Below are 921,055 nucleotides of genomic sequence, written 5' to 3' on the forward strand. Positions count from 1 at the left end.
GATTATCACACTTTGATTATTGGAGTCCCTAAAAGCTGGTGCGCGTGATTTGATTTACTCAAACGCTGCTACTTTGATTTGCTTGAGATGTTCAGTTCTTCAACGTAGGATGTATTTTTCCTGTTCAGTCTACATCTGCCCCCCGAGCCGCAATGTCTCAGTCTGCTGTATTGGCAGTCAGCGCGGGAAGCATCACTTAGCCATTCTATTGGCAACTAGAAGCAGAACATTAGTTGTTTTTCCTAAGACAGTCTTTGACCAGAGCCTTTGAAAAGAAACTCTCAGAAGGAGCTACGCGAGGTTCTCCGTAATGGGGAGCGTCCTGGCCCTTGCCTGTCTGGAAACCAAGACCTCAACACACTCCTGGAAACGTAAGAGCAAGGACCAACTCATTAACCCAGGCAGCTTCGACGAGCTTCACAAGAAATGTAAAGGTGGGTGTTTGAAAATCAGTGTAAGCAGATTCCCAATGTATTGTAGATATCCCATGTGGGATGGAAAGAGTAACTAAGTATATGTTATTGTAGCAGATGTATACATTACACATGTCTGAATAAATGAAGGTTGCGCTTCCCCCATGGGGGAACGTTCCTTACGTGCGCTGCCGGAATTCCCAGTGGAAGACAGTATTCACTTTCAATCTTTGGTAGATATCAATTTAAAATGAGTTGTTAAGGTTACTACTCCAAATATTGCATTTGATATACGTCCAATTGCAACCACTTTTTGTAGATGGCATCATTTAAACTTGTCCTTAATATGACTGGTCATCACTTGTTTTTATGCATCCCCAATGCTTTTCGGGCTCATGTCTGCCCTTCATCAGGGACCAACTTTCTAGAAAAACAGAAGATGTAAACCGAAATAAAAATGACGGCCTTGCTGTAGAATGAAACTATCACCATGTCCTCGGTGCACTGTAACCTCACGTGACCACCGTCGCGTTTCTTGGCAGATCCAGCATGTTTAAACAAACATTGATGGTGTTGGTGTCTCCATAGTAATGTGGCGATAGAACAGACACTCATGCTGTTACATTGTAAAAGGTCCCCAGTGATATCACTATATGTTATTATTATATGAAAACAAATCAATGTGACTGTATAAACCTGTAGGGAGAATAGATTATGCAAGACATGTTCTTCTATTAAACAAAGTGTGTGTCTTTACATGAACAACCGCTTCACCCCGTTTTCCAACCAGTATTGTTCTTGGTCATCGGATAAAGAACGGGTTATGCCGGCCAAATAGTGTCAAACAAACAAATATTGTGTGAATAAATGAACCATTCCGATATCATGCGGTCTCTGTCTGCCATACCCTGATGCTCAGGAGTAACCTTTGCGGGTCCTCCACATTGTAAGGAAGTGAGACTTACGGGAAACTCAGTTGCTCGAGACTTTGCGTCCTGTTCAATAACCGTTCGCCGTGCATGTGTTCACTCAAAAGTAATATTATCGACATGGAAGATTGACTGCGGGTGTTAACCCAATGTGTAGCCACCATCTTAGAACTATAAAATGGTCAACTTGCAAGTTACAGTTAATAGTTAAACTTAATAATAGTACCAACATTAGTATAACATTTAACTACTGTTAAAAAGCATAATAGGAAGAATGTAATATTGTAAAATAACCAGTGTGTGTCTGTCATCTCAAAATTATAGAGTGTTCACTGCTGGCAATGTAAAGCAGAATAGAACAAGTGAAATTGATTTATGATGCCTATGGTTTTATAACATTCCAATGAAAACACAGTGATGTTTAGATATGGCCATTGATTAAGTGCGTGGAACGAAAAACATACTAGAGGTCAACCACGGTATGTGTAACAATATTCCACAAAAGTGGTAAATCTTTCACAATAAAAGGTGCGGTGGAGAAGATAAAGGTGGGTGGGGCAAGGGGAAATGGGTGGGGGGAGGAGGAGGGGGAGGGGGATAGGGAGGGGAGGAGAATGTTGGAGCGGAGAGGGAAGAGAATGGCAGTAAGGGAAACGCGATGGTAAGTCAGCTCTGTGTGTATGAACTCTGGGATCTTGTAGGTGTGATTATAGCAAGTGTCTACCTTGGATCAACACAGAAAAAAACTGTATTCAATACAGTCATTTAAACCATGTGGCAATAGTATGTTCAGTCTCTTTATCCAATGTGTCTCTCGTTGCAAGAGAAACTTTCGATTGTCTCTCCCTTCTCTGAGGTCGACCTTTTTTAAAACCATGAAGTGTAGTTGGCAGATGTTGTGATTCAAAGACGTGAAGTGTGTGACTATGACTGACTTAGCATTCTTGGTTCTTATGTTGCTTTTGTGCTCATTGAGTCTTGTTTTAGTCTTTCGTTCTGTCTTCCCTATAGATGCAAGACCGCTTGGGCATTTCAATATGTATATGACGTTCTAGAAGTCACAGGTGGCTGTGGTGAATATTTTGATTTTGTTGCCTTTCAGCAGGTGATTGATAAATTGCCTTTGATAATGTTATTACAGTTGTTGCAGTTGAAACAGGGAATTGTTCCTTTGTACTCCTCTTTTTCATTGTGAACCACTCACTCTCTTTGCTCTTAGCAATTCATTAAGATTCCTGCTTCTTTTGTAAGTAAATAATGGTTTGTTTCCAAATATTCCTTTGAAGTCAGATTCTATTTGTAGCATTGGCCAATACTTGTGTATGATTTTCTTGAATCCAGCGCTTCTAGTAGAACATATTAGATACTAGAACTATTCTGTTGGATTTAACTTGTCTGGTTTGTATGGTCCGGGATGCCTGCCACCCCTTCCACCACCAATCCCAATGGTAGGAGACAGACACATTTTTGAACTTTTTGGAAGGCAGGGGGGCCTCGCGACCCCCCCGGCCGTATTTATTAAAAACATGAAACAAAATTTAAAACTTTAAATTAAAACGTTTCATTTATCATGTACAAAATTCAACTTTCCATTACACTTGATGTAGACAGGTATCCAGGCTAACCTTAACAAATCTCTAATACAAAGATTTTCCTAACCGAGTCTAACATCATGCATTGCATACGAATTTTGTACATCCTATCGTTAGGGGCCAACGGCAAGGTCTTAACCGGTGTCAGATCCCTATCAACCAATTTCCGCCCTCACGTATGAGTGGCGCATGCGCAGAGGACTTTACCCTCGTAGCCATCCGTAACTTCCCTTGTCATGGGGGCCCGCTTCCACTCGGCGCCATTTTAAGGACGTCCAAGTTCCCGTGCGGGGTAACCGTAAGAAGGACAGCGTGGACTCCCCCCCTTTCTCCGCACTACCTTCCGCCGCAGCGGATATCCGGCCCCCGGGAAATTCGTGGGAGGGGCATATGGCCGTCTCCCCCTGGGAGGGGCCTATGGCCGTCTCCCCCTGGGCGCTTCCATCCATAATGGGTGGCGCCCCCACTAGGGACCTTGAAATCACTGCTCACCGATCATGACCTTACCGCCACAGGCCAGATAGTTGACTGACTATCTGGCCCCCCCACAACTCCTATATGTCATGTCTCCTCAATCCCACTAGCCAAGCTATCATGTTTCCTATCAATATATAATTCCCCACCCTGGACATGTGTACCCCATCATCTGAATAACAGTGGTCCCCCCAGATGCACCCGTGAGGTATACTTTGAAGGTGGTTAGATCGAAACAATTTCTCAATTTTATTGTTGACCCTCTTTACCGAATGGTTCAACGCTGTCGTGGACAACCCACCCCTCCATACCCTCCTCGGAATCATGTGTGACCAAGCTATTGTTCACCCCGGGAGTGTCTTTGCTAACCAACTAACTGCTGAAAGTATGTGTTCGATTAATGCCCGTCTACCCAACCTCACCAAGTCATTGACCCCAATGTGCACTATGACTACTGATGGCAGTGACCTGTGCCGCCCATTCTTCCACAAAATTTTGCAGTTGGTCAATACACAAACCGCCCTTCCCATGGAAGGACACCCTGAAACCATATTCCTCAGATGTGTGAATCGCATCACCTGCCCTGAATATGTCGGCGGCCCGTCTCACGTATGAGTGGCCCACGACCCAGACCACTCGTCTTCCATTCCTTGCTCTTGAAGTGGTGGTTAGCTGATCCCAGTTTCCGCCCTGCGTCACAGGCTCGCGAAACTGTAATCCAAACAAAAGACAACAAGCGTGAGTGCACTTCTCAAATAAGTTACAACATGTGCAACCGCACATAACGTTTGAAACAGTCTGATGACCATCTCCCCATCTGTTTAACATTGTCTGCATGCAGATCCCCGGCCGTCGCTTCTGTAGCGGCCCCTATCCTGAATGAATGAGTTCCAAAATCACTCGGGTTCAAGCCCGCAGCTGTGATCGTGATCGCCAGCACCCTTTGGAACTGAAACATTGTTAACGGGGTGCCGTCAGCATGCCGCAGCAAGGCCCCTTCCCACGTCGTCACCCTTTGCTTTAGGTAGGCCTCAACGTGCATCACTGGACAACAGGGACTACCCGGAGCGTGCTGCAACAGCATGCTACTCCCCTGGGCCTCCTGGTCTGTCTTTGACCTGGCAATCGTGATCAGCAGGGAATCCCCCCTCACTTGCGTGTGGTCCCTTTGCAGACCCCCCTCGGTATCCCTTTTATTGGCAGCCACCAGTTCGCCTACCCGCAGGGCCCCATAGAACGCTGCCCGGAATAGGACAACCTCACTAGGTGAGGAGCACGTCTCCCCCAGTTTAGCCAGCAAGGCGGTCAACCTGTCAAATCCTATCGGATGCCTGGTATCCCTTTTGCGCCCCTCTAAGCGCCGCCAACCGCGCAGCGCCTTTCTGACTATAAAAGAGTCCGTCGGGTCCCTGATCCCTTGGAGCTGAGCCATAAACGATATGGCGGCCTTATACCGACTGGCGGTTGCCGCCGACCGGCCCTCCTCATGAAGTGCCACTAAAAATTGGGTAAAGGACCCCTCCTGACCCCATATATGCTCCCAATCAGGGCACAAAAAGGCACAGTAAGAGTGGAACGCCCCTTCATAAGCTTTCCTTGTCCTGGGCACTAAACTGGCTGCCATGAGGTTTTGTAGTCCGGTGCGCCGATTTGCCATAGCGCTTCGGGAAAGGGCGCTGCCACTAGCTCCGCTGAGGGTAAAAAATCCCTGAATGCCTGTATTTTGAAACGAGAGAGCGCATCAGCTGCATTATTCAGTACTCCCGGCACATGTTTTGCCCTGAATTGTACATTTAGCCTCAAGCATTTCAACACAATTTCTTTCAACAATCGCAATATCCACTTGCAGCGTGCTGCCTACTGGTTAATGCACTCCACCACAGTCATGTTATCAGATCAGAATATCACCGAGTGGTTACGGAACTCTTCTGGCCAGGCCGACAACGCTACCCAGATCGGGAATAACTCTAGGAAACCAATGTTGCTCGTCAAGCCACTCGCCTCCCACCATGCTGGCCACTTCTGGGCCGACCATCTGTTACCAAGGATCGCGCCAAACCCCACACTGCCCGCAGAGTCGGTCCATAAACCTAACTCTGCTGAGGAGGCCGGGGCTTTGCTCCAGACTACCCGGCCATTGAAATCCGCCAGGAATGCCAACCAAATAAGCATGTCCTGGCGAACCTCTGCTGACAGTCTCCTGCGATGGTGCCCTTCCTTGAGGCCAACCATGGCCTGGGCAATGGATCGTGAGAAAGGGCGAGCCATCGGTATAACCCTCAGCGCAAAATTCAGCTGTCCCACTGTTTGCTGCAGTTGATGCAGTGTCACCTTGTCGTTCCTAAGACATTGTAGCAAGGAGGCCCTGAATTTGGCGATCTTCTCTGCCGGCAGACGGAAGCAACCCTCCACGGAGTCTAGTTCAATACCCAGAAACTCCAGGGAGGTAGTTGGCCCCACTGTCTTACCTGGCGCCAACGGAACCCCGAAACCCCGCATGAGCATGCAAAATTCCTGCAATGCCCGTGCACAATCCAGAAGCCCGCCGGGCCGAGAAACAGGAAATCATCGAGATAATGCATCACATGTTGGTGCCCTGAGGCCCTCGAGAATTCCCACTCCAGGAATGAGCTAAACATTTCAAAGTAAGCACAAGAAATTGAACAACCCATCGGCATGCACATATCCATGTAGTACTTCCCCTGGAATGCGAAACCCAACAAGTGCTGATCCTCGGGATGCACTGGCAGTAATCTAAATGCGGATTCAATATCCGATTTTGCTAACAGTGCCCCGGGGCCTAGGCGATTCAACATGACCACTGCGTCATCGAACGATGCATACCTCACACTGCAAATGCCTGCATCGATTGCCTCATTCACGGAAGCCCCCCTTGGCACAGACAGATTATGTATGAGTCTGAATTCGCCCGGCTCCTTCTTGGGAACTACCCCTAATGGGGAACACACAAAATTGGCAGCTGGTATCTCACCAAACGGTCCTGCAACCCGCCCCAAGCGAACCTCTTTTGCAATTTTTGTGGTGACCACAGTCGGGTTGTGCGTAACGGACAGTTGGTTCCTGCATATGGGGGCTCCCCGAAAATCACCTGCCGGGATCCTAAAGCCATACGAGAAGCCGTCCCGCAGGATCCCGGCGGACACATGATCAGGGTATTTGCTCAGCCAGGGAGTCATAGCCAAAATATCCACGGGTGATTGCTTATCCATTCGGGCCACCGTGTCAATCCTGCTTGGTACCCCCTTTTCCCCCGGTAACATTGCCTCTGGATCGGCAGCTAGTTTCGGGGTGGGAGGTGTTACCACAACCTGAGCAGGCATGCCTGAACCTACATGTTCCCTGCGGCCTACTACACGTTCCCTTGTTAAAACCCCAACATACCCCTCGTTTGTTCCCATTCCCGCCCGATCTAGACTGAGTTTCTACCCCGTGGGCTGGTCGAAAGGGCTGTGGGTGCCTCTGCTGGAAAGACCTGAAACCATTCGCACTCGACCCTGCTCCTCCCGCCGGGCCTGGGTGAACTGCGCATGCCATGATACCGTGTCCAAATAATCCAAAGTCAACGATTCATTAAACTCTTTCGGTTTTCTAAACAACACATCGTACCCTTTCCATGCGTCCCCCCCCATATTTCTTATGGAAGCCCGTGATCCTGCTCTGGTAGCAAGCAAGGTCTCCCAACAATTCTAGTGTTCGCTCACCCATAATTGCAACAAACACACAAAAAGCCCTGATCCAATTCATCATAGACTCCTCCACCCTGAATTCTGCCATTTTTGCCCTCCATTCACTGGGGTGCAACCATTCCTTCTGGGTTTTGGCATACTCTAATTCACGATTGTCCGTCAACAATGAAAACATATTAATATATTTGTTTACCCACACCATCTCTTTCGTGGACATCGGAACATGTTGTGCCAGGCATTCCCGGCTTGAAGGCACAGCGCCCTCCCCCATTATTGGGAGCGGCCTCTTACCATTTTCCGTCGCACCTCCGGTTGCGTCCGTCGCCTTATTCTGATTCTCGACCGCGGCCGTGTTCGTCGCCTGCAGAGGAGTAGAAGGTACATTCCCTGCCCCATAGCCCCTTGCCTGCCTGAGCTGGTCGATAATTTGCCTGGCCTCCTCAACTGGATCTTCCGCCGCCGCGGGTCCCCCAGCTCCCTTCTTCAACCAAGGCAATACCGCCGCTAGGTGCATAGCCAGTTCGGGGGGTACCTGTTCCTTATCCAGTGGTGTGATAATCACAGGGATTGGCAATCCCCCATCCGGTGCGGGCACCGGACTGGCCACTGGGATTACTGGGACCAGCGGAACCTCCTCCGGGACCGGGGCCTCGCTAGGACCCCTTTTCTCTTTCTTCTTCTTCCCCTTGTCCCCCCCTGGAGTAACGTTTGGCAAAGCAGGCCCAACAATCCTCTTAGGTCTCCCTGAGGGCCCAGCCTGAGCTTCCACTTTCTTCTGGAGTTCCGCCAAGCTGCGACCCATTCGGTCCACCTTACCAAACTTCCTGTCCATTGCCGACACTTTGTTTACCAGTGTGCACAGCATCTGTTCCATCTTGGAGCTCTTCCCATTCTTCTTCCCAGGCATATCTGACGTTCTGTTGTCTCTCCGCCTGTTTTCCAGCAGCTCCTCGGATCCCAGATACGCCTCGACGACTGAAACAGAAAACAACGATTACTACGTTAAAAAAACTGCTCCTTGTTCCCTTGAGGGCTCACGAGCAACGAGTGGTGCAGCCTTCAGAGCGCGGGAACAAGAGGACGCCTGCCTGGACCCCCGCGCCTTTTAACTTGCAGCGGGAGTCGGGGCGGCATCCCCCTCCCGCCCGGAAGTGCACGGACTTCCGGGCGGGTGTGAGGAACTCCTTCTTAGGCGGCGGGGGCGTGCTCCAACCACGCCACTTTGGGCATACCAGCCCGGGACACGCCCCGCGCCTGTAAAGGTTTCCCGGGCGGTCGGGGCACCCGGCCATACGTTCTGGGTGACTGAGAGGTCTCCCCTTTCCATGAGGTTAGTAACTGCATCTAGGTAGTGCCCGATGCTCTAGTTGCTGCTTTGTTTAGAACTTCCGCTGGGTAACCCCTTGATTTGAAACATTCAGTCATATCCCTCATGTTGATTTTCAATTGATCTTGATCAGACACAAACCCCTTAACCCTTAACAGTTGTGTGTAGGGTAAATGAACTTTGATAGAGGGTGAATACTGTTAAAGTGTAACAGAATATTTCGATCGGGTTATTTCCTGTGTATCCTGGTTTATAACTCCTGGTTTCTTATGAAGATCGATACATCCAAGAAATGTATAATTTCATTACTGTTGTCATAGGTGAATCCAATGCGGTCGTTAATGCTGTTCAAGACTCAATGGCTAAAATCAAATCTTCTCTGGTACCATGCCACAGTACAAAGATGTAGTCAATGTATCTCAGAAACGTAACAAGTTTGCTCTTCCATATATCATTGCACAGGATATGGATCCATCTCAAATTTATGCATGTTATAAGACCATAGGCACCATGAACCAATTTCGCCTGTTCTAATCTGCTTTATTTTACCAGCAGTGAACACTATAATTGTGAGATGACAGACACACACTGGTTACATTACATTATTACATCCTTCCTATTATGGTTTTTAACAGTAGTTAACTATTATGATCCCCTGGTGCTATTATTAGGTTTAACTATTAAGTTTAACTTGCAAGTTGAACATTTTATTGTTCTAAAATGGCGGCTACAAATTGGGTTCCTGTAGTCCGTCTTTCATGTTGATAACATTAACTTCAGAGTAAGCACATGCATAGCAAACAGTTAGTGAACAGGATGCGATGTTTCGAGCAACCGAGTTTCCCGTAAGTCGCACTTCCTTGCTATTTGTAGGACCCTCACTGGGTTAGTTAAACTTACTCATGAGCACGAGGGTATGGCAGATAGAGACCGCATGATATAAGTCTGGTTAATTTATTCACACAATGTTGTTTGTTTGAAACTATTTGGCCTGCATATCCTGCATGTTACCAGATGGCCAAGAACCATGCTGGATGGAAAGCAGGGCAAAACAGTTATTCACGTAAAGACACACAATTTGTTTAATAGAAGAACATGACTTGTGTAATCTATTCTCACGACCGGTTTATACACTCACATTGATTCGTTTTTATATAACAATAATGAAGGAAAGTGGCTCTATATATACTGGACCAAAGTAAGGTGCAGTGTGTATAGAGTCCCTAGTGGTTTGGCAGAGGCTAGAGTTAGATATAACCTTACTCTCTAAAGTGGTAGCGTGGTCGAGCAGTAAGGCAGTATCAGAGGACAGTGTAAAGCATTTGTTGTTCAAACCCAGTCAGCAAATGGTCTCACACACTCAAGAACTGAACTCTAGGCCAATGGTTTTGTATCAAAAGATATAGTTGTTTTATTTTAGAACCAACAAGGTATCAAAATATACTTTCTCAGGATGAGTTGCTTTAGTTAAATACTTTTCAAATAGGCAATAGACTTTTTGAATGCAATAGTTACAGTTTGTTGCAATAGGCAACACAATTTCAAACACAATGCAACATTGAGCTCAATGGGAATTCTGGTTAAATGCAATTAGTTACTTTGTAGATTACTTGTCTAACCACAGGACTGGATCCTAGATTCAGTCCCGGGACATGAGCTGTAAACAGTTAAATAAAAGCGTTTTGGTTACAGTAGTGATTTTTAGGTCTCGTAGCGAAAACACAGCCAGAGATCTTTTGTTGCGGACTCTTCTTCCCAGGAGACAGCACCTGGCCGCGCGCATCTCGCAAAAGGCGATCGGCGCAGGCCACGCGCGCGCAAACGCGCTCGCGTGTCTGTCTCCTGGGAAGCGCATACATACACAGGCACACTTCCCCCTGCACGCATGCGCACACACACGAGCGCACATACACGCACGCACACATACAAAGACCCCCGTCGCGCACACACACACACACGCTCCCCCGTCGCACACACACACGCTCGCACACACAAGCGCACCGCCCCCCCCCCCCGTCCCACTTACCGCCAGTCCGGTCTTTCCCCTCATCTCGTGCACAAGCTGCGCTGGACACCAGTTTATGCATCCCCTCTCCTCGCGCGCCACAGTCCACGTCCTACGTCATAACTTCGGGGCGGGGCTATCGGTTGGGGGCGGAGTCCGGCAAGGCGTGGCGCGTTAGAGCTTTGGGATTGTTGTGGCGTCACCAACCGGCGCCGGACCGGAAGTAGAGGAGGCGGCCGAGCTGTGGCAGGTTAGATCCCATGGTGCGCTTTAAGTTTCCTAGTTACGGCTAGCCAGGAGTTTTGCTTCCGTAATTCTTCGAATAAATATCGGCTTTCGATACCAGTTAATCTGTAATTAAGCACAGTTTCGGCAGTAGAAAGCAACGCTGGAACACAATACTATGTGTCATCTTTCTTTTGATATCCGTGACATGTGACATATTGTCAGCCCCGGACTCGTCTCCCCACAGGGCAGCTTTTAAAAATCAGGCAATGTGTAAAAATCATGTAAATAGTTTCCAGCCGGGATCCGGGGTCCAGCTGGTGCCAACTGGCGGAAATCCCTGAAATGCCGCTTATCAAATTAAATTGTATTTTTGACGCTGGTTTCAGCAGCAAAAGAAATTATATTTTTTGATTTATTTGGTTTTGCAGTGAAATGAGTACGGATCGGAGGATTAAAAAGAATTCTAAAGGCTAAAATTATTCTGTTTTCCGGTCGGACCCGATGTTGGTTTGAGGGGTACCCCGCCCCTTCCTCTGCAGCCAGGTGCACCCCGAGTATATGGGTGGTACTATAAAATGAACAGAATTCTTGTTTTCCCGTCCGTAAAGGGAAAGAGAAGAGATTGATACATTTCCTGCATGGTTGGGGCGGTTGACATTTTTCTGATCTAAGATCCGCTGTTCTCCTCCCTCCCCCAGTTCTCAGCGATGATAAATATACGGAGGCTTCAAGGCACTGCTTCGCCCCCCTCTCTAAGTTCTCTTGTGATGATGGGACGTGCCGAGGCTTCAATGCGCTGACCGCCCCCCGCCCGCAAGCTCTCAGCAATGAAACATATACTGATGCTTCAATACGCTGTCCCCCCCAGCTCTCCACAATGAAACATATACTGAGGCTTCAAGGATCTGCTTCGCCCCCTCCCCAAGCTCTCTTGGGATGATGAGATCTGTGCCGAGGTTTCAAGGCGCTGTCTGCCCCCACGCCCCCAAGCTCTCACCGATGAAATATATACTGAGGCTTCAAGGCGCTGTTTCTTCCACTCTCTAAGCTCTCTTGTGATGATGAGACATGTGCCGAGGCTTCAAGGCACCGTAGTGGTGTGTACCACTGAAGCTCCCTCGCGGTGCTGCTGTGCTCTGTGTCTCACACAGGGACCGAGATCCTGCACAGAAACTTGCCCTCCTCTGCCTCGCCCCATCCTAACCAAGGCCTCTCTGGGCGGATACGCATTTATTCGGCCTTTTCACAGTTTTTTAACCCAGAAGCAGCTGATATCGTTTGCGCTGAATTTGCTTGGTGTTTCGGTGCTCGTGCTTTGAAGTGGTCCCCCCTTCCCTGTAGCCACCGCCCACCCCCCGCGTTACCTCGGTGATATTTATCCCAGTTTGACTGAGTGAACCATCGGAGGCGGATATCCGCTGATTTTTGCTTATATTACGGCTGCCGGCTTTAAAGACAGCATCACCGCGCGATAGGTAGAAGAGCCTTGAGTGGGCGAGGCCTGGGTGACCGTCAGTTGGTGGGGGGGTCACGGAGAGACGCCGAGACCCCCCCTCCCAAAAAAACAAACCCTTAGTTATCCCAGGGAGGTCAGTGAACAATCCCTGTGGACTTTAGTGTGGAAAGAGCCCTTCTCGGGCTGGTCATGCACTCTCTGCAGCCATTTCCGGCTCATCGTCCCTTGCACCGTATGATCTCGGGCTCCCCGGGTGACCGTGTGAGAGGAGGCGATATGGTGGGACACAGGGTGGGGCAGTCTGTATCTACAATTCTACCTGCACCCCTTCCCTTCCGGGCTCCTAGAGCTGGGACTCAGTGCACTAGGCGCTGCCTCCGCCTATCAGACCCCGGAGCCCATGTCTCCCGGGTGAGGTAATTTTTATATTATTGTTCACAGCGGCATATATTAATCTTATTATTAAACCATATACTCTATAATATACAATACATAATATATAATATACAACATTATATATAATTGTTATTCTCATCTGGATTATTAAAATTACCATCATCATCTGTATCACTATTCTTTTTATCATCACCTTATCGCCCACGGCATTGTCATTGTAAATGGCAATGCATTTTATTTATGTGTTTGTTTTTAACCGCATCGCTGCTGCGGCGATTTTTGGGCTGCGCGGCAATTTTTAAAATACCGCGTTACATGACGAGCTCAGCTCGTCATCAGCACACGCCACCTGTGGGTGATGACGAGCTGAGCTCGTCATCAGCATCGAAGGGGTTAAAACAGATAAATACAAAGCATTGTCATTTACAATGCCAATAGGTTAAAACTCTCGCAAGTGCAAGACCTATTGTATTGCTTCCTGTTGCAGTGGAAGAGAGGAGGAGCGGGGAGGAGGAGGAGTCAGCTACAGAGAGCCGTGCCAATTAAAAGAAAGGTGCAGCTCTCCAAAGTTGATTTTTTCAATATTGTTAGATTATTGTAAGCAGCCACTGCTTACTAAAAGCTTACAATATTGAAAAAATAGATTTGGCCGAACAGCAACTTTCTTTTCTTCTTGGCAGCTCGTCGCAGTCTATTTTTTCAATATATTCGTTCTAATACTTCAAGTTAGTCCTGTGGTGCCTTTGCTGTAATTAGGAGTACTGTGCTGCTCTTTGAAGATAAACAAGCATTTGCGAGAGTTTAACCTATTGGCATTGTAATTGACAATGCCTTTTATTTACGTTTTAAAAACCAACACATAAATAAAAAGGCAGTGCCATTTATAATGCCAATGGCTCAAACTCTAACAACTGCGAGACCTATTGCATTGCAAATGCTTGTTAAGGAATATTATTGCATTTTTAAAAGTTAACACTTAGAAACGTTTTCAGCTGAAATTACCAATGTTATCCTATGGAATGAAATTCAAATTACTGGTAAGTACGGTTAAAATTACTTTTCAGGGTGTGTGCTGGCCTACAAGGTGCAGCACTGAGGTCTCTCCTGATAACAGGTGAGTAAATCGGAATTCGTTGTTCAGCTGATTTTAGGTGAATATTGTAAAATTCCCAAACTCCACACTTAAAAGAATTTCCAAGTGAAACCAGTCAATGTTAGCCTATGGAAGAAAAGTGAGTTATCGGCTTTTAGGTAAGAGCTCGACTGGCAGAGATAAGGTTCTGGGCATAGACTCAAGTGTCTCCCAGGGTCAGGTAGGTACAGTTGGTACACCCTTAGCGGCACAGGGGCAGCCGGGTGCAGAGGTAGTTAGGCCCAATGTTATCCAATGAGAGGCTTGGGGCCTTCGGTTGGTGGCTGCTGGCTAGCAGGCCAAGTGGCTGTGGGAGCTGGGCTTCTGGTCACTTGCTCAGGGCAAATGTGGAAGTGGGACAGGACACAGGTTGCACTGCCAGGGGCACTCGGGCGGCTGGGTGCAGGGTGCTTTTGAGCCATCGGGCGCTCAATGTTATTCAATGGAGATCTTGAACAGGGAACAAAGGCTGCAGGCTCAGGGACGGTGGATCTTCTGAAGCGAGCAACACTTCGAGGGGATCTTGGAAGGTAGGTTGGGACCCTGGAGTTGGGCACAGGAGGCCGGGGGGCGCCGGGTGCAGGGGTGTCTTTGGACGTCGGGAAATCTTACCCTCTGCTGGTCGCTGTAGGAGGGGTCCCTGGTTCTGAGTCTGCAGGCGCCGTCTGGGTCGTCGAGGAGGGTCCATGGGCACTGGATTCCAGGTCAGAATCGCCGGGGAGGCGTCCTCAGGGTCATTGTCCACTTGGGCACAGGCCGGGCTCTGCGGGTGCAGAGTGGGCTGGATTCTTGGTTTCTGGCTGGCACCAGGGGTATTGCTGTGTGAGAAGAGCCACTGCTCGTAGGAGTCCCTGTCTCTAAGAGGGTCAAGGCAGGCAGGTCCTCCGGGGTTCTAAAGGTTGCTGTCCGCAGGAAACACCGGGATTTTAGCACGAGCAGGTTCAAGGATCAACAGGCCTGTAGGGCTGGGGCCATGTCAGTTGGTGTCGTCCTCTTGTTAGAAGCTGCACAGCAGATCTTCTTCTTCTTGGTCTTCTTTCTTGTTTAGAAATCGGGATCTGAGGAATGAAGGTTCAGGGTGCCCCTAAATACTACATTTAGGGGCGTTACATGTAGGGGAAGGGCAGGGACCAATAGGTCCCTATCCTAGGGTGAGTTCACCCACTATCCTGCTCCTCTCCTGTGGGAGGGGGGCAGGAGCCTATCTCTAATTGGGCAGGGCTCCCCATCTTCAAGATGTCCGGAGCCCAGAGATGTGCTTCACCTCGCCTCTCCCACCTGGGGGGTGGAGTTGGCACGGGCTGCCACACCCCTTCCCTAGTGTAGGTTTTCCCACCAGAGTGGGGGTCAGAACCGGTGGGGGCCAGTTACTGAGTACAGCAAGTGGTCTGGAGAAGCTCACAATGATGGTATGCCTTTGAAGCTTCCCCTTGCCCATCCTGGGGGGAGGAGACCTCGCAGCTCACCCAGGATGTGCACTGTAGCAGGCCCAGGAGAGCGGTGGCTCTCCACCCAGGTGTCCAGCAACATGTCTGCTGTGTGGTAGCCTAGGCAGCCTCTCAGACCAGACGTGGATTGTAGGTTAGGTTTCAGGGGGCATCTCTAAGATGCCCTCTGTAGTGCATTTTAAATTACATCCCACACTGGCATCAGTGTGGGTTTAATGTGCTGAGAAGTTTGATATCAAACTTATCAGTCTTCAGTGTAGCCATTATGGTGCTGTGGAGTTCGTAATGACAACCTCCCAGCACCATATTCTGCTAATGGCATCACTGCACTTACAGTGCCCAGGAATGGCCCTGGGTACTGTAGGGGCACAGGGCTCCTGCACCTGTGCCCACACCACTGGCATAGGGCACCCAGCTAGAGGGGTGACTGAGGTATGCCAGGGCAGTGGGTGTGTGGGCATGGCACACAGGGGTGTATGCCATGTCGAGACTTTGGTTAGTTCTGCACCAGGCCACTCAGTCTGCAAAAGCAGTGTGTGGGTGTCAGGGTGCAGGTCCCCTAAGGGTGGCACAGTAAGTGCTGCAGCCCTTAGGATTCTTCTCTGGTCAGAATGCCCTGGGTACCTAGGGTACCATTTACCAGGGACTGACAGGTGGCCAGAGATGCCAATTGGGTTTCAGCTTTAATATAGTTTTAGGGAAGGAACACAGGTCCTGGGTACCTGATTGGCAGGAGTCCAGGGCACACTCAGTCAAAGCACATCAGCAATTCAGCAAAAAGTGGGGGCATACCTTTGCAAGTAAGATGGCACTTTCTCACAAATAACATATAGTTGTATCACTGGGGTCTTTTACAATATAACGCCATGAGTGTCTGTTTTACCACCACATTACTACGAAGACGTGAACACTATCATTTTTATTCATTTTCAGTCATTTCTATTTCGGTTTACATCTTCTGTTTTTCTAGGAAGTTTCCCCCCAATAAAGGGCAGACATGAGTCCAAAATGCTTTGGGGATGCATAAAAACAAGTGATGACCGGTCCTATTATGGACACATTTAAATGATGCATCTACAAAAAGTATTTGCTATTGGACATATATCAAATGCCATATTTGGAGAAGTAATTTTAACAAAGTGGAACTAATTTTGAAAATTTGAACCCAAATAAAATTGACATCTACCAAAAATTGAAAGTGAATACTGTCTTTAATTGGGAATTTCGGCAGTGCACGTAAGGAACGCTCCACCGTAGGGAAAGCTCAACATTAATTTATTCAGATACCATTGATCAGAAGGCGATAACTTCCTGCACACAAACTACTTACCACAACCAGATAAAAATCAGCGTAACAATCATAATAAAAACAAGCATTGGAATAGCCAATATGTCTGGCCTTTGGGACCTTATAAGTGTTTAGTTATCCAGCACAATATCCTTGGTGCAACAACATTAACTGTTGCATGGCTAAACACTTATAAGGTCCCAAAGGAAAGACCTATTGGCTATGCCAATGCTTGTTTCACTTTGAACTGTCCCACAAAAATATCTTCATTTTTTTATTTACTGATGCAAGGGTGGTGCCCGATGCTCTAGTTGCTGCTTTGTTTAGCACTTCCGCCGGTTAACCCCTTGATTTGAAACATTCAGTCATATCCCTCATGTTGATTTTCAATTGATCTTGATCAGACACAATCCTCTCAACCCTTAACAGGTGTGTGTAGGGTAAATGAACTTTGATAGAGTTCTGGTAAATACCGTTAAAGTGTAACAGATTATTTCGATCGGTTTATTTCCTGTGTATCCTGGTTTCTAACTCCTGATTTCCTATGAGGATCGATACATCCAAGAAATGTATAATTTCATTACTGATTTCATAGGTGAATCCATTGCGGTTGTTAATTCTGTTCAGGACTCAATGGCTGAAATCAAATCTTCTCTGGCACCATGCCACAGTACAAAGATGTTGTCAATGTATCTCAGAAACGTAACAAGTCTGCTCTTCCATATATCATTGCTCAGGATATGGATCCATCTCAAATTTATGCATGTTATAAGACCATAGGCACCATGAATCAATTTCTCCTGTTCTATTCTGCTTTACTTTACCAGCAGTAAACACTATAATTGTGAGATGACAGACACACACTGGTTACATTACATTATTACATCCTTCCTATTGTGCGTTTTAACAGTAGTTAACTATTATGATACCCCTGATGCTATTATTAAGTTTAACTATTAAGTTTAACTTGCAAGTTGAACATTTTATTGTTCTAAAATGGCGGCTACAAATTGGGTTCCTGTAGTCCGTCTTTCATGTTGATAACATTAACTTCAGAGTAAACACATGCATGGCAAACAGTTAGTGAACAGGATGCGATGTTTCGAGCAACCACATTTCCCATAAGTCGCGCTTCCTTGCTATGTGTAGGACCCTCACTGGGTTAGTTAAACTTACTCATGAGCACGAGGGTATGGCAGATAGAGACCGCATGATATCAGTCTGGTTAATTTATTCACACAATGTTGTTTGTTTGACACTATTTGGCCTGCATATCCTGCACGTTGCCAGATGGCCAAGAACCATGCTGGATGGAAAGCAGGGCAAAACAGTTATTCACATAAAGACAGACAATTTGTTTAATAGAAGAACATGACTTGCGTAATCTATTCTCTCGACCGGTTTATATACAGTGATTCGTTTTTATATAACAATAATGAAGGAAAGTGGCTCTATATATACTGGACCAAAGTAAGGTGCAGTGTGTATAGAGTCCCCAGTGGTTTGGCAGAGGCTAAAGTTAGATATAACCTTACTCTCTAAAGTGGTAGCGTGGGCGAGCAGTAAGGCAGTATCAGAGGACAGTGTAAAGCATTTGTTGTTCAAACCCATTCAGCAAATGGTCTCACACACTCAAGAACTGAACTCTAGGCCAATGGTTTTGTATCAAAAGATATAGTTGTTTTATTTTAGAACCAACAAGGTATCAAAATATACTTTCTCAGGATGAGTTGCTTTAGTTAAATACTTTTCAAATAGGCAATAGACTTTTTTAATGCAATAGTTACAGTTTGTTGCAATAGGCAACACAATTTCAAACACAATGCAACATTGAGCTCAATGGGAATTCTGGTTAAATGCAATTAGTTACTTTTTAGATTGCTTGTCTAACCACAGGACTGGATCCTAGATTCAGTCCCGGGACATGAGCTGTAAACAGTTAAATAAAAGCGTTTTGGTTACAGTAGTGATTTTTAAGGAATATTATTGCATTTTTAAAAGTTAACACTTAAAAACGTTTTCAGCTGAAATTACCAATGTTATCCTATGGAAGGAAATTCAAATTACTGGTAAGTACGGTTAAAATTACTTTTCAGGGTGTGTGCTCGCCTACAAGGTGCAGCACTGAGGTCTCTCCTGATAACAGGTGAGTAAATCGGTATTAGTTGTTCAGCTGATTTTAGGTGAATATTGTAAAATTCCCAAACTCCACAGTTAAAAGAATTTCCAAGTGAAACCAGTCAATGTTAGCCTATGGAAGAAAAGTGAGTTATCGGCTTTTAGGTAAGAGCTCGACTGGCAGAGATAAGGTTCTGGGCACAGACTCAGGTGTCTCCCAGGGTCAGGTAGGTACAGTTGGTACACCCTTAGCGGCACAGGGGCACACTGGTTACATTACATTATTACATCCTTCCTATTATGCGTTTTAACAGTAGTTACCTATTATGATACCCCTGATGCTATTATTAAGTTTAACTATTAAGTTTAACTTGCAAGTTGAACATTTTATTGTTCTAAAATGGTTGCTACAAATTGGGTTCCTGTAGTCCGTCTTTCATGTTGATAACATTAACTTCAGAGTAAACACATGCATGGCAAACAGTTAGTGAACAGGATGCGATGTTTCGAACAACCGAGTTTCCCGTAAGTCGCACTTCCTTGTTATGTGTAGGACCCTCACTGGGTTAGTTAAACTTACTCATGAGCACGAGGGTATGGCAGATAGAGACCGCATGATATCAGTCTGGTTAATTTATTCACACAATGTTGTTTGTTTGACACTATTTGGCCTGCATATCCTGCACGTTACCAGATGGCCAAGAACCATGCTGGATGGAAAGCAGGGCAAAACAGTTATTCACGTAAAGACACACAATTTGTTTAATAGAAGAACATGACTTGCGTAATCTATTCTCACTACCGGTTTATACACTCACATTGATTTGTTTTTATATAACAATAATGAAGGAAAGTGGCTCTATATATACTGGACTAAAGTAAGGTGCACTGTGTATAGAGTCCCCAGTGGTTTGGCAGAGGCTAAAGTTAGATATAACCTTACTCTCTAAAGTGGTAGCGTGGTCGAGCAGTAAGGCAATATCAGAGGACAGTGTAAAGCAACGTAACAATCATAATAAAAACAAGCATTGGCATAGCCAATATGTCGCGCCATAACAAGTGATGACCGGTGGACAAATTTAAATGATGCATCTACAAAAAGTATTTGCTATTGGACATATATCAAATGCCATATTTGGAGAAGTAATTTTAACAAAGTGGAACTCATTTTGAAAATTTGAACCCAAATAAAATTGACATCTACCAAAAATTGATAGTGAATACTGCCTTTAATTGGGAATTTCGGCAGTGCACGTAAGGAACGCTCCACCGTAGGGAAAGCTCAACATTCATTTATTCAGGCACGCCTATGATCAGAAGGCAATAAGTTCCTGCACACAAACTACTTACCACAACCAGATAAAAATCAGCGTAACATTCATAATAAAAACAAGCATTGGCATAGCCAATGTGTCTCACCTTTGGGACCTTATAAGTGTTTAGTTATCCAGCACAATATCCTTGGTGCAACAACATCAACTGTTGCATGGCTAAACACTTATAAGGTCCCAAAGGTAAGACCTATTGGCTAAGCCAATGCTTGTTTCATTTTGAAGTGTCCCACAAAAATATCTTCATTTTTTTATTTACTGATGCAAGGGGCGCCAGCCATCGTGAATCAGTTAAAAAAAAGAAAATGACACCCACTTCATTTTGATGGCACACGCATGCCTGTGATACATGCACAAGCCTATGGAATGACAAGTGGTTTTCTTAAAATCAATATTGCACAGCATTGGAAAAAAGCATTTTGCTCCTCTCTTCGAAACTGTACAGCACTGCAAAAAGCCATTTGCAAAGCTGAAAGATCTTGGAGGCGCAACAATGCTTGTTTATGTATGTTAGCCAAGACATTTTGAGGTTTAAATACAATAGTATATATGATATGCATACTCATTAGAGTTTTACTGCATTCTTCAACCATTGATATGTTGTTGTGTCATTCGCATTTTCTTCCACCCACTACAGCATACAGCATGAGGCAAGGGGTCAGCTCACTTCAGCGATTGGTTAACTTCACAGTGATAGCATTCTGCTCTATCGCAAGGTTCGCATCCTCACACAAGTAGTTCCCTTTAGTGTCTGAGACTGTTATGGCCATGTGTGCTTTTTAAGACCGAAATATTTTTTTGGGTTTTAGCCAATGTTTCTTGCTATTTTGTCGATGGCCCTGGAGCTCACCCAACAATAACGTTTTACTCTGCTGTACAGGTGAAAGAAATGCCATGTCTCTCGAAGCTGCACCAGAGCTTGTATATTTTAGTTGTTCTAATAGAGAATTGGTATTTTCAATTATTGCACTGGCTGCAAGGTGGGGCTAACCGGAGCTATTAGGTTCTGAACCTATCCAGTAGAACGTTGTCTTCATAGGAACCACTTCCTTCAGAGCGGCAAGTGGGCTGTCTGCCCCTTAAATAAACTTGAACAATGAATTTTATTACCCAAGATAAACATCACCACCTCCGAAAAGTGCACTAAGATCCTGTAAAAGGCAGAGGCCCTCCCCTATGAATAAGGCCCACCAGAGAACTAACCCGAGGTAAACAAGGACCTGTTCGGCCATGCCTAAAGGGCAGAAGCTGGAAATACCATCTCTGAGGCTAGGAGGCGCTCTTACTGAAAGTGTATTGTAATGGTATATTTATAGCGACTTCTTATCTCCTGTGATTTCAAAAGCGCGTAAAAAGAAGTCCCTTACTGATAAGGTAAAGCGAACCATGAAATTACGCATCATTTCCCCTGAATGGAACAAACTTTGAGCTATATTAGTTTGAAGCTTAAAAAACTGCAAAGTGAAGACAATTGCGACAAATGGGAAAGAGACTAAACACAATGAGGATATTATGTTTGCTGCAAAGTGTAGACTGCAAGACGGAAACAAAAATCGAATTTTATGAACGGGTCCCAGCAAGTGTGGCATGCTGCGTGGTGGTAAAGCGGAGAGGGAGTGTCTTTTAAAGAGCAACATATGCAGATGCTATGTACGTGCCGGAAGTGGGAAGTAAACCCAGCGCACCTCCTCAAGAAGGAGCCGCCACTGCAAATATTAAGCACGTTGTGCTGCTTTAAAAAACAATTCAGAAAAGGCAGATTTACAAGCCCCTGCGCCACCACTACGTCACGTTTCATGATGTACTGGTGGCGCAGGGGTCTCCTCCATATTTATAAAGAAAGGAAAAGGCACCCTGCGTGACTTTTCCTCTCCTTGTAAATACGGCCCCTTCACACGAAGCACTTTGCGTGGAAGGGGCGTTCCATGAGTGTTGATGTGGGTGTTCCCACGCAACACCCATGGAACAAGACACATCTCCAGATTTACGAGAAATCGCAAATTTGGAGATGCGTGTCAATGCTAAGCCACCCGTGCTTAGCGAGGTGCAACGAGGAGAAATGTTTTCATTTCTCCTCGCATGCGCAGTCTCGCTGGGGAGATCTTATGTTTTTCAGAGTGGGGCTTGAACCCGCCCCTCTTCTCCATTGGCTGGCTTCCTAAACGGAGGCCAGCCATCGGAGAAGATGGGCGTCTTTCCATTTAAGCCCCGTCTTTTTGGGATTGAGGGGTGTGTTTTTTAGTTTCTTTCTCTCCTCTTCCCATTGGCTGGAATTTTACATTCCAGCCAAGGGGAAGAGGAGAGAAAGAAAAACACGCCCCCCAGTCGGAAAATGACATTGCGTTTCTCCGAGGCATTTCAGCTTGACCTCGGAGAAACATGGTGGCGTGGAGCGCGCGGCGCAGTGAAAGTTCCCGCAGAGCTGCTTCGCGCTGTGTCCGACTCGAACACTCATTGCATGTCAACAGCAGTAACCACCTCATTGTAAACCATCCTGCAAGAACACGACCCCGCTGGGGCTGCTGCACTATATGGCGAAAGCGAGGACCCGCCAAGGAACCAGCGCGACACAAAATGGCGGTAACCCGCTTCGAAAACTCTAGTGTCTGGTGCCCATTGTGACCGCTCTTGGTGAGCGTGTACCTGCAATATTATTTTCCTGGAAACACCGGCCCTATTCACCAAAAAACGGTAGAGGCTGCTGACTGATGCCAAAAATACATCGATTTTGCTCCGGTAAGGGTGGACGGTGTTGTGGCGGGGAGCGGTGGAAGGCTTTGTGGGGAAAAATGCACGGAGTGATTTGCGATGCTGCACGCCGCCCGGGTGGGAGGGTATCCTGGGCAGGCGGAGAGGCGGGACGAGGAGCCTCGGCAGGCGGAGGGGCCTGCAGGGAGGGAGCGGAGAGGCAGCACTGTCCGGGCATGCTGCGGAGCACCGGGGAGCTCCCCTGCACTAACCAAGTGGCCAGCTGCCCTGCCGTACGTAGGACCTTCGAGAGACCCCATACTTCCTGGGATTGAAGAGCCGACGGTAGCCTGGTCTATTGTGAGACCAGCGAGAAGCTCCCTATTGCTAACGGTTGGAGGTGCAGAGGGACAGACTGCCTGCTGTGGTAGCAGCTGGGACCACCTGCCCCTCTGCTACCCGTGGAGCCGGGGCTGCACTCCAGGGAGGCTCCATAGCCGCTTCAGTGGAGCTGGGCTGCACTGTACTCCGGCAGCATGTCTGTGCCGTGCTGCGTGGGACAGGTAAGGAGAGACCGTGCTGCTGCTGTGTATGTAAACAATATGCGTAGGCAGCTTGGAGTGGCTGAGCAGGCGCTGTTCGCATCGCCTGATGCTAGAACCCGGTGTGCCATATAAATCTCGTTTGCAGTGTCTGTGTGGGGGTTGGCAAGCAGCGCGGATATGCCTAGATTTGGGTAGACCAGACTCGGCTGGAAAGTTGGTAGCCTCGTCCACAGACGAAAGGCCCGTGCTAAGAGGCGCCGCAGGTGCAGCACCTGCAGCTCTGCATGGATATTCCAAGAGGCAGCAGCCAGGGTCCCCACCCACAGGCGCCTGCCTGCGCAGGGAAGGTGAAGACATCTCACGTCTGTTCTCAAATGCGTCGGCTCCCGTTGCCCGTTTAATCAAAGGTCGTGGAAATGCCACAATACCCCCACTCTTTTGTCACGCCTTATCCTATGGTTGTCTCCGTTACATGGTAGATTGTGTGTGCCTTAAAGCAGCACCATCTTCTGTAGCGCTCTGCCACCCAGGAATGCGTGTGTACAGCTTTGTAGAATGCATCTGCTATCCGTAAGCAGCTGCTGGCCACAGGCTCGGATCCCCTGCATTGTCGCCCTCTTTCAGCATCGGGAACCAAGCTTGCAGCACAATGTGTAAAATCATGCGGAGAGCTGAGAATTCACAGGTACAACTGGCAGTTTGTTGTTGTTTTTTAACTGCATTTGCGCTGGGAAGCTGTCTACCAGGATTATAGTTGAGCCTTTCGGAGCCTCTGGCCGTTTTAGTCATCCACACTGATGCACTGGGGTTGCTTTAAAAAAGCTTGTTTCAAGATCACTCATGCTTTGTTGTGTGACTCTGTGTGTGTGTGTGTGGCTCTGTGTGTGTGTGTGGCTCTGTATGAGAGTGTAGCTCTGTGTGTGTGTGTGGCTCTGTGCGTGTGTGGCTCTGTGTGTGTGTGTGTGTGGCTCTGTGTGTGTGGGTGGCTCTGTGTGTGTGTGGCTCTGTGTGTGTCGCTCTGTGTGTGTGTGGCTCTGTGTGTGAGGCTCTGTGTTTGTGTGTGGCTCTGTGTGTGTGTGTGTGTGGCTCTGTCTGTGTGTGTGGCTCTGTGTGTGGGGGGTTCTGTGTGTGTGTGTGGTTCTGTGTGTGTGGGGTTTTCTGTGTGTGTGTGTGTGTGTGTGTGTCTCTGTGTGTGTGTGTGGTTCTGTGTGCGTGTGTGTGGCTCTGTGTGTGTGTGTGAGTGGGGCTCTGTGTGTGAGTGGGGCTGTGTGTGAGTGGGGCTCTGTGTGTGTGGGGCTCTGTGTGAGTGCAAATGCAATAGGTCTCGCATTTGCGAGAGATTAAGCTATTACTCTCTACTACTCTCTAATGCTTACCTTTTGCCATTGTAAATGACAATAGCATATATTTATCAGTTTAAAAAAAAACAATAAATGAAAAAAAAATTACATCTGCAATGCCAATAGCTCTAACTTTAACAAAGACGAGACCATTGCATTGTAAATGCTTGTTCCTCTTTCAATGTGTGCTGCATTCTACATCACACATTGAAAGAGGAAAAAGCCTCTTGTGATTTTTTTGTGCAAGAAGGTGCCCCTTCCTGTAAAAAACAATCTCCCCATGACGCAGGCATCCTTGCACCATGGTGCAGTTTGTGCGCCAGCGCAGGGAAAGAACAGAGATGCAACATATTCTTGTAAATATGTCACATCTCTGTGCTTTCCAAACTAACGCAGCACGGCGCAGCAGAATGACTTGCTGCACCGTGCTGCGTTACTTTGTTGTAAATCTGCCCCCAAGTGTCTGGTGTGGGTAGCCACCCACTCGTAATTACCCTTGGAGATGGCTGATAATACAAACTTTAAAACAGAAATCAGCCTAATGAGTGGCACGCTGGGAGGGGAGGTCACATGTGAGAGCAGTCTGCAGATGCAAGGCATGCGGCCGCCATAGTAAAAGTTCAAGCGCACCAAGGTGTCAAGAATGTTTTAGGTTGAACCTCACTCCTCTTGAGTAGGTCTACGAACTTACCTAACAAGCATTGATTTTGCACACAATTTAAAATGAAACATGAACAAGGACATTCGGTGGAGCCTGACTGCAGGAAGAGGGAGCACTCCTGCCCGAGTGGTAGCTCCCTGGTCTGCCTCCCTGCCACAACGCGGTATTGGTGATCAGCGCTGCTCTGCTTTTGGCTGCTTTTAAGTGTTGCTATCGTATCTGTGCATTTGTTTATTTGCAGACTTTACTCGCATTTATAACGCGACTTGCCCCGGCGCCCTGCTTTGCTCCCCCCTCCATTTTAGCTCCGGTGTTGTTGTTTGCTCACTCCCTGAGCCTGCCCCGCCTCCCAGCTGAGACGCCCTCGCCCCTCCCCCCCTACATCCACTTATGGCCAATGACTCCACGCGCAGCGTCCACGCGCTTCGGACACGCCGAAGGTGCGCCAAAGGTAAGCCCGTCTACGCCCGTCCGCGCCTGGACCGCGCCCAGCGCCAGACCCCCTGCCCCTCGCACTGCCCAGCCCCCCCGCTTTAGCTACGATGCCGCATCCCTCCTAGCCCTCAACCCCGGTCGCGACCCCAACTGTGTCCAAGCCGCCCCTGGACACACCCATGGACCTTTCTCCTGCTACTCCTGCAAATTCAGCGGCACCGACAACATCTCTGCTACGACCACACCACAGATTCCCGACCCCAACCACCTACAATGCATCCTTCTCAACACCCGATCGATCCACAGGCATGCCATTGACCTATGGAATCTACTAGACACCATCTCTCCAGACGTCGCCTTCCTTACGGAAACATGGATGAACGCTTCCTCCGCACCAGACATCACCATTGCCATCCCTGAAGACTATAAGATCACTCGCAAGGACCGTACCGGCACAGGAGGAGGAATCGCTATCGTCCATAAGAAATCAATCCGCATCTCAACCAGCTCTGACGCCAACCTCGCCAACTCGGAACACCTTCACTTCCAGATCCACATCGACCCCAAGACCACACTCAGAGGCACCCTCCTCTACAGACCACCAGGACCCCGCGCAAAATTCAGTGAAGACATCACGGACTTCATCACTCCACACGCGCTCCCCTCCAAAGACTACATCCTTCTGGGAGACCTCAACTTTCACCTTGAAAAGAACAACGACCGCAACACCGCCACCCTTTTGGACAACCTCGCCAATCTCGGACTTAAACAACTTGTCACCACCTCCACCCACATCGCAGGTCACACACTCGACCCCATCTTCACATCCAGCAACCATGTCTCCTTCAGCCACACTACGGATCTCCTCTGGACAGACCACAGCTGCGTCCACTTCACCTACAACAAACCAAAACCCAGCTTCCACCTCCAACCTACCCTGCAAAGAAACTGGAACAAAATCACCACGGACCAAATCTCCGCTTCGCTCCTTCAACACACCCCAGCCCTCTCATCCAACGCTAACGAAGCCGCCGCCAACCTCACCATCTGGCTATCCAAAACCGCTGACACCCTAGCGCCACTGAAAAAACGTCAAAACAAACCTGGCAGCAAGAAGGCCTCTTGGTTCAACGATGATCTCAAGAAGTCCAAGAAACTCTGCCGCACCCTTGAAAAGACCTGGAAAAAAGACCCAACCACCAGCACCAAGGACGCCTTCAAAAACGCCACCCGCATTCACCACCAACTAATCCGGAAGGCCAAAAAAACAGCATTCAAGGATCGACTTGACAACAACGCTCACAACAGCAAGGAACTTTTCAACATCGTCAAGGAATTTTCCAATCCCTCGGCCAACTCCAACGACATCACCCCCTCTCAAACCCTCTGCGACTCCCTAGCCTCATTTTTCCACAACAAGATTGCAGACATCCACAACAGCTTTGACAACCAACCCGGAAACCAACACACCCTACCAGTTGCTGATCATCCTCCCCCGACGAACACCCTTAACGATTGGAACCCAATCTCCACTGAAGACACCATCCGCCTAATGAACTCCATCCACTCAGGATCTCCCACAGACCCATGTCCTCACCACATCCTCAACAAAGCAGACTCCATCATAGCACCGCACCTCCGAGACGTCATCAACTGCTCCTTCAACTCCGCCACCTTTCCGGTAGACTGGAAACACGCAGAACTCACCGCCCTTATGAAAAAACCCACAGCGGACCCCACCGAACTCAAAAACTACCGCCCCATCTCGCTCCTACCATTCCCGGCCAAAGTCATCGAGAAAGCTGTCAACAACCAGCTCGCCGCCTTCCTCGAAGCCAACAAATCCCTCGACCCCTCACAATCCGGATTCAGAGCAAAACACAGCACTGAGACCGCCCTCATCGCAGCCACAGACGACATTCGAACTCTACTGGACAATGGTGACACCGTCGCCCTCATCCTCCTTGACCTCTCTGCAGCATTCGACACAGTCTGCCACAAAACACTGTTACAACGCCTCAATAACATCGGAATCCAAGGAAAAGCACTTGAATGGATCACCTCATTCCTCACCGGAAGAACCCAGAGAGTCCGTCTTCCACCATTCACGTCAGAGGCCTCTGAAGTCATCTGCGGCGTACCACAAGGATCCTCTCTCAGTCCCACCCTCTTCAACGTATACATGAGCCCCCTCGCGGCCATCGCACGCCAACACAACCTCAACATCATCTCCTACGCGGATGACACACAACTGATCCTCTCTCTCACCAATGACCCCAGCACCGCCAAAACTAACCTACACGAAGGAATGAAAGAAGTTGCCGAATGGATGAAACTAAGCCGTCTGAAACTGAACTCAGACAAAACAGAAGTCCTCATCCTAGGTACATCCCCATCTGCATGGGACGACTCCTGGTGGCCGGAAGCCCTCGGAAAAGCACCCATCCCGACAGACCACGCTCGGAACCTAGGCGTCATCCTGGATTCTTCACTTTCAATGAACAGACAAGTCAGCGCCGTATCCTCTTCCTGCTTCAACATTCTTCGCATGCTCAAAAAAACATTTCGCTGGATCCCCCCCGACACAAGGAAAACAGTCACCCACGCTCTGGTCACGAGCCGACTGGACTATGGAAACACCCTCTACGCAGGTACTACCGCAAAACTCCAGAAGAAACTCCAACGAATCCAAAACGCCTCAGCCAGACTCATATTAGACATCCCACGCAACGAACACATCTCTGGTCACCTTAAAGACCTCCACTGGCTACCCGTCAATAAGAGAATCACTTTCAGACTGCTTACCCACGCACACAAATCACTCTACGACATCGGTCCAGAATGCCTCAACTCACGACTGTCCTTCTACACCCCCTCCCGCCAACTACGTTCTTCCAACCAAGCCCTCGCCACTGTTCCTCGCATCAACAAGACCACCATGGGAGGCAGATCCTTTTCATACCTGGCTGCTAGAACATGGAACTCACTCCCCGCCTACCTCCGCCTCACCCAGAACCACCTAGCATTCAGAAAGCAACTTAAAACTTGGATATTTGACAAGTAATCCCCCCCTTCCTAAGCGCCTTGAAACCCTCTGGGTATGTAGTGCGCTATACAAATTCTTTGACTTGACTTGACTTGACTCGATCTGTTGTGAGAGGGATGCCATGTCCGGGAGGAAGGTGTGACGAGCACACCGGGATAACTGCACTGTATAGAACCACGTGACGCTGAAAGGCAAACTTCAGAGTCACCAAGATAAGGGCCGGTGAATTTGGCAGCACCCAACAGACCTGATAAGCATTTGAGACACTTTCAGACACCAGAGGCCTCTCTAGCAAACTGTAGTCGGGCCCCAAAGCACGTGGCCGCCTAAGTAAAACTTAAAGCCCAGCATGGCGCTGGGAGGCCATGTGTCACATGATGATTTCGTCGGCAGTGTTGCCTGCTGTACACTCGTACTCTGACTTTGAAGTGCAGCAAATGTTACAAGATAAATTCAAAATTTAAAGGCAACTTTATTTATTGCTTTGACTTTTGCGACCCACCAACCACCAGTTCGCCACCCTAAACAGCTAAACGTTTGTTCGCCTCTGCGCATCTAATACATGTGTCGGTTAAGCATCTTTCACAAAGAAGTGTTTCTGTGAGCTTTCCAATATCGATAAAAGATGCATCCAGTTTATAAAGCTTCTAAGAATGAATTGAATGCAAGCTTCTCGGTTCACTCTTTGTCACTGGGGACACTGGGTCCCTCCGCTTAGTCTTTGCAGCTTCAAAAACTTAGAAATAATAGTTTTCATTGAGGCGGTCTCTCTTCTTCAATATCACAGATGGCTTGATAACACCGGCCCGAGAGCTCCTCGCATTGTTCAGGCTTCGGTCATATTTAAGAAGAGAGAGTCTCAATGAAAATTATATTTATTCCAGAACACGTTCAGAATAATATTTAACAATATTATTTAGCATTTGCGATCTTTTTATGTATTCCTGTGAAATTAAACAGAAAATGAGCTATCAGTATTGTCTTGAAATTGTTTATAATTACTAGAAAAGGTAGCTGCATGGCTCTGATGTCACTTAACACCTGTTAGCCAGGCCAAGTTTTCGAAGACAAGATTAAAAAGTTTTGTGTGAAAGAATTCCTCCGTCCGTGATCACTTCGTCTCAAGACCTCAAATCCCTCTTTGTTTATAAAAAAATCCCAGGGCTGAAATGTAGTGCCAAGTCAGACAAGGGGATAATTGGATATGTTTATGCAACTGATTTGGGGCCAGGTTCACTAACTGTTTTTGTGTCCCTTAGTTCTATTTAGCTGCGTAAAAAAGTGATTTGTGGTAACAAATGACGTGATTCTGATTAACAAAAAACAAGAGCGGCCGACCCTACACCGGGTTCGAGTCTCAGCAGGGACGCTCAATATCCTGTGCTTCTGGGTAAATCACTTAATGTCCCCTGACCCTGTGCCTAACCAAATGAACGTGTCCGTCTGTAATGCAAGTGGTTCTCATGTATAGCGCTCTGATACCAACAGGTCGAGTTTGCGTTATATATGTAGAACTCCGAAAAAAAAAATAGCATCTAGACATTTAAATCCTCCATGAGAAACTGGTACTGCCGACAGTTTGCTGCTGCAGCAGTTTTTTTTAAAAAGTACTAACTTTAGAGTTCGGGGCAGTGAAGGGGCATGCTTCGGGCGAGACCTATTGGCTATGCCAATGCTTGTTTTTTTATTTACTGATTTGACATGATTTGCTTAATAAATAAAAAATATTACAAAAGTGCCTTTTTAGGTCTCGCGTCGGGTACTGCGCACATGCGCAGTCGAGCTTGTGAGATTTAATGTTTTTAGGAGAACTTCACTAGCGAGGGCTAAGCCCCGCCCCTCTTCTCCATTGGCTGGCCTCCTAAACGGTGGCCAGCCATTGGAGAAGAGGTCCTAGTGACGTTCTCCTTTCTTGCTAAGCCCTGTCCTTTTCAGATTGACTTCCCCGACTTCCTGCTAGTCTAAAAGGTTCCTTATCTTCTTTATGGGGCCAATAGATGGCCCCATAAAGAAGATAAGGAACCTTTTACGCCAGCAGGAAAGCACTTTGTTTCTGGGAAAAGTTTACTTCGTTTTAAAACGCGGGGCGTCCATTTTGTTTGCTGTAGAACTCGGTGGTGTTCATACAGTCTGCCTGAATTTTTCTATCTTTGTTATTGAATATTTTTGAATTTGTTTGACTTTGTACTTGTGGTTTTTTTTTTTGTACCTGTCACAGTACTCTGTGCCCGGGTTTGGCTCCGGTGTATGCTCTCGGCTTCTTTTGTCACCAGCTGGGCTGCTGGGTCATGCAATCCTGTGGTTCAAACAAAGGACGCCTGCTGTCTGCTGATTGGACGTTGAGCTGACTGACGCATATGGACCTCGGGCAGAAAGGAGTACAATTATGGCCAGGACGTCTGTCAGACACAGGCACTCACCATTCTTAAAGAGGCAGAGCACCTTAGCCACTGATGTTTTTTCAGGGGACCCCACAGCTGAGGGAATCTGTTGGCTCTGGGTTCTTTTTATTTTTCATTACTTTACTCTGGTTCCCCTGTCCCGCGTTCTGTTGCTGTGGTCGCAAAGCCGATAGTGCCCGAGCCCAGCGTGTGCAAAGGGGGCGGAGGGTGTCGGGGGAAGGGGTGCAAAACTCTTTCACCGGCTCCGCTTCAGCTGACCCTCCTCGACGACCTCCGCTGATCGGTGGTGCGTGCTCGCCCCGTGCCTCACTGAGGTAGGTTCTTACTGCCAGCACTCACGCAGCATACTTTCGGTTTGCGGACTCTGCCCCTGTAAGCCGAGCCGAGGAGGCCCCGGCCTCCTGTGAGGTGTGTCCCGGGAATGCGAGGCTCGAGGCAGAGCAAACGTGAGGCGCAGGTAAGCGGCGAAGCCCTGGTTCCTAACCCAAGCGTGGAGCCTCTGGCTGCTGGAAACCAGTTGCCAGAAAACCCAGGCCCCGGGCCATGGAAAGGGTTGTCTGGAACAAGCGCAGGGGCCCTTGAAGGAGAGGACCAGGGCTGGGCACGGGCAGCTCGGGTAAACACTGCAAGACTTGGCTGCCTACCTGTAAAACACGTTAGCGGCGCTGGTGCGAGAGCGGGCATGTCAATTTTCCAATGCCAAGAGTCCCAAGGGTGAACACGTGGTTTACATATCCACATATCATATAAGTGCCTGGGTTTCAACTTATCTCATTCATTGGTTGTGTAAATCCTAAAGTAGAGTTCAGTCTTTACTCATTGAGTGTATCCTTTGCCTGTCTTGTCAGCCTTCTTGCAGGGGGTGTGTAAAACTACTGTTTTGGTTCTCACTAGTCATTGAGCGGGTAGAACGCTTCGCCTGGGCTCACTTTCCTTTTGCTGTGCTGGTGCAAGAATGGGCATGTCTGTGGCACGCGGTGGGCTAATTGTGCAAAGCAGCCTCCCCTGCCAGGTGGGCTCATGAAGGCTCTGTGTGTTGTGGGCGCGGGTAATACAACTCCTGGGGAGAGGGGGTAAATGGTAGGTGGCTCACTGGAGCAGCGCATCCGCTCCCAGCAGTCTGTGTTTGCCCTCACAGTCACAGGGTCAAGTACTGACTAGTCCGCTCAGCCTCTCGTCTGTCCAAGGGCGATACAATGAGCACCATGAAGTTGTGTAACAATTTACGTCAGTTTTCCCTCGCCAAGAGACCCAAGGGTGTACAGGTGGTTTAAAAATCCACATATCATATAAGTGCCTGCTTTTCAACTTATCTCATTCATTGGTTGTGTAAATCCTAAAGTAGAGTTCAGTATTTAAACATTGAGTGTATCCTTTGCCTGTTCTGTGTCAGCCTTCTCGCAGGCGGTGTGTAAAACTACTGTTTTGGTTCTCACTACTCATTGAGCGGGTAGAACGCTTCGCCTGGGCTCACTTTCCTTTTGCTGCTCACATTGAGAGTCTGTGTTACATGTGTGTTCTCTCTTGCTGCTCAAACGGAGTGTCTGTGTTGCATGTGTGTTCCCTCTTGCAGCTCACAGTGTCTGTGTTTCAAGTGTTTCTTCTTGCTGCTCACATTGAGTGTCAGTTACATGTGTGTTTCCTCTTCCTGCTCACATTGAGTGTCTGTTTTACATGTATGTTCCTCTTGCTGATCACAATGAGTGTCTGGGTTACATGTATGATCCCTCTTGCTTCTTACATTGAGTATCTGTTAAATGTATGTTTCTCTTGCTGCTCACATTGAGTGTCTGTGTTACACGTGTTTCCTCTTGCTGCACTCATTGAGTATCTATTACATGTGTGTGTTACCTCTTGCTGCTCACTTTGAGTGCCAGTTGCATGTATGTTCCTCTTGCTGCTCACATTGAGTGTCTGGGTTACATGTGCTTCCCTCTTGCTGCTCACATTGAGTGTCTGTGTTACATGTGTGTTTCCTCTTGCTTCTCACATGGAGTGTCTGTGTAACCTATGTGGTCTCAGCCAGTGAACTTGTAAATAGCCTACCCGGGTTCCCTTTAATACTTTATGAGTCTTTTAAATGTCAGCCTGGCTTCAGTTTACTCTGTGTTCAGTGTACATACAGCAAGTATGCAAAACCTCTGAGTCACTGTGCGCTTTTTGTATTTTTCATAAGTCATGAGGCCGACATGATACAGATCTGACTCAGTCGTCAAACAGCAAAGCTGTGCCTCAGGCTACACAGATCTCGCAGGTGCAAGTTTGAGACAGAAGAGCTGTTTCACCTCATCCACACATTACTGACAGAGTCGAGCCTGGGACCCCAGAGATACACCACAGTCTGCACAGATCTTACAGGCTCAAGCCTCAGTAAGCATGCGCGTCTGGTTACGCAGTAAAGGCTCAAGTTTTAGATAGCAGATCTGTGCCTAGTGCATGTAGATGTTACAGGCTCAAGCAGAGCTGGAGTGTAAACTAGCCTTCTAAGCAACTAATTTCTGGGTAAATTTTACTTCGTTCACCGTAGCTTTCCTGCAGGACTGTTACAAGTGACCGTGTGAACCACACCTGTGAATATTCTTTTCACAGATCTTACAGGCTCAACCTGACAGCAGAGCTATGGCTGCTGTTTTACAGAGCTTACAGGCTTAAGCCTCCGACAGCAGAGCTGTCGCTCCCGCTGCAAGAAGCCTGTAGGCTCAAACCTTTGACAGCGCCACAACCTGGGCGGAGCCATGTACCTGTCTTCCATGGTGCAACTGCTTGGGTCCAATAGCTGAAGGCTGCACAGGCTCGGATTTGTGCTCCTTTGGTGCATCATGGACCCTCCTCTCTCGGTGCTCCAAGAGCCCCGCCCCCAGACTCGAGCCCGTTTTGCTCTGTTATCCTGTTAAGACATGTTTGCCTTTATCACCTGATCTCATCCGTGCATTCCTGAATTTACTGCCTTTAAATAACTCTTTATGGCTGATCAGGGAGGTTAATGGATGAGTCTCTGTTGCATGCCTGGTCCTTTTGCAAGCAGTAAATGCGATGAGACAACTCTTTTGAACGTATGCAAATCGTAACTATGTTTGCAATTCAATCTCATTTATGCAAAATTAGAGTGCAACAGTCACGTCAAAGAAAGGTGGTGGCTTGGTGTTGTGTGCGTGTGTCTGGCTCTGTGTGTGTGTGGCTCTGTGTGTGTGTGTGGCTGTGTGTGTGTGGCTCTGTGTGTGTGGCTGTGTGTGTGTGGCTCTGTGTGTGTGGCTCTGTGTGTGTTTGGCTCTGTGTGTGTGTTGGTCTGTGTGTGTGTGTGTGGGTTTCTGTGTGTGTGCGGGGGTCTCTGTGTGTGTTCATGGGTCTCTGTGTGTGTGTTGGTCTCTGTGTGTGTGTGGGTCTCTCTGTGTGTGTGGGTCTCTGGGGGTCTGGGTGTGTGTGTGAGTCTCTGTGTGTGTGTGTGTCTGTGTGTGTGTGTGTCTCTGTGTGTGTGTGTCTGTCTGTGTGTGTGTGTGGCTCTGTGTGTGTGTTGCTCTGTGTGTATGTGCGTGGCTCTGTGTGTGTGTGTGTTTTTGAAACATAAATAAAACGCGTTATTTGCAATGTCAATAGCTCAAACTCGCGTAAATACGCGACCTATTGCATTGTAAATGCAATAGGTCTCCCATTTGCAAGAGATTAAGCTTTTGGCATTGTAAATGACAATGCCATTTATTTATCTGTTTTCAAAACCAACACATAAATAAAAAAAATGTCATTTACAATGCCAATAGCTCTAACTTTTGCAAAGGCGAGACCGTTGCATTGTAAGTGCTTGTTTAAGAAGGTGGTGTTGGCACCAAATTGATTCCTTTTCCCCCAAAAATACAATATTTACCAGAAAAACAAAGTTGGTGAACGTGGGAGGGTCAATAGAGGAATGGATGGCGGGGAGTTGGCAGGTGAGGGGCAAACATCACACGAGGGAGAGCAACACAAGGGGGAGAAGCACATAAGTGACAAAGAATCATGGAGCGAGTGAGAAAGAAGGAGTTTAGCAGGGGAAGAAGCACATGAGAAGGAGCTTGCAGCACAAGGGAGAAAGCAACATCTAGCACGGTGGCTGGGTTGGAGAAGCACTTAAGGGAGAAAGCTGGAAAACATTTGAACTCTCATAGAGTGCTTAACCAGACTGTAAAAAAGTAGTTGCCTAAAAGTGACCAATGGAAGCATAGAAGCCAGCAAATCAAGAGAGATGGTAAATAAGCTGTGCTCGAGGGGTGGGACAAACATAAGTTGGATAAGCATAGACAATTAAAGACATTGATAAGAAGCAATCAAATAGGAGTGGCAATAATGCCGACCAATAGTAAGTAGGGGGTGGGATGCAAACCCCTGTAAGTTCTCAGTAAGCTCACCATAGGTTGTTTGTATTAGGTCTTTTGTGCACTCTGTTAGACCTGACCTAAAAAGAGAGGTTGAACTATTTTCAATTAATAGGAAGCACAGGAAAGCCAGTCATGTATTCAGTATTGAACCTAAAAGTGAAGCACAACTAACCAATGTGTGTGCCACGGTCCCCACCTGTGACGCAAGTGGGCCCTAGGACTCACCCCTAGACAGACCCCCCAGGATATAGCGGCATGGATTAGCAAATTTAGCGGCACAAAAATGGAAATTTAGCGGCACAAATATGGAAATTTAGCGGCAATTTTGCGGCATTTTATTTGTCAATTTTTCCTACAACAAACACAGATATCTTCGTTTTTTTAGTTATTTAACAACATGAAGCTGTGTATGTATACTAATGTAAGCATTCCTCCTTAGAAACACTCTTGATTGTGGGTTTAAGTAATTCCCTTTTCCTACAGCTTGACAGTTACACGAAATGAATGTCCACAATGTAGTGGTAAAGCTCTGGTTTAGGGGTTACTTTTTATTAAAACCTCCTGAACTCCTACTTGCATATATTGGGAATTTTTGGAAGACGAAAAATGACAGAATTAACTGCACAAGATGCGTTTTTTTCAAGAAATTATTTTTTTACATACAGTCAGCCCTGACTCTTAAGAATTCAAGAAAAGGAATTCTGGGACTTGTAGTTTTTTTAAAATAAAAGGATGAGCTCAGAATCCCAACATGCAAAACGCTGATGGAGCTCAATCGTGTCAAGATGAGGTGACTTACCAGCTGTTTTGTTCCTAGGAGGACTGCACAGATTGTTGCAGCGCGGTTTGGGGGACTCAGTGCTCCTGTGACAGAAAGGTTGGAAAAAGCTGTTCTTGTGGCCTTTCAGCAGTCTGTGAAGTCAGTCTGGGGCAATTTTCTTTTGAAAACACTTACATGTAAAGGAAGCCTCGCATGGGGCGATGGACAGGACTGAGACGGATGGCCCACCTGAGCGTTTCCAGGTTGATGCACAATGTCTGACACTCATTTGATGGGGGCGGGGTGCTTTGAAATGTGCCAGGCCGAGGCCTGTAGCCCGGCGCCCTTTGATGGGCCGGAGCGGTGCTCTAATGGCAGTATTAGCATATCAGTAAGAAGATCGCCCGGGGGCCGATATAGATCAGGCCGGGCCGAGCTGGGTGAGGGGAGAAGTGAGGCCGGTGATAATTGAGTGTCAGCCTTTGACTTGCTAATTGTTATGTTATTCTAATTCTGCCCAGCGTCTGCCTGCAGCTTCTCCTGCCCCCCCCCCCGCACTCCGATCGGCTGGCTGGGGTGGGGGTTATTGCAGTGGCGTCACTAGGAGGGGGGGCGGGGGGGCAAAACAGAACACCATTGATGCCTGCGTGACCTACAGTGTGTGGGCCACGAGCTAGTGAAGATTGCACCCCTACTTGTGCCTCTGAGCGACGGAGCTGCCTGGGCTCCAACACCTCCCCCCCCCCCCCTCGCCAGTATTTTCTTTCCTCTTCTGTCGCGCTTTCTTCCCTCTGATTTACGCCCCCCCCCCCCGTTTCTTCACCTCCTTCCTTTACTAGCTCTCCTCTTTCCTGGGGCGATTTATTGCTTACTATTTGGTTTAGGCACAAAAAGCCAGACCCCCCAGGATATAGCGGCTTTTGTCAAAATGCCGCGATTTCTACAAAAGTGCCGATTTCGCGGGCACTTTTGCAAAAATCGCGACATTTTTTAAAAAGTGCCGATTTCGCGGCAAATCGCGAAATCGTGAAATCGCGATATCCTGGAGGGTCTGCCTAGACATGCTTTCTTAGACAGGAATCCAATAAAGGCGACTGCAAAGAATTTAGGAAAGAAACTGGACATTCCTTCTGCAAGGCTCTGGATTTTAACCCTGGCAGAATCCTTGATATTGCAGTCCCCTTTGTGAAGACTATTCCTGACTTGGAATATCATTAGGTGATAATCTACAGCCTGGCCAATCCATATTAAATCATCGCTGCATTTAATTAAACACCAGCAGTGGCTTTCCTCCTCTGTATCCTGACCCCAATACTGGGGCTGTGAGCTCTCTGCATAGTGTTGGGAGAAGTAAAACTGCATAAATTACTCACCGTCGCGTCCCAACATTGAAGGCGGGATGGGTTATTTATTATAATTGCAAATGTTTCTCCAATTTTTATGAACAAGCAGATTAACTACCAAAGCGCTTCTCTGCAAGGCGTGTTTCCTCTTTGCTAGCCACAGAACAGAATACAGCGATTATGGACCCTTATATTAAGATTAATGGCCCAAACATTCTGTTCTTTAAAACCTGTGCTTTGCTGTGAAACCCACTACCGCATGGGGCGTTCCTTACCTGTGATTGGTTGTCGCTCTGATGACAATTACAGGATGGAGATACTAGGTGGAGCAGCTCAGTCTGTGAAGACTGACCCCACCAGTCAATCAGCAATGCGTGCCAGGGGCGTAACACAGGCCCACGCATCCCCCGCAGTGTGGGGGGGCCCTCAAGCTCAAGGGGGCCCCCTCAGCACTGCACTTCGGCCTAAGAGCTCCTAATAGAGTCCAGAGGGGGCCCCTCCACGTACCTGGCAGGGCGGGGCCCCCTCAATTATTGTTACGCCACTGATGCGTGCGGATGTATGACATGGAACCAAACTTCAACATACACCTATTTTCTCTTGCAGTCTGTATCAGATAGGAGTGGTGAGGCGGTTATCCTTGGGAAGTGTTCAACAAATTCTGTGTTATACTTCCCTGTTTACACATTGGTCTTAATGTCTCTCTTTTTTTCGTACCCTTTGGTTATTATTTTGCCTTCTCACATAAATTCTCCTGATTACAAATTCACTGTCAAGTGAGAGTAAATTGGAAGATGTTTCTGTACATCCGGCACATGTGCAGTTTTTTCATTCTTGCAGGATACTTACTGCAGCCGCGCCTATGAATAACCTTGCAGAAGGTGCCCGCTCATCAGAATGAGACGGAGGGAGGTCACGAATGACCGTTGTGTCCGTGAACGGCTAGCGCCAATCGCACAGTGCTGTCTCTGCGTTTTGTGGGCGATGTGCACTGACGATCACTGTGCCATCATATGTATTGAACGATTGTTCAAGGCTGTCTGCTGAAAAAGCATTTGACTTCTAACTTGCTTTTTATTTCCAAATCTCCTGTGCCTGCCTTTCTTTCTTCATCAGTTTTACGAGAGTAGGATGCCTGACCGAAAGGGAAAGGTTTTATGCAAGCAAGGAAAACAAGCTTGCATGCCTCGCGCAAGTAGAGGGTGGGTGGGGGGAGTGCGGCGAGAGCAGGCAGTGTTTCCCTTGCGGGAGCAAGCACGATAATAGCTAACACATGGCGCCGCTCATTCCCGCAAGGGAATCGCCAAATGTGCACACGTTGCCATTGAAGGCAATGGAACGCGTGCACGTTTTAGCCTGCAAAACCTGACCGATTTCTAAAGGTCTCTTGCCTATGCAGCGCATGCACGTTGCGTAGGCGAGACCTAAAAAGTAGTGCGTGAGTCCAGCTTTATTAATTTACATTACACTTGCACCACATTGAATATTGGCATGTTTTACGTGGAACTTAATAGACAAGACATTACATTGCAACAAACATTATTGACATTGGGCAAACATGGTAACTTCAAGGATAATGATTTAATAAAGAGGGTGAAGGAGAGAGGGATCTGTCTTTTTCCAGGTAGAGATCAATGTTATTTTTAGGTCTCACATAGGCAGTGCATGCGATGTCTCTTCGAGACATGCTGTATTTAGGTATGGACTTGAAGTTTCGCCCATTTTCCATCCATCTTTTCAATTGGCTTTGATTACTGGTTGCTTTTGATTCGTTCATAGGCTTACTAATCCCTCTTTAGTACCTCCCTGTCTTCTGTTGTATTCTTCAATGAGGACTTCCCCTATTACTTGTGTTCTAATTCATGCTGCTACATAGAGAGCATCAAGAGCACTCCTTTTTCTTTTTTGGCCTGCCGCTGCTTTTAAGTGTTCTGTTTACTTAGCTCCAGCAGCTTTATTTGCCCGGTTTTCAAGTAATCTCCCCATGCCATGCCTCCCACAACACTGCTTGTCTGCCCCCACCACTCCTCCAAGATTGCTGATTTTTTTGGTTTAATTGAAATTATAATCACTATACTTTATCTCCCTGTGCCCTCTCTCCCCGCCCTCTCATGCCTACCACAATAGTAGGTCCGCCCGACCACCCCTACAAGAGCCCTGCTTTTCTAATTTTATTTATTACATATGTACATCTCCGTAAGCTGTGATCACTGTCTTTTTTTCTTTTACATATGTTCATTTATATAGCGCGGGCAGGAGGACAATTCGTGATTTGCAAAAATCTACAAGTATTTACAAAATATTGAGCCGACACCGAGGCTCAAACACAGATCCCCAGCTCCCGAGTCGGAAGCTTGCAGGAGGTTACAGTGCCAAAGGGATCACTAATTGGTTGTCGCCTGTCTCCCCACCCCCTATCCCTCCCACAACACTACTTGCCCGCCTCCACCACCTGGACTATATTGCTGGATTTTCATGTAAATTGGGCATTTTATTTGAACTAAAGCTCCTGATCCAGCGCGGCTCCAAACCAAACCTCCAGACCATCACTATATTTCCTAGGAGCTATCATACCTTACTCGTCAGTGGGGCCCATAATACCGCAAGTCATTCAAATACACAAAACACACTGCTCCCAAGATCTGTGAAGACTAGAGGAGGATATGCTGGATTTTAGCAGAGTGTTTCATTCTAAAATGTTATACACTTTATACATCTGCAGTTTATCAATATTACCATGGTTTTATCCTTAAGAAACATTAAAACACGCCACCATTTGTTCAATGGATCAGCTAGTAAAAGTTAACTAATGGACAACAAGACCTGCTTAATTCTCCATTTATTTAATTTTTAATCAGAGACTTAATCTCCTAGCATAATCTTACTTTATTTAGCCTTAATTCAATAATCATTAAACATTTTATTAACCTAGAGAAAAGAAAAGTTAAAGTCAAACAGTTTACATTTATTAGCAGAATAGTTCAGAAAAATAAGTCAAAACCATATTTCCAAGATTTCAGTAAATGGACATCAGGTTTAGGACAGGAAAGTTCCCAAAACCCACCTCTCTATTCTTTCTTGATGTTCACCGCCCATCCGGACTCCGCACACATCAAAAGTTAAAGTCAAGAAAAATGTCAAAGTCTTTGCACCATGGAAAAGTTCGTCAGTCCGACAGCATGTCGTTATGCGAAAATGAATTCAAAAGCAAGCTTTTTTCTTACTTCCAAACGTCCTCTTTTATACCCTTTTTCCCTAACTATCTATTTAAAATTTGAAACTTTTAGCGTCCTCGCTCACTCTCATTGGTCCATGTAAGGGGTGGATGAGCATCACCTCATCTCCTCATTTTCCATATTTCCGCCAAGTCATCATTACAATCATAAAATAAGGTTCTGATTGTTCATCCTTTTTTATTTTATTTTATTAATTTATTAATTTTAATCAAAAAAGAAAACAAAGCTCACTACTCCGCAGAATCAGTGCATAAGAGACAACAAAGTCGCAATAAGTATCGTTACCCAAAGGTAAAAGCATGAAACGGGCTCCCATAACATAATAAGGAAAAAAAGACATAAAAGACCCCCCCCCAACCCCCTCGTCCACCCACCTCCCTCTCCTCGTCCACCTGGAACAACAAAAAGGAAAAAGGGGGAAATGAGAAAGGACCTGTTGAAGCTCAACGTCGTGGCTTACTGCTGCTCTTGGGATTTGCTCTCGGAATCTGTGTGTCTGGAAGGCGGAGGAGTCGAAGATACCAAGGGCATGTGAGCTCCCGGAATTCAGAGACCAGTAGAGTGAGGAAGGGCTGCCACAGTTCAGGGAGCTCAGACCCCCTGCCCTCTAGTGTGAGAGTGAGTTTCTCCATGCTCTACACCGACCACAGCCGTTGGAACCAACCCGTATGTGTCGGAAGTTGGGTGGAACGCCAATGTATTAGAATGTTTTGTGTCGCTGCACCTAGAGCAATAGTGATCAATCAGTCCCTCCTCGATTTAAGAGGATATGTCAGTGGATTGGGCAGACCCAAGAGGATATAGGCAGGAAAGCGTGGGATTTTTGTCTCGAAGTGGGAGTAAATTTCGTGAAGGATTTGGGACCAGTATGGGTGTATACATGTGCAACTCAATAGTACATGCTCCAGGGTGCCCACCTCCCCGCACTCCCTCCAACAAAGATCTCTCCTGCGTGGATCAAAACGGTGAATGCGTTCAGGCGTGTAGTACCAGTAAGTGGCAATCTTAGTTAGGGTCTCCGTGAGTCCCATATGGTACGCTGAGTGCCTTGCCCTGTGATAAATGCTCCCCCATTCTTTGTGAGTCAGTGTTCTCCTCAGGTCTCTTTCCCATCTAGAGCGGCCCGCGTTATATGTATGCGTGATATTAGATAACAGCATTTTATAGAGTTCAGAGATAATTTTCTTGTCAGAGTTGCGTTTTACGAGCCATTTTTTGTATGGGTTCAAGAGACGCTGTGCTTGTAGTCTAATGGTGGGGTGCAGCGCCAAGTGTCTAACTTGTAGGTATGATAAACGCTCTAGTTCCGCGAGGCCGTAATCCTCCTTAAGCTGTGAGAACAGGATTTTGCCATCTATGTCAAATAGGTGGCCCAACGATCTGCAGGGAGAAGAGTGCCATGTCCTAAAGGCATGAGGAACCGTGCCAAGTTGAAACTCAGGGTTGTCAAATAACGGCGTGCGGGGTGAAGGGAAAGGGGTTAGCTGGCTAGAGACATTAGTGCGTCTCAGGAATCCAGTATGGTGCTTGTGACGTAAGAAGCGTATATATTAGGGGGTCTGTGTTGCTTATGGAGGAAGGGTACCCCTTGCAACGGTCTGCCCGCCACTGCCTGGTCCTGAAACAACCAGTGTTTGTCGGATTCCAGGCGTTGCCACTCTACAAGATGTCTAAGTTGGGTAGCATGGAAATATAACTGGAGGTCAGGTACTCCCACTCCCCCCTCTCTGGTGGAAGAACCGCTACCTGGTGGCGAAATCATGGTTTGCGCCCTTGCCAGATGAATCTCAACAGCTCCGCCTGTGTCTGCTGAATCCAGCCCTTGGGGGGGTGAAGAGGAAGCGTCTGAAAGAGGTACAGGATTTGGGGAAGAATAGACATTTTTAGGGCTACAATCCGTCCCAACCAGGACATCGTGCAATGTTTCCATCTACTAAGCGTTTTACGTATGCAGGTGCGAAGATTAGAATAGTTAAGCTCAGCGGAGGTTGGTATGGTGGGAGCCAACTGAAGACCCAGATAAGGTATTGCGTTCGATGCCCAGAACACCATATGTTCCTCTTGCTGGTGGGTGAGAGTGTGTGGAGAGAGGGAGATATTAAAGGCCATGGATTTGTCCGTATTAATCTTAAATCCCGATCCTTGTGCAAAGCTGTGCAATTCAACAAAGAGAGCGCGCAAAGTCGTGATTGGATTAGAGAGGGAGAGTAAAATGTCGTCTGCGTAGAGGCTCACCGTGTGAATATCTCCCCAGAATTTAATTCCAGATGTAAGAGGGTGCTGCCGGATCCTGAGCGCCACAGCTTCCATGTATAATGAAGAAGGAGGGATGACAGTGGGCACCCTTGCCTGGTCCCCCTCTCAATAGGGAACCATGTGGACGTGTGGCCGTTGACCCGTAACCATCGCCAACAATTTAAAATCCGGGTCCGCAGCTTTTTGCCAAAACCTGCAGCCATCAGTATCATCTCCAGGTATGACCAGTGCACCCTGTTGAAGGCCTTTTCGGCATTGATGGCTAGGAGCATGAATTCTCCCTGGGTGAGAGATGCCCGCTCGATCAGGTGTAGGATGCGTTTGGTGTTGTCGCTGGTCTGCCTCTGTGGGATAAAGCCCGCCTGGTCTGGCTCAATCAACTGAACCATGTATGGGGCTAACCGGGTCGCTATGATGCTAGTGTATAGTTTGATATCGATGTTTAAAAGGGAGATGGGCCTGTAGGCACCGTATGCTGTTTCATCTTTCCTCGGTTTTGGAATAACGACCATTGCCGCCTCCAGCATTTTCTCCGGTATGGCTCCCGTTTGTTCAAAGGTATTAAACAAAGCGGTCAGGATGGGAGCCCATTGGGTGCAGAATGCCTTGTAGAAGGCAGCCGTGTAGCCGTCAGGGCCCGGCGATTTACCCAATTTGAGGCGAGAGATCGCGGAGACAACCTCTTCCGTCTGAATAGGCCTATCAAGGTGATCAGCCCGGGCTTGCGACAAGGCTGGCATCCGGGCTTTGGCTATATATTCAGCACTAACCTGGACATCTAGAGGTTCAGCCCTATAGAGGTCGGCGTAAAAATCCCGGAACGTTTCCGCTATGGTCACGTCATCAGTTACCGACTCACCCCTTTGCTTCTGAATGGTGTGGACCCCCTGCCTCTGCCTAGTCTCCCGTAGTTTGCTGGCCAAGAGCCGGCTGCCTCTGCCTCCCCCGTGTAGTTGGAGTGACGAAGCCTGAGGGCTGCGTACTCAACCCTGTCCTGGTCTAGGGCAGCAAGGTGCTTGCGTTCTACGCATAGGTGACACCAAGCGCGGGATGCACCAGTGCATCTGTTTGAGCTCAGAAACTCTCTGAGTAAGTTCCGCCCGCTTGCGACTTCGTTCCTTGTTTTGGGCTGATGATATGGCAATGAATACCCCTCTTAGGACCGCCTTCAGTGCCCCCCATTACGTCGCCAGAGTCGTATCGGGATTAGCGTTGCGGGTGGGGAAGTCTGTGATGGCTTTCTGGACCTGTTGGGTAACCGAAGCGTGGTGGAGCAACGTATCTCGAAGGCGCCAGTGTTTTGGAGGTCGCGCTACAGGTGGCAATTGAAAAGTGGCTAGAACCGAGGAATGGTTGGAGAGAGAGGCTGTCAGTATTTCGGCATTCAGTGCATGAGCCTGAAGCGAGCAAGAGCAGAGGAAATAGTCAAGCCTTGCATATGTTTTGTGTGCTCCTGAATAAAAAGTATAGCTGCGAGTGCGTGGGTGGAAGTGTCGCCAAGGATCAGATAGCCCCATATCTTGAAGATGGGCTCGTCCCGTGGATGTGAGTACCCCGGTCTGGTGTGTTCTCTGGCAGGAGCGGTCTACATCATTGGCGAAGACAATGTTAAGGTCTCCCGCCAACAGTAAATGGCGATCTGTGGATACGGCTGCTTCTCTAAGTGCTTGAAGGAGGAACCTGTTCTGTCCATCGTTAGTTGCGTATATAGAACCCACTACAAACGTCACCCCACCCAGAGCAAACTGATATGTAAGTAGTCGACCCTTTATTTCAGCTTCCTTCTGAAGAACCCTGCCCGCAAAGGAGCGGGAGACCAGAATGGCCTCCCCTGCAGATTTGGATGCAGTGGAGGAAAACATCTGTGTCGGGAAAGCCCTGGATTTCAGTCTGTGGTGGTCTCTGGGAAGGAGGTGCGTCTCTTGTAGGAGGCATATGTCCGCCTTGGAGCGCTCTAAATAGTTAAGGACCGCTCTGTGCTTGATTGGATTGTTCAATCCCCGCACATTAAGTGTGAGGACCTTAAGTGTGTCATGTGGCATCAGGGGGCGGTGATCAGGTCAAATTGCAATACATGGTGTGCGGAATGGCAGTGAACTGGTGTTGGCAGGACAGCCTAGGAGTGCAGGAGCTAAAGGAATTCCAGTGATCATTAAAGGGAGGTGGACGAGGGAACCCACAACCAAAAAAAAACAAAAACAGTACCGTCAGAGAAAGGACCTCAACTACAACACAGGGAAAGGGAACAGGGAGAAAAGACAAGTTGCAAAAAGAATGTCTGCCATCTTGGATTGTCCAGGAGGTCGTCCGAGCGGGGCTTGTGGTGTGACCAACAGGTGGGGTCCGGCTCCCCCCTCCGTGCCCCGATAGGCAGAGAGTTCATTAAGATCAAGGAGAGTCCCGGTAAGTCACTCGGTCGTCTGGCACACCAGGGCCTCCGCCGCAGAAGCCAAGGCGTCTTGTTGGCCCTTCACTTTATCTGCCACATTTGGTTTCCGGGCTTGGTGGCACCGGCCCTGGCGACGCCACCCCGAGGGTGAGATCTCGGGTTCCGAGGTGGTGCTTCGCTGGTCATCTTCCTTGCTCGGAACTTCCGATCCCAAGAGTTGGCAAGATTCAATAAGCGAGCGCAGTTGGTGGAGCTTGCCGTTAAATCTGAATATGAATGGGTGGCCCCATGAGTACTGAATGCCTTGTAGCCTGAGGTGCTCGGTCACTGGGCGGAATTGTGGGTGGCGCTGCAGAGTGATCAAGGCTAAGTCTTGGTATAGCACCGGGGAATGGCCTTTCTATGAAATAGGATGTAGATATCTTGCCCTAGAGAGAATGTCTTCCTTAGTTTTAAAGTCTTGAACGCACACCAGAATGTCCGCCAGGGGAGCGTTAGGTGAGCACGGTGGGCCCACGCGATGTGCCCTGTCCAGGACAATCTCCGTGTCATCCTAAACCGCCAGAATGTGATGAAATAGACCCACTGTGAAGGCGAAGAGATCCTTGGTGTCGTCTGAGACAGTCACTCCTCTAATCCTGATGTTGTGCCTGCGCAACCTGTCCTCTAAATCCTCGATGTGTACTTGCGTATCCGGCTGCTAATCCTGCAGGCGGAGTATCTCCTGTTGGAGCATGGTGATTTCGGTCGCGGTGGCGTCGCTTTTGTCTTCTAGTATGACAACGCGTTCCCCCATGTCGGCGACGTCTTTTCAAATCTCTTTTATTTCTGCTGTTAAGTCCGCTTTCACCGTTTGCAAATCAGTTCTAAGAGTGTTGAAGAGCGATTCCAAGAAAGCCTTTGTGATAGGTTCGTCACCCTTGCTCGGGGACTGCTGTGGGGCCGCCATTTTGGTGGAGGCGGACACCAGGTTAGGGATAGAGTGAGCTCTTCCAAAGATATCTATCAGGGGTTTTTGCTTCCTCGTTCTAGCCGAGGACATACTCTCGTAGGGTCTGGGGTGTGATCTGTCCGGTGGATGCTCCACAGGCAATAGGAGCAACTTAGCCTCTTCCCCAGTTGCGTCGGGTCTAGTCGTCCCCTTCACTGTCTCAGAGCTAGGACCGGCCCAGCGTGGTGTTAAATGGAGACCCACCGTGTTTCACCTGGTCCTGGATACTGCTCAAAGGGTGGGAGCGTACCCGCTTATGAAGGTGTGATGGGGTGGTCGATACCACGTCAAAGCAGATGATCCGGACAATGCGTGTAGGCAACAGTGGCAGGGGCAGTCAGCAAGGGTTCCCCCTGGTGTGTCCGCGCTAGTCCCTGCTCCGGGCACCCGGCCAAAGGCGCGTTGCTAACTTGAGGCCACTTGTTGCGCTGCGGGCCCCGGCGGAGGAAGATGCCGCTCGGCCTTGGGAAACCAAGCGGGGATTGCGGCTCTGCCATGAAGAGGCCACGGCACCATCCTCTATGGGTAGGCCTGCGGCTGTCCCAATGTGCGAGGAAACGCTGGCCGTGCAGGGCCGGCTACTTTCGCCAATACTGACAGGCGCCACAGGTGCACAGCACGCTCAGGGGTCCCCACACCACTACCAGCTGCCCTCCCAAGGCGAAGGTCCAGTGATCCACTCCGATGTGTGGTATGTGTGGCCTGGGCCCTCCTTGGGCCTAGCTGCGCAGGCGGCCAACCGCACGCCTCTGCTCCCAAAGTAGGGGGACCCGCCTCACCTCTCTCCTTGCTAACGTATAGTGCCGGGATGTAATGGGGACCCCCGCTCTCTGATGGCCGTCCCAGCTGTGCGCCTGATTCTTCCCACTCCGTGGAGGGTGCCCCTTGCCTGTTCCGGGCAGCTCTGCGGGGAGCTCTCCTGCCGCCGGACTTCTAGCTGCGCCACCGATTCTTCCCCAAGGTGGATCTAGGGACTAGTCATGGCCTCTATTCCGGCGTATCGTTATGACGCCGGGCTCGGGTCGCGGTCACAGACGCGGGGGCAGGGGGGCGTCACCGCTACACCGCCGACCGCGGTGGAGTCAGCCGCGGCACCCGGGGCGCTAGGCCAGTACGCCGCCGCCCTCCAACATCTTCTACTCTCCGGTGCGCCGGTAGTAGTGGGATAGAGCTCGGTTTCAGGCACTATGAGAGGCGGCCGCTAGGTCACACGGCAGCAGCCTCAGCAGCGAAAGCTGGCCTTGACGACCCCAGCATGGGCCACCGCTTGAGCGGGCCTCTGCCGCCGTGTGGGCCTCGTGGGTCAGGCGGCTCTCACCCCCGCTCAGCTCAACCTCCGGTATTCGGCCCCCGCCATCACTGGCCTCGGGTATCGCGGGCTGCAGCGGCTCAGGGAAGCCCTCCGGAGCAGAAATCAGCTTTCACTGCTCTCGTAGGGGCTATATGATGCTGGAGAGCAGGCAGGAGCTCGGAGGATCGCGTCCTACCTCGCCGCCATCTTGGCCACGCCCCATTTTACTTTATTTAGCCTTAATTCAATAATCATTAAACATTTTAATATCCTAGAGAAAAGAAAAGTTAAATTCAAACAGTTTACATTTATTAGCAGAATAGTTCAGAAAAATAAGTCAAAACCATATTACCAAGATTTCAGTAAATGGACATCAGGTTTAGGACAGGAAAGTTCCCAAAAACCACCTCTCTATTCTTTCTTGATATTCTCTGCAGCATGGAAAAGTTCGTCAGTCAGACAGCATGTTGTGGTGCGAAAATAAATTCAAAAGCAAGCTTTTTTCTTACTTCCAAACGTCCTCTTTTATACCCTTTTCCCTTAACTATCTATCTAAAATTTGAAACTTTTAGGGTCCTCGCTCACTCTCATTGGTCCATGTAAGGGGTGGATGAGCATCACCTCATCTCCTCATCGTCCATATTTCCGCCAAGTCATCATTACAATCAAAAAATAAGGTTCTGAATGTTCATCCTTGTATTTTTTTACTTTTGTCCTTTAAGTTGTCACTTCTGGAGAAGTTCTCAGGCTCACAACGCAGTCATACAAATCTTGGCACCCTTCTACTTTCCAGGCCACGCTGACCTTGACCCACGCTGCACAGGCACAGACTGCTTGCACATCTCTCGAGCATAGTCGCGCATGCGAATTGAGATACATTCTCAGAGTCTCGCAAACCTTCCATCTTTAACTAGGTAGCACGGGCCATAATGGGAACTATTATAGAAACAAACACAATTAAACGTTAGATTTCGAAGTATAGCCCTTCTGTTTACCTCCCCCATTCTAAGGTAACCCTGTTAGCTATTACCTAGCGTTTTAGCGACATTTATGCGTTGTTTTCTTACTATTCTCCATCATTTCCGCCACCATAAGACATATAGAAAGAATACATACACAAGTTTTCATTAGAGTATGACATTTGTGCACTGTGTAGTATAACAATTTCACTTACTTAGTATATTATGATTTGCAACATAAGCAAATTAGTATCCCGTGTGTATTTGTGTGTGTGCATTCTATTTTATGTTGGTTAATTGCAAAACCACATGATTAATACATATTACTGTTATGAGAAAGAGACTTCGAGAGGGGTATGCAAAAATGTTTGTTTTCACCCTCGCTCCATCACTCCCCCTGTCTGGGTGTACAACTTCATTTTGCTGACCACTGCTATAACGGGAGATACCCCCGAAGGTGAAATTGCATGTTGTTATTATTTTCTGTAAGTTGCTTTGTAGCCTGCAGTGCATATTTCCTAAAATACAACTTACAGAAAAAAACATTACTTGTAATCCTCTTCGACAAGGACACGGAAACCACAAGTGAGTGGAAATGGCCCGACCATTTGTTTCTCTGCTGTTTAGTGATAGATATCAGGAGCGGATAAGGTTATGGCTTTTCATTATCACTTCACAAGACACTAATGTGTTTGATAAACCATTCAGTAACGACCGTCACTGTGGTGCAGTCAAGGACTGCTTCTCTCTGGACTAGATTGCATCAAATGGCGCAGAGAGGCCTTAAGGGACGAGAATGGACCCTCCTGTTCCATGGTTATTCAGATTAGGCTGCAGTGGGTGGGTCTCAGTGTCACTGCTCCTCCCGCACTAGCGATAGCTATGCCAGTGTGTCTGTTAAGTGCATTGATTCCCCAGTTCTCGGTGTGTGCTGATTGTGTCGATTTGTCTTTAGCAGTTCTAGAAAATGTTTTTATTCCAACCCCACATTCCATCGCGTGAACAGGAGTAATTTGCAGGGCAGGTTACCCCGGCAGTGTTTGGGTTTTTGGGGACAGGAAGTGAGTCTCGCCTTCAAGAACCCACCACCAAGAATATAGTTTGCGAGCGATGGCCAAATGATTAATTTACATCACACTTTTCCAAGTATATTTGCAAGTGATCTGTGGGCTGAGCATGTATTTCTCATGTCAGACTCTTAATCCTACGCAGCCCATCTGGGTTTACTTTGCTACACTTCTCCACAACAGCCAATCATGTACATGGGCCGGTGGGCTGCTGATGAAGAGCAGGGTGGCCTAACAGACGTTGGTGCCTTAGTAGACTAATGCATCAACTTTAGCGATGTGTGTTTAACCATATTGGGACCTGTCCGAATCCTAGCAGGCCCACTCACACTTTCATCCTTCAGAGGTCGATAACACAAGTGCCATTCAGTTTTTTGTATAAGCATTTGTCTGTCATTACATACTCTACAAATAGACCTGTTATAGCATCCTTGGACGCCTGACAGCTGAGAGCCACCTCCTGGCCACTGGCCTATTCAGAGTCTGTCATCCATGTCTCCATTGCCTAGGGCGTTTGTGGGCCCAGACGCTTAACAGTTTACAGGCCAATCCACAGTCTGTTCTTTGTAATCAAAGTCCAGCATTTTATCCATGTGTTTGAGGTCCATATGGTCCATATGGCACGGTTCAAATCCATGTAGTCTGAGGTCCATATATCTGATCTTTGAAGTATCCCCCACTTTTGAGGCACAACTGGGTATACCTGCCTTGTTGTGTTGCCCTGTTGCTATCTCTGCCTGGGTGAGAAAGACTGGGCCTGCATCACTAGAACCCAAAGTGACTCCCAAGGACTAGCTGATCGACCTCCTGAGCTGAAGTCTCAGGCACATAAAAAACGTTCAACCATCCTGCTCCTATAGTTTGACTCTGCAGTCTGTGAGTCTGCCCTGCCAAGTGGTGCCTGCCCAGTCCTGGACCCTTGCAAGTGGGGCTAAGGTGTTTGTTTCGTGGAACCGGCTAGCTGATTGGCTTCCTCTTCTGAAGCCTCGGGGACATAAAAAACTTCTAACCGTCCTGCTCCTATACTTCTACTCTGCAATCTGTGAGTATTCCTTGCCAAGTGGTGCCAGCCCAGTCCTGGACACTTTGAAATGGGCCTAATGTGTTTGCTACAGCGGAACGGACGCATCGCCACTGTTGCAAAAACAGAACTGGTGCATCGCCCTCAAAACCAGTGCATCGTCTTCGGACCCGCTGCTTCAGAACTAACGCATTGCTGCCACTGCGTGGAGATGATTAAAGCTTCACTTCTACCGTATGGAGAAACCCGGCTCATCGTCTTTGGAATTGGCACATCTACTTCGAAACCGATACATCACCACTGTTGCATGGAGAAAATCGAAGCAGCACCCCTACGGCATAAGGAAAATTGACACATCACCTCTGCTGTGGGATCGGCACCAACACATCGCTCGATTGCACCGTCGTTTTTGTCAACGCAACCAGGTTTAAGGTACTTCTGTTAAGCAGGTTTCACTGGGTCCCTGTATCTGATCTGGTGCAACTAGAAATCCCAAATAAGCACTTAATGCTTCTAAGCTCTATTTTGCTGTTCATTTATATTTCGAGTTCCTCCTTATTGGAATTTTTTCATTTTGATCTTGTTTTATTTATAAAATTTTACTCTATTTTTCTAACCTGCTGTGGAGTCATTTTGTGGTGTTTTCACTTTGTTAGTGTTTGAAGTGTTGTTCTGATACTTTACACATTATCCTCTTAAGTTAAGCCTGCCTGCTCTGTGCCAAGCTAGCAGAGGTTGAACACAGGTTAATTTAGGGTGTGTGAGTAGTGTGCGACCCCACCCCCTTTTTGTAACTTTAAGCTCCCTTGAGCAGCGGGCTGACGAGCCTTGGATCCCGCACCTACGCGCCGGAGTGGTACTATACCTGGCAGATATTGGCAGCCATCGGCGACCCCAGAACACTGCCTATCCCTGCTGACGAGGGTTGAAAACCCGAAACACGTGTCCAGGGATGGCGAAGACAGCGAAGATAGCAAGATCGAAAGATGATGCATCGCGAACACTCTACTACAATGACCAGAGTCCTTAGGGGCAACTTCCGCCGGTGTGTGAGTAGTGTGCGACCCCACCCCCTTTTTGTAACTTTAAGCTCCCTTGAGCAGCGGGCTGACGAGCCTTGGATCCCGCACCTACGCGCCGGAGTGGTACTATACCTGGCAGATATTGGCAGCCATCGGCGACCCCAGAACACTGCCTATCCCTGCTGACGAGGGTTGAAAACCCGAAACACGTGTCCAGGGATGGCGAAGACAGCGAAGATAGCAAGATCGAAAGATGATGCATCGCGAACACTCTACTACAATGACCAGAGTCCTTAGGGGCAACTTCCGCCGGTGTGTGAGTAGTGTGCGACCCCACCCCCTTTTTGTAACTTTAAGCTCCCTTGAGCAGCGGGCTGACGAGCCTTGGATCCCGCACCTACGCGCCGGAGTGGTACTATACCTGGCAGATATTGGCAGCCATCGGCGACCCCAGAACACTGCCTATCCCTGCTGACGAGGGTTGAAAACCCGAAACACGTGTCCAGGGATGGCGAAGACAGCGAAGATAGCAAGATCGAAAGATGATGCATCGCGAACACTCTACTACAATGACCAGAGTCCTTAGGGGCAACTTCCGCCGGTGTGTGAGTAGTGTGCGACCCCACCCCCTTTTTGTAACTTTAAGCTCCCTTGAGCAGCGGGCTGACGAGCCTTGGATCCCGCACCTACGCGCCGGAGTGGTACTATACCTGGCAGATATTGGCAGCCATCGGCGACCCCAGAACACTGCCTATCCCTGCTGACTAGGGTTGAAAACCCGAAACACGTGTCCAGGGATGGCGAAGACAGCGAAGATAGCAAGATCGAAAGATGATGCATCGCGAACACTCTACTACAATGACCAGAGTCCTTAGGGGCAACTTCCGCCGGTGTGTGAGTAGTGTGCGACCCCACCCCCTTTTTGTAACTTTAAGCTCCCTTGAGCAGCGGGCTGACGAGCCTTGGATCCCGCACCTACGCGCCGGAGTGGTACTATACCTGGCAGATATTGGCAGCCATCGGCGACCCCAGAACACTGCCTATCCCTGCTGACGAGGGTTGAAAACCCGAAACACGTGTCCAGGGATGGCGAAGACAGCGAAGATAGCAAGATCGAAAGATGATGCATCGCGAACACTCTACTACAATGACCAGAGTCCTTAGGGGCAACTTCCGCCGGTGTGTGAGTAGTGTGCGACCCCACCCCCTTTTTGTAACTTTAAGCTCCCTTGAGCAGCGGGCTGACGAGCCTTGGATCCCGCACCTACGCGCCGGAGTGGTACTATACCTGGCAGATATTGGCAGCCATCGGCGACCCCAGAACACTGCCTATCCCTGCTGACGAGGGTTGAAAACCCGAAACACGTGTCCAGGGATGGCGAAGACAGCGAAGATAGCAAGATCGAAAGATGATGCATCGCGAACACTCTACTACAATGACCAGAGTCCTTAGGGGCAACTTCCGCCGGTGTGTGAGTAGTGTGCGACCCCACCCCCTTTTTGTAACTTTAAGCTCCCTTGAGCAGCGGGCTGACGAGCCTTGGATCCCGCACCTACGCGCCGGAGTGGTACTATACCTGGCAGATATTGGCAGCCATCGGCGACCCCAGAACACTGCCTATCCCTGCTGACGAGGGTTGAAAACCCGAAACACGTGTCCAGGGATGGCGAAGACAGCGAAGATAGCAAGATTGAAAGATGATGCATCGCGAACACTCTACTACAATGACCAGAGTCCTTAGGGGCAACTTCCGCCGGTGTGTGAGTAGTGTGCGACCCCACCCCCTTTTTGTAACTTTAAGCTCCCTTGAGCAGCGGGCGGACGAGCCTTGGATCCCGCACCTACGCGCCGGAGTGGTACTATACCTGGCAGATATTGGCAGCCATCGGCGACCCCAGAACACTGCCTATCCCTGCTGACGAGGGTTGAAAACCCGAAACACGTGTCCAGGGATGGCGAAGACAGCGAAGATAGCAAGATCGAAAGATGATGCATCGCGAACACTCTACTACAATGACCAGAGTCCTTAGGGGCAACTTCCGCTGGTGTGTGAGTAGTGTGCGACCCCACCCCCTTTTTGTAACTTTAAGCTCCCTTGAGCAGCGGGCTGACGAGCCTTGGATCCCGCACCTACGCGCCGGAGTGGTACTATACCTGGCAGATATTGGCAGCCATCGGCGACCCCAGAACACTGCCTATCCCTGCTGACGAGGGTTGAAAACCCGAAACACGTGTCCAGGGATGGCGAAGACAGCGAAGATAGCAAGATCGAAAGATGATGCATCGCGAACACTCTACTACAATGACCAGAGTCCTTAGGGGCAACTTCCGCCGGTGTGTGAGTAGTGTGCGACCCCACCCCCTTTTTGTAACTTTAAGCTCCCTTGAGCAGCGGGCTGACGAGCCTTGGATCCCGCACCTACGCGCCGGAGTGGTACTATACCTGGCAGATATTGGCAGCCATCGGCGACCCCAGAACACTGCCTATCCCTGCTGACGAGGGTTGAAAACCCGAAACACGTGTCCAGGGATGGCGAAGACAGCGAAGATAGCAAGATCGAAAGATGATGCATCGCGAACACTCTACTACAATGACCAGAGTCCTTAGGGGCAACTTCCGCCGGTGTGTGAGTAGTGTGCGACCCCACCCCCTTTTTGTAACTTTAAGCTCCCTTGAGCAGCGGGCTGACGAGCCTTGGATCCCGCACCTACGCGCCGGAGTGGTACTATACCTGGCAGATATTGGCAGCCATCGGCGACCCCAGAACACTGCCTATCCCTGCTGACGAGGGTTGAAAACCCGAAACACGTGTCCAGGGATGGCGAAGACAGCGAAGATAGCAAGATCGAAAGATGATGCATCGCGAACACTCTACTACAATGACCAGAGTCCTTAGGGGCAACTTCCGCCGGTGTGTGAGTAGTGTGCGACCCCACCCCCTTTTTGTTAATTTAGGGTGTGTTTGTGACTTACCCTGACTAGGATTGTGGTCCTTGCTTAGACAGGGTGCATACCTCTGCCAACCAGAAACCCAGTTTCTAACGGAGGCTATGTGGTGCATGCTCCTGCAAAATGACGCAGACGGCCATGACATAGACTTTTGTTTCCTTATTTATCCATGCTGCACAGCATCGGAAATTCTGTACTAAATGTCTAAGAAGGATTGACAAAGCCAATAAGTTTCAAAGGAGAGACCTACTGGCTGTGCCAATGCTTGTGTTATAAAGATTGCAAAAAGACATTTGTTTAACTTGTGTGACTGGAATAAAAGTTGCCAACTGTACACACTGTATCTTTGTGCAATCATGCAAACCAGCAGTGCAAAACATTAACGAAACATTATGCAAGCAGAAGGCTTTATAACTGTTTAATGTTAATGTAATATGTATGCATTATTTAGTGAATCTAATGTCTAAAGAAGCACTAACTGCCACTGTTTTCTATGCAGGAATATTCCTGGCTGTCCTTACCCACACAAGGTTGGGGCATAGTAAGGCAGGCACAGATCTGGCAGGCGTCTTCTCTATCTCCCTCTGGGCGAGGTTGCCTCTGATTTCTTATATGAATAACTGCTTTAAATTTACATTTGCTCTCTTGAATGTATTTTTAGAATTAGCACCAGCCTGTGATTTAAGGGATGCAATAATCAGCCTACATCCAGCACAGAACTATACAAGTGTTCATGGAAAAGGTTATTCTTAGTAAACTTCAGAAGCAGATTCATTCACACAGAGAGAGAGGCCTCCAATTGCGTTTCTGTTATAGGCACCAATTATTGACGGAAGTGTGAGCACAGGATGGGAAATAACAGAACGCCAAGCAGTGAGAGGTTGCCCGATACTGGCAGGGTGAGTGGGGGCACTGAAGACTGCTTAGAAGGGGGTTTGGGGGCAAGCCGAAGCCATCAAGGTCTGTCCCCTGGGCAGTTTGGGAGGGGCTGGGGCGGGCCGATTAGCTGCCATGTTGTGTGCTTTTGTGCTGTTTTGAGATATAGCGCAAATGTAGCCCAATTAGATAAAAGGGAGCTCACACCATTCCCAGTCATCATTTTAGGTTTGGTGACCTGGTGGCTGGGAGTACCGTAACGTAGTGCAGTTTTTGCCCGCCCTCCAATCCCTCTTTATGAGGGATTTTCTGGGGTCTTGTCTGAAGGGAATTATATTATTATATCTTTGACTGGGTTTGTTGATTTTAGGTGCATTGGGGAAGTAGCTTGGAACAGGTGCTGGCGGGGTCTTTAGAAGTTGTTCAGGGTTGGCAGTAGTTTTTGGTTAAGTGTTGGAAGTTTGTGAGCAGGGGTAAGAAAAGGGTAGGCAGGTAGGCTAAGTTTTAGGGTATACATTGGTTAGTTAAGTTGCAGAAAAGCAGGTAGGAGATTTGGGTTTTATTGGAGGGTATGAATTTTATATGCAATACTGTGTATGGTTGTTGTTATGTTAATGGCGGGGTGTGGGGAACTGCTGAGGGGATCATAGGGGTGGTGGGGACCAGTGGGTCAGTTATTTGATGTATAGTGAGGTTTTAGTTTTGAAAGGCAGTTACCAGTGTTTTTAATTGTGATATGCACCTGTTTCAATAAAGCAGCCTTTTACACACACACATTTGGTCTTAGTTTGGCTTACCCCCCTCCTTCCCAAATGTTGAGTGCTGCCTTCCAGATTAATTTCTTGAGTGGTTGTTTGTAGCGTTTTCCTCTCAAATGCAGCTTGCATTTATTCCCAGAAGTTGCACTTAGGCCCGCAAAACTAAAAAACACTGTCCCCTTCAAATTGCTAGGTCGGTCAAACAAATTAGCGAAAGGCAAAGACTAAGTTAAGACGACAAGAGTAGGTCTGCTCTTGGGGGGGCAGGGCATCACGGTGTTCACTCCTGTGAAGAGCAGTGGTTCAAACCAGCAGAGGAAGGGGCAACACAACCAGGGAGGTGATGGAACAGACAGAGTAGGGGAACCAGGTGGTGATATAAGGAGTGATGATGCAGAGGTTGCCATGCCTCTGCGCCCCACTGAAGAGGAGGCAACCTGTCTCCTGTGAAGTGGGGCGCAGGGGCATGTCAGTGTCCCCAGTAAAGGGAAGACTGGAAATTTAAAGCAAGGCTGGAAGGTGAGCTTCATGAGATTCACGCATGCGCAGTTCCGTGATTGTTTCCATATGAATAGCATAAATCTTTTCAAAAGCCTTGCTTATGATTTAAAGGATTTGGTTTTACTAATTAAGGTGTACCGGATTTTGGCTGGTGAGTTTTTTTTTGCAATATTATACTATCCATACTTGTGATTACAGAGGCTGGTTGGTCTACAGAGACATCTCTTGCACCTTCCTAGACTGGTGCCTCTTAGAAGATTGGATGTATGTGGTGTGTAGTGTTATAGTGTTGTTGTGTTGAATTATCTGGTTTGAATTGTAAATGTCTGGTGTTGAATTGTGAGGCGTGGAACAGTGTGGATAGGTTTGCCTTTTTGGTGACGAAAAGAACAAATAGGTTGGGGCCAAGCTCCATATGTGTGTGTTTGAGTATTTAAAAAACAGAAAGAACTATTGGCATTGCAAATGTAAATGTCTCTTAGCTATTGTGGATTGGAGTGGATGTATGTGATGTGTAGTGGAATTATGTGTGTTGGATTGGAATTGTTAGTTGTGGAAGTGGGTGGAGTGGATTTTTGTAATGGAATTATGTGGCATGGTGTGCAGTTGTAGTTTGTGGATAGTAATTATGTGTTTCTGAGTGTGTTAGAATTATGTAGAGTGGGATTGTGTGGAATGGTATTTTGTGTTATGCAGTGTTATATCGTTGAGTTTAATTATGAAGTCAGGTCGAATCCCTCTACTGTCCTTTTCAAAAAGGAAGTTAAATTGTTATTGATGAAGACATTTTTGCCATAGAAAGGTAGCTTTCAGGGAGCTAGAGAACACCCTTGCTAGTTTGAGTCTGTGAGCTCTGTTTTGTGGATCTGGTGGTCCTTTGTAACCTCCGCTTCCATTTGCAAATGTTATACTGTGTTGTGCCATGACACCCCTGTGGCCTTGTTGGCTACATAGTCTGAATACCTCCTCTGCCTTCTCAAGGAAGCACACAATATGGATGAAGAAACTTCTGTCTTCGATTTCTACCTTCCAAGGCTCCCTAGGGCACCCAGCTCTACAAGACTGTTGACTTTTTTTGTGTTGGTTGTTCTGTTTTTACCTCTTGTATCCTTCTTGATATATAAACTGTATAGTGCTCTGATACCATCGGTGGTCATGTTCGTGCTACAGAAACCTTTTAAAATAGAAATAACTAAAATATGTGGTGTGCTTCTGAATTTTGTAGTATGATATTGAATTAAGTGTTGTGAATTAGACATGTATAGTGTGTAATGGAATTGTGTTGTGGAGTTGAATTGTGTGGTTTGGTGTTGAATTATGTGATGTGAAATGTATTTGTGTGGAGTTGAATAGTGTGGCATGGAACAGTGTGATGTTGAGTGAAATTATATTGAGCTGAATTATATGGAATCAACATCACTTGTCGAAGAAATGAGGCTTAGATGCCTCTCAGGCACAAAGCACATGCATGTAACTGAATTATATAGAGGTTCTTTCTCAAGGTGTAATTCTACGTGTTAAAATGTCCTAAAAGTGAAGTTACTTTCATAAATCTTTAGCAGTATATACATGCCTAGTTTAATTCCATATTGCTCCCAGCCACCATAACACTGCAGCTGCATCGTGTTGTATTCATGTAGGTGTTGGTTGTCTTGTTTTTTAAATGTTCGAGGCATGTGGGGTGCTGAATTCATATCTGTGCATAGATCGCCGCCTAGTGTTGGGTCCGGATGATTGCACCTTGTTGTCCTGGAAGAGTCTTCGAAGTATCACGAGATGGGTGGCTCCTCCCTTGGACTACAGTGCGCATGGGCATCCTCTCCATCTTCAGATTGTTTTTTTCCGCCATTGGGTTCAGATGTTTTTCCTACACTCCAAGTTCGGAATCGAAACAAAACTTTTTTAAAGGCCAAAAGGCCTTCGGCCTCAACGGTATTGTTTTCGCTCAGTGCCTATTGCCTCGATAAAACTTCCTATTTCTCTCCGGTCGTCGACGCGGGCCGTTGGGCCTTTCGACGCCATGTGGGCCTATCGTTGATGGAACGAAGTCCATTTAAATTCTGCCCACAATGCCATTCCAAGTACCCGCATACTGACAGACATCCAGTATGCAACAAGTGCTTGTCACCAGATCATAGAGAAGAAGATTGCCTGGCCTGTGCCCAATTCCGTTCCAAAAAGACGATCCGGAATCGACGGGCCGCTAGGCAAGAGATGCAGAGACCAGCACCAGAACCGGAAAACATTTTTGACGACGACAAAGTTCTCGTCGACATTGAAGACTCGGATCTAGAGATCGTGGCCGTCGAGGACGATTCGGAAGACGAATAGATCCCGCAGGGGCGAACTGTGAGTACACTGCCCCTGAAACCCACTCTACCGAGAACAAAGGCTCCGGTCAAGGCATCGCCAACAGGCCTTAGCCAAGATCAAGACACTGATTCAATAGCCCCGCATTCAAGCTCAGCTACGAATACCAAGAAAAAGCCTTTTGACACACCAGGCCCAAGTCACGTTCTCAAAAAACCAAAGGTTGTCGATCCGAAGGCTGTCGGACCGAAGGTCATCGTACCAAAAGTCTCAGACCCAAAGGCCGCCGAGTCAAAGCTCGACGTACCACGTAAGCCTATACAACCAAAGACCGTCGACCCGAAAAGGGGTGTCGACTCGAACATCGCACCGAAAAAGGCGGTCGAACCGAAACCAAAATTTGACGAACCGAAAGCAGTCAAACGGAAGAAGGTTGTGCCAAAGCCAATCGACCCGAGCACAACTGCTCCTAAAAACCCAGTCGAACCGAAGAAAGCAATCGATCCGACAAAGGACAAACAACCAAAAAAGGTTGAACCTCCGAAAAAAACGGTCCGACCTAAAAGTCCTGTCGACCCGAAGAAGGCTAAAAAGATACCTAAGCCTATCAAACAGACAAAAACTGTCGATCCAAAAACAAAAGTCGATCCAAAAAAGACAAAACCCAAGGATTCGACTCCAAAACCAAGGACCCTGATCCTATTGAAGAGGAACAAACAAAACTGTACATAGACCCTGAGACTGGCAAAGTAACAGTTTACCGCAAAAAGAAGAGACTAGTGGATACTGAACCTTCTTCAACAATTCCTCTAAAGAAAAAGAGAGACTCTGCCACTTCTCCACTTAGACCTTTCGAACCTGTCTCTCCTACTATGCCTACCACGCCTTATGCCCCTTACTCTCCTACACACTCTGAGTATAATGTAGATCATGTAGAAGATATCCTGAACAGGATTATAACTATCCACAGAACCCAGACACACAAGATAACACATGGGACAACCAACAAGACCCATATGATACACATCCCATCCCTGACACCTCCTACCCAGTTAAACCATCACCCACAGATGATACAGTGGCATTTAACCTACTGGTGGATAGGACAGCACTATACCACAATGTTGAAATGCATAGTGACCGAATAGAGGAGGATTTCCTTTTTGATACATTTGTCTCTTCTGATAGAACAGTTAGAACACTCCCTATGTTAAAGGGTGTAATAAAACACGCCACTGATCTATTTAAGGTTACAGCTAGAGCACGTGTTATCAACCCTAGGGTTGGGAAGGAATATAGGCCTGCCCTTACAGACCCTACATACATTAGAGGTCAACTACCACTTGATTCACTAGTTGTAGCTAATGCACGAAAGAGGGCTAACTCTCAAACAACTGGAGAAGCACCACCTCCCGATAAAGAATCCAAAATGTTTGAAGCCTCAGGAAAAAGAGTAGCTGCACAGGCAGCCAATTCATGGCGAATAGCTAACACACAGGCTCTACTAGCTCGCTATGATAGGGCACACTACGATAGACTAGAGAGCATACTGCAACATTTACCTGAGCCATTCAAAGAACAAGCTGATGCTCTTATTCAGCAGGGGAAGCTCATTACAAATGCTTCCATTAAATGTGCATTAGACGCAGCAGATACTGCAGGGAGATCCATTAATACTAGTGTCTTGCTAAGACGGCATGCATGGCTACGCATCTCAGGCTTTAAAAGCGAGGTGCAATCTACTATTCTAAACCAGCCGGTCAATCCAGACTTCCTCTTTGGCCCAGCAGTAGATAATATTCTTGATAAAATGAAAAAAGACACTAAAACTGCAAAATCAATGGGTGCACTGCAGTTCCAGCAGCATAAAAGTTCCTTTCGGCGCTCATCATACAGAGGAGCTGCACGAGGCAACACGTCACAAGGTGCCTCGGCATATAAAGCCAATACCCAGTCTACCTTCAATAAAGGTCAATAAAGGTTCCAATCGAGGTGGCTACAGAGGAAATAGCAATAAGGGTAGAGGACGTGGAGGCAATAACAACAGAGCCTCCACTGCCACAAAACAGTGACTTCAATACACTACCTCCAGACCACATAACACCGGTCGGAGGAAGAATACAACAGTTCCTACCAGTCTGGAACAATATTACCACAGACAGGTGGGTAAGACAAATTATCCAGTATGGCTACTGTCTGGAACTGACTTCTACTGCACATCTAAGGAGGCAACACATTCACGTGTATCCATATTGGACGATTGGCTGATACAAGCAAAATCGTACGAACAGTGCAAAAGCCATATGTCTCAAACACTTCAGCTGCTACACAGCTTAGGCTTTTCAATAAACTACCCAAAATCCCACCTACAGCCATCCGACAAACAGCAATATCTGGGAGCTACCATAAATACCTCGGTGGCAAAGGCATATCCAAACGCAGCAAGGATAGCCAGTATGCCAAAGCTCATTCGCAAATTCCAACCACAACACTCCCTGTCAGCTCGAGTGTTCATGCAGCTCATGATGGCCTCCTGCATTTTCATTGTCCCTCATGCCCGACTTCACATGCGTCCACTGCAAGAATGCCTAGCAAAACATTGGAACCAAGCTCAGGGACTATTAAAGGACCTATTGTTGGTAAACAGTTGTGCATACAACTCTCTGCAGTGGTGGAACCCACAAAACCTTTCCAAAGGACGACTGTTCCAAGAGCAGGTTCCACAAACAGTGATAACAGCGGACGCATCACTGTTAGGTTGGGGAGCCCACGTACTCCAATACACAGTGCAAGGGCTATGGACAACCGAACAGAAAAAATTGCATATCAACCATTTGGAGTTGCTAGCAATATTTCTAGCTCTAAAAGCATTCCAGAAACACCTGTACAACAAGACTGTGTTGATCCGGATGGACAACGCGACAGCCATGTACTACTTACAGAAACAGGGAGGAACGCACTCTCTACAACTGTCTCACTTAGCGTAAAGCATATGGAAGTGGGCAATTCCAAAAAACATCTTTATCCTGGCAGAACACCTCCCAGGGAAGGACAATCAGATAGCGGATCTGCTCAGCAGACACAGCCAGCAGCTACACGAATGGGAGATTCACCCTCAAGTCCTCCAACCATTCTTTCAAAAATGGGGGCACCCAGAGATAGACCTGTTTGCCACAAAAGAAAACTCAAAATGCCAGTACTTTGCCGCCAGGTTCCCACATCCATTGTCACAGGGCAATGCGATATGGATGAACTGGTCAGGCAGATTTGCGTACGCTTTTCCCCCAGCTCCGCTAATTCCGCTAGTGCCACGCAAACTACGGCAACAGTCAGTCACAATGATCCTAGTTGCTCCAACATGGGCAAGGCAGCCAAGGTACACGACGTTCCTAGAACTCTCAGTAGTGCCTCATCAAAGACTAAAACTCACGCCCAGTCTTCTGACTCAGAGCCATGGAGAAATCAAACACCCAGATCCCAATCAATTGAACCTAGCGATCTGGCTCCTGAAGTCTTAGAGTTCGGATACCTTAACTTACCTCCAGACTGCATGAACATCATTAACCCCTTCGATGCTGATGACGAGCTCAGCTCGTCATCACCCACGGGTGTCGTGTGCTGATGACGAGCTGAGCTCGTCATGGTGCCACTAAAATGGCAATTTCCAGCACAGGGGGGGGAAAACGCCTAGCAGCCAAGTGGTTAAGGAGGCAAGAAGGCCAACTACTAGGGCATGTTATGCAGCTAAATGGAAGAGATTTGTTATTCACTGTAACAATAACCAAATCAATCCATTAGATGCTTCTATACAAAACATCATATTCTACTAAAGGTGCAACCTAGCTTATTCTTCTATAAGACTACACTTAGCCAATTTCCATATCAACCAATCGATTGAGCTGCCAGTGTTCTTCCAAAACCCACAGTCAGTAGCTGAAAGAGCCCTACACACCCTAGATGTCAAAAGAGCTCTGCTATATTATATTGACAGGACAAAGGCATTCAGAAAAACAAAACAGTTGTTTGTTGCTTTCGCACCACAACATAAAGGAAATTCCTTATCAAAGTCAGGGATAGCCAGATGGATAGTTAAATGCATTCAAATATGTTATCAAAAAGCTAAACGCACTTTAACATGCCCTCCAAGAGCACACTCCACGTGCAAAATGGGGGCATCCATGGCTTTCCTAGGGAATATTCCTCTTGAGGATATCTGTAGAGCAGCCACATGGTCTACCATACACACTTTCACAAAACATTATTGTGTAGACGTACATTCCAAACAGCAAGCTGCTGTAGTACAGGCTGTTCTTAAAACTCTTTTTCAAACTGCTGCAGCTGGCACAGGTGACCACCGCTAGAGGAGATACTGCTATACAGTCTATGCACAGATATGAATTCAGTAGCCCACATGCCTCGAACGAAATATGCTACTTACCAGTATGCATCTGTTCTTGGCATGTAGGGCTGCTGACATTCATATCGATCACCCTCCTCCCCGGTGCCTGTTACAGCTGTAGCATTCTCTCTTTTGCATGGACATTTCTTACTGTACTATACTCCATCTCTGCCACAATGGCGAAAAACAATCTGAAGATGGAGAGGATGCCCATGCGCACTGTAGTCCAAGGGAGGAGCCACCTATCTTGTGATACTTCGAAGACTCTTCCAGCACAACAAGGTGCAATCATACAGACCCAACACTAGGTGGCGATCTATGCACAGATATGAATGTCAGCAGCCCTACATGCCAAGAACAGATGCATACTGGTAAGTAGCATATTCCTCCTTGTACTTCCCACCTTACAAAGAAAGACGACAAACTAATCAATAAAGCGAGCATGTCTTATGCCTGGGTCTGCTCTGGATCTGAATAAAGTAGGAATAATAATGTGTCATCCAGACGAAAAGTACAATATGAATTTTAATAAAAAAGAGGAAAAAAGATTTGTTATTTTATATGGAAAAAATGCTCTCTACACCAACTTATATTTTTGGCTGTCAGCCTTATTAAAAACAGCACACTTTCGGGTGGGACTAGGGAACAACAACCCCATCAAAGCCAAAGGAGTGTGATTCCTGCCAGACTCGCTCCCGCATGCATATTGCTGTGGGGGACCGGCGAACTTCCATAGTTGCCGGTCCCGCTACGGTACATGCACGGGTACCGGCAAAGGAGCCTAAAGCCTCTCTGACCCCGAACTGAGACGCTTCGTGTTCAGGCTTCGGTTTCAGTGTATTCCTTTCCAGGTCCTTACCTGAGCTTCCGGGTCTCTTGTTCCCAGCATTCCTCAGATCCTTCGTCTGGTTTCCGGCGTCCTACTCCCTTCTTCGTCGCATCTCCTACTCACAGCATCCTGGTCCCCTGCCTTGGTGTCCTGCCGCCTCCTGGATCACTCCTCGCGTTGCTCCCTTGATTGTCCCCGGCTCCTGTGTGACTGCATATTAGATGAATCCCCTGGAACAGTAAAAACTGCATTAATCCTTTGCCGTAACAGCGCTTCTAGCGCTGGACATACACACCACTTTTATAATTTACTTTGATACTTATGTGATGTCGGACCCATGTCCTTTGAGATCAGTTTTTTTTCCCCGCTTTTGTTCATTCTAAGATCATGCCAGAAAATTTAAGAATTCCTGTTAGCTCTACCTGACGTTAAGGTGGACTGTTAAATAGCTTTATTTATTTATAAAGTTTTATATAGCACGAACATGACCCACGAGGGTATCAGAGCGCTTTACAATTCATAGTATATAGACAATAGATGATTGGGATAATATATACATACATTTGCAAATCTACATTCAATACAAAGGAGGTAGACAGTGGTATATGGATAGCATATGTGGCTAATAGTCATCAAGGAATTAAAGTCTTAGGATGTAAATGTATTCATTAGAAGCATTTTTACTTCTTTTCTGAAGGAGGTAAAGGAAGAGATCCTGCGTACATCTGGGGGTAAGGAGTTCCAAATCGTCGGAGCGATACCTGAAAATGCTCTGCAACCAGTTCTCTTTTTGTGGAAAAATTGTAGTTTTAGTTGTAGTGAGTGTTGGGAGAGTAGAATCTGCTTACTATGGTTACCCCCACTTTTTGCTGGTGTTTTCCGACTTTCGTCTGGCTGGGGCCCTGCTAACCAGGACCCCAGTCTAGCTGCTATCTCTCTAAAGTGATTGCATGTACTTTAGATACACTCCAGATTGGTTACTGGGTTACCCTTGTAAGTCACTAGTATATGGTACCTTAAGTACCAAGGGCATAGGTACCCCAGAGGCCTACCAGGGGCTGAAGCATGTATTATGCCACCCCTGGGAAGTCTTCCAAAATGGCATCACAGGTCTGCTACTGCAGCCTGGGTAAGATGGTGTAAGCACCCCTTACTAAGATATAGGTTACCTATATCTACCTTATGTCACTGACACATATAAACCTATAAGTCACTCCTATGGCAGGCCTTATCAATCCTGAAGGCAGAGTGCTTGGTTTTGTGTGAGAAGGTGCCCAAGCATGAGCTGAGCCCCTTTGCTCTGTAACCACCTCCCAGACAGGCTTTAGTGTGTTGGGGCTGGTTGGGTGCATTCATATAATGTTTTTCAGACAGTGCTGGGGACACACTTGGTGTCTCTGTGCATACCCCAGTTCAATTCTGTTGCAGGGGCACTCAGCCCCTGCTGTCGCGCGGAACTGGACAAAGGGAAAGGGGTGTAACCACCCCTTCCCTGGGTCCTCCCATAGGTGGGACCCTAGGGTAAGTCCAACCCCTAAACTTAGTATAAGTATAGGAAGCCAGTCCTTAGGACCTGGACGAAACTCTGCAATATATATCCTGGAACTTCGACATTCTATTTCGACTAGAAGACGGAAGGATCTCCCTTAGGGTCAAGGAGTGACTCCCTTGCTCAAGCAGGCACCAAAGAAGCATCTTGCCGGTCTGCATGTCCAAGGCTCCCGCCGGATCCCGGAGGATTTGCGACACAGGACACAGACTTCAAGACATCTCAGAGGCCGACACGAGATCCCAGCAAAGCTGAGACCCACAGCCATCACGAGAGATGTGGGACCGGAACTCCTGGACACAGTGCACATTTGCAAGTGCATCGACTTCCTGAGCTTTCCCGAAGTTGTGCATTGGGCTACTTGTAGTCCAAGCTCTGAGCACCATCTGCACCGAAGATAGTAGGCCTACACTCCACGAGTGATCCGTGAGGCCGCTACTAGCATTTCTGCTCGAGGCCCCTTCGCGATCCCTGGTCCGTCGACTGGTGAGTCCCCACGAAGGTAACTCTTCTGTCTCTTGGGCTTTCCTGGTTGCTCCACACGTGCCCTGACTCCCCTCTAAAGGGTGAGTCTCTCGAACCTTGCTGGTCCGCATGGTAGCCAATCTTTGCTTTCTGCTTGGGTTCCTGTTGCCAAGGCTTGTTGGGTCCAATCCGGATACCGACACCGCAGCACTCGACATCCTTTGTGGGACAGCTCGAATCCAGCTCCTGGTTGTCATCGACGCCTCCTGGTCCTCGTGGCTGAAGAGTCAAGCTTCACCTACTTCACCTGAAATCACCCGACATTGGTAGGCATCTTCTCATCGCCTTCCTGGTCACTGGCAAGTGACCCAGACTCTGTGCCCTCTGCTTTCAGGTTCTTCAGATCACCGATCCACCCTTGGATCCATCCGGACTCTTTCCACTTGGTCGCCTGCAGTTCTTTTCTGCAGCTCGCCATAGAAAACGATGACGAAACCAGACACGAAAAGACACCTATGCACCCGGCTTCCCTGGGTGAGGTAACGTGAGTACTCCGGTGATCCCATGGTTATTGACTCTAGAACTGCCTAGTTCTAAAGGGTTTTGCTCCTAGTCCACTTCTAAGTGTCCCTAATCTTTAAAATTCTAATCACAATTTTCTCCATAGAAGTCAATGGTGATTCGCGGCTGTGTTTAGACACCTCACGCGTCCCCCGTGTGTCTCCTGTGTCAATAACTTGGTTCTGGTTGTCCCAGCGGTCCTACAGGCCCTAGGCCTTGTCTCTATGTCTATCGTGGGCTAACCATATATCGTGCAAATTTACTGTGTGCTTAATAAGTTTACTGAATGTACTTTTGCCTCTAGCCTCATGAAGAGACTACAGGGATGTGTTTAGAATAAATACATATATTTTATATATATACCTGGTGTGGTTCTCCTTTCATTTGGTCATTTATGAGATTATAGACTGGTAAAACAAGCTGCTTTACATTCCTTCAAGACTTAGCCTGAAGGCTGCTCTCCACAGCTACCACTAGGATAGCTTTCTATAACGTTGTCTTTAACCTACCATCAATAAGGGGTCGTTTGGACTGGTGCAAGGTGCCCACTAGAATAGTGGACTGCATATGCCATGCCAACTTCTCATATTGAACTCGCACTTCTTGTTTGTCTGCATCCTCCCGACCGCTCTAGCTTTTGTGCTTAGTAACTGGGGATATTGCTATGCAAGGCTTTATGGGTCATGTAGGCGATCTTAAGTTGTATTCTAGCCTCATACGGTAGCCAGTTCAGAGCTTTTCATTTCGGAGAAATGTGGTTATTTATTTTAGTTCCCGAGACCAGTCTGGCCGCAGCGTTAAGTGATGCCCTCAGCAGGTCCAGCTTGTATTTGGGAAGACTGCATAGAGTGGTGCTTCGATAGTCCAGTCTTGGTAACACTATGGCTTGTACTGTCATTATTTTAGTCGGTCTGTGGGAGGAAGGGTTTAAGGTTCCTTAGAATACTCATCTGATGGTTAGCTCCCTTGGTGGCATTATTGATTTGCACCTGCATATTTAAGTGTTTGTCTAGGGTGACTCCTAAGGGTTTTGTGGAGTAAATGATGAGGGGAGCGCAGTCAAAGGCAGTTAGATGCTTCAGCCATAAGTCTATCTTGGGTGTGTGATTGGGCGGGGTGGGATGAGAAGGAATTCCGTGTTTTTGTGTTCAGCATGAGGTGATTGCTAGTGAGCCAACTTTGAGTGTTATGTAGAATAGCGTTGATGGAGTTGAAGTCATCTGGAGAGGTGATTTTCATGTACAGTTGTGTGTCATCCACAAACAGGTGATCGAGAATGTTCGCAGAGTTTAGCTCATTTGCCAGGAGTTCCATGAGTAGATTAAAAATAATGGGTGATAGTGCTGATGGAAACCCTAGGGTTACCATGGAGCGTTGAGAAAGTGATTGCTTCATCTAAATTCTTTGGGTTCTGTTATTTAGGAAGGAGGTGAACCATCGTAACACTGGGCCAGTTAGGCCCATCCTTACTTCGAGTAGGGACAGTAGGTTGTCATGCTTAACCGTATCAAAAGCGTAGATTAAATCAAATCAAGAAGTATCAATAGACATGATTTGTTTTGGTCTAACATTTTTAGTATGTCATCCATAATGTGGGTGAGTGCTGTGATCTTGACGGAAGCCGGATTGGTGTTTGTCTAGGAGGTTGTAGTTCTCGATGTGGTTACATAATTGAATTTGTACACATTTTTCCAGCAGTTTCGCCAGACTGGGGATGTTGGATATAGGGCGGTAGTTGTTGAGATCTGTAGAGAGGGAGTTGACTTTCTTTAGTATAGGTGTGACCTGTCCTATTTTAATGCAGTTGGGTATGGAGCCTTGCCTCTGAGAGGCGTTTGCAATCTTTGACCATAAGGGTAGAATAGAGGTTTTTATAATTTTGAATAGATAAGGGGGTAAGGGATGAGAGAAGTGATTGGAGGGGTGGAAGGACATTCTTAGATTAAATGTCGTATTCAATGGATTTTGTCTTTTCTAGGAAGAAATTGGCCAGTTTATCGCAATTAGGGGTACTCGAATCACTTAGTTCCGTAGCGTTTGGAGTGCCACGCGATTGTTGTTTGATGACTTCTAATCGTTTTTTGGGCTGGTTAATGGCTTGGCTCAGCTGGTTTTTGAAGAAGTCTACCTTAGCCTTTAGGATTTTCCTGTTGTATATATTCCTCAGCGCTCTGAGGTGATAAAGGTGCTCAATGGAGGGTGCTGATTTCCATATTCGCTCAGCTGATCGTAGCTTGCGCCGATAGGAGTTCAGGTTCTCATTGAACCATGGTATGGAGATTTTGGAGGAAACATTTTTTTTCTTGGAGGGGCGCTGTAGAGTCAAGAATTTCAAGCATAGTGGCATTTTAAAAGTCTGTGAGGTCATGGCGTCAACCATCCAGTTGTGGGGATCAGGGCGGCGTTGCATTGTTTTACCAGGGCGATGGGGTTAATATTTTGGATATTCCTTTTCTTTTCTTTTTTTTATTTCTTTTTTTATTTTAAATTTTTGTGAAAATAATTATTATACCTGGTGTTACAGCACACCGTATGTAAAAACATCATAACACTCTAATCATGCTTTACAAAGAAACTCTTTAAACACAGATTACACTTCTCTTCATCAATATGTTTACAATGTCCCAAATAAGAGAGAAAAAGAAAAAACGAAGAAAGGAAGGAAAAGAAAAAAGGGTGAGAAAGAAAGCGCAGAGGAGAGCACTAAGCAGGTTTAAACAAACTCAAAGTGCTATAACGTTACATAAGATAAAATATTGTACAACAAAATAAACTGTCCTGATATACTATACATTCCCCTTTTCCATTGTTCAATGGGGTTCCAGATCTTCCCCCCCAGTACTCTACCCCTGCGTCCTTTCCTAGCATAAATTGCATTTTCCAAATTATATGTAGCCAGCAACCTGGCTAACCAGCAATGAAATGTAGGTGGAACCTTATCAAGCCACGTCTTTGCAATACATATGCGAATCACTGCTGTAACCATGAAGAGGAACTCTGTATGCATGCCGCCTGTCTCTCCCTCGATTCCTAAGATAATTAACTCTGGTGACAGGGAGGTCTTAATCCCCAGTGACGTCTCAAGAAATTTCTCAATTGCCCTAAGAAGAGTGTAGAGTTGTGGGCAGGTGGCAAAGATATGAATTATGTCTGCGTCTGTCGAGTCACAGCATGGACAGGTTATACCTACTGTGCCCTTCCACTGTGCTATTCTAGCAGCTGTGTAATACAGAGAGGTCAGGGTTTTATAATGTTGTGCTTGTAGGGAGGGTGAACAGAGCATTGTACGCCCCAAACCCAGGGAAACCTGAAACCCCTCCTGAGTGATACCTAGTTTCATAGCCCATTTATTGGCATGTTTATCACAATCATCTGGTTTGACTATATTCAGCTCTGCGTAGAACTGACGAATTGTGCAGCCCCCGCTACCCTCGATGATGTCAAGTATACGATTTTGACCAAATCCTAAATATCCTCCCCGTTTGCTCGCCAAAAAATTCCTGACCTGAAGGTACTTCAAAAAAATCCTACTGTTTATGTCAATTTTAGATTGGAGGTCCTGGAATTAAAGCATTCAATTAGGACCCATGAGGTCGCCTATCTTCTGTATACCATGCCTCTCCCAATCCAACATAGCGGAATCGCTGAATATTTCCCCCCGGTAGAGAAGCGTTTGATGACAAACGGATGTACCTGTTAAATCTGCCCAGCCCAAACTTCTTAGAAAAAGCCATCCAGATTTTATACGCTGCTCGGAGTGCCTTGAACTTAGTACGTTTATAGTAACTAAAGTCAATAGTGTTTAAGAAGCAATTTCCTGCGTTCCCTCCCAGAAAAATGACATAGAGATTTTTATAGACTCGTTTATGTGGTGCAGACTTTCTCTTACTGCCCTGCCTATTAAACCCTGAATATATTGCAGCGCTGCCGCCCAATAATATAATCTAAAATCTGGAACCCCCCATCCACCTCTTTCTCTCGGTAGGGTGATGTAGCGATATGCCCTCCTTGTTTTCCCATGAGCCCAGATGAATCTATTCAGGATATGTTCCAGTTTATTAAACCAGATATGCTCAAAAAACAGGGGGATTGCCCTAAACAAATACAGAAATTTGGGGAGTATAAGCATCTTGATCACGTTCGTACGCCCCACGAGAGTTAGTTGCAGATTATTCATCCTTTCCAAATCCCTTTTAACTTTAGTTAATGATGGTGACATATTTAACTCCACCAGATTGTTCAAATTTGCTGTTATCCTAACCCCTAAGTAGGTAGCCGCTGTGACCACCCTAGCTTCCTCACACGGGACAAAAGCATTTTTACTATTTGGGTTTTAGCACTATTAATTGCGTAGCCTGAAATTAACCCGAAGCTCCTTGCCTCCAATTCAATTTCCTTAATAGCATTACTTGGATCAGGGGTGATGATGGCTACATCATCTGCTTAAGCAAATGTTTTGTACTCAATGCCATGCATGACCACTAGTGGGATTTTAAAATTAAGTTCCAGCCTATGAAGTAATGGGTCCAAGTACAAGGCGAATAACAATGAAGAGGAGGGACATCCCTGCCTGGTCCCCCGCTTAATCTGCAATGTACTTGTGAACCCTTTGTTAATTTTCACCCTAGCCGAAGGGTCCTTGTACAGTGCCTGCATTGCCCTTACAAAGCCTTCCCCTATGCCACACCACTTCATAGCCTGCCATTGGTATTCCCAGGCGACCCTGTCGTAGGCCTTCTCAGCGTCTAGAAATACGGCCGCGGCAGGGTCGCCTGAAACCTCTGTTGCATCCAGCAGTGAGATCATCTGTCTTGTGTGCTGCATGGTACCCTTCCCAGGAATAAACCCATGTTGCGTGGGGTTGACGAGACTCTCTATCACCCTGCCTAATCTAGTTGCCAATGTTTTTAGAGAATATTTTGGCGTCTGCATTCATCAATGTAATAGGCCTGTATGAGCCCGGCTCCAATGGGGGTTTATCTTTTTTAAGAATAACTATTATATCCGCCCCCCCCCCCCCCCCCCCAGGAAGAAGGTATTGAACACCCTTGCTGTGCCTGTATGAAAGTAATATGTAGATCCCTACCTAGTAACTCCCTAAAGACTTTATCAAATTCAGCAGGTATTTGATGCGGGCCAGCTGCTTTCCCAGATGGGAGATTCTCTAAAGCTGTGGCTATTTCCTGTGATGTTATCGGGAGGTCTAACTCCTCTTTCTCCTCTTCCGAGAGTGCGGAATACCTTCAAAGTACTTGGTGATACTATTTGTGGATACTGGCTGATGTAAATCATAGAGGACTGCCTAGAACCTTCTAAAAACCTCTCTTATGTCCTCAAAGCTGTTAACCACCACCCAGTACCGTCCGAAATTTCCTTGATTTCCCCCGCCGCCAGTTTCTGACTTGTGCGAATTGCCAAAATTTGACCTACTCGTTCGCTAAACTCATAACACCTTCCTCTCTTAGCTAAATAGCTAGCAGCCACTTTACTAGCAAACCCCTCACTTGCCTCTGCTTTATTAAGGTTAATCCTGAGCAGAATATCCCCCAGCGGCTCCTTACCTTCTATGGCTGTAATGAGCTGCTCCTCTAACTCTGCTAGCTTTTTAGTAGTTTTAGCTATGCTACTCTTCTCCTGCTTATTCCTATGTCATGTAAAACTTAGTGTTTCCCCTCTGACACCAGCCTTAAAGGCATCCCAAACTACCCCCGGAGGGGCGCTCCCTCTGTTAATTTCCCAGAACATAACCATCCATTCCTGCATGTGCTGGACATAGTTCTCGTCCTTCAAGAGAGCCCTCTCAAAAGTCCAAGTGGATTCCTTAACCGGAGTATTCCCTACACTAAGTGATAATACCAGAGGATTGTGATCCGATATAATTCTGGGTAATTTATCTAACTGGGCTCTATTTACTAAAGAACTAGATATCAGGAAATAATCGAGTCTCACAATGATCTTATGGGTGCTGACTAAAACGTGCTACCAGAGCCGACTGGATTAAGCCGAGCCCACAGATCCACTAGTGAATTATGATACACCAGATTGAGTATTGCTTGGCATGTCTTCTTTTTACGACCTGAGTAAACCTGACCCACCTCTAAGCCTAACCCATCCAGCCCATTAATGTTAAAATCACCACAACAGATAATTGGTTCTGGCCAAAGGGGGAGTTCTGAGTCCAGAAACTCGAATATATCTGGGTCATCCTCAGAAGATCCATATACAGAAACTAGTGTAAGGGTCTTGCCCCTAATATTGCCTTCCAGGATTACCCACCTTCCCCATTGATCTTCTTTTTTCCTACTCACCGTAATTTCCCCCCTCCTAGCGAGTATGGCTACCCCTCGTGTTTTAGACCCCTGCTTGGTGTATGCTACTACTTCATAACCCAGTTGTTCCAAAAGATAGCCTTTGGTCCCCTCAATATGGGTCTCTTGTAGACATATTATGTCTAATCGCAATGTTCTCAAGAATGCTGCCACCCTCTGCCTTTTGTTCCCATCATTAAGACCACAAATATTTGTTTTTTATTTATTTTTTTTAATTTTTGTAAACCTTTATTGTGCATAAGTAAGACAAATACGGGCCCACAACCGTCAGGCCGGCCACGATACATTTGAAGCACAAGTGCAAGCATTACTGTTCCCCAGCGTCATCAGGTGGTTCAGCTACTATCAATGAACATAACACAGAATGAAATTATGTCGCCGAGGAAAAGGAGCAGTGAAGGTTAATTTTATAAAAGTTTTTGCAGTCAAAGTTTAGTCAGTGAAGAGTAGGAACGCAGGAGATTTGAGTCCGTACCTTAATTGCACAACATGAGGAGGCAGCATCAGCAAATGGACAACAATGAAATTCAAACCCTCGAGCAATGTGGCGGCGTAAAGGAACAACAAGAACTGCAATCAGTACTTACGCCCCACCCACAGCGCCACCCACTCCCTGCTAACCCCTATCGCGGACCCAAAACAGAAACAAGGTAAGAAAAGCGCAGAAAATTAGAAAAAAATAAGGCCCATAGAAACGAAAGGAGGAAACCTAAAAATACCCCCCCACCCTACACCAATGCGGAGGCTACGGCCTACCCCCCCCGGCAGTGTGTCTGTCGCCCATTAAAGAACCCGAAATATAGATCAAGAAAGGAAGGGAAGAGAAAGAAGGTGAAAAGAAAAAGAAAAAGGAAGTTCACACTTGAAATATAGGGAGGAAGAAAGAGTAAACCCTTCTACCACTCCCTAAAAGAAAAGGAAGGCGGGGAGGAGCCCACCCAAAATCGAATCACCCGGGCCCCCCAGTCCACGTAACCCTACGCCGTGCGGAGCAATCAAAGCAATAAACATACAGTCAATAAAAGAGGGGGGGGGGAACAGGAGTATTCACGGCCAAGTTACCGGGTCAACACATGAGCGACCACCCCTTCAGTGAAGCATACGACAGATCGTGCCCGCCCCCACCATACGTTAGGATTTGTCACAGTCAACAACAAAATATCCGGTGAGGGCCAAGCACAGAGACTCCCGTGACCCCCTTCCATTAAATACCCCCCACCCTTCACAGCACGAAGAAAACAGGATCGTCATAGACTATAAAAATAAGGAGAGTAAATCACACAGCGCAATAGCGCGCGCCGAGGAAGCGTCCCAACCCGGGTCCCCACTCCGCCCTCAGTCACAATACACCAGAGAGGACCTCCCTAACCCTGGCCGGATCTCAATCGTCCCCCTGAGCATGGCATCGGAGTTAGTCCCGCCCCCGCATGGACAAAGGGGTAAGATGGCCGCCCTCGAGAAAACAAAGTTCCCCAAGCACAAAATGGACCTCTCCCATCCCACACATCGATGGCATACCAGACACAAACCGTCCCAATGTCAGCCTGTAGTAGCAAAAAATAACTCAGTGAGGGTGCACCGTGCGTGTCAATTACAGTCAAAGAAGACAGTTGCCTTGCCAGCCGAGCCTTGCACAAACACAGCAACACAGTAACCGAGTGCGGGACCCGTGGCAGGATGGGAAACAATGTAGCCTCCACAGGCGAAGCTGACGACGGTCCGCTGGAGTAAGCACTATGTGGAAGCTGCTCCATTGTACAATTCAGCGGAATCAATGTAGCGTCGTCCATGCAGGGGGGGGGGGCGCTCGGTGCAACAAGAAGAACCGACATCCAGAACACTCCCCAATCCAGTAGCGACTCCATCCAATTTTGCCCCAAGCGCTTGGGAACATTTGCGCCAGTCCGCCCTCAAGTCGGAGATCGCGGCAAGAACAGAGGCATTGGTGAAAGCAGGCTGGCGTTCTACCGTCTCCACAATCCTGGGTTCATCAAAACAATCCACCTTTCCCTGGAGACTGTGCGGGGCAGTCCAGTCAGGAGCCAAGATGCCATCCGCCAGTTCTGTAGGGGGAGCAGCCGCCATGCTAAGCATGCCGAGGAGTTTACCGGTCCCCCCGGCCAGCACACACGGACAGCGCAAATGCGGTCCCAGTGGAACGCGGGTCAGCCACCGACAGGTAACGACACACAGGAGCCCCCCTCGTGCGGGCTCCAAGAGGGAGAAGCGCAGGGCAGTCCAAGGCGGCCAGGTCCGTCCGGACAGGAAAGGAGAAGCGCGACTCACCGCGGCGCCGCACCGAGGAGGGACGCCAATTCAGACCCACAATCGGTCGAGGCTCACCGTCCAGTAGAGGGGGGTCAAAGCAGGCGCCAGCACAACCGCCAGGCCGGTGGGAGAGGGATATCAAAGCTGCTCCACCGTCGACCCCAGGGGGTCCGCCGTCCCCGGCAGAACAAAGCAACACTGGGTCCGGTCTCAGGGCTCGGTAATGGCGATCGCATCAGCACCGCGATTTCGTCAGCTAGCGGGCAGGTAGGGACACCGGGGAAACACCCCCGGGATCAGCGCGTTTCTCTCGTCCTCCTGCGACCGCTCCGTGGCAGAATTAAGGTCAGGAGACACAAATATTTATTGAGGCAATTCTCAAACTCATCATCGTTTAGGTGATTGTTTCCCAACCCTTCCTATGTCCTTTTTTACTCAATCGCTGTTTAAGAGTGTGAAACCAACCTGTGTGATGCTGTGTTATGGTGTGCTTTGCCATCCACCTTTCCAGAAACTTTCTCCCCCCCTTACCAACCCCCTCCTGAACTTCCCCACCCTTCCATCCCCTCCCAGAGCCAGCCCCCCCTGAGACCCCCCACCCCCCTTACAGGCAAATAGGTCATGCATGACCTATGTGTGGCTGCTTTTGGATCCCAACTGTCGCATCCCTCTCCCTCCTATACCTAGAGAACCCTGCTATGCTACCCATTTCCCTCAGTGAGACCCAACTGCCCCTGCTAACTATACAACTATCCAATGGCTTAACCTAGGACCCCCTTCTTTCCCTTTAGCTCTCCCAGGTACTGTTGTGCTTTGATTTCCGAGGGGAACATCCTAACCTGCCCCCTTGTAATAACCTTTAGCCTGGATGGAAACAGGAGGTATGCCTCAGAGCCTAGTGCCTGTAAGGGAGCTATAGGCTGCCTAAGTTTCCACCTCCTTTCCACCGTGACATGACAAAAATCCGGTCTCGCAAAAAGAATGTGGTACCGTCAAACGAACATTTGGAATCTGGCCTGGCCTTATCAATGAGTTCCTGTTTTAGGAGATAATTCCCAACATACACCAACATCGCCCTGGGCAAATTCCCTTGCCCACCACCCCTTATTTCTTCATTGTGAGTGGAAACCTATGTGCCCTTTGCACCTCAATCTCCCATTGCCATTGAGCTTCGGGGAAAGCCCCCTTTAGGAGATTGATAACAAATCCTCTGGCGTCCGGTCCCTCCGCCCCTTTTGCCACACCAAGTAGTCTAAAGTTATTCCGCCGCTGGCGGTTTTCAAAATCCTCCATCTTCCACTGCATGTCCTCTGCCACTTTTTCCTGCGCCAATTTAAAAGACTGCCAGCTAACCATATCGTCTTCCAGCCTTCCCGTTCTTTCCTCCACCTGTGAAACCCTGTCCACCGCTTCCTCATATAACTTATTCACTTTCCTTAGTGAGTTCTGGATTTTTTTAGTGGCCTGCTGCGCCCTTCAGCCCTCGGATCTTGCTTCCCCCTGCATTTGTTTTAAGGTGTTGAACAGCAGGTCCAAAGAAGCATGTTGTGGTGGAGTCTTAGCAGGGGCCTCCCCCACCGCTTGTGGTAAGGTGTTTCCTTCCTGGTATACTTGGGAAGTAGCTGAATAGTCCCAGACAAGCTTTTTACTTGTATTTGAGGGGGACTCAGGGTCATGCATCCTTGTTTTAGACCTCCTTTTTTTCTATGTGCTTTTATTGCCTGAGGAGGTGGAGCCTGTGTCAGAGCTGCCCCCCGAGCTTGCCTCGCTGGAAAGTAGAGACTCAGAGTCTTCGTTTACTGAGTAAAAGTGGTTTCCCTCAGGTGAGCCCCGCCCTCTCCCCTGTCTCCCCTTGGTTAAATCATTTGAGATCTGTTCCGACAAGCTAATGTCACTCCCCCATTTACTCACAGATAGTTGTGGGGTGCGCAGGCCTGCCTCGACCATCAGCAGACCATTCATCATGTCCATGTTGCCTGTACTTTTATCCTCCAGATCCCTGGCAGCACTCGTGGGTTCCTCTTTCCTCCTGCTCTGCCGCTCTGCATTACCTACTGCAACCTCTGCCGATTCCCCGGCTGCCGGGCACGCTCCCGGGTGTTGCCTAGCAACTTTACTCGTAGCATCCTCAAGGACGGCAGCTCCAACACTGCACACGCTGACGTCTGGCTGAGCAGCCTGTGCTGCTGATGATTCTGCGGGCTTCGGTGAGGGTAGGTTGCCTTAGCGATGGGTCTTTCTGTGTTATTCCTTCTTTCGCCCCCTCTGTGTCCGCTGCGTTGGGGTGCTCTGTGGCTCCTCTATATGGGTCGGCTCGCCTATTTTCGCCCGCTGCTCTACCTTCTTCTTAGGCGCAGGGGCAGTCGATTTCCTTATGGCACCGAGAGAGTGCTGTGCCTGACCCGGAGCCTGAGTGTCCTTTTTTGTGCCTTTGTCCGTTCCCCACTTTGCCGAGCTGTAAGAATCCGTCTGTGCCTTCTCCTGTCTCTGAGAGCGGAGAGACATCCTGACGGCAGCCTTGTTGAGGGTGAAATAGGTGAAAAGGTTATCCAGACAGGTTTTCAGGAACCCGAGGCCGGCTGAGATGCTAACAGAGGAGTTTCGTAATGTAAACAGTCTGTGAACACTCCTGCCTGTTCGCATCCAGCCTTCAGCATTTCTTGGGGAGCACAGCATGCTATTCACCTTTCCGACATCATCCCAGGTGGGAGAGGGATTTGGTGTGACTGCACGCTAGGATCCAGCTGCGGCCATCTTGCCTCCGTCTTGGATATTCCTTTTCCATTGTTTTGTTTTTGTACGTTGGCATCTATTTGGAGTTACCTCAACATTGATGGAGAAGAGGATGCTGTAATGGTCAGTCCAGTCACATGGGATAATGGATTCAAGTAATACAATGTTCATTTTCGCTATGATAAGGTCTAATGTCTCTCCCTTGTTGTGGGTTGGACTGTCACAGAATCGGGACAGTTCCTGATCTGACAGAAAGGATCTAAGGCAGCTTACATCATGATCTCCTGTGTTGTTTCATTGGAGATTGAAGTCTCCTAGAAATATCTGCTGCACTTGTAAATTGTCTTTGGATGCAATGAATTCCATTAACTCATCGATGAACGACATATCACCCGGGGTGTGGTATATTATGTGAAGTTTACTGGTTGGGCACTTGACATCTGATATGTTGATACAAAGGTATTCACAGGAGTCTAAAGAGATGGAATCTGCTTGAGTGACTGAGATTGTGTTTCTATAAATGCAGGCTAGCCCGCCACTAGACTTCATGGTTCAAGGCGGATTATATCATGACTAGTAGGGACCAGTAGATCTAGGATGGGAGAGGAGGAACTATTTAGCCATGTTTCGGTAAGGACAATAATGTCCGAATCATTCGAGAGGATGATGTCGTAAATGTCAGGAGCATGTTTGCTACCTGATCTGCAGTTGATGAGTGCACACTTCAGCTTGCTGGTCGAATAGGTGAGGGCTGTCTGCATTATGTTGATATTTGTGAGGTTTTCTCTATTTATAGATCTGTAGTTGTCAGTAGGTTGTCTGTCAGGGTTGGTTTCAATGGTTTGGATAATGTCACATAGAGGCTTACTGTTGTCTGTAGGACAGTCATAGGATACGAGGAGGTCATATATGTAATTGTCAGATAGTTTACATTGTTTTACCACATCTACACTACAATGGCTTTATATTAGGATATTAGTTTTGGAGTTACAAGCCCAGTCATCGTGCATCCTCTTTAGTTGCCCTTGGGTGGGTTTCAGTGTGCTCTCCTTTTATTTTTTTTCTCATTTCTACTCCTGAACTCTTCATTTATCCTCTTCTTTTTACTTTTGCAGATAAAGACACACACCCCACTCAAACAACTTGTCAGTATTAATGGAAGAAGGGAGGTATCCAGGTAGTTTAGAATCACACATATTTACTTGTTCAGACTTATAGGATTGATATTTCCTTGTATACTTACACTTTCTGTCTTTTGTTCGACAGAGATTTCTCCTGATTGTCTGGCCCTGTCCTAGAGTGGGGTACGTTGTGGGACATTTGTTTCCTTCCTTGTTTTTCCTTCTTCCCCTGGTTACTGTTAGTACTTTGACTTAGTTGACATGATCAGGAGAGGTTAGGACCTTTCATCTTTGCATGACGTTCCTGTGGAAACTTGAGTTGGAAATTGACAAGGAGAAATAGGTGCTCTTGAAAGAAGTATCTATGGCATTGATTCAGAGCATACTCCTATGTGTGCCCGTGGCTCGCGTAGCACGAGGCTGGGAGATTACCCAAGATGTATCAGTTTAGCAATTATCTGTGCGTAACTTAATACCACTATCAGCTAAGTGGGCTAATGCAGACACTACGTGGAGGATCAGAAACATAAGAGAGGAGGGTGGCAAACACATGGTGGATGGATGGTTGATACCACAGAGAGAGTAGGGGAGAGTTTGACACCAAGGACAGTGGGAGGACGTGGTCTGCAAGAGACGGACTGCAGAGGCACGCACCCTGAAAACTAAATAAACAACTCCCAACGGTCATCTTTCTGTGATTCTCAGGCACAATGAGTAGTGTAATTGCATGGGCAACAACTTTTGAGCACCAGCTTCCTTTCCCAGATGGCCACTGTGTCTTCTTTTTTAAGTCACATGTGTGAGCCTTCCCCTTTATGTGCATATTTATGAGACTTTACGTTTTAGTTAACTACACCATTTATATACCGGCTTCTTCTTTTTATCTAATACAATTCATGCCCTGAACATAGCTACAGTGTAACATAAGCAGGAAACACAACAGGGAAATGCCCCCAGCAATCACTTAAAACAAGAATGTAAGCTACCGGCAGAGTGAATGAAGAAGCAGTCCCACACTGCTGAAGAAATAAAGAGGCAGCGGCAGGGTGTCCCTAAATTCCTGCTCACAGCACACAAGACCCCCTCCCTGATAAGGGAGACATGCAGATGAGTTAACTGGGAGCAACGTGAGGAGTTGCAGAGGAGCAGTGCCGAGGAGAGAGTGATTGATCAAGTTGTGCACTGAAGCAAAACATATGACCCATAGTGAAAGGATCCATCTAGCAAGGACAGTCTGCAGGGCCGAAGAAAACAGCCTAAAGGCGGGATAAATGTATGCTCTTGACCAATGAAAACAAAAGACTTTAAGGCAGACAAAATAACCAATGGAAAGTGGTGGGTGTGTTTAACCCTTTCGATGCTGATGACGAGCTCAGCTCGTCATCACCCACGGGTGTCGTGTGCTGATGACGAGCTGAGCTCGTCATGACACCAGCAAAATGGTAATTCCCAGCACAGGAGGGGGAAAACGCCTAGCAGCCAAGGTGTTAAAGTCTGTAGTCTGAATACCACATGTCTCAAAGATACAGCGCTTGCGCTGCCTAGACGATACCTAAAAATGTCCTAAGGGAAAACCAAAAACACGGCAGGCACACTATCTGTCACCTTTTTGTGGTCTTAGACATTTTAGCTGCCATGACTAAACAGGGAGAGCTTGCATCAAAATCTTTAAACACATTTTGCTGCTCAAGCTTGGGGACCCAGTCACCGGTAAGGTCAACTTTATGGCTATTTAAGGCCCGCTCCCTCGTTAAAGGCCTGAGCCGAAGGTGAGGGACTTTAACAAGGGACAGAACTTTATTAGCCGGTATAACCCTGCTACGAAGGCCGCAAGGCTATTAGAACATTCTGCCACCAGAGGGCAGAATGTTCTAACAAATAAAACAAAGGCGTCTCGAAGCTAGAGGGGATTTAAACCCCCTCGAGCTCCAAGAGCCCTTTGTAAAACATTGGAATGTTGCTCTGTGGGCCTTTACCGGCCCGAAGAAGCATGGAGAACTCCATTGTCTTCAATAGAGCTCCCAACATTCCAATGTTCTAATAATAGTTATTGGGGATAGGAATCTCACAGAGTTATTAAACAAAGGCCAAAGTAACTTTTTGCGCTGGCGAGCTCATGAAGGTAAAGTTGAATAGTATAATTCACAAGCATCGATTCACACTTGTGTGACCAAGATCACACAGCCATGCGTCGTCTGAACTGCAGTAATAACACTTCTACCCCACAACCATACTTTCTACATCCCATTTAGTACTATTCAATCCCAAATTCTAAGTTTTGCTTCTCAGTTCTACACACTTCTCACTAGTAGTTAATAATCAGCTAAAACAGACAGTGTATTTACATTATAGCCTGTGACAGAAGATGACAGTGAGCAGTTGTTTGCTGGTGCTGACGTTACTTTCATCTTATTTATTTTAGAAGTGTTCCCGCAGCAGATGGAAGGTGTGAAAATGATCGTTAACAAGATACTGAGCAGCCACTTCCAGGTGAATTCTTTTGTGTTTTACTTCCATCTCCACATTGTGAGCGATGACTTCCATAACTAGGGGTGGGAAATGAGCGGTAACCCAGCCCGCATGAGCAATAAGTAGCTCTGTAAGTTTCAGAGGTGCTGTCTGGCTACCCTCTTGTGGGTGGTGTCTTCCAATTTCCTTCCTGGCTTCAACCTTCCAATACCCGATCTTGTTTACTCCTCAAGCAATGCTGTTGTGTGAAACATTCTTTGTCCGCAAAACTTGGGATCTACACTGCCCCCACCAAAGATTGCTCGAAACCTTGGTCAGATGTACACTGCAGGTTTGTTGAGTCCTGCATTTTTCAGGGATCCCATTTAATAGAGCGGACTATTAAGATTTAAGGTTTGAATTTATCAGGTGCAATAAATTGTCCTTATGCTAGCTTTTTAGGGAATAGCATGCAGATTTTGTTGCTTACTGAAACATTATTCGGATGTCTTGGTAAATACTGGCCTTTTTCCCCTGTTAAATTTCAGCAGGTTTGACCTGCAAAAATTTAACAGAGGATTCCAAATTCTTTGCACCACTTCAATCTTGTTATTCCCATAGTCTAAACAGCCTCCTGTGGGGTGGGGGGAGAGGGAGGGGGGAATGAGAAGTTTTGAAGTTGGTATAGCCAGGCTTTGGAACTCCCTGCCATTTGCCCTTAAGAAAAAAAATATAATCTTCTCTCTTTCTGCAAATCTTTAAAAACCTGGTTGATCAATAATTAAAACCCAATTTTATCTCTCTCTTTCTCTCTCTTAGTCAGAGCATGGTGCCTAGACACTTCCGGGTATAGTGCGCTGTATAAATTACATTTTAATTTAATTTAAGTTAATTTCAGCATGTGATCCCTGCGCAAACAGGTAGTTGCTCAGGAAACTTAATTTGTAATCAGGCCTGTAGTCTGCTAGATGGTGCTTAGCTTGTAACCAAATAAGTGCTGAGTCTCAAAGTTTTGTTCAGAAACCCGAGGCCTGCACTATCGAAGGTGAGGATGCCCTAAACCAAAGCTGCGGAATAGTGTGTATTTTACCTCTTGGCTCTTTAATCTACCACCAAACACTCCCTACCTCTTTATCCCACTTTTGCAGGTTGTATTTCATCCCTACATTCTCTATTTGTAAGGGTTTTTCCATCTTTTTCTCATGGGAGTATATGTGGGCGCACTGTGTACAACAGGGTCACACAAGCCTGTTCGGCACTCTGGCACTACCAGATGGATAGCCTGACAGGGCCATTCTTTTGGGCCATTTTTTGGGCCCTAGTAGGCCAGTTGTTTTTCTCCGGGGCCCACCTAGATCTTCTATTGTAACTCCAGCTCTAACATATTTGGGAAAAGTACTTGATTTATTTTTTTAACATTTCTTTATTTGCATTTTATATTTTACTTTTGAGATACATTGAAAACAAGATAATTTACATGTAACAGATTCAACATATGGCAGGTATCATTTAAGTCGTTACAGCAAATGCATTACTATTCTCTGTGGCTACCGGATATAAACATGACACACATATAGAATTGCTGACAGACTATTGCCGACTTGCGGTTGCTGTATAAGTGCATCCCATGTATACATGTGGTTTTATTGCTAGGATATTGAAAATGCATTTCTACCACAGAATTCGAAACAACAACTCGACACAGTAAAACAGTTTTTTGCTAATCAGGAGACTGTCATTGTGTTAATCTCTTCGCCTCCCGTCAATTGCTCCTCTTCGCGTATCACCATGTCAGTAATTTGAATTTGCCTATGCGTCAGACCCCTCCCGATGTATCCACTTGTTTGAGTTGACCTTGTGCTGGATGTCTTCTATGATGTGAGCAGTTCTCAGTTAGTTCCTGTCACCCCTGGAGTCTCCATCTTGCGATATTTTCCCGTCCTGCTTCAGCCCCAAGTGTTGTAGTGCCAGTTCTGCGCAATTGGATATTTGCGCAGGCCGGCTACGTCTTCTCTCCGTAGAGCTGCCCTTTCTGCCTGAGCCCTTACCAGAAACAACCGTTTCCAGCACTCTGGTGAGGGAGGATGTTTGTGCTACCATCTCCGGGTGACAGGTTTTTAGGTCTCGACCTAAAGCATTTCTTTAGCAATGCTTGTTCGTCGAGATTTCTAGTAAGCAGTCCGAAAAGTCTGCCAAAACGGCGGATTAGCCACAGTTCATGTGATGTATGCGCGTGCACTAACCAGCTATGTCACAAACCACCATTTGTCTGTGCCTCGCATCAGACTTCAAAGGCTCCCGCTCCCCCGGCCCCACATCAGACTTCAAAGGAATGCACTCCCGCTCCCCTGCCCCCCGCCCCCCCGCCACAGCAATGCCGAGAGCTTGTTACTTTACTAAGTCACTCTTGGCACCTTGCACTGTGGAACCTTGCTCCGACTCGCATGGGCCACGTTTGCGATCATATATCGAGCAAAACCACGTTTTAGATGTTTATTTTCATTCACTACCTCTTCGTTTCCTGTAGGATGAACCTGGCATGTTTGCACATTGTATTTGCATACTCGTCCTTCCTCTGCCTTTTTTCACATGAACTCGGTATTTTTCATTACCGTGAGACGCGTTCCTTAGCAATTCTGAGCACATCGGGGTGTTAAAAGCCTCTGCTAAAACAACAGGTGATGGACAGAATGCAGAACAATGTCATACATTCACCCCAGTACAGAGATCTGGGCCTAAATCCATCGTTTTTTTGCTCACCACGCCATTCCAGTTTGAACCCAGCCATATGCAAATCAGTCTTGACCCTGTGCCCCATGGGAACAGTCCAGCCCGAAATGCCAAGCCAGGTCCTCCCTGGACTGGAAACAAGCATCCAAAGACCGGTTTCGGGATTTCAGCCCTCACCAGCCTGGATAGCTTGATTCCAGTGGCATTTTTATTTATTTATTTATTTTTGGAGTTTTCTATAGCGCTGGCCAGACCCGAGGCTATCGGAGCGCTTTACAGTCGGTCTGGAGGGGGCAATAGTGGCATAATACAGTAAAAAGACGAATATTTGTACAAATTCAAGTATTAACAGATTTGTTTTGCTGCTGATGGACGTCTTAGATGTAGAATCGCAGAGATAGTTAGAGATGCAGGGTTAGCAGCTGAGGACAATTATGGAACAATACCGTAAAAAGATGAGGAGTTTGGGTATGCACGGTTGAGGTAGAGGGTTTTTAGGCGTTTCTTGAAATCTGGAAAGGAAGGGGTAGTTCTGATGTCCACTGGGATGCAGTTCCAGATTTTAGGGGCGTTGCCAGCAAAAGAGCGACTAGCGGTTTTTTGTTTCCGGGTTTTGAGGGGAATGAGTAGTAGGGAGTTTGAACTTCTGAGGTTTCTGGATTGTCCCGCTTTCTTGAGTTTGGAGGCTAAGTATTCCGGTTTTCCTTTGTGCAAAGCTTTGTGTGTAAGACAGGCCGTTCTGAAGCTGGCACGCATTTCCACTGGGAGCCATTTTAGGTCTTTGAGTGCGGGTGATATGTGGTCGAATTTCTTTGCATCTGTGACCATTCTGGCTGCTGCATTAAGGTGGTTTTTAGAGTCGCTAGGTGGAATAGGGCTGTGCCGGTTAGGGTTGCGATTCCATAATCCAGCCTGGATAGCACCAGTGCTTGAGTGGCTTGTTGGAGATCCCTCTGCGGGATGTGAGGTTTGATTTTGTTGAGGAGTTTCAGATTGAGGAAGGCGCTCTTAGCTGAGTTTTTGATGTGGCTCGTCATTGATAGCTTGTGGTCAAGGGTGATTCCCAGTGATTTTACTGAGTTAGTTGGGGTAAGGCTTCCTTTCAGAGCGTCAATAGCTTTCACCCATTCAGTTATTTGGGTGTTCTCGTCCTTGTTGGTGATGAGGAGGATTTCGGTTTTTTCTTGATTGAGTTTGAGGTGGTTCGACCCTAGCCAGTCTTGGATTTCTTTGAGGGTGTTGTTGAGCCTTAGAATGTCGTTAAAGGAGGTGGTTTCTATGTAGATCTGTGTGTCGTCTGCGTAGAGATGTAGGGGATGTTGGCTTTCTTCAGTATGATGGTGAGGGGTACCATATATATGTTGTACAGTTGAGGGGAAAGAACGGATCCTTGGGGGACCCCTCTGGTCACAGGGAGAGGGTCGGAGGTGAAGGATTTTATTTTGACTTTTTGGAAGCGGTTCTGAAAGAAAGAGTCGAACCATTGCAGGACCACATCGTTTGCACCTACTCGTTCCTTGAGGGCCTTGATGAGGAGATTGTGGTCAACCGTGTCAAAAGCCGCTGACAGGTCTAGGAGGATGAGTAGGCAGCACTGATCTGAGTCGAGGGAGTTGCGGATGTCATCTACTATTTTCAGGATTGCGGTTTCTGTGCTATAGCCTTTTCTGAAGCCTGATTGGTTGTGATCGAGAAGGTTGATGTTGTCCAGCTGGTTATTGAGTTGGCGTAATACACATTTTTCTAGGATTTTAGCTAGGAAGGGCAGACTTGAGACTGGTCTGAAGTTGTTTAGGTCATTGGGGTCTAAGCCTGGTTTCTTCAGGAGGGGAGTAACCTGGCCGACTTTGAGGCAGTCCAGGATGATGCCAGTTTTTAGGGAGCTATTGATGATTTCACACCAGAGTGGAGCCAGGGTGAGTTTGAGGTCTTTGGCCATTTGGGAGGGGATGGGATCGAGGTTGAGGGATGAGGGCCTGGAGGATGAGATTAGGTTGAGGATCTCGGCTTCCTGGACGGGGTCAAAGGAGGACCAGGCGATAGGGGAGGAGTCTTTGTGGGTGGAATCAATTGCATTTGAGTTAAAGTTGACCGTCGGGGGAGGGCTGATTGCTAGAGATAGTTCGATCTTGGCTATTTTTTCATTGAAGAAGGTGACGAAGTTATCACATAGAGTTTTGGAGGGTTGGGCGTGGACAGTGGATGGCTTGGATGTTTGTTTCTTGATGATGTCGAAGAGTTCTCTAGGCCTGTTTTTTGCCTTGTCAAGCGCATTGCAGAAGAAGTTTGTTTTTTCGCTGTTGACATGATTTTTGTACGTTCTTCTCATTGCCCTGTGTTCCTCGCGACTGGTGGAGGAGGCGTTTTTTCTCTGTGGCTCTGAGAAGTCTCCTTTCCTCGTTGATGTCCTTGTTAAACCAAGTTCTGGATGGGATGTTTCTGGGTTTTTTTTGTTTAAGGGGTGCCAATTGGTTTAGGATGTCGGACGTGATGGTGTTGTAATGTGCGGTGAGTTCGGTGGTTGAGAGTCCTTCTGCGGGGATTGGCAGGGCAGAGGCTATTTTCTCTTTTAGTTCAGTTGAGTTGATTTGTGATAGGCTCCTGGACCATGTGGGGGGTGCTGCGATGGGTGGGTGAGACTGGATCTGTTGCTGGAGTTGGAATAGGATTAGGTGGTGTTCTGACTAATCTACCGGGAGGATGTGATCGATGGAGATTGCATCATGTCGGGCGATGATGGCATCCAGGATTGCTCCTTTGTTGTGGGTCGCTTTTGTGCAATGTTGGGCAAGGTTGTTGGCGTGCAGAAGTTCGTTTAGGGATTTGATAGTGTCATTGTTCTCATTGTTCCATTGTAGATTAAGGTCCCCTAGAATGAGGGAGCTGGACTCTTTGAGAGAGCAGTTGGCGATCAGGTTTGAAAGTTGTTCCGTGAATGTGGCGTTGTTGCCTGGGGGATGATATAGTAGGTGGCATTGTAGTGGATGGCTGTCGGTGATTTTGATGTTAGAGGTAAGGCATTCAAAGGAGTTGTAGTCAAAGGTGATGGTTTCGGTCACCGAAAGATTGTTGTTGTGAATGATTGCCACGCCTCCGCCTTTTTTTGATCTATCCTATCCTTATTGATGATGGAGTAGCCTGGTGGGACAAGCATATCTAGCATGGGAGTGGAGGTGTCGTTAAGCCAGGTCTCAGTGATGAATGCTATGTCTATATTGTGGTTGAGGATGGTCTCTGCTAGCTCTGTAGAGTGTTTGGAGGCAGATCTGCAGTTTATGAGCATGCAGTTGGTCCGGACAGAGTCTTTCTTTATAGGATCGGTCGGGATGGTGACGAGGGAGGTCCGTGGTCTGGGGGGTTTACGGAGGGGATTCTCGTTTCTGTGACTCGTGATAACCTGTATGGAAGACTGAGGGGGCATGGTGGCGGGGGTTGTGTAGGAGGCTGCCAGTTTGAGCGCCTCTTCCTCAGTCATGTCTTTTGGCGCTCTGTTGGGTCTCCAGGTTTGGGTCGAGGGGGAAGGTGTGTGTTGCTGAGGAGATGTGGGTTGGTTGGCCTGGGGGTGTAGTGGGTGTAGCTGGGGGTGGGATGGGTCGTCTTAGGATGGGGGTTGTGGAGAGTGGAGAGGTTGGTGAGGATAAGGTTTAGGCCTTGTATTATGGTGTCTATTTGGTTTTCGATACGGGTGAGGCGGCATTGTGGTCTCTCCTGCTGGTGGGAGTGTTGATTATCGTTTGGGAGATCTGGGTGAGTTGAGACAACTGTTTGAGTCTGGGGGGGAGGTGAGAGCACGGGACCCCCGTCTGAGCATACCCGTCCCACTCGGGGTGACAAATGCAAAAACAGCAGGTGATGGACAGAATGCAGAACAATGTCATGCATTCACCCCAGTACAGAGATCGGGGCCTTAATCCATCGTTTTTTTGCTCACCATGCCATTCCAGTTTGAACCCAGCCATATGCAAATCAGTCTTGACCCTGTGCCCCATGGGAACAGTCCAGCCCGAACTGCCAAGCCAGGTCCTCCCTGGACTGGAAACAAGCATCCAAGGACCGGTTTCGGGCTTTCAGCCCTCATCGGCCTGGATAGCTTGATTCCAGTGGCATGGAGAGCACAGGAGTCGTACTCACATCTGAGCATACCCGTCCCACTCGGGGTGACAAATGCAAAAACAACAGGTGATGGACAGAATGCCTCTGCCTCTGCTGCCACAATGTGGTTGTTGACTCCTTTCGTATGATAAAGAAACGGAACTTCATTTTTAAATGGCTGTTGTTTTTTTTTACCTCGTTTCTTTCAAACGTGCGATAACCATGTCCACAGCGCAATTCTACCTGCGCTGTTGTAGTCTTTCATCATGGCTCTGCGATTTTCCTTAGACTATTGTTGTGAAAGAGAGCAAACGTGTAACGTGATATGTGCATTACGCTGGATTGTTTGGGTCACCTTTCCTTAAATTGAGGCATTCCTGTACCTTGCTCAAACAAAAATGTTGTTCCTTTCGTTCCAGTTTTCGCTAAATATGGAATATTGTTAGCTTTGGTAAGGTAAACTGATTTTTAAAAATTGTAAGATGTCTTTAATTCAGAGGCAACTCCACCCTCCAACTCCAACTCCACCCTCCAACTCCAACTCCACCCTCCAACTCCAACTCCACCCTCCAACTCCAACTCCACCCTCCAACTCACCCTCCAACTCCACCCTCCAACTCCAACTCCAACTCCACCCTCCAACTCCAACTCACCCTCCAACTCCACCCTCCAACTCCACCCTCCAACTCCAACTCCACCCTCCAACTCCACCCTCCAACTCTAACTCCACCCTCCAACTCACCCTCCAACTCCACCCTCCAACTCCAACTTCACCCTCCAACTCCACCCTCCAACTCTAACTCCACCCTCCAACTCCACCCTCCAACTCCACCCTCCAACTCCAACTCCACCCTCCAACTCCAACTCCACCCTCCAACTCCAACTCCAACTCCCCGTCCAACTCCACCTCCACCCTCCAACTCCACCCTCCAACTCCACCCTCCAACTCCGCTCTCCAACTCCACCCTCCAACTCCACCCTCCAACTCCACCCTCCAACTCCACCCTCCAACTCCACACTCCAACTCCACACTCCAACTCCACACTCCAACTCCACCCTCCAACTCCACCCTCCACCTTCCATCTCCACCCTCCAAGTCCACCCTCCACCTCCAACTCTAACTCCAACCTCCAACTCTAATGCCACCCTCCAACTCCACCCTCCAACTCCAACTCATCCGTCTGTCATATAGCTAATTCTTTTCTATATACTGTGTTAAGTTAGCATGAGCTTATTAAATGTTTAAACGCCATTTTTCCTTTCTGCTTCATTTTGCGCACAACACATAATTGTTGTTTTAGCTTTCAACCCAGTAGAGCTTCGTGATTTACTTGAGAAATAATATGTTATTTTTCTGATATCAGTTTTGCTCGGTACACTGTCTGCACAGTGAGTGCTTAAGGCACCAAGGATAACTGACACAGTGTTGTTGTGAGGTCTGATCTTCGCACCTTAATAGACATAACACACATGCTGCTGCCAAAATCTGGCTCTAAGCGGGTTTTATATTGTTGTGCTGAACACACACGAAACACACTTGATGTTGCTTCGCATGCAGAGAGCTGGTGGAAGATGATGTGATCCTCTGCCACTGAGATTTTGAGGTATGGGCCCGGCCTGCTAAAACCCAAATGAGACCTTCATAGATATAAAATACTATGCTAAATAGGGAGGGTGAGAATTAGGTATTGTTAATTCCTATTCATTTCAGCATCTTAGTATGCTGTCACCATTCGCCTTTTATGGACTGATAACTATGCTGATAACTTTGTTGCTTATAATATGTTTGCTCGTATTATATAGGATACTGCGTTTGAGAACCATGCATTAGTAAATAAACATTTCAAATATGCACGCGTCCTCATTTACTCCATGTTCTGGTTTGCAATGATTATATAACGAAAGAGTGTTCATGTGTTCCACGATACCTGAGGTAATCTAAGTTCATGTTCTCGTCTGTCTAAGCATTGGGATTTTGTTATGATCAATGAAACACTGTAGCTAGCTCGGTAAGGGGATTTTGGGTACTGAGGTGAGTTTTGGGCCATCCTAATTCACTGAGGTTCCAGGTCTCTATGCACAGTTCTGTAGGAGAACGGAATTCCCACTACACCTCCAACTCCACCCTCCAACTCCACCCTCCAACTCCAACCTCCAACTATAACTCCACCCTCCAACTCTAACTCTACCCTCCAACTCCACCCTCCAACTCCACCCTCTAACTCCACCCTCCAACTCCGCCTCCCCTCCAACTCTAACTCCACCCTCCAACTCTAACTCCACCCTCCAACTCCACCCTCCACCCTCCAACTCCACCCTTCAACTCCAACTCCAGCCTCCAACTTCACCCTCCAACTCCACCCTCCAACTCCACCTCCACCCTCCAACTCCAACTCCACCCTCCAACTCCACCCTCCAACTCCACCCTCCAACTCCAACCCACCCTTCAACTACCCCTCCAATCCACCCTCCAACTCCACCCTCCACTTCCACCCTCCAACTCCACCCTCCAAATCCACACTCCAAATCCACCCTCCAACTCCACCCTCCAAATTCACCCTCCAAATCCACCCTCCAACTCCACCCTCCAACTCCACCCTCCAATTCCACTCTCCAACTCCACCCTCCATCACTCAGGGACACCACCACACCACTCGGGGACACCACCACATCACTCGGGGACACCACCACATCACCGGGGACACCACCACATCACTCGGGGACACCACCACATCACTCGGGGACACCACCACATCACTCGGGGACACCGCCACATCACTCGGGGACACCACCACATCACTTGGAGACACCACCACATCACTCGGGGACACCACCACATCACTCGGGGAACACCACCACATCACTCGAGGAGCACCACCACATCACTCAGGGGCACCAACACATCACTCAGGAGCACCACCACATCACTCAGCCGAACCACATCATCACTCAACCCAACCACATCATCGCTCAGCCGAACCACATCATCACTCAGCACCACAACAGCACTGTCCTTGCTTGCTACCAACAAGCATTGCCATAGCCAATAGGACTTGCATTAGGAAAGTGTAAGCTATTGGCTTTGTGAATAGCAATTCTATTAATTTATATATTTTCAAAGCCAACACATATTAAAAAAAATTGTCATTTACAATACCAATAGCTCACACTTTCCTAATGCGAGACCTATTGCATTGCAAATGATTGTTAGCTATGAGGCCTAGATCTATAAATCTAGATGTGGCTTGTGCTTTTTGGACCTGGAAAATACACCTAGTAGTATGCAGTCCTCTCATGTTTGTAAACGTGGGCGGTCCGTGCATTCCGACAAACAAGACCCAACCTCCTTCTGGTATTGGTGTAGTAAAGGGCAGACCACAGCTTATGTTTAGGATCCACTCAAAACCATGCTGCCAGTGTTCACCGAAAGTATTTTTTATCTTATCCTGTGATAAATATGCTCTGTGGATGATAAAAACGGAATGACGCGGAATTCTGCATTTTGCGGTATTTGCGTAGCGATTGCTAATATCGCGTCCCATTCCTTATCCCCCCACGGCCTCCCTCTGTCGTCCTCCTGGGTTGTACGTAGTGACTCTAGAGGTTTTAAGGTGTGCGAATATTGCTTCTGTGAGCCAATGCTCTATGTGGCTGCCTGAACCCAAGACGCATGGCTGTGTCGCAGCCTCCGGGTCCACTTTTGACCGGATACATTTAGGATGAAGAGGGATGGATGGCGGAGCTCTAACAAAACACGTCCGCCTTTTTAGCCAGCGTAGCCACGCCCCCAGGAAAAAGTACTTGATAGTAAGATTGTTCGCTGGTTAAACTTTTTTGTAGGGGGATTTTGTGTAATGTCGAGTTTTGCAGTTCATTTGTTTTTTCAAATGATGTCTGTGCAGGTTGTGATTTAAAATGCTGTCCAGCTTCTCATCACTTCTTACCCTTGCAATCACCATCCCCAAAAATCCTTTAACCTCGTACAAGCACTGCAAGGCCCCAATAAATATTGGCTCGCCCCCACCAACCATCTCAATCTTCTATAAAACCTATCTGCTAATAGGAACACTACATTAGATATGTCACAGAATTTCGAGCTTCTGTAATTTATGAATGAAGGCCACCTTTTTCTTATTTTTTTTTTTTTCGTATGGAGAACCTTTTCTTTCTTTTTTTTTCTTTCAAAAAGGGCCACCTTTATTTGGTGCCTGGGCCTATTTTTTGTCCCAATCCGACACTTTTTCCTATATATTTTTTATTAGCTTTTTTTTACAAATAAAAGAACATCTTGGGCCAGCAAAATTATAGCAAATCAACATGGTCTGTGTTTTCCTTACAATACAACTTTAGTCTCAGTTTAGAACTGGACGAAACAGAATAATAGAATTACTGTAACAGCAACAATATCTTCAATCAATCAATCAATCAATCAATCAATCAATCAAATAGCATTTGTAAAGTTCAACACTGTCACCCCTAGGGGTATCTAGGTGCTGTGTCTCTGTCACAGAGCCAGGCTTTGAGTCTCTTTCTGAAGTCTGCCAGTGAGGAGGCTGTACGGAGCTGGAGGGGAAGATTGTTCCAGGTCTTGGCAGTGATATAGGAGAAGGAGCAGCCACTGCTGCAGCTGCGATGGTTGCAGCAGAGTTTGTGCGGGGGTGAGTGGTGTCTAGCGGGTTGGTGGAAGTTCAGTCAAAGGTTGATGTAGGCAGGTCCTAGGTCGTGGAGGTCTTTGTAGGCGTGCATGAGGATCTTGATCTGGCATCTCTTCTGGATGGGGAGCCCAGTGGAGGTTGCTCAGGTGGGGGTGATGTGGGTTTGTTTGAGGAGGTCCAGGGTGAGTCTGGCTGTAGCGTTCTGTATGGTTTGGAATCTTCCGAGGAGCTGGGTGGAGTTGCTGGCATAGAGAGAGTTGGCGTTAATGAGCCGGCTGGTGACGAGGGCCGGTCGGGATCCATCTAAAGATTCTGTGGAGCATGCAAAGTGTGTGTAAGCAGGACACGACGACTGCGTTGACTTGTTCTTTCATGGTCAGTTGGCTGTTGAGGATGATGCTGAGGTTGGGTGCTTGGTCGGTTGGTGTGTGTGTAGGTCTAAGTTCTGGAGGGCCAACTGTGGTCCCATGTGGAGGTGTTCCTCCCGAAGATCAGTATACTTTAGTTTTGTTGGGCTTGAGTTGGTTGGAGGCAGTTTTCTCTCATCCATTTGGCTACATTGGTCATAGTGTTGCAGAAGTAAATTTTGGCATTGGAGGGGTCTTCGGTGAGTGAGAGAATCAATTGGGTGTTGTTTGCATATGAGATTATGGTGAGTCTGTGAGATCTGACGACATCTGCGAGGGGGGGTCATGTGGATGTTAAACAGGATGGGGCTAAAGGATGATCCTTGTGGTACCCTGTATATAATGTCTTTGGGTGCCCAGGTGAAGGGAGGCAGTAAGATGCTCTGTGTGCATCCTGTAAGGAAGGAGGGCGTCTTGCTGTATACCTATATTGTAGAGTCTGTTGATGAAGGTCTTGTGGGAAACGGTGTCAAACTCCGTAGAGAGGTAGAGTATGATCAGGGCCACAGTTTCTCCGCAGTCAAGGAGTGTTCTTATGTTGTCTGTGGCAGCAATCAGCGCTATCTCAGTACTGTGGTTAGCATGGAATCCTGATTGTGAGGCGTCCAATTGGTGGTTTTGTTCTAATAATTTGGTAAACCTCTGGTTGATGGCTTTTTCAAGTACTTTGGCAGGGTAGGGGAGCAGGGAGATGAGATCTTATGCTAATAGGCAAGTTCCATACTCCTTCTTATTTGTTTTTGTTTTTTCCTGTTCTGCCCCATCCATTCCAAATATTTTCATTATGACCATCCACTTATATGAAGAGAACAGTGTAACATGTATAGCAGCTTAATTATTCTGCAAGTGTCCAAATGGCTTATCTTTAGACTGTGTGAGGTTCAATCAGTCAAACATTGTGCCACCCAGTCTGACACTATTGACAGAATCTCTTTCAACCAAACCTGAAAGCTCACTTTCAGGTGCTCATTTTCGAGTGCAGACTTTCAGATAGCATTGTGAGAAGTTGGCCTGATATGTGATGTCCACTATTCTAGTGGGCACCCTGTATCAGTCCAAACAACCCTTATGGTGATGGTTGTAAAGTCAACCATATCGACCAGCTATCCTAGTGGTAGCATGGACAAAGCAGTCTTAGGCTAAACTCAAGAGGGCATGTGAAGCCAGCTGTTTTACCATATGTAACCCCTTTAATACCAAATGAAAGGACACCACACAGGTTATATATAAAATATATATGTATTTATTTCTAACACAACCCCTCTGAACTCTTTATGAGATCAGAGGCACAAGCACATAACAAGATACTTAATTATCATACAACTAGCAGCCCGCCCCGACGTTGTCCGGGGGAATCAGGCTTGCTGGAATTACACCCGCCGACATGTAATTGCACTGGTCCCGTACTTTTAAGCAGAGTTTTGGGCGCTGGTACTTATTGTTAACTCTGCTTAACCCCAGGCTCACTTCCATTCCCACGTTGTCCGGGGGTAATCAGGCTTGCTCCCAGTCGCCGAAACCCAGGCCCCCAACCACCTCCTCAGCCCAAGTTCACTGCCACCTTCAGTGCCCCCAATCATCCGCACACGCCCTGCTCCCTAACACTGTGGCCACGCATCCGACGCTGCAAACGAACAAAGCCAGTATACACGCCCCGCTGCAGCACCAAAGTTTACCTGTCATCCCGCTCCAGTCCGCCTTACTTAACCGCTCCTTCCCGCGGTTCACGTACCTCAGGCCACTCCAGTGTGGCTAAGTTCTCCGCTTCTCCCCACGCTGTTGTCCGCCGCCGCTGCAGTCCAGTCCTCCTTACTTCACCGCTCCTCCCCGCGGTTCACGTACCTCAGGCCGCTCCAGTGTGGCTAAGTTCTCCGCTCCTCCCCGCGCTGTTGTCCACCGCTCCTCCCCGCCGCTCCTCCTCGCGCTCCTGTCCTCCGATGATGATGTCAGCACCTACGTGGTTAGCGCACACGGCCGGCGCTACTTCGAAGGGACTACTTTTTTTTATTGTAAATTTTTTAAATAACTTATATATTTTTTTTATATATAGCCTATGTCCATCTACTGGACCTCCCCTTTCCAACGCTGTATTGGGTGTTGCGATTGGTGGTGTACTTTTCGAGTTTACCTGGCTCAAAGGACACAGTTCTCTCTTTATAATAGTAGTATAGATAAGTTGCACAATATACAGTAGCACCCTAGGGGCACGTCAAACCATATACTAAAATAGTGTTATAAGAACCACGTCACGAACAAAGGATAGGCCTAGGGAATCGCTGGAGCTACACTGTACTACCAAAGGATAGGAAGTAGGAGGCCCACGGGAGGCGTGTGCAGTGTCTTTACACACACACATGAGTTACCATAGAGTTAGAATGGGAACAAAAGAAATGGAAACTAGTTCTTTTAGGCCACTTCCGGATGGACTAGGAGAAAGCTACTGAAAACTGGGACACTAGGATAGTTAATACACACTGGAGCACCGTATGTACTCGCGTTACCTCACCCACAGGAAGCAGGTGCATAGGTGTCAAAGTGTATCGGGTTTCGTCGCTGAATCCTATGGAGCCTTGGAGAAAGATGCTGCAGGCGACCAGGAGAGAAGTGTCCGGTTGGATCCAAGGGCGGATCAGGGATGAAGAGTAGCTGAAAGCAGAGGGGACAGAGTCTGGTTCACTAGCCAGTGACCAGGAAGGAACCAGGAAGGAACCAGGCGATATCACAAAGCAATCAGGTGATGTCGTGAAGCTTGCCTCTGCAGCCACGTGGACCAGGAGGTGTCGACGATGACCAGGAGCTGGGCACGGACTGTTCCACGAAGGATCTCGCTGTCGGCGGTGTTGGCTTCCGGATTGGAGTCAACAAGCCTTGGCAAAGGCCACCCAGGCAGGAATCTAAGATGGCTTCTGGATCAGACCAGCAAGGTCTGATGGGCTTCTCCTTTTCAGGGAAGCAAGGGCTAGCCGGGAGCAACCAGGCCAGCAGTGGAAATTCAAAGGTTTGTCGTTACAGAGGCCACTAGCCAACGGGCAAGTGACCGGACAGACTCATCGAGTAGGAAAATGCAAAAGGGCCCCACGCGGCACTCGTGGAGTGTGGAGGGCTGATCTTTGGTGCAGATGATGCTCGGGGCTGGGGCTTCTCAGTCCCCAATGCACAACTTCGAGGGTGCCTCAGAAGTTGCACGGAAAGCAATTCGCAGGCTTTCCAAGATGGCCGGTCCCACGTCTCGTGTCGCCTCCACGGGTCTCAGCTTTGCTGTGGCTGTGGATCGGGCTGAAGGAAGTCTGGAAGTCCGGGTCTTGTCAGGCTCTGTGTTCGAGCGACGAAAATGAAACCGTTGCTCGCTTGATGGTGCCTGCTTGTGCAGGGTGGTCACTCCTTGACCACAAGGGAGATTCTTCAGTCTTCTATCTTCAAGTAGAACGTCGAAGTTCCAGAGTTTCGTTTCAAGTTTCAGTCAGGGTAAATCGAAAGTCTCTAGACTCAGCTCCTACCTATATACTAATCTGAGGGGCTGGATTACCTGCTAGGTCCCTCCTACGGGTGGGACCAAGGAAGGGGGTGGTTACACCCCTTTCCCTTTGTCCAGTTTCGCGCCAGAGCTGGGGCTGGAGTGCCCCAGCAACTGGTTTCAGCTGGACTATGCATGGGACACCTTGTGTGCCCCAGGCAGTGTCTCATTTCATTCAGCCCTCCCTGCCCCAATACACTATGGCCTGTCTGGGGTGGTGCTAGCACCTCCCAAGACAGGAAACCTATTGTCCAAACCTCCCTCGCTGGAAGGACTCCCAGCAGCAGGAGGTCAGACTTGTGTCTGTGGCAGCAGCATCCAATTTGTGATGCTGAGGCTCTGGTTAACTTTAACCAGGTTTAGTGGGAACAACATGTCTTCTCCCTCTAGAAGGGTGGAATTCTACCCCGTCGCCAGAACTGGCGAGGGGGTAGTATTCCAAAGCGTATGACACCTTACACGACATGTTTTGATAAAGCCAAACCAAAGTTAGCATTCAACCGCGAGGATTATAATGCACTTAAGAGTATATGGTATAGCTATATCATAGAACAGCTATAAGGACATGGTTCCGAAAGCTGCAGATAGGCTCAGCTCATGCTAGAGCCTCATCTCACATAAAACCAAGCACTCTGCCTCCAGGATTGTTAAGGCCTGCCATAGGAGTGACTTATAGGTATATATGTGTCTATATGTAAAGGTAGGTATAGGGATACTACACCTAAGCAAGGGGTGATTACACGACCTTGCCCCAGCTGAGTGATCAGCCAGTTGTGTCAATGTGAGTGGCCAGCCAGGGGTGGCATAATACATGCTGCAGCCCCTGGTAGGCCTTGGATGCACCTATGCCCTGGGTACCTATAGTACTCTGTACAGGGGCTCATAAGGTGACCCAATGCCCAATTGGAGATGTACCTAAAGTACATGGAGTCCATTTTACAGTGAGAGCAGATAGCCTGGGGCCCTGATTAGCAGGATCCCAGGCCAACTAAGTCGAAAACCAGCTAAACACTGGGTAAAAATCTGGGGTAACCATAGTCAGGTATCCACCTTCCTACAAGCATAATTCTAGTGCCCACACTCTCAGGGGCTTACTCTTCAGTTACCATAGGCCTTTTGCCCCAGTGGAGCAACCTCCCTCAAGGGTTTGATAGACGAAGTGGTAGACACTGTCTCATTGTCAGCGGCAGCCTCTAAGCCAAGACTGTTAGAGAGAATGTAAGAGCGGTGCAAGAGCACTGTATATCTCCCCTGTGGTTAAATTGGGCTGCTGTGAAAGAAAAAGATGAGCAGTCATCTTTCTCCACCAAACTTCTATGGTGTCCACAAAAATGGTCTAATGGAGAGCAAACGGAAAAGACATTAAAGCTTTCATTAAAGTGAAGTCCATATCTAACCCATGCAAGAGGCTGTAACAAGACAAAAGATGGAGTCACTGTGAGGTCATGTTTCAAATAATTAATAAATTAGTTAAACATCCCATGTTGAGAAATATCAGCATTTAGTGGGTGAAATATCTGACATCCAACAGCAATTTACAGACTACAGGATGTACTCCTAAGATTTTGTCCTAAAAAAGGCCAAGACCAGGAGAAAAGCCGATCTATAACCATTAATAGTCCTGGAAAACTTGCCTTGAGATGCCAAAGGAAAAACATCAGTTGATGGACAGAATGCAGAACAATGTCATACATTCAGTCCAGTACAGAGATCTGGGCCAAAATCCATCGTTTTTTTGCACTCCACACCACCCCCGTTCAGACATGTCCATATGCAAATCAGCCTTGACCCTGTGCCTCATGGGAACAGTCAGTAATCGGTCCTAGGATGCTTGATTCCGGTCCAGGAAAGACATGGCTTGGCAGTTCGGGCTGGACTGTTCCCATGAGGTACAGGGTCATGGCTGATTTGCATATGGCCATGTCTGAACTGGGGTGGTGTGGAGTGCAAAAAAACAATGGATTTAGGCCCAGATCTCTGTACTGGGGTGAATGTATGACATTGCTCTGTCATACATTCACCCCAGTACAGAGATCTGGGCCTAAATCCATCGTTTTTTTGCACTCCACACCACCCCAGTTCAGTTCCTGGACCCGGAATCAAGCATCCTAGGACCGGTTTCTGGCTATCAGCCGTCTTCAGCCAGGCTAGCTTGACTCCAGTTGTGTGGAGAGCATGGGACTCACGTCTCAGCATACCCATCCCACTCGGGGTGACAAATGCAAAAACAACAGTTGATGGACAGAATGCAGAACAATGTCATACATTCATTCCAGTACAGAGATCTGGGCCTAAATCCATCGTTTTTTTTTCACTCCACACCACCCCAGTTCAGACATGGCCATATGCAAATCAGCCTTGACCCTGTGCCTCATGGGAACAGTCCAGCCCGAACTGCCAAACCATGTCTTTCCTAGACCGGAATCAAGCATCATAGGACCGGTTTCTGCCTATCAGCCGTCTTCAGCCAGGATAGCTTGAGGCACAGGATCAAGGCTGATTTGCATATGGCCATGTCTGAACTGGGGTGGTGTGGAGTGCAAAAAAACGATGGATTTAGGCCTAGATCTCTGTTCTGGGGTGAATGTATGACATTGTTCTGTAAATGTATGTAAATGTATTGGCATTTATATAGCGCACTACTTACCCGTAGGGTCCCAAGGCGCTTCGACCGCTGCGAAACCCTTCCTGGCTTCCCTGAGAGATGGTCCCTTAATGGGTATCTCCAGGGTGAGACCAGGCATCCCCGGCGGTCTGGTGGGGCCGTTAGTGAAGATGAGGCAAGCTAATGCCCAGAGTTGCCGAGTGTGATCGCTGATCAGAGTGGGCACCGAGGCGAGAGAATTATCGAGTCCGCTGACCCTGGTCCAGAAACCTGCCGCGCCGGGAATCGAACCCTGGTCCCGGGCCGTCCTCTGCTCTCGGGTCTGCCGCCTCTAACCAGTGAGCCACACTGCATTCTGTCCATCAACTGTTGTTTCTGCATTTGTCACCCCGAGTGGGATGGGTATGCTCAGATGTGAGTCCCATGCTCTCCACACCACTGTAGTGAAGCTATCCTGGCTGAAGACGGCTGATAGCCAGAAACCGGTCCTAGGATGCTTGATTTCGGTCCAGGAAAAACATGGCATGGCAGTTCGGGCTTTACTGTTCCCATGAGGCAGAGGGTCAAGGCTGATTTGCATATGGCCATGTCTGAACTGGGGTGGTGTGGAGTGCAAAAAAACGACGGATTTAGGCCCAGATCTCTGTACTGGGGTGAATGTATGACATTGTTCTGCATTCTGTCCATCAACTGTTGTTTCTTTATTTGTCACCCCGAGTGGGATGGGTATGCTCAGACTTGAGTCCCATGCTCTCCACACCACTGGAGTCAAGCTATCCTGGATGAAGACGGCTGATAGCCAGAAACCGGTCCTAGGATGCTTGATTCCGGTCCAGGAAAGACATGGCTTGGCAGTTCGGGCTTTACTGTTCCCATGAGGCAGAGGGTCAAGGCGGATTTGTATATGGCCATGTCTGAACTGGGGTGGTGTGGAGTGCAAAAAAACGATGGATTTAGGCCCAGATCTCTGTACTGGGGTGAATGTATGACATTGTTCTGCATTCTGTCCATCAACTGTTGTTTATGCATTGAGATGCCAAAGAGGCACAGAAATTAAGAACTGAAGAACCATTTGCTAAAATGAGATAATGAATCATTACCACTCAACAACCAACTCCAGACCTGACAAGCTTACTTATAAATCTAGATGATACCCAGAGCCCAGGAAGATTTTAGGAAGCTAGCAGCTAAGGTTTGTTAGTGACCAAGCATACCTAAAAGTTTCAAAGGCATCAGCTGTAGAGTAGCTGATAGGACCAGAATCTGACTCATGCTCTGTGAATCTTAGAGGAGACGAGGGTGAAATGGAAGCAATGAAAGGAATATCTACTGGCATTTCGAGGAGAGATCACAGCTAGGCTTGAACCATCCAGAGTGGGGAATTTAGAAGCAGCGAGGCCTTTTGTCTAAGAATCGGAGCAAGGAACTTGAAATCATGACTAAAGGAAGAAATGCTCAGACGTGAGTCCCATGCTCTCCACACCACTGGAGTCAAGCTATCCTGGCTGAAGACGGCTGATAGGCAGAAACCGGTCCTAGGATGCTTGATTCCGGTCCAGGAAAGACATGGCTTGGCAGATCGGTCTGGACTGTTCCCATGAGGCAGAGGGTCAAGGCGGATTTGTATATGGCCATGTCTGAACTGGGGTGGTGTGGAGTGCAAAAAAACGATGGATTTAGGCCCAGATCTCTGTACTGGGGTGAATGTATGACATTGTTCTGCATTCTGTCCATCAACTGTTGTTTATGCATTGAGATGCCAAAGAGGCACAGAAATCAAGAACTGAAGAACCATTTGCTAAAATGAGATAATGAATCATTACCACTCAACAACCAACTCCAGACCTGACAAGCTTACTTATAAATCTAGATGATACCCAGAGCCCAGGAAGATTTTAGGAAGCTAGCAGCTAAGGTTTGTTAGTGACCAAGCATACCTAAAAGTTTCAAAGGCATCAGCTGTAGAGTAGCTGATAGGACCAGAATCTGACTCATGCTCTGTGAATCTTAGAGGAGACGAGGGTGAAATGGAAGCAATGAAAGGAATATCTACTGGCATTTCGAGGAGAGATCACAGCTAGGCTTGAACCATCCAGAGTGGGGAATTTGGAAGCAGCAAGGCCTTTTGTCTAAGAATCGGAGCAAGGAACTTGAAATCATGACTAAAGGAAGAAAAGACGAAATGTGACTAATCTTGAAAGAACATGTCTGGCAAGTGGATACTGTAAAGGTTGGGTAATTGTTTGTTCAACCACAATCCAAAGATCCATTGCCAACCCCAGTAATGATGCAATGTTTGGAAAAATACTGGATGAAGTCTCCTGTCATGAAGTTACATGGAGTTCCAACCTGCCACAATGTGAATCATAGAAGGAATTTCTGTCCAAGCGGATTTTTTTTATGAAGTCAGAACTCTCAAAATGCAGTTGCATTTAGACTAGGTACCTCCTAGTTGGTTTATGTACTGGACTTCCAAAATGTTGTCCATCTCTAAAAGTACAGTGAAAATGTGCCTCGGCCTTTGTGAAATTGAGTGGTGATGGAGCCTGCAAAAGTTCTGATCAATTGATATGTGTTGACAATTCCTTAGCAGATTATGTACCCCCAGTTGAGTACTGAACACACTGCCATGTTACTAAAACTATATCTGGGGATCTGGTGAAGATGGTACGTACAGTCTAAGCAACTAAATGGTCTTGCCACCATGTCATCTCTTCTCGAGCATCTTTGTCTAAGGGTACTTTATCACTTTACAGAGAGCCCTCTGTAAATGTCTGATTTTGGTGCATTATCGTGTATAATGCACGATAATGTGGTCATGAATAAGGTGTAAATAGAAAATGCCAAAAGACCTATGATTCTGGACAATTCCCTTGGAGATGTGTGATAGTGTGACATCCTTCTTATTTTCAATAAGAGTTATTGTGGACTCCAGAATATAAATAGAATATTACCTATTTTGATTCTATGGAGGAACTTGTTGAAACACAGAGCAGAAGACATTAACAAAGGGGTGAGACACGTTGGCAAGCGCTTGTGTGCCAATGAAATTAAAAGAGCATCCTCTTTTGCCAAATTATAACAGAGAGGTAAGAGTTCTTACGGTGTAGCTTCACCATTTATTCTCCTGGAAACAAAACATCACTAAGATGAAAAAAGACCTCCATGTTAAAGTGACTGTTCTTGTTTGCTCCATTTTTTTAAATCACATTTGGTCACATAAACTATTAGAATGGAGTTGACTGTTTTTGTGGCTCCCTTGGAAAGAAGCTTTCCTATATTCTATATGATCTATAATTCTTAACATAAATGTATTGGCCTTTGAGAAACCCTTGAAACAAGGGAGAAAAAACTCTGAATGGTTTGACTAACCCAGGGGGTTCTCTGAAACTGCTTGCTACATTAGACAAGCATTTACAATGCAGAGGTCTCACCTTTGAAAAAGTTAGAGCTATTGGCATTGTAAATGACAACATTTTCAATTTATGTGTTGGTTTTGAAAACAGATAAATAAATGGCATTGTCATTTACAATGCCAATAGCTTAATCTCTCGCAAATGCGAGACCTATTGCATTTGCACCCTCACACACACACAGAGCCCCACACACACACACACATAGAGCCACACACACACACATAGATGTGTTAGATGTGGTGGATCTGGTGGATTTGGTGGTGGTGGTGGATGTTGTGGTGGTGGATGTCGTGGTGGTGGATGTGGTGGATGTGGTGGTGGATGTGGTGGTGGTGGTGGATGTGGTGGTGGGTGTGGTGGATGTGGTGGTGGTTGGTGTGGTGGATGTGGTGGTGGTTGTGGTGGTGGTGGATGTGGTGGTGGATGTGGTGGTGGTGGGTGATGTGGTGGTGGTGGATGTGGTGAATTTGGTGGTGGATGTGGTGGTCGTGGTGGTCGTGGTGGTGGATGTGGTGGTGGATGTGGTGGTGGTGGTGGATGTGGAGGTAGATGTGGTGGTGGATGTGGAGGTGGATGTGGTGGCGGTGGTGGATTTGGTGGTCGATGTGGTGGTGGATGTGGTGGTAGATGTGGTGGAAGTGGTGGTGGCTGTGGTGGTGGATGTGATGAACGTGGTGGTGGATGTGGTGGACATGGTGGTGGGTGTGGTGGTGGATATTTTGGTGGATGTGGTGGATGTGGTTGTGGATGTGGTGGGGTAGATAATTTTTAGCAGCCTGTGACAAGCATGTTGAAGTTAGCAGCTGGCTGGGCTGCAGTACTTGAAGAGGGAATGTCCTGAAAGAGTTATCCTTAGAGGGGACAGGCCTGTTCATTTACCAGCTACATATTGTTCTCATGTGCGCATTTCAATATAAAAAGTGGTCAAAGCTGGTGGAAGAAGTTCAGGGGCCTGTCTGGAAGTAGCAGTGATCCCCAGATCACACAGCGAGGAGTCCAACAAAGTAATTGGCGTGGCTCGGCCGACCAGGCCTAGCGCTTCCTGCAGGTCCACGCGGTGTGAAGAGAGAAATCCCAGGGCTCCACGGTGCTTGGGGCTCCGATGCCACGTTGTGTTATCAGCGGCTCCACGGCCAGCTAACTGCTGTGACTAAATGGAGATTGGGAAGGCCCGGGGGCGGCGGATGAAACGCCAGGCCCTCCCGGAGCAGCGGGCTGAGAGGCGGGATTGGCCGACATGCCACAGCTTCACAGACAGCGCGGCAGAAGGCACCTGCGCATCCCACCTGGCCGCGTGTTACCTGCGGCACATTGCGATAATGAAACAACGAGCTAAATCAGTGCGGCCTGCTGACTGAGCTAGAGGGGGCACAGAGCAGGGAAAGCCAATGTTGTCCAGATAGATCCGCTGAGTCAAAACAAAGAATGTGAATATGTTGGACTTGGCCCTTCTGGCAGGTTCACCCCTAGACTTTTTGCTTGTAATGGTGACCTGGTGATGGTGATTTTTGGGTTCTGCGCACTTTCACTGTGTCCCAGTGGAAAGTGCGTGCGCACTCTGAGTGCATGTGATGAGATAGGCCTGCCCTCCCATAGGAATGCATGGGGAATGTATGTGTCCCTGGTAGTTCCTGATGCGTGGGGTGTACAGGTTCGAATTTGATATGTGCGAACTCGTGAGAGTGAATGCTTCGCAATGGTGTATGTGGCATGAGTGTGTCTTGTGTACAAATGCCACTTCTGGGAATTGGCATATTAGTGTAAAATATGCCTGGCATGTGATTGGCTGGAGCTGGCTGGTGAGCCTGGCTCCAGGAAGGCTGGATTGGTCTGCCCGGTGGTGAGTGGGAGATTAGCATGCTGATGGCTGGGGAGGAGTGTACCTGTGGCCTGAATGAGGCTGGGTTTTCCCCAGACAATGCTGGCTCCGTCCCCTGTGGTGCGTCTAATGACCCTAGCCCTGCCAGTGAATGAAAGGGGTGGTTGGGCCCGTCAAGGGTGCTCCAGAGCCAGCTGCGACTGGTTTCTCCCCCACTCTGCACCTACAGACAAAGGTTTTCATGGTATAAAAATGGGGCTGTGTCCCCACACAAACTGTTCTCTTCCAGGATCTTGCCTGAGGGGGCTGCTGCTGTTGCTGGGCCAGAGGACTGCCACTTGGACTGTCTCCCTGCCTGGAGACCCAGTGAGCTGGCTCTGGGCCCAGCTTTGCCCCCCCCTGCCTACCTAAGGACTTGCTGGAACTCTGCCCTGCTGAGGGCACCTGGGAGCGCTTTGGACCTTCCCTGTAGCGCCTGGAAGCGCCTTGGCTGGGCCCTAGCGCTGGGAGCGCTTTGTTTTCCCCCTCTAGCGCTGGGAGCGCTGTATTTGCCATTGTAGCGCTTGGGGGCGCTTTTTGCACAGCCAGTGCCCACCCGGCATTTGCCCGTCTAATTTGCCGATTTCGAAGCCCCTGGCGAGTGCCCACCTCGCCAGGGACCTGGTGCCGTTTTTATGCCCCCAAGCGAGTGCCCACCTCGCATTTGTGCCGCTCGTGGCACTTCGTTCTTTATTTAATTCCCGAGGGAGGCCACCCCTCGAGAATCACCGCCGCAGCCCAGGAGTATTGAAAACGTTGCCAGACCGCTGCCTAGAGCGACCCGGAAGTACCGCCTCCACGTCCCCCAGGGCCGCGCTGCTACTGGCTGCCCTCAGCAGCGCGACCCGGAAGTGCCCGCGGCCCGCCTTGTTGTAGGTGGGGCCTCGGGACCAAAGGAGAAGAGTGCGAGGGAGCCTTGGAGGCTCCACAGAGAAGGAGAGCCGCCGCAAGTCAAGAGGCCCGGTGAGTGGGGGCGTCTTGAGGCTCAGGGGCATTGCTGGTGTTCGAGCCCAGCCAGGCTCGGGCCGTCCGAAGGTCTCCTTGTTCTCCCGGTGAGTGCCTGCAAAGGGGAGGGGGCAGTCAGGGCACATTGCCGGTGCCCGCCCCTCCCCTCCAGAGCGAGTCTTGTGGTGCTGAGAGGCCCGTGAGGCCTCAAGTGATACCGAGTCCCCCGAGAGGGACTCCGCCTACCCCTACCACGAGTCCCGAGCCCCGAGAGGCTCTTTCCCTACTTTGGCCATGTCGAGTCCCCAGAGGGGGGACTCCAGCGAAGGCCCCCACATTATTCTCGAGCCCTGAGAGGCTCCAAAGTTGGCTGCAGTGCCTTGAGAGCCCGAGAGGCTCAAGGGGGCACTTTGATTACTGAGAGCCCACGAGGGGCTCAGGCGCCACCAGTATCTTTGAGAGCCCAGAGAGGCTCAGGGGCCATTTGTTTATTCAGAGCCCAGCGAGGCTCAAAAAAGGGGACAGTCAGTTCTGCAGAGCCTGTGAGGCTCCCCCATCGTGTTGGCCCCATCATTGTTCTTACAGCTGCCCAGCACTTCGTGGGCAGCTGCCACGTTTAGGACCCTGACATTGGGACACAGGGACAGTCACAGGTGGTGACTAATGTGAGTTCTGGCGCATTTATGATTTATGTGCCAATGTGATTACTGCGCAATTGTTATTGCTACACCTCTGAATGTGTTGTTGATACATCATTTGTTTTCCTCCCCTGCACCTCTGAATGTGTTTTAACGCGTCATGTGCCTTGTTCCTTACACCGCTGAATGTATGTTATGCATCATGTGTTATGTGCTTATACCCCTACAGGTATTGTGATACTTAGGTGGTTGTTCTTGCTAGTACAGGTGGTGCTAGTGAGGTCCTAGTTCCCTGCGTGACCTGTTCCTAAGGTGGTTAGGATTGCGTAGGTGCTACTTAACCTTTACCAGTGATTACTGGTTGTGTGCTTTATGTTCTATTTTGATGCTAAAGTGAATATTATTCTATGTTTTAAGTGCTAATTCTACCTAGTGCTAAGTTCTAAAAGTGCCTATTCCTGACAGTGGTCCATGTGGCCCTGTCTTGTACATATCCCCTGTAAATTCTGCCCGTGCCTGTTGGCACATTGTAAAGTGTGTGCTTATCTAATGTGTTTTGGTGTAAAACAAAGGCTATTTTTCTATATAACCTTGTGTGGAGTTTCCTTTGTGGTGGGCCTTGGGTGTTGTTGCTGGGGTGCGTGCGCAAATACTTAACTCATATCGCCTCTAAGTTTAGCCTTGCTGCTTGCGCCACGTTACCTAGAGGGTGAGCAGGGGTTATCTTGGCGTGTAACTCCCTTGCCCTGACTTAGGAGTGGTGGTCTCTGACTGACTTTGGCGCAAGCCCTGGCCAGCCAGGGATCCCATTTCTAACATTGGACGCAGCGGTGAGGATAAGGATTTGTGTTTGCGTTGTACCACAGTGGCAACTGGCCGCACTACAAAACTCTGCATTTTAGATAACCACATTTTGGGGATTATTGTTTTTATGAAGTTCCATATTTCTTCTCCTGAAGGTATCATTGTTTAATTGTGTCCAGTACATTTGTCCCCCCGCCCTGCACCCAGAGTTTGGTACCTGTGTCACGTGTGGGCAGGTTGAGGAATCAGGGGTGGTAGAAACTGCCTTACCAGTCCGAGGGGAGGGTTGTGTGTGGATGAATGGTGTGTGGCACTAGACAAGTGAGTGTGAGTTCTCTGGGGTAGAGAGCTGGCTAAATCCTTTGTGAATTGTGTACTCCTGTGTTAGCTCAGACCCCTAGGTTCCCTGTGTAATCTTTTCACCAGAACGTCTGCCAGAATGGAGCTTGTTTTTGATTTCAATGATCTAGCCACATACGGTGTGTGGGAGCTGAGAAGGTTCTGTGAAGAGAAAGGCATAGGGGCGGATCAGTCAGGCTGGTATGCAGTTAGGAGATGCATGGTCAAATGGCAAGAGGATCAATGGGATCTCGAGCGCAGTGAGGAAAGGGCCCAGGCCTCACACCAGGAGGGTGGTGGGTCTGTGGGGAGCCCTGAAGATTCAGAAGAGGAGGGAGAAGATGTCAGTATCTGGATGCCAGTAGAGAGTGAAGACCCCATAGGTAGGGAGTCCCTTGCTGGGTCCAGCGTAGGAGGCAGCGCCTCATCCCTTTACCTGTCCCCAGAGGAGCTGGAAGATAGGAGGAGAGAAAGGGAGCACCAGCTGGCTTTAGAAAAGCTCAGGTTAGAGCATGCCCAGGCTATGGCTCAGCTGGAGCTTAAGAAGCAACAGCTAGAGACTGAGAGGGTCTTAGCACAGGAAAGGATAGAGGAGGCTGAGAGGGCCTCCACCAGAGGCAAAGTAGCTCTGGAGGGTAGACTATCCCCTGCGCGCAGTTTTGATTATCTGGATTCCCCAGGGAGGGTTGAGTCCAGTGGTGGCAGCTATATAGATTTCAGTGCAGAAAGTCCCAGCTCCCAGAGTATGGTACCTGTTTCCCTAGAAGAGGAGTATAGGTTGAAATTCAGGGGCAGTAGGAAGCTGTCTCACCAGTCTTGGGAGGAGTTTGCAGGGGACTGTCAGTGTGCACTGATTGAGTGGTTAGATTTTCCCACGGGACCTGATTTTGACAAACTGTTTGATCTTATTCTCAAGGAGCAGGTGCTCAGTCGTTGTTGGCCGGTGTTGCGGCAACACTTGTTGAGGTGTGAAACCATGGATCCTTGGGAGCTTGCAAGTGAAGCAGACCGCTGGGAGAGTGCCAGAGGTTCTCTAGAGTCATTAGGGAGTGACTCCAAAAGTAGTGGTTCAGGTATCCTCCAGCCCAGCGTGGTGGAGGAGGCTCAGTGTAGCCCAGCTAGGTCCCAGGATAGCGAGGAGGGTGTAGGGGCTCACTGCCTGGCTCAGTGGAGCAGGAGTGAGAGGGAGACTGAGGGTCCCCAGACGCCCGAAGCCCTGCCTCAGGACTTGGATGGTTTCATGAGGGAACACCAGGTTGGGGACCTAGGCTGTCCTGTTAGTCCATTTGAGGAAGATCTCCTAGGGTCTAGGGAACCTGGAGCATCTGTAACCAGAGCTCCAGGGGTTCCAGTGCCCGGCAGTGCTACTCCAGGAGGGAGTGCACAGAAGTCCGAAGTGAGGAGTGATTGGGGGATGATTTTCCCAGTGGATGCACCAGTGGACCAGGGACTAGCCAGATGGGATATATCTTCTTGGGGGGACCCGGGTGGCGCCACTTCTGGTCTGGGGGATCTCTGCGCACTGTCAGGTGGACAGGGGACGGGAGATCTGCGCCAGACAGACAGTCACACAACATATGTGTCATTTGTTAGACTCAGGGGGATGGTGTGTGAATCCCCAGAAGTCCTGGAGTGCCAGGCAATTGTTCCACCAAAGGTTTTAGACCAGAGGTTGGGAGGCCAGGTTCAGGTTCAGCCTGACCTGAAGGGTAGGACGACTGTAACCAGTGTCCTGACCGGTTCTTCTTCCAGAGGAACTTCTCCAGTTGGGAGAGGGCAGACCTCTGGAAGGGGGTGCAGAGGGTGGGAGAGCCCACCTCTGACCCCGGTGAAACCTGAGGGGTTAAACCCTGGGTTGGAGTGGCGTTGTAAGGGTACCCCTCGCAGGAGGAGGAGGAACCCTAGAAGAAGAGGTAGGGGGAGGAGAGCCTTCCATGAGACTCCTGGTCCGCCTGAGGGTGTAGACCCTAGGCTGGAGAACCAGTGGCAGTCTAGTCCTGTCTTGCAGACAGGAAGAGTGGAGAATGGCTACTATGTGCCAGGGGTTACTACCCCCAGCTCTGCGAATTGGCAAGGACCGGTGGCACCTGGGGGGCCCAGGGCCTGGTCCTGGCCGCGGACAGCTTGGGAGTACCAGTGGGGTAGCCCAGTTGGTCCAGACAGTGGTTTGAGAAGGAATCCCATGGGTTCACCGTGGCGTAGAACAGGAGGGTGTCCCTGAAGTTGCGGGCCCGCGTCCGTGTTCTATCGCCCCAAGCAGGGAAGTCCATCACGGTGGTGATTGTTCTCCCCTGCGTTTTGGCTGGAAGGGGGTTGTGTTGGACTTGGCCCTTCTGGCAGGTTCACCCCTAGACTTTTTGCTTGTAATGGTGACCTGGTGATGGTGATTTTTGGGTTCTGCGCACTTTCACTGTGTCCCAGTGGAAAGTGCGTGCGCACTCTGAGTGCATGTGATGAGATAGGCCTGCCCTCCCATAGGAATGCATGGGGAATGTATGTGTCCCTGGTAGTTCCTGATGCGTGGGGTGTACAGGTTCGAATTTGATATGTGCGAACTCGTGAGAGTGAATGCTTCGCAATGGTGTATGTGGCATGAGTGTGTCTTGTGTACAAATGCCACTTCTGGGAGTTGGCATATTAGTGTAAAATATGCCTGGCATGTGATTGGCTGGAGCTGGCTGGTGAGCCTGGCTCCAGGAAGGCTGGATGGGTCTGCCCGGTGGTGAGTGGGAGATTAGCATGCTGATGGCTGGGGAGGAGTGTACCTGTGGCCTGAATGAGGCTGGGTTTTCCCCCAGACAATGCTGGCTCCGCCCCCTGTGGTGCGTCTAATGACCCTAGCCCTGCCAGTGAATGAAAGGGGTGGTTGGGCCCATCAAGGGTGCTCCAGAACCAGCTGCGACTGGTTTCTCCCCCACCCTGCACCTACAGACAAAGGTTTTCATGGTATAAAAATGGGGCTCTGTCCCCACACAAACTGTTCTCTTCCAGGATCCTGCCTGAGGGGGCTGCTGCTGTTGCTGGGCCAGAGGACGGCCACTTGGACTGTCTCCCTGCCTGGAGACCCAGTGAGCTGGCTCTGGGCCCAGCTTTGCCCCCCCCTGCCTACCTAAGGACTTGCTGGAACTCTGCCCTGCTGAGGGCACCTGGGAGCGCTTTGGACCTTCCCTGTAGCGCCTGGAAGCGCCTTGGCTGGGCCCTAGCACTGGGAGCGCTTTGTTTTACCCCTCTAGCGCTGGGAGCGCTGTATTTGCCATTGTAGCGCTTGGGGCGCTTTTTGCACAGCCGGTGCCCACCCGGCATTTGCCCGTCTAATTTGCCGATTTCGAAGCCCCTGGCGAGTGCCCACCTCGCCAGGGACCTGGTGCCGTTTTTATGCCCCCCAAGCGAGTGCCCACCTCGCATTTGTGCCGCTCGTGGCACTTCGTTCTTTATTTAATTCCCGAGGGAGGCCACCCCTCGAGAATCACCGCCGCAGCCCAGGAGTATTGAAAACGTTGCCGGGCCGCTGCCTAGAGCGACCCGGAAGTGCCGCCTCCACGTCCCCCAGGGCCGCGCTGCTACTGGCTGCCCTCAGCAGCGCGACCCGGAAGTGCCCGCGGCCCGCCTGGTTGTAGGCGGGGCCTCGGGACCAAAGGAGAAGAGTGCGAGGGAGCCTTGGAGGCTCCACAGAGAAGGAGAGCCGCCGCAAGTCAAGAGGCCCGGTGAGTGGGGGCGTCTTGAGGCTCAGGGGCATTGCTGGTGTTCGAGCCCAGCCAGGCTCGGGCCGTCCGAAGGTCTCCTTGTTCTCCCGGTGAGTGCCTGCAAAGGGGAGGGGGCAGTCGGGGCACATTGCCGGTGCCCGCCCGTCCCCTCCAGAGCGAGTCTTGTGGTACTGAGAGACCCGTGAGGCCTCAAGTGATACCGAGTCCCCCGAGAGGGACTCCGCCTACCCCTACCACGAGTCCCGAGAGGCTCTTTGCCTACTTTGGCCATGTCGAGTCCCCAGAGGGGGGACTCCAGCGAAGGCCCCCACATTATTCTCAAGCCCTGAGAGGCTCCAAAGTTGGCTACAGTGCCTTGAGAGCCCGAGAGGCTCAAGGGGGCACTTTGATTACTGAGAGCCCACGAGGGGCTCAGGCGCCACCAGTATCTTTGAGAGCCCAGAGAGGCTCAGGGGCCATTTGTTTATTCAGAGCCCAGCGAGGCTCCAAAAAGGGGACAGTCAGTTCTGCAGAGCCTGTGAGGCTCCCCCATCGTGTTGGCCCCATCATTGTTCTTACAGCTGCCCAGCACTTCGTGGGCAGCTGCCACGTTTAGGACCCTGACATTGGGACACAGGGACAGTCACAGGTGGTGACTAATGTGAGTTCTGGCGCATTTATGATTTATGTGCCAATGTGATTACTGCGCAATTGTTATTGCTACACCTCTGAATGTGTTGTTGATACATCATGTGTTTTCCTCCCCTGCACCTCTGAATGTCTTTTAACGCGTCATGTGCCTTGTTCCTTACACCGCTGAATGTATGTTATGCATCATGTGTTATGTGCTTATACCCCTACAGGTATTGTGATACTTAGGTGGTTGTTCTTGCTAGTACAGGTGGTGCTAGTGAGGTCCTAGTTCCCTGCGTGACCTGTTCCTAAGGTGGTTAGGATTGCGTAGGTGCCACTTAACCTTTACCAGTGATTACTGGTTGTGTGCTTTATTTCTATTTTGATGCTAAAGTGAATATTATTCTATGTTCTAAGTGCTAATTCTACCTAGTGCTAAGTTCTAAAAGTGCCTATTCCTGACAGTGGTCCATGTGGCCCTGTCTTGTACATATCCCCTGTAAATTCTGCCCGTGCCTGTTGGCACATTGTAAAGTGTGTGTTTATCTAATGTGTTTTGGTGTAATACAAAGGCTATTTTTCTATATAACCTTGTGTGGAGTTTCCTTTGTGGTGGGCCTTGGGTGTTGTTGCTGGGGTGCGTGCGCAAATACTTAACTCATATCGCCTCCAAGTTTAGCCTTGCTGCTCGCGCCACGTTACCTAGAGGGTGAGCAGGGGTTATCTTGGCGTGTAACTCCCTTGCCCTGACTTAGGAGTGGTGGTCTCTGATTGACTTTGGCGCAAGCCCTGGCCAGCCAGGGATCCCATTTCTAACAGAATACAAAAAAAACAAGCATTTACAATGCAATGGTCTCGTCTTTGTTAAAGTTAGAGCTATCGGCATTGCAAATGGCATTTTTTTTAAACATAAATAAATGGTATTGTCATTTACAATGGCAATAGGTGAGCATTAGAGAGTAGTAGAGAGTATTAGCAGACACAGAGCCCCCCCCCCCACACACAGAGCCCAACACACACACAGAGCCCCACACACACAGAGCCACACACACACACACACACACACACAGAGGGCCACACACACAGAGCCACACACACACACACAGAGCCACACACACACACACACAGAGCCACACACACACACACAGAGCCACACACACACACACACACACACACACACAAACACACACACAGACAGAGCCACACACACACAAACACACACACACACAGAACCACACACACAGAGCCACATACACACACACACAGAGGCACCCACCCACACAGAACCACACACGCAGAGAGCCACATACACAGAGAGCCACACACACAGAGCCACACACACAGAGCCACACACAGAACCACACACGCAGAGCCACACAGAGCCACACACACACACAGAGCCACACACACACACAGAACCACACATGCAGAGAGTCACATACACAGAGCCACACACACATAGAGCCACACACACAGAGACCCACTCACACACAGAGCCACACACACAGAGCCACACACACAGAGCCACACACACACACAGAGCCACACACACACACACACATACACAGAGCCACACACATACACACAGAGCCACACACATACACACAGAGCCCCACACACACAGCACCACACACACAGAGCCACACACACACAGAGCCCCACACACACACAGAGCCCCCACACACACAGAGCCACACACACACACAGAGTCACACACACACAGAGCCACACACACACAGAGCCACACACACAGAGAGCCACACACACACAGAGCCACACACACAGAGAGCCACACAGAGGCACACACACACACAGAGCCACGCACACACACAGAGCCACACACACACACACAGAGCCACACACACACACACAGAGCCACACACACACAGAGCCACACACACACACAGAGCCACACACACACAGAGCCATACTCGCCCAAACTCTGACACTCCAAGCCCACTCAAATAAGGAGCATTGACAATCACCTCCAGCGTTGTGACCGGGCTACAACAATCCCAAAATGCGACTCGCATACTAGAAAACATTAACGGTGTAGACAAGAAATAGATGATGCACATCGAAGAAACAATGACATTACTGGACTACATCACACTCTATATGACGGTCACAATAACCATAGTTCAGTGGGGGGAAGGCAGGCGAGTGTGCATTTTATTTGGCAAGAATGACACTTTCACTCGCACTCTTTAATGCCTACCCAAACAACTTCGGTTTAATTGAAAATATATCAGTGACATTAAGGTGACAGGTCGCATCCTACCACGTGGACTTAAAGGGAATTGTAATAAAAAAAATTACATTTTACAGCCCATTATAAAGAATATATCACTCGAAAATACAAAGCAGGTAGAGCTGGGACACGAGGGTACACTTACAGGTAGTAAACAAAATACATGCATTCTTAAGCGCTAGATGGCCCAAGACAAACTCACACAAACAAAAAAGTACCAAGTGTGATTAAAGATACTCCAGCAATGCTCCGTTTCAGGCATTTTCTGATAATAGTATACTTGAAGTATGCACGTCTCTTTACCCTCTACAATCTACATTCTGGTGTGTGTGCTTGTGACATCTCCGGTGCCAGCTCACGAGCACGGCCGACCCCCAGCAGGGCCGAGACTTCGCTAAAGATGCTCGGTTCTTAGCCCTAAACACTCAATTCAGACTGCAGTGAGAAACCATAACAGGCCTTGTGCAGAGTTAGCTCCCCGGACCCCTTCAGACAACTATGGGCTACAGGAGTCCCTCGGCCCCCAAAAGACCGGTTTCAAAATTATGCCTCGTACAGCAGTCTTCTCGAAAGCAATCCGTCTCTGTCAACAGAATTACTGGTTTCAAATACGCATTTCTTGCCCTCTTGTTTTGATGGCTGTCAGATTCTAATCTACCTAACCTCGAGGGAGTCTCTAATTTGACCGTAGCCTGATGCAAAGATTTTCCGTAACACTCGTTAAAATGTACACAAGCACAACAAATTCCATAAAATGCCACGTTAAAGTCACGCAACTCTCAAAGAAATGATTAACAATAAAACTCACGAAATCTCCCACAGTGAAGTACCTCAAAATCTCTCTGGAATGGCAGCCATTAATTTCTCACAAATCTGTGTGAAATAGTTATTATAATCCTTCCAAATATACCTAAAACGGAATCAATAATAGTGAAAAATGCATTTGGGCTAAACATATGGCATCCTCCAGCTGGGCAACAGACAAAAACAGTTCAAGATTACTGTACAAATTAATTAAATGGTAAAGTTATTTGGCAGTAGCCGTGGACATATACATACCACCTTCAATGTATACATTGAACTGTCTCATCTTCGCCTCACTGACGGAACACAATAACATCGGCTCACCAAGACTTTGGTGAATGAAAATAAAAACTCAGAAACATGCTGAAAGAGCACCTGGATTCCAACGGCACGGGAAGGCCATGTACACACTAGAAACGTGCAACGACGGCGCATATTCATAACTCCCTCAGCGCATGTACGATTCGCCCATAAAGCCTCTAGTGAGTCCCGGCCGGACTCGGAACGTACGCTGATACCCCTTTAATTACCCTTCTCCCGATTTTTCTTCTTAGTTTATGGTATTTCACCATGCAGCGCGTTTCTGAGCCCCTGCGATGCATCGTTTCTACAACGTAGCCACTGCCAAGGAATAGTATGTTTATTACTCACGGATTCCACGTCTGAATTTACATCAACAGTCCATACCACTGGTTTTCCTGGTCGCCAACCCAGCAATAACGGGCTCCACGCTGCAAACAGCCAAAACAAGCAGGGAACAGAGGCAAGAAAAGCGAAAAATACCAGCCGGCTTCCCGCTGCTGCTGCTGCTCCTCTGCTGGTGCCTGGGCCCGCTGTTAAGCGGCGCCCCCCCCCTCCTTACCCATGCAGCTTGCCGTTATGCAGTGGAACACCAGTGCGGCCCAGGACCCCAGAACTTGACCCGCTAGTGATGAGGGAGAGCAGTAGTGGCGTTCCACCTAGAGAAGTGTGCCCAGCGGGGATAGCGACCTGCTTTATCGCCGTGGTCTTCCCGAGTGATTGACTCGTGTGGCTGATCTGTGCTAAACTGCATCATCACCCACATAATGCAGTGTTCCTGAAATTGGAACACTCGGTGCAGCCACTGAGCATGCCGGTGCTAGTCTGCACTACCGTCTGGCCGAGTAATCAATTTAAGAACTCCTCGGCAACCGGGAGACAAAATGGCGACAAGGGCGTGACGCCCCTGCTCTCCAAAGACCTAGCAAGGGAGCCGCAGTGATGAATGTGACTCCCCAGGACAGCAGCAACATTTACAAGTAAGTGGCGCCCCCCCCTACATCCGCAGCTTGCCGTTATGCAGTGGAACACCAGTGCGGCCCAGGACCCCAGAACTTGACCCGCTTGTGAGAGAACGCATCTCAGTAGTAGCGAGGTCCAGCAGAAATGGCTCTCCGAAAAGCCCCGTCATTTTCCGACTGGGGGGGGGGCATGTTTTTCTTTCTCTCCTCTTCCCATTGGCTGGAATGTAAAATTCCAGCCAAAGGTAAGAGGAGAGAAAGAACCTAAAAAACACACCCCCGAATCCGAAAAATACGGGGCTTAAATGGACGCCACTCTTTTCCAATGGCTGTCCTCCGTTTAGGAAGCCAGCCAATGGAGAAGAGAGGCGGGTTCAAGCCCCACACTAAGAAACATAAGATCTCGCCGGCGAGACTGCGCAAGGGCAGCCTACGCAGGGCGAGACCTAACGAACGCTATTCAATACACAAATAAACAAAAAAAACGAACGCTATTCAATACACAAATAAAAAAACAGCTTTGGCGTTATCTCTTCCGAGGATTTTATGCTGTGTGTGGAAGGAGGGTGTGTGGTGGGGGAGGGCTTGGAAACTCAAGGCTTCATCCTCTGCCCTGATCCAGGAGGAGGCGAGGCGAAGTAGAACAAATGAGGAGTTAGTGGTGTGCTGTGTGCGGGAGGAGCTATACCCAGAGCCTTATCCAACAAAATAATTGGCTTAGCTCGGCCGACCAGGCCTAGCGCTTCCTGCTGGTCCACACGGTGTGAAGAGAGAAATCACAGGGCTCCACAGGGCTACGACGCCGCGCTGTGTTATCAGCGTCTCCACGGCCAGCTAACTGCTGTGACTAAATGGAGATTGGGAAGGCCCGGGGACGGCGGATGAAACGCCAGGCCCTCCCGCAGCAGCGGGCTGAGAGGCGGGATTGGCCGACACCGCAGCTTCACAGACAGCACGGCAGAAGGCACTGACGCATCCCGCCTGGCCGTGTGTTACCTGCGGCACAATGTGCGGGGGTGGAGGGGACGATAATGAAGCAACGAGCTAAATCAGTGCGGCCTGCTGACTGAGCCCGAGGGGGCGCAGAGCAGGGAAAGCCAATGCTGTCCAGATAGATCCGCGGAGTCAAAACAAAGAATGTGAATACAAAAAAAACCTAACGCTATTCAATACACAAATAAACAAAAAAAACTAACACTATTCAATACACAAATAAAATAACAGCTTCCGAGGACTTTATGCTGTGTGCGGGAGGAGGGCGTGTGATGTGGGAGGGCATGGAAACTCATGGCTTCATCCTCCGCGCTGATCCAGGAGTAGGCGAGGCGAAGGAGAACAAACGAGGAGTTAGTGGTGTGTTGTGTGCGGGAGGAGCTATACCCAGAGCCTTAGCCCCGTCCTTTTCAGGCTGGGGGGCGTGTTTTTGACTGAGAACGTCACTAAGTAGAAAGAAAGTCAAAAACACGCCCCCCAATCCGAAAAGGACGGGGCTTAAATCCAAAGAATGACGTCACTGGGACCTCTTCTCCAATGGCTGGCCACCGTTTAGGAGGCAAGCCAATGGAGAAGAGGGGCGTGGCTTAACCTCGCTACTCAGTCATTAAATCTCACCAGCGAGACTGCGCATGCGCGCAGCCTACGCTAGCGGAGGCCAGCCAATGGAGAAGAGGGGCGGGGCTTAACCACGCTACACAGAATCAATAAATATTACCAGCGAGAATGCGCATGTGCGCAGCCTACGCTCGGCGAGACCTAAAAAAGCACATGTTTTGCAACAACTTAACTGAAGAGGATAAAATGGTATGCTAGCGGGGAGAAAAAACTCTCCCTTGTACTGTGTTATGGGGGAAATTTTTTGCCTGTTCTCTGTTGGGGAAAAGAAGGAGGGTCACTGATATCGTTAATATCAAACAGGGGGAATAGGGGTGGACGATTTTTGAGTGGGGTCCAATGTACTCGTCCTGAGCAGCAGCAACCAACAGTGTTGTACAGAGTTCCCCAGGGGGGAGCCAAGAAAAAACTTTTTTTCTCAGCCTCTCTTCTCTCTCACTCAATAGAAAGTGGGGGTTTAGTGCATAGGTGTAGACCCTCTTCAGAATGTAAGGATACCTCACACAGGCTCACGGCAGGACCACAACTGTTGTCCCAGCCGATGACCGTCCAGCGTCATCATTGGTATCCTGCTCCTACGGCAGGCTGGCGGTGCAATGCCCGTCGGGCAGCGAGTGAAGCTGCACTTTAGCGGAGATCTTCTATTCCGAGCCAACGGGTGTGTGGGTGTGAGGGGCCTATAAGAGGTGCAATAGTGAGCGTGGTGGTGTGTTAAAAAAAGTCAGTGGAGTCCTAAGTGGAGAAAGTTTTTAATGATCAGGCTCACTGCTTTATTAAAAAAGTAAAAGGGGTATTAAGGAGTGGTGAACAATGAGACCAAACCTTTATTCAACCCTTGTTGTGGAAACGGTCAACATGTTTCACGCCCTAAGGGCGATTCATCAGGACCTTGTGCTCATATGATTGCTAGCATCCCCCGGTTTGGGAGGACACTGGTATACGACCTGTGTAGTGTCGTTCTCAAATGATTCCTTATGAGGGACCTCCTGAAAGAATGAGAGAAATAAGCAAACAACCATTGATGTCAAAGGTAACGATGGACAGGAGTACATCATAATTGTGCCTATATCCAGGGTGTCAGAGAAAACGTGCCCAGTGGCTAACGTTGTGTTAAGGTGGTGACAGGGTCGGGTGGTGCTGTGAGTGAGAAATGTTTAAAAATGTATAGAGATATATATACACACACAGTGCGCCTGGGTGAGTCGCTCTGCAAGGTGCTGCCATTCTGGAAAGCTATAGCATGCATCTACGTGGAGGCGTCGTGTTCTCGCCTGTGCAATTTGTACAGGGAAGTAGTGGCACAACCTCACTAAGTCGAGCGGTGAGTGGCGCCAATGATGAAGTGTTTTACACGCATTTGTAAACCAAAAGTTGACCCACAAACGCTGAAAAAAGCCGCATAGTAAAAACCATTAGAGGTAATTTGACACTCTGTGATAAGGGGAGTTCAACGCTGGCGGTAAGATCGTATATCCCAGCGAGGAGAAAGTTAAACGAGTCAACATGCCATGCTAAACGTGTGCGTTTGAAAAAACGCCAGTCTGAAAATCACTGTTCCACTTACCCGTTGGGATTCCTCTTTCAAGCCTCACGAGCTGTCCAGGTGGGGCCAGCAGCGATTGAGGAATACCTATGAGGGAGGTAGCTTGTTTAGCGGGATCGTTGGGAAAAGCTATCTAGCTGATCGCCCAATAGCGTGAATGGGATTGCTGCGGGTGAACGCAAAAGTGCAGGCAAACTCTCAGGGCTCGGATCCACACCTTACCTCAAGTATCGCCGGTGGCAGGCTTCTCTACACCTACCCCTCCCCACAGGAACTCTGGTGACTGGACAGCCGTCGCTGTAGTGCAGCATATCCGGTGTAGATAAGGAAAAGCAAAGCGCGCGTAGGGGGTGTGTCAGTCCCGTTGCTGGGTTACGGCGCGCGGGTGTAGAAACCAAGGAGGGGTTAGCTAAGGATAGCGCGGACCAAGTCAAAATAGACCGGGGCCATCTTGGAATGGTTCTGGAAATCTCGCAGAGCATGTTTTGGGGCATGTGGACATGGACAACTGGTCCAGATTAGTAATAACTCTCTAGCGAGTTTCGCCTTGGCATGCGCGAGTATGAAGCAACGAGGGGATGGCTGGAGATAGTGCTGAGGCCATCTTTAGAAAGTGTTAAAAAGTCTACCGGGGCATGTGTTTGAGGCGTTTTGGAAATAGACAACTAGTCCACACTGGCGAGAATCGCCCTGGCAAACGCGATTCAAGATCACGGGGGTGAACGGAGGATGAGCTGAGGAAGGCATAACCCAAGCCATACAAAAACGGAGTCCATCAATGGATGGATGTGGACGTCTAGCAAGGCATGTAGAGACACTGGCAAGAGGACAACTGGTCCGGATTAGTCACTATCTGGCGAGTGTCGCCCAGGGCACCCCATCATTCAGTCCCAAATCGTCGCTCTGAAGCCGATGTATCCATCTCTGTTCATATCTGAACAAGGCTTGTTGATTCAGGTTCGGTAAAGACTCAATGACAGTCCATCGAATGTTCTCTGGAGAATGATTTCTGTCCTTACAGTGTTCGTACAGCCTTGTGTGTGTTTTGTGACATCGGATGTTACTATTGTGCTCCATTATTCGTTGCTTGACAGGACGCATTGTCATCCCGATGTACAGTAAGTCGCAAGGACAGATCAAAACGTAGATGCATTTGGCGCTGTTGCAGTTGGTGTGTCTGCTCATTGTCCAAGTGAAGTTCTTATTCAGTACAACGGTCTTACCCTGGATGGTCTGGGGGCAGACAACACAAGAACCACAGCGATAGTGTCCAGTTACTGGGGGGAGGTCCCAGAGCGTATTCACAGATTGAGTGCTGGTCTTCTTTGGACGGGTATGGATAAGGGTGTCCTTGAGGTTAGCCGTCCTTTTGAACGCAAACCTGGGGTGCGGTAACTCCATACCTGCGGAGTTGAGAATGCCCCAGTGGGTACTGACAGTTTTCTTGATGAATGAGGAGTTTCTTGTAAATGAAGTGACACAAGTGATCTTATCATCTGGCTCCTTGGGGTGTGTCTCAAGTAGGGCCTCCCTGTTGTTGTTGAGGGCTCGTTTGGTAGAGTTTTTCTGAAGTCGTGTGGGGTAGCCCCGGTCGAGGAGTTTGATTTGCAGGACTTGTGCTTGTCGTTTGTAGTCTGCGATTGAACTACAGTTTCTCCGGAGGCGGAGAAATTGTCCGAAGGGGAGATTATCCCTAAGGGATTTCGTGTGGTGACTGGAGTACGGCAAAAGGCTGTTCCTGTCAGTCTCCTTCGTATAGAGACTGGTACTGATTGTAGTTGGCTCCAGGATTATGCTGAGGTCCAAATAGGGTATGGATTTGTCGGAGATGGTGCCCGTGAACTTCAGAAATGGGTCTTGTTGATTTATCCATGTGCAGAAGGACTCACATGTCGTCCGATCCCCCTTCCAGAACACCAGGATGTCGTCGATGTACCGGCGCCAACACGTGAGATTTTCACGGAATGGGTTGTATTCAGGGGGGTAGATGCATTTTTTCTCGAACGATGCCATGTAGAGGCATGCCAGGCTCGGCGCGAAGGTCGAGCCCATCGATGTCCCGCGGATCTGGTGGTATAGATTGGACTCATATTTGAAAAAGTTTTCTGTCAATGCAATATGTGCCAACTCCATTATAAATGAAACCGGGGTAGGGGACAGCCACTCCTCTTGCCGTAGGAGGGCGTCCACGACTTCCAGTGTTGCCTGTTGGGGTATATTCGTGTACAACGCTTCCACGTCGAGAGTTAAGAGAAGATCAATGTCCTCCCTGCCGTCCATGTCGTCGATAAGCCGAAGCACATCTCTCGTGTCCTGCAGATAGGACGGGATGGATTTGACCAAAGGTTGTAGGAAGGCATCGCAGAACTGAGAGAGGGGTTCTAAAATTGAACCGATGCCAGACACAATTGGTCTACCTGGAACTGGGGTGGTACCCTTGTGTATTTTGGGCAGGGTGTAAAAGTATGGTATGACCGGGTCAGTGGTCACCAGAAATTCTGCCTCTTTTTTGCTTAACCATTCGTTGGTCTCTGCTTCGATGACCAGAGACATCACGGTGGTGGTCAGTCGGTTGGTTGGATCCTCTGTCAATAATCTGTAATGGGTCGTATTTGCTAGTTGGCGTCTACACTCCTGATCATAGTCGTCATAGTTTTGTATGACAGTGGCTCCCCCCTTGTCAGCTTGTTTGATGACAATTGAAGTGTCTTTGCCAAGGGAGGAGGCTGCCTGTCTTTCAGCATTGGAAAGGTTGTTGAAGGGTTTAAATGAGGGTTTGTTCTTCATGGTTTGCAGGACTGCTCTTTCAAAAGTCAGGACCTCTGGTGGAACCATCCCATCAGTGGGGGTGAAGGAGGAAGGCTTCCTGAGTCCCGTGTCCTCACAGGGTAAGTCGGGCCGATTGTGGAAGAAAGCCCGAAGGCGTATCTTTCTAAAGAACTGCTTCAGCTCGATCATTTCCTGGAATGAGTCAGGGATCGGTGTAGGGACAAAGCCCAGTCCTTTTTCCAGGACGGTCTCCTCTGTAGTAGTCAGATTTCTATTGGAAAGGTTCACGATCAAACTCTTCTCCCTCTGGTTGTCGCGCTCCTGGTTTCCACTCCCGACGACTCTGGCATCTGGTCTTGCCACTGTACACCCTTGTTCCCTCCTCGCTTTCGCCCTCTTCCTCTGCCCCAACCTCTGCCGTGAAAAGGAGGCGGATTAAGGGGGTAGAATTGCGGGGGGCCCTGTGGGTAGTAGGGGTATTGCCATGGTGGTGGTACATTGGGTGGGCCATGGAACACTGGTCCTTGGTGGTATCCTTGTTGCCAGGGACGTGTGGGTCGTGCATTTCTCGCCGGGTAGCCTCCACTGGAATCACTACTCGTGGAGCCCCTCCTGTTGTCTGTGCTCGAATTATCGTCCGAAGAGTAGGTGTTCTTCTTTCCTTTATAATCATCCTTGAGGTAGGGATAGACCTTCTCCTTTGCAAATTTGGCTATGTCTTTCTCCAATTTGGTGGTTTTCTGTTTGAGCAGAAAGTCGTAGTGGTCAGTCATCTCTTGGTTGATCTCAGCAAGTTTTGTTGTAAATGCTGGTTTATTGTTTTTAGACGTGGCATTTTTCATAGTTGTTTCGATGGCAGAGATTTTCTCTTGGAGCGCTTCAGACAATCGTTTAGCAGTCTGGCTGATCAGGAACAGCAGGTCCTTGGTGCACTTCCAGGAGACCTGGCACCAGTCTACTTTAAACCGTTTGTCGTCTAAGAACAGCCTAGGGACGATGTTGACAATTAGGCCCTGTGGAGCTATATTGCTCCTCAGGTATTCCGTCATCATTAGCCCGTGGATCGTTATCCTGATCAGTTCTTTTTTCATCTCATTTAGTGTAGACCACTCATCAGAGGAAGTTCCTGATACCACAGTTGGAGGATTGTTGAGGAGTGAAGGCGTGTTCCTTAGTGTTTCAGCAATAGTGTCTTCGTTAAAGCTGAGACCCGGGACATCCTCCATAGTAGTATTGGATATGGACGGGGTCGGGGTGCCCTGTGCTACGTAGGCCAGGGCAGAGTGTCAAAGAAAAACTCAAAAGAGTGTACTCAAGGTTTGTTATGCGGCTTGGTCCAAGGGGCGGAAGATCCTTGCCCCTGGTAACCTTAAGACAAGCTAGTTCCCGTGCAAGAAGCACGCTGAAGCTAATATCAAACAGGGGGAATAGGGGTGGACGATTTTTGAGTGGGGTCCAATGTACTCGTCCTGAGCAGCAGCAACCAACAGTGTTGTACAGAGTTCCCCAGGGGGGAGCCAAGAAAAAACTTTTTTTCTCAGCCTCTCTTCTCTCTCACTCAATAGAAAGTGGGGGTTTAGTGCATAGGTGTAGACCCTCTTCAGAATGTAAGGATACCTCACACAGGCTCACGGCAGGACCACAACTGTTGTCCCAGCCGATGACCGTCCAGCGTCATCATTGGTATCCTGCTCCTACGGCAGGCTGGCGGTGCAATGCCCGTCGGGCAGCGAGTGAAGCTGCACTTTAGCGGAGATCTTCTATTCCGAGCCAACGGGTGTGTGGGTGTGAGGGGCCTATAAGAGGTGCAATAGTGAGCGTGGTGGTGTGTTAAAAAAAGTCAGTGGAGTCCTAAGTGGAGAAAGTTTTTAATGATCAGGCTCACTGCTTTATTAAAAAAGTAAAAGGGGTATTAAGGAGTGGTGAACAATGAGACCAAACCTTTATTCAACCCTTGTTGTGGAAACGGTCAACATGTTTCACGCCCTAAGGGCGATTCATCAGGACCTTGTGCTCATATGATTGCTAGCATCCCCCGGTTTGGGAGGACACTGGTATACGACCTGTGTAGTGTCGTTCTCAAATGATTCCTTATGAGGGACCTCCTGAAAGAATGAGAGAAATAAGCAAACAACCATTGATGTCAAAGGTAACGATGGACAGGAGTACATCATAATTGTGCCTATATCCAGGGTGTCAGAGAAAACGTGCCCAGTGGCTAACGTTGTGTTAAGGTGGTGACAGGGTCGGGTGGTGCTGTGAGTGAGAAATGTTTAAAAATGTATAGAGATATATATACACACACAGTGCGCCTGGGTGAGTCGCTCTGCAAGGTGCTGCCATTCTGGAAAGCTATAGCATGCATCTACGTGGAGGCGTCGTGTTCTCGCCTGTGCAATTTGTACAGGGAAGTAGTGGCACAACCTCACTAAGTCGAGCGGTGAGTGGCGCCAATGATGAAGTGTTTTACACGCATTTGTAAACCAAAAGTTGACCCACAAACGCTGAAAAAAGCCGCATAGTAAAAACCATTAGAGGTAATTTGACACTCTGTGATAAGGGGAGTTCAACGCTGGCGGTAAGATCGTATATCCCAGCGAGGAGAAAGTTAAACGAGTCAACATGCCATGCTAAACGTGTGCGTTTGAAAAAACGCCAGTCTGAAAATCACTGTTCCACTTACCCGTTGGGATTCCTCTTTCAAGCCTCACGAGCTGTCCAGGTGGGGCCAGCAGCGATTGAGGAATACCTATGAGGGAGGTAGCTTGTTTAGCGGGATCGTTGGGAAAAGCTATGTAGCTGATCGCCCAATAGCGTGAATGGGATTGCTGCGGGTGAACGCAAAAGTGCAGGCAAACTCTCAGGGCTCGGATCCACACCTTACCTCAAGTATCGCCGGTGGCAGGCTTCTCTACACCTGTCAGTACCCACTGGGGCATTCTCAACTCCGCAGGTATGGAGTTACCGCACCCCAGGTTTGCGTTCAAAAGGACGGCTAACCTCAAGGACACCCTTATCCATACCCGTCCAAAGAAGACCAGCACTCAATCTGTGAATACGCTCTGGGACCTCCCCCCAGTAACTGGACACTATCGCTGTGGTTCTTGTGTTGTCTGCCCCCAGACCATCCAGGGTAAGACCGTTGTACTGAATAAGAACTTCACTTGGACAATGAGCAGACACACCAACTGCAACAGCGCCAAATGCATCTACGTTTTGATCTGTCCTTGCGACTTACTGTACATCGGGATGACAATGCGTCCTGTCAAGCAACGAATAATGGAGCACAATAGTAACATCCGATGTCACAAAACACACACAAGGCTGTACGAACACTGTAAGGACAGAAATCATTCTCCAGAGAACATTCGATGGACTGTCATTGAGTCTTTACCGAACCTGAATCAACAAGCCTTGTTCAGATATGAACAGAGATGGATACATCGGCTTCAGAGCGACGATTTGGGACTGAATGATGGGGTGCCCTGGGCGACACTCGCCAGATAGTGACTAATCCGGACCAGTTGTCCTCTTGCCAGTGTCTCTACATGCCTTGCTAGACGTCCACATCCATCCATTGATGGACTCCGTTTTTGTATGGCTTGGGTTATGCCTTCCTCAGCTCATCCTCCGTTCACCCCCGTGATCTTGAATCGCGTTTGCCAGGGCGATTCTCGCCAGTGTGGACTAGTTGTCTATTTCCAAAACGCCTCAAACACATGCCCCGGTAGACTTTTTAACACTTTCTAAAGATGGCCTCAGCACTATCTCCAGCCATCCCCTCGTTGCTTCATACTCGCGCATGCCAAGGCGAAACTCGCTAGAGAGTTATTACTAATCTGGACCAGTTGTCCATGTCCACATGCCCCAAAACATGCTCTGCGAGATTTCCAGAACCATTCCAAGATGGCCCCGGTCTATTTTGACTTGGTCCGCGCTATCCTTAGCTAACCCCTCCTTGGTTTCTACACCCGCGCGCCGTAACCCAGCAACGGGACTGACACACCCCCTACGCGCGCTTTGCTTTTCCTTATCTACACCGGATATGCTGCACTACAGCGCCGGCTGTCCAGTCACCAGAGTTCCTGTGGGGAGGGGTAGGTGTAGAGAAGCCTGCCACCGGCGATACTTGAGGTAAGGTGTGGATCCGAGCCCTGAGAGTTTGCCTGCACTTTTGCGTTCACCCGCAGCAATCCCATTCACGCTATTGGGCGATCAGCTAGATAGCTTTTCCCAACGATCCCGCTAAACAAGCTACCTCCCTCATAGGTATTCCTCAATCGCTGCTGGCCCCACCTGGACAGCTCGTGAGGCTTGAAAGAGGAATCCCAACGGGTAAGTGGAACAGTGATTTTGAGACTGGCGTTTTTTCAAACACACACGTTTAGCATGGCATGTTGACTCGTTTAACTTTCTCCTCGCTGGGATATACGATCTTACCGCCAGCGTTGAACTCCCCTTATCACAGAGTGTCAAATTACCTCTAATGGTTTTTACTATGCGGCTTTTTTCAGCGTTTGTGGGTCAACTTTTGGTTTACAAATGCGTGTAAAACACTTCATCATTGGCGCCACTCACCGCTCGACTTAGTGAGGTTGTGCCACTACTTCCCTGTACAAATTGCACAGGCGAGAACACAACGCCTCCACGTAGATGCATGCTATAGCTTTCCAGAATGGCAGCACCTTGCAGAGCGACTCACCCAGGCGCACTGTGTGTGTATATATATCTCTATACATTTTTAAACATTTCTCACTCACAGCACCACCCGACCCTGTCACCACCTTAACACAACGTTAGCCACTGGGCACGTTTTCTCTGACACCCTGGATATAGGCACAATTATGATGTACTCCTGTCCATCGTTACCTTTGACATCAATGGTTGTTTGCTTATTTCTCTCATTCTTTCAGGAGGTCCCTCATAAGGAATCATTTGAGAACGACACTACACAGGTCGTATACCAGTGTCCTCCCAAACCGGGGGATGCTAGCAATCATATGAGCACAAGGTCCTGATGAATCGCCCTTAGGGCGTGAAACATGTTGACCGTTTCCACAACAAGGGTTGAATAAAGGTTTGGTCTCATTGTTCACCACTCCTTAATACCCCTTTTACTTTTTTAATAAAGCAGTGAGCCTGATCATTAAAAACTTTCTCCACTTAGGACTCCACTGACTTTTTTTAACACACCACCACGCTCACTATTGCACCTCTTATAGGCCCCTCACACCCACACACCCGTTGGCTCGGAATAGAAGATCTCCGCTAAAGTGCAGCTTCACTCGCTGCCCGACGGGCATTGCACCGCCAGCCTGCCGTAGGAGCAGGATACCAATGATGACGCTGGACGGTCATCGGCTGGGACAACAGTTGTGGTCCTGCCGTGAGCCTGTGTGAGGCATCCTTACATTCTGAAGAGGGTCTACACCTATGCACTAAACCCCCACTTTCTATTGAGTGAGAGAGAAGAGAGGCTGAGAAAAAAAGTTTTTTCTTGGCTCCCCCCTGGGGAACTCTGTACAACACTGTTGGTTGTCACTGATATCGTTGACACTGGCACCACATGGGTACTGTTGTGACCGGTTACTAAAGTGGTCAGGTGTGTGTGTGGAATTTAATAAAATATCTACTTTTGAAAGCATGAATTGATAATGATTTAGTGTATGATTAATTACATTTTTCCCAATAATAATAATGAAAAAGACATTACAATATACAGTATAAAAAATTGCTTAAAACTGCATTGTGGTTAAAAAGTTATGCTTTCGCTTTCACATGGTGTAAAAAGATGGAGAAGAGATAAAGTTAAAAGTTAGCTATAACTTATTGGTGTTAAAGCAGCATGTCATGTTTAACTGCCTGATCGAGCACATTTAGTGTGACAACGTGTCAAATTCAAGCCGAAGTGCAACATACCTAGGGTGTAAAAGCTCAACCAACCAAGGTGCAGCATGCCAAAAGTTCGAAGGCTCAACCAGCGTCTTTTCTGAAACCACCTAATCAGTGCCATTTAGGAATAGAGTTCAAGGTTAGTTCTGAGGTGCGAGTATTATAGCTACATGTTAATTTCCGCCTCCAGTTTCGTTTCACATCAGCCTGTGTGTCGTAGGAAGGGAATAAAATTCAAGATTAAATATATAGTGCAAGTGATGTCACGGTGTTGCAATTCAGACCAACGTGGACAATGAATAAAAATTGTCCCAAATTCCTGGCTGTCGATGAGATAACATTTCAAGTTTAATCCAGGGTGTACAGTGAGTTGGTGTAGCTGGTTCCAACCAGAATGTCTTGGTAATAGGTGTTACAGTGGCTGGCACAGTTCAAGTGTTGCTTACTCTTAGCCGTTACCCTAAAATGGAGTCATATTTTGCCATTCTTGTTTGTTCCATTGCGACGTCACAAGTGTAAGTGTAGATACCTGCGCCCCTTTAGAACCTAAAGATCATGCTTTAACAAGCATTTACAATGCAATGGTCTTGGCATTATTAAAGGTAGAGCTATTGGCCTTGCTCATGGCTTTTAATTTTTTTTTATCATAAATAAATGGCATTGTCATTTACATTGCCAATAGCTTAATCGTTAAATAAATGGCATTGTCATTTACAATGCCAATAGCTTAATAGCTCGCAAATGCATGACCTATTGCACAGGTCTCTGGAAATCTACATGCGTGACCACACACAGAGCCCCACACACACAGAGCCCCCCCACACACAGAGCCACACACACACACAGAGCCCCCCACACACATAGAGCCCCCCACACACGCACACAGAGCCCCACACACACAGGACCCCACACACACAGAGCACCCCACACACACACACCCAGAGCCCCACACACACACACACCCAGAGCCCCACACACACACACCCAGAGCCCCCCCCACACACACACCCAGAGCCACACACACACACACAGAGCCACACACGCACAGAGCCCCCCACACGCACAGAGCCCCCACACGCACAGAGCCCCCCACACGCACAGAGCTCCCCCACACCCACAGAGCCCCCCACACACACAGAGCCCCACACACAGAGCCCCACACACACACACAGAGCCCCACACACACACACAGAGCCCCACACACACACACACAGAGCCCCACACACACAGGGCCCCACACACACAGAGCACCCCACACACACACACCCAGAGCCCCACACACACACACACCCAGAGCCCCACACACACACACCCAGAGCCACACACACACACACACCCAGAGCCACACACACACACACAGAGCAGATACCTGCGCCCCTTTAGAACCTAAAGATCATGCTTTAACAAGCATTTACAATGCAATGGTCTTGGCATTATTAACGGTAGAGCTATTGGCCTTGCTCATGGCTTTTAAATTTTTTTTATCATAAATAAATGGCATTGTCATTTACATTGCCAATAGCTTAATCGTTAAATAAATGGCATTGTCATTTACAATGCCAATAGCTTAATAGCTCGCAAATGCATGACCTATTGCACAGGTCTCTGGAAATCTACATGCGTGACCACACACAGAGCCCCACACACACAGAGCCCCCCCACACACAGAGCCACACACACACACAGAGCCCCCCACACACATAGAGCCCCCCACACACACACACAGAGCCCCACACACACAGGGCCCCACACACACAGAGCACCCCACACACACACACCCAGAGCCCCACACACACACACCCAGAGCCCCACACACACACACACAGAGCCCCCCCACACACACACCCAGAGCCACACACACACATACAGAGCCACACACGCACAGAGCCCCCCACACGCACAGAGCCCCCACACGCACAGAGCCCCCCACACGCACAGAGCTCCCCCACACACACAGAGCCCCCCACACACACAGAGCCCCACACACAGAGCCCCCCACACACACACAGAGCCCCACACACACACACAGAGCCCCACACACACACACCCAGAGACTGACTGGTTACACCTTTCAAAAGTAGCTGTTGTCATAGGTCTCTGAAAATCTACATGCTTGACCATAAACATCGAAAAACGATGCACATCCTGGTAATAGGGACCCCATTTCAATGCACTGGCAGGTCAACAAACCAGAGCTGAGCTATGCATTCTGGGGTTGACATACTGACGCCTAAGGTGATATTGAGAAACGACTGCCACCTTACCCAAGATGCCTGCTCTTCCTTCATCTTCTGCCCGCCAGTGGCCTACTCCTGGAGCGTTCAACAACAAATCTTAGACTCATCTATAATGCTTCTACTGTTTGCTCTGCTGAGCTCACTGTGCCATCAACATGTAGTGGAACTATAGTGGGTTGCGCGGTCTATGCATGTAAACTGAAAGACTCAACTACTGGAGGTGGTAGATGCAAATGGCTTCCATACATCACACACATCACAGTTTCCATTACTGGTCCCATTCGTGCAAGTTATGAACTGTTCATGAGAAGGCGACATTCACTGATCTGATTTACATGAAACAAAGCCAGGGGTCTACGTTTATCTGTATTTAAGCTTGATATCCAAAGAGGATTGATGGCATATTTACTTGGTGGTGAAGATGCACGGGTGGTAAGAGGGAGCTCATAGTGTACACCTTACAGCGCACTAGCAAAGCATAGTGTAGAACTTTACAGCACACATTAGCAGCACACAGCAGTTCCATGAGCTATCACTTGCTACAGTTCCATCAAGCAGATGGTCACTGCGAAATGGAACACTGACTCACAACCAAACACAGCCTAGGTTTCAAAACCAAATGGGCAGAAGACAAAAACAACTCGAGCATACCAGAACGCTCACTCTGCTCGCTATTGTCAATGCAGTGGAAAAGGGAACTGTGCGAGTTTCGTCCGTTGTAGAGACGTTATAATATACAGAAGAAAGACCATCGGTGTAAAATAAGTACTGAAGAATAAAGTAAGGTTAACTATTTTCTGCTAAAAGGCGGCTTAGTACAGCCATGGACAAAAAATAACTGATTTACACCTCTAATAATGATCAGCCAAACAGACTAAGAGAGAGCTAATGCAGGGGGGGCCTGTGGGCGAGGGGCTCCCATCTCATTCAGTGGCTGCTCCTGTGCGACATACAACAGGTTAGTTCGAAGTAACCCTGCAAGTCTGGAGGCTGGATAATCACCATCTACACACCACAAGGAGACGAACAGAGGACCGCCAGCAGGCCCGAACGGAACCGGAAGGCTTCTTGGAGGTAGAGGGACCATGCTCTGCAACCGTACCTGATGCAGACTGTTCTCGCGCCCTGTATTCTTTTTGATACTGCCCTACACTGAGCCCCCCTACAGCCCTGTATATCACCCCGTCCTACTAGAGTATAGCCCCCGCCCTTCCGCCGAAGGCCTCCCGCCATCTGGTACAGACCCTTTTCCATTCACTGTATAATGCTCCCCTTGCTGATCCTCCGTCCAGCTCCAGACCCATCCCTGCACACCCCTCTCCGCTCCGGCTGCAGAGACACACCCTTCCTCCCTCTGTCTCCCCCGCTCCAGAACCCTTTCAGTTCCAGACTCCTCTCGGCTGGTGCACCCCCTTGTGGCGGGAATATTCCACAGCATCACGCATATCTGTTCCTACAGGACTCCTCTGTATATGTCTCCCTGCAGACCCCTGTTTCCTGCTGCATTTCTCCTCGTTCCTACAGACCCCTTTGTACTGCCGCTTGTATCTCCAGGTACCTACAGACCCTCCTTTGGTGTTGCATGTGTCTACAGGCGCTCAAATTTACCACTGTCTTGTCGGATACGTATGCGTCCCTTATAGACCCATTTAAAAGTATTTTGTGCATGTATCTTGGTTTCTCTACAGACAGATCCCCTGTGTTACAGCATATATTTCCGTTTCCTTACAGACGGCTCTGTGCGGGTGCATATACGTCTGTGTCCCACAGACCACCCTGCGCGCGCCAGCAGACTACAGTCGAATGATGCAGACCCCTCTTATTCCAGCGGCAGCCTGTTCTCAACAGCTGCACGCCCTTCCTCGAGTGAGCACATTCAACCCCTTCTTGCAGGGCCCCGCCCCTTGGAGGACCAACGCTGCCAACTGTACACTTTTTCCAAACAGAAAATATTTCAGTGTTAACTGTTTGCACCTGCCTCTCTCAGAGGCACCATTTCTTCTTAGAGAGAGCGGACCGGGACTTTGTAAACTGTTTTTATAAAAATCGAGACTAATAATCAAATTAGATTTATGTCGAGTTTTCTGTCTCGTGGGTGGCTAGAGCCTGGGTCTGGTGACCTCTCCGTGGCTGTCCGTGGTGAACTCTGGCACTCGCTGGGAACAGGGGCGCCTGTGTGGTCTCGGAGCAGGTCTCTGGCACCCCAGACTCACTTGGAGGAAAAGGGGCCCGTGGTCCGTGTCTGAGTGCTCACAGGGAAGAGAAGCACCTTCAAGTGCCATGGCCTGTCTGTGGTGCTCCCCGGCCTGTCTCTGTGGTGCTCCCCGGCCTGTCTGTGGTGCTCCCTGGCCTGTCTGTCGTGCTCCCTGGCCTGTCTGTGGTGCTCCCCGGCCCTCCCTGAAAGGGCAGCATACAGAGGCTCTCACGGCCTCTCTCTGGGGACAGTCTCAGCGCGCACCTAGAATAGCACTTTGAAAGCCTCCTGTCCTGTGTCCTTAGAGCAGTACTCAGAAGGCCTCTTATCCTGCCTATAGCGGCTCCTGTCTCTGACTGAATGAGAAGTGCCTCGAAGGCCTCAGCGCTGTTCACCACCACTCACCTGGAAGAGCAGCACCTTGAAGGGTCTCCTGTTCAGGAGCAGCTTGTGACGCTACTCCAGGCGGCTGACCTGGCCGCTGCGCACCAGGGCGTGCTGGCGGGCCTCCTTCATGTCGGCGCTGAGGTGCAGCGAGCGGTCCATCAGCTTGCTGACCATGTTGCTGGTGGAGGTGTGCTCCTTGGAGAACCGGCTCACGTGGCCCTGCACCCGCCTCACCGAGTTCTCCATGCCCGTCTGCCACTGGGCCATGCGCAGCTGCTTCTGCTGTGCCGAGTCCAGCATGCTGGCCAGTTTCTCCAGCAGGGTCAGCACGGTCAGGGCGTTCACCTGGGCCCCCTCGGGCCCTGCGCCCTGGGACAGAGGCTCCTCCGGACCCAGACCCGGAGCCACCAGCTCGGGGGAGTCAAATCTGTACCGAGGCCCGGGGTTGAGACTTCTCCAGGAGTCTGGGATGGCGGCTTCTGCCATGGTGGAGACGGTGCGCGCCGGAAACCTCACAAGGGCATTCCAGCAGTATTCCTTCCAGCGGCGATCATTCCTTCCCGGGGTCTCCCACTCCCCGCCTCACCCTCGCCCAAGGTTTCATGGCGCATTCTTCGTGGAAAAACTTTCAGAGCAACCCGGGCCCCTCAAGGCCACTTCAGCTACAAGTGAAGAGTAACGTGCCAGCAACGTGATCTCTCAGGGCCCGCTGTAATGTATAGATAATAACTATGCTATCGGCGCCTGGGCATGAGCACGGGTACCACACGCACCCTGAACGGTAGAGGTGAGGTGCAGCGCCTCCTCCTCTCAACTCTCGGCTTCGATGAACTATCATACCCCCGCACTCCGGAAAGCCAAACTGACATTTGTGCAGCGCTCGTCCAAACCCGCCATGTCTCCCCTTCCCCCAGCCTCCCCTAGGGGTGGGGGCAGAGAGGTAGTGCCGAGCGCGGGCAACCCCTCAGCGACGACCATCAGAAGCAGGCAGCAGATGGCAATGCTGATAACGGCACAAACAGGGGAGCAGAGGCTTACCTCATGTCCTGGTAGACGCTGCTCGACCAGCAAAATGGCGGCCACAAGCTTCCGACCATTTTCGGATTCAGGGGCGTGTATTTGTTGTTTTGAGTGACGGATGTCGTCACTGGCGAAAGAACAGCAAAATGTACGCTCCCGAATCCGAAAGAGACGGAGCTTCTTTCGAGGGACGCCTCTCTCCTCCAGTGGCTGGCCTCCGTTTAGGAAGCCAGCCAATGGAGGAGAGACGAGGAGGGAGGCGGGTTTAAAGCACCCACTGAATGACAATAATTCTCCGACTTCCGGCTGGTAAGCCAGCCGTCGGTCCGAGACCTAAAAATCACGGCTTCAGCAGATTGTGTCTGTTGGTTATCAACGCTGGCCAGCAGCTTAATAGGTGGCACAGGAACTCAGTTTCATACATACACAAACAATGACTTTGCTGCCCCACCTTTGGGCTTGCAATGCACTTGGAATTCCCATATTTGTAGGGCCTACAATCTCATTTTGAGTATATTTTTTAAAGTAGACTTGCCCAGGGGGCCTTTAAGTAGGGCTGAAGTGCTGCATTGTCGTGTAATTGGAGCAAGCCTGGGGCCTTTAAAATGAGTGAAGCAGGTCAAGCTTTTTAGACAGTGGCCTTGCTTGAGTTTTTAAGATGCACTTTAGCTGTTGGTAAGTTACCACTGTGTGAATGGAGAGACCGTAGTTCAGGTTCAGAGAGCTTCTCCAGATAACTTTACCAGGAACTTCTTTCTTTTAAAAAAATGGTCTTTTGTATGCGTTTCATTGTTTCATTAGGGTGAAGGCAACCTGGCAGGAGCGGGCCGTGTAGGTAAGAGCGGTAAGGGGGCTCGACAGTGGATGAGGGAAAATTAAATAATTAATTAATTTTCTCTTGTCGTTGTCTGTCGAGCACCACCCCCACCCCACCGCTCTTACCTGCACGGGCCGCTCCTGCGACCTGGTAGTAATATTATCCAATTACCGTTTTGCTCTCAATTTCTTGGCGTACCAGGCCAAATTCCAGTAGCAGCAAGGTGCGTTGTATGTGCCTCGGCAGACCAAAAAGTTTCCTATACTGCTGATTGGCAATACTCTAGGACAGTTGATAGCATCCCAGGGAAGGCAAGGTACCCATAACTTATGGCTGGTAGAAATGTGGCCTGAAGGGCTATGGAAATTCTTCCTGCAGTAGGACTGTGTAGATTAAGAATGGTTTGTTAGTGTCAGACAGCCAAACACCAAGGTAGTTATGTATGCTTGTTATTATGTTGAGCGATCCAAGTTTCCATGTGTGTTGCTTCAGACTTGAAACAACACTTAGAAAAAGGAACTCAGCACTCTCAAAATGAGGCAAATTAATTTATCAATGCACTTTCAAAATGAAGCAATTACCTTTATTAATGCATTAATGCAGCACTTTTAAGAGGAAGACAAAAAATACTTATTACTGCACTTTTCCATATGTCAAATGAAAAATAACCAAATATACACACACATACACACACACACACACACTTAGTATACATCACTGAGCATCCTTCTACATTCAGTCCAGCACGAATGGGGTGCCCTTGAGGAAAATCAAATTGCGGGCCCCAAAAGCCAAAACCTGCAAGTCTCGAAGGCTATTAACTCAGTGGCACTAGACGCATTGGGTCCCGAAATAGAGTATTCAGCGGTCAATCCTAAAGATATAGTAGTTTCTGTGGACTGGAGGGGGCGTCTAATAAATGTCGTACCCATTGTAGTGGCTGCCCCACAGCCCCTAGATATAGAAGATGAATTCGCCCAGTGAAGCTGAGTTGCAAGAGCCCTGAATAACACCCATGTGAATGCAGTAAGGAGTGCTCCATTGAGGTAGCCTGGGGGGGCTTCTTGTGTCCTTGAATATGGCTGGCATGGGACCTGAGGAAACAAAATTAAATTCCTTAAAAAGTATGAATCCCATAATTAATTGTCTACAAGAAACGTGGTCTTGTAAAGAGTTTGAATGTGATGGCTATTTTGTATATTCGTGTTACGCAAAGCGATCGGAAAGGGGACATGCCAGCGGAGGGGTATCTATTCTGCTTAAAAACTCCATCAATTGGAACCCTGAAGGTTTTCTCTCACCCCTCAAACCTCTGTATATGTTTGAAGTTGGCATGTTTGGGAGATTCTGACAAGCCCACCTTCTTTCTTGTGGCAAACTTATACGTTCCCCCAGGGAAACATTTTGATCATCTTTTGCCCGTACTTTTCTCTTTTATTCAGGAAATAGCTACTAGGGAAGACTGCCCCCTAGTGATAGTAGCGGGGGACTTAAATGCTAAAATTTCAAATTCTGCCTCTGAGATCTATGCCAACACTGATAAAGAGGAAATCTGGCACATCCCTGAAATTATATTACCAAATAAAGTAAAGACAGATAAGCGGGGGTTTCTCCTGCTTGATAGCATCAGAAGTACGGATCTTGTTATCTTAAATGGGAGAGTCCCAGCCGATAAAACAGCCCATTTTACCTTTCACTCTCAACATACTCAGAGCCTTTTAGATTATGTGATTGTTTCCTACCAAATGTTTGGGGCTTGTGATAACTTTTTTGTTAGTCCGTCGGTATGGAGCGATCACTGTATAGTGGGTATGTCAGTGGCTTTTGATCTACCCACCCTGGACTCAGGGAATGCCGGTCCGGGCCTGGCCACCTTTAATAAAGGAAATGGTCGATCCTTTTGGACGCAAAAAAGATTGCTGAAGTAGGCTCTATTGTGAAGATGGTGTATATCGAAAAGGAAGGTATTATTCACTCTAATATCATATCCTTTTTCGAGGCTCAAATGAAGAAGATTTGTAACTTGAGCTCCATATCTTCCGAACCCCTCACGTATAAACAAGATAGGTCTTATATGATAATTTTAAAGCAGGCAATTAACCATCTTGTTCGAAAACAGCATATACATTATCTTCTTGGTCGACAGCAGGAAATTAATCGCCTTAAGCGAGCGAGAAGTCGCCTTATACTCTGCGAAAAAAGAAAGGAGCTAGATGCGAAGTGGGTAGGGCTGAGGGAAGCTGCAAGGGCTAAGGACTCGAGAAAATATTGGCACTTGATCGCTGAATACTGTGATTCAAGACAGAGAGCTACCCCGATACCAATTCCCGAAAAGGAAAGGGTGGATTATATCTCTCTATTATACAGTAATAATAGTTCAGTTCCTCCTGTGTTGTCTGATGAGGTTAAACCTGCATCTGCTGTCTTTTCTGAATTTGGTCCCCCACTAGGAAAGGAATTGATAGAGTACATAAAGCTTGCTAGAATGTCCGGCGCACAAGGGCCGGATGGTATCCCAATTGCACTAATTAAAAAGGAGCCAGAAGCATGGGGTGATTTCTTAGAGCCACTTTTTAAATATTGCTTCTTTATGAATAAAATCCCCCCCTCTTGGAAGGGGAGCATCATAGTCCCTCTGTATAAAAAAGGACCAAAAACGGTGCCGACTAGTTTTAGGCAGATTGCTCTCCTGGATGCCTCCGGCAAATTATTTGCAAAAAGCATATTATGCCATTTACAACAATGGGTCTATGATCAGGATATCCTTCCGCTGGAACAAGCCGTTTTTAGAAAGAACCATGGCACCTTAGATAATATAGCGGTTGTTCAGACAATTGTGGAGAAATATGTTTTCTCCAGAGGAATGCCAGTTTATACAGCTTTTATTGATTTCTCCACAGCGTTTGACAAGGTGGACCACCAGACCTTGTGGAGAAAACTTATCTCATTTGGCATTCCAAATCATCTCCTGGGTCTGATTATGGAATTGCATACTGACACCTGGTGCCAGGTCCTAATGGGAGGCTCGCGGGGGTTATCATGCAAAATCAGAACCGATAATGGCCTTAAGCAGGGTTGCCTATTAGCACCACTTTTATTTTCACTGTACATCGCTGATCTCTCTGGCGCTTTGAACTTGGCGAGAGGGGATGCCCCCAAAATTGGTCGAATGTCAGTTGGGTCTTTATTGTATGCAGACGATGTTGCCATATTCGATTTAACACCTATTGGCCTGAAACGCCGTCTGGAGGTTTTAACCAAATATGCAGAGGTCCACTTTTTAAAAATGAACATCGCAAAAAGCAAGATCTTGGTTTTTCGTAAGAAGGGGCTCAGAATAAAGAGATGTTTAAGATGGATGCTCGGTTCTGAAAAAATGGAATTGGTTGATTCATATGTGTACTTAGGTAAAGTTTTTTCTAAAACAGGTCAAGACTTAGAACTTACTAAACATTGTGTTAGTAAAGCCGTCTCCCAGGCAAGTGCATTAAATAGATTCTATAAAACCTGTGGGAGACGCCATTTTAGCCATGTCTTATCTGTTTTTAAGGTTAAAATCCCACCCTCATTAATATATGCTGCCGAGGTGGTGGACATGAATAATTGGCATATGTTTGATAAGGCAGAAGGACGAATTATGCGCCAAATCTGTAACTTAAATTCTTTGGCTGCTCCACATCTTCTGCGCCTCAAATTTGGATTAGTCTCGTCCTTTATTCTAGCGCTGGCAGCAGTTCTTAGGTGGGGTAACTCTCTCTTCTTGGGGGAAGAGGGTACTCTTAGGGCTGCCCTGAGAATAGAAATCTTTTGCAATCTAGAAGCTCAATCCACGTTTTTTAGGTCTTTTTTATGTGCAACTGACAGTTTTGGTCTTAGTTTAACTCCTGCTTCTCCAATGTCTAAATCTGGTCTGAAACATTTCTTAAAGAAATTTAGATCTCCGATCAGTTTAGCCAGAGACATTGCTTTAAGTAAATCCAAGCCCAGTAACGTGGCGGTCAGTGGGAGTACATTGGGGAATTAACCACAGCCTTATTTAACTTGGAATATCCCTCATGGGATTAGAAGGCTGATACTCCTACTGAGATTTAACCTGCTGCCCTTAAGAGACGTCACTGGTATCTGGGATAAAACACCTAGAGAGAAGAGAATTTGTGAACTGTGCCAGTCGCAAATTCAAGATCTTAATCATGTCTTATTTGTATGCTCAAAACTGCAAAGTGCCAGTCGAGTGTTTTTAAAACCAGTATATATCAAATTTAATATTCACTCTGCTCAGGACGCACGCTCTCTGGTTTTGTCACCCCCGAATGAAATGGTTTGTTTTAAGATATACCAAATTTTTAGAACATTCTTGCCTATTTATTAGAATCTTGTCTAAACGTAGTACTCTGGTTTCGATTTAATATCAAATGGTCGGCTATTTAATTGTTCTATGTATTCATTGCATCGTTTGCACATTACTTAGTATGTATATAAGAATTTTATTGGCCGGTTATGTGATTGTTTTACGTATTATAGCACTACTTGTACATTTCATATTACGTTTGATATCATGTTATAGTAATGTATAAGGAAGGAATTTTGTACTGTATGCAATGCCTTTTTGTTTTAATTTGTCAGTGTGTTTTTGTGGACCTCGGTAGGAGTTCCAAAACAAAATAAATAAATTGATTGGGTGCCCTCACAGTCAGGCAGAAGTCTCGATCAGGATCACAAAAAGTTTTTGGGCAACACTTCCGTTACACGGGTGAGCTCCAGTCTGAGAGGCAAGAGTCCGCATCTTTAATACCTTGACTCAACTCGAGAAGCGATTTCTAAAACCTCACCCCCCTTCCTTTGGTTGCGAAATCAAATCTGGATGCGCTAGTCTGTGTCCAGGTCATCCACAAGAGTTGGCCAGGCTCCAGTGTTTTCTCGGAAGCATGGCAGTACATTCCTCTCTCACGCTATCGACTGCACATTCCACACTACTTGTGTCAGACACTGTTTTACTCTGTGCTGTGAAGTGCTATGAAAAATGAAAACATTCCCATTATGTAGCTGCAAGAAAGCACAAAATTAAGTTGTGCACACAAAATGGAGTCAATGGTCACCGTATTGCTCATTGTATTATTTATATTTTTTTGCGCTGCCCAAAGATCAGAACGATGCTGTTTTCGGCGTTAACTGTTAAGCAGTTCTTGCTGGTATAGGAGTAGAGTGTACTTAAGGCCCTCTGCATCCCAACGTGAGTGTGATCCAGAATGACAAGTTTGTCTCCATATTGTATGATTGGAAGTTTTAACTATCCAATTTTTGGAGAGAACAAGTTCTCTTTAGATAATGCCGCCCCTAGAGCGGCAGTGTAGAAATTAAAATGCATGGGTGCTATTACGCAATCTTATTTTAGGTCTTTATTTGTATTTTTTTTGGTGAGGGGTGGGTTTGGGTCAGTTTGATTTAGACCCAGTTGTCCGTGTGTAGGACAATTACTGATTTGAGCAGGTTGTTTTGTATTCACCACTCAGCTAACTTTGCCCATAAGATGTTTCGGTTTATGGCGTCAATGTTGCACATAAATCTACAAAGCATGCATGTAGTGGACATGATCCTTTCTTGCAGCTTTATTTGCCAAGAAGGACATAGGTGTGACTTTGTCCATTGTGGATGCTTTGACCCTGCCTGATAGTATGGAATGATCCTATTTTCTGTTACCCAATCCTCCAGCTCAGGTTGTAGAACCTTTGCGAAAGCTTCCCCCTCAACATCCAATAAGGCTATTAGCCTATAATTATCTGGCTTTGAGTTGTCGCCCTTTTTATAAATTGGATGCAAAAGGGAGCCCCTCCATGATGCTGGAATATTAGAGGACAAGATACAGGCTTGAAAGAGTTCATGCATTCGTTGGGCCCAAAAGCTTGCATCGTCCCTGAAGATGATCCCGAGTAGACCAATAAGTTCTGGGGTGCCGTCTTGGCTTATTGTTTAAAGTATGGTCTTTGTTCCCTTCACAAATAGATGGATCGGATCCTCAGCTTGTGTACCCAGTTCTTGTCCTGTTTGCGCATCGCAGGGGGTGGGAGATGGTTCAGAACCTGTGTACAATGATTTTACATGATTTGGTCATTGTTCCTCTGAGAAGGCGTTTTCTGTGCTGATTGTTTTGTTGTCAAGGTGGTTGATGTATTCCCAGAATTTCCGTGACATGGCAGGTGCTAACAGAGGAATTGTCATGCTCCCATTCCTTCTCTTGATATTTTTGTTTGAGAGGCCAAAGTACATTTTTGTGTTTTGTCCTTGCCTCATTTACCTCCTTTTTGGAGAGGGCTCCTTTGTGCCTCCTGTACCCGAGTTTTGCCTTCAGGCAGACCTTTTTGCTTTGATGAAGTTCTTTATCGTCTATGTGAGCTTTGTGTTGCTGCTTTTTGTAGGTTCAAAGGTTGTGAACTTTATGTGGATGCTTTGTGGTAGTTGTGGATTTATAATCAGTTAAAGCCAAGAATAAGTCGCCCATTGTGCTGTCCCATGCTTCTACTCCTGTGGATTGTTGTTCAAGTGACTCCAAGTTTCGTTGTTCCTTCCATTTCTGATATTATGATTCCCTTTTCAAGCCCTATTTTATCCTTTTCAATAATGGGTTGATTCCTACACTCAGGTTAAAGCCAGCTGCTTCTATTGCCAGGTGTTTGGTGGAATTTAAATTGATTTTGATGGTCAGAGAATGATAGTCGCTCTCAGAACAACGTAGTACTTGAAAATTCATTGATCTTCCATGTAGATGTTTACTCATAACGAGGTAGTCCAAGGTGAAAATATTTCTAAACTTGGGTGGCCTTCTCCCGTCTATTTTGCTCTGTTGGTTGCATGTATGGAGACTTAATTTGTTAAAGTCTTCTGGGGCCCCTTGGACTGGCTCAGGTGTCTCTTGTTAAGGTCCCCTGCCAGGATGACTTTGGATTGGGATACTGATACACGAGGGTTCTAGCATGCTCACAGAAATCATCCACAGTCTTCTTGTGCCTGCATTACACAGGTGAATGTATGTGTTAAAGACGGTTACTGAGGTTCACAGGCCTCTTACGGTTAAGCCAAAAATATCAGTTGCCTACATGTTGGTAAACCCAGTTTTAATCTACTTTATTCCGAGTTGTAAATTAAGCTTTAAAAAGATTAAGAGGCCACCAGACGCTCTTCTAAAGATGTTTTTTTTCTATGTGCAGCGGTATGAACTGCATAATACCCAGTGATTGTAGATGGCTTTGTTTCCCAAGTTTCCTGTAAACAGACGAGGTCCCCGCTGGTTAAGAACTTGTGGGCTTCTTTGTTTTGTAGGACTGAGGCCAGCCCAGTGACATTCCAATGTATTCATTAGCTGAATTGTTCAGCCTCGGGTGTATCATTTTACCTCATGTTAAGTGTCCAGGAACTGAGTTCAAAGTGGTCGATACCCATCTCCAACTATCGCCATTGTCCCATGCTGTATCATTTATCCTGGGTTTCCTGTGTGTATTACCACTCTTTCCATTTGACAGATACACTTTTATGCTATCCTCACATTTGGATGGGGCAGATTGTATTATGCCTCTTAATATGCTCCTTGGTTGGTTGGATTCCAATGGTCTTGCCCTCTTGTTGTGGGTTAATACACATGAATATTTTTCCTTAGTGAAAATATCTACTTGTCCATGGAACAGGTTGTTTTATCAATCAACTTGTCCTGTAGAAAATCCACTTGTTACTTTGGTACCACGTAGTGCGGCGATAAATTATGGCAGTGATCTCATTATATCAGAGCTCAGATAATAGCCTCTCTGATTATGCCAAGGGCCATACTATAGGAGGGTTGAATTCTAGCAATTCACAAATGTTACCTTATTCCACAGATCTACATATTGGGGCTGGAGGTAGCGTTAAGCAATAGTTCCTAGGCTGGAATGCACTTTTTTGTCTGTGCAAACCTACTAACTTGCATGTGTAGGAATGTCTCCTGCTTATGATGTAATGCAGAATATAAGAATGGTGAAAATTGTGGTCGGCTGTCAGTTGAACTAGCTGTGAGCTGGCCTGGGGGTTGCAGTATTTTTCCTGAATAAAGAAGATTGAATTCACATTTGCATATGTGTAAATTACTACATGTTTTGGTGACAAGCAGCCCCGCAGGGGGTCGACATCTTACCCTGTGGCCTCCACCCCAGTGAGCTTCAGGAAGGCTCACTGAAGCTGTCGTGGCAAACTGTAAGTTATTTCTTACTTTCTAAAATTGAAGAACAACCACAGCATGGATCGTAAAATTCTTTAATGGGATTTTAGCCAATTTTAATACGTCCTGAAATAAGAGAATGCAAGACAAAAGGTACAGAAAATAGAAAATTGCCTGCATGTGCGGCAAGTTGTGAAAAAGTGTAGGGTTGATTAATGATGTAAGTGCTGGATGCATAATGGGACAATCCTTGATTCTTCCTTGTGACCTATGGGTCACATGACTATGCTGTTCTTGGATGATGGCCTGATCCTCACACTAATCTTGGCGCTGGCAGCCTCTCCGGGCATATGGAGTTGCAGCGCATGATTTACCAAGGCGCCGGCCATCACCGCACAGTAGTCCATACCACGGCTGCCCCACCTGGCATATTCGGTCACAGCTACGATCCGCATATGCTTTGCCCTCGATATTTGCGGTGTACCAAATTTTGTAAGGCTGCGATGCCAAAATACAGCTGATCAGGACCATGTGCAGCTTCACATGCTAGGATTCTTGTAGATAAACACAGAGACATCCATCATATAATGTGTACCTCCATAATATGCCTAGTGATGGCTATCATGCTGGTATAGAGCCTCTTGTGCCCAGTTATTGCCATTATTATAATCTAGCTAAAGACTTGATGCCGGTTGTCATGCTGAGGTGTAGCTTGTCATGCCCAGTCAGACAGGTACATGCGTACATTCTATAAAATATGTAAAGACTCGGATAGCCATCGAGACCTTGTTAAAAAATTAAAGCCATGGTATATCCTCCCAGCCATTGCTACACATTAAAGAATCTCTGCATTGTTGTGTCATAGACCGTTTCTGGACTCACCTAAGCACCACCCAGGAAGGAATGAGGTAGCAGTAGCAACGCAAAGAGTTGTCCCTTCGTGGCATGGTTTCCTACCTTCCTGGCATCACCTGCTTCTCTTTGATCCAGAAGACAGTTGGCTAGGTAGACTAGCCGTACAAGGGGCCTCTTTCTAGCCCTGCTTTCTTCCTGAATCAGGAGTTAGAAAGAGGGAGGAGCTCTTTTTGTTTCTCAGTCAGAGTTGGTAGTGTAAGAGCATTGGGAATGTGGTTTACTCAGAGTGTCCCTCTCTCCTTTCACCTGCCCCACATTGTGAGTTAGGACAAGGGCAATGCCCCCTTGGCCTCTAAATCCTATATGATATGGTGGAGAGCTTGAAACTACAACTGATTACTGAACTGCATTATCAGTTGAGACATAGCTATTGAAGTCAGACTAGGAAACCTAGGAGTGTCCTCTTAATTAATACCAACACTTACTTGTTTGACATATCTTTCTCTCAGATGCAAATGAACAACTGTAGCCAGACTATTCTGCCATTAGAAGGAGTCCAGCCTGAAAAGGAGGATTGTCTTGAGTGTCAGGAGCAATCATTCGCTGGGTGATGAGGACAAATGACCAAATTAAGGCTCAGTGGCTGCATGACCAAGCTATGTTCCTCTTTGCATGAAGGAGGGCCAAGGAAAAGAACATTCTGGAAGCAGTTAGCTGGATGAAGGGTACCTACCAAGAATTCCTGAGACCTTGGCCTGAACACAAAACATTTTCAATATTTCTCTGAGGAAGGGCAATATCAACAAAATGGGCCTTTGAGATGAATCCACCTTTCAGGCGTGAATATAGAATTTATGTCTTGCAGCCAGTGCAGTAAAAGACTGCATTAACTTTGCTTACAGGCGATTCAGGGTAATGTCAGAAACAAACCAGAATTGTGTATTGATAATATATTGCATAGAAGTAGTGCCTGATTCCTGCTTTAAAGTTGCCGTGTCTGATACCCTCCCTGAATGGGAAGGGCAGTGTGGACTGCATAGCTTTTTCACTGAAGATTGCTGTAACAGCAGTATCGATCTATATCTTGGCGATCTTGATTTTGTTGACAGAATCCATAGGTGCTGTGGCTTACTAAGTTACAGTCATGTGCCCTGTCTTGCTAGGCAAAAGAGTGCCTTCCCTCAAAATCTCAGGGCATCTAAAATCAAAGTCATGAAAAGGGTAAATGTGTGTCTAGGAACGAAGGCAAAGACAGCATCTTTACATTCCTGTCTATTATTGTACCTATCACCTGATGAAGGAGGAGACCAGGCAATAATAATAGTTGGTATCGGTTATCTGTCTTTCTAACATGGGTTCACTATAAAAGTAGAAGAAAGAATATATTCCTTGAATACTAAATTGGTTCAGATGTGAATTCTTTCCTCCTCTTGGATCTCCCTCTTAATTTACCTTTCATAGTAATCCACAAAACAACTTCTGGTGTTTCAACATCCTTTAAGGGTGGTACAACAAGAATGGTAGTCCTGGGAGCTACAAGAGCTGACCCTGAGCTGGCCTTGACACAGCAGATATCTATATCAGGCATTAACTTAGTGCCTTTGGGTTACGTTTGTCAACCACCAAATGACTTATATATAAGATCTACTAACAGGGACTTCAATGATAATCTTTAATATATATATATATATATGGTCCCTGTTCTCAATCGATTTGATAGCTTCCCAACTCTAGAGGATATAGACTGACTAAATATGATAGATCCATAGGTTATACAAATAACGGAAGATAGTCTATACATAACATCAGACATACAAGCGCATACTCTCGAACCAGAAACAATCTCTGATTCAGGTATTAATTTAGATATTTCAAAAAGGTTACGACCCCCAACCTGCCTAGATGTTGATATCTCGTCCTCTACCCATGGTACAATGGGTACCCAAGTCAAGTGTTTAATCCTAGAGACATCTTCCACAGCTAGAGATCCACCTGATAATTCAAGGGAAGTGAACAACACAGGCAATAGCAGGCATGATCTCTGTCATCTATTATTTTGGAATGTTGCAGGCATACAAACAAAGCGTACAAATCCACTGTGTAAGGAATTTGAATATATTGCGCTATCAGGAAACCTGGGTAGAGGATACTATGCACATTAATGGTTATAAAACCTTCCTTACCGCTGCAGTACCATCGGTACATGGGAAATCTAAAAGCGGGCTTTGCACATATGTATCCAGTTATGTGAATGTAAATAAGATTGAACTGAAGAAATCAGAAACCTATTGCCAACTTGTTATAATTCACGTTGAGAAACTGCATTGTTAAAATTTTATACTAACATGCCGCCTGATCCACCTCCTACTTGCCTTGCAGTCATAATTGCAGACAGTTTCCTAGTGCATAATTGCTGACTTCTCATCGTCCTCTGAGTCATCTTCACCCAGGACAATTTATCCAGAGGTGCACTGACATCATAAAGCTAGAGCAGGATGTCTACTGACATGAGGGCCAATCAATTGACTAGCAAGCAATTGGATATATTTATCTTGGTAGTGAATTGGGAAGTAGGGTAGACTGGATGCACAACTGAAGACTAGGATGGGAAGATGAAAGAAATTAGAGCATTATTTGAGACACCTACATTTGAATGAACGTGTGATTGATCATAGTATTGACTTTACTCTTGGTTAACTACTAGAAATTGGCAAAAATGCCAATGTTAAAAATGTGTTATTCAGAATTTTCATTATTCCTCCTTACTGTAGAATAAAAATTCCTCTCAAAACTGATCAGCTGATTCAATTGATACTGGTGTACTATAACCTAAAACAAATGCAGTGAGAAGATTATGCTGTCACATGCTGGCAATAAGCTATTTTTGTCTCTGTCCTAATATAGGTGCTACAGTTGTTTTGAGAGTGAAGGAAATGAGGCATGGGATTGAGAGAAGTGTTCTAGATTGAAAACACAAATTGAGATTCGAATTTTTAATGAGCTGTGGATTTTCACAATATTGTAGCTCTCATAGTATATCTATATCACTTATACGTTTCCTCAGTTATACATTTCTTGAAGCAGCTCTATAGTGACATTAAGGCAAGGGTCTGCTACGTGGCTAGCAGGGAGTGCACAGCCATGTTCAAAATACAGAGATTGGTGAGACAAGGCACCCTTTTTATTTACTCTTTATATTAATGAACTAGGTCAAGTCCTGGCGAATCAGTGTCAGGATTTGCCACAAATTGATAAACTTCCCATACCTGCCCTACTGTATGCGGACAATGCAGTATTGATGTCATGAACGCAATGGGGCTCTAAAGGGGATTGACAAGTTGTTCCATGTTCATGCACAAGTTGGGCCTTAGAGTGAATACCTCAAAACCTTTATCATGAAATGTGGGGGAGGTAGTACTAAATGTAGTGATATTTATATCGATAACAAAAAGGTCGAATTTACTAAAAGTTTTTTCTTATTTTGGAATTCTTTTTGATCAGAAGGGGACATGGACTTAGGCAGTTCAAGCCAGGAAACCACTGTTTATGAAAGCTACTGCTGCAGTAGCCATCTTTTCTAGAAAACTGGTTAGACACTTCTACCAGGCAACATGTGTCTCCACAGCTATGTAAGGTGGAGGCATCTGGGGCTATGTAGACCCTCAGCCCCTGCAGCTAGTTGAGAATGCATTTTTTATATTCCTGCTGGCAAGTCTCAAGCAGTACATATACTTATATATGCCACTCTGAACTAGGGATGCCACATATATCTGTCCTTATAAAAATAAAACCTGTTTTATTGTGGTGCAGGATATGGACTACTGAAAAAACTAGTTTTAATCAGGAGATTTTAAATGATAGTCTTAAGCTACAGCAGGTCTTTAACATACCATGGCTAAAATATGTTAATGATTTTATGAACAATCTTGGGCATCCTGAATATTACAACAATCCTAGTACCATGACTAGGTCATGAGAAAACATTTTAAAAGAAGCTGTTTGGTGCTCATGGACACAACCATACTTTCAGCGGAAATTCTGAAACCAACTGTACAGGCGAATAGGCTGATGTTAATCACTTATAGTATTCCGCCATATCTTAAAAACACCCCAGGTGGCTATGATAGGGGTTATATTCACAAGAACGTGTGATAACTATCGCAAGAGTAGCGTAACGCAACTTTTAACATTGCAGCCCATCGAAGTAAAACAACTCAGTGACAACCTGGAATTCACAACTCGGTGGTAGCATGCGATAGTATGCCGACACCGCGGCCAATGTTCACGATACAACCACCTCAACAGCGATAAAAACACATACCCCAACGTGAAAAATCCTGCGGTGGGCCAAAGCGCGATGAGCCAACAGCGAAAAGCAGCGAGAGGGCACCAATACTCAAGCGCAATGCGGGAAAAAGCACAAGGGCAGCATACGGGAAATGGCACTGGACAAAATCCATCAACTGCGGAGTACCACGGATGCACCCTGGCCAACAGCAGAGGACCATATGTACACCACAACATCCAAGCACTGTGGAAGAACCGAACCCACAGGGACACCGCATTAAAGAGACAAGTGGGTGACAATTCTGAGCCGCTGGAGCGACACACTCAACGTGCAGCATACGCACATAAACAGAAGTGCACCTCGACATTGACAACATCCCGGTACGAACGGCAACCCCTCCACAATTGAACACAGGACACAACATGTTTCGCAATATGATGTATCCCTTATATCCCTTATAGGCCGTTGATTCAGACCAAGTAAAAACGCAGCTGTCGCCTCCAGTCACTTGGAAATAAAGGCGGCTGTTTTACAAATGACCGAATGAAACTCCAGGTGTTCTCTCCCCGTACTACAAAGCGTAATGACCCTGCTGGTAATAACTGTAATTCTTTGGACATTGTACCTTCTTTCTACAAAGCGTTTAAAACAGCAATCTGCATTCCTAAAATTATCTTAGCGTTGATATGTTTGACAAAAAAAGATTTATTCTGAAGATCAAATAGTTTAAAGGTTTTCGGCACTCCCTGTGTCCATTTCTTTGCAGTGGGGCGGACATAGAGTGGACAGGCTGCATCCTACGTGTCCTGAATCACTTTAGTGCCCGTTGCATGACAAGTTTTATCTGTTAAGTTTTTTCTTTAGCTAGTTTGCTAACACATCTGGCAGCCCCTTCTTCTTCGAAGTTTGATAATTTTATGTTAATAGAAAGCGTAATTAAGTTACCAGTGTTAATATAAAGTCATAATTTTAATAGCAACCCATGCTCAGTATTTCTATAAAATTTATAAGCTCACAATATGCCGCGCATACATCTCTCTTCGAGATTATGAGCTATAGGGTCTTTAGCTTTCTCAGGGGGTGTTACAGTCCTACAGAAATATAGGATTCTGGAAGCTATTTGATTGCTATAACTATACTCATTTGATAACAGGGAATCATTCGTACTGCAATTTAAACCCCAAAGTAGAGGCTTGTGGCTAAGCTTCAGACAAATCATAGGCTTCCTTAAGAATACCTATACCATGATTGATGAGGTGGAAAAAATAATCCTAAAAGCATTCTTTGAAAACAATTTGAGCTGTAACGGTAGCTGGTATCGGGTTCCATGCCTGGGCATAAACAATAATCTTATTGAGGAGATGCTCCCAAAAATTGCCAAGGAACAAATTGCAGTTTTAGTACTAAACATTGGCAGTCGTTGTGTGAGTGTTAAGAAGGCTTTGAGGGCGGCCAACATCAAAAGAATAAAAAAACAAAAAGAGGAAATGCAATGGCTAGGTTCAACAGGCACACACTACCACATTGGTTTTTAGAAAAGTTAGAGGTATATAGTTATTCAAAGTCCATATATCTTCTGGTGCTTCAGGAGGAGAAGGAGCCATCCATTCTTTCTCAGAAGGACAGAGTGCAGAAATCAGAATAACATTGTCTCCAAGCACACAGAAATTCCAAGCTGAGTTTGTGGTTTCAGAAGTTTTTTATTCAATCATCTTAGACATGCCCTTATGCCTCAAGGAGTGTCTAAGATGATCGAATAAAAAACTTCAGAAACCACGAAGTCAGCTGGAATTTCGGTCTGCTTGGAGCCATTGCGAAGCTTCAAAAGAATGTCTCTTTTGTCTAGATGGCTGGCGTATTACACTCCCCTAAGACTGCACAAACTGTTCCCATTAACTCCTAATCAATGTTTTAGATGTAATAGAGATGAGGCGGGAGAATGGGTTCATATGTTTTTTACATGTCCTAGACGGCGGCACTTTTAGGTGGAGGTTTTTAGGTTTATTAGTCACTGCATGTCTATGGTCATTCTGCCTTCAACTTATTTGGCCTTATTTGGGTTTTCCCACGCAGGCCTACATACTGGCAATACTTTGTCTTTTATAGCAATAGCGGTAGCTAGATCCCTGGCGTTTCAGAATTGGAGATCATAGAAGGTACCAACTATTGCCCAGTGGCTGTCTAAGCTGAACCAGACACATCAATTTGAAGAGGTGTATGCAAAGAGGGTAGGGGCACTCCGTAGATTTAAGGCTACATGGGAGGATTATGCTTCGATCACTCAAGTAAGGAGTAGTTTCTGTCCTGTAACTCCAGTTCTGTAGTAGGGGTATCTCTGTTATAGTCTTAATCTAGTGAATAGTCCCGCCCATGTGCGTGGACCCCGGCAATCAAAAATAATCTCTTAAGTTGTCAAATCATGCAGAAAACTGCAAAGACACTTAAGAGAGAATTTAAAGACAAATAATGCAGCCTATATCCACAGGCTACACTGTCCAGTACTTCAACTAGAAATTCCACCAAATAACACCACACATAATACAGCCTGCCCAGTTTCTACCATAGAGAAACTTTCCTCCCCCAGTAAAAGACACTGGAATGATAGAGAGGAAGGCATGGACAGACAAGCCCCATAGGCTGCCACTATGTGGCTTAAATAGGATACTGTGCCTTTAAGAGAACTTTCCAGAACTTCTCCCAGTATCCCAGAATGCATAGCAGGTCCCTCTACTTTCAGTTCTTTTTGAAGGCGAAGCACGCCAGACCTGTCGCATTTCTTACTTGACGAAATATCTCCACCGGGGAGGAGGGCGGGCGCTTATGACTATAACAGAGATACCCCTACTACAGAACTGGAGTTACAGGACAGAAACTACTCCTTCTGTAGTAGGGGATCTCTGTGTATAGTCATAATCTAGTGAATAGAATGGCAAGCCGATCCCCTCACCAAAGCGGCGGTGGAGAAAGAAAATAACGCCACTACTGTGCGAACAAATTCTGCAGCGAAGCCTGCCCAACCTGAGCGTCTGCCCTGGCGTCCGTGTCCAGGCAGTAATGCTTAGCAAAGGTATGAACCGACTTCCAAGTGGCTGCCTTGCAGATTTCAGCAATCGGCACGTTACGGAGCAGAGCCATCGTGGCAGCTTTGCCCCTGGTGGAATGAGCCTTAGGCTTACCTCTTAAGGTCTTATTAGCCTTTTGGTAACATAATTGTATGCAGGACACAATCCACCTAGAGATGGACTGCTTAGAGGTAGCAAGACCCGTCCTGACTGATCCATAATTAATAAACAACTGGTCAGACCTACGAATATCTTTGGTTTTATCCAGATAAAATTTCAACACCCTCCTAACATCCAGGGAAGGGAGAGACCTTTCCGCTGGAGACGAAGGGTTCTGAAAAAACGTAGGCAAAGTTATGGTCTGGCTGACATGAAAATCAGAAATAACCTTGAGAAGAAATTTAGGGTGAGTACGCATAACAACCTTAGCAGCATGAAACACAGTATAAGGTTCAGTACAACACAACGCCTGAATTTCACTCACCCTGCGGGCCGATGTAATGGCCACGAGGAACGCCACCTTCCAGGACAGGTGCTGCAACAAAGCCTTATGAATAGGTTCAAAAGGCTCCTTCATCAATCTGGACAGCACCACATTCAATTCCCATGAAGGCGAAGGAAGCCTGACAGGAGGGAATACTTTCTTCAATCCTTCCAGAAAATCTTTGATCACAGGGATCTGGAAAAAGGAAGTCTGTGAAGGGCATTTCCTGTAGGCAGTCAATGCAGCAAGATGAACCTTAATGGAATGAACATTGAGGCCAGACTGCGCCAAATGAAAAAGGTAAGGAAGGATGACATCTTCCTTACAGGTCGTAGGGTCATGGTTCTTAGACTGGCACCAGATACAAAACCTCTTCCACTTGTAAGCATATGAAGTTCGAGTGGAAGGCATCTTAGACTCCTTCAGTATGTCCATGCAATCCTCAGGCAGATTCAGATGGCCATATTGCACTATCTCAGGAGCCATGCCGCCAAACTCAAAGACGAGAGGTTGGGGTGTAACATCTGTCCCCCGAACTTCGTGAGAAGGTCCGGCCTGCACGGCAACCGAATGTGAAGAAGGAGAGACCGGTGAAGTAGGTCCGTGAACCACCACTGCCTGGGCCACTCCGGGGCAATGAGTATCATCCGAGCCCTGGACCGGGCCAGCTTGATGAGCACCGCCGGAATCAGGGGAATGGAAGGAAAGGCGTACAGGAAGCTGTTCGTCCAGTTGATCCATAACGCATTCCCCAGCATCCCTTGCTGGTAGTACCTGGAGGCGAAGTCTCTGCACTTGCTGTTTTCGGTGGTGGCGAACAAATCTACGTCTGGAGTTCCCCACCTTGCGAAGACTTCTCCTAGTACTTCGTCGTTTATGACCCACTCGTGGTTTTCCTGAACCAGCCTGCTCAGTGCGTCTGCCTGAACATTCTGCACACCTGGCAGATGGGTAGCCGTTATCGTCAGTCCTCTGGCTAGGAGCCAGTGCCAGATCGCCTGCGCCTCCTGTGACAGAGTGCGCGATCTCGAGCCCCCCTGCTTTTTGAGGTAATACATCGTGGTGGTATTGTCCGTCTGTACAAGCAGAGAGTTGGTCTGGAAGGACGGAAGAAAGGCCTTCAGTGCCAAGTGAACAGCTCTGAGTTCCAGGAAATTGATGTGATACGTGGCCTCCATCGGTGACCACGTTCCTTGAATCTGTAGAGTCCCGGAGTGCGCTCCCCATCCCAGGAGAGAAGCATCCGTCACGACAGTCTGCGTGGGAATGTCCTTGTGAAAGGGAACCCCTCTGAGGAGATTCTCCGCTGAACACCACCACTTCAGAGACTGAAGAGCATGCAGCGACAGTCGAATCTTGTCGTCCCAAGATCCTTACCTCTGATCCCACTGGTCCTCCAAGCACTCCTGCAGCGGTCTCATGTGCATCCGTGCGTGTGGCGTCAGGAAGATACAAGAGGCCATCGATCCCAGTAGAGAAGACACCGTCCTCACTGTTGTAGATGGAGTTATCATAAGAGCCCGAGCCTTCTGAAGGAGAGATAATTGTCGCTCTTCTGAAGGAGACACGCTTGCTGACAGCGTATTGATGGAGGCTCCCAAGTACTGTATGCATTGGACCGGAGTCGGGACAGACTTGGCCATGTTGATGTACAGCCCCAGCTTGTTCAAGAGAACGCACGTCTTCTGGAAGTGTGCTCGCGCTTCCGAGAAGGAGGATGCCTTGATCAAACAATCGTCCAGGTACGGGTAGACGAACACCTTGTTCTTCCTCAGGTGTGCTGCTACCACCGCCATGCACTTCGAGAATGTTCTCGGCGCAGACTTCAGTCCGAATGGGAGTACTGTGTATTGATAATGATTGGCGCCGACTTGGAACCGCAGGAACTTCCTGTGTTTGTGTGCAATGGGCACATGAAAGTAAGCATCCTGTAGGTCTATAGCACACAGCCAGTCTCCCTGTTGCAACTGAGGATAAATCTGATGCAACGACAGCATGCGAAACTTTTCCCTGCAAATCCATTTGTTTGCCTGTCGCAAGTCCAGAATGGGCCTGAACTCGTTCTTGTCCTTCTTGCGAACCAGAAAGAACCGGGAGTACAGACCTCTCCTCTCTGAGACAGAGATATGTCCTCTATCGCCCTTTTCCTTAACAGGATATCCGCTTCCGCCTGAGGCTCGTGCAGCTGAAACTGCGAGCTGACCGGTGGAATTGCTGGAGGAGGGCTGGTGAACCGAAGACTGTATCCATTGCAAACAATATTCAGCACCCACTTGTCCTGAGTAATTTTTCTCCACTCTGCCAGAAAAAATTGAATGCTTCCCCCTACCGGAGTGGGTAACAGATCCGGGGGAAGTAGGTTCCTAGGGCCTAGACCCAGCCTGGCCCTTGGGCGCCGGAGCCGACTGCTGGCCTCCTCTGCCCTTCTGGCGCTTCTGGAATGGCTTACGGAACTGTTGTTGTTGTTGCGACTGTCCCGAAGCCTGGCCACGTCCTCTGCCTCGCCCACCGAACCGCAGTTGGAACGGGCGGTACGACTTCTTCGTGTCTTTAGGCTTCTCCAGGCCCACAGCCGTGAGCGTTTTGGCCTCCGCCTTCATGCGGGCCATCTCATCGTCCGCATGCTTCCCGAAGAGGGTCTCGCCGGAGAATGGTAGGTTGGCCACCCTCTGCTGTGCGTCCGGTTTCAGGGACGTAAGACGGAGCCAGGCGTGACGTCGTTGGTTAACCCCATGGCAAAACCCATGAGCTGCCAACAAGGAAGAGTCTGCTGAAGCGCTGCTAATCTGGTTAGCCACCAGCATCCCTTCATTCAGCACTTCCTGGAAGTCCTCGCGCTTCTCGCGAGGTAACAACTCCGCAAACTGCTGGAGGGAGTCCCAGAGGGCGCGGTCGTAGCGTCCCAACAGCGCCGTGGCACTCGCAGCCTTCATGGAGGTAGCCGATGTTCCACACACTTTCCTCCCTGCCGAATCCATCCATCTGGACTCCTTATCCGGGGGAACCGTGGATGACAGGGAGGTGGCATGTTGCTTGCGGGCCGCCGTCACAATTACAGAGTCTGGAGGGGGTTCCGCCCTCAGAAAGGCCGGGTCCGAGTCGGTAGCCCGGTACTTCTTCAGCAGCCTCGATGGAGCCGCCTTCGTCACCGCAGGGGTGAGAAAAAGGGCCATAGCCGGTTCCTCCAGGCCCGGCACCAGAGGCAGGAGAGGACGAGACAGGTGTTTTTGATGCAATGTCTCAAAAATGACTGAAGTTTTAGGAGTAGGCACCGTCAAGGATATGCCCAACTTCGCAGCGCCCCTTAAAAGGACATCATGGAACGCCACCAGGTCATCAATCGGGGGCACCCTCGTGTCCGGTGACTCCGACAAGGTAGGAGAATAGTCCCTGGTACCAGAGGACCGTGTGTGGGAGCGAGATTCGCGCCTCCTATGGCGGCGTCTCGACCGCGTGGACGATCTGTGTCGCGATCTCTCCCTTTTCCCAGAGCGAGAGCGAGACCTGCCAGCCCGTGGCCGCTCCACCGGTTGTCGTGGTGGGGTCTTCCTTGGCTCCTCTCGGGGTTTAGGTTTTGGGGTCCCCTTAGGAGGTACAGGCAAAGACGGCAGCGAAGTGGACCTCGGCAAAGGAACCCTCGGCTGCGGGGCGGGCCCATGCGAAGGAACTGGTGGCGGTGGGTCGCCTGATGAAAGCGGAGGGTTGGGTGGAGGATCCTCTTTAGGAACAGGTGGAGGTGGCGACCGAGGCCGAGATGGCGTGTACACCTCTGAGTACACCGAGCCCGCTGACCCCTTAGGCGAAGGGGGCTGAGATCCAGCCCCTTCAGCAGGTGATCGCTTCCTCTTGCGCCCTCCACTAGAAGCAGTCTGACTTCTGGGACCAGAATCCCTCTTGCGCCGTTTTGGAGAGGCAGAACGACTCCTAGACACCGACCTCTTTATTCTTGACGCTGAGCGTCGCTTTTCCGGCGTCGAACGTCGCCTCCGCGACTCCGGTGTCGAACGCCGCCTCCGCGACGTCGACCTCCTCTTCCTCGACGTCGAACGCCGACCCCTCGACGTCGACCTCTTCCTCCGTGACGTCGTACGCCGCCTCCGCGACGTCGAACGTTCTGTCCTCGACGGCGAGCGTCGATTCCTTCTTCTTCTCGATGCCCTCGACGTCGAGGAGCCCCTCGACGCCGACCGGTGCTTCGACGGCGATCGGCGGCGACGCCTCAACGGCGAGCGCCGATGCTTGTCACTTCGTCTCCGACGTCGATAGGAAGACTCCGACGTCGACGATGACGTCGACGGTGGCTTCGACGGAGACCTCTCCAGGCCCTTCGACGTCGAGCCGTCACGCCGTCTCGACCCGGAGCCCCGGGGAGAAGAGGAACACACCGCCGTCATCCCTCTCGACGTCGTCGTCGATGCAATCGACGTCGAGGGAGACCGGGATCGCTTGCTGGACTTCCTGCCTCTGGGGAGCCCCCCAGAGGCCTCAGCAGAGGCAGAGGGAACCTTCCCAGCCTGCCAGGCCCACCTGCAGCCTGCAGACGTCTCTCCTCCAGGCCAGAAAGCCTAATCTTCATCCTGTCCCTCAGAGTCCGAGCAGTAAACTGCTGGCAGATGACACAGTCCTCAGGGACATGATCCTCAGGGAGACAGACGATGCAGACGTCGTGTGGATCACTCTTGGCCTTCTTCCTCCCACATGCTGGACACTTATCAAAAAGACCAGGCATTTTAGAGCCCTAAAACGCCTGAACCAACACACAAAAGAGAAGGAGAACACCAAGAAAGTAAACTGAAACACTTTTAAAACACAAAAGTGCCAAAATATCCAATAAACCCTTGAAACAAGGGAGAGCTCAATGCCAGGGTCCTGTTAGCAGGAGCCGGAAAAAAGAACTGAAAGTAGAGGGACCTGCTATGCATTCTGGGATACTGGGAGAAGTTCTGGAAAGTTCTCTTAAAGGCACAGTATCCTATTTAAGCCACATAATGGCAGCCTATGGGGCTTGTCTGTCCATGCCTTCCTCTTTATCATTCCAGTGTCTTTTACTGGGGGAGGCAAGTTTCTCTATGGTAGAAACTGGGCAGGCTGTATTATGTGTGGTGTTATTTAGTGGAATTTCTAGTTGAAGTACTGGACAGTGTAGCCTGTGGATATAGGCTGCATTATTTGTCTTTAAATTCTCTCTTAAGTGTCTTTGCAGTTTTCTGCATGATTTGACAACTTAAGAGATTATTTTTGATTGCCGGGGTCCACGCACATGGGCGGGACTATTCACTAGATTATGACTATACACAGAGATCCCCTACTACAGAACTTTATAAAAAGAGAGGATGGTATCATAGCTTTTACGGTTTCAGCAATGATTTAAGTCCTTATTTATTCTTAGGATATAAAATGTGTTTTTTTAACTGTACAACACAATATATTATGAATTTAAGCTATTCATGCTATTTATTGTATAATGTATGATAAGGCCTCCTTATTATGGAGTGTTTTTTTTAATCTTCTACCATTATGTTGATCATTTATGATTTTTTTTATGATCTGTCTATTTTATCTGTACAATAAAAATAATAATAATAAAATAAAGTATTTTCTCTACATCGCAGTACGGAAAGCGCTGTATCAATGCAACCTGTACCGCCATCTCAAAGGTGCAACGTCTTACCTTCGACGTGAGCTTTTTTCTCATCCATCCCTCTCTACAAAAATATTAACTTCATTTTCCACAGCCATATATCAGTTTGCTCACGTTCCTACCGCCCAGTATTAACTCAAAGATGCCCCAGGACGGGGAAGCGGGCACTTTAACTACAGATGTAATACCAAACAGTATTTCGCCTATGCACGCTTTGACAAAGGTGATGAAGGTGCATATAAACAGAAAAGAAAAAACACAGTTCTTTAAGTAACATTGCCATCTAGCGGTACAGTTTTAAAATGCACTTGAAAAATTGCTGTGTTTTTCTATATCCAAGCTTACTACAGTGACCAAGCCCAGTGCTTGGTGTGAGGCGACCCTGGCTAGCCCTGATGGCACACTGGGGTGCTGCTGTGGGCAGATTGGGAACCACTGTATTACAAAGTATATGCTGAATTGTATATTCCCAGTTGGCAAGGACTGACTTACAAGTCCCTAATACATGACACCCAGGGTAGGTCCACCCATGCTGCACCACTGACTGTGCCACCCTCTGTGTGACAATGTACAAAATAGCTTCCAGCCTGCCACTTCGTACTGCAAGCGCAGTGGAAACACTTCTAGTTTAACATTGCTATTTTAACTATTGGCAAAGCTCCCACTTTCCTTTATAATAATTGCTATTCTCCCCTACGGAAGGCCTATAGAGCCCAAAGGCAGGGAGCTGTATATTAATAAGTAGCATATGTATTTTATAAAATGTCTTACCATCAGCATTTCTAAATTGTGGTTTTGCTGTGGAAAGGCTAGTAGCCCATTGACTAACACATGGTTATTTGCTGCCCCCCTCAGCCTGGCTAACTTATAAATGGGACGGCCTAGATGGGTGCTGTAAGGTATCAAATTAATCACAGCATTGAACAAGACCTGGTCCCAACAAATGCACCGAAGCACACCCAAGCACTCTTACTTTTATCCTCATACAGTAGTGTGACACAAAAGAAAAACAGCTCCAATCAATGAAGTTCCATTACACCAGTTCCATTTACAATCTTGCAGTGAGTAATCCACAGCAGTAGATGTATCCGGTCATTTGTATTTTATTCCATTATAGACAAAGAACCGCAGCCGACGCACGTTTCGTCCTCCAAGAATTTCTAAAGGTTTTTCTCAAAGTTAAGCCGAACGAAGCATTCCAATGTGCCTGAATCGATATTCCAATCGTAAAAGAGACTTCTCTACTGTAGTATTGTGTTTGCCAACTGAGATCTCTTTCAATCACGAAAAAACGAAGGCTCATGCAGCCATAATAAACAATGTGCCACTTCGTACATCACTTTCAAGCAATTGTGCATGATTCCATGCTAGCCTTGTATGCGACCTGGTTTTATTGGTGGGGGTTCTTACTGTGATAAGTACGCACACACGAGTTCAAAGTGTCAGGGATTTCACTGTGTTCCCAAAATTCCTTGTGTTAAAGCAGACCTGATGCCCAGGACAAATTTAATGTCACAATGAAAAAAAAAACTTTTAGAACGCTGGCTCACTGTGACTTGGTGGTCCAGTAGTTTCACACAGGCATGGACCAACAGACAGCATTCTACCCACCTGGAGAGTCGTGTGAATGACTCCCAGGCTTAGGAACAATAGCAATCTACTACAGGGCAAGGTGTTACCTCTATTTCCCAGGAAGCCACTCAGGTGTTAGCCAAAAAGGCGAGCTTCAACGGCGAAGCAGCCATTCGTGGTCAGATGGTGTTTACACTCTTGAGGGTCCAGCTTTGTTCAGGTAGATAGACTGAGGACAGGGACAGAGAAGGAATCCCAGTGCCCAAACCGGTTTTCCTGTGGGCACGTCACCCTCAGGTAGCCACACCTCTAGGGTGGGCTACCAACCTTCTGACATCCGAGGAGGGTCCCAACATCTTGAGAGGGGACTGAAAAGTACACTCTGGGATTGCTAGAAAGTCGTCACCAATAGGGAGATGACCTGGTAACCCATTGGCTATTGACTGCATCATCCCCCCAGGGTCATTTCTGGGGATGATTATGCCACACCTGACCCCCTCCATCTCAGATCACGTCGGAAATGGAACAAGTACCGAAGAAGGACTGTCCTGCTGCCCGCTTGACTGCACAAAGAGAGGCTTCACCATCTGCAGGACTGCACCTGTTGCACTTTGGACTAGCAAAGAGAGGACTGTGCCTGTTGCTCCTGGGTTGGGGAAAAGTTGTGTCCATGTTTCAGACCAGAGAAGTGACTCAAAGTAACAGAGGGCTGACCCTGTGTCCTGCTCCGGTGTCAGTACAGATGAAGAAGCCCACACCTTCAAATTGCTATTCATGTAAGAAGATTTGCTGCTAGCTGCCGTTGGGCACCCCAAGAGAGCGATCCATTATGTTCAAAGCTGCACCTGAGTCAGCCAGATCTAAGAGTCCAGACTTGGCACCCAAGAGGGACACCTGCCCCCACATCTGGATTTCGCTGGGTCTTTGAGGGACCCGACGTCTGTGGCCAAAGTCGTCCCACCTGACCAGTGAACCGAAGAATAACCGCAAAGGCACCCCTGTCGACCACACGGTACCCGGAGCTTCCCTGCGCATCTACATCTCACAGCATCAGGAATACTTCATTGATGTCTATGACAATTGTGCTGTAAAGTGTGGAACCGGACTCCAAAATGCTCTGGTGACCAGGCAGCTGTCCAGATCTACCCCATTGGCCCCCAGACCTTCTCCCTGTCAAATCGAGTTGCCCAAGGCAGGCTGGAGTATCCAAACTAACTTTTACAAACTTCAAAAGTTTTCAGACTTTACATTTGCCAGCGCTTCTTTGCAGTTGGATTAAAAATTGAGATTTTAAGACTTTTAAAATCTGTATCTTCGGAGTCTTCTTGTGGATTTTGCTCCTCTTGTACTCTAAAAATTAATAAAAATATAATAGATTTTTATGAATTGGTGTCATATTTCTTTTGTGTTGCTGGCTTCCTTATTTATTTTTTTGGTACTGTTCCTTTGTTCAAGCCTTGCCACTCAAATCCATAGCTACCCAGGGTGGGGCTTAAGGTTGTGTAAATGCGCCTGACTGTCCCCATGATACTTTTTGTGAGAGTATTCCATGAGAAGGCTGAGCAGCCATACCATATAATGCACCCAGATTCTCACAATCTAGCAGTCAGCTCAGAGTCTTAGGGCCCGATGTAGGTAAACGGGATTTTCCGATTTCAAAATACCGAGGCGGGCCGAATCGGTATTCTGAAATCGGAAAACGAGATGTAGGAAAAAAATACCGACTGAAAACCGATTCGGTCGGCATCGGTAATGAGATTCGGTACGTTCCGATTCAGCTAGGTCCGAATCGGAAATTACCGAATCGGCCAACAACGAATCGGAAAATACCGAATCGGCTACCACCGAATCGGATATTTCCGATTCGGCGAATACCGAATCGGTAAAAGCCGATTCGGTAAAAACCGAATCGGCAATCATAGACCCATGGCGAAAAAGCCCATAGGAATGCATTGCATGACCCGATTCGGCTTTTACCGAATCGGATAATACCGAATCGGATTTTACCGATTCGGATTTTACCGAATCGGTAAAAGCAGACTCGGCAATAGGCGATTCAGCCAATGAGGTGGCTCCCCCTCCCCCACCCAAACAGGGAGTGGCAACCCTGGCAGGTGCAGCCAATTAAGAAGTTTCTAGAAGTTTCTGGAAAGCCTGCCTGAGCCCAACACACAGTTAGCAGCAGTGGGAGAAGGAGGTTGCAGACTGAGCAGGAGCAAGAGAATATGGCAGATCAGGCAGGAAGCCAGAAGTCCTCCCAAAAGAGGAAGCCAAAATTCACCACCACAGAACTACAGGTGCTGGTTGAGGAGGTGGTGAGGGTGCACCGCCAGCTCTTTGGCAAGCTGTCCCTCAACGTGCCAGACAGCACCAAGAGGCGATTGTGGGCAGACATCGCCCAGAAGGTCAATGCTGCTGGAGTCACCCCCAGGTCCATTGAGGAACTTAAGAAAAGGTTCTATGACCTCCGCAGCCTCACCAAGAGGAAGCTGGCCGACCTCCAAAGGCAGGCAGGACACACCGGAGGAGGCAAGAACCCGGCGCCACCCCTCACCGAGCTGGAGGAAATTGTCTCCAGCACCATCGAGAGGGAGAGCATTGTAGGGATCGGGACCCTGGACAGCACTGCGATGGCCACAGCTACAGGTAAGAAGCATGCGCATCATGACACACCCTACCAGACACCTCCCCATTAGACACAATGCATAGGCAAACACCAGCACTGTACTGTCACCAACATACAAGAGACAAGCATCATGGTACATGTAGTCAGCAGAAGTTAGCCAAATATGTCAGTGCAGAATCACAAGACAGGAAACAGTGTGACACGGTGTAAGGAGATGCAAGGACATGTGGAATGCCATAATTGTACTGACTGTAATACATCGGCACTCAGTTTACAAATGCTTCTTTGTACCTAGGGGCACCATCAGGCGGCACCACTGTGGCAGCAGAGGGAGCTTCCACATCACATACTGCAGTGGCAGGGCCGAGCACCAGCCAGCCTGGCCAGGAGGAGGAGGAAGAGGATGAGGAAGGAGACACCCCAGGGCTTGGAATGGAGGGAGTCCTGGTGATTGATTTCCAGGCAGTGCACTCCCCAGTACTGCCCAGCTCACCCCCCTTGCAATTTTCACCATGCAACTCCCCAACAAGGCAGACCATTCCGCCGACAACAGCTCCTGCCACAACCGTGGCCTTGCCACCCGTCCTACCTGTCCTGGGAGCAGGGGCTCCGGGACCGGCCAGCACCACACCACCACCAGTGGCACCCCAGCCCACTCAGCAGGCCGGAGGCAGCAGTGCCAGACGCCGTGCCACCACCACCACCACCACCACCACCACTGCTGCACCAGCACGGGAGGGCAGTGTGTTCCTGGGCCTGGAGGGCCAGATGGTCAAAATCCAGCGCCAACAGGCCAGATCCACCATGGCCTGCCAACGCCAGCTCCTGCAGCACAACCTGCAGATGGGGGAGTTGGTGAAGGGGTTCCAGGCTGTTGTGGACAGCAACAAGGAGGTGGCAGCAGGGTTGGGCAGGCTGACCACTGCCATCACCCACTCCTCTGCCAGGCAGGAGGAGCATGAGGTTGCGCGCAGGAGGGATGCCCGGGTGCTCAACCGGGCCATGGCCCGCCTTGCAGCGGCGACTGCACAGCTGTGCCAGCGTAGCGCAAATCAGGAGTCGGTGCAGAGTCAGCATACTGCTGAGCTGACCAGGGGGATGGCCAGGATCACCACGGCCATGGAGGCCATGTTAATATCGAACGCCGCCTCCAATCCTGCCCTGGACCTGGGTGATGCTGGTGACAGCAGCAGCCGCAGCAGCCCGGCCAGCGCTGCATCAGAGCCAAGGAGGAGCACCAGGCGCTCCGCTGATGCTGCTGGCCATTCGGAGGGGGCCGAGGGACACCCCAGTGGGTCTGGAAAGCGGGCCAAAAAATAGGCTGGCAAGGGGGGATGATCATACCAGAACCCTGGACTTTATTTGTTTTGACAGACTCCATTTTTTTATGCACTTCAGTGATGTAACTGTGGTGCATCACTATTAAAAAGTTTATTTTCCAAGCAACATTTAGCTGTCTTTGCATCTGTACTCAGTCAGAAATAGTTCTCAGTGATCTCCTCACGTCTGTATCTGCCATCACATGGCGTACACACCCCAGCTGGCTGTGTCAGTGGCACAGCTTCGTCGTCGTCATAGTCCTCGTAGTCAGACAACTCCACCTCAGTGCCCTTCTTGACCGCAAGGTTGTGTAACATTGCACATACAGCTATGATCTTGCAGCAGGTGATGGGGGTATACTGCCTTGCACCTCCACTCTTGTGCAGGCATCTGAATCTACTTTTCCAGATGCCAAAGGTCCGTTCAACAACATTCCTGGTGCGTATGTGGGCACGGTTATACCTCCTTTGGCTGGGTGTGGAGGGGTTGAGGTAGGGGGTGAGTATGAATGAGCGGAGGGCATATGCACTGTCGCCTGGAAGAGAAAGGGGTCACATTAGACACATGCATACATGTATTGCACCTACCTACTATGTGTTATGGGGGTCTGATGATGTGGCTCACCTAGGAGGTATCCTTCTCCAAAATCGCCAGCCATCAGCCGTGCATATATGCCGCTCTGTTGGAATATATAGGAGTCATGGGTACTCCCTGGAAATTTTGCTACCAGGTCTGTGATGGTGTACTTGGCATTGCAGATCACCTGCACGTTGATGGTGTGTGTCGATTTCCGATTGCGGTATATGTATTCGGTGTCCGCTGGTGGGCAAATCGGAATATGCGTGCCATCTATGCAACCGATGACTTGGGGAAAGTGTGCCATCTGGTAGAAGTCCGCTTTGGTTTGTAGCAGTTCTGCGTGGGTTGCAGGGAATGAGATGTATTGGTCCATCCTGTCTATCATGGCGTCAAGGAATATGTGGAAGAACCTTGACAGGCTGCTCTGGCTCACCCCTCCTGCTGCTGCTACTCCACTTTGATAGCTGCCAGACGCTACCAGGTGTAGGCTGCATAGCACCTGGACGTGGGCAGGGATGGCGTGTGCCCTTGGGGTGTGGTGGTCCAAGTATGGCTTAAGGTCCCTGATGAGCTCAAGTATGGTGTCAGAGTCCAGCCTGTATCTCTGTAGGATCTCAGCCTCAGTGAGCATGAACAGGGTTATCCTCTGTCTGTAGACCTGTTCATTTCTTAGCCATTCCCTCAGTCCTTCCTGCTGTAGCCGTAGCCGCCTCGCAATGACATAGAAAGCTGCCATCCTGCAAGTTGCAATGCATTTTGGGACTGTTTATGTGGGTTGGAGTTGGTTACCACCTGATTGCAATCCATGGTAAATACCGAGTGAATTCTACCGATTTTGAGCCGATTTCGGTGTTTCTGTGCCTCCCTACATCTCCCCAACTGTCGGAATCGGGGAATTTCCCGATCGGAGAATCATACGAATCGGCATGTTTTCCGATTCGGAGCATGTCCGAATCGGTATTTTTTCCGATTCGGTACATGGACCGAATCGGTGATTTTCCGAATCGGTGTCACTAACGATTCGGTAGTGGGACCGAATCGGTGATTTTCCGAATCGGTGTCACTAACGAATCGGTAGTGGGACCGAATCGGTGATTTTCCGAATCGGTGTCACTAACGAATCGGTAGTGGGACCGAATCGGTGATTTTCCGATTCGGTGTCACTAACGAATCGGTACATGGACCGATTCGGTCTTTGTAACCGAATCGGTGTTTTTCCGATTCGTTACATATCCGATTTTCGGTATGTACGTATCGGATTCTTTCCCATTCGGTACACATTCCGAATCGGTTTTCTATCCGATTCGTTCTGTTTTTGCTTCCCTACATCTCGATGGCTGTTTAGCGATCGGTAAGGGCCAAAAATCGGTATTTTCGGCCGATACCGATCGGTAAAGCCCTACCTACATCGGGCCCTTAGTTTTCTACCTGCTGTGCAAACCAAGCTTCTCAATATCAGCATCATGATGCCCTGGGTGATCAAGCACATTAATAATGCTGTTCAATAATTCATTTAAGAATTGATTAATTTGTTAATTAATAATTCATGTATGTAAAGATGATGTTTTCCTTTTGTCTCTATAGGTGAGCCACACAATCCATATGAGTACCATTAGTCATTCAAACTATCACATGAAGGCTTCGTACGTAGGAGAGCAACAGCTGAACTCAACAGAGGTATGGCACTTATAGCAAGAAGTTATTAGAAGTGCCCAAGGTAACTTTAAAGTTTTCCTTGGTATTGAAAACATTGGCCTATTCTGTTGGTGCAGATACCAATGAAAAACGTTTGACACAGAAAAATAATCTGTTATTTACTTAGGGGCTGATGCTGATTGAAATACTATCCGCGTGTAAGAACTGGTTACCCTAAGTATTAGTAGCATGTAGAATAATAGTTATCTGAAATCACTTGTTTTATTGGCAAGTGCTGTGCTCTATAGAGCAAAGACTGGTCATTTTTGTTAAACAGCAGACAGATCTCCAGGCCTGGTACTAAAGGCAGAACTGAGGACGGGTCCCTCACTACTAATAAGATAGATGAATGACTGTGTTTTATTTGCAACAGCTAATTACTTTTCTTTATTTATACCTATTATTGCGTAGTAAAATGTATTGGATTTATTCTGGATTCTGATGAATGTACGTTTAGTTTATTAGAGCACACTATCAGTACTCAGTATGTCTTAGTTTTAGATGACACATAAATTGTATTAAAACTTAAGGTCATCTGCTCCTAGCACCTGGGCAATTCACCATTGCTTGCTGTCTGTTGACCACTGAATGCTAACCAATCACTTTAAGCTAAACACATAAAAACATGAGTAATACGCCTATAGCAAATGATGATATTCCATTTGCCCAAAAGAGCTAGGCTAACCCCATAACCCATCACACCAAAGTGAGGAATCTAACTGTGATTATAGATAAAAACATCCCACTAATTCCTCAAGTTGCAGGGTGATCCTTCTAAATGATGAGATAAATATTCCTCATTTTTCCTATAAATGAGATGGTAAATCCATTCTGTATTCAAGACAAAGAGAGTTTGTTTGAAATTGATAATTATAGGCTTGATATCGGTATTTGGCGTAATATGTGGAGCGGGCGTATTGAGGCCTCTTGTATCCTTGTGACTTTCATAGCACAGCTTAATACTCTAGTTCGAGGCATGTGGACTGCTGAATTCATATCTGTGCATAGATCGCCGCCTAGTGTTGGGTCCGGATGATTGCACATTGTTGTCCTGGAAGAGTCTTCGAAGTATCACGAGATAGGTGGCTCCTCCCCTGGACTACAGTGCGCATGGGCATCGCCTCCATCCCCAGATTGTTTTTTTCCGCCATTGGGTTCGGATGTGTGTCGGTTCCCTCTGTCGGAACCGATAGTTGTTAACTCACTTTACTCGAGACCAAAAGGTCTTTAGGCTTGGCGCCGGTATCGTTTTCGTTCGGGTTTACTGTTTCCTCCAGCTCCGAACTCTCGCTGCCCTTCCGCGTGCTCTCGGCGCGGACGGGCCCACTCGACGCTCCAGCCATGGAACGGACTCCGTTTAAACGGTGCCCGGTCTGCAACGCGAAGTACTCGCACCTCGACGTGCACCCTGTGTGCAACACCTGTCTGTCGCCGGACCACAACGAGGCCAGGTGCATGGCCTGCTCGAAGTTCCGGTGCAAGAAGACCCTCAAGATTCGTCGGGCTGCGAGACTCCAGGCCAAACTGTCTGCGCCCCCGCCGGACAACATCTTCGAGGAAGACGTCGGAGATGACGATGTCCAGCAGGTTTCGGACTCTGGCCCTGCGTCCGAGGGGGAGGCCTACGACGCAGGGGACGAGGAGTTTGAAGAAGCCGACGACAAGGTAGGGGACGACGATACGGCCTTTGCCACCGTGGGGGATAGCTCTGAGGACGAGCACCCCCGGACTGACTCAGGGGTCGAACCCCTTCCTGCTGCCCAGGTTGAGGGATCGCCTTCGGGCCTTACCCAAGACCCTGTTACAAGTCCAGCAGCCCCGCCTACGAGCCCGGCCACGGACATTTTGGAGGTGCCACTCACTTTTTCAAAAACGAAAGTGGAGCCTTCGGGTTCAACAGCTCCGGCTTCGAAACCGAAAGTGAAAGCCGTACAGAAGGCTCTAGAGGCGTCAAAACCTAAGAAAACCAAAATGGCCGACATGGACAGTCCAGCCAAGATGGCCGACCCGAAGGCATCTGGGTCGGTGCCGAAGGCAAAGTCGTCCGACGCGGCTGCGTCGGCGCCGAAGATGGTCGCGGTCGACGACCCGAAGAAGGCTTCAAAGAAGCGTCAAGGCGATCCCAAAGCTCAGGCTTCCCCGGCCCCGGCCGCCGGAGCCAAGGAGGGTTCCGCGTCGACTCCGAAGACACTGCCTCTCGCCGACACAACTCCCAAATCAGGGAAATCAAGCGATACGGTCGCTCCCTCTCCAGCCCTCTCGAAGAAGGTCCAGGAGTCCCTGCAACGGATTCGAAAAGCCGCGGAGCTTCCAGACCCTGAGGCTGGAGTGTCGAAGCCCGCGCAGAAGCCGTCCAAGGCGCACACGCCTATCCGCTTCACCCTTCCGCCAAAGTCGACGCCGAAGGCCTTCGCTCCGAAGCAGGTGGCTGGGGTGCCCTCGAAGGAGGTGTCGACGCCCAAGGCGTCTCCGGTGGTGGCTAAACCTCGGCTCCAACCACTCGCGGAGGAAGAACGTCGTGAAGTCATCATCGACGCCAACACTGGGAAACTGTCCCTCCTCAAGAGAAAGATCACTACGGAGCCGGTGCTGGAGCACTTTCGCATTCCTCTAAAGAATAAAAGGGACTCTGCGGGTGCTTCAGCGCCTCCGGCGCCGGCACCCCCAAGTGACCTGCCGCGTTCCCCAACTCGATCTACCGCGGGGGATGACGACGAGGAAGAGGTCGAGTACAACTATCCGGCGTACTCGGATCCGGAGGAGGAACATGAACCTTGGTCTGCCGGAGGCGACCCCGAGGACCCGCAGTCGGGTCAGGAACCACATCTCTTTGCGCCAAAAACTTCGCCGACGGAGGACTCTGCTGCCTTCAACGCGCTAATCGAGAGAGCTGCAGCTAACCACGATGTCGAGCTGCACTCCGATCCGGTGGATGTAGACTTTTTGTTTGACACTTTCTCTGTGGCCGAAAAGTCAATCAAAACTCTGCCAATGCTCAAGGGAGTGCTCAAGCACGCGCAGGAGGTCTTCAAGGAGCCCACTCGGGCACGTGTTATCAATCCACGCATTGATAAAAAATATAAGGCAGCGCCCTCGGATCCAACATATATCAAGGGACACTTGCCACTGGACTCTTTGGTCGTTTCCAACGCTCGCAAGAGGGCGAACTCACAGACAACTGGTGACGCTCCTCCCCCAGACAAAGAGTCGAAAATATTTGAGGCCTCAGGGAAGCGGATTGCTGCACAGGCAGCTAACATTCTCGCATCTCAAACACTCAGGCCCTACTCGCACGCTACGATAGGGCTCATTATGACACCCTAGAGGCACTACTGCAACACTTGCCTGACCAGTACAAGGAGGCAGGGGAGATGTTAATTCAAGAGGGAAAGCTCATCACTAATGCTTCCATAAAATGTGCGCTAGATGTGGCTGATACGGCATCCAGGGCGATCAACACTAGTGTGTTGCTCAGAAGGCATGCATGGCTTAGGATTTCAGGGTTTAAACCTGATATACAAACGACCATACTGAACCAGACGGTTAATCCTGACCATTTGTTCGGCCCTGAGGTGGATGCGACGCTTGAGAAAATGAAAAAAGATACAGACACGGCTAAGTCTATGGGGGCCCTTCAATCTCAGCAGTTTCGGGGTGGCTCCTTTCGCCGCTCCAATACCAGAGGCACCTCAAGGGGTCAGGCATCGCAATCCACTCAGTACTACAAAGGCAATACCCAAACCTCCTACACCAACAAGGGTAGAGGTGGCTACAGAGGCAACAACATCAAAGGCAGGGGACGTGGAAACAACAGCTCCAGGTCTACCGCTGCCAACAAGCAGTGACGCCTTGTCACTGCCCCCCGACCACACAACACTGGTCGGGGGGAGACTCCAGCAGTTCCTGCCCGCGTGGAGATCCATCACCACGGACAGGTGGGTCAAGTCTCTTATCCAGTATGGTTACTGTCTAGAACTTACCTCCACTCCACCGAACATACCTCCAAGAAGCCGTCCTATGTCCGGCGAGCACTTGCTCTTGTTGCAGCAGGAAGTTCAGGTCATGCTGCAAAAAGGCGCAATAGAGCTCGTCCCACTGCAGGAAAGGGGTACCGGGGTTTACTCTCTGTACTTTCTAATCCCCAAAAAGGACGGTTCCCTGCGGCCCATCCTGGACCTCAGGCCCCTCAACTGGTACATTCTCTCGGAGCATTTCCATATGCTCACGCTGCAGCAGGTGCTCCCTCTGCTTCAACAGGGAGACTTCCTGGCTACGTTGGATCTGAAAGACGCATACTTTCACATCCCCCTGCATCCTTCCCACAGGAAGTATCTCAGGTTCACGATACAAAACCAGCACTACCAGTTCAGGGTTCTGCCGTTCGGAGTCACCACAGCGCCAAGGGTCTTTACGAAGTGCCTGGCGACTGTGGCGGCGCACCTGCGACGCCAGAACGTCCACGTCTACCCTTACCTGGACGACTGGCTCATTCAAGCAAAAACAGAACAACAGTGCGTCGACCACGTGTCCCGCACCATTCATCTCCTGCACGATCTGGGATTCTCTCTGAACTACCCGAAATCCCATCTCCAGCCCGCCCATGTACGACAGTATCTGGGCGCGACAATAAACACTCTGGCAGCCACTGCGCAGCCAAATTCAGTGAGAATCGCCAGTATCCAAACGCTGATCCAACGATTCAGACCTCAACACTCGCTTCCAGCGAAGGTGTTCATGCAGTTGATAGGCATGATGGCCTCCTGCATCTCCATTGTCCCGCACGCGAGGCTACATATGCGTCCGCTTCAGGAGTGCCTGGCACGTCAGTGGACTCAGGCTCATGGGCAACTGACAGACCTAGTGTTGGTGAGCGGTCGGGCATACAACTCTCTGCATTGGTGGAATCCACAAAACCTTTGCAAGGGCCGACCATTCCAGGAGCCTGTGCCGCAGATTATCCTGACAACGGACGCTTCTCTCCAGGGATGGGGAGCGCATGTCCTCCACTACACGGTGCAGGGACTATGGACACTACAGCAAAGGAAGATGCACATCAATGTGTTGGAACTGATGGCAATCTTCATGGCCTTAAAGGCGTTCAAAGTACATCTATGCAACAAGGTCGTGTTGATCCGGACGGACAACATGACAGCCATGTACTACATTCAGAAGCAGGGAGGCACTCACTCTCCGCAGCTGTCTCATCTGGCTCAGAGCATGTGAAAGTGGGCCATTCAGAGGAACATCTTCCTCATGGCGGAGCATCTCCCGGGCAAGGACAACCAGATGGCGGACCTGCTCAGCAGGCACAGCCATCAAATGCATGAGTGGGAGATACATCCATCAGTACTCCAACCGTACTTCCAAAGGTGGGGTCATCCAGAGATAGACCTGTTCGCCACAAAGGAGAACGCAAAATGCCAAAGCTTCGCCGCCAGATTCCCACACCCGCAATCACAGGGCAATGCGATGTGGATGAACTGGTCAGGCAGATTTGCGTACGCTTTTCCCCCAGCACCTCTGATACCGCTGGTGGCACGCAAGCTCAGGCAGCACTCGATGACTCTCATCCTGGTTGCTCCGACGTGGGCTCGCCAACCATGGTACACCACGTTTCTAGAACTGTCCGTGGTACCGCATCAAAGGCTTCATCTCACTCCCAGCCTTCTGACGCAGAGCCATGGCGACATTCAGCACCCAGATCCGCAACAGCTCAACCTGGCGATCTGGCTCCTGAAGTCCTAGAGTTTGGCTACCTCAATCTTCCCCCCGATTGCATGAACATCATTCGGGAGGCAAGGAAGCCCACTACTAGAGCTTGTTATGCGGCCAAATGGAAAAGGTTTGTCATTTACTGTGTTAACCACAATATTAACCCGCTAGATGCTTCCATTCAGAACATCATTTGTTACCTGTTCCACCTGTATCAATGCAATTTGGCGTACTCTTCCATCCGCATTCACCTGTCTGCTATGGCAGCATACCTTCAAAACAGGCAACACCTGTCACTTTTTAGAGTTCCTGCTATCAAGGCTTTTCTGGAAGGACTCAAGAGAGTCATTCCGCCAAGGACCCCACCAGCTCCAGAGTGGAACCTCAATGTGGTTCTTACTAGACTGATGGGTCCTCCCTTTGAGCCACTGCACTATTGTGAGCTTCAGTTTCTGACTTGGAAGGTCGCTTTCTTAGTAGCAATTACATCGCTACGGAGGGTTAGCGAGCTGCAGGCGCTCACCATCCAAGAACCTTTCTTCCAAGTACATGCTAACAGGGTTGTGCTCCGCACTAACCCTAAATTCTTACCCAAGGTTGTCTCTCAATTCCATTTAAACCAGACAATTGAGTTGCCGGTGTTTTTCCAAAACCCAGAGACGCTGGCGGAGCGGATGCTCCACACCCTTGATGTTAAGAGAGCCTTGATGTACTATGTAGACAGGACAAAAGATTTTCGCAAAACCAAGCAGCTTTTTGTTGCTTTTGCCACACACCACAAGGGAAACGCTATCTCCAAAGCTGGGATCGCTAGGTGGATCGTGAAATGCATTCAGATCTGTTACGCTAAAGCTAAGCGCACTCTCACTATCCCACCGAGGGCCCATTCCACCAGGAAGTTAGGGGCCTCTATGGCTTTCCTAGGTAACATTCCCTTTGAAGATATCTGTAGAGCAGCCACATGGTCTACCACACATACTTTCACTAAACACTACTGTGTAGACGTGCATTCCAAACAGCAGGCAGCTGTTGGTCAGGCTGTTCTCAAAACACTTTTTCAGACTGCTGCAGCTGGCACGGGCAGCCGCCGTTAATGGAGGGACTGCTATGTATTCTATGCACAGATATGAATTCAGCAGCCCACATGCCTCGAACTGCAAATGCTACTTACCAGTATGCATCTGTTCTTGGCATGTAGGGCTGCTGACATTCATATCGCCCACCCTCCTCCCCGGCGCCTGTAGCAGCTGCAGTATTCATTCATATGTATATTTATATGCTCATAGCATGGTCATCACTCACATACTTCACTCCATCTCTGCCAATGGCTAAAAACAATCTGGGGATGGAGGCGATGCCCATGCGCACTGTAGTCCAGGGGAGGAGCCACCTATCTCGTGATACTTCGAAGACTCTTCCAGGACAACAATGTGCAATCATCCGGACCCAACACTAGGCGGCGATCTATGCACAGATATGAATGTCAGCAGCCCTACATGCCAAGAACAGATGCATACTGGTAAGTAGCATTTGCATTACTCTTTGATGGATGCAGCCCAAATTTAGTTCCTTGTGGGCACATTTTGCCATTTTTGGAGATGCATGGCTCCTACTATGTTTGGACGCCATCTTGTAGAGGGGTTAAAACCTTTTTCATTGACTTTATGCACTGCTTTCTCGCAGTTGTTTGAGCTCATTTTAATTTGCCAGAATGATCCTTCAGCAGCGGAGCCTGCTAAAGGGTTATGGAGTTGCTGGACCCCAGTTTGACTTTTTTGTTTCACCCACCTGTTTTCTCGATTTCGCTCCTCGGAGCTCAGTCAAGCCCCCCCTCCACTCAGCGGGCTATTTAAATCAGATGCTAGCGCGTCCCCACCGCTTTCATAGCAAAGCTTAATACTCTGACTCTTTGACGGACACTGCCCACATCACATTTGTGCCATTTTTTGGGAGTTGCCTGGCTCCTTCTAGGTTTGGGCACCATCTTGTAGATGGTCTGTACCCTATATTAATGATTTTATGCATTTGTTTTTTCATTGTTTTTTTTAGCCCATTTTAATTTGCCAGAATGATCCTTCAGCAGGGAGCCTGCTAAAGGGTTATGGGGTTGTTGGACACAGGTTTGACTATTTTGTTTCACCCACCTATTTTTTCGATCTCGTTCCTCGGAGCTCAGCCATGCCCTGTTGGGCCAAGCCCTCTCACTCAGCGGGTTTTTTCCATCACATGGATGCGGACAGCGGAAGCGCTAAAGGCGTGCCTAAGGCAAGCCGACTGCGCCCGTCTGGAACACGCCTAGCACCACAACCCCTGCCCTTTTCTCATCAGGATTGTTACCCATACTGAAATATTCTTGAGAGGATCTCATGGACTGCAATACAGCAGTTGAGAATAGTAACTGCACCATTGTATAATCCTGGGACCTTCGCAAGCAATCACCTATGACTCCTTTAGCTGTGCGATTATCAACATGCGCTCATTGGTGAAGCATAAGTTTGAGTTTGTGGAGCTAGTAGGCTCGCATAATCTGGATATTATTTTCGTTGCTGAGACCTGGGTGGATCCATCATCCGGACCGGAGCTGTTCAAAGCACTTTCAGCGGGCTATCCCATTCTCAGAGCCCATAGGTTAGAAAGGCGGGGGTAGCTGGCGATTGTTTATTGATACAACATGCCAGTTTTAGGCTATCTAGCAGGCGGAGCCATAGAACGCGAAACGCTTTCTTTTCAGCTTGAACTCAGCAAATGCTACACATTTAAAGACCTATTGATCTAAAGTTGATGATTGTGATACTGCTTCTCTAATTGATACACTGGCTACTTTTGAGTTAAAGCACATGGTTAGGCATTCCACTCATGCAGCAGGTCACCGACTCAATGGCATTTTTACAAGTAATTCTCTACTGGAAGTTACAGAGGCCTTACCAGTATTGTGGTCAGACCACAAGGCGGTTATGTTTAAGGTTAGTACTCCACTCCCACAATCCAGGCAACAATTTTTCCCCTGCTGCCAGTAGTCGCACCTGGAATGAAATGGAATCTCTCGAATTTCAAGCATTTCTTTCCAACACTAAATCCATTGTCAACTCGAATGTTAATCTACTAACTGACATTTGTTCCTCCTTGATTAGAGCAGCAGCAGAATCACGAGCACCGTTAAAAGCCAAATCGGCGTAAAACCCCTTCAGAGACGTGGTTCACAGAAAAGCTTAGGCTACAAAAACAGATTTGTCAAAGAAAAGAACGTCAGTGGAGATCTAACTATGATCCTCTGGATTAAAAGAATTATGCTCAATCTAGATTAGGCTATAAAAAAATATTCATGGAAGAAAAAAGCAAATACTTTTCTTCAAAAATCTCACAGTAAGAATTCATGTTAAGAGCTTCTTCGTATAGTAAAAAGCTTAGCTAAGTTAGCAGAACTCAATAAGAACAACTGATCAGGACTTTTTATTTTTAACTCTTTAGCCAAAGTTTTCCGGGATAAAGTAGAAGTTTTTAACACCATTATAATTAATAATCTAAATATGCCAGCTTTTACAGCTAATGAAACTCCCTTTTCATCTAAAACTTTGGAGATTTTCACCCCGCTGAATACAGAGTAGATTAAAAAACGAATAAAATCAACAAAATCAGGGTCACCATCAGATCCTTGTCCTCCACGGTTTGTTCATTTAGTCTCAGAAATTATAAGCGTTCTTAATGAAGTCATAGCAGGACTCTTTCCAGGCGACTGGAAAATGGTTTCCATTTTCGCTCTAATAAAAAACCTGATCTGAATGGACTTGTTTCCAGACTGCCATTTCCCTCAAAAGTATTCGAAAGGGTACTGAATATAGAACTAACATTCCCCATAAATGCCAACAAACCTTTGGATCCAACTTAATTTGGATTTCGAGTAGCACACAGCACTGACACTACTCTGGTTGTGGCCTCTGAAGAACTATGATTAATTTTAGACAAAGGTGGGATGGGCGCCCTCATCCTATTGGCAGCCTTCAACACGGTCAACCATGACATCCTAAATAAATGACTCTTCAAGCTAGGAATAAAGGGCACTGCTCTCAAGTTACTTAAATCCTTCCTATCAGATAGGGTGCAACACGTAGCGATAGGGCCCTTTTCCTCTGACCAATTCAGGCTGCCTTGTAGGGAACCGCAAGGCCCCACCCTTTTCAACCTATATGTTACCCCACTGGCTAGGCTCATTAAATCTTGTGGTTTCTCAGTTGTATCTTACGCTGATGATACCCAGCAGGGGCGCAACTAGGTCTTAATTTCGGGGGGGGGCTAACATGGCAGATGAAGGGGCGTGGCTAATGTAAATCAATGGGGCGGAGCTAAAATGGCAGATAATCAGGATCGGTTAATGCTCAGGTCAAGCTGAGAAAAAAATGTGGTGAATTCTGCATTTGAAACTGGACAACAATTAAAGCACATATTTTTGGTAGCTTGATGCATTGCCCCCCAAAACCCATACTCACCCTGAATCTTAAAATTACCCCTGGCACACCAAAACACATACCCACGCTGAACCCTAAAATGAACCACCTCACACCCTAAAACCCATACCCGCCCTGAAATCTATAATTACCCCTGGCACCCCAAAACCCATACCCATCCTATCCCTAAAATTATCCCTCCCCGGCACCCCAAAACCCATACCCACCCCACACCCTAAAATTACCCCCTGGCACCCCAAAACCCAATACCACCCTGAACCCTAAAATCACCCCCCTGGAGCCCCAAAACCCATACCCACCCTGAACCTTAAATTACCCCTGGCACCCCAGAAACCATAACCATGCTGAACCATAAATTCCCCCTTGCCCCCCAAAACCCAAACCCACCCTGAACCTTAAAATTACCCCAGGCACCCCAAAACCCATACCCATACCCATGCTGAACCATAAATTCCCATCTGGCACCCCATAACCCATACCCACCATGAACCATGAACCATGAACCCTAAAATAGCCCCCTGACATCCGAAAACCCACACCTGCCCTAAACCCTAAAATTACCCCTAAAATTACCCCTGGCACCCCAAAACCCATACCCATGCTGAACCATAAATTCCAAAAATTAAACACTACAAACTTACACTACATTTGCATATTTTTAGGGGACTGTCCTCTTTGACGTTTCTATGTATGTAAGTCAAGAACAACATTCACAGTAACCTAGATATGCAGGCAGTAGGAAATGCTGTGCTGAAAAATGCATTAAAGTTACTGGAACTTACACAAAAAACTACTGCCTGCTCTTCTGATACTATACTGTGGAATCTGGCTGATCAGCAGCACTGTGTCCTGCCATCCAGCCCCTCAAGAAGGTCTCACTGTGTAGATCAATGTGGGTCAAATGCACAGACAGCAGGGGGAAAGAGATGGCCAGTGCAGGTGAAGCTTTTCCTTTGTAAATTAATTCCTGCTGGCGCCATAGCCCAGGGTTTGCTGTCTGTGCACTTGTATGGAATACACATCTATACAAGTGCACAGACAGCACACCCTGTGCTAAGATGCCAGCAGAAATTCCTTTACAAAGGAAAAGCATCACCTTAACTGGCCATGCCTCCCCCCTGCTGTGCACATCTTCACACCCCATGCTCACAACCCATCAAGTGCTTAGGTGAAATCCCTGCCTTCAGGCAAGGATTTCACCTCTGCGCCACTCTAAAGGAAACACAAGAGGTCAGGCCAGGGGGGTCGGTTCACTCGCTGAAACTTTTCAGAGGCTCGCTGTCTGGCTCGGGCTGCTGGGCCTCTCAGAAATCATTAAAACAATCACATTCTCGGATCGGATGCGCAGCCTTCCTGCACCATTTCAGTGCGTGTCATCTTAGCCCGGGCAGAGGAGGCGACGGGGGGGGCTGAAGCCCGGTGAGCCCAATGGGTGTTGCGCGCCTGATACCCAGTGAATAGTTTTGGTATCCAGTAACTCTGGAGAAACAGCAGAACGCTTCAAGATCTGCATGGCCCAGATCAATGAGTGGATGAAGATTAACTGCTTAAAAATGAATTCTAAGAAAATAGAGGTTCTCCTCCTGGGCAACAACACCATTTTGGTCATCCAACTGGTGGCCGACAGACCTGAGTACTCTTCCTTCTCCTGTGACAAAGGTGAAGAATTTCTTGAAATAGCGCCAAGACGCCCATGGGCATTTGAGTGCTATACAAACTGTAAAATCAAATCAACATGGTCATGGTCGACAGGCTCCTTATGGTTGGACAGGTGTGTGCTCTAGTTTTCCATATTGATTACAGAACATGGTGCATCCAAGACTGATCTGGCTTTTAGACCACCACATCATTATTTTTTCACGCATGCTGTTTACTGCCTCCCTTCACATTGAATGTTTTTATTGTACTTTTTCATTGCTATGAATTCTAACAACATGATGCACATTTGAAATCTTATTGATTATTCACCACACAGTTTTCAGACAAGTGTAGAAAATGGTTTCTCCAGTATTACATCTTTCATAGATTCACATGCATGTATATTCCACATAAAACAAAGAAAAAGAGGCTTCTTCATCTTCTTTGCCTCAAACACTGTTGAAAAGAGCCTCTGTTTCAAGGGAGGTGTCTTCTGCTCCTTCATCCAAGGTAGGAGTATCTCCAGCTGTAATTTCCGTCAAAACGTCGACGACACCGTTGACGACGACGATTTTGTCGACGATGTTGACGATTTTGACGACGACGTTGACGACGAAGACAACACCGTCGATGAAGGGTTCGGCGTCTATCTCGTCGACGGGAAGATCAACGTCGACACTGTCGACGACCGCGCCGACGACGACAACCTCATCGACGCCATCTGTAATGACGGCACCATTGACGTCGACGACATCGTCGACGATAATCCGAATTTCGTCGACGAGAGGAACTTCGTCGAGGGGAGACTCGTTGACGACACATTTTAAGTCTCCGAAGACAAAGTCATCCATTACTCTGAAGACGTTCCACCTGTCGACGGGCTCGTCGACGGTAAAAAAATCTACTGACTTTACCAGTTGGACCAAGGTTTCACCGTTGCCACCTTCAACTCTGCTGGAAATGCAGTTAGAGAATGAGGAATCTGGAGTAGCTTATAGTCCATCCCAGCTGCAGATAAAAAGTCAAGACACTGATGATGAGGAGTACCAGGAAGTACAGGAAGTCTTTGTTTTCCAAGATCGTCCAGTGACAGAAAAAAGATGAGAGTCTTTTCAACAGTCTTACGACTATGAGGAAGAAGAAGTACAGCAGGAGGTGAGGGAGGAAACTGTTTCTATGTCAATTTCCCTGGTAACAGATCTTCGCCATATGATAAACGACTACTATCGCCGTTTCCCAGAGGCTAACACTCCTGCCTCAAAGTCCGTATACAAGTCCTGTTCAGGTTCAAAAGGCTCAGCCTCCACCTCTACCTACGCCTTCAACTCAAAAAATGCGTTCCTCTCCTATTGTTACAATCAGAGATGATCTAATAGAAAGTGACGGAGATCAACCAGAGGAAGGTGAACTCCTTCAAGACAGCCCAGTTGGGACTGAATGGGATGAATATGTTATCCGTACTGCGCCATCCCCATCTCCAGCAACTTCTCCTTCTCAAGATATTGGGGGATTCCATGACATCATGGAGAAGGCCTCAAAAAGATTTGAGCTCCTGCTTCCAGTCAAAGAAGCAGAGTGTTTTCTTTACGACTTTAAAGAAGAATCATGAAAATCTGTCCGGTCAATCCCAATTATAGATTTAAATTGGGAAGGAGGGTTAAAATTGATGTAGAACCCAGCCTCAGTTGCAGCCTCAGTGCCGAGGATAGAAAGAAAGATTCGGGCAACTGAATCCTCTCCGGCGCGCTTAATTGGGCATCCATGGCCGGAATCTGTGGTAATGCTGGCAGCGCAATGAAATTCGAAAAATCCAGTCTCTGCAACTGCAGCGCCTCCGGATAAGGAAAGAAGACGCATGGATGGAGCGGGGAAGCTCTTTGCTGTACTGGCGGCAGCAGCAATTAGGGCTGCAAATGCCTTAGCTCTCCTCAGTAGATACAATTGCCAAATGTGGTCGGAAATAGCTCCTTTATTGTCACATTTGCCAGAAGATAAAAAAGAAGCGGCAGCCACCATAATCCAGGATGGCTCCAGAGCGACTTCTGAGTCCATCGATATAGCAATGGATATGACTTCGCTTTCTTTTCGACAGAGGGCAGCGGCTGTAGCGCTATGAAGACAGGAATGGCTTAAGGCCACTTTGTTTAGACCAGAAGTCCAAACAAAAATAATTGACATGCCGTTCGACAGAGAAAATGTGTTTGGTAAGCACATTGATGAAGCCCTTCAAGGCATCAAGGCCGACACTGATACGGCACGGGCACTAGGATCCCTGCAACAAGGAAAGTTTCAGTCCTTTCGAAGGAGAGGGTCGAGAGGACAGTATACTCAGAGACCAGCATATCAATCTGGCAGATATCAGCTTTACAGTCAACAGGGATATCGCCAGTTTTCAAGTGGTCAGCAGTTTCGTTCCTTAGGTTCCTCGTATCAGCAGCAGACAAAAGGAAAAAAAACGGCAAGAGGCAAGTCTCAACAGACTAATAGAAGACAATGACTTCAGCATTGCGCCCACCACCTGTTCAAACTTCAGCAATCATTATCTAACTCTATTTTACCAAATGGGTTTTGGACACAATCCATCAGGGCCATACCCTGGAATGTATACAGAAGCCTCCAAATCAGCCTCCTATTCTCCGAAAACATCGACACCTGTCCCCTCTCTAGATGGAAATGTTATCTCTCTTACAGAAGGAGGCAATAGAGGTAGTGCCACTTCCTCAATGAGGGAAAGGCTTTTATGCGCATTTCTTTCTGATAAAGAAAAAGCTTACAGGGAAATGGAGACAGGTAATGGACCTGAGAAGTTTGAACAAATTCATCAAAAAGATTTCTTTTCGCATGTTATCCCTTCAAGAAATATTACTACTTCTTTGCCGAGGGGACTATTTGGCATCCCTGAACCTCTTAGATGCTTATTTTCATATTCCGATCCACATAGAATACAGAACATTTCTTCGCTTCATGGTGGCAGGCGCCACTACAGATTCAAAGTCTTGCCATTCGGTCTGAAATCAGCCCCAAGGGATTTTACGAAGTGTATGGCGCCAGTGGCAGCTCACTTAAGACTTCAAGCTTCAAGGTCTCCAAGTCTTCCCGTACCTAGATGACTGGTTCATAAAAGGTGCTTCAATTCAGGAAATGCAGCTCTCTCTGCAGCGTTGCATGGATCTCTTCAGTCATCTCGGTTTTAAAGTCAACATGGAAAAGTTGTGTATTCTCCCATCTCAATCTCTTCAGTTTCTAGGAGCCATGCTTCGCACAAAAGAAGCGAAAGCTTACCCTTCAGAAGAACGGGTTCAGAAGATACTCAATCTGGCATCTCTTCTGCGAACAAAAAAGTTCACTTCAGTGAGAATCAACAAGTCATTGTTGGGGATGATGTCTTTTTGTATCCCGTTGCTTCACAATTGCAGGCTACATATGAGGCCTCTTCAAGAACTTCTAGACAAACAGTGGATTCAATCTCTAGGATCTTTCGAAGATGGGGTGTCCATCTCTCCTCAGATAAAAAGAGCCCTGTCATGGTGAACAATCAGAAAACATTTAACAAAAGGTCTGCTATTCGAACCTCCGCATCACAGTTATGTCTCTGCAAGGTTGGGGGGCACATCTCCAAGAATTAGAATTTCAAGGTCATTGGTCAGAAAGAGAATCTCATACTTACATAAACCTACTAGAGTTAAAGGCAGTGTTCTTGGGATTACAGGCCTTTCTACCCAGGATCAGAGGTTCCACGGTTCTGGTCAGGACCGACAGTACGACTACCATGTTTTACCTACTAAAACAAGGGGGTACAAGGTTGGAACTTCTCTCTAGACAAGCACAGGAGATTTGGAGGTGGTTACTTCTCCACAACATCTCACTGCAAGTGCAGCACATTCCGGGAGTGAAGAACTCGAGGGCAGATGCTCTCAGCAGATCTCCAAATGTTTCTCACAAATGGGAATTACATCAAGATCAAATTCTCCAAGTCTTTCGTTTATGGGGAACCCCATCACTGGACCTTTTCGCGACAGTTCGCAATGCAAGCACTTCGCAAGCAGATTCCATCAGAAAGGATCGTGGGGCAATGCTTTCCAAATGTGCTGGACAGGAATGATCGCATATGCCTTTCCTCCATTCCCTTTAATTTCAAAAGTGATCCGGAAAATGAAATCGGAGCCGTGCCACTTGATTCTCATAGCTCCAGCATGGCCGAGACAAGCGTGGTTCTCCGATCTCCTCAAGCTGTCAGTGGCACACAGGATTCAGTTCCCACTCTCTCAGAATCTGATCTCCATGAACAAAGGCCAAATTCTTCATCCGAATTTGAAATCGCTCAATTTATCGGCATGGAACATCATGAACATGAGTTTCAATCTTTCAATCTTTTTTAAAAAAAAATGTTTTTATTGAATAAAACAGTGGCAGTAATGACAATAATCACACATTAAAGTTACTTTCGATCAGTAAAACTTAGGCAATCTAACAATTCTCAAGACAGCAGTTTCATCTTACACTTCTCGTCTGACTGATCAGGTCCATTTAGGCACTGCATCGTTAGATCTCTTCATCTTCGTCATCTGAACTATCAATGTCCTCCTCTGGCAGCAATTCGCATATATCCCCTCTGAAAGTATTCCAAGGTGCCCAGATTTTGTTCCATTTACGCGGACTTTCCCTGGTTGCATATACTGTACGCTCTGTTACCATAATCGGGTCCATATTCCTGCACCAGAGCGCTAGCGTGGGGGGGGTCTGCCGCGCCCCATCTCTGCGCTATGTCTCTCTTTGCAACCATGAGGCCGAGTGTACCCCAGGTTTGACCATGGCGAGTGAGATCAGTGGGGTCCCATATATTCAGAATACATTTTCGTGTTTCAGGCAGGAGAGAAACCTCTAGTGTCTGTGAAATAGTGCGCAGGACCTGTCGCCATTATTCTACTATAGCTGGACAGTCCCACAGTATATGAAAAAGCGTGCCTTCCTCCCCGCACCCCCTAAGACAGAAGGGATGCGCCGCTTGTTGCATCTTGTGTAAGGTGGTTCTGGTATAATACACACGATGTACTATTTTAAGTTGCACCAGTCGTAACTTGGCAGATATGCCCACCTCTCTAGGGGTTGCCAGGGCCGCTAACCAATCCGTGTCATCCATATCCCCTACTTCTTCCACCCATTTTTCCCAGAGTCTAAGTGTAGGGTCGGGCATGTTGTTAAGTAGCTTTCGGTACGTGAGGGACGTTGCGCGTTGTTGCATGAAATCTGTGAGTAGACGGTCCTCCAATGGCGAGGCCTCTGGGATGTCAGTGTCAGCTGGGAGTGCCGTTAGCAAAGCATACCTAATTTGTACGTATCTGTATGTTTCAGTCTGACTCAGGTCATATTGTTGTTGGAGTTGAGCAAAGGGAATCATTGTCCGCTTATCCCACAAGTCACCCACCGTGGAGATTCCAATATTGTCCCACTGCGAAAAGCCCTTGCTATTTCTCAACTGTCCCAATGCCTTGGTGTCCCAGAGCGGGGTGAGTTTAGTGATAGTCCCTTTCCACCCCAATTTCGCCTCTGCTGCATGCCACAGCGCCACTGTTTGTTTTGTGGGCCCTATTAGTTTTGCGGCCAGACTTGCTATGCTATGCTATGGTGACTTGTATAGCGCACGGCTGCCCCAGCGAAGGGGCGTCCCGGCGCTGCAGAAGGACAGATTACAGTGAGGTGGAGACGCTAAGGATGAAGCTATTGTTGAAAGAGGTGTGTTTTGACAGCCTTTCTGAAGGCTAGGAGATCTTGCATCCCACGGATAGCTTCAGGAAGACTATTCCATAACTTGGCCGCTAGGAAGCTGAAAGAGCGGCCGCCCATTCTGGCCAATCTGATGCGGGGGATGATCGCAAGATGCTGCCCCTCTGACCGGAGCGATCTCCTGGGGATGTACTCTGACAGAAGTGGGCGAAGCATTGGGGGGGAGGAGGTTTTAAGGATTTTGAAAGCGAGGCACAATGCTTTAAACTGGACCCTTTTGCCCACCGGGAGCCAGTGCAATTTCTTCAAGGTTCCAGATACCGAGGAATGGTGCGGGAGACCAACCAGAGCCCTGGCAGCCGCATTCTGAACTCTTTGCAATCTAGTAATTTCACCTAGATTAGCCCCCAATCGCCTGGACGATTAGTTGGCGAGTGCGACTGTCAAAGAACTTCAGAATGGGCCTGATGTTACGCAGGACGCCAAAGCATGTGGCGGCAACTTTTTTTGTGTGGTGCGTGAACTTTAGAGCAGAATCCACCCAAACTCCCAGGTTTTTGACACATTCCTTAGGCGTAGGGGGTGGGCCTAGCGCATCCGGCCACCAGCTGTCACCCCAGGACGAGGTGTTTTTGCCCAGGAGGAGAATCTCCGTTTTCCCGGCGTTTAATTGAAGAAAATTCGCCGTCATCCAGTTGGTGATGTCAGTGAGTGTCTGTTTAAAGTGTTGTGCCTCCAGACCACTGTTGTCATTAAGTGCCACCACCAACTGGGTATCGTCTGCATAAGATACCAGGGCAAGTCCATTTCTTCTAGCTACCTCTGCCAGGGGCGGACATATACATTGAACAGGGTAGGGCTCAGGGAAGAGCCTTGCGGCACTCCCTGTCCAATGTTATGTTCCTCAGAGATGTAAGGAGGGGTAGAGACTCTAAAAGACCTGTTGAAAAGGAAGTCTCTAAACCAACCCAGAGCTGACCCTTTAATTCCAATTTCCTCCAATCTCGACAAGAGGACCTCGTGTGACACCGTGTCGAAGGCAGCACTAAGGTCCAACAGGACCAGTGCTGCCGTGCCTCCGGTGGTCAAGGATGGTACGGAGGTCCTCTGAAACACTGAGCAAGGCGGTCTCGGTGCTATGACCAGCTCTAAACCCGTGTTGAGAGTCATCCAAGATGTTATTGGTGAGGAGGAAATCTGTCAGAATGTTGTTGACGTGTGCCTCGATAATTTTGGCAGGCCAGGGAAGCAGGGAGATAGGTCTAAAGTTCTCAGGAAGCGAGGGGTCTAAAGTGGGTTTTTTTAGAATGGGAGAAACCCAGGCCTGCTTCCACTTGGAGGGAACTTTAGCGGTCAGAAGGGACCGGTTGATGATTTCTCGGATGTGCTTCTATTATATAGCACCGCCGTGCCCAACTGCAACCTGTCGGCTCCGTATGCTGGATCATCTTGGGGTGCGTGAATCCAGTGATTGATGGTTTTGAGTTGCGCCGCCCAATAGTATAACTGTAGGTTACGGCAATGCAATCCCGCCATCATACCAGCTCCTATTCAGTTTAATTTGTGCTATACGCGCCAGCAGGTTGCCCCACAGAGGGGTCGAGACCTGTGCTGCAACTTGTCTAAAATACCGTGGCGGTATCGGGTATGGTGTGTTGTCAAGGGCATAAAGAAATCTCGGCAGAGCCATCATTTTATACAGTGCTGCTCTCCCCAGCAGCGTTAGGGGCAAGGACGCCCAGTGTTTGACATCACGTTTCAGCCGTTCTAAAGGGGGCGCCAGGTTTTTGCCAAAGAATTCTGCCGTATCTCTAGTGATGTGTATACCTAAATACTTAAAGGAATCTCTTGCTATTACGATCGGGCAGTCGGTGGGGAGTGACGGTTCTGGATTTTTTAGTATGTATAGGACCAATTTAGACCAGTTTATCGTGTATCTAGATGTTTTCCCGTGTGTATTGCAAATCTCAAGGTGTTCTGGTATACTATGGTCAGGGTCCGTAAGATATAGCAGCATGTCGTCGGCGTAGAGTGAGACGCGATCTTCCCACCCTTCCTTCCAACTAATGTCTTTTAGCAACGGGGTCGCCCTAATTAAGGTCGCCAATGGTTCCAGCGCCAACACAAACAACAATGGCGACAGCGGATAGCCCTGGCGTGTCCCCCTTGCTAGTTGTATAGTATGTGATATGTGACCGTTGGCTGTTACCTGAGCCACTGGTTCAGTGTATAAGAGTTGTATCCAGGCCTGGAATTTAGGGCCAAAGCCCATATGACATAGGACTGCAAAGAGGTACTGCCATTCTACCATGTCGAAAGCCATCTTTGCATCCAGTGACATTATTACTGTTGGTTCTGACAGCGTCGGAGCCCGTGCTAGTACTCCGTGAACTCGCCTGAGGTTAAGAGCAGTGTTTCTGTGTGGCATGAAACCTGATTGGTCCGGGTGGATCAGCTGGCGGAGGTGGGACATTAGTCTGTTTGCTAATACTTTTGCCAAGATTTTGGCTTCCGCATTTAGTAGTGATATCGGGTGATAAGAATTGCAGTCTGTTGGGGGTTTACCTGGTTTAGGGATTGCCACGATTGTCGCTGTACGTTGATCCAGTGGGAGTATAGCAGTCACTAAGCTGTCGTTGTACATTGCCAGCAGCGGTGCGCTTAGCGTATCGGACATGAGCTTGTACCATTCTATGGGGATCCCGTTGGGGCCCAGTGCTTTCCCAGATTGTACCGCTCCTATGGCCGTCTGTAGCTCGTCGGTCGTAAGGTCTGCCTCTAGTTCCGTGACCGCTTCGGGTGGGAGGGTACGGGTTTCTATGTGGCTAAGCGAGTCGAGCGCTTCTGATTCTAATACTTCCCGGTCTGAAGTGTAAACTTCCTTGGAATGTTCCGCCAGTGTGCGTACTATCTCCTCAGGATGTGTCTGTAGTGTGCCTACCTTTGAGTACAACTGTTGTATCCCCCTGGGTCCTCCCCCCTTTTTATCCAACTATGCCAACATTTTCCCTGCTTTATCTCCCACGTCATCAACTTTGTGCGTCGTTGTAGTGATGTAGTCTATGGTTCGGTGCTTCAGGTGGTCCCTATAGCGCTGTTGCTGTAACTGTAAGTCGTGTGCCGTGCTTAAGGAGGGATCTGTCATGTGTGCTATGTTCGCCGTGTGCAAGGTGAGCTCCAATTCAGCCAGTTCTTTTTGTTGTGATTGTTTATGCCCCGTGATGGAGGCTATAGCCTGTCCCCGGAGGACCGTCTTGTAAGCTTCCCAAAGTATGGATGGTGACTCTACGGAGGTGGTATTTTCTTCAAAGAAATGCTTAGTAGTTTTTTTGAGTTCTTTTCTAATGCTGGGGATTTTCAGATAAATAGGGTAAATTGGATATATTCTCTTGTGAGATTTCTCCCTGCAAGAGAGAGTCAATAGCACCGGGGAGTGATCTGAGATGCCCTTAGGTCTGATTTCCACCTCTTCTACATTCTGTAGTCTCGATCCCGCCATTAGAAAGTAGTCTATTCGCGATAGACTATTATGTACCGTGGAGTGGTATGTGTATTGGTTTGCTGCTGGGTGCGTGTGTCGCCAGACGTCTACCAGCCCCATTGCCTCTATGAATCCCTGGAATCGGGAGGGTCCTGATGTTTGTGGCCGCGCCGGAAACCTGTCTACTGCCGTGTCTATGGTTGTGTTAAAGTCACCCCCTATTATGAGGTCCCCTTCTGGTAGGGTTAAGATAAATTCTCCTAGTGCAGGCAGTGCCACCGACCGATTGCAGTGCCGGAGGCACATACACTGACACTATGTTCAGAAGTCTGCCCTCCCATTGGCCTTGGATTGCTGCGAAGCGACCCTGGTCATCTATCTTAGTCTGCAGCAGTATAAATGATGAGTTTTTTTTATCAGGATACCTGTTCCCCTCGAGCCTGAAGTAAACTCAGCATGTTCCGCCATCTTGTACCCTCTCCTGTCTAGCGCTTGGCATGCCCTCCCTGTGAGATGTGTCTCTTGCAGAAGGACTATTGTTGGGCTATGTCTTTTCAAGGCCATTAGTACCAGACCCCTCTTAATTTTATCGCCCAAACCTCTTGCATTCCACGTTATTATCCTCAGGGGTGGCACTGGGGTCTCTCGTGTCGTGTCACAATGGACGCTACCCTGTGAACTGTGCGCCAGGAAGGATCTACTGAGCCCAGTGGAGTCGCTTTCGTGTAACAACATCAGTGCGTCTGTTGTGCAGTCGTCGACCAGTCATGCGTTTTCTTCCTGTCTTAATCTCGATGCAACTGCCATTTCTTCGCGCTCTCAGTGTGTGTCTACCGTCAATTCCCGCCATTATACAAATATAGAAAAACAAAAACGACCTCTCCCCACCCATCCCACCTCCCTGCCTCCCTGCTTAACGGACATAGAACCGCCCGCCCCCCCAACTTAGCAGAGTGCTTCTCCCCATCCCAAACCATAGTACTTGCTTGTCGGGGTACAAGGTCCGTAGAGGCAGCAGCCCTCTTCGCTTCCTCAGGCTCGCCTCAGTCCAGAATCCAGAGTCAGCCCAATCTCCATTAGTCAGTACAGTGTTAATGCCGGTAGGAGCCGAGAAGTCAATGTTTCAGTCCCTGTCCATTTTCTTCTGTTCCCGTTCGCGGCAAGCGGTTCGGCTCTTCTCGTCTTTGCTCTTGAGATCCGACGTGGTCATCCTCCTGTTGCTGCCGGTGATTCCTGTTGGTGCGCCGATGCGCTCCTACTTGCCGCCAACCCTCCAACCAATCGTATGCCGCTTCCGGCGTGTCGAAGAACCACGTTTTACAGTCAGCTACTACTCGGAGCCGGGCCGGAAATAACATGGAGTAGGGTAGCTCACGCGCCCTCATCTCCTTTTTGACCTCCATGAAACTTCTTCTGCGACGGGCAACCTCTGCCGTGTAGTCTGGAAAGAAGGCAAGCGTTGAGTTATGTACATGGATCGGCTGGGAGGTTCTTGCCGCTTGTAGGATTCCCTGTCCCTAAAGTTGAACAATCTGGCCAGTACCGGTCTCGGGCCGCTCCCGGCTTTGGTGTGCCACCAGGGACTCTATGAGCTCTTTCACCTGAGAAGAAATGGGATAAACCATTAGGTTGCAGTCTGGTTTTGATTAAGTCCTCCACATATAGGTCCATGGCCTGGGCCCCTTCTGTTTCAGGAAGTCCAAGAATTCGTACATTGTTCCGTCTTGATCGCCCTTCCTGGTCATCCAGCTTCTCCTTCAGGTGTTTGTTTTCCGTCTCGATCCGCGCCATCGCTCTCTGCAACTCCGACATGTCTTCCACCATTGACTTCGTGACTATTTCCACTTCCTTGATTCGTTCAGTCATTTTGTGGAAGTCTGCCCGCAGCAGAGAAACGTCCGTTGAGATCGTCCCCACCTTCGTTTGTACTGACGATAATGCTTTCAGGATATCTTCTAATGTGACCTTTTTTGCGCCATCACCTTCGGGTGTTTTCCCCGTAGATGGACGTCCCTCCGTCAATTGCGAGCTATTTTTTTCATACGCATATTTGTCCAATTTAGCCTGCGTTGATTGGTTCCTCTGGCCTCTGCCCGCCATGTTGCCCCTTCCAAGAGATCCGGTGTGACAAGACTGGAGTGGGGGGAGATAGTCGACAGAGCCGAATCTGTATGCGGAATGGTGTGGAGCGGTTGTCGCAGTATTGGCTCTCCTGTAGTATCCGATGGGTGATTGTGCCCAATTGAGGGCGTGTTATGCCCCAGTGCTTCGCCCCAAAGTGCAGGCCTGGACACACAATGTGGAGGTGATGGTGACACTGCGGTCAGTAATGGATCTCAATCTATCTGTGAAGCGGTATCCGTTGGGTCTCCATACTCTTTGGTACATACGGGTCAAAAGACAGGAAGCGGGAGGCCTAAGATCGCGCCGCCTCTGCATCCCCCGTCAGCTGGCCAGCCCGTCTCTGTGTTAACCACTGGACCCTCTAATGGGTGGTCCCACTGCTGGTATCTTTCACTCTGTGTCTTCGCCCCCTGTGCTGGCAAATACGTTTCCCCCCTCCGTTGTTATATGGAGCTGCCGGTATGACCAGTCCGCGTGCTGTTGCGCTTCACTCTCACACCCTGGGTCCTTCCGCCTGTGAGCTGCAGTAGCTGTGTTCGTCGTGCGGGGGCGGGCCGTTACTGAAATCGCCACCGTGCTCCCCACTGGTGTTGCTTCGCCCTAGGGGGGGAGGGGGGGGTCAATGTACAAGAGTGGCGCTGGGTTATATTGTCGCAGCAACAGGTGATCAGTGCTTACTTGGGGCCCAATGTCATTTTTCGTTGTTCCGCGACCGGCGAGTCCCACTGCGGCACCCGGGAGCACCGTGACTGTGTGTGTTTTCGCAGCTGAAGGTTCTTTAGGCGGCCGCCTCCCGTCCCGGCCGAAACAGGGCACCATTCCGGTCTCGCGGTGTCCGGCTCTCCCTCACTTCCAAACGGCTCTTGAAGTACGGCAGATCGCAGCTTGTGGCTGTCGTGTAGGCCGTCAGAGCTCGCCGCTCGCCACCTCCGGTTCACAACGTCGGAGCGCTTCCCAACTCCACCGGTCTGCTCTGCTCGGTTCTGGACCTTGGCTACAACCCCGGGGGCCTCGTTTCGTAACGGATTAAGGATCGGATCAGTGTTAAAGGGTGCCTCACCCACGGAGCTCTTCAGCTGCGCAGCCATCACGATCGGCTGCTAGCCACGCCCCCATGAGTTTCAATCTTTGAATATGTAACCAGGAGGGGTGGCACTCGCCCCCTGTAACCCGGAGTGTGCCTGTAAACTGTGACCCCCCCTCTTGTCTCCACAGGTGCCAGAAACCACAAGCTGGAACCGCGTGGTAGAACAGTACAGCTGTGATGAGGAAGATATGGACCACGGTCCCTTTAACTGGCCCCGACCAGGTAACGAGGAGGAGGAGTCCGCCATCACCTAAAAAGACGCCCAGTTGCAGGAACAGGTGTGTCTTTACACCGGAGGAGCGGTCAGAGCGGAGTGGAGTGGAGGTGCGGCATGGAGCAGAGGAATCGAGCAGAGGAGAGTAACAGCGGGGAGCGGAGGAGAGGTGTGGAGCGGCGTAGCCGAAGGCAGCGTTTACCGGGAAGAGAGAGTGGTAACAGCGGAAGAGAGGACGGAACGAATCGAGGAGACTTCAACAGCGGAGGCCATAGCCGTATTAGAGGGCGACTGCATTTCAGGAGCGGCAGCGGTACCAGGAGTCTCACCGGGAGAGGAGGAGAAGCCGGGAAGAAGACGCATCGGATTTCTCCGGAGAACAGCGGGAGCTACTGAATCAGGAGGACAACGGATCCACGCGTCGCCCAGCCACTCCCCCGGAGGGGCGTGGCTAACAGAGGTGCGTGAAAGGGTTGCGGGGTGGTTACGGCCCCAGAGGAGGGGAGAACCCAAAAATCCCTTAGATCAAATCCCCGTACACGTCCCTCACGTACCAGACCTAAATAGAAGCACTGAGTGTTCCCTCACCCCCTTTCCCTAAACGCAACAGTTGTGCAATACAGAGAACTGATACCTCCTCTGTTTCTGTCTTCCCCCTCGGCGGAACCTGGGCCAAGACGGATCCCGAAGGAAAAGGAAGGCGGAGCCCGACCCGGCGCCGAGAGGAGGGTGTCATCAGCAAAAGCAAGAAGGAAAGAAGCCGTTCTCCCCGCCGCCTTCAAATCCGGCAGACCTGTACTGACAGACTGTTTAAGTCAATAAAGCCAAGTTTGAACCCTACCAAGACTCGTCTATTACCTATCCCCATACAGCCCGTCACAGTGGTGGAGAATGCGGGTACGCCACCCGTCTGCTTAACGAAGATGGACGAGATCCTGCAGAGACTGGCGAAGGGACAAGAAAGGCTGGAATGGGTGATTGAGAAGCAGATCCAGTCGGCCGACGCCGATAGGGAAATAATGAAGGCAGCCGTGACTGCCCATGCCTTGGACCCCGTGATAGCTACGGTAGCCGCAACGGCGGGTACGGTACCCCACAGCCTCGGTGGGGTGTCACTACAGAAGTAAATTCCAGGGGAGGACCTGGATGCGTTCTTACTCAATTTCGAAAGAGCTGCAAGGGCGTGTGGATGGCCTGTGGCCAAGTGGCCCTTCTTTCTTGCCCCCCTGTTGGTGGGGGAAGCACAGGCCGCCTACCAGGTAGCTAATCCCACGGGCGACACCCCATATGCCAACATCAAAAAAATAATCCTGGATCATCTGGGGTTGGACACTGAGGCCTATCGGATCAGATTTAGGAAGGAGAGGGGTGTCCCCGGGGAAACCCCAAAACGTTGTTTGTGCGTCTGAAGATGGCGGCAGACAAATGGCTGACCCCCAGGAGTGCACCAAGGAACAGATAATGGACAGGGTGTATCTCGAGCAGTTCTTGGAAGCACTGCCGTATGCCACTCAGAGGTGGTTAAGACAACACCATGATCTCACCACAGCCCAAGCGGTGGAGATGGCCACCACCTTCACGAGGGCTCAACCCCGACTCTCCTCGGGGTGTGAACAGGAGAAACTAAGACCGGAGAAGAAACCCGTACGAATGCCGGACGCAGTGAAACCCAAACCCTGGCGGCCAGAACCCCAGTTGCACAGTGGTCCTCAGTGTTTTGACTGTGGCAACTGGGGGCACATCGCACGAATGTGTCCTAGAAGGAAACCCAACGAAGAACCCATGGAGGTCGGATACCTCCCTATAACGGTGTTGTACTCGGCGGAGATGGGACCGGCCTTCGAGTGAGTGTGAGGGTGAATGGGACTCACATACAAGCATTACTAGATTCGGGTTGCCGTCAGTCCGTGGTACAGACCCAACATGTGAAAGCAGCCCACCTACTCCCCGACGACCAGGTCTATATTAGATGTGTTCATGGGGACGTACGTTCCTATCCGGTAGCGCTCATCCCCATATACCCCAAGGTGGGTAGGCCGCAGAGCATTAAGGTAGGGGTGTTGGACAATCTCCCGGAAGACCTCACTATAGGGACGGACAACCCTGCATTTCTGGAGATGTTCCACGATAGCCTGGGAAAACACGAAAAGAATCGCCCTAAACCGGCTCTGGTGACCCAGGAACCATGGGTACTGGACCGTAGTTTCCGGTTCTCGCAATCCAATGATGCCACGCTCTTCAACGCCTGGGACAGCGCACAGAGGAACCAAGGTCTGACCCCCGTTGTCTATCCCCGTTTCTTTATAAAAACTGAGCTCCTATACCGACAGGGAAAGAAAGACGAGCCAGAGCAGCTGCTCGTACCCATGGCGTTCAGGGAACATGTGTTGTTCTATTCACATGCCCACCTCGTGGCAGGCCACACCGGGGCCGAGAAAACCACCCAGAACATTCTCCGCCACTTCTACTGGCCTGGCATATATAAGGACGCCAGGGAATATTGCCAGAAGTGTGAAACGTGCCAAAAAAAGAACATGACTCGTCCCCCAGCGGTACCCCTACAGCCGCTCCCCATTATAGGAGTGCCGTTCGAACGAGTAGGAATGGACCTCATCGGGCCTCTGCCAAAGACCCGGAAAGGACACCAGTATGTTTTAGTAATGGTGGACTACGCCACCAGGTTCCCCGAGGCGTTTTCGCTATCTTCTACCACCACTCGGCAAGTTGCAGATAAAATGCTTGAACTGTTTTCAAGAGTGGCGTTCCCCAAAGAAATCTTGACGGATCAGGGGACCCCGTTCGTGTCTAAGCTAATGAAGGAGGTTTGTCAACTGCTCAACATACACCAAATTCGTACCGCGGTATACCATCCGCAGACCGACGGACTCGTTGAGAGATATAACAGAACATTAAAGACCACCCTGAGAAAAATGTTGGAGGTTAACAGGTCGGACTGGGATCAAGTATTGCCCCTAGCTCTGTATGTGATAAGGGGGCAAAAACAGAGCAGTACCGGCTTCTCGTCCTTCGAACTGCTTTACGGAAGACAACCACGATCCCTCCTGGACATGACGAAGGAGGCATGGGAGAAGGAGACCCCCGAAGAGACCATGAACACCTTGGAGTATGCCAGAAATCTTCGGTCGAAACTCGGAAAGATGAGGGATCTAGCCTATACCAACCTAGAACAAAGTCAGAGGAAGCAGAAAACGTGCTACGACAAAGGGAAACGGTGGAGAAGGCTACAAAAAGGGGACTGGGCCTTGGTGTTGTTACCCTCCTCCCATCAAAAGTTTAAGGCGAGTGGGGCGGGCCTTATCTTGTCATTTCCACCATCGGAAACACCAGTTACAAACTGCAGGTACATCCCAGGAAGACCCAGGTGTACCATATAAACATGCTAAAAAAGTGGCTGGGTCCTCCTCCCTCAGGTGTACACTTGGTCGAGCAAACTCTCCCAACAGAGAGGCGTACCATACGACATCTTGTAATCAACGACGAGTTTGTGGCTCAGGAGAAGAACGAATTGATGACAACCCTAAAGCAGCATTCCTCTGTTTTTTCAGACCAGCCGGGACGGACATCTTTAGCCGAACATCAGATAAGAACCCATCCCGGTCAGGTGGTAAAGATCCGACCATATCTCGTCCCCGAAGCCAGACGAAGAGGGATACAACAAGAAATAGACGATATGCTGCAACTGGGAGTGATTCGTCCCTCAAGTAGCCACTGGTCCAGTCCGATAGTAATGATACCCAAACCTGATGGGAGTCGCCGGTTTTGCATGGATTTCCGCGCCCTTAACAAAATATCCACCTTCGACGCCTATCCGATTCCCAGGATCGACGAATTAATAGAAAAACTAGGAGAATCCAAATACATTAGTACCATTGATTTAACAAAAGGGTATTGGCAGGTGCCCCTGCGGGAGGAAGACAGTCACAAAACGGCCTTTTCCACGGACTCAGGACACTATGAGTTCAACGTCCTGCCCTTCGGGCTCCAAGGAGCACCTGCCACCTTCCAGAGATTGATGAACAATGTATTGAAGGATCTGACGACGTTTACATCCACCTATCTGGACGACATCGTTGTGTTTAGTCCGGACTGGCAGACCCACCTAGCACATCTCGATCGGGTGCTGGGAACCCTCGCTAAAGCCGGACTAACTATAAACGCAAAGAAAACACGCCTGGCTTTCCAGAAAGTGAAGTACCTTGGGTACGTGCTTGGGCACGGCCTCATTGAACCCCAAATCGAAAAAGTCCGTGCCATAGCCGAAACCCCCTTCCCGAGCACCAAAAAGGAAATGCGTGCCTTACTTGGCCTTATTGGATACTACAGCGGTTCATTCCCCAGTTCGCCCAACTTGCTGCTCCCCTCACAAATACCCTCCAGAACAGTTTCAAGAAATCAGGATTGTTATCCCCCACGTTGGACATGTTGGGAGCATTTGCAGCGCTAAAACGAATGATCACCACGACCCCTATCCTGACCTAACCGGACTTCACCAAGCCATTTTCACTACATACGGACGCCTCGGATTACGGAATAGGGGCGGTTTTGTCCCAGACAGGGGTGGACGGGGTGGACCATCCGATATTATATGTTAGTCGGAAACTGTTCCCGAGGGAGTTAAAATATCCGACGGTGGAAAAAGAATGCTTGGCCATCCGATGGGCAGTTGATAAATTGGCCTACTACCTTGAGGGGCGTCCCTTCACTCTGTATACGGACCATGCCCCCCTCCAATGGATGGCCCGCAACCGGTCCAATAATCCCCGGGTGTTGCGGTGGCTTTTGGCACTACAGCCGTTTGCCTTCACCGTGCGTCACAAAAAAGGAGTGGACAACACTGGGGCGGACTACCTGTCCCGTAATCCCCTTCCCGAACGGAAGTGTCCAGGGGGAGAGGTGTGTAACCAGGAGGGGCGGCACTCGCCCCCTGTAACCCGGAGTGTGCCTGTAAACTGTGACCCCCCCTCTTGTCTCCACAGGTGCCAGAAACCACAAGCTGGAACCGCGTGGTAGAACAGTACAGCTGTGATGAGGAAGATATGGACCACGGTCCCTTTAACTGGCCCCGACCAGGTAACGAGGAGGAGGAGTCCGCCATCACCTTAAAAGACGCCCAGTTGCAGGAACAGGTGTGTGTTTACACCGGAGGAGCGGTCAGAGCGGAGTGGAGTGGAGGTGCGGCGTGGAGCAGAGGAATCGAGCAGAGGATAGTAACAGCGGGGAGCGGAGGAGAGGTGTGGAGCGGCGTAGCCGAAGGCAGCGTTTACCGGGAAGAGAGAGTGGTAACAGCGGAAGAGAGGACGGAACGAATCGAGGAGACTTCAACAGCAGAGGCGATAGCCGTATTAGAGGGCGACTGCATTTCAGGAGCGGCAGCGGTACCAGGAGTCTCACCGGGAGAGGAGGAGAAGCCGGGAAGAAGACGCATCGGATTTCTCCGGAGAACAGCGGGAGCTACTGAACCAGGAGGACAACGGATCCACGCGTCGCCCAGCCACTCCCCCGGAGGGGCGTGGCTAACAGAGGTGCGTGAAAGGGTTGCGGGGTGGTTACGGCCCCAGAGGAGGGGAGAACCCAAAAATCCCTTAGATTAAATCCCCGTGCACGTCCCTCACGTACCAGACCTAAATAGAAGCACTGAGTGTTCCCTCACCCCCTTTCCCTAAACGCAACAGTTGTGCAATACAGAGAACTGATACCTCCTCTGTTTCTATCTTCCCCCTCGGCGGAACCTGGGCCAAGACGGATCCCGAAGGAAAAGGAAGGCGGAGCCCGACCCGGCGCCGAGAGTAGGGTGTCATCAGCAAAAGCAGGAAGGAAAGAAGCCGTTCTCCCCGCCGCCTTTAAATCCGGCAGACCTGTACTGACAGACTGTTTAAGTCAATAAAGCCAAGTTTGAACCCTACCAAGACTCGTCTATTACCTATCCCCATACAGCCCGTCACAGAATATTTCTCAGGAATGCAGAGAAGTTTTTTCCAAATCACGGGCGATCTCTACAAACCAGACCTATACGGCAAAATGGAGGAGGTTTTGTCAGCGGTGCGCTTCTCAAAATCTTCATCCTTTTAATATCTCTTCAGAACAAATCCTGCCTTATCTTTTGCATCTGGATAGAGCGAAACTTTCTCAAGCTTCTATAAAGGTACATTTAGCGCTTCTATAAAGGTACATTTAGCAGCTATCTCAAGATACAGAAGACTTCCTAACCGTCCATCTCTCTGGTCTCAGAGAGTAATAAAGGAATTTCTCAAGGGACTTTTCAGGACGTTTTCACCAGTTCACCGCCCAAAAGTCTCATGGCAGCTTAACACGGTTCTAGCACAGCTCATGAAGTCTCCTTTTGAACCGATACATAAAACGGATTTGCAATTTCTCTCATGGAAAACAGCCCTGCTTTTAGCTCTCACTTCAGCAAGGAGAGTAAGTGAAATGCAGGCTTTCTCAATTTCTGAACCTTTTCTCCAATTTCGTCCTGACAAGGTTGTCTTGTGAACAAATCCTAAATTCATCCCTAAGGTTCCATCCATATTTCATCTCAACTAACCTGTGGTGTTACCTACTTTTTTTAAGGATCCTTCTTCGCCTGCTCGCCTGCGGTCCAATCTCTACATTCTCTAGACGTCAAAAGGTGTCTAAAGTTCTACATTACAGGACGAAGTCATTCAGAAAAACGAACCAACTTTTTGTAGCATTTTCTGGACCAAGAAAAGGGTTGGCACTTTCAAGATCCAGTATTTCTAGATGGAGTTCTTTGGCTATCTCTCTGTGCCATGACAAATCCGGTAATCCTCTCCAATCCAGAGTACATGCACATTCCACCAGAAAAGTGGCAACTTCTACTGCCCTATTTGCAGGAGTGTCACTGCCAGACTTTTGCCGAGCGGCAACGTGGAAAAATGTGCACACTTTTACTAGAAACTATTGTCTAGATACAGCATGGCGAAATGACGGAGCAGTGGGACAAGCAGTTCTTCGCCATCTATTTCATTGAGGTATTGTTCAAGATTATATATATTTATATATATATATATATATATATATATATATATATATATATATATATATATATATATATATATATATATATATTTATGTGTATATATTTGCTTTTCTTTCAAGGTTATGCTCTTACTTTATTGGTATTCTGTTTGTTCAACAGCCATGATTTGTGTAAAGTTTGAAAACTGTTCTAAGTTTCTGTTTATTTATATACAAAAAATAGGAGCAGAGCCAACAGTCTGTGAGGTTCTATCCTGAGCAACGCATCTTCTATAAGTACTGCTCTCTATTCTGGTACAAGCATGTGAATCAATGAAAGATTCAATACTGGAGAAAAAACTAGTTACTTATCTGTACACTATGGTTCTCCAGTATTATCTTTCATAGATTCACATGCGACCCTCCCACCTCCCCGTTACTCAGGTAGACCTCTTATCTCTAGATATATCCTCAGCTCTCACTCGGGCTGGAAATCTGAGGTATGGTGGCTCTGCTGGGGAGTGTGATGTCAGGGCTGGCAACTGATTGGCTGAGTTTTGGTTCAAATAATGAGGAGGTTTTGCAACCAAATATTAAGGTCCCACATGGGACTTTCTATGCAGCGTTTTACTCTATGATACTGCTACAGTCATTCTGTTACTGTGAGACTCCCACCATGACGACGGGGAAGATACAAGCATGTGAATCTATGAAAGATAATTCTGGAGAACCATAGTGTACAGGTAAGTAACTAGTATTTTACTTGAACCTCATACATGTTGGTGCAAATCAAATTGAGCAAAATGTCAAAATAAGGACGATAAATAGCTAGAAAGCAGTACAATGTAATCAAGCCATATTGTCAACATCATAAGCACTACAATTATTTAATCCATCTATTTGTCTGTACATAGTTATCTTATTGGGTGTAGGTGCATGGGTGCCTGTATATATTACTTTATGTGCTTGGGAACCTCTGTTAAGTTTTTTTCTGCATACGTGTTCTTATATCTATGTTGGTGCGTGTGTACTCCTCCCTGCAAATACTTCTCTGTGCATTCTTTGCTTTTTCAGTGATTGCTAATCTGTGAACAAGTCTGAACTCTCTCTCTCTTTTGGTGTGTTAAGATTTTTCCAACACTGATTGGGGACATTGACAATACAGGCAGTCTCCATGCTCAGATCGCGTATCTCCTGACTGATGGCATCCGAACAAAAAGTGTGTTCCAGGTAAGCATGATAAAGCACTTGCAAGTATTAAACCTTTTATATTTGTAATCTTCATGCCAATATGTACACAAAAATGCAAGACAAATAGTTTGCAGGACTTACATAACTTCCTTAAATCGCACAATAAAACCATTATTTCAACAAGAAATTTAAGTACTAGGGAGACTGTTGATTTGACTCATGGACTCAGATGCCTCATCCTTTGCTAGTCTGTAGTGATCAGAAATCATTGTCCTCTGATGGTTCCTCAGGTAGCCTGTCTGTCCTTTTCCCAGTACTCTGAAGGCTGAATGTGACGTACCTCTCATACAAACTTGAGATGGTTGGATATGTCCTGATGATCTTTTAAAAAAATCTTAAACTGCTGAGCAGGACTTTAGTTCGTGAGCTGCCAGGATAGTAATCCTTTCCGAGTGTTAAATTCACCAGGCAGTTTAGTTGAAATTATGTGCAGTAGACAAATATTGCTTGGCAGTGAAAGTGGAAAAGCTCAGAAAACTGTGAGCTCTGTACAAGATTCAAGTAGTAGTACATATAAAATGTGTTTTTAGGATGCACGATAAACCTAAATGCTGTTTCTCTCTTACCTATACTTTCGTACGAAACATTTTATCAGGCTTGATGTACTGTTTCATTCATGTTTTTGTAGCATGGCACCTTACTAACCTTTGTTCTCAGTACTGTTCCATGTCATATGGGACTTCAGTGTTGGTTTTCTCAGCACTGCAGCGGAGCTATTCCTTGTTTTTGGTTGATGTTTGATCAGCTTAGGACAGAGCTTCTCCCATGTCAACTTTGTCATAGTAAAGCTCTACTCTGCTTCAACTGGAAGGTGTTTTAGCTAGAAAGTATTACATTGGATTCAAGATACTTGGCTGACAGCTTATGTTGACTTGCTTGTGGTGCAGGTATGTGAGACTATGACTCTGGGTTGGGTGCATGGTATTTTCAATAGAGTGTGATTTGGTTTGGGTGACTGGGAGATAGTTTGGTTTGAATGTAAGGCAGCCAGCAGTGATATTATCCAGTATTTGGGTGTCTTTCATAGATTCACATGCCTGAATCATTCCCCGTCGCCGAGACGGGAGCCTCCGGTACATAAAAAAGTAATGTCCTAAGGACATACATAGAGAACATAGGCCGAAGGGCCTCCCCTTTGGGGCCTTTCCACGTCCTTATGTAAAAAGGACCGAACTCTCATCGTCAGCCAATCAGCTCCGACCTCCCTCTAGAACCTTCCCGGGAGGAGCCTCCGTCCCTCAGATTTTCTACCGCACGTTGTGCTAGGGAGTCTCCAACCTGAGCTCTTCAGGTTTTTTGCTTCGAAGTCTCCAAACTTCTCTGGAAGTCCCTTTGTTCAAAGGAGTAATTATCTTCGACTGCCGTCTCCCATGTCGGAATCCAATAAAAAGGCTTCATCCATGGCAGACTCGCAAAAGAAAGCCCTTCTCAGGGCCTGTTCCTCCTGCGGCAAGAAGCGGATCCAAGCGGAGGATAAGCACGATCTGTGCTTGTATTGCCTGTACCCTGACCACGTCTCTGACAAGTGTAGGGTGTGTAGAGCCTTCCCAAAGAAGACTGTAAAGGAAAGAGAGGCTCGCCTTCTCGAATGGCTCGACAGGCTTAAGGACCGAGACACTCTGGAATCTTCCGAGAGTAGTGTCTCCGTGTCCTCCAAAGTCTCCAAGAAGAGACCCAGGGCGCAGTCCCCTGGAGAGACAGACACTCCTCCCAAGAAGGCGCACAGGAAACCTTCGGAGGCACGTTCCACCACCTCCTCCGTGTCTGTTCGAGACGACCAGAGGTTCAAGAAACCCGCTCCATCTACTAAGCGGACCACCTCGGTCTCGACCACCGTGTCGACCACTACGGCCTCATCGCCCTCCGCGACGGCCACAACGACCAACACTGCGTCCTCAGGCGCACCGGTCTCCTCTACCATTCCTCTGAAGTCTTCGTCCAAGACGAAAACAGGACCATCGACGGTGTCCCCACTGTCTGCGTCATCGTCGCCTAAACGGTCCAAGTCAAGTTCAAAAGGTCCGCCTTCGCCGAAGAAATCTCAAACCGAAGGATCGTCACCTAAACAGTCAAAGTCAAGTTCAAAAAGTCCGCCTTCACCCAAAAAATCTCAAGTTGAAGGCTCTACCACCAGTACGTCGACGGTTCAATTGTCCCCGAAGACTTTGGTGCCAACGACAATATCGGAATCGTTCAAGTCGCCAACCCAGGCGGCGGGCGCGCCATCTTCACGCACGTCGTCGGAAGGGACCCCGGCGCCATCTTGGAAGGAATCCAGATTGGTCGAGGTCTCCATTCACTCGATTCCACCTTCCTCGGTTCCCCCAACGAAGGGGTTGCCGCCCGATCAGGAGCAGGTAGCTCTGCAGAGTGAGGATTCCGAGGAGGAAAACCAGCCCGATCCGGCCACCTCCCTATCGGACATTCACGAGGACCAGGAGGAAGTCATGTATCAGGAACGTTCCGTACACTCAAGTGTCCGCACGGAAAACACCCCGATGATCTGTTTGCCCGTATCTCTGGTCAACGATTTGCGCTGCCTAGTGCAGGACTATAAGCAACGATTCCCGGATGCCGACAGCGGAACCCAGGTACCGGTCACCCAGGCGCAGCCGTCTGCCTCGCGTCCTTCCGCTCTCCAGGCCCGGCCTCGGAACCAACCCCAGCCTCGTGCTCGGCCCCAGCCTCAGGTAGAGGACTCCTCTGAGGACGAGGAGGAGGAGGCGGACTTGGAGGAAGGTGAAGTGCAAGACGTCGACTCGGACCAGAGAGACGACGAGGCCGATGCTGCGTCATCCCACCATTCGTCAACCCCGGCATCCCCACAACCGCGCCAAACTGAAGCGACGGACGTTGGGGGTTTCCACAAGCTAGTGGACAGGGCGGCTAAGAGGTTTCACATGGCGGTGGAATCCACGGAAACAGAATGCTTCCTCCATGATTTCAAGGAGCACAGCCAGAAGTCGGCCAAGTCTATTCCAGTTATAGACTTTCTGTGGGAACAAGGCAAGAAGTTGATGCTTACGCCTGCCTCGGTGCCTGCGGTTGTTCCGCGCCTAGACAAAAAATATAAGGCCCCGCTTACCGCGCCAGCCTGCCTTACCGGCCACCCCAAACCGGATTCGGTAGTGACTCAGGCGGCCCAAAAACAATCCCGCAACCCATCCTCGCCACTGTCCGCACCCCCGGACAAGGAAGGCAGAAAATTGGACACCATAGGCAAACGGTTCTCTACCACGTCCGCCATGACCATCAAAGTGGCAAATTCCATCGCCCTGCTAGGGCGCTACAACCGCCAGCTATGGGAAGACATTGCCCCCTACCTGCAAGACCTGCCAGCCACGGTCCAGGACGAGGTGAAAGCTTTCCTAGCGGAAGGACAAAACTCAGCTGCAGAGATCATCGACTGCGCCATCGACGCAGCCATGACTGGATTCCGCCAGTTGGCCGGGGCTGCCGTGCTCCGCCGCCAAGGCTGGCTCAAAGCAACGTCCTTTCGACAAGAGGTCCAATCTAAGGTGCTGGACATGCCATTCGATGGTCAGTTTCTTTTTGGGGAAAAGATCGACGAAGCACTCCAGGCCATTAAGAAGGATACCGACACGGCAAGGGCGCTGGGCTCCCTCCAGTCCCGGAACCAGTCCTTTCGGGGTGGCCGCTCCAGAGGCCAGTACTCCTACAGAGGTTCCTACCAAAATAGGTCGTCCTACTCCTACGGCAACAGGAACCAACCCCAGCACAAACAACAGAACCGACAGTCGTCCTATGGGAGGTCGTCCTTCAGAGGCAAATCCGCCAAGAAGGGCACTGGCGGCCGCCAGTGACCATTTACTCCAGCCAGTCCCTCCACCGTCTCAATCCTTTCAAATTGGAGGAAAACTGACCCACTTCCTCCCCAATTGGCGAAAAATCACTACGGATCGGTGGGTACTACAGATAATTCAATTTGGACATTCCCTCGAAATTATCAACACCCCTCCCAACACTCCTCCGCTGAAGCGTGCTCACAAACACCTGCACCTCCTTCTCAAGGAAGTCTCCGCCATGTTGGTCAAAGGAGCCATCGAAAGGGTCCCAGCGTCCCAGAAGGGGACGGGATTTTATTCCCACTTCTTCCTGGTCCAACAGAAGGGAGACAAGTGGAGACCAATCTTGGACCTCCGGGCGCTCAACGCCTTCCTTCGGAGTCAATCCTTCCGGATGGTAACGATCCAGGAGATCCTGGGAGCGCTGGAGAGGGGAGACTCTATGGTCTCCCTGGACTTACAGGACGCCTACTACCATATCCCCATCCTCACAAGGCACAGGAGGTTCCTGCGGTTCGAGGTAGCAGGCAGGCATTATCAGTTCAAGGTCTTGCCATTCGGCCTCAAATCCGCGCCACGTATCTTCACGAAGTGCTTGGCACCGGTGGCAGCCTTCCTGCGGCAAAGAGGTCACCAGGTATTCCCCTACCTGGACGACTGGCTGGTGAAGGCGCCTTCTCCGGAGGGCGCGACCGCTTCCTCCAACGCCTGCAGCGCACTTTTTCAACAGCTGGGTCTGACGATCAACCTCAAAAAATCCTGCACTACTCCATCAACGAGGATCACCTTCCTAGGGGCTACCTTAGACACGGATTGCGCAAAGGCCTTCCCCTCGGAGGACAGGACCAACAAAATACTGTCTCTGGCCGCGGCGGTGGCCAAGAAATCTCGCATCAAAGTCAGGACATTCACCTCCCTGCTAGGGATGATGTCCTCCTGCATTCTCCTCATACCGCACTGCAGGCTCCGCATGCGTCCCCTGCAGGAGGCTCTGACGAGGCAATGGAAACAGAGTTCCGGCTCGTTCGAGGACATTATCAGGATCACACCGGCCATCACAAAGGCCCTTCTGTGGTGGAGAAGGCGGAAACACCTGACGGCCGGCTTACAGTTCCTCCTGCCGCCGGCACCTCTGGTCATCACGACAGATGCCTCCCTGGAAGGCTGGGGCGCTGTTCTATTGGACCTTCGAGTCAGCGGCAAATGGGAGGCCCAAGAGAAACTACTACACATCAACCTCTTGGAGCTGAGGGCTGTGTATCTAGCTCTGCAAGCATTCCTGCCACGTATCGGAACTTCCCCGGTGCTCGTCAAAACAGACAACACCACGACGATGCACTACCTGAACAAACAAGGGGGAACGCGATCTCTCTCTCTCTCACGAGAATCACAGAAAATCTGGAACTGGTTGGTGGCACACGGACTCTCCCTCAAGGCGGAGTACGTTCCCGGGAAGGACAATACCATCGCGGACGCCCTCAGCAGGCAGACCTCTCTCTCCCACGAATGGGAGCTGAACGGCGACACCGTGGCCCACATCTTCTCGCAATGGGGAGCCCCGAAGATCGATCTCTTCGCGACGGCGGGGAACGCCAAATGCCCAAGCTACGCAAGCTGGCATCCCCAACTGGGGTCGTTGGGAAATGCTTTTTCCATCGGCTGGTTCAGCGTGTTTGCGTACGCTTTTCCTCCGTTCCCGATGATACCTAGGCTCCTCCGGAAGATGAAGACGGAGCCGTGCACCTTGATCCTGATTGCTCCGTACTGGCCGAGACAACACTGGTTCTCGGACCTGCTTCGCCTCTCCATCAGGCCCCCGATTCACCTGCGACAACACCCGAACCTCTTAACGATGTCCGGAGGCCAGGTACACCACCCGAACCTCCGCTCGCTCAAATTATCGGCCTGGCTCCTGAGCACCGAGAGTTCGGAGACCTAGAGATCCCGCAGGACTGCAGGGCCGTCCTAGCCAAAGCGAGGGCGGGCAGTACGAACAAGACCTACTCGCTGAAGTGGAAGAGGTTCTGCTTGTGGTGTTCGGAACAGGGCTTACATCCTCTACGGGTTACCCCAGTGCAGCTGCTACCGTACCTCCTCCACCTGGCTCAATCGGGGCTGGCTCACGCCTCCATTAAGGTTCATCTGGCTGCGATTTCTAGATTCACCAGGACCTCATCAGGGCCTTCACTATGGTCCAGTCGGCTGATAAAGCAATTTCTGAAGGGGCTCTACAGATCCTTTCCGAGGCCTCGGAAAGTCCCTCCAACCTGGCAGTTGAACTTGGTGCTCAACCAACTCATGAAACACCCATTCGAGCCCATCCACCGGGCCTCTCTCAAACATCTCTCCTGGAAAACGGCACTCCTGCTCGCCCTGACGTCAGCCAGGAGGGTCAGCGAACTTCAGGCGCTGTCTATTCAGGAGACGTATCTCCAATTCAGACACGACCGAGTGGTACTCAGGCCCAACCCTAAATTCATACCTAAAGTGCCTTCAGACTTTCATCTGAACGAACCAATTGTCCTCAAGTCCTTTTTTGCGAACCCTTCCACAGCGGCAGAAAGGGCGCTGCATTCCTTGGACCTTAAAAGATGTCTCAAATTCTACTTGGACAGAACCAAAGATGTCAGAAAGTCTTCTCAACTGTTTGTAGCCTACAGCAACCCGCGAATGGGTTTGCCCCTAACAAAACAGAGCATCTCCCGCTGGATTTCATCAGCGATTGCGTTTTGCCATGATCAGGCCGGACGGCCTTTAACGGACCGAGTGGCTGCCCACTCCACCAGGGCGATGTCCGCGTCGGCGGCGCTCTTCGCTGGAGTGACGGTCCTAGACATTTGCCGAGCGGCGACCTGGAAGTCCCCGCACACCTTTTCCAGGCATTACTGCCTGGACATCGAACTGCAGAAGGATGCTGCAGTGGGACAAGCGGTGCTACGCCATCTATTCCAATAAGGTGAGCCTTACCTCGTCCCGCCATCCAGGTATGCACATTCATCATGGTTTTTCTGCTATATGCATGACTGTATATTACCATGTTTCTCTCATGTTGTCTGTAAATTATGCAGATCTGCTGGATGTGAGAATGTGCTTTACCACTATGCATGTATAACTGCTGGCTACTCTGATTCAGGCATGTGAATCTATGAAAGACACCCAAATACTGGATAAGAAATGCGTTACTTACCTGTAACAGCAGTTATCCAGTATTGGTGTCTTTCATAGATTCACATGCAACCCTCCCGCCTCCCCGGTAAGGACTCACGTACCTCTATGTCTAGATTGCGACACCCTAGCTGGGTGCGTACGAAAATCTGAGGGACGGAGGCTCCTCCCGGGAAGGTTCTAGAGGGAGGTCGGAGCTGATTGGCTGACGATGAGAGTTTGGTCCTTTTTACATAAGGACGTGGAAAGGCCCCAAAGGGGAGGCCCTTCGGCCTATGTTCTCTATGTATGTCCTTAGGACATTACTTTTTTATGTACCGGAGGCTCCCGTCTCGGCGACGGGGAATGATTCAGGCATGTGAATCTATGAAAGACACCAATACTGGATAACTGCTGTTACAGGTAAGTAACGCATTTCATATATATGGATGTGCATGGTTCATGCAGTTGGAATACCTGGTGTGGTTTGGTGCGAGGTTGTTGGGATAGACTGTGCAAGCTGGCTTGAATGCAATACTTTTGGTACCAGCCAATCAGATGTACCCAAACTGTTGGTTGTGATGAGGTAGTGTGGTACGGGTAGGTGTTTTAGATTGACCGTGAGATGATTAAGTAAATTATGAGCAAGTTGGTATTGGAATGAGGCATTTGTGTCAGAAGTGTGAGTTTGGTTGGCGTAAAACTGGAAGCTGAAAAACAGTGTTAGCTAGTTCAGTTACAGTAGAGAGTAAGAGATTGCTTGAGTCCAGGGCCGTAGATTGGGATCGTGAGTGTTTATGTTGGATGTGAAGAACTTTTCCGATTCATTTGAATGTTTAATAACTCTAGTTCCATTGGTGGTTATTAGGGCTTCTAATCTTAGATATTACTGTGTTTATTTTTGTTCATTTTATCTGTGTTTATATTTAGTTTGGGTTTTGTAAAAAACAAATCTGCAAACAATATACATCCACATGTTTTTTTAACATAAGCACACCTATTCGATTGTTTGATCGGTTTTAGTGCTATAAGAAGCCTTATATAATGCATCACTTATGTGAAGCCCAGTCATATGAAAACATTTGTATTTTAGTATAACCACACATACATCTGTAGATGTTTAACGCTTAATTGGGAAACCTTGTATCCTTTTTAGGTCTCGCCCTGGAATTCGCATCCGAAGGATGCGTCCAGGGTCGGAGACTTATAGCTGCCTGACACCGGGGAATGAGGGACAAGAAACTGTGACGAGCTTATCCTGGCTGGATTGAGCTGCGTGCACGCGCGTCAACATTCACGCATGCGCACATCACAGCCACACGCATACACAGCACTCACGCATGCGCACATACACACGCATACACAGGCACACCCCCGTCACCTACACGCATACACAGAGACCCCTCCACACACACCAGCCCCTCTCCTCTCGGCTCCACACACACGCACACGCATTTACACTTACACAGACACGCAGGCACCCAGACAGGCACCCCCCCCCCCCCCTCACACACACGCATACACACAGACTCCAGCCGCCGCGTGCGCGCGCGCACACAGATGCCCCCCCCCACAAGGCGAAGCCCCACTCACCGGCTTCCTCAGTGCAGCGGCTCCCACCGGCAGCAAGACTCTTCTTCGGCACCGGGGCGCAGGGTAGGCTCCTGCCTGCTCCGGTGCTCCAAACAATCGCGGCTCTTCCGTGGGAGGCGGGGTAGGCTCCCGCCCTCCTACTTCCGGTTGTCCCGCCCGGCCTGCCTGACTTCCTGGTCGCAGGCCGGCGCAAAACGCTGAAGAGTGCTTGTTTGGATTTAGAATAAGCCCCCGCCCCCGTGTTCTGGGAAACTGCGTGTTTTTTAGGTCGGTTCGAGTTCCTGACGGTGAGGGAGAAGCAGAAGCAGCCTCGAATACAGATTTCCAGTGTTCGGCAGATTAAAGGCCCCCGGTGCATTGTTCGAATACCACGAGATTAGTTTCCAAGGAGACGGATGTCCGTTGCTATAGGCACCGGGGGCCAGGAATTAGGATTGTGGTTTTTTTTTTCATCTTGATCACGCAAACCGGTTGCTCACGCTCCACAATTTAAGCGTCCGTTTACAAAACCCGACAGGAAAGCTGAAGAGCGGATTGCTTCCTGGAATTTATTTTCCTCTCCCGCCACTCGTTTCCATGTACACAGCGTTTGGTATTAACCCCCCACCCCCCAACCAAAGTCGCTCCTCTTTCTTTTTTGTTGGGGCCGAATACCTGAGTGGGTCTGTACTTTTCAACAGTATTATGCGCACACATACCATTTTTGTAAACAAGTCCAACTGCCCTTGGAAAATCCTTTCCATCATACCCTACTGATCGCAAATCCGAGAGATTTCGGCTCTTAACCAAGGTATAAGCAGAGATTGTGGGTCCATATCTTCAGAATATGAGACCCATCGACATGCTTGAGCCGCAAGGACCGAAAGTGAATGCATATTGATTGTAACTACAGTTTATTAAAACTTACAATAAAATAATGCTCGTTACAATAAAAAACACAGTAAAAGAGCTATTTAGTCTCGTGTTAAGATCACATAGCAGACATCGTTCCCTGTTTAAACACAATGCTAATTCGATAGCATTATTGCTGAATCCGTGCTCAGTCAAGAGGAGCGTGCTAGGTGCATTGTTCCATGCCAATAAGAACATGAAGTAGAGTGCGGAAAAAGTGTGTGGTGCATGTTTTAAAATGAGCAGAAATAGGGCTGGGGCAGGAACAGGACTGATCATTAAATAGGGCTCAGAGACGACGAAAAGTGCATGTTATAACATCAGAAGTTAAACACATGAGAGCTGTTGGACCGTGGCCGTGGTTTGTAGAATAATGAAGTTGCTTGTTGGCGAGGAAAGGCATGAATAATGAAGAGAAAACTGAACCACCGTCATAAAAGGCCCAGAACCGTTATGCACTCGGAATACGGCAAACGTGGACAGTGACTTGGCGTGCGTGCTCTGCGGTGCCAGCGCGGTCAGGGCACAGTTATCAGGTACCCCTATTCTGTGATGCCAGCAAGGTCAATTTTGATTCAGCAAAGGTCATACATTTTGGGAATTTCCCAAAGCATAAGATCTTCTTGAAGTGAGGCTATAATACCTTCGTACATGTGCGGGTTCCGGCTGTTTCAAGAACACTCTCTTCTCGGACGGGGCAAGTGCAGATATGGCAAATATCTATCTTTGGGTAGTGGCAGAGCCGGCAAGCGGTCCCGCCGGCATTCCGGCTTCTCCAGGCCAGGAGATTGCATGCAGTGTGAAGAAGCTGCCTTATCGACAATTCAACAGTCTGAGTTTCGCCTTTAGACTAACAGTGAGTGCAGAGTGCGTGCAGAAACAGTGAGTGCAGAGTGCATGCAGAGTGAGTGCAGAGTGACAGTGAGTGCGGAGTGACAGTGAGTGCGGAGTGACAGTGAGTGCGGAGTGACAGTGAGTGCGGAGTGACAGTGAGTGCGGAGTGACAGTGAGTGCTGAGTGACAGTGAGTGCGGAGTGACAGTGAGTGCGGAGTGACAGTGAGTGCGGAGTGACAGTGAGTGCGGAGTGACAGTGAGTGCAGAGTGAGTGCAGAGTGACAGTGAGTGCGGAGTGACAGTGAGTGCGGAGTGACAGTGAGTGCGGAGTGACAGTGAGTGCAGAGTGACAGTGAGTGCAGAGTGACAGTGAGTGCAGAGTGACAGTGAGTGCAGAGTGACAGTGAGTGCAGAGTGACAGTGAGTGCAGAGTGCGTGCAGAGTGACAGTGAGTGCAGAGTGCGTGCAGAGTGACAGTGAGTGCAGAGTGAGTGCAGAGTGAGTGCAGAGTGACAGTGAGTGCAGAGTGACAGTGAGTGCAGAGTGACAGTGAGTGCAGAGTGACAGTGAGTGCAGAGTGACAGTGAGTGCAGAGTGACAGTGAGTGCAGAGTGACAGTGAGTGCAGAGTGACAGTGAGTGCAGAGTGACAGTGAGTGCAGAGTGCGTGCAGAGTGACAGTGAGTGCAGAGTGCGTGCAGAGTGACAGTGAGTGCAGAGTGAGTGCAGAGTGAGTGCAGAGTGACAGTGAGTGCAGAGTGACAGTGAGTGCAGAGTGCGTGCAGAAACAGTGAGTGCAGAGTGACAGTGAGTGCGGAGTGACAGTGAGTGCAGAGTGAGTGCAGAGTGACAGTGAGTGCGGAGTGACAGTGAGTGCAGAGTGACAGTGAGTGCAGAGTGACAGTGAGTGCAGAGTGACAGTGAGTGCAGAGTGACAGTGAGTGCAGAGTGCGTGCAGAGTGACAGTGCGTGCAGAGTGACAGTGAGTGCAGAGTGACAGTGAGTGCAGAGTGACAGTGAGTGCAGAGTGACAGTGAGTGCAGAGTGACAGTGAGTGCAGAGTGAGTGCAGAGTGACAGTGAGTGCAGAGTGAGTGCAGAGTGACAGTGAGTGCAGAGTGAGTGCAGAGTGACAGTGAGTGCAGAGTGCGTGCAGAGTGACAGTGAGTGCAGAGTGACAGTGAGTGCAGAGTGACAGTGAGTACAGTCACTCAGCACCACCACATTATCACTCAGAACCACCACAGCATCACTCAGAACCACCACAGCACCACTCAGCACCACCACAGCATCACTCAGCACCACCACAGCACCACCATAGCACCACTCAGCACCACCACAGCATCACCACAGCCCCATTCAGCACCACCACAGCATCACTCAGCACCACCACAGCACAAATATGTTCTCTCAATGTTTCAAGCTTTATTACAAATGTCACAAAAAGATGTTAATATTTCACTTCTGTTCTTGGATTTTGTTACAATAAAATACACTGAACATAATCTTCACAAAAGTTATTTACAAAAGTTTAAGCTATTGCCATTATAAATTACAATCACTTTTATTAAGTATTAAAAAAAATTAAAAGCCATTGTTATTTGTAATATCAATACATCTAAGTCACGTAAATACAAATGTTGCATTACAAATGCTATAGGTGTCACATTTGCGAAAGTTATAACTATTGGCATTGTAAATGACAAAGCTATTAATTTAGCTATTTTCAAAACCAACACATAAATGAAGATTTGGTGAATTTCCATTAAAATATTTGACTTTTTTACTAAGATATTATTATACTGTTTTATGCAAACAAAATTTAGATACTGCATAAATAACTTTAATAAAACATATTTTAAATGTAGCTTTTTATGTAAAAAAAAACTATAGCATAAAGCAAAAAACAATTGCCATTTACAATGCTAATAGCTCAAACTTAAATAATGCGAGACCTATTGCATTGCAAATGCTTGTTTAAACATACCTGTCTTTTTAGTTTGTGAAACCACTGACTAGTTGTTTGTTAGACTATTGTATGCAGAAACATAATCTTACATACATATAATTTCCTAAATATTGTAAATATTGTTCATCCCTCTGGGATTTAGATGGTCTATTATTAACTTTAATTGGGCAATATATTTGTGAACACTTTTTTCAGATAGTATTCTGTCAAACGTATTCTGGTACTATAACTTTTGGCTCGGAGTCATGACAGCATTGAAAACCACTCAAAATAAATATTTTCTAGGTTTCCCGTATGTAAAAATTAATGTAAACAAAAAAATGATGATTTCCCCCCATAAACACCTACAAAATCAGTCAAAATAAAAAACGTATGTATACATTTGAAGTTCATTTATAATTCCCAAAGTAGTGTCATGTACATGTAGGGTTAAGTTGTCCTTTAAAAACTGAGAATAATTTTTGCAAATCTTATTTATATACCTTTTGGCCTACCTCGCTGTAAAAATCAAATACTACAGACACAAGTGCCAAACTATTACCTTAGAATTTGCTATAATATGTGCACTCTATTTACGGTCCATCAGGCATATGTTTAAGTGATTTATTTCAGTCAGTTTCACCGTTTAGAGTTTTTTGCATATGTTTGTTTATGGCTATTGAGTGATATTATAGCTTTAGTTACAGGCTACCTTTATCTGACTATCTTTTAGCTGCTTAGGTGGAGAGACCATTGTAGTTCAGTCTGGAATGCAAATGTTACAGTCCTCAAGTGCATTAGTTACTTGTACAGACGCAAACAAGAATTTGTGATAAACTCAAGTGGTATAGCATTCCTTCATGATCTATGTCCATCAGAAAAATCATTACACTGGAAATAAAAAGAGCTATATTCCATTTCAAGTTTGATAATCATAGAAGCAAACACAATTAAATACATCCATACATTTCTACTAAAATGTAAAACATCCAATAGTAAGAAACATGTAATGAAAGAGATTATACACATTTTGAAAAGATAGAATGGTGTTTTTGGATACATTAATCATATTCATAGACCACTTTATCGTACAGAGAAAGAGTTTTCCTTTCTCTTATAGGACCCCTAATAAACAAGGAGACAGCAGAACAGATAAGATCAGACTCAAGGCTACATAAAAACTTGTAAGCTTCTTGATGAACTAAAGAAAATCTTAGATTGTAATACTGAGCGAAGTAAGCATTTACTGAGAGTGCAATAAAATTGACAGAATAAGATAAAGTGCATTGTTATTTGGGCAGAGATTCTGTCACACAGGCACCTAGGAAGTCGATTAGACAACACATCTCTTTTCGGGATATCTACAAGACAGTGTGCGATGCCTAGTCGGAGCCTTGTAAGATAAAACATTTTTATGACATTCGAAACCCTTACAAGATATCCCTGCAGCCCAGGTTGCATAGGTCCAGCAAGGAATGTCGTTACTGAGACTTTCTGTCTTTCCTTGATTTCTTTCATGGCTACTCTTTTATTTGTACTAATATCTTTGATTTCATTCTTTCCCAAAAATATTTGCTAGGTTCTTAATTTTTAGATCTGCATCAATTTCCTGTTTTAGCCTATCAACCTTAGCCAACTAGGGTATTTTATGATAATGCTCAAGGCTAAAACAGTTGGTAATGACTGTTCTAGAACATTTCGTACCTGGTATGCTCCAGTTGTTGTACCAGCCAGTTATCACAATCCGATCAATTATATCCTCCATAAAATGTATGTCTAATTCCGTATGTGTGATTATAGAAGTTATTGTATGCGGTACAGCAATAAGCCTAGCCAGGAAAATATATTCCTTTGTTTGTAGCCTAGTGTTTCCCCTTACCCCCCAAAGTGTTGCTCCATAAATCGCCACTAGAATGCATTTGCTCTTATAAAGTTGAAGACTTTCTCGGATAGGGAATAAATAGTTCCCGAGCACAAATAGGTTTCTTATAGTCTTTAGAGAAAAGATGTCCACTATTGAATCAATATTCTTTCAAGAGTCCAATGAGTTAATTCTTTTTATTTTCTTTATCTTTTCTCGTCATACATCTGAGAATTCTTCGTCAGTCTTCAAAAATTTCATCAAATTCACATAAAACGTAGCCAATGGAACAACCAATGCCAACACGTGTTTCGGCATGGGGCACAGTCACCCAAATGACTTCTTCAGGGCATAAAAGTAAAACGTCTCAACAGTATATACGCCAGTTCCAGAAATCAGTATTTTCTCAAGTAAAGAATTTGAACTCTATCCATTCCTTATTGTAGAGTTCTTCATGTGGGTAGATATATAGGTGATATTCTATTCATACTGTTGAGACGTTTTACTTCGACGTTTTGATCAGCTCCATCTGTTATAAAAGGTGAATTTATGATTTTCCAGAAGAGTTTACTATCTTTGGTATATGCTGCCTGTCCTAATCATGCCCACATATGTCCACTCGGCTCATTTTTGCATTGAACTATAGCATGTTTGTATTCTACCCTTAGTAACCTAACTTCCTCTCTGTCTCTTGGTACTTTTTGCTAAGCGCTTCTTAATATGTGATGTGCCTGAATACAATGTTGATATAACCACCCTGTACAACACACTTTCTTGCTGGAATTTGCTATGGCTGTGGTGATCCTACTGAAGGCTGAAATAAATGTATCTGGTTCAGGTTCAGTGCAAACATTAAAATCGTCTAAATTACTTTTCACCAGCTTCTCCAGAAATACTGAGGCATTAACTCCTGACCATTTCAGGCTGATACCATTCTTTTTTGCAATAGCAACTGAGGTGGACATCTGATACACCTCTTGTTGCCTAGTTTGAAAATCCATTGTAAGAATAATATGGAAAATTATCACTATGTTAAACTGTACTGACGGTTAATGTACTAAATAGAGTCTCACTGTTGCAAGACATAAGAATATGATCAATGTTTGAGAAGCCTCTATTCCTGCAGAAAGTTGGTAGCGTGGTTCCCCCATTCTGGTTCATTAGTTCCATATTGTATTTATATAACATTATATTTAAACTGTCCCCATAATTGTTATGAATAAAGTGTCTCAAATCATTGCTATTAGGATCTATATGCTCGCAGATGTTGGTAAGTTAATGTTCACAGAGATACATATTAAAATCACCTACCCAAATAAGGGTCCAATCTCCAACAATATCTTTTATAAATGTATCTAACTTTTTCTCAAGTGATCTTACCACCTCCCAACTCTTAGTATTAAATACATTATTATAAAAATTAATTAAAACCATGGAATATCTCAAATTTGCCTTGAGTTAAACCATTTGAAAGAAAGGAGAATTAACATAGGTCTTTTTAACAGTCACCAAGGCCATGGTTGAAACCAGGGCAGACAAGCCTCCTTTAGTACGTCTGAAAATCATTTTTCAGTGATACCTTCAATACCACTTGTGGTGCTGTTAGAACCAGACTGCCCCTATATGGTAAACAAGCATTTATCCCTGCCCTGTGTGACCCATCTGCATGTGAAAAAGGTAACTTGCCTTTTCTTTGGGACAGCTGTCACATTCATCTTGAAGGCATACTGAGGCCTAGACCTGTTCATGATAATTCTAAGGTCTAGAACCTGCTCTCTGCCATGGAAAGACGCAGAAAGCATTGTCCTCTATTTTGACCTGTGACTACTGTCTATATTCTAGATTGTTTACATAAAGCGGTGGCAGCAGCATACTGATTTTGTGGATTTCAGTACTGAGCAGACCTTTTTCTCTCTATAAGGCCTTCTTGCTCCATTCATGCAAGGTTCCGCCTATATGTGACAACCAACCTTTGTACTGACATCCAGTGTGTGTGATGTATGAATGGTAGGAGGACTCTGTTCTGTTGTGAGAGGATGGTTACTGGGACCTGCAAGGGCAATTTTTGTTTGCTCCCCCAATTCGACATGGCACGTGATGGGATATCACCTGAATACTGCACAACTTGCTAAACAGCTATGGAATTGCATGTCTGCTCAGAAAAGGAACGACTTTCTCTGGCCCTGCAAGAGGAGAGACTGACCAGGAGAAACCGAGATGTGTTCCCGGAGGGAAGAACACTCAGAAGAATAGATTTGCTATCAGTACTGTAACTGGTGCTGACCCAAGCTATCAGGGGTCACCTGACCTCCATGCATGGTTCATATGGTCAACTCTGCAAAGAATCATCAAACCAGAAGTGACAGTGTGCTGTTTGACATGACCAGGTATACCTGTTCTGCTGCTGCCTGATCATGCTGCAAGTTCTGTGAAGACTGACAACAATGCTGTTGTGGAGTCCCCGATCTGCTGGATGATGCAACTGCTGAAGGTGAATTGCTGCTGTATAAGCCTGCTGTGCTATTCTTCAGCCAACACCAAGAGGCAGGGCCACCACACCCGTGATCCCTTGCTCGCAGTCTGAGATAATGCCTGTTCGATGGTGAAGAACACGCCAACAAGCCCCACTCTGAACCTTATCCAAACTAATAGATAGCACTCAATCCTAAATGACAGATTGCCAGACAAAGTCTTTGCCTCATAAACATATTCATACATGTAAAGAGATTATTGATGGCCAGTGTGAACTATTTTTACTCAAGGTACAATAAGAACTAACCTACAGTGTACTGAACAGAATAGTTGCTTGCACAGCCTAATTGGGAGCTCACTTCGGTGCCTGATTGCTATCTATGATCTTTTCATTGATGCTATAACTCTGTGGTGTCTAACCCTCATACCTGCACTTTGTAGACCCATATAACTGAACCCCCATTACTGCAAGAAGTATTCTATTGTGTTGTAAGATTAAATAACCTCCCTGTACAAGCACTGGGATGGGCAGGGAATTCTTATGTCTGTTGTTTTACTGCTTGAGTTCTGAGCCACTACCCCACATGATATCTCTCTAAGAAGCCTTTGTCTGTTCGCCCTCGCTATGTAAGAGTCAAGTACAGAAAGGGTGTATTTGAACCCCATAGGCAAAAAACCCCACCCACCACAGTAGCCCCTCCCTACCTTATGCACAAGACCTGACAGTTGATGGCAAGCAATGTTGAACCTTTAGATTCCAGTGCTTGCTAGCTTGAACAGAACAAAAAGTCAGCTTGAAAACACCATTACTTGGCCATTGGAATGGCAGGTACAAAGGTTTGTTCTAGCAGATCTTGACATCCTATCCATAGATCAATAAAGGGATCTGTGTTTGGAGAGAGGGTGGAGGGCTCTCCGGAATAAAGATCGAGAGGTGCTTATGAGCTTTATTAAGGATCAGTTGGAGAAACTGGACAGTAGGGGAGAAATTGTGGTGGACTCTGGGAAAACTACCATGATAGGAACTCAGAGAGGGAGTGCTGTGTTGTTGGGCTGTCTTCGCCCTTTAGCACGGGTATTTCTCAGACACACCACAGCTAAAACTGAAGAAGATGAGAAAGTCAGAGATCTTGAAAGGGCGAAGTTGAGATTACCTCTCCAGGAACAAAAGGAATGGAGATGGAGGAGATAGAAGGAATGTGGCTGAGAGGAAAGAAAAAGAGAGAGAGCAGTGGACTAGGATAGCTTTGGAGAAAGAGAAACTCAGGGTAGTGGCAGAAAGAGCTAATTCTGGGAAAGGCAAATCCACCTCCAACGCTGCAGGCCTTCCTGCAATGGTTCCAAAAGAGATTATATGCATGCACATGAAAGGCCATGATATTTTGCAATTGTTGCAGGGCTTTGAAATTGATGATAGAGCGAAGGCTTTAAATTATGTTTGTATGGCAGTAGATTTAATAAGTTGCCTGCCTAGTGAAGGTATGGCTAAAATTTCGGATAAGTTCTTTGGCCAACAACCCTAGAATCCTGCACCACGGATGATCTTTATGAGCATGTTAGCTCCAAAACAACACTTCGGAAACAATGTGACTGTGATAACCAGGACAGTGGCTAAAGGAGACAGTCACTATTATTCATTCCCTTGTTGAGGTCTTGAAAATGTCCACCAGCCAAAGGGTGGTATTTCTAATTTGCTAAAAAGTACAGAATGTCCTGAAAGACTTTATGGCCTGATCTGATATCTGCCAAACACAAGGATGCACCTATTTCTTTTTCTTTCTTTCGGTTGACGGTTTTTCCTTTATCATTCACATTCTGTTCCAACATGGCGACACCTTGCACTCTCTATTCGTCCTCTGTTTGTTTTCTATAAGGTTTGCTGTCCTTCTTCTATGTCTATTACACTCATTCACCTTTACTTAGTCGACCTGCGACGTTTCCGACTGAGCACTCTCTCCACGGAACTCCGCGTAGTTTGAACAACTTCACACGGATGTAAGTACCCGCTCCGGGACTCCGCCAGTAACCTTTGAGGTCTAACTGTTGGTTGAACGGTTGGCTCCGCTGTTGTTTACTATATCCTGCACTTTCCTATTATCCGGAGTTGCACGCGAGTTTACTCTTTGCATGTAACCTTCGTCTATTTTTGTTTTCTTTCCGAATATCTCAATTTACACACGGTGTTTTATATACCGCATGACTTCTTTTGTGGATTTATCTATCACGCTTTGGTGTGGGAACTTAATTTTTGGGTTAGGGTCTATGTTGACTGCTCATTACTTTGAGTCATCTGATTTCGGTTTTTCTGGTACACTTTGTTGATTTTGTTGGCTTACCTGCAGATAGACATGTGACTGAATTGTTTTATTTGGATTTTTTGTAGGGTAATCCCCTAACGAAGGGCGTGGCTCGAAATGCATCGGGATGTGTGATTATTTGTTGAAAATTCTACCAATGATGGAGATATGTTGTTGAATACTCTTCTTTCATTGAATCATGAAATAGCAACTTTAATATCAATATAATAAACATTGAAAGCTGAAATGAACAGTTTGGTGCTTTTGGCCATTAACCTCTGGTTTACCTATTTTGTTATGGAATAAGACCATTTGGTCCCTTTTGTTGTGCTCAGAGGCGCTCCCTCTCAATAGAGGGAGCATTGCATTAGTTCCTTCGGATTTCACACTGCCAGGCCAGACAGTGTTTTCCTCTTGCAGCACACTATACCTCTTTACAATCCGTCATCTTTTGCATACCAGCTGTGCGAGTTCCCATCCTTAGCTGATCTGATATCTGCCAAACACAAGGATGCACCTATAGCTGATGCTTACTATGCAGCTGGACTTGAAGGGACGAGGCCAACCGAAAGATAAACATACCCATACGAAGTGTGGTCAGGAAGACAGGCAATGAGAAATGTGTCATAGTGACTAAGACCATCTTAATCTGAGAAAAACGTTGCCTTAGGGAACCCAAAATCCTGGGAGACCCCTCTTCCCAGAAATGAATTCCAAAATAATTTCGCAAAATAGTTATTTTTAGGTCTCGACCTCTGCCAATGCGCTTGCGCATTGCAGATGTCGAGACATATAGAGGTGCAACAGGGAAGCATACCAAGAAGGCTTTGTCAGGCGGATTACGCACAGTGCATGTGCCCGTGCATGCGCTTGCCATTTGCTCCCCGAGCCGCCTCGCATCATCGCATCAGACCCGCCACAGCAATGCCGAGAGCTTTAGACTTCAAAGGAATGCTCTACCCCGCCCCCCTCTGCGCAATGCCAGAGCTTGTACTTCGAGAGGCATGACATTTCCCACCAGCCACTTCATGCGCTCCGCAGATTCAGCCCTCCTCCCAGCGCTGCCTGTCCTTCAAAAGCAGCTTGTTCAACTTTCAAAAGAACGACGAGTCAGCCTGAGGAACAGACGGCACTCTCTCAGCTCAATCTATTTTTTCACTTAAAATCACAATTTAAAACGTTTATAAAAGTATATATTTAACATTTTCCGTGTTCCAAGAGAATACATTCGCCTCCTTTGTTAAGGTCAGACTCCAGTAACTTTATTTAAGCATTCCTGCCATCTACCCCACTCTCTCTCTCTCACTACCTCACTCTCTCTCTCATTACCTCACTCTCTCTATCTGTCTCACTACCTCACTCTCTCTATCTCGCTACCTCACAACCCCACTCTCCCTCACTACCTCACTCTCTCTCACTACCTCACTCTCTCTCTCTCACTACCTCACTCTCTCTATCTACCTCACTAACTCACTCTCTCTCTCACTACCTCACTCTCTCTATCACTACCTCACTCTCACTACCTCACTACCTCACTCTCTCTATCTACCTCCCTAACTCACTCTCTCACTACCTCACAACCTCACTCTCCCTCACTACCTCACTCTCTCTCACTACCTCACTACCTCACTCTCTCTATCTACCTCACTAACTCTCTCTCTCTCACTGCCTCACTCTCTCTATCACTGCCTCACTCTCACTACCTCACCCTCTTTATCTACCTCACTAACTCACTCTCTCTCTCACTACCTCACTCTCTCTATCACTACCTCATTCTCACTACCTCACTCTCTCTATCAACTTCCCTAACTCACTCTCTCGCTCTCACGACCTCACAACCTCACACACGTTCACTACCTCACACTCTCTCTCACACTCTCTCTCTCACACTCTCTCTTTCACACTTTCTCACACTCTCACAATCTCTCTCACTCTCTCTCACACTCTCTCACTCTCTCTCACACTCTCTCTCACACACACTCTCTCTCACACACACACTCTCACACACACACTCTCTCTCTCTCACACACACACACTCTCTCTCTCACACACGCTCTCTCTCACACACACTCTCTCACACACACACACTCTCTCTCACACACACACTCTCTCTCTCACACGCACTCTCTCTCTCACACACACACACTCTCTCTCTCTCTCTCACAAACAGTACAGCCTTCTACCGCCACCACTCTACCACTGTCTCCACCAACACTCTAACACTCTATCCGCCACCACTCTATCCGCCACCACTCTATCCTCCACCACCCTATGCACCACCACTCTAGCGCCCACACTCTAGCGCCCACACTCTAGCTCCACCACTCTACCACTCTCTCCACCAACACTCTACCACTCTATCCGCCACCACTCTATCCGCCACCACTCTATCCTCCACCACTCTATGCACCACCACTCTAGCGCACACACTCTAGCGCCCACACTCTAGCGCCCACACTCTAGCATCCACACTCTAGCATCCACACTCTGGCACCACCACTCTAGCGCCACCACTCTAGCGCCACCACTCTATCCTCCACCACTCTATGCACCACCACTCTAGCGCACACACTCTAGCGCCCACACTCTAGCGCCCACACTCTAGCATCCACACTCTAGCATCCACACTCTGGCACCACCACTCTAGCGCCACCACTCTATCCGCCACCACTCTATCCTCCACCACTCTATGCACCACCACTCTAGCGCACACACTCTAGCGCCCACACTCTAGCGCCCACACTCTGGCATCCACACTCTAGCATCCACACTCTGGCACCACCACTCTAGCGCCACCACTCTAGCGCCACCACTCTAGCACCACCACTCTACCCGCCCACCACTCTAGCACCACCACTCTACCCGCCCACCACTCTTCCCGCCCACCACTCTTCCCGCCCACCACTCTACCCGCCCACCACTCGATCCGCCACCAATCGATCCGCCACCACTTGATCCGCCACCACTCGATCAAACTCCACCCTCCAACTCCAAAACAACCCTCCAACACCACCCTACAACTCCACCCTCCAAACCCTCCCTCCTAATCCACCCTCCACCTCCACCCTCCAAAACGACTCTCCAACTCCATCCTCAAAATCCACCCTTCAAATCCACAATCCAAGTACTACTACACCCTCGAAATCCACCTTCCAACTACACCCTCTAACTCCACCATCCAACTACACCCTCCAACTCAACACTCCAAATCCACCTTCCAACTCCACCCTCCAACTACAAATCCACCCTCCAACACCACCCTCCAAAAACACCATCCAACTCCACCCTCCAACTCCACCCTCCAACACCAACATCCAAATACACCCTAAAAATCCACCCTCCAACTACAACTCCAGCCTCCAAATCCACCCTCCAAATCCACCTGCAAACTACAACTACAGACTCCCACTCCACCTTCCAACTCCACCCTCCCACTCCACCCTCCAACTCCACCCTCCAACTCCACCCTCCAACTACAACCCCATCCTCAAACTCCACCCTCCAACTCCAACTCCACCCTCCAAATCCAACTCCACCCTCCAAATCCACCCTCCAACTCCACCCTCCAAATCCAAATCCACCCTTCAACTCCACCCTACAACTCCACCCTCTAAATCCACCCTCCAAATCCATACTCTAACTACACCCTCCAAATCCACCCTCCAAATGCACACTCTAACTCCACCATGCAAATCCACCCTCCAAATCCTCCCTACAAATCCATTCCCAACTCCACCCTCCAAATCCAACTCCACCCTCCAAATCTAACTCCAGTCTCCAAATCCAACTCCAGGCTCGAAATCTAGCCTCCAACTCCATCCTCCAACTCCATCCTCCAACTCCACCCTCCAAATCCACCCTCAAAAACCAAATCCAAATACACCCTCAAGATCCAACTCCACCCTCCAAATTCAAATCCACCCTCAAACTCCACCATACAACTCCACCATCCAAATCCACCTCCAACTTCACCATCAAACTCCACCATCCAAAAACACCATCCAACTCCAAATCCTACATCCAAATACAAATCCACCATCCAACTCTACCCTCCAACTCCACCATCCAACTCCACCCTCCAACTCCACCTGCAAAAACAACCCTCCAAATCAACCCCCCAAATCGACCCTCCAACTCCACCCTAAAACACCACCCTCCAAATCCACCATCCAACTCCACCCTCCAAATCCAAATCCAGCCTCCAACTCCACACTCCAACTCCACCCTCCAACTCCAACTCCACCCTCAAACTCAAAATGCAACTCCACCCCCCAACTCCACGCTCCAACTCCACCCTCCAACTTCATCCTCCAACTCCACCCTCCAACTCCACAATCAAAATCCTACATCCAAATCAAAATCCTCTATCCAACTCTACCCTCCAAATCCAACTCCACCACCAACTCCACCCCCAACTCCACCCTCCAACTCCACCCTCCAATTCCACCCTCCAAATCATCCCTCCAACTCCACCCTCCAAATCATCCCACCAAATCCACCCTCCAAATCCACCCCCCAACTCCACCCTCCAACTCCACCCTCCAAATCAAAAGTCAACTCCACCCTCCAACTCCACCCTCCAACTCCACATTCGAACCTCACCCTCCAACTCCACCCTCCAACTACACAATCCAACTATACCATCCAAATCAAAATCCTACATCCAAATCCAAATCCACCATCCAACTCTACCCTCCAAATACAAACCCACCCTCCAAATCCAACTCCACCCTCCAAATCCAACCCCACCCTCCAAATCCAACTCCAGCCTCCAACTCCACCCTCCAAATCCACCCTCAAACTCCACCATCCAAATCCAACCTCAAAAACCAAATCCAAATACACCCTCAAAATCCAACTCCACCCTCCAAATTCAAATCCACCCTCAAACTCCACCATACAGCTCCACCATCCAAAAACACCGTCCAACTCCAAATCCTACATCCACATACAAATCCACCATCCAACTCTACCCTCCAACTCCACCATCCAACTCCGCCCTCCAACTCCACCCTCCAACTCTAACCCCACCATCCAACTCCATCCTCCACCCTCCAACTCCACCATCCAACACCATCCTCCACCCTCCAACTCCACCTGCAAAAACAATCCTCCAACTCCACCCTCCAACTCCAACTCCACCTGCAAAAACAAGCTTTTAAATCCACCCTCCAAATCCACCCTCCAAATCCATCCTCCAACTCCACCCTCCAACTCCACCTTCCAACTCCACCCTCCAAATCGACCATCCAACTCCACCCTCCAGCTCCACCCTCCAACTCCACCCTCCAAATCCAAATCCAGCCTCCAACTCCACCCTCCAACTCCAACTCCACTCCAACTCCACCCTACAAATCCACCCTCCAACTCCACCCTCAAACTCCACCCTCCAACTCCACCCTCCATCTCTACCATCCAACTCCACCATCCAAATCAAAATCCTACATCCAAATCCACCCTCCAAATCATCCCTCCAACTCCACCCTCCAAATCATCCCTCCAACTTCCCCCTCCAAATCATCCCTCCAAATCCACCTTCCAAATCAAAAGCCAACTCCACCCTCCAACTCCACCCTCCAAATCAAAAGCTAACTCCACCCTCCAACTCCCACTTCAACTCCACCCTCCAACTCCACCCTCCAACACACCATCCAACTCCACCATCCAACTCCACCATCCAACTCAAAATCCTACATCCAAATCCACCATCCAACTCTACCCTCCAAATCCAACTCCACCCCCAACTCCAACCTCCAACTACACCATCCAACTACACCATCCAACTCCACCATCAAAATCAAAATCCTACACCCAAATCCAAATCCACCATCCAACTCTACCCTCCAAATACAAACCCACCCTCCAAATCCAACTCCAGCCTCCAAATCCAGCCTCCAACTCCAGCCTCCAACTCCAGCCTCCAACTCTAGCCTCCAACTCCACCGTCCAAATCCACCCTCAAACTCCACCATCCAAATCCAACCTCAAAAACCAAATCCAAATACACCCTCAAAATCCAACTCCACCCTCCAAATCCAAATCCACCCTCAAACTCCACCATACAGCTCCACCATCCAAAAACACCGTCCAACTCCAAATCTTACATCCACATACAAATCCACCATCCAACTCTACCCTCCAACTCCACCATCCAACTCCACCCTCCAACTCCACCCTCAAACTCTAACTCCACCATCCAACTCCATCCTCCACCCTCCAACTCCACCATCCAACACCATCCTCCACCCTCCAACTCCACCTGCAAAAACAACCCTCCAACTCCACCCTCCAACTCCAACTCCACCTGCAAAAACAAGCTTTTAAATCCACCCTCCAAATCCACCCTCCAAATCCATCCTCCAACTCCACCCTCCAACTCCACCTTCCAACTCCACCCTCCAAATCGACCACCAACTCCACCCTCCAGCTCCACCCTCCAAATCCAAATCCAGCCTCCAACTCCACCCTCCAACTCCAACTCCACCCTACAAATCCACCCTCCAACTCCACCCTCAAACTCCACACTCTTAACTCCACCCTCCATCTCTACCATCCAACTCCACCATCCAAATCAAAATCCTACATCCAAATCCACCCTCCAAATCATCCCTCCAACTCCACCCTCCAACTCCACCCTCCAAATCATCCCTCCAACTTCCCCCTCCAAATCCACCCTCCAACTCCACCCTCCAAATCAAAAGCCAACTCCACCCTCCAACTCCACCCTCCAAATCAAAAGCTAACTCCACCCTCCAACTCCACCCTGCAACTCCACCCTCCAACTCCCACTTCAACTCCACCCTCCAACTCCACCCTCCACTCCACCCTCCAACTACACCATCCAACCCCACCATCCAACTCCACCATCCAAATCAAAATCCTACATCCAAATCCACCATCCAACTCTACCCTCCAAATCCAACTCCACCCTCCAAATCATCCCTCCAACTCCACCCTCCAAATCCAACCTCCAACTCCACCCTCCACCTCCACCTTCCAACTCCAACTCCACCCTCCAGATCAAAAACCAACTCCGCCCTCCAAATCAAAAGTCAACTCCACCCTCCAACTCCACCCTCCAAATCCAAACCAGTGTTGTTTGTAATATCAATACATGTAAGTCACATAAATACAACACATATTGCATTACAAATGCTATAGGTGTCACATTTGCAAAAGTTATAACTATTAGCTTTGTAAATGACAAAGCAATTATTTTGCACAACAAAACATTTAAAAAATTGGTCTTTTACAATAGCAATAGCTCAAACTTTGCAAATGAGAAACATATTGCATTGTATTTTAACACCCTGTTAACTTCTCCTGATCTGATGCTCTCTTTCACCACACCTCCTTCTCTAACTCCCTATTCTATTCTCTTCTCCTGTGCTGATCTGCTGCTCTCTTCCACCTCACCTCCTTCTTTAACTCCCTGTTCTCTTCTGCTGTGCTGATCTGTTCCTCTCTTCCAACAAACTCCTTCTCTAACTCCCTGTTCTCTTCTCTTCTCCTGTGCATAACTGCTGATCTCTTCCGCCCTGCCTCCTTCTCTAACTCCCTGTTCTCTTCTCTTCTCCTGTGCTGATCTGCTGCTCTCTTCCAACCCGCCTCCTTCTTTAACTCCTAGTTTTCTTCTCCTGTGCTAATCTGCTGCTCTCTTCCACCCACCTACTTCTCTAACTCCCTGTTCACTTCTCTTCTCCAGAGCTGATCTGCAGCTCTCTTCAACCCGCCTCCTTCTCTACCTCCCTGTTCTCTTCTCCCGTCCTGTTCTGCTGTTCTCTTCAACAACACCTCCTTCTTTAACTCCATGTTCTCTTCGCCTGTGCTAATCTGCTGCTCTCTTCCACCCACCTCCTTCTGTAACTCCCTGTTCTCTTCTACTGTGCTGATCTGCGGCTCTCTTCCACCAACCTCCTTCTCTAACTCCCTGGTCTCTTTTGCTGTGCTGATCTGCTGCTCTCTTCCACCCCACCTCCTTCTTTAGCTCCCATGTTCTCTTCACCTGTGCTAATCTGTTGCTCTCTTCCACCCACCTCCTTTTGTAACCCCCTGTTCTCTTATGCTGTGCTGATCTGATGCTCTCTTCCATCCACCTCCTTCTGTAACTCCCTGTTCTCTTCTGCTGTGCTGATCTGCTGCTCTCTTCCACCCACCTCCTTCTCTAACTCCCTGTTCTCTTCTTTTAGCCCTCTGCTGACCTGCTGCTCTCTTCCACCCCGCCTCCTTCTTTAACTTCCTGTTCTCTTATGCTGATCTTCTGCTCTCTTCCACATCGCATTCTTCTCTAACTCACTGTTCTCTTATCCTGTGCTAATCTGCTGCTCTCTTCCACCCACCTCCTTCTCTAAGTCCCTGTTCTCTTCTCTTCTCCCGTGCTGATCTGCTGCTCTCTTCCACTCTGCCTCCTTCTCTAACTCACTGTTCTCTTCTCCTGTGCTAATCTGCTGCTCTCTTCCACCGCCTCCTTCTTTAACTCACTGTTTTCTTCTACTGTGCTAAACTGCTGTTCCCTTCCACCCGCCTCTTTCTCTAACTCCCTTTTCTCTTCTCCTGTGCCGATCTGCTGTTCTCTTTCACCCGCATCCGTTTTAACTCCCTGTTCTCTTTTCCTGTGCTGATCTGCTGCTCTCTTCCACCCGCCTCCTTCTTTACCTCCATGTTCTCTTCTGCTGCGATGTTATGCTGCTCTCTTCCACCCACCTCCTTCTCCAACTCCCTAGTCTCTTCTCTTCTCCTGAGCTGAACTGATGCTCTCTTCCAACTGCCTTCTTCTTGAGCTCCCAGTTCTCTTATCTTCTCCTGTGCTGATCTGCTGCTATCTTATACCCGCCTCCCTCTTTAACTCCCTGTTCTCTTCTACTGTACTAATCTGCTGCTCTCTTCCACCCACCTCAGTCTTCAACTCCCTGGTCTCTCCTCCAGTGCTGATCTGCTGCTTGCCCCACCACACCTCCTTCTTTAACTCCCTGGTCTCTTCTCTTCTCCTGTGCTGATCTGCTGCTCTCGTCCACCCCAAATCCTTCTTTAAATCCCGGTTCGCTTCTCTTCTCTTGTGCTGATCTGCCCCTCTCTTCCACCCGACCTCTTTCTTTAACTCCCTGTTCTGTTCTCCTATCCTGATCTGCTGCTCTCTTCCACCCCGCCCCCTTCTCCAAAACCCTGTTCTCTTCTCCCGTGCTGATCTGCTGTTCCCTTCCACCGCCTACTTCTCTAACTCCCTGTTCACTTCTCTTCTCCTGTGCTGATCTGCTGCTCTCTTCCACCCGCCTCCTTCTTTAACTCCCTGTTCTGTTCTTCCATCCTGATCTGCTGCGCTCTTCCACCCCACCCCCATCTCCAAAACCCTGTTCTCTTCTCCCGTGCTGATCTGCTGTTCCCTTCCACCGCCTACTTCTCTAACTCCCTGTTCTCTTCTCTTCTCCTGTGCTGATCTGCTGATCTCCTCAACACACATCCTTCTTTAACTCCCTGTTCTCTTATATTATGCTGATCTTCTGCTCTCTTCCACATACATCCTTCTGTAACCGCACACTCACATACATACAACCATGCACGCACACACATACAACAACACTCATACAACCACATACACACAACCACATACATCTATCTATCGCCCTCACTCTATCGCCCTCACTCTATCTATCTATCGCCCTCACTCCATCTATCTATTGCCCTCACTCCATCTAGCCCTCACTCTATCTATCTATCGCCCTCACTCTATCTATCTATCGCACAACAACAGCATCACTCAGGGGCACCACAGCATCACTCAGGGGCACCACAACATCACTATGCGCTACCACAGCATCACTGAACGCAACAGCATCACTTGTCACCACCACAACATCACTCAGTGCCACCACAGTATCCATCTGTGCAAATATTCGACTACAACTGGTTCAAATATGTTCTCTCAATGTTTCAAGCTTTATTACAAATGTCACAAAAAATGTTGATATTTCACTTCTGTTCCTATATTTTAGTCACGATAAAATACACTGAACATAATCTTCACAAAAGTTATTTACAAACGTTTAAGCTATTGCCATTATAAATTACAATACATTTTATTTAAGTATTAATTATTTAAAAAAAAGAAACATTGTTATTTGTAAATTCAATACTTCTAAGTCACGTAAATACAAAACATGTTGCATTAAAAATTCTATAGGTGTCACATTGTCAAAAAATAAAAGTATTGGCATTATAAATGACAAAGCTATTAGTTGCACAATTTTCAAAAATAACACATAAATAACAAATTCGTCATGTGCAGGACAAAAAACTCAAACTTTCCTAATGCGAGACCTATTGCATTGCAAATGCTTGTTGATACTTTTGACCTGAGTGAGGGGAATAACCCAGTTCAAACCATTAAGGTTGGAACTAACTTTGTGTGCTGGATTAAACAGAAGTGATACTCTTTTTCCATCTCTCACCATCCCCACCAGTGATCACATAAACTAGATTTGAGGGTCTTTGGTAGAAGAGGGGAAAGGGAAATGGGATAAGAGAACAGAAAGAGACACAGAACTCTACATATACTCTGCCTCATCCCTTCTGGGGTCAAAGAGATGTGGAGTTTGTACTGGATCACTTCAAGGCAAAGAGATAACCACTTCATAACTTCTCAGTCATACACCAAAAATTAACTGTAACTGTGAATTGATATGCCTTGGTAATATGTCTCCCTACCCTTAACTCAATGCTTCGATGGGTAAATGGGAATTCCTGCAGGTAATCCTTACCGAAACATAACTGTCTTCCTAAGCACATATATACTTACTCATCTTTCTATATTCAGAATGCCTACTACAAGCTATGTCACAAAGTGCTATTTTTCTGATAGATACATCTGCCGTGTGGATTCCTCACCTTGTGAATATCCCCCTTGCGCCAGCAACGTTCGGAAAATTCTTCGTAGCACGCCGGCGTGGACGACGTCATAGTAGCACGGCATCGCGCGCGACTCCGTCTGACGTCACCGACTCCATATAAGGCCCACGTCGGCGTGATGACGTCAGTTCCCTTTTTTCCGCGTCGTCGACGCTAACGGTTTCTGGGATCTTCTGCGATACTTTTGTATCTTTTCGCTGTTTAGCTGTTATAGTTTCTCTGTTGGAATTCACTTCATCGCCGAAGATGTCGTCGAGGAAGACAGGTTTCAAACAATGTGGTTCCTGTTCCCGGATGGTGTCGATCACCGATTCGCATTCCGACTGTCTGTGGTGTCTTGGTTCGGGTCACGATGTTAAGAACTGTCGTTCCTGTGACAAGATGAACCCCAAAGCCTTGCGAGAGCGGGAGGCGAAGCTTCTGCTTGCAAAGGTGAAGGAAAGAGAAGCCGGAAGGTCTTCGAGGTCAGTGTCCAGGCGCTCGAAGTCGAGACAGCTGTCGCGGTCGAAGTCGAGGTCGGCTTCGAGGGCCAAGTCGAGGTCGAGAGAGAGATCAAGGTCCAGAGGGAGGTCGAGGTCCGGATCCAAGTCGGCCTCGGGCCATGCTTCGGGCTCCTCGAGAAAGAAGCATAAGAGGAGTAAACATCACTCCAGACACCACTCTGGCAAGGAGTCTTCGGATTCGAGGAAGAAGTCACGTAAACATCACAAGGACTTCGTGTCTCCTTCTCGATCTCACGTTGGTTCTCCAGTTCAAGAGCCGGAACAGGATCTGGAGTCGCACCATTCATCGGTGCATGAAGAAGAGGTTCCCCGAGCACCGACTCCGGTTGTGGAGCCTGAAGAACAAGAGGGCCAGGGTGCGCCTTTGCCGGATCAGCCTCCTTCGGAGCGGCCGTTGGGTTCGTACCCACCCTTTCCAGGTCCAGGTCAGGATCCCTCGCAGTTTTTAAACGCCATGTTTGGTGTTTACTCGAGGGCAATGTACCCCGCTGGTGCGCCTATGGGTCCCATGGGTCCTTTGTCTTTCAATTTGGGTGTGCCCCAGGCTTATGCCCCGGCCCCCTTTATGCCGTTTATGCCGACGCCTTGCTCTCCTTGGCTTGGTACGGCGCCGCCGAGGTCGTCGACTTCGCATGCGGCTTCGCCGACTCCGGATCGGCTTCGTGGTGATTCGGATCGTGGTGCTTCCCGTCCTCCGGCTCATCGCTCGACGTCGGCTCCGGCGCCGTCGGAGTCGTTGCCGGATCCATCGACTTCGGTCCGTATGGAATGGTCGAGGCGCAGGGCTCAACGCCTCTTGGAGGAGAAGGAGTATATGGACTCCGAGGTTGAGGAAGGAGAGTTGCAAGATCAGGGGGATTGTTTTGAAGACCTTCAAGACGCAAGTGGCCTGGAACTTTCTCCTGAGTGGGGTTTGCCAACCGTTTCTGACACTCCATCTAAGGACTTGGCACCCTATCATGTTGTTATTAAGAAGGCTGCAGAGTTGCTAGGCTTGACTTTGCCCACAGTTGAATACAAGCCCAACATCCTTACGGAAGTTTTGCATTCGCCTTCTTCAATTGTGGAGCCTACACTTCCTTTTACGGATGCATTGACTGAACCAATAAAGGAGGTCTGGAAGAGACCTTTGTCTGCTCCTGCGGTTTCCAGGTCAGTGGCAAGGCGTTACAGGGTGGCTCCTGATGACCCTGAATTTCTTTCCTCGCATCCTGCACCGGAGAGTCTGGTAGTGCAGGCCGCCTGTTCCAGCAGGGCTGCGGGCTCTTTCCCACAGGTGCCGGCAGACAAGGACTCTAAGAAATTGGACCAGTCTGCTAAAAAGATTTTCTCCTCGGGTAGCATGGCCTTGAAGTCCACCAATGCTACTTGCCTTTTGGGGAGGTACGTTAATGCTTTAATGGACTCTGTTAAACAGCTTTCTCCTAAGCTTCCGGAGGACGATAGGAAGAACTTTAACGAGGTGGTTGCTGATACTCAGGCTGCAGCTCGTATGGTTATACAGAGTGGTATGGACACGGTGGACTCTGTTGCCAGAATTATGGGCTCTACTGTTGCTACAAGAAGGGCCGCATGGCTTAAGTCCTCCGATTTTTCTTCTGACGTTCAGTCTACTTTGTTGGACTTGCCATTTGATGGGACAGGCCTCTTTGGCAAGAAGGCTGACGTAGCTCTGGAGAGATTCAAGGACAGCCGGGCTACGGCGAAGTCTTTGGGCCTTCAGACAAGGGGCTCTGCGACTAGGAAGTACAGGGGTTTTGGCAGATCCAATTTTCGTCCCTACAACCAAGGACAGCAGCAGCAGCGTCAGAATCCTCTGTATAAAACCTACAGAGGAAAGCAAAGGGGCCGTGGTCGTGGACGCCAGGCCTCCTCCTCCTCCTCCTCTTCCTCTAATAATCAACCCCCTCCCCCTGCAGCAAAGCAGCCCTAGATCCGCCATTCTGGATCATGTGGCTCCGGTGGGGGGTCGGCTTACTCATTTTCTACGGGATTGAGAATTGGTTACATCAGATCTTTGGGTTCTCAATCTCGTAGAAAATGGGTATGCTCTTCCTTTCCAGGAGTTCCCTCCCAATTACCCTCCTTGCCAGGGTTTTTGTTCGGAGGACCACCTTGTTCGCTTGCAGGAAGAAGTCCTGGCTTTGTTCAAAAAAGGTGCGATAGAGGTGGTTCCAGAGCAGGAAAGGGGTCAGGGGTGTTACTCCCGGTATTTCCTGATCCCCAAGAAGGATGGCAGGTTACGTCCAATCCTGGACCTCAGGATTTTGAATCTCTATCTCAAGCAGGAGAAATTCAAAATGCTCACTATTGCGCAGGTTCTTCAAGCGCTGTTGGAAGAAGACTGGATGGTGTCGATCGACTTGCAGGATGCGTATTTTCACATCCCGATCCTGAAGTCGCACAGGAAGTATCTCCGATTTACGGTGGGATCGCAACACTACCAGTTTGCGGTCCTTCCGTTTGGTCTTACTACTGCGCCTCGAGTTTTCAGCAAGCTGATGGCAGTGGTGGCTGCACATCTCAGGAGGTCGGGGATACCTGTATTCCCGTATCTGGACGACTGGCTGATCAAAGCGGAGTCGCCCGAGAAGGTGCTTCATCACCTGCAAGAGACATTGCAGCTGTTGTTCAGGTTGGGTTTTTCGATAAATGTGCCCAAATCTCACCTGGTGCCCTCCCAGCGCAACCTGTTCATAGGTGCGGTACTGGACACTACTGTATGTCGCGACATTCAGGAAATGATTCCTTTGTTTCACAATGGAGCGGTTGTTCCGGTCCTGAAGGTCCTTCGCCTGCTCGGTCTGATGGCTTCTTGCATTCTCCTGGTCAACCATGCACGCTGGCACATGAGGGCACTCCAGTGGTGCCTCCGCAGGCAGTGGTATCAACACAACAGAGATCTCGGGGAGTCAGTGAAGATCTCCAGAGAAACTGCAGCGGATCTGTCTTGGTGGGGCGTGGAAGGCAATCTGTCTCAAGGAAAGCCTTTTCAGCTTCCACCATCGGTGGCCACGGTGATAACGGATGCATCCACTCTAGGGTGGGGTGCTCATCTGGGGGATCTGGAGGTCAAGGGTCTTTGGTCTCCAGAGGAAAGGTTGCTTCACATCAACCTTCTAGAATTGCGGGCCATACGTCTGGCGCTCAAGGCATTCCTCCCTTCCCTTCGCGGTCGGTCGGTCCAGGTCCTGACGGACAACACGACTGCGATGTGGTACATCAACAAGCAGGGAGGAGTAGGGTCGCTTTGTCTTTGCAAAGAGGCTCTGCGTCTCTGGTCCTGGGTTCAGGACCACCAGATTTGTCTGATGGCGAATCATCTGGCCGGAGTCCTGAACGTACGTGCGGATATTCTCAGTCGGCAGTTCTCTGCCGACCACGAGTGGAGGCTTCACCCGGAGGTTGTTCGCAACATCTTTCAGATGTGGGGAACTCCTCGGGTGGATCTATTCGCCACTTGCGAGAATGCTCACTGCCCGTCATTCTGCAGTCTCCAGTATCCGATGCAAGGAGCATTGGGGGATGCGTTTCAGTTGAGCTGGGGCGGTCAGCTCCTTTACGCGTTTCCTCCCATACCCTTGATTCCTCGGGTTCTGAGGAAGATTCGCCAAGACCGGGCCCAAGTCATATTGGTCGCCCCGGATTGGCCAAGAAGGGTGTGGTACACAGATCTTCTCTACCTCTCCTCTCACCCGCCGCTCCGTCTCCCTCTCAGGGCAGACCTCCTCTCTCAGATGGAGGGGCAGGTTCTACACCCCCACCTCCAGACATTACACCTTCATGCCTGGAGATTGAACGGGGCAATCTGAATTCTTTCTCTCTCCCTCACGATGTGATGGATGTCATACTTTCTGCCAGGCGTGACTCCACCAAGTCCATTTATTCGTATAGGTGGTCTAAGTTTGTATCTTGGTGTAGGGAGAGGGATGTTGACCCGTTAAAGGCTCATTTATCTGATATCTTGTTGTTTGCTCTTTCTCTGGCTCGGCAAGGGTTTGCTGTTGCCACTGTCAAAGGTTACCTTTCGGCCTTATCGGCATTTCTCTGTTTGCCGGATCAGCCCTCTCTTTTTAAATCTCCTGTGGTATTGAGGTTTTTGAAGGGGCTCACTAATAGGTTCCCTCCTTCTCCCTTCATTGTGCCTCATTGGGACTTGAATCTTGTGTTAACCTATCTGATGGGTTCGCCGTTTGAACCCTCACACAAGTGTCCAATGAGGCTTCTTTCTTTTAAGACGGTCTTCTTGGTTGCAATTACCTCGGCAAGGAGGGTAAGTGAGCTTCAAGCGCTTAGTTCCAAGCCCCCGTTTTTGTCCATCCATGCTGAAAGCATGGTTCTTAGGACCAGGGCTGCTTTTCTGCCTAAGGTGGTTACTCCCTTCCACCTAGGTCAATCCATTACCCTTCCTACCTTTTATCCTCCCCCTCACCCTTCCAAGGAGGAGGAGAGGCTTCATCGCCTGGACCCGAAGAGAGCGGTTAGTTTCTATCTTGATAGGACTAAAGACTATCGAATAGACGATCAGCTCTTCGTGGGTTTTGCTGGCTGCAAGAAGGGCAGATCGGTGCACAAGCGCACACTTTCCAGATGGATTATTCTCTGCATCAAGATTTGCTACTCTCTGGCGGGTAAGGACCCTCCTGAGGGTATTAGAGCTCATTCAACTAGAGCGAAGTCTGCTACTTCTGCATTGTCTAGAGGTGTTCCTGTTGAGGACATTTGCAGGGCCGCGACTTGGGCCTCCCTCCACACTGTTGCGAAGCACTACTGCTTGGATGCTGAGGTGAGGAGGGACGGCCACTTCGCGCGCTCTGTTCTCCAAGATTTCCTGGTGTAGCAGAGTGGACACCCTCCTCCGGGAGTGGGGACTGCTGTGGGACTCTATTCACAAGGTGAGGAATCCACACGGCAGATGTATCTATCAGAAGAACAAGTTACTTACCTTCGGTAATGCTTTTTCTGGTAGATATAATATCTGCTTGTGGATTCCTCACTGACCCACCCGCCTCCCTGTTGTCCACTCTGCTAAACCTGGTTTTATGTGCAAATGTATTTATGGTTTTATCTGATTTTGTATAGTTTTGCACTTTAATTGCTTTTGATTTGCATGTGCTGTGTACATTGTGTATATATATATATATATATATGTACTCGTTGGTCCGTCCGGGTGCCTCGAAGGCACGGAAAAAAGGGCGGAACTGACGTCATCACGCCGACGTGGGCCTTATATGGAGTCGGTGACGTCAGACGGAGTCGCGCGCGATGCCGTGCTCCTATGACGTCGTCCAAGCCGGCGTGCTACGAAGAATTTTCCGAACGTTGCTGGCGCAAGGGGGATATTCACAAGGTGAGGAATCCACAGGCAGATATTGTATCTACCAGAAAAAGCGTTACCGAAGGTAAGTAACTTGTTCTTTTGGGAGATATTTAGTTTCTACTTCACTGCTGTAACACTGGAAAATAAGACACATTGTTAACAACCTGTATTTCTCTGCACTCAGCAACATGCATATTGGCATTCTAATATTGTTTACACAGTGTCCATTAATATTTATGTAAATGGTAAAGAACCTCTGAGATTCAGTCCTGTTATGTCAGTGGAACTCCTAGCAGGACATGCAACTCCAGTCTTTAGAGGTCAAACATGTGTGCAAGTAATAGTTCAGAGTTTGTTTCCAAATCACACGCAACTTCAAGATACTCTTATGTAAAACTAGAAAGTCCATAATCAAGTCCTTTATGAACCAGAAGTTTTTACATATTAAAACAAACATACATTAGGGAGGCTCGGTTGCAGCAGCATTGTAGCAAGCACCACGTTGAAGTTATACTTCAATATTCACTGTAGCCGGTGTCTCGCTAAACCTGTAAGAGTCTGTGGCCCCTAGGAAACAGTCCACTACCAGAGCTCTATTGGGAAGCACACTACCAATGCGCTCACATCTTGAATTCAGTCAGAGACCACACTGTTCAGGTTTTGCCTGCACTGTGCTTGTGAAATCTATTGTATTTTATATAAATTTTAAAGATGCTTACATCCCGCCTCCTTGCTTTTCATTGGTTTCTGTGCTTGCCACTTACTTTTCCTCCATTTTTATTGGCTGTAGCATATTTTTGTTGTTGTTCCTCGTGTGCTTCTCTTATCAGTTTCTGGGACCGAAGTATGTTGCTGTAGATCACATGCTTTGCATAGTCTGCCATCTAGTGTTCGGTCTGGATGTTTGCACTTTGTTTTTCTTCAAAGAAGTCTTTTTCAGTCACGAGGTAGGTGACTCCTCCTTTCGGTGATAGTGCACATGGGCATCGACTCCACTGTTAGATTCTTTTTTTCCGCCATCAGGTTTGGATGTGAATTGGTGCGCTCCAGTTCAACACTGTTTCTCGGGTTCCCTTCAATCTTATCTTATCTTATCTTAAGAGGAACTTGTATAGCGCTCTGTCACCATAGGTTTCCTGGCGCTGGGTGGTACTGAGAGATGTAGAGAGGGGGAGCTAGCCAGACTGTGTAAAAAGATTGGTTTTAAGAAGCTTTCTGAATTCCAGCAGAGACATGGAGGATTTGAAAGATAACGGCAACTGGTTCCAGAGTTTGGGAGCCAGATGAGCAAATCTGCAACCACCATATTTTTTGAGTTTGATTGGGACTGCGGTCAGAAGTTGACGGTGGGAGGACCGAAGGTTGCGTGCCGGACGGTAAGGAGTCACTAGGGACTTCAGAAAGATGGGGGACGTACCAGTCACAGCTTTGTAGGTCAGGCAGCCGATCTTAAATGCAGCTCTCTGTTAGACCGGCAACCAGTGGAGTTTACAGAGTAGTTGTTTTGCAGACTGCCACTTCGGGGTCTTAAAGGCTAGTCGGGCCGCCTGATTCTGCACGACTTGCAGCCTATGTAGCAGGTATTTCGGTAGGCCATGATACAAGGAGTTGGAAAAATCCAGGCGGTAGAGCACAAGGGCGATTAAAACTTGTATCAGGGCTTCAGGCGAGAGTAGGTGGGAAACTTTCCTGATTCTCCGAAGCTGAAACATACACGAGGATACGACTGCACCAACCTGAGGCTTGAGGGAGAGCTCTGAGTCTATGATAACCCCCAGGCTCTTTGCCGATTTAGCCAGCATGGGCGGGGAGCCCAGCTCTGTAGGCCAAAACTGTGGGCCCCAGTGAGTGGAGCTACTGCCAGGGAGAATTAGCTCAGTCTTCCCTGGGTTCAGCTTGAGCTGATTAAGGTTCATCCATTGCTGGATATGTAACATGACCGCCTGACAGTCGAGAGCTGCGTTAGGGGTGTTAAGAGGGAAGATGATTTGTAGGTCGTCTGCATAATTGAAGACGGTAATGTCCCAGCTCTTCAGGGAATGGATGAGCAGGCGAAGATAAAGATTAAAAAGCAGGGGAGACAGAGAGGAACCCTGAGGCACTCCACAGATGAATGGTTCCCTAGTAGCCGTGAAAGGACCCAGGTGAACAGCCTGGGCTCTGCCTGTCAAGAAGGATTTAATCCAGACCAGAGCCGAGCCCCGGATACCGGCTTGCTCGACACGGTTCGATGTGCAATCCAATACCCTTGACGGTATTGTTTCTCGATCGCGTTTCCTGTTCTCCGTGCATTGTTTTGACTCAAAGACCTTCGATCAGGAAATCTCGTGGAGGGCCATTTGGCCTACCCGTGCCGGGCTTGCTAGCAGTCGATGGAACAGACTCCTTTCAAACTCTGTCCCAGGTGTCGTTCTAAGTTTCCGTGCACCAATTTGCACGAAATGTGCAACCTCTGCCTATCCCCGAGCACGACGAAAAAGACTGTGGCGTGTGACGATGGTTTCGATCGAAGAAGACGTTCCGTGACCGTCGGGCTCGACGTCACAAAATGCAACATAAGGGCGGCTCCGCACCAGACATCTTCGGCGAAGATTCCGACAGATACGAACTACATACTCAAGGAGCCGAAGAAGCTGAACATATCTCCGTGTACGACTCTGACATGGAAGAAAAGGAGCAAGTTACACCGGGTCAGCATACCGTAAGTACAGAAACCCCCTTGCCCCAGCAACACAAGACCAAAAAGGTTCTGGTCCTTCCTCTGCCTTCGGGCCAAGGTCGGCACAGAGAAAATGTTTTGGGTGCCCCACCCTCGGGTCCAGCGCCGTAACCCACGGAAAAGCCTTCCGGCTTGGGCTCGAGTCGGGCCCATGCCGGTGCCGAGCCGAAACCTTCAGTATCGAAACCGAAACATGTCATTGTAACCATTCCACCGTTATTGAAGAGTAAATCTTTGGAGCTGAAGAATTCGGAGCCAAAACTTTCCACGGCGAACAAAGGCAAAAAGACTCCACCAAAAGAGCCTCGGTCCAACGTTCCACCTTTGGATCCGAAACAGAAAAAAATGGTAATAAATCCAGACACTGGACATATCCATGCCAAATTGCCTGGAAAAAGGAAAATGGGCCTGCATGAGGATTACCACATTCTTTGAAGCAGAAAAATGTGGGTACTAATCCTTCTCCACCTTGCATTCCACCTCCTTCGCCCACTGATTCAAACTTACTCATCACACCCATAAATTCACCACCACCACTATCACCTGACCCACCCAAGAGAGCTAACTCACAGACCACAGGTGAAGCCCCTCCTCCTGATAAGGAGTCAAAATTAATTGATGCCTTGGGCAAAAGGGTAGCGTCGCAAGCAGCCAATCATTCGCGCATTGCTAATGCTCAAGCTTTGTTAGCTTGATATGATAGGGCTCATTATGATGAGTTAGAGAAGCTCATGTAATTTCTACCTGATGAGCATAAATCAAAGGCTAATGACCTTATTCAGGAGGGCAAACTAATCACAAATGCCTCCATCAGTTGTGCATTAGATGCGGCAGACAAAGCCCGCGCAGTAAACACTAGCGTACTGCTACGCAGGCATGCTTGGATGAGAATTTCAGGGTTCAAACCTGAAGTGCAAGCCTCTATTCTCAACCAACCATTTGAGAAAGAACACCTCTTTGGTCCAGCAGTTGACAATTCGCTGGAAAAAATTAAAAAAGTCACTGAGGTCGACAAGTCCATGGGGGCTTTGCAGTTACCTTCAAATAAGGGATCCTTTCATCGCTCCTTCTACAGGGGTGGCTCCAAGAATATATCTACAGAGAATCCCTCCTCCCATTACAAGGGCAACATCTAATCGCCCTCATCAAGAGACTATTATAGAGATGGGTTTAGAGGAAACAACAGTAAGGGAAGAGGCAGAGGCAACTCAACACGCACTTCCCCCGCAAATAACAAGCAGTGACTTCCTTCCGCTAATCCCCGATCATTCCACTCCTGTCGGGGGACATCTCTCCTAATTTCTACCTGTCTGGAATACAATCACCACAGACAAAAGGGTTCTACAAATTATCCAATATGGTTACTGCCCGGAACATACAGACACTCCCCCAAACATTCTTCCAAGATCGCACGCAATGTCCAAGAACATCTCACCCTTCTCAAGCAAGAAGTTCTCTCTCTGTTAGAGAAAGGAGCTATAGAGCCAGTCCCGTTACAATACAAGAGCCCAGTGTATACTCCCTGTACTTCCTAATTCCCAAGAAGGGCGGCTCTCGACCTAAGCCTCAGAGAACTAAATCTGTACATTCAGTCGGACCACTTTCATATGGTGACACTCCAACAAGTGCTCCCGATCCTTCAGCAAGGCGATTTTCTGTCCACTCTGGACTTTAAGGACGCCTAGTTTCATATCCCAATACACCCTGCTCACGGCAAACACCTCAGGTTTGTGGTAGCAGGCCAGCATTATCAATTTAAGGTGCTCCCATTTGGAGTAACTACCGCACCCAGGGTTTTCACCAAATGCCTGGCAGTAGTCACAGCTCATCTACAAAGACAACACATTCAAGTCTTCCCATACTCAGGCGACTGGCTCATAAAAGCCAGCTCACAACAAAGCTGTCTACGTCACACTCACCAAACAGTGCAGTTGCTCCACGATCTTGGATTCACAGTAAATCTGTCCAAGTCCCATCTCCAACCATCCAACCCACAAGCGTATCTGGAAGCTACTACAGATACACAAAAGGATCTGGCCTACTCTAATCCGGCTAGAGTCCGCAATATGCTGAAACTACTCTTTCACTTTCAGCCTCAACACTCATTGCCAGCTTGAGTGTTCCTGTAGTTACTAGGGATGATGGCGTCTTGCATCCTAATAGTTCCTTATGCAAGAATTCAAATGCGTCCCCTGCTGGAATGCTTAGCACGTCAGTGGAACCTGGCTCAGGGTCTGTAATCAGATCTAGTGTTGGTGGACAGCCACACCCATCGCTCTATGCAGTGGTGGAATATACAAAACCTTTCAAAAGGGCGGCCCTTCATCGACCCGGTTCCACAGGTTGTGCTAACAGCAGACGCACCGCTCACTGGTTGGGGAGCTCATCTCCAGGCGCACACAATTAAGGGCATCTGGAACTTGCAGCAAAAGCAGCTTCACATAAATCATCTAGAGCTGCTAGCGATTTTCTAGCACCCAAAGCTTTTCAAGACATCTAGTAGGCGAAGCTGTCCTGATTCGGACAAACATGACAGCAATGTACTACATACAAAAACAGGGGGGAAACACTCTCCAGCTGTCACAACTAGCACAGACCATCTGGAGATGGACCATACTTCACAAAATGTATCTCCTTGCAGAACATCTTCCAGGAGTAAACAATCAGATTGCAGATCTGCTCAGTCGTCAAAGACAACAGATCCACGAATGGGAACTGCACCCTCAAGTTCTCCTCCCATTCTTTCAGATGTGTGGCTTTCCAGACATAGATCTGTTCGCCACAAACCTAAACGCAAAATGCTCAAGCTTCGCATCCAGGTATCCATACCCATTGTCCAGAGGCAATGTACTATGGATGAATTGGTCAGGGATATTTACCTATGCTTTTCCGCCTCTCTCATTCGATTACTGGTTTGGAAACTCTGACAAGCGTCCCTGACACTAATCCTAGTTGCTCCCACATGGGCCAGCCAACCCTGGTTCACACCCCTGTTGGTGCTCTCAGTAGTTCCTCACCAAAAACTACATCTCACACCCACTATACTCACGCAGAGCTGTGGAGAAATAAGACATCCAGATCCCAGTCATCTCAACCTTGCGATCTGGCACCTGAAATCTTAGAGTTTGGCTACCTTAATCTACCACCAGACTGCATAATCATCATCAAAGAAGCTTGAAGTCCTACCACAAGAGCCTGCTATGTAGCAAAGTGGAAGCGGTCTGTGATATACTGTAATAAAAATCAAATAAACCTGCTTGATGCTTCATTTCAAAACATTATATGCTATTCATTACATCTGCAGCGTTCAAATTTAGCGTACACATCTATATGCTTACATCTTGCTGCAATAGCTGCATACCTCCTGAATAGACATCTGTATCTCTTCAGAGTGCCTGTCATTAAAGCATTTCTGGCGGGACTTAAAAGAATCATCATTCCCCCAAGATTTCCACCGGCTCCAGTGTGGAATCTCAATATTGTCCTCACCAGGCTAATGGGTCCCCTTTTTGTGCCATTGCACAGATGTGAGCTGCAATTTCTCACTTGGAAAGGAGCTTTCCTCATAGCTATCACATCACTGAGGAGAGTAGGTGAGCTTCAAGCACTAACCATTTTGACAAGCACACCAAAACAAAGTGGTTCTTCTGATCAACCCTAAATTCCTACCCAAGGTCATTTCTGCCTTTCATATCAACCAATCTGTTGAGTTGCCTACTTTCTTCCCTCAACCAGATTCTGCGGCAGAACGTGCTTTACACAGCTTAGATGTGAAAAGAGCATTGCTGTACTACGTAGAAAGGACAAAATCTTTCTGTAAGCCAAACCAACTATTTGTGGCTTTTGCTCCACCACATAAAGGCAATCCCATATCAAAATCAGGTATTGCACACTGGATAGTCATGTGCATTCAAAGATGCTATGCAAAAACAAAACTAACATTAACAATTCCCCCTAGAGCGCACTCCACACGCAAACTAGAGGCTTCTATGGCATTCTTAGGAAATATACGCATAGATGACATCTTTAAAGCTGCAACATGGTCTACATCTCACACATTCACAAAACACTATTGTGTAGATGTGTTAGCAAGACAGCAAGCTAGTGTGGGCCAAGCAGTTTTACGTACACTACGACTGCAACAGCTACAGGTTAGCCACTGCTTTGGGAGATAACTGCTATATAGTCGATGCAAAGCATCTGATCTACGGCTCACATGCCTCGAACGGAAAATGCTACTTACCCAGTGCGCATCTGGTCTTGGCATGTAGCATGTAGAGCTGTAGATTCACATGTGCCCGTTCGCATCCCCGGGTACCTATACCTGTTGCAGTGACATCTTACTTAGATACATATATACATGGATATCTCTTTCTACTACTCTCACTAACTCCATTTTCACCCTCTGCGGCAAAACAATCTAACAATGGAGTCGATGCCCATGCGCACTATCACTGAAAGCAGGAATTGCCTACTTTGTGACTAGAAAAGACTTAGAAGAAAAAGAAAGTGCAAACATCCAGACTCAACACTAGATGGCAGGCTATGCAAAGCATGTGAATCTACAGCTCTACATGACAAGAACAGGTGCATACTGGGAAAGTAGCACTTTCCTTTTCATCCGCTTTTGTGAAACAATTTTTTCACGGTTCTGCATGCACAGCACGTGTTTACATTTCCCTTAACAAGTGCTCTGCAAAACAATTATGAGGCTATGCATCGCTTCAATTCTTTGGTAACTTGTTTCTGATGAAAATGCAATGTCTGCTAAATCTATGAAATACAATAATACATAACTAACGTAGTAATAAAATGAAATATTCAAAATGTATTTGTTTGGTTTCTTCAAACACGCGGCTATGCTTTCGTTTAGTTTATTGTTCAGTTAATAAAAAAAACTTACAATATGTCACATTTGCACACTTCTTATACATAATATCTCTATTAAACGACTTATTAAAACACAGATACAATGTAAAAACTTCACATAATAAAACTGCAAATTCATCAAGTTAAAAAGAAGAAGAAGCCTGCTAGGAGACATCCTATTAAAGTGCATTCCCAGATAAACTTTTTCCACCTCCTATTTCCGCTTAGCCTCGAGTGCCTTCATTATTTCACAATATTTCGGGTGTTATTAGCCCCTGGTTTAAAATAAATCGAGCTTCCCACTTTAAGTTTTAAGGTACCATATTTCTGTTAGGAACAAATTTCAAGGCGTGACCTTGTCTCAAGTACCTTCATTATTTCACAATATTCCTGGTGTTATTAGCCCATGGTTTGAAATAAGTCGAGCTTCCCACTATAAGTTTTAAGGTGCTATATTTCTGTTAGGAACGGATTTATTCACACACTCCTGAAATTGTGTATTCACTTAACCATAGCTGCAATTCCGCTGCTGTGCGGCGGTTCAGCGGAGTGGGCAGGGCCGAGTTGGCCAATGGACGTGCGCAGCACTACGAAGGTAGTGCACGCGCCGGCCGGTGGCCGACAGAAGCACGTAAGGGGTTAATGTATCATGAATACGTTTGTAAGGCTATCCTTCTTTTGTTGTTTTTTGGGCAAGTGTTTTATAATGATGGTCATAAGGGACTGGGAAATTGCACACTTCTGTTTTTGTCTCTACCACGAGGCTTGGAACGCATCGTTTGGCAAGCCTCGCTTCCAGCCTTGAGCACCACCCCTGGTTTTTGCATGAGGCGGCCCAGCACAACAACATACACCACAGACATTCCCTCAGCTGCACGTAGTGCCAAGGACTCCTATTGGTAAATATTCTGCAAGTCAGTAAAGGCATTATTACTACTATTTAGTCAGAACTGAAATGCCCAACTATTTGCTTAATATAGCATTGCACTTGTCATAAAATGCACTTTGAATTGTTCAATAGACATGCAAGCACTTCGCAAAGCACATGTGTATGTCTGGCCATCAGTAATATTGCACACCTCTGTGTGCTCTAGTCACACGTGAATAGCTATGTAAGTTGAACCCTTGTTGGTATTTTGTGCACTTGTCTGTCGGTTACAAATTCGAACCTCGGCAATGTGGACTTAGCCTACCACCCACATGCGGTCTATAAATTTTAGTATCATTAAATTGGCTAAATATAATCTGTTTTTTATAGCGCTTTGTGGTAGAGGTGAGACACGAAGCTTTGTATAAGTTACTAGCTTACCTGTCGCGCGTTGCTGCAATCTCAGAAGAAAGGAAATTCAATGAAACTCGTTATGATAACATTAAGTTTACATTGTGTCATTGTTATTGAAACTTATTCATTTTATTTTTTAAAACATTTCTAAGTGTGGCTTGAGCAGTGCGTCCCCGATTGGCTTCCAATCTTGATTCTGGTTGCTTGTTCGTTTGAGAAGAACGGGCTTGAGCAGTGCGTACTCGATTGGCTTCCAATCTTGATTCTCGTTGCTCGTTCGTTTGAGAATTACGGGCTTGAGCAGTTTGTATTCGAACAGCTTCTAATCTTGCTTCCCGTTGCTCTTCTGTTTCTGAAGCTCGTAATGCCATTTTCTTTCGTGCTTCTGATGTAGATTGACCAATCGATATCCATTTGGGGGTCATAACTGTCGACGATGCTTGCAAATTTGCTGTCTATTTCAGTATTCAAAAGATAATGAGGGCCCTGGGGGGCTGATTTAACAAAAGAATTGACAAAAACCTTCATGGGAGTGTACTCAACAACTTCCCAAAGTTTCATGGCGATCGGATGAATGGTGTAGTAATGCATAAAGGACAAACAGACAGACAGACATACTTTCGTTTTTATATATATAGATTATCAGATTCATTAATCCAGAGATGTTTATTGAGATGCATTTGCGCACCTCTCTCCACACTTCAGTTGACATACCGCAGGTATGTTGCCACAGTATGTGTCCATGCATCGCTTTGTTGTGTAAAACTCTGCCAGTCACTCAGTCCCAGAACACACAATTTTCAGGTATCAACTGCACTGCATCAATGGTTGTCTGATCTCTCCCACTGGCTTGTTATCAGAATTAACCAATAAATCCTAATCTTCAACCCTCTGTGCCTGAGTTTGACACCTACACACTAGTGTGGTCATCATTGTTTTCACGTCTCTGTCCTTTTTCTGTTCACTGTTAATTTCAATGTGCTATGTAAGTATCCCTTATATTTCTCGATATGGGTATTTATTATAATTATTATTTTATTGTGTGTTCTCAGCAATTGGTGACACCCAACCCTACCTCGAAAGTCAGTACAAATATCACGTTTTAAATAATATTTGTGTTATTAATGAGTTACAGCAACATTTCCTAATATTACATTCTTCATTTTTAGAAATGGAACCCGCTGGTTTAACAGTGAAACTAACCTTCTCCTCTCCATGCTGTTACCTCTTTGATGTTATTGCCTTGCTAATGTATGAAGCTCTTTTCTTATCTTCTATCTCCTATCTCTAACACCCGACCCGAGATAAAAGCTATTTACCACTAACAAGAAAAAAGCAGATTTCTATCAAACTGGGCACAAAACAAACTTCCTTTGAGGAGACAAAGGGACTAGCCTTTTGAACCAAAATGAAACAAATATATTTGCATCATAAAAGCCTTTGAAAAATGTGCGATCTAGTCAAATTGAATGTTTTTTTTTCCAATAATAATATTTTTCCAAATACTGTTTTTTCTGTTCAAACGTCATAACTTATAAAAGAAACGAAAGGCTTGGGAATAAATTAAAAACAACATAGACTTCACATCTGCTCACCAAGCTAAAACTTACAACAACAACAAAAAGTATTATTAATCAGAAAAGCTAAACTTATTGCCTTTACTAATGCTTTTTTTTAAGGCCCGTGGCACAGATGTTCTCAAGTTACACTTGCGAAGGTGTCTTTTATTTTTTGCAGTTTTATATAATGCAAACTCGACCCAAATGTATTGGCTTGCTTTACACGAGCCCCAGTCACATTACACAAGGACACATTTATTTTTGGTAGGCACAGGGAGATTAAGGGCCATATGTATTAAGGTTAGAATTAGCGATTCTGAATTAGTGATTTTTACCGAATCGCAGATTAAGAATCGCAAATCGGTATGTATGAAAGAAATCGCAAATAAATAGCGATACGGTAAAAATCGCTATTTATTTGCAAGAACCCAAAAAGCAATTCCTTAAACGCCCAAAATTCGCAAAATTGAGATTCCTTAACGGAAAAAAACGCAATTTTGCGATTTTCGCAAATCAGGCAATCGGAAACTCCGGTGCAGCTTGATGACATCACTACCAGGAAGTGACTGACTACCCATGCTGCACCAGAGTTGCTGAGTTAGAGTCACAGTGAGGGAGAGTGGGAGAGTGAACAGTGCAACTGAAACACCATGGCTGAAGGTGGAAACATGGCAATGCCTGAAACACAGTAGCAGCAGCAGCAGCAGCAGGAGGGAGAAAGTTCTAGAAAAGGAAAACTAAAATTCTCAGAGGCTGAACTGGAGACATTGACACAGGAGATGGTGCCAAATCATGATTTGCTGTTTGGAAAGAATACCCTGAAGGTGCCAGAGACCCGTAAAAGACGCATTTAGGCTGCCATACAAACAAAAGTGAACGCGCTGGCAGTGACACACCGGAGTGTGGATGTACTACGAAAGCGGTGGTACGACTTGCGCCAGCGCTCCAAAGAGAAGTTGGCTACCAGGCTGGAGCAGTCACGGCACACCGGTGGAGGGACCTCAACTGGGCCGGAGTCCACACCTCTGGAGGAACTTGTGGAGGGTACCCTGCTACCAGAAAGCGTGACGGGCGTGGCTGACCTAGACAGCTCAGATCAACCAGCATCTAGACCAGGTAAGAAGCATGCCATCACACCCCTAACACCCCCCCAGACACCCCCAGCAGAGACTTAGGGTCAGGGTAAAAAAAATTCATGCCAGAGCAGGTACACAGGCAGACACAGCAATGCATCTTGGGAGATGTAGTCACATGAAAATCAAAGTTGTGTTTATCAGCCACTCTAGTCAAATATTGCATCTGCAGGTCAGGAAAGGGAAATAAAAAAGTAATGTAATCTCAAACTGTGAAATATTTAATTTTCACATTGCAAATGAGTAAAGTTAATAAATGTGTGCTGTTCTGTCCACAGCACCATCTACTACGCAGCCTACAGGCAGTGGAACAGTGACCGAACGTCCAGTCTCTGGAGACGCAGGGCAGGAGCAAGAAAAGGATGGCGAGGACAGCCCTGTCAATCCTCCAAAAAACAGAGGAGAAACCTAGTGAGACCACTACCACCAATGGAGGACGAGGCAGAGGACAGCAATGGTAATTTGCACTCTGAAGACACACGGCCACAGCAAGAGTCCCGTCCACAAGACAGCCAAGTCCCACAAGGCACAGCCAGGCGCAGACATCGCACGCCCAGCAGTTTTGGAGTTCTGATAGATACATCTGCCAGTGGATTCCTCACCTTGTGAATATCCCCCTTGCGTCATCAACGTTCGAAAAATTCTTTGTAGCACGCCGGCGTGGACGACATCATAAGAGCACGGCATCGCGCGCGACTCCGTCTGACATCACCGACTCCATATTAGGCTTACGTTGGCGTGATGACATCAGTTCCCGTTTTTCTGCGTCGTCGACGCTAACGGTTTCTGGGATCTTCTGTGATTCAGAAAGTGACTTTGTTACTATTTGTGTGTTACTGTGTTTCTGTTCTTCGTCGAAGATGTCGTCGAAGACGACGGGGTTTAAGCAGTGCGGCTCGGATGATGTCTATGACAGATCCTCACGACGATTGTTTGTGGTGTGTGGGTTCAGACCATGATGTCAAAGGCTGTTGATCCTGCTTTAAGATGAACCCTAAAGCTCTGCGAGAATGGGAGGCAAAACTTCTGCTGCCAAAGGTGAAAGGTAAAGAAGCCAAGAGATCTTCGAGGTCAAGGTCTAGACGCTCGAGATCGAAGCCGAAGTCAAAATCGAAGTCGAGATCGAGGTCGAGGGCCAGGTCGGAGTCGGCATCAAGGTCGGCTTCGGGACATACTTCGGTTTCCTCAAAGAAAAAACACAAGAGGAAGAAGCATAGTTCAAGGCATCATTCTAGGTCATCGGACTCGAAGAGGAAGTCTTCTTCTCGAAGACATAAAAAGGATTTTGTGTCTCCTTCTCCTGTTTGTGAGCCTGAAGGTGGTGCCTCGCCTGTACGATCTCGAGAGAATTCTCTGGATCCGGAGCTGGAACCGAATCCGGATTCGTGTCAGTCTTCGGAGCATGAAGAAGACGTGGAGATTCCTCAGGGACCGACTCCTATGGATAACCCAGAGGTTCAAGAGGAGCCAAATCCGGAGCAGCCTTCTTCGAAGCAGCCATTGGGTTTGTACCCTCCCTTTCTGGTCCTGGTCCTAGTCAGGACCCTCCGCATTTCCTTAATGCCATGTTTGGCGTCTATGCGAGGGCAATGTACCCCTCAGGAGCACCCGCGGGTCCCATGGATCCATTGTCGTTTAACTTGGGTGTCCCTCAAGCTTATGCTCCGGCGCCTTTTCTGCCGTTCATGCCGACGCCATATCCACCATGGCTCGGTACCGCGCCGCCGAGGTCATCGACTCCGCACACGGCTTCGCCGGCTCCGGAGCAACCTCGGGGTTTGGAACAGGGCTCGACGCCGTTCCGGCTTCCCATCCTCCAGCTGTTCCAGTTCTTCGTTTGACACCGGCTCCGACTCCGTCGGAGTCATTACTGGATCCGACGACTTCATTTCGTCTGGAGTGGTCGAGGCGTTGAACCCAGCGTCTCCTGGAGGAGAAGGAATATGAGGACCCTGAAGTGGAGGAAGGAGAACTTCAGGAGCAGGAGGATTTTTTTGTGGATCTCCATAGTGCTAGAAGCAAAGAACTTTCTCTAGAATCGGGGTTGCCTGCAGTTTTTGATGAACCCTCTAAGGATGTGGCACCATACCATGTGGTTATTAAAAAGGCTGCTGAGCTGCTAAATTTTACTTTGCCTACAGTGGAGTTCAAATCTAATATCCTCACAAAGGTATTACATTCGCCTTCTTCAGTTGTTGAGTCGACTCTGCCATTCACTGAGGCTCTGACTGAACCAATTTTGGAAGTCTGGAAAAAGCCTTTGTCTGCTCCTGCGTTGTCCAGATCAGTGGCGAGACGATATAGGGTGGCTCTGAAGTCTACGAATGCTACTTGCCTGCTGGGCAGATATGTGCATGCCTTAATAGATTCGGTTAAGCAATTGTCATCTAAGCTTCTGGAGGAAGATAGAAAGAACTTCAATGAGGTTGTCTCTGACACTCAGGTGGCAGCCCGCCAGGTTATTCAGAGTGGCATGGACACGGCGGACTCTGTGGCTAGGATAATGGCTTCTTCAGTGGCCACCAGAAGAGCCGCTTAGCTAAAATCTTCTGAGTTTTCAGCAGACGTGCAGGCTGCTCTTATGGATTTGCCTTTTGACGGCACTGGCCTCTTTGGAAAGAAAGCAGATGCAGCATTGGAGAGGTTCAAAGATAGCTGGGCGACGGCTAGGTCTTTGGGCCTGCAAACTAGAGGCTATTCCACCAGGAAGTACAGGGGCTTTGGGAGGTCCACTTTTCGTCCCTTTAAACAAAGCCAACAACAGCAGCAACAACAGAACCCTTTGTATAAGTCATACAGAGGTAGACAAAGGGGTCATGCCCGTGGACGTCAAGCCTCCTCCTCCTCTACTTCCTCCTCTAATACCCACCCCCCACCTACAACAGCAAAGCAGCCCTAGATCCACCATTCCGGATCATGCGGGTCCGGTAGGGGGTCGGCTTACTCATTTTCTATGGGATTGAGAATCGGTTACATCAGATCTTTGGGTTCTCAATCTCGTAGAAAATGGGTATGCTCTTCCTTTTCAGGAGTTCCCTCCCAACGACCCTCCTTGCCAAGGTTATTGTTCGAAGGACCACCTGTTTCTCCTGCAGGAAGAAGTCCTGGCACTGTTCAGAAAGGGTACGATAGAGGTGGTTCCGGAGCAGGAGAGGGGTCAGGGGTGCTACTCACGGTATTTCCTGATCGCCAAAAAGGATGGCAGACTTCGACCAATCCTGGATCTCAGGATCTTGAACTTGTATCTGAAACAGGAAAAGTTCAAGATGCTCACTCTTGCACAGGTTCTTCAAGCGCTGTTGGAAGAAGACTGGATGGTCGACTTGCAGGATGCTTATTTCCACATCCCCATCCTGAAGTCGCACAGGAAGTATCTCCGTTTTACGGTGGGGTCGCAACACTACCAGTTTGCGGTCCTTCCGTTTGGACTTACTACTGCGCCTCGAGTTTTCACCAAGGTGATGGCAGTGGTGGCAGCACATCTCAGGAGGTCGGGGATACCTGTATTCCCATATCTGGACAACTGGCTGATCAAAGCAGAGTCGCCAGAGAAGGTGCTCCGTCATCTGCAAGAGACAACTCAGTTGTTGCACAGGTTGGGTTTTTCGATAAATGTACCCAAGTCTCACCTGGTGCCCTCCCAGCGCAACCTGTTCATAGGTGTGATACTGGACACTACTGTATGCCGTGCATTCCCTCCTCCTCAAAGAATTTGCAACATACAGGAAATGATTCCTTTATTCTACAATGGAGCGGTTGTTCCAGTCCTGAAGGTCCTTTGTCTGCTCGGTCTAATGGCTTCCTGCATTCTGTTGGTCAACCATGCATGCTGGCACATGAGGGCACTCCAGTGGTGCCTCCGCAGGCAGTGGTATCAGCACAACGGAGATCTCAGGGAGTCAGTGAGGATCTCCAGAGAAACTGCAGCGGATTTGTTTTGGTGGAGCGTGGAGGGCAATCTGTCTTAAGGAAAGCCTTTTCAACTACCTCCATCGGTGGCCACAGTGATAACGGATGCATCCACTCTAGGGTGGGGAGCTCATCTGGGGGATCTGGAGGTCAAAGGTCTTTGGTCTCCAGAGGAAAGGTTGCTTCACATCTACCTTCTAGAGTTGCAGGTGATGAATCTGTGTTTGCCGGCCTGGAATTGAATATGTTGCAGGTGCAGCGCCTGCAAGCAAAAAACATTAAGGCATTACAACGAGAGGTGAGGGCAGGGGAATACAAGTTGAACTGAGGGGTGCCATGCATGCGCTTTGTGGTGAACTGCACGCAGAACGTGCTGCTAGGCGCCGAGAGCTGGAGCGCATGGACCGATATACACGGACCATCAACCGCTTGGCCTCTGCCACTAACATCCAGACCAGGCGCAGCATTGTAATGCAGCGGGAGTTTTCACATGGTATCCAGGACATCGCTACAGCAGTTGTGCAGGCAACATCTGCTCTTGACGAGCTGCGGGCAGTACGTACTACGGGCCCTGGCGTACTAACTCCCAGTGAAGAGGACGCACACTCAGTGCGGAGCAGCAACACCCCTCCACCCATAATGGAGAGGCGTGGTAGTGGCAGGAACAATAGGCCTGCTACGTACATTTAGAACTATGCGAAGCAACAAGCAGCAGGGGCCTTAGCTCGGCTGCGCCGCATATGGGGGGTTCATATTGATGGCATTGGGAGAGGTCAACTAAAGACTTGACTTTGCAATCGCTCCTGCTTAATTGTAGCACTGTGAGTTAAACATGTGCATGATATTAGGAGTGTGACTAGTTAGCATGAAGGACGTGTGGCATTGTTTCTCCTGCAATTAAGGAATTAAAACACAGTCACACGCATAAGATTTGTCATTCTGTCATTATTTCTTACCTAGAAGTAGTTGCGCGTAATCTCATCACGCCTCTGGCGCCCAGCTGCAGCACCAGCTACACCAGCTACACCAGCTGCCATGCGTCCAGGTCCAGGCCCCTCCACGTCAGAGGATTCAGATTCGCTCAACTCCACTGGTTTGCCTTTCCTGGTGACGATGTTGTGCAGCATGGCACATGCTACTACTATTTTACAACATGTTTCTTGGCTGTATTGGAGTGCTCCTCCACTTTTATGTATGCAGCGGAATCTGCTTTTCAGTATGCCTAAGGTGCGTTCAATGGTGCCTCTTGTACAAATGTGTGCTCGGTTATATCACCGCTCCCCAGCATTAGCAGGATTGAGGTAGGGTGTCAGACTGCATAAGCACTGTCACCTGTGGGTTGAAATGTCAATGGTTAGTCACTAAAATGCACATGGTAGTCAGTAGAAAGGTGCCCTATGTTTAAATGCATTTACCTAGTAGGTATCCCTCTCCAAAATCACCTCTTGAGAGTCTACGGTTTAGCCCACTGTGACGGAAGATGAAAGCGTCATGTGTGCTGCCTGGATACTTTGCTACTATGTCAGTAATTATGTTTTTGGCACCACACACCACCTGTATGTTTAGTGAATGGTAGCATTTCCGGTTGCTGAATACGTACTCATTGTTTGAGGGGGATGCTATTGCAACATGTGTCCCATCTATGCATCCTATGACGTGGGGGAATTGGGCAATTTGTAAAGGTCCTGCTTGGTCTGGGCTAGTTCCTGTGGGATGCTGGGGAAGTGAATGTGGTGTTGCATCCTCTGTGCCATGGCATCGAGGAATGCATGGAAAAAGCGCGACAGGGCACTTTGTGACACCCCTCCTGCTGTGGCTATCACCCCCTGAAAACTACCTGAGGCCAGCAGGTGTAGTGAACACAGGACCTGGATGTGAGTGGGGATGGCTTGTGTCCTGCGTGTAGGGTGTTCAAGATAGGGTCTGAGTTCTTCAATTAAATCTAGTATACTGTCTTCCTCCAGTCTGTAGTGGGTGTAGATGTCCTCCTCAGTGCGCTGGGAGATGGTGGTGCGCGCACGGAATATCCTCTCCTGGCGTCTCATCCTCTGCACAGCAGCTCTCAGTCTTCGCCTCCTCGCTATCACGTAGAGCCCAGACATTGTGGGAAAAAGTCTGTTGCATTGTGGGCTTCCTTAAATACTTTGCAACTGGTTACCACCTGCTCCCACTTGGTGGTAATTGCGAGTCTCAAAATTCCGAATTTCGTGAATTCGCTAATTGCGATTTTTTGATACATTCCATAGCGAATCCTTATTTGCGATTTCCAGATTTGCGATTATCGCTAACTGGGATGATCGCAAATTAAGGAATCGCTATGGAAATCGCAGAATTCTGACTCACGCAATGTAAGGAATCGCTATTTTAGCGATTCCTTATTTTGCGATGAATTTTTGCTTCATACATTGGGATTTGCTAATTTTTAATCGCAAGCGCTGTTTTTTGCGATTCGCAGCGTTTGCGACTGAAAATTAGCTTGATACATATAGCCCCAAGTGATTTGTCAGAATCGCAGGATGTTGAGCCAATGCTGAGACTTGAACCAGATTCCCTAGTTCCAAAGTCGGTAGCTCTGGCTGTTATGCCACATCATCCCCCCTTGATGGTAAGCGTTTCTTCGAGCCCCACTTAAAAAACTGCCAATGAAGTTTGATCATATATGGCAACCTAGCAGCCTTGAAGAAGGGGTGACAGACCATTTTCTCCACTTGTGAGAAAAACGATTTCCTATATAAACCGGAAGGAGCATAATGTTTCATTTTAATTGACAATCCATGGAAAATTGGAAATTCAACTGAATAGGGAAAGCAGCAACCTCGGGCTTAGAGCAAACGCATGACTGCATGACAGCAACTAGAAACTAAAAATGTATTGACAAACATATTGGGAATCTAGCACTGAACTCGAGTACTGAAAATGCATTAAAAAGCACTCTGATTTAATGGGAGGATTATAATAATGAAGGTAAACAAGCAAGAGCAAGATACCTGAGGCTAGAGTACAAGGGTACACATGCACAAATCTCTGAAGGAGGACAAATACTGTTACATAGGCCTTAACAGAAGTAGTAGCTCCAGAGCAAATAAAATAAAAAATAAAAATGCATGAAGTCTCTAAAACACTGTAACCAGTGGAAAGATCTGACACTCCTACTGACAGCACTGGTCCAATTCACAGCCGAATCACCCATGCACATAAGAAAAGGTCTTGGAAGGACGACATAACTATAACTGGAAAGTAACCACAATGCTAGAATTGTTATTATATTATTAGCCGTCTGTAGTCAAGAGGCAGGGAACACGTAGAAACTTGAAGATGTGTTTATTGAAAGGCTACATAGATTGGAGCTGGAAGGGTAGCAGCCACCTCCAACAGCACAGCTTCAATACAAACTCATGAAACATTCTAATGTCCCCTGGCAACAAGGAACATTCTAAATAGGTAAACCATTCCGCAATAACTAGTGAAGTAAAGAAACAGTTCATTCAAATACTTCCCATTAATACATAGTACATATATTCCCTTCTTCCCAAAACAACAAACAAAAAAACAACAGCAAACAAAACAACCACAAACACTTACACAGTGTAGTTAGAGCATTGTGCAATAATTAGAGCATTGAGCAATTACACAGGTACTCCTCCTATGAACACAAGCAAAGAAAAACGTACTCGCTATATTTAGAGCCTTTAACAATGACACAAGTACTCCTCCTAAGACAGCCCTGTTGAGGATCTGCCTTGCCAAGAACACTGCCCTTGTTAACAGACACAGAACTTGAATCACTTTGCTGAACCTTAGCAACTTTGCTCAGATTCCACCAATGACCTCCCTCAACTGGTACAGCATTTCCGACAATTTTGGTAACTTTGACAGGCCTGCCAAATTTACTTTCTCCTTTTTTTATATGAATCGATGTTCTTATTCTAAAAAAGTCACCAACCTTGAGAGGTGAAGTCTTAACACACTTCTTGGAATCATACCATTGTTTCTGCTTAGACTGAGTGAAAGACATGTTCTCTTTGACAATAGGCATTAGTTTAGAAACATCTGACTCAGACCTGATCCACTTAGACATCCTTCCAGGTCTGAAAGAAGTATTGGCCTTCCTGCCTCTCATGAGTTCGAAAGGTAAGATCTTTGTAGAAGAATGGGGTGTGGTCCTATAAAACCAAATCATACTATTTAAAACACTGTTCACATCATGATTACCTGGATAACTTTTACCCCCAAAAAAGAGAGATTTGCATTTCTCTGAGACCATCTATATCCTAATTATATGATACTCAGATAAGATAAAGGAAGAAATAAAGAAGAAAGAAGGGAAGAAAGAAAAGCAGAAAATAAAGAAAAAGATTAAAGGGCTCTTTAGGGGCAGAGCAAACAATGCCGCTACCCCGACAAAATCATAGTGCAACGCAGCAGAATCCTTCTGCAACAAAGTTAACATCAACAGTAATAATCATAAAGGGCTACCAGGAAGCCTTGGAAATTTTCCCTGGTTCGAGCAGCAGGGATGGGTATTGGAGGAGGGGGGTTGTATAGGGTTTTCCTCCTAATCAGAGCATATACCTTATCACCACCATCAATAGCCTTATAACTAGGAGTGTAGAGCCACATCAGTCAGAAATGTGTGTGAAGATGCCTGCTTTGTCTTGAACCCAGTATCTGAGTTGTTCGTACATGGCCCTCTTCTACATCTCAGACAACCACTCATCACGCGTCGGTCTAAGCCAGCCCTCCAGTGGCTCAAAATGCAGATTTTCAACATGTTGAAGCCTGTGCCCAGTAATTGTCTCATGTGGGTTGTTGAGGACGTAATTTGGTCATATCATGAGGGCCGTCTAACAGTCCTATCAGTGTAAAAGGCGTCCACAGTGTAGCGCGGCGCGGTGGCGCTCAGGCCTTATGTGCAGCTCTGCAGCAATAAATACACACACCAGACTCAGTGCTGGGCTGGGAGATGAACCACGTGCGGTTCCTCCCCTTTTATTGACCCCGTGGGCCACACCTGGCCCACGGATGACGTGCCACATCAACATTCAGTTCCTTCACCGGATGACAGGACCGCTGACCTATTACATCCCTTCCCCAGTTAGTCCGTAACAGCAGTCGAAATTGACTAGCACACAAAGTCCTGAAGCCATCGGCTTGATTGAGAGTTCAGCCTCAAACTGTACCAATGTAGGTGGCTGCGGATAGGAGGCTCACTCCTCGGAGGTGTGACCAGTGGGGGGTCTGGTGATACTTCGTGGGCCTGTTCTGGGTCTGGGCCTCTCGCGCTCTCGCTGGCCATGTGGTGGCTGTTCCTATCGGGCTCCTGCGGGGCTCCATGGGCTTGCCCAGAGGGGATTGGTGGAATTTCCTTTAACCAAGAGATATTGCGCAATATCTCTTCGGGCCATCACCACGGTGCCTCGGTTGGCTACGACAGTCCATGCTCCTGGCTCGTGGGTGGTCCTGAATTTACCACCTGATCGCAGATCCTTGACGAGTACGGTTACCCCAGGCTGGATTGACCTCGGAGCGGCATGGCGGCGCGTGCTATTCTGTTCATTCTGGCGCTTCCTTCGTGCTTGTGTGCCTTGGGTGTCGTGAGGCTGAGGCGTCCAGCGAAGACACATGAGGATCAGGTCCCTTTGTGGTCCATTGAACATTAGCACCCACATGGTTCGTAGCGTCATGCAGTGGGGTGTGCTCCAGTATTCACGGTTCAGGCTTTTGTTCTGGATCGGCTTGCTCGACTAGGGCGATGCGTAATGTTCAGCATAAACCTCGCCACGTCCCCATTGGCTTGTGGCCATTGTGGGATGATCTGGTGGTGGTGGATTCCTCTTTGGGTGAGGATCTTGGTGAACCCGGCCCATTGTCACTCCTGATCTCGGCTGGGAGGTTGAAGGTTGCAAATGTTTTATTGAGGACAGGCACCACATGTGTGAATGCTGTCGAGGGGATTACTTCCACTATCGGGTACTTGGAGTACGCATCCATCTGGACGAGTGTGGTCTCAGTCCCCCCCGCCGGGGAAACTCCAGAAGTCCATACTTAGCTTTGACCATGGACTGGTGTAGTAGGGTTCCACTGGGACTGGGCGTTCTCGCAGGCTTGTCAGCTATAGGCCTTGCTTTTGCGCACAAGGTCTTCTACCATCGTTTCCCGCTCTGGAAACTACACCTTCTAAACTACACCTTCTCCCTAATTCTGGACTTCATCTTGGTGGTGCCTTGATGTCCACCGCGTGCGAGCTGCCTGCCTTGTTGCCGTAGTGTCTGGAATCTCGAGGAGGGATCCTTGCAGTAGGACACCCTCTTCAGTAGCGCTGAGTTTGTTCCACACTCCCCACATTTTGGTTAGTTTGTCCTTCTCCTCAGAAGCCCAGTCCTTTGACTGCCAAGGGAACTTTCTCCACGACCCACTTTGGATGACTTGAAGGGCCCTGGCATAGACAGGGTTCAGCTCGGCCGCCTTATTAATGCTGTTGTGGTTCATTGCCTGGGGGCATGCTGCCCTTGAGATCATCCGAATGTGCTGCTCTGATCCACCTGGAGGCCCAGTCTCTTTTCCCGGCGTGGAGTGTCGGGATAGGAAGTCTGCTGGGTTTTTAGCTCCTGGGCGATATACCACCTCCATGTGGTAGTGTTGCAGCTGGATGGCCCATCTTTCAATCCGCAGTGGCGGGTGTAGCTGATCCTTTAAACAGCGGGCCGGTGGCTGGTGGTCTGTAACGACCGTGAAAAGTTGGCCACTCAAGTACAAGTGGAAGTGTTTGCAGCCCACTTAATGGTGAGGGCTTCGCGTTCGATTTGTGCAGTCCTAGCTTCGGTTGGAGTTAGCGATTTGCTGGCAAATGCTATGGTGACCCTTCGTCTGGGGGATCCTGTTCTTGGGTCAGCACTGCTCCCAGCCCCACCTCGCGTCTACCAGTAGCTCTGTACACTTCGCAGGGTCAAAGTGCCCCAGGGTGACCTCACGGAGGAGGACATCTTTGATGCTCTGGGACGCCTTTTCTTCCCGCTGGCCCCAGGTCCATTTGGTGTCCGCTTTGATGAGGGCTTGTAGTGGTTTGGCTAGGATTGCAAGATCTGGGATGAACCGCCCACAGTAGGTGGCCATGCCAAGTGCAGCTCGATATCTTGTGACTTGAGGAGGTCCACTTGGATACCCTCTTGGTTGAATACGTATCTGAAGAATTCCAGGGAAGGCTGGAAAACGAGCATTTGTCTAGGTGCGGCTTCACTCTCTGCTCACTGAGGCGCTGTAGGGTGTCTTTTAGCTGTTTGTGGTGTTCCGCTGTGGTTGCAGAGTGGATCAATATATCGTCACTGACTTTCAGGACACCGTGTAGACCTGATAGCATCTTGCGTATGGTGTTCTGAAAAACTTCGGCTGCTTATGATATTCCGAAGTTAAGGTGTTTGTATCACCGCAGCCCCAGGTGCGTGCTGAATGTTGTGATATACCGGCTCTCCTCCGCCAGGGGTAGTTGGTGGTACCCGGCATTGAGGTCCAGTTTGGAGAACCATCGGGATCCGTTGATGTCCGCGATTATGTCATCCATTGTTGAGGTGATGTGTCGCTTGCGCTTGATGGCGTGGTTGGGTAATCTCATATCGATGCACAGCCGTATGGTTCTGGCTGTTTGGGCTTTTCAGCGATTACCATCGGCGATACCCACGGAGTCGGGCTTGAACCTCTGGATTACGCCTTGCCTTTCTAGCTTCTCCAGCTCCTTCTCCACCAACAGCTAGAGGTGGAAAGGGACCCGGGGGTGTCTCAGCGCCACCAGGGCTATGGTCTTGTCGATTTGCAGCTTGATGGACAGGCACTTGAGACGACCTAACCCGTGGAATAGTTCGGGAAACGGGTCCAGGATGTTATCGACCTGATGTGTCCGGACGCTCCTGGCGAAGGACACCAGCCTTAGATCCTCGGCGGTGTGGCTGCCGATCGGGGGGTGTCTGCTTCACGGTCTATGACGTGGATCGTCGTCATAATTTCTTGGTCCTCTGCTTTGACTGGTACTAACATCTTCCCTCTTAGGTGCAGTGGGGATTGGCTTCCATATGCAAAGATCCTAATCTTGGATTGTGCGATAGGCGGTCTGAGCTAGAGATGGTGGTACTGCTGGATGCCCATTGCTTTGACCAAGGCTCTGGCGTCAATGATGGCTTTGACTTTGGACCCCGCTATCTTGACAACGCTAAGTGGGTTGGGGTCTCCTGCGGCATTTAAGCTCTTGCGTGAAGGAGATGAAGTTGTTTTCTACCTCGTCATCAGATGAGCCACCAGCCCCTGGAATGCCCAACTGGCTCCTTTTGGTTCTTCCCATTGCGATATGTTTGTGATGGACAGCTGGCGCAATGCTCTGGATGGCTGTCTTTGTCCCTTCCCCTATTCTTTTTCCGGCATACTGCTATGTAGTGGTTAGGAATCCCATAGTTGGCACAGGTCCGGCCTTGTACGGGACACTCACTAGCCAGGTGCTCCTCACGCCCACAATAGCTGCATTTTGCCTTGGTCGTTTGGGGCTTTGGTTTCCTGTATGCGTCGTGTTTTGTTCTCGTACGGAGGGTGTCACCCCTTTTTGTCTTGATGCTCACCGACTTATAAAACAGACCATGTAACAACACCAATAAAAGATCCAGTTGTTATGGGAAGTAACCAACGCAGACAAGGTGGTACCAAGGAGGGACTAACAAGCTTAATAACGACAAAGAAGACAGCGTTTACGAAGGACAATGACACAAGCAAATTAAAAATATGGGCGTAGAGTGGGCGGGGCTTCAAAGCCATACTCCACTACTGTATGCCTGGCAGCAGTGCATGCGCTGCCCAAGCTGGATCTAAAAACGCCATTCTGTCTAATCAAAAATAGACCATGAAAGTACAATGAAAAACATTGCAATACCAAAATGTCAAGGATAATTTAAAACAGTACAAATAGTTGAAAATGGTTTAAATAAAAACTTTAGCATGCTTGAACAGCTCCATAGTTCGACAATTGTTGAAATTTGTGAATGTGTTGGAGACATTTGAAAATACAATTCATGTTCAAATTCGGAGCCCCGTCACCGACATACACTTTGATCAAACAACCGAAGCTGTAAGAAAGGAGAACAAAAATCTCAAATAAGGTTCTGCTATATGCTTCTGCAAGTGCAAGAGTTGGGGGTGCCTCAGCGTAGCACCTCGAATCGAAGACACACTGTGACGTGTTGTATTTTTCTAAATGTGATAGCAAACAAGAAGAAATATGGGCTGTCACCAAAATGTTATTGGGTGCTGCGATATGTTATATGCTAAGTGCAAAATCCTACAGGGTTTTTATTCAGGGAAGCTGTGGATAGGGCGTAATCAATAGCTGAAAACAATCAATAGCTGAAAATCGTCCTGCGTAAAGAACATAGCGTCGGGGCCCAGTCGCCGAGGCACATGGTCGATTGCCATCCTAACAACCTCACAAGGAAAGGGCAACTATCCTGTGAAGAAAGATAAGACTGAGGCATCAAATAGGTAAAAATTATAGTATTACTATTGAAAAAGGAACAGGGTAAAGTTTTTACAGTTCCAAATGTCGTCAATCTTCAGATTTAAAGAGTAACTAAAAAAATGTAAAACTGCAAATTCAAAATCTGAGTCAAAATACAGCGCCTAACAGCAAGTTCAGAATGTAAAGAACATGACCAGCAGTAATGAGATCCACTGTGTACTCCCATGTGTGAATTCTTGTTAAGAGCTTTGTGGAGAGACCAAATCACAGGGGCATGCGACAAGATTATGTGGTCCGGGTCTCACTGGTGCTGAGCACCGGCAGTTTTTTAAAGGGGGCCTCGAAACGGGTCTCTATCAAGCTCTGTTTTGTGTCCTGGCACAAGCGGTCCGTTTTTTTCTTGACTGCAGTGACAGCAGGCACATGGATGTGCGCGTGCTCACACTGCTCACTTCTCACTAGTGGAGAAGTTACGGCATGACGTCTGCCAAGTAAGCGTTGTAGGAGAACGGAGATGCTTTAAAAAGTATTTTTCTCTCTGGATTTCCCTTCTCTTTTTGAAACTCAGGAGCAGCAACATCGCCGTGGTGTCACCAGGGCTTTGAGTGGAAGCTTTTTCAATATTATATACAAGCCATAGATGCTGCTTATTTATCTCTTCCATTGACAAAGCCAATAGCCCTGATGTCTTGTAGGTATGTTGTCACTTGTATCATATATCTGGATGCAATGATAGAAACAGCAAAATACAAGTCGGGTGATACACTATGCTAAGCACAGATTTTAACTTACGTGTTTTTAAGCCCCACCCTTAATTACATTGGCCACGTCCCTTTGAGAGACCACCCATTTTTAGCTCTCGGGCCTAGCGTAGACTGCGCAGCAGTGTCGCGAAGCCAGAGTCCTTTTCCTAGGGTTTTGAAAATGGACCTAGGAATTCCACGCAGCTCGTGCGTGTTGTTTCGTAGGTCCATTTTCATTGGCCTTTGCGTGTGTGTACTTTTAAAACAGAACACGCAATAGGCCATGAGCGGTCGCGTAGCTCCGCCCATGGCCTATTGGTGTCTGTTACGCGCACCAAAGGCCATATATCTTCAATTATCGCGGCCATCATGGCTGCGATAATTGAAGACAGATGCTCGCAGTGGCGCGCGCGCACCACTCTCGAGCTTCTTTTATTTTTTTGGATCCATTTCACGGTGAAGCTCTCCCTGTAAGCGCCTCTTCTCCGTGTCTCCGCTTTCCCCATCGCATGTATCACTTTACCCCCCCCCCCCGTCGGCTTTTAAACAGCTTCCATGGAGAAATTTACACCACAAATAAATAAATGCATTGTATTTTGACTCTTGTTTTTGTTGTCAGCTCAATGGGACAGAGGAATCAACGTTCTACCTCTAGGTTCTTTTACGTATCTGACCTGTGTTATTCCGGGAAATCACTTTATTTCCCTACTTTTCAGTTGCACTGTTGTCAAACATTGAAGCCCTTAAATCATGATCATGGTAAACCTCCGATAAACACACGCACTAATGTTCGGAAACACACTGAAGTAAGGTATTTGTTTTAAGGAGCTACAAAGTGCAAAACCCTTTAAGCACTGGAGCGCTGCACATTGTCTGAAGGACTGCACTGGAGATTATTTTAAAATATAATGCAATCTGCTTGTAAAACGTTCAGTAACATATAAGATATCAATCAGTAGCTCATTAGCCACGAAAACAATTAATGGCATTCAAATTCCAAATACAAAGTGCTGACTAGTCCCTTAAATAAGGACTTCCAATGGCAAGTTGTGTGTGTACTAGGTTTTCTTATTACCACTCGTGTGACGCACCTGCAATTAGCAAACGTTTCATACTAATCGCCCCTCACTGATACAACCTAAATATATAAATATATCTTGCGTGGCCCTTTAAATGGAAAAGTTTTCCAATTTTAGCAAAATTACACAATGCTTTATTCTGCAAACCAGGCCTTCCTTAAAGAGTGCGGATCCAGCAGAAAGGTACAACATTCACCTGTCAGAGCATCACTACTCACTCTGTGGATGGCTCCTGGGGTGCAAGGGGTGGGTTGAAAGTTCACCCCAAGAGTAAACTACTGAGGACGCACGTCATTAGGAGGCAACAGACTAGCATGTAAGAGATCAGGACAGGTCTCAGACAGACCAGTGCACTGACAGCTGACCCAGGAGAGAAACCCATTCACAAATCATGATCATCGTGATGAGTATGTGGGTGTCCAGGGCCAGCAGTGTGTGAGTGTGCAGGGCGAGCAGAGTGTGAGTATACAGGGTGAGCAGAGTGTGAGTATGCAGGGTGATCAGTATGTGGGTGTCCAGGGCCAGCAGTGTGTGAGTGTTCAGGGCGAGCAGAGTGTGGTTGTGCAGGGCGAGCAGAGTGTGATTGTGCAGGGCGAGCATTGTTTGAGTATGCAGGGTGATGAGTATGTGAGTATGCAGGGTGATCAGTATGTGAGTATGCAGGGTGATCAGTATGTGGGTGTCCAGGGCCAGCAGTGTGTAGGAATGCAGGGGGAGCAGAGTGTGAGTATGCAGGGTGAGCAGTGTTTGAGTATGCAGGTTGAGCAGTGTTTGAGTATGCAGGGTGATCAGTATGTGAGTATGCAGGGTGATCAGTATGCGGATGTCCAGGGCCAGCAGTGTGTGAGTGTGCAGGGCGAGCAGTATGTTTGAGTATGCAGGGTGATCAGTATGATCAGTATGTGAGTATGCAGGGTGATCATTATGTGGATGTCCAGGGCCAGCAGTGTGTGAGGGTGCAGGGCGAGCAGAGTGTGAGTATGCATGGTGAGCAGAGTGTGAGTATGCAGGGTGAGCAGTGTTTGAGTATGCAGGTCGATCAGTATGTGAGTATGCTGGGTGATCAGTATGTGGGTGTCCAGGGCCAGCAGTGTGGGAGCAGTATGTTTGAGTATGCAGGGTGATCAGTATGATCAGTATGTGAGTATGCAGGGTGATCAGTATGTGGGTGTCCAGGACCAGCAGTATGTGAGTGTGCAGGGCGAGCAGAGTGTGAGTATGCAGGGCGAGCAGAGTGTGAGTATGCAGGGTGAGCAGAGTGTGAGTATGCAGGGTGAGCAGTGTTTGAGTATGCAGGGTGATCAGTATGTGAGTATGCAGGGTGATCAGTATGTGAGTATGCAGGGTGATCAGTATGTGGGTGTCCAGGGCCAGCAGTGTGTGTGTGTGCTGGGTGAGCAGAGTGCGAGTATGCAGGATGAGCGGAGTGTGAGTATGCAGGGTGAGCAGTGTTTGAGTATGCAGGGTGATCAGTATGTGAGTATGCAGGGTGATCAGTATGTGGGTGTCCAGGGCCAGCAGTGTGTCAGTGTGCAGGGCAAGCAGAGTGTGTGTGTGCAGGGCGAGCAGAGTGTGAGTATGCAGGGCGAGCAGAGTGTGAGTATGCAGGGTGAGCAGAGTGTGAGTATGCAGGGTGAGCAGTGTTTGAGTATGCAGGGTGATCAGTATGTGAGTATGCAGGGTGATCAGTATGTGGGTGTCCAGGGCCAGCAGTGTGTGTGTGTGCAGGGTGAGCAGAGTGCGAGTATGCAGGATGAGCGGAGTGTGAGTATGCAGGGTGAGCAGTGTTTGAGTATGCAGGGTGATCAGTATGTGAGTATGCAGGGTGATCAGTATGTGGGTGTCCAGGGCCAGCAGTGTGTCAGTGTGCAGGGCAAGCAGAGTGTGTGTATGCAGGGTGAGCAGAGTGTGAGTATGCAGGGTGAGCAGTGTTTGAGTATGCAGGGTGATCAGTATGTAAGTATGCTGGGTGATCAGTATGTGGGTGTCCAGGGCCAGCAGTGTGTGAGTATGCAGAGTGAGTATGCAGGGTGAGCAAAGTGTGAGTATGCAGGGTGATCAGTATGTGAGTATGCAGAGTGATCAGTATGTGGGTGTCCAGGGCCAGCAGTGTGTGAGTGTGCAGGGCGAGCAGAGTGTGAGTATGCAGGGCGAGCAGAGTGTGAGTATGCAGGGTGATCAGTATGTGAGTATGCAGGATGATCAGTATGTGAGTATGGAGGGTGATCAGTATGTGGGTGTCCAGGGCCAGCAGTGTGTGAGTGTGCAGGACGAGCAGAGTGTAAGTATGCAGGGTGAGCAGAGTGTAAGTATGCAGGGTGATCAGTATGTGGGGGTCCAGGGTCAGCAGTGTGTGAGTGTGCAGGGCGAGCAGAGTGTGAGTATGCAGGGTGAGCAGAGTGTGACTATGCAGGGTGAGTAGTGTTTGAAGATTTCCTTGTTAGAAGGGAGGTTTGCAATGCATGCATTTCTCTTATTCTTTCTAAGTAGAGAATGAAGGTAAAGACAAATTTGTATGTATTGTTTCTTTAAAAAACGTTCACATATCGGGTTTCGTAGTAATGATGGACTTTATCCTACCATCCAGCCCCGTACATTGTTTAACATATCCTATTATTCAGGGAGAAAAGAGATGTAGGGTTGTCAAACAGTTCTGGTCTGGACAGATTCAGGGCTGTGTCTGTAACTTTCCTCAAGAGATTTTTAGGCCACGGTCAGAAGGCTGGTAGTCTTCAATTATTGCTCTTTTTAGTGCCGGGAATTTCTTGGTCCAGACTCGATGCTACAACATAAATGTGCGGGTCTGTATTTTATTCTCCAGAGGAAGTAACCCTAGCTCCTTAAAACAGGATAAAAGTGGCAGTGCTTTGGCTGAGCTAGAGCAGACAGCGGGCAAACCTATTTTTGTTGATCTGTAACCAGGTTGCTTTGTTGATTAACTAGACCCTATCCCCATAAATTACCACACATAGGCATTTTGCCTGATAAATTACAGCATATGGCGAACAGATCTCTTGCCTAATTTAGTAGCAAAGCAGAAGAGGGCAATAATACTCCTCGCAAAGTATTTCTGATCTCCTGCTTTGGATGCCAAGACCTATTGTTGTTAAAGATCACACCAAGATAACTAAAGTCATTCGCAGTTTGAATAAGTTTGGAATGCAAAAAATATTTTAATTTATCAATGTGTTTGGGGCTGCAGGACATGACAAAAATGTTGCTCATGTTAACCTTCAGGTCCAGCTCTCCCATAAAGGCAGAGAATCGATCCAATAAGTGCTGTAACGTCAAGGGAGTACGGCCCATGAGAACAGCGTCATCCGTGTACAACAGAGCTGAAATAAGGTGTTGTCCAATCTGTGGCATATCCCTGCACGTTGAAAGAAACTCCCTCTCCAACTGATTGATGTAAAGGGGGAAGAGGAATGGTGCAATACACAGCCTTGCCTTTCTCCTCTGCGAACCACAAAGGACTCAAAACGTTCCCACTGCAGGCTGAACCAATCCGAGGCTCTGGAGTCATAATATATTTCCCTGATGGGGTTAGAGGTGGACCTGTCCACGCCGAGATCTTCCATTATGCTCCACAAATTGCTATGGGACATGCAGTCGCAGGTGCAGGACCCCAAAAATAGAGAGTCCTTTTTAGGTCTCGCCTGAGCCAGCGCATGTGCTGTCTGCGAAACATTTTTGAAAGCGGGGTTTTAAAGTGCTACCACAGGCATTTTGGTGGCCTCAAGCTTGCGTGCACCATCTGTCTTTCCTCCTGTCACGGGTCATTAAGTGCATCGCAATTGCGATGCACTTTCTCGTTCGCGGCTCGCACGTGCATTCAACTCTTAGGCTTCTTATTTTTTTGTTTCCTTCTAATTCCTCTGTAAATGCATCTCCCATTAACACCCCTTTGGGTATGCAGGTTGCATTAGAACTGGGAACTCAATCTTTTTTAAATCCTTGTAAGTGAAGCAGTGGCGGCGCCATTGTGTTTAAGCGGATTTGTATGTTTGTTTATTTAGTTGTTATGGCTTCGGGCGCGCTGCCCTTTGACCTCTCCAGAGGGCTTTAGACTCCGCAAGCTGACGGAGCTGCAGAAAAGTAATGTCTTACATTATATAATGCAAACAGGGCAGTAAATCGCCAGAGAACCGTGTATCATGGCTGGGTGCACGTGTGTGCTGTGCTACAGGGTGGGCTGGCGCTTTTCGATGATTGATGGGCAGGGGAAGACAATTCAAGCCAATCGGACTGCAGCCAATTACCTTCACGTTTGTAGCGCCTAGACTGACTACTTACTTCCTGGCAGCACTTCAGGACACCCTGCCAATGCTTAGGCCATCAACTTACTTTCTTTTATGTTCTTTTAAAGCTGATGTTAGCGTTGTGAAGTAACCTAAAAGGTACACGCAGCGCTTTACAAAGCTCCTATATAAATATATACGATTTTTAGTATGCAGTTCCATTTACAACCTAGAGATTCTTAGGCCCTCTCCTTAGATTCGGTTAATATTTGGGTTCCACCTCCCGCCAACTCCTTTGCAGACACGGCCCCACTCGAGGCACGGAATGGCCACAAAAAGAGGCTTTAAATCTGGTTGACTTGTAATCCTATTTTAAGACGTTTTGGCTTGGTCAGTAACTCATTTAGAAGCAGAGGGTGGTGGATCTGCGGGCGGGAACGCCCCATCAGCAATAACTTAAATGGCCGGTGGGAGAGCAGATGATAGACTGCGCTTGGACGAGAGCGGGCCGAGGCTAGTAATCAGACACTGAAAAAAAGAAGTGTAAGGAGGGTCTAAGGGGGTTCGTTTACCGACCCTGACACCTCAAAACCCCTATTCAAATGTTAAAACAAAAGAAGAGATGTCCGGTCAAAAAGATGTGTGTGCTATACTAGAAACTAAAGAAAAAGTGGGATCATATTGCAACCACAAGAAATAACACAGGGCTGAGAAACTCCCTTCAGCCCACCCTTATGACGGAATATCATCATGTGGGATACAGTTGGTAAATCCAAACCTCGCCCAACCCATCAGTCGATGGTGCAGAGATGGATATCTGAGGTGGAACTCTAGCCACAGTGTTGTTCAAATGGTGCTGATGATGTGCAGTGCTGTGAGGATGTGTATGAAATTCTAAAATTGGCTACTAGGGCAAAAAGTCAAGTTTAATAAGGATTGTCCTAGTGTCAAAATTCAAATAACGCCTGATAGTCTGAAAGTATAACTATGTTCTGGCGCTGTGCAGGGAGGTCAGCATGTTTCAGCCGAGCGGAATAAACTGTCCGGCTTTCTTCAGGACTCAGGACGAATAGCTACTGCAAAAAGTGAAAGTAAGAAAGGTGTTACTGTGCATAAAATGTTCAATTACTCCTACCAGGAACTTGGGTCCCCAATGTAATCTGGTGGGAATTAATTTGTTGTCCTTTCCTAGAAGGGAAAAAAGGAGACAGTGCACAAAGTACATGGTAAGGTTGCATACATATATCTCAAAATAACATAAAGAGACAGTACAGACAATACACACAAAAACGAAGAGGAACCTTTCTTCGTTAAGGAGAAGGCTATAGTCCTTCTGTTTCTCAAATTCTATTTGATTAAATAGTTTTATTTGATATCTTACTCACCTAGCATTATGTGGAAGATAACCTCACCTCGCCCGGCAACCGCTTGGGAATATGAGGCCCCGCTCTGTTATGCAAAAATGAAAATGAGGACACAGTCAATACCTTGTTTGTTGTGTCCAGCTAGATTGCTATATCATTTTTACTTTAAAATACCCAGATGTTACTTAAAGACCTTCCCTCTATGATCAAAGAGGATGAATCTTAGCAGCGAGGTCGCTAGTGGCATGGAATGATCTGCCTCCTTAACGATCAACAATTTAATTATGGCAAAGGGCACCTAAGTGAAACAAAATTGGGATGAGTTAAAAATAGTAGAAATCTCCATGCCTCTATGCTCATAAAATGAGGAAAAAATTGCTCAAAAAGTAGCTGGCTGGAAAGCTCAAAGCTCTCTTCGTGTAGACCAACATCCTCGAGAAAGCCCCGGACCTACCTATCCATCTGTACCCCTCTCTGACGTCCGAGAGGAAGTGGAGGTACCGTGGGGCACGGCGTTGCGCTCTTTATAGTGCGCTTGATTAGATAATAGCCCCAATTAGGTTGTTAATTGCTGGCCAATGATCGCAGCACAGCTTTTGTTGCGGTCGCGTGGAAATAGGGCCGCTGATCTAACCGCGCATGCGCTATGGTCCTGTTCGTTTGCGCATGCGCGAAAGTCGTCCTGAATGAGCACTGGTCTTGCGCAAATGCGCATAAGCTTAAAGTGATATTGACACATGACGCTGTCCAAAAACGCTTTATGCAGCATTCAGTTGCTAAGAAACTACGGAAATAAAGCAAATTCCTTTTCTTTATATTTGTTAATCACACGAGGATGTGTATGCCTCGTGTGGTGTAAGCATGCGTGTCTACATAAGGGACACTCTTTTGGCATTTCGTTTACCGGGAAACCACAGAGACACAGCAAACCCTGATTTGTGTCTCATTGTGCCATTATTAAGCTGTGTCTACAGTGTGGCACAAGTGCTGGCATAAATCGTGAGCCAAAGAAAGATGTGCTTGATACAATGACACTTGCTAGTAACTTGGAGGTGGATTCTTGCTAAATAGCAAAAAACCTATATGGGTAGTCATAACTCGATGTCTACCAAGTATATTAAGTAGTGTGCTGTCAAATCGAAGAATTCCAAAGAAGTTTACTTGTAATTCTTACGGTAGTACTAGAAGTACAGATAATTGACCATATTTCAGGAGGCCAATAAGGAAAACCATTACAGAGCCCGCTGATATGAGTGTTTCTAAAAAGGCCTAATACCTGGGCATAAATTGCACGCTGATGTAGTGCTGTATGATTCATATACATGAAGATCTAAAAGGGACTAGTAGATGCCATCATACTAAAGGGAGAAATCTAATTACATAACCCTGGAGTATGTAGTCTCCGTTGAGAGTCAGTGTAGCATTGGGGCCAACCTGTAGATGAAATATGAGTTTAATGATATCCACAGTATGTCATCATTCAGGCCCTTACTGTCACTCCTCAACTTGAAAATCCATTTCTGCTCCTTAACAAACAGGAACCTGGACACGTCACTAATATGTGGTGGAATAAACGGGTGTTCAAGAATCACCCACCTCATGTCTTCTGCCGTATGTTTGAGGGACAAAAAGTGATTGGTCAACCGCGTGAATTGCTTGTGACATCGGATAGTGCTTTTGTGTTCACTAATCCTCAGTTTAATTTTGCGAGTGGTATGTCCAATATATCTGAGTGAACAGGGGCAAGTTATAATGTAGATAACTCTCTCTGAGTTGCAATTTGCATGTTTTTTGAGAAGCCAAGGTTTTCCCATTCTTAGATCCACTCTGTCTGTTTTGTACGTCTGTGGACAGACACTACAGAAGCCACAAGGATAGTGGCCCTGGACTGGTGGCAGGTTCCAAAGTGTGGTGGTACTGTCCATGATTTGTACTCTTGGTCTTGTATGGACCAAACTGTCCCCTAGACTGGGTGCTCTCTTGAAGGAGAATAGGGGAAGTGGTACATTGGTGTCTGCTACATTTAAGATTCCCCAATGTCTCCGTACTGTTTTTTGAATTTTATTGGAGAGGACACTGAATGTGCTGACAAAGGTAAGCCTGTCCAGTGGAGGTTTCCCAGGCCGCCTGTCCAGAAGAGCCTCTCGGTTGATTTTGGATGCGCGTTTCCACGCTTCTTTGACCAGATGTTTAGGGTATTGTCGCTCGTGTAGTTGCAGAGATAGGGTTTTCGCATGTTTATCAAACAGTCCTTTAGAAGAACAGTTTCTTCTGAGCCGAAGGAACTGACCAACGGGAAGGTTCTCACGTAAAGCTCGTGGATGGTGACTATTAAACACAAGTAAAGAATTTCTTGCCATTGGTTTGGTGTATAATTCACATTGCAGTCTGCCTCCTTCTGGAAAGATGAGGATATCCAAGAAGGGAAGATGGTCACGACTGAATTCAACAGTGAACCTCAGATATTGGTTTTGTTCATTGAGCCATTTGTGGAATGATTGAATCTCTGAGGGGGTGCCTCGCCAAACCAACAGGATATCATCTATGTATCTCTTCCATAGCACCACTTGATGGAAAAAATGGTTGCTATGGTTGAGAACATGGTCCTGTTCAAATTGATGAACATACAGGTTGGCGAGCCTCGGGGCAGAAATTCTCCCCATAGACGTCCCGGAGGTTTGAAGAAAAAACTGATCTTCAAATTTGAAGATGTTTTCCATCATTGCTAATCCAGCACGTTCCATAATGAAATTGATGGGAGTGATGCTGTCTAGATCACGCAAGGAAAGGAGATGCCTAATTTTCTCAAGAGTCTCCTCCTGCGGAATGCATGTATAGTGCAGGGGAATTTCTCAGCCCTGTGTTATTTCTTGTGGTTGCTATATGATCCCACTTTTTCTTTAGTTTCTAGTATAGTAATCAGACACCCCACACGAGTGCTTGCAATTGAGTAACTATCGGTTCTCGCGAGAGGTGGCTCTGGCTTTATTACAACGGGCTGTGCCCACCTCTGCCCCCAACATCACATTGTCTTGGGTGTTAACAATGTGCCCGAACCCTTGCCTATGAAACCTTCGATGGAAGTTGACATGCCGCCGTCTATGGTGGGCTGCATATACAAAACAAGAAAAGAACCTTCACAAAACTGCATTCAACAAGCTTTGGCAAAGCTAATAGTTCCGGAATTGGCTCCAGCCTTTTGGCTTTGTCAATGCCTATATTGTTATGTTTTTTTTTACATTGTTGTGGAGCTGCTGGGCCATCACCAATATTTTAGAAAAAGTTGGCTAAAGGCAAATATTTTTTTGGTCCCAAAAATTGCAGCTTACTGTAGTAGACTGCCACTTAAGAGAACTTCTTTGTGTGTGAATGTGCTCGTGTGAAATTGAGGAATGCTCTCACTCACCAGGAACTCGGCCAATGGCTGCAGTAGGCAGATCTGAGCCCCATGAAGCATGCTGTTGTGGGCTGAAGAGAAATTTGATTGGCACAACAATATACTGATGAATTAAGAGGTCTGGCTGAAAGCCTTTATTAAACAAGCATTGGTATAGCCAATACGACTCTCCTTTGGAACCTTATAAGTGTTTAGTTATCCAGCACAATATCCTTTGTGCAACAACATCAACTGTTGCATTTTCTAAACACTTATAAGGTCCCAAAGGCGAGACCTATTGGCTATACCAATGCTTGTTAGCTATAGTATTCTTGCCCAGCAGAGGGGAGAGGTTTAAGACACTGGCCCTCCATCCCGGGCTGCCTCCTGAAACCATACTGGATATCTAAAAGTCTCCTCAGCCCATGACTTGAGATGCGACAAAGGACACAGCCCTGGGGGGCTTTCACCGTGGAGTCCAGGAGAGAGATCGAGGGGTAACAACTCGCATTCCTTCAGTCCCCCCTTTTAAATATGGGGACAATGATTGAGTGCGACCATCTGGGTAGTTTGCTAGAGAGGCTTGCCGCTCACATGACATTTGTTGCCAATGGGGCCCAAAGTTCTGGCTAAAAAGGTCCAAGGAGACCTTGTCAGGGCCAGGGGCTTTGCAGCTAGGACTTGATCTAATGGCCTCCGACACTTTATCAAGACTCAGGTGGTATTTGGGCTGAAAATCACCCTTTGAACCTGCGCAAGGATATACCTTGTGTTCCCTTCCTCCCAGGGGCCAGCTGCATAAACAGCCCCAAAAAACAATGCCCACTCCAAACCTGGAATAGCAATTTCCATGGAGGACTCTTCGGCCTCCCTTAAAAATGGCCGTTCACAATGCCCCAACATGCCTTATGAAATTAACACGTAACCCAGAGAACAGAAACAATGTAAAGTTATAAGTCTTGAGTGGAGGCTAAGTGTACTTATCTCCTAAACCCAGAAGGAGCAAGGTTCATAATACATTAGGCCCTTTAAGAATCTGTCTACGGAAGCAGAATATATTTTCGTCACAGCTATTTAAATTAAGAACAGTGGCATAGACCGAAAAGTAAGCTTCTACAATGTGGTTTAGTCTGACCAAGATGCCTCAACTCATTACGGTCATACGCAGAAAGGAGTGAAAACACGGCAAAGGTCAAATATCTATGTACGTCTTTCAAAAATTATATTTTTTCTTTGAAAGTGCTGTACAAATTGTTGATTCACATTTATTGAAAGAGTAATCAGGCTTTGGTAGAGTCAAACTGTGGCCAGAATATTAGTTTGAGAGGTATACATTTTATACTGCTCAAGGGTTATTAGATATTTAGGGCCTCACAGGCTACGGGCCTATGATGGTTCTCAGTGTCCACGACGTGATTCATCCTCCTTGAAACGTAAACTCTATATTAATGAATACGGGTGTATATTCTGTATTAAATCTTCACTCGTTGGAAAAATGTTAAAAAATCACCTTTTCCTGAATTCATTCTGCATGCGGTGTATTCGTTGTTGCAGGCAAGCCTCGAGAGGGAAATAGTGGTGATAAGTAGCTTCAGCTATTAGATTGACGCAAATCATAACCTACAATGACAGCTGCGCGACAAGGGAATCAGAAAATGTATGATGGCATCCCATAATTAAAGGGTGTAACAGACAGAAACGGGAACATGAAAAATAAGCTGCCAGATGAGATTTGCTGAAATATAATTGTTTGCTGTTAAAGGCAACTATTTTGGATGTTTTTTCATGAACAGTGACAGTTCTACAGAGATAGATGGTTTATCCTGCGTTGGTGTTGACGTCTTCTTTGGATGGGTCCTGTGTGCATGGATGTTGAAGTCTTTGAAGTCAACAGATTTTCACAGAGGAATTTAAGCCTTTTGGAAATTAAGTGTGCTGAACCCTTGGTGCTGCTTTACACACTGAGTTTCACATGGATCCAATACCACACTTTTGAACTCTGTGCATTTTTCTGCACTGCCTTCTACAACTAGGAGGAAATGCCCTACTCGGCACATACTGCATGAAAGCGTGGGTGCCATATTGTGTCGTTACTCTAGCAGTAGTTGTGTAAAAGTAGTTCTGGGGCACAAACAAAAATGGAGATTGTCTGTAAATGTCACCCTCGGGCACAGAAGGGATCATGTCTGCACTCAGTCAGATACATGTAACCAGCTCGTTAACTATATTAGGTCCAGAGCTTACCCCACCTCTTCCATAGACAGCGAAGATTCTGCGGGTAAAACCCTCAATTTCCAGACCACATATATCTTACACATTTTCACAAGGCGAGGCAGTGACATCACAGCACAGGTACACAAGACATGGGACAGACACAGCAGCCATCATAATTACCCCAGTACTTCAAAGCGATCACAGCAGTAGTCTCTACTTTTTTGAAGCCCTGGTCCTCTCCTGGTCTTCTGGTTTCTGTGGGGTCTTGCTGTACCTGCACTCGCGGTGTAGTAACATGAATTACTGTTGGTGCTAAGCTGTTTACGTGTCGGGAACCATTCCTACCATAGAGAGAGGCCTCCATGTATAATTTTGTATTTTTTTGTTCGAAGTATATAGTTTTGCTAAAAGGTGAGTTAACATGTATAAAGCCTTATGCATGCCAAAGAAACATAAAAATAATTACACAAAACTCTAACATTCTCTCTTTGCCCACAACTTGCTATCATCAATGAAATAAGGGGAAATTGCCAGCCAAGGACATCCAACAAAATAATTGCAAAAATATGTTAGTTATTTAAAGCACAAACACGCCGTTTTTGTCATTAGTCACCTGTGAACAACAGTTGTTACTATTACTGACTTATCTGTGCTTGGTTTACAAACCTCTTATGATTTAAAGGTTGAGTTGGCCCCGTTGAGATTCAAGCTTGTGTTTTTAAGGTCACACAGATAGTAGCCGTGAGTGCTTAATTTGCTTCATCAATCAATCAATCAATCAATCAATGTTCTTGTAAAGCACCACTACTCACCTGTAAGAGTCTCAAGGTGCTTGGGGGGGATCTGCTGTTTAGTCGAAGAGTCAGGTCTTGAATTGAGGCAGAGATGGAGATTGTCTGAGATGCAAAGGTAGGGAGATCCAGGTCTTTGCAGCGAGGTAGTATGATGATCTTCCTTCAGCAGTGGTCCTGTGGATCCGTGGGATGGTGGCCAGGGCCTGATGGGTGGAGTGAATATGTCTGGTGAGAGTGTGGAAGGAGAGGCTGTGGTTGAGGTATGCAGGTACAGCATTGTGGAGAGCTTTGTAGGCATATGTGAGGAGTTTGTAGGTGATCCTTTAGTCGACCGGGTGCCAGTGGAGGCGTTTTGGATGTTTTGCAGCTTCTTTTGGCAGCATTAAGTGCATTTCTGTAGTCGAGTCTGCTGTTGACAAGCGCATGGGTAACTATTTTCCTGGACTTAAAGGGGATCCGCTTGAAGATTTTCCAGAGCAGGCAGAGCACGTGGAAGCAGGAGGACGAGACAGCTTTGATTTTACAGTTCATTGAGAGCGAGGGGTCCAGGATGATGCAGACGTTTTGTGCGTGGTCCGTGGGAGTGGGGGTTTCCGAGCGCTGCGAGCCACCAGGAGTCGTCCCAGGCATATGGGGTGGGGCCCAGAATGAGGACTTCAGTCTTGTCTGATTTGAGCTTGAGACAGTTGTTCTTCATCCAGGTGGCTACTGCCTTCATTCAGCTGTGAAAACTGTTCGTGGCAGCTGGGGGTTCATCAGTGAAGGAGAGATCAGCTGGGTGTCGTCAACATAGAAGACAATGTTGAGTCTGTGGTTACTGATGATGGTTGCAAGCGGGCCATGTAGATGTTGGAGAGGATGGGACTCAGGGAGGAACCCTGTGGCAGTCTGCAGCTGATTGATTGGGTTCTGAGAGAAAAGATGGAAGTATAATTCTCTTTGTGTGGCCGGTGAGGAATGTGCGAGTCCAGTCAAGGGGTTTGTCGTGAATGCCAGCATCGTGAAGTCTAATGCAGAGGGTATCGTGGGAGACGGTGCCAAAGGCGGCAAAGAGGTCCAGGAGGATGAGGGCTGTGGTCTTGCCTCTGTCAAAGAGGATGCAGATGTCTTCTGTGGAGGTGAGGAGAGAGGTCTCTGTATTATAGTTGCTTCTGAATCTAGATTGGGAGTAGTCCAGGATGCTGTTTGTTTAGAGAAACTCGGAGAGTTGGCCATTGATGGCCTTCTTGATGACTTTGGCTTTGAAGGGGAGTAGGGAGATGAGTCTGTAGTTCTTAAGGTCCGTCAGCAGAGGGTTTCATCAGCAGGGGGTTGATCTCTGTATTTCCAGGCTTCAGGGAAGGTGGCGGATTTGATGGAGGAGTTGATTGGGCAGCAGAGCTCTGGTGCGATGGGGTCAGGGCAAGAATCCGAGGGGGCTCCGGAGTAGATGCTCTATATTACTTTGAGGGTCTTGTCAGTGGTGAGGTAGGACCAGTTGAGCAGGGTCTGCTGGGGTTTGGGGCAACTGAGTGCAGTGGTTGTGTGTGAGGTTGGTGGGTCTTGGTTTGTGAAGCTGTCATAGATTACCTTGATCTTGCGGTGGAAGAATATGGCGAGGTTCTTGCAGTGGTCTTGGGGGTGGGTGTCTCCTGTCTCCGTGCTGGGTTTGGTGAATTCTGTGACTATGGTGAAGAGTTGTTTGCTGTTGTGTGTGTGGGCATTGCTGCGTTTCTGCAAGGAAGTTTTTTTTTTTGTTTTGATGAGGTGGTGGTGTTCTGTGACTGCGGTTTCAAAGGCAGCGTGGTCTGCCGGGGCCTTGCTACTTCTCCATCTTTTCTCGAGCTGTCTGCAGGTGCGCTTGGACTATTGGAAGGCGGGAGAGAACCAGCAGGCTTTCTTGGAGGTTTGCTTGCCTGAGGGTTTCCTGAGGTTGGCTAGTGTGTTGGTGCAGTTGGATATGCATACTTGGAGACTGCGTGCTGAGGCGTTGGCGTCCATGGATGTCAGTGGTGGGGTTTTGCTGAGGTAGGTGGTGATCTGGTCTTCCGTGACCTTGTTCTAGCTTCTACATCAGTAGCAGTGGGCATGCTGGTGTACGGTGGCACTGGTGAAGGAAAAATGGACGTAGCGGTGGTCAGTCCACGGTAGTTCGGAGGTGTGGCTAACAGGAGTATTGCTGCTTGCGGAGAAGATGGGGTCGAGCATGTGTCCTGCTTAGTGGGTTGGGGAGGTGACCAGTTGCTTGAGTCAGATGGTGACAAAGTTCTCAAGCAGGGATGATTTGCTGTGGTCGTCGAGCTTGTCCAGGTGAAAATTGATGTCACCAAGGAGGGTGTAATCTGTGGAGGTGAGGGCATGATGTGCAAAGAAGTCAACTAGGAATTCGCTGAAAGGGGCACGGGGTCTGGGAGGCCTGTAGATGAGGGTGCTGTGTTGGGTGGTGTTAGGGATGGTCTGGATCTGGAAGTGGAGGTGCTCCCTGATGGTTGAGTTGGTATACGAACTGCTTGTGACAAGTAGGGTCTTTCAGTGTACGGTGGTGATGCCTCCTCCTGGTCAGGTGGTGCAGTCCTTGTGCATGATTTAGTAGCTGTTGGGAGGGGCAGTGGTGATGTCCTGGGCTGAGGTTAAGTTTTCCCAAGTTTCTGTGAGGAAGGCGATGAGTTGGAGTCGAGCAGGTTCCAGATCTCCTCTGCATGTTTATGGAGGGAGTGTGTATATAGCAGTATACAGCTGAGGTGGTTGGGTCTGGTTTTTACAGGCGGGTCTGGTGTGTAGTGGCAGGTGAAGGTGTGGTTGCAGTAGCAGCAGGAGAAAGTGCCCTGGGTGTTATTCAGTGATGTGATGTTCATCAAGCCTGTGTACTTGCACAAAAGTTCTTTCGAGTGTTTCACCAGGTTGGTGCAGATAATTGCTGGCCATCTCTAAACACGTGTTCCTGGATTATTATCCGTCATCAGTAGAGATTAGGCATGAAAATATTTGGGGTTGCTGAGCAGGCTGCCAAAGTCTTCTCAGGTCACAGTACCTCTTCAGGCGCGCAGGTGCCTCTACTCAAATATCGGAGCAAGCTACAACAGCCTGCATTTCCTGGAATGCCAGGGGCGAACCTTGCCTGAGAGGTCAGCGGTGTGCTCCCACATCCTGTTGTCTATTTAAAGTACTCCTGTAAGTCATTGAGCTGACGAGCTCGTGGATGAAGCACCTGCGTGCCAGTGAGAGGTAGCGGACCTGATATAATGTTTGGCAGCCTACTCTGCAAACCCCAAAATACAAGACTGTATTCTCTACTGATGACGGTTAATAAACCAGAAACACGTGTTTAGAGATCAGCACTATCTGCGTCAACCGTGGCGAAATACTCAAATATCGGAGCAAGCTACAAGAGACTGCATTTCCCTGAATGCCAGGGGCAAACCTTGCCTGAGAGGTCAGTGGTGTGCTCCCACATCCTGTTGTCTATTTAAAGTATTCCTGTGAGTCATTGAGCTGACGAGCTTGTGGATGAAGCACCTGCGCGCCAGTGAGACGTACTGGACCTGATATAATATTTCGCAGCCTACTCAGCAAACCCCAAAATACAAGACTGTATTCTCTACTGATGACGGTTAATAAACCAGAAACACGTGTCTAGAGATCAGCACTATCGGCGACAACCGTGGCAAAATACTGAAATATCAGAGTAAGCTACAAGAGTCTGCATTTCCCAGAATGCCAGGGGCGAACCTTTTCGAGAGGTCAGCAGTGTGCTCCCACATCCTGTTACCTTTGGTGGAGTTCACCTCATCAGAATAGCAATACGCTTAAACCCGTTAACACCTTTTCTTGCAAATATTAGCGAAACGCTCCGGTATCCCACATTCATAAATGTTTGCTGTAAAGAAAGTAACACTTTTCTTAAGGTAAATGGTTATTGCTCACTCGTTTATAACATTTACTACAGATGTCATCATCCTTTTGCTAGCATTTAATCTTTCCCTTGCTGGCATCTCCATACTTTTTCGTATACATAGATTCATTGGCTTTGCCTGCACCCTCATGCTCCCCCCATTAGCCTCACTTTTTACAGCCTTTAGCACATTGCTTTGACTACACTGCCCTGTGTACAATAGACATGATAAAAAGACGCTTCTCGCCTAATTCAGCTTCTGTTTTGTTTCTCTGGACTCATTCCTTGCCTGCATCACTACTTGATCACAAATCAGTTCCTCTTTTAGGCTCCAAAATGTGAAATGTTATGCTTATTATCCTAGGCACGAAACATAATACAAATTGTTTCCTTTGTGCCTCGTTTTCCGTGAAAGCTTTCAAACATATTTATAGTAGCACACACTTTGTGTGCACAATATGTATCGGGATCTGGTATAGCATTTATGTACGAATTGCTCTTTCCAGCCCACTTTAAATACTTTCGGAAATTAATGTGTCTGTATATTCTTAAGGCCTTAAAGGGTGTAATAAAATGTACATCTTCTTTTCTGCAGAAAAATCAATGCCCGCGAACATTTGTATGTAGTTTAGAAAGGACTCTTTCCAGACCATGATTGGTTCTTCTGGATCTGGTAGGAACACGAGGTGGTGTCAGTGGCATGTTTTGTGCACATGTTTCTAGTCTTTTCTTCTCCAACTTGACTAGTTATTCACCAGTGATGTCTCCAGTCCTGACTCAAGGCAGAAAATGAATTACTCAATAACTCGAATCCTTCGAAATGGGAAGCTTCCAAGCAGAGGTGTGCGAGCCGCTAAAAGCTCAAGTCTGGCTCGAACCCGACGCCTGGCTGTGGTATCTTGGTTTAGGTGCTTTGTATCTTCCTGTGTACCTGCCTTGCTGCTCACCCAGTGTGGATGAATAGTGGAATGTTGGTATGTGTGATGTAATGATAGAATGTGGAGGATGCCTGGTGGATGTGATAGAGCGCGCAGGTCACCCGACCAAACATAGTGCACACTGGGGCCCATAAAATAAATTTCACGTATACTTTAATCAGGTAACCTACACGCTGTTATCAGCAATTTAATTTCACTTCTTTCTATTACCGGGTACCTGACTTACCAATCCTTGTAACAGGTACCTAAGATCACAATGGATCAGGAGCTAGTTTTGGAAGTAGGTAGACAGCACCAAAATATCATGCAACATTTGAAATAACGGTTTGTAATTTATAATAACCACAGACGCAGAAGTTTTCAAAACCTTTATCTACTTCTCTTCATTCTCAATTGCCATGAGCCACAAATTTACACAGATCAAACTGTCTATAACTAGGATTAAGAAGATGGTATAACTATGAATTAGAGTAAGAAACATTTAGAAATCGAAAAATAAAGGGAAGGGAAAAATAAGGAACACGCTATTTTAGATCAGCCAGGCTTACGCAACTTCACTAAAGGCGGGTAAAGAAAGGGAACACACTAATCAAAGCAGACTTTCGGTAATCACAAACGGTTTATATGAAATGAAACTTATGCAATTTGATTTATCCAGATGTACTTGTTCTCCAAAGGGAGGGTAAGAATGGAACAAACTATATATGCGTACGATTCTGAATTCGACTAAGGGTAGCGAGAGAATGGAACATGCTAATAGACAAGTTTGCACGAAAACCTTATTTATAGAAAACTGGGTAACAGACGTAGGCAATTATGTTTTATTCAGGGCAAGAGAGAGAAGCTTAGATAGACGAATACCCACACTCTATTATATTTACCTAGGATAGGTTGAAGACTAACCCTGGCCACGGGTCAGTTGGAAAAGGCGGGAAAGGACCCTCAAGGACTTGGGCTATCAGTAGGCGAGCAGGTACAGCTCATGGACAGTCAGGACAGGATAACCCCAGAATTTGGATCAGGACGGGCTCACCAAAGGGTACGACCAACACCTGCAGCTTCGGATGCACCGCCTGCGCTACCCCCTCTCTGCAAGGAATCTGCCAATAACCCCGATTGGGTTCTCGAATCTCCCAGCAAAGTGCTTCGCCAGCACTTAAAGTTTCCAAAACCCCGACTGAGTCTGTGGAAATTACGGACAGAGTGCTCCGCAGATCTCTGTATCAATCACCTATAGAGTTTGTTGGGTCAGTGACAGGTCAGCTATTCGGACAAGTCGGACAATTTCTCTAGCTAAACCTAGGCTAATTATACTGTTTTCGGGTCAATGTACCACCCACAAATGTTGCAAGTGAAAGGCTCCCTAAATGCTGATTGGGCAAGGCAGGAAGTTAGGTCATGGTACCTCCTAAAATTCAGACTTTCTCAGACTTAATATTCATTTTCGAAACCACCCCTTACATTCCAGTTCCCATGGCAAGAGAGTTTTAGAAGATAACTAGCAGCCCGCCCCAGCGTTGCCTGGGGCAGAAAGGGGCTGGGGGCAGTACACCCGCTCCCGCCCGACCCCCTCCCGCACCGACTCCCTCCCGCCTCGACTCACTCACGCCCCCCTCCCGCCCGACTCTCTCCCGCCCCCCTCCCGCCCCCACTCACTCGCGCCCCCCTCCCGCCCCCACTCACTCACGCCCCCCTCCCGCCCTGACTCACTCGCGCCCCCTCCCGCCCCGACTCACTTGCGCTCCGATATTTTTATTTACTGCTGCCTCCTTCTTGCCTCCCCCTGCATCACACAGTCTCACTTTCCCTTTCCTTACCTGTGCCGCCGCTCCTCACTGCACAGCCGCTCCTCACTGCACAGCCCTCCTCCTTCGTCGTCATCACGCACGCCGCGTCGCGGCCAGCACTAGGTCCCGGCCGGCGCTACTTTCAGGGGACTACTTTGTTTACAAACTTAATTTTTTTAATTTACTTTTTTTTTTTTATTTACATAGCCTATGTCCATCTACACACCCTGGATAATAATCAAAGGTGCGAACGTAGCAACACCAACTGCTGCACTGCTAAGAATATGACAACAGTCCTTCACATTTAGACAATTTTTAACATTTCACCGAAGTAATCCATTGTATTCCCATTTGGTAAACGTGTAAAGTTATCCATATTTTCCATTCTTGTGCAATCACTCCGGAGACAGATGAGTTGAACTGGAATGCTTTATTCCTCATTTTCAAATGCCATATGCTGTTTATCCAAACTTAGACATAGACACATAATGCCAACTGCCCTTTTGACCCAGTGCAATAAAAGACCCAATGCATTTCGAACATAAAAAGTTCTTCAGCAGGGGTGCTGAAATAAATCATAAAGAGCTGTTTGAACTGTTTCACAAAACAAATGCGCACTAAATGATAATAACACATGATACATTTAGTCACTGACCACCCCACCCTCGCTGCCCTTGTTCAAATCACCCTTCCATTATCATAATAAAATGAATAAAACAAAACAGTGCCCTCCAACCTGCCCATTATTCGTAACAACCAAAAAACAAACAGTGTTCTTTTACCTTAAGGGGTCATGGCTAACAGGATAACGTGTGCGTGTCTCTCTTCGTTATAAAAACCGAATCAACTTCTCTCTTGCACAATGATTATATTTTAAACTTGCTTGCACACGTTTCTTCAATTAGTCCCCAATTAGTGAAACCCTGTGACCTCTTTACCACACCTACCCAAGAACAGAATTTACTGCCTTTTCAACCCATAATGCACCAACCCTGTTACCAAAAACGTGGTACCCCCAGCCTGCATAATTAGAATCAACCTTGTACATGAAATAAATGCAAACATATATGTGACAAATACACGCCAAGAATGCATAAACCATCAGATCATCTAAAAAAATTAATGTCCGTGATGTGCTCTCAATTTAACAATAATCCTTCCTTTGAGTGAAACGTGAAGCAGTCCGAGTTAAATGCTCCGAGTCATCCGATGTAATTCTGTCTCCTTCGTGAATTAAAATTATATTAATGCTTTCATTCATATTCTGTTAACTTTGCGGTGCATCTCGCCTTTGAGCCAGCGCTAGGTCCCCGCCGGCGCTACTTTCAGGGGACTACTTTGTTTACAAACTTAATTTTTTTTAATTTACTTTTTTTTAAAATTTATATAGCCTATGTCCATCTACACACCCTGACATTTTCATAGATGTATCGGGTGTGTAGATTGGCGCTGTGGTTCCTGAGTTTACCTGGCCAAAAGGTGCAAGTTCTCTCTTTATAATAGTAGTATAGATAGGGTACACAGTAAGGTTTATACAATTGTAGCAAGTGCAGGTACAGTTCAGCTTCGTCTTGCTGGGTCGCAGGTCGGTTCGCAGGAGCATCTAGGCTTCGGCTGCCAGCTGGCTGGGTTCCACTGCTGCAGGACTTTCTTTTCCCCCATCATGTGACTGGGACCATAGTAGCTTTAAATATGGAATAGCAACCGCCCCTCAGGCCCACGGAGAACGATACATGAAAAGTAAGCGAAAACAATTCAGAAACACAGAAAAAATGAATACACTTTATACCGTGAGTGGCTATACTACACCCCTTACTTTATAATACTATAGCATTAAGAGTTAGGCATAACAAACAGCATTGCAAAAGCAGCAATGCAAGCACGGAGCATGTGAGAAACAAAGCGGCCATTTTAGCAATACTGTGAATGAGCAACAAGTTCCCTCCAGAACTGCGAGTGCGTCACATCACATGGGTATGACCGACGCATGCGCAGTCTAAATTCCCGCAAAGCAGCGACCATTTTAAAAGCAAGCGTTATTACTGTTTAGTAAACACATAAGCAAGCTTCTCTAGGACACCCTCGTGTAGTGTAAATGCGCAATATTAGTGAGACAAACAAATTGATTACAGAGTTAAAGTTACTCGAGGTTCATGAATTCAAGCAAGTCGCGTAACGTGCGAATACTTGCTCCATCAGATCGATGTCAGTTGAGAGATTTGGCTGAGCAGCAAGGGAGCTACTCCTGGTGAGGCTTCCTATATTCCTTACTTAAGACTTGATTCTTCATGTAATCCTATACTGAAGATCCAATAAGCCTACTAAATCAACTTACCTTCGGCTATATGTATACTTATTACACTGTCTCTGGCTCCGCTCGAGGACCTCTTGACCCTCGAGCCCAAATGAGCCTAGCCCGGCCAGTCCCCGACAGAACTCACCCTGTCTTTGCACTCCGTGCCTCTTCCTGGGGTGTGGCTTGGGCGTGGTCTCCTGCTGTCCCTCGCGCGCCTTCAGACTTGTAAAACACAACTAAAGAGTGTCCTCAGAAGCATGTCAAGTGCAGAAGTGGGACCGTGGCAGCGGTTACAGCTTCTGCATGATACTCACAATGCTGGCTTTTGTACAGCTAATGCCACTTTGACTTGAGGATAAAACTGCCCCACGTTGTATTTTTTCCTGAAATTGTCAACGGTTTGGGCTGAAATTGTTGCATTTGAGCTAAGACTTTGACTGGCAGATGAGCTTGACGCGTTAGGGTTGGGTTGTGGGGCTATGCCACATCCTTGGCATTGCACTACAGCCCACACCTAAGGATTGTATAGCCACCCATAAAGGTTATTATCCACAGTTTTCTACTCCAGGGGTTGTAATTTTGTTAGGCTGAGTTGGTTCCCTTTGACACACGTAGGCCAGTACAGTTTATACATCTTTCAATCGGATCCTAACATTAATTGTATACTATTATGATTTAAACAACATTAATCAGGCTGGGCGCACAAGGAAAGGAGAAAAGATGCTCGAAAATGTTTTCTTTTTCTGTGCTTTGAGATAGTCAGAGGATTCCCAAAGGCAAGCAGGCCATTCCGCTCAGTGAGGGCCTCGGCAGGGAAGCTCAGTTTTACCTAAAGGTACTGACCGGCAGCACAGCACGAAACTTCAGGAGGGTGTAACAAGCCACCTATTCCATTGCCTGTCCCACCCTCCACGTCACAAGCGCATTCACTGCTGCTGGCTCCTTGCAGTTAACTCCCGACAGTCCATCCGGAGAAGGTGGGCCGGAATAGAGGTGGGGAGAAGATTTGGGTTAAAGGTGAGTTTAAGCCAGCACCTCTGTTTGATCTTTGTTACCTAGGGGTTGGAGAGCGCCAGTGGCATAGCAAGGGTGCCCACAGGCCTCAATGCAAGCACGGGCAAGGATTCTTGTAATACTTTAGTGAGAAGTAAAGGCTTCCACAATTGGGAGAAGATGGCCTCTTAAAAACAAAATCCTGGCCCTGGTGCCACTGCACCTACTGCACCATTAATGCCTCTATCCCTGGAGAACACTGCAGCATCACACACCAACGCGTTTAGTAGACCTCAGTCTGTACCTAGCTGTTATCTCTGTCTATTTAATATTGTGTAGCTGTTGTCTGTTATAGTTCATGTTGTTATGTATGTAATATGTAGCTGCTATTTAATTCGATTAAAAATCTTTATTCAGCACTATCGAAATGGGCCAGAAAAGAACTAGAGATAAAATACAGCAACAAATAATATAACAAGCATTTGCAATGTAATAGGTCTCGCATTTACGCGAGTTTGTGCTATTGACATTGCAAATAACAATGCCTTTTATTTTTGTTTTCATTTTTAAAACCTAAATTAAAGGAATTGTCATTTACAATGCCAATAGCTTAAACTTGTGTAAACGCGAGACCGATTGCATTGCAAATGCTTGTTTATTAATCGCTATGAAATTTAGTACATTTTATGGAATGTGAATGTAGCTGTTCTGTTTTTCTTAAAAATATTTTGTATTAGTAACCTGTCGATCTGATTATTTTTTCTGTTATCAATTATGACTGTATTTATATTTATTCTTTGTGCTTTTATGACTAGCTTTTGGTACAATAAGGAATTTTTGACTGACTGACATACTTTTGCATCGTCATTGCATCTGTTTACACACTCTAAGGTTATCTTAACTTCATGATTAATTTCCATTTTCGAACAACAAGACCTCCCATGCGACTCATCATGCCTGCACCGAACTATAAATGTATGGCACAGAAATCAGCAAAACTGCTGAGTACAGTCACTGCTACCTCTCTGACTACTGCAACAACTCTGAAATAATAGCTCATTTATTCAACTTCCCCTCTGGTATCTACTTGTGATATTGACGATGTAAACAAACGTAGTCTGAAGCACAAGAAATAATTTGTACTGTATTTCATTTGTTTAGCCACTAGAAGTTTTCTACTGCACATAACCCGACACTTTACAACAGGATAAGGATAGTACCTAAAATGACAAGGTCAAAGAACGCAAGGAGAGCCTTGTTGGGTGTAAGGGCAGAAAAGGAAGCCTTTTATCTTCTTTGACTAGAGTAAAAGATGTGCTGTGAATGGAAGGGCTGTGACTGCTTGAATCTCTAAGTTGAGACTACAGCGGAATGCTTCCTGGTTAGCCTTTAACTCGTCTTTCTCTATGGAAAATGCATTAAGCGGAACTCATTCCATTATCAAGTTATTTATTTCCTGGTAAGGTGGCTTGAACACACACCTTCTTTGTTATGCAATACTTGTACGATACAAATAATGCTCCCCCATAAAGTTGTTTAGTGACTGCGCCGGTGGCTGGGCTGTTATAATACGTCACTAGCTGCAACGTGAAAATAAGCCACCTAGGGGGGGTCCGCTCTCGTGTAAAAGTACTGTCAATAGTAGCTCCATCATCTAAACATACTGTTTGACAGTAGTTGTACACAAGAGCTGAAGACTGGAGCGTATCTGACTGCCCGGTAAATTTGTATGCCAGGAGAGGTGCCCCCTGTCCCTCTACCCTTCTGACCGAACTCAGCACAGCGCTCCCTACCCGTCCCATCCCTTACCCACAGATGAAGGCTCTCGCAGAGCTCAGAGTCGGTTTATTTCCACGATGCAGCTAGTAACGTTTTATAACAGCCCAGCCACCGACACAGTCGCGTTACAAAACAAGCGGGCCACCACCTCGCCATGTGCTCCTCGACAGCTCCTGTGCGTGGTCACCCTCGCCGACAGAATCTGAAAGAAACAGGTAAGTATTAGATTCCTTACCTTAGAATATCCCCAGGTGTCAGACTGGATCCGTAAACTTTTGCGTAGCAGTACCCTTGCGCGTCGGTAGGCGTCGTCTGTGGCTCTGTGTCCGTCGTCGTTGGCGCCTGGATGACGTCGCCGGAGTACTTAGACGCCGCCCTAGCGCGCTGACGTCAGTTCTCTTCTTTTTTCGGCGCCAGAAAGCGCCGATCCGGAAAAAGTAGTACCCATAGTCAATTTTAGACTAACTTTTCCGATTGTTTTTGATCATCTTTCGAAGTCGCTCGACTCCGACGGTGCCGGTAGGGATGCCCCGGTTCAAGCCCTGAGTCGATTGTAGCTGACTGATGTCGGTTACCGACCCCCATCGCCGGTGCCTTCACTGTCTGTGTCCTGACCACGACGACAAGTCCTGCTCCGACTGCCGGGCCCTGACGTCCAAAGCTAGACGAAAGCGGTCCCGCAAGTGACTCGAGCTCCGGCAGTCAGCCCTGCGCCGCTCGAGGTCCTGGTCCGGAAGGAGGTTGAGGGACCGGTCGCGCGGCCGGAGTCACCACAGTTCCGAGAGTCATCATCAGCCTTCGGGTTCGAAGTCCTCAGGTAAGAGGCACAAGAAGTCGAGAGGCGACATCACTCTTCTGATTCCCCCCGACGCTCGCCCGATGCGGCTGGGGGTTGGAGCGACACGGCCCAAGCGGCTCCGCCGGAGCCGCAGGCGTCGCGGCCTGCTCCATACCTGCCGGTCCCTGGGCAGAACGCGACGCCGGAGGAGATCGAGGCCTTCTTCATGGCCACGAGGTCGCTCACTCCTCCGTCGGGTTCCGCGGCGCCTTCGGGCCAAGCGGCCCTGACTGGGTCCCCACGCAGGCCGGGTGCTTTGGCCCCGGCGCTGTCGACGACTTTGGTCCTGCCGCCGCAGGGTCCCGTTGGATCCGGTTCCGGATCCGGGTCGTCACCGGTCGACCTTACGACCTCGCCGACGCTGCCCCCCAGGGTGTCGCCTCTGGCGCCGTCCCAGGACGACGTCGACCCCGGTCCTACCCTCGATTCGCGTCCGGCGCCCGAGCTGCGCCGCTCGGCGCCGTATTCGACGCCACAGGGAGATTTTTACTTCTACGACTAGGCCCCATCCTTTGACCCTGAGTTTCAGGAGATGGCTGGCGAGGAGGATTAGGAGGGGTCCGAGGACCCTCTGGCACGTGAGTGCCAGTCTTCTTAGGACTGGGCAGGTGAGCTAGGGGAGGCCAGTGGTCTCCCCCTTCTACCGTGGCTACGGAGGAGGGGGCTGCCTATAGTGTGGTGCTGATGCGGGTTGCCAAAGCCTTGGGCCTTGTGCTCCCCGTCGCGGCCGTGAGGACTAACTTCATCACTGAGGTCCTTAAACCGCAGGCAAGCTCGGCTGAGCCTCTTCTGCCAGTTAATGAGGCCTTGTCAGACGTTCTTCTGGGCACTTGGTCCAAGCCCGCTGCAGGCTTGCCTGTAGATAGGAACGTGGCCAGGCGCCACCGCCCGGATCCAGGTGACCCTTGCTTCCTGTCCACCCACCCCACCCCGAGAGCCTGGTCATCCAGGCCTCTAACTCCCAGACCGCATTCCCGACGGGTCCCCCCGATCGGGAACCCAAGAGGTACGAACAGTATGGTAAAAAGATGTTCTCCTCCATTAGTTTGGGGTTGTGGTCCGTCAACACTGCGTGCCTCTTGGGCCATTACACCCACTCTCTTTGGGACACGGTCGCGGACGTGCTGCCACAAAGTCTGGGTCCCGACTAAACTCACCCAAGCCCTTGTGGAGGGTCGAGATGCGGCACGGTATTCCATTCTGTGTGGGCTGGATGTCACAAAGTCGCTGGGCAGAGCGATGGCAACGGCGGTGGTGATTCGTCGCCACGCCTGGCTGAGGTCCGCCAACTTTTCGGCTGATGTCCAGAACACCCTTATGGGCATGCAGTTTGATGGCCGTCGCCTCTTTGGCGACAAGGCAGACAGTGCGCTTGAGCGCTTTATGGACTCAAGGGCTAGGCCAAGTCCTTGTGCCTCTTGGCCCCGCGCCGGCAATCTGTTGCCTTTCACTCCTTTCATGGCCAAGGAAGGGGCGCCCCCACACGTCCTGCCAGCCACGGCCCGCAGACTAACATCCAGCGCGGTGGCAGACGTGGTAACCGCTGTGGCAGCCGTCGGGGACAACGGCGAGGTCAGTCCACACCTACCCCTGCAGCATCCGCCTCAAAACCCTCCTAGTCCCAGCTTTCAGTCCCATGTGACGCCAGTGGGGGGCAGGGTTCGCCATCACCTCCTCCACTGGCGCACTCTCACATCGGACAGGTGGGTGCTGCAAATCGTCCGAAGGGGCTACTCCCTCCCCTTCGAGGCGACCCCTCCAGCCATGCCACCGCAGTACCACGGCATGTCGGGTATCACTTGAGTCTTCTGCAAGAGGAAGTTACGGCCCTCCTGGCCAAGGGGGGCATCGAGCGCGTTCCTGGGCCAGAAGTAGGGTGTGGTTGTTACTCCTACTACTTTCTGGTTCCCAAGAAGGGCAAAGGGGGCCTACGCCCTATCTTGGACCTGAGGAACGTCAACGGCTTCCTCCGGAAGAAGAAGTTCAAGATGCTGACACTGGCTCAGGTCTTAGCTGCCCTGGAGCCGGGAGACTGGATGATAGTGTTGGACTTGCAGGACGCTTCTTTTCATATCCCCGTCCTGCCGGCCCACCGGCGTTACCTGCGGTTCACGGTAGGCCACGAGCACTTTCAGTTTACCGTGCTCCCCTTCGGCCTTACCAGTGCCCCACGGGTGTTCACGAAAGTGGTGGCGGTGGTCGCAGCTCATCTGCGCAGGTTAGGGGTTTCAGTCTTTCCCTACCTCGACGACTGGTTGTTGAAGGCGGGATACCCCCAGACAGTCGTCAGCCACCTGCAAACTACGGCCGACCTCCTGCACCTGCTGGGGTTCTCCATCAATGTGCCGGAAGGCACACCTGTGCCCCTCTCAGAAGCTCCTCTTCATCGGAGCGGTTCTAGACTCAGCTCAGTTTTGAGTTTATCCTCCCGAACAGCGGGTTCGGGATTTTCAGGCTCTGATTCCGATCTTTCAGCCGTTATCCCGAGGCTCGGTCAGGTTGACTCTGCGGCTTCTGGGGCTGATTGCCTCCTGCATCCTTCTGGTACATCACGCCAGGTGGCGGATGCGGGCTCTGCAGTGGGACCTGAAGTTTCAGTGGGCCCAGCATCAGGGCAACTTGTCCGACCATGTCTTGATCTCGGAGGGCACTGCAAGACAGTTGCAGTGGTGGCTCACAGACCGCGATTGGGTCAGCAGCAGATCCCTCTCCCTACCCCAACCGGAGCATGTAGTTGTGACGGATGCGTCCCTCGAGGGCTGGGGGGGCCACATGGGAGAGGTGGAGATCAGAGGCCTCTGGTCTCCGGCGGAGTCCCGGCTCCACATCAACCTTCTGGAGCTGCGGGCGATCTGGCTTGCACTGAAGGCATTCCTCCCAGGTGTTCACGGACAAAACCACCGCCATGTGGTACTGCAACAAACGGGGCACGGTGGGGTTGTGGACCCTATGCCAGGAGGCTCTGCGCCTCTGGCAGTGGCTGGAACATCCGGCCGTGACCCTGGTGGTTTAACACCTGCCAGGTTCTCTGAACGCCAGGGCGGACGAACTCAGCCGCCGGTGCATGATGGATCACAAATGGCGTCTGAACTCGGACGTGGCGCAAGGTCTCTTTCTGCAGTGGGGAGAGCCTTGGTTAGCTCTATTCGCCACAGAAGAGAACGCGCAATGTCATCAGTTCTGCGCGTTGGAATTTCCAGGGCGGCACTCGCTTGGAGACGCTTTTCATCGCGAGTGGAGTTGCAGTCTGCTGTACGCCTATACCACTTCTGCCCAGAGTGCTGAAGAAGATCATACGCGACCGGGCCCAAGTCATCCTTGTGGCTCCAAACTGGGTACGAAGGTACTGGTATCCAGAGCTACTCAGTATGTCAGTCGATCCCCCGGTTCGTCTGCCTCTTCAGGAGGACCTTCTGTCGCAGCAGCAGGAGACGGTCCTCCACCCGAACCTGTCCAGTCTCCACGTCCATGCTTGGAGATTGAGCGATGACAGTTGAGGCCATTTGACTTGCCTCCTGAAGTCTTAATGCCATTCTGGCAGCCAGGCGTCCCTCCACAAAATCGCTATACGCCTGCAGGTGGAACAAATTTGTGGCATGGTTCACAGCAAAGGCTGTGGATCCCCTTTCTGCCCCTCTTTCAGAGGTTCTCCTCTTTCTTCTCTCTCTTGCCCAGTAGGGCTCTGCTCTGGGCACTATCAAGGGCTATCTCTCTGCTATTTCCGCATTTTTAAGGCTCCCTGATCAGCCCTGTTTGTTCAAATCCCAGTTGTAAGTAGGTTTTTAAAGGGCATCACTCATATGTTTCCTCCTGTTCCTTTCGTGATACCTCAGTGGGACTTGAACCTTGTTCTGACCTATCTAATGTGCTCTCCTTTCGAGCCACTTCATAACTGTCCTCTTTGTCTCCTTACTCTGAAGACTGCATTCCTGGTTGCCATCACCTCTGCCAGGAGGGTGAGTGAGCTCCAGGCTCTTTCCACTAAACCTCCCTTCCTTTCTGTCCATCCGGACAAAGTTGTGTTGCGGACGCCACCCTCTTTCCTGCCCAAAGTAGTCACAGCCTTCCACATCGGGCAGTCCATCACCTTGCCCACCTTCTTTCCGCCTCCGCATCCCTCGAAAGAGGAAGAGAGGCTCCACCGTCTGGACCCAAAACGTGCCCTCTCATTCTATTTTAATCTCACACGCCAGTTCCGGGTGGATGACTGTAGGAAGGTGGATACCTGACTATGGTTACCCCAGATTTTTTGCCTAGTGTTTAGCTGTTTTTCGACTTAGTTGGCCTGGGATCCTGCTAATCAGGGCCCCAGGCTATCTGCTCTCACTTTAAAATGGACTCCAAGTACCCTAGGTACATCTCCAATTGGATACTGGGTCACCTTATGAGCCCCTGTACAGTGTACTATAGGTACCCAGGGCATAGGTGCATCCAAGGCCTACAAGGGGCTGCAGCATGTATTATGCCACCCCTGGCTGGCCACCCAAATTGACACAACTGGCTGATCACTCAGCTGGGGCAAGGTGGTGTAATCACCCTTAGCTTTAGATACAGTATTCCTATATCTAACCTTATATCTAGACACATATACACCTATAAGTCTCTCCTATGGCAGACCTTAACAATCCTGGAGGCAGAGTGCTTGGTTTTATGTGAGATGGTGCTCTAGCATGAGCTGAGCCTGTCTGCAGATTTCGGAACCATGTCCTTATAGCTGTTCTAGGATATTGCCATACCATATACTCTTAAGTGCATTATGAACCTCGCTGTTAAATGCTAACTCTGGTTTGGCTTTATCAAAACATGTCGAGTAAGGTGTCATACGATTTGGAATACTACCCCCTCGCCAGTTCTGGCAATGGGGGTAGCATTCCACCCTTCTAGAGGGAGAAGACCTGTTGTTCCTACTATTCCCGGTTAAAGTTAACCAGAGCCTCAGCATCACAAAATGGATGCTGCTGCCGCAGACACAAGTCTGACCTCCTGCTGCTGGGAGTCCTTCCAGCAAGGGAGGCTTGGACAATAGGTTTCCTGCCTTGGGAGGTGCTAGCACCACCCCAGACAGGCTTTTGTGTATTGGGGCAGGGAGGGCTGAATGAAATGAGACATTGCCTGGGGCACACAATGTGTCCCATGCATGGTTCAGTTCAAACCGGTGCTGGGGCACTCCAGCCCCAGCTCTGACGCGAAACTGGACAAAGGGAAAGGGGTTTACCTACCCCCTTCCCTGGTCCCACCCATAGGAGGGACCTAGAAGGTAATCCAGCCCCTAGATTTGGTATATAGGTAGGAGCTGAGTCCCAAGACTTTAGATTAATCCTGACTGAAACTCTGAAACGAAACTCTGGACCTTCGATGATCTACTTTGCAACAAGACGACTGAAGAATCTCCCTTGTGGTCAAGGAGTGACCACCCTGCACAAGCAGGCACCATCCAGCGATCAACGGCTTGCTTTGTCGCCGCCGGAGCCCGAGCACAGAGCCTGACAAGAACCGGACTTCCAGACATCCAACGGCCCGATCCAGGGTCCCAGCAAAGCTGAGACCCGTGGAGGCGACGAGAGACGTGGGACCGGCCATCTTGAAAAGTCTGCGACCTGCTAACTGTGCAGCACCCGAGGCTTCCTCGAAGCTGTGCATTGGGGATTGAGAAGCCCCAGCCCGAGCAGCATCTGCACCAAAGATCAGCCCTGCACCCTCCACGAGTTCTGCTTGGGGCCCTTTTGCATTTTCTTGCTCGACGCGTCTGCCCGGTCACTTGCCCGTTGGCTAGTGGCCATCTTGGCGACGATCTTTTGAATTTACACCGCTGGTCTGGATGCCCCAGACTGGCCCTTGCTTCCCTCAAAAGAAACAGCCCCTCAGACCTTGCTGGTCTGAGTAAGAAGCCAACTTCGTTTCCTGTGTGGGTTGCCTTTCTCAAGGCTTGTTGACTCCAATCCTGAAGCCTACACCGCCGACAGCGAAAGCCTTCATGGGACAGTCCGTGCCTGACTCCTGTTCGTCGTTGACGCCTCCTGGTCCACGTGGCTGCAGAGACAAGCTTGACAACAGCACCTGGTTGCTTCCTGGTTCCTTCCTGGTCACTGGTTAGTTACCCAGACTCTGTCCCCTCTGCTTTCAGGTCCTCTTCATCTTCGATCCACCCTTGGATCCATCCGGACACTTCTCTCCTGGTCACCTGCAGCATCTTTTTACCAGGCTCCATAGGATTTGACGACGAAACCCGACACACTTTGACACCTATGCACCCGCTTCCTGTGGGTGAGGTATTGCGAGTACTTCGGTGCTCTGGTGGGTATCAACTATCCAACTGTCTAGGTTTCAAGTAACTTTCATCCAGTCCAGTCAGAAGTGCCCTAAAAGAACTAGTTTCCATCTTTTACATTCCCTTTTATTCTCTATGGTAACTCGTGTGTGTGTTTAGACACTGCACACGCATCCCGTGGGCCTACTGCTTCCTAACACTTGGTAGTTCAGCGTAGCCCCAGCGATTCCCTAAGCCCTAGGCCTATTCACTTTCCGTGTAGTGGTCCTTATACCACTATTTTAGTATATGGTTTAGCGTGCCCCTAGGGCCCTACTGTATTTTGTACAACTTATTGTATTTTAATTGAATATCTTGTATTGTGCTGGTGCCTCTGACCTCATAAAGAGTTCATAGGGTTTGTCTAGTATTAAATAACATATATATTTTATATATATCCTGTGCGGTGTCCCTTCATTTGGTATTAAAGGGGTTACATATGGTAAAACAGCTGGCTTCACATGCCCTCATGAGTTTAGCCTAAGACTGCTTTGTCCATGCTACCACTAGGATAGCTGGTCTATAAGGTTGACTTTACAACCATCACCATAAGGGTTGTTTGGACTGGTGCAAGGTGCTCACTAGAGTAGTGAACATCATATACCAGGCCAACTTCTCACAATGACCAACTCTTTGTTGGTTACGTGGGCGCTAAGAAAGGTCGGGCGGTGCACAAGCAGACCATCTCTCGTTGGGTCGTGTTGTGCATCAAGGTATGCTACTCTTTTTTTTTCAGAACAAAATTTTATTGAAGTACCGACAAAACACAAGGGGGGGACACCGTCCCGCATTACAACGCAGGACTAATGAGCTCAGGCATGAAAAGGATATGCAGTCAGTACAAACAATACTGGATTAATTACCCGCCCCCCCAACCCCCAACACCCTACCCCCCCCCCTCCCCCCGGTCCCACCCCGTTCCCTACACAGTGTCTGCTAGTCTCAAGGCATAAAGCTAGATGATACAAAACGTGTGCACTCCCTGCCGCCCAGGGTACAACAGTTAAAGATCTCCTCCAGTGTCCTGGGCCATCGGTGGTTCCAGCCACAGTCCTCTGTAGTCCACCCATCTTTTCCATATCTTAAAATGTTTCCGAGGGCATCCCCTGGCCTCAAAGACAGGACGCTCCAGCCCCATGCAAAAGTCCAACCCCCGTCTCCAAACTTCCAGTAAAGGGGCCCTGGGGTCCTTCCAGGCCCTGGCTATATCTCGCTTAGCCACAGTGAGGCCCAAGACCAGTAGGTGGCGTTTGTATATGTTGCCCCCCACCTGTTCCATAACATGCAGCAAGCCGAGTTGCGGAGATCGGGGAAGGTCCCAGCCCAAGACCTCAGCCAAGCAGTCCCAGACACCCATCCAGTATCCCGCCAGATTTGCACACGACCACACAGTGTGGACAAACGTCCCAACCTTCCGTCCGCACCGCAAGCACTCAGGGGAGGCAATCAAACCTGCTTTCCACAGCCGTTCTCTGGTAAAATAGGCCCTATGTAAGTATTTAAACTGAATAAAGCAGAGACGCATCGCAATGGCAGCCCCCCTAGGGGCCTCCAGGGCCTCCCTCCAGTCCTCCTCTTCGAGAGCTCCAACATCCCTCTCCCACGCAGCACGTAGTCCATCCAGGGAGGATGAGCAGTGTGTGACCAGGGTCTGGTATATATTGGAAATTTTCTTTTCCTCCAATTCCCCCATAAACACCTTGGCCTCCAGGGGGCTAAACTCGGGCAGGGACTCTAATCCCACCAGCGAGGGAGATAGTGCATGGCGCAACTGCAGATATTTAAAGAATTGGGTCTTGGCATGGCATCTTCCTCCCTCAAGGTCTGGAAAGACTTATGGGGGGTGCCCCTCATGACGTGGACGAGCGTAAAGATGCCAATAGCGTCCCAGCCCTTGAATCCCTGTAGGGACGCCAGCGCCGGTAGTCGTCCGTTTTGCCACAGCGGGGTCTCCCTCGTCAATTTGTTCCACCACCCCATGCGGAGCAGAGATGCGCGCCACACACGGAAGACCACCTGAGTGACCATGGGGAGCCTTTTCCTGATAGCCGCCGAGTAAAGAATGGTGTGTACTGTGTCTGGGTCCATCAAGTACCGCTCCAGGGCGTAGGTCGGGTCACTCCGATCCCCATACCACCAGTCGTTAAGCACCAATAGGTGCGCCGCCTGATAGTATGATAAAATGTCAGAGGTGGCCAGGTCCCCGCAGTACGTAGACAGGAAGCAAGTGCGGAGAGCTACTCTCGCCACTCCCCCGGCCCAGAGGAACTGACTCAGTGCAGCGTTTACTTGACGAAACCACTGCGGTGCTATAGGGCATGGGTGGTTTTGCAGCTGGTACAGGAGGCGCGGCAGGGCCACCATTTTAAAGATCGCCGAAGGGCCATATATGTTCAGTGGCATTCTGGACCAAGTTCTCATGTCCGAACGTACTCTGTCCCATACGGGCACCACATTAGGTATGCTACTCTTTGGCTAAAAAGGAGCCTCCTTTTGGGCTGAGGGCCCATTCCACTCGGGCCACGGCGGCTACTACTGCCCGGGGCCGGGGAGTCCCCTTGCAGGACATCTGTCAGGCAGCTACATGGGCCTCGCTGCACTTGTTCGCAAGACACTACTGCCTGGACAGCCAAGTCTGGAGAGATGGCTTTTTCTGCCGTTCCGTGCTCCAGGACTTTCTGGTGTGATCATTGGTTCGCAGACGCACTTCCGGGGTTGGTATTGCTGGGGTATCTATTCTAAGGTAAGGAATCTAATGCTAACCTGTTTCTTTCAGATGCACAAGTTACTTACCTTCGGTAACGATATATCTGTAAGAAACAGTAGTTATTTTTAGATTCCTTATTGCCCCACCCATCCTCCCCGTTCTGCGAACCGATATCTAGGGTTAAGGTCATCCCCTTTCAGGACCCTAGTTTCATGGCACCAGTGTTGGTTTTTATCATGGCTCTGCGTTTCCGGCACGCAAAAGCTATGTATGAGAACTGACGTCAGTACGCGAGGGCGGAGTTCTCCGGCGACGTCATCCCGGCGCCAACGACGCCGACAATGGACACGGAGCCGCAGAGGACGCCTACCGACACGCAAGGATACTGCTACCAAAAGTTTCCAGATCCAGTCTGATGCCTGGGGATATTCTAAGGTAAAGAATCTAATACTAACTACTGTTTCTTACAGATATATTGTTTCCGAAGGTAAGTAACTTGTGCTTCTGTTCAGGGCCACCTCCTCGCCGTGTGTTCCTCGACAGCTCCTGTGTGTGATCGCTTTCACTCCTCGCCAGCTCCCGTGCGTGGTTAGCTCGCCGTGTGCTCCTCGCCAGCTCCTGTGCAGGGCGACCGTCGTGCCAAGCGCCTCCTGCAACAAAACCACTAATGACGGGTTCAGGTCTCGGGGGATACTTTCCTTCCATTTAATTAACACAAATCCTGACTGAGCTGGAATCCTTTCTGGCTGCCTCCTGCAACTTCAGCAGAATGTACAGGTCACAGCGTGGCTGCGAGGCTGCTGATGACAAAGTAAAGAACAAGCTGTGAGCGTGCACATGGGCTGTTAAGGCGCCCTCGCTCGCGAAAGTGAAAGCGTGGGGGAGCGCGAAAAGAGACACTGCTAACGCAGCCGTACACGTTCACAGCTCATGTCTCCAAAAGCTCCCGTTCACATTTCATGTCTTCAATGTCTTCTCAAAGCTTGTGCACCTCTCCTGTTCCACTTCGCTACGCAAGTCGACAACGATAGATCTCGCTTACACAAGCAGCGCATGCGCTGCATCGCTAGTCGAGACCTAAAAAGCAGATACAAATAAAAATACCGCAGCACTAGGTGTTGTGTGTAGCTGTTTGAGGGAACTGCATTCCTTGACTCTGGAACCTAATCTTTGTGCATAGTGGAGCCCTGATACACCGAGGACGAGCGTGGGGTCAGGCGCGAGTGAGAGGCACGCAATCTACCCACAGGACTCAATCTCCCGGGATCCTCCCTGACGCCCACACCTGCAGCGGGGCTCGAGCACCGCCCCCCTGCTGGCGCTTTAAATTACCTCGCCGCTAGGTGTTGTGTGTTGCTGCTTGAGGGAACTGCATCCCTTGACTCTGGGACCTAATCTTTGTGCATAGTGGAGCCCTAATACACCGAGGACCAGCGTGGGGTCAGGCGCGAGTGAGAGGCGCGCAATCTACCCACAGGACTCAGTCTCCCAGGATCCTCCCTGACGCCCACAACTGCAGCGGGGCTCGAGCACCACCCCCACTGCTGACACTATTTATTGTGCGCCCCTCTCCGCTGCGCAGGAGTGCGCGGGAGCGTCCCGGGAGAAGCCCGGGACAAGGGCGGGACCGTCTGTGGCCGTCAGGGGCCAGGCTGGGCCACCCCTCTAAGCGTTCCCCCAGCAAATTATCTAACTGCTGGGCGAGCTTTATTGCGGCACCTTGTTTTAACAGTATTCAATACTATTCAGTCGAAGTGATTTTTAACACTTGCTGCTCTTCTTTAGATATTTTTTTTCTCGGCCACTTTGTCACAGTTCTATATTGTTCCTGCACTTTGTTTAATTGTGTATTTTAGGTATTTTACTTACCCCCCAACTGGTTGAAAGTGGCACTAGTAACAATATGGGTAAGGTAGATAAGACGACTGTTCCTCGCCCTATGACTCGGCAATTAGCGGCATCGACACAACCCCTACCTAGCCTTACGGCCATTGATAAAATGCTCCAAAAAATGATAGGGGTTGTGGCTAACGCAATAGAAAACACTGAAAGGCCCCTTTCAATCACCCCGCTATGCCCTCCTCTACTCTCTTGGAAGATTGCTCTGTAGCCACAGCTTTCTCAGCCGACTTCATGTCTTCCCTCATGCCCTCCTTCACAGACCTACCCTGTGCTCAGATTGAGTCTGACTTAGACTTTGTAGCTGAGACCGCTCAATCTCGATTTTCTCCTTCTCCTTCTCGGGTTACACCTAAGGAGCATGTGCGTCGTGCCAGACCCAAGAAGCCTAAGAAAACTGGTAAACCAACTAAGATACCAGTGTCTACTCCTGCCCGTGGTGACTGTGATCCTGGCCCCCGTGTTTCTAAATCTGGTCCCCCCCCTCTGGGCTACCCATCTCTTGTCCGATCTCCAGGCCCATATGGAACTGGTCATCAATACTCATTTTAAATCTTTATCTTCTAAGATTGATAGACTGGTTTCACTGATAAACAGAAAAAGGCCCGGGGAAAGCACAGTCAGCCACTGCTGTGGGGAATACTACCTCTGCAGTGGCTACGGGACCTAATCAGGTAGCTCCGACGGGTCAACCTTCGGGCGATAGTCTCTGCCCCAATCCCTCCACCTCTGCATCGATTCCCCTTAATATGCTGATTCCTACACTTGCTACAAACGGCCCAGGCCCCATTGGTTGCCCTACTAAGTCTCCATCTGTCTCGGGATCTAAAGCACGGGAACTGCCACAGCTTACAAAGGTAGCCGGTCCTTAGAGTGTCCGTCTAGGAATAACAATGTGCTGGGCTCTTCTAAATCTCCTCCCATACCCCAGCTCCCTCCGGAAGCCCCGCCTTATGTGGTGGTGCTTACAGGTGTTCCTGCCCTGTCTAGTGATATAGGGGAACCGTACCCGGAATTGAAGAACAAAGTTATTATCTGGTTAAGTAGGCACAGACCCTTAATGGGTGCCGGGCAGGGGGAAATTTTGTTTGCACGTAGAGTTAGTTGGCTGGGGACGAGACCTAAGGACATTAGCGGTGACTGTGTGATTGTGAATTTTCGGGACCCTAGGGTTGTGGGACATGTATTACACAATGGAGGGTTTCCCCAGGCGAATTCCATTAACACTGCCCATTTGGGGTATTTTTACTCACAACCTTCTGTCAAAGGTGGGCCAGATCGATTTCACCCTTCTCTTGCACGCCGTGATTATGAATTTAATATCCCAGTGGGTAACAGATTCTCCGCTCTAAGTAATATAGATTGACCACCACCAACTTGTTCCCCCGTAGGGCCTGTTTTGTTTGAATTGGTGTGTCAGGGCGTGAGGAATTCTAATCCTAGTAGAGCGGAGGGTTCTCTTGGTCAGACAGTTGGGTTGTACGGGGCAAATATAATTACTCCTCCATCCTCCCCTAATTGTGGGCTAGTTAGTTTTGTAGAGGAAGTGGGTATCCCCCTACATCCTGACTCTCTGTGTCTTATTGAGACCCTGCCACTGGCAGTCTCTCCGGTCTCTGTTCCTTCTCATCTACCACTTATTGGCTCTTGGAATGTAGCAGGACTGGGAACGAAGCTGCCAAATCCAGAGTGGGGAGACTTGATGGACCCCTATGACTTATTTCTCTTTCAAGAGACTTGGATGCTGACCCCTCCGGTTAGGGAAGGTTATGCGTCCTTTCATGTCCCGGCAGTTCAGGGCTTGAGGGGCAGACCATCGGGGGGGTTATGTACCTGGGTTGCTGTCCATCTCGGATGTTCAGTAAAGGTCATAGATTCCCACTGCCCGGACATTCTTTGTATCCTACTGAATTTTAAAAGTGGCACAACGTTGGCAGTGTTCAATATTTATTTGCGCCCCCATCCGCTCCAGCTGGGCCTATCAACTCTGGAAGCTCTGGAGGTTCTTTTTCAATCTCTTCCCCTGTCTGCTCACAAAATCATTGGTGCAGACCTCAATTGCCATTTTGAACCACTTTTGGGGATCCCCTCTATATCCTCGGATGAGGACGATAGTTGGTTCATCCCGGACTGCACCATGTACCCCAAAAAGCGCCTACTACCATTGGCCCTTGCGATTAACAATTTGGTTTTTTCATACTCACTAAGGGCTTGCAATGGTAGACTGGCCCCAGATGTTCCAGGGACTAGCAGTTTTAATAGACTAGGGGGAAGCTCAACAATAGATTACATATTGGTGAATGTAGAGTTTTGGGCCCGCCTTAGAGCTTTCTCTGTGATTCCAAGGGTTGACTGTGATCACAATCTACTGTCATTAGAATTATTAGCCCCCCTTGGTTGTCACAATGAACTTGGGAGTGAGGAGACCTCCACCGATTGTAATCTAGTCATAGCAGCGGGAGGGAGACGAGTCAGATGGGAGAGGATTGCGTTGGCAACCGAGAGGCTGGCAGAACTTTATCAACTTGTTGAAAGCGCTCTTATGGAGGTCTCCAACCTCTTGGATACTGCTAGTGATCCTCTTCTTCCCTACTCCCAGGGGCTGCAACACATTCATAACAAGCTTTTTGGCTCCCTGGCTAGTTATTTTTATTCTAGTGATCCCAAGTGTTGCAGGATAAAAAAGCGTGATCACTGGTTCAATAAAACATGTAGACACGCGAAGAGGTGTCTGATCAGGGAGGTTAAATCGGGTATAATCCCCATCATTAGAAAGGCGAGGGAGGCGTACAAAAGCTCGATCAAGGAGGCTAGGGCTGAGTGGGAAGCCGCAAGGTGGGATAACATCAGGGTGGCTCTGGGAACCCGAGATTTCAGGTCATCTGGAATCTTGTGCGAGTTGGGTCGGCAGATGGGAAGTCTGCCACCATCCCTAATCTTAGTGAAGATGTCTGGCTTGATCATTTTAAGCCCCTGTATTCATCTGGCCATAGCGAATATCATGGAGAGGCCGTTACCTAAACCTGCCCCCCAGAATTGACTCTCCTGGAGGCCACGGTCTCAGCCTGCCCACCTTGTTCAATCCACGAAGTGCAGGTGGCCCTTGGAAGTTTGAAATTAGGGAAAGCCCCAGGCCTGGACAGGATCCCTGGCGACCTTTATCGCGGTGAACAAAAGGTTTGGGCCCCCTACATCTGTGTTTATTTCAACGCCATCCTACAGGGCTTGGAGATCCCTGGCACCTGGTTGGGAGCCGTAATAATCCCCATCCATAAGAAAGCCTCCCCCCTTGACCTGGCTAACTACCGCCCCATAAGTTTGATCGATGTCCTCCAGAAAATCTTTGCCCGCCTTTTGTTATCAAGGTTGCAGAGTTGGATGGATGATCAACACATCCTAACCTCCCTTCAGGCGGGCTTTTGTGCGAAGGTTTCCACCATAGACCAACTGTTTAGATTACAGTTGGCCTACTGGAGGACAGTCATTATTGGGATAGGTAGTTTGTTCTTGATTTTAATGGACCTTTGGTCCGCATTTGACTTAGTCCACAGGGACAAGCTTTGGGCTCTACTGCTGTAGATGGGCGCCCCAGCCTATTTGTGCCACCTACCTAAACGCCTGCACCAGGGTACATACGCCAGGGTGAGGTATGGGAGTAGTGGGGAGTTGTCGGCCCCCTTCCCTGTTGAAAGGGGAGTAAGGCAGGGGTGCGTTTTGGCTCCTACCCTTTTCTCCCTTTTCCTTAACGGGCTAATAGATCATCTCACGGTGGCAAAAAATCTGGACTCTCCAAGTCTAGCTGGGCGAAAGATACCTGCCCTAATGTTCGCTGACGATACCCTCCTGGTGTCAAAATCGTGAGGGGGTATACAGTGCACACTAGAGGCATTTTGTTCTTTTTGCCGTCTGAGAAATTTGGAGATTAATATCTCCAAAACAAAGTTTATGGTCTATAATTACAAATCGGCCAACCGCCCCCGCCCACATATGAATGAAACGGTGTTGGACCGAGTGTCCACCTTCGAGTATTTTGGGGTCACACTCAATGACAAGATGGACTGGGGGTCCCACAAGGCTAGAGCCAACTTAAAGCTGGCCCAATCATCGGGTGGTATTTTAAAGGTTTTTAATGACACCTCATTGAAACTTCTTAGCCCGCCCCTCGAGATTTATAAGGCCCAGGCAAGAGGGAGCGCGCTCTATGGCGTAGAGCTGCCCCCCTGACGCTCCGGAAAACAGTTTTATCAGGCGCCTGCTCCGTTTGCCTATGGTCTCTCCCTTGATTCCACTGCGATTTGACCTGGGCCTGGTACCTATTCAGGAGATCGTAGCTAATCGCCCTCTCCTGTATTGGAGGCGCCTTTGGGCGACTCCTGAGCTTTCGAGTTATAGGGAGGATCTGAGAGACATTCTGCAGAGGGGGGCTGCGGGGAAAATACCCTGGCTGAACTATATCAAGCACCTCTGCCATGCTTTAGGTAGAGGAGACCTGTGGTTGCTTCCCCAAGACACCTGTCCATTGTTCTCCAAGAAACTATTGAATGTGGCTCTAAGGAGGCACCGATTGGAGTCTATAACAAGTAATCTCTCCTTGGGCAGGTTAACTGATTCTTTTTTGAACATCAAGGCTCATCCCCTTTTCGAAGTCTTTTTGGATGACATCCAGCCTCCCTTGGCTAAGAAACTTTTTATCCAGTTTAGACACGGCTCATTGCCACTGAGGGCTGTAACGCACAAATGGCGGAATGCCCCCCCAACGGCGAGCACTTGCCCGGGGTGTTCGAGCTGCAGAGAGACAGATCTGCACGTTTTGCTCTTCTGCCCCTCCTACACCAGAGCAAGGGAGAAATGGATTTTGCAGCTATGTAGGGCTAGGGGCTTTAGGGACTACAGGGAGGTTTTTAGGATCCTTAAATATGATACTACCCCCCTGATAGTGTTCGCCACAGCTAGATTTCTTCAGTCTATGTGGTATATGAGATGTGCAATACTAAAGTTGGAAGCTCATACTTCGCCCTGAGGGTTATTTCTGGGAGGTGTCACACTCTTTTTTGATAACAATTTTACATACTGATATTCTGCTGTTTTAACCGATGTTTTTAACATTTGCAGGCACGGTTTATATGAGATTTTTAATATATTTAAACTTAGTATTACTAGTTCTAATTTGTTATCTTGATGTGTATTTGTGTATGGCTTTTTATAGGTATGTTTACCGAAATAAAGTACTTTGACTGACTGACTGAATAAAAATACACCTATAGTGTTAAAAAACAAAACAATAAAAAATCCCAGCACCAACCTAGATACTACAATTAGAATGAAATTATTTTTCTAATTCGGATCGCTCCCCAGATATGTGAAGCAATATTAGAACATAAAATGTGGTGCTTCAGTGCAGACGGAAACCTTAAAGCAGCATAAAAATCCATAACAATATGTGCAAGAAAAATCGTTTTCAGTTAATATTTCCTTGGGCCATCATAAAAGCTACAAAATATGATCAAAAAGGGCTGAGTACTCTGTTTCGAAATGCTGTTACATGGGCATGGTACCATATCCCTGGACCGCAGCTTAAACGCGGAGAAAGCGACAAGTATAGGTACTATATCCAGCCGCAACCTGGTCAGAACAAAGCGGTGTTGGGTATCAGACTCCAGGGACAGTTGCAGTTGAAAACCCTCCTGGGAAGTTTTCGACACATAGGAAACAACAGTAGGTTTCTAGGGCTGGGCGAGGGCCCTATTTTCAGACCTGACACCTAAAAAGCGGGCCTTAACCTCATTCTTATGAAAAGCCAACAATCTATGGGGGCCTTGGAACATGGGGAAAGCAAGTAGTGATTTAAGAGTTCCAACAATATAAAAAAAAGCCAGGGGGTGTTAAGCACCTGATCTAGTGCTGGACAACCCAAAATAATGGATTTGATATATATGTTATTGTTTGATTAATTAAATCATAACAATCCTCATATAGAAAATCGAAACTTGGAAAAACATTAAAAATGACTTTATCACCCATCATTCTAAATGGAAATAAAACAATAAAATTGTTAATATGAAATGTCTTCTAGTACAAGGTAACCATTGCTTAAGTGAAACCACGTTGGCGGCACAGTATCAATTAAAAACGATTAATAAAAGATAGAGGTTACTTCTAAAAGCTGCAGATAAAACCCCAACTTATAAAAGAGCATCCCAAATGAATGTACAGTTCAAAGTGACAACAGTCAATAGTCAATGACAGGTTGTTAACGTCGAGTTCCGTATTGTGGCTGGGGCAGAATACACTGGTTTTGCTAGGGAGCAGCTTTAAAGATATACCGTTATTATAACCACCTATGCTCGTTCCCTGCTTTTTACACAGGGCCTGGTACTTACTGGTCGAGCTTGCGATGTGCAAGGTGGATAAAGAGTGTGAAGCTAATATTTGAAGCAGTGTTCTCCGGATTCAATGCCGCGATGATAGCCTGCCTATACGACCGGACTCCCAATCTGTTCCACTCTGGCCTCAGTTTTAGGCTGTGCAAAGACAGTAATGCTAGGCAGAGGCATACAACATGCTCCACAGACTAAACCGATTCCCTGCAGCCCCTAGACAGAAGCTCATCTGATGGGCGACGCCAGAGTGGTAAATGTTTCAGGAAGTGCCACTCCCCCAATCTGAGGGCCATAAATCACAGTTTTAGATACAGAGTGTATGTACAGGGCAGGTATGATGGAAGAGAGACCAACTGATAAGATTTGATTACAGCCCATGCATACTTGCGTTTGGCGATGGACACTTTATCAAAAGAATAGGAGCACCTGCGGATGCGCTTCTTGATACTTATTTTAAAAACTGTATTGCTTTGGTTGAGGTTTCAGGGGTCGCTTGCTGATAGTTGCTGTACACATTTGTGAAAAAACCGACTGTATCACCCTTCAGGATTGCTAGAGCTGATATCTGACCATAATAATGACTCGAGGGAACCAGCTCCAGCCTGCCTTAGCTTGAGGCACATTTTTAAATAAGCACCTGCGCTTAGCATTTCGTAGTTTAGGAGTTTAGGAGGCCCAGTTCTAATCCAATCTGTGTAGCAGATGCAGATTTTGGCAGCTGAAGTTCCCTTTTATAAATCTTGGTCACATGTTGGTTTAGTGTAGTACTGAGTTTGCCCAGGGAAATTTCGAAGCCGTACCACAACGTGGGCCCTATTTTGGCTTTCATGACGTCCAACATTGGAGCTAAACTCGGTTCTGTCAATTTTTTAGAAAGTTTTGAAAGGTTCACTTGAAGAGCCATGGCTTTCATAGCAATGTTACTGCGATGTTTGGCAAAAGTGGATTTTGCAAAGGACGTTTCAGATTTTGCCCAAATTGAATGCCAGAGTAAAATAGGCCTGAGCAAAAAGTAGGTCCTCCATGTGAGTTGGCCCAACCTCTTTATGAACAATAAAAGATGGGACGGAGGCAGGGGAACCCAGCAGGCATCTAAGAAAGGTGTTCTCAACCTGAAGAGGACCACAAGGTGTATGGCCCCACAGATCCTCTCCATACATAGCATCTGACAATCCTTTGACTGTATAGATGTTGCCATATCCTTAATGGGGTAGCTACCAAGATTGTGGAAGAACCTAAAACTCGCACGCTCTGCTCATTTTTGATCTAACATTTTGTATGTCTTGGGACCATGAGCCATTTTAAGTAAAAAGAATTCCCAAGTAGCAAAATGAATTAACCCTCCTGATTGGGGTGCCCTTAATATAGAAGGTCCAGCTCTTATAGGTGTTTTTTCCACTTGCCATCATGAATGTTTTGGTATTATTAATCTTCAATTTTCTAACCTCATGAAATCAGCAAATCTGTCCATCAGTCTCTACAGCCCGACGAGATAGCTGCTATTCATTTGATATTATGCAGCAGCTATCTGTTAATGTTGTTAATATGTAATATATAGCTGCTATTTATTTTAGGTTATGTAGCAGCTGTCTGTTATATTTCATGTTATGTATGTAAACTGTAGCTGTTAATTATTTTAGGATATGTAGCAGCAGCCTGTTATATTTCATGTTATGCATGTAGTATTGTATTGTATTGTAATTGCATTCATATAACGCTTACTACCCATGACGAGGCATCAAAGCTCTTTGTCGGTGATTAGCACGCTACTCTGGAACCCATAAGGATTAGTGGTGAATTAGTATAGTGAAATATGAAAGTCATTTGAGTGGTGGACATTAGTCTGTTATTTGGATTGAGAAGGATAGCGGAGGGATAGAAGAGGGAAAAGGGTTTGCATTTATATAGCACTTGTTACCCCTGATGGGGTGTTGAAGCACTTTCTTGGCGAGTAGCACGCTACTCCGAACCTATTAAAGGATTAGTGTTGAATTAGTGTAGTGACATATGAAATTTGAGAAGTGGACTTGTTTGTTATTTTGATTGAAAAGGATAGTGGCGGGATAGAAGAGTGAAGGATTTAGACTTTTTTTGGGAGGTCATAGCAGTAGTGGGAGGCTTGGGATGAGTAAAAATGGATGTGGAGGGGAAGAGTCAGAGGGAAGAGTTTAGAAAGGCTTGTTTTGGGGGATAAGTTTAGTTAAAGAGGTGTCAGATGATGCAAGGAGGGGTAGAGTAGGGGAGAGTCTAGAAAGGGCTATTTGGGGATCATAGTTGTGGTATGGGCTTTGGGATGAATGTTTATTTTAGGATATGTAGCTGCTCTCTAGGTTATGTTATTTTGCCGTCTATATGTTATATTGTTGTGCATGGTACATAGCTGCTGTGTGTCATGTCAAGCAAGCTATGTAATATGCAGGTCCTGTGATGTAGTCGATTTCTATATTATGTTATGATATGTAATATCATATTTAGCTGCGGTCTAGGTTATATTACATTGCTGCTCTCTGTTGGCTTCTGTCCAAGACATGTTGCCTGTTATGTTATGTTATGGCTGGTTATGTTAGTTTGCTGCTCTCTATATTCTGCTAGGTAACTGACTAGTTGGCGTGTTTGTACATCTTTTTAGCACACCTTGCTTTGTTTCTGTGACTTAAAAATAATCAGGATTCGTATGGAATTTTATTTACGGGCCTCGCTTTCGTTTGGGCTCTGCGTCGGTCGGCAGTCCAGTATTCATGAATGAGCGCTTGTAGCGCTCTTCTCTTGAGGTGTCCGTGTCAGAGACCATGTCCTTCCTTTATGTTTACGCCATCCTTGCAAACGCTTCCTACAGTTCAAGGAATGCATGCTGTTAGTGTCTATTGAAAGTATGAGAATGAAACCGATGAGCATCGACCCAAAACACCCAAGTACCAGCCAGCTGCCAGTGCGTTTCCTTCATACAAAATAGTTTGGCTTGGACGGTAGAGAAGGCGGATGGCGTGTTTGCTCCCAAATAGGCGGAGTGGAAGCGGCGCTGAAGCCGGGGTTGAAAAGGTGGCCGCAATGTACGTAATGAAAAAGAAACAAGCAACTGAACATTAAATATACTTAGCAGCGTTTCACGAGGTTTATGGGTCGTTTTTTTAACAATATTTACACATCGAACCGTTCTAAAAAGCGCAGGTCGTCACATCGTTTGATTTCTGGATGAGATAGATCCACGATTAATTTAAAACCATAATAGACTTAATTTTCGGAATTCTAATTTGCCTTTTTATGGTAAAAAAAGCAATGGATGTTAAGGTACAACAAATACCCAGCATTGGCAAGGAGCATCCAGGAGGGGGCTCTCTAGCTCCATGGAAATAAGTCATCACCCGCTTTACGTTGTGTGCAGCATGTGGTACAGGAAACAGTGCGCTAGAGGAAAAACAGATTTATTGTATTTGTATAGAACGCACACTGGCCGGGAGCAGCTGCGAAGCACTTGGGAACGAAAAGGCTCGAGGGGCTGTCGAGATGTCGAAGCCATTATATATGTATAGCATTCATTCAGGGAACAGTCAGCTTTGATGTATTAAAAAGCCAGTCAAGACAGACGGGTCTTCAGAATTGTCCTTAATCTGGGAAAGTTTGATTCCAAGTGGATGGAGGGGTGGGAGCTTTGAATTCATCCGTAGGAGCCTTGAGCATGGAGTGTTGTGTTCCCAAACATGAGTATCTGAGCGGGGGATTGGTTGCCTCACGTCACCTCGTAGGTAGGGAGGTCATCAGGCTGGAGTGTTAGCAAGAGTGCAGCGTTTTGTTATGTTTTCAGCCAGTTGAGAAATGCATGGCGAGAGAAACTCGCCCTCCGCTATTGAGGCCAAGGGCGTGGCTGGTTGTAGCTTAGCTGCCAGCTTGCCTGGAACCTCTCCAGATCATTTTATAGTAATCACTTCCGGAAAGGACTGGGCGAAGGGCAGCCGTTTGAGGCCGGTGGACTGAGGACAAGAGCAGCTGGGAAGTAGATGACGTTATACACCCGAGCCAGCAGTGACAGGCTTGAGTCCAAGATGACAGCCACCCAGTGAATGTTTTCAGGAAGGAGGTGTTGGATGCTCAAAGGAGATGGACAGTGGAGAATGAGGGGGCTTGATCTCTGTTTCACACTAGAAGGGCATGGTTCCTGGAGGCGCGTGGTCACGGTTATTTGTTGTGCACCCAACTTTAGTTGTGTGATATACAATCCATAGGGATTTGGCCTTTCTAGGTTTATTGGTAACACTGATGTGTATCTGGATGGCACCTTCTATTATATGGGATCCCAAGTCCTATGCCAAGGATATTGGACAGCAGGATCTTATAATCCTCATAGAGGAGGGTTTGACACAGCAATCCCCAAATGGGACTCTGCAGTTGATGTTTGTACACAGGGACAGGAAAGGCGGCCAGTCGCACTTGATAAGACAAGCCGAACAGGGAGGGGATGAAACAGTGGAGGGCTGTTTGTCTGACACATCAAGATGTTGAAGGCGCTTTCGAAGCTTGTTGTGATGACCGAGAACGAATAATGCATAGAGAGAAAGATCAGCACACTGACCCAGGCCAAGTGCAGCGCTCTGATGAACTCGCCTTTTATGTTCATGGAGGTGGTTATCATCCCGCAGCATTTGGTGGAGTCAGAGTAGAAGTCACTGCAGAGGTAACCTTCTTTGTAAGTTAACCTTCAGGCACTTACTGCCAAGCTGGGGTCAATGACTAGGCAGTTGATGCCAGATACTGCTCTGGAGTTTTCCAAGTGATCATTGTTGGTACTTGACGTTGTCAACAACAGTTCCCCTCGCAAGCTTGAGCTGCAGGAGCACCCCTCCTTGTTCTCAAGGAGCTCTGTAACGCTTTGTGGCAGTGGGCGCGAGGGCTCGCTGCCATCAATGCAGATTCTGAGGGTGGTGCCTGGTGATTCTAGATTAGTATTAGAACAGTGGTCCTTAAAAAGAACAGTATGATCATCAGGTAAATATAGACTCCAATCAGTGCTATATTAAGAATGTCCAGCTGGACAGTCAATTTAATCAATCCAAAATGTCAAAACCAAAAGTATAAACACATCAATACAGTGGGACATAAACACATGACAAGTACACTTTAGGACAGGAACATATCAGGCAAGAAAAGGCAGCTTGTGGAATATTGAACACAATTTCTAACAAGCTTGAGGAAACAGTAAAGACACTTTTTTTTATCAGATTCGATTAATGAGCAAACTGTTTACATTAGTCGACGATTACTGCAAGGTTTCATTATCAGAGGAGTTGGCAGGTCTAATGTCAGTTTTGATTCGGAGGTGCAATGCAAACTTCTTTGGTTGTGGTCATCTTAGGCGGGGCAGGGGCATTTTAGTAAGTTTGTGGTATGTCCTTAAGATTTCTTAACTCTAGTTATTGGCTTCAGAAAGGCTTCTTTAAAACTAAACTTGGTTTTCTCAGAGCAAAACAAGGTTATATCTTTATTAATTTGATGTGAACGTTTACTGTTGTAAAGCGCTCGGATACCTTCGGGTCTAGCTAGCGCTATATAAAACTCTTAAATAAATAAATAATGAGTTCGACATTATGATTGCTCATAGACTGATCTTTTTCATACCCTTTCCTGTTTCTTCAGGAGCCAGAGGTTCCCAGAGAACCCAGTACTTTCTGATGATTTGGTGCTGCATTGAGTGGTGGTTGCCTCGATGTTAGCAGAGAGTTCTTGTCCATCTAGGCGAGACTTCTGAAAGGGGGCAGTCATAAGGGAATGTGAAGCCACCAAGAACATGAGCCTGAGTCAGGACAAATGTTTCTCATGTCTGCATCCCATAAAAAATACTTTGCTTTTGGAGGAAGCTACTGAAATATTGTCAAGTTTAAATTTTGTGAATTGTTGTTTTCATTCGTATTTTACTTAGTTTTAACATGTAACAACAACAGCTAACATCTCTTAACCCCTTAGATGCGGCGCAAATATCCCTCCCCAGTGCTGCGCTATCCATTGGAACTAGTGCTGAAAGGACGTCCAATGGACGTGCGCAGCACTGGGGAGGTAGTGCTGCCGTCGGCCAACGCCCCGACGCAGCACTTAAGAGGTTAAATATATCAGCTACATAACAAAGTGTCAATCTACAGTGGCGTCCCAGGCCCCTCCAACTCCCTTATCAACGAATCAACATAGCTCACCCCGTCATACAAAATTATCAAGAGGCGCTTTGAGGTGCCGGGTTTTCAGAGACCCGGTGGTGCCAGGGGATCACACCCGAAGACCTCTGAGTTCTCCCTGTTCTGGACTACAGAAACACAGAGTCTTATAGTTGAAGCCAGAGATCGAGGTTTATTGGTTGCAACCAAGTAACAGGTGTCCTAGAATTACAACATCACGGGTCATAAGTTCTCAGGAGACTGTTCGTTTTTACAGAACCAGCCCTCTCCTTTTATACAAAATATTGCACCTCAGGCAAGAATTCTTGAGTTTACAACATGGTCATAGACATATTTACACAATAAAGCAAAGAGCGAAGTCACAAAGGCTAACCCACATTTTAGATGTCCAGTTGGTGATAGATGACCCAGCCTAGCCCGTAATTACAATCAGATATCGATGAAACCCCAATAAACCAGGGCACCTCCTTGTCATAAAACTGGTCATAAACAAGGAACGCAGACAGGTGTACGTGTGTAGAAAACATGGTCTGTATGCGGTGAATGGTTTATGGCATGTTGTGCTTTGATGATATCTTACTCGGCCACTGGGCGAGGAGCTGCCCAAACAGGTTTGGCTGGAGGCAGTGGAGTCAGCTCGGCCAGGCCATGGGGAAGTCAGCTACGGTGGACGTGTCCTTTCAGATCAAACTCGGCCTTAATCAATTGACTATATGAGGGCAAGTCATAAGATGGATGCCGTTTACAAAATGGAGTCCGAGGGTTCGGAACGGAAACCACGATTTAAGGGTGTTAGCATCACTCAATCATGACGCAAATGCATAGGGATAATGTCCTAATCATTACCGGTCCGCCGATACCAAATTCGTCATGGTACGACAATATTTTGTGATACAAGTGTTGGACCTCGGTACCGGTAGAACAGCAGGGTCCGGAATTTCAGTACCACAGACCCTCCTTTTGCCCTCATATTAGGCAATAACTCATGCTAATCTGAGTCCCAATCTGTATTGATGAATTCATGGATATGCTGCTGTAGCATCATTCTGTTGCTCAATTCGTCCCTTGATACAGGCTTCCTTACACATGAAGTAGCACAGAGGCCACATATTGCAGGAGCGCACTGTACAAACAGGCAGAACATAAACAGAACGGCTAGGATCATCCCAATGAAGATCAGAGTTTTCCATCCCCAGGCAGAGATCAGTTCCCAGAACCACCCTAGCAGAGCCCAATCCCCTTTCTCCATTTGAAGGGAATCAGATATTTTGTGTAGTTTGGAGATGGCCTGGTACACTGTCGGAGCATTATCGGGGATGAAAATGCAGCAACTGGATTGGATCACCCTACATACACCACCACGGTCTGCAAGTATGACATCTAGGGCAACTCGGTTCTGAAGAGTCATAAGTCGGTCCGACTGGAGCTCGGCTGTCAGATTACTAAGGGCACCGGTCGTTTCGGTCACGGCGGATTCAACTACCCTTGTTAACTGGCGGATGTTCCTGTTGTTCACCATAGGCCCCCAAAATGGCAGAAAACCCTTTGCGAAGTCTGCAAATTCCTGACCCGCAGTGTCGTCTTGACTCACGACACCTCTAACTGTCCTTGTCCGATGGTAATCTGCCCCTGCCGTGTAGGTGGGTGGCAGCAGAAATGAGATAAAACACATGCCCGAGAAGTCAGGGGGCAACCAAGTGTATGCCTTGTCGTGGCAGATGAAGTATGTACCCTTAGCCGCCAAGAATGGAGGGGAAGTTCGGGATGCAAACACATACGTTTCTGTGCAAATGCTCTTCCCCAACTGTGCTTTGGGATCCCTGCCAATACCTTGTAGACATAGGTGACCTTGGTGGGGTACTACCCAAACTGAGGAGGATTTCTCTGATTTCTGGCTCTCACTTAAGGAAATCCATACTTGGTGATGTTCCACCTACTGTATGGGGTAAACTCATCCTTGGGAGTTGCTCTGATCGTGTCAATATCTCTACTCATATTCTTGATTCCTGCCACTAGTGCCTTGTTGTTTGAGTTTTCTCCTTGAACGTATGGTTCAAGGGAGAACAGGAACATGGTCTGGAAAGCCCACAAAGAACCGGAATAACTGAATGGCAGGACGAAGTAAGGGATACCCTTATCGGTTGTGTGTGGCATGAGTCCACATATCCAACAGTTCGTAGTGTTCATAACAGATTGGTGCTGGTGTAGGAGTAGGACAAATGAATTATTTACAAATTCTAGCCTTCTGGCGGACTCGTGTTCAGGTAGTGGATGGAAGGAGTGTGTAGGAACAGTAGGAAGAGGTGTGAGCTGGGAGTTGGGCATGAATGGAACTCGAAAAATGGACAGAGCATAGCCAGTTAAAAACATTATTATACTACACAACATTGAGATGCTTAATGCTAGAGATCGTCTCCTTGCCATTACAGTGCATATTCTATTTTCAAGTTTCATGGGTCTAGCAGGTCTCTCCACCCCCGGAAACTCCATCTTCTAGTTGCTGCCCGCGGTGGGAGGTTGATTCTGCCAAGATGTGCGCTCTGTCCAGTCCGGGGTAATTCCCTCAGACCGACCAGAACCGTTGACCTAGGCGTCCCCGGCTGCACTCCTCAGACTTCAACCGCGGCCCTAGCAGCAGAACCGGATGGCGGTTCGAAAATCAAAAATGAGCAAGTTCCCTGGGCGAGAGAGCTGTAAAATCAAAAATAGTTCTTAGGGGAAAGAGAGTCACATAAATTCACTTTTATTAGTCCCTTTTCTCAACCTCAGATTATATCGTCGTTTCCCAGGTACGGTGTGGTCCTCGAACAATGTTTCAGGTTCTGTAGTGTCCAACTGAATTGACGGTGGCACAGATTCTTGCAAAATACGATCACTCTCCTTTTCTGTACCAGTTCCTTTCAGTCGTGCATCGCTGAAGAGCGTAAAGCGAGGTACAGTTTCAGTCTCAGAGTCAGCGATTCCGTCCTGGACCCACCGGTCATATGGAAGAGGAAGAGGGACCCGTTTACAATGGGTCCCGTGGATCCAGTTCTTCTTTCCTTCTACCCGAACGGCTGATCTCGTGGAAAGAAGGACGAGGTATGGTCCAGTCCACCTGGGCTCTTCGTTGTTCGTGCGCTGAAAATTCCGCACCAACACCCAGGTGCCGGGTTCAATGGAGTGACCTGGATCGTCAGAGGCTGGCGGAGAGGAACTGTGAACCTGTTGGTGTAAAACACGCAATTTAGTTGTCAATTCGTGTAAATAGTCAAGTAGTACAGGATGCTCTATCTCACTCAGCCTCTTTGGCCTTGGTACACCCCAGATGTTAGCTGGGCGGCCAAACACTATTTTGTGAGGACTGAGTCCTAATCTGGAATGGACAATCATTCTGGTAAACAGGAGTGCTAAAGGCAGGGCGTCTGGCCACTTAAGACCTGTGCTGGCTTGGATCTTGGCTAATTTTAACTTTAACGTGCCGTTATAGCACTCTACTAATCCAGCTGATTGGGGGTGGTTTGCAGCGTGGAATTTCTGGTGGATGCCTAGACACTCACACACTCTCTTCATCACTCGTCCCACGAATTCACTTCCATTATCACTCCAGACCATTCTAGGCATCCCGAACCTAGGGAAAAATTCTTTGACAAGGGCCTTGGCAGTTGACAATGCAGTGTTGTCCTTAAGGGGGTACACTTCTACCCACCTGGAGAAGGCGCAAACAACAACAAGCACGTATCTCAGGTTGTTACACCTCTCCATGTGGATGAAATCGAGCTGCAAGACCTCGAACGGGTACGTTGGAGGCGCAAAATGACCAGCTGGAGTTGGGGTCCCCCTACCGGGATTGTGCTTCAAACACACCATACAGTTTCTGACCAGATTCTCTGCACATTTTGGGATACCACTATTCTGCCATACTGGGGCCAACAGCTTACAGATTCCTTTCACACTAACGTGTGCCATTCCATGGGCCATCGTCACCACCGCAAGTACATAGGCGTTAGGTAACATCCATCGCTGATGTTCTGACAGTTCGACCCAACAACCATTCGCATCTAATCTACCCTTGCTTTCTCTCCATTCATTCACCTCTTTCTCAGTAGCATCAGCTTGTATAGATTTCACGCTTTCGATGGTGTCCTCACACATACCCACATCAGGGGTCCATCTAGCAGGACCTACAACATACATCTGACTCATTGTGTTCCTTGCAGTCTCTTTCGCGACCTCATCGGCAAATGCATTCCCTCGACCAACATCATCTTGAATCTTTCTGTGTGCACTGCATTTCACAATTGCAACTTGTAGCGGTAAGGTCAGTGACTCGAGGAGCTCGTTAACTAGCTGGCCATGTTGGATTCTCGCACCATGTGACGTCAGGAACCCACGTTCACGCCATAATCGGCCAAAACTATGGGCTACGCCAAAGGCGTATTGGCTATCCGTATACACATTCACTCGCTTTCCTTCTGCCAACACGCATGCTCTTGTGAGTGCTATTAACTCTGCTGCTTGTGCAGAATTCTGGGGGATGCGTGCTGTCTCTACAATCGTGTGTAATGTCGTCACAGCGTATGCTGCAGTCGTATCACCATTTGGCAACTGGAAGCATGAACCATCAACCCACAAAGTGTCATTACATTCAGGAAGGGGAGTGTCTTTCAAGTCTACTCTCCCTTTTGTCTCTTCTTCTGTCCTAAAACAGCAATCATGCATTTCGACCTTATCTGTCTCAGTTGGAATGGGCAATAGCGTGGCGGGGTTGAGTGTATCGCACCTTTTTATGTGAACGTGACTCGCTAATAGTGTCAGTTCATAGCTTGACAGTCGAGCGCTAGTTAAATGCTGCGTCTTCGTTCTGTTCAATAAAATGTCTACTGCATGTGGGACCATAACGATCAGTGTATGATTCATGACTAACCCAGCAGACTGTCGAATACAGACAGCTGCTGCAGCAGTGGCCCTCAAGCAACTTGGTAATGCCTTAGCTACAGGATCTAGGGTTGCTGAAAAGTACGCGCATGGGCGCTGTTTGTTCCCAAAGTATTGTGTCAGGACTGATAACGCACAGCCTTCCTTCTCGTGGACATATAATGTAAAGGGCTTGCTGTAGTCGGGGTTGCCCAACACGGGAGCCGAACACAATGCATCACGCAACTCGTGGAAACTTGTCTGACAATCTTCAGACCAAGGCATAGGATTGGGTGTGTCTTTACGGATTAGTGCCAGCAAAGGTTTGGCCAATAGTGAGAAGTTCGGTATCCATTGTCTACAGTACGATGTAATGCCCAAGAAAGCACGCACTTCTCTTTGTGTCCTTGGGACACTTAGTTCTGCAATAGCCTGTATTCTTTCTGGGGTCAGTCTCCTTCCCTCCTTCGATAAGATGTGACCTAGGTAGGTCACTTCTTGTCGGCAAAATTGTAATTTGGAAAGAGAGACTTTGTGCTTCATATCACACAAATGATGCAACAACGACAATGTCGCTTCTTTGCAAACTTCTTCTGTGTCTGCGGCGATCAGCAGATCGTCCACATACTGAATTAGAGTTGCACCATCCTGCAGAACAATCGTGTCTAGTTGTGTTTTCAGAGCCTGACTGAATATTGACGGACTTTCACAGTAGCCCTGAGGAGCGCGTTTAAAGCGGAAGCTTCGTCCTCCTAAATTGAAGCCAAAAATATCTCTGCTCTCCTCAGCGATCGGGATGCTGAAGAAAGCATTCTTCAGGTCAATCACCGAAAACCAAGTGGCTGAAGCTGGAACCATTGTCAATAAGGCAGTAATGTCGGGGACAACTGGAAACTGAGGTACAACCATTTTATTGACCTCTCTGAGATCAATCACAAACCTGTACACAGGGGGCTGCGAAGGATCAGTGCGCTTTAAGACAGGCAAAATAGGACTGTTATAAATGTTGCCTGTTGTCTCTTCAATGACATCTTTCTCAATTAGATCGTAAATGATCGTTAACAAAGCCTTTTCACATTCGCTTGAGATCCTATATTGGGGAATACGTGGCAACCTAACATTGGCTTTCAGTGTTATGACATACGGTGCTATCTCCAAAAGACCTACATCATTAGAACCATTAGCCCAAAGTATATCCGGAAGAGATGACAATTCAATTGGAACATCCTCCCTTGCCAGATATATTGACGAAATCACTTTCTTACCAAGTGTAAGTTGTACTCCAGAAGGAGAACAGTACAAGGTAGCATATAATCTCTTCAACAGATCCAGACCTAACAAGTTTTCGCCACAACCTGTCGTAAGAATAAGGGGTGCTTCTAATTCGCATGGGCCAACAGAAAGGGGCATAGGACTAGAGATCGGGTTTCTAACTAGGGCGCCAGAAAAACCTACTGAAACATTCATTTCGCCAGACAAAGGTGCGCCAGGAAGTTTTGAGTGCATAATCGAACTTTTTGTAGCACCAGTATCCAGCAGAAATGGCTCCGATACTCCTGATGTAATCACCTCGACATAAGGTCCATTCTGATCTACTGGAACTGAAACAACTCCCTCTCTTTGTCCATGGCTGTCCTAGCAATTATTACCCTCATTCTCGTTCTCTGGGTAGTAGTCATCAACATAGTACTGAGCTGACCTAGAAGACGCATTATTCTGTTGATCAAAGCTATTCATAGAATTCTGAGGCGGGAAGGAAGTAGTGTTCTGGGGGAAATTTCCACGGCCCCTACCTCTAGTAGCCTGTTGAACACCTTTATGTCCTGCACTGGAGACACCATTTAGACGTCGCGCTAGAGTTGGACAATTGTTCTTGAAATGACCTTCTTCTTTGCAATAGGCACACTGATTCGGGCCATACGGAAAACGCTGATGGGAAATCTCTTTTCCTTGCGCGTTTCTCGAATACTGCTGTGGCTGTTGATAATTGGGCTGACTAGGAGTGCGAGGCGGATAGGCTTGCTGGAGAAGAGCTTTAGTTTTTAACTCTTTAGTCTTTTTATCTGCCTTATCCAGCTCGTCTTTGCGCCTATTTTCGTAGTACTGGGCTGTGGCTAAAATCTGCGCTGACGTGGAAACAGCCCAAGCACTCTCTGAATCTTTCAATTTATTGCACAGTTCAGGAAGCAGATTATGTACAAACTTGTCTACGAACAATCTTTGACCACCTTCAGTAGCCATATCTTGACCACTATGATCGGTGAAAGTCTCTTCAAATCTCGTGAAAAAGTCAGACACATTCTCGTCTTTCTTCTGCTTGCACGCAGATAGCTTGTCCCAATTTACGCGCAATTCTGGCATTAATGTTTTCATGTATGCGATAATCCTACCGGGAAGTTCGGATATTAAAGGCTCAGGTTTAGAACCACCGATTTGTCTAGCATCAGTAGCAGTAATATTAGCCCATGAGTCACCTAGTTCTTGATCATGATCTGCATGACGAATTTTGCTCCATAAAGGCTGCGGAACAACATTCCCAAACAACATGTCCATATCCGCTAAATTCATTACACATGAGCTGGCAATCTGTGATAATTCCTTATAATACCCTGCAGGATTTTTACGGGGATCAGGTAATGTCTGTTTGAGTGCTAAGACTTCAGATCTTTTCCAGGGGACATGAACCCACACACGCTGGAAATGCGGCAGAATTGGTGGATTTACATTCGCATCACCTTCCCTCCATACTGGAGGAACCTCTCTCATGGGGTACTGTCGCGCCTTTTTCCTACCTGACACATCATCTTCATATAATGATCTAGAGACATTTCCCTTACTCCTATAGGATAGTAATAGATCTATTGCTTTTTCAACATCGGCACCTACAATCATGCCTTCGTAGAACTTAAAACGCATACGAAATAACTCCTGCATTTTGCGTTTGGGATCATTTGTCTCCAAATCTTCGCACAGATATACACACATCTCTTCAAATACATATCTCTGAGTGGGCGCATCCCACTGACGGAAAACTTCCATAACGGACTGAACATCATATCTAACAGTGTCAGTAACCCATTTGTGTGCTAACTCATTTAGCACTTCTCTTTCCTCGTAATCCGGTAGTTGACTACGCAACTGTCTACGTCCTATTTTAGGGGTCGTTTTAGGCGACCCAAAGAAAGGTGAGAACAGACCAGTGACAGTACTTGCCACTCTCTGTCGAACAGAAGGAGAAGCTTGCGGAGAGGCAGATGTGCCAGAAAAGACAGGCTGATGTAAAGAGGAAGTCGAAGCAACAGCAGAAGAAGTCGAAGCGGTAACAGAGGTAGTATCAGAATAAACAGGTGGAGCGGTAGGCAAAGTTGTAGAAGTAGACGGAGTGTGTAGCAAAGGCGGCGGCCCTTGAGAAGGCTGCGCCGGAGAAGTAGGAACCAGCTGAAGAGGAGCTGGTGCTTGTGCAAGAGCTGTACTTCGTGCGCCAGGGCGCGGTATAACAATACGCTTCGGGGGTCCAACAATACTCGATGTGTATGGGGGTGGTGAATTCAACAAATGGGACATTAACGGATCTTTATCGGGTGTTCCTTTCGAATCTCGTCCCTCATGTGGTAACATCGGGTAGCATTTATCTACCGCTAGTTTCTTGCTCCTAAGCATTTGTTCACTTTCCTGCTCTTCCTCATTATCCCTGTATGCAATGGCAGCTTGCACCATTGACATACCTCTTTTGTTTTTCTTTGCTAATTTTATTTCTTTCTGTTTGGCTTCTTTGCGCCATAAGCGAAAAGAGTCAAACATCGCCGGCCGGGCTTTCTTCTTAAACAGTTTGACCTCGAGGTTGTCTAATACTTCTGAATCAAAACTACCATATTGGGGCCATTTTAAAACACCATCCTTGCGGGTGTATTTTATCCACACCTCATTATATGTGATAGGGCCTACTCCATGCTTTATATATAACTCATATGTTGGAGTTCCAATCGGAGGAACCGGACACGAATCCTCTAATCGGGAGTCCTTACTACAACCAAGACAAAATAAGTTTCCAAGTTTGCTAAGACCAGGCATCTTCGCTCACTAGTCTAGCTTCAAACTTCAAGGGATTATCTAACTACGATATTTTCGTGAATACACAAATCCCTCGGTTTTGGTGCTTGCAAGAACCAATACAAACCGTATCTCGAGGATACCAAAGACTAAGAACCAAACTAAGGACTGGGAGACGCTCCGCTTATACTTAACTGAATATTGAAGATCGATGATGTCACTAGAAGACTCGTCTATCGTTTCGCTCTACCAAGGATCACTGGGTCCAAAACAGGGCGATAGTCAGGGCAGCAGTCCTTCGTAGCCGTCGGGACGCGGGGAACCTCGCAGCAAAGACCTTCGGAACCACGTCGACGTACAGGGGTCGCTGAAGTGGCTGACCGTCCTCTGGAATTTTCACACGAAGCTCCTCACGAACATCTGGCTTGGACCGTCACCGCTTGATATCGCCTCGAGTTGGGCGCCAACTGAGGTGCCGGGTTTTCAGAGACCCGGTGGTGCCAGGGGATCACACCCGAAGACCTCTGAGTTCTCCCTGTTCTGGACTACAGAAACACAGAGTCTTCTAGTTGAAGTCAGAGATCGAGGTTTATTGGTTGCAACCAAGTAACAGGTGTCCTAGAATTACAACATCACGGGTCATAAGTTCTCAGGAGACTGTTCGTTTTTACAGAACCAGCCCTCTCCTTTTATACAAAATATTGCACCTCAGGCAAGAATTCTTGAGTTTACAACATGGTCATAGACATATTTACACAATAAAGCAAAGAGCGAAGTCACGAAGGCTAACCCACATTTTAGATGTCCAGTTGGTGATAGATGACCCAGCCTACCCCGGAATTACAATCAGATATCGATGAAACCCCAATAAACCAGGGCACCTCCTTGTCATAAAACTGGTCATAAACAAGGAACGCAGACAGGTGTACGTGTGTAGAAAACATGGTCTGTATGCGGTGAATGGTTTATGGCATGTTGTGCTTTGATGATATCTTACTCGGCCACTGGGCGAGGAGCTGCCCAAACAGGTTTGGCTGGAGGCAGTGGAGTCAGCTCGGCCAGGTCATGGGGAAGTCAGCTACGGTGGACGTGTCCTTTCAGATCAAACTCGGCCTTAATCAATTGACTATATGAGGGCAAGTCATAAGATGGATGCCGTTTACAAAATGGAGTCCGAGGGTTCGGAACGGAAACTACGATTTAAGGGTGTTAGCATCACTCAATCATGACGCAAATGCATAGGGATAATGTCCTAATCATTACCGGTCCGCCGATACCAAATTCGTCATGGTACGACGATATTTTGTGATACGAGTGTTGGACCTCGGTACCGGTAGAACAGCAGGGTCCGAAATTTCAGTACCACAGCTTCTCACTAGGGCTTCTCAGGAGTATAAATCCACTTCCAACCTCGAGGCACGCCATGATCGTGGGAATTTTAACAATGAGCCCTTATTCCAAAATTTAAGAGCAGACATCCACATTTGTTTTCAAACTCTTGACCCATCCCTTACAAGTTGAGGGTTAATATTTCCATCGTAATTATTGACCAGTTCATGATGGCCCAAGTAGACTGTGAGGAACGGACGGAACAGAACCGGCAGCTGAAAAGCGGCTGCGTCCAAGATTTAAATATAAACAATAGAACCACCGCGACAGCACCTTTAAAAACTATCGAGCTTTATCATCTGAACTCAAAAAAGGTTAAGAAGAGAAAACGAAATACCAGACCTAGAAAACACCTTATTTCTCATAAGTGAGAACAGCTAATTAAGTTCAAGCTACGTGGTCCTGAAGAGAACTCCCTTCAACTGAGGGAGTTCGAAACACGTAGATCAGGTTTTCTTTTAGCCATAGGAACACGCTCATAATGTTATAATCTATATCGACTTTTAAAAAAACTGTCCATGTCTTTGTTGTGATAAATAATAGATGTTAAATGTATATAGTATTTTTGTAAAATTATCGTTTTTTTCTTGAGGCAGGTTGTTGATTGTATTTATGGATGTATGTAACAAAACGTGAGAAAGAGAGAGAGTGAATGCAATTTATTTATCTTGTTTTCTAGGTATATTAAGGTGCAAATGTCTAAATATGTGTTAAATATATGAAAATGATAAAATGTTTTTGATATGAAAAATTAAATAAAAGAAATAGATTGATTTCAGATTGAAAAAGAAATCTATAGTACTTATTGTTTCATATCAATAGGTTTCCCTAAAAAGATTTTGAGAATAGCGTAGCAGTACTGGCAGTGATTTTGTTGTATCATAACCAATTATGTTGCGTCCCTTGAGTGCAACATAAACTTTTGTAAAAATTGATCTTCCTAAACATTCCAACCTTGAATTAAAGTAACCCAACATTTCTATGTCAAACTCGCCAATCCTCCAGAGACCTTGTACTCCAGCCACCCCGCTTCCACATGGTAAAAACATACAATTGTGCATTCTCCGGGGCTGCACCAAGAATCTGGAACTCGCTTCCCTCCTCCATCAGAAGATCTCCTTCTCTGGGGCTCCCAAAAAAGAAGTTTAAACATTCTTAATGAACAAATTCCTCCAATAACACTCCCTTGGTGCACATACCACCTTTTCTTGATTTATCTCGGCGCTTAATCTCCTTTTTTGTTTGACCTTCCACATGTTACTTCCTTCACTCCTTCTAATGCTCCCTGCACCATTTATTGTGCATATCTCTTCTTTGTCCTATCGTAATCAAGTCGCTCACTGTTTTTGGAACTGTATTGATGACTCTTGTATATATCCATGGCTTTGTCCCACTATTGACAATTCCCTAACCCCCATCCCTGTATTTTACCTGTGCCATCCTATACGTAACGTATCTTTCCTTGTAAAGCGCTCTGATACCCTAACGGGTCATGTTCGCGCTTTATAAAACTTCAAATAAAATTAAAATAAAATACCTACAATAAGTCAGTACTATTAGCTTTGTCAATGGTTGTTAGTTGCATAAGATAAATAAGCAGCAACTATGGCCTGTATATAATATTGAAAAAGCTTCCACTTAAGGCCCTGGGACACCACAAAAATGTTGCTGCTCCTGAGTTTCTAAAAGAGAAGGGAAATCCAGAGAGGAAATTACTCTCTTTAAAGGATTTTCCTTCCCCTACAACGCTCACCTGACATGACGTCATGCTGTAACTTCTCCACTAGTGAGAAGTGAGCGGTGTGAGCATGCGCACATCAATGTGCCTGCTGTCACTGTACTCAGGGACGTCTGGCTGCGTATAAATCAGACTCCCTGCTAACTTGTGCTCAGAATATCTGTGTCTCGTGGTGCCATGTAGCGTATCTGCCTGCTGTAAGGCTCATTTATTCGGGGAGTGAATGACCCGTGAAGGTGAGTTTAGCCCATCACTTGTTTCTGAAGATTGTTGCTGTTTTAGAAGGAGCCCACTTGGGAGCCGCTTACAAAGGATCCTAAATCTCTATGGAACAGTAACAGGAGTTACAATGACTACTGGTAATCACAGGTGGAGCAGGAACACCGAGGTTCTGGAGTTTTTCACCGGGTCATATTACTGACTGAAAATGGAGAAATGCCTTCAGGAATTGGTGTTAATTTGTAGTTGGAGTTAATTCTACCCCCATGACTTACTGATGCCCACTGTATGGTTATTTCCAGAGGGGGTGAGGTAGAGAACTACCTGTCCAGTACTGGGTCAGTTATAATGTGTTGCTTAGGGTTCAGTTTGTGCTGCTAGCAGGTATGCTGGTGCCCGATGTTCTTTACATCTCCTAGGTGGGCCTTGTATTCTCCCACGGTTGGAAGCTCCCAGGTTTTAGATTGGGCTGCTTGCCCCACTTCGACCCCAGTGAGCCAGCCAGCCTTGAGTGCTCGGTGTACAGTTCGTGCTCAGTTGACACACCAGTTGCATGGGTCCATCTTACCACCATTCCTGGTGAAGGTTATATCCTTTTGGAATATTCTGCTGCAAGTTACTGCTAAAGTGCTACAAAATTCTGTTTGTCCAAAACAGAGCAGTTTGTTTGGTGTAAAGCTTGTTGTCCCCGTTATTCGTTTTTAGGTCTCGCGTGGGCAGAGCAGCGAAGCTGCCATGCCCTGTGAGAGATTTTGTAAGGAAAAGGGTACTGTAAGCCCTGCCCCTCCTTTTCATTGGGTAGCGTCAGCGTTTAGGGTAAACGCTGGCTTCCCATTGAAAAGGAGGGTTTTCAGGTGCCACCCTGTCCGCTTTTTAGACAGCCCCTACGGACAACATGGACTGTTTTACGGCTATAGGTGATTTATTAACTACTCTGGCCAGGCACCGAGCTCACAGGAGCAGGGGTTCACGGGAGGACAGAGGGATCTCAGCAGCCTCTGTAGTCTTAAAAGAAGTGGAATTCCCTCCCTCTCCTCCGTTCACCCCACTCTCTGCTGTTCCTCCCCCTCCCTCGAGTGCTCTGTGGAGTCTGATTGCATCTCAGACACATTTTAAGTGAAACTGAATTCACCGTGTGTTTGGGCGCTATGGTGCCAAGCACGTAGAGGCGCAATAATGTTACAAACAATAATAAAAAATAGCAAACCCAATTCCAGGGCTAAAAGGTGCAAGGGGTTATACAGAGGACAGGGGGATTTTAGCAGACTGTGTGGTGTCTTGTTTCACACTTGTAACAACTGTTAACAGAAACCAGACCAGCGGCTCCACGCTCGGTGAGAGGGTCCGAGGACAGTAGATTGTTGAGAGACCATGTAAAGGAGCAGAGAGGCTAAGTGGAAAGTTGGATTTAGGCCCAGATCTCTGTACTGGGGTGAATGTATGACATTGTTCTGCATTCTGTCCATCACCTGTTGTTTTTGCATTTGTCACCCCGAGTGGGACAGGTATGCTCAGACGTGAGTCCCGTGCTCTCCATGCCACTGGAATCAAGCTATCCAGGCTGATGAGGGCTGAAAGCCCGAAACCGGTCCTTGGATGCTTGTTTCCAGTCCAGGGAGGACCTGGCTTGGCAGTTCGGGCTGGACTGTTCCCATGGGGCACAGGGTCAAGACTGATTTGCATATGGCTGGGTTCAAACTGGAATGGCATGGTGAGCAAAAAAACTATGGATTTAGGCCCAGATCTCTGTACTGGGGTGAATGTATGACATTGTTCTGCATTCTGTCCATCACCTGTTGTTTTTGCATTTGCCACCACGAGTGGGACGGGTATGCTCAGACGTGAGTCCCGTGCTCTCCATGCCACTGGCATTAAGCTATCCAGGCTGATGAGGGCTGAAATCCCGAAACCGGTCCTTGGATGCTTGTTTCCAGTCCAGGGAGGACCTGGCTTGGCAGTTCGGGCTGGACTGTTCCCATGGGGCACAGGGTCAAGACTGATTTGCATATGGCTGGGTTCAAACTGGAATGGCATGGTGAGCAAGAAAACAATGGATTTAGGCCCAGATCTCTGTACTGGGGTGAATGTATGACATTGTTCTGCATTCTGCCCATCACCTGTTGTTTTTGCATTTGTCACCTTGAGTGGGATGGGTATGCTCAGACGTGAGTCTTGTGCTCTCCATGCCACTGGAATCAAGCTATCCAGGCTGATGAGGGCTGAAAGCCCGAATCCTGTCCTTGGATGCTTGTTTCCAGTCCAGGGAGGACCTGGCTTGGCAGTTCGGGCTGGACTGTTCCCATGGGCCACAGGGTCAAGACTGATTTGCATATGGCTGGGCTCAAACTGGAATGGCATGGTGAGCAAAAAAACGATGGATTTAGGCCCTGATCTCTGTACTGGGGTGAATGTATGACATTGTTCTGCATTCTGTCCATCACCTGTTGTTTTTGCATTTGTCACCACGAGTGGGACGGGTATGCTCAGACGTGAGTCTTGTGCTCTCCATGCCACTGGAATCAAGCTATCCAGGCTGATGAGTGCTGAAAGCCCGAATCCTGTCCTTGGATGCTTGTTTCCAGTCCAGGGAGGACCTAGCTTGGCAGTTCGGGCTGGACTGTTCCCATGGGGCACAGGGTCAAGACTGATTTGCATATGGCTGGGTTCAAACTGGAATGGCATGGTGAGCAAAAAAACTATGGATTTAGGCCCAGATCTCTGTACTGGGGTGAATGTATGACATTGTTCTGCATTCTGTCCATCACCTGTTGTTTTTGCATTTGTCACCACGAGTGGGACGGTTATGCTCAGACGTGAGTCCTGTGCTCTCCATGCCACTGGCATTAAGCTATCCAGGCTGATGAGGGCTGAAATCCCGAAACCGGTCCTTGGATGCTTGTTTCCAGTCCAGGGAGGACCTGGCTTGGCAGTTCGGGCTGGACTGTTCCCATGGGGCACAGGGTCAAGACTGATTTGCATATGGCTGGGTTCAAACTGGAATGGCATGGTGAGCAAGAAAACAATGGATTTAGGCCCAGATCTCTGTACTGGGGTGAATGTATGACATTGTTCTGCATTCTGCCCATCACCTGTTGTTTTTGCATTTGTCACCCTGAGTGGGATGGGTATGCTCAGACGTGAGTCTTGTGCTCTCCATGCCACTGGAATCAAGCTATCCAGGCTGATGAGGGCTGAAAGCCCGAATCCTGTCCTTGGATGCTTGTTTCCAGTCCAGGGAGGACCTGGCTTGGCAGTTTGGGCTGGACTGTTCCCATGGGCCACAGGGTCAAGACTGATTTGCATATGGCTGGGCTCAAACTGGAATGGCATGGTGAGCAAAAAAACGATGGATTTAGGCCCTGATCTCTGTACTGGGGTGAATGTATGACATTGTTCTGCATTCTGTCCATCACCTGTTGTTTTTGCATTTGTCACCCCGAGTGGGACGGGTATGCTCAAACGTGAGTCCCGTGCTCTCCATGCCACTGGAATCAAGCTATCCAGGTTGATGAGGGCTGAAAAGCCCGAAACGGTCCTTCGATGCTTGTTTCCAGTCCAGGGAGGACCTGGCTTGGCAGTTCGGGATGGACTGTTCCCATGAGGCACAGGGTCAAGACTGATTTGCATATGGCATTGGTTCAAACTGCAATGGCATGGTGAGCCAAGAGACGATGGATTTAGGCCCATATCTCTGTACTGGGGTGAATGTATGACATTGTTCTGCATTCTGCCCATCTCCTGTTGTTTTTGCCTTTGTCACTCTGAGTGGGGCGGGTATGCTCAGACGTGAGTCCCGTGCTCTCCATGCCACTGGAATCAAGCTATCCAAGCTGATGAGGGCTGAAAGCCCGAAACCGATCCTTGGATCCTTGTTTCCAGTCCAGGAAGGACCTGGCTTGGCAGTTCAGGCTGGACTGTTCCCATGGGGCACAGGGTCAAGACTGATTTGCATATGGCTGGGTTCAAACTGGAATGGCATGGTGAGCAAAAAAACGATGGATTTAGGCCCAGATCTCTGTACTGGGGTGAATGTATGACATTGTTCTGCATTCTGCCCATCACCTGTTGTTTTTGCATTTGTCACCCCGAGTGGGACGGGTATGCTCAGACGTGAGTCCCGTGCTCTCAATGCCACTGGAATCAAGCCATCCAGGCTGATGAGGGCTGAAAGCCCGAAACCGGTCCTTGGATGCTTGTTTCCAGTCCAGGGAGGACCTGGCTTGGCAGTTCGGGCTGGACTGTTCCCATGAGGCACAGGGTCAAGACTGATTTGCATATGGCTGGGTTCAAAATGCAATGGCATGGTGAGCCAGAAAACGATGGATTTAAGCCCAGATCCCTGTACTGGGGTGAATGTATGACATTGTTCTGCATTCTGTCCATCACCTGTTGTTTTTGCATTTGTCACCCCGAGTGGGACGGGTATGCTCAGACGTGAGTCCCGTGCTCTCCATGCCACTGTAATCAAGCTATCCAGGCTGATGAAGGCTGAAAGCCCGAAACCGGTCCTTGGATGCTTATTTCCAGTCCAGGGAGAACCAAGCTTGGCAGTTCGGTCTGGACTGTTCCCATGGGGCACAGGGTCAAGACTGATTTGCATATGGCTGGGTTCAAACTGGAATGGCATGGTGAGCAAAATAACGATGGATTTAGGCCCAGATCTCTGTACTGGGGTGAATGTATGACATTGTTTTGCATTCTGTCCATCACCTGTTGGTTTTGCATTTGTCACCCCGAGTGGGACGGGTATGCTCAGACGTGAGTCCCGCGCTCTCCATGCCACTGGAATCAAGCTATCCAGGCTGATGAGGGCTGAAAGCCCGAAACCGGTCCTTGAATGCTTGTTTCCAGTCCAGGTAGGACCTGGATGGCAGTTCGGGCTGGACTGTTCCCATGGGGCACAGGGTCAAGACTGATTTGCATATGGCTGGGTTCAAACTGGAATGGCATGGTGAGCAAAAAAACAATGGATTTAGGCCCAGATCTCTGTACTGGGATGAATGTATGACATTGTTCTGCATTCTGTCCATCACCTGTTGTTTTTGCATTTTTCACCACGAGTGGGACGGGTATGCTCAGACGTGAGTCTTGTGCTCTCCATGCCACTGGAATCAAGCTATCCAGGCTGATGAGGGCTGAAAGCCCGAATCCTGTCCTTGGATGCTTGTTTCCAGTCCAGGGAGGACCTAGCTTGGCAGTTCGGGCTGGACTGTTCCCATGGGGCACAGGGTCAAGACTGATTTGCATATGGCTGGGTTCAAACTGGAATGGCATGGTGAGCAAAAAAACTATGGATTTAGGCCCAGATCTCTGTACTGGGGTGAATGTATGACATTGTTCTGCATTCTGTCCATCACCTGTTGTTTTTGCATTTGTCACCACGAGTGGGACGGGTATGCTCAGACGTGAGTCTTGTGCTCTCCATGCCACTGGCATTAAGCTATCCAGGCTGATGAGGGCTGAAATCCCGAAACCGGTCCTTGGATGCTTGTTTCCAGTCCAGGGATGACCTGGCTTGGCAGTTCGGGCTGGACTGTTCCCATGGGGCACAGGGTCAAGACTGATTTGCATATGGCTGGGTTCAAACTGGAATGGCATGGTGAGCAAGAAAACAATGGATTTAGGACCAGATCTCTGTACTGGGGTGAATGTATGACATTGTTCTGCATTCTGCCCATCACCTGTTGTTTTTGCATTTGTCACCCTGAGTGGGATGGGTATGCTCAGACGTGAGTCTTGTGCTCTCCATGCCACTGGAATCAAGCTATCCAGGCTGATGAGGGCTGAAAGCCCGAATCCTGTCCTTGGATGCTTGTTTCCAGTCCAGGGAGGACCTGGCTTGGCAGTTCGGGCTGGACTGTTCCCATGGGCCACAGGGTCAAGACTGATTTGCATATGGCTGGGCTCAAACTGGAATGGCATGGTGAGCAAAAAAACGATGGATTTAGGCCCTGATCTCTGTACTGGGGTGAATGTATGACATTGTTCTGCATTCTGTCCATCACCTGTTGTTTTTGCATTTGTCACCCCGAGTGGGACGGGTATGCTCAAACGTGAGTCCCGTGCTCTCCATGCCACTGGAATCAAGCTATCCAGGTTGATGAGGGCTGAAAAGCCCGAAACAGTCCTTCGATGCTTGTTTCCAGTCCAGGGAGGACCTGGCTTGGCAGTTCGGGATGGACTGTTCCCATGAGGCACAGGGTCAAGACTGATTTGCATATGGCATGGCTTCAAACTGCAATGGCATGGTGATCCAAGAGACGATGGATTTAGGCCCATATCTCTGTACTGGGGTGAATGTATGACATTGTTCTGCATTCTGTCCATCACCTGTTGTTTTTGCATTTGTCACCACGAGTGGGACGGGTATGCTCAGACGTGAGTCCCGTGCTCTCCATGCCACTGGCATCAAGCTATCCAGGCTGATGAGGGCTGAAATCCCGAAACCGGTCCTTGGATGCTTGTTTCCAGTCCAGGGAGGACCTGGCTTGGCAGTTCGGGCTGGACTGTTCCCATGGGGCACAGGGTCAAGACTGATTTGCATATGGCTGGGTTCAAACTGGAATGGCATGGTGAGCAAGAAAACAATGGATTTAGGCCCAGATCTCTGTACTGGGGTGAATGTATGACATTGTTCTGCATTCTGCCCATCACCTGTTGTTTTTGCATTTGTCACCCTGAGTGGGATGGGTATGCTCAGACGTGAGTCCTGTGCTCTCCATGCCACTGGAATCAAGCTATCCAGGTTGATGAGGGCTGAAAGCCCGAAACGGTCCTTCGATGCTTGTTTCCAGTCCAGGGAGGACCTGGCTTGGCAGTTCGGGCTGGACTGTTCCCATGAGGCACAGGGTCAAGACTGATTTGCATATGGCTGGGTTCAAACTGCAATGGCATGGTGAGCCAAAAGACGATGGATTTAGGCCCATATCTCTGTACTGGGGTGAATGTATGACATTGTTCTGCATTCTGCCCATCTTCTGTTGTTTTTGCCTTTGTCACCCCGAGTGGGACGGGTATGCTCAGACGTGAGTCCCGTGCTCTCCATGCCACTGGAATCAAGCTATCCAGGCTGATGAGGGCTGAAAGGCCGAAACCGGTCCTTGGATCCTTGTTTCCAGTCCAGGGAGGACCTGGCTTGGCAGTTCGGTCTGGACTGTTCCCATGGGGCACAGGGTCAAGACTGATTTGCATATGGCTGGGTTCAAACTGGAATGGCATGGTGAGCAAAATAACGATGGATTTAGGCCCAGATCTCTGTACTGGGGTGAATGTATGACATTGTTTTGCATTCTGTCCATCACCTGTTGTTTTGCATTTGTCACCCCGAGTGGGACGGGTATGCTAAGACGTGAGTCCCGTGCTCTCCATGCCACTGGAATCAAGCTATCCAGGCTGATGAGGGCTGAAAGCCCGACACCGGTCCTTGAATGCTTGTTTCCAGTCCAGGGAGGACCTGGATGGCAGTTCGGGCTGGACTGTTCCCATGGGGCACAGGGTCAAGACTGATTTGCATATGGCTGGGTTCAAATTGGAATGGCATGGTGAGCAAAAAAACAATGGATTTAGGCCCAGATCTCTGTACTGGGATGAATGTATGACATTGTTCTGCATTCTGCCCATCACCTGTTGTTTTTGCATTTGTCACCCCGAGTGGGACGGGTATGCTCAGACGTGAGTCCCGTGCTCTCAATGCCACTGGAATCAAGCCATCCAGGCTGATGATGGCTGAAAGCCCGAAACCGGTCCTTGGATGCTTATTTCCAGTCCAGGGAGAACTTAGCTTGGCAGTTCGGTCTGGACTGTTCCCATGGGGCACAGGATCAAGACTGATTTGCATATGGCTGGGTTCAAACTGGAATGGCATGGTGAGCAAAATAACAATGGATTTAGGCCCAGATCTCTGTACTGGGGTGAATGTATGACATTGTTTTGCATTCTGTCCATCACCTGTTGGTTTTGCATTTGTCACCCCGAGTGGGACGGGTATGCTCAGACGTGAGTCCCGCGCTCTCCATGCCACTGGAATCAAGCTATCCAGGCTGTTGAGGGCTCAAAGCCCGAAACCGGTCCTTGAATGCTTGTTTCGAGTCCAGGGAGGACCTGGATGGCAGTTCGGGCTGGACTGTTCCCATGGGGCACAGGGTCAAGACTGATTTGCATATGGCTGGGTTCAAACTGGAGTGGCATGGTGAGCAAAAAAACAATGGATTTAGGCCCAGATCTCTGTACTGGGGTGAATGTATGACATTGTTCTGCATTCTGTCCATCACCTGTTGTTTTTGCATTTGTCACCACGAGTGGGACGGTTATGCTCAGACGTGAGTCCTGTGCTCTCCATGCCACTGGCATTAAGCTATCCAGGCTGATGAGGGCTGAAATCCCGAAACCGGTCCTTGGATGCTTGTTTCCAGTCCAGGGAGGACCTGGCTTGGCAGTTCGGGCTGGACTGTTCCCATGGGGCACAGGGTCAAGACTGATTTGCATATGGCTGGGTTCAAACTGGAATGGCATGGTGAGCAAGAAAACAATGGATTTAGGCCCAGATCTCTGTACTGGGGTGAATGTATGACATTGTTCTGCATTCTGCCCATCACCTGTTGTTTTTGCATTTGTCACCCTGAGTGGGATGGGTATGCTCAGACGTGAGTCTTGTGCTCTCCATGCCACTGGAATCAAGCTATCCAGGCTGATGAGGGCTGAAAGCCCGAATCCTGTCCTTGGATGCTTGTTTCCAGTCCAGGGAGGACCTGGCTTGGCAGTTTGGGCTGGACTGTTCCCATGGGCCACAGGGTCAAGACTGATTTGCATATGGCTGGGCTCAAACTGGAATGGCATGGTGAGCAAAAAAACGATGGATTTAGGCCCTGATCTCTGTACTGGGGTGAATGTATGACATTGTTCTGCATTCTGTCCATCACCTGTTGTTTTTGCATTTGTCACCCCGAGTGGGACGGGTATGCTCAAACGTGAGTCCCGTGCTCTCCATGCCACTGGAATCAAGCTATCCAGGTTGATGAGGGCTGAAAAGCCCGAAACGGTCCTTCGATGCTTGTTTCCAGTCCAGGGAGGACCTGGCTTGGCAGTTCGGGATGGACTGTTCCCATGAGGCACAGGGTCAAGACTGATTTGCATATGGCATTGGTTCAAACTGCAATGGCATGGTGAGCCAAGAGACGATGGATTTAGGCCCATATCTCTGTACTGGGGTGAATGTATGACATTGTTCTGCATTCTGCCCATCTCCTGTTGTTTTTGCCTTTGTCACTCTGAGTGGGGCGGGTATGCTCAGACGTGAGTCCCGTGCTCTCCATGCCACTGGAATCAAGCTATCCAAGCTGATGAGGGCTGAAAGCCCGAAACCGATCCTTGGATCCTTGTTTCCAGTCCAGGAAGGACCTGGCTTGGCAGTTCAGGCTGGACTGTTCCCATGGGGCACAGGGTCAAGACTGATTTGCATATGGCTGGGTTCAAACTGGAATGGCATGGTGAGCAAAAAAACGATGGATTTAGGCCCAGATCTCTGTACTGGGGTGAATGTATGACATTGTTCTGCATTCTGCCCATCACCTGTTGTTTTTGCATTTGTCACCCCGAGTGGGACGGGTATGCTCAGACGTGAGTCCCGTGCTCTCAATGCCACTGGAATCAAGCCATCCAGGCTGATGAGGGCTGAAAGCCCGAAACCGGTCCTTGGATGCTTGTTTCCAGTCCAGGGAGGACCTGGCTTGGCAGTTCGGGCTGGACTGTTCCCATGAGGCACAGGGTCAAGACTGATTTGCATATGGCTGGGTTCAAAATGCAATGGCATGGTGAGCCAGAAAACGATGGATTTAAGCCCAGATCCCTGTACTGGGGTGAATGTATGACATTGTTCTGCATTCTGTCCATCACCTGTTGTTTTTGCATTTGTCACCCCGAGTGGGACGGGTATGCTCAGACGTGAGTCCCGTGCTCTCCATGCCACTGTAATCAAGCTATCCAGGCTGATGAAGGCTGAAAGCCCGAAACCGGTCCTTGGATGCTTATTTCCAGTCCAGGGAGAACCAAGCTTGGCAGTTCGGTCTGGACTGTTCCCATGGGGCACAGGGTCAAGACTGATTTGCATATGGCTGGGTTCAAACTGGAATGGCATGGTGAGCAAAATAACGATGGATTTAGGCCCAGATCTCTGTACTGGGGTGAATGTATGACATTGTTTTGCATTCTGTCCATCACCTGTTGGTTTTGCATTTGTCACCCCGAGTGGGACGGGTATGCTCAGACGTGAGTCCCGCGCTCTCCATGCCACTGGAATCAAGCTATCCAGGCTGATGAGGGCTGAAAGCCCGAAACCGGTCCTTGAATGCTTGTTTCCAGTCCAGGTAGGACCTGGATGGCAGTTCGGGCTGGACTGTTCCCATGGGGCACAGGGTCAAGACTGATTTGCATATGGCTGGGTTCAAACTGGAATGGCATGGTGAGCAAAAAAACAATGGATTTAGGCCCAGATCTCTGTACTGGGATGAATGTATGACATTGTTCTGCATTCTGTCCATCACCTGTTGTTTTTGCATTTTTCACCACGAGTGGGACGGGTATGCTCAGACGTGAGTCTTGTGCTCTCCATGCCACTGGAATCAAGCTATCCAGGCTGATGAGGGCTGAAAGCCCGAATCCTGTCCTTGGATGCTTGTTTCCAGTCCAGGGAGGACCTAGCTTGGCAGTTCGGGCTGGACTGTTCCCATGGGGCACAGGGTCAAGACTGATTTGCATATGGCTGGGTTCAAACTGGAATGGCATGGTGAGCAAAAAAACTATGGATTTAGGCCCAGATCTCTGTACTGGGGTGAATGTATGACATTGTTCTGCATTCTGTCCATCACCTGTTGTTTTTGCATTTGTCACCACGAGTGGGACGGGTATGCTCAGACGTGAGTCTTGTGCTCTCCATGCCACTGGCATTAAGCTATCCAGGCTGATGAGGGCTGAAATCCCGAAACCGGTCCTTGGATGCTTGTTTCCAGTCCAGGGATGACCTGGCTTGGCAGTTCGGGCTGGACTGTTCCCATGGGGCACAGGGTCAAGACTGATTTGCATATGGCTGGGTTCAAACTGGAATGGCATGGTGAGCAAGAAAACAATGGATTTAGGACCAGATCTCTGTACTGGGGTGAATGTATGACATTGTTCTGCATTCTGCCCATCACCTGTTGTTTTTGCATTTGTCACCCTGAGTGGGATGGGTATGCTCAGACGTGAGTCTTGTGCTCTCCATGCCACTGGAATCAAGCTATCCAGGCTGATGAGGGCTGAAAGCCCGAATCCTGTCCTTGGATGCTTGTTTCCAGTCCAGGGAGGACCTGGCTTGGCAGTTCGGGCTGGACTGTTCCCATGGGCCACAGGGTCAAGACTGATTTGCATATGGCTGGGCTCAAACTGGAATGGCATGGTGAGCAAAAAAACGATGGATTTAGGCCCTGATCTCTGTACTGGGGTGAATGTATGACATTGTTCTGCATTCTGTCCATCACCTGTTGTTTTTGCATTTGTCACCCCGAGTGGGACGGGTATGCTCAAACGTGAGTCCCGTGCTCTCCATGCCACTGGAATCAAGCTATCCAGGTTGATGAGGGCTGAAAAGCCCGAAACAGTCCTTCGATGCTTGTTTCCAGTCCAGGGAGGACCTGGCTTGGCAGTTCGGGATGGACTGTTCCCATGAGGCACAGGGTCAAGACTGATTTGCATATGGCATGGCTTCAAACTGCAATGGCATGGTGATCCAAGAGACGATGGATTTAGGCCCATATCTCTGTACTGGGGTGAATGTATGACATTGTTCTGCATTCTGTCCATCACCTGTTGTTTTTGCATTTGTCACCACGAGTGGGACGGGTATGCTCAGACGTGAGTCCCGTGCTCTCCATGCCACTGGCATCAAGCTATCCAGGCTGATGAGGGCTGAAATCCCGAAACCGGTCCTTGGATGCTTGTTTCCAGTCCAGGGAGGACCTGGCTTGGCAGTTCGGGCTGGACTGTTCCCATGGGGCACAGGGTCAAGACTGATTTGCATATGGCTGGGTTCAAACTGGAATGGCATGGTGAGCAAGAAAACAATGGATTTAGGCCCAGATCTCTGTACTGGGGTGAATGTATGACATTGTTCTGCATTCTGCCCATCACCTGTTGTTTTTGCATTTGTCACCCTGAGTGGGATGGGTATGCTCAGACGTGAGTCCTGTGCTCTCCATGCCACTGGAATCAAGCTATCCAGGTTGATGAGGGCTGAAAGCCCGAAACGGTCCTTCGATGCTTGTTTCCAGTCCAGGGAGGACCTGGCTTGGCAGTTCGGGCTGGACTGTTCCCATGAGGCACAGGGTCAAGACTGATTTGCATATGGCTGGGTTCAAACTGCAATGGCATGGTGAGCCAAAAGACGATGGATTTAGGCCCATATCTCTGTACTGGGGTGAATGTATGACATTGTTCTGCATTCTGCCCATCTTCTGTTGTTTTTGCCTTTGTCACCCCGAGTGGGACGGGTATGCTCAGACGTGAGTCCCGTGCTCTCCATGCCACTGGAATCAAGCTATCCAGGCTGATGAGGGCTGAAAGGCCGAAACCGGTCCTTGGATCCTTGTTTCCAGTCCAGGGAGGACCTGGCTTGGCAGTTCGGTCTGGACTGTTCCCATGGGGCACAGGGTCAAGACTGATTTGCATATGGCTGGGTTCAAACTGGAATGGCATGGTGAGCAAAATAACGATGGATTTAGGCCCAGATCTCTGTACTGGGGTGAATGTATGACATTGTTTTGCATTCTGTCCATCACCTGTTGTTTTGCATTTGTCACCCCGAGTGGGACGGGTATGCTAAGACGTGAGTCCCGTGCTCTCCATGCCACTGGAATCAAGCTATCCAGGCTGATGAGGGCTGAAAGCCCGACACCGGTCCTTGAATGCTTGTTTCCAGTCCAGGGAGGACCTGGATGGCAGTTCGGGCTGGACTGTTCCCATGGGGCACAGGGTCAAGACTGATTTGCATATGGCTGGGTTCAAATTGGAATGGCATGGTGAGCAAAAAAACAATGGATTTAGGCCCAGATCTCTGTACTGGGATGAATGTATGACATTGTTCTGCATTCTGCCCATCACCTGTTGTTTTTGCATTTGTCACCCCGAGTGGGACGGGTATGCTCAGACGTGAGTCCCGTGCTCTCAATGCCACTGGAATCAAGCCATCCAGGCTGATGATGGCTGAAAGCCCGAAACCGGTCCTTGGATGCTTATTTCCAGTCCAGGGAGAACTTAGCTTGGCAGTTCGGTCTGGACTGTTCCCATGGGGCACAGGATCAAGACTGATTTGCATATGGCTGGGTTCAAACTGGAATGGCATGGTGAGCAAAATAACAATGGATTTAGGCCCAGATCTCTGTACTGGGGTGAATGTATGACATTGTTTTGCATTCTGTCCATCACCTGTTGGTTTTGCATTTGTCACCCCGAGTGGGACGGGTATGCTCAGACGTGAGTCCCGCGCTCTCCATGCCACTGGAATCAAGCTATCCAGGCTGTTGAGGGCTCAAAGCCCGAAACCGGTCCTTGAATGCTTGTTTCGAGTCCAGGGAGGACCTGGATGGCAGTTCGGGCTGGACTGTTCCCATGGGGCACAGGGTCAAGACTGATTTGCATATGGCTGGGTTCAAACTGGAGTGGCATGGTGAGCAAAAAAACAATGGATTTAGGCCCAGATCTCTGTACTGGGATGAATGTATGACATTGTTCTGCATTCTGTCCATCACTTGTTGTTTTTGCATTAATCACCCCGAGTGGGACGGGTATGCTCAGACGTGAGTACCGTGCTCTCCATGCCACTGGAATCAAGCTATCCAGGCTGATGAGGGCTGAAAGCCCGAAACCGGTCCTTGGATGCTTGTTTCCAGTCCAGGGAGGACCTGGCTTGGCAGTTCGGGCTGGACTGTTCCCATGGGGCAGAGGGTCAAGACTGATTTGCATATGGCTGGGTTCAAACTGGAATGGCATGGTGAGCAAAAAAACTATGGATTTAGGCCCAGATCTCTGTACTGGGGTGAATGTATGACATTGTTCTGCATTCTGTCCATCACCTGTTGTTTTTGCATTTGTCACCACGAGTGGGACGGGTATGCTCAGACGTGAGTCCCGTGCTCTCCATGCCACTGGCATCAAGCTATCCAGGTTGATGAGGGCTGAAAGCCCGAAACGGTCCTTCGATGCTTGTTTCCAGTCCAGGGAGGACCTGGCTTGGCAGTTCGGGCTGGACTGTTCCCATGAGGCACAGGGTCAAGACTGATTTGCATATGGCTGGGTTCAAACTGCAATGGCATGGTGAGCCAAAAGACGATGGATTTAGGCCCATATCTCTGTACTGGGGTGAATGTATGACATTGTTCTGCATTCTGCCCATCTTCTGTTGTTTTTGCCTTTGTCACCCCGAGTGGGACGGGTATGCTCAGACGTGAGTCCCGTGCTCTCTATGCCACTGGAATCAAGCTATCCAGGCTGATGAGGGCTGAAAGGCCGAAACCGGTCCTTGGATCCTTGTTTCCAGTCCAGGGAGGACCTGGCTTGGCAGTTCAGGCTGGACTGTTCCCATGGGGCACAGGGTCAAGACTGATTTGCATATGGCTGGGTTCAAACTAGAATGGCATGGTGACCAAAAAAACGATGGATTTAGGCCCAGATCTCTGTACTGGGGTGAATGTATGATATTGTTCTGCATTCTGTCCATCACCTGTTGTTTTTGCATTTGTCACCACGAGTGGGACGGGTATGCTCAGACGTGAGTCCCGTGCTCTCCATGCCACTGGAATCAAGCTATCCAGGCTGATGACGGCTGAAAGCCCGACACCGGTCCTTGGATGCTTGTTTCCAGTCCAGGGAGGAACTGGCTTGGCAGTTCGGGCTGGACTGTTCCCATGGGGCACAGAGTCAAGACTGATTTGCATATGGCTGGGTTCAAACTGGAATGGCATGGTGAGCAAAAAAACGATGGATTTAGGCCCAGATCTCTGTACTGGGGTGAATGTATGACATTGTTCTGCATTCTGCCCATCACCTGTTGTTTTTGCATTTGTCACCCCGAGTGGGACGGGTATGCTCAGACGTGAGTCCCGTGCTCTCAATGCCACTGGAATCAAGCCATCCAGGCTGATGAGGGCTGAAAGCCCGAAACCGGTCCTTGGATGCTTGTTTCCAGTCCAGGGAGGACCTGGCTTGGCAGTTCGGGCTGGACTGTTCCCATGAGGCACAGGGTCAAGACTGATTTGCATATGGCTGGGTTCAAAATGCAATGGCATGGTGAGCCAGGAAACGATGGATTTAAGCCCAGATCCCTGTACAGGGGTGAATGTATGACATTGTTCTGCATTCTGCCCATCACCTGTTGTTTTTGCATTTGTCACCCTGAGTGGGATGGGTATGCTCAGACGTGAGTCCTGTGCTCTTCATGCCACTGGAATCAAGCTATCCAGGCTGATGAGGGCTGAAAGCCCGAATCCGGTCCTTGGATGCTTGTTTCCAGTCCAGGGAGGACCTGGCTTGGCAGTTCGGGCTGGACTGTTCCCATGGGCCACAGGGTCAAGACTGATTTGCATATGGCTGGGCTCAAACTGGAATGGCATGGTGAGCCAAAAAACGATGGATTTAGGCCCAGATCTCTATACTGGGGTGAATGTATGACATTGTTCTGCATTCTGTCCATCACCTGTTGTTTTTGCATTTGTCAGCCCGAGTGGGACGGGTATGCTCAGACGTGAGTCCCGTGCTCTCCATGCCACTGGAATCAAGCTATCCAGGTTGATGAGGGCTGAAAGCCCGAAGCGGTCCTTCGATGCTTGTTTCCAGTCCAGGGAGGACCTGGCTTTGCAGTTCGGGCTGAACTGTTCCCATGGGCCACAGGGTCAAGACTGATTTGCATATGGCTGGGTTCAAACTGGAATGGCATGGTGACCAAAAAAACGATGGATTTAGGCCCAGATCTCTGTACTGGGGTGAATGTATGACATTGTTCTGCATTCTGTCCATCACCTGTTGTTTTTGCATTTGTCACCCCGAGTGGGACCGGTATGCTCAGACGTGAGTCCCGTGCTCTCCATGCCACTGGAATCAAGCTATCCAGGCTGATGAGGGCTGAAAGCCCGACACAGGTCCTTGAATGCTTGTTTCCAGTCCAGAGAGGACCTGGCTTGGCAGTTCGGGCTGGACTGTTCCCATGAGGCACAGGGTCAAAACTGATTTGCGTATGGCTGGGTTCAAACTGCAATGGCATGGTGAGCCAAAAAACGATGGATTTAGACCCAGATCTCTGTACTGGGGTGAATGTATGACATTGTTCTGCATTCTGCCCATCACCTGTTGTTTTTGCATCTGTCACCCTGAGTGGTATGGGTATGCTCAGACGTGAGTCCTGTGCTCTCCATGCCACTGGAATCAAGCTATCCAGGCTGATGAGAGCTGAAAGCCCGAATCCGGTCCTTGGATGCTTGTTTCCAGTCCAGGGAGGACCTGGCTTGGCAGTTCGGGCTGGACTGTTCCCATGGGCCACAGGATCAAGACTGATTTGCATATGGCTGGGTTCAAACTGGAATGGCATGGTGAGCAAAAAAACGATGGATTTAGGCCCAGATCTCAGTACTGGGGTGAATGTATGACATTGTTCTGTAGTAGGGGATCTCTGTGTATAGTCATAATCTAGTGAATAGTCCCGCCCATGTGCGTGGACCCCGGCAATCAAAAATAATCTCTTAAGTTGTCAAAATAATGCAGAAAACTGCAAAGACACTTAAGAGAGAATTTAAAGACAAATAATGCAGCCTATATCCACAGGCTACACTGTCCAGTACTTCAACTAGAAATTCCACCAAAAAAACACCACACACAGCACAGCCTGCCAGTTTCTACCATAGAGAAACTTGCCTCCCCCAGTCAAAGACTCTGGAATGATAGAGAGGAAGGTAGGGACAGACAAGCCCCATAGGCTGCCATTATGCGGCTTAAATAGGATACTGTGCCTTTTAGAGAACTTTCCAGAACTTCTCCCAGTATCCCAGAATGCATAGCAGGTCCCTCTACTTTCAGTTCTTTTTTCCGGCTCCTGCTTACAGGACCCTGGCATTGAGCTCTCCCTTTTTCAAGGGTTTATTGGATTTTTTTGACACTTTTGGATTCTAAAAGTGTTGCAGTTTACTTCTTGGTGTTCTCTTCTCCTTTTTTGTGCTGTTTTTAGGCGTTTTAGGGCTCTAAAATGCCTGGCCTTTTTGATAAGTGCCCAGCATGTGGGAGGAAGAAGGCCAAGAGTGATCCCCATGATGTCTGCATCGTGTGCCTCCCTGAAGATCATGTCCCTGAGGCTTGTACCATCTGCCAGCAGTTTTCTGCTCGGACTCTGAGGGACAGGATGAAGATCAGGCTTTCTGGCCTTGAGGAGAGGCGTCTGCAGACTGCAGGTGGGTCTGGGCAGGCTGGGAAGGCTCCCTCTGCCCCTGCTGAGGCCTCTGGGGGGCTCCCCGGAGGCAGGAAGCCCAGCAAAAGGTCCCGGTCTCCGTCGAAGTCGATTGCATCGACGACGACGTCGAGAGGGATGACGGCGGTGTGCTCCCCTTCTCCCCGGGGCTCCGGGTCGAGACGGCGTGACGGCCCGACGTCAAAGATCATGGAAAAGTCACCGTCGAAGCCACTGTCGACGTCATCGTCTTCGTCGACGTCGAGGTCTTCCTACCGACGCCGGAGGCGTGGTGACAAGCATCGACGCTCGCCGTCGAAGAGGCATCGACGCTCGCCGTCGAGGCGACACCGTCGATCGCCGTCGAGGCACCGGGTCGAGAGTATCGAGAGGACGGCGGCGTTCGTCGTCGAAGACGGAACGCTCGACGTCGAGAAGGCGGCGTACGGCGTCGCGGAAGAAGAGGTTGACGTCGAGGAGTCGACGTTCGACGCCGAGGAAAAGAGGGTCGACGCCGAGGAGGCGGCGATCGACGCCGGAGTCGAGGAAGCGTCGTTCGACGCCGGAAAAGCGTTGCTCTGAGTCCAGCAGACAGCGGTCAGCGTCTAGGAGTCGGTCAGCCTCTCCAAAACGGCGCAAGAGGGATTCTAGTCCCAGAAGTCACGCTGCTTCAAGTGGAGGACGCAAGAGGAAGCGGTCACCTGCTGATGGGGCTGGCTCTCCGCACCCTTCACCTAAAGGGTCACCGGGCTCGGTGTACTCAGAGGTATACACACCATCTCGGCCCAGGACTCCGCCTCCTCCTCCTGTTCCTAAGGAGGACCCTCCACCCAAACCTCCGCTGCCTTCAGGAGACCCTCCTCCGCCTCCGGTCCCTCCGTATGGGCCCACCCCGCAGCCGAAGGTTCCTCCTCCGAGGTCCACTTCCCTGCCGTCCCTGCCTGTTCCTCCTAAGGGGACCCAAAAACCGAAACCCCGTGAGGACTCGAGGAAGACCCCTCCACGAAAACCGAAGGAGCGGCCACGAGCAGGCAGGTCTCGCTCTCGCTCTGGGAGGAAGGAGAGATCGAGACGCAGATCCTCCACGAGGTCAAGACACCGCCATAGGAGGCGCGAATCTCGCTCACACACGAGGTCCTCTGGGACCAGGGACTATTCTCCTACCCTATCGGGGTCACCGGACACGAGAGTGTCCCCGATAGATGACCTGGTGGCGTTCCATGACATCCTTTTAAGGGGCGCTGCGAAGTTGGGCATATCCCTGACGGTGCCTACTCCGAAAACGTCAGTCATTTTTGAGACTTTACATCACAAACACCTGTCTCGCCCTCTCCTGCCTCTGGTGCCGGGCCTGGAAGAACCGGCTATGGCCCTGTTTCTCACCCCTGCGGTGACGAAGGCGGCTCCATCAAGATTACTGAAGAAGTACCGGGCCCCCGATTCGGATCCGGCCTTTTTGAGAACGGAACCTCCTCCTGACTCTGTCATTGGGACGGCGGCCCGCAAGCAGCATGCCACCACTCCTTCCTCCACGGTTCCCCCGGATAAGGAGTCGAGGTGGATGGATTCGGCGGGGAGGAAAGTCTGTGGCACTTCCGCTACCTCCATGAAAGCTGCTAGTGCCACGGCGCTGTTGGGCCGATACGACCGCGCCCTCTGGGACTCCCTCGAGCGATTTGCGGAGCATTTACCTCGGGAGAAGCGTGAAGACTTCATGGAAGTACTGAGTGAGGGGATGCTGGTGGCCAACCAGATTATCAGCGCGGCAGCGGACTCTTCCCTGTTGGCTGCTCACGGATTTTGCCACGGAGTCAACCAACGGCGCCACGCATGGCTCCGGCCTACGTCCCTGAAACCGGACGCACAGCAGAGGGTAGCCAATCTACCGTTCTCCGGTGAGACCCTCTTCGGGAAGCATGCGGACGATGAGATGGCCCGCATGAAGGCGGAGGCCGAGACGCTAACGGCTGTGGGCCTAGAGAAGCCTAAAGAGACCAAGAAGCAGTACCGCCCTTTCCAACGGCGGTTCGGCGGGCAAGGCTGAGGACGGGGACAGGCTGCGGGGCAATCGCAACAGCAACACCAGTTCCGTAAGCCGTTCCGGAAGCGCCAGAAGGGCAGAGGTGGCCAGCAATCGGCCCCAGCGCCCAAGGGCCCGGCTGGGTCTAGGCCCTAGGAACCTACTTCCCCCGGATCTGTTACCCACTCCGGTAGGGGGAAGCATTCAATTTTTTCTGGCAGAGTGGAGAAAAATTACTCAGGACAAGTGGGTGTTGAATATTGTTTGCAATGGATACAGTCTTCGGTTCACCAGCCCTCCTCCAGCAATTCCCCCGGTCAGCTCGCAGTTTCAGCTGCGCGAGCTTCAGGCGGAAGCGGATATCCTGTTGAGGAAAAGGGCGATAGAAGACGTACCTCTGTCTCAGAGAGGAAGAGGTCTGTACTCCCGGTTCTTTCTGGTTCGCAAGAAGGACAAGAACGAGTTCAGGCCCATTCTGGATTTGTGACAGGCAAACAAATGGATTCGCAGAGAAAAGTTTTGCATGCTGTCGTTGCATCAGATTTACCCTCAGTTGCAACAGGGAGACTGGCTTTGCGCTATAGACCTACAGGATGCTTACTTCCATGTGCCCATTGCACACAAACACAGGAAGTTCCTGCGGTTCCAAGTCGGCACCAATCACTATCAATACACAGTACTCCCATTCGGACTGAAGTCTGCGCCGAGAACGTTCTCGAAGTGCATGGCGGTGGTAGCAGCACACCTGAGGAAGAACAAGGTGTTCGTCTACCCGTACTTGGACGATTGGTTGATCAAGGCATCCTCCTTCTCGGAAGCACGAGCACACTTCCAGAAGACGTGCGTTCTCTTGAACAAGCTGGGGCTGCACATCAACATGGCCAAGTCTGTCCCGACTCCGGTCCAATGCATACAGTACTTGGGAGCCTCCATCGATACGCTGTCAGCAAGCGTGTCTCCTTCGGAAGAGCGACGATTATCACTCCTTCGGAAGGCTCAGGCTCTTATGACGACTCCATCTACAACAGTGAGGACGGTGTCTTCTCTACTGGGATCGATGGCCTCTTGTATCTTCCTGACGCCACACGCACGGCTGCACATGAGACCACTGCAGGAGTGCATGGAGGACCAGTGGGATCAGAGGAAAGGATCTTGGGACGACAAGATTCGACTGTCGCTGCATGCTCTTCAGTCTCTGAAGTGGTGGTGTTCGGCGGAGAATCTCCTCAGAGGGGTTCCCTTTCACAAGGACATTCCCACGCAGACTGTCATGACGGATGCGTCTCTTCTGGGATGGGGAGCGCACTCCGGGACTCTACAGATTCAAGGCACGTGGTCACCGATGGAGGCCACGTATCACATCAATTTCCTGGAACTCAGGGCTGTTCACTTGGCGCTGAAGGCCTTTCTTCCGTCCTTCCAGACCAACTCTCTGCTTGTACAGACGGACAATACCACCACGATGTATTACCTCAACAAGCAGGGGGGCTCGAGATCACGCACTCTGTCACAGGAGGCTCAGGCGATCTGGCACTGGCTCCTAGCCAGAGGACTGACGATAACGGCCACCCATCTGCCAGGTGTGCAGAATGTTCAGGCAGACGCACTGAGCAGACTGGTTCAGGAAAACCACGAATGGGTCATAAACGACGAAGTACTAGGAGAAGTCTTCGCAAGGTGGGGAACTCCAGACGTAGACTTGTTCGCCACCGCCGAAAACAGCAAGTGCAGAGACTTCGCCTCCAGGTACTACCAGCAAGGGACGCTGGGGAATGCGTTATGGATCAACTGGACGAACAGCTTTCTGTACGCCTTTCCTCCCATTCCCTTGATTCCGGCGGTGCTCATCAAGCTGGCCCGGTCCAGGGCTCGGATGATACTCATTGCCCCGGAGTGGCCCAGGCAGTGGTGGTTCACGGACCTACTTCACCGGTCTCTCCTTCCTCACATTCGGTTGCCGTGCAGGCCGGACCTTCTCACGAAGTTCGGGGGACGGATGTTACACCCCAACCTCTCGTCTTTGAGTTTGGCGGCATGGCTCCTGAGATAGTGCAATATGGCCATCTGAATCTGCCCGATGATTGCATGGACATACTGAAGGAGTCTAAGAGACCTTCCACTCGGACTTCATATGCTTACAAGTGGAAGAGGTTTTGTATCTGGTGCCAGTCTAAGAACCATGATCCTACGACCTGCAAGGAAGATGTCATTCTTCCTTACCTTTTACATTTGGCGCAGTCCGGCCTTAATGTGCATTCCATTAAGGTTCATCTGGCTGCACTGACTGCCTACAGGAAATGCCCTTCACAGACTTCCTTTTTCCAGATCCCCGTGATCAAAGATTTTCTGGAAGGATTGAAGAAAGTATTCCCTCCTGTCAGGCTTCCCTCGCCTTCATGGGAATTGAATGTGGTGCTGTCCAGATTGATGAAGGAGCCTTTTGAACCTATTCATAAGGCTTTGTTGCAGCACCTGTCCTGGAAGGCGGCGTTCCTCGTGGCCATTACATCGGCCCGCAGGGTGAGTGAAATTCAGGCGTTGTGTTGTAATGAACCTTATACTGTATTTCATGCTGCTAAGGTTGTTATGCGTACTCACCCTAAATTTCTTCCCAAGGTTATTTCTGATTTTCATGTCAACCAGACTATAACTTTGCCTACGTTTTTTTCAGAACCCTTCATCCCCAGCGGAGAGGTCTCTCCATTCCCTGGATGTTAGGAGGGTGTTGAAATTTTATCTGGATAAAACCAAAGATATTCGTAGGTCTGACCAGTTGTTCATCAATTATGGATCGGTCAGGACGGGTCTTGCGACCTCTAAGCAGTCCATCTCTAGGTGGATTGTGTCCTGCATACAATTATGTTACCAAAAGGCTAATAAGACCTTAGGAGGTAAGCCTAAGGCTCATTCCACCAGGGGCAAAGCTGCCACGACGGCTCTGCTCCGTAACGTGCCGATTGCTGAAATCTGCAAGGCAGCCACTTGGAAGTCGGTTCATACCTTTGCTAAGCATTACTGCCTGGACACTGACGCCAGGGCAGACGCTCAGGTTGGGCAGGCTTCGCTGCGGAATTTGTTCGCACAGTAGTGGCGTTATGTATTATTCTCTACCGCCGCTTTGGTGTGGGGATGGGCTTGCCATTCTATTCACTAGATTATGACTATACACAGAGATCCCCTACTACAGAAGGAGTAGTTTCTGTCCTGTAACTCCAGTTCTGTAGTAGGGGTATCTCTGTTATAGTCATAAGCGCCAGCCCTCCTCCCCGGTGGAGATTTGTTCATCATGTAAAGAGTGCGACAGGTCTGGCGTGCTTCGCCTTCAAAAAGAACTGAAAGTAGAGGGACCTGCTATGCATTCTGGGATACTGGGAGAAGTTCTGGAAAGTTCTCTTAAAGGCACAGTATCCTATTTAAGCCACATAATGGCAGCCTATGGGGCTTGTCTGTCCCTACCTTCCTCTCTATCATTCCAGAGTCTTTGACTGGGGGAGGCAAGTTTCTCTATGGTAGAAACTGGCAGGCTGTGCTGTGTGTGGTGTTTTTTTGGTGGAATTTCTAGTTGAAGTACTGGACAGTGTAGCCTGTGGATATAGGCTGCATTATTTGTCTTTAAATTCTCTCTTAAGTGTCTTTGCAGTTTTCTGCATTATTTTGACAACTTAAGAGATTATTTTTGATTGCCGGGGTCCACGCACATGGGCGGGACTATTCATTAGATTATGACTATAACAGAGATACCCCTACTACAGAACTGGAGTTACAGGACAGAAACTACTCCTTCTGCATTCTGTCCATCACCTGTTGTTTTTGCATTTGTCACCCCGAGTGAGATGGGTATTCTCAGACGTGAGTCCCGTGCTCTCCATGCCACTCGAATCAAGCTGTCCACGCTGATGAAACGGTCCTTCGATGCTTGTTTCCAGTCCAGGGAGGACCTGGCTTGGCAGTTCGGGCTGGACTGTTCCCATGAGGCACAGGGTCAAGACTGATTTGCATATGGCTGGGTTCAAACTGCAATGGCATGGTGAGCCAAAAGACGATGGATTTAGGCCCATATCTCTGTACTGGGGTGAATGTATGACATTGTTCTGCATTCTGCCCATCACCTGTTGTTTTTGCCTTTGTCACCCCGAGTGGGACGGGTATGCTCAGACGTGAGTCCCGTGCTCTCCATGCCACTGGAATCAAGCTGTCCAGGCTGATGAGGGCTGAAAGCCCGAAACCGGTCCTTGGATCCTTGTTTCCAGTCCAGGGAGGACCTGGCTTGGCAGATCAGGCTGGACTGTTCCCATGGGGCACAGGGTCAAGACTGATTTGCATATGGCTGGGTTCAAACTGGAATGGCATGGTGACCAAAAAAACAATGGATTTAGGCCCAGATCTCTGTACTGGGGTGAATGTATGACATTGTTCTGCATTCTGTTCATCACCTGTTGTTTTTGCATTTGTCACCACGAGTGGGACGGGTATGCTCAGACGTGAGTCCCGTGCTCTCCATGCCACTGGAATCAAGCTATTCAGGCTGATGAGGGCTGAAAGCCCGACACCGGTCCTTGGATGCTTGTTTCCAGTCCAGGGGGGACCTGGCATGGCAGTTCGGGCTGGACTGTTCCCATGGGGCACAGGGTCAAGACTGATTTGCATATGGCTGGGTTCAAACTGGAATGGCATGGCGAGCAAAAAAACGATGGATTTAGGCCCAGATCTCTGTACTGGGGTGAATGTATGACATTGTTCTGCATTCTGCCCATCACCTGTTGTTTTTGCATTTGTCACCCCGAGTGGGACGGGTATGCTCAGACGTGAGTCCCGTGCTCTCAATGCCACTGGAATCAAGCCATCCAGGCTGATGAGGGCTGAAAGCCCGAAACCGGTCCTTGGATGCTTGTTTCCAGTCCAGGGAGGACCTGACTTGGCAGTTCGGGCTGGACTGTTCCCATGAGGCACAGGGTCAAGACTGATTTGCATATGGCTGGGTTCAAAATGCAATGGCATGGTGAGCCAGAAAACGATGGATTTAAGCCCAGATCCCTGTACTGGGGTGAATGTATGACATTGTTCTGCATTCAGCCCATCACCTGTTGTTTTTGCATTTGTCACCCTGAGTGTGATGGGTATGCTCAGACGTGAGTCCTGTGCTCTCCATGCCACTGGTATCAAGCTATCCAGGCTGATGAGGGCTGAAAGCCCGAATCCGGTCCTTGGATGCTTGTTTCCAGTCCAGGGAGGACCTGGCTTGGCAGTTCGGGCTGGACTGTTCCCATGGGCCACAGGGTCAAGACTGATTTGCATAAGGCCGGGTTCAAACTGGAATGGCATGGTGAGCAAAAGAACGATGGATTTAGGCCCAGATCTCTATACTGGGGTGAATGTAGGACATTGTTCTGCATTCTGTCCATCACCTGTTGTTTTTGCATTTGTCTCCCTGAGTGGGACGGGTATGCTCAGACGTGAGTCCCGTGCTCTCCATGCCACTGGAATCAAGCTATCCAGGCTGATGAGGGCTGAAAGCCCGACACCGGTCCTTGGATGCTTCTTTCCAGTCCAGGGAGGACCTGGCTTGGCAGTTCGGGCTGGACTGTTCGCATGAGCCACAGGGTCAAAACTGATTTGCGTATGGCTGGGTTCAAACTGCAATGGCATGGTGAGCCAAAAAACGATGGATTTAGACCCAGATCTCTGTACTGGGGTGAATGTATGACATTGTTCTGCATTCTGCCCATCACCTGTTGTTTTTGCATTTGTCACCCTGAGTGGGATGGGTATGCTCAGACGTGAGTCCTGTGCTCTCCATGCCACTGGAATCAAGCTATCCAGGCTGATGAGGGCTGAAAGCCCGAATCCGGTCCTTGGATGCTTGTTTCCAGTCCAGGGAGGACCTGGCTTGGCAGTTCGGGCTGGACTGTTCCCATGGACCACAGGATCAAGACTGATTTGCATATGGCTGGGTTCAAACTGGAATGGCATGGTGAGCAAAAAAACGATGGATTTAGGCCCAGATCTCTGTACTCGGGTGAATGTATGACATTGTTCTACATTCTGTCCATCACTTGTTGTTTTTGCATTTGTCACCCCGAGTGGATGGGTATTCTCAGACGTGAGTCCCGTGCTCTCCATGCCACTGGAATCAAGCTATCCAGGCTGATGAGGGCTGAAAGCCGGAAACGGTCCTTCGATGCTTGTTTCCAGTCCAGGAAGGACCTGGCTCGGCAGTTCGGGCTGGACTGTTCCCATGAGGCACAGGGTCAAGACTGATTTGCATATGGCTGGGTTCAAACTGCAATGGCATGGTAAGCCAAAAAACGATGGATTTAGGCCCAGATCTCTGTACTGGGGTGAATGTATGACATTGTTCTGCATTCTGCCCATCACCTGTTGTTTTTGCCTTTGTCACCCTGAGTGGGATGGGTATGCTCAGACGTGAGTCCTGTGCTCTCCATGCCACTGGAATCAAGCTATCCAGGCTGATGAGGGCTGAAAGCCCGAAACCGGTCCTTGGATGCTTGTTTCCAGTCCAGGGAGGACCTGGCTTAGCAGTTCGGGCTGGACTGTTCCCATGGGGCACAGGTTCAAGACTGATTTGCATATGGCTGGGTTCAAACTGTAATGGCATGGTGAGCAAAAAAACGATGGATTTAGGCTCAGATCTCTGTACTGGGGTGAATGTATGACATTGTTCGGCATTCTGTCCATCACCTGTTTGTTTTTGCATTTGTCACCAAGGACAAGACAGGCACAAAGAAGTGAGGTACAGTACACCCCGGGCAGGGGCAACGGGGACAGGGTCTGGGGACAGACGCTACCACCACCTGTCAAGACAAGCAGGCTGTTACATTTATTTAAAGAGTATCACAAAGCCGGGGACAGACAGCTGCTATCAGAAAGCTTCATGCAGGGTTTTCCAATCCCTTACAAAGGACCCAGGTGCGCCTGTGAGAGCCTGAACCTGACATCAGAGAGAGACACCCCTTGGATGGCTAAACAGAAAGTAGAGAAGGAAGTACTATTGGGGCGGGTTGCTGACCCTTTCACCCCCCCCCCCCCCCCTCCCCCCAATAAAGGATATGGTGGTATCACCGCTCGGAGTGGTGCCCAAAAAGGAGTCTGGAAAAGTGTGGCTGATCCCTCACCAGTCCATTAATGACTGGTTAGAACAGGGGGCATTTACGGTGGCCTACGCATCGGTGGACGATACAGTGGAGCTTATTAGGCAGGCGGGGAAGGGCGCCCTGATGGCGAAATCAGATATAGAATCAGCCTTCTGACTATTGCCAGTACACCCAGACAGCTACCACCTGTTGAGCTTCAAACTAGAAGGGCTATACTACTATGAAAATGGGGTGCTCAATGTGTGCGATCTTCGTGGAGTTCAGTAGTCTTCTGGAGTGGGAACTAGGAGTTCGCACCTCGAAGGGAGTCCATTACCTAGCTGATTTCCTTTCCATTGGGAAGGCAGGCTCAGGGAATGCGATAATCTCCCAAGTAATTTTATAAGCTTGGCCCAAGAGTTAGGCATCCCACTAGCGCAAGACAAAAGAAAGGGGCCAACCCCAAAACTGTCATTCCTTGGGATATGTAATGTAATGTAATGTAATGTAATGTATAGGCATTTATATAGCGCACTACTTACCCGGAGGGTCCCAAGGCGCTTCGACCGCTGCAAAACCCTTCCTGGCTTCCCTGAGAGATGGTCCCTTAATGGGTATCTCCAGGGTGGGACCAGGCATCCCCGGCGGTCTGGTGGGGCCGTTAGTGAAGATGAGGCAAGCTAATGCCCAGAGTTGCCGAGTGTGATCGCTGATCAGAGTGGGCACCGAGGCGAGAGAATTATGGAGTCCGCTGACCCTGGTCCAGAAACCTGCCGCGCCGGGAATCGAACCCTGGTCCCGGGCCGTCCTCTGCTCTCGGGTCTGCCGCCGAGCTGGACTCCGTGGCTGGGACTTGCCGATTGCCGCCAGAAAAGGTAGCCAAGCTCTGGGAGATCATTTGGAGACTGAGGCAGCAGAAAAAGGTGACGCTGGGCGAAGTACAGCAGCTGCTAGGGACATTGAATTTTGCCACACGGATGATCCCAGTAGGACGCGCCTTCGCGAATCGCCTGCCGTGGCTGACCAGGGGCATGACACAGAAGCACCACAGGGTCCGCATCACACAAGGGGTGAGGGGAGGCCTGGGGCAATGGGAGAATTTCTTGTCAGATTTCAATGGCACCCTAATATGGCGAGATCCCTGGGTGCAAGCAGATGAGCTGGAGCTCTACAGGGACTCGGCCGGGGGGTTCTGTTTTGGGGCAATTCTAGGGACCGCATAGTCAGCAGGGGCCTGGCAGAGGGCTGGGCTCTCAAAAAACATAGCCGTATTGGAGTTCTTCCCAATAGTGATGGCTTTTGACATTTGGACTCAGGGGCTAGCAAATAGGCAAATAATGCAATGGTCTGACACCCACGCAGTGGTGCAGGCCATTAACACAGGATCAGCACAATGTCCAGCAGTAGCAACCCTGCTGCGAAGACTGGTCGGCTGCCAGCTTAGGGGGAACATCGTGCTTAGGGCGAGACACGTCCCTGGGATAGACAACTCAGTTGCGGAAGCCTTTTCTTGTTTTCAGTGGGCGAAATTCTGAGAGCTGGCCCCAGACGCAGATAAGGGGATGACCCCAATGCCAGAGGAAGCGTGGGCATGGGTGGACCTTGGTTGAAAACATTGCTGAACAGTGCACTGACCCCTAAGACAGGCACCTGTTATCGTAAGTGTTGGGAGACATTCAGGGCCTGGACAGGTTTAGAAAGGGGCCGGGTGCTGGACAGGAGGAAGTCCTAGGTTTCATTGAGTGAGCTTTCACGTCTGGCAAGACAAAAACCTGGGCCCAGGTGCACTTGAACACAGTGGCATATTACACAAAGATGGCAGCTATGGAGGACCCAACTAGGACTTTCCAATGTGGGTTGGCAATAAGAGGCTGGGTAGGCTACAGCAAGCAGAAAAAGATGCAAGGTGTCCCATCCACTTTAGCATGCTGCGAGGGATGCTGGGGGCCCTGGCAGGAGTATGCACCTCAAGAGAGGAGACAATTCTCTTTGGAGCAGCATTCGCACTGGCATTCTTTGGGGCTTACAGGGTCAGCGATCTGGTAGCCCCATCAGTCAGTAACCCAGGATCAGCATGCATCCGCAGAAGGGACGTACAAATAGGCAAAGGGTGCATGGACATGCTGCTGCGACGGTCCAAAACGGACCAAACAGCCAGGGAAAGTTGGGCCAGAATACATTGCATTAGGGACACAGCCTGTTGCCCCCTGTGCTTACTGCAGGAATACTTGGAACCGGGGGAAGGCGGCAATGGGCCACTTTTCCAGCACAAGGACGGGTCATTCCTCCGCCGCTTTCAATTCATAGCAGTGATGAGTAAGACCCTGGAGGCGATGGGTCTCCCGGGAGGGAGTTTGGTTCCCATTCTTTCAGAATAGGGGCGGCGACTACAACCGCGGAATTGAGTTTGGATAGTGAGCGAATCAAGGGCATAGGGCGCTGAGCATAGCGCATTTAAGCGTTATGTTTACCCCACAGTGTACTGAGCCCCGTTTCTCCTCTCCCCGCCTCACCCTTTTAGGTCCAAACAATCCATGGAAGAAGGTGTGGATCATGCGGCACTTCTATGTGACGTGAGCCCAACAGTGGGTGACGGCCAGACGAAAAATTCGGTGTAATATGGCAGCGAGAGACCGAAGTACACTGGTGGGTGCACTCTGGAATGAAATGGAACCCATTGCTACCCACGGCGCGGGAGGCATTAAAGAATGTTGGCAGACTGGACATGGTGGTAGTCCATCTGGGGGAAATGACTTAGCGGTGTTTGCAGGTGGGCCCTCCTAAAAAGCATGCAGAAAAGCCTCACAGCCCTGGCACGCCTGATCCGCCCAGCAGAAGTAATTTTTTCCGAAATAATAGTGCAGAAGGCCTGGCGTGGGGCGGTGGACTTGGGGGCGTTGGAGAAATCCAGAGGGAAACTTAATATCACCATGGCAAAGGTTTTCAGGGCCAATGGGTGGGGTTTCGTTAGACAGGGTTTCATAAATCTGAGATCCCCGGGTTATCACCTGGAGGACAGAGTACACCTTACTGGGGTAGGAATGGACATGTTTCTGCTGAACATTGTAGGGCTACTGGAACAGATGGGGTTCTACTGAGAGCTAATGGGGAGGCTGGGTAGGAGGGAGCTCCCTCCGGTCGGGAAACCATAGGTAGCGTGGCGGAACAAACACAAGGAAGGTAGTAAAAAGAGAGAACTTACTAAAAGGCAGATGGAAGGCTCTCACAGTGTCCTTGGGATGCCTCACGGCAGGGGCACTGAGGGAGCCAAGGGGCGGCGTGCAGCCATAGAAAGAGTGGATATGATGCTCCCGCAGGACCCTTGGGATGCCTCACGGCAGGGGTACTGACGGAGAAGGATGCAGAGACTCCCTCAGGAGAGATAGGTCCTTGGATGCCCTGGAGCAGGGAGGGCCACGAAAGGGTACAGGGCGAGCGGGACGGCACTTGCAGCCCGGGCAGGTCCAGACGGACACATCCCAATCGGTAGCAAATTGAAGCCTAGACCCGTGAATCAGAGGCCCAGACAAGAGGTCCCTCCCCTGCTGGGGAATTGAGGAGGCTGGGTCCATACTGCAAGCAAAGAGAAATGTAAATGTATAGCATGGACATTGAATAAACAGTTGATATGACTATGAATGTTACAAAATGTGTAAATATGTGATATTGAATAAACTGCGACCTTTTAAGTCACCAAAAGCACGTTGTCAGTGGTGATTTAAGGTTTAAAAGAGAATGCAATTTGGTTGGAAGTGGCAGGAAAGGGTGGGGTGACTCACCACCTGGAGGGGGTTTATTTGTTGTCTCAATCATTACTGCAAGAGATTAATATGACTGACTATTGAAGTGCGACCAATCATACAGTAACATTATGTTCCCTTTGTTTCCATTTATGACGTACAACAACTATTAAAGGCCTATATGTGCATACACCTCAAATCCACTAGTAATGAAAACTTAATCTTAAAACTCACAAACGATATTTACGAATGAGCCGGCTTGATTCTGAAACGATGGGGCCATTACTCCAGTCAAGCCTTTCTGGGTTTTTCTTCATGCCTGGCAATATGTATGGCAGATGAGTTTGTAAAGGACTGACGGTGGCTTCATCGCGACGGGTAAGTAGTGCCTGGGCAGAGGGCATTCTGTTGGTGTGGATCAGGGGCGCAACTAGAGCCAAATTTCGGGGGGGGGGGGGGGGGGGGGGGGGGGGGGGGCGGCTAAGAAAACATTTCGGAGGGGGGGGGGGCTGATCCTTTAATCAGTAGGCAGAGTGGAGCTACAGGGCCTCAAACGAGGGGTGAAACAACTGCAAAGCCTAATTAACATTCATATGGTCTTTTAAAGACCTGTAAAACGTTCGGGTGCGGCTGTGTGTGTGCCCGGGATCTGTCTCATCCCGGGCTGCCAGACACGAGGGGGGGGGGGGGGGGGGGGGGGCGGGATTGAAGCCCGGTGAGTCCAATGGGTGTTGCGCGCCTGGTGTGGATGCCCCTGACTTACATTTTTGGCTAGGTTGTTGGTCAATGAATGAAAACACAAACGTCCTTTCTTTCTGACTGTGTCTCCCTTTATTTCATTTATCCTCAATATACTGTAACAGAATGACTTCCAAGTCCCCCAGTAGGAACTGGTTAGACCTAAAGTGCTCTGTCTCTGATTCAGGTTAGTTCGTCCTACATAAAAGTCAAACCATTTTTTTAAGTCGTTTTCCCATGGAAACAGTGCATTATGAGGTCTAGTAGTCAGCCAGCTCCAGCACAGATGAGTATTTTTTACTCTGAAACACATTAACGCTGGTGAGGCACTTACTGACATTTGTATTCTTTATATTCATAACTTAACTTAGCTGTTAACATTCAATCAGATTCCTATTAACATCATCAGCACGGAGGCTGCCGCGCTTCATTACATCAGACACCGTAATTGGGTCATTTATATTCTTTAAGATGACGTTCCTTTATGAAGTGCCATATGTTGTGACCACATGAAGTCTTTGAGAACAAACATAGAAGTTACACTCTTGAATCCTCTTTCCTTCTCTTTAATGGGCAATATGAGTTCTAGTTGTCTCAATGAATCAGAGTACCTTTGTACGTTTACGGATTCATTTGAAATGCTCGGATTCATTTGAAATGCTGCTTTTCTTCCACTTCTCGGAGTACTGATTACTTGATTGAACTTTTGGTTATTGTCCAAAAGAGGCACATGGCCTCACAGACAATGACATTGTGACTAAAAACTTTCACCAATATAAAGGTACGATCCATTCTATGCTGATGCACAAAATCATTTTGCGTTCCCAAAGCATGCAATCCGCAAAATCGAGTGCTGAGTTATGGTGTGCCATGTAATAAACCTCTTTTGTAAAAAAAACATTTGGCAAATCATTACAAATAGCGATTAAGAGGGGGGCTGAAATGAAGGGTGAGGATTGTGATGTATTAATTGTATGGTTGTGTGACTTTACAGTTTAATACACTCACAAACTGCCTCTGGTCGAGTCAGGCTTATTTACAAAACCCATAGCTCAACCCTCGGTAGCTCTGGCTTCCAGCAGCAAGGCTTACATAAAAGAACTAGTGTAAACCATTCAGAAGTTCCTAACCATGAAATAAGTAAGTCACACAACAGGAAAGAAATCCAACACTAATTTATAAAAAAGAGGTTATATTTTTGTGAATCTTTAGAGATCAAGATGAGCAATTTTGTAAAAGTTGCCTTTCCTTAAAAGTGACATTTAATGCAATCCATAGTATCCAGTCGGGAAAGCCTATGAGACCAAACAGCCTTCCAATAGTATATATATATATAATATAAGCTAACCGCTTCCGGCATAGCACCCTGCCTCCTTAAAATGTATTTAGAGAGCAGACAGAAGGGTATACTACCCAAAGACCAGAGACTCACCTCTATAGCAGTGATCTGCAAGGAAGGAAAGCCGGCGGAGAAATGCACCTCCTACCGCCCCATTTGACTGCTGAACGCTGAGGGCAGAATCCTGGCTAAACTACTAGCCTCTCGACTAGTCCAAATTATATCCAAACTTGTTCACCTGGACCAGTCCGGCTTTATGCTGGTGCGAAATACAGCGCACAACTTGCTGACTTCCCGGAGTGCTTGGCAGGGTAGACATGATACAGAAGAAGGCGGCAGTACTGTCTCTAGACGCCCTTATGGCCTTTGATACCGTCGAATGGCCATATCTATTTGTGGTACTGGAACGAATGGGATTTGGTTCTAAATTTCTGGTGTGGCTTTGACTGCTTCATGCAGACGCATTAGTGCAAGTTGTAATGAATGGACGAGATGCACAATCATTCCTTCTCAGATGGGGTACGAGCAGGGCTGCCCCCTGTCGCCATTAACCTTCGCATTAATCCTCAAACGGCTGGCGATGTGGGTGAGAGGAGACTCATTGATTGACTGGGAGGACAGACTATCTCTATATGCTGACAACGAGTTACACCAGAAATTGGGGTGGCATGTTAGAATAACCCAAGCCACGCCACTCTGGGTAGCAGAATGACTAGGGATGCTATGTAGTTGTCCAGGTTTCGACAGATAGGACCTCATAGGAATCTCTAAAGTGGGAGACCTATAGTGTAGGTAGTAGAATGGAAGAAAGACATGGACTGGTGTATAGTGGCTGAGAAAGTTGTGTATGAAGGCAGAGGCTTCACCAAGAAATGGGAGCACATCTAGGGAAAATGGAACGCTTACATGGGAAATATATGCATCCCCCCCCTCCACCCTGCTGGGTGGTGTTGCCCCAAGGCTGGCTGATTTTGAAGAACTTGACAATGAGACCTAAAAGATTAGGTGAGATTGAGAGTGGGGAAAATAAACTGCTCTGTTGTTTTAAAAATGTATGTCTGCATGGCTGCTCATATATACTTGCTTCTGTACAGGTTGCTGTATGTTCAATAAAAAGAGATTTAAAAAAGTGACATTAAATTTGACTTGGGCATCAAGTTGAGTTTAATGCCAAGATTATTTTGATACCTTGAATTACCCATTTTAGTAATCCTATTCAGAAGTTAGCTGGACTGAGAGGTCAGCCGCTAACTCTACATTAGCCAGTTGGGCCACTAACTTTTTCCACACCAAAAATGACGTCTTATTTTGCTATTTGACATATTAATAGCACATATCTTATGTAATAATATGCAGCTCGTTGCCTTAGGACTCCATTTGCCTTCTTTGACTTATATATATTTTTAAGGGAAGTGGGGGCTTTGCAATTAGTTTAAAAGGCAAAATTGATCTAGGAGTTTTAAAACTGCTCTTGCAGGCTGCAGTGGCAGGTCATACTAGTCATACACAGGGTGCACAACTAATACTGTCAATCAATCAATCAATCACAGCACTTGTAAAGCGCGCTACTCACCCGGGAGGGTCTCAAGGTGCTGGGGGAGGGGGTATGCTACTGCTTGAACAGTCCCCTACTGCAGCGTTTAGGGAACTCTGTCTTTCTTGCCCTGGGTAACCTTGGTACCATATACTAGGACTAATAAGTAAGCCAGTTTATTCCATTTGGGAGTAGCCAATTGAACATACCTTTTGTAATGGGTGATGACACAGGCACTGAGGTCTGGTTAGCACTCTCAAAGCTGAAAAACCAGCAGCATCAGTCCAAAACTTTGGAGGGTGATCATGCAAAAAGAGGGATTTCCTTATAGGGGGTTTCCTCCTCATATTGCTTTGCAAATTAATGTATCAATGGTGATTCAAAGTGAATGTTAACTAATTTACAAAGGGAAAGCTGTCCCACCGGGACAATATGGGCAGTCTTCGCCCTGGTGATTTCCCACACTGTAACATTATTTTTAAAGTAGCACCCATTCTTTTGTTGGACATGGGCTACTTTAATAAATGTTTTCTGTGATGGAGTGTATGCTGTCTGCTGAAGGCCACCATCTCTTCATTAGCATCTATTCTCAAGAGTCGCAAATTGCTCCCTGCCTAATTAATAATCATTAGGCAGGTCGTTTTGCGACACCCTCTGTTAGTACAATGGCTTCATTGCTAATTGCATAACCATTGGCAAACCATTTGGTGTGCTAATTGCTCATCCTAATTTACAAATTGGTATTAGTACACCAGGCCTTGAGTATTTCCCATAAGTTAGTGTCACTTTCTGATGGCCACTGCTACCTGCAGATTACTCATCTTTTGAATTTCCTCAAGAGTCGGACTATATCTGGAAATTTTGCAACAGCTCTTCTGCGCTGGTAGGTGTTGTATGGCCCTGTCGCAGCCCAGGTTAGAATTTGTAGTGCTAATCAAGGTGTCACCACACAAAAGTCAGGTTTAACCCCTGTCATTCCTGCCATGGACAGGTTTCCATTTTGGACCCTAATGAGTAATGTTTCTACTGCTTGAAGACTAAGCAGAATTTGAAGCTGTGCAGCCAATGCTGTCTCATGCACTCCAAAGTCATAAAGGAGTGGAAGCGAACCTCTTTATGAGGTGAGGGCTCGTGAAGTGCCTGACTTGACGTTGGTCACTCTTCAGGTACAGTTAGAAGCTCAGTTAGGTCATGGAAAGAGAAGAACAGAATCACAAAAGGTGGTGGAGCAAGACAGTTCCATGCCTAGACCCCGTTACCTGTTCCTGGAGTAGATCTCCACTCCATTGCCCCCCTCGACTGAGTCTTTCTCTGATCTGTAGTTGTTGAGATCATCCTTGATGCTAATCAGCATCAACACAGGTGCTTACTCATCTCCCTGTATATCTAGAGTTTCTGATGACCCGTGCTGACATGTTGCAGGTCGTGGCATTCACACAGGTTATGCTGATGCTCTTTTTTAACCTCATAGATGCTATTAAACATCTCTCCCCAGTGCTGCGCTGTCCATTGGAACTAGTGCTGAATGGATGTCCATTGGTCATGTGCAGCACTGGGGAGGTAGTGCTGCCGTCGGCCAATGCACCGAGGCAGCACTTAAGGGGTTAAGACCTGTTTAAAAAGCCCCAGTTCTGTCAGGCATACCTTCAGGCCCCATGAAACCTTTGGGGCCTCCTGCTGGAATACCACTGGCAGCAGTCACCAATGATGTCATGTTCTTTGAATCCCTCTGGCACTGACTGGTGCCTCACCAGAGCCAAGGGCTGCAACGATAACTCCTTCACTGGTGCCCATGTTGACTCTGGTGCTCAAACTGGTTTGAGGGCATGTGCCTATAAGGTGTTTCTCGTGTCCTCTGGAGGCAAGTACAGTGGTGATGGAGGAGTCCCAATACAGGAAAGAGTCCCAGTACCAGACTTTGCAACAGATAAATACTTGCTGCACATGGCCACTATCTTCAGCATGGACACCAACATATTCGCCAATGATAGTGATGATAGCAACAGGACAATTATTGTCCCCCCCACCAGCACTGATGGAGATGATTATCTCACCCTGAAAAATACAAATGGCCTAGATACCTCTCTGAAGATGGAATCTGTGTGGCCCGTATCTAAGCGTAATTATGACTTCCTTAACATTCACGCTATACTAGTTCCTTCTCTCATTCACAAAATGGTTGCCTCCTTTACGTAACCTTGTCTGTCCTTTATAACCCTTACTTTCTTGATTATGTCACATGGCCTCATCATACAATTAGTTCCTTCTCTCATTCATCACTATAAAATGGCTGCCTCCTTTACATAACCTTGTCTGTCCTTTATTTTCTTGATTCTGTCACATGATCTCATCATCCAATTAGCTCCCTGCCCATTTAAACTGCCTCCTCACCGGCAACTCGTTCCTTCATATCTCCAATCCCGACAGGCAAACCATGTTGTAACAGAGGTTGTTCACTGGTAAGTGCGCACTGCACCCAATTCCCTTTGCCTCACCTCCTTACTACCTAAATACTAAATCTCGACAAACTTTTGTTTAGATTGGCCTCAACCCCATTCCTTGTCACTAGAGACTGCGGTTGTGGCTCACAGGTTACTGGCTTGCCGTCCCTGATATACAGCTGCCCTCTTCAATAGGGAAGCCTTGTTGCCCCTGCACTTGGTACTTTCCCGCCCACCTTGATCTCACCCTTCTTAATTGGCCACTCTCCTTCATTTAGGCCACTCTGATTTCGAGATTGCTCCGCGGCGCGAACATTTCAAACACCTTCTTTAAGCTGTTACAGCCTTTATTATGTAAGCTCCATTCCTCTTTCCTCCTTCGGCGGCCCACCAATCTCTATGATATTTTCTTAGAGCCACATCACTTGTCATTTTTCATGTAGGCTGACTCTGATCCAGCATACAACTGCACAGACCGCGGCCGCGGCTGTCTGCATCCTTTACTGTCCTTGTACTTGTGAAGGACTGGGCTATTTTAAGGCCCAGCGGTGCCAGGGGACAACACCTGAAACCTTCGTGGGTTACATGTTCCGGCGTACAAATCACAGAGACACGGGACACTTCCTTCGGCGTCAAAGATCAAGATTTATTTACTGCAGGGATACAGAAATCACAAGAAGTACACTACGTGTAGGTTCTGAGAGACTGCTTCGAATTGCAATAGTGGATCGCTCCTTTTATACATATTTTCGTCATAGCACAACATGGCGAACAAAAGGTTACAACTCAGTTCCCACAGTAAACTTCAAAAGGGTCGCTTTCATGTATTCAGAAGCCAGGAACATAATTACAGTAACATCACCGGTTCCCAACTGTAAAAGTACGTTATCCCACCATTAAGTACATTCCATTCTGGCTGTAAACGAGTTAAGAAAAGAGACAGAAATAGGTGCAAGGAAGGCAAAGATAGACAACAGATTGGAAAAGAGTGTAGGGGGGCAATATCGGAAGCACGATTGCAGGATCAAAGGATTCGTGCCTAATGCATGCACGACTGAAACAATAGACCGGCATGGCAAGATGAGCCTCGAGCGGAGCCATCTGCCTTTGCAGTGTCATCCCCCTCGTCATAAAGACACCCTCAAAGGAACACGTGTCTTCCGTAAGAGCTTGGGAATCCCAGGGTCACGAAGCGGACAGTGTCCGTTCGCTGGCTACTTGAGGGCAAGAGACAAAATGGATGCCGTATCTAAAATGGAACCCGTGGGTTCAGATGGAGAAACCCACGAATAAGACGAACGGTTCAGGGCAGCGTAGCGAAAACGCGTACACCCACTAAACTCGTCATTTGCGGTTCATAGATACCAAACTCGTCCATATTCGAACAAGTCAAAAAAATCCTTACGATTCTCACGGAACCTCAGACACTCCTTTTGCCCTCATGTAGGCAAGCACTAGTCGATATCAGATTCGATCTCGATATTCATCAGATCGTTCAGATGTTGCTGCAACATTATTCTATCCATCAATGCTTCCTTGGTAACAGATGGCCGTCTTATACACGTTGTAGCACAGAGGCCACATAAGGCAGGACCACACTGTACACAAAGACAACACGTGAATAGGAACGTCGCAACAACCCTGATGATCATCAGAATCTTCCAACCCCACGTCGACATTAGGCCCCAAAACCATCCTAGTAGCGTCCAATCACCTACGTCCACGTGTATGGACTCGGAGATCTTATGCAACTTCGAGATGGCTTGATATACAATTGGAGCGTTATCAGGAATGAAAATGCAGCAACTCGAATGGACCACCTTGCACACACCACCTCTATCTGCAAGAACAACGTCTAGAACCATACGGTTCTGCAACGTCATAAGCCTATCCGCCTGAAGCTCTGCTGTTAGATTACCAAGAGCACTCGCAGTTATATTAGCAGTCGATTCTACCACACGAGTCAACTGTCTCAGGTTCCTACTATTAACCATAGGTCCCCAAAACGGCAGGAAACCCTTAAAGAAATCTCCTGCTTCTTGAACGGCAGTGTCCTCTTTGCTAATAACGCCTCTCACAACTCTAGTCTTGTGATAGTCCGAGGCAACTGTAAAAGTTGGTGGCAACAGATTCGCAATATAACAGGTGCCCGAAAAATCACGGGGCAACCACGTATATGCGCGATCATAACATACAAAGTATGTACCCTTGGCAGTCAGGAAAACAGGGGAAGAGAGCATTGGTAAAACATACGTTTCAGTACAAGCACTCTTCCCAAGCTGAGCTTGCGGATTTCGACCAAGACCTTGCAAGCAGAAATTGCTGAGATGGGGTACAATCCAGATCGGAGACGAGCTTTTAAGCTGTCTATCACCCACTGACATGCTATACTCAGCCTCACTCAGATCCTTGTATGCTCGCACCTCTTCCTCCGGAATAAGGGATGCATCAAAAATATCTCTATCTAAGTCAGCAATCGCTATTGCCAGAGACTTGTGGTACGGGCCGGGACCAGGATCTGCAGAGCGTGGCTCTCGATGGGGGTAGGAATCTAGTGCACTACGGAACATAGTTTGGAATGCTCGAGCTGACCCCTGGGAGCTTTAAGGAAGAACCAAATACGGAATACCCCTATCCATGGTACGTGGCATTAACCCACACACCCAACAGTTAGTAGTATTCATCACCAACTGATGCTGATGTAGGAGTTGGACAAAGGAGTTGTTCATGAATTCCGCACGTCTAACCTGTTCATGTTGGGGCAGAGGATGAAAGGAATGTGGAGAAACAGTGGGAATAGAATCCAGTTTAGGAGAATAAGAAGTAGGTGAAGCGGAAGGCAACAATGACTGTATTCCAAAATACACTCCACCCACCACTAGCATAGAAACAGTCAGAAACAGCAGGAATACCTAAAACAGAAAGCATTTTGTTCGTACGATCTTATGTAATTTCGATCTTTGAGCCAACATCCTCTCTACTTCCTACAGCTTAGAGAACGCCATCCTCTAAAAACCGTCCGTAACGTTCTTGACGCACTTCGTTCTGAGTAGCGATTATCAATTCCCAGGAGTTCCCAGGAATCGACAAAAGTAACCGACCTAGTGTTGAGAACCTGCTAAACAGAAGGAAGTACCCGCACGGCCCTACGGTCTACCCGGATGAAAGGTTTCCTTTTAATCAAACATTCAATTTTTAATAAAAATCTCCTAGCTGTGGAAGAAAGGGAACACACGTAAAGAGAAACTCAAAAATTAATAGAGGATGCAACTGTTCATAACGTTCATGGCAACAATAAGGGGGGTAATATAAATTCAAAAGGGGAGAACAAAAAAGGGATGTTTTTATTAGTCTTTGTCACGAGAACGAAGGAAATATCGACTTCTCCCAGGTCGAGTCTGTTCTTCAAATAATTGTTCAGATTGTGGAACAGCGTTCGATCGTTCTGATGACAGTTCAGGCCTTGAATTTTCCAATGCTGGCGATTCAACAAATGGATCTTGCTGCAATGAATTGTCTCCTACAGGTTGAGCATCACTAAACGGCACAAAACATGTTGGGGTCTCCGTTTCCGTTGCGACAATCCCAGCCCTCACCCAAGAATCTGCTGGCAAAGGGATCGGGACTCTCTTGGTGTGGGTGGCGTGCACCCAATTCTTTCGGCCTTCCAACCGAACTGCAGTCCTTGTCGCCAGCAGGACTTGGAAGGGACCCACAAATCTCGGCTCCAGGTTACGCTTTCTCCCAATGTTGCGGGTGACCACCCAGTCACCCGGTTGGAGCCGATGTCCAGAACCCTCTGTCTGTGCCGGTAGAGCTTCAAAGACCTGTTGATGAATTAACCTCAGTTTAGCAGTCAGATCATGAAGATAATCAATCAACATTGGGTATTCGAGACTATCAAATGCCTTAGGCCTCGGGACTCCCCAAATGTTCGCAGGACGGCCGAACACAATCTCATATGGACTAAGCCCTACTCGAGAGTGCACAGTCGCCCTGGTCGACAAGAGAGCTAGAGGCAAGGCATCAGGCCATGACAGACCAGTCGTAGCTTGAATCTTAGCAAGCTTCAGTTTCAGAGTACCATTGTACCCTTCCACTAAACCCGCTGACTGGGGATGATTGGCGCTATGGAATTTTTGTCGAATTCCAAGGTCCTTACACACACTCTTCATCACACTCCCCACAAACTCACTTCCGTTATCTGACCATACAATCCGTGGCATTCCATACCGAGGAAAGTATTCCTTCAGTAGGACTTTCGCTGTGGACAGGGCAGTATTATCTTTAAGAGGATAGGCCTCAATCCATCTGGAGAACGCGCAAACCACAACTAAAACATATTTCAGGTTATTGCATCTCTCCATATGGATGAAGTCCAATTGGATGACCTCAAAGGGACATGTAGGAGGAGCAAAATGGCCAGGTGGAGTGGGGGTGCCCTTGCCAGGATTATACATCATACATACCATACAATTCTTAACCACTCTCTCAGCACACTTAGCGATACCATCATTCTTCCATACAGGGGACAACAACTTACATATACCTTTCGCGCTAATATGTGACAAGCCGTGAGCCATAGTCACAACGGCTAGCACATATGCATCCGGTAATATCCACCCCTGACATTCCGACAAATCAACCCAACATCCATGCGCATCTAACTTTCCCGTACTTTCTTTCCACTTAGTCTTTTCAGTCTCAGTGGCCTCATTCTGAATCGCTTTCACGCTCTCAACAGTGTCCTCACACATGCCAGTCTCAGCCGGCCACCTTACTGAACTCGTAACGTACATTCGGGTTGCAAGATTCTTAGCCATTCCCTTTGCAATCTCATCCGCAAAAGCGTTACCACGACCAACATCATCCGTAACCTTTCGGTGCGCGCTGCATTTAATGATTGCCACCTGTTTAGGCAATGTAAGTGCGTCCAAAAGATCGTTCACGAGCTGTCCGTGTTGGATCTTCGTGCCATGCGATGTCATAAATCCTCTTTCTCTCCACAATCGACCAAAGCTATGTGCAACGCCAAACGCATATTGACTATCTTTAAACACATTCACTCGCTTTCCCTTAGACAAAACACACGCTCTCGTTAACGCAATCAACTCTGCCGCTTGAGCTGAATTCTGACTCAATCTCGCAGTTTCCACAACCGTACTCAACGTTACTACAGCATACGCAGTCGTCACATCACCATTCGGCAACTTAAAACATGAACCATCAACATACAAAGTACCATCGGGATCTGCCAATGGAGTGTTTTTTAGGTCAACACGACCCTTCGTTTCTTCTTCAGTTCTTAAATAACAATCATGTGGGGGTACATCATCTGATTCCATATTAGTCGGTAACAATGTCGCCGGATTCAGCACATTACAACGCTTTATTTGTATATGACTTGCCAAAAGCGTCAACTCATAACCAGACAACCTTGCGCTCGTCAAGTGTTGAGTTTTTGTGCGATTCAAGAGAGTGTCAACTGCATGCGAAACCATCACCGTAAGCATATTATCCATGACCAGTCCTGCAGATTGCCGGATGGACACCGCAGCTGCCGCTGTCGCTCTTAGACAACTCGGCAAAGCTCTAGCTACTGGGTCCAAGGTCGAGGAAAAATATGCACATGGACGCTGCTTACCGCCAAATTGTTGCGTCAAGACTCTCAACGCAGAACCCTCTCTCTCGTGAACGTATAGTGTAAACGGCTTACTGTAGTCAGGAGTACCTAACACAGGGGCCGAACACAACGCATCACGCAATTCAGAAAAACTTTTCTGACACTCTTCAGTCCATGGCAAAGGAGTCGGAACATCCTTGCACGTGAGGGCTAACAATGGCTTCGTTAGCAATGAAAAATTTGGAATCCATTGCCTGCAATATGACGTGATACCTAGAAAGGCACGCACATCTCTCTGAGTTGTTGGCACAGTCATTCGAGCGATCGCTGCAATTCTTTCTGGGGTCAACCTTCTTCCCTCCTTTGACAATAAGTGACCTAAATAGGTTACTTCTTGACAACAATATTGCAGCTTAGAAGGTGACACCTTGTGATGTAAGTCACAGAGATGCTGTAACAGCGATACTGTAGCAGTTTTGCAAATCTCTTTAGTGTCAGCAGCCACCAACAGATCATCAACGTACTGAATCAAGGCCGCGCCAGCCGGTAACACTAGCGCATCAAGTTGACTCTTTAGGGCTTGACTGTAGATCAATGGACTCTCACAGTAGCCCTGAGGAGCGCGTTTAAACCTGAAGCTGCGACCACCTAATGAGAAGCCGAATAGATCTCTGCTTTCCTCAGCAATCGGAATGCTAAAGAAAGCATTCTTCAAATCGATTACTGAGAACCAAGAGGCAGAGGCTGGAATCAGAGTCAGTAAAGCCGTAATGTCAGGCACCACAGGAAATTGTGGAATCACAATTTTATTTACCTCTCTTAAATCAATGACAAAACGATACACAGGAGGCTTGGATGGATCAGTTCTTTTCAAGATAGGTAACACAGGACTATTACACACATTTCCCCGAGTTTCCTCAATAACATCCTTCTTGATCAAGTCATACATGATCGCTAATAGCGCTCGTTCACCATCAAGAGAGATACGATACTGGGGAATACGTGGTAAACGCACATTCGATTTCAATTGGACAACATAGGGTGATATGTCCAGCAGGCCCACGTCATTGGGACCTGTTGCCCACAAAGACTCAGGAAGAGAACTCAATTCCGGTGGGAGCTTATCAGATGACAAGTACATAGGAGAGATCACTCTCTGACCCAATGTAAGCTCTACTCCCGCAGGAGAACAGTACAGAGTCGCATATAACCGTTTCAACAAATCCAGGCCCAAAAGATTCTCACCACAACCAGTAGTTAAAATCAAAGGAGCTTCTAGCTCACGCGGCCCAATTGTAAGGGGCAAAGGGCTAGAAACCGGATTGCTAACGGGGGCGCCAGAGAATCCAACGGAAACATTCGTTAAGCCAGACAAAGGTGCGCCAGGGAGTTTCGAATGCATGATGGAACTTTTCTCTGCACCAGTGTCCAACAGAAAAGGCTCAACTACGCCCGATGTGGCAACTGCGACGTAAGGCCCTCTCTGATCAACCGGAACTGATACTACTCCCTCTCTTTGTCTGTGCCTTTCCTAGTAATTACCGTCAGCATCAATGTCATGCTCAACATAATAGTCGTCCACATGATACTGTGCAGATCTACCAGACGATGAACCGCGCTGATCAAAGCAATTATTCGAGTCTGATGAAGTGGTAGAACGCTCATTCTGATTCTGAGTAACACCACGACCTCTACCACGTGATGCCTGTTGAGGACCACTACGACCTCCTCGAGCCGAAACTCCATTATTTCGGTCACGTAAAACCGGGCAATCAAACTTCAAATGGCCCTCACCCCTACAATATGCGCATTGATTATATCCAAGCATAGATCTCGGTGTAGAGAAGTCAGTACGCGACTGCATCCTAGAGGACTGTGATTGCAATCTATTTTGCTGCTGTGAGTCATTGTGATTCGAGCGCGGAGTTTATGCTTGCTGCAACAAAACCTTAGTTTTAAGTTCTTTCGTTTTCTTATCTGCACGATCACTTTCTTCCTTTTCTCTGTTTTCGTAGTATTGAGCCGTGGCTAATATTTGAGCAGAGGTAGAAACAGCCCACGAACTTTCAGAATTCTTCAATTTGTTGCTGAGTTCAGGCAACAAATTCGACACAAATTTATCTACAAACAATCGCTGACCTCCCTCAGTGCTCATATCCTGACCACTGTGATCGATAAATGCCTCCTCAAATCTGGTAAAGAAATCGGAGACACTCTCGTCCTTCTTTTGCTTGCACGCAGACAATTTATCCCAGTTAACTCTCATTGCTGGCATAAGTGTCTTCATAAGGGTAATTATTCTTTGGGGCAGATCCGTAATGATCTGTTCAGGCTTAGCCCCACCAACTTGTTGTCCGTCAGCCGCCGCAAGAGCAGCCCAATCACCGCCTAACTCAGCTACGTGATTCTCTTGACGGATTTTTGCCCAAATTGGTTGAGGTACTACGTTACCAAACACATATCAATGTCGGCAAGGTTCATAATAGTAGCATCCACTAGCTGAGATAACTCCTTGTAATAACCTGCCGGATTTTTCCGGGGGTCAGGCAAAGATTGCTTCACCTGCAAAACTTCCGATCGCTTCCATGGGAGGTGTATCCAAACTCTCTGGAAGTGTGGCAAAATTACAGGGTTAGCCGCGGGATTACCTGGCATCCACACTGGAGGAACTTCTCGCATGGGATACTGACCAGGTTGTGCCATCCACTCCTCAGTTTCGTCATTAAACAATGCTCGAGGTTGTACTGAAGATCGAAAGGATAAGAGACGCTCTAAAGCACGTCGAACATTACCACCCACAATCATACCGTTCGAAAACTGATTCTGGAGTTCAGTCATTTCAGACGGTACATTGTCTACCTCATCATTATCCCACTCCTCTCGTAAGGATTTACACATTTCCTCAAACACGAATCTTTGTGTGGGCTCATTAAATTGAGAGAACGTCTCAAAAACTATGCGCGGGTGTATTTAGCAGGATGCCTAATCCATTTACGCGTCATTTTCACTAACGTCTCACTCTCCCTACCACCAGGAATTTGACTTCGTCTCTGAGAGACATCAGAAACATCGGACCCAAGGATCGGTCCAAATGGAGAGTAAAGATTAGCAACAGCATTAGGTATGCGACTACGGACAGAAGGAGAAGAGGAGAGAAGTACAGGGGCAGTAACATGAGGGCTGAACATAGGAGCAGTAGGAGTAGCCAAGATTTCAGAAGTGGTAGGAACAATAGATTTAGAAGGTACAGGCAAAGGAGCAGTAGGAATAAGAGCAGGTAAAGGAGCAGGTAAAGGAGCAGGGCCTACTTGAGGAACAAGAGGATTCAGAGGAACAGGACCAACGGCAGGCTGACCAGCAGCTGCCGGAACAACAGGTTGAGGGACAGGAGGAACCACAGGAGCCGTAGTATCCTGTGCATATGGAGGTGGTGATTTCAGTAGATAGGACAACAAGGGGTCCTCTACCGCTTTTTCTCCCTTCTTATCAGACCTTGACGGTAAAACAAGATAACACTTATCTACCGCCATATGTTGCAGTCTAGCAAAAACTTCCTTTTCCTTCTCCTCTTTGTCTCGCTGAAACTGTTCTGCATTTCTCATCACCGTAATGATACCTTCTCTCTTATTTTTCTTAATCTGTTTGATTTCTTTCTGCTTGGCCTCTTTGCGCCATAACCGAAAGGAATCAAACATGGCCGGCCTAGATTTCTTTTTAAACAATTATGCTTCGAGATTGTCCAAAATTGCAGTTTCGAAACTACCATGGGGTGGCCAACTAAGGACACCATAATTTTTAGTATAGCGGATCCAATAATCATTATATACGATAGGACCCACTCCGTGGCGACTATAGAGCTCATAAATTGGAGTTCCAACTGGAGGTATCGGACATGAGTCCTCCAATCGGGAATCCGCACCGCAACATTTAAAGAAACCAAACAAAGTACTACGGCCAGGCATTGTGCACACTAACCGAGTTTACAAACTTCAAGGGTTATCGGATTACGATGTCCTCGCAAAAATGCAAAACCCTCGGTTTTTGGCAATTGCAATCGTCAAATAAAATCCAACAACTAAGAACCAACAACTAAGAACCACAAATGCAATGGAACCATGCAAACAACCAAGTTACAACAACAACCAAGGATTCTGGGAGCGACCCACAAATACTTAACTAAAAGAACAATGGCGTCACCAGGAAGGCCCGTCTATCGTCTCGCCGTACAAAGGGCTACGCCAGGCGCCAAAACAGGTCGACAGTCAGGGCATCAGTCCGTCGCAGTCGTCAGGAGGCGGGAATCTTCGCGGGAAAATTCTTTGGACCACTTATTTCGACAACAAGATCGATGAAGCGGGGTGCACCTTCCCTCGGAGATTTCACACGAAGTTCCTCACGATCGTCAGGCTTTGGACCGGTACCGCTGATGTCGCCCCACGTTGGGCGCCAACTGAAGGACTGGGCTATTTTAAGGCCCAGCGGTGCCAGGGGACAACACCTGAAACCTTCGTGGGTTACCTGTTCCGGCGTACAAATCACAGAGACATGGGACACTTCCTTCGGCGTCAAAGATCAAGATTTATTTACTGCAGGGATACAGAAATCACAAGAAGTACACTACGTGTAGGTTCTGAGAGACTGCTTCGAATTGCAATAGTGGATCGCTCCTTTTATACATATTTTCGTCATAGCACAACATGGCGAACAAAAGGTTACAACTCAGTTCCCACAGTAAACTTCAAAAGGGTCGCTTTCATGTATTCAGAAGCCAGGAACATAATTACAGTAACATCACCGGTTCCCAACTGTAAAAGTACGTTATCCCACCATTAAGTACATTCCATTCTGGCTGTAAACGAGTTAAGAAAAGAGACAGAAATAGGTGCAAGGAAGGCAAAGATAGACAACAGATTGGAAAAGAGTGTAGGGGGGGCAATATCGGAAGCACGATTGCAGGATCAAAGGATTCGTGCCTAATGCATGCACGACTGAAACAATAGACCGGCATGGCAAGATGAGCCTCGAACGGATCCATCTGCCTTTGCAGTGTCATCCCCCTCGTCATAAAGACACCCTCAAAGGAACACGTGTCTTCCGTAAGAGCTTGGGAATCCCAGGGTCACGAAGCGGACAGTGTCCGTTCGCTGGCTACTTGAGGGCAAGAGACAAAATGGATGCCGTATCTAAAATGGAACCCGTGGGTTCAGATGGAGAAACCCACGAATAAGACGAACGGTTCAGGGCAGCGTAGCGAAAACGCGTACACCCACTAAACCTGTCATTTGCGGATCATAGATACCAAACTCGTCCATATTCGAACAAGTCAAAAAAATCCTTACGATTCTCACAGAACCTCACTTGGCCTGGACTTCTACTCGGCCTTCGTCTGAAACAAACCTCCTCCAAGTCACTCTTACCTGAATCTAGGTATTACTTTAACTATCTTTCGCGTGCTGCCGTCAAGCACTCTACCCACCTGCACTGTGTTCACACGCGCTTCACCAGTGCATGCATTTGTCACTTTTTAAATAATTCCTTGTCTCTCTCACAAAATCACACGCCCATTTTGCATTCAACACCGGCACTTTACTGGCACTCCTCTAGTTTCGTGGTTTTTCACCACTCACCAAGCTCTCTACCGTACTGCGCGTTTTATCACTGCACGCGTATGACTATGACTTTTAACAAATATTGCTCATTATTGCGTAATTCTTTTACTCATGCTTAGCAATTTTATACGTTCTGCTCACTTCTCCGGTATCAATGTACTTATGTGCGATCCTCTTACATTGCTCTGACATACACTGCCCTCACCAGCACCCAAGTTTTCAAATTGTTTTCCACCCGAGCTAACTTTCATAAGTCTCTTTTTCTTTTTTTATCCTTTATTCCCTGCTACGGTTTTATTATTTCATGCAAAATGTATACATGCATACCATTGTTAATGTCCTGATGATGATCCTGTATCTTTTGTAAGGATTGAAACGCCGTCGACTTGTTGTACGCCATATACTCCTCTTTATTTAATACTTAATATGTATAATAGTGTCTCCACTATCATTTATTTGTCCTTCCAAAATGTGTCTCATACAAACAATTTACTCTGCCTGAGCCTTTTTGTTTTATGTTGTACGTCCTTCCCACAAAGTTGGATACATGCTTGTGTACCACTTTATTTGTTTCCTCCTGAATTTTGTGTATATTTAAGCAACTATATATTAAAAACGCCTGTCTGGATGGACAGCTGTAAAATATAGTACTGATTAGGTCTATATTTATTGTTTGCTCTCATTAATCCTTGTCTAGGGGCCACTGTCTTTAGAAATAACCTTCTGTGGAAGTGTCACATTTTACCACAGTTCCTAAGAAAGATGTGGAGGTGCTGGAACTGCCTATTTTGATGGAAGAAAACATAGCCAATCTCCTGATGAAGATCCTTTAACTATATGTTGCTGCACTCTTCTGCACTGCTGGCGAGAAGACAGATTGTCCATCACCATCAGCTGGCCCTTGGAATCCAACCTTACTGTTAGCCCACCCATCACTTGAAAGCCTGCTGGTGCAGGTGTCCTCCTACACAAAGAAGAGCCCACGTGCCCTCCCCAGCGCATCTCCATATCGGTAGTCAAAGAAATGCGATGCTACGGGGAAGCAGGTTTTCTTCTCAGAAAATCTAGCACTAGGATCAACCAGCACACCTTGTCTATTGGCTACATTCACCCCTGTGCTGTAGGAGATGGTGCAAATGGTGGTGACCAGCTTCCCAGATGATCCGAGGGACAATTTTGCTGAAGTAGTAAGAGAAGGGCAGAATCCTGCGAAACAGATCTTGAGGATGGTTCTTGACACAATGTACTCTGTTGCAAGGACCATGGTATCTTCAGAAGCATTAAGCATCATAGCTGGCTCCACTTGACTGGCTACTCAAGTAATGTCCAGGCAAACTTAATGGACATGTCTTTGATGGGTTTTGCATCTTTGGCAAAAAGGAAGATTCCTCCCTGAAGTGGTTGAAACATCGTCAAACCACTTCTCATTTGAAAGAGTTGACTTTACTTGCTTGTCAGTTTCATAGGTAGTACTGCAGTTTTCGTGATACTCAAGCACTATGCCTTTTCAATCAGCAGCCAGACCAGGTCCTACGACAGTACAGGGGCTGTGGTGAATAGGAATGCAGAAATGCCCAGTAGCCATCTTTGTACTCCTCATCCTCTTCCTGTCTTGCACCCCCTGAAAAACCTCTTTAGCTTCCCCTCAGGGTTCACATATGGTCGATGAGGGAAGTTTTACACACTATTTAAAGGCTTGACAGGTCATTACAACTGACTAGTGGGTCCTACAAATCATAGATATGGATTCCTGCTGGCCACTCGTGCGCTAGCAAAGCGGGCCCTGCATTGGTGTCTCGGTCTTCAATGGCTCCAACAAAGGCTCAGTCTGTCGAATGCCATCCAGATCACACCAGACACTACAGTGGATCTTCATGGGTGACTAATGGAGGAGAAACTCACCTGTAAGAAGTCCTACTGCCCACCACCAGCAGTAGCCACAGTGCTGGTGGGTGCCTCTATCCTCAGGTGTGTGCCTCCCTTGAGGATCTGGAGATCAAAGACCTTTAATTTCCAGGGGAGCAAGGTTTCCTCAGCAACCTGCTTGAACTGCAGGTGATTCTCGTGTCGCTGACAGCCTTCTTAACCTCCTTTTGCAGTTGGTTTGTCAAAGTTCTTACAGACAACATGACAGCAATGTGGTATGCGAACAAACAGTGTGTGGTAGGCTTTCATCCTCAGTGCTGGGAAGGACTGAGAATGTCTGCCTGGGCTCACAGAATCTGTCAGGTTGTCAACCATCTGGCAGGTCTTTGAATACGGGAGTTGTCAGCCTGAGGAGGCATTATTTTGCTGACCTCTGGTAGCATCTACATCTAGAGATCATCCAGTCCATATTTCCCTTTTAGGCATTCCCCCAGTGGGCCTTGTTGCTGCTCATGTAAATGTGCATTGTCTGCTATTCTGTGCCATGCAGCTCCCTCTGCTAGGAGTTTTGTGGGATTCGTTTTGTCAGACTTGGGTAATTTTCCCTGCACTGTACATTCCCGCCCATACTGCGCCCTGAAGAAGTTGGGCCTGGACCAAACATAGGTGATTCTGATTGCACCGGGACTGTCTGAGGAAAAGTTGGTATGTAGACCTGCTTCCTTAATCCCTTTGTTTCACCCTTCCTCTTCCACCTAGGATGGACCTCCTCTAGCAGTCAGAGGGGCAGATTCTGCTCCACAACCTTAAGAGCCTCCATCTTCATGCCTGAAGATTGAGCTATGGCATTTGAGTTCCATTCACCTCCACCAGAAGTGGCAGGCATTATTGGAACCGGTTTCCTTCCTGCTGCGCTGAGAAGAGCATTGATAAGAGGGTAATATGTGATGAGTTTTTTTGTGTTTGTGTTACCCCAGCGAGGTTGTGGTGTGGGCATGTTATGTTATGTTAAGATAGATTTATTGAGCGCACTTACACCATAGGCCTCTTGGCGCTGTTCCTACACTGGTAGCTGCGAGGATCCGACTTAATCAGTGTGTCCAAAAAGCCAGGTTTTTAAGGTCTTTCTGAATCCTAAGAGACTGTCGCAGTACCTAACTGAGAGTGGAAATGAATTCCAGAGCCTAGGGGCTAAATAAGCAAACCTGTGTCCGCCTAGTTGTTTTAGTTTAATAGTTGGAATAGACAAAAGATGAAGATGGGCCGAACGAAGGTTGCGTGTGGGGACGTGTCTCGTGATTAAGCTGTTAAGGAATTTAGGGCTAGTGCAGTGCAAAGCCTTAAAGATTATACAGCCCGCCTTGAACACCGAGCGTTGTGCTATAGGTAGCCAATGTAAGGTGCGCAGAAGCATCTTGGCCGACTGCCATCTCGGCAGCTTGTAAATCAATCTCGCCGCCTGATTTTGGATTATCTGTAAACGGTTTACCAGGCTTATGGGGAGGCCAGAATACAGTGAGTTAGAAAAATCAAGGCGGGACAAGACCAGTGCGATCACCACCTGGGTCAAGGCTTGATGAGACAAAAGGTAGGCGATCTTCCTTATTTTCCGTAGTTGAAACAGAGAGGATGAAATCACCGTGCCCTCATGGCCCCTAAGAGAGAGATCGGGGTCTTTAGTCACTCCAAGACTCTTCACCGAGGGTGACGGTACAGGAGGGGGGCCTAGTTCGCCCGGCCAAAAATGGGGGCCCACTAGCAAGGCTTTTCCCAGGCAACACCAATTCGGTTTTGCCGGGATTAAGCTTCAGTTGGTTCTGATCCATCCAGCCTTGTATGTGCAGCACTGTAGCTTGAAATTCAGCTGCTGCATTTTGGGGATCTAGCTTAAAGACCAGCTGAAGATCGTCAGCATAATTGAATACTGTTACATTCCTAGCCTTGAGTGATTGAATCAGAGGTCGAATGTACAAGTTAAACAATAATGGGGATAGTGATGAGCCTTGGGGAACTCCACATGAGGTGGTCACGTTAGGGGCAGTGTAACTTCCAAGACGCACCGCCTGGGTTCTACCGGTCAGGAAAGATTTTATCCACCCTTGTGCTGTTCCCCGGATCCCCGCTTGTTCGACACGGTGCATTAAGATGTTGTGGTTGACCGTGTCGAATGCGGCCGACAAATCTAGTAACACAAGAGCCTGTGAAGTTCCTATATCAGCGTTGGCTCTTAGTGTAGCTATCACTGCCAGGATTACCGATTCTGTGGAATGGGCAGGGCGAAAGCCGGCTTGGTTCGGTTCAGGATAGTTGGAATTTTCGATGTATTAGACAGGCATCTAGCCACAAGGGCCTCCAATAATTTTGAGAAGTAGAGAAGGAGCGAGATCGGGCGGTAATTGGCAGAGACAGAGGGGTCCGCTCCTGGTTTCTTGAGCAGGGGAACTAACACAGCTTTTTTAAACGCTGTAGGTACTTCCCCTTTGCCTTAGGGATTCATTAAGAAGGGGAAGGGGCATGGTTAAAGGTTATATTTCAGCTTCGCCAGATTTCATTTGTTTATCAGACCAGCCTACTCTGTTTAAGTCGCAAAAGGTCATGAGGATTCTGATGGGACTCTCCTACATGTTTTCCCCTTCCCTGTTCATTACGCCTCAGTGGAACCTTAACCGGGTTCTCATGTTTCTAACCGGAGCTACATTGAAGCCCTTGCATTGCTGCCAGTCATGGCTTTTGATACCAAAGATGGAGTTTTCTTGGCTATCAGATTGCATTGATGTGTCACATAATTTTTACCAGTCAAGCTGGTCCTGAGAACAAAAGCATAATTTCTTCCAAAGGTGGTAACCCCATTCCGTGTTGGACAGTTCATCACGCATCCTATGTTTAATCCTCTACCTCATCCTACCAAGCAGGAGGAAAGGCAGCATAGGTTGGGCCATCTTCAGACAGACAGATTTTACTAACAGGACTTAGGAATTGCGATCAATCAGCTCTTTGTCAGCTATGTGGATTTTAAGAAAAGTATGGCTAAGATGAAGCGTGCTTTTGCATTAATATTTGCTATAAGGTATCAGAGCCCATTCCACCAGAGTGAAAGTGACTTATTCAGCTTTTTTAAGGGGTGCCTATCCCAGACATATGTCATTCAGCAACTTGGGCATCAAATCTCTCATTCACTAAATATTACTTCTTGCACTCAAAAGTCTAAAAAGATCACCATTTTGTTTGCTTAATACTCTAGGACGTTTAGGTGTGATTCTTTCCTTAGACCCACCACCATGGAGAAATATTGCTAGGGTATCTATCTGAAAGGTGAGGAAGCTGCACGTATAAGTATCGAGCAGACAAACAAGTTGATAGAACTTGCGACTCCTGAGGCGGAAGCCGGAAGCCAAGGGCTTACCTTTTAAAAAATTGTTTACACTGTGATTTACTGTGATTTAAAAGCTATTTTAAAACAATTTCGAGAAAGTTGTGTGATTTGGACACTTCTTTTTTAAAAAGCTAACTCACCTACCCCTAACCTCCACGCGATCCTCCCGAGGTCACGCGCTCCTTGGTGGCCAATTTGGGGTCTCCTGGACCCCGGGACGAGGCAAGCAAACATCGTTTTGCACAGGCGCCATCTTGGGGCAGGAACGGTCGGCGCTCTAGTGTTGCAGGCGATTTGGCCCTCACACTACATGTAGGGCAGACTGCAATACGAAGCCTTATTGATAGAACTCGCGACTCCTGAGGCGGAAGCCGGGAGCGAAGGGCTTACCTTTTTAAAAATTGTTTACACTGTGATTTACTGTGATTTAAAAGCTATTTTAAATCAATTTCGAGAAAGTTGTGTGATTTGGACACTTCTTTTTTAAAAAGCTAACTCACCTACCCCTAACCTCCACGCCATCCTCCCGAGGTCACGCGCTCCTTGGTGGCCGATTTGGGGTCTCCTGGACCACGGGACGAGGCAAGCAAACATCGTTTTGCGCAGGCGCCATCTTGGGGCAGGAACGGTCGGCGCTCTGGTGTTGCGAGCGATTTGGCCCTCACACTACAAAATGCCCCCTGTATGTCGTACGCGCAGCGGACGAGCGCAGCGGGCGCAACGATGGCGCGCCGGAGGTGCGCCAGAGGTAAGACCGTCTGCGCCCGTCCGCGCCAGACAGAGCCTAGGACCTAGGACGCCAATTCCATTGGCGCTTAACATCCTAGTCTACTCCAGGGACTCCCTATTCCAACTTAACCAGCCCCTTCTGTCCCCTTGTACCCACTCTATCGCAGTCGATAGGCCAGGGAACCACTGTGCTCACTGCTCGTTCAGGCTCTCCTCCCCTAAGCCTTGACCCCCAGCCCAGATCGTTTTTAATATGGCGATGCTAAACTGCCGGTCCCTACCTAAGCATGCTCAGGAAGTACACATGCTCCTAGAGGAACATAAATTGGAGATATTGTTTCTTACTGAAACCTGGCTCTCACCAGACTCTGACCCGGACATAGTCCAGGCTATCTTCTACAACATTGGGACCGAGTCAAGAGGAAGGGAGGAGGAATAGCCATAATCTATAGAGACAATCTCTCTTGCCGGCTTCACAGCAGTCCTCTCGACGACTGTGAAAATGTCCACTTTGCAATACAAATATCCCCATGTAAAACTCTTTCGGGAATTTTACATTACCGACCCCCAGGGGTGATGGGACAATTTGGTAGTTCCCTCGTGCAAACTTCTATGGCTCTGGCCGGCACTCTCCCCAACTTCATGATCCTGGGGGATTTAAATATCCACTTCGACAATCGGGGAGACAACAGAGCCGCTGAACTATTAGAAGACCTAGCATCCCATCAACTTCAGCTGGGGAGCCACTTACCTACCCACTCTGAGGGGAATCTGCTGGACCCCATCTTTTCTAATATCTCAGATCTTAAAGTAATGGTACCAATTCCGATACCATGGTCCGACCACATGCTCATTCCATTTAGTTGGTGGATTCCGACTACGCCCCGCCCCAGACCAGCCCTCTGTAGGCCAACACGCTCCTGGTCTAATCTTGATCCAGATAAATGGAAGCATGCTCTAGAATTTCTGTCTCCCCTCCTCGAAGCAGATCCCAAAGATCTGGACACCTCTTTCACTGCATGGATCGAAAACTCGCTGAACACAGCCCTCCCCAAAAAAATCTCACCTAAACCACGAGAAAAAACCACCCTACCTTGGTTCACAAAGGAAGTGCGTATTCAGAAAAAACTCTGTAAAAAAGCTGAAAGAGCTTGGAGGAAGGACTACGATCCGAACAATAAGAAGGAGTATAAACTCAATATTCTCAACTACAAGAAGGCACTCAAAGCAGCGCAAGCATTGTTCTTCGAAGAAAAGATAAGGGTAGCCTCTAGCTCATCGAGGGAAACCTTCCAAATAGTAAAGAAACTTCTAAAAACCCAAGAGCCTTCTCACCTAGTAGACCCCTGGAACGACCGATGTAATGAACTAGCCAAATTCTTTGAGCTAAAAATCCAGAATATTGTGAAACAACTTCCTTCTCACAGCCCTACTAACTCACTGGACCTGCCTTTAACACAAACACAGGATCCTAAGATAGGACTGGATGAGTTTACTCCAATCACTAAGGATACCATCTTGCCTATTTTTCAGTCAACCAAGAGCGGATCGCCGCTAGATCCAGCCCCAGTAAAGGCCTTAAAACTCGTGGCATCCTCCATTCTGGCCCCAATGGTGAACGTGCTAAACTCCTCCCTCTCGCATGGCGTTGTCCGTCCCCCCCCCCCCCCCCCCCCCGAGTTGGAAGAAGGCTGTGGTTAAGGCCTTATTAATCTAGACCCGCTGGATCTGAACAACTATAGGCCAATTTCCCTTCTGCCAAGTACTAGCAAGGTAGCTGAAAAATTCATTAACGGCCAGCTAATTACCTATCTGGAATCAAGCAAACTACTCATGCCCTCACAAACGAGTTTCCGCCCGGGTCAGGGCATGGAGACAGCGAAGGTTGCAGTTGTCGAGGAGGCCAGGAAGATCATCGATGCAGGAGGATCAGTGGCAGTGATCCTCCTCGATCTGAGTGCGGCCGTCGACACTGTCAACCATCACACGCTGATCCAACGGTTCAGTGAACTGGGCATCTCAGGATCTGCACTGTCTTGGTTGAGCTCTTTTTTACTCAACCGCTCTTTCCAGGTGGCAGAGTGCAATTACATCTCCAAAGTGACCCCGATACACTGTGGAGTCCCGCAGGGCTCTTCATTGAGCCCAACGCTCTTCAATGTTTACATGTCTCCCCTGGAAAAAATTGTCGCCGCCCATGGAATCAAACTTTTGACCTACGCTGATGACACTCAGCTCGTTGTATCCCTCAACCAAAAGAACAACACTGCCACTGACTTGTATTCCTGCCTTGGGGATATAGCCAGTTGGATGGACAAGTCTCAGCTAACATAGAATAGCGACAAAACTGAGATCCTGGTCTTGGGCAATCAGTCCCGCTATCATTCAGAGACTCTGAGGTCCCCCTGTATGGGAACCCCTCCCATCCCAAAAACTGACATCAAAAGCCTTGGGATTTGGTTGGATCAAGACCTGACACTTAACACTCAAGCAAGGAAGACGATTGGAGCCTGCTATGGTCTCCTTCGTACTATCCGTAAGATCCTACCTTTGCTTCCCTTTCAGTCCAGGAAACTCTTGATTCAGGGACTGATACTGTCCAGACTAGATTATGGAAATGCTCTTTATCTTGGGGTCCCAAAGAAAGTTACAGCTAAACTGCAGGTTTGTGCAAAACACCGCGGCCCGGATCCTCACATGCCCCAATAATCGCATCTCGGCCAAACCGGCCCTTAGAGATCTCCATTGGCTGCCAATACAAGAGAGAGTATATTTCAAGCCCCTCTGTATAACCCATAAAATCTTACATGGCAAGGCCCCACTCATTCTGAAAGACCTTATTGCTCCCCACACAACAAACAGAACCCTTCGGTCTACGAATCTCCATCTGGCCTTTACACCTCGGATTAAGAGAGCTCGTGCGGGAGGCCGGCTTTTTTCCTATAATGCTTCCAAACTATGGAATTTGCTACCCCTGGAAATTCGTTCTCAACCCAGTCTAGCCTCCTTCCGTAAACTTTTAAAAACCTGGCTGTTCCCTTAATTCTCCTCTTGTTGTCCACGCCTGTTCTCATCATTAGCGCTGGGACGCTCACGGGCAGCCATGCGCTCTAGAAATCCGTAAACATAAACAAGTTACTTACCTTTGGTGATGATCTAGCTAGTGGATATTTGCCTTCAGATTCCTCACTGATCCCTCCTATTTTGAGGAAATGATGATATTATAGTCATCACATTAACCCATTGCATGCTTGTGACGGAACCGCTCCGTCACAAGCCACGGGTGAGCTGTGCTTGTGACGGAACGGTTCCGTCACGGCCCACTCGCCGCGCCTGCGCGGCGCTGATTTCGCACCTGCGCTGACGCTTTAATGGGCGGGCGGGTTCGTGACGGAACCGTTCCGTCACAAGCACAGCTCACCCGTGAGCCGTGACGGAGCGGTTCCGTCACTAGTATGGAGCCGCCGCGCTGCCGCCCCACCCCCTTAGCGCTGCGGCGGAATAGCCACCGCAGCGAAGGGGTTAATAAGGTTTCAATTCAGATTGCATAGCTACTGTTTAAACTCTGCCTCTAGGGAGTCCGAAACAATGGATGAGGAATTGCCGTCAAGGGGCCGGGGTGCCTCTATGGTTACGATGATGTCATACTTGGGGTGGCACTGATACAGAGACAGAGCCAAATGCCACTACAGGCACAGTATCATAAATATGACCCTGATGATGACAACAGTAACTTGTAAGAAGAGGAAAACCTAGTTTTGTGACTTACAGGACACTAGTGGATTGGATACTTTTCATGATACTGACCTTCACCTCCCTTTACTGACGGTGGCTACTGAGAAATCTGCCTCCTGTGCCACTGTCATTAGGAGAGCAGCAGCGGTGCAAGTCCTTGCATTGCCTATCACTGAGGACAGAAAAAATGTCCTCGCAGTAATGCTCCTTCCAGGACAGACCACACAGGAGCCTCTTCTTTATTTAGATGAGGCCCTCACTGACAGACTCCTGGGCACCTTGGCAAAACCAGAATCCTGTCCTCCACTAAACTGGCAAATTGCCTTCTTCCTTCAGGACCCCACCCTAGAGAGCATGATGGGGCAGGCCTCCACCATTAGCCTTAATCTAAATGAGTTTCCGGCCACTCGCCCAGACTGAGAATCAAAATTCTTTGAGGTATTCGATAAAAAAAAGGTCTCCTCAGCCAGCCTTGCTCTCAGGTCAGTGCAAACCAACTGCTTCCTGGGGGGGATACTCACATGGCGGCGAATATCATATTTTACCTCCTCTATTGTTAGAGCATCACGTCCAACCAATATGTGCTCCAGATTCAGCATAATGGTTACTCCCATCACTACTTCCTACCCTCTCCTGGCATGCCTCCAACACCACAACTCCTCACAGATGACCACTTATCCATTCTTCAAGGGGACGTTCCAGCTTTCTTGAACAAGGGAGCCACAGAGAGGGTGCTGGTATCAGAGATATGAACTGTTTGTTATTACTGTAACTTTTTGGTGCTGAAAAAAGATGGAGGCCTTCGCCATAGCCTCGATCTTCACCCTCTGAACCTCTTCCTCCGGCAGGACAAGTTCAAAATGCCACCTTGACCAAAGACTTGTCTGCCCTGGATCCATGACATTGGATGGTGGTGTTAGATCTGCAGGAAGTCTATTTCCACAATACCGTAGTGCATTCCCAATTACGCTACCTGTGGCTCAGGTTGGCCAAGAGCATTTTCTGTTCTCTGTGTCTTACCAGTGCACTTTGGAGGTTTTCAAAGGTTATGCTTGTGGTTGATGTAGACCTCACTAAAAGGGAAGGACTACTGCGACCCCCTGCAAATGAGGCAATAAAGAAAAGGGGGATGAAGATCCTAATGGACAACCTATAGGGTTGTTAAAATTGTGCTTACCCACTAGAAGTGGAATGCTTAATCATAGGGCCGCAGACACACCCTGGCGCAGACACACGCTCAGGGTGGAGCCCATATTTTCATATTTTTTTTTCGTGAGTAATCCCTATTGCAAAAAGACAAATAATAAAAACTGTCTAGGTGGGTGCCCTCACATCTTTATTATGGCCCCCGTTGGCAGGATTAAAAAACAACTATATGATCGGGTATAGTAGAGAAACTATGTCTCCATTCCTCTCTGTACCGACATGTTTCAGCCTGCCCAACCGGGTCAAAGGCCTTCCTCAGGATACAGATCCCTTATACCAAAGTCCCTCCTAGTTAATAACTATATGGTAAGGATAGGGATATGACCATACTCGCCCTCGGTAGACACACTTCGAGGCGTACCTGAGTCTCAATGTTGATTCTGCAAACCCGGGGGCAGAGTGGGGACGTCGCCCTGTAGTAACACTTTCATTAAGGTGCAGCATCTCTAAACTTGACACTCTGCACCCTCAAACGGTGGTGGTTACTGCCCATCTGACGGGTTGGGAAAACCAGTCTTCCTATACCTCAACAACTGGCTACTGAAGGCAAATTTGCCTCCAGCAGTTATAGGCCATCTCCAGATGACAGCATCCTGACATGGTGACATCCTTATGTTTTTTCCATCAACATGCCAAAGTTACACCTAACTCTTTCACAATAGCTTCCCTTCATTGTCCAGGATACGATGCTCTTCTGAACCTTCCTTCTGCCTTAATAAATCCCGGACATTTGAGATAGGATCCCAATGTTTTCACCTTTGACCTGAGTCTCAGTGGGAACTGCTCTGAGGCCATTTGTCACGTTGCATCCTGCTAGTGGACCACACCTGATGGGTTCAGCAGTGAGATATAAAGTGTCAGTGGGCTCAGCACAGAGGGAACTTTGTGGATTCTATCCAGGTGTCAGAGGAGACTGCGAGAGATCTGAAGTGGTGGCTGCTAGACTGCAATTAAACCAACTGCAAAACCCTCTCCCTGCCTCATTCAGCGCTAATGGTAGTGACAAATGGATCGTTGCTTGGTTTCAGGAGGTCATCTGGGAGAGGCTGAGATCAGAGGATTGGTTTCCGATAGAAGCTTGTCTTCACCTCACATTTTTGGAGCTGGGAGCGATTACTTAAGACAAAAGTCTTTCATCCATCCATCAAGGGAGAACGGGTACAGCTTTGCATAAACAATACTACCACCATGTGGTACTGTAATAAACAGGATAGAGTGGGGTAGTGGGTTCTGTGCCAGGAGGCCCTGCGCCTCTGGAAGTGGCTAAATTGTCAGAGCATCTATGTTGTCTTACAGCACCTAGCAGGATCTTTAGGGTAGATGAACTCAGCTGATGTTGCCTAGAAGATCACAAATGGTGGCTGAACTCAGATGTGGCCCAGGGCGTCTTTCAGTAATGAAGAGAATCCTGGCTTGATCTTTTCACCACCGCAGCGAACGTGCAGTGTTCAAGCTTTTTTGCAATGAAGTTCCAAAGGCAGATCTCGCTCAAAGACTCCTTTAACTTCAATTCAAGCTAAAAATCAGGTACGCCTTCCCACCTCTGTCTCTCCTGTCCAGAGTTATGAAAAAGGTCAAGAAAAAACAGGCCCAAATTATACAAGTCACTCTATACTGGGTGAGGAGAGTGTGGTACCTGCAACTATTGGCAATGAGCATCTTTCCTATGATCCAGCTACCCTTTCAGGAGGACCTCCTATTGCAGGAGCAGGGCAGGGTCCTGCACCGAGTCTGCACAACCGACGCTTCCATTTGTGGCGATTGAGCTGCAACAGCTGATGCATTTCCATCTTCCTCCTGAAGTAGTTGGTGTCATCTTAGCAGCCAGATGTTTATCCACCAAAACTGTTAAACTGTTTATGTGGGACGCTGGGAGAAGTTTTTATTATGGTGTTCCTCTGGCAACATTCAGACTCTACAAGCAGTTAGCTGACATACTGTTATTTGTTTTTCTTTAGCCCAGCAAGGCCTTGCAGTGGCAAGAGTTAAAAATCACTTAGCAGCCCTTTGGCCCTTCTTACACCCCTTTCGCCCCTCTTACATCTACACAATTAACCATTGTTATTCAAATCACCTGTTGTGATGCGGTTTTTGAAAGAGCTGATTCATATATTCCCGCCAACACCTTTCCTGATGGCTCGGTGGGATCTTAATTTGGTTGTTACTTACCTTATGTGTCCTCTTTTGAACCAATGCACACCATTTCTCACCTTCTCAAGTTAAAGACAGATTTCCTCTTAGCGATAGTGAGTTACAAGCTCTGTCTCTTACGCTGCCGTACACCATGTTCTTTCCAGGCAAACCTGTACACAGGACAAAAGCAGCATTCCTTACAAAAGTTATCACACCCTTCCACACAGAGTAGTCTAACAACCTGCCAGCTTCTGCCCACCTCATCCATGTAAAGAGGAAAAAAGACTTTGTTGCCTTGATATCAAAAGATCCGTTAGCTTCTACATCAATTTCTTCAAAGAATTGGGTGAATGATTAGCTGATTGTGGGTTTCTCTGGGGCAAAAAAGTGGAAAGTTGTAAAGAAGAGACCCATCTAAAGGAATGGTATTTTGCATCAAGATCTGTTATGGGTTGGCTAAAAACAGTCTCCAGAAGGACTACATGCACATTCCACTAGAGCAAAGCTTCCACTAGACTAGAGCAAAGGGTGCTACCACTGCTCTGGTGTGTGGTTTGCCAGTCTTGGATATCTGACCAGCGGTTATGTGGTAACATAAAGTACAATTGCCTGGATAGTCAGATCCGGTGCAATGGGCACTTTGCCCATTCTGTCCTGCAGGATTTACTTGTGTGAGTCATTTCTCAGACCCACCACCTGAGGAAGGACTGATATGGTATTTATTCACAAGCCGTGGAATTTGTAGTTAGAAGTATTCATCAGAAGACAAATTTACTTTACTTCGATGATGCTCTTTCTGCTGGATATTCTGTCTAACCACAGAGTCTTCACCGGCCCACCCCCCTCCCCGTTCTCCGGAATGGCCTCATTGGTCCATTTTAATAACATTCCTATATAGAGATCTGCACACTGGCATAATCTGATTTCTAATGGCTCTGTGTTTGACGGGGCGGACAGAGATTGAAAGAATCTGATGTCAGTGCGCGGAAGTGGTGGCTATTTAGGGGCACCCGGGGTGAGACGGACCCGACTGTGACTGCACTGTGCCACCTACTGATGTGCGAGGAAGTTTCTATAAAAATCCTCTGAATCCCATGTGGTGTCTAGCGGTAGTCACAAGGTGAGGAATCACCGATTATAATGAGTATCCAGCAGAAAGCGTTACTGAAGTTGAGTAACTTTTACGTAGATTTACATTTTTTTGGGCGTTATCTAACAAATAAAAAAATTAGTTCAACCCCTCCAGATGAGTTGCCATCCTATTTCATGTGTGCCAGAATAGCTCTTACTCATATGCTAGCCTATGGGTTTACGAAGATGTACGTTGCTTAACTAGAACATGATACGGTAACGCCCTCTACGCCGGCATCAACTAGTCTCTACTCCACAAACTCCAGACAATACAGAACACCGCTGCCAGGCTCATCCTTGGGGTCCCCCGACACAAAGACATCAGCCAACACCTACACAAGCTCCACTGGCTCCCCGTAGAGAAAAGAGTCACCTTCAAGATACTCACATACGCCTACAAATGCCTACACAACACCGGACCCCAATACCTCAACAATAGAATCAACCTTCACGTACCCAAACGAAACCTCCGCTCCACCAAACTCCTCCTCACCAAAACCCCACGCATCCACAGAGGCAGAGCAGGGGTAAGATCCTTCTCCTACATCGCGGCCAAGACCTGGAAAGAGCTCCCCACTGACATTAGATGCACCCCCTCCCTGAACACCTTCAGGAAGGCTCTGAAGACCTGGTTCTTCAATTGCTACGGATCTGCTGACACCCGCACCAGCGCCTCGAAAACCTCACCGATGAGCAGTGCGCTTATAAATCCCTTGATTGATTGATTGATTGATTGATTGAAACGTAAAGATGGATTGGGCAATGTGGGGACACAGTCTTGCAGCTTCCTTACTCTAAACTTGACCCGTGGTCATTTTAGAGTGAAGCCTTACATTACAATTTAAAGTTTCCCAGAATGAACAGCATGAAAATGTAAAGACTAAGCTAATCTGTCTCACTATTCCGAGCTCCTTTCAATGTTTGGAGAGACACCAAGGCACATGCTAATCTGCCTCACCTGAATGTTTTCCCCAATGGTGTAGGGAATAATAATGTACTTCTTACTTTCTTTCTCAGTGAGAACTGTGACTTGTTCAGAGGCAGGCATGGATTCACATACAACCTGCCTCTCACTGAGTGGTACCGCCATTACCTCCCTGAAAGCTATGCCCACTCAAGGGCAGTGCTGATTTGCCCTCGTCACGCATCATTTGCCTCGTCATCACTTTCAGGTCTTCTAGCTTACTCCATGCTCAATGCATAACGTCAGGGCGCCCTCTCGCCTTTGTACGCCTCCTTCACTGTTCCCTGCCGACACTGCCTGGGCCCGCTCTCCTCAGCATGGCAGCTTCCCTGCACCGTCGACGCTGTCGAGACCTCTCCCCCTGGCCCATGGAGTAGAAGAGATGCACACTGGCAGAGCAGCCTGTGAATAAATCTTTTCATTTCCCAGCCCTGTCAACGACAGATTCTTAGCGAAACCTGCAAAGTTGCCATTTGTGCAGTTTCTCGGAACCAGTGAAGGGGAAAGAACAGGGGCCATTAAATCAAGCAGGATTTGTTTTAATGGGCTGGAAGCCGTGAGCCATAACATAACAAATATTATTAAGAAGCGGCCGCGCGGTTAGACTCCTCCATCTCGCGCTCCTGGAGTGGCCCACGTCAGCGGATGTCAGGAGACCTCGCTGTGCGGCTCTGTAAGTATGGCGGCCTGTGAGGCGTGTCGCGAGGACAGAGATGCGACGTGACAGCGGCTCACGCGCTGCGACTACACTCACTGTTGATTGAACAATATTTATCTCCCTCGCCATCGCATTCCTTCAGAATCTTAGCAGACATGTTCTCTTCATGCCTTGGCCCTCAGATGGAAGGTCAGCTCATTATGGGACTGCGGCTCTGCTGTCAAGCACTGCACCCTGCAGCGGCCCGTCGACCCTCTCCATTGGGCCATCCTTAAAGCAGGCAGAAAGCCCTGCTCCCACCCTAAGAGAATGGAGTGCTTAAAGGCAGGAGTGGGGACTGTGAGTATGCCAGAGCTGTACTGGACTGAACACATACAATTATCGGTTTCTGCTCAGAATGGGGCGGGGGGGGGGGGGGTTACCTACAGGAACCGGTGTAAGGTCGCACGCAACGTGGACAGTTCAAGTTGTTTGAAGTCAAATGAATTTACGAAGTTGAAAATGCAGTGCGTTTTTTGAATCTCACACCATGCACAAGTAGTAGTCCAGTGAAGTGTCATCTTTTTACTTTTGTACTACTCCCGCCTGCCTCTTCAATACACATGGGGAGTGGTTCTCTGGTCATCTCTGCGACCATCATTATTTACCCATATACTCACCACCTCTGGTACTCCTGTGACAATAGTGGAGTGGGGAAGAGCAGCAGTTAGTTCATGTATTAAATTAGTTCTGTGGGCAACTGTCTGATCAGAGCCCCCATGACCACAATACACGCCACATGAATCGTGCAAGACAGGGCACTGCACCCCTGCAAATGCCCTACTAGAGCGAGTGCTGCTTCTGTTGAAGCCCTTGCTTCTGGGGTAGGTAGGTACTGTAGATCAAACTGCGAAGAAGGAAGGGGGTGTCCACTGGTGTCGGGTAACATTGGAGAAGGGCACATCCCACTACTCTAGAGACATCTGGACGTCACAGTCCCCCTGTGTGGCACATCCAGCATCAGAAGCACAAGCAACACATGTATGGAGCACATAATGGAAGCCCAAGTAAACTTCTGGGTAAATAAAAAACTACATGTATATTTACGTGCCTGAGATCACACAGTGCAGCATGTGGTAAACCTGTCATAGAGCTCAGAGCTTCAGAGCCCTTTCCCTGAGAGGTAAACTACTTTGTCTTGTCTTCAGGTAAGCAGTACCCCCTTTTTAGATCTGAATAGTGGCATTTTTAGGTTTTTTTTCATGATTCTGTGTTATCAGTTCTTCATTAGGCCTTAATGCAGACAGTTTTAACTATTTAGGACCTCTTATTATTATTTACTCAACAAGTATTTACAAATCCAATACGTCTTGTCTTTGGGACTTATTGGCTTTGCCACTACCTTTAAGTACTGATGTGTGGCGACCAGATAGTGGCAGTGTGACCAAAAGTGGGAAAAAAGTGCAGTGACATGGCTGCATCTTTTTGTAGGTACACACCTGTTTTATGAAGCATGCGCGCCGACAACATGACACTGATGCATTTTTTTTTGTTTACCTATCCGGGATGAATCAGTAAATAAAACAAACTGTAAAAAAGGGAAAAGGGGCATTTTTCATCCCCCCGCACACCCTAAAAAATGTCAACAACAAAAATGTGGTGGTTGCAGGGGCAACAAAAGAGCAGGTGGGAGGGAAAAAGCCGCACATGAGGAAGAGCAACACATCAGCCGGTGTAGAACCCTGCACACAAGTATGAAAGCAGCACGGAGCATTGGGCAAGCATGAGAGCTTGTAACACAAGGGAGACAGTCACACAGAGTGCGGAGAGTGGGTGTTTGGTGGCGGTGGAGAGAAGCACATGAAGTAGAGAGCTGGAAAACACATGCACTCTTGTGAAGTAAAATGAAAAAATTAGATCCCTAAAAGTGAGCAGTGGAAAAATAGAAATCAGCCAGTCAGAGATACAGTAAAGAAGCTGTGCTCCAGAGTAGGGACAAAGACAAAAGGACAAGCGGGCCAAGAAAAGCTATCAAATAAGATGCAAGCAAGAGTGAAAATAAAGCCAACCCATGCTGAGCAATGGGTGGGCTATAATCCCATGTACATTCTTAGTAATCCCACAATAGGTGTTTATCAACCACACAGCTTGCTCTATTAATGGCAACCTAAAAATGTACAACCATTAGAAGTTCAGAGAGACAGTGGGCTTTGGTTTGCCCTCTTCCACCATAAGCTTTCACCTGTTTTTCTGGTTCGTCATTCTTTCATGGGCTATTCAGCAAGGCATTGGCAATTTGAAGTTGGTTACATTACCCCATGTTTATTCTCAATAGATTTTGGGCTGGGGCATCAAGTATTCCTTGTGTTAGACTGCAGGTGCGGTGGAGCTCAAGTCCCATTTTGCGTTCTTGATGTGTTTACTATTCTGATGTTTTGATTGCTGGTTTATGGCGTTTTTTGTTTAGGATGTGCTTGTTGTGTGAGTGCCTTAGCCTCTCATTAAGGCATAGTGCTGTTCACTAGTCACCTTATCCTATCAGTATATCACAGTGCAATTCACTAATCATCCTTATGCCTTCATTTGTTTACTTTATCTTTCTTGAAAGCATGTTGGATTTACAGCTTTTTATTATTGAATTTTTTTGCAAAGTAATGACGTACACACATTTAGGCTTTATTAAAGCTGCAACATAAATACTAGCTGTTTGTCAAAGGTATCTGCATTGCAAAATTTAGCTTTGTAGGCCTTTTAAGTTTACCCGTTACAACACTAACCTCATATTCTGACTCCTTGTTACAATACTCTGCTTTGAGTTATCTCTGCTGATGCAGTATGTTCAGCAAAGGTATCCTACTCTTATCTTCTATTTTGTTAGCCCCAGATGTTGTTTTGTTATGTGGTTTTCATTTTAGTAGAGCTGGGGGCAAAACATGCAAAGCCATCCAACTATTGCCAACAACTTACCCTAACCAAAATGCAGGACTGCAGGGTGTGCCAATGTTCGTTTCAGTAGAAAAGGAAAAAGCCAGCATGACAAAGGCAAATAAATAGTGGGGTAGGACACTAGGCAAGCAAAGTACCACTGCTGGGCTTGTGTCATGCTCTGATTGCAGCACTTCAGCAGTGTGTAAGGATATGTGCCCACAGTTCTGTGCAGGTATATTATCCCAGTCCGCCATACTGCGTTTCGGCCTTTGCCGGCCTTGATCACATGATATACATATAATATATATAAATATATATATATAAATATATATATTTATATCTTACAGGGATAAGCCTTCTTAACGAATGGTTGGTTGCCTGCCAGTGGATTGAGCTCGCATTACCTACAATAAAGGTCTTGGCTGTGTATTAGTTTGTCCTTCACTGGGCTGAATTCATCTGCAAGATATTTAGTTCCCCTACGAAAATAAAAATGTTCAGTGGATGGTTAACTCACCACTTCTTTCTTGCAACGCTGGTAAGGAATCCTTTCCTCACGACAGTGGTGCTCTCAAAGCTTTAATCAGCACACCTGACAAGCTCATCCTTGTAGGCCCCTCCTTGAAGCAGCATGTACCAACGGAGCCTCCCTACTGTGGAAAAATACACATTGTGCACTCAGAACTCTCCGCTTTCAGCTTCGTCCTTTATACAGGTGACAAGGAGCTGGATGCTGATATAGGCCCATATTACACAGGTACCAGTTAATGTATGTTCTCTTTATAGTTGGAGAGTGTGCGTGCGCGCGCGTGCGTGCTGCAAAAAGAGGTGTTAAGGAGCACCTTCCCCGGGTGTCGTCGTGCTATACTGCAGTGTTGGAATTCTACTTGGTTATTTGGCGCAGCACTGCATTTCGCTCTGCGTCGTGGAAGCAGAGCAGACATATGCTGGGATATAACTGTCACTTTAATTCATTGCAGCCAAATGCTTCATCGGATTAGCCTATTTAGACAGATGGGGCCTCATACACGGCCAAGCGTTTCATGACTCGGTAGCCGTGTGCTGGTTTCACTTTCACACAGAGTAAGTAATGCCAGCGGCAGTGCCCTTGTCTCCAGACAGCCTTTGGTACGAGGGCAGCCCACGTTTGAAAGTTCATTACAGAAATGAGACTGACATATTGCCTTGAACCAGGGCACCGCCGCCATCTTCATCACGCGCGTTGTCCTATTGTGGCTCCACGGAGGGTCAGATTGAGTGGCTTTGGGATGCGGCCTCATTGAAACCACTGTAGATATTTACCTGTTGAGGGTGAGGACGTTTTTCAGGGTGGGGGATCCCATTGAAGTTAATGGCAGACATTTCACCTGTAAGGAGGGTGAATTTAATGATCCATCTTTAGGCATGGGTCTGCCTCCAGCCAAACGTGCCATGACTTGTTTTCTTTCTGGATCCCTTCTGTTTGCCTTCCTGTTCTGATTCCAATTTTTTAGATTTCGGATTTAACTCTATTTAAAAGATTCTTTCTCAAGTTGAGGTCTAAACATATCGAGTTCTGGAGGTCCTGCTGCCACCGTGTTACAATCTTATATGTGATCTACCTGTTGCGTTATATTTTATAAGTACAACTTTGGTATGTTCCGTATACCCCCGTGCTGACAGGCCTGTTGGAAGCTGCCACCTGTGAAGCTTACCTTAGAATGTTCATGTGTAGAGTCAGAGATTGCTGGAGAGCGGAGCAGTGAGGAATAAAGACAGTTAAGCATCTATGGTGAAGTTCTTTATTTAACAATAGACTTTATAACACACCTCTTTTCATATTTTTCACCTCTTTTTATTCTGATTACTCCAAACATTGTTTCCTGGCCTCCACTGAGTCCCTTTACCTTCTTCCTTCTTAAACAACCAGACAGCTTGCGTTGTCTGCTAGGCTCCACCTAAAAAGCAATCCAGCTCAGCAGCATTTAGTACCTGCATAGTCTCGATAAGAAGTGTAATGGTTGAATCGCCATGTGGATTGAAGAACCAGCCAGGCATGGCTAGTGTGTATTTGTAGGCTGTCAATTACATCTTTCACTGAGAAGTTTGTGCCTTGGGCATGAGTCTTTAAAATCCTCCCTACTAAATGTCTGCCATAAAGGTAATTTATGATAATATGAACACTGCTTGCTTTTGTGTTCTTGTCTTGCCTGATCTAATTGTCCTATCACTGAGATGATATCACCCTCAGCCAGAGTGTTGTCTCAGACTGTACTGTTCTAGATTATGGCACAATTTTAGTACGTGCATATTATAGTATTGTCTTGTTTAATCTATCGGTCATAACATGGAAAGGTCACAACCCTCTTATTGGGTGTGTTGCTGTATCTTGTAATGCTCTAGTTACTCTAATTTTTCTACATGTTTCATTACATAACTATATCCTCTTCAACAATTGTAAAGCGCTCTGATACCCGTGAGGGTAATGTTCGCGCTATATAAAACTCTTCAAATAAATACAAATAAAATAATGTTGATATTTGGGCTGCAGCCAAGGCGTGCCACATGTAGGGCTTACTGTGCAACGTGCATGGCTCTGATCCCAGCAGCGAAGATTGTGCCTTATCAGGTGAACTTCTTGGTGTATTCCTGTAATTGAATCCTTCAGGATATCATAAAGACAGGCAACGTTTTTTATAGTTTTTTGTTGTTGCAGTTTTATGTAGCACAAACGCAACCCGAAAGTATTAGAGTGCTTTACACGAGCACCAGTTACTTTACACAAGGACACATTCTTTTGTTTGTTGGCACGGGGAGATTAAGTGATTTGCCCAAAATCACAGATGTAGAGCCAATGCTGATACTAGAACGTGGTTCCCCAGTTCCAAAGTCGGCAGCTCTGGCTGTTACGCCACAGCCTCCCCATAACCTTAATACTGCTTTGCTGATAAGACAACCTCAAAACCGTTGTTTTGGCACAACGTTTTGATATAGAATGTGGGTTCCTCTGGGTGGTGTAAGATTGGCAGCATTTCGTTGTTAGGTGGAAAGCCGAATTAGCTGGAGTCTTGTTTCCTAAGCCCTATCACTCAGCTGCAGAGACATTTGATGGATGTGGCAGAGTCAAATGTCTTTGCAAGGATCCTTTTCTCATTATGCGGAAACAACCTTTTTTTTCAAATTTCGAATCCGCAACCAATAGGAATAGAATATTTTCCACTTTAGCTATAGTTGGCAGTTTCTGAGCATCGCGTAGCTGCTAAATCTTTTAAGAGTTGAAGGGAGAGAAGGCATGAGATTAAGAAGTAGGTCACACCAGCAGCAGTTTCTGAAAGATATTTACAATTTCAACTCCAGGCTCTCTGGTGAAATGCTGACATAACCACCACTGGTCATTCGACAGTGGTTCGAACTGTAATTTCTCAAGCAGTGACCTAGTCCAATTTCCCATCGCCACTCGTCTGTGTTTTGCGCAGACGTTTTTACCAACCTTAAATTTTTTATTAATTGTTGCGTAAGGTGAATGTCTAGGGAAGCAGGAATGAAAATCAGTTTCGCTGAGCAGGAAAGGGCGGGCACATGGAAGTCAAACTGTTAATACTTACTTTAGGGCTGATGTAATGAAATAGACAATATAGGCAATTTCTAATAGGCAAGATTGTAATCTAAATTTGGTCATCTTCCTGGGAGGAATGAATTAAGTACGGACCAGAAGGTATCCCATGGTGGTCTCTTAGGAAACAAAAAAGGACATGGCGAGTATAAGTCCTTGTGAAACAAAAGCGCTTTTAATAGCCTCCCCTCATAGTCAGAGTGAAGTATGGAATATTCTGAAACATGTTCGTACTTCAGTGCACACCATTATTGTATGCTAAGATATATAACGCCCAATGCCCTTTTGAAATCCCTTGTGCTGCCATTAGCCAAAAGTAGTTCCCTCAATTCCCAACTTTTAGATCTGCAGCAATGCATCTATCTTATTACCCAGTGATGAGAACTCTGTGAGGGTTCTAGACTTAAATTGTGGCAAATATTAACTCGGTGCTTACATCAAACCCTGGTCCGGAATGCGTATTACAGGCTCAGCATGATTCCTGAGGTGGACGTTGGACCTCAGTCATCTATTTAGCCGGAGCTCAGTCTCCTTGATGCCGCTCCAGTCCCTGGTCTTAGCGTCTTCCTGCTTTGTGCACTCACTCTCTAAACAAATAGGAATGTTTCTTTCCTGTAATCGAATTTAAATTGAAAACGTCACTTCTGTCTTTATCAAATTCCATGCATTTGCCTGACGCTAATGGGAATTGTTGCACATCACTGTGCGCCAGGCTGATATGAGGACATGCAGAGTTAGTTGGTGTCCTCTCGCAGTCAGACAGTAATTCATACAATTGTTTCGATCCCATATATTTTTATGTTACTCTACTCACTCTGCAATCATTCACATGTGCGATCACAGCCCAGTTTCAATAAGACCATCCATTTGGGCATCTTCTAACGTTTTGTTCTTGGTACAGCAGCACAATCACCGGGAAGTCACCTCTAGCAGATGAAAGAAGAGGCTGAGGGTCCACTTCAAGAGCGACTAGTACATTTGTCGGCTGTAGCTAGGGCTTTGTTGTGATTACAGTGACCTCGCCTGATGTCCTGTCTGATGCATGCAGCAAAAGAAAACAATATTTGTACGTGTGTGGCATGCAAGTGCTTGCTGATGTGTACGTCGATGTTCGTGTGGATGTCTCTGCATGTGTGTCAGTCAAACACAGTCTGTTTGTGGATCTTGCACACTTTTCCTGTCTGTGACCATGTGCTCTCTTGTAGGACCTGGCCCTTTCTGCAGGGTCATCCCCAAACGTATTGCCTTGCTCCTCCCTTTTTTGCTAAATTTGTTTTTGTTGGCTTTAGGACTCTGGGCACTTTACCACTGCTAATCAGTGCTAAAATGCACGTGCTCACTCCCTAAAATGTGGTGACATTTGAGTTATCCACAATTGGCATGTTTAATTTACTTTTAAGTCCCTTGTAAAAAGTCACTACATGTGCGCAGGGCCTGTCAATTAAATGCTACTAGTGGGCCTGCAGCACAGATTGTGCCACCCACTTTAGCAGCCCTTTAAACTTGTCTCAGGCCTGCCATTGCAGAGCCTGTGTGTGCAGTTACCAACTTCCATGTCGACCTGGCGTGGTAACTCACTTGCCAGGCCCAAGCCATTCTTTTTAAATACATGTGTATGTGTCTTGTAAAGCGCACTGCTGCCCTGAGGCGTTGTAGACCACTGGGGAACCCATCCTGGCTATCCCTGTGAGGTGGTCCCTACTGGGTAGGGACAAGGTGAAACCAGGAATCCCCGGCAAATGTGGAGATGAGGCAAGTTAATGCCCAGAGTTGCCGAGTGTGATCCCTGGTTAGAGTAGGCACCAAGGCGAGAATTATCGAGTCCGCTGACCCTGGTCCACGACCCTGCCGCGTCGGGATTTGAACCCTGGTCCCGGGCGGTTCTCTGCTTCCGGGTCTGCCACCTCTAACCAATGAGCCACACCACTCCACATATAAGTCACCCTTAAGGTGGGCCCTGAACAGCCCCAGGGGCAGGGTGCTGTGTATTTAACAAGTTAGACATATACTTTTAAGTTTTACTTATCCAGGTAGGGAAAAACTTTTACATTCGTTTTTCCTTACTGCAAGGCTTATCCTGCCAGTAGTTTAACCCTGGGCTGGTTTTATTACATCTCCATAAGTGTAACTTCATCTGGGGACAATATAGGAATTTCAAGTTTTGTGTTTCTGGACTTACAAATATAAAATCACTACTTATGGTAAAGTCGTATTTTAAATTGTAAGTCTGTAAATGTCACTTTTAGAAAGTTGGGATTTTCTTTCTTAACCATTCTATGCTTCTCACTGTCTGTGAATACACATCTGTGGTTGGTGACAGCTGGGCTTTGTGCATTTCCTCTAGACAGTCACACTCAAAGGGAGCTGAGGTGGGATATTCACATCCTGAAGACCCATCTCCAGGCTCATGCGCCTTCCTGAGTTAGATGGGCAGTAGGAGCTGGCACTTGCACATGAATAGGGCTGTGTCTGTAACCACACAAAGAGCTGCATACCCCTTTGTAGTGAGTCTGGAGCCAGGGCAGGAACTTTGTGTACTTTAAAGGCCTCTCTTTGAACTCTCCCCCACTTCAAATGCAAAACTGGGTAAAAGTACTGGACCCCTGACACCACCAACTCAGTACACACTGGACCAGAGGACACTCTGCCAGGAAGAAGGACTGCTGTGCTGTTGAACCGACTGAAACTCTGCTGGATTTGCTGTGCTCCTGCTCTGCTGTGCCTGCCCTGCTGTCTGATGCCTGGTGGTAAGAAGGACAGGACCTGAATCTCTACATCCCCAGAACCAGTTTACTCCAAGGGCTTGCCCCGTGTTCTGAAGTCACAACAGGGACATCAAGAACTTCCTTTAACTCTGCTTCAGCTGCTGGACTTTGCTAACTGTGAGTCCTGCCCTCCCAAGAGGCGCCAGTCTCTGGCCTTGAAAAGGGATTCTGATTCTATTTTTTCTTTACAAATCCCACGCATTGTCAACTTTGCACCAATCAGAACTGACGCATCTCCTTTGACGTCGACGCCGCACTGCTTCAAGTACATATCGATTCAGAAAAGGGGGTGGTGATGAACAGAGTGTCTGAATTAAGCAGACCACTCTTACCCAGTCCAAAGATCAGGGCTTGATCCATCACCGTTATTTATCTCACTGCACCATCCCAGCTCAGAACCTGGCTATATGCAAATCAGTCTGTCCCTGGCCCAGTGCATCATGGGAACAGGGCAGACTAAACTACCAGCCCTGATCTCTTGACTGGGTGAGAGTATTCTGCTTAATTCAGAAACTCTGTCCATCACCACCCCTTGTTGTTTAATTATTTTGTCCACCATAAGCGTGGAAGGGTATACTCAGATGTGAGTCCCTTGCTCATTGCACCATCAGGATTCAAGCAAGCCGGGCCGAAGACGGTAGTAATGCCAGAAACCGGTCCCCGGAAGCTTGTTTCCTTCCCAGTGAAAGAATTGGCTTGGTAGTTTGGTTTGCCCTGTTCCCATCATGCACTGGGACAGGAACAGACTAATTTGCATATAGCCAGGTTCTGAGCTGGGATGGTGCAGTGAGCTAAAAAACGGTGTTGGATCTAGCTCTGATCTCTTGACTGGGTGAGAGTATTCTGCTTAATTCAGAAACTCTGTCCATCACCACCCCTTGTTGTTCAAGTACATATCTGCGCTGCCCGATGACAACACGGCACCCAGATGCAAGGCTGAGTACAACACATCGTCTTCACCATAAGGGGTTCGACGACAATGTAGGACCCAACTGCGACGCTCAATGTTGCATCGTCATCATCACAAGGGGGTTCGACGATAACGTGGGTCCTGTCTGTGAGGCCCAACGACAAAGCAGCTACCCTACTGTGTGACTCTGAACCAACGCATCTTGCTTTCACCATCGACGCATACTCCGGAAAGGCACTGTTTTCAGCTGGACCTGCATGACTCCTGTAGCCGACCCATGCTACATTGTGGGCGACTTGACTTTTCTGATTTGACGTGGCCCAACGTGACCAGATTGCCCGGTCGGCGCTTTATGACTCTAAGCAGTACAATTCAAGATAGTCTTAAAAAATTCATAACTTCGGTTCTACTTATTGGATTTTTTTCGTTTTGGTCTAGTTTTGTTCATTAAATTAAGCTCTACTTCTTTAACCTGGTGTGGATTATTTTTCAGTGGTGTGTTTTACAGTTGTTTTTATATTAAGTGTTGCACAAATGCTTTACATATTGCCTCTAAAGTTAAGCCTGACTGCTCTGTGCCAAGTTACCAGAGGGTGAACACACGTTCATTTATGGTGTGTATCAGACATACCCTGACTAGAGGTGTGGTCTATCCGTGGACAGGGTGTATACCTCTGCCAACTAGAGACCCCATTTCTAACAAACATCAATTTTGTGCACCCTGCAAAGAGAAAGGGAGTGTACCTAAACATGGATTAAAATGTGCTGAGAGCTGGAAAACAGCAGCATAGCAAGAGTGCCATATGCCCTGGTGCAGGCAAGGAAAATGGGCACCCTTGTGTTGGACGTGTAGTAAAATAAAGTCATAATTGGAGTTTAGTGGACCTGTAAGACCTGTTTTCTGGTGCCACCGTACCATCTCCAGTATTGACGGGTACATCCGTTGTGGGTACCTGTGGGTAAAGGGTTTAACTGGGTGCAGTGTTTAATTGCACCTTACTTTTTGGGGAAGGCCTTGAGGATCCTTGGAACTAGGTTGTCCCCTACAAAAGGTTTCTGTTGGATGCAGTGATTAAGTGTCACTTCCTATGTGGCACATATTCAATTCTTTTAACTTCTCATACAGTGCACACCAGTTGTTGGTTAGAGGTGGCAGACCCGGAAGCAGAGAACGGCCCGGGACCAGGGTTCAATTCCCGACGCGGCAGGGTCGTGGACCAGGGTCAGCGGACTCGATAATTCTCGCCTTGGTGCCTACTCTAACCAGGGATCACACTCGGCAACTCTGGGCATTAACTTGCCTCATCTCCACATTTGCCGGGGATTCCTGGTTTCACCTTGTCCCTACCCAGTAGGGACCACCTCACAGGGATAGCCAGGATGGGTTCCCCAGTGGTCTACAACGCCTCAGGGCAGCAGTGCGCTTTACACAGCAGTCCTGATAGAACCCATTTCCTCCACCCCAAAAAACGAGAGCTGGGGCCACAAACCTATTACATGCAGTAACAGAACAGTAACAAGCCAAGATCAGATTTTACTGGAAAAGGTTTTGAAGACACTGCAGATTCATGCTCAGAGACCGTCGTTCCAAATACGGGCCCTTTCGTATGCTTTCTAAAGGCTTCAGAATTCAGATGTGAAAAGAACACCAAGATTTTTCCTGGATTTGAGGCTCTAGGCACTCGCCTGCCAGAAAGTTTTGGGCAAGGTAATGTCTAAGGCTCCCAAGTCAAGTTGGAGATTTAGGACATTAGGCGGGGCTTGTGCCAGTGTCTTTACTGACTCTGTACCTGTGTGTGTCATACCAGCTATTCTTGACCTTTGCACTCAACGATGCAGATAGAGGGACTGCCAAGTCTGTCCATTGCCATACTGATAGTGTCATGTATCACTCACTTGCGTGGAGATTAACCTTCCACTGGGCCGGGGCATATCACAGAATGTTCTCAGGGGCGCAACAGGTATTTGCTTCTGCTTTAACGCCCTCGGGGCGCTTTTATATACTATAAGGAGACTCAGGTCCTTGTGCGGAGACTGAGATCCTTGTGCAGAGACCCAGATCCTTGTTAGGAGACTCAGATCCCTGTTAGGCGACTCAGATCCCTGTTAGGTGACTCAGATCCTTGTTAGGAGACTCAGATCCTTGTGCAGAGACTCAGATCCATGTGCAGAGACTCAGATCCTTGTGGGGAGACTCAGATCCTTGTGCGGAGACTCAGATCCATGTGCGGAGACTCAGATCCTTGTGACGAGTCTCAGATCCTGTGCGGCCCCTTCTGTAAGGATTCCTTGTGCAGTGAGACTGGTGCTCAGGTAAAGCACTCCAATATCTTCGGGTTGAGTTTGCGCTATATACAACTGTAAAAAAAATTGAGTTTTGCCCTAGAGCACAAATAATCATATTGGGGTGTTCCCTCATTTGCATGGGCACCTGGCCCCATGCAAATGAGGGAACACTTTGCCTTTGGACTGGCTCCTTATTAGAGCCAGTGGGTATCCTGCACCTTGAGGTGGGGTTGGAAAACGTTGCGGTTACTGTTAATACAGAGCTTTTCATTGTGTGTCATATGCAGCACAGCCACATCTCTGCACTTGTGCATGATCTCAAACATACCTATAACGTCCGATTTGTTAAGCACTTAAGGGAATTTGCAGCTTGGTCAGGCAGGTAAGTATGTTATCTTATCAGAGAACCATGAAGTGTTAGAACAAATGATCTTTCAGCACCTTTTTAACAAATATACTTACCTGAGCCTAGGACTAGCGGGGCTTGGCATGGGATTTGCCCTTGGGGTGCTGCCTACAGAATGGTTGAATGTCAAAGTGTCAGTGTCACTAATAGTGATCTGCACTTCAGCTGTACATATAATCAGTGTAAGCATACATTGGAACTATTGTCCTGTTTGTATGTTTACATTGACATTTACTGATAATACCACATCTACTTCCTTGATATGTTAATAAGTGATGGTGCGGTGTTGCTGCAGATGCAGATTGATGTAAAAAAAATCTATATTTTAGCACAAAAGCATGATTTTTCAGTATTTCCTACAAATTGAAGACATGGAGTTTGACTTATGGCCATATACCATATGTACTGGTGCTGCACACAATAAATACTATGCAACTTATTCATAGGGCGTAATCTTCAGACCTGCCTGAGTACTTCGATGGGAATGTACTACATCCATGCAGTAAGCACAGTACTTGATGGTACAGCACCTGAGAGCTCACAGAGCAAGCTCAGAAAAAAGAATTCACAAAACGTTTCAGGTATTTTCCTTGAAAACTGCCACTGTAATAGGTGACCAGCAGTGTACTCTCTTGAAAACAGTTTCCATGACTGTTATAGGTTTCCAGGAGTATACTCTCTTGAAAACATTTTCCATGACTGTTATAGATTTCCAGGAGTATAGTCTCTTTAAAACAGTTTCCATGACTGTTATAGGTGTCCAGGAGTATAGTCTCTTTAAAACAGTTTCCATGACTGTTATAGGTGTCCAGGAGTATAGTCTCTTTAAAACAGTTTCCATGACTGTTATAGGTGTCCAGGAGTATAGTCTCTTTAAAAGTTTCCATGACTGTTATAGGTGTCCAGGAGTGTAGTCTCTTTAAAACAGTTTCCATGACTGTTATAGGTGTCCAGGAGTATACTCTCTTGAAAACAGTTTCCATGACTGTTATAGGTGTCCAGGAGTATAGTCTCTTTAAAACAGTTTCCATGACTGTTATAGGTGTCCAGGAGTATACTCTCTTGAAAACATTCTTCAAAGGTTTGATTTAATACGAATGACATACATTCCAAAGAAGTAAACATGCAAGAGCAGATTACAGGTTGTGAGGTTGATTGACACATTATTTTTAAGTACAGAAAGTAATACTGCAGGAGTACTCCTTTGGGTAGTGGTACATGCTTTGTTGAATTAGTCCCGAAAAGTCCAATTGCAGAGGACATATTCCTTTCCATTGGCAGTGAGTGTACATGAGCATTCCCTGAAAATGCACATTTTAATCCCCTTTTAGAAGTAATGGTTTCATGCCACAAAGGCAGGTAAGAGTATGTAAAAGAGTACTGTTGGAGTACTGTCGGAGTACTACTTTATGTATTCCAAAATCCTTTGAAAATAATCCCCTTGATGAGAATCTGTACATGGGTGTGTGTATGCATGTGCATAGGTATATATTTCTCGGAATACTTTGGTGGTCCTTGTTCTGCACTGGGATAATACAGTCATCCTCATTCAGGGGGATAGACGTCTCCAAACCTCTGCACCTACATTTTATTAAAGTCCCTAAGATGCAGGTTTTCCTACTGGTAGTCATTTCTGCTCACCGGTTAGATCACAGCTGAATTCCCCATTTTACTCAATTTCTCTTCCCATTCTGTCAACAGAAGTAGCAGATATCCACCATCACACTGAGTATATCCTGTTCTATTCCTAGGTCATGTGGCACTTCACTTTGAGCCATATGTATGAAAGTTTGGTTTTGCGGTACTCAAATAGCGATTTTTGGGGAATCGTTATTTGAGAATCGCAAAACGCTATGTATGTAGGATTTGCAAATAATTTTGCGAATCCTACATATTCCTTAATTACGAATTGCAAATTGTGGTTCACAATTAAGGAATACCTCCCCATTCAATGAATGGGAAGACATTCTCAATTTGCGATTCTCAATTAGAGAATCGCAAATTGAGAATGCAATTTCAAGGGTGCCAGGGTGTCAAACGGACACCCTGTTGCATCCCTGAAATGTGCATGTGTGCACATGTGGCACACATACATGCCATGAGGGCATGTATGTTTGTCTCATCGCCTTTTGAAAAATGCAAAAAAGTGCATTTTCAGAGAAATCCAAATTACCACCAACTTGAAATTGGTGGTCATTTGCGATTCCTTAAGCCCAAATTGCACTTTTTCTGTCCCTCTTACATTGCATTTAAGGAATCGCAAAATTTGCGATTCCTTAAATGCAATCGCAAAATAAGGAATAGCAAATTTTGCGATTCCTTATTTTGCAAGGCAGTTTTACATTAATACATCCCACTTAGCTAAATTGGGATCGCAAACGCCGAAATTCTGCAAATTTCGGCATATGCGATCGCAATTTTGAATGATACATATGGCCCTTTGTATCTTAATGAAGGCTTGGTTTATTGCGATTATGCTGAATGGCAATATGAGGAACAAATGCTTCCTCAATGTTGATTCCAGATTTATTCCTTAACATATGTTGTTTTCCAAACGCTAAATATTTGGATAAAGATATTCAAGAAAAACAAATCAACAACGTATTGAAGCAGTTTGTGAGAATGACTGTTAGCCAGACATAGTCCCATCACTTCTGCTGACATGTCAGTCCGAGCAACACTTTCAGAATTCACCCGCTGGATATTTCGGGTCACCATATCCAGACTCGGAGGTCTATTTAGAGCAGAGAGGTATCGGGGCATCTGCCAAAAATTGTTGAATGCCATGTCTGCCTAGCCCTCAGTTCACCCAAATCATGTAGGGCAGAGGTCTTCAAACTGGGGGGGGGGCTTTTCCCCTAGGGGCGGACGGCTTAACTGATGGGGGGCAGACTCTGGCTAAAAGAAGCATCATGCTGATAACAGTGCTTTGTTTTAAGCTGAAAAAAAGGAGCGGCAGTAAGCCACTCTTTAATAGGCCTTCACTAGCATTATTATTATTAAAGGAAATTTGTAAATAGCGCAACTAAACCCGTAGGCATCAAGGCGCATTGTTTATCATTCATGTCTGGCTGGGAGTGTGTGTCAAAGGGGAGCGTATTCCGAATATTCCCCGCCTCCATTTCTGAGAATCACACTGTGAATACTTTTATACATTAATAAGCCTAGCTAACCAGAATAGTATGTTTAACAATCATGTTTTTGATTGCATTTTTACGGGTCAACAGAACTTCACTATAATGTTTAAATAAGTCTGGACATATTTAAGCAGTATTCATTTAATTGAATAATTGTAAAAAAATCTGTGGGGGGGGTGATTATTATTTTGTTTTTTTCACTGAGGGCAGAGCATTAACAAGTTTGAAGACCAATGATGTAGGGGCTCAGAAAGAGGTGTGTTTTCAACAATGAAGCCACAACCATCTTTATCATTGGAAATTATTGCTCAGATGCTGGACTGCCGACTGATGTCAGCCATATTTTGTTCCTGCCTAAGACTGCCATGCACGGTAAGCAGGAAGAAATGGAAATGCCCCTTATGCTCGAGGAAAATGACTGGACCAGAGTCATTGATAGTTTATTTTCCGAAGAAGACCCTCAAGTTTGTTGAAGAGGTTTATCTTTATAAAGCCTAAGTAATAACAACCAGTCGCCATGCCATGCCGCCTTTGAATGCCGGGTACGTATGCCATCAGTTTAAAAAAAGAAAATCATTCTGCCAAAGCTACTCTCATCATGTCAACAAAAAATGTTGGGGGGGGCATAAGAGAAGTCGACTCACTGGCCAATGGTGGCTTTCCACAGTTGCGGCTTAGTTACAGTTCGGGGCGCATTGCCCCCTATCTATGCTGCAGCATACCTTTAACTACATGCGCCTTGTACTGGAATGGCAGCACTTCTGATGACACAAAAAATGTGCAGCTCAAAGTGCAGGCCTGACAGTCTGGCACACATTTCAGAAAATGACCATGATTTTGAGTAAATGTATGGTACAAGAACCCTAAAAAGTGCGTACATTGTAGAAACAGTGGAAATATTATATAATGTATGTCTAACTTGCCTAAGAGTTGATTGTCATATAAAGTTCTAAACTATGCTAAACTCTCTGAAGAAATTCCCCAAAATGTACTTTCTACAATTACGCAATTGTTAGGAATTAATATAAGACAACTGAAAATTGATGCATTATTGAGCTGTATTTGCAGTTGTGTGACTTTACATGCTAAATACGAATCTATAATCACTGAAGAAAATCATTCTGTTACACTCGTTTCAATGAACCATTGACTTTGAAAAGTTGGTGAAAACTGTCATGCAATGAGTTAGAAAGCTGAAAGTTCCCAAAAAGAATCTTTATATGAATAGAGTCTTGGTTTTCTTTAAAAGAAAAAAGATATCAATATATGTACACATTGTACAGGTATATGCTTTCTAAATGTAGTAATAGTCTACTCTCGCTATTGAACCATTCCATAAGACAAACTATGACACTTGAGTACCCTGTCAAATGTACTAATTAAATCACCCCTACTTATGTCTGAATTACGCTCCTATTTATTGTTTGTGAGAAATAATTTTATTTCAGCTCTTATTCATCTAACTTTCTTGTACTTTCCTGTGGCACACTAGAAGAAGTTGATACATATTAGTTTAGAATATCTATACTTCCATGTGAAAACGGTTGCCACTAGTGCACGGGAATCTCCAGAAATGAAGTGCTTTTTGTAAATTAACCTTTGTGCCCAGGACGTACAAACATTTCCCATGCTTGGTATGGGAAAATATGTTGTTGTCACTTTCGCGCCTTGTGAGTGGATGATTACCTCGTGGATGCCTGACGATGAAGGTGTGACAGTGGATGTCATCTCTGGACTCACTTATTGAACTATAATACTGATTTTCCCTGAGGATAGGGTGTCCACAATCTTGGAGAGCATTCTCTAGTGCACTTCTTTGTGGGTGCATTCTGCAGCACACTCTCCCCTTCTTGGTGTGGCTGTTAACGTCCTTTGAGAGATGCTTGCGGAATTCGACCAAACCCCGTGCTCATGCTGAGAGAACTTTGCAGATTCCCCCCCCCCCCCCTGCCCTTGCCCGTGGCAGGAACCGCTTGTCTACCAAACTGTCGTTGGACTTCTTGGCCGAACCATAACTTTGCAGTGTCCTGCTGAGATTCCACTTTAGAGCCCGTTTCCCAGGGTATTCGTTTCTATGGACTTTGCGAACTACCTGTCCCGAGGAATAAATGCCAGTAGAGGTCGAGTTCTTGAAATATAAATAAGACTTTATTAAGTCTTGAAGTATAGGTAAATAATGGACCCACAGCAGAGCGGCTGTTCGTTACCAGAAAGAGAAAGACAGAATGAATCCAGCTTGGATTCTAAAATGAATAGTAGAGAGAAGACAAAGATAGAAATAGAAGAAAGAGATAAGGACATTATACATCTTCCCCTTAATGGAGAAACAAAAATAAGATATACATTTTATTCCAAAATTAACAAAAAGTAAGTAACATTATAATAATACAAAACTTAAAGGTGAGCAGATAACTTACGGATTCCTATATCTTTTTTTTTTTAACATAAAATAAGATTAGGATAATACAAAATATTTAAAATGAGCAGGTCATTTAAAAATTCTTTTTGAAGGTAAATTAGAAATGCAGCAAGGCATGTTGACAGAAGTGTTAACAACATTTCCAGCAGATGCAGTAGTGACAGTATTTACATGAGACGTAGATGAGACCACTTCTGAGGATGAACAAGGACCTTCAAACAAAACATAATCATCTGAAACAGGAGTTACAGCAGTTTTGACATGAATCATAGCTTGTTCATCAGAGATGGGAACAAGTCTATTCTTGTTCCACGATTTGCCACCATGAAGTAAACAAGAACTAAGTCCAACTTTCAATATTTTATAAGGGAAAGAGAAAGAGGATTCTCCATTTTTGACAGAAAAAGGTTTTTTGAGAAGTACATATGAACCAGAGTTGAATTCTGTTGGTTGAGTGTGCTTACGAATGTCAAAATGATATTTTTGTTTACTTTGTGCCAAAGCAACAGAATGACGCAAAACAGCATCATTGTTAGGATTGATAACATGCTTTGAAGAGGAAACAGAAGAATGTTGCTCTAACCAAGAAGGCAGATGTAAAGAGCGACATTTTCTGCCTCTCAACAACTCAAAAGGAGTGAAATTAGTCGTAGAATGAGGTGAGTTATGAAATGCATTGAGTTTATCTTTTAGAAAAAGATTAAAATCTAACCCAGAAGATAAAGCGGTCTGAATACCTTCTTTGAGAAAGCGATTCGCTCTTTCAACAAGTCCATTGGCAGCAGGACTGTATAGAGCTACTTGAGTATGTTTAATGTCCATGGATTTGAAAAAAATCTTTCATAGCATTAGATACAAAATGAGTGCCGTTGTCCGTAACAAGTTCTCTTGGAGGGCCTTCCAAAGAAAAAACATTTTTAAGAAATTGCAAAACTGAATTGGTCGAGGCTGATTTAACAAAAGAAAAATATATCCATTTAGAAAAATAATCAAGACCAATAAAAATTTAGAAGAACTAGGTAAGAGATTGAAAGGCCCAGCAAAATCCAGGGCAATTTTCATCCATGGACCTTCAGGTAAAGGAACCGGACGAAGGGATTTTGTGTTGTCTTCTAATGTTTATCAGAGACAATACATTGGGGACATAAATCAACAAAAGAAGAAACTTGAGCATTTAAAGAAGGCAACCAGTAATTTTCTCTGAGTTTCTTACAAGTAGCAGTGACCCCTAAATGCCCTGTGTGTTCTATCAATATGAGTTTATTCCTAAGAGAAACTGGAGGAATAAAACAACCATTCCTAGTACAAATGTCATTTTCCAGAGATAATTCCGAAGAAACTTGAGCATAAGGTCTTAAATTTTAAGGAACATTGCGAAAAGGAGGCCAAACTTTGACAATAAAATGTTAAATTTTCTTTAAATCATGATCCGTGGAGGTAGCTTCAAGCCAATCCTTTTCAGAAATAGCACCATTAGATGGAGAAGAAGCATCAATAGAAGCCACAACACAGTCAAATTCATCAACAATGTCATCAGTTACAGGTAAAGGAAGACAAGAAAGACAGTCCGCTCTGAAATTTCTACCACCTTGCATATATTTGATAGTAAAATTGTATTCTTGTAATTTTGAAAGAATACGTACAAGGCGAGCTGAAGCTTTGCCTAAACCATCTCCCTGCAAAAGATAAACAAGAGGTTTATGATCAGTGTATAAAGTAAAAGAATTACCCCAAAGATAAGTTTTAAATTTTGAGACAGCCCAAACGCAGGCTAAAGCTTCTTTTTCAATTGCCGAGTATTTGGATTCCGCATCAGACAGAGATCTAGATGCAAAAGGAATTGTGTGATCTTTACCCTAGTTTTGTTGTCTAAAAAACTGCACCAAGACCAGTTAAACTAGCATCAACGGTGACTGTACAATGATGACCATGAACAAATGGACTGAGTGCAGGGGCATTAACTACTAGCTTTTTGATATTTTCAAAAGCAGCATTGGCATCATTGGACCAAATAAAACTAGTACCTTTTTGAGAAGAGTTCTCAAGGGTTGAACACAAAAAGAATACTCAGGTAAGAAGCGAGCATAATATTCGGAAAGACCTAAAAAGATCTAAGAGTATCTTTATCATTTGGAGGCGGAGCTTTAAGAATAGCCTCATTATTGAAAAATTTAGGTTTAATACCTTCTGGTGTAATAGTATGACCTAAATAATCAATTTGTTCAACTAAAAATGTACACTTTTCAGGTTGGACAGTAACACCTCTTGAACTTAAAATAGAAAAGACGTTATGTAAAGTGTCCAAATGCACCTCTTTGGTTTCAGTAAAAACAAGGATGTCATGCTGATAAGCTTGGACATTTTCAATATCTTTAAAAAGAACATCCATGACTTTTTGGAAAACTGAGGCTGCCGAGGCTAAGCCAAACGGCAACCTCAAAAATGTGTATGCTCCGAAAGGAGTAACGAAAGTGCTAAGTTCTTGAGAATCGTTATTAAGAGAAATTTTGTGATATGCAGAACAGAGGTCGATGCTAGAAAAATATTTAGCATGACCAATGTTTGAAAGCATATGTTGTATATGGGGAAGGGCATGACAGTCAACAATGATGTTGCTATTAAGAGACCTGAGGTCTACACATAAACGAAGATCTCCATTTATTTTTTTGGGCAAGAACAATGGGAGATACCATCTTCAGTGAGTCTCTCCAAATGTTTTTTAAGATCATTCCTGACACTGATAGGTACAGCTCTGACTTTGTGAGTGACCAGGGTAGCATTTGATTTTAATCTTATCACATGTTCAAAACCTTTAATAGTGCCAATTTTATTTCTAAACACAGAAGGAAATTCTTTTTTCAATAAATTAATAGAAGAATCATTGTCTATATTAAGAATAGGAAGATCCCCTAGAACAATTGGATTTTTATGACCAGGCTTTGAAATAATACCTAATCTAGCTAGATCTCTCCAACCAACCAAATTTCTGTCTCTGAGTGCAACATAAATCTTAGTTTCAGTAGATCTACCAAGAATTTGGAGAGATCCAATGAAGAAACCAAGAAGACCCATGTCTTTTTCTCCAAAAGCCTTTGGAGAAATGTCAGGGGCTTGTAAGGGCATGGAATGACCCCAAACATTAAAAAATGTGGTATCAGCTAATACAGTAATAGGAGCACCCGAATCAGCCATAATCTGTAAAGATTTCTCATTGATGAAGGCTTGGCATAAAGGGCGTTCTTAATCAGATAGTTCATCAATGGTTAAGAGAAGATTAGAAAAGGTATAAGTGCACTCAGAAACAGAAGAAGCAGAGGCTGGATTAGAAGGAGATTGTGATGGAGATTGTAATTCAACATTATGAATTCTAACATTTTGAATAGTACGACGAGATTTACAAAACTCTTGAAAATGACCTGACCTTTTGCATTTACCACATTTTTTTCCCAAGGCAGGACAAGAAGGAAAATTGGCAATATGGTTTTTAGAACCACACCTAAAACAAAAAGTGTGTTTATTATCCTTATTAAAATCCTTATTAACTTTGATGACAGAAATAGATGCAAATTCAGCATTCTCAGAGATATAGGAAATAGGAGAATGACCATCTTGTCCTGCTAAGGCCTGAGAAGAAATTATAGAACGTTCAATGCTTTTCCCAATGACAATAACTTCCGAAAGAGAGGGATTGCGACATGTTAAAAGCCGTTCTTGCATCTTTTTTGAAAAACAGTTAAAAACAAATTGATCCCTTATAGAGATATCTTTGTAATTGTCAAATTCACAAGTCAAAGCAAGGACTCTAAGAGCAGCAACATATTCTTCGACGGATTCATCACTGCCTTGTTTCCTTTTAAAGAAGCTATGTCTTTCCAACATCACATTTGGTTCATCAGAAAATTGTTTTTTGAGTTTAGCTTTAGATTCAATGTAAATATTCCAGGCGCCATCACCAGAAGGTCTTTGAAAAGGAGTTAATTATTGAAAATTTTCTGTGCAGCAATACCCAAGTGATTATATAGAAGAGCCTTTTTCTGTTGCGGTGAATATTCAACCCATTCAATGGCAACAAGGTAATTTTCTAAAATATGAATCCATTGTTTCCATACGATTTCAGGTTTACCTGGCTTCTGAAGGAAGGGTGGAGGATGTAAAGCACTTTCAGAAGAAGACATGGTGCAATAAAGTAAAAACGTCCTGAAATAGGTATTAAAAAAATAGTACAATAAAAACTAAGAAAAGAACTAGAAAATGATGATGTCACAGAACATACTTTTTTTTTTTAAATCTTTATTGAAATTTAAGGCATAAGTTGTATTCACAAGGTACAGAACATACTTTTGAAGCTCTTGAAATAAGTGGAATGTTGAAACAATGTAGAAGAATATTGACAGTCAACCAGGTATGTAGAACTTTGAAATAATGCACTTTGTCTAAAGACAGTAGCAAAATTCTTGAATGGAAGCTTGTTAAAATGTTCTGTAATGGTGCAATGAAAGTTCCAAAAGAAAACAAGGATGCTTGATGATGTCACTTGAGTTGCCTGGATACCTTAGAGATGAGCGCGTGTATAGTAATCTGCAGAACGCCACGTAGTTGCCGAGTAACAGGTAAAACAATATGCAGATTCATAGTGCAAGCTCTAGCAGCGTTGCTAAGACACGCTTAAAGCAGGCGCGTGAATAGCTGAAATGAAGCATTGACGTTGAAACTGACGATCCTGTGAGCTCGCGCTGGTACACAATCTTTAAATAGGTGAATTTAATTAAAGTTGAAGCGCTAAAGCATTAACGCGCTAAATAACAGTAAAAATATGCCGCAAAATAAATGGAAGGAACAGACCTGCTGTTAAAGGAAATGTCAGTATGCAGGGATCCTTTTAACGCTGTAGGTCCGATAAAACAAAATTTCAAAGTAGACCCGCTTGTCGGAAGTGTAACAAAATATCTTTGTGAGAGCGTCTGAAGAGACGATCTTGATAAGGTTTCCGACGTCCGCTGGGCAATAAATCCTGGGCATGAAATCCTCGAAGAATGAAAGGAAGTGGGACACGAAGAGAAAAAGATTTCTCCTATTGCCCCACTCCTGGTACCAATATATGTACCGAGGAATAAATGCCAGTAGAGGTTGAGTTCTTGAAATATAAATAAGACTTTATTAAGTCTTTAAGTATAGGTAAATAACGGACCCACAGCAGAGCGGCTGTTCGTTACCAGAAAGAGAAAGACAGAATGAATCCAGCTTGGATTCTAGAATGAATAGTAGAAAGAAGACAAATTCTGATAGATACATCTGCCTTGTGGATTCCTCACCTTGTGAATATCCCCCTTGCGCCAGCAACGTTCGGAAAATTCTTTGTAGCACGCCGGCGTGGACGACGTCATAGGAGCACGGCATTGCGCGCGACTCCGTCTGACGTCACCGACACCTTATAAGGCCCACGTCGGCGTGATGACGTCAGTTCCCTTTTTTCCGCGTCGTCGACGCTAACGGTTTCTGGGATCTTCTGCGATACTTTGAGTATCTTGTTACTATTTTGTGTTACTGTTTCTCTTTTGAGAATTTCTTCTTCGTCGAGGATGTCGTCGAGGAAGACGAGGTTCAAGCAGTGTGGTTCGTGTGCCCGAATGATGTTGATCACTGATCCGCATGACGATTGTCTGTGGTGTCTTGGGTCTGACCATGATGTTAAGAACTGTCGTTCCTGCTTCAAGATGAACCCCAAGGCCTTACGAGAGCGGGAGGCGAAGCTTCTTCTTGCAAAGGTGAAAGGAAGAGAAGCTGGAAGGTCTTCGAGGTCGGCGTCCAGGCGCTCGAAGTCGAGGCAGATGTCGCGGTCGAGGTCGAGGTCGGCTTCGAGATCGAGGTCCAGAGCGAGGTCGAGATCCAAAGAGAGGTCGAGGTCTGGATCCAAGTCGGCTTCTGGTCATGCTTCGAGCTCCTCGAGAAAGAAGCACAAGAGGAGTAAGCATCGCTCAAAACATCACTCTGGCTAGGAGTCTTCGGATTCGAAGAAGAAGTCTAGTAAACATCATAAGGACTTCGTGTCTCCTTCTCCGATGCAATCTCGTGGAGGTTCTCCGGTTCAGGAGCAGGAACCGGATCTGGAGTTGCACCATTTTTCGGTGCATGAAGAAGAAGAGGTTCCTCAGGCTCCGACTCCGGAGGTGGAGCCTGAATGTCAAGAGGGCCAGGGTGAACCTTTGCCGGAGCAGCCTCCTTCGGAGCGGCCGTTGGGTTCGTACCCTCCCTTTCCTGGTCCGGAACAGGACCCCTCGCAATTCCTAAATGCCATGTTTGGTGTTTATGCGAGGGCAATGTACCCCACTGGCGCACCGGTTGGTCCCATGGGTCCATTGTCTTATAATTTGGGCGTACCTCAGGCTTACGCTCTGGCCCCCTTTATGCCGTTTATGCCGACGCCTTGTGCTCCTTGGCTCGGTACGGCGCCGCCGAGGTCGTCGACTTCGCATGCGGCTTCGCCGGCTCCGGAACGACCTTGTGATTCGGATCGTGGTGCTTCCTGTCCTCAAGCTCCTCGTTCGACGCCGGCTCCGGCTCCGTCGGAGTCTTTGCCGGATCCGTCGACTTCGGTTCGCATGGAATGGTCGAGGCGCAGAGCTCAGCGCCTCTTGGAGGAAAAGGAGTACGTGGATTCTGAAGTTGAGGAAGGAGAGCTTCAAGAACAAGGGGATTGTTTTGAGGACCTCCATAGCGCTAGTGGGCTGGAACTTTCTCCAGAGTGGGGCTTGCCATCTGTTTTGGATGCACCATCTAAAGACGTTGCACCCTATCATGTTGTGATTAGGAAGGCTGCGGATTTGCTCGGTCTGACTTTGCCTACTGTTGAGTACAAGCCCAACATCCTCACGGAGGTTTTACATTCGCCTTCTTCTAATATAGAGCCTACTCTTCCATTCACTGACGCTTTGACTGAGCCTATAAAGGAGGTTTGGAAGAGACCTTTGACTGCTCCTGCGGTTTCCAGGTCGGTGGCAAGGCGTTACAGGGTGGCACCTGGTGACCCTGAATTTCTTTCTTCTCATCCTTCTCCGGAGAGTCTGGTGGTGCAGGCCGCTTGTTCCAACAGGTCTGCAGGTTCATTTCCTCAGGTGCCGGCAGACAAGGACTCTAAAAAATTGGACCAGTCTGCGAAAAAGATTTTCTCCTCGGGTAGCATGGCTCTAAAATCTACTAATGCTACTTGCCTGTTAGGGAGATATGTTCATGCATTGATGGACTCTGTGAAACAACTCTCATCTAAGCTTCCAGAGGATGATAGAAAGAACTTTAATGAAGTGGTCTCCGATACTCAGGCTGCAGCCCGTATGGTAATACAGAGTGGCATGGACACGGTAGACTCTGTTGCCAGAATTATGGGCTCTACTGTTGCAACCAGAAGGGCCGCATGGCTAAAATCTTCTGATTTTTCAACTGATGTACAATCTACCTTAATGGACTTGCCATTTGACGGGACAGGCCTCTTTGGGAAGAAAGCGGATGTGGCCTTGGAGAGATTCAAGGACAGCCGGGCAACGGCGAGGATTTGGGCCTTCAGGCAAGGGGTTCTGCAACTAGGAAGTTTAGGGGATTTGGCAGATCCACTTTTCGTTGCTATAACCAAGGTCAGCAGCAGCAGCAGCGACAGAACCCTCTGTATAAGTCATACAGAGGAAAACAGAGGGGCCGTGCTCGTGGACGCCAGGCCTCCTCCTCCTCCTCTTCCTCTAATAATCAACCCCCTCCCTCAACAGCAAAGCAGCCCTAGATCCGCCATTCTGGATCATGCGGGTCCGGTAGGGGGTCGGCTTACTCATTTTCTACGGGATTGGGAATCGGTTACATCAGATCTTTGGGTTCTCAATCTCGTAGAAAATGGGTATGCACTTCTTTTCCAGGAGTTCCCTCCCAATTACCCTCCTTGCCAGGGTTATTGTTCGGAGGACCACCTGCTTCTCCTGCAGGAAGAAGTCCTGGCTCTGTTCAGAAAAGGTGCGATAGAGGTGGTCCCGGAGCAGGAGAGGGGTCAGGGGTGCTACTCCCGGTATTTCCTGATCCCCAAGAAGGATGGCAGGTTACGTCCATTCTTGGACCTCAGGATTTTGAATCTCTACCTCAAACAGGAGAAGTTTAAAATGCTCACACTTGTGCAGGTTCTTCAAGCGCTGTTGGAAGAAGACTGGATGGTGTCGATCGACTTGCAGGATGCGTATTTTCACATCCCAATTCTGAAGTCGCACAGAAGGTATCTCCGTTTTACGGTGGGATCGCAGCACTACCAGTTTGCGGTTCTCCCGTTTGGACTTACTACTGCGCCTCGAGTTTTCACCAAGGTGATGGCGGTGGTGGCTGCGCATCTCAGAAGGTCGGGGATTCCTGTGTTCCCCTATCTGGACGACTGGCTGATCAAGGCAGAGTCGCCCGAGAAGGTGCTTCATCACCTGCAAGAGACATCGCAGCTGTTGTACAGATTGGGTTTTTCGATAAACATGCCCAAATCTCACCTGGTGCCCTCCCAGCGCAACCTGTTCATAGGTGCGGTACTGGACACTACTGTATGTCGTGCACACCCTCCGCCTCAAAGGATTCGCGACATTCAGGAAATGATTTCTTTGTTCTACGATGGAGCGGTTGTTCCAGTCCTGAAGGTCCTTCGCCTGCTCGGTCTGATGGCTTCCTGCATTCTGTTGGTCAACCATGCACGCTGGCACATGAGGGCACTCCAGTGGTGCCTCCGCAGGCAGTGGTATCAGCACAACGGAGATCTCGGGGAGTCAGTGAGGATCTCCAGAGAAACTGCAGCGGATCTGTCTTGGTGGAGCGTGGAAGGCAATCTGTCACAAGGAAAGCCTTTTCAGCTACCTCCATCGGTGGCCACGGTGATAACGGATGCATCCACTCTGGGGTGGGGTGCTCATCTGGGGGATCTGGAGGTCAAGGGTCTTTGGTCTCCAGAGGAAAGGTTGCTTCACATCAACCTTCTAGAGTTGCGGGCGATACGTCTGGCGCTCAAGGCCTTCCTCCCCTCCCTTCGCGGTCAGTCGGTTCAGGTCCTTACGGACAACACGACCGCGATGTGGTACATCAACAAGCAGGGAGGAGTAGGGTCGCAGTGTCTCTGCAGAGAGGCTCTGCGTCTCTGGTCCTGGGTTCAGGACAATCAGATTTGTCTGATGGCAAATCATCTGGCCGGAGTTCTGAACGTTCGTGCAGATGTTCTCAGTCGGCAGTTCTCTGCCGACCACGAGTGGAGGCTTCACCCGGAGGTTGTTCACGACATCTTTCAGATGTGGGGATCTCCTCGGGTGGACCTGTTTGCAACTTGCGAGAATGCTCACTGCCCGTCATTCTGCAGTCTCCAGTATCCGATGCAAGGAGCATTGGGGGATGCGTTTCAGTTGAGTTGGGGAGGTCAGCTCCTTTACGCGTTTCCCCCATACCCTTGATTCCTCGTGTTCTGAGGAAGATTCGCCAGGACCGGGCCCAGGTCATATTGGTCGCCCCGGATTGGCCAAGAAGGGTGTGGTACTCTGACCTTCTCCACCTCTCCTCTCACCCGCCGCTCCGTCTCCCTCTCAGGGCAGACCTCCTCTCTCAGATGGAGGGGCAAGTTCTACAGCCCCACCTCCAGACATTACACCTTCATGCCTGGAGATTGAGCGGGGCAACTTGAATTCCTTTTCTCTCCCTCTCGATGTGGTGGATGTCATTCTTTCTGCCAGGCGTGACTCCACCAAGTCCATCTATTCGTATAGGTGGTCTAAGTTTGTCTCTTGGTGCAGGTAGAGGGATGTTGACCCTTTGAAGGCTCATTTGTCTGACATTTTGCAGTTTGCTCTTTCTCTGGCAAGGGTTTGCTGTTGCTACGGTCAAAGGATATCTTTCGGCCTTGTCGGCATTTCTTTGTTTACCGGATCAGCCCTCTCTTTTTAAGTCTCCTGTAGTGTTAAGATTTTTGAAGGGACTCACTAATAAGTTCCCTCCTTCTCCGTTTGTTGTTCCTCATTGGAACTTGAATCTTGTGTTAACTTATTTGATGGGTTCTCCGTTTGAACCCTTGCACAAATGTCCCATGAGGCTTCTTTCTTTTAAAACGGTCTTCTTGGTTGCAATTACCTCGGCAAGGAGGGTAAGTGAGCCTCAGGCTCTTAGTTCCAAACCCCTGTTCTTGTCCATTCATGCTGAAAGAATGGTTCTCAGGACCAGGGCTGCTTTTCTGCCTAAGGTGGTAACTTCCTTCCATCTAGGTCAATCCATTACCCTTCCTACCTTTTATCCTCCCCCACACCCTTCCAAGGAGGAGGAGAGGCTTCATCGCTTGGACCCGAAGAGAGCAGTTAGTTTCTATCTTGATAGGACTAAAGACTATCGTGTTGACGATCAGCTCTTCGTTGGTTTTACTGGCTGCAAGAAGGGCAGAGCGGTGCACAAGCGCACACTTTCCAGGTGGATTATCCTGTGCATCAAGATTTGCTACTCTCTGGCGGGTAAGGACCCTCCTGAGGGTATTAGAGCTCATTCAACTAGAGCGAAGTCTGCAACATCTGCATTGTCTAGAGGTGTTCCTGTTGAGGACATTTGCAATGCCGCAACTTGGTCCTCCCTTCACACTTTTGCGAAGCACTACTGCTTGGATGATGAGGTGAGGAGGGACGGCCACTTTGCGCGTTCTGTCCTCCAAGATTTCCTGGTGTAGCAGGGTGGACACCCTCCTCCGGGAGTGGGGACTGCTGTGGGACTCTATTCACAAGGTGAGGAATCCACAAGGCAGATGTATCTATCAGAAGAACAAGTTACTTACCTTCGGTAACGCTTTTTCTGGTAGATACAGTATCTGCCTGTGGATTCCTCACTGACCCACCCGCCTCCCCGTTGTCAACTCTGCTATACCTGGTTTTTATGTACTTATATTTCTAGTATTTAATGCTTTTGCTATGCACTTTTTGTGGGTTTTTGGATTGCGTGTACTGTGTACATTGTATATATGTATATATTTGTTGGTCCGTCCGGGTGCCTCGAAGGCACGGAAAAAAGGGCGGAACTGACGTCATCACGCCGATGTGGGCCTTATAAGGAGTCGGTGACGTCAGACGGAGTCGCGCGCAATGCCGTGCTCCTATGACGTCGTCCACGCCGGCGTGCGACAAAGAATTTTCCGAACGTTGCTGGCGCAAGGGGGATATTCACAAGGTGAGGAATCCACAGGCAGATGCTGTATCTACCAGAAAAAGCGTTACCGAAGGTAAGTAACTTGTTCGATAGAAATAGAAGAAAGAGATAAGGACATTACACTACCATTTTTTAAACTCTGTATTAACTCTGTATTTACTACATCTGTAAATGTATACTGAGACTCTTGACTTAGCTAACTAAATGCTGATTAACGCTTTTATTGCTGTTATTAATTATTATAAACTCTCATGTATATAGTTATATAAATTATTGTAAACTCTCATTGAAACTTGTAAATGTTTGACTTAACTTAATAAATGTTCTTTCTGCAGGGATTTTGCTTAAAATACCTGTATTTCTAATCTATAGTAGAGCTATTCATTGATTATTTGCAGAACATCAGGTTCTGTTGCTGCTGTTTTGTCTTGCGGTAGCAGAGCTGTTAATTTGTGTAATTTTGGCCTGACTAAACCTTTTCAGGAGGCTTGGACTTCCTTTTGTACCTTTATTGCATTGTCTTAAAGGTGGTATATTTGAATGTAATTACTAACCTGTAAATCGGATACCAATTCCTGGTCCTTGTTGGGTCTCCAAGAGTTAACATCCTAGCCTCCCAACTCCTCAATGTGATGAGCAAGTTCCATCGGATGACCAAAGACAGGAAAATATTTCCAGCAGATGAAAGTCAAGGTATAAACATTTGGGGCCTATAAATGCTAGATCACCTGTGATGAACTTGTTTTCTTTAGAATGGAGAGTCCGTTGATTGCTGGCTACTTCATGGATGGCTGTACTAGGGAGCTTCTGGAATAAACTTAAACCTACTACTTCAGCCTGCGTTAGAGTTTCTGTTCTGTTAGCAGTGGAATGGAACATAACAATATTCACTCTCTCCTTTGCTTATTGCAATCTCGTGCTATGCTATAGTTGGTTGTATTTGAATAGAACACATAAGATCAAGCAACATATATAATGCCTTGATGTAAATTTCTTTTTACTTGCCATATACCCAGCAAGCTTCCTGCCCCACAATAAAAAAAGTTTGTTATCCAGCAACCACAATTGCAATACAGTGAATCTGCTACTGAATTAACAGTTGCAGCCCTGCAGGAGAATATCATTTATTGTATGAAAGCGAGTAACTTAACACACAGTTTATAAACCAGTGTGAGATATCTGGTGTAGAAGAGGCACCAATGAGCATCAAATAATTTTTTGCACATACTTGTTCTGCTGCTAACTCACGGCATAGAACTGCCACTAGGCTAGAATGCTCCCCATGTGCATTTTCATCTCTTTGAGGCTACTCTGATGTACGTGAATCTGCCTAGAGTTGCTTAAGCTCGAGAAGCACCCGCCTATTTGTAAATCCCTCCAAGACCAGTGTGCCTCTCCACAATAAATCTGTGGAATTTTTTCTTCATTTCATTGGACTCATTGAATCACAAGCTCAAGCAGTGGGTTAGCATATGATGCATGGTTTAACGATGGACTGGGTTTCTTTCTTTCTATCTGATGGCTCTCAGCAAGTTGCCTTGGGGTGTTTCTACTCAACCCCTAGCTTTGTCTCCTGGGAAGTCCTTCGGGGATCTGCCCTGAACCCATTGTTGTTCAATGAAAACATAAACCTGCTGCTTGCGTTAATCTCCATCCCTAGGCTTTGTTTCTTCAAGTACATTGACACTTAGGAAGACGCGAGTGGGCGGTTGTGCGCTTTTCTATCAGGCAACAATGGCGGTAATTGTCTGGACTTTAAGATTAGGGTTACTGATATTTACTTAGTTTTCAGGGGAAATAGGTAAAGCTTGACTCTTTAGTCTTTAATTACTATCATCTTGTTTTCAGGGTTATAAGCTTGTATTTGCTACTTAGTGCCAGTACACTTTTTAGTAACCGCATGCACTACAAATAGCATAAATAAATAAATAATGGATAAATATACATGTACTCTATTGATCAATCTGTGTCATTAGTAGTAGCTACTTTGACTACATAGCAAGGAATGGGTGTACTCTAATTATATAAAGTCTAATGACAATAAGACAGAGGGTATATATCTAATGGAGAAGGCTTGCTGCTCCCTACACTTCTGCCCAGTAATGTTATGTGCTTGATCACAGTCCATGTCAGTGGTGAGAAACATTGGTGTTCTAATTGACAAGGGTTTTTCTTTCTCCACCTACATTGGAGCAGTAAAAGACACAAGAGTTCTTTGCCACTTAATACCTTTCAACCTGGAATCATCTGATAATTTTAACTAGGTCACTGCAATGCTTCTACCTTGGTGTAACAAACACGCTGTTGAATGTTCTTCAGCTGCTACGGAATTCAGCTGAAAAGGAAGGACACGGGAACCCTACTCACTACGGAACCAGGGAAATTATTTTAAGAAAAACAATGGTTCCAGTGGGAATTTATACTTGATATTGATTTAAAAAAAGGAAAATTGCGAAATCGCAATAACCAGGGGTTAGCGGTGATGTCAGAAAGAAGGAGCCACAAACACTGACTATTTAGTTCAGTAGTTATATTAAGTAAACAATTACTCAAATATATACAAAGGAAACAATGACATTTTCACAGTTGTGTAAAGTGTTCCAAGTGAAATATGAACCTAAAAAATGTGTGACATTGTGAAGTAATATTTACAAGGTTTCTAAGACATTAGTTTTAAGAAGGCGACCAATTTCCAGTTATTTTCACAAATAGATAGCCCCTATACATTCATAGAGCGCAATATTTAGTGGTTTGCTTTCTTCTTTACTGTCGACGGCGTTTCGACCCTATTCTAGGCATAGCGTCTCCCAGCCAGGTTCCCCAGTGAGGGCGTGAACCTAGCTTGGAAAATCAGCTCTTGCTATCTTCCTTTTAACGATTGCGGGTGCTCCCTGGCAAATAACTCCGTCATTGCATCACGGCAGGCAGACAGAAGTGGTCCTGCGGCAGTAATCTTACAACGAATCCCTTTCCTACCGATGCAGAGTTATTTGCCAGGGAGCACCCGCAATCGTTAAAAGGAAGATAGCAAGAGCTGATTTTCCAAGCTTCCCACGAAGCAGAGACAAGAGCCATCGAGCTACCTTACAATTGGATCGCTAGGTTCACGCCCTCACTTGGGAACCCGGCTGGGTTTCCTAGTGAATACTTTCTCTTTCACTACTACACGGGTTGCACACACCCCACTAATAACCTAGCTAGTCTACGTTCAGATGTCCCTAATACCATAGGTCCTGACGAGACCCTACACCCAGAATAGGGTCGAAACGCCGTCGACAGTAAAGAAGAAAGCGAACCACTGAACATTGCACTCTATGAATGTATAGGAGCTATATATCTGTGAAAATAACTGAAAATTGGTCGCCCTTTAAAAACAAATTTCTTAGAAACCTTGTAAATATTACTTCACAATGTCACACATTTTTTAGGTTCATATTTCACTTGGGACACTTTACACAACTGGGAAAATTTAGTTTTTTCCTGTGTATATATTTGAGTAATTGTTTACTTAATATAACTACTGAACTAAATAATCAGTGTTTGTGGCTCCTTCTTTCTGACATCACCGCAAACCCCTGGTTATTGCGATTTCGCAATTTTCCTTTTTTTAAATCAATATTGAGTATAAATTCCCACTGCCTGAACCATTGTTTTTTTAAAAATGCTACAGAATTCAGCAGCATGTCTTCCCACAAACTGCTGGATACACGTAACTCCAATCTTGGCAAAGCAGCACTGGCTGGTTGGACGTTCATATTCATTCAAGGCCATGTGTATTGTAGATAGAAGGCGCGCCAAGATATTGAGTTTGCACTCTGAACAAATACATTTAGAAGTATAAACCTACACAGAATCTTTGATGAACTAATAACAATCTGCTGTGTGTGTGCCTCTTTTGTAAAACCCAGAAGAGGGTAGAGAAGTGGGTTACAGACTGTCCCACTGAAGAATGTACTTTTGTTGGTCAAACTGAAAATTTCAGATTCAGAAAGCTGCCCAAAATATGGCTACTTCCCTGCTAGGTTTGTTTTCTCGAAATTCAGATATCATTCGCATCAAGAAACCTTTGGGTTAGTTGGCCCTTTAGCAATACATAAATAAAATGAGAATATAAATAAATGATGGGTTTTGATATTGGGCTGATTTCGATTTTGGCAGAGAGGAAGTGCTGTTGCAACAGCAGCAGAGCACCCTCTCCGCCAAACTGAAGGTCAGCCCTCCTGATTTACAGAAGGGCGGACCTTAAGTATGTCGGAATCGGAGACATCTATGTCTCCAACACCGACATGCTCCTCTAACAGCCCGACAGAGTAAGGGCCGTTGGAGGTTTGGCCATTCCACCTCCCGTCTGATAAGGAGTGCGAGATTAAATGACCTGTTTTAACTCTATCATAATGTTCTGAAAAGTGTGGCAGTAAGGGGCAGTAAAAATGTTTAAATGATCCCGCACACCAAAGGAGAAAACCACGAAGGTGGGGGGGTCATCAGTTTTTTTTTATTCAAAAATAAAATCCTGCTTGAAATTAAAAGTTTGACAGATGATCCGTCATTTTGACGATACCGTCCGCCAAACTTTAACTCGTTGACAGAAAGCAATGTGACAGCGGTTCCTGAAAATGACAAGATGGCTGCTCCTCTCTATGACTGGAGATGTTTGCTGGGCTTACAGACATTTCTATATTTAGAGTATGGGTACTCTGGGTGACAGAGTATTTTACTCTGTCTCGCTGGGAGAGTCCAGTCCGTACTTTGAACCGTAAATCTGCCCTGGTGTCTTTCTTTTTTTTATAGCATCATTTATAACCTCTCATTGTTACATTGCCATCACAAAGATTCTCATGTTATGAACCTCTGGACAAAGGGCTGTTTCAAGTGGGAACGTATGACATGCATGTTACAAATTTATCTCAGTAGCAAGCATTCATGTCACTTAGAGATTCATGTAGAGCTATAACTTTATCCAGATGTTGATGTCTATTTATGCGCAATAAAGATGCTTTTAATGCATTTTAACTTACCATTTCTTCAATTAGACTCAACAGTCGAAGTTTCTGACGTGGCAGTTTGATGGTGAATATCGAGGGGATGACTGCACTGCCACATTGACTCTTGGTAATCCTGACATCATTAATGAATCAGGTAAGATTCAAGAAAAACAAGATTTAGTTTTTCAAGGACTCTGCATAACGCTGTGTTTTTGTTTAAAGGAATGAGTATTCTTGCTAGCCCCAATTTGCTACAAGAAATTCCAGCTAGCTACAGAGTTTACTACTGACAACAGTAGTGGAGAAAGTGCTAAGTGAGAGTTATTTTAATCCTATTCCATGCAGATTACTTGTTTTTAAATTCGGAATGATTAATTTAAAGTTATTTTGGTTTTAATACTCCCGCATACATTAGTCAACAAAACATTTATACCAGTAAACACTATATTAAACACTCTTAGACAGCAAATCTTCAAAAACTTAAAAAATTGATAAAAAATGAAATCTTCAGATTAACTGGATCACACAGAAATGTCTAATCCTCTTTCATGACTCTCTTGTCATTCTCAAGGCAGCGATACATACAGAACACTCTGAGGTTTCTTTGCTTCATTCTATGTATTTTAACTTTGTTATAGCTATTTTTCACAAGCGTTATTAATTACCATGTTTGGTCGCTAGGTGGTCTACATTTCATACGCTGACCCCCTTCTGCCGGCATGCCGCTCTCCGGTCCACCACAGCATTTTACAGAGCCAATTGAGTGGAGAGAGTCAGTCAATTAGTCTGGGCGGATTAGAGCGTTTGACGGCCGCCATCTAGAGCGGTTAGCGTTCTAGTCAACAGACTCCATGAGGGAAGGGCTACATAAAGCATTTTCGTCGTGGAAACCTTGGCCTATGAGACCTCAGGGCCCCACTTAGCGATAGCCGTCCCACACGGGTTTTTAATAGCCAGGAAAGACCGATTGGGCGAAAAAGGAGGGGGGCTGGCCATTATTTATAGTGATTACCTGAAAGCATCATTCAAAGGCATTTCCACAGATACAGAAGATGAGGTGCTCTCTGTGAGAAGGTGGCTTGGTATATGCTGTCCACTAATTGAAGTGGGCACCTTGTACCAATCCACACGACCCTTATGATGTATGAGGTCAAAGATAACCTTATTGAAAGCTAGCCTAGTGGTAGCTATGGAGAACAGCCTTCAAGCTTAATCTTGAAGGAATGTAAAGCAGCTTGTTTTACCAGAGTATCACCTCCTGAATGACTAAATGTCACAAATTCAACCTGACTCCAGGAATAGGAGATATTATGATAGGACATTCTTTCACAGAGCTCATCAGAGAACGGGCTTATTTTTGGAAAGGCCATTAAGGGTACCCACTTGAGGTGGCTGTGGGCTTCCTACACCTTTTGAGGGACCAAACCGATATGCAGCTCTTTCCGGCCTAAATGACAGTGACTGACTGGGTGAGAAACAACCAATCGCCAATCGCTTTATTAATAATATCCCATTTAAACGCAGCCTTCCAGTCGATAATCCTTGCTCGATCTTGTACCCCCAGGAGGCCAAATTAGATAAACCAGCACATATCTTAGCTGAAGGGGTTCGGGAAGAAAGTCGCCCTGAAATAACATGTGAGGTCCTGCTGTGTACCAAAGAGAATTATCAAGACCATAATGTACTCTCTTGGAACATCGCGGGGTTGGCAGGAAAGGTCACATGACCCCATATGGGTACAGTTTGTTAGTAAATTTTCATTAATCTGCCTCCAAGAAACGCTGTGATATTGCGCTGGAAGGGTATAGAGCCTTTTTTGTCCCAGCGGTCAGATCAACCAGTGGAAGAGCCATGGAAGGTCTTGTAATTTTTGCTTCACTGGCCTTAAGATGCAGCATCAGGGCCATCCTTTTGGACAATAGAAAAATGCAGGCTATCTCACTGGGCCATGAAGATAGCACCCTCTGGGTGATAAACTTCTACAACGCTATTAATAAAGAAGAAGGGTGTGGGATCGCTGAGCTGAATAGTTTTGTTAAACAGGGCTGCGGCCCCCACACGAAGAACCTGCTCATCGTAGGAGACTTCAATGTCCACCCATGTGGCGATCCCAAGTTGAATGTGCGGGAGGCGTTGGGATGCCCTTTGATATCGGGACTCCACTTTGAGCATACTAAACAGGGCAACGCACTGAATGACATGCTTGACGAGCAAGACCTATCCTTCGCATTGAGTTTTGCCCCACCTCTTAGTAAACAAAGGGATCCCATGTTCATAGGTAGAGGCCGCGGGTCCTTTATCGATCACATATTGTTATCTAGACCAATCTTATCCCTCCTTCAGGGTTTTTCTATCATTCCAAGTGCACACAGCGACCATAACCCTGTCTGTGTGACCATAGGAGGGAGCATCATAAAGACAGAGGACAAAGCACAAGGCAGTATTAATTTACTACCCTCAGATGGAGGTCGGCGGATCAAATGGAGCCAAATAATTCCGTCCCTCTTCCATGATACACTTAAGGTCGCCTGTGAGGCGGAATTTTCCTGTTGTCTTAACGATGAATCTTTACCCACAGGAATTTTAAAATCCTTTGAGGGGATTGCACTTAAAGTGGGAGGTATGTTACTAGCCCAAGGGAGATCCAGTATGTCCAGTGAACCTAAATGGTTCTGTCGCCTATGCTCAAAAGCTGCGAGAGAACTTAAGGCCGGGCTGAAAACAATACCCAGGGATAGATCTCTGATTTGTATTCTTAGGAAAAATTACAAAAATGCTCTGGTTAAATGCAAGGTTGCTGTGAAAGAAGCACTATGGAGGGAACTCCTAGATCCTGTGACCCTATCTAGAAGCTCTAGATTTTGGAGCACCATCAACCGATCACCTTTTTTAGCGGAAGGGGTCAGAGAAGTGGGCTCCAACATTACAGAGGATGAACGGGTGTCCAATTCTGTAAGCATATTTGAAAACACGTCTTCTCAGTCAGACTCACTTGACAAGAACATGGACAAGGAAATAATGGTGTTTTCTGTAAATGAAATAGAGGAGGGTATTGATAATTCTAACCAACAAAAAGGCACCAGGCCCTGATGGTATCCCACTGGACCTTTTTAAATCAAACCCCTCCTTCTGGGCTCGGATTCTGATTGCCGTGGGTAATGCTGCAGCTAAGGAAGGATGCCCAGCATCCTGGGGTGTTTCGGCGATCGTACCAGTTTACAAAAAGGGGGATCGGAACTGCACAATGAACTACAGGCCAATCTCCGTGATTGACTCTGTTGTAAAGGTCATAGGGGGATTAATCTTAAAGAGATTGTGTACCTGGGCGGAGGAGAATAAGATCATCTCGGATATCCAGTATGGGTTCCGCCCGGGTCACTCAACCATGGCCCAGTGCCTAAATCTCTACTTGATCCTAGGGAAATACACTATCGCCCGCCTGGGGACCATTTACATGGCCTTCATGGACCTTCATCCGCCTTTGACCGCGTTAACAGGGGAAGGTTGTGGCAGTCCATGGAGGCCATGGGCGTGGAGCAAAATTTGCTGGACTTCCTGAGGGATCTCAATAGACATGCCAACATTAGATACACTAGCGATCTGAAGGTATTCAGGAATTTTGATATTGTAAGGGGGGTTAGGAAGGGGTGCATACTAGCCCCCTTCCTTTTTAACTTGTATATTAACAACCTGGAAGGATCATTGTTAGAAACAGGAGCTGATTTTCCGTATGTGGGACGACGAGTACTGCCCGTCCTGCTTTATGCGGACGACGCAGTCCTCTTGGCCCGCACCCCTAAAGGGTTACAAACCCTACTTGACGCATTTCATGGCTTTATGGACCAGCGAGATCTGTCCATAAACAACACGAAATCCTATGTGATGCAGGTAGGGCCTTGTCCGAAAAGAAAGTACCCTTTTGTGGTGAATGGCGCTAGGGTGCCAAACTGCATAACATTTTCTTATCTGGGTGTCCTGTTAGATCATCGGCTAAACTGGACTGCACTCTTAAACAAAAAAAAGGGGTGAGGTCAATAGGCCAAATGCCGCGATATTTGGATTCGCAGCCAAAATGGGGAATCGACCTGTGGCAGCTATGTTAAAAATTTACCGGGCAAAATGCATTTCTATCGCCAGCTATGGGACTGACCTATGGGGATACTGTGGCCTCAATGGCCTCCAGGTGACAGAAAACAACTTCCTAAAACAATTACTGAGCATCCCAAAGGGGAAAGCAAATCTGTCAGTACACAAAGAAACTGGTACGTCTTTTATAAGTGACACCTTGGCCTTGCGTCCTCTTATGTTTTGGTTACAATGTTGGCTTAACAAGCACCTAGGCCTCACACATAACATTTTAAAAGAGGTTTTGAGCCTAGACCATATGATGAACATCCCTTGGTTTAAATATTAAAAATTTGTCTTAGAGATGGGACGACCTGACCTGTTTTTAAATCCAGAAGGTATTACCAGATTGGATGTAGCGCTCGTAAAGCACTCTTTCACTCAGATCAAAAAAATGGAAAGAGAGGAGAAAGAACTCCTGAAGCCTAGTGTGAGGTCGCATCTGATGCTTAAAACCAGATGGAACCGTAATTATCATGGCTATTACCAGCATACCAGCGATTTTTATTGACCAGGTTTCGATGTAATCTTTTTCACTTTTTATTGGCAGTCCCAAGGGGCAGTTGCAAAGGGAAGGTGTTAGCATCCTTGTGGCTGCGACAATTAGTCTCCCCAGGATCTGCTTCACTTTATGTTATTTTGTAAATACTATGAAATGCCCCGGACCTTTTACTTAAAACCTCTTTTAAAAAATTTAAACTTTGTGCAAGTACGTCCCGCTCTCCTTTATTTGCAACTACTAAAACCTGACTGTACCCCATTTGTGGCCGGTTTCCTGAAATGTGCAATGAATTATAGAAAATGTTTGGATTTTTAAATTGATATAGTGTTTTTTTTGGTTTTATCTATGGCCATTTACGACTCCCTCTTCTCTATGTTAATGTCGACAATAAAAACACCATTTCTGTTTTTAGGTCTCGCCTGGACATCGCATCCGAAGGATGCGTCCAGGCTGGAGACTTAAAGCTGTCTGACACGGGGGAATGAGGGACAAGAAACTGTGACGAGCTTATCCTGGCTGGATTGAGCTGCGTGCACGCGCGTCAACATTCACGCATGCGCACATCACAGCCACACGCATACACAGCACTCACGCATGCGCACATACACACGCATACACAGGCACACCCCCGTCACCTACACGCATACACAGAGACCCCTCCACACACACCAGCCCCTCTCCTCTCGGCTCCACACACACGCACACGCATTTACACTTACACAGACACGCAGGCACCCAGACAGGCAACCCCCCCCCCCGTCACACACACGCATACACACAGACTCCAGGACACATACACATACACATGCACGCTCACACACATACACAGTCCGCCGCCGCGCGCGTGCGCACAGATGCCCCCCCCCCAACAAGGCGACGCCCCACTCACCGGCATCCTCAGTGCAGCGGCTCCCACCGGCAGCAAGACTCTTCTTCCCTTCTTCGGCACCGGGGCGCAGGGTAGGCTCCTGCCTGCTCCGGTGCGCCAAACAATCGCGGCTCTTCCGTGGGAGGCGGGGTAGGCTCCCGCCCTCCTACTTCCGGTTGTCCCGCCCGGCCTGCCTGACTTCCTGGTCGCAGGCCGGCGCAAAACGACGCTGCATAAAAAATGCTTAGAACAGTGGTTCCCAAACTGTGCGCCGCGGCGCCCCGGTGCGCCGTCATGAGCAGCCAGGGGCGCCGCGCTCACGTTGGGAAAATTGACCTTATTGCAGCTGCAGCGCAAAAAACGTGCTGCCTGCATAATCCGGGAAAATTATTTGGCCCAAGAGCGCACGTACGTACGAGTCGTGCTTTCACAGGCGTAGTAGTCGCCATTACTGGCATATGCAGCTCGCCTCTGACCGTTTGAGGCACGTTATTGCTGCCCACCGTGGGATCCTCTTCGCAAGTAAGGTAAGGAACTGGCATGGGAGGGATTCCTGTTCAGTAGAACAGGAGAACAGGAGTACGGCAGTGATACACAAGCCAAGAAGCCAGACTGTAAAAAAGCGGGCTCCACGGAGCTTGTTAAAGCAGCCAGAGAGAAGGCTTTGCCTTGTCTTTTTATGTCTGATTTCTTTAACGAGCTCCGTGGACCCACCTTCTTACACTAAAACTAACGCAGGTGATACAGGTGTTAAACGGAGGTTGGGCAGAAGATCGGCATGGCATTTGATTATCATCAATTATTAATTAAATGACATGCCGATCTTCTGCCCAACCTCCGTTTTGCACCTGTATCACCTGCATTATTTTTAGTGTAAAAAGGTGGGCTCCACGGAGCTCGTTAAAGACTCGGAATGCGGGCATGATGTTCCCCCCAGATCCAAACAGCGTACAGATGCACATTTGGCTCCCCTCGGAAATGACATGGTAGAAGTAGTTTTGGCTGTCATGGTTGAGCAGCACATATTGGGAACATATTACTACGTGACAAACAGCACATTCAGGCCTAAAATTGGTATTTCCTTAGTATTCCCCCTCAGCGAAAAAGTTGCAAACCTTTGGTAATGTTTGGTGTAATGGATACGGTTTTCTTTCTGCAGACTCTTTTTGCGTTTCCTGACAGTCCTCAATTTAGGTTACTCTGCAAGATAATTTTAGGAACTAAAATAATTAGATGTTGTGCAGAGTGCGTGCAGAAACAGTGAGTGCAGAGTGAGTGCAGAGTGACAGTGAGTGCAGAGTGACAGTGAGTGCAGAGTGACAGTGAGTGCAGAGTGACAGTGAGTGCAGAGTGACAGTGAGTGCAGAGTGCGTGCAGAGTGACAGTGAGTGCAGAGTGACAGTGAGTGCAGAGTGACAGTGAGTGCGGAGTGACAGTGAGTGCGGAGTGCGTGCAGAAACAGTGAGTGCAGAGTGAGTGCAGAGTGACAGTGAGTGCAGAGTGACAGTGAGTGCAGAGTGACAGTGAGTGCAGAGTGCGTGCAGAGTGACAGTGAGTGCAGAGTGACAGTGAGTGCAGAGTGACAGTGAGTGCAGAGTGACAGTGAGTGCAGAGTGCGTGCAGAAACAGTGAGTGCAGAGTGAGTGCAGAGTGACAGTGAGTGCAGAGTGACAGTGAGTGCGGAGTGACAGTGAGTGCGGAGTGACAGTGAGTGCAGAGTGACAGTGAGTGCGGAGTGACAGTGAGTGCAGAGTGACAGTGAGTGCGGAGTGACAGTGAGTGCGGAGTGACAGTGAGTGCAGAGTGACAGTGAGTGCAGAGTGACAGTGAGTGCAGAGTGCGTGCAGAGTGACAGTGAGTGCAGAGTGACAGTGAGTGCAGAGTGACAGTGAGTGCAGAGTGACAGTGAGTGCAGAGTGACAGTGAGTGCAGAGTGCGTGCAGAGTGACAGTGAGTGCAGAGTGACAGTGAGTGCAGAGTGACAGTGAGTGCAGAGTGACAGTGAGTGCAGAGTGCGTGCAGAAACAGTGAGTGCAGAGTGAGTGCAGAGTGACAGTGAGTGCAGAGTGACAGTGAGTGCGGAGTGACAGTGAGTGCGGAGTGACAGTGAGTGCAGAGTGACAGTGAGTGCGGAGTGACAGTGAGTGCGGAGTGACAGTGAGTGCAGAGTGACAGTGAGTGCGGAGTGACAGTGAGTGCGAAGTGACAGTGAGTGCGGAGTGACAGTGAGTGCAGAGTGACAGTGAGTGCAGAGTGACAGTGAGTGCAGAGTGCGTGCAGAAACAGTGAGTGCAGAGTGAGTGCAGAGTGACAGTGAGTGCAGAGTGACAGTGAGTGCAGAGTGACAGTGAGTGCAGAGTGACAGTGAGTGCAGAGTGACAGTGAGTGCAGAGTGAGTGCAGAGTGACAGTGAGTGCAGAGTGACAGTGAGTGCAGAGTGACAGTGAGTGCAGAGTGACAGTGAGTGCAGAGTGAGTGCAGTGACAGTGAGTGCAGAGTGACAGTGAGTGCAGAGTGACAGTGAGTGCAGAGTGACAGTGAGTGCAGAGTGACAGTGAGTGCAGAGTGCGTGCAGAGTGACAGTGAGTGCAGAGTGACAGTGAGTGCAGAGTGACAGTGAGTACAGTCACTCAGCACCACCACATTATCAGTCAGAACCACCACAGCATCACTCAGAACCACCACAGCACCACTCAGCACCACCACAACATCACTCAGCACCACCACAGCACCACCATAGCACCACTCAGCACCACCACTGCATCACTCAGCATCACCACTGCATCACTCAGCACCACCACAGCCCCATTCAGCACCACCACAGCATCACTCAGCACCACCACAGCACAAATATGTTCTCTCAATGTTTCAAGCTTTATTACAAATGTCACAAAAAGATGTTAATATTTCACTTCTGTTCTTGGATTTTGTTACAATAAAATACACTGAACATAATCTTCACAAAAGTTATTTACAAAAGTTTAAGCTATTGCCATTATAAATTACAATCACTTTTATTAAGTATTAAAAAACATTAAAAGCCATTGTTATTTGTAATATCAATACATCTAAGTCACGTAAATACAAATGTTGCATTACAAATGCTATAGGTGTCACATTTGCGAAAGTTATAACTATTGGCATTGTAAATGACAAAGCTATTAATTTAGCTATTTTCAAAACCAACACATAAATGAACATTTGGTGAATTTCCATTAAAATATTTGACTTTTTTACTAAGATATTATTATACTGTTTTATGCAAACAAAATTTAGATACTGCATAAATAACTTTAATAAAACATATTTTATATGAAGCTTTTTATGTAAAAAAAAACTATAGCATAAAGCAAAAAACAATTGCCATTTACAATGCTAATAGCTCAAACTTAAATAATGCGAGACCTATTGCATTGCAAATGCTTGTTATCAAGTGTAATGTGTATATCGTGTTTATATCTTGTGATTGTGTTGTATTGTTTTAACATGTTACTTTTATGGTTTCTTAAAAAGAAAACCGAATAAAGTATTTTGAAATGACTAAATGAGGGAGAACCACAAAGTAGTTATATAAAATATGTATTTATTATTATAACACTCTCTACTATCCTCTACGAGAGGATAGAACACAAAGGACACAACACAAGATCAATAGAACAGTTGTAAGTAGCACAATACACAGCGGGCTCCAGGGGGAGACCGAACCATATACTGAAATAGTGGCATAACAATCACGACTTGACTAGACACAGTGCCCAGTGCACATAGAATCGCTGTGACCCCAAGGAACCACCCAAGGTGATGACACATGAGACACACGGAGGACGGGTGCAGTGAGGAAACACGACTGCATGCTCTGTACAACTCTATGGGAAAGTCGCGGTTGCCAAGTTAAAGTTTAAGGATTCTTCTAGGAGGACTTTGAGCAAACCCTTTGTAACTGAAGTGGTTGGAGAGCCACCCCCTGTGGATACCATAGTACCAGAGTTACCTAACTCAGGGGAGCCGGGTGCATAGGTCTGAAGTGGTGTCGGAAACCTCCGTCGTTCTGTATGGAAGCTGATGAAGAAGGACTGCTGCTGTGACGGTGAAAAGGGTCTGGCGGAATCCAAGTCTGGATTCTGGATGGAAGGAACCTGAAAGCAGAGGGGACAGAGTCTGGGTCATTTCAGAGTGACAAGGGACTCTGTAGACAAATGCCCACCGATGTCGGGTGCTTCAGGTACGAAGAAGGGGTGCTTGACTCTGCAGCCACGAGGCCCCGGAGGCGTTGAGGTTGACCAGGAGCTGGATGTGAGCTGTCCCACAAAGGATGTCGAGTGCTGAGGGGTCGGTGTCAGGCGTGAGCACCAACAAGCCTTAGCAACAGCAACGCACGCAGGAAGGACAAACAGGTTACGGTGTGGACCAGCAAGGTCCAGGGGACTCCCCAAGCAATGGAGAGTCAGGGCACGTCTGGAGCATCCAGGAAAGCCCAAGAACAATCAAGATGACCCTCAGGAGGACCCACAGGCCGAATGACCAGGAGTTACGAGGGGATCTCAAGCAAGATTGCAAAGCACCAGCCCATGGAGCGCTCGGTGCGAGGAGGCCAGAGTTCTTTGGTACTAATATTGCTCAAGGTACGGACTACACGGAGTCCAATGCACAAGCTCAGGAATTGTCAACAAGCATATGCACTTGCAAATGGACGCGGTGCACAGGGGTTTGGGTTATGCAGCCCCCACAAGGGATACTTGCCTCAAACTCAGTGAGAGGGCTGATTGACCTCAGGGACCTTCAGGAACCCACCTCCTGTGTTGTTGAAATCTTCGGGGTCCACAGGAGCTCATGAGCAGCTACCGGTCAGTTGTGCTTTAGGTGCCTGCAAAGCAGGGGAGTGGCTCCTTCACTCCTGGGAGCTTCTTCTGTTGTCTTAAGTGCCCCACAGGTCCTGCACGGACTCTATGGAGTCACGGCACAAACTAAGCTTCGGATGGAAAGGGGGACGAAGTCACGCCCAGTCGAGGTCCAGCCAAGTCCAAGGTGTCCAGACGGTCGAAGTTCAGTGGTTCCTTCTTGTAGAACCTTGTCCACATAAAATCTAAAGTCTTACAGCCAGGTAAGCCCTTTTGTACCCACGGGAGAGGGTTTGACAGATTCAGGGGACCCTCCTATGGGAGGACAAGACAGAGGGGTGGCTACACCCATGCCTTTGTCCAGTTTCGCGCCAGAGCAGGAGCCAATGGCTCCCAGAGCTGGTTTGAGCTGGACTATGCAGAGGGACACCAAATGTGCCCCAGTGCAGATTTTCTGGCACTCTCAGAGGCACCCACCCAGCCCCAGTACACTAAACCCTGTCTGGGAGGGGGTCACACCTCCCTGTGACAGGATCCCTATTGTGCTGCCTCCCTCTGCTCGAGCTTGGCTTAGCAGCAGGAGGGCAGAAATGTGTCTCTGGCTGGCAGCATCCACTTTGTGCTGTCCGGGTGAAGAAGGCCGGTACCGGATTGACCGGTGACCCCAGGAAGCTTGATTCTGAAGGGTGGGATGATACCTCCCACACCAATTACTAGTGTGGAGGTAGGATATGATTCCAATGTGTTTGATACCAAACACAATATGTTTCTATGCAGCCGTTTTCGAGATAGCATTTACCGCAAGGTTATAAATCACCTCTACCTATATGTCCGGCTGAGTCACAGACAACCCAGGAGAATGCTCTCTAAAGGTTGCAGAGAGGCTCAGCTCATGCAGGAGAACCCTCTCACATAAAACCCAGCACCCTGCCTTCAGGATTGTTAAGGCCTGCTATAGGGGTGACTTATAAGTGTTAAGTGTAGTGGCCATTATTTATAGTGAACCTATATCTAAGGTAAGTGGTGCAAGCACCATCTTACACAGGCTGCAGTAGCAGACATAGAGTTCCATTTTGCATGGCCTCTCATGGGTTGCATAATGCATGTTTCAGGCCATGGAAGACCTCTGGGGTACCTATGCCCCGGGTACCCCAGTATCCAATCTGGAGTGTACCATAGTGCATGTATGTCAATTTAAGGGAGAAAGCAGATAGGCTGGGTTCCTGGTTAGCAGGATCCCAGCTAGACTAGTCAAAAACAGTGAGACATCAAGCAAAAATTGAGGGTAACCATAAGAAGCAGATCCTACTTTCCTACACTCTCCTTTAAGCTAGCGGTCAACCATGTGTACTCGTTTAACAGGCTATTAGTGTACCACCCACCAGGACCAAGAACCAATTTTATGCAAACCATGGGTCAGCCTCTTGACCACAAAGTTAATTCGCAAGACTGCACTATCCTAGGGGATTTTAACTTTCACCTTGATAACCTTTCAGATAAAGATTCCTCTGCCCTCATGGACCTGGTGACAAGTGTTGGCCCAGAGCAGATCGCAGAAGGGCCCTCTCACTGAACGGGACACCTCCTGGACGTCGTCTTATACAGGTTGTCTGTAGGAGAGTAGGATCTGCTTACTATGGTTACCCCCACTTTTTGCTGGTGTTTCACTGTTTCTTGACTTTAGTCTAGCTGGGGCCCTGCTTTCCAGGACCCCAGCCTAGATGCTTCCTCTCTAAAATGATTGCATGTACTTTAGGGACACTCTATATTGGTTACTGGGGTACCCTTGTTAGTCCCTAGTATATGGTACCTTAGGTGCTAAGGGCATAGGTACCCCAGAGGCCTACCAGGAGCTGCAGCATGAATTATGCCACCCCTGGGAAGCCTTCCAAAATGGCACCACAGGACTGCTACTGCAGCCTGGGTAAGGTGGTGCATGCACCCCTTATTAAGATATAGGTTACCTATATCTACCTTTTATCACTGACACATATAAACCTATCAGTCACTTCTATGGCAGGCCTTATCAATCCTGAAGGCAGAGTGCTTGGTTTTGTGTGAGAGGGTGCCCATGCATGAGCAGGACCCCTCTGCAGCTTTCAGAATCTATTCTCTGAAGCTGTTCTGTGATGCATTCAGACCATATACTCTTAAGTGCATTATAACCTCGCTGTAAATGCTAACTTTGGAAAGGCTGCATGGAAACATGTGTTTGGTGACAAACACTTTGGAATCCTACCCCAACAACCCCCCCCCCCCCCCTGCAAGACATGTACATACTGACCTAACCGGTAATAGTTTAAAAGAACTCTGCCTTCACAAAATGCCACAGACATAGGTCTGACCTCCTGCTGCTGGACGAAACTCCTGCAGGGGAGGCCTGGACAATAGGTTTCCTGTCACAGGGAGGTGTAACCACCTCCTAGACAGGCTTTAGTGTATTGGGGCTGGGTGGGTGCATTCAGAGTATGCTCTTCAGACAGTGCTGGGGGCACACTTGGTGTCCCTGTGCATACCCCAGTTCAAACCGGTTGCAGGGGCACTCAGTCCCTGCTCTGGCACGAAACTGGACAAAAGGAAAGGGGTGTAACCACCCCTTTCCCCTGACCCTCCCATAGGTGGGTCCCCAGAGTATGTCCACCCCCTTTCTTTCCTATAAGTAAGGGACCCCTGGCATCAGGACTTTAGATTATACCTGGACGAACCTCTGAAGCTGAATCCTAGAACTTTGACACACTACAAAGACTAGAGGACTGAAGAATCTCCCTTGGAGTCAAGGAGTGACTCCCCTGCTTAAGCAGACACCAAAGATGCATCTTGCCGGTTTGCATTTCCGAGGCTCCCGCCCGACTTTGAAGTATTTGCGACTCAGGACACGGACTTCTAGACTTCTCAGAGGCCGGCACGAGATCCCAGCAAAGCTGAGACCCGCAGCCCTCACGAGTGACATAGGACATCTGAAAGAAACACGTTAGTGTTAGATTCCTTACCTTAGAATATCCCCAGGCGTCAGTCTGGATCCGGAAACTTTTGCGTAGCAGTACCCCTGCGCGTCGGTAGGCGTCGTCTGCAGGCGTCCCCTGCGGCTCCGCGTCCGTCGTCGGCGTCGTGCGCCGTGATGACGTCGCTGGAGTACATAGACGCCGCCTCCGCGCGCTGACGTCAGTTCTTCTTTTTTCCGCGCCAGTGGACGCAGATCTGAAGAGCAGTACTCCGGTCTTTGACCAAGTTTTTCGATTGTTTTTTCTCTATTGTGCCTGATAGGATGCCTGGGTTTAAGAATTGCGATGACTGTGAGCGCACGATGTCGGTCACAGACCATCACCGCCTCTGTCTCCGGTGTCTGGGCCCCGACCACGACGTGGACTCCTGCGTCGACTGCCGGGCCCTTACCAACAAGGCTAGGCGGGAGCGGTCCCGCAAGCTGCTGGAGCTCCGGGTGTCGGCCCCACGTCGGGACCGGGAGCGGTCCCGGTCCGGCCGGAGGTCGAGAGAGCGTTCGAGGGAGCGGTCGCGGAGCCGCGCCGAGCGTTCCGGAAGTCGACACCACTCGTCAGGCTCGTCAGGTAGGAAGCACAAGAAGTCGGGGCGTCGTCATCGTACCCCCGACTCCCCCCGACGCTCGCGCGATGCGGCCGGGGGCTCGGGTGACCCCAACCCCGCGGCTCCGCGAGAGTCGCCGGCGCGGCCTGCCTCATACCCTCCGGTCCCTGGGCATGGCGCGACGCCTGAGGAGATCGAGGCGTTCCTCATGGCCATGAGGGCGCTCGCTTCTCCGACGGGGCCTACGGTGCCTTCGGGCCCAGTGCTGCCGTCTGGGGGCCCGGGCGGTTCGGGTGTCCCTGCCTCGGCGCCGTCGGGTGCTCCGGCCCCGGCGCCGCCGACGGCTCCGACCCCGGCGCCGCAGGGGCCTTCGGGATCGGCGCCGGCTGGTCTTCCGGCCTCCCCGGCGCCGGCTGGTCTTCCGGCCTCCCCGGCGCCGTTGCCATCGGGGTTACCCCCGACGTCGCCCCCGCGCGGCGCCGGTTCTCCACTGCCGGTTCCGGCCGGCGGTGGGGTTCCGGCGCCGGCTCCGGGCGGCGCCGTCCCCTTACCTTCTCCGACGCCGGACGCGGCGCCGGACGGGCGTCGCTCGACGCCGGTCCCGGCGCCGATGGGGCCCATGAACCCCGAGGAGCCGGTCTTCATCATTGACTCCGAATACGGAGAGGATGAGGAGTACGGTGAAGGTTGGGAGGGGTCCGAGGACCCTCTGGCTCGCGAGTGCCAGTATGACCCGGACTGGACAGGTGACTTGGGGGATGCCAGTGGTTTGGACGACTCTCCTAACCCTGGTTTGATCTCTCCTCCTTCCGTGGCATCGGTGGAGGGAGCTGCCTATTCTGTGGTGCTGATGAGGGCTGCCAAGGCCTTAAACCTTGAGCTCCCCGTCGCGGCCGTGAGGCCTAACATCCTCACCGAGGTCTTCAAACCGCAGTCATGCCCACTGGAGCCACTGCTGCCGTTTAATGAAGCCTTGTCAGACGTTCTGTTGGGCACGTGGTCCAGGCCCGCTTCAGGTGCGCCTGTTGATCGGAACGTGGCCAGGCGCCACCGTCCTTGTCCGGACGACCCCAAGTACCTGTCTACCCACCCCACTCCTGAGAGTCTGGTGATCCAGGCCTCGACCTCCCAGTCCGCATTCCCGTCGGCCCCGCCCGACCGGGAATCCAAGAGGTATGACCAGTTTGGCAAAAAGGTCTTCTCGTCCATTAGTTTGGGCCTGCGGTCTTGCAACACCGCCTGCCTCTTGGGCCGCTACACCCACTCTGTGTGGGATACGGTCGCGGAGCTGCTGCCAGAATGCCCCATGGAGGTGCGGGCAAAACTCGGTCAGGCTGTGGCTGAGGGCCGAGATGCAGCGAAATATTCAATTCGGTGTGGTCTTGATACGACCGACTCGCTGGGCAGAGCTATGTCTACGACGGTGGCGATTCGTCGCCACGCCTGGCTGAGATCCGCCAATTTTTCGGCTGATGTCCAGAATACCCTGATGGACATGCCGTTTGATGGCTGTCACCTGTTCGGTGACAAGGCGGACCACGCGCTGGAACGCTTCAAGGACTCCAGGGTCACGGCCAAGTCCTTGGGTCTCTCGACCCAGCGTCAGCAACCGGGTTCGTTTCGCCCCTTTCGTGGTCGTGGACCCTTTGCCAGGAGGCTCTGCGCCTCTGGCAATGGCTGGAACGTCAGGGCGTGACTCTGACGGTTCAACACCTGGCAGGTTCTCTGAACGCCAGGACGGACGAACTCAGCCGTCGGTGCTCGATGGATCACGAATGGCGTCTGAACTCGGACGTGGCGCAAGGAATCTTTCGGCAATGGGGAGAGCCTTGGTTAGATCTATTCGCCACAGAAGAGAACGCGCAATGTCATCAGTTCTGCGCGTTGGAGTTTCCAAGACGGCACTCGCACGGCGACGCCTTTCGGCGCGAGTGGAGTTGCGGTCTGTTATACGCCTTTCCGCCTATACCACTTCTGCCCAGAGTGCTGAAGAAGATCAGGCGCGACCGGGCCCAAGTTATGCTTGTGGCTCCGGACTGGGCTCGAAGGTACTGGTATCCCGAGCTACTCAGCATGTCAGTCGGTCCCCCGATCCGCCTGCCTCTTCAGGAGGACCTTCTGTCGCAGCAGCAGGGGACGGTCCTCCACCCGAACCTGTCCAGTCTCCACCTCCATGCTTGGAGATTGAGCGGCGGCAGTTGAGGCCATTTGACTTGCCTCCTGAAGTCTGTGATGTTATTCTGGCAGCCAGGCGTCCCTCCACTAAGTCGGTATACGCCTGTCGGTGGAACAGATTTGTGGCATGGTGCACAGCAAAGGCTGTGGATCCTCTCTCTGCCCCTCTTTCGGAGGTTCTTCTGTTTCTTCTTTCTCTTGCCCAGCAGGGCTCTGCTCTGGGCACTATCAAGGGCTACCTTTCTGCCCTTTCAGCCTTTTTGAGGCTTCCTGATCAGCCTTCTTTGTTCAAATCCCCGATTGTAACTCGGTTCTTAAAGGGCATCACTCACATGTTTCCACCTGTTCCGTTTGTGATGCCTCAGTGGGATTTGAACCTGGTTCTGACCTTCCTGATGTGTGCTCCCTTTGAGCCCCTTCATTCTTGTCCTCTCCGTCTCCTGACTTTAAAGACGGCTTTCCTGGTTGCCATCACCTCTGCCAGGAGAGTGAGTGAGCTCCAGGCTCTTTCTGTCCAACCTCCTTTCCTGTCCATTCATCCTGACAAGGTGGTTCTGAGGACTAGACCTTCTTTCCTGCCCAAGGTTGTTTCGGCCTTTCACATCGGGCAGTCCATCACCCTCCCTTCCTTCTTCCCGCCTCCGCATCCTTCAAAGGATGAAGAGCGGCTCCACCGTCTGGACCCAAAACGTGCGCTTTCATTCTACATGGATCGCACACGCCAGTTCCGGGTGGATGACCAACTGTTTGTTGGCTACGTGGGTGCGAAGAAGGGACGGGCGGTTTGTAAGCGAACCATCTCTCGATGGGTCGTCCTCTGCATCAAAGCGTGCTACTCTTTGGCTCGGAAGGAGCCTCCTGTTGGGCTGAGGGCCCATTCCACTCGGGCCACGGCGGCTACTACTGCCCTGGGCCGGGGAGTCCCCTTGCAGGACATTTGCCAAGCGGCTACGTGGGCCTCGCTGCACACCTTTGCGAGGCACTACTGCCTGGACAGTCAAGTCCGGAGGGATGGCTTCTTTGGCCGTTCTGTCCTCCAGGACTTTCTGGTGTAGTTTTGTATTGGTTCGCAGACCCACCACCGGGGTTGGTATTGCTGGGGTATGTATTCTAAGGTAAGGAATCTAACACTAACGTTTTTCTTTCAGATGAACAAGTTACTTACCTTCGGTAACGATATATCTGTAAGAAACATTAGTTGGTGTTAGATTCCTTACCGAACCCACCCATCCTCCCCGTTCTGCGAACTGATACCTAGGGTTAAGGTCATCCCTTTTCAGGGCCCTAGTTTGTACATGGCACCAGTGTTGGTTCTCTCATGGCTCTGCGTCTCCTGGCGCGGAAAAGCTGTGTGCAAAGAACTGACGTCAGCGCGCGGAGGCGGCGTCTATGTACTCCAGCGACGTCATCACGGCGCACGACGCCGACGACGGACGCGGAGCCGCAGGGGACGCCTGCAGACGACGCCTACCGACGCGCAGGGGTACTGCTACGCAAAAGTTTCCGGATCCAGACTGACGCCTGGGGATATTCTAAGGTAAGGAATCTAACACCAACTAATGTTTCTTACAGATATATCGTTACCGAAGGTAAGTAACTTGTTCTTTAACTCCTGGGCACTGTGCACATTTGCTAGTGCATTGACTTCCTGAGCTTTCCCGAAGTTGTGCTTTGGGCTACTTGTAGTTTAAGCCCAGAGCACCATCTGCACCGAAGAGTGTGGGCTTACAATCCACAAGTGTTCTGTGAGCCCACTTCTATCCTTTCTGCTCTAGGCCCCTTCGTGATCGCTGGTCCGTCCACTTGTGATTCCCAACAAAGGTAACTCTACTTTCCTTTGGGCTTCCCTGGTTGCTCCAGACTAGCCCTGACTCTCCATGGCGTGGTGAGTCCCTCAGACCTTGCTGGACTGCACCGAAGCCAATCTTTGCTTTCTGGGTGGGTTGCTGCCGAAGCACTCGACATCCTTCGAGGGACAGCTCGAATCCAGATCCTGGTCATCAACGACGCCTCCTGGTCCTCGTGGCTGAAGAGACAAGCTTCACCTTTTTCACCTGAAATCACTGACATCGGTGGGCATCCGCTCATCGCCTTCCTGGTCACTGGCAAGTGACCCAGACTCTGTCCCCTCTGCTTTCAGGTTCTTCTCATCCTTGATCCAGGCTTGGATCCACCCGGACACTTTCCACTTGGATGCCAGCAGCACTTTGCAGCAGATCGCCGTTGAAAACGACGGCGAAACCTGACACGAAAAGACACCTATGCACCCGGCTTCCCTGGGTGAGGTAACTCGAGTACTCCGGTGCTCCCGTGGGTGTTGACTCTAGAACCTCCTAGTTCTAAAAGGGTTTTCTCCAAGTCCTCTTCTAAGTGTCCTTTATCTTATTCCAACTGCGACTTTCCCCATAGAAGTTAATGGTGATTCGCGACTGTGTTTAGACACTGCACGCGTCCCCCGTGGGTCCCCTGTGCGAGTTGTGGTTCTTTTACCACTTTCTAAATATATGGTTTGATACGCCCCTAAGGGTCAACATATATTGTGCTAATTTACTATATGCTAATTAAGTTTACTGAATGTACTTTTGCCTCTAGCCTCATAAAGAGACTTGAGGGATGTGTTTAGAATAAATATATTTTATATATATACCTGGTGTGGTTCTCCTTTCATTTGGACATTTACGAGATTATAGACTGGTTAAACAAGCTGCTTTACATTCCTTCAAGACTTAGCCTGAAGGCTGCTCTCGACAGCTACCACTAGGATAGCTTTCTATAAAGGTTGCTTAAACCTACCATCAATAAGGGTCGTTTGGACTGGTGCAAGGTGCCCACTAGAATAGTGGACAGCATATGCCAGGCCAACTTCTCAGACTGTCCTTTTCTGAAATATAATACTCCCCTGGTCTGACCACCTAGCAGTGATGGTAACTCTAACTCTGCCTTCTTCAACTGGCTCCAAGCACTGTCTAGCTAGAAGCCAAAAAAGATATTTGTGGCATCTCATGAATAGAACAAATTTCATCATTCACTTGGGTCAGAACAAATCCTGTCTCTCCCAAGACCCAGCGGCAGCTTCACTAGAATACCATAAATGGTTTGGCACAGTGGTACACGCCACAATTCCCCAGAGAGCAGGGAAAATAAGCAGGACAGCATCTACTGAACCCTGGTTCTCAGAGGAACTAAGGCTATTGAGGAGGCACTGTCGCAGACAAGAAAGGTGCTGGCAACAACAATATGATCCCAGGGAGAAAGAAATATATAAGATAACATTGTAACATTATAAAGAACTGATCCAGAAAACTAAAATCCTTTATTTTTTGGACAAAATAGAAGGTGCGAAGAATAATTCTAAAGAGCTATTTGCAACGGAGCTGAAACTTAGCCATTCACAGGAGACTCAACATAACACAATTGATCAAGCCTTCTGCAACAGTTTAGCATCCTCTTTTGGCAATAAAGTTTCTACTATCTATAATACTTTTGCCTCACACTCTGCAAACAAGCAATGTTCACAGGCCTCAATGTTTGGTGCTGTAAACACACTTCCAACAGTTTCCAACTCACACCTAGAAACTGATCCGCCCCAATTCTTAGATCTTACAACAGTATCCCATGAACAAATTACAAAACTTCTCTTGGCCACTAAATCTGAATCGCAGTTGGATCCTTGGCCTCCCAAATTAATCCTTATGATAGTGAATAAACTCTCGGGGTATAAGGACTTCATGAGGAACATAGACTTGTGCAGCTTACCCCCGTTTTCTTTCAGTATGTCCATTATACTGGTATAGTGTTTCAGTTGCAGCTAACTCCTTTTAGGTCTTGTATTGTCACAAAATGATTCTCGATAGCTAGAGAGGGCTATCTACCTTGACCTGTATTTAATAAAATAGAAGACAACCCCAACCGTCATATACCATATGATTGATCGAGTCTGTTGCTATCAGATTATCTTGTTAGCAGAGGCGTACAGTCAGTGCTCATTACCTCATCGTCCCTCCCTCGCTTCCCTTCCTTACAAAATTGAGGCATCCCTGCCTCAGCAGACACCCGTACCCACGTGATTTGTCACGTGGGGACTATATATAGCCCCCCGCCGCCTCATACCTCCTGTTTTTTTCTGTCTCACCACTGTGAGACGCGCGTCCCACGCGCTGACCGTTCTGCGGTGCTGCGGTCTTTTCTGCTGTTCTGAGGGCTTTTCCCTCACTTGCTGTTGCCATCCTGGGTCTGGCGGCGCCGACCTGGTGTGCGCGAGCCTTCCCCACCGCGTTTATGGAGTTGCGGTGCTCTTCTCGGCGGCTGGGCGGTCGGGTTCCGGGTGACGTAGTCACCGGCCCTGAGTGGCTGGGGCTGTGGTTCCGGTTCGGATAGCCGGAATGGAGACGGCGGCTGGCGGATGTGCTGTGTCCTCTCGGCTGGCTGTTTCCGATGCTCCTTTGCGGTAGGGGCCTCGTTTGAGGTCGTTTTTTATACATTTTTGATGTTTTTGTGATTGGTTTCTGTTTCTACGAGGCTTCTTCATTGGTTGCCTCTTGTGTCTTTGAATCTATTGGATTTCTCCCGGCTGGGGCTGTGTTGCACGTTATTTAAGGGCTTGCCTCGGCTGTTCTGCCCTGTCAGTTTCGTTATGGCTAAACAGACTTCGAAGTGCTTGAGGGTTTTGTCTTCCTCTGATGATGATGGTGAGGTGCCTGTCCCGGCTCGTCGGACCAGGTCCCAGGGTCCGGTGGATTCTTCTGCCCTCCTGTCTGCTTCTGAGGTGCAGTCCATGATTGAGGCTGCTGTGTCTCGTGCTCTGGAGGCGAGAGGTGCTAAGCCAAGGGGCATGTCTTCTCGTGTTGGGGGGGGTCCGGTGGACTCTCCCTCTGAGGACTCATCTTCTTCTTCGGACTCTGCCATGCCTTCTACGTCTTCGGGGAAGTTTGTGCGTAGGGAGGAGGTGCCTGCTATTCTCCAGCACATCAGGGAGAACTTGGGGTTTTCTCCTTTTGCTGCTCCCATGGGGTCCGAGGACATTTTTCCCAATATGTTAAGCCTCCTGCGCTCGCTATGCCCTTTCATGGCCGCATCAAAGACTTAATATCGGGGGAATGGCGGGACCTTGAGTGCGCCTCTGTTCCTCGCTTTTTACAGAAGCTTTATTCCCTGGAGGAGGGGGAGGTCTCTCTTTCTCACTCTGTGAAGGTGGATGTCATGTTGGCCACTCTTATTGGTCGCACTTCTATTAATCCTGAGGATTGTTCGCCTTCGGATGCCACAGATAAAAAGGTGGATGGTGCGCTGAAGAAAGCCTTTTCCGCTGGGAATTTGTCTTTGCGTGCTGGCATCTACTCGGCGTATGCGGCGCAGTCTTTGGTGTCTGACTTTGGCAAGCTGGCCACGGCTATTCAGGAGGAGTCGGACTGCGCTGGCTTGCTTGTCCACATGGAGCAGCAGTCTAAGCTCTTGGCTGACGTCTCTTCGGATGTACTTCGCTCTGCGGCCATGACCTCTGGCTCCTTGGTATTGGCTCATAGGAACTTATGGATGCGTGACTGGAAGGCTGATTCTTTGGAGAAGTCCTCACTCCTTAAGATTCCCTTTGATGGCAAGTTGCTCTTTGGTGACCAGCTGGATAGTATGGTCTTTAAGGCCTTCAAGGACCGTAAGCATGCTCTGCCTTACAAGGGCAAGGCGTCTGCCTCTGGTTCTCGCCGTTTTTGGAATCCGGCTCCTTCCTCCTCTGCGTCTTTTCAGTCTTCCCGCCAGTCCTCCAGGAACTTTTCTGCTCGTCAACGCCATTTCAGGCCCAGGAAATCTTCGGCCTTGCCTGGTCCCAAGCTTCCGGCGGATACCTTCAAGAGGAAGTCCTGACGTCGACTGTGTTTCGCCCGCAGGTCCTGTGGGCGGGAGGCTGATGTCAGTCAGTCAGTCAAAATATCTTTATTTAATTTAGTTAAAAATCATACAAAGAGATAAAAACGTTTCATACATTATAAAATATATACAGTGCAATTATTTACAAATCATTTACAACAGGCAAATCAGAGCATACGTGGGATTAATAAAAAATAGGGAGGCTGATGTCTTTCCTGGACGCTTGGCGGCTGGATGTAAGGGATCACTGGGCGTTGACTATTATCAGGAGAGGCTATCTTATAGACTTTGTCGCCGTTCCGCCCGGCTGGGGCACCATCCTTACTCCTATCCCCAAGTCTCCATCCAAGAGGGAGGCTCTGCTGGAGGGGGTTCGGGATCTTCTGTCGAAGAAGGCGATTGTTCCGGTCCCGCTGGCACAGCGGGGTCTGGGATGTTATTCCATTTTGTTTCTGGTCCAGAAGGTGTCAGGGGGATTCCGGCCGGTTCTGGACCTGAAGAGGGTGAATGGTTGGGTTCGGACCGTCCACTTCAAAATGGTGACTTTGCAGTCCATCATCCCGTTGGTGGGGGTCCGGGACTTCATGACGTTTATCGATTTACAGGACGCCTACCTTCACGTTCCTGTGGCTCGGACTCATCAGCAGTTTCTTCGCTTTGCGGTTGGCAGCTTCCACTTCCAGTTTGCGGTTTTGCCATTCGGGCTGAAGTCCGCCCCTCGGGTCTTCACCAAGCTCTTGGCCCCTTTGGTGGCCCTGGTCCACTGTCAGGGGATATATTTGCATCCATATCTAGACGACTGGTTGGTTCATGCTCCCTCTTTCCAGTTGACTCTCGATCACACAGACTTGGTGCTGGCCGTTTTGAGGGGGAACAGCTTTCTTGTCAATCTGGGCAAGTAGTTCCTTGTTCCTTCCCAGGATCGTCTCTTCATTGGGGCCAGATTTCGGACAGATTTGGGAGTGGTCACTCTGTCCGAGGCTCGGGTGGCAAAGATTCAGTCTCACATACTGTCTCTTCTGTCCGATCCGGTGCAGGTGGCGGCATGTTGGCTGCAGGTTCAGGGGGATATGGCTGCCACGGTGTTTCTGGTTCCTTGGGCCAGATTTCATTTGAACGCTCTGATGGCTCATGTTCTGGCGCATTGGTCTGCCCATTGCCTTCCCCTCTCTCCTCCGATCCCGGTTTCCCCTCAGATCAGATCTTCTCTGGGTTGGTGGCTGGTTCGGGGTCATTTGCTGAAGGGTGTCTCTCTCTCTCTCCTCCGGCTCCGGTTGTGGTGACCACCGATGCCAGCCTCTCGGGATGGGGGGCCTGGCTGGGGGTTCATCAGTCCAGGGGCTTCTGGTCTCGCGCTCAGAGCAGGATGTCATCGAACTGGAGGGAGTTGGAGACTGTCCGTTTGGCTCTGTTGGCCTTCTCCCAGTTTCTGCAGGGTTCCGTGGTCCTGGTCAGGACGGACAACATCACTGCCATGGCTTACGTCAACAGGCAGGGGGGGACGAGGTCCTCTTCTCTAGCCCTAGTAGCGAGGCGGTTGTTTGTTTGGGCGGAATCTCATCTGTTGGCACTCTCGGCGATCCATATTCGGGGGGTGTCCAATTCCCGGGCGGATGCCCTCAGCAGGGCCATTCCATAGTCTGTGGATTTCTGCCTTCGTCTGGAGTTGTTTGTGGCTCTGACGTTGCGTTGGGGTGTTCCGGTGGTGGACCTCTTTGCGGATGTGGGAAATGCTTTGGTGTCCCGGTTTGTCTCCCGCTGTCGGGAGGGGTCGGCCTGGGCGGTGGATGCTCTCTCCTGCCCTTTGCCCCGCGAGCTTCTGTATGCGTTTCCTCCTTTCCCCCTTCTTCTCCGCTTCCTGCTGCGGGTCCGGTTCTTGGGGGCTTCTGTGATTCTGGTGGCTCCGGCGTGGCCTCGTGCCTCCTGGTGCCTCTCCTGGTGGAGTTGAGGTCGGAGGTGGAGTGGTTGCTGCCTCTGTCTCCTCCCCCTTTGGTCTTCCCGGCGTTTTAACAGGATGTTCTGGGCCGGATGCGCTTGGCGGCTTGGAGGTTGAACGCTTAGGTCTTCTGCGACGAGGGGTTCCTGCTGGTTTGACCTCTACTCTGCAGGCGGCTAGGCGCGCTTCGACCAACAAGTCTTACCTACGGCACTGGGGTTCTTTCAGTCGGTGGTGTCTTGTCAAAGGTTTGGACCCCACTTCCTCTTCTTTGTTTGAGGTGATGCTGTTTCTTCAGGAGGGTGCTTCCTTGGACTTGAAGGTGTCTTCCCTTCGTTTGCAGTGGGCTGCGATTAGGGCGTTTAGGAGCTCTTGGGGCAATCTCTCGGATTCTGAGGGGTTGGTCAGTCACCTTTTTAAGAGTTTGGGTAATGTTCTTCCTACCCCTCGGCGGCATTTTCCGACCTGGGATCTGTCTCTGGTCTTGGACGCCTTGATGTCATCTCCCTTTGAACCGTTGGTTTCTGTGGATCTGCGCCTGTTGTCCTTCAAGACTTTCTTTTTGGTGGCCATTTCGTCTGCTCGCCGCCTGGGTGAACTGGGTGCTCTTTCTTCCAAACACCCTTTTTGTCGGGTTTTTGATGACAGGATCGTGTTGCGACCGATTCTTTCCTTTCGTCCTAAGGTGGACTCTCAATTCCACAGGGATCAGGAGTTGGTTCTTCCTTCCTTTTTTGGTTCCCCGTCCTGAGGTGCGGCTTCACTCTTTGGATGTTAGGAGAGCTCTCCTGGTCTATTTGGAGCGGGTCACTCCTTTCCGTCTCTCAGATTCCCTTTTTGTTAATTTTGGTCCTGTGAATAGGGGTTTGCGTCCTTCTACTCCTTCCTTGAGTCGTTGGGTTCGTTCTCTGATTTCTTTAGCGTACAAAGAGGGGGGGCACCTTTCTCCTTTGGGGGTTCAGGGTTGTTCCACTCGCTCCATGGCTGCTTCCTGTGCGGAGGTCCAAGGGGCTTCCATTTCTGAGATCTGCCGGGCTGCCACCTGGGCTTCCCCGCTTACCTTTGCCTCTCATTACAGGATTGGACAGGAGGTTGACTGTGCTGATGTCTTTGGACACAGGGTTCTTTCCACTATGATTCCTGAATAGTGGTTTTTCCCTGGTCTTCTGTGTTTTTTAATAAACCTGTTTTTTGCATACCTTCTTTGGTTATCCTGTTTGGCTTTGTACATCTCAATTTTGTAAGGAAGGGAAGCAAGGGAGGGACGATGAGGTAATGCCTCAATTACTTACCGGTAATTGCATTACTCTGAGTCCTACTCCCTCGCTTCCCTTACTTACATCCCTCCCTCCCTCCCTGATGGTCCAAGCCAACCTTTTGGTATGGTTTCGATCTATGTGGTTTTACAGGAGGTATGAGGGGACTGGGGGTTATATATAGTCCCCACGTGACAAATCCCGTGGGTACGGGTGTCTGGTGAGGCAGGGATGCATCAATTTTGTAAGTAAGGGAAGCGAGGGAGTAGGACTCAGAGTAATGCAATTAACGGTAAGTAATTGAAGCATTTACTCGCTCCTGAGGCTACTCTTCTCTACGAGTTTGTCTTGTATACAGACAGCCTTCCATACATCTCCTATTCTAGCCCTTCGAACAGAATGACCAAGCTTGCGCACAATGGAGCATCAACATACACTGCTCCAATACATTCATAATGCAATTGAAAAGATTTGTTCACCAATAGCTGCTATCTTAGCTGTCACTTATTACGCAGGCTATGATAACGGAAAAAGAATTATTTTTAGGGGTAACACTGGCCCGTTCCCGGACCAACCTGGCTACTCAGGTTCTACTCTTATCGTACAAGCCCAACTCACATCACGCCTCAAATATCCTGTTCTACAAGCCATGCTCGCACCGCGCCTCAGTCTATGTCATGCTCACCTCCATGCTCACCTCTCTGACGGACGTCTAATCGCGTTCATTATCAAGGTTCCTCTGTGTAGGGATGGTAACTCCTACTCGGCCGCCACCATATATCTCAATGCTAAACGCCATCAGCCGCTATTCTATGTCACGAGACTGCGTATCCATGACTAGCGTGTGTCTAGCGCGCATGCGCACGTCGTATTGTAGTTCTTTACTGATCTTGTGACTACCTTGGCAAGGACCAAACTTTAAATAGATTTTTATTTATTTAGTTATTTAATGCATTTTTATAAAGCGCACACTTTACCTGAAGGTGTCAGAGCACTGTACAATAGAACCAGTTACGTTACATGAGAGAACTGTTACAAAAATGGAACAAACAAAAATAGTAGGCCATAGAATCAAAACAACACAGTCAAAAGGAACACAATATCAAACACGGGAAACAACCTTTACAACGCAACTTTTACAACGCACTACCATTACAGCAAAACTTTTACAACGCAACATCCATTACAACGCATGCATTTACAACGCAACCATTACAACGCATGACACTACAACGCACACCACTACAACGCATGCCATTACAGCGCAGTCATTACAATGCATACCATTACAATGCATAGCATTACTACACATAGTACCCTTACACTATCCAACACTTACACTACTGTTGCACCCCCTGGAGTTAGAATAGTAATTTTTACCCCTACACTAGCCAACCTTTTGGTATGGTTTCGATCTATGTGGTTTTACAGGAGGTATGAGGGGACTGGGGGTTATATATAGTCCCCACGTGACAAATCCCGTGGGTACGGGTGTCTGGTGAGGCAGGGATGCATCAATTTTGTAAGTAAGGGAAGCGAGGGAGTAGGACTCAGAGTAATGCAATTAACGGTAAGTAATTGAAGCATTTACTCGCTCCTGAGGCTACTCTTCTCTACGAGTTTGTCTTGTATACAGACAGCCTTCCATACATCTCCTATTCTAGCCCTTCGAACAGAATGACCAAGCTTGCGCACAATGGAGCATCAACATACACTGCTCCAATACATTCATAATGCAATTGAAAAGATTTGTTCACCAATAGCTGCTATCTTAGCTGTCACTTATTACGCAGGCTATGATAACGGAAAAAGAATTATTTTTAGGGGTAACACTGGCCCGTTCCCGGACCAACCTGGCTACTCAGGTTCTACTCTTATCGTACAAGCCCAACTCACATCACGCCTCAAATATCCTGTTCTACAAGCCATGCTCGCACCGCGCCTCAGTCTATGTCATGCTCACCTCCATGCTCACCTCTCTGACGGACGTCTAATCGCGTTCATTATCAAGGTTCCTCTGTGTAGGGATGGTAACTCCTACTCGGCCGCCACCATATATCTCAATGCTAAACGCCATCAGCCGCTATTCTATGTCACGAGACTGCGTATCCATGACTAGCGTGTGTCTAGCGCGCATGCGCACGTCGTATTGTAGTTCTTTACTGATCTTGTGACTACCTTGGCAAGGACCAAACTTTAAATAGATTTTTATTTATTTAGTTATTTAATGCATTTTTATAAAGCGCACACTTTACCTGAAGGTGTCAGAGCACTGTACAATAGAACCAGTTACGTTACATGAGAGAACTGTTACAAAAATGGAACAAACAAAAATAGTAGGCCATAGAATCAAAACAACACAGTCAAAAGGAACACAATATCAAACACGGGAAACAACCTTTACAACGCAACTTTTACAACGCACTACCATTACAGCAAAACTTTTACAACGCAACATCCATTACAACGCATGCATTTACAACGCAACCATTACAACGCATGACACTACAACGCACACCACTACAACGCATGCCATTACAGCGCAGTCATTACAATGCATACCATTACAATGCATAGCATTACTACACATAGTACCCTTACACTATCCAACACTTACACTACTGTTGCACCCCCTGGAGTTAGAATAGTAATTTTTACCCCTACACTATCCAACACTTACCCTACTGTTGCACTCCCTGGAGTTAGAATAGTAATTTGAACCCCTACACTATCCAACACTTACCCTACTGTTGCACCCCCTGGAGTTAGAATAGTATTTTTTACCCCTACACTATCCAATACTTACCTTACATGCAATGTAATGTTATGCGTTGTAATGGTATGCGTTGTAAATGTAGTATGCGTTGTAGTGGAATGCGTTGTAAAGGTAGTTTCAAAGAATTCGTTGTAATGGTATGCGTTGTAAAGGTATGCGTTGTAATGGATGTTGCGGTGTAAAAAATGCATTGTAAAGGTAGGCGTTGTAAAAGTATGCGTTGTAACGTCATACATCCATCAAACACAGCAAGCACAGAATGTAAAAACTAAAATATAAATAAATATGACAAATTTGCAATGACTAAAGAACTTCCTGGCATTGTCTGAGGAGGAGGGACTTAGTTCTGAAAGTGTCTTTGGAATAGAAGAGATTTGAGGTCCGCTTTGAAGATGTGGATGGAGGTGATGGCACGGAGCAAAGGAGGAAGCGAGTTCCATATTCTTACCGCATTACCTGCGAACGATTGCGCCATCAATTTTACCCTTTTGAAAGGGGGGGGCTCAGGCAGGAACTTTTTCCGCATTCCGAGAAGGTTTTGAGCCTCCACACAATTTCAGTTTATTTGCCAGATAGCGAGTGGAGGAAGAGTGCAAAGCTTTGTGGGTGATGCACGCTGTTTGTAAATAGCTCTAGCCTCGATGGGAAGCCATGGGAGAGAAGACAGGATAAGAGTGATGTGGTCAATTCGTCTGGACCCTGAAATGAAGCGAGCTGCTGAATGGAGGACGGATTTGAGTGGGGAGAGGTGAGATTTGGGAAGGCCAGTCAGAAGAGAATTAAAATAATACAGTTTAGAGAGAACTAGCGATTGGACCAAGGTTTTTAGGTCATTCTCCTGGAAGAACAGACGAATCCCCCATAGAAGGTGCAGCTGATAACATGTGCTCTTGACAATGGAGTTGATGTGTGAGATTAGGTTGAGTCTTTTGTCAATATGACACCTAAGGATTTAGCACAGTCAACAATGACGGGTTTACTGTTGAGTAAATTCAACTGATCCATCCAGGATTGAACAGGAGGCGGGGAGAGAGAGCTAGCTAAGAGGAGAATTCCGTTTTGGAGGGATTGAGAATGAGTTGGTGAACTAACATCCAGTTGTGACTAGAGTTGAGAGGAAAGTTGAGTAGTGAGAGATCATGAGAGGAAGACACCTTGAGGTAGATTTGGGTGTCATCCGCATAGAGATGGTAGAGGATTTCAGATTTGCTTAGGAGGTTCCCTAATGGTTCCAGATAGAGTTTAAATAGAGTGGGAGCAAGGATAGAACCTTGAGGGACGCCTTGACCAACCACCAGTGGAGACGAGAGACTGTTGGCAATCTTGATCATTTGGGATCTGTCCGAGAGGAATGAGGCAAACCATTTGAGTACTGTGCCTTCCACGCCCATTCTCTTTTGAAGAGTGTTAAGGAGGGTGTTGTGATTAACAGTGTCAAAGGCTGCAGAGAGGTCAAGAAGAATCAGAAGGCATGATTCCTCCGAATCGAGTATATGCAGCGCATCATCGATCACTCGCAGCAGGGCTGTTTCAGTGCTGCAATTTTGAATAAAGCGAGACTGGAACATGTCAAGGAGATTATTGTCCATAATGTGTTGAAAAAGTTGTTTTGCAACCCATTTTTCTGTGATCTTTGAAAGAAAAGGGAGATTGGTGATGGGGCGGAAGTTATTGAGGTTGTTTGCATCTGCAAAGGTTTTTTTTAGAACAGGGGTAACCTGTCCTGTTTTGAGGACTTCTGGGAGGGATCCTTGACTGAGGAAGAGATTAACTAGCCTGGTCCAATTGGAGAGAGTGTTGGTATGGAAATCAATGGCGATGACACTGGGTATGGGGTCAGAAGAATGGTTTGAGGGTTTGGTTTCGAGGATGCATTTGAAGAGATCATCTTCCGATATGGCGGCAAAGTTCTGCCAAGTGACGAAGGATTTTTGCGCCTCAATGAGGGTGGGGTGGGTGACCTGTTCCACCAGAGATTTTACCTTTTGATCAAAGAATATAGCAAACTCAGTTGCTTTCTTTGAAGCATCCTCAGGTTTAATGGTTTGGAGAGAACAGTTTGGGTTTTTGATGAGGTCGAAAGGTTTTTTGGTTCTGTTTTTAGCTGAATCCAGGAGGGATCTGAAATGTGATGTTTTTTCCTGGAAGATGTGCTTGTGGTATTTGGATCTTGCTGAACGTAAAAGAGAGAGGTTGGAGGTGGATGGAGATTGTCTCCAATGTTTCTCCAAGATGTTATGTTATGTTATGTTAAATTAATTTATTAAGCGCACTAACACCTTTAGGTTCCTTGGCGCTATACAGAGGGAGCAGGGAGGAGAGACAGAAAATAACATAACAGAGGATATCAGCTAATTGTACGATTCTGAGGTTTTTCCTTTCATCATAGAGAGCTTTATTGAACCAAGGAGCAGATGGGGTGGATCTTTTCCTTTTGCTTTGGAGTGGAGCAACCTTGTCGATTTCGACTGCAAGGATTGAGAGGCAATGGGGAGTGAGATCGTTGACATCCGTATTGAGGTCTAGACTAGGAAGTGAACGCATAGCAGAATCACATAGAGTCCCAAGAACAATGTTTTTGGTGTCACTGAACCAAGTAGAGGCTCTTTTAGGTTGGTCGAGAGTTATAATGTGCGAGAGGTGAAAATGGAAGGGAATGAGGAAATGGTCTGACCAGTCTACACGGATGGGGGGAGCAGTGGTAAGCTGGTCTGATTTAGGAATTACAAGGTCCAGAATTGAGCTCTTGGCGTGTGTAATTTCCGAGCAGTGTTGGACAAGATCGTTAGCTGAGAGAAAGGTTGCAAGCTTGTTAGCAGCTGAGTCTTCCAGGGAGCCCCAGTGGAGATTGAAATCACCTAGGAAGATCTGCTTGTTGCTTTGTGAATATTGGTCACAATGAAGTCGATGAGTTCCTCCATGAAGGAAGAGCAATTACCAGGCGGGTGGTAGATGGCATGGAACCTGAAGGGTGAGCCATGATGAACTTGGAGTTATAGGGAAAGGCATTCAAAAGTGCGAAAGAGGATGGCGGGAAAGGCTTTGATTTGAAGGGAGTTTCTGAAGATAATCGCAACACCTCCCCGATCTTGTCTGTTCTGTCGTATCAGAGGATAGAGTACTCAGTCGGTATCAAAAGATCAAATGAGGTGTGAGAGGAGTCATTAAACCAGGTGTCAGTGAGAAAGAGCATGTTGAGATTGTGGTGGGTGATAGTGCCAGAGATTTCCAGTTTGTGTTTGGTTGCAGATCTGCAGTTATGGAGCATACAGTGTAGCTCTGATGCAACTGTTTTGGTGATCTGAGTGTCTGGACTGATAAGGGGGATAGGGATTAGATTCTTGAAAGAGGGTGCCCCGTGAGGGGGAGGCTGGTAAGTTCTGACGGAAGAGATGGTCTGAATGGTAAATTGAGTAGAATTGTTGGCGAGTGGAGGTGAATTGGCATTGGTAGTCTTGTTGCTGGCCAGTAAGTTGGTGATGTCTGTGGAGGACAGACTGTGGTTGGCTTTATTGGGGCACGGGAGGAAGGAACTCCTCGGGAGGTTATTCGGGGAGGGGTATATCTTAGCACATAAGAGTGAAATGGACGCTTCAAGCTGGGAAATGAAAGAGATGAGAGAATCAAGTTTAGTTTCCAGAGAGAGGTGAGCTGAGTACCGGGTGAAGTGTGGCTCAATGGTTAAGGGAGGGAGTGGCCTAGGCGAAGGAGGACAGGGGGAAGTGGGGTACTGAAAGATAGAAGGGTATCCTCATCACCTCGCCAGATGAAAAATATATCAATTATGAATCTATGCCACTGCGTGACATTCTCAAAATATGGGGTTATTACATTAAAATTATGCCTGATTTCATATTCGCCCATGTAGATATTCGCCACACTTAGGGCGCAAGATGCGCCCATGCTGGTCCCCTTGATTTGCTGATGTAACCTGCCTTTAAAATAAAAAAGTTTTTCTTTAATACAATTTCCAAGCACTCTAATATGAACTGGTAAGGCCTGTCCCCTTGTGTTCTGCATAGGAGGGTAGCTACAGCTTCTATCGCTTGCTGTTCAGGTATATTTGTATATAGGGCCTCTATGTCTAAAGTTACCAAGATTTCTTGTTGGAGGTTAAAGGTACCTGTTCAATTTTTCGGATAATGTCCCCAGTGTCTCTAATATAGGATTGATATGTGGTAGTAAGGGGGCATAAGAATGCATCTATATATTTATACAAAGGTCCTGTTCATGAGTTAATGGACGACACTATTGGGCGTAAAGGTGGATCGTCTATACTCCTGTGCGTCTTTGGTACCACGTAAAGGGCTGGGGTGACAGAGTCAGTTTTATCAAGACAATCATGTTCATTGACACAAATAAAACCATCCTCTAGTGCTTTCTGAGTCACTTTGCCAATCTGATCTTTTAATCGTGCCATCAATCCCACTTTGGCTGGTCTGTATTGCTCAGGTATGGCCAACATTTCTGTAATATTTCTTTCATACTCACACGTGTCCAAGAGGACAATACCCCCACTTTATCACAGGGTTTTATTGTAAGTTCTGTCATAGTTTGTAGTTTCTGTAATGCAGTTCTCTCTGCTTATGTCAGATTCTGATTGGTGGTATATGTATAGTTAGTTATTTTCTGCATTTATTTCAAGACTGATTTCTCAAAAATAGCCATCCCTGGGCCTACCATATCAAGGGTGGGGGTAAACGTGGATTTCGGTTTACACCCTGAAAGATTGACTACCCTTTCCATAGCCTCAACACTGGAAAGATACTTCTTCAAACGAATCTTTTTAAAAAAGGCAAATAAATCTAGATCAAGTTGAAACGTATTGTAATGGGTGTTAGGAACAAAGGATAAACCTCTGTTAAATACAGTCATTTCTTCTTGACTTAGGCCATGTTTAGAAAGGTTAAAAATGGGTATAGTACCAGAATTGGATCCTTTAAAGATCTCCAGTACTGCTGATTCTGTGTTCTCATGTGCATTTGCGGAGTGTTAGAACTGGCTATTTCTGGTTGGCTAAGGCTGACACCAAAGTTAGGCAGAAACCACCATTCTAGTCAGGGCACGGGAGTCACACGCCAAGATAACCGCTGCTCACCCCCTTGGTAGCTTGGCACGAGCAGACAGGCTTATCCCGGAGGCAATGTGTAAAGCATTTGCTCCAGCACACAACAGCAACAACATCCTAGGCACACCACAAAAGGAACTCCACACAAGGTTATATAAAAATAACTTCTGTATTGTAAAAACACATCAGATAGAAGTCACACATGTACATTGTGCCAACTGGCATGGGCAATATTGACAAGGGATTATTTACACCAGGACAGGGCCACATGGGCCACTGTCAGCATCAGCACTTAGTAGAAATAGCACTTCTAGAACTTAGAATAAGTATAGCACAAAATAACAGTTATAGATCACATCCAATAACTACTGGGAACAGGTAAGTACCACCTACGCAACCCTAAACACCTTAGGAGAATGTCATGCAGGAAACCAGGACCTCACTAGGACCACCTATACTAGAAAGAACAACCACCTAAGAATAAAATACATTTAGGCTTATAGAGAAGAACACATTACACATGATGCAAAACCAACATTCAGAGGTGTAGGGAAGGAAAAACACATGATGCATAAAACATACATTCAGCGGTGTAATAACATGGCACATGATGCATCAATCACACATTCAGAGGTAGCGGAGAAAAACACATAATGCCTAAAACATTCAGAGGTGTAAGGAAGGAAAAACACATGATGCATAAACCAACACATTCAGAGGTGTAAAATCAAGGAAGACACATGATGCATAAAAACATTCAGAGGTGCCAGAACATAACTCAATAGCGCAAAAACACATGATGCATAAAAACATTCAGAGGTGTAAGATCAAGGTGCGTAATCATATTAAATGCATTACATTTCCTAGCACCACATCACATTGCACAAACTCACATTAGGCAATTACCATCACATAGATAATCACATTGCGCCTAAATAAAATCACATACCAGCCCCCATCTAATAAAGGGACTAAAGAGCCCTGTGTCCAGAATGTCAGGGCGCGCTGCCAATGCAGCGCAAGTCAGGGGTGCGCCACTGGCGCAAAACCTAAACGTTGCAGGTGCCCACTACTTACTGGGCACCTGGGAACAATCACAAGACCTAAACGGTGCAGCTGCCCACTAATTGCTGGGCAGCTGGGGATCTAAACTGCGACAGGGTCCTCACTGACCCTAGAACAGAACTGCGCCAACTGTTGGAGCCACACAGGCTCTGAAAACACTCGTGTCACATTGCGCAGAATGTTGGAGCCACACAGGCTCTGAAACTGGTGGGGAGAAACACAGCGTGGGAGCCTCAGGGCTCCGACCACCTGACTGTGTCCCTTAAGAGCCTCTCAGGGTTCGCAAAACAATGGCACCTCGAGCCTCGCTGGGCTCATAAATCAAATATGGGCGGGAGCCTCTCGGGGCTCGAAGAACAGAAAATGCCCCCAGAGCCCTTGTGGCTCTAAATCAATCATGTGGGCAGGGAGCCTCTCAGGCTCAACAAATATGCCCCCACAAGCCTCTCACAGACTAATGAACGCGGTGGGGCGGCCCACTGCCATCCGGGGCCGCCCTGACTCAGTGCCTCCAAACCGGCACCAACAGCAGCCGCACGGAGCCCCCCCCCCAGCCCTTCTTACTCACCGGGCTGTCTCTTCCGGTGGCAAGACATCTGCTGCTCGCGGTGGTGGCAGCCTTGCGCCCCCTCCGCCTCTGCTCACCACAGCCTCGAGGCTCTCCCCGGCTCCCGGGAGCCCCGCAATGGCCGCCTCGCTGGTCTTCTTTCTCTCCTCGGGCTGGCAGCCAATCACGGCGCGGCTAGGGGAAACGTCATCAGGGAATCCCGGGCCGGTCAGCCAATCCTAGCGCGGCCAGAGAGAACGTCACAAGGGGTCCCGGGCCAGCGGCGGTGAAATCTTCAGGGCAAATGAAAGGTTGGCACCCACGGACGCAGGCAATGCCGGGTGGGCACCGGCCTTTACAAATAAAGCGCTCCCAGCGCTAAGGATGAAAGAGAAGCGGTCCCAGCGCTACAGGAAGTCCTCGATTTTGCTGGCAATGCCGGGTGGGCACCGGCTTCTGCAAATAAAGCGCTCTTAAGCGCCAAAGGACAATCCACAGCGCTCCTAGCGCTAGAAAACAGATAGAGCTCTCCCAGGCGCTCAGAGGGAAATACAGTGCTTCCATGCGCTATAAATACAAATCAAGTGCCCCAAGCGCTAAGGGGGCAGAGTTCATCAAGCCCCCAAGGCAAAGACTCCCCTAGCAAAGGGGTCCCAGCAAAAAGTCCTTCAGGGGTCCATCAGGTATCCAGGGGCTGGGCAGGGCTCAGGGAGGCAAGCCTTCCCCTGAGCCCAAGCAGCAGCACGCCCCTGGCAGGATTCAAGTCAGAAACAAGAACATTTTGGAAGGGGACACAGCCCCTTTTTTATAAAGAGAAATCCTTTGTCTAGCAGGGTGCAGGCAGTGTGAAAACCAGCTAGAGCTGGTTATAGGGAATTCCTTTTACTGGCCAGGCTAGGGACATCAGACGCACCCCAGGGGGTGGAGCCAGCATTGTGTGGGGAAAACCCAGCCTCATTCAGGACCCTCAAACCAGAGAGTCAATCCACAAGCAGGCCCAGGCTCACTCCTCCCCTCACATCAGCATGCTAAACACTCCATTCACCACCGGGGCAGACCCTCCCAGACTCTTGGAGCCAGGCTCACCAGCCAGCCTCAGCCAATCACAAGCCAGACATAAATTACACAAATATGCCAACTTCTAGAAGTGGCACTTCTACACTAGATACAATCATGCCGCATATACCATTGCACAGCATTCAATCTCACGAGTTTGCACATACCAAACTCGACCCTGCACTCCCCACACATCAGGAACTACCATGGGCATACATATTTCCCATTCATTCCTATGGGAGGGCAGGTCACTCACCACACATACACAGAGAGCTCACGCACTTTACACTGTACCACAGTGAAAAAGTGCGCAGAGGCCTAAAATCACCACCACCAGGTTCTAGAAACAGGCTAGGAAAAAGCAAAAAGTCTCGGGGTGAACCTGCCAAAAGGGCCGGGTACAACACAACCCCCTTCCAGCCATAACGCAGGGTAGACCAGTCACTCCACTGATGGGCTTCCCTGCTTTGGGCGACAAAACACGGACACGGGCCTTCACGGCAGGACACCCTCCGGTTTTTCGCGACTCTGAACCCACATGGTTTCCTCCAAACAAGAACTCTCTGACCCAACAAGGATATCCCACTGGTACTCTCTAGCGGTCCATGGCCAGGACCAGGCCCTAGGCCATCCAAACATCACAGGTCCTAACCAATCCACAGAGTGGGGGGCAGTAACCCCTGGCACACAATAGCCATTCTCCACTCTTCCTCTCAGTGTAGCTACAACTACCACTGATCCTTCAACCTGGGGACCATACCCTCAGGCTGACCAGAGGTCACGGGCAAGAATGCCCCACCCTACCTCTACTTCTGGGTTTCCGCACCCTCACAGGGAAGCACCCACCAGAACACAATTCTCCTACCAGATCAGGACCTCACTCCATCACTGGTCTACACCTGGAAACTATTTCACTTCTGAGGTACAAAGCACACAGTACAGTTCCTCTTCAAGCAGGTGGGGCGACCCTGCTCACAGCAAAGTCCCCTTTCCTCTACCTTAGTGGAAACAACAAACTGCAGGTGAGCCCCAGATCACACAGCAAGGGCAGCCCCCTCAGTCTCTTCAGCTGATCCACTTTGGTAGAGATTCCTCTTGACCTGGAAGCTTCCTAATCTCCCAACCTAGGATCTAAACCCTCAGGTTGCACCGGAGTCAAAAGTACACCGTCCCTCTGCACCCCCTTCCAGAGTTCTGTACCCTCCACTTAGGAGCGGTACCCCTCAACACCAGGACCGCCGGAGTTCTGGTTACAGACACTCCCCGTCCTCTAGACACAGGAAGATCCTCCTCAAATGACCTGTATGTACAGCCTAGGCCCCTGACCTGGCGCTCCCTTAGGGAACCCTCCAGGCCCTGAGATAGGGTTTCGGGCCAACGTGGGACACACCGTCCCACACTCACTCCGCCTCCACTGAGACAGGACGTGAGCCCCTACACCCCTACCATCCTACTGGGACCTAGCTGGGCTACACATAAACCTCTTCCCCTACACAGGATCATCAGATACACAAGCCACTACTTTTAGATTCACTTCCTAATGCCTCTGCAAGACGTCTAGCACACCGCCAGACATCCACCTTCTTGTCCAGTGCCTCTGCAGGACCTCCTGCCCACCACCAGAGCTACACCTCCCGTGCAAGCTCCTAAAAATAAACTCACACCAACTCCTCCAGTTCAACACACCACTCATCCACACACCCCCCCTCCAGACTGGTGAGACAGTTCCTCACTGCCTCTGACTCTCAACCTGTACCCCTCTTACTGAGCACCAGGCACCATACTCTGGGAACTGGGAATGGGACTTCACGCACTGGACATATTTTAGCTGCCACCACTGGATCCTACCATACTGGGGAATCCAGACACACACGCTACACTCAGGTGATAACCACCCTCCCGAGCAAGCCATTCCTCCTCCACACTCCCTCTCTTCCATCTACCCACACAGGGACAGGAACAGGGATTGGGCACTGGACCCAGCAAGGGATTCCTAATCTATGGGAACCTCCCCCTCTACTGGCGTCCCGCCCTGTCATTTTCTCTCATCTGCCACTAAACATAAAAGCGCAGGAACACCATTTGAAAATGACAACCTTGAGGAAAAACAAAATCATAAACAATAATCCCAGACTATCTAGAATGCAGAGTTTTGTAATGTAGCCAGTTGTCGCTGTGGTACTGCGCAAACACAAGTCCTAATCCTCACCGCTGACCACCAATGTTAGAACTGGCTATTTCTGGTTGGCTAAGGCTGACGCCAAAGCTAGGCAGAAACCACCATTCTAATCAGGGCAAGGGAGTCACAAGCCAAGATAACCCCTGCTCACCCCCTTGGTAGCTTGGCACGAGCAGACAGGCTTATCCCGGAGGCAAAGTGTAAAGCATTTGCGCCAGCACACAACAGCAACAACATCCTAGGCACACCACAAAAGGAACTCCATACAAGGTTATATAAAAATAACTTCTGTATTGTAAAATCACATCAGATAGAAGTCACACATGTACATTGTGCCAACTGGCACGGGCAATATTCACAAGGGATTATTTACACCAGGACAGGGCCACATGGGGCACTGTCAGCATCAGCACTTAGTAGAAATAGCACTTCTAGAACTTAGAATAAGTAAAGCACAAAATAACAGTTATAGATCACATCCAGTAACTACTGGGAACAGGTAAGTACCACCTACGCAACCCTAAACACCTTAGGAGAATGTCACACAGAGAACCAGGACCTCACTAGGACCACCTGTACTAGAAAGAACAACCACCTAAGAATAAAATACATTTAGGGGTATAGGTAAGAACACATTACACATGATGCAAAACCAACATTCAGAGGTGTAGGGAAGGAAAAACACATGATACATAAAACATACATTCAGCGGTGTAATAACATGGCACATGATGCATCAATCACACATTCAGAGGTACCGGAGAAAAACACATGATGCCTAAAACATTCAGAGGTGTAAGGAAGGAAAAACACATGATGCATAAACCAACACATCCAGAGGTGTAAAATCAAGGAAGACACATGATGCATAAAAACATTCAGAGGTGCCAGAACATAACTCAATCGCGCAAAAACACATGATGCATAAAAACATTCAGAGGTGTAAGATCAAGGTGCGTAATCATATTAAATGCATTACATTTCCTAGCACCACATCACATTGCACAAACTCACATTAGGCAATTACGATCACATAGATAATCACATTGCGCCTAAATAAAATCACATACCAGCCCCCATGTAATAAAGGGACTAAAGAGCCCTGTGTCCAGAATGTCAGGGCGCTCTGCCAATGCAGCGCCAGTCAGGCGTGCACCACCGGCGCAAAACCTAAACGTTGCAGGTGCCCACTACTTGCTGGGCACCTGGGAACAATCACAACACCTAAACGGTGCAGCTGCCCACTAATTGCTGGGCAGCTGGGGATCAAAACTGCGACAGGGTCCTCACTGACCCTAGAACAGAACTGCGCCAACTGTTGGAGCCACACAGGCTCTGAAAACACTTGTGTCACATTGCGCAGAACGTTGAGGCTCTGAAACTGGTGGGGAGAAACACAGCGTGGGAGCCTCGGGGCTCCGACCACCTGACTGTGTCCCTTAAGAGCCTCTCAGGGCTCGCAAAACAATGGCACCTCGAGCCTCGCTGGGCTCATAAATCAAATATGGGCGGGAGCCTCTCGCGGCTCGAAGAACAGAAAATTCCCCCAGAGCCCTCCTGGCTCTAAATCAATCATGTGGGCAGGGAGCCTCTCAGGCTCAACAAATATGCCCCCACGAGCCTCTCACAGACTCGTAAACGCGGTGGGGCGGCCCACTGCCATCCAGGGAAGCCCTGACTCAGTGCCTCCAAACCGGCACCAACAGCAGCCGCACGGAGCCCTCCCCAGCCCTTCTTACTCACCGGGCTGTCTCTTCCGGTGGCAAGACATCTGCTGCTCGCGGTGGGGTCAGCCCCGCGCCCCCTCCGCCTCTGCTCACCACAGCCTCAAGGCTCTCCCCGGCTCCCGGGAGCCCCACAATGGCCGCCTCGTTGGTCTTCTTTCTCTCCTCTGGCTGGCAGCCAATCACGGCGCGGCACGGCGAAACGTCATCAGGGAATCCCGGGCCGGTCAGCCAATCCTAGCGCGGCCCGGGGAGAACGTCACAAGGGGTCCCGGGCCAGCGGCGGTGAAATCTTCGGGGCAAATGAAAGGTTGGCACCCACGGACGCAGGCAATGCCGGGTGGGCACCGGCCTTTACAAATAAAGCGCTCCCAGCGCTAAGGATGAAAGAGAAGCACTCCCAGCGCTACAGGAAGTCCTCGATTTCGCTGGCAATGCCAGGTGGGCACCGGCTTCTGCAAATAAAGCGCTCTTAAGCGCCAAAGGACAATCCACAGCGCTCCTAGCACTAGAAAACAGATAGAGCTCTCCCAGGCGCTCAGAGGGAAATACAGTGCTTCCAGGCGCTATAAATACAAATCAAGCGCCCCAAGCGCTAAGGGGGCAGAGTTCATCAAGCCCCCAAGGCAAAGACTCCCCTAGCAAAGGGGTCCCAGCGAAAAGTCCTTCAGGGGTCCATCAGGTATCTAGGGGCTGGGCAGGGCTCAGGGAGGCAAGCCTTCCCCTGAGCCCAAGCTGCAGCACGCCCCTGGCAGTATTCAAGCCAGAAACAAGAACATTTTGGAAGGGGACACAGCCCCTTTTTATACAGAGAAATCCTTTGTCTAGCAGGGTGCAGGCAGTGTGAGAACCAGCTAGAACTGGTTATAGGGAATTCCTTTTACTGGCCAGGCTAGGGACCTCAGACGCAGCCCAGGGGGTGGAGCCAGCATTGTGTGGGGAAAACCCAGCCTCATTCAGGACCCTCAAACCAGACGGTCAATCCACAAGCAGGCCCAGGCTCACTCCTCCCCTCACATCAGCATGAAAAAGACTCCATTCACCACCGGGGCAGACCCTCGCAGACTCATGGAGCCAGGCTCACCAGCCAGCCTCAGCCAATCACACGCCAGACACAAATTACACAAATATGCCAACTTCTAGAAGTGGCACTTCTACACTAGATACAATCATGCCGCATATACCATTGCGCAGCATTCAATCTCACGAGTTTGCACATACCAAACTCGACCCTGCACTCCCCACACATCAGGAACTACCATGGGCATACATATTCCCCATTCATTCCTATGGGAGGGCAGGTCACTCACCACACATACACAGAGAGCTCACGCACTTTACACTGTACCACAGTGAAAAAGTGCGCAGAGGCCTAAAATCACCACCACCAGGTTCCAGAAACAGGCTAGGAAAAAGCAAAAAGTCTCGGGGTGAACCTAACAAATGGGCCGGGTCCAAAACGGAGGTTGAGGGTCCATCTGTTGATACCCTCTCCTGTCCTGTCTGGGAAATCTGGCTCTCCCACTGGGCCGTCCTCTCGCTAAAAAAGGCAGTGGGGCTTGATAGTGCTGATAGTGGGCTCTCCCCCTGCCTCCCTGATATTGGAATCCCGAATTTTGTCCTTCAAAATAATGTGACCCAAACAGATGAGTTAGTGTCTGAAAATATTAAGACTTTTTACCTTTGGTTGTATCCTTGTGCTGAGGCTTCAGGTTCATATTGCCATTCCTGATAATAATTTGCCCTCAGATATGGATATACTTTCTCCTGTGAGTACCATTTTATGTCCTTTTTTCATTTGTCCGTCTTTTTTTTAATAAGGTACTCGTCAAAATCATGTAGTTCGCTATTGAGAGTTTCTAATTTGTGTTTAGCTTCTTCTAAACCTGTAGCGCTTTTTAATTTTTCCTCCATCTCTTGGATTTCCTGGCTTAATACAGCTACCATTTCCCTTGCTGTTTCTACGATAAGGATCATCCAATCCCTAGAGCACCTGTTACCTATCTATGACCATTTCTTTAGGAATTTTCGTAATTCTACAAAAAGCGCTGGTGCATTGCGAACCCTTAAACCAGAGGGAATGACCCTTGCTGTAAGATATTTTAGCATATATATACAGCATGCAATTCCATTTGCTTAGCTACTTTTCTTAGATTCAACAAAGCTGTCCATTCACTATTCTCCACACTGGATAGTGTTACCCTCTGATTAGAACCAGTTGGTTCTGCTAGTAGTGCTGTAAAGTCTGCATCAGTGAAACCAAAAGTCTTGAGGACTTCCATGGCATGTTATTCTCTGGTGTCACAAGTATGCACCCCTTCTTCACAAATTGTAAAATATCTCTCTTCAATTAAATAAGCTAACTAATGTTAAGATCATAAATATGCCTAGAAAAAGATGTTCCAAAGTAGAACCCTTGTGAAAGACCAAGTACGTATTGCTGCGTACTTTTGGAGAAGACCAATTAGGCACACTGAAAAAAATCGAGCATTATATGCCTCAACAGTTAAACGTAACCTTACAAGCCTGTGATTGAACAACCACTAAACATCAATATAGAAAAGGCAACCCCCTATTGGATAGGTCTGGGAGAAGGGAGGAAACATTATTAAGTATATATTGTTACAAAAGCAAGCTCCCACTCGACCTCTATTACTTTACCACTCGCTTACTAAAGCTCAAACCTGGGGCAGATTCAATCAATCAATCAATCAGGACACTTGTAAAGCACACTACATACCCGTGAGGGTCTCAAGGGGCCGAGAAGGACGCTGCTACTGATCGAAGAGCCAGGTCTTGAGTAGTCTGCTGAAGGTCAGTAGGTCTTTGGTCTGCCGTAGGTTGGTGGGGAGAGTGTTCCAGGCCTTGGCGGTGAGGTGGGAGAAGGATCTGCCTTTGGCTGTCGTTCTTCAGATGCGGGGGACAGCGGCAAGGGCAAGGTCGGTAGAGCGGAGCTTGCGGGTGGGGGTTTAGAAGCTGAGTTGTCTGTTGAGGTACGCTGGGCTGGTGTCGTGGAGGGCTTTGTGTGCGTGGGTGAGGAGCTTGAAGGTTATCCTCTTGTTGACGGGGAGCCAGTGTAGGTCTCTCTGGTGGGGGGTGATGTGGCTGCGGCGGGGGATGTCGAGGATCAGACGTGCTGTGGCGTTTTGGATGCGTTACAGCCGTGTTTGAAGTTTAGCCGGTGCTCCTGCGTAGAGGGCGTTGCTGTAGTCCAGCCTGCTGGTGACGAGGACCTGGGTGATTGTTCTTTTTGTTTCAGTTGGGATCCATTTGAAGATCTTGCGTAGCATTCAGAGGGTGTTGAAGCAGGTGGAGGAGATGGCGTTAACCTGCTTAGTCATTGTAAGGGTGGAGTCGAGGATGACCCCCAGGTTGTGTGCGTGGTCAGTGGGAGTCGGAGCGGTTCCCAGTGCAGTCGGCCACCAGGAGTCGTCCCTGGCCGAAGGGGTGGGCCCAAGGATGAGGACCTCCGTTTTGTCCGAGTTCAGCTTCAGTCAACTGATCCTCATCCAGTCGGCGAGGGTTTTGGCTGTGTGAGGGTCTTTGGTGAGGGAGATGATCAGCTGGGTGTCATCGGCGCAAGAGATGATGTTGAGGTCGTGTTGACGGGCGACGTGGGCGAGGGGTGCCATGTTGATGTTGAACAGCGTTGGGTTGAGGGACGAGCCCTGGGGTACGCCGCAGATGATCTCGGTGGCATTGGAGCGGAAGGGGGGGAGGCGGACTCTCCGGGTTCTGCCAGAAAGGAAGGAGGGGGTCCAGTCTAGGGCCTTCCCTTTGATACCGGCGTTGTGTAGGCGTGTGCATATGGTGTGGTGGCAGACTGTGTCGAAGGCGGCTGGTAGGTCCAGGAGGATGAGGGCTGCTGTTTTTCTGTTGTCTAGCAGGGTCCTGATGTCATCCATGGCGGCAATGAGGGCAGTTTTGGTGCTGTGGTTGCTGCGGAAACCAGACTGGGATGGTTCCAGAATGTTGTTGTCTTAGGGGTAGCGGGTCAGCTGTTTGTTGACTATTTTCTTGGTGACCTTAGCTGGAAAAGGGAGCAGGGAGATGACCTGGAAATTCTTGACGTTTTTGGGGTCCGCCTTTGGTTTCTTGATCTCGTCGTGTTTCCATATTTCCGGGAAGGTTGCTGTCTCATAGGGGATGTTGATGGCCGTGCTGAGCTGGGGTGCGATGGATGCTCTGGCTTTGTTGAAGATGTGTTGGGGGCATGGGTCTAGCGGTGAGCCAGAGTGGATGGTCTTCAGGATATCGCTGGTGTCCTTGTCGTTGATGCTTGTCCAGGTCGGTCCGTGTGGTGGTGGTGGGGCGGTGGCCGTTAGGGCGGTTGTGGCATTGAAGCTGTTGTGGATGTCGGTGATCTTGCGGTGGAAGAAGGCAGCCAGAGAGTTGCATAGGTCTTGTGATGGCGCAATGTCGTTGGCGTTGGAGCTGGGGTTGGAGAGCTCCTTCACGATGTCGAAGAGCTCCTTGCTATTGTGTGCGTTGATGTCTAGGCGGTCCTTGAATGAGGCCCTCTTGGCTGCTCTAATGAGTTAGTGATGTCTGCGGGTGGCGTTCTTGTGGACGGTGTAGCTGTCCGGGGATCGTCCGCGGAGCCAGTTCTTCTCCAGTTTTCGGCATGTTCTTTTGGAGGCCTGGAGGTCTTCGGTGAACCAGGTGGCTTTCTTGCTGGTGTGGCTGTTGGATGGTGTCTTGAGCGGGCGAGGATGTTGCCGCAGTCGTCGATCCATTGTCTGAGGTTGCGGGTGGCGGTGTCGGGGTCGGTGGTGTCGGCGGGTGGGTATTGGGCGAGGGCGGAGATGAGCTGGTCATCATTGACTTTGCTCCAGCATCGTCGCAGCAGTGGTTGGGAGCGGTGGTGCTTGGTGGGCTTCCTGTAGGTGAATTGGATGCAGTGGTGGTCGGTCCAGTGGGGTTTGGTGGTGTGGTTGAAGGAGACGTGGGGTGAAGATGGGGTTGAGCGAGTGGCCGGTTGTGTGGGTGGGTGTTGTCACGAGCTGTCTGAGTCCGAGGTTGTCGAGCAGGGTAGTGGAGTTGGTATCGTTGTTGTTCTCGAGGTGAAAGTTCAGGTCTACTAGGAGGATGTAGCAGCCCGTATATGTAGGGGAGGGGGGAGGGACGATTGGCTGAGAGGCGGGAGGGGGGAGAAACGGCGGGAAAGTAAGCAGGGAGAGAGTTAAATTAGAAGTGGGAAAGTATGCAGGGAGTAAATTAAATTAAAAATTAAAGCAGCTGACATGGGCAGGAGCGGGCTGAGGGGAGTCTCAAACCCTGAGGCAGTGGGATGACTAACGGTAGATAGAGCAGATCACCACAGCGGTGTGGGGAGAGTGACGACCATGGACCGAGGTCTGTGGTCTCATATTCAAGAACTTATCTCCACACATCAGCTCATGTAGTAATATTTCATTTTTTATTTAGAATAATTTTTTCATTTTTCAAACTTTATATTTTTATATAAATATTGCCAAAAACACATTTCCACAATTCACAGTTGACTTGAACAAAGCATTTGATTTTATACAGTAATCACAATACACTTTCTTATTTACTTTTCAAATTAGTGTTCTACAGAGTAAATAAGCGCAAAATCTAACAACTACAGTCCCCTACACTCATAACCCATTCATAAACTCCACAGTCATACACCTTACTATCACTATCATACTTCCCCCCCAGACCAACAGTGCATGCACAGATGAAAAGACTTAAGGGTGGCAATATCCACCCTCTTGAGCTGCGCTTGAGTTTGGGTATCACACACTCCGGCCGACGTACGTTTCAATGGACAATCTCACTAATCTCCATCTCCATCTTCATCAGGACCATAAAACTTTAAAGATTAAAAAATCAGCAACAAAGAATTCTAAATAAAAAATGAAAAAATATCTACATGAGCTGATGTGTGGAGATGCGTTCTTGAATCTGCCCCAGGTTTGAGCTTTAGTAAGCCAGTGGTAAAGTAATAGAGGTCGAGTGGGAGCTTGTTTTTGGGACAATATATACATAGCAAACAGAACGTTCATACATACTCTGTTGTAATGTACAAGTATCTAGGTATACTGGGGAAAGATTGTGAGGGAGTTTAATAGCATTCTTGAAGTCCAAATAGAATTAGAGCCACAGTTTCTTCTCCTAGGAATCCCCACAGACGTTGATATCTCGAGACGCAAACTTATGTTAGCCAACTTAGGGATAGTGGTGGTCAAAGGGGACATAGCGAAATATTGGGGTGCCCAACAAATACAGACACTCAAGGAATGGAGGACGAGTTTTGATCTTTATATGGTGGCGGAACTAGTGACATATAGGGCTTGGGGTTGTCCGTAGAAATTTCGGAAGATATGGGCACCGTGAATAAAATACTATGACCTGGAGGTGGAAGGGAAAGCAGTGGGAGGGGGATTGTTCTCATGACAATGGGTGGAGGAGCCTTGAAAGTTGTACTGTATGTCCCTGCTGTTGGGAAACAAGTGTATTATAGTCTTGGATTGTTCTTCATGCCTGCCCGGCTCATTCAAACTCGTCGACAGATTCACTTACAATGGCTGTTACATTTGGACTGTTGCCATTTGAGACAAGTGTGGAACAGCAATTGCTGTGTATTGTGTATTCATGCCTTGTTCAATGTGTTATTTTTCTTTTGAAAACAAAATTAAAATATATTTAAAAAAACAATGTTTGCTAAAGAACAGATAAATGCGTGACTCAAAATCTGAAACCCCACAATCCCTCTTCACAGACTGCAGAAACTCTATCTTCGCTAAGAACGTTTGACCAGTGCAATATTTTTTCAGACGCACGGATCCCTCTAGAGCGCTTTCGAGCCCCATGGGTTTGGAGAGTGCCCACAATGGATTTCCGCTGGCGGATCTGCCCTCTGTGCCAGTCCGCACCCCTAGAACGGGTGCTGGATTCAGAACGGCTCCAATCGCTAGACCTCAACCATCCCTGGAGCCTGTTCCAGCAGCGTAGTTCTTGCCGCAGATGCCCTACGGGGCTGTCGTCCCTATGCTAATACCCTACTCCGATATGGAGTTGGATCAGCCAGCCTGACATCGGCGCCAGACAGAGTCTACCTTCTGAGTCGGAAGCAGTGCCTCCTTTTTTTCAACAGGCATGGAGAAGAGTGTGATTGGAGAGGATCTGATGATCCTTACAGCTGCAGCCCCCTTGAAGAGGCCAATGACCACTGGTATAAGGAACTGGCTGATGCCAGTGTACTGGACACCTCACCAGACATTAGCCTGGTCTCTCCTGCTAGTGTGGCTATGGAGTAAGGGGCCTTCTTCGTTATGGTGGTGGCAGCTGAGGTCTTAGACCTTGGTGGCAGTCAATTTTGAATGTCTTTACAGAGGTGCTCACTGACTACCTGCTCAGGCCTGAACTAAGCCATGTACAGCGGCGCCTGTGCAGAAGACAATTGCTTGCTGCCATCGGGGGACCCAGCTTTCCTCACCCAGAACCACACCCTGGAGAGCCTGGTCATCCAGGCCTCCACCTCCAATGTCAACTTTGGCTGATTCCCAACCACACCACCGGATAGGGAATCCAAGAGGCAGGACACCTTTGGCAAGAGAATCCTGGTTGAGATTGACTGACTTTTCAGTGGATGTCCAGGCATCCCTTATGGGCATGCCATTCAGTGGCACCGTCTCTTTGGAGACTGGGCAGATTCAGCACTGCAGCGCTTTAAGGACAGCCAAGCCACTGCCAGGTACTTGGGCTTCTCCTTAGCCCAGTGCTAACACCATTCTGCCTTTTGCCTCTTCCGTGGCTATGGTAGGGGCTACCAACTGCATTTATTCGTGCTCAGCCACCAGAGTCAATAGACTGAAGTTGCGGTTCCCACAAGAGCTGTGGGACTACCAGCCAGAGGTCGACAAAGTCTGCCATGCCTCTGCAGCTGCAGTCTCCAAACCCCTTTAGTTTGCCCTCGTACCATAAGGAGCACCCAGTAGGTGGCAGTATTCGCCATCACCTGCTCCAGTGGCAGTCCATAGCATCAAACAAGTGGGACATTTAGATAGTTCAGATAGTTCAACAGGGTTACTCCATCCCATTTTTAGGAACCCCACCACCCATGCCGCCATCTTCAGACTTACTGAGGAAGGACCACCCCTCCCTTCTTCACCAGGAAGTATAAGCAGTGTTGGCCAAAGAAACCATGGATAGGTGCCGGCAACAGAAGTAGGTCATGGAAGGAAGGAGGCCTCCACCCTATTTTAGACCTTCGGTCTCTCAATTTCTTCCTATAAAAGGAAAAATTCAGGATGCTCGTGTTAGCTCAGGTTCTGGCCACCTAGAGACTGGATAATAGCACTTATCTTGCAGGATGCCTATTTCCATATCCCTATCCTGCTGGCCCACAGGCGTTACCCGCACTTCACAGTGGGCCATGAGCATTATTAATTCACTGTGCTTCCTTTTGGCCTTATCAGCACCCCTTGGGTGATAGCTGTGGCTGCAGGACACCTGCGGAGGTCAGAGGTTCCGGTCTTCCCCTACCTCAACAACTTGCTATTGAAGGCTGACTCGCCCCAGGCAGTCTTTTCCCACCTCCAGACTACACTGGACCTCCTGCTTTTGTTTGGGTTCACTATAAATGTCCCAAAGCCACAACCGACTCCCTCTCAGGTGCTCCCTTTCATCAGAGCTTTTCTGGATACAGTGCAGTGTTGGGCCTATCCTCCGGGACAGCAAGTCTAGACTATTCGGGCTATGATTCTGATGTTTCTGCCTCTATCTTTTATAACAGTGATACTAACTCAGAAACAATTTAGGTACAAAAAAACAGTCTCAAAGAGATGAGAGGCCACTTACATCCTTCTTCGTAACACATATCTGCTGGCATAAGCGGGCTCTGCTGTGGGACCTGAAGGCCCAGTGAGCGCAGCATCAAGGGAATCAGTCTGACCTGGTCCAGATATTGGAAGGAACTACAAAAGACCTCTTCAGTGGTGACTGATGGACTACTATTGGGTCAGCGGCACACCCCTCTTCCTTCCTTACCCAGAGCTTCCTGTAGACAGATGCATCACTCCTGGGATGGGGTGGCTGTCTAGGAGACGTGGAGATCAGAGGACTCTGGTCTCCAGCAGAACTTCAGCTCCACATTAACTTGCCTGAGTTGGGAGCGATATGACTGGCATAGAGCGCCTTTATCCTTCCATCAGGGTGGGGCTTGTTCAGGTGTTCAAGGACAACGCTGCTGCCATTTGGTACTGCAACAACTAAGGAGTGTGGGGTTCTTCTACCCTGTGTTGAGAGGCCCTACATCTCTGGACGCGGCTGAAATGTCAGTGCATTTACCTGGTGTTTTAACATATTGTGGATTCTCTGAACACCAGAGTGTTCAAACTCAGGCCTTGATGCCTTGTGGATCAAAAATGTGGCTCCATCTGAATGTGGTGCAAGGTCTCTTCAGAGATTTGGGAGAAACTTAGTTGGATCAATTCGCCACCGCCGAGAACGCACAATCTCAGCACTTCTCGGTGCTAGAGTTTCTAAGGCGACTCTTGCTTAAAAAGCTTTTCCTCTCGAGTGGAGCTCAGGCCTCCTCTATGCCTTTCCACTGATACCACTCCTGCCCAGAGTTCTCAAGAAGATCAGAAACTACGCGGCACAAGCTATTCTTTTGGCAGTGGAATGGGCAAGGAGAGTATGGTATCCAGAACTCCAGAGCATGAGCATCGGGCCTCCTGTAAGTCTGCCCCTTCGGGGGGATCTCATGTCGCAGTATTAGGACAGGGTTCTGCACCCGAACCTGTGCATGCTCCGCTCTCATGCAGGGAGATTGAATGGCGACACTTGACAGTTTTCAACCGCACCCTTATTTGGTAGAGACTTCAACTAGCCACAGAGTCCTTACCAACTTTCTCATCCTCCCTGCTCTGTTAAAAGATTTCTCCATGTAGGGTAACCCATATGAGATCCTTAGTGTCTGCAGACTGGTGCATCAGCATCCTTTGTGGCTCTGGGCTTCTGGCATGGAAAGATCTTGAAAAGTAACTGATGTCGTTGTTAACTGCCTCTAGACTACAGTGAACCTTCTGCCATCTTTGAGGATCAGTATTAATGTGCCAAAGCCACACCTGACTCCTTGCCAGATGCTCCCTTCATCAGAGCCAAATTTGGGCATGATTTGGTTTCATGCCTTTCCCCCGTAAAGGAGAATCCAGGACATTCAGGCTATCATCCAGATCTTTTAGCCTTTGATTTGGATTTTGGTACGGTCGACTTTGAGGATGCTAAGACTGATGGCCCCCTGCATCCTGCTGGTCAAACATGCCAGATGGCATATGGGAGCTTTGCAGTGGGATCTAAAGTCTCAGTAGGCCCAACATCAAGGGGACCCTTCCGATTACAGCAAAATTTAGAAGGAGACTGCAAAAGATGTGCAGTGGTGGTTACTGGATAGCGAATGGGTCAGCGCCAGATACTTTTCCCTACCCCACCAAAGGCTGACAATGGTGACCGATGTGCCACTTTTAGGTTGGGACAACCACCTAAGAAAGGTGGAGATCAGAGGACTCCGGTCTCTATGGGAGATCTGGCTCCATATCAGCCTCCTGGAGCTGTGGGCCATCCACTTGGTGTTGAAATCTTTCCTTCCTTCCATCAAAGGGAGGCTAGTAAAGATGCTTGTGGACAACACCACCGCCATGTGGTATTGCAACAAGCAGGGCAGAGTAGGTTCTTGTGCCCAGTGCGCTACGTCTCAGGAAATGGCTCAAATATCAAAGAATTTTCCTGCTGGTGAGCCACCTGGCAGTGTCTTTGAATGCCAGAGCGGGCAAGCTCTACTGGTGACAACAAGTGGGCAATGATTGGCAGTTACACGGTTGTGGCATCAGAGAAGGGCTCTGCACCTAGGACTTCTCAATCTCCACCTTCATGCATGGAGACTGAGCAGCTATAGCTAAACACCTTTGACCTTCCTCCAGAGGTGGTTGATGTCATTTTTGCAGCCAGGCAGCCCTGTTGCACACGCGAGATTGACCTGTGCCGGGTCAAGGTGTCTGGCGTTCTGTTATTTTGTCTGTCTCTTACCCAGCAAGACTTTGCTGTGGGCACAGTTAAAGGGTACTTTCTGTTTTTTCGACCTTTCTCTGGTTGCTGAAGTTGATGGCCTACATCACGTGTTTCCTCCCTTTCCCTTTGTCATTCTACAGTGGGACCTTACCCAAATCCTCACATTTTTGATATGCACTTCTTTTAAGCTGCTTCACAGCTGTAATTTGTGGCTTCTTACTCTCAAGAGAGTGTTCCTCATCAGCATAACATTGATGTGGCAAGTGAGCTGCAGCCTCTGCATGCCAATCTGCCCTACTTCACCTTCTACTAATTGGCCAAAAGTTAGGCAGGACTACAAGCTCCATCCACCAGAGCTAAAGCTGTTATAACTGTGTTGGCCTGCAGAGTTCCTGTTCTGGGCGTCTGTCAGACAGCTACTGAGTATCACGCCATACTTTACGAAGCACTACTGCTTGGACAGTCAGGTTCGTCTAAAGGATTATTACAGCCACTTGGTCCTACAGGACTTTTTGGTTTGAACTAGTTTACAAACCCACCTCCTAATGGTTACTGCTCAAGTATCTGTTCAAAAGGTGTGGAATCTATTGTTAGAAGTCTCTATCAGAAGAATAAGTTACTTTCAGCAATGCTCTTTCTTGTAGACTCTCCCATACTCCCCATGCTGTTAGCAGGACTCTATGTGTTCATAAGTTGCCAAGTTTAGGAATCTGCACACTAGTCAAATCCAATTTGCTGTTGCGGCTCTGTGTTTAGGAGCACCACCAGAGCAAAAGCAACTGACATCACCGTGCCAGAGTGGTGTCTCTATGAACCCCCACATAATTTCTGCAATTGCAAAGTGCAAAGCCGCAAAGCAACATCTACTGGTGCGCAGAGGTACTGCTCAAAAGTTTCCAGATCGAGTCTGACGGCTAGGGAATATTCAAAAGTTGAAGAATCTGGGGTTAGGAAGAGTCTCTATCAGAAAGAGTTTTACAGAAGGTAAGTAACCTGTTCATTAATATGCCCATGTTGTCATACAATCAGGCTTACTTGTATGTATCATGGTTGTATTACCAGGAAAGCCCTCCCACACGCGACAGGACAAGCTATACAGAATCATTGATTCTAGGTGAATACATTGCGGGTGAAATTATTGTACCATTGTCTTTGCATCACTGCCCCTGCGAGTGTTCTCTCCACAGTGCAGAGGAGGCTTCTTTCTCTGCATTACAGGTGTGTTTCCCCCATGCCCAGTTAATGCTCAAGCTCCAACGTCAAGCCTCTGGTTCTCACCTACGAGTTCTTTCATGCCGGGTAGCCATGATTGGAATGTGTTTAACTACACTGTTGGTGTAGGAGGCAGGCCTGTGACAGAAACAGACGATGTTTCCTTTCAGTTCTCAGTTGGATCTAAAGAGCAGGGCACAATTAAGTACCAAAAATAAAAGGACGTAGGCTAAATGCCTCAGGACCCAGATCTGTCTCTCTGCTGCCATCCAAGTCTTTGTAGTTACTAAAGCTCTCTTTTCCATATTTATATATAACAGGCGTAATATATCAATAGTAATGGAGATCTCTCTTTCTTCCTGACATTCCGTTTTTGGGTGTGCCAGTACTGTCCTTCTAAGTTGGTAGAGTGCCAGAAAGAAGGGCCCCCCAGTTCAGACCCTCATGTCTTCTCACTCAGATACAGTTTTTACTTGCCACACCCTTTACACTTGCAAGTGCTAGTTTAGTGAAAGACATGAAATCAGACTGGGCTGCAATATCAGGTGATGCATAACAAGGAAAACAACAAAAAACATTTAAATAGTGTGCTTATGGCAGAGGTCTGAATGTGTGCCACATTCACAACAGAGATTCAATTCAGGGAATCTAATTATCTTACTGAGATTATAAAACAGTCAAAACGGCGGAGCGTTGGGGAGATAAAAGAAGTTAGGGATTACAGGATATTGCCTAACCTAAAAGGTACTATAATAGACTTTACACTCTCCCTCCTAATCTTGATTTTAATATTTTGGAGTTGAATGTTTGTGAAAACATGGCCAAACTCTTAATTCTTTGCTCCTCAGCTGTAGTCCGTTGTGTGCATTCTTTTACAGTTTTGCAAGGAGGTCTCCTGCCAATTCCTAAGCCCCCATTTTAGGGGATCTCCCATTTTGAGTCAAGAAGAAGGCCCCTCTGTGTCTATTGCCTCTACTCGCTCTCCTTTGAACCTGTTTAGCCTTACTTTGAATAGGTCCACAGAAACTGCCTGGTGTGGCAGAAGTCACGAAGAACTGACTTTTTACACATGTACTGTGGATGAACAGTCTTCGTGGTTGTATCTCGAGAATCATAACGTTCTTTGGATCGCAAGAACTGGAACTTGTTTTGCCTTTGTTGGGTCTTTTTTCCTTGGTGAAATAGAACCTTTCCCGTAGACAATGATTTCTGATGTATACCTCACCTTTAGAATATTTGCATGTGAAAGACTGGATCTGGAGAAGTACAGTTGTAGTGCTCCCATTTGCCAGCAGGTGGCATTGTGCGGCTCCGTTCCATCTAAAAGTGACAGCAGATTCTCGTAAAAGCGCCATATCTTGGCACTGACATCTGCTCCTTTCTTTCCATGTCTTCCGACGCAGATCTAGAGCTCTGCTTTCAGCATTTGACTTTCTTCCTACTATTCCGAAACTATTAGACATTACGCTAGGGAATCATGTCCTCTCCAATAACAGGCTTCAAACCATGCAGAGACTGCATGAAGCAGATGCCAGTCACAAATCGACACAAAGTGTGTCACTGGAGCCTGGTTTCGGCCATAACTGTCATTCATGCTGCATGTGCTCCCTCATGCACTTGAAGGTGATCGGCAACAGAAAGCAGAACTTTACTTAATCCAATGCGAGAAAGGGTTGCTGTCAAAGCACAGGTCTCGATTCCTCTGCTAATTTTAAGTCCAGCCTTGGTAATGCTCTATTACTTACCGGTAATCTTCATTACTCCGGGTCCCGTTGTCCTCGTCCTATTCATAACTAAGTGGAGATGACCATCTCCCGACAGAAAAAAACAAGAGGAATGCTGGGACCCTAATACTGCCCCTCCCACCGGGAGTACATAATCAGTACTTACCCAGCATCCCGCCTGTACAACCAAGCCCAGACAGGAAGGCCGGCCGCCAGGGAGGGAGGGAGGGGCGTATGAATGGGACGAGGACAACAGGACCTGGAGTAATGAAGATTACCGGTAAGTAATAGAGCATTACCCCCAGGTCTCTTATGTCCTCATCCCATTCATAACTAAGTGGAAAATACCAAAGCAGAAAACCGTCCTTCCGCACCCACAAGCACACCCAGGAAACCACAACAAAGCAGCAACCCAAGGGAGCACAGAGAAGGAGCAAAGGAAGACCGCAGGAAACAACCTGCCCGCAACCCAGAACAGGACAGCAGGGACAAGGACTGGAGACAAACAGAAGTCCAGGGCTCCAAAAAGGAGGCTGCCAACCCGAGAAACCGGAGAAAGGGCAACCAGGACCAGGACACAAAGGACCCGCCAAAACAACCCACCGGACAAGTCCGCCAAGCCCAGAACCAGCAGGAAGGCACACAGGACCCGGCAGACCCACAAGGAAACCGAGACATCCCCTAAGAAAGCCAAATAAAGAAACGGTCAACAGAGCGCAAAAAGGAAGGAGAAAGCACAGGCCAGAAACCGGCCCACCTCACCAAACCAAAGGACCCGACCCCAAGAGACCAGTGGGGGAAACCCGACAGAGGAGGCCCAGGAAGCAACAAGAACCCAGGAGCCAAACAGGAGCGAGAACCCGAACCAAACCGAAAGACTGTGCGGGGGAAAGAACCCCAGAAGGCCAAAAAAACTCACAGGGAAGGAGGCCACCAACCAAACCAGGAAGGCCACCAAACCCAGAACAGCACGGGCAGAGGAGGCCAACCCAAACACCAGCGCACAGAGACGCCCCCAGAAACCAGCCGAAAGCCGACCAAGCAAGGAGAGGCTAACAAGACCGGAAGCCAACAACAAAGAAAACCCAACACGGGCGGGCACAGAGTCACCGTCCAACACCCCAAAAACCCCAACCCCAAAGGGAGGGAACACAAGGCAGGAGGGGAGCACAGAGCAACAGGGAAACCCCAGCAGCCTCCAAACCAGGCATAAAGGGCAGCACAAAAAGAAGGCGCCCCTACCGCACAGGACCCAGGCCAGGCAAACAGCAAGGGCAGGAGCAGCGGAAAAAAGAAAGACCAGGGTGCACAGCACCCAGACCACAACCACAAGGCCCGAACCCAGCAACACCGGAGAGGAGCCAAGAAAACACCAAAGAACAGGGCAACAAACGCCAAAGGAACCAGGAAGCCAGGACCAGAGCCAAACAAGCCAACCACGCAGGAGGATCAGCACGTCCAACAAACCCCAGAAGGAGCCCACGAAGTGCCCAGACCAAAACAAAGGGCAGGAGGAACCGGGAACCACCAGTACAACACCGTCGGACCACACAGAAGGCCAAAGCGGAAGCAGGAGGAAGCATTCCATTATTTCAGTACATCAAGTACATATGCATTACAATCCAAAAATTATTGGTAGAACTGCCCAATGCATTTCGGGCCCCATCGGCTCTTCTTCCGGGGCGAATGCATTTCGGGCCCATCGGCCCTTCTTCCGGGGCTTCATCTGTAAACAAACATGAATAGAACATACTCTCATTTCCATAGAACCCATGTTTCAATAAAGCAGTCATTGCTTATGCGTTTATAACAACATCAAAAACAGTCAACAAGTTGTTCCACATGGTTGTTTGATCTAGTACAGAGGGAAATCCATGTTAGGTTAGTGGAAAGAGTGAAGACAGTAAGAACAAGAACCACTTGAATAAAGCGCTGGACGCCAAAACAAACACCACATAACGCCAGACTATCCTCGGTGCCACAAACTTAAACCTGTGATTATATGTGAGGCAGTGCACAATGAGTCAAACACAAGCTTACTGTAATGCTGCCCGTAAAAGTATTCTCACAGTAGTGACAAAATCTAGAAATAAGACAGGGCAGTGCTCAGTTCCGTACCGCTCTGTAAAGGAGATCCCAATCATGCTCTGTTAACGGAGCAGGTTTTGAATCGTGACAGTACATCCAGGTTAGTGGCACGTTGGTTCTAGCTAATGAGCATGATTGCGATCTCCTTTACAGAGTGATATGGAACTGAGCACTGCCCTGTGTTGTTTCTAGATTTCCCTCTGTACTAGATCAAACAACCATGTGGAACAACTTGTTGACTGTTTTTGATGTTGTTATAAACGCATAAGCAATGACTGCTTTATTGAAACATGGGTTCTATGGAAATGAGAGTGTGTTCTATTCATGTTTGTTTACAGATGAAGCCCCGGAAGAAGGGCCGATGGGCCCGAAATGCATTCGCCCCGGAAGAAGGGCCGATGGGGCCCGAAATGCATTCGCCCCGGAAGAAGGGCCGATGGGCCCGAAATGCATTCGCCCCGGAAGAAGGGCCGATGGGCCTGAAATGTATTCGCCCCGGAAGAAGGGCCGATGGGCCCGAAATGCATTCGCCCCGGAAGAAGGGCCGATGGGCCTGAAATGCATTCGCCCCGGAAGAAGGGCAGATGGAGCCCGAAATGCATTCGCCCCGGAAGAAGGGCCGATGGGCCTGAAATGCATTCGCTCCGGAAGAAGGGCAGATGGATCTGAAATGCATTCGCCCCGGAAGAAGGTCCGATGGGGCCCGAAATGCATTGGGCAGTTCTACAAATCATTTTTGGATTGTAATGCATATGTAATTGATGTACTGAAATAATGGATATTGGATGCATATATAATTTTTAAATAAAGTTTGTTTTGATGATATGAATGCAGTATTGTGGAAATTACATTTATTTCAATTTCAACAAAATGATTGATGTAAATATTTTGAGTTTGTGATTTTAAGCATTTCCTGGTTAGGCAACAGTGCGCAGAGGCCAAGTGGAAACACTTGAAATTCAATTAGCTTAGTCATTGGCACACAGGGACAGTGTGCATGGCTCAGCAGCACGCCGGGTCAAAGTAAGGTATAAGTGAACCAATATAGTTAAAGGGAGTGCTCATCTCAAATTATTATTTTTTCAAGGTAGGCCTAGAACATGTTCAATTTGCCAAGCTCCCCTTTTGCCTTACTTCAGACCTTGGGTGTTCACAAAAGTGATGGCAGTAGTTGTTGCCATTCTTCGGAGGTCAGAAGTGCATGTATTCCTGTATATCGACACAAGCTGTGAAAGGCGGGCTTGCTGCAGCCAGCTGTGGACCACTTCGAACAACAGACAAACTCATGACATCATTAGGCTTTACCATCTTTGAGACAGAGTGCCATGTGAGCCCCACCAAGAGACTTCCATTGAGTGGAACACTTCTGTAAACAGTAACGTTCAGGGCCTTTTTTTGAGCATTTGCCCTCCAAACAGATTTCCGCTTCAGGAAGACATCCTTTCTCATCAGTAGGTAGGGTCTTGCATTTGAATGACCACAATATACATGTCTATGTGTAGAGATTGAACGACAGCAGTTAAATGTGATTGAAGTTCCGACCAAGGTGAAAGATATTATCCTTGCTGGAGATGCCTTTCTACAATGTCCACCTATGCTGTGTTATGTTTTGTAATGTACCCAACTATAGGCCTGGGTAGTCACTTAACCTCTCACCTACATTTTCCCCGCCATCGCACTACATAACGATTTTTGGTTCTGACCTTTTACCTAGTTAGGTGCTGCATAAATGTTGTGTGTTTTTCCCAGAAAATTAGACTCATTTATTATTTATGAGGAATCTCAGAATCACAGCAGTATTACCATCTTCTGTATATTAACTATGTATAAGGGTCATCCCTTTCGTCATCCTCGGCCGACATGGCACAGCAATGTAGAACCCCCTGAGGGTACCTTTTGGACATATAAACACTATATCTTTGCTGGGGCGGGCAGAGAAAAAAAGACTTCCATGCTGACACATTGACGCTAGACGCTGAGATTTCTTCACACAGAAACTCCAGCACTCAGTGGTCTGACTTCCCTCGCAGGGTGTCCATCTCGAGACCAAGACATGGTCCGCATTCTCTCACACCAGGTAATGGGGTCAGATTCATCCTAGGAGGATTCTTGGCTCTACACCTACAAACCTTCTTGGTACAATTAGGTAAATCTAGTTAGGGTTACATCGTAGGAGTACACATTATTATTGTCATGTATTTACATACCTGCCTATATTTATTGCTGTAGCACTATGGTAGAAATCTACCATCCATTTACTCTGTTAGTGCTTATAATCATTTATATCTGTTTCTGTCTTATTGTTGTTTCAGCACACCTATTTTACAGTAGAATGATGCTGGTTCAATAAATGCTTATTGAAAACGTCCCCACCATTTATTCTGTGTATCTCTCTGAGACAATATGAGCATGAGTGACTGAACAAAAAATACTGTACTGTTTCCATGATCCTGGATAGGACAGGGTTGTCATGATCAATAGTTGCCAGGAACTATTCTCTCCTTGATAAGAGGCGTTGATCGTGGCACTGTGAGCTAGCTGGTATACAGATGAACATACCCAGTGGGGGTGTCTGGAATCAGTCTGGACACCAATCCCACAGTTTATGTTGTCAAAACGCACAGATCCTATATAGATTCATAGGAACTACACGGCACTGTTAACCATTTTTTTTGTCCAGTGTATAACCTGAGGCATCGAGCCCTTACAAGCAAAACTTTGTGATGTTTTTTGATTGCTCTCTCCAAAAGCATGCAAACTGAGTTTCCACCAAGCTGCGCTCAAACAGAAAGGTGAAGTATCAAAGTACGTGCAGGGATCCTTTTAGAGAACCAATGATTTGAGAGGTAGGGCTGAAAAGGCCTCATCTGAAGACATATTCCATTGTTTCTCTTTTTAACTTTACGAGCTGTAACACTTCTCTCCAACTGCTAGATATCTGTAGAGTGCTTACACCTTTTGGTGCTGGGCATGTGGTATTAGTGGAGAGACTGTGGGTATCTATGTTCATCATATAAACAGTAGTAGAGATCTGATGCATATTGAGCACAGTGTCTCATGATTGTCCTTGGCTATGTATTCAATATAAGGTCCCTAGATTCAACCAAAAACCTCTCCAGTATGTAGTGCATACTAACCTACGGCAGGACTTTGAAAAACATGTTTGTGATTGAGTTAGAATTTAGGGCTTTTTCTCTCCTGCAGCCATAGATTTCCCTGCAGTGGTTGGACTACAATGGCTTGTTCTATATGAGCCAGTGCTTTCATATTCAATGGAGAACAAGTCTTTAAGAATTCTAAAGTGCACATCTATGTTTACTTGTTCCGTATGAGGACAACCCTGCTGCCCTTTCTCTTCCTGAACACTGCTGCCTACTTAATGTCCACAATGAAGTTTATCATATTCTTCAACTTCGTTTCGGTATTTCCAATGATGGATCCTAAGACATTTATACTATTTGGGTGGAGGATTACCATCTTCATGGTGGATATTCTACCTAATTATGACAAATATTGCCCTTCCCCATTTAGTCTGCATTTATGACTTTGAAAAGCAAGGTATAATTGGCTCTGCCTTGGTCAGCAATATAACTAAAAGTTTAATTCCGAGGCATTTCAAAGCATCTGTAGGCAAGGTAGTGGACCACATCAGCCAAAGATTATGTTTCCTTTGATCAAGACCTTCCTCAAGCAGGACCACAAAATGAGATAAGATGCCTTTCATTGGTTAAAGAGGCCAACACGTTGAGCCTTCCGAAGAGCTGTCCTTTGAAGAGTAGAATAATTATTTTCTTTTTGTTGTCACAAACCTGTTTTTGCCTAACGAAGCCTAACATATCAGGGTCCAGTCAAGGTGAGATGAAAGTATTTAAACACACCAACTTGCCACAACAATTGAGAGAGCTTAGTTTCTCCCTGCCACCATAATTCTGTTTATTCCAGCCAATTCAAGAAAATAAACAGTTAGTCGCCTACAACCCAGAGGGCCGGCAGTGTTCAGTAAAATGTAAAGGTTGCTTAGCACAGCTTTCCGCCTACAACCCTAGGACCGACAGTGTAGCTTAGGCAATTTTAAGTGTAAACGAGAAATAACCAGTCAAAACAAACCCTTCCACCCTCTAATTCTCCGTCATTACAGCAGCTATACGGTCAGTAATGTTGGTGGCGTGATGTTGATGGTGGAAGGTGTTAGGACCTCAGATATGTTAGGACCTCAGTTATCACATAGTTTTCTGTACGGTTCGTGTCTGGGATCAAACAGAGTAGCCCCAAATAGGCTGGGCATGTCACTTCCTGGAATTCAGAGTAAGGACAGTTTCTCCATCCCCAATATAAACCATAGTGTGTGCAGCCAGGAGGTGTGGTCTGGACTTCTGTCAGTGTCCCAGAGTGATAGTATTAACTGGTGAGCTGCCCCCAGGGCCAGAGCCATTTGCCTCACCCGGTTAGAACATAAAGAGTAAGTCAAGGGTTTTGGGAGTCCCAGAATAGTGTAGGCTGTGAACATCAGGACGGAAGTGTTAAAGGCAGTCGGCATCATTCAGAATTTGTTCCCAGTATCAGGTGAGTTTCGGGCAGTGCAATAGTAGGTGAAGTAATGTTCCAGTGTCCCCGCACCGCTGGCAGGATTCTTTCAAGCGCTCTGCATTCCATTTTTTGAGTCTCGCTGGGGTCAAAAGCCAGTAAGAGACAATTTTATATGCAGTCTCAGTACTGCCCATGTTATGTGCTGTGTGGTTTACTTTGTAAAATATATCCTTCCACTCCTTTGCAGAAAGAGCCCTACCTAGCTCCGTCTCCCATCTTAATTGCCCTTTGGTTTTAAGTCTGGGAAAACTCCTTTCCTAGCAGGGCATAGAGTTCAGTAATGAGGCATTTGTGATCGGATTTAATGATTATCCATTTCCCAAAAAGGGTCAAAGGCCGTCCTGCCCCCTGCCTGTTCTCTGGTCTTGTCGCCCAGTGTTCCAATTGTAAGTGTTGTTTGCAATCAGAGTCTGCTAATGAATAATCAGCTTTTAGCTGGTCAAAGGAGATGAGCCCCTGGGAGTTAAAGACGCAACCCAATCGCTTTCATCCTCCTTTTTGCCAGTGCCCTAACTTTTCTGGTTGTTTCCCTGGGATGAAGTCTGGGTTAGTTAGAAACGGGGTCATGAGTGAACAAAAGTTCGCTAGGCCCACATTAATCGAAACAGAGTCCCACACTTTCAGTGTGGAGCTTGTCACCAGTGAGGAGTAGAAGCCCCAGGCCCTATGCTTACTGGGAAGCCAGACTTCTTTCCATATGTTGAAACCAGCAACCGCTTGATCCATAAAGGACCAATGCTTTTTTCAGATAGCGGGCGGTACCATTGGACCAAAAATCCAAGTTGAGCGCCTTGAAAGGATCGTAGCAGCAGAGGTACTGCCAAACCAACTTCTTATGTTAAATGATAAAGTAAATGTTTGTGAAGGCAGGTTTTTTTGACCATCCAACAGAAATATGTTGATTTTCAATTGGAGGGAATGGATGGCATAATACCCCATGGCAACATTTTTGGGACCCAACACGTATTCGTCGTGTTGGCACGTGTGTAATTGTTCGTGATTTCCTTAACTAACTACTGTGCATCGTGAGTAATCAGTCCATCCGAGGAAATTTGCCTTCGAGTTTACCCGGTTGTCGCAGACGTTTTATGTTGTGGAACTCCATTGGATAGGACCTAAAAACCATCCCTCCCAAATATCTCGCACTGAGATAAATCGGAAGTCTTAATTTACCATGACTGTACCTGTTGAGGCCAGCATCCCCATCTGAAACCTTATTGTGCCTCCTAATTTGGAGAATGACATCCTTCCCCACTATGCCTCTGAATACTCCCGCCCTGAAGAAGGTGCAGCCCCGGTTGGGGCGATACACCGAAACGCTTGTTGGAGTTTTCTACAATCTGGGAACCATCTGAGTGATTTGGGACTGTTCCAACTATTATCACCAAATCAATCATTGGCTATGATATTTTTGTGAAGAGGTGTGTTGTTTGCGATCAGAGTTGTATGTGTGTTAGTATGAAAGTGTTGATTGGCATATGGGTTTTGTGAGGTTGTGATTGAGTCATTTTTATGTATATTTTTCATAACAAAGAATAATGATTTATATCTAATGCGATGATCCAGATTATAATCATGAATTGAAGAAACTGTTGTTCTTATTTAATAAAATCTTTATAATTTTGTAATTATATTGTGAGATTTTCATGTGTGGTTCGGGGTTTAGTATAAATATATAAGGACCTCTTTGAGGCCTACTCTTGAATATTACGGGCAGGTAATCTCTCTTTTGCCTTGTATCTTACTTTTCCCCGTCTACCTGCCTTCAAGTGATGAGAGGTCCCCCTTCATTGTAATAATACCTGTGGGGGTCAAAGATAAGGTCAGGAATAAGTATCGAATTCGCAGTAGGATGGTCATTTTGACTGCCGCTATTCTGCCCCTCCAAGAGAGGTGGAGGCAGCTCCATGCTAACAGATTTCCGTGTATTTTCATAATTGGCAGCGAATTACTTTGGGAGATTCCAGGCCAGCTTAGTACCAAGGTAGAGTATGAAATCTGGTGCCCTCTTGAAGGGAAACAAGGCCGTAGGTTATTTTCGTGAGGGGGAGTGACAAGGTCTGGGATGTCTGCATATTTATTTTAAATCCCGAAACCTCACCAAAAGTCTAGAGCTCTGTTACCAATACGGGATTCGAGGACAGCTCTGTGATGGATAAAATGACAATGTCAGCATAAAAGTCTGATTAGATGATGGTTGCCTCCAACGGGTATCCAAGTAATGACGGGATTGTCCCTCAGCCATTGTACCAAAGGCTCCATATATAAAGCAAGAAGAAGAGGGAACAGGTGGCATCCTTCGTGTGTGCCCCGTTGTATAGAGAAGGGAGGGACGCTATACCACTGAAGCTTCAGCATTCAACCGACGCACGCCACGACCGCAGCAACGCCGCCCACCACCACCCTCCGCGCCTGGACTCCGATCAGCACCGAAGACACCGTCCGCATGATGAACTCCGTCCACTCCGGATCTCCGACCGACCCCTGCCCTCACCACGTCTTCAACATGGCCGACGCTGTCATCGCACCCCACCTGCGGGACATTATCAACACCTCCTTCGACACCGCCACCTTCCCTGAGAGCTGGAAGCACGCCGAACTCAGCGCTCTTCTCAAGAAACCCACAGCGGACCCCACCGAACTCAAGAATTACCGCCCCATCTCGCTCCTCCCGTTTCCAGCCAAAGTCATCGAGAAGACCGTCAACACACAGCTGGCCGCCTTCCTCGAGACGAATGGATCCCTCGACCCCTCACAGTCTGGCTTCCGAGCCAACCACAGCACCGAGACCGCCCTCATCGCTGCCACCGACGACATCCGAGCCCTGATGGACAACGGAGATACAGCGGCCCTCATCCTCCTAGACCTCTCCGCGGCTTTCGACACTGTCTGCCACCGCACCCTAGTGCAGCGCCTCAGCAACGTCGGAATCCAGGAGAAAGCACTGGAGTGGATCATCTCCTTCCTCGACGGAAGAACACAGAGAGTCCGCCTACCACCGTACAAGTCAGAGGCCACCGAAGTCATCTGCGGCGTCCCTCAAGGATCCTCGCTGAGCCCCACCCTCTTCAACGTCTACATGAGCCCCCTCGCGGCCATCGCACGCCAACACAACCTCAACCTAATCTCCTACGCCGACGACACCCAGCTGATCCTCTCCCTGACCAACGACCCCGCCGCCGCCAGAGCCAATCTGCACGAAGGGATGAAAGATGTAGCCGAGTGGATGACGACCAGCCGCCTGAAACTGAACTCAGACAAGACGGAGGTCCTCATCCTGGGCTCCTCGCCCTCCGCCTGGGACGACTCCTGGTGGCCCCCCGCCCTGGGCACCGCACCCAAACCGACGGACCACGCACGCAACCTGGGCTTCATCCTGGACTCCTCCCTCTCCATGACCAGGCAAGTCAACGCCGTCTCCTCGTCGTGCTTCAACATCCTATGCATGCTACGGAAGATCTTCTGGTGGATCCCCACCGAGACCAGGAAGACCGTCACCCAGGCCCTCGTCACCAGCCGACTGGACTACGGCAACGCCCTCTACGCCGGTACCACCGCCAAGCTCCAGAAGAGACTCCAGCGGATCCAGAACGCCTCAGCCAGACTCATCCTCGACATCCCACGAAACAGCCCCATCTCCGGACATCTGACAGACCTGCATTGGCTCCCCGTCAACAAAAGAATCACCTTCCGTCTCCTCACCCACGCCCACAAAGCCCTTCACGATCAAGGTCCGAGCTACCTCAACAACCGAATCAACTTCTACGCTCCCAAACTCCACCTCCGATCAGCCAGCCACGCCCTCGCCGCCGTCCCCCGCATCCGAAGAGCGACAACAGGAGGAAGGTCCTTCTCCTACCTGGCCGCCAAGACCTGGAACTCCCTCCCGACCGACCTGCGCCTGACCCAAGACCACCTCTCCTTCAGGAAGAAGCTCAAGACCTGGCTGTTCGAGCAGTAACGGCACCCCCCCCCCCGCCCCCCCCCCCCTAAGCGCCTTGAGACCCTACGGGTAAGTAGTGCACTCTATAAATGTCTTTGATTGATTGATTGATTGATTGGGTGCTATAGATACTTCAGACCCATTTGCAGAACCTCTCACTAATATCGATTTTCTGTAGCGTTTCTATTAGGTAGGGCCAGTGGACACGATTGAATGCCTTCTCGGTGTTGATGGAGAGAAGCAGTGCCGCTCTCCGCAAACTATGAGTCCTGACTAGGAGGTTCAATAGGCGTTTGGTGTTATTGGCGCATTGGTATGAATCCCGTTTTGGCTGGGTCAATCAGGCCTGTCAATTAGAGGGTAAGGCGGATCGCCAATATGCTGGTGAATAACTTTGCGTCTATATTCAAGAGAGAGATAAGTCTGTATGACCCACAGGTCCTTGCCTGGTTTCAGAATTACAGAGCTTTCGGCCTCTAACATGGACTTAGTGAGGGAGCCCGGCTCAGCAAAGGAGTTCTATAGCTGAGTAAGCAGGGGGGGCTAAATCCTGGCAGAATACTTGGTAGAATTGTCAGTTAAAGACATCAGGCCCCTGGGACTTCATTGTTTTTAAACAAGCGAGATCACCTCTATTCGAATGGGTTGTTTCAAGGCCTCTGCTTCTTTGACTGGCCCAGAAGAGAGGGTGAAATTGTGGAGATATCCAAAGGAATATCCACTGGGGCCATCAGAGGTTGTGTAAAGAGAGTCAACAGGCCTGAAAGGCCGATGCTATCTCTGTATCTGAACAAAGTTCTGTTGATGGTCCAGTACAGATTGTCTTCACCTATCCCAAATGGATTTTGCTGCAGAGGCAGTGTGCCCACAAGCGCTCACAGTGGTTACTCCCCAAATAAAACTTATGTTTGAGGGGCATCATATATTCTGCCCTATCCACGTCTAGGTGTTTGACAAGGAGCCACACTTTCCCAAGTTCCCTCTAAACCCTAGGGACCCCCGTTCACTTATGAATAGCCTCGAGTACCAAGACAGTCCTCTCCAGACTCCGTTGCTTGTATCAATGACAATGATTCTCTGATGCATCCCCCCTCACTGACAGCTTCAAGGCTTCCCAGATAGAGGCCAGTGATGTCTCCCTGGTAGCGTTAGCATGGAGACAGTCAGCAGTTACTTTCCAGAGTAAGTTGACCGCAGCTTATAACTAATGCCGGGAGTCCAATGGGTTGGGTGGCATTCAGTCTGAGAGATAAGGAAAGGGGGCATGATCAGAGAACGATCGTGGGGCATTTACCACATCTGATGTAATAGCTAACAGGACCTGAGTTGCCAGAAAGTGATCAGTACGTGTGCATGTTTTGTTCATTGCCAAATAGTACGTGTAATCTTTAGTAGAGAGGTGCAGTCAGTGTCAGTGTCAGGTGTCCTGCAGTCCACAGTCTGCGAGCGACCGTAGCCCTGCAGCTGAGAAGGCCCCAGATTGGGCGGAGCTGTGACCTGAGTGCTTTATGTCTGTGTCCATAACCAAATTCATGGTCCCCTCTACAGGATAGCTACAGTGCAAGTCAGGAGTACAGGGGCCAGGGGTCTAGTAAGAAAGGATTCCCAGTGTTTGTTAGGGGTGAGTGTTTGCAATATTCAAAACTCCGTCCATTATACCCTTTGGTTTTGTTTTGTTAGGGGCATAGACATTTATCAGTGTGAAGTGGAAGGTGCCCAATGCAAGCCTAACTGCTAAGAGGCGTCTCTTGACTTCCAATATTGTGGGTAGGATTTCCCCTTGAACTTCTGGGAGAAGAGAATGGCCACCCCACCTTTTTTGGAGGGGCACGAGGATCAGAGCTGGCAGAGGACACAGCTGGACTGCATTCTAGGGTGATCCTTAGAGACTAGGTGAGTTTTCTGCTGGAGGCATACATCACTACCTGATTGCTCTAGAAGTGAGAGGACTGCTGACCATGTAGTGAGATTATTAAGGCCCCTTACATTGAGGCTAGTAACCTTAGGTTCCTGAAAGACAGGGCAGAAAGGCAAAGTGCTGGAGGGACAGGGCGGAAAGGCAAAGTGCTGGAAGGATTCCCACGATAGACTGGTAGGACATAGAGCAATAGGGCATCTTCACCCAGGATGGACCACTATAGTGCATTCTGCTGAGCTAAAGGTAGACTAAGCACGGAGAAGGAATAAAACTCTACAGAAAACAACACCTAGTCCCTCAATCATTGGAGCAGAAAGTGGAGTGTGGATCTGGTAATCAAGGCCATAATCAGTTGAAAGTTTCAAAGGCGTGAAATGTTCCATCGTAGAAGGATCCACTGGTCCGTAATGAGGCTCAAGGCCTCCTGGTCCCCCGTCCCCGCCACCCACATTTCCACCTATCTGGAGAAGATTTGCCGTGACCAAAGTCCCCATGGTCTCAAGGTGCGTCATTCTTGCCAGCATTACCTGTCATCGGTTCCAGCACCAAATTTCGTTCTCACGCCATAGTCTCCGGATCTGGCTGCAGTCTGACAGGTTCATTTATTGACTGTTGACAACGTGGGCGCCTGTGCACTGTCCAGCCCTGTGTGCTGGCCTGTCACCCCCCCCCTGTGGAAGGATCCTTGATGCGAAGTACTCGGCAGGCCTCTGTGAGGGATCTAATTTGGTGGAGTTTGCCTTCGTAACAGAAGTTGATCCGGTATGATGGTCCCATGAGTATGAAATACCAGCATCTCTCAGATTAGCAGTGACTAGGCGAAAGTCACAACCCTTTTGTAGCGTAAAGGTTGCATGGTCCTGATACAGCAAAGGTCTGTGGCCTCACAACTGAAGCAGGTGGAAATCATGGGCCGTGCGCAGTATGCTCTCTTTTAGCTGGAAATTGTGGATGAACACCTGAATGTTCACAGGAGGGGTTTTCTCTCATTTCAGTGATCCTACCCGGTGCACCCGGTCCAGCTTTATCTCCTTGTCCGCCTGTGCCCCAAGAATGTGGCGAAAGAGAGCTCCAGCATATTCTCTCAGGTTGGCTCCATCTGCGGCCGTTCAGGGCCTTTTGATGCATACATTATTACGCCTCGATCGGTTTTCTAAGTCCTCGGCGTGAGCCTGTAGGTTGATCTGTTAGTCCTTGAGGCGGAGCCACTCCTGCTGCAGCCACTCGACCTCTTCAACTCGACTGAACTACTGGTCCTCAAGAGCGGAGATCCGGTCGCCTATCTCCTCCAGATCTCGGCATACCGGTCACAGATCCGATGAGAGGTCCTTTTTTACCGCCTATAGGTCATCGCGTAGAGACGCAAATAAGGCCTCCATGAAAGTTTGTCACTTGCCCTTCCGCATCATCAGTCTCTCAGGATGATCTGAGCCAAGCGTAGACATCCTATCTCCTGAAGGCCCCCTGCAGGTTAAAGCAGCAAGTCCCGGAGAGACTGAACATACTTTATCCAGGCTGACGACATGACAGTGACCCTTTATGCAGGAGTATCCCAGACCATCATCCAGTCGGTATCGTCCAGATCAGGGGGGATGCGCACTAGCACTATTACTTACATAAATATTCCAGGTGTGGTGGCCGTGTGCCCCAGTGGCTCAAGGGCTCCTTCCTCTCCGCCCTGTGACCCAGCCGGGGTGTGGCATCCTAGATCTACAGCAAAAGGAAAATAACTGGGCAGGGTTCCTGGTAATGATTGTAAAACAATATATAGAAATAACTATAAAGTGTTTTGGAAAGGCTGGAAGACCACCTTGAAAGGATGGTCAAAGAAGGGCATTTTGGTCAAGATGCTTGTGGACAAAATCTTATGTATGGGTTTAAAATATTTCTGGATCTTCTAGTACAGTATGGAATCCATGTCAGGAATTATTTGAGTACCTACAGATTCATCATTACTTCATGTCTGTGTTTAATCCTGCATGGATCTACTCTACTCTGACTTTCATTTTTTAGTGGTGCAGCATTGACTATCTCTACAATATATAGTTTACTGAGGAACCCCATGTAAGATGATACTAAACCTATGATGTCCTAGATGGGAACAAGGAGGAGCAGACATAGTGCATACTTTTCCTACTTTAAGTAAATATTAGGTCTCAATGTCTGTAGTGTAGAGTTGTAGGGGTCAGTGCCTACCGTGGGCAGTGCAATATGATGAGACAATGTGAGAAATGTTTCATGAAAACAGTTGCAACAAACATGGGAGGGACAAGATGATTTAAGAAAGAATGGGACAAATTAAGATTGCCTTCCTACAGCCTAAAGTGATATCCATGTTTAAGTGTCTTAATATGCTATGTGGCTGGTTTCCGTTTATTGTGTTTTCTGATTTTATATGTTGCCTAGCCTTGACTCCTTCACATACCTGTTTCCCCTGCCACTCAAAATGTTCAGTCCCTTTAGCTCAATCTTGCAAGTTTCTTCATTTTCCTGTCCTTTATTTACTCTTTCTTTCACCTTGTTCTCTCTTTCTCCCTATTGATTTGGGTCAAAGTCTAATGATAAAAGATATGTCCTGGCCCACAGAAGTGAGTGCTGGCCCCCACTAACTGCAATTACAGGCACAAATTACAAACAGATCGTTTGACATTAAAGAAGGAAGTCATTATAGCGGGTAGAGCTTGCAGATTTTTTATTAGAGTTTCATGGGTTAGACTGAGTGTGTAATATGTTACGGATTACTTCGGCCTTGGAGTAGAAGAGTGTTTTTTACTATGGAAGGAATGAATAAGCGGCCTAATGAAAGCACAGGGAAGAGTGAGATAGATGGTGTTGACTTTAAAATATGTTGTAGATGAGAGGTTTTCTGATGGTGCAGCTTTCCTTAGATTCCTCATTTTAAGTATACTCTTTTAAGCATTACACTAGGTTCAAAGCTTTTTCCCAGCATTGGCTCTCCAACACAGCCAGGTGGCGCCATGGGAGGTCAGCCTGACCCCACCGGCCAGACATGATGACATGGAGTATATTAGGTGCCAGCTGGAATGCTGGTGTCAGTTCCAGCCTTTTCTGTGCCTTATTGATAAATGTCCAGAGCTCTCACAGTGCTTCACCACTGAACTTCCTTCACATATTAACAGCGACTAGAGTACATTTCTCTTGCAAAACTGTCACAGAAGAAGATGTCATCGTCAGACCGCCATGACTTCTGCAAGTGGTTTTTAGGCTTGGAATATAGGAGGGTACTCCATGAAAGGAATCAGAGATCAAAACATCAAGTTGTTTTTTTGCCAAGGTATGCAGAGTTATGTTAAAGCGATCACCTTCACCTCCTCATGTGCAAGTAAGTCCCTGGCCAGGAATTGATTTCCCAAAAGATCTTCCCACAAAAAAGGGCAAAAAGTGTCATAGGAAGGAAAAGTAATTTTCTTCATCTAGGAATCAATCGCTTTCTGAGTTTCAATGCATTTCCACGATGCCAGACTCTTCTTTGTATCAGACAACATTCTGAAGGTGAAATAGTTCCTGGCTCCATAGGCTAAACCTGTGAAGGTCAACACCTTCTAGCCAGTAATGCGCACTTGTGCTGGACGTTTCCACTTTCCACAGGGCTACTGCCTGAAGGAGAGCATAATCATGCAGACCTAACAACTCTGGTGGCTCTGACCCTGGCACTTCCTGAGGTTGTGTATCTTGGGGTTCTGTCCCCAGTACTTTATAAAAAGTTAACACTGAAGTATAATAAATGCCCAGAGGTAGGTCCTGTGTGCTCACTGCGTGACTGGACCAACCTAAACCAGGCTGATTATCCCTAGCAAATGTGAAATCGGTCCTGAGTCGCTTGTTTTCCGGTTCAGATAGGACCTAGCATAGCAGTTTAGGCTTGACTGTTCCCATTGGATAAGGTTCAAGAATGATTTGCATATAGCTGCGTCCAAACTGAGGTGGCAGGTGGGCGAAATATGATGGATAGGGATGTGGACCAAGCGATTGCCAGTGGCTGAGATTAATTCAAGCATTCCATTTATTACTTTGTTTTTGATACCTTAAGTGTGACTGGTATGCCAAGACATAGGCCCTGGGCTTATTGTGCCACTGGAACCTGGTAATACCTGGCGGATGAGCCCTAACAAGGATGAAACTGTTGCTTATGTTCTGTAGTAGGGGATCTCTGTGTATAGTCATAATCTAGTGAATAGTCCCGCCCATGTGCGTGGACCCCGGCAATCAAAAATAATCTCTTAAATTGTCAAAATAATGCAGAAACTGCAAAGACACTTAAGAGAGAATTTAAAGACAAATAATGCAGCCTATATACAGGCTACACTGTCCAGTACTTCAACTAGAAATTCCACCAAAAAACACTACACATAAAACAGCCTGCCAGTTTCTACCATAGAGAAACTTGCCTCCCCCAGTCAAAGACTCTGGAATGATAGAGAGGAAGGTAGGGACAGACAAGCCCCATAGGCTGCTATTATGTGGCTTAAATAGGATACTGTGCCTTTAAGAGAACTTTCCAGAACTTCTCCCAGTATCCCAGAATGCATAGCAGGTCCCTCTACTTTCAGTTCTTTTTTCCGGCTCCTGCTTACAGGACCCTGGCATTGAGCTCTCCCTTGTTTCAAGGGTTTATTGGATATTTTGGCACTTTTGTGTTCTAAAAGTGTTTCAGTTACTTGCTTGGTGTTCTCTTTCTCTCTTTTGTGCTGTTTCAGGCGTTTTAGGGCTCTAAAATGCCTGGCCTTTTTGATAAGTGCCCAGCATGTGGGAGGAAGAAGGCCAAGAGCGATCCCCATGATGTCTGCATCGTCTGCCTCCCTGAAGATCATGTCCCTGTGGATTGTGTCATCTGCCAGCAGTTTTCAGCTCGGACTCTGAGGGACAGACTGAAGATCAGGCTTTCTGGCCTTGAGGAGAGGTGTCTGCAGGCTGCAGGTGGGTCTGGGCAGGCTGGGAAGGTTCCCTCTGCCTCTGCTGAGGCCTCTGGGGGGCTCCCCAGGGGCAGGAAGTCCAGCAAACGGTCCCGGTCCCCGTCGACGTCGATTGCATCGACGACGACGTCGAGCGGGATGACGGCGGTGTGCTCCCCTTCTCCCCGGGGCTCCGGGTCGAGACCGCGTGACGGCTCGACGTCGAAGATCATGGAGAAGTCGCCGTCGTAGCCACCGTCGACGTCATCGTCTTCGTCGACGTCAAGGTCTTCCTATCGACGCCGACGGCGAAGTGACAAGCATCGACGCTCGCCGTCGAGGCGACACCGTCCATCGCCGTTGAGGCGACACCGTCGATCGATGTCGAAGCACCGGTCGACGCCGAGGGGCTCCTCGACGTCGAGAACATCAAGACGACGGCGACACTCGTCGTCGAAGACGGAACGCTCGACGTCGCGGAGGCGGCGTACGACGTCGCAGAGGAAGAGGTCGACGTCGAGGGATCGGCGTTCGGCATTGAGGAAAGGAAGGTCGACGTCGCGGAGGCGGCGATCGACGCCGGAGTCACGGAAGCGTCGTTCGACGCCAGAAAAGCGACGCTCTGCGTCTCGCAGAAAGCGGTCGGCGTCTAGGAGTCGCTCAGCCTCTCCGAAACTGCGCAAGAGGGATTCTAGTCCCAGAAGTCACGCTGCTTCTAGTGGAGGACGCAAGAGGAAGCGATCACTTGCTGATGGGGCTGGCTCTCCGCCCCCTTCGCCTAAAGGGTCACCGGGCTCGGTGTACTCAGAGGTGTACACGCCTCCTCGGCCTCAGACTCCGACTCCTCCTCCTGTTCCTAAGGAGGATCCTCCACCCAAGCCTCCACTTCCTTCAGGCGACCCACCACCACCTCCTGTCCCTCCGCATGGGCCCACCCCGCAGCCGAAGGTTCCTCCGCCGAGGTCCACTTCCCTGCCGTCTTTGCCTGTTCCTCCTAAGGGGACCCCAAAACCGAAACCCCGTGAGGAGCCAAGGAAGACCCCGCCACGAAAGCCGGCGGAGCGGCCACGGGCTGGCAGGTCTCGCTCTCGCTCTGGGAGAAGGGAGAGATCGCGACACAGATCATCCACGAGGTCAAGACGCCGTCATAGGAGGCGCGAATCTCGCTCACACACGAGGCCCTCGGGGACCCGGGACTATTCTCCTACCCTGTCGGGGTCACCGGACACGAGGGTGTCCCCGATTGATGACCTGGTGGCGTTCCATGACGTCCTTTTGAGGGGCGCTGCGAAGTTGGGCATATCCCTGACGGTGCCTACTCCGAAGACTTCAGTCATTTTTGAGACATTGCATCAAAAACACCTGTCTCGTCCTCTCCTACCTCTGGTGCCGGGGCTGGAGGAACCGGCTATGGCCCTGTTTCTCACCCCTGCGGTGACGAGGGCGGCTCCATCGAGGTTGCTGAAGAAGTACCGGGCTGCCGATTCGGACCCGGCTTTTCTGAGAACGGAACCCCCTCCTGACTCTGTCATTGTGACGGCGGCCCGCAAGCAACATGCCACCACTCCTTCCTCCACGGTTCCCCCGGATAAGGAGTCCAGGTGGATGGATTCGGCAGGGAGGAAAGTCTGTGGAACTTCCGCTACCTCCATGAAAGCTGCGAGTTCCACGGCGCTGTTGGGCAGATACGACCGCGCCCTCTGGGACTCCCTCGAGCGGTTTGCTGAGCATTTACCTCGGGAGAAGCGTGAGGACTTCATGGAAGTGCTGAATGAGGGGATGCTGGTGGCGAACCAGATTATCAGCGCTGCGGCGGACTCTTCCCTGTTGGCTGCTCACGGATTTTGCCACGGAGTCAAACAACTACGCCACGCATGGCTCCGGCTTACGTCCCTGAAACGGACGCACAGCAGAGGGTGGCCAACCTACCTTTCTCCGGTGAGACCCTATTCGGGAAGCATGCGGACGATGAGATGGCCCGCATGAAGGCGGAGGCCGAGACGCTAACGGCTGTGGGCCTGGAGAAGCCTAAAGAGACCAAGAAGACGTACCGCCCTTTCCAACAGCGGTTCGGCGGGCAAGGCCGAGGACGAGGCCAGGCTTCGGGACAATCGCAACAGCAACACCAGTTCCGTAAGCCGTTCCAGAAGCGCCAGAAGGGCAGGGGAGGCCAGCAGTCGGCCCCGGCGCCCAAGGGCCAGGCTGGGTCTATGCCCTAGGAACCTACTTCCCCCGGATCTGTTACCCACTCCGGTAGGGGGAAGCATTACATTTTTTCTGGCAGAGTGGAGAAAAATTACTCAGGACAAGTGGGAGCTGAATATTGTTTGAAATGGATTCAGTCTTCGGTTCACCAGCCCTCCTCCAGCAATTCCCCCAGTCAGCTTGCAGTTTCAGCTGCGCGAGCTTCAGGCGGAAGCAGATATCCTGTTGAGGAAAAGGGCGATAGAAGACGTACCTCTGTCTCAGAGAGGAAGAGGTCTGTACTCCAGGTTCTTTCTGGTTCGCAAGAAGGACAAGAACGAGTTCAGGCCCATTCTGGACTTGCGGCAGGCAAACAAATGGATTCGCAGGGAAAAGTTTTGCAAGCTGTCGTTGCATCAGATTTACCCTCAGTTGCAAAAGGGAGACTGGCTATGCGCTATAGACCTACAGGATGCTTACTTCCATGTGCCCATTGCACACAAACACAGGAAGTTCCTGCGGTTCCAAGTCGGCACCAATCACTATCAATAAACAGTACTCCCATTCGGACTGAAGTCTGCGCCGAGAACATTCTCGAAGTACATGGCGGTGGTAGCAGCTCACCTGAGGAAGAACAAGGTGTTCGTCTACCCGTACCTGGACGATTGGTTGATCAAGGCATCCTCCTTCTCGGAAGCGCGAGCACACTTCCAGAAGACGTGCGTTCTCTTGAACAAGCTAGGGCTGCACATCAACATGGCCAAGTCTGTCCCGACTCCGGTCCAATGCATACAGTACTTGGGAGCCTCCATCAATACGCTGTCAGCAAGCGTGTCTCCTTCGGAAGAGCGACGATTATCACTCCTTCGGAAGGCTCAGGCTCTTATGACGACTCCATCTACAACAGTGAGGACGGTGTCTTCTCTACTGGGATCGATGGCCTCTTGTATCTTCCTGACGCCACACGCACGGCTGCACATGAGACCGCTGCAGGAGTGCTTGGAGGACCAGTGGGATCAGAGGAAAGGATCTTGGGACGACAAGATTCGACGGTCGCTGCATGCTCTTCAGTCTCTGAAGTGGTGGTGTTCGGCGGAGAATCTTCTCAGAGGGGTTCCCTTTCACAAGGACATTCCCACGCAGACTGTCATGACGGATGCTTCTCTCCTGGGATGGGGAGCGCATTCCGGGACTCTACAGATTCAAGGAACGTGGTTGCCGATGGAGGCCACGTATCACATCAATTTCCTGGAACTCAGGGCTGTTTACTTGGCACTGAAGGCCTTTCTTCCGTCCTTCCAGACCAACTCTCTGCTTGTACAGACGGACAATACCACCACAATGTATTACCTCAACAAGCAGGGGGGCTCGAGATCACGCACTCTGTCACAGGAGGCGCAGGCGATCTGGCACTAGCTCCTAGCCAGAGGACTGACGATAACGGCCACCCATCTACCAGGTGTGCAGAATGTTCAGGCAGACGCACTGAGCAGACTGGTTCAGGAAAACCACGAATGGGTCATAAACGACGAAGTACTAGGAGAAGTCTTCGCAAGGTGGGGAACTCCAGACGTAGATTTGTTCGCCACCGCCGAAAACAGCAAGTGCGGAAACTTCGCCTCCAGGTACTTCCAGCCTAGGGACGCTGGGGAATGCGTTATGGATCGACTGGACGAACGGCTTTCTGTACGCCTTTCCTTCCATTCCCCTGATTCCGGCAGTGCTCATCAAGCTGGCCCGGTCCAGGGCTCGGATGATACTCATTACCCCGGAGTGGCCCAGACAGTGGTGGTTCACGGACCTACTTCACCGGTCTCTCCTTCCTCACATTCGGTTGCCGTGCAGGCCGGACCTTCTCACGAAGTTCGGGGGACGGATGTTACACCCCAACCTCTCGTCTTTGAGTTTGGCGGCATGGCTCCTGAGATAGTGCAATATGGTCATCTGAATCTGCCCGATGATTGCATGGACATACTGAAGGAGTCTAAGAGACCTTCCACTCGGACTTCATATGCTTACAAGTGGAAGAGGTTTTGTATCTGGTGCCAGTCTAAGAACCATGACCCTACGACCTGTAAGGAAGATGTCATCCTTCCTTACCTTTTACATTTGGCGCAGTCCGGCCTTAATGTGCATTCTATTAAGGTTCATCTTGCTGCATTGACTGCCTACAGGAAATGCCCTTCACAGACTTCCTTTTTTCAGATCCCTGTGATCAAAGATTTTCTGGAAGGATTGAAGAAAGTATTCCCTCCTGTCAGGCTTCCTTCGCCTTCATGGGAATTGAATGTGGTGCTGTCCAGATTGATGAAGGAACCTTTTGAACCTATTCATAAGGCTTCGTTGCAGCACCTGTCCTGGAAGGCGGCGTTCCACGTGGCCATTACATCGGCCCGCAGGGTGAGTGAAATTCAGGCGTTGTGTTGTACTGAACCTTATACTGTGTTTCATGCTGCTAAGGTTGTTATGCGCACTCACCCTAAATTTCTTCCCAAGGTTATTTCTGATTTTCATGTCAACCAGACTATAACTTTGCCTACGTTTTTTCAGAACCCTTCATCTCCAGCGGAGAGGTCTCTCCATTCCCTGGATGTTAGGAGGGTGTTGAAATTTTATCTGGATAAAACCAAAGATATTCGTAGGTCTGACCAGTTGTTCATCAATTATGGATCGGTCAGGACGGGTCTTGCGACCTCTAAGCAGTCCATCTCTGGGTGGATTGTGTCCTGCATACAATTATGTTACCAAAAGGCTAATAAGACCTTAGGAGGTAAGCCTAAGGCTCATTCCACCAGGGGCAAAGCTGCCACGACGGCTCTGCTCCGTAACGTGCCGATTGCTGAAATCTGCAAGGCAGCCACTTGGAAGTCGGTTCATACCTTTGCTAAGCATTACTGCCTGGACACTGACGCCAGGGCAGATGCTCAGGTTGGGCAGGCTTCGCTGCGGAATTTGTTCGCACAGTAGTGGCGTTATGTATTTATTCTCCACCGCCGCTTTGGTGTGGGGATGGGCTTGCCATTCTATTCACTAGATTATGACTATACACAGAGATCCCCTACTACAGAAGGAGTAGTTTCTGTCCTGTAACTCCAGTTCTGTAGTAGGGATATCTCTGTTATAGTCATAAGCGCCCGCCCTCCTCCCCGGTGGTGATATTTGAAAATGTACGGAATGCGACAGGTCTGGCGTGCTTCGCCTTCAAAAAGAACTGAAAGTAGAGGGACCTGCTATGCATTCTGGGATACTGGGAGAAGTTCTGGAAAGTTCTCTTAAAGGCACAGTATCCTATTTAAGCCACATAATGGCAGCCTACGGGGCTTGTCTGTCCCTACCTTCCTCTCTATCATTCCAGAGTCTTTGACTGGGGGAGGCAAGTTTCTCTATGGTAGAAACTGGCAGGCTGTTTTATGTGTAGTGTTTTTTGGTGGAATTTCTAGTTGAAGTACTGGACAGTGTAGCCTGTGGATATAGGCTGCATTATTTGTCTTTAAATTCTCTCTTAAGTGTCTTTGCAGTTTCTGCATTATTTTGACAACTTAAGAGATTATTTTTGATTGCCGGGGTCCACGCACATGGGCGGGACTATTCACTAGATTATGACTATAACAGAGATACCCCTACTACAGAACTGGAGTTACAAGACAGAAACTACTCCTTCTGGTTTAGGGAGAACCTGTCCTGGTGGTTCAGGCCAGACTTTTCCCATTGGAGCAGGGTCACGACTGATTTGCATATGGCTGGGTCCAATCAGAGGTGGTATGGTGGACGAAAAATAATGGAGTGGGATGTGGCCCTTCGCGATTGCAAGTGGTTGAGATTATTTCAAGCATTCCATCCATCGCGAAGTTTTTGATGCCCTAATAAAAAGTCAGAGCCTGCCAAATAGCCGCCCCCTGTTCAAACAAACTCTTCTTCAGTGCAAACACCTTAATTTATTTTTTTTAATATGTTTATTGCATTTTTTTGTCATGATACATCCATACACATATGAGAAAATTGAACAGTTATGCGTTGGTACAATTGACGAGGCCGTGGCCAATTCAGTCGCCTGTATACATGTAGGAATACATTTGTGAAGAGCAACTGTAAAGCAAGTGAGTCGATATGGTATGGCAACTACATTAGCCACCGGCATAACAAGAAATGAGAATAACAAGAAGGAAATATTGATTTGCGTGAATGGTGATGACACAAATGTCGTTCTCCAATATCCCATCAGAAATTGTTCAGTGCAGCTCATAACCTGTGCCTTGGCAGTGTATCAAAGCATGTTGTGTACATTGGCAATACAATATATATCCAAAGCTTTATTACAGAAAAAAAAGAGATTAACAATTATTGAGAACAATCTGAAAAGTTGTGAACGCTAGAGACTGGGCAGTGTGTATTAGCGGAAGTGTGTGTGTGTGCTCGCCGTTCTCTGGGCAGGGGCAGGCACGAGTCATGTTATTTCAACAATAGGGATCTAGGCACAAGATCCGTCAGGTGCGCAGCAGGGGGGGGGTGGGAAGAGGAGGGGTCTCTGGGGGGGGGGCAAAGGAGGGGGGGGAAAGAAGGAGAGGAGAGAAGACCTCAACCTGAGCTTCGCAAGGGGGAGGTTAATGCTTAATCAATGCCGCTCTGTAGGCACACCCAGTGGTAAGCCGTCAGGGTGCTATCCCAGTCAAGAGCTATGGGATATTTGCGGAGCCCCGCCGTTTCCTCCCTATGGAGCGCTGTACTTTCCGCCCTTGCCCAATTGTCGAACGAGTTACGCCATTGTATCGGTTGTGGGGGGGTGTTATTCTTCCAACGCTTAGTAATGAGGCGCTTTGCAGTGATTAGCCCAAGGTCCCAGAATCTCTTACGAACTTTTGTCTGTTTTGTTCTTCTGAACAACCCCAGCAGGCATGCTTCTCATGTAAGCGGCAGGCTGCCTCCCGTCGCTTTTGCCAGGGTGTCTGACACTGTGGCCCAGTAGAGGTGGAGGGAGGGGCATGTCCAGAGTGCATGTAAGAGTGGCGCATCTACAAGTCCACATCTGGGGCATGCTGTTGTTATTAACCCAAAGTATCTATTGATCTTGTCGGGGAGAGATAGGCACGGTGCACAATGTAGTATTGTATAATCTTAAAGCGGGCGTTGCGTGGTATGTGTAGCGTCCCGGCTAGTATCTGTGCCCATTCCTTGTCTGTCCAGTCGCGGCCTCTGTCAGCTGTCCACTTGTCTCGCAGCCGCTGTGACGAGAATTGCGTGTGTGCGTGTAGCGCCTGGGCTAGCCAGTGTACCACGTGAGAGCCGTTTCCCATCACGTGGAGGTACTGAATTAGGAGGTGTGTTGGAGGCTCCTCCGTTAGCGCGCCCTAGTCACTCGTCAGTGTGTGTAGGAGCGTCGCATCCGTCAGAAATTGCCCAGCCGGTAGACCCGTGCTGTCCGCTAGTGCTGCAAAAGGTAGCAGGGCGCCATCTTCAAACAAGTCACCCAGGCTCTCTAAGTCCACAGCCATCCAGTTGCTCAGCGCGTGTTCCGTTAGTGCCCCCCCTTCCCATGGTGTTCCCAGTAGTGGTAGGTTAGGGGCGTATGACTTGGTAGCACTCGTGAGTTTCAGACTCCTCACGTTGCATTTTCTCGCCACCGCGAGGAGTATTCGATCAGGGCAGCGGGTCTTAGTTAAGGGGTGAAATAGCGCGTGTATTTGCGAGGCCGCAAACACCTCCATTGATGCCTTTGAAGTCAGCTGAGATTATCCTTGAGTTGGAGAAGAAAGGGAAGGTAAGCTTTAATGAAGATCACTTGCCGGAACACTTTCTTATGGCGCAGAGGTGTACCCTGCTGGAAGAATTGTTTACCTCAGACTCAGATGCCTGCACTATGCCAGATACGAAAAATGGCCTCACGGCAGATGATGATTTAGATATTTGGACAACCTCCTTCCCTCATATAACTTTGATGCTGACTTGTATCCTGACTTACAAAATTTCTGTGACCTTGACATCCCTTACTGCTTTGGCTTCACCTCAGAGGAAGTATCATCATTCTCCACTGTAGTCCAGCTGAGTCTTGGAGTTGACCTTGCCTTCTGGAGAGGCAAAATCTAAAATTTTGAAGGACTTCTTACAACCCTCCTCCTCTATGGCAGAGCAGTTGCTTTTATTTAATAAGATTCTTTGGGGGATTATGTCTCACCTGCATGGCAGAAACCCTTCTTGGGCCCAAAAGTCCACAGAAATGCCTGCCCCATGTGACTCTAATTTTCTGTCCTCTCACTGTTTACTGGAAAGTCTGGAAGTTCAAGTTTTTTTCTCAAAGCTAAGCCTGAAAGCCTTCCCAAGAGCACCTTATGCCCTCCATATAGCAACTACCACCTACCTGCTCGACTGATATTTCCACTTCCTGTGTCTAAGCTCTTTGGACACTGTTGCTCGATCCATGGGCACAGTTGTTACACTTTGCTGCCATGCTTGAATGTAGTCCGCTGTCTTATCAGGAGTTGTCCAAGTAACCCTCATGGACATGCCCTTGGATGGCAATCGGCTTTCCCGAGAGAGGGTCACTTCTTACCAGGAACTCTTCTTGAACACTAGGCTTGCTTTCTGGAGAGGCTCACTCACTTGGCCTATCCCCCCTGGGAAACAGTTCCATTAACAGTACAGGAAATTTAAGCTTATCAACTTATCCTGATACCTCAACAAATATATTGCTTCTTTCGGTGTAGTGGTGGAACTGGGGTCATATTGTACAATGCAGCACAATTTCCTTGTTTTTGCTGGGCGCACCTTAAAAAAATGTGTGGCCTGCGCAAACAAGGAGAATGCACCATATCACACTGAGTGTGCTTCCCCCAGGGCAGGCTTGAACTTGCGTTACCCTGGGGGCAATGCAATCAAGTGAAAAACGGAGCGGCTTTGAAGAAGTTGCTTCATGTTTTACCCCTGCAAGGTTAAGAGGGGTGAGAGATCCCCTGGCAAGCGGGTGCAGTGAGTGACTGCACTCGCCTGCAAGGGGATGTCTGAGGGGCCATAGGACTCACTTATCCCCCTCCAAAAAACTGCCATCGGAGGCACCTGACAGTGCACCATCTTTTTGTGCGCCTCCTGATGGCATCTTTGCACCCTCGTCTAGAATATGATAATGGCACAGAGGCAAAAAGATTCTCTCATTTGCATAGGGCCACGACCCTATTCAAATGAGATAACACTCTCTGATGATAGCGCTGGCGGCATATGTGCACCAGCATTATCTGTATTACAAAAGGGGCCACACAAGCATCTGCGGGCCCTTCCATAATACCAAAGTGTCCCAGTGGTGTGCAAAGTGGGAGCAAATGCCCGTTTTGCCCCCGGGGCACTTTGTACAATACTGCCCCAGTACTTATCCAGTCTTTACAATCCTGTGCTGGCATTGCTGACTGAAAACCTCCTTGACTCCTCCCCACTTACATCGCCATATCCCTATGTGGGGTAGGTGAAAGGTCTTCCACTTTCCACTAATTTAGATGCAATCATGATGGATCAGTGGGTCTTGCATCTAGGCAACAAGACATAAGACCTACCCTTCTAATTTCTCCTACCAAACCTCAATCAATCAGAACATGCACTCTGCTAAAGGCCACCATTTTGGAGAAGGAAGTCCTTGTCTGCTGAACAAAAGGGCCATACAGGTAGTGCCTCTGGAAGAAAATGCATTACCTCTTGGTCTCTAAGAAGGACAGATGTCTGAGACCCATCCTGGATCACCACCTTCTGAATGTGTTCATTCGATAGGACAAGTTCAGGATGCTGTTCCTGGGCCAAGTCTTACTGTTCATGAATATGGGGAATTGTCGGCCTCTCTGGATCTGCATGACACCTATTTGAAGTTGCAAGTACTCCTGCTCCTTTTATGTTACCTGCCATTGTGTGATCCTAGCACTGTCAGTTCATGGTCTTACTTTTCAGGCTAATGAGGCACCTTGTGTTGCCATGCTTATGCTGGCAGGTTTGGCATCTTCAAAGGAAGTCAGAACCTTGAATTTTCCTATTTAGATGACTGGCCAGTGGAAGCAGAGCCCCCAGCGCTCTTTGAGGAGCAAATGGATGACTCACGCCCACAACGTTAGCTTTTCTTTCAATGCTTAGAAGTCTGCCTTCACTGCAGTGATTAACCTTCCTATGAATGTGTCTGTCTATAACACAATTGTTGTACATGTAAAGCACTCTGATACCTTCGGGTCTAGTTTGCGCTATATAAAACTAAGAAAAATTTGATACGATCTGCATGAAGCTGAACCCCCTAAATAACATCCATGAGCAGCGTCTGCACACAAATGCACAGTGTAAAGTGCTGAAAAAGAAAGAAAAAGAGTAGGTCATAAAATGGTGGTAAAAAACGGGAGCAGGGGATGTTTGCAAGTATTTGGTCCATGTTCTGGGGGGAGGGCTAAACACAAGAAGAGGATTGGCCATGTATGCCAGGAACAAATGGTGACAAAGAATATGAGACACATGATGGAGCAAGCAAATGGGAAGCCCACAGATTAAACACTACTTGTCTTGCGCTGTCTAGCCGAGCCCTAAACATGGAACATGCTCCCAGGACTCCCTATCAAACATTGTGGCTTTGTATGCGTGGCTTTCCTTTACTAGGGACAGGGCAATATTTTTGGGCATCAATTTGTAGGTGCTTCCGCTTATAATCAAATGCAAATGCTGACAACAGTTTCAATGCAGGTAAATCTCAGTATGAGCAATATATTCACCAAACATAAGCCCCTCTGGAAATGTTGTTGATGTTCAAAGCTTGCAGGAATAGCAGCCGCGAGCTCTAACTGGCTTTGCCTGGAGCCCTACCCAGCCCTGCACTAGGCCAGACCAATTCTTAGCCAGAGCTAAAACAACCCTGGAAAAATTGATTTAACACATTTTGTCTCAGTTTATACGTCTGTGGGCATTTGGGAACACACACACAAGCACACACATGTGCAATAGTGTGTAGTTAGAGTTTCCATTGGCAAGCCATTGTTTTCTTTTCTTTAAAACATTGGGACCATTTGACCATTCTACACATAACGTTCCCCAAAAAGTGTAATCTACTATGGGTTCACCATGGCAAATAGTGTGCAGATCTGTCAAGATGGTTCTGAGGCGGTTTAAGGGGACCAAAAAGTGAGTTTTGCCATTTTAGCTCCCATAGGAATCTTTGCCGTCTGCTACAGAAAAACAGCTGATCAGAATTGCACTAAACTTGGCATAAGAGTAAAACTATAATCAAGGAAGTGCCTTTGATTAGGGTATAAATCCGTACAGTGGTTTCGAGAAACTAATGTTACAAAAGTGTGACAGTTGGGCTTGATAGGCTTAAAGAGGTACGGATGCCTGAACTGTTAATCTATGGATAGTTTACATACCAACCTTAGGCCCATATGAAAAAAATCTAAAGAAATGTGTTCGGACGAGGGAACTGATATGTAGTCTGATCTACAAGATCATTAATATGTGTAAGTGCTTTTATCACCTCAAAGGGAAGTTCATGAGCATTGCATTTGGTGTGCGAGTTATGGTTTGCATGATGGCTGTTGTTCGAGTTATGGCTTGTGGAGCTAACAGGATTGCAGCCTGATGAGTAGCCCTTGATGAGAAACAGGGAGGTTGCTGTACTCCAGAATGACTGCAATATCCTAAGCAGCAACACTGGTTACAATTGAAAAAACTCTGCAATGGACCAAAATGGACATTGCCCAGTCATTGATTGACTGATGGATGAGTCTGGTCTATGACCAGACTGAGGTGTGTGTGAGATAGTCTTGAGGGTAGAACCCTATGAGCACAAGAGGTGGGCTTTCAGACTTCGACATTACTTCAGGAAATCATTGAAAGCCTTAGGTTTTTAGGCATGCTTTTTCATTTTTTTTTCATAGTGAAATGATATGATCTGCAACTAAATCCTTTGCAGCCCTATGAAGGGAGTTTGGGGTTTGCATATCTTAGGCTCCAATAGGACTCAATGGCTGAACAATGCTGGAGAGAGATCCTTTTGTGTACAATGATCTTTCTTTGACAGGTAGTCAGTGTAATGTTTCACCAGTAATGAGCATATGATCGCAGTGTCACAGGTTGTCTATAGAGCCAGTCTCCTTCACTTGTGATCCTGTGGACTTTAGCAGGATTCTTTATATGTAATCCTGTGGTGACCATAATTAGTAGAAATCTAGGCAGAAGATGACCACAGCAGAAACAGGGCTAATTTATAGGGAAGGTTCAGCCTACTTCACACTTTGATGGATCTCTTGTTGGCAGTTTACTGCTCAAGTTTGAATTTAGTCATATATACAATTAGGGTAGAATGTCCTAACTACATATATTTACAGTGCAACTTCCAACTCATATATGAGTTTATTACTTTTAGCACGAACTGCTGCCTGGGATGGGTTGGTTTGTATGGGCAGTGATGTAAATAACATTAACCTATCAGCCAATGTAGCCCAGGTCTTTCTTCTTAGCATGTACATTGCAGACTGCCCCTGAGATAATCTTACTGTGTTCATAAGCTCTTTATCGCTGCTCGGTTAGTAACCACTTTAACTGGTTCCTTCTATAGTTGTGTGAACATCTGACTGCTGAGTTGACTATTTCTCCATTTGTCATGGCTGTGCTCTCGCTCTTGCATTCCTCCCATGCAGTTATCGTGGTGGCTCATTTCCTTCAGAGTATAACGTCAAAGCTGGTGCTAGGAGGCGAGTTGGTATACCACCGACGGCCAGGTGAAGAGGGGACCATAGTGACCCTGGCTGGCAAATATTCAGGTGAGCATGCAAAAGTTGATAAAAACATAGTGGACTCAGATCTTTGTTCTTTTATGACTGTCAAAATTCCTAATGGTATACGCATTCTCTATTACTGGTTGCATCACCCTTATTTCCTAGAGGTATTTGATACGAACTCGTATCACACATCCCTTTATTCTACTGATTACGAGTACAGTGGAGCTGTATCCCTAGGTGGCATACTGTTCCACCTGATCACAAATGGCCCATTCTCTCCACATGTGGTTTAACCCAGTTCTGCTCTCGGTTATGCCAGGTGTGGGAACACTAGACCAGATTTTACTAGCTGGAAATTCCAGTCTGTAAAATTGCTTGAAGTTTTGGCTCCAACAGCAGCCCAGCCTAATCCCCAGGTCCATGCCAAGCCTTTTCGTTAACTAGGAGGTTAATATGCACTTCTCACCCCTGCCCAAATTATTGTTCTCCTTCCCTCATCTACCCTACCAACATCTCTCCCGCTGTCGTCGTCTTCTACTATATGACAGTTCCTGTTGTTATTGTCTCCTCCTTTGACTTCCTTTATTCCTTAGTGCCACACATATCTTCCTTCCCTGCCTGCAATTAGACATTGAATTATCAAAAACTGAAATTATCTACGCCCTGTCCTCATCTGTTCAATTACTCATTTTTCTACGATCTTTTCCCTGTGGCATTCTTTCTTTTGAGTTCACTATAACTAAATACTGCACCCTATTACGACAAAGTGCACACTTGATAAGGACATCTAGCCGCAGATTCTTTACCTTTAATTTTCCCAGACATCAAACTGGATCCGGATGATTTTTCTTCAAGCATTACCCTTGCATGCCGGTAAGTGGCGTTGGTCGGCTCCGCATGGCGTTGTATGCGTCGTGTCCACTGTTGTGATGTCCGCGTCACCTATATAGGCACCACCTCTGCATGCTGACATCAGTTCTTTTCTTTCCGCACCAGCCAGCGCAGATTCGTGGAGAGAGCTACCCTCGGTAATTTTTCGACAGGCTTTTTTCAACATTTTGTCGAACATTTTTTGGTATGTCTGTTTTTCCGACACATCAAAGAAGACTTCTAGATTGAAACTATGCGGTGCCTGCCACTGCACCATGTCGATGACGGACCCACACCTGATTTGTCTTTGGTGCCTGGAGCGCAACCACGACTCAAAATCATGCTCTCACTGCTGGACAATGTTTTGAGGGAGCGGTGTGTAAAGCTGTGTCATTCGCCCCAGAGATATTGTTATCAGTCCCGGTCAAAAGGAAGGTCCAGCCATCGCCCTTCCACTTAAAGCCATCAGGAAGGTCAGGTAAGAGGCATAAGAAACACAAGAAGTTAAAGCGTGCTTCGACGTCTCCCTGTCCGCCGGCTGACGTGATGGAGGAGCCTCGGTGCTCTAGGCCTCGTTCTGCAGCTCCTGTGTCGGCACCACGCTTCCCTTCCTTCCCAGGAACCGATTGACCCGTGCCCAGCTCAGATAATTTGATGATGCCATGTGCCATGTGCCTCATATTTGGGTGGCCTGACCCTCCTGGTACGCCATCATGCCCCGGAGGCTCATAGGTGACTCGATTGGGTTCAGTGCAGGCAGCTCTGGCCCCTGTGACCACTACCCAAAGCCCCCCACTTGGATCTGGTAATCGATATGGACCAATGCTGGTTGTGCCACTGAGACCTTCCCCTGCGCAGAGACACCTGACACTGCCAACAGCCCACCCCGCAGCCCCCCCCACCCCCAGCAGGGCCTCCCGCATTCTTATCCCTGACAACCTGGAGCCAGATCAGCACCTACTGAAGCCGATTTCAGCACCAATGGCACCCTTGGGTCTTAGATTGCTTCCTCAGCCTTATTTTGAAGGGGTAGGAATGGAGGAAGATTCTGAGGGGTCGCTGAACCCTTTACAAGACCAGCCTCAATACGAAATGGATTGTTATGAGGAATTGGGTGAGGCCAGTGGACAGGATATCTCTCCAGATTCTGGTCTGCTTCCTTTCCTTACTGTGACTACGGAGGAGGGAGCTTCGTATGCAATGGTGGTGAGAAGGGCAGCTGAGGTCCCGGAACTTCAGCTGCCTTCGGTGGAAGTCAAGATGAACTTCTTAACGCAGGTCTTACTGCCAGGTGTCTCCTCCTCAGAACCCCTCCTACCATTCAACGAGGCCTTGACTAATTTACGTCTGGGATCCTGGTCCAAACCCAGCACAGGGACTCCTGTGAATAGGACAATCACCTGCCCCCATCGCCTTGCACCGGACGACCCACATTTCTGCACCAACCACCTTACCCCTGAGAGCTTGGTGGTCCAAGCCTCTACCTCACAAGGCGCGTTCCCTTCCGCACCCTCGGACAGGGAATCCAAGAGGCCGGATAGTTGATGTAAGAAGATCTTTTCTTCCGCCAGCCTTTCATTGCGGTCAGTGAACATCGCATGCCTAGTCCAATATTCCCACTCCTTGTCGGAAACGGTTGCACAAGTGCTGCCATAGGTCCCGGAGGAGGCCCGGCCATCCTCTCCTAAGCGGTATCAGACAGGAGGGATGCGACAAAGTTCGCCGTTCGATGTGGGCTTGACACGACCGACTCACTGGGCAGAACAAGGTCATTGATGGTGGCTGCTCGACACCACGCCTGGCTGAGAACTTCTGGATTTTCCTGGGATGTCCAGGCTTCCCTCATGGAAATGCCCTTTGATGGACCCATCTCTTCAGAGGCAAAGCAGACATGGCCCTAGAGCTCTTTGAAGACCCACACGCTATGGCTGAGTTCTTGGGCCTCTCAGTGGCCACACACCTCTGTCTGCTTTTTGCCTCTTTCGTGGGTACAGAAGGGTCTTTCAGGCACGCAAGTTCAGTAACCTCTGCCCGGCCATGGGCGTAGCTCGTTCTGACCCCATGGGTTGGGCAGCCAGAGTTCGGGTCAGTCCACCACCCCACCGCCCCTCAGCCTCCAAACCTTCCTATTCCAGCCCTTCTAGATCACGGGCGGCCAGTTGGTGGCAGGATCAGCCATTACCTCCACCTTTGGGAAATTATCACATCGGATAGGTGGGTCCTTCAGATGGTCCGAAGGAGCTACTACCTTCCCTTGAAGACTACCCCTCCCTCCATGCCTCCAGCTTGCGACCGGCTGGCAGAGAATCACCAGGCTTTGCTTCAGGAGGAAGTCATGACTCTCTTGGCCAAGGGAGCCATAGAGAGGGTTCCGACACCCGAAGTAGGCTGTAGTTGCTATTCCGGCTACCTTCTTGTCCCGAAGAAGGAAAAGGGCCTGAGCCCTCACCTAGATCTGCGTGCCCTCAACTACTTCCTCAAAAAGAACAGGTGCAACATGCTCACTCCTACTCAGGTCTTGCCTGCCCTGGACCCAGGAGACTGTATGGTAGCTTTGGACTTAGAGAACACCTATTTTCACATTCCTGTTCTGCCTGCCCATTGGCGCTACCTGCGGTTTACGATAATCCACAGACTTTCAGTTCACTGTGCTTCCCTTTGGCCTTACCACTGCCCTTCGGGTGTTCACCAAGGTGATGGCAGTGGTCGCAGCTCATCTGCGCAGATCAAGGGAACTAGTCTTCTTCTATCTTGATGACTTGTTTTTTAAGGCGAGTTCGCCCCAGGCTATCGTGCTCGACCTCCAGACTACGGCGAACTTTCTGCACGTGCTGGGGTTCTCTATTAATGTGCCGAAGTTACACCTGACACCCTCTCAGGCGCTCCTTTTTATTAGAGCTCTTCTGGATACAGTGCAGTGTCCTCTCGAAACGTCGAGTCCATGATATTCAGGCTAATGTACGGATGTTTTAGCCTTTATCCTGGATTTCGGTGAGAATGATTCTGAGGCTGCAGGGCCTCATGGCCTCCTGCATCCTGCTAGTGACACATGCCAGATGGAATATACGGGCTCTGCAGTGGGACGTGAAGTTCTAGTGGGCGCAGCATCAGCGGAATCTCTCCGACATGGTCCAGATCTTGGAGAGAACTGCACAGGACCTGCAGTGGTAGGTTACAAATCGCGATTGGGTCAGATGCAGCAATCTCTCTCCCTTCCCCAACCAGACTACACAATAGTAACCGATGTGTCACTCCTGGGATGGAGCGGCTATCTGGGAGAGATGGTCTCCGGCAGAATCTAGACCCAACATCAACTTGCTGGAGCCAGACCATTCAATTGACATTGAAAGCCTTTCTTCCTCCAATCTAGGGAAAGCTGGTTCAAATATTCATGGACAACACCACCGCCATGTGGTACTGCAACAAATAGGGCGGGGTCAGGTCGTAGACCATTTGTCAAGAGGCCCTGCTTCTTCAAACGTGGCTGGAACAGCTAGGCATTTCCCTGGTGGTTTAACACCTGGCAGGTTCTCTCAATGCCAGAACAAACAAATGCAGCTGTCGATGCCTAGCGGATCATGAACGGCGTCTCCATCCGGAGGTGGTGCAAGTTCTCTTTCAGCAGTGGGGAGAGCCTTGGTTAGATCTGTTTGCCTCCGCTGAGAACGTGCAATGACAGCAGTTTTGCATGCTGGAGTTTCCAAGGTGACACTCGCTCAGCAACGCTTTTCATCTCAAGTGGAGCTCAGGATTCATATACGCCTTTCCACCAATACCAACCCTGTCCAGAGTGCTCAAGAAGATCAGGAGTGACCAGGCCGAAGTCATTCTTGTCGCTCGGACTGGGTATGGAAAGTCTGGTATACTGAGTTTCTCCAGCTGACCATCAATCCTCTGATCAGGCTGCCCCTTCGGGAGGATCTTCTATCGCAGCAGCAGAGGAGGGTCCTCCACCGAACCTGTCAACTCCACACCTTCTGGCGTGGAGATTGAGCGGCGTCAGTTGAAAGCATTCATCCTTCCTCCCGAAGTCTGTAATGTTATTTGATAGCCAGGAGTCCCTCTACCAAGCTGGTATACGCATACCGGAGGCACAAATTTGTAAAATATTGTACAGAAAGATCTATTGATCCTCTTGGATTCTTACCTCTCTCAAGTCCTTATTTTTATTTTGACCCTGGCCTTGCAGGGCTCTGCTCTGAGCACTCTCAAAGGGTACCTTTCGGCCCTGTCTGCCTTTTAGAGGCTACCAGACCAACCCTCTTTATTTAAATATCCTATTGAAATAGATTTCCTAAGGGGCTTGTACATATGTTTCAACCTGCCCCTTTCAACATGCCTCAGTGGGACCTTAATTTGGTTCTCACCTTCCTGATGTGTGCTCCATTCGAACCTCTGCACCACTGCCCCCTCTGGCTTTTTACCATTAAAACAACCTTTTTAGGGGCAATAACATCTGTCTGGAGAGTGAGCAAATTGCAGGCTCTGTGATCTACGATTGACCATATTCCCTGATAAGTTGGTGCTTTGCACTATGGCCTCTTTCTTACCAAAAGTGGTAACACCATTCCACATGGGGAAATCTGTCACCTTGCCCACTTTCTACGCTCCTCCACACCCCTCTAAAGAATAGGAGCGACTCCACCATCTGGACCCCAAAAAAGCATTGTTATTCTACCTTGACCGCACAAAAGAGTTCCGGTTGGACGACCAACTCTTCGTGGGGTATTTGGGACTGAAAAAGCGTTGTACAGTACAGAAAAGGACAATCTTTTGTTGGGTCGTCCTTTGCATTAAAATCTGTTACGCTCTGGCCAAAAAGCAGCCAGCCTCCTGAATGCTTAAGGCTCATTCTATCAGAGCTAAGGCTGCTATCACGGCATTGCAACGTGGAGCTCCAGTCATCGACATTTGTCAGGAAGCAACGTGGGCATCACAGCACACGTTCACCAAGCACTACTGCCTGGACTGTCAAGAGATGGCCTTTTAGTCCGCTCTGTCCTGCAGGACTTCCACAGTCCCTCCTCTGGGGATGGTATTGCATGGGTCTCTATTCAGAGGTAAGGAATCTGCGGCTAGATGTCTCTATAAGACGGATAAGTTACTTACTTTCAGTAACGCCTTATCTGGTAGAGACATGATCTAGCTGCAGATTCCTTACCGACCCACCCATCCTCCCGGCACACCGGGCAGGAATTTTAGGGGCAGGGCTGTTCCTTTTCTTGGCCCTAGTTCAAAACACACCAATGTCAGTGAACTTCATAGCTTCGCACTGCTGGCTTGGAAAGTTGTGAAAGTAAATGACGTCAGTACGCCGAGGTGGCCCTATATAGGTGACATGAACATCACAACGGGGGAGACGACGCCAATGACGTCATGCGGATTGACTGATTCCACCTACCGGCGCGCAAGGATATTGCTAGAAGAAAAATCTTGACGCCTAGGAAATTCAAAGGTAAGAAATCTGCGGCTAGATCATGTCTCTGCCAGATAAGGCATTACAAAAGGTAAGTAGCTTGTCCTTTAGCTTTAGTATCCTTGTACACTATCAGCCAGCGCTGCGCCACTATATGCTATCACCCCCACTCTTCTCCCTTGAGAAAGGTTCAGCCCCCCTACCCCATTGAGGAGAGCACCAGCTTTAGAATAAGAGTGCTAGTGTGATTACAGCTCATGTGTAGTTATCCCTTCGGAAGTTATAGCGCTTTGTCTTTACTACTAGGTATCAGTTGTTATTCCTGCAACACTTGGTGGATCACATCCTCTTTGAACGGGTGCAGCTGTCCAGCTTTCTCTCCCGCGCACTTGCATTCTCTCTCCCGAGAAGTGACGCAACAGCTTGCAGATTTATTCTTGTATCTTCCTACATCTTGTCTGCCCGCACTTTGCCCGTTCTCCTGGCAACCATTCAGTCAGTAGTCCTGGGTTGTCAGGATACCAATAAATGCCACAGCACCCAGGGGTCTCGGTAGTCTAGTCTAGCTGTTCACAGGGTGGATAGATGTAGCCCTGCATGGGCCAATTACTTTGAGCAGATGCGGCCACGCACAGGCCAGTTACTCTCGGGCAGAGGCAGCCATCACCGGCTAGTTACTTTTGACAGGTGATCACTGCCCCAACTGGGCCCCAGCCATCACAGTTGTGATCTTTGCAATCCCTGCCAGGGTCCTTTTTAGAGAAACTAAAGGCCCCCAGACACTGTGGTATAGATCACTCTATTCAATCCTTCTATCCTGAGTGGCCACGCAGACATCGGGACATGCTGCACCTCCCTCCTTCTGGACAGGCACTCCTCCTGCAGGGTTGGTATGCTCCTTCCTTCTCTCAAAAGGCAAGCTTCTAGGTGCTTCTGGGAAGATATACAGCCCTTCTGGCCAGAGGTACAGATGATTTCCCTTCATCTGTGGGATGCTAGCTGTCATGCAGACACCAGCTCTGGTTGCGCAGCAGTCCTCAGAGGAATTTGAGGAGCACTTCCTTGGTCAAAGATGATTTTGAACATGAATACAAGTGTGGTAGTGATGTTCTACTTTTGTATAGCTACATCGGTCCAGAGATGTGTATCCACTGTCTGCAGCTTCAGAACCGGTTTAAGGTGGTTCTCATTTCAAGTATCCTCTCCAGGCTGTTTTCCAGACAAAGCCTTTGTACAGAGTGATGATTATCACAGCTGGGTAGTCTTCAGTCCGGAGCATCCACAACAGAGCCACACAAAGGTGTGAGGTTTCTGCACCAGCTAACTGAAGGAGTTAATCATGGAAAGATGAAAGGGCTGAACCTACTTAAAGGTTCCCTTCACCTTGCACAAAAGAGTCTGCAGCCCCACCCCTCACGCCTTACATCTACCAAATGGAAGTCTTCAGAAGCGAATCAGCAGCCTCTTCCCATGCAAAAGCCTTAATCGGATTTCTAAAGGAGGCCTGTCATCTCCTCTAGCTTCAGTGTCTAGGCCTCCTTTCTACAGCTCCAGGAATGTTGGAAATACACTTCCACTGTCTGGGAAAATCCTCTCCTCTGCCGTGTGCAAATGTCAAGCTTTTGGTGTATAAAACAGATCCTATGGGCCTCGATTACTCTGGCTCCCTTACACATACACTATGCATGTACCATGCTCGCTACACACACATGTATAACATCCATACAGGTTGTCAGCACTAGGAGATGGGAAAGCACATAGAGGCTGAACTTTACAGGAGTGGGCTTGTAGGCCCCCACTACAGTGACACTGATAAAAAAGGTCTCGTCACAACTTTGGGTGCACAAAACACAATATGCTTTCACCACCAGTTCACTTAATGAGGTTATGCTTGGCTGCCCCTCCAGATCACAGGAAAAGCATAGGATCTTACTCATATCATTGGACAGGCCTCACTTCTGGACATAGATTAGGCTGATGCTAGGGCCAAATTCGAAAACCAGGATACCAAATACATGCAGTCGGACACTCAAGAGCATGACCGCACATCAAGCAGTAAACATTCCTCTCTAAATCTTCTCTTCTAGGCAAGATCACAAACTTCTATAAAGAATTATGATGAACACTGACCTAACTCTGCCTACAACTTCCAAGCTCCATCCCCTCTGACCAGTAACCTTTGAGGAAAAAAAGTGATGAGTACGTTGACTGAATTAATCCTACCTCTGGTAATTAACTCAGGGCTGCATTACAGTCTTTCATTTTTTTGGCCACAAGCCACCTCAGACAGGGAACTGTAATGCAAATTAGGGGTGGGTGGACCTCGCGGAGTTACATAAAAAATCTGCAAGATTGTGCAGTGTTCTGCGAGCAGGCAGAATTTGGCACGTTGTGCTGCTCACGCTGATGTTGAGCACCGGGAGCTTGTTCCGTGGTGTAAACTCAGCACGAACTGCACCATGCTGTGCGTCAGAGGGCACTGCTTCTTTTGCTGCTCAAGTTGATTTTCTACTCGAGCTGCAGTTTTCTCAGTTTGAACAGTCGCAACCTGCCATGACAGCCCGCACTGAAAAAATCTTGCCAGGTGAAGGTCTAACTTCCGAAAAGTTCACTAGAGTACTCTGATCCTCGCTCTCCAACTTAACGTTGGCGAGCCGTGCGTGAGAAAAAACGGTGCAACACAATGGTTGGCCGAGTTTTGCCGGAACTCCGCATTACAAGTGTAACGCGGAGTGGGCACAACTTAGCAAACTCCGCTGATGGAGCAGAGTTAATGCAAATTAGCTGAAACTGCCATGCCAGGCTCTCTCTGAATGAACACAAGCAACACCTGACTGATTTAAGCCTATTGGGGGCTTGTGATTATGGTGCAGATTGAATCCTATGGCACAGTGAGCATCTGGCCAACATCTTGACATAACATCAGACTTAATGTGCTGCCTTGTATTATGCTTGAATTATTCTGAGCCACTGGTTATTTCTTGGTGCTGGATTCCAGTACATTGCTTTTTTGTACTGTGCCACGTTTTGCAAAATCAGTCTTAGTGCTGCTACTGTAGGAACAGTCTAACCAAACTACCAGGCAAGGTCCCCTCTCAACAGGAACTTGAGCAAAGCTTTCCATTTTATGATACTATTCAATCTGTTCGTAGGGCTTCCTAACCCAAATACATGTGAAGACTGCTCTTTTGTGTATCTTAACCATCTATTTGTTTATTGAGACACATCTTTTCCCAAAGTCATTATTTCTTGCTTTTTGCTTTTTCTCTCCCTCTGCCTCACTTATTCCCACACTTTTTTGGCTATTCCACTATTTCTATGTCTCTATTCATTGCTTGCTTTCGATATAATCCTTACATTATATTTCTGATCTTATGCTCATATTTTCAGGCCCACCATATTCTTTTTTTGTGTGCAAATGTTTCCTTATTCGTCTAAATCTATTGAAGTCTTCATTGAGTGTGCTCTTTCTCTTTTTTTTTTTTTAATTTTACAGCATGGCCGTTTCATCCATTAAATTTGTGTTTTCCATTTGGGTTTTCCTTGGCCTTCATTTATATTTCCCAGTCTTATTCTTCTCCAGTTGTTTCTTTCTCTCTCTCTCTCTTCCTCAGATCCCATTGTCTGTCATTCTTGAAATCTTCATTGCTTTCCCTCGTCCAGGTTTGTCTCTACCTTAAATCTCCCTCTTCTCCTTCTTTATCCGTTTTTACCTTTTCCATTCTGTATTATACTTTTGCTTGTTCATCATGCACTCTTGCTTACTCTCTGACCCTCTCTCTCTCGTTGTCATTGTGCTGATCTTACTTACATTCCCTCTTCCACTTTTCAGTGTTCTGCATGGCTAATTACCCCAATTTCCCTTGATTTGTTGTGTCATTGTGTCCATTAACATGTAATCCAGACTTCCTTGAGTTCCAGTGCATTTTTCCATGTGCTCACTCACTCACCTTAACTCTGTGTTTGCTTTTATTATCCAATGCTATTTCCTTTGTGTTTGTTGTAAATTACTTTCTTACCTCTTTTGTCTATCTCTTCCAGTCTTTCATGGCTTCACCCTTCTTTGCTCTTATCCAACTTGTCTATATTGCTTTGCTTTGTCTTTTCCTTTTTCTGTGCTCTATATTTTCTCACACACGATTCTTTTCTGTTCTTGTCCATCATTTCAAGTATTCTCTGCACTCTCATTATTTTATATTTCGTCCTTCATTACCTAACCCGTCCTACCTTCCTAGTATTCTTTTCTCTGGAAATATTGTTGTCAGAATATTATCCGCCGATAAATTGTGTCCTAAATATAGTTTACATAAATATTACTCTGTGGAATTGATGATAGAAAGTCTAAACCCAATGGGAAGGTATTTTCTCAACGAAATTTATAACACAAGATTTTTTGTCACAGAACTTTGCTGACTGCTATATTCTGACGTACAACTCTCCTCCGTATTTCTTATTCTTCAAATCAAAATCTTCTGTTTTTCCTTCTTTCCCTCTTTTTTGCCTTGTCCATGTATCGCTTCCATTTGTCCTTTAATCCTTACACTTTCCTGCCTACTTTACCTTCCTCATTCACTCGTTCTCTGGTTTTCACTTTTCTTTGTCCTGCATGTTGGAATTCAGCTTTCTTGCTTTTCTTGTCCAGCTAATAGAGTTTTGTGTGCTTTTGGTTTGATCGACGTCTCTCTGCTGCTTGCCGTTTTTGTTGACATCTGTCTCTGCTTCTTTTTTTGTATTCTTGTTTCTGACTTTGCTTTGCACTATCAAACCCACCCATATCTGTTCTCTAATCGTTTATTTTATCTTCCAGCTCAGAACTGGGTGGCAACACTGAACATTGGTTATGGTGGCGCTCATGCTAGCTATTACCACAAAGCCAATGACCAGGTACAATCCTACTAAACCTCTTTTTTTCCCTTATTGTTCTGTATCCTTTCCTGTTACAGTATTACATAAATTCTGTTATAAAAAGACGTATTTTGTGTGCTATCACTTCAAGTTAATGACCGCACATTACTTTCCAAAAATAGATCCAGGTCGGTGTGGAGTTTGAAGCCAATACCAGGATACAGGAGACGTCCTTTGCGTTTGGTTACCAGTTGGACATCCCGAAAGCCAACGTGGTTTTTAGAGGTAAGCCTGACAAAAATGCAGTATGGAATAAATAAATAAATATATTTCTCCAGTACTGTATCTTTCATAGATTCACATGCTTGTATCTTCCCCGTTGTCATGGTGGGAGTCCCACGGTAACAGTAAAATAGCAGTATTAAAAAAATTAACATTCAATTGCCATAGGAAATTACTAGCCTTTAGCATCCTATTACCATTGTTTCAAAACGTCCAAACTCCAGCCAATCAGAGCGTAGACCATACAGTCTCCAACCCTTGCAGGGCCACCATACCTCAGATTTTTTACTGTACGTTATGTGTTTGCGAGTCGCCCTGAGCTCTGCTCAGTCACAGTGTTTCTACTGTTGCCCTTTTTAACTTCCAGCTTACAGTTCATTTGTTGCTTCATCTCTTCTTCCGAGGTACAGTCCAGGAGTGTGAGTACCTATTTTTTCTTCATTATGTCTGAGTCTAAAAAAGGGGTTGTTCAGGCCCTGCAAGACTTGTGAAAAGTTTAGACTGTATTCTGAGGACCCGCATAATGAGTGCTTTCATTGCTTTTATCCTGACCACAAGCCCAGAGAATGCAAGTACTGTGGTACTTTTTCCACAAAACCCCTCAAAGATCGTTAGGGTAGGCTTCTTCTCTGGCTGCAAAGAAAAAGGCTGCTAAGGACTCCGACTCTGAAGGTGAAGGGAGGCCACAAACCTCCTCCAAGAAAAGGAAGGGTCTTCCTCTTCACTGAGAGAACCTAAAAAAATCTAGATCTCAAAGTAAGGAGAAGCCTGAGTAAAAGAGGGTTAAAAAAGATAAGCCTGGTTCCTCTTCCTCTCATCAAAAAGCTGGTTCTGCTTCACCGTCAGCACCATACTCCCTTCCAGGGATTCTTCATCTGTAAAAATCTGCTTGTCAATGAAGAAATCACAGTCTGCAGCCTCTGTTCCAACAAAATCAGGAGCTCTGTCGACGGTCTCATCACTGACTTCAACTATGTTGACAGTCAAGATTCCGATAGCGGTTTCGTCATCAAAGACGGAAGTGCTGCTGTCACCGTCAACGACTGTCGTAAGACTGTCTCCATCGACGAGGGCTTCTCCACCGACGGTCCAGCTCGTCACCTCACCGTCGGCGAGTCTCTCTCTTCAACCGCTGCTAAAGATTCTACAGACGACTACAGCGTCGCCGTCGATGAGGAAAAGATGTTGTGCCTTAAAAAGTGATACCATCTCTCCTACAGTACTTTTCAAAGATATCCCCATTGCCTCTTACTTGCCTCTTGGATTTTCAGGAATCTGAGGATGATGGTATGATGGTCCCTATGGCCCGACATACAGCCCCTCACAGCTCAGAGAGTGTTGAGTTTTAACGGGGTTAACCCAAATAAAACTACCCGACCTGGGTCATAATAACAATATGTTCGAGAAAGGGTTCACCAGGAACATGGATTTATTCTGCTAAGTGACACATTCGTTAGATGCTTTTAAATTTAAAACATTAATGTTACTACATGAAGTAACATTAATGTTTTGAATTTAAAAGCATCTAATGAATGTGTCACTTAGCAGAATAAATCCATGTTCCTGGTGAACAAACCATGAACTATTTCTGTGGTGTAATATTTGTTAAAGTTTAAGAATATCGATACTACTCTGACCCTTTCTCGAACGTATAGTGGCCTCACAGCTCAGAGTCAGATGAGGGTACTCAGAGGAGGACGAGGTGCTTCATGATCCAGCTACTTATTTGGAGGATGAATATTCCTTCTATGATGCAAGGCATCACAGCGCTCAACGCACAGATGCATTTCAAGAGCATTATCCATATGAAGAACAGGAGGATCGTGCACAAGAGCCTTCCATTAATATTCCCATTTCATTGGTCACTGATCTTCGTATGATGATCCATGACTACTACAAACGATTTTCTGAGGCTCCGCAACCACCATCTACACAGGAGGTTCCTGTTGTAGTTCCTGCACCGCTCGCTGCGCATCCGCCTCTACTTCCAAGAACCACAAGTGTTCCACCACATTTGGAAATCCCTGTTGAGGTACAGGATAGTGATGATCAGCAGCCAGAAGAAGTAGAGCTGCAGTTGGATCTGGATGTCCATGATGAATGGGACGATTATGTAGCTCTGACTTTACCCTCGCCTACTCTGCCTATAGGTGACTCTTTCCCTGCAGATGTCGGCAGCTTCCACGATCTCTTGGAACACGATTCAAGGCTCTTCAATCTACCTATGCCTGCTAAGCAGACATAGTGTTTCTTGTATGATTTTAAACCTTCAACACAATGCTCCACTAGGGCCATTCCCATCGTGGGCTACTTATGGCAGGAGGACCTAGACTTAATGAAAACGCCAGCCTATATTCCTGCTGTGGTTTCAAAATTGGATAAGAAGGGGGGCGTGGCTTGGAAAGCCATGATGGCGGTCGTGTTCTGAGCGCGCTGCGTCCAACCCCGTAACATCCTGTCCAATTATCCTGTCTCTCCGACCCTGTGTCGGTCCCTGTGCTGCTCTGCTGCAGTCGGAGCACGGCGGCATACACCCAGACCAGTCTAGACGTTGCGGGAGGCTCGAGGACGGTGCTGAGGCCGCTGGGAGGTGCCGTGGGCTGCTCTGCTGCAGTCGGAGCACGGCGGCATACACCCAGACCAGTCTAGACGTTGCGGGAGGCTCGAGGACGGTGCTGAGGCCGCTGGGAGGTGCCGTGGCCTGTGGGAGGCATGCCCTGTGAGAAGCCATGGAATTGCCTGATCTCTGGCCGGACTGAGGTGCCGATGTAGCAGCGGTGCAGATGGCAGGCTGGTTGTTGGTCTCCCACAAGCCCGGACGAGTGCTGCTGGATAGGAGCTAGCATGCAGATAACTGGTGTTCCCTGACTCGGCGAGGACAGGCAGAGTGGCGGTGCAGCTCGATGGCCTGTTCGGTCGACGGAGGTAAAGTGCTGCTGGGGTGAGCGGCGCGGCCTGCTGGCCGCCATCTTGGGACACTGAGTTTCTCCTGGAGGCGGCTGTGCTGGATCTCGGGGGTGAGGGGGGGCCCTCTGTGACACTGGGTCTTCCCTGGGGCCCATTGCAGTATTGGGGAGGGCCTCATCGCCACTGTCTCTCCTCCCCCTCCTCCTAATTGAGACTGTGAATACTGGGGCTTCGGCGATCGTGTCGGGCTGCGGTGAGCCTGCAGTAGAAGGGGAAAGATCTCAGAAGCTGACCGGCGGGGGCGCCACTGTGATTGGGACTTGCTGTGGTGCTATATTCTTGTCCCGCATCTCCCTTTGAGCAGCCCTGATCTGCGAGCAGCCAGAGGTCTTGGAGGTGGGGTGTTGCTGGGGGTGCTGAAAGCCATTTTGGAGCACTAATTTTATTCTGGAGGTGACCTCAACGGACTATTGGGTGAGAGGAGCTCTCCGTAGCACCGAGGGCTCTGCTGGGACTGGGAGCCGACTGGGGACCTGTGAGGGCCTGCCCACCATCTTCTTTCCCCCTCTCCTTCTTTTGAGCCAGTGCCAGCTGGGGATTCGGTGGTCGTATCGGGCCGTGGGGGTGGGGGGATTCTCCGAGTGAACCGCATCACCTTGGCCACAGCTTGGGGGCAGTTCTGGCTGGGTTCCCGTTCGGCGGTCAGACCAGACCGCGGGTGCCTACTGGTGGGTGTTCCCGATTTGTGCTCCTTCCATTATCCTCCTTGGGCTCGTGTGGGGAGTCCCGGAAGCGGCCATGACACGAGATAAGGGTGGTGGAGGCCAGACCAAGCAAGGCCCCATCAAAAAATATACTGGAGCTGGGGCGGCTGCTGGGACACCAGGAGGACAACAGGGGGCGGTATCTGATAATGCGGCACTTATGGCTGCCATCACCCGGTTGGCTCAGATGTCATACTGCTGAGACAAGACTTGTGCAACGCAGTGTCGCGCATCACAGAGGCAGAAACCTGTATCTCTGGAGTGAAGGACAACGTCACCTCGCTAAAGAAAAAAGTAGCTGCCATGGAGACAGTTCAGAAGGGATTAGTGTTGCGAGTGGAAGATGCTGAAGGGCGGGCCAGGCGCAACAACCTCCACTTCGTTGGGTTTCTGAAGGGCTGTGAGGGAGACAACATGGAACGCTTCCTTACACAGTGGTTGGAAGGCTGGCTTCCCCCGGAGACTCTGTCCCATTGCTTTGTTGTGGCCCACAGGGCGCTTATGCAGAAGTCTCCGCCGGGGGCTCGTCCACGCCCAGTCATAGCGAAACTCTTGAATTATCTTGATCCTAACGCCATCTTGAAGCAGGCCCGAGCCAAGGAACCTCCTATATATTTATTTATTTCTTTCTTTATTTCGGCCAATTTGGCCATAAAAGTCACATACATACATAAAAATAAACAATCAAGCAATATGCATGGCAACAATTAATTAAAAAATGATACTTAAAAAAATAGTTTTTTCATTTTCAATTTAAGATACATTTCATTTTGGTAATGTACGGGTTTTGTAAACATATACCATTTAAAATATTTTCATTTTATAATATGAGGGGTTTGTAAACATATACACCTGTCCAGCTCAGAGTACCTGTCCTTGTTTCTTACGGATTATATAAACAAAGTAAAGGAATTTACTTATGCTAAATACTATGTACTGGGTTGAATTACTTTTCATGATCCTATAGGCTATAGAGCAGGATCTGGTTCCCAAGAGGTTACACATTGGTTTTAGCCATTTCTTTCTAGCATTCATGTATGCACTACAAACAAAAAACATATGAACCTCGTTCTCTATGCAGGCATTGTAACACATAGGGCAACACCCCGTTTTAACATTCAATTCTCCCAGTCTTTTTTGTGCCCATCGTTCTGTATTGTGATTCAGCATAAGTATACCGTATCTGAACTTTAAATACAGTGACTTTGCGATGGGTGGCTCTATCTCGTCCAGGAATGATTCAAAATGGAACTCATCCTTAAATGATAGAAACTCCCGAACTGCGGACCCAACTCTACTTCCATCCACTATTTTTTCACTCATGTGAGTCCAGAAGGCTCGCTTGACTATTAATTTGGAGGAGGTAGGCAATTTGTCAGGAGTCTCCCACATTGAGTATAAGCCCAGGAGTGTTAACCATTTTTTAATGTGCACTAGCCACTGTATGGAATTAAGAGAATCAAGAATCAACAGTTCTTGTAGGCCATTTCTATATTCTATCAGCTCCGGGGTGGTCCATAGCCTAACCCAGAATATTAGTGGTCTTAAAATAGCAAAATAGTCTGTTCTCCTAAAATTCAGGTCAAGTTGAAGGGGTAAAAGAGGTGTACTATTTGGGACCCTTACAATGGCACGCATAAATTTATTGTCCAGGCTCTGGAAACTATCTTTTGCCCAAGGGCCCCATATCTCTGCTCCATATAGCACAGCAGATTGAATTTTAAATTTAAAAAGTTCTAAAACAGGGGTTACACTTTTGCTTGTGCTGGCATTCATTTTGCATATGATCGGTTTGACATTGTGGGCATAAGATATCTTACTTTTCTCGATTTGGGCCTTCCAACTTAGTTTCGAATCAAGTACGACACCCAAATAGGAAAAGTTTTCCACAGTACCTAGTTTTTGACTATTCAAGGTCAAGAACCCTCTATCTGGTTTACTGGGATTTAATGACATACATTTTGTTTTGTCAGCATTAATTTCCAAACCCTTTGTCAAGCAGTAGCAGCTGAAGGAGTTAAGGAGTGCCTGGAGGCCCTTTTTTGTCTGAGATATAAGTATGGTGTCATCTGCGAAGAGCAACGCAGGCACCCTTTCTCCATTAAGCTGCGGGGAATCATTGATACAGGCATTCAAATATTCGGGGACATCATTAATAAACAGAGAGAACAAGGTAGGGGCCAGGACGCACCCCTGGCGAACCCCGCGTTCAATAGGAATATTGCGTGTCAGCTCACCATTAGGACCCCACCTAATGTTTGCAAAGTTGCCAGCGTGCAGCTCAACTATTTGGGCTAGGAGGCATCCAGGTAGACCTACTTCTCTTAAAGTTTTCCAAAGCAGACTGCGCGGGACAAGATCGAATGCAGCTCTCAGGTCAACGAAGGCTACATACAGGTGACCTTTTTTAATGTGCACATACTTCCAGATCAAACAACAGAATCGAAAAATTTGGTCTATAGTGCTGGTCTTGCTCCTAAACCCAGCTTGGAATTTGGAGATTATATTCGAGTCTTCCAGCCAGTCGTTGATCCGGAATAACAGGTGTTTGGCATACAGTTTTTGGAGCGTATCCATAAGACTGATTGGTCTGTAGTTAGAGGGTATCAGTCTATTCCCCTTTTTTAAAAATTAACACAACCTCCGCTGCACGCCAACTATCTGGAAAGCTGCAGTTTGAAGACAAAACGTTAAACTGGCGGTTCACATAAGGGGCCCAGACATCAACATCGTGTTTGTATAGATCCCCCGGTATTTTGTCTGGACCAGGAGCTTTGGTATTTGTTAGTTCGTTGATCGCCCTTACTGTCTCCTCCAGTGTAAAGTTAAGGGATTCAATAGGAGGAGGGGACCATGTGCTCCTGTTGTTGTCACCATCGTATTGTTTATAAAGAGTTGTAAAGTGGGTTACCCAGGTCATCTCGTCCAGGAACACATCTTTCACAACTCTCCCAGCGTGCCCATCATTTGCCACCAGCCTCCAGAAGCCAACATTATCATTGATTTTTGCAGCAGCTAACATTTCAGCCCAAATCGATTCCTCCCAGAGTTTTTTAGATGTTTTTTGGGCACGTTTCTATTCCACCCTAGCAAGTTTAACTTCTTCCTTTGACTTATTTTTGATGGCAAGCAGTAAGTTTCTTTTAGCAATCCTACATGAGTGGTCATACCATAGTTTTCCGTGATTGGCCACTCTTATGTTTTGTTGCTTTTTTCTTGGCATTTTTGACAGATATGTTTTTAGTTCTTTGAAGAAAACATTATGGAGTTCAATGAAATGATCAAAGTGTTCAGGTAAGAAGGTGTGGTCAACTATATGTGCAAACGTTTGCTCAAAAAGAGAGTACACCGACGCTAAGGCCTTACCATCCGCCAAAATGCGTGGCCATTTTACTGCGCGTCTATTGTTGTTTATGTGGACATCCTCGCACATACTTCCATGGGTGTTCTCAGCTGTTGTTGTGATGGTATCACTAACCATATACACATCGATGTAAAGTTCCAGAGGATAGTGATCACTTTCCCCCCTACTTGTCACTTTTAAGTCAATCAAAAAGTGCCAGATGCTAAGAGAAACAAGTACAAAATCTAGGTTGCTATTAGCTTTGGAGAAGGTTGGTTGTTTTTGCAAGTCCGACGGGAGGCGGCCGTTGCATGCTCTAAGACCATGATCTGCGGTTAGTCTTAGTAGTTGGCCGGCCAAGGTGGAGTATTTGACAAATTTTGTGGTCTCAAGCTGGGGAATTTTATACGCTTGGTCCTCATCTTCAAAAACATCATAGATGCCCGGAACAGGTTCGAAATTACAGTTTAAGTCTCCTCCCAAAATAACCGGGGTGTCACCGACTACGTTTTTCAAGAGGAGATCCAAGGCTTCAAGTGTTGGCGAAACCTTGGAATGGCCAATCGGTCTGTTGTAGACATTAATGATGTAACATTCATTTCCGCTAGGAGGAATAACCTTTAGGGCCAGAATATCAGGAGTGCCTGTATCGATAAATTCAACCTGCATGACCAGAGTGATTTTTAGCCAAATAATTAGGCCCCCTGATGGTCTTCCTCTGTCAGACTGGACTGCCTCGGTTCCATAAGTTTTGTATCCAACCCGATGTGGAACTTCAGTCGCCCAGGTTTCTTGTAACAGACAAATGTCACAGGTGTCAATATAGTCTGCCCAGTCAGGGTCTTTTAGGTTCTTGCCAACACCTGCGATGTTCCACGATAGAATAAGTAAGCGAGGTGATAGGCTCTGGTCGTCGAAGAAAGACTTGGTTACAGGCTGATTAGGTACACTGCCTAACTGTAGATTGGGCATGTCTTTCTCTAGGTCTTTGGCTTTTTCTCTAACTACAGTGTCAAATCCCCCGTCCGGACCACCCCTAACTAGACTATAGCATGCTTTTCCAGCTGGTGAAGACAATTCTATTTTCTTGTGATTAGAGATGATCCTACGCATCCTATCCTCAGTGACCTGATCATCATCATACAGTTGTAGGACATTTATAAGATGAGGATTGCCATTATCCATGTTACAAAAAGTGTCATATAACTTGGAAATACAGTCAGGCATAGTTCCAAGTCAGTCGACAGCATCTAAACAACTGAATCTATTGAAGGTGGGGATGCCAGACCACATATTATGGTCACCCTGTCTAGCCAAGTTAGGTGCGTAGCCATAATACTGGTTGACAGAGTTCCAGTTGGGGCCGTGTTGAATGGGTCTGGGTGGAGGGTAAAAGAACGATAAGGGCCTAGCTTCAATGGGAGGAGTTGCTCCGTACGATTTCCAATTGCAGATCTGTTCAGCACTGTGGGGTTCCTCAAAGGATATAACAATACAATCACCCGTGATTGATTTAGCCATGGGCCCTACCCACGGTACCCTCCGAACCATAAGGATTTTACTTTTCATCTGGTTCAGAATGGGTTTATTTGTATTTAGCCAAAAAATCACTTTATTTTTTAGGGATTGGAAGTTCTCTTCATATTGACTATCCAATTCAGGCACCCCTGTGAGAACGGCTACAAATGGACTGGCGTCAGGTGGCAGATCTATATACCCTCCTCTAAAATTACTATACGTATGGCTAGACTGAAAGTTTGTTTTATAGGTGGTATTTACGAAAGATCTATCAGGCAGGGGTTGGTTGCTTGCAGGGGTGATATAAGGGTATGCAGGCGGATTTGATGGGGGTTTCTTTGGGGCCGGTGCACTCTGGATAGAAGAGTGGCTAGTGGTGGGATTCGGCAGTTGGGATGTGTTACTATGTCCGTGACTTTTCTGCGAGGGTTTGCTGGTGGAGTTTACAGTTGTAGAGGTTGAGGGAGTTGGATTTGAATTATCATTAGTGCTAGTTGGCTGTTTGGTGTTTGTATTTCTTACTGTTCCCTCCTTTTTTTTCTGTACATTAGATGGGTTTGTATTCAATGGTAAAACCGGGGCGGGCACTGGAACTTGTTTAGGGACTGTAGACACTTCAGTACAGTTGAGGCTTAAGCTTGACAGGGTGATGACACTTTTCTCTACCTCAAGTAACTGATTCTCAATGCCAGTTAGCCTGACTTCTAATGGTCTAAGTAATCTCTTAAGCGTCTCCCACACTAGTTTTAAAAATTCTTCCCTTCCACCATCTTGTTCTGTCATATCAGACGAGACTCTTTGGCCCTCATAGTCAGAATGGTCAGCCATTACAATAGAAATTTGTTCATCTACGCTGACATTAGTACTTTCTACAGTTACCGGCACTTCATCATGTATAGTATTATCTGCTATTACGCTAGGCATACTTGGAGTCCCCCCGTAATATTATGGCTAAGTGCAACTTTTGCCTTTTTCCTAGCAAAGGCAGTTAGATGTTTGCGTTTTCTCTTGTGTTTTGATGGTGCCTTAGCAGATGCCTGACTTTTATTGGTCTCTATCTCAACCGGTGACTTACGGGTCGCTCCATTTGTGCTATCCTCAGTAGCCTCCATTGGAGGGTCCAAAGGTGGAAGGATTGCGGATTCAGCACTAACGGAGGGCCCAGTGGGATCATGATTAATAAGAGGGGTTGTTTCCTCTACTATTGAATGAACCTCGGCCAAGGTGATGATTGGTGTTGGGCCAGTAGTGCGTTCAGGAGTTTTTGAGGTTGCAATACTGCCTAGAGAAGATTTTTTTCTAAGTGCAAGTTCGGTAGAGAGCCTCCTAGCACACTCTAGTTCTATTGATACTTTATGCTGGAGTTTAGTTATTTCGTTATCAATGGAAAGGCTGGTCCTGGTGATAAAATCATCTAGAGTGCCTGTAGCTTTTTTGGAGGTCTTAGTGGCCTTACTCCTAGTTTCGCGAGAAGACATTGTGTGGAAGGTAAGTGAGATTAATCAAAGCAGGAGGGCCAACTAAAAATTCACACAGATAAAAGCCAAGAGGGCTGGCCCGGTCCGGTCTTAAGCGGCCTAAAACGGCCCTGTCTTTGCCCAGTCTTAGCCCGGGCTGCGTCCCGCGCTGCGGGAGTGAGATGGCGTTTTGTAGGTGGCGATTTGGGTGGGGGGGCGGGCCAGCAGGGAGAGCGGACCGGAAGCTCTTCCTTGGTCTCGCCAGGACTTCTGGGAAATGAAGTCCCTGCATGCTCGCAGCCCCGCTGGTGCCTCGCGCCCCTTACCGCCTTGCCGCCTAGGACCTTGTGTGTACTCCCACGTAGCTGCTAACACAGGAGCTCACCAGCGAAGCAGCACCCGCGAAGCGGGTGCGGCGAGGAGTTAGCTGGGAGCCTCGTGTGCTAATGCCAAAGTGCGCTGGTGCAGTAGAATGCCTCTTTCTCAGAGCCTGGTGCCTCCGTCCAAAAGTAATTGTCCCACAGAATGGAGATTGCAGGTACGCTTTTGAAATCCTTTGATGGGCGGGGGGCGGGCCAGCAGGGAGAGCGGACCGGAAGCTCTTCCTTGGTCTCGCAGGGACTTCTGGGAAATGAAGTCCCTGCACGCTCGCAGCCCCGCTGGTGCCTCGCGCCCCTTACCGCCTTGCCGCCTAGGACCTTGCGTGTACTCCCACGTAGCTGCTAACACAGGAGCTCACCAGCGAAGCGGCACCCGCGAAGCGGCACCCGCGAAGCGGGTGCGGCGAGGAGTTAGCTGGGAGCCTCGTGTGCTAATGCCAAAGTGCGCTGGTGCAGTAGAATGCCTCTTTCTCAGAGCCTGGTGCCTCCGTCCAAAAGTAAGTGTCCCCTATATATATAACAATGCACGCATCCTTATCTTCCCTGACTATACGCGGCTGGTGCAGCAGCGACAATCGTTTATGGCGGAGAAGGCCCGCTTGCGGGATCTCAAGCTCCCTTATGCCCTCTTGTTTCCCGCCCACCTGCGTGTTGTGTACCGCTCCCACACACACTTCTTTGATACCCCAGAAGAGGTCTTCAAAGGGTCTGATAAGACAGTGTGGGTGTGTGGGGAATGCTCACATCCTTTATAACTGGGACTGCCGCCAACATTACTCCCTGGGAGTGCTGACATCCTTTATAACTCGGACTGCTGCCAACATTACTCCCTGGGAATGCTCACATCCTTTATCATTGGGACTGCTGTGAACATTACTCCTTGGGGTAGATGAAAAGAATTTAGCTGGAGTACCTGTCAGTATTACAATATTGCTGTCTGAGAACAGACATGCATAGCTGGGTCATCGCCCGACATTTCTAGTGTCAGGTATTCAAAACTCCCACCCACCTGCACAAAGCACATGGTAATATGTCTGGAAATAAACCATAATGCAGGACAAAAACTTACCGAAATGGTATGGTAATAACCACTTTCCTTGTGTTATTTCACATTCCATACGTTATAGCTCCAGTCACCTAGTTAAAGATTGGGAATAACGCCTTGTATTTGTAATACCATGTACAATATTACTCTGCCTTATCACCAGCTCACTTCTAATTTAGCTTCTGAGAGGTATTCGTGCTTTTCCAATTCTAAGCATTGGCAAACCCTTGGCAATGCGCAGGCCTGGACCGACTAATGATGCCATACGTAGGAGTCATTTATGTTTCTTAATCTTAGCATACTCCTTACCTGCTACCTCCTTGCTTATCCATTGCTTGGAGGCATAGCAGTGCCACTCCTACCTAGAAGGAGCCCATCAAAGGCATAGGCAACTTAACTTGTGAATGTCATTGTAAATCTAGTACACTCTTTCTTCATCAACAGCTCTCCTAGTGTGTGAAGAGTGGTTTCTGAATGTGAATGCCACCCATTGTCACCTACCAAACTGAGCTAGTACAGCACCCGTGCATCTGTGCCAACCCTTCACTCTAACATTGTGCCATGTCTTGGCTGGCCCTCATACCTCTTTTACTCTCGGCTTGCAGCACTATGCTCTTTTTTGCCCATGTTGGGGCGAAACACGTTGTTTGCGTCTGTATGTTCTCAAGTTGAAAGAAAGCAATAAAAGAACATTCAAGTACTAACAGACTCATCACATACTTCTTTAAAGAATTTTGGAATCAACCTTATGTTTTCTTATTCTTCTCTTCATGGGTTGCCTCTCATTTCTTTTGTTTTACTATGCTCTTTAGGGCTCTGTCATATTTTGGGATATATATTTGATGGTAGGCATCCCTGGCACACACTATCTTCACTAGATGAACTACAGGGTTTACATCACCAGGTTTTGCTGAGCAAAATGCTGCTAATTGCCCAAAATGATCAGAGGGCACAGAAAAGTGTTTAGTTGTGCTTATAAAAACCATATATAAAATAAAGTAAAGTACTGCTAAACAGTTTATGAATCTCAGTCCGGTCCTTCTCCATCCTTTGTTATTCATCCCCAAATATACACTTCTGCCACAAAGTGAGTGCCAGCCTATGGTGCCCATTACAATCACATTTTGTCAGTATGCATCACCACAGAGTGAGTCAATTCAGAAGAAACCCCATATAGAACCCATAACCAGTTCTGCAGTCACTAAAAAAAAACATTGTTGTCAACATATTTCAGTCCAAGGTGATCCCATGCATCACCCATACCCAACTCTTTTAATAAATACAGCGACCGCTAGGAGTACCATGCACAATTCCCACTGAGCACTTCCAGTAAACACTGATATCAGCCACTGCAGCCAGTGTTGATCCCACACATTGAACTCCCACAATAAACGCCGATCACCGCAAGCTGCAGCCCATGTGATTCTCTTGCTGAACGCCCAACCAGATGTGCTTGTGCATGCTGAAGCCATTCTACTGCAACCCCTGTTGATCAAATGCAGCATCCATATATGGTTCTGACAATACATCCTATGCCAGACTGTGGCAGCCCTGTCAACGTCACCACCACAACCGGCTATGCCAGTAAACATGATGCTAGCCATCAGCAGCCAATGTTAATCTTGTGCGCACACACCACACCAGCTCGCCAGTATCTGCTGAAGTGAGTCCACTGCAGCCTATGTCGATCCCATGCATGGTTCTGCTAATAAATACTATGCCAACCTTTGGCAGCCCATGGCAGGGTCGCCTCCACAGTCAGTTGTTCCAGTAAATGCTGATGCGAACCAACTGCATCCACGCTGATCTCATGCAGAACTGGAAATCACTTGACTATTTTATGATGACCTATATGACGTTTATTTTCATTGTATGAGGGCCCGGACGTTTGTTACGGAGGAGAGAATACATTGCTGACGGACGCCAGCGATAAATTCACGCGGCCTCCAGATTCTCTTCCAGGGGATACTCATCAATAGTCATAAGCACTGAATAGTCCCGCCCTCGTGCTGGACCCCGGAGCAATAGCCAATAATATGCATATATCTACATATATATATATATATATATATATATATATATATATATATATATATATATATATATATATATATATATATATATATATATATATATATATATATATATATATATAGATACATATAAATACACATATAATAACTATATATATATATAGATAATATGCATTATCCATATGCAGCCTAAAATAACCATACTAGGCTCAAAAGACTGCCCCCAAATGCCTGAAACAAATCTTTACATTTGTTAAAAAAAGACATATAAATTACATTATATGAAAATGCAAAGAAGAAAGCACTGCCTTTGTTGTCTTTCAAACACACAACCTTTATTTTCAAAGGTAAAACAGGCAGGACCATAGAGGCAGCTTTAGCCTAGAAAGGCTGCATTGTAACAATAGGAAAAAAACTGGCGCTGTGCCTTTAAGACCACTATGAGCCTCCAGGCTCCCATCATGCACCACAGGTGACAGTTAGGTCAGTTCTTTTTTCCGGCTCCTTCTGTGAGGATCCTGGAGCATTGAGCTCGCCAGTTGGTGATATTATTTCACTTTCTTCTGGTAGTTCTTTCAATTTTTTGTCTTTACTCGACATCTTTAGTCATTATCTGACTAATTCAACAATTTTTGTGTTTTTTTGACCTTTTTTTCCAGTCACAATGCCTGCCTTATTTATTAAGTGCCCGGCCTGTGGAAAAAAAATGTCCAAATCAGACCCTCATTCGGTCTGTGTGGCTTGTCTTCCATCTACACACAAGCCAGAACTTTGCTACCATTGCAGCAAGTTGTCAAACAGAACTTTAAGAGAGAGGGAGAAGAGCAGGCTTCAGTTCCTGCATGACAGAGGTGAAACCGTGAGTGGAAGAGAAGAACTTCACTCCAGGAAACCTTCTTCTCAGTGGAAAGAACATAAGGAAAGAGGGGAGAAGAGAAAACATCGTTCCCCTTCGACTTCGAGGGACAGATCTTCTTCTAGAGTTCCGGTATGTTCGAAATCGTCAAAATCAGCGTCACGTCTTCCGTCGAAGTCGCCGTCGAAGAAGGATTCGCCGTCGATGAGAGGTGAGAGACGCCATGAGCGTAGGCGATCCAAGTCTGGCTCCCCTACGACTACGAGAGGACGGGACTCGACGTCGTCTCACCGACGTCGACATTCACCGTCGAGAGGCTCGAAAGACCAGTCAAGGCCACCGTCGAGAGGCGCTATGACACCGACGTCGAACCGGGCATTGGAGGTTTCGACGTCGAAGAGCCCAGGTCAGATGGCATCGAGGCACACGACACCGAAAAAAGCGTCGTCGTCGAGGCGCTTGACTCCATCACCTAAGAGACACTCGACGTCGAGGAGACCGCCGTCGAGAAAGTCGACACCAAGGAGTTCGCCGCCGAGAAGGACACCGCCGAGGAGGACGCCGCCGACGAGGACGCCGCCGAGGAGGTCGACGTCGAGGAGGACACCTTCGAGAAGATCACCTTTGGAAAGATCGACGTCGAGGAGACCACGCTCCACGTCTTCTGCAGCTAAAAGGCCTAGAACGGTTTCTAAAGACCGATCTCAGGTTTCTGTGGCTGTTTCTGGGAGTTCATCTTCATCCCCTGGGCTGAAGATAGTACAAATCTCTCCAGAGCCTTCAAGAGCGCCATCGCCTACAGGGGCTAACATCTCTCCACGATGGTTGGGAGAACTCAGAGACTGGAAGATAAGGAGAATCAACCTTCCAAAGTCTAGGTCCAGGTCGCCGGTGTCGGAAAGACCCGCGTCAAGATCAAGGTCACCTCTTTTACGAGTGATCCAGTCTCCTGAAAGGCGGCAGCGTACTCCGCAGAGGAAGTCTCCATCCGTGAGAAGGCAGACTTCACCTTCTCCGAGGTCTTCACATCACCGATCATCCAAGAGACGTGATACGAGATCCTCGACAAAATCTACGAGTTCGAAGAGATATTACTCACTGACGTTATCTTCGACTCCTCCAAGCAGGATATCGCCGATTGATGACGTAATCACATTTAATGAGGTTCTTTGCCGTGGAGCAGCGAAACTTAATATAGAGATGCCTGTCTCTACTGCGAAGACTACGGTTATCTTCGAAACATTACATCAAAGATTATCATTGAGACCTTTACTTCCTCTGGTTCCAGGTCTCTTGGAGCCTGCCGAACATAAGTTCTTGACACCGGCTTCTTTGGGAGCGGTTCCCTCACGGATCGCAAAGAAGTACAGGGCTCCGGACATTGACCCGTTATTTTTAAGAGCAGAGCCGCAACCTGATTCGGTCATCGTCTCAGCGGCACGTAAAAATCAGAACGGATCGACGTCCTCTTCTGTTCCCCCAGACAAGGACAGCAAGACTATGGATTCGGTAGGAAAGAAAATGTGTGCCACTTCTGCTTCCTACATGAAGGTTGCCAGCGCCTCCGCTTTGTTGGGTCGCTATGACCGTTCTCTTTGGGATTCCTTATACCGGTTCGCTGAAAAACTTCCCAAAGAAGACAAGAATGACTTCCTGGAAATCCTTCATGAAGGTGGGCTAGTGTCTAATCAGGTGATTAGCGCAGCTGCGGATGCTTCCGATCTATCCACGCATGGCTATGCTCATGGTCTTTGTGCGAGGCGTTCAGCTTGGCTAAGACTTACGGGACTTAAACCTGACGCCCAGCACCGCATTTTGAACCTGCCTTTTAATGGGAAAACGCTCTTTGGGTCTCATGCTGACGACGAAATGTCAAAAATGAAGACAGAGCTGGATACTGTGAGAGCTGTAGGTCTCGAAAAGAGGAAGGACAATTTTAAGAAAAAATACCGTCCTTATGATCGGAGACAGGGCCAGCAGAGGGTTCAAACCCCTCAATGGTCTTCACAACAAAATCAAGGAAGATCTCAATTCTCCCAGCGTCGTCCTGGTAGAGGAAGAGGCGGTATTTCCAGACAGTCTGCTCCTGGAAACAAGCAGCAACAGCAAAAGCAGTCAGTGTTTGCTTCCCCTGAGCCCGTTGACCACTCCAGTGGGGAGAAGTGTGCGTTTTTACCTGGAGGAGTGGAAAAACATCACAAACGACGCATGGGTGCTGAATATTGTGCAAAATGGATATGCAATCAGGTTCAAGTTTCCCCCACCTTCAATTCTTCCTCAAAAGACTGTATTCCATCGTCTTCACCTTTTGAAAAAGGAAGTGTCGGTGTTACTCCTAAAGAAAGCCATCGAGGAGGTACCAAGGACACAGCGTAGAAAAGGAATTTACTCCAGTTACTTTCTAGTTCAAAAGAAAGGTCCAAGCAGGGAGTTCAGGCCCATACTAGATCTCAGGCGCCTCAATCAGTTCATTCGGCGAGAAAAGTTCAGAATGCTGGCGTTACATCAAATAATTCCACTTCTGCAACAAAAGGACTGGATGTGCTCCATAGATCTTCAAGATGCGTATTTTCACATCCCCATTGCCCCAAAACATCGGAAGTTTCTAAGGTTCTGCATACAAACCAATCATTACCAGTTCGCAGTCTTGCCCTTCGGGCTAAAGTCAGCTCCTCGCACCTTTTCAAAGTGCATGGCAGTCGTTGCGGCTTTCCTAAGAAAGAGACATATTTTCGTCTATCCCTATCTAGACGATTGGCTGATAAAGAGTGCCTCTCCAGTTCTACTTCAGCAACATCTCACGTTCTGTATTCATCAGCTGCGAAGACTAGGTCTGCACGTGAACTTCAAGAAGTCTATCCTCAACCCCACACAGAGGATCCACTATCTGGGCGCACTTCTGGATTCAAAGAACGCAAAAGCGTATCCTTCGGAGGAGAGACTATCATCCATTCTCCTCAAGTGCCAAACAATGTTAAAGACTCTTCGACCAACGGCCAGACAGATCTCGTCTCTGCTAGGATCCATGGCGTCTTGCATTTTCCTTGTTCCAAACGCCAGGCTACACATGAGACCTCTGCAACAGTCGCTGGAGGATCAGTGGTCCCAGTTTTCAAACCGATGGGAAGACAAACTGTCACTGCCTCTGTCGGTGCGAATCTCCATTCAATGGTGGATGCAGCGGAATCATCTGGTTGTGGGAGTACCTTTTCAGGAGGACATGCCCAAACGATCCCTGGTGACAGATGCGTCCCTGCAAGGTTGGGGTGCTCACCTAGAGTCACTTCAAGTTCAAGGAGTGTGGTCGGAGAAAGAAAAGTTGTATCACATCAACATGTTGGAGCTCAGAGCTGTCCATCTAGCTCTCAAGGCTTTCTTTCCTGTGCTCAAGACATCCTCTCTGCTTGTTCAGACGGACAATACAACAACGATGTACTATCTGAACAAGCAGGGCGGAACGAGATCCAGACCTCTGTCGCTGGAAGCGCAAGCAATCTGGAAGTGGCTTCTGGTTCGGGGTATGAAAATTTCAGCTGTCCATCTGCCCGGTGTCCTCAACGTCCAAGCAGACAAACTAAGCAGACACTTCGCAGAAGCGCACGACTGGGTCTTAAAAGACGAAGTAATAAGAGACGTCTTTCAAACCTGGGGGTTACCAGAAATCGATCTCTTTGCAGACGCCGAAAACGCAAAATGCCGCTTCTTCGCATCCAGGTACCCACAACGAGGATCCAAGGGGAATGCTCTGTGGATAGACTAGTCAGAGACACTACTCTACGCTTTTCCACCGATTCCACTCATTCCCTGGGTGTTCAAGAAACTGTACAAATCCATGACAGACATGATTCTGGTAGCTTCGGATTGGCCTCGCCAATGGTGGTACCCGGATCTCCTGCATCTCTCCAAAATACCGCACAAGAGACTTCCTTGCTTTCCGGATCTGCTGACGAGAGAGAACGGCAGGGTGTTCCACCCCAACCTGCCGTCCCTGAAGCTAGCAGTATGGTACCTGAGTTCGTCCAGTATGGTCACCTAGGTCTCTCTCAGGACTGTATGTACATCTTAAAGGAGGCAAGGAGAGCTTCTACAAGAAAGACATATGCTTTCAAGTGGAAGCGATTTTTCACGTGGTGTGCGGCTGAAGGTCATGACCCTATTTGAGGTCAGGAACAGGTACTGTTACCATACTTACTTTCTTTGGCCAAAGCAGGTTTGCAGTATTCATCTATTAAGGTCCATCTGGCAGCAATAACAGCATATCGAAAGTCCCCTACTCAGGTTTCTTTCTTTCAAATGCCCGTTGTGAAGGATTTCCTGGAGGGTCTCAGGAAGGTGTATCCTCCCGTGAGGGCCCCCTCACCTCCTTGGGAGCTTAATGTGGTTTTGTCTAAATTGATGGGTTCCCCATTCGAACCTATACATAAAGCTTCTCTTCAACATCTGTCGTGGAAGGTGTCTTTCCTTGTAGCTATCACTTCTGCGCGCAGGGTGAGCGAGATTCAGGCGTTTTGTGCAACAGAACCCTATCTTGTTTTCCATGCGAATAGAGTGGTACTTCGGACTCATCCGAGATTTCTCCCTAAAGTAATCTCGGATTTTCAAAACATTTAGTCAGACATAAACAGCCGACGCGTTTCGTCCCACACTGGGACTTCTTCAGGGCTTCAAGTTGGTAGGACGTCGCGTGCCTTGGAGAAGAGAATAGAGGCGTGGTCCTGGGATCACCTTGCCAGTTACAATATATCCTATTATTTAGGTTCTTCCCGACACTATTATTATATTATATAAGTGCTAGCGGGCGACAGTAATGCAGATTTCTTAAGAGTTCTTCAAAGGTTTGATTGAATGTGCCACCTTACTGTGAATACTGTCTCAGTCCATATGCTGAGTTAGATTCGTGAATGATGTTGGACTGGAGGTCCTGTGAGTCCTTTGGAGGAGGGTGTGGGCACTGTATCCCAGCAGGCCGTTAAAGTAAAAGGCAGCCGGCGCCCATCCACAGCCCTCGTCCTGACCAACACCCGCAGCGACGTCGTGCACATTCAATCAAACCTTTGAAGAACTCTTAAGAAATCTGCATTACTGTCGCCCGCTAGCACTTATATAATATAATAATAGTGTCGGGAAGAACCTAAATAATAGGATATATTGTAACTGGCAAGGTGATCCCAGGACCACGCCTCTATTCTCTTCTCCAAGGCACGCGACGTCCTACCAACTTGAAGCCCTGAAGAAGTCCCAGTGTGGGACGAAACGCGTCGGCTGTTTATGTCTGACTAAATGTTTTGAATAAAGGATTTGCAGAAGAACTCCAACATCTACAAGATTGATCATTATTATTACAACTGTTACAATCTCTGTGGTGCACCTTTGCTGTTGTTTGAATTCTAAATAATTCCCTAGGGAAAAGGCACAGTGATGATGGGTGCCATTCAGTGTGCACACAGTCCCCTTGTTTGAACTTAAGGGTTTAAATATTACATGGGGGAAAGACAGTCAGGTGCTTAGTCTAGAAAGGGTCCATCATCTCTGTAGTTTTTAATCTCGGATTTTCACATAAATCAATCAGTGACACTACCTACATTTTTTGCTACTCCGAGCTCTTCAGCTGAGAGAGCTCTGCACTCTTTGGATTTGAAAAGAGTTTTGAAGTTTTACCTTGATAAAACTAAGAGTGTCAGAAAAACTGATCATCTGTTTGTGAACTACGGTCCTCTAAATACGGGTTTTCCTGCTACTAAGAGGTCCATTTCTAGATGGATTGTCTCATGCATTTTGTTATGTTTTCAGTTGGCACGAAAGCAGCTCCCGGGTAGACCTAGAGCTCATTCCACTAGAGGGAAGGCTGCTACTATAGCGATGCTTAAAAATGTTCCTGTGCATTAAATTTGTAAAGCAGCTACGTGGTGGTCGGTTCACACATTTGCCCGCCATTACTGCCTTGATTCTGATGCTCAGGCTGATGCCCAAGTTGGTCAGGCATCACTGAGAAATTTGTTTGGGTAATTCACATAATAGTGTGCTGTCTAGAGGGTCTGGTGTTCGTCTGCAGGGTATGGGATGGGCTTGCTACTCTATTCAGTGCTTATGACTATTGAAGAGTATCCCCTGGAAGAGAAGGATTAGTTACTTACCTGTAATCCTAGTTCTCTTCCAGGGGTATACTCATCAAAGTCATAGGCACACCCACCCTCCTCCCCGGACGAATACCAGAACTGGTTATTTTACGCATTACCCATGCTGTGATTACACTGTTATACGCCGTCCAAAAAGAACGGACCTAACTGTCACCTGTGGTGCATGATGGGAGCCTGGAGGCTCATAGAGGTCTTAAATGCACAGCGCCAGTTTTTTTCCTATTGTTACAATGCAGCCTATCTAGGCTAAAGCTGCCTCTATGGTCCTGCCTGTTTTACCTTTGAAAATAAAGGTTGTGTGTTTGAAAGACAACAAAGGCAGTGCTTTCTTCTTTGCATTTTCATATAATGTAATTTATATGTCTTTATTTAACAAATGTAAAGATTTGTTTCAGGCATTTGGGGGCAGTCTTTTGAGCCTAGTATGGTTATTTTAGGCTGCATATGTATAATGCATATTATCTATATATATATAGTTATTATATGTGTATTTATATGTATGTATATATATATATATATGTAGATATATGCATATTATTGGCTATTGCTCCGAGGTCCCGCACGAGGGCTGGACTATTCAGTGCTTATGACTTTGATGAGTATACCCCTGGAAGAGAACTAGGATTACAGGTAAGTAACTAATCCTTACCGACTCGGAAAATAAACGTTACAAACATGCGATAAAGTGACACCAGCCCTTAAATAGAGTTGTCTATCGTCTGCACGCCATCTACTCGATGATTGCTTTGTTCACAATAATAAAATTGTTGGTCCTGAGGAGAACTCCGCACTTGGGAGTTCGAAACGCGCGACCTGTTTTTGGGTCCTTCTGTCAAAATTTGAATCATATCATGAATAGTGTTCATTAAGTAGGATTAATAGCCCTGAAATTGTATACATTACATTAATTATCATTTCTAGGATGTGAAACTGTTTATATGTATAAAGACCCTATATTTTGACATTAGGCCCTAAGTATGCTTGCTTTGTGGTATGATTGTAGATGGATGAAACGTTTGGCCAGAGTGAAAGTGTGGATGTGTTGTAAATTTTGTAAATTGTTTTGTATATTATGACCCAGTTGTAATGTTTTATTGTATATTTGTACATGCACATAAAAATTGTTTGTTTGCTTATGAAAAAAATCTTTGATCCACTCGTGCAAAAATGAATGAATAAAATAGTGACGCAAATCAAAAAACGGACCGTTATGTTTACTTCATATAGGTCATCATAAAATAGTCAAGTGATTTCCAGTACTGGCAGTTGTGCTGTTCTTTAGATAGTTTGGGCTCAGCCTTACTGGTTCAGAGTCACGACCCTGTGTCGTTTTTCTTAGATCTCATGCAGAAGCCACATTTATCTCTGCCAGTCCCACAGTTGTGCAGCTCAGCTAGTAAACTGATGCTAGCCGGCTGCATTCCATGTCGTTTCTTTGCAGCAACAACACCGCTCTGCTGATGCAATTTTGACCTCAGTTCTTGGCTTAATATGTCACTTTGATAAATTGAATGTAATGAACAATGTATTTTGATGGTGAAATGGAACATTTTCCAGCACTAAACACATTTTTATTATAATGGATCAAATGTGTGCAAAGGAGGGGTTTTGGTAACGAATTAGGTCCTGATTTAAATGATGGGGAAGGAACTCCATTTCAGTGGCAACAGAGTTTCATGTCCGCCAAAATGATGGCCCATTCGCCCGAGGTAGAATTTGGCAGACCACAGCTTTGATGATGTGGAGACTACTTCGTCTCCTCTGTGGTCAAACCCGTCCAATGTCCTGACAGAGTAAAGGCCTTCATAGGTTGGCTGTATGTCTACCCACTAATATAAATGGGCCGACATACAGCGTATTTTCAATGCCCATTACTGCCAGAAAGACCTGGGGGGTTAGTGCACTGAAAAGAGCTCAATGTCCCCATCGCCTTGGGAGGGAAGCTCACATGGCAAGGGGGCATTCGGGTTTTTTTCTTTTCAAAAAGAAAATCCCACTTTGGAAGTTTCTTTATAAAAAGAAAACATAGTAAGTTTGCTGTACAACTCCATCCTGTTGACAGAGTTGTCTGCCAAACTTCCAGTCCATTGACAGGAACCACCATGATGGTGGTTCCTGCTGATGCTATAAATGTCTGTTGGGCAGGCGCACATTTCTACATTTGGCAGGAAGTATCTTCGTCAGGGTGACAAAGTGATTTACTCCAACACCCTAGTGGAGAAAGGGCAGTCCTCCCCAACATTTAAATCAGGTCCTAATACAATTTTACTACAGATTTGTTATTAGACATGCTGGTGTATAGGTCTTACTTCTTATTGAACCCCCTTTTAGCGGAGGTTACTCAATAACATTGTCTTGTTTTTCATTACTCCCTTTAGGTTCAGTGGACAGTAACTGTTGTGTGGGCGGAGTGCTGGAGAAGAAGCTCCCCCCATTACCTGTCACCCTGGCTTTGGGGGCATTCATGAACTACTGGAAGAACAAGTTTCACTGCGGCTTCAGCATTTTGGTGGGATGAAGAACTGGGTCCATGCGCTCATGTCTTGCATTTGCAGTGTTTCTCAATTACTAGGTGCCAGTGAAGAAGCAGAAATCCTCACTGGTCTGTTCTTCACCAGCACCCATTGAACTTAAGAAGCACAATATGAAAGCGAAGCTTCTGGGAAGTCGCCAACCAAACCTTCAGAGGTGCTGCATTTAAAGAAGACATATAGGGAGCTTTACTAGATGAAGATCAACTCCACACCTGGAGAACTTAATAGCAAAGTATTCTAATAGAATTTAAAAAAGGAAATCTCAGTTGAAGTATCTAGTAGTTGAGGAAATTCGCGTCAGTATGTATGTATCCGTATAGTTAACCACTGGCCTGTGTTCCAATGTCTGGCAGCCACTGTGGTGAGTGGAGAAGCTAATGTTCTGCAAGATTCGCTCGTTGTTCTTTGTCTCTACTCTTGACTTCTGCCACTGCCTGGGACTTGTCTACCCGTGCATACTGGGGAAACATGCAGTATCTAATAGAGGTGGACGTATATTGAGGTCTAAGGAAAGCAGAAGGAGAGAGAATAGAGGCCTCCGGTCATTAGATGACTGAAATATGCTAAAAGCCGTGAAACAACAAAAGTCACGGAAAGCAGCACCAAACATGGACACAGCCAAACTCAGCATTAACGTATGCCTTTAAAGGTGGGGCAAAAGGTGAGCAAAAGTAAAAGGGGATTCAAAGAGGTTGCAAAACAAGGTGAGAAAAGCTGACAAGGCAATCTGACCTTCACAGTGAATAAAGAGGCAGCTCTTAGTAGATCATCTTCTTTAGTAATAAAAACCTTCCTTTACAGGATAATATCTCATTTAAAAAAATATATTTTTTATTTGTTTTTGTAGTGACACTCTACGCTGTACGCTTTCTTCAAGTCTTGCTGCACCATGAAATGCAGACCATGGCAGTGGTATCTTACTGTGTAATTGTACATTACTTTAGGAGGGATTCAGTCTAATCTTTCTGATTTCCGGAACTACTGTGTTGACGTTAGACGTATTATGGAATGACATTTGGCATCAAGGAATAAAGCGCCTTGTGCTCTCTGACAAGTTTTACTATATAGTGAAGAACCCACCTGTTAGGGCTTACTTTGCTGTGTGTGGTGTTACCTTTTATTCAGCAGATGAAATGTGTTAAAAGTAGAATATTGTATGGGATTTTGAGACCAAGGGTTCCTTCTTAGGGTATATCTGATATTGAAAGGTCATGTGATCTGGATCCTTTATATACATGTGTTTGCTCTAATAAGTGGTATCACCAGCTACAATATGCAGAATCCCTATCATGGAACTGCATGATTGCAGTTCCTAGTAATAGAGAGGACCATCACATCTCTGAAACCTTTTTAGTTTAGGGTGTCAATTGCTAGAGAAGCTCATTAGTCAAGCCTACAAAATGCTTAGTGCTGTCCTGAAGGAGTATTCTACCAGAAAACACAAATGTAATTGTTGATTCTAAGACAAAGAAATCGTTGCTTAGGGAAGAACTCCCTGGGAAAAAAATATATATATAGATACACACACACACACACACACACACAGCAGAGCATTGCAGTCTCTAGTTGGGCACCTTCGGAAGCAAGGAAGGTGCAGCCCACACAGGCTCCGTAACTCCCTCGAAATGTCTGCTCTCAAGCCTAGCACTGGCACACAATCAGACAGCCTAGTCCTAGTCCCACACTCAAGACACCTTTGCACCATAATGCAAATGTCTCTGTCAATGTTTTGTGCTGAAACGGTACCCTTCCAGTAAGAAATAGTGTGATTAGACAAACTTTAAAACTTTGGATGTCCGCTTTACAGTGCAGGACCCATATAAAGTTAAAAACGTTTAGATGGATAAAATCATTTCTTCTTTTTAACATCTGCCTCAAAGAGGTGTTATTTTTTCGAGGAGCAACGTCCTCACTACCATTGATAGTAAATAGGTCTTTGTGTCATAAACATTGGTGGGTCAATGAGAAAGCCCATATGCCACCCATAGAACAGCATGACTCAAAATAATGCAAAGCAGCGAAAAGCTCCGCATTGTGTTAATTTCAGGCAACTTTCGGAAAGTAAATCTCAAATAAACATCTTGCACCAAGTTGCATATCTTTTAGGATGTAAACCCAGTGCAAAATGTTAGTAAATCCATCCCTTAGCATTATAGTGTGCAAATGTTCCAGCCGTGGGCAGCTGTTGTGATCTTCTGAGTATTTTTACAACTATAGAAGGATCCCATGACAATTTTTTTTCAGACTGGGTCTTGATTATTTCTTGAGGTGCTCTAGTTGTCCAAATTTGGTTCTAGGCTGTTTTTCTAGAGATAGTCGGCTTTTGCTTGACCACAGCTGTTGTTTTGGTACTTTGTCAATTTTTTTGTTGACATCTCTTTTTGCATTAATGCAGATGTTTGGTTGCAATACATTACTCTTTTATTTTTCCATACTTTTTCAGAGCCTAGCCTTTTTTTAGTCATTTTGGTTTTGGTCAGCTACTAAAATGCTGCATAACTTGCAATGAGAAATCCCTTGTGCCTTCCTTCTGAGCCTTCTGGTTGATTTTCTCAACAGTATCCTCAGGGAAAGTATCATAATTTTTAGGTGCTGAACCACTCAAAGTCAAAATGTAGACCATGTAGTACAAGAAATATTTGCCCATGGAAATATTACAACCAGAGTCTCATTTCTCTTTTGGTTACCACTTTGTTTTCTAGTAGGAAACTTTATAAGTATTCTCAGGAACAATATGAGGATTACATACGTATCGTGAGCTAGACCTAGACACTTGGCACCCTAATTACGTTTATTTTGGTGGAAAGTTTAACCCCTTGAACGCGCATAGATTTCTCCCCCACGGTGCGGGAGAATTCCACGCATGCGAGATTCAGATGAATCTCGCAAATAAGCAACAATGGTGCATTTTTGGGCCGCAAACTAACAAAAATCTCACTTCTAATAAAAACAAATGGAAACATATGCTTATTGTATGCTCATCTGCAATCTTTCTCTTTATAACTGCATTAAGAGGGCTGCACCTTTTGTGGCTAATACATGTTCCTTTACAACTCCATAGGGACACCTAGTAACAGCCTGTTGCACAGTACCCTTTCCTTGCTTCGTGGAATTTCTTTCATTACGTATGCTACAAGTTTATAATGGATCAGTGGGTGTCCATAGAGGTAAAAAATTAATACCCGCTGTTTTAGACATTATAAGATAAACATGTTTCATAACCATCCTCAAAAGAAAAGTAAATAGTGTATTCAAACAACCGAAATTAGGAACACAAATAAGATACTTTAAACTCATATAACACAGCGGATTGAGGGCAATAACTGCTAGTGTAGTAGTAGTTGCCATGGCTGGTAAATTCTGGGTGCGACATGCCTGCGCTTGTTTTATTTTATACAAATAGTTCCTTTGGCATGAACTGCTGATCTGCAATGATAGTATGCAGACAGAATATCGAGTTGGAAATGCCGACTTACACAAATATCGAGTTGGAAATATCGTGACACAGAAATATCGACAGCGAGAATATTGTGGTCAAGAATATATTTGTAATTAATTATTAAGTAGTTGTTAATTGATATGAATATATTATTTTTAAATTATTTTATTATTTTAAAATTAAATATGGGAATTGTGTAATGATTTTTAGGTGTGGGGTTTATAAGGGTAGAGGGTGGAAAGTAATTTATGTTTAAGTAATTAATAATTAGTTGATCATTAATATTAAATCATCAATTGACAATGAATTAGGGTAATTGTTTATTTTGTTTTGTGTGTGAGTTTTGGTTTTATAGGTGTAACGTTTGGAGCGCAAATTAATTTTTATTTGTTTCAATGTGTTTTTGAACTAATAATATTTCTTTAATAGATAGCTAATTATGTAGGTTAATGTTTTTTTAACTTTAGATGTGTGTTGTGAATTGTGTGGTGTTATAGGGTAGGAAAAAAAAAGATTACATTTAATTAATTAATGTTTTTGTTTATAAATAATTTCTAATTAAAAATAGTTAATTGTTTGTACAATATTTTCACATTTATTTAATATAATATTTCTAGGTATTTGTCCTATCTATTTAACATTATAATATGTTTCCAATCTTTACATTTTTTAAATATGTTTATATATTTTTCATTTTTTAAAATATATATTTTGTGTTTGTGATATTTTGTTTGGTTTCAATTTTGAACTGACGGGAGTAGGAATATTATTTTTACCTCTCCACTATCCAACACTTTCCCTACTGTTGCACTCACTGGAGTGGGAATAGTAATTTTTATCCCTTCGCTATCCAACATTTTCCCTACTGTTGCACTCACTGGAGTGGGAATAGTAAGTTTTACCCCTCCGCTATCCAACATTTTCCCTACTGTTGCACTCACTGGAGTTGGAATATTAATTTTTACCCCTCCGCTATCCAACACATTCCCTACTGTTGCACTCACTGGAGTGGGAATAGTAATTTTTACCCCTCGGTTATCCAACACTTTTCCTACTGTTGCACACACTGGAGTGGGAATAGTGATTTTTACCCCTCCGCTATCCAACACTTTCCCTACTTTTGCCCTCACTGGAGTGGGAATAGTAATTTTTACCCATCCGCTGTCCAACACTTTCGTTACTATTGAACTCACTGGAATGGGAATAGATTTTTGCACCTCCACTATCCAACACTTTCCCTACTGTTGCACTCACTGGAGTGAGAATAGTATTTTTTACCCCTCCGCTATCCAACACTTTCCGTACTGTTGCACTTACTGGAGTGGGAATAGTAATTTTTACCACTCCGCTATCCAACACTTTCGCTATGCTGCACTCATTGGAGTGGGAATAGTAATTTTCACACCTCCGCTATCCAACATTTTTCACTACTGTTGCACTCACTGGAGTGGGAAAAGTAAGTTTTACCCCACCGCTATCCAACATTTTCCCTACTGTTGCACTCACTGGAGTTGGAATATTAATTTTTACCCCTCCGCTATCCAACACATTCCCTACTGTTGCACTCACTGGAGTGGGAATAGTAATTTTTACCCCTCGGTTATCCAACACTTTTCCTACTGTTGCACACACTGGAGTGGGAATAGTGATGTTTACCCCTCCGCTATCCAACACTTTCTCTACTTTTGCCCTCACTGGAGTGGGAATAGTAATTTTTACCCATCCGCTGTCCAACACTTTCGTTACTATTGAACTCACTGGAATGGGAATAGATTTTTGCACCTCCGCTATCCAACACTTTCCCTACTGTTGCACTCACTGGAGTGAGAATAGTATTTTTTGCCCCTCCGCTATCCAACACTTTCCGTACTGTTGCACTTACTGGAGTGGGAATAGTAATTTTTACCACTCCGCTATCCAACACTTTCGCTATGCTGCACTCATTGGAGTGGGAATAGTAATTTTCACACCTCCGCTATCCAACATTTTTCACTACTGTTGCACTCACTGGAGTGGGAAAAGTAATTTTTACCCCTCCGCTATCCAACACATTCCCTACTTTTACACTCACTGGAGTGGGAATAGTATGTTCGATGCTTATGAGCTGTAGATCGTATACTTCTGCATAGACCACTATCTGGTGTTGGGCTCGGATGTTTGCTCTTTGTTTTTGTCTTGGAAGAAGTCTTTTGTAGTCACAAGGTAGGTGACTCCTCCTTTGGACAATAGTGCGCATGGGCATCAACTCCATCTCCAGATATATTTTTTCCGCCATTGGGTTTAGGTGTGTATTGCTGCACTCCGGTTCAGGATTGTCTTCGAACTTTTCAACGCACAATCATTCCCCTCTACGGTATTGTTTTGATCACGGTTTTCCCCTTCGATGTGCATCGTTGAAATCCAGCCACTTTGATCGAGAGCTTTGAGGCGGGCCGCAAGGCCTACCCGCACCGACCACGCAGCAGTCGATGGAAAGGACTCCATTTAAAAAATGCCTCGGTTTGGAGCTAAATTTCCAAACACAGACCTACACGAGATTTGTAATCTATGTCTTTCCCCGGGGCATGAAGAAACCAGCTGCGAGGCCTGTCGATCATTCTGATCGAAGAAAACGATTTATGACCATCTGGCTCAACGTCAATGGCGAGAAGAGGCACAAGCCCGGTATCATACATCTTCGGAGAAGAGTGTGAGTCGCATCAGCACAGCACCGAACAAGAGGAAGAAATCTCTGTGTCTGAAGCTGACGACTCCAACATGTTGGAAGACTCTCTCAACACACTAGGTCAACGAACTGTGAATAACAAGCCGTGAGTCACCGAAAAACCCATAAAGGCTCCGGTACTACCTTCGCCCTCGGACCTAGGGAAACACCAGAAATATGGTTCAGATGCCCCTCCCTCCGGCCCGGTTATGAAACCAAAAGGCAAAGCCTCCGCCTCGGGTTCCAGCCGTCCCCACGGTACCGAAACTCCATCTCCGGCACCAAAAGACAAAGCCTCCGGATCGGGATCGAGCCGTCCCCACGGTACCGAAACTCCATCTCCGGCACCGAAAGCCAGATGTAAGCTTGGAAGCGATGCCCCGATACCGGCACCAAAGTCATCTTCGGCACTAAAGGACTCCGACCCGAAACCTCATAAACCCAAGATTTCGGAACTGGCAATAATAAGCCCAAATCTTGGGAGCCAGAACCCAAAGATGAGCCTTCAGATCAAAAAGTTAAAGACAAACCTTCGGAACCAAAACTTCCAAAATAGAAACCTTCGGTGCATAAACAACATACACCAAAGGATTCAGAAGGGAAAAAACAAACTACCCAGAAAATACCTTCTGAAACACCCAAAGTGAAGGAATTAACACCTAAAGAACTTCCTTTACAAGAACCAATGGATCCCAAGCAAAATAAACTGCATATTGATCCAACTACCGGACACCTTATAGCAACACTTCCTAAGAAACGCAAACAGGACATTTCAGAGGAACACCATATACCTTCCAAAAAGAGGAAGGGCATGGGTACTAACCCCTCTCCCCCTTACATACCTCCTTCTCCTCCACCTATTGATCCTAACTTACTAATATCTCCCATCTAACTCACCACCACCTCATTTCTCCCCTGACCCACAGGAGGATAATGACACAGACACTGATACTAACACAGAAGGGCATGGGGATGATGACCATCACACCATACCGCAAGACACAGAGCCATGGGACGACTATGATAAAGACCCAGACAATACTAATTATCCGGATCTATATCCTTCCAGACCATCACCACCTGATGATAATATAGGATTCACACAGCTTATCAATAGGGCTGCTTTATATCATGGGGTAGAATTACACACTGACCCATTAGAGGAGGATTTCCTCATGGAAACTTACTCCGCCCAAGGGTTGATAAAAATATAAAGCTGCTCCTATGGACCTAGTTTATATTAAAGGTCAAGTCCCCCTAGACTCCCTTGTTGTATCTAATGCCCGCAAGCGAGCCAATTCCCAACCCACAGGCGACACACCTCCTCCTGATAAGGAGTCGAAGCTCATAGACACGACAGGCAAACGAATTGCATCACAAGCCGCTAACAGTTGGCGTATTGCCAATGCACAAGCCCTCCTGGCACGCTATGACAGAGCGCATTATGATGAACTGGAAAATCTAATGCAGCATTTACCAGATCAATACAAAGATAATGCCAACAACCTCATTCAAGAAGGTAAATTAATTACAAATACCTCTATAAAATGTGCACTTGATGCCGCTGACACAGCATCTCGTGGCATTAACACCAGCATCTTGCTACGACAACATGCTTGGCTCCGAATCTCAGCATTCAAACAAAAAGTACAGTCAGCGATACTAAACCAACCCTTTGACCAACAACATCTTTTTGGACCAAATGTAGACTCTTCATTAGAAAAAATGAAGATAGATACAGTAACTGCCAAATCTATGGGAGCCCTACAACTACCCTCCAACAGAGACTCCTTTCGTCGCTCCTTTTATTGGGGCGGCTCCAAAACAATTTCTTCAGAGAATACCTCTAATTACAAAAACCATAATCAACCTTCCTCCGCCCTGGGGTACTAGAGGAAACAACACTAGGGAAAGAGGCACAAATAATTCCACCCGCTCTTCCTCTGGAAACAAGCAGTGACTTCCCTCCGCTTCCCCCGACCATTACACTCCTGTCGGGGGACGCCTATCAAAGTTCCTACATGTCTGGGTTCCATTACAACAGGCAAGTGGGTAGGACAAATTATCCAGTATGGTTATTCTCTGGGAGGAAACATTCCCAGAGAATGCGCAATGTCCTGAGAACATTTCCCTCTTCTCAAACAAGAGAGAGATTTTCTCCCTATTACAAAAACACACAATAGAACCAGTCCCTTTGCCTCAGCCAGGCACAGGGGTGTATTCACTATACTTTCTAATACCAAAAAAGGATGGGTCTCAGACCAATACTGGACCTCAGGCTACTAAATCTATACATTCAGTCAGACCATTTTCATATGGTCACTCTCCAACAGGTACTTCCACTACTCCAACATGGCGACTTTCTATCCACTCTAGATGTAAGGGACGCCAACTTCCAAATTCCCATTCACCCCGCTCACAGGAAATATATCAGGTTTGTGGTACATGGTCAACTCTACCAAATCAAATACCTCCGATTCAGGGGGACTACAGTGCCCAGAGTTTTCACCAAACGCCTTGCAGTAGTTGCAGCCCACTTAGGAAGACAGCACATTCATGTCTTCCCTTATCAGGACGACTGGCTCATAAAAGCCAAGTCACACAGCAGCTGTGTGCAACACACACACAGAACAATCCAAATACTTCATACTTGGGACTCATTTTTTTTTTTTAAGACGTTTATTAATGTTCAAAAGTGCAGTACATATAGCGAAGCCTACAACCCTGCGGGCCGGTTGCAAAGGAACGGTAAACCGTGAGGGTGCAAGTCTGCACAGGAGGGCGTATTGTTGCGCCCCTTGTGTCTCTGGCATGTTAGGTCACAAACAGTATGGTCACCTTAAATCAGCAAAAGAATAGTTCCATAAATGACGTCTTATTTTTCAGTTTTTCTAGAACTAAGCCATGAATTCAGCAAACTAAACAGAACAGTTCGTATCGGTATGTCCCAATGTTCCTTTCGTGGCTTCGCCACATCAAGTCTGTCCCATTTGCACGGTGTTGGTAGGAGACACCTCTGGTCAGTGTGGTGTATGTCGATGATGCTACAGTACATCAGGGGGTCAGTGGTGTGCATGCGCAAGTGTTCTCGGACTTAAAGTGGGACAGCTCCTTTGGGCCGTGGTACTTCACCGGTTGCCGGCCTGGTTAGTGGTGCGTGTAGCAGTCAGGTGGAGTAGCCTCGCTGTTGGTGTATCAGGTGGCGTCTACGCCTGTGTTCGCTGCCTGGGGCGCCGTGGACGGCGTCTATCCACTGTGTCGTGGGGGGTTGGAGAGGCCACCGCCGGTGAGCAGGGGACCGATACTACAAACATGTGAACATATATGGGGAAGGGGGGTGGGAGGGGGGGGGTGTACTTGCGGGGGCGGTGTCAACGACTCTGTGCTGGGGGCGTGTTGCTGGGCGATGACCGCTGGTGAGCGCCTGTGTGGGTGGCGAGCCGTGTCTGAGGTCTGCGCGCTGGTTGATCCATGTCTGGGTCGGGGGGGGGGGGGGGGGGCCGCGCGGTGTGCGGTGGTTCCTTCAATAGAGCTGTAGCCTCCGTGGCCCACCCCCGGTGTCGCTTACTCTATGTGAGCCCCCTGACAGCGCCCTCTCCCTGCAGGGACCCCAGGATGCCATCCCAGAGCTGTGCGATCGGGAACTGCCTCAGACCCGCTATTTCTTCCCGGTGAAGCGCCGTGCCTTCTGCCCTGGCCCAGTTTGTGAAGGATGTGAACCAGTGTGCCGGGGTAGGCGGTTCCCGCCGTTTCCAATGCCTCGTGAGCAGCCGTTTGGCCGTGATGAGGCCCAGATCCCAGAACCGCGCCTGCGTTTTGTTCAGTTTGGTTCTTTTATATAGTCCGAGAATGCACGCCTCCCACGTGTCAGGCAGACCCGGGCCCGTGCTGTGAATCAGGAGTGATGTCACCTCCCCCCAATACGTGGCTAGGGTTGGGCAGTGCCAAAGCATGTGCAGGATATCCGCACCCAGCAGGTCGCATCTGGGACAAACGGCAGTGTCGATCGCGAAGTATCTATTAATTCTGTCCGGTGTTAGGTATGCCTGGTGTAATATGTACAGCTGGATGATACGGAAGCGGGAATTGCGGGGGACGTTCACGGGACTGGCTAGGACTAGGTTCCACTCCTTATCTGTCCAATCCCTCCCTCTGTGCGCCGCCCATTTAGCCCTGATCTGCTGTGTGGGTTTTTGCGTGTGGATGAGAAGCGCCTGCGCTAACCAATGCGTGATGTGCGAGCCTCTGCCCATTACATGTAGATATTGGATCAGGTGGTGCATCGGTGGTTCATCCTGGATGTCTCCCCAGGAGTCGGTGTATGCCCGCAGTACCGACGCGTGGAATAGGAATTGCCCGGCCGGCAGTCCCGTGTTTTCCGATAGTTCCGCAAACGGGAGCAGGGCCCCGTCAGCATACAGGTCGCCCATGGTCTCTACTCCGGCTGTGATCCAGTGGTCCAGATTGCGCGGTGTTACCATCCCGCTCCTCCTGGCGGTGCCTAACAGGGGGAGGGCAGGAGCATACGGTCTGACATTTTGTGTCAGTTTCAGGCTACGGATAAAGCATTTGCGGGCCACGGCCATATGCAAGGGTAGAGGACGGGGTCCCTTGGTCAACGGGTGAAACAGGGCGCAAACCTGGGGGTGGGTCCATTGGTAGTCCGCAGTGGCCGTATCATCCAGATGCGTATCGCTGAGCCAGTACGTCACCCACTGGAGCTGTGCAGCTAGGTAATACAGCTCCATGTTGGGGACAGCCAATCCTCCCTCCGCAGTCGGGGAGTACAGCTTAGCCAGCGCTACTCGTGGTCGTCCCGCGTTCCAGATCAAGCCGCGAAGCATTGATTCCAGGTCGCGGAATATCCGTGTGGGGACATACGTAGGGATATTCGCGAAGTGATAGAGTAGCCTGGGGAGCGCTATCATTTTGGAAAGAGCTATTCGGCTGGGCACGTTCAGCGGCAGGGTTTTCCAGAAGGACATCTGGGCTCGCAAGGAGGAAATGGCGTGCACCAGGTTGCCCTCCAGTATGTCCTGTGGGTCTCTATTGATGTGCAGCCCAAGGTATTTAAACGTGGTCGGGTACCAAGCGAGCCGGGCCCCTCCAAGGTGCACATCGCACTCCTCCTGGTCTCGGCTGAACGAGTATATTCCGGACTTGGCCCAGTTGACCCTGAGGCCCGAGACCTCCGCGAAGGTCTGGAAGATGTCCGACAGCTCGGCTGGTACCGCGGTGAGGTCCCGCACATAAAGCAGCAGGTCATCTGCATAGAGTGAGACTGTGTGCGTTCCATCAGCCAATGGGATCCCCCATTCCGCTCCTCTGTCCCGCAGCAGAGCCGCCAGTGGTTCAATGGCTAAAGAGAAGAGGAGGGGCGACAGGGGGCAGCCTTGCCTGGTGCCTCTGCGCACCCTGACCCTCTCCGACAACAGCCCACCCGTCCTCACTCGGACACTGGGTCTCTGGTAGAGTAGCCCGACCATGTCAGCAAAGGCATCTCCCACCTCGAATCTGTCTAACACTGCTCCCAGGTACGGCCATTCTACTGAATCGAAGGCCTTCTCCAGGTCCAAGACCAGACACCCCGATCTAGGCCAATGTGTCAAGGCCGCTTCCTGAATCCGGAAGAGGCGGCGCAGGTTACGAGACGTGCTCCGCGCCGGCATGAAGCCGTTTTGATCCGCATGCACCAGAGTTGGGACCTCTAGGGCCAGGCGGCGGGCCAGGAGGGAGGTGAAGATTTTATAATCGGTTTTCAGCATGGCCAACGGTCTATAGGATCCCATGAGTGCACCATCCCTACCCGGTTTCAATAGTGAGACTAGGTTTGCCTCATTGAGCGAGTCTGGGAGCGCTGATTCCTCCATCGCAGTATGGTACAATTTGAGCAGCTCCGGAACCAGCGTGTCTGAACATGCCTTAAAGAATTCGGCGGGTAGTCCATCCGGGCCAGGTGATTTGCCGTTGGACAGTGCGAAAATGGCTTCGCGCATTTCTTCCGGGGAGAATGGTGCTCCCAGGGCGTCCTGCTGCGAGCCTGTGAGGGAAGGCAACGGGATGTCCACCAGGTACTCTGCTATGTAGGCCGCAGAGACTCTCAGTTGTGATTTGTATAGGGCCTGATAGTGCCCCACAAACGCTTGGTGTATCTTGCTTTGGGTGTACACTAGCTCCCCCTCAGCCGTGCGGACGACGGATACTGGCTCCGTGCGGTTCTCCTGCGTGACTAACCAGGCCAATAGCCTACCGGGCTTGTCACTGTATTGGTGCACCCGCGCCGAGTGGGCCGCGAAGTTGACGTGTCGCAGCCGTTCCAGTAGTGTTTCATGCTCCGCACGGGCTGCCTGCAGCCGGTCTCCTGGGCCTCCCACCGCCTCCTGTTCCCTGCAGAGTAAGTCCGCTTCCACCCTGCGCAAGTCCGCCTCCAACTTCCTCCGTATGCTCCCCTGAGTGTTCATGCAGTGTCCCCTTACCACCACCTTGAATGCGTCCCACTCTACTCTCGGGGAGGACGCTGTGTCTGAGTTGTCAGTGAAGTATTGTGCTACGCAGGCCTGCAGGGAGTCTCTAAAGGGGCCGTCTAGCAGTAAAGCAGGTTGCAGTCGCCACGTGGGGATTGGTGGGTGCGGGCGTTCCCAAGCCATGTGTAGTGTGTGGGAGTTGTGGTCCGAGTGTGTCCGGCCCAGGTATTGGGAGTCAGTGATATGTGGCAACATTTCCGTTGATACCATGTACCTGTCAAGGCGGACGTGTAACGTATGTGCCCCCGAGAAATAAGAGTACACCCTAGCGTCAGGATTGTGCGCACGCCATGCATCTTTCAGGTCCCACTGTGCCGCCCACTGTGCGAGTGCCCTCGTGGCCCCCTGGGATGTTGCCTCTGGCCTTGGCGGGACCGAGCGGTCCATCACTTGGTCCAGTACCGTGTTATAGTCACCTCCCAGTATCCATGGGACGCTGTGCCAGGGCGCCAATTTCTCTGATATGCGCGCCAGGAAGGTGCCCTGGTCCGTGTTTGGAGCGTAAATGGACGCCAGGACCACTGGTTGCCCGTCCATGCGACCCTTTACTAGAACGTACCTCCCCTCCGTGTCTGTGTGAACTTCTGACATTACGAAGGGAGTTCCCGGCTTTACCCACAGCAGCGTCCCGCGGGCATATGAGGAGTATTCAGTGGCATACAGTTGTCCCCTCCATCTTCGCCTCAGCGCTGTCACCTCCGCCCCACACAGATGTGTTTCCTGCAGTAGCGCGACCTGCACATTTTGCCTTTTCAAGTAGGAGTATATTTGATACCTGCGCGCGGGTGTGTGCATACCTCTAATGTTCCATGTACATATTTTTATGGCAGACATTTTGGCAATACACATTCCTCCCCCACATTCCCAACAGCAGCGGCTCCACCAAAGGCTCTAGCAGTGGTTCTCCCAGCTCTCCCGTCTCCACCCCCCGTAGTACACTCAGCAAAATTCGGGAAGACATTGGGGCAGGGAAAAACAATGAATAACAACAACCAACAGCGGGCTATCCCCACTAAAATACCAAAAGGGCAGTGGCGGAACGGGCCACCGTCCATACTCTCAAGTGAGAGGAACATTCTTACTTGTCTAAGGGGCAGTGTGTGCTAAGCACAAGTTCGGCAAGAAGGATATATAGTCAGTTAGAGGAAGCAGGTCACTTCCCTGAGCCACTCGATACAGGGTGCTAGTGGCCACCGACTACGGTCCAATGCTCCGAGTAACCCATCCTGTGTGCGGCCTCGCTTGCGTGAGTGTCTGCAGGGGAGGGGGAGAGTGTCCCATGGTGTGGGCTGTGCGCCCCCATCAGGAGGGGCCCCCTCACGCCCTGGCCCGCGCGTGGAGACGGCCAGGTTTGGGTGTGTGCTGAAAGACCACCCAGTCATTGCCCACCCTGCTTACCACCAGTGCCACAGGGGCATTACTCACTGTTCCAGGTGTCCACTGTTCGGTCAGCTGGCAGGGGGGGGGGGGAGGGAGATGGCCCCAGCAGTGGCGGGCGCCAGTCGTGCACCATCGTCCAGTCGACCACTGCCAGCCCCTCTCGTTTCGGCAAGGCCAATGCAAACATCTCCTATAGAATCAGTGGATCAAGTCAGAGGTTTGTGGCGTGACTATAGGCAGTTCCACCGAGATCTGTGAGTTCGGGATCCCATATATGGCCTCGTCGTCGTCGCTTGGCACCGGTTGTTGGCCGTCCTCCGGGGCTGTCTCTTGGGAGGGCGAGTTACTCATTTGAGAAACCTTTCGTAGTGCGTCGCGTTGTTCTTGGAGCATCTGGTCTAGTGGGGGAGAGTGTCGCGCCCCCTCCTCCGCGTGTTGGGACTGCTGGGTTCTGTGTCTGCGGCGGCGTCGCGGACCTCGTGGCCTGGTCCTCGTCTCGCCCCCGCGAGAGTGCTTGGGTGCCGTGCCCGTGCCCCCGTCTAGCCACTCACTGGCCTCCACAGGTGTGCTGAAGAAGTAGGTGTTGTCTCCCGCCACTACTCTCAGCTTGGCAGGGAATAGTAGGGAGTACTTGAGGCCCGCGGTGCGTAGTCTCCTCTTCACTTCCATGAAGTCGTGCCTCTGGCGCTGTACCTGGATGGTATAATCAGGGAAGAACATGATCGACGCATTGTCTATGCGTATCTCGCCCAGTCGCCGTGCCTCTCGCAGCACCGTGTCTCTGTCTCTATAGTTCAGTATCCTGAAGAGCAGCGGTCTCGGGTTGGCGCCGGTGGTATAGGGCCTCGTCGGCACCCGGTGTGCGCGCTCCACGACGAAGTGTGGTGACAGCGAGCCTTCAGGCAACAGTGTCCGTAGCCAGTCTTCCACATGTTGGGCCGGGTGGGTCCCCTCCCATTTGTCAGGAACCCCCACAAGTCTGATGTTGTTGCGTCTCGCCCTCCCTTCCGCGTCCTCGGCCCTGTCTTCCAGGAACTCCACTCTGTTCAGAAGGTCCTGCATTTGCCTGTCAGTCTGGGTGACCTTGGGCTCGATTTCCTTCACTGCGCCTTCCAGGGTCTTGGTCCGGTCGGATAGTTTCCTGTGGTCGTCGCACAGGAGGGTCAGGTCCACAGCGACCCCATCTATTTTGGACACCAGGGAGGTTCTTGTTTGCTGGAGGGACTATTCCATTCGTTCCATCGCTGCTAGCACGCTGTCAAGCCTCGTGGCCAGTTGTTCGGCGGCCATTTTGTGTAGCGGTCTGCCCGTCTTCCCCTTCGGCGGGGCCCCACCAGTCCCGGTGCGGGTCCGCACTGCCCCGGACATGTGCGGGTGGCGTCTGTCCGGCAGGGTCGTCTCCGGTGCTGCTCCAGTGATGATATCCCCGGATGTGCTGCACTCCTGGGTGGGGAACTCAGCGGGTGCCAGCTATTCCCTCAGTTAAGGCCGTCGCTATTGCCCCCGGGGGGGTGGAGGGGGTCTGCCAAGGGGGTACCTCGCCCTATCGCCCCTTGGCTGTGCCTCACCGGTCCAAACGCTGCAGTGGCCGAGGAGGCGTGTGTGATACGTGTGCCCGAGTGGTCTGGGCAGGTTAGTCTGGGCCAGGTCCTCTCTCCACTCGTGCCCCACTGTCCCTCAGGCAGCCTTCGACTCCATGGGGGGGGGGTCCGCAGGTGCGCCCCTCTGTGTGTCTTCAGCGTGGGGGGGGGGGGATGGCTGTTCTGTCCCCGGTGGTTACGCAGCTCCCCGGTCAGGGTTCCAGGCCCTCAGCGTCTGGCTCGGGGGCTGCTGCCTCCTTCCGGCCCCTCGGTGTCCGTTTCGGCGTGGTGGGCTCCCCGGGTGGCGCCGGTCGCTGTGTGGTCCCTCGGGGGGGGGGGGGCTGTCTGCCGTTGGGGCAACCGCCGTCCCCCCCGGGTCGATCTCGGCCTCGCTGTGCCTCACCTTGGTCCGGGGCAGTGCGTGCGTAGGAACCGTGGCGTGAGCGGGGGCGCCTGCTCTCCCCGTCGTCTGGGCTCGTCCTCGGCGCTCCGCAGCTGTTCGGGGTGTCTTCCGGACCACCGGTGGGTCCACCCGGCAAGGCAGTGGGCAGCTTGTGAGGCCCGGGCAGCTCGGCGAGGGCGGGCCGTCGGGCCTGTCCTCTGGGCCCAAGCCGCGGTCTCTCCTGGATGTGCCGCCGGCCGGGGGGCGCCCAGTCCCGCAAGAGAGCTGTGGGAGAGGTCGGGTTCGGCCCCGTCGGATCTCGGGAGCAAAAAGTTGTCCGATGTGTCGTGGCGGGTTCCGGGGGGGTCCGCTCGAGGTTTCGGGCGGCCACGTTAAAAATTGCCGGATAATTGGCTCAGGGAAGGGGAGCTGGTAGCGGAGCTCTACCCAAGAGCGTCCGTCGCCATTGCGTGCTTAGCCACGCCCCCTTCATACTTGGGACTCATGGTAAACCTTACCAAATCCCTCCATCCAACATACAACAGTATCTAGGGGCTACAATAGACACGTCAAAAGCTCTAGCATACCCCCAACCCAGTCAGGATAAGCACCATACAAGCTCTACTAGCAAAATTTCAACCCCAACACTCACTACCAGCGCAAGTGTTCATGCAATTAATCGGGATGATGGCCTCTTGCATTCTTATCGTCCCTCATGCAAGACTACAAATGCTTCCCTTACAGGAGTGTTGGGCACATCAGTGGAAACAGGCTCAAGGTCAGCTAACAGATCTGGTGTTGGTAGACGACCGCACCCATCGCTCTCTGAAATGGTGGAACACACAAAACCTTTCCAAAGGGCCGCTGTTTCTCGACCCTGTTCCACAGATAGTGCTAACAGCAGACGCATCACTCACCGGCTGGGGAGCTCATCTTCAAAGCCATACTAATTCAGGGCATATGGACCCCTCAACAAAAACAATTCCACATAAATTACCTGGAATTGTTGGCAATCTTCCTAGCGTTCACATTTTTTCAAATCCACGTAAGCAAAGCTGTCCTAGTCCGTACAGACAACATGACAGCAATGTATTATATACAAAAAAGGGGGGACACACTCTCTCCAGCTTTCACACCTAGCTCAAAGCATATGGAGATGGGCCATTCATTAATACATATATCTCCTTGCAGGAGCACACAATCAAATTGCGGATCTACTCAGTCGCCAAAAACAGCAGATCCACAAGTGGGAACATAACCCTCAAGTTCTGCTTCCATTCTTTCAAACGTGGGGCTACCCAGAAATAGACCTGTACGCCACACACCAAAACGCAAAATACCCAAAGTTCGCATCCAGGTATCCACACCCATTATCCAAGGGCAGTGCACTATGGATGAACTGGTCAGGCAAATTTGCCTACGCTTTTCCGCCTCTCACACTGATTCTGCTAGTGGTTCAAAAACTCAAACAACATTCCCTCACAATGATCCTAATTGCTCCAACATGGGCCCGCCAACCATGGTTCACAAACTTCTAGGAACTGTCAGTAGTTCCTCATCGAAATCTACGCCTCCCATCCAAGCTTCTCACTCAGAACAATGGAGAGATAAGGCATCCAGATCCCAATCAACTCAACCTTGCAATCTGGCACCTGAAATCTTAGAATTTGGCTACCTTAATCTCACCAGACTGCATGAACATCATTAAAGACACTAGACATCCTATCACTAGAACTTGCTATGCCGCAAAGTGGAAAAAATGTGTAATTTACTGTACAAATAACAAACTCAACCCACTAGATGCTTCCATTCAAAACATCATCTATTACCTTTTGCATTTACAAAAATGCAACCTAGCGTATACATCCATTAGACTACATCTTGCAGCAATAGCAGCCTATCTCTAAAACAGACATTTCTTTGTTTAGGGTAGCACCTATCCAAGCATTTATGGAAGAACTTAAAAGAATAATTCCACCTAGAGTTCCACCCTCTCCATTATTGAACCTAAATGTGGTACTTACCAGGCTCATGTGTCCCCCATTTGAACCTATGCATAAATGGGAATTACAATTTCTCACTTGGAAAGTAGATTTCCTGGTTGCCATCACCTCTCTCAGAAGAGTCAGTGATCTCCAGGCATTAACCATACAAGAACAATTTCTCCAAATCCATCATAACAAAGTGGTTCTTAGGACCAACCCAAAATTTCTACCTAAAGTCGTCTCTGCTTTCCACCTTAACCAATCTGTAGAACTCCCAGTGTTTTTCCTTCTACTAGACTCAATAGCAGAGCGGGCTCTTCACACTCTGGACGTCAAAAGAGCAATACTTTACTACATAGAAAGAACAAAATCCTTTAGAAAAACGAAACAACTTTTTGTGGGTTTTTTCCCACCTCAAAAAGGCAATACAATCTCTAAATCGGGGATTGCAAGGTGGATTGCTTAATGCATCCAAATATGCTGTGCTAAAGCCAAACACACCTTAGCCATTCCCCATAGAGCTCACTCCACACATAAACTAGGGGCATCCATGGCATTCTTAGGGAACATTCCCCTAGATGACATCTGCAAAGCAGCAACTTGGTCTACACCACACACATTCACAAAACACTATTGTGTAGACATGCAACCAAAACATACAGGTAGCCACCGCTAAGGCGGTAACTGCTGTGTAGTCTATGCACAAGTATACGATCTACAGCTCATATACCTCGAACGGAACATTCTACTTACCAGTATGCATCTGTTCTTGGCATGTAGAGCTGTAGATTTGTATACGCCCACCCGCCTCCCCGGATACCTCTATCTGTTCCAGTACTACCTTACGTAGATACATTACACATGGACAACCTTTTTTTTATTTCTTACTAACTCCATCATAACCCTCCATAGCAAACCAATCTGGAGATGGAGTCGATGCCCATGCGCACTATCGTCCAAAGGAGGAGGCACCTACCTCGTGACTACAAAAAACTTCTTCCAAGACATAAACAAATTGCAAACATTCGAGCCCAACACCAGATGGCGATGTATGCACAAGTGTAAGAATCTACAGCTCTACATGCCAAGAACAGATGCATACTGGTATGTAGCATTTTACCTTTTACCCCTCCGCTATCCAACACTTTCCCTACTGTTGCACTCACTGGAGTGGGAATAGTAATTTTCACCCCTCCGCTATTCAACACTTTCCCTACTGTTTCACTCTCTGAAGTGGAAAATGTAAAAAAAAATGTTTTAAAACTTTCTTTTTCAGTTTATGTAACATATACAAAAACACCCAAATTGGCATCGCTACAACGCATGTATACAGTTTGACAACCTCATTATGGCACTTAGGAACGTAGGTATCATCCAAAGAGGTACGGACACATGAGGAACAGCAGACTAGTAGGTAAATAAATAACAACGAGAGGAAGCAGCCAAGCACAGCACAACTCCTGGTGATAGATAACTCTAGTGGTCACCCCCTCCCTCACCATCAGACCCGACCCGACTGGAGAACGCATCTCGCCACTTGCACCATCAGACTCGCTCTGGGAAGACCACCGGAAAATTTAAGTTTAAAGACTTTTAAATAGTTTAATGTTTTAATTGATAATATAATATTTTTTAATTAGATTTTATGTTATTGATGTATGTATATATATATATATATATATATATATATATTTATTTGTAAATTTTCATATATACAATTATAAAATAAATTAAAAGAAATAGTTTATTAATTGTTTTAAAGTATATATATATATATATTACATTTTATATACGTACGTTTAAACAAATGTTATTACATTTATTTGTTATATTTGTTAAAATGTTATTAAATCTAATTTGTTTTTTTAACATCAATTTTATTATTTAATATATTAGTATAATTTTTATACATATATTAAAATCGATATTTCGTACAACTATGTTTTTTACACCAATATTTTTTCTCTCGATATTTTTGTACTTACCATTATAAATATAGGATGTCGATATTTTTTATATCCATATTTATAACTCGATATTTGTGTATGGGGATATTTTGGGGGTCGATATTCTCTTAATGAACCCTGCATTGATAACTGAAAAAGAGGGGAAAAAAATAACTAGAATTGTCGAGCAAAGCACCCCAAACTCAGCCAGTGCAAATAATAAAATAACGCAAGTCCCCATTTGCTTTCTGATATGAGTCTATTTAGTTTTTTTAAAAAAAGTTACTTTAAAGCCACAAAAGGAAACACGTTGCTGCGAGCTCTGTAGTGCAGTGTTGTGCAAACACTGTTGCTCAAAAGTAAATATACCTACCTTTTAAAGAAACAGGCAGAAGCTCATTCCGCCTACAAACTAACTTGAAAACTTGATTTGAGGCTCCCAGGATGTCAGAGTCGGAGCTGGGGGTATGGCAGCTCGAGTCTCTGCGAGCACGCTATTTTGAGGAGCATTGGTGGGGATCTGAGGCAGCGTCAGCTACCCTGGAGGAGAGCGGTGAGCAGGACAAGCCTGGGTGAAACAAAATGTATTATTCTTGTTAAAATGCACAATGTTTGAAGTGTATATCCCACGTCACAGAGCATTTTGGGGCTGCAATCTCAGTTCCAGTGGTAAATGGGAACAACAATCTTGCATAAAATGTTCGCAAAGCGGCATCTTTAGAAATAAATACAGTACTTATAACTGTTTATAATTCGGACTCATCTTACAAAGTACTAGAAATGGAAAAATATGCTAAGACCAAGAAAGAAAAATAGAGACAGTTCAAATTCTATAATGGAAAGTAGAACTTGAATTGTTTTGCCTCAAGCAAAGAAAAGAGAAAAACACCATATGGTAACCACTCAGAGGATGCATGGAAATAGTCAAGGGGATTGTTTAATATAAGTAAAAACATAATTGAATGTCATTGCTCGAAAACATCAAGACCCAGTCCTTATACAGCGCCTGTTGAGGGGATTGCATTAGTGCAGTTTCCCCTTCAGATGTATCAAACCTTTTTTTTTAACCCCATAGCAACTCTGAGACGCACCACATGTACAACACAGCATAAAACTACATTTTAAGGGAGTAATTTTAAAAAGGTAGGGCATAAAATGAACCGTGAAATTACATTGTAAACCAAGGACTTGTATAAGCATTCCTCCAGTTAAGCATTAGCGAGTCTGAACTAAAAGACTCAGTACTGCACCATTGTTAAATAAGTCAGGAGTCGGATCGTGTGCAGTTTTGTTCCATTTTTAAAATCTGTTGTTTTCATCAAATCATAGCAAACTATCTAGTCATGCCAGAGGAATTCAGTTCAGCCTCTACGTTGGCAATTGTTTCCTGCTAATCAATGGATTTACCAGTCGACAATGGCAGGGTTATTATAGATTTACTGTTTGAAATGTTTGCAGAATGTGGCAACTTGGAAAATAATTTGCTACTGTTTAGACTTGAACAAATGTTTGACCTTTAGAGAACTATTCATGAAACCAATATCCTTCAGCAAAAATGCACAAAGCCGGTGCTCTGTAAGTCTTTACGTACATTGTGGAGTTCCAAAGGATCATTGTCCCCTTCTGGGTTAAATGTGAAGCCAGACAATGTGGAAAATCATTACAAACAGGGTATGTTTATTTCAGTTTTTTACTGATGAGATTGGTCATAGGAGGAAGCTTCCGTGGCCTAAGGGGGTAATTTAGAGTTGGAAGAACTGGGGACCACTGGCAATGAGTGGTACTCCTGCCCCTCCAAATCTGCAGTTCACCCGATCTATTTAGAGATTGGGGAATGCTAGTTTTTACACTGTGGAGCATCGCCAGCTCTGCTGTAGGGTAAATCTGACCTGTTTTGGCACATGGCTGTCAGGTCATAGTGACAGTTGCCCCATTATATATAGACACTCTCTCTCTTTCTCTCCCCCCCCCTCAACCCCCCCCAAGAGTGAAGGCGCCACACACGGCGTGTTATTTTCCATTCTTTATTGCAAGATTGTGGGGCAAACAGTGATTGCAGTTACAGCCTAGTGATGTGCCAATATTTCCGTTTTTTTTTTTGTAAAGCAGACAGTAGTGAGCTTAATTAAAAAGCTGAAAAACCCAACGAAACCATACAACTAATTCAATAAGTATTGTGACATGTAATTAGAACTGATAGAGACAAAACTTGCTGTTTGTATATAAATGGATTTTTTTTACTTTATTTAAATTATTTTCTTAATTTTTGTTAATCATTTCGTATATAAAAATACATATATTGCATTAAAAGGTCAATGACAAACATTTTATAATTCAAGAAATATGTGAAGACATACTAAACCACAAGTAGAAAAAGGAGAAAAATGAACAACACAAATGACAATGATGTTAAGTGGGGCTAGTGGAGTAAGCAAAGCGGTGGATGGAAACTCTACGCGCGTTTCGGCATTTGCCTTCTTCAGGAGTCCGTCATTTGCAGTAGGACATTAAACACAACACTGAAAAACATATAAAAACCATGTCACAAACTAGTAATCTGATGAAATCATACAGTTATTATGCATACAGTATAGCAGCCTTGGGCATAGGTCTAGTTTATATTGAAACACACAAAACAGAAGTTACCACATTCAATGTACTTTTGATATTTACATGTAATATACAATGGAGCAGCTATATATACAAGGGAGAGTATTACTTTAAAACGCATAGGGTGGTCTCATATATGATACATTGGTGCTCTAAACATACTATGCTTTAGACACGTAAAGTGATCCGATATCTGGTAAATTGATGCTCTACACATATGTTTAATTTAAATCAGATTCATATTTTGATTACTTCTTTCATAGCAACTAATATCTAGGGATCTTATTAGTGCTAAGAAGTAGAAAGAGGCATATCGATATATTAAAAAATAGTAGAACTCAAACTTTCTAAAGAGAGAAATTCCAAGAAAAAAGGGGATAGAAAAAGAGGAAAAAACAAGGTTGGTACACCAAAAGTACTACAATGTAGTTGCTACGTTTGGTTATACTATTATTGCCCCATGCTGGATAAATAAGGGCATTTAGAGTTTGACATAAAAAGGTGGTTGGAAATACCTTTGTAATAGCTACTTACATAAGAATGTGGTGTCACACTCTTTTCGTGCTTTTATTCAGGATAGATTATTCAGCTAGAGGGTAGCACTCCCATTACCTTGTTGATTAAAAAAGACGCATTGTATAATAAACTGCCAATATTTCCGAAAATTTTTCGGGCGTTCCTCGCCCTTGGTCTCTGGATCGGCAATGAGGAGGTAAGTCAGCAATAGTTTGGATCGCACTCGCAATGGTTGTTATATGTCCCGCCCCATTGGGCGTATACATCAAGTGCATTGTGGTTTCTGAAGTTCATAAAATCAAAGTTGATTCCTTAGTAGATGCCGCAAAAGTTGCCCCGCAGTCTTGCAATAAAGAATGGAAAATAACACTCCGTGTGTGGCGCCTTCACTCTTGAGAGCGTTTGCATATGGATATATATTTATAGACATATATATAGATATAATATCAAACAAAGCTCCATTAATTTTTTGTATCCGAAAAAAACACGTTAGTGTTAGATTCCTTACCTTAGAATATCCCCAGGTGTTAGACTAGATCCGGAAAGTTTTCGTCAGCAGTATCCCTACTCGTCCGTAGGCATTGTCTGCTGCTCCGTGTCTGTCGTCAGCGTCATGATCGCTGGAATGACGTCGCTGGAGTACTTAGACGCCGCCCTCGCGCGCTGACGTCAGTTCTTTTTTCTGCGCCAGCAAGCGCAGATCCGGGAAGAGCACCTACCCTTAGTAATTTTTTTACTAACTTTTTGGACAATTTTGTCTATCTTTTTCGAGTCGACTCGACTCCTGATGCAAGTAGGGATGCCCGGTTTCAAGTCGTGTGACGCCTGTCACCGACTGATGTCGGTTACCGACCCCCACACCCGGTGTCTCTACTGCTTGGGGGCCGACAACGATGACAAGTCGTGCCCCGACAGCCAGGCCTTGACGTCGAAGGCTAGGCGGGAGCGTTCCCGTAAGCTACTCGAGCTCTGGCAGTTGGCTCCCTACCGCTCGAGGTCCCGGTCGAGGAGGAGGTCGAGGGACCGGTCGCAAAGTCGTCATCGATCGTCTGGATCCAAGTCCTTGCGCTCGGGTAAGTCGAGGCATGGCAAAAAGAAGTTGAAGAAGCATCGCTCTTCGACTTTCCCTCACCGGTCGCGCGACTCGGCCGAGGGTTCAGGTGGCGACACCCACGCGGCTTCGGCGGAGCCCGCGCAGGCGCATCCGGTCCCACACCCTCTGGTCCCTGGACTCAATGCGACTCCGGAGCAGATCGGAGACTTCCTCGTGGCCATGAGGACTCTCTCTCCGCCGTCGATACTCGCCGGCGTGCCTTCAGGCCCCGGGGTTCCTACTGGGGGTCCTAGCCCTGTGTTGCCGGCAGCTTCGGCCTCGGCGTCGGCAGCGACTTCGGTCCTGGCGTTGCAGGACCCGTGTGATCTAGGCCTGGATCCTGGTAGACGCCAGTTGACCTTACGACTCTTCCGCTGGCGCTGACGCCCATAGTGCCACCTCCGGTGCTGTCCTCAAACAACGCCGTCCCCAGTTTTAGGCCCGGGCCTGGCGTCAGAGCGGCGTCGCTCAGCGCTGTCGCTGACGCCAACTGGTGAGCTTTTCACTTATTCCCCGGCTCCGTCATTTTTGCCTGTTTACCAGGACACGGATGAAGGGGAGGACTGGGAGGGGTCTGAGGAACCTCTGGCACAGCAGTGCCAGTTAAGTCAGGACTGGACAGATGAGCTAGGGGAGGCCACTGGTCTAGACACTTCGCCTGACACTGGTTTTCTCTCTCTTTCTTCCGTAGCTATGGAGGAGGGAGCAACTTATGCTGTGGTGCTGCGCAGGGCAGCCACAGCCTTGGGCCTTGAGCTCCCTGCAGCGGCCATGAGGACTAACCTCCTCACTGAGGTGCTTCAACCGCAAGTAAGCTCTTCAGATCCTGTGCTGCAGTTTAATGATGCCCTCACTGACGTTCTGATGGGCACTTGGTCCAAGCCCACCACAGTCCCTCCTGTGGATCAGAACGTGGCCCGGCGCCACCGCCCAGCTCCGGGCGACCCCTGCTTTCTGTCTGTACATCCCACCCCTGAGAGCCTGGTTATCCAGGCCTCCACGTCCCAAACCGCATTCCCTACTGCAGCCCCGGACAGGGAATCCAAAAGGATGGAACAGTTAGGCAAGAAACTGTTTTCCTCGGTCAGTCTGGGACTGCGGTCCGTTAATACTGCATGCCTTTTGGGCCGTTCCACCTGCTCTCTGTGGGATACGGTGGTGGATGTGCTGCTCCAGTGTCCGGAGGAGGCCAAAACACGGCTCGCCCAAGCTCTTGCTGAGAGGCGGGATGCAGCACGGTACTCCATTCGATGTGGACTTGACACCAACGACTCGCTGGGCAGAGCGATTGCAACAACAGTGGCGATTCGTCGTCACGCCTGGCTGAGGTCCACCAACTTTTCGGGGGATGTCCAGAGCACTCTCATGGACATGCCTTTTGAATGCCGTCACCTCTTTGGCGACAAGGCAGATAGCGAGCTGGAGCGCTTTAAGGACTCCAAGGCTACGGCCAACTCCTTGAGCCTGTCGGCCCGGCGCCAGCAACCTTCTGCCTTTCGCTCCTTTCGTGGCCACGGAAGGGGCACCCCCGCACATTTGTACAGCCACAGGCCGCAGAACCAACCCCAACGCGGTCGCGGACGTGCATTCCACCGTGGCGGAGCAGGGGGTCAGAGAGCCGGTCAGTCCACATCCGCTCCAGCAAAGCCTTCCTAGTCCGAGCTTTCGGGCCCATTCCACGCCAGTGGGAGGCAGAGTTCTCTATCACCTGCTCCACTGGCGTACCATCACTTCGGACAGGTGGGTGCTGTAAATCTTCCGAAGGGGCTACTCCCTCCCCTTCGAGACGACCCCTCCAGCCATGCCGCCGCTGTACCACCGCATGTTGGGGAATCACTTGCAACTTCTGCAGGAGGAAGTTACGGCCCTCTTGGCCAAGGGGGCAATCGAGCGTGTTCCTGGGCCAGAATTAGGACGTGGTTGTTATTCCCACTACTTTCTGGTTCCCAAATAGGGCAAAGGGTGCCTGCGCCCTATCTTGGACCTCAGGAGCGTCAACGTCTTCCTCCAGAAGGAGAAGTTCAAGATGCTGACCTTAGCTCAGGTTCTGGCTGCCCTAGACCCTGGAGACTGGTTGGTAGCGTTGGACTTGCAGGACACATATTTCCATATTCCCGTCCTGCCGGCCCACCGGTGCTACCTGCGGTTCACGGAAGACCACGAGCACTTTCAGTTTATCGTGCGCCCCTTCGGCCTCACAAGTGCCCCTCGGGTGTTCACGAAAGTGATGGCGGTGGTCGCAGCTCATCTCCGCAGATCAGGGGTTCCAGTCTTCCTCTATCTCGACGACTGGTTGTTGAAGACGGGTTCGCCCCAGACAGTCATCTCCCACCTCCAGACTACGGCCGACCTCCTGCATTTGCTGGGGTTCTCCATCAACGTTTCGAAGTCGCACCTGATTCCCTCTCAGAAGCTCCTCTTCTTCGGAGCGGTTCTGGACTCGGCGCTGTTTCGGGCTTATCCTCCCAAGCTGCGGGTTCGGGATATTCAGGCTCTGATTCCGATCTTTTAGCCTTTCATCCCGAGTTTTAGTCAGGACGACCCTACGACTTCTGAGACTGATGGCCTTCTGCATCCTGCTGGTGCATCATGCCAGGTGGCGGATGCGGGCTCTGCAGTGGGATCTGAAGTTCCAGTGGGCACAGCATCAAAGCAACCTGTCCGACCACGTCCTGATCTCAGAGGGCACTGTGAGACAGTTGAGGTGGTGGCTCACGGACTGTGATTGGGTCCGTGGCAGATCCCTCTCCCTTCCCCAACCGGAGCATACTGTTGTGACAGATGCGTTCCTCCTAGGATGGGGTGGCCACATGGGAGAGGCAGAGATCAGAGGCCTCTGGTCTCCGGCGGAGTCCCGGCTCCATATCAACCTTCTGGAACTGCGGGCGATCCGACTTGCACTAAAGGCATTCCTTCCCTCTGTCCGGGAAAGTGTAGTGCAGGTGTTCACGGACAACACCACTGCCATGTGGTATTGCAACAAACAGGGCAGGGTGGGGTTGTGGACCCTTTGTCAGGAGGCTCTGCGCCTCTGGACATGGCTGGAACATCAGGGTATCACCCTTATGGTTCAACCCCTGGCAGGTTCCCTGAACGCCAGGGCGTACAAACTCAGCCGTCGGTGCATGATGGATCACGAGTGGCGCCTGAACTCGGTTGTGGCGCAAGGTCTCTTTCGACAGTGGGGAGAGCCTTGGTTAGATCTATTCGCCACCGAAGAGAACGCGCAATGTCATCTGTTCTGCTCGTTGGAATTTCCAAGGCGGCACTCGTTCAGAGACGCTTTTTGATGCGAGTGGAGCTGCGGTCTGTTGTATGCCTTTCTGCCTATACCACTTCTGCCCAGAGTGCTGAAGAAGATCCGGCGCGACCGGGCCCAAGTCATCCTTGTGGCTCTGGATTGGGCATGAAGATACTGGTATCCCGAGCTCCTCAATATGTCAATCAATCCCCCGATTCGTCTGCCCCTTCAGGAGGACCTTCTGTTGCAGCAACAGGGGATGGTCCTCCACCCGAACCTGTCCAGCCTCCACCTACATGCATGGAGATTGAGCTGCGACAGTTGATGCCATTTGACTTGCCTCCTGAAGTCTGTGATGTCATTCTGGCAGCCAGGTGTCCCTCCACAAAAACGGTATACGCCTGCAGGTGGAACAAGTTTGTGGCATGGTGCACATCAAAGGCTGTGGATCCCCTTTCTTCAGAGGTTCTCCTCTTTCTTCTTTCCCTGGCCCAGCGGGGCTCTGCTCTGGGCACTATCAAGGGCTATCTTTCGGCCATTTCAGCCTTCTTAAGGCTTCCTGATCAGCCTTCTCTTTTCAAGTCCCCTGTTGTAAATAGATTCTTGAAAGGCATTGTTCACATGTTTCCTCCTGTTCCCTTTTTAATGCCTCAGTGGGACTCGAATCTGGTGTTAACCTATCTGATGTGTGCTCCTTTTGAGCCGCTCCATAACTGCCCTTTACGTCTTCTGACTCTAAAGACTGCTTTCCTGGTTGCCATCACCTCTGCCAGAAGAGTGAGTCCAGGCTCTTTCCTCTAAACCTCCTTTCCTCTCTGTCCATCCGGACAAAGTTGTTCTGAGGACTCGTCCTTCTTTTCTACCCAAGGTGGTTACTGCCTTGAACGTCGGACAGACCATTACCTTGACCACCTTCTTTCTGCCTCCGCATCCCTCGAAAGAGGAAGAGAGGCTCCACCGTCTGGACCCAAAACGTGCGCTCTCTTTTTACCTGAACTGCACACAACAGTTCCGGGTGGTTGACCAACTCTTTGCTGGCTACGTGGGCGCTAAGAAGGGACGGGTGGTGCACAAGCGGACCATTTCTCGCTGGGTCGTTTTGTGCATCAAGATTTGTTATTCCTTGGCTAAAAAGGAACCTCCTGTGGGGCTGCGCGCCCATTCCACTCAGGCCACAGCGGCTACCACTGCCTTGGGACGAGGAGTCCCTTTGCAGGACATTTGTCAGGCAGCTACGTGGGCCTCGCTGCACACGTTTGCCAAGCATTACTGCCTAGATAGCCAAGTCCAGAGAGACAGCTTCTTTGGCCGTTCCATTCTCCAGGACTTCCTGATGTGATTTTGGTTCACAGACCCACCACCGGGGTTGATATTGCTGGGGTATCTATTATAAGTTATGGAATCTAACACTAACGTGTTTCTTTCAGATGCACAAGTTACTTACCTTCGGTAAAAGATATATCTGTAAGAAACATTAGTTAGTGTTAGATTCCTTACCGCCCCACCCATCCTCCCCGTTCTGCGAACCGATATCTAGGGTTAAGGAATTTCCCTGTCAGGGCCCTAGTTTCATGGCACCAGTGTCGGTTTCTTGCATGGCTCTATGCTCCTGGCACGGAAAGCTATGTACAGAACTGACGTCAAAGCGCGAGGGCGGCGTCTAAGTACTCCAGCGAAGTCATTCCGGCAATCACGATGCCGACGACGGACGCAGAGCCGCAGACGACGCCTACCGACGTGCAGGGGTACTGCTGACGAAAACTTTCCGGATCCAGGCTGACGCCTAGGGATATTCTAAGGAAAGGAATCTAACACTAAGTAATGTTTCTTACAGATATATCGTTACCGAAGGTAAGTAACTTGCTTTACAAAAATTCACTTTCGCTCTGGAAGTTTATTCTTGGAGAACAAAAATCTTTGTCTAGTAGTTGCATCAAACATGACACCCACTCTGCAAAGCTTTACTGTGACTTCACTTAAGGAAGAGAGCCATGCCTGTCTTGCGGGGTGCTTCTAAGTATCACAGATGGGCTTTTGCCAGGAAGTTAGAGAGTATGTCCTCTTCTGAGCTGACAGCACAGCAGACCACGTGCCATACAGCAAATTACCCCCACGTATCTTTAGAGAAAGTCTAAATTGCTATTAATAGGCCTAAACAGGGACCACCTGGTAAAAGCTCTCTGCCAGACATAGAAAAAAATACATATGTGTCTATTTTGGATGCCAGCAAACCCTATAGGAAAATACAAAAGATATATTAAAATATAACTCTGTGATTAGCTGTTCAAAACAAAGTATCATCAATAAATAGTGACTCTTCTGTTTTTTTGTTCTCAAGGTTTTACACAATGGTTGCTGAGATGAAAAAAATCATTTTAGCACAAAAACTGCTATGCTTCTTCAATGGACTGCTTTTCAACTAGTATGTGCCTTTAAGGCTTAATGTGTTCTGCCCTGTTCCACTCTTATTCTTCCGTGCCGCACAGTTCAGAAATTGCAAAGCCCAATTTTCATTTTTAAAATGTCTATTTGCCACATTAGTTTTTGGATAAGATTTTCTACACCCTAAAGAGAACCTACTTGGAATTTGATCTTTTAACTGACAACTGTGGGAAGAATGAAAACCAATGACAGCTTTCTGAAGTTATATATGGCTCCCAAATACTTACTGAGGACTCTCAGAATATCTGTATTTTCTGGTTGTTGCTAAAATCTTTATCTGAATTCTCTCTTAGTAATCGATGAACCTGCTCTGCAAAGACTGTATTACTACACTTTGTGACAGGCGCTCATAATCACATGCATACATTAGTATTTTAAATGTAGCCTTTAAAACAGTTCACCTTTGACAGTTAGTCCTCAAATGAAGTGTTTAGTATTACCAATCTTGGTTCAGACATCAAGGCATGTTCCCCTACACTTTATTACCCATGGCTCATTATTCAGAAGAAGCTACATATCTGAAATGTACAAGCAGTGCTTGTTTTATAGACAGTATGGCAAACAGTAGAACAGAATGTTGTCTTTTTGCCCTGACAAGAAGCTAAATTAAGAGTTGTTTGTCTTCAGAATATGAAGGCTTTTTCTGGAAGTGGTAAAGAAGTGTGTGCAACCATCCTTAAGACAAAATTCTATACATTTTATCTTCGCCATCTTTTCTGATTAGTCATTTGTATATTTATCCACAGGTTACTTGAGTGGTGTTTTGCAGCCTCTGTTCTTAGTGCCTGTTCTTCTGCTTCACCTTCCAACATATATTTCTGAGAACACTCTCTTCAAGGTCTTCTGCTACCAAGGCATTGAGAGAAGAGAAATTGCAGTTGCAAAGTTGGTGTTAAGGTTCCTTTTCCCCGAAGATATTACTAGCTCCCAGCTTCCAACCAGACAGGGTGTTTGGTGCACAATTTAGCCTATAGCCACTTTTAGTTGTTATGATTTAGTATGGTATGTTAGGTTATAGTGGTTAGTGAAGCAAGGGTTTTATCTCATATTCTAGGTTTGCCACATAACATTAAAGAAGGCAGCGGGGTGGCAGAAAAGGATTGTTTTCAATCTTTGGATGACAAACAGGAAGTTGGACTCTAAACTTAAGAATATGGATAAATGGTTTCAGATATTTTCACCTGGAGTAAGAGGCAAAGGGCAGACCCACAATTAAAGTTGGTTTGAGATGTATTTGAATTTCCTAATAACAAGTTTGAAATGAAGTTATCCATTTGTGTCCACAGTGTATTTAAGTGCTGTTCGTGCTGTGTGTACCACATTGTGCACTCAGCTCCGTGCCATTGTATCCACCTTTACAGTACCAAAGTGAATATATCTAATTCGACAGCATTGCTTTAAGATGATAGAAGTCGAGCATGGGTACAGAGGGGATCACGCAGGAATGAAACTGATGCTTAGAAATGCAAAAATGCTTGCCAAAATATTTGCTTGAGAATTTGTATAAGATTTTTCTAAAGTACTGTCTGTGCAATAGCCATAATATCTTGAACCAATTGGTAGCAAAATTCCTGTTTGTATTTCATTATACTATCAACCAGGCTTTGTCGTAAACTCTTAACAGCCACTTGCCTTTTCGCTCAAGGCCACAGAGTTCAAGAAATTCAGTGGATTAATTCCTAGGCTTTCATCGAAGGGCATTCTTAGTCTTAGAAACATTAATTTGTGATGGTTACATAGGGTATAAGGTCTCTGATTGGAATGTGTTATGAGGTGGAAGTTTATAGGTTGATGTCTTCCTGACCTGGAACTCTATGGCTGCCCTAACCTTTGTGTCTCAGGGAGCCTCTGCCTTCAGGCCTTCAATATCAATAGACAATGTGTGACGGGTAACAGTCCTATTTGTGGGTCGTGTTCCTGCCTAGCTGTTCATTTATGTAGTGTCTGATTCCTCACTGTTGCCTTTATGAGCTGTCGACTGATACTTAGATGTTTACTTAACATGTGCAAAGTTTCCAGTTGATCTAAAATAAATGATTCCCTGTTTCGATGTAGTTTGCAGTATCTGTCATGATAAGCCATGCTATTAGTCAAGGTTTTTCACTGATTAAAAGTGTGCATTTCAAATAGTGATTATTTTCAGCAGGATCTTTACTTAGCAGACGACAACTCTATCCAAAGGGTTCTACTACAAGTTGATTCCTGGGACTTCACATAGAGAATATATGACAAAGTCCTATGCTGTGGACTTGGCCGGAAGGTGGCATTTAGGGCACTATTCCTTACAGTCTGTCACCTTTCTGCTATCTGTTTGAGATTGATACAGAGTATGTAAAATTCAAAGCCAGCATTATTTCTAAAATTAATTTGATTAAAGCATGTGCATCAATGCATAACAAGCATGTCCCTTGGCTTTTCAGTCTGAAAATGAAGAGCCAAAACTCTGTTCCACCTTTTGGTGTAAATTTACCTGAAAGCTTAAAGTCGGTAAATTTCTGAACACAATTTGAACATGACCTTACGTATACTCTTACTTTCACGCTATTCATATGCCTAACCCTAACTTTCAATCTAAGCACTTACCTTATACAGTAACACTTTCTCAAACCCTTTCACCATCTACCCCATAACCCAATCCAAAGCATAAACCCTAATTGTTTGGTTTTTCTTTACCATATCACTAGCCCTTCCTTTCAGTCACAAAGATTCAACAAATTATCAGCAAATGTCTAGCATAAGTCAATTAGCTGGCGCACGGAGTTAAAGGTAGTCAGTAGGAATAACACATCTATCCTATACTGTTGCAGAGAACAAGGAATGTTTTTAAATAGTACTGATGGATATATTGGAAATCTTGGACAACACAGAGCCTTGTTCCTAGGCCACAAAATAATGCTTTTGTGACTCCTTTCATCCTACTGACCTCATATGGCTCCAAGAACATGTTTCAGCCACCAATTTACCTAATAACCTCCTTTAAATGCGGAGGCCAACTTCAGGACTTCCAAGACCAATGGCTTGCTTCAGAATAAATCAGTCTTAATGTTTTCAGAGAAGAGTGACTGGCCTCTCTGACAAAATAATTCACAGGCATTCCGAAAGCTGTTGAATTAGTCAGTAGCATGAAACTCAGTATATCGCTAAATACTATGAATTACAAATGGATTGGAATCAGTAGAAAATCCCTGAAAAGGATCAAATTCTTCTCCAAAGACTGTTCAGGGAGTCCAAATATCAGGGCAACATTTGCATGCAGCATCCTACAAGGATCATTTGTCACTGATGTTCCTACATGTCATACTTGGCTTAGACTATGGATCTACACCAATTCATCTTAAAATGTGTGTGGTTAAGAATTGGTTACACTACTAACTTCAGAAGGAATAAGAGAATGAAGCAGACATCTTTCTTGGAACTCAGGTATTTTCAGGCTTGGGAGTTAAATACCTCACTGCTACTCATGTGGCCTAGTTGCTTATACTTGCCTTGAGAGCCTTGCCCATCTAAAAGAGTGACTATCTACTCCAGCAGGACCAGCATGTCAACCTGTGCCATGACCTGATCCTCCCATGATGCAGCTCTTGCAACATCACCTAGGTAGTGCCCTGATGCAGGTCCTGAAACACCAGATGATACTAGGAAATATCAGAAACTTGTGATTCAGCCTCAGGACCCTTCAACATTTTGTCTGAAAGCTCTTAACAGGATATTTGTAGAGAACAATCAACAACATTGTGTGCAGTTTGCACAAGGCCTCTTTTTCAAATATACTCGGTACCTTCAGAAACTGCTACCCTTCTTCAGCTCAGTCATGTTTCTTAGACCCAGCCGTCCAGGCCTGGCTGCCAGAAATATGATCAATTGGAAAAGACATGTCAGAAAGTGTTTAAAATCATTCTGAGTGTACTTCTGGAATAGACCAGCTATCAAGTCCAAAACAAATGGAAATATTAGAAGCAAATATTGACCGCACTCTGCAGGAAAGTGTTCAGTCAAGAAATGGTGAATATAGAACCATTCTTAACGGCCATCCTACTCACTATAACAGACCAGGCTCATTCATCAAGCCATACCACAAGCTTCCAGTCATATCAATCCACACCTTTTCTCTGCCTGCTTGAATCCTGCTGGATGATTCTATCCTTAGATAGCCTGCCTCATGAATCTCTCTAAGTGCCGGACAGGAGCTAGAACCACTTGCAATAGTTTGCGCACATCGGCTGGCAATGACATTGACGTCCTCCATGGCTCTGTCCTGCCTCCTGACATGATGCAGAACTATATACAGGTCACCTGTGCGCTTTGAGGTCAAATCCAGATGAGATCTGCAGAGGAGGTTCCAGAGCTCCCACCAACTCTGGTGTTCAACAAAGTTACCAATTTTTTACAAACTGTCAGTATGCAGAGATTTTGTTCCTGAAGATGACAGGTTTCAAGCTGTTTACACGTCAAAAGCAGATGTAAGCGGCAGACTTGCACAACTTCTGTTTCCCACCCAGATCAAACATTATTCTAAGTCAAGTGGTCCTTGATGTATTCGAAGGCCATCTGAGAAAGGGAGACCAAAGCATTACATTCAGGAACACACAAAGCAGGATTCTACTCGTTGGCCCTTGTCAGGTGTTCCAAGGTAAAGTTGAAAGGTAAATAAAGGAAAGAATACAAGAAGCACATCCTTAGTTCCTTGGCTTCCTGACTCCCATTCCCGGGGAAGGTCATGCAGTCAGCAGGGGGCTGTTGTGTTACCTGACTCTGACTTCTGTGTCCAACTCAGACCTGATGCTAAATACGGAAAATAACCTTTATAACGCAGTCATTACAAAGCACTACCTTTTATATAACAGACATTACATCGCAACATCCTTTACATAACATGTCATTACAACGCAGCCATTACATAGCATGTCACTACAACGCATGTCATTACAACACATGTTACTACAACGCAGGCATTACAATGCATACCATTACAACGCCTAGTACCCTTACACTATCCAACACTTACCCTTCTGTTGCACTAACTGGAGTTAGAATACTAATTTTTACCCCTACACTATCCAAAACTTACCCTACTGTTTCACTCACTGGAGTTAAAATAGGAATTATTACCTCTATACTATCCAACACTTACCTTAAATGCGATGTAATGGTATGCATTGTAATGGTATGCGTTGTAAAGGTATAATGCAATGTAATGGAATGCGTTGTAAATGTAAGTTCTGAAAATGCAATGTAATGGCATGCAATGTAAAAGAATGCGTTGTAAAGGATTTTGCGATGTAAAAACTGTGTTGAAAAGGCATGCATTGTAAATGTATGCGTTGTAACGTCATACATTCGCCATATACACCTTGAGTTCCCTGGCATCTACTCTGGAAAAGGTGACAGCCTTCAGTGAGACCATGTTCTAGATTTTTAAACATGTTCAGCTTCTTTGGTGCACCTTCCAGGTCCATGACAAAGTCCATGCCACCATTTGGGATTCCACCAGCATCAACTGACCCCAAACTAAAGGGCATATTTATTAAGATTTTCACGTATTTGATGGAGTTGTGCCCTTACTATCATGTGAGTTTCTCAATTAATACCAGATTCAGGTATGTACAAAGAGTAAAGTACTCTGTTGAGGTGGTTTTTGTTTTGGTTTATTTGCAAAGTAATTTTAAAAGAAAAGAACAGCCGACATGTGTTTCTCCCACAAGGCCAACCGGCCATGGCTTTCTCAAGGCAAGTTATCTATTCATAAATGCCTGTCCGGTGTATTATCAAATGGAGATAAGCCGATGGCCTGGAAAAGTCCGTTGCAGAGCGCGAGGCAAAATGACTGCTGTCCGCACACTGCAACTGACATTTCCAGCCCATCGACGTATCTCCATTTGATCATACAACGGGGACAAGCATTTAATGAATAGATAACTTGCCTTGAGAAAACCCTGGCCTGTTGGCCTTGTGGGCGAAACATGTGTCGGCTATTCTTTTCTATTACAATTACTTTGAAAATAAACAAAAACAAAAATCACCTCAACAGAGAACTTTACTCTTTGTACCTACTTGAATCTGGTATTAATCGAGAAACTCATATGATAGTGAGGGCACAACTCCATCAAACATGTGAAAATCTATCACACAGAAAAAGTGGCCTAGTCCCAAAAGGCAACTAGGGCACCAACACGCACTACTGATTAAACTGTGTGCATTTAACCTGAATATTTAATACAATTTACCATCAATTCAATTCAATTTAATATACAATCAATCGTAAGATATGTAGCATCAAAACAGACAATATTCTACAGAATTAGCAGTTCAAAAGAAAAACTTTTTTATGCAATAGATTGCAGAACCCAATGCATTTCGGGTCACTTGGTCCCTTCATCAGGGGTATTCTGTGAAAACAATGAAAAAAAGAAAACACTTCAAATGATGCACGTTGGGATCAACATTATAGTTAATGTGAATCACACATTCTTGTTATTCAGGAGTGTGTCATACACCCATCACCTAAGTGCAAGAAAAGTGTGTGTGGTTATAAAGGGCTTCCACTTACTCTGTAGCCGCTAGTCAAAGCTGGTCGGGGGATGAAGACAAAGAGACAAGATATTGCAAGTGCTGCTGGATAACGCATAGCGGTCTTTGACAAAAAATGGCAAGTCATTATCTGCCATATACCTGCAGAAAAGGTGTTCAACGAAGCAGATTTTCACGATCTGATGAAAAGTCTCAGCAGAGTCAAAAGTATACGGACACCTAGAGATGGAAGAACCTGAATCAGTAGGCCGTCTTATATCAATTTTTAAAAACACAATCTCAAGAGAGTCACCTCAGCTCACCTATACTTATCGAATCCAATCGTATCTAAAAGATTCACAAACTGGACATCGTCTCAGTGAAACTGAAATGTCAAGAAACTGTTTGACAATATCCCCATACTCAACATAACTATTGGAGGTAGTTAGATATCACGTGATGAAACAATAGGGTTCAACTGACCTCACTAGTGTTACTATCGCGCTCCGCCTGAAACTGCTCAAGAAAGCCGGAAAGGTATGTGGCAGATAATGACTTGCCATTTTTTGTCTAACACCGCTATGCGTTATCCAGCAGCACTCGTAATATCTTGTCTCTTTGTCTTCCTCCCCCGACCAGCTTTGACTCGCGGCTACAGAGTAAGTGGAAGCCCTTTATAACCACACACACTTTTCTTGCACTTTGGTGATGGGTGTATAACATGCTCCTGAATAACACAAATGTGTGATTTACATAAACTATAATGTTGAACCCAACGCGCATCATTTGAAGTGTTTTCTTTTTTTCATTGTTTTTACAGAATACCCCTGATGAAGGGACCAAGTGTTCGAAATGCATTGGGTTCTGCAATGAATTGCTTAAAAAAGTTTTTCTTTTGAACTGCTAATTCTGTAGAATGTTGTTTGTTTTGATGCTACATATCTTACGATTGATTGTATATTAAATTGAATTGAATTGATGGTAAATTGTATTAAATATTCATGTTAAATGCACACAGTTTATTCTGTACTGAGTGTTGATGCCCTAGTTGCCTTTTGGGACTAGGCCACTTTTTCTGCCTTACATACATATGCTTCGCAGGCACATTTCTCAACACAGCACACATATCGAGGTGCACAGTGTTATTGCACTAATAGTGTGCTCTCCTCACCCACATTGTTTATTAAAATCTATCACACACCAGGTAGATTCTGGGTGAAACCACCAGATTAGGAGGTGCCACAGCCAAATTTTGGGTCATGACAGAGGGAATGTGAACCCTGGTAGCACCCACTAACAGGAAACGCCATATTGAATATGATATCACGCAGTACAGCAAGTCACCTTGCTGAGCTACGTGATAGAGAAAGGGCAAGAATATGTCATAGTTAACAATATACTTTGCATTCTTGTCCTTTCCCAGCGCTGTTGCACAATGTGCTGCCTAGTTCCAGCGCAGGCACCCTTGGATCATGGTGCAAGGGTGCCTGGATTGTAAGTAGGATTGTTTTTGTGCGGAAAGGGACACCTTGCACAAAAACAATCCTGTGAGGCATTTTACTCTTTCTTAGTGGCCTGCAGAATCCAGCCCACATAGAAAGAGGAAATAACGAGGAGAAATAAAGATATTTCTCCTTGTTACGCCTCACCTGAGGAGACATAGCCTATTGACGTATTCCCGGGTCTACCACTAACGTTAAATCTGGGAATGCACCAAAATCCAGGGGTGGATGCTTGGGAACACCCACTCTCCACCCCTCCCTGGTGCAGAGTAACACAATGCAGCGATTTGCGCTTTGTTGCGTTCCTCTGGATTAATCAAGCCACTCAGGGCCACGCAAGGTGGCCTTGCATGGCTTGATAAATTCTACTCAGGTTTTGCGTTGTCCTTGCACCCCCTTTTGTGGTACAAGGGCAACGCAAAACCTACATAAATATGCCTCTACGTCTTCCTGTCGTGCCAACGGTACCAGAATGTGCCACCACCCCTGCCTCCTGGCCCTCTATCAGTAAAGACTACGATTATGGTGGTGCCGGCTAGGGGTATATCACTGGCTGTCCTCTGTTTGGTAGCCTTCTGCAGCCAGAGCACGCCCTCTATATAAACCCAGAATTACCAAGGCAAGTGAGTACTCTCTTTGTCGGGACAACAATATTTAAGGAGATTGGAAGACCTTTTGGGGTCAAATTCGAACGCAATGAACATGATGAAGTTGACGATGAGGAGGCAGATAGTTTACTTCCAACTCAGGTTGTCTAGCATTACCTGGAATTAACCTCAACTTTTAAAGGATTTGCTTGGAGACCTGGATTAGCCTTTAGGCCCTCCAATGGAGGAGGGTGCCTCCTTTGTGGTGGTGGATTACAGCCGTCTGGAAGTACTGGATTAACCGGTAATCAATGTTTAATCCGATTCTTTTACTCCGCGGACCTTGACCCCGCATACCACTACTCCGCGAGGTCTTTGACCTCGCATACCATCACTCCGCATTTTCCCGCATTTTTTCACAACGCGTGTGCATTTACCACACATGTCTTTACAAGGAATTTCGTTGTAAAGGCATGTATGGTAAATGCACTTGCGTTGTGGGAAAAAAATGGATGGAACCAGGAGGAGAGTGGAACCACGACGAGAGAGAGGTAAGGGTTTTTTATTTTTTTGGGGTGGGGGGTTGTGCTGGGGTAGTGATTGTCTAGTGTAGTGTTGTGGTGGTTGTGTAGTGTAGGGTCGTGCTGGGTGTAGTGTTATAGGTTTTAGGGTAGTATTTTAGTGTTTGTGTAGTGTAGGGTCATGCTGGGGGTAGTGTTTTAGGGTTTAGGGTAGTGTTGTAGTGTTTGTGTAGTGTAGGGTCATGCTGGGGGTAGTGTATTAGGGTTTAGGGTAGTGTAGTGTTTGTGTAGTGTAGGGTCATGCTGGGGGTAGTGTTTTAGGCTTTAGGGTAGTGTTTGTGTAGTGTATGGTCATGCTGGGGGTAATGTATTAGGATTTAGTGTAGTGTTTGTGTAGTGTAGGGTCATGCTGGGGTAGTGTATTAGGGTTTAGGGTAGTGTTGTAGTGTTTTTTGTAGTGTAGCGTCATGCTGGGGGTTGTGTTTTAGGGTTTAGGGTAGTGTAGTGTAGGGTCATGCTGGGGGTAGTGTATTAGGGTTTAGGGTAGTGTTGTAGAGTTTGTGTAGTGTAGGGTCATGCTGGGGGTAGTGTATTAGGGTTTAGGGTAGTGTTGTAGAGTTTGTGTAGTGTAGGGTCATGCTGGGGTAGTGAATTAGGGTTTGGGGTAATGTTGTAGTGTTTGTGTAGTGTAGGGTCATGCTGGGGGTAGTGTATTAGGGTTTAGGGTAGTGTTTGTGTAGTCTAGGGTCATGCAGGGGGTTGTGTTTTAGGGTAGTGTTTGTGTAGTGTAGGGTCATGCTGGGGGTAGTGTATTAGGGTTTAGGGTAGTGTTGTAGAGTCTGTGTAGTGTAGGCTCATGCTGGGGGAAGTGTATTAGGGTTTAGGGTAGTGTTGTAGTGTTTGTGTAGTGTAGGGTCATGCTGGGGGTAGTGTATTAGGGTTTAGGGTAGTGTAGTGTTTGTGTAGTGTAGGGTCATGCTGGGGGTAGTGTTTTAGGCTTTAGGGTAGTGTTGTAGTGTTTGTGTAGTGTAGGGTCATGCTGGGGGTAGTGTTTTAGGATTTAGGGTAGTGTTGTAGTGTTTGTGTAGTGTAGGGTCATGCTGGGGGTAGAGTATTAAGGTAGTGTAGTGTTTGTGTAGGGAAGAAAAGTGCTTTATGGTAGTGTTGGGGGGTCGTGCTGGGCAGTGTAAATGTAGGAAAAGGACTGTGTCGAGGGTGGGTGGTGCAGGGGCACTACATTAGGGTGTAGGGTAGGGTAATGTACTCTCACTTACCTTTTAAACTTTTACAATGAGTATACCTTTAACATGCATGCCTTTGCATTGTAAAGACATGCATGGTAAATGTATATTCGTTGTAAAAGTTTGCGTTGTGTTAATTTGCAGAGTGATAGAATTTGCTGAATAATTTTTGCGGAGTAATGGAATGCGGGGTATTTGTATGCGGAAAAACGTCACATATTCGGATTAGACCTACAGAACATGAGCAAGTGTCATCATTCTGAACTTTCCTTTTTGAGGAAGTAGGGGCATATTAGCAAGAACTTCGTTACAATTATTGCTGTTTTAGCGGCAGGAAACTGCTGCTAAAACGGCGAAAACAAGGAATGAGGGACTGGGGCTTTTATGAGGTCCAGCACACGAGCCCCGCCAGTGATGAAAAAAAAATAGATTGTGCTGTTCCTAAGTGGAAAGCTAGATCTAGTAGCCCCGGGGGTGTCATGCTTCTTCATCGGGCAGCTCCTAGTTGGGCCGGTGCTGCAATGACCCACGGAGCAGAGATCTTTTCTTTTTTGCCGATGTATGTTGCATGGAGGAGTGATGAAATGTGAGTAGAATGGGTGAAAGAAAAGTATGTTAAAATTAGCTAAAGGGATCAGGACAGGAAATATAAAGTTTAATACTCTTGTCCCTTTGTCAAGGTTAAAAGTGTGATGTGACCATAAAATTGATGTAATGATCTATTTAGCTACAGAGGTAGTGAATAGCAAGGTCAACATGTTTCATGCCTATTACACTCCATAATGGATCATGGCATTTCATCAGGACCAGAAATTCCCAATTCTACTCTTCACAGGGATGGAGAAATATGTGAACCATGTCCTGTGAATAATATGCAAAAAAGAGACGTTAACAATATATCCTGTATACTTAACATAGACACGAGGAACGTCTCTTGGGTGAAAACCTAGATAGAGGGGAAGAAAAGGGTACAGAAATTGCATTAAAAACAATGAGTGGCAAGAGGGATCAGTTAAGGATGTTGTTGGGGTAACGGTTAGAAGAATCAGATTCTGACAGAGTGTAGTAAATCTTACAGAGACACTAAGGTATGGCAGAGCTTAGTAAATCTTACAGAGACACTAAGGTAGGTCATATAGAGATCCACAGGCAGGACACTGTCCTGCTGCTCCACAATATTTAAAGTCCAGCCTCCCATGAGACTCCTACAAATAGTTACATTTCACTGTGAGCCCACTGTTGAAGAAGTGTTGGAGAAAGATCTGACCTGGCAGGACAGAGACCATTTGTTTTGGAGAATATAGGTCTTTAATAGCTGTTTAAGAGGTAGGAGGAAACAGGTAGGTTCGTAAGAGGGGCCATGCAAATTACTCCTGTTTATCCAAAACATTTTTCTCTATTGTTCTGATTTAACAGAAACATGGTGTTGGGATCGAATGGTCTCCTTGATGATTTTCAAGTGAGCAACCTGCCCCTCAGTTACCTCAAGGCTATTCTCTGTTGTATTTTTGGTATTCTTTGGTTTCAGCACAAACAATCATGCACTTGTTCTGAGGATCCATTTTAATTGTGACATTGAGGCCCTTAGCACCCTTTGTGATACAACATGGTCCCTAAAGAATGTCCTCTTTAGCGTGTGTGACTACCACCAGTTCACTATATTTCTTTAGTCTTACAATAGTGGCATTGTGTAATTAGAAGTAGTGGTACTGTCATTTTTAGGTCTCGTCTATTATATCCCACAGAGATAAATAGGCGAGATTATAATAAGTGGAAAAGAAAAGTCTACCTAGTCTGTGGATCGCGTAGAGTTCATGTGAGCTATGCACGTGCACAGAGAAAGCCATTTCACACACCACCATTTGTCAGTGCCTCAGCATCAGACTTCAAAGGCTGCCGCTCCCGGCGTGCACATCGCACACCACCATTTGTCTGAGCCTTGGCATCAGACTTCAAAGGAATGCACTCCCCCTCCCCTGCCACAGCTATGCTGAGAGCTTGGGGTTTTTTGCATCCATTTTGTGGGGAAGCCGTGTTTTTTTCTAGATGAAAGTGAAAGCCTACCGTGCTTGTTTACAGTAGCCTTGCTCCTCAAATGCTGTTGCTGTGTTGCCATCTCTCTAGGGACACTCAGCTTGAAAACACTCGACTTGCTAGCTGCAATGCTACATCCGCTATGCTTTGCCTCTAGACACTTTATTCCTTCGTAGACTGTGCTGCCTCTGCCCCTCCTGATTCTGAAACTGACCAACGCGGTCACCACTTAGTCTCTTCTTTCTGTCTTATATCTGTCCTGCCACCATTTACTTCGGACCTTCACCCTCACACCTCCTCACCCTCACATACCCACACACCCTCTCACCCTCACACTGTCAGGACCCTTAAACCACAGATAGCAGTAATCACACACCAGAGATGCCGAAATCCAATTCAGAGCTTGATTGGGAGCTTATGGACAGAAAGAGTGCGATCTCAGAACTCCAAGATGGCCGCGAGGCAGGAGTCGAAGTTCGCAGTCTAGTGTTTTTGCACAATCGTCAGCCGAATCAAGGTAAAGCGCGTGCGAGCGGAGAACTGCGCACTTCACCTGAGAGCGGACCCAGTGAGGAGTGAATTTGTTGTCGTCCAAGAGAATTTAGAAAGAGGCCTTGAATTCTTAGTGTTTTGTTTCCGCGTTTGATATTAAAACGGCGGAAGTATTAGTAGCCCGTAGTTAATTCTAGAGCGACCGCAATAGTAAATAGCGGTGCGTACCTGACTAACAAATTCCCTAGTTTGAGAGACTATCAGTATACAGAATTCCCCTAGTGTTTCCGACTACCGTGAGTACATACTAAGCCCAGAGAGCCCCGGTACTTACATTCGTGGAAGCGAAGCAGCCGAACCCGCCCGAAGAGAAGCGAACGGAGAGAGAGGCTGCAGGAACGTAGTCTGAGGAGAAAAGGAAGGAAAAACGATAAGTGCAAAACCAATTTCCATCAATATTGTATCTATGAGGAGACAAAGTAAATGAATGTTGAAATAGAACTTGCCTTGTATATAGTTTACGAGTAACCTGAATGGCATACTAATGCAGGACAGGAACAGTTGCAGTAAACCCTAAAAGAAGAGAGAAGAACAGAGAATTAGTCCAGAATAAAGATAAGAAGACAGCCATATATACAGAGGAGAATAAGAGTAGCAATGCAGTAAGTCTGAGTACATTAAAAAATCAATAAATAAGTCTAGTAAGAATGGTTCAAAAGATCTATAACCCAGGTTGTGTCAATTGATATATTCATAGATAAATAAGCAGCTGAAGAATAAAAGGCATTAGGATAAAAGAACAGAAAAGGCAGAACAGAAGTGAGTACCAAGAGAGAACTAAAACTAGAAGCGTAGAGTACTAGAAAAGGAGCACACACACACTAATAGAGAAAAAACTTAATTCTACCTTACAGGAGATGTAATAAAAAGAAACACAATCTCGAGATGCCAAAAAAGGAAACTTGGAAGAGAGGGCAAGACTCTTGGAAGTTTATGGTAGGTAAGACTCTGAAGGAAAGGGTAGTATAGGAAGAGTAGGGTATTAGAGCCCAAGGTAACGGACTTTCTTCCCTACAGGGTTCCATGGAGGAAGCGGTCTGCAGGTCGGACTGACGAGAGGAACAGCCAAGAAAGTCTCTTCTTGTTGTTTATTATTTTATCCAATTTCCCCCTTCCCCCTGGGGTAATAATTCAGAGACTTGTATAAACTAGCTCTGGGTGATTGCCTGGGGTGGATTTGGGAACTAGCATCTCTGTTCCTGTGCAGTAACACAAGAAGTATCCTTTGGTATTCTGACAGAGTAAAGTGCCCAAGTTGCACCTTGCACCCGAACAGAGATGGCAGAAGGAATAGACCTGCAAGGGTTAGGAGTAATTTTAGACACAATTCAGAAAGAGTTAAGTGCAGTCAGAGAGGAAAATCAAAACCTTAAGTTGGAGATAGAGAATTCCAGAAAAGAAACGGCAGATTTAGTACAGAGATTTAGACAACCCTTTAGTTCAGGACAGGATGCTCAAAATCCATTAGCAGAGAGTGCAAATAGAATGACCACTCAAGTGATCCATTCCTTGTCCCCGGTTATCCCCCTAGCAGCCCCAGAACGATTTAGTGGGGACCCCCAAAAGGTGCAAATATTCATAACCCAATGTTCATTACATTATATGTGCAGCCCTTCAATTTTTCCCGATGCGCAATCCAAAGTCGCCTTTGCCTTGTCCTATTTGAGCGGTGATGCAGCGGCTTGGTCCTTGCCGCTCATAACCAGAAATGAACTGATTTTAAGAAATTATGAGGAATTTAAACAAGAATTTCTGCGGATCTTTGATAGGAGGAGAATATCTCAAGTGGTCGACAACGAATTGCTGGACTTGAAGCAAGGAAGCCGAGATCTAGTCTCGTACTTGGCGCAATTTAATAAGGTAGTGGTGGAAACTAACTGGCCGGAGAGCAAGCAAGCAGCTGTGTTCTACCGCGGATTGAAAGACGAGTTAAAAGATGCCTTGGCTGGAATTCCTAACCGACCCACCGAAATTTCGGCATTGGTGGATTTGGTGTTGGAAATAGACTTTCGACAGGGAGAAAGGAAAGGAGAAAAAAAAAGAATTTAGGCCAACGGTTCCAAGGTTTGATCGTGCCAGATCAGAAAATAGTCGAAGTAATGAAGGATCTTCAGGAATAGAGCCCATGCAAATCGGAACGATCCGTGGACCTCTGTCGAAAGAAGAGAAGAAGAGACGGAGTAGTAATCTGTGTATGTATTGTGGAGCTAGGGGCCATTTTGTCAGAAATTGCCCCAAGAAACCCAAGACAAGCTACAAGCCGAAGGAAAACTAACAGCACCACCTGTTGGAGGAGTTGAACAGGTGGGTGCGACCATAGAGAAAACCCCCGATGAACATCGAGTGGCCAACACTCTATAGTCAGCGGCTCCTCATTTGAGCTTATCAAGGGAAATTAGATTTGGACACTCAACCTTGACTGGGGTTTCAGAAATGATAGATTCCGGAGCCACTGGGAACTTTTGTGACCTGAAATTCGCAAGAAAAGTAGGAATACAAGCGATTATGAAGAACAAAAGTGAACCAGTAAGAGCAGTGGACGGAACCAACCTATCCTCGGGTTCGAAATCATCCATCTTGTCTCAAACAATGGTCACGAAGAAAGGATCCAGTTTAACCTAATTGATGCTCCCTAGTTTGAACTAATCCTTGGTGTGCCTTGGCTCACCGAGCATAATCCGACAATCAATTGGAGTAACAGAACCATAAACATGGATTCCCAGTATTGCATAGAAAACTGCATTGGAAATAAAGAAAAAATGCAACAAGTCAATCTGGCTCACTCGCTGTGTCACAATGGAGGATCAATATGTGTAATAAACGTACCAGAAATTCCGGAGGAATATGCCGATTTCCAGGACGTCTTCAAGGAGGTGGAAGCAGAGCAACTACCCCCACACAGAGTTTACGACTGTAAGATTGAGATAGAACCTGGCTCCAATTTGCCTTGTAGTCGAGTGTATGCACTAACCGAAAAGGAACATAACCACCTAAAAGAGTATTTGGACAAGTACCTAGCCAATGGTTTCATCCGGACCTCGCAATCCCCGGTCTCGTCGCCTTTATTTTTTGTGCCGAAGAAAGAGGGGGATCTGAGGACCTGTATAGACTATAGAGCAATCAACCAAATTACCAAAAAGAACAGGTACCCGTTGCCCCTTATATCGGTGTTATTAGACCAAGTAAAAGGGGCACAGATATATACCAAACTTGATCTGAGAGAAGCCTACCATCTAGTCAGAATGCGAGAAGGCGACGAATGGAAAACGGCCTTCAGAACCCGATTTGGACTGTTCGAATACCAGGTGATGTCTTACGGCCTATGTAACGCCGCTGCGGCCTTTCAACATTTCATCAATGATGTACTCAAGGAATATATCGATCAGTGTGCCATCGTGTATATAGATGATATTCTTATTTATTCCACAGACAAGGAGAGGCATCAGGATCAAGTCCGAGGGGTTCTGCAGAAGTTACGAGATAACAGACTGTTTGTTAAGCTGGAAAAGTGCGCATTCAGTGTTACCCAGGTGGAATTTTTGGGTTTCATCATCTCTCCAACTGGCATTCTAATGGATCAGCAGAAGATTGAGGCAGTGATTAACTGGAAATCCCCAGCGAGTGTCAAGGAAGTTCAAAGTTTCATTGGCTTTGCGTATTTTTATTGAAGGTTTATCAATGAATTCTCTCTCAAGATTTTGCCACTCACAAAACTACTCAAAAAAGGGATTCAATTTGAATGGACGGAAGAAGCTGAGAGGGCCTTCGATTTGTTAAAGCAAGATTTCACATCGGCTCCAATTCTTCAACATGCTGACCCAACTGAACCCTTTTATGTTGAAACAGATGCTTCGGACCAAGCTGTAGGAGGAGTCCTATCCCAACGAATCATGGTTACTGGGCAACTGCATCCTGTAGCTTACAGGTCAAGAAAATTGTCTCCGGCTGAATGGAACTATACCATCACGGAGAAGGAGCTATTGGCAATAAAAGACGCCTTTTAAGGAATGGAGACATCATCTCATGGGAGTCCAGCATCAGGTGACGGTATTTACGGATCATCGAAACTTAAAATTCTTAAAAACTGCCAGAACATTGACTCCAAGACAGTTGAGATGGTCACTGTACTTCGCCGATTACGATTTTGTAATTACATATCGACCTGGAACACAGAATGGAAAGGCGGACGCCTTATCTAGAATCGATACTGAGAATCAAAAGACACCATTAGAAAACCAATCTATCATTCCTAAGGAGAAGATAATCGGAGTTACAACTTCTGTTAGCTTGGAAGCAAGTATTTCAGAAGTAATGAGTCCAGAAGCCATGCAAGAATGGGTTAAGGAAAAGGAAGATAGAGAAATTGTTCGCTAACTTCCTTACCATCAAGGCCACTTGTATATTCCCACTAAAGAATTGCAGCAACAAGTCATGCAAGAATGTCACGATGCAAAATTGGCGGGACATAAAGGAGAAGCAAAGACTAAAGAGCTGATTATGCGCCACTACTGGTGGCTAGTTATGACTAAGGACATAGAGGAATACGTCAAGACTTGTGAAATTTGCGCACAGGGAAAATCTGAACGGCAGGCTCCAAAAGGGTTGTTGCAGCCCTTGCCCACACCACCCTATCCTTGGCACACCATCACTTTAGATCTCATTGTGGACTTACCACTTAGTCAGGACTATGACACTATATTAGTAGTAGTAGATTCTTTCTCAAAAATGGCACATTTTACAGCATTACAAGGCCTTCCTTCAGCTAAACAGTTGGCTACACACCTTAGTGCAGAAATAGTAAAGATTCATGGAATTCCCAAGATAGTAATTTCTGACAGAGGAGTGCAGTTTATTTCCCATTTTTGGAAATCTTTTATGGAAAGCTTAGGGACAGGTGAGATTCTCGACCAGTTATCATCCCGAAACCGATGGTCAAACAGAAAGAGTGAACCAAGAATTGGAACAATATTTAAGGTTGTTCCTTTTGAAGCAGGATGGCAATTGGTCCGAGCAGAGTTTGCTTATAATAATGCCAAGAACGTGTCCACAGGATTCTCACCCTTCTATATAAATTATGGGAGGCATCTAAATTCCACCCTCAGACAAGTTGATATCACAGTCCCAGCTGTTAAAGATGTTGTGTCTCACCTAGAGCAGATTCACCAAAAGGCAATGGAAAGTCTGAAAGTAGCTAAGGAAAAGTATAAGTACTATGCAGACAAGAAAAGACGAAAAGGTCCCGTTTTGGAAAAGGGGGACAAGGTCTGGTTAAGCACTAAGAATCTAAGACTGAAAGGAAACCGAAAATTCCAACCCCGATTCATTGGTCCTTATCCAGTAGAGAAAAAGATTAATCAGGTGACCTATCGGCTAGTCTTACCATCAAAGCTTAAGATTCATCCAGTTTTTCATATCTCCTTGTTGAAGAAGGCTCCAAGTAATTTGCGGAAGACACTACCTCCCAAACCTCTAAACTTCGAAGCTGGAACTGAGTATGAAGTTAAGGAGATATTAGTTTCAAAATGCTCAAGGGGACAATTGTTCTACCTGGTAGACTGGAAAGGTTATGGTCCTGAAGAACGGTCTTGGGAGCGAGAGGAGGACGTTCATGCTCCAAGATTGATCAAATCTTTTCATCAGCAATTCCCTTCAAAACCAAGGCGGAGGAATCTACCTTGTTGGGGGTACTGTCAGGACCCTTAAACCCCAGATAGCAGTAATCACACACCAGAGGTGCCGAAATCCAATTCAGAGCTTGATTGGGAGCTTATGGACAGAAAGAGTGCGATCTCAGAACTCCAAGATGGCCGCGAGGCTGGAGTCGAAGTTCGCAGTCTAGTGTTTTTGCACAATCGTCAGCCGAGTCCAGGTGAAGCTCGCGCGAGCGGAGAACTGCACACTTCACCTGAGAGCTGACCCAGTGAGGAGTGAATTTGTCGTCGTCCAAGAGAATTTAGAAAGAGGCCTTGAATTCTTAGTGTTTCGTTTCCGCGTTTGATATTAAAACGGCAGAAGTATTAGTAGCCCGTAGTTAATTCTAGAGCGATCGCAATAGTAAATAGCGGTGCGTACCTGACTAACAAATTCCCTAGTTTGAGAGACTATCAGTATACAGAATTCCCCTAGTGTTTCAGACTACCGTGAGTACATACTAAGCCCAGAGAGCCCCGGTACTTACATTCGTGGAAGCGAAGCAGCCGAACCCGCCTGAAGAGAAGCGAACGGATAGAGAGAGGAACGTAGTCTGAGGAGAAAAGGAAGAAAAAACGATAAGTGCAAAACCAATTTCCCTCAATATTGTATCTATAAGGAGACAAAATAAATGAATGTTGAAATAGAACTTACCTTGTATATAGTTCACGAGTAACCTGAATGGCATAGTAATGCAGGACAGGAACAGTTGCAGTAAACCCTAAAAGAAGAGAGAAGAAAAGAGAATTAGTCCAGAATAAAGATAAGAAGACAGCCATATATACAGAGGAGAATAAGAGTAGCAATGCAGTAAGTCTGAGTACATTAAAAAATCAATAAATAAGTCTAGTAAGAATAGTTCAAAAGATCTATAACCCAGGTTGTGTCAATTGATATATTCACAGATAAATAAGGAGCTGAAGAATAAAAGGCATTAGGATAAAAGAACAGAAAAGGCAGAACAGAAGTGAGTACCAAGAGAGAACTAAAACTAGAACTGTAGAGTAATAGAAAAGGAGCACACAAACACTAATAGAGAAAAAACTTAATTCTACCTTACAGGAGATGTAATAAAAAGAAACACAATCTCGAGATGCCAAGAAAGGAAACTTAGAAGAGAGGGCAAGACTCTTGGAAGTTTATGGTAGGTAAGACTCTGGAGGAAAGGGTAGTATAGGAAGAGTAGGGTATTAGAGCCCAAGGTAAAGGACTTTCTTCCCTACAGGGTTCCATGCAGGAAGCGATCTGCAGGTCGGACTGACGAGAGGAACAGCCAAGAAAGTCTCTTCTTGTTGTTTCAATCAATCAATCAATCAAATGTCTTTATTTAGATATAACACAGATATCTTTAAAAGAAGAATACAAAATTCACATTATAATCCAAATGTTAAAAAAGTACAAAGACGCGATCGATTATTTAACAGTTGTGTAAAAAATACAGATCATCCACAACTTGATCCTTCTTATTCGATGACATTGTAAAATGGGCACAACCAGTGGTATCATAGTGTAAAAACAACCCAATACTCTTACAGATACATTTCATAATCATTTCATTTTTGCTTCCTTAGAAGTTGATATACATTGTAAAGTATATAAAGTGGTTAAAAGGGATCAGGGGAAGGCTTAATGGGGTCTCTTTTGCTTAAAATTACGATATGCTTGCTGAATAAAATTAGCTAGCCTTATATTTAGAACTGTGTTTTCTGGGTTCAAGGCCACAATAATGGTTTGCCTACAGGTCTGGGCAGCCAACCTGTTCCATTCAGCTTTTAATTTGCACCTGCGTTGAGAATTTAAAAAAGGGCAAAGGCAGACCACATGCAGCAAAGTTTCCGCCGTTTTGCCACACCTTCTACAGGTTGTATCTTCCACCATACGTTGCCAGGAGGGCTGGTCTTGCAAAAAACGCCAGTCACCCATTCTAATAGCTATAAGGCTACGTTTAAGATACAATGAGTATGTACAAGACAGGTAAGTAGCGGGGGCTAGCCGTTTGTATGAGTTTATGAGGGCCCAAGAATGACTACGTTTTGCAAAAAGTGCTTTATCCATGATTAGAGATTTCATTCTCACACATTTTTTAATGGCCATTTTAAAAGCTGTCTGACTGGGATTCAGGACCCATAGGTCACTCGCTGACATTTGATCAATGGCTTCCTTAAAAAGGCAACCAAACGTTCCACCTGGGTTATTCTGGGTGATTTCTAGCCAGACTAAGGATTCTAATGTGCCTGGGTCCGCTTGTCTTAATTTATGGCAGAGATTTAGGTAAGTGCCCACATTTGAAGCCTCATAGTTAAAAAGCCCCATCTCTAGTCTTATCTGCGCTGGGGATGCAGAGTTTGGCAGCCGGAGAACTCTTTTATATATTCTGGTCGTGTGCTGGTTTAAAGCAATGTTCAGTTTCCCCCTAAGTATCTCTATGCCGTATGAAAGGGTGGGGCCAATTTTAGCTCTCATGACTTCCAAGAGAGGTGTAAGTGTTGGGCCTTACAGATTTTTAGAAAGCTTGCTTAGTGACACCGCCAGGGATGTGGCTTTAACTGCGATCTCATTGCTTAATAGGTTGCGTCTGGAGTCTAAGTGGACACCTAGGTATTTATATGACTGACCTATAGCGAGACTTGTTTTGTCAAATAGCCACCCACCACCGGCGTATCGTTTTTTACCAAAAGGGACAATTTGCGTTTTCTTAAGGTTGACCTCTAATTGGTTCGTAATTGTGTAGCTACGCAGTTTGTCAAGTAGCCTTTGCAGCCCGACCCTGGTGAGGCTAAAGAGAACCAGGTCATCGGCGTACAATAGGTTATTTATAGCCATGCCTCCCACCTTTGGGGGGTGACTGTTTATATCATCCAGGGTGCTTGACAGATCTGATATAAACAGGTTAAAAAAGAAGAGGGGCCAGCACACATCCCTGCTTCACGCCTCTGTTTGTCATAATTTTCCGCGAGAGGTGTGTGCCGAACCCGAACTTAACCCGAACCCAGGTGCAGGAGTGGAGTTGGATGATTGCCTCCAAGAGTTTATCGGGGATCCCCCACTTTCTTAGTTTTTCCCATAGATCTGCCCTAGGGACCCTATCAAATGCTGCTTTGAAGTCGACAAAGCAACAAAACACTGACCTAGATGTTAAAAGTGTTAAAAGTGCTTTGTCGACAATGGTTGATACAGCTAATAGATTAGGCATGGTCCCTGAGTTGGCCACAAACCCTGTCTGGTTCAACGGAATCAAGTTACGATCCGTTGCCCATAACCTCAGGTCCTCCAAGAGGAGGCCTGCGTAATGCTTGGCCTCAATGTCCAATAGGGCAATGAGGCTGTAATTGTTCGGCAAGGAGCGGGATCCAGATTTGTAGATTGGGTGGATTATGGCGCCCCGCCATGAGTCGGGATTGTTGGCGTATTCAAAGCATAGTTAGAGATTTGTTAATGTTCCTGACCAGAAGGCTGGGTCAGATTTAAAGAGGCTCTGTGGCAGGCCATTTGAACCCGGTGCTCCGTCTGGTCTTGCTTTTGTCACTGCTGTAGCAACCTTTTCTTTTGTCACCTCAAAGTCCTCGTTGACAGAGTGTAAGCCATTAATCCCTCTTAGAGGGTTGGATCCTGTTGGTCCTGGATGTTCAGAGAATCTGAAGTGGTCAGTGAGAAATGTTACCCAGTCCGATTCTTGAATGTTTGCTGTTCCGAAGCTCAATGTGCTCAGATTAGTGTTGTTGATTAGGGCCCAAAATTTCCTTGAGTTTTTACTCTTACTCTCCCACACCAATTTACACCAGAATTAAGTTTCATGCAACTGTTTATCTTTAGTCATCACCAGCCTGAAAGTCTTCTGAGCAGCTTGATAGTGGTTTAGACATTCACTATTCCCTGGAGATTTAGCGAGTGACCGCAAGGCGTTATTTCTAGCTTTCTTAAGTGACTTTGCCTGCATTGACATTGTGAACTTGCGGTACTGGATTGGCCTTTGGGCCTGTTGTTTTGCTGGAAAAAGGTTAATCAGATGAGAGCAGAGCATCGACCATGTCGCGATCGGCGAGGCTTCTTGATTGATTCCGCCTCTTATTGCGTTCATGCTTTCTTGCAGGATGTTCTGGCTGAGGTCTTCACTCCACTTGAGGCGCTTTAGGTTCTCTGTATATATTCCTTGGCAAGTTGAAGTGGCAGGTTTGTAAGTTACTGTTTTTATATTGAAGGATATGACCTGAGGTCTATGATCACTTTCAATTCGTGGATGGATGTGGAAGCTTGCCAGACAATGAAGCAAGGATGAATTACAGATAGTATAGTCCAAATAAGAACACTTGCTACCATTTGTCCAAGACCAGTTAGGGGGGATGTCTCCCATCGATATTCCATTGATTACCAGGTATCCTGCACTATAGAATCGCATCACACAGAGTTCGCCCAGTCCGCAATAAGCTTGATTGGGCGGTAATATTTGTGTAATGGCCTCATTGATCGAAAGCAAGAAAGGCCCTTCGTTGTCTGCTAGATTGCCTTGGAATAAGTTGGTGTTAAAATCACCTGTGACGATACAATCTGAATTGGGGTGTTCCGCGACTATCTCGCTCATAATTTCCGTTAGACGAGCCAGATGTTCTTTTTTTGTACGCGTGCTTGGATTAATATACACGTTTAAAAGGAAAAGTGAGCGCTGATTCCGCCAAGAGTTGATTTTGACCTCGAGTAGCCATTCTTCGTCGATGGGTAGTCGTGAGTGTGGGCCTTTTAAGTTATTTGATATGTATATTGACAGGCCCCCTTTAGAGTGACCATAGCAGCTATCCCTGAGTGCTGGTTTCCATACTTCTGTGTAACCAATGACGGGGCATCCTTGTAGTGCCCAAGTTTCCTGTATAACTATTACAGCATGCTCACATAGAAAGGAGAGTATTTCAGAATTCGTAATTTTCTGGTAAAGGCCACTTATGTTCCAGGAACATATTGAGAAGGTGGAGTCTGCTTGTAGGTTAGGCACAGTTGCTGGTGAGGTTACTAGGGGGATTGACTTTGCCAAAGTTTTGGGCTTGGGGCCCCTGCACTCTACTTCGGACGGTCATACTATACTTTTGGTTGACAGAATGGCTGGAAGCCACACCCAGCCTTATCTGTTCTGCCACCCATTTATCCACTCCCATCCATTCATCCATCCATCTGCTCTGCCATTCATCCATGCTGCAATCCATCCACTCTGCCACCCATCCATCCACCCACTCTGCCATCTGTCCGTCCATCCATCCATCAATCAATCAACTATTGCTAGTAGGTAGTTATAGTTGGGACCATGTTTCCATAGGAAAAGCGTTTTTATGCTTGCCTATATCTTTGGCGCCTGGTTGACGAATCTTCACTAAATCTTCCCCAAAACAGTATTTGTATGGGTTTGTGAATGGGTATGTGAGTGGTTGTGTGGGTGTGTGAGTGGGTATATGAGAAGTTGCCCATATATGAATAATCTCCTGGGTTTGTGGTTTGCTAGTGTGCTCCCTGCCCGCTGGTGGCACAGAGATGAGGAGCACCGCAAGTGCTCTCTTTAAACACAAAACAGCCTTTCCTCTTTCCAGGAAAAGTCTTCACTCTGACATGTAAGTTGCAACTATTTTATTCCAAACAGCGCCCATCAACGTAACGCGTTTCGGCTGCATTGTCAGCCTTTGTCAATCATTGAGGGCCATATTACTGATTCCTTTTCAAGTGATACCAATTAGACTGTACTACAAGAAATACTTCGTAAGTTCCTCAAATTTAAAATCACTTATCACTTGTCAATATTGCACATTTATCATCCATGCACTTATTTCAGCATGTGCAGTATACAATGTACTTCCAGTGAAACAGCATGAATTTAAAAGAGGCTTCCGATTTCCATTTCTCCATTCGGTTGCCTGTTCCTTCAAATACCACAATGGCAAATGTGCCAAGCGGGGGGACAGTAGGACTGTGCTATTTTATCAACAGCGCTTGACTTAAACTTATTAAGCAGTGCAAGGCAGTGGCTAAATGCATTGTGATATCTGAAGCAACAGGCATTGACAAGTGACAACTGACTTTAAATTTGATGAACTTACGAATTACCTGCAGCCACTCACAAAATCGCTCATACACCCAACCAGCTACTCGTGCACATACTCACAGACCGATAAAGCCACTCACACACACTCACCAACCTATACAGCCACTCATACACCCACTCTCAAAGATTACAGGTTACAGTTAGGAGATGAAATTAAACAAACCTTTAAAATTCACAAAAAACTAAGATTACAGGGACATTATAATTAGGAAATAACATTAAAAACTGAAATTCACTGAAGAAAATAAAGATTACAGGAAATGTTATAGTTAGGAAATTGAACAGCGCTTGACTTAAACTTATTAAGCAGTGCAAGGCAGTGGCTAAATGCATTGTGATATCTGAAGCAACAGGCATTGACAAGTGACAACTGACTTTAAATTTGATGAACTTACGAATTACCTGCAGCCACTCACAAAATCGCTCATACACCCAACCAGCTACTCGTGCACATACTCACAGACCGATAAAGCCACTCACACACACTCACCAACCTATACAGCCACTCATACACCCACTCTCAAAGATTACAGGTTACAGTTAGGAGATGAAATTAAACAAACCTTTAAAATTCACAAAAAAATTAGAAATTCATTGAAAAAAAACAAAGATTACAGGGACGTTATAATTAGGAATTATAAATAAAAAAAATTAGAAATTAACTTAAAAAAACAAAGTTTACAGGGATGTTATAGTTAACTCAGATTTCACACGCTCAAAACCATAGAAATTCAGCAGTTATAGGTTACTTGAGCTAACTATAACTTATGCCCACACAATAGACTGCTTATGATCTCACATAGGGAGGGTATGCCCAGACGTGGGTCCCTTGCTCACTTTGCCACTGGATTCAAGCTAGCCTGGCTGATGACGGCTGATTAGACAGAAACCAGTCCCAGGATGCTTGTTTCTGGTCCAGGGAAGACATGGCTTGACAGTTCGGGCTGGACTGTTCCCATGAGGCACAGTGTCAGACTGATTTGCATATGGCCATGTCTGAACTGGGGTGGCGGAGTGAGCTAAAGAATGATGATGGATTAAACCCAGATCAGTTGACTGGGGGTGAATTCTTGCATTGTTCAACACTCTGTCCATCATCCCCTTTGGTTTTGCTTTGTTCGCCCTAATTTGGCAGGGTATGCCCAGACGTGGGTCCCTTGCTCACTTTGCCACTGGATTCAAGCTAGCCTGGCTGATGACGGCTGATTAGCCAGAAACCGGTCCCAGGATGCTTGTTTCTGGTCCAGGGAAGACATGGCTTGGTAGTTCGGGCTGCACTGTTCTCATGAGGCACAGTGTCAGACTGATTTGCATATGGCCATGTCTGAACTGGGGTGGCGGAGTGAGCTAAAGAATGATGATGGATTAAACCCAGATCAGTTGACTGGGGGTGAGTGCTTGCATTGTTCAACACTCCGTCCATCATACCCTTTGGTTTTGCTTTGTTCGCCCTAAGTTGGTAGGGTATGCCCAGACGTGGGTCCCTTGCGCACTTTGCCACTGGATTCAAGCTATCCTGGATGATGACGGCTGATTAGCCAGAAACCGGTCCAAGGATTCTTGTTTCCGGTCCAGGGAAGACATGGCTTGGCAGTTCGGGCTGCACTATTCCCATGTGGCACAGGGTCAGACTGATTTGCATATGGCCATGTCTGAAATGGGGTGGCGGAGTGAGATAAAGAATGATGATGGATTAAACCCAGATCAGATGACTGGGGGTGAGTGCTTGAATTGTTCAACACTCCGACCATCATCCCCTTTGCTTTTGATATGATCTCACATATTACATCACTCATGAGATGGTCTGTGACATCACTGATGACACCTAAAGTGAAAAAGATTTTTGCCTTTTACAGTAATGGTAGGAACAGTTTATGGACAAAATAAATGGCCTTAAACATTTCAAGACATATTTTGACACATGGGTTCAAATCAAGTTGATGGACACATTAAGCCCATTAAAAAGGATTTTTGCCACTAGAGGTTTAACTCATGGGTGTGTTTCGGCACCCCATGTTGTATAGATGTATGTTTCAGATATAGATAATGAATACTCTTACATAAAAAAAGAGCATGCCCCAAAACTAGGGAGTATTCCCATATAAACAATCCAGTATGCTGGTTCCTATTAAGACTTCACATCCAATTTATGAAAGTGACAAATAAAAAAAAGTATATATTTAGCATTCAAACCAACTTAATTTCTAAATCAAAGTTCAACTTTAAGTCAAAATGTATACCTCAAAAGCCCAAAAATAACATTGGTTTGTTCTGTGAATTAGCAAACAAAGATCTAATGTAATGTTTCATGAAAATGTGTTTCTGAAGCACAAGGATTAGAGTTTCACATTAGACGTCAGAATCTCACCTCTGTCCCCCTCCGACCACAGAAACACTCCAGACTTTGCTGGTCTTGATCCAGCACCAGATTGCAAGGGGGAGAGGGAGCAAAGGTTCTGTGGCAGAAAGCAGTCTTCTTGCCTCTCGAGCATTATCGTGGTAGCATCTTCTTCGTGGAGCAGTGGATCTACATGCACCCCATTGTGTCTGAGCTGAGGGGCTGAATGGCAGGACCGGATAGTGTTGGGCAAGAGAAGCTTAGATTCACTGTCAGGAAGGGCAAGGCAAGCGTGGACGCTGTAGTCAGTCTCTGCAAAGAGAGAGCCTTGATCCCGACGGAAGAGGCATAGCTAGGAGTGGGTGCAGCCTGTGGCCATTTTTTCAAGTGAGCTCCTGCTTGACCTCGCCGGGCACCCGCAAGTACCTATCCCTGAACCCAAGGACTTGACGCCAACGTTAACGCCTACACACAACAATATTCTAGAGGAAAAAGAGGATAGAGGGGGGGCTGGTGTCATTTGGCTCCAAACAGGAGGAGGACTTGAAGAAAGGAAGGGGGCCCCACACCTCCTTCAGATCTCCACCCCTACCAGCTGCCATTGTAGCTGCTGCCTCAGTCTGATGAGCGGATTTCTGTCCAGGCGTCGAGCGAGGTGAGTGCTTGGAACTTGGCAACCTGTACCTGAAGCTTGAGGCAGTGTGCGCTCAAGCACTTGGTGGTGGCCACCCAGGCAGCTCGACACCACTAGTCCTACAAGGTTTACAAGCCTCATTATGTCTTTTCAGTAGCCTACAGAACCCACTCTGCAGCCCACTGCAGCCCATGGGTTGACTGACTGCTGGGCTCAGTGGCCCAACAGTCAATCAACCCGTCCATCCATCTGTGGCCCACCGCAATAGTTGCTGTAACAGTTGCCCTCTGCTGCCTTTTATCTTCAACCCTTGCTAAAAGCACGAATCGGTGCACTGACACGACTGAAAAGTTCGACAAATGCTGATAACACTAAAAATGACCTCCAGGCAAATTTAATAAATTCCACAAATCAAACCCCCCCAGCAAAGACAAACCATCACTTAATTGGCAACCAAACAAACAAAAAGGGTTCAAACTTGAGGTCCGGGAAACTAAGTTGTGACCATAGGCAGTACAAGATAAAAGCAACCAAAATACACTGACCCCCAGACACGATCACAGAGATATCCACAGGCAAAGATGGAATAACCAGATCAAAGGTAAAAAATTATCTCACTAAAAGGGAAGAAAAATGGCAATAGAAAAACGTTCAGAACACAAGATAACGGATTTCCTTTAACCGAAAATCAATTAAACAAAGGCCACAGTAAATAATCCCCTTCAATCTGCAAGAGGCCAAGGTGGGCCCACCGTCTAACAGATTAATATTCTGATATCTGAGGGGCTTCATCGTCCAAACATTCATTAGATATAAGCTCAGGTTCATAAAGACAACTCAGTACAATCTCTTCCACAATTGCCCCCCTAGCAACAAGCAACCAGGGCAATCTTACCCCCACAGGAAGCGTTAGCATAAACCATCATTTCAAACCCTCTGAATCACAAGACTGACCCCTGATAGAACTCTTTAACAATCTGTGACACCTTCCTAGGGGAGAATTAAGCGTAGCACAACAACAGTTGTCCTCCACATCAGTTGAAACAAGCATTTGTATTGCAATGGGTCTCACATTAGTAAAGTGTGAGCTATTGGTACTGTTAATGACAATTTTTTTCAATATGTGTTGGCTTTGAAAATATATAAATTAATAGCATTGTTATTCACAAAGCCAATAGCTTACACTTTCCTAATACGAGTCCTATTGGCTATGGCAATGCTTGTTGTTATCAAGCAAGGACAGTGCTGTTGTGGTGCTGAGTGATGATGTGGTTGGGCTGAGTGATGTGGTGGTGTATTAGAGTGATGTGGTGGTGTATTAGAGTGATGTGGTGGTGTATTTGAGTGATGTGGTGGTGTCCCAGAGTGATGTGGTGGTGTCCTTGAGTGATGTGGTGGTGTTCCTGAGTGATGTGGTGGTGTTCCTGAGTGATGTGGTGGTGTTCCTGAGTAATGTGGTAGTGTTCCTGAGTGATGTGGTGGTGTCTGTGAGTGATGTGGTGGTGTCCCTGAGTGATGTGGTGGTGCCCCTGAGTGATGCGGTGGTGCCCCCGAGTGATGTGGTGGTGTCCCTGAGTGATGTGGTGGTGTTACTGAGTGATGTGGTGGTGTCCCAGAGTTATATGGTGGTGTCCCAGAGCGATGTGGTAGTGTCCCAGAGTGATGTGGTGGTGTCTCAGAGTGATGTGGTGGTGTCCCAGAGTGATGTGGTGGTGTCCCAGAGTGATGTGGTGGTGTCCCAGAGTGATGCGATGATGTCCTATAGTGATGCGATGGTGTCCTATAGTGATGCGATGGTGTCCTATAGTGCTCTGGTGGTGTCCTATAGTGATGTGGTGGTGTCCTAAAGTGATATGGTGGAGTCACTGAGTGATGTGGTGGTGTTTTGTGGCATTCAGCAGTGTGAGGCGTGCAGCAGTGTGAGGTGTGCAGCAGTGTGTGGCGTGTAGCAGTGTGTGGCGTGCAGCAGTGTGTGGCGTGCAGCACTGTGTGGCGTGCAGCAGTTTGTGGCGTGCAGCAGTGTGAGTACTGCAGCAGTGTGCAGCGTGCAGCAGTGTGAGGCGTGTGGTAGTGTGAGGCATGCGGCAGTGTGAGTCGTGCGGTAGTGTGCAGCATGCAGCAGTGTGAGTAATGCAGCAGCGTGCAGAAATGTGCAGCGTGCAGCAGTGTGAGGCGTGCAGCAGTGTGTGGCATGTAGCAGTGTGTGTTGTGCAGCAGTGTGTGGCATGCAGCAGTGTGTGGCATGCAGCAGTGTGAGTAATGCAGCAGTGTGCAGCGTGCAACGAGGGGGGTGTGCAGCAGTGTGAGGCATGCAGCAGTGTGAGGTGTGCAGCAGTGTGTGGCGTGCAGCACTGTGAGTAATGCAGCAGTGTGCAGCATTCAGCAGTGTGCAGCATGCAGCAGTGTGAGGTGTGCAGCAGTGTGAGGTGTGCAGCAGTGTGAGGTGTGTAGCAGTGTGAGGTGTGCAGCAGTGTGTGGCGTGCAGCAGTGTGTGGCGTGCAGCAGTGTGTCATGCAGCAGTGTGCAGCATGCAGCATTGTGAGTAATGCAGAATTGTGCAGCATGCAGCAGTGTGATGCGTGCAGCAGAGTGATGCGTGCAGCATTCTGAGGCATGCAGCATTGTGAGGTGTGCAGCAGTTTGAGGTGTGCAGCAGTGTGAGGTGTGCAGCAGTGTGAGGTGTGCAGCAGTGTGAGGCGTGCAGCAGTGTGAGGCGTGCGGCAGTGTGAGTCGTGCGGAAGTGTGCAGCATGCAACAGTGTGCAGCATGCAGCAGTGTGTTGCGTGCAGCAGTGTGAGGTGTGCAGCAGTGTGAGGTGTGCAGCATGCAGCAGTGTGAGGCGTGTAACAGTGTGAGGCATGCAGCAGTGTGAGGCGTGCAGCAGTGTGAGGCGTGCAGCAGTGTGTGGAGTGCAGCAGTGTGTGGAGTGCAGCAGTGTGAATCGTGCGATAGTGTGCAGCATGCAGCAGTGTGAGTAATGCAGCAGTGTGTAGCATGCAGCGGTGTGTAGCATGCAGCAGTGTGCAGCAGTGTGAGGCATGCAGCAGTGTGAGGCGTACAGCAGTGTGAGGCATGCAGCAGTGTGTGGCGTGCAGCAGTGTGAGGCGTGCAGCAGTGTGAGGCATGCAGCAGTGTGAGGCGTGCAGCAGTGTGTGGCGTGCAGCAGTGTGTGGCGTGCAGCAGTGTGCAGCATGCAGCAGTGTGAGTAATGCAGCAATGTGCAGCAGTGTGAGGCGTGCAGCAGTGTGAGGCGGGCAGCAGTGTTCAGCATGCAGTAGTATGAGTAATGCAGCAGCGTGCAGCAGTGTGAGGTGTGCAGCAGTGTGTGGCGTGCAGCAGTGTGAGGCGTGAGGTGAGGGAGTTTGAGGGTGAAAGGGTGTGTGAGGGTGAGAGTGTGTGTGAGGGTGAGAGTGTGTGTGAAGGTGAGAGTGTGTGTGAGGGTGAGAGGGTGAGTGAGGGTGTGTGAGTGTGTGAGGGTGAGGGGGTGTGAGGGTGAGAGGGTGTGAGAGGGTGTGTGAGGGTGAGTGAGGGTGTCTGAGGGTGAGGGTGTATAAGGGTGAGGGGGTGTGAGGGTGAAGGTGAGGGTGGGTGAGTGTGTGAGGGTGATAGGGTGGTGTGAGGGTGAGAGGGTGGGTGAGGGTGGTGAGTGTGGTTGAGGGTGAGTGAGGGTGAGAGGGTTGTGAGGGTGAGTGGGTGTGTGAGGGTGAGGGTGTATGAGGGTGAGGGGGTGTGAGGGTGAGGGTGGGTGAGCGTGTGTGAGGGTGAGAGGGTGTGTGTGGGTGAAAGGGTGTGTGAGGGTGAAATGGTGAGTGAGGGGGGTGTGAGGGTGAGGGGGGTGTGTGAGGCCTGGTGTCCAAACTTCTTAAGCAAGGGCATGCTGGCTCATACCCATTGAGGCCATTCTGGAACTAATGAAAGCTGTGGAAGTTAAGAATACAGGCAAGGCGGCACTAGCTCGAAATTACAACTTGGTCCGGAGCATGGGGGGAACTCGAGAGTGCTGTTCCGTGGTGCAGCGAAGTGCACCGGAGTGAGCGGGCAGTCAGCTCACTTACTATGGTGGCCCCAGCATGGTGACCTATAGGTGTGAATGGGTTACCAAGATGGTGTATGCGCTTGGAGTGGTAATTAAAAAATATAGATAAAAGGTATGTGAAAGGGCACATACAGAAAAAAAGTATCATGGTAGCATAATGAAACCGACGAGCACTCCAAAGAAGTTTTTTAAAAGTGTGAATTAAAAAAATGGGAAGGGCAGTGCAGCAAGGGTTGGAAAATAGGGATAGGGGGAAACAAGAGTGGGTTGGTTTATTTAAATAGAAAAAAAAAGCCAAGCAGAGTGGGAATGGGTAAAGGAATAAACAGACTAGCTAGGTGGGGTGAGAGCAACATGGAGAGATTAGGTGGTAAGAGGCTTGGGTGCGCGGGGAGAGAGAAAGAAAAAGCATGCAATCCCACAGTGTTAACAATTCCCTGAATGTAAGCAGCAGTAGGAGAAAATTCAGCTTGGTAAAAGGATGGTAAACAAACTCTCGGCATTGCTGTGGCGGGGGCGGGCGGGAGTGCATTCCTTTGAAGTCTGATGGGGGAGCGGGGGAGCGGCAGCTTTGAAGTCTGATGCGAGGCACAGACAAATGGTGGTTTGTGACGTGGCTGGTTTGTGCACGTGCATAGATCACATGAACTGTGGCTAATCCGCCGTTGGCAGACTTTTCGGACTGCTTACTAGAAATCTCGACAACAAGCATTGCTAAAAGCAATGCTTTAGGTCGAGACCTAAAAATAAATACACGCGCGTTGTGCGAGGAAGAGGGGAGAGGGAGAGGGAGGGAGGGGGAGGGGGGGCGGGCGGGTTGTCACAGCCCTAAAAGAATGTTCTTTGAAGGAGAACATCAAAGGGGCGCTGCTAAAAAAAATTGCGGGGCAATCGAAGGGATAACAAGCATTGGCAATATGAAATAATAAAATAAAAATGCGAGTTGTGCGAGGAAGAGGATAGACTTGCGTGAATAAAGGGTAACAGTAAGATGAGGGGCGAAGGGGGGGTTGAAGGTGGGAAGACTGTCAATGGAATGAGTGATGCAGGGGAGATTGTGAAAGAGAGGAAGAGAGGGAAAAACATTTGGCGAGAAAAGAGAAATTAGGGATAGAAAGATGTTGCAAGGGAAGGAGGAGAGAGTGGGGAAAAGAGTGTAATTCCACCCAGTTTGAAATTGTGTCCCTTGTAATGAGTGCCTGTGAGGAGAGGTAATACGGGGGCAATGGAAGGCTTTGCGAGTAAATGGAAAGGGAGAGTGGCGAGTAGAGGAGATGCTTCAATAGGGATAAGCAGAGGGGCAGCAATGGAACAATGGACGAGGGCTGGGGAGATAAGCAGCACTTGGGTAAACAATGATTAGTGAGTAGTTTGGAAGTGCAATTTGGGAAACAGTGGGTGAGTCTGGGGGTGCGGAGAGGACTGGGAAACAAAGGTGAGGAGAGGAGCTTTTAGTGAGGGGCAAAAGGCCCACTGGTGAGCTTTAGCTAATGCATGGCGAGTGACTGGTCAAGAATGGGGTAGGTCACAATAAGGAGGGTGAGCCACTAACATAATAAGTAAAGTGCGAGGTGAAAAGAGGAGAGCTGAGTGAGGGCCGAACAGGGACCGGGTGAGGGGTTAGTACAAAGAGGGTGATCCACTAACAGATGAAGTACAGTAAGGGATGAAGAGATCGACTAAATAAGGGGTTAGGACAATGAAGTTCAGTCACAAACAGGAAAAAAATAATGCTGGAAGGAAATGACAGGACACAGAAAAAATACAGCTGTGTGGGCAAATCTGTGACGTCTTGTCCCGTTGTCTTACGCCCTCGGGCCAAGTTCGAGAGACAGAGAAAATATAAAAGTCAGACCGTATCCGCTGTACTAGAATGAAAATGGATATTTAAGAAACACCCTCTGTATCCATGAATGCAGGCTGTAGGACATACACTCAACTTGTATCATCAAAGCACCTCACAGGAGACCCTCTGTACCTCACTTCCTTGATGTCAGGATAAACAAACAAACAAGCATGCGGAAAAAAAGAAAAAGTATGGAAACTGTGAAAGAAAAAAAATGAGAAAGTAAGGTTGAGACTGTGTTTGCTGTGGCGGGGGAGCGGGTGCGCATTCTTTTGAAGTCTGATGGGGGCAGGGGAGCGGATTCCTTTGACGTCTGATGCCGATGCTCAGACAAATAGTGGTGTGCGAGCGGCTTCCTTTGAAGTCTGATGCCGAGGCATGGTGTGGGATGTGGCTGGCGATGATGTGAACGCGCCTGCCTCACACGCCTGCCTCCCATGAACTGTACGCGATCCGCAGTTAGGTAGACTTTTCGGACTGCTTACTATAATCTCGCCTATTCAATCCCTAACGGGATAGAATAGGCGAGACCTAAACATGGGGGATCAAATTAAGGAGAGTAGAGTCACCAAGATACCCAGGCTAATTGCTATCTACAATCTTGCCTCCTACTAACTCAAGCTCAAGACAGCAGATATCAACAAGTCCAACTAATAAACATGACATTCTAAGGGTGCCTTTAGGGCAGAGTTTCCACCTACTAACCTGACAAAGGTAACAGTAGTGAAATCAAGAAAGACAGGGCCCTCAAAGCTCTTCACCAGTTTCCCTATGAATTAGAAAAATCAAGAATGGTCCTGGTTGCCGCAAGCCTTAGATCCCAGTTGGTCCTGATGAACAGCAAGTTCCACCTGAGCTAGTCCACATTAAAATATGTTCCTGGAATGCACATGGATTTGGTAAAAGGCCCCTGAATAGAGATGCAGTGGACTACCTTCAAAATGTTGATATTATATTATTACAGAAAACATGGATCTTAAAACCAGCGCCAATAACAGGGTACACAGAACACCACATCCCCGCAGTGAGTACCTCATAGTATGGGCACATTACAGGGCCTTTCCATCGTCATTTCAACAAAATACAAATGACCACAGGAAAACATGAACTTAGGGGACGAGCGGCTACAGGCTACCAAAGTAGAAACTAAAGGTCAACATGAACATCAGAAGGCCCTTGTCCTTCTAAAATTATACATCTATCCATGCAAAGTAAAGAAGGCGGAGAGGAACTCAACCTTATTTATTTATTTATTTATAAAATCATCTGATGGCAACGACCAGCTTGAGCTCACTTCATAATTGTTATAACTTAATGAGACTTAAAAGGCGGGGCTTGGATACGGACCAAATCATGGCCCTGGTTTACATCCTTACAAAAACACTCAGGGTGAAGACAAAGATGCAGGATATCAGACATGGGAAGACGGAATAAGGACTCTACTCATTGCATTTCCAACTCGCCCAATAGTCAACTTCAACCAGCAAGAAAAATCAGCCTCCCTATGCCCTCAAAGAGAGAATTGGTATATGAAGGAGCTGTGTGAAATAAAAAAAAATCAATAGAGAAGTAATAAGGCTCTCTCAGAATGCAACGATGGGCAATGTGCTCGATAGAACACCACTTCAGCAGCCAAGAAAAACTTACAAAAAAGAATGCTGGTAAGCAAACAAAATTCACCAGGAAGGAATATGGAACAAGCTCTTACTGTCTAGCAAGCAACCTGAGATAAACAGGCAGGTCTTGGGTCAAGATCGTCATCATAATTCAAGGATCAAGGACGATTCCTGGGTGTCCCGCGTTTGCGCTATGTATTCAACCCCTGCCAGAGCGATTACTAGTGGGAATAGTTCAAATAAAATACACAAACAGGGATACAAGAGTCCGATGTTGCAGTGGGACAGCTTGACCACCAACTGAGACCAGTAGACTTTAGCATTTACTGTCAACACATAGAAGACTCAAACACGGACTCCTTCCATAGATTCCTATCAACTCTACACAACTTCAGCACCCATACTGCCTTCCTATTGCACTCTTTAAGCAAGATGTCCACTTCTGGGCTAGGCTAATCATCTAACACTTCTTTCCAATTGAATTTACAGCTCCAACACCATCTGGTCCTCATGGAGATGAAGCTTACTTAATCCGATATATAAGCATAACTGTCAATCCTCCTCTCTGAATTATAGGCTAATAGCCTTAATAGACGTTGAAGCCAAAGTATATGACTCCAGCATACTTCAAGAGCTCCAAGCGCGGGGTAAAGAGAAGCATGTAATCCCAAAAACGCAAACTGGACTCAGGTCGGGTATTGGGACAATAACAAACCTGTCAGCACTCACCAGCTTGGCAGAAAAGGCTATACAACATAGTAATTGTCTATTTACATACTTCATCGACCTCAAATCTGCTTTTGACAGAGTTGCCCCTGCCTGACTTTGGGTAAAACTGGCAAAATTCGGCCTTCCTGAAAAACTGTTAAATTCAAGCATCGCCCTGTACAGCGATACTTGGGTACAAGTCAAAGTTGACAAAGGCATTAGGGTTGCATCTAAGACCCAAACTAATAATGGCCTGAAGCAGGGGTGCGCCTTAGCCCTCTGCTTATTCAATGTTTACTTGACTGACCTCGATCAACATCTAGCACAAGTTGAGGGTCTTCTACCAAAACTGGCTTCAGATAAAATTGGTCACATGCAATACGCCAACGACATATTCATTAAGTCAGACACCTGTTGGACTGCAAAGGTCAATAAATGCACTGGCTGGCTACATTGAACAGCAAGGCCTTGAACTGAACTTAAATTAAAAAATGGTTTCTGCCTGGTTGATTCATAGAAAAAGTCTCCCAACTGGTTTGTGAAGGGTGATCGTATAGAAGTAGTGACCTCTTACACGTGTCTTGGAATTCAGCTGACTTTCAAACATTTTGCCATGGTACAGGCCAAAGCACACTCACTAACTTTTGCCTTTAATCAGCTGCAAAAGAAGCTTAGCTGCCCATCATACAACCACCTGCTTACAGTTATGGCTGCACAGCTCTTACCAACGGTAGTATATGGCTTGGAAATCATCCATGGAAAAGAGATGGCCCTGCTGATCTTGTTTCAAACAAACGTTAACAAATCCATCATTCGCTTGCCCTGCTCCACTTCTCAAGCGCAAGTTTGGCTGCAATTTGGCCTAATGAATCAAGAGCTGCAAAGAATGAACACCTTTGTAAAGTTATGTGGGACTCTGTGCGCCTCTAAGAGAGGCTCCTTGAACAATTGGTGCTGGCAGGAAATAGAGTCACAGATGAGAAAAAATCTAAACAAATCATGGTGGACAAACCTGTTGTCATCAATAGGCACTCTATGTATAAAGGAAGTCTGGGTTATCCCCATGGAAAGAGTATCCTTCTTCCGGGTAAGCACTGCCTCAGCTAAAGCCACGTTACAACTACAAAACAAGAATATTTTTGCAGTGAAAGGTCACGCTTGGACAGTTATTGCTTCACACCAACATTTTAAGACTCAAGCTTATCTGATAATCCATATCTCATTTGCATTAAAATGTCAATTTTAGTTGTTTTGCTTTGGGCAATTTGAAACAAAAGACATTCCGTCTTGGAAGAGTCGGCCGACAAGATTAAGCTGCCGCCTATGTGGGCACAAACAAGAGACAGTAATCCACATTTTATGCAAATGTTCTGCACTCTTAGAACAAAGAAGGAAGCTACTTAGATCAATCTTCTTGCAACTGCATGTGCACATCTGTCGGCCAGCTGTAACTTATGGGGTCAGCCGAGACTCAATTCCCATGGTGTGCCAAGGAACTCATTTTCTGTGCCTGGTGCACAAATGGCTTGTGCATTCGCTGCACCAGGGGCCACTGCCTAAGCAGTTTAAGTAAGAAACAGATACACACACCGTTATGCTGAATGCTTCTCTCTCACAGGGTAAAGTCCCTGACAACCTTAAAAAAGCTCTCCTCATCCCCCTGTTAAAACAAGCATTTACAATGCAATGGTTTTGCCTTTGTTAAAGTTAGAGCTATTGGCATTGCTCTTGACATTATTTTTATTTATGTGTTTTTTTAAAACATAAATAAGTGGCATTGTCATTTACAATGCAACTAGCTTTATCTCTCGCAAATGACACACACAAACACCCACAGAGAGCCCCCCCACACACACACACACAGAGCCCCCCCCACACACACACACACAGAGCCCCCCACACACACCCACACAGAGCCCCCCACACACACAGCCACACAAAGCCCCCCACACACACAGCCACACAAAGCCCCCCCCACACACACCCACACAGAGCCCTCCACACACACCCACACAGAGCCCCCCCACACACTGCGACACCGCCCCCCACACACTGCAAGCCCTACACACTGCGACCCCCATTTCAATAGATGTGTGATGCTTACCTGGTACTAAATTGGTCCCTGCATGGCTGAAAGGTTGAAATGGTGTAGGAGGCAAGGGGACAAATGTGAGCATGGAGAGAAAGGAGTATAAGTTTGAGATTAGTGACTATGTGAAAATAAAATCAGGAAGGACACAGGGTGGTCTTTCCAAATTAGATGGTCTATTTCAGGTAGAAAATGTCAGTAGGTTCTTTGTGTTCTTGAGGGGGGATAGGTCCAACCGGCACCATAATCGGACGTTTATTGTTTATACCCATTCACAACAGGCAACTAGGCAGGATGGCCGTCTCAGAGCCCAATCAGCAGTGAAGCAACAAGGTCCCTAAACCTCCGTAAAAGCATGTGTAACACTGAGGGGCCCTCCTCAACACACACAGGGCTTGATAGAACTTAATTAGTTCCATACTGACAATTATTGCCAGACCAAAAATGTGTTTAAAACAGTAACATACACACTTGATATCTAGGAGAGCTCACCGTGTAGCACTGCAGACCCCAATTTTACCCCCTTTTTTGCCTGCACACCCTAAAAACGACCACATACAACATGTATACACTTTACGCGTTTAATAGCAGTTGACTAGGAAGTTCAGAAAGCTTTTTACAAGCGAGTAGTCCGCCTGCTCACGTTTTTTCTGGGTTTTCCGCTGCTCGAGTTCACATTTTTAACATGAAAAGCAAAAGGAAAAACACAAACAGACTCGATGGGCTACTCAACATATCTAATAATATACAACCGGATATTTGCGTGTCTAAAGTTCAAAAATGGGTTTTGGCAACTTCCAACTGAGCGTTGAAGGGACTGACTGAGAAATGTGTGTCTCCGAGGCAGGGTGACAGTGTAAACAAGCATTTACAATGCAATGGTCTCGGCAATATTAAAGGTAGAGCTATTGGCATTGCTCATGACATCTTTTTTGGTGTGTTTTTTAAAAAAAATCATAAATAAATGGCATTGTCATTTACATTGCCAATAGAGTAATCGTTAAATAAATGGCCTTGTCATTTACAATGCCAATAGCTTAATCGCTCGCAAATGCATGACCTATTGCATTTTACACCCACACAGAGCCACACAGGCAAAGCCACCCACACACACATAGAGTCACCCACACAATCTGCACTCTGAATCTGCACTCTGCATTCTGCACTCTGAATCTGCACTCTGAATCTGCATTCTGCACTCTGCACTCTGAATCTGCACTCTGAATCTGCACTCTGAATCTGCACTCTGAATCTGCATTCTGAATCTGCACTCTGCACTCTGAATCTGCACTCTGAATCTGCACTCTGAATCTGCACTCTGAATCTGCACTCTGCACTCTGAATCTGCACTCTGAATCTGCACTCTGAATCTGCACTCTGCACTCTGAATCTGCACTCTGCACTCTGAATCTGCACTCTGCACTCTGAATCTGCACTCTGAATCTGCACTCTGCACTCTGCACTGAATCTGCACTCTGAATCTGCACTCTTTACGACGCCATACTTGGAGTTGCCACGTTGTCCTGTTAAGAATTAACTGTGGGCGCATCTAACACCAACACCATGTTGATATGTTAACGGGACACAGTAGCCAGCTAACAAAGAACAATGGTTCAACTGGCCAGCGCCTCGGAATCATGAGCGTCACGTTTATAAACCCGGCCTGTTTGCTGTACTGATAACTAAAACCATGGATGATCCTTTGTATCTGATTCCCCTTGTGTATGTTGTGAGTGCTGACCTTTAACCCTGCAGCACAGATTAGTATTTGCGTATCTTCAAGCTTGCATAGAATGAAACCAAATAGCAAGCAAGGCGCTGCGCACATTGTGGGCCAGCGGGGATGATTGTAAACGAACGACGGCTGAAAGAGCCGCGCTTTTCCTGGTTGTGTGTTCAGGCTCTCTCTGAAGGGAAGGGGGGAATGCACAGGGCGGTTATGCGCTATGGCCTTGTTCAGGTCGCGGCTGCCTTGCATCGCGTGGGAATGTGTTCACTTTTCTGGCTTCTTGGTTTCAAGACAGGTGATGTCATCACTTTGTACTTGCAATATATCTTTGAGATATAATAAAAAACATCACGCTGGTGGAGTTTTCCCACAGGTACCTTAGCTTGTTGGTTGCTAATCTCCCGGATGTTAGGTGGTCTTAAAGGTGATGCGCTGGCTAGTCGTGGGTACTTGGTTTTAGTGACGTAACGTAACATTAGGCACCACAGTGCGGGGGGGATGGGAGGAAGGGGAGGGGGAGAGCTGAGCTCCAAGGGAGGCCTAGCCTGAGAGCTCCTGACTGGGTCTGGGGAGGGGGTGTACTTTCCAGGGGGCCCTTTCACTTTTGGGGTGGGGGTGCTGTTGTAGTACTTCTACAGTCTGTTAAAGCACGCAGGGTGCTTTTCGGTGCACCCCGAGAAGAGGAACTGATTCAGGCGGTGAGACTGTTACCGCCATCCAGATGGGGAAAAAAACTCTGCGCGGATGAGGTGTTCAAAGTCCAGTTGGGGAAGATATTGGAAGCAACTTACATTACAGCTATTGGCGCAGTCAGCTGACCTGTCCACATGCTCTTGTCATTTCAAGAATAACCTGTACCCAAATCTGCTTTCTTCATAGCCATCCAGTGACTGTCAAATGCCACTAGATATTGCTGAATTTAATTTACGTTGAGCTGGACTCTTTATAACCCATTAGTCACATACATAAATATAATTTACCTGTTTTACGGCTGCGCTCAGTACACTATCGAAGAAGATCCTTAACCCAAATACTCGCCCGGCACTCCAGATCCTCTCAGCCCATCTGAAACTACAATATAAATGGGCCCTTGCAGCCAGCTGATCTGTTCACAATTAGACTTTGTGGTGACCTTCAGGCCTTCATTATGTGGAAGGTGGTAACTGCAAAACAGAGGCCAAGAATAAAGGGCAGGCTTATTCAGATATCTGCCTGCTTTACAGAGTTTATATAGATATCTAACATGAAAGTGGAAGTCCACGCTGAGGTGGGTCAAAGGCGTCGCCGCAAAGTAGCAAGCTGTGCTCGAGCACTGGCAGGTGAACTGGTTTAGGGATTCTCAGTTAAAGGACCCGCAGCCTGCCTATAACAACTAAGAACTGCCTTCACCACAGACCACATCCCGACCACAGGGTTTGCAGTGAGACCTTCTGGAGTGACTGAGGAGGGGGATCCCTTCACAGGAAACTACTTGAAAACATGATGCGCGGGTTTTAAAAGCGGAGCCGAGGCAGCGGTAGGGGGGTGGGAACGGAAGCCGAGGCAGCGGTAGGGGGGCGGGAACGGGGCCGGGGAGACACAGAGCGAGGCAGCGGTAGGGGGGCGGGAACGGGAGCCGAGCCAGCGGTAGGGGGGCGGGAACGGGGCCGGGGAGACACAGAGCGAGGCAGCGGTAGGGGGGCAGGAACGGGGCCGGGGAGACACAGAGCGAGGCAGCGGTAGGGGGGCGGGAACGGGAGCCGAGGCAGCAGTAGGAGGGCTGGAACGGGGCCGGGGAGACACAGAGAGCGAGGCAGCGGTAGGGGGGTGGGAACGGGAGCCGAGGCAGCGGTAGGGGGGCGGGAACGGGGCCGGGGAGACACAGAGAGCGAGGCAGCGGTAGGGGGGTGGAAACGGGAGCCGAGGCAGCGGTAAAAAGCACAAAAAAAAGCAAGCACTCACCTGGACTTCTTCCGGGTGCCTTCAATGCCGGACCAGATTCGGGGGCGTTCCCGAGAACCGGCTTACGGCTGACGTAGCCAAAAGCCAAAAATCTCAGGAACGCCCCCGAATCTGGTCCGGGATTGACGGACAGAGCCAACTCCCAATGGTTAGCCTCCATTTATGGAGCTAACCAATGGGAGGAGGGGGCTGTTACCCGACTCCACACACAGATCATAAGATTTTTCCTAGCGCATGCGTACTTCGTACGCATGCATTTGCTAGTCAAAACCTAAAAAGTTGGAGCTGACCCGCTAGACCCTCTCAACTATAGGCCCATATCACTGCTGCCTTACTGCGCCAAATTATTGGAGGCTCACGTCTGCGATAGTATCTCCAAATTTGTTGAAGAATCAGAGTATCTTGCACCCAACCAGGCCGGCTTCCGCCCATGTCACTCAACTGAGGCGGTTATCCTCTCGGTGCAGAATACTTTGAGGCGGAATGCGGATGGGGGATCCACCAGGCTCTGGTACTACTGGACCTTTCGGCTGCGTTCGACACGGTTGACTATACCATCTTGGTCAACCGTGTCGAGCAAGCAGGTCTTAGGGGCCCTGCACTGAGCTGGATTCGCTCATTCATCACTGGTCGCACTCAATCTGTTAGATTGGGTTCTTTCACAGCCCCCACTATACCTACCACCTGTGGAGTACCTCAGGGCTCATCATTGTCACCTCTGCTTTTTAATTTATACCTACGCCCCCTTTTGTATTCTCTTAGGAAAGCGAACGTTACCATCTTCAACTATGCAGATGATTTGCAGCTCATCTTTCCTTTAAACACCAAGGACTTAGTGGAAGATTTTCAAAACACCATGTCTCACATCCTGAGTTGGATGAGCTGCAATCATTTGAAACTCAACCCAGGCAAGACTGAACTGGTCTTGCCTGGGCAGAGTGCACTTAGTTGGAACCCTAGCTTCTGGCCATCTAGCATGGGAGCCCCTCCGTCCAAGTCATCTTCAGTTAAGAGCTTGGGAATTTTCATCAGCGAGGATCTCTCCCTGAAAAGACAGGTAGGCGCAGTTGTGTCATCCAGCTTTTTTCAACTGAAGAAAATTAAGAAAATTGCCTGCTTTTTCTCTCCGGCTGCCCTTACTCAGATCGTCATTTCCCTGGTCCTGTCTAGATTAGACTTTTCCAACAGCCTTTACCTTGGGCTCCAAGCTGGAGAGTTAAAACGCCTCCAGCTGGTTCAAAACCAGGCAGCCAGACTTATTCTGAATCTATCTAAAAGGCAGTCTGTCAGATCAGGGTTGAAACAGCTACACTGGCTGCCTGTTGAGCAGCGAGTAGCTTTTAAAACTGGGTGCATTCTATTTAAGTCCCTACATGACTCTGGCCCTCAGTTTATCAGAGATCTATTCAACAGATATGACCCTTCCCGCAATCTCCGGTCCACTCACAAATCCCTTCTGATCGTCCCCTCTTATAAGAGGAAGCGTCTCGGAGGCTGCTGCTTTGACCATCTTGCAGCCACCTTCTGGAACTCCCTTCCTCTTCAATTAAAACTGAGCGATAACATCCTGAGTTTCAGACATTCCCTTAAAACCTGGCTCTTCTCCCAGGCGTATTGCTGAGCTGCTTCATCTCTACCTCTAACCGGTGCGTTGTGTTCCTTCTATAGCGCCATGAAGCCCCCGGGCGTACGAGCGCTTAATAAATTCATATTAACATTAACATTAACGTTATGCACAATGCACTTTTACTTTTCTTCCTTAACTAACAAATAGTGGGTGTTTTCATTGTATTACATGTCAAATCAATTGGTCAATCATTTTAAAGTATGGTCTTTTTAATGACATTTCCTATTGTAATGATTTTAATTGAATGAATGAAATTAGATTTCTATAGCGCGTAGCTACCCTGAGGCCTCCTAGCACTTATGGACCGGACAAACAGATAAGCACGTCATGTTAATGCGTAGTACTGGAAAGATGGGTTTTGAGAAGTTTACGGAAGGCCAGTAGAGTTCCAAAGATTTGAAGCATTCAGGGAGAAAGAGCCTCCACCCCATCTAGATCTTCGCACTTTCCTTGGGGTAGCAAGAAAAGCAGAGCTAGACCGAAGATTTCTAGGGGGTTGGTATGGGGTGACCAGGGACCGGATGATGGCTGGGCCAGATTTCCAAATGGCTCTGTGAGACAAGCACATGGCCTTGAACTGTATCCTCGCCCAGATTGGGAGCCAGTGAAGATTCCTCAATGCCGATTTCGCTGATTGTCTCTGAGGAATCTGGAGAAGTTGGCGGGCCGCACAGTTCTGGATCACTTGTCATTTCTGAATTGTGGACTGAGGGGCGCCCAGATACAGCGCATTCCCATAGTCCAGGCGGGACAATATGAGGGCTTGCACCCTAATCCTTCTCAGCTGGAAAGAGAGCAGGGGAAGGATCTATCGTAGCATTCTCATAAGGCCAAAATGCGTAACAGAGAGCTTAGTTAGCCGCCTGAGGAGGAGCTGTATGAAAAGCTCCTGGTTTAGGGATCACCTTTTTGGTGTAAATCCCCGGATAAACCTAAGACCATCTCCCCGTAACTCTCCCACTAATAATCAGAAGACTTACTCTATCCATCGACAACATTGAAATTAACTTTTGATATCTACTCACGAAATTTGAGACATCCAGACGACGAGGCTGCTTACTTTCTCCTCCCGACCGATCCACTTTCACCACCGTGACCCCCCATCGTTGCTGCAGCCGAACCGAGTGACTAGCGTGATACCCTCAGTGCTGCCACTGAAACGAGGACTGGAACCCTTCGCCGCTGAGCTGAGTGCTCTACCGTGACCCCCTCGAGGCTGCAGGTGAGCTTATGACTTGCCACGACCCCTGTGAATGCGGCCGCTGCCTCTGTACTCTCTATTGCCAGCCACCGCTCTCCGTCCTGATGAGAGAGCCGTCCAATCTGCAGAGCTGACTGCAGTGGAAGTGGTCTGCATCGCTTCTAGGAGAGACTTGAGCGCGTCGCACCCGCTGCTTCCCTCCGATGAGACCTTCGCTGAAACCGAGGGCACTGACGAGACCCCCATCAATGCTGCCGCTGATCCGATTGCATCACAGGGGCCCCCCTCGAGGCTACAGCGGAATTGGGTGCCCTACCGTGACCACCATGACCTCCGTGCACGGAGCCGCCAGCTGCCGCTTTCCTTCCTGATACCTTGTTCCCCTGAGCGGAGTCTCACGGCTGATCGGGTGAATTCGACCCTTACACAAGAGGAGGGTTTCAAGATTCCCCGCCTTTCCGTTTTTTTCATCCCATTTTGGGTGCTGCGGTCTGTCGGTCAACTTGCCGACAAACAGCTTGGAGGCTGCAAGTTGGCCGGAGCACCCCTGCTGCATGACGATGTTAAATAATACACCCGCCCCTGATACTCAGTATTGGCGGCTTCGCTCCTGCCTGTCTGTTATCCCGGACTACCTCATTGATACAGGTAAGATCATGGGGCTTCGCTGATCGAGCAAATTTTTCCTGCAATTGGTCCCTTCAGGGAGCAGATCATAGCGTGTGGCTGATGTCCATATTAACCCCCACTAGTATCGCGTTGTTTACATTATCTTTTGATGCAATTCCTTGCTCTATCTCTGGATTCAATTCCTCAAGAACGATCTAACGTGATGAGTCCATTTTGTTTACTATCAGTCAGTAACTAACTTTTTTTTATGTCCTCCATTTTGACGATCTCTGTCCACTTCTGCCTATTGTTGACCTAGACACTAAGAAAGGACTGCTTTCTCCTATTTGTAACATAGACACAAAAAAAGGACTGCTTTCTCCTCTACAAACTGGCTGCCATCTTTGAAGACAATCCTGATCTCTAATCACAACTATAAACCTATGCCCACTATCTCTGCTCTTTATCCTATTTTAATCTGTCATCTCACAAACAACTCCCTCATATCTGCTACATCTCTTCCTATCATTTTCCTCCTTTTCACCCCATTTTCTTTTCTTTTCTTTTTCTCTTCTTTTCTTCAACCTCACTGTACCCACCCCTTGAACCATTTATCATTCACTGTATCCTATTTCATACTATTCTATTCGTACTTCGCTCACTTTACCTACACCTACTTCTGGCGTGCACTTTATTAACTTCTAAAATGTAAGTGTTAAAATATAATCCTATTTATTCTGGATTAGTGATTTCTCTGCTGTACATTCCAATTGGCTCTATATACATTTCATCTTTAATTCCTTATCGACTGGATTATGTATTTAGTTTTGTCCCTCTTCCACATGGGATGTTACTTTCTTTGTATATTTGTAACTTATGTGTCATACATTTCATTGTTAAGTCTTCTATTTTAGACTGTTTATTATGCTCATAGACATTGTGCCCTCCTTCACTATGCACTTTATCCTAATTGTGTAAACTGCCGTTATTTATTTTGCCTTTTTGTATATTTTGATGTGCCTTAAGTTCCTCCGTTTAGCTCTCCCTCTTGTCCCATCACTGTAATCTGCCTCAATTTTTTATTCGAATTGTTCTCTTTGCTATATTTCCACCTCCTGTCTTCACTTCTATGATCAGTACGACCCAATCTGCTATTCATCCACTTTCTCCCCCTCTTCTCCAAAACATGCCTCCACTCACTCTCCCTCACGCAATTTCAACCCCTCCCCTCTCGAAACTCGGCCCAAACTCTTGGTCCATCATCTACCCTCCTCATCTCTCCAAACACGGTAAGAACAATTTCAAACATAAACTGCTCTGTCTCCACCCAGAAACCTTATTTGCTGATCACCATAACAGCCTAAACTCCTCACTTACCACCAACTTCGTCTTCTTCACTAAACGTCCATCAAAATGGAAAAGCGTTTTCTTACGCTACCTCACTATCTCTAATTCACGTAATATCCCTTATGGCCTAAAACTCTCCTCCACACCATCTTCATCCTTCCCTGGCGAAGTAGATATCTCCATCTTCAAATCCGGCACCATACTCATCCAAGCGTCTGAAAACCATCTCGACATCTTTGAACAACACTTTTGCAATATATCCCAAAACATCACTCAATCCCTGATCCCTCCCATCTCACCCCCTCTTCACCTCCCATTACATCCCAGACTGCCTCACTTCACCTCTCTGATTTATCCCAACTCGTTTCACCCTCTTCTCCCTTCATTTCTCCCTCCCTTGTATCTCCTCTTCCGGACCTCCCATATCCCTCTCTTACTCTCAATAACGTTTCCCTCTCCCAACCTCTTCTTGACCAACCATCTCCCTCTCTCACTCTCAACAACTTCTCCCTCTCCCAACCTCTAATGACCTCCCCCACTTACACCCCCAGTATAATTTCAGATCCCCCACTCCCTCACCCCATTGTATCCCCTCTCACTATCTCGCCCCCTCCCCCTCACACACTCATAATGACAATCTACACCCCATTGTATCCCCTCTTTCTTTCTCCCCCTCCTCCCCCTCCCTCAATCAAACTGACTATTCTCAATCTCTACTCCCTCTCTCGCTCTCAATATTATAACCTGCTACGACTCCCTTATCTCACAATCTTCTTGTGTACTTCCCCCCTCTCCTTCTCCGCCACCAACTCTCCCTCACCCCCATTCGAGTACTTCACTCCACTTCCAACATCCCCACTTACCCATGGTCCCCCCATCTCTAACTACAAACTCTCTTCCACACTCCTCCCAACCCTCGACTGCCTTACCAAATCTCCCTCTGCCTCTTACCTCCTGACTCCCCCATGCTCCATTAATAATCTCCCTTCTATGCACCTCCCCCCTTCACTCTCTTTCCACTTCTCCCACCACCACATTCCCCCTGGCACTACCCCCCTCTATACACTCACCCCCTCTCTCTCCCCCCCCACAACTCTCATACCATCTCTCCTTCGGGCTCCTTAGCAGCCTCCATGTACCCTCCACAATCACCTCCTCTCACCTCCCTATTCCCTTCGACAATCCTCAAGCCAACAGGTTCTCCACTTCCTACTTCCCCTGTATCACTTTCACCAAACTATCAGCCTGATAAGCTTAACTTTACTCCATTCTCATCGTGTTCTCTTCTGCCCCACAAAAATGATCCTCACCCGCATTCTAATCCCACCCCCCTCCCCCCTCCTGGTTTTCCCCCCAAACCTCCTCACCTTCCCCCCCCCCACCCAACCCCAACACTGTCAACTTCCCAATAAATACTGATCCACCACTCCGATCTAACCACACTTGGGCATCCCCCAATATTGAAATGGTCCTCACATCCCTAGTTTTAGAACTCTCTACCCTTAGAAGTGACATCTCCCTCCTTACCAATACCATCTCCACACACAATGACACTCTCCGCAACCCATCCATTTTCTGTCCACTTAACACTATTACCTACAACAACACGCCTCCCCACTTTAATAATGACACAACCTGTTCCTAACACACTCATTCGTCCCTAAGTGTCTCTCCCGACATGGATAGAACACCCTCACCACAGCACCCTGGTACTCACCCAACAACCTCTGAAGCTAATATTTCTAAAAACTCTCTCATCTCTCCCTCCCCACCCTTGCCCACCTCTCCCCCTATCCATCAGTCTAATATCCCAGTCCTCTTGGGAACTAGCAGACTCCCCCTTCTTCCGACCTCCCTGAGACCTCCCCAACAACTTAGACCTATCCCTCCCTGTCCCCCTCCCAATCACCAGACCCCACTCCCCTATGTTGCATGCTGATTAATTGCCGCTCCGCCTCTTGCCATGCCACTGAGATTGCTGAAACCATTCTCAGCGAAAACAATGACATCGCATTCTTAACTGAAACCTGGCTCACTGCCCACTCCACCCCCATCCTCGACTTACTTATTCCTCCAGGCTATTCTATCATTAGGAAAGATAGAATTGAACAAACAGGAGGAGGACTCGCCTTAATTTTTAAATCTGAACTTAACATCTCACTTGTCCCCATCAAGATCCTTCATCCTTTCAATACCTCTGTGCTGATCTCATTATACCCGACGCCCCCTCCACCCGGTTACACACTATCTACCACCCCTCGGGTAATAATATCCCTTTTACGGAAGAGATGACTGATCTTATTATCCAAGCATCACTCTCACACCCCAATAATCTCTTTCTGGGTGACTACAACATCCATTGGAACAAAGATGATGACCCTGCTGTCATATTATTTAATGACACCATGGACTTCACCAATATGACCCAACTCTGCCATTCTCCTACCCATAACAAAGGTGCCACCCTCGATGCTATTATGACCATCCATGATCTGGCCTCCCTGTCTAATATACTTCTGGTAGACTGGTCCGACCACTACCTAATCCTTTTTACCATGAAGAGACCCTTTTCTCGCCTCACCCCCATTAGCACTTTACTAAAGAAACCCACACGCAACCTTCACCTCATTCCCCCTGGAAACTGGAATCCACAATTAAGAACCACTTACTTCTTCCCCCATCTCTGACAGCACCACCGATCGAACTAACCACTATAATAACTCCATTCGTGAAGCCCTCGATCAAATTACTCCAATCAAATTCAAACAACAAAAAAACATTCCTCCTAAGTCTTGGTTTAATACTGAACTAAATAATCGAAGACGGACCCTTAGACACTCTGAAAGGGTCTGGAGGAACCATCCAACCATGGAGAATCTGGCTCTACTTAGAGCTGCTAGAGCCCAATACAAAAAAGATATCTTCAAGGAAAAAGCCTCCTTTCTCCGGACTCAGCTTGATCAGGTGAGAAACCGCCCTAAAGAACTCTTTAACATTGTCAAAAAACAAACTTCCACTGGCCCTTCCAAAATATTAGCCTCTACCGACAGATGCGAAGAAATTGCAAGCTTCTTTACCAACAAAATCAACTTGATCGAACTATCCTTCTCTTCCCTCCCACTTTCACTCCAACCTCCCCCCATCCAACACACCCTCTCCACCACCTCTAACTCTTCTTCGTTCACTCTCTTATCTCCTCTCAATCCTTCTCAAGCACTCCCTGCTCCCTCCCAACCTGATCCCGTTCTAGAACAAAACCCCCCGGCTAAAAACAATGCCTCTTGGAGCGACTTTAGTCCAGTATCCGAATCTACGATCACTAGAATCATTAACAAACTCAAACCTTCCTCCCACTCCAAAGATCCTCTTCCGGTCCATCTGGTACAAGAACTTAATTCTATCATCGCACCTATATGGACCAAAATCATCAACTCCTCTCTTTCCACTGGCTGCGTCCGTGCCTCTCTCCAACTTGGTCAAATCACACCCATTCTAAAAAATCCCACAACCGACCCCAATGACCTCAACAACCTTCGCCCTATCTCAAACCTTCCATTCCTCTCTAAAGCCCTTGAGAAATGTGTCCTATTACAATTAGAAAAACACATCAGCACCTACAATCTCCTTGATATTTTCCAATCTGGCTTCAGAAAGGGATGTAGTACAGAAACTGCTATGATAAACATTACTGACGACATCCATCGCTCACTAGACAAAGGGGAATCCTCTATACTCATCCTCCTTGACCTCTCTTCTGCTTTTGATACTGTGCACCACCCCACCCTTCTCAACACTCTTAAAGTTCGATTTGGTCTTGAAGGTAATGTTTTCAATTGGTTCACCTCATTCCTTAATAATAGATCACAACAAATCAAGCTCAACCACTTCCTCTCTCAACCCCAACCCGTCTCACTCGGCGTCCCCCAAGGATCCATCCTCTCCCCTACCCTATTCAATCTGTTCATGGAACCTCTCACCCTCATCCTCAAACAAGCTAATATGAGCTACCACCTCTATGCTGATGACACCCAACTATACTACAAGATCAATTCCCACAAAGACATACTTCACCTAAATAGCACCTTGACTAAAGTTCAAACCTGGTTCCATCAGAACCATCTAAAACTGAACCCGAAAAAAACTGAAACCATACTTTTCTCCCCCAAAAATAATTCCCTTCCCATCCAACTCTGGATCAATGACATCAAAGCTCTTAACTGTTCACTCTCCACTTCTAATTCTGTGAAATCCCTAGGCATCAGTATTGACCAGAACCTTAATCTCATCCCACACATTAAAAATGCAGCAAAAAGTGCACTTTTCACCCTTCTCCACCTCAAGAAAATTAAACCATTTATTCCAGCAGTCGATTTCAAGCTTGTCGTACAATCACTTGTCCTTTCTAGGATCGACTATGGTAACGGAACTCTGGCCGGCACCCCTAAAATCCATCTTGCCCCGATCAAATCTGTCCTCAATCTTGCTGCAAGACTCCTCTTTGACTGTAAAAAATTTGATCACATCTCCCCCATCCTCAAGAACCTTAATTGGCTCCCAATAGAAGGAAGAGCCATCTATAAGATCGCTTGCATCACACACAAAGCTTTCCACCAAAACACGCCTTCCTACCTTTCTACCAAACTTCACAAAGCAGGATGTTCCAGGTCCCCGAGAAGCACTAACTCCCTTGTCCTCATCCCTCCTAGACTCAAATGTCAAAAGACCCAATCCTGTGCATTCTCTGGTAACGCGCCCACAATTTGGAACTCTCTCCCCAAGGATCTTCGCTGTAACCCCTCCTACTCTCTCTTCAAAAAGAACTCAAAGTACTTCTTCTCAACAAATACTGGGGTACCTTATGCTAACTCTGACGATTGCACTGTCATTTTATTTATATGCTTCCTCATGTATATTTGCTTGCTGTATTTCTAGTGTTTTTTACGCACAATCATTCGTTTATCTTCACCCCATTGTAAAGCGCTCTGATACTCTTGGGTCCAGCAGCGCTATATAAAACCTTTGAAAATAAAAAATAAAAAAATAAAATTGATGATTGAAACTCAGGGAGCAGTCAATCCTCATGCCCAGGGTCTTGATCTGCTGCTTTGGAACTGGAGTAGGGATGAGACAGGTAGGCCATATGAATGCCGAAGAGGGTGATGGAGGTTTGCCCAAGAACATCAGTTCGGCCTTGTCCCCATTTAGCTTAAGGTGAGAAAGTTCCATCCATTCAGCTACGGCCTCTAGGAAGGTACCTAGAGTGTAAGATGATCCCTCTGGTGGTTTAATGCCAAAACCAGTTGAGTATCATCTGCGTAGGTAATGATCTTTATGCCGAATGGAAGGACTATCTCTGCCAAGGGAGCCATATAGGTGTTAAAAAGCGTGGGGCTTAAGGAGAAACCTTGGGGAACCCCACAGCTAAGAGACCACTGGTTTGATGTGGCGGTTCCCTCGAAGACTTGAAAGAACTAGGAAGAATTAATCATCAATAAATACAGAATACAATTGCAATTAAGTATCAGAGGGTGTCACACCAAAAATAACCTCACACATGAACAAAAGGAAGCCTTATCCTCATACAAAACCACTAAAATAATGCTCAACCCCCAGACAAGGGTGGAAACATTGTAATTAAATCTAGATCAGCCTATTTTAAAAGGGTACTCAGGCAGCTTAATTATAACCCATATTGTGAAAAAATCAAGAAACCAGTACAATTTAGATCTCCAAAATAAATGCTAGGAAATGTTAATCTAATGGAAAAATCAAGGGTAATTACAATGGGATCAACACTTAGGGGCCTATTAGGATGGCGGGCCTTGCGGTAAACGGGACAGCCCGCCTAAAGGGCGGTGGTCCCGATGTGGGCATTAGGATGCGCCCGCCACAGTGGTTTGCGCATCATGCATTAATAATATTGCGGCGGGCGGTTTTCACACCAGCACCCGCCGCAATGCTATTAATGCTTGTGATGCATTTGCATAATCAAAGCGGCAGGCACCGCACGGTGCCTGCTGCTTTGATTATGCAAATGCAGGGTGGTACCACAGGTACCCCCCGTGTGCACCCCCCTACTGTCCTTCACTATGGGGGCCCGCAGGGGGCCCCCAGGCTAAAGTCTGCATGCCTTTCCGTGGCGGGAAAGGCATTGAAATTTGGGCATCATAATATGGCTGGCGGTGTCTGATAGACACCGCCACCATGTTATTCCTTTTCCGCCCCGGCCGCAAGGCGACCGAGGCGGAAAAGCGGCGGACGGTCTTTCCGTCCGCCGAGGTCCCCCCCTCCATACTAATATGGCGGGAGGGAAAGCTAGAGATGATTGCGGGCGGATTGCCCCCGCCAGGCTGGCGGTGGCCACCGCCAGCCTGGCGGAGACAATCCGCCCACCATCATAATGGGCCCCTTAATCTTAAAAAATGACACTCTAAATGACACCAATCCTCTATTTGTCACCAAAGATACATACACTGTACTGAAACCACCAGGCAGACCCAACATTTCATCTGATGATAGTCTATTCGAAAATACTTCAATATATGTTGACCATTTCTTGTTTCCTTTTGACCAAATTTTCCCCTCCTATGTAAGAGAGCTGAACGATTTAATTTCTAAAATACAACATTAATTTTGGGAAGAAAGTTATATCCTATTCAGTATGGACGCCAATGTTCTTCACACTAGCCTAAGCCAATCAAGATGTTGGTTGTGGGGTTGAATTCCAGGGCTTGGAGAAGGCATAAGACTGCCTTAGTGTCCTGTAAATAAGTGCTTGTGCTTTGGATAATGGGTCGCACATAAGTGTCAGCAAATTTAGACAGGGGCTCCAGAAGTGAACCTATACCCGATATTATGGGTCTACCAGGGGGGGTTTCCAGGGATTTTTGAATTTTGGGTATGGTGTAGAAGTATGGTATGGTTGGATTGGTGTTTTCTAGGAAATTTGCTTACTCTTTGGTCATCCAGTTGTTAGCTGTGGATTCCTCTTCCAAAAAGGCAATTTCTATGCGTAGGCGATTTGTTGGGTCTTCCTTGATTTTGATGTAATTCCTTTCGTCTGCCAGGAGATTGAGGCATACTTTCCAGTACGTTGTGGTGTTTTGTAGCACTATTGCGCACCTTTTATTAGCAGGTTTTATGGTGATTTTCTTCTCCTTGGCCAACTCTTGTAAGGCCTTATATTCTTCCTTACTCGTGTTGTGGAAAACTTTGATGGAGAATTGTGGTTGGAGGTGTGAAGTTAGACTTCCTGTGGAGGCCTGTGTCACTTTCGCTGTTAGCTCAGAGAGGTTTGTCCTTGAAGTAAACGTAGTTTATTTTTGCGTATGAACTCATTCAGTTCACAGGAGAGTTGGAATTTGTCCATGCTTGGTGTAGGCACAAAGCCAAGTCCTTTTTCCAGGACAGACTTTTGAGTCTCGGTAATGGTGGTGTCAGATAGATTTACCACTAAACTGGAGGCTTGCTGGTTGTCAGGTAATCTGGGGGGTCCATGCTCCTGGTGTGGCTTCTTGAAGTTTCCAGGGGTTGAGCCCATTGGACTTGCTGTCCTCATCTGGATTTCCCTCTCTGGGGTCCTTTGCTGCGACCTAAAAAAGAGTTCAAGTTCAGGAATTTGTATAGCGCACTACTCACCCCGAGGGTCTCAAGGCGCTTGAGGGAGGGTGGGTGCATTACTTATCGAATAGCCAGGTTTTAAGCTGCTTTCTGAAGGAGAGGTGGTTCTGTGTAAGGCGGAGGTGAGTGGGGAGAGAATTCCAGGTTTTGGCCGCTAAGTAGGAGAAGGATCTTCCTCCCGCGGTGGATCTATGGATGCGCGGAATTGTGGCGAGGGCTTGATTGGATGATCGTAGTTGGCGGGTGGGTGTGTAGAAGGACAGTCTTGTGTTGAGGCATTCGGGTCCTAGGTCGTAGAGGGCCTTGTGTGCGTGGGTGAGGAGACGGAACGTTATTCTCTTGTTGACGGGGAGCCAGTGGAGGTCTTTCAGGTGACCGGAAATGTGAGCTTGACGGGGGATGTCCAGTATGAGTCTGGCTGAGGCGTTTTGGATGCGTTGGAGTTTTTTCTGTAGTTTGGCTGTGGTTCCGGCGTAAAGGGTATTTCCATAATCCAGTCGGCTAGTGACCAGTGCGTGGGTGACTGTCTTTCTTGTTTCAGTGGGGATCCAACAGAAGATTTTTTTGAGCATGCGTAGGATGTTGAAGCATGAAGATGAGACGGCGTTGACTTGTCTGGTCATCGAGAGGGAGGAGTCTAGGATGAAGCCCTGGTTACGTGCGTGATCTGTAGGTATGGGTGCTGTGCCCAGGGCCGGTGGCCACCATGAGTCGTCCCAGGAAGAGGGGGATGATCCTAAAATGAGTACTTCCGTTTTGTCCGAGTTTAGTTTTAAACGGCTGTTCTTCATCCATTCGGCTACTTCTTTCATTCCTTCGTGTAGATTGGTTTTGGCGGTGTTTGGGTCTTTGGTGAGAGAGAGGATCAGCTGGGTGTCGTCTGCGTAGGAGATGATGTTGAGGTTGTGTTGTCGCGCGATGGATGCGAGGGGACTCATGTAAACGTTGAAGAGGGTGGGACTGAGAGATGATCCTTGTGGGACGCCGCAGATGACTTCGGTGGCCTCTGATTTGAATGGAGGGAGGCGTACTCTCTGAGTTCTTCCGGCGAGGAACGAGATGATCCAGTCCAGAGCTTTTCCTTGTATTCCGACGTTGCTGAGGCGTTGTATGAGGGTGCTATGACAGACTGTGTCGAAAGCGGCGGAGAGGTCGAGTAGGATGAGGGCAACTGTTTCTCCGTTGTCCAGTAGCGTTCGGATGTCGTCTGTAGCTGCGATGAGGGCGGTTTCGGTGCTGTGAATGGCTCAGAAGCCGGACTGTGAGGGGCCGAGGGAATTGTTGGATTCAAGGAAGGCGGCGAGCTGATTATTGGCGGCTTTCTCAATGACTTTGGCAGGGAATGAGAGGAGTGAGATGGCGCGGTAGTTCTTAAGTTCAGTGGGGTCTGCTGTGTGTTTCTTCAGAAGGGTGCTGAGTTCGGCATGTTTCCAGCTTTCCGGGAAGTTAGCGGAGTTGAAGGAACAGTTGATGACATCGCGGAGATGGGGTGCGATGATGGAGTCTGCTTTGTTGAAAATGTGGTGGGGACAAGGGTCGGTTGGCGATCCTGAGTGGATGGAGTTCATCAGGCGGATGGTGTCTTCAGTAGTGATTGGGTTCCAGGCGCAGAGGTTGTGAGAGTGCTGTTTTGGTTTGGAGGTGGGTGGAGTGGACTGTTCTTCGGACTGGTTTTCAAAGCTGTTATGTATGTCGGCGATTTTGTTGTGGAAGAAAGAGGATAAAGAGTCTCAGAGGTCTTGGGAGGGAGTGATGTCGTTGGTGCCGGAGGTGGGGTTGGTGAATTCTTTGATGATGTTGAATAGTTTCTTGCTGTTGTGGGCGTTGTTGTCGAGTCGATCCTTGAATGCTGATTTCTTGGTGGATCGGATCAATTGGTGGTGTTTGCAGGTGGCGTCCTTGAAGGTGGTCAGGTTATCAGTGCTTGGGTTTTTTCTCCAGGTTTTCTCGAGAGTACGACATAACTTCTTGGATTTCTTAAGGTCATCGTTGAACCAGGGGGACTTTTTGCTACCTTGTTTGATCTGGTGGTTTTTCAAGGGTGCTAGTTCGTCAGCGCTGTGGCTGATCCATTGTGTGAGTCTGGTAGCAGCTTGGTTTGGGTCCGATGATATGGTAGGAGGGTTTTGGTTAAGCGATGTGAAGAGTTGGACGGTGGTGATTTTGTTCCAGTTTCTTCGAGGAATAGGTTGTGGGGGGTTGTGGGTCATGGTCTTTTTGTAGCTGAAGTGAACGCAGCTGTGGTCCGTCCAATGGAGAGCTGTGGTGTGATCGAAGGAGATGTGCTTGCTGGAGGTGAAGATGGGGTCGAGCGTGTGTCCGGCCAAGTGGGTGGGGGTGTCAACAAGTTGTTTGAGTCCGAGATTGGCCAGGTTGTCCAGAAGGGTGGTGGTGTTTCTGTCGTTATTCTTTTCCAGGTGGAAGTAGAGGTCTCCCAGTAGAATGTAGTTCTCGGAGGTGAGGGCATGTGGGCTGATGAAGTCAGTGATGTCTTCGTTGAATTGTGTGCGTGTTCCTGGTGGTCTGTAGCTGAGGGTACCTCTAAGTGTGGTCCTGGGGTCGGTGTGGATCTGGAAGTGAAGGTGTTCGGCGGTCGCGAGGTTATCGTCGGGGCTGGTCGTGATTCGGATGGTGTTCTTATGGACGATGGCGATGCCTCCTCCTGTTTGGTTGGTGCGGTCTTTTCGGATGATCTTGTAAGCGTCCGGGATGGCTATGGCCATGTCGGGAGCTGATGAGGTGTTCATCCAGGTTTCTGTAAGGAAGGCGACGTCCGGCGAAGTGGTGTCCAGTAGGTTCCAGAGTTCAATGGCGTGTTTGTGGACCGAGCGGGTGTTGAGTAGGATGCACTTCAGGTGGTTAGTATTGGAGCTCTGTTTGGAGTCTGTGGATTTAGAGTGGGTCCTGATGCAGTCGAGTTTGCAGGAGTGGCAGGTGAAGGGTCCATGGGTGTGTCCAGGGGCGGCTTGGTAGCAGTCTTGGAGTCGGCCGGGGTTGAGTGCTGAGAGGGATGCGGCATCATACGTTATGCGGGTGGTTTGGGGTTTGCGAAGACCAGGGGGTCAGGCGCTGGGCGCGGTCCAGGCACGGACGGGCGTAGTCGGGCTTACCTTTGGCGCACCTTCGGCGCGCATGGGGTGCGACCGCTGCGCGTGAACGCTGCGCGTGAATGCACCTGTCATATGCGGATAGTGGAGGGGAGGGGCCAGGGAGGAGCAGCTGGGAGGCGGGTGGCGGGGTGGAGAGCCAGGGAGGGAGGCACAACAACAACAACAACCAAAACAAGCCGACCCCCCACTAGCGTATGCAACGTTACCTGTTTAATTACGTTACAATGTTTATGGTTCGGCACAGCGGAGCTCAGAGGCTGCACCTCCACAGTTGGGGTTTGGGATAGGGAGGGTACTGTCTCCTGGTTGACACGGGCGAGTCACTCACTAGGACATATGGGAACACTCCTTGCGACACCTACACGGGGTTATGGCTAAAGCACAAGGCAAGTATAGGCTGGTCACCTGGAATGTGAGAGGGCTGGGGGCGGTGCAGAAGAGACACAGGGTGCATGCTTTCCTGCTACGACAAAAGGCACAGATAGTGTTCCTACAGGATTCACACATGACACACTCCGAAGCACTCCTGTTACGGAAGAAATGGAGGGGTACTATATTCTCCACCACATACTCTGCCTTCTCCAGAGGGGCCACGATATGGGTGCGCCACGGTACTCCATTTGTAGAACTGGAGAGACGGACAGACAAACAAGGGCGCTATGTGTTGGTGAGGGGCACCCTGGACGGGCCGGTGGTAGTGTTGGGCAGCATCTATGCCCCGAATTTCGACCAAGATAAGTTCCTAGCTGCAGTGGGCCGGGCATTGACGGACTGGGTGGACGTCCCCTGGATCTTGGGAGGTGACTGGAACATGATCTTAGATGTGGCCCTTGACAGATCGCACCCCCCCCTCCAGGCGGCGGGAATACATAAACTGTCTGAATTGTTTGGGACATGGCTTCGGGGCTGGGGGTTGGCTGACATCTGGCGCACACTGCACCCAACATATAAAGAATACTCATGCTACTCCCCTGTACACAACCTGCATACCAGACAAGATAGATTTGTGTGCTCCACCTCAGTTGCGACTAGATGCGACACATCAGATTACCTTGCTAAAACGTTCTCAGACCACCGGCCGCTAGCGCTTGACCTACACTGGGGTAGAGTGCCCTCACCTGTCCCTACCTGGAGGCTTAACCCTGCGTTGCTCGAGGATGGCCCGTTTCGATCACATATAGCTGAAGCCTTAACTGGCTACTTCGATACAAACTGGGACTCTGCGTCCTCGAACCTAGTGGTATGGGACGCAATGAAAACTGTAATACGGGGGGCTGCTATAGGCCGCCTAGTGGGAGCCAGACAGGAGATCCACAGTAGGCTGTGCAAGGTGGAGAAGCGCATGCGTGACCTTGAAACTGCGGTAGGGTTGGACCCTGGCCGACAGACTGATATACAGCAGTGTAATATCGAACATGCTGAACTACTAGAGACCCTGAGAGTGATGGACTACGGGGCCTATTTGAAACGACAACAGTCAGAGGCGGATAGATCCGGTGCTCTGCTTGCCCGGCTGGTCCGGGATGCCCCTGAGAGCCCTACAATAACATCTATCCGGAAAGCGGCGGGTGACTTGATACACACTCAACTGGGAATCAACACTGTATTTAAGACTCACCTAGAGAACCTCTATGCTCCCCCCTCTGTAGTGGACAGGGACGAAATGACGGACTTCCTGGACGAACTGACACTCCCAGTGCTGGCCCCTGGAATCCAGCCGACTCTAGCCGGGTCTATAACACAGCAGGAAATAAAGATAGCAATCCACTCGCTTAACTGGGGCAAAACCCCGGGCATGGATGGCCTACCAGGGGAGTTTTACCAGACATATGCCGATGTGCTGGCCCCTGTCCTGGAGCAAATATACATCACTGCGTACGAGGCTGGCCATCTCCCGACTACCACCATGCAGGCCCTGGTGATATCTATTCCGAAACCCGGTAGGGACACTCAGGATGTGGGTAATTACAGGCCCCTCTCCATGCTCTCCACGGAGTATAAGATTCTTAGTAAAGCTATTGCCATGAGGATCCAACACCACCTCCCTGGCCTGATCCATACTGACCAAAGTGGCTTTCTCCCAGAGAGGAGTACCTCCCAGAACTCGAGGCGACTCCACGCCCTCATGACAACTACACCCCACAACCTACCACACGCTGGCTGTATAGCACTAGACCTCCGTCAGGCGTTTGATTCCCTGACGTGGAACTTCATGTTCGAAGTCCTGCATCGCTTTGGTTTCCCGGAAGGCCTTATAAAATGGATCTGCTTATTATACACAGGTGCGACGGCTAGGGCACGCACGGGGAGACACACATCGGACAGTTATGAAGTCCATAGGGGCACCCGACAGGGCTGCCCACTGTCGCCACTACTGTTTGTGCTGACGCTAGAACCCCTGGCTATTGCGCTTCGCAATAGAGCTGCGGAGGACGGCATACCGGTGGAAGGCACCGACCACATGATCTCAGTATATGCCGACGACATCTTGGTGTTCCTCCGGAACCTGCGAGGAGACCACTCGGTCCTGGCGAATATCTTTAGACGATTTGAGGTCATATCTGGGCTGGCTATAAATCCAGGGAAGTCCCTGGGTTTCTTCTTTCGAGATGGCCGACAGCCCCCCCTCATACAGTTTGGGGCCTACGAAATCCAAGTGGCGCCGACCACGTTTAAATATCTCGGAATACAGGTCTACCGGGACCCGGAGGCCCAGATTGACGGTAATATCCGTAAGGCCGTTACTGGCCTGCGAGGTAGCATAGGCTTCTGGACGTCCTTACTCCTATCGGTAATGGGACGAGTGGCGGTCTCGAAGATGGTCCTGCTTCCCCGCATACTGTATTATTTTGTGAACCTGCCGGTTATGCTCCCGCGTCAGATTTTTACCACGCTAAATACATTACTGGTCAGCCTCATATGGGGCTCGGGGAGAAGACGGATCAGCCTTAAAAAACTGCAACTGAACACCAGACAGGGCGGCCTGGGAGTGCCGGACCTGCGAAGTTACCACTATGCCAGCCAACTCCAATGGCTGACCCGATGGGTGGCGGGCAGGGACCTGCATGAGATCGCTTACACGGCAGACAAATTAGCGCGTGGAGACCTGCACTCCCTCCCCTTGCCCAATGCTAGGATCCCTAGAGACTGTCACCCCCTCCTGCACGTGGCCCTGACCTGCTGGAAGAAAGTACTGTCATACTCGACTGGGGCCTCCCCATATGCGGACAATATACCACTACTGGGACTCCCGACACCACAGGGGGCCCTAACACTGCGCAGATTACGACCCTGGACGGAGACTGGGGTGGACAGGGTGGGAGACCTGTTCGGCGACGACACCATGCTGGACCACACCTCGTTTGTACAAGCCACGGGAGCACCTTCACGCTTATATCTACTACACGCCTCGGTGACGCACTACGTGCGACGGGCTTGGGCCCCACAACGTACAAAACCAGAACAACATGAATTAGTACACCTCTTATACTACATGAGCACGGGGGACACTTAGTGAAATGGTTATATGTTGGCATCAGGGAACATGTACCTTCGCCGATCGCTACACTCAGGGAGACCTGGACTGCAGACTCGGGCGAAAACATCACGGACGGGGAGTGGAAAATTATTCTAGGCCATCATAGACGGGTGTCCAGGAATGCTAAGTTTCAGTTCATACAGGCCATGGTTCTCCACAGAGCTTACCTTACACCCCAGAGGTTACATCGGATGTTCCCTGCCACCACACACTGCTGCCCAAGATGTCACCAAGACGAAGCACATATTCTCCACATGCTATGGTCATGCCCGAAGTTACAAACTTATTGGGGAACGATCAAACATACGCTATACTCCATAACAACACTCCAGATCCCTGAGGGAGCGTCACCATGCCTACTGGGGAACAGGAAACGGCCCAAGACGTGCAAGGCACAGCTGAGACTTATGGATCTGGCACTAGTGCTGGCGATCAGGGTGCTCACAATGAGATGGAAGTCACCCAGGCCCCCACAAATAGAAATGTGGCGCAGCGACTTACTGGAATGGGGCAAAGCAGAATCCGCGGCACTGCGAGACGAGGAGAGCAAGGGCCTGCGCAAATATCCTATAGCTCAGGAATGGGACTTAATGCTGCTGGAACTGGAAGAGATAGACCTGGACAGCTCGGGAGACCCGGGGGGTGAACTCACATATGTAACGGGAGGGGGCCGAGAACCACGGGCACCATTGCGACTCACAAGGGCTAGACCAGACCTAGGGCTTTAACCAAATTCCAAATAGACAGAGCCACCTTGACCCGGGATGTGGAGTGCACAAGTGAGAACGACCAGGAGACAGAGGGTGGGTGGGCGGGTGGGGAGGGGGGGTCAGTTGGGGCGTGATACTTATGTAAGACACGATTCTGGAGTTTACAGAATATATATGGGAAATATCCGGGGATTGCTCTGACAAGCAACTTATAACTGAAATGTACTGCTCCCACAAATTAATGGTTATGAAAACGGAAAAGACTGATGTATGCTAGGATAAGAAAATGTACAGCAATGTATGATATCCTGTAACAGTCACGAATAAAGAGTTTAAAAAAAAAAACCAAAAAAAAAAAAACCAAAATGGCAGTCAGCCAAAAGCGAAACAGGGTTGGGGCACAATATGTGGAAAACGCGATGAGAATGGCAGTGGAACCGGCACAAGACACAATCAGGCACAAAATCAAAATACAGGCAGCACAATAGAGCAGAGCGTTGCAGCGCGCTTTGGAGGACTAGCGCTACGATAAAATGCTAATTAGCGATCGCGAAATTGACAAGGCAGCGCAGCACAATTGAGCAGCTATTTAAAATGTTATGTGGCGATCTAGCTCAACGAGGGTGATCAATAAATATTCAAAGAGAATTCAATGCAGGCAGTTGGCGCTACGATAACAGTTTGGCATCAAGGGCAGGGAGCAGCGTGAGGAGCGACCGCTTCTGAAGAATCAGGACGGTCACATCGATTCAGCGGAAGAGCGGAGCCTGACTATCAGTGGGAGGGAGGAGCAACTGGGAGGCGGGAGGCGGGGTGGAGAGCCAGGGAGGGAGGCACAACAACAACAACCAAAACAAAATGGCAGTCAGCCAAAGGCGAAACAGGGTTGGGGCACAATATGTGGAAAACGCGATGAGAATGGCAGTGGAACCGGCACAAGACACAATCAGGCACAAAATCAAAATACAGGCAGCACAATAGAGCCGAGCGTTGCAGCGCGCTTTGGAGGACTAGCGCTACGATAATATGCTAATTAGCGATCGCGAAATTGACAAGGCAGTGCAGCACAATTGAGCAGCTATTTAAAACGTTATGCGGCGATCTAGCGCAACGAGGGTGATCAATAAATATTCAAAGAGTATTCAATGCAGGCAGTGGGTGCTACGATACCAGTTTGGCATGCAGGGCAGGGAGCAGCTTGAGGAGCGACCGCTTCTGAAGAATCAGGAATGGTTTTGTGGCTCACTTGCGTGGGTTTGATCCCAGTAGCTGTTAGGTTGTTTTTGATATGTTTGTTGTTGGAAAATTGGTGGGCCATAGAAGAAAGGTGGTGGGCCCCATATGGTGGTGGTCCCTGATATCCAGGCCAGCCAAAACCTTGTCCACCTCGGTTCCTGAAGCGTCCTCCTCGTGGTTGTCTTGATCTGATTCTGTTGTTGTTGTTGTAGCTGCCATCTGAGTGGTCTGAGCCACTATCAGATCCATCACTATCGGTATTGTATCCTGGGTTTCTCCTGAATCGGACATGTCCTTCCCTGGTGTAGGGGTAGACTTTCTCGTGTGAAAAGGTTTTTTTATCTTTATTGAGTTTGGTATATTTGGTGTCTTTTAGATTGATTTCAAAATCTGTCATCGATTTGTTGAGTTTGTCTAGGCCTTTTATTTTAGGTCTGTCACACTTTGGAAAGTTCTCAGACGAATCTCTAGTGTCTGTATCTCTCCCTTCATTTCTTCAGATAGTCATGCTGCAGTTTTTATAATCAGCACTAACCAGTTCCTGGTGCAGTGCCAGGAAATGAGCGACCAGTCTTTCTTAAATGTTTTGTCCTGTTGAAAAAGGAAGGGTTTGTTTCTTACTACTAATCCACGTGGGCGGTGTTGGATCTCAAGTATTCGGCCATCATAATGCCATGTATCATTGTGTTTATTTGATTCTTTTTGCGTTCAGAGAGTTCATCCCAGCATTGGTTTGACTCATCTGAATCCCTATGAGTTACTCCTGCTAGAGGGAGCATAACACATAATGAAATGATACACAGATTTTAATACCCGTAATCCTAAAAGAAACCTGACACAGGTGATAGAGCGCGCAGGTCACCCGGCTCTGAGTTTACCAGATTTTCACGCACTTGGGCCCATGACGTGATTATGACACTAATTTTGTGAGTCGGGCGAGTTTACACACCACTATCAGTACTTTGTATGTGTCTTCTTTAACATTATTACCATGGCACCTGCCTTACCACAGGTACATATCCTCACAATGAATCAGGAGCTAGTTGTAGACAGGAGACACAAAAATCCTAAGCAATTACTCTATTCATTTAATAACACTTTGTAATTCTTCAATGACCACAGACACCTGAAGGGTTTTAAGGATTTTTATATAGAAAGTAAAATTCAAAGTGTCAAGAGAATAAGACTGATGCAAATCAGAACATCAATGATCAAGATTACCACAATAATATAACTATTCAGTTTTGGGCTTATACTAGGGAAGGTAAGCTTAAACACATTAGTCAGTGAATTCCTAAAACCTATAAGTTATTCAAATCCTAATCTTAGTCTATCTATTAACCTAAACTTAGATCCGCACACTATTCAAGCAAAAACAGTTTCAATATTCCCTACAGGAAGGGGAAAAAATGGAACATACTAATAAACAGTTTGCATATACGACATTGGAGAGAACAAAGAGAATATCATGGGCATAGAGGCTTTATTGGAAGAGTAGGAGGAAGGTGGATAGAAAGACGAACACCCATAGAATATATTTACCTAGGACAGGAATGAGGACTAACCCTGGCCACGGGTCAGCTCGGAATGGACGAGGACAAGGACCCTCAAGGATTTAGGATGCCAGTAGGTGAGCAGGTACAGCTCACGGAAAATCAGGACAGGATACCCCTCAGGACTTTTGGGTCAGGACTGGGCTCACCAAAGGGCACGACCAACACCTGCAGCTTCGGATGCAACGCCTGCGCTACCCCCTCACTACACGGAATCCGCCAGTAACCCCGATTGGGTTCTCGAATCTCCCAGCAAAGTGCTCCGCCAGCACTTAAGACTATTTCCACCCCTTGGAGCTTGTGGAAATTTCGGACAGAGGGCTCCGCAGCTCTCTGTATCAATCACCTATTGAGTCGTGGGGTCGGTGACAGGTCAGCTATTCGGACAAGTCAGACAATTTCTCTAACTAAAACTAGGCTAGTTGTACCCTTTTCGGGTCCCTAGACCACCCACAAATGTTGCAAGTGACAGGGTCCCCTCTTACGATTGGTCAGGAGAGGTGGTTAGGTCATTGTCACCACCTAAAATTCTTGGTTCCCATAATTAATATTTATATTTCAGTACCCATCCCTTACATTCCTGTTCCCAGGCATACGTGTAGAAGAGGACAATAGAGCACACAGTAAAGTATCAATACGTTTCAAGTTCAGGTACAGCTCGGCTCCCCTTGTCAGGTCACAGTTCAGGTTCTCATGAGCATCCCAGCCTCAGCAGCCAGCTGGCGGGGTTTTGCTTCTGCGCAGTGTGACTTCTCCCTCATCACATGACGGGGTCGTAATGGGTTTCAAAGATGGAGCGACTCCCCACTCCCTGGCCCCCAGATACGCGGTACATGAAAAGTAAGCGAAAACAAATTAGAAACACAGAAAAAATGAATACACTGTATACCATGATAATCTACACTGCACCCCTTACTTCATAATAACTATAGCGGTTAAGAGTTAAGCAGAAATAGATAGAATTGCAAAGCGGCATGGGCAAGCAGAAAGCGTGTTTAGAGACAAGCGGCCATTTTTAGCTACAATGCTCATGAGCGACATATCCCTCCAAAACTGCGAGTGCGTCACATCACATGGGTATGACCGACGCATGCGCAGACTGGATTTCTGCGAAGCAGCCATTCTGTAGTATGCAAGCTTTGTTAGGATTAATAGACACATAGGCAAGCGTCTCTGGGACACCCGCGTGTACTGTAAAAGTGAAATATTAATGACAAACAGGATTGATTAATACTATTACAAGTTAACCAGGTTCATGAAAGAGAGCAAGTCGCTTTACGTGCGAATCCTTGCTCCATCAATCCCCTCTTTGATGATATTTACTATCATCACTATTAATGGAAACAGATGCCAACTTAGTTTTCTCACATCTCACTCATTTATCGAAAGCTCGGAATGCCTTGATCTCTCCCAACATGGTTTCAGGAGGGATCACAGCACGGAGTCAGCCCTCACCATCGTGCTAGATAACATACGTACACGGGTTGATGAGGGCCAGACCACCCTCCTGATCCTTTTAGATCTAACCGCGGCTTTCGACACCCTCTCTCCCTCAGTATTAACAACTCGGCTGAGTGAGATAGGGGTGCGGGGTGCAGCTCTGGATCTTCTCACGTCTTTTCTCTCTCATAGAGAGCAAAGAGTGAAGCTGGGGGAGTACCTATCTCCATCCCTTCCTGTGCAATGTGGGGTCCCGCAGGGGTCGGCGCTTAGTCCGACCCTATTTAACATCTATGTGACCCCACTTGCCAGGCTTATTAGATCTTATGGGATGGAGATAGTCTCCTATGCAGACGACACTCAGATCCTAGTCTCTCTCTCCTCTGCTAGCACCCCGACTGCCTCCAATTTTAGATCTTGTATGGAGGCGGTAGGCAAGTGGATGATTACCAACTCGCTTAAACTAAATGGAGAGAAGACTGAGGTGATGGTGTTCGGAGGAAAAGAGGAAATTTGGTCTTCCAGCTGGTGGCCAGACTCACTAGGAGCCTGTCCCTCCCCTACCTCTTCTGCCAAAAATTTGGGGGTCATGATAGACTTTGCCCTTGACATGACCAAGCAGGTCAATCGAACGATCTCCACCTGCTGGGGCATTATCCATATCCTGAGAAGGATTAGAAACTACCTTTCCCCTCAGGCCAGGAAACAGATAGCCGTTGCCCTTATAGGCTCAAGAATAGACTACTGCAATGCTCTGTATGCGGGCCTGAAAAAGAGCCTTCTGCAGCGCTTGCAGGTAGTCCAAAATGCGGCGGCCAGGTTTGTCCTTGACCTTCCTAAGCGCTCCTCTGCCACAGCGGCGAGAAAGCTGCTTCATTGGCTCCCTGTTGAGGCACGGATTCACTTTAAGATCGTATGCCTGACATACAAGGCTCTGGCCAGAAATAGCCCCTCTGGTCTTGGATCTATTCTGTCCCGATACTCTCCCACTAGGAATCTGCGGTCCTCTGGCAGACTCCTGCTATCTACCCCCCGTTTTAGGAGAGCGAAATGGGGTGGCAGGGCCTTTTCCACACTGGCCCCTAAGTGGTGGAATGCTCTCCCCCTGGAAATAAGATCATTACCCACCCTTCAGGCTTTCAAAGGGGCCTTGAAAACTCACCTTTTTGTGCAAGCGTACCTGTAGCGATGTAGTGATTCCCTCCTATTGTTCTGTTCTGTTAGGCGCCTTGATACCTTCGGGTTATTGTCTGCGCATTATAAATTTTAATCATTCATTTTAATCATTCATTTCTATTTCAATAAATTCATTGTTGAGTCTCTTCTCAGCATCCTTATTAGGATGGGAACCCTTAGCCTTTTTATAGATTTGATTTCTCAACTCTTCTAATTCAAGTTCGTCAATATTTCTTTTTATTCCTCTCTTGTTTACTGTGTACTTCTTTCTGCACTTTTGACATTTGCAGCAAATAATTATAATAAACACAATCAGACTTATTCCAGCTATTGGCATCAGTATTTTCCCAACGAGACTGCGACCTATGTTAGAAAACCAACTACCTACAGAGGAGAGACCATCAGTCAGTCTCTTCCAGGCACTATCAACCTCCAGTGGTTTGAGTTCTTTTTCCAAATTAGTTATGTTTCGTACATATTTATTAATTTCTACACTCTTATCAGGAATGTAAGTGCAACAATGTTGCGCCTTCAGCATCCTGCAGACTCCGCCCTCTTTTGCCAATAAGGTATCAAGAGCAAGGCGATTCTGTAAAACCATTGATCTGATCGCAACCATTTCAGTATTGACCAGCAGGAATCCAGCAGCAGTGTCAGTTGATAACCGATCCACTACTGTAGATAATTTGCAAATACTGTGAGTATTGAGAACCACTCCCACTCCAGGTATCAGTGCACTAAATATATCACCTATAATTTCTCCTACACTTTCACGTCTACTACGTACTAAACCATTAGTATTTTCATTGCTTCCAGCGGCGTTGTTCACATGGTATATTTTCGGGAAGACAATGCCAAAATAGCAGCTTCCATACCAGTGATCCGGCAATTTGAAATAAGCCTTGTTTCCACATATATAATAAATTCCGGGAAACACAGGTTCTGACCCATTTTTGAAACCCCAACCTCCAATTACCTTGTAATTATGTTCGCATTCACTGGAACCGATGAATACATTGTTATAATAACTAGTCTTTTCCCTATGAAGACAGAGTTTCCCTTTCCGTTCAAAATCCAGCAACAGAGCAGGACTTGCTTCGCCATTTGAGGTGCTTTCCATGTTTTCAGCCCATTTAGGAGTTTTCTGTCTCTTATCATTTGCCTTTCTTTGGAAACTCTCCCTTCTCTTTTCTGCCATTTTCAAGAACATTTTCTCTTGTTCATGTAATGAACAAGTCAAATTATCTCTGCGAGCTTCATTTAAATCTATGTCACCTATAGTCAGGAAGTATTCTCCCATGTAACGGGTCACTTCGCTTCTAACATGTACAATGTTCAGGTTTCCCAGAATAGGCAGTTCAGAAAAAATCACGTCAGTGTTTGAATAGTAGTATTGTAATGTGCTTCTATAAAACAAGCTTGCTAATATAATGCAGGAAATTCCATAGGTCAGGGGTAAATGGTGATAGGTCACACCTTCAGCTACTGAAGTAGGTAGCTTCATGCAGACATAACAATCTTCTATTTCCATAGCTTCTACGTAATGCACTAAAAGATTTGCAAAGACATTTAATTGTGATCTGTTTCTCATCTTGTGAAAATGTAGTCCTTCCTCATCTGGTGCTTCTAAGTCAGGTCGTGTTTGTCTCAGGCTGACTGAATTGTCACGTCTTTCTACACTTCGTGGCGTTTCTTCGGTATGTTCAACTTCTGTGTCTGGGGTCATTGATTTAGTAGGGTACAAGTTATTATCTTTACATATCATAAAAGGTATAAAGACTGTTAGTCCTATCCATGCTACTATAACTATTGCTACGCTGCATAAGCAAATTTTACAGCACGTTTTACAACAATTCCCTCTAGGTCTTCCATTCACATTTGAATCAGACATTTTAGCTCACAGGTGGCTTTCCAACCCCTCTTTGTTTCTCAACTCAAGAGGCTTACGCAGATTTACTTTCAAGTTGGATCCTCTTCCTCAGGGCTCAGATCCTCGATCGAATCTTGATCGCTTCTGTCACTCACTTCAGGATCATCAATCTCTTCCAACACCAAATAGGTCCATTCAGGACTCCGGTAGTTTTTGTTTAGTCTTTTTACTCTGGTACTGCGTCTGTTTTGCGGAGTTCTAGCTCTCTGTCTTTCACCAGCAGCTCTTTTCCGATCTTCTATTTTCTCTTCCACTGTTTTTAGTCTTAATTTCAGTCTTTTTATGTATCTGGGTTCACTTTTCTTCTTGAGCCTTTTAGCTATTACTGTAGTCTGTCCTTCTTCACGAGCTCTTTTATTTTCGTTCTGTTGTGGCACTATTGTTTTGGCAGTGTCTTTTTCCCTGCCTGTCTGACTAGTCCCAGGTCTTTCTTCAGTTTCTTCTGCCTGGTTTCTAAGCTGGCCTGGTTCAGGTATATATTGTTTTTGACTTTGGTTTCCAAATGTTTCTGACTTTGCTTCCTGAACACGTTCGTCTATGTCTATCTGTTCCTGTTCATGCACTTCGAACCCTTGATTTTCTTCCGCATGAACTTCAGCCTTAATTACTATCTGTCCCTTTTCAGTCTCTGGAGTCTTTGGAGGGGTGTCGATGACTTGGTCTGTCCCTACTTGACCTATTTCCTGATCAGGTCTGACGTGAATCTCGATAACCTGACCTTCTTCTTCTAGTCCTGTCTCATCCTCACTATCCCACTCTCTATCTAGGTAGGAATATTTCCTGGTTCTTATTGGATCAAGAATCAGGTCGTCTGCTTGGAACCATTCGTCTTGACTGGTCCTCGGTAGTATTACATCAGCTAGATCCGGACCCTCGTCTGGAGTCTCCTCAGCTGCACCACCTTCAGCCTCAGCCGCCTCTTCTTCGGTCACCTTCTTGGTATGGCTGGCATGAATCCACTTTGGCACGCCAGCGCACTTCACAGCAGTGGTAGTGACAAGGATCACTTGCCTCGGTTTTCCCCACTTTGGTCCAAGGCAACTCTTCCGGGTATGTTTCTTCAACACAACCCAATCCCCAGGTTTCAGTTTATGGGCTGGAGTTGTTGGCCATTCGACAGCAGCCTCCCCAATCTGGTGAGAGATAGAACGCACTTGGTCACCCAGCTGCCTGCAGTATTCTAGCACCAAATCATCAGAAATACACAGCAGTTTGTGTCCAGGCACCCATGCCTGTCGCATCACTCTTCCCATTAGTACTTCATGGGGGCTTAGGCCTGTCTTTCGATTTGGAATGCTTCTCAATACCATCAAGACAAGGGGTAAAGCTTCTATCCAGTTCAATTTGGTAGAATTACACATCTTGGCCAATCTTGATTTTATAGTGCCATTCACTTGTTCGACTATTCCAGAAGCCTCTGGACGATATGCACAGTGTAGCTTAGGCTCAATCTTGAAAGCTGTATAGAGCTCTTTTAAAACATCGTTGGCAAAGTGCCCACCTCTGTCTGTTTCAATTGTCTCTGGAAATCCATACCTAGGTATTAGTTCCCTGAGTAACAACTTGGCTACAGTAAGGGCATCATTTTTCTTTGCTGGGTAGGCTTCCACCCACCTTGAGAATCAGCAAACTATTACCAGGACATATCTATATCCTTTACACATGGGCAACTGAATAAAGTCTGCCTGCAGTCTGACAAAGGGACCTTCTGCCCTTCCAATTGTACTTTGCTCTACTACAGGCCTTTTCCCTGCGTTGAACTGCTGGCACGCTAAGCACCTCTGGCAAAGCATTTCCGCGATGTTCCTGAATTTTGAGTTATAGAACACTTGGTGGAACATACGGCACATTGCATCCCTCCCAATAAGGGTATCTCCATGTATCATCCGGGCCATTGGGGTAGCCATGCTATCTGGTAACACAGGCACACCCGTCTTATCAACCATAATACCATCTCTTTCCCTGAACTGACATTCCTCAGTCTCCCATCTTTGCTTTTCCTCCTCCTCTGCTGCTTGCTGCAACTCTTTCAGTTCCCTCCAAGTAGATACATTCTCAAACACCATAAGTTGGCAGCTGTTTCCGCCTCCCCATAATTTGATTTTTAGGGACATTTTGTATTGGGCGCAATATTGGGCAATTTGGTCAGCATATCTATTTCCGGCTGTCACATCGCCGTTACCAGACTTGTGAGCAGCACATTTGACTACTGCCAATTCTTTGGGGAACTGGATTGCTTCCAGTAGGTTTTGTACCACTTTTCCATTTCTGATAGGGGTACCTGAGGAAGTCATGAATTCTCTTTGCAACCATAGCTGGCCGAAGTCATGAACAACCCTGTAACCATATTGACTGTCAGTGTATACGGTTACTCTCTTATTTTTCCCTTGCTTGCAAGCTCTTGCCAGTGCAATTAACTCGGCTACTTGAGCAGATTTTATTTCGCTCAAATAGGATGCCTCTAGGGTTGTTTCCAGTGTGACTACAGCATAGGCAGCACTCAACCCGCCATCCTCATGTCTCAAACAGGAGCCATCCACAAACATCACAAGGTCCTCTATGGGAAGGGCCGTTTCTTTTATATCAGGTCGTGGTTTGGTGCTAAACTCAGTTAAGTCAATGCAATTATGTTCAATTTCGCCCTCCACTTCTGCATTTTGGGTGAGGGGCAACAAAGTTGCAGGGTTCAACATATTGCATCGGGAAATTATCACATTCTCTGCACCAATAAGAATTCTCTCATACTTAGTCAGTCGACTAGGTGTGAGATACTGGGTCTTGGTTCGGGTCAACAGGACCACAACAGAATGTGGAACATAAACCGTTACAGGATGTCCCATGACAATGTTTTCACTCTGTTCCAAACTCGTGCAAGTAGCAGCCACTCCTTTCAGACACCCGGGTAACCCAGCAGCCACTGGGTCCAGAGTGGCTGAAAAGTAGGCCACTGGACGTCTAGTCAGACCATGTTCTTGACTGAGAGCGCACAATTGTCTCGTGTATCACAGAATAATTCAAAGTTCTTGGAGTAATCAGGCATTCCCAATGCAGGAGCAGAGCAGAGACAATTTCGTAATTTTATCCAGGCTGTCATGCTTTCGTCATCCCAGCTAACTGGATCATCTACTCCTTTCTTGGTCATTTTTATCAATGGTTTGGCTAGAACAGCAAATCCCACAATCCACTGCCTGCAGAATCCCACAACCCCTAGGAACATTCTGACTTCCTTCTGGGTTCTGGGTTATTCCATATCTCAAATTATTCTAATTCTTTCCGAAGTAACCCTTCTGATACCTTTTTCTATCTGGTGCCCCAGATATTTCACTGAATTTTTACAAAACTGCAATTTGTCAGGGGATACTTTATGTCCTCCCTTGCCTAAATGATTTAATAAGGCAATGGTATCAGTAACACAGTCGCTTTGACTTTTAGACGCCACTAGAAGGTCGTCTATGTACTGAACCAAGACAGACTCTTTTGGTAGGACTAAGGATTCAAGGCATCTTTTTAGAATCTGATTAAATATTGAGGGGCTTTCTGTGTACCCCTGAGGGACAGGATTCCAGACGTAGACCTGACTGTCAAACTCAAATGAGAAAATAAATTTGCTGTCTGGATGCAATGGGATAGAAAAGAACGCATGGCACAAATCAATGACAGTGAACCATTCCGCATTCCATGGGATCTGATACAGGATCACTGCAGGGTTTGGCACAATGGGACAGCAAGGCACAACAATCTGGTTTACCTTTCGCAGGTCCTGCACTACCCGGTATTTTCCGCTAGGCTTTTTAATTCCAATTATGGGTGAATTACAAGGACTGCTCATTACTTCCTGTATTATGTTTGCCTCCAGTAATCTGTTTATTTCGAATGCAACTCCAGCTTTCACTTCTGCACTCATTTTATACTGTCTAGTTTTCGGGTAGGTAGCATTGGGTTTAATGGCTATTTTAACTGGGTCCACATTTGCCATTAATCCTACATCTCTCCCGGTGAAATCCCACACCTCTGGTATCACCTTTTGTTGGAGTTCTTCAGGTAAGTCGTGAATGGTCAGGGCTTTAACTGCTGCATCGGGCCTTAGCAACATTAATTTGTACAGGCCATCTTCATCTGGGGTCTGAATTTTGACGCCTTTTGGTGTGCAAAAGATGGTACAGTTCATTTTGCACAACAACTCACGTCCCAGTAGATTCACTGGACTAGAATCACAGACAACAAATCTGTGCATCTCTTTGAAATTCCCTATAGAAATCTCCATTGGTTCAGTTACAGGTGTACTGATTATCTGATTTGATACGCCCACTACTTGGATAGCTTCTCCCGAGAGGGGTAGGTTTGGAACGTCCGCTGTTCTTACAGTCGAACGGGTAGCACCAGTGTCCAACAGAAAGGTGACATCATTTCCTTCAACCTTTCCTTCAATGTATGGCCCGGTCTGGTCTACCGGTAAGGAGGCGCCAAGCATGCACTCCTCTTCCTCCCCCCTCAGGCCCCGTCAGTATGGTTCATCACAGAGGAATGTATCATTTAACAGGAATTGTGAAGTTGCTGTATTTCTCTCATTCCCTCCTTCCCATACCTCAACCCTTTCATTCTGTTGAGCCTGATTCTTGTAATTAGGTCTAGGAGCTCGAGGCAATGGAGGCGGATTTACCTGTTGCTGATTCTTTCGCGGCCCCTCTTTCTGCACCTGTGGATTTAAACCATTTATGGGGGCATTACCAGCTTGCAAATGTGGACACTCGTCTCTCCAGTGCCCTATCTGACCGCACCCGTGACAGGGGAACTTCTTTTTGGCCTCTTCTTTACTCATCTTTACTCGGGGCTTCCCTCCTCCCCCAGAGTTAGTGTTTTGAGTATTGTTATTCATTTTACCTAACTGTTTCTCTTGTTGTTCAGCCAACTTTACTTGTGCCCACATCACTTTCTCCTTCAGGGCTTTTCGTTTGTTCTCAAATTCGTCCTCACAGTACTTAGCGTACTTCAGGACCTCATCTATGGGCTTTCCCTGCCAACAGATTTTATTATCTCTGATCCACTGGGATATTTCAGGTCTCAAACCCAACACAAATCGATAAATGAAATGGGTCATATCCTTCATCTCAATATTATCGATTCCACTGTAGGTCTTGAATACCTGCAATAACCTCTCATAGTAGGAATGCACTGTTTCATCACGATTTTGGGTAGTTCTATCTATTCGGGTCCAATCAGTTTCTTTTGCTGGCACTTTATCTTTTAGGTATTGTATGACCTTATCATACTTTCTCATTACATCCGGTGAAGGAGCTCCCTTTTTGGAGTCTCTCTCATATTCTTCACTAGGCCAATCGACTGCAATTTTGCATTCTGTCCATAAGTCTACAGGTACTACAATGTCAAAGAACCCATCCAGGTCCTTCAGGAGACATTTTTGGACTTTCACAAATCGCTCCACCTGCCTATACCACTCCACTGGCTTCTCTCTCAATTTTGGGAAGTCATTGGTAAAAGACACAATGTCTTGCCGGGACCACGGGACATGTACATATTTCCCACCTGGCACTTCTCTCATGGGATACAGTTTTTCTGCTTGGCCTACTTCTTTTAACACGTATTCGGAAGTCTTTGATTTGACCTTCCTATCTTCCTTTTTCTTTGCCCATCTGGCTTTCCATTTATCTAGATCTCCCCATTTTTGCAGTATGTTCAGCAATTCCTTTATCTGTGTTTTCTTTCCTGACACATTCATGTTTTCCAAATCTTTATCTGAGAATTCTGCTCTATAAGGTTTCTGCAAGACTTTGGATCGACTTACATCAATCCCCATGTCAGCAGCAGTGTCCATTAGTTTTTCGTGGAGCACTCTGGTATTCCGGGTAAGGCTTTTGCTGATAAACAGCAATTCTTCTTCGTTAAGAGTATTTAATCTGTCTAATCCCACATTTCCGGCCATTAGTTCCTCCATTTCTATCCTTAGCCTGTAAATATCCAAAGGTTTGGGCGGGGAAGTTTCTCGGTCTATCTCTTTAGTCCATCTATCTAGTTCCTCTGGAGTCACTACTGTGGCACTCCGGATCCCTGATGTTGTTTCAATTAGGACTTCCTTTGGCTTGGCCTGACTCCCTGCCCGTGGTTCACTGGTCCCAGGCTCCCTTATGGGCAAATCCATTAGGGAGATCACGGACTCACATTCACTCGCCTGATCATCAACTACGAGTGGCTCTTTTCTTGGGGGTGCGGTGATTGGAGTGATGACGGGAGTTCTTGGACTAGCCTGCCTATCCCCGTAAAGAGGTATAGCAGGACCAATAGTTACTGGGATTGTCAGGGCGTCAGGACTGGGATGTATCTGAGCTATAGTCTGAATTAGATCATTTCGCTGCTTAATCAGGGCATCTCTTTCTCTCTCATGTAAAACCCTTTCTGACGAGTTGTCATGCATTATTTGGGGCACTAAAGGAGGGTATATACTCGGGGCAGTGGGGATGGCTAACCCTGGTCTGTCTTCACCAAAAGGTCGGTAATTTGGGACTGCTGTACTAGGTCTACAAAATTCATCACTATTACTGGGTTTGCTACCAGCACCAGTTACATCTGTCTCGCTGGCCCTTCTACTTCTTGGATGTCGGAAAAAGGATTTTTCGAACTTAGGGTTCCCGACGTTTCAGCATAAGGAGGTGGATTTTTCATTAACGAATCCTCCAGATACTCGTCCTCTGAATCCCCCATGGTCATTAGGTGTCGAGTTTTCTCTGTCTTTTTCCCTTCTCCTTGTTCGGTTACCCCAAACATCAGAAATAGTCCCTCAACCATCATATTCTGTCTCCACTGCTTCATCTTCTGCTCTTTTGTTTCTCGCTGTAATTTTGGATACCATTTGCTCACTCCCTTATCCATTCGGGGTCTGTCTCGTTCTAGAGCCTCAATCTCCCATTCCTCTAAAGCTTCATACTGGGTCAATCTGGGTCGGGGGTGCAGTTCATTCATTCGGGTTCTCAAGTTAAACAGGATTCTACCATTAAAAGTACCATCGAGGGGAAATGCTAGGACTCCATCGTCTTCAGTGTACTTTACCCAATTTTCCAACCACACACAGGTATGATACCCTTTGTCCAACATCATAAAGGATGCGGGAGTATTAGGAGGTGGAATGATCACACCCTCCCTAGTTCTAATGGGTTTATCTTTCTTGAAATAATTCTTGATCTTTTCGGCAAGAGTCAATTTTCTCTTTCCTCCGTACATATTGTAAGGTCTACCTCTTAGCATCTGCTCCTTATGAAAACCTAGGTTTTGCGGATTAGGTAAGAATTCGGGATACCACATACACCTCTCCAAACTATCTTCGAGCTCGGATTGATTAATTTTGTTTACTTATGGGCTTCCAATGCTAGCGCGTCTTTTAACTTACAGCAACCAATCAGCACTGAGTTTGCAAAATCTGTTGACCAATGGGTGCGCGGCCCCTTCGTGAGACGCTGTCTCACTCTTCGGCGCTCAACCCTCCCTTACAATTCTGGCTTCGCTACACACCCGCTGGCTCAACTAATACCAGCGCGGCACGGAGTGACGTCAGTGCAGCCTTGCGACCGACTCCCTCCTTCACAACGGAAACTTTGAATTTTCCTTAAAGTGCAAGTGCGAACTTTAGTTAACAACGTATAACGTTCGCCACTGTGCTTGAGGGTTTTAAAAAGAAAAAGGGTTTTTCTTTTACTGCAAGTAAACCACTTTTGTCTACTTTTCATTCACTACGGATAGATCTCTTTTGCCTATCCTTTTCACACAAGCAATAGAGAACCTGCTACTCTTTTGACTAATCCACTTCTTTCCGGGGGTTGTATGTTTAAACAACGAATTCCCAAACCACGACTTCCCTAACAACGAGGTCTTAACCACGACCTCGTCTAAACCACGATTTTTTTTCCCACGCATTCCTTTACCACGAATTTTTGTTGTAAATGAATACATGTTAAAACAAATGCTTTCCAACTAGTATCCCGATCCCCCCACCCCTTAAATACTAATTCCCCCCACTCTAAAAATATACACGATCACCCACACACAAGCTATGCTTGCACCTACTGTAATCGTGACATGTGATGCTACATTACCTGTGTGGTCTAGTGCATCGCTTGTCACTAGGTCAACCTAGCACATCAACACCTCTCCTACTTCCTGTTGTCTGTGTAGTTGTTAACACATTGCCTCCTGGTCCGGGTGCCTCGCTTAGCAAGTAATCTGCATTTTTTTCATTTATGTATTACTTAGTGGAGCGGAGCACTTTGCACTTTCTAGAAGTGTGCGGGGCTTCTGTTCAACCATATTATTTATGAAACAATGTACCTCTGAGTGAATATGCTGAATGCGCCTCCACTTTTTTTTTCCTCAAACAGTATCCATTTTTCGATTGTTATCGCTGCGCTTGACAGTACATGTGAAAATTAGAGTTGTCACATCTCTAATACTGTGATGGATGCTTAACTCGTTTACTCACTCTGTTGCAGTTTTATCAGTTCAGAACAACACATCCCTGCGTGTTTTGCTTCATGTTTGTACAACATTGTCGAGTTTGCAACTTTAAAGAAATCGGAAAAGTGGGGATGGTATTTTAACTTACACCCAAAGCCGCCCTCTTTGGAACTTAAAAACCAAGTTTGAGGCCCGGCACCATTCTGTGATACTTGAGTAAGCACTTCATTTTGGTGCTTGACTACTTATCCAGAGCTTATAGGGCCATATGTAGGTGGCAAAATACCGGTAGGTAACGGCCGATTTCGGCCGTTACCGACCGGTATTTGTAATTCCAGATGTAGGGGACCTGAAAATTACCGATTCTGTATATTTACCGAATCGGTAATTTTACCGAATCGGTAAATTACCGAATCAGTAAATGTACAGAATCGGAAATTTAGGATGTAGGTGGCACTGGAAACAGTGCCACAGGCCCTTAGAAATTCGTTATTTACCATGAAATACAATGGCATGGTAAATAACGAATTTCTGTGTACATGCACATCTGTGCATGTACACCTGTGCCATGTGGCACACATACATGCCCTAAGGCACACAAGCCAAAATCAGGGGTGCAACAGGGTGTCAAAGTGACACCCTGTCCCCCTTGACAAATCGGTAAAATTACCGAATCGGTATTTACCGATTCGGTAATTGCCATTGATTCCTATGGGCCTGAATATTACCGATTCGGTAATATTTAAGGAATTATTACCTACATGGCATTTACCGAATTGTAAATACCGAATCGGTAAAATTCGGTATTTACGATTCGGTAAAAGCCATTTACCTACATATGGCCCATAGTTCATGCAGAATGTAAGCCTGCCATCTAGTGGTCATTTTTTCTCCCTGTAACTTGATCATAGAAAACAAAATAAGCTTTGTTGTTAAGTAAAGTCGTGGTTTGGGAAATTCGTTGTTAACATTTGTCGTTGTTCCGACTTCGTTGTTCAGGTAAGTCGTAATTTAAACTTCGCTGTTAAGGATGTTTCCCCTTTCCGGGATATATACTAAGTCAATTTTCGCCAACGTCCTCCCTTCCTGTCATTCAAGCTCCAAAGAACCTATTACTCCTGCCGTCTGTGACCCTTACTAGGTGATATCCCAACGGGAGTTTCATCAAGGTATTGGTAGCTAACATTTACGCATCAATAAATTTATGAAAATCCTAATTAGCGCTTCCAGTCCTGCCTAACCATGCACTAATCTCCCTCCTAGCCAGTGACCTCACAGCCAAGTGGATTCTACTCACCACCTGCTATTTTATTTCCCCGGGGATCCCCACAACACGAAAATAATCACTCACAATTGGTTAGTAATATACTTAGTATCTCATGAGATATAATAAACTTATTGTATGACATTTAAATGCAATAACAATCCTTATTTTAGCAGCAAAATATTTAGCAGCACATTTTAATTTTCACGGTTCAACAGAAACAATCTTATCTACCTATCTTAACTAGTCCTAACCATCATCTTGCTACCAGAAAAATACTGATAGAGCGCTGTTATGGCTGGATTTTCCGTTGAAATGGGATCAGCCCCCAGGGGCCCCTATGACCCAGCCAAAACGTACTCACCTTCCCTCCTTAGACAGTATTCACAATGGATAGATGTACGGATATATATATATATAGGTCGTACCTAAGGATGGGGAATATACATAGATTTTCTACAATATCTTATTCACATCAGTTGGTCTCGCGGCCACCCCGACCCAGACCGGTCTACCCTAGGGCAGATCTGACACACAATCCGGTGCGTCTACACATGGGCCTGCAGAACCCAATGCTCCCTTTTCCAAACTGTTCGCAATCCTGCGAAACTACACGCCAGTGTCCTTCCTGGCGTTCTCACTTATTCAAGCCACAATCCTGTGGGTATAGACGTTGGTCTCCCACCCAACGTTCTCACTAACGCCGCATATCAACGACGACCACATTCCTATGAACCATTATCAGGACAATATCTCAGTTACCTACTCGGGATAAAACTATAATAATGACTTTTGATACGGTTCCCAAATTATATGGTGTACCTCCTATTCTTGGCATCAAAGGTCCACTCACTCCCTCTTTATTCGATCACTATTTACCTGATCGGGATTTCACATCCGCTCACATAAACAACGCTCGACTAGGAGATACATTTACCAAGATTGAACATGAATACAAGGCACACGATAATTCCATAAGAATTAGGATATTTATTAACAGTAAACATAAATCACATTACTATGCAACATAACATCTGCAAAGAAAAGGTAAAGATTAGAGTGCACGTTCTATTAGAGCTGGTCGGACGTCACCTGATTAATATGAAGTCTGGGCTCGGCAGTCATCTAGGTTCCCTTCTCGTCTCTGTGTCCTGGCTCGCCTTGCAGTCACACCCCAGCCGTCACAAGTACACGTCTGCACCGCTAGGCTCAACCTCGTCTGCTTCCCTCCAGGGCACCGGAACCTTGCTGGTTATTAGCTACCGTCTCTCTCTCTCTCTGTATCAGTGCGCTCCGCGCTAATTCTCCTTCAGTCTTTCTCAGAGAGTTTCGGTCTTAAATCTTTCTAGGACTTCAAAGATGGCGACTGTCCGCCATGAGATAATTAATGGCAGAGATGCTAACGGCTAGATGCCGCCTACGGACTGACTGACAAACTGACTAACACCTTCGCTAATATCAAAGCCCGTTCCTTCATGGAAAGTTACGGCCAGTAACCTGCCGCCCACCAAATTCTTGTACCTCCCCGTACCAAGGACACGTTCCCAGCCGGCCGGCCTGAAGTTGTGTCTTCGGTGTGGAGAAAAATACATTCCTTCGATAAGGGTCAGCCTGAACCGGTTCTCTCCAAGCGAACAACAGCTTGAAACTAAAACATTACTCTTCACCTAGAAAGCCTTCTCGAGCTACCGGGCAGAAAGCAAAATGGAGTCTGTCTCGTTTAAGGCCTACGGAGCCCACAATATGCATAGCTCCATGGAAAATATCCCAGCATGTTAGCAAATGAGCAAATCATGACTAATACTTATATATCTATCCCCTAACTTAAATTCATAAGCCCTACTTTAAGGAAAGTGACACGCAAATGCCCTAATATATGTAAGACAGGGGCCCTGTCTATAGTCCTAACCCCTATGCTATGGGGGTGATAGGCTGGAGTCACTCTCCATCATTCTCCCTCTCCAAAGAGCCAGCAGAAGGGCAGCCATTACATTACACCCCTTGACTCCAGTCTATTAACCACAAACTAAATGGAGCTAACATCAGTAGAAGAATAATATGAAACAAAATTAACTGATCTACGACCCTTACTAAGTCTAAAAAATTGGAGCAAGGAAGGGATGCACTGAATAAAGCAACAAATAGCTATCAAGACACAAATAACGATAATAACTCCCCCTAAAATCTGTCGTAAAGAATGCAAGTCAGGCAGCCAATTAAAAAGCCAGTCAAAGAAACCCTGATCTATATGTTGTCTAATTTCTGCAGTCAAGTCGTGGAGTTTGTCAATATGGGATTGGATAGCTTTAGAATGGTCAGACAAATTAAAACAGCACAGACCTTCAAAATCAGAACATTCGTGTCCATGTTTTAACAAAAGATAATCAATAGCAGCTCTATTCTGCAAAATAGCTCTACGTTCACCTTGGGCATCTAATAAAAGGTCAGACAAAACAGTAGATGTCTGATTGATAGACTTAACCATCCAGCAGGCCATTTTGCCGATTGTCTTAGCATTATAAACGGCCAATGCGGGCACTCCAATAATAGAAAAAGCTAAACCAAGGTATTCTGATCTAGAATAGAGGTGAACAGAGGAATCACAATCTTCATGCAATGACATTGAATCACGTACAATACGGGAATGTGAAGTAGGATGTGAGGAAAACATCAGCAAACTCAATCTAGTGATGGCACATGGGCCACCAGAAATATTCGCAGGAATATAGGGCCAAGATGAATTCCCGCAGGAAAATAGCCATCCAGCTGGCAGTAACATTGAACGATAATGGCTAGTGGCTACTAATAAACGTTTACAAGTCATATTGTTTTTTACTGAAAGACATGAAGTCGGAAGTCTTTTTGAACATAGCAATCGTTGATGAGGTGAAAAAGAAGTAGCGGCCTGGAGCTTTAGTTTCAAGCATTCAGTAATAGCCTTAGGGTCACAAGTCATAATGAAACATAGGTCTCCAGGAGTAATATTAAAAGTAGTAATACGGGAATGAATAGCAACATCAAGGTCTGGAAGAGCAGTACATAAGGGGCAAAATTCATGAGCCGCAAAGTCGCCCAAGATAACATTAGGTCGGGCATTTGAAATATTAAAAATGTGTCGCAAAGTCTCGGTAGATGCAGGGACAGCAACCAAACAGGTCGCTAAAATGTCAGTGACAGATTTCATTGGGGTAAGACAGAAATGCGGAGAGTTCGTCACCCGCTTCGCGAGTGTAATCCAGAAGTTAGAGGAAGAACTCCACGCAGACCGCGGAGTCCGGATTATCCCATCAGCCGGCGTCGGTGGATCCTCTCCTCTCCCGGCGTAGCAGGCCAAAAGGAGTCCAGCGCCGACACATCCTGCAGCAGCAGTCCAGAGAATGATCTGAAACAAAAGCACAAACACAGACCTTAATCATTCTCGTAAGTAACATTTATCAGCTGGGACAGCTTCCCAGCCATCTTTCCCTGGCTTCATCACCAAAACGGTGTTGTCATGACCGGTCGCAATAATATCAGCCTGTTCAGGAGGATTTTTAGGCGATTGCACCCATATCTTAGCTCCAGGAAGATCAGATGATCCGAAGCCTTTTTGTCCTCGCACAGTTAGCAACGTTGGGGCAGAGCCTTTTTTGATCTCACCACTGAAGACAGGCATAATCAGTAACTGAGCAACACGGTCAGACTTCTTTATAAACAGATCCGTCTCACTGCTATTAAGCAGGAGAACCTTAATCTCTCCCTGATAATCACTGTCAATTACTCCTCCGAGCACTTGTACACCTTTCAGGGCCAGGCCAGATCTAGGGGCAATTAAACCAAAGCTACCGGCAGGTATACAGACACCAATGCCAGTTTCAACAATTATTCGATCTTTTCCTGGAAATTTAGCATCATTTAAAGCATGCAGGTCGAGGCCTGCGGAACCTGGGGTTGCTCTACATGGAGCTAGAGCACCGGGGGTAATTTCCCAATACATGACAGTGTTCGATAAAGAATTAGGTTTCACATCAACATTTGGAGGAAACAAACGCATTAAAGGAGATTCAGCATGTAACAAAGGGCGATTGTTCAAAATTAACAAAGCTTGAAGCAGGACATCTCTCCACTGGCTGTAACGGTCATCAGTCAACTTGCGCAACTGTTCTTTCAACAAACCATTCATCCTCTCAATCAGACCTGAAGCTTGTGGATAATATGGAATATGAAACACCCAATCAATATTATTTTCCGCACAGAATTCCTGCACCAATCTTCCACGAAAGTGGGATGCATTATCAGATTGAATTTGGAATGGGACACCACAGTACAGAATAATTAGCTCCAGGGTCTTAATGGTATTCACTTGAGTAGCGTTCTTACAAGGGAAAGCGACCAAAAGGCCACTATAAGTGTCAACCACTGTACAAATATATTGACAATTTCTGCTCATAGGGAGCGGACCAATATAGTCAATCTGCCAAATTTGGGCGGGCAATTTACCTCGATGTAAGTGTCCTCGAACAATCTGAGGCACCTCTTTTTTCCTAGAATGCTGACAAATGGGACAATGTAGAACGACATCTTTTATTAAAGAAAAAGGAATATGAATTCCTCTATCGGCAGCCCACCTGCTAGTGGCTTTCTCTCCAAAATGTCCTGCTTTCTGATGGGCCCACTTCGCCAATCCCGCCAAATCAGAATCCTGCATGTCCACCACTGCCTCAGCAATTTTAGACTTTTCATCTGCAATGTTATGGAAAAATTTGTCAAGGGAGTCAATTGGAGTGTGAGCATCCACGTGAAAGATTGTTACAGTGCTCTGCGGGAGCAGCTCCCAAATTTCTTGCCACAATTCCTTTCCCCACAACTCCTTCGAATGCAATTCCCAATTATGAGAATGCCATGTTGGTAACCATACCGCCAGTCCATTCGCAGTGGACCAGGAATCAGTGAAAATATGACATGTGCCAGGTAGTTCCTGTTTCAAAACTTGGTAAACTGCATAGAGTTCAGCATATTGGCTACTCTTACCATCTCCAGTAGTGCTCAACAATTTCTGCGTAATCGGGTTGAATGAAACAGCTTTCCAATGTCTTTTGTCACCAATGAACTTTGCAGAACCATCCGTAAACCACACATGTTTTCTATCCTCCACGGATAGATCATCAAATGATTTACCCCACCTCACGGGAGACTCCTGCACCACGGGAACCGAACACTCACTTTCAGTCTCATTGGAGGGCGCCTGCGCCACTCGCTCATGTAAAACCGCCACACCTTTCGGACCCACACGTGCCCTGTCCTGAATGTACCATTTCCATTTAATGACACTAGCCTCCTGAGCATGTCCAATTCGATGGGACTTTGGTGAACTCAAAACCCACTGCATAATGGGAATTTCAGGCCTCAAAATCACAGCATGGCCTAGGGTCAATTGCTCGGTATCTACCAGAGCCCAATAACAAGCAAGCAACTGTTTTTCAAAAGGTGAGTAACGCTCACCAGCCTCGGGTAACTTCTTGGTCCAAAAACCCAATGGCACTTTTTGTCTGCCCTGCTTTTGCCATAGGCTCCAATTGGCATACAAGCCTTCCACGGACACATTCAAATCCACATCACCTTCACTCACGGGCCACAAATCCAAGGCATACTGAATAGCTTCTTTAGCCAAATTAAAAGCCGTCTGTTGAGACTCACCCCATTCAAACGCATTCTTTTTACGAGTGACTCGATACAATTGAGCTAAAATCTGAGTTAGATGTGGAATATGTTGACGCCAAAATCCAAACAAACCAATGAAGCACTGAGCCTCTTTCCTGTTTCTGGGAACTGCAAAATCAAGTATTTTACGCTTTACCTGTGGGATCACTTCTCTGTGACCTTCATGCCAATTAATTCCTTAAAAATTTCACATTCTGGGATGGAGTTTGTAATTTATCGGGATTAATTTCCCAGCCTTTCGCTCGCAAACAGTCAATGATCTGATCTAAATGGGACTGAACCTGGTCTTGCGTTTCACCTTGAATCAAAATGTCGTCAATATAATGACAGACTTGAATTCGTGAATTCGTAGGCACTTCAGACAAATGCTCTGCCACCAGCCGATGACAGATCGTAGGACTATGCACATAGCCTTGAGGAAGACTTCGGAACGTCATTTGACGTCCATTCCATGTAAAACTGAACTGTTCCTGACATTCGGGGGCAATCGGTATCGAAAAGAAAGCATTAGCAATATCAATTGAAGCATACCACGTACCTGGATGCTTTTGAATTCTCTGAATTAGCGTGACAATATCAGGCACTGCGATCGTCAATTTAGGTGTGTTTTTATTCAATTCTCGATAATCAACAGTCATGCGCCAAGAATTGTCACTTTTGCGCACAGGCCAAACGGGATTATTCCAAGCAGATGTGACCGGAGTAATGACTCCCGCGTCAACCAAATCCTGAATAGTGGCAGTAATCTCTTCATGGCCACCTGGGATACGATACTGCTTCTGACAAACCACCTTCGTGGCTAAAGGTATTTTAATAGGTGGCATTCGTAAAAGGCCAACCCGTACGGGTCTGGTCGAAATGTACTGTCTAGTTCCAAATTGATAACAACCATCCTCCAGATGCAAAGTCATTCCTTTCAAAATGTCAATTCCAATTATGAATTCCAAAAGTGGTACAACCAACACAGAGTATTCTCTACGAGGAATCCTACCAATCTTAATTTCGAGTGCAGTTTGAACTGCGGGTGTTTCTTTACCACCCAAACCAGTAATCGTAAAAGATTGTCCATGAAATTTTTTCGACTTACCATGAATTAAAGTGGCCTCCGCCCCAGTATCAACTAATGCTCGGGCCCTTTGGATATTACGATGTTTCCAAAAAATCTCAATATCTACATAGGGTCTGTTATCTCTGTGAGCCCACTTGCGTACCGGAGCTTGACCTATTTCCTAGTCCTTTTTCCCACGTTCCGTCAACCAAGACAAATCAGGGTAAATGCCCTCAGTTTTCTTTGGTATCAAAATATCTTGTTCATATCCGTCTCCAGTACGAAACGGATTAGTGTCATGTTCAAAAAATTGCGAATTACGGTCAGAAAGTTTATTACGATCCTCTCTCCTTCTCATGTCAGGGGAATAACCCCTTTCATCTTTTCGTCTGTTAGAAACACGCTCCTCTCTCCCCCTCTCACGATCATCCTCTCTCCCCCTCCCGTCATTACGATGAGGGGATCCATCACGTTCATAACGCCGATCATCATTGCGATCAGAATTCACACGTCGCTTCTCAACACCACTGTCATCTGAACCACGATCATACTCATTCTTTCGCACACGACGGGCACCCTCCTTCCGATCCAAACCACGCTTACGAAACATGTCCCATAAGCGATTATTAGGCTCCCCGTCAATGTCTTCCCTTTTGACACCATCAGCAATGAGAGCAAGAAACATGTCACGTCTAGAGAACTTATAGTCCCCACCAGTACGACCCTCAGGTCGAGATTGTCTTTCAGGTTTAAACCATTCACCCAGCTCACCAAGCTGACGAACAGACTCAAGCACAGCGGACAAAGGATTGCCAGTTTGGTTGATCAATAATGTCATCATGACCTGCTTGTAAGCAACAGGAGCAGAACGGATAATGCGATTGCGCACAGAAGACGTCAAAAGACCATCCAATAACCTATCAGCAGTACTAAGAAAGATAGCAGTTTTCATTACTTCCTCCTTTAAACGTTGGGACGCATCGCGCAAAGTGTACCACGGTTTCTCATCAGTGGGCCAATCAGATTCAGTTGGATATTTATGATTACAGCCGTCAGACGCAAGCTGGAGCAAAGTGATTTGACCAGCACCATTATAGTTTCGAAAATGATCTTGAATCGTAGAATCAGAACTTAAAGAGCAAAATCGTAAGCAATCAACAGCATCAAGAAAAATACCGGCAGCGCCAAGTTCATAAAGACGCACCATCCAAGTAAGCAAGGCCTCACCAGGCCGTTGTCGAAATCGTTGTAAAATGTCACTAACCTCCTGCTGAGTAAAATCTTCAATACAATCTAAAGCTATACCAGCCGGATTACCAGGGGCTTGTTGTAATTTTCGTCGAAAAACAGGGTGAGCAGAAACTTCAGGAAGAGCTTCCGAGGAAGCCCGCATCTTAGATTTAGTATGGCAATCAGGGCAAGCTACGTCATCCGATCGGGAAGAACGAGCACGGCCGTTGTCAGGACCTGTATCAATACATGAAGCAGATTTACAATCACGTCCGGAGCGAGAAGACTCGCGCTTATCACCCTCCTCTGCCGAGGAGTCAGAAGTATGAGAATCCCAGATATTACCGTCCCACTCATCGGGGTTCCAATCCATTCCAGCTTTTGCTACAACCATACGCACTTTGCGTGTAGATACACGACCACGACGATGTTTATACTTATAACGTGCAATACGGACCGCAGCTCTTTCAGCAATAGTTTGATATGTTTCAAGTTTGTCGGCAAGCAATTTATTTTGACAACGTAAAAGAGTATGCGCATTTTGCAACTCAACACACTGTCCCTCCATGTCCTTAAACTGCTTTTGTAGCTGTACAAACCTCTCATGCAGTATTCTATATGCATTAAGAACAATCCAACCCCTGCGTCCTAAAATAGGAAGCTCATCACCCTTCACTACTGGCGCTTTCTGCAAGCATGACACCACATCGGCAGGCTCCGCCTGCTCCAGGCATGAAGACCAATTCTCACTCAAGCCAGTAGAATCGGCCCACTCACGGGCCAAAGCCTCGTAAGGGGTACATTCCCAGCCGGGAATCTGAATCGGTAACTTGAAAACCGACGATGATTTTTTCGCAAACATAATGATACAACAAAGTTATATACACAACTATAAACAAAATTTTATACGTACAAGCCGAGCGCAAACCAACAAGATTAAAACAATACAATGCACACAGGCTTCCTAAACAGTTCGTGACGCCAGATGTTATGGCTGGATTTTCCGTTGAAATGGGATCAGCCCCCAGGGGCCCCTATGACCCAGCCAAAACGTACTCACCTTCCCTCCTTAGACAGTATTCACAATGGATAGATGTACGGATATATATATATAGGTCGTACCTAAGGATGGGGAATATACATAGATTTTCTACAATATCTTATTCACATCAGTTGGTCTCGCGGCCACCCCGACCCAGACCGGTCTACCCTAGGGCAGATCTGACACACAATCCGGTGCGTCTACACATGGGCCTGCAGAACCCAATGCTCCCTTTTCCAAACTGTTCGCAATCCTGCGAAACTACACGCCAGTGTCCTTCCTGGCGTTCTCACTTATTCAAGCCACAATCCTGTGGGTATAGGCGTTGGTCTCCCACCCAACGTTCTCACTAACGCCGCATATCAACGACGACCACATTCCTATGAACCATTATCAGGACAATATCTCAGTTACCTACTCGGGATAAAACTATAATAATGACTTTTGATACGGTTCCCAAATTATATGGTGTACCTCCTATTCTTGGCATCAAAGGTCCACTCACTCCCTCTTTATTCGATCACTATTTACCTGATCGGGATTTCACATCCGCTCACATAAACAACGCTCGACTAGGAGATACATTTACCAAGATTGAACATGAATACAAGGCACACGATAATTCCATAAGAATTAGGATATTTATTAACAGTAAACATAAATCACATTACTATGCAACATAACATCTGCAAAGAAAAGGTAAAGATTAGAGTGCACGTTCTATTAGAGCTGGTCGGACGTCACCTGATTAATATGAAGTCTGGGCTCGGCAGTCATCTAGGTTCCCTTCTCGTCTCTGTGTCCTGGCTCGCCTTGCAGTCACACCCCAGCCGTCACAAGTACACGTCTGCACCGCTAGGCTCAACCTCGTCTGCTTCCCTCCAGGGCACCGGAACCTTGCTGGTTATTAGCTACCGTCTCTCTCTCTCTCTGTATCAGTGCGCTCCGCGCTAATTCTCCTTCAGTCTTTCTCAGAGAGTTTCGGTCTTAAATCTTTCTAGGACTTCAAAGATGGCGACTGTCCGCCATGAGATAATTAATGGCAGAGATGCTAACGGCTAGATGCCGCCTACGGACTGACTGACAAACTGACTAACACCTTCGCTAATATCAAAGCCCGTTCCTTCATGGAAAGTTACGGCCAGTAACCTGCCGCCCACCAAATTCTTGTACCTCCCCGTACCAAGGACACGTTCCCAGCCGGCCGGCCTGAAGTTGTGTCTTCGGTGTGGAGAAAAATACATTCCTTCGATAAGGGTCAGCCTGAACCGGTTCTCTCCAAGCGAACAACAGCTTGAAACTAAAACATTACTCTTCACCTAGAAAGCCTTCTCGAGCTACCGGGCAGAAAGCAAAATGGAGTCTGTCTCGTTTAAGGCCTACGGAGCCCACAATATGCATAGCTCCATGGAAAATATCCCAGCATGTTAGCAAATGAGCAAATCATGACTAATACTTATATATCTATCCCCTAACTTAAATTCATAAGCCCTACTTTAAGGAAAGTGACACGCAAATGCCCTAATATATGTAAGACAGGGGCCCTGTCTATAGTCCTAACCCCTATGCTATGGGGGTGATAGGCTGGAGTCACTCTCCATCATTCTCCCTCTCCAAAGAGCCAGCAGAAGGGCAGCCATTACAAGCGCGCAGGTCACCCGGCTCTGAGTTTACCAGATTTTCACGCACTTGGGCCCCTGACGTGATTATGACACTAATTTTGTGAGTCGGGCGAGTTTACACACCACTATCAGTACTTTGTATGTGTCTTCTTTAACACTATTACCATGGCACCTGACTTACCACAGGTACATATCCTCACAATGAATCAGGAGCTAGTTGTAGACAGGAGACACGAAAATCCTAAGCAATTACTCTATTCATTTAATAACACTTTGTAATTCTTCAATGACCACAGACACCTGAAGGGTTTTAAGGATTTTTGTATAGAAAGTAAAATTCAAAGTGACAAGAGAATAAGACTGATGCAAATCAGAACATCAATGATCAAGATTACCACAATAATATAACTATGGATAAGGGCAAGCACCATTTGGGTGTGAGAGGAAAAATCTACTGGGTAAGGGCAACAGGGAACATACTATTCAGTTTCGGGCTTATACTAGGGAAGGTAAGCTTAAACACATTAGTCAGTGAACTCCTAAAACCTATAAGTGATTCAAATCCTAATCTTAGTCTATCTATTAACCTAAACTTAGATCCGCACACTATTCAAGCAAAAACAGTTTCAATATTCCCTACAGGAAGGGGAAAAAATTGAACATACTAATAAACAGTTTGCATATACGACATTGGAGAGAACAGAGAGAATATCATGGGCATAGAGGCTTTATTGGAAGAGTAGGAGGAAGGTGGATAGAAAGACGAACACCCATAGAATATATTTACCTAGGACAGGAATGAGGACTAACCCTGGCCACGGGTCAGCTCGGAATGAACGAGGACAAGGACCCTCAAGGATTTAGGATGCCAGTAGGTGAGCAGGTACAGCTCACGGAAAATCAGGACAGGATACCCCTCAGGACTTTTGGGTCAGGACTGGGCTCACCAAAGGGCACGACCAACACCTGCAGCTTCGGATGCAACGCCTGCGCTACCCCCTCACTACACGGAATCCGCCAGTAACCCTGATTGGGTTCTCGAATCTCCCAGCAAAGTGCTCCCCTAGCACTTAAGACTATTTCCACCCCTTGGAGCTTGTGGAAATTTTGGACAGAGGGCTCCGCAGCTCTCTGTATCAATCACCTATTGAGTCGTGGGGTCGGTGACAGGTCAGCTATTCGGACAAGTCGGACAATTTCTCTAACTGAAACTAGGCTAGTTATACCCTTTTCGGGTCCCTAGACCACCCACAAATGTTGCAAGTGACAGGGTCCCCACTTACGATTGGTCAGGAGAGGTGGTTAGGTCATTGTCACCACCTAAAATTCTGGGTTCCTATAATTAATATTTATATTTCAGTACCCACCCTTACATTCCTGTTCCCAGGCATACGTGTAGAAGAGGACAATAGAGCACACAGTAAAGTATCAATATGTTTCAAGTTCAGGTACAGCTCGGCTCCCCTTGTCAGGTCACAGTTCAGGTTCTCATGAGCATCCCAGCCTCAGCAGCCAGCTGGCGGGGTTTTGCTTCTGCGCAGTGTGACTTCTCCCTCATCACATGACGGGGTCGTAATGAGTTTCAAAGATGGAGCGACTCCCCACTCCCAGGCCCCCAGATACGCAGTACATGAAAAGTAAGCGAAAACAAATTAGAAACACAGAAAAAATGAATACACTGTATACCATGATAATCTACACTGCACCCCTTACTTCACAATAACTATAGCGGTTAAGAGTTAAGCAGAAATAGATAGAATTGCAAAGCGGCATGGGCAAGCAGAAAGCGTGTTTAGAGACAAGCGGACATTTTTAGCTACAATGCGCATGAGCGACATATCCCTCCAAAACTGCGAGTGCGTCACATCACATGGGTATGACCGACGCATGCGCAGACTGGATTTCTGCGAAGCAGCCATTCTGTAGTATGCAAGCTTTGTTAGGATTAATAGACACATAGGCAAGCGTCTCTGGGACACCCACGTGTACCTTAAAAGTGAAATATTAATGACAAACAGGATTGATTAATACTATTACAAGTTAACGAGGTTCATGAAAGAGAGCAAGTCGCTTTACATGCGAATCCTTGCTCCATCACAGGTATCTGAAAGAGTTGACAAGCAAACAAGAGAAAGCATTCTCTTTAAAAAAGAGCATGGCTCTATTAGACCTTCAGACACAAGTCCAAATCATATTTGTTTCATCACAACATACAACACGGAAGCAAACTCTGTGCGCAGGATACTTTAAAAACAAATACCTTAAAAACTGAAGATATGTTAAGTGAAGTGATAGGAACAAAACCATTGATTACATGGAGGAAAAGTCCATCCGTAAAAGACAAATAGGTCCAAAATCATTTTGGCAGCAAAGCACCCTCATCATGGCTCACACCCAAATTAAATGTTCCCATTTGTGGCCACTACAAAGCCTGCAGGTACAGTAATAATGTCCCAGAATACGACTTATCAGACAAATCTCACAAACAACAATTGATAGTATATGTCATCATATTCCCCAGTAAGAAACAATACATAGGCAGCAGTATTTTTGGAGTCAAAAAATAACTTGAGCACATAAGGGAGGTTGCCAATAAAGATTCAAATTACAGTACTGCAAAGCACGTTGTGGGGATTACTGGACACCCATGAGAAACGTTGGCATTCATTATGTGAACAAAAACACAGGAGATGAAGACGGAATTCTAGCAATGAAGAGAATTGAATCCCACTGTATAATTGTGATGAAGAGCTTTCTGTGCATCTCTCATTTTTTGATAAAATGTCCTCCTTGAGATATTCCTGTGGTTGGATAACAGGATCATGTGTATTTAACAGTAAAATAAAATGTGTTTCTGTCTTATATATTTTTCTTTAATTTTTATCACATGGCAGGATGATAAAAATATGAAAAAAATTATTTCCTTACTAAAATTACTGTCAGTCAAGTACACTGACTCATTAACCATAACAGACCATCAATTATTACTACTATAGTCAATAATGGACTTTGAGAGACAGTGGAATTCAGTATTAAGATCAAATAGATTTAATTTAACCACTGACAACACCTCACATCGTTTTACCATGTCTACAATAATCTGACCATAATTTCACGTCAAAAATTAGAATGAAAAGATGGAGAACATAACATTCCCGAACTATCGAAAAGGAAAGTTTCAATTCTATTTAGGGTACAGAGGTGAGGATTATTCATACACTGTCTTCACTTTATTAACAGCAGTCATAACTTCATTCATTTCTTTAACTTCAAAACCACCTTTTCCATGAATCTTGGAAAGAAATGGAACCAAAGTGTCCAGGGTCCAGGAATCACATAGTCCCATAACATACATCTGGGTGTAACGTCCCTTTCTCCTTCTCTTTCTCCCTGTGAGGATCACGACCAGAGTTTCTTTTTCCTGTCATTCTTCTGGTCTGTATCTATGAAACAACATAAAAGCCTTTATCCATTTCTTAAGTATTTCATACTAAATACATGATTATTCACCATTAAAAATTAATGCAACATATCCCTTAGAAGTTAGGCCTGTTATACATTCGTCATTCACTTGAAACAATATATTAACATAAATAAATAAATGAAAGCATCATTACAGATCAAAGTATGTATCATGAACCAACATTTTTGACATACTCTTAACTAATCCCGACACCGGATTGGTTGAACAATTGCCTCTGAAATCTTCTTGCTTGGGATAATCCTTGCTTCCTTGTCCTTAATAGAATTAAAACTTTCTGTCTCAATAGCTAGGAAATGGTATAGTCTATGTCAGGACTGGAGGCAAGGATTATGCATGTTTAAGGACTACTCAAAACCAATGATGCTGCATATAAATTGGATTCAATATAGAATTTCTTAAAGTTCGAGTCTGATGACCAACCTGCATCCTTCCAGGCTTCTCCCGACTGAAATCGCTTTGGGAGCCATAGACTCTCTAGTTGAATGGGGGCAAAAAGGGACACGTCAATTCCAGCCTCCTGCTCGTCCATCTTACCCACCTGACAATAGATGTTGAAGTCACTGCTCTTAAAGGTTTCTTAATAGCTATCAAGATCTGTTTCTCCCTAGGTTGTCTTCACTCTGATTCAAATGTTCATAAATTGTAATGCATCTAATCACACACAACTTATGTTTATTGGGGGGTGCTAGAGGGCGCACAGCGACATGGCCGCTCTTTAGAGCTGCTCCGCCGGCCGTGCTGTAAATCCGTCAGTTATCCTTATCATCCTGTCCCACATCCTGCTATAGCTACTGGGCACGCAGTCCGCGAGAGCTGCGGACCGATCGGATTGGGCACAGAGGACCTGAATTTGCTGCAGCAATGATCCTGCGATGTGAGATTCCGGGCCGGCTCCTAGCAACTTGACCGCTTTGGATGTGCTTGACTCCGGCGTCTAAGATAGGCCGCGGCTGGCTACTGTAGTGATTAACCTTCCTATGAATGTGTCTGTCTATAACACAATTGTTGCACATGTAAAGCACTCTGATACCTTCGGGCCTAGTTTGCGCTATATAAAACTAAGAAAAATTTGATACGATCTGCATGAAGCTGAACCCCCTAAATAACATCCATGAGCAGCATCTGCACACAAATGCACAGTGTAAAGTGCTGAAAAAGAGTAGGTCCTAAAATGGTGGTTAAAACCATGTCGATGACAGACCCACACCTGATTTGTCTTTGGTGCCTGGAGTGCAACCACGACTCAAAGTCATGCTCTCACTGCTGGACAATATTTCTAAAAACTTTGAGGGAGCGGTGTGTAAAGCTGTGTCATTCGCCCCAGAGATATTGTTATCAGTCCCGGTCAAGAGGAAGGTCCAGCCACCGCTCCGGGAGTCCTAAGTCCTCACCCTCCCACTTAAAGCCATCGGGAAGGTCAGGTAAGAGGCATAAGAAACACAAGAAGTCAAAGCGTGCTTCGACTTCTCCTTGTCCGTCGACTCACATGATGGAGGAGCCTCGGTGCTCTAGGCCTCGTTCTGCAGATCCTGTGCTGGGGTCGGCACCACGCTTCCCTTCCTTCCCAGGAACCGATTGACCCCTGCCCAGCTCAGATAATTTGATGATGCCATGTGCCTCACATTTGACCATCTACCACATCGCTGCACTCGCGCTGTTACTAGCGCAGAGTATTTTAATGCTTCCTGGTTTTGTATTTGGGTTCGTTTTTCTGTTCTATTTTACCCCTGCTTTTAGCCTGCTTGTTTGAAGCCTGCGCCCCTCTCTCCCCTTACCTGCATTTAAAAAATGGCATTCTCTGCCTGAAAAGCACCACCATTTCGGTGGGTCCGGGTCCTGGGGGTCATTTTGGGCGCCATCTTTGTTTGGGACACCTCAGCCAGCGGCGGCCGCCATCTTGGAGCGGACTCGCACGCTCAGGGCTGATTGGAGCGCCTATTTAAGGCGGGCCTTAGCGCGGTGCTGGTCAGACCATCTACCACATCGCTGCACTCGCGCTGTTACTAGCGCAGAGTATTTTAATGCTTCCTGGTTTTGTATTTGGGTTCGTTTTTCTGTTCTATTTTACCCCTGCTTTTAGCCTGCTTGTTTGAAGCCTGCGCCCCTCTCTCCCCTTACCTGCATTTAAAAAACGGCATTCTCTGCCTGAAAAGCACCACCATTTCGGTGGGTCCGGGTCCTGGGGGTCATTTTGGGCGCCATCTTTGTTTAGGACACCTCAGCCAGCGGCGGCCGCCATCTTGGAGCGGACTCGCACGCTCAGGGCTGATTGGAGCGCCTATTTAAAGTCGCTCCCTCACGCGCAGCGTGACGCGCAGGTGGACGCCTTCGCTTAGCCTGAGTCGTGCCGGAGTCCTGCCCGTCTGCGCCCGTCAGCGTCCCGGAGGCGACGGGGCGGCGGGGGACGCCGGTCCGGTGCCACTCTGGCTGAGATGATTTGTTACTCCTCTGCGACGTTGCGGGATATGCGGGGCAACTCTAGCTCCTGCCGTTCCGTTTTCCCGGGGCGATTTAAGGGTAAACGCTGTTGTCCGGGTTGTGGCTGGACGCCTTCCTGGACCCATGCCAATGTTCCTCGTCCTGCAACGGCTGGCGCACAGCATCTTTGTTTGCTGTTGAATACGAGGTCGGTAGGTTGCCATGCCCTACATATTTACGATCTTCTTGTTAGAGAAAATCCCCTTTGCCTACTACTCACCGAAACCTGGTTGGGAGAGGCTTCCAACCCGGATGTCTTCTCAGCCATTCCTCCGGCGTATAATATCTTCCGGCAGGATAGAGCGAAGGGTAGAGGAGGGGGAGTGGCGGTAGTGGTGAAAAAGAGCGTTTCCTGCTCAGTTCTTCCCCTCAATTCCATCGGGAGCGCTGAGTCACTCGCCTTCACGCTCAGACTGTCCCCGGGCCAGGCTCTGAAGGGGTTGTTGGTTTATAGGCCACCGGGCCCTTTGGGTTCCTTCCTGGAAGATCTGCAGACAGCTGTCTCTGAGTTGGTGCTGACCTCACAGCACTGCGTCATGGCCGGGGATTTCAACTTCCACCTTGACGTAGCGGACGACCCGGATGCGGTTAAACTGTTGGATATTACATCTCCACTGGGTCTTATACCGTTCGTGTCGGGGCCAACTCATGAGAAGGGGCATACCCTGGATCAGGTGTTTTCGTCTGTCCCTCTTGTGGAGGTTGACACCCTGCCGGTGCTCTGGTCCGATCACAGGCTGATCAGATTTTCGGTACTGGAGAGTGCGCGGCCAGATAACAGTGCCTCGGTCTTGTCTAGACCGGCCTCGAGAGCGCTGCACAAAGTGACACCTGACATGCTGGAATAGGCGCTTCTGGACCACCCATGCCATCTTTCGGGTGATCTGGATAGCGACACTGAGGCTCTGCAGCTGTGGCTCATTGACAGGCTGGACGATCTGGCCCCCAAGGCAGCCCCCCGATCCACGGTGGCACGGCAATCTGCACCGTGGTTTACCGAGGCTCTTCGTGCGGCTCGCAGCCAATGTAAGGTGGCCGAGAGGGCCTGGCGCCGTCTTTATGATGGGGAGGCTAAACTCGCCTATAAGGCGGCGGTGAAGGCCTACCATCAGGACATTCTGGGAGCTAAGAGGGACTATTTGGCTAGGAGGATCGAGGCATCCGCGAACTCCTGCAAGGAGATCTTCACCATTGTGAAGGAGTTCACGACCCCTAGTTCCCAATCGCCCCCCTTTGGTTTCTTCGGACACGTGGGCAGGGGATCTTGCCGGCTTCTTTACTAATAAGATCAAGGTGATTCAGGCCTCCTTTGTGGAAGGACCGGAGGATGGAAGCGGCGTCACCGGGGCTGGGTGCGGACTTCCGCACATACCGGCGGCGGTGCTGTCTGATTTTCCTGCTGTTTCCAGCGATGTGTCCAGGCAGCTGCTGGCCAATCTGAAATCTGGCTCGCCACTCGACCCCTGTCCCGCCAAATTTTTGGCTGGGATGGCGGAGGTGGTGAACCCGCTGGTTAATCCCATCCTCAACGCCTCTTTGAGGGAGGGGAGGGTCCCTAGCTCTTGGAAAAGAGCGATGGTGATCCCCCTCCTAAAGAAACCGGGTCTTGACGCCGAGGCTCTGGCCAATTATAGGCCAATTTCACTTCTTCCGGCCCTCACGAAGATCACGGAAAAACACGTCCACGGTGTCCTGTCGCGCTTTTTGGAAGCTAACAATCTGCTCCACCCATCCCAATCCGGTTTCCGTCCTAACTTTAGTACGGAAACGGCATTGTTAGAGGTCACTGAGATCATCAGGGAGACTCTGGATGTCGGCGGGAGGGCCATGCTGGTTATGTTAGATCTATCGGCGGCCTTCGACACCGTCCCCCATAAGGCGCTCTTAGCGAGGCTTTATGACATCGGCCTTAGGGGGACGGCGCTCAGGTGGTTTACATCCTTCCTTGAAGGCCGCCACCAGACGGTCTGGGTTTCCCAGAGCTCTGCCGAGATGCCGCCATTGGGAGTTGGGGTTCCACAGGGTTCTGTGTTGAGCCCCACGTTATTTAACATCTTTATGTCCCCTTTGGCGGCCTTGGTGGAAGCATATGGGGCCCAGATCGTCTCCTACGCCGACGACACGCAACTCCTCTTCACTTGCGGGAAAGACCAGGAGTTCGATGGAGGAAGAATTCGGGACTGTCTTACATTGGTCTTTGACTGGTTCCAACGGAACAGTCTAAGGGCCAATTCTAGCAAGTCCGAGGTTCTGTTTTTTGGTTGCGTTGTCGATCCGGAGTAGCAGCATTGGTGGCCGTCCGACATGAGCCCTCCTGCACAGTCTTCGTTGGTGGCTAAAAATCTGGGTGTCAAGCTGGACAACCAGCTGTCGCTGCGAACACATATTCTGGGTCTGGCGGGCACCTGTTATGGAATTTTGAAAATGCTCCGTAAATTCCTGCCCCTGCTGTCTGAGGAGCACAGGCGTATTACTGTGCAGGCTCTCGTCGGCTCTAGGCTAGACTATGCTAATGCCCTCTTCCTTGGCCTCCCTGATTACCTAGTTCAGCGCCTACAGGTGGTACAGAACTCTGCCGCCCGGGCTATCTTTGGCTTGCGTAGACGAGCCCGAGCTTCCAGGCTGCTACAGGCATTACACTGGTTGCCTATCCGGAAGCGGATCCAGTTTAAGTCCCTGACTCTGATGCATAAAGCCCTGTTTGGATCAGGGGCCGGATACCTGCGGCGGAGACTGGCCTTCTATCGACCAGTCCGCTCCTTGCGCTCGGAATCCCTTTACAAAGCGGTGGTCCCTCGGGTGAGGAAGGCCCGTATGGGAGGACGCTCTTTCAGCTGCAAAGCTCCACAGCTGTGGAACTCGCTTCCTCTTGCGCTGCGCAGCACTGCCAATTTGTTCCAGTTCAGGAAAAGCCTGAAGACTTGGCTTTTTAATCTTTAGGCTGTTCTTATTGTTTCAGTTTCAGTTCTTTTTCTTTTTCTTATTTTTCTACTGTGTTGTGTTATTTTTATTCTGAGCTGCAGGTGGAAAGCGCCGGGACACTCTTTTTGAGTAGCCGTGCGCTATACAAGAGCGCTATAACATAACATAACATAACATTTGGGTAGCCTGACCCTCCTGGTACGCCATCATGTCCTGGACCACAGATCTTGCCATAAACGTGCCCCCCCTCCTGCTGAATTCCAGCAGCCACTATTCTTGCACCCTGCATCTGGAGGCGGTGGGACACCTGTCACTGCTCGTGCCTCACTGTGTGGGGGGGGGGGGACCAACACAGATACTAGCCTGCACTCAATGCCCCCTGTGCTCAGGGAGTGCTCCGCACAGCGCTCATCATTGTTGCAGACCTACTGTACAGCGTTGGGCCTGCTACTACTTCGGCCTGCTCTGCCAGACTAGAGGAGATTCTTGATAGTGACTTCCTGACTTGGCCCTCTGCGAACTGGCACTCCGTTCATCACTTCACTCTCAAACGTCGGACTGCATCACTTGAACCCACTGAGACGCTGGTGTTGTCTCCCTTGCTGAGGCCTACTCCTTTGCTGTGTTGCTGTCACTACAAGCTGGGACCTGCTTGCATCTCCCCTCTGGTTTGGCTTGGCTGTAGTGGAGGTGGCCAACTTCGGAGTCGTGCCTCCCATAGTTGATGGGTGGATTGTTTTTCCTTTTGGATCCTGCCCCACCAAGTGACCAGTGTGGTGTTGTCACCCCTGTCTGCGGGATCATCCTGGTCTGTGCTCCAACCATGGGGAAAAGTGAATGTGGCCAACCGCGCCTCACATTTGAACCCCAAAAAACTGGCAGAACCACGCAACACGCAGCATTGGACTCAAAGACTGATCCGGCCAATGATCATCTTACAAATATTGACAGAACTCTTCTTGCTGTACAGGCCAATTTGCAATCCATTGATGGAAAAATCGATCACCTCAACCTCCGAATGGACCACATGTCGTCTAAACTAGGAAAGCATACCCAGCAATTGGGGGAGGCGGAAACTTACATTTCAGATACAGAGGATGGGCTGCAACAAGTCACGAACAAGGCGTCCACCATGGTAAAAGTTCTGGCTATCATAAAGGCCCGTATTGAAGATTTAGAAGCTAGGTTGAGATGCAATAATGCACACATTACAGGACTTCCAGAATCTACAACACGGACCGCCTTGAGACCTTCATGGAGAAACTCCTACGTGACATCTTTGGTGCGGAGCATCTATCCCAGGTTCTCATTGTGGAATGGACACAGCATTCCCTGGCTGCCCGTCCTCCTCCAGGGACCCCACCTCGCCCCATAATTGTTCACCTTTTAAACTATGGAGACCGGGAAATGGTGCTCTGTTTGTAGAGGGTAAAATGTACCATTGTGCATGAAGGGAATACGGTTGCTTTTTTCCCAGACTTCACAATGGCGGTGCAAGAGGCTAGAAGGGAATATCAGCCTGCCAAGAAGTTGTTGATGGCCGCGCATGTACCATATGCCATGTTGTATGCAGCGAGATTGTGTGTGGAAGATAATGGGGAGCACACATTTTTCATGTGCCAAAAGCACTGGACTTCGCCAAATCTGTTTTCCGTGGGAACTGCTCCCCCAGGCATGTGGAAGACGACAAGACTGCTGACCTTGGTGCATCATCAAGCGGCCCGGGTTGACTCCATATTGGAACTGCTTGGGTTGCGAGGGTGCCTGGCTCTGGGCTTGAGCACTATCATTATCTAATGGTTCCTTGACTGTTTGGCTTCATGTTTTTCTACATTGTATTTTCTGCTTATCAGTGGGAGGATTTCTTGCTTGTGTTTCCAACTTGTCTGAGATTGCGGGGCAAGGGATGGGTACTGCACGATAGTACGGCCACCTCCTAATTTCACCGGGAGGGAGTTTGTGCTCTGGCGTCCCCCTATATGGGTGTTCCCCACAAATTGTTGTTTCCCTGGTGCTGTACTTGGAATTCGTTTCTGAGTGTTCGGTGTGGCTTTGACATGTTGCGGTTGCTAAAGTAGGTGGGGGGAGATGGGGAGGGGGTATTGCGTTAGAGTTTGTTCCTGTGGCTACATTTAATTGCTATCTGGCTGGATGTTGTCAATATGTTTTGGAACACATCTTGGATGCGGGTAGTTTCCTTCTCCCATATAAATTGCTCTGGGTATGCACAGTAATGCTCTGATAGTTTCATACCTCACTTTGAATGTACAAGGGCTTAACACGCCCAAGAACATTTGTCCAGTAATTGCTCATTTAGAACGTCACAAAACCAATATCGCTCTCCTGCAGGAAATGCACCAGACAAAACACACAGACGCGTTGATTGGGACTCGTTGGGCTGGTTATCGCCTTTTCCTCTTATAGACGGGGAGTCCTAATATTAGTAAAGAAAGGCCTTCCTTTTACAGCACACAATGCGGATGCAGCTGGGCACGACTACTTCAGCAACACCAACATACTAGAGCAGTTTAGACAAACATACGCAAAACTATACACATCGCAATGTGATACAGCTGATGAGGAACTAGATAACTATTTGTCACAGGTGGCAATTGCTTCGTTGTCTGAAGGACAGAGAGAGTATCTCAGTCAACCTATAACAGTTGAAGATATTCGCATGGCAATAGCCTCTCTCCCTATTACGAAAGCACCCGGCCCGAATAGATTTCCGCCTGAATTTTATAAGGCATACGGCGAAGAGCTCACCCATTTCCTGATAGAAATGTATGCGGAGGCATGCGACTCCGGTATACTCCCCCCTTCCCTTCGTGAGGCACTCATCATCACCCTTATGAAAAAAGACAAAGCACCCGACCATTGTGATTCATACCGCCCTTTGTTGCTCATTAACACAGATGTAAACATTTTAGTAAAGAGAATAGCTACCCGCCTTCAACCGCTCATGCAAAATCTGGTGTTACCAGATCAATCTGGATTCATCCCTACCCGCTCCACATCCCACAACCTCCTCACTTTATTTGCTCTTTTCCACACTCTCTCTCCTGATTTTCCGGCAGTAGCTGTCATGCTTGACGCTGCCAAAGCAATTGGTCTAAATCGGTGATACTGCCTCTAACCGTATCCGCACGACCTCAAATTTCCTCTTATTTATTTATTTATTTTGAGAGTTTTATATAGCGTGAACAAGATCTTTGCAGATATCAGAGTGCTTTACAACAAGGGGGGAGTAAAAACAAGAGAGCCATTAACAAGATTTTGAGCGACAGATAGTTGAGGTAGTAAATGGGTAGTAAAAAATAAAGTAGATAAAGGAGGGAGCATACACAATCAGTTAAACAATAATACAAATAGTCAATCTGATAAGCAAGTATTACAGATAGTCAGGAGTCTCAAAAAGTTCCAAAGTTAGGTACATGTTCAGGTGAATTTAGCCATGAGGATAGCTTTCACTTCTTTCTTAAAGAATGTGGTGGAGGTGATAAGTCTGGTTTCGGGAGAGAGTGAGTTCCAGATCCTGGGTGCCATTCCTGAGAAGGAGCGCTTATATGTTTTTTCCTTCCGGAATCTACGAGGTTTCAGAAGGAGATTCTTTGAACTTCTAGTGGATCTTGAGCCACCAGAGATTGTCAGCTTCTGAGTAAGGTAACCGGGTGATCTGTGGTGTATTGCCCTTTGAGTCATGCATGCAATTTTCAGATGTATTCTGGCCTCAAAAGGCAGCCAGTTCAAGGATTTTAGGTCAGGGGAAATATGGGAGTGTTTTTTTGATCCAGTGATAAGTCTCGCTGCAGCGTTCAAAGAGGCTCTCAGGGGTGCAGTTGTAGATAGGGGGAGTCCGCAGAGGGCGACACTACCGTAGTCTAAGCGCGGCATGATTAGGGCTTGTACTGCAGTTTGGAAGTCCTTGGCTGGGAGGAAGGGTTTAAGTTTCCTCAGGGTATTGATTTGGAAGTTAGCTCCCTTAGTTGTGTTGCTGATATGCCGTTGCATGTTGAGATTGGTGTCAAGTGTTATGCCTAAAGATTTTGCTGAGTCAACGATGGTAGGTTGGACATTGAGTGCATGCCCATTCTGGTATTTAGTAAGTTCTCGTGTTTGACTGTGTCGAATGCAGAAGACAGATCAAGAAGGATGAGGAGGCAGGTATCGTTTTGATCAAGGATTTGGAGGGCGTCGTCAATTATGTGTGTAATAGCAGTCTCAGTACTGTGCCCTGCTCGGAAACCTGATTGATGAGGGCTGAGGAGGTCAAAGTGATCAATGTGTTTCGTTAGTTGGAGTTGTACGCATTTTTCCAACAGTTTGGCAAGGGTGGGAATGTTGGTAATAGGACGGTAATTGTTTAAGTCAGAAGGGTCAGCTGTTGGTTTCTTGAGTATAGGTGTGACTTGTCCAATTTTGAGGGAGTCGGGGATGTGACCTTGCTGAAGTGAGCTGTTGATAATTTTGGTCCATAGTGGGAGGATTATAGGGATGAAGTCCTTTACAGCGTTAGCAGGAAGGGGGTCTGTGAGGTGATTGGCGGGTTTCAATGTGGTGAGCAGTTTGTTAATTGTATCTTCAGAGTAGGTATCAAAAGATGACCATGCAGCATTGTTCTTTGGTTCAGTGGGTGTTATGCTGTGGGGGTTGGAGTAAAGGTTTACGTCATTGAGGAGATCTTTCCTTATGTTATCAGTCTTTAGATTGAAGAAAGAAGAGAAGTCCTCACAGGATGGGCAATGGATTCAGTCAAATATATGGAGATCTGTGTTCATCACGGTCCCGTTAGGGTCCTTTGGGAGAACCATGGCACTGCTGTCACATTGTTGGAGAAGCAAATTGACAGATGGGTTCGCCTTCCACTCTCACTCGCCGATTGTATTGCATTATTAAAAATGGTGGTGCTGCCTACATTTTTATATCTTTTTAATAATATACTGATACCTCTCTCCCAACATTTTTTTAGGACACTACACACGCTACTGCTCCATTTGATTTGGGGCGGTGGGCGGCCTGAGTAAGCTGGCACACACTGACTTTGGATTATAAGTTTGGGGGATTCGGAGTGCCGGTCTTCCATATGTACTATTTATGCGCGCACGCACAATATGCGCATACTATGGTATACTGATCACAATTTCATCCCACACGTGGCGGTGGAACACTGGGACGCTCACCTCATCCCATTAAGCTCCATCTTAACACATGAAAGCAGATCCACTCCCGCTTGACCTTCAACACTATTAACACGACAATCATAGCTTGCAGGCGCTGGGCAGGCTGGCTGGGAAGCTACCCTTATACTCCCCGCTACTGCCTATTGCCTATCACAAGAACCTATCGGTGAAGCATGAGAAGGGTGCTGTGCGCCTAATGGCTCAGGTAGGCATTACTAAAAATGCAAGACCTATATCCTAATGGCACGTTCTTGACACCCGTTGACACGGCCTATATTCAACATCAAACTCTCCTATTCACATTTACGATACACTGACTCAAGAAAGCAGCACACGCCCACTTTCCGACGTTCCCTTCGGAACCTTCAGAATCCCTTGCCTTGCACACCTTACTTACCAGTCCCACTCAGCGTATACTCGTAACTAAATTATACCGCGCTGTTAGAGAAGACAGGGCCCTCCCTGCTGACAAAAGTCTGGAGGAATGGAACGCATATCTGCATCCTCCGATCTCACAAGACGACTGGGCGTGCTGCTGTAGCTTGACTGGTGTCCTCACTTTCAACGGGAATTTGCGCATTATACACTTTAAATTTCTTCATCAGGTGTATCACATGCCACACAAACATTTTAGGCTTGGACTACGCGACACAGACGCCTGTACATGTTGTGGAGCATTTGGATCCAATTTCTGCCATATGTCATGGGGCTGTGGGCATGTCCAGGAGTACTGGGCTACGGTGATCACTAAGCTATCTAAAATCCATGGAGTTGAGGTGCCCTGCTCACCGCAGGTGTGTTTGCTTGGTCTAATACTTTTTTCGAAAGGAGCAAGGGATAAGACTAACGAATGTAGCGCTACTTATCGGTAAGCGACGGGTGGCAATGATGTGGAACAGCAGAAGGAGTCTTACGCCCGAACTGTGAATTAGGGATCTGATATACTGCAGGGAGAACTTAGTATTATATGCGGAAGATCGGCCAGTGACCTCCAGTCCGATGATATCTGGGAGCCTTTGCTATCATATTAACGCACAGATGTTTTGTCTTCTCCTACAGCTACTGTGATGCCGTAAATAATGACTAGAGTTACTGTATAGGATGTCTGATAATTGTGATTGTTTGGAACCTGCCCTATATTTACAAGACGTAGGAACGCTGTTTGTGAATGTCATGTATTTGTTTCTTTTTGATATTTGAAACCATTCTGTTCTGTAACAGATGTGAACTGTATTAGAATATATGTAAAGCCACAATAAAAAACTAAAATATGAAAAACCTATGTTTATGCGTAAAGAATGGGTAAGATACCACTCTGGTGTTGGTCTTGCTCTCCTGGCTATGGTGAAAGTTACTCCATCCAGAGTGAACATCCTACTAGAGATGTCCAGAGCCCTGACACCTGGTACTCTCTTGCAGGAATGATACAAAGCTGCATAGGTAATTTTGCTGACAACTCCTTCCTAGAGAGAAATTCATTAACCTTCCAAGAAAGAAACATTTTTAGAAACACATTAAGAATCCAGTGGATTAGAAGGATGAATCGCTTTCATCAGTTTACACACTCACTGGAGTTCTCCTACTCTGGTATCATTACTAGAACATGTCTTGCAGAAATAGTGGATCTGAAAGTGTTTATTGTTCTATAAGATAGCCCTGTGTTGGCTCTTTCCAAGAGGAAGATCAGGATATGGATAATTCCTACCCCCCCCCCCCCATTTAGTTCAGATGCTTTCCAACACACAAATGAGACCACTTCCTCCAAATATTTATAGCATTTGATGGTATTCTCTGCCCTGGCGCATCTCGTTGACTCTGCAGCATTATCTGAAAGGTTATTGACTATTCATTGTTGCTTCATATCCTGCAGTCCATCAGATTCAGGTGTCCCCACAGAGTCATGAGTTCACATGGTCGGCACAACCTTGTAGAATGTCCGCGAGAGCCAGAAAAACAATGTGGAAGTCCCTTGACAGTTTCATTAGGTTCAGAAACCAAAGTTTCCACCTCCACATTAGTGTCAGCAGGATCAGAGTCACCTACTGCTGTCTGGCTTGAGCTGCTATTCTGATGATCATAGTGAAAGGTGGAAATGCATAGTTTTTGTTGTATGACTTGTCCCGGAGAAATGCATCTACCACTGCTGTTCTCACATCTTATTCTCAACTGAAGTATCAGGGTAGTTGGTTATCAAATCTGAAGGTGAAGCACCACATTTGTCCATCAGAGGCTCAAAGATGCTCTGGTTCTGTTTTCAGTCACTGGAAATTACACTGTACTGGAGTTCTAGTCTGCCACCTGGTTATGTAATTCCAGAAGATATTCTGCTGTAACTGAGAACTGCTTCTGCAGGCGGAAATGCCCGAAGTCTTTCTCTATGTCAGGTATGTGGTGGGCAGATCTCAAATAAAGCTTGTTACAATAGATGTCATTGTTACAGCCAGTTGACGTGACGGCTGCCTATTGCTAACCCTCAAAGCGGCCACCATTAGTCAGTGGGAGATCATGAGGTCTCAATGAAGAAAAAGGACCCCAAAAGCTACAAGAACTCCAGAAGCAATATACTATGGATGCCATCAGCTGGTGAGAAATAATGAGGGATACTTGTTATGGGGCCACCATCTGGTCATTCCTAACAGCCTTGTAACTCAGGCTATCCAGCTAGTACATGCCGGCCACTAGGGCATAGTGAAAACAAAAAGTTGTCTACGGTCAAAGGTATGGTTTTCCCAGCTCAACGGATTAGTGGACAATACCATAAGGAGCTGCATTGCCTGCCAAGCCACTGGAATTTCTGACCCTCCTACCCCCATTGTCACAGAGAAGGAGCCTCAGCACCCATTTGTGTGTGCCCCTCTGGACTTTGAAAGTTTACCAGATGGCCAATACATGACAGTCTTCATAGATGACTATACAAAGTATCCTAAAATTGAAATAGTGTCCACCAGAGCCGCCAGCGAGATCCTCCCCAAACTTGGGAATATCATAGCTACCTGTTGCATATTAGAAGAGCTAAGGAAAACAACAGACCCCCTTCAAAAGTTAAGACAGGCTGAGTATTCAAAATACTGGCATATAACACACCAAAAGATGTTACCCCACTGGCCCCAAGCCAACATGGAAGTTGAACGCTTCATGCGAACCATGAACAAGGTATTCAGGCTCACACACCATGTTCAGCAACCACTAGAGTGGTCCATCTACTATTTCCTGTGGAAGTATCACCAGACTTCCCACAACATGACAGGGCTGGCAACAAATCAGGTCTTCATGGTGCGAGTGGTTCAAGGTGGTCTTTCCTGCCACCCCAGCTGGGTGACTGGGGTCATGGATTACCAATGAGTGTTCCCGCAAATGCAGGAGTCTAAAACTGTGACAGCACCAAGAGACTGGCACAACTGTCGGACGCACAAGCAGGAGGTATTGTCATGGTCAAAGATCACTACCCATACAGTAAGTCCAGGATGTCGTTTGAGCCCAAATTGTAACGGGTGTCAAAGCGACAAGGCACCATGGTCATGCCCAGGTGAAGGGGCGAAGATGTCATGAGAAATGTCTGTTAAAAGGTATTGAGGCCTGGAGCCCCAGATAAGTCTGATGGGCTCACATGAAGAGCAAGAAGAGTCCGGGAATGTGTCTGTGGATGACGCCTCAATTGTCGTTGCAGGAGGGCTCCATTCCTCAGGTGTGGAAGCATCTTCTAAAGAAACCCAACTTGGATCCTGCTAATTGGTCTAATTATAGACCCATTTCCTTTCTCCCTTTTCTGTCCAGAATTCTATAAAAGCATGTTTGTAGACAACTCTCTGCTTTTGTGAAGTCTTAACATGTTTTACATGACTCCCAATCAGGTTACAGAGCAGGCACAGTACAGTGTCCTCCCTCCTGGGAGTCACAGAACATCTTAGGCGGCTCCTAGATGAGGGCGAGACAGCAGGGCTGATTCTGCTTGATCTCAGTGCCTCCTTCAATACTGTGTCCCGTGACATGCTCATAGGGAGACTGGCACAGCTAGGGATCCATGGAAAGGCTTTGGCTTGGCTTTCCTCCTTCCTGAAGGGTCCTACCTTCCGGGTTTCCCCTGGCAGGGCCTCATCCATGTGACATGCTTTGGTGCCTGGGGTGCCTAAGGAATTATCTCTAAGCCCAGCACCTTTTAATATCTATGTGTGCCCCCTGGCCAAGCTGGTAGCGCGCTGTGGTCTCACCCTTTTTCCTATGCTGACAAAACGCAAATCATCTTTTCGTTATCATCTCCTCAGGACCACAGCTCCATGTCTCTGAACTCCTGTCTGGATCAAGTAGCTTCATGGATGAATACCAACTCACTGAAACTGAATGGTGGAAAACAGAGGTGTTGATCTTTGAAAAGAACCTGAGCCTCTGGGAACCACAGCATTGGCCAGCATCACTGGGAGATATCCCTATCCCATCTCCCAAAGTCAAGAACTTAGGCTTCTTGGTAGACAATAAGCTCTTCATGAGCCGTAGTTAGCAAAGGTATCTGTAACCTGCTTTGCCACTTTGAAATCGCTACAGAAATTCATCTGGATTCTTACCATATCCACCCAAATGACTGTCATCCAGGCTCTCATTGATCTCGCCTGGACTATAGTAACATCCTCTACTTGGGGGCTGACCGAGCCTCCATGAGACGCATGCAGGTGGTGCAGAATGCGGCCGCAAGGCTGATCTATCGACTGGCAAAACATGCCTCAGTTACATTTCTTCACCAAAAGCTTCACTGGCCAGGGACTGAAAAACGAGTTCAATTTAAGGCTTTGTGTTATGTCTTCAAAGCAGGGGCAGGGATCGGCCCCCACCAAATAAAAGCTGTGATAAAACCACATCAGCCCCCCACTGTTTGCGCTCTAACAACCACTCCCTGTGCACAATCCCTACGATTAAACTTACTCTCATTGGAGGTTGCTCTTTTACGTTCCTCGGGCCTAAGCTTTGGAATGCTGTGCCAGCACACCTAAGATCTTGCACATCACTGCTCACTTTTTGTAGACAACTAAAGATGTGGCAGTTTTGAATCCCCAGAGCCGGGAGAATCTTGATTTTTTGCTAAAAGGGCTTTGAAACCTCACTATTTAAGCATCTTAGCAGAGCATAACCTGGAGCTGAGGTCCCCTAGAGTGATGGCTGCTCCTGATCTGAATGTGAGGACAGGGGCACCAGAAGCATGTCCACCTGCTAGGACCGAGTCATCCACAAACCTGACAGACAGGGAGGAATCCGCACAAGGTGTACCACGAGATCAGCAATCCTGCTACACTTTCAGAAGCAATCCTGCACCATCAAACTCTCTCAGAGACTTTGTAGTATGAAACAGAGGTGGTGGCCAGGATTCACATTGTGCTGAAGTTCATTTTGAGACTTTGAGTTTGTCTGACATTTTGTTGTTTGTAGGGAATGAATGTAATGTTGTGGCACACTCCCGGAGAGAAGAAAGTGGGCCACTGTGAGAGGGGTGGTTAGTTGACCACCCAGGTTCCAGGAGTAACATTGGTACGTAACAAAAGTGATCTCTGCGACAAAATAAGTAGACTTGTGCAGTTCTGGAGTGGGCAGTTGAAATACCTTACCTGTGTGTGACTGATTTCTTCTTTTCGGCAGTGCTACTGTTCACGTGATGTCCTCACCCACATTATAACACCCTGCAGGGCAAAAAGACTTAGGGGCATATTAGCAAGAACCTCGTTAAAATTATCACTGTTTTAGCGGCAGGAAACTGCTGCTAAAACGGCGATAATGGGCTTGCTAATATGCGTTATAGAATTCCAATAGAAGCCCAGGTTAGATGTCCTGCACATCTAACATGGGCTTCTATTGGATTTCTCTACGGCATATTAGCAAGCCCATTATCGCCGTTTTAGCGGCAGTTTTCTGCCGCTAAAACGTTGATAATTTTAACAAGGTTCTTGCTAATATGCCCCTTCATTTTCCATTGCAATGTGCTGTAGAGCCCTTTCTTGAAATAATGACGTGTTGCGTCTCATGGCTCAAATGAGCACATTTGAGTTGAAGCCTTAAACATGTGAGGAAACATCATCTTTACGTCTGTTGTAACACCTTTTATCCCATGGATACACATATTATTAACCAGATAACTAGTCAGAGACTGGCCCCATATGCTTTTCCTGCGGGTTCCTTGGACAGATGCTGCTTTAGACAGATCCTTCCACAGGATGGGTGCAATGAAGATACTTTAAACTTTATGGGTAAGTGAGCGTTGCGATCCCATTTTGCACTGGGTGGATAAAGAAATCCTTGACAAGCCTCAAGACCAAAGATTGTTTAGGTAGAACACTGTCAAATTAAGACAGGATTATGGGTGTGTTGGGAAAATACTCTTTCTCCTCTCCTAGGTGTTTCAATATTCCATTTGAATTGAATTTTAAGGGAGTTATTACTTTCTTTAGATATTAATTAATTTGAAGAGGTGCCGTTAAAACTGGATTATCCCTATAACTTCAACCCAAATGCCATCCCAGCCCAATTGAGGAATTTAATGTTTTTTTATATTTATTTCTTGAGTTTGCAAACAAAAAGAAATAAGACATACAATACAATTGTAATAAAGGGAAATAAACAATAAAAATAAGTCACAGTGTACATATATCTGCTAGAGGAACACGCTTGCAGTTGGTTGAGAAATTGAATATGTGTTAAGTCCTATATATACATCTCTCAACAAAATTAAAGGCAAGTTAAATTCAGAAATCCTCTAGGAAATATGAACTGTCGACTTTTGTGGTTTTTTGTTTTAAAAACACTTGTAGCTATCTCAGCTTGGTACGTCAGCTGTTCGGATTTCTGGGCTAGGATGGATCAGATGATTCCCATTTCTATTGCAGGTCTGTTTTTTCAGTAGAAAACAAAAAATGTGATTAATGGCACATGCTTGCTCTCATGAAGATCAAGTTTTTGTTAGAATATTTATAAATGATTCTTCAATAATGTTGCATTGTTATTTTGGGAAAACCTAGGTAAATCTAAAAATGTCCATTATGTACATATGTCGGAGCCCTGTACCCTATGCCTACCCTTAAGCTTACCCTTCTTCATAACATCTTTTTTTTTTACTAAACTTACCCATTAATCTGTTCCTACATCTTATTGTGGCCCTATACAGAACATTTACTTTACCCTATTCTCAACACTGCTCCGTGTTGGACTTGGCCCTTCTCGCAGGTTCACCCCTAAACTTTTTGCTTTGTGAGTATGAATTGGAAGTAGTGACTTTTTGGTTTCTGCGCACTTTCACTGTGTCCCAGTGGAAAGTGCGGGCGCACTCTGAGTGCGTGGAGTAAGGTTGGCCTGCCCTCCCATAGGAATGCATGGGGAATGTCTGTGTCCCTGGTAGTTCCTGATGCGTGAGGTGTGCATGCTCGAATTTGGTATGTGCGAACTCGTGTGATTAAATGCTTTGCAATGATGTATGTGGCATGATTGTGTCTTGTGTAGAAATGCCACTTCTAGGAGTTGGCATATTAGTGTAAAATATGCCTGGAGTGTGATTGGCTGAAGCTGGCTGGTGAGCCTGGCTCCAGGAAGGCTGGATGGGTCTGCCCAGTGGTGAGTGGGAGATTAGCATGCTGATGGCTGGGGAGGAGTGCACCTGTGTCCTGAATGAGGCTGGGTTTTCCCCACACAATGCTGGCTCCACCCCCTGTGGTGTGTCTAATGACCCTAGCCCTCCCAGTGAATAGAGTGAGGGCTGAGCACATCATGGGTGCTCCAAAACCAGCTGCGACTGGTTTCTCCCCCACCCTGCACTACAGACAAAGGCTTTACTAGTATAAGAAGGGGCTGTGTCCTCTTAGAAATTGTTCTCTTCCAGGATCCTGAGGGGGCTGCTGCTGTTGCTGGGGCCAGGAGGACCACCACTCGGATTGTCTCCCTGCCTGGAGACCCAGTGAGCTGGCTCTGGGCCCAGCCTTGCCTCCCCCTGCCTAGTAGGACTTTGCTGGACTTTGCCAAGCGCCTGGAAGCGCTTCATTTCTCCCCTATAGCGCCTGGGAGCGCTGTATTTGCTTTCTAGCGCTGAGAGAGCTGTACTTTTAGCCCCTAGCGCTTGGGAGCGATTTGCCTTCACCCCTAGCGCTGGGAGCGCTGTGAATTGTCCCGGAGCGCTGGGAGCGCTTTACTTCCCCTTCGCGGCTGCCCACGCCGCTTCTTGCCATGTTCGTGCTGTTTCTGGCCCGAGCGAGTGGCCACCTCGCCTTCTATATAAATTAGGGAGGGTGCCTACCCCTCGTGTGTCTCCCCGCATCACCGCAGCAGCCCTGGGGCCATGGAGAAGCCGAGGAGAAGCCGAGGGAACCACCGCTGACGACACCCGGGAGCCGCGCTGCCATTGGTTCAGGCTGCGGGAGGCTCGCCGGGCGACCTGCGCGGTGATTGGCTGCCCAAGGATCTCTACACGAAGCAGAAAGGAGCGGGAGCCAACCCCGTGCTCCTGCACTGCCCGAAGTGCACACAGAGAGTTGCGGCCGCGAGTGGCGAAAGAGGCAGCATCGTCGTACCCCCCGGGCCCCCAGGAACGAGGGAGAGCCCGGGGAGCGAGAGAGAGCACCACAACCCAAGACGAGACCCGCCGCTGAGGGGAGGAGCCGCCGCCGTGCAAAGAGACGCGCGGCTCATCAGCAGAAGTCCCGGTGAGTGGAGACCTGGGTTCTGGGAGGCGCAGGGCCCCTCGCATCCCTCCTCGAGCGGCCCCGACTGGCAGTGGGCCGCTCCGACGAATCTCCCTAGTAGGGAGAGGAGGCAGTTGTTCAGTCTGAGTCCCCCGAGCGGGACTCCAACATGCCGCACTAGAGTATTCAGAGCCCCGTGAGGCTCCAGGCGTCCCATTTGTTTATCGAGCCCATGAGAGGCTCTTGGCGGCGCATTTTGTTAGGAGCCCAGAGAGGCTCCAGGGCATTTCACTCCTACAAGCTCAGAGGAGCTCTTGAGTGCCCACATTGTTGTTTTTGAGCCCCAGAGAGGCTCAGGAGCATTTCGTTGTGGTAGAGCCCTGCGAGGCTCTTGGGGGACCGTACTTTTGGCCAGAGCCTGCGAGGTTCCAGCATTGGGCCATCATTGTCTACTCAGCTGCCCAGCACTTTGTGGGCAGCTGCCACGTTTAGGCCCCCCCTGACATTGGGACACAGGGCGCCCTAGCCCCAACCAGGCCAGTTGGCCTATGGGCAGTCACAGGTGGTGACTTATGTTTTTAGAAAAGGGGGTGGTGATGAACAGAGTGTCTGAGTTAAGCAGACCACTCTTACCCAGTCCAAAGATCAGGGCTTGATCCATCACCGTTATTTATCTCACTGCCCCATCCCAGCTCAGAACCTGGCTATATGCAAATCAGTCTGTCCCTGGCCCAGTGCATCATGGGAACAGGGCAGACTAAACTACCAAGCCAATTCTTCACCAGAAAGGAGACAAGCTACCGGGGACCGGTTTCTGGCATTTCAGCCTTCTTCGGCCCGGCTTGCTTGAATCCAGATGGAGCAGTGAGAAAGGGACTCATGTCTGAGTATACCCTGCCACACCTATAGTGGCCAAAAACGATTTAGAAAAGGGGGTGGTGATGAACAGAGTGTCTGAGTTAAGCAGACCACTCTTACCCAGTCCAAAGATCAGGGCTTGATCCATCACCGTTATTTATCTCACTGCCCCATCCCAGCTCAGAACCTGGCTATATGCAAATCAGTCTGTCCCTGGCCCAGTGCATCATGGGAACAGGGCAGACTAAACTACCAAGCCAATTCTTCACCAGAAAGGAGACAAGCTACCGGGGACCGGTTTCTGGCATTTCAGCCTTCTTCGGCCCGGCTTGCTTGAATCCAGATGGAGCAGTGAGAAAGGGACTCATGTCTGAGTATACCCTGCCACACCTATAGTGGCCAAAAACGATTTAGAAAAGGGGGTGGTGATGAACAGAGTGTCTGAGTTAAGCAGACCACTCTTACCCAGTCCAAAGATCAGGGCTTGATCCATCACCGTTATTTATCTCACTGCCCCATCCCAGCTCAGAACCTGGCTATATGCAAATCAGTCTGTCCCTGGCCCAGTGCATCATGGGAACAGGGCAGACTAAACTACCAAGCCAATTCTTCACCAAAAAGGAGACAAGCTACCGGGGACCGGTTTCTGGCATTTCAGCCTTCTTCGGCCCGGCTTGCTTGAATCCAGATGGAGCAGTGAGAAAGGGACTCATGTCTGAGTATACCCTGCCACACCTATAGTGGCCAAAAACGATTTAGAAAAGGGGGTGGTGATGAACAGAGTGTCTGAGTTAAGCAGACCACTCTTACCCAGTCCAAAGATCAGGGCTTGATCCATCACCGTTATTTATCTCACTGCCCCATCCCAGCTCAGAACCTGGCTATATGCAAATCAGTCTGTCCCTGGCCCAGTGCATCATGGGAACAGGGCAGACTAAACTACCAAGCCAATTCTTCACCAAAAAGGAGACAAGCTACCGGGGACCGGTTTCTGGCATTTCAGCCTTCTTCGGCCCGGCTTGCTTGAATCCAGATGGAGCAGTGAGAAAGGGACTCATGTCTGAGTATACCCTGCCACACCTATAGTGGCCAAAAACGATTTAGAAAAGGGGGTGGTGATGAACAGAGTGTCTGAGTTAAGCAGACCACTCTTACCCAGTCCAAAGATCAGGGCTTGATCCATCACCGTTATTTATCTCACTGCCCCATCCCAGCTCAGAACCTGGCTATATGCAAATCAGTCTGTCCCTGGCCCAGTGCATCATGGGAACAGGGCAGACTAAACTACCAAGCCAATTCTTCACCAGAAAGGAGACAAGCTACCGGGGACCGGTTTCTGGCATTTCAGCCTTCTTCGGCCCGGCTTGCTTGAATCCAGATGGAGCAGTGAGAAAGGGACTCATGTCTGAGTATACCCTGCCACACCTATAGTGGCCAAAAACGATTTAGAAAAGGGGGTGGTGATGAACAGAGTGTCTGAGTTAAGCAGACCACTCTTACCCAGTCCAAAGATCAGGGCTTTATCCATCACCGTTATTTATCTCACTGCCCCATCCCAGCTCAGAACCTGGCTATATGCAAATCAGTCTGTCCCTGGCCCAGTGCATCATGGGAACAGGGCAGACTAAACTACCAAGCCAATTCTTCACCAGAAAGGAGACAAGCTACCGGGGACCGGTTTCTGGCATTTCAGCCTTCTTCGGCCCGGCTTGCTTGAATCCAGATGGAGCAGTGAGAAAGGGACTCATGTCTGAGTATACCCTGCCACACCTATAGTGGCCAAAAACGATTTAGAAAAGGGGGTGGTGATGAACAGAGTGTCTGAGTTAAGCAGACCACTCTTACCCAGTCCAAAGATCAGGGCTTGATCCATCACCGTTATTTATCTCACTGCCCCATCCCAGCTCAGAACCTGGCTATATGCAAATCAGTCTGTCCCTGGCCCAGTGCATCATGGGAACAGGGCAGACTAAACTACCAAGCCAATTCTTCACCAGAAAGGAGACAAGCTACCGGGGACCGGTTTCTGGCATTTCAGCCTTCTTCGGCCCGGCTTGCTTGAATCCAGATGGAGCAGTGAGAAAGGGACTCATGTCTGAGTATACCCTGCCACACCTATAGTGGCCAAAAACGATTTAGAAAAGGGGGTGGTGATGAACAGAGTGTCTGAGTTAAGCAGACCACTCTTACCCAGTCCAAAGATCAGGGCTTTATCCATCACCGTTATTTATCTCACTGCCCCATCCCAGCTCAGAACCTGGCTATATGCAAATCAGTCTGTCCCTGGCCCAGTGCATCATGGGAACAGGGCAGACTAAACTACCAAGCCAATTCTTCACCAGAAAGGAGACAAGCTACCGGGGACCGGTTTCTGGCATTTCAGCCTTCTTCGGCCCGGCTTGCTTGAATCCAGATGGAGCAGTGAGAAAGGGACTCATGTCTGAGTATACCCTGCCACACCTATAGTGGCCAAAAACGATTTAGAAAAGGGGGTGGTGATGAACAGAGTGTCTGAGTTAAGCAGACCACTCTTACCCAGTCCAAAGATCAGGGCTTGATCCATCACCGTTATTTATCTCACTGCCCCATCCCAGCTCAGAACCTGGCTATATGCAAATCAGTCTGTCCCTGGCCCAGTGCATCATGGGAACAGGGCAGACTAAACTACCAAGCCAATTCTTCACCAGAAAGGAGACAAGCTACCGGGGACCGGTTTCTGGCATTTCAGCCTTCTTCGGCCCGGCTTGCTTGAATCCAGATGGAGCAGTGAGAAAGGGACTCATGTCTGAGTATACCCTGCCACACCTATAGTGGCCAAAAACGATTTAGAAAAGGGGGTGGTGATGAACAGAGTGTCTGAGTTAAGCAGACCACTCTTACCCAGTCCAAAGATCAGGGCTTGATCCATCACCGTTATTTATCTCACTGCCCCATCCCAGCTCAGAACCTGGCTATATGCAAATCAGTCTGTCCCTGGCCCAGTGCATCATGGGAACAGGGCAGACTAAACTACCAAGCCAATTCTTCACCAGAAAGGAGACAAGCTACCGGGGACCGGTTTCTGGCATTTCAGCCTTCTTCGGCCCGGCTTGCTTGAATCCAGATGGAGCAGTGAGAAAGGGACTCATGTCTGAGTATACCCTGCCACACCTATAGTGGCCAAAAACGATTTAGAAAAGGGGGTGGTGATGAACAGAGTGTCTGAGTTAAGCAGACCACTCTTACCCAGTCCAAAGATCAGGGCTTGATCCATCACCGTTATTTATCTCACTGCCCCATCCCAGCTCAGAACCTGGCTATATGCAAATCAGTCTGTCCCTGGCCCAGTGCATCATGGGAACAGGGCAGACTAAACTACCAAGCCAATTCTTCACCAGAAAGGAGACAAGCTACCGGGGACCGGTTTCTGGCATTTCAGCCTTCTTCGGCCCGGCTTGCTTGAATCCAGATGGAGCAGTGAGAAAGGGACTCATGTCTGAGTATACCCTGCCACACCTATAGTGGCCAAAAACGATTTAGAAAAGGGGGTGGTGATGAACAGAGTGTCTGAGTTAAGCAGACCACTCTTACCCAGTCCAAAGATCAGGGCTTGATCCATCACCATTATTTATCTCACTGCCCCATCCCAGCTCAGAACCTGGCTATATGCAAATCAGTCTGTCCCTGGCCCAGTGCATCATGGGAACAGGGCAGACTAAACTACCAAGCCAATTCTTCACCAGAAAGGAGACAAGCTACCGGGGACCGGTTTCTGGCATTTCAGCCTTCTTCGGCCCGGCTTGCTTGAATCCAGATGGAGCAGTGAGAAAGGGACTCATGTCTGAGTATACCCTGCCACACCTATAGTGGCCAAAAACGATTTAGAAAAGGGGGTGGTGATGAACAGAGTGTCCGAGTTAAGCAGACCACTCTTACCCAGTCCAAAGATCAGGGCTTGATCCATCACCGTTATTTATCTCACTGCCCCATCCCAGCTCAGAACCTGGCTATATGCAAATCAGTCTGTCCCTGGCCCAGTGCATCATGGGAACAGGGCGACTAAACTACCAAGCCAATTCTTCACCAGAAAGGAGACAAGCTACCGGGGACCGGTTTCTGGCATTTCAGCCTTCTTCGGCCCGGCTTGCTTGAATCCAGATGGAGCAGTGAGAAAGGGACTCATGTCTGAGTATACCCTGCCACACCTATAGTGGCCAAAAACGATTTAGAAAAGGGGGTGGTGATGAACAGAGTGTCTGAGTTAAGCAGACCACTCTTACCCAGTCCAAAGATCAGGGCTTGATCCATCACCGTTATTTATCTCACTGCCCCATCCCAGCTCAGAACCTGGCTATATGCAAATCAGTCTGTCCCTGGCCCAGTGCATCATGGGAACAGGGCAGACTAAACTACCAAGCCAATTCTTCACCAGAAAGGAGACAAGCTACCGGGGACCGGTTTCTGGCAATTCAGCCTTCTTCGGCCCGGCTTGCTTGAATCCAGATGGAGCAGTGAGAAAGGGACTCATGTCTGAGTATACCCTGCCACACCTATAGTGGCCAAAAACGATTTAGAAAAGGGGGTGGTGATGAACAGAGTGTCTGAGTTAAGCAGACCACTCTTACCCAGTCCAAAGATCAGGGCTTGATCCATCACCGTTATTTATCTCACTGCCCCATCCCAGCTCAGAACCTGGCTATATGCAAATCAGTCTGTCCCTGGCCCAGTGCATCATGGGAACAGGGCAGACTAAACTACCAAGCCAATTCTTCACCAGAAAGGAGACAAGCTACTGGGGACCGGTTTCTGGCATTTCAGCCTTCTTCGGCCCGGCTTGCTTGAATCCAGATGGAGCAGTGAGAAAGGGACTCATGTCTGAGTATACCCTGCCACACCTATAGTGGCCAAAAACGATTTAGAAAAGGGGGTGGTGATGAACAGAGTGTCTGAGTTAAGCAGACCACTCTTACCCAGTCCAAAGATCAGGGCTTGATCCATCACCGTTATTTATCTCACTGCCCCATCCCAGCTCAGAACCTGGCTATATGCAAATCAGTCTGTCCCTGGCCCAGTGCATCATGGGAACAGGGCAGACTAAACTACCAAGCCAATTCTTCACCAGAAAGGAGACAAGCTACCGGGGACCGGTTTCTGGCATTTCAGCCTTCTTCGGCCCGGCTTGCTTGAATCCAGATGGAGCAGTGAGAAAGGGACTCATGTCTGAGTATACCCTGCCACACCTATAGTGGCCAAAAACGATTTAGAAAAGGGGGTGGTGATGAACAGAGTGTCTGAGTTAAGCAGACCACTCTTACCCAGTCCAAAGATCAGGGCTTGATCCATCACCGTTATTTATCTCACTGCCCCATCCCAGCTCAGAACCTGGCTATATGCAAATCAGTCTGTCCCTGGCCCAGTGCATCATGGGAACAGGGCAGACTAAACTACCAAGCCAATTCTTCACCAGAAAGGAGACAAGCTACCGGGGACCGGTTTCTGGCATTTCAGCCTTCTTCGGCCCGGCTTGCTTGAATCCAGATGGAGCAGTGAGAAAGGGACTCATGTCTGAGTATACCCTGCCACACCTATAGTGGCCAAAAACGATTTAGAAAAGGGGGTGGTGATGAACAGAGTGTCTGAGTTAAGCAGACCACTCTTACCCAGTCCAAAGATCAGGGCTTGATCCATCACCGTTATTTATCTCACTGCCCCATCCCAGCTCAGAACCTGGCTATATGCAAATCAGTCTGTCCCTGGCCCAGTGCATCATGGGAACAGGGCAGACTAAACTACCAAGCCAATTCTTCACCAGAAAGGAGACAAGCTACCGGGGACCGGTTTCTGGCATTTCAGCCTTCTTCGGCCCGGCTTGCTTGAATCCAGATGGAGCAGTGAGAAAGGGACTCATGTCTGAATATACCCTGCCACACCTATAGTGGCCAAAAACGATTTAGAAAAGGGGGTGGTGATGAACAGAGTGTCTGAGTTAAGCAGACCACTCTTACCCAGTCCAAAGATCAGGGCTTGATCCATCACCGTTATTTATCTCACTGCCCCATCCCAGCTCAGAACCTGGCTATATGCAAATCAGTCTGTCCCTGGCCCAGTGCATCATGGGAACAGGGCAGACTAAACTACCAAGCCAATTCTTCACCAGAAAGGAGACAAGCTACCGGGGACCGGTTTCTGGCATTTCAGCCTTCTTCGGCCCGGCTTGCTTGAATCCAGATGGAGCAGTGAGAAAGGGACTCATGTCTGAGTATACCCTGCCACACCTATAGTGGCCAAAAACGATTTAGAAAAGGGGGTGGTGATGAACAGAGTGTCTGAGTTAAGCAGACCACTCTTACCCAGTCCAAAGATCAGGGCTTGATCCATCACCGTTATTTATCTCACTGCCCCATCCCAGCTCAGAACCTGGCTATATGCAAATCAGTCTGTCCCTGGTCCAGTGCATCATGGGAACAGGGCAGACTAAACTACCAAGCCAATTCTTCACCAGAAAGGAGACAAGCTACCGGGGACCGGTTTCTGGCATTTCAGCCTTCTTCGGCCCGGCTTGCTTGAATCCAGATGGAGCAGTGAGAAAGGGACTCATGTCTGAGTATACCCTGCCACACCTATAGTGGCCAAAAACGATTTAGAAAAGGGGGTGGTGATGAACAGAGTGTCTGAGTTAAGCAGACCACTCTTACCCAGTCCAAAGATCAGGGCTTGATCCATCACCGTTATTTATCTCACTGCCCCATCCCAGCTCAGAACCTGGCTATATGCAAATCAGTCTGTCCCTGGCCCAGTGCATCATGGGAACAGGGCAGACTAAACTACCAAGCCAATTCTTCACCAGAAAGGAGACAAGCTACTGGGATGGTGCAGTGAGCTAAAAAACGGTGTTGGATCTAGCCCTGATCTCTTGACTGGGTGAGAGCTTTCTGCTTAATTCAGAGACACTGTCCCTCACCACCCCTTGTTGTAAATATTTTTGTCCACCCTAAGCGTGGAAGGGTATTCTCAGATGTGAGACCCTTGCTCATTGCACCATCAGGATTCAAGCAAACCGGGCCGAAGACGGCTGTAATGCCAGAAACCGTTCCCCGGGAGCTTGTTTCCTTCCCAGTGAAAGAATTGGCTTTTGAAGTTTGGTTTGCCCTGTTCCCATCATGCACTGGGACAGGAACAGACTAATTTGCATACAGCCAGGTTCTGAAACTGGGATGGTGCAGTGAGCTAAAAAACGGTGTTGGATCTAGCCCTGATCTCTTGACTGGGTGAGAGCTTTCTGCTTAATTCAGAGACACTGTCCCTCACCACCCCTTGTTGTAAATATTTTTGTCCACCCTAAGCGTGGAAGGGTATTCTCAGATGTGAGACCCTTGCTCATTGCACCATCAGGATTCAAGCAAACCGGGCCGAAGACGGCTGTAATGCCAGAAACCGGTCCCCGGGAGCTTCTTTCCTTCCCAGTGAAAGAATTGGCTTTTGTAGTTTGGTTTGCCCTGTTCCCATCATGCACTGGGACAGGAACAGACTAATTTGCATACAGCCAGGTTCTGAAACCGGGATGGTGCAGTGAGCTAAAAAACGGTGTTGGATCTAGCCCTGATCTCTTGACTGGGTGAGAGCTTTCTGCTTAATTCAGAGACACTGTCCCTCACCACCCCTTGTTGTAAATATTTTTGTCCACCCTAAGCGTGGAAGGGTATTCTCAGATGTGAGACCCTTGCTCATTGCACCATCAGGATTCAAGCAAACCGGGCCGAAGACGGCTGTAATGCCAGAAACCGGTCCCGGGAGCTTGTTTCCTTCCCAGTGAAAGAATTGGCTTTTGTAGTTTGGTTTGCCCTGTTCCCATCATGCACTGGGACAGGAACAGACTAATTTGCATACAGCCAGGTTCTGAAACTGGGATGGTGCAGTGAGCTAAAAAACGGTGTTGGATCTAGCCCTGATCTCTTGACTGGGTGAGAGCTTTCTGCTTAATTCAGAGACACTGTCCCTCACCACCCCTTGTTGTAAATATTTTTGTCCACCCTAAGCGTGGAAGGGTATTCTCAGATGTGAGACCCTTGCTCATTGCACCATCAGGATTCAAGCAAACCGGGCCGAAGACGGCTGTAATGCCAGAAACCGGTCCCCGGGAGCTTGTTTCCTTCCCAGTGAAAGAATTGGCTTTTGTAGTTTGGTTTGCCCTGTTCCCATCATGCACTGGGACAGGAACAGACTAATTTGCATACAGCCAGGTTCTGAAACTGGGATGGTGCAGTGAGCTAAAAAACGGTGTTGGATCTAGCCCTGATCTCTTGACTGGGTGAGAGCTTTCTGCTTAATTCAGAGACACTGTCCCTCACCACCCCTTGTTGTAAATATTTTGTCCACCCTAAGCGTGGAAGGGTATTCTCAGATGTGAGACCCTTGCTCATTGCACCATCAGGATTCAAGCAAACCGGGCCGAAGACGGCTGTAATGCCAGAAACCGGTCCCCGGGAGCTTGTTTCCTTCCCAGTGAAAGAATTGGCTTTTGTAGTTTGGTTTGCCCTGTTCCCATCATGCACTGGGACAGGAACAGACTAATTTGCATACAGCCAGGTTCTGAAACTGGGATGGTGCAGTGAGCTAAAAAACGGTGTTGGATCTAGCCCTGATCTCTTGACTGGGTGAGAGCTTTCTGCTTAATTCAGAGACACTGTCCCTCACCACCCCTTGTTGTAAATATTTTTGTCCACCCTAAGCGTGGAAGGGTATTCTCAGATGTGAGACCCTTGCTCATTGCACCATCAGGATTCAAGCAAACCGGGCCGAAGACGGCTGTAATGCCAGAAACCGGTCCCCGGGAGCTTCTTTCCTTCCCAGTGAAAGAATTGGCTTTTGTAGTTTGGTTTGCCCTGTTCCCATCATGCACTGGGACAGGAACAGACTAATTTGCATACAGCCAGGTTCTGAAACTGGGATGGTGCAGTGAGCTAAAAAACGGTGTTGGATCTAGCCCTGATCTCTTGACTGGGTGAGAGCTTTCTGCTTAATTCAGAGACACTGTCCCTCACCACCCCTTGTTGTAAATATTTTTGTCCACCCTAAGCGGGGAAGGGTATTCTCAGATGTGAGACCCTTGCTCATTGCACCATCAGGATTCAAGCAAACCGGGCCGAAGACGGCTGTAATGCCAGAAACCGGTCCCCGGGAGCTTGTTTCCTTCCCAGTGAAAGAATTGGCTTTTGTAGTTTGGTTTGCCCTGTTCCCATCATGCACTGGGACAGGAACAGACTAATTTGCATACAGCCAGGTTCTGAAACTAGGATGGTGCAGTGAGCTAAAAAAGGGTGTTGGATCTAGCCCTGATCTCTTGACTGGGTGAGAGCTTTCTGCTTAATTCAGAGACACTGTCCCTCACCACCCCTTGTTGTAAATATTTTTGTCCACCCTAAGCGTGGAAGGGTATTCTCAGATGTGAGACCCTTGCTCATTGCACCATCAGGATTCAAGCAAACCGGGCCGAAGACGGCTGTAATGCCAGAAACCGGTCCCCGGGAGCTTGTTTCCTTCCCAGTGAAAGAATTGGCTTTTGTAGTTTGGTTTGCCCTGTTCCCATCATGCACTGGGACAGGAACAGACTAATTTGCATACAGCCAGGTTCTGAAACTGGGATGGTGCAGTGAGCTAAAAAACGGTGTTGGATCTAGCCCTGATCTCTTGACTGGGTGAGAGCTTTCTGCTTAATTCAGAGACACTGTCCCTCACCACCCCTTGTTGTAAATATTTTTGTCCACCCTAAGCGTGGAAGGGTATTCTCAGATGTGAGACCCTTGCTCATTGCACCATCAGGATTCAAGCAAACCGGGCCGAAGACGGCTGTAATGCCAGAAACCGGTCCCCGGGAGCTTGTTTCCTTCCCAGTGAAAGAATTGGCTTTTGTAGTTTGGTTTGCCCTGTTCCCATCATGCACTGGGACAGGAACAGACTAATTTGCATACAGCCAGGTTCTGAAACTGGGATGGTGCAGTGAGCTAAAAAACGGTGTTGGATCTAGCCCTGATCTCTTGACTGGGTGAGAGCTTTCTGCTTAATTCAGAGACACTGTCCCTCACCACCCCTTGTTGTAAATATTTTTGTCCACCCTAAGCGTGGAAGGGTATTCTCAGATGTGAGACCCTTGCTCATTGCACCATCAGGATTCAAGCAAACCGGGCCGAAGACGGCTGTAATGCCAGAAACCGGTCCCCGGGAGCTTGTTTCCTTCCCAGTGAAAGAATTGGCTTTTGTAGTTTGGTTTGCCCTGTTCCCATCATGCACTGGGACAGGAACAGACTAATTTGCATACAGCCAGGTTCTGAAACTGGGATGGTGCAGTGAGCTAAAAAACGGTGTTGGATCTAGCCCTGATCTCTTGACTGGGTGAGAGCTTTCTGCTTAATTCAGAGACACTGTCCCTCACCACCCCTTGTTGTAAAGACTTATGTTTTTAGGCATCATGTGTTCTCCTGTGCTGCACCTCTGAATGTGTTTTTATGCGTCATGTGCCTTGTCCTTACACCGCTGAATGTAGGTTCTGCATCATGTGTTTTCCTCCCCTACACCGCTGAATGTATAGTGATGCATCATGTGTTATGTGCTTATACCCCTACAGGTATTGTGATACTTAGGTGGTTGTTCTTGCTAGTACAGGTGGTGCTAGTGAGGTGATTGCGTAGGTGGTACTTAACCTTTACCAGTAGTTACTGGTTGTGTGCTCTATTTTCTTGCTACAGTGATTTATTATTATATGTTCTAAGTGCTAATTCTACCTAGTGCTAAGTTCTAAAAGTGCTGATTCCTGACAGTGGTCCATGTGGCCCTGTCTTGTACATATCCCCTGTAAATTCTGCCCGTGCCTGTTGGCACATTGTAAAGTGTGTGTTTTATCTAATGTGTTTTGGTATAATACAAAGGCTATTTTTATATATAACCTTGTGTGGAGTTTCCTTTGTTGTGAACCTTGGGTGTTGTTGCTGGGGTGCGTGCGCAAATACTTAACTCACATCGCCTCCAAGTTTAGCCTTGCTGCTCGCGCCACGTTACCTAGAGGGTGATCAGTGGTTATCTTGGCGTGTAACACCCTTGCCCTGACTTAGGAGTGGTGGTCTCTGACTGACTTTAGCGCAAGCCCTGGTCAGCCAGGGATCCCATTTCTAACACCCCTAACCTTTTTCCTAATTCTCATACTTACCTTTATTTTAAACCTATTTCCAACCCTTTTCCTCTCTAACACTTAACCATACCCTGCTATATATATATAATCTAGCCTTTATCCTAAGCCTCACCTGATTTTTTTCACTTCACTGTTTTTTGGTCTACTGATTTATTGTGCACACCAGGCTTTATTATTGCTAAAAAAGACCACAACTATATTTCATGTTCTGCCATATTTGCGGAATAGTGCAAATGGAAGGTTATTCAGACATGCATATGATTCAGAGGTTGCCTAAATGTTTACATACATTCTCAAGTGGATGGACGTTAGGAGCACACTGCCTCACATCCCAGCACTAATGGCCACATGCATCAAGCGTTTTGGAAGTCGGTAAAATTGCGAATCGAAAAAATATAGCATTTGAGATCGCAATTTGAAGTGTTGCAATGCATGAACCTTAATTCTGCGAAAATTGGTAAATTTTCGCAAAATTAAGGAATCGCAAAATAAATCTGCGATAACCATTGCGATTTCCCGTTTGCGATTCGCAAGTAAAGAATCGCAAATAAGGAATCGCAATCCAAATGCATGAAAAATCGCAATTAGCGATTTACAGGAAAATCGCTAAATTGCATTCGCAATTTAAGAAGGGACCCAACCAGGTGGTAAAAATGAGTGCAAATCAGAAACAACCGAAGACCAACAGAAACATATATAAACACACCCACAATGAGGCCCCAGTTTCCAAAATGGCTGCTCTGTACCTGATGGCGAGGAGGATGAGGCTGCAAGCTGTCCAACAGAGAGGGAGGAAAATTAATGAGCGCATCTTCAGAATCCGCGTCACTCTGCTTGGTCAGGAGGATGATGAAATATATGACAAGTATAGGCTAAATGGCCAAATGATACATGATCTAATCCATGAATTGGACCCTATCCTGCAACGACAGACCCATAGGACCAATGCAATCCCAATGCATGTGCAGGTATTATGTTGCCGACATCTACTGGCGTCAGGCACTTTTCAGGGAGTCATAGCAGTAGCAGGAGGTGTGTCTCAAAGTGCAATGTCACAAATATTGGCAGATTTTCTTGATGCTATGATGGTACGGATACACAACCACATAAGTTTTCCTACCACAGCCCGAAATAGCTAGGACCAAGCAGGAGTTTCATCAAATTGCTGGCTTCCCCCAAGTACTGGGTTGTATTGATTGCACCCATGTGGCGATATGTCCTCCTGCAGCTCATGAATATATGTATCACAATAGGAAAAGTTATCATTCCCTGAATATTCAGGTGGTGTGCAATGCAAAGAACATTATAACGGGCATCATGTCACAATTCCCTGGCAGTGCACATGATTCGTATATCTTCAGGCAAAGTGGCATTCAGACCCGTCTAGCAAGGGGAGAGTTTGGAGAGGGACATTTGCTAGGTAAATATGTGCAAAACATCTTTTCATTCCTTGTACAAATGTAAAACTCTAATAACCACTGAAAGCCTTTCTATCCTCACATGTAGGTGACAGCGCATACGCCTTGCGAAATTACCTGTTGACCCCATATCTAAATCCAGCCACAGCCGCACAAAGGAGATACAGTGCAGCACATATCTCTACAAGGAACGTGATTGAGCGCACATTTTTGCCTACTCAAGAGCCGATTCAGACGCCTCCATAAGACCGGAGGTGCAATGAAATACAGTCCTGTCAAATGCTGCAAGATAGTGGCAGCATGTGTCATGCTGCACAACATTGCAACAAAGGGAGGTTTGGAAGTGGAGCTGTCTGACAGTGACTCGGAGGATGGAAACCAACAAGTGCCACACCACCCTGCCCAACAAGGCACAGGCGCAGCAGAAGGCCGCTGGCGCAGATTGGAGATTACACAGAATTACTTCTGAGGTGAGTAATGAAGACACAAACACATTAAATGAAATGCAAAGTATACTTTATGTAAATGTATTGTGACCGGGGAACAGAAGCAAACTGCTAAAAGTAACTAATGTCACAATACTCAATGGAATTAAAAAAAACAACACAAATGAAATCAAATGTACTTGAGAGTCAGTGATTTGGTCACAGCGTGTCAATGGTTAAATCACCATTTAAATAAAAATGTCAGGATGGGAGACTAGCGTTTTTTTCCTCAAACACCCAGACGTCTGTCTTGCGCTGCATCTTCTTGCCTTTCGTTGGCAGTGGATGGGGTAGCGCTGCGAGTAGTGCGTCTCACAGCACTTGCAACAGGCACTGTTGTACTGCTCATGCTTGAGGCACACTCACTACCGTCATCCTGTGCAGTCATGTGCACTTGCCTACCGGATGCATTCATCATGTCTACTGCATTAGTCACTTGATGCAGTGCTTTGGCAACATCTCCACTACAGTGACACATTTCCGTCTGCAAGTCACTGATCTACGCGCCAGCAGTGTCGTGGCTGTGGCCAGACTATTGTTGGTCCTTCCTTGGTGTTTTAGTTGCTGCATCAGTTGGCGGTGCTGTCTGTTGCGCGATGCATGCCCCTCCTGCATGACCTTTGTGAGTTCCTGGACACTACTGGCCAGTACAGCAATGTTGCCTGACATCTTTGCAATTTCCTCCTTCACTAACCGAGTGTTCTTGCTCTGCAGGCGATGTGAACGGAGCATCTGTCCCTCCAAGCCACCCCAGACTGGATTTCTCGCCTCCACCTGCTGTGGTCTGCGTGCTCTGCGTCTTTTCCTTTGCGATCTACAAAAGCCTCTCCGGATCTGTGTTGGTGTGGGTGTTGCGATGTCTTTTTGCCGTACACGGACTGCAGGTGCAGCATTGCCCTCATCATCGGAAGCCATGGGACGCAGTGTTGGGACAGGTGACCTACGGGAATGAGGTACACGTGACTGGGTAGTTGGCAGAGCTGGTGTGTCCTCAAGTTCTGATGCGATGCTGTGGTGCATTTCCAGACCATCAATGTCCCCGGCCTCATTGAGTTCTGCATCTGTCAGGTTAAACAGTGCACAACTGCATCACTGTATGCTTGTGAGGTCATGTCACAGTTCTCAAATAATACATTTCTTTTTATTTTTGACATCTGCTACACTATTTCTAACAGTAATGTAATAGTATACAGGCTTTACAGTGTGTGCTAATGCTGTGCTCTGCTGACATCCTGACTTATGTACTCGGGGCAATTGAGACATGCATTTCACTTACCTGCAGAGGTGTGTGCAGCTCCGGAGGTGTCCAGCTGCGTGACTCCAACAACTGCTTCACGCTGGATGGTAGACTCCACCAATTCCTCCATGGGAGTGTTTCCTGTGTGTGGTGGTGTGCCACCTCCTGTCTTCTGTGCCTCCTTCATACTGTCTGCAATGCTTGCCTTGGCACGACTGCGTAAATCGTACCATCTCTTCTTAAGTTGCTCTGATGAACGGTGAGTGACCCCGATGGCATTTACTTGGTTCTGGATCCGGATCTATATTTTACGTTTTTCCTGCTCTGGAACCTTCAGTGAGGCTTTCCCAAACAGCTTGTCATTGCTGGGCACTACACCCTCAATTAGAGTCTCTATTTCTTTTTCAGGGAATTTAATTTTGCTCTTCCTTGAACTTTGGCTGTCCTGTGCTTGTTTGTCAACTTCCATTTTGCAGTTCTTTCCTGGTGTACACAGTCTCTCTCCCTCTCCTCTGCTCCCAGAGCCAGCTCCCTCCTCCCCCTGAGCCTCAGCAATGAAAATGAGGCATGGACAGCACATTTCCTGGTTGTGATGTCATCAACATCAACATGCATCAATGCGCGACCTCGCAATTTGCGAAATCGCTAAATGCGATTTTGCAATTTGCGAGTTCGCAAAAAATGGATACCCCAATTTTTTCTGTGATTTTTACTAAATCCTTAATTAATCGCAATTCTTTTCATGCATTCCGTTTTGCGATTCCTTATTTGTGATTCCTTAAAAATCGCTAATAAGGAATCGCAAAACATTTCAATGATGCATGTACCTGTTAGTTTGCTCCCAATGCATCATGGTAAATGCAGTGCATGACAACACTTACTTCAGTAGGAACCTTTAATTGTTCACTTGTATTGGTGCAGCCTGTGCTGTGTAACTCTAGAAACTTGTTTCTGGATTCCTTCCTTCATCAGTAAAGAGCAACAAATAGTTTTGGGGGCGCTGGAAATGCTGCCATAATTATTCTGGGGTCTCTGTATCACTCACTGGGGGCAGGTGCATTAACACAAGCTCACATTCTCAGTAGCTCAAGGGAGCCTCTTCAAACAGAAGGACATTGGGAGCATACTACCTCATATCCCAGCGCTCAATTTTCCCCAATGCATCATGGAAACGCAGTGCATGATAACACTTACTTCAGTAGTAGTCTTTAATTTGTCACCCTTGTTGGTGCAATCCGTGTTGTGTAACTCTAGAGTGCAGCATGTGCTGTGTAACTCTTGTTGGTGCAGCACAGGCCGCACCAACAAGGGTGAAAAATTAAAGACTACTACTGAAGTAAATGTTGTCATGCACTGCGTTTACCATGATGCATTGGGGCAAATCGAGCGCTGGGATATGAGGCAGTGTGCTCCCACCCTCCTTCCATTTGAAAAGGCTCCCTTGAGCTACCGAGCTGACGAGCTTGTGTTGATCCACCTGCGCCCAGTGAGTGGTGAAGAGACCCCAGAAGACTGTGTGCAGCATTTCTAGCACCACCACAAAGACTTGTTGCTCGTTACTGATGAAGGAATGAAACATGTTTCAAGTTACTCAGCACAGGCTGCCCCAACAAGGGTGAAAAATTAAACACTACTACTGAAGAGTTGTCATGCACTGCATTTACCATGATGCAATGGGGCAAACTGCTGCTGGGTTGTGAGGCAGTGTGCTCTCACCCTCCTCCTATATTCTTAAGTGGTTGAACATGTTTCGTTAAATAAAAAAGCCAACCCAAGAAAAGAAAGTATTCAAATAAAGGAGCTATCCGGTGAAAATTAAAAATCTTAAATAGTCAAAAATCACTAAGAATAAGGGCTGCAGGAAGTACCATCGTTTGATCATATCTAGTTTGGTTGTTAAATCAATCGTGATCCGTCAATAGATGGCCCCTTCAATGCCGAACCTAATGTGTACAATGAGCAGCACATGACGGTAAATCAAATATAAACCAAAATGTTTCATAACGTGACTCATCATATTAGGCTACTGGATTGGAAACAGAACCACATACTAATAAATAGATAAAGGTGCGCTGATTTAAACCATTACTCAATTTCAGAATACATCCGCGCAGATAGTTCGATAAAAACGGAAAAGGATCTTCACTGAATCTCAAAGTTCCTTCTGTTTTTTTGTGAATGTTAGGCACTCTGGAGCAGGTATTAGGGCAATTTGGGTAAAGACGGGCGTGCTAGGTAGAACATTAGGAATACTTCCTGGCGCGCAGGAAACGCGTAGCTAGCTGCAGCTGCGGCTGATTTACCTCAGCTCCAAGGCTGCACACTGCGCGCGTGCCTCGGTTCTCCGCTTTGACAATAATGAGGCTTTGGGGAAGCGTGAGCCGAGTGATTTGCTATTCATCAGCAATAATGAATGAGTTGGAGAAATTGATTCTTCGCTCTACTCTAATTACAAACCTCTAAAGTAGCTTATCAGACTGTGCTTACAAACAGCAAAGAACCATTAGATTTATTCATGCAACCTCAGAAGGAGACTTCTCTTTCTAGTCCTTTCAAACTCTATTTAATTTATTCTCTGGCTTGTTTTATGCGCCTAATTTTCCCTCCATTCTCTTACTTCGTTTACTCCCTTACTTCATGTCTTCCTTTCTTCCTTCCTTCTTTCTCAATCACTAACTCACTCTCTTCTCCCTTCATGCATCCGTCCCTTTCTTCCTTGGTTCCTTCCTTCATGTCTTCATTCTCTATCCATTCTTGCCTTACCGGGTGTCTGTGTGTGTGTGTGTGTGTGTGGGTGGGTGTGTGTGTGTGTGTTGGTCCTGTAACAATGGTAGTCAGTTTGGCATATTGTGGACCTTAATGGCTCTCAGGAGCCCTACCCTTGTTGGTCTTGGCATATTATGTGCATCTATGGCATGAGGGTACTGACAATTAAGTTAATCAATTATCCTATGTAGAGAGTTCCCTAAATCACCCACTTTGCTCTGTTCAGTAAGTATTCTAAAATTGTTCTGAACTGTAATCCACTCTGCACTAGCTTAGATCCCACAATTCTAACATTTGCTACACCTACACGATTCTTATAAAAACGCCAATCAAGTTAAAGTATAAAGATAGATGGCCCCATTACGATGTCCGGTGGAAGGCCATCCGACAGCTTGTGGGTGGCGTTCCTCCCGACATCTGAGGCATCGGTCCGACTGTCCTATTATTAATCAATCAGGAGATTGTAAAGCACAAGGGGGTGCACAGCTACTGGGTGATCACAGTGATACTCAGAAGAGCCAAGAACTTGCAGAGTGAAGGTGTCTGTCGGAGGCGGAGAGGGAGGATATTCCATGCATTGGACACGAGGAGGGATTAAGAGCGTCCTCTTGTGGACTTCTTGATGCGTGGTACCGTCTCAAGAGAGAGCTAGGCTGAGCAGAGGGATCTCTGGGGTGCATGGAACGAGAGGCGGTGGTTCATGTAGGCGGGTCCGGTGTTGCGGAAGGCAGTGGCAGATGGTGACATTTGAAAGTGGTGAGGCGTAAAAGTTGCGAATGAGAACCTCATTATCATAAGGGTGGTTTAGGAGGAGGTTCTCCCCTCGAGAACATTTTGAAAAAAAGTGTGAGCACTGTGCAAGTCGAAAAAGAGCACAAGCTCACAACTTTCTTTGTCAGTGGCACGTACATCAGCCCCTTGGCACAGCTTGGGCATGAGCATTCGGGGCACAGTGGGCAGGTTGAACTTCTGAGCCCAGGAACATGTTCTAAACGCAGAGCAACTTCAAAGCTGGAAACATGATCATGTTCACTAGACTGCTCTGTACAGTACTGGAACCAAAATCCAGCTTGCCAATCCATGCCATCCTATGCACGGTTATTGGGATAGGCACCAACTAGCTGTGCCTGTAGGAAGCCGCTTCAGCATCTGATATCTGTGTATCTGTAAAATATGTGAGTGATACAGACAGTGGTCGGTGTGCTGCAGTCCAAGCTGCCAGGCCCGGACTGGTGAGTCTGGGCACCGGGCAATCCCCCGGTCGGCTGGAGGGGTTGGGGGGCCGGTTTTGTGGCTGGGGGCCGGTTTTGTGGCTGGGGGCCGATTTTCAGTCCGACCGTCACAGCCTGTAACGGTCGGACTGAAAATCGCCCCCCAGGCCCCAGCCACAACAACGTCACTCACTTAGTTTAGGGACATCAGACTTGACTTCCAAGTTACGACTGAGGCAGTTCCTAAGCAGAATAGCAGTAGCGCCAGAGCAAGCCTCATGACTTGAAGTGCACAGAGTTGGTGGCAGCCAAGGCACTTTGGCCGGCACAGGCCTCCCGCCATGTGGCGATGACCTGAGGTGCACTGTGTTAGTGGCACCAGAGCTGAGCGGATGTGCAGCCTGTGATGATGTGTAGGCCTCGATACACTGTCCTGCCAATTAAGGTTCGATTTGAAGTGTGAGCCCTGCTGGACCGCAGTGTGCTCCAAAGTCAGCAGGCTGCACAGACATGACTACACGGCGTGGGGCAGCAGGGTGCGCTGAGAGCCTGTGGCGCAGAATCCCCGAACGCTGAGGAGGTTGCACAGACATGTGGTGGGCACTCTTGGAGACACGCCGGTGAGCATTAAGGCCTGGGTGCGCAGGGTCTGGCAGTCATCGCTGGGTGGCGAACCAGTCTGGGGTGCTTGCAGAAGATGTAGGAATCATGCACTCTGCCTGGGAAGTTTGTGACGACATTGGTGTGCAGGCCCCTGTGGTCCAGTTTTGCCTGCACATTGTTGAAATGCGTGTGGTTTCTGTTGCGGTGATTGTGTGCAGTGTCGGCAAGGGGGATAAGTAGTACATGTGTGCAGTCAATTACCCCAACACATGCGGGAAGCCTGCTGTGGTGTAGTTCCCTTGCTTTGTCTCCAGCTGTTCCTGCTCAGTATGGGGGAAGTGAAAGTGCAGGGGTATCAAGCTGATACAAACCGTGATGCTTACAGGTATGATAAATCCTGCCTAATGAGACTGTGACAGACGTTTGCGTGGTCGTAACCTTCCTTTTCTTTCCTACGAAGGTTCCGACCCCACAAACTTCTGTTATGGTCTTTTTGTGCAGGATTGATCATAGCTGTAAGCATTCCGGATTGTCCAAGTGCAATACACAATACCAGATTACCTTTTGTGACCATACGGATGCTTGACCATTGTCACCATTTATCCAACAGGTTTTTGAATACGGACTTTCAGAATATGGAAATGTATTGGGGATTTCCCGGACGATATGCAGTTAATTGGATCCACAAGTTGCCCTGATGAAGTTCCCCTTTGGATATGAAATGCGTTGGCGGATGTTTTTGCGTTGTTTATTTAAGTTTTGGTAATAAAGTACTATTTTTGCACTACTGTTGACTATTGGTCTCATGACCTGGCGCACACCCATTTCAGTTACCGCAATCTTGAATCAGGAGAACAGAGGCACCAGGTAATGGCTGGGGTTGGGGTTGGTTGCGCAGGAACACTACGAATTGGGACTAGCCTGTGGTGCAGATATAGGCACCCGCCGTTGCTTTTGTGGACATGCATCCAAGACATGTGTGAGAAAGTTTGATAGGGCTGGCTGTGAGACTCCTCCGACTCTGGCAGTTGTTGGTTGGGAGGTACCAGATGTCAAAGGGTGCAGCACAGCCAGCAGCTTTGTCTGCTGAGGGATGTTGGCTATCTGCTGTATTGGTACCATCAGACTGTGGGCAATGTGGGTCAGGATAAGGAGGATGGTTGTCCTTTTGAGCCCGTAGTGGGCAATGACATTCTCTGGCATGTAGTTTCTGTGGCTGGTGCGTTTTCGGAAGGTCCTCTGCCTTGTTCTGCACTGCCTCAGTGGCAGTCCGGGTGGGGGTCCTGGGGGTGGGAGTGGTCCTGGGGGTGGTGGCAGTGAGTGTTGTGGCCCTCTTGGGTCTCAAAGCTGCAAGTTCATTGGCTCCATGGCATCTGTTTTTCTTCAGATGTGGCTCTGGAATGGGCTCCCTTTCATACTGCAGGTTGTCGTCCTGCTTAACACCAGAAAAAGGCAGGTGTTAAATCCCTGCTGTTAACGCGCCTTATCGCCTGTTTTTTTATTGCATCGCAGATCTGACTGGTCGTCGAGAATACTGCGTAGTGGTGTTTTTGTGTGTTTTTGCACGGGAACGCCTACTCTGCATACCATTAGCGTTAGTTGTCGCTCTCATCCATGACAAAGTTTTTTGCGGAAGCTAGTTTGGAAAACTGGCGGCATCGGCAGTTTGCACCAGCTTGTGAATGGGACGATAATTCTTTCGCCACTTTTGCTGAGCTAAAGTGCCTAGAACTCGGCAATAAGTCCTTGAGAATATGCCCCCTAATATATTAACCCCTTGGCCGCGGCAGTAATTCCGCCGCAGCGCTAGGGGGGAGGGGGGCCGCGTGGCACCGCCATGCTCGTGACGGAACCACTCCGTCACGAGCCGCGGTGGCGCTGTACTTGTGACAGAATGGTTCCGCCATGGCCCCGCCCACCTAATAGAATGCTCAGCGCAGGCGCGAAATCAGCGCCGCGCAGGCCCGGCGTCGGGCCGTGATGGAACCAGTCCGTCACCAGCACAGCACCACCGTGGCTCGTGACGGAATGGTTCCGTCACGAGCATGCAAGGGGTTAAAAAACCTTTGATTAGTGTGTGCATATGTGTGTACGTGTGCCGGCACTGTAACAGTAGGGGTAATTTAGGACTATTGCAGATATTTGTGGTCTCAGGAGCCCCACCCTTTGTAAACAGGGGTGTTGTTCTTGGTAGATTGTGTGCATCACTGGCATCAATTGAGTTTATGTTTCGAAACGTAACAGTGTGTTTTTGATAATAAAATGTGCATATTTTCATGCATTGATAAGGAGATGTTTGGGGACAGAATTACTGCATTTTCAAATGTATATTTACAACAGCTGAGGATTGAGTGATAACCTCTAGTGCTGCCTAAGACTCTGGTAAGGTTGTGTAACCTGCCTACTGATCCAATATGCACATACTATGCAACATGGAAATTAGCAAAGCTGTGTGAGCCATCTACGAATTTTCTGCCTCTACTATTTACCGCCTGACATTATGAGATTTGTCTAAAATATTACTTTCTACGACACCCCTTCCAAGGAAATTGTCAATCATAACATAATTGAAACTTGGGAAGGGCAAAATGAAAAAAACTATGAATGTCAGACATAGAAGTCTAGGTAGATGCAATTAAATGATAAACCGTGTGAAATTGCATTTGCATCGCTTAAGGCTTTTAGACATTTGTAAAGAAATACCAGGTTGTGTCTGAATTGGATGGGAAGGGTGAAGAAATCTGTAGAGAGTGATGAGGAGATGCAAAGAATGGTGGGAAAATGCAATGCATAATAAAGGAAAGGCTTTATGCAAGAAGAGTAGCGAAAGATGTCAATAATAATCTCGGCGAATAGGTTAAGATTCAAAATTCCAGGGGAGAGGAAAAGCAGAAATGATTTATTCCGGCTTCGCCATATTAATAATGTCATGCTAATAATTTGTGAAGAGCAGCTGTTACTCAAAGAGTATGCTGCCTCTCAATGGACTATGAACAGGAAAGCAACTCCACTGAACGGAGGAGCCTATTAGTGTTAAAGTAGTCTTTAGAAATGTCCTGAAGAAGGTTTTAAAATGTTGCTTGTACATAATGATATGTAAATACCAAAAGTTAATTCCAGTACCCCAAGAAAGCAACTGCACACCCTACCCCAAACTCTTTCTCCCTATCTCTATTAAGAGGGAATAAAGTAATTTGGTGGGGCTGTTGTAAGAAATCTGCCTATTTTGCATGGTCAGTCTGTGTTTTTTGCCTTTTGCTGCACCCTAAATTTGTGCTAGTGTTAGACAGCTGTGCAATTTAACCATCCTAACAAGTGGAAAAATGCCTGAGCTTCAACTTTAAAAATAGTTGACTTGGTGTATTACTAAATGTTATATTTAACTTATCTATACGTCCTTAGTTTATGGTACAAAATGTACCCAGGGAACGACTGGACCCAGTCTCTCGTGTACCTAGGGCAAAGGAGAGGACTCCAGTGGTCAGAAAGCTGACCTCCTGTTAAAGTGACAGGGGCTGAAGAAGCTTCAAAAGTCCTTTTCCTGCAACTACCCAGCTGACCAGTGGCAATCGGACATGGACTGGACCATGCTGTTTGCTTCTGCCTGACACCTTCTGACTTGCTAAGTGCATCCCCTCAGCTCCTGGGGGCTTTAAAAGTATACTGTTCTGGTGGATTCAGACTTTAACCCGTTCTATGCTCATGACGGAGCCGCTCCGTCATGAGCCTCGGTTGAGCTGTTCTCATGACGGAGCAGTTCCGTCATGGCCCGCTCGGCGCGCCTGCGCTGCGCGAATATCGCGCCTGCGCTGGACGTTCCATTGAGCGGGGCGGGCCATGACGGAACCGCTCCGTCACGAGCACAGCTCAACCGCGGCTCATGGCGGAGCGGCTCCGTCACGAGCATGCGAGCGCCGCTCGGGCGCCCCGCCCCCTTAACGCTACGGCGGAATTCCCGCCGCAGCGAAGGGGTTAAGGACTAAAGTGAGAAGGTAAAATCTTTGACCAAGAAGAACGTGGCTGGTGTATCTGACCCACACTCGGTGGGGTCAGTATCAAAGGTTCCTGTTTATCATTGACTATCGCTATTCCTACTTTAAAAAATATATATTTTTATTGATTTTATGAGAACCAAAGATCAGCGTACAATGAGTATGTGCAATAACAGCCATGATATGTAAAACAATAACATGAGCCATATGCTGAAGTCCAGTAGTGCACATATATCTTACAACTCACTGACATTGACGTGCATATATAATATCAAAGTAAAAGCATGTTCACAACTGTCTAAGAAGAAAATAGGTGGAGAAAAAGGAAATCAAACTTCACATTGAATCATTCAAAAAATAATCAAGCCCGAAATTGCGATCCTCATCCGTCATCCTCCTCTATCCCTCCCTGCCCTCTTACACTCCATGTGACACAACAGTGTTGAAGGTGTTTGAAGGATCACAAAGGCTGTACCGCATATCCCGGGGACTCAATCACTAGGGGACAACTTTGTATTCAAATTGTCAATATATTCGACCAATTGTCCCATAAGGTTGCATTTCCGAACCCTATCCGGGGTGTCAGATCTAATGGAAAGTTCTGCTGATGCCCAGCGTACCACATAAGTCTGCCATGTAAAAATGACTGGGGCGGATGTCACTTTCCAGTGGCAGGTTTTGGAAACACCATAATTGTTTAGTTTTATTTGCTTATCACCCCTATATGAAGGAGCCAGCGGGTGGGGTCACACAGCAAAATGGAGCTCGTAACAGCCGAAATACAAGAGTTCACCGTGTGCCAGTAATCCAAGATCACTGGGCACGTTCAGACCATGTGAAAGAAGTCAGCCGTATCATGAGTACAGTGTGTACTTACCCCTGGATACATCTTGACTTATCTGTCTGGGGAGAGGTATATGTGGAGTAGGTAATTAAACTGCATGTATCAGAATCCAGCATTCTGCAATATCAGTCTAAGAGAACCAAGACTTCTCTGCCAAACAGGGTCCATTAACTCCATGGGCAGCCAGTCAGCCCACCATCTTGTGAGGGCAAGGAAGTGTGGGCCAGATAAACCACTGTTCAGGTTGTCATATAGGACTGTTATCGCACGGTGCAAAGTCATGGTAGCCAGCATCAGCTCCAGGGTAGCATCAGTTCAAGTTAAGTCTCTTTCTGTAGTCCATATTTTGCCAGCCACATCCTGGAGGGCTGAGTACACCATGAACTGTCCCGGGTAAAGGCCACTACTCTACACTAAGTCCTCAAATGTGCACACAGTCCCCTCTACCATCAAGTCCCCCATGTCGTGTAACCAACTGCCATCCAGTCATCTACACAATAGAGGGTCCGCAAAAATCTACAATATGGTGGTTCCTATAATGGCAAGCTAGGGGCGTACTAGATGTCCCTCCAGTCATTATGAATGTATTTCCTCAAGCACAATACAGCTACCTGTGTTAAAACATTAGGGGTCCCCTGTTGAGAAGGGCACATCAATAACCAACCAAGTATGGAACAGCCACTCAAGTCAAGACCCAGTGCGTCCCTTTCAGGGCATGACCCACCGTAGTGGCTATTGTAGCTAAGCAGCAGCTGAGTATAGCTCTTAATTGGCAACACCTAGGCCTCCCATCTCAAATGCCAGGGTCATCGCTTCAATCTTGACTCTATGTCTCTTGGGGCCCTAAATTAGAGAGGCAAGAAGACGTCGGAGCTCCCGAAAAAAGGGTTTCTTTAACATCACCGGGAGTGGCGTAAAAAAGGAAGGAAGGCAGCGGAGTATTAACATCTTAGCAATGGCCCATAGGTGAGAGTGGTAACTGCGACCAGAGGGGCAATGAGTGAAGGATGGACGTAGGTGCCTTGCCTAGATTGCCATCTACCAAGTCTTTTTCCATGTGGTAAACATGTACTCCTAAGTAATTAAATGCATTGGGAGACCACTGTAGAGTGCAAACCTGTGGGAACCCTCAATAGGGGAAAGAGGCATGACTTCCCCCAGTTGATTCTCCGTCTGGATACCTTGGCCGAAGTTATCCAATGCTGACATGAATGCCGACAAAAGCAATGGGTCGGCCTTCAAGTAAATCCATGTGTTGTCGGCAAAAAATGGAAATGATGTGGGATAAATCCACTGTCCGTTATCCCCATTCGATCGCCCGGTCCCTAAGCATACGGCTTACGGTTCCACAGCCAGAGCGAACAATAAGGGGGAAAAGGAGCATCCCTACCTGGTCCCGTGCTAAATCAGATAACTGTTCAAAACAATGTCCCCTGTGCATTCCCTGGCCATGGGAGCAATATAGAGTATACATATCCATTTACAGAAATCCTGTCCGAAACCTAACTTCTGTAGAACGTCCTGAAGGTAGGCATGACTGAGGGTGTTGAATGCCTTCTCTATGTTTAAAGAGGTCACCCACCCCTGTGTGGACATCCTACGCCCCCAATCTATTACATTAATAATCGACGAATATTAGGGAAAGCATTGAGGTCCTGAATTAATCTGTTTTGGTCAGTACGAATTACCGTATGCACCATTGAGGTGAGCCAGTTTGCTAAAACTTTCCGTAGTACGTTGAAATCTAGGTTGAGAAGAGACAATGGATGATAAGATGTTACCTCCAGAGGGTCTCTCACGGTCTTCGGAAGCACAATAATCAGGGCCATTTGCATACTTTCTGGTAGGCTGCCATTTGTCTTTGCTCGCTTATACATCACTAATAAAAGAGGTGCCAAGAGTGCCCGATATGTAGTGTAAAATTCAATAGGTGGTCATCAGTGCCAGATGTTTTGCCCCTTGCGATGTGTTTGATGGCCAGCGCGATCTCCTCTAGAATCAGCTCATCATCCAGCTCTTGCGCCAGTAAGGGAGCTAGAAGGGGTGGTTCTATAGTTTGTAAATAGGTTAGATTTGCATGAGGGGGTTACATCCGGTGGGGCCCGAAATAAGTTCCTGTAATAAAGTTCAAACTCTCTGTTGATGTCTAATTGGGAGTTCACTGTGGGACCAGCGCAAGTGCGAATAGCACTAACTGTGGTGTGGGGGTGGTCAGATTTCAACAACCAGGCCAAGAGGCTGCTGGCTTTATCACCTAGTTCATGTGGTCGCTTGGTGTATTCTTTAAAATCAAAATTGGCAAGTGGTCCGGATAGGGAACGATGCTCATTTCTAAGGTCGGCTAGTGACAGGTATAAGGTCAAATCATTCATCCAGTCCCTTTCCACACAGCCTCAGTCTGTCTTTAAGGCTCCATGGAGAGAGCGATTTACTCTGCACTACGTCAACATACACACACCCTCATCACCACCTTAAACCCCCTCATCCGAAGTGAAACCTTTGTTTTCTGTGAAATATCTACCAACATGTTCCCCAATCATAGTCCTAAAAGCAGGGTGTGTCAATGCTTGTGATTGTAAGCACCAGTTGATAATGGTTGGACGTAGTTTCTCCCATCTGAAGGATACCAACATTGGACAGTGATCTGATGATGTCTGCCCCAAGTATCCTGCCTGTCTACATTTAGTCATAAGTGTCTCAGTGGCAAAAACTCAATCTATCTGGTGTGGAGTGCATGCAGTGCAGAGTAATGGGAATACTCCTGTTTAAGCGTGTTTAATCTGCGCCAGATATCCAACCCCTGTACGTTCTGGGACCAACGCTGTAGATGCCTGGAGGTGGGATGAGATTGTGCCCCCAGAAGCGAAAATGTGGACCTGTCAAAGTCTAAGTCTGGAACACAATTAAAATCTCTGCACCAGAATGTAGGTGATTGTGGTGAATGAACAAGGACTGGAGATAAGGAGGTCAAGAAAAAAGGTAAGAGATTCCCAGTCCCGCGTCCCCTCCACAATGACATATTGGCCTTCAGGGGCGATTACAGTATGTTCAGGCACAAATAGTACTCCTGGTGCCACCCACAAGAGGACCCCCTGGAATACGCAGAGTAAGAGGTACCCACCACTAGGCCCTGACAACGTTTACATAATTTCTGAACTTCCACTTCTGTTAAATTTGTCTTCTGTAAGCAAGTGAACTGTATGTGACGCCTCCTAAGATAGGAGTGAATCATATGTCTTTTACTATATGTGCCTAAACCCCTCATGTTCTATGTGAGTAAGTTATAATCTTTAGTGGTCATGTAATACCTATGTAATGAAAGGCATCATTCATAGACTGCAAGAGGGAGGAATGGCAGGACAACAGACACATCTGGCTGGGCATAAAGTTCAGCAAATAAGGCAGGAAGGAAATGGTTGGATGTCTGAGAGGGTAAGTAGTTGACAACATGGTAATAGAACAGTTAGTGGGAGCGTTAGAAAGTCTGATTTTTTATGTAAAAAATAATGTTTAAAGAAGGGGGAGTTACATCTTGTGCAGAAAGGTGGAATGTTAATGCTCGGTATTCTATGAGATAGTCAGAGGCCTCCAAGTATCTTGGATGAGTGTAGATGATTGGCTGCTGCCAGGAGGTTGAGAGTCAGATAGTATCCCAGATATTGGAAGCCGCATATAACGGTTAATGTTTTGGGATTTTGGTTTTGTACGAAGAAGAAGTACAAGTAAGCTCCACGTTGGGTGCTCTTAGGAGAATAAGAGTGCACTTCTGGATTTATCAAGATTCGGAAGGATCATATTATTTGTTACAAAGGATGGATTTGGATGTTATCTTTGGAAGAGGACAAGCTTTTACATATTGGGGCCACAACTTTCAAATTGATGAGTGAGAATAGGAACGCAAAACCCAAAAACATTAACCGTTATATGCGGCTTTGAATATCTGGGATACTATCCATCCGCTTAAGACAAGTGCATTTAAGAGAACGTTTACAATCGTAGAGCTTGGACTAATGAACAAAGAGCCTTGAAAAAGCCCTGGGGGCGAAACGCGCGTCGGCTGCTGTTTTTCCTCTGTGAATTGTGGGAATTAAAATCAGACCTCAACTTAAGAAGATCTGTTTGGACTACTTGATTTTCCTTTTGAGACTCTCTGGATCTAGAACATATAGGGCGCTGAGACATTACTGACTGCTTGGAGAAATACCTATATCACTGAGATTGGAAATCATGATATTAGTGTGCTCGGGTGTAGTGTGTATATATGTTTGACCTGGGTTCATTTGAATCCTAGGACTAAATCACACTTTGGTGGGTAGGTGTCAAATACCTTAGGAGCACCCTAGCCATAGTTGCTTCTTGTCAATAATCTATGTTCTTATTACAACTGGCATAACCATGTGATGTGCGGCTCAAATTAAGCCAACCCATTTGTTTCATGTGTCATGTTCATGAACATGTATGGAGATTACTTATTCAGTGCCAAGAAACCATTGGTGAACGTGCGCTGTATCAAGCTTTGTTAACATAAAATACCATATGTGCCATATGCTTGTGGCGTTATTTTAGACATTTACAGATCAGGGAAAATAATTGGGAGTAATGTCAGTTAAGTCCATTACGAGAATTGTGCGGTTGTTGATACTACACGACAAAAGCTTTCTAGGAATGTGAGCCAGCATAATTTGAAACCAGTTCGGGATAGAAGCTATGGCGGAGGCTGGCAAATATGTAATGTGTGAACATTTTCCAACGACCACACAGAAGTCCACATGGCCACGTAAATTAACCCCTTCACTGCGGCGGCTAATCCGCCGCAGTGCTAAGGGGTCGGGGCGGCCGCGCGGCGGCCGCATGCTGGTGACGGAACCGCTCCGTCACCAGCGTCGGTTGACCTGTGCTTGTGACGGAGCGGTTCCGTCATGGCCCGCCCCGCTCAATAGAACGTCAGCGCAGGCGCGAAATTCACGCCGCGCAGGCGCGCCGAGCGGGCCATGACGGAACCGCTCCGTCATCAGCACAGGTCACCCGTAGCTGATGACGGAGCGGTTCCGTCATCAGCACTCAACGGGTTAATACCTTATAGCATGCTTATGCACATTATTGTTTTTCTTTGTTTTTTACTGTACTTCCTTAAAAAAATCTTTCCTTTGTGTCTTTCTTGTGCGCTTATTTCATGTTCCCCTGCTTTTAATCACTGTTTAATCCTCCTAGCACCAGTTGTGTGTTTCATGTTAACACTCTTAGTGACCAAGGGTATGCCCAGACGTGGGTCCCTGACTCACCGAGCCAAAGAATCCGAGCTATGCCTACTGACAGGGCATAATAAGACTGACAACAGGCGGGGCTGCTTGTGGAGGAGGTCTTGCCTGGTTCTTTGGGACAGACTGTTCCCATGGGGAGCAGGGTCAGTAGTGATTTTCATAAGGAGGGCATTTGTCATGAGTGGAATAGTGAATAGTGGAATAGTGAGTAAAACATGAGGGGTTGGAATCCTAAACAGAGTGACGTCCCTTTTGTCTGTTTGATGTAAAGACCTGAGCCTTTAAGTGTATGCCCAGAGGCGGGTCACACATTTTTTCTGTGGCAAAGGATCCAAGCTATACCTCGCTGAAAGCTCCAATAAAGCTGGGGCTGCTTGAGTTCCCTTCCAGGGGCGGCCTTACCTGGCAGCAGTGGCAGCTGGTAACTACAATTTAGAGAGGGGCAGAGGTGCACACAAACACACACACTTACACCCATGCCTTTACATGCGCACACACACCCATTTACAAGCCCCTTGCCACACTTTTATGCCGCTGTTGCGTCATTTTGTGATGCAGCGGCGTCGTAAACCATGTGGCGTATCTAGGGAGATGTGTCACGCTGTAAAGCCCTGCGCTACATTATACCTGCGTCATGGTATAATGTATGCAGGGGGGGCGTTCCAATGTAAGAAAGCCTCGTAAAAGTGACACAGTGAAATCTACAAGATTTTACTGCGTCACGTCTACAACGCCACTGTGTCAAAACCTTACGCCTGCTTCAAGCAGGCGTAAGGAGTGACGCAGCATATTAGAAATAGGCATCCCGAGGCACTGCTGGAGTTGCGTAGTGCACTTGTTATGTTATGTTAAAAATTCTTATACCGCGCACGTTCACCGAAACGGTTTCTTGGCGCTCATAACAAACACAGCGGGCAAGGGCCAATGGTTACTCGAAGGCAGCTTTGAAAAGGAAAGTCTTTAATGTCTTGCGGAAACATTCATAGGAAGGGCAGTGACGGAAGGAGGGGGGGAGGGAGTTTCAAAAGGAAGGGCCTAGAAAAGAGAAACGTAGACCACCATGTTTCTTGCGGTGGATTTGGGGGATGCACAGAAGATTGTCGGCGGAAGAGCGTAAATAGCGTGTTGGTAAATACCGCTTTAGATTGGAGGAGATAAAAGCAGGTGCCAAATACTCCACTTCTCCACTTCTCCACTCCAATTCGCCACTTCTCCAGCAATGCGTTGCCTTTACGCCAACAGATGCGCCACGCATCTGTCAATCCTTGCGCCACACTGTAAATGCGACGCATCCATGGTGGCACAAGGTTTTTTTGCAAGACGCAAATTAACTGGCGCATCTCAGTTAATATGCAGAGATGCTTAAGTTCTTGTAAATCTGCCTCACAGGAGAGATAAGCCTTAGAAGTACCAGAGTGTTGGGACCGCTTCCTCCCCTTAGGTCAGCCAATGAGCAGAGGCAGCAGTCCCTACCTAATTTCAGAGTAGGATGGGGTCAGAGAGACTGCTGACCTCATTCCACTTAGTGATGAGGTGTCAGTGATAGACACTCAGCCCTGGGCATTTCAGGGCTTAAAACTGAAGTGCCCAGGTAAGAGGCTACCACTGACCCTTATCATAAAATGGGGGGGGGCCTTGAGGACCTTTGCGGAGCTGAGGAGATCACGCCCACAGGAGCTGTGCTATTCTCAACCCAGAAAAGTTCAGCTCAGGCAACCAGGAGCCTGCTTATTTGGGGCCTCATTTACAATATTTTGAACCACAGCAACACATTAAGCCTTCCTGCTGCACTACCATGAGTTAAAATAAAAGGACAGGAATGTGCTGTATCTACAAAATACATACATTCCTGTACTTCTACCCTATGTAGGTGCACAAAAAGAAGCCGTGCGCCAGCGCAGACACCCTTGTGTCATTTTGAAAGGGTGCCTGCACTGAGGCGATAATTATCTTTGTACAAGAAGGGACACATTCCTGCACAAAAAGAGTCATTAAAGTCATTTTCCTCTTTCTATGCGTGCTGGTGCCACACACAATTAAAGAGGAAAAATCCAGAAGAAATACACGTATTTGTCCTCGCTGATCCTCCCGTAGGATTCTGACGCGTTCCCTGGTTTACAGAATGTTGTAAATCTGGAAATGCCTCAAGTTCCATAAATGTTGCATCGGAACACCCACAGCAACACCCATGGAACGCCCCTTTAACGCAGTTATGCGTGAAAGGGAAACATATTTACAAGGCCATGAAAAATCACAAAGGGTGACTTTACATGGCCTTGTAAATACGGGGAATCCCATTGGGCTGCCGGTGCGTCAATAAAAGTGACGCACTAAAAGCGCGATGGGCTGTAAATAAGCTTTAGTGCATGTCGAGCTCTTGCCCCGCGTCCATAACGACAGCAGCTCCTGCCTGGTCGTTTAGGATGGCTGTTCCCATGAGGAGCAAGGTCATTACTGCTTTTTGTGGTGTAAGTCCAATACCTCGCTACATAAACCAGTCTCTGGGCCTCTCACTCAGTCCGCGTGTCTCTTCTATCTCATACCCCCATCTCGTCCCCTGCTATTTACGTCTTCTTTTTCACTCTTTCTCACCCCCTTCAGATCTCGACATTCCTTACCTTTCTGACCCTCCCTGTCTCTTCTCCACTGCAGTTTTTCTTCCTTCCTCAACTCTTTCTCCAATTCTTCATGATTACTTTCTATTTCCCTCTCTCTTAATTTCCCCTCTCCTTATCTAGCTCTCCTCCCTCCCTCTGTCTCTCATCCTCTCTCCCTCTCTCTCTTCCTCACGGGGATCCTAGCGGTGCTCTTGCAGCACCCTCCTTCCTGGGTGCACTTTCACACGGGGGGCGCTCTTTGCTGGCTGAGTGCTGCCAAGTAAACACTCTGCAGGAGCCGGCCATGCTCCGCCACCGATGCGCCAATTACCTTAGCCGCGCGCGCTGGAATAATTACAGGGATGCCTGCGCCGCCGGGAGTTAAAACAAGATGTATTAAGCCCCTGGCGCAAGGAGCTGGGATTTCCGCCACATTAAACACTAATGGAAAATGCATCAGCCCATGGAGCCAGCCCAGGAGCTAAGGCCAACCCCGCCAACGAGGGGTTAAAGAAGCGGCAGAGAGACAGGACTTCCTGGGAAGGAGGCTAGTAGCATAGCACTGATATCCAATAACCAATGCATGGGCGTCCGCAGACATTTTTCCAGGGGGGGCAAAATGTTAACGTCATCACCATCTTCCGACATGATGTGTGCCAGGTGGGGCACATGAAACTCTGGGGCGCAGAACTAGAATAGACTCAATTAAATGCCAGGAATCCAGGACATGTGACTGACCCTGCCACGGGCCAACAAACACCACCTGTAGGGAAAACGCTAAACTTTCTGACAAGGTGCTTTATCTCTGTCTGCTAGGTGTGCAGACTTCCCGGTCCTCGATCCAACACCAATCAAGGCTGTCTTCAGCACGATTCGATTTTTATCAGAATACTTTAAAACAGCCTATGATTAAAGCACCAGATTAAATATACTGTATGCACAGTGTATGTTAGGGATTATTTGTAGCACATATATTCACCAATATTGGCTTCTTGGTGCTAGAATTCATGATAACTTTTATCCAAAGTTAAAGCACAACGTCAAAGTTAGTAACAAATAATGCAGCAATCATACACTCTAGTGATTCGCCAATGGGTGCTCCCCTTACTAGAATTCCCTGGGCATTGCTAAATTTTACACACATTCAATTAATTTATACAAAATAAAATGTATAGGTCCTAATGTTAGCTATATTTTTGAAAAGAAACTTAGAGTCCCTCTACGTGTAGTCAATGTCAAACTGACAACATGCGCATGTTTAGGGATACAATGTGGCCAGCTCCCTTATGCGGAAGCCCGGCACCGTAAATGTGTGGCACATGCGGTGCCCGCAGCGGCAGCACATCACAGGTCCAGGGATGCTGAGTCTTACACAGTGGTCGAAGTGGGGAAAAAAGTAGGGGAACAGTGGGCGGAGAATCAGAGGGTGGGAATAACCCAAGGATTGGATCTGTGGGTGGAGCCAGAGGTGTGGCCAGAATGCGCAGACATCCCAATTTTTAGGTCTCGCGATCTATCGATGCGCGCAAGCGCATCGAGCGTAGCGAGAATTCATGTGGCGAAAACATCTTCAAACCAAAGGGGCATTCAGCCCCGCGGTTTTCATGCAGTGCCCGTGTACATGCACGCGCATCGCATGCAAGCCCAGCCTCTCCCGCCCCCATCCGGCATCAGGCTTCTCCTCCCCTAGCAGCACTCCTCCCACACCAGCAACTCCCCCCTCCCACACAGCACCTCCCCTTTCTCTCCACGCAATCACAGCCTCCCCCTCCCACACCAGCACCTCCCCCCTCCCACACCAGCACCTCCCCTCTCTTTCCACGCAATCACAGCCTCCCCCTCCCACACCAGCACCTCCCCCCTCCCACACCAGCACCTCCCCTCTCTCTCTACGCAATCACAGCCTCCCCCTCCCACACCAGCACCTCCCCCCTCCCACACCAGCACCTCCCCTCTCTCTCTACGCAATCACAGCCTCCCCCTCCCACACCAGCACCTCCCCTCTCTCTCCACGCAATCACAGCCATGCTGCACTGCCGAGCCGGTTCTGTTTTCCTTAGACATCCCTGTAAGTTTAACTTCCTTTTCCTCTCTGTGTGTGACCTACGGTGCATTTCTCTGAAGCAGTCAGTGTTTTTTTTTAATGCCGGTTTTGTTTTCCTTAGACATTCACATTGATGCCATACCTTGAAGTAGTTTCTGCATTGAAGTTTTCCTTGCTACATGTTCTGTGTTTAATGCGTGATTCACGGTAATCCACTCTCCTTTTCCACCTTATTTCCGCTAAATTCCACTGTTTAGCGTTTATTAATTTTGATTATTCTATTATACTCATCTTCTGTTCACGAGCCCTTATACCATCCTGTGAGACAAGTACGCGTGGCTTTAGTACATCCTGGATCAACCACTGCCAATTTTACAATTGTTACTGAGACCTTGACTCGGCACACAGAGTCTTTCCTTGCTTTTTTGGCCGCGCATTATGTGTGAGACAACGTGCACGCGAGAGCGTCACATTGTGAACAGCATATAACGGCACTGCCGAACCCTTTCCCTTCTTGCCATTCAGGACTCGATCCCCGTGTGGGACGCTGGATTGTCTACAGCCCACAGGGTATTTGCCGTTTCCCTGTACCGAGTGCGCGGCCCCCTCCCCGACGCACATACTGCCATACCTTAGTATCCCAAATCCCGAGAAGTGTTCATTCTATTTCCCTCTCTCCCCCCCCCATCTTCCCAGAATTGCAACCTGCCGCCCGCCGATGGCGGCTTTTTTTTAAATGATTGTATCGAGGACGTTGACTCTTCAGCACATCCCTGTAAGTTTAACTTCTTTTTCCTCTGTGTATGACATACGGCTGCGTTTCTCTGCTGCTCTCAGCCCCCTGGCCCTGGCAACACCCCTGCTTCGGACTGTCCTGACACATCGAGCCCCACTGCACCATCTCGATGTCTCATCTCCTATTGAGTCTCGACGTTCAGCGCGGGACTACGTACAGCCCTCCCCGCTCAGTACAGCAGACCCATGCTCAGCCCAGATTGCATTTCGTCTGTACGACTACTCTGGAGACGTCACCGCCATCTTGTGTCTCCCAGGGTCAAAGGCCTCCAGCACGGCTCCACCGCTCGATCTGGTAGGTCTGTGGATGGAATTTGATACTGGTCATTGCTTTCTTGGTGTTTGGAACGAAGTACAGTAGCAGATTGGTGACGGATATTAGGCAGGGGCTTCGGAGCCTTTCCTGTCGGCTGCTGGCCACGCCCCCTGCGAACATACCATGTTTGAAAACCCAGATTGTTCATAAATATACGTGAATGCTGATTATCTGGTTCCACGTTCATATCCAAACTAGGCCAACTCTGCCTTCCATCTTTCATAGGCACATGTATACCATTAAACTGGGTAATAGTAACACTGTTCGACTTACAAGATTTGGAAACAGCAGAAGTATGATATGAAGCATACTTTATAAAAAAAAACATAGACTAGTATTTTCGTTAACTACAATTGTGCTGTATGCTCCGTAAAGCCAGTAACTCAATCATTGGAATGATTTGGACTACATAATGGGAGATTTACTTTTAAATCGCATGCAAGCCCAGCCCAGCCTCTCGCGTTCCCAGGCTCTCCCGCCCCTATCCGGCATCAGGCTTCCCCTCCCCTAGCAGCACTCCTCCCACACCAGCACCTCCCCCCTCCCACACCAGCCTGCCTCCGCTCGCTCGCATTCCCGCCCCCCCTCCCCCCCCCCATTTCCCAGCATACACTCTCCAAGTGCTTCGCACACGGCCATCTGTTCCGCAGCTCCTGCACCTCCCCTCTCTCTCCTGGCACACAGCCTTACTTGAAGGGGCTTCGGTTACTCCCCTGCTTCGTACCATCCCCTCCATCTCCAAATGCACCTCTTTCACCGACTCCTTTCTCTCCTCCTCTCTCCACCCGCCCCCTCCCCCCATCCCCCCCCTTCAAACCACCTCACCCTCCTCTAATTCCATTACCCGACTGGCCTCTGTCACCGCTCCCCCTCCCCCTTGCCAATATGTTTCGCATTTGGAAAGTTTGAGCTATTGGTTTTGGAAATGACATTTTATATTTATATATCGTTATTGGCATTGTCAATAACAATATATAAATATACAATGTCATTTACTAAACCAATAGCTTCTTTTACTCATTGATCACCGCCCCAGACTCCCCTACCCCTGCCTTTCCCCGAGTGTCAGTATTTCCTAACAGGGACAGTCCGACCATTTGTCATGTTTATAAACGACTTGTGTACATTGTAGGATGCACTCTTCTTATGCCTTCATATTCCACTTATAGGACGCATCACCAACTCGGAGTTAATGAGTCCAGGGACAGTTAGAATATATTCATGATCACACCCACATGCGCACGACACCATTGAGTATGTGTTGACAATTTTCAGGAGTGACACATTCTTGCTCGCGCTGGCTTTTGGTTTCTGCCGAATTTTACGTTGCCATTCAGCAATGTCGTTTATCTTCTTTTGTGGCACCTTTGACCCTCCAATTGTCTTTACTGTTTTTAATGTTTTTAAATGTTTTATATATCTATGTCAGATATTCACCCTCTATGTAAATAGTGTCCATTGCTAAGTGGTGTATAGGTTTGTGATAATTGTTTTGTTCACTATGTATCTCATGTGACACTTATTGATGTATTTATGTTATCTATGTTTTTTCAACCTCTTTCAGCCCTGACGAAGTTCAAATCCTTGAACGAAGCGTGTTGGCTGAAGTGTTTTATTTCCTGCACGGATTGTTGAAAATAAAGATTGATGCAACGAAGACACTGATCAAGCATCTTTACTGACGCAATACTGTCTTGGTTGTGCCTCGCCCCATTGTCCTTACAGGTCACCCCTGATGTGTATAGAGAGCTAAACATTTTGATGACAGTGCATATGCAAACACATTTCCAGCAGTTATTCGTTATTTGTGCAGTGCTCCGTCGTTTCGTCTCCGTAAAATAATTAAATTAGATTATCCTGCACCCTTCTGCGGAACGTCACACCTACAAGCCTTTTTAACTTTAAGTTAATTTTTACACGTGGTAATTTCCACTGGAGCTGTGCCTCCCTTAATCTTATGTGCATGTGCTGATAATATAATTATTATATTTCCATTCTTGCAATGTTCGTGTTCTGTATGCTGGGTCGGAGATTGTGCATTCCCTAACTTGCAGGTATTACTTCATCACCTTCTGCATGCGACCAGCCTTTGTTTGGGTGACCGTAGCATAGCTTGTTTGCTGGATTTAGTTGAATTCCTTAGTACACACTTGTTCTGAATCCCTGTGTTGTTTGTCCGATGTGTGGGTAAAGGTGCCTGCTTTCACCACTGATGGCTTCTGGTATTTGTGTGAAAGGCACTTCATGGATGCTACCCCGTTGCCACAGTGTGTCAGTTAAATTCGTGCTCGTATCCAGTCTCTCTTGATACTAAAAATGTTCTGGTGTGCATGTGTTTCTGACTTCGTTGGGCGGCCTCTCTGTTTTGGAGTCAAGTGTGCAGCGCTCATTAACAAAGGCAATATTATTCATGTCTTGGATGTGTGCTGTGCTGTTTTGGCTAGTGTTTCCTCCTTAACTAGACTATTGCTGCTTTTGTACTAGACTAGTGCCCTTTATACTCTGTCTCGCTGGTATTGATACCACCCACTAGAAGGCTGCTGATAACACCGAAAGACCTGCACCTCTCTGTGGCCTTGAGTTCCCGCTTGTCCAAGTGGATCATCTTATAGAGTTGCTAATACAGTTATTGTTCCTGGAGCGTATCGGTGTGCAGTGCTTCTTGGGTGCACTTAAGTACATGTCTTGGGTGTCTAGGTGTTACACATGGTGTTTAACTGCGTATCTTGCATTGTTTGCTGTGTAGTGTAGTGTTCTTGCTGCACGGCTTATGATGCTGTGCATTGTCGAGTTTCATATTGATACACACTGTGAGCGGTGTCTCACGAGGGTTGCAGGGGCTGCTGTATTATAAGATCTCGGCCTGCAGGCTCCTGTCTCTGCCGTTATGCAAGGTGCTTCTTGATACAGGGTGTCGACATACTGAAAACAAGCACTGGCGTTGCCAATAGGTCTCGCAGTAGGAAAGTTGGAGCTATTACAATTGCAAATAACAATGCCTTTTATTTTTGTTTACATTTTAAAAACATAAAGGGCTTTGTCATTTACAAAACCAATAGCTCCAACTTTCCTACTGCGAGACCTATTGGCAACGCCAGTGCTTGTTTGTATTTGTTTGGCATTTCACTGCCCAGTTCAATCAACCAATGGATTCACATGAATATTTAAGGTTATAATGAGTTATTGACATTAAAATATATTCACAAAGTGGGATATGTTTCTAATCACAGAATGTACCAAATACGATAAAATGTGGAAACACAAGCCATTTGTCTCCGAGCCATGGTGTTTCTGTCATCAGCACTTCTCCTTTTCCCACAACAGCAGTTCAAACATGAATGTCAAAATATCCTAGTTTGCAAATGTTTTCTCTAAAATTATGGCTCTGCCATATTTGCCACATAATGCAAGATCTGCTGCATGATCTGACCATTTAAACTAATAAATTGTTTGTAGCTCAAACATATCAAAAGTTAATATAAAATGTGACGTGTGTTGCTGCGGAGTGGATGGCCTATTGTAAAGGTTGACTGGTCACCTTTCTCACTGCTGCGTTTGCATGTTACACTGGTACTAATAAGGCAAAAATCTTTCCAGAGACTGTTAGCATGTGTACAAGAGTCAAAATAATAAAATATCTGAAAATATACTGCATTACGCTGCAACCTTTTTTTTAATGCATAATTTAGTCAACACTACTGCATAATGTTGTCATCCTTTGCTGCATAATTAATTCCAGTGGCGCCACAGCAGGCAGCACTTGTTAAAAGTGCTTGTGAATGAAGCAGGGAGACTGTGAAGTTTGCAAACTTAGTTTGGTGTGTGCAAATCCTGCATTGCCAATCCCTGGTGAGTTGCAGCTACTACTGCTGAAACAAGGCCAATGGAGGTACCTATCAGTGAAGTAGACTGGCCTCAAGGGCAGGGCCAGTCATAGTACTGGTTGTGTCCTGTGCATTAATGTTCGTTAGTGCCACCCAAAGACCACCTCTGCCATGGATTCCCTCACTACCACCCTTTAACTGTGCCCCATAACCACTCTCTCTCAGATGCATTTAATTTGATTTACAGCGCCACTCATACCATTGAAGGGTGTCAGAGCACTTTACATCACACACACTACATAGCGACAATCAATATGTGTGTAAATCACTGTATAGAAAATGTTACATAAGACTAAGGACTGCAAGGTGTAGGAGAGTCACATGACAACCATACTAGTAGCCGGTATAGTGTTATAGTGATTGGTCTGGAGAAACACAATACCCGGAATTTAAAACGTAATACCATGGTTGGGGGTTCTCCTTAATAATCAGAATGGATTTCTTTCCAAAAGAACACTTTTTGGGACATTAGTATAATCAAAGACTGGGTGGGGGGGGACATAACGCTCTAATTTATACCTTGCAGTTTGTATGCAGCTCTTAGATGACACTTAATAGCTCACTGTTCTAAGTTACGATTTTACCTTATAAACTGCAAGTAACAAAAGGATCTCTCTGACAAAAGCAGTAGCCCACTGACCTATTTACATTATGTGCACTTCGTGATCTGCATGGCGCATGTTCTTTGCAGCCGGTACATTAACCATCTGAGCTACCTTTCCATGAGTCAAAACTTCCACTAGACAAAATTCTGATCTCTCTCTAGGAAGAACATTAATCACCAGAGTCATCATGACAACTTTATTGTTGCCGAAAAGTGCTGGAGACCAGGAAGGAGGCAGCAAGCATTTTTAAAACCATAATATACTTGCAAACATGATGCCTCGAGCTAAAGTCAGCACCCGGTGCGGTCACACTGGTTGCACCGCCCTAGAGCTGGCCCTTCTCAAGGGTCCTGTGACCTCAGTGACTGTTGTTCTAGGGTGTGCTGCTTCATAGGCCTGCATGACTGGAGGTGAACTTCAGTGTGGATAGTGGTGGGCAAGCCTTGAAGGTTAACCTACACTTGTGATTCTAGGGTCCACCTGCTTGTGCGAAAACACCAGGACTTCTAAGGTGTTGCGAAGCCTTCTAAGGTCTAGCATGTGATTGTGCTCTCGCAGGAGAGTGGTCTGGTGGACTGGTTATTAAGGCTGAACCTGGTTCCTAGTTCCAAATTCAGCAGCTCTGACCATAGTGCCACATCCTCTCCCCCACTGAACACCGTACTGCCCCACTGAGAAAAACTCCCACTGTCTTCAACTAGAACCCAATTGTTACCTGCTATAAACACCTGGATGCAACTCAATTTAAATTACGCACTAGACAAGAACAATATGCGGCCTACAAAAAAAAAAGTAATAACATCCTGGAAAAAGCAAGCACTTCTAGGGAATGCAAAATTTAGGAAACCATGGGAAATGTAAGCAGGAACAACATGGTTACCCTAATGGTTTTACACTCACTATTCAGAAATCAGTGAGTGCTTTTGCCTGAAAAGTTAAGGACACGACTACAAAGCCCTGAATGGACCCATTTCAATGGCCATTGCTTACATCCTTACAAAACGTAAGCAGTATGGTAAAACGACCACATCCCTGGACGCAGAGCCACAGCACACATTTTGTTTTCCAATCCACACATTGCAGTACCTCCCGGATTGGTGCACTAGTTCCAAGTCCAGGGAAAACAAAGACAAGAAAACAAAGATAGCGCTTCACTGGCAAACTCTGTAAAAGTGGCGCTAATGTGTTTCAGTGTGAATAAAATCAGTTTTGCCAGTTTGCTACCACTCTGTCTTACTTTATTATTTATCTATTTCTCATATTTTAGCCTTTTATTCCCAATGCTGCACTTTGGAATTAAAATGCAACATTTCCAGCTAAAGCGTCTCTTTTTTGGATCCATTTCACAGGGAAGCAAATGGTTTTCATGGGTGTCCGCAGTGGGGGCAAGGAGGGTCACTCCAGGGGGGGCAAGCGCCCCTCCTTGCCCCCCCCCCTGCGGACGCCCATGCGCCGGAGTCAAGCACATCCAAAGCGGTCAAGTTGCCAGGAGCCGGCCCGGAATCTCACATCGCAGGATCATTGCTGCAGCGAATTCAGGTCCTCTGTGCCCAATCCGATCGGTCCGCAGCTCTCGTGGACTGCGTGCCCAGTAGTTCTAGTAGGATGTGGGGCAGGATGATAAGGATAATTGACGGATTTACAGCACGGCCGGCGGAGCAGCTCTAAAGAGCGGCCATGTCGCTGTGCGCCCTCTAGCACCCCCCCCCCCCGATAAACATAAGTTGTGTGTGATTAGATGCATTACAATTTATGAACATTTGAATCAGAGTGAAGACAACCTAGGGAGAAACAGATCTTCATACCTATTAAGAAACCTTTAAGAGCAGTAACTTCAACATCTATAGTCAGGTGGGTAAAATGGACGTGCAGGAGGCTGGAATTGACGTGTCCCTTTTTGTCCCCCATTCGACTAGAGTCTATGGCTCCCAAAGCGATTTCAGTCAGGAGGAGCCTGGAAGGCTGCAGGTTGGTCATCAGACTCGAACTTTAAGAAATTCTATGTTAAATCCAATTTAGATGCAGCATCATTGGTTTTGAGTAGTCCTTAAACATGCATAATCCTTGCCTCCAGTCCTGACATAGACTATAACATTTCCTAGCTATTGAGACAGAAAGTTTCAATTCTATTAAGGACAAGGAAGCAAGGATTATCCCAAGCAAGAAGATTGCATAGGCAATTGTTCAACCAATCCGGTGTCGGGATTAGTTAAGAGTATGTAAAAAATGTTGGTTCATGATACATACTTTGATCTGTAATGATGTTTTCATTTATTTATTTATGGTAATATATTGTTTCAAGTGAATGAAGAATGTATAACAGGCTTAACTTCTAAGGGATATGTTGCATTAATTTTTAATGGTGAATAATCATGTATTTAATATGAAATACTTAAGAAATGGATAAAGGCTTTTATGTTGTTTCATAGATACAGACCAGAAGAATGACGGGAAAAAGAAACTCTGTTCGTGATCCTCACAGGGAGAAAGAGAAGGAGAAAGGGACGTTACACCCAGATGTATCTTATGGGACTATGTGATTGCTGGACCCCGGACACTTTGGTTCTATTTCTTTCCAAGATTCATGGAAAAGGTAGTTTTGAAGTTGAAGAAATGAATGAAGTTATGACTGCTGTTAATAAAGTGAAGACAGCGTATGAATAATCCTCACCTCTGTGCCCTAAATAGAATTGAAACTTACCTTTTCGATAGTTCGGGAATGTTATGTTTCCATGTGTTACTTTTCATTCTAATTTTTGACGTGAAATTATGGTCAGATTATTGTAGACATGGAAAAACGATTTGAGGTGTTGTCAGTGGTTAAAATAAATCTATTTGATCATAATACTGAATTCCACTGTCTATCAAAGTCCATTATTGAATATAGTAGTAATAATTGATGGTCTGTTATGGTTAATGAGTCAGTGTACTTGACTGACAGTAATTGTAGTAAGGAAATGATTATTTTTCATATTTTTATCATCCTGCCATGTGATAAAAATTAAAGAAAAATATATAAGACAGGAATACATATTATTTTACTGTTAAATACACATGATCCTGTTATCCATCCACAGGAATATCTCAAGGAGGACATTTTAGCAAAAAATTAGAGATGCACAGAAAGCTCTTCATCACAATTTATACCTAAATGGCACAGGCAATTTGCATCAATTATACAGTGGGATTCAATTCTCTTCATTGCTAGAATTCCGACTTCACCTCCTGTGTTTTTGTTCACATAATGAATGCCAAAGTATCTCATGGTTGTCCAGTAATCCTCACAAGGTGCTTTGCAGTACTGTAATTTGAATCTGTATTGGTAATCTCCCTTATGTGCTCAACCCCCAGATTCATCAAAGTCCTGTTTTGCGAGTCCTTAATAGCGAATTTTAAGGATTCGCTATTAAAGACTTGCAAAACGGGATGCATGTAGAAATCGCAATAATTTTAGTGATTTCTACTGCTTCCTTATTTGCGATTCGCTAATTGCTAATCGCAAATAAGAAATGGCTTTCCCATTCATTCTTATGGGCCTAAAGGCCCATAGGAATAAATGGGGAGTCATTCCTTATTTGCGATTAGCAATTAGCGAATCACAAATAAGGAAGCAATTCCAAGGGTGCCAGGGTGTCCAAAGGACACCCGCTTGCACCCCTGAAATGGTAATGTCCACTGGTGTTGCGCACACACATGTCCCAAGGAAATGTGTGTGTGTAACATACAACTTAGAAAAATGCACTAAAGTGCATTTTTCTAAGTTTTTGCTATTTACCACGTAGTTAGACTTTGTGGTAAATAGCGGCCCCAGATTGCGATTTCGCAATTTTAAAATGGTTCATGAATTGCATTTAAGGAATCTCAAATTGAGATTCCTTAAATGCAATTAATCGCAATTTAGCGATTTCTACATTTGCGATTTTTGCATTTGGGATGATGCATCCTAAATGCAAAAATAGCGCTCGGAAAGGGCCAGATTCTCAGAATCTGGCCCTTTGCGAGCCGATTCTGGTTTGATGAATCTGGCTGTAAGTTCTTTTTTTACTCCAAAAATACTGCTGCCTATGTATTGTTTCTTACTGGGGAATATGATTACATATACTATAAATTCAGATTTACGCTTTATGTGTTTCCTGATTGTTTGTTTGTGAGATTTGTCTGATAAGTCGTATTCTGGGACATTATAACTGTACCTGCAGGCTTTGTAGTGGCCACAAATGGAAACATTTGATTTGGGTGTGAGCCATGATGAGGGTGCTTTGCTGATAAAACGATTTTGGACCTATTTGTCTTTTACAGATGGACTTTTCCCCCATGTAATCAATGGTTTTGTTCCTATCACTTCACTTAACATATCTTCAGTTTTTAAGGTATTTGTTTTTAAAGTATCCTGCGCACAGAGTTTGCTTCCGTGTTGTATGTTGTGATGAAACAAATATGATTTGGATTTGTGTCTGAAGGTCTAATAGAGCCATGTTCTTTTTTATAGAGAATGCTTTCTCTTGTTTGGTGTCAACTCTTGCAGATACCTGTGTCAGAGTAACACATAGGGATTCAGATGGGTCAAACCAATGCTGGTATGAACTCTCTGAACGCAAAAAGAATCAAATAAAAACAATGATACATGGCATTATGATGGCCGAATACTTGAGATCCAACACCGCCCCACGTGGATTCATAGTAAGAAACAAACCATTCATTTTTCAACAGGACAAAACATTTAGGAAAGACTGGTCGCTCATTTCCTGGCACTGCACCAGGGACTGGTTAGTGCTGATTATAAAAACTGCAGCATGACTATCTAAAGAAATGAAGGGAGAGATACAGACACTAGAGATTCGTCTGAGAACTTTCCAAAGTGTGACAGACTTAAAATAAAAGGCCTAGACAAACTCAACAAATCGATGACAGATTTTATATGTATGTATGTATGTATAGGCATTTATATAGCGCACTACTTACCCGGAGGGTCCCAAGGTGCTTCGACCGCTGCGAAACCCTTCCTGGCTTCCCTGAGAGATGGTCCCTTGATGGGTATCTCCAGGGTGAGACCAGGCATCCCCGGCGGTCTGGTGGGGCCGTTAGTGAAGATGAGGCAAGCTAATGCCCAGAGTTGCCGAGTGTGATCGCTGATCAGAGTGGGCACCGAGGCGAGAGAATTATCGAGTCCGCTGACCCTGGTCCAGAAACCTGCCGCGCCGGGAATCGAACCCTGGTCCCGGGCCGTCATCTGCTCTCGGGTCTGCCGCCTCTAACCAGTGAGCCACACCACTTCTTTCAAAATCAATCTAAAAGACACCAAATATACCAAACTCAAGAAAGATAAAAAAAACTACTTTTCACACGCGAAAGTCTACCCCTACACCAGGGAAGACTATGTCCCATCCAGGAGGAACCCAGGATACAATACCCACAGTGATAGATCTGATAGTGGCCCAGACCACTCAGATGGCAGCTACAACAACAACAACAGAAACAGATCAAGACAACCATGAGGAGGACGCTTCAGGAACCGAGGCGGACAAGGTTTTGGCTGGCCTGGATATCAGGGACCACCACCATATGGCGGGCCACCACCTTTCTTCTATGGCCCACCAATGTTCCCACAACAAACATATCAACAACAACTTACCAGCTACTGGGATCAAACCCAAGCAAGTGAGCCACAAAACCATTCTTTTTTAGGTCACAGCAAAGGACTCCAGAGGGGCAAATCCAGAAGAGGACAGCAAGTTCAATGGGCTCAACCCCTGGAAACTGCAAGAAGCCACACCAGGAGCATGGGCCCCCAGATTACCTGACTACCAGCAAGCCTCCTGCTTAGTGGTGAATCTATCTGAAACCACCATTACAGAGACTCAAAAGTCTGTCCTGGAAAAAGGACTTGGCTTTGTGCCTACACCAAGCATGGACAAATTCCAACTATGTTGTGAACTGAATTAGTTCATACGCAAAAATAAACTACAAGTTTACTTCAAGGACAAACCTCTCACAGCGAAAGTGACACAGGCCTCCACAGGAAGTCCAACTTCACACCTCCAACCACAATTCTCCATCAAAGTTTTCCACAACACCAGTAAGGAAGAACATAAGGCCTTACAAGAGTTGGCCATGGAGAAGAAAATCACCATAAAACCTGCTGATAAAGGGGGCGCAATAGTGCTACAAAACACCACAACGTACCAGGAAGTATGCTTCAATCTCCTGGCAGACGAAAGGAAGTACATCAAAATCAAGGAAGACCCAACAAATCGCCTATGCATAGAAATTGCCTTTTTGGCAGAAGAATCCACAGCTAACAACTGGATGACAAAAAAGGAAGCTGATTTCCTAGAAAACACCAATCAAACCATACCATACTTCTACACCATACCCAAAATTCACAAATCCATGGAAAACCCTCCTGGTAGACCCATAGAATAAGGTATAGGTTCTCTTCTGGAGCCCCTGTCTACATTTGCTGACGCTTATCTGCGACCCATTATCCAAAGCACAAGCGCTTATTTACAAGACACTAAGGCAGTCTTATGCCTTTTCCAAGACCTGGAATTCAACCCCACAACCAACATCTTGATTGGCTTAGATGTTGAAAGCTTGTATACAAGCCTACCGCACAAGGAAACACTACAAATCCTGGAAGATGTCCTTTTCGAGAACTCCTGGGTCTATCAGACACCCAGACATGTGATACGTGAATGCTGCCGGCTGGCCTTAACAGAAAACTATTTCACATTTGAGGATACACTGTTCCGTCAAGTGCATGGTACCAGCATGGGCAGCACTATCATGCCGAGTGTAGCGGGACTTTACGTCCATCACTTGGAAAAACAGAAAATTCTTAATGAGTCCAACCCACACCTCAAACACCTGAGACTCTGGAAACGATACATCGATGATGTTGATGATGATACGGGATTTGTATAGCGCACTATCACTCCAAGGAGCATCTTGGCGCTATGACTCAACTAAGCTGATGAGGATGTCCCCAGCTATACTGTCTCCAGAGAAAGAAAATTCACATCAATAATCTGCATGCTGAATCCGACAGACTATATATCCAGGTCTTTAGGGATTTCCTGAACCCTTGTTCGGATGTGATCTCATGTAGCTGGTAAGGAAGTTTATTCCATGCCCTTGCACCAATCACTGCAAGGGATTTACCTCCCTTCGTTGAAAGTCTAAATTTAGGGACAATAAGCAGGTTGGCAGTAGCGGACCTGAGATTTCGAGGGTACACAGACAAAATATCGAGTTGGAAATATCGACCTACCATAATATCGAGTCTGAAATATCGAAGGAGCATAATATCGAAGTCAAGAATATCGTTGGACAGAATATCGACCCTAAGGTAAGTAATATCGAAAATCTTAATCTCGATGTAAGTAATATCGAAGTTAGTAATATCGATAGCATATATATCGATGTTACTAATTTCGATGACACTAATATCGATATTTGTATTATTTTATAGTTTTTTATTATGTATGTGTTATATGTTTAACTTAAGTATTTAAAATAATTACTATTATATGTGTATTAATTTTATATAATAATAAATTAATTTATAAGAAAATTGTATATTTTAGTACCGGAGCGGGTTGTGGGTTTATAGGGGAATAGGGTGGGAAGTAATTTAATTATGGTAAATTGATTATTAATTAGTAGGATTTATTAATAAATAATAATTAATTGGTAATTGATTGAAAATAATTGGAAAATAATTTTAATTAATTTATTAATTGATATATATGTTCTGTAGCGGGTTGTGAGTTTATAGGGGAATAGGGTGGGAAGTAATTTAATTATGGTAAGTTGATTAATCATTAGTAGGATTTATTAATTAATTATAATTAATTGCTAATTATTATTAATTAATTTGAAAAAAATTAAATTAATTGATTAATTGATATATATGTTCTGTAGCGGGATGTGGGTTTATAGGGGAATAGGGTGGGAAGTAATTTAATTATGGTTAATTATTTAATAATTAGTAGGAATTATAAAATAAATGTAATTAATTGGTAATTAATTTTAAATAGTTAATTAATTTTAATTATTTGCTAATTATTTTTCTTTAATTCATAAATGGATAAATGTGTTATGTTGTGGGTAGTGGTTTTATAGGGAAATATGGTGGGAAGTAATGTAAATTTAAATAATTAATAATGTATTAAAACTAATTGTATTGTTAATAATATAATTGTTAAATATTAATTGGCAATTAAATATTATTAAATGGTATTAATTTTAATTTATTTTAGGTTAAATATATTTAGCTAAGCATGTATTTTATATTTATGAATAGTAATTTTTACCCCTACGCTATCCAACGCTTTCCCTACTGTTGCACTCTCTGGAGTGGGAATAGTAATTTTTACTCCTACGCTATCCAACGCTTTCCCTACTGTTGCACTCTCTGGAGTGGGAATAGTGATTTTTACCCCTACGCTATCCAACGCTTTCCCTACTGTTGCACTCTCTCGAGTGGGAATAGTAATTTTACCCCTACGCTATCAAACGCTTTCCCTACTGTTGCACTCTCTGGAGTGGGAATAGTAATTTTTACCCTTACGCTATCCAACGTTTTATATAAATAATTGTTAAAAAATTAAATGTTTATTTTATTTTTTATATTAGTTACATTTTATTTATGTTATTTTTTTATGTTTGTAAATGTATTAGTAATTTAGAATATATTTTATTAATTTATAAATTAGTAAAATAATTATTAATACTTATTGTTCAGTACATATATATTATATATTTACTGTATATATTTAATTAATGTATTATTAATATATATGTATTATTTATTTATTTAAAACATTATTAGATACTTTTAAATATGTAGATTTAATTTATTAGTGTTATATACTTAATTTTACATTTATATATTAAAAGAAAAAAAAAACGATATTTTTAACATCGATATTTTTTACATCTATATTATTTTTTTGATATTTTTGTACTTACCATGTTGTAGATAGGATGTCGATATTCTTGCCTTCGATATTGTTGACTCGATATTTCTGTAGGTCGATATTTTTGAGGTCGAAATTCTGTCAGTGATCCGATTTCGAGAAGGGTGGTATCGTGCAAAACTTTTCCGGAGGTACATCGCGCCCTGCATGTGAAAGGCCCTATAGGTAATAGTTAGGATCTTAAACAAAATGCGTTTGTGGATAGGGAGCCAGTGAAGGGCATCCAATGCGGCAGAGGCCGAGGACTTTCTAGGCCATCTAAGTACCAGTCTAGCGGCTGCATGCTGGACCATCTGAAGTCTGTGCAGGGCCGATTTGTTTGACCCTGCATACAGGCTGTTACAGTAGTCCAGTCTTGATGTAATTAATGCTACTGTGACCGTGCGTCTGACTGCCAGGGGGAGCAGATCAAAAAAATTCATTAGGCCCTTTATGATGGAAAAGCAGGCGCCTGCTACCGCCCCTGCTTGCTGTTTAAACGATAGGGTGTCATCAAAATTGATCCCTAAATTTCGTGCTGCACTAATTGTGTTCGGCGGGGCTTCCGCGTCCTCTGGCCACCACTTTTGGGGAGAGAAGAAGTTGTTTAGTCCGAACGGCAAAATTTCCGTTTTAGCGGAGTTACACTTTAGATGATATGGGCCATCCAAGCGAATGTCGCAGAAAGGCAGTCTTTCATGGTCTATTCCGCATTAGCCATGTCCTTATCCAGGACAAGGACTAGCTGTGTATCGTCAGCGTAAGCAATCGTGCTAATGTCAAATGAAGAGATTCATTTAATCAGGGGGACCATGTAGAGATTAAAAAGTGTTGGGCTCAAACTTGAGCCCTGCGGTATCCCTGACTTCGGTACCTTTTCCTCTGAACAAAACTGCCCCAACGTAATTGCTTGACGCCTATGCGTCAGGAAGTGTTTAAGCCACTCTAATACGGTGCCTGCTATGCCCGCAATGGCCAGCCGGTCTAAAAGGATAGCATGGGACACCGTATCGAACGCTGCAGATAGACCTAAAAGGATCAGGACAGCCTTCTTGCCCTGATCCAAAGCAGCTCGTATGGTCTCTGTTGTAAACAGCAGGGCAGATTCTGTCGAATGTTGGGCTCTAAAGCCCGCTTGGTTGGTGTGAAGAATGTTATTCTATTCTAGGAATGCTGTGAGATGCTTGTTCACACAAGTTTCTGCCAGTTTGCAAAGGGCTGGAAGGAGCAAAATAGGGCGCAAATTAGATAGGGTCATGGGATCCTGTAATATCTTCTTCTGAAGCAGTCTTACGGCTGCAACTTTCCATTGAGAAGGAATTTCACCTGACCGAAGTGATGAATTGAAAATGGAGTTTATTGCAGGATTGGCCTCCTCAATTATAGCTTTTAATGGAACCGGGGAGCATGGATCAAATGGGGATCCTGACTTCATTAGAGATATGGCCTGGCGGATGTCCTCCAGGCTAATCGGGGTGAAGGTTTTTAAACATGCCGTGCTAGAATCGGTTGTACCCCTTGACTCTAGGTCAGCCGGCTCAACCTGAGGGAAATCTTTTGTAAGATTGTCTATTTTTTGTTCAAAATAGTTAGCTATATCGTCGCAGAGGATCTGAGACGGTGTGATTTCCTGTAACATGAATTTAGGATTTCTGAAGCTATTGACAATTTTAAAGATTTCCTTCTGCTTGTTTTTTGTGGCATCGATTGCGGTTGTGTAAAAGTCGACTTTCGCACGTTTGCTCAAAGCATGATAGTGCCTCCTAGTCGTCTTGTACACTCATGTTCATTGCTATTGTAATAGCGCCGCCATCTGCGTTCTAGAGTTCTGACTTCCCCTAATGTTTCTTTTAATGTTCTCGAGAACCAGGGCGCAGATTTCCCCCCCTGATGGGGTCTAGGCCTAGCACCTAAGGGTTTCATCTTGTTCCCTATTGCATTGATCCATCTCTCAAACCTCTGGTTATCTGTGGTGGTATTCCCTGACAGGGTGGGTTTACTCTCCTTCACCCAACTACAAAAATCAGAGTGGTCTTTGATTTCACCCCAGCATGGAGTGGGCCTCCCTTTGCTTTGTGCCCCATTCTTCGTTGCCCCATTAATATCTACCCTAAGGCTGAATGCAATAGATTTGTGATATGACCAGGTTTGAGTCAGGGGGGCTCTACCATCATCGTGTCTGAGTTGGAACTACTGCAGTCTAAAATATGCCCCGCTTTATGGGTGGGGTCTAAAATTCACATGGTTAGTCCAAGGACCTGCATTATCTCACTGAAACAAGTGACACTCGGATCATTAATGTTGTCGAAATGAAGATTCAGGTCTCCCAATAGGGTGAAATTGGAGAACTTGAGTGTCAGGTTGCTCAGTACTTCCCCCACACTTTCCAAGAATTGAGTAGGTTGACCCGGTGGGCGGTATACTAATGCTCCAGAAAAAGTGAAAGAATTGTGAGCCTGGATGCAGAAGCCGAGACTTTCGGCTCCTTTAATGTATACTAGCTTCGTAGTTGTGCATGTTAAATGTTCTCGGTGAATAATCGATAAACCTCCACCCCGCTGTACTTGTCTGTCCAACCTCTGAATTTTGAAACCTAGTGTCAGGGCATGTACAATGTCCGGATTAGACCATTCTCTTAGCCACGTCTTGGTGACAAACAGACAGTCCAGGTCCCCTTCTACTATAAGGTCATATACATGTAGTGCATTCTTACACATAGATCGTGCATTTATGAGACCTCCCTTTATATTCTTGGGTGTCCCTTTCCCTCTCGAGTTTTGATGGGGTACCAATACTTGTTTACAACCATAGCAACTAATAGGGCCGACCCAGGTGTCAACATTAAGAGCTTGATGACAGCGATTAGGCTGTTTATTTAAGGATAATATAAAGTCCCTGGACATTTGATTGTTGTTAATTACCTGAGCAGCGTATCTGGCCCCTGGCCCGTCCTCAGTGCGGACGGGCGCAGACGGGCTGGACTTTGGCTTGACTTCGGCGCGACAGAGGTGCGCCCGCTGATCGCGTCTGCTGCGCGGAGGCATGTCTGTCTGTCTTTATACTGGCGCCTGAAGCGCTGTATTACTAATCTGGGAAGGAACAGAAATAGAAGCCACTAACTTCATCAATAAGTTAAACCTTCAAGACCCCTTTCTCAGATTCACTTACCCCATGAGTAGGTCCCAATTGGTTGTTCTGGACCTCAATATTTCAGCAGCGGAATGCATGTTGAGTATAACTACTCACTTTAAATCAACAGCCAGGAACTGTCTCCTAATCTGCAACAGTTTCCACCCAAGACAACTGAAAGACAAACTGCCTTTTGGCCAATTCTTGCGACTGAGATGCAACTGTACAAAAAGAGAAGACTATAACACCTAAGCTAACGACGTCTCAGAGAAACGTATAGCACAACACTATCCCAAACAACTAGTCTCCAAAGCCAAAAAGAGAGCTGCTAACAATCAAAGAGAGGCACTATTGGAACCTAAAACAAAGGAAGGGGTGACACCGGAAAAAAGACTTATCTGCATCACAACCTACAACATAGCATCTGACAAAGTGACTAAAATCATAAAAAAACATTGTCGGACACTGAACGGTGGAAACCTTGACATCCCTAAACCAATGTTCAGCCACAGCAAAGTAAAAAATCTGAGGAATTGCCTATTCCACACTCACCCCAAGAACGAAACGAGAGGAGATGGACAGAGAACCCTAAATACTTTACCCAATGGACACTACCCTTGCAGAAATTGCAGTGTTTGCCACCCAAAAAAGTTGAATTCAACAACAAGATGACGTGGGAAATACGCAACTTCACAAATTGCAATACATCAGGGGTGGTATACATGATCACATGTACCTGCAACCTACATTACGTGGGGATGACCACTAGAAAAGCAAGCATGAGGATTGTCGAACACCGAAGCAACATTAGGTGTAAAAGAAACACCACAAAAATGACATCACATTTCATTGAGAAACAACACACTCCAAATGACATGAAATAGGTGATCCTTGAGCATATAAAGAAAAATGACAACCTGGAACACCGTCTCCTAGAAAAGGAGCAACGTTGGATGTTCAAATTACGCACTGACAGCCAGGGTCTGAATGATAACATCCCATGGGGTCAATTTTCTAAATAAGTCTGTCCAGACTATTGGGAAACATGCTCCATACTTCATATGGCTGTCACACTTACACCGCCATGCCAAAAACCTGAACGCATGACCTGCGTTTTTGCCTTCCTTTTGGGATATAACACACAGTTCCATGAGAGGGCACATCTCTTAATTCATACCCTTAGTGTGTGCCTCCTGTGGTTTCAGAAGTTGTTTCCATTACAGTCCTCAGTAAGGAGTACCTTTACATCACAGTGTCTACACAAACTGAACTTAGCAGACACGAACCATGCTGTATGCCCGGTACAAATTGACACAGAGAAAATCTTCCCCTCTAATATTTTGGAAGTTTAGTCGCAACCAGGGCAGCGTCGCACTGATAACATCTATTTGTGGAAACTTTAATCACAACCAGGGCAGTGCCGCACGTAAAACAATTTTTTCGCCAGCTTGGCCATTGAATTAATACACCGCAATGTCAAGCACACAATCAGTATTAACATCACAGGTATCGCCAACTCCATTTTAAATCACATATGCACTGTAATGTTACGTGTTCCATGTTAGCACAATGAATTCCTATACCCCCCAACTGGGCCACTCCATTAGTCCAGATTTGTCCCATTTTTTTATATATCAGCTAGGAGCCAGAATAAAGTTAATTTCCCCCACTAGTTTGATATTTTAGTTCACCCCACTCACATACACCACTGCACTACACATAGTTCCTCACAATAGTGCTCCTACGTATTTTCGCAAGTCGCAGCACGCCTCAACCCGCAGCGAGTTGGGATGGCCCCTATGATGAAGCATGTCACCGTGGGGAAACCCCGGTGAGTGAGGGGACTCAAGAAAGGACATTTTTCCTTTCTTTTCTAGATTTGGTTCATCACACTGATGAAAATCTACCACTGCTAGGTTCTTTATCCGTGATCTCGGATTTTGTTTGTCTACAAAAAGAATAGGATGGTGAACCTAGCTTTTTCCCTCTACCACCCCCCCTTCTTTTGATTTTGTGTTGAGATATATGACAGTTCAGAGCTACAGTTACGTTGAGCTCATAAAAAATCACTATGGAATCTGCTCCATCTGAAACTGGGTGGATGGCTACTTTGTGCGAACAGAATATAGGACATGTAGCCGTTTTCCTCTGCAGGATAGTCTCAACTTGGTTCTGATAGGAACTCTAAGGTGGTTCAATTGTATTTTTAGAGTGAGACTGAAATCATTTCGAGTTAATATCTTGTGGTATTGTTTTAACTCTATGTCTGATCCCTTCCATAAAAGGAATGGGTCGTCAGTGTACCTTAGCCAGATCACTAGGTCCTTTCCATGTTTTGCATCCAGACCACCTACCTCTCCCAATATCCCATAAAGAGTCATGCATAGCTGGAGGCGAAGCAGGTCTCCACCACAGTCGTTGGGATTTGTTCATAGTATTGATTCTCAAACATGAAAATATTCTCATGCAGGCAAAGTTTGATTATGTCTAATAATATATGTTTATGCTCTAGATAATTCCTACCCCTAGCTCCCAAGAAATGTTTACAAGCAGATAGGCCATGTCCAATGTCTAAGGCTAGTGTGAAGAACATTGGCGTCCATACTGACTAGGATATAACTGTCTTCCCAAAATTAATGTTGTATTTTAGAAATTAAATCGTTCAGCTCTCTTACATAGGAGGAGAACATTTGGTCAAAAGGAAACAAGAAATGGTCAACATATATTGAAGTATTTTCGAATAGACTATCATCAGATGAAATGTTGGGTCTGCCTGGTGGTTTCAGTACAGTGTATGTATCTTTGGTAACAAATAGAGGATTGGTGTCATTTTTTAACATTAAGTGTTGATCCCATTGTAACTACCCTTGATTTTTCCATTAGATTAACATTTCCTAGCATTTATTTTGGAGATCTAAATTGTAATGGTTTCTTGTTTTTTTCATCATATGGGTTATAATTAAGCTGCCTGAGTACCCATTTAAAATAGACTGATCTAGATTTAATTACAATGTTTCCACCCTTGTCTGGGGGTTGAGCATTATTTTAGTGGTTTTGTATGAGGATAAGGCTTCCTTTTGTCCATGTGTGAGGTTACGTTTGGTGTGACACCCTGTGAATACTTAATTGCAATTGTATTCTGTATTTATTGATGATTAATTCTTTCTAGTTCTTTCAAGTCTTTGAGGGAACTGCCACATCAAACGGGTGGCCTCTTAGCTGTGGGGTTCCCCAAGGTTCCTCCTTGAGCCCCACGCTTTTTAACACCTATATGGCTCCCTTGGCAGAGATAGTCCTTCCATTCGGCATAAAGATCATTACCTACACAGATGATACTCAACTGGTTGTGGCATTAAACCACCCTGAGGGATCATCTTGCACTCTAGGTACCTGCCTAGAGGCGGTAGCTGAATGGATGGAACTCTCTCACCTTAAGCTAAATGGAGACAAGACCGAACTGATGTTCTTGGGCAAACCTCCATCACCCTCTTCGGCATTCATATGGCCTACCTGTCTGGGCCCTACTCCAGTTCCAAAGCAGCAGATTAAGACCCTGGGCATGAGGCTTGACTGCTCCCTGAGTTTCAATCATCAAGCCACTAAGCTCTCTGCTACGTGTTTTGGCCTGATGAGAATGCTACGAAAGATCCTTCCCCTGCTCTCTTTCCAGGCGAGAAGGATTATGGTGGAAGCCCTCATACTGTCCCGCTTGGACTATGGGAATGCGCTGTATCGGGGCGCCCCTCAGTCCACAATTCAGAAAATACAAGTGATCCAGAATTGTGCGGCCCGCCAACTTCTCCAGATTCCTCAGAGACAATCAGCGAAATCGGCATTGAGGAATCTTCACTGGCTCCCAATCCAGGCGAGGATACAGTTCAAGGCCATGTGCTCGTCTCACAGAGCCATTTGGAAATCTGGCCCAGCCATCATCCGGTCCCTGGTCACCCCATACCAACCCCCTAGAAATCTTCAGTCTAGCTCTACTTTTCTTGCTACCCCAAGGAAAGTGCGAAGATCTAGATGGGGTGGAGGCTCTTTCTCCCTGAATGCTTCAAATCTTTGGAACTCTACTGGCCTTCCGTAAACTTCTCAAAACACATCTTTCCAGTACTACGCATTAACAAGACGTGCTTATCTGTTTGTCCGGTCCATAAGCGCTAGGAGGCCTCAGGGTAGCTACGCGCTATAGAAATCTTATTTCATTCATTCATTCATTCATTCAATTAAAATCATTACAATAGGAAATGTCATTAAAAAGACCATACTTTAAAATGATTGACCAATTGATTTGACATGTTTTACAATGAAAACACCCACTATTTGTTAGTTAAGGACGAAAAGTAAAAGTGCATTGTGCATAACGGTGTTTGTATCTGTTTCTTACTTAAAGTGCTTAGGCAGTGTCCCCTGGTGCAGCGAATGTACAAGCCATTTGTGCACCAGGCACAGAAAATGAGTTCCTTGGCACACCATGGGAATTGAGTCTTGGCTGAGCCAATAAGTTACAGCTGGCCGACAGATGCGCACATGCAGTTGCAAGAAGATTGATCTAAGTAGCTTCCTTCTTTGTTCTAAGAGTGCAGAACATTTGCATAATATGTGGATTACTGTCTCTTGTTTGTGCCCACATAGGCAGCAGCTTAATCTTGTCGGCCGACTCTTCCAAGATGGAATGTCTTTTGTTTCAAATTGCCCAAAGCAAAACAACTAAAACTGACATTTTAATGCAAATGAGATATGGATTATCAGATATGCTTGAGTCTTAAAATGTTAGTGTGAAGCGATAACTGTCCAAGCGTGACCTTTCACTGCGAAAATATTCTTGTTTTGTAGTTGTAACGTGGCTTTAGCTGAGGCAGTACTTACCCGGAAGAAGGATACTCTTTCCATGGGGATAACCCAGACTTCCTTTATACATAGAGGGCCTCATTTATGAGAAATGACGCACCGCTGCGTGAAAGCAGCGATGCGTCACTTATCAGTGCGCACTCCTTGCGACATTCCTGATGCGTCATGTTTAATGTATGACGCATCATGTCGCAAGGAGTTACAGATACGTCAGTATTTCTGATGTATCTGTAAGCGCAAAAGTGACGCATTGCTGGAGTGTGTCACAAAAGTGACGCAACTCCAGCAATGCTTTCTTTCATATGGGGCAAGCCCCATGTGAAAGGGCCTGTGTCAGTCTTACGCCTGCTGTGAGGCAGGCGCAAGATTTTGACGCAACAGTGTCCTAAAAGTGACGCAGTGAAATCTCATCGATTTCACTGCGTCACTTCTACGACCCTTCCTAGCGTCAATACGCCCCCCTTGCATACATTATACCTGGCGCAGGTATAATGTGGCGCAGGGGTTTACAAAGTGACGCATCTACCTAGATGCGTCACTTTGTAAATATGGCGCAACAAGGCGCATTTTTTACGCCACTGGTGCGTCACAAAAAGTGATGCACCAGCGGCGTAAAAGTGACGCACAGCCTCATAAATGAGGCCCAGAGTGCCTATTGATGACAACAGGTATGTCCACCATGATTTGTTTAGATTTTTTCTCATCTGTGACTCTATTTCCTGCCAGCACCAATTGTTCAAGGAGCCTCTCTTAGAGGCGCACAGAGTCCCGCATAACTTTACAAAGGTGTTCATTCTTTGCAGCTCTTGATTCATTAGGCCAAATTGCAGCCAAACTTGCGCTTGAGAAGTGGAGCAGGGCAAGCGAATGATGGATTTGTTAACGTTTGTTTGAAACAAGATCAGCAGGGCCATCTCTTTACCATGAATGATTTCCAAGCCATATACTACCGTTGGTAAGAGCTGTGCAGCCATAACTATAAGCAGGTGGTTGTATGAGGGGCAGCAAAGCTTCTTTTGCAGCTGATTAAAGGCAAAGTTAGTGAGTGTGCTTTGGCCTGTACCATGGCAAGACGTTTGAAAGTCAGCTGAATTCCAAGACACGTGTAAGAGGTCGCTACTTCTATACGATCACCCTTCACAAACCAGTTGGGAGACTTTTTCTATGAATCAACCAGGCAGAAACCATTTTTTAATTCAAGTTCAGTTCAAGGCCTTGCTGTTCAATGTAGCCAGCCAGTGCATTTATTGACCTTTGTAGTCCAACAGGTGTCTGACTTAAGTCTGCCTTACTCCTGGAACACTGCTGGCGGGTCCCGCTCCTTTTCATACAATTCCAACTCCTTTCGCCCACAGGGAGCAACGGACCTCTCACCGGGCGGTCACAGCGCTAGGGGCGCGCAATCTCCATTAACATACCAACAAACTTCTGTTCCAGCAGAAAGGAAAACGCTTGACCAAGGCATCGTGGGGTAACTTGTGCTTTATTCTGCTGGAAAGGAAGTTTGTTGGTATGTTGGCTTGGGCTCGATTGTGCTTGATATGTCGGCGCTTTGTGGTGGTGCGGCTCAGTAAAACGGCAGATCCTCTCTGTAACAATCTTCCTACTTTAAAGTTGTAAGGAATCGGGTCGCACTCACAGGTGGATTATAATTCCTTTATTTTAGCTTCATGGTTAGTTTAAAACCAAATCCTTGCGATGCTTCAACGCATTTCGATCTCTCAGAGACCTTGTTCACAGGTATGGGATAATCGGCTTCGACATTTGATTAATACATTATATGCATTGTTAATTTTCTGTCATTGGCATTCTGGGAAATGTAGTGTGTTAGTGCAAACTTTGAAAATTGTGCAAACAGCCCTACGCTCTTTGTCCTGCCACCACCCCGAAACCACCCGATACTGCCAGAGCGAAGAATAATCCCACTCCTCCTCCTCAGCACCTGTCGCCACCGCCTATCTTATATACCGTCCATGGCAAACAAGAACCACGGAAGAAGGTGGGGAGAAAAAACAAACAAGCATTGGAAATGCAATAGGTCTCGCATTAGGAAAGTTTGAGCTATTGGTATTGTAAATGACACTTTTTATTTATGTGTTGGTTTTGAAAGTAGCAAAATTAATAGCTTTGTCAGTTACAATGTCAATAGTGTTAACTTTTGCAAATGTGACACCTATAGCATTTGTAATACAATGTGTGTTGTATTTACGTGACTTGGATGTCTTGATATTACACATAACAATGGCTTTTAATTTTGTAAATAATTAATACTTAAATAAAAGTTATTGTAATTTATAATGGCAATAGCTTAAACGTTTGTAAATAACTTTTGTGAAGATTATGTTCAGTGTATTTTATTGTGACAAAAATCCAAGAACATTGCATTTGCACCTACACACACACAGAGCCACACACACACACACATATAGATGTGGTAGTGGTGGATCTGGGGGATATGGTGGTGGTGGGTGTGGTGGTGGTGGTGATGGTGGATGTGGTGGTGGATGAGGGGGTGGATGTGGTGGTGGTGGATGTGGTGGTGGTGGAGGTGGTGGATGTGGTGGTTGTGGATGTGGTGAAAGTGGTGGTGGATGTGGTGGTGGAAGTGATGGTGGTGGGTGTGGTGGATGCGGTGGTGGATGAGGTGGTGGATGTGGTGGTGGTGGATGAGGTGGTGGTGGATGAGGTGGTGGTGGATGAGTTGGTGGTGGATGAGGTGGTGGTGGATGAGGTGGTGGATGATGTGGTGGATGTGGTGGTGTATGTGCGTGGTGTATGTGCGTAGTGTATGTGCGTGGTGTATGTGCGTGGTATGTGCGTGGTGTATGTGCGTGGTGTATGTGCGTGGTGTATGTGCGTGGTGTATGTGCATGTGGTATGTGCGTGGTGTATGTGTGCGTGGTGTATGTGTGCGTGGTTTATGTGTGCGTGGTTTATGTGTGTGGTGTGTGGTCTTATGTGTGTGGTGTTATGTATGTGTGTGGTATTCATAAGTTAAGGGTGGTCTAAAAATTGCAGACTAGCATTCTCAGCCCTATTGTGTGCATTCGAAAAGCGCTAGTTCTGTGCATATTGGGAGATATGCGTCGTGGGTTGGGAGCTCCTACATTAAAAATCATTCTATGAATATGTAAGGGTGTGTGATGACAGACGTGTGAAGCTGTATGTGGAAGAGAGGTGTGAAAGTAAAGGGTGTGTTTGTAAGGGAGAGTGAAGGAATGAGGGTGAGTTCATGTATTGCGAGAGTATGAGCTGTTACTGTTGGGATTGTGTAAGGTACGGTGACACTTTTTTTACGGAGGTGAGAATGTGACAGGGGTGAGGGTAGAAAGATGTGATAGTGATTGAATATATGAAGAGGATGCACAAATGACTACAACTTATAATGCTTTAAATCAGCATTGTCATAAAAAAGACATTTTTTGAGCGAATATATGAAGAGGATGCACAAGCTACTAATACTTGTAATGCTTTAAAACAGCATGGTCATTAAAAAGACAATTTTATCTAACCTCTGTATAGAGGGTTAGTCTGTTTATGTGACATTTTGTCATTATTCAATGAAAGTGTGGTAGGTAAAAGCTTAATGTTGAAATACATATGCATGCTTATAAATGTAAAAAGCACAAAATAGTAGTTGCAGTGACACTTTGGCAAACACTAAATGAGTAAGGCTGCTGTAAAAGTGTTTTGGGAATTGCAAGTCTCGAAAAAAAGCATAGAAACCAGTTTTATATCAAGACGTGCGCGTGCTTTTGCCGGAAACTAGTAGGGCGGGACTTCCATTTTCTAATGGAAGCAAGCGCCCACGGAGTGCCGGGCTAAAGGAGCAGCAATGGCGCGGCGTTTCTATGCTGAAGGGGGAGCCCTGCGGTGTCACCTGCAGTTTTAAGTTCCACTGATGAGGTTAGTATGGCTTGAAGGGAAGGCGGATGTTTGTATCTTTATGCGCTAGTATCTGAGACGTAGGAACTGTGTTATGTGCGTTCGTATGTGCGAAGGGGAGGGGCGCCTGTATGCCTGAATGCTTGAGGCGGTGTATATGCATGCGCACGTGAAGGCTAGCGCCTTCAGTTCTGTGCTAGTGTGTGCACCATAAGATGTGTGTTCTGTGTACTCGTATGTGCGGCGAGGAGGGGCGCGTGTATGCTTGTATGTGTGAGGGCTGTGTGTATGCATGAGGCTAGCACCTCGAGGGTGTCAGAGCGCTGCATAAGTTAAACATCATTCTGAATGTGATGTTCGCAATAACTGAAAATGCAGCCTTTCAGCGCGCCCAAAAGAAGTCAGAAATGCAGGCTCTAAGATTGTTTTAATAGTAAATTGCTGCTAAAATTCAGGAAATGCAGGCTCCAAAATTGTTTTGTTTTAATAGTAAATTGCTGCTGTGATTTAATTTAAAAGTCTGATTGAAAAATCTGTTTGGTGTCTCTGGACTGTTCTGCAGGGGAGGGGGCGGAGCTGGGAGAGGTGCGACACGGCAGGCAGGGGAGGAGAGTAGGAGGAGGAGGGGGGAGGAGAGTAGGAGGAGGAGGGGGGAGGAGAGTAGGGGAGGCACGGCCTAGCGGCCGTGCAACCAAGAAGTGAGGGGGCGGAGCTGGGGGAGGAAGTGAGAGAGAGAGTGGGCAAGGCAGGCGGCTGGGGGCATGTGCACGCGCTTTTAAGCTCGATCCGCATGCGCATTGAGCTTAAAAGTCACGGGCACTGCAAGGAATCGCCACGATTCCTTGCAAGTTAGTTAAAGAGTGGTTAAGCCCCCATAGTCTCGCAAGCTCGATGCGCATGCGCATCGACAGGCGAGACCTAAAAAAGGAGACCAGGGGCCATATGTAGGTAATCTATATTTACTGATTCTAAAATACCGAATTTTACCAATTCGGTATTTCAGAATCGGTAAATAGTATGTCGATAAAAATTTGGTAAATTTTACCGAATCGGTAATATTCGGTATTACTGATTCGGTTAATACCAAATCAGTAATTCCCATTCATTCCTTTCGGCCTGGAGGCCCATAAGAATGAATGGGAAGCCATTCGCTATTACCGATTCGGTAAATACCGAATCGGTAATAGGGGGAACACATTCAAGGGTTGAAGGGTGTCACATTGACACCCTGTTGCACCCCTGAATCGTGCATGTGTGCACATGTGGCACACATACATGCCCTAAGGGCATGTATGTCTGCCACATCGCACTTTTCAAAAAGCACAAATTTGCTTTTTGAATGGTTTTCGATATTTACCACCAACTTGTAGTTGGTGGTAAATAACGAATCCTCTGATCACAAATGCACTCACTTGAGTGCTCCCTACATTGAGGATTCGGTAATTTACCGACTCGGTATCTTAAGGATTCGGTAATTTACCGATTCCTTAAATTACCGAATCGGTAAATTACTGAATCCTTATTTATACACACCTACATTGGAAAAAGCTAAATACTGGTCGGTAACGGCAAATTTACCGAAATTCGGCCATTACCGACCATTATTTGGCTACCTACATGTGGCCCCAGGTGTTTTGGACCAGCACTTGTGGCAAGGTATTCCCTTTCTCTGTGTAAACCGGGACCCCAAGGCAACCTACAAAAGTCAACAGAATGTAGGTTAACACCACACATTCACCCTCATATGCAAAGGATTAGGCATAGCACTTGGGCAACAGGAGAAAACTCTCTTACCCCTTACACAGGTTCCAACTGTTATATATGAAGCTGTAGGTACTGTCCCATTCCGGTGTCCTCAGCACACTCACTTGAGCCAAACTGTACAGAAATCCAGGGAAATTATGATTCCAATGTCCATAGAAGAAAACAAAAGTCCCAAACAAAAACACCTTCTTCTGATCCCAATATGGAAAGGCAGGGGAAAAAGCCAAAGACACTGCAAAAAAAACCCTATACTAAATAAAGAGGGCAGATACATTAGTACCCAACCTCTAAATGGGTGCACCCACAGTAGGAACAAAAATCTACTACCTACTAGATCTCACTGGATTCTAGGAGGTCTCAGAGCCAGGGGGGAGCATGAAAACATGGGGAAACACATGGAAAGGAACGGAAAACGCAGCTGCGTTTTGAACTCCGCTACACATATGATCCCATAATCGTAGCGGTGAGACAAAAACAAAATATATCTAGAACTAAATAAGAAGAGGGCAACAGGCAAAAAACTACCTCTACTCTTCCTCAGCCTCAGGAGAACCAGAACAAAATGTCCTGCTAACACGTGGAATCCAGCATGGGCTTCTCAGTCCAGGTACCCAGCACAGACCTTCTGGGTCACAGGATGGGGAAAGTAACCAAGCACTGATCAAGTGCTGGAAAGGAGGTTATGTACCCTGTGTAACCCTGCCCACATCCCCAAGTGCACGTCCAATCAAGCACGCATGGCAGGCAAAACAGGACAACAAACTGAGGTGAGATAACTCCGCTCCGTTACTTCCCAACACTCTTCAACGTCTACATGGCTCCGCTCGCCCCCATCGTCAGAACCTACGGACTCAACATTGTGTTATACGCAGACAACACCCAACTCATCCTCTCCCTATCCAACGAACCCAACAAAGTCAGACACAACTTTCGAGAAGGCATGGAAGCCGTCGCCAAATGGATGAAAAACAGCTGCCTACAACTAAACACCAGCAAAACAGAAGTGCTCATCATGGGCCCAAACCCAGATGCCTGGAACGACACCTGGTGGCCCCCGCCCTCGGAAGCCCGCCCACCCCCACGGACCACGCACGCAACCTGGAAATCATCCTGGACTCAGCTCAAAATGGACTGCCAGATCAACTCCGTCTCATCCTCCTGCTTCCACATCCTCCGCCTCCTACGTAAGACCTTCAAATGGATCCCCCTCGAACACAGAAAGACCGTCACTCACGCCCTGGTCACCAGCAGGCTTAACTACGGCAATGCACTCTATGCTGGAATAAACAAGAACCTCACCCTCAAGCTACAGAGCATCCAAAATGCTGCCGCAAGACTGGTTCTCAACCTGCCAAGACACTGCCACATCTCCCAGCACCTGCGCACACTCCACTGGCTCCCCATCGAAGCTAAAGTCACCTTCAAGATGCTAACCCACGCTCACAAGGCCCTCCACGACACCGGACCAGCATACCTGAACAGCCGACTCCACGCACTCTAAAGGACCATACGATCAGCCCAGCTCTCCTACGCCGTAGTCCCCCGCACCAGAAAGACCAGATCGGGAGGCCGCTCATTCTCCTTCCTCACGGCCAGGCCTTCCGCTCCACCTCAGAAAGATAACATTGCTCCCCATCTTCGCAAGAAACCTCAAAACCTGGATATTCGACAGACCCCGTCCTTGCTGGACTGGAACCTGCGAACCCCCCCCCCACACACTACCTCAGCGCCTTGAGACCCTTACGGGTGAGTAGTCGTGCTTAACAAACACCTGATTTGATTGGATTTGATTTGATTTATGAACAAAATATGTTCAATTCTTTGTAACGATCCTGTACATAAAAACCCTGTATGATTTATCTCTATCGATGCGGCAGAATCAATGTTGTTGTTAATTACATTAATTAATGTACTAGTACACAGTATCATGCACCTTTCAACAAACAAATCATAAATCTTTACAGATGATGCCCTCTAGTGAGTTAAAGTTATAACGTCTTAATGGACTATAAAAACCAAATTCATAAGGAAAATTTCTCATTTTTGATTTTAGTACATCCATTATTTTCTAATTCCAGATTGTTCACTTCATAGATTCATGTACTCAAACATTATTATGATGCGTTTTTTAAATGGGTCAAATCTCAAAACCTGCCCCCTAAAACCCTCTAGTGGGTATATTATGATACCCATTGTTAATTGGGTCAAACCACCAGGGAGACCGATAATTTCAGCTAAGGGTGCCCTTTTGGAACTCATTGAAAATTATGTCAACTTTTTCCTCATGCCCTATGTTCAAGGTCTTAACTCTTATCTTAAAGATACTGGTGAACTACTAAGACATCTACAAGAAATCCTAATGCAAGAAACTTTCAAACTTATCACAAAGGACATGATTTCATTATACGCAAACATTGAAAATGAAATTGTTTTAAATGCCTGCAAATATTTCGTTTCTAACCGGCCCCCGGGTGGGCCAGGTCCTGGGGGTATTTTATTAATGAAGGGGGAAGCACAGCCACCCTCCTGGGGCTCATTGATGCCCCGGTTACCACCACCTCCTCTGGGCTTGTTAAAGAAAAAAGTGGGGGAAGCGCATTGGACCTTCGCTGCTTCCCTGGGGACCACCACCTCCCCGGGGTTTATTTATTAATCAATGGGGAGGGGGCTTTTGGACCCCCCTCAGCCCCAGGGACTGCTACCTCCCCAGGGCTTTATGTGTGATGAATGTGGGAGGCCACATGGACCTCCCCGTAGTCCCAGGGATCTCCACCTCTCCAGAGCTTTTGTAAATATGAATGTGAGGGGAGATCTTGACCCCCGCCGTCTCCGGGACAACCCCATCCCTGGGGCAAATTGTAAGACTGGAGAGGGGCCACACGGTCCCTTTCCTTGATCCAATATGGCCCTGGGTACCGCCACCCCTAGGGGAGCTCCTGCTATGTCTTGGGATGACCACTCCTGGGACATAGCTGTTTACTATGGCTTGGCAGGAGCTTTACCGCTCCCGCCAAGCCATAACAAACTGTGCTCTGCTTCTAGCAAGCAAGAGCATAAAAAATGCTCTGACTTGCTAGACGTGGAGAATAATTGCTATTACTACAGAGAGAAAGCTGCATGTAAGCAGCTCCCTTTCTGTTAAAGCAATGCTGGCTCCCAGGAGCCGGAAGGGACCCCAGGGGCCTTGAGGCTCCTCGCGGTCCCCAACAAAAGTAACTGAGTGCCCTGGGAGGGCACACAGAAGAGAAGTAGGGCCTTGGGGTCCCCAGGGCGAAATCAGCCTGGGAGTGGGGCCACGTGATCCCCCTCCCCTTATTTATTTAACCTGTTGGTGCAGAGGATGTAATGGTTACGTCCTTGGCTATGGCGCTTGTTTCCGGTCCTGGGAAGACCTGGCTTGGCAGTTCAGGTTGGACTGTTACCATGAGGCATAGGGTCAAGACTGATTTGCATATAGCTGGGTCTGAACTGGGGTGGCGAAGTGAGCTAAAGAACGATCTGTGACTGGGGTGAGTGTCTCAAAAGTTTCAGCGATCCGTCTATAATCTCCTTGTGTTTCCTGGTGTGCCAAGGACATAACCGTTACGTCCTCGGCACACCATCGCGAAACCCCTCTGCTGTAAACAGCAAGGTATTTCCATTTTATTTTGCTTGCCTCAGAAAGTGGGGAAAAGCTTCCCGAACCTCCTGAGGCTTCTTTTTTCAATGTAATGTTGATCGCGCGCATGGCGCGCTGACGTCATGACATTGAAAGTGAAGCTGAAATGAGCCAATCAGCTTATTTCAGATTCACTACTTTGGTGCTCGTGAGGCTATTTCAGCCCCCCGACCACCGAAACATATGGGAGAGGTATCATCGGAAAGAGAGGAATATCCCCTTGCCAATGATATCCTTCCCTAGTGGATCCTTGCTTGGGGATGTTTACAGGAGGGCGATCCCCAAGCATGTCTATCACTAGACACCAGGGAGGGGGGAGCAGACTCTTGGGGCTTCTGCTCCCGGGTGGGGGTTGTCTAGAATGGGCATGCCAATGCCCCCACACTCTCCAAAAGAAAGAGCCAGTCTTTATGTCCCCCTGGGGGGAGGGGGCAGATAGCCCACTAGGACGCCAGGGACAATTGTTTTAGTAGAGCAGGAGTGGGGGTTGCCCAGAAAGGGCATACTAATACCCCCACGCCCTCCAAAAGAAATAGCTAGTCTTTCTACTCCCCTTAGGGGGCAGATGGGGCAACACACCCCGATCTGCCCACCTGGGGGGGTGGGGGGCCGGTAGCCCACTAGGACACCAGGGACATTTGTTTTAGTGGAGCAGGAGTGGGGGCTGCCCAGAATGGGCATGCCAATGCCCCCACACCTCCAAAAGAAATAGCCAGTCTTCCTGCCCCGCTGGGGAGCAGATGGGGCAAACCCCTTGATCTGTGCCCCGGGGGGCATAAAGCCCACTAACCACCAGGGAGTATTTGTTTTTACTTTTACTTTTTTACTTAGAGTAGAGTGGGGGCTGTCCAGAATGGACATGCCAATGCTAACACACCACAAAAAAATGGGCACAGTCTTTCTGCCCCCCCCCCGGGGGCAGAAGGGGTCAATAGCCTCCTGTCTGCCCCCTCGGGAGGCAGAAAGCCCACTAGGAAGCAAGGGGCAATTCTTTTTACTAGTTCAGGGTTGGGGGCTGCCCTGAATGGGTATGCCAATGCCCTCCCCAAAGGAAATAGCCCCAGTCTGCAAAGGGGGCAGAAAGGGGTAGGGGCTGCCCAGAATGGTCATGCCAATGTTTCCACTCTACAAAAAAAAATGGGCACAGCCTTTCTGCGCTGCGGGGCGCATATGGGCCCAATAGCTCCCGATCTGAACCTTGGGAGGGCAGAACGCCCACTAGGCGTATGTATGGTAGTGGTGGGGGCTGCCCAGAATGGGCATGCTAAGGTCCCCCCTAAAAATGGCCAGTCTTTCTGCCCCTTTGGGGGGCAGAATGCCCACTAGGTATCAGAGATATGTATATGGGCATGTCAGGGAGCAGCCCCTTAGGCAAGGGTCACTCCTCATTTTTTTGTGCACATATTTTGGCCATTTCTGCCCCCCCCCCCCCCCCCCCCCCTCAAGGCAGATCTGCCATATTTTTAGTATCAGGGGCAGAAAACCACTAGACACTAGTGGAAGTTTCTGTGTGTGTGTGTGTGTGTGAACTGGAGTCCGGCTGATGGTCTGTGTTTACTGGCATTTAGCTGACTGTGTGTGAACCTGCATTTTGCTGGCAGTATGTGTTGACTTTCTCTAAGCTGGTAGTGTGTATACTAGTGCTTGGCTGACAGTGTGTGTGGACTGGCCCCTGACTAGCGGTCTGCATATGTGGCACTTGGCTGGCAGTGTGCGTGGACTGTTGCTTGACTGGCGGTGTGCATGGATGGCGCTTGACTGGCTGTGTGCATGAATGGCACTTGGATGGCACTTGGATGGCAGTATGCAAGGATGGCACTTAGCTGGCAGTGTGCATAAACTGTCGCTTGGCTGATGGTGTGCTGATGGTGTTAATGGATGGTGCTTGGCCGGTAGTGTGCATAGATGGCGTCTGGTTGGCGGTGTGGCTTGCGGGGATCTGCTAGTGTTTTATTACCCAGAATCCCCTCAAAATTAGCTTGCGCACCCACACAAGGGAGGATACTTTTTATCGGGAGACTGAGGGGTTGGAAATTTGTGCTGGTGTGGTTATCTCACAACCTTTCCACAGAGAAATATGAGGAAAAAGTGACTTTTTAGTTAAATGTGAGGATTGACAGAGATTCTGGGTAAGAAAACGTGGGGGGATCCACGCAGGCCACACATCCCTGGTCTCCTTGAGGTGTCTCGTTTTCAGAAATGTCTGGGTTCGGTAGGCTTCACTAGATGGCCACCAAGCCCAGGACCAAATCTGCAGGTGCCCCTATCTATCACAAAACAACCTGTTTTTGCAAGGGGGTCAACTGCGTTTGTTGTGCCGGACTTTTTCGACCATCTGGGAAAACCTAGCAAACCCAGACAGATCTGAAAACTAGACACCGGGGGGAGTCCAGGGAGGTGTGGCTTTTGTGGATCCCCCAATGTTTTCTTACTCAGAAAACAATGCCTCACTTTTGTGGGTGAGCCAAGGGCCTGTGACTGGGAAGGGCGAAAAACTTAGCAATTGAGAGGATAGCACAGTGAGCTCTAAGCACTATATTGTTTTTATATAATTTTTTTGGCTGATTCTGTATTTGACACCGACACAAGTGAGGTGTCATTTTTATCGGGAGAACAAGGGGATAGCTGGGTGGTAGGACATTTGTGCTGGCATAGTGATTCCAAACAGAAATGTGAGATAAATGTGTTTTTTTGTGTGCAAAAACTGAGGTTTGCAGGGGATTCTGGGTAAGAAACCCTTGGGGGATCCATTCAAGCCACACCTCCCTGGAATCCCCAAAGGTCTAGTTTTCAGAAATTTCTGGGTTTGGTAGGTTTCCCTAGATAGCAGCCAAGCCCAGGAACAAAAACACAGGTGCCCCCTTGCAAAACCTGATTGTTTTGTGATAGATCATTTCGATGTCTCCACAATACATTTTGGGCCCTTCTCTGTAGCAGGCACTTGGCCATCCCACACAGGTGAGGTACTATTTTTATCGGGAGACCTGGGGGGAATGCTGGGTGGTTGTAAATTTGTGTCGGCCCTGTGATCCCACAACTTTTGCACACAGTAATGTGAGGAAATGTGATCTTGTAAGCTAAATTTCAAGTTTACAGGGGATTCTGCTTAAGAAAACATTGGGTTATCCAGGCAAGCTACACCTCCCTAGCCTCCCCTGGGTGTTAAGTTTTCAGGAATGTCTGGATTTGGTAGGTTTCCCTAGAGGGCCGTCGAGCCCAGGATCGAAAATGCAGTTGACTCCCTTGCAAAACCAGGTTGTTTTGTGATAAATAATTTTGATGTCATTTTGAGCTGTTTCCTGTTGCAGGCACCAGGCCTGCCCACACAAGTGAGGTACAATTTTTTTCAGGAGACTTGGAAATGCTGAGTGAGTGGATGTTTGTGTCTCCCCACATATTACAGAACTTCTAATCACAGAAATATTAGTAAAATGTGTTTTTTGACAAATTGTGAGGTTTTCAAGAGATTCTGGGTAATAGAATCTGGTGAGAGCCACACAGGTCACCCCATACTGGATTTCCCTGGGTGTCTAGGTTTAAAAATTTACATTTTTGCTAGGTTTCCCTAGGTGCCGGCTGAGCTAGGGTCCAAAATCCACAGCTAGGCACATTGCAAAAAAAGTGTCAGTTTTCACAGAAAAAATGTAATGTCCACATTGCATTTTTGGGCTGTTTCCTGTCGCGGACACACATAAGTGAGGTACAATTTTTATTGGGAGACTTAGGGGAACACATGATAGTAGAACAAGTGTTATTACCCTTTGTCTTTGTAAGCATTTCTGACTTCCAAACATAAGACAGTGTCTTAAAAAGAAGTCATTTTGAACAATACCCTCTAATTCACTTGCTAATATAGGTACCCACAAATTCAGAGATGCACAAATAACCACTGCTTCTAAACTCCATATCTTGTTCCCATTTCAGAAATACATGGGTTTCTTTGATACTTATTTTTCACTCTATATATATTTTACCAAATAAATTGCTGTATACCCGGTACACAATGAAAAACCATTGCAAGTTGCAACTCAGTTATTGGCACTGGGTACCTCGCGTTCTTGGGGAACCTACAATCATCATATATCCTCGTAACCAGAAAGGTCCTGTGGATGTAACAGTATATTTCTTTCAGATTGCTGAAAGGACTTTGAAGGCCATGCCCTCTTTCTCCACCACTCTGCAGACATTTATCCTTGGGTGCCAACAAACCCTCCTGTTGCCTCCAGTAAGTCCCACACAGTGGGATTGCTGAGAGGTGTTAGAAAGCCACGCCCCCTTACCTCCACCACTCTGCAAACATGCCTCCTGGATCACTGCTGGTTTGGGGATGAAGTACCCTTGGATGCGGAGGTTCCTTGGGGGCCAACAAGGCCTCCTGTTACCTCCAGTTAGCCCCACAGAGCGCGATTCCTGAAAGGACTATGGAGGCCGCACCGACTTTCTCTGCAACTCTGCGAACACACCTCCTGGCACACTGCTGGTTCGGGGATAAAGTCCCCTTGCTCGAGAATGCCCTTGGGGGCCAACAAGCCCTCATGTTATGTTCAGTAAGTCCCACATTGCAGAATTGCTGAGAGGTCTTCGGAGGCCATGCCCCTCTTTCTCCATTACTTTGCAAACGCACCTCCTGGTGCACTGCTGGTTGAAGGATGACATCCTCTTAGATGCTGAGGGTTTTTGGGGGCCCAGAAGCCTTCCTGTAACCTCCAGTAAGTCTGACACAGGAGGATTCCTGAGAGTTGGTCGGAGGCCCCGCCCCCTTTCTCCACCACTCTTCAAACACAGCTACTAGATTTTAAAAAAACATAGACATTCACTTAAAAAATCAAATGGTACAGGACCATTATAGTTAGGAAATAAAATGTGAAATTCACTTAAAAAAACAAAGGTTACAAGGATGTTATAGTTAGGTTCAAATTTCACTTGAACAAAACCAGTGAAATTCAGCAGTTAGAATTACCTGAGCTAACTATAACTTATGCCACTGCAATGCACTACTTATGGCCTTGCATGCTACATCACTCCTGACTTGGTCAGTAACATCACTGATGATATCATCCACAGAACCACTCACACACCCACTCATACCCCCATACAACTTTTCATATACCTACTCACACCCACAAAACCACTCACATACCCATTCAAAGACCCATACCGGTACTCACAAACCCACTTACTCCTCCATACTGCCATTCACACACTCACTCACTCACTCACTCACTCACTCACTCACTCACCGTAAAGCCACTCACAAAACCATTCACTCACCGATACAGCTATTTCTACAACCAGTCAATCACCCATACAACCACTCATATAGCCACAAACACAGCCATACAGCTAGACACACACCCACTTATTTACCTACACAGTCGCTCACATACCCACTCACTCACCCATACAGCCTCTCAACACAGCTACTCACTTACCCCTACAAGCACTCACACACTGTTGGACCCGGCCCTTTGGGCAGGTTCACCCCTAGACTTTTTGCTTTTTCCTAGCCTGTTTCTGGAACCTGGTGTTGGTGATTCTAGGCCTCTGCGCACTTTTTCACGGTGGTACAGTGTAAAGTGCTTGAGCTCTCTGTGAATGAGTGGTGAGTGACCTGCCCTCCCATAGGAATGAATGGGGAATATGTATGCCCATGGTAGTTCCTGATGTGTGGGGAGTGCAGGGGCGAGTTTGGTATGAGCGAACTCGTGAGAATGAATGCTGCAAAATGGTATATGCGGCATGTTTGTGTCTAGTCTAGAAGTACTACTTTTGGAAGTTGGCATATTTGTGTAAGTTGGTGCTAGCGTGTGATTGGCTGGTGAGTCTGCCCAGGAGTGCCTGGGCCTGCTGGTGGATGGACTATCTGGTTTGAGTAGGACAGGGCCTGCAGGGTCTGCAGGGCCCCAGAGGAGGGGGTCTGAGTCAGCCGTAGATGAGAGGCCCCATCTGCTGTCAAGGATGGGAGGAAAGAGCGTCTGGTGGTGCCGGGCCGTGCTTGCCGCCCACCCTGCTGGCTCTCCATCCTGACGGCCCACTGTCACCTCTGGCCCTGAAGCTGTCAGGAAGACGAAAACCAGAAACATTCCAGTACTCAGGGCCCCTTGCACAAAGTACTTCAAAGGCATTTCTGTGTATAAGAAGGGGCTGTGTCTCCTTCCAAGTTGTTCTTGTTCTTGCTCCTGTGGCTGACTTGAATCTACCAGGGGTGGGCGCTGCCCAGCCCCTGGATTCCTGGACTCCTGGGGGACCCCTCTGCCCTGCCTGGGCTGAAGGGGGGACTTGGCTTTGCCCCTGGGGAAGCTCTGGGACCTTGGCAGCATGGAGAAGCTGCCTTTTCCTGTGGAGAGGGCTGGAGTTGATTTCTAGCGCCTGGAGGCGCTGTGCTTCCCCCTGAGCGCCTGGGAGCGCTCTGCCTGCTTTCTAGCGCTTTGGGGCGCTTCATTTTCCCCAAGCGCTTGAGAGCGCTTTCTCTGGACTTTCTAGCGCTTAGGAGCGCTTTTCATGCTAGTTTATAGCGCTGGATGCGCTGAGGATTCCTGCCTGCATTGATTTAATTATTTACGAGTGCCCACCTCGAACTGCCGCGGAGAAAAACCACCACGAAGGGGCCGCGACGGGATTGGCCCATGGATCGTCGTGTCATCGGCGAGGCCGCGCTGCCATTGGTTGGTGGCCTCGCGTCACGAGGGGCTCGTCGCAGGAGCCGCGACGTGATTGGCTGGGCCGCCCTGAGGCCGGGGGCACGAGGGATGAGGTGGAGGAGAAGCATGGCGGCGGGTTGGCCGGGCTCCCGTGAGCTGAGGGAACCCGGCGGCATTGGAGGAGGAGTGTGGTCGGCTCCTGGGGCTCCCGAGTGCAGAGGGAGCCCCGAGTGAAGAAGGAGCGGCAGGCGGAGACTTGCGGCGGGGGCGCGAGGCACATTGTCGGTGCCGGCCCCCACCGCGAGCGAAGGAGAGCCCCGCCCGCTGCCGGTGAAGAGACCCGGTCCCAGGGAGGGAGACCGGGCGAAGAGGAGCCCCCGCCGAGAACAGCCCGGTGAGTCAAGAGGGCTGGGGGGGGCTCCGTGATGTTGCTGCTCCGCGAGGGAGCAGATGAGTCCTCGTGGTGCCGGTCGAGGCACCAGGGAAGGGCGGCCCCGAATGGCAGTGGGTCGCCCCACCGTGGTTGTAGAGCCCGCGTGGGGGGCTCTTGAGGGCCAGTGTTGATGTCGAGCCCTGCAAGGCTCCAACGAGGGGGCAGAAGAGCCAGGAGGCCGGGACACGTTGTCGGTGTCCGCCCCCCCCCCGTGGCGCGAGATCGCGCTTCCTGCAGTGTGAAGCCACGAGGGCTTCAAGGGCGGCCCCGGTTGGCAGTGGGTCGCCCCAACGCTTGGAGAGTCCAGCGAGGCTCATGGGGCCACCATGGTTTTAAGAGCCTGTGTGGCTCCAACGTTTGGCATGTTGCTTTAGAGCCTCTGTGGCTCCAACGTCTGGGGCATGTGTGATATGCCCAGAGCCTGTGTGGCTCCAGCAGTGGCGCAGTTGGCGCCTAAGGGCCAGTGAGGGCCCTGGCGCAAGTTTGTTGTTCTCCAGGTGCCCAGCACTTTGTGGGCACCTGCCACGTTTAGGCTTTTTGTACTTTGAGACTGGCAACCTGACATTGAGACTCAGGGTGTCTGAGCCCCAACAAGGCCATTGGCCTAGGGACTGCCACAGGTAGTGGCTTATGTGAGTTGCTGCGCAAGTATATGGTTATTGCACCTCTGAATGTGATCTCTTGCATCATGTGTTATTCCTGCACCTCTGAAGGTTTTTAGGCCTCATGTGATTCTTGCGCTATTGATTCATTATGCACCCCTGAATGTGTTACTGCATCATGTGTCTTTCTTTCCATGCGCTGCACCTCTGAATGTTTAGTCATCATGTGTCTTCTTGCGCTGCACCCCTGAATGTACTTTCTTGCATCATGTGCTTTATTCTAAACACCGCTGAATGTATTTTATGGCATCATGTGTTTCTCCTTATTACTCCTCTGAATGTAGGTTATTGCATCATGGGTAATGTGTTCTTTTCCTAGACCCCTAAACGCTGAGTGATACTTAGGTGGTTGTCTTTTCTACTCCTCTGAATGTAGGTTTATTGCATCATGAGTAATGTATTCTTTCTTAGACCCCTAAATGCTGTGTGATACTTAGGTGGTTCTTCTTGGTTAGTACAGGTGGTCCTAGTGAGGTCCTGGTTCCCTGCGTGACATGCTCCTAAGGGGTTTAGGGTTGCGTAGTGTGTACTTACCTGTTCCCAGTAGTTACTGGATGTGGTTTATAACTGTTACTTTGTGCTACAGTGATTTTATATTCTTTTTTTTTCTAATTTCTGACAAGTATTCTATTTCGGAAAGTGTTGATTATGACAGTGGCCCATGTGGCCCTGTCTTGTAAATAATCCCAAGTGAATATTATCCGTGCCAGTTGGCACCATGTATATGTGTGATTTTATCTGATGTGTTTTTACAATCCAAAAGTTATTTTTATAATAACCTTGTGTGGAGTCTCTTTTGTGGTGTACCTAGTATGTTGTTGCTGTTGTGCGCTGACGCAAATGCTTTACACATTGCCTCCGAGTTTAGCCTAGACTGCTCGTGCCAAGCTACCAAGGGGGTGAGCAGGGGTTATCTTGGCGTGTGACTTCCTTGCCCTGACTAGAATGGTGGTTTCTGCCTGGCTTTGGCGCCAGCCTTAGCCTACCAGAAATAGCCAGTTCTAACACACACTCACTTACATACCACACAGACACTCACTCTCCAATGCAGCCACTCACACACCAACTCAGTGAACCAAACACCCACTCAAACAGCCACTCACTTACCCATACAGTTACACATCCAGTCACTCACTCATACTGCCATTCAGACACCCACTCACTCACCCGTAGAGTCACTACACACCCAGTAATCCACCCATAGAGCAACTCACACTACCACTCACTCGCCCATACAGTCACTTACACACCCACTCACTCACCAATACAGCTACTCACACACCATCTCCTTCATCCACAAAGCTACTCACACACTCACCTATACACCCATACAACAACTCACACACACATACACACAAGGATACATAGAGTCACACACCCACTCACATAATATGTTAGAAGTAGTATCACTCAGTAGTAGTGCAACTAGTATATTAATTAAACTTTTGTAGTAGGTCATTATCAATCAAAATAGCTTTATTAGATAACACGTATCTTAAAAGCATTAACAATCTTACATTCGAGATATCAAAAAGCACCAATTTACAGTATAAAAAATCTGTCAGTTCATTAGATTCATTAAATTCTCATTACCCAAAGAATGACAAAAGCAAACTATAACAGATAAAACTTGAGACACTACTAGGATTATAGTAGGTCATTATATGTTTAATACCCATAAACTCTTAAAAACACACTCACTTGATGATGTTATCATTGATGTCATCAGTGATATCATTTGAGATGTCATCAGTGATGTCACTGATCATGTCATGAGTGATGTGGAAGGTGAGGCCATGAGCAGTGCATTGCAGGGGCATAACTTATTGTTAGCTCAGGTAACTATAACTGCTGAATTTTACTAATTTTATACCAGTGAATTCTGAGCCTGACTATAACGTCCTTGTAACCTTGGTTGTTTTAAGTGAATATATATAGTTTATACCTACCTGTGAAATACTTACATTTTCATGGAAAAGGCATGCGTGGTGGAGGCTTATGCATTGCAAAACATTTGTGGTAAAGACATACGTGTTATGTTAACCCCTTGAATGCTCGCGACGGAACCATTCCATCTCGAGCCACGGTGGTGCTGTGCTGGTGACGGAATGGTTCCGTCACGGCCTGGCCGCCGTGCCTGTGCTGAGCATTCTATTAGGCGGGCGGGGCGTGACGGAACCATTCCATCAAAAGCACAACACCACCGCGGCTCGTGACGGAGTGGTTCCGTCACGAGCATGGCGACGCCGCGCGGCCCCCCCCTCCCCCTAGCGCTGCGGCGGAATTACCGCCGCAGCCAAGGGGTTAAAGACACTTTCATTATAAAGGAGTCTCGTAAAGGCATCCATGGTTAAGGCAGGCGTGGTTCGACCATACATCCGATAGAGTGGTCCTCTTCTATCTCCTGCTCTCTCCCTTTCACGTAAATGTAGCTACTGCAGTATGCTATATGAATTGAGTGAATTTTTTGTAAATCTGATCCTTAATCTCCATGTGCCCCAAAAAAGGTAAAATATATGTGACATAATCTTTTTCTGTTGTAAAGCGCTCTGTGCCTTTGGTTCGCACTATTAAAAGCAGCAAAAAATGTAATAACGAGAAAGTGCAGTGGAGATACCGAAAGTAATGCAGGCGCTCCAGGGACGCATTGCTGCATCAGGAGCAGCACCACCCACAGAGAGCGGGCAGGCGTGCCAAGTGGAAGCAGAGTGAAGGAAGAAGGCCTGTCTTGGTTACAGGAGATCTGAGAAGTGCTGCAGTCTAATTACAGTGATCAGTTGCCTGCCTCCTGATAGCCTGTCGTGAGCATTAAATCTCAGCTTTCAGCTGCACAAGCTATTTTCAAATTGCAGTGTAGTTATCCAAGGAGGTAGAAAGAGATTTACAAAGTCCAAGAGAGCAGGATGGGAATCATGGGATACTTTAAAAAACGTCAGGATGCTGCTGGTCTCAACGAGGGTGTAAACTCTGTGCTGCCTTTTCTTTAATGAAGGCACAACATATACATGTCCACGGATGCAATGTTTATGGGCATGGTTTTCACACGCCATCATGGCACGGGGCTCAATAGGTACTGCAGATTCATAAAAGAAAGGGTAAAAGGCAAGAAGACGAGCGGATTAGCCACTTGGGCACCTCTAGGCCTGGTCTGCTGGATGGTCACATTATCCACTGGCCCTACAAGGCCTTGACCAGCTTAACTCACCAGCCAGAACCCAGCAGGGGGCAGTAGTAGGTGAGAGAGATATGCAGTCAGAAATACAATCCTCTTTCCCTTTCTTTATGGGAATTGATGTGGTGGTGGGGGGAGGGGCGTGGGGGAGAAGGAATGAAAATCTTTTAACTGATGAAAACAACCACAAAATATTTTGGACCAATTTGGGGCGAGTTGGACCTATTCAAGAGGGTCTCCTTCTGCAATGCTGCAGTCAGTTCCTGAGGACCTGTGTCAGCCCATGGGGGTGGCTGGGGGAGTTGATGCAATCCACAAACTGAAGAATGGGATACATTGTGAAACATATGGCCCTCTTGAAACCTACAACACTCTGCTCCAGGAAATGATGTCACTGGAGGACTACCTTGCCTTCGCCCAAACTCCTCCAGGAAAAATGTGTCCATTAGAGACAGGAAAGGCTGTACCTGTAGTGCATGTGACAGAGCATTCATTTAAAGTCACCGTGTGCATGATGTAGTAAGGCTATTTATTTTTAAAATCACTTTATTTGGCCAAAATGAAACCTCGAAAAGCCGATACCAGCCAATGTCTTCAATGCTCTAAACTCACATACAAAGCCCTCATAAATTGAGATTCGGTAGTGTGAGTGCAAATCGAACACGAACAGAGAAAAAACATTGGGGCAGATTTCCAAGCCCCTTGCTCCACTTTTGCGTCACTTTTCCCATGTTAAAAATGACGCAAAAGTGGCACAAGGGCATGTAAATAAGCCCCATTGGTTTACTGTTACACAGCAGCCTTTGAGCCTGATTTCATGTAACAGTGATCAGAATTGATAAGGTTTCCATTTTTCGCTCTCCACCATACCATGTAGACTACCCCTTTCATTAAAACTCTGCTGAAGGGCACTCCAGAAAAAACCTTAGATACATTACACTAGCGAAGAGAAAACAGACACATAACATACCATTTAAGGCAGCACAATCTCTACCCCACTCTCAGTGTATTTGACCTCCTCATACTGTTGTCCAGATTCTCCACAATCTCCAATTCCAGAAATAGATTCTGTTTCATCATATGTGTCACAAAACGTTGCTTACAAATGTAGGCCCACTTTACGTCTTTAACCCCTCCCATGCTGGTGACGAACCCCAGCCGTCACGCCCCGCGGTGGGCGTGTGCTGATGACGGCTGGGGTTCGTCACGGCCCCGCCCTATTCTTTTGTTTACCGCACAGCGGTAAAATCGTGGCCGCAGCAAAGGGGTTAATGGGAACCATTAAAAACAAAAATAAGTTTGAAATATTTCCTTTTCTTTACTGCTTCTGGAGTTAAATCTAGAAACCATAAGATAGTGTGACTCTCTCTCTTGCTGGAGATGTCCTTTTGTATTGGCTGCGGTAATGTTGGGCAGGTATGGACTTCATTTAACCCCTTGGCTGCGGCAGTAATTTTGCCGCAGCGCTAGGGGGAGACGGGGCCGCGCGGTGTCGCCATGCTCCTGACTGAACCACTCCGTCACGAGCCGCGGTGGCGCTGTGCTTGTGATGGAATGGTTCCGTCACGGCTCGCCCGCCTAATAGAATGCTCAGCGCAGGCGCGGAATCAGCGCCGCGCAGGCACGGCGGCCGGTCCGTGACGGAACCATTCCGTCACCAGCACAGCACCACCGTGGCTCGAGACTGAATGGTTCCGTCACGAGCATTCAAGGGGTTAAAGCTAACTTGGGTAGCAGCAGATATGGCAGAGGAGCGTCGGTCCCTTGCCAGCAGAGGCAAACAAAACATAAAAACAGGGGTGACTCCTCCATTGCATTGCCCCACTGCTTTCTCGCAGTGTGAGAAGCAGAAACATAAAATGGTATTTTTTAAATGCCATTTTATGTGTCTGCTTCTCGCGCTGCGAGAAAGCAGAATGGTATGCCTGGTTGGGGGTGGGCAGGTTGGCGGGTCGGGGAGGAGTTGCTTGCCCAATGCTGTGGGCCCTGACTGTTTGGTCGGCCCTCTGGGGCCAAATAAACCTGTCATGCGCATTCTGCATTTTCTCTATGTAGGCTGCAGGCAGCCTACATAGAGAAAATGGCATCCCTACAGGCGCCCATCTGTGCGCCGTCTGTACCAATTACAATGCTGTCATTGCAGCATTGTGATTGGCTTTGGGGAGGGGAGGGAGGATGTCTGCTTCCTGTCGTGGGACCCGGCCAGGAGCGGAGCGGCGCGGCGCGGTACCTGGTGAGTTACATTTTTTCCATCTATTTTTACATTCCCCCGCTCGCGAACACCAGTGTGACCCCCCCAACGCGAGTCATGCGAGCCCGACTGCATAAAATGATAATAATAGTTTTATTATCATTTTATTTTTGTCAGGAGCAGAGTCTTGAGAGTGGGGCAATAAGAAGAATGGTGATGGGCACTGCTGTCGGTGCACATGTTTGTTTGGCCGGCCGTCGTAGGACGACCAAGCTGACATGCGCACTGACATCTCTGCAACCCAGCTGTGTTGCTGGGTGGAGAACAATAGCAGGCACAGGCTGCTAATACTCGTTGGCGAGTAAAACCAGCCCACTTCAACCAATCTTGATGCTTCTCTCATGGGTATTACCAGCATGAGAGCAGCCTCTGGATTGGCCATAGTTGAGTTTGTTGTTGTTTGTTTTATTATTGACCCCCAGCGCTGCACTACTACGTTTCCCTGACACCAGCCGCTACTGAGTTGCTACCCCTGACTTGCCTCTTGCTACCCCTGTCCATGCAACCGATTGCTTCAGAGTTTGCAGGAACAGCACCCGGATAAAAGTTAAAGAGGGCCCTATTTACCATCTGTTAGTGGCTCTCGGTTCAGAAGAGGGGATTGAGGGGTGTCCAAACGTCATGCGCAGACTTTGCATTAGGAGCAAAGGCAGGGTCGGCTACTACATTAGGGTGGAGGAGCGTCGGCCCACCTATTGAAATGACCCCCCATCATCCCCAGAGATAAAAAATAAAATGGTAATACAGTTCATGTTTTACCATTTTATTTTTCAATAACCCTGTCTCGAGCTGAGTGTCAGAATGAGAGAGGGGCAGCTGATGACTGGCAGCAGCTGAAAGAAGTTATGGGTAGGGCACTTAGGTTTAAAGTGTTTAAAGTGCGCATGCCGCTTTGGCCGGCCAGACATGCGTATTTTAGACCTCTCATCCCAGCTGTCTTGGACATGTGGGTTGAGACTGAGCAAAGGCCTCCAGTGTTCTTTGGAGTCAGAGAGGGCCTGCTCTATCCAATCCTGTCACTGCTTTCATATTGGTTGAGAGCAGTGCCAGGATTGGTTAGGGGAGTAGCCTGGGCCTGCGCTGGAGGAGTGAAGGACACCAGACGGGAGTGCGGACGTGTCGCACGGTAAGTGGGTATTCCTTTCTTTTCTTTATTAAAGTATTTTAAATGTATGTAATGTTTTGCAATGTATCATATTGTTTGTGCACAAAATCACCAACATTACACTACTGTTTAAAGTGATGACAATATATGGCATGTCAGCAATTTTGTTGATGTAATTTTGCACTGGTACCTACCTCCCATTTTCCTGCCTACCACTCCCCGTAGGTGGCAGCAGCCACTGAGCAGAGGATGAGTGAAGCTTGGAATAGGCGCACAGCTCAGGTGACAAGATGTCACAGCAACTTGCAGGAGCCCCAGCTCAGCTGCCCTGGAGTGTGTGGACTCTACTCAGACTTAGTGGAACTGTTGTCTGCTGCCGGGTCAGTAGCTGTGTTATACTTCACGGCCCGCTTCCTAGGCCAGCCATTTGATACAGTCAGTAATTAGAGCATATAGGGAAAGAGGTGGGGACTAGGAAGAGGGCAGGGGTGCCCTGTCCAGCTGCAATGTCCAAGGGTGAGAGAAGAAGACGTGGGAGACTCTCCAGCAGTATGCGATGAGGGGGCCCGAGTCTCACATATCTCACGAATATCATTGAAATTGGCCTGCTGGGGGGGCCTAAAGGGTTTGGCTCCTGCCCACCACCCCCGTGCTGTAGGCGATAAAAGGGCTTGTATTATTCCCTATGGGCTTTTTTATTATATTTCGCAGTAGGATCCCTTACTAAAAGCTCTCCCTCTCTCTCCCTTTCATCTAGGCTGCCCCAATAGCCTCCTCTCAGGCTCTTCACACACATTCGTACCCAGTAGCATAGCTTCAGGGAGGGTGTTTGGGGTGTGATACCCCCAAAATAAATGCACTCGTTACTTGATAGTTGGGTCTGGGGGCCTGAAGTCACGTCTGCTTTCTCTGTGCCAGTTTTTTCATTGTGAGCCAAGAATGAAAGACCAAACAGTGACCTTCAATTAGAGAGAGAGAGAGTGAGACAGAGATACTCTTCTATAGCGCCATTTCCAAATGTGAAACTAGCTAACCTGGCATCAATACTTACTGGTTTCCCTGCTTGTCCACATTGGGTGAGCCTCGGCAAATATTTCACTTCACAGAGCCGTCTTTTTCTTTATCATCACATAGGAGAGCACCTTTAAAAACTTGAGTTCAGGAAGTGCGTCGTACAAGCACTTCTTATGTTTGATTTAATAGACTATCATTTTCTCCTTCTATAATAAAAATCTAGGCCATAATTATGGATTACATTACTATTGACTTGTCTCTAAATTCACTAATGGCATTGTTGGAGGGGCAGCAAGGAATGTTTTTAAAATCTATCACTTTTAATAAATGTTTGTCTGTACTAAAGTACTAAGGTAAAGCGCTTGTGCATATTAAAGAAATACATTGTTTTGAATTTTGAAGTGTATTGTATCATATTTTTACATTGTTGCATGAAATATATGCCAAATTTTTTCACGGCAAGGCTCGTGCATAGACAATTAGAGCCAAGAAAGACCCATGATTCGGCTCACCATATTAATTTGCTTGTGTGTACACCTCTATTTGTGATTTGGGCTTAATACATGAGGCTCATTCACTAGATAGAACAATTTGTAAAAAGCATGGACTAAAAATGTGCAGCATTGCCCACAACTCAACCATCAGGTCTTCCGTGTAGCAAAGATGAAGAACAGTGCGTACAATGAAAATACATTTAAATTAAATGATCCTAAGGCACAGACTCCTGGTTGTTGTGTAATGTGTGACCATAATCATGAGTTGCCTGGGAAAATTACTAGGCCTGGGGTGGAACGAACAGGGGCGTATCTTTAGCGGGTGGGTTTAGGTTGTGACATTCCTCAAATGTGGGAACCTGAGAATTTTGATCAATTATCAGATCACCCTAACTCCTATCTCACTTAAGTCTTTTGGATCGATTGTTGACTGTCATTGAGTAAAAGGCAAACCTTACATAGGTCAAACCAGCCCAAAACTGACACAACTCTAAAGAACCACTTACTACGGATAAGTTTAAAGATTTATTATAAAGCCAAAATTAGTTGCAAGTACAAACATCTCAATATAAGGTTCAAAAGATACATAGGCAATAAGATGAACATGAACTCTCTGAGAGATCTTAATCGGCAGAAGAAAACTACCAAAACCAATTCAAAGATCAGTAAGTTAAATATCATCGACACAAGATGAATCTTAAGCGTCATTTACAGAAAAGAAACAAATCAGGTTAGACTGACCCTACACTAGACTAGATGACATCCCTACTTAGCAAGTTCTTTACCTAAAAAGGTGTCAGCCGTGTTGACTTCCAAAGAAGTTCGATCTCTCTCTCTCTTAGCCTTAGATGGAAAACCTATGCATTGTAGCAGTCGGCGGGTCTTGGGCTCAAAATTCCACGGACTCGTTAATTCTCGCTCTGGTGCCTTCTCAACTCACGGGTTCACACTCTGCGACTCTGGGCAATAGCTTGCTTAATCTCCACAACGGCCCCTCGCCGTGGGATGCCTGGCTTTCACCTTGTGGATACCCTGCCAGGGTTATCTCACTGGGGAATACCAGGACGGGTTCCCTAAGCAAGCGCTGAGATGCCCCAGGGTAAGTTGTGCGCTATATAAGTTTCATTTCATTCATTCATTCATTTCATACCCATCCGCTCTCTAAGGATCCTCAGGCCATCTGCTCTACCTCCTCCCCAGGGTGCTGTCCCTAATACAAAATCACAGTATGGGTGGAACGCCCCCCTGAGACGCCCACCACGTACACAATTCACGTGGTCTCGATTCTGGTTTTTTCCATAGTTTCGCTTCTTTGGGCCGTCTGTTAAAGTTGACCTTGCTTCCCAGGCTCCGTCTCCAGCATGCTGGTACCCCCATGACATTCCAGTAGACTCCTCCGGACCCGAGCCTATCTCCTCGAACAGAGCTCTATTCATCAAGCTCTTGATTGGTACCCCCCTCGCACCTGCAAACAGACACTTCGAAGCAGGGCCCCAAATTCCAGGCTCCCCTTATCAGGCTAGGCCATAAAACTTCGGCCAGCATTGACAATTTATTTTAACGAGGCTTGACTTTTAACTAACACGTGCAGATCAAAGAAGACCCTTTATCTCTCCTGGCCTACTAAATTACATGCAGTAGCCTGCACCCTGTGAACCATTATTTCCTAACTTAAAATAATATGCTAACACATCACACTCTGGTTATACAAAACACTTCTATAAAACATGGCCTTTAACATATAAACAAAATCATTGAGTAATATTGAATCCATGTTACGTGAAAGATGCAATGGTACATTTCGTTCTTATACAGTGCCATATGGTCTGCACGTGTCTTCATTTAGCATTTTACATCCTTCTTCATTTAGCAGCTACATAACATGGAACCTGATTAAAACATCTAACATTTCTAAGCATTTCCACACATTTCTATATTAGCCCACACTCTATATGTACTTTCTATATCTAACAAAGCAATCGTGAGTAAATGCGGATACCTATTCTCATATCTCTAGTTACCTTAGCTAACTTTACGCAACTGGTTTGTAAATATGGCGTATCCATACATTTCATTCAAATTGCGCTCTCTCAGTTCCCCCCTTTGATGACCTCCAGGGGTCATCACTAGTACACCAATTTGAATGGGTCAAACAGAACTTGTTGCAAGGCTCCCCCTTTTTAACGTTTCTAGAGCCCTCAGACTCCTATACTGATGATCTTGCATAGCAGCTAACCTCTGCTCCTGTTCTCTCATAGACCTTTGCAATCTGTTCGACCTATACCATTGGTACAGTCTCACTAAACCCCACAATATGATTATGCAAATCATAATTATGATGATAGGCTTCAGAATATACCAGACAAAACTCTTCCCGAGATTGGCAAACCAACCTCCAACTTTACCCATCCCATGACCTACTTTTTCCCAGACATTTACCCTTGTTAGATCCTCAATTTCTTGGTGTATCTTGGTTATATTCTGTATGCCTTTCTCAAGAGGTTTTGAGTTGTCTGGAATGTAAGTGCAGCATTCCTGGACCTTCAAAGCCTTACAGACTCCGCCCTCTTTTGCTAGCAGAACGTCTAAAGCAAGACGGTTCTGAAGAACCATTGCCCTTATCGATTGCATCTCTCCTTCCACCAGCATTAGTGATCTTGCAGTACTTGCAGACAATCTGTCTACGACTGTAGCCAGTCTCCTGATCTTGACATCATTAAGTATCAATCCTAAAAGAGGAAACATAGCGCCGCAAACATCTCCAACTACCTCAGCATCACCTACATCTCTTCTCCCCCTTGCTGAGGCTTTTCCCTCTATGATCTCTAAATCCTTTGCATGATATATTTTGGGGAAAACAATTGCCAAATAACATGAACCGTACCAATTGTCAGGCAGTTTCACGTAGGCATTTCTTCCACATACAAAATATACATTAGGAATCACTTGCATTCCTTTTAAGAAATCCTTAGTATAGTATTCTAATCGAAAAGCATGTTCACAACTAACTTCACCTACAAACACACTCTCATAGTAAGTTTTGCTCCTGTGTAGGCATAACTTCCCTTTCTGTGTTCGATCTAAAGCTATTGGACCATTACTACCCTTCCTTTTGTGGGCCTTCTCCTCCTCGGTCCAATCTGTTTTCCACTGTCCTGACATTTTCAGAATCTTTTGCCTTCTGTAACGGTCATCAACTTGCCCTATAAACTTCTTCTCAATCTCTGATACCTTGCAAGTTAGATTGTTTTTGCGTGCATATGAAGTATCCAGTGTATCCCAAGGAAGGAAGAATTTCGCCAATCTATCTTCCTTCTTGTAATAGTCCCATTTGTTCATCTGTTTATAGTTCGGGACTTCTGGAAATACTGAATCATAATTCGAGAAATAATACTCAAAACCATCTCGTCCATAAAATATACTAAGCAATAAACTACATGTAATACCATAAGTCAATGGAAGATGATGATACCGAATGCCTTCATCTACAGAAGCCGGCAATTGCATGCAGACATAGCAATCCTTGGCCTCCATGACGTCAATATATTCATATAACAGTTTGGCATAAGCATTGGTTTTAAAATTGCCCTGTGACTCATCTACATGTAACCTACGGGCCTCTGCTGCCAGCAACGCTTTCTCCTGAATTGCATTGTCCTCCTCCTTTTTTCCAGCAACAGCAGGTTTCGATGTCGCTACAGGCTTTACATCTGTGGCCTTTGTTATACTCTCATGTCCCACTATATACGATACAGTAACTACTATGATTATAAGAAAAATCACTACTGCTATAAGTGTGCCTACTATACATTTTGCCTTGCGATTTGGACCACCGGCCTCCATGTTATCAAACAGTGTAGTTTCTTTCTGAAAAGTCTCTTTTGATTTCTTCACTCTGCTTTCATTTCGCTTTCTCAGTCTGTTAACCACACTTGGAAGCTGATAAAGTCTTTTTGCAACTCAGTCTCTTTAATTTCAACAACAGACAACCCTAGCCCTTCTCCATCCACTAAATGAAATGTCCCTAAATTTTTTCTTCTTCCACTAGGCGCTAGGTTATCTCCTCTCTCTGGCTTATTTACAAAGTCTTTTAGGTATCTACGATGATTCGTGTTCCAGCGGCTCTAATAGCATATTCCAACAATTCCAAACGAAGGATGGTTTCCTCGTGCGCTGGTACTGGGTGACCCAAAGTTGGAAATTCTAATCTGTTCAGCACCAGGTCTTTGATCCTGCTTAAATACAGAGGGACGGGGAGAGTGAATGTTAACAACCCTTCGGTCTCAATTCCAGGTGTTAACAGTCTTACTTCCACCGTTACGATTGGATCAAGGTTGGTCACCTGCACTTCCCTCACCCTCCCGGATCTCTGTCCCCAAGACATCTGCCGCCAAGTAGGTCCACTCAGGAGTGGCGTATCTTCTGCAGGGCACACGTACCCTCCTTGATCTTCTTGGACCCTCAGAGTCTGAGTCCACTGCACCTTCGTCTAGGTCTGAGTCTTCAGAAATTGGAACAAGAGTTCTCTCTGGATTTGCTCTCAGGCTTGGCCTTCTCCTTCTTTCCGGCCAGCTAGCCTCTCCACTCCTTGTCCTCCTGCTCCTTGTTCTTGCACTCGACTCTTGACCAGCTTGATCAGTGTCTGATTCGTACTCCCAGCTACTTTCTCCTTCTGTGGCTACTTCAGTTTCGCTGGTGTATTGACCGTCCTCGGCCTGGTCAGACACGCTCCCAGTCTCTTCTGGCACCTCTACAGCTTGACTGGTCCTCTCTGTGGATTCTCCATTCTCAGCTGGATTTTCATCCGAGGGAGGAGCTGTTTCTTCCGGAGGTGCCGGAACTCTTCGGGTGTGTGAGGCGTGGATCCAGTTAGGCAAGCCTCCACACTTCACTGCAGTGTTTGTTACCAGTATGATCTGGTAAGGCCCACGCCAGCGCACGTCTAAGCAATTCTTCCTGACGTGCTTCTTCACCACGACCCAGTCCCCAGGGCACAGGTCGTGGCACAAGTCTTGGGACGATGGAACTTCAGCGGCCTGCACCTGAAGGGACACAGAATGAATGGCGTCAGAGAGTCCCTTACAATAGTCCAGGATCAAATCATCTGTGATGTTCAACAGTGCTGTAGTTGGAACTGATGGCAGTCTCATAGCCCTCCCCATTAACACCTCGTGTGGAGAGAGACCTGTCCTTCTGTCTGGTGTGCTACGTATGCTCATAAGGACTAGTGGCAGTGCGTCAGGCCAGCTCAAGGATGTTGAGGAACAAACTTTGGCAATTCGGGACTTAATCGTGCTGTTAATCTGTTCCACAATTCCTGAAGCTTCTGGTCAATAACTACAGTGCAGCTTCTGGTCTATATTTAAGGCTGAGCAAAGCATCTTCACAATTTCGCTGTTGAAATGCGTTCCCCTATCTGATTCCAAAGAGGCCGGCACCCCGAAGCGTGGTATCAGTTCTCTAAGCAACAGTTTTGCTACTGTGAGTGTGTCACACCTGCGTGTGGGGTAAGCCTCAACCCATCTGGAAAAAATGCAGACAACCACCAGGACGTATCTGAGGCGGTTACACCTTGGCATTTCAATGAAGTCTAGTTGCATCCTATTGAATGGCCCCCCGGACCTCCCTATGTGACTCAATGTGACTGGGGTTCTCTTTCCTACATTCAGTTGTTGGCAGATCACGCAACGTTGACATACTGCTTCTGCCGCTACTCTAAACTTGGGGTTGTACCACGTTTGCCTGTATACCCTCACCATAGCATCTGTACCTATGTGTGCTGGCCCATGTATTCTCCTTGCCATTGGACTAACTAGTTCGTTTGGTAATACTGCTCTTCCATCTGCGGAGACCCAAAAGTCCATTTCACTCTTTGTGCAACCTGCAGTTTCCCATGTCTTTTTCTCGAAGTCAGGTGCATTCTCTTGTATACATTTCAACTCATCCCAAGTGTCTACAGTTTCCAACAACATGGTTAATTCAGTCCTTTCCTGAATCCCACTCACTTCCACCTCTGTAAAAGAATATCCTTGTTCTGCACAGTAGCGTGCAACTTCGTCGGCATACCTATTGCCTTGCGACACAAAATCGGTGTTTTTAGTGTGAGCTGTGCATTTTACAACGGCAATAGCTGGCGGACCTTGTAGTGCTTCCAACAATAGTCGAACAAATTCTCCATTTCGAATAGGTGAACCTGAAGAGGTCATGTAACCTCTTTGAGACCATAACTGCCCATAGTCATGAACTACCCCGAAACCATACTGGCTATCGGTGTAAATGGTGACTCGAATTTGGTTACCTGCTAAACAGGCGCGTGTCAATGCAATGATTTCAGCTACCTGAGCGGAGTGTACTCCTTCCAGGCAAGCGGCTTCCACAACTCCGGTAATGGTACAAACGGCATAAGCTGCTCTCAGCTGACCAATATCGTCTCTTGCGCATGAGCCATCAACAAAGAATATTTCATCGGGGTCAGTCAATGGCTCATCTACGATATCTGGTCTTGGTTTGGTGCATAGTTCAGTCACATCAAGGCAGTCATGATCTGTACATACATCATCATCAATGTCATTTGGAAGTGGCATCAAGGTGGCAGGATTCAAAACAGAGCATCTCTTGAGGGTCACGTTCTCGGCAGCCAGAATGACTTGCTCATAGCGCGTGAGCCTGCTATTTGTCAGATGCTGTGTCTTGGTCCTGGTCATTAACAGTTCTACAGAATGAGGCACATACACCACTAACTGGTGTCCCATTACAATGTTCTCGCAACGCTCAATGCTGACACCCGTTGCAGCAACGGATTTGAGACATCCGGGCAACGCTGCTGCTACTGGATCTAAAGTAGCCGAGAAGTATGCAACTGGTCTACGGGCATTTCCATGTATCTGGGCCAAAACTGACAAAGCACAGCCTTCCCTCTCACAGCAGTAAAGTAAGAATGGCTTCTCGTAATCTGGCATTCCCAGAGCAGGGGCACGACACAAGTCCTCCCTCAGCTGTAAGAATGCCATCAAACAATCCTTGTCCCATGGTACCGGATCACTCACCCCCTTGTGCGTCAGTTTTTGTAAAGGTTTTGCCTTCAGTGAAAAGTTAGCTATCCACTGCCGGCAATAACCGACCATTCCTAGAAACATCCTGACTTCTCTCTGTGTAGAGGGCGAATTCATTTTCATGATCGCCTCTATTCTGTCTGGTGACACCTTTCGTTTCCCTTTTTCAATTCTGTGACCCAAGTACTGCACTTCTGTCAAACAGTACTGTAATTTGCTCGGAGACACCTTGTGTCCGTTCTCAGCCAAGTGATTCAGTAAGGTGATGGTGTCTATTTTGCATGCTTCCTCAGTTTCTGACGCCACAAGCAGGTCGTCTATGTACTGGACCAGAACCGAGTTCTGTGGCAGTACTAGACTTTCAAGATTTTTCTTCAACAGCTGGTTAAAAATCGATGGGCTCTCTGTATACCCCTGTGGGATACGACACCATGTTAAAACGCGATTTTCCAGCTTAAAAGCGAAAAGAAATTGGCTCTCCTCATCTAAGGGGATTGAAAATAAGGCCTGGCAAAGGTCTATCACTGTGAACCACTCAGCTTGGAATGGTATCTGAAACAATATCACTGATGGATTCGGTACCACTGGACAACACAAAACAACTATGTTATTAATCTTTCGAAGGTCCTGCACTATTCTGTATTTCCCACTAGGTTTCTGCAAACCCATAATCGGGGAGTTACATGGGCTTCCCACGATTTCCTTCAGTATTCCCTGCTTAATCATGGATTCGATCACAGGCTTTATTCCTGCAATCGTCTCCGGGGTCAACTTGTATTGGGGTGTTCTGGGATACTCAGCATTTGGTTTTACCATGATCTTCACTGGCTCTACCCCTTTGATCAGTCCTATTTCTTCCCCAGTGAAATCCCACACTTCAGATGACACCGCACCTCTTAAGTCCCATGGAAGCTCTTCCACCGTCAAAGTGGGATACAGCTCCACACACACCCTTGAATTTGCAACTTTGAAATCAGCGTCATCATCGTTAGTCAGTACCTCCACTCCCTGGGGGGTGCAGTATATTGTACAATTCAGTTTGCACAATAAATCCCTTCCCAACAAACACACAGGGCTGGAGTCACAGACCACAAACTGATGTTCATCACTGTATTTCCCTATTTTCACTGATACTGGTTCTGTCAAAGGATTAGTCATTCTCCTATTTGCGACTCCTACCACTTGAATTGTTTCTCCTGACATTGGCAGACCTGGGACCACTGCTGATCTCAGAGTGGATCGAGTGGCCCCCGTGTCCACCAAAAAGGTCGTAGGACACCCTGCCACTTCGGCCTCCACGTATGGTCCCCTCTGGTCCACCTCCAAAACTGCCCCGAGGGTACAATCTTCCTCTCTATTCACTCGCTGTCCAGTAAGGGGATCAACATAATAGCATTCCTCTCCTCCTACGAAAAGTGGCATTTGTCTATAGGTCTTTCCCCCTGTCGCAATTCTGGGTGGTTGAGGGAACTGGGCTCGAGGAGTCGGGATCCCCCCTTTGATAATCTTTCCCTTGTGTATCGTTGTCCCCTTCGCCAGACTGCTCTGGACCTCTTCCTCCTCTGGTTCTAGTTCTCCAGTCTCAATATTATAGGGGCACTCGCGTTTCCAATGCCCCACCTCGTTACACTGGTGACATCTGGTCGTCTTTTTCAATGTCGCAATATCTACCCTAGGTCTCTGTCTTTCCTCATCATCTTTATTCTGATTATTTTGCTTCCTTCCTAATGTCCCTGTTCCCTGTTGCCGCTGTCCACCCTTTCCAGCCGACTGCATCTGCACCATCATCAGTTTCTCCTTAAGTTTCTTTGCTTTGGAGTCTATCTCATCACTGCAGTACCTTGCATATCTCAAAATTTCATCCAATGGTTTGTTTTGCCAACAAATTAAATGTTGCTGGATCATCAAACTAATATCAGGTCTCAAACCCAGAACGAACTTTGATACAAACTGTCCTATGTCTCTAGGATCCATCACATCCAACCCACTGTACTGTTTGAATGCTTTCAGCAATCTTTCATAATACTCATGGACAGTCTCTTTAGGTTCTTGGGTGGTCCGATCTATCTTAACCCAATCTATGTCTTGCAACGGTACCTTATCCTTCAGCCATGCCATTACCCTTTCGTACTTTTCCATGACTTTTTCTGATGGTCCGTTTGTCTGGGCATCCCTATCTGGTTCGGATGTTGGCCATTCGACGCTAACCTTACATGCTGTCCACAAGTCCCCTGGCACTACAATGTCAAACAGGGTGTTCAGGTCAACCCATAGTACTTTGGATATCTTTACAAACATCTCTACCTGCTTATACCACTCCACGGGGTTCTCCCTTAGCTTAGGAAAAGAATTGGTAAATGCCGCTAAGTCCCCCCTACTCCAGGGCACATGCACATAGCTTCCATTTGCAATTTCTCGCAAAGGGTATGCTTCCATTCTCTGTGGCCCTCCCTCTGGGGACATCCCAATTGCGCTCCTTCTGACGGTCCCTCTCTTGGACCATCTTTCCTCCCATTTATCCAAATCTCTCCACGTTCTTATGCCCATGATCAGTTCTTTTATGTGTGTTTTCAACCCGATCGTCCTCCTTTCATCTAAATCCTGATCCGTGCAATGCAGCCTATGGTTACCCTGTAATGCTTTAGTCCTTGATAGGTCTACCGTGTACCTGTCTGCCAATTCAGATAGTCTTTCATGTACTGCCCTCGCTTTCCGAGTAACATCCTTTGCCATAAACAGTACCTCGTCTTGATCGTACAGGTCGATCCTCTCCATCGGCAATGTGCCGTCTATTATTTCATCTAAGTCCGATTTTAAACTGGTTACATCGAGTCTCTTTGCCTTTACCTCAGCTCTTAGTACCTCATTCTTAGATGGGCCGTTTACATTCCTCCCGTCCCAACTCCGAGTCCTACGCCTAGGTTCAGGTGAGTTATGAGGAGTCCTCCCTTGTTCCCATCTTTCTAAATCCCATGCTCTTCCATCTTCCCTCGGTGTGTGGTGAAACAATGCTCTATTTCCCACCATCCCATTCAGTCTCTTCGGTTCAGCCTCTCTAGGCACACGATAAGATCCTCCACTATTCTCTAAGCCTTCACCATTCCTTTGCTGTCTTGTGTCACTCAATACTCGATAAGGTCCCTCACAGCTTTCCATGTTCCCGCGATCCCGTCCGTGATCACTGGATGCATGGTGAGACCCCTCACGACTTTCCACATTCCCGCGACTCCAATGTTGTACATCTTCGCCCGGTGTGTGGTGAGTACACCTGTAACTATCCCTGTACTCCTGCGTTCTTCGATCTCCCTCACTGAGAATGGGGCGAGGCACCCCTCCACATCCTGCATTCCTATCCTCATGTTCCTGTCTACTTCCACTCCTGATATGGCGAGTATCTCCCTTACCGTCCTGACTCTTCCCGTCCCACTCTGGACCGCTTTCGCCAGCTCCGCAGTGAGACAGGGTGCCGTTCTCTCGGTTTCCCCATTCTGCTTCTGCTTCTAACCTGTTGTTTTGAGTTTCTACGGCCGCATCCCATTCTTTCAAGTACTCCCTTAACTCCCTAAAGGATTTCGGCCGTGGTCCTCTCAGATCCATCAGCCCTCTCTGACCCCCTTGATCTATTATGGGATCCACTACTGAATCCAATGGGGTGCTCCGACCTCTTGGTCCTAACAACTGCCTTTGTGAATTAATCGTATTGTTCCTGCTTTCCATCTCTGCCCTTTCCCTGTCCAATCGTACCTGCTCCCCCTTTTGCGCTCTTTCTGGGTCGTAAATCGATACTACAGGACCTATGGTAACAGGTACTTGAAGAGCGTCTGGCAGTTGGTACGACCTTGCACACTCTGTTTCCGGCACCTTTTGTACTACAAACCTTCCGACCACTGTCTGTACTGGACTAGGTTGAGGTATTTCCTCGCCTTTGTTGGGTTCCCAATCTGTTATGGGGAGCGGTCTATATTCCCCTTTTCCGGCCCCGTCCCCCTTTTGGAGCTCGGGACGTTCAGCCTCTATTGTACGGAGGTGGTCTGTCCAACAATAACCTATTTATTAGGCTGTCATCTGTCTCGCTCTCATCATCCTCCACTGGAGGCTTCTTTTCTCCTGTGACTTCTATCACTGAATACAGTTTATCTACTTCAATTCTCTCAACTCTCCACTTTTTAGCTTCTTCATCCCATTTGGCATCCTGTACTGCTCTTACCGATCGTCTTACTCTTTCCTGACGCCTGTTCAAACTCCGATCGTATGCCGCCCTAAACCATGCATTGAGGGCTTCGAACTGTGTTGGTCTGGGTAGAGGTCTCGTCGCAAGCATTACTGCTTTCAGCTGGTTCAATGCTTCCAGCCTAAACGTTCCGTATTTCGGGAACGTCAGTTCCTCATTTCCCTCCGTTATCTTGCTCCACTCAGAGATCCACAGTATAGTATGTAACCCTACGTTCGTAGCCATGTAGTGAGCGGGTGTGCCCTCCGGCGGGGCCTCTTCCCCGTCATAAGATTCTCTCCCTTCTCTTTTAAAGATTGCTCTCAAACATTTAAAACACTTCATTTTCAAGAATCTACGATTTTCCTTAATTCACTTCCTTGTTTATTTCCCGATGGCGAACCACCAATCCCTGCGCGGCTCTCGCTAACCAACCTATCCCAGCGCGGCTCTACACCAACCAGCCTATCCCAGCGCGGCTCGCTCTGACGTCACTCGTCCCCTTTGCAGCAGTTCCCCTCCTTTCTCATCTCGTCTCCCGGTCATGCATGCGTCCCATTCATACACCGAAAAATGACTACTTCCGACCAAGCAATCACTTCTCTTGACTGTACGTCCACAGTCTAACTGTAATTGTCACCTCAACTGACGAAACGTCTTCCGTAAACGTTCAGACGATCGCCTTAACTGATAGGTTACTTACACACAGTAAACGTCCGACCAGCGTCCGTTACTCATACATTCACTCTTACGTTCCCCCTATCACGGTCCTACGGGCGATCAATGGTACCTCATGACCCCCTTCACAATGGTAGACAATTACTCTGGATGTCCGATACACCCGAACCACTTAAGTTCTTCCCTGAACTCAAGATTTTCACCAGGTTGCGCGCGCTCACAACCGTCTCACAATCAAACTACAGGCATTCAACTCCGCTTGACATTACAACACAGGTACAACACAAAACACCGCAATCTGACAATGCATGACCCTTATACTCACTCTCGACCGACTCTGCTGCTTTTCTCTCTCGCACCGTCCGCACCTTCTTCGGCAGGTGGCTCTTCTTCTGGTCGTCGATCACTAGGGGCCTTGGGGTAATCTTGACCTAATCTAGGTCGCCTTCCTCAAGAAGCCAACCATCTTTCTCTGCTACCAACTGGGAACGTGAGAATTTTGATCAATTATCAGATCACCCTAACTCCTATCTCACTTAAGTCTTTTGGATCGATTGTTGACTGTCATTGAGTAAAAGGCAAACCTTACATAGGTCAAACCAGCCCAAAACTGACACAACTCTAAAGAACCACTTACTACGGATAAGTTTAAAGATTTATTATAAAGCCAAAATTAGTTGCAAGTACAAACATCTCAATATAAGGTTCAAAAGATACATAGGCAATAAGATGAACATGAACTCTCTGAGAGATCTTAATCGGCAGAAGAAAACTACCAAAACCAATTCAAAGATCAGTAAGTTAAATATCATCGAGACAAGATGAATCTTAAGCGTCATTTACAGAAAAGAAACAAATCAGGTTAGACTGACCCTACACTAGACTAGATGACATCCCTACTTAGCAAGTTCTTTACCTAAAAAGGTGTCAGCCGTGTTGACTTCCAAAGAAGTTCGATCTCTCTCTCTCTTAGCCTTAGATGGAAAACCTATGCATTGTAGCAGTACCATTTCTGCCTACCCATCCGCTCTCTAAGGATCCTCAGGCCATCTGCTCTACCTCCTCCCCAGGGTGCTGTCCCTAATACAAAATCACAGTATGGGTGGAACGCCCCCCTGAGACGCCCACCACGTACACAATTCACGTGGTCTCGATTCTGTTTTTTTCCATAGTTTCGCTTCTTTGGGCCGTCTGTTAAAGTTGACCTTGCTTCCCAGGCTCCGTCTCCAGCATGCTGGTACCTCCATGACATTCCAGTAGACTCCTCCGGACCCGAGCCTATCTCCTCGAACAGAGCTCTATTCATCAAGCTCTTGATTGGTACCCCCCTCGCACCTGCAAACAGACACTTCGAAGCAGGGCCCCAAATTCCAGGCTCCCCTTATCAGGCTAGGCCATAAAACTCCGGCCAGCATTGACAATTTATTTTAACGAGGCTTGACTTTTAACTAACACGTGCAGATCAAAGAAGACCCTTTATCTCTCCTGGCCTACTAAATTACATGCAGTAGCCTGCACCCTGTGAACCATTATTTCCTAACTTAAAATAATATGCTAACACATCACACTCTGGTTATACAAAACACTTCTATAAAACATAGCCTTTAACATATAAACAAAATCATTGAGTAATATTGAATCCATGTTACGTGAAAGATGCAATAGTACATTTCGTTCTTATACAGTGCCATATGGTCTGCACGTGTCTTCATTTAGCATTTTACATCCTTCTTCATTTAGCAGCTACATAACATGGAACCTGATTAACACATCTAACATTTCTAAGCATTTCCACACATTTCTATATTAGCCCACACTCTATATGTACTTTCTATATCTAACAAAGCAATTGTGAGTAAATGCGGATACCTATTCTCATATCTCTAGTTACCTTAGCTAACTTTACGCAACTGGTTTGTAAATATGGCGTATCCATACATTTCATTCAAATTGCGCTCTCTCAAATGCATTCTTGGCTTGGAAGATGCGTGTGGAGCCCTGAGTCGGGTCTACTAGATCTGTGTTGGTTTTTATTTTTTTTATTTTTTGGACAGGGATCTTAAATATATATAGTGACCTGTTTACCAAAAAAGTAGTAAATCTGTGCCAATAGAAGTACTCCTTGAATGTCTGCAAAATTCACATACATTGGCACTAGTAGGTTTATAAAGCTGTGCCAGTCTCAAGATTCCAGTCATACTACTGACAATGAAACACCCAAAAGGTGATGGGATGAATGCTTGCAAGTAGTTTAATTAGTGGCAATAGCTCAGTGTATCATTGCAATCCATTGTTTATCAGCCAGTGTTCCAGTCAAGATAGATGCCCACTTAATGCAAATAAGTACTGACCCTGTTTCTCATTGAAACAGTCCGCCCCAAACGTTGGTCATCTTACCCCTCAATCCTCCATCCTACCATGTTTTTAGTTCGGAAATTTTAGATTCACACCTGAATCTCACAGACTAAGCTATGCCTCTGCTTCCACTTCTAACGCTGCCCTCAAACACTGAGATCTCAAGAGGTCCAGGTCCACGCCTGAGGAGCTCAGCAAGTAGTTTTTTTTTTACATTCTGGGACTAGTCGTTGTGATTTAGCAATGGGAGCATCATAACAACACATCCAAGGATGCAAAGCAAGAAAATCTGGACTGGATCATCAATCTGGCCCTGATCCTCCTCGACCTCTCCGCGGTGTTCGAGACCATCTTCCACAACACCCTCATCAAAAGACTCTACAACTTAGGGATACAGCAAGATGCCCTCAAGTGGACCGCCTCCTTCCTTTTAAGGATGCCCACAGAGCATCTGTCTGCCTCCCTTCACCTCTGCCCCCAAGACATCATACACAAGAATAAACCCTCTGCCGCTCCCTGTTCAACATCTACATGACCCCCCTCGTAGATGCAGTCAGATCCCACGGACTCAACATAATCTCCTACATGGATGACACTCAACTGATCCTCTCACTCACTGAGGACCCGTCCAATGCCAAAATCAACTACTGCAACCCCATGACCAACGTAGCCAAATGGATAAGAGGCAACTGCCTCCAACTCAACTTCAACAAAACTGAAGTACGGATCTTCGGTAAGAACACCTCAGCTGGTGGCCAGTAGAACTGAGACATACACCCACACCAAACGACCATGCATGCAACCTCAGTATCATTCTCAACAGCCAACTGACAAGAAAATGACAAGTCAACGCAGTCGCCTTCTCCTGCTTCCGCACACTTCGAATGCTCCGCAGAATGCTTGAAACTGGGAAAGTACAGAGCTCTGACTACATCTTCCTTAATCTTCTCGTTCCAGCCACTAAAACTCTCTATACCTTTAGGCTCTCCCTCTTCCTCTCCCTCCACCGACTCCTTTGCACCTTGTCTTCCAGTCTCCACCTATTATTACTTTCTCTCTTCGGTATATTTTTGCAGGCTCTTCATCTAGACTTTACCCCCTGTGTGTCCCTATATTCTTTTATTTTCTATATTTCCTTCGCTCCCCTTAAAACCTCCTCTTCTCATCTCAAAGCTCTAAAGTTTTTAAAATTCTCAGGAATGAGAACTAATTAGCATGTTCAATGAATTCATGAGATGGGTTGTCAAAATAGGGTGACCAACCGTACGTAAATTTCACGGACTGCCCGTTATTGGGCCTCTCATCTGTTGTTCGTGAGGAAATCTTTCACGGACGCTTTTAGTCCATAATTTCAGACATTAGAGTGAGCTGCCCCCTGCCAGCAGCCTGTAACTCTCACTGCAGGGGCCAGCTCACGCTTCTGCTGTGATCAGTGGCCTGCAGCAGCCCCTCCCCGGCCTGGCACAGACTGCTATCAGCCCATTATCATTCTGTATGTCAGCCTAATTATCACATACAGAATGATCATGGGCCTCTCTGCACAATGACAGCATTTGCTGGGCCTCCTCCTGCTAGAGCCCTGGACATTGTACCCTGCTTTTGTTTATAGGCTCCTGTCACCTCAACAGGGGTCAGCCCTGGGGAGGTGGAGGTTTCATTTTGGCGCATTTTACCCAGGTGCATCCACTGTTAGCCTCTTAAACTTTCACACAACAGTGATAATGGTACAACTACAATTGTTCTTTACTGTTTATTTCTTTTGCTCCAATAGTGCAAAGTTTCTGCATTTGGGCTGTTATTATTTTCATGTTTACCCTGCCCCCCCCCGCCCCCCCCAGCCCTTTTAGCTTTTACACAAATCCCCTTGGGATGATAAATCAGATTGGGTGTTTGTTTTCAATGGGGAGAGGGGGCATGCAAGATCTGAGAAACCTTCAGCTTTGATCATTTTCTTCATTTTCCTTTTTGAATATGCAAGCGCAGGTTTTTAAGTGTCACTTGCGCACACAAAAGATGCAGTGCAAGGTTGTCTCAACCTAATATAAACGTATTTTGACTTGTACTTGTGTTGGTTGTCTATTTACTTATGTAATATTGCCCAACCTCCTCTGATGTAGATGGCAGTGGATGAAATTGCTATATCTAGGCACAAGCCATCCATACTAGAGCACACCAAAGCTGAGTGATGCCATTTGCTGCATGCTTCTATGACTATGCATTAAACTAATGCACAACACACAAAAACATTGCAAACACAGCAGTTGCATAGAGGAAAGCAACAGAAGCTGTATTTTTGGGCAACCTGGATGACATTTCCAATAGTTCATTGAAATGTCCTGTTTTGTTACGCTGATTGTACAGTGCTTTATGAAACCTCTAAGTCAGGGTTGCATCACTCGGATAGGAGTTACAAGGGTGGAGCAGGGGCATTTCTATGCTTCCACACATGTATTTTGATTTAAACCCAGATTTGCAATGACTTGTAAACCTTGGTTTGCACGAAACATGGCGAGCCTACCCAAAAAAGGCTTAACAAGGAAAAATATAGTTATTTCTTCTTGTTACTTCCATTTTCCATGTGTGCTGCAGCACACATTGAAAGAGGGATATGCCTATAAAGATCGTTTTTGTGCATGAAGGCATCCCTTCCTGCACAAAAACAATCCTGCCTGTAATCGAGGCACCCATGCACCAGGGTGTGAGTGTGCCTTCAGTGGCACTAGGCAGCACATAGTGTGCCAGTGCCGGGAGAAAGCAGAAGTGTGCCAGTAGATATGTCAAATTTCTGATCTCTCCCTTTCACACAACCCAGCAACTTGCCTTGCTGCAATACAATGTGTTTATTCTTAATACCTATTCCCCTTAGTGTTTAATTCTCCCGTGTTTGTAAAATGAATACTATCAGGGCTTAAAGTGGAATGAAAAAACTAGGGGATCTCTCAAAGTGGTGTGGCTGATGTAATCAAGGGTGTGGCTTAAAAATACGCACTGTAAAAATCTGTGCTTAGCATAGCGTGCCGCCGACTGGCATTTTGCTGCTTCTGTCATTGCATACAGATATATAATACAAGTAACATTACACTTACAACAAGCCAGGACTATTGGCTTTGCCAATGGTTGTTAGTTGTGTAAGATAAATAAGCAACATCCATGGCTTCGTTGTATAAAATATTACAAATATTTCCGTTCTGAAATGATGAGCCTGTGAAAGAATTATCATGAGTCTCTTTGAAGTAACCTCAAAGGCAGTGAAGCATGGTACTGTAGTGTAGTTCCTATATTCCCAATAGGCTCTGCTCATTGGAATAATATATCCTATAGTTAAGACGTAGGACTGAGGTTGACTAGGTCTCTATCGAATATATTAGACTTAATTGTGAGTGCCAGCTAGCTCAGAGGTCACTAGAAACTTTCTCAAATTCATAAGAAGGGATTCGTTTCTGACAACCGCATAAACATGACAACTTTGTTTCCTCAAGATAAAACTGATCTTCAGAGTCGTGGAAACAATAGATATATATTTCACTCAGTGAATTGTGCATGCTTCGTTCCACCAGAGTTGCAGAGAAATAGATAGACGGGCGTTTTCAATAAAAGGATTTATTGAACAGTCTACTTTCTCAAGCATAAGAAATGAACTGCTACAATCGTAAAACTGGTTGTAAAATATAACGCATACAGTATAAAAAGTAGAATAAAATAATACTGTAAGAGCATTGTATGGTTCCTAAACCATATAAAAATCCATACATAAATAACAGAGGCTAAAAGTACTCAACTGGTGCTTCTAAAATACGCCTACCCCGGTGTACCTAACCTAAGCTTAGTACGAGGGAAGAAGTAAGTGAGGTGTAGCATAAATGTAGTATTCTTTTGCCAAGAAACTGTCCAAGATTTCTCTTAGGGTCTAATCAGCTCCGTACCTTAGTTTACAATGGAGAAGGTCAGTCTCGGGACTCGATTTCCCAACAACCTGCAAGGGTAGCTTGGAAACACTGGAGCTGGATTTCTCGGCAGGAGAAAAGACAGCGTCTCTCTCAGTGCGTCTGCTGGAGGGTCGGCTTCCTTCGGCACTTGCTGTAGCAGGATGCGTCGGGCAAGTAGATAGTCGAACTGGAGCAGTTTTGCTAAGGCAAGTGTGGGCATATTTATACCTTGAAGTTGCCGAGTTTGACGTAAAGGTGGACATAATAACGTCATCAAAGAGTCTCAGTTCTTTGTAAACTCCATGAGTTCTTGGACAAGTCAGTTCTCGACAATCGGGAAAATTACAATAGGGTCCTAAAATTATACATAACAGTACTGCTGCAGAGTTCATATTTTCTTTTCCAACCTGAGGGGAAGGCAATAAGTGGGAGCCCGATAGGGTCCTGTCTCAGCACATACTTTTTAGAACTGCCGTTGCTGAGCACTGGTAGGACCCAACCCACTTAAAGCTCTGAGTACTATTGTATGGGGAAAGCGTAACACCCATTAGGCATAGCACAATCAATTTTCAATCTAGGCACAGAAAGCACTAGCTAAATTCTCATTTTCCAAGAAATATGCCATGCACATTGCCACAACTATTACGCATGCATGCATCTGGTTGAGAAGGCCAGGAGCAATGCAAATAATGTGTACTTTTGCAATAAAACAGTGCCCACAGGGTTGTGCACTTGCTGGAAAATAATGCTGTATTCCAGCACAAGTCTATTACTATACCTGTTCTATACCTGTCCTTAATAATGCTGAACCCGGCACTTTAAACTATACCTGAGCATTTGAGGCTATATCTTCATGTGTGAAAACTCAAATACACTATCCTTGCCCTCTTACCCGCACGCACCCCACAGCTTCTTCAAAAGATCTCCCCCAAAGAGCCCCGTTTAAGGGAGCCCGTCGGGCATTGCAGCACCTGCCCGTCGAGGAGCAGAGCCCAATGATGAGGCATGACATCCTTCGGGGTGTGTGAGGGCATTACGAAGAAAAACCTGTCTTTCCCTTGTCCCCTTTAGGAACTGCATACCCCTTTGTAGCTCAGGTAACTAGGAGCCTTGTGTGCAGGGCCTGTTTAAATAACGGCTCCTGGCCCCCCCTCTTTTTGATGACAGGGCTTCAACAGAGCCAACTGTGGAGTCCTCTCCAGCAGGAGCAAGATCTCCTTGGCTCACTGGAATATTGGCTAAAAGTTTGCCCCCTTTCCAACACCTTTTCCTTTTTCTCTTCCTTTGGGGCCTACTTTTACTAACAGTATGCTCAGCACCCACATAATCATTGGGAGAGGGCTGGCACTGGACCAGTGCCTCTTTTGGGTCCCACCCAACCTAACAAAGCATGGCCGACAGTCCACACTTTTTTAACCTTAGGGTCCCCACTACTGTTTTTACCTCTAGAGGTGGGGTGTGATGTATTATCCATCATTTTAGGGGCCTGAGTCTCTGAAGGAACTTCTTTGGAGAACTTAACACCTCCCTATTTTCCCTTCTGTGGGTCTGACCCCCCCTCTTCCTTAGTATCTCCCCTGTTGCTTTTTGGGAATTCCAGTCCTAACCCATTTATCAGCTTTCTTAGCCAGCTCACTGGGACTAGAAAGTGATGTGTCTACTAGATGCTAATGTAACTTTTCTGATGTACAGTTAGCTAATATGTGCTCCTTCAAAAACAAATTGTAGAGCCCTTCATAGTCCTACACCTTGTTACCTTTTAGCCAGCCTCCTTATGTATTAACTGAGACGTTCACAAAATCTACCGCGGTCTGACTCAAGGTTTTGTCAGTCTTCCTAAACCTAATCCTGTACTCCTCAGTGGAAAGTTCAAAGCCCTCAACAGGGGAATGTTCACGAGGTCGTAGGACTCATCCTCTGTCTCATTCAGTGCCAGGAGTCTAGCCCTGCTCTTACTGGAGAGCAGCTCCCAGTGTAGAGAGCCCCAGTGTTTCTGGTGTAACTTCCCTATTCTACAAGCCCTCTTAAAGGCTGTGAACCGCTTTGTTATATCGTCTCCATCAACATATTTGGGGGCAATCCCTTTGGGGATTTTAGTGTCAAAAGTTTCCTTTCGCTTCCAATTTAACCACCAGAGATGGGATCTAGGCCCAACTCAGTTCTTTCTTTTTCTATGGCTAAGAGTTTGGCCTCTAGAGCTAGTCTCCTACCTCATTTTTGAAGAAATGCATCTTCTTTATCTACGTCATCTGGGACACTACCAGAAGTAGTCCCAGTAGAGGTACTGGCAGTAGGTGAATTAGAGACTTCCTTAACATCCTCACTGACATTTCCCCTCATCTGTACTACCTACATGCTCTTCTCTAGCCATTGTCCTATAGTGTTCAGCAAGCAGGTTCTGCAGGTGAGATTTTGTAGGTTAAGGCCCCATGGCAAGGTTTCAAGTTGTGCAGAGGCCCTTAAGTTACACTGACTTAAGTTTCTTGTGAGGAGCAAGGTTGAGTGCCTGGGTACTACCCTTTGAATCAGACATGGTGTTTTAGAACAGTTGGGACCATATTAGAAAGTTAGGGAAAAATCCACCAGACTACTTTTAAAGGCCTAACTGTCTAGGGTACTTTTTAAATTTCTAAACAACAATGACTGGGGGACTTAACCGAGGCTCTAACAGACCAGATAAAAAATTTGCAAAAAAACAAAAATATAAAAAATATTTTTGATGACTAAAGTAAATTGTGGATTCCTCTGTGGAATCACAATACTGACAGAGTGGTACTGTAAATGCAAAGACTTCGATCTCACTGTGTACAAGCAATGTAGGAAGTTGGCTCTTTATATAGTGGACAATACAAAATAACACCCAGTCCAATGGCGAACTCATATATCAGTGACTCAAGGAGGGTCCAACAAGTCCTACTCCCCACTACTCTCCTATCCACATTATAGTGAGGTAATGCACTGTACTACGCCGTGTTTAAAATACCTGTTCTCCAAGGCAACACACCAGAACAAACACTCAGAGTGATCCAACTTGTAATGGTTCACAATAGTCCACATTCCACATTGGACCTTACTCTAAATAGAGGAAAAAATGTGCGAGAAGCAAGTGACCCCTCACGGAAACACCACCATCGGGGTAACTGGTATGCAATTTCCAGACAGGCCCCTGTCTCATCATCGGTGGTCACCCGCTTCTCGAAGAAAAATAAGATGAAAGGAAAGAAGAAGTGTCCAAAACAAACAACATATAAAGTGACAAAGTGAAGTGCAGAAAAATCTGCTAGTGACAAACACACACACAAATAATCATTGAGTGCCTAAAAACACACACAGTCCACCAATCCCTTAGCCAATTTTATTCTTAGGGTGGTGATTGCGTGCTGTTGATTATTAAAAAGGCTGGTAGCTAATCATGCATACCATTACCTACAGTGCCGACATGTTTCACTGCTGTATTGCGTAGAGCAGTTTCATCAGGGCTGCACTCAAGTGCTGCCACTTCACTCTATTGGACACTTAGTTCTGTAACGTGCTGCCAAGGAAGAACAGGTACGTAATTAAAAACATGTAGACTCCAGAATGGCCAGAGACATACTCTTAAGGGATATACAGAATGGTAATGTGTGGAATATTACCCGGGAGCAGCACAGCTGTGCATACCAGCCGCTCCGGTATCAACAAGGCAACTAGGTACTTCTAACGTAAGTGTGCCCCTTGTTTCATGATAAAAATATTTTATCTGCAGAGGGAGGAAACATATACGAAATTTGTAAAATTCATTGTGCTGCTGACTTTCAACGTGCCCCGTCGCACCTTGTCTAAGATACACAGGTGCCCTATGTGAGGCACACAGTGACATGTGCATTCAACGCTGCCCCCCCAAAACAATGTCTGGGATTGCTGCCCCCTAGGAGAGGTGAACAACTGAAGCGCTAGTTATAAATACCGCTGTATATTACACCTTACACACTGACCCCAAACAAATGCTAGACAGTGCAGCCAAAACAGTCAACCGCCCCTTGCATCGATCGTGACAAACTCCGCTCCGAGGATGTAAAACTACATGGAGCCTACGGCCACAAACAATTTGCATTTAGCCCAACCACAAAAGTTAGCTTGATACTTCCCTGGCGCGTGTTTAAAGAACACCGCCTCACCGTGACAGGCTCGGAAGACGCCTTTCCTCAGCCGTGTCGGTAGCCCGATCCCGGAGCAGTGAAAAGCGGAGCGCCGGCGAAGCCACGCCCATGACGTTACACCACGTGATCGCGCCTTCGGGCGCGGCGGCCATCTTAGCCTAGTCAAAGGGCCAGGTATTGGAATCAAAATACGGGAGTATTCGCTAACTTAACCTCACATAGGGACCCAGGTGCTATACCACTGCAAAACCTAAGAGGGTCCTAAGTGATGAAAAAAGCTTGGGAAACACGGCCATAATACTGATAGTTGCCGGCAATCCACCCCATAGGCAGTCTCAAAATAGTGTATTGTGATACCAGGTTACTCTAGTGTGACACATGGGCAGGAGGTACTATGCCATATCAGAACCCAGAACTCAGGGGGCATATACTGTTGACTCTATAGAGTCTGAATACTAGGGCCCAACCAGGGCAAAGGCAAACATTCCCTCACAGAGCCTGGGAGATTGTAAACTCATGTGGTTACACAAAAGCTGGTCAACGGAAATAGAGGGGTTACCTTTGGAAACTAAGACAGGTCAACTGGAATTATATTTCAGGGTGAGAGTGTCACAGTTTAATCCTGTTCCATTCTATGATTTCATTGAGCCCAACTCTGTCCGTTTTCTCATTATAAATCCAGCGTGCTTCTTTGGCTAACAGGATCTCATCAATATTCTGGGGGGAGCCTTTAATCTTCTCAAGCACTGTCCACTGGAAGGTGTGTTTTTCAGTAGAACAGTGCTGGACAAGCTTAGTTGTTAATTTGCCTGCCCTGATAGTGCTCAGATGTTCCTGTATACGCACTTTGATCTTGCGCGAAGTCAGACCTATATAGTGTAACCCACACTGGCACGTTAACCTGTATACAACTTGTGTGGAGTTACAGTTGCTAAACTGATTTTGGAACCACTCCTTCCCCGATGTGAGACTTACACTTTTGCTCTTCTTAGTGAGTGGACATACAGAACATGTTCCACATGGAAAGTGGCCTTTGGGTACGGTGGAATTGTGATCAGTTAGTGCCTGGGGTACCTTCCAATATACAAGTTTATCCTTCAAGTTGGTCGCCCTCTTGACTGTGAGTGGAGGGCGACCCTTTCCGTATTCCCTCTGAGCTCCTATAGTGTTTGAGTTCTTTATATAGTGGATCAAAAAGAGGTACACTGTGCAGAGAGTCCAGGCAAACCCAAAGGAATTGCAGAGGCACAAAGACACCTCAAATGCTCTCTTTTCTGGTAGTGTGGTTAATCAATTAGGCATACCAGAGGGAAGTGCTAAGCATTTATTGCACACAGAAAGGCAGTAAGCGTGAAACATTCAATAAAGAAATCAATTTATAAAAATAATACATACTTTTAATGAATTTACACACCAAGATCATTGGAGTAAGGTAAGTACTTTTCAAGTTATGAATGTTTACAGTTTTCAAAAGGTGACAGTGCAATATTTGGGAGTGATAATGTCATCCTATGTGGGAAAAACATGTTCTGCATTCGGGCACTTGACAGAAACTTATGGAACTAGTCTTCTAGCCTTAAAGTGAGTATGGGGCAAGGCCCATGGCCACACCAACGGTTCACCTCGGGAGGCTCTGGGGCATCCAGGTGTAGAGGTTTCACTGATTCGGAGTTCCCATTCAATTCAATTAGAGAACGGTCCGTTTGGAAAGAGGCTGCAAGCTGGGACTAGGGGCCAGTCTGGGGGAACCCACAGGGGGGCTTGACCCTTGAGATACCTGAGCACATAGGGATATCTTTGGTCCACTTCTCCACGGGCTGTGGGGCTCTGGTGCAGTGGTGTCTTTTGGCATTGGGTCTTGTGCTAGAGACACTTGTGGTTGGAGGTGGCCTGCAGTAAGAGGCTGCAGGTGGCGACTGAAAGTCCATTCTGGCCAGACCCAAGGAGTGGCTTGGCTCTTGTGGGCCTGGGGACCCTATTGGCACTGTTACCTCCCTTGGACTTGCGCTGTGTGGCGTGGGTGCAGAGGTACTTTGAGGCGCTGGGTGGAAAAATAACCCACATTTTTGAAGCCTTTCATAACAAAGCGGGAGAGAGCGTGTGTATGTAAAGATCTCTGGTGAAATACGACAGGCACCTCTCCATACCATGCTGAGAGCACTTGTGCCAAACTATTTATCAGAAAATATATTTACTAGGGGGATGTAACACCTCAAACATCCTCCCCGAAGCTACACCCCTTCTGAGTGGTTGTAGTGAACACAAGTCACATCAATAGCATGTCAGTGGTCTATGAAATTTCTTAATATATCGTCACATAGTGGAGTGGAGCAGAAGATAAAACTACATCACCTAATATACTGTATTAAAAACAAGAGAACATTTTTTTTTTTCCATGAGGCGCTTCTGGTGCCTACTTTGCTATTTTCCAAACAGAAATGGATGCATTACATGTATTTCAAACTTTCCTGCACATGGTGGAAGTTGCTCCTGATTATATAACTGGTAACGTCTTCCTTGACTGTACCATGCGACTGAAGAATGTCTGAAATGTCAGAGAAATCCAAGAGCGTTTAAGACGGTTAATGGCTGTTATTTATTCTCCGAAATGGAAGAGCTTGGCCTTCACTCTAACAGCTCATCAGAAATCATTGGCACGCCCAACACGAAGCTCACAGATTATCCAAGTCATCATAGTCAAAACTATCCATAAATTACCACATGGTATGAAAAGGGCCAATAAATACGATGGAACCCATGGCATGTGAAATGACCTAGCATGGAAGTCTACATAACAATCTTTATTCGGCAGTAATCACAGCCATAAAAGAAACCACAGTTAAAAACAGCATCAAGTACATTTGTTAGCAGCAAGTCATCCAGGTGTACAGAATCTTACACCGTCTTTGCCCTCAGACATACAATTCTGTAAAATTGGTCCATAAACATACACATGCGAAAAGGAAATACTATTACAAATCCATTAAAATTAAATGTACAAAACGCAGAAGTCCCTTTGAAACTCAATCATATGTTGAATTCCTTGATTTAAATACCGCTCTTAAGAAATTTGTAACAATAATAATAATAATAAGAGTTCAAACATTTGACATTAATTGCACGTGCCTGCTTAAACCCCTTTTCTTTGAGTTACAGACGCCTAGGATAGGTAACATATTTGCATAAAAATACAAAGTATAGGATATCCTGTAGAGACCTATTGTCGTAGCCACAAGCACCTCTATCTTCTAAACAAAACCTGTAGGGGATGCCAACAGATGATGTAACATATTTAGTCTAAAACAGGTAATTAGAAATCTATCATGGGCACTGGTTAAAATGGAGAGATACGTTCTCATTCCCTGGACTGACTTGGAGGCATATTATCAACAAACATATTGTCAAATCTGTTTTATTGGCATTTTTAGGTTACTTTACATGTTACAGTAGAGGCATCATCAATGCAAGCACAGTGGTATCGGCATATCAGTCATACAAGCACAAGCTCAACAAGATATTATGCTTTGTTTACAGTATTCAGGGCGTGCAACAAGGAAGACATGGAATGTTCACCCAATATTGGATAAGCCATGATGCTCTTGTACGAAAGCGTACTCCGGGACTGTTCAAATGAACCAGCCCGCTGGATTCTCACCCAACCGCGTGATCCAGGGAAAACCCCTCCGGCTTGGGAGTACAAACGGATGATGTGTTTCATGAAACAGAAGAGAAAACTTTAACTACAGAGGCAAAACCACATTCATACTTCAACCCTCCTTCCACCCCCCTCTCTTTCTACCCCCCCTTTCCCGGGCCCCCAACCCCCGCCCTCTCCCCCAGAGCATGCGCGTACCAGGCAGGAGAATGACCTGTGGTATGCTCCCATCCTCATGTGCGTCCCCTGACCCCTCCGTGCCACCCGTGTCTCCCTCCCCCTCCAGCTGCTGCAGTGTAGTAAGCACGTGCTCCCAGCGTTCCGCTATGGGCTCCTTCCGGAGCCCCAGCGTTTCCTCCCTGCGAATGGCGGTCCACTCTGCCCGGGCCCACGCCTGGATGGAGGAAGTCCACACCCGAATGCATGACGGGTCACGTGCCTTCCACCTCCTCGTGAGGAGGTGCTTCGCCACCACGAGCCCCAGATCCAGGAAACAGGACGACACCTTGTCTTTGGGGAGTCTCCTGAAATGGTGTAAAATATACTTGGGCCAGTCAAAGGGTATGGTGCGGTTTGTGCATCTTCTTAGCAGCTCGCTAATGGCACTTCAGTAAGTGCCCAACCCAGGACAACTCCACAGTGTGTGCAGGAATCCCGCCCCCAGCTCATTGCACCTGGGGCAGAACGCATCTGTGCGACAGAAGTACTTGTTAATCAGCTCAGGCGTGAGATAAGCTCTGTGGACAATGAAAAGTTGGATCTGGCAGAATCGCATGTTTCTGGGGATGCGCACTGGACTTTTAAGGACCCTTTCCCATTCTTTGTCAGTTAGTAGCCTTCCCAGATCCAGCTCCCACTTGCCTCTAGGGGGGCCCAAATTAGTTGCAGCATGCGCCCGTAACGACGCCGCAAACCAGCGAACCAAGTGCCTGCCCCGCCCCATGACATGGAGATAATGTTGTTAATGTTAATGTTAAATTTATGGGTCTCTTATATAGCGCTCGGCTACTCCAAGGAGTGTCCCGGCTCTTTTTAACCCACAGCAGACTACAGAGGGGAGGCAGAAAAAAAGAGAAGAAACAAGCAGATCACTGTCCATAGAGCCACGTCTTAAGACCCTTTCTGAAGATACTGCATAGTTAATTGCTGTTCAGGCTCTGTCGCCACATCCCCCCATCTTGCAGTCAGGTTTGCTATCAGCGAACGGTGCATTAAAAAACCCCCAGGGGGGAGCCCCTCTTCTTTTACCAGCGGCTAGTACGCCACGAGTACCCCATCTCTGTAGAGATTGCCAAGCGTCTGGGCATCAGCCTCCCACCAAACCGCAAGCATGTAGGATGTGAGCACCCCCTCGCTGCCAGGAGAGCCCTCCAATGGTATAGCAGGCGCATAGTGGATTGTGCTACGTGTATGGCGCAAGACTTTTCGGTAGCATTTGTATGCCACTGCCAGCAGGAGCGGAGCAGGACGCTCAATCGCTGCTACCGGGTTGAAAAGCTGGGTTATACGTGCTAGTGAGTACGGCAATTGCAAAAACGGATGCTTGATTCCGTTCTGGGAAGGACATGGCTTTTGTAGTTCGGACTGGACTGTTCCCATGGGGCAACAGGGTCAGAGCTAATTTGCATATCGCCATTGTCTAACCCAGGGTGGTGTGGAGTGCAAAAAAACGATGGATTTGGGCCCAGATCCTTTGACTGGGGGAATGTGTGACATTGATCCACATTCGGTCCATCACTTGTTGTTTTTGCAATTGCCGCCCTAAGTGCGCTGGGGATGCCCAGACGTGGGTCCCAGGCACTCCACACCACTTGGAGTCAAGCTAGCCGGGCTGATGAGAGGTGTTACCTCGAAACCGGTCCGGTCCTCGGATGCTTGATTCCGTTCTGGGAAGGACATGGCTTTTGTAGTTCGGACTGGACTGTTCCCATGGGGCAACAGGGTCAGAGCTGATTTGCATATCGCCATTGTCTAACCCAGGGTGGTGTGGAGTGCAAAAAAACGATGGATTTGCGCCCAGATCTTTTGACTGGGGGAATGTGTGACATTGATCCACATTCGGTCCATCACTTGTTTTTGCAATTGCCGCCCTAAGTGCGCTGGGGATGCCCAGACGTGGGTCCCAGGCACTCCACACCACTTGGAGTCAAGCTAGCCGGGCTGATGAGAGGTGTTACCTCGAAACCGGTCCGGTCCACGGATGCTTGATTCCGTTCTGGGAAGGACATGGCTTTTGTAGTTCGGACTGGACTGTTCCCATGGGGCAACAGGGTCAGAGCTGATTTGCATATCGCCATTGTCTAACCCAGGGTGGTGTGGAGTGCAAAAAAACGATGGATTTGGGCCCAGATCTTTTGACTGGGGGAATGTGTGACATTGATCCACATTCGGTCCATCACTTGTTGTTTTTGCAATTGCCGCCCTAAGTGCGCTGGGGATGCCCAGACGTGGGTCCCAGGCACTCCACACCACTTGGAGTCAAGCTAGCCGGGCTGATGAGAGGTGTTACCTCGAAACCGGTCCGGTCCTCGGATGCTTGATTCCGTTCTGGGAAGGACATGGCTTTTGTAGTTCGGACTGGACTGTTCCCATGGGGCAACAGGGTCAGAGCTGATTTGCATATCGCCATTGTCTAACCCAGGGTGGTGTGGAGTGCAAAAAAACGATGGATTTGGGCCCAGATCCTTTGACTGGGGGAATGTGTGACATTGATCCACATTCGGTCCATCACTTGTTGTTTTTGCAATTGCCGCCCTAAGTGCGCTGGGGATGCCCAGACGTGGGTCCCAGGCACTCCACACCACTTGGAGTCAAGCTAGCCGGGCTGATGAGAGGTGTTACCTCGAAACCGGTCCGGTCCTCGGATGCTTGATTCCGTTCTGGGAAGGACATGGCTTTTGTAGTTCGAACTGGACTGTTCCCATGGGGCAACAGGGTCAGAGCTGATTTGCATATCGCCATTGTCTAACCCAGGGTGGTGTGGAGTGCAAAAAAACGATGGATTTGCGCCCAGATCTTTTGACTGGGGGAATGTGTGACATTGATCCACATTCGGTCCATCACTTGTTTTTGCAATTGCCGCCCTAAGTGCGCTGGGGATGCCCAGACGTGGGTCCCAGGCACTCCACACCACTTGGAGTCAAGCTAGCCGGGCTGATGAGAGGTGTTACCTCAAAACTGGTCCGGTCCACGGATGCTTGATTCCGTTCTGGGAAGGACATGGCTTTTGTAGTTCGGACTGGACTGTTCCCATGGGGCAACAGGGTCAGAGCTGATTTGCATATCGCCATTGTCTAACCCAGGGTGGTGTGGAGTGCAAAAAAACGATGGATTTGGGCCCAGATCTTTTGACTGGGGGAATGTGTGACATTGATCCACATTCGGTCCATCACTTGTTGTTTTTGCAATTGCCGCCCTAAGTGCGCTGGGGATGCCCAGACGTGGGTCCCAGGCACTCCACACCACTTGGAGTCAAGCTAGCCGGGCTGATGAGAGGTGTTACCTCGAAACCGGTCCGTTCCTCGGATGCTTGATTCCGTTCTGGGAAGGACATGGCTTTTGTAGTTCGGACTGGACTGTTCCCATGGGGCAACAGGGTCAGAGCTGATTTGCATATCGCCATTGTCTAACCCAGGGTGGTGTGGAGTGCAAAAAAACGATGGATTTGGGCCCAGATCTTTTGACTGGGGGAATGTGTGACATTGATCCACATTTGGTCCATCACTTGTTGTTTTTGCAAGTGAGTACGGCGGCATCACTGTAGCTGTATCATCCCTACCTCTGCCCGCCAACCAGCAGGCGATCCATTGTAGCTGCACAGCTAGGTAGTAGAGCTCAAAGCAGGGGGCAGCCAATCTCCCTCTATCTGTGGGGAGGAAGAGTTTCACTAGCGCCATACTGTGCCTAGAAGTGCCCCAGATAAAGTCCCGAAGCAGCTTGTTGAGCATGGAAAAGAAAGAAGCCGGGATAAATAGAGACAGGTTGATGAAGTAGTACTGGTACCACGCACAGGCCGCACCTCCACTGCAAATTAGGCCAGAATCAGGACTCAGGCCGCCTCCCTGGTGGCCAGCCAGAGTAGAAGTGGCCGCCACGCTCTGTGTCCCCCAGCCCGCCGCTGCTGCCAGCAGCTATCTTCGCCCTAGGTCTCAGCACCACACCAGTTGGGCTCCACTATGGTTGCTGCAGGTGTAGTGGGGAATCAACTGGGACACTGCCCCCAATGCCTCAGCGTCTCTGTGGGCCCTCCTTCGACTGCCCCCGGTCCCGCTCCTCACAGAGTGGTACCAGCAGCACTGCAGGTGGGGCGAGCCCACGGGTCTCAGCCGACCCCACTCCTCCGGCGTTGCAGGACCCAGTCTACAACGGGTCTCAAGGGCCGCCGTGCCCATCGCCAGAACCGATCAGTTCTCCGGCTCAGGCCCCCGGGGTTCCCTTGCAGTAATTGCGGCAGTGTGCCCAAGCCGCAGGCCCAGGCCCCGTCAGCGGTGCTCCGCTGCAGTTGTGCGCCCACCTCCTGCTCCAGGCAGCATCCCGGCTCACAGCACCCAGCAATAGCCTCAGTCAGCCCAGGATTACAGGGCCTGCAGATCCCCCAAGGAGCGCCGCACGGGTAGGTTCACCGGGGCGCCAGGGACTACGGCAGTACCCGGCTTCCTCGGCAATGTTGCTGCCACGCTGTAGGCCTCGCCAACGGCCGCCTGGGCTCAGTACACTTTCCGCGCCTCTCCCCATCCGGGCCGCTCTGCCACAGCTAGGTCGAGATCTCCGCTGGGGGCTACCGCGGGCTCCACGCCGCACCTTCTCACCGTTCCCACACAGCACGGATGAAGGAAGCAACTCGGGAGGATAAGCTGCAGGAAAAGTAGTGGTTTGAGGACGGAGCATTAGCAGATCGCGTCCTCCATGATGGCTAGCTGGCCACGCCCCCCATCAACAAACATATTGCCACTTTTCCGGCACATAGCGCCGGAAAAGCGGCGATTTCAGTAAATCACTATTTACAAGGACTCGCTAATGCGAGTTTCCTTGAATTGGCTGCTTTTTTTCCCCCACTTTGCATGTCAGCGATGAACATGGCTAATGACATGCAAAGTGGGCGTTCCTGTCCACAACTCCATGTAAATACTTGCGTACACAGTTTCGCGATAGTTACAACTCTGCAGCAGATACGTGAAGTGATGTAAAAAAACTGCGGTTATCGCTGTAATTGAACGTCTCCTTTCAAATCGACTTAGCTATACTGATAATGGGAGGTGGACTGACTGGTTAGGTCCCCACTCCCCTATCAGCAAGCATTTCAGTAGCGCTGTGAAATCTTCGCCAGATTTCACACGCTAATGCCGATTCTCTCCGTGTATCGCTGGAAATTACATCGCCGGTGCGCTAAGCATTGCTAATACGCCGCTAACACTGCAATGTCAACCAGCAATACACAGCGATATTGAAAAATGCGCTAACTAGTTTAGCGATAATTATCGCTACTTGTTGTTGATATGCCCCTTAGTGTGGAAGTAGCTTTATAGATGTTGAACGAGTTTTCATGCTCTTCCCGTACTGATATCAGTCTACTGATTGGAAAACCATGAGCTGTACTTTTCAATGCAGCTCTCAGTAGAGATTGATATTTGCTTTGCAAATATGCCTCCCTTTTTTATGCTTTTTAGGTCTCGCCTTTTCCATTGGAAAATGGCGAGAATTCAAGTGCTCGATCCACTAGTCAAACCACTGCAGTTTCGACTGCAGTTTCTTCACAGTGCATGTGAAAAGCGGGAGAATCAGGTGACCACAAGCCTCTCGTGAACAAGCCCAGCCAGCCCAGCCTCCCGCAGCCAGCCATCTGTTGCTTCCCCAGCTTGGTGCCGCCAGCAGCTTCACTTCAGGCATCCACTCCCCCCGCCCCCTACTTCACACTTCTCACGGTCACCAGGCTGTGTTTTGCATTTCTCCCCCTCCCCACTATCATTCTGCTATGCAGATCGTTTCTTTTCTCTTAATTCTAAGAATAAGAATAATATATATATAGAACATATTATTTCAGTAATATTTTTTTAATAAATAAGTGTTTCCTTGAGAATGTTCAGTTTAGACATGCCAATGCTCTCAAGGCTCGATGCTACGTTACTTTGCATTCTGTAAAAACTGCCAAAGCATGTATAATGTGAAACGAGCACTCAAGGACCACAGTGCGGAGTGAGGGAAAGGTCTATGCTGATAAGGTTTCTGTCATATGGTAGTCACAGGCGAGTGGGTCTGGTTCACGGACCACAAAGGGGCCAACCAGACTTCAGTGGCACATGCATTAAGTTAGCAGAGGCTCCGTGTCAGGAAGGGTACAGTCCTAGTTTTTCAAATAACTTGGCGCGTTCTGGGAGTTGTATTCCAAATGTATTCAGTTGATCCAATTAACACACATGAAAATATTGGCGTGCATAAAAAAACTAAGAATTGTTCTTGATGCAAAGGGGCCATCTGGTGATCTTGAACAAAAAAACGCAATGGCGTGTGCATACGTTGCCTTTAAATGGAAAACAAACAAAGCTAGAGGCTGAGAGGTTTTGTAAATTATCTGAAGTGGGGCCATAAAGCCTGCAGCTCACCTCTTGTTTCTCCTTCCTTCAGCCTGTCGCAGTTTGTTTTCCTTCAGTCCGTCACAGTTTGTTTTCCTTGCACCGCCCCTTCTTACTGGATCATCCCGTTCTTCTGTTACCAGATCTTCGACTTCGCTCTGAATACTTTGGTTGCAGTCAGCGTGCTTGTGTATCCGAACACAATTCAAGACTACATACTTTCACCAAGTGTGAAGCCCCCCCCGCACCCCCCCCACACACACACCTCCACCCCACCCGGTGTGCTCGTGCAGCACAATACCCTCCCCTCGTGCAGGCTTTCTCCCGAGAAGGTGAACTGGGTCTACCTCCCCTAAGCACTTTGATTCAACCAAAACGTTTTACACTCCTCACGGGCTGTGCGTGAGGTGCGTGACCTCCCGAACCGCCCCTGATGGTGCAATATTTACACTCCGGGAGCCTTTACGGTGCACACAATAAGCACGTGGACTGTAACATCACTATCTTTACGCTCAGCCCATATTACGCATCGCAGTGATTGCAGGGTCTGCATTTACTACACACAGCCGAATGCCTTAAGTGAGCACGTAATACAAGCAGTCTAATGTACATAGGCCTCGTGCACGCGGGAACGCAATAAAAGAGCCCAATGTTTACAGTGGGCGCGCGCACCCAAGCTGAGCACATAACATTGCAGTGCAATTCTTCCAGTCCCACTGCATAGAAGCGCATAATACAACAGCGCCATGTATACAGTCCGTGTGTCTACGCAGAGCTCTCTGTGCAAACAGCTCAGTATGAACAGTCCATGTGTAATTAAGAAGCGCATAATACAACAGCGGCATGTTCACAGTCTGTGTCTACACCAAGCTTTTAATACAGTCACTGTGAACAGCCATGTGTGTGTCTACACCATCTCTGAATGCAAACAGATCAATGTTCACAGTCCACGTGTATACAAGAAACACGTCATAAAACAACGCAAAGTTTACAGTTTGTCTGTCTATACCAAGCTCTTAATGCAAACATGTCTGAACAGTCCACGTGTCTATAAGACGCTCAAAATAAAATAGTACAGTCTGTGTCTCTACACCGAGCTCTCAATACAAAAAGTTTTATGGGAACTGTCCATATGTGTTTAGGAAGAACAGAATGAAGGAGTCCAGAGTTTGCAGTCTGTGTGCGCCTACACTCCGCACGAAACACTAGCAGTGCAATGTTTGCAGCCTGGGTGTAGACATAAACACTGCCGTGTCTACATGCCTTCTGGGCCTACCCGGAGTACGTAAGAACAGTCCAAGGTTAACAATGAATGTGTAAATGCGATGCACATAATAGAATCGTCCTTTCTGTACAATGTGTGTGCCTGTGTAGAGTGTGTGTGCCTGTGTAGAGTGTGTGTGCCTCTGTAGAGTGCATACTACAGTATCATGTGTAGAGTGAGTGCATAGGCACAATCTAGTAACGTGTACAGTCTGTGTACACAGTATATAATGGAGTCCTTTCACATCTACACGTTTTACATTCTATACATTTACACAAATAGTGTACAAGTTTTACAGTCTACGCCTGCCTACAAACAGCACAAAACCAACAGTTGTGTGATAACGCGGCACCTTCGTACACAAATTAATCCCAAGGTGTAGCAGATTACTAGATAATCGAGAAAGCGCTTGTTTTTATTGGGGCTGTTGTTATTGTGAGGTTTATGGCGGGGTATTCTGGCCGCCTGAATGTGTGCAGAACAAAAGAAGGAATCCGGGGCATATTATCAAGCCTGTGCGCTAAAATTATCGCCGCTTTATCGGCCGAAAACGGCCGATAAAGCGGCGATAATGGGCTTGATAATATGCTCTGTGGAATTCCAATCGAAGCCCATGTTAGATGTCTTCACATCTAACATGTGCTTCGATTGGAATTCGATAGAGCATATTATCAAGCCCATTATCGCCGCTTTATCGGCCGTTTTCGGCCGATAAAGCGGCGATAATTTTAGCGCACAGGCTTGATAATATGCCCCCGAATGCCTTGCAAGAGTGTGAAACATCACATGTTTTCACCAGTTGGAAACGAAACAAGAACAGGATACTTTAGTGCTTTAAGCTGCGTCATAAAGATTGTAATCTGTTGCCTGGCAGCATCTGTGAGATGCAAATCAACTAACAGCAGGAAGCAAAGCTCCGGGGAAAAAAAATAGAAGTCACTGCTGAAGTAAGGGGAAAAAACACAACTCCCTCTTCGCATACGTTTAAATGCACGGAAAATGCTATTACTTTGTAGTCGTCAAGATAAATAAAAATGTCATCTTTGCCTATATTTTACAAAGAGAACGGACCCAGGAAACTCTGTCAAAAGCCGTAAAATACATCACCAAGAAAAGATGTAAATTAAAACATTAGCTTTACTTAAAATACTGTTGGCCAGGCCCCTTGCCCCTATGCGTCTTAGTGTTACTGCGCCTGCAGCAGCACTAATGCATACATGTAAATCGTCAGTTTGAACTATGCCCATGCTGTTAATAGGATCTCTGCTAATATTACAAGGAACAATTTAATAACAGCCCCAGCAACACTAACAATACATATTAAGTCCAGTAAACTCAGCTGTCAAACAGTAAGTATTAAATCGTAATTAAAGCACTAGTCCGGGCCATTACTACAGTTTCTGTGTTAAATATTAAGGGACACCACCACATCACTCAGGGACACCATCACACCACTCAGCAACACCACCACACCACTCAGGGACATCACCACACCACTCAGGGACACCACCACATCACTCAGGGACACCATCACACCACTCAGCAACACCACCACACCACTCAGGGACATCACCACACCACTCAGGGACACCACCACATTACTCAGGGACACCACTACATCACTCAGGGACACCACCACATCATCACTCAGGGACACCACCACACCACTCAGGGACACCACCACACCACTCAGGGACACCACCACAGCCCTCAGGGACACCACCACAGTCCTCAGGGACACCACCACAGTCCTCAGGGACACCACCACAGCCCTTAGGGACACCAACACAGCACTCAGGGACACCACCACAGCCCTTAGGGACACCAACACAGCACTCAGGGACACCACCACATCACTGATGTACACCACAAAATCAATCAGGGACACCACCACATCACTCAGGGACACCACCACACCACTCAGGGACACCACCACATCACTCTGGGACACCACCACATCACTCATGGACACCACCACATCACTCATGGACACCACCACATCACTCTGGGACACCACCACATCACTCTGGGACTCCACCACATCACTCTAATACACCACCACATCACTCAGCACCATAACAGCATCACTCAGCACCACAACAGCACTGTCCTTGCTGGCTAACAACAAGCATTCCCATAGCCAAAAGGACTTGCATTCGGAAAGTGTAAGCTATTGGCTTTGTAAATAACAATGCTATTAATTTATATATTTTCAATGCCAACACATATTAAAAAAATAATTGTCATTTACAATACCAATAGCTCACACTTTCCTAATGCGAGACCTATTGGCAACGCCAGTGCTTGTTTTTTATTTCGATCTGTCTCTATTTGTTAGATGTGTTTCCTCTTTAATAGTATTTATCCACATTTATTTTTTGATCTGTGGAAAAAAAATACGTTCTAACCATATTTCCACATTAACGATAAATGTATAGTCACATTTTGATGTTTGTAGGAGTTTATTGTGCTAAGTAGTGATAGACGAATAAGTAATATATTCATGTGAAAATGTTACTTACCATTGTAGTAGTCATAGTCAAAATACTTTATTCTGTTTTACAAATAGCAAACCATAAAAGCGATATTTCAACAATAAAAAGGACAATTATATGATTAAAAATATGTATATTAAACTTGTGCAAGTAATAAAACAGTTCCTTCGTATATTAATACAAAACAAGTTAAAAAGCCTGCATCCCAGAAGTGCAAACATAAGTCTAAAATGTAGTTGATACCATGACTACGGTACAAGGTTCTGTTAGTTTGGGAGGCTTTTTCTCAGTCTCAGTGCATTTTTTAAAAAACCAACCACAAATAAAGTGCTTTCTGGGCTCAACATTTGCAGGAAGCAAAGAGCCGGATGAACCTCGGTGAAATTCATTTTTTTAAAAAGAGGTTTTAAAAAGAGTCTACAGGGAACATCATAATAATGGCAAAAGAACATAAAGTGCATTAGGTCCTGTGGATATGAAACATCGCAGCCACAAGACCTGCCCTTTATGACTTCCCTTTGGGACAGCAAGTAGAAGGTGGTAAAGGTTAAACCTGAATCTGGTTAACAGAAACCGCTCATGAGATGAAATAGGCCATGTTAGATAAGATTCCAGCGAGGGGGCGGTTTTAAGTAACATGAAGTTACGAACACTAGATTTAACCAGTTCTGCCCATTCTCTGTTAAATTTTGCCATAGGGAATGGTTTTACCATTGTAGTACTAGAATATGTGCCTATTTGCAAGTATTTTTAGTTATAAAAATATTTGTTTTTCACCTCCTTAAGCTTTCAATACCTTTTGTCATTGACCTGCAGGTCACGAGAGACAGCATGGAGAGACGCTCAAAAGAATTCAAAGTATGTATTTTCCGTTTTGCAAAATATACACAGAGAAAGGTGTTTCTATTTGTATTTATCTGTAAAAACAGAAGCATGCAAATCTTAATATTAACACACCAGGGGCCAGATGTAGGTAATCTTAATTTACCGATTCTAAAATACCGAATTTTACCGAATCTGTATTTTAGAATCGGTAAATGGTATGTAGATAAAAATTCTGTAAAAAATAACGAATCGGTAAAATTGGGAATCGGACATTCGGTATTTACTGAATCGGTATTTACCGAATCGGTATTCCCCATTCATTCCTATGGGCCTTTTGGGCCATAGGAATGAATGGGAAATACCGATTCGGTAAATACCGATTTGGTAAATACCGAATCGGAAATCAAACAAAAGTGAAACTTAAGTAGACAGCCAATCGGGTGCTACCACCCTCCCCCTCCCTACCAGGAAGTGGCTACACAGGCAGCTGCAACTAATTAGAAGCTTCTGGAGAGGCAGTTGGAGCAGAGAGTCCCTGAGCAGCAGAAAGAGTTGTGTGCACTTTTAAAAGTGAAAAATGACAAGCAGCAAAGACAAAGAGCAGCCAGAGAGGAGGACGAAACTGAAATTCAGCAGCATGCACAGGTTCTTGTGGTGAAGGTATTGAAGGTGCACCAAAAAATGTTTGGCAGGCAGTCTCTCAATGTGGCAGAATCTGCCAAAAGGAAACTCTGGCTGGACATACTTGACAAAGTGAATGCAGTTGGAGTGACTACCAGAGACACAGAGGACCTGAAAAAGAGATTCTACGACCTCAGGAGCCAAACAACAAAAAAATGGCTGAACACCACAAGCAGGCACCCAAACCTGGTGGAGGCAAGAACCCAGCACCCCCCTTACTGACCTAGAGGAGAAGGTGGCCTCAACCATAGAACCTGACAGCGTCTGCGGACTGGGAGAAGTAGACAGCTCAGCCAGATCTGCAAGCAGAAAAGGTAAGACGCATGCACAGCATTCCCCCATACCTTCATCCTTACCTTTACCCTTTGTGGCCAAGTGAACCCCAGTCCAGTACTGCTAGAACTATACAGGAGCAATGCATCATGGGACATGTAGTCAGTAAATGAAAGACCATGTCATACAGCACAGCAACCAGCAAGTTAGGGAAATGATTGCAGAAAGAATAAAGCTAAAGTGCGAAATGTTTAATTGTAGTGACTGTGAGACAGTAGCGCTTAGCTAATGTACGCTTATATGTCCACAGGTGTCACATCACGCAGGCGTTCCCAGGAGACTGAAGGCACGGCACCTGAGAGGGATGAGAGTCAGAAGCCAGGTCCAAGTGCACAGAACATATCACAGGAAACAGGTGCACCAAGTAGCCATCCTCCTGTACAAGACACAGAAATTGATCAAGCGTTGCAGGCGTCCCCAGAAAGATCACAATCCCCTCTGTTGCTGTCATCCCCAGAAATCCCAGCATCACAGCATGAGACAACACCTGCATCACAACCAAGCAGGAGGCATATTGTGGCCCCACTATTAGAAATGGAGTCATCAGCAGGTGACATGGAGGGGGAAGACACACACACCTTGCCTGTGGGTGGTAGCTCTGCCACACTGCAGTCCAGTGCAGAGGTGGGCCGTACTGCTGCAAGGCGCCGCACAGTCCAAGAAAGTAGTGCAGCTGCACGTGTGGAGGGTTCAAGTGTGTTCCGTGGCCTGGAGGGAAGCATGGTAAAAATCCAGAGGATGCAGGGAAAAACCATCATGTCTTGCCAACGCCAAATGAGGAACCTGAACAACAACATTGGAGACATAGGAAAGGGCATCAGAGAACTAGTAGATGTCAACAAAGAGATGGCTGCAGGGATGCGTGAAATGTCACAATCGGTGCAGCTTCTGTGCACCAAACTAGACAACGAATTTGCATCAAGGCGCAAGGAAAGGCAGCGTGCGCATGAACAAAATAAAGCCATCAACCGGCTGGCCACAGCTACATCCCTCCTAAGCAGGAGAAGCATAAACATGCAGGAGGGACTAACCCAAATCAGTAATGAGGTCACTAGGGGCATGGCCAGGATGACCAGTGCTATTGAGGCGCTGTTAAATGCACAAACAGCACAAACTGATTCTCTGGATGTGCCAGAGAGTGAAGAGAGCACAAGTAGGAGCAGCATGGCAAGCTCCCTTGCTGTAGAGACAAGGAGGAGCAGCAGGCGCCACGCTGAGGCTACAGCCCAAACGCAAAGTGAGCAGAGCGAGCACCAAACAACTGGCATTGGTAAGCGTGGACGCAAATGAGTATTTCAGTTCATAGGGAAGTGACCCAGGACTCACATCATCGCATGTAAATAATTTGTGTTGCACAGTTGTGCGTTAGAAACCTACGTAGGGACGCAATTAAACTACGTTGGGTGCATACTCCACCTGTCTGTGTCTCTTTACTTACTTAAAAAAAGTTGCGTGTGATCTCTTCCCATCTGTGTCTGCCATCAGTTGGTGTCGCAACTCCAGCTGTGTGTGGTTCTGGCACTGCTTGCTCGTCATCATGGTCCTCATAATCCGAGAGATCCACTTCGGTGCCCTTCTTAACCGCAAGGTTGTGCAACATTGCACAGACTGCAATCATCTTGCAGCAGGTGACCGGTGTGTACTGGCGGGCCCCTCCACTTTTATGTAGGCACCGAAACCTACTCTTCCACAAACCACAGGTGCGCTCCACAATGTTTCTGGTCGATTTGTGTGCCCTGTTGTATCTCCTCTGGCTGGGTGTTGAAGGGTTGAGGTAGGGTGTGAGGATGAAGGACCGGAGGGCAAATGCACTGTCCCCTATTTGTAATAAGAAAAAAAAACATTACTCACATGCACACAAACACATCCATCTGCAATTTGTATCAAGGGAGTTTCACACAGTGTTACCTAGCAAGTATCCTTCGCCAAAATCCCCCGCTGGCAGGCGTGCGTAGATCCCACTGTTTTGGAAGATGTAAGAGTCGTGGTTACTCCCGGTAAATTTGGCTACGATGTCCGGGAATCACAGATCACCTGTACATTTATGGTGTGGGTGGACTTCCTGTTCCTATAAATGTACTCTGTGGCAGCAGGTGGACATATGGGTATGTGGGTGCCATCAATACAGCCAATGATGTTGGGGAAATGCGCCATCTGATAAAAGTCTGTCTTGGTCCTGAGCAGTTCTGCATACGTTGCAGGGAAGCTTATGTAGTGATGCATTCACTGCAACATGGCGTCTAGGAATCTCTTAAAGAAACGGGACAGACAGCTCTGGGACACACCACCTACCGTAGCAACAACACTCTGGAAACTCCCAGATGCAAGCAGGTGTAGGCTGCACAGCACCTGCACATGGGGTGGGATGGCGTGCGCCCTTGGGGTTGGGTGCTCCAACAGTGGGTGGAGGTCCCTGATACGGTCCAGGATGGTTTGGGGGTCTAGCCTGTACCTTTGTAGGATCTCTACTCAGTTAGCTGGAATAGGGTGATCCTCTGCCTGTACACCTGCTCCTCCCTTCTCCAGACCCTCTCTCCTTCTGCCTGTAGCCGTAGCCGCCTCGCAATCACATAGAATGCCGCCATTCTGGTGAAACTGTTGCATTTTGGGGCCTTTCTTATAGCCTGCACCTGGTTACCACCTGATTTCAATCCATGATAAATACTGACTCCTAAATACCGAATTTCACACAAATTCAGTATTTAAGAGGTTACCTACATCTCAATAGTCATTTTTACTATTTCTTAAATTCCGAATCAGTATATTTACCGATTCGGTAAATGTACCGATTCGGAAACTTTACCGATTCGGTAAATTTACTGATTCGGTAAATTTACCGATTTGGATGTTTTTGTGTCTCCTACATCTCAAAAGCCAAATACCGGTCGGTAAAGGCCAAAATTCAGTATTTTCGGCCTTTACCGACGGTATTTGGTTACCTACATCTGGCCCAATGTCTCTAATATTAACAACAGTCTCACAATGCATAGCAATACATTTTAGCTTAAGAACATATCAAATAATTTCCCTTACATAGGCAAAAAAAGGAAAGCTTGCCTAGGTGATTACAGAGATACTGGACTAACTCAGAAACCTTGAGGGGACAGTAGGTTTGGCTAATTTGAGATAAGGGCCCTTTTATAGACACGCAAAATGTGTCTTCAAAGACAAGGAAACGTTTTAAATTGGAAAGCAATCATTCAGATATGTGCATGAGGCATACATTTTTTTCACCTAAAGCTGTCAAAATGTGCAATGGTATCTGGCCGGCTGCGTTCTGACGCATGCTTAATTGAAATATGAAACCAGATCATGTCTCTAATATTTGCAGCCGTGGCTTGACATGTTCACTGCCTGGCTAGAACAGCAGCTCCAAAAAGGCTGCTGCTTGTGATTTTGTCTATATGGGGCATGCTGGTGAGGTGCGTGAGGTTTGATGGTACAGTCCGCAGGGCGCGGAGAGTCATTGTATATAAGCATGGGTAGTACGGAGATCATCAGGGAATGCTATATGGAGTCTACCAAGGAACAACAGAGTAGAACCTCATTGGAGGCCCTGTTAAACCACCAGGAGCTGTATAACACAAGTGCTCGTGGGCTCACCGGTGCAGTTGCACCCCTTTTTTTGTGCCCCTGGGGTACTAGGTATTACAATAGAGGTCACAACTGTGTATGCGGTCGCTTTTGTAATACAGATAGCACAGGCGCACATATAGCGCCAGCAGTATCATTCGAGGGCGTTCCCTCACTTGCATGGGGGCGTGGCCCCATACAAAGGATGGAATCACTCTGCCTCAGCCCCAGAGCCGTATTACTGATGTGGGCGCAGGGACAAACATGCCTTTAAAAGGCACACTAAAAGTGTGCCACAAAAAGGGGACAAAATGTTAGAGTGCCTTCTAAATGCAGCCCTCTAAAGGGATGAAACGGGGTCCCATGGACCCTCCAGACATCCCCTCTCAGGCAGGTGCAGTCACTCACTGCACCCGCCTGCAAGGGGATCTCTAATCCCTTTTAAAAGTGGAGGCAGGTTGCCGTCTGCACAGAGAAACACAGAATAGATTTAAAACAGTTGTTCCATATTTCTGCCCTGAGGGAAGCACATTCTTCCTGATAAAGCGCACTTTCCATGCTTGCACCCTGCGCACCTGCTTTAAGGTGCATTGTGACTCAAACATGGAAAGTGGAACTCTATCTGTAATACGGGCCCAGAAACAATATATGAAGTTAACACAGGAGCTACAGAGGGCCACTAGGTTGGAGGTACTGTTAAACCACCAAGGCTTATTATACGGAGTCCACCCAGAAGCAATAGAGGAATAACATACTGGAGGCACAGTTATCGCACTAATGAGTATTATAAGAGATGTACCCAGGAATGAATGAGGAGTGACCCATTGAAGGCACTGTGATATGACAAACATTACATTGAGACCATCCAGGAGCTACATCAAACCAACACATGTCAAATGTGATTTATTGCAAAGTTAATAAAAAGCATTTCAATTATAGAAAGCATTTAAAACAACATTAGACAAATAGCAATCAAAATGCAATTAAAAAAATGCCAAAACTAGCTTAAAAGTAATGTTTTTATAATACTATAAAAACATTTTTTTCCATATAGGCGGTATAGAGGTTGGTAACAATCGATTTTGCTTGATTAACTATTGTCTTGCTAAATAAAGTACATTAAAGCATGAATGTGATTCTCTTAATAATTTAATTAGTCTTTGTTTGACTTTGGCCCTCTCTGCTAGGTTAATACCAAACGTTTTGCCTTCAACCCTCCTGTTTTCTTAAACCGTTTTTGCTGGCTTTTAGGATTTTGTGCACTTTACCACTGCTGACCTATTCTAAAGTGGTTGTGCTCTCCTCCTAAAACAGTGCACATTTGGATGATTGGTACCTTTAACTTACTTGTAAGTTCCTCAAATATGGTACTAGGGGTACCCACGGCCTGTTAATTAAATGCTACTAATTAGCAGAAGCAATCATTGTGCCACCTACTAAAAGTAGCCTTTTAAAACATTTCTCCTGCCTGCCATTATAACCTGTAGTGCAGTTATAACAAATAAATATTTTGCTACGCCTAAACCTTCCTTTTTAATACATATAAGCCACTAACCCTGGGTGAAGTACTATGCTACTCTCGCATAGTTTGCAAAGTTTGCGGTATTTTGCACTGCATGAATTGCACGAAGCACAGTGCATACATGCGTAGCGGTCATTTTTTGCTTGCTCGTGGTCCTCAATGTCAAGTTGGTGAACGCAAGCAAGTTAAATGACATCCAGACAAGACTTTTTCCTCCTTCACAATCAGCAACATCAAGTTGCCGATCGCAAGAGTGGAAAGTAAACCTCCAAGCGAGATTCTCAATGCGGGGAGGTCAGGTTTCTCATTGCGAGTGGTCACGTATGCTCATGTCCGCTCGCGATGAGAAACTACCAGTTCACGTTGAGAGAGCTGCAGCTCGAGTGGAAATCTACTCGAGCAGCAGAAAACGACCACTTGCACTGTGCAAGATGCGGTTTGCACTGATTGGACAGTGCGGACAAGCACCGGCACTGTGCAATCAGTGCGAACAGCATTTTGCCCAGTGCACTGCGCAGTTCGCGTAGTGCGAAGTGCATTTCGCATTGCTAAGCTTAGCGCTACTACACGAACTACGCCCAGGGTTGTAAGCCACCCATAAAGTAGGCCGTAAGGGAAACAACCTTTACAATGCAACTTTTACAACGCGCTACCATTACAACGAAACTTTTACAACGCAACATCCATTACAACGCATGCATTTACAACGCAACCATTACAACGCATGACACTACAACGCACACCACTACAACGCATGCCATTACAACGCAGTCATTACAATGCATACCATTACAACGCATAGCATTAAAACACATAGTAGCCTTACACTATCCAACACTTACCCTACTGTTGCACCCCCTGGAGTTAGAATAGTAATTTTTACCCCTACACTATCCAACACTTACCCTACTGTTGCACCCCCTGGAGTTAGAATAGTCATTTTAACCCCTACACTATCCAACACTTACCCTACTGTTGCACCCCCTGGAGTTAGAATAGTAATTTTTACCTCTACACTATCCAATACTTACCTTACATGCAATGTAATGTTATGCGTTGTAATGGTATGCGTTGTAAATGTAGTATGAGTTGTAGTGGAATGCGTTGTAAAGGTAGTTTCAAAGAATTCGTTGTAATGGCATGCGTTGTAATGGTATGCGCTGTAATGGATGTTGCGGTGTAAAAAATGCGTTGTAAAGGTAGGCGCTGTAAAAGTATGCGTTGTAACGTCATACATCCAGGCTGTAAACAGCCAATAGGGAAGGGTGCATTGTACTTAAAAAGACAGACATGTGTTTTTAGGTTTTACATGTCTTTGTAGTGAAAAACTCCTAATTTCATTTTTTACTACCTTAAGGCATACCCTCCACACAGGATAATATTGGGTTACATATTACATTTTATAAGTGCTACATTTTGATTAGGAGCAGGTTGAAATGTCATGTTTGGACTCAAAGGAATTGCAATTTTAAATCAACTTTAATTATAAAGACCGAATTTAGATTACAATTTTGAAAATGCCTCTTTTAGGAAGCTGGCATGGAATTCAATGCTCTCAGGTCCACACATAATCTTAATTTTTGGTCAGGTTTCCTCACCAAAACTATGGGAGAAACCCACTCTGATGATTCTATAGGTTCAATGATCCCCTCCTTTAATAAATCATCTAACATGGATTTGAGTTCCTCTCTAATGTTGATGGTAACCCCCCTAAGTTTTTGAATAACAGGCGTATGATCCTTTTTTAACACAATATTGTGCGAAAAAATTTTGAGCTTCCCTAACATTTCACAAAACACTGTATTAAAATGTTTGATAAGATCACCTCCTTTACTATTAAGAATGGGGTCATTGGATAACTCAACAACAGAAATGGTATTCATCAGACTATCATCACACAAAGATACTGGTTCTTTTTCCCTGGGATTCAAAATAATGCCTAACGTCCATTGGCCAAACCAACCCAAGACATTGATACCCTTAAGAGAAACATATAGCTTACTGGAAGCTTTTCTGCTCTTAAATTGAATTTCAACATTGAAAAATCCAATCATCTCAATCTCTGTGCCAGAAAAATTTACAGCAGAAACATCTGACTCATTCATATTTCCTAACTTTGTAGAGTGAGATAACATACTCTGAAAATACTCTTGAGTAATTATAGTCCATGGAGATCCTGAATCTACCATAAGGAATAAGTCAATATCATAAATTGTAAAAACACATTTTGGTGAACTACGTTGTAAATCTGAATGGTTGTTTACAATTGAAACTACAAAACCAGACTCATAGTTAGAGTCAATAACAGTTTCACAAATCCTAACATTGCTTACAATCTCTTCAGACACAATAGATACAGGTCGTTTATTTTGTGCTGAAGTACGTCTATCTCTGCACATGTTACTAAAATGTCCAATTCTTTTGCAAAAATAGCATTCCCTTTTTAAAGCTGGACAACCTGAAAAAGAAGCAATGTGAAATTTATTACCACATCTGAAACACATTCCTTGAAAATTTTGATTAAAAGACTTTTGAGTAGGAAATTGTTTAGTCTTATTGAAAGAAGAAAAATCTTGTTTAGATCCTTGTTTATGTTTTATAGCACAAACTTCTTCATCAAGTTGTTTTTTTTCAACATTGCCTTTAACAGTATTCATCTATTGTTGGATCTAGGGAATCCCAAGTCACATAAGTTAGCTTGGCACTAAGTGGAAAGGCCTAACTCCAAGGAACATGTGCTAAGTTTGCGTCACACCCTTCAAATGGACGTTGAGGGTCGGGCCTCGGCGTCGGCTCAACATCCTGTGATTTTGGGAGACATCCACCCACTCAAAAATAAGGGCACTACACCAATTTGGAAAAATATGAGCTGTTTTATAAAAATACTTTGTTAGCTTTTCTCTCTCTTCCGTAGTTCAACAATTTTATACACTGTACATTTTGACCCGTCCTCCCCACACAAATCCTGTAACAACAGTAGAACTCAGTTCAGCAGCCTCTAAGCATTTCGACTTTTTTTTTAGAGAGTTTACCTAGGATGCACTGTCTTAAGAATGAGCACCTCCTACAACAATGGGTTGCCCTCACAAGAGGAGGTTTCCTGGTTACATAAAAGAACAGTTTCAATCATTAATTCTTAACCCACTCCGGTCTAGCACCATGGGAATGTCCAGGCAATAGGACCCTGGAATGTTACCTTGATAACCACCGTGTGACACCTTCCCCACAACAGGTGAGTAACCCCAGGATTTCAGATGCCAGGTGAAATGCTGCAATCAGCTCCTTTATAGCTTGCTCATGTTTTAGTACAAGGTGAAGTCACAGATTTTCCTCCCCTACCACCTCTGAAAGAGAATTGCACATCAGACCTCAACCCCCATCTTTATTAGCCACAGGGGCTCAATTCTCTTCTCCAGCCCTGGGGCGTCTCCCTGCTTCACTTATTCTTCTGTACTTTTAACCCTGATGACTTCCAATCACGATCTTCCTCCACTTTGTCAGGGCTATGGTTATAGTTATCCCCGGTATCAGGGGGTGTGAGAGAGCTCCCTTCTGGCCTCACGTTTGATCTCCCAGTCATTCAGCAATCTCCCCCCTTTCCTCCACCTCACTTGGGGCCGATTGAGCAATGTGCGGGATCAGTCTTTCAGCTCTCCTCTCCCGGCGGCTCCTCTTACAGACCCAAGGACAAGCGTACTCAAGCCAGCACCGAGGGGAGGCTGGTCTGGGGCTGCCGGTGATCCAGTCACTCGCGCTGTCTCCGCAGCTCCCTCGACGTTCGTGCCACTGCACAGGCGCGGGAGAGCAGTGTCTCGGCAAAGCGCTGCCTCTCCTGGGCCTGCGCGGAGATCAGCGCTTCCACGCTCTACACCACTGTCAGCCGCACTTCTGGGCCTGCGCGAAGATCAGCGCTTCTTCGCTTTCAGCCACTCTCAGCCGCACTTCCCTCGCTCATGCGCCCAGCCCAGCACCACTTCCGCAGACACTCGCCTCCTCTCCAGAGACTCCTCGGGCGGCGCAGGGCGCTTCAACTTGTTCCGGTCTTCTCCTCTGGGAAACCGGTAAGGCGGACTTGTGGGGGGTTTGCCCCATTCAGCAGCTAGGATCTAGGAAGGCAGGGGCCAGAGGGTCTCAAGTGGGGCCAACTGAAGTTACAGAGCCGACCCCCTCAGATGACGAAATCCAACAAGAGGGTTTGGTCAGGGGCTAGGGGGGAAACGTCCTCACGAAGAGGTTGTCTATCTCTCTGATAAACTAGCTACTTCTTGTACGTCCACCTCCCCTCACTGCTGCCTCACTCCTCAAGCTCTCTGGACTACACAAAATGGCTACCCTGTCCCTGGCCTTATATAGGCTGACCACAAAGGGTCCAGCAGGGTCCAAAAGCTTCTGGAATGCCCTATTCTATCCTATGGGTCAGGTCTCAGGGGTGACAGTTATGGCAGTTGAAAACCACCATTTTGTGGTTCTTGTAGGTTTTTTGTCAGAAAAGGCACCTAGGCCTCAGGAAAAAGGTACTATGAGGGCCAAAGAGCATCTAACCCCCAGGACAATACCACAAAAAAATCCAGTGGACATAAAAAAGATTAAAAGGTTATGAGGGGCAAAAAGGGGACAAAATAAATAAATAATTAGGAGGGACTACCCAAAGGCAGACAGGTCTAACACGCGTCCCCCCCAGCTGAAAGTGGGGAGAGCTACCCAACCCCTTGGGAGTCCTCATCACTAAAGCGGAAATACCTAGAGAGACCTTCTGCATTGGCGTGGTCCACTCCAGGCCGATGTTCCACCCGGAAGTCTATTCCCTGTAGGGAGATGGACCATCTCAACAACTTGGGATTTTCCCCCTTCATTTGCATCAGCCAACGAGGGGGTCGGTGGTCAGTCTGAACCAGGAAGTGCGAGCCAAACAGGTATGGCCGCAACTTCTTCAGAGCCCACACCACTGCAAAAGCTTCCCGCTCAATTGCACTCCACTTCTGTTCCCGGGGAAGCAGTCTCCTGGATAGGAAAACCACAGGCTGATCCAGACCCTCTTCATTAAGTTGCGATAACACTGCCCCAATGCCATGTTCTGATGCGTCTGTCTGGACAATGAACTCCTTAGAGAAGTCTGGGGCCCTCAGGACCGGTGCTGCACACATTGCCTGCTTCAATTTCTCAAAGGCTTGCTGACAAGCCTCTGTCCAGACTACCCGTCGAGGTTGTTTCTTTGAGGTAAGTTCTGTGAGGGCCGCTACAATAGTGCCATACCCCTTCACAAAGTGACGGTAGTAACCTGTGAGGCCCAGGAAAGCTCGGACCTCAGTCTGGGTCTTGGGGGGTTCCCAGGCCCTGATTGCCTCAATCTTTGCCTGGAGGGGCTGCACTGTTCCCCTACCCACCAAGTGACCTAAGTACACAACCGACCCCTGCCCAATCTGACATTTGCTGGCCTTGATTGTCAAGCCAGCTTGTTTCAGGGCCTGGAGAACTGCTTGCAAGTGATGCAAATGGTCCTCCCAACTGCTGCTGAAGACGGCAATGTCATCCAGGTAAGCAGCGGAGAAAGCCTCCATTCCGGAGAGGACCTGGTTCACCAGCTGCTGAAATGTGGCAGGGGCATTCTTGAGCCCAAAGGGCATCACGCAGAATTGGAAGTGACCCTCAGGCGTGGAGAAAGCTGACCTTTCCTTTGCTTCATCTGTAAGGGAGATCTGCCAGTACCCTGAAGTGAGGTCAAAGGTACTCAAATATTGGGCAGCTCCCAGCCGGTCAATCAATTCATCCGCCCTAGGGATCGGATGAGCATCAGTCTTGGTCACTGAGTTCAGTCCCCGGTAATCCACACAGAACCTCAGTTCTGGAGTGGTGCCTGGTGGAGCTGCTTTTGGCACTAGAACCACCGGACTGGACCAGGGGCTACTGGAAGGTTCAATAACTCCTAGCTCCAGCATCTTGGTAACCTCGCCGTGGATGCTGGCCTTCACCTTGTCTGACAGCCGGTAGGTCTTTGACTTCACTGGTGGGCTGTCTCCTGTGTCCACGTCATGGGTACACAGGTGGGTCCTTCCCGGGACAAGGGAGAACAACGTAGAGTACTGCTCCAGTATCTGGCGGCAGTCCTCTCACTGCTCAGGAGTTAGGGATGGGGAGAGAATCACTCCCTCCACCGACCTTTTCCTGAGACGAAAACAAGTCTGGGAGAGGTTTGCTTTTCGCTTCCTCTCCTCCATCAGTCACCATCATCAAGATGACCTCAGGCCTCTCATGGTGGGGTTTGAGGCGATTAGCATGTAGCACCCGTAGGGGCTGTCGAGGGGTCTTAAGGTCCACCATGTATGTGGCCTTACCCTTCTTCTCTAACACCTCAAAGGGGCCTGTCCAGCGATCCTGGAGGGCATTTAGCTCTCCAGGCTCCATCACCCACACTTTCTGGCCAGGCTCCAACTCCACCGGGTGAGCATTGTGGTCATACCACTCCTTCATTACTGCTTGGCTGGCCTCCAAGTTGTCAGAAGCTTGCTTCCGCAACTTCGCCATTTGGCTCCTGAAGGCCAGCATGTAGCTCACCACATCCTGGGGAGGCTTCCTGGAAGACTTTTCCCATCCATCCTTCACCAGGCTGAGAGGTCCGCGTACAGGGTGCCCATACAGAAGCTCAAAGGGGCTGAAGCCCACTCCCTTCTGTGGCACTTCCCTGTAGGAAAATAACAAACAGGGTAGGAGGACGTCCCATTTCCTCCGCAGGCTTTCAGGCAGACTTCTGATCATGCCCTTCAAGGTCTTGTTGAACCTTTCTACCAGTCCATTTGACTGGGGGTGATAGGGAGTGGTGAACCGGTAGGTCACTCCACACTCCTTCCACATTGCCCGCATGTATGCTGACATGAAGTTGGTCCCCCTGTCGGACACAACTTCTTTGGGGAAACCCACTCGGGTAAAGTTTCCCATCAGGGCCCTAGCCACAACAGGTACAGTGACAGTCCTCAAAGGAATTGCCTCTGGTTCCACCAGAACCAGGACAAACCTGTGACCAGCTGTTGTTGGTGGATCCAATGGCCCCACAATGTCGATGCCCACCCTTTCAAAGGGGGTGCTAACGACAGGTAGTGGTTCTAGGGGAGCTTTCAGCTTCACCCCTGTTTTCCCACTGGCTTGACAGGATACACATGTCCGACAGTAGGTGTCAGACGCCACTTTCATCTGAGGCCAGTAAAAGTGGGGGACAAGCCGGGCAAAGGTCTTGTCCTGACCTAAGTGTCCTGCCAAGGGTATTTCATGAGCCAATTCTAACAGAAAGGCTTGGTAACGTTGCGGGACTACCAAGGCCCTTGATGAACCGGGTAAAGGTACCTTGGGTTCACTGTAGAGGAGTTCGTCCTCCCAGTAAATGTGGTAGTGTCCCGCAACGTTCCCTGCTGCCTGGGCTTCGGCCTGTCGCCTCAGTCCCTCAAGGGTAGGGCACTCCTTCTGGCCCTTACAGAACTCCTCCCTGGTAGGCCCTCCCTCCACATGCCACTCAGTAGGGATGGGTAGGTCCTCCAGGGAGACTACTTCCCCCTCCACGGACTCCTGGCTCACCACCGCAGGTGGCCGATCTGTCACATGGGGCGTGGAAGCCGAAGCAGGCTTCTCCTGTCTTCGGGTCTGTCCCTTTTTGGCAGCGGGCTGGGCCATTGTTCCAGGCTCCAACCCAGGCGAACTCCCTATCTGGGCAGTCGCAGACCTTGTGCTTACACAAGCCCAGTCAGGTGTACCCAGCATCTCCGAATGAGTCCGGTATTCCACCTCTCTCCAAGCATTGTGCTCCATGTCATTCCCCAGCAGACAATCGACTGGCACGGCAGGGCTTACGGCAACTCAAAGTGAACCTGCAACCCCTTCCCACTCAAAGGGAACCTCCGCCACAGGGTAGTGGCCCATTCTTCCATCAGCCATCGTGGCAGGGTGGGGTACATTGGGAATCACCTGCTCTGGAGACACCAGTTGACTCCTCCCCATAGTCATACTGGCTCCTGTATCTCTCAGAGCCTCCCCTCTCTGGCCATTGATGGTGATCCATTGCCCATACTTGGTAGTATTTGGGGGCACCTGGATCTTAGGAACCATCTCCCGATCTCCCAGGGACACTAAGGTGACACCCACCCACTCACCCCCCTTATCTAAGGGCAACTCCTCCCCGAGCGGTACACTAGCTACTCCCGGGGCTTTTCCTACGGTGGGAGGGGGTGGTCTCTTTGGGCATTTGACATCTCCCTTATAATGTCCAACACCACCACTCTCGAAGCAGTGGACAACCCTTGGCTGCTGGCTCTGGCCAGGATGAGGGTTTCTGGGCGGGTTAGCCTTAGGGGTGAAACCTGTTCCCTTTCCCTGGAAACTGTTTTGGGGACCTTTAGAGAACTCCCGCTTTTTATCTCCCCCTCCTTCTTCTGTGGGGCGCCCAATCCGGCCCTTTGGGAATCCCCTCCAGTCCCCTTTGAGGACACCCGGGTACTTGCCCAGATGTCCGCCTCCTCTGCAAGCTTCCGGGGGTTGGTCAGCTTGCTGTCCACCAGGTGTTGGCGCAGCTCGGGAAAACATTTATCGAGTAGATGCTCTTTAAGAAAAAGGTCATATAACCCCTCATAGTCCTTCACCTCGCTGCCCTGTACCCAGCCCTCCAATGCCTTCCTCGCATAGTCCAGGAAATCCACCCAGTTTTGGGTGCTAAACTTGTGGCTCCCCTTGAACTTTTGGCGATACTTTTCCGGGGTTAGCCCAAACTTTTTGATTAACGCTACCTTCATGGTGGGGTAGTGGGTCTGCTCCTCCTGTTCTAGGGCTAATAATGTGTCCCGACCAGTGGGAGGCATATACTTATATAATCCACCCCCCCAGTGTTTCTCCTGGATCCCATGGGCTCTTAAGGAGACCTCATAGGCAGCCAGCCACTTGGCAATGTCATCCCCTTGGCTATAGCTGGCAACTATGTCTTTAGGTAGGTAGGGTCTGGACTCCCTGGTTGGTTCTCTTGTTTGGCTGCCACCATTCGGAGAGTTGGAGGGTCCTAAGTGTAGGGCCTTGAGTTCTAGCTCTCTTAGTTTAAGCTCATGAGCCATCCTCTGTTCCTCCCTCTCCTGTTCTAACCTGGCTAACTCCCACTTCAGCTGCCTTTTCTCCCTCCTGTCTGTTAGTTCAGCTTCGGTCAAGCTTCCTCCGGAGACACTACTGCCCCTCCTTGAGTAGGTCATCGGTCCTGGAAGTAGGTTTCCCATCTCAGAATGGAACAATCCCTCTACCCCTATGACTGTGTCCCGGTCCGTCCCCTCTTTCTCCTCCTTCCCTTCTCCATGTGCTGCCACCCAAGCACTCAAACTGGTCTGGAGTTCCCCCTTCTTGGCACCACGCTTAAAAAACACTCCCATCTTTTGACAAAAGTCCCTAAGCTGGGCTGCAGAATAAGTTTCCAGTTCTTCCAGAGCAAATTCCATTTTGCTGAAGAGCAATGTAGGGACAAGCACACAAAAAGAATAGATTCACAAGGGGCAATTCGAAGCTACCTCCACCCACCACCAGGATTGAATTTAGAAAAAGCAAAAGTAGAAATTGGGAAGTCCGTCAGGAGAAAACTCCAGGTGTAGGCCTGTGGGGTATGCTTTGTTACTTCAGAGTAGACGCAAACACAGTTCGGATCCCACCGCTAGACACCAATTATGTTGGACCTAGGGAATCCCAAGCCACATAAGGTAGCTTGGCACTAAGTGGGAAGGCCTAACTCCAAGGAACATGTGCTAAGTTTGCGTCACACCCTTCAATAACAAGACATCCACCCACTCAAAAATAAGGACACTACACCAATTTGGAAAAATATGAGCTGTTTTATAAAAATACTTTGTTAGCTTTTCTCTCTCTTCCGTAGTTCAACAATTTTATACACTGTACATTTTGACCCGTCCTCCCCACAAAAATCCTGTAACAACAGTAGAACTCAGTTCAGCAGCCTCTTAGCATTTCGACTTTCTTTTTAGAGAGTTTACCCAGGATGCACTGTCTTAACGTTCAGAATTAGCACCTCCTACAACAATGGGTTGCCCTCACAAGAGGAGGTTTCCTGGTTACATAAAAGAACAGTTTCAATCATTAATTCTTAACCCACTCCGGTCTAGCACCATGGGAATGTCCAGGCAATAGGACCCTGGAATGTTACCTTGATAACCACCGTGTGACACCTTCCCCACAACAGGTGAGTAGCCCCAGGATTTCAGATGCCAAGTGCAATGCTGCAATCAGCTCCTTTATAGCTTGCTCATGTTTTAGTACAAGGTGAAGTCACAGATTTTCCTCCCCTACCACCTCTGAAAGAGAATTCCACATCAGACCTCAACCCCCATCTATATTAGCCACAGGGGCTCAATTCTCTTCTCCAGCCCTGGGGCGTCTCCCTGCTTCACTTATTCTTCTGTACTTTTAACCCTGATGACTTCCAATCACGATCTTCCTCCACTTTGTCAGGGCTATGGTTATAGTTATCCCCGGTATCAGGGGGTGTGAGAGAGCTGCCTTCTGGCCTCACGTTTGATCTCCCAGTCATTCAGCAATCTCCCCCCTTTCCTCCACCTTACTTGGGGCCGATTGAGCAATGTGCGGGATCAGTCTTTCAGCTCTCCTCTCCCGGCGGCTCCTCTCACGGACCCAAGGACAAGCGTACTCAAGCCGACACCGAGGGGAGGCTGGTCTGGGGCTGCCGGTGATCCAGTCACTCGCGCTGTCTCCGCAGCTCCCTCGACGTTCGCGCCACTGCACAGGCGCGGGAGAGCAGTGTCTCGGCAAAGCGCCGCCTCTCCTCCTGCTCCGTCAATTGCTCACCGCTCCTGGGCCTGCGCGGAGATCAGCGCTTCCACGCTCTACACCACTGTCAGCCGCACTTCTGGGCCTGCGCGAAGGTCAGCGCTTCTTCGCTTTCAGCCACTGTCAGCCACACTTCCCTCGCTCATGCGCCCAGCCCGGCACCACTTTCGCAGACACTCGCCTCCTCTCCAGAGACTCCTCGGGCGGCGCAGGGCGCTTCAACTTGTTCCGGTCTTCTCCTCTGGGAAACCGGTAAGGCGGACTTGTGGGGGGGTTTGCCCCAGTCAGCGGCTAGGATCTAGGAAGGCAGGGGCCAGAGGGTCTCAAGGGGGCCAACTGTAGTTACAGAGCCGACTCCCTCAGATGACGAAATCCAACAAGAGGGTTTGGTCAGGGGCTAGGGGGGAAACGTCCTCACGAAGAGGTTGTCTATCTCTCTGATAAACTAACTACTTCTTGCGCGTCCAGCTCCCCGCACTGCTGCCTCACTCCTCAAGCTCTCTGGACTACACAAAATGGCTACCCTGCCCCTGGCCTTATATAGGCTGATCACAAAGGGTCCAGCAGGGTCCAGAAGGTTCTGGAATGCCCTATTCTATCCCATGGGTCAGGTCTCAGGGGTGACAGTTATGGCAGTTGAAAACCACCATTTTGTGGTTCTTGTAGGTTTTTAGTCAGAAAAGGCACCTAGGCCTCAGGAAAAAGGTACTATGAGGGCCAAAGAGCATCTAACCCCCAGGACAATACCACAAAAAATCCAGTGGACATAAAAAAGATGAAAAGGTTATGAGGGACAAAAAGGGGACAAAATAAATTAATAATTAGGAGGGACTACCCAAAGGCAGACAGGTCTAACATCCATAAATCAGATTGTTCTTGTGCTTTGGCTACAGCAATGGTTTCAGTTAAATTCGGATCTCCCATAACCCATAGTTTATCCTGAGTTTTTTTACACTTGGTATGAACAATGATCTGATCTCGTATCATTTCATCAGTGATAGTACCAAAGTTACAGTGTAAGCTTAAAGACCTTAAAGAAGTTAAAAAGTCTACAAAGAATTCATCTTCTTTCTGCTTCCTAGTATAGAACTTAAAGCGTTTGAGCGCAATGCTTAAATTAGGTTTAAACAAGAACAATTACAGAGTACACAGAGTATCTACGCTCACACTCATTTAAAGTTCTCGACGCAAATGCTACATTCCATTCCTCACTACCTTCCCTTTGAGAATGTTGTTGAGACATGGTGCAGAATACGTTTGGTCTGATGCTCAACAACAAGCTTTTGATGAGATCAAAAGAAACATTGTTAAGGCTCCAAATCTTAAACCTTTTAGAATCAACAAAGAATGTATTATCACAGTTGATGCCAGCCTATATGGTTTGGGTGGAGTATTATCTCAAAGGGAAGGTAGTGAGGAATGGAATGTAGCATTTGCGTCGAGAACTTGAAATGAGTGTGAGCGTAGATACTCTGTGATAGAAAAGGAATTGTTAGCGAGCGTTTGGGCCATTGAGCATTTTAGACTTTATGTTTGGGGATCAAAATTTACTCTAAGAACGGATCACAAGCCTTTAGTTAATATTTTATCTGTGGGTGGGGGATGGAACTCCACAGCCAGAATCGCGAGACTAACTTCTAGGTTGCAAGAATATAATTTTGTCACGATTTATGTTCCTGGAAAAAAGAATGTTACGGCAGATTGTTTGTCACGTTTGCCATGCAAGATGGAGAATGTCAGTGTAGTTAAGGAATGTGTTTTTGATGGTGATTTTGTTTTAGCTATTCAAGATGTCTTACAAGGGAAGTTCAAAAATGTTGCTGAATCTGATTGGCAAGACTGTGTTAGAAAAGATTCCAGGTGGAAAGATCTAGTGAATTATATTCAGAATGGTTGGCCAAATAAGAACATTATTAGTTCAGAATTGATGCCATTTTACAATGTTTTGGATGAATTGGAATTGGATTGTGGTTTCATTTTCAAATCTGGGAAATGTATACCTCCAGAGGGCATGCAGGACATCATTTTACAAATTGCCCATGATACGCATCCTGGTATCTCATCCATGAAAAGGTTGGTTCGTTCTGTGTTTTGGTGGCCAGGTATTGACAGATTTGTTGACAGGACGGTTAGGGAGTGTCAAGAGTGTGTGTGTAACGAAAGAATGCTAAAAGTGTATACTCCACCACTCAAAATTGCTAAATGGCCTTCAGAACCGTGGCAAAAAATTGCTTTTGACATATCAGGTCCTTTCAATGTTTTACCTGAATCTTCACGCTATGCTTTAGTGATAGTGGATTACCACTCCAAGTGGCCTGAGGTGAAGTTTGTCCCTAAGGCTACTACTGAAGCTGTCATTAGTTTCTTCAAAGAGGTGTTTACTAGAGAAGGGTGTCCCTCTGTTCTGGTGTCTGACAATGGTGTTCAATTGACATCTGGTGAAATGGCAAATTTTCTCAAGAATTGTAACATTGTTCACAGATTTACTTCATTATACGAACCGCATGAGAACGGTCAAGTTGAGAGATTCAATCGAGTTCTGAAGAATTTTGTTGTGGAATCTGTCAAATCTGGAGTATCTTGGGTAAGTGCTTTAAGGGAAAGGTTGTGGACTTACCGTATTACACCTCACACTATCACTGAGGTAAGTCCTTTTAAGTTGTTCAAGGGTTGAAATCCAGCTTCAAGAATGTTACCGTGGTGGTTAAAAGAGAAATGCAATCAGTTTTCTGTTGACCAGGTTAATATGGAGGATGTTGCCAGACGTGTGGAGAGTAAGCAATTCAAGACTAAAGAATGGTATGACAAAAAGTGGAATACAAAATCTCAAGTTTTTCAGGTGGGAGAGTGAGTGAGAATTCTCAGACCGGGTTTGTTATCCAAGGGTTCCAATAAGTTTAGTGATCCCATTCAAGTTAAAAAAGTATTTTCTAATAGTGTCATGACTCAGGATGGCAAATTTTGGAATGTTAAGAAATTAGCTAAGTGTACTGGCATGAGTGATAAGAGAAACCCATCTAATAAGCAAAGCGAATTGTTTGCAAGTGATTCTATTGCTCATAGAGTGAAAGATACCAAACGTGTCATCAACATTCCTAAAAGATATGTCAATTGATTTTGTTTGTGTTAAGACTTGTTTTTATGTTTTCAGATATGCTATTTAGTTTCAGGTTATATAAGTTTCTTTCCTTTTTTTTATTTTGTTTTGATAAAGAGGGAGATGTGTTATATTCTTGTCTGTCACTTTAAGTGTACTGCTTGGTCGCATGCCAGTGCATGAGACATGGCATGAGACATGTATTTCTTTAAGATTCTTCTGTGTTCCAGAACTGTTTTTCTATGTGTATTAACTGTAGAAGCTCAGAGAGAGAGCCTGAACTGAGACATAGATGGACGTCATTTGTGCTGCCAATAAACCAACATTTCTTTTATTATCAATCCTGACTGGAGTATTTCTACATGGCATTTTCCTGCTGTAAACTTTCTGAGCTCTAGACAATATTTCATACCAAATGTTATATAGACCACAATAGGCTGCTATATACTTTTCCTTTGCCCAGCCGGGCAAGGGATTTATTTATAAAATATAACAAGTGTTCAGAACTTGGAATACATTTTGACAACAAACATTTTTGTCTGCAGTAAAGCACAATCCTGTGCTGTACTTGAAAGCGAGAGGAGATTAAAGAAAAATATGATAGAATGAAAGAAAAGTGTACTTCAGGCAAGAAAAGGTGAGCACACTGGGTACTGTATTACATCAAAATTGACAGTAATTCCCAGAGTAGTACATACAAACAATAGTATACATTAATTAGCTGTATGTCTACTAAACAGAGTCGACGGCGTTTCGATCCCGGGCTCAAGTTATAAAGGGATCATCTTCAGGACTTAGAAATTATATTGCCTGGTATAACAGTATGTAAGCCTCTGCAACGATAAGGGATAAGTAGTTAACGGGCAGGGGGTTGGTTCCGGCGCTGGGCGTGGGTTGCCACTGGTGCATACGTGCAAGGGTTGTCCTGAATGGCACGTTACTGTAGTTTCGTGGAGAAGTGTGGCTCAGGGGTTAGAGGCGGCAGACCCGGAAGCTGAGATCGGCCCTGGACCAGGGTTCAATTCCCCGCCTCGGCGGGTCTTGGGCTCAAAAATTCCACGAACTCGATAATTCTCGCTCCGGTGCCTTCTCAACTCACGGGTTCACACTCTGCGACTCTGGGCAATAGCTTGCTTAATCTCCACAATGGCCCCTCGCGGCGGGATGCCTGGCTTTCACCTTGTGGATACCCTGCCGGGGTTATCTCACAGGGGAATACCAGGACGGGTTCCCTAAGCAAGCGCCGGGAAACCCTTTGTGGGTAGCTGTGCGCTATATAAGCTCAAATACATTTACATTTACAAGCAGGGTGGGGGGCGTATCAATTGTGATCCGCGATTAGGGATCGGTGTGTGATATCACGACAGGTCCGTGGGCGGCCCTGTCTGATTTTGGCGGTCGGTAAATTACGCGATCCGCAGTTGTAGGAATAATATCCGATACAGTCGGCCGCGTTGTGGGTCCACTGGTGCTTCCCCGGTAGGTTATCCTTGGCTGGAGTATCTGTGCGCACAATAAATAAACGTAACATAACATAACCTTTGTTTTTGTAAATTAACTGATACCCGTGGTCCATAGCCACCCAGATGGGTCCCCCTTGTTTTGAAAAAGTAAACTTTCTGAGGCCTTCTAGAAGTTTCCAGCTGCCTGGGCCTGTTAATTGCTCCCTCATCATGAATGTGCAGTGGGCCCAGACAGTAATCATTTTGAACTGGATGTTGCTGGTATATGGCCATCCTTCCAGAATAGGAGGGGCGGGACTGTTCCCTGCCCCACTTCCATTTCAAAGGGCTGCCTCCAGCACACTCACAAGGGAACTAGACACCAGCCTTTTGCCACCCTAGACCTCTTGCAGCCTGGGCAGAGTGTCAGGACCTCCTGGTCCTTAGTAGTTCAGATTTACGATGGCGGCTGAAGAGCCCATTAAGTGCACATACTAGTTGTTGGGCCATATCTCTCTAGAAAGTTCAGGACATCTGTGATTAGAACCTTGAGGCCATGCTAACCTTAGAACTGCGCACTTTTCTAGAGATTCTCACCATTTAAGGAGCTTTTCGCCATTGTTGTAAATTAATTTTAAATTTAGCAGGAGACAACTGCTTCCGATGGTGTTAGAGCATTTGCTCCGCGTCAAGAATAGGTGGGAGGTGTTTCAGAGACAAGCAGGCACAGTCGCTCAGTGGGCCTTTTAGGAAGTTAAAATAGGAAGCGTCTCAGTGAATTAATTTCATGAAAACACTCAGTAGTATAGTAAACTTCTCGCGCACCTGCCAAGAATCGAGTGGATTAGGGTCTCTGCTATGCTCTAACTATGAATAGAGTTACTACCGCTTCCTCAGTCTAGTCTACACATGTTAGAAAATAGGAATTGAGAGATGTTTAAAAACAGCAAATGCTGTGAAGTACAAATCTGGCTACCAATTAGAATCTTCACCAAAATCTAGTAAGAAAAACAAACTCAGTGTTGAAAAAGTATAAAAGAGGCACTAAGTAGTTAGTCCTATAGGGTATATTACTATTTAATTTGAATATTATGCTTATACTTATTCACAGCTATTGACACTACTTAAAGTTGTATAGTTAAGGTTGATTCTATTATTTAATTTTCAGTTTGACAATTCTCAACAATTTCACAACATCAGAAGCAAAGTACAGAAGGATGAACTTGAGAAGAACCTAGAAGATAAGGTAAAGCAGTCTCTTCTTTTCTCCCCCATCCCCTTTCCCCCTCTTAGAGACCTTCGAGTCTCTAGTAATATACAGTTGAGGCTCAAGTGATTGCGAGGAGGGTATTGGGATATATTCTGCTCCTGTTAAAGAACCACGACACGGGGGCAGAAAGGGGAAGGAAGGCACTTTCCAGAACTTTCCACGACTAGATGTTTCCCCCACTACAAAAGGTGGCACCCGGTATATATATTGGACCTCCTGAGCCACTCATCTCTCCACTCCTGAAACTGTGGAAGACCCCCAGAAGGACTGCATTGTACTTTAGAGGACTGCCCTGCTGATAGAAGCAAGCCTTGCTACTTGATCCCAGGACTACCAGAGTAACTTCAAAGGTCAGTTGGCTGACTTTCTGTTCTGAGCTACAGGACACAACAAGCTCCAGACGTATTCCTGCAACTGTCCAGCTGGTCTGCTGCACCTGTTCCTGCTTAAGCCTGCTGGCATGAGTTCCTAAACCCCAAAATGTGCCTCCCCAGCTCCTGGACCCTTGGCTGGCATCAGATGAGCTCCTCCTCTGAAGTCCTTAAGTTTTGAACTCTGCAAGCTGGACTTTAAGAATCTAACTTTTTCAGTGGTCCTTGTATTCATCCCGCGCTCCATCTCAGTCTGCCTGAACTTGTGACTTTCTCCCAGTCTAAATTACCAGCTACCCATAGTTTGCACGTTCTGCTTCTTGGCGCGATTTTTACTTAAACCTTTTAAAATTGCATATCTGTGGTTCTCCTGATTGGATTTTTGTTGTTTTGGTCTCATTTTATTTATTACATTTTTCTCTATTTAACTTATATTGCTTTGAGAATTTTCTCGTGGTGTGTTTTGACTTTACTCCAGTTTGTGAGCGGTATAAATACTTAACTCATTACCTGACTGCTTTTGTGCCAAGCTACCGGAAGGTTAAGCACGAGTTAATTTAGTGATTTTTGTGGTTCACCCATGACAAGGGTTGTGGTTGTTGCTTGAGAAGGGTTTTCATCCCCATAAATTAAAATCCCAATTTCTTACAGTCTCTAACTTAATAAAATGCATTGGAAAGTTCAGAGACCAGTACACACCTGTATCTCGATGCTTAAAGAAGCTTTGAATTGATTCCTGAAAAATTCAGCTTATAGCCAATCATATAAAAAAAGGACCATAAATCCTCGCTTATCAAATATTTAGCTGTGGATGCAATCAATTGAGACATTGAAATAAACCTGGTCTGCAAGTTCTACTATTCAGATAGCACAAACAAGGTTACAGGAGTCTTTTCTTGGCCTTGGTTAGGTTAGGATTAGTGCATGATATTTACAAAGAGGATTCATGCTTATAGTTGCAGAGCCTACATTCTAAGTTTTAGTAAACTCTTTCCATAAAGGAGTCGAGTCTTTGATTGGGAATCTGCCCATTGAAAAGTTCATAAACGTTAAACTGGACATTTATTGAAATCAGGTTGCTGTGATAAGTATCATGCAAGTTAACTTAACCGTACAAGCATAAGATTTTTTTTACATAATTCATGCTTGTCCTGCACACACGATATCAACTTTACTGTTTTGTTTACTATTTTTTTTAACCTGTTGCATGCCGAGGACATTATCATTAAGCCCTCAGATGCAGTGCTGTTGTGCCAAGGATGTAGCCATTATGTCCTCCGCACAGCAGTCAGAAATCCATCTGCTATTTTTCTTTCAGCCTCATGAGCTGGGAAAGAGCTTCTCCAGCTGCCTGAGGCATTTCTTTTTTTTGTGACGATCTGCACGCATGGAGCGTCTATGTCATTACACTGAAAATGAAAGTGAAATGAGCCGAGCAGCACATTTAATTTTCACTGTCTATGTGCTCATGGGGCTATCTAAGCCGCAGGAGGGATGTGCCCAAGAAGGAATCCCCCCACTAGGTACCAGGGAGGGCAGAGTGGCCCCTTGGACAAGGGCATTTACTCCCCTGATTCAAATTTGGCAATGATCAGTCTTTCTGCCCCCATTGTGTGATAAATAGCCCCCAATGTGTCCCCCCCCCCCCCCCCCCCCGGGCAAAAAGCACTCTAGACACCAGGGATTTATTTGTGTGTGCAAAGTTAGGGGTGGAGGCTGGCCTTGTGAATCTCTGCTTGGGGATTGCTGCAGGAGGGGGATCCCCAAGCAGGGATCCACCCACTAGGCATCAAGGATGTCGGAGCGGCCCCTTGGGCAAGGGCATTTGCTCCCCCATTAAAATTTGGCAATGATCAGTCTTTGTGCCCCCCCCTGGGTTACATATGGGGCAAGCACACTAGACACCAGGGATGATTTTGTGCGCAAACCTAGGGATGGAGGCTGCCCTAAATGGCCATTATAATGCCCTTACCCCTCCAAAATACTGACACAGTCATTCTGCTCCCCAGGGCACAGATGAGGCAATAGCCACCAATCTGACCCTGTGGGGGGCAGAAAGCACACTAGACACCAGGGATTTGTTTGCGGGTGAAGCTAGGGGTGGGGGCTTCCCTGAATGGCATTATAATGCCCCCACCCCTCCCAAATATTGGCACAGTCTTTCTGCCCCTGGGGTACAGATGGGGCAGTAGCCCCCAATCTGCCCTCCCGGAGGGGCAGAAAACACACAAGACACTAGGGATTTTTTTGTGCACAAATTTAGAGGTGGGGGCTGCCCTAAATGGGCATTATAATGCCCCACCCCTTCCAAATATTGGCACAGTTTTTCTGTCCCCTCCTGGTGCACAAATGGGGGCAATAGCACCCAATCTGCCCCCCCCCCACCAGAGGGGGGCAGAAAGCACATGAGACACAAGGGCTGGGGGCTGCTCTAAATGGGCATTTTAATGCCTCCACCCCTCTCAAATATTGGCACAGTCTCTCTGCCTCCCTGGGGTGCAGATGGGGGCTATAGCCATGATGGGGCCATTTCCTGTCATGGGCCCTTGGCTCATCCTAACTAGTGAGCTAGCATTTTTACCAGGAGACCTGGGGAACACTGGGTGGTAGGAAATTTGTGTGGGCTTGATGATCCCACAACTTTCCCACACAGGAACGTGAGGAAAATGTGATTTGTTTAAGCAAAATTTGAGGTTTGCAGGAGGTTTGGGGTAAGAAAATATATGGGGAACCACGCAAGCCCCACCTCCCTGTACTTCCTTGGATGTCTAATTTCAGAAATGTCTGGGTTTGGCATTGTTTCCCTAGGTGGCCGCCGAGCCCAGGAACAAAAACACAGGTGGCCCCCTTGCAAAAACAGGTCGTTTTGTGATAGATAATTTTGATGTCTCCACAATACGTTTTGGGCCCCTCCCTGTCGTGGGCACTTGGCCTACCCATTAAAGTGAGGTACCATTTTATTGGGATACTTGGGAGAACACTGGGTGGTAGGAAATTTGTGTCGGCCCAGTGATCACACAACTCTCCCACACTAAAATGTGAGGAAAGTGTAATTTTATTTTTAGGAAAATTTGAGGTTTGCTGGGGATTCTGGGTAAGAAGATGTTGGGGGATCCAACCAAACCACACCTCACTGGACTCCCCCGGATGTCTAGTTTTCAGAAATGTCTGGGTTTGATAATTTTTCCTAGATGGCCGCCAATCCTGGGACAAAAAGCACAGGGGACTACCTTGCAAAACCATGTCTTTTTGTGATCTATAATAATAGTCCCCACAGTACGTTTTGGGCATTTCCTGTTGCGGGCACCAGATCTACCCACACAAGTGAGGCACCATTTTTATGGAGAGACTTGGTGGCATGCTGGGTTGTTGGAATTGTGTGGCTCCCCATAGATTCTAGAACTTTCCATCACAGAAATGTGAGGAAAATGTTTTTTTCATTTTTTACAAAGTTTGAGGTTTGCAAGGGATTCTGGATAACAGAACTTGATGAGAGCCAAACAAGTCACCCCATCCTGGATTTCCCTGGGTGTCTAGTTTTTATAAATGTACAGGTTTGCTGGGTTTCCCTAGGCACTGGCTGTGCTAGGCCCAAAAATCCACAGCCAGGTACATTGCAAAACAAGCATTTTCAATGCAATAGGTCTCGCATTAGGAAAGTGTGAGCTATTGGTATTGTAAATGACAATTTTTTTAAATATGTGTTGGCTTTGAAAATATATAAATTAATAGCATTGGTATTCACAATGCCAATAGCTTACACTTTCCTAATGCGAGTCCTATTGACTATGGTAATGCTTGTTGGTAGCAAGCAAGGACTGTGCTGTTGTGGTGCTGAGTGATGCTGTTGTGGTGCTGAGTGATGATGTGGTTGGGCTGAGTGATGTGGTGGTGTATTAGAGTCCTGTGGTGGTGTCCCAGAGTGATGTGGTGGTGTCCCAGAGTGATGTGGTGGTGTCCCAGAGTGATGTGGTGGTGTCACAGAGTTATGTGGTGGTGTCCCTGAGTGATGTGGTGGTGTTCCTTAGTGACGTGATGGTGTTCCTGAGTGATGTGGTGGTGTCTGTGAGTGATGTGGTGGTGTCTCTGAGTGATGTGGTGGTGCCCCTGAGTGATGTGGTGGTGCCCCTGAGTGATGTGGTAGTATCCCAGAGTGATGTGGTGGTGTCCCTGAGTAATGTGGTGGTGTCCCTGAGTGATGTGGTGGTGTCCCTGAGTGTTGTGGTGGTGTCCTAGAGTGATGTGGTGGTGTCCTAGAGTGATATGGTGGTGTCCCTGAGTGATGTGGTGGTTTTGTGTGGCGTGAAGCAGTGTGAGGCGTGAAGCAGTGTGAGGCGTGAAGCATTGTGAGGTGTGCAGCAGTGTGAGGCATGCAGCAGTGTGAGGTGTGCAGTAGTGTGTGGCATGCAGCAGTGTGAGTAATGCAGCAGTGTGCAGCAGTGTGAGGTGTGCAGCAGTGTGAGGCGTGCATGCAGCAGTGTGCGGCATGCAGCAGTGTGCGGCATGCAGCAGTGTGCGGCATGCAGCAGTGTGAGGCGTGCAGCAGTGTTAGGCGTGCATCAGTGTGTGGCGTGCAGCAGTGTGTGGCATGCAGCAGTGTGTGGCATGCAGCAGTGTGTGGCGTGCAGCAGTGAGAGGCGTGCAGCATTGTGTCGTGCAGCAGTGTGCAGCATGCAGCAGTGTGAATAATGCAGCAGTGTGCAGCAGTGTGTGGCGTGCAGCAGTGTGTAGCGTGCAGCAGTGTGTGGCCTGCAGCAGTGTGTGGCGTGCAGCAGTGTGGCGTGGAGCAGTATGAGGCTTGCAGCAGTGTGAGGCGTGCAGCAGTGTGAGGCGTGCAGCAGTGTGAGGCATGCAGCAGTGTGTGGCCTGCAGCAGTGTGTGGCGTGCAGCAGTGTGGCGTGCAGCAGTGTGAGGCTTGCAGCAGTGTGAGGCGTGCAGCAGTGTGAGGCATGCAGCAGTGTGAGGCGTGCAGCAGTGTGAGGCATGCAGCAGTGTGTGGCGTGCAGCAGTGTGTGGCATGCAGCAGTGTGCAGCATGCAGCAGTATGAGTAATGCAGCAGTGTGCAGCAGTGTGAGGCGTGCAGCAGTGTGAGGCGTGCAGTAGTGTGAGGCATGCAGCAGTGTGCAGCATGCAACAGTGTGAGTAATGCAGCAGTGTGCAGCGTGCAGCAGTGTGAGGCGTGCAGCAGTGTGTGGCATGCAGCAGTGTGAGGTGTCCAGCATTGTGCAGCAGTGTGAGGCGTGCAGCAGTATGAGGCATGCAGCAGTGTGTCGTGCAGCAGGGTGCAGCATGCAGCAGTGTGAGGCATGCAGCAGTGTGAGGCGTGCAGCAGTGTGCAGCATGCAGCAGTGTGAGTAATGCAGCAGTGTGCAGCAGTGTGAGGCATGCATCAGTGAGGCGTGCAGCAGTGTGAGGCGTGCAGCAGTGTGAGACGTGCAGCAGTGTTCAGCATGCAGCAGTGTGAGGCGTGCGGTAGTGTGAGGTGTGCGGCAGTGTGAGGCGTGCGGCAGTGTGAGGCGTGCAGCAGTGTGAGGCGTGCAGCAGTGTGAGGCGTGCAACAGTGTGCAGCCTACAGCTGTGTGAGGCATGCAGCAGTGTGAGGCGTGAGGCAGTGTGAGGGGTGCGGCAGTGTGCTGCATGCAGCAGTTTGAGGCGTGCAGCGGTGTGAGGTGTGCAGCAGTGTGAGGCGTGCAGCAGTGTGTGGCGTGCAGTAGGGTGTGGTGTACAGCAGTGTGTGGGGTGCAGCAGTGTGTTGTGCAGCAGTGTGCAGCATGCAGCAGTGTGAAGCATGCAGCAGTGTGAGGTGTGCAGCAGTGTGAGGCGTGCAGCAGTGTGTGGCATGCAGTAGTGTGGTGGGCAGCAGTATGTGGTGGGCAGCTGTGTGTCGTGCAGCAGTGTGCAGCATGCAGCAGTGTGAGGTGTGCAGCAGTGTTAGGCGTGCATCAGTGTGTGGTGTGCAGCAGTGTGTGTCATGCAGCAGTGTGTGGCATGCAGCAGTGTGTGGCGTGCAGCAGTGAGAGGCGTTCAGCATTGTGTCGTGCAGCAGTGTGCAGCATGCAGCAGTGTGAATAATGCAGCAGTGTGCAGCAGTGTGTGGCGTGCAGCAGTGTGTAGCGTGCAGCAGTGTGGCGTGGAGCAGTGTGAGGCTTGCAGCAGTGTGAGGCGTGCAGCAGTGTGAGGCGTGCAGCAGTGTGAGGCGTGCAGCAGTGTGAGGCATGCAGCAGTGTGTGGCCTGCAGCAGTGTGTGGCGTGCAGCAGTGTGGCGTGCAGCAGTGTGAGGCTTGCATCAGTGTGAGGCGTGCAGCAGTGTGAGGCATGCAGCAGTGTGAGGCGTGCAGCAGTGTGAGGCATGCAGCAGTGTGTGGCGTGCAGCAGTGTGTGGCATGCAGCAGTGTGCAGCATGCAGCAGTATGAGTAATGCAGCAGTGTACAGCAGTGTGAGGCGTGCAGCAGCGTGAGGCGTGCAGTAGTGTGAGGCATGCAGCAGTGTGCAGCATGCAACAGTGTGAGTAATGCAGCAGTGTGCAGCGTGCAGCAGTGTGAGGCGTGCAGCAGTGTGTGGCATGCAGCAGTGTGAGGTGTGCAGCAGTGTGAGGTGTGCAGCAGTGTGAGGCGTGCAGCAGTGTGAGGCGTGCAGCAGTGTGTCGTGCAGCAGGGTGCAGCATGCAGAAGTGTGCAGCATGCAGCAGTGTGAGTAATGCAGCAGTGTGCAGCAGTGTGAGGCATGCATCAGTGAGGCGTGCAGCAGTGTGAGGCGTGCAGCAGTGTGGCGTGCAGCTGTGTTCAGCATGTAGCAGTGTGAGGAGTGCGGCAGTGTGAGGTGTGCGGCAGTGTGAGGCGTGCGGCAGTGTGAGGCGTGCAGCAGTGTGAGGTGTGCAGCAGTGTGAGGCGTGCAGCAGTGTGCAGCCTGCAGCTGTGTGAGGCATGCAGCAGTGTGAGGCGTGAGGAAGTGTGAGGGGTGCAGCAGTGTGCAGCATGCAGCAGTTTGAGGCGTGCAGCGGTGTGAGGTGTGCAGCAGTGTGAGGCGTGCAGCAGTGTGTGGCGTGCAGTAGGGTGTTGCGTACAGCAGTGTGTAGGGTGCAGCAGTGTGTTGTGCAGCAGTGGGCAGCATACAGCAGTGTGAGGCATGCAGCAGTGTGAGGTGTGCAGCAGTGTGAGGCGTGCAGCAGTGTGTGGCGTGCAGTAGTGTGGTGGGCAGCAGTATGTGGCGGGCAGCTGTGTGTCGTGCAGCAGTGTGCAGCATGCAGCAGTGTGAGGCATGCAGCAGTGTGAGGCGTTTGGCAGTGTGCAGCATGCCGCAGTGTGAGTAATACAGCAGTGTGCAGCAGTGTGAGGCGTGCAGCAGTGTGAGGCATGCAGCCATGTGAGGCATGCAGCATTGTGTCATGCAGCAGTGTGCAGCATGCAGCAGTGTGAGTAATGCAGCAGTTTGCAGCAGTGTGAGGTGTGCTGCAGTATGAGGCATGCAGCAGTGTGAGGCGTGCAGCAGTGTGCAGCATGCAGCAGTGTGACATGTGCAGTAGTGTGAGGCGTGCAGCAGTGTGCAGCATGCAGCAGTGTGAGTAATGCAGCAGTGTCCAGCAGTGTGGGGTGTGCAGCAGTGTGAGGCGTGCAGCAGTGGTCAGCGTGCAGCAGTGTGAGGTGTGCAGCAGTGTGTGGCGTGCAGTAGTGTGTGGCGTGCAGCAGTGTGTGTCGTGCAGCAGTGTGTCGTGCAGCAGTGTGCAGCTTGCAGCAGTGTGAGGCGTGCAGCAGTGTGAGGCGTGCAGCAGTGTGTGGCGTGCAGCAGTGTGTGGCGTGCAGCAGTGTGTCATGCAGCAGTGTGCATCATGCAGCAGTGTGAGGCGTGCAGCAGTGTGAGGCGTGCAGCTGTGTGAGGCATGTGGCAGTGTGTGGTGTGTAGCAGTGTGGCGTGCAGCAGTGTTCAGCATGTAGCAGTGTCAGGCTTGTGGCAGTGTGAGGCGTGCGGCAGTGGGAGGCATGTAGCAGTGTGAGGCGTGCAGCAGTGTGCAGCGTGCAGCAGTGTGAGGCGTACAGCAGTGTGAAGCATGCAGCAGTGTGAGGCGTGCAGCAGTGTGAGGCGTGCGGCAGTGTGCAGCATGCAGCAGTGTGAGGCGTGCAGCAGTGTATGGCGTGCAGCAGTGTGAGGCGTGCAGCAGTGTGAGGCGTGCAGTAGGGTGTGACGTGCAGCAGTGTGTGGCGTGCAGCATTGTGTCATGCAGCAGGGTGAGCATGCAGCAGTGTGAGGCGTGCAGCAGTGTGAGGCATGCAGCAGTGTGAGGCGTGCAGCAGTGTGTGGCATGCAGTAGTGTGGCGTGCAGCAGTGTGTTGCATGCAGCAGTGTGCTGTGCAGCAGTGTGCAGCATGCAGCATTGTGAGGCGTGCAGCAGTGTGAGGTGTTCGGCAGTGTGCAGCATGCAGCAGTGTGAATAATACAGCAGTATGCAGAATGCAGCAGTGTGAGGCGTGCAGCAGTGTGAGGCATGCAGCAGTGTGGTGTGCAGCAGTGTGTGGTGTGCAGCAGTGTGAGGCATGCAACAGTGTGAGGCATGCAACAGTGTGAGGCTTGCAGCAGTGTGAGGCGTGGGGGAAAATAATGCACTGAGAAAGAGGGGGGGCGCACGAGCCGGCGAAAGAGTGGGGGAGGGGATATTCCTTTCAAGTCTGATGAGGGGGCAGGGGAGGGCAGCCTTTGAAGTCTGATGCTGAGGCACAGACAAATGGTAGTGTGTGATATGTGATGTGGCTGTCGATGATGTGCACGCGCATAGCTCACATGAACTGTATGCGATCCGCAGCTAGGTAGACTTTTCTTTTCTACGTACTATAATCTCGCCTATTTATCCCTGTGGGATAGAATAAGCGAGACCTAAAAATGGACCTGTTTTCTGTGGAAAAATGTGATGTTTCCACCTTGCGATTCGCGCCAGTTCCTGTCGTGCAAGAAACAAAAGAGAGGTGCCAGTGCTGATATGGATAATTTAGTAAAGCAAATGCCCAGACAGAACTTGAAAAAACAATCAAGAGCGGGAATTATTACTTAATAGTTTTTATTTTGACTTTGTTAGAAAAACGACAAACTTATACTTTTTTCATTTTTTACGGGGGAACACATTGAAAAAGGACACACAGGAATTAGGGGAACAGGCTGGTGTTCATCAGTCATACAATGTTTCAGACATATCACAGGCATTCAAAACACATTCACACCACTCAAGGAGAGGGACTATAAAGGGCATAAACTTCAATCTTAAAATATATACAATCTATACTACAAAAAGATACAAGAAGCCACAGTCTGCGGCTGCATTTTTACAAAGATGGAAAAACAATTAATTTTTATACTGTACAATCCACATTAGATCTACAAAAGAAACTTTTTCAACTAAAAAAGCTTGGTATTGCACTAGCGACTAGGAAAAAATAAATTGGAAGATCCTGTCGCTCTCGCAGACATGGTGTGGCAAAAGCCTACGCGTTTCGAATCCCGCTGGTTTTCATGGGATTCTCTTCAGGGCCTTATTAAGTATCTATACAATAAAGAAAAAAGGGGAGGAAAAAAGACAGATTAAGGACATAGCTTTGCAGAGTTTAGTGACACAAGATGAACAGACCAACAGCAGGAAACATGGCAAGGTGCCCACACACATCCTTCCCATCTTACCACTGAGTGAAAATGCCAGTACTGGAGGGGAGTCCAGAAGGATCACGAATTCAGTTGTCTGTATCTAAAAGTGGAGAGGCATATATTGGAGTCAAAACAAGTTTGAAAGTGTGTAAAGGATGATCCATAGGTGATCTGTATAACTACTTGCCTGTCGGTACACTGTGCAGATCTTTATCTTTAAAAAGGGGGGGCCAGGTGAGATCTTAAAGAAGAGACTACACTGGAGTGGAGGAATTCTACCTGTTTAAGAGAGAGAAGTCTTTAGACTAAGCCCAATTCGTCATTAGATGAAATGACAACATTTTTGATCCTGCTCACCAGAAGAAAAGGGGGGGGATCGTTGGTAGTACTCAGGACGGGCACGTGAATTTAAACAAAGTAACTGTGAGCAGAATAGAGAAAACGGCGGTTATTTAGAGGCATAGGAGAGTGTATTTATTCAGGTTGTATAGCAGAGGAATAGTTCCTGTCGTGAGCACTAGGGGCCCAATGTAGGTAATACGCATTTTCCGATTTTAAAATACCGAATCGCATCGAATCGGTATTTTGAATTCGGAAAATGAGATGTAGATAAAAAAAATCGGAAAAATACCGATTTGGTAGTAATCGGTATTGTGATTCGATACGTATCGAATTGGCATACACCAAATCGGAATTTACCGAATCGGCTACAACCGATTCAGCAAATGCCGAATCGGTAATCGCAATACACCCCCATGGCCAAAAGGCCCATAGGAACGCATTGTAAATACCGAATCGGTATTTACCGAATCGGTAAGATCTGAATCGGTAAAATCCGATTCGGTAAATACCGAATAGGTGAATGCCGATTCGGCAAGCAAGTCAAACTGAAACCAAAGACAACAGCCAATGAGGTGGAACCACCCTCCCCCACCCTAGCAGGGAGTGGCTACCCAGGCAGGTGCAGCTCATTAAGAACTTTCTGGAGAGGCAGCCTGAGCTGAGCATTCACAGTGAGCAGCAGTGGAAGCAGGATCCAGAGCACTGTGAAACATGGCTAGCAGCACTGAGAGCCAGAAGGCTGGGCACAAGAGGAAACCAAAATTCAGCACCATGGAGCTGCAAGTGTTGGTGGAGGAGGTGGTGAGGGTACACAGGCAGCTGTTTGGGAGGCTGTCCCTCACTGTACCTGAGAGCAAGAAGAGGAGGCTGTGGAGCGAAATAGGGGAGAAAGTCAACGCTGTCGGTGTCACCCCCAGGAGCCTTGACGATCTCAAGAAGAGGTTCTATGATATCCGCAGCCTCACAAAGCGGAAACTGGCAGAGCTGCAGAGGCAAGCAGGACTTACTGGTGGAGGCAGGAACCCGGCGCCACCCCTCACTGACCTGGAGGAACTAGTGGCGACTACCATCAAGAGGGAGAGTGTGGTTGGAGTTGGGGACCTGGATAGCTCAGCCAGAGCTACAGCTAAAGGTAAGAAGCATGCACATCATGACACACCCTACCAGACACCTCCCCTTTAGACCCAATGCACAGCCAAACCCCAGCCCAGTACTGCTACCAACAGACATGAGAAATGCATCATGGTAAATGTAGTCAGCAGAACTAGGCACAAATGCCAGTGCAGAAGCATAATTAAAAGAACTGTGAAACTGAATCAAAGTATTTGAAATGATATGTGCAATGCTTTAATTGTAGTGACTGTAATACATCAGCACTCAATTCACAAATGCTTCTTTATACCTAGGGGCACCATCAGGCGGAGGAGCAGGAGCTACTCAAGCACCAGCACCAGCACCATCTGCCAGTGCGGTGGCAGGGCCAAGCACCAGTCAACCAGCACAGGAGGAGGAGGCGGATGAGAACACCAGTGCCCTGGAAAATGAGAAGGACCTTGGACATTCCCTCACATTTCTACACTCCCCCCGACTATCTGGCACACCCCCATTGCAGTTCTCCCCAGATAACTCTCCACCACAGAGCCACCCTGCACCTGCCACATCTCCTTCCACGAGTATTATTGTAGCTCCATTGAACCCCATCGAGGGAGCAGCGGGTCAGGCCCCAGCTAGCAACACAGTTACACCTGTGGCACCCCAGCCCACACAGCAGGGCAGCAGCAATCCCCGGAGGCGAAGAACATCCAGCAGTGCACCTCCAGCACGGGAGGGCAGCGTGTTTCAAGGGCTGGAGGGCAGTATGGTAAAGATCCAGCGGATGCAGGCTAAATCCATCTTGGCCTGCCAGCGCCTGTTGCGGGTGCATAACCTGCAGATGGGAGAGATGGCGCAGGGGTTTAAGACATTTGTAGAAAGCAATAAGGACATTGCTACAGGTCTTGGCTGAATGACCACTGCCATCAAGCAGCTCTGTACAAAACTGGATGACCACGAGCACTCTCGCCGCAGGGATGCTCGCATGCATAATAGGGCAATCAACCGCCTTGCTGCTGCTACCGCCCAGCTATGCCAACGTGGGGCAAATATGGAGGCCAGCCTGACCCAGAACACGGCTGAGGTCACTAGGGGCATGGCCCGCATTACGACCGCCATGGAGGCACTTATAATTTTCAAACACTGTTGGCAATCCAGCCCTGGACCTGGGCGAGGCTGGGGACAGCAGCAGCCGCAGCAGCCCGGCCAGCGCAGTGTCAGAGCCGCGCCGGAGCAGCAGGCGCTCTGCTGAGGCTGCTGGACATGCAGAAGGGGCAGAGGCACATCCCAGTGGGGCTGCTAAGCGCAGCAAAAAATAAGACTGCCAGGGCGGGTGAGGCAACCCGGATAATTGACATTTAACAACTTTTTGTTTACATTTTCTTTTGTTGCACATCAGTGCAGTAACGTTGTTGCAACATTATTAAATATTTCATTTCCTAACATCCATTGACCTGTCTGTGCATCTGTACTCACTCAGAAATAGTTTTCTGTAATCTCCTCACGTCTGTATCTGCCATCACTTGGCGTAGACACCCCAGCAGGTTGTGTTTGTGGCACAGCAACGTCGTCGTCATGGTCCTCGTAGTCTGACAACTCCACCTCAGTGCCCTTCTTCACCGCAAGGTTGTGCAACATTGCACAGACAGCTATGATCTTGCAGCAGGTGATGGGGGTATACTGCCTTGCACCTCCACTCTTGTGCAAGCATCTGAATCTGCTTTTCCAGATGCAAAAGGTCCGTTCAACTACATTCCTTGTGCTTTTGTGGGCCCGGTTATACCTCCTTTGGCTGGGTGTAGAGGGGTTGAGGTAGGGGGTGAGTATGAATGAGCGGAGGGCATATGCACTGTCGCCTAGAAGGAAAAGGGGTAACATTACTCACATGCATACATGTATTTCACTTAGCTACTTTGTGTTATGGGGGTCTGATGATGTGTCTCACCTAGGAGGTATCCTTCACCAAAGTCGTGGGTACTCCCTGGGAATTTTGCGACCAGGTCTGTGATGGTGCACTTCACATTGCAGATCACCTGAACATTGATGGTGTGCGTAGACTTCCTATTGCGGTATATGTATTCTGTGTCAGCAGGGGGGCAAATCGGAATGTGCGTGCCATCTATACAGCCGATGATTTGGGGAAATTGTGCCATCTGGTAAAAGTCAGCTTTTGTTTGTACCAGTTCCGCGTGGGTTGCAGGGAAAGAGATGTATTGGTCCATCCTGTGTATCATGGCATCAAGGAATTTGTGGAAAAACCTTGACAGGCTGCTCTGGGTCACCCCTCCTACCGCAGCTACTCCACTTTGATAGCTGCCAGACGCAAGCAGGTGTAGGCTGCATAGCACCTGCACGTGCGCTGGGATGGCGTGTGCCCTTGGGGTGGGGTGGTCCAACAGTGGTTTGAAGTCCCTGATGAGCTCCAGAATGGTGTCTGAGTCCAGCCTGTACCTCTGTAGTATCTCTGCCTCTGTGAGCATGAATAGGGTGATCCTCTGTCTGTAGACCTGTTCCTCTCTTTGCCATTCCCTCTCTCCTTCCTGCTGTAGCCGTAGCCGCCTTGCAATGACATAAAAAGCAGCCATCCTGCAAGTTGCAATGCATTTTGGGTCTATTTTTATAGGTTGAAGTTGGTTACCACCTGATTGTAATCCATGGTAAATACCGATTTTGAAATACCGATTTTGAGCCAAAATCGGTATTTCTATGCTTCCCTACATCTCTCTCTCTGTCCGATTCGGAGATTTACCGATTTGGTAACTCTACCGAATCGGTAGGTTATCCGATTCGGAATTTTTCCGATTCGCTGTCTCTACCGATTCGATACATGGACCGAATCGGTATTTTTTCCGATTCGGTGTCACTACCGATTCGGTACATGTACCGAATAGGTATTTTTATCGAATCGGTATGTTACCGATTTGTTCTGTTACCGATTCGGGGTATTTCCGATTCGGATTATTTCCGATTCGGTAGCCATTCCGAATCGGTATATCTACCGATTTGGACGATTTGCATTGCCCTACATCTCGATGGCTGGATACCAATCGGTAAGGGCCGAAAATCGGTATTTTCGGCCGTTACCAATCGGTAACGGCCTACCTACATCGGGCCCTAGGTCTACCCACAGAAGTGAGGTACCATTTTTATTGAGAGACTTGACGAAATGCTGGGTGGGTGGAAGTTTGTAGCTCTCTGCAGATTCCAGAACTTTCCATCACAGAAATTTGAGGAAAATGTTTTCTTTTTTTACAAAACTTGAGGTTTGCAAGAGATTCTGGGTAACAGACCCTGGTGAGAGCCACACAAGTCTCCCCATCATGGTTTTCCCTGAGTGTTTAGTTTAAAAAAATGTACAGGTTTGCTAGATTTCTATAGGTGCCGGCTGAGGAAGGACACAATCCACAATAAGGCACATTGCGAATAAAGAGTTAATATGTTTGGGATTATAATTGTTTCCTAATATTTCAACTGCAATATATTCAATTCTGATTGTAGGTATTTTTGCTATGGCTATACTTTTTGGGCTAGGTAGTTCCATCTGAATAAAGTTGTTAATTCTTTTATTACATATTTTAAGGAAAGCTGTCTGGTGTATGTATTGTATTACCAGGCTGAATTCAGTCGGATTGCTGCTTGACAGCTGTTGTTTCAGAGAGAAAATATCTGACTGTTTGTGTTAAATGCAAAGCAGCTTCATCTTTCCTTTGGACTATTTGGACAGTCGGGCTGGACTGTTCCCAATGGGCGCAGGGTCAAAACTGATTTGCATATGGCTGGGTCCAAACTGGAATGGCATGGTGAGCAAAAAAACGATGGATTTAGCCCAGATCTCTGTACTGGGGTGAATGTTTGACATTGTTCTGCATTCTGTCCATCAATTGTTTTTTTTGCATTTGTCACCCCGAGTGGGACAGGTATGCCCAGACGTGGGTCGGTCCTGTGCTCTCCATGCCACTGGAGTCAAGCTATCCTGGCTGATGAGGACTGAAAGCCCGGAACCGGTCCTAGGATGCTTGTTTCCAGTCCAGGGAGGACCTGTCCTGGCAGTACGGGCTGGACTGTTCCCATTGGGCGCAGGGTCAAGACTGATTTGCAAATGGCTGGGTCTAAACTGGAAAGACATGGTGAGCAAAAAAATTATGGATTTAGCCCCAGATCTGTATTGGGGTGAATGTATGACATTGTTCTGCATGGTGTCCGTCAATTGTTCTTTTTGCATTTGTTTTGCTGCTCAGGCAGTGCCTGGGGAGGCTGGGCATGTTCTCCACAAGGCTGTGCAACGCTGCCCAATGGAGAGCATGCCAACTATACATGACTGACTGTGTGTCCGGCCCTAGAGGGCCTGGTCAAAGCGTTGTGCGTATGTAGGGAGGCAGTGCAAACCACTCATGCTCACCCTGTGTCAAACTAGCCCTGACCCGCCTGGAGTTGCAAAGGAAAGAAAAATAATAACTTCTTGTCATTATAATTTTATTTTTGTTTTCCACTGCTCAACGAGCAGTGGGGTGATGCTCCTCAGCCATAGCGGAGGAGCCACCACTGTTAGAGTATTAGACCTGTGTTTCCATGTCCTGGAGTAATAGACTAGCAAAAAACCTAGCCTCCACATCAAGTAATGCAATACGTCTAGAATTTGCCAAGCACAATGGAGGATCTATTCTGGTTGTAGGGTGCAGGACAGAATCTCTCCATGGCTTTGGAATCTCCTGGACGACTTGTATACAATGAATAGGCGTTGGCTGCCTATATGTTTGGCCAAAAAGGAGGATTACATTTAAATAAAGATGTTGATAGCCCATTTGGGCTGGGTGCACCATTGATTCTGCCCTGTTTTATTAAATGAAATATTTGTTGGTCATTTTAACAAGATGGGGTGGCATTCGGTACAAACATCTGCTTAAGAAGATGCAATGTTGAAATTCATGTTTCTGTACAACATATTTACATACCTGATTCAAACCTCTGCTGAGATGTTGGCATTATTTTCTCAATAAAAGCTGTATCCTACTTAGTGCCAATATCGGCAACACTCCCCATCCCTCCCCAGCAATATTTCAGAGAAATAATCAGACACAACACTTTTTTAGTGGAGAAAATTGCTGCAGGTTTATTTGCATAACAAATATGCCAACATGGTGGGTTATCTTAAGGGCGATCCCAGGGCAGGCAGCCCCTACCGCCTGCCCACCTGATGATCCAACCTACCCGATGGCCCTCGCCAACCGGTGTTTGTCAATTTGGGGGAGGGTATAGCCCCTCCCACTGGCGGTCCGCCAGTCTACCCCTTACTCACGCCCCTCCCAGCTCAGGGGGCGCAAAGCATTGCAGGCAATCCCCGGTTGCTCAGGTCCACAGCCGCCTGAAGGACTAACGGGGTGCCGTTACTCCTCCAGGGTCCAACGTCAGGACCTCCCTGGGGATTTATGGCTTTCGCACCCTTACTGTGCTCCTGCAGATGGTACCCTTACTGTACCTTACAGCCTCTGGATCGCCCTGTAACTCCGCCACAGCACTGGGTGTGGCCACCGTCACCCCAGGGCCCCCCACCATGATAGACCCAGTTACCTACCCCCTGCTGATTCCAAGGCCTCCTCCAGATCAAGCAAGGATAGGTCAATTTCCCCTTTGTACAGTTGTATCCCATCTGCATCGAAACACCCTGTGGACTTGGCGTGCAGTAACCCATACAAGATCAAACCAAACCCCTGTTCTCGTGAATATATGCATGGCGCTGTTCACCCTCCTGCATGAGGTCTCCATGGCTTCCCCTGAACGCGCCCCCTGCCACAGCTGCCGGGGGGTTATTTCAGACCACCATATTTCACCGGTCCCCAGTTTGATGCTCAACACACACCTCTGTGTATAGCGCTTGTTGGAGCATGTCCATCGAAATAAGCCAGTCACCACCCCAGAAGACACCTTGCCTTCCCCAACTTCTGCTAGTATTCTTGGGAAAGGTTTTTTAATACTTTGTAGCACATTTGTGATTTAACCCAGAGTTTCCCCAATCTTTGGACCGTAGCACACTTGTTGGATGACAACTTCCACAACCTGCATGGCTGCCAGCTAAGGCTATAGGATGGGATAATTCACCTGTGTTTATTGTTACTCCACTCCCTGGTACTTGATGTATCGACCTCAGAAAGATGATATGCTGAGTGGACCTACCAGGATCTCAACCTGTGACCAGGAGGTTGAACACAAGTCCTATCGGTTCTGCCGCTCAACATGCCTGTGAACTGAATCGCGGGCTGACTTTTGGCCTCTTAACCCTTACTTGGACATGCCTGAGCTACAAACCCACCTCTGGAAGGCCTGCCAACTGCCTGCCATAAAATTGCAGTCCCAATGGTAACTGACAACTCACAAAGAAAATGTGCATAACTGAGTCAACTGGTAGCATGCAATCCCTATGATCAGAGGACATGGAGAAAAGTTATGAGTAATGTACCTGCACCCTCTTAACTATGACTTGAAAATGCAGTCTGGTAGTTGTCCGTATAGTGCTCCATCCCCTCCGATTCAGCACTATCAGGCAAACCGCACCCTCTTGGGAATGGCAACTCCCGCCCCAGCTGACAGAAAGTGCCCAATTGCGTGTAGACCAACCTTCCGTTTTCACTGACGGTATACCCGTATTCTGCTGAACTTAGCTTGCTTTACTGCTGAGTGTGCGTTGTGCAATCACAGATATGTCTTTGCCTATTCCGTTTCTGGCCGCAAAGTTCGCTGACATTGCCTGCCCCAATCCCGGGCAAAATAAACAAAAGTTTTAGTGCTAACAAAGTGACAGTTGCTGGTGTTAATGATGGTCCAATACAACACTGATGCTGTACTATAGCCTTAGGTAGACCCAGCAAGGGGTGATCCTGTGAAATGATGTAGGTACCCCCACGGCCACCCCCGCATGTGACTCAGGCCAGGTTTACTTTGCCATGACCCTTCCTAAGGGAAATGCCAGAAACCGGTCCCCGGTAGCTTGTCTCCTTCCCAGTATAAGAATTGGCTTGGTAGTTTGGTTTGCCCTGTTCCCATCATGCACTGGGACAGGAACAGACTAATTTGCATATAGCCAGGTTCTGAGCTGGGATGGTGCAGTGAGCTAAAAAACGGTGATGGATCAAGCCCTGATCTCTTGACTGGGTAGGAGTATTCTGCATCATTCAGAAACTCTGTCCATCACCTTTTCCAAAATTGATTTTATCCACACTAAGTGTGGGAGGGTATACTCAGACGTGAGTCCCTAGCTAATTGCACCATCAGGATTCAAGCAAGCCGGGCCGACGACGGCTGAAATGCCAGAAACCGGTCCCCGGTAGCTTGTCTCCTTCCCAGTATAAGAATTGGCTTGGTAGTTTGGTTTGCCCTGTTCCCATCATGCACTGGGACAGGAACAGACTAATTTGCATATAGCCAGGTTCTGAGCTGTGATGGTGCAGTGAGCTAAAAAACGGTGATGGATCAAGCCCTGATCTCTTGACTGGGTAGGAGTATTCTGCATCATTCAGAAACTCTGTCCATCACCTTTTCCAAAATTGATTTTAGCCACACTAAGTGTGGGAGGGTATACTCAGACGTGAGTCACTAGCTCATTGCACCATCAGGATTCAAGCAAGCCGGGCCGACAACGGCTGAAATGCCAGAAACCGGTCCCCGGTAGCTTATCTCCTTCCCAGTATAAGAATTGGCTTGGTAGTTTGGTTTGCCCTGTTCCCATCATGCACTGGGACAGGAACAGACTAATTTGCATATAGCCAGGTTCTAAGCTGGGATGGTGCAGTGAGCTAAAAAACGGTGATGGATCAAGCCCTGATCTCTTGACTGGGTAGGAGTATTCTGCATCATTCAGAAACTCTGTCCATCACCTTTTCCAAAATTGATTTTATCCACACTAAGTGTGGGAGGGTATACTCAGACGTGAGTCCCTAGCTCATTGCACCATCAGGATTCAAGCAAGCCGGGCCGACGACGGCTGAAATGCCAGAAACCGGTCCCCGGTAGCTTGTCTCCTTCTCAGTATAAGAATTGGCTTGGTAGTTTGGTTTGCCCTGTTCCCATCATGCACTGGGACAGGAAAAGACTAATTTGCATATAGCCAGGTTCTGAGCTGGGATGGTGCAGTGAGCTAAAAAAACGGTGATGGATCAAGCCCTGATCTCTTGACTGGGTAGGAGTATTCTGCATCATTCAGAAACTCTGTCCATCACCTTTTCCAAAATTGATTTTATCCACACTAAGTGTGGGAGGGTATACTCAGTCCCTAGCTCATTGCACCATCAGGATTCAAGCAAGCCGGGCCGACGACGGCTGAAATGCCAGAAACCCGTCCCCGGTAGCTTGTCGCCTTCCCAGTATAAGAATTGGCTTGGTAGTTTGGTTTGCCCTGTTCCCATCATGCACTGGGACAGGAACAGACTAATTTGCATATAGCCAGGTTCTGAGCTGGGATAGTGCAGTGAGCTAAAAAACGGTGATGGATCAAGCCCTGATCTCTTGACTGGGTAGGAGTATTTTGCATCATTCAGAAACTCTGTCCATCACCTTTTCCAAAATTGATTTTATCGACACTAAGTGTGGGAGGGTATACTCAGACGTGAGTCCCTAGCTCATTGCACCATCAGGATTCAAGCAAGCCGGGCCGACGACGACTGAAATGCCAGAAAGCGGTCCCCGGTAGCTTGTCTCCTTCCCAGTATAAGAATTGGCTTGGTAGTTTGGTTTGCCCTGTTCTCAGCATGCACTGGGACAGGAACAGACTAATTTGCATATAGCCAGGTTCTGAGCTGGGATGGTGCAGTGAGCTAAAAAACGGTGATGGATCAAGCCCTGATCTCTTGACTGGGTAGGAGTATTCTGCATCATTCAGAAACTCTGTCCATCACCTTTTCCAAAATTGATTTTATCCACACTAAGTGTGGGAGGGTATACTCAGACGTGAGTCCCTAGCTCATTGCACCATCAGGATTCAAGCAAGCCGGGCCGACGACGGCTGAAATGCCAGAAACTGGTCCCCGATAGCTTGTCTCCTTCCCAGTATAAGAATTGGCTTTGTAGTTTGGTTTGCCCTGTTCCCATCATGCACTGGGACAGGAACAGACTAATTTGCATATAGCCAGGTTCTGAGCTGGGATGGTGCAGTGAGCTAAAAAACGGTGATGGATCAAGCCCTGATCTCTTGACTGGGTAGGAGTATTCTGCATCATTCAGAAACTCTGTCCATCACCTTTTCCAAAATTGATTTTATCCACACTAAGTGTGGCAGGGTATACTCAGACGTGAGTCCCTAGCTCATTGCACCATCAGGATTCAAGCAAGCCGGGCCGACGACGGCTGAAATGCCAGAAACCGGTCCCCGGTAGCTTGTCTCCCTCCCATTATAAGAATTGGCTTGGTAGTTTGGTTTGCCCTGTTCCCATCATGCACTGGGACAGGAACAGACTAATTTGCATATAGCCAGGTTCTGAGCTGGGATGGTGCAGTGAGCTAAAAAAACGGTGATGGATCAAGCCCTGATCTCTTGACTGGGTAGGAGTATTCTGCATCATTCAGAAACTCTGTCCATCACCTTTTCCAAAATTGATTTTATCCACACTAAGTGTGGGAGGGTATACTCAGACGTGAGTCCCTAGCTCATTGCACCATCAGGATTCAAGCAAGCCGGGTGGACGACGGCTGAAATGCCAGAAACCGGTCCCCGGTAGCTTGTCTCCTTCCCAGTATAAGAATTGGCTTGGTAGTTTGGTTTGCCCTGTTCCCATCATGCACTGCGACAGGAACAGACTAATTTGCATATAGCCAGGTTCTGAGCTGGGATGGTGCAGTGAGCTAAAAAACAGTGATGGATCAAGCCTTGATCTCTTGACTGGGTAGGAGTATTCTGCATCATTCAGAAACTCTGTCCATCACCTTTTCCAAAATTGATTTTATCCACACTAAGTGTAGGAGGGTATATTCAGACGTGAGTCCCTAGCTCATTGCACCATCAGGATTCAAGCAAGCCGGGCCGACGACGGCTGAAATGCCAGATACTGGTCCCCGGTAGCTTGTCTCCTTCCCAATATAAGAATAGGCTTGGTAGTTTGGTTTGACCTGTTCCCATCATGCACTGGGACAGGAACAGACTAATTTGCATATAGCCAGGTTCTGAGCTGGGATGGTGCAGTGAGCTAAAAAACGGTGATGGATCAAGCCCTGATCTCTTGACTGGGTAGGAGTATTCTGCATCATTCAGAAACTCTGTCCATCAACTTTTCCAAAATTGATTTTATCTACACTAAGTGTGGGAGGGTATACTCAGACGTGAGTCCCTAGCTCATTGCACCATCAGGATTCAAGCAAGCCGGGCCGACGACGGCTGAAATGCCAGAAACCGGTCCCCGGTAGCTTGTCTCCTTCCCAGTATAAGAATTGGCTTGGTAGTTTGGTATGCCCTGTTCCCATCATGCACTGGGACAGGAACAGACTAATTTGCATATAGCCAGGTTCTGAGCTGGGATGGTGCAGTGAGCTAAAAAACGGTGATGGATCAAGCCCTGATCTCTTGACTGGGTAGGAGTATTCTGGATCATTCAGAAACTCTGTCCATCACCTTTTCCAAAATTCATGACCCCTCCTAAGTCCTTAGAGATCCCCATAAACAACCTGCAGTGGCCAGGTGGCAGGCACACCTATGGGACCTGCCAGACCTATTTCCTCACCAACTCTTTGCTCTCCCTGCTGCAGGTGTCATGTTGCAATCCCTACTGCGTAGGTACCTCTCATCAGGGTTGGTAGAATGTATAACATGTGTCCTGAATGTACAATATATGTGATGTTGTGCAGGGGTAGAGGAGTCAGAACCTATTAGTAACTGTGCATAAGACATGTGCTAGTATTCAAAACTGTGACATACAGATTATGCATGGCATGTGCTAGTAATCCAAACTGTGACCTATAGTTTATGCACGGTGCTTAGCAGCAGAACTTGGCCCACATCATTAACTTTACAAACCTAGGAAGCAAACCTTTGCTTGTTACCCCCAGATCCTTGCGTCGCACGCCTTAACCCACGGAGCTCTCTTCCTACCAGAGCATTTGTCCAAACACAACTGACACTTCTGCATTCCTCTTCCGGATGGTGATCTATGTGTTTCATGTCACTAAGTGTCCCAGATCCTGCACTGCCATATCCAACAGCTTATCTATTTTCTCTGACCGCAAGTTAAAAGATAATGTAATCACCAAACCCAATGTAACCAAAATTGCAAACCGAACTTGTCAGGAGACATTGAACCCCTATCCTTGAAGTGCATCAAACTTGGCAATCGAAATTACAGAACTCACAAGCCTCTATATAACTCGAACTTGAAGTGTGACACATGAGGCAATCCAGGCCCCCCAAGGCTAACAGGATGGCTTGGGCAGAACGCAATAGTCAACAATGACTTGACTTACTCAGTGCCTGTTGTAGTGATCCTCTCTCCAAGCCAGACTGTACCACCTAGTGGCACACTGTCAAAGGCGCCGGTGTTGACAATTAACAGACGGTGCCGATTCCCCCAGAAAACCACCCAGTCAGATTTAAGGTGAACTTGCTGCTTAACATCGCAGTTGTGCGCCAATGCCGCACTTACGGACATCCAGACTTCACTTTCTCACCTTGCGCGTTAAAACCAGGAGAAGCACAAGCTCCGACTTTAAAACGTAAGACCATGGCAAGGTATTATCTTTAATATTTGGAATTTATTTCCACCCCCATCAACAGTTTGTACAACATCAGGATTCTGAAAGTCTGGGGGAAAATTCAATACACTCTAATATATACTTTTCTGCCTTTCACCTTATGTGGGGGGAAATCAGGGGATTGTAACTCGATGGAAGAATCTTTTTATTGTTATATTATTTTATATTTATATAAAATATATTATTTATATTATTTTTCCCATCTTGCTTTTATTATGTAGAATGATTTTACTGATATTTTTTATTTACAGAATAAAGTTTTTTTTTACAGTGACTTTGAAATACAAGTACTGTGACCTAGATCCTACTTTTTATAGGTCAGGGTCTTGTTCGACTATATCATTTCCCATTGAGTTCGACAGTAGAATTTCAAATAATCCAAAGGTTAAGATGACTGGTCCTAGTGACCATGCTTTAATCATATATAGTTACCCATGGGGAGACCATAAGACAAGGAGTGATACAGTTATCCCTAAACCAACCCTCCAAAGAAAGAATGGATTTACTCTGAGATGGGATAAAGTAGACGCAAATACTTAATTACTAAGATTGTATCTATTAATAAAAATGATTTTTTTTGTGCTTAGATCCTCAAGCAAATGAATAGCAGTTAACTGAAGCAATTGAAAAGATTTTGGAATATACTAGACTTCAACTAACCTGTCCAATCCCTAAAAAATAAAAAAAACCTGCCCTACAATGCGGTGGTTCGATAGGTACTGTTCCCAAGCTGCAACTAGGCTAAAAAACACTAAAAATCAAACAGAGAAACAATCTTTTAATAACCATTTGTAGAGCAGAATAGCAATATATTCAATCAAACTAGCGAAATCATCAAAAGAAATGACTAAATCCCCAATAACCTGCAATGAGTTATCCTCCTTCTTCAAAACCAAAATCAACTTGCTTGGTATTGAACTTACTGCCTCCTCGAACTTCCCTCATTCTCCTTCTGGGACCCCTCTCTCCTCTCATCCCCACCAAGTAACACCCAAAAACAAGGCTCACCGGTCTTAATGAGAACTTTATGATGACCATTCCATCTTGAAAATTCTATCCTCCTTAAAACTGAACACATATTTTAATGACCCCCTCCCCACCAACTCCTTGGCAGCGATCGCCTCACTCATCGCTCCCAACTAGAGTACCATTATTAATGCTTCCCTTCTCCAAGGGACCATACCGGAATCCCTGAAAACCGGGCAAGTCATCTCCATCCTAAAAAATACCACTCTGAATCCGGAAATTCCAGATAGCTTCAGACCTATCTCGAATATCCCTCTACTCACGAAAGTACTGGAGAAATGTGTGAAGCTGCAACTAAGCCAACACATTGCCAATTTCAATCTACTTGACAAATTCCAATTTGGGTTCAGGCCTGGGCACTGCAAAGAAACTAATATTCTTCATAGTATTGATGATGCTCTCTTAGCCCTTGACCAAGGCAAAACCTGTCTTTTGATCCTCTGGATTTCTCCTCGGCAATCGACACGGTCAACCATAAGAAACTTCTTGAACGCCTCGAACACAGGATGGGTGGAGGAGGTACCGCCATCAAATGGTTTGGTTCTTTCCTCCAGAACCGCACCCAGAGATTCCTTGTCAACAGCAATCTATCTGCTCCCTCCCTGATGTCCATCCGTGCCCCGCAAGGCTCCACTCTGTCCCCTACACTCTTCAATCTCTACCTCGAACCCTTACTTGAAATTCTCTACTCGGCCAACATCTCCTTCCACATGTATGCTGATGATACTCAGATCAACATTAAAATCTCCTCTCTTGAGGAGATCACCTATCTAAATGATGCCCTGAAACTGACTGTCCATTTGCTCGCCAACAATCAGCTCAATCTGAATGCCCAAAAAACGGAGCTCCTTCTCACCCCCCAAAAAAATCTAATGACATCCTGGAATGTACTAACTCCATCACAGCACTCAACTGCACCCCTACCAGAGTGGACTCTGCCAAATCTCTCGGGATTATTTTGGACTGCAACCTGAAATATGACTGAACATATCGACGCGATGGCCAAAAATGCCAGATTCCATATGAGCTACTTGAGAAAACTAAAACCCTTCCTTGGAACTGCCGACCTACAAACTGCTGTGCAGGCATTAGTTATCTCCAGAATCAAATATGGCTGCTCCAAACTATCTGGCTTACTTAAGACTTCAACAGCCTCCCTTAAAGCTTGCCTCAACACAGCAGCTAGACTTGAATCTGGCTCAAGAAAATTTGACCATATTTTACCACATCTGAAGGCCTTGAACTGGCTTCCCCTTGAAGGCAGAATTCAACTCAAGCTGGCCTGAATCACTCACAAAGCCTTGTACACAAACTCCCTGGCATATCTCGCCCAGAAAATTGTGTTATCTGGAATGTCCAGAAACTCATGATCCTCCCGAGACCTTGTGCTCCTGCCACCCCACTACTGCAAGGTAAAAACATACAATTGTGCATTTTCCGGGGCTGCACCGAGAATCTGGAGTTCGCTTCCCTCCTCCACCATAATATTACCTTCCCTGGCGCTCTTCAAAAAAGAAGCTAAAACATTCTTAATGGGCAAATTCCTCCAATAACGCACCCTTGGTGCACATATCGCCTTTTCTTGATTTATCTCAGCACTTAATCTCCTTTTTTTTTACCTTCCACATGTTACTTCCTTCACTCCTTCTAATGCTCCCTGCACCATTTATTGTACATATCTCTTCTTTTTCCTATCGTAATCAAGTCGTTCGCTAATTTTGGAACTGTATTGGCTCTTGTATATGTTCTTGGCTTTGTTCCCACTATTATCATTTCCCTAACCCTCTTCCTTGTATTTTGGCTAGGCCACCCTGTACGTAACATATCTTTCCTTGTAAAGCGCTCTGATACCCTAACGGGTCATGTTCTCGCTATGTAAAACTTCAAATAAAATGACAAAATAAATAAAATAAGCTAGCTAGGGTAAGAAGAAAGAACCAGCTTAAAGAAGTAGCAAAAGAAAACTTATGAGATGCTTCAATTTCCAAGGATAGTAAAGCATTTTAGCGAGTAGTTAAATCCCCTTTCCTACAATGGAGGGATGGGCCATCACTGGACTCACATATTGACGAGGAAACCTGGATAACTTATTTTCAGACCATCTTTCAAAAAAGTAGAAACATTAGTGAGGAGGCCCATGATATAAGCCAAAGTGAGTTTCCAATGTTAAAGTTTAAAATTGAAGAAACTGAGCTTGCCTTGTCCCAGACTTTCACCCTGAAAGTGGCTGGCCCTATTGGGGTTCCTGTGGATCTCTTCCTTGCAAATAATTCTCTGTGCCCCCCCCTGCTGACCCTTGTTTTTAATGCAGTGATTAAAACAGGACTTCTGCCTTCGTGGAAACAATCTGTGATTGTCCTGGTTTATACACAGCTCAGCCAAACTTATGGGTAGACTCTTGCTTAATAGGCTAGAAGATTGGGCACATGAAAAAATATCCTAGTGGAGGTACAATATGGTCATTAAGAACTTTCTGGAGAGGCAGCCTGAGCTGAGCATTCACAGTGAGCAGCAGTGGAAGCAGGATCCAGAGCACTGTGAAACATGGCTAGCAGCACTGAGAGCCAGAAGGCTGGGCACAAGAGGAAACCAAAATTCAGCACCATGGAGCTGCAAGTGTTGGTGGAGGAGGTGGTGAGGGTACACAGGCAGCTGTTTGGGAGGCTGTCCCTCACTGTACCTGAGAGCAAGAAGAGGAGGCTGTGGAGCGAAATAGGGGAGAAAGTCAACGCTGTCGGTGTCACCCCCAGGAGCCTTGACGATCTCAAGAAGAGGTTCTATGATATCCGCAGCCTCACAAAGCGGAAACTGGCAGAGCTGCAGAGGCAAGCAGGACTTACTGGTGGAGGCAGGAACCCGGCGCCACCCCTCACTGACCTGGAGGAACTAGTGGCGACTACCATCAAGAGGGAGAGTGTGGTTGGAGTTGGGGACCTGGATAGCTCAGCCAGAGCTACAGCTAAAGGTAAGAAGCATGCACATCATGACACACCCTACCAGACACCTCCCCTTTAGACCCAATGCACAGCCAAACCCCAGCCCAGTACTGCTACCAACAGACATGAGAAATGCATCATGGTAAATGTAGTCAGCAGAACTAGGCACAAATGCCAGTGCAGAAGCATAATTAAAAGAACTGTGAAACTGAATCAAAGTATTTGAAATGATATGTGCAATGCTTTAATTGTAGTGACTGTAATACATCAGCACTCAATTCACAAATGCTTCTTTATACCTAGGGGCACCATCAGGCGGAGGAGCAGGAGCTACTCAAGCACCAGCACCAGCACCATCTGCCAGTGCGGTGGCAGGGCCAAGCACCAGTCAACCAGCACAGGAGGAGGAGGCGGATGAGAACACCAGTGCCCTGGAAAATGAGAAGGACCTTGGACATTCCCTCACATTTCTACACTCCCCCCGACTATCTGGCACACCCCCATTGCAGTTCTCCCCAGATAACTCTCCACCACAGAGCCACCCTGCACCTGCCACATCTCCTTCCACGAGTATTATTGTAGCTCCATTGAACCCCATCGAGGGAGCAGCGGGTCAGGCCCCAGCTAGCAACACAGTTACACCTGTGGCACCCCAGCCCACACAGCAGGGCAGCAGCAATCCCCGGAGGCGAAGAACATCCAGCAGTGCACCTCCAGCACGGGAGGGCAGCGTGTTTCAAGGGCTGGAGGGCAGTATGGTAAAGATCCAGCGGATGCAGGCTAAATCCATCTTGGCCTGCCAGCGCCTGTTGCGGGTGCATAACCTGCAGATGGGAGAGATGGCGCAGGGGTTTAAGACATTTGTAGAAAGCAATAAGGACATTGCTACAGGTCTTGGCCGAATGACCACTGCCATCAAGCAGCTCTGTACAAAACTGGATGACCACGAGCACTCTCGCCGCAGGGATGCTCGCATGCATAATAGGGCAATCAACCGCCTTGCTGCTGCTACCGCCCAGCTATGCCAACGTGGGGCAAATATGGAGGCCAGCCTGACCCAGAACACGGCTGAGGTCACTAGGGGCATGGCCCGCATTACGACCGCCATGGAGGCACTTATAATTTTCAAACACTGTTGGCAATCCAGCCCTGGACCTGGGCGAGGCTGGGGACAGCAGCAGCCGCAGCAGCCCGGCCAGCGCAGTGTCAGAGCCGCGCCGGAGCAGCAGGCGCTCTGCTGAGGCTGCTGGACATGCAGAAGGGGCAGAGGCACATCCCAGTGGGGCTGCTAAGCGCAGCAAAAAATAAGACTGCCAGGGCGGGTGAGGCAACCCGGATAATTGACATTTAACAACTTTTTGTTTACATTTTCTTTTGTTGCACATCAGTGCAGTAACGTTGTTGCAACATTATTAAATATTTCATTTCCTAACATCCATTGACCTGTCTGTGCATCTGTACTCACTCAGAAATAGTTTTCTGTAATCTCCTCACGTCTGTATCTGCCATCACTTGGCGTAGACACCCCAGCAGGTTGTGTTTGTGGCACAGCAACGTCGTCGTCATGGTCCTCGTAGTCTGACAACTCCACCTCAGTGCCCTTCTTCACCGCAAGGTTGTGCAACATTGCACAGACAGCTATGATCTTGCAGCAGGTGATGGGGGTATACTGCCTTGCACCTCCACTCTTGTGCAAGCATCTGAATCTGCTTTTCCAGATGCAAAAGGTCCGTTCAACTACATTCCTTGTGCTTTTGTGGGCCCGGTTATACCTCCTTTGGCTGGGTGTAGAGGGGTTGAGGTAGGGGGTGAGTATGAATGAGCGGAGGGCATATGCACTGTCGCCTAGAAGGAAAAGGGGTAACATTACTCACATGCATACATGTATTTCACTTAGCTACTTTGTGTTATGGGGGTCTGATGATGTGTCTCACCTAGGAGGTATCCTTCACCAAAGTCGTGGGTACTCCCTGGGAATTTTGCGACCAGGTCTGTGATGGTGCACTTCACATTGCAGATCACCTGAACATTGATGGTGTGCGTAGACTTCCTATTGCGGTATATGTATTCTGTGTCAGCAGGGGGGCAAATCGGAATGTGCCTGCCATCTATACAGTCGATGATTTGGGGAAATTGTGCCATCTGGTAAAAGTCAGCTTTTGTTTGTACCAGTTCCGCGTGGGTTGCAGGGAAAGAGATGTATTGGTCCATCCTGTGTATCATGGCATCAAGGAATTTGTGGAAAAACCTTGACAGGCTGCTCTGGGTCACCCCTCCTACCGCAGCTACTCCACTTTGATAGCTGCCAGACGCAAGCAGGTGTAGGCTGCATAGCACCTGCACGTGCGCTGGGATGGCGTGTGCCCTTGGGGTGGGGTGGTCCAACAGTGGTTTGAAGTCCCTGATGAGCTCCAGAATGGTGTCTGAGTCCAGCCTGTACCTCTGTAGGATCTCTGCCTCTGTGAGCATGAATAGGGTGATCCTCTGTCTGTAGACCTGTTCCTCTCTTTGCCATTCCCTCTCTCCTTCCTGCTGTAGCCGTAGCCGCCTTGCAATGACATAAAAAGCAGCCATCCTGCAAGTTGCAATGCATTTTGGGTCTATTTTTATAGGTTGAAGTTGGTTACCACCTGATTGTAATCCATGGTAAATACCGATTTTGAAATACCGATTTTGAGCCAAAATCGGTATTTCTATGCTTCCCTACATCTCTCTCTCTGTCCGATTCGGAGATTTACCGATTTGGTAACTCTACCGAATCGGTAGGTTATCCGATTCGGAATTTTTCCGATTCGCTGTCTCTACCGATTCGATACATGGACCGAATCGGTATTTTTTCCGATTCGGTGTCACTACCGATTCGGTACATGTACCGAATAGGTATTTTTATCGAATCGGTATGTTACCGATTTGTTCTGTTACCGATTCGGGGTATTTCCGATTCGGATTATTTCCGATTCGGTAGCCATTCCGAATCGGTATATCTACCGATTTGGACGATTTGCATTGCCCTACATCTCGATGGCTGGATACCAATCGGTAAGGGCCGAAAATCAGTATTTTCGGCCGTTACCAATCGGTAACGGCCTACCTACATCGGGCCCTAGGTCTACCCACAGAAGTGAGGTACCATTTTTATTGAGAGACTTGACGAAATGCTGGGTGGGTGGAAGTTTGTAGCTCTCTGCAGATTCCAGAACTTTCCATCACAGAAATTTGAGGAAAATGTTTTCTTTTTTTACAAAACTTGAGGTTTGCAAGAGATTCTGGGTAACAGACCCTGGTGAGAGCCACACAAGTCTCCCCATCATGGTTTTCCCTGAGTGTTTAGTTTAAAAAAATGTACAGGTTTGCTAGATTTCTATAGGTGCCGGCTGAGGAAGGACCCACAATCCACAATAAGGCACATTGCGAATAAAGAGTTAATATGTTTGGGATTATAATTGTTTCCTAATATTTCAACTGCAATATATTCAATTCTGATTGTAGGTATTTTTGCTATGGCTATACTTTTTGGGCTAGGTAGTTCCATCTGAATAAAGTTGTTAATTCTTTTATTACATATTTTAAGGAAAGCTGTCTGGTGTATGTATTGTATTACCAGGCTGAATTCAGTCGGATTGCTGCTTGACAGCTGTTGTTTCAGAGAGAAAATATCTGACTGTTTGTGTTAAATGCAAAGCAGCTTCATCTTTCCTGTGGACTATTTGGACAGTCGGGCTGGACTGTTCCCAATGGGCGCAGGGTCAAAACTGATTTGCATATGGCTGGGTCCAAACTGGAATGGCATGGTGAGCAAAAAAACGATGGATTTAGCCCAGATCTCTGTACTGGGGTGAATGTTTGACATTGTTCTGCATTCTGTCCATCAATTGTTTTTTTTGCATTTGTCACCCCGAGTGGGACAGGTATGCCCAGACGTGGGTCGGTCCTGTGCTCTCCATGCCACTGGAGTCAAGCTATCCTGGCTGATGAGGACTGAAAGCCCGGAACCGGTCCTAGGATGCTTGTTTCCAGTCCAGGGAGGACCTGTCCTGGCAGTACGGGCTGGACTGTTCCCATTGGGCGCAGGGTCAAGACTGATTTGCAAATGGCTGGGTCTAAACTGGAAAGACATGGTGAGCAAAAAAATGATGGATTTAGCCCCAGATCTGTATTGGGGTGAATGTATGACATTGTTCTGCATGGTGTCCGTCAATTGTTCTTTTTGCATTTGTTTTGCTGCTCAGGCAGTGCCTGGGGAGGCTGGGCATGTTCTCCACAAGGCTGTGCAACGCTGCCCAATGGAGAGCATGCCAACTATACATGACTGACTGTGTGTCCGGCCCTAGAGGGCCTGGTCAAAGCGTTGTGCGTATGTAGGGAGGCAGTGCAAACCACTCATGCTCACCCTGTGTCAAACTAGCCCTGACCCGCCTGGAGTTGCAAAGGAAAGAAAAATAATAACTTCTTGTCATTATAATTTTATTTTTGTTTTCCACTGCTCAACGAGCAGTGGGGTGATGCTCCTCAGCCATAGCGGAGGAGCCACCACTGTTAGAGTATTAGACCTGTGTTTCCATGTCCTGGAGTAATAGACTAGCAAAAAACCTAGCCTCCACATCAAGTAATGCAATACGTCTAGAATTTGCCAAGCACAATGGAGGATCTATTCTGGTTGTAGGGTGCAGGACAGAATCTCTCCATGGCTTTGGAATCTCCTGGACGACTTGTATACAATGAATAGGCGTTGGCTGCCTATATGTTTGGCCAAAAAGGAGGATTACATTTAAATAAAGATGTTGATAGCCCATTTGGGCTGGGTGCACCATTGATTCTGCCCTGTTTTATTAAATGAAATATTTGTTGGTCATTTTAACAAGATGGGGTGGCATTCGGTACAAACATCTGCTTAAGAAGATGCAATGTTGAAATTCATGTTTCTGTACAACATATTTACATACCTGATTCAAACCTCTGCTGAGATGTTGGCATTATTTTCTCAATAAAAGCTGTATCCTACTTAGTGCCAATATCGGCAACACTCCCCATCCCTCCCCAGCAATATTTCAGAGAAATAATCAGACACAACACTTTTTTAGTGGAGAAAATTGCTGCAGGTTTATTTGCATAACAAATATGCCAACATGGTGGGTTATCTTAAGGGCGATCCCAGGGCAGGCAGCCCCTACCGCCTGCCCACCTGATGATCCAACCTACCCGATGGCCCTCGCCAACCGGTGTTTGTCAATTTGGGGGAGGGTATAGCCCCTCCCACTGGCGGTCCGCCAGTCTACCCCTTACTCACGCCCCTCCCAGCTCAGGGGGCGCAAAGCATTGCAGGCAATCCCCGGTTGCTCAGGTCCACAGCCGCCTGAAGGACTAACGGGGTGCCGTAACTCCTCCAGGGTCCAACGTCAGGACCTCCCTGGGGATTTATGGCTTTCGCACCCTTACTGTGCTCCTGCAGATGGTACCCTTACTGTACCTTACAGCCTCTGGATCGCCCTGTAACTCCGCCACAGCACTGGGTGTAGCCACCGTCACCCCAGGGCCCCCCACCATGATAGACCCAGTTACCTACCCTTTGCTGATTCCAAGGCCTCCTCCAGATCAAGCAAGGATAGGTCAATTTCCCCTTTGTACAGTTGTATCCCATCTGCATCGAAACACCCTGTGGACTTGGCGTGCAGTAACCCATACAAGATCAAACCAAACCCCTGTTCTCGTGAATATATGCATGGCGCTGTTCACCCTCCTGCATGAGGTCTCCATGGCTTCCCCTGAACGCGCCCCCTGCCACAGCTGCCGGGGGGTTATTTCAGACCACCATATTTCACCGGTCCCCAGTTTGATGCTCAACACACACCTCTGTGTATAGCGCTTGTTGGAGCATGTCCATCGAAATAAGCCAGTCACCACCCCAGAAGACACCTTGCCTTCCCCAACTTCTGCTAGTATTCTTGGGAAAGGTTTTTTAATACTTTGTAGCACATTTGTGATTTAACCCAGAGTTTCCCCAATCTTTGGACCGTAGCACACTTGTTGGATGACAACTTCCACAACCTGCATGGCTGCCAGCTAAGGCTATAGGATGGGATAATTCACCTGTGTTTATTGTTACTCCACTCCCTGGTACTTGATGTATCGACCTCAGAAAGATGATATGCTGAGTGGACCTACCAGGATCTCAACCTGTGACCAGGAGGTTGAACACAAGTCCTATCGGTTCTGCCGCTCAACATGCCTGTGAACTGAATCGCGGGCTGACTTTTGGCCTCTTAACCCTTACTTGGACATGCCTGAGCTACAAACCCACCTCTGGAAGGCCTGCCAACTGCCTGCCATAAAATTGCAGTCCCAATGGTAACTGACAACTCACAAAGAAAATGTGCATAACTGAGTCAACTGGTAGCATGCAATCCCTATGATCAGAGGACATGGAGAAAAGTTATGAGTAATGTACCTGCACCCTCTTAACTATGACTTGAAAATGCAGTCTGGTAGTTGTCCGTATAGTGCTCCATCCCCTCCGATTCAGCACTATCAGGCAAACCGCACCCTCTTGGGAATGGCAACTCCCGCCCCAGCTGACAGAAAGTGCCCAATTGCGTGTAGACCAACCTTCCGTTTTCACTGACGGTATACCCGTATTCTGCTGAACTTAGCTTGCTTTACTGCTGAGTGTGCGTTGTGCAATCACAGATATGTCTTTGCCTATTCCGTTTCTGGCCTCAAAGTTCGCTGACATTGCCTGCCCCAATCCCGGGCAAAATAAACAAAAGTTTTAGTGCTAACAAAGTGACAGTTGCTGGTGTTAATGATGGTCCAATACAACACTGATGCTGTACTATAGCCTTAGGTAGACCCAGCAAGGGGTGATCCTGTGAAATGATGTAGGTACCCCCACGGCCACCCCCGCATGTGACTCAGGCCAGGTTTACTTTGCCATGACCCTTCCTAAGGGAAATGCCAGAAACCGGTCCCCTGTAGCTTGTCTCCTTCCCAGTATAAGAATTGGCTTGGTAGTTTGGTTTGCCCTGTTCCCATCATGCACTGGGACAGGAACAGACTAATTTGCATATAGCCAGGTTCTGAGCTGGGATGGTGCAGTGAGCTAAAAAACGGTGATGGATCAAGCCCTGATCTCTTGACTGGGTAGGAGTATTCTGCATCATTCAGAAACTCTGTCCATCACCTTTTCCAAAATTGATTTTATCCACACTAAGTGTGGGAGGGTATACTCAGACGTGAGTCCCTAGCTAATTGCACCATCAGGATTCAAGCAAGCCGGGCCGACGACGGCTGAAATGCCAGAAACCGGTCCCCGGTAGCTTGTCTCCTTCCCAGTATAAGAATTGGCTTGGTAGTTTGGTTTGCCCTGTTCCCATCATGCACTGGGACAGGAACAGACTAATTTGCATATAGCCAGGTTCTGAGCTGTGATGGTGCAGTGAGCTAAAAAACGGTGATGGATCAAGCCCTGATCTCTTGACTGGGTAGGAGTATTCTGCATCATTCAGAAACTCTGTCCATCACCTTTTCCAAAATTGATTTTAGCCACACTAAGTGTGGGAGAGTATACTCAGACGTGAGTCCCTAGCTCATTGCACCATCAGGATTCAAGCAAGCCGGGCCGACAACGGCTGAAATGCCAGAAACCGGTCCCCGGTAGCTTATCTCCTTCCCAGTATAAGAATTGGCTTGGTAGTTTGGTTTGCCCTGTTCCCATCATGCACTGGGACAGGAACAGACTAATTTGCATATAGCCAGGTTCTAAGCTGGGATGGTGCAGTGAGCTAAAAAACGGTGATGGATCAAGCCCTGATCTCTTGACTGGGTAGGAGTATTCTGCATCATTCAGAAACTCTGTCCATCACCTTTTCCAAAATTGATTTTATCCACACTAAGTGTGGGAGGGTATACTCAGACGTGAGTCCCTAGCTCATTGCACCATCAGGATTCAAGCAAGCCGGGCCGACGACGGCTGAAATGCCAGAAACCCGTCCCCGGTAGCTTGTCGCCTTCCCAGTATAAGAATTGGCTTGGTAGTTTGGTTTGCCCTGTTCCCATCATGCACTGGGACAGGAACAGACTAATTTGCATATAGCCAGGTTCTGAGCTGGGATAGTGCAGTGAGCTAAAAAACAGTGATGGATCAAGCCCTGATCTCTTGACTGGGTAGGAGTATTTTGCATCATTCAGAAACTCTGTCCATCACCTTTTCCAAAATTGATTTTATCGACACTAAGTGTGGGAGGGTATACTCAGACGTGAGTCCCTAGCTCATTGCACCATCAGGATTCAAGCAAGCCGGGCCGACGACGACTGAAATGCCAGAAAGCGGTCCCCGGTAGCTTGTCTCCTTCCCAGTATAAGAATTGGCTTGGTAGTTTGGTTTGCCCTGTTCTCAGCATGCACTGGGACAGGAACAGACTAATTTGCATATAGCCAGGTTCTGAGCTGGGATGGTGCAGTGAGCTAAAAAACGGTGATGGATCAAGCCCTGATCTCTTGACTGGGTAGGAGTATTCTGCATCATTCAGAAACTCTGTCCATCACCTTTTCCAAAATTGATTTTATCCACACTAAGTGTGGGAGGGTATACTCAGACGTGAGTCCCTAGCTCATTGCACCATCAGGATTCAAGCAAGCCGGGCCGACGACGGCTGAAATGCCAGAAACTGGTCCCCGATAGCTTGTCTCCTTCCCAGTATAAGAATTGGCTTTGTAGTTTGGTTTGCCCTGTTCCCATCATGCACTGGGACAGGAACAGACTAATTTGCATATAGCCAGGTTCTGAGCTGGGATGGTGCAGTGAGCTAAAAAACGGTGATGGATCAAGCCCTGATCTCTTGACTGGGTAGGAGTATTCTGCATCATTCAGAAACTCTGTCCATCACCTTTTCCAAAATTGATTTTATCCACACTAAGTGTGGCAGGGTATACTCAGACGTGAGTCCCTAGCTCATTGCACCATCAGGATTCAAGCAAGCCGGGCCGACGACGGCTGAAATGCCAGAAACCGGTCCCCGGTAGCTTGTCTCCCTCCCATTATAAGAATTGGCTTGGTAGTTTGGTTTGCCCTGTTCCCATCATGCACTGGGACAGGAACAGACTAATTTGCATATAGCCAGGTTCTGAGCTGGGATGGTGCAGTGAGCTAAAAAACGGTGATGGATCAAGCCCTGATCTCTTGACTGGGTAGGAGTATTCTGCATCATTCAGAAACTCTGTCCATCACCTTTTCCAAAATTGATTTTATCCACACTAAGTGTGGGAGGGTATACTCAGACGTGAGTCCCTAGCTCATTGCACCATCAGGATTCAAGCAAGCCGGGCGGACGACGGCTGAAATGCCAGAAACCGGTCCCCGGTAGCTTGTCTCCTTCCCAGTATAAGAATTGGCTTGGTAGTTTGGTTTGCCCTGTTCCCATCATGCACTGCGACAGGAACAGACTAATTTGCATATAGCCAGGTTCTGAGCTGGGATGGTGCAGTGAGCTAAAAAACAGTGATGGATCAAGCCTTGATCTCTTGACTGGGTAGGAGTATTCTGCATCATTCAGAAACTCTGTCCATCACTTTTTCCAAAATTGATTTTATCCACACTAAGTGTAGGAGGGTATATTCAGACGTGAGTCCCTAGCTCATTGCACCATCAGGATTCAAGCAAGCCGGGCCGACGACGGCTGAAATGCCAGAAACTGGTCCCCGGTAGCTTGTCTCCTTCCCAATATAAGAATAGGCTTGGTAGTTTGGTTTGACCTGTTCCCATCATGCACTGGGACAGGAACAGACTAATTTGCATATAGCCAGGTTCTGAGCTGGGATGGTGCAGTGAGCTAAAAAACGGTGATGGATCAAGCCCTGATCTCTTGACTGGGTAGGAGTATTCTGCATCATTCAGAAACTCTGTCCATCAACTTTTCCAAAATTGATTTTATCTACACTAAGTGTGGGAGGGTATACTCAGACGTGAGTCCCTAGCTCATTGCACCATCAGGATTCAAGCAAGCCGGGCCGACGACGGCTGAAATGCCAGAAACCGGTCCCCGGTAGCTTGTCTCCTTCCCAGTATAAGAATTGGCTTGGTAGTTTGGTATGCCCTGTTCCCATCATGCACTGGGACAGGAACAGACTAATTTGCATATAGCCAGGTTCTGAGCTGGGATGGTGCAGTGAGCTAAAAAACGGTGATGGATCAAGCCCTGATCTCTTGACTGGGTAGGAGTATTCTGGATCATTCAGAAACTCTGTCCATCACCTTTTCCAAAATTCATGACCCCTCCTAAGTCCTTAGAGATCCCCATAAACAACCTGCAGTGGCCAGGTGGCAGGCACACCTACGGGACCTGCCAGACCTATTTCCTCACCAACTCTTTGCTCTCCCTGCTGCAGGTGTCATGTTGCAATCCCTACTGCGTAGGTACCTCTCATCAGGGTTGGTAGAATGTATAACATGTGTCCTGAATGTACAATATATGTGATGTTGTGCAGGGGTAGAGGAGTCAGAACCTATTAGTAACTGTGCATAAGACATGTGCTAGTATTCAAAACTGTGACATACAGATTATGCATGGCATGTGCTAGTAATCCAAACTGTGACCTATAGTTTATGCACGGTGCTTAGCAGCAGAACTTGGCCCAGATCATTAACTTTACAAACCTAGGAAGCAAACCTTTGCTTGTTACCCCCAGATCCTTGCGTCGCACGCCTTAACCCACGGAGCTCTCTTCCTACCAGAGCATTTGTCCAAACACAACTGACACTTCTGCATTCCTCTTCCGGATGGTGATCTATGTGTTTCATGTCACTAAGTGTCCCAGATCCTGCACTGCCATATCCAACAGCTTATCTATTTTCTCTGACCGCAAGTTAAAAGATAATGTAATCACCAAACCCAATGTAACCAAAATTGCAAACCGAACTTGTCAGGAGACATTGAACCCCTATCCTTGAAGTGCATCAAACTTGGCAATCGAAATTACAGAACTCACAAGCCTCTATATAACTCGAACTTGAAGTGTGACACATGAGGCAATCCAGGCCCCCCAAGACTAACAGGATGGCTTGGGCAGAACGCAATAGTCAACAATGACTTGACTTACTCAGTGCCTGTTGTAGTGATCCTCTCTCCAAGCCAGACTGTACCACCTAGTGGCACACTGTCAAAGGCGCCGGTGTTGACAATTAACAGACGGTGCCGATTCCCCCAGAAAACCACCCAGTCAGATTTAAGGTGAACTTGCTGCTTAACATCGCAGTTGTGCGCCAATGCCGCACTTACGGACATCCAGACTTCACTTTCTCACCTTGCGCGTTAAAACCAGGAGAAGCACAAGCTCCGACTTTAAAACGTAAGACCATGGCAAGGTATTATCTTTAATATTTGGAATTTATTTCCACCCCCATCAACAGTTTGTACAACATCAGGATTCTGAAAGTCTGGGGGAAAATTCAATACACTCTAATATATACTTTTCTGCCTTTCACCTTATGTGGGGGGAAATCAGGGGATTGTAACTCGATGGAAGAATCTTTTTATTGTTATATTATTTTATATTTATATAAAATATATTATTTATATTATTTTTCCCATCTTGCTTTTATTATGTAGAATGATTTTACTGATATTTTTTATTTACAGAATAAAGTTTTTTTTTACAGTGACTTTGAAATACAAGTACTGTGACCTAGATCCTACTTTTTATAGGTCAGGGTCTTGTTCGACTATATCATTTCCCATTGAGTTCGACAGTAGAATTTCAAATAATCCAAAGGTTAAGATGACTGGTCCTAGTGACCATGCTTTAATCATATATAGTTACCCATGGGGAGACCATAAGACAAGGAGTGATACAGTTATCCCTAAACCAACCCTCCAAAGAAAGAATGGATTTACTCTGAGATGGGATAAAGTAGACGCAAATACTTAATTACTAAGATTGTATCTATTAATAAAAATGATTTTTTTTGTGCTTAGATCCTCAAGCAAATGAATAGCAGTTAACTGAAGCAATTGAAAAGATTTTGGAATATACTAGACTTCAACTAACCTGTCCAATCCCTAAAAAATAAAAAAAACCTGCCCTACAATGCGGTGGTTCGATAGGTACTGTTCCCAAGCTGCAACTAGGCTAAAAAACACTAAAAATCAAACAGAGAAACAATCTTTTAATAACCATTTGTAGAGCAGAATAGCAATATATTCAATCAAACTAGCGAAATCATCAAAAGAAATGACTAAATCCCCAATAACCTGCAATGAGTTATCCTCCTTCTTCAAAACCAAAATCAACTTGCTTGGTATTGAACTTACTGCCTCCTCGAACTTCCCTCATTCTCCTTCTGGGACCCCTCTCTCCTCTCATCCCCACCAAGTAACACCCAAAAACAAGGCTCACCGGTCTTAATGAGAACTTTATGATGACCATTCCATCTTGAAAATTCTATCCTCCTTAAAACTGAACACATATTTTAATGACCCCCTCCCCACCAACTCCTTGGCAGCGATCGCCTCACTCATCGCTCCCAACTAGAGTACCATTATTAATGCTTCCCTTCTCCAAGGGACCATACCGGAATCCCTGAAAACCGGGCAAGTCATCTCCATCCTAAAAAATACCACTCTGAATCCGGAAATTCCAGATAGCTTCAGACCTATCTCGAATATCCCTCTACTCACGAAAGTACTGGAGAAATGTGTGAAGCTGCAACTAAGCCAACACATTGCCAATTTCAATCTACTTGACAAATTCCAATTTGGGTTCAGGCCTGGGCACTGCAAAGAAACTAATATTCTTCATAGTATTGATGATGCTCTCTTAGCCCTTGACCAAGGCAAAACCTGTCTTTTGATCCTCTGGATTTCTCCTCGGCAATCGACACGGTCAACCATAAGAAACTTCTTGAACGCCTCGAACACAGGATGGGTGGAGGAGGTACCGCCATCAAATGGTTTGGTTCTTTCCTCCAGAACCGCACCCAGAGATTCCTTGTCAACAGCAATCTATCTGCTCCCTCCCTGATGTCCATCCGTGCCCCGCAAGGCTCCACTCTGTCCCCTACACTCTTCAATCTCTACCTCGAACCCTTACTTGAAATTCTCTACTCGGCCAACATCTCCTTCCACATGTATGCTGATGATACTCAGATCAACATTAAAATCTCCTCTCTTGAGGAGATCACCTATCTAAATGATGCCCTGAAACTGACTGTCCATTTGCTCGCCAACAATCAGCTCAATCTGAATGCCCAAAAAACGGAGCTCCTTCTCACCCCCCAAAAAAATCTAATGACATCCTGGAATGTACTAACTCCATCACAGCACTCAACTGCACCCCTACCAGAGTGGACTCTGCCAAATCTCTCGGGATTATTTTGGACTGCAACCTGAAATATGACTGAACATATCGACGCGATGGCCAAAAATGCCAGATTCCATATGAGCTACTTGAGAAAACTAAAACCCTTCCTTGGAACTGCCGACCTACAAACTGCTGTGCAGGCATTAGTTATCTCCAGAATCAAATATGGCTGCTCCAAACTATCTGGCTTACTTAAGACTTCAACAGCCTCCCTTAAAGCTTGCCTCAACACAGCAGCTAGACTTGAATCTGGCTCAAGAAAATTTGACCATATTTTACCACATCTGAAGGCCTTGAACTGGCTTCCCCTTGAAGGCAGAATTCAACTCAAGCTGGCCTGAATCACTCACAAAGCCTTGTACACAAACTCCCTGGCATATCTCGCCCAGAAAATTGTGTTATCTGGAATGTCCAGAAACTCATGATCCTCCCGAGACCTTGTGCTCCTGCCACCCCACTACTGCAAGGTAAAAACATACAATTGTGCATTTTCCGGGGCTGCACCGAGAATCTGGAGTTCGCTTCCCTCCTCCACCATAATATTACCTTCCCTGGCGCTCTTCAAAAAAGAAGCTAAAACATTCTTAATGGGCAAATTCCTCCAATAACGCACCCTTGGTGCACATATCGCCTTTTCTTGATTTATCTCAGCACTTAATCTCCTTTTTTTTTACCTTCCACATGTTACTTCCTTCACTCCTTCTAATGCTCCCTGCACCATTTATTGTACATATCTCTTCTTTTTCCTATCGTAATCAAGTCGTTCGCTAATTTTGGAACTGTATTGGCTCTTGTATATGTTCTTGGCTTTGTTCCCACTATTATCATTTCCCTAACCCTCTTCCTTGTATTTTGGCTAGGCCACCCTGTACGTAACATATCTTTCCTTGTAAAGCGCTCTGATACCCTAACGGGTCATGTTCTCGCTATGTAAAACTTCAAATAAAATGACAAAATAAATAAAATAAGCTAGCTAGGGTAAGAAGAAAGAACCAGCTTAAAGAAGTAGCAAAAGAAAACTTATGAGATGCTTCAATTTCCAAGGATAGTAAAGCATTTTAGCGAGTAGTTAAATCCCCTTTCCTACAATGGAGGGATGGGCCATCACTGGACTCACATATTGACGAGGAAACCTGGATAACTTATTTTCAGACCATCTTTCAAAAAAGTAGAAACATTAGTGAGGAGGCCCATGATATAAGCCAAAGTGAGTTTCCAATGTTAAAGTTTAAAATTGAAGAAACTGAGCTTGCCTTGTCCCAGACTTTCACCCTGAAAGTGGCTGGCCCTATTGGGGTTCCTGTGGATCTTTTCCTTGCAAATAATTCTCTGTGGCCCCCCCTGCTGACCCTTGTTTTTAATGCAGTGATTAAAACAGGACTTCTGCCTTCGTGGAAACAATCTGTGATTGTCCTTGTTTATACACAGCTCAGCCAAACTTATGGGTAGACTCTTGCTTAATAGGCTAGAAGATTGGGCACATGAAAAAATATCCTAGTGGAGGTACAGTATGGTTTTAAGAAGGGCAGGGGGCACTTGACCAGTGCCTCAATTTATCCTTACTAGCTTACAAATACGCCTTAGCATAGAAAGGCCAACTCTACATGGCCTTCATAGATCTATCAGCAGCTTTTGAATGCGTGGCCTACAGTAAAATGTGGCCCATCATGGAGGCCATGGGAGTTGAGGTAAGACAAATGTACAATGAGATAGTTGCGATGGTTCGTTTTGGGAAGCAAGGGGAGTGTACTAACCCTTTTGAAATTGAGAACGGTGTAAGGCAGGGTTGCGTCCTTGCCCCATTTTTATTCTCATTTTATACTAACAAACTAAATAAGTTTATGACCGTTAAACGAAAGATGTACCATACGCTGCTTCCACACCCTTTCCAATTCTGTTATTCGCAGATGATGCGGTCTTAATGGTCAGAACTCCGATAGCCTTGAAAAATTCTATAGCAACTTATTCTGCCTTTATGGCGTAATTGGACTTGCATGTGAATAAAATGAAGACCATCATTTTGACGGTGGGTAGAGATAACAAAAGGTTAATGAAGTTCCATATAAAGGGTTAAAGCATAGAACGTGTTGAAAAATCTGCTTATTTAGGAATCCGGGTTGATTCCAAACTAAAATGGAAAGAGATGATGGCAAATAGAGCTAATCTTATGCTGAAAAGCATTGCCGCTCTTTACATTTGCAAACAGTTTAGGTGGTAAACCAGTCCAGGAAATGATCAATATTTATTAAGCAAAAGCTATGTCCATAGCTACATATTGTGCTGCAATATGGGGCATTGTACACATTGAAGCACTACAAAATATAGAAGACAGGTTTGTCAAAAGAGTCATATCTATCCATGTACGTGCTCCAACTGTATTACTCATAAAGAATTAGGCCTTCCATATATCAAAATGGCCCGATAATGCTGTGGCTAAGGATATTGCAGAGGAAAAAGGTTCAACTTAACCAACACATCATGACAGCGGCGTCACTAGGGAGGTGCGGGGGGTGCGGACCGCACCGGGTGTCACCCCATCTGGGGTGACACCAATCTGGTTAGTTACGCTGGCTGGCTCCGTGGCTCGCTCTGCAGTGCAGCCTGAGCCTGCCTACCTATTCTAAAACCGGGGCCGGGGCCCTCTGCCTAGACTGTTACATGAACGAGGAGAGCTCAGACAGTTCTGAGAGTGTGTGACATGAGTGCATTGCAAGCCGCAAGCGCACGCCACCACGGTAAACTAGAGGGGAAACTAGATATCCGAAGCGCCCATATATCACACGAGGCAGGGCCAGAGAATCAGCACTTGGGTGCCACGACGGGTGTTTAGGCGCTGGGGATGATGAAAAGCACTGCGAGGTCACAACAGGTTGTATGGGCGCTGAGTACGAGGAAGGCTTGGAAGCAGGGGGTGCTTCGCTTGCACAGATGGACATGTTTAAAAGAACGAGAATATTCCTATTTATTTGATTTATGCATTTTTATACAGCGCAAACATTTCCTTAAGGTGCTAGAGCGCTTTAAAATAAACATAGGTAATTCCATAAGGCCCACACTTTGGTTAGATAAGGTATTTACAGTAAAACATAAGTCGTAACATAAGGGCCCCAATTTACACAATATGCAATCATTACATAAGGGGGTAATGTTTCAAATTTGCAAACCAGCAGATCATGTTAGGCCTAGAATTACAACAGTTTGAGGATGTAGGCAGTGTGAGTTGCGGCAGTGAAATGACTTATACAATGGTGGTGGAGCAGTGAATACCAGGGCAATTGTCAGAGGCTAAACCATAGCGGCGAGATTACAAGTTCCCACTGGAGAGTTTAGCTAAGTTGTCACTAACTATGGGGCATATTAACAAGGCCAGGCGATAATTATCGCTCAGCGCACTTAGTGCTAGGATAATTATCGCCGGCCAACTCTGCATTTTATCGCGGAGATAGCATGCTATCGGCAACGCTTATCTCCAAAGTGATGGTGCAGGCAGAGGGTGAGATGGTGCAGGCGGTGGGAGATGGTGCAGGCAGAGGGGAGATGGTGCAGGCAGAGAGAGAGATGGTGCAGGCAGAGAGAGATGGTGCAGGCGGGGGTGAGATGGTGCAGCGGAGAGGAGATGGTGCAGACAGAGGGAGAGATGGTGCAGACAGAGGGAGAGATGGTGCAGGCAGAGGGGGAGATGGTGCAGGCAAAGAGGGAGATGGTGCAGGCAGAGCGGGAGATAGTGTGGAAAAAGGGAGAGATGGTGCAGGCAGAGGGGAGATGGTGCAGGCAGAGGGGAGATGGTGCAGGCAGAGGGAGAGATGGTGCAGGCAGAGGGAGAGATGGTGCAGGCAGAGGGGAGATAGTGCGGAGAAAGGGATAGATGGTGCAGGCAGAGGGAGAGATGGGGCAGGCAGAGGGAGAAATGGTGCAGGTGGAGGGGAGGTGGTGCAGGCAGAGGGAGAGATGGTGCAGGCAGAGGGAGAGATGGTGCAGGCAGAGGGATAGATGGTGCAGGCGGAGGGGAGATGGTGCAGGCAGAGGGAGAGATGGTGCAGGCAGAGGGAGAGATGGTGCAGGCAGAGGGAGAGATGGTGTAGGCTGAGGCAAAGATGGTGCAGGGAGGGGGTGAAAAGCTGCAGGCGGAGGGGAGATGGTGCGGACAGAGGGAGAGATGGTGCAGGCAGAGGGGACATGGTGCAGGCAGAGGGGACATGGTGCAGGCAGAGGGTGAGTTGCTCCATCCGGTAAGTTGTGAGGGGGTGACACCATGAGTTACCCGCACCGGGTGACACCAACCCTAGTGACGCCACTGCATCATGAGTGATATTATAAAGCTTGCCCATGCAGCTGCTATCCCCTGGCTAACTTATGTTAGACAGGCCCTCACTTTTATGGGCCTGGAAAACATCTATAAAACTCCTTCTAGCTGTGAATCCTATCCAAAAACAAGAATGAAAGATCTTTTTTAGCTAAATGTAAATAGGCAAGTCTTACCCTCCGTGTTGTCTGGGATATCTTCCTATCGTTCCTTGGTTGTGGATACCCACCATCGACATCTATGAACTTGGGGGCATATTATCAAGGGGGTTTATCTCCACTTTTTTGGCTTTAAAAGCCAAGAAAGCGGAGATAAAATTATCTCCCTATTACCTAGCTGTCGCTAACACCAGTTAGCTACAGCTAGTAGGAGATAGCGACCATCTTGGTCCCCACTTTGCATGTCAGTGATATTTATCACTAATGACATGCAAAGTGGGCGTGCCAAGATGTTAGCGACTGAACACAGTCGCTAACATCGCTATCTCCTATAACCAACTTTTGGAGATATTCGCGCTTAAGAGCATTAGCTCGGTAATGCATGAATATCGCTGACTTTTCAGCGATATTCATGCATTGCGGCAAATTTTTTTCGCATTTGCAATAAACCTTGGTAATACCAAGGTTTATTTGCGGTAAAAATCGCCGCAGCTCAGCGGTAACTTTTTGTCTCTAACTAAGCAATAGCGATAATTATCGCTATTGCTTGGTAATATGCCCCTAGATTCTGGTTAAACTACGTTCCTTTAATGTTGGGCTATCCGGCAAGAATGTATTCATTAAATCATCTTCCTGTGTGCCTATGTGATGCTTTAGCTAAACAAACAACTTCACATATTTAATTTTTCTGTTCTTTTCAGTAATTGGTAGGAAAAAGCTTATCGTACCATTATTGTGTAAGCTTAGTTGAAGAAACCACACCTCAGCACTTTTAGTCCTCCAACAATCGGAAACGCCATTTGTGTGTTCGACGGTGGTGGCTTTCTCACAAGCAGCCTTCAAAACTAGAAGGGCTGCCATTTTAAAGCTAGCTTAATTAGGCTTTTCCAATCTCTGAGAGTTCAAGGGAGTTTAGACAGATTAGCGAGACTGTGGATAGTGTAAGATCTAGACATTGTAAAATGTTTTAAAGTAATTTGTGGTTTAATGTAAGTGATACATTTTATTTAATATAAACAAAAATGCTTAATTTCACACTTACATATGATATACAGTTTCTGGTTGCAACTAGGTCCTAGATGAAGTATTTGTCATAGTGCCCTTTAAGTATTTTATGCAAATTTACAAATAGTTTGATGGAGCATGTAGGACTGTGGTTCTCTCTACAGCGCTCTAAAACAAAGTACCCTGTGCAGAGTCCAGTGGGCCCCCAATTGGTATTCAGAAGCAAGAGTAGATAATACTAATACTCTATTTGTGGTAGTGTGGTCAAGTAGTTAGGCTTATCAGAGGGTAGTGCTTAGCGTTTATTGTACTAACAGAGGCAATAAATGAGACACACAATCAAGAATAAATCTGAGACTAATTTGTAAAAATAACATAGATTTTGATATAATTTTTCTGACAAAGAACTTCATTCTAAGATACGTACTTTCTAAGTAACAAATTTTCTAAGTTCTCAAAATAAATCACTGTTGTGCTCAATTACGCACAATAGAAGTCATTAGGAGAAAATGGGAAAAAGCATAGACTATCACATTGTGGGTTCTCGAGGTTCACCTTCTGGATTCGGGTAAGTATCAAGACCAGGTCCAATGTTCCAGCAGCAGATGTTCATGAACATCCTGGATCCAGCCGAGAGCAGGGTCCTGAGGTCGTTGGTAGCAGTCGTGCTACGAAGAAGGGGCCACCTGAAAACACACTGCACAGGAGGACTTAAAGGTAAATGCGGGGGTCCCACTCGAGGGAGCAGGTCTCAAGGGCCTCAGAACCATGGGAGCACAGCTGATTTGTTGTTACCCCGACCAGGTGGGCTGGGTGCAGAGCAGAAAGGGAAGCCAAGCTTTGTGCATTAAGATGGTCCTCGTGGTCAGGGGGCAGGCAGGTTGCGGAGGCGATTCCGGGACAGCTGGTCCACTCACAGAGCACGTTTCAGGGGTCTCAAAGTCCCTTAATGGGTGACTGTGTCCTGTGTCATTGGAGTCCGGATTAGGCTTAGGTGCAGGTAGTTGAGCACCCAGGGTATTGGTACGGCACAGCACTGTTAGGTCCTGGTGTTCTCCCACTTGGTGAAGGGACAGATCCGACCCTTCGGAGTGGATGTACCTCTTCCTGCTTGGGTGCTGTGTCGAAGTCGCCTGGGAGCAGCAGATCGGTAAACTGGTCTTCGCGGTTCAATGGCTGCAGTGGAGTAGCTCCTCTACTCCAAGGGAGGTTCTTGGTAATTTGTCAAAGGCTGGATGTACGCTGAGATTCTTGGAGACCTCGCAGTTGCAGGATGAGACAGCAGGCCATGATTGTTGAGTCCTAGAAGCAGCCGGCAGGGTTGGGTGCCTATTTTCTGCAGCAGCTCTTCGGTTCTCTTTTTTGTCTGTTGCTTTTCTTAGGTACATCAAATTTTAGTTGCAAGGTCCAGGTTTACCCCTAAATACTAAATCTAGGGGTGTCAAAGTGGGAGAATTATAGTAGACAATTGGCTACCTACCTTTAGGGTGTCTACACCCTCTAGACGACTACTTTCTGTGGGAAGCAGCACTAACCTAGCCCTGATAGGTTGTTTTCCTACCACCTCAAGATGGAAAATTTGCAAAAGTAGTGTCCATATCGAATGCCACACCTCAGGGGTAGTGCTGGCTGAATGTCAGCAGACCTTTTCATCTAAATAATTTTCCCGCCTGTCTTCCTGCCAAAAGTGGAGCTGAAAAGTGGGGTTGGCATCCTCCAGTGTCTGGAGGTGCAGGGGCTGAATTTCAAAGACAGCTTCACCTTTGAAGATACCCACCTCGGAAGGCCATGCTGTCCTAGGGAGGTGCGAAGCACCTCTGCCCGGAGCAGGCTTTGTTCCTGGTCTCTGATAGTGCTGACCCTCACCCCTTGAGTTCAGTCATGTCTGGTGGTGGCAGGCTGGCTGGCTTAGACTAGTCAGAGACCACACCAGTGCTTGGTAGGTTTTCAGGGGACCCTCTAAAGCATAGACACTCACAAACATGTTCTAAGGGGCTCAAAGTAAGGTCTGTGGGGAGCCAGACGACGGCACTGAAGCTAGCTGGATGAGAGTGGGGCTTTGTGGCTGGTTAAATATTGCAGAATACTTTGATTCTTTTCCTTTACTTCAGTTAGCTTATAAATAACATTTCCCATTCCTTTACATCTTTCTGAATGTTAGTGCTCTCTGAAGTTAACAACAGCTCAGTGCTGCTGTTAACCCAGGGGCCGCATGTGAAGGTCAGGAGGCCCGCAAGCGGCCTCCGGGCCACACTGTGAGTATCAGTCCTCTAAAGGATCTCCTGCGTGCATTTATTAATAAATTCAACACTGGCATCAGTGAGGATTTATTAATACAAGATGTTAGGCATTACACATCTTACGGTACAGTGAAGCCATCCTGGAGCTAGGAAACTCGTAATGACAAGCATCCGGCCCATGCACTCTCTATGGCTGCCCTGTGCACTTACAATATCCAAGAATGTACTTTATATTGTTGGGTATATTGTAGGGTCATAAATGATCATGCATATATGTCCACACATGGGATATAGTGCACCCTGCCTTAGGGCTGTAAGGCTTGCAGAAGAGGGTGACTTGCCTATACCTCATGCAGTGTAAGAGAGCACGGCACACAGGGATATGTGATATGTCGACCCTTTGATTTTCTCTGCACATGCAACGGCAATGTGCATGGTCTTGGCGAGTGGTCCCTAGGGTGGCACAAGTTGTGCTGCAGCCTCATTGGACCCTCTTCAATACCAATGCCCTAGGTACCATGGGTACCATTTACTAGGGGCCTACAGGGGTTGCCAATTGTGGTACAGTTTTAGGAAAGAGATCTGGCACTGGGTATCTAGTTAGTATGGACCCAGTGCACTTTCAATTTGACATCACATCGGGCATAAAGTGGGGGCTAATTATGTAAAAGGGGGCACTTTCTATAGAGCCCCACAAACATGTCAAAACAGGAGCTATTTTGGTGCAGCTAAAATGTAAAATGGTAAATACTGCCAACGAGCGAGCTAAAATTCATTAAAGTGGCATGTGGAAATGCCCTTCATATAAATATATGAAAATGAAGTGTGATGTTGCTATTTAGTTTCCTCAGGCCAATATACAATATTTTAATAATGTCTGTGACTATTTGGGTTGTGCCTATGAGGACACGAAGAACTGCCTTTATTAAATTTCCTACCTTAGTTTTAATTACCATTCCCTGAAATATTTTACATTGCAGACATTTACATTAACGTTCAGTTGTGTCTTTAAAAACACATTTCTCATGCAACACTGTCATAGTGCAGGGCCTGTACATATCTATGGGTGGGCGAAGAATTCCGCTCCGCCGGCTGAGTTCGCGGAGTTCTCCCCACTTTGTGCTCCATGCAGGGTACCTCAAAACTCAGTGTAGTGCCGCAGAGTGGAGTTTTTTATCTTGTGTGCCACCCCAGTGGTAAGTTGTTGATTGCTCACCAGACAAGCATCCTCCTCTAACATTTCTCATTGTTGGTGGTTGCGGCAGGTCGTGACCGCTCAGTTTGAGGAATCTGCTGCTTGTGTTGACGACGAAGCTGCAACTTGAGTAGATTTTCTTCTCGAGTGTCTGAAAAAAGTAGCCCTCTCCGGCGTGACGCGGAGTGCCGTTCGCGCAGATTTTACAGCACAGGACAAACTCCCAGCACTTAAAATCAGTGCGAGCAGCGTGACCTAACATACTCAGCTGCTTTTGGAAGTCCTTGGAGCGAGGCAGAGTTTTTCTGTCACTTCGCAGAGTTCCATGGAGTAAAACTCTGCGAAATCCTCCCAGGCCTATACATATTTGTGTGTAGGGACCCCCGACTCGCAGCCCCTGCTCTTTTATCCATGCCCAAGTAACTAATCGCGTGACAAAAATTGAATCTGCACAAGCCATCTCCTTCAGTAAGTCATTTGGGAGAGCTACTGATATTTACTTGAGAAACTCAACTTGCTGCTTACATTTAATGTATGCTGGCTTGTTTCGGCACTCAAGGTGAGTGCATGTGTAGTCTTAATTTCATTTTTCCTGTCTCTTCTGTAAGTCTACCGAAATCCACCTCCCAGCTTTTATCTTGCTTCTCTGCCCCTCTAACTCCCCGAACTCACAATACTGCCCCTTCTTCCCCCCTCTCATCCTCAGCTCATCTGTTGCTTCTCCACTCCATCCCTAGGCTGTTATGTTGACCTACAGGGCATGTAATTAAACACATATATATGTTTTTATTTTAATACACCAACAAACCTTTAAATATTAACTTTCCTCAATTTGTTCGTGGTGAAATCTTTCAGGATATCTTGGAAGTATACCTTTTGCAAGAGGTCGTATTCAGTGGAGTCTTTGATGCAAAGTTTTCGTTTCTTTGAATTGATTCATTTTTATTTTTTTTTAAACAATTTCAGAAAGCTTTATTGTAATTATCTTTCATGCTCAAACCAATATTGTTTTGATCCAATGTCGTGGGAGTTGTGCCCATAGACCGGTGCCTACTTTGTCTCTTTGGCAATCCGGAACGGCTCCTGGGCTCTTCTTTCGCCATCACAGGATGCCGCCGGCAGGAGTGACAATATTATTACCACTTTTTCCATTTCCAGTGTCAGTGGCCACAAGGCAGATCAGCCCACTTTTAAAATCCAGCACCACAAGAATTGGCTGGGGCGTTATTGTGAACAAGCCATGCTTTGTACAGTGAAGTCTCAAGGTAAGCACGCTTCCCTTTGGCAGCAATGGCAAGGGCGCCCCGCTCTGAACTTGCTCGGTCAGTGGGCTAAAGAAAAGTTCAATTTTAATAAAGTCCCCAGGGTTCATTTTCTGCAGCTGTCCTCTGCTGTGATTTATAATAATCCTAGGAAAGAGCGGGTTTGTCTCTGACACAAGCTTATAAAATAAGTATTCAAGACTGCAGTCAATTGTTCCAGATCAGGAGTGATTTAATCAATTCATCACGATGGCTTCTGCCCAGCATATGCACTAAAGTATCTCTCTACTGCACACCAGAAGTAGATAAACGTCAACGGAGACCCAGATCTAGCAGTGGTGGTACTGAAGCACCAGCATGTAATGTGATTTGCTCAGGATGACACAATGCGGTCCAGGGGGAAAGTTCAGAACGCAGCGTTCATCACAGAGTCTCGTTGAGCTGAGATTCTTGACTCCTGACCACATTTCAAAGAGATGGGGAAAGGTGTTCCTTCTATTGCTTTACATTAACCAGCACCTGGAATGCACCATTGTAACTGATATAAAGGAGCCCTAAATGACTAGAAATATGGGTTCTCGTCGTTCATAAAGTTTTACTGATGTTGTCTCACAACAATAATAACTGCTTATCTTATGTTTACTGGAGAGTGAATAATCTCTAGACTGTTTTATCATTCACAATGATGCTCAGGCTATTATTATCATAAGGATGAAAGGGCGAGTCTGTCCTGTTGAATTTAAACCTTTAACATGTACGTCTCTAGACAGTTAACTCATTGGTTTGCATTGCTAGCAAACGTTCACCCCCTTGCACAGTACGGGAATCCGGGAGTCCGGGATACCAACAGATTCATTGTGACATTGTTTTCCTTGAATCTTACTTAAACATAGGTTTTCCTTTGTGTCACCCCTTGGAATGCAGAAGCTATAATGTCTATGATTGTGTGCGCACAACAGATGCAGTTCCTGGAAGTCCTTCTTCAGAACCTAAAAGTGTAGATATTTCAGCGGTTGCCAGAGAGATCGTGTAGGAGAGTAGGGTCTGCTGTCTATGGTTACCCCCACTTTTTGCTGTGATTCTCTGGTTTTTCGACTTTAGTGTGGCTGTGGACCTGCTAATCAGACACACAGTCCAGCTGTTCTCTCTCTAAATTGATACCATGTACTTTAGGTACATACCAGATTGGTTACTGGGTCACCCTTGTGAGCCCCTGTATAGTGTACCCTAGGTACCCAAGGCATAGGCGCACCCTAGGCCAACCAGGGGCTGCAGCATGTATTGTGCCACCCCTGGTTTGCCTTCCAAACTGACACCCCAGGTCTGTTCACACAGCCTGGGTAAGGTGGTGTAATCACCCTTTACTTAGATATAGTATACCTATATCTATATATACATAAAGACACATATACACCTATAAGTCACTCCTATGACAGGCCTTAACAATCCTGGAGTGCTTGGCTTTATGTGAGAGGGTGCCCTAGAATGAGCTGAGCCCCTCTGCAGCTTTCGGACCACCTCCTTATAGCTGTTCTGTGATATAGACATACCATATACTCTTAAGTGCATTATAATCCTCGCGGTTAATGCTAACTTTGGTTTGGCTTTATCAAAACATGTCGTGTAAGGTGTCAAACACTTTGGAATACTACCCCCCACCCACCAGTTCTGGCGGTGGGGGTAGCATTCCACCCTTCTAGAGGGAGAAGACATGTAGTTACTGGTTTACCTGTTTAAAGTTAAACAGAGCCTCAGCATCACAAAATGGATGCTGCTGCCACAGACACGAGTCTGCCCTCCTGCTGCTGGACACGAAACTCTGGCAGGGAGGTGCTGGCACCTCCCCAGACAGGCTTTTGTGTATTGGGGCAGGGAGGGCTGCATTCAGTGAATGCTTTCCAGACACTGCCTGGGGCACACCAGGTGCTCAATGCATTTCCCAGTTCAAACCCGTTGCTGGGGCACTCTGCCGCAGCTCTGGCGCAAAAGTGGACAAAGGGAAAGGGGTGTAACCACCCCCTTCCCAGGTCCACCCATAGGAGGGACCTTAAAGTTAGTTAAGCCCCTAAACTTAGTATAAGTATAGGAACCCATCCCTAGGACTTTAGATTAAACTGGCGAAACTCTGAAACATATATCCTGGACCTTCGACATTCCATTTCGACTGGAAGAAGGAAGATATCTCCCTTGTGGTCAAGGAGTGACCACCCTGTTCAAACAGGCACCAACAGCAACTTTGCTGGTCTGCATTTTCGAGGCTTCTGCCAGATCCCGAAGAATCTGCGACACAAGACACAGTCTTCCAGATATCTCTGACCTCGACCTTCGCTCACAGCAAAGCTGAGACCCGTGGCCGACACGAGAGACGTGGGACCGGAACTCCTGGACATCCTGCATTTTGCAAGCTGCACCTACTTCACAAGGTATCTTGAAGTTGTGCATTGGGGTGCTTGAAGCCCCAGACCTAAGCACCATTTGCACTGGAGCTCAGAGACCCCAACCCCACGAGTGTCCCGTGGGCCCCGCTTTTGCATTTCAGCTCAAGGCGTCTTTGTGGTTCCTTGCTCATTGGCTAGTGAGCCCCCAGAAGACTTTCTTCTAAATCTAACCTGCTTTCCTGGTTGCTCCAGGCTTTCTCCAACTTCCCTGCAAAGGAGAAGTTCCTCAGACCTTGCTGGTCTGCACCGAAGCCCATCTCGACATCCTGCGTGGGTTGTATTTCCCAAGGCTTGATGGGTCCAATCTGGATACCAACACCGCAGTCAACTAAATCCTTTGTGGGACAGCTCGAATCCAGCTCCTGGTTGTCGTCAACACCACCTGGTCCTCGTGGCTGAAGAGACAAGCTTCATCTCCGCACCTGAAATCACCCGACATCTGGTGGCATCTTCCTATCGCCGCCCTGGTCACTGACAAGTAACCCAGACTATGTCCCTTCTGCTTTCAGGTTCTACAGATCTTTGATCTACCCTTGGATCCACCCGGACACTTTTCCTCTGGTCGCCTGCAGCACTTTTTTGCAGATCTCCATTGAAATCGACAACGAAACCTGACACCAAAAGAGACCTATGCACCCGACTACCGTGGGTGAGGTAACACGAGTACTCTGGTAGTCTCGAGGGTATTGGCCCTCCTAGTGTCTAAATCCAAAAGTGTTCCATCGTAGTTTATTTAGAAGTGTCCTTAAATTGTAAATTTGTAACCTGTTCGTTTCCCATGGAAAGTCAATGGTAGCCCGCGGCTGTGTTCAGACACTGCATGCGGCTCCCATGGGCCTCCTACATCCTGACCTTTGGTTGTTTAGAGTAGCCCTAGCGATTCCACAGTCCCCAGGCCTGCTTTCTAATTCTCACGTGGTTTTTATACCACTATTTTAGTATATGGTTTGTGAGGCCCCTAGGGCAAAACGGATACTGTGCAACTTCAATCAATCAAAATAACTTTATTTGGTTATTATGCAGAAAAAATAACCATAAAAGTACAATTAAGAAATCACAATTCCAAGATTTAAAAAGATATAAAAACAATCATGGTTCATTAAAAATAGACTGGTTAAATTTCATTCATACCTAAATAGATTTCCGTGATCTAAAAACATATAGTGTAAAATTTACAGAATAACGAGATATGCATATTCGATTGGCTGGACAAGTCATCGCATGGACATTTGCAAAGTTGTCTTGTCCAGTCATTCATCTTGAGGAAACTTAAAAATCTAAATAAGATGTTTAAACTGAGCCGCGTTAATAGGAACCTTTCAAAATCTGTCATGTGTAGCTTAACATACGGTTGAATATTAAAAGTGGTCATTGTTGGGTGGTGAGCCACCACTGAAATCTTAGTCATTTCGGTGTTAATTCTACAGTCACTCAGATGCATCATACAAAGATTTTTAAGTTCTTTCCTAGAGGCCTGGCACATCAATAAGGGATCACTGTAGTATTCTTGGTGACCTATTTGTATGAGAAACAGCTTTACATAGTGTAAACATCTTATCTTACTAACATTATCAATGCTCATCGCATCCTTCAGAATAGAATGGTTAAAAACACACTCCTCGGTAGTCCATACCCTGTGCCACAGAAGAACCGGTTGTACCTTAATAACATCTTCTAGATAAGGTTGTCAAAGTTCAGCATGACAAATGAACATGGAGACACTATCCAGGACTGCTAAAAGGTATCTCATAAAACAATTTTCTGCCACCTGTAATGATTTCACATTAACATAGCCCCATATTCCTGCACCACAGGTCGCAATAGCTACACAGGTTGCTCTATAAACACATAAAAGTTCCCCAATCGGTCGCCTACCCATTTTTCTGCTAAAATTAGTCAAAGCCATTAAAGATTTACAAAACAGAAACCTTCTTGTTTTTGTCGCATTACTCCATGAGCCCGACTGATCAAACAATATTCCTAAATAGGGGAATGTGGATGTAAAATCCAGCGATTTAGAATTAATGTACATTACTTTACTCTTTTTATCTGCCCGAGAACCACAATTCATTCAGAACGTTTTCGTACAATTAATTCTCAGATCCAGATTTGTCATGAATTGGGAGAAAGATGTAACCATCCTTTGCATAGCAACGGGCGTCCGGGCCATCAAAACCGCGTCATCTGCGTATAGGAGTGTGGGGACAGATCTGTTAGCTATCATAGGCATGTCCCTGCACTCCTGCAACAATGTTCTTTCTAGGTCATTAATATAAATTGTGAACAAGAAGGGCGCGAGGACACATCCTTGCCGCACTCTTCTTGAAATACTAAAGGGCCTAGTGCACTCCCCATTCTTGTCAAATCTAACTTTGGCCCTTGCCCCAGAATAAAGCTCCCTAAGAAAAAGAATTATATTTTCATCCACCCCTAATTTTTCCAAAATCAGCCATAACTTACTATGGGTGACACAATCAAAGGCTGACGTTAAATCAACAAAGGTTAAAAATATGCGACCTTCCCTGGCTTTGGTATATTTTTCTAAAAGAATATGTAAATTAAGGCCCTGGTCAATTGTGCCAAGGCCCTTCCAAAAGCCATATTGGAGATCACTAATTATCGAATGTTCATCAGCCCATAACTGTAATCTGTTTAAAATCACACGACCAATAATCTTAATTGTTGAGTCTAGTAATGATATAGGGCGATAGCATGAGCAACTTGTTCTATACCCCTTTTTGAATATGGGTACAATAATAGACTCATACCATGACGGTGACAATCCGGTCGAACAGCATGCATTGAACAATTGCGTGAGGAGTAGACCCCATAAAGCCACGTTATTTTTATACAGGTCAACCGGGACCCCATCCGGGCCCTGGGCCTTTCCTCCCATACTGGCTTTAAAACCCATGTGCAACTTATTGTATGCTAATTAAGTAACTTGTATTGTACTTTTACCTCTGACCTCATACAGAGTGCAGAGGGGTTGTGTTTAGAATAAATACATATATATTTGATATATACCTTGTGTGGTGTGCTTTCATTTGGTACTCAAGGGATTATAATTGGTAAAACAACTCGCTTAATTCGCTCTCTGAAGCCTTAGCCTGAAGACTGCTCGTCACTGCTACCCCTAAAATATCTTTCTATAAGGTTGACTTTACAACCACCATTAATAAGGGTCGATTAGACTGGTGCAAGGTGCCCACTAGAACTTGTGGACATCGTATGCCAGGCTAACTTCTCACAGATAGGTTAAGTGAATGTACACTGATGCATCGCTATGTTTGAGAATCCTCAAATCAATAGCCTCCATGATTTAGCAAGTAGATAAAAGGCCAAGAAGCTTCCACTGTAATGCACAGTAAAAAGAAACATCGTCATGTCATTGTGCATGCTTAGTGACACTTGTTCCCCCACATCATCACTCTAATGCTTAAATCCAAACTGACAGTGCGCATACATGATCACACGGGAACTGGATTTTAGATCTTTCGTTTTTTTGCTGATGGCAGTTAGCTTTGGCAACAAGCTTCTATGTTTTCTTTTTACGATCTACAGGAACTGGCAAAGCCATAAGGCACCCTAAGCCTTTCAAAGGCGAGCCCTATTGGATTTGCCAGGGATTTTTTTTTATACTTGCAGTTTTATATAGCGTGAACTCGAAGTTCTCCTGGCGGCCTATAATGCTAAAATATCAAGTTTGCTTTTGTACGATTGTTAGATTCTCCCTGAACAATGTATAAAACGAATTGAAAGAATGGAAACTAATACTTGGAAAAAATGGCTTGGTTTACCGATAAACTCTATGAATATGCATTAAACCTCGAGCAGGGCCTAATGAATATCACTTTCAGATACTGGCAGAGAGTATTAAACTTCTGGTAGAGTATCCTGAAAGCTCCAGACGGGTCGCTTAGACAACCTATTACACAGCATCTACAGTTAAAAGACCAAGGGCCAGATGTACGATCCTTTTTATCGCTCGCAAACAGGAAATCAGCCCATTTGTGACATCTAAAAAGTGCGGTGGCAGGTGCAAACCCTATTTTGTGAGCCAGTAACCAATTCCTGACTCACAAAATAGGGTTTGTGAGTCGCTATTAGGAAGGGGCGTTCCAAGGACATCCCTTCCTAATAGCGCGCCACACTTGTATGTGCGATTGTTTTGCAACCGCAATTGTGGTCGCAAAAAAATCGCAGTTTACCACCTACTTCAAGTCGGTGGTAAGCCACTCGCAAATGGGTAGGGATCCGCAGGGGACCCCTTGAATGGATGAAAAAATATTTTAAGAGCAGTCAGTTGTCCCATGGACCACTGCCTACTCCTAAAAAACTGAAACAGAAACGTTAAATTTTTCTTTTTTAAATGCAGCCCGTTTTCTTTTAAGGAAAACAGGCTGCATTTTTTTTTAAACCTGCTTGATTGAAAAAACAGTCACAGACATGGTGGTCTGCTGACCCCAGCAGGCCACCATCCCTGCGAGTGCTGGCCATTCTCAATGGGTCCCAAATTGCGACCTGCCTCATGAATATTGATGAGGCAGGTCATTTGTGACCCCATTGGGCATTGCAAACAGTGTCTGAGACACTATTGTACATTCCATTTTGCGAGTCGCAAAACGTCGAAATTTGCGACTCACAAAATGGAAAGGTCGTACATCTGGCCCCAAATTCCATGGATGGAAAATCTAAAAGGATATTGGAAAACTGGGGTACTGACATGGAAGTAGAGTAGTGCGTAGGATCCACACAAAGGAGGAAGCATGCTATTAAAAAATTGTGTTGATTAAGGGACAAAATAAAAGATTTACAGCATTGCAGAGCCAGTTCTCAACTCTCTCATCTTTTGGTTACAGATTATACGTGTGCTCCACAACCATACTTGAAAAACATAAAAAGATGTTCAGTGATTAGATGGATATTAAAGCTCTGACTAGGTCGTGTCGCTTTTATAGAAGCTACAAAACTTATGACTATTAATGGAAATTGAAGTACAAGTCCTTTCTGCCAATTGAATACCCTGTCATTTGTACTCCTGATTATATTTTGCACAACGTTTGATCAAGCAAGGAAAAAAAATATTGCTTCCAGTTTTCAGAGAACCAAGGATTCATCGAGTTAAGGAATAAACGAAAGGTAGGAGGCGCACTCAAAAGGATCAAGAAGGCAATGTTGTTATTAAAAAAAGTTCTTTTCTTTATTTCGGTAATTATACCAGATAAAACAGCCAACGCGTTTCGTTACAGTACGTAACTTCGTCAGGGCATGGATTCAAACCTTCAAAACTGGCCCAAAGAGACTCAAGGTGTGGAAATTCAAACACGTTAGGTTTTCAGATCCCAATTGTATTGCACAGGATTAGCAATGAAATATACTCCTATCGCTAGGCTTCAAGTAGCGGGAAATTTTAGAGGACGCCAAGGTTTTATATAGCACCTTCTATTTGTAAGTAGCATCCAGAAGTTCGTCACGCCATTAGCGTCCCTGCATGATAAAGGGTATCCCCGTTATCATGCAGGGACGCTAATGCCGTGACGAACTTCTGGATGCTACTTACAAATAGAAGGTGCTATATAAAACCTTGGAGTCCTCTAAAATTACCCGCTACTTGAAGCCTAGCGATAGGAGTATATTTCATCGCTAATCCTGTGCAATACAATTGGGATCTGAAAACCTGACGTGATTGAATTTCCACACCTTGAGTCTCTTTGGGCCAGTTTTGAAGGTTTGAATCCATGCCCTGACGAACTTACGTACTGTAACGAAACGCGTTGGCTGTTTTATCTGGTATAATTACCGAAATAAAGAAGAGAACTTTTTTTAATAACAAGATTGCCTTCTTTATCCTTTTGAGTGCCCCTCCTACCTTTCGTTTATTGCTCAGTGTTCGAATTTGTGCCTTAGGACAACAGGCCCTTGGAGTGTGCAGCACCACTATTATAAATTTGACAAATATTTGTGTTTTGGTTGTGCTTAACCTTGGTCAGATTGTCCTGTTCTTCCTGTTCTATTCATCGAGTTAAGAACCTGATGATTGCAGTGCAGGGTTGTAACAATATAAGACTCTGTCACCACCTGAGCTCATTTTTGATACTGCAAAAGATAAGCTAGCAGATTTAAAATAGTATGATACCATCGACAGCTCTCCATATCATGAAAGCTATGTATTAGTCAGACCCTCCAGGATTTCGCGATTTCGCTGCAAACCGCGAAATCGGCACTTTTGTAAAAATGCCACGATTTTTACAAAAGTGCCGCGAAATCGGCACTTTTGTAAAAAGTCCGCGATTTTTACAAAAGTGCCCAGGAATGCAGGGAAAATGTTTATGAGGGGTCATTAGGGCTTATGTAAATAGGCATTTTGGAATCTTTATTTTGTTAGAGTTTAAGTAAAGTGACTTGGGTCACTGTGTAATTTAAAATTATCTTTGGAGATGTTGGTGGATGTGTATATGTTAGTGGCAGAAAAATAAAATCTAACTGAAAGTCCAGGGGTGGGGAAGGAAAACAGTGCCTATCACAGTCTTTTATTTTCACTCCAGGACTTCAGCATGCCTCCACACCTTTGTATTAATGCCCCCCTCTTAGGGCATTATATACACTTAGAGCATTTGAAAGTCCTACTTTTTGGGCCTGGCTGGGGATTTGAAGACTTTTATGGGGGCATAGCCTGGGTCTACTGGGTAGGAATGTTTATGGAAATGGTGGGGTTTAGGGGTATGGGATAATTTAGGGAGATGCGGATTAGTTGAAGGAGGTGGAGGAATTGGGTCACCAGAAGACATTGGGTGGACTTGGAACAGTGTGAGTGCTTTGAGTGCGGTCAGGTGGCGGAATGAGGTCATAGGTTAGAATGGAGGTACAAGGAGGAATAGGGGCAGGTGTGCTGGAAGCACTTGTGTCAGAGGAGGTGTTAGACCTCCCTGTGTGACAGACAGGGCAGAGAGCATATCTTCCAGGATGTTAACCAGCTTAGACAGTTGCTGAGTTCGATTTACTTTAATACACTTGGAAATTGTGGCCCGTCATCCTGTGATTCTGGGCAAGTCACTTAATCGCCCTATGCCTATAAACAATGCATGTGTTTGAGTTGTAATTGTGTAGTGTGACTGGTGCACATGTGAAGAGCTTCAATAACTTCGGGTCAAGTTGGAGCTATAATTTAAAAAACTACAGAATAATATACTAGGAGGTTAAAACTAAAAACAAAGTCTTGACATATGGAATGACAAATTGATACCCACTTACTTGCTGATTTGCACAGAATGAAACCAGAAACTTTGGATAAATCGTGGCTTCCATGCTGAAATTGTGTGATCTTAGGCAAATATTTAAATTCACTAAGGTAGGTTCTGGAATGCCATTTCCTATGGGATGCTACCAGGCCATCCTTGATGGGCTTCTCAGAACCTATACTAAAGCAAATGCAGGATTGCATTTCCAAGGAATAACAGCCTTCACCTGTGGGCTGCTTCCTCTGTTCCATATCCCAGGTTGCCTATTTCAAAGCGGAATACTCTGCTAAAACAGTTTCCATTGATATAAGGCTATAAATGAATGATTATGAGTAAAATAAAGTGCCGCAAAAATGCCGCTAAATTGCCATATTTGTGCCGCTAAATTTCCATATTTGTGCCTCTAAATTTGCTAATCCATGCCGCTATATCCTGGGGGGTCTAATTTAGTCAGAGCCGTACTGGGAAAGCAAACAAGTCCTGCCAATTACTTAGGACTGCCCCCCCCTCTCCCGGGGTGAGGGGGGCGGGTGCAGGTCGAAAACACAGCTGCGCACTTTTGTTATGGGGGGCCGACCGGCCCCTTGTAACAAAAATCACCCCCCACTGGTCCAGAACTGGCCACCACCCTTCCGGCCCACTGGGAAAACGGACGGTCCTGCTACGGTCATCCGGCCCTGGTATTACTCAGCGACTAGGCAGCATAAATTCATTTCAAGGAGTTTTCAGTAGGCACTTTATGTTTTCCCATACAGTCTTGTTTTTATGAGAATCATTTTTAACTACTAAATTGAGCTGCATGGAGGATGATGATTGTGTACATAAGGTGTGTGCACTAGACACTTTTGTTCTTTATTTAAAAAAAAAAATTCCCAATATATCAAATCTTTTAAAACGTTGAAACTGAAATGGATGGAGGATGATGCGTTTGGTAAACGAGTGAAAGAGTTGTAAAGTTTAAGAACATAAGGAGTTGGCATTAGGCACTGTACTTTTCTATAAAACCTTTTTTTCGAATGCAATATTTTTAGTATTGTAAGAGGGTAGATTTAACCCCTCCCCTGCTGGTGACGGAACCGCTCCCTCATCAGTCGCGGTCGCGCTGTGCTGATGACGGAGCGGTTCCGTCACGGCCTGCTCGGCACGCCTGCGCAGCGCGGATTCCGCGCCTGCGCTGAGCGTTCCATTATGCGGGCAGGGCCATGACGGAACCGCTCCGTCATGAGCACAGCGCGACCGCGGCTGGTGACGGAGCGGTTCCGTCACCAGCATGGGCACGCCACGCGGCCCCCCCGCCCCCTTAGCGCTGCGGTGGAATAGCCGCCGCAGCGAAGGGGTTAAGGGTGCTGGAATTGATACATGCATGGATGATGAGGATTGTAAAGAAGAAAGAGCAGTTACAATAGAAATAGCAGTTAGAATATCATTGTGTTTTACAGAGATTACACAACACACGTTATCTGTCCTTATTTAAGTTAATTCTGTACGGAGTCTAAGTTACAAGTATATGCATTTTGCACTTTATTCAAATTACTTTGGTATCATTATAGATATTTGGTGCTTCCATTTGCATTTAACTGATAAGATAGGCAGAAGATAAATTGTTGAAGGTACTCTATTGAAATAAATGTGATGTCTGGTATGAATTTTATTATGGAGGCCTCTCTGTTTTTTTTTCATAAGGTACACAGAAGGCATATAGCAGTGTAACCATGATGTATCTCAGGAAAAAATTACATGTGATACCTCTCTTTTTTAATTAACAGAGTGTAGTGGGCAGACACGAGTCCTGAGGCATGTTATTTATGTGATCTAAAAGAATGAACGTTTTTCGTTGTATCCCTTGTATGGTATAACTTGTCTAAACTTGTAATTAAATCAACTTTAATTTTAAACTTCAGCGCACAGATTTTTAGATGTATAGTACTATTAATTCCTTTTATATTTGTTACTGCATTTTTTTTATTTTTTTTAATTACATGTGTTGATTGTCATGCTTGTTTTGCCAAACCGGCAATATATCCAACAAATACATTTAAATAAAAAAAAAAACAACAACGAAAAACGAAGGGGCATATTATCAAGGGGGTTTATCTCCGCTTTTTTGGCTTTAAAAGCCAAGAAAGCGGAGATAAAATTATCTCCCTATTACCAAGCTGTCGCTAACACCAGTTAGCGACAGCTAGTAGGAGATAGCGACCATCTTGGGCCCCACTTTGCATGTCAGTGATATTTATCACTAATGAGATGCAAAGTGGGCGTGCCAAGATGTTAGAGACTGAAAACAGTCGCTAACATCGCTATCTCCTATTACCAACTTTTGGAGATATTCGCGCTAAGCGGGAATATCTCCAAAAGCTAACACCTGCCCTGAGCAGTTCTTAGCCATGTTATCCAATGGGAGGTGGATAACATGGCTAAGAGCATTTGCTCGATAATGCATGAATATCGCTGACTTTTCAGCGATATTCATGCATTTCGGCCGTTTTTTATCGCATTTGCGATAAACCTTGTTAATAGCAAGGTTTATCTGCGATAAAAATCGCCGATGTGCGGCGATAATTTTTGTCTCTAAACAAGTTAGAGACAAAAATTATCGCTAGTTGTTGGTAATATGCCCCGAAGTTATCTACCCCAAGTGTATTCACAAACTCACAATCAAGTTTAGCTAACGGAGAACGAGGGGTCTCCCTGCTCGCCGAGTCGCAGCAGGAAGGCAGACAGACCGAAAGACACCATGCATCGGTTCAGGGGCCTGCATCGCGCTATTGCTTCCTCCGTTGGTTATATGCGCCCATAAAGAGACCGCGTCCCGAGCACGGCTGACGCACGGAGCCCATTGAATGGACGCCACGGCCGACGCCTGCCCAGCACCATCTCATCTCCGCTGCCTGTCTTACTCCTCTCCGCCTCTTTCTGGGTTCCCCTGGTGACGGGCATTCAGCAGTTCCTGTCGCAACTTTTCAGATGCCTTTGTGCTTTTTCTGGGTGGCCGTGGATGAGCCGGGCTGGGGTTCTCTCCTCCTGACCCTCCTGACCCTCCTGATTCTACGGCCGCTGCTTTTCGCTACCGCTGGCCCGCCTGCCTCGCTGGAGGCTTTGCCGGGGGTGGGAACTGCGGCGCTGCTCTCCGGGATTTTCTGAGGCTGTCTGTTTCCATCCCTGCCAGTGAGGCACCCCCTCTGGCTCGGACTCTGCAGCGTCCCGTTCTCTAGACTCTAGACTGCTGCCCTGGAGCCTGTTTCAATCTCCCTCCAACCTGGGAGAATGGATTGGACACTGTTGCCACCGCTGCCCGGGACCTGTGCACATGGACGGCGCAGCTTTGCTTCGGAGACCGCCTGCCCCCCTTTTGTCTGTCTGGCTCCTTTCCCCTTCTTGTTCTTCCTCCGTTGGTTCAGCTCCCTGATTTTCTTTGGACTTGGCCCTCGTAACTTTTGGACTGGAAACACGTGTGTGCCCCGCCATTTTGGGACCGTCTCCTGTTGTCGCTCTTGTCCTTGGTCCACCATCTTGCGAAACAGCAGACATTCTACTGCCCTCCCTTGGTGATGTGACTGAGTCCCCCCTTCGACCCCACTTAATGGAACTCTGCTCTCCTGTTTTTTTGGGTCTTGACCTGAGAAAATCTACTATTTGTATATATATGTATATGTGGTAGACCTTTGTACTCTCAACCATTCCTATGTGACTCTTATGAGCAGATTTATGTTAACTGGCGCATCCCGAGGGATGCACCAGTTAACATGCGCCACAGTGCGCCACAGCTACGCCACCCATGGTGCGCCGCATTTATGATGCGGCGCACCATGGGGCAAAAACGGCACAGATGCGTGACACATCTGTGCCGGAAATGTGGCGCATTGCTGGAGTTGCGTCGCAAGTGCGACGCAACTCCAGCAATGCTCTGGGGGGCCTATTCTTTCAATGCTGCCTCAAGCCTTACACCTGCTTCAAGCAGGCGCAGGGTTTTGACGCAGCATTGCCCTGAAAGTGACTGAGTGAAATCTCATAGATTTCACTCAGCCACTTTCAGGAGGCGTTCCTGCGCAGGAACCCCCCCTGCGCAGGAACGCCTCCTCATGGCGCAGTGCTGTACAACGTGACGCATCTCCGAGATGCGTCACGTTGTAAATAGGGCGCAGGGATGCGCCACGTTTCCGTGCCGTTGCGTCACGCAACGGCGGCGTAAACGTGGCGCAAGCCCTTCATAAATCTGCCCCTTAGAGTTTATCCATGTGTATCTCTTCCGAGTGACTTAACAACGTGTACATTTGCAATTTTTTTCTGTTTGTATCTCTTCCTTGTGTGACTCTACAACTTGTACATTTGCATTTTTTCTGTTTCTATCTCTTCCTTGTGTGACTTTACAACTTGTACATTTGCAATTTTTTCTATTTGTATCTTTTATGTAATTCATGTAATCAATTTCGATTTCATAAAGCTTTATTCGACTTTTACAATCATAAAAGCAATGTGCAAATCAGCGAATACAGCAAAATCACAGTTTAAAAATAACGTATCACAATATAAAAACTATGCACATCCCCTTGAGTAAAAATACAGGCAATAAAATCGTTAAAACAGCAGGTTTAAAAAGATAGAACATTAGAATATTTGCAAATACAGCATTATAAGAAAGTTGTTCTATTTTTGATATCAAAGACTCTGAGCAATTAAGCGAGTTCTCAAAATCCATACCCAGCCTAGAAACTTTGCCATGGCCAATGCAATGGGTAGTGATGTATCAGTACGCAAAATGCGTTCAGCTTCCGTAGCCACCCTTGTGCCCAGGAGCCTACAGATTGGTATCAGCCAGGCCCGGCGCGGGGCAGCATAGGCATCACAAACAAAAATAATATGAGCTGTGGACTCGTTATTGTCTCTACACCCCGGGCACCCAGTTGAAGGTTGGATTGACCATTTCATCGTAAAAAATCTCACTGGGAGCGTACCCACCCTGTACTGAAAGTACAACTTGCGGTCCGTGGGTTTGGTAATAGCATCCCAGTAGGATTCCAACCTCGGGCGACTTTATGATCCAGAAACCAGCTGGTAAGGGATGTAGACACTTGTTGCCTTGCATTTTTTTCTTGAAACAGATCTCAGTATTTAGTCTTCAGCACAGCTTTTGATGGGAAAATGAAGTTTACAGGATGAGTCCACAATGCAATCAAACCTAGCTCTCCTAAAAGGTTTCAAACTACCCATAACCATTTGATGCTATGTAATGTATCAGCCCTAATTATGTCTAAGAAGCCCTGCACATAGCCCGCAAGTTCAGGTGTAGACCATAGTATCCTCCAATACAGAAGGGGACGCAATTTAGCTACTGCTGCAATAGGTTTCTTACCCAGATCCATTAACAACGGACACATAGGGGTACTCTGGGAAAGTCCAGTAATATTTCTTAAAAACCTGTTTTCAGAAATAGTAAGAGCTAGAAGGTTCTCACAACCCCAAACTTCCGAACCATATAATGCTGAACTAACAGCTTTCAGATTATAAATTTCAAGGGCTGGGCTAATAGGCTTGAAATGAGAAAGATTATGCTCCAGACAGAGAGCACCCGAGATCTGTCTTAGTTTAAGTGAGGCTAAATCAATTTGGCGATCCCACTTCATACTTCCTTGAAAGTTCACTCCTAAATAGGTGAACTCATTTACTAATTCTAGAGGTCCATCCTTCATATTAAAACCCCTCATATTTGTCTTACGGGCGTTAAACGCCATTAGCTTTGTCTTGGACACGTTGACCTCCAAGCCCCTCTGGCAACAAAAATCCTCAAAGATTTTTAGTGCCTTTTGGAGCCCACTCGGGGTTTTGGAGAGGATCAACATGTCATCGGCAAACATCAAAATAGGTACTTTTTCTCCAGCTAGTGTAGGGGCATCAGTTGATATTGCACTCATACAATCAGCTATCCTGTTAATATATAGCGAGAATAGCGTAGGGGCCATCACACATCCCTGTCTCAAGCCGCGTGTTACCGGGAACGATTCAGTGACTTCCCCGTGCCCCCCCATCTAATTTGGGCATTATTATCTTCATGGAGCCTTCGTATCAAAGTTAAAAGGTCCAGGGGAAGCCCAATCTGTTTCAAAACTAGCCATAATTTCCAGCGGGGGACTAAATCAAATGCCGCCCTGAGATCTACAAAGGCGGCATAGAGACTACCTTTGCCTAAAATTACTAACTTCCAGTAAATTAAAGTAAATCTGAAAACCTGGTCGATGATGCTTGTGGCTGCTCGGAATCCAGCTTGCAATGGAGATAGAACTCCGGACTCCTCCATCCACCCCTGAATCTATTTAACACCATCCTACCAATTATTTTCTGAAAGCAGTCGATTAGGCTAATAGGCCTATAGTTCTCCGGGCATGCTTTATCGCCTTTTTTATAATCCAAGACGTGGGAATCGGGGCCCCTTGTGCAATCGCATTAGATAGCAGGAGAATATATCGGCTCCAACTTGGTTTGCCGTGTAAAAAAATATCGCCTGGTATCCCGTCGGGCCCAGGTGCTTTCCCCGGTAAGATTGAGTTCAATACTGACTCAAATCATGTAATCCTAAATCCTTATGTATCGCAACTGGTTCTTAGGTAAAGCGTTCTGAAACCTTCGGGTAATGTTCACGCTATCAATCAATCAATCACCAAAATTTGTATAGCACGCTACTCACCCGTAAGGGTCTCAAGGCGCTGAGGGGAGGGGGGTCGCTACTGCTCGAACAGCCAGGTCTTGAGTTGTTTCCTGAAGGAGAGATGGTCCTGGGTCAGCCGAAGGTGAGTGGGGAGGGAGTTCCATGTCTTGGCTGCCAGGTAGGAGAAGGATCTTCCTCCAATGATGGATTTCTGAAATCGTGGGACGGAGGCGAGGGCGAGGCTGGCGGATCGGAGCTGGCGGGTGGGTGTGTAGAATGTGAGGCGGCTGTTAAGGTACTTCGGACCCATGTCGTGGAGAGCCTTGTGTGCGTGGGTGAGGAGTCTGTACGTGATCCCCTTGTTGACGGGGAGCCAGTGAAGGTCTTTCAGGTGGGCAGAGATGTGGCTGCAGTGAAGGATGTCCAGGATGAGTCGTGCTGAATGCGCTGGAGTCTTTTCTGGAGTTTGGCTGTGGTTCCAGCGGAGAGGGTTTCCCGTAGTCCAGACGGCTGGCGACGAGGGCCTGGGTGACCGTCTTCCTGGTTTTGGTGAGGATCCATCTGAAGATCTTTCGGAGCATGCGCAAGGTGTTGAAGCAGGATGATCAGACGGAGTTCACTTGCTTGGTCATCGTGAGGGAGGAGTCCAAGATGAAGCCCAGGTTGCGTGCGTGGTCCGTTGGTTTGGGTGCGCTGCCCAGGGCAGGGGGCCACCAGGAGTCGTCCCAGGCGGAGGGAGAGGGTCCGAGGATGAGTACTTCCGTCTTGTCTGATTTCAGTTTCAGACAGCTGATCTTCATCCATTCTGCAACGTCTCTCATTCCTTCCTGGAGGTTGGCTTTGGCGGTGGCGGGGTCGTTGGTGAGGGAGAGGATCAGCTGGGTGTCGTCGCCATAGGAGATGATGTTGAGGTTGTGATGGCGGGCAATGGCTGCGAGGGGGCTCATGTAGATGTTGAAGAGGGTGGGGCTGAGTGTGGATCCTTGCGGGACGCCGCAGTTGACTTCGGTGCCCACGGATCGGAACGGGGGGAGGCGGACTCAGTGGGTTCTTCCTGCGAGGAATGAGATGATCCACTCCAGGGCCGCTCCTTGGATTCCGGTGTTGCCGAGGCATTGTATTAGGGTGAGGTGGCATACGGTGTCGAAGGCTGCTGAGAGGTCCAGGAGGATGAGGGCAGCTGTTTCCTCGTTGTCGAGCAGGGACCTGATGTCGTCGGTGGCTGCGATGAGGACGTTCTCGGTGCTGTGGTTTGCTCGGAAGCCGGACTGTGAGGGGTCGAGGGAACCGTTGGTCTCGAGGAAGGCGGAGTGTTGTCTGTTGACAGTCTTCTCGATGACTTTGGCTGGAAAGGGGAAGAGCGTGATGGGGCGGAAGTTCTTGAGGTCCGTGGGGTCCGTGGTGGGTTTCTTCAGGAGGGCGCTCAGCTCGGCATGTTTCCATCTCTCCGGGAAAGTGGCGGATGCGAAGGAGTTGTTGATGATGTTCCGGAGTTGGGGTGCGATGACGGCATCAGCTTTGTTGGTGATGTGGTGTGGGCAGGGGTCCGTAGGGGAGCCGGAGTGGATGGTGTTCATCATGCGGGTGGTGTCTTCGGTGCTGACAGAAGTCCAGGTGCGGAGGGTGGTGGTGGGGGGCGTTGGTTCGGTGGCTATATAAAATCGCATAAAATAAATAAATAAAAAATAAATGATCATGACTCGCTGCATAGATTGTAGAGAAAGAAGTAGGCTGTCCTGTGATGGGGTGCAGCGGCCTGCACCTTACTACTAAGACCAGCTGCTCCTCCTATTGCCAGTGTTGTGTCATAGGACAGCCATGGTAGCTGTCCACACGGAAAGAAGAAGCAGTGTGATTGTTCCTGGACAGACCAGGTTTGCCAGATTAGTTTAAATGAGCGGCAGTTTGTCATGTTTATTTATTATTTATGCATTTTTATAAGGCGCAGACTTTACCCGAAGGTGCCAGAGCGCTGTACAATGGAACCAGTTACGTTACATGAGAGAAATGTTACAAAATAGAACAGACACAAATAGCAAGAGGAGCACAATATCAAACACAGCAAGCAAGGAATGTACAGAGATAGACAAATATTAGAAATTTACAATGACTAATGGACTTCCTGGCGGGGTCTGAGAATGAAGGAATTAGTTCTGAAAGTGTCTTTGGATGGAATAGAAGAGATTTGAGGTCCGCTTTAAAGGAACGGTATACCTCACACACAACGCCCACATGCATGCACACACACTCATCTTCCCACCTGCACTTCACTTCCATAGCCCTCTTCAGATACACTTCTTCGCTTGCCGCTGCGTTCAGGGGTCCCATTTCCTCTCGGAGATGCCCCCTGCCTTCTCACACTCTCTGCTCCGAGCTTCGCCAGAGACCGTCCTCCATACCGGGCTGGTTCCAGGCTAAACCATCACTACCGAGCGGCCAGGTGCGCCACCTGCCGAGCGGCACCAGATTGGCCCTAAAACAAGCGACGGTTGCACAACCGTAGGGGAGAGAGCGTTGCCAGAAAGGGTGAGAGAGCGTTTCCAGAAAGGGTGAGAGAGCGTTACCAGAAAGGGTGACGGCCCCCATCGTCGCCCCTTGTATGCCAGCCCTGTTTGTTCACTGACCTGCATTCACTCACGCAGAATCTGCCGCGCCGCAGGGGCTGTTCTACCTGAAAAGGGGGTTCAGCTGGAAGGGGTCTGCCTCAGCTGATCATGCGCACCTTCGGCAGTCTAATGAGTGGATGTCATTATAAAGGACATTTTTCCAAAATGAACCCTTGGCCTTACATGCATCAGCATCGCCAGTCTGTACGGAACATACTTCCATTACTCAGGCTGTACCCCCGCGACAAGGACAGGGTGCTCTTAGCCGAAGGTTTTGTAGATGGTTTCAGGATACCTTACAAAGACCCCTTAACTTGTAGAGACGCCCAGAACCTGAAATCTGCTAGGGAGCTTCCGGGGGTGGTCAGCGCAAAGATCAGCAAGGAGTTGACATTAGGAAGGGTGGTTGGTCCATTCTCTCCCCCCCCCTTTGACAATTTTTTGGTCTCCCCACTGGGAGTCGTGCCAAAAAAGCAGCCATGAGCATACCGACTGATTCACCACTTGTCCTATCCCGAGGGTAACTCAGTTAACCACTGGCTGGAAGAAGGGCCATGCTCAGTGGCCTACTGTTCGTTGGACATGGCGATAGATATGGTCAGGAGGGCAGGCATAGGGGCATGGTTGGCGAAGGCAGACATTGAGTCTGCTTTTCGCCTCCTGCCCGTGCATCCGTCCAGCCAGCATTTGCTAGGATTCAAGTAGGAAGGCGAATTTTATTTCGACCGCTGCATGCCAATGGGTTGCGCAGTCTCCTGTGCCTACTTCGAAGCGTTCAGCTCCTTCCTAGAATGGGCTTTGGCCAGCGCGCACGGCATAACGCAAGCAACGCATTACCTGGACGACTTTTTGTTCTTTGGCCGGGCAGGTAGGCAGGAATGTGCTGAGGGTTTGCGGGCCTTTGAGACGATGGCAGGATACCTCGGGGTGCCACTTGCTCCAGGGAAGACTGAAGGTCCTGCGCAGATACTGACTTTCTTGGGCATCGAGCTGGACACCGTTAAGGGTGAATCCAGGCTCCCTGCGGATAAGGTCTGAGGTTTGTAGCAGGAAATTCGGGCACTGCTGGGCAGGGATAAGGCGACTTTGGGGGCAATCCAGAGCCTCTTGGGCAAGCTGAACTTCGCAGCTCATGTGATACCGGCTGGCAGAGTGTTCTCCCGCAGGCTAGCGAGAGCTACGGCCGGCGTACATAAAAAACACCACCTGGTCCGTCTGAGTTCTGGCCTGAAAGCAGACCTGGCAATGTGGGCAGAGTTTCTAGAACACTTCAACGGGACGGTCATGTGGAGGGCCCCCTGGGTGGATAGTCAAGAACTGTGCTTGTTTTCAGATGTGTCAGGCAGAGAGGGCTTTGGAGTGATCCTGGGGGAGGAATGGTGCGCTATGCGATGGACCAATGTTTGGCGGAAGAAAGGGATCACTGCCAACGTCACTGTCCTTGAGCTATTCCCCATTGTAGTGGCGCTGCATTTATGGCCAGAGAAGTTGTGCGACAGGAAGGTAGTGTTCTGGTCAGACAACATGGCAGTGGTGCAGGGAATCAATGGGTTATCTGCCACCTGCCCCCTTGTGTTGAGCTTACTCAGGGAGCTAGTTAGGAGGGGCTTACACAAAAACATAGAGTTTAGGGCGCGACACATTGCTGGTGTAAAGAATGTGGCAGCTGATGCTCTCTCTCGGTTTCAGTGGCTCCGTTTCCGAGAGGCCTGGCCGCAGGCAAGGGCGGCGATGACACCATTCCCGGCATCTCTATGGCGTCTGCTTCTATGGGGGAGCAACTGAAGAGGATGGGCGAGCGTTCCCTGGCTCCAGCAACACGGATAAAATATGGCTCCCAGTTGCACACATTTAGGGCAGTCATGGAGGCGTTTGAAGCAGGGGCTCTGGGTCTTGAAGAACAGGTGGAGACATTTGTGGTTTGGGCAAAAGAAACTGGCAAAACGCACTCATGGGTATGTGGCCACCTGGCGGCCCTGAGACATGACACCAAGGTCAACGGGGGTCTGGATCCCACCGGGTCTTTTAGAGTAAGGGCAGCGCTGCGGGGTGGGCCCGGAAGGAAGTGTCTATCCCAGACAACAGGGCCCCCATAGATTTCCCTTCCCTGCAGCGAATGATAGATGCTCTACCCTGGGTTACCAGCTCCCCTTTTGAGGCACGGTTATTCACCACAGCGTTCTGCCTGGCTTTTTTCGGGGCTTTCAGGGTAAGCGAGCTGGTGGCCAAGTCAAAAATGGATAGAGCGGGGTCTGCGCTGAGTATGATGGATGTCTGTGCGACAGACGCATTGGCACTCCGTATTCAGAGATCCAAGACTGACCAAGCTGGGCGGGGCACTACCATTGTGCTGCAGGCGTTCGGGGACCCCAGATACTGCCTGGTTGCATCAGTCAGGGAGTTCCTGAGGATAAGGCCAGTGGTGGAAGGACAATTTCTAATCCATGGGGATGAGACACCATTGACTAGGTTCCAGCTTGACCGCATCATGAGGGCAGCCCTGTTCAAATCAGGAGTAGCAGGGGATGGGAAGAGGTTTTCAAGCCATTCCTTCAGGATCGGAGCAGCCATGGCGGCATTTAAGGCAGGCATGGGGCCAGAGGGCATCAAAGGGGTAGAGCCCTGGGAGTCCAACTGTTTTCAACGGTACATCCGCCCTTAGTACCCTAGGCGAGGGAGGTCATGAAGGCATTGGTGAAAATACCATCATGTATATATGACGTATTGACTATTGTGTGCTGTGTTTAGGTTTAAAGTATTTTATTCAGCACGACACACAAGGACAGACAAATAATACAAAAGACACAGCATGGTGGAAAGCCAGAGTTCAAAAGTGACAGCAACAGGTAACATCCTGTGGGTCTCGATCGCTCAAGAGCAGAAGACAAATGTCGCCTCAATGTGTCAGAACTTTTTAACAAACCCCCCCCCCCAACAGCCCCCCCAACTCCCAACCACCCTTCACCCACCCCCCTCCCCCCCCTCGTCCAGTGCACAGTTCCTAATAGCGACACACATTAGAGCTGCAGCGTAAAGGATGACCATTCCACAGGGAGATCATGGGGTAGAGCCCTCCGGGGTCGGGAGCCTGAGAAGGCGAAGATACTTGGGACAGGTGAGCTCACGAAATTCAGTAAGCAACAGGGAGTGAAAGGGTTGCCAGAGTTCTCTAAACTGATCCACATCACCCGCCACCGTAAGAGACATTTTCTCCATTCCCAACACATGCCATAACCTGTGGATCCAGCCAGTGATAGACGGTATCGTGGCCGTGTGCCAGTGAATTAAAATGTTCTGGACAGCGGAACCTAGAGCTATCGCTATCTGTCTACCCCTGCGAGATCGAAGGGGATACATTAGATCATTCGGGAGCCCCAACAGAGTATAGGCAGGGAAGCGGGGCAGTTCAATTTCGAAGCTAGAATCAATTTCATCCAACACTTCCTTCCAGTAAGGCGCCAGAAGCGGGCAGTCCCAAAGTATATGAGTGAGAGTACCTCGATGCCCACATCCTCTCCAGCATGTATCATCTTTACCACGATCAAACTCACACACTCGTTCAGGTGTGTAATACCAGTAGGTAGAAACTTTAGTTAGTGTATCTGTGAGCCCCATGTGGTAAGCTGAGTGCCTCGCTCTGTACGATATGTGTTCCCACTCTTTATGGCTTAGTGTCCTCCCCAATTCCCGTTCCCACCGCTCCCTCCCAGGGTGATAAAGGTGTGTCGCTGGCGGCTGCAGTAGTTTATACAGATCAGTGATCAGTTTGGAGTCCGAAGTCCGCGTCATGAGCCAATGTTCGTAGGGGAGAAAAGGCCGGTCAGCCGTCCCTCTCACCTGCGGCTGAAGAGCCCAGTGGCGAGCCTGCATATAGCGAAGTCGCTCCGTCTCCGGAAGCGAAAATTCTTGACGGAGTTGGGGAAAGGGGATAATCCCCTCCGGGCCATACAGGTGACATAAAGCTCTACATCCCGCCTGACGCCATCCCGCAAAGGCCCCCGTCTCCATCCCCGGGGTAAAGTCCGGATTGTCCACCAGCGGGGTGAGCGGGGACGGGAACGTGGTAAGACCGCGCAGAACGCCAGTAGCATCCCACACTCGCAAAGGCACTCTCGTGACAAAGGAGGCGTAGAGGTTTTTAGGCCTGTGCGGGCGACGCAGGAAGGGGATCTCTTGTAAGGGCCTCCCAGCCACCGACTGATCTTGAAAGAGCCAGTGCTTATCTGATTCCCATTTACTCCACTCTACGAAGTAGCGCAATTGAGTAGCTTGAAAGTACTTGCAGAAGTCAGGAATACCTAACCCGCCAGCTTCCGGGGCCAGCAATGAGAGGGCCCTACGCATCCTAGGTTTCTTACCCTGCCAGACAAACCGAGAAACGTCCGCTTGGAGCTGCGAGATCCATCCTACCGGCGGTTGGAGCGGCAGGGCCCGAAAAAGGTATAGTACCTGGGGTAACACCGTCATCTTGACGGCAGCTATTCTGCCAAGCCAGGAAAAAATGCCTCGGTTCCACCGGCCCAACTCCTCCCTAATCTTGGCACCTAGAATCCGGTAGTTTGCCGACACCATGGCCGGCAAGGTAGGGGCAATCTGGATCCCCAGATACGGCACCGCTCCCGAGGACCAGAGCATGGGGAACCGTTGCTGCAGATACGTTCTAGTGTCCGAATCAAGCGAGACATCTAGCGCCACCGATTTCCCCATGTTCATCTTAAACCCCGACACAGTGCCAAAAGAGGCCAATTCCTCCATGCACGCAGGGAGAGCCACGCGGGGCCTGTCAATGGTCAAAATAACATTGTCAGCGTAGAGGCTAATAGCATGTTCAAAGCCCCCTATTCGGATGCCAGTCACCATCGGGTTATCCCGCATCCGCTGGGCCAACGGCTCCATGTACAGCGCGAAAAGCAGGGGCGAGAGCGGACAGCCCTGCCTGGTGCCCCGTTCAATACCAAAAGAGGCCGAGGCATATCCGTTGACCCGGACCACCGCTGACGGGCGATTGTAACAGTTAAGGATCATGGAGCGGAATTTCTCTCCAATACCTGCTTTCATCAGCACTCGTTCTAAGTACGGCCAGTGGACACGGTCAAATGCCTTCTCCGCATCCACTGCCAACAGCATCCGTTCCCCAGGAATCCTGGAGGCTTTTTCAAGCAAATGGACTACACGTTTCGTATTGTCCACCGTCTGCCGTCCAGGGACGAAGCCCGCCTGATCGGGATCGACCAGACCGGGTAGGTGGAGAGCCAGTCTAGCGGCCAGGATCCCCGTATACAACTTCAGATCAATGTCCAAAAGGGAGATCGGCCTATACGATCCGCACTGCGTCGGATCTTTACCGGGCTTAGGGATTACCGAGATGGTGGCTCGGAGCAGATCAGGCGGAATGGCTCCAGGGTCCGCAAAGGAGTTAAAAAGACGCATCAGGATGGGGGCCAACGTCGTGCAGAATGTTTTGTAGAATAGTGCGATGTAGCCATCCGGTCCCGGTGCCTTACCATGTTTAAGTCTGGCAATAGCGGATACCACCTCCTCAACCCGGATGTCTCTGTCTAAGTGGTCCGCCTGTGCCGGCTCTAGTGAAGGCAAGACAACTGAGCCCAAGTAAGCTTCCAGGGCCTCCTCATTCGGGGGATCTCCCGTATAGAGGTCTTCATAAAACCTGCGGAAGACAGCCGCTATCTGCGCGTCATCAGTCTCCGGGCGCCCCGACGGGTCAACGATTTCTTTAACAAGCTGGGATTGCCACGTCACCCGGAGCCTATTTGCCAACAACCGGCCACACCGATCTCCACCGGTGTAAAAGGTGTGCCGCAACCGCAACGCCGCATACTCCGCCCGGTCAAGGTCCAGGGCTGCTAAAAGCTTCCGAGCCTCCTTGAGCTGCCGCCAAATTCGAGGAGCCCCCGTCCTGCGGTGGATCTGTTCCAGCTCTCTCACCCGATCCGTAAGTTCCTCTCTTTTGGCCTGCCGTGCTTTATTATCCGCCGAGGAGATCGCAATGAATTCCCCTCTGACAACAGCCTTCAGGGCGGCCCATTGTGTGGCCCGACTAGTGTCCGCATTGTCATTATGAGACTGAAATTCTCTAATCACTGTCTCAATGCGAGTCACTACCTCCTTCCTGTGCAACAGCGTGTCACGAAGGCGCCATGTCCGAGGGCGAGGGGTCGCCGGGGGCACACTCAGCAGAACCTCAACAGGAGCATGGTCCGAAAGGGAGATCACCCCCACTTCCGCACCCGAGGCCAGCGCCTTTACCGGGGAGGTAACCAGAAGGTAATCTAACCGTGCATACGTCTTGTGCGCGTGGGAGTAATACGAATAATCCCTATCGGTCGGGTGTAGCTGTCTCCATAAGTCAAGGAGGTCCACCTCTGCAAGTTGAGCTCTTCGGTCCGCAGAGAGTTCCCCGACCTGAGGGGAACGCTGCGCCGATCTATCTAGTGCGGAATCAAAGACAATATTAAAGTCCCCCCCGAGTATGATATGTCTATCTTGAGTAGCCGAGATCTCTTCGATCGCCGCCTGCAGAAAGCGGTCCTGCCGCTCATTGGGACCGTATAAAGACCCGATCGTAAACAGGAGACCCCCTATTCTAAACCGGTAAGCCAGTAGTCTACCTTTTTGTTCAGTGAATTTGTGAAGAATTTCCCCCCTGAAGTGGCGCGCCACCAGAATCGCTACCCCGGCCGTTTTAGTGGTGCATGAGGAAAAGAATTGTGTAGGGAACTTGTGGGACTTGAGTCTATGTGTGTCCTGTGATAGCAAATGCGTCTCTTGTAGGAGACAAATGTCTGCCCGTGTGTTCTCTAAGAGCGAGAGGACTGCCCGCCTCTTTACAGGATTATTCAAACCCCGAACATTCAGGGTCACCACCTTACATGTGGTGGGAGGCATGTACAACAGTGGAGCAGAAAGCAGCAAGATCCCCCGTCAGCAAGATTGGGAGGACAAGGACTAAACATGGCAAGGGGCGCAGCAAAGCACCAGGCAACGAACAGGGACAAGAGAAGCAAACCTTGTCATGCAAACCAATGAGCTTACCCCCCAGTCGCCAACCCACTGCCCTCAGAATATCTCTCACCAACCGCCCCTCGCCCCTCCAATCCATCCGTAAAGCACGAAGACAAGCCAGACCACAGTCATTATAGCTCAGTAGAAGCAACCCAAAAAGTACAGACACTGCCAAAATAACTAAAAACCCCTTTGTGCACTGGACGACCCCCCCTCCCCACTGCCAACACCCGGATCCCCTCCTCCTACCCCGACCCCAACCCTCCCAAACTTCCCCAAGTGACCCCGTCCCGCCTCCACCACCCCCCCCACCCCAGTCCCTTCCCTCAACTGGAACTGGCACAACTACCCCAAACTCCCCCCCACCCCCCTTCCAGAAACCCCGCAAACCCAGTGTCCCAGTCCGGTCCTTGTCGGACAAGCCTGCGGAAAGTCAAACCAGTGGACGTCCAGCCACCTCGCACCTCTCCGTGCCCCCCGCACCCCCTAGTCCCCCAAACCTGCATCTCCATAGGTGCGATGTCGATCTCCCCCCGGAGTTCATTCAGGCTGTCAGAGCCACTTCAGTCCTTGTAGGATCAGCGGCTCCATCCCGCAACTCGGGATCCGGCTCCAACCCAGCCGCAGGAGAGTCCGGCCTTGTCGAAGAAGCGGATGACTGCCGGCCAGGGACTGTCTGCCAACCATCTCTGGTGAAACGATTCCGGCGGGGCGTGGGAGATCCGTCCTCAGTAGCAGTGATCCCTAGCACCCCACAGGTATCCTGAAGGGAACGCAGCTGATGTAGGGTACCATTCCAACGAAAGATGAGACGGAAAGGGTGTCCCCAGGAGTACTGCGTGCCATGTCCCCTAAGAAAGTCGGTCACAATTTTAAAAGCCTTGCGTTTCTGGAGGGTGGACGCGGCCAGGTCCTGATAAAGGGCTACTCGATGACCCCTGAATTCCAGGGAAGATCTCTTACGGGCCTCCCGCAGTATCTGTTCCTTCAGGGGATAGTCCGGCAAAAAGGCCAAGATGTCCGGAGGAGGTGCCGAAGACCGGCGCTGCAGGCCCACTCGGTGCGCCCTATCAATCCGGATGGAAAAGTCAGCCGACTCACCCAGCACTTCTCGGAACAGATCCCCAAGGTACGATGCGACGTCCTCCCCCTCCTCCCGAGACGGAATGCCTCGGACATGGATGTTGTTCCGCCTGGAGCGATTCTCGAGGTCCTCCGTGTGTGACTGCAGGTCCAGCTGTTGCTCCCGGAGACGGATGACCTCCTGCTGAAGTTGCGTAATTTCTTCGTCTCTGTTGTGGCCCGCTTCTTCCACCGTAGCCACCCTGTCACCTAGGCCGTCCACGTCCCTTCGTATTTCACGAACCTCTCCCGCCACCTCTTGCTTGAGCATTTGGAAGTCGTCTCTCAGCGAGCTGAAGAGTGATTCCAGGAAGGACCTCGTAACCGGCGGCTCTCCCGCGCCCGCTCCCTGGGAGCCACTCTGATGAGGTGGGGACGGCTGACCCCGATCTTGTCTTGCATTGTTCCTATGCAACATCTCAGGCAATGTGCAATCTCCTTTCCGCGTCCCCTTATTCTGCGCCATGATGGCCGTCGAGGTGCGTCCCCCGGCAATCCAATGTCTCAGCCCCCGGTATGATCCCAGGACCGGGCTAGCGGTCCCACACGGGGTCTCTCCAATGACCCAAGGGCCGGGTCGCTTCACCGCCAAATCAAGAACCGCAATGGGGCCCCAGGCCTGCACCCCCAACGACCAGCTGTACGTCTGTGTCCCTAGGCCAACAGGGCCCGTTCTCACACTCCTCTCAGCTCCACGGGCTCTGCTGTCCCAAGCCGACCGGCCCGGGCACCGCTAGGGATTCCCCTTCGAGCCAAGTAGCGGCGGGACCACCGGGTCCCACGGATCCCGCAGCAACGCCTCGGTATCTGTCGCCGCCCTCCACAGGTCTATACAGGAGTGCGTACTGCGGCCGCCACGAGGCGGGCCAGGCAAAAGGAACCAGTTCTGCTTCGCGCCAATGTGCAGGCGCAATGGCGGGTCTAATGTAGCAGTCCTCTACACTCGGCACCCGGGGGGGTCGGCCTCAGCTCCTCACCTCTGCACCCTCCTGCCACAAAGCTCACAACGGGGCCCACCGAGAAATCCACAAACCGCTCCGGGGCCCCCACTCCAGACCGGCGGGTCGCAAGTCCTCCGCCACACACAACCGCCGGGAACCAGGAGATAGGCCAAAGCCACGGCCTCGATTAGCGCAAGGCCGTCAGGTCAGCTCCGTCTTCGCCGCTCACCGGTCCGTTTCAAGCACCGGGGCCGCCAAGCAGACCCCCGCCGGGCCGAGCAGAGGTGCCCGGGACAGGCGCGGAGGGACCACAGCTCCCCCTGGAACCACGAGGCGGCTATCCAAGATGTCCATGTCCGGGACTAGGCCCAAGCCGCGGCCTCCCGTAGCTGCCGGTAGCAATCGCAGCACCGGACCCTCACCGTCTCCAAGGGCAGGCCCACTGTGCGCACCGCAGGCACCGGCGATGAAGTCCGCGCCCAGCGGGTAGAGCGGAGCTCCGTTGCGTGCACCTGGATCGGCTCCCAGACCCGGGCAGGGTCCGTCTCCTTCTCAAGCCGTGCACCAGGCCCGACCTGCTCTCTGAGATGGCGCCGCACCTCGGACCGTAAAAGCACCACGGAATGCGGCCACTAGCTCACCGTCGCCACTCCATGTCCAAACACCCCCGCTCCACGAATCTGAGCAGTCCGGGGGGGGAGAATCAGCTCATTTACAGCAGGGTTAGAGCTTCAGGACGGCGGAGCTCACATCGAGTGTGACCACTCAGCTCGCCATCTTGGCCACGCCCCCGTGTGCTGTGTTTAAACGATTTAAGAGTGATTTATTAAGAATGTATTGTGCAGTGCCCAAGAATTAAAGGTAACTCTTCACAAACTGGCGTCCTCCTTTCTCCGACAGGCCGTCGTGTGTGGGTGATGGGAAATTCGTACGTGAAAAGGTTGGAGCAGTGGACGGCTTTCTGGGACTGGAGCAGGGGCCTCACCCAGACGCAGTTGGCATGGTTGGGTTCCCCGGAGATGAAATGGAACGACCTGACGAAGTGCCTGGAGCAGCACCTGGCTAGAGGTCCCCCCCCGCACGTCCTTATAATCCACTTGGGTGGGAATGACTTGGTCTCCATGGGGAGGAGGGTGTTACTCCAGAACATGCAGTCTGACATCATGGCAATCAGCAACAGGATGGGAGCGCGTGAGATATTGTGGTCCGAGATCGTGCCACGCAGGGAATGGCGGAGCGCCAGGTCCACAGCGGCAGGTCATGAAGGCATTGGTGAAAATACCATCATGTATATATGACGTATTGACTATTGTGTGCTGTGTTTAAACGATTTAAGAGTGATTTATTAAGAATGTTGTGTGCAGTGCCCAAGAATTAAAGGTAACTCTTCACAAACTGGCGTCCTCCTTTCTCCGACAGGCCGTCGTGTGTGGGTGATGGGACATTCGTACGTGAAAAGGTTGGAGCAGTGGGCGGCTTTCTGGGACTGGAGCAGGGGCCTCACCCAGACGCAGTTGGCATGGTTGGGTTCCCCGGAGATGAAATGGAACGACCTGAGGAAGTGCCTGGAGCAGCACCTGGCTAGAGGTCCCCCCCCCGCACGTCCTTATAATCCACTTGGGTGGGAATGACTTGGTCTCCATGGGGAGGAGGGTGTTACTCCAGAACATGCAGTCTGACATCATGGCAATCAGCAACAGGATGGGAGCGTGTGAGAATTGTGGTCCGAGATCGTGCCACGCAGGGAATGGCGGAGCGCCAGGTCCACAGCGGCAGTAGAACATTCATGCAGGAGGGTCAATAGGTCCATGCAGAAGTTCATGGAATGAAGGGGCCTGGGATTCATTAGGCATGCATTGATCCAGGAAAATATTGCGGGTTACTATGAAAAGGATGGGGTGCACTTGTCCAGGGTTGGCATGGACATATTCCTGCTAGATCTCCAAGAAGCACTCGCTGCCGTGGGACGTCACTAAGGTACTCTGGTGTGGGGGCCCTGGCATCGACGGTAGCCTCCTCCAGAGCTGTGGCGGAGTTACAGGGCGATCTGGAGGCAGACGGGTACAGTAAGGGTACCTCTGCGGCAGACGGGTACAGTAAGGTTACCTCTGCCCGGCACAGTAAGGGTGCCCGAGCCTAAGACCGTGAGCCGCAGGAGGTTCCGGAAACCACAACAGCGCCCCGTTAGTCCTTCGTCCGGTTGGGGGGCCTGAACAAACCGGGGGAGTGCCATGCCGCTCCGCCCTGAAAGGGGTGGGAGTCCAGGATAAGGATCTACAAGGTGCGGCACTGTCCGGGCGTCGACCCACTGTGCTGACTGGCTCTACAGGCGGGCGGGGCAGCGAGGGGCTGCTTGCCCTGGATCGCCCGTAAGATGACCCATCAATGTCATACCATGTTTGTATGATAATAAACCTGCAGCAGTTCTTTACCCATAAACAGAGTGTCTGGTGTATCATTCATGGGGTAAGATGTTTTAAGTGTGGGGAGGAGCGGGTGACGGTGTGGGCACTATGCCGCTGCCCGCGTCCCACGCAGGGGGACATCGGCAGGGCAGCCTCCTTAGTGTCCACTAGTCCAGCCCCCTCCTCCTGATGGCCTTGCGCGCTGGGGTGGGAGGGAATCCAGGGAGCCACACGCCCCTCCCAGGCACCGGCATGTAGCTCTCCGCGGGAGGACCTTCCGGGGGTGGGCGTGCCAGGCCAGGTATATAGGGCCTGGTCCGTCTTTGCGGCGTCCTCTGCTTCCTGCCTCTGTCCAGTGCTCGGCCTCCGTCCTCGGGCTGGTTCCGACCGCCCTCTTCCCCCTGTGTGCTGCACCCACCCTGCCACTCACCCAGCAGCATATCAGGCGGCGCGAAATTTATTGGAACGTTTTAATGTTTTTTCTGTGTTGCAGGCGGAGTTACAGGGCGATCTGGAGGCAGACGGGTACAGTAAGGGTACCTCTGCGGCAGACGGGTACAGCAAGGGTACCTCTGCCCGGCACAGTAAGGGTGCCCGAGCCTAAGACCGTGAGCCGCAGGAGGTTCCGGAAACCACGATGGCGCCCCGTTAGTCCTTCGGGCGGTTGGGGGGCCTGAACCAACCGGGGGTGTGCCATGCCGCTCCGCCCTGAAAGGGGTGGGAGTCCAGGATAAGGATCTACAAGGTGCGGCACTGTCTGGGCGTCGACCCACTGTGCTGACTGGCTCTACAGGCGGGCGGAGCAGCGAGGTGTTGCCTGCCCTGGATCGCCCGTAAGATGACCCATCAATGTCATACCATGTTTGTATGATAATAAACCTGCAGCAGTTCTTTACCCATAAACAGAGTGTCTGGTGTATCATTCATGGGGTAAGATGTTTTTAAGTGTGGGGAGGAGCGGGTGACGGTGTGGGCACTAAGGGTGACGGCCCCCATCGTCGCCCCTTGTATGCCAGCCCTGTTTGTTCACTGACCTGCATTCACTCACGCAGAATCTGCCGCGCCGCAGGGGCTGTTCTACCTGAAAAGGGGGTTCAGCTGGAAGGGGTCTGCCTCAGCTAATCATGCGCACCTTCGGCAGTCTAATGAGTGGATGTCATTATAAAGGACATTTTTCCAAAATGAACCCTTGGCCTTACATGCATCAGCATCGCCAGTCTGCACACATTTGCAGTTCCTTTGCTTCCATCAGCAGCACATCTCAAAGCAACATTCACCCCTTCAAGCGGGGCTCTGTTCAATCAAAGCGAGGGTGTCAGATAAGCACTTATCACATACACGAGGATGCAATCACAGGATGTAGGCCTGGCAGCCGCGGGTCAGGCAGAGCAAAACGCACTGAAAACACCAAAGCTGTTCCTTCTGCTCCAGGCATGAACCTAGGGCAAACACGATTGCTTCGTTCTTTAGTAAAAGCGTGTTCTGCACTGCAGGCGCCAATGTAGAACTCCGGCTATTCGCCAGGCTTCATGGTTTTGCTGATCAGCAGCCTGGATTAGAAATGAAGCAACCCTTACACATCTGCAATTTATTTCAAGTAACTTGGGCTTCACAGAAGAGTGGAGTAGAAATGCGACCAAATGCACAAATAATTAGGAATTGAAGAACAAAGTGAACATTCAGTGAAAGGAACAGCAATGCAGATTTACATATCTCTATTGTTAAAATAGGTGTTACCATTGATGAAGGATGTTGAAACATGTAACAAATCTTCGTAATTCAGTGAATCTAAGCACATTATATCAGTCAAGTCAAAGAAAGCTTTATTCGATTGTTATTGTGCCAATCATAAAAGCACATACACAATAAGAGCATTCATATAAAATTTCATTATGAATTACACCAGACAGGAACTAAAAGTACACAATAATGTGTTGAGGGTATCATAAAACCATACGGATATAAATGCTATACTTTAAAACCTGCTATTCACAGGAAAGGAGGTGCCCAGAGGTTACAGAACATCAAATATCATGTTTACCCTGCTGGATCGCCTTCTTTAACAAGCATTTACAATGCGATGGTTTCGCCTTTGGAAAAGTTAGAGCTATTGGCATTGCTCATGACATTTCTTTCTTTTTTTTTACTTATAAATAAATGGCATTGTTTTTTACATTGCCAACAGCTCTCTCAGCCCACACAGCTCTCTCAGCTCTCACAGCCCACACAGCCCACACAGCTCTCACAGCCCACACAGCTCTCACAGCCCTCACAGCCCACACAGCCCACACAACTCTCACAGCCCACACAGCTCTAACAGCTCTCACAGCCCACACAGCTCTCACAGGGGGAGACCAAACCATATACTATTTTTTTTGTTTAAATTTGTTTATTGAAAAGGTATATTTTTTGTGGAAATTTTTTAACACGGTTTTGACATACACTTGTTTAGTTTACAGGCACGCGTGCATTGCACAATGGGTCATATAATACAGTTAATAGTCTATCAAGGGCATGTATGCTCTGTCTGTGCGTGAGTCACGTGGTATGTATCAGATGTGTCAAAATTTCTGTGAACAAGGATTACAAAGAACTGGGCTAGACTGATGTTGTATCACTTGCTGTACGCGGCTCCTCCCACCAGGCCCCCTTCTCTGCCGCCCACCGCAATGCGTGTTGTGACTGTATGCACTACATTAAGCCTTGAGCTACAAGATTCCAGCCGCAACTGATTAGACAGATTTAACGTGTCCTGGTTAAACATGTGAGGCGTCCAGCCAGCAGAGCAGCCCAGGTCCCTGGACTGTGGTATACATGACAGCGTCCGACTTGGTGTGCATGTGTCGCTGAGTCTCCACTGGGTGACTGCGTCAAGTGGAGGCCTCGGACAGTTCCGAGTCGTCTTGCCACGGCCTCTTGAGGTCCAGCAGTATTACGTCCCATGCCTCTGCTATTGGGAGTGCCCGCAAACCCAGCGCATCTTCTCGGGACAGCGCCACACTCTCTGCCTGCGCCCAGCATGCCAGCGATTGAAACCAAGCCTTAACACTCGGCGGCTCTTTCAATTTCCAGCGCCTGGTGATTAATCGCTTGGCTACGATGAGCCCTAGATCAGTGAAACGGGACATTACTTTGTGCTTTTTGGTCCTCTGATATAGACCATGTAGGCAGGTGTCCTAGGAGCACTCGACAGTGTGACCTGTGCACTTGTACTGCCACGCCATGAATAGCTCTCAAGTAGCAGGCGAGAATTGCGCAGGACCACAGCATGTTTAATAGATCCGCGTCTGATAGTCTGCATCGTGGGCACTTGGCGTCTGCTCAATTAAAGTATCTATTGATCTTGGCCCATGTCATGTATGCTCTCTGAAGGATATAGTATTGGATTAAGCGGAAACTGGCATTCCTCGGAATGCGCTTGGGTCCTTCCAGGATGGCCGCTGATAGTAGATATATTGACAGAGGGCTGTAATTTTTGGATTTAAGAAAGCCTATGTGTGCGCACATCTCTACTTTGTGAACAAGAGAAGGGCGCATTTCAACAGCTTCTCATCATGGCTGTAAAGTAAAATAAGTGCACACGCGAGGACGACTAGCCATGTGCCTTTACGACAGACTAGACATCCAAACCTCTGTGTACACTGGATAAAAAAAACAGTAAATCCGAAATTAACATTTTTTGACTCCAGCAATGATGAGGTACATGCCATGTTGCATCTGCATTTTATTAAAAGGGCTGTTCGACGCCCCATGAGCAAAACCGAATGAGAACACAAATGGGACAATATATAACCAAAACGCCCTTCAAACTAATGTTAAACCTTGAAAAACACATGCCAGGCAACGTCTGAAGGGGGCTGACCCAAAGACCACTCTCTCTCTGTACTTCGAATTGTACTTTTTGGGGGAATTGATGACCCGAGGTCTTTGTGACAGACACTTTTATCCTGATGAGAGCTGCCGGCCAGGATTTAGAGTCATTGACAGATCTGTGTGAAGTAAACAGATACAATCTGTCATTTCTTTTCCTGGGTGTGTATTCTGAGCAGGTACATCTGCTTCTGTGTTGTGACTTAAATCAAATCAGAAAAGAGGCGCCTGGCAGGGTGTGCTCCGCTGCTGTCCCCCCTCGGCAGCCTCCGCAAACACAGAGCAGTTCTCTTCCTTAGGGGAAATGCCTCCGCCCCCCAAAGTACACGTTTTCCTAAAGTCCCTTCCCCTGGGAATACGATGCCGGGTGTGCAGGAGCAGCGCCGTGGTGTCGAAGACAGCGGTGGCTAGTCAACACCTTAACAACAAACACAAAACGAGAAAAACATAAAAAGCACTCTGCGAGACCCTGGCTGCACAAGGGCATCGGCGCCCAGAACACCCATGTCTGAGTCAGGAAAAGCAACGCTAAACCTCTTTTTTCAGAATCCTTATTGCAATAACTCATTAAAGCCACAAAGCGCCTTGTGAGCATTCAGCCCATGGAAAGGCGCAATGCGGTCGGGGCTGCAGGCTCCCAAAATCCCAAGGCGCAAAGTCCCATCAACTTCCCACCGAGGCGACCCTTCTCTGCCAGATGGGCACCGCCGCCCCCTGCCATGGAGAGGGCACCTCGGCGCACTTCACAGAGAGTGATGGAAGCACTTACCTCTCAGGCAGAACATCCCGCACGGAGACCGATGAAGAGGAGCCCGGGAGTGCTGGAGGGTCGAAGGGGCCGCCCCTGCCTGACCGTGCCACAGCTGTTCCCCCGGCAGGGGAGGGTGGCACAGGGCCAGCACTCTGCAGGAAGCGCCTAGCCAGTGCCCAGCTCCAGCGGCGCTGTCTCCGCCCGCCCTTCTCGCTGCTTCCCCTCCCCAAACCCTAAACACGCCGCCCCATTGTCTCCTCTGGTGTGTCAGCAGTTTCCGCCGCTCTGGACGCGGCTCAAACCCATCCAGCGCCGCGACTGGAAAAACAGAACTCGCCGCTAATCCGACTCAACTGTTTGTTGTGAATACTAACCCCGCGCTTTACATACCCCAGGACTGCTGCGAGTCCAGCCGCGGAGGGGTGAGGGAGGCTCAACCCAGGCACCCCAAGGTGCATCTACATCCAAGAGAACCACCCAGCTTAGAAGCCAACCAGTGACGCTTTTCTTTCAAGCCTTATTAAATACACGTCTGAAACTCTTGATTGGGTTAAGAGTAACGCCTGGTATTTACAGCGCTTCAAAGCGACAACATTGTGGTATGAAGCACTACATACAAGCAGGTTACAGTTATCCATAGTGCTGCTCATTGGAGGGGAGGGGGTGTCAGGGGGCGGTTACCACACCTGCACTCCTCCGCCTCCAATCATGTTAAGTTCCAAGCTCCATGCAGGGGGCCAAGGGCCCCTGGTAATCCGAGCCACGTGTCTGTGTGACGCTACGAAGTACAAACTCAGCTCCCAAAACCTAATTCAACCCACTCTGGGAACGGCGCACGGAGAGCGGGAGGGGCGGGAATGGCACACGGACAGCGGGAGGGGAGGGGGGGCCGGGAATGGGCACAAAAGATAATTCAACCCACTCTGGGAACGGCGCACGGACAGCGGGAGGGGAGGGGAGGGGGGGGGCCGGAACGGCGCACGGACAGCGGGAGGGGGGGCCGGAACGGCGCACGGACAGGGGGGGTGCTCCTTACCTGATTGCCTCATGGGAACTCGAATCTTGCAGCCAACTCCAACAACAAACACTTGTAAAATGAAGAAAACAGGCCGACTCCAAACAAAAAAAACACACACCCACCGCCGCAATGACGATCCGAAGTGGGTGGAGAGCGAAAAAATCGCGGAACGCCCCCGAATCTGGTCCGGCCTTGACGGACAGATCCGGCTCCCAATGGCTAGCCTCCATTTATGGAGCTAGCCAATGGGAGCCGGGGGACGTTCCTGAAGCACTTATAGTAAACAATAGATTTCTCTGGGGGCGGAGCTAAAGCTCCGTGCCCCAGGCGAAACCTAAAAACGTAGCTATTCTATCTCCACGCAATGTGTTCATTTTCCAGTAGCTGTTACCAGATACAAGCTGGACGGCATTGCCTTACACCTTGACGTCTTAAAAGTGTTAGTATCCACACTTTCCTCAACTCTGCATAAAATTTACCAAAATATATTAAAGGAATCGTGGACTGCTCAGAGTGTTTGTCACAGAGGCAAAGCGTCGAGTTTCGTGACCAGTCATTCATTGTTGGTGTTGTCAGTATTCTGTGGACATTATCCAATCTAAATCTTGTCAGAAGTATCCTGTCGAAGGCTCCTGGTACAAATAGAAGGTAAGGCTCCATTCGTATACAGGAAAGTGTAAGCTGGTGGCGCATAACGCTATGTTTCACCATTTCCCCTGCCATTCATTATATCAGTATTTTTGGGCAGCCAACACACATTTCTTTAGTGGATGTTATACCATGAGCTTTATGAAGTCTATGACATAATTGTGCTGTGTGGTTCACAAATTTGGTTGGTCAGTCAATATTTGAAAGGTATCCCAATGCGTCTGAACCTGTTGGGTATCAAAGAAACTGCTACTTATCATTTATTTTATTTTTATTTTATTTATGAAGTTTTATGTAACGCAGACTTGATCTTAGTAGGCTTTCAGATCGCTTTACAATTGGTTAGGCAAGAAGAAAACATGGCAGCCAAGCCACACAAATGCAGCCAATTACAAAAAGTGAGGGGGCCTCCCTGCACGGTACTTAGGGGGGCCCCCTTCGGGCTGAATCAGGAGCTCTCCAGGCCAGAGTTCGGTGCCGAGGGGGCCCCTTGGAGCTACGGGTCCCCCGCACCGCGTGGGCTGCGGGGGCCTGGGTTACGCCCCTGCCAATACCAGTTGTAAATCGGGAGGAGGTCAGTGAGTTAAACACCTAGACATGGACAACGTGTGTGAGCCCAGATTGAGACACCGTGTCAGCAAATTGTTTATATGCTTATATGAGTCAGAAGTTCTAGGGCAGAAATATGTTCATCAAAAACAACTTGACTTCTTTTTTTAATGAAGGGGTTGACGAGTTCAGTCTGATTTCAGGGGGAAGGGAGTTCTAAATTCTAATTCTAGCGCCCCTACTGGAGAAGGATCGGTTGTACGGTTTATTTTTTAGAAATGTTTGAGATTTTAACAATAAGGTGCTGGCGTTCCTAGAGAATCTGCAGCCACCAGACAGCTCCCGTTTGGCAGCTAGGTATCTCGGTGTGTTAAAGTGTAGCGCATTATGTGTCAAGCAAAAGAGGTCATCTAGCGAGAGGAAGGGTTTTATTTTTCTTAGTATGTTGATTTGGAGGTTGGCTCCTTTGGTGGCTGTGCTGATGTGTTCCTGCATGTTGAGATTCTTATTGAGTGCTATTCCCAGTGACTTGTGGAATCTATAACATGTGGAAGGCAATTGAAGGCTGCTAGATGTTTCATCCAATCATTGATGTCGAGGGAGCCTTTTGATGGGGCGTATAAGAGGAATTCAGTTTTGAGCGTTTTGAGTTTAAGGTGGTTTCTTGTCATTCATGTTTTTGTTGTAAAGTGTGTTGAGTAGACAGATATCTTCAGGGGAGAAGACTTTTAGGTACAGTTGGGTGTACTCCGCATACATGTGGCATTTGATGTTGAAGAGTTTCAGAATTTTAGATAGAGGCTCCATGAAGAAGTTGAAGAGAGTAGGTGATAGGGTGGACCCCTGTGGGACTCCTAAAGTGACCGTGGTGGTATTGGACAGGGTTTGGTTAACCTTTATTCTTTGAGTTCTGTTGTGTAGAAACGAGGCAAACCAATATAGAATGACCCCTGATAACCCCATTCTGCGTTCCAGTAGGTCAAGTAGGCTGTCATGTTTGACCATATCGAAGGCTAAGGAGAGGTCCATGAGGAAAGATTCATTCTGATCTAGCTTTTTAAGCACATTGTCAACTGTATGCATTAAGACTGTTTCTATGCTATGTCCCTGATGGAAACTGGATTGGTATTGGTCAGTAAGGTGGAACTGAATTATTTGATTGCATAGTTAGGTATTGGCGCATTTCTCTAGGAGCTTTACCAGAGAAGGAATGGTGGAGATCGGTTGGAAGTTATTTGGATTTGAGTGATCTGCTGAGGGATTTTTTAGAATGGGGGTTACTTGTCCTGATTTTAGGCAGTCTGGCATAACCCCTTGAATCAGAGGCAGGCAGGGGCTATTGGTAGGTGTCATCGGGTGGTGCTCAATCACCATCTGGAGATCGCTTTCGATCTTTTTAGTTTTTACAAGGAAGAAGGAGGCAAGCTAATTGCAGTGTGGCTGCGGATTAGAACCAATTGTGAGGGAGTTGATTTTCTAAATAGATTGTTATTTGACAATTTCGAACAGTTTTTTGGGTTGATTTCTGGCCATGTCTAGTTGGGTTCTAAAGAAATTTACTTTTGAGTTTTTGATGCGTTTATTGTAGGTGTTCCTCAGTGATCTCAGGTGCTTAAGGTGTTCTAGTGATGGTGAGAATCTCCACACTCGTTCGGCTAGTCTCAGATTGCGTCTTTCTTCGTTTAGGCTCTTGTTGTACCATGGTTTAGAGTCTTTAGTGGACAGTCGTTTTAGTTGTAGGAGCGCGATTGTGTCAAGAATGGTCATCATGGAGTTGTTTTAGTGGTTTGTAAGGTCATGGAAAGATCTTATTGCTGAGGGATGTCAGATCATTGGGGTGTATGTCTCTACTATTACATTTCTAGGTTCTGTGTTTTTTGAGTTAAAGTTTATGTGTCCTCACTGATTCATTGATGAGGAATGTGATGCGGTCATGGTCGGTCAAGTCGCAGTGGATGATAGATTTAAGTTCAATGGAATTTGCACTAGCAATGACTAGATTCAAGGTTGCACCCAGGTTGTGAGAAGGACTGTCACAGATTCGGTTCAGGTTGAGGTCAGCTAGGAAGATTTTAGGGCTGTTACCTGCTGGGTCATTCAGATCGTTCCAGTGTAAGTTGAAATCACAGAGGAATATCTGGGAGCAGTGATGCCCTACGTTGGATTTGATGGTTTCCATAATTTGTTCTATGAATGACAAGTTGTCAACTGGTGGGTGGTATATCAGGTGCAGTTTGCATAGTGGTCTGTTGTTACTTGTAATGTTTAGGCATAAGTAATCACAAGAGGATAGCTTGGCGGTTAGAGGCTGTTTCACTCAAGGTTACTGAAGTATATGCAGGCAATGCCTCCACCTGGTTTGACTGGTCGGTCTTCTCTTGTAATGTTATAGCTAGGTGGGACTAATAATTCAATAATTGGAGTAGAGGAGTTATTTAGCCATGTTCCCGTTAGGTCAAGCTCATGAGCAAGGATGAGGTCAGCGATATGCATGTATTTCAGGTGAGGTTTGATATCAGCTGAGGGCATCTGTGTGATGGGGACTAGCATAAGGTTGGACTTATTTATGTCTCTAGCGTTATGGCTAGATTCTTTGTGTGGGTTTGAGCTGATTGGATACGAGCTATATTGTTTGTATTGTCTCAATTTTTGACTTGTGGTGTGAGAGATTAGAGATCGGGAACTTTTTGGGAAGCAGAAGTTGTGTCAGATGGGTCATGGGCAAAATCTGATTATCTAAGGGGATGAAATCTGAGATCGAGGGTATAGTTGGGGGGTGGAGATATCTTCATTGCTGTGCATCTCTATGATCCTTGTTACAGTAGTGACATGTGGGCACTGATTTGTTTAGTGGTTTGGTGGCAGTGCTTCACCTCCCTCGAGGGGCATGGAAGAGCTTGTACTGTGTGAGCTGATCACTATGTTGGAGGGAGTTGTGAGGTGGGGACAAGGTTGGATCACTTGATGTGGGTTAGTAGTGCAGTGACATTAATTGGGCTCCCTTTGAGGAGTGAAGAGAGCTATGGTGTATATAAGAGTGTGCTGAGTCATTACTAGATACGGCATGCTTGATGATAGGGAAAAATTCGTTGAATACATCTAGGTAGCGGTCTGATGATTTGGCAAGAATAATACCATTGTTATAAATGGAGATGGTTACTTTTGCATAGAAAGTGGGTGAGGGTGCTACAGATAGTCTAAGACCGTGCAGAGTTTTCTTGGATGTTGTGATCAGGAGCATTGCATAAAGGGCTTTTCTTCATTGGGCTCTTCTTTTTGTGTAGAAGATAAGATCATTTATTAAGGCTCCTTTTAATCTATGGAAGTAAGGGTCAGAGATGAGGGTTTCTGGGTGTGCATTGAGAAGTTTGTGTTTGAACATCTTGGAGGCCTTTTTTGTTAGATTGGGCACGCATTTTTTGTAGGAATTGAGTCCATCTAATTCCAGTTTGGTGCTGAGTGGGTGTAGCGAGACAGGATCCATATCTGATAGAGGGACTGGACCCAAAAATACAGTGAGTAGTTATAGCGAGTAGTTATGGCTGCTTACCATTTGGAATGGAGGATCATTTAGTGGGCTCTTCTGTGCAACTCCCATTCCCAATGAGTGAGGACACAATGACAGGGCTTTTCTTGGAGGGATATACACCAATGGCGACCCCTAGCTCTGGTAGCCTCTGAACGGGGCTCATTAGCTGTCGGCCATCTTTGCAACTTCTCAGCATGTCAGCATAAAGTGTTGCATCAATCTGGAAGAGTTCTCAACAGTAGGAGAAGGTCTCACTAAACTGTGCTTGCAGCTGCAGGGTCATGGTTAAAGTCGACACTAAGGGCCATATGTAGGTGGCAAAATACCGGTCGGTAACGGCCGATTTCGGCCGTTACCGACCAGTATTTGTACTTCCAGATGAACGGGGCCTGGAAATTACCGATTCTGTATATTTACCGAATCAGTAATTTTACCGAATCGGTAAATTACCGAATCGGTAAATGTACAGAATCGGAAATTTGGGATGTAGGTGGCACTGGAAACAGTGCCACAGGCCCTTAGAAATTCGTTATTTACCATGAAATACAATGGCATGGTTATTAACAAATTTCTGTGTACATGCACATCTGTGCATGTACACCTGTGCCATGTGGCACACATACATGCCCTTAGGGCATGTATGTGTGTCACATTGCACACAAGCCAGAATCAGGGGTGCAACAGAGTGTCAAAGTGACACCCTGTCCCCCTTGACAAATCGGTAAAATTACCGAATCAGTATTTACCGATTCGGTAATTGCCATTGATTCCTATGGGCCTCAATTACCAAATATCACCGATTCGGTAATATTTAAAGAATTATTACCTACATGGCATTTACCGACTTGTAAATACCGAATTGGTAAAATTCGGTATTTACGATTCGGTAAATGCCATTTACCTACATATGGCCCTAAGTCACCCGGAATAGGCTGCAGTGGTCAGTATGTGGCCCAAAGAATCATTGCTTTTATACAAAGTAGCTCTCAGAGGGTGTATTCATATTCATATTCATATTCATATTATGAAACAGTACTTCCTCTGGTTAGTGAGCCTCTCCTGTGTTTGAGAGATTGCTTTATTCTTTAGCATCTAGTTATCTGTTTATAGTTCAAAATTTCTTTTCATGGAAGCCACACCGAATGGAGACATAGGAAGCATGTTCATTATATAATTCCCCTCTACATACCAATTAAATGTCCCTTTGCAAGTTATGAAGAGTACTAGGTCACATGCTATTTCAGCCCTGCACTTTAGAGGCTACTAATAATGTACATAATACATGCCCTAAATTCTCAGACGTACCCTGACCATAGCCTGAATTGGAGAACTATTGAGCTCTAATCAATGCTGCTCCCTCTGGGGAACCAAATTCGTCACTCCATAGATTTGCCAAGTAAGTGGTGCTGAAAGCACAGTTCATTACTAATCCATAATGCAAATCAAATATAGAACAATACGGCCTTCAAAAACGAATAAAATATGCTCTGTGCAAAGCCATTGTGAGGTACATGGTGGTTTTCTGCGTCCAGGCGCAAAATGCTATTCATCCAGTTATTTTGCAAAGATTAAAGGTCAATGGCTGACCAGTCTTCTACTTCTCACTGCAAACGTTGTGGAACAGGAAGTGGTAATGGCTTGTTTGTCATATTGACATAATTCTGTAGTTTTTCAGGCAGGGTCAGCGGACCTCTTGGCTTCTCCTTCGTGGCTTTAATTTGTTTGTACGTGTTGCATTCCCTTTGCTTGCCCCAGGATGTACTGTGTCTTCTGGTCTCTGTCTGACCAGCGGCGGCTCCTCCACAAGGGCGGAGGAGCATTGCTCCACTGCCTGGCTCAGAGCCAGTAAATGAAAAATAAAATGATGGCATTGTTTTATTTTTCATTTTCTGGCTCTGGACAAGCTTGCGCAAAGAGGGGCGGGGAATGGTGAGGAGGAGTGCTATGTGTACTCCTTAAGTGTGCATATGTGTTTGGCTGGCCGCCTCAGGCTGACCAAAACACACATGCGCACTTAGGTTTCTCCAGCCAGGCTGCATTGAGCAGTCGGGCTGGAGAAACCCCCACAGACTCTGGTTTGAGCGGAGAGTCTTTCCAGCCCGCTCAGACCAATCCCCACACTGCTCTCACATGTGAGCAGCACACAGGGATTGCAGGTGGTCTGTGATGTGGCCCAGGGCTTGCTGGGACCAGGAAGGACGAGGCTGAGCGCGAAGAGACTGGTAGCTCTAGGTAAGTGTTTCTTTTTAATTTTGTTTCTATTATAACCCTCCCCCGCGGAGTGGTCACCCTCCCACGCTTCCCCTCCCGCACCCCACCCCACCATCTTTTTATTATGGCGGCCGCCACTGTACCTGACCACTTTTAGTATACTGAGGGATGAAGCTGAGCCTGGAATATGTGCCTGCCACCTCCCATGTCCTTAAAACTCTTATCACCCTGTTGATACAATAGGTATGTCTCCAACTGTGTGGAAACGGTCGGAAAGAAGGGCCTTTCTCAGAGCTTCAACCATGGCAATGGGGAGCTAATTTAGGCTCTCCGCTTGGCACATTGATTGAAAAAAGGCACACCAACTCCTAACACCATGTCTGCAAGCCATCGACTTGGCTTGTCAGGAGCTTTTGCCGGGTCCACGTGTCGTAATTTGACGGTGATCGAGTTAGCGTTAAACTTTGCTACACGAATTCCCCCTTATCTTGACTATGGTTGTCGGAAGCCATTTTGAATATGTCGGCGGCCATTTTATATGAATGCGTCGCCTCGTGGTCAGCATGCCCTTTTGTCCTTCCTCTGTCCCGCTGACCACTCCAGTTTGCCCAGCAACAGGCTATTTTTAGTATTGGTCAAGCTCACACATGCGCAGTTAAGTCTGAACAGTCATCACTTAGGAATGTCCCTCCAAACTGACCAGTGGTGTTGTAACTCCTCCCATGAGTTGGCTGTGTTCCAAAAATGACCATATATGTACCTAAACCTCTGTAAATGTGTTACGCCTACATTTTTATTACTGTAAAACTGTATAAAAGAGGACTCGCACCGATGTTCGGTGTGATACTTCTTGCATTGCCGAAGGGTGCTGTAGGAATGTACCACCACCCCATGGGGTCTTAATAAACTTGTCTTTTGCATTTTCTAGTTTCCGTGCCAACATCGTTCATGGTGTAGAGGGTGTCTGCGGAGTATGTAGGCCTGGAGAACCCAATACCACAAATTGGCGACCACGAAGGGACTCATCGGCGACTCGGATGCCCGAAGGAGAGGTCGTGACGAAGGATTGGAAACTCGCCATGGACGCGTACGCTGCCACTGAGTGACCCGAGTCTTGGCACCCACGGTGTTTTCTTCCTTTCCTTCTGATCTGACCTTCCGGGTGGCGCCGGTCCTCGACTGAGATCCTGTTCGTTCGAGTTGTCGTACAGTGCCGGTTTGGCTGATTTGATCAAAGACCTTGGCAGTTGGAACCTGGATATCTGAGAATTTGGTAAGCTTGTGATTGGTAAGATAGTCTACGGACGCTTACTGTGGCTCTTTGAATATGTTTTGAGTTAGCTAACATTTGATTCTATGATTTGAACTATATGTGCAGTGCACTTCACATAGGCGGGCATGTAGAGATATTTCTCTAAATTTGTTTTTGTTTGAACGGCACATTTGTGTGGAGTATATTAAGTGCCATTTTTGTGGTATCACGTTTCCGTTATATTTTTGGACATGCCTGTTTTAAGCACACTTCGAGGAATGTGCTGTCTTGGAAATGGTACCACTTATCGATTAAATGAATCTCAGCCGGCTCCCCCAGAGGGGACTCCCAATCGGGAGATGTATGTCAAATTTGGCCTTCCCCCTATATTATACAGCAAATTATGGAATAAGTACACCAGATCTGATCCCGAGTTGCAATGGCCACTACATGGGTTGTTTGAATTACGAAAGGTTCAGTATGTGGAGCAATGTTTGTTTCAGCGTAGGTCAAGACAGGATATGTTTGATTGTGTACGAATGTGGGAGAAAGCAGTGCGTGAACGAATGAAACGTGAAATAGCCTTGGCGAAAAAAAGAGCAGCGTAAGGCTGCTCGAGATAAGGCTTTACAGCTGGAGGAGAAGGAGTTGCAGGAGAAGAAAGAGAGGGAGGCATGGGAACGTAATTTGCAAACGAGTGGTCAATTTCCTATTCGGCGTCCGCTTTATCCTGTCCTTACTAATGAAGTTGATGATTTTTCATTATTAGATCGGTGCCCGCCTCCGTACGTTTTGCCTACGGCCCCAGATGAGGACTCGGACGGAGATGATCGAGGGAGTAAGAGTATGAGGTTAAATGCTAGTGTAACTGCGGAGTTGCGCAGTTTTGCTCGTAAACTTAATTTGAACAAAATAACTATGTCAGAGATTAAAGATGAAATGAGTAAGTGGTCGGAGCGAGAACAGTTGTATTTTTTAAGCACTTTTGTCGAACGATTTAGGAAACATTCGCCTGATTTAGAGCCTAAGGATATATCAGTTCATCGTGAGAATATGAGTAAAGGTTTATTTGTTATTGCAGATGCGGATACATTTTTCCGACGGTTGGTCCAGCTACGGGATGAGGCGTCCAGATTACGGGAAGCACGAAAAGCATCAGACGTGCCTGCGCCGGGGTCGACGGAGCAATCCAAAGAGTGTTCTATCTTTGGAGCAGATAAGCGTTCTACAGTTCATGTTATGCCTATGCGTGAAGCGGCACCTTTGTATGTCCCTCCTAAAGGGCAAGGTACAAGTGACGATAAATTGTCCGGGGTTGCAAAGGGTTATTTTGTATATAATTGGGTTTATACACCTTGGAATAGAGCAGATGTTATGGCATTGAAAAATGCTTTACCTGATCCTCGTAAAAATCCGGCAGCTTTTTATGAAGGAGTGGAAGGGGCTATTTCTTCATGTGTTATGACGTTAGTTGATATTGATCTTTTCTTTGGGTTAATATTGCCCCCTGATATGTGGAGAGCGATTCGTAAGTTTGACGATCAAGCGATTTTGGGAGCGGATTGGAAAGCTTTAGCCCAAGCCGATTTAGATAGGGAGCCTGCATGTAAGCCGTGTCAACTAATTTTAGATCTTCCAACAGCTATCTTGAATAAATTGAAAACGCTTGTTCCCCCTAAAAAGATCGATTGGACTATGTTAGCATCTTGTAAACAGAAGCAGGACGAGTCGGTCTCTGACTTCTTCTCACTTTTTGAAGAAGCGTTTCATGATTACAGTGGGCAATTATTAACAGATGACACGGGTAGGCATTGTTTATTGACAAGTATGTGGCTAATCTCCTGCCGGAGATTGCAAAACGCTTAAAAACTAGTGAAAGTTCCTGGACCACGGCGACCCCTGCATCCTTGTTGACTATGGCTCAGTATTATGAGCGACAGGAATTAGAGGCCAAAGAAAGTACTGATAAGAAAGCGAAGGAGTTAAAGACGAAAGTGATGTTGGCTCAGGTTCGTGCTACGCAGCCGAGAGGGAATGATAGAGGCAGGCGAGGAGGGTATGGTACGTCTTCTGGTCGTACCGACATTGCTGAGGATCAATGTGCATACTGTAAAGAGTTTGGGCATTGGACTTCAGATTGTCCGGTGCTTCGTGAACAACGTAATCAGCGTGGTCGAGGAGGTGGAAGGACACGGAATAGTTATTCGGGAGTGAGGGGTGGAGCAAGTGATCGTGGCAGGTTTGAGGCGAGGGGTCGTGGTCAGGATGATCATAATACTTTTGATCGACGGAATCAGTACCAGATATCGGAGGGTGAGAATTTGGAGTCTCAGGATTATGTACATGCATAGGATTGCGTAGGATGGGGTGTGGAATCGGTTGAAGTACCAGTAGATCAAAGAGGTCCATATGTATCAGCGGGCGTTTTGGGTTCTACTGATCAGTTCCTGGTTGATACAGGAGCTACTCGTAGTGCTCTGTCTAAAAACTTGGTTCCAAGGGCTCCCCTGTCTGGATAAACAATTACATCCATAGGGTTCGATGGAACACCCTCTCTTAGCCCATTGTCACAACCTCTTACGTTTTACATTGACAGATTCTTTGGCCGTGCCCATTTTTATTGTCGCTGAATACTCCAGACAATATTATGGGCATAGATTTGCTTAAATACTTCCGAGCAACAATACGCTGCGCTCCTGAAGGAGTGCGGAATATTTTGAATGACAATTATCCAGATGTAGGAAGACTATGCACTATGCAAGAAATTGAAGCGTTAGCCTCTCTCCCACACACGTTATGGGCTACATCGGACACGGATGTGGGACAGATGCTCATTCCACCTATTCGAATAACTGTTAAGGAGGGTGTGTCTCTGCCATGTATACCGCAATACAAAATCTCTAGGGAAGGTGAAATTGCCTTAACTCACATTGTACATGATTTGATTATTGCAGGAGTAGTGGAGGAAGTTCCCTACAATGTCTGTAACAGCCCGATTCTTCCGATCTTAAAGAAAGATACTGATGACAAAGTCTATCGATTTATTATTGATTTGAGGGAAATCAACAAAATTGTAGTGCCCCAGTACCCGGTGGTGTCTGATATCACCACCTTACTTACTTTGATTCCACCCACTGCTGCCACGTTTTCTGTAATAGATCTCAAAAACGCCTTCTTTTCCATTCCCATACATCCCGATAGCAGATATCTATTTGGCTTCACATTAAATAATAAATCGTATAGATTTGTCGAGTTCCTCAAGGCTATACAGAAAGTCCTAGCATCTATAGCCAGGCTTTAAAAAGACAGCTCGATTCTTTTGATTTGCAGTCTGGAGTGGCTCTCATCCAGTATGTTGATGATATTTTACTTGCTGCAGACACGTATGCACAGTGTGAGGAGAGTACTCTTGCTTTGCTCTCTTTTCTTGCTCAGAATAATCACAAAGTGTCTAGGAAAAAATTGCAACACTGTAGACCAAAGATGACCTATATCGGTCATCTTTTGTCTAAGGAGGGACGTGCATTAACATCTGATCGAATTCAAGCAATTTTAGATACACCAGTCCCCCGTACTCAGAGAGATGTGCGTGCTTTCATAGGTTTAACGTCCTTTTGTAGACAGTGGATAATGGGGTTTTCGTATATTATAAAACCTTTGCTAGCATTATTGTCCAAAACTACACCAATGCCTATTGAATGGACAGATGAATGTCAGACTGCTTTTGAACAATTGAGACAAGCCCTTTGTTCTGCACCAGTGTTAGGTACACCAGATTACACGAAGATTTTCACATTGTATGTACACAAGAAAGATGGGTGTGCATTGTCAGTGTTAGTGCAGACACACGGGGATAAGCAGAGGCCCTGCGCATATTTTTCGGCAATACTTGACCCTGTGGCACGAGGGTTACCTGGGTGCTTTCGAGCAGTTGCAGCAACAGCAGTGGCTATACGGCAGAGTGAGGGAATAGTTTTGTCACACAAGTTGCTGGTGTTAGTTCCCCATGCGGTAGATGCACTGTTAAACCAAACAAAGACCCAGTATCTTACGAGTGCACGTCTAACAGGATATGAGCTCACACTGTTGGCGCCACACATCACACTAAAGAGATGTGCTACCCTGATCCCTGCTACTTTATTGCCGTATCCAGTTGATGAGGGCCAAGAGGAAGAACACCATGATTGTGTTTTCCTGACCGAAGAACAAACAAAGGGTCGAGTCGACTTACAGGATACGCCACTTCCAGATGTGGATGGGGAACTGTGGGTTGATGGATCGTGTTTAAGGCTGCCAGATGGCACAACTTCTGCAGCATATGCGATCACGACACTTAAAACGGTGGTAGAAGCAGCACGAATACCACAGAAATCGGCCCAAGCAGCGAAACTAATAGCTTTAACAAGAGCCTGCGAATTGAGTGCTGGCTTGTGTGTGAACATCTACACTGATAGCCGGTACGCCTTCGGAGTAGCGCATGATTTTGGCCTACTCTGGAGAGAGCGTGGGTTTTTGACTTCGCATGGAGTACATATCAGAACTAGTGCGTGATCTTTTGAATGCATTACTTTGTCCAAAGAAAGTGGCGATAATCAAATGCAGTGCACATAAAAAGGTCACTGACAAAGTGGGACAAGGAAACGCTTTTGCAGATAACATAGCGAGAGAAACTGCTATGTTACGAAATGCCTCGCCAATGTTTGTAGTGAAATCACAGGCTGAGCGATGGCATGATGCTAGAGAGGAGATACTAGACATTCAGAAATCAGCGTCTGAAGCAGAACTCGTAACTTGGGCAGCAGAGGGAGTGCTGGACGATGAGGGTTGTTGGCGAAGCAAAGATATAGAAAGATGGAAATTGCCTACAGCTTACTTGCAACCGAGGGTCCAAATGACACATGGATTGGCACATGTTGGAGCTCTTGCAATCACTCGATTGCTAACGCGAGTTTGGGAGCATCCTGAGATTGCCAATACGGCCAAAAGAGTAGTGCAGACCTTTCTGATATGCTTGCAGCACAATCCTGCAAAAGGGACGCATACTCCGAAAGGAGGGTTTGTTCCACCTACTGCACCATTTGAAGTACTGCAAATGGATTACATTCAGCTTGAGCATTGCAATAACCTTAAGTATGTCTTAGTGGTGGTGTGTGCTTTCAGTAAATGGATTGAGGCCTTCCCCACGAAGGATAATACAGCGCTGACAACAGCTAAGGTTTTGCTCAAAGAGTACTTCCCTCGCTACGGTGTTTGTAAATTTTTGTGGAGCGATAATGGTCCTCATTTTGTTGGGAAAATCGTAGAATGCGTGATGCAGGGATTGGGAAATCAGTAGAAATTTCATGCTGTATTTCATTCACAGTCAGCAGGTCTTGTTGAAAGATATAATGCTACTCTGAAATTAAAGCTAGCAAAGATTGTGGCATCTACGTCTTTGAAATGGCCGGATGCTCTGCCTCTGGCATTGCTATCTATCAGATCAGTGCCCCATTCCCGAACTGGCCTCACACCTTATGAAGTGGTGTTTGGAAGGCCTATCAATATATGGGGAGTTCCTAAGCCTCGATTGTTACATGATGTGCCTTGTATAATGATGAACGATTATTTAGCACGATTAACAAATGATTTACTTTCCATTCATCAACAGGTTCGAGAAGCGCTCCCCGACAATTCCATTGGAGAGGCTCACAATCTTCGTCCTGGCGACCACGTTATGATCCGGTCTTTCGAGAGAACAAGCAGCTTGGAGCCGAGGTAGCGTGGCCCCGAGCAAGTGCTATTAGCGATTCGAACGGCGGTGCGAGTTACCAACAGGAAGCGGTGGGTGCACTCCACTCACTGCCGCCGTGTCTCTCCGGATCTGGTGAACCCAACTGTGCTGTCTGATTATC

At 47.3% G+C, this 921,055-nt stretch overlaps 1 protein-coding gene across 1 annotated transcript; it reads left to right on the plus strand.

The window, feature by feature from the left end:
* On the plus strand, positions 1 to 537,771 carry TOMM40L (translocase of outer mitochondrial membrane 40 like). Its single transcript, XM_086948535.1, has 9 exons — positions 1 to 434; positions 81,718 to 81,785; positions 165,043 to 165,135; positions 197,724 to 197,825; positions 418,440 to 418,545; positions 502,161 to 502,283; positions 513,335 to 513,411; positions 513,555 to 513,657; positions 536,473 to 537,771. The coding sequence occupies exons 1-9, from the start codon at positions 311 to 313 to the stop codon at positions 536,610 to 536,612; spliced, it is 936 nt and encodes a 311-aa protein (XP_086804661.1). The 5' UTR covers positions 1 to 310; the 3' UTR covers positions 536,613 to 537,771.
* Positions 537,772 to 921,055: the final 383,284 nt, after the last annotated feature.

The sequence above is a fragment of the Lissotriton vulgaris genome, unplaced genomic scaffold (assembly GCF_964263255.1).
Source record: "Lissotriton vulgaris unplaced genomic scaffold, aLisVul1.2 SCAFFOLD_788, whole genome shotgun sequence".
Taxonomy (NCBI): Eukaryota; Metazoa; Chordata; class Amphibia; order Caudata; family Salamandridae; genus Lissotriton; species Lissotriton vulgaris.

Bases quoted from the DNA above. Each gene is read 5' to 3' on its own strand.
- TOMM40L (XM_086948535.1), top strand. From the start codon at position 311: ATGGGGAGCGTCCTGGCCCTTGCCTGTCTGGAAACCAAGACCTCAACA. The intron at 197,826-418,439 runs GTAAGCATGATA...TTCTTCAATTAG, and splicing joins GAACAAAAAGTGTGTTCCAG to ACTCAACAGTCGAAGTTTCT. The intron at 418,546-502,160 runs GTAAGATTCAAG...CCTCCCATGCAG, and splicing joins TGACATCATTAATGAATCAG to TTATCGTGGTGGCTCATTTC.